Source organism: Chiloscyllium punctatum, chromosome 11 (assembly GCF_047496795.1).
Source record: "Chiloscyllium punctatum isolate Juve2018m chromosome 11, sChiPun1.3, whole genome shotgun sequence".
NCBI lineage: Eukaryota > Metazoa > Chordata > Chondrichthyes > Orectolobiformes > Hemiscylliidae > Chiloscyllium > Chiloscyllium punctatum.
Genome location: NC_092749.1, coordinates 27,894,309 through 29,047,741, shown reverse-complemented (window position 1 = coordinate 29,047,741; position 1,153,433 = coordinate 27,894,309). Strand labels below are relative to the sequence as shown.

Here is a 1,153,433-nt window from a genome sequence, read left to right as displayed (position 1 = left end):
ATCCAAAAATGTGAATCCTTCTCCCATACACCAGCTCTTCAGCCATGCATTCATCTGCTCTATCCTCCTATCCCTACCCTCACTAGCCCGCAGCACCGGGAGTAATCCAGATATTACTACCTCAAGGATCTCCGGGTTCCAGTGAGATTAAAGGATATCGAAGAAGGTCAATGGAGAAAGGAGAAAGAAGGTTGGTATCATGAAATTAAATGAGGGTCATGGGATTGACTAGCTAGGGACATGAAGGAATTGACTATTCAAACCTTTGGCAATTTGGGGTCCAGTACCAGCTTTGAACAATTGCATCGGTCAGTTATTGCATTGGTCAAGCGCAGTGTGAATGCCCTTCACACTCAGATATTTTGGGAAATAGTCCTTTTATGACATAAATCAACTTTGACACAACAAACAAATTGTCATGTGGCACTAGCTGTGTTTCCATGGCATTAGACATCAATATGTCATCTTCTCTCTGTCAGTCAGCTGGAACAATAAGCCAAATTATGAAGGCTGGTACTTCATGCAGAGCATTTGTGCGATCAGTACCTGCCATTATATATTAGATCTGTGCTTTACCAGAATACAAAACAATAAATGCAGCTGCCAACAAGCAGAACCAAATAAATCAAAATTCTCTTTTATTTGGTTTGTTGTTTTTCTTCTTTCACAGGATGGAGGTGTCACTGGTGAGGCCAAAACCTGGTGACAATAAACCATCTTCTTGAACCACAGCAGTCCTTATGGTGCATTTACAGCCACAGTGCTAGCAGGGAAGGGGTTCTGGGATTTGATCGGACAACATTGAATGAACAGTGACTGTATTTCTGAGTCAGGACAGTGTGTGGCTGGAAATTGAAGGTTGTCATGTTTCTGTGTATCTGCTCCCTTTAAAGTGGCACAGGACATAGGCTGGAAGGTGCTCTCTAAGGAGCCTTGGTGACTTGCCACAATGCATCTTGTAGATTACTAGTGCTACTGTGTGCTGGTAGTAGCGGGACTGAATGTTTACAGTGGTGGATGGAATGTCAATCAATCACACTGCTTTATCCTGGATTATGTTGAACTTCTTGAAAGTTGTTACAGCTGAAACCATCCAGGTAAATAAAGAATATTCCAACATGCTCCTCACTTGTGCTTTGTAAATGGTGGACAGACTTTGATAAGTCAGTAACACAGAAGTGGGTACTGCAGATGCTGGAGATCAGAATCCAGATTAGAGTGGTGCTGGAAAAGCACAGCAGGCCAGGTAGCATCCGAGGAGCAGGAAAATTGACGTTTTGGGCAAAAGCCCATCTTCAGGAATGAGGAATCATCATCAGGAATTCCTGATGAAGGGCTCTTGCCTGAAATATCGATTTTCCGGCTCCTCAGATGTTGCCTGGCCTACTGTGCTTTTCCAGCACTACTCTAATCATGTCTTTGATAAGTCAGCAGGTGTATTATTCACCTTGAATTCCCAGTGTCCAGCTAGTTCTTATAGCCTCCGTATTTGTGTGGTTGGTTCAGTTGAGCTCATGGTTAATTGTAATCCCCAGGATTTTGATGGCGATGAATTCAGTGATAGCGATGTTATTGAATATTAAATGGGAATGGTTGGATTGGCTTTGTTGGAGATGCTCATTATCATGAATAGAAAATTGACTAACAAATAGAGGACGCAGAGTTTGGACAAAGGGGATATTTTTAGGATGGCAAATGTAACTAATGAGAGGCCATGGGAATAAATGCTAAGGTCGCAGTATTGACAGTACATATTGAAGATCTGGATGAAGAAAGTGTTGGGATTACAACTGTTCACGTCAGACATTAACAATCTGGGTGAAGGAACTGAGAGCATTGTTGCTAATTTTGCAGCGGACACAAAGAAAGGTGGCGAGATAGCTGGTGTTGAGGAAGAGGGGAAGCTGTAGAAGGAATTGTACAAGCTCAGAGAGTGGGCAAAGAGGTGGCAGATGGAGTAAAATGCAGAAAAGTGTGAGGTCATTCTTTTTTGTATGAAGAATAGGGGTGTGGACTACTTTTTAAATGGTGAAAGACTTCAGAAATCTGAAGCACAATGTGACTTGGAAGTTCTAGTTCAGGATTCTCTTAGGATTAACATGCAGGTTCAGTTGGCAGTTAGAAAGATGAACGCATTGATTGCATTCATTTCAAAAGTACTAGAATGCAAGAGCAGAGATATACTGCTGAGGCTGTATAAGGCTCTGGTTAGACTATATTTGGAATAATAGATTGTGAGCGTTTTTGAGCCCCATTTCGAAAGAAGGATGTGTTGGTACAGTAGGAGTGAAGAGAGGTTTACAAGAGCAATCTGTACTTGATGAAGGTTAGAAGGACAAGGGGGGATCTGATTGAAATGATAGAATATTGAGAGGCCTGGATAGAGTGGATGTGGAGAAGGTTTTTCCACTATTAGGGGAGGGCACAGCCTCAGAATGAAACGACATCTCTTTCGAACTGAGATGAGGAGGAATTTCCTTAGCTAGATAATGGTAAATCTATGTAACTCATTGCCACAGAAGGCTGGGGAGGCCAGGTCATTGATTGCATTTAAGACAGAGATAAATAGGTTCTTGATGATTTGATTCCATTTGATTTATTATTGTCACATGTACCGTGAAAAGTTTTGTCTCACATGCAGTACAGGCAGATCATACCATACATAGTGCATTGGGGTCATAGAACAGAGGGAGGAATACAATGTTATGGCTGAGGAGGTGCAGGGTAAAGGTTCAAGGATTACAGGGGAGTAGGCTAGAGAATGGGTTTGAGGAACATAGCATCCATGATTGAATGGTGGAGCAGAGTTGATTGATTGAATGATCTAATTCTCCTCCTATATCTTGTGGTCTTAAGGTGTTCTGACAATAGGTCATGCTGCTTTTGTCCTGTTTTCTGTGGACAGGAAAAACATGGGTACTTTCTCATATTGCCCAGTGCCTGATGTGCAATTTGTAATGTTTACACGTGTACTACTTGCAACTAACATGTGCCAATGATCAAACATTGTTGTAATACAAAAAGATTTACCGCACTAACAAATTGTGGGTCAAATTTTCTCTCAGAAGTTTCCAGCAGTTTAAACGAATAAGTTACTAACCAGGACAGAATCCTTGTAACATTTCTCTTCAAAATGTTCTTATTACATAATCAAGACCTTGACTTTAATTCCCATTCAGCACAGACTTTAATTCCCCTCCAGATCAGATGAATATTTATCTGAGAAATCCTCCTGAAATCGCTCCACCCCACTATTTACTTGAAAGAACTGCAAGAAGAGTCTGGACTTCTGACAATCAGTCATTTTCAGTAAGTGTAAGGTCCTAAGGATGATTAGGATCATTTTTGAACAGATTCCAACATAATTGGATAAGGAAAGGAAGAGAAAACAAGGAGCTTCAAATGATCAAAGAAGAGCACTTCAGACAAAGCACAGTCTGTAGTTAGGAGAAAGAAAGAAAACACAGAGAGGTTGCTCGAGCATTGAGTCATTCAAAAGTAAACAATAAGTTTTTCCTGTTGTCTCAGACATGTTTGAAGGTTGCCTGTTTTCAAAACAATATGAACGTTTGACAAACATGAACATATTTAGAATTAATTGTCAAAAGGAGGTGTGCTGTTTGACAAACTGATGACCATAGATTAGACTAGAGTTTTCAATCCAATACTTGAGAATTCATAGCAGCTTCCAAAGAAAGTCCCAATGCCACAGAAGTTACAAGAGATCAGCGTTCATAACATGAATGCAAGTGCAAGAAAGAAAGCTAGACTAAGAAGGTAAGATCACAGACTCTGATAACGAGGTCATGTAAGGTTTCTTCATTGAAAAAAATTCAGGCCATTTACTGTAATGTAACATAATCATCTTTGACAATGTTTGATTTTGCTCTGTTTTCATTTCAATGTTTTGCCATTCTGAATGTACACTTTGACCAGCTTGATGTAGATATCTTGCTATTATGAAAGATACTCAATCAATTTGTGCTCAATTGTTAGAAAATAATTTTTTCCACAGACTCAGTTGTCGATGCTGCTGAGATCTGCCTGAAGATAAAACATGTCTTTAGTGATCATTTTTTTCCATTTATGAAGCTGATTGCTTGTGGGAAGCCAAGATGTATGGCTTGGTTACATAAGCCCGAGGTAAAATGGATAAACCATTAGCACAGTAATAGGTCATGTGGAAGATGGGTTCCCTGATGCAATAAATTATAGCAATTCATTGGAGGCACAGCAATTCCTTTCTGATATCCACGCCGTAACCTATGATTATAAGATGAATGATTGTCAGGGAAGCTAAATTCTTAGCTGCAGTGAAAAGTAATAATGGTCAAGAATCTTTGCAATATTCTCCACAGCATGATCTAACCAGTTAATTATATTATTAGTGTGATCTGCAGGTCTAATGAAAGTGAGATCAGTCAACCAACTCTACACAAATCTGTTTTCTATTAAAACAAAACTGCACAAAATCTGAATTCAAGCTTCTCATAACAGGGTTTTCAGAATAATCTTTAAATATCGCATTTTGGAGTAATTTTACGTTGATGACCTTGAAGTGAACTCATGCCATTATTTTGGCTATTGCTTATATAATTATTTCTAAGGCACTGGAATCTTTCAGAGAATATACATTTTCATATATTAATTCACTCCTTGCATAAATCAAGGCACACTGGGCCATACAAAATTGTAAAAAGACAATAATTAATCCTCCAATTATTTTCTAAAAGGGAGATAATCTTATTTTAATAAGCTTTCTGCATCATGGAGAACTTCATACAACACATTTACTGAGAAGGTTAAATAAATGGGTTAGAATATACAAAAGGACTTTTAGGACAATTGTATTAAACGATATTAATTATACAAATTCAGGCCCACTTAAGGACCTTCTCATATCACTGCTGGTATTCAGCAATTACTGCGCAAGAGCCTGAAAAATAAGTCTGAAAAGGATTACTTTAGACCTCTGAGCAAGTTCAGGGTGAGGAGAGGTGGAAGGGGATGGAGTCCCTTGTTCAAGGGCAGTGGTTGAGGGGCCTGGCTTTAATCAGGGGTAGATTTCACCACTGAGAGTCACTTCCCTGCTCTAGCTGCAAAGTTCATCCCCCAGGCATGCAAGCTGCTGAGACAAGTCCTCCCTCTCACCATTTCTCCCCTGTGCCCGATTTCATTGACACTCCCGAGTCATGGTTGGGTGCCACTCCTTTCAATGTGATGCAACTAAGCAGTGGGCATCTGCTGGCTCCCGACTGTTCAGCAGCTCTTTATTTTCATGCATTCAAGTGCTGTGCCAGCATTTATCACCCACCTTAATTGTCCAGGGGATAGTTGAGAGTCTCATATCAGCCAGAGCAGGTAAGGACAACAAATTTCCTTTCATAAAAGGAATTAGTGAACCAACTAATTGACAATAGATTCATATTCATCTTTGGGCTGGCACAGTGATTGGCACTGCTTCTTCACAGTCTTTGGTGGCTCTCTATATGGAGTTTGCACATGCTCCCTGTATCTGTTTGAGTTTATCCCAGGTGCTCTGGTTTCTTCCCACAGTCCAAAGATGTGCAGGTTTGGCCATAGTATCCAGGGTTGGATAGGCTGGGTGGATTAGTCATGAAAAATGCAGGGTTACAGGGACAGAGTATCGGGGTGGGATGCTGTCCCCTTCGGAGGGTCAGTGTGGACTCAATTGATTGAATGGCACTGTAGGGATTCGATGATGCAACTTTTTTTAAAATTCCAGATTTTTAATCAATTCAAATTTCACATTTGAACTCATGTCCTCAGAACATTAGCCTAGGCTTCTCGGTTACTAGTCCAGTGACATTACCACTGCACCACCTCTCCCTCTATCTTGGGGGGTAGGACCCCTGCAATCAGAATCTGTGGCCTTTGAAAATTGTCACAACTGCCTAGCTAAATGGTGGGCCTTCCTGAAAAGGTGTGGCATGTATCTTGGGTCAGTTCTCCAGCTGGTGAGTAGGACCCCTGTTGTCTTTATTAAATGTCCCTCCTGGAATCATAATGGTACAGAAAGTCAGTTGGCTTATTAATCTATGCTGCTTCTCTGGAGAATCGTCAGTACCATTCCTTTGTAAATTCATCGCCCACAAATAATCATGTTTTGAGCTGCGAAAATGTCCTATTCAAAGCACTAATGTAGCTGTTATACAGCCAGTATTTCTATGGATGGTCCCATGAGGATCACCTGCATCAGGATTTGATCCCTTCTTTTCGGAGATAATTAGAGGCTCACGATTGTGTGTGGCCCATTTTATCTTGATTTATGCAGGTGCTGAATTAATATATGAAAACACATATTCTACGAAATATTCCAGTGGACTTGGAAATAATTATATGAGCAAATGCCAAAATAATGGTATGATTTCATTTCAAAGTCATCAACATGAAACTGTAAGGTGTTGGAGCAGAATTAGGCCACTGTTCAAAGCTCAGACTCCAGTTCATCAACTCTCAGCTGGAGTTCCTCAAGCGACCAATACTTGCTACAGATGTGGTCACTCTGAGCCATACTGGAGTCCACCAGATCATCCAGGTATAACAGCATCTCTACTTTAATTACTCAGTTCTTAATTTGTTTTATTTAAAGAAAACATCACATTGGTCTTTTAGTTTGTAACCCATAAATATTTGCTCTATTTACCTTCAATCTGACTACAGCTACCTAGACTACACCTCCTCCCACCCTGGCTCCTGTAAAAACGCTATCCCTTGCTCCCAATTCCTCCGCCTCTGCTGCATCTGCTCCCAGGAGGACCAATTCTACCATAGAACATCCCAGAAGGTCTCCTTCCACATGGCCCACATCAACCTAGCCTCCATTACTGGTACCTCCCCTTGTCACTGCAAGAGGTGTAAAACTTGCACCTACACCTCCATCCACAGCCCCAAAGGATCATTCAACATCCAACAGAAATTTACTTGTACTTCCACAAATGTCATCTACTGTATCCATTGCATTCAATGTGGTTTCTTCTACACTGGGGAGTCGGGACGCCAACTTGCGAATTGTTTCAAAGAACATTTCCAGGACACTGGCACAAACCAACCCCAACACCCTGTGGCTGAACACTTCAACTTCCCCTCCCACTCCACCAAAGACATGCAGGTCCTGGGCCTCCTCCACCACCAAACTCTAGCCACCCAACACCTGGAGGAAGAACGCCTCATCTTCTGCCTTGGGACCCTCCAATCACAGGGGAACAATGTGGATTTCACCAGTTTCTTCACTTTCCCTCCCCCCAACCTTATTCCAGATCCAACCTTCCAACTCGGCACCACCCTCTTGAACTGTCCTTCCTTTCCATATTCATTCACACCTATCTGCTCCACCCTCCTTTCCAACCTATCACCATCACCCCCACCTCCATCTACCTATCACATTCCCAGATACCTTCTCCCCAGCCCCACCTCCCTCCTATTTATCTCTCAGCCCCCTTGGGCCACGTCCTCATTCCTGATGAAGAGCTTATGCTCAAAATGTTGCCGCTCCTGATCCTCGTATGCTACCTGACGGGCTATGCTTTTCCAGCCCCACACGTTTCAACTCTAATCTCCAGCATCTGCAGGCCTCACTTTCTCCTGAATGTAAATAGTCAAATGAATAGCTATCACCAACCAGTCATAGTTGGTGGGTGGCACAGTGGTTAGCACTGCTGCCTCACAGCGCCTGAGACCTGGGTTCAATTCCTGCCTCAGGTGACTGACTGTGTGGAGTTTGCACATTCTCCCCATGTCTGCGTGGGTTTCCTCCCACAGTCCAAAGATGTGCAGGTCAGGTGAATTGGCCATGCTAAATTGTCCGTAGTGTTAGGTAAGGGGTAAATGTAGGGTTATGGGTGGGTTGCGCTTCGGCTGGTCGGGTTGGGCTGAAGGGCCTGTTTCCACACTGTAATGTAATGTAATCTAATCTAGTAAAGGGTCTCTGATCCTAGGCTTCAATTTATTCTGATTTAAAAAAAACCTTACAAACTATGATTCAAAAAAAGCAAGGAAAAAACACTTCTTCTTCTCTGCACCAAATAAACATGTTGCCACCAAATTCCCTGGGGTATGAATTTATTCAGGCTGTGTCTCACTCTGAATGTGATCTCTCCTTCCTCACTGTGCAAACTTATTGATTGTGCCCTTTCTTTAAAGAATAGTGCCTGTTGCACAGCATAATGCAGTGAGATGTGTGACAGGCTGGTATGAATTTTGATGATGTTAACCATCAGCAGTTCCTTGCTTTTCTGCACCTAATGCCTATGGGACCTCTTCTATCCATGTGAATTCCAAAACCCAATCAATCTTTTCCTTAGTTTACCATATTGCTTCAGAAAGTTTCATTGCGCCAAGAGCTCAGGTTGAATTCCATCCCTGGGTGACTGTGCAAATTCCACACATTCCCCCACTATCTGCATGGTTTCCCTCCAGATGCTTCAGTTTCCTCCCACAGTTCTAAGATGTGCAGGTGAGGTGGATTGGCCAGACTGAAATTGTCCATAGTTTTCAGGGATGTGTCGGCTAGGTGGATTAGCCATGGGAAATGAGAGGTTACGGGATACCGTAAGAGACTATGTCTCAGTGGGATTATGTTCAGAGGGTTGGTGTAGATGCAATGGGCCAAATGGCTTCCTTTTACAGTATCAGGATTCTATGGTGGTGGTGATTCCATAATTAAAGGTGATATCCCAACAAGGTAGCAGCTTTTCTAAGCTGCAACAGAATGTCTGCATCATATGTGTGCTCAGAGCCTGGGATGAGCTTTGAGGCCACAACAGATGATTCAGAAACCAGAGTGCTCACAAGTGAGAGCCAAGGTAATGTTTCTGATGAGCAGGTTGGGGGAAATGCTTATCTCTAGACTGCTGATATAGCTTTCATCGCTCAAAGAGAACAGATTGTTGGAACAGATTAGACACAGGCTATCTACAGCGTTCAAATGATTGAACTGAAGTCCTCTCTGACTCTGCTGGTTTGCATGCCATGACAAAACAGTTCTGTTCAAGCACCATCATAGTAAACTTATGGTCAAAATAAGACCCATGTCATGGACAACTTCAGTTCAATAAAAATAAACGCTACAATTCTGGAAATTAGTCCATGGGGGTATTTACATTTCTTATAAACAAATATCATTAATAACATTTACCTATTCCCATATCCCTCTATCTCCAGCTATCCAATCTGGTATCAAATGTTCTTATTGAAAGCTGCAATAATGTGTATACAGCTTTTAAAATTATAATTTAAAAAGCTTTGTCCCTGGAGGGTTCTTTATTGGTTTAAGTGGATGTGGGCGCTTCTTCTGAAACCAACACTTATTGGCCATTTCTTAATTGCGTCTCCAATAATGATGGTGAGCCACCATCATGAACCATTTCAATCCTTGGAGTGTCAGTACACCCATGGGGCTGGTAAGGAAAGAGGTCCAGAATTTTGATCTGGTGACAGAGAAGGAACGACAGTATAATTCCAAGGCAGGACAGCATGTGACTTGGAGGGAAACTTGGCAAGGAATCTGGAGGTGATCTCATGCATTCTGCTGTTCTGATGCAGACTTGTTGACCTAAAGCATTACCTCTGTTTCTCTACACAGATGATATATGATCTGCAAAATATTTCCAGCAGTTTCTGTTTGATTTTGGGAAGTCTTGTTGTTTCCAAGTGGCTGAATCGCACATTTGGAAGGTGCTGTTAAAGGAGTATTGACAAGATGCTGCAGTGCCTTCTTGTAATTGGTATACATTATCACCATTGAGCAGGGATTGTGATTGTGGGGGGTTTGAATGTATAAAGTAGTGGAGGGAATGAAGTGATTGCTTTGTCTTGGATGGTGTCAAGTTCTTTGAGTTTTGTTGCAGTTGCACTCATCTAGGCAAATGGGGGGCATTCCATCACACTCCTGATTCGTGCTTTGTTGATGGTTGACTACCTTTGACAAGTCAGGAGGTGAGCTATTCTCCACAGAATTTTCAGGCTCTGACCTGTTACGGTAATTACAGCATTTGTTTTTGATGGACAGTTTAGTTTGTGGTCAATGGTAAGCCCACAATGTTGACAGTGGAGGATTCAGCAATGGTAATGCCATTGAATATCAAGGAGAGATGCTTAGGCTATCTAGATTCATAATTCTCACAGATAATCATTGAGTGATGCAAATGATAATTGTCACTCTTCAGCCCAGCCTGAATAGTGCCCAGGTCCTACTACATGTGGCCATTGACTGTTTCAGGAATGGTTTAGATTAGATTACTTACAGTGTGGAAACAGGCCCTTCGGCCCAACAAGTCCACACCGCCCCGCCGAAGCGTACTCACCCATAACCCTACATCTACATCAACCCCTTACCTAACACTACGGGCAATTTAGCATGGCCAATTCACCTGACCTGCATATCTTTGGACTGTGGGAGGAAACCGGAGCACCCGGAGGAAACCCACGCAGACACAGGGAGAACATGCAAACTCCACACAGTCAGTCGCCTGAGGCGGGAATTGAACCCGGGTCTCCGGCGCTGTGAGGCAGCAGTGCTAACCACTGTGCCACCGTGTTGTGCAATTCCCACTTTTGGCTTTACAATGTAAGAATCTCATTGATGAAGCTCTTGAGATGGTCGGGCCCAATATACTAGCCAAGAAACTGCAGCAACGTACTGGAGTTGAGATCGCTGGCCTTCGACAATTCCAACCACCTTTTTTTCTGCTAGGTCTGAGTACAGCCAGAGGAGAATTTTTATTTCCCTGATTCCCAGCAACTTCAATAATGCTACCTCAAAATTTCACACTTTGCCTCTGGAATTCAGCTCTTTTGTCCGTGCCAGACTAAGGATTGTAATAAGGACTTGAACTGAGTGGTCCTGGCAGAACCCAAACTAACCATTGGTGAGCAGAAGATTAATGTCAGTGAGGCTTAGAAATGACTAATGACTAATATGAACTGGAAGAGAGGTGCAGGTATACCTGCTTACATCATTCTGGATATATATTCCAAATGATGCTGTTTTCTGCATAACAACTAAAATAATTACCTCCCAATTAAAGCATCTATGGCAACTTCTCAGTATTTGGTTTTACTTATTATAAACCACTTTTGATTAAAAACTTGTTAATGCAATTTTTATAGAGCTAATTTGCAGAAATGAGTGGCTTTTGTTAAGTACTGTAGACTGAAACAAGAACTCAGACAAAAAATACAGTAATCAGCATGAAGTATACTGTGACGGAATTTTAATATTGTCAGATTCATTTAAGCAGTTGATTTGGAATAATATAAATACACAAGCAAGAACAAAATGTGATGTTTTGCTTCTTTTGCAGATCCATATGTCATTCCATCTGGTCAAAACATTCTAGTTCCTTTTATAGAATAGAATCCCTACAGTGTGGAAACAGACCCTTTGGTCCAACAAGTCCACACCGACCCTCCAAAGAATAACCCATCCCCTTACATTTACCACCGACTAATGCCCCTAACCTACACATCCCTGAATAGTATGAGACAATTTAGCATGCTAATTCACCTAACCTGCACATCTTTGGCCTGTGGGAGGAAACCCACACAGACACAGGGAGAATGTGCAAACTCCACACGGACAGTTGCCCAAGGCTGAAATTGAATCCCAGTCGCTGGCACTGTGAGGCAGCAATGCTAACCGCAGAGCCACCACACCACCCAGACTCTGCTGTACCAGACTTTATTCACTCCAAGCTGAACAGTATATTGTGGTTCTTCCCCATTACTCATCCCTTTCCTGCACTGGCTAATTTAGTACACTTCCAGTAGCTTTCTAGTGTTTCTCTTAATCCGTCAGTTCATACATATTTTACAGACACACACAGAAACACACACTCAGACACACGTACACATATAAATGTGAGGCCAGTGTTAGATGTGGTGGGGGCAACAGAAAACACATCAAAAGAACATTTGAAAAGAAACTCTATTGGCTTTTCCAATCCATTCACTGACAGAACAGCAGCAAGATTTACAACTGAAAAGATATCCTCCACCTCAGAAGAGTTGCTCACAGCACCACAGTGACAATGTAGCCTGGAAAAGTGGCTGTTCAAAGTGCACAGAATCAATCACAGAGCTGAACATCTGATTCTAATGCAACATTAGAAGCGTCCTAGATACAATCACTGTGCTGATTTAATTCTTTTCTTGACCAGGGGAAGGAGAACTATAAAGGGAAGGGAACATCAGCCAGGATTACTGCTTCTGATTGAACACTTGCTGGATGATCACACATGTGGACGTGAGAGGTCAGGAGTAAGTGGGTTGCTGTGCCACAAAAGGAGTGAAACACTCACTGCCCGTAGCTCAGAAATCTCCTCTGGGACAATTTTCACAAGACTTGCATGGAAATATTTCCCCACTGGTTTTGCCATCACACTCCTCTATGGAGATTGGTGGGTTAAATAACACATGTAGATGTGAGTGTGTACAGTATAATTATCTGGTGAGTGGACCTGATGGCTCACTCTCATCTTGTTTTATTTCCTCCTCTTTACCTGTTCTTGGTCTTGCTACTGGTAGATGGAGGATTTTACTGGTTACTTGTGGATTTTCATTTCCCTGACCAGGAATGGAATAACTCACTCCAGTGGTCCCCCTTTGTGTGTGAACAGTGGGTAAGACCACGATCATAGCCCGGACGTCAGTCTGCTGAAGACTGTCAAATGCAAAAATAATGTTTGACTTACAGCCCAGAATTTCCAAAGGCCCGATCATTGCTTCTGCAATGTAGTGCATGCAGGACCATGTGGAATTCCTGGTAGACTTTAGGAAATGGAATTTTCTTTCAAAAATCACTTGTTCAGGGATGTTGTTATACTCTTATGGAGCAGGTAGGATTTAAAGTTGAACCTCCTTGTTTATATGTAAGGGACGCTGTCACTGCACTACATGAGACCTCACCCAGAAAAATGAAAGGTAATGGACATTTCCCTCTCTGGAATCTTTCAAAACTACCAACTTAAATTGGAGAATTGGAGTGCTTGTGTGCAGTTAATATTTACCCAGGAAAAGACAACAAATTAAAAAAAGAACTGATCTAACTCCTGAGGACCTATTAAACTGAGCACCCATCTTACCTCACACACACCCACTCACACCTCTCCCAGATCCCTTACATCCACCCAGGATCCTACATCATCCTCTGCCTCCACTACTTCTGGGCTCAACTCCCCCTCTCATTCCCAGAGCCCAACAACCAACCCTCTCCACACATAGCACTGGACCCAAAGCCTGTCCCCCTGTCCATCCCCTGCCCACATTACCACTAACCAGATCCCAACAGCACAAAGTTTCCATCCACACCCAAAATCTCCCTCTCCCCCACAACTGAGACCAACAACTCCTTGTCTACCCTGACCTACCCTAAACAGTTCATCACTAACCTGTCGCCCAACCCACCTTGGAGAAAGTGAGGATTGCAGATGCTGGAGACCAAAGTTGAGAGTGTGGTGCTAGAATAGCACAGCAGGTCAGGCAGCATCCAAGGAGCAGGAGAATTGACGTTTTGGGCATAGGCCCTTCATCAGGAATGAGGCTTATGGGTCGGGGGCAGCCAACCCACCTTGTTCCTTGACATTTTGGCACCTGGACCACTTGGCAAACTAACATTTTACCTTGTCACCATATCAATCTGACTCACCTTCCACCCTACCCACCTGGCACTTTGCCCATCTCCACTTGGACCAACCAGTACCTACGTACCTGGAATTCTGAAGCAGTAACCCACACTTACTTTACACAGAAGATGCCAAAGTGGCTGTCACTGCTACAAAACATTTAAATCATAGAACAGAGCAAGTACTGCTGTAAAAAGGGGGTTTGAACTCCTCTGACCATACTGTACGATGAGGGACCTGTTAGCATTAAGGTGCACTCCTCATTCCTAAAGGAACTATGATCAAAATCTCCTGCGAATAATGCAGAGCCCTGTCCTAGTAGAAAATGTGGGGGTGGAAGAACATTCTGACTGTGATTAAACATTAAGTCAAGCATTAATTCACCAACATCATGTGAGGGAGGAATAAACAAGAAGAAAGAAATAGTTGAAAAGATTCTCTTTGCAGTTAGTCTTGACTCTTCTTGGAAGAGAATTTTAATGAGACACTTAAAACTGAAACAAATCCCACTGCAGAAGATTGTTGGCATATTGCACTCACTAGATTTGAGTTCTGTATAAGATGTGTTGTTCTGAAGTTCTGTGATATGAAAAACGCAGCATAGGAATGTTGGATCAGGAATAGGCCATCAGTTATTGAAACCTATTCTGCTGTTCAGTGACTGTTCTTATTGCCTGCTGCTCAGCTCTTGCAATAACAACATCCTAAATCCTGGAACAAATTCCTAGAATTAATGAGCAATTTTTCTGTTACCATAATTTAGGTGGGTCAAGGTGTGGCACTGCCAGAGGCATGGCTGTTTGCAAACATGATTGTTTATTCAGCGTGGTAATCTTACATCACACCCCCTGATGATTCAGACCTCCTTCATTATATACACTGTAACCCTTGACACCACACAGGAGGGAGGGTTCTAACCCATAGCAGTACTGGAAACCTTGAGCAGCAAGAGGCCACACCAGCCAAAGATTTGAAGGATTCTTCCTTTGCATGTTGTTCATGGCAATTTTTCTTTCGGATGTTAAATTCTTACTGATCTTTTAAGCTTGAGATCAAAGACAGGACACTCCACCAGCTCTCAGTCCATTCAGCCCACCAGACATTCTTGACAGGATTTCAAGGAAACATGGCTATCTCGGATTTGCTGCAAAGTTCTTGTTAATCACTTATCAATCGTTTGGGAACAGACATCAACATTTTTTAAACCTTCACATTGCTTGCTTCCCCCTTCCCATGTCTAATCTTCTGTCTCAATATGCTGCTATGGGTGGCTTAGTGGTTAGTTAGCACTGCTATCTCACTGCACCAGGGACCCAGGTTCAATTCCACCTTCGGGCGACTGTGTGGCGATTGCATGTTCTTCTCATGTCTGCATGGGTTTGCTTTGGGTGCTCGGGTTCCTCCCACAGACCAAAGATGTGCAGGCTAGGTGGATTAGCCATCATAGTAACTAGGGGATCAAGAGAATAGAGTGGGGAGGTGGGGCTTGGTGGAATTCTTTCCAGAGGATCGGTGCAGACTAAATGGGCCGAATGGCTTCTGTCTGCACTGATCAGATCCAATATCTGATCCATTTCCCTGCCATTAAACTATGGAATGGCTGCACAACAGAAGGAGGGCATTAAGCCTCTGAAAGAGTCTGAAAGGATTAATACTAGGTAGCGACATAAATTTGATCTACAATGTTGATGATACATTGACCTTTGTGCATGTCAACTTAGGATCTCAAAGGAGCAAGATGAAATGGTGAGGTCCATATCACATGATACAGATTGTTACAGAGACTATCACATTAACATAACCTGGAACTCATTTCAATAGTGGTTGACCTTGTTCAATACTATTGAACTTGCTGTTCAACACAGGAGTCTCTTCTAGTTAGACCAGGAAGTGGCTTTCCTCCACCATTTTAGACTAAACAGGCCCTGAAGATCGCTGTACTTAGAGAGGTTGGTAGCAGCAAATCTACCCCATTGTGGGATTAACAGCACGCAAAATGTCTGCACCAATTCCCCATGAAAGTAATTCACATCCTGCCAATTAACTGATTTATCCCCATCGCCCTTTGAATTTGTGTCCAATTCCCTTTTGAAAGTGACAACTGAACCTGCTTCTATGCCGCTCTCAGGCAGTTTACAGATTTTAACCACTCACAACATAAAGATGTTTTGTGACATAACTTCTTTCGCTTAAAATCAGCATCCTCTCATACTCCAGCCTTCGGCTACTGGAAAGATCTCTCCCATTTGACTCTGTCCAGATATGATTTTGATCTGATCTCCATGCCCATGGGTTTGGATTTATTTTGTCATGATTATAATGAATCTTTCATTTTTCTGCTTGTAATTTGTGCTGTCGGAGCCAGCAGTCAGTGGACATTGTAACATTCAGAGAGCAGGATACATTCCAAAGGAATGCTGCATTTGATTATTGGGTTGCTATATCAATTCTGCCTAGTAACTGGGCAGTTTCATCAAAAGTGAAGAATCATAGTTCCTTGTGAGTTTTCAGTGAGATTTGATGACTCAGGATATTACTGATGTCTAGTCGATAGCTGATCTTGATCACATTTGCTGTTTGATGTGTTCCATGGGGTAATCAACCATCGTTTATTTCCTGTATTTGCCTCACCTTAGATGTTTTACATGTTAGAATATAAGTCAAATCTATTTTCGTACAGTCCAAAGCATTTTTTGTCAAAAATCTTTCCATGTTTGTTTGAGTTAGCTGTATCTGTAATAAACTCATTAACCTTTGGCTAAAGAAGCCAGGCTGAATTTTGTTTTAACACAAAACGAGGTATAGTCTAAAAGCTATCTAATTGGTTGTGTCATCAACCTGGTAAAATTTAACATTTGTCACGACATCTGGAGGATTGGGACAAGAAAGAATTAGTGCACCCCTCTGACTTAAAATATTCTTGCCTTCACTCCAGCCAGACCAACAAAGCCTGTGAATCTAACTGTCAGGCAGATATTTAAAGCAGGTCCAGCTGTTAAACTCAACAAAGTCTGCAGGAAATCCTCACCTGTACAAATCCATCCCATCTCTCAGCCTTCTTCCTGGCTCCAAGATACCACTAGTACCTGTGGAGGATTGGCATAAGAATTCAAATCATGGTCACACTTTGTACTTTTGCAAAACGCTATCTCGGGGTAACAATATGTTCAAGCTCTATTGTATATCAATTAATCTTATGAATACCCATCTTACTGAAATAAGTTTATCTGACCAAGTAGAAATATGATATACTAATGATGATAGGTAGAAAAAGGTTTCCTGGTCTCAGGATACTTCCCATCCAAAATGAAAATCACAGTCCTGGAGGTGTAACAGGGTAGGAAGGGGCTGTTCAGCCCATCATATCTATGCTGGAAATCCAAATGTGCATTTCATCTCATGTCATCCCCCTGCCTTTTCCCTATAATCTGCACCTTACTGCTCCTTAGGTTACAGTCTAATTCCCTCTGGGTGTTTCAGCTGAACCTGCCTCCACCAAGCTCCCAAGCACTGTATTCCAGAACTTAAAGGCGTTAAAAAAATGCTTTCCTCATGTCACCAATCACTTTAAATCTGTGTCTTCTCATTCTCATCTTTTCATAGATGAGAATATCTTCTCCCTACCTGCTTTGTCCAGACCCTCAAGATTTTGAGTACCCCCACCACAGATTGTGATCTCTTCAGAAAGGTGAGAAACAAATAAAATCCTGTGAAACCCCTCTTTCAAACTGCTCCCCAACCTCCATAGGCAAGCAAACCTAGTCCAGGTTATCATCTAGTTCTGTCAAACCCTACCTTTCCTTCCTTTACAATCACACACAGCACAATATCACATTTGAAGGGATGGGTCCATTGTAAAATATGTTGGCAACCATTCTGGAAAGCATTCCTTTTGGATGGCCAGGAGTGGCTTAATTGCACTGGCACCACACCGTGATGCCTTGTCCAATCTTAAGGCATTTGCTTAGTGCATTGATGCAGATTCCCCACGATACTTATTTTGTCAGTTTCATAGCATGGGCTGAACAGTGCACTGTGAAAAGTGTCGATTTTCTGCTGCATGGTGAGAAAACAAATATATAGAAAGAAGAAGTTATTGATTAAAGTTAGGACATTCCAGAGACCATGAAGTAGCTTCATGCTTGATGCTTGAACTCCTCAATCAATTTCTAATCAATAACCTATTATCATAAAGATTAGATGTGAAAGACATTCAGCTGTCAATCTAATCAGATAGATGCACCATTGACAGACATGCAGTGTAATTCACAGCTGTGGGAACACATCACTGCTCGGTATCAATGCTTCAATTCAATTGGAATCCAAGTCACGCTGTCTCTCTGACAGAATAGCATGGAGTAAAACAAAATATTAAAGGACTTGAAAGAAAACCTCAACCTTTTGCAACGGAGAATATAAAAAAAGAAGAAAGTCCCAGGAAAAGGAAGACTCAACATGTTGGAAATTAAGTAAATCTAGCGAGTTCACTTATTGAAGTGCGGCAGCAGTACCTAATCCTTCATTATCTCAGTGCTGTTTCATGCTCTCACCCTGAACTGAAAAATTGCATCAATTTTGCTTTCAGTTTCTATCCTTTCCTCACCTTCCTCATGGTCCATCTCCAATTCTTCCTTTCCCTTACTCTGTCTTCATTTTTTTTGGAGAGAGAGATTATCAAAGGATATTCACTTTAAGCTAATTGACTCCCAAAGCTATCTTAACTATATATCCTCAAGTCCCGCCTCTTCAGGACTCCATTCCATTCCATTCTGACTTAGGCTCACTGGATTCAAAATGTTAACTGTTTTTCTCTTGACAAATGCTGCTGGACCTGCTGAGTTTCTCCAGCACTTTCTGAATTTGTTTCAGATTTCCATAGCTCTTTGCTTTTATGATCGCAATCCAGAGATTCAGGTGATGTTCCAGGGACCTAGGTTTGGACCCTGCCAGAACAGATTGTGGAATGTGAATTCAATAATATTGAATTAAGAATGTAATGATGATCATGAAACCATTGCTGCAAAAACCCATCTGGTTCATTGATGTCCTTTAGGGAAGGAAGCTGACATCCTGACCCAGTCTGGCTGACTCCAGACCCACAGCAATATATTGATTTTTCACTTCCCTCTGGGCAATTAGGAATGGGCAATAAATGCTAGCCCATGTCCTGTGAATGAATAAAAAAAATTCCAGTGGTGATGGCAGCCATATTTTATTTTACCCAAATCATCTATCATGGTGGTTCAGAGTAGACTTCAATGTTCAACAAGACCACAGGGGTAGGCTATCATTTTGCCTTCACATACAAGCCAAAGAATTAATTTTTGTTTTTAACAGGATATGCTTGATTGTGTTCAGAAACAAGAATCCAATTTAAATTTTAAACTGAACACCAACATGCTTTACACTGTCTTCTCTGTTGTCCAGTAGACTTGTTGACAAATACTTCATTGGACAGAGATGGTTAAAGCTTTTTCAGCTGCTGTAGCTCCTACCACAGAAAGCAAGTTTTTTTTTACTGTAATGCATAACGGCAGTGGAGAGAAGAAAACCAGTGGAAAGAACATAGGTGCTTAAATACTTCATGAATATAAGCAAAAACAACCAGTAGTGTTGTCAGATCAAACTGGAGTGATAGCACCATGACATTGACTTCTTAATTAAAGAATTGATTAACGCTGTGGTGCACTGTCTGTATTTAAACACACATCTGCTTGAACTATTAAATATCTCTTGTAGCAGTCATTTCAATTTCTAAACTAACAGGTAGCAGGCATTTCTGTTTTCTTTTGAGATATCACAGTGAAGGAGAACAATACTTTCAGTAATATGATATAGCCCCAGATAGTGTATCATTTACTCTGAACATCCCTGGGCTTTATCACCAAAGGCTTCTGTTGAACTGTTCGGTACTGATATTTCCTCCACTGACTAATGAACAAAGGAACAAAAATCACTTTTCAGCAACCCGTAAGCAGCTTTGTTTTGCTGTATATTCAGTGCTCCCTGACCTCTGTATCTCAGCTTAAACACGCCAACAGGTTCTCCTGGGTTTTCTCAAGGAATACCTTCATACTACTTCCAGAATGGTGCGGAAAGGGATGCATGGCCTAATGGTTTGCTGCCAAATATGGTGCTGTAGGTTCTACAAGTTTGGTGATCATTTCTGACCTCTTTGTTGCCACGAAAACTCCTAATATAAAATATTTTTATCACTTGAAAAAAGGTAATTGATTAACATAGACCATGGAACCTCAATTAACGCTGTTCCTATGGTAAAGGAATTCCTGTGAACAAAGTTTCAGTATTCACATTCTTAGTTTAGCTCATGCCCGAAACGTCGATTCTCCTGCTCCCTGGATGCTGCCTGACCTGCTGCGCTTTTCCAGCAACACATTTTCAGCTCTGATCTCCAGCATCTGCAGTCCTCACTTTCTCCCTTCTTAAATTCCCGCTCTGTTTATTTCATGTTCCTCCAAGGAAGATGCTTCTTAAAATCTACCTCTCTGCCCAAGCTTTTGATCATCTGTCCTATAATATTATAGAGTCATAGAGTCATAGAGATGTACAACATGGAAACACCCTTCGGTCCAACCCGTCCATGCCGACTAGACATCCCAACCCAATCTAGTCCCACCTGCCAGCACCCAGCCCATATCCCTCCAAACCTTTCCTATTCATATACCCATCTAAGTGCCTCTTAAATGTTGTAATTGTACCAGCCCCCACCACTTCCTCTGGCTCATTCCATACACGTACCACCCTCTGTGTGAAAAAGTTGCCCCTTAGGTCTCTTTCATATCTTTCCCCTCTCACCCTAAATCTATGCCCTCTAGTTCTAGACTCCCCGACTCCAGGGAAAAGACTTTGCCTATTTATCCTATTCATGCCCCTCATAATTTTGTAAACCTCTATAAGGTCACCCCTCAGCCTCCAATGCTCCAGGGAAAACAGCCCCAGCCTGTTCAGCCTCTCCCCGTAGCTCAGATCCTCCAACCCTGGCAACATCCTTGTAAATCTTTTCTGAACCCTTTCAAGTTTCACAACATCTTTCCGATAGGAAGAGACCAGAATTGCACGCAGTATTCCAACATTGTTTGTGCTTGTCTTTTTTGACTGGAAACATCAGTGATAACCCTAAGTAATGGGAGTTTGTTTTCAGCAAACGGCCATTTACATCTGAGTGAATACAATACATTCTGACTACACCAGAGGGCAAGGCAACTCTCTTGCTTATGAAGAAAAATGGTACCACAACAGAAAGTTGCAACTGAGTGGTAATTTTAACACAGAAACTTATAATAAGGTGCTTCATGTGAGTATCAACTAACACTTAACACTGAGCCAAGTAAGGAGACATGAAGCCAGGTGAAAAAGAGTTTGGTCAAAGATATATGTATTACAAAACAGCTGAAAAATAATATTCTGGATATTGGCTCTTTGCCCTTTGCTGTGAACTAATCAGCAAAACTCTAATTCAAATGCAAACAACTTTCTTTATCACTATTTAGTCACACTTTCCTCAAATTGAAACATATTGATCTTAAGCCTGGTAATTCAACTTCAGCAGATAATCCCAAGCTAATATTTTTTCACACATATCATGGCTAAAACTAAATATAACCTTCAATGTGTAAATTTATTAATGCATTAACTGTGATCAAATGTTAATTTTGCACTGTATAACATTTTTGACATATGGAAATGTAAGTTAACAATGCATATGGAGCCCCAAATCTGTTCAATAAATAACCTTGAAACTTCTGCTAGTGTGGAAAAAGCATAAATGAAGAAAACATTAACTTTAATGATCTAATCTCATCTCAAACTTAAAACAAGAAACTTGCAATTTAAAAAAATGTATAGACTGCCATTTAAGGCTGATAATTGCAACTAAAGTTTTGAGTTAAAGCATAAATTTTAATAAAATGTAATTTAATTTTTTAAAATTTCAATTTAAAGCATGAACCACGAATCTGTCACATTTTACACAGAACATAGTAAAATGTTAAAGATATGAAGTGAAGTCTCATCGTCTTGTATAGTGATGTTTTCCTACTTTTACTTTTCTATAAAAAGGACAGTGTGTAACACAATCTTTCTATAACTCTTGTTTTAGGAGCTTGCATTATGCTCCATGACATACTGTGTGCAGCTAATTTGTTTAATCAACTAGGCTATGCTAACTAAAAAGCAGGAAAACATTAACAAAAACGATCAAATTTCAGACAAACTGACTGGCTGTTACTGAAACATTAGAGAGAAAGGCAATAAACACTGCTGAAAGTGCAAAACTGGCCACCTGCTTCCCCTAAGTGAGAGAGACAGCTTACATGACGGACTGACTCTGAGCTGGCTGGCCACACCCAGTGTATAATGCACATGTCAATAAAGGGTAACTTGGTGATGGGATACTGGCCTCTGTGCAGTTGTTTCAGGCACCATCTTTAATGCCCAGCCGTGGACACAATCAAGCGTTGGTGGCTCACAGCTGCTCAGCTTGGGTTGTTTTATTTGCCCTGGATATGTCAGAAAGAGGGTAATTGGCATCTTGCTTTGCTGGTGGGGACATCGAGGGCCTACTGGATGGGGTTCCCTTGCAGTCGTTGCCCATGGTTCTCCCATTGAGATGCTGAATATCCACTGACTGATGGGTATCTGGAAGAGTGAGTGACAAAGTGAAGTTGTCAGGTAACTCACTCTGATTTTCATGCTGGGGACAGTTGCCGTCATGTTTCTATCCTGGGAGAATGGGAATCTCTAAATCAACGAGGCGAGGTGACATGACACAATATTGAGGATGCTGATGCATGTTAATACATGCAAACAGGCCTCTCACTGCTCTCTTGAGAGAACTATATGTTGTCATTCAGCACTTGGTAGTAAAATGAGACTTCACTCTCGATGGCAGTAAGCTCCTCACGGTGATGTCGGTAATTCTCCAAACCTTCTCAGCATTGGGTCTGGTTGGGTCGCTCTTCATAGTGTCAGTGTGGACTTGTTGGGTGAAGGGCCTGTTTCCACATTGTGGGGAATCTAATCTAATCTAATTACCAACCAAGTCCAGTGCTAGAGGAGAATATGCACAATGACAGGCTGGATGCTGGGAGAATATTTTACTTGGAAGGTGGTCAAGAATAGAGCCACTAATCTCAGGTTAAAGAACTGGTCATTTAGTACCAGATGGAAGCTAAACAATTGGAGGGGGGCTTCGTTAAAGTTACTATTAGCAAGACAATGAGAACTTTCTTAATTTTAGTGAATAAAGATGGATTGATAAAAGAAATGATAAAGACAAGAATTCACTTGTATCAGTTGTGTACAAGGAATGTTGTCTTTCAAGAGGATAAGGTTGAGGTGAGATTTTCAAAAGTATGAGAGGTCTGGACAGAGTTAATAAGGAGAAACTATTCCCTGTAGAGCACACTTTTTATATTTAGATTCCCTACAGTGTGGAAACAGGCCCTTCGGCCCAACAAGTCCACACCGACCCTCCAAAGAGTAACCCACCCAGACCCATTTTCCTCTGACTAATGCACCGAATACTATGGACAATTTAGCATGGCCAGTTCACCTGACCCTTGGGAGGAAAGCAGAGCACTCGGAGGAAACCCACACAGACACAGGGAGAATGTGCAAACTCCACACAGACAGTCACCCGAGGCTGGAATCGAACTTAGGACCTTGGTCCTGTGAGGCAGCAGTGTTAACCACTGAGCTACCGTGCCACCCACACTTTTAAAATGCTTTTAAAATGAAATAAATGAGAGGTGAGAAAAAAATTATTTCCCAAGTTGTTTAGGTCTGCAATGTGCTGCCCAAAAATATGGTGGAGGCACTCATCAGGATATTCAGGCTGAAGCATTCAAGCGGGCATTCAATGATTACTTTTCACTTTTCTCCTGTACTTCTGCACTTGAGTACTCGTGACAATAAAGGATATTCACTCTACTTCTACTTAAAGAGAAACAAAACAATGTGCTGGATTCTGGGGAAAGAAAGGCAAGTGTTTGGTACGAAGGCAAATTGCTCAAAGTGCTACGGGAGAAACAGTGAGCCAAATGGTTTTTTTCTGCACTGCAATAATTCTGGGCTTCTGTGATTTTGTGAAGTACACAAAATTTGAATTTCTGGATTGTATATTCTTTAATTTGATGACTTTCACTATGTCACTGTCAACACCCACTTCTGACACCTCATAGCATTTCTACCAATTAAAATCTTTCTCACCATCTTGCCTGTAGTGTGGTCCACTTCTGAGCACTGGCAGCTACAAAGCTAATAGACAGGACCCTGCTCTTTGCAAACAGAAGGAACAAGTAGACACATTAATTCTGTTTCAACTCAACAACATAAGTGACAACCATTCATTGACTTATTTCTCAGGGAAATACCCTGACCAATCAGCGTCAACAGACCTGGTTTAAGATTCCACACAGCCTGGCATTAACTGTCAATCAGCATTAATGTGTACGTTCTCCATGAAAATACCTCTATCAATCAGAGTCTACCTGCTAGCCAATCAGCATTCTCCTCTCATGCAATATAGATGCTGCTTTTTCCACATGAATTTGTATTCTTGCAAAATGTTCTGATGAGTGCAAGTCTGAAAGGTTCAACCAAATGTGTCTTCAATTGCAGGAATACTCATGTTCTGTGCGACCAAACAACAACTGGCATATCGCATCCAATGTTTTTCATCATTTTGAGCTTGCATTCCACTGTTGAAATGTAACATAATATAAATGTTGTGTCCTGCCCAGAATGCAGCTCTGTGGGTTGGCATTTTTGTGAGTTAGCCATGGTATTTAAGCAACTATAAATCAACAGATTCCCAGCTCATTACAAATTTATGTTAATTCAAGAAAGGGAAGGATGGCTTTCAAGTTAATATATAAGGCTGCACACTGTTCACCGAAAGATTAAAATAGGTTTGAAAGTCATGATGGATGCTAGTTCCCTGTATAATCATGGTGTTATTTAACAGCTCTTATTCCGACAATGATTTGCATGAGTGAAACCAATTTTCATGCAGAGAAGCAATTTGAGAAGATGAACAGCGCCGATACTGACAATTTATAAATCACTGCAGTCCCCTGACCAATCCGAAAATCGTCTTGAAGCTTCAACAATACACTTTTGACAAGCAGTGCATTGAATAAAATGATGCTGTGAGCGAGGAGGTGTTGCGTTCTCATGCCACTTTTCCAGAATGTTCTTTCAGCTGATTTATAATTTTCCAGTGGCTTGTTAGGGATCCGATTTCTCATTAACTATTGAGATGGAGGTTTGCGGTGTCGCTGTTCTCCTCATCAATCTTGCCCATGGCACTGAACAAAAGTGCCAGGCAGACTCCCAAAGAGAAGGGTTATAAAAGAATTACAAGGATGAATCACCCCCACTTATTAATACACACCTCTTTGCTAATGGTTTCAGGGTGACAGTGGCAGAGACAGGGAAGTGGTCACCTGCCTGGCCTCCCAGAAAAGAACTGTTCAGAGTATGGAAGAACCGAGGGAAATTAATTTTTAACAGCTACTTTTAATGATATATTGAAAATGCCTTTCTAAAAGCCTCCCCTGGATTTCCAGCAATAACAAAGGATTACAGCTTGTGACTGACAGCACAAAAACAAAATGCTCTGGATATGTTTAAACATGGTTTTAAAAACAGTTGGCTAAGGGGAATAAAACATAAAGCACCAAGCTGCCATCAGTTTACAGTACGAGAGAAGTACGAGAGAAATACCAGAGTCCAGAAACTGTCTCTCTCGCTAGGATTTTGATGGAAGGACCGTGTCTTTCATAAGAAGTCAGGTTCCACATCCGGATAAGGGCAACAGGCTGACTTTCAGAGATCAAGGGGCAGTTTGAGGTTTTCCAGCTCAAGAGGAACAACAGGCTGTAATGGGAGGTGAATGTCAGAGTGGAGGTTTCAACACAGAGGTGGCCTCTCCACCAATCTTTTGAAAACTTTAAGCCCTCACCTGAGACACAAGTGTTTTTCTCCTCATACCACTGCACATCATTTCTATTGAAATGTCCTGTCCAATTTACATGGTTCAACCAATTTCAATTGAAACTGCTTCACAAAGTTTCAAGCAGTGCTTTCCATGCCCAACTATTTGTGTGAAAAAGATTTTCTCACACCATTCTTGCTTCTTTGCACATCATTTTAAGTCTATGGCCTCTCATTCTTGTTCCTTGTATGTGTGAGAACAGCTCCTCCCTATACAGTATACTCTAACCTTTCCTGGTGAAGGGCTTTTGCCCGAAAAGTCGATTTTCCTGCTCCTCGGATGCTGCCTGACCTTCTGTGCTTTTCCAGCACCACTCTTACCTTGACTGTAATCTCCAGTATCTGCAATACTCACTTTCGCCCAGTATACTCTAACCAGCTGTCTGATGACTCTGAGAACCTCGATCAAGTTGCCACTCAGACTTCTTCTCTCCAAGGAGAACAGCCCCAACTTCTTCAATCTAATTTCAGTTACACCATTTCTATAACAGCACAGAAACAACCCACTGGGTCCAACTAGTCCCAGTCAGTGTCTCTGCATCACGCATTTAAATAGTTGTAAATCATATTTAGTTGAAGTGACAAGAAAGAAAGAAAAATGTCGACATAATGCAGTTAGAACTACAGAGGAGCCTCGATTATCTGAAGGACAGGCAGTATTTCATTCGGTTAACTGAATTCCAGATAATTGAATGTTGGATAATCAAGGTTCCTCTGTATTTGTTTAACCAATATATATTTTTAAAGGAGGAGGTAGTACTATTATAAAAATGTAAGTGGGACAAATAGGTAATATTAGGTTAGGTGAGGTTACAGTCACAGTCTCAGAGGATGCTCTCACATTTAGGATGGCTGGGGGGCGTGGGGTGAATTTAACCTGAGGGACCCAATGTTTCAGGCGAAGGACATGTTTGAGAAGACAGGTGTTGTGATAACTGGAACCGGTAAGGGAACTGAACCCTGTTATTAGCATCACGCTGCATCACAAACCAGTCATCCAGCCAACCCACTCCCAGAGTGAATGCGTATTGAGAAAATAGTAATTACTGTATATTAACACTGCTTTGATTAGGCATCGACAGTTTTAACTTTCTTATTGAAAGGATCAACAGCTACCAGTATTACACAGGAAAGATTTTATAGAGAAGTTCACCCTAACAGAAATAGTAATGGGAAGAAAATCTATTATAACATTTATTGGTAAAAATTCTATACTTAAAGAAAAGCATGTAAAGGGAGCAGAGGGACAGGGACTAAATAGATCTTTTCTTGAGACTTGTGGATTATTGAATTGGCATAATGGTCATTTTACATGCTGTGTGATTTTGATGACCAGAGGCATCACTGAGTCTCGTAATCATCATCTCCTTTTTCCAATAGTTCTGGCCGAAGAGGCTCATTACAGCAGTTATTGGTTGTGTAATTAAAATGGTGATGGCCAGTATTTCAGTTTTATACCAGAAAAGAGTCATGGGGCAGAGGTGAGTTGGGTGTCCATCACGGGAGTGGATGCTGGGAAAGTTGAAAGATCTGAAGGTGGATCAATCACCCAGACTGGATGGACTACACCCCAGGAATCTGGAGGAGATAGTTGTGAAGATTGTCGAGACATTGGTGGTGATCTTTCAGGAATTACTGGAATCAGAGAGAGTCCCAGAAGATTGGGAAATGGCTAATGTAACACCCTTGTTTAAGAAGGAAAGGAGGCAGAAGACAGAAAACCATGGGCTGATTAACCTGACCTTGGTCATTTGTAAGATTTTAGAGTCCATTATTAAAGGTGACATAGCTGAGTACTTGAAGAACATGGTAAAATAGGGTGGAGTCAGCACAGCTTCATCAAGGGGGAAGACATGACTGACAAATCTATTAGAATTGTTTGAGAAGGTAATGAACAATTTAGACAAAGGAGAGCCAGTCGACATAATCTATTGGTTTTCCAGAAAGCCTTTGACAACAGACCACACAGGACACAGCTAATTAAGTGTTTGAGGCAGGCGACTGGAATAAGGGTTTGTTGACTGGCAAAAGGCAGAGAGTGGGAATAAAGGGGTGTTTCTCAGGATAGTAATCAGTATCTAATGGAGTTCCGCAGGGGTCAACATTGGGACCACAATTATTCATATTGTACATCCATGTTCTGGACAGAGGAACTGAGTGGCACTGTTGCTAAGTTTGCAGATGATACAAAGAAAGGTAAAGGGACAGGTAGTGTTGAGGAAGTGTGGAGGCTGCAGAAAGACTTGGGCAGGCTAGGAGAGTGGGCAGATGTGGGAAAGAAAGTATGTGAGGTTATGCACGTTGGTAGGAAGAATAGAGATATAGACTATTTTCTAAATTGGAAAAGGCTTCGGTTAACATATAGGTTCAGTTGGCAGTTAGGAAGGCTGGAATATAAGAGCAGGGATGTATTGCTGAGGCTGTATTAGGCCCTGGTCAGACCACATTTGGAATATTGACCATATTTAGCCCATTGTTAAGGAAGGATGTGCTGACCTTGAAGGGGCTTCAGAGGAGGATTACAGGAATAATCCCAGGAATGAAGTGCTTGCCATTTGTGGAGTGGTTGTTGACTGTGGGTCTGCACTTGACGGAGTTTAGAAGGACAAAGGGGGATCCCATAGGAACTTACAGAATACTGAGAGGCCTGGATGGAATGGATGTAGAGAAGATGTTTCCATGAGTAGGAGAGAGACTATGACCCAGGGGACAGACTCAGATGAAGGCACAACTCTTTAGAACTGAGATGAGAAGGAATTTCTTTAGCCAGAGTGTGGTGAATCTGTGGAACTCATTGTCACAGAAGGCTATGGAGGGCAGGTCATTGAGTGAATTTCAGACAGATATGGAAGGTTCTTCATTAGGAAGGTGATCAAAGATTACAGGGAGAAAGCAGGAGAATGGGGTTGTGAAACATATCAACCTTGATAAAGTGGTGGAGCAGACTCGATGAGGTGAATGACATAATTCTGTTTCTCTATCTTACGGTCTTATGGTCTATCCATCAGTATTCAAGTCAGCCACTGATGAGAAACAGAGACAGCAAAACAAATTTAAGTGAAGTATAGATAACCACAGATAGTGGTGGAGAATATGGAGCAGATGCAGACTCAAAAATGTCAAGCTTCATCTGCGAAATCAGAAAGATCAAATGAAGGACTCAGATGTTGAATGAAGTACAATACTACAAAACCAAAAAGAAAATTGGATATCATTTCTATGTTTTACACACTCCTCACTAGACCACATCCACACTGATGGAAAATGAATGCTCCTATATCATCCAAAGATGGTATTCATACAATGACACGCATTTGATCTGCAACTAAAATCTCATTTAAAGCAGAAAATTCCAATATCATATAAATGGCTTTACCGTACCAATCAACTTGAAATAAGTTCATTTTCAGAGACCCTACAATCGATTATTCAGTCAAAGTTGTCAAGACTAATAAAACAAAAGGTTAAAGCAATGAGAAATAGTGGACAATATCCAGTGCAGTAAATTTTTCTGCACATGTTCACTCCTTTGTTACTTTTGAGGTATGTTTGCTTGCTAAATAAAAGCAAGCTACAGTTGCAACAAACATAAATCCCAGATAAAATTCATCCTCAGTATTTCTAAGTGCGCAGAAGCCACACAACGACATCTTCCCCCTACCCTTTCCTCATCCCCCACAGCATATATTCATTGACATTGCTCATCGCCAATCCAAGTATCTTTCTATCAGTTAATATATATAGAAACAACCTTGGTTCAGCAATTAAATGCAAATCTCCAAAGTGTGATGACTCATAAGAGTGAAAATCATGCAGTTAAAGTTTTAGAGTCAACCATTTTGAACTCTGTAACATTTAAATCAAAGCATCTTCATATATTTAACATCTAAAAGCCAATCCAAGTAGTCTGTAGATAGACAGATTCAATGATGGTTAATTGTTGTAATTTTCAGTAATATTGAACACTGGTCACGTAACTGTAACAGACTTGAAAACAAAATCCTGGAAAAATGGGTCTGATACTGTCAGGGACATTGCCAAACCCCCTCAAAATATTTCAAGAAGGTAACCTAGACCCTAACTTTTTCTTATTTTAAAGGCAAATGTGAAGTTGATATCCCAGGATTGACGCAGCTGGTCAAACCATTTGGTTTTAAGCAAAACTTATTTAAACACCACAGTTGAAACATAAACAAAACAAAACAGAATTTAGAACAACTTAACTATTTAAATTTCAACCAACTTGATAACGTAATTTAACTAAGGAGCTGTTCTAATTCCCATTAACAGCCCATGAACACACCCTTTGGCAAAATGTAAATTCAAACACAGATTCTTATAGGCAGGAGAGATTTGAGGAAGAGATGTCAATCAAGAATCATCTGCTAAAGCATGCAATCTTTTTGCACTGAAGTAGCTTCTCACCACCTGCTATTAGCAACTTCTCTGTTACAGCTAAACCAAATTAGAAAAAACCTGATTTGGGAGAACTGGCCATTCCTTTGCATTGTCAAACCAGGCTCTTTCCCAGACATTTCAGCACCTTTGCCCTTATAACTTTTCTTTAAAAAAACCCAAAGACAAAATAACCTCGTTAAAGGGGCAGCGTCATAACAGATACTTTCTGCCGATGTTTTAAAATGCACCAAATTTCCCTATCACCCCTCTGCTCACCAACTTACATTGCCTTCGGATCATGGTGCATCTTGATATTGAAATTCTTATCCTTGTTTCTAAACCTCTTTAATGTAATCTCCTGCAGTCTAATAGCCCTCAAAGATTTATTTGCTCCTCTCATTCTGAGCTCTTGAGACATAGCAATTTCAAATAATCCACCAATGGTGAACATTAAAGTGTCAGAGGCAGAGAGTCATACAGCATGAAAACAGCAGATCCTTTGATCCAACCAGTCCACGTTGACCATGTTCCCAAACTAAACGAGTCTCACCTGCCTGCATTTGGCCCATATCCCTCTAAGCCTTTCTTCTTCATGTACTTATCCAGATGTTTCTTGTATGTTGTTACTGTATCTGCATCCACCACTTTGTTTGGCAGTTCATTACACACATGAACCAATCTCTGTTTTAAAACATTGCCCCCATGTCCTTTTTAAAACTTTCGCCGTCCACCTTAAAAATATGGGCGCTTATTTTGAATTTCCCTGCCCTAGGAAAAAGGACGATTCACCTTATCTACACCCCTCATGATTTTATAAGCCTCTATAAAGTTTGCCTTGGTCCTGAGCTTTGAAATTCCCTAAGAGCACCTTCACTCCTAAAAATCTATTTCTTTTAACAAGCCTGTAGTCATCTGAGCTAAATATTGCCTCTGTGGCTCAGGATCATGTTTGTTTTATAATGCCCATGCGAAGCTTTACGTTAAAGGCACCATGCACATATTTGTTATTGTTGTTGGGCAAGAACTTTGTGTCATTGTCAGTTGATACAACTGATGATGAAAGTCAAATCCAGAGACGAAGATGGTGCATTTTACAGGCTGGATACCTTCACTGATTTAAACATTCTCTAGCAACCCAGTGACCTGCAGTCCATTCGAAATATTTCATGACTGTAATGTATATCTACCCCTTACACGTTGCATGGATCTTGAAGTCTGGTGACAACTTGACTTTAGAAACACGCAGTTTTCGAGCAGATATTAATAAATGCAAGTCACATTATTTGACGGAAGCTAATTCTACAACAGCAATGAGTGACATCAGTATTTTGAAATTTTAATTTTGATTTGTTTCAGTTCAATCCTCTTCTGAGGTGTCATTTATCAAACTTTGTTAGCTGTGTTTATAATACAGGATTTCTGTAGAGCAAATATTGCAATGCCTTGGAGATGTCAGAGCTGATCTGTATCAGATCTAGGTTCATGAGATGCCATGGATGCTATCCTCCTGGTAATTGTTGCTCGAACAATTCTTTTCTTTCGGATGTCACTAGCATTAAATATCATGACAAGGGAAGCTTGTTAAAAACAGTTGATGTCAATTTCATTCTTTACTTGAGAAGTAGTTGCTCATTAATCAGGAAGACTTGCATTAAACCTTCATTCTTATTTTTACACTGCCGCATTTGGCTGCTACCAAACAAAAAAAAAGAGTTAATTGTTTCAACCCTTTACTCATCTCTATCCTCAAAATTACTTCAGGCTTTTAACTGTACAATTCCTGTGACAACTGCACAGATTAAAGACATCTCATTCCTCATTCTGGGCTGAGTTAACTGATCCCAGTTTGTATAATTGATGAAATTTAATTTAAGTAAATGTGAGGTATTGCATTTTGGAAAGGCAAATCATGGCAGGACTATACACTTAATGATAAGGTCAGCAGGGGCGGGGGTGTGGGGGTGTAGGGGAGTGGGCTGGGAGGGGTTTGCTGAACAAAAAGACCTTGGGGTGCAGGTTCATAGTTCCTTGAAACTGGAGTTGCAGAGAGATAGGGTAGTGAAGAAGGCATTTGATATGCTTGTCTTTATTGGTCAACGCATTGAGTATAGGACTTGGTAAGTCATGTTGTAGTTGTACAGCACATTAGTTAGGCCACTTTTGGAATGCTGCATTTAATTCTAGTCTCCCTTCTATAGGAAAATGTTGTTAAACTTGAAAGGGTTCATAGAGTCATAGAGATGTACAGCATGGAAACAGACCCTTCGGTCCAACCCGTCCATGCCGACCAGATATCCCAACCCAATCTAGTCCCACCTGCCAGCACCTGTTCCATATCCCTCCAAACCCTTCCTATTTGTATACCCATCCAAATGTCTCTTAAATGTTGCAATTGTACCAGCCTCCACCACATCTTCTGGCAGCTCATTCCATACATGTACCACCCTCTGCAGGAAAAAGTTGCCCCTTAGGTCTCTTTTATATGTTTCCCCTCTCACTCTAAACCTATGCCCTCTAGTTCTGGACTCCCCAACCCCAGGGAAAAGACTTTGCCTATTTACCCTATCCATGCCCCTCATCATTTTGTAAACCTCCATAAGGTCACCCCTCAGCCTCCGACGCTCCAGGGAAAACAGCCCCAGCCTGTTCAGCCTCTCCCTGTAGCTCAGATCCTCCAACCCTAGCAACATCCTTGTAAATCTTTTCTGAACCTTTTCAAGTTTCACAACATCTTTCCGATAGGAAGGAGACCAGAATTGCATGCAATATTCCAACAGTGACCTAACCAATGTCCTGTACAGCTGCAACATGACCTCCCGACTCCTGTACTCAATACTCTGACCAATAAAGGAAAGCATACCAAATGCCTTCTTCACTATCCTATCTACCTATGGCTCCACTTTCAAGGAGCTATGAATCTGCACTCCAAGGTCTCTTTGTTCAGTAACACACCCTAGGACCTTACCATTAAGTGTATAAGTCCTGCTAAGATTTGCTTTCCCAAAATGCAGCACCTCGCATTTATCTGAATTAAACTCCATCTGCCACCTCTCAACCCATTAGCCCATCTGGGTCAAGATCCTGTTGTAATCTGAGGTCACCCTCTTCACTGTCCACTACACCTCCAATTTTGGTGTCAACTCCAAACTTACTAACTGTACCTCTTATGCTCGCATCCAAATCATTTATGTAAATGACAAAAAGTAGAAGGCCCAGCACCAATCCTTATGGCACTCCACTGATCACAGGCCTCCAGTCTGAAAACAAAAGATTTACAAGGATGTTGCTGGCTTTAAAAAGGTTGAACTATAGGAGAGGCTGAATAGGCTGGGGCTACTTTTTCTGGACTGTCAGAGGCTGTGGGGTGACCTTATAGAGTTTTACAAAAATATGAGGAGCATGGATAGATGAATAGTCAAGGTCTTTTCCCCAGATGGGAGAGTCCAAAAGTAGAGGGCAAAGATTTAAAATGAGAGGGGAATGATATAAAAAAGACCTAAGGTGCAACATTTTCACGCAGAAGGTGATGCATGTACACAATGAGCTACCAGAAGAAGTGTGGAGGCTGGTACAGTTACAATATTTAAAAGGCATCTGGATGGGTATATGAAAAATAGGAAGGGTTTAGAGGGATATGGGCCCAATGCTGGCAACTGGGACTAGAAATATTTAAGATATGTGATCAGTGTGGATGAGCTAGACCGAAGGGTCTGTTTCTGTGTTGTACATCTCTTTGAGTCTGTGACTTGAGAAGGGTTCACTTGTGGCTTGCTGTCCAGCCATGTTTTCTGAAAGCGCACAAATTCAGATGTTGGATAAATAGCAGATCAAGCTTGGCTTTACATCTTATGCAGTGGAATAGGTAGCTGTGACACTCATAGCAAAGACCCAGGCAAAAATAATGGACTCTTGTGTGCTGTATCGAAGCCACTGGAAGTGCAAAGCAAGTAACAGCAGGATAAAGGAAAAGAAGTTCAACTAAACATGCTGCTATAAACATGTCGTAAGGAAGAAAAACCATAGTTATTTACTGCCTTATAAAAACAGAAGTTTCTGAATCATTTCAGTTGAAGTTGTCTTGAGTTTTATAAGAAGATTTGAGATTTTTAAAGAAGTATCTTTCATAGGATCAGTACAGGCCAGACAGTCCATTTTACTAGGCTACAAAACCGAATGCACAGATTACTGTTGAGATTCCTTAATTGCTTGCCAAATGTTTGTCTAGCTTTCCTTTAATTGTCAGCGCTCTTCCTGCAAAGTCCATTATAAACATGCAATCAGCTCAATGTGATATTGCTTACAATTTAGATGCAGTTGTACTTGGTGTCCAAGTGCCTCGGTAAAATGGGTTTACTGAGCTGAAAGAACATGGCAAGTTCCAAAATATATTTGGGGCCAAATGCAAGATTCACTCAAGTAGTAGCAAATTGTGAACCAAAATGAACAGTTAGATTCATATCAACAAACCAGTCACACAGCCTCCTCCATGCCCCATTATTGTACTCATTATTGTTAAAATTGGACTTCTGATTTATCATTATCATTCAGTCATAACTGAGAACCACCTATAATATCCAATTACTTTGTGGCTGCCACTGACTGTTGATCAAGCAGTTTTTTTGATAATTGACATAATATAATGTTAAAACTCTTATCTCACTGGGATTATTTTGAAGCTTATAACCCATTTCATATAACCTTTCATATAAGTTTAAGGTGAAACTATGAGAATTATATTCTGACTTCCTGATCTAAATGAATAAAATACTTTTGTTAATAATACCAGGTTCAACTGAGGTGGAGTTGACCCTTATTATACAAATGTTCCAGTTGGAAATAGGGAGACAGAGGTATAAGAGATAGGACAGAAGTAGGAACAAACATCCCAAGAAAGAGCAGAAACTGGAAACAAGGTCAATTGGTTTGATCGCTGTGGATGCCACTTGGGCAGGTCAACCTCCAACTGGATTTTTGATCTCTTGAATAAGTGCTGATGAGTGGCCCAACATCTGCTATTGGCCCATTTCAGGAAAATGTATGGTGACTGAAGTTCAGCTCCTCACATTTCAGCGGCCTATGCAATGTTCCTTTAAGATAATTGATGGAGGTTCCACCAAAACGTCATTTGTTGGAGGGAGGCTGGGCAGATGCCTCACATGATACCATGCCTTTAGCTGAGATAAAAGAAATAGGACGCAGTGAGGGAAGCAGATGAATCATTTCCTGCACTCCCCCAAGGGTAAGTGCTGCCATGTTCTCACTGCAACCTTCCCCACATAGGCCATGACTCAGTCTAACTCTGACACTGAACAACCAAGTCCCAGAAGCACTGTCACTCTCACCATCACATGCATGAGCTGCACTGAAGGACTCACACCCATCTCATGGTAGTAATCTGCTCCTGCTTCGCATGCACCACACTTCCTTCTTAGTCACCTGACAAGGCCGTGTGTGCTCATCAGGTGCTCGATCGCACATTACACTTCGCTCTTCACTTTCTCTCATCGCAGCTCAAGCTGGTTCACAGTAATAGGAGAGCACCCAGACTAGTGGAGGGATTCCTGACCTCTCTGCATCTTCGCCCCCTCCCCCCCTCCCCCCCGAAGACAATGCAGTCCAGCTGATGGGGGAGGAACCACAGCAGCTCTGCACCAGAGGAGAACCTGTGGGGTTGTATTTTCTCACCCATCTAATTTGCTTTCTTCTCTTTCACCCATATGAACAATCAATAGACAGACTCTCCAGCAGCAGCACCTCTGGGAGTGAAACTGTATGATCTCAGAAGCACAGTGCATTTGGAAATGCAGGGTTACAGTGACAGGGTAGGTGAGAGGCGTCGGGTGGGATGGTCTTTGGAGGATCAGTGTCGACTTGACAGGCCAAACAGCCTGCATCCACACTATAAGGATGCTATGATTCTAAGGCATTAACCTGCGACCAGTACAGACAATGGCATCTTGAAGGATACGCTAGCTCTCTTCAGTTGAGAAACACAAATTACACATCACTTCCACATTGAAACTTCAAAGGCTCTGCCGTTCAGAGGATTACTGGACCTGCTCAGCAACCCCCCGTTGACTGAAGCACACTGTCCCCCACTCCCCCTCCCCCACTGACTGGAGCACACTCTTCCTGACTCCCCACTTACCCCCTCTCCATACCCAATGACTGGAGCACACTCTTCCACCACCCCACCCCAACACTGACTGGAGCACACTCTCCCCCCATTACCATCCCTCTCAACACACTGAACGGAGCACACTCTCCCCCCAGACCTCCCACATTGACTGGAGCACGCTTTCTCCCTACACCCCACCACACTAACTGGAGCACATTCTCCGCCTGCACTCTCTCCCCATTCCCCACAACTGACTGGAGCAGACTCTCCCCCCACACTGACTGGAGCACACTCTCCCCCCAAAACTGACTGGAGCATACTCTCCTACCACTCCCTCCCACTACACTGACTGGAGCACGCTGCCCCCATCCTCACCCCCACTACACTGACTGGAGCACACTATTCTCCCACACTGACTGGAGTACACTGTCCCCCCACTCTTTCCCCCACTCCCCCCACACCAACTGGAGCACACTGTTTCCCCCCCCCCCACTCTCCTCACACTCCCACCCCACACTGACTGGAGCACGTTGCCCCCCCCCCACACCCCTCCCCCAACCACACTGACTGGAGTACACTCTCCCCCCATTCCCCCGACACTGACAGAGCACACTCTCCCCCACTACCCACCCTCCTCCACCCCCACTGACTGGAGCACACTTCCCCACCCCACACTTACTGACTGGAGCTCACTCTCCCCTCACACCCCGCACAATGACTGGAGCATGATCTCCCCCCCTCCTCCCCACCATATTGACTGGAGCACATTCTCCCCAAACTGCCCCCTCCACCCCACCGACTAGAGCATTTTGTATTCTCACCCCTCACCCCAATCTTGACCAGAGCACATATTCCTCCCACTCCCCCACGCTGACAGGAGCAAACCCTTCCCCCAAACCTCCAACATGACTGAAGCACACTCTCCCCTCCCCCTCCACCCCCCCCCCCCCCCTCACTACACTGACTGTCCTGTCAGGGGAAGGTGGAGGTGACCCAGGGAGACAGAGTGCCTGGTCCCTTGGATACATCCCTCTGTACTTGGTGAAGTAACAGGACAAGTGACTCTGAGCATCATTTAAAACTGCACAAGTCAAACACGTCTTTGCTTTTTACAATGAAAAAGGAACTGTGAGAAATGTCTAAATTCCATGGTTTTGTTTTTTCTCTGCAAAGACTGTAATGATGTGATTAAAAACCTTTGTATGTACCTATAAATGATTGTTATAAACAAAATTTATTTTTGAATTTCAAACAAAAATCATTTAAAGCTGTATCACTATAGGTGAATGAACAATTGCAACTTTCTAGATATATGTCTACTCTTTTGCTGTCAAATTTCTGGATTGGGTGGAAGTTGATCGCAAATACAAAGCTAATTCCAGCCATTTGTGCTATTAGTGAGGTGATATATTCAGCTAACTACTTGAAGGGGAACATCTTAATTCACTGGCGTTTATCTTGATAGTGAGAATAAGACCATAAGACATAGGAGTGGAAGTAAGGCCATTCGGCCCATCGAGTCCACTCCGCTATTCAATCATGGCTGCTGGGCACTTCAACTCCACTTACCTGATGGTTTTACCTCTCTCTAATGGTTAATCCATCCACCCACCATCCATACATCTCACCATGATGGCGTCCTGGAAGGTCTTGCTCCACATGTGACTGTTTATGTGCAATTAGTCAAGCCTGAAAAACTGAACTGGTGTCATCTTAGCATATCTCTGAGGCATAGGACACTGGAGTTCCCAGTAACAATCACAATACTACATTCTCCAGGATCAAAATCTACATCAAATGTTTGAAGGCTTTTCAAAGGCAATTGTTTGATCTCCTACTGAAAAAAAAATGAGAAAACTGGCCTCCGAGTACAAGTGCTGTTCCAAGATCAGTCAGATCTGCCCATTTGGCATCAGTCTGAATTCACTAAAAGCTGAGCAAGCACTAGTTGTTTCCTGGACATCACTTGCGAATTCTCGGAAGAGCCAGCTGTTGTTCCGATCAATACAGACAGGAGTGGAGATGTTCACTCAAGGGAGGTTCACTGATATACAGGCAATTCAAAACAACACCGGGCCCTAATGCAATATTAAAAGAATGTGTTTTCAACTAATGGCCAGTTCTTTGAAAGTTTGTAGGTGTGGAAAATATACCTCTTCAAAGTCTGTTATTACAGAAATCATGACATCTTTGGCCATTGCTTGGAACAGATCAATCATGTTAAGATCTTTTGTTTTGAGCTTCTTTTTAAATATTAAACAGAACTGTAAAGACTTTCTTTTTAATCAGTGCATTTTTGTGAAGGTGTGGGTGTACTGTACTTTTTAAGAGAGTTAAAAGCTAATAGTAACAGCACCAAGTGTTCTCAATAAGACACAATGTAACATGTACTTCAGCTACTGAAGTAGCTGGTTGCCTGGAAACATTAGGCCAATCATTTTAAATTATACCCTGAAAAATACCAAATTCCAATCAAGTTTAAATTGAGTATATTGACAATCTTAAAAGCCAATGACACAATCTGATGTTGTGAGGTATAAGACCGGGAAAAATTGAACAGTTGGGAAGAGAACTGCCAAGCCACCAGCATGTTGATTTTGAAAGAATTAAGCATAGTCATTTTGATAGGACATTTGAAATTCTAAGAGAGATTATTCTGCTGGAGGAGTTTAAAAACTCACTTCCAGAGATGGTAAGAATTCATGTGGAGAAACAGAGGTTCAGGAATTGAGAAGAGCAGCAGAATTAGCAGATGTTGGTGCATAAGACAAGCTACATGCCAAAATTTCATCCCGTGAGGGATGGAAGTTGGGAGAAGGGGAGATTCCACACTACTAAACCAAGAGTAGAGAGCTTAGGTAAACTTTTAGCACAGTTTGAATAAATCAGAGAGAGAGTGGACAGGAGGTGAAAGGCCTCAGGTGTTTCCACTGTAATGGAGTGGGACACAAAAAATTACAGTGCCGGTGGTTTCAGAAGGGCACTGCGAAAAGGTGTTTTCACTGCCAGAAAGTGTGACATGTAAAGTCACAGTGCTGGTCGTTAAAGAAAGGTGCTGTGGGAAAAGATGTGGTAAAAGAAGCTAAGCCAGTGGCATTAGAGAAGGTAGTAAAGGAGACCCCAAGAAGAGCTGAGGAGCTATAGGAGAGTGCGCAGTCGAGGCAGGGGCTGGATATGGAGTTAGTACCTGATCTCTACAAAGAATTTGCCTCTGTATGTAATGTTTACTCAGAAAGAACAGGGGAGAAGGACAAGAAGTTATCATTTTGAGAGATGCAGGATCTAACCAGTCATTAATCGTAAAGGATGAATGAATATGCGCTCTTTCTGATTTGTTACCCAAGAGAGTGGTAATTTGTGGGATAGATGGACAGAAATTTAGCGTTCCCCGATGTGAGATCAGGTTGGAGTGCCAAATCAAGACTGGGGAGGTTACAGTGGGAGTGATTGACAGTGTTTCATTTCCAGGAATTCAGTCTGTTCTTGGGAATGATCCAAGGTGGGAGACACCCCTTGTTGTGGAGAAGCCCAAGGAAGACTAAGAAACTGAGGAGTTAAAACAGAAATATCCTGGTATTTTCCCAGACTGTGTGGTAACCAGATCCAACTATCATAAATCACAGCACAAAGCAAAAAGTAAAGAGAAAGATGAAGGAGTTGAGGATCTGTTAGCAGGTACGCTGTTTGATGTAATGGTGCAGGAAAACCTGAATAGGCAGAGGGTCAAATAGAGGTGTTTAGTCCTGAAAGGCTAAGAGATTTGCAATAGTAAGACAAGATGATAAAAGATATATATGTGGATGCGTGTTCTGAAAAGGAGGCAGAGAATATTCCAGAGAGTTATTTTCTGAAAGATAGAATCTTCAGATGGAAATAGAGACCACAGCAGGTTAGTGCAGAGGAGAAATGGGCTGATGTGCACCAGATTGTGTTGCTGGTAACATACAGACAGGAAGTATTACGCGTAGAACATGAACTACCTGTAGGAGGTCACCTAAGGATACGAAAGCTCAGGTACAAAAACATTTTTATTGGCCTGGAATGCACAATGATGTGGTTAACCTTTGCCATACATGTAATACATGTCAAATGTTCACCACAGGTGGTAATAAAACCAGCACAATTGTAGCCAATGCCCACATTTAAAGAACCTTTTACACGGGTTATAGTTGATTATGTAGGTCCCCTCCTGAGAACTAAAAGTGGGAACGAGTACTTGTTAACCAGAATGGATGTGCCTACCAGATTTCAGGAGGCAATTCCATTATGGAGTATCAAGGCAAAAAGGGTAGTAGAGGAGTTAGTAGCATTCTGTAAATGGTATTGGCTACTCAGAGAGATTCAGTCAGACCAAGGGTCAAATTTTACCACGAAGCTGTTGAAGGAGGTTATGGATAGCTTAGGAATACAGCACTTTAAATCCAATGTGTATCATCCTGAATCCCAGGGAGCTTTAGAAAGGTGGCATCAGGCCTTGAAGATCATGTTGAGAGCATACGGTCAGGATTACCCGATTGATTGGGATAAAGGTATCCCGTTCGTGGTGCTTGCCATTAGAGATGCCCCAAATGAATCTCCTCAGTTTACTCCCTTTGAGTTAATACTTGGTCATGAAGTGAGAGACCCATTGAAATTAATTGAAGAAAAATTAACGGGACCAAAGTCGGAGAGCTCACTTATGTCTCAGAGGTGAGGAAGAGGTTAAATAGAGTAGGTGAGTTAGCGAACCAGCATCTAAAGAGGGCATGATATTGAATGAAGCAGGTGGCAGATAAAATCTCTGAGAATCAGACACTTTCCCGAGGGGATGATGTGTTAGTACTGTTACCAGTGATAGGAGATCCCTTCAAAGCCAGGTTTAGTGGTCCCTATCAAATTGAGAAAAAGTTGAGTCAGGTGAACTATTTAGTAAAGATGCCAGATAGAAAAAAAAGGCATCAGGTCTGTCATGTGAACATGCTGAAACAATATTATACTAGAGAGAAAGAACTGGAGAAACAAGTGTTAGTTACTGCACCACAGAGTGAGAAATCAAATCCAGATGATGTGGATTTTGAGGTGCCTCAAAATAGATTTAAAAACGAAGAAGAATTGAATTGAATTAAATTGAATTGAATTGATTTTATTGTCACATGTACCGAGGCACAGTGAAAAGCTTTGTCTTACAAGCAATACAGGCAGATCATATTGTTAAGTAGCATAGATAAGTAAATAATAAGTAAACAGTGGCAAAAACCAAAACACAGGTACAGGCGAATGTTAAGAGTTTGAGAGTCCATTCAGTATTCCAATAATAGTAGGGTAGAAACTGTTACAAATCCAGCCTGTGCATGTGTTCAGGCTTCTGTACCTTCTCCCCGATGGTAGAGGTTGTAGAAAAACATTGCCAGGGTGGGATCGATCTTTGAGAATGCTGGTGGCCTTTCCTTGGCAGCGGGACTGGTAGATGGATCCTATAGATGGGAGGTTGGCCTTTGTGTATGTCCTGGTCAAGTTCACCACTCTCTGTAACCGTCTCTGATCTTGAATGGTACAGTTGCCATTCCAGGTAGTGATACATCCAGACAGAATGGTCTTGATGGAGCACCCATAAAAGTTGGCAAAGGTATTCACTGTCCTGTCAAATTTCCTCAGCTGCTTGAGGAAGAAGAGGTGTTACTGGGCATTTGTAACCAGTGCATCCATATGAAGAGTCCAAGAAAGCTTGTTGTGGATGACCACTCCCAGGAGCTTGACACTCTCCACTTGTTCGACCTCTGTGCTGTTAATGTGTAAGGGGGCCATGAGTAACATCCTGCTGAAAGTCAATAATGAGTTTCTTGGTTTTGCCTGCATTGAGAGCTAGGTTGTTCTCAGTGCACTGTTCTTCCAGGTTTTCCACCTCCCATCTGTAGTCGGTTTCATCATCATCTGAGATTCGACCAACTATGGTGGTGTCACCAGTGAACTTGTAAATGGCATTAGTCTGGTATTTGGTGACACAGTCATGGGCATACAGTGGGTACAGTAGGGGGCTGAGTACGCACCCCTGAGGGGCTTCAGTGTTGAGTGTTAGTGACAATGAAATATTGTCCCCAGTTTTCATTGATTGTGACCTGTTGGTCAGGAAACTGAGGATCCAGTTGCAGAGAGTGGATCTTAATCCGATATTGTACATTCTCCCCGTGTCTGCATGGGTTTCCTCCGGGTGCTCCGGTTTCCTCCCACACTCCAAAGATGTGCAGGTCAGGTGAATTGGCCATGCTAAATTGCCCGTAGTGTTAGGTAAGGGGTAGATGTAGGGGTATGGGTGGGTTGCGCTTCGGCGGGGCGGTGTGGACTTGTTGGGCCGAAGGGCCTGTTTCCACACTGTAAGTAATCTAATCTAATCTAATCTAATCTAATCACTAAGTTTAGTAATCAGTCTCAAGAGGATAATAGTGTTGAAGGCTGAACTGTAGGATTCTTACGTAGCTGTTCTTGGTGTCAAGATGTTCTCAGGAGAAGTGAAGGGAAAGTGATATGGCACCTGACGTGGATCTGTTGGTCCGATAGGCAAATTGGAGTGGGTCAAGAGTAGTGGGGAGGCTGGAGTTGATTAATGCCATTACCAACCTTTAAAAGCACTTCATGCCCACTAAAGTTAGGGCCACTGGATGGTAGTCATTGAGACATGCTGCATGAGCCTTCTTAGGCACGGAGATGATGTTGGCTCTCTTGAAACAGACAGGGACAGTGGCCTGCTGCAGGGAGAGATTGAAGATGTCCGAGAAGACCTCTGCCAGTTGACCTGCGCATGCCCTGAGTGCACGGCCTGGTACTCTGTCTGGTCCCATCGCTTTCCTTGGATCCACACAAAGGAAAACTGATCTGACCAATGACTGTTGGGATCGGTTCGTCAGGACTTGTCAGAATAGGTACTACTTCTCCACCGGAATTCTGCTCAAAGTGAACAAACATGGCATTGAGACGATCTGGGAGGGATGTGTCATTGTCTGCTATCTTGCACTGTCTCTTTTTAGAACCTGTGATATCATTCAGTCCTTGCCATAGTTGCCGGGTGTCTGTCTGGGTCTGTAATTTGGATCGGTATTGGTCCTTGGCTGTCATAGTGGCTCTGCGAAGGTCATACCTGGGTTCCTTATATTTGAGTGGGTCTGCTGATCTGAAGCCCTCACGCCTGATTTTTAGCAAGTTTTGTATGTCCTGATTCATCGAGGGTTTCCTGTTGGGGAACACCCAGATTGACTTCCTCAGTATGCGGTCCTCCAAACACTTGCTGATAAAGGCTGTGACAGTGGTGGCATACTCGTCCAAGGTACCTGTGGACTGTTTGAACATGGCCCAATCAGCTGATTCCAGACAGCACCGGAGTTGATCCTCTGCCTCCTCCGACCAGCACTGGGCCTGTATCCACAAGAGGTATTTGGTGACACAGTCATGGGCATACAGTGGGTACAGTAGGGGGCTGAGTACGCACCCCTGAGGGGCTTCAGTGTTGAGTGTTAGTGACAATGTTTGAGCTCTTGTTTGAGCTTTTGCCTGTAAGCCGGGAGAAGAAACACAGCATTGTGGTCAGAGTTTCCGAAATGAGGGTAGGGGAAGGAGCGTAGGCATCTTTCACAGTGGTGTAGCAGTGGTCTAAGATGTTCAGGTCCCTGGTGGGGCAGGTAATGCTCTGGTGGTACTTGGGCAACACCTTCCTTAGATTGGCTTGATTGAAATCACCAGTCACAGTAAACAGAACCTTGTGGTGTTCCATCTCCAGGGTGATAGTGGTGGAGTGCAGCACATCCAGAGCTTCCTCAACCTTTGCTTGTGGCGGTATGTACACAGCAGTTAGTATAGCAGTGGTAAATTCCCATGATAGATAGAAGGGGCATCATTTGATGGTGAAAAAGTCAAGATTTGGGGAGCAATGGCTGCCCAGGGTTGCAACGTCCGTGCACCATAGGTTGTTGATAAAAAAGCAAACTCCTCCACCTGAGGGCACTGTGCGGTCAATATGATGGCTAGGAAAACCATCAGCCCAAAGTGCACAGTCATGAATGGATGGGTTGAGCCAGGTTTCTGAGAAACAGAGTGCACAGCAGTCCCATAGTTCATGCTGGAAGCTGAGTCGTGATCCGAATTCGTCCATCTTGTTCTCCAGAGATTGTACATTTGTTCGGAGTAAGCTAGGAAGAGGGGTCTTGAAACCATGTAGTCTCAACAACAGCGAAGGCCTTGAGGAGTGGGATAGGTTAGTAAGCTAAAAGCCTCAGAAGCATAGAACGCAGTTCAAAGATTTGTTACAGCAATATAAGGATATATGTAAGAATCAGATGGGGAGGACTAATGCTGTTGTACATGAAGTAAACGTAGGGAATACTGTCCTGATAAAACAATACCCCTATTGGCTTAATCATATTAAAGCCAGACAGGTCCAGAGGACATCATCGAACCAAGCCATGCGAGTGGAATTCGCCCAAGTTCTTAGTTCGCAAACTGGACAGGACTCAATGATTCTGTGTGGATTATTAGAAGGCCAACGCCATTACAAAATCGGACTCATATCTAATCCCTAGATTGGAAGACTGTATCGAGAAAGTCGGACAAGCCAGTTACATCACCAAGTTTGACTTAATGCTTAGCTACTGGCAGGTACCTTTATCAGAGTTGGTGAAAGAGGTTTCTGCGTTTGTAACCCCAAATGGGCTAGATTAGTTTAAAGTGATGCCCTTTGTAATGAAGAACACACCCGCCTCATTCCAAAGACTCTCGAACAGTGTTGTGGCTGGGAAAGCAAACTGTGCAGTCTATTTGGACGGTGTACTGATCTTTAGTAAGTCCTGGAAAGATCACATGGTACAGTTGGCAGAACTCTTCGAATGACGACAAGAAACAAAACTGGTGATAAACTTAAATAAAACTGAATTCGTGAAGGTAGAGGTGATGCTCTTGGGACATAACATCGATCATGGAAGGTTGACCCCACGGAATACAATGATAAAGGCCATTGAGGAATTTCCATGACCAACCTCAAGGAAAGTGGTGCTTTGATTCTTAGAACTCAGCGGATTCTATCGAAGTTTGTTCCAAACCTCAGCAGTGTAGTAGCACCATTAACCAATTTGCTGAAGAAGAACACAAAGCTTTGGTGGACAGAACCATGCCAGGAGGCATTCGACCATTTGAAATCAATATTAACCACCAAACCAGTTTTAGCTACACCAAACTTCTCAAAACCTTTTAAAGTCACCATCAATGCTAGTGACATAGGAGTTGGAGGTGTGCTCCTCCAGGAAGATGAGGATGGGATTGAAATGCCAGTTGGTTACTTTTTGAAGAAGATCAACATCCACCAGTGGAAGTACTCTACAATTGAAAAGGAATTTTTGAGTTCGGTACTGGCCTGACAACATTTTAATGTGTATGTCCCGAATAATGTGTCAGAAACGGTTGTGTACACATCACAATCTGCTTACATTTTTAGAATGTTTTAATGATAAAAATATGAGACTATTTTGTTTGAATCTTATGTTACAGATTTTAATTTAAAAATCATACATGTTGCGGTTCGGAAGAATGTAATCGCAGATGCATTATTGCAGATTTAACTGGTAGAATTTAAATGAGATTTGCCTTTATTGAATGTTGTTTATGTGAAGACATGGGGGTGAAGTTATATTAAAGTTATCTGTACATTAGGATAATGTGTTTAAAAAATAGAGAATAAAAAGAAGCCATCTTTTCATCATGATGGTTCATTTTTTTCTTCAGGGGGAGGTGTTATGAAGATGTGAGTGTACTGTACCTTTAAGAAAATTAAAAGTGACAGCAACGAGTGTTTTCAATAAGACACAATGAAGCATGTGCTCCAGCTACTGGAGTACACATCGGATTGTGTCATTGGCTTTTAAGATTGTTAATATTCTCAATTCAAACTGGATTGAGTATACTGGAGTGGCTGGTTGCCTGGAAATGACAAAAAAAAATTTCGAATTAGGCCAATCGGTTTAAATTATACCCTGAAAAATACCAAACTCCAATCCAGTTTGAATTGAATATATTGACAAGCTTAAAAGCCAATGACACAATCTGATGCTCTGGGGTATGAGAGTGGGGGAACTGCCAAGGCCCAGCATGTAAACAAACTGCCTGAAAATGAGCTCTCTCAAAATTACCTTGACCGAACAGTAACCTGGGACACAGATTTTCCAAGAGGAAGAAGAAAAGAAGACACAAAGATCCAATTGGAGAACCAAAAGCTGCCTGATTTTGAGATAGGAAGATTTGTTTTGCAAATCATAATCGGGAGTTTTGTTGGACTAGTATTGTAGAAGGGAAGGTAAAAGGTAGGTTAGAGCAAGCACATGTAAATAGTTATAAGTTAATTATTCTCTTATACTGTAAGAAATAAAGTTGTTAATTTTTACTTTAACTTGTTCTTGCCCTATTGAATTTTTACAAATTACTGCATGGGATAAATCTTTTCTGTGTTGCCGGTTTTAAATTAAGCAGGAGGGTTTACCCCATGTCATAACAGCATGAGAATTTTTTTGTTTCAAATCTTTTGAAAATACTAACACAAGAGTATAGCAGTACAGTGGACTTGTCATTAAGTTAGTCACCTGAGAATCCTTGAGTAATAAACATTTGAGTCGAGAGTGTGGTGCTGGAAAAGCACAGCAGGTCAGGCAGCATCCGAGGAGCAGGAAAATCGACATTTCGGACAAAAGCCCTTCATCAGCATTCCTGAAACGTCGATTCTCCTGCTCCTCGGATGCTGCCTGACCTGCTGCGCTTTTCCAGCACCACACTCTCGACTCTGATCTCCAGCATCTGCTGTCTTCACTTTCGCCGAATAAACATTTGAGTTCATTTCATATCCCAGTACTTTGATCATTTGAATATAGTTGTTAACAAAAGCTGGTTCCGTTATAATGAAATATGAAAGTACTGCTGATGGCAATGCTGCTCTGACATGAGCAGATGACAGCACAGGAGGCCACAAAAGAGTCTCAAGAGAAACATTTAACAAAGCAGGATGAGACACAGCACCAGAGTAAATGCATATATCTAAATATAAATAAAGAGTTTTCAAGGCCTGAAGATTTCATGAGATCCTTACTCTCAGATAAGGATGAACAAGGGATGCCAGAGACTTATACAGCAGGGACTCAACAAAAACTGGGCAGCCTCAAAGAGTGCAACTTTACATACCCAACACATAGACTGAGAAAGGACAGAGTCCATGAACAGACCAACAGCCCAAGGTATGGAATCACAGTGTGCTCCTGCATGCCTTTAGGCAGCATGGTGGCTCAGTGGTTAATCCTGCTGCCTCACAGCAGTAGTGACCTGGGTTTGATTCCAACTTCGGGTAATGGACTGTGCGGACCACGTACCTTCCCCCTGTGTCTGTGTGGGGTTCCTCTGGTTTCCACCCACAGTTCAGAGAAGTGCCAGTAAGGTAGATTTTGAAAAAAATTGCTTCATGGTGTCCAGGGATGTGGGTTTTCCATGGCTAAAAGCCCCATGTGATTTTACAAGGGTGGGATTGGGTGGGATGCTCTTCAGAAGGTTGGTGCAGATTTGTTGGGCTGAATGGCTTGTTTCTGCACTGCAGGGATTCTGTACTGACAGCAAACTTCTCTGAAAGCATTTGTATCAGTAAAGTGATCTTGAAGTTGTCAGATTGTTGTAAAGACACATACTGGTTCACTCATCCTTTAGGGTATTATATTGGGCACTGGGTAAAAACTACTGGTGGCTTATGGATGGACTAGTTTGTTGCCACCAATCCTCTTTACTTTGCTGAATCTGATGGCCTGACAAATTATCAATTATCAATGATAGACAACAATACACAAGATTTTTTTATCAAGAAGTACTTGCCTTAATAAGGGGATGGGTATTGCTTGAAAGCAATAGTTACAATTAACACTGATTAGTAAGGGATAATTACAACTATCAGGAGCCAGAGATGATAGGTTTGTCTCCATCAGGAACTTGCACTAAACAGCCCAATTTTCCACACAAAAACTGTGTTGCATTATCAGTGGAGCGAATACAAGTTCAAGATTAAATATTTCAGAACCATTACCTGATACAATACTCAGTCAGTTTTGCCTCTATATGACTCTGGTCCTCCACCAATGTGGTGGACACATAGCTGCCCTCTGAAATGGCCTGACACACGACTTCATTTAAAGAGAGGAGAAACATCTGGCCTTGCTAATGATCACTGCAACATGGGAATGAATCAAAAGGAAGATGGCTTGTTTTCCAAATACTTAATTTACCTGAACACCTCAATGGTTCTCCAAATTTGGGGAATCCTGCCTCAAGTGGAAAAGAGATGGTCAGCTATATTTTTCCCATCCTGATTCCTATGTGTATCTCCAGGTGACCTTCCATGGCTCTGCTGACTCATGGGAAATTTAAGAGAAGTATGTCACTGTAGGGAGGAGGCCACAATGGTAGCCAGGGTTCTATCACTGTGGAATTTTAGATGGGCTACATTTATCAACTTTCAGCTTATTCAGAAAACTGACTGGTTCAATTTCAATCCCAGCTCAACTCTGCCACAGAATGAAATGAAGCCAAAGACAAGGCCATTTACAACTGGGGCTTCTGAAATATACAGCATTTTCACATTTAGCACTTTTACATAGGCTTCCAATTTCAGATAGACAACAGACATGTTAATGCAATTATTCATTAGACAGATTTCTTTTCCCCTTGCAATGAAATGAAGTGACGGAGAGATTGTATAATTGTTCTGAGGTCTAGTTATTGTAGAATTAATGGACAAAATCTATTGATAGTATGTTCACGTACTCTTCCACAGGCAATAAATTGCTTCTACATACAGAAAGGCTTTTTTTGCCACTGGGAAATAAATAATAAAACAGGAAAAGAAAATAGTTATTTCAAAAAGTGCTTTTCAATGATTTTCAACTAATGAAGCCCAGTCACTTTAATTATTGCAGAATTTACATGATGCCAGTCCTGAGTGACTGCAGTACCTCTTTCTTTGGAATATTGGGTACTCTGAAATATTTTTGAAGTCGGTGCTTGCAATTCATCAATGTTATATTTTTATTTGAAAACTAAGCCTCAAAATGACAAAAAAAAGCTCAGCGTCCATAGAAAATTATTTTGACATCATTTACATTGGTTTATGAATTGGTTGGTTCCAAAGGGGTCAGGCCAACATTAAAATAGCAGGTAGTGGAATCTCATGTGAACACAGAATGATATTTGTGTACTAGAATGGCTAACAGTAGAGTCTTGATGATATTTCCTATCCATCAATCATTCTGAAATTGGCTAGCATTTTTTTTGTCTGTGGTTGTGAGGACAAACATAGTACCTGTCTGAGCTATTCTAACAGAATCAGTTGCTTGTTTATTTTAACCCAGATTAATGGCATGGACAAGACAAAAATATTTACATGTGCACTATGCCCAAATTGCCTCAGCTTGTAGAATTGGGGTTGGACTTCCAATCACCTAAGGAGCTGAAGTCAGGTTTAAGTGTGCATTGAATATCATGTGTTATCAGATGGTGTGTTAGTCTTCCAAGATCTCCCTAATGTATCTTGCAATTTATAAATGGAAGTTGTGGGGGTTGGGAGAAGTAACAACCTGCATGCCTTGAATAAACTTGCTGAAGAACTTGTTAACAAGCTGGAGAGAGATAGAATCCAATTTTCAGTGTTATTTGTGAGAGTACTAATGGATGAGGGCATATTGTTAAGAGAACAGCGGGGATCTTTTATTCATAGTGACTGCTGATAAAAAAAATCATACTTAAACAAGGAGTAACTAAACTGAGATACTCGAGCAGTGGTACAAATTTGCTATCACTTGAGCAAACTACCAACTTGAGGAGTAGGTAGTTGTGATCTTGTATAAGCTGGGAGACCGCTGGCCTTCATTCCTGCCACCTCCATCCATCCAGGCAAGGCCAACAGTAATGGCTGCCATTTTACTTCTCAAACCTTCCCTCTGTCACATGGTCCAACTCCACCTCAAGGTTCCTGACATCCTTAATTGAGCATCAATACTGTATCTGAAAAACTAGGACCGTTACAAATCATATCCACAGCAGTGATTGAAATATTGGTTAGGATCAGGAAATTATACCAGGTTCTAGACCCCAGAATGAAAATGCAGTCCTAATCTTGTTTACAGAGTGTCAATATTCCCATTAATTGTATACCTACATAGAGAGTCATCGCATCATAAAGCATGAAAACAGACCCTTTGATACAACCAATCAACACTGACCATGTTCCCAAACTAAACTAGTCCCACCTGCCTGCGCTTGGCTTATAACCCTCCAAATCTTTCCAGTACATGTGCTTATCCAAATATTTCTTAAATATTGTAATTGTACCTGCATCCACCACTTCCTTTGACAGTTCATTCCACATATGAACCACTCTCTGTATAAAAAGGTTGCTTCTCACGTCCTTTTTAAATATTTCTCTACTCATCTTAAAAATATGCTCCCTAGTTTAGAAATCTCCCCTCCTTGGGAAAAGACCCTTGTCATTCACCTTATCTATGCCCCTCATGGTTTTATGAACTTCAATAAGTCATCCCTCAACTTCCTACACTCCAGTAAAAAAAACTGAATCTATTTTTATATCTCTTCATACTTCCTCTCTCCCAAGGACAGTGACTCACACAGCCATGACTCTAAGCAAGTCTCTTATCACAGAAGTATTATTTAGATTAGATTAGATTACTTAGCGTGTGGTAACAGGCCCTTCGGCCCAACAAGTCCACACCAACCCTCCGAAGCGCAACCCACCCAGACCCATTCCCCTATATTTACCCCTTCACCTAACACTACAGGCAATTTAGCATGGCCAATTCACCTAACCTGCATGTTTTTGGACTGTGGGAGGAAACCAGAGCACCTGGAGGAAACCCACTCAGACACGAGGAGAATGTGCAAACTCCACACAGACAGTCACCTGAGGCGGGAATTGAACCCGGGTCTCTGGTGCTGTGAGGTAGCAGTGCTAACCACTGTGCCATCATACTTATGTCACAGAAGCAGCTTATTTGGCCCATTGTGCCTGCACCAGTTCATTGAACATGTATCATTACCTCGTGCCAATCTCCTGATTTTTCTCCATATCCTTGCATATGGATTTCATTCAAATAATCATCAATACCCTCTTGAATACCTCAAATGAATCTGCCTCCACCATACTTTCAGGGAGTATATTCCATACCGTAGCAATTCACTAGTGATAAAAGATTTAATCACTTCAGCCTGGCTTCTTTTGCAAATCACTCTATATCTCACACCAATGCCCATTTACATGTCAAACAACAAGTAACAACAGACTGGGAGAGCATCGTGTATTATAACCTTGGCTAACGGTAACAGATGTCAGTATGAAACCTGGCTTGATAGATCATACATTTAATTTAGCAGCTGTTTACTATGGTAATAGTCATCAAAACATATTCACATAAGGATGAAAATGTTGTTTGATAATATGTTACACAAAGTAAACCTAGATATATATAATATACATAATATATATGAAAAGAATTAGATAGATCTTAACAAAAACAGTAAAATGAACCTTCAACTTGTTTTGCAATTCTATTCTTTTGCAAGTACTTAAATCCAGACAGACATATCACTCCTATCACTCAACTTGTTAATGCTCAATTGTCTGACACTTGCTGGCTTCCCGGTTCCAACTTCCTTAGATTGCTGAGACAGTTTTATGATTCCTTTCTAAGTTCGCTGGCAAGGTCTTCTCACAATTCTGATGGCCTAAACATCTTTTGTTCAGTTCTAAAAGCTTTAATACTTTGATACAAACTCTCCTGGCTTGGAAACTTCATGAAAAAAAATCTTTGGCTAGGGTGACTGCTTCCTCTGAACTAAACTGAAGAACCTGACTCTCCAGTTGAGATTGAACTTTTCTCATTTCTGAACTGAAGTCAAAAACTAACCTAATAGTCTCTGGTTTCTCTGTAACCCAACATTTCATACAAACATTGCATCAATTAACACCACAGCATTCCTATCTCGTACTTGACTGAAGTCACATGCCTTCTTGGAAATGATGTATTTAAGTCACTGTTCCAAATGACTTCCTGAACTTTAAAAAACAGAACTGATCAAAGTACATCAGATGTTACTTTAAAATCCAAATTGTTATCTATCTAATACAGCTATTATCACTCATGGCTGATGCCAAATTCATCCTAAGCCATTAGGTGGGTTTTTTTCCAGGTGCTCCAGTTTTCTCTCACAATCCAAAGATGTGCAGGTTAGGTGGGTTGGTCATCCTATTTTGCCCTTAGAGTCCAGGAATGTGCAGGTTGGGTGGATTGGCCAAGCTAAATTGCCCTTAGTGTCCAGGGATGTTCAGGGATGTGCTGGCTAGGTGGATTGGCCATGTTAATTTACCCTTAGTGTCCAGGGATGTGTAGGTTAGGTAGATTGACCATGCTAAATTACCCTTAGTGTCCAGGGATGTGCAGGTTAGGTGGATTGGCCATACTAAATTGCCCTTATTGTCCAGGGATGTGCAGGCTAGGTGTGTTAGCCTTGGGAAATGCAGGGTTACAGGGATAGGGTAGGGGGATGAGTCTGGCAGGGATGCTCTTTGAAGAGTCAGTCTGGATTCTATGATTCTATAAGATGCTAGGGCTAGTAACAATACATTGCAGAGATTTAGTTTCACAATTGTACAAATACACATATGTATGCATCTATGATTCTTTTTGAAACTAAAAATAACAAGTAAAATATTTGGAAGATTTTTTAAAATGTACCAAAAGCTCACGAATCATCAGCTTATTTATTCTTCATTAATTGTTCTAAACTATGTTTTATTTTGATACCTTAACACGGAGACAAAATGATTTGATAATCCATTTGTTTATGGTTGATTCCTACAAAAGATCTAAGAGTACAATCTCTGTGAAACCATCCAAGGCACATAGGCATCCAGAGTTTGATGTGAACATTCTATAGTTGCCTTTGAAATGGAAACCATTCTCTTTTCTGGTATTTTTAATGGAACAGCAGAAGGTCCAGCAGAGAATCGTACTATATTTCTTCCTTCAAATCCAGATTGATTTGTAAGCTTGTTCTACAGATTGTTAAACAGATTATTGCTGAGAAATAATTAGATCAAAATGAAAGTATTGCATGTTATATCATTTCCCAAAATTCAATGCCAAAAGAAAGGCCAGCATTACCAGGGAAAAGTGAGATTTAAAATCTGTAATCTCAATGAATAGCACACAGCATTAGCTCAGGGTATACTGTATTCATGTTATGATTTGGAGGTGCTGGTGTTGGACTGGGGTGTACAAAGTTAAAAATTACACAACACCAGTTAAACCTGTTGGACTATAACCTGGTGTTGTGTGATTTTTAACTGTATACATGTTAGTATTCAAACTGTTTTCTTCTCTAGCTCACCGTACAGTTTGAGTAAGCACAATATATCTTTCTTATTGTTGATGGGATCTGAGCATTACTGCTAAGGCCAACATTTATTGCCAAACCTTAAAAGTCCTTGAAATACTGACAGGGAGTCATTTTCTTGAACCCAACAATACTGCTTGTAAGGGAGTTCAGAGCTTTATTGTTCCAAGAGATGTGGATGTTGCTGGTTTGGCCAGCATTTGTTATTCAGTGGCATCACCATCACCGGGCCTTCCGCTGTCTACTCTGGGGATTACCACTGGCATTGAATTGAATTGATTGCCACGTGTACTGAGGCAGAGTGAAAAGCTTTGTCTTGCGGGCAATACAGGCAGGTCACAGAGTTAAGTAGACCAGCGGCAATAGCAAAAACACAGGTATGGGTGAATGTTAAGAAACTGAACTGGACACCCACAAAAATACTGGGGCTACAAGAGCAGTTAAGAGGCTAGGAATTCTGCAATGAGCAACTTACCTCCTGATTCTCTAAAACGTGTCCACCATCTGCAATCACATGACAGGAATTTAAAGGAATATTCTCCACCTGCCTGCAGGTCTGCAGTTCTGCAAATCTAGCAACACTGAAGAAGGTCAACGTTATTCAGGATAATTCAACGCCCCATCTACCACTTTCAATAAGACCATATAACCATAAAATCATAAGATATAGGAGCATAATTAGACCATTCATACCATTGAGTCTGCTCCACCAGTTATTTATAGTTGATATCTTTCTCAAACCCATTCACCTGCCTTTTCTCATAACCCTTGATCCCGTTACCAATTAAGAACCTATTTATCTCCTGAATAACCTTCATGACTTGGCCTCCACAGTCTGTGGCAATACATTTCACAGATTAACCTTCTTCTGGCTGAAGAAGTTCCTCGAGGAGAAAGTGAGGACTGCAGATGCTGGAGATCAGAGCTGAAAATGTGTTGCTGGAAAAGCGCAGCAGGTCAGGCAGCATCCAAGGAGCATTCCTGAAGAAGGGCTCATGCCCGAAACGTCGATTCTCCTGCTCCTTGGATGCTGCCTGACCTGCTGCGCTTTTCCAGCAACACATTTTCAGCTCTGAAGAAGTTCCTCCTCATCTCAGTTCTCAGGGTCATCCCTTCACTCTGAGGCTGTGCCTTCAGGTCCTCGTCTCTCTTACCAGTGGAAACATCCCTATGTCCATTTTATTCAGCCACCTCATATTCTGCAAATTCAATCAGATCCTCTTGTCTTTCTAAAATCCATCATGTACAGGCCCAGAGTTCTCAGCTGCTCCTCATATGACAAGCCCTTTATCCCCAGGATCTTTCTGTGAGCATCCTCTAGACCCTCTGCAACATCAGCACATACATTCTTCGATATGAGGCCGAAAACCGTTCATAATATTCCAAATGCAGTCTGACTTAAATAGCCTCAGCAGGGTATTTCTGCTTTTGGATTCTAGTCCTCTTGAAATTACATTTGAATTCCTAACTGTCAATTGAACCTGAATGTTAACCTTAAGAGAATACTGAACTAGGACACCAAGTCCCTTTGTGTTTCAGATTTTTGAAGCTTTTCCCCATTTATAAAATAGTCTGTGCCTCTACTCTTCCTACCAAACTGGATAATCTCACACTTCTCCACATTGTATTCCATCTGCCACTTCTTTGCCCAGACACCTAGCCTGTCTACGTTCTTCTGCAACCTGCCCACTTCCTCAACACTACCTGTCCTTCCAGCTATCTTCATATCATCTGCAAACTAAGAAACAATGCCCTCAATTCCTTTGCTCAGATCACTAATATTTAACATGAATAGTTGTTGTTCCAACACTGACCCCTGTGGAACTCCACTAGACACTGGTTGCCATTCTGAAAAGGACTCGTCTATCTCCACTCTCTGCCTTCTACCAGTTAGCCAATCCTCAATTCACACCAGTACCTTTCCCCATAGGGGTCTTATCTTATTTACTCACCTCCTTTGCAGCACCTTGTCAGGAGCCTTCTGGAAATCCAAATAGATCACATCCACTGGTTCTCCTCTGTCTAATTTGCTCATTATCTCCTCAAAGAATTCTAACAGATTTGTCAGGCATGACGAAGCTGTGCTGACTCAGCCCTATTTCACCATGCACTTCCAAATACTCTCATCCTTAATAATAGATTCTAAAATCTACCAATGACCAAGGTCAGCCTAACTGGCCTATAAATTCCTGTCTTCTGCCTCCCTCTCTTCTTAAACAGGGGTGCTAGGTTAGCCATTTTCCAATCCTTTGGGATTCTCAGTGACTCCAGTGATTCCTGAAAGATCACCATCAATGACTCTACAATCTAATCAGCTATCACCTTCAGATCTCTGAGATGTTGTCCATCCAGTCTGGGTGATTTATTCACCCTCAGACATTTCAGGTTCCCCAGAAACTGCTCCATGATGATGGCCAGTAAACTTACCTCTGCCCCCAACTCTCTTGAAATTCTAGTATACTACTGATGTCTTCCACTGTGAAAACTGATACAAAGTACATACTCAGTTTCTCCATAATTTCTTTGTTCCCCATTACTACTTCTCCAGACTCATTTTCAAATGGTCCAATGTCCACTTTTGCCTCTCTTTTATGTTTTAGCTATCTAAGAAAGCTCTTGCGATCTTCTTTGATATTATTTAAATTATTCTCATATTTAATCTTCTCAATTTTCAAACAACAAATCCTACTGTAACAATAAAATGTGTGAAATAAAGCCTGAAAAAGATCATTCATTCATAATTCGCCACTTTCTTAAGAAAAACTGTTTTAACTATGGCCTTAGAAATGTCTCAAACATTCAGAGCCTTTAAAACATTGGTCAGAGAAATGGTAAGTCCTTGACAACTCTTCATTTTATGTCATTAAACATTGGAAGGTCCATTCTGTCAATTATAAAACCAAATAATGTTTTCCATGTAGCTCAACTGTTTAACAAAACAGTAGCTATCTGGGCTCTCCACTGAACCAGCTTAAGAAGGAATGGCTGAGAAGTTAGACGTTCATTTGACTGTTGAAATAGTTGCAGAAAGTGACATTTTGCATGATTCATAGCTTTTTTTTAGATCTATTTTCAATTATTCAACATTTCCTTTCACAGGACAATAAAGGATAAAAATCTTCTGCTACTCATATTTTAAAAGTATGGTTGATTGGCAACTTAATAGAGTTGTAGTAAGATCAGGTAATTTAATAAATTTTATGAATGACTATCTTTAAGCTTTTCCACTGTTATCATTGGTTCTGCACAGAATATTTTAGTTAATCATGGAATCCCTACAGGTTGGAAGGCCATTTAGTCCAATAGGTCCACACCTACCCTCTGAAGCATAACCCACCCAGACTCGTTCCCTTACCCTACGTTTACCGCTGACCTAATGCACCTAACCTACACATGCCTGAACACTATAAACAATTTAGCATGGCCAGTTCACTTAACCTGCACAGGAAACCCACACAAACACAGGGAGAATATGCAAACTCCACACTGACAATCATCTGAGGCTGCAATCAAATCCAGGTCCCTGGTGCTGTGAGGCAGTAGTGCTAACCACTGAGCCATCATGCTGTCGTGCCTACTGGGCTAATGAGCACAGATGTTCTGTGAGTTAACAGCAAGGAAGCAAGGAGAGAAGGGATATTGGGGTGGGTGGAGGGGTACGGGAGGTTGCCATTGGAGAGTTTTGGTTATCATTGTGGATGAGTCAAGGACATCTTCAAAAGATTCGCACGTGCTGACTATGGTTTGTAACTCCCCCCACCCCGGGGTCCATGAAACATGAGTAAGCCAGAAAGGGCTCAAAAACCTTCATGAAGGTTGCACGGGGCCATAATAGAACTGCACACCTTGAGAGCGAAAATTCTGGTTGCACTGCACTCAGCCTTCTCTGTCAGCAACAAAAAATCAGGGACACTCAAAATTGGGGAAAGGATCCCTGTACCAGGGGCCATTCCCTATTGTTAAAGGTATATAGAACCTCCCAACTCTGAAAAAGTGCAATTCATTGGTACAGGGTAATCACAAGCTGTTAAGTTCATGCAAACCGTAGAAGAAAAATATATTGTGCAGTATGTTCCAAAGCAATAACAGACCCCAGGGTTGAGATGACATTGATAAGCCAGTTGAACTTTGACCTTATCATTGCTAATAGTATCACAATTCCTGCCTTGAAACACTCTGCAAATTTTCAATGGTCTGTATATCTTGGTAATGTTCAACAAATTATGTCAGGAGAAAGCAGAGGTTATGAGTTATTTTAATAGTTGCATAAAATAATAATTGCAGAAAACAGAGTGTGCATTGTTGTATGCTGATGAAAATCGCCAAAAATAAAACATTAAATTATCTGAGTCTTGCCAGGACTCTTTACTTCTGTAATTTCCTTTATTTGAAGAGCATTCGCTAAACCAAAGAATATTTAAAAGTACATTTGAGACCAGAAGAAATCCTACTATTTGGCCCCAACCTTCCATTACTTATCAAGTTAAACTGGAAGACTTTGACTCCAATCCTCACTAAATCAGCACTGTTTATTCCAGCAAAAGGATAACTTCAGCATTCAGACTTCCCACTGTTAGTCAATTCACTTTCCAATTTGCAGTCCCAGCATTTCAGGTCAACTTGGTTGACTTGATCAGAATGTCTTTGTCTGTCAAAAATTGTCTACTTTACAAATATATTCAAAGTAAAACAAATCTAAGAAAATTTGAGCTGGACCAAAGATTCCCTTGTAGTATTCCACTGGCAAAAATACATGGTGGCTCAATCTTTTGTTCGAATAATCTTGTCTCAGTTTTTACTGAATTAGATCGGGAAGCCAGTTTGTAGATATTTGTTTGATTCACTAGAGCTGTATCAGACATGACAGATGTTCATCAGTTGGGAGAGACAGCAACCCAAACCATCCTCTCTGGTCAATTGGCTACCTGATGTGAAACAATTGGCCTCATTCTATAGCAATATTCGTGGAGAGATTGAGTGTAAACTTTGACATATGTTTGTCAATCTACACAATGACACAACTACATGTGGAGGCTAAGAGACTTGCCATGGTATGGGCAAGTGCAACATAGAAACAAAGCTGCACATGAAATGTCACTGAAAGGACTTCAACAATATTTAGATATTGCCAACACATATGTCTCATTTTTTGCGATCTGCTATTTTTTTCCCATTGTGACAATGCTGTGGCTTTAAGAGGTGTATTTTGACTAGTTTTATCTTAAGAGAGAGATTGAACGAGAGGTGATGAGCAGTCTGGAGTAACATAAACTGCTTATCAGGCCTTGGGTTTTTTAAATAAAGTTGGAACAATTGAAGCAGCCTGAATGGGCGTGGCCAGCTCTCACAGAACAGAACTTTTTTCTTAGCTTTTAGATTCAGCAGAGGCTGCTGGAATCTTGGAAAAGTAGAAGCTATTCCCACCCACCCCTCTCAATTACAGCTAGGGACTGGGGCTTCCCTTCCTACTGCAAGCATTGCATGTGAGCAAGTTTGTTTTCTGAATTTGCCTTTTTGCCAATGGGATATAACTATATTGGAACAGTTAATTAGTGACAGTTACTGTTTCTGTTATTTTATTAAGCTTTCCAATAGTGTTGTTATTCTAAGTTCTTCTTTCTTTTGTTGTATTTTAACTACTGTGTTTGAATTAAATATGTTTTGCTTAATGACAAGTAGTTTGACTCATTGAATTGCATCTGGAACATAACACTTTTATATCTAAATTCCTGTAAACATTATTTGATTTGAAAAGTCTCATTCCAGGAAAGAAAAATGAAGGTAGAAGACACCTTTTGCAAAAATGTTACATAAGTACAGTAGGCAATTTGTGAAACTTTGCTGCAATCTGAGAGATGATGACATATCTTCAATAATAAAAAACACATCCAATCCTAGATTTTTTTTAAAAAATATGTCAAATCCCTCATATAAATACTTGACAGAGGTGAGTAAAAAATCTAAAATATCTTTCCAAAAGAATCGCGAGAGGTCAAGTGCTAGAAAATGGGATTAGAATAGATAGGCTTTTAAAGACTGACATGGACACCATGGGCTGAAGGGTCTCTTCTTGTGCTATAAAAACTCTATGACACTAACCTTTCATCATGGAGTGAGCAAAATCTTTATTTTCCAGAAAGGTGAATTGAATTCAGGATGTACGTTTGTATTAGTGCCTGAGTTCCTACTGGACACCCACAGTAATTCATTTGTACATTATGTGTTCTTTAGTTCAGCTGAATTAAATTGTTCAGAGTAGAAGGGACAGTGCATTGAGTTATTGGATGCTTTCATTATTTTCTGCATACTGAATGCATATGCAGTGAGGAGAATAAAGCATCCAATTACACCACAGCCACAGAAAGGCTCCGTCCAGTTACGGTGAAATCATTTGGAAATCTGTGCCTGGACCCAATGTTTTGAAATGCAAACGAAGAAATGTGAGTAGTGTCGGTAATCTCAGCTCCATTCCATTCCGTAGCTTAGCAGGTGATGCTGTATATTTCTCCCAAGATGCGTGAATTAACAGAACTGGAATAGTCAAACTTTCAGTCAGTGGGATGTAAATAAGGTCTTGCTGTAAAAATTGTCCAGATTCCATTCTGTCCCTGACCTACTTGTCAAATAAAGTCAATTTCTGAATGCCAGCAGCCTGTCCCAAACTTGACTAACCAGTTGTGGTCCACATTGTATGTCTGTTGTTTCCTTAACAGTTAAAAGATCAGGAACTAGAATCCTGGCCGTGTTGAACAATGTTTTGGAGAATGATGATGGATAAACAACAAATCGAATGTAAGCAATTTCTGCTAAATGAAACTAAAACCAATCAGATTTATTTGACTTACTCTGACACAGTATTGAATTTGCTTTCTTATTTCAATTCTCAGAAATCTATCTTGTTTGTGCTTCTGTTTACACACCAGCTCAGTAAAATATATTTATCATTTTCCAAGTATATTCAAGCTTATGCTGAGCAGTGACAAGCAGTTGGACTTCAAGGCAGTGATTCTTTTCTTACCTTGATTTGGTTGTGGTTTTTGGAACAGTTTTAACAGTCAGCCATTGACTGCACCACCTCTTATCTCACTTTGTACCAGGGAGATTAACTGAAAATTTCAAAGATGTGAAACAGAACAAAAGCTCAACCTTTGAGAAAGGAGCTCAGTTGTTCCAATGATGTCTCTGTCTGACAAAGTTTTAGTAATTAATGTTCATACATTTTTCTTGCTTTTCATCAACAGTAAACACAAGGATCAGTGGTTTTCGATTGGTTTTGCTGTCTTTTAATTGTGATTCTCATAAGCTTGGCCAAATTGGAACAATAGTGCAAAGGTTTGACACAAATTTAAGAAGTTTTAAAAGTACCGTGGAGAATCCTACCCCACTCTCAAAACTGGTTGTGTCACTTGGAGTTTCTATTTGTGCCTGTAAGCTTCTGAAAATACTCAAAACACTTTAACTTTTTTTGATGCAGAGAGGTCAGTGGACACTGGATGAACTGGGCACTTAGCAAAAAATGTTATTTTGTGTGTTAAACCCATTTTCAGCCATATTCCACCATGCAACCATTGCTAAGTAGATCATGGAATACTTTTTACAGATGAATAGACACTCAATACTGTATAAGTAAACATGGGTGATCACAAAGTGGGCCTTTTTTTCCTTGATAAGGTAGAATAACTGTCACTTTACACTAACATTCCAGCATTTGTTTGAAGTGGAGCTTTCGAAGACCTTTTTACATGGAAGAATTTAATTACTTAATTGTTCATTTTGATAATATTACAAGTTAATTTTTTAGCGCCCACCAGCAAGAGAAACAAGATGTTGCAGAGCTAAATGTCATGATACCTAATTGTATTCTGATTTTCCATCTTTTTGGCATTATGATTAATAAGGGAAAATGACAGTGTCTCCTGGCGTTGCACCAATGATTCATCTTCACACTTGCAGATCTGATTAGCAGTTACATATGCAGTGAAGATAGAACTGCAATTGTTCACTTAAATAACATTCACTTCAAACAAGAAATAGCATCCAGCTCATGCTCACCTGTGGCAGTAAATAAAATTGTTCAATAGGCATTCATAAGAAAAGTCAAACCGTTCGCAATCAAATTAGTAACATACAATTGATTGAAAAAGAGCCACTTTTTGAGCAACAGAGATAAACTAAGGCTGTAGTCAGTGAGTATAAAAATATACAATCAAAGATCCAGGAGTCTTGTGACAGTGTCCCTACCTCTGGGCCTGAAGATCTAAATTCAATTCTCACTTGTTCCAGAGATGTTGAATAAATTCTTTGAACAAGTTGATTGAAAATAATCTCCAAAGAACCAGATGGATTACAGCATTAACAATCCCACAGTCATGCCTGAACATTATCAATTACTGGTCATTCAATTGATTCATTACTTGGGAACACATGCTTTGAGTAAACTGACTGCTGGCTTTGACTGACTGCACCTCAAAAGCAATTAATCATCAATAGAACGTGATAGGGTATTTTGTGAATGCTGGTTCTTTCATAGAGGGCTCTGTGAGGAATGGAAAAGTGACTGAAATAAATATTCCAGCTCAATCAGAAGTCAGTACTTGGCTTTACACTACAGGGGATTGACGAGTCATACGTTAAAATTAAACACGTTTGTCCTCTTTGTGTCAATTTATTTCTGTTATGAATTCATACAGGCACATAAAATGGATATCTCAGATCTCACAAAACATCCTGGCGATAATACTATGGCAATAATACAACATAGTATGGATGCTGGAAAGCTGAAATAGAATCAGAAAATGCTGGAACTACTCAGCAGACCGGGCAGCATCTGTGGAGAGAAATCAAATACATGCTTCAAGTCAAAGTGATGTTTCGCCACCAGTTTCCCAAGGATAATGGGGGCACAATCAACAAATGACGGGCCTGACAAACACATTCAATGAATGAACAATTTTTTTTAAAAAAGCTCAACTTTTCTTACTTACAAAATTACTGCTTGTTCTGTACTATGCAACTTTAAATGAGGAATAAGGGTATCACAAAATAATAATAAAATGTATGATTTTGAAACGGGATGAGAATTAACTATATACATTTTGCTTCAATCATTCCCCTTTCCCTAAGTCTCTTTTATCAGAAACCCCTTCTTAGCATGGACACTAACATCACAGGAAATCTTTCAGTTTTCAAACACTGTAATTTTAACCACAAACATATTAAAGCAAACCAACAAGGTGTCTATATTTGTGCAAGCATTTTAAAAGATGGCTGTGTTCTTATGAGAAATAAAAAATGTTTTATTACTAGTTCAGCTAAGTAAAATATTCTACCAATTACTCAAATACTTTGTCAAATACTCAGCCACTGTCTTAAGGTAGCTTCACTAAATGGCAAAAATCTCAGAGTGCATTGCATATGATAATAAATATTAGCTACAGAAGGGGCTAATAAATAGTCATTGTTTCAATGTAATGAAGCATGAAGCCTCAAATAATTTCAATTTTATTGCTTAGCTATGATATATGTTCCCCACGTTGCCACTTTACATCACAATAATAATACTTGTGATTATAATGCTAGGCAGAATCCCACAGGCTGTGCATTATTTTACATTATTTTTAAATTTTAAATTGATACAATCCCAGTTTCATGACAGTTTACTATTTAATGGACTTCAGAGACAATTGGTATAACAGATCTCTATGGAACAAGATCATCACCTTAACAGCTAATGGGGTTTTCCAAACTTTGGAAAAATGGATTTTGTAAGATTTCCAAATCTGAATAGAAAATTGAAGACTGTCCATTGTAACAGAGACATTTAATTCAAGATATAAATATTGCTTAAAGTCAAATTTGCTGTCAGTGTGTTTATACCGCACTCTGACAATCGAAGCATTCTATCGAGTCCAGAGAGAGGCAATGTGATTAATAAAATCATTTTTATATTTTAAACTGATAAGCCCTTTTAAATTTCAACATATAACTTTCATGGTTTTGGGTGATTTATAGTAAAAAAAATTATAGACTTTATGCGGGATCTTACCTCCCTGTCAGGAATGTGTTTCCTCCACTTCTTCGTGTGTACCACTACTGCCTGCATTCACAACGAACAGTCCAAAACTGAACAAGAGTCTCAAGAAGATAAGCTGCTCCAACCACAGATCAAGATAAAGTAATGGAATGCTGCCAGAGAAAGGCAGGCAAAGGAATTTCTTTAGAAAGTGTATTCCTCATTTACCAAACATGATTTGGTCTCCTCAGGCTCATAGCGTAGGCTAGGAGAACACGCATTAAATGTGCTTGGACTGTTTACACTGCCATATTGGTAAAGGTCAAAACTAAAACCTGTATTCGGTGCTCATGTCCAAGAGACATCCCAGGCCATCTGCTTTCACAATTTAAGGGATTATTACCTGCCTGAGGCCTCTTTTTCAACATGTTACCTTGTCCTTTGAGAGCTGATACTAGCTCTGGTGGTGGCTAAGGAAAATCACATCTGTCTATGGCCTAGCTGACAGATCTTAAAGGACGGAGAAAATGAGTACGACAGATGCTGGAGATTAGAGTCGAGGGTGTGGTGCTGGAAAAGCACAACAGGTCAGGCAGCATCCAAGGAGCAGGAGACTCGCGTTTCGGGCAAAAGCCCTTCATCAGGAGGCCTTTTGCCCAAAACGTCGATTGTCCTGATCCTCAGTTGCTGCCTGAAATGCTTTGTTTTTCCAGCACCGCACTCTAGACCTTAAAGAACTTCAAGGACCCTAAAGTGTGGCATGGTGACATAATGGTTAGCACGGCTACCTCACAGTTCCCATGACCTGGATTCGAATCCAGCCTTGGGTGACAGTTTGCAAGTTCTCCCTGTGGCTGCGAGGGTTTCCGGTAGGGGTTCTGGTTTCCACCCAAAGATGTGTAAGGTAATTGTGGAGTAATGGGGATAGAGTGGGGTGTGGGTCTCGGTGGGGTGCTCTTCAGAGGATCACTGCAGACCCAATGGACTGAATGGCCTTTATCTGCACTGTAGGGATTCTATAACCAAATGATAGCTAAGACTTTAAAATATACTAAACAGGGACATTTAAGTGACTCTTGGATATGCACATGGATGATAGTAAAATGAAGGGTATGTAGGTTAGTTTGATCTTAGAGTAGGATAAAAGGTTGGCACAACATTGAGGCCAAAGGGCCTATACTGTGTTATACTGTTCCATGTGCTATGTTCATGTTAAACTGAATATGAGGAAAAGGAGTTCTCGACCTGTTGATTGTTGGCACCTATAGTTGAAGCTATTGATCAACTTCCTGCTGAGTATGTTAATTGTTTGGAAAAGATCAATACACTGAGAATGTGGTCTGATCTTTGGCTCTGGGTCAATTCTACAATGCTGCCTGTTGTTGAGCGGTGAATAACAGAATGTAGCTTCAAGATTTCCCTGTAAGTCTATACTCATCCTAAAATCCTGACTTGATGGTCAGTTTCAGAATGGTTTGATAGAAGAATTTTAAGAATTCACCATCGAAACACTCCTACTCACTGTAAAAAATCTGCACTATTAATTTTGAGATGAGATCATAAAATGATAGGTAGGTATGTGTTTAAAGGGATTGGATCCAATTTTTAGTTCCATAACATGATGCAGAAAAAACATTCTGAATCCCTTCTCATTCCTGCAATAATGGGACATATTCTACTTTTGCAAGTACAATGTAACTTGTTTTTCTTGTAAATGTGAAATGAGATGGTGCCTATTTCATGTTTCAACATGCGATTTACACTTTTGGGCACAGTCCAGGACCAGAGGACACAATTTCAGCTTTAGAGTTAAAACAGAGAAGAGGAGGAATTTATTCTCTTTGAGGGAAATGAATCTGGAAATCCTGACTGCAGAGGGCTATGGAGTATAATAAAGACTGAGATCGACAGATTTGATATCAGTAAAGAAATCAAGGACCATGTGGAAAAGCAGGACAATGGTGTTGAGGATTACCAAATCAGCTATAATCTCATTGAATGACAGAGCAGACTCAATGGGCTGAACGAGTTACTTCTGTTGCTATATCCCATAGTCTTATGGACAGGATTCCTTTATTTAGGCTAGTACATGATGGACCAAATGGCTTCCTACCTTGCTTTGAATGTTTTAATGTTTCTCCAACCTGTATGCATGATATAGCAAAATATAAATTATAGCCTAAACAAATAACTACTTCATTAAATATATGCTTTACTTCTTTTGAAAACTTTATTTTCTCAAAAATATTATGTAATTATTATTATATAATTTCCTTAGGTATAGCGCAAAACATTTCAAATTGCAAATTGCAGGAAATGCAATAAAATTCAATTTGTCCCTGTAGAGCATGTTCTGCTCTGAGATGCCCAAATATAATTGCAATGCTTTCAATGTTAGCAATATGTATTCCATGTCAGTATACAGAGCTGTTGCCTATGTGAATGAGAAATCAAAGGCTCACCATTAACAGCTTGTTAATACTTTCAATCAGGGAAAAAATGATTGTCCCACCTATGAATGCTGTTAGATGGTGGTGACACTTTATGCAAATATCTGGTCAGTCACTGGGTGATCAGTGAATATTTGTTTTGGGGGAATATCCTACCATGCATCTTGTCTCACAACAACACAATTTTTCTCACTAAGTGTAACATCGTTGACCATACACATTATAGATGCTTCACACACAAGTGGAGGGCTCAGTGTTTTCCCACTGCATTAGGATACATTTTTTTAGTTATGTAGATAATCATGCCCAAGTTACTGAACACTAAAATAGAGTGCAGTCCATATCACATTACCAGTGAACCTGCTAGCTGGTTGGAAAGTGGTTTGATCTGGCTGAGGTTGTTGTCAAAACAATTTGGTCTTTCAAATGGAGTTGTAATTACTTTAGCTTTATATTGGTCTAATTCTGTTCCTCATAAACACAGCAAAGCACCTACATGTGTATGAATTACCTCCATACATGGCCATTAAAGAACGAACAGTTGGAAAACATGTCTGCTCATAAAGCTATCACGAGAAATAAATGACACCAGCAAATGCTCAAGTCATTTTTTACTTTTTAAAAAACAAACTTCAATTTTTCATCTGTAGCTGTTATTAAGTTTATCTCCTGATGAGACAAGAATCACTCTGGCATTTCCCTGCTCTGGTCCAGAATGATTCATACTTTCAGTTCCTTCAGAAGCAATTTAACAAAACTAAAACATTGTGCTGAGACTAATAACCCTGTTCTCATAAATCACTTTGAAACACTTGCAGAAAATGCTTCTCTGAAAGGAAATCATTGATAACTTTTCAGAAGAGCAATTGCAAAAATCTGAAGGGAGTGTAGAGTATATTTTAGGAGTAATATCAGGGCAGAAAAGAATGATAGACTTTAGATTAAAATGAAGATTGTACAGAATCAGACAACGGAAATCAAATTATAAAGAGCAAGCAGAATTCTGTAATCATCGGTTGCAGTTGCTTTTCTTCAAACTTTGGACCATGCAGTGTTAACTCTCAGTGCATACTGCATTTCATTTAAGAGAAATTGAGCATTTAAATGTCTGATTGTATTCTCACAGAGAACTCTTGAGCATCTGCAATAAATACGAAGCTAGGTCTCAAAGCATTTGTCTAAATTACAATGATTTCACAGTTCAACTGCATTTCACAGCGTGCATCAAAGTGAAGTTAAAGCTGCTTTGCATCAATGCAGAAGTGGAGCATAACTTGCCTGTACTACAAACGACTGACATGTATCCTCAGCAAGACAAAGTGTTACCGATCTAGCATGCATAACCATTCTATGATGATTTCTCCCTCTCCAATAAGCCATAACTGATGCAGCTCATTATGATTTACATTTTGTTCTAAATGAAGTGTCTCTGTTTATTTTCCACTTCTTTTTACCACACGGCATTGATAATGAGCACTATCTGATCTTATGAAGTGCTTTCACTGTGAAATGAATGGAAAACTGCTGCCCTAATAGTTAGATGAATGGCCAAGGCTGTATTGTATGCAGAAGATAAATGAAAACTGCAACAAAAATGGTTATTACTGTGTGGAGTAATTCCATCAGACATCTACGATGCCAGGGCTGTGGCAGAACATTCCAATCCTAAGCTATGATCTTAAGCATAGATTAGATGGCATCTATTTTTTAATAATTTTTTATATATATTGTCAGAGTGGATATGTTGAGAATTCATCAGTTCTTGAAAAAAACCTATATGACTTGGATGAAAATGTAGATTAGTAAGTTAGTAAGTTTGCAGATGACATAAAAATCTGTGGAGTTATGGAGAGTTGAGAAATTTTCAAAGGACACAGCAGGAAATAGATCAGTTACAGATGTGAGTGAAGAAATGGCAGATGGAGTTTAATCCAGCTAAGCGTGAGATGCTACACTTTGGGAGATTAAATGTTAAGATCAACAGTTAATGGCAGGACCCTGAACAGCATTGATGTGCAGAGGGATCTTAGGGTTCAAATCCATAGTTCCCTGAATGTGGCCATGCAAGTAGATAGGATGGTAAAGAAGGTGCATGGCATGCTTGCCTTTATTGTATGGGAAATTGAGTACAAGAGTCAGGATGTCATGTTGCAGCTTTATAAGAGTTTGATGAGGCCACACTTAGATTATTGTGTTCAGTTCTGGTCGCCACATTACAGAAAGGATTTGGAAGCTTTGCAGAAGAGGGTTACCAGAATGCTGGCTGGATCAGAGAGTATGAACTATAAAGAGAGGCTAGAAAAACTTGTGTTATTTTCTCTGGAGTGGCAGAGGTTGAGGGGAGACTTGATAGAAGTCTATAAAATTATGAGATGAATAGATAGGTTTGACATTCAAAACTTTTTTCCCCAGAGTTGAATTATCTGAAACTAGGGGACATGCATTTAAGGTGAGAAGGGGAAAGTTCAAAGGAGATATCAGGGGCAATTTTTTTACAGAGAGCAGTGTGAGTCTGGAACATACTGCCAGGGGTGGTGGTGGAGACAGATACAATAGGGGTGTTTAAAAGGCTTTTAGACAAGTTCATGCATATACAAGGAATGGAGGGATATGGACCAAGGATAGGCAGAAGAGCTGAGGTTAATTGGAATCACGTTCAGCACAATATCACGGGCCGAACGGTCCATTCCTGTGCTATATTTTTCTATGTTATAGGTTCTATGATCTATGATGTTTCTGCTTGCCTGTCCTGTCTACATGTGTGCACAGTTCCTGCAGAAACAGCCCTGTTGTTGTGGCTCACAACTAAATAGTCCTTTACTTTCTGAGCCCTGCTGGTTTCCCCATTATGTCAAGCCTCTGTTTTAATGTCAACTCTGAGGACAACAGCAAAATAAAACCACTGCAGATGTTCCGTGAATCCAGGATAGAGTGCTCCTTGTGGAGAGAGGAAGAGAAAATAACACATGTTGGGGATGGAGGAGGGAGAACAGGAGGAGGATGAAGAAAGATCCACATGCATGGGGACAGAGAGCGAGAGAGAGAGAAAGAGAGAGAGAGATAGAGAGAGAGAGATAAAGTCCAAGTCAGATTATTGTTACAATCCCAGAAGACACAGATTACTTAAAAAGGAATATTTTTCCCAGTGACTCATGGACTTTACCAAAGGACTAGATTTCATTGTGACAAATTAGACCTTTACTGTAACAAACAAATTAAAATCAGCTTAAATCAAATACAGTTAAGAGGCAACTAGTACATTAAACCAAGGAAAAGTGTATTTTTCATTGATTAGTACTGCTAAGAGACATCTCATAACTCCCTCTTGTACTGCACACCTGAGAGACATGCAGCAATACAGCAACAAGTCCAAATTAACTCCTGACTCTCCGTAAGACAGACTACTCACTACCTTATGAGGTCAGTTTCCTGTACCCTTCAGAAATCATTCTAGCATGAGTTTTTTAGTTTTGACATTCATCAGCAAGATGCTTGTCAACAACTCTTTGTTCTTTAAATCTCCAAGGCTCCTGTACATTTTATCCCTTTCCTTTTGAACATAAAATCAATTCTCAAAAGCATTTTGTGCACTTTCCCCTTAGTGGCAGTGACCGTCATGTTTCTCTGTGCAGTAGTAATTGATTTCTCTCTCTGTCTCTCTCTTTCCTTCTTTCCCTCTCTGTGCCTCTCCCTTGGCCTGGATTTTGCATTCCCCTACTGAGGCTTTGAAGTTGGGGCAACATAAAATCCAAACTGTGACCTTCCTGCACCATCACAACTTCAACCCCTGAATCTAAGGGTCAGTCAGGATTCCTCAATATCAGGGATTACTTGTAGTCCCAGCAGTGATTCCTGGTATTGCTGCAGGGTCTACAGAGCTGCCAGATAATCAGATTTGGCGGGCGACTCTCCAAGATCGAACCTACTTCTGAGAAAGGGCCAGCAACCTTCCTCAAATCAATTGAGACTGCTCCCAGAATCCAGTCACTGTGGGACAGCTGGTAGGATTATGTCTGGGCACCCCCTCAACTCTTAGAGGGGATAGTGGACCACAGCATGCCCCTGTATATAAAGACAGCCACTTCACCTCTGCGAGTAACTGTGTATTGCAGTGAAAACTGTTTGAGTTCCTTTCCCCACAGCCAGCAGATGACTTCGGCCTGACTAATTTTTTTATTCATTCACAGGATGTGGGCATTGCTGGCTAGGCCAGCATTTATTGCCCATCCCTCGTCACTCAGAGGGCAGTTAACAATCAGCCACATTGCTGTGGGTCTGGAGTCACATGTGGGCCAGACATGTGACTCCTTCATGGATGTTAGTGAATCAGATGGGTTTCCCCAACAATTGACAATGGATTCATGACCATCATTAGACTCCAAATTCTTTTTTATTGAAATCAAATTCCACCATCTACCATGGCAGGATTCGAACCTGGGACCCCAGAACATTACCTGGGTCTCTGGATTAACAGTCCAGTGATGATATCATGAGACTATTGCCTCCCCTCCCGCAGAGCAGAGGCGTATTGGGGATTATGTGTCAAGGTCAATGATTAGACTTTATCAATCTCTTTGTAAAATGTCTTATTTCTCTAAGATAAAGAAGATGATTGAAAAGTGCAACATTTATGACACAACGTTGTAAACTGTGTTGTGTGTGTGTGTGTGTGTGTGTATTGTGTGTGTGTGTGTGTGTTGTGTGTGTGTTGTGTGTATGTGTGTGTTGTGTGTGTGTGTGTATGTGTGTGTAGTTTCGATGACATCTGAACTTTTATGATGCTGAGCCACTGCAGTTTGTTGGAGAGTTAATAAATCAAACTGAGCTTTCTATTTCTTACCTTTATAACATACTGCATAACGGGTCAGAGATTCCACAACATAACATTGGCTAGAAATTACTTATGTGAATGAGGTTTTTTTGTACTTATTTGCTGTTTCTCATTGTAATTAAAACAAATTTTATTTAAACCTTAAATCTTTCCATTCTTTTCTGTCTTCATGTTGATTTCTACATTATTTATCTCAACGTAGAATACAAAAGTCAAATATTTCATTTGAAGCATGACAAACAATAAAATAATTATCCATAGTTTGCAATTAGGCAACATCTTGCATAGAGTCATAGAGTCATAGAGATGTACAGCATGCAAACAGACCCTTCGGTCCAACCTGTCCATGCCGACCAGATATCCTAACCCAATCTAGTCCCACCTGCCAGCACCTGTTCCATATCCCTCCAAACCCTTCCTATTCACATATCCATCCAAATGCCTCTTAAATGTTGCAATTGTACCAGCCTCCACCACTTCCTCTGGCAGCTCATTCCATACACGTACCACCCTCTATGTGAAAAAGTTGCCCCTTAGGTCTCTTTTATATCTTTCCCCTCTCACCCTAAACCTATGCCCTCTCGTTCTGGACTCCCGACCCCAGGGAAAAGACTTTGCCTGTTTACCCTATCCATGCCCCTCATAATTTTGTAAACCTCTATAAGGCCACCTCTCAGCCTCTGACACTCCAGGGAAACCAGCCACAGCCGGTTCAGCCTCTCCCTGTAGCTCAAATCCTCCAACCCTGGCAACATCCTTATAAATCCTTTCTGAATCCTTTCAAGTTTCACAACATGTTTCTGATAGGAAGAAGACCAGAATTGCATGCAATATTGCAACAGTGGCCTAACCAATGTCTTGTACATCCGCAACATGACCTGGCCAATAAAGGAGAGCATACCAAACACCTTCTTCACTATCCTATTTACCTGCAACTCCACTTTCAAGGAGCTATGAACCTGTACTCGGAGGTCTCTTTGTTCAGCAACACTCCCTCGGACTTACCATTAAGGCAACACCTTGCATTAGAAAGAAAATTGCCAATATAAAGCAGGAGGGGCAAGGCTCTGTATGTACGGACACAGCAAGGAGACAGGCTTCATTGAACTAGTACATCCGGTAGGGGGATTAATCCTGCAACTTTGGTATTATTCTGCATCATACACTAACCATTGAAGATAACCAACTGCCTCAACTAAGGTGAATACAATATCATTCACAAAGAATAAGAACTATCTTCTGATCAAATGTCACATGATCAATTTCTGGGAATACTTCAGACCAGAACTGGAAAGCCCAACCTCACTTTCGTACCTGTGTCAATATCTCCATGGTAACTTCTCATGTTCACAGCTCTATTGAAAGTTCAACAGGATGATATCACAGTGTGGTAATTAAGTTCCACAATCTGGTGATTTGGGTTCCTGTGATTCTTTCACGGTGTTTTCCAAAAATTATTTCTCGTCAGGCATCTTGCCCCACCCAGTCACTTGCATTTTCAGTCTTCGAAATAGCTATCATCAACTTGATCCAAGCCTGGACAAAAGCGCTGATGTCCAGAACTGAGATGAGAGGGACTGCTTTAACATCAGGACACCACTTGACTGAGTGTGAAATCCAGCAGCCCGAGCGATGCTGAAGTCAGTTGAAACCTGAGGAATAATTTTCTCCTATTTGGAGTCATATCCAGCACAAACTTAGATATTTGAGCCTTTTGGAGATCAGATGTCTCATCAATAAGACATCAATGCAGGAGTTCCTCAGGGTAGTTTCCTAGGTCCAACCATCTTCAGCTGCTTCATTAATGATCTTCCCTTTATCATAAGATCGGAAGTGGTGATAAAACAAAGAAGAAGAAAATTTACGGCCCAGGAACAGGCCCTTCGGCCCTCCAAGCCTGAGCTGATCCAAATGTACTGTCTAAACCTGTCGGTCAATTTCTAAGCATCTGTATCCCTCTGCTCCCCACCTACTCATGCATTTTTACAGATGCATCTTAAATGAATCTACAATGCCTGCCTCTACCACCTCTGCTGGCAATGCGTTCCATACGCCCACCACCCTCTGAGTGAAGTACTTACTGCGTGTATTCCCCTTAAACTGATGTTCTCTGATGAATGCACAATTTTCTGCACTATTCATGATTCCTCAAATACTGAGTCAGTCTGTGGCCATATGCAGCAAGATCTGGAAAAAGCATCATGCTTAAGCTAATAAGTGGCAAGTAAATATCTACACTGCACGAATGTCAGGCAATGATCACCTCCAACAGAAGAGAATCTAATCATTGACCCTTGACATATAATGTCATAACAATCACTGAATCCCTCACTATCTCTTCACCAGCCATGATTATCTTGAATGATGGAGCAGAACAAGCTCAATGGGCCATTTTTTTCTAAACTCAAATGTTTTCTATCAACATCCTGAGGCTTACCATTGACCAGAAACTGAATTGGACCAGCAATGTAAATAATGTGGCTACAAGGACAGGTCAGAGCCTGGGCATTCTGTCATGACTAATTCACCTCCTGACTCTCAATAGCCTGTCCATCATCCACAAGGAACAAATGAGCAGAGTGATGGAATAGTCCCATTTGCCTGGATGAGTACAGCTCCAACAACATTCAAGAAGCTTAATACCATCCAAGTCAAAGCAGTCTGTTTGATTTCTTGCTTAAAGCCTTTAACCTCTCACAGTATCCTGGGCTTAGATATGATGCATGCAGTTTGTAAACTGAATTTGTGGTGGTAAATCAGAGCATGGGCATAGAGTTCTACATATCCCAGGATGCATCAGTACGGTTTAGTCCATTCAATTGAGCTATATTTTAAATCTAGCTTCCAAGGAGCTTTTGAAAAGAAAACTGAAGAACAAATTATAAAAGTGTCCTTTTTGGTAAACTGTGGAGAAAAAAAAGTGATAGAGAGACATTTATCTGAAACCACAAAGTTCCTGATTTCACCATATGTTCTAACAAATTCTGAAAGTAAAAGAGATGGAGATGAAGGAAAGAAAAATGTTCCTTTCTCGTGTGACATTATTTTGATAGTTAAACGTAAAGACCAGCTTCACTTTAGAGTTAACTAAGTAACTTTACAGTAATGTGTTGAGTCATTAGGGAAGGTCAGCAGCTGATAGTTAGAAACTGTGACCAGATATTCTAATTGCTAACACCTATCAGAGGAAGAAACTCAGAAGCAGAAAATAAAAGATAAACAAATAGAAATGTTGATTTTTTTTCAACACCATTACAAATTAAGGCCTTTTAAGACGAATGGAAGGGATAAGTGGGGGAGTAAATTGGTAAGAGGTGAAGGCCCAACCAATCACTTGACATAGAACATAGAACATAGAACATAGAACAATACAGCACAGAACAAGCCCTTCGGCCCACGATGTTGTGCCGAACTTCTAACCTAGATTAAGCACCCATCCATGTACCTATCCAAATGCCGCTTAAAGGTCGCCAATGATTCTGACTCTACCACTCCCACGGGCAGCGCATTCCATGCCCCCACCACTCTCTGGGTAAAGAACCCACCCCTGACATCTCCCCTATACCTTCCACCCTTCACCTTAAATTTATGTCCCCTTGTAACACTCTGTTGTACCCGGGGAAAAAGTTTCTGACTGTCTACTCTATCTATTCCTCTGATCATCTTATAAACCTCTATCAAGTCACCCCTCATCCTTCGCCGTTCCAATGAGAAAAGGCCGAGAACTCTCAACCTATCCTCGTACGACCTACTCTCCATTCCAGGCAACATCCTGGTAAATCTTCTCTACACCCTCTCCAAAGCTTCCACATCTTTCCTAAAGTGAGGCGACCAGAACTGCACACAGTACTCCAACTGTGGCCTAACCAAAGTCCTGTACAGCTGCAACATCACTTCACGACTCTTGAATTCAATCCCTCTGCTAATGAACGATAATACTCCATAGGCCTTCTTACAAACTCTATCCACCTGAGTGGCAACTTTCAAAGATCTATGTACATAGACCCCAAGATCCCTCTGTTCCTCCACCTGACTAAGAACCCTACCATTAACCCTGTATTCCGCATTCTTATTTGTTCTTCCAAAATGGACAACCTCACACTTGGCAGGGTTGAACTCCATCTGCCACTCCTCAGCCCAGCTCTGCATCATATCTAAGTCCCTCTGCAGCCGACAACAGCCCTCCTCACTGTCCACAACTCCACCTATCTTTGTATCATCTGCAAATTTACTGACCCACCCTTCGACTCCCTCATCTAAGTCATTAATAAAAATTACAAACAGCAGAGGACCCAGAACTGATCCCTGCGGAACTCCACTTGTAACTGGGCTCCAGGCTGAATATTTACCATCTACCACCACTCTCTGCCTTCGACCGGTTAGCCAGTTTTCTATCCAATTGGCCAAATTTCCCTCTATCCCATGCCTCCTGACTTTCCGCATAAGCCTACCATGGGGAACCTTATCAAATGCCTTACTAAAAGCTTACATCTACTAGCAGAGAGCAAGGGATATTGGGAATGAATAGAAGGTTTAAAATGAGATGAACAACAGTGGATGAAGAGGAAGTAGAGGAGGTAGGGATGGAGTGGATAGCACTAAAGATAACAAGTAGGGATAATAATGGAGTTGAAAGTGTAATAAAATGAGTAGTGGGAAGGTGAAGTAACAGGGGTTGTAAAAAACTAAATAGCTTATCTGTTGCAGTAAATTGATTTGTTAATATCAAACTGTTGTCATTATTTCAATAGTTTACTTGATGTCAGTATGCAGAAAATTAGAATAACTTCTTTGGATTTATGGCTCAGCTTCCCATCCTGGTCCCAATATTACTCAATATGGGAAATCTCTCTCTCTCTTCAGATGTTGCCTTTTTTCTCATTTAATTTGCTGTCATCACTCTCTTCTCAAAATACAAATAGTTGACCTGTTGCAAACTATTCTCCCACCTCGAACCTCCCTCTTGTGCTTGAACACATTTGATTTGATTTGATTGAATTAATTTGATTTATTGTCAAATTTATTGTACCTAAGTACAGTGAAAAGCTTTTGTTTGGAGCAGTGCAGACAGGTCAAAGTAAGCAAGGACATACAGGTTATAGGATGAAAAAAAAATTGGACACAGTAAGGCATACAAGTTACACCACACAGTATGGATGCTAGACAAGATCAGCATTATTTGAAGTTAGAGAGTCCATTCATCAGTCTAACAACATTCCTGATGAAGGGCTTTTGCCCGAAACGTTGATTTTCCTGCTCCTTGGATGCTGCCTGACCTCCTGTGCTTTTCCAGCACCACTCTAATCTAGACCCTGGTTTCCAGCATCTGCAGTCCTTGTTTTTACCTAGTCTAATAACGGTGTCATCTTTCAAATTCATTTCCTTTTTCTCCCTGAGACTCTTGTCTGACTCTCTCCAATCAGGATTCCAACCAAGCCATGACGTAGAAATAGTTCTCATCACAACTCGACCCAACATCCTCTTTGACTGTGATGAAGTTAAACTCTCCAACTTCATCCTTCACAATCTGTGTGCAGCTTTTGACATTGGTTGACTCCACTATCTTTCTCCGATGTCCTTCACTGTCACTCAGTTGTCTGGGACTGCTCTTACCTGTCAAAGAATCATTTCCAATGGCTTCTCTGCCTGTGCAATTACCTCTTGTACCCTTGCCTCCCATATATTTCTCTATGCTGAAAGTATGGGGTTAGATTTCACATGCACACTGACAACACCCTGTTACACATTTGGTGACAACCTTCAGTTGCCCAGGCCAAACACTCTGGAAGACCCTTCCCCCACCCCTTCATTTCACTTACTTTCTTTAAGGCACTCCTTTTAGCCTCCCTCACAGACCAAGTGTTTGGTAATCTGATTTAATATCCTTTCATTGGCTCAGTATTATTCTTTCTTCTGTGTTGCTCCTTTAAAACACCTCAGAATGTTTTATTATTTGAAAAGTGCTATCTAAATATGTTACTTTTGTCGTAAACAAACATGTCTAAGATGTAACTAAATGAATAGTCAACAATGGTATCCAAATTGTGTCGCACATTTTGATACCAAAGTTGTGTGGCAGTATATTATCGACAGGAAACAAGGTTTATTTTAAACAATAAAAATAGAAAGTCCACAGATGCTGCCAGAGTGCTGAGGTTCTCAGCACTTGCTGCTTTATTTTTGTTTGAGATCTCTAACATCCACAGTACTTTACCTCAATTTTTATTTTAATTTCCATTACCTTCTAATATATTGCATTTTACAGAATGTCATAGATACCTGTCCTGATTTTTTCCAAGCATTGATTCAGTAAAATAGCTGATGATCTGCCGAGTGGACTTGTTTTTACCACTGCCAGAATTCTTGCACTATGTATTTTGAAAGTATGTGCATTACAAAGTATATGTAATGGTATTTTTGAGAAGCAGTAATTGTCACATAATAGGTGTCTAGATGTGTTGTAAGTCTCTAAAACCTCAAGGAATTCATGGGAACCTGGCCATCCATTCAACAATTTGCTTCATCTTCTGGGCTTCTGTCAACTACCTATGACCCTACAGAGACTTAATCCCTTCCTGCATCATGTTTAAGACTGTTCGAAGGTATTATTATTTTACCTGTACAATTAGAAAATAAGGTATGGAAATATTCCCATGTACTTAATTATTGTAATAGCCTCAATGTTGTACTAATTTTTCTTTTGGCTGAGACTTGACCATAATTTGTTCACGGAATTCAACACAGTTTCTCTGTTTATCCATTCAGATATGAAGTCAGGCAATTAAAAAACAATAGCACAGGAATTACTGTAACATCGCTTCTGAGATTTGCCTGTTGGTTGGGTATTTTAATTGCATTTCTAACTATTTTACAGCACTAACAAGACAATATACTCCTCAATCACCAACATTTCCATTGTGTATATATTTTGATTTGACTTTAGATAGCATTTTAATGTTGAATCCAACCAGCATTCTTTCGGCTTGGCACTGTGGAAATAAATCATGGGGAGTGCTGTTTGCATTTCCAGGGGCTAATTGGTATGGATTGTTGCTGCTGCTTGGATTCATCTACCAGTTGCTGATGATAATCCTATCTGGTTATTAAAATAGAGCAACAGATATCCCCATGGTGAGTTAAGAGGAAACATAAATTTATAGCTGCAATGCTTTGCCTGTAGAATGTGAATGGGTCCCAGTCTGAGTTCCAGCTATTAAACCCGTGGTTTAATGAAGAACAATTCATTATTAAACATACGATTATTAGCAATCTGACATACTGTGCTCGGAGTCACTTCTCTATTACAACCTAAAATGGGAGGAAGATTGAATAGATCAGAATGTCTTTGTTTAGCCTGTTGGTGATGGCTCCTGCCCTTCTGTATGACTCTGAGATGTGGACTGTTCATAGCAGATACTTGAAGGCGATGGAGCACTCCCACCAACGCTGCCTATGCAAGGTCCTGTGAATCTGCTGGGAAGACAGACGTACCAACACTAGCATCCTCAACCAGACTAACATCCCCAACATCAAGGCACTGAGACCCCCCTTGATCGGCTGCAATGGGCTGGGCAAGTTGTCCCCATGAAAGACACGAGACTCCCCAAGCAGGTGCTCCAACACAGCAGGTGAGCACCAGGTGGACAGGGGAAACGCTTCAGGGATACCCTTGAGGTCTCACTGGTGAAGTGCAGAATTCCCACCGACACCTGGGAATCACTGGCCCAAGACTGTACAAAGTGGGAGGAGACACATCTGGGAAGGCGTTGAGCACCTCAAGATTCGCTGTTGTGAAAAAGTGGAAGCCCGGAGAAAACAGCACAAGAAGCACACTACCACACCCATACCCCACACAGCCCTTCCTATGACCACCTTCTGCCCCAAGTGTAACAGCTCACAGTAGCCCCATTGCTCTGTACAGCCACCTATGGACTCACCCTGAGAGTGGAAGAGAGTCATCCTCCTCTGTGAGGGATGGGATAACAAATGGACTAAACAAAGACATGCCGCTCTATTCAATCTTCCACCCACTCTCGGTTTTGGCAGATGGGAGACTCCCAGAACAATATGTCAGATTTCTAACTATCATTTCTAATAATCTATCATACTTTAAGAAACATTTTTGAGTTTGAAGATTAAAATCTGCTTCTGAGGTCCCCAGAATGTTCTTCTGACTTAGTGGTTTTGATTATGAACATGAGGCATTAGAGTTTAGAAGAGTGAGCGTTTGTATAAGGTCCTGAATGAATGGTCTTGACAAGGTGCAAGTGGAAAATTAATTTCTTCTTTCAGGACAGAGATGAGGAGAAGTTCTTTCTTTCAAAGGGTGTGCAACTTTGGGTCACTCTGCCTCAGAAAGGGGAGGAGATTGGGTCATTGGATATTATTAAGGCCAACTCAAATAGATTCCTGTTAGGCAAAGGAATCAACAGTTAAGAAAGGCAGATGGGAATGGAGTGCCAAACGCAAATAGGTCAACCATGGAACGGGCTTGAAAAGCCTAGTGGCCTATTTTTGCTCCAAATTTATGCATTAGTTTGTGTTGCCTGCCCATTGCCAGGTGAGCTAGTGAAAAGATTTGAGTAAAGTTATTGTTCAGAAAGACGGTTTCAGAAAGAATCAAAAAGAGCACTCCTCACTGAGGTATCGACATGGCTATGTTATGAGACTAATAACCCAACGACCAGGAGTTATTATCCAGGGACATGAATTCAAATCCCAAAACAGGACCCAGGACATTTAAATTCATTTTTTAAAATAAATCAGAAAAAAATGACATACAAGTAAGATAATAAAATACTAATAATAATGCTGGCCATGAAATGACTGAATTCTCATTAGAAAATCTGGTTCACTCATGTTCTTAGAAAAATAAATTGGACATATCTACAGAAGTTGCTAGAGAAACTCAACAGATCTGGCCGCATCTGTGGAAAGAAAGCAGAGTCAATGGTTCAGGTCCAGTGACCCCTTATCAGAACTCCTGATGCCCTGGTCTATATCCTCAGAAATTTGGTTGGCTCTGAACTTCCCTCTGGACTGGCCTAGCCATAAGACCATCAGATGTTGGAATGAGCTGCCAGAGGAAGTGATGGAGGCTGGTACAATTGCAGCATTTAAAAGGTACCTAGATGAATATAAAAATAAGAAGCATTTAGAGGGATATGGGCAGAGTGCTGGCAAATGGGACTGATTAGGTTAGGATACCTGGTCAGCATGGATGAGTTAGACCAATGAGTCAGTTTCCCTGCTATACATTTCTATGACTCTATGACTCTAAGTAGGCCATTCATCCTATCAAACCTACTCTGTCTTTCAATGACTTTGTGGCTAATCTGATAACCGTCAATTCCATTTTCCTGCCTTTTCCCATATTCCCTAATTCCCTGACTAATCAAAAATGTGTCCATCTCAGCCTTGAATACACTTAATATCCTAGCCTTTTGCAGTTCTCTGTGGTAATGAATTTCACAAACTCACCACCCTCTGAGAAAAGAAATTCTTCCTCACTCCCGTCTCAAACACCCGAGCCCTGTTTCTGAGATTATGCCCTTTGGGCCTAGACTCTCTCACAAGGGGAAACAACCCATTGTTCAGGTGACAGGCTTACTGTTACCTTCTCAAGGGCAAAGAGGATGCACAATAAAGGTTGCATCCATGAATGAGCAAAAGAAACATTTTTCTTCTGAATTTTCGACACAGATCAATATGGAATGTAACCCATTTTGGGTCAATCCTGATCCACACAGGGGGTGTTTGCTCCAATTGAACATTCATGAGTCAAGCTTTAAAATTCTGAAAGTGGCCTTTCTCCCACTTTCAGCATTCTACATGCTTTCAAAACTGGAAAATGCTCCCTTTATCTCACAGATATGTTGATATTTCTAGATCAGTAAGCTTCATACCATCAGGAAGGAGGGATCACATCTAAACTGAGCCACAATCTCAGTGAGTGTTAAACTGGGGGAGGATGACCACAGCACTGTGGTAGAGGGAGCCATTCTAGAGCACGGAGGAAAGAAAAATCTACTTGTAATCAGGGATTGTATAGTCAGGGGAATAAACTTTGTTTTCTATGGCCAGGATTGAGAGGCCTGAAGGCTGTGTTGTCTCGGTCCAGGATATCTCGTCTTGGGTGCAAGAAATTTGGAGTGCGAGGAGAAAGATCCAGTTGTTGTGGTCCAGGTAGGTTTCAACGATATAGTTAGGAGGAGGAAAGAGGTTCTGCAAAAGGAATATGAGCAGCTAGGGGCTAAATTAAAGAGCAGAAGGAAAAAGGTAATAATCTCTGGATTACTCCCTGAGGCAATTAGCACAGGATCAACAAGATTAAAGAGGTAAATGTGTGGTTCAAAGATTGGTTTGGGAGAAACAGGTTCAAATTCATGGGACATTGGCACTGGGGAAGGAGGGAGCTGTTCCAATGGGATGGGCTCCACATGAATCGCGCTGGGATCAGAGTCCTTGCAAATCATGACGAGGGCTGCGGATAGGGCTTTAAACTAAATAGTGTTTGTGGTGGGTGGGGTGGGTTCTGTCGCATGGAGAATTATGGAAAACGTTAAAGGTCAGGAGGGTTCAACAGAAGTTAATAAAGTTTCCAGAACAAGTAATAGGACAGGGAATGTGGAAAGGGTCAGGAATCTAATTTCAGACAGAGCAGAAATGGGGATGACAATGAGAAGGCGGCAGTTAATACATGACGGACCGTGTTGTCCTGAAATCCGTGCAGTATACAAAGCAAGGTCAATGAACTTGTAGCGCTGATTGAAATTGGCAGGAACAACGTGACTATCACAAAGATGTAGTTACAAGGGGAACAACATATCCAAGGGTACATGTCCATTCAAAGGCAGATGGACAAAGAATGTGGGGTGCCTTGTTAATAAGAAATTAAATTAAATCAATAGCAAGAAGGAATACAGAGTGAGAAGCCTGAGAATCTGTAAAGTTCAGGAATCACAAAGATAAAAAGACCCTGATGGGAGTGGTGTCCAAGTCTCCTAACAGTCATTGGGATGTGAGGAAGAAAAGATTGAAAAGACTTGTAAGAAAGGCACTATTACAATAACCATGGGGGCTTCAATATGCAGGTGGACTGGAAAAATCCAGATTGGTACCAGATTCAACAAAAGAATTTGTGGAATTTCTACAAGATGTGAAAGCAGCTTGTGGTAGAGCCCACTAAGGAACAGACAATTGTGGATTCAGTGATGTGTAATAAGGCAGAGTTGAATAGGGAGCTTCAAGGTGAAGGAACCCCTTGGGGGAGTAGTGTCCTTAATATGATAAAATTCACCCTTCAGTTTGAGAGGAGAAGCTGGAATCAGATAAAACGCTATTACAATTGAATGAAGGTAACGACAGAGACCCGAGGGAGAAGCTGGTCTGAGTTGATCGAAAGGGGAGTCAAGCAGGGAAAATGGTGAAGTAGGAATGACAGGAATTTCTGGGAATAATTTCAGGATGCACAGCAGAAAGAAAAAGAGACATACTAAGGGGAGGATACATTTCTGACAAGAGAAGTCGGGGATAGAGGGAAAGCTTAAGAAGAAGCATACAATGGGGTGAACATTAGAAGGATGCCAGAGGATTTGGAGTCTTTAAAAGCCAGTAGAGAATAACCAAAAAAACAATGGGGTGGAGAAAGTGGAATATGAGGTTAAGCTAGCTAGTATAACACAAGATTGCAAGAGACTTTTTGGATTTATAAAAGAGAGGCAAGAGTGAGTGTAGAGCCATTGAAAAACGAGGCTGGGGATGTAGTTACAGGTAACAAAGAAATGGCTGAGGATCTGAATAGATCCTTTGCATCAGTTTTCACAGTGGAAGACACCAGCAGCAAACCAGAACTTCAAGAGAGTCGGGGACAGAAGTGAGTGTAGTGGCCATCATTAAGGAGAAGATGCTGGGGAAGCTGAACAATCTGAAGGTGGATACATCACCCAGATCAGATGGACTACACCCCAGAGTTCTGAAAGAGATAGCTAAAGAGATTGTAGAAGCATTCGTGGTGATCTTTCAAGAATCACTGGAGTCAGAGAGGACCACAGAGGATTGGAAAATGGCTAATGTAACACTGCTGTTTAAGAAAGGAGGGAGGCAGAAGACAGCAAACTACAGGTTGGTGAGCCTGACCTCAGTGATTGGTAAGACCTTAGAGTACATTATTAACGATAAGATTTCAGAGCATTTTGAAGTATATGGTAAAATAGATGGATGCAGCATGGCTTTGTCAAGCCTGACAAATATGTTAGAATTCCTTGCGGAGGTAATGAGCAAGTTAGATGAAGGAGAGTCAGTGGACATGTTCTATTTAGTTTTCCAGAAAGCCTTTCAATAGATTGGTGTGCAGGACACTGCTAAAGGTAAGAACCCACAGTAGTAAGAGCATAGCTACTGGAATGGATAGAGGATTGGCTGACTGGCAGATATCAGAGAGTGGGGATAAAGGGGTCTTTTTCAAAATGGCAGTCGGTGACAACTGGAGTTCTGCAGGAGTCAGTGCTGGGATGACAATTATATATGTTATAAATTAACAATTTGGACAAAGGAATTGAGGGTGTTGTTAAAAATTTGAAAATAATTCAAAAACAAGTGGAGGGACAGGTAGTGTTGATGTAGCTGGGAGGCTGCAGAGGGTTTAGACAGGCTGGGAGAATGGACAAAGAAGTGGCAGATGGAATACAATGTGGGAAAGTATGAGGTAATGCACTTTGTTAAGAAGAAAAGTGGCATACATTATTTTCTGAAAGCTTTGGAAATCTGAAGCTCAAAAGGACTTAAGAGTCCTACTTCAGGATTCTCTTTCGGTTAACATACCGGTTCAGTTGTCAGTTAAGAAGGTAAATGCAACATTAGCATTCATTTCAAGAGGGCTTGAATACTAGAGAAGGAATGGACTGCTGAGGCTGTATAAGGCTCTGGTCAAACTACATTTGGAATATTGTAAGAAATTTTGGTCCCATATCTAAGGAAAGAAGTGCTGGTATTGGAGGGAATTCCAGAGGAGGTTCACAAGAAGGGCTTGTCATAAGAAGAACGGTTGAAGTCTCTGTTTCTGTACTCAATGGGTCTATGAGGATAAAGGGGGATCTCGTTGTAATTTACAGAATATTGATAGGCCTGGATAGAGTGAACATGTTAAAGATGTTTCCACTGGTACAAGTCATAAGGACCCGAGGACACAGCTTCAGAGTGAAGGGATGATCCTGCAAACTGAGATGAGGAGGAATTTCTTCAGTCAGTAGGACTCAAGCCGCAGAATCTGTGGAGGCAAAGTCTTTGAGTGCATTTAAGAAAAGATGGATCGGTTCTGATTATTCAGGGGATCAAGGGTTGCAGGGAGAAAGCAGGAGAGTAGGGTTTAGAAACATTTCAATGATGATCGAGTAGTGGAACAGACACAAATGTCTGATTGATTTAATTCTGCTCTCTATAGTCTTCAGGTTTTACTTTAGCTTTAAGGACATTCAGACCGGATGAATTTCTTGGAGATAATAGTGGTTAACTTGTACAGCTATGAAAAATCGACTCTGCAGGAATTCAATGTAATGCAGGGAGCACAGCAGAAGAATAAAAAAGGTTTCATTTGTGAGAATAGGTTTCTAATCAGGAGAATCTTTATTTGTCCGTGGATGCCAGCTCTACAGTCATTTATTGTGTATACTTAATCAGCCTGGCGAACGAGTTAGTGAGTTTCCTTCTAGAAGCACTGCAGTCGATGGGGTGGGTCCGTACACCGATACTGCTGTTAGAGTAGAGGCATTGTCAAGATGCTTGTAAATTCCTCTTCTTCCTTTTTCTTGTCTATCTGCTTCATCAAATATTGGTATAGAATCCTACTCATTCTCAACAGAGAAAAAGCTGGAATTTTGTCAAAGCTCTGAAAACCAGTAGCAACAATTCTGACAGAATGTCTGGTATGGAAATGTCAATTGTTCTGATGGTGCTGACTCACTTGACACTTGTAAAAAGTTCTTTCACAAGATGTGGGCTTTGTTAACTTAGACTAACATTTATTGCCCATCGCTAACTGCCCAGAGAGTATTTAAAAGGTAATCACATTGTAGTAGGTGTGAGGTCACATGTGGGCCATGCCAGCTAAGGATGGCGGATTCCCTATCCTAAAAGGACATTCATGAACCAGATGGATTTTTATGACAATTGACAGCAGTTAAATGATCACCATTAGGCTCGCTTTTTATTACAGATTTTTATTTAATTCGAATTTCACCATCTGCCATGGTGGGATTCAAAACCTCATCCCCCGAACATTGACCTGAGGTTCTGGATAGCTAGTCCAATACTTATCTGCAGATGGCAAGTATTTTTGCATTTACTGAATAAAGATTGTATTGCCAGTAATTGAGTAACATAGTTCCCAGGTACAAAGAAACCACCCAACCTCCTGATGAAGAAGCAGCGCTCCAAAAGCTAGTGTTTCCAAATGAAAATGTTGGTCTATAACCTGGTGTTGTTTGATTTTTAACTTTGTACACCCCAGTCCAACAGCGGCACCTCTACATCATGTCTTTACTTTGGCAGTGATAGGCTGTGTGGAGAAATATTCCAAAGACTCCAAGTAATGTTTTTTCACTCTTAACACAGATCAATGTGGCCATACATATGGAAAATGGAAATGTGGCATTGCTATCTCAGCCAATAAGCAAGGTTAGTGTATTGTGGTCAAGGTTAAAGTGCATCTCCAACTTCCCAGTCGAAAGAACTAAGCATTCAGTACAGTTTATGCAGTTTGAACAGTTTCTATTAAAATCATGATCACTGAGTTGATCAAATTGGCATTATTAGATCTGAGATGACATATTCTTTTGTTTGTTTACATATTTCATTGTTTGATATTCTTATATAAATTTTTCAAAATTTTATGCATATGATCGCTATGATAATTGTACAGAGACAGGATTAAAATGAATTAATCCATGACTCAATGAGAGTTGAGGGACTTGACTCAATTCATTAACAGAAAACAGTCAAAAAGTGTGGTGCTGGAAAAGCACAACAGATCAGGCAGTATCCATGGAGCTGGAGAATCAATGTTTTATGCGTCGGACACTGCCTAACCTGCTGTGCTTTTCCAGCGCCACACTTTCGATTCTGTCTCTCCAGTATCTGTGGTCCTCACTTTCTCCCATTAACAGAAACCAATTTACATCGTTAACAGTGAAAGATGTGATGAGTGCAGTGGTGTAACGAAGGAAAATCATGTGATTATTGTTGTACTAGACAGCTAAATGAAATCTGTACTGCTGCCATCATATCATATGCAGAGCTAAACTGAATGTGCACCTCACATGTAGTAGGTTTGTGATCATCATTCTCTTTAAATATGTGGACCATCAGGCCCTGCTTGGTCAAGTGCAGTCAAGGAAAACTATCACAAAGAGGCAGTTGTAATGAACAAAAAGTAGTTTACTGCATGTTAACAACTGACTACAAGTTACAGTTTACATTGATATGATAGGCATTGTTACAGGGATTATGCGGAGGTCCCAGATATGATTGTTTTTCTTCTCTTAGCTAGTCTGCTCACCAATCCATTATCATAAGGTATCGTAAGCTGCTTAAGGCATTCCTTCATGTGAGTGTTTTCAGACCCCATTACGACAATTAGCAGAAGTGACTTGCAGAATTGACAACCCTTACAATTTTTAAAATCGATTATGGAATGAACTTAGTAATGTAAACAGTCCAATTAACCTAATAATGTCTACTAAAGGAAAGCAACTGATCCATATTGTGGCCTGCAATGTGATCAGACAAGATTGGTTTGTGCGGTTTAATGTGAAGAGATGTCATTATGAGCTGGTGATGCATATCACCAACAGACTGTGAAGAAAGGATGGATTAGTGTTTACCAGTGAGAGCTTTACCTACAGAGAGCAGTATTATGTATATTCACTCAAAATAAAAGAGTTTGAATGAAGATACTAGAGTCATACAGCAGTTACTCATGGAGAAGGGGAAACCAGTATCTGTCACAAATAGCCAGCAGAATAGTTATCTCTCCAATGTGCAGAATACACATGTAGTTACGAGTCAGTTTGGACCATGTCTGAACTACCTTGTGTAGCAGATACTGCTGATACTACAACTTTATTTCTGTTTCAACTTTAGACACCTTGCTGAGCCTGAATTCATCTCTTCCTCAGGAGCTGCGATGGGATTGGGAATCCATTTCAGCTGAAGTATTTGACAGCACCAGGTCTTTAAGATGCAAGTGCAGAAACAAACACGGCTTATGCCTGTTTAGAAAGTGACAAGCTGCATTCGGCTGGTGTCTTTGGGTTCGGTTTGCCTGAAATATGCTGATATCTTCCAGCGTTAATGCAAACATCACATGTATTATAAGCATTATCACAAGAAGGGGTAGTTCCCAAGGGGGGAGCACTTAAAGAGAGACATGTGTTGGTTTCTCGTCTTCAGCTTTCTCTTTGACAGTGAGCAGACACCGAGGCCATTAGTGAGAAGTCTAACACCCACACTTGCTGAATGGGAGGCATAAACACCTAATACTCTAACACTCACATTAAGTTGCTTTTCTTTTATTTTAATATCACACACAAGCCTCCTCTGCCTCTCCCCACTCTTTGTGCGGCTGCTAGCAAAACACAAAATAAATTTCCTGAATGATGAAGGGCCTGTCACCGGGAAACTAATGAGTCGTGGTCAGCGAGGGACCACAGGAAGCTCTCTCAGTTAGGAAAAGACAAGTGGTTATATAGCTGAAGGTTATATAATGCTTTTCATTGAACATGGAGCAAAAGTTGGGGAGACAGGCCTCCATGAACAACCTGTAACTTGCACCCCATCATTCCGTACCACACTCGAGCTATCGATCCAAGTTAACCAATTCCTGCCTGTCCATGGGAAGTCTACTAAAAAAAAACACTTGTCGACTGGAATCTCTGCTGTCCCCAGTGGCACAATGAGGTGGCCCATTTCAGAGTCTGAGCCTGCCAAAGTAACCCAGCAATGGGTGAGGAGTCTGCAATGGACAGGGCACGACGGACAACCCCTGACATGTTTGCTTGTAAATGGCAGTCATAGAGTCACATAGTCACAGAGATGTACAGCATGAAAACAACCCTTCAGTCCAACTCGTCCATTCCGACCACATATCCCAACCCCATCTAATCCCACCTGCCAGCACCCGGCCTATATCCCTCCAAATCCTTCCCATTCATGTACCCATCCAGATGCCTTTTAATTGTTGCAATTGTACAAGCCTCTACCACTTCCTCTGGCAACTAGTTCCATATATGTAACACCCTCTGAGTGAAAACGTTGCCCCTTAGGTCTCTTTTATATCTTTCCCCTCTCACCCTAAACCTATGCCTTCTAGTTCTGGACTCCCCGACCCCAGGGAGGAGACTTTGTCTATTTATCCTATCCATGCGCCTCATGATTTTATAAACCTCTGTAAGGTCACCCCTCAGCCTCCAACGCTCAGGGGAAACAGCCCCAGCTTATTCAACCTCCCCCTATAGCTCAAGTCCTCCAACCCTGGCAACATCCTTGTAAATCTTTTCTGAATCCTTTCAAGTTTCACAACATCTTTCCAATAGGAAGGAGACCAGAATTGCATGCAATATTCCAACAGTTGCCTAACCAATGCCCTGTCCAGCTGCAACATGACCTCCCAACTCCTGTACTCAATACTCTGACCAATAAAGGAAAGCAGACCAAATGCCTTCTTCACTTAACTATCTCTCTGCGACTCCACTTCAAAGAGCTTTGAACCTGCACTCCAAGGTCTCTTTGTTCAGCAACACTCCCTCGGACCTTACCATTAAGTGTATAAGTCCTGCTAAGATTTGCTTTCCCAAAATGCAGCACTTTGCATTTATGTAAATTAAACTCCATCTGCCACTTCTCAGCCCATTGGCCCATCTGGTCAAGATGCCGTTGTAATCTGAGGTAACCTTTTGGCTGTCCACTACACCTACAATTTTGATGTCATGTGCAAACTTACTAACTATACCTCTTATACTCACATCACGATCATTTATATAAATGACAAAAAGTAATGGACCCAGCACCGATTCTTGTGGTACTCCACTGGTCACAGGCCTCCAGTCTGAAAAACAACCCTCCACCACCACCCTCTGTCTTCTACCTCTGAGCCAGTTCTGTATCCAAATGGCTAGTATTGCATGACATCCCACTTGCTAACTAATCTCCCATGGGAAACCTTGTCAAACACCTTACTGAAGTCCATATAGATCACAGCTACTGCTCTGCCCTAATCTATCCTCTTTATCACTTCTTCAAAAAACTCAATCAAGTTTGTGAGACATGAATTCCCATGCACAAAGCCATGTTGACTATTCCTAATCAGTCCTTGCTTTTCCAAATACATGTGCATCCTGTCCCTCAGGATTCTCTCCAACAACTTGCCCACCACCGAGGTCAGGCTCACTGATCTATAGTTCCCTGGCTTGTCCTTACCACCCTTCTTAAACAGTGGCACCACATTTGCCAACCTCCAGTGTTCCGGCACCTCACCTGTGACTATCGATGGTACAAATATCTCAGCAAGAGGCCCAGCAATCACTTCCCTAGCTTCCCACTAGTTCTAGGGTACACCTGATCAGGTCCTGGGGATTTATCAGCTTTTATGCATTTCAAGACATCCAGCACTTCTTCCTCTGTAATATGTCACCATCTATTTCCCGACATTCTGTATCTTCCATGTACTTTTCCACAGTTAATACTGATGCAAAATACTCGTTTAGTATCTCCCCATCTCCTGCAGCTCCACACAAAGGCCGCCTTGCTGATCTTTGACGGGCCCTATTCTTTCCCTCGTTACCCTTTTGTCCTTAATGTATTTGTAAAAACCCTTTGGATTCTGCTTAACTCTATTTGCCAAAGATATCTCGTGTCCCCTTTTTGCCCTCCTGATTACCCTCTTAAGTATACTTCAACTGCCTTTATACTCTTCTAAGGATTCACTCAATCTCTCTTGTCTATACTGCTCCCCCACTAACACCTCAGTCACCTGCCCTGCCTTATTTCCCAGAAGTAGGTCAAGTTTTGCACCTTCTCTGGTAGGTACATCCACAGACTGAATCAGAAAATTTTCCATGACACACTTAACAAATTCCTCTCCATCTAACTCCTTAACACTATGGCAGTCCCAGTCTATGTTTGGAAAGTTAACATTCCCTACCATGACCATCCTATTATTCTGACAGATAATTGAGATCTCCTTACAAATTTCTCAATTTCCCTCTGACTGTTAAGGGGTCGATAATACAATCCCAATAAGGTGATCATCCCTTTCTTATTTCTCAGTTCCACCCAAACAACCTCCCTGGATGTATTTCCGGGAATATCCTCCCTCATTACATAACTTCCCTGTAAGGCTATCCCTTATCAATAACATCATTCCCCCTCCTCTCTTGCTTCCTTTTCTGTTCTCCCTGTAGTATTTGTATCCTGGAACATTAAGCTGCTAGTCGTGCCCATCCCTTAGCCACATTTCTGTAATTGCTTTGATATCCCAGTCCCATGTCCCTAACCATGCCCTGAGTTCACCTGCCTTCCCTTTTGGGCCTCTTGCATTCTTGCAGTCCTTCAAAGGCATTCAGTTTCTGATGGACCTGGTAATGGGGAGCGGTGGTTGGGGGTGAAGGCGGGCTGGTGAGGAAACCACCTACCTGGGTCTTGCTGCTGTCACCTTCCCTGTGACCTTTGCCCCTCATCTGGCCCGGACCCATCAGCGGGTCCCAGACCTCAGCTGGGCATTGTAAGAGCAGCGCTTTCCACCCCCCTGGCAGGGATGCCAATGCACAGAGGTGTTGACCTCTGAATGGTCACACACACACACACACACACACACACACACACACACATAGACACACACATACACACACACACACACACACACACACACACACACACCTGCCTAGTCAGGTGCCTTTGTGGTAGAGCTTTGCAGATAGAGGCAATGTGGAGGGGGTGCTCTCTCACCAGTGCCCAGTTGACAGCCAAGACTTCATGCCACTCCCTTAAGATTCTGGCAGCTTAGCTCTGTCCTTCCTTTTGGGGTTCACTCTGACTTTGCAAATTATTTGCATCAAAAGCTGGTGACAGCACAGTAGTGATAGTTAAATGGTAAAGCTGCACGGAGTTGTTCTGACAAGGAGCTGGCTGAATGGATTCCTCATGGTGCAAACTGGCCTAGTTCGACATGCTTCTGCCCTGTATCCAACAGTGGTCGGATGATGGTGCTCCCCACGTCATGGCAAAGCATGCCTCCTTACAGCTGACAATCCGTCAAAACACATCAAATGACTGAATTGTTATTTTGCGACATCGAGAAAATGGAGTGAATAAAAGCCATCTGCTTGTTCATAATGTGCAACGTTTGCCTTTGAAATTATTTTGGAGATGTTCTGTTTGCATAAACTAACACTGCACTCATAATGGAGCGCTTCCTCCTCAAGTACTTTCACAGTAATCGTTGCCAGTTCATGCAGCCAGGCTGTTTACTGCCTGCCAGGGCTATATTTTTAAACAGAGACTGGATCCACATTAAAACAAACACACATGCATATCTGGCACAGGTTGTTCTTTTTAAATAGTTTCTGTTTCCAAACTTCATAACTCAGTCATATAGGTTGCAGCTTTTGTTCTCGTGTAAAGATAATCCTCTCAGAATAAGCACTGTTTGATCTGGGAAATGCTCAGGATAATGTTAAATGGAACGGGGTACTGGCCAATTGCAGAGTTCAGGGAAGGATTGAACAATGAAGCCCTGAGTCCTTGCTGCAATGGCTGGTTCATCTGTCACTCTGCCCAGCCCCGTCTCTCCTTGCTGTCTGAACCAATCTCTACAGCCATCCCTTTGGTCATCTGTCCCGGTGGGGCTGAATTTTGACAGTTTTAGACACTGACAATACAATCAAATGGGGACCCCGCCTCCCCAGGAGTTTTGCCTAAATTGGACTGAGGGCACGCTCTTCGTGAATTGGAGCAAGAGTGGGGCCTTTCAGCCCTTTGAGCTTGCTCCACCATTTGCTAATAATTGTGGCTGATCATACGTCAGTGATCACACTGGGTGTGGCTTAAAACAGCAAGGTTAAAGGTCTTCCAACATTGACAGATCATTGACTTCCAATTTCAGGTCTCAGCTCTCAGCAACTTGAAGATGGTACACCACCCCCCCCCCCACTCCCCCCCACCTGTCCACGTTTAGGGAAGTATGGACATGCCTGGAGCACTGGCCACCTCACCTCTCCCCCTACAATCTCACTTCTCCCCACCACCCCATCTCTCTTCCAGCCAGCCTCAACTCTTCCCCTACCACCTCCACCCCTCTCTCTACAACCCCACCTCTCCCCTACCTGCCCACTACACTCCCTGCAGCCCCCATCTCTCTCCCTGCCACCCCAACCAATGGTTGGCTGTTAACTCGCGGCATTAGATTCCTTTCATAAATGATCAGATTAATTGCTCTTCAAATGTGTACGGATCAATAAGAGACACTGGGGAGTTATAGCTTTTACTTTATGTTAGCACCTATACCTCCTTTCACAACTTCACTATTCCCCGTCATCTCTCCCACCATCTGATACAGTTATGCCACACTCAAAACGTTAACTCTGTTTCCTCTAATCACAGACTCTGCCACTCCCGCTGAGTTTCTCTGGCCTTCTCTGTATTTGTTGCAGTATTTTGTTTTTATTCATTTCCCATGTAGCACGACCACACTGCGGTCTTCATTTCACACACTTTCTTGCCTCTCATTCTGCTAAGCAAGTGCAAATATTTTTAAGAGGTCCCTTTAAATTTGGTTTAGCGGGAGATGGGAAATGGGGACTTCTTCTAAAGTGATATACATTGAAGATGGGGATGGGTCAATAATTGTGTCTGAGGAGTAAGAGTGGGACTGATGGAGTCCAATGAATGGGTGAGTCATAGAGATGTATAGCACGGAAACAGACCCATAGAAACGCATCCATGCCGACCAGATATCCTAACCTAATCAAGTCCCATTTTCCAGCATTTGGCCCATATCATTCTAAGCCCATCTTATTCAATATATCCATCCAGGTGCCTTTTAAATATTATAATTGTACCAGCCTCCACCACTTCCTCTGTCAGTTCATTCTGTAGCCGCACCACCCTCTGTGTGAAAACGTTGTCCCTTAGGTCTCTTTTAAATCACCTTAAATCTATGCTCTCTAGTTTTGGACTCCCCCCAGCCTCCCACACCCCCCCCCCCCCACCCCTTCAGGGAAAAGACCTTGTCTATATACCCTGTCCATGCCTCCCATGATTTTATAATCCTCTATAAGGTCATCCCTCAACCTCCGATGCTCTAAGGTCAACAGCCCTAGCCAATTCAGCCTCTCCCTGCAGCTCAAATCCTCAAAATACCTAATCAATGTCCTGCACAGCTGCAACATGACCTTCTAACACTTACACTCAATACTTTGATCAATAAAGGAAACCGTACCAAACACCTTCTTCATTATCCTATCTACCTGCGACTCCACTTTCAAGGAACTATGAACCTGCACTCCAAGGTCTCTTTGTTTACAACACACCTTAGGACTTTACCATTAAATGTATGAGTCCTGCCCTGATTTTTCTTTCCAAAATGCAGCACTTCGCATTTATCTAAATTAAACTCCATCTGCCACTCCTCAGCCCATTGACCCTCTGATCAAGATCCTGTTCTACTCTGAGGTAGCCATCTTCTTTGTCCACTACACCTTCAATTTTGGTGTCATCTGCAAAATTACTAACTATACCTCTCTCATACTCACATCCAAATCATTTATATAAATGATGAAAAGCAGTGGACCCAGCATCGATCCTTATGACACACCACTGGTCACAGGCCTCCAGTCTGAAACGCAATCCTCCACCACCCTCTGACTTCTACCTTCAAGCCAGTTCCTATCCAAATGGCTAGTTATCCCTGTATTCCATGAGATTGGACTCGCTAACCAGTTTACCATGACGGACCTTGTCGAACACCTTACTGAAGTCCATATAGTTCATGTCCACTGCTCTGCCCGCATCAATCCTCTTTGTTACTTCTTCAAAAAACTAAATCAAGTTTGTGAGACATGATTTCCCACATTCAAAGCCCTAATCAGTCCTTGTCTTTCCAAATACATGTGCAATCTGTCCCTCAGGATTCCCTCCAACAACTTGACCACCACCAGTCTAAAGTTCCCTGGCTTTTTCTTACCACCTTTTTGAAATAGTGGCACCACGTTAGCCAACCTACAGTCATCCGGCACCTCACCTGTGGCTATCAATGATACAAATATCTCAGCAAGAGGTCCAGCAATCACTTCCCTACTTTCCCACAGATTTCTAGGGTACACACAGTGCTGGCGACTGAGGAATGGGGGGTTAGGGTAGAAGGGGGAGTGACGGAGACTGAGGAATGGGGGGGAGTGATGAAGTCGGAGGAATGGGGGGAATGAGACTGTGGAATGGGAGGAATGGAGGGAGTGATGGAGACTGAGGAATGGAGAAGAGTGATGGAGACTGAAGAATGGGGGAAAGATGGAGCCTGAGGAATGGGGGGATTGATAGAGTCTGAGGAATGGGGAAGTGTGATGGAGACTGAGGAATGGGGGATGTGTGGGGTAAGCGATGGAGGAATGGGGAAGAGTGAAAGAGACTAAGGAATGGGTGGGGAGTAATGGGGACTGAGGAATGGGGGAATGATGGAGATTGTGGAATGGGGAAGTGCGATGGAGACTGAGGAATGGGGAAGAATGAAGGAGACTGAGGAATGGAGGCAATTATGGAGACCGTGGAATGGGGAGAGTGATGGAGACTGAGGAATGGGGAGAGTGATGGAGACTGAGGAATGGGGAAGAATGAAGGAGACTGAGGAATGGAGACAATTATGGAGACCGTGGAATGGGGGGTATGATGAAGACTCAGGAATGGGGGAATGATGGAGACTGAGGAATGGGGAGAGTGATGGAGACTGAGGAATGGGGAAGAATGAAGGAGACTGAGGAATGGTGGAATGATGGAAACTGTGGAATGGGGGAGTGATTGAGATTGAGGAATGGGGGAATGATGGAGAGTGAGAAATGGGGGAATGATGGAGACTGAGGTATGGGGGTAGTGGGGAGTAAGTGATGGAGACTGAGAAATGGGCAAGAGTGAAGGAGACTGAGGAATGGGCGGGGAAATGATGGAGACTGAGGATTGGGGAGTGATGGAGACTGTGGAATGAGAGAGTGATGGAGACTGAAGAATGGGTGAGAATGAAGGAGGCTGAGGAATGGGGAGAAATGGAGACTGAGGAATGGGAAACAGTGATGGAGACTTGGGAAAGGGGGAAGTGATGGAGACTGAGGAATGAGGGAATGATGGAGACTGTGGAATGGGGGAAATGATGGAGACTGAGGAATGTGGGAGTGATGGAGACAGAAGAATGGGAAAATGTTGGAGACTGAGGAATGGGGAAATGATGGAGACTGCAGAATGGGAGAAATGATGGAGACTGAAGAATGGGGAGAGTGATGGAGACTGAGGAATGGGGGAATGATGAAGACTGAGGGATGGGGGAGTGATGGAGTCAGAAGAATGGGCAAATAATGGAGACTGAGGAATAGGGAAATGATGGAGACTGAGGAATGGGGGTGAATTATGGAAACTGAGGGATAGGGGAATGATGGAGACTGAGGAATGGGGGAATGATTGAAATTGAGGAATGGGGGAGTCATTGAGTCTGAGAATGGGGGGAATGATGGAGACTGAGGTATAGGGGAATGATGGAGACTGAGGAATGGGGGAATGATGGAGGCTGAGGAATGGGGGAATGATGGAGACTGAGGAATGGGGGAATGATGGATACTGAGGGATGGGGGAATGATGGAGGCTGAGGGATTGGGGAATGATGGAGGCTGAGGAATGGGGGAATGATGGAGACTGAGGAATTGGGGAATGATGGAGGCTGAGGAATGGGGGAATGATGGAGGCTGAGGAATGGGGGAATGATGGATACTGAGGGATGGGGGAATGATGGCGGCTGAGGAATGAGGGAATGATGGAGACTGAGGAATGGGGGTGAATTATGGAGACTGAGGGATAGGGGAATGATGGAGACTGACGAATGGTGGAATGATTGAAATTGAGGAATGGGGGAGTGATTGAGTCTGAGAATGGGGGGAATGATGGAGTCTGAGGTATAGGGGAATGATGGAGACTGAGGAATGGGGGAATGATGGAGACTGAGGAATGGGGGAGTGATTGAGTCTGAGAATGGGGGGAATGATGATGACTGAGGAATGGGAGAATGATGGAGACTGAGGAATGGGGCAAATGATGGAAACTGAGGGATGGAGGGAATATTGGCAACTGTGGAATGGGGAAATTATGGAGACTGAGGAATGTAGGAGTGATGAAGACTGAGGGATGGGGGAGTAATGGAGACAGAAGAATGGGGGGAATGATGGAGACTGAGGAATGTGGGGAAGGATGGAGGGAGTATTGGCAACTGAGGAATGGGGGGAATGATGGTGACTGAGGGATGGGGGGAGTAATGGAGACTGAGGAACAGGGGAGTGATGGAGACTGAGGAATGGGGGAGTGATGGAGACTGAGGAATGGGGGCAGTGATGACCCCTAAGGATATGAGGGGAGACAGTTGATTATACACCGAGTAAACAGTACCCCCATTCCATGAAATCATTTTAAAAACTGAGGTTGCATTAAGGAAATAATTTCAGCAAATCATTCTGACACCAGTTCTTTCCCACATTTCACAATCAGTGAGATGTGTAGGTACTGGGGTAGACTCCTTTTTCCAAGCCCTGGATAGTACATATTTCATCAGTTACTTAACTCCTTCATAACCATGACGTAGAGGAGCCAGTGTTGGACTGGGTTTGACAAAATCAAAATCACTGCAAAACCTGTGCCCACACCTCCTCCCTTACCTCCATCCAAGGCCCTAAAGGAGCCTTCCACATCCATCAAAGCTTTACCTGCACATCCACCAATATCATTTATTGTATCCATTGCTCCCAATGCGGTCTCCTCTACATTGGGGAGACTGGACGCCTCCTAGCAGAGCACTTTAGGGAACATCTCTGGGACACCCGCACCAATCAACCACACCACCCTGTGGCCCAACACTTCAACTCCCCCTCCCACGCCTGGAGGAAGAACGCCTCATCTTCCGCCTCAGAACACTTCAACCCCAGGGCATCAATGTGGACTTCAACAGTTTCCTCATTTCCCCTTCCTCCACCTCACCCTAGTTCCAAACTTCCAGCTCAGCACTGTCCCCATGACTTGTCCTACCTGCCTATCCTCTTTTCCACCTATCCACTCCACCCTCCTCCCTGACCTATCACCTTCAAACCCTCCCCCACTCACCTACTGTACTCCATGCTCCTTTATCCCCAACCCCACCCTCCTCCAGCTTATCTCTCCACCCTTCAAGCTCTCTGCCTTTATTCCTGGTGAAGGGCTTTTGCCCGAAATGTCGATTTTACTGCTCCTCGGATGCTGCCTGAACTGCTGTGCTCTTCCAGCACCACTAATCCAGAATCACTAATATCACCCACAACTCATCATTTTTTGTTTTGAGATATGGGTTATGGTGTTCATCAATAGAAAAAGGAATTTCTAAAAGCTATGTGGGAGACCATTGAGAAGATTTTAATTGCCACAGGGAATATATCTGAAAAAATTAATATCTTTACAACACTAATTCATTCCCACAAGAGATAGTTGAACTCAAGTGGTAATATTACCAACAACATTAGTAAGCCTACGGATGAAACACTGGTGGCACGGCCCACTTTCTATTTATCTGTTGAGATTTCCTTGGGTTAGTGATGTCATTTCCTGTGGTGATGTCATTTCCTGTTCTTTTTCTCAGCGGGTGGTAAATGGGATCCAAGTCAATGTGTTTGTTGATAGAGGTCTGGTTGATTGCTATGTTGCTTGGAATTCTCGTGTGTGTCTCTGTTTGGTTTGTCCTAGGATGGATGTGTTGTCTCAGTCGAAGTGGTGTCCTTCCTCATCTCTATGTAAGGATACTGATGACAGTGGGTCATATTTTTTGTGGCTAGTTGATGTTCCTGTATCCCAGTTGCATTAGACCCCATCATCTTTAAAGTGGCACTATTTCGTTCATATTGCCTGTCTCAATCATAATCTAAGATGAAATTCAGATAGTGAAGAAGACATTTAGATGCTTTCCTTTATTGGTCAGAATATTGAGTACAGGAGTTGGGAGGTCATGTTGTGGCTGTACATGACATTGGTTAGGCCACTGTTGGAATATTGCGTGCAATTCTGGTCTCCTTCCTATCGGAAAGATGTTGTGAGACTTGAAAGGCTTCAAAAAAGATTTACAAGGATGTTGCCAGGGTTGGAGGATTTGAGCTATAGGGAGAGGTTGAATAAGAGGTGACCTTATGGAGGTTTATAAAATCATGAGGGGCATGGATAGGATAAATAGACAAAATCTTTTCCCTGGGGTTAGGGAGTCCAGAACTAGAGAGCATAGGTTTAGGGTGAGATGGGAAAGATATAAAAGAGACCTGAGGGGCAATGTTTTCACGCAGAGGGTGGTATGTGTATGGAATGAACGCCAGAGGATGTGGTGGAGGCTGGTACAATTGCAACATTTAAAAGGCATCTTGATGGGTATATGAATAGGAAGGGTTTGGAGGGATATAGGCCGCGTGCTGACAGGTGGGACAAGATTGGGTTGGGATATCTGGTTGGCATGGACAGGTTGGACTGAAGGGTCTGTTTCCATGCTGTACATCTCTATGACTCAATGACTCTAATTTTCTATGTTAATTTTCATTAACCAGCTGCCTGACCATTATACCAACCTGCACCTCTTTGAAGGTCCAAACATTGAAGACAGAACAGTACAGCACTGGAACAGCACCTTCGGCCCACCGTATCTGTGTCGATCATGATGTTATTCTTAAGTAATCCCATTTGCCTGCACATGGTCCGTACCCCTTTATTCCTTGCCTGTTCGTGTGTCTGTTTAAATGCCTCATCAATGTTGTTACTGTATCAGCCTCTCCCACTTCCAGTGGCAGCATATGCCAGGCACCTACCATCCTCTGTCTAAAACCCTTTCCTTGTACATCTCCTTTAAACTTTCTGCCTCTCACCTTAAACCTATATCCCTGAGTATTTGACATTTCCATCCTGGGAAAAAGATTCCAATAGTCCACCTTATCCATACATCTTATAATTTTATATAAGGCTATTAGGTCACCCCTCGATGTCAAATGCTCTTGCAGAAACTATCCATAAGACCATATCATACGGGAGCAGAGTTAGGCCATTTGCTTCACCATTTGATCATGGCTGATGCATTTTCAATCCCATTTTCCTGCCTTTTCCCTGTAACCTTGACTCTCTAACCAATCAAGAACCTCCACAGGCATCTGTGGCAATGAGTTCCACAGATTCACCACCTTCTGACTGAAGAAATTCTTCCATATCTCCATTGTAAAGGGTTGTCTCTTCTCTCTGACGCTGTGCTTTTGAATCCTAGTCTCTCCTAGTAATGGAAACATCTCTATGTCATCTGTATCTAGGCCTCTCAGTATTCTGTAAGTTTCAATCAGATCTAAACTCCATCGAGCACAGACCCAAAGTCCTCATATGACAAGCCCCTCATCTCCTATGAACCATCTTCAATGCCAACACATCTTTCCCTAGATAGAGGGCCCAAAACTGCTTGTCATATTCCAAGTGTGATCTGATCAGAGCCTTATACAGCCTCAGCAGTACATCCCTGCTCCTGTATTCTAGCCCTCTTGAAATGAATAATAATGTTGCATTTACCTTCCTAACTGTCAGCTGAACCTGCATGTTAACCTGAAAGAGAATCCTGAATTCAGTTTCCCAAGTCCCTTTGTGCATCAGATTCCCAAAGTTTTTCCCTGTTTACAAAATAGTCTATGCCTGTTTGCTTCCTATCAAAGTGCATAACCTCACAATTTCCAACATTGTTTTCCATCTTTTTTGTCCACCATCCTAGCTTGTCCAAGTCATTACGAAGCCTCCCCACTTTCTCAATATTACCTGCCCCTCCTCGATTATTTGAAAACTTAGCAACAATGCCCTCAGATCCTAAATTTAGATCATTAATTAATGTAAAACTAGAATAGTCATGGTCCCAACACTGACCCCAGTGGAACTCCACTAGTCACTGGCTGCCATCCAGAAAAAGATCCCATAATCCCAATTCTCTACCTTCTGCCAATCCTCTACCCATGCCCAGTACCTTGCCCCTTAGGCCATGGGCTCTATTCTTATTTAGCAGCCCTTCTGTGCAGCACCTTGTCAAGGGCCTTCTCTAAATCCAAGTCGATAATGTCCATTGTCTCTCCTTTGCCTAATTTGCTCATTACGTCCTTAAAGAATTCTCAGATTTTCAGGCATTACATCCCCTCAATAAAACTATGGTGACTTAACCCTACTTTATCATCCAATTCAAGTTTATCCATTCGCTCTTGAAAGTTAACACCTTCGTAGTAAACCTCTTTTGAACCATCTCCTAAACCTCCACATCCTTCATACTGGAATGTTTGGAACTGAACACAATACTCCAAACGTGGCGTAATTAAAGTTTTATACAGACACAACATGATTTGCCAACTTTTACATGCAATGCCCTGACTAATGATGCCAAGCCTTGTTTACCATCCAATATACTACTGTTGCCACTTTCAGGGAGCTCCGGCCTTGCACCCCAAGATCCCTCTGTATATCGATGCTCCTAAGGGTCCTGCCATTTAGTATATTCTTTCCTCGTGCATTTGACCCTCCAAAATGCATCACCTCACACTTGCCCAGATTACATTCCATCTACCATTTCTCCACCTAACTCTCCAACTGATCTGTATCCTTCGATAATCTTGCTCAGTATCCAAAACTCTACCAATTTTACCTGCAAACTTTTGAGTCAGACACATATATTTTTATCCACATTATTTATATATACTCCAAACCTGAGGTTCCAGTCCTGATATTTCTGGAATATAATTGGCCACAGACATCCAGCCCTCTACAATAATCTTCTGTTACCAAGCTAATTTTGTGTCCAATTTTCATGTATCTCATCTTAATCTTATGGGCAAGCCTACCATGAGGGATCTTGTCAAGTGTTTTAGTAATGTCTATGTAGACAACACCTACTGCCCTCCTCTCATCAGCCATCTTTGGGGGCGGCACAGTGGCTCAGTGGTTAGCACTGCTGCCTCGCAGCGCCAAGGACCCGGGTTCAATTCCAGCCACGGGCAACTGTCTGTGTGGAGTGTGCACATTCTCTGTGTCTGCGTGGGTTTCCTCAGAGTGCTCCAGTTTCCTCCCACAGTCCAAAGATGTGCAGATCAGGTGAAGTGGCCATGCTAAATTACCCATAGTGATAGGTGTATTAGTAGGGGAATGGGTCTGGGTAGGTTACTCTTTGGAGGGTCAGTGTGGACTTGTCGGGCCGAAGGGCCTGTTTCTGCACAGTAGGAAATCTAATCTAATCTTTGTCACTTCCTCAAAAGACACAACCAAAATTTTGAGACAAGTCCTCCCCCACACAAAACCATACTGACTATCCCTAATAAGCCAATTATTTTCCAAATGTGAGGAAACCTTGCCCCTCAGAATCTTCTCCAGTATTTTACCTACCTCAGGGATTATCCCTGTTACTCTTCTTAAACAAAGGAAAAACATTTTCTTAATCTTCTGGGGCCCTGGCTGTGGCTAAAGAGAATGCAAAGGTCTCTGTCAAAGCTTCAGCAATCTCCTCCCTTGCCTCCCTCAGTATCTTGGGATAGATTGTATCAGGTCCTGTAGACATATCTACCTCTATGCTTTACAAGACACCCAGCATCACCTCCTTCTTAATATTGACAAATTATATCAAACCATTCTCCTGTCTTCATTTCCCCTCATGTTTAAGAAATAAGTGTTTCTCATCACAGTTTGGAGCTAATTCATTTACATGAAGTTCCCATTTTAGAATGAATAGTGAACAGTTGATTTTTTTCCCACAATCAACATCATACTTAAAACCTCAAATAAAAGCTGTCAATTATGGGAAACTCATACTGGATTCAAAACATTAACTACTACTCTCTCTACAGATGCTGTCAGACCTGATAGTTTCTCCAGCAACTTCCACATTTTCAAACATTTTTCAGATTTTTGGCATCCATGATGGGTAATCCAAGATGGAGGACAGGAAAATTTCTGGCTGTAAGACTGCTCCTTTTTTTGAGGTATTTTAGGTGCTGGAGGTGATTTCCTCAAATTCCAGGAGCAGCAATTACTGTTTTATATGCTGTTGCATTGTTTTGGAACATTGGGGAAAAAAAAAGTCAAAACAACAGCAGTTTAAAAGGGAGAAGGGCAGACAAAGGAAGCACATGGTGAGGATAGTGCAGGAGAGAGAGAGAGAGAAACCCTGCCCAGTTACCGCCTTTGCTGTTTGAATTCGTGTATCGCTGGACATCGGAGTGCGTCTGGGAAAATTAACAAACAGTGAAATTCACAACTAATCTTGGAGGAACTGTTGGGCGAAGTTCACAGCACAGAATCAGATAAGTTAATTGTTGTTTTAAGTCTGTCCAAGAGAAAGGCTGCAGTAGTGGGTACAGTGGATTCTTTCTTGATTATATGGTTTTGGAGATAAGTCTCTTGATTAAACTTAAAATATAAGCCATAGCTATTAATTTAACCTGGGGCAGTGTTTGTAGAGGAATAAGACGGTGTTATTTTCTGGGTCTGTAGATTGTGAAGAAGCAAAAATAGCCTTTGCAGTGATATGTACTTCTTGTCAGATGTGGGAGTTTAAAGAGAGTTTAAGGGTTACTGCGGATTATATCTGCCATAAATGCAGTTGGATGCAAATCTGATCAGATCAAGTGGATCAGATGGAGAGACAAATAGAAGCGATGAGGAATTTGCAACAGCAACAGTATGTGACAGATGGCAGTTATAGAAAGGGGGGAAAGTCTCAGATACAGGCACATAGATGGGTTAACTCCAGGAAGGGTAAGAGAGGTCGGCAGCTAGAGCAGGAGTCTTTTGTGGATATACCATTTCAAACAGGTATGCTGTTTTGGAAAATGTAGGGGGTGATGGATTCTCAGGGGAAAGTAGCACAAACAGCCAAGTTTCTGGTATTGAGACTGGCTCTAATGCAAAAAGGGGTATGTCGGCTTCCAAGAGATCAATTGTGTTAGGGGATTCTGTAGTCCGAGGTACAGACAGACATTTCTGTGGCCAGCAGCGAAAAAGCAGAATGGTGTGTTGTTTCCCTGGTGCCAGGATCAAGGATGTCTCAGAGAGGGTGCAGAATGTTCTCACTGGGGAGAGGGGCCAGCAGGAAGTCATTGTCCACATTGGAACCAATGACATTGGAAGGGAAAAGGTTGAGACTCTGAAGGGAGATTACAGAGAGTTAGGTAGAATTTTAAAAAGGAGGTCCTCAAGGATAGTAATATCTGGATTACTCCCAGTGCTACGAGCTAGTGAGGGCAGGAATAGGAAGATAGAGCAGATGAATGCATGGCTGAGGAGCTGGTGTATGGGAGAAGGATTCACATTCTTGGATCATTGGAATCTCTTTTGGGGTAGACGTGACCTGTACAAGGAGGATGGATTGCACTTAAATTGGAAGGGGACTAATATACTGGCAGGGAATTTTGCTAGAACTGCTTGGGAGGATTTAAACCAGTAAGGTGGGGAGGTGGGACCCAGGGAAATACTAAGGAAAAAGATCGATCTGAGACGGGTACAGCTGAGAACAGAAGTGAGTCAAACAGTCAGGGCAGGCAGGGACAAGGTAGGATTAATAAATTAAAATGCATTTATTTCAATGCAAGGGGCCTAACAGGGAAGGCAGATGAACTCAGGGCATGGTTAGGAACATGGGACTGGGATATCATAGCAATTACGGAAACATGGCTCAGGGATGGGCAGGACTGGCAACTGAATGTTCCAGGATACAAATGCTACAGGAAGGATAGAAAGGGAGGCAAAAGAGGAGGGGGAGTGGTGTTATTGATAAGGGATAGCATTACAGCTGTGCTGAGGGAGGATATTCCTGGAAATACATCCAGGGAAGTTATTTGGTTGGAACTGAGAAATAAGAAAGGGATGATCACATTATTGGGATTGTATTATAGACACCCCAATAGTCAGAGGGAAATTGAGAAACAAACTTGTAAGGAGATCTCAGCTATCTGTAAGAATAATAGGGTAGTTATGGTAGGGGATTTTAACTTTCCAAACATCAACTGGGACTGCCATAGTGTAAAAGGTTTAGATGGAGAGGAATTTCTTAAGTGTGTACATGTCAATTTTCTGATTCAGTATGTGGATGTACCTACTAGACAAGGTGCAAAACTTGACCTACTCTTGGGAAAAAGGCAGGGCAGGTGACTGAGGTGTCAGTGGGGGAGCACTTTGGGGCCAGCAACCATCATTCTATTCATTTTAAAATATTGATGGAAAAGGATAGACCAGATCTAAAAGTTGAAATTCTAAATTGGAGAAAGCCAATTTTGACAGTATTAGGCAAGAACTTTTGAAAGCTGATTGGAGGCAGATGTTCACAGGTAAAGGGACGGCTGGAAAATGGGAAGCCTTCAGAAATGAGATAACAAGAATCCAGAGAAAGTATATTCCTGTCAGGGTGAAAGGGTAGGCTGGTAGGTATAGGGAATGCTGGATGACTAAAGAAATTGAGGGATTGGTTAAGAAAAAGAAGGAAGCATATGTCAGGTACAGACAGGATAGATCGAGTGAATCCTTAGAAGAGTATAAAGAAAGTAGGAGTATACTTAAGAAGGAAATCAGGAGGGCAAAAAGGGGACATGAGATAGCTTTGGCAAATAGAATTAAGGAGAATCCAAAGGGGTTTTACAAATATATTAAGGACAAAAGGGTAACTAGGGAGAGAATAGGGCCCCTCAAAGATCAGCAAGGCGGCCTTTGTGTGGAGTCACAGAAAATGGGTGAGATACTAAATGAATATTTTGCATCAGTATTTACTGTGGAAAAGGATATGGAAGATATAGACTGTAGGGAAATAGATGGTGACATCTTGCAAAATGTCCAGATTACAGAGGAGGAAGTGCTGGATGCCTTGAAACGGTTAAAGGTGGATAAATCCCCAGGACCTGATCAGGTGTACCCGAGAACTCTGTGGGAAGCTAGAGAAGTGATTGCTGGGCCTCTTGCTGAGATATTTGTATCATCGATAGTCACAGGTGAGGTGCCAGAAGACTGGAGATTGGCTAACGTGGTGCCACTGTTTAAGAAGGGTGGTAAGGACAAGCCAGGGAACTATAGACCAGTGAGCCTGACCTCGGTGGTGGGCAAGTTGTTGGAGGGAATCCTGAGGGACAGGATGTACATGTATTTGGTAAGACAAGGACTGATTTGGGATAATCAACATAGATTTGTGAGTGGCAAATCATGTCTCTCAAACTTGATTGAGTTTTTTGATGAAGTAACAAAGAAGATTGATGAGGGCAGAAGATGTAGATATGATCTATATGGACTTCAGTAAGGTATTCGACAAGGTTCCCCATGGGAGACTGGTTAGCAAGGTTAGATCACATGGAATGTAGGGTGAACTAGTCATTTAGATACAGAACTGGCTCAAAGGTAGAAGACAGAGGGTGGTGGTGGAGGGTTGTTTTTCAGACTGGAGGCCTGTGACTAGTGGAGTGCAACAAGGATCGGTGCTGGGCCCTCTACTTTTTGTCATTTACATAAATGATTTGGATGCGAGCATAAGGGGTACAGTTAGTAAGTTTGCAGATGACATCAAAATTGGAGGTGTAGTGGACAGCCAAAAAGATTACCTCAGATTACAACAGGATCTTGACCAGATAGGCCAATGGGCTGAGAAGTGGCGGATGGAGTTTAATTCAGATAAATGCGAGGTGCTGCATTTTGGGAAAGCAAATCTTAGCAGGACTGACACACGTAATGGTAAGGTCCTAGGGAGTGTTGCTGAACAAAGAGACCTTGGAGTGCAGGTTCATAGATCCTTGAAAGTGGAGTCCGCAGATAAATAGGATAGTGAAGAAGGCATTTGTTATCGTTTCCTTTATTGGTCAGGGTATTGAGTACAGGAGTTGGGAGGTCATGTTGCAGCTGTACAGGACATTTGTTAGGCCACTGTTGGAATATTGCGTGCAATTCTGGTCTTTTTCCTGTCAGAAAGATGTTGTGAAACTTGAAAGGGTTCAGAAAAGATTTACAAAGATGTTGCCAGGGTTGGAGGATCTGAGAGGTAGGGAGAGGCTGAACAGGCTGGGGCTGTTTTCCCTGGAGCATTGAAGGCTGAGGGGTGACCTTATAGAGGTTTCCAAAATTATGAGGGGCATGGATAGGATAAATAGGCAAAGTCTTTTCCCTGGGGTTGGGGAGTCCAAAACGAGAGGGCATAGGTTTAGGGTGAGAGGAGAAAGATATAAAAGAGACCTAAGGGGCAACCTTTTCACGCAGAGGGTGGTACGTGTATGGAATGAGCTGCCAGAGGATGTGGTGGAGGCAGGTACAATTTCAACATTTAAGAGGCATTTGGATGGGTATATGAATAGGAAGGGTTTGGAGGGATATGGGCCGGGTGCTGCCAGGTGGAACTAGATTGGGTTGGGATATCTCGTCGGCATGGACGGGTTGGACTAAAGGGTCTGTTTCCATGCTGTACGTCTCTATGACTCTATGACTCTGTGATACTTTTATTTAAGTTGGTAAAGTGTTTAAGTGTTTTTCTGGTTAAAAACACTTTTCATATCAGCCACTGGAAAATGGCTGATTTTGGCTGAACAACTTTTCTGAGAAAGAGTCACTCGATCCAAAACTTTAGCTCTGATTTCTCTCCACAGATGCTGTCTGACCTGCTGAGCTTTTCCAGCAATTCCTGTTTTTGTTTCTGATTTACAGCATTGGTAGTTCTTTTGGTTTTGACATACTATGTTTGTTCATTCATTGTTGAAGTACAATATATGACAAGTTATTGTTAGCACCAATTCAGATGAAAAAAAATGCTTTCCCTTTGCAATGTGCCTCAATAATCATCCTATAACAGCAAAGCAACAGAAATGAGTCCAGAGTACCTTCGGGATTTGTGCTTAGTTCTAAGCCATATTAATGACTGCCTCATTGATCCATTTCTTCCGCATGGATGTCAGTAGAATTAGCCTTTCTTTCTCAGATTACAGAAACTATTCACAGCTTATAAATCTGAGTTTTGATTTATTCTGTTTAGTCAATCAAACCAAATTGTTTCTAAGGATGAAAAGTATATTTTCAGCACAGTCCAGGTTTGGCTCAATCATTCTGCGCTTGAGCTGGGAGTAGGTCTAATGAATAACAAATTGGTGATCTCAGAATAATTAATATCTAATTGTGAACAAATATTCTGTTACATTAATGAGGGCTGACAATTGTTGGAAAAAGAACTAATTACTTATCCTCTGTGCACATACACTTTTGTCTTTTAACCTGTTGCAACTTCAAGGACATTCGGTATTTCCAGGAGGATGGCTGGAAAATCACTTCATACAGTGAGTATCCAACTCAGCCTCTCGCCCTCAGTGAACCGTTGAATGTATATGCTCCTTTCCTCTCCCTACCAGCTTCGACCTGCCCCTCAGTCCCACACTAAGCTTCATCTCTCCACTTTAGCCCCTATGACCTGAAGCATTATGGAGTCAAGTGCCAGAAGCCTGTATTTAAGCCAGGATGTCACTGACTGGTGATGACACCCCTTTCTGCATAACCCTTACAATGCTCTATTATCTTTCCCATACAACCCTACCTTACATATTGAATTGTCTCTCTTCATAATTATTAGCCCCTCCATATTGCTGTTTCCAATCCCCATACTGAAGTGTCCAATTTCCCTTCCCCAACAGTGACCCCTAATAACCTCTCAGTTGACTTTCAAGGGATGGATCCCCAGCTGTGCTGGTCATTGACCACCACTGTAACTGATCTTGGATGGACACCCCTGACTGATCACTGAATAGAATAGAGGAGCAACTCACTGTCACCTGTATTTATGAAAACACAGTGAGATGTGAATCATTAGACATAATTCAGCACCATTTTAATTAAGGAATTATAAAAAGAAATAATGAGACAAAGTTCATCTTTTGTTCCCTCCACAGCAATCAGAGTTTTTGGAGTAGGTACAGGACATCACCGCCAAAGCCCTGACAAGACACTGGACTGTTCTTAGTTCAGCTCCCCAAATGATTTCCCATGACTCCCCAGAATGGTTGCACTGGATGCACCAGGCCCACTCCTTGAACTGTGGAGGTATATACCACCTGACCCCAATGACCCAAATGTCTATCTGACCATCCCCAAGCCCCAAGACTAAATATCAGAGGCTGCTTTCAGTTACAGTGCCTGGACCCTTGACTGAGGAGTGTCTCCCTTTATTTGACTGAGGATTACACCCCTTAGACTTGATGAAATGGTCATCTGGTTGAAGCACATGCTGTGTGTGTGGCATGTTCACAGCTGGCACAAGCTGTAGGTGTGAGATTGAAATAGCATGGTGTTGGAAAGCAACATGTCCATTCTGTTGACAGATCACTGCTAACAGCCATAACAAGATGCCCAGCTGCGTGTCAGCAAGGCACGGCACAGGTACTATGAGTATTTAAGCTCAGACTGAGGGATACATGTGCAAAAAGGCAAAGCAAGACAATGCAGAGATACTGTGACATTCTGAGTAGACACAGAGTGAGTGAGCACCAAGAGATCAAGCAAGAACCTTGACATGCTCCTGGTTACATCAATGAAATGGGTGCCTGTCCCAGTGCATCAAGTGGGAATAGAGGTGCAATGAAAGCTGCCACCACATTCCAAAGTGTAGCATCAAAGTGTAGACTTGCACTGTGAGTGGACCAGAGTTTGCCCTGAGGGTGAGGTGAGGCTGCTGTGTATTAGAAGTGAACATTATTGATGGTGGGTGCATGCAGTTGCTGTACATGGAGTGTGCCCTGAGATGTTGGTGTCTGGCATCCAAAATGGAGATCAAAAGGTGCAAATGCCAAGTTGAAGTCACCGGCCCTGACTTTCAGTTCAGGAATTGGCATTTCATTTCAATTCAGAGTTTGAGAGAATCTAAATGAGGTGAGATTAGGTAATATTGAGATGTTGCTGTACACTCATGCGCACAAGTAAGACTCTCACTTCTCACGAGTGAGAATCTCACCTTGCTGTCCAAGACTTTTGACTGGTTGCCTCGTGCAATTTTCCCAGTTTTCTCCAAAATGCCCATGTCATTCAGTTTTTGGGAAGGTTCTGCACTTTTCTCCAGATTGTCACAATGGTAGAATGGATTTAGGCAATGCAACACAAAATTAACCCCTTCAGAACTGTCACCTTCTACATGAGCTACTTGTTAAAAATGGAATTGCACTAACACCAAAACTAGCTCCCGTTTTCTCCATGGGCTTATTAAGTTGCATTGATTAAAGTTAAAAGCAAAGATTGTCATGTATAACCCACTCTGTCTTTTTTATCTGTTCTTGAGTCTTGCTTCAGGTTGTCCTGAGATCCGATAATGTGATTTGTCTTTACACTGTATTGCAATGTTTTATTATGCTTGTAGCATTATTGACCATCAGGAGATTATGAGAAACATAACATCTCTCACTGGAATTGCGGCATATCCCTTGGAATGGCCTGTCCTGTGCTGATGCTCACTGTCACCCAACTTTCACTTATATGGGCAGCACGGTGGCACAGTGGTTAGCACTGCTGCCTCACAGCGCTAGAGACCCCGGTTCATTTCCCACCTCAGGCAACTGTCTGTGTGGAGTTTGCACATGTCTGCGTGGGTTTCCTCCGGGTACTCTGGTTTCCTCCCACAGTCCAAAGCTATGCAGATTAGGTGAATTGGTCATGCTAAATTGCCTGTAGTGTTAAGTGAGTGGGTAAATGTAGGGGAATGGGTCTGGATGGGTTGTGCTTCGGCGGGTCAGTGTGGACTTGTTGGGCCGAAGGACCTGTTTCCACACTGTAAGTAATCTAATCTCCGTGGAGCTGTTTGCATGCTTCAATGCAGAAACTGGTAAATCGTGCACCAAAGAATCTGGATTAGTGGTGCTGGATGAGCACAGCAGTTCAGGCAGCATCCGAGGAGCAGTAAAATCAACGTTTCGGGCAAAAGCCCTTCATCAGAGAGCCTGAAGGGTGGAGAGATAAGCTAGAGGAGGGTGGGGGTGGGGAGAAAGTAGCATGGAGTACAATAGGTGAGTGGGGGAGGGGATGAAGGTGATAGGTCAAGGAGGAGGGTGGAGTGGATAGGTGGGAAAGAAGATAGGCAGGTAGGACAAGTCATGGGGACAGTGCTGAGCTGGAAGTTTGGAACTAGAGTGAGGTGGGGGAAGGGAACTGAGGAAACTGTTGAGCGAGTTTGTTTCAGGACATGGTTGAAGATTTTCTCGGGGCAGAGGAAATGACCTGGAAGTTGCAGTGGGAGAGGGACTCCCTGAGATTCTTGTAGAGAGAGGAGGAAAACTTCTTGCAAGAGGATTCACAGTAGGGTTAAAATCAATGAGGTAAAAACAATGACTGCAGATGCTGGAAACCAGATTCTGGATTAGTGGTGCTGGAAGAGCACAGCAGTTCAGGCAGCATCCGAAGAGCAGTAACAGGAAGTCCCTCTCCCACTGCAACTCCCAGGTCATTTCCTCTGCCCTGAAAAAATCATTTCCCCTCCCTCCACCTCACCCTAGTTCCAAACTTCCAGCTCAGCACTGTCCCCATGACTTGTCCTATCTGCCTATCTTCTTTTCCACCTATCCACTCCACTCTCCTCGTTGACCTATCACCTTCATCCCCTCCCCCACTTACCTATTGTACTCCATGCTACTTTCTCCCCACCCCCACCCTCCTCTAGCTTATCTCTCCACCCTTCAAACTCTCTGCCTTTATTCCTGATGAAGGGCTTTTGCCCGAAACATCGATTTTACTGCTCTTCAGATGCTGCCTGAACTGCTGTGCTCTTCCAGCACCACTAATCCAGAATCTGGTTTCCAGCATCTGCAGTCATTGTTTTTACCAAAGAATCTGGGCCTAGGAATCTGGATCTAAGATGGTGCTGTAAATGGTGCCTCGTATACCTTTCACTGTACTCATGAGGGTATATGTGACAATAAATCTAATTCAACTCAATTCAGTTCAAACTGTATTGAGTCAGTCCCACTGCTGAGTTGGAACTGGACGTGTAGCCAGATTACCTGACACTTGCTTACCGAAGCAAATCTTCTCTGTTCAGCTTAGGTTATAAAAGCTCCCAAATATAAAGTTCTATAGGCTCCTTCAGAAGTAAGTGCATTTCAGAGGCAGAGAAAGACTGCAATCAGAGGAAATCCTGAACCAGCAGCTCACCCAAAAAAAGATTCAGTTCTCTGTGGTATCCTGTTCCACTGACAGCAGAATCTTCTGTGCTCAGATCAGCGTTAGCAGCCCCTACATAACAGCAGGAACCTCATCAAATACCCCAAATGATGAATGTCATCACTTCCTCCTTTAAGGATGAATGTCACTCACCTTCAGCTTTTGTTTATTAAGCAGTGAAGTCCAAATCAAGTCAAAGTAATGACAGCAACACTATTGAACCAAGACAATGTTCAATTTCAAGAGACAGCTTTCACTTGAATATTGAAGATTCAAGATCAGGGAGGTGCTGCTGCATATCATTCTTTAAATTTCCAGATTCTACAATCATTTGAATTATTTTTAGGGCAAGCTAATCCTGCAAAAAGTAGTAAGTATCATCCCTTTCAATTGTGCCTTCTGTAGAATCAAGATTACTTGGTTCTCCATTGTACGGAATCAGACACAGACCCACAATGAAAGATTCCACTTGGTGAAATAGCAATTATATGTGACAAGAGTGGAAGTAATGATAACAATGCTTATACTGATCTTATAAGCCTGAAGAGAAAGAGCTTGGCAAGTAAGGGAGCCAGCGATTAACCGAAGTAATTGATAAGGAAGAAATTCAATTAAATTCTCCTTATATGGAGATGTAATTTGTACAATCATGTAATTCAGAATTGTCGGGTGGAAGGATTGAGAGAAAAGTTTAGGAAAACACAATTTCCAACAACTATTTGAATATATGAAGGTCTAAGAAACTGAGCTCAGAACTGTAACATTTAAGTGCCTCAGCAAGTTATCATCAAGTATATTTGTAAGTGCAGTTGTTAAAATGCTCAATTAAGTGTTATTACATGTACAGCAGGTTTAATAAAGTGTCTTTGATCTCAGGACCTCAAGAAACTTATTTGAGCAGTAGGTAGAGAACTTAGTCGTATGCAAAAGGGTGGCACAGTGGCACAGTGGTTAGCACTACTGCCTCACAGTGCCAGCGACCTGGGTTCAATTCCCACCTGAGGCGACAGACTGTATGGAGTTTGCACGTTCTCCCCGTGTCTGCGTGGGTTTCCTCTGGGTGCTCCGGTTTCCTCTCACAGTCCAAAGATGTGCAGGCCAGGTGAACTGGCCATGCTAAATTGTCCGTAATGTTAGGTAAGGGGTAAATGTAGGAATCCCTGAAGAAGGGCTTATGCCCTAAATATTGATTCCCCTGCTCCTTTGATGCTGCCTGACCTGCTGCGATTTTCCAGCAACACATTTTTCAGTTCTGATCTCCAGCATCTGCAGTCCTCACTTTCTCCTGCCGTACATTGTTCAAATCAAATCACAAAGAATTCAACAGTAACTAAAAAAAAAGGGAGTCAGCCAATTCACTGACAGGGAAAGTAATGATGAGGATACTGCACCAATAAGCTGTTGCCTTGACAATCTCCAGATAAAGCTGGATCCCAGTTGACAGAAGGTTCTAGAATAGGATTGTATCACTAAATATATGGCGAGCAAGTTGGTGCATTCATGCTCGGTTACTTTTCAGTCATAATTTCCCGTTAGGCTTGAGTGACCCCAGCAAATAATGATGCATAAGTTTGTTGAGCTGACTGAGTAAGAGAGTCTGTCCCCCCCCCACCCCTACCAATGCCTCCACATCTCCTCAAAAGCATTCATCTCTTCAACAGAGACCATACAGCGCTCAGGAGGAAGGAACCCCTTTAACAATTTGCTGCTCCAAGCCTTTCACAAGGAAAAATTCAAGTTGAGGGTAGCTCCTGGATGTTGAAAGGATTTTTCAAAAGGTTTGGCTGTCAATATGTCATCTCCCAGTCAGCTGATACTGTAGATGAGTTTCCGGTCCAAATGCATCATTCGTGTTAGGATAGGGACTATAATGTCCACCAGTTTTTACGCAATAGTAGTATTTTGTCTATAAATTGTCCTGTAAATCACATTGCTCATCTTGTTGAAATATAATTTTAAGTTGCCAGTTGTATCCAGTGCCACCGCACCCCCTTCTCACCCACCCCCCACCTCCATATAGCCTGACCTTGTTAAAAGCAGCAAACCTTTTTAAGATACAGCAATATCATGGACTTGTATGATTTCCTTTTAAAAAGACATACTGGAAATTGTCGTGTATAAGTCACTGCAGTTTAAATGGTGTCCTCTTTTCACCAGCCCCAGAAACATCATGCTTTAGCATGTACTGCATATTTAGATTTTTTCAGGGCAGGACTTGTTGTATTTGCATTCATCATCAGTTTCAACTTTTCTCCCCAAAAATGGATTCTTTATTTACCATCACCTTACAACTGGGTGCACGTGATCAAGCAGGAACTGCAGGTTGTTTGGCAAAGGTTCATGGGAGTTTAAGAGGTGTCAACTCTAGAAGCAGATGACATTTTAAACTAGTGGCCATCCACACCCATGGCAGTATCTCACTTTTACACCTGGTGTAAAAGTTCACCCCTCCCAGTTTTCACACACTGATCGGTAAGCTAACATCTCTGGTATGTGAACGGATACAGGAAATTATTTTGAGTTTCTTCCTGTTCTGAAGAGAATGTGGGCTATCTCGAAGGAGGGAATGTTCTCAAGAAAAAAATTGAAGGTAGTAAATGATGATTGCCTTTCCCACTGGATTTTGCACAATAGCAGGAATTCACTCCTAGATAAACCTTCAAAGTACATTACATACCTTAGTGAAATATACTTTCACATTGGAACTCCAGTATCTTGCCTGAGTCACCTTAATGTGCAAGTGCAGACAGCAAATCTTGGTTTGCTTTAAACTATGGGAAGTTTAACCTGGTTCAAAACATATTATCACCGACAGAGCGATACTTCCCAATGTGAATCTGTGACAATGCTGTGGCTTTAAGAGGTGTATTTTGTCCTGGTTTATTTTAAGAGAGAGATTGAACGAGAGCTGGTGAGCAGTCTGTGGTAACATAAACGGCTTGTGAGGCCGTGCTATTTTTTAAAAGTTGGAACAATAGAAGTAGCCTGATGGCTGTGGCCAGCTCTCTCAGACAGGATTTCTAGTTTTAGTTTTTTTAGCTTTGAGATTCAGAATCAATTGCTATTGGAGTTTCAACAGGTTTGCATGCTGCAGTGAGTGTTTCTTAGCTGCTACTTTCTTTGAGTTTTCAAATGATTTTTTAAAGTTCTCTCTGCTGCTGAATTGCAGCAGGTACTTGGGAACACCACCATCTGCAAATTCCCCTCCAAGCCACTCAACACCCTGACTTGGAAATATAACACCATTCCTTCACAGTCCTTGGGTCAAAATCCTGGAATTCCCTCCCTACCGGCATTGTGGGTCAACCCACAGCAAGTGGACTGCAGCGATTCAAGAAGGCAGCTCACCACAACCTTCTCAAGGGCAAATAGGGATGGGCTATCATTACTGGGCAGCCAGCAACATCCAAATTCCACAACTGAATTTTTAAAACCTGTGAGAAAATCTGATTTCTGAATTTGCCTTTTGGCCAAGGGGTGTATTTATGGGATGTCACTACACTGGAACAGTTAATTAGTAATAATTACTGCATCTACTATTCTGTTTGGTTTGCAACTAGATTTCAGTTATTCTAAGTTCTTCTTTCTTTTAGACCATAAGACCATAAGACATAGGAGCAGACATTAGGCCATTCAGCCCATCCAGTCTGCTCTATCATTCAATCATGGCTGATAAGTCTCTCAACCCCATTGCCCCACTTTCTCCCTGTAACCCTTGATCCCTTTGACAATCAAGAACCTATTGTAATTTAACTATGATGTTGAATAAATTGTGTTTTGTTTAACATCGAGGAATTTCCAAATTGCATCTGGAACACATCACATTACACTTGCCTTTAAAATAAGTAAAGGCTACCTTCGTAAAATATTTTGATGAGGTCTGGTCTGGTCCATTACAGATCTAATGGGCAGATTACAGGAATTGGGAATAATGTCCGGTCAGCTTCCCTTCCCAAGCCTAAAGAAGTCCAAACTAACTTGGAAGATCACTCGAGCAGAAATTTGTAACCTTGTTACAGGTTGAGAATGTCAAGATTATCTCAATCAAATCTTGTTGAAGTTGTTGTGACAAATGTTACAGCATTTGTCGCTTGATCTCCCTGCATTACATCAAACTATGACAAATCCTATATATAAATTGCATCTTGCAACACAAAGGATTTTTAAACATATTCCTTTATTCTTGATACATCAATTTAAAAATGAAATTGACTGTGCTCTTGTCCAATGAACCAGTAATAGTTGAATGTGTATACTGCGGATGGGGTTAATCCTCCGAAACCAGATCAGATACTGCACTCAGGTTTTTCAAAAAGCTTCAATAAAGATCATAAGATCGTGAGATATAACTCCAGAATTAGACCATTCAGCCAATCGAGTTTGCTCCATTCAATCTAGGCTGAAATGTTTCACAACCCCACTTTTCTACCTCTTCTCGTAAACTTTGATCCTCTTGTTAATTGAGAACCTATCTGTCTCTGCCTTAAATATACACAATGACATTGCTTCCACTTCCCTCTCCAAAAATTAGTTCCACAGACTAACCACCCTCTAGCTGAAGAAATGTCTCAATTCTAAAGGTTCATCCTTTCATTCTGAGGCTGTGTCCTGGTGTCTTAGCCTGTCCAACTAGTGCAAACACCTTCTCCATGTCCTTTCTATACAGGACTCCCAGTATTTCTGTAAGCTTCAATCAGACACCTTCTCAACATTCCAAACTCCATTGGGTACAGATCCAGAATCCTCAACCACTCCTCTCATGACAAACTCTTCATCCCCAGGATCATTCTTGTAAACCTCCTCTGGACCTTCCCCAAAACCAGCACAGCCTTCCTTAGATACGGAGCCCAAAACTAATCCTAATATTTCAAATGTAGTCTAACCAGGTTCTTCTACAGCCTCAAGAGTACATCCCTAGTCTTATATTCTAGACCTCATGAAATAATTTGCCTTCTTAACTGCCAACTAGATCTGTGAACTAACCCAAACCCAAATGTATATTAACCTTAAGAAAGTCCTGAACTAGGATTCCGAAGTCTCTCTGTACTTCAGATTTCTGAAGACTTTTTCCATTGAGAAAATAGTCTCAAATCTTGCTATCAAAGTACACAACCTTACACTTGCCCACATTATATTCTATCTGCCAGTTCCTTGCCCACTCTCCAAGCCGGTCCAAGTCCTTCTGCAGCCCCCCGCTTAGTTAACACTACCCGTCCGTCCATCTATATTTGTATCATCTGCAAACTCAGCAACAATGCCTCAGTTCCCTTATCCAAATCATTGATGTATAACATGTATTATTGTGGTTTCAACGCTGAACCCTGTGAGCACCATTATTCACTGGTTGCCATCCCGACAAAGACCCCTTTGTCCCAACTCTCTGCCGTTTGCCAGTCAGCCAATCCTCTATGCATGCCATTACCTTGCCCCTGACACCATGGGCTCTGATCTTATTTAGCAGCCTCCTGTCAAAGGCCTTCTGGAAATCCAAATAATTAAGAACATAAAACTAGGAACGGGATTAGGTATCCGACCCTTGGAGCCTGCTCCACCATTCAATAAGATCATGGCTGATGTATCTATGATTCTCTGCAAAGTTTCACAGTCCTCTGCCCACTTTGCTCTGCCACTCATCTTAGTGTCATCTGCAAACTTTGACACACTACTCATGGTCCCCAACTCCAAATCATCCATATAAGTTGTAAATAATTGTGGTCCCAACACCGATTCCTGAGGCACACCACTAGTCACTGATTGCCAGCCAGACTAGCACTCATCAACCTCCAGTCTTTGCTTCCTGTTAGTCAACCAATCCTCTATCCATGCTAATATTTTACCCATAATGCCATGAATCTTTATCTGGTGCAGCAGCCTCTTGTGCAGCACCTTGCCAAGGCCTTTTGGAAATCTAGGTACATCACATCCACTGGGTCCTCGTTTTCCACCTTGCTGGTGATGTCTTCATAGAATTCTAAAAGATTTGTTAAGCATAACCTGCCCTTCATGAACCCATGCTTGTCTGTCCAATGGGACAATTTCTATTGAGATGCTTTGTTATTTCTTCCTTGATAACAGACTCAAGCATCTTCCCCGGCACAGAGGTTAAGCTAACCGGTCTATAATTTCTCGTCCTTTATCTACCTCCCTTTTTAAACAGTGGCATCACATTTGCTGTTTTCCAATCTGCTGGGACTGCCCCAGAATCCACTAAGTTTGGAAAATTACCACCAGTGCAGTTGCTATTTCTCCCAGCATCTCTTTTAGTACTCTGGGATGCATTCCATCAGGGCTAGGAGACTTGTCTATCCTTCACTCCATTAGCTAACCTAACACTACCTTGATAATGATCATTTCCAGGTCCTCATCTACCTTCGTCTCTCTGTCACTTACTGGCATGTTATTAGTGTCCTCTACTGTGAAGACCGATACAAATTACCTGCTCAATTCCTCGGCCATTTCATCATATCCCAGAACTAAATGCCCCTTCTCATCCTCAAAAGTACCAACATTTACTTTAGCCACTCTTCTTCATTTTATATATTTATATAAACTTTTTGCTATCTATCTTTATGTTCTGTGCTAGTTTTTTTTTCTCATGTTCTTTCTTACTTTACTTTATAGCTCTTTTTGTGGCTTTCTGTTGGCCTTTAAAGTTTTCCCAGTCTTCTAGATTCCTGCTGTTCTTGGTCACTTTGTATGCCTTCTCTATCAGTTTGATAGCCTCCCTATTTCCTTAGACACCCATGGCACATTACCCCTTTTCTTACAGTCCTTCGTTTTCACTGGAATATACTTTTGCTGAACATTTTCAAAATTGCTTTGAAAGTCCTCCACTGCTTTTCAACTGTCCCACCAGAAAATCTTTGATTCCCATCTACTTTTGCCAAGTCCTCCCTCATTCTATTGTAGTCTCCCTCGTTTAAGCACAGGACCCTGATATTGGATTTTATCTTCACACTCTCCATCTGTTTTCTAAATTCAACCATACTGTGATCACTCCTTCCAAGAGGATCCCTAACTATGAGGTCATTCCTGCCTCATTACAAAGGACCAAATCTAGGATAGCTTGCTCTCTCATTGGTTCCACTACATACTGTTCAAGAAAACTATCACAGATTCACTCAACGAACTCCTCCTCAAGGCTACCCTGACTGAGCTGGTTTGACCAATCGACATGTCGATTAAAATCCCCCATGAAAATTGCTGTACAATTTTTACAGGTATTAGTTATTTCCTTGTTTATTGCTCGCCCCAATGTGATGTTATTATTTGGTGGCCTATCGACTACGCCTATCAGTGACTTTTTCTTCTTAGAATTTCTCATTTTCACCCAAATGAATTCAACCTCATTCTCCATAGAACCTATATCATCTCTCAGCACCGCCCTGATGTCCTCCGTGAATATCAGAACTACACAATCTCCCTTACCTTCCTGTCTGTCCTTCCAAATAATCTGGTACACCTGGATATTTAACTCCCAGTCGTGACCATCCTGGAACCGTGTCTTCGTAATGGCTACCAAATCATATTCATTCATGGTGATTAGTGCCGTTAACTCATAGACCTTGTTACAATTGCCATGACCATTCAGGTAAAGTGCATTTATGCTAGCTTTCTTACACTCATGACTTCCAACATCTCTAGTATCTCCTGAGTTATCCTTTGTTTTTACTTCTTTCATCGTCTGCACTGAACTTAGACCCTCCTGCACACACGTTAACCTGCAGCTTACCTTTTCATTTATCATCATACTTCCTGTCATTTTCCCTTTCCCTTCCACAGCCCCCCCCACCCCTGACTCACTAGTTTAAAGTCCTAGTGATCACCCTATTTATCCTTTCTGCAAGAACACTGGTTCCAGATCGATTCAGGTGGAGACCATCTCATCGGTACAGATCCCTCCTGTTCCAAATCTGATGCCAATGACCCATGAAATGAAACCCTTCTTTCCTACACAACTCCCTTAACCACGTTTTTAATTCCTGAATTTTCTTATCCCAGCTCCCACTTCATACAGCTACAGCACATCACCTGCCCAGCCATCTCTACTTAGTTAATTAGTGTATTATTTTATATACGTTTATGAGTTAAATAATTTCTAATACTTCTTTGCTATGTTCTTTTTCAAATAACTAATTAATAGATAAATTACTAACATACAATGAATGGCTGAGGATCCTGGAATTGTATTCATTAAAATTTAAAAGGTTGAGGGAAGATCTAATAGAAACTTACAAGATAATGCATGGCTAAGAAAGGATATACGCTGGAAAATTGTTTCTGTCAGGCAGGGATACTAGGATTCATGGGCACAGCCTTAGAATTAGAGGGGGTCAATTTAGAATGGAAATGAGGAGACATTTCTTCAGCCAGAGAATGGTGGGCCTGTGGAATTCATTGCCACGGAGCGCAGTGGAGGTTGGGAGGTTGGGAGGTTAAATGTCTTCAAGGCAGAGATTGATAAATTCTTAATCTCGCAAGGAATTAAGGGATACGGGGAGTGTGGATAAGTGGGGTTGAAATGCCCATCAGCCATGATTGAATTGCGGAGTGGACTCGATGGGCCGAATGGTCTTACTTCCACTCCTATGTGTTATGGTCTTAAATGAAAAAGAAAGTAATTTTTTAACCAGTCACATGATACAGAAGAAATGGAAAAGCCTTACCTTATCAACACACCACAGAGTCTTTTTTTGGTTGTTGGAGGAGGGGAAACACGACACATGTAGTGTCTCGGCATCAGCCACTGCCCGAATAAATCAATTCACTCACCTTTCCAAACTACAGTTTGACCACAATGAAGGCTGCTCCTCCCACAAGATTAGTTTTTAAAAGGAGAATTTACCTTTCGGACAGCCCCCTGGTTTCCACTCTCACCACTCCCGCTGCACAAAGGAATGTCCACTGACTCTCTTTCATCTAACTGGGTTATTATTTCCTCAAAGAATTCTAACAGATTTGTCAGGCACGTCCTTCCCTTGACAAAGACATGCTGACTCAATATTATTTTATCATGCCCCTCCAAGTGCTCATCTCATCATTTATAATTGACTCTACAATCTTACCAAGGGCTGAGGTCAGGCTAACTGGTTTTTATCTTCCTGTCTTCTGCCTCCCTCCCTTAAACAGAGTTGTTATATTAGCCTTTCTTCAGCCCTCTAGAGTTCTCCCTGACTCCAGTGATTCCTGAAAGAGAACCCATGATGTGCCCACAATCTCCTCCGCTGTCTCCTTCAGAACACTAGGCTACAGTCCACACGGTCTGGATAAAATACACCTTTTTCAACAGCATCTTTCGTGCTTTGTAAATATACTATTATAGGGACACTGTTTAAATAGACTCTGTTGCTGTTTGGTGAGTAAGTTAACTTTCATTTCCATAAAATAGACTCTGTTTACCATCAATGCCACCATTTAAGTTTTGGCCCACCTCTAAATCATGGTCAGTCACAGCAGTGTCCCATTCATTTTGCTTAAATAGAACTCTGCTTGTTAACCTCCTGAAACTCACTGAGATTGAGTTAGACTGAAGTGATAATTGAATTTTGTATGAAAATAAGACTGTAGATATAAAATATGCTTTCATTCAAGTCACAGTTTCAGCATGATGTTAAATTAATTCAGGTTTCTTTGTGTGCGTTCCCTGCACAACTTCTAGCTGACAATAACAATTGCAAGTCCAGAGAGATGGCAGATTTGCCACATATTGGGACTCCAATTTGTTGTACATATGTGCACACATGGCGAGCTTCTAATCTCATCTGTGTTATTTGTCAGACCAGCAAAGCAAAGATAAATATGAAATTTGCTCTAATTCTGATGAAGATGTTGCAGTGGAGTTCTTAACAAGCTGCAGCTCCCTGAAGGCACTCACAAGCACAACAAACACAAACGCAATACCCTCAGCGTTTCACTAGTAAGTGAAATATTCAAGACTGCTGTTTATTTGGCTTAAACTGGTGACTTAAAGTTAAGTTTCTATCTACACTTCCACTTTGCAGTGCACAGCCCTTGGATTTCAGAAAGTCATTTCAGTCAATACCACCGAACGACTTGCCTACGGAGTAAGAAACCCTCTGCTAGCCAAGGATGCAAAATTTGAAACACACGCAGAAGATTTTCTCCCTTCAATATTTTCTTTGGCCACACCACCTTGTGATTATGCTACGATCACCAATCGTTACAAATGCCGTCCCCATCTATACATATCGAACAGAGGTTATCTCAGTTTCTCAAAATTCCTCAAATAAAAACCACAACCGTTTTAAAGCCAATATTAAAGTCATTATGAAATGCAATCTATGGACTTCGCAATCTGAAAGGAAACCTCTTAGTTGGTATCAAAAACAGAAATTGCTGGAAAAGCTCAGCAAGTCTGGCAGCATCTGAGAAATCAGAATTAACGGTTTGGGTTGAGCGACCCTTCCTCTAAGTTTGTAGTGCAAAATATTGTGGTTTGTTTTTGTTGCATGATTCTCTGACTGTTAGATTAAATGGTTAGTAATTTAAAGTGTGAGATCTCAGAATGTACTTCATCACAGGGAGTGAATCTGGATAATTAACTCCTACTATAGCATTCTAAAGTGTTCTAGTTAAGTTTCTGTAAGTAATTCATCATATACAGGCAAACTGTAAAGGAAGTATTTCTAGAAATGTCAGTTCTCTGGTCTATTGAGTGCAATACATTACTCCATAACAAAATGAGCAATTTTTGGTGCTTCATTTAAACCATCTATTGGCCAATTGTAGCGCCAGGGAAACATAACTGATTCCCCAAGACGGGCTTACAGATGCACTTCAAACATTGAAATTCTTACAAACATAGACTTCAAATCAGAAATCTCAGTGCTCATGGTCAGTACATCTAATCAATAGTTGTATGAGCCATAAAGGCTGGGAGGTATCCAGGTTCAATTGACTGTCTGTGTCAGTTAGTTGACTGGGGAATCTGTAATGAATCTCAATGCGATGGATTAAGGAAGAGAGAATCCAGCAGGATTTGTTTTGCTCCTGATCATTACCCAGCTATCTATACACATCCAAAACCAATAAATAAGGAAGGCCAACCCTTCAGAATTGTCCTAGCATCTCCAGGAATTGATGGGTTGTTTCTAAAACACTATGTTGAGGCAGCATGGTCAGTACGGAGTTACTCAACATTCCAAAACAACCTCATGTGGAGACCTGGCATCAAGATCCCCAAAACCACTGCTCCACTCAGAACTGTGTCAGGCAGGACAAAGGATACAGGCTCAGGGATGTGCTCTAAACATCTCTGAAGAAGTCATTCATGCAGCCCCTGGTGTGTTACTGATCAAAATGGAGAAGGTTCATTCAAGAAGGCATGGAACCCATTGATAGACTTCACTGGGAGCCCACCGTTGAGGCCCCAGAGAAAACACAAACATCCCAACAACTCATACAGTCAGCCGGCCGTCCAAGCACAACCAGCCCCAGGTTTGGCAGAACTCTGCAGATTGTATATTGAACTTTATCAGCCATCTCACAACACAGTGAACCAGAGTCATTTCAGTCCTGAGCGACTGCCTAAGAAAATTGTGAGCAACCCTGGAGAAAGTGACAAGCGGATTAAACAAATTGCTTTTTTTTCCCCAAGTTCTTTCAATGTATCTCTTTATTAGTCTCAGAGATGTGGAGCAAGTGTGATTGACAGTGAAGCATCATTCAATGAAGTTACTTACACAGAATCACTACGATGCCGAACTAGGCCATTCAGCCCATCATATTGTAACAAATCTCTGAAAAGCATCCCACCCAGACTCTTCCCCATAGCCCCACATGGGGTTTTTACAATGTCTAACCCACCCAATCTGTACATGCCTGAAACTGCAGGGCAATTTTTATCATGGTCAATCCGTCTCACTTGTGCAGCTGCTTTGAACTGTGGGAGGAAACCAGAGCACCTGATGGAAACCCATGCTGACACAAGGCAAACATGCAAACTGCATACAAACAGTCACCCAAGGTTCGAATCAAACCTGGGTCCCTGGTGCTGTGCGGCAGCAGTGTTAACCACTGAGCCACTCAATTGGTGTAGGAAGATGGTGCACCATGTGGATGGACATGGTAGATAACATGGTGAGAAGATGGGGGACCGCCATGCAATGTAATCTCCAGGAACATTTCCAAGTGAAGTTGACAGGTCTAGGTTGACCAGGTGCAGCAGTAACCCTCCCATGGTTGACCAGACCGCTAACACACACTAATTATGTTCAGCAATGAGTGGGTGAAGAAGCAAAAAACTGACAATTGCCAGGTTATAGACTTCTCAGAGAGGGGAAATCTGCCAAATAAACTTGAGAAAATCACATGCTTATTTAAAAAGAGACCCAGTTATTCCTTGAATGTGTGTTTGGTATGGGCTGTATCTTCTCTTGCCCAGCACTAACCTTAGCTTCAAGAAAGCTAGAGTTAAATCAGAGATGGGAGATTAGCTGAGATTGGGAAAATATGAACCAAGAAGGCATCTGGCCAATTAAATGTTTTTTGAGGAAAAGGACTGAGAAATTATCTGTCCCTAAGTACTTTCTGATCATAATAAAATGGAGATAAAGCTAGCATTACTTTTAATGAATTCTTGTTCAAAATGTAACATGGGAAAAAATAACATGATGGAACTTTATAGGGAAATACCATTTCCTTTTGAGGCTGGTCATTTATCTGGAGAGACAGATAGGATAATTAATTCTGGTAGTCTGAACGCAATCCTGGGGGTGTGGCACTTGTGCAGTGGTAATGTCCCTCTCTCTGACACAGAAACCTGGGTTCAAAATTTCTTTTTTCAATTTACTCATTTTGTGGGATATGGGAGTTGCTGGCTGTGCCAACACATATAACTCACCCCTAGCTGCCTCTAGAGAAGGTGGTGCTGAGCTGCCTTCGTGAACCACTGCAGTCCACCTGATTTTGACCCAGCGACAGTGAAGGAACACCAATATATTTCCTAGTCAGGATGGTGACTGGTGTGGAGGGGCACTTGAAGGTAGTGATGTTCCCATGTATCTGCTGCCCTTGTCCTTCTAGATGGAAATGGTTCTGGGTTTGGAAGGTTTTGTCTGAGGATCTTTGGCATACATCTGCAGTGCATCTTGCAGATAGTATAAACAGCTGCTACTGAGTGTTGATTGTGCAGAGAGTGGACACTTGTGGATGTGGTGCTAATCAAATGGGCTACTTTGTTCTGGATGGTGTCAAGCTTCTTGAGTGTTATCGAAGTTGCACTCATCCAGGCAAGTGGGGAGTATTCCATCACACTCCTGACTTGGACCTTGTAGATTGTGGACAGGCTTTGAATTACACGCCTCTAACCTGTTCCTAGCCTCTAACCTGTTCTTGTAGGCACTGTGCATATGTGGTAAGTCCAAGTGAGTTTCTGATCAATGATACCTCCCAAGATGTTGACAGTGAGAGATTCAGTGAGGGGAACACCATTGAATGTCAAGGAGTGGTGGTTAGGCTGTCTCTTATTGGTGATGGTCATAGCCTGGCATTTGTGTGGCACAAATGTTACTTGCCACTTGTCAGCCCAAGCCTGGATATTATCCAGATCTTGTTGTATTTGAATATGGATTGCTTCACTATCTGATGAGTCATGAATGGTGCAGAACATTTTGCAATAATCAGCAAACATCCCCACGTTGGACCTTGTGATAGTGGGAGGGGTCATTGATGAAGCAGCAGATGTTTGGGGCTAGGACACTACCCTGAGGAACTCTGGGAAATGTGTGTAATAACAGCTTGTAATAGGTTGCTTGGAAAAAATTGCAATTATTTCAATAATTACAATCCCCAGTAGACCAGAATCAAGCTATGAGTAATGTTTATCAGTCCCTTATTTACATTCATCAGTGTGTGTGTATGTGAGAGAGAGAGGGTTTGTGCCTCTGTGTGTGTGTTTGTGTGTGCGTGTGCGCATGTGTTTGTGTCTGTGTTTGTGTATGTGCATGTTTGTGTGGGTGTGCGTGCGTGTGTCTTTGTGTGTGTGTCTTTGTGTGTGTGTCTTTATGTGTGTCTGTATCTATGTGTCTGTATCTATGTGTATGTGTGTGTGTAAAACAAGAGTGTATGTGAAATCAAAATGAACAAAGAGAAGTGCATTTCATCATTCTCCATCGGCAGACTCAAAGTACATTGTGTACAATCTGAACATTCTTTAGCCATATATGGTATGAATACAGTCAACATAGTCATTGACTGCAATATGGAAAATTTATGCCCATATTTTCATGCACAGAAATAATGTCAATCGAGGCAAGGGGAAGGACAGGACTGCTTTTGTGATTATTTTGCATTCAGTCTCAAAGGGTAGACATTTGTGTCCAGAGAGATGAAAATGTTTGTTGTTGATGAACATGGTATGAAAAGGGTGATTATAAATAGTTAGTAATTAATTATCATAGTGTCAGTGAGTCAAACTGCATAGAAACAGGCCCTTCAGCCCACTATGTCTATGCCAACCAGTAAATACCAAACTACACTAATCCATTTACCTGTACTGGTCTATAGCCTACTATGCTTTTTATTATGCTCTTCTAGGTGCTTTTTAAGTATTGTGACAGCACCTTTTTCCACCACCCTCTCTGGTAGCATATTCCATATTTCTGCCACCCTCTGGGTGACAAAACTTCTCTCAGATCGCCTCTAAAATAGGAAACGGAAAGTTGGATAAACCTCTGGGTCTTGATCAAATGTATCTGAAGACATTGTGAGAAACTAGGGATGAAATTGCAGGGCCCCTAGCAGAAATATTTGTATCATTTCTCACCACAGGTAAGGTACTGGAGGCCTGGAGGGTGGCTATTGTAATGCTTTTAGTTAAGAAAGGCTGTAAGGAGAAGCCTGGGAACTATAGATCTGTGAGTCTTACATTAGTGGTGGGTAAGTTGTTGGAGGTGATTCTGAAAAGTAGGAGTTGCATGCATTTGGAGAAGCAAGGTCTGATGAAGGATAATCAGCATGGTTATACGAAAGGGAAATCGAATTTCACAAGCATGATTGAGATTTTGACGAAGTAACCAAAAAGATTGATGAGGGCAGAGCTGTAGACATTGTTTACATGGACTTTGGTAAAGCCTTTGACAAAACTTTGCATGGTAAACTAATTAATAAAGTTAGATCACATGGGATTTAGGTTGAGCTTGCCAATTGGATACAAAATTGGCTTGATGGCACGAGACAGAGGGTGGTGGTGAAGAGTGGTTTGTTATCTGGAGGCTTGTTACCAGTGGCGTTTCACAGGGATTAGTACTGGGTCCATTTATTTTGTCGTTCATATGAACAACTTGGATGAGAATATAGGAGGCATGGTCAGTAAGTTCGTGGATGGCACCAAAATAGTAGACAATAAAGAAGATTATCTAAGGTTATAAAGAGATGATGATCAATTGGGTCAATGAGCAGAGGAGTGGCAGATGGAGTTTAATTTGGATAAATGCAAGGTATTGCATTTTGGAAAAAAAACAAGGGTAGGACTTATACAATTAATGGTGGAGCCCTGGGAAGTGATGTACAACAGAGAGATCTAGGGGTTTAGGTATATAATTCTTTGAAATTTAAGTCACAGGTAGACAAATTGGTTAAGAAGGCATTTAGCAGGCTTGCTCACATTGCTCATACCTTTGAGTATAGGAGTTGGGACAACATGTGAGGCTGTACAGGACATTGGTGAGGCCTCTTCTGGAGTAATGTGTGCAGTTCTGGTCACCCTGCTATAGGAAGGATATTATTAAATTGGAGAAGGTTCAGAAAAGTTTACCAGGATGTTGCTAGGAATAGAGTGTTTGAGTTATAAAAGATGTCCCAGCTGGATAGGCTGGGACATTTTCACTGGAGTGTGAGAGGTTGTCGAGTGAGCTCAGAGAAGTTTACAAAATCATGAAGCGCACAGATAAGGTAAATAGCAAAGGTCTTTTCCCTCGGATAGGTAGAACTCAAATCTATTTTTCAGGTGAAAGGAGAAAGATTTAAAAAGGACATGAGGGGCAACTTTTTTATATAGAGAGTGCTTGGTGTGTGGAATGAACTGCCAGAGGAAGTGGTGGATGTGGGTACAGTTACAAAACTTAAAGCAAAATTTGGATAAATACATGTATAGGAAAGATTTGGAGGGATATGGGCCAAACGCAGGCAAGTGGGACTAGTTGAGTTTGACAATGTGGTCAGTGTGGACGAGTCGGTCTGAAAGTTCTGTTTCCATGCTTCTATGATTCTACTCGTCACCTTAAACCTATGATCTTTGGTCTTAGATAAAAATGCCATTGGGAAAAAGAAGTCTCATGATCTTCTCTGTCTATGCCCCTCATAACTTGGTACACCTCAGTCAGATCCCCTCTCAGTCACCACTGCTCCAGAAAAACAAACTCAGCCTATCCAGCCTCTCTTCATAACTGAGACCTTTCATCCCAGGCAACATCCTGGTGAATCTCTTCTGCAGCCTGGGATACATCTCATCAGGCCCTGGGAATTTATGCATCTCTATCTCTACTAAAACATCTAATACATTGAACATGTTCTATAAACTCACCATCCGAACTGAACTCCTCAGCTATGATGTCTTTCTCCTCTGTGAATGCAGGTGAGAAATATTCATTTAAGATCTCACCCATGTGTTCTGGTTCCACACAGGTTTTTTTTTGGTATCTAATAGGTCCCACACCTACCCTGGTAATCTTCTTACTCTTAAACTACTTATAAAAAGCCTTGAGGTTTTCTTTAGTCCTTTCCGCCAAAGATATTTTTTGGAGGGCAAGAGGGGCTACATTGTATTTTTTTTTAAAGTAAGAGAAGGTGAGGACTGCAGATGCTGGAGGTCAGAGCTGAAAATGTGTTGCTGGAAAAGCGCAGCAGGTCAGGCAGCATCCAAGGAGCAGGAGAATCGACGTTTCGGGCATAAGCCCTTCTTCACCGTCACCTCTAAACAGACCCCACTACCAAGGATATATTTCCCTCCCCTCCCCTATCAGTGTTCCAGAAAGACCATACTCCCTCCGCGATTCCCTCATCAGGTCCACACCCCCCACCAACCCAACCTCCACTCCCGGCACCTTCCCCTGCAACCGAAAGAAATGCAAAACTTGCACCCACGCCTCCCCCCTCACTTCCCTCCAAGGCCCCAAGGGATCTTTCCATATCCGTCACAAATTCACCTGCACCTCCACACACATCATTTACTGCATCCGCTGCACCTGATGTGGCCTCCTCTACATTGGCGAGACAGGCCGCCATACTTGCGGAATGTTTCAGAGAACACCTCTGGGACACCCGCACTAACCAACCCAACCACCCCGTGGCTGAACACTTTAACTCCCCCTCCCACTCTGCCAAGGACATGCGGATCCTTGGCCTCCTCCATCGCCAGACTATGGCAACACGATGCCTGGAGGAAGGGCGCCTCATCTTCCGCCTAGGAACCCTCCAACCTCAAGGGATGAATACAGATTTCTCCAGCTTCCTCATTTCCCCTCCCCCCACCTTATCTCAGTCCCAACCCTTGGACTCAGCACCGCTTTCTTGACCTGCAATCTTCTTCCCGACCTCTCCGCCCCCAACCCCTCTCTGGCCTATCACCCTCACCTTAACCTCCTTCCACCTACCGCATTCCCAACACCCCTCCCCCAAGTCCCTCCTCCCTTCCTTTTATCTTAGCCTGCTTGGCACACCCTCCTCATTCCTGAAGAAGGGCTTATGCCCGAAACGTCGATTCTCCTGCTCCTTTTTTTTAAAGTAACCCCTATGCACTCTATGCTTTTGAAAAGACTCCCCTGTTTTAAATGCCCTGTATCCAACATATACTTCCATCTTTTTCTTCATCAAACTTCCAATATTCCTTGACATCCTCAGTTCCTTGGATTTGCTGCCCTTGCTCCTCATTGTTAGATGAACAAGCTAGCCCTGAATTTTCACTATGCTACTTTAAAAAGACTCTTACTTTCCAAAGGTAGACTTACCTGCAAGTCTGTGTTTGCTAGATCCTACCTAATGATATTGAAATTGGCCTTCCCCACCTTTAGACACTACTGCACTATCCTTATCTTTTTCCGTGACAACATTGAAACTGACAGAATTATGGTCACTATCCCCAAAAATGCTCACCCACTAAAACTTCAAACACTTGCCTAGTTTCATTCCCTTGGATTAGATCTAGCACTGCCCCATCTCCCGCAGGAATATCTATGCACTGGCACAAAAAGGCACCTGGATACACTTAAAAAACTTTCACTCCAACCAATCCTTTCACACTAAGCTGATCCCAGTTAATGTTAGCAAAGTTGAAATCCTCTATACCTATAACTCTGTTTCCCTCACACCTTTCTGTAAGCACATACCTGTTCCTCTATCTTCCTCTGATTGTTGGGAGGCCTGTAGTATAATCTCAGTAAAGTAATTGCCCCTTTTTTATTTCCATGCTCTACCCAGATGCCTCATTTGAAAACCTCTCGAGGATATCCTGCTGTGTTACTGCACTGATGTTACCTTTATCAATAATGCAATGCCCCTGACCTCTCCTACATCACCCATTATTGCACCTGGAACTTCGATTCCATGAATGTTGAGCTGCCAATCCTCTCCTTCCTTCAACCTTGGCTCAGTGACTGCAACAAATTCATATTCCCATGTGCTGATCAATGTTATAAGTTCATCCATCTTACCTGTCAAGCTCCTTACATTAAAATTGATTCATCATCTGTTTGAAGTGATGTAAGATGGCTTGCAGTCATACAGCCTAACACTTCAAAAAATAACCGTCCAACTTGCACCAGAATATGCTTCCAAATTAAGTCACCGGTGTTCACGAAGATCCTTCACCTTCAATTGAATGAATCTAACGTCTCTGATTCAGCTTCTAGCCAAACCCTGCTGCCACTCCCCAGGAACCCCAGAACACCTGACAGTGCACGCCGCCCTATGGTTGTGCTGCAATTGACAGGTGGTGATACTTCATTTTGCAGATCAATCTGCTTTGGGGGATTCAGGGTTCTCTCAAGACCTTTGATGCTACTTTTAGTCAGTATCCTAAAATGTATGGTTTTGAACTGAAGCCATAAAATTCCCAATGCAAATCCTTTTGTTGCTTTGTCATGAAGGGGGCAATGATTAGAAAATGGAATACAGTAGGCTGGAGGTTCTGACCATGCATCATCCCTGAAGACATTGCTTCTGGCACATGAAAGGAAAACAAAACCCACATTTACATAGCTCCTTTCAGAACCTGAGGAATTCCAAAGTGGTTTGCAGCCAGTCGTGTACTTCTGAAAGGAAGTCACTGATTTAATGTAAGAAATACAGCACCCAGTTTGCTTTTGAGACGTTAAGGGATATGGGGGCAATAGAAACTGTAATAGTGACCATAATCTGTTTTGGTGATGTTGGTTCAGAGAAAAACGCAACAGAGAATTCCCCCCACTCAACTTGAAAATAGAGACAAGGTCTTTCATGTTCACCAGACAGGGCTGACGGAGCCTCGGGTGAACCCTCAGACATTTACATTCTCGCCAACCTCTAATCAGGAATAGATAGGGTACAAGAACGTACTGTACATCTGGACCTAGTTGAAGATCCACTCTCCCATCCTCTGTGGCTAGAAGTGCCATATGCTGTGTTCTTTTAAGCAGCTGTGTTGGGATTTCTAAACTACAAACCCAACAGCAAAATACTTTTTCGTAGGAAATTAAAATTCATTGCTTCTTTTGCTTTTAGTATTGAAGGTCTAGTTGAGCATATTTTCTACCCTTTAGATTTAAGAAGCATGGCATTTTAACTGAAATATAACAATTCAAGAACAAAAGCTGCCACAGAGCAGGCTTAAGTGAGCATAATAGTCAGTTCCAAGTACTTTACATAAAACTCTGCAATTTAAAGTAGGCGAGCTGATGTATTTGCTGCCCTGCATTTCTGAGTTAATGCTGAAAGGCCATTGATGCAAATTTTAATACATTCTTGATCTCGTGGTGCTGCTTAGAGGACCATATCTTTTAATGACAACAAAGATAAGCGGATTCCTAATTAATCCTTTAAACTATCCCTCTTATTGAGCAAAAGGTTAATTAACAATGTTGAGAGATGAAGTCCGAAATAAGATTTCACCGCTGGCTGTAAGATTCCCTTTTCTATACTCTACACTGTCCTTCGCACCAAGAGCAGAGAATTCCACTTTGGGTGGGGTGTAATATGGATCACCTGCCCTATTATACACCCTGCTCCTTTCTCCTTCCATTTCCAAGCCGAAACCCTTCGTCAGGAAGAGTTTCGGCCTGAAACGTTGACTTGCCTGCTCGTCGAAAGTTGTCTAACCTGCTGTGTTTTTCCGGTTTCACATCTATTGACTCTGGCTTCCACCATCTCCTTCCATTTAACTCAGTCATGACAGACAGCCCCTCAATGTCAATCATAAACAAATATTTCTGGTGCTAATATCTTTGAAGACCACAATCACTCTTTTGCTGCAGAAAAACAAACATGAGTTTGTAAAAACAAAGAACGTGAGCCATCAGCTAATATTCATCGATTGAACCTTTAGTTTGAATGCAGTACCAGTGTCCTAAAATAACATCTGTGAACTTGATTCAGTTCATTATCTAAGGGATTTGGGCTCAATTTTAACAAAGTTGCATTTGCTTCAAGCTGTCCTTGAATAACATTCAACATATTCAGACAAAATGCACAGATTGATCATTTCATGTCATTTGCAAGTAAGACATACCACAAATAGTCTTACAACTTTTGACTTTAAATGAAGTAAGATTCTCAGGACCATACAATAGAAAGCCTTTGGTGAATGATTACGTTTCATTTCTACAAAGTGCTATGATTAATCAGCAAGACTGAATCTTATTTCAATTTTTATTCTGTTTAAGAATTGATATGATTTGAGCAAAGATTCAAATCCACTTTTCTTTTGGCCCAGTGTTCCTCATTTGCATCATTTATTCAGCCATAGGGAACAGAGCTGCTCTCCATTTCTACAATCATTGCTTCAACTTGCTCAGGCAATGAACCAAACATAATTTTTTTAATAATTTGTTGCAGAGCTCATTTAAATTTCTTACTCTGAAATGCCTTGGCATAGCTCACACACTTGTATTATAACTGTCAGCTCTGCAACTTACATAACTATAATCTGGCCTTGTTATTGAACTAGAACTAAACACACTCATAATTATAAATCACACCTTGGATTTGTTAAAAAAAAAAGAGGTGGTTGTTACCTTTCACAGGACATGATAATGTGCCCATCCATAATGCTAAGCTCCTGGTTATTATATGTTTAAGGTGATGAAAGAACAGCACCTAATTTTCCACTTGGGAATTCTGTAGCCTTCAGGACTCATTATCAAGTTCAATTATTTTAGGGCCTGAGCACATTTCCCCATGTCTTTACCAGGCACACACCAGGCCTTGTCATCATATAGGCTGCTACTGCAAACAACCCATTATCAGTTACTAGCAATCCATTTTTGTAGCTAAGTTGGTTCTTCTATAGTGCGATTGAAGAATTTAGGCCATTATTTGTAGAACACAAATGTTCCTTACCTGCATTGGTTATAACACAATTCAGGTCCCATTGGATTAAAAGATGTTGCTATTACATGATTTTCTTATAACATGAGATTGCATGGAAATGGGACTATTGTGTTTTATCAGAACAGAGAATATTCATTAACCCAGCTGACCTTTAACCACTCCTTTGTCCATCCAATTGTTTTTCTCTCTCTTTGGGCTCTAGCACCATCTATCATTTACACCTGCCCTCCCCCACACTACCTTCTTCATAAATACCAATCTGTTCCTAGACACCAGTTCTGAGGAAGGGTCACTGGACTCAAAATGTTAAGTCTGATTTCTCTTCACAGATGCTGCCAGAACTGCAGAGTTTTTCCAGCAATTTCTGAATTTCTTTCTGATTTCCAGCGTCCACAGGTCTTTCAGTTTTTAAACTTTATCAACCCTGCGTTTTCCTGTTAATATCTTGAAGACTTCAATCAAATCACCGTTCATCTTTGTAAATTTATGAGTAAACAGACCAAATTTGTATAACCTGTCTTCATAACTTAATGCCTGAAGTCCAGATATAAAGCTATGTTGTACTCCCTTCTTAAGATGTCCTTCAGCTATATTATGTACAACAGCTATAGGATTGATATAACACACAGTGGCAAGGCTTTAATTATAAGATGGTTTCCCATATAGAAGCATAGTCTCCTCTTCCAGGCCAAAATACTTATGAGTGAAATAAATCCTTCCAATGAATAAAGAATTAATAATTAAACTGAAAATAGCTGGCAAGGTGGGAGAAGAGGGTTATGCCAAAGGTGACGAATTTTAGTTGACTGAAAGTGTTAGAGAAACTGGGTTTATTCTCCCTTGCGCAGAGAAGCATGTGGGGCAATTTCATAGAAATGTTCAACAACTTGAAAATCTATTACAGACAAAGAAGTTGAAATAAAGTTCACTGGCTGTAGTCAGTATCCAGAGCACAAAGATTCAACATGACTTGTGAAAGAATCAAAAGGGAGTCAAAGAGAATTCTTTGACATAGGGTTGTTATGGTCTGGAAGGAAGGCAGAAGAAAATTCAATACATTTACTTGAAAATTGAAAATACAAATTGTGGGTCAATGAGGAAAAAGCAACAGAGAGGGATTTAACTGGGTTCAAAGTACAAACACAAGCATGCTGGCCCATTGCTTCCATCTTAATGATTCTATAACTTTTTGAACAAATGCATGAAACAGCAATACTATCCTCTGAAAACATTTCATTCAGACAAGGTGAGAAATATATCTGTCCAGTTAGAAGAGATCACAAGTTACCTCTCATCAACAACTGCAAACATCAATTGAGTGTGTGTTTTAAAAACCCACAGGAGCATGATGTTTTTAAGACCGAGAGTCTGAGAGCAGTGGAGGGTGAAGTGGAACCTGTTTCAAACATCTTGTTCCAGAAGAACTTTAATCTAAAAGAGAACTTTAATGATGACTAAAGCAGAATAAATTGCAAGCTGAGAAACAGCAAGATGAACAAGTATTACTACAGACAATAAAGAATAAATCTTGGGTTGCTATGGAAACAATCTAACTAACTGGTACCGTTTGGAGATAAGACTCCATTGGTATGCCCGGTGAAGCAACACTTAGAGCCAACTATGAATAACAGAAGTAGTAGCCACACCTGAAGGAACTAATCAGTGAGATGAGCCTAGGAATCATGAAGGAAGTGTGAGCATTAAGAATGCAATAATTTAACAACACTGAACTCCTTTATAGTCAGCAGTGACTGGTGACTAAAGACACTAAACAGACATCAAATGAAAATAAAAACAAAGAACTGCGGGTCCTGGAAATGACAAACAAATTCTGAAGAAGTCATTGGACTCAAAATTTAATTCTGTTTTCTCTCCACAGATACTGCCAGACTCGTTGAGTTCTTGCAACAATTTCTGTCTGCTTCAGACTCCAAATGGTTATTGGTTACTTGAAAACCAAATTATGATTATTTTTAATCTGTGTGTGCACAGTTAAAATAAAAGACCTTTACAATTGAGGGTGGACTTATTTGCTTCTATCAAAGTAGACTCAAGTCTACCATCTGTACACTAATACCCAACAGGGGAGGTGTGAAATACATAAATAATTCTTAGAAAGAGTAATGGGATTTAGAAGTCCCATGTGCAAACACTTCTATAAACAGTTCTGCTCAGGTAGAAAAAGAAATCAGAGTTGCTATAGGAAGGATGTTGTTAAAATTGAAAGGGCTCAGAAAAGAATTGCAAGGATGTTGCCAGAGTTGGAAGGTTTGAGCTACAGGGAGAGGCTGAATAGAGTGGGGCATTTTTCCCTGGAGTGTCAGAGGCTGAGGGATGTGAATTGTGAATTTTATAAAATTATGAGGGGCATGCATATGGTGAATTGTCATGGTCTTTTCCCCAGGTAGCAGAGTACAAAACTAGAGGGCATAGGGTTTAAGGGTAGAGAGGAATGATTTAAAAGAGACCTAAGGGACAACTTTTTCCACCCGAGGGTGGTGCCTTATGGAATGAATTGCCAGAGGAAGTGGTGGAGGCTGGTACAATTACAGCATTTAAAAGGCATCTGGATGGGTATATGAATAAGAAGGGTTTCATGGGATATGAGACAAATGCTGCCAAATGGGACTAGATTAATTGAGGATATTTAGTCAGCAGGGACAAATTGGAACGAAGGGTCTGTTTCTGTGCTGTATACCTCTATCACTCTATGTACTGTAAATCTATTGTTGGCTTTTACCTCAATAGTCCTTGAATACAAACTGAGAAAGTGATGCCTATTGAACACTACTGGTGTCCTGTGATACGGTGTTCAGCCTTTTCCTCAAGAAAGAGGAGTCTTGTCAGGAATAGAGAGCAGATTAACTGGAATTGGAGCTCAAATGGTTAAAATAGGACAGAAACCTGCACCACCTGGTTTTCCCCAGATGATTAGGATAGATGTGAGAAGATTTCATAATGATCTTTAAAACGATCGAGAGATTCAGTAGGGGAGAAATTAGGACATTATTCTGTTTGTTGGGGACAATGGCAAACAGGAGATATTATCATAATGTTGCAACTAAAGTTTTCAGGAGTGAAATTATCAGGAGTTTCAGGTTAAAAGAAATCCAAAACTTTCTCCCTGTGGATGCTGGATCAATTAAAACTTTCAAGATGGGGTTTGATAGATTATTGTTGGATAAGAGATGGTAAAAAGCCAAATTAAATGGAGTTAAGGTAACCATGCCCTATCCCAGAACAGGCTGGAGGAGAGATGATTGGCTAACTCAGCTCCTGGGACATACCCCAGTGAGTGGTGCATACTGAAAAAAAGAAAATGACAGCTCTGTCTGAACAACTGATTTATCTGCGTATTAATTTTTAATAGATCTCACAGCACTCGGGTCCACAAGTTTTGCATGATTCTTTCATTATCAATCGCCAACCGCTATCAGCAAAAATAAATTCTGAAATGACTAACATCCCTCTGAAGAATTTAACAGTATGTGTATTTTATATGAAATATTAGAAAATGGAATTTTGAAATTCAGAAGATTTTGATCTAATTTTCACAATAAGATTACTGCTTTGTGGTAATTTTTAATTGTCCTTTTCTCTGTTTGAATGGATGGAGTGTTGTTTAAAGGCAGTGGCCAAGATTTATCATAAGATCATGGATTGACTACAGCACATTCGGTCTATCATATCTGTGTTAGGACACTCGAAGGCAAGTGTGTTCCAGGTCCTAACCTGTCACAGCTGAAAAGGTTTCTCCACGATAAAGAAACTGAAAGAACTGCAGATGCCATAAATCAGAAACAGGAACAGAAATTGCTGGAAAAGCTTAGCAGGACTGGCAGCATCTGCGGAGAGAAATCAGAGTTAACATTTCCAGTCCAGTGACCCTTCCTCGAAACTGAGGAACGAACCGAAATGTTAACTCTGTTTTCTCTCCAATGTTTCTCCACTATTTCTTGTGTCCATCACTTTAAATCTGTGTGCATTGTATCTCAATGTTAACCCACTTCACGTGACACCCCACCCCTGCCCCCCAACCCCAAAGTGTTGGAGATCAGGTTTAAATCAAAATGCTAACGGGGACCAACATGGTCAATTCTGCCACCACTTCTATGCAGTGAATTTCCTGTCATGTGAATTTGGACAGGCATCATACTTGAGGACTCTTGCAGTACAGTTGGGAGCCCAATTTACATGTGAAGAAGCTTACCAGTAAAAGAGAGGAGGGCGCTTCAGTCTCCTGGAGGTAACAAAAACACAGAAACATAGAAATTGAAGCAGGAGTAGGCCATTTGTCCCTTCGAGCCGGCTCCTGCATTCAAGAGGATCATGACTAATCCATATAGCGCTAAGGTCTATGTTCAACTCCTTCTTGAAAACATCCACTGTTTTGGCCTCAGCTATCCTCTATGGTAGAGAATCCCACAGGCTCACCACTCCCTGAATGAAGAAATGTCTCCTCATCTCAATCCTAAATGATATCCTGAGACAGTGACTTCTGGTTCTGGACTTCCGAGTCATTGCAAACATCCTTTCTGCATTTACCCTGGTTAGTTCTGTTAGAATTTTATGACTCCAGTGAATATAATCCAAAGTAATCGAGTCTCTTTTCATATATCAATTCTGTCATCCCCAGGATGGTTTGCTGGTATCAATGCCTAAGTTGCCTGCACTACAGCAACTTTTACCTTGATCTGTCCTGCAAATTCTCTGTTGATCCAGTCTCTTAGGCCAGGCTATAAAGAGGTTTGTGGCCCTAGGGAACAGCACAGAGTATCTGATCGCTTCAACTGAACTGTTTCCCCTCTTAAGTGCACTGCATTCAAAGTCTCTGTCTTATTTTGAGTGGCATTCAGGAATTCCAACAAACTCTGTTCTTCACACACTTTTATGCATTACGCTCTGAAGTACATGTTTTTCCTGCCCTGTCTTCTCAGTGTCTCTGTCGAGAGTGTGGTGCTGGAAAAGCACAGCAGCTCAGGCAGCACCTGAGGAGCAGAAGTGTCGATGTTTCAGGCACAAGCCCTTCATTCTCCTCCTTCGCAGTGTCTCTGTAGTATATACATGTGGGTGTCTGTGCTACACCATCTGATATATCATTATGTCACTAGCATATATACTCTATACATTGAACTATAAGTAAGTGTATTTTACTGCACTCTTTATAGCTCAGAAGGAGCATGAGCTCAGTTCCTATCCCCAGCCACTAAAGGAACAGTCTATCTCTTGTACCTGCTGCAATTTCTGATTTCTCCCACAGACTCTCAACCCCAACCTGTATCCACAATCTCGCTGCTGGATTTTCTGACCAACCAGTTTGATCTGCTTCTAAATAGGGAATACAAATTCCAGACACACCTTGTTTCCTGGTCCTTCCACTGCCCCTCTCCCATCCCAGCTCTCTATAAATATATTTTACAATGTAGCTGCATTTCTGAAATATATAGCGAAATCACCGATAGAGAAGTCATTGCTAGTTCGATTGCTGCTGGAATAAATTGATCTAGAGTGTATGGTAATGCAATGGTTATCTTAGTGACACTAGCACTCCAGAAAATATCAATTTGAATGCTAGCTGTGACTTGGACAGAGGACAAGAATTTGGTTTGAAAAAGTACTGATTGTCTTTGAAACCCAACTAATGGCTTTCAGGATAAAAGTGATACCTGGTCTGACCAAGATGTCGCTCCAGCCCCACGCTCATGTGGTTAACCTTTAAATGCCCTCTGCCTTGCAAGCCATTCAGTTTTAATGTCCATTTGAGAGGGCAGCAAGGGACAGACATTAAACGCCAGCCTTGCCAGAGATGCTCACAACCCATGGATTCATTTTAAAAAATCAGGGCAATTCAGTTAAACATTCCTGAACATCTGGCAAGTCAATGATCTTAGAGGATCCCTGCACTGTTTCTTCCAGGCAAGGCTGGTTGATTTTCATTGGAGTCATTCATTTCGCAATATTTTATATGGAAATTTATGTTAATTAGAGTCATGCATAAGTTGTTCAAAATAAATAGAAATGTTGCTTTACAGCTGAGTGCAGAAATGTGATTGGATACCACACAAAGGAGATTGCAGGAGAAACTCTGTGGGTTTATAGTTTCTAAACATCGTATTCATTCCTATAAGTCATTACAAAGCCAATACCTGACATTATATCCATATATGAGACTGCATTGGCTAATTCACTGACCTGGAGTGTGGTGCAGATTTCCGAGCTCTATGCAAACAGCAGCTTGCTTCCTTGTCAGCCGTTTCAGGCACCTGCACTGATCTCAAGCTGAAACAGCTTAAAGATAAACAGACAAGGAAACTGTGGTGGTGTCTCTCGCCTGTGCAGCGTCACAGGTATTGGCAGGTCCACAAGGCCGCCTCTCTAATCTGCTGTCTGTCAAAAACCTCTGCGTCCACAAACTGGCTGTAGGACTGACCAAGGCGGATCCACAAGAACTGCAGTCAGTTCAGACCCCTTCTAGTTGACATTGCCGCTGTACCTCTAACTCTCAACAGCATTTCAAAGTTCAGAGGTAACATTTTTGCCACTGAAACTGGCTGCTAAAATATTTGAGGTGAGGGGGTCTGTACAGCAACTCAAAAGGGTTGTGAAAGTGATCTTTTTTTCTTCAACATTCTTTTAAAAGTTTTGAAATCCTTGCAGTAAACAGATCACAAACCCATATGAAATTTGTGGGCCACCACCACACTCTTGACTCCAATCTCCAGCAGCTGCAGTCCTCACTCTCACTTTTCGCATTTAAATAATCATGTCAACAAAGAGCCAAAATCTAACTGGTCTCAAACAGACCGGTCTGACAGCACCAGTGGAGAGAGAAATTAGCTTTGGAACCCTTCTTTTGTTCCAGAAATGGTGTCTATGCACTTGAAATGCTGACTGTCTTCCTCTCTTTCCATAGATGCTGCCAGACTGACTGAGTTTCTCCATCACTATTTTGGTACTGCCAACCTGAGATGGAAAATGAAAGATAGGTCAATGTTTCAAACCATGATCAATAATTGTTGATTCCTGCTGAAGGGGATTACAATTAATGATATTAATGACTTTGGTTCCTCAACTGGAAAACCTGCTACTATTCCTGCACTAGATTCCCATTGAGATGGCTAAAGATCCACATCAGACAACAACATCCACCAGACAATGTGACACAAGACACCTGACTATCCATCCCAACCCCACAAACTGAAATAACGGAATATCGGGCAGAGATTATAATAGGCTCCCTGTGCAAAATCACTATCCCTCTCACCTTGGTCAGTGAATGATCACTTGATGCAAGAGACCAAAATGAATTCCTGGATGAGCGAAGCAGTAATCCAAAAGATTAAGCACCTTCCACCTAGACATGAGAGAAAGAGTCGGAACTAGTTTTATTGCCATTGATTTTCCACCAGAGTTTTTACAATCAACTAATTATAACAAACATAGAGTCTGTCACAAAAACACAACCCCTTCACTCAGCAATGTCACGGATAGGGGCCCCAGTACCTATTGATGTAGCCAACCTGGACTGAGGTAGCCAACACCAACACATTTATTTGTGTAGCATAAAAAAAAATGCTCCAAATCAATTCACTGAAATATTAGATAATAAAAATAAATACAAGGCAGAAGAAACTTATATGTTGGTTTCCAAAAAGAGAAAATGCTGGAAAATCTCAACAGGTCTGGCAGCATCTGTAAGGAGAGAAAAGAGCTGAGGTTTCGAGTCTAACTGACCCTTCATCAAAGCTTTGAGTCAGTTAGACTCGAAACGTCAGCTCTTTTCTCTCCTTACAGATGCTGCCAGACTTGCTGAGATTTTCCAGCATTTTCTCTTCCTGGGTTTCAGATTCCAGCATCCGCAGTAATTTGCTTTTATTATATGTTGGTTTCATATGTTAGTTTTGTATTTAATTTGAAGTGGGCCTTGAAGGAAAAGAAGCATGTAGAGTGACAGGAGGGGGGAGAATTTCAGAGTCAAAGTTGCTAACGGTAGGGTCACCACAGACAGAGCAAAGGTGATGGACTGGTTTGCTCCTAAAAAGAAATGTTGAGAATACAAGAGCATACTGCTGTCACAATTCAATTGACCACTGAACCATGTTGGCCTCCAGGGACTGCTTGCCCTGCAGGTTCTGCTATTTTATCGCACAGATCTCAGAAAGAATTTATACCCGTGCGACATGTGACACTCCAGTTTAAACCATCTCCATTGCCCTCCCTGCACAGACAAAGAACCAGCTCATCAATCAGTCAGTCAGCTATAAATATAACGCTTTGGTAATAAAGTAGACATATAAACCAGATTGTGTGTGTAAGTCTGAGATGTATGCCATATTCATGTACACAGTTAGCAGTTAATAAACTTCAAGATATCAGTGTCAATAAGATGACACTGTGTCAATAAGATACAGTGTCAGTCCCTGTATTATATGCTATGTTGCCCCACACAGAAAACCACATCACAAGGTGATGCATTTTGGAAGGTCGAATTTGAAAGCTGAGTACAGGATTAAGGATAGAATTCTTGGCAGTGTGGAGGAACAGAGGGATCTTGGTGTGCAGGTACATTGATCCCTTAAAATTCCCACCCAAGTGGACAGGGTTGTTAAGAAAGCATATGGTGTTTTGGCTTTCATTAACAGGGGGATTGAGTTTAAGAGTCGTGAGATCTTATTGCAGCTTGATAAAACTTTGGTTAGACCGCACTTGGAATACTGCGTCCAGTTCTGGTCACCCTATTATAGGAAAGATGTGGATGCTTTGGAGAGGGTTCAGAGGAGGTTTACCAGGATGCTGCCTGGACTGGAGGGCTTATCTTATGAGGAGAGGTTGACTGAGCTCAGACTTTTTTTCATTGGAGAAAAGGAGGAGGAGAGGGGACCTAATTGAGGTATACAAGATAATGAGAGGCATAGATAGAGTCAATAGCCAGAGACTATTTCCCAGGGCAGAAATGACTAACACGAGGGGTCATAGTTGAAAGCTGGTTGGAGGAAAGTATAGAGGGGATGTCAGAGGCGGGTTCTTTACACAGAGAGTTGTGAGAGCATGGAATGCGTTGCCAGCAGCAGTTGTGGAAGTAAGGTCATTGGGGACATTTAAGAGACTACTGGACATGCATATGGTCACAGAAACTTGAGGGTGCATACATGAGGATCAATGGTCGGCACAACATCGTGGGCTAAAGGGCCTGTTCTGTGCTGTACTGTTCTATGTTCTATGTTCTATGTACATCTGGGTGGCAGCATTTGCCAACTAGAAGATGATGACCACAAGTGTGTTCTCATGGCTAGTTGCAGGAAATTGATACTGATGGCTAAAATGTCATATCGTAAGTTGTGAAAGATTATTTTCAAAGCCGTCATCTGTGAGCTGTCCAAATTCAGAGCAGAAGTACACAGCTAAGAACCAAGACTGAAGACTATGAACTATATTGAAGAACAGCAACCCTAACAGAGGAACAGTCATCATAGAATCCCTTCACTGTGGAAACAGGCCATTTGGCCTAACAAGTCTACACCAACCGTCCGAAGAGTATCCCACTCAGACCCATTCCCCAACCATATTACTCCAGATTCCCCCTGACTAATGCACGTAACCTACACATTCCTGAATACACATTCCTGAAGCAATTTAGCTGGTCAATTCACTTAACCTGCACGTCTTTGGACTGTGGGAGGAAACTGGAGCACCCAAAAGAAACCCACGCAGACACAGGGAGAATGTGCAAACTCCACACAGACAGTCACCCGAGGCTGGAATCAAACCTGGGACCCCAGGCACTGTGAGGCAGCAGTGCTAACCACTGAAGCACTGTTATTAATAGACGGTAATAGATACTCTCTACCTCAGAAAGAATATAAGAGGCATGCTGTGCCAAATGTAACACATAACAACATTCAAAAAGTCCTGAACATTCTTGAGTCAGTGAAGCAATTCTGACCCAAGTACAGCCCAAAACAATGGAAAGAAAACATTCTGCATTTCGTTCAGACTCACCTGTACAGCATCATCGGCTTATTCTGCCATTTTGCATTCTTTGGAAAGGGTGCAAAAGCAGAGAAAAGGTGGTTGTGACATCAGTCTATTTCTTTTTTGGTGCAAATGCAACATACAGGCTCTACTTAGCTATTTCTTTCAAAAGCAGAAAATATGAAAAAAAGAGGAAGAGCATCAACCTCTAAAGCAGAATTAAAGCGAGAAACAAAAGAAGAGAAAATAAGAAATGCATTATAATGCAATACAGATCTTTATTTTTATATTCAGCACTAAGCAGCACAGTAAGGATGAAAAGCAAACATTTGAACATAAACTGGCAATCCAGAAGCATTCTGTCAGAATTCAGTTATTCAAGGAAAGAATGAAACTGAACTACATAGTTCAACAGTTAGTTGATGAGAGGAGATAGTCAAACTTCTTACCACTTTGGGAAATGGAAAGGAAGGATTAAAAAGATTAAAATCCTCCTGTACTTCAAGTGTCCACCAGAAAGATTCTAATAAACTTTTCCAAGTTTTGGGATATCTGCTTAAAATCTGTGTCAGTCTCAAGTACACAGGGTTGCATTTATATCATTTGACTAAAATGCCAGGTGAAAATACTGTCAAGATTAGAGTGGTGCTGGAAAAGCACAGCAGGTCAGGCAGCATCCGAGGAGAAGGAAAATCAACGTTCTGGGCAAAAGCCCTTCACCAGGAATGAGGCTGGGAGCCTCAGGGTGGACCAGCCCCAACACCCCCCACAGCCCCCCCCCAAACCCCATTCATCTCTCCACCACTGAGGCTCCCAGCCTTACTCCTGAAAAAGGGCTTTTGCCCAAAACGTCGATTTTCCTGCTCCTCGGATGCTGCCTGAACTGCTGTACTTTTCCAGCACTACTCTGATCTCCAACATCTGCATTACTCACTCTTGCCTCAATGAAAATACTGACCAATGTATAGCCAGATGTCAATGCAAGCACAGAATGCGATTTCACCAAAGCTAACTTAGCCGGAAGCTTAATTGAACTGGTTGTTGAATCTCCACCCAACAACTTTTTCTGATACGCTCTTCTGCATGAACCTAATGCTATTAGCGAACTGCTGGATGTAAGATGCAAGTTCAAAGCAATCCCTAACAGAATACCAGTAATTACAGGTTCTTGACTCTGCACAACAATCTCAGCCACCAAGTTTTGTTAAAAGATCCAAATCTTGTACAAGATAGTATCCAGCATTTTATGACATGTATATTCTAAAAGACAATATTGAGCTAAATTGTGCAAGAAGTCCAAGTGATTATTATTTTAATTATATATACATATGTGTGTGAGACAGCATGTGAGAGGGTGAGAGCAATCTGTAAGCATAATTAACCTTCATCTTAAACTCCTCAGCCAATATGGTTATTAACAGTTAAATTAGATTTTGTTTTTCCTATGTCTGAGCATTTGCAATGTTTTATTATTTGCTATTTGTCACATCAATCTTCTGAAGATATGAGTAACTACAACAAGGTGGAATAGGGAAGCACAAACAAGAGTGAAGGTGAAGAACCACAGACATAAAATGACCAAAAATAGTAAAGGTTAAGTTTAGAGTTAATGCATGGATATGTTTACTCATTAGCTGCTGCATCAACCAAAGAAAAGACCTGCAATCAGTTGATATTCCACAGTTAAAAAGTTCAAAGCACAAAAAAAATCTACCATTGTCTTCTGACCTTTTTATTGTGGAATTTTGAGACATTTTGAAGACACTTCAGTTTATCCCCTCCATCTCTCTATGGCGAATGTTTTAACTAGAAAAATAGTCTGATTCTTTAACATATAAATCTATCTCCCCATGAAAGAGAATGATCACAACAGAAACCTCATCAGTTTGATAACAAAATCCACACTAGCCTTCTCAAGGCAATAATGACCAGCAATAAATGTAGCCCTGCCAGTGGTGTGGGTATGCAGAGAAAACCATATAGCAAAGCAAGTTTTTCTAGATTAAAGAGTTACCTAAATGGAAATTGCTGCTGTTACCCTGCTTGTCAAAACAACAGGCGTTCCTGAATGTTTTGCAATGAATGGCATGAATGTTGTATGTTGTTCATGGATGTTGTACGTTATTTCACGGCATTAGATGTAGTTCATGGGCTTTGTCTGTAATTCAGGGGTATTGTATGCAAATTCGATCCTTTCCCCTTTAAATTTAGTGAAAGGAATTTCAATGTATTTCAAAGACAGGTATATCAAAGGAATATGAACAATCATATATTGTCCAGTACCAATATTAGACCATAAGACATAAGGGGACAGGTAGGACATTTGGCCCAATGAGTCTGTTCCATTATTCAATGAGATCATAGCTGATCTGTTCATCCTCAATTCCACTTTCCTGCCTTGACCCCATAATTCTTGACTCTTTATTATTAACACTGAACATTAGCATGAATAATATTCTGGGTGCATGGACTGCATCTGAAGTATTGTGTCCAATTCTTACCATTGTTTTTTTAGGGAAGATGTCAAGGTCTTGGAAAGGGTGCAGAAGAGATTTGCCAACTTGTGATCAGGAATGAGGAGCTTGCGTTATCTGGAGACTAGAAAAACTTGGATTGTTCTTCTCTAAGCAAAGGGGAGATCAAAAAGTGGTCTTCAGAATTCTAAAGTGCTCCCAGAGGCAGAAGCATTAATAACCATGAGGGGAAGATTAATGATGATTAGCAAAGAAATCCAGAAGGTGACTCCTTGTTTAGCCACACAACTTGTTACAAGTTGGAATGCACTATCTGTAAGGTTGCTAGAAACACATGAAATGGTAAACTTCAAAGAGAAATTGGATTTATAGTGAAAAGGAAATATCTGCAGGGCTATGTAAACTGCAAGGGAACTTTTTCTTTATACATCCACTGGCTGGGCGAGCATTTATTGACCATCCCTAATTGCCCTTCAGAAGGTGGTACTGAGCCGCCTTCTTGAGCCAAATGCAGTCCATTTGGGTGTAAGTGCACCCACAATGCTGTCAGGAAGGGAAACAGCAACAGTGAAGGAACATTGTGTGCCTTGGAGGGAAACTGGCAAGTGATGGTATTCCCACATAGCTGCTGTCTGGGTGGCAACCTTGGAGAGATGCTGCAGTGCATCTTGTAAATGTTACACATTGCTGCCACTGTACATCACAGGATTGTGAATATTGAAGCTTGGAAGATGTACTGAAACTCAAGCTAACTGTTTTGACCTGGATGGTTTCTGTTTTATAACAGTGTAAGTGTCTGAAAGGGTTAATACTAAGGAGTGCATTAAGCACTACCCACTGTGATGATGTCTTATGGATGTGGGGATCATGAAGGCTTACGAGTTTCCTTTTGGTTCTCCTCTCAGTCACTGTCTCAGTGTCTATCAGACCAAAGTAAATTGTATCTAGTTGCTATTATACAATAACCTACATCCTGTTTAAGATAAGAATCTCTTCTCATTAAGCCAGTAAATGTTTTTCTGCTATCACACCAGACCAAATAGGCCCTGTAGATCCTGACCTAAAAAGAGGATGTTGGCAATAAACCTATCCCATATTGAGCAATGCTGCCTGCAGTCTCATAAAACATGGTGGTCTCCAGTGAGGAATATCTGTCCAACAATGTGGAACTTCCTAAGTGTTATTGGAGCTGCATTAATCCAGGCAAGTGGAGAGCATACGACCAAATTTCTAACTTGAGCCTTGTAGATGCTTGATAGGCATCGAGGAGACAGGAGGTGAGTTACTCATTGGAAATTCCCAATCTGATATGCTTTTCTAACCATAGTATTTATTTTCTGGTCCTGTTCAAATTCTGACAATAACTCTGAGGATGTTGACAGTGACGCGTTCAGTGATGGGAGTGTCACTGAGCATCATGGATCATTCTTAGATTTTCTTTTATTGGAGATGGTTACTGCCTGGCACTTTGTGGCATGTATACTACTTGCCTTTTATCAGCCCAAACCTGGATATTGTCCAGGTCATTCTTGCTTATGAACACGACCTGAGAGTATCCAAAGAGTTGTGAATGGTGCTGAAGATTGCGCAAATGTTCCAAATCCTGACCTTATGTGAAGGGCTGATTATTGATGAAGCAGCTGAAGGTCCTTGGACCTAGGACACCAAGCTAAGCAATGCTTGCAGACATGTCCTGAAGCTGACCTCCAAAAACCACAGTCATCTTCTTTTGAACGAGATATGATTCGAACCAGTGGAGAGATTTCTCCCTGATTTCCATTGACTCTGTTTTATCTTTTGGACTTTCTTGTGTCATACTTGGTCAAATGCCGCCTTGATGTCACCTGCAGTCACTCGCACCTCACCTCTTAAGTTGAACTCAATGCTGGAATGTGGTCAGGAGCGGAGTAGCCTGGAAGAACACACACTTACCATCAATGAGTAGATTATTTCTAAGAAAGTGTTGCTTGATAACACTGCCAATCACCACTTCCATCAAGATGCTAATGATCAAGTTGAGTTTGATGGGGCTGTAATTGACCAAGTCGGATTTGTCCTGCTGTTTGAAGGTGGGATATACCTGAGCAATTTTACACATTGCCAGGTCAATGCAAGTGTTGTAGCTGGGACTAATTGCCAAGTCTGTCAAAGAGTTTGCAAAGGTACAGTAAGCAGAGAAATCTCCTTCTGTATTTTATCACTGTAAAAATTTGAATTCTTAAGTAAGGCTTCATCTATTCTTCTCAAACACTGCATACAAATTAGCCCCCAGTTTCCAGGCCAGCCAGCTTTGATGAAGTCTGAGTGAAATCGAATGTTAATTGGTACAAACTTCTGGTAAATTCTACATCTAAAAATAAACCAGGCTGATTTGTTTTCATGGACAGATATTTGACCAGTTTGCCATACTTAAAAGGCTGTATTAATGCACAATGCAATCTGAAATCCAGAAAAACATTATTACAAACTGGCATCTTTTATTTCATTTGTCATAGTTGTAAACACTGCTCTCAAGATTCATATCATTGAACATAGAACAGTATAGCACAAGAACAGGCCCTTCGCTCACTGCCTTTATTCCTGATGAAGGGCTTTTGCCCGAAACGTCGATTTCAAAGCTACTTGGATGCTGCCTGAACTGCTGTGCTCTTCCAGCACCACTAATCCAGAATCTGGTTTCCAGCATCTGCAGTCATTGTTTTTACCTTCGGCCCACCATGTCTGTGCCAACCATGATACCATTTTAAACTAACCCCATTTCCATACACATAGTCCGTACCCCCTCTATTCTCTGTCTGTTCATGTGCCTATCTAAATGCCTCTTAAGTGTTGCTAACTTATCTGCTTCCACCACCTCCCTTGGCAGTGTGTTCCAAGCACCTACGTTGTAAATGAACTCCTTGCACATCTCCATAAACTTTTCCTCTCTCACCCTAAACCTGTTCCCCACAAATATTTGACCCTAGAAAAAACAGTTCGACTATCCATCCTATGCACACCTGTTATAATTTTATATATGTCTATCCAGTTGCCCCTCAGCCTCCAAAGCTCTAGTGAAAACAATCCATGACTATCCAAACTCTATTTATGGCTAATACACTCCAATCCAGACAGCATCCTTATAAACATTTTTTGCACCCTCCTCAAAGCCTCCACATCCTTCCTACAATGTGGTGATCAGAACTGCACACAATACTCCAAATGTGGCCTAACTAATGTCTTACATAGCTGCAACATGGCTTACAAACTTTGATACTCTGACTACATGCCCTGGCCAATAAACGTATGCATGCTGGACATCTTCTTTCTCATCTTATCCACTTGTGTTGCCACTTTCATGGAGCTAAGGACTTACACCCAAGATCCCTCCATATATTAATTCTACCAAGGGTCCTGTCATCGACTGTATACTTTCCTCTTGCATTTGAACTCCTCATCTCACACCTGGACAGATTAAACTCCATTGTTATTTCTCTGCCTAGTTTTCCAACTGATCTATATCCTGCTATATCCTTTGACAACCTTCCTCACTATCCACAATTCCAGCAATTTTCAGGTCGTTTCTAAGTTTACCAATCAGACCATCTGCATGTACATCCAAATCAAACAACAGAGGCCCAGGCATTGACCTTTGTGGAACATTGCTAGTCACCGAACTCCAGACAGAAAAATACCCCTCCACAATTACCCTCTGTATTCTATGACCAAACCAAGTACCTATCCAACTTAACAACCCATTGTGAATCTTCTAGATCAGCCTACTATAAGTGACCTTATCAAGTGCTTTAGTAAAGTCCATGTGGACAACATCCACTGCCTCACCCTCATAAATCATCTTCATTCCTTCCTCAAAAAACTCAAACTGGTGAGATAACACCACCCCTACATAAAGCCATGCTGACTATCCCTAATGCAAGCAAATCCTGTTCCTTTGAAACTTCTCCAATGATTTCTCTCGTACTGATGTAAATTCACCAACCTATTATTTCCAGGATTATCTCTATTGCCTTTCTGAAACAAAGGAACAACCTTGGATATTCTCCAATCTTCTAGGGCCTCATCTGTGCCGATAGAGAATACAAAGATCTCTGTCAAGGTCCCAGCAATCTCCTCCCTTCCCTCCTTCAGTATCCCGGGATAGATTCCATCAGGCCCTAAGGACTTTTGGAGTCATAGAGATGTACAGCACAGAAGCAGGCCCTTCAGTCCAACTCATCCATGCTGACCAGATATCCTAACTTAATCTAGTCTCATTTGCCAGTATTTGGCTCATATCCCTTCCTAATCATATACGCATCCAGATGCTTTTTAAACTGTCATCATTGTACCAGTTTTCACCACTTCCTCTGGCAGCTCATTCCAGACACGCACCACCCTCTGTGTGAAAATATTGCCCCTTAGATCCCTTTTAAATTGCTTCCCTCTCACCTTAAACCTATGCTCTCTAGTTTTGGACTCCCCTACCTCAGGAAAAAGACCTTGTCTGTTTACCCCATCCATGTCCCTCATAGCTTTATAAACCTCGATAAAGTCACCCCTCAGCCTCCGACACTCCAGGGAAAACAATCCCAGCCAATATAGTCTATCCCTATAGCTCAAATCCTCCAACCCTGTAAATCTTTTCTGAATCCCTTTCAATTTAACAACATCTACCTAAATGTTTTTCAAGATACCCAACACCAACTCCTTCTTAATATCTATTTGGCGCTTCCAAATCTAGTTCATCCCCTCCCCATACGATCAAAGTAGGAGAAGGAAATCATTGAGTTTAGCCATTGCGAGGTAAACACAATCACTTGGGTATAGCTCATACAAGATACATCAAGTTCAGCAACTCATTGACACTTATCTGTTACTAGGCCCATTTAAAGATGTAGTGCCACAAAAAGGATTACGCCAGTCATTTGAAATATACGTTTTGACAAGCAAGTGAAGTGTCTTCGAAAGATTGGATCAAAAGGGCACGGCTAATATTCTGAAAGACCCCTGGAAAGGAGCCAGCTCAGGACTTGACAAGGGCTAAAACCATTTAATGGTCACATTTCAAATTCCATTAGTTGAAGCCAGAGACGGGTTGTGGGGAAATTAGAGTCCCTGTAGTGCTCAATAAATTGAATCAAGGGAGGTTTGATGACTGGCTAGAACAGGACAGCTCTGTAACACATCTGAGGGAGTGGTTACAAATAATATCAACAGTGTTGCAAATTAAAATTTGGATTAAAAAAATGACTTCCACCACCTGAATGGAATAAAAGTCAGACCAAGGAGCTTTAATAGTATCATCAATCCTCACTCAAAGAAGTATCAAAAGACTTGCATAGTCGACGGAAAGGATCTGTTAACTTTTCCTTAATGACATTTTTCATCTGGGAGCATTGCTGACACAGGACACATTCCTAACCATAGCCTTAAAGTGAGCACTACTGGCCCTCAGTTAAAATGACACCACACTCCAACACCTTGTATTTGTTATGAGATTGAAGTCTGAACGCTTTAATCATTTCATATTGGAGGGTGAAGTTACTCCACTTTTAGCTGAAAAGATTATTGTGCGTTGGACCACGGCATCAGCTCAAAGTGTGATATTAGCGAAAGAGTTTTCTTCAGAAAGTTCATGAAATAGAAATGTATTGATATGGGGTATTGATGGAAATTGTTTTCCTATCCCATTGAAATCATATAATTAAACAATTCCGTACTCAATGGGGCACTTTGTGCCTAAAATTGCCTATTCATCGTGTTGATTTCCTACAAGGGAATTAGCTTGCAGGGAATAAAGTGTGGCCATCTCCTGGGATGGGAGGCAAGTCCACTGAAATGATCAGGGTGCTCAAAGGATCAGAAAGTATGTGCAATTCTGCTGTGGGAAGTACGGAGAGTTGGGAACGTGTTCCACTTCTGGAGTTCACTCCCAAGTCACTTCCATTGAAAGTTGGAACACAATGCAGGACAACAGTAAAAAGCTGTTTGTAGTACGGGAAATGTTCATATGTCAGGTCTTTAAAATTACACCCCTGTATTGTGTTCATACATAAGAGTTTTTGTAAGTTGGATGTTTGAAATCGAGGACCTCCCACCCCGCCCCCCCCCCACCCCCCGCCCCTGCCATTAAGTTTTGACTAAAGATGAGTCAGGAAATTCAGAATTCCAGATTTCTGAGAGTAAAGAATATTTGAAACCCTCACCTGGGAGTAAAGAGTTAAAGTCAAATGCAAACAAACTGAATCTGTATACTTTGAGCTTGCCTGCAGACTCTAAACCATGGATGCCAAAACAGAATACAGAAGCAGCGCAAAAGACTGATGATCAATGAAAGAAAGACAGTTCTTTAAAGCAAAAGGATTTACTTGTAGCTAATGCTGATGCAGAGGAAATACATAGCTGCATTATAATCTTCCAGTAGGACATGAAACTCCAAAATGAAGAAGAAATGGACCTTGGTCAGAAAAAATTGAACAAAGCTCAGACTCAGTGAGAAGAAAAATGTAGGAAGAAAAATGAAAGAGGCCATTAAAAAAAGGATATCAAGATTTTCTTATCAGAGTATGAACACAACCTCAACAAGATTCTTAAAGGAATGAAAAAGAGCCATAATGTGTTTTTAAGTAGGAGGGAGACTACTCGGATGGTTGCCTAGCTGAAGAGTTTTATGTGGATTTCAAAGTTAAAGCCTGCAGGCAGGAAATAAATTACAGAACAAATGCTAAAGCTTGGGCCAAGTGATTCACAGAATAATTCTAAAGGCCAATTGTAAGGATAAGAAAAAAGCATGGAGAAGAATTTCCTTGATCTGCTAGTATTCAAAATCCAGAGGGACTAGCACAAATCAACAATACTTTTCTTGACAATGTTTCCCAAACTGAACTAAATGTGCCATCCTTTAATCAAGGACATAGAAATAAAATGAAGATTAATCATTAAAAGAGAGGAGATACTAACAACAAGTGACTTTTCCATCATTTGAGAGGAAGTACATTAAAAATCATCAGAATAAAGGTTTTAACTTTAAACTATCGCTCGCATTTGGTTGATATAGGTTGAACACTGTAATGGTAACAAAGATAGACTGCATAGTGAACAATGTGGCAGCATGGGGGTAGAGGGGATATTCATTTTACTGAATATAGTTATGTTAGTTGTTAAAGTGTACATAATGTTATAAGTTGTTGGAAAGCAAATGCAATGCTGGCATTCATTTCAAGAGCAGGGATATTGCTGAGACTGTATAAGGCCCTGGTCAGACCACATTTGAATATTGTGAGCGGTTTTGGTCCCGGAATCTAGGGAATGATGTGGTAGCAATGAATGAGGTTGACGAGCATGATCCTGGATATGAAGGGTTTGTCATATGAGTAGCAGTTGAGGACTTTGAGTCTGTACTCGATGGATGAAGGGGGGATCTGGTTGAAACTTATTGAATACTGAGAGGTCTGGATGAGGTAAGTGGAGAAGATGTTTTCATTAGTGGGAAAGACTAGGACCTGAGGGCACAGCCTCAGAGTGAAGGGATGACCCTTTAGAACTAAGGGGTGAGGAGGAATTTCTTCAGTCGGAGGATGGTAAATCTGTGGGTGGCATCACCTCAGAAGACTGTAGAGGCCAAGTCATTGAGATATTTAGATTCTTGTTTCGTAAGGGGATCCAAGGTTACAGGGAGAAGGCAGGAGAATGAGGCTGAGAAAAACATCAGCTTGAAAGGTGAGGCAGACTTGATGGGCTGAATGGTCCAATTCTGCTCCTGTATCTTATGGTTTTACAGCTTTGCTCTTGGATAACGTTAATGAAAATTCAGTGATGGTGGTGACTTTTCATTCTTTGGGGGGGAGGTATTACAATTATGATCCTTACAAAACTATTATATTTTGAGATGGTGGCTTTAAATTTAGGATAACTGAAGACGGTCCTGTGACCTGTTTTGAGGTCTGCCGAACAGTAAGCCTGGGTAGCTCAATTGTTCAAGATTAAGTGAATGCTTAGATTGTTTCTTTAAGAACAAAGTGTGAGGCACTCATTGGCAGCCGTCTCTGAGTTTGCAAGAAAAAGACTAATGTTCTCCCAGAAAGGTACTGTTGGAACTGGGTAAGAAACAGTATGCTGTAAATTGTCTGTGTATATCTAAGATGAAAGGAAATTGAATCACAAATCGTTAATTAATATATTTACCTGGAATCAAGATTAATGTGTTTCATTTTGTGATAGGGAAGAGGGCAGAGGAAGTCATTTTTAATCAGATTACAGCCTTCCTTATAAATCAGAGATAGACAGTGAGCAGAGGGATAAAGCTGTGTGGCTTTGTGAGTTACCACAGCTGGAGGCAGGAAACAGACAGGCTGTCGTTGAAGAAATGCATCCTGCAGGCATCTGCAGATTCAGAGAGATTTGTTCGGGTATGTTTTGGGGAAGGAGAATTATTAAAACAGGCTTTAGTGCTGCTGGTGAATTTAAGAAATTGGCTGAAAACTGGTGACAATCATAGGAACATCCTACTCAGTGGGGCAAGGATATGCGAAGAGAGAGAGAGAGAGAGAGAGAGATAGAGAGAGAGAGAGAGAGAGAGAGAGACATCCAAACTTGGAAATACATCACCGTCCCTTCAGTTTTGCTGGGCCAAAGTCCTGGAATTCCTCATGGCATTGTGGGTCTGCCACAGTTTAAGGAGGCAGCTCACCATCATCTTCTCAAGGGTAGCCTGGGATGTGCAATAAATGCTGGCCCAGCTAGCGACACCCATGTCTGAGGATTGAGTAAAATAAGATGCATGTGGCTGGCATTGCTATAATTGTAGTTGAAGATAGGGAGGTTTCCCAGCTGAGTGATTAGACAGAGCGGAGGGCTTGGAGGGTCAGTCATAGTTTGGGATGGATGACAGTGATGGAGAAAAGCTGGTGCATGCAGTAGTGAGTGTGATAGAGCATGAGTCTTCACGGGAGACTTGGACAGTAGTAGAGATAGAGTGAGTGTGAAGTATTGGAGAGAGGATGGTGTCACTTGTGCTGGCAGAGTGGAAAAGAATATTGATCCTTTTCCTACATTGCTGTGCATTCCTCCAGGTGACTGAGACTGCTTGCTCCAACACAGGATGCAACCTCCGGCCAGCCTGGTATGGTCAACTGTTGGTGGCAGGAGGAAGCCCTGCCTCTGCTCTACCACATCCAGCAGGTTCTCCAGGACCATGCCCGCAAAGTGGAGTGCCAATTTACTCCATCTGCCATGTCCAGGGCAAATGTCCTGAACCATGCAGGGTAGCTCCAGACTGGTAGCGCCTGTCCAGGTATACAATGGCCTTTTCAAGATAGTGCTGGTGCCAGGAACGCCAGTCAATTTTGGGATCTCCAGCGAATAGGGAGTTGCTCCAAGAAAGGCATACGCTGAGATGGGGTGGGAATCGAATGTGATTCTCACCATCAGGCCTCAAACAGCACTTAAAGCAGCAGGTTTGGTAGAGTACAGCGAGAAAACCCACTCAGCCTCATGACAAGAATCACTCCACCAAACTCAACCCAACTCGCACTTAGCCAAAAGATCCTCTTGGTTGCTATCCTGCCTCACTCTCTGAACGCTTTCTCTCCATTTGTCCAGGCATTTTCAATCAGACTATATTAGTGTTTGTAAGCCACACCCTCCAAGGCAAAACCACATTTGATCCAGGTTCTTTGTCCCCGTGGCAACCATTGCCTGCCCGGTTACCAGGCCAAGTCCAATTCAATGTCACCTCATTCCCCTTTTGCAGACATTCTGTTTTACCCTAGATCAGAAGTGACAGTCTGAAACTTAATCAGTTTGATGAAACTTCACATATGTAACAAAGTTAAAGTTAATATGGACACAATGTTAAAACCAAAAAGGCCTCCTCATTCACATCTTGGCTGGTTTCATTCTCACCTGTGTCCTCCCTGTTAGCAGTGACATTGACAGGGACAGAAGGAGGCCCTGAAAGTAAGACAATAATGTTCAATCCTGTAAGTGCATTTAATGAGCATCGTTGGTGGTACTTGTGTGCTGGAGTGATCAAAGGTGAGGGGGACATGAGAAACAGACTGCACATTGACACTATCTTACATACAAAGATATGAACACATCAACAAACAAATTAGGAGAAGTATGCCTTCTCTGCCTTTTAATAAGATTAAAGTATTCTGAATTCCACTTCCTGTGTAGCTGATACCCTTTAATTTCATTGCCTAAATATCTATCTCTCTTCACCTTTAATGTACTCAATGATCCTACCTTCACTGCCTTCTGAGGCAGAGAGTTTCAAAGTTGCACAATCCTCAGTGAGAAAAAAAGTCCTGTTTCATCTGTCCTCAAAGGGCAGTCCTTAATGTTAAAACAGTACCTCCTAATTCTGGACAAGGACATTGTAATATTGTGCTGTAGTTTTCAAACCAAGCATTCACACAAATCAATGTTGGACGGTGTTCTTTGTTCCCTTTGCTTTCCACACACAAGGTTAAAAATAAAACAGTAATTCCACTCTGTATAAATGTACAAATGAAATGATCAAAGACCACTTTTGAAGTGACAGATATTGAGATTAAAATTTCTCCCAAGTGAGTCTCTAATCAATCTTTTGTACAAAATCTGTCAACAGAACAAGTCCCACCACTGAGCCGAAAGCTATTTTGCAGATCACATTTTGCTTTAGAATCTATATTAACTCCTCCTGCCTGACTTATAATAAACAAAGGAATATTTTAAAGGCCAAATGAATAAAAAGGAAAACTGAAAGGCTATAACTGCAGATGCTGTAAATCAGAAACAAAAACAAAAATCGCTGGAAAAGTTCAACAAGTCTGGCAGTATCTGCAGAAAGAAATCAGATTTAACATTTCAGGTTGAGTGAGCTTTCCTCAGAGCCTTTTTTGTTCCTAAATGAAAGGAAAGACTTGCATTCATTTGGCATCTTTCACAACCATGGAATATTCCGAAGCACGTTATAGCCAATGTTAAACTCTGAATTAATGTCACTGTTGTAGTACGGGATAGAGCAGTCAACCAATAGACAGAAGTGTGTTAATGATTGGCTAATTCGTTCTTGTAATGTTAATCAGGGGATAAACCTTGAGTAGGACACTTACCTGCTAATCTTCTAAATCGTGCTCTCGGATCTTTTAAATTCAGTTAAGAAGAGAGGTAGCACCTTCAATAAATGTTTCAACCAACAACAGCACCTCTAACAGTGCAGCACTCCTTCCTTTCTGCACTGGAGCATCAGTCTGGACTTTTCTACTCAGATTCTGCACAGGGATTTAGAACATAGAACATGTTCTAACATAGAACATAGAACAATACATTGCAGAACAGGCCTTTCAACCCTCGTTATTGCACCAGCCTGTGAATTAATGTAAGCCCATCCCCCTTCACTATCCCATCATCATCCATGTGCTTATCCAAGGATTGTTTAAATCTCCCTAATGCATTGACAGACAGGGCATTCCATGCCTTACACTCTCTGAGTGAAGAACCTGCCTCTGACATCTGTCTTAAATCTATCACCCCTCAATTTGTAGCTATGCCCCTCACACAGGCTGACATCATCATCCAAGGAAAAAGACTTTCACTGTCTACCCTATCTAATCTTCTGATTATCTTGTATGTCTCTATCAAAGCTTGTCTTGGTCTTCTTCTTTCCAATGAGAACAGACCCAAGTCTCTCAGCCTTTCCTCATAAGAGCTTCCCTCCAGATCAGGCAACGTCCTGGTAAATCTCCTCTGCACCTTTTTCAATGCTTCCATACAATCTACTGTGTGTGTAAATATATTGACAACCTGTTGGCCAGCTGTGATATTACTTAAAACAAAATGTTGCTGAAGCATCTGCAAGTTTAAAAACAGCTTTGAAAACTTTTTTTATTCTGTTTAAATGGTTTCCTTTAGTGAACTTAATCACCAATGAAAATGCAATAGAACTCGCGTGATCCAATTAACACAAAATAAAGCTGGACTCCAGAGAGGTTTTGCAAGGTTGACCCTGGTCAGGGAGGGACTGTCTTGTGAGGAGAGGTTGACTTAGTTGGCCTGTAATCAATGGAATTTAGAAGAATGAGATGTGACCATCTTGAAATACACAGAATTCTTAGGGAACTTGACAGAGTAGATGTTGAGAGGTTGGTTTCCCCTTGTGGGAAAGTCTCAGATCAGAGCGCGTAATCTCAGAATACGGAGTGCACACTTAAGGCAGACATGAGGTGGAAATTCTTCTCTCATACAGAAGTGAATCTGTGGAATTCGAGGCCACACAGGGCTGCTGAGGATGGGTCATTAGATGTATTCAAGGTTGAGAAAGCCAGAAATTTACTTGATAAGGGGATATGGGGGAAAGTGGAGTTGAGGACTGTCAGATCAGTCACGATCACATTGAATGGTGGAGCAGGCTCGATGGGCTGAATGGTCAACTTTTGCTCCTACATCTTATGATCCTTTTTTGTCTAAAGTTGAGTGTGAAAAGTGCAATTTGCCAGCATCAGTTCAGAGATTAAATGAACAAATTACTTTTGGCAGGAACATAGTTACAAATAGTAATGCTTATATGAAGTTTCATAGTGACTAGCCATGGGCAGAATCTGACACCGTCCACAAAAGTGAGTTTGGGTTTGAGGGGCATTTTTTTTCATTATCCACTCGTGGGGATGTGGGCATCACTGGCTGGGCCAACATTTATTGCCCGTCCCTAGCTGCCCTTGAGAAGGTTGCAGTGAGCTGCCTTCTTAAACCGCTGCAATCCACCTGCTGGAGGTTGACCCACAATGCCTTTAGAGAGTAAATTCCAGGATTTTGACCCAGCAACAGTGAAGGAATGGTGACTCATTTCCAGGTCAGATGATAAGTGACTTGGAGGGGAACTTGTAGATGGTAGTGTTCACATGTGTCTGTTGCCCTTGTCCTTTAGAATAGGAAGGGAACAAATAGGAAAGGGTTGGAGCGATTTGGGCCAAATGCAGACAGGTGGGACCAGAATAATTTGGGAAACTTGGTCGGCATGGACAAGTTGGACCCACATGTCTGTTTCTGTGCTGAATAACTATGACTTGATGGCCATGATTCTATGACTGTGAAGTAGTTATGGGTTTGGAAGGTGTTGTATAAGGACCTTTGGTGAATTCCTGCAGTGGAACTTGTAGATAGTACACAATGCTGTTACTGTGCACCGGTGGTAGAGGGAGTAATTATTTGTAGATACAGTGCCAATCAAATAGGTTGCTTTGTCCTGAATGGTGTCAAGCTTCTTGAATGTTGTTGGAGTTGTACCCATCCATCCTGATTGGGACTGTGGGGAGAACATCCATGGATGGCTTTTTTTATATTGTCACCAAATGAGACCCTTATATGGACAGTTAATCCCCACTGATTGGTTGCATCTCGCAGCCACTGGCATCAACCCAGCAGCAGACAGGAATCATGATCAAGAAAACCATGGCAGGTCAATGCCCAATAGAGGGATCCATCATCGGGAGGAAAAGGTTGCTGAGAATCAAAACCCATCCTCCCTAACTGCAAAGTCTTCAAAGTGAGGGGATTCTGGAATATATGATCATAGACAAATACAAGCAGTCAGCCAATTGGCCCTGCTAGCCTGCTCAGCCAAACTTTAATTGTAATCTATTTGTTGGCTCAATTTCATATTCCCACCTCCAGCCAATAGCCCTTGCCAGACAAGACTAAAGGACATTTGTAAACCTGATGGTTTTTACTATTCAAAAATAGACCTAGCTTCTTGGTCACCATCACTGAAACAAGGCTGGGAGTTTCCATTCTTTGAGTAAAGTGTGGGGCGGGCATCTTTAAGTGTGAGAGATGCCCAGTCCCAACAAGAAGGCATTTTGGATCAAGTATCATTTAAGAACTTGCCTGGTAACTCGGCAACATTCCTGGCCAATCAGATCCTATGGTAGAGGCGTCCTGCTTGAAGTTTGTTAGCAAACCAGATGCCTGTAGCCAGCAGTGACCAGTGGAAGGCCAGATGAACACTGAATGAATTATGACAGTCATACCGGCCCTTCGGCCCACCGCATCTATGCCAACCAACAAACGGCAAACTACACTGATCCTATTTACCCACAATTGCTACTATGCTGGAGCATTTCATCCAGATACTTCATAAATGTTGCGAGATTATCTGCCTCCACCATCCTCTCAGGCAGCATGTTCCACGTTTTGCCCATCCTCTGGGTGCAAACATTTTCCTCTGACCTCCTCTAAACCACTTACTCTTCACCTTAAACGTATATCTTCTAGTCTTAGACATGTCTGCCAGAGGGGATCAACGTTTCTCACAATCTTCTCTGTCAATGCCTCTTATAATTTCTGATACGTCAATCAGATACTTCCCCAGTCTCTTTTGCTCCAAGGAAAACACCCCTAGCCTATCCCATCTCTCCTCATTACTGAGACCGTTCTCCTCAGGCAAGATCCTGGTGAATCTCCTCTGCAGCCTCTCCAGTTCAATCATACCCTTCCAATAGTGTGGCAATCAGAACTGCACACAGTATTCCATATGTGGCCTAATCTAAGTTTTATAAAGTTGCAACAAGTTTTCCTTGCTCCTACATTCTACGCCCCAGCTAATGAAGGCAAGCATCCCATATGCCTTCTTCACCAGCCTGACTAACCTTGCTTCCTTCTTTTTCTTTTTCAAACTCTCAATATACTTTGATATTCAGGATTTCTTGGACTTGCTGCCCTTAGCAGAACGCATAATCTTTGCACTATCCTTACCATAATGACTTTGGAATTTACAGTGTTATGGTCACTATCCCAAAATGCTCACCCAATTTCAATTTACCAAATTTTATTTCCTAGGATTGGGTCCAGCACTGTCCCATCTCCAGTTGGACTATCTATGCACTGGCACAAAAAGCTCTGCTGGATGCATTTTCAAAATTCCATCCTGTCTATTCCTTTCACACTATGCTGATCCCAGTCAATGTGAGCAAAGTTGAATTCTCCTACACCATAGCCCTGTTTTGTTCACATCTTTCTGTGATTTGCCCACATATCTAGTTGTCTTTCTCTCTTTGACTGTTGGGAGGCCTGTAGTATAATGCCAGCAAAATAACCACCACTTTTTTATTTCTTAGCTCTACCCAAATAGCCTCATTTGAAGATCCTTTGAGGACATCGTCCTTCATTGCTGCAGTGATGGATTCCTTTATCAATATGCAATACCCCCACTTCTCTTACATTCCTCCCAGCCTGCCTGAAACTTCTGTTCTATGAATGTTGAGCTGCCAGTCCTATCTTCCCTTCAGCCATGACTCAATGATTGCACCTATATATTCCCACCTGCTGATCAATGCTCTAAATTCATCAGTCAACCTCCTTACATTAAAGTGGATATAATTATGCTCTCTGAACCTCTCATGTGCCTTATCCTGCCCATGTCTTCCCTGCCCACTGGATTGCCGTAGTACTTCTTTTACAACTAATTGGATCTTGCTCCCAACTTTACATCTATGCTGTGCCCCCATACCACCCCCCCACCACCCCTGCCAAATGAGTTTAAAATCTCTCCAACAGCATGGGCGAGCTTCCCACAAGGAAGCGTTCCACCATTCCCATTGAGGTGTAAGCCATTTGGCTTGTACAGGCTCTGTCTATTCCAGAAGCTCTCCCAATGATCCAAACATCTAAAGCCTTCCCTCCTGCACCATCCCTTAAGCCACATGTTCATCTGACCTATCTTGCTGTTCCTATATTCTACGGTGCACCGCACTGGAAGTAATTTGGAGATTATAATCTTAGTAGTCTTCTTTTTTAAGATACTACCTAACTCTCTAAATTCCTGTTGTGGGATCTCATAACTCTTTTTACCCATGCTGTTGCTACTGACATGTACCATGACTGCTGGTTAAACACTTTCTCTCATCAGAGTGCCCTACAGTCACTCTGACCCTGGCACCAGGGAGGCAATCTATCATTTGATAGTCTTGTTTGGTGCAAAGGACTGTCTGTCAGTTCCCCTTACAATCGAGTGCCCTATTATTTAAACTCTCCCAGCACTTTTCCTCCATTGTTCTGCAGCAGAGCCAACTGTGGTGCCACAGACTTGGCTGTTGTTGCTTCCTCTGAAATGTTGTTTCTCCCAGTGGTATGTAAAAGAGTATATCAGTTTGAAGAGGAATGGCCGTCCTTGTCAGTGGTCAGCCAACACTTTTCTGTCCTTGTGGTGGTGTGACCAGCCTGCTAAAATGTTATCCATGACAGTTCCAGAACTTGGATGCTCCATAGTAAGACCACCTGCAGTTCCAGACACTCTATACAGCCAGGAGAAAGTCAGGACTGCAGATGCTGGAGATCAAAGTCAAGCGTGTGATGCTGGAAAAGCACAGTGGGTCAGGCAACATCCAAGGAGCAGGAGAATCGACATTTCGGGCATAATTCCTGATGAAGGGCTTACCAGTCTCCTAAGGTGAACCTTGTTAAACGCTTAACTGAAGTCCATATAGGTCACATCTACCACTCTGCCCTCATCAATCCTCTTTGTTACTTCCTCAAAATACTCAATCAGGTTCATGAGACATGATTTCCCATACACAAAGCCATGTTGACTATCCCTAATCAGTCCTTGCCTTTCAAAATACATGTACATACTGTCCCTCAGGATTCTCTCCAACAACTTGCCCACCACCGAGGTCAGGCTCACTGGTCTATAGTTCCCTGGCTTGTCCTTACCACCCTTCTTAAACAGTGGCACCACCTTAGCCAACCTCCAGTCTTCTGGCACCTCACCTGTGACTATTGATAATGCAAATATCTCAGCAAGAGGCCCAGCAACCACTTCCTTAGCTTCCCACAGAGGTCTAGGGTACACCTGATCAGGTCCTGGGGATTTATCCACGTTTACCCATTTCAAGACATCCAGCGCTTCCTCCTCTGTAACATGGACATTTTGCAAGATGTCACCATCTATTTCCCTACAGTCTATATCTTCCATATCCTTTTCCACAGTAAATACGGATGCAAAATACTCATTTAGCATCTCCCCCATTTTCTGCAGCTCCACAAAAAGGCCACCTTGCTGATCTTTGAGGGGCCCTATTCTCTCCCTAGTTACCCTTTTGTCCTTTATGTATTTGTAAAAACTCTTTGGATTCTCCTTAATTGTATTATCTCATATCCCCTTTTCGTCCTCCTGATTTCCCTCTTAAGTATACTCTTACTGTCTTTAAACTCTTCTAAGATTCACTTGATCTATCCTGTCTACACCTTACATATGCTTCCTTCTTTTTCTTAACCAAACCTTCAACTTTGTTAGTCATCCAGCATTCACTATAACTACCAGCTTACCCTTTCACCCTGAGAGGAATATACTTTCTCTGGATTCTCATTATCTCATTTCTGAAGGCTTCCTATTTTCCACCTGTCTCTTTACCTGCAAACATCTGCCCCCAATCAGCTTTCAAAAATCAATACCGTCAAAACTGGCCTTTCTCCCATTTCGGACTTCAACTCTTAGATCTGGTCTATCCTTTTCCATCATTATTTTAAATCTAATAGAATTATGGTCGCTGGCCTCAAAGTGCTCCCCCACTGACATGTCAGTCACATGCCCTGCCTTATTTCCCAAGAGTAGATCACGTTTTGCATCATATCTAGCCGGTACATCCACATACTGAATCAGAAAGTTGTCTTGTGCACACTTAAGAAATTCCTCTCCATCTAAACCCTTAACACTATGGCAGTCCCAGCCTATGTTTGGAAAGCTAAAATAAAATATCCCTGCCATAACCACCCTATTATTCTTACATATAGCTGAGATCTCCTTACAAGTTTGTTTCTCAATTTCCCTCTGACTATTAGGGGGTCTATAATACAATCCCAATCAGGTGATCATGCCTTTCTTATTTTTCATTTCCACCCAAATAATTTCTCTGGATGTATTTCCGGGAATATCCTCCCTCAGCACAGCTGTAATGCTATCCCTTATCAAAAACGCCACTCCCCCTCCTCTCGCCTCCCTTTCTATCCTTCCTGTAGCATTTGTATCCTGGAACATTCAGCTGCCAGTCCTGCCCATCTCGGAGCTATGTCTCTGTAATTGCTATGATATCCCTGTCCCATGTTCCTAACCATGCCCTGAGTTCACCTGCCTTCCCTGTTAGGCCCCTTGCATTGAAATAAATGCAGTTTAATTTATTAGTCCTACCTTGTCCCTGCCTGCCCTGACTGTTTGACTCGCTTCTGTTCTCAACTGTACCAGTCTCAGATTGATCGCTTTCCTCACTATCTCCCTGGGTTTCACCACACCCACCCCCATCTTACTCGTTTAAATCCTCCCAAGCAGCTCCAGCAAATCTCCCTACCAGTATATTCGTCCCCTTCCAATTTAGGTGCAATCCGTCCTTCTTGTATGGGTCACTTCTACCCCAAAAGAGATTCCAATGATCCAAAAATGTGAATCCTTCTCCCATACTCCAGCTCCTCAGCCATGCATTCATCTGCTCTATCCTCCTATTCCTGCCCTCACTAGCTTGTAGCACTGGGAGTAATCCAGATATTACTACTCTTGAGGACCTCCTTTTTAAATTTCTGCCTAACCCTCTGTAATCTCCCTTCAGAATCTCAACCTTTTCCCTTCCTATGTCGTTGGTTCTAATGTGGACAATGACCTCTTGCTGGCCCCTCTCCCCCGTGAGAACATTCTGCACCATCTCTGAGACATCCTTGATTCTGGCACCTGGAAAGCAACATACCATTCTGCTTTTTCACTGCTGGGCACAGAAACATCTGTCTGTACATCGTACTAGAGAATCCCCGACACAATTGATCTCTTGGACTCCAACATGCCCTCATTGCATTAGTGCTAGTCTCAATACCAGAAACTTGGCTGTTTGTGCTACGTTCCCCTGAGAATCCATCACCCCCTACATTTTCCAAAACAGCATACCTGTTTGAAATTGGTATATCCACAAAAGACTCCTGCACTAGCTGCCTACCTCTCTTACCCTTCCTGGAGTATTTATGACAGATACAACCCACAGGAACCCTTAAACCCTCTTTAAACTCCCACATCTGACAAGAAGTACATATCACTCTATTAAAGGCCATTTTTGTTTCTTCACAATCTACAGACCCAGAAAATAACATCATCTTATTCCTCTACAAACACTGCCCCAGGTTAAATTAATAGTTATGGCTTTTATTTTAAGTTTAATCAAGAGACTTATCTCCAAAAATATATAATCAAGAAAGAACCCACTCTACTCACTACTGCAGATTCTCTGTATGCCACACTTAAAACAACGATTAACATATCTGATTCTGTGCTGTGAACTTTACCCAACAGTTCCTCCATGATTAGTTGTGAATTTCACTATTTGTTAATTTTCCTGGGTGCTCTCCGATGTCTTAATGCAGCTCAGCAAATTGATTAGCAAGCTGTAAATCTTTTCCATATGTCTACAGGAGGCAGTAAGAGCAAAAGAGCATCTTAGTCAACGAGGACCACGTGGTAGCTATAGAAGATTGTGTGATAGACTCTATCACGAAACAAAGTTTTGTATGAGCTAGCTGGACTCATAGTCACTGTTAAGCAAATTTGCTGCCATTATGTTCATTTTAGACTGGGATCTACGGTGCCTCCTTTGTCAGTGTGGTTGAAGAAAGCTGCTAGGTTGTCCAATGAAAATAGGCTCTATTCTTAAATAAGATGTCGTTTTGCATGATAGCAATCAGGTACAAGCTACATTGATAGGTCACATGTTGTTGCTAAGACTATGATGCTTCAAGATCCAGATCGGCTCCTCCACCAATGTTCAGGATGGTGTTCTTCTTTATTGTGCTCTTTTTTATTGGGAAACGGATTGCTTTAAGCCAAGGACTGAGCAAGGAGTTGCTGCACTTTTATAAACAATTTGCTGAAAGGCATTGGGAGGTGTGCTTTCACTGCTGCTTCATTCAAGCAGTGGGGCAAGGTATCTAAGATGCTACAGCACCTAGGGTGTGTGTGCAGAGGAAGGTTCACCCAGAGACAGATTGCTGACTGAAGCTCATGCAAACCGGACCAGTTCACTGGAAATAGACAGAGTGTTTGCATAAACAGTTCCTGAAGCAGAAGCCTGCAGACAGGACTTTTCATCCCCTGTCTGCAGTGGAGTAATCAGAAACTGGAAAGTAGCAAACTTTTCTGTCCCACCACTTGCTATTCACTATTGATTTTAACCAGTGACTGTGTCAGGCCCCGTTCAGTTATGCTAACTATGGTTTACATCCTCGTTGTTCTAGCTTTCTGCTCCCCTGAAGCAATGCAGCTTGTGACTGAAGAGACCAATGCTGGAGTGACAGTCCCGGTCACAGAGGTTACATCTGTATGTGGTTGTTGATCTGCTCAAACTCCTTCCTTGGTGCCTGTTTGTCTGATGCAGCGCTCGTCACATTCTTTTCCCCTGTTTTGAGGTGCCGATTCAAGGTGTTTCTCCATCTCATGCTGTAAGCTGTTCCCAGGACTCCATAACAATATCAAGCGCCTTCATGTCCCTCATGCAGACATCCTTGTAGCGCAGCTGGGATGCCCAGTGGGTCTCTTCCCGGATGTGAGCTCTCCAGGAAGGATATCCCTTCAGATGCAGCCATCCTCCATGCGGTGGACATACCCCAGCCAGCACAGTGTCTGCTGCCTGAGCAGAGTGTACATTCTGGGAAGGCCAGCACAAGATAGGACTGCTGTGTCGGACACTATGTCTTGTCAGGATATGCCTAGGATGCAGCAGATACTCCTGAAGTGGAAGGTGTTCAGTTTTCTCTTCTGTCTGGCATATGTAGTCCATGGTTCACTGCCGTACAGCAGTGTGCTGATGAAGTAGGCATTGTAGACTGACATTTTTTGTCATCACTGTCAGCTTGGGATTTGTCCATACTCGAGTTGTGAGGTGAGCAAGACTTGAGGCTGCTTTCCTGATCTTCTTGGCGACCTCTGACGGAAAATTACACATCTGATGAAGAGTTATCGGGGACTTGAAATGTCAACTCAGCTTTCATCCACAAATGTTGCCAGAATTGCTGAGCTTCACCTACAGTTTCTGTTTTTCGTTTCAGGTCTCCAGCATCCACAGTTCTTTTCCTTATTTATGGGAGGTTTAAACTTACAGATTTATAGGTTTCTCCCACAAGACATCATTCTTGCCAAATAAGGAATTATGATGTCACAGGGGCTCGCCTCTAATTTTGTTTAGAATGGGAAAGACAGATTTGCCAACAAATCTTTGGACTCAGATAAGACTTGTTAAAGTAGAAAATGATTTTAATGCATTTTCTTTGAAGTAAGTTTTGTAGCTGTATGGTGAGAAATGCAATCTGTCTTTTTTTTTGAAAGAAGCAAGGATGAGGAGAGTTAGTTTTTGCCATTTCAGTACAGAACTGTAACCTTTTAGTTTTTATTTGTAACTTCAACATTTGAAATTTCTTTCAGCTTGAAAGAAGTCAGAGTCTAATCAGCATGAAATTAGTTCTTTTATCATACTCACTGAAACTAATAATACTGGCTGTATGAATTGTTTGATGCACAAGCTGTTGTCCAGTTGATCTTCAATTAGGTTTTCAACATATCTATAAAGACTCAGCAGTCTTCTTTATAAGTGGTCACCACTGTTCATCTTGGTCTGCATTTTGTTTCTAGTGATGTATTTGTGGTGCTTCTGTTATCGCTATTATACTTCTATTATCTCCTGTAACGTGATGAATAGTCATAGCTCTTAGGTTGGAGAGTCAGAGTCTTTTTCCCAGGATGGAAATGGCAAATACTAGGGGGCTTGGGTTAATGTGAGAGGGAAAAGTTTAAAGGAGATGTGTGAGGCAAGTTTTTTACACAAAGGATGCTAGGTGCCTGGAATATTCTAGCAGTGGAGGTGGTAGAAGTAGACATGATAGCAATGTTAAAGAGGCATTTAGGCAGAGACATGAACAGGCAGGAAATAGAGATACAGACCATGTGCAGACAGTTGGAATTAGTTTAGAATGACATCATGGTCAGCAAAGACATACTGGACTTAGGTAACATAAGAGCCTAGACATGGGTGATGTGGTATTGAAGAATCCAACGAAATGTTTATTAGCTCATTGTTATATCCAGCCATTAAATTCACAGACACTTCAGTGATACACTATTAGCTTACAAAAAACAATAGGCTTTTATCAGTTGTCACTCTTTAAATTGCCCAAGTTAAGATGGTATCTGACAGTGATGATATCATGAATATGTCTATTAAAAGTGTCCTGACATAACATTGTGAGATACAAAACAATAATTATCATATATTGGACGGAGCAAAATGCACTCTTTAGCTTTAACAGTTTCAGAACCAAATACTGTACTTCTACAATGCAACATAACAGTCTCCCAACATTAGAAGATTCCAAGAGCATAGTTTTGCTATGAACAAGCTGACATCCTCATCCAAGAGATTATCACAGTGCCTGCACATGCACGCAAATACACAAAAACAGACAAACAGACATATGTATATATACACATATGCACACACACATATGCACATATACATATGCACACGCAAAGACAAAAACTGACACAGGTACACACCCACAAACATACACACGTATGTGTACACCTACACATACATACATACACACAAATCAATCAGTTGTCAGGAATCATTTCAAAATCTGCATTTGTTACTTGAGCCTTCAGATACCATAGCAAACCTTGTGACATCTCTAAAACATTTCCAAAACTTGCTGCTTGTGGATTGGTGGAGGTGGCACTGGCTATTTCAGCTGGTTTTCCTCACACTATGTGCACCCCACCCACCCACCCACCCACCCACCCCCCTTCTCTACCTCCGCCTGTCCTTTTTGAACATGTTTGTGCCAACATTGCAGCCACTAAAGCTTCTAACAATCAACGAGCTTTGCTTACCAGAGAGATTCCAGCCACTGCTTCTCCTTCTAACATTTTAGTCCCCATTTTGTGATCTTAATCACCCCTTCTTTGATTGCTAGTGGGACTAGATAGACAGACAGAGAACATGACCTGCTACACTTCCCACAGGTATGGAAAATAGAGTTAAATATTTATGCAATGTGATATCCTTGATAAAATAATGCAAAACGTTCTCTTCAAAACTAGGGTTAACTAAAATGCCATGGCATGTCATTTGGAAAGGCAAGTGAGCAATTATCCATCTGAGTAGTGTCAGCAAAAATTTAGATTGCCTACTGACTTCAAGTACTTAAATCATGCCTGCTTTGAGCAAATAAATTACATGGAGTATGTTCTGCTCACCTTCCCTCTAATAGAAATGTCAGAACCAAATGGGTTTGTGCTAATATTTTAATGTGTGTGAAATTAGAATGACTAATACTGGCGAATGAAGTGATTATGAATTCTGCACTTGTGTTGTATTTACATCCTAACAGTATGGTACATTTACACTGTGAACAAAGGTTGTGATTTTTGCAGAGAAGTTAAGCCTTTTTTTAAAAAAAAATCACACTCAGAACTTCTTGGTGTCACTCCCAAGTGTTTGTTTCAGAGCCTTGGACTGAAAGGTAATTCTTTCACGTACAGCTGGACTACAATTTTATTGCACCGGACTTAGATTTAGCATTAGTTCTTTCAGTCTCATATGGGGGAATGGGCAACAAGGATCCACCACCAGTCCCAATCTATCACATTCTTTTCTGATTCAGCCCACCCTTGAATGTACTTCTTAAATGCACTTTGCCAGATCTTTCTTGGTCAGCCCTATTTTCTTTGCGTGCCTGGTGATATCCATTTGATGGCTACTCTGATGGAGCCTCCATATCACAGGCAAAATAATAAATGTCCTGCCAATCAACTCTGTCATGGGGAGACACCTCTGAGTGGTTCGCAACCCCTCTTCATGGCTGCTGTTGTCTTTCTAAATGATGCCCTTGCATAGACAACACTGGTGGAAGGCATTCAATTTACATTATACCTCTGTTGCTTTTTTCCATGTCTCACTGACATAGACTGTAGTTGGCACTACTCTTCTTCTTGTATGGCAGACCCTGGTAGTGATGACCTGCTTCTGCACTAAATAATGCATTCTCAGGAGACTGAAGAGCCTGATGTGAGACTTACAGGTTCTCTCAAGTGGGGCAGATTGTGTTTAGGAGAATGAGAGATAGCGATGCCTCGATTGTCAAACACTCCCAGGTGTTGGTAGAGTGCCCTTGAAGGGGTCCCCTTTGCCTTCCTGGTCTTGGCTTGCCATGTTAAAACGCCAAGTGAGGTGACCGAAGGTGGTGTTGCCACGATGAAAGTGGAAGGGTTGAACATCAATAAGGATGTCTGCCCTCACTGAAAACAGGCTCCCAAGGAACAGAGAGAGGTCGACATTGGTCAAAGTCTCAGCATGGATTTTGATAACTAGGGCTGGGGTTGGGGGCAAGGCAGTGCGTCATGAACAGTGGCAGGTTGGAGTTCAGCATCAGAGGTGTTCTGCGGTTCTTTGACAGAAGTTGAGATGACCTCAGATTGGGTCTGCAGGCACCTACTCTTTCTGCATCTACCCTGTCACACCCCCTCAAAATCCTACATATATATCAATAAGGTAATCCTTCATTTCTCTACATTCTCATGAATAAAGTCCTAACCTGTCTAAGAAAGAGTTGGATAGAGCTCTCAAAGATAGTGGAATCAAGGGTTATGGAGGTAAGGCAGGAAGAGGATACTGATTAGGAATGATCAGCCATGATCATAATGAATGGCGGTGTAGGCTCGAAGGGCTGAATGGCCTACTCCTGCACCTATTGTCTATTGTCTAACCATTCTTCATAAGTCAATCATTTACCCCAGGAATCACCCAGCTAAATTTCCTTTGAACTGCTTCCAATATCATTACATCCTTCCTTCAGTTCACGATCCATGACTATACTAAACTACTCTGGTTGAGCCACACCAAAATTCTACGTAATTTTAACAAGACTTCTCCATTTTTAAATCCCAACACCCTAGAAATAAAGGCCACAATTTAATTTCCTTCTTAATTAGTTGCTGGACCTGGATTTTAACTCTCTATGCTTCATACATAAGAACATCCAAATCCCTCAGCAGAACATTTTTGGAATCTATCTCCATTTAAGCAATAGTCTGCCATTTGATTCTTTCTCCCAAAGTGTATAACCTTACACTTTGCTACATTAAACTTCACCTGCCTTATCTTTTTCTCATTCACTGTAAGCCTTTGTGGATTCCTTAGGTCCTCACCATAGTATGGCCTCTCACAATTTCTGTATCGTCAGCAAATTTGGATGCATTGCATTCTGCACCCCCCCCCCCCCCCCCGCCCCCTTCCAAGTCATAAATATTGATAGTAAATGATTGAGGCCCTAGAACCACTAGCTTTTTTTCTGGACCCATTATTCCCATCTGAGAGATCTAGGACGGCCATTTGGTAGCATTGCAATGGGATGCCACAGTATTCACCCACTATGGCCTTCTCATGGTGAAATCAATCACAAAGTGGAACATTAATGGAGATTAAGCCTTGCATTGTCCTGTGGTAATGTTGATGGATCCATGGTGCCCACTGCACTAACAATTGCTTCATTTTTAAAATCAATTTATCTTGAAAATGTCTGATTCTTTTTATGGCTGCCTGTGGTTGCAGTGTGAAAGGTTGGTCCCCAGCAGTTTCTGCTCTTAAAGTTTATTGTTCGTGGGAGAAAGGCATTTCTGACGAAGAGCTTATGCTCAAAATGTTGACTCTCCTTGGATGCTGCCTGGCTGGCTGTGCTTTTCCAGCACCACATTTTTTGACTCTGATCTCCAGCATCTGCATGCCTCACTTTCTCCATGGGGGGAAAGGTATCTTATCACTGACACACTGACCAGGACCAGTGTTTTCAGGGATCCCTTCCCTTCTCTGTTTCCAACTTTACTCCAGGGCCGACATCAGCCCCAGAGTTCCTCCTAAATTGTGCCTAAGTTAAATCAACATTTCCAGTTTCACCATCCAGTGTCTGACTTTGATTTGCATTTATGCCCAGTTAAGATCAGAGCCTGTTGAAGAGTCCAGAGTCATCAGACAACATCTCGAGAGAGGGAACGGATGACCATTTTATTCAGCAATGAAGAGAAACTTCTTCACACCTGTAACCGTGAAACTTATAAATTTTCTATCCAAGGGATCTGTGGATCTTCAGTCATTGAATATATTCAAAGCTGAGATCAAGAGAATGTTGCACTCAAAATGAATCAAGGACTGAAAAAAGTGGAGAACAGGTCATGGTTAATCTCATATAATGGACTAACAATAATGTTAATAATGGTAGGGGGTACTGAAAGGGCTATCTGACTTATTCTTGCACCTACGTATTATATTTGAGATTCACAAATTTCAAGCTGTCCAATCCAGAAATGTCTGATGATTGCTTTGGTTATATATATTACTGGCATATTTGATTTGTAAACCTGAATCACAGTGTTCAGTATCACAAAGAATTAAGATATGTCACTGACTGCATTGGGTCAGGTTTTTATTCATATGTGATTGTTTAATTTATTGGCTTGATATTTATTTTCTGTTCTTCTATATTCTAACTATTCTGCATTGTTAGCTGTTATGCTAAGTCTAAATTTTGCGTTTGTATGGACATGGGTTGCATGTTACTTTCTTCTGCTGGTTCAAGCCTTTGAAGCTTCTGCCTCACTTCGATACTGACTAAGTGTCTTCAATTTCCTTGAATTTTATTCACTTTTAATTCACCTTCATTTGATTAGGCATTGTGCAGCACATTTCTATTATTGTCATTCTCCCTGACTCACTGCTTCATGTCTAACAGGTTGATTAGATTTCTCTGAGAGTCTGATTTAACATGCCAGAGAAATGAGGAATCTTTCAGAGTATCTTTTCTGCCTTAGTTCAAGGATGAGATAGCCCATTTGCATTGACAGCTCATTTTTTTTTGTTATGCCCCAGTGAAATGTGCAGCCAATGAAGTCCTTTTGAAGCTGGAATGCGAGAATTGTAGCAATCAATTTGCTCACAGCATGCTCCTACAATAAGATGAATGGTCAGATGAATCTACTTTTCGTGATGCTGGTTGCAAGACATCAGGGATAAATCAACGAGGAGAAAGTGAGGACTGCAGATGCTGGAGATCAGAGTTGAGAGTGTTTGGTGCTGGAAAAGCACAGCAGGTCAGGCAGATCCGAGGAGCAGGATAATCGACATTTCGGGCATTCCTGATGAAGGGTTCCTGCCTGAAAAATCGATTCTCCTGCTCCTTGAATGCTGCATGACCTGCTGTGCATATCCAGCACCACACAATCTCGACATCAGGGATAAATCTCCTACTCTTCTTCAAATTGAGTCATGGGATCTTTTATGCCCTCCAAGAAGCAAGACAGGAGTTCCATTTAATGTCTCGACTGAAATACAATATCCCTGACACTGCCATATCTCCTCAAGAATGCTTCACAGTGACAGCTAGATTTTTTGCTTAATTCCCGGAGTGGGATGTGAATCACCAATTTTCTGATCAAGGGTCTGCACTACCAGTGCAGTGTAAAGTAAGGCTTCCCAAAGTGGGGTCTGGATTTCAAGTAGGGTCAGAAGCTGTAATTCTGGAAATATGAGCTCCGAGAGATTAACGGTTTCCACCTAATTGCCCTCACCCCTTCCACCTCCTCCTTTCACAGGCTGTCTCCCCTCCACCATCTCTACCCCCACAATGCCCCTCCCTATTCCTCCATGTCAAGGTTAAAGATCCTCGCCTAGGGGTCAAGAAAATCTTCATGCCTTGAAAAGGGTCACAGTCAGAAAATGTTTGGGAAGGACTGGAGTAAAGGGTCATAGTACAACATGATTGGAATCTTTTTTTTATTTAATAGTGGTACCAGCTTTGCTGCAACATTACAGGACCCTGGGATGGAGTTGGCGGAGTCATCTAAATATTTAAAACTCCTTCTCAGCTCTCCAATTTCCTGAGGAAAACCCTCAAAGAGCGTGCTCATTGATATTCTGCCTCATACACCACTCCTGGGCTCACTCAGTTAAAGTGTCATCAGATGGTACAAGCTTACATGTGATGTTGACAGCCAGATTATTAAAGTACCTTAGAAATAACTGGAGTTCTCCCACTATCCCCTTAGGAACTCCACTCAACAACACACTAACACCTATATCTGACATTACATTTCTTCTGTTTTCTGCTATTGAGCCCTGTGGATTTTAGTGGAATTAGGAATCTTCATGTAGATTTTGTCAAAAGCCTTCAGAATATCCAAATAAGTTATAACATATGGAACACCATTATTTATACATTTTATCACTATTCTTTTCAAAGAGGTTTCTTCAGGTGCTTTCAAATTCATGTTTCTTATTAAGTCAATAACCTAAAACTCAAGGCTTCTAAGTTCCATCTTTGTACTATTGCCATTACTTATTTGTAACCATGGCAACATCTCAGCATTAAATAGTGTAACAAAACTCAAGCTGTCCTCGTTTTGGTTCAAAGTGATATGCAGTAACTCAGTCTTGAAAATGAAGGAAACTTTACTTATTTAAATAGATTGTAATCATTCAACTCTCACACAAATCATGTTTCTGACAGTTTCCCACATCATGGATAAGTGTGACGTATATCGAGCTTTCTGTACACAACAAGCAAGGTACTGTCGAGGTACAGTAGAACAAATGAGATGGTATATTTATGATAAGATACCCCCATTTAGTCATTTGGATTTACATATTACCAAGAAAAAGTAGTTTGTTGAAGTTTCTCATCTTTCACTCAGCAAGACAATTTGCAAGAATACCAATCTGAGAGGAAAAGCAACATTTATTCTGCTTGAGGGGTTAAGTGCTGCACTGGTTGGCAAGTAGACTCAAAATGGTAGCTGCAATGCCATGGAGAATGTACCCGTTAATGCTTATTGGTAGTTAACAGTTAGACTTTGTTTACATTTTAAAACAGAGCTGAAAATGTGTTGCTGGAAAAGCGCAGCAGATCAGGCAGCATCCAAGGAGCAGGAGAATCGATGTTTCGGGCATGAGCCCTTCTTCAGGAATGCAGAAGGGCACATGCCCGAAACGTCGATTCTCTTGTTCCTTTGATGCTGCCTGACCTGCTGCGCTTTTCCAGCAACACATTTTCAGCTCTGATCTCCAGCATCTGCAGTCCTCACCTTCTCCTAGTAAATTTTAAAACACGCAGGTTTGCTTTGATTGGTCAGGGAATTGCATGAGAAATGAACCAGAAAATTGCTGACACTGATTTTCTAGAATTGAAACAGACACAGTGTGTGTGAGCATATGCTCTCTCTGCCTTTAAAGAATAGAGCCTTGTGTATTAATACGAGTAATTTGTAATACCGTACCTTGGTACCACACTGCAAGCCTGACTGACAGTCAGAGCCAATGGCAGCAGCAGCAAGGCTATTCTCCCGATGTTCGGGGCTAATAGCAGCAAAACTCCTCTAATGATCGGGAACAGCGGCAGCGGACTGTCCAAGTTTGTGGCACGGGCAAGACAACATCTGTAGCCAAAGCGGGAATCATAGCCTGACAGTGGTCTGGCCTGGCTGTGGAGCCAGGGACTCTTAGTTGTGGGTCGAGAGTGTGTTGCTGGAAAAACACGCAGATCAGGCAGCATCCGAGGAGCAGGAAATTTAACATTTCAGGCAAAATCGGTTCATTAGGAATGAGGCTGGTCCAGCAGCATCAGTGAAGTGGGCCCAGCAGCAAAGAGATAGAACCTGAAGTGGGGCAACCCCTACCTTGGAGGGTCTGGTGCAGGTGGTGGTGAGGTGATAACCGTCTCCCTTAAGGCCGGGTGCTGATATGGACAGGGTCAGAAAAACCAATATTCTGAATGTTTTGCTTCTTTGTTAAGCTTCCTATAGTATGTCAGGAATAAAAGAATGACTAGAGTAAGTTTAGGGCCACTCAAGGACATCAGTGGGAAATACAGTCCGAGGAGATAGGAGAGGTATTAAATTAATATTTTTCAACAATATTCTCACTGGAAAAAGACAATGTTGCCGAGGAGAATACGGAGGTACAAGCTATTCAACTAGATGGGATTGAGGTTCATAAGGAGGGGGTGTTAGCAATTCTGGAAAGTGTGAAAAAAGGTAAGTCCTCTGGACCAGATGGGATTTATCCTAGGATTCTCTGGGAAGCCAGGGAGGAGATTGCAGAACCTTTGGCTTTGATCTTTATGTTTTCATTGTCGACAGGAATAGTGCCAGAAGACTGGAGGACAGCAAATATTGATCCCTTGTTCAAGAAGGGGAGTAGAGACAACCCTGGTAATTATAGACTAGTGAGCCCTACTTCAGTGGTGGGTAAAGTTTTGGAAAGGATTATAAGAGATAGGATTTATAATCATCTAGAAAGGAATAATTTGACTGGGGACAGTCAACACGGTTTTGTGAATGGTAGGTCATGCCTAATAAACCTTATTGAGTTATTTGAGAAGGTGACAAATAAGTGGATGAGGGTAAAGTGATGATATGGTGTATATGGATTTCAGTAAAGCATTTGATAAGTTTCCCCACAGCAGGCAATTGCAGAAAATATGGAGGTACTGGATTGAAGGTGACTTAGCGGTTTGGATCAGAAATTGGCTAGCTGAAAGAAGGCAGAGGATGGTGATTGACCAGAAATGTTCATCTTGTAATTCAGTTCCTAGTGGTGTACCACAAGGATCTGTGTTGGGGCCATTACTGTTTGTCACTTTTATAGATGACCTGGATGTGGGCTTAGAAGGATGGGTTAGTAAATTTGCAGATGACACTAAGGTTGGTGGAGTTGTGGTTATTACTGAAAGATGTTGCAGGTTACAGAGGGACATAGCTGGAGAGCTGGGCTGAGAGGTGGCAAATGGAGCTTAATGTGGAAAAATGTGAGGTCATTCACTTTGGAAGGAATAACAGGAATGCAGAGTGCTGGGCTAATGGTAAGATTCTTGGTAGTGTGGATGAGCAAAGAGATCTCGGTGTCCCTGTATGACGATCCCTGAAAGTTGCCATCCAGGTTGATAGGATTATTAAGAAGGCATACGGTATGTTAGCTTTTATTGGTAGAGGGATTGAGTTTCAGAACTATGAGGGCATTCTGCAGCTGTGCAAAATTCTGGTGCAGCTGCACTTGGAGTATTGCATACAGTTCTTGTCACCACATTCTCGGAAGGATGTGGATGCATTGGAAAGGGCGCAGATGACATTCACCAGGATGTTGCCTGGTATGGAGGGAAGGTCTTATGAGGAAAGGATGAGGGACTTGAGGCTGTTTTCGTTAGAGAGAAGAAGGTTGAGAGGTGACTTAATAGAGAAATATAAGATGATCAGTGGATTAAATAGGGTGGACAGTGAGAGCCTTTTTCCTTGAATGGTGATGGCTAGCATGAGGGGACATAGCTTTAAATTGAGGGATGATAGACATAGGGCAGATGTCAGAGGTAGGTTCTTCACTCAGAGAATAGTAAGGGCATGGAATGCCCTGCCTGCAACAATAGTAGACGTGCCAACTTTAAGGGCATTTAAATGGTCATTGGATAAACATATGGATCAGTGTAGGTTAGATCGGCTTCAGATTGTTGCACCGACCTGTGAAACCATCAAGGGCCAAAAGGCGTGTACTGAGCTGGAATGTTCTATGTTCTGTGTTCTTATTGTTCTGATTTATTCCTATGACCTAAAATACCGGACTATTTATTTCTTTGTATTTATTTTTTTGTATTTCCTAAGAATTTGATCTTGACTATTTATACCTAGGTGCCTTTGTACCTAAGATGGTATTGTAGTGTGGAGACTGTAATCATTTCACTCTCCTCATTTGAGTACATGTGACCATAAAGCTAATTCTATTCAATTCAATTCACTTCCAAATTGGATGGCATTATAATTCCTTGTGCACTCAGGATTATGCAGTAAGTATTGTCCAACTGCAGAATCATCTCGACTGTTAGACACTGTGTTACCAGTTTTGTCAGTGCAGGCTGGCTGGGTATAGCATATGAATTTTAGTGCCATGAATAGGCCGTATGCCCCAAAGATTGATGGATCATATCAAATAGTATGTTCCTTCAGCTGTTTGTAACAAGCAAGGAACTGACTGCATCCAGCCAGCTGAAAATCTCTTCAAAAGACTTTTCAAACAAAAGCTAACTAAACAAACTTTTGATGAAAGCCATTTCAGCTGTCAGTTGTAAAGTGTAAGAACTAATGAAGATCCACACTGCTACAGCTTTCAAGACTTGATTTTGTTAATTTACACAAAATTGACAATCCCACATTTCTTTGACTGTACTTTTGACTAAGGGCTGATTTCCAACTTTCAGAAAGAGACATTTCTCCTAGGTCAGGCTGAGTGAACTCAATTAATTGGGTCAATTGTGCCCTCTGATATCAGGAGGCTTTTCTGCCACCTTTTCCAAAATCATTCATTAAATACCACTGACATTTCGCTGTGCAAGGAGCCTTTTGTCAAAAACTGTGAAAATCTGCGCAGCCCAGAGCAATAGGACTGCTTCTCCTCCATTCCCACTATCTTTATCATGGGGGTAAGTACAGGATTACTAATTCAGCAGCCCAGCACAGCAATGTCTTGGCACACTGTAGTGATCTCTCAGCCTGGCGTGGCGGTCTCTCATTGTGAGGGTCTCTCAACCTGGCATGTTGAGTCTCTCATTGTGGGGATCTCTCGATGTGGGGTCTCTTGAAGTGGGAGTCTCTTAGTATGATGTTCTCTAAAATTTCGAAGCTACTTAGATGCTGCCTGAACTGCTGTGCTCTTCCAGCACCACTAATCCAGAATCTGCTTTCCAGCATCTGCAGTCATTGTTTTTACCTCAGTGTGGGGGTCTCTCGACCCGAGCTTGGTAGTTTCTCGACCCGAGCTTGGTAGTTTCTCAGTGTGGTAGTCTCTCAGTGCAGAGGTCTCTCGGCCCAAGCATGTTGGTCTCTCAGTGTGTTGGTCTCTTGGTATGGTGGTCTCTCGGCCCAGCATGGGGTCTTTCGGTGTAGGGTCTCTTGGTGGCCTGCATGGCCTCAGCATGATTCCAAAGCAGTGTCCTGGCTTCAAGAGCCCCAGGGTGAAGCCTGGGACAAGTCTAGAGTTGAGGCCGGAGTGGACTAGATGCTCCTTGCTAGCACGGACTGGGTTAGAAGGACTGTTATTCGGAACTTTTTATTTCTTAATTTTTCTAATTTATTCCTGAGCTCTGTTATGCTGGACAGACATTATTTTCTTAATTATTTTTTCCCCAAAGAATGGGTACTTGAGAATCTGTTCCTTTGTACCTAACGTGGTGCCAACTGTGGTGACTTTTAAACTTTACACTGTCCTCTTGCGAGTACATGTGACAATAAAGCTAATTCCAAATCTCGTCCCTGCAGCACCACAGCATTATGGACAGCCATGACTGGAATTACATTCCCTTGTGCTGCTCACTCTCCAGCTCACAGGCTCTTCAAAATTGTCTTGAAACAGAATTTGAATTGCGGCATCGTTATCTCAGCAACCCAAATCCTCCCATGACACCTTATCTCAAAACAAATGCTAAACAGATACTTAGCAGAGTCGAAAAGCATTGCCATTCTTTACAGAGACAAACAGCAGGAATGATTACCTTCTTGGCTGCACTGTTTACAGAATACTATTCCACTTTCTGCTATCATTTGTTGACAAAGTTACATCCTGAGAGGCTATTGGGTCAGGGAAGTTTGCCAAGGGTCCAGTATTCACCACAGCATTCAGTTTAAAATATTAACCAAATACCATGGTTTAAAATGCAAGTCCAATTTCCTCAGTTCTCACTCTTGATGATAATTATTAATTATTAAGGGTCTTCAATTAATTGTCGTCAACAGAGACATCAACTGACAATTGATTTTGCAAATCCAATGAAATGGAGCTGATATAGGTCAGCTGCTGCTCCAATGTTAATTGAAAGCGTTTGGAGCTGACAGCTCCCTATTTAGAATCAGCTTATTTGAATAATTAGAGGAGAAGCTCACAGCGCAGCTTTGCACTGAGAGCCAACTGAGCGCGCGCGCGTGCGCACACAGAAAATCTGATGAGTAACTCTAATTGAAAGATATAGGCTTGCTTAGTATTGATGGCTGCATACAGGGCAATAATGTTTGAACTTTCAGCTCTCTTTCTTTCATTTTCTATTTAGAACTAAGCAGATCTACAATGTGTAACTTTTTACCTTATTTCCGATGTTTTACACTTTACTATAATTACTGCAGTGTTTAACTTTTAACTTTGTTCTTTCTTTCTACCTTGTTGTTAAGATTCTGCACCGAGGTTTGAACCCAAGATGGCAACGTTACGCACTTTTCACTGCACTCCTGTACTTTTCTACTTGAGTACACCTGACAATAAAATCAATATTCATAAATCATAATGTCCTTACTGGAGCAGTGGCAGGCCATTCAGCCCCTCTTGTCCTGCCCTTCCTTTATGGTGCAACTAATCTGTACCTCAATTCAATTTACCTGTCTTAGCTCTGAATCTTTCATTACCCTCAGGAATCGGAAATCAATCTTCAAAGCTCATCTTGTCCAAAGTGGTTTGTATTTTCCCTGATTTTCTATGAGTAAATACTTTCTGAATGCGCTCTGAGTCAGAATGATACAGCATGGAAACAGATCCTTTGGTCCAAGCAGTCCATACCGCCCATCTTCCCAAACTAAACTAGACCCAGCTGCCTGCGCTTTGCCCATATCCCTCCGAACGTTTCTGATTCATGAACTCATCTAAACATCTATTAAATATACCTGCATCCGTCACTTCCTTTGGCAGTTCATTCCACAAAGGAACCACTCTGAGTAAAAAGTGTCGCGCCATGTCCTTTTCAAATCTCAACAGACCAGGATTTATACTATTAATGGTAAGGTCTTGAAGAGTGTTGCTGAACAAAGACCTTGGAGTGCAGGTTCATAGCTCCTTGAAAGTGTACTCTCAGGTAGTTAGGAAAGTGAAGAAGGCATTTGGTATGCTTGCCTTTAATGGTCAGGACATTGAGTATAGGAGTTGGGAGGTCATGTTGCAGCTGTGCAGGCTATCGGCTAGGCTACTTTTGGAATATTGTGTGCAAATCTGGTTTCCCTGCTATAGGAAAGATATTGTGAAACTTGAAAGGGTTCAGAAAAGATTTACAAGTATGTTGCCAGGGTTGCATGGTTTGAGCTATAGGCAGAGGCTGAAGAGGTTGGGGATATTTTCCCCGGAGCATCAGAGGTTGAGGAGTGACCTTAAAGACATTTATAAAGTCATGATTGGCGTGGATAGAGTGAATAGACAATGTCTTCTCCCTGAGATGGGTGAGTCCAAAACTAAAGGGCATAGGTTTAAGATGAGGGGAAAGGTATAAAAGGAATCTAAGGAGCAACCTTTTCACCCAGAGGATGGTATGTGTCTAGAATGAGCTGCCGGAGGAAGTGGTGGAGGCTAGTACAGTTACAATATTTAAAAGGCATCTGGATGGATGTATGAATAAGGAAGAGTTTAGAGAGATATAGGCCAAATGCTGGCAAATTGGACTAGATTTATCTAGGATATCTGATCGGCATGGATGAGTTGGACGGAAGGGTCTGTTTCCATGTTGTACATCTCTATGACCTAAACATGACCCAACTCTCAACATAAGGTTCAGTCTGTCTTTTCTGCCATCTTCATTTCCAAATTTAAGTTCACGAGCTTCCAATAGATAATGGTCAAAGTGTACTGTGGTTTGCCATTGCCTTCTGCTGGATGGCTGACCATTGGATTCTCCAACTCTTACCGCCTGCCATCAAGATCATTGGAAGGATGAGCTGACAATCAACCTGTCTGCAATATACCATATTATAATTTAACCTCCATGGTCAACAGTCCTGGCACTGAACTCAAACAGAGAATTTCTGACCCAAATGGAAGGATGGCCACTCCACAAAACTTCCAACTTGAAGATAAGGTTTCTTCCTGATGGCATAATGTTTCTTCATAAGGGTGGCAAGGTGGCTCAGTGGTTAGCACTGCTGCTTCACAGCTTCAACGACCCAGGTTTAATTCCATGCAGGGATGACTGTGTGGACTTTTCATTCTCCTTGTGTCTGTGCGGGTTTCCTCCGGGTGCTCTGGTTTCTTCCCACAGCCCAAAGATGTGCACGTTAGGTGGGTTAGCCATGGGAAATACAAGATTACACAGATAGGGTGGGGGAATGGGTCTGGATGGGATGCTGTTCAGAGGGCCGATATGGACTGGATGGTCCGAATGGCTTGCTTCTACACTGGAGAGATTCTATAATCCATTCTTCACTTGTCAATCAAAGGAACTGGTGTGTCTCCATTCATTTTATTGCATCTGTTAACATTTTTAATGCCTTAAGCAGTTGAACCCCTGCTCAATCTTCTCAATGTTAATGTCAGAGCAGCAATTAAAATACCTTGTCAGCTTTTGAACATGCCAGAGCTGAGGACTAGGGCTGTCAGACAAAAAACAACCAGAAAGGAAATGAAGATAAGAAAAGGCTTTTGGGGTGATGGGGAAACTCCCCAAACAAACCAAGATTGATAATGTCCACTGTTCCTTGCAGAGCACAGCAAAACATCAGAATGAAACAATTTAGCTCTTTGCATAAAGAAAATAAAGATTTTCAGTGACAATCTGTCATAAGGCACTCCTCCAGAATGTATACTTTTGTGGAAGTTAAGAGAAGCAAAGCCACTTTTGGCTAATGTTCCACTTCACTTACATCTTTAATTGAACCCCCACCCCCCCTCCACTTGTTTTTTGCAGGATGGGGGGTTTTGTTAATTGTACTGTTCAATTGTCTTCTACTTGATGATGTGAGGATACTTATTGATGCTCACTGGGCTTGATTGTGAAGAGTCATTGTGGGTTTGGAGAAAAGTAAATAAGGCTGTGAAAAGAACTCTGAAACCAAGAGCTGGAGGTTTGGAGTAGACAGTTTTAAAATGCTGTAAGGAAAACTTGTAATTGTGTGTACAAATGTTTGTCACCTTTGCATAGCTCTGACATACATAAAATTTGCAATATTTCCAAGACTCTGCAGCCATTTCTTGATTTTGGAGCTATTAATGATGTCATTTCCAGCCCAGATGGCCCTGATGTACTTTCTAACCCACAGCTGAACCTTGCAGGAGAAAATTACAAATTGCTGGAGTCTTTGCACATTTCTTTATAAGCACCTGTTTCCCATTAACTTGCGATGGCCAACTAATAAACAATTATTTGCAATTATTAATGACATAGATGAGAGATGTGAATGTACTATTTCCAACATCGTTGTTGACGCAAAATAGATGGGAGGGCAGGTGGTGAAAATGAGACAGTTAGTGGAAGCTTCCCAGCCCTTGAACAATGTGTCGAGAAATTTAGGAAAATCAATTGAGATGTCCCGTGAGGACCATCTTAAAGTCCAGACCAAAAGTCCCATTTTCCAACTAATTGTTCAATATCAAATCAAGAGAAGATTCTCATTAGAAAGAGGCATGAAGCTTATTAGCATTGATTATCACTCATTAATAGCCTTGTTATTACCTCATAGAACCTCTGTATCTGCAAATGCAAATTCACCCCATAGACTTATGTGTGTGTGCATGAGTGTATCTGTTTGCATGTGTGCATGCTTGATAGAGAGTTTGCATGAGTGTGATGAAGTATAAGCCTGAGAGGATGTGTGAGCGGGTGAGAGTCCGGGTGGTGTGTGTCTGAGAGAGAGCGCGTGTGTATGAGAGTCTGCATAAGTATGAGAGTGTGTAAGAGTGTGATTATATACTGTAGTGGGGTCACCTACAGCATGACGTGAACTTGAGGTCCCAGTGTATTTGCAGAAACATTCTATTTTTGCTCAAAAAGCACACAATCTGCAGGCAGTCAATGTCAGCAGTCAGTCCATATAACATTTTATAAATTCCTACTTTGGAAATAGAACCAGTCTGACTCAAGATTTGGATATAGATAGACCCTAATCTCATACATTTGATATACTTACTGAGCTGAGATGTCACCTTTTGTTTTATAAAACCTTAAGTGATCTCGAGAATGTGACTTAAAAGAAGTTCTGGGACGTACATATTCATGAACCAAAACCTGCAACCCATTCTAAAAGATGAAAGACTTTATAGAAATCTAGGCTTGTTCAATATATCATTTTAATTGCAGGACACTGATCTTTTTTTGCTATAAATTTCGTGCCTTATGATCCTGCCTGACTAGTTTACCTGATGAAAGAGGAAAGCTCTGAAAGCTAGTGCTTCCAAATATACCTGCTGGACTATATCCTGGTGTTGTGATTTTTGACTTTATCCACCTCACCGGCACCTCTACATCATAAGAATTCATTGTCATTCTTTCTGGACAGATGTGGCAATTTCTTTTCTCTCACAGTTGTACAATTTTGGAACTGTCTGCCTCAGAAGATGGTGCAGTTGTGGTTATTGAATATTCTTAAGATGGAGCTTGATGGTATGCTTTTTGGGTAGGGCTGTTAAAGGTTTTCAGAGGGAGAGAGAAATGTGGAATTTGGAACACAAACAGATCATCCATGGTCTTATTGAAGAGCAGAGCAGACCCAAGGGACCGAATGGACTACTTCTGCTCCTAAATTTGATTGCATAAATGTTTTAAATTACTCAGTGTCAACTATTCATGCCACACAAAGCTGAATAGGTGTATTGTTCCAAGGGAGTGTTGGGGGATGCATTTCAACAAGATTCTGTAACATTCCCGTGCCAAGTTGTAAGTTCTCAGACACAGGCTGTAATTTAATGTTGACGAGGGATGTCTCACCTGCCCCCATAGTTGGAGAACTGGCAGAAATCCCATAGCACATCCATTGGCCACTTGATCCCAATAGACATTGTTCTTCAGGCACTCAGTGGCCAGTGTCAGACCTTCCCAGGATTTAAGAATATGAGGGATGAAAGTCAGCCTCCCCATGAGAAGCGCTGGTCAGCAAGAGGCTAGCTGATCCCCATTTTTAATGAGCATTAACCCTGCTAGTGTGCCCACCAGAGGGCTAGAATAGATGTGAGGCCCAGGCTGTGAATGATTGAGTGAGGGAGGTTTGCTGATTGGTTGCAGGCAAGAATGAGTGTTCATTGGCTGAGGGAGGTGTCAGAGAAAAAGTGGAGGATGCGACGGAACTCACTGATAGTGGGTTGGAGGATATAATTCCTTGCTACTACACTCTTTCAGATTGTGAAAAGTCTCAACAAATATACAAGGACAATAGCCTTTTAGGATTGGATTGCTGAAGCTACAAATGAAAAAGAAAGATTAGTATTTTGGTAACAACATTAATCCTTTTAGTTGTGTTGATTTCAAGAGATATGATTTGTTGATGGTAATTATGGTAATATATGCACAGAATTATTTCAATAAAACTTATGTCAGCATTTTTCTGATGGAAAACCTAATGACAAATTCAAGATGCAATTTGTATAAATTCTGACTGAATATAATGTGTCTTACAAAAGCTTTTACATACCAGAGAGAACAAAAACATCTTTAAAAGTCCATCTTTTATTCTATCCCAGCACTAGCTTTGAGGTCTAAGTTATTGAAGATTGAGCACACTGATAACTGCTGTTTCTCCCACTACTATTAGCAAACATAATTAGTGACAGTGAAAGTCCAATATAACAAGTATCAATATGCCATTAATTTGCTTCCAGCTTGTTTTTCTAAAGGCTTCGAAATCATGGTGCTACAAAAGTAGATGTTCAAGATGGCGGCAGAGTAATATGCTCCAGCCAGAGCTCCGTTCTTTTTTTTTCTCTCTTTTTTTTCTCTTTTTCTGCATTTTTTTTCAAACTTTTAACTTAAACTTTCTCAGAGGGGAATGGAGGGGGCACCTCAAAACAAAGGCCATCACTGGTAAGTCCCAGACCAGGCCAGCAGAGGAGGGGGGGGGAGGTGAGGGAGAGGTGGTGGGCACTGTGAATCCTAGACCAGGCCGGTATGGGGTGGGGGGGGGTGCAAGAGGTCAGTGAGTTCCAGACCAGTCCAGTACAGGGTGGTGGGCTGTGTGTCAGTGAGTTCTGGACCGAGCTGGCACTCGGTGAGGGGCAGGGGAGTCAGTGAGTCCCAGACCAGGCCAGCACGGGGTGGGGGCTCAGTGAGTCCAAGACCAGGCTGGCACTAGATGGAGGGCAGGGGCCAGTGATTTCCAGGCCAGGCTGGCACAGGGTGTCGGGGCAGCAAGTCCCAGATTGGGCCGGTTTAGTGGGGGGGGGAAACAGTGAGTTCCAGACCAGGCTGGCATGGGCTGGGGGCGGGTGGCAAAGGTGAGTCCCAGAGCAGAGGCCAGCGAGGGGGACATACTCTGGAGCAGAGGCAAGGCTCTTGGGCATGGCCCTGGAAGTGAGGCATTGAGGTTTGAAACCCAGTGTGGTCTGGAGGCTTAGTGCTGGCATGGACTTGGTGAAAAGACTGAAGTTTGAGTACTTTTTTTAAAACAAAACTTCTTTACTCTTGCAGAACTGTGCCTGAGATGGAGCAAAAGCGGCAATGTTACAAACTTTTCATTGCACTCTTTCCAGTACACCTGACAATAAAGCTTATTCAATTTATAAGAAGCGTAAGTCATAAAATGTCAGTGTAGTAGTAGGGCAAGTCAGCCCATCAAGTCTGCACTTCCATTCAATGACATCATGGCAGATCTGATAATCCCTAATTTTGCTGTCCTTTCCCCATAACCCTTGATTCCCTTAAATCCCTTTCTCTCAGCCTTGAATATAAACTAATGACCCAACCACAACCAACAGCGTTGGAAAAGAATTCCAAAGATTCACTACTTTCTGAGAAAAGGAATTTCTGTTCACCTTACTGAATTGTCATGACTAGCTCCCACCTTTTCCCTGACCTGACCAGGTACTCTGCCCTTGGATTCATTCCCCCCATCAGCCTCAGCCTGACTCCTCGCCCCCAACTCCGACAGCCCCACCACAGCACAAACTCCAGCCCCATCTCTGACTTGAAAATTCTACATGTTTTTTGATCCTGCAAGAGATAATCTATTTCATGGTTGAGTTGAGTTGTAACATGGACTGCTTTTTTTGGATCACTACAATGGTACATAGGTGTGAAAGGGTTAATACTTAGGACTGCCTTTATTTCCTCATCTCCCACAAATCTATCCAACCTAGTCTTGAACATAATCATCGATTCAACCACAACTGTTCTCTGCTGAAGAGAATTCCAAGGAATAATGACAATCTGACAGAAAAAGATGATGCTCCTCACTTTTGAATGGGAGATCCTGAATTTTGAAGACTCAAATTAAACCTAAAAGAGGAGAGGATATTGAGAATAGTGAAGAGGAGGAAAGAGTAGAGGAGAGATGTATAGGAGAGAAGGAGCAAAGGAGAAAATTAGGAAAACAACATTATTTATTCTTACAGTGGATTGAACTGTTGTATGACAAGAGTCGTTACGATGAAGTTTTTATTAGAAGCTGATGATAATTAATGCCACTGACATGAATGCTGAAAATGCAATGATCTGTGGCATTTTCATGAAAGGTCTAAGGGCTCAATATTTGAGGTCAGTTATGCTTCTCCAGTATGAGATTATTGCCTCGGAAAATGTTAACGATGTCTACTGCAATTCCAGTTCATTAAACAATTGCAAGAAGATCGAAGCATGAATAACTCGAGCATTTTTAAATCTAAAATGTTGTCTATTATAGTTATAAACTTTGAGATTTATGCTCGTCACACACCCACTGAGATTGGAAAAAAAAAGCAAATATTTAAAATGTTAAATGATGGGAAGTGCTTACAAATGGCTTGAAATGTCAGAACAACTTTAAAGTAGATGTATCCGGAAAGTGTCATTTTCCCTGTGGATTTCTGAACCCTAACAGTAGCCTCAAATATGGGCCCAGAAAAATGCATTCTGTGAGAAACTGTTACTCAATGGGATTTTAATATTTCCCTGATAACCCTGTCCATGAGATGTCATTATATACCTCTGGAGCAGGTGGGACTTGAACCCTGGACCAAATGTAGGAATGCTACCACTGTGCCACAAGAGGATTTTACTCAATTAGGACATTGACTGGTCTCTTGAAGATGGGTGTCCAGTCCGAGCTCCCAGACTAAAAGGAGCAGCAGGCAATAATGGAAAGTTAATAAGTGAGAGGGCACTCCAAAAAGAGGTGCCTCATCTCCGGGCTGCTGAGGAAATTTGGCACGATGGCAATTACCCTTGCTGACTTTTATAGGTGTGGCATCAAGACCATTCTGTCTGGATGTATCACTGCCTGGTATGGCAACTGTACCATTCAAGATCGGAGATGGTTACAGAGTGGTGAACTCAGCCCAGACAATCACAAAGACCAACTTCCTATCTATAGAATCCATCTACCAGGCCCGCTGTAAAGGAAAGGCCACCAGCATTCTCTAAGATCCATCCCACCCTGGCAATGATTTTCTTCAACCTTCACCACTGGGAAGAAGGTACAGAAGTCTGAACACAAGCACCAGCCGGTTTCGAAACAGTTTCTACAGCACTGTTGTTAGAATACCGAATGGACTCACAAACACTTAACATTCACCTGTACCTGTGTTTTGGTTTTTTGCCACTGTTTACCTATTATTTACTTATCTATGCTACTTCACTCTGTGATCTGTCTGTATTGCTCACAAGACAAAGCTTTTCACTGCGCCTCGGTACACATGGCAATAAATTCAATTCAGTTCAAATTTCTTCAAGTTTATATAAAAATATGGCTTCTGTAAAAGGCCATCACTGAGGCAGTAGTAGGGGGGAATGGGTTTGTGTTGGTGGGGTGAGTTCTTCTACCTGTCCTCACTGTTTCCCTATCAAATGGTCCAAGTTGTGTTTGAAGTGGTATCCATGATTTCCTTCAAGCATTCTCAGGCCATTCACACCTTGCTACAAATCCAATTCTCTATGAAGTACCACATGGTTTATTCTTTTTTTTTGGCTAATGCTGCTAATAGCACAGCTTCGCTATTTTCTTTGGGCAATGGATGTCTAGATCTCCATTAGGTCAGGCTGCTTTCTCCTTACGAGGCAAAAGTAAGGACTGCAGATGCTGAAGATCAGAGTCGAGAGTGTGTTGCTGGAACTTCAGATGCTGGACCTGCTATGCTTTTCCAGCACCACACTCTCGACTCTGCTTTCTCCTTACCTTGAGTCAGGTCTTCCACACCTTCAGCACTCTAATACACTTAATTTTCACCTGTAGATTATATGTTGAGATATACAGCCCTCTGGAGTAATGTCTAAGATCTTTGCCACTTTGCAGATCACCTCCTAACCATGATCCCATCCTTCCTATAGCCGGTCATGTTAAGACAGCGTCCTGTTCACATGCCCGTTTGTCTGCCTTCGGCATGCTGCAGTGTTCTAGTGAATCGCTGCGTAAACTGGAGGAGTAACACCTCATCTTTAACTGGGCACTTTACAGCCTTTGGGAGTTAATATTGAGTTCAACCCCTTCAAATTGTGAACTACATCCCATTTCTTGCACTTCTTCTTTTAGCTTGAGTTGTTACATTCTCTGTCACCATGTCCTCTCTCCCTTCCACCTCAGTGGGACTGTCTGTTCTTTTCAGTCTGGCAGTTAGTCACACCATTGTTCTGCCATTCTCACATTCCGATCATTTAATCTGAACTATCAACATCTTTTCTCCAGCAGCACTCTACACCCCACCACCACCTCACAACTACAGCATAAATGTTGCCCCGTCCACACTTCACTTTAACTCAATAAACCTTGACTCGAAGTTTGGAGATGCTGGTGTTGGACTGGGATGAACAAAGTTAAAAATCACACAACACCAGGTTATAGCCCAACAGGTTTAATTGGAAGCACACCAGCTTTCAGAGCGTCGCTCCTTCATCAGGTGGCAATGGAAGGAGCGACACTCCAAAAGCTAATGTGCTTCCAATTAAACCTGTTGGGCGATAACCTGGTGTTGTGTGATTTTTAACTTTGACTCGAAATGTTAGCTTGCTGTCTTTTCATGGATGCTCTGTTCTCTTCAGTGCCTAAGACCTCTCTACATATTTCTTTCTAGTCTGATATCTGTTTTAAAATTGCTCTGCTGATGTCAGAACGACATCATTATATATGTCATCAATTATATATTCCACAAGTTTCTCTTTTGCTTGATTTACACAACTCCAGAAATTTATCTTTAAATTACTTACAGCACCACTATTAACATCAACATCATTATTTCAATCTCCTTCCACATCAAAGTCTGAATCTCACAGGTTTAGATGATCTGTGACTCTGATTCATTGGCTTTATTTTGACACAAGAATAACATTTCATAATCTGTTCAGAGTTCTAAGTCAGAGAGGTATCGCTTTTCAGATTCTGCAGTAATCACATTTTTTTTTCTCTTCTCAGCTCAAGTAAGATAAATCTCCGAATCATAGCTTCAAGTGTTCGAACTCTGTATGATCTCAGTTGTTACTTTGGATCCACAGAGAGGCCTTGTTCTTGGCCTATGTGTCCCAGAAACAAAATTGTCATATTTAAGATTGGCATTTTTCTTTGAATGTAAGGTCTGCATTCTTGCGTGTCCTTAACTCTTCCCTGACTCTATGGTCATGTTTCCTTTTTATCTGACCAGTCACTGGGATATAGTCCATGTAGTAAGTGGTTACTTGTTTTCTTTCCAGGACTCCTAACATCGCTTTCTGAAAACTTTCTGGTGCAGAGAAGATTCTAAACAGCAGACAGGAAAAATGGTACCACCCAAATGGTATAATGGATGTACTCTGTCATCATAACTGATACTTTGGAAGTATCTGCCAAAACTGCTAATTGTATTTTAATTACCAAAGAACTTGCTTCTTGCCAATTTGGCCAAGCTATCATTGACTGATGAAAGTGGATGGATAACTCATCTAACTTCTCTCTCCAACATACATAATCTGAGTTCTCCATCTGGTCTGGGAACTATTCCCAGCCCTGAATGCCTTGTGTCAGTTCTGTCACTGACAATGTGACCCTACTGTCTCCCTTGCTGTCTAACTGTGATCTCACTTTTTCCAATAGAAGGTGAAGAATTTTCCCTGGATAGTCTACGGAAATGGGGGTTATCATTTTCTAAATAAAAAACAGTGAGTAAAAATAATGAAGCAGCTGAGCAGTGGAGTACTAAAATGAAAGGAAACCAGTTAGTAACAGAACAAGTGAGAATGTTTGAAAACAAATATTCTTCCATTGGAGGTGTTAGGATACAAAAAGAAGGAATAAAAAGAACAAAGAAAATTTACAGTCCAGGAACAGGCCCTTTTGCCCTCCAAGCCTGAGCCGATCCAAATGTACCGTCTAAACCTGTTGGTCAATTCCTAAAAATTTGTATCCCTCTGCTCCCCACCTACTCATGCATCTATCCAGACGCATCTTAAATGAATCCACCGTGCCTGCCTCTACCACCTCTGCTGGCAACGCGTTCGAAACACCCACCACCCTTTGTGTGACGTACTTGCTGCGTGTATCTCCCTTAAACATTCCACCTCTCACCTTGAAAGCATGACCTCTCGTTATTGCATTCTTCATCCTGGGAAAAAGCTTGTCTCTATCCACCCTGTCTATACCCTTCATGATTTTGTAAACCTCAATCAGGTTCCCCCCTCAATCTCCTTTTTTCTAGTGAAAATAAATCTAACCTACTCAACCTCTCTTCATAGCTAGCACTTTCCATACCAGGCAACATCCTTGTAAACCTTCTCTGCACCCTTTCCAAAGCATTGACATCCTTTTGGTAATATGGCGACCAGAACTATACACAGTATTCTAAATGTGGCCAAACCAATGACTTCTACAATTTTAACATGACTTGCCAGCTCTTACACTCAATACCCCGTCCAATGAAGGCAAGCATACCATATGCCTTCTTGACCACTCTATCCACCTGTGCAGGGTATAATGGACCTGCATTCCCAGATTTCTCTGCCCATCAACTTTTCCCAAGGCACTTCCATTTATTGTATAATTCGCTCTAGAATTAGTCTTGCCTAAATGCATCACCTCACATTTGTCTGGATTGAAATCCATCTGTCACTTTTCTGCCCAACTCTCCAGTCTATGTATATCCTCCTGTATTCTCCGACAGTCCCTTATGCTTTCTGCTACTCCACCAAACTTTGCGTCATCTGCAAACGTGCTGATCATACCAACAGTGCCCTCTTCCAGATCATTTAGAGGATGCAAACAGCATCTTGCCAATAATTGATGACAAAGAGGAAATGGTAGGTGAGGACCTAGAAATGATCATTATCTATAAAGAGGTAGTGGTGGGCAAGCTAATGGGGCTAAAACCAAGTCTCCTGGCCCTTATAGAGTGTATCCAAGGATACCGAAAGAGATGGCAAGTGAGATAGCAGATGCACTCGTGGGAATTTCTCAAAATTCACTGGATTCTGGGGCAGTTCCAGCAGATTGGAAAACAGCAAATCTGACACCACTGGTTAAGAAAGGCGACAGATGAAAGGCAGATAACTATAGGCCGATTGCTTAACTTCTCTCTAGTGGATAAAATGCTTGAATCTACAATCAAGGGAGAAATAGTAAGACATTAAGGCGGTACAGTGGTTCAGTGGTTAGCACTGCTGCCTCACAGCGCTAGGGACCTGGGTTCAAATCCAGCCTCAGGCGCTTGTCTCTGTGGAGTTTGAACATTCTCCTCGTGTCTGCGTGGGTTTCCTCCCACAGTTCAAAGATGTGCAATTTAGGTGAACTGGCCAGGCTAAATTGCCCATTGTGTTCAGAGATGTGTAGATTAGCTGCATTGGTCAGGGGCAAATGTAGAGTAATAGGATAGGGGAATGGGTCTGGGTGGGTTACTCTTCGGAGGATCTCGTTGGGCCAAATGGCCTGTTTCCACACTGTAGGGGTTCTATCTATCCGTGAATTCCATAAACATCTGGATGGATATTGTATGACTGGGCAGATGCAGCATGGGTTCAAGAAAGGCAGGTCATGTTTAACCAATTTACTGGAATTCTTTGAGCACATTATTAGCCTGGTGGACAACAAGGGGAAAAAGGATAGAGCAGATCTAAATATTGAAGTTCTAAATTGGAGAAAGGCCAATTTTGATGGTATTAGGCAAGAACTTTTGAAAGCTGATTGGGGGCAGACGTATGGCTGGAAAATGGGAAGCCTTCAGAAATGAGATAATGAGAATCCAGAGAAAGTATATTCCTGTAAGAGTGAAAGGAAAGGCTGGTAGATATAGGGAATGCTGGATGTCTAAAAAAATTGAGGGTTTGGTTAAGAAAAAGAAGGAAGCATATGTCAGGTATAGACAGGATAGATCGAGTGAATTTTTTTTAAGCGTGTAAAGGCAGTAGGAGTCTACTTAAGAGGGAAATCAGGAGGGCAAAAAGGGGACATGACATAGCTTTGACAAATAGAATTAAGGAGAATCCAAAGGGTTTTTACAAATACATAAAGGACAAAAGGGTAACTAGGGAGAGAATAAGGTTGCTCAAAGATCAGCAAGACGGCCTTTTTGTGGAGCTGCAGAAAATGGGGGAGATATTAATGGGTATTTTACATCGTTATTTACTGTGGAAAAGGACATGGAAGGTATAGAATGTAGGGAAGTAGATGGTGACATCTTGAAAAATGTCCATATTACAGAGGAAGAAGTGCAGGATGTCTTGAAATTCATAAAGGTGGATAAGTCCCCACTACTTGATCAGATGTACCCTCGAACTCTGTGGGAAGCTAGGGAAATGATTGCTGAGCCCCTTACTGAGATATTTGTATCACCGATAGTCACAGGTGAGGTGCCAGAAGACTGGAGGTTGGCTAATGTGGTGCCACTGTTTAAGAAGGGTGGTAAGGACAAGCCAGGAAACTATAGACCAATGAGGCTGACGTTGGTGGTGGGCAAGTTGTTGGAGGGAATCCTGAGGGACAGGATGTACATGTATTTGGAAAGGCAAGGACTGATTCGGGATAGTCAACATGGCTTTGTGCAAGGGAAAACATGTCTCACAAACTTGATTGAGTTTTTTGAAGAAGTAACAAAGAGGATTGATGAGGGCAGAGTGGTAGATGTGATTTATATGGACTTCAGTAAGGCGTTTGACAAGGTTCCCAATGGGAGAGTAGTTAGCAAGGTTAGATCTCACGGAATACAGGGAGAACTAGCCATTTGGATACAGAACTGGCTCAAAGGTAGAAGACAGAGAATGGTGGTGGAGGGTTGTTTTTCAGGCTCGAGGCCTGTGACCAGTGGAGTGCCACAAAGACTGGTGCCTGAGTCCTCTACTTTTTGTCATTTACATAAATGATTTGGATGTGAGCATAAGAGGTATAGTTATTAAGTTTACAAATGACACCAAAATTGGAGGCGTAGTGGACAGAGAAGAAGGTTACGTCAGATTACAACAGGATCTGGACCAGATGGGCCAATGGGCTGAGAGGTGGCAGATGGAGCTTAATTCAGATAAATATGAGGTGCTGCATTTTGGGAAAGCAAATCTTAGCAGGACTTATACACTTAATGGTAAGGTCCTAGGGAGTGTTGCTAAACAAAGACTGTGGGGTGCAGTTTCATAACTTCTTGAAAGTGGAGTCACAGATAGGTAGGATAGTGAAGAAGATGTTTGGTATGCTTTCCTTTATTGGTCATAGTATTCAGTACAGGAGCTGGGAGGTAATTTTGCGGCTGTACAGGACATTGGTTAGGCCACTATTGCGTGCAATTGTGGATTCCTTCCTATCGCAAAGATGTTGTGAAACTTGGAAGGGTTCAGAAAAGATTTACAAGGATGTTGTCTGGGTTGGAGGATTTGAGCTATGGGAGAGGCTGAACAAGCTGGGGCTGTTTTCCTTGGAGCATTGGAGGCTGAGGGGTGACCTTATAGAGGTTTCCAAAATTATGAGGGGTATGGATAGGGTAAATAGGCAAAGTCTTTTCCCTAGGGGGGAGAGTCCAGAACTAGCGGCCATAGGCTTAGGGTGAGAGGGGAAAGACATTAAAAGAGACCTAAGGGGCAACAATTTAATGCAGAGGGTGGTACGTGTATGGAATGAGCTGCTAGAGGAAGTGGTGGAGGCTGGTATGGTTGAAACATTTAAAAGCCATCTGGATGGGTATATGAATAGGTAAGATTTGGAAGGATATGGGCCGGATGCTGGCAGGTGGGACTAGATTGGGTTGGGATATCTGGTCGGCGTGGACAGGTTAGACTGAAGGTTCCATGCTGTACATCTTTATGACTCTAGTGTGTATGGATTTCCAGAAGGCAATCGACAAGTTGCCACACAAAAAGCTGCTGTATGAGCTAAAAGTACACAGCATTATGAGTAATGTATTAGCACAGATAGGGGATTGATTTACTAACAGAAAGCAAAGAGCGGGGACAAATGGGTGATTTTCTGGGTTGGCAATCAGTGGCTAGTGGTGTGCCTCAGGCATCAGTGTTGGGACCACAATCGTTTACAATTTTCATCGATGATTTGGAGTTGGGGACCAAGTTTATTATGTCAAAGTTCGCGAATGACACTAAAGTGAGTGGTAGAGCAAAGTGTACAAAAGACATTGAAAGTCTGCAGAGGAATATCGATAAGTTAAGTGAGTGGGCAAGGATCTGGCATGTGGAGTACAATGTTGATAAATATAAGGCCATCCATTTTGGCAAGAATAATAGCAAAATGGACTACTATTTAAATGGTGAAGAATTGCAGCATGCTGATGTGCAGAAGGACCTGGGTGTCCCAGTGCATGAATCACAAATTGTTGGTTTGCAGGTGCAGCAGGTAATTAAGAAGGCCCGTGTAATATTGTCCTTCATTCTAGAAGGATGGGGTTTAAAATTAGGAAGATTATGCTGCAGCTGTACAGAACGTTGGTGAGGCCACATCTGGCGAACTGTGTACAGTTTTGGTCTCCTGCCTTGAGAAAGGACCTACTAGCAGTGAAGTATCCTCGAGTAAGGCTCTTCCACTCCTTAAGTACAGTAACATTCTTTATTTACATCAGTATATTAAAGGTTACTGAATATAGCTCTCTTGTGTAGTGTCAAAGGCCTCACTATTTGCATTCTGCTTTTGGTCATGTGTCTACTTCCAAATAAACTGCACTGCAACCTGTGGGGGACACTGAGTTATGTTTTTGAGCATCCCAACTATTTCAAGCAATAGATACCAAATATACAAAGTGACCATTGGTTCAAAAACCCCCAATCCTCACATTTTCAAAATGTAGCCCCAATATCCAGTTGTAAAGTTGAAGAAAATTGCATAATCAGATACTGTGATACTTACCAAATAGAGTTATTGCTGCTGTGTTTGGCATATTATTCATTCTCAGGATGTGTGAAAGCCAACATTTATTGTCTATTCCAGGCATCTTTACGTAATTTCAATGGGCCTTTCTGTTGCACAATTGAACAGTTTGATACAGTTGATTGGCTTTATCAGTCCCTTCAGAAGGCAGTTAAAAGGAATCACTTCACTGTGGGACTGGAATCAGATATGAACCTGACTTGCTAAAGACAATGTGTTTCTTTCTGTTAAGGCCCAAAGTGAACTAGTGGGAACATAGAACATAGAACAATACAGCACAGAACAGGCCCTTCGGCCCACGATGTTGTGCCGAACTTCTAACCTAGATTAAGCACCCATCCATGTACCTATCCAAATGCCGCTTAAAGTTTTACAAAATCCAACAGCTTCATGGTCACTTTAACTGATTTCAGTTCCAATCTTTTTTTAGAAGAGAGAGTTCAAATGCTCAAACTACTGTCCGGTGGGGTTGGAAATATAGCTTTCTAGTTTGTTAGGCTAGGCCTCTGGTTTGTAGCATAACAAACCACACACCTGTACTGAAAATAATAAATGCTGAGGATCACAGAAAGCTCTCTCTCCTGGATGCTGCCTGACCTGCTGTGATCCCTGGCATTTGTTGTTTTCAGTACAGATTCCAGCATCTGCAGTAATTTGATCCTAAACTTGTTGTTTTGAGCAAAACAGTATCTGGTCACTCTAAAAATATAAGTGGAGTAAAGACATGTGAGGGCATTCAAAAATCAAAACAAAACAGATTATAGGATGTCAACTCCAATTTCTAAAAAGTGTCATCAACATCGTGTAATAAGTCAAAAATGTAACCATTAAACTGTCAATCGACCCACCTTCTGGGAATTAATGTCGAAAAGAAGCACAGCAGATACCTCTCAACCAATCACCCAAGCAACGAAGAATCAAACAGGCAAAGGCTTCAGGAGACCATGAGCATCAGAAAACTATGAGTTCTGCCGTCACTGCAACTACTTTAAGCCATTAGTGTTGTAATTAATGCATATAGGGTAAACTACACAGAGTAAATGTTGGAACTGATCCAATCTCATGTCGAGTTGAAGGGTTACACTATACTTTACTATTTCTTGTTGATCAAATTATTATGCAATTTCAGTATTTCCTATTGTATTTCATATTGTACTATTATAATTATTCCAGCTACATCCATGGTTTAATCCATATAAACCTTGATTGGGGTGGACTGGGGTGGTGGCTCAGTGGTTAGCACTGCTGCCTCACAAGCACTAGGGATTTGGGTTTGATTCCACCCTTGGATGAGTGTCTGTGTGAAGTTAACATATTCTCCCTGTGTCTGTGTGGGTTTCTTCTAGGTGCTATGGTTTCCTCTGCTGTGCAAAGATGTGCCGGTTAGGTGGATTGGCCAATCTGAAATTGTCTGTACTATTCAGGGATGTGTAGGCTAGGGGTTAGCCATGCTAAATGCAGGGTTACAGGACATGATGGAGGGGCTGGGTTTGGGTGGGATGCTCTTCAGAGGATCGACGTGGACTTGATATGCCAAATGGCCGTTTTCTGCACTGGAGGGATTCTACGATTCCAGGTTACTTTTTTTTAAAATCCAAAATGGCAACTTATTTTCACAGTACCATATTAAACTATCCATTGGAGGTAGCAAACACAGAAATTGCTGGAAAAGCTCAGTAGGTCCATGGAGTGAAAGCAGACTTAATTTTTCAGGTCCATTGCCCCTTCTTCAGTTCAGACCCATCAATTTCTGTTTCAGATTTCCAACATCCACACTTCTGTGTTTTGTTATTTCGATTATAAGTCTTTCGTATCTTTGATTCATGGTGCGCTGCTTATTAAATAAAACTTTCATGGAAAGAAAATTAAAAATGACAACTGACTTGACACTGAAACTAGTTCAGACCATCACCAGAAAATAATGTAGGATGAATATCTAAGCTTCAATTAAATGTTTGTAATTTAAAGAGCCTTCCAAGTTTAATAAGACAATATATCGGAATATAACAATGGGACTTCACAAAACCAAAATTGCACCATTTGTAGGATTTCATCAATGCTTAATGTGGATTGAAACTTACACTGGACTTAGGCCGCGATCTACAATTCCCACTTCTAGCCATGGAGAGATCAGACTTCATGAAGAAAGCAAAGAAATGTTTGAGAGTGTTTGCAAATACTTTAAACACAGTTAAATAGTTCCTTATGGTTCAGGCTTGACTATGTCCAATGAAGGTTTGTTACTTGGGCACCAATAGCAGGTACACAATAGTCCCATCTACCCTGGTTTCTCACAGACTCAATGGAATCAAAATGGCTTTTTGTAAATTTTAGTTCCAAAAGTATACTTTATTCACTAAATTTGTAAAAGCGTATTACAAACATTTTGACTGCAACATGACATAATTTGCACTAAAATTTGACATGTTCCACCCCTGCAAGCTTTAATTTGATTGTAATGATCTTAATAATTACAACTTATATTCCATGTCAGGCATACAGTCTGAGGATAAAACATTACTAATTGAAAATTATAGAATCTGAAATAGCAAATAAAGTTTCTATGACCACCGTGAGCCACCCTGAAGTGCCTCGACATGATTTCAATATTCTTAATGTTCACCATTTAAATTCTTTGTAAAGAACACAGTCCAAGAAATTCTTTAGCTTCCAGCCACTTCGTGTACTCTGGTACTAAGATCTTAGACAAATTGTTAAATATTACTGTTTTGGTGTTTCCATCACTCACCTGACATGTGATGTAGCTTTGGTAAAAATTTATTTGTTTGTGTGACGTGGGTGTTGCTGGCTGGCCAGCATTTATTGCTTGTCCCTAGTTGATAAGTGTTGGTGAACAGCTACAGTCCACCTACCGTGGGTTGACTCACAATGTCATTAGGGAGGGAATTCAAGGATTTTGATCAGTGACAGTGAAGGAATGGAGATATATTTCCAAGTCAGGATAGTGAGTGCCTTGGAGGGGAAATTGAAAGGTGGTGATGTTCCCATATATATGCTGCCTTTGACCTTCTAGATGTAAGTAGTCATCGGTTTGGAAGGACCTTTGGTGAATTTCTGCAGTACATCTTGTAGATAGTACACACTGCTACAACTGAACATCGGTAGTGTAGGGTGTGGATGCTTGTAGATTTGGTGCCAGGGAAATGGACTGCTTTGTCCTGGATGGTGTCAAGCTTCTTGACTGCTATTGGACCTGTACCCATCTCAGCAAGCGGGGGATGTTCCATTACTCTCCTTACTTGTGCCTTGAAGATGGTGAATAGGCTTTGGGGAATGAGGAGATGAGTTACTTGCCACAGTATTCCTAACCTCTGACCTCTGCTCTTGTTTGCATTTGTTATGTTTTGGTTGATACCTATATGAATACAAATTCAAGTCACATTGAGATGAGAGTAATTGTAGAACTCGGGCAAATTCTAATACAGGAAAAAAGCAGGCTTTGCTGCTCAAAATCGCACGCTCCCCAAACCTGGAATATAGACAGAGGGCAACAGTACAGGTTACTTCTTGCTATTTGGCTGCTTAGTGGTACATGGGTCTGGAAAAAAAGAGAAGCAAAGGACTATCAATGAAAAATAACCAGTTCTTGAGGTCGGAAATGAGGAGATTATTTTAGATTATTGTCGAGTAAACTGTTGCAGATTCTTGGTGTGGTTAAGTAGCCTTTTTCCAAACAGGCTCAGTATTTGTTTTAAGTGTTTAAAGGGTCACTTTAAAGGGTATAAATCATAACTCTAAACAACTGCAGACAAGTTCACCAAATTTGGCATATTTTTCAAAAATATTTTTTTTTTGAATGTAAAAACATAGTTTATTTAAGGTGATTTCTATTAAATCTGATTGTGAACTTTCTTGAACATGTTCAATCAACAGTGCAACAACATAAAATGTGTTTTCTGTGTTTTCCTTAAATAAATCAGTATCTGTTTCTCAATTCTGTAAAAAATGTCATCACTATAACACAGAAAACAGTAAAGATAAAAAAGATTGTTCTTTTTATCTGTTGTTCAAATGAATTTCTTTTATGAATTCAAAGTGCATACAACTATCCTGTTTTGTAACTTTTACATATTTATGAATATATGGTTCCCTAGAAAGGGCTGTGAGCACATTATATCATGGCAAGACCTACATAACAAATTATTTTTGAATATTCAGTACATCAGATGCTAACCTAGCAACAAACATATCTTAGAAAAGCATGTACTAGTTCCAAAGCAATGTCTTTAATTTTATTTGAATATTTATTCCAATATTGTTGAACATCATGAACAGCTCTTTCTCAGTAACATCAGGCTTTTTACACCTGACATTTTGATCAAGAGATAAAGGTGTTGATGCAGTCACAGATAAATAGGACTATCCTGTGAAAGATCAGTGTCAATACAATACAATCATTTTTGTTCCACTGTAGTCTCTTTTGAAAGGGGATTTGATTCAAACCCTTGCGTCTACAATTTGTATTTGAATTCCTCAGAATATTACCAAAACAAAATAAGTCAACCTTTTTTTTCCACTGATTTGGGAACAAGTATGGATTTGTTGGCCCAAATGGTCTCTTTCTTTTCCCTAATGTCTCTGTGACTCCCCAATAGCCCTGATGCAAAAGGCCTGGCTTCCTCCCAATTCAAAGGTGGGTGATGATCCAGTGGTATTATTGCTGGAATATTAATCCAGAGACCTATATATTGTTCTGGGTAACTGGATTCAAATCCTGCCATGGCAGATGGCGGAATTTGAATTCAACATTAATCTGGAAATAAGAATCTAATGTTGACCATGAAACTATTGTGAATTGTCAGGAAAAACCCATCTCGTTCATTAATGTCCTTAAGGGAAAGAAACTGCCATCCTTACTTGGGCTGGCCCCAGACCCACAGCAATGTGGTCAAATCTTAACTGCCCTCTGGGCAATTAGGGATGAGCAATAAATACTGGCCTAGCCAGCAATGCCCTCATCCTGTGGATGAATTTTTAAAAACCGTTTGTCTTCTACATTGCTAGTTGTGGCAGAGTTGAAATACAGAGTTGGGTAAACACGTCATGACAAGACAAGATCCCCATAACAATAACTTTTCAATATTGTGAATTTTGAGTACATCAAACACTAACCTAGTTGCAATGAAGTTATTGAGTAAACATGGCAAACATTGTCTATCCAAAACAGAACAAATTAAAGTATTGCATGCAGGTCTGGCCTCATCTGCATCAAATAGGCACTGGAGAGGGTACTGGAAGGTCCCCAACAATAATACCAGAAATGTGAGGGTAAGCACCTTAGTAAAAGATGTTCAGACTGGATTTCTATTCTTTTAAAAGAACAGTGATGAAGGATGTCCAAATAGACGTCTTTAAAATTATGAAACATGTTGATACATTTAATACAGAGGGAATATTTCCATTTGTGGAGAAGATCGTAATCAGAGGCCACCCAACATAAAAAAGCCACCAAGAAATCCAACATGAAATTTTAAAAAGTCTACACCCAGAGGCGAGAATGTAGAATTGCTGCACAGAGTGTGAGGTAGAAATTAATAGATGTATTTGAAAGAGGTTAGGCAAGCATTTGGAAAGACCAAATATTGAGAGATTTCTGATTGCTAAAATTAGATGAAGTAAGATTCTTGCTCCCTGTTCGGATGAGGAAAAGGGCTCTGGACAGGATGAGCCAACTGACCAAGGCACCATGGTGCAGAAGGCCATTCAAGAGGGGGGAGTTAATAGACAAGTAGTGGTTATAGGGGATTCTATAATTAGGGGGACAGATAGTATCCTTTGCAAGCCGGATCGGGAGTCTCGCATGGTGTGTTGCCTGCCCGGTGCCAGGGTGCGAGACATCTCTGACCGGCTTGAAAGGATATTGGAGCGGGAGGGGGAGGATCCAGTTGTTGTGGTCCACGTTGGTACTAACAACATAAGTAAGACTAGGGTGGAGGATCTGTTTGGGGATTATGAAGCACTAGGCAGGAAATTGAAGCACGGGTCCTCAAGGGCCATAATCTCCGGATTACTGCCTGAGCCATGTGCCAATTGGCATAGGGACAAGAAAATTAGGCAAGTCAACACGTGGCTCAGGGATTGGTGTGGGAAAGAGGGATTCCACTTCATGGACCATTGGCATCAGTTTTGGAACAGGGGGTATCTGTACCATTGGGACGGTCTCCACCTGAACCGATCAGGTACCAATGTTCTAGCGAAGAGGATAAATAGGGTGGTCAGTAGGACTTTAAACTTCTGAGTTGGGGGGAAGGGAAACTGAAAGCGACAGGGAGTATGGCGTTAAATGGAAAGACAAGCAGCAGGATAGCATGTGTCCAGGCGGATTTAAAATTGAGGCAGACTGGGAATGCAGAAAAGGGCAAGGATAACTTAGGACACCATATGACTTCCAATATCTCTAATGGTAAGAAAGTTAGCATTAAGGCACTTTACCTGAATGCTCGTAGCATTCATAACAAAGCAGATGAACTAATGGCACAGATCATCGTGAATGATTATGATATGGTAGGCATCACAGAGACTTGGTTACAGGGGGGTCAGGACTGGCAGTTAAACCTCCAAGGATTTTCAACTTATCGAAAAGACAGGGAGGTCGGCAGAGGGGGTAGGGTTGCCTTGTTAGTTAAGAACAAAATTAAATCTATGGCACTGACTGACATAGCATCAGATGATGTGGAGTCTGTGTGGATGGAATTGAGGAACCACAAAGGCAAAAAAACCATAATTGGAGTTGTGTACAGACCTCCTAACAGTGGTCAGGACCAGGGACGCAACATGTACCGGGAAATAGAGAAGGCATGTCAGAAAGGCAAGGTCACAGTGATCATGAGAGACTTCAATATGCAGGTGGACTGGGTAAATAATGTTGCCAGTGGATCCAAAGAAAGGGCATTCATGGAATGGCTTTTTGGAACAGCTTGTCATGGAGTCCACAAGGGAGCAGGCTATTCTGGACTTAGTGCTTTGCAATGAACCAGACTTTATAAAAGATCTTAAAGTAAGGGAACACTTAGGAAGCAGCGATCATAATATGGTAGAGTTCAGTCTGGAGTTTGAAAGAGAGAAGGCAAAATTGGATGTAATGGTGTTACAGTTAAATAAAGGTAATTATGAGGGCATGAGAGAGGAACTGACAAAAATAGACTGGAAGCAGAGGCTAGCGGGGAAGACAGTAGAGCAAAAATGGCAGGAGTTTGTGGGTATAATTGAGGACACTGTACAGAGGTTCATCCCCAAGAAAAGAAAGATTATCCAGGGAGGGATTAGACAGCCATGGCTGACAAAGGAAGTCAGGAAATGTATGAAAGAAAAGAGAGATCCTATAAAGTGGCCAAGAGCAGTGGGAAATCAAAAGATTGGGAAGGCTACAAGAACAAACAGAGGATAACAAAGAGAGTAATAAGAAAGGAGAGGATCAAATATGAAGGTAGGCTAGCCAGTAATATTAGAAATGATAGTAAAAGTTTCTTTCAATATATAAGAAACAAACGACAGGCAAAAGTAGACATTGGGTTACTTCAAACTGATGCTGGAAGCCTAGTGATGGGAGATAAGGAAATAGCAGGAGAACTTAACAAGTACTTTGCGTCAGTTTTCACAGTGGAAGACATGAGTAATACCCCAACAATTAAAGGGAGTCAGGGGGCTGAGTTGAGTATGGTTGCCGTTACAAAAGAGATAGTGCTAGAAAAGCTAAAAAGTCTTAAAATTGATAAATTTCCTGGCCCCGATGGGATACATCCTAGAGTTCTGAGAGAGGTGGCTGAGGAACTAGCGGAGGCGTTAGTTGAGATCTTTCAAGAGTCACTGGAGTCAGGGAAAGTCCCGGATGATTGGAAGATCGCTGTTGTAACCCCCTTGTTCAAGAAAGGATCAAGACAAAAGATGGAAAATTATAGGCCAATTAGCCTAACCTTGGTTGTTGGTAAAATTCTAGAATCCATCATTAAGGATGAGGTTTCTAAATTCTTGGAAGAGCAGAGTCTGATTAGAACAAGTCAACATGGATTTAGTAAGGGGAGGTTGTGCCTGACAAACCTGTTGGTATTCTTTGAAGAGATGACAAGTAGGTTAGACCAGGGAAACCCAGTGGATGTGGTCTATCTAGACTTCCAAAAGGCCTTTGATAAGGTGCCACACGGGAGGCTGGTGAGCAAGGTGAGGGCCCATGGTGTTCGAGGTGAGCTACTGGGATGGATTGAGAATTGGCTGTCTGACAGAAGGCAGAGAGTTGGGACAAAAGGTTCTTTTTCAGAATGGCAGCCGGTGACGAGTGGTGTCCCGCAGGGTTCAGTGTTGGGTCCACAGCTGTTCACATTATATATTAATGATCTGGATGAAGGGACTGGGGGCATTCTAGTGAAGTTTGCAGATGATATGAAGTTAGGTGGACAGGCAGATAGTACTGAGGAAGTGGGGAGGCTACAGAAGGATCTAGACAGTTTGGGAGAGTGGTCCAGGAAATGGCTGATGGAATTCAACATGAACAAATGCGAGGTCTTGCACTTTGGCAAAAAGAATAAAAGCACAGACTACTTTCTAAACTGTGAGAAAATTCGTAAAGCCAAAGTACAAAGGGATCTGGGAGTGCTAGCCGAGGATTCTCTAAAGGTCAACATGCAGGTTGAGTCCGTGATTAAGAAAGCGAATGCAATGTTGTCACTTATCTCAAGAGGGTTGGAATATAAAAGCAGCGATGTGCTACTGAGACTTTATAAAGCTCTGGTTAGGCCCCATTTGGAGTACTGTGTCCAGTTTTGGTCCCCACACCTCAGGAAGGACATACTGGCACTGGAACGTGTCCAGCGGAGATTCACACGGATGATCCCTGGAATGGTTGGTCTAACATATGAGGAACGGTTGAGGATCCTGGGATTGTATTCATTGGAGTTTAGAAGATTAAGGGGAGACTTAATAGAGACGTACAAGATAATACTTGGCTTGGAAAGGGTGGATGCTAGGAAATTGTTTCCGTTAGGCGAGGAGACTAGGACCCGTGGACACAGCCTTAGAGTTAGAGGGGGTAAATTCAGAACAGAAATGCGGAGATATTTCTTCAGCCAGAGAGTGGTGAGCCTGTGGAATTCATTGCTGCTGAGTGCAGTGGAGGCCGGGATGCTAAATGTCTTCAAGGCAGAGATTGATAGATTCTTGTTATCTCGAGGAATTAAGGGCTACGGGGAGAATGCGGGTAAGCGGAGTTGAAATGCCCATCAGCCATAATTGAATGGCAGAGTGGACTCGATGGGCCGAATGGCCTTACTTCCACTCCTACGTCTTATGGTCTTATGGTCTTAAGATGGCCGGCAGTTTGAGTGGAGCATCAGTAAAGTATTATAGTGATAGGAACCAGCTGGACCGTGTTAACTTTGAAATCCTTGATGGGGATTGTTAACCTGGGCCAATCAGGATAACCCTGGATGACAAATACTACTAAGAGACCAACACCCTGGAGTTGTTCAGGGAGAGGTGGGTGCCGCAGGGAGTGGAGTGCAAAAGAAAAAAAAGGAAAATAAAAGAAAAAAAGAAAAAAAACAGGAGTGTCCCCTCTTCCGCGGTTACATTAGAGCCCGGGTGTCCTTGGAGAAGGAGCTCGCGGTGTCCAACACCCTGGGTTGTTCAGGGAGAGGTGGGCGCCGCAGGGAGTGGAATGCATTCTTTCCCAATCCAATTCTATTTTGATTTAATCCCTGCCCTCCCCTTCACTGTTTGATCACACAGCATTGCCCTTTGATGTGAAGGGCACTGCTTGTCACTGGCCGCTCGGGTGTTTCCTTTCTTCCTGGTGGTGGAAATTGAATAAAAATTCGTACACCTTGTGTCTTTCACTGTGTCTCACTAAAAAAAAAAGTACTACTAAGAGACCAACACCCTGGAGTTGTGACTGGCCACTTGAGTGTTTCCTTAAAAAAAGAAAGAAAAAAAACTACTAAGAGACTTTTAATCTCCTCAGGTCAGGTGCACTGACTCCAAGCTGGCTGGTCACAGTCAGTGTGTTGTGGGGAGAAGTTCGCTTGACTGGAGACATTGCCTTCCTTTGTTTGTTTGTTTTTAGAACAAAAAAGTAAAAGACAATATAACCAAGAGACTTAGAATCTCCTCTGTTCAGAGACTGACTACAAGCTGGCTGGCCACAGTCAATGTACTGTGCACAGTAAATAAAGGATGACTTGGTGAGAGAGTTCTGGCCTCTGTGTAGTTAATTCAAGTATAGACTGGTGAGATTGAATGGTCTGTTTCTTTTTCTGATATTCTGAACAACCCCAACTAGTAAGTCTACAAAAGAAGTTGACATGATGTGAGGAAAAAGCCCAGTGGTGGGTAATATTGTGAATCAAAGGTCCAAATTTACCAGTTTTCTCCTAAGTACACACAAGACTGATTAGACTTCCTCAAATATATTTGCCAGGAATATGGTTACCATCTTACACCATCATTATTTCATTAACTACATATGGCGCTGGAAGACTCTCTCTTCAGCACTTCTTTTTCCCAACCTGGTTGTTGTGTTTCAGGTATTTTGCTAGACACCAGTATTTGCAATCAGCCTAGAAAGATTATTTACTGTATTCAAAAATGTGACGAATTCTTGCTGTATAACTGAGTCGAGTGAGACCTAATGGCTTAATAACTACTGAAAATGATCCAGCCAGAGCTGTGGATTGATTTAATTGTTGGGGAAACATCAAGAAATGCATGATTACCAATTATATAGCAGTTCAGAAATTTCCTTTTTTAATTGCATGTTCTAATGTCGAGACAAATACCAGAAAAACAAAAAAAAAATGTGTGCAGGGCTTCAGAAAAAGATCAGGGGAGTGAGACTGACTAGATGTCACTTTCATTGCTCTGACACAATGGGCTGACTGACCTCCTCTTATACCATGTGATTTCTTATTTAAAGATCAACTTCATTCATAAGTTCGCCCCCACTGCACTGCTCTTCCCCCCCCTCCCCACTCCCCACTTAACCTCATGATACACTTGTGGCTCCCTTTCCCCTTTTGCTAGTCCTGCCTGCTATCTCAATGGAATGTAAAAGATCATCCAGATACTTTGTTGAAGGAAGTCAAGTGGGAAAGTCCCTGTTAAATCCAAAAGGATCAATCAGCTTATTGCAGAGTATATGGTGAAAATGAGGGAAATTCAGCCTCATTCTGCTTGTCGAACTTGCATCAGTCAGCCGTAAGTTGTCTAAAAGGTTCTCAGCACCCCCTGCTGGTAAACAGAAAATTGCCCTCAGTGTGTTGAAAGAGAATCTGCCTTCCAGAGGGGTAGACTCAAGGGCCTAAATACAATGAAATCAAGAGATCCTTTCTTCGAAAAGCTAGACATTGAGCTATACTCAGTTTAATTGGAAAACAAGTCAGTGGTGTTGGTTAACCATTGATTTTTACACTTTTCTGTTATAGAGATAGCAGTCACAGAATTTCTTATTGAATAACATTTGAAAGGAACACTAATTTTTCATTTCTTCTACATAAGGGTTTTGTCTCCATTTTTGTTGGGAATTCGTTAAGCATTAAAGATAGTAATACATTATGAAAACCTTGTTGAAAGGCATATTTTGGCACTCCCTTTTGGAATATTCTAGTAATTGTTTCTGTTGAAAATGATCTCCCTTATTGACAAAACCAGAAGCTGCACTGACTTGTGCCAGACATTACTGTTAAAATATTTTCGTGAACTGTAATCTCTTTGTTATATTCAAAAGAACTTCTTAACGAGGTAATTTAGAATCATGTGAATCATCTAAAAAGCATGCTTTTGAATTCTGAAGCTCCTCCACAATGGTATTGCAATCCTAGAACATAGAAAATAGAACAATACAGCGCGGAACAGGCCCGACCTGTGAACTATTCTCAGCTCGTCCCCTACACTATCCCCTCATCATCCGAGTGCTTATCTAAGGATTGTTTAAATCTCCCTAATGTGGCTGAGTTGACTACATTAGCAGGTAGGGCACTCCACACCCGTACCACTCTCTGTATAAAGAACCTGTCTCTGATATCTGTCTTAAATCTATCACCCCTCAATTTTTAGTTATGCCCCCTCGTACAAGCTGACGTCATCATCCTAGGAAAAATACTTCCACTGTCTACCCTATCTAATCCTCTGATCATCTTGTATGTCTCTATCAAATCTCCTCTTAGCCTTCTTCTTTCCGATGAGAACAGACCCAAGTCTCTCAGCCTTTCCTCATAAGACCTTCCCTCCAGACCAGGCAACATCCTGGTAAATCTCCTCTGCACCTTTTCCAATGCTTCCACAACCTTCCCGAAATATGGCAACCAGAACTGTGAACAATATTCCAAGTGTGGCCGCACCAGTGTTTTGTATAGTTGCAGCATGATATTGCAGCTCCGGAACTCAATCCCTCTCCCAATGAAACCTAACACACCGTATGCCTTCTTAACAGCACTATCAACCTGGGTGGCAACTTTCAGGGATCTATGTGCATGGACTCCAAGATCCCTCTGCACATCCACACTACCAAGAATCTTTCTATTGACCCAGTATTTTGCCTTCCTGTTATTCTTCCCAAAGTGCATCTCCTCACATTTAGCTGCATTGAACTCCATTTGCTACCTCTCAGCCAATTCTGCAGTTTATCCAAATCCCTCTGTAACCTGTAACCTTCTTCCAAACTATCCAGTGCTCCACCAACTTTAGTGTCATCTGCAAATTTAATAATTCATCCGCCTATGCATCTAAGTCATTTATAAAAATGACAAACAGCAATGGTCCCAAAACGAATCCTTGTGGCACACCACTAGTAACCGGACTCCAGGATGAATATTTTCCATCAACCACCACTTGCTGCCTTCTTTCAGAAAGAAAGTTTCTAATCCAAACCACTAAATCATCCTCAATTCCATGCCTCTGCATTTTCTCCAACAGCCTACCATGTGGAACCTTATCAAAGGCTTTACTGATGTCCATGTATACCATGTCAACTGCCCTACCCTCATCGACATGCTTGGTCACCTTCTCAAAAAACTCAATGAGGTTTGTGAAACATGACCTGCCCTTGACAAAACCATGTTGACTATCAGAAATCAAATTGTTGCTTGCTAGATGATTATAAGTCTTATCTCTTATGATCCTTTCCAAAACCTTTCCTACAACAGAAGTATGGCTCACTAGTCTATAATTACCTGGATCATCTCTACTGCCCTGCTTGAACAAAGGCACAGCATTTATAATCCTCCAGTCCTCTGGTACTAAGCCCATAGACAATGATGACTCAAGTATCAAAGCCAAAGGCTCTGCTATCTCCTCCCTAGCTTCCCAGAGAATCCTCGGATAAATCCCATCTGGCCCAGGGGACTTGTCTACTTTCACTCCTTCTAGAATTGATAACACCTATTCATAACTAACCTCGATCCTTTCTAGTCTAATATCTCATACCTCACTCTTCTCCTCTACAATATTCTCCTTTTCCTGAGTGAAAACCGATGACAAATGTTTGTTTAGTACCTCTCCAATCTCCACAGGGTCCACATCTGTCTTTGACTGGCCCTATTCTTACCCTAGTCATCCTTTTATTCCTCACATACTTATAGAGAGTTTTAGGGTTCTCCTTTATTATTTTTGCTAAAGACTGCTCGTGTCCTCTCTTTGCTCTTCTTAACTCTCTCTTTAAATCCTTCCTAGCTGATCTGTAACTCTCCATCATCTCATCTGAACCATCTTGCCTCATCAACACATAAGCCTCCTTCTTCTGCTTAACAAGAGATGCAATTTCTGTAGTAAACCATGGTTCCCTTACCTTATCACTTCCTCCCTGCCTGACAGGGACATACCTATCAAGGACACGCAATATCTGTTCCTTAAACCAGCTCCACATTTCCATTGTCTGCATCCCCTGCATTTTGCTACCCCATTCTATGCATCCTAATTCTTGCCTAATCGCATCATAATTGCCCTTGCCCCATCGATAACTCTTGACCTGTGGCATGTACCTATTCCATTCCATTGCTGGAGAAGAAATGAGAAGAAATTCCAGAAGTTAGGGCCATAAAGAGCAGGAGAAAGCCATTCAGTCCCTCAAACTTGTTCTGATATTCAATGAGGTAATGGTCAATCTGAATCTTAGCACAATTTACCCACTTTTGATCCATAATCCTTGACCCCTTCACCTCACAAAACTCTGTCAGTGTTCGTTCTGGAAATTTCAATTGGCTTGGCTTTAGTTTTCAGATAATGCATTTTTTATAGAGAGCACGGATACAGACCCTTCAGTCCAATCAGTCCATGCTGTCCATCATCCCAAACTCAGTTAGTCCCACCTGCCTACTCTTGGACCGTAATCCCTCCAAACATTTCTTATTCATGTACTTATCCACATATCTTTTAAATATTATAATTGCACCCGCATCCATCACTTCCCATGGAAGTATAATCCACACACAAACCATACTTGTGTCAAACAAATTGCCCCTCATATCTTTTTTAAATCTTTCTCCTTTCACTTTAAACATATGCCCCCTAGTCTTGAAATCTCCAACCCTAGGGAAAAGACACCGGCCATTCACCTTACCTATAACTCTCATAATTTTATAAACATCTCTCCCTTCATCCCCTACCCTTCCTCACTTCAGTGAAAAAAGTCTCAGCCTATCCTGCCTCTCCTTATAATCCAGTTTTTTTCCACTGAGGCTTCCAGCTCCAGGAGATCACTTCCATATCATCAAACCGAGCTACAAATCTTCTCAAAAATCACTAACTGCATCTGTGTTTATCCTTTTGAATCCTTTTATCATAATTAGATCACCCCTCAAACTTAGAACTTCGAGGGCCACTTGACTGGCTACTTAAGGGTCTTTGGAACATGGGTGGGTGTGTACATGGACAAGTGACCTGGACTTCACCCGTCTCACCATAGAATTGTGGAGAGGTTTGGCAAGGCAGGAGAGCAGTGGGAAAGCCATACAGAGACTGTTATGGACTAACCCTCACCCCTGCATCCTGAAAACCCAATTACAGGGGAACACACAATTCTGGCCCTAGAAATAAATGCTTTATCAGTTTAACCCATGTCACACTGGTGATTCCTTGTCTGTCCTCATTGAGGTGCAGTGCAGATAATTAGTTTGTTGGAGACTGGTCCACAGACTGTTTAATTAATGCATAAGTCCCTAATTAGTTCCCTTTGTATTCTGGTCACTTTTGAGATGAAGGCCAATGTTAAGCTTTTTGATTGCTTTTAGTAACTATGTTCTTAATTTGGACTAAAGCATTCTCACCAAGGAGAGAATTATATGTCACAAGGCATTTCTTTTATAAAGAAGTTGCATTAAAAACTAGTTTAAATGTTCCTTAATTCCAACAACTTATCGTTCAGAAAGTAATTTGAAACCAGTAATAGGCTTATTTAAATCAGCTTTGCCTTTTAATAATTGGTTTAATTGGTGATTCACTACTTGGGTGGTAATGCTTAATTACTGGTATTATTATTTTATGCAAGGTGTAACAAAGTAAAGATTTTGTAATAATCAAAAGAATTTAACAGGACAATACCTAACTTGAATCAATCCAACCCATCCAACAGTCAATGTCATTACTGAAAGAGGAATGTTATTAATAATCTAATCTTTGTCCTATTATTTTATGATCTCTTCAAAAACTGGACTGATTTTGGAATATGTCCAGGTACAGTGTGACTTTTGAAGAGGTGACTGGCTCACGAATGACTTTGGTTCAGTCACGCGTTTGCATTGGATTCTCACTCCTTAAACTATGGGCCAACAATTTATAATAAGGTGCTGATCTCTCGAAACGAATGTGTCGGAGGATAAAGCAAAGTAGGACATACTTTTTATTTTCTGAGGCCAGTGCCACAGGATCTGAATGGCACAAAGGGACTCTGAAATCTGATAATGTTCTGTACTGATCTGGGCAATTTGCACACTGAGCACTGTTCTCCAGCAGATTCTTGAGACCAATCCAGAGCAGTCTCAGAAAGAAGGATCCAGACTTCATTTGGTAATGTAATGGACTTGAAATGAAGCCAAGTGCAATACCCCTGCCAGTCAAGGTGCAAATGACCATTACATGCATTGGAAAAATGCTCAGCAATACATTGACTAGTAAAGCTCTTAAAACATAACTTTTGATTTCAATTTTTACAGCTTTGTTTGAATTTTGTCTTCTATTATTAATTGTTGTTGCTATTATTATGAATAACATTTTAAATTGTGTTTTCTTTGATTTCCTAACTGACAACAGTATGTGAGGTCGCTGCCTAGGCGATTATAATTCACCCATAATTGAAACGTTTCCAAGATTTTAAGCAAACAGTTGACACTGAAAAGGGAAACATAAAGATCTCTTGCAATGTCAACTTCTACAGGTGGGGCTTAAGAACGGACAAAGTATCTAAGTGAACAATCGCATGGGAGTTAGCAAATCGAATTAAGATTGAATTATTTTTAATTAACCTGTTTTCACATGTTTTGATGTACTCCTGGAGCGGGTGGGACTTGAACCCAGTCCTCCTGGCCCAGAGATAGGAACAGTACCACTGCAGCACAAGACCCTGTTTTTAGTTCAGATTTAAGTTAGACATCTGTCTTGAGGGACCACTATGATACCCAGGTGGAGTTTTTCCAGAGGCTCTCCTGATCCTGTGCTGTAACATCAGCAGAAAATTGACGGTGAACCTGGAGACATGGAAGAATTCCGATCTGACAGCAGCATTGCCATTTTGGAAATCAAACTCTTCTCTCAACCTAGGGTTCAGCTACAGGAAGAACTCTGCACCAGCCCTATTTAAAGACAGAATGAATTCTTTGTTGGTTAGGAGCTGGTTAATTTCTTCTTACGGCTGTGGATCATGAGAAGGAAGAGGAAGGGGAGACAGTCGGCAATGCACAAAGCCCCACTCTGTCCAAGCATAATAGCAGTGACTGGGAATCCTATTCCCTAGCTATCAATGGTCTCACTCCTTACCTTATCTACTCTTCATTACTGACTATCACACTGCCTATTTAGCCACAATGCAAACTGAAGGACACTACCAAATGAACATTCTAAACCAAGTTTATACAGAAATCCTGTCATATTGCATACAATGCCAATTAATCACTTTTGTACATCGTCCTAATGTTTGCTGTCCACATGTCTTCGCCTCTCCTGTAGTGTATTGCACCAGTTGGGCTGCAGCATGCTGTTGGAAGAGGTTTTCCAGTGGACAAGATGAATCATATGATCTTACAGGATGACGCGTAAGCAGTTCTGGGTCTAGAAGGCCAGGCTGCAGTTTGTGCCATACATAGCTGGAATAATCAGTGCCAGCCAGTCTCACAGGAAAACAACAATGGGGTGTTAAGGGCAAGAAGGCAAATGCTGACTGCATGGGAGATGACTGTAGGTTCTCCTCCATCGAGGATCCCCAGTACATTACAAAAAAAACCTTGAAGCATGCTGTCTTCCACTCTTCACTGTTTTCCAGGTCACAATCACTTCAGCTGGACTGCCAACCCCTCCTCTAGCCACTGGGTATCTCCTTTTAACAAAGTGCATCCTTGCTTTAAGCTGAGTGTGCTCATTTAACCAGCATTAGGAAGTTATGATATTGGACCCATTGCTGACACAATGAAGAATACAATTAGAACTGACTCAATCATTCAAATGGGAAGGCGGGATCAAGTTAGCACACTGACTGCATTACAATGAACGGTCACAGAAAAATTGCACTTCACAATTGCTTGCCTGTTTTTGAGGGCTATCTGTTTTGCCTTCACACCAACTAACGTTTTATAGAAATGTTATTTGGCACAGTCTGGAAGGCCTTAGGTGATTGAGAAAATCAGTACATGTTCCACCTAAATGATTTCTGGAGGATGCCTGACATCATCATCTCCTGTGCAGGCAAGTTGTTTCAATGCTGCAAAACCCCATGTTACAAATTTGTTACATTACCACAAGGAACACGTACGTAATTTGTTTCACAGGTAAACTATAGCTTTTGCGCCACTGGTCCTGTTTACAGTTGCCTGGACAAATTGAAAAATTGTCTCCCTGACCAATCAGGAAATGACATTTCTAAGACAATGGCACTGTAAATAACTCCTTAATGCTCCTTATTTTGTTTCTATGGTGCTGTTCAAGATGACTGTTTAAACATCATCACTAATAGCTTTATCTTCATCCAATACTATAAAAGGGAATTACTCATGCTGAGACCAATGCTTTTCAAATAAAATCAATTAATAATATTTGTCTTCTACCACAGATTAAGGATGAAAAACTATGCCTCACAATATAATAATCAAACATTATGATTAGTTGTTTAGCCAGATAAGTATTTTATTCTACAAGATTTGAGACATTTACTCATAATACTTTATCTTTTCTCAATTAATGCATGTTGTTACAATTAATACGCCTCTGTTAATGGATGAAGAGAAGAATTAAGCTTCTTTTTCAATTCAAACATTTATAAACATTAGTTACAATTTAGGGTTTTTATAGTAATTATTTATCTCTTAATGGTTTTACATCCATTCCTACAATTGGACCTTATCATGTAATAATGTATACACAGTAGGTTCTTGATCTCCTGCTTTTGTAAATCTGCATGCCAATTGATTGACAGTTATCTGACATACAAGGTAAGAGACCTTTGACTGCTGTGTGCTGGGAGAGGTATGATGTCTGTATTTGTTATCTAAGCTTCCTGGTTTCTCTGCAGCACTTCTACACTAAGGTTGAGGTATCAGACTGTGAAGCCCAAGGCAGGGCAGAGGCTGTTTAATTTGCATGAAACATTGGTTCAGGTGTTTGGATTGCTCCATTAGTAACCTCACATGCATTCTGAGACACTGGCCACAGTACTCTATGTTAGCAGGCAGATTAATGATAACAATCGAGCACTTGTACAAGCTGGAGGCAAGGGTTAAATTCAAGAGAAAACTCAGAGAGAGAGAGAGAGAGAGAGAGTATCAGGGAGAGAATGTATTGCACCTTCCAAACTCAGCTTCAAGACCACAGCAACAATTGCTACAGAAAAACTAAAACTAGAGATCCAGGCTCTGGGGGAGCTTGACCCCACCCATTCAGGTTGCTTCTCTTGTTCCAACTTTGGAAAAGAGAATGAGAAATCATCCTGCAAAAGCCTTCAGCCCAACTAGTCCACACCGACCCTCCGAAGAGCAGCCTACCCAGACCCACTCTCCAACATTTACCCCGACTAATCCACCTAACACTACAGGCAATTTAGCATGGCCGATTCACCTAACCTGCACATCTTTGGACTATGGGAGGAAACCCACTCAGACACAGGGAGAATATGCAAACTCCACACAGATAGTCACCCGAGGCTGGAATCGAACCTGGGACCCTGGTGCTGCGAGGCAGCAGTGCTAACCACTGAGCCACCGTGCCACCCAAATTCTACCCTTAATTGCAGGACCTCAGGCTTGGGCTGAAAGGTAGGTTGCCTGCCTGTACTTTGTGGCCATGGGACAATTCAATGATTTCATCTCAGAGTCGTAGCATCATATAGCACAGAAACAGACCCTTCAGTCCAACTCATCCTTGTTAACTAAGAGTCCCAAACGAAACTAGTCCCTGGACTTGGCCTATATCCATCTAAACCTTTTATATGTGCAATGCCTTATTTTGAGATTATGCTTTATAATCCTAAACTCTCCCACAGAGGGAAACAACAGCCCTGCATTTATCAAAGCCCCTAAAAATCTTATTTGTTCCAATATTGGAAAGATACATCCTTGTAGCAGGTGGAAGCGATGTTGGAGGATGGAGGTAGTGGTGAGATTCACAGCTTGATACTCAATAGCCTAAAAAGGAAGTGGTGGGCTGGGAATGGTCGCTCCCACAGCCTGAGTGATTCTCCCACAGCAGGGGTTTGCTTATCAATTCTTGGCCTTTTGAATTTCATTTTCATGTCTTGGGAATTGGAAGACTTGCAAATGATATTTTAAAGTGCAACATCTTTATTGAATCATAGAATCTGACAGTGTGGAAACAGGCCATTCGGCCCAACAAGTCACACTGACCCTCCAAAGAGCATCCCACCAGACATACCCTGCTACCCTCTCTCTGCATTTCCCATGGCTAATCCATCTAGCCTGCACATCCTTGGACACTATGGGCAATTCAACATGGACAATGGAATGTGGGAAGAAACTGGAGCATCAGGAGGAAGGCCAAGAATTGATAAGCAAACCCCTGCTGTGGGAGAATCACTCAGGCTGTGGGAGCGACCATTCCCAGCCCACCACTTCCTTTTTAGGCCATTGAGTATCAAACTGTGAATCTCACCACTACCTCCATCCTCCAACATCGCTTCCACCTGCTACAAGGATGTATCTTTCCAATATTGAAACAAATAAGATTTTTAGGGGCTTTGATAAATGCAGGGCTGTTGTTGCCCTCTGTGGGAGAGTCTAGGATTATGAGGCATAATCTCAAAATAAGGCATTGCACACTTAAGGCAGAGAAGCAGATGAATTTCTTCTGTTTGAGGGCAGTGAACTTGTGGAATTCTTTACCACAGAGGGCAGTAGGGACTGGATTATTTAATATATTCAAGATTGACATTGACAGATTTCTAATCAGTAAGGGAATCAAGGATTACTGGAAAAGGGCAGTAAAGTAGACATTATTAGATCAGCCAAGATCTCGTTGAAAGGCAGGACAGACTCGATGGGCTGAATAGACTACTTCTGCGCCTACATCTTATGGATTTCTAGTCTTAGGATGCCAGAAGTGGAGGTGGTCTGGCTCCATTGTTGACAAAATGTTGGTAGCCTGGTAAAGTGGCGCTTAACAAGACCTGCACAAATGCTACTCAGCTGCCCACTTTCTAACAATCCACCAATGGAAAGCATCACCAGGAATCCATTCCATCCTGGTTCACCTCTCTGCTACTCGCCGTCCACTGGCTCCACAACTATCTACCCATTCCACAGCTCCCTCAACCCCACAACTGCCTTCTTCTAACTCCTACCTGGAAACCAAAAGAAATCTTCCCAAGGATGTTTAACAACATCTTCCCATTACGAAATGTAAACCACTCCAGCACTAAAACAATAGCCACAATGGGATTTTGTGAAATTCTGTGATGGCGAAAGAACACTAACTTAACCAGGTAATGGCATAATCTTGTGATCTGGTCTAGGGGACTTTTACAGGCATTGGGCACAACCTTTTGCTCTCGCCAATGGTGAGTTTGTAGGCAGGAAGAGCATTCAGTTAGGCGTGCTATGCTTCACCCGATAACCCACTGTCTTCTGAGTGAAGTTGATTCTGGTCACCAGGGCTCATCGTCAATGTTCCTGCCTGAATGCCAATTCATTGCCTTGTGGGGCCATTTAATGACCATGAAAGGCCATCAGCCACTGCAACTTATAGTAACCTCCCATATGTCACGATGTGGCACACACAAGATTGTGTAGTCCATTTGACACTTCGGGGAGATCAAAGGGAACCAGTCCTTGATCGATAGGGGTGGGCCTTTGGGAATGTTGGAGGGCTGCAAGTAACAGACATTCCTGGTCCTTTCTTCTGACACTACTCCCTACGCTCCCCCTTTCCCATGATCCCTTGCCTCCTGTTACATTGTTTACCTGTGGCTTGGCCCTTTCGCGACCCTATGATTTCATGGGGTTGGGAGAAGGTAGGTCAGACGAAGGTCCCATTCTGGCAGCAGCTACATGTGGTTATAACCTGTCGGCTGGTTATCTCCCCCTCCTCCCTCTACACCTGGGGATTTTGTCCCAAGAGAAGGCTGTTACTGGCCTTGCTACTGCCTGATCGGCCTGGATCAGCAGGCCTTTTCAAAAATAAGTGCTACAGGTCTCCTGCCTCCTCCAGTAGTTTCTCTCATACTCTCTGCGTTTGTTTTAAATACATCCAGTTTAGGCAAGATGCCATTTTTGCTCCTATCCTGACCAGGCCTGGTCTAAATATGACTTATGGCCCACAGTAGTGTATTGACTCTTAAGTGCCCTCTGAAATGGCCCAGAAAGCCACTCAGTTGCATCAAACGCTATAAAGTCTCAAAAGAAAAGAATGAATCTGGACATCAACAAAGGCACCAGAAATGATACTGACAAACACAGCCCCGTCAACCTGATAAAATCTTCCTTAGCAACATCTGAGATCTAGTTGGATGTTAGCATTGCTGTGGTAGAAATCTGAACTGGAAGGGACTTTTCTTTCATGATCAGGTCACAGATCAGGAAGTGGACCTCACTATCAAAAAGAGCAGATACATGAGTAACTTTGAACTCTACGGTGTTTGCTTCATTTGCCCCCTGCCTCAGCAGTAGTTTTTTGAAGAGGTTGTGAACTCTGTATGAAACACTTTTTCTTTAGCTTCATACTCAGTCTTATGCTGTGGCCAGGAGGACAACATAGAGCAGAGTTGTGGGGCTCCTCAGTATCCTGGAGAAGAACAAGCTCCCATCAGTGCAGGAGCAAAAGGCTTCATTGACAAGTATATTGCATGCAACAGAAACCTGTTACAATCATCATTATGCAGCACTAATATAATCCTTACAAGGATTTGTGGCCATTAAAAGCGTACCAGAGTTCTAATACGATATTTCTTCACAAAATGGAAAACGTATCAAAAAGCTCTGAGATCAACAGGTTGAGTTTGCTGGCTTCTTAATTTCTGTGCCCAGTGAAGCCAAGTGCCATGATTGAGTGCATTGGAAAACAAACTTGAAATGTCTTTTTTGGCATTGAGTAAGCACAATCCACAAAGTTGTTTACTCAATATCAGAAAGTTAAATTTGGAAATGGTGATAATTTGTTCCAGTATGATTGTTTTGAACTAAAATATGTTGATCACTATGTAAGGGAGAGCAGCATCGAGTGGACAAAATTAGTCAACATTAGCTTTTGTTATTTAAATGTGTTAGGACAAAAACATTTCTCACGCCCATTATCCTAGAGTTGATGGTGGCAGCCTTCACTTGCCATGAAAACATTCTCCACAAAATTAATTCTGGCTTTATCCTTCCCTTTTAGGGAGTTTCTACTGTTTTTTAAAAAAATAACATATCGACCAAATTAAACAGAAATCAGAAATGGTTTAAGGATTTCCTACATCGATGTTCCTGTTACTGCTTATCAATAGGCCTCAAGTTAGCTTCATTAGACCAACCCTCAACAGTATTTCTGTATTTGAAGGTAAGTTTTCTTCTTTACTTTGCCAGCACACCAGAACCCATTTATGAATTCTTATTGTCTAATATCAGGTTTTGTTGAACTTTCAGGTGACTTTGTTTTAATGTAGCAATGCGCACCAGATAGATGGTGTGTGACAATATGTCAGATCCTTGTGGACTCTTGCTGCAGGGAGTAATGGCCTTGTTAAACAAGAATGAAAGCAATGTCTTTGAGAAGCTGGGAGGAGGGTGAATCAGAGGCTATTGGCAAGGGACAATGCAGGAGAAGAAGCCTGGAAACTTATGATTAGAGAACCAGGAAGAGGAATTGGAAGTGTGCATGCTTGTGCTGTCTCTCTAACCAGACAGACTGGCAGAGAAGCATTATGTAGAGACAGGGGGGCAGCAGGAGTTGGGGCAGAGTTCCAGAGTAACGGGTCAGCACTTAAGAGCAAGAACCATTATGAGTGTAGATCATCGCCACTGGCAGTGGCTAAGTGGCCAAGCAAACAACCATAAAATACTCAGGTTGTCCATCTGGGCACAATCACTGAGTCCAAGAGGTCAGGAAGATGGAAAGATCCCATTGTGTGGGCAGGAAAAGTAATCAGCATCACTTGGTAACAGGTAATTCCCTGTAGGAGTTCTTCCAACTGAACATGTTACCCAGCTGACAAGAGATCAGGAGTTCAGTTCCCAAACAATACCCTGGGGAATCTGTAACATCGAATATTCATCACAAAAGATCATTCCTCTAAGTTACATCTTCCATTATTGTTTATAAAGGTTTATTGAAGGTGGAATAAAGAATCTCTTTTGTGTAGATGTGTTTAAAATGCCAGCTGACCACGTTCATCCCAAATAATGTTTTATCAACTGGCCACACTGCAAAGTAATTTTAGAAACATAGAATCCCTACAGTGTGGAAACAGACCATTCGGCCCAACAAATCCACACCAACCTTCCGAAGAGTAACCCACCCAGACCCATTCCCTACATTTACCCCAACGAATGCACCTAACATACATATCCCTGAACACTATGGGCAATTTAGCTTGGCCAATTCACCTAATCTGCACATCTTTGGACTGTGTGGGGAAACCAGTGCACCCAGAGGAAACCCACACAGACACAGGGAAGACATGCAAACTCCTCACAGTCACCTGAGGCTGGAATTGAACCAGGATCCCTGGTGCTGTGAGGCAACAGTGCTAACCACTGAGCCATCATGCCGCCCAAGTTTTGATCGTGTTACAGTTCATTTCAGTTAAAAAAAAATTACAGAGACTATTTTGTTGCAGGTAAACAGATAAGCTCTTTAAGATCAATGTCAATAATAAAGCAGTGGTTATGATATATTTCTAACCTATTCCCACGTGTCTGCCGAATACTGAGAATTGCATTGACCAACTATAGATGTTATCATTCTCAATTCTCACCGATGTAGTTTTCACTGTCACATGTTGGGCACACACACACATGCTGTCAAGAAGTTTTCACATTTGTGCACAGAATTGGGTTCCATTTCACAGCACAAACTGTCCTTTCTAGTCCCAATGTAATGCAGCACAACCTCAGATAATTCGAGAACTTTGAAGATTATCTCCTTTTTGAGATCGTAAGTAATTACAGCAATATCACAGGACATACTAAATGTCATTATCGGGAACAGGAACAGTTTAAATCCTGCCAATCTGCTGCCATCGCACTCTTTTCAACAATCACCTTTCCACATTGATACAAAAATACATTTTACATAATCTTCCATGTGAATCGCATTCTTAAACTCATCAAAAAAAAGATCCAAAAGACCTGATGATTTCCTATTCCCTCTCCCTTTGCCCCATGTTCAGTGGATTGTCTCATTATGTGACAAATGTAGGGCTTCACTGCCACCACAAGTTGCCGAAAATGTCTCTTAAAAGGATAACATCAAATAATCTGATATGTGTTGGTACTGAAAATTCCTTATCTGCAACGGACGTAATTAATGTTTGCTCCATAAAGAAGCACAGCAGAACTCACTGTGAATATAGATCTCATTGACCATCACAATCAAAGAGTTTGATGTCTATCCAAATGAAAATCCTTAGTTATATCAATGATGAACAAATACCACTCCTTAACTATGCACTGATAAAACAAGGCAGTTTTTTCAGCTTTTCTTTCAGGATGTGAACAGCTATGATTAGGAGTTATTTATAGCCAATTCTGACAACATTAAGACCCTATTAAACATCATGGAACTGCGATACTGTGTAGGATTATTGGATTCCTTTCCAAAAAGGACATTCGTGAACAACAAGGTTTTTATAAAAATCTGGAAGCTACCAAGATTTATTGTGTTACCTTTCACAGGTTGCCATACCTTCAAACCTTACTAACACCGTGAACATGAAGCTATTTAACCTTATCTTGTATATGTACTAAAGCTCCTCTTCTTAACAAATTTGCTCTGTGTAGATGATGATCTAGCATTCAAAGAAAAGCTATAGTTTTCACAGTATCTTAAGCACCAACACACTACGCCACTGGAGCATTGGATGAACAGAATAAGCAGAAACACGGAGGACTTTTCTGGGGCTTTCAGATCTGGGGACATTTGATTGCAGGACATCGCCTAATGTGGTGGAAATCTGGCCTCTGAGAGCTGCTGACATACACAAGCTACTGGACTAAAACAGAGGAAGATGGGAAGGTGCCACCATCTCCAACTCATACCATCCTGCCTAATCACACAAAGCCAACACTCCCTGACCTCATTTCCAAGTACAAACTCAACCCAGGAGTAGTGGGGAAATCATTAAATTCCACCCACTGTTATGGACAGTGACACCTCACCTTCCATAGTAATAGGCCAATTTACCTAATGTATGTTCACAAATATCTTTGGAAATCAGCTCAGAAACAAGTGGTAAATCATCACATATAACAAATAAACTAAACCACATCTGAAGTAAGTGAAAGGTTATGACCCCGAAACCTGCTGCTGAGTTTAGAATTGAGTGACTGCATATAGGACGCAGCTCCTTTTTGGCTATTGCAAGACATTAGGCAGAGATGAAATATTAGCCTGTCTTTACAGGTTGATAGTTACCCACACCGGTCAGCATTAGCACTGTAGATGTACATATTAACAATACATTAAAGGGAAAGATCATATGAAATGGACAGAAGATAACTGCAGTTTGTCCTCAGGGAAGGGAGGTTCGTGAGAAGAAAATCTCTTCCAAAAAGTCAATTACATAAACACAGATGAGGTAATCACCCTTTTGCATTTCTACCTATTTTAATTGATCAGTTTTTCATTGATCTAGTGAATGCTAACAACATCATTAGTGGACCTGATTAGAGGGCTTAATGAACCTAATTTTATGTGAGACAGAATTAATGTACCAGTGAAGTGTGAAACCCTGATTCCAATCACAGGAGTCCAATGTGTCTGTCAGCAGATTTCTATATGATACTAACCAGGCTAATGGGATGTCACTCAGGAGCTGGTCCTGTCCTTGAAGTCATGGACTTACAGGAAGTCATGGCAGGAGACAGATTAATCAACTCTTCAGGGTCATCCAGCATGGTATTTTCTCAGCTGGCCACTCCTGGTAGTTGTGGTATTCACCATCTCTACCAGTATATAATACTGGTAGGTACAGTTGAGGTGGTTTGCTGCCACAGTCCTCCAAATCACTGCATAGTATCCACAGAGTGGGCACCTTTCTTAGATATCAAGACGGCTTATTGCATTTGGTCAAGCATAATTACTGGGACCTTGGGAAACTGGCATCTTCTGACTCCAAAAGCTAAAGTAGAACTCCTTGTCTCCTCCCACAGACAGTTCAATATCAATAGAATGAGTGAAGCCAATGTCTTGTGAACATTAACTACTTCAGAACCATTATCAGATACAATACGTGATTTTCTTTAAAATTATATCCTTCCATTGGTTTCAAGGAAGATTTAGGTGACTTGATATCAGGTTTGTTTCTCATTGCAGCCAGTGCTATGTTAGAGCTGAACAGAGACCTTGGAGTGCAGGTACATTCTTGAAAATGGAATCACAGGTAGATAGGTTAACGTAGAAGGCATTTGATATTCTTTCCTTTATTGGTCAGAGTATTGAGTATAGGAGTTGGGACGGTATTTTGCTGCCATACAGAACATTGGTTGGGCCACTTTTGGGATATTGCGTGTAATTCTGTTCTTTTTGCTATCGGAAAGATGTTGTGGAACTTGAAAGGGTTCAGAAAAGATTTACAAGGATACTGCTAGGGTTGGAGACTTTGAGCTATTGCGAGGGTCCGAATAGACCAGGGCTATTTTCCTAGAAGTATCAGAGACTGAGGAGTGACTTTATAGATGTTTATATAATTGTGAGGGGCATGGATAGAGTAAATAGACAAAGTCTTTTCCCTGGGGTGTGGGAGTCCAAAACTAGAGGGCATAGATTTAAGGTGAGAGGGGAAAGATTTAAAAGGGACCTAAGAGGCAAGTTTTTCACACAGAGGGTGGTGAGTGTATGGAATGGGCTGCCAGAAGAAGTTGTGGTGGCTTGTACAATTACAACATTTAAAAGGCATCTGGATGGGGGTATGAAAAGGAAGGGTTTAGAGAGTGATATGGGTCAAATGGGACTACATTTATTAAGTTTATCTGGTCAGCATGGATGAATTTGACTGAAGAGTCTGTTTCCATGCTGTATATCTCTATGACTAGCACCTGCTTATGAAAGGAGCAGGAAAGGCAGGCACTGTCATGGTCATTATCTTTTATTCACTCATGGGATGTGGGCATTGCTGGCTGGCCAGTCTTTATTGCCCATGCCTAACTGCCCTAGAGGCGATGGTGATGAGCTGCCATCTTGAACCACTGCTGTGGGTAGACCCATTAGAGAGGAACCTTCAGGGTCTTGACCCAGTGATAGTGAAGTAACGGCAATATATTTCCAAGTCAGGATGGCAAGTGGCTTGGAGGGAAACTTGAAGGTGGTGGTATTCCTATTTGTCAATTGCCCTTATCCTTCGAGATGGAAGTGGCTGTGGATTTGGAAGTTGCTGTCGAAGGATCCTTAGTGAATTTCTGCAATGTATCTAATAATTTCAGCTAGTGTGGGTATTAAACCCTTACCATTGACATCACAAATCAGCTATCCAGTCTACTGAGCTAGCTAAACCCCAACACATTACACCTTACACTGGTAGCATAGTAGTAATGTCACTGGACTTAATGACCTAAGACCTTGGGGTGTGGGTTCAAATGAGATCACTGCTGGTCATGGAAAATTGTATTCAATTGAGAAATCTGGACTTAAAAGCTGGTCTCAGTTTTTCAATGAAGCTACTGTTGATTCTCATAAAAATCTGGTTGACTAATGCCATTTATGGAAGGAAATTCGTCCTCTTTTTAGTGTGCATGTGACTGCAGACCCCCAACAACGAGGCTGAATCTTAACTACCCTCCAAAATGACCCTGGTGAGCTATTCAGTTCAAGGGTAATTAGAAATTGGCAAAAAATGCTTGCATCCACAAATGAAGAGATAAAATATCAACAACAAAAGGCAGTGTAGAAAGACCACACTACAGCAACAAAATCAAACAATTCATCCTTACTCACTCTATGGAACAACATTCCAGTCTACAATCATGCTTCACAGTCACATTAGAATGCACAATGTACATGTCAGAAGGAGCCATCTTGGAAACTAAAGGGAAATTGAATGAATGAAGTTGGCAATCAGGAGTGGCAGCAATCAGTGGGCAATTCAGGTATGGAGTTGAGGAGAGCAGTCTTGAATCATTCACGTAAATAAATGTGAAAAGACTAACTTCTTAACTGAGGTGATCCCAAGCCATGGTCTTCCCTGGTGCAACCAATGGCTTCAGGCCAAACTAATCTTGAAGTGGAAGCCTCAAACAGGTGTCCTTTGGAAAGAATAACATGAGCTTCAGATAAAATCAAAGCATGCCTTTTATCTTCTTCCCCATTTCCAACCAAAAATTTCCATCCACTGCTTTAGGGTTTAGCAAGCCAGTTAATGCCTGGGGAATGAGTGCTGCATGGCTGAATATACGGGCCTATCTCTCTCCTAAAAAGAAATGGAATGAAAATGTACAAGTTGCATTTCAAAAATCCAAATCTTCCCTTTCACTCATTTGAAGTAAGCTCTGCAGAGAGAAAAAAAAAACAGGCTGACTGTCAAAGCTAAGTAAAGAGCTGGGGACAATTTATTTCTGCACACATTCCAGAATCTTAATGACATGATGAGATGAAAGGGTAGATTTAATGAATTAATGCTCCAAATGCACTAGGAGCTTATAACTGGAATTTGAATATGGAGGTGAGCTGGTTCTGCAGGATTTTCTGTCCATTAATTTTATGCCTTAAGCTGTTTCTGGTGATTTTTGCTTTCCCTGTGTCTGTTCTGTATCTGCTATACCAGTGCAGATGAGCTGAAAATCTATCTTAATAGACTCTCATCTTAGTTCAAAGAAACAGCACTGAAGACGTTATTTTATAGCCAGTTGCAAATCATTTGTTTTCTGGCTTCATGTAAACAGTTCAGCTCAAATCTCCTGTTCATTCACAATTCAATGGTGGGCATAAAGATTTTGTGCATCTGCACTCCATCTGTGTCCCCAGTAAATGCATTCATTACTGGATACAAGTTGATCTTAAAGGGTGGCATGTTGGCACACAGCACCGGGAACCCGAGTTTGATTCCAGCCTCGGACGACTGTCTGTGTGGAGTTTGCACATTCTCCCCGTGTCTGCGTGGGTTTCCTCCGGGTGCTCCAGTTTCCTCCCACAGTCTGAAAATGTGCAGGTTAGGTGAATTGGTCATGCTAAATTGCTTATGGAGTTAGGTGCATTAGTCAGGGGTAAATAGAGGTATGGGAATGGTTCCGGGTGGGTTACTCTACAGAGGGTCAGTGTGGATTTGTTGGGCCAAATGGCCTGTTTCCATACTGTAGGGAATCTAATCTTGTTGTTGTGGTTCTGTTCGCCGAGCTGGGAATTTGTCTTGCAAACGTTTCGTCCCCTGTCTAGGTGACATCCTCAGTGTTTGGGAGCCTCCTGTGAAGCGCTTCTGTGCTGTTTCCTCCGGCATTTATAGCTGTCCACTGTAGTGGCCGGTATATTGGGTCCCATGCAAGGACTGCAGAAAACACTATATCGGACAAACAGAAAGACAGTTAACGATCCGTATACACGAACACCAACTAGCCACGAAACGACACGACCAGCTATCCTTAGTACCCACACACACAGACGACAAGCAACATGAATTCGACTGGGACAACACTACCATTGTAGGGCAAGCCAAACAGAGAACAGCCAGGGAATTCCTAGAGGCATGGCACTCATCCACAGGCTCTATCAACAAACACATTGACCTGGACCCAATATACTGGCCACTACAGTGGACAGGTCGAACTGACAACCGGAAGCAGCAGAGACAAACCACTATAAATGCCGGAGGAAACAGCACAGAAGCCTGCTTCTACACTGTAGGCATTCTATAGACTCACAGACATGTGCATAGTTTTCTGTACTTAATTAGAATCAGTATTTATTATGAGTAAGTAGACTCTCACAGCACATAAATAATAATGAACAGTCAGCATAAAACTTCACTGGTTAAAATTTTAACCCTTTATAAGCTCCCACTTAAACATAAAGATGTGTCAGACTCAGACAAGGTAAAAGAAATTGGTATTAGGGGCAGAAGAAAACACATTTCAGTGGTCCCTATTCACAGGATGTGCTGAGATAGCTAGTGTGCTGATCATAATGTCACGCCTTGGTCTTTTTTCTCGGGATGCTTTCACTGGTTTGCAAGAGGCACTGGGTGGTTCACAACTATAAAAGGACTCTGACTCATTCATTAAAAGCCACAGCTTACAGCTACTGCTGAAGGAAAATTAAATTGATTTTTTTTAGCCTTGAAGAAACATTTACTGCAGAGCACAAAGAGAGTTGCTGAGCTGCTGAATGTTAGTGCCTTTTTTCACAACCTAAAGTGAGTTAGCTACCTGAGAAATAATCACATCACTATTGGCAGGCAGAACGCCTTCACAATCAATAATTGGTCCAATGTCCAAATGGCAATCGGCTCCTGGTGGCCAGTTTAATCTTGTCTACACTGTTGTTTTTGACTGCCTGAACCAACAGTAAAAGAGTGCTTGCAGTGAGTGTCACAACAAGTCCATCAATCCCAGACCTATCCAGTTTCAACGTCTCTCTTCTGCTTGTTATTAACTGCTATTTTTCTTTGCAATGTCAGAAAACATTATAAATACAAACAGCTGGGACTGTTGACAAACAATGTGCCTCTGACTGTGGTATCTAGTTTGATGCCTGGAGTTTTGACAAGGATCGACTCTCAGTTTGTGAGCTCATGACCTCGGTAACTTGCAACCTGGCCAATACGGAAGAAGCTTGAGAACACAAGTGCAGCTAGTGAGATTGTCCGAATGGAAATAGATGGGTCTGCAACACAGAGTGATACCATTGGTCAACTCCGGCTCTGGCTTAGATTACCATGAAGATCTTGCCTTATCAATGTCACCATGTGTCTGAGTTGTGATAATCCTCAGGTTAAACCACCCCAATCATCTTTCTCTAATGAGAGAACAGCTACAATGATTCTCTTCCACGATGGCGACTTGAATAGGAAACAACTAAAAACTGATTCCAATGTCAGACTAGGCATGTACTAGTATCATCCTGACACCGTGTCAGTATAAAATTACATTGTCAATATAAAAACCCAAAATGTGTGAGCTTTTACACCAATAGATCACTTACATTCTGATTAATGCAAAATTGAGTGTGATACAAACTCATCACTTTACTGCCTCAAATCAGCACACATACTAACAAACATTAATATTTTTTAAACTGTGCACTTTTTTCGCAAATTATGTAATTCTAAAATAAGTCAGTAACAGTTCAGTGATTAAATGCATTTTAATTACTCTATTTATCTACCAAATGGAAATGTAGAGAAGAGATAAGTAAACCCCAGTCCTCATGTGGATTGAAAGACACAAGTCTTTGATTTTAGATTGAAAACAGAAAAAAAAAATTCACACAGTCATTAGATGCTCTAATGGGATTTAATTAGCATGGATTACAGTTCCTTCTTTAGTTTCTCTCAAACCGTTTTTCAGATCAGCTGCAAGTTATTATTGGCAATGGCTACCTAGGTTCAGTGAACTGAAATTGTCAGTGTGCCTGAAAGTGAAAATCAGCCAATTCTTATCTTCTATATACGTACACTTTTACAAGATATTATTGAGGTGGCTGAGCCACAGACTAACTTGATATCTCATGACACAGCCTCACTCTGTTGAGAATCCTAAGTTAATTTACTCTGAGGTGCTTCTTATCCATTAACTCTTTGAGGCTGACTGCAGCCTAATTGCAACAAAGAACTTGAAGAAACAACTTCTCGTTCCTGTTTCAGAATGGTAGAAAACATTCTGTGCTTGCACATAAATTTCCCATGGATATTGCTGTCTTGCCATCTCCATTTTACTTAGTAACTGCTCAGGCAATATGATTGTCTTTAGCTGTCCATTCAATACCTCAGGAGGCACTCAATGAAAATCTGATTAGTTGCTAAGAGTTCATTTAATATGCACTAGTTCCCATGTCCTGGAGGTCAGAACTTTCAGAAATATTCAGTCGCTTCTTTGTGCTTTAAGTGAGGCATAATGTTACTTAGAATCATAGAATGTTACAATACAGAGGAGACCATTTGACTCATCATGTCTGTACCAGCTCTTGAAAGAGCTGCCCAGCTAGACCCACTTCCCGGGCAATACTTTAGCATTGTAAAGATGCCCTTCACAGAAAGAAGTCATTCAACTGTTCCTCTCAGTGAAATAAATAGCCTTTAACCTTATTTAGGATTGTTGCATTAAAGAACATAGAACCATGAGATGTAGGAGCAAACATACTGCTCCACCATTCAATGAGTTTATGGCACATTTGTTAATCCTTAATTCCACTTTACTGCCTTTCCCCAATAACCCTTGAATACCTGAATGATAAATCTATCTATCACATTCTTGAATACATTTAATGACCCGTGCTCCACAGTGCTCTGTGGTAAACAATTCCACGGGTACACAACCTTCTGGAAGAAAAAAGTTCCACCCCATCTCTGTCTTAAATGGGTGACCCCTTACTCTCAGATTATGCCTTCAGGTCCTAGAATCTCCCACAAAAGGAAATAACATTTCCACAGCTACCCTGTCAAGTACCCAAGGAATGTTGTATGTGTGTGTTTCCTCCGGGTACCTTGGTTTCCTCCCACAATCAAAAGATGTGCAAGTTCATTGGTTTGGCCATGTTAAGTTGCCCATAGTGTCCAGAGATGTGTAGGTTAGGTGGATTGACCATGGGAGATGCAGGGTGAGGGTAGGGAGTGGGTCTAGGAGGGATGCTCTTTGGAGAGCTGGTGTGGATTCGATGTAACAAATGGCCAGCTTCCACACTGTAGGGATTCTATGATTCAATCTTTCAAGAAGGCCAGCTTTCAGACTTGTAAACTCTACTGAGTTCAGGTCCAATCTACTCAGCTGCCCTTAATAAGACAATCCCTCCTTACCTGCAATCAACCTAGTGAATCTTCTATGGCTTATCTCCTTTGTTTTTCACTGTGCCTTGGTACACATGACCATAAATTCAATTCAATTCCAATGTCAGTACATCTTTCCTTAGATCAGGGATACAAAGCTGTTCACTGTAAACCAGCTATGGACTGTCAAATGCCTTGCAAAGCTCTGGAAAACCTCCTTACTACATGCCCATTCCTTTTGAAATAAATAATACTTTATTTGCCTTCTCTAATTCCTAATGAACTTTGTTGCTTGCTCATTGTGATTCATGTTTGAGGACTCCAAAATCCCTGTGTTCTGTAGTTTTCTATAGTCTTTCTCATTTTAAATAATATTCAACTCCATCATCGTTTCTGCCAAAGTCCAGAATCTCACATTTCCCACATTATATTCTATCTGCCAATTTTTTTGCCCATGGGCTCACATCTTATTAAGTAGATGGGTATATACAATGTTAGAAAACACCTTCTGACAAATCAACTACAATATGTTGGGCTGCACAGTGGCACAGTGGTTAGCACTGCTGCCTCACAGCACCAGAGACCCAGGTTCAATTCCCGACTCAGGTGACTGACTGTGTGGAGTTTGCATGTTCTCCCCGTGTCTGTGTGGGTGTGCTCCAGTTTCCTCCCACAGTCCAAAGATGTGCAGGTCAGGTGAATTGGCCATGCTAAATTGCCCATAGTGTTAGGGTAGGGGTGTGGGTGGGTTGTGCTTTGGCGGGTCGGTGTGGACTTGTAGGGCTGAAGGGCCTGTTTCCACACTGTAATCTAATCTACATCCACTGGGTCCCTTTTATGTTTCTTGCTTGTTACCTTCTCAAGGAATTCTAGTAAATTTGTCAGGCTGATTTCTTTTTATCATAAATAACAAAAAGCAGAAAGTGCTGGAGGAAGCAGGTCTGGCAGCACTCTGGAGAGAGAAACACAGTTAACATTTTGAGTCCATCAGAATTAGACTTGTCAGATTGTGATTTTCGTCATGCTTTCTACCTCTTCACTATTAATAGACAATTTTGAGTGGAATTGGAAGCTTTGCGCAATGAGGATTTGCTTTTATATCACACCCTCCACAACTTCAAAACATCAAAAGTGCTTTGCAGATGATGGAGCACTTTTTGAAGTATAGTTAAAAAAGACGTTACTCTTATAATATCAAGAAATATGGCGGCCTATCTACACGCAGCTTGTTCCACTGAAAGCAATGCAGAAGTCAGCAAACAATCTATTTTACTGGAAAAAACTGAAACAAAAATTTTGGGAGAATATCAGCAAATCTGGCAGCAACCGTGAAGTGAAAAGAGAGGTAATGTTTCAAGTCCAGTGTCCATTCATCACTGGTACTGATATTATTTGAGGGATATATTGATTGGGGCACTGGAAAGAACCAGAAATGAGAATGTTGCCATGGTTGGAGGATTTGAGCTATAGGGCGAGCCTGAATAGGCCGGGACTATTTCCCCCTGGAATGTCAGAAGTTGAGGGTGACCTTATCGATGTTTATAAAATCATGATGGGCATGGACAGGGTGAATAGACAAGGTCATTTCCCCAAGGTGGAGAAGTCCAAAACTAGAGAGCATAGGTTTAGGGTGAGAGGGGAAAGATACAAAGAGACCTAAGGGGCAACAATTTCATGTAGAGGGTGGTGTGTGCATGGAATAAGCTACCAGAGGAAATGGTGGAGGCTGGTACATTAACAATTATTTAAAAGGCATCTGGATAGGCATATGAATAGGAAGGGTTTTGAGGGATATAGACCAAATACTGCCAAATATTGGCTAATGGGTTTAGATTTATTTAGGATATCTGGTCAACATGGACAAGTTGGACCAAAGGGTCTGTTTCCGTGCTGTACAACTCTATGATTCTATGACTCTACAAACCCCTGTTCTTCATGATCCACACCATTAGAGGCCTGAATGGGTCTGAATATACACATTATTTGCAAAAGTGTGAGGTCTCTCAATGAAGTGATCAAAAGGATGCAGAAGGTGATAGATCAAAATTGAAGAGAAGGAAAATAAGCATTAGTAGACAATATGATCAGCTCACACACACAAACACACACACACACTCTCATATATTACTAGAGGATATATACTAGAGGGTTCTTTCAATCCTTCTCAGTGACAGTCATAATACCATAAAGAAGAGTTAGGAGCATGGTTTCCTCCCCTTGGCTTTCATCTCCACAATTTGTTTCGATTATTATCAATAGGGTGTAGCTTCAAAGGCAGGGTATTTTCCAAGGTAGTGTGGCGTTGGGAAACCTCATCTTCCACTAATATATAGATCATAATGGTTTGGCACAGTGGCTTAGAGGTTGGCACCAGGGACTCAGGTTTGATCCTAGTTTTGGGTGACTGCATGGAGGTATGCACTCTCTCTCTGTATCTGGGTGGGTTTCCTCTAGGTGCTCTGATTTCCTTCCACAACCCAAAGAAGTGGATTGGCCATGCTAAAATGCCCTGTAATTTCCAGTGGTGTGCAGACTCGACTGGTTAGCTATGGTAATTGCAGGGTTATGGGAATGGAGTGGGTCTGGGTGGGATGCTCTTCAGAGGGTCAGTGCGGACTCAATGGGACAAATGGCCTTTTTCTACACTGTGGGGATTCTATGATCTATGACAGCAAATACTAAGACTACTATTCCTGAATTTCCAAAGCTGAGTATATTTAGCAGCAAGTCAATAAGTGGCTAACTACTTCGAATGCATTAGTAATTAGAACAAATTCGAACTCCAGTTGCTACAAAGTGTCATTGTTCACTCCACATCACCTGTAAATGATGCTTCACTTGTCAGTGTTGCATAAAAACAAAAGCATGGAGTAATCTTTATTCATGGCAAACAGAAGCCAATTATTATTTCTGGCATTTTGATATTTAGGACAAACTTTCACCTGCCCCAGTTTTAATCATGGTCATAAAGATGTCTCAATGTGACACGAAGCTCAACAGCATTCTGTCAGTAATAAAATCTATTTGGAACAGTTTTTACAGTTCATCACTGCCATTCAAACACATACAGGGCCAAAAAGGCTTTAAAATTAGGTGATAATCCAAGTTTGACTTCTTTCAAGTTCTTTCCCCAGGTTCAGAGCTCCCCTGGCAAGGGACATCTATCAGGGGTTTGGGTCACAGCTGATGTTCTTCTATTTTGTGAGTTTTTTCTGACCCATAGTATCAGGATCTCCATCTTGGGCAAAGGAACAGCGCCCAAATTCCGCCCAGCCCCCATCGGGATCAATCCATTTTCTATTTACACCCACCCGATCCCAAGTGATTATCCAGAAAACCAAGCCAATCAGTGCCCTGTGGAGGTGTGAATTGGTGAACCAACATACATTTTCATCTGCCTGAAAATATAAGTAGCGATAGTAAAGACTCCAATTTGTTTTCATCAGATGGCTATCCAGGAATCTCTCCAATTCTTACTGCCTGACATTAGTGTCAATTGGAAGTTGACACCCAACCTGTTTGGCCATCAATAAGTGTTCGAGTGAATCCTGAACCTGGTGCCTCTGGCTCAGAGGTAGAGACACTCCCATTCCACCACAAGCCATCTGTAGGGTTTTCTCTCCATCTGTAAAAATAACAATATAACTTTTGCCTTTTCTGGACAATTTTGACTTATCAATTCGAAGCATGCATCTGTTAGTAGATTTAAGTGATTGATGGCATGATGGTTCATTCAGTACCTGAATGTTAAAGTCCAGTTTTAACGTTTCATTATCAAATAGTCATCCTAGGGATGCAAACTGCAGAAAAACATCACCAACCATACAGTACTCCTCTAGGCAGGGAATGGAAGGATAATGGCCATGGCTTGGGGAAGTACAGCATTGAAGGGGAGGTGTGGGGGAAATGGATCGGAAGTACGAAACAGGGGAGAGGGATAGCATGAGTCCAAGGAATGGGACGGGGTCTTTAGGAGAGGATGATAGAAATCAATACTGATATGACATGACAGGGATGGCATGGAATGACATGAGATGGGAATTTTGAAAAAAAAACACATCCTCATGTCACTGCAAATGCATTGCTGTCCTTCATTAGTCAAATTGCATCAACCAAGTCTCCTGTGGGGTTTGCTGTTCCTAATCAAGATGTTGTTCGTCACCCCTCGCCCTTGGCACCACCTTCCTGATGCATGAAGCTCATTGTTCGGAACATGACTTTGCAAAAAATTCCTGTACACAGATTTGACAGAAAACTGATTCAAGAGAGAAACTAAGAATGGAACTTCCACGACCTTTGGTACTTTGGAAGCTGGATGACAGAGGAATTGAACATTGGCAGGGAATATTTGATGAGTCTTAACTCAGATGGGAGATGGTGGCAGTACTGTTTTAAACCACAAAGGTGAAACTCAAAACGCCCAAAAGCGTTTTAAAGTCAGTCACCCTCTCTCAATTTCGTGTTATGTTTTCAATAAAGACTAGAGTGTATTCTCTTCCTGATGGGGGTCCAAAATAATATTTAATGGCTGCCACAGCCAGCCTCCAGCAAAGGGTTTGTTGTACAATCTCACACAGTGAAACCAGGAAGATGAGGTTTGCAACACAGAATGCATAATTAATTTCCAGATTTGGGGTTTATGATCAGGCATGCTTTATGTTGCATTTGTCTTTTTGAAGCGAGTGAATCAGGATTCCAGTTAAATAAATCCAGGGGATAAATTGGACATAATTTTGACACTTGCATTTCAGCAGTGGAAAGTAACACTGCCTTTCCACATGAAACAAAGTTAGCCCATCGTAATAGTTACTGACAACATCCGGAAGTTAATTCTTTTGACAGGATGAGGCAGAAAATTTGATTAAAAGGATAAAGCACAAATCAATTTAAAAACAATTATTTTCTTTAACTCAATCAGCAAGTATTATGAGATTAATTGCATAGTATTTCCAAACCTGACAGCAACTCATTACTTCAGACTGAGGGGGAGAAAATGAGCTTCTAACTAAGAGAAATTAATAGGTTTATGGAGGGTGATGAATGGTACTTAACAACAAGAGGCATTGCTTCTCTCAGATAGCCAGATATAAATCTTGCCAACAACATGTGTTTTGTACATTGTAGTGAAACTATTCTGTCTCCATGTTCAATTAACTGGAGGTTTCTCAGTGGATGCCAGTATCATTGTGCTGAAACCACAATGCTGTTTGATGAACTGGTTTACTGGCAAACTTCAGGCATCTTCTAAGTTGCGCAGGTTAAAAACACAGGCTGCAACCTTTGCTCAGTGACGAAAGATGTTGAAGAAAGCCTTTACTGAAATGATTCAACCTCTGTCCCATCTCTTTGAAAGCTAGCTGTTATATGCATATAAAAGGAATCAGTTTTGAGTTCAAGACTGAAGGCAGTCAACATCATCAGCAATATTTAGACATTCCTCTCATACCCACAACTTCAGAAATGGGAAAACATCACAATCAACAATTTCTTCATGGCTTGGAGCACGAAGGGAAAATGCAGCAAAAGAAAATCACATGGCAAAGTCTCTCGGGAGTGAGCATCCCCTTTGCCGCACTCTCTTTATCAATTATTAACGCACATCAAAAGATTAAACACATAACAGCTTCTCACATGTGTATCACAGCCTTCACACACCAAAGTCCCAGCATTTCTATTAAACATTCACCAGCATGTTAGCTCAGGCAGGGCTGTCTACAGTAATTAACTAATCAACGAAACCTGCTGCAACAGTCAACCCACACTCACCACTCCGACAAGGAAGACTTCAAGAGTTGCTCACAGGATAAGGTATTAAAGAAAGAGGTTCCCTTAGATTTTAGTACCTTGATTTTTTTTCAAGGAATTTCAAATAAAACATGTTAAAAAATCTATTGTTACAAGTTCACCTGAGATTTAGTTTAGCTTATAATAGGCTGCCCAACTACAATTTAGTCGGAATCCTACGTTACCTATAAGAAAGGTACTAGTTTTGTAAGTAAATATAAGGAGTTAGTGTAACTTATTTACTATTGTATACTGTGCTTCTGTTCATAAATGCTTCGCCTGCTTGGCTTATTTGCCTGCATACATCTTCCTGCAACCTCATTATAGTTGGACTATTAACCAAGTTTTACCTCTCCCTAATTTTTCTTCCAAAATGCATCATGTTACAGTTCATTACTTCATGCTGCAAGGGGAATGTATTGTGCAGCTGTCAGACAAAAGCAAAGCAGTGAGTCTAATTGGAAAGCTCCTCAAAAGTCCTGGGACCAAATGGCCTCCTCTAGTGTTGTATGGTTCTACGAGTACAGATCATTACAAATCCCATTAAACTGATATCTTAGAACAATCATTAATGTTATTCCTCTACAATAAAATCCAGATTTACCGTGTGTGTTCCTACTGATAAGTAATCACAGATTTCAATCGAATATAGAATACTTTTGACTGCACCCTACGTAATGATGGGGGAAACATTCAAATAGGTTCAGATGTACGTCATGTATTATTTGTGATTTTTGTACAGAGATATTAGCATTTCACAAGAGTTGATAGGGAGATAAGTTTCCTTGAAGTGTAGCATTTTGGAAACTTCTGCAAAATTAATTTCAGATCCCTTCCTCCAGCTCCCACTGAAGCCTCCCCCTCTGCACCCTCCTCACTCTGCAGATCACCTGGGGAATTTGAATCCAAAATGGTGGCACCACAGAACACTTTATTCAGAATGAACGCAATTCTCAGAAAGTTACAGTGGAAGTCAGATTGTCTTTCCCATAATTAAAAAAAAACACATTCACACTGTGAAACATCTGCATTGTGAAACAGTGTGATAGACAAAGTAAGAAGGGAAAAAATTCTTGACACAATGTCCAACAGCAGAGGGCTGCTATTTCCTGCCATCAACTCATACATATGCAAATGCCACATGCATGCAGAAGCTGTGAGAAGGCTTTACTTCCTCCACTCATTTAACGTGAGAAATAAGATCTATGTCATCTTCTTACTAAGTATTCTCGCCACCATAAAGTACAATATATCCCCTGTTAGACATCAGTCCAGGTTACCCAATTGATTTCTCTTACTTTACAAGCGCAGACAGAAGGTCAAGAATAAATTCAATTGGAGACTTACTTACCACAAGGTAATTATCATTCCAAGCTTCCTCGAGTTCAGTTTGCCTCCCCCTTTTTCAGGCACCCTCTCTTCCTTCTGGTTTTCTTGTACTGCAATTGTTTCTCTGCACTATCACCAGCCATTCCACCACCACCCCTGCCAGAGAAACGTATCACCCCCTCGCTCACTCTCTGCACTTGGAAACCCAGCTGTCTTTCTGTGGTTTAAAATTTAATTTTATTGACAGGATGTGGCTTCAAGGTTTTATTGTAGTGAACTGCACAGCTCCCTTGTTCTGTGTAAATGCAGAGAGGACTGGTTAGCAAGTCTCAGCTTTGCTGATTAACACTCGACAGCTATGATAGATTGTGAAAACAACTTATAATTCACCTGATGGGTTGCTGGCAAGATTGTCACCCTAGTGGAAGCAATTAACTCAGAGAGCTGTTTACTTTAGCCAGTGTGTTGTTAAGTTCAGCAGCCTAGAACTTTGCTGGCTCCTTAGCCATAAGAGTCCAAATTGCTCTCCCCACAAGTTTGGTTTTAAACAGCCAAAAATTTGCCTTAGTTTAAGGGCTTTACAGATTCTTTCCTTTTAATTAAGTTTTCTTCCTATCACAGGGTAGTAATGAGATCTAACCATGGCCAACCAATGAAGAGGCGAACAACTGAACTCTGAGTTACGCTGGGCTATCTCTTTGTCGATCTGCACTGGATGGTTGTTAAGCTGCTTTAGTAAAGCTAAGAGAGAGTCTGTTGTGATCATTGTAGTGAATGGAATGCGGTCAGCCAGATGGACCTCACATACTATGAGTTTCCTGATTGGGGCTGTTAATCTGGTCCAAACAGGGAGCCCTGGCTGACAGATAGAAACAGGAATGTCGGGGATTCTGTTCACTCCAGGAGCCAGCTATGAGCTAGCTGGGTCAGTGTCATGTACTATGCATTGTGTAAATAAAGGGTGACTTGGTCACATGATATTGGCCTTCATGGAGTTATTTCATTGCAATCATGGCACATGTTATCCAACTGTGAGAAATTGCAGATCAGTCAATTAAAAGAGGTGATGTTAAGATCATCCTTCAAAGACCATAGGTTATTTAAGAGTAAGAAACACTGTTGATTCTGGACAGTGAGAACTTCATAAAGAGCACATTGTATTTTGTTGAAATGATCTTTCGAGCCTAAAGCAAAGTAAAATTCAGCATCACAAGGTGATTAGTGCAAACAAAATCTAGACTGACTCCTCAATGGAGAACAGAGCGCTGTCAAGATTGGGTAAGCCGTTGAACCAAAGCTCCATCTACCCTCTCAGGAAGATGTAAACAATCCCATTTGAAGGACAGCAGGGCACATATCCCCAGGACAATGGTGACTTTATCTTTTAACCCAATTTCAAGCCAACCTGAAATATCCACGCAAATTTCTACCACTTGATCTTGTTACAATTTCTGCTTGCCTCTGCAAACCTATAATTTACCCTTCGAATGAAAGGCCACTGATAGAACATGTTCAAACATGGTTAAATCAATATATAATAAACAGGCATTTTGAGGTAAAAGCCATTTTTATTTCCAACATAATGTTATGATGCTGTTTGGTTGTTTAGTTATTTTGCAGAAGATATGACTTCCAAATCTAATTTTATGCTTGCATACAATGAAGGAAATCATTAATGTATGTAGCATCAATATTTGATGGTTTGGACAATTGAATGTGTCCTTACATTAATTTAGTAATAAATCACCAGCCAGTTTTGATATTTATTTCAATTGACAAATATCCCTGCACAGGGATTAAATAGATTTACTTCTCTGAATGCAGCAGAAATATTCAGTCTCCTGTTGTGAATTTCAAAGTAAGAGCATTCAAAAATATTGAATAAGCACGAAAATTGGACAGTCGTATAATCCACCCAATTTATTTATTGACATGAGGATAATTTCTGAGGTGACCAAGCACCGAATAATCCCTTACCAACCATCAGGAATGAAATGGAAACACCAGGATATTATATTAATTGTAAGGATTTGCATTACTGAGCCACTTGTATCCATCGATAGACATGCCCATAGCATTGAGGCACAGTTCCATTGTGTAGACAGGTATCAATGTCGAGACAACATAGTAACTAATGACAAATCCAGGATTCTGATGAAGTTTTCTCACTCAAAGTGAGGTAAGCATACGGAAGTTACTGATGAAGGGCTTTTGCCTGAAATGTCAATTCTCCTACTCCTCAGATGCTGCCTGACCTGCTGTGCTTTTCCACCACCACTCTAATCTTGACTCTACTCTCCAGCATCTGCAGTACCTGCTTCTGCCTACATGGAAATTAGTACTGCGTAGAATAGTCACAATGAACAGCATCAATGCTCATTCACAATGTGATGGGATGTGTCATTGCATGTGCTGTCAAGTGGCACTTACTCAACAATAACCTGTTTACTGAAGATCAGTCTGCCTTCTGCCCGGGCCAGCCAGCTCCTGACCTTATTACTGCCTTGTTACAAACATGGACAAAAAAGGCTGAACTCAACAAAGTAGGTGAGGGCAACTGCACTTGGCAAAAAGACAACATTTGTCAGAGTATGGCAGTAATGATTACTAGCTAAACTTCAGTTACTGAGATTTGCAGGAAGAGAAGGGAATGCTGGAGATGGTCTGCTGGTTAAAATCATGGCTGTGGCGATTGGAGGTCAACCATCTCAGCCACAGGGTATCACCGAGAAGGACGGAAATAACTCAAAATGAAGGTCCTGGTCATACTGGAGCTCCTCTTTAAGGTCCGCAAGATGAGGTTGACATCTGCAAGTTTTACTGGGTTTTTTTTGGGAACTAAAGGAGCTAGGCCATAAGATCATAAAGCATAGGTGCAGAAGTAGATTTATTGGCCCATCAAGTCTGCTTCATGGTTTATTAGACCATGGCAAATCTGATATTCCTCAACTCCTTTCTTGCCTTCTCCCCAAACTCCTTGATTTCTTTATGAGTTATCTGTCTGTTTCAGCCTTGAATACATTCAACCACACAGTCTCAAAAGCCCTCTATGTAAAGGATTCCATTGATTCACAATGTTCTCTCCCTCAGGGTAGGCCCAAGCTCCACACAGCAATAACTCTCCAAGGTTCCTTTGCTAACACCTTCAAAACCCATACCTCAAACTTTGAAAAATTAGGACAGGAAATACTTGGGAACACCACCACCACCTGCAAGTTCCCCTCCAAGCCACTCAACATTCTGACTTGGAAATAGATCACTGTTCCTTCATTGTCGCTGAGTCAAAATCCTGGAGCATCTTCCTTAACAGCATTGTGAGGGTACCTGGCTGACCTGTGTGGACAGCAGCAGCTCAAGAAGGCAGTCACCACCACCACAGAGACAGGGAGGGAAGGAGACTGTCTGAGATAAGGAGGGAAATTATCTGATGCAGGGAGAGAGCCATGGAGGGACATTGTCTAATTCGGCAAGTTAGGACCAAGTGTCATGAATGTTGTGATCCTGTTACGGATGGTGTATGAGTTTTCCGGACAGGCTTAGTTTGATGGAAGTGGTCCTATAAAGATTGGGTTAGTGCAGTCAATGATGGAATTTGGAGACTGAACTGAAAGAGGATCAAACAGTCGCAGCCCAAGTGGGAAGAGGGATGCGCTTTGGTTCAACTTCCAGGTACTAGTGTCAGATGGTCTCATGGAAGGAGTAGGATTGTGGGATTGTATAGAATAGAATTTTAAAAGCCCTACATTGCAGAAAGGGGCTATTCAGCCCATTGATTCTGCACCGACCCTCCAAAGAGGATCTCACAAGACCCAATCCCCCCCTCACTCTGTCCCCATTACCCCACATTTACCATGGATACTCCACCTAATTGCACTCTATGGACAATTTGGCATGGCCAATCCACCGAACATATACATGATTGGACTGTGGGAGGAAACCAGAACACCCAGAGGAAATCCACACGGACATGTGGAAAATGAGCAAACTCCACACAGACAGGCACCCAAGGTTGGAATCAAGCTCAGGTCCCTGGAGCTGTGAGGCTGTTGTGCTAACCACTGAGCTGCCATGCCATTCAAGTGGGTTGTACAGTTCAGATATAATGGATAACTGGAATGGTTAAAATTGGGGTGTGCATAGTGACAGTAATGGGTCTAGTGACAAAAGAAGACATGTAGAGAATGATGGCTTTAGGATCAAGGGTAATGTGGGAAGATTCAATGGTAACAGAGGGGAGAGGTATGGTTATATTGGGTGGGGGAACGATAATGTAGGAGATTTGTGGATATGAGGAAAGGATTGAAAGTGCAAAAATGAACTTGGAATCTGATGCTATTTGCTGTTTAAACTGTTGCTCGCAAAAACAATGTCTCTGAAAGTGTGATCATTTGAAACAGGAGGAAGGTTGTTTAGGGGTGGGTGAAGTTGAAGGTGAGAACTGTTGGTGAATTAAAGGGACACCCTGATAATTGTGAGGTAAACAGATGATAACTATGATCAATGTGTCCTTGTCTCCATGGTCACACTCTTAATATTGAGTTCAACACCTTTAGATTGTGCACTCACTCCATTCCTTCCCTTTCTTTTAGTTTTAGTTGTTGCAGTTTCCAACACCATGTCCTCTGTCTGCTCCCCCACCCCACTCAAGTGGGACCGTTTTATCCAGTTTGACAGTTAGACACATCATTGCTCTGCCATTATCACATTCCAATCACTTATTCTGTACTATCAGTACCCTTTCTCCCCCAGCAACCCACCACCTTCCCCACCCCACTATTACTTACTCCACACTTCATGTCAGCTCTGATGAAGAGTCATCTCGACTCGAAACATTAGCTTGCTTTCTCTCTATGGATACTGCCTGACCTGCTGTGATCTCTCAATTATTTGTTTTCAGTACATTCTGAACACATTTCTGCTTCTGTCTGATCCATGGGTCTGACTTAAATGAGATTCCAGCAAGGCTGAGTGAAAGAGGATGAAAGAGGGGAGAATATATTGAAGGATAGTTCCTGCTGGCCATGGGAGAGAGGATGAGAGGGGAGTGAGAGCTTTATGGTCTTTCATGTAGGACAGAGGGGGGAATGTTAGACCAGGCAGGGAATTTCAATCTTGGAAGAATGGCTGTGATAAGAACAAGAGTTATATTAGGAAGGTGTTTCCCAAATCCACAACCGGTGACTGTGGATGATAGTGTAAGTGCCCAGGAGAGTGAATGGTGGGTTAACATTTATGAAGATCAGGGTTGGGAAGACTCCTCAATGTTCCCTGAAAGCTGGTCATAGCTGTCAATGGGGTGGGTGGAACTTATCTGAAAGCGGGGCAAGGGTGATGGACTGAGGCTTTAGATGGAGGGAAGCTCAATGGCAAATGGGCAAGAATGCATGGTTATGACTTCCATTGTCAGGTTCACTGCTCCAGTACACACATGTTCAACAAGATGTTATCTGAGCAGCTATTCTCCAGGATGGAATTGTTCACAACAGGATGATGGAGGCCAGAATGTACCTGATGCTAGATAATGCTCCTGCTGGTAGGGAATGAATATCTGGCTGGGTGGTGTTTAAATGGGGTGCCTGGACATTTCACCCCATGGGGTAATGGTGTCCCCATTACACGATTGACTGCCCTCCTCACACATACACACATGCACATGTGACTGCATATGGTTTGCCATCTCTCTCTCAAGCAAAGTGTTATACACTTCCTACCCCACCACTGAAAAACCCATTGTCCCCAAGGATTCTGCCCCAAGAAGGTTTTAAGGTGACAAGTTTATTCACTCAGAGAACGATTATTAGATCTCACATGGAAAGTGTATCCTGATTCGAGAATGTGTCAAGAGAATGCCAATTTATTTGAAAGAGCAGAGGAGGTTCAGCTCCAAGAAAGGGAGAAATTCATTACAACTGAAGCACTTTCACTCTTTTCTTCTGCTCTTGTGCAAAGTAAAAAAAAGTGTTTTCTCAAATGGAAGGCTGCTTTTTCTAAATTGAGCTGTGGAAAATCATTGCTGTCTGCCAGTAATCTCACAGCAGTAACATCATAAATTGAACCTTTTAGTGAACACGTTTGAACTGTATAGGACAACTGATCAGCTTATTTCAGTCACGGAAAATGAATCACTTCTGCACATCAGCATGTTTATAATTGTATTATTAAATTTGTTGTAAAAACATTGCGTACATGGTATGAATATAAATAATATCAGATCTCACTGTTGAAAGGCAATAAATTGCTCGAGCAGTTATTTCTCCAGCAAATTGTCAACAGGAAATATTCTTCCTTGTTAAAAATCGCAGTCAGCCCTTAGTCCAAGAAGAGGTCTTGCATTTATTTAGGACCTTTTATGAAGAGTCCCAAAGCACTTTACAGTCAATGCAAAGTGTTGATAATATAGATATTATTTTGACTTTTTTTTATTTTTGTGATTTATAGTTTTATTTGAAAACCTGAAGAATCTGACTAACTGGCTGTTTTGCACATATCGAAGGTTCCACACATTTCAGCTTTACTAACCAATGGTTGTGAACCCTGTAATAACTGAACAGCCATTTAAAAAGGAGACCAAGGCTCAATTTTAGTATAGAATTGTGCACAGAGTGAAATAGTCCAATTGTCCATCTCACCGTCTCAGTTTCAATCTTTATACTCTTCTAAAACAATCTAAAATCAAACTAATTAGTTGATTTAAAATCTCTTGGAGCAGTGTTATAATAAAAAATACAAAACTTCCAAAGCAGAGTGAACCGAATCAACTAAAATGTCATTTTGGGTGGAGAAGGCGCTGTCCAGTCTCCTCCTATAGCCACTGATCACAATAGGTCACAACTGTACGTACTCTGTTGATAAAGTAATTGATGAATTAAACTAATTAATGAATTGGTAGCTTCATGAAGGATCAATTTAACAAAAGTAAAATGTTAAAGACTATAGTGATTGTAGCGAGGTCAGGCAGGTGGAGTACATAGAATATGAGTTCCCTGATTGGGGCTGTTAACCTGGTTCAATCAGGGAGCCCTGGCTGACACATACAAATAGGAGGTGTTCGTGGGTCTGCTCCTGGGCCTGGCCAAACTGGCCACAAACAGGTCCAGGCAGTGGGCCTTAGAGGGGGTCGTTAGGGCCGACTGCCAGCCCCTCTTCTGCTGTTACGTTAGCACTTGGGTGTCTCTGGAGAAGGAGCACGTGGTATCCACCAACACCCTGGAGTTGTTCAGGGAGAGGTGGGCACCACAGGGAGTGGAGTGTATTATTTCCCCGTCCAATTTTATTTTGATTTAACCCCTGCCCTCCCCTTCTCTGTTTGATCACACAGCATTGACCTTTGATGTCAAGGGCACTGCTTCTCACTGGCCACTTGGTTGCTTCTTTTCTTCCCGGTGGTGGAAACTGAATAAAGATTCATGCACCTTGTGTCTTTCACAGTGTCTCACACCTGCACACACACACAACATGGGTGCTGGGGAAAAAATAAGCACTACCGCGGTTAGGCGGTAGTGTGGGGATAAAAAAAAAGGTCTGTCAAAAAAAACAGGAGGTGGATCTGAACAAGCTGGATCAGTGTCAAGGATTTTCCACGTATAAATAAAGGGTAACTTGGTGATGGGATACCAACCTTTGTGGAGTTATTTCAAAGACAATTTGCAAAATGAATTAAGCAATGCATGCCACCACCTGTTTACGTGTGCCTTAGCCTGAATAAAGTTGTGTTCCAACTCAGTTCTGTTTGCATATTGAACTTTAAATGAGAAGTCGCAATCAACTAAGTATTCTGTTATACCTTTCATTTAAAACGTGAAAGCAATCTGTCACATGATGTGAACTGTCACTTTCTAAGAAAATGTTTAGCAAGCCAATATCAACTTGCCCTGCCTTAAAGGAACTTGTGATTTTTCTTCACGTCAGATGGCACCTTCTTTATGGATTAGTGCCTAACTTGTGCAACTCTCTGCTAACTTGCAAATCCGGGAACATGTGCGTAACTCTCTAATTTAAAATAGTACACGCATCACGAAAACAAAACTTAATGTTCAGCTGCATAATGTTTTTTGAGAATTCATACACAAATTAATCAAATCTGAGCTGGAAATGCATACTACATTCTGTCACAAGGAATTGCACTTTGACTTTTGAGACAGGTAAATGTCAAAGTATATGCCAGGTTACCAAAAAGGAGAGTAGCCCTTAACTACTTTCTTGTCTTATGTGCATATTATCTTGACTACATGAAGAGTAATTTTTTTTAGATTATATTAGATTGCCTACAGTGTGGAAACAGGTCCTTCAGCCCAACAAGTCCACACTGACCCTCCAAAGAGTAACCCACCCAGACCCATTTCTCTCTGACTAATGCACCTAACACTCTGGGCAATTTCGCATGGCCAATTCACCTGACCTGCACATCTTTAGACTGTGGGAGGAGACCAGAACAAACCCACACAGACACAGGGAGAATATGCAAACTCCACACAGACAGTCACCCAAGGCTGGGATCAAACCTGGGACCTTGGTGCTGTGAGGCAGCAGTGCTAACCACTGAGCCACCGTGCCACCCCCAAATTTTAGTAATGTTAATGTTAGCAATGTCTTGGAGATAGGAAACATGCCTGCATTTCAAAAGGAAGCAGTTAATGAACGGGAAGTGGAGAGAAAGCTTTATTATTTGAAAAAGCCTTGTTTTGCAAGTATTCTGACTGCTGTGTCAGAGCTCAAACAAAAACAAAATACTACTGATGTGGGAACTCTGAAACAAACACAGAGAGTGCTGGAGGAATTTGGTTGTGACAAGAGTCATACCGGACTCAGTACATTAACTCTGCTTTGTCTCCATAGAGGCCTCAGACCTGCTGATGTTGTCCAGCATTCTCTAAGGTTGATGCAGTGTTGGAGTTTATCTTCACAGCCTTTGCAGTAGATGAAATCATAGCTATATTCTCCAGGTTCCAGTTGATAACATCTTGCTCAGCAAACACACTGTCAATACATCTGACACATACCCCAGGGCTTGTCCCTGTAGAACATCTTGCGCAATTATATTCAAAGTACATAGCTGATCATTTGATGGTAGTTGAACAGCTTGACTGAATATACAAATATTGAGCGATTTTGAACAAGTGCATAAAAGCATCTGCAAATAGGTTTCCAGTGAAATTTGGCAGGTACACTCTGCTTAGCCAAGAAGCTTAACTACTGAGCTTTATCAGGAAATGATTAAACTTTGAGTTTAGCATTTCCCCAAATGATCCTTTCTGTTCTACATGTAGACTTCTTTAACCCAATAACTTTTCTTTGCATTGATTCAGAAAGTAATTTTCTTCAATGCTCTATGAATTTTCCTTGTGTCTTTGTCTTTTTTCTTATCCATATTTAAATTTAACAACCTATCATTTTGTGGGGTTTTTTTTCGATTCACTTTAATGAAGTGAATAATTGGTTTACAATTATTTAGAAACTTGCAGTCAGACTTTTTTGGTCCTGTGGAATTCATTATACTCCCAGGCATGAAAGAATAAAGGATTCATGAGCACTTCTTCATCACAAAATATTCAAGGAAATAAGAATGAGACATAGAATGTGAATCAAAAATTTTAATTGCTTTATTCTATGTATCTTACAGAGCTTTTTAAAGCATGTAGCTGGGTCAGATTATCATTACTTTAAAAATAAGATCCACATGTGAAAGGATGCACCACATAGAACATATAGAACATAGAACAATACAGCACAGAACAGGCCCTTCGGCCCACGATGTTGTGCCGAACGTCTAACCTAGATTAAGCACCCATCCATGTACCTATCCAAATGCCGCTTAAAGGTCACCAATGATTCTGACTCTACCACTCCCACGGGCAGCGCATTCCATGCCCCCACCACTCTCTGGGTAAAGAACCCACCCCTGACATCTCCCCTATACCTTCCACCCTTCACCTTAAATTTATGTCCCCTTGTAACACTCTGTTGTACCCGGGGAAAAAGTTTCTGACTGTCTACTCTATCTATTCCTCTGATCATCTTATAAACCTCTATCAAGTCACCCCTCATCCTTCGCCGTTCCAATGAGAAAAGGCCGAGAACTCTCAACCTATCCTCATACGACCTACTCTCCATTCCAGGCAACATCCTGGTAAATCTTCTCTACACCCTCTCCAAAGCTTCCACATCTTTCCTAAAGTGAGGCGACCAGAACTGCACACAGTACTCCAACTGTGGCCTAACCAAAGTCCTGTACAGCTGCAACATCACTTCACGACTCTTGAATTCAATCCCTCTGCTAATGAACGATAATACTCCATAGGCCTTCTTACAAACTCTATCCACCTGAGTGGCAACCTTCAAAGATCTATGTACATAGACCCCAAGATCCCTCTGTTCCTCCACCTGACTAAGAACCCTACCATTAACCCTGTATTCCGCATTCTTATTTGTTCTTCCAAAATGGACAACCTCACACTTGGCAGGGTTGAACTCCATCTGCCACTCCTCAGCCCAGCTCTGCATCATATCTAAGTCCCTCTGCAGCCGACAACAGCCCTCCTCACTGTCCACAACTCCACCTATCTTCGTATCATCTGCAAATTTACTGACCCACCCTTCGACTCCCTCATCTAAGTCATTAATAAAAATTACAAACAGCAGAGGACCTAGAACTGATCCCTGCGGAACTCCACTTGTAACTGGGCTCCAGGCTGAATATTTACCATCTACCACCACTCTCTGCCTTCGACCGGTTAGCCAGTTTTCTATCCAATTGGCCAAATTTCCCTCTATCCCATGCCTCCTGACTTTCCGCATAAGCCTACCATGGGAAACCTTATCAAATGCCTTACTAAAATCCATGTACACTACATCCACTGCTCTACCCTCATCCACATGCTTGGTCACCTCCTCGAAGAATTCAATAAGAGTTGTAAGGCAAGACCTACCCTTCACAAATCCGTGCTGGCTGTCCCTAATCAAGCAGTGTCTTTCCAGATACTCGTAAATCCTATCCCTCAGTACCCTTTCCATTACTTTGCCTACCACAGAAGTAAGACTAACTGGCCTGTAATTCCCGGGGTTATCCCTATTCCCTTTTCTGAACAGGGGCACAACATTCGCTACTCTCCAGTCCCCTGGTACCACCCCCGTTGCCAGTGAAGACGAGATCATTGCCAACGGTACTGCAATTTCCTCTCTTGCTTCCCACATAATCCTAGGATATATCCCGTCAGGCCCGGGGGACTTGTCTATCCTCAAGTTGTTCAAAATGTCGAACACATCTTCCTTCCTAACAGGTATCTCTTCTAGCTTAACAGTCCGTTTCACACTCTCCTCTTCAACAATACGGTCCCTCTCGTTCGTAAATACTGAAGAGAAGTACTTGTTCAAGACCTCTCCTATCTCTTCCGACTCAATACACAGTCTCCCACTACTGTCCTTGATCGACCTACCCTCGTTCTCGTCATTCTCAGGTTTCTCACATACTCATAAAATGCCTTGGGGTTATCCTTGATCCTATCCGCCAAGGATTTTTCATGCCCTCTCTTAGCTCTCCTAATCCCTTTCTTCAGATCCCTTCTGGCTATCCTGTATCCCTCCACTGCTCTGTCTGAACCCTGTTTCCTCAACCTTATGTAAGCCTCCTTCTTCCTCTTTACTAGACATTCAACCTCCCTCATCAACCAAGGCTCCCTCACACGACCATTTCTTTCCTGCCTGATAGGTACATACATATCAAGGACACGTCGTATCTGCTCCTTGAAAAAGTTCCACATTTCCACCACATCCTTCCCTGACAGCCTATGCTCCCAATGTATGCTCCTCAAATCCTGTCTTACAGCATCGTAATTTCCCTTCCCCCAATTGTAAAATCTACCTTGTTGTGCGCACCTATCTCTCTCCATAACCAAGGTGAAAGTCACAGAATTGTGATCACCATCACCAAAATGTTCACTCACTAACAAGCCCACCACTTGTCCCGGTTCATTACCGAGTACCAAATCCAATATGGCCTCCCCTCTGGTTGGACACTCTACATACTGCGTTAGAAAAGCTTCCTGGACACACTGCACAAACACCGCCCCATCCAATCTACTTGATCTAAAGAGCTTCCAATCAATATTTGGGAAGTTGAAGTCGCCCATGACTATGATCCTGTGGCTTCTGCACCTTTCCAAGATCTGTTTCCCAATCTGTTTCTCCACATCTCTGCTGCTATTGGGGGGCCTATAATAAACACCCAACAAGGTGACTGCACCTTTCCTATTTCTGACTTCAGCCCATACTACCTCCAGAGGCAGATCCCCCTCAAACTTCCTTTCTGCAGCCGTTATACCATTTCTAATTAGCAATGCCACACCCCCCTCCTTTTTTACCACCCTCCCTAATCTTACTGAAACATCTGTAACTAGGAACCTCCAACAGCCCTTCCTGTCCCTCTTTTATCCACATTTCCGTGATGGCCACTCCATCGTAGTCCCAGGTACCGATCCACGCCTTAAGTTCACCCACCTTATTTCTGATACTCCTTGCGTTGAAGTATACGCACTTGAGCCCATTTCTGTGTCCGCAAGTAGTCCCTGTCAGTGCTACCTTCTCCACAGCCTCCCTACAGTCTTGGGCATCCTGACACACAGCTAGCTTACTTGCTGGACTACAAGTCCGGATCCCATCCCCCTGCCAAATTAGTTTAAACCCCCCCAAAGAGTGCTAGCAAACCTACCCCCCAGGATATTGGTGCCCTTCTGGTTCAGGTGCAACCCGTCCTGTTTATACAGGTCCCACCTTCCCCAGAATGCAGTCCAATTGTCCAAATATCTGAAGCCCTCCCTCCTACACCATCCTTGCAGCCACATGTTCAACTGCACTCTCTCCCTATTCTTTGCCTCACTGTCACGTGGCACCGGCAACAACCCAGAGATGACTATTGATCATAACTATTGTTTAGATTTTTGATCATTCTGTTCATTTAACCTTTTTATTGTTTCTGTTGTGAACAATGTAATTGGATTTATTACTGCTGGTAATAAAGCATCCTTCAGGAAGGATGTGAAATTATTGGAGAGAGTGCAGAAGAGGTTTAAGAAGATGGTTTCAGGGATGAGGAATTTTGCTTCTTTAGATAAATTGGCAAGGGAGATAAGGCTGAGAAGAGACCTGACAGAAAAATTCTAAATCACGAGAGGCCTGGACAGGGAAGTTGGGGAGAAATGGTTCCCTATCATGAAATGATTGAGAATGAGAAGGAACAGATTTAATGTAATTTGTAAAATTAACAAAACTGATATGTGGCAAATTGTTTGTAATGAGTGCCTTGGGTCTGGAATGCATTGGCTGAGAATGCGTCAGTTGAATGAGGACTTTCAAAATGGAGACAGGTGGTTATTTGAAAAGGAACTGCATGCAGGTTTACACGGAGAAGGTGGGATAATGTCCTGAGGTGCCCATTCAGAGAGTCAGCACAGATATAATGCACTGAATGGCCTCCTTCTGTACAGTAACAATTCTGTGATTCTGGGTTCAAAACCTGCTGAAACTACCCAAAATAGAGGGGTGAAATTCGTCAATTGTGATAACACAAAACATAAGGAAGTTCTGTGGCAAAATAATGGCTTCCTTGTCTCAAAGCCACAAGCTCAGGTTCAAGGGTGAATCCAGGATTCGATGACTACAAATAGAGTATTAGCAGAGCAAAGAGTGTAAAAGTAGCTTCAGTTCAACCCATGAATCTTTCCGATACACCAACGGCAGACAATAAGTGCAGGAGGGTCTCCTGCTCAGCCATGTTTAACATGGAATAGCTGATGGAGGGCACAAGCTATAGCCGCTGGAAGCAGATACATTGACCTGTTGCAGGTAAAACCTCACTCTGGGAATGGATATAAGCCTGGGTAGGTTCCTCATGCATCTGGACTTTTGCCCGAAATGTCAATTTTCCTGCTACTGGAATGCTGCCTGACCTGCTGTGCTTTTCCAGCATCACCCTAATCTTGACTCTAGTCTCCAGCATCTGCAGTACCCACCTCCGCCTAGAGGAAACAAAATAAACTGATAGTGAGTGGGCAGCCTGCTTCACATTCATCTGAAACCAATGGAGTATAAAAGCAGTTCCATTGTGAGGAGAGGTGGAAGAGATTAAAATAAAGGCAAGTTTCTGTTTTCTAACAGATTGAGCAAGCAATGCTGAGTACAGCAGATACTATAAACACTATGTTTGCACCTGGGTTGCAGGGCAAACAATTTGGTGCCTTTACTAGCTATTCCTTTTAAGCCTACACATTGAGAGTACATAGGGTATAATCATATCACAAGGAAGACTGAGAGTCAGAACAGGATGGCATTGAAGATCGGGTAATGTCAACGTGCATTCGGTCAACCCTGTGATTTAGCGTTCTTGTTCGGCAAATCCTGTGACATTGCCCTGAATGGTCATGACTGCAATATTTTGGATAGTGGGAAAAGCAGCCTCCACTTTGGTTGGAGACACAGTGGAACATGACATGGGAAGCCTTGAGCAATGGAACATCAACAATATCAGCAAAAATGTAGGCCCGATGATTAATAGTGGGAAAAAAAAGCAAGTTATGCAAAAGTAAACCATTTGACACATGATATTCGCATAATTGTGCCTGAGAAATTCCAGGAGGTAGTAACCAATTTACTTTGGTTCAACTGCAACATGGCTTGGGTCAGTTGAAAATAAGTGGAGCATTTGATAATCCGCCGAAGTCTGAGAACAGAAGGAACTCATGTTGCCAATGAGGGTCACCCAGTGTTCCAAAAAACAATAACATTGGACTCGAACCATTAATTCTGTTAGATGATACAAGATTTCCTGAGTTTCTCCAATACTTCCTGTCTTAATTTTAGGTGCATCCATAAGACCATAAGACCATAAGACATATGAGTGGAAGTAAGGCCATTCGGCCCATCGAGTCCACTCCGCCATTCAATCATGGCTGATGCGCATTTCAGCTCCACTTGCCAGCGTTCTCCCCGTAGCCCTTAATTCCTCTAGACAACAAGAACCTATCAATCTCAGCCTTGAAGACATTTAGCGTCCCGGCTTCCACTGCACTCCGTGGCAATGAATTCCACAGGCCCACCACTCTCTGGCTGAAGAAATGTCTCCGCATTTCCATTCTGAAATGACCCCCTCGAATTCTAAGGCTGTGTCCACGGGTCCTAGTCTCCTCGCCTAACAGAAACAATTTTCTAGCATCCACCTTTTCAAAGCCATGTATTATTTTGTACGTCTCTATTAGATCTCCCCTTAATCTTCTAAACTCCAACGAATACAATCCCAGTATCCTCAGCCGTTCCTCATATGCTAGACCTGTCATTCCAGGGATCATCCGTGTGAATCTCCGCTGGACACGTTCCAGTGCCAGTATGTCCTTCCTGAGGTGTGGGGACCAAAACTGGACACAGTACTCCAAATGGGGCCTAACCAGAGCTTTATAAAGTCTTAGTAGTACATCTCTGCTTTTATATTCCAACCCTCTTGAGATAAGAGACAACATTGCATTCGCTTTCTTAATCACAGACTCAACCTGCATGTTTACCTTTAGAGAATCCTCGACTAGCACTCCCAGATCCCTTTGTGCTTTGGCTTTATTAAGTTTCTCACCATTTAGAAAGTAGTCCATGCTTTTATTCTTTTTGCCAAAGTGCAAGACCTCGCACTTGCTCATGTTAAATTCCATCAGCCATTTCCTGGACCACTCTCCCAACCTGTCTAGATCCTTCTGTAGCCTCCCCACTTCCTCAGTACTACCTGCCTGTCCACCTAACTTCGTATCATCGGCAAACTTCGCTAGAATGCCCCCGGTTCCCTCATCCAAATCATTAATATATAATGCGAACAGCTGTGGCCCCAGCACCGAACCCTGCGGGACACCGCTCGTCACCGGCTGCCATTCTGAAAAAGAACCGTTTATCCCAACTCTCTGCCTTCTGTTAGATAGCCAATCCTCAATCCATCCCAGCAGCTCACCTCGAACACCATGGGCCCTCACCTTGCTCAGCAGCCTCCCGTGTGGCACCTTATCAAAGGCCTTTTGAAAGTCCAGATAGACCACATCCACTGGGTTCCCCTGGTCTAACCTACTTGTTACCTCTTCAAAAAATTCCAACAGGTTTGTCAGGCATGACCTCCCTTTACTAAATCCATGTTGACTTGTTCTAATCAGACTCTGCTCTTCCAAGAATTTAGAAACCTCATCCTTAATGATGGATTCTAGAATTTTACCAACAACCCAGGTTAAGCTGATTGGCCTATAATTTTCCATCTTTTGCCTTGATCCTTTCTTGAACAAGGGGGTTACTACAGCCATCTTCCAATCATCCGGGACCTTTCCTGACTCCAGTGACTCTTGAAAGATCTCAACCAATGCCTCTGCTATTTCCTCAGCAACCTCTCTCAGAACTCTAGGGTGTATCCCATCGGGGCCAGGAGATTTATCAATTTTAAGACTTTTTAACTTTTCTAGCACTATCTCTTTCGTAATGGCAACCATACTCAACTCAGCCCCGTGACACCCTTTAATTTTTGGGATATTACTCATGTCTTCCACTGTGAAAACTGACGCAAAGTACTTGTTAAGTTCTCCTGCTATTTCCTTTTCTCCCATCACTAGGCTCCCTGCATCAGTTTGAAGTGGCCCAATGTCTACTTTTGCCTGTCGTTTGTTTCTTATGTACTGAAAGAAACTTTTACTATTATTTCTAATATTACTGGCTAGCCTACCTTCATATTTGATCCTCTCATTTCTTATTACACTCTTTGTTATCCTCTGTTTGCTTTTGTATCCTTCCCAATCTTCTGATTTCCCACAGTTCTTAGCCACTTTATAGGATCTCTCTTTTTCTTTAATACATTTCCTGACTTCCTTTGTCAGCCAAGGTTGTCTAATCCCTCCCCGGTTAATCTTTCTTTTCTTGGGAATGAACCTCTGTACAGTGTCCTCAATTATACCTACAAACTCCTGCCATTTTTGCTCTAGTGTCTTCCCGGTTAGCCTCTGCTTCCAGTCTATTTTAGTCAGTTCCTCTCTCATGCCCTCATAATTACCTTTATTCAACTGTAACACCATTACATCAGATTTTGCATTCTCATGGTCGCTACTTCCTAAGGGTTCCCTTACTTTAAGATCTTTTATAGAGTCTGGTTCATTGCAAAGCACTAGGTCCAGAATAGCCTGCCCTCTTGTGGGCTCCATGACTAGCTGTTCCAAAAAGCCATCCTGTAAGCATTCCATGAATTCCCTTTCTTTAGATCCACTAGCAACATTATTTACCCAGTCCACCTGCATATTGAAGTCACCCATGATCAATGTAACCTTGCCTTTCTGACATGCCTTCTCTATTTCCCGGTACATGTTGCGTCCCTGGTCCTGACCACTGTTAGGAGGTCTGTACACAACTCCAATTATGGTTTTTTTGCCTTTGTGGTTCCTCAATTCCACCCACACAGACTCCATATCATCCGACGCTATGTCATTCAATACCATAGATTTAATTTTGTTCTTAACTAACAAGGCAACCCCACCCCCTCTGCCCACCTCTCTGTCTTTTTGATAAGTTGAAAAACCATGGAGGTTTAACTGCCAGTCCTGACCCCCCGTAACCAAGTCTCTGTGATGCCTACTACATCATAATCATTCACTATTATCTGTGCCATTAATTCATCGGCTTTGTTATGAATGCTACGAGCATTCAGGTAAAGTGCCTTAATGCTAACTTCCTTATTAGAGATGTTGTAAGTCATATGTCCTAAGTTATCCTTGCTTTTTTCTGCATTCTCAGTCTGCCTCAATTTTAAATCCGCCTGGAAACATGCTATCCTGCTGCTTATCTTTCCATTTACCTCCATACTCCCTGTCGCTTTCACTTTCCCTTCCCCCCAACTCAGAAGTTTAAAGTCCGACTGACCATCCATTGCTTCTCAACATACTACAATAGGTCACTGAGTCATATTGACTCCAAAATGGTGATAAGAGGATTAGATTTAAGCAAACCATGGAACTTCTAAAGAATATAAATAATTCAACGGAAACAGCAGACTAGGGATGTGGTTGAAGAAGGAAACTCTAACAACATGAACAAAGTACTTATTCAAACAGGACAGCCCAATTTCGTCACATTATGAGATTCTATAAACAAGTGTTTCCGAAAAAATGCTAATCATTGTCTGCAACCAAGAAGAGTAAATGAGAGACCAGAGGAGAGTCAGAAAAATTTAAGAGTTTGGTATTTCTAGGAAATGTAATTTCTGGGACACGGAGGCTTTTCATGTTAATTGAAGAGACACAGAGAGTTTAGCAGAAGCAAGCATCTGTTTGTAAAATAGACTGAGGGAAATAAGCTTAAGATACGTTGTTACAAAAATGTGAGAGCTCACAAATATCCAAAACATTTCTTAGAGTTCAACAGAGATATGGACTCTGAACTGTACTTGTGTTGTGTAAAATGGAGCCGTGGTCAGTTCTGAACAAGAGTCAATGGACCCGGAATGTTAACTCTGATTTCTCTCCACAGATGCTGCCAGACCTTCTGAGATTTTCCAGCAATTTCTGTTTTTGTTTGTGGCCATAGTCCATGTTCTGTCTCCTGTAAGGAGTCAACAGTTCTGTAGTGAACTGTGAGAAATTAAAGAGAACATTTTTCAGTTGATCAAACCTCTGCTACATGAAGCAAGAGAGAGAGAGGAACATTTAGTAGAAATCTTAGGAGATGAGTTGCAATGTGTACAGATTGATCGCCTGAATGGTGTATTTTGTAGATTTTTTTAATTTCAAAATATACTTTATTCATAGAAATAAATCTTTGGTACCTGTACAATTTTTGTAGATGGAAACTATAACACTATGGCTCCCTGATTTAACCTGCAGCTATCCTTTTCCATAGTCTCTGCGCTATTAAGGCAAGTGTGTCTTTTGAGATATATGATAGGTAGAGCATCTGTATAGGGCAGAGGCCACTACTGAGTAAGAGATCTACTCTAAAGAAAAGAGATCATTTGCTACAGTGAGCAGGATAATGAACTGGTGATGCTTTCTCCACTCTGCCCCTGCAGGACATAAATGAACTACTTTGGGCCTATTCCTGCCCTTTGTTTTCTATATCTTGATTGAATCTGAGAGATTGGACTCTGCTACAAGACTATGCAGAGAAACTATGTTTCAAATAGTTGTAAATTCTTGAAATGTGAAAAGCAAATAGAGGAAAAAACTGTGGAAATGCAAAAGGACCAGAACTTTTTAAAATGTCAATTTGTTTTTGTTTTCACTGTCTAAGGTTTAGATTTAATCCGAGAAACATGGAAGCATTCTGAAGGCTAGAATCTTGCTTTAATATCCCTGGCAATTCTACTTTGTATTGGGGTATTCGAAATGCATGAGAGTGAATTTACCCCTCAAATCACCATGCTGGGCAGCACAGTGGCTCAGTGGTTAGCACTGCTGCCTCACAGTGCCAGGGACCCAGGTTCAATTCCAGCCTTGGGTGACTGTCTGTGTGGAGTTTGTACATTCTCCCTGTGTCTGTGTGGGTTATCAGGTGAATTGGCTGTGCTAAATTGCTGATAGCGTTAGGTGCATTAGTCAGAGGGAAATGAGTCTGGGTGGGTTACTCTTCAGAGGGTCAGTGTGGACTTGTTGGACTGAAGGGCCTGTTTCCACACGAAAGGGAATCTAATCTTCTTACAGCCTGTTTGTGAGAAGTTCACTCTTAACCTTACCTGATGCAATAGAAACACAACACATCCAAAATTATCTACTCAAATGTCAATAACCATCTTTTATTTATTTATTGATCATTTGACTAATACTGACATCCTCTCCTCAGTTCGCTCTGTTCTCTATTAATTCATGATTGCATGAAATTGCCCAAGAGAGGCATGATTAATCAATCCATAGCAAGAGTTTAAGTCCTTCTCATTATTGTAAAATCTAATATCTTCAAACCAACTTGTTTCCCATCCCAACCATTTTTTTCCAAGCTCCAGGGGCTCATTAGTTTCAATACTCTTGAAACATATTATAGAACCAAGCTACGGCATCTGAGAGGAACATACTTTATAAGCTTCACTAAAATGAAAATCGATTGAATATTAACAGGACATGCTGAGACGGGGCATGTTCACAGGCTTTTTTTGAAAATATAACACTTCTTCAATGTTGTAAGAAGTGCAACTATATGGTGCCTTCAATAAAATGTTTGAAGAAATGGAATTTAGCTGTACTTGTCTGAAGACCAGCCATTCTCACTGGCTACACTTTGAAGCTACTTTTCTATTTATTCAAATAGAAATTTAATGAAACAGATTTGACAGATGTACACACTTGATCAGATTGTGTCCCATTGCTCTCCTCTGTTCATAAATAAGGAAAAATAGCTTACAACTTTTACCTCAAGAACATAGTTGATTTAAGCATATGGCAGAACAGATGGGACTTGATAATGGAGTAGATTTATTGCACCGTTCTCTCACAATTCGTGTGAATCCACCCAGATTGATGGGATAAAAACTCCTTGCTCTCTTGGCTGCAGTCATTCTGCACAGAATGAGTTGAATAGATAAGATAGAAGCAGGGAGGCTGTTTCCATTGAGGGGTAAATCTAGGACTAGAAGGCACAGCCTCAAAACAAGGGGGAGCAGATTTAGGACTTTAGCTGAGGAGGAACTTCTTCACCTGGATCTGTGGCTTTCCCTGCCCAGTGAAGCAGTTTTGAGGCTATCTCACAGAATATTTTTAAGGCAGAGATAGATAGTTGTTTGAACAGTAAGGAGTTAAGGGATAAGGTGAGCAGGCGTGTTAAGTCCATGAAAAGATCAGCCATGATCTTATTGAATGGTGGAACAGGCTCAAGGGGCCAGATGGCCTACTCCTGCTCCGAGTTTGTGTGTTCTAATAAGGCAGCCTCAGCTGAATTGACAGCGAGAACAAGTCCAGGTCACGAAACCAAGCCTTACTGTACTAAGTCATATTTAGAGGAAGATTCTCTCTGCTCCTTGTAGCAGAAAAAATGTTCTTCTGGCAGAATTCGTAACAACAATTTCACAGCATTTTATTTGAATTAAATTACGATTTTAGTGGATATCAGTGAGACAACAGCCATTTTGGGGCTGTCTTAAACATTCACAATTGAGCATGGACTCTTACATCTCTCCCCATATAATTCAAAAGCATCACCATTTGACTTGTGGATGAGCTGCTTCAGACTTCCTTTTGCAAGGTGCTTCCAATTACTGTGCAATGTATTTTTATTTCAAAACCATGTTTCATTCATAAAAATATCTTTATTTATATACAGTCACTAAAACACTATCGTCTCGTCATTATAGTCTGTGACAGGACTATCTTTACATTGAGGCAAGGGACGGTCCAATTACTGCACATTTATGCACACGGTGATACAGGAAGGCTTCATACTATTGCCTCCTGCAGCTCAGGGTGAACGGTGCTGGACCATTCCAAGGATAAGGCCCCGAGGCAGAAATGTTGCTCTCAATTATGGTGACTGAAGATTCTGCTCTTCTTGAAGCATAACAGAGAGATGGAGCGGAAACAACATGAAGGAGAAGCCTCTGGCAGAGTGAGGAGGAGGAGGAGGAAGGCTCTCCATAGACGTCTCAATTCTTAAGATATACAGAGAGCACTTCTCTTACTTTCATATCAACAATGAGGAGGGTCTACAGTAGCCACACGCCACAAAGCTGCTGGTCAGTTAACCACGCCACTTCCTTGGATCAGATCTACAGCTGCAGAGCTGGCAAAGTGTGGTAAATAGCTTTAGACTGCAGGATGGTCCCGACGGAGTGGTCAGTTGGTTCAACAGTGGAATTGAATCCTGAAATGTCTGAGATGATGCATTTTTGGATGACTAACAAGGCAAAGGGGAGCATTTTGATTGGCTGGACACTCGGAAGCACTGAGGATCAGAGGGACATAGCTGTACTTGTCCACAGATCCTTGAAAGCAGAGGACAGATACACAAGGTGGTTAAGAATGCATAGGGGAAGCTTGTCTTCCTTTGTCAGGGCAATGAATAAAAGAGCAAGGAGGTTATATTGGAGCTGCATATGTTATCAGTCAGGCCAAAGCAGGAGCACTGCTTGCAGTTTTGTGACTGCACTAGAGAAGGTGCAGAGGAGATTCACCAGGCAGTACAATTCAACTATGAAGAGACACTAGGTAAGCTGGGATTGTTTTCCTTAGAGCAGAGAAGGCTGAAGGGGGATATGCTTGAAGCATACAGAAATTCTAAGGACCATAGACAAGATAAATAGGGAGAAACTTCTCCCTTTAGTAGAGGGGACAAAAACCAGGGGTATAGATTTATGATAAGGAATAGGAAGTTGAGCGGGAATTTGAGGGAAATTGTCTCAGCCAGAGAGTTGTAGAATTCACTGTGTGAAAGAATAGTTGAAGCAGGAACCCTGAAGAGATTTAATAATTATTTAAATGAGCACTTGAAAAGCCATAGTATTGAAAGCTATGGCCAAGTAATGAGAAATAGGATTCCAGCAGGTGAAAGTTGATGATGGGCACTGATATAATGGACCAAACGTCCTCTTTCTGTGCTGTTAAAAACTCTAATGTCAACAGTGACAATCAGTCACAGGATCCTTAATTTCAATATCTCAGGATTCTTCCAAGCTGCAACCGGCAATGTTCCTGATCTTTCTGAGATTGTTATTCAATGCTTCATACAGGAAGTCACTGAGGGCACGCACCCACCAAGTTGGGACTTCATTGTCTTCTATCTTTGCTGAGAAAAGCAGAAAGATTGGGCACGTGGCTTTGCCAGGGTAACAGATTTCTGTCCTGCTGAAACGAGTCATCAAATACAGACACACGGTGCAGCGAGCACCCCTTCTCAATCAGGAGATGCAAGGGTTTCCATTCCCTGATCACACAGTCATGATGTGGCCAAGGCTGCCTCACCTTGGCAGCAGTCACAATGGACTGGATATTCCAAGAGTGGCAACCACACTCAATTTGCCACTCCACTCGTTCATTTCAACTTAAAGAAAAAATTCTGTGTTTCTGACACAAGATTCTGACCTGGACTCCTTCAGAAATATGGAGCATACCTGAAAGCTGATAGGTCCCTCACAGTGCAAAACAGTCAGGAGATGTCAAACTATACCCACTGTTTCACAGCAGTGGTTTCTGTGTTCTGTGATTTAAATATCCAGAAACACAGCTACTTTCATGCTCCTACAAAAGGTAAGAGAGCAAGTTATATGTAAGTTAGGGTACCACGATGGTAGGAGGCTAGATGGGTAGAATGTCAGGTATTAAGGAAAGACAACCCTCATTCTAAGATTATGCCCTCTGATCCTAGATTCTCCCACAGGGGAATTAACCTTTCCTCAATGCCTGATCCTCTAAGAATCTTGTGCGTTTTAATACTGTTGCCTCTAATTCTGCCTTAAATTCCAAAAAGTACAGGCCCATTCTACACAAAGTTGCCTCCTAAGACAATCCCTCCATACCTGTATCAGCCGAGAGAACCTTCTCTGGACTGGCTCCAATACCAGTACATACTACCTTAGATAAGTGGCCTATAACTATTCACATTATTCCAGCTGTCTTCTGACTAGTGCAACATATAATTTTAGTAAAACTACTTTTATATCCTGTTCCCTTTGAAATAAAGGCAGGCAATCCATTTGCCTTCCCTATTTCTCGCTGAACTTGAATATTAGCACTTTGTGATTCAACATTTATTAACAAGATCAGAAAGGTGGATTAGCACATTTGTTGTATTATAGAATAGATTCTAGAAAGGCCAAGGTTGGAAGCGTGTCAGCAGTAGATGAGAATGTGGATTTGACATTACAATCAGATCAGCCATGATCTTATTAAAGGACAGAGCAGGCTTGAAGAACTGAATGTCTTTCTCCTGCTTCTGATTTGTCAGTAAAATAATTATATGAGATCACAATATGAGACATTCCTGGATAAAGGTATCTGCCTAACCTTCAATTACTGTCTCTGTATCATGGAACCTTGCAGTCATTTATAGTACGTGGTGTACACTAACATTAGTAACCACTGAACCCAGATTAAATCTGTGATATTGGAACCATGTTAATAGTAGTATTGCTAACAAACGTCAAGACAGCTTTCTCAAAAAGAACCCAACTCTCTGTGGTATGTTAGCAGATAGGAAACCACAAAGTGCTTTAGCACACCACCACAACTATTAAACACCAGTGGTTAGTACCACAACTTCGAACAGAACATATCTGACAATCTTGCAGATTGTTGGATCAATGCCAGTACTGTGGCTGTACTGGAGCAGCTTGGTTAGGAGCATAATCTTTTAGGAGCATTGCAGGGACATTGTCTGGTGCATTCAGTCCTTTCTTGATGTCATGTGCACTGAATAAAATTGGTTGTAAACCAGCAGCTCTGTTGCTGGGGGCTCTCAGGGAGCGACTAAGAAAGATCATTCACTCTGCACTGAAAATGGTTGAATCAGATTGAACCTTGTCTTGTGCACTGATATACTTGACTCTCCCATTACTGAAATTGGGGAGATTTGTAGCACCTCCTTCTCCAGTGAGTTGTTTATTTATCCACATTCTCATTTGCCTTCTAGTCCTTCTGAGATCTCCCCTCCCTTCCATCTTGGAGCTCACTTCCTCAAAAAAAAATGATAGAAACAGTCCTTTGATGTATTTAAGGCAGTGATGGATAGACTGTTGGCAAACAACAGAGTACAGGGTTATGAGGGTAGGCAGGAATGTGCATTGAGTTTGGTTTTATTAAATGGCAAGCAGACCAAAGGGACTAAATGGCCTCCTGCTCCTAACTCGTACATTCTTAGTTTTAAAATTATCTCCATGCTGAATCTGCCCAGGAAGTACTTAATACTGTTGTTCAGTGAAAAATATCATAAATGTTTCCATCGTGGGGCATGACATCCGTGATGAAAATGCAAACCCATGCAGCATCTCAGGACATCCTAATACTTTGAAGGTGGTAGATCACTGCAAGTTATTGTTGTTGATGACGATGAAAAATATTTCCACAAAATCAAAGGAAATGGCTGGAGCGGATGGCAGCTGATGTTTACAAATGGATAGATTCTCTCGGTTGCAAGCAATTATGGATTGGACACCCCAGTACACTCCAAATCTTCTTTTCACCCAGGAATACTTTCTGGCAATGACGAGTTTTAAATTGATGAGCTGATCCCATCTCTCCCTGATGGAGTACCACAGCGGCTGCAGAGAATCCTGTAAGCCCTGCTGCACTCCCTCAATTTCACAGTTCATCAAAAGCCATTGACTCTGTGGTTCACAACATTTCAGTCTTAACTCCCAGGCCAGCTGCTTCTCACCTTCCTGATAACATCGATCTTTATTCCCAGTCTAGGCCCAAGGCTCTGGTGATTTTCTACACTCATGGTAACTCTCTGAACAGTTCCACTTTGATAGTTTATAATAAAAAAAATCATCTTTTAACATATAATAATTATACTTTTTAATAAACTTAATCATACAGAACCAAGATTTCTGTAATTTTACTTCTTTTCCCTTTAGTTTGCTTTTATTTCAGTTTCCCAGTTTTGGGCATGCAGCTGGAACTATAGGTCTAATTTAGAACAAATAATTACATGGAATGCCCAGCCCAAAATGAGACAATTCCCTCCCCCAATAGCACACATCAATGCCCATGTTCCATAAGCACAGCTTCTAGCATAGATTTATTAAACTCTATCCTTCTACTTTCCCCCTTTCATGCATTTATCTAGCTTCTCCTTAAATGTGTCTATGTTCATCATCTCCACTATCACCTTGTGATCATGAGTTCCACATTCCAACCCAGAATTTCCCAGATGGTGGGTTTGGAATGGCCTGTGGGATATCCGGATGGGAATTTAGTTCTGAAGAAGAGTCACTGGACCCAAAATGTTAATTCTGAGTTCTCTCCACAGACGCTGTCAGGCTTGCTGAGTTTCTCCAGCAATTTCAGATTTTGTCAACCATTTCCAGCATCTGCAGTTCTTGTGGATTGGTGTTGAGCATTTAGAGTCTTGGCCTGAGTTTATCTCCAATGCCCCCATCAGATCGGTGTCTGGCTTGGGTTTACTGAGAGGGAAGGGGAGCTGCTGCCAGGCAGGATCAGTGTCAGACATGATAGCATTCAAATCTTTTCTTCCTCCAGCCCAGGTTTGATGGGAGAGAAAGGGGAGGAGAGAGGCTTCAAGTGAGCCCAATGACCAAGACAATGCTGATAATACTGCTGCCAGTGCGGAAGAAGCTGAAACCAGCTGATCCTGGTGTTCTCCTTCTTCCCCTCTGCCTATGAACCCCAAACTGCAGCTACCTTAGTGAGCTGATGCCAGAGAATGAATCTCAGTGAACTTGGATACCACCCCCAACCCCCACCACCCAGCTCCCCTGCCCCAAGATCTTGTGAACTTCAATGGAATCAGTGCTTGAGGTCTCCAACACTTGCTTCTCAGCAATTTTGCCTAATTTCTTTGTCCTGAGATTGATGCAAAGTCAGTATTACAAAGTGGATCACTATTAAACTCATCATGTTATGTTGGTCTTAAACCAGTGAATAAAGCACGTTAACTCCACTAGTTTTCCAGTGGGCTTTTTCTCAAGATTTTGATTGCATTTTGAGCAGATTTTCCTTTCTGTGGGTTGGTTATACTGTGAAATTTCTCAAATGCTACTGTTCTGAGCTTTCAGTAACTGCATGCTCACTGCTCACATTCTTTCCCTTACAAGTAGCTGTCACGCTTAATTTAAAGGGCAATGAGTATGAGCCCTCATGTAAAATGCAGCAGGATAGTTTCGTGCCAGTTACACACTTACTTTTGTCCAACTTCTTACATTCAAAATCTTGTGACAAATCCGAACGAATCTGTGTGAACCTTGGAACACAAGTATTTTATTTATTGACCTTTATAAATTAGTAGAAAACATTTCATACACAAAACAAACTGATTTTGATAATGGGCCAGGCAAAACAGAAATCAATTATACCTTCACTGTCTACCTACTACATTCCAAATGCCAAATCTGTACTTTTGGAAACTCCGATAAAAATTGTTTAGCATTGACTCAATAAAATGTGTGTGACGCATACATTGCACCTCATTTACTTTGACAAGCGTAAACATTTAAGATGATGGATTATGTGAACTACAGGATAGCGTAGCGAAATTCAAAAATAATGCTGATCATTATAAATATTAGTCATTCCAGGGCAGTTTGACTGAAGAGATTTAGACAGTGAGAAAGAACTTGCAGCTATAGAGGGCCTATCATCATGCAGGACATCCCAAAGCACTTCCACAACTAACAAAGTGCTTTCTGAAGTGTAATCAGCACAGCAAGATCCTACAGACCATCATACGAGCACAAACAAGATAATCTCTTTTAGTAATATTGGTTGATGATTAAACATTGGTTGGGACTATTTCCTTCAAAAAAGTGCCAAGAGATCTTTCATGTACCTGAGAGGACAGATGTGTGCTCAGTTTAATATATCATTGAAAAGATGATCCTGCTGAAAGTGCAGCACTCCCTCAGTACTGTCGTGGAGCATCAGCCTAGATTTTGGTGCATAGGTCTCCTCAATGGAGCATGAACAATGAACAATGGCCAGAATGCTACAAGATGAAACAAGCCTGACACACATTGCCATGAGAAGACCAAAACTTAAATACAGCATCAGAATTACTCTCGTATCAACTACTTTTATAATTATGCCTCAGTTTAATGTTATCTCCATTTGTTAATATTCTTGCCAAGAGCAAGTGTCACTATAAATTGCAAGTTTGAACAAGATGAGCAAAACCATAATAGTCATTCTTCCTGCTGTTAGCTGCAATAAATCAACTTGTGCAGAAGGTGAATCAATGGAGCGATTGGCTGAGGACATGAGACTTCCTTCCACAGTTGAATAGTTTTTGGCACACTGCATAACATTATGCGCAATGATTAAAAGCAAGTGCACCAATGCAAATCATCATTCTCAAGAGAATAAAGCAAAGAACTGCAGATGTTGGAGATCTGAAACAAAAACAGAAATTGCTGGCAAGGTTCAACAGGTTTAGTAGCATCTGTGGAAAAGCAGAGTTAATGTTTCAAAATCTAATGACTCTTCAACAGAACTGATAGCAGATACAAAAAAAAGTGATATTTATGCTATTTATTGAGACAATGTTGGGGAAGGGCGGGGGGAAGGAGAAGTGAGTGGAAAGGTAGAGATGGAGTCCAGGCAGAGAGAGAGAAATGGAAGGGTTAGGAAAATGAGGGGACAACAACACATGTTCTATTTGGGGTCCCTGCAGACTCTAGGATTTGATGTCTAGTCATGTCATCCCTTATCCCCTCATTGACCTACCCTTTTCTCTCTCTGGGTTCCATCTCCACCTACCCTCTCACCTCTCCCTATCCCCCACCCCTCCCCCAGCTTTGTCTTCAGCATAAATACCACTATTTCCTGGCCGCTAGCAGTTCTGATGAAGGATAACTGGACTGGAAATGTTAACTCTGCTCTCTGCCAATGTGCAAGAAAGATGCGCCGATAAATAAACTGCCCCATCTTCATTGATGCAGAATGACATTAATACTAACTACTGGAACTTCTATTTTTTAACCAGGCTGCAAATATAATGAGAAATTATTGCCATTTGGTAATTATAATGTTATTTGACAATGATACACATATACATTTAGTCATAAAATCCCTACAGTGTGGTAGCAGGCCATTCAGCCCATCAAGCCCACACTGACCACTCCAAAGATTTTTCCGCTCAGCCTCACATTTCCCATGGCTAATCCACCGAGCCTGCACATCTTTGGACTGTGGAGAAAACGCAGAGGAAACCCACACCATTGCCCAAACCTGGAATCAAACCCAGGTTCCTGGTGATGGGAGGCAGCAGTGCTAACCATTGTGTTACCATGCCACCCCGTAGTCATGGAAACAATTACCAATCTTACCTTCACAGAGTTTTGAAATGGCTGAATACCTTCAATCACTTCCTCAGTATTTCAGTAGATTTACAAGACATTGCTTAATGGTTCTGAACTCATGCTGACTGCATCTTATGAATTCTCTACTCTTAAAAGGAACATTTATTATATTCACCCTAGTATCTTCTTCAGTTTTATTAGATCTCCTATAACTCCAAGATAAAAAATTCTCTGATATTATCCGAGAATTGGTATTATCTGAGGTGATCTGCAATTTTAATCTAAATGTTTATGATTACCAAACTTTTGAAGATTCAATTCTGATGGATTTTGGCTGTTGCCCAGTGCTCCAGATAAGGAATTGTTTTGGGAGGAGATAACAAGGGTAAATTAGTTATGCTCATTAAGGTAAATGTTGATGAATGGATAATTTACTTTTCCCATTGTTTGACATCCTGTGTTTCTGAGTTCAACACAACACATGTTCAATTCATAATATGTTTCCAAATGATACTGATTAACACCTTCTGAATTACATTGAGTGCACATCACAATCACATTCAACCTGGCTGGAGTTAAAATCTGTCAATGAAAATCTCTGCTCTGAAAGGTGAAGGTGTGCCAATCCAAACTGAATCTTTACAGCAGAGATCAGGACAGTAAGTATCAACTGATTCCTGATGAAGGGCTTATGCTCAAGGCATCAACTCTCCTGGTCCTCGAATGCTGCATGACCAGCTGTGCTTTTCCAGTACCACATTCTTCGACTCTGACCTCCAGCATCTGCAGTCCTCGCTTTCTCCTTGTAACTATCAACTGTCCCATCTGCAATCCATATAAACCAAAATGGGATGGTCAGCTTTATTTGCCAAACCTCAACGTGCAAGGTCGGGAATAGCATGAGCAACGCATTCTGCTCTATTGGTGGTGCAGTAGTAATATCCCTGGATCAGCAGGGGTTAATATTTTGTGGACTATATCCACAAAAGCTGATGGAATTTAAACTCAGTGAAGCAATTTCAGCTATAGAGTATGTCTCAGTAAAGGTATCATCAAAATAGCTCACCAATTTCTTCAGGGAAGAAAATCTGTCAGCTCCACCCCATCTGCCCAAATATAACTCCATACTCATCGTAATGTGGTCAACTCTTAGATTAGATTACTTACAGTGTGGAAACAGGCCCTTCGGCCCAACAAGTCCACACCGCCCCACCGAAGCGTAACCCACCCATACCCCTACATCTACGTTTACCCCTTACCTAACACTATGGGCAATTTAGCATGGCCAATTCACCTGGCCTGCACATCTTTGGACTGTGGGAGGAAACCGGAGCACCCGGAGGAAACCCACGCAGACACGGGGAGAATGTGCAAACTCCACACAGTCAGTCGCCTGAGGCGGGAATTGAACCCGGGTCTCAGGCGCTGTGAGGCAGCAGTGCTAACCACTGTGCCACCGTGCCGCCCACTTATCTGCCCTCTGAAATGGCTTACCAATCTATTCAGTTCAGGGACAATTATTGATGGGCAACAGATTCTAGTCTTGAAAGCAAAGCTCGTATCTTATGGAAGAATTAAAAACTCATCAAACAAACTGCACACTGACAGTCATTTCCATAATTTCAATATCGAGGACACGCTGGCTAGCTGCCTATTCAGCTACTTGTGTGCAAGCCGAGCATTGGTTATAGCCAGCCTGCTGCTGTTACAAGTAGTCTATTCTTCTTAAACAGAATCTACCCTGAATTGTAGGAGACTATTGTAGGATGCAATTATTGTCATTCATCACAATGGGAATAGAAGACCAGGGCAGGGAAGAGGCAGTTTTAATGATGCACACTGGAGACATTAGCCATTAAGATGAACAAGAAGATGTCATGTTTTCACAAGGGATAGGGGCCTGAGGACTTTCAGGTAAAACATTAAACTGGGGACGCTACAGCTTAGTAGACTGTTAATGCAGATACCCAAGTAATGTTCTGGGGATCCAGGTTTAAATCTTGCTATGGCAAATGGTGAAACTTGAATTCAGTATAAATTTTGAATGAAGAGTTAATGGTGACCCCAAATCCATTGCTGAATGTTGGAAAAACCCATCTGGTTCACTAATGTCCTTTAGAGAGGGAAACTACAATCCTTAGCTGGTCTGGCCTGCATGTGACTCCAGACCCTTAGCATATTCAAGAACAATGAGTACCGGATGAACACAGTCCACTGATTCTTAAACAACAAACCCAAACAAGAAGACACAACATGTCCAGAGGTTCTAGCCACACTACCATACATCAAAGACATCTCGGGGGTGACTTCCAGACTACTCTGACCTCTTGGCATCATGGTAGCCCACAGACCTACCAACACACTGAAACAGCTACTGATAAACCTAAAGGACCCTGTACCAACAACCAGCAAAATGAATGTCATTTACAAAATACCTTGCAAGGACTGCAACAAACACTATATCGGACAGACAGGCAGGAAACTAGCCACCAGGATACACGAACACCAACTAGCCACCAAAAGACATGGCCAGATCTCACTAGTATCCTTACACACAGAAGAAGAAGGAGACCACTTTGACTGGGATAACACATCCATCCTAGGACAGGCCAAATAGAGACACACACAGGAATTCCTTGAGACCTGGCATTCAAACCAGAATTCCATCAATAAACACATTGATTTGGACTCTATTTACCAACGTCTGAGAAAAAGAACCGGAAATGATGTCACCCACTTTACCAGACTAAGACACATGAATAGAAAGTGGGACAGAACACCAGCGCTTCACCAGAAGCTCACTGATGATGTTACTTAGCATGGTGATGAAACATCTGAGAACAAACCTACCAGGTCAGCGAGCAAACTTACAACCTGAACCTCAACCTGAGCTACAAATCTTCTCAAAATTCGCATTGATCTCCCTTGCTAACTTTGCTCAGTTACTTTTAATTTTAAAAAAGATAATTTCATAGGATAAAGGCATTGCTGGCTAAGCCAGCAATTTATTGCCCATCCCTAATTTCCCAGAGGGCAATTAAGAGTTGCTCACATTGCTGTGCAGAAGTAAACACCTATTGGAGCAATTGTACATGGCCTGTAGTGTGAGTCTGAATCTTTTTCTCACCATTTGAATCTGCTGAGCGCAAGCAAGATCAGATGAGAACTTGCTGTGTACGTGCCCTCAGGAAATTGGTTCTATTTTTCATGAGCACTTTGTGCACATGTGAAAATACAAACTAGGGATTGTTTGGTTCCTTTGGTCTTTTGTAATGAAGAGGATTCCCAAAAGTAGGGTGTGCGTGTGGATAAATATTTATATTAAAAGGCCTGCTTACAAAATTCAATGTCATTACGTGTCAGTAGAAGGAATGCTATCTTTCATCTTCACACTTATAAATGCCACAAATTATCTCATTGTTCTTTGCTCAATTACTTCCTGAAAAGGTGCGGTATCCATTGTTTAGGCATGTGAATTTATATTTTGTGTGGCCTGTGTAGTTTGGTTTTGAGGAATTCAACTCCCAGTTTCTTGCTGAAGTGCTATAAAGTTGAGTTGTTTATCATCTTTCTTGGGTTTGTAAACACAGAGACTGCAAATCTTCTATAATCTCTTCTTAATCTCCTCAAAGCTTGAGGTCAGAGTAAAAAGGTTCTCACTATTCCTAAACTTGAGCTTTTCTGTACTGTGTCAAAACAAAACTTCTCTTAAGAGACGTCATCTACTGAACTTGGGGTGATTGTTTCAACTTTGGCGATTTTTAAAAAATCATAATTATCCTTTAAAACACCATGGGGAAGGATTGCTCCAGTAATTGGGACCATGGACTGATGGTGTGCAACAATAGCTAACAAACCATCAAAGAAATCTTGCCACAATAGAGTTAGTAGCAAGTAATTAGGAACAGTAATTGGTTAGCGACCTGACTTCCATGAAAGTTAAAGAAATATGAAGTTATTCACTTTGGTCATGAAAACAGAAAAGCAGAATACTCTTTAAAAGGCATGAAACTTGCAAATACTGATGTTCAAAGGGATTTGGGTATATTCCTATAAGGAACGCAGAAGGTTAATGTGCAGTTACAGCAAGAAATTGCACAAGGCTATAATGAGACAACATGTAATGAACTTTGTACAGTTTTGGTCTCTATACATAAGGAAGCCTAACTGAGCATTAGAGGAGGCACAGCTTGTAATAATAATGTAAATGGTCTGGTGAAGGGCCTGATGAAGGGCTTTTGCCCGCAACATCGATTTTCCTGCTGTTCAGATGCTGCCTGACCTGCTGTGCTTTTCCAGCACCACTCTAATCTAGACTCTAAATGGTCTCATAGCCAATTGCTAGTCAGGGATGACTTAACTCCCTGGCTTTGTTTACTTAAATCTGTAAATACGTTACAAGTTATGAATCAGACATGAGCACATAGCAATTGATTTCGGTGTGCACAGCTTGCAAACCCAAAGCCTAACAACTAGGCAGAGTCATAACTGTGTACACAGACAGCACTTTAAATGTGAACTCTCCAAAGAAAGGGTATACACAAAACATTCCCCTTCCGGACAACAGAAAGATTAACTATTTACAATAGCAAGTGAGTCTAGAGTGTCTATAACATTTAGGTAATTTGCTGATATATCCACATCTCATAAGTATGGTTTTATCTAGGAGATGCTATCAATTTCCAGTCATCAGAGATACTGTCTGTTGTTCCTGTTTGTTGTCAATTTCCTTTGGCAGGAACTGCAGCTCGTATTCCAGATACTGATAATTCTGACACATGACAAGCAAGTTTCTTTTTTGACTAGCTACTGACCGATCTTACTCATCAAGCTGTATCGAGTAGTTCAAATCTCCTTGTCATTATTGTTTTGTTTCAAAGGAGCTTCCAGTTCAATTTAAACCTTTTGGTTTTACATCCTAACTCTTTCAGAAGTTTTATCCTTCAATTGGTCCAACATATTTTCTCCTTCATAATCTGATCTTCTATCCAGCCTCTTAACTTCTTTTTATTATTGTTTTTTCAGAAGCCTGGGCCTCTTCCACGTTTTACTTTGGTGGTTGTGTTGGCCTTTCTTTATGTCCTGCTAAGTTCCTCCAGTAGATCATCATTACTGGTGTTTATTGCTGAGAGGTCTGTCTCATGATTGCTTGGCGATCCCTCATTGTGTGCACTGTGCATCTCCACCTGTGTTTGCAGGTCTGTCATTTTCTCCAGTCTTTCTTTGAGCTCAAGCCAATGTCTCTATAACTGCTCCGACTGAACTTGATCTGTTTTGTCAGTGAGCTTCTCCAGATTTTCCTGCAACTAGCAATCTTTCAATAATATAGAACTTATGGTGCATTCTGTGCATATTCTTTCTCTTTCCTAGAGTCATAGAGTCAGGCAGCCAGTGACAGATGCTTCGATCAAACTCGTCAATGCTGACCAATTTTTCCAAACTAGACTAGTTCCATTTGCCTGTTTTATCCCTCCAAGCTTTTCCTATTCATGTACTGTCGAAATGTTTTTAAATGTTGTAATTTTACCTCAATCTACCACTTCCTCTGGTTGTGCATCCCGCATATGAGGTGGCGGGGTAGCTCAGTGGTTAGCACTGTTGCCTCACATCGCCAGGGACCTGGGTTCAATTCCGGACTTGGGCAACTGTCTGTGTGGTGTTTGCATGTTCTCCCCGTGTCTGTGTGGGTTTCCTCCAGGTACTCTGGTTTCCTTCCACAATCCAAAGATGTGCAGGTTAGGTGAATTGGCATGCAAAGTTGTTCAGGCATGTGTAGGTTAGGTGTATTAGTCTGGGGTAAATGTCGGGGAATGCGTCTGGGTGTGTTACTCTTTTTAGAGGATTGGTGTGGACTTGTTTGGCCGGAGGGCCTGTTTCCACACTGTAGGGATTCTATATCTACGTGAACCATCCTCTGTGTGAAAAAGTTGTCCCTCAGGCCCATTTTAGATCTTTCACCCTAAAGTTATGCCCTCTAGTTTTGAACTCCCCTACCCTAGGGGGAAAAAATCCTTTGCTATTCACCTTATTTATCCCCCTCATGATTTTATAAACCTCTATAAGGTTTATACCTCTCAACCACCAACACTCCAGTGAAAAAAGTCCTAGTCTTTTCAGTCTATTCTTATATGTCAAACCCTCCATTCCCAGCAACATCCTGGTAAATCTTTTCTGAACCCATTCCATTTTAATGATATCCCTCCTATAACAGAATGACCAGAACAGAAAACAGTACTCCAGAAGAGGCCTCACCAACATCCAGCACAACACGACATCCCAACTCTTGTACTCAATGGTTTGAGTAATGAAGATAAGCTCCATTTGCTACTCCTCGGTCCACTGGCATAATTGACTAAGATGTCTTTGTAATCTTAGATAACCTTCTTCACTATCTACTACACCACCAATTTTGGTGCCCACCCTTCCTTCAGGCATCTATTGATTTATCTTGTCAGCACTGAAATAACTGCACAGAGACCAGTATCCCATCACCAAGTCACCCTTTATTTACATGTGCATGGGCTCTGACCAGCCAGCTCCAAGCTAGTCCCTAGAGTAAGGAAACCTTCTGAATCTTTTGTTTATATCTGTCAGCCAGGGCTCCCTGATTGCCACAGACTAACAACCCCAATCAAGAATCTCATGGAACATAGAACATAGAACATAGAACAATACAGCACAGAACAGGCCCTTCGGCCCACGATGTTGTGCCGAACTTCTATCCTAGATTAAGCACCCATCCATGTACCGATCCAAATGCCGCTTAAAGGTCGCCAATGATTCTGACTCTACCACTCCCACGGGCAGCGCATTCCATGCCCCCACCACTCTCTGGGTAAAGAACCCACCCCTGACATCTCCCCTATACCTTCCACCCTTCAGCTTAAATTTATGCCCCCTTGTAACACTCTGTTGTACCCGGGGAAAAAGTTTCTGACTGTCTACTCTATCTATTCCTCTGATCATCTTATAAACCTCTATCAAGTCACCCCTCATCCTTCGCCGTTCCAACGAGAAAAGGCCGAGAACTCTCAACCTATCCTCGTACGACCTACTCTCCATTCCAGGCAACATCCTGGTAAATCTTCTCTGCACCCTCTCCAAAGCTTCCACATCTTTCCTAAAGCGAGGCGACCAGAACTGCACACAGTACTCCAACTGTGGCCTAACCAAAGTCCTGTACAGCTGCAACATCACTTCACGACTCTTGAATTCAATCCCTCTGCTAATGAACGATAATACTCCATAGGCCTTCTTACAAACTCTATCCACCTGAGTGGCAACCTTCAAAGATCTATGTACATAGACCCCAAGATCCCTCTGTTCCTCCACCTGACCAAGAACCCTACCATTAACCCTGTATTCCGCATTCTTATTTGTTCTTCCAAAATGGACAACCTCACACTTGGCAGGGTTGAACTCCATCTGCCACTCCTCAGCCCAGCTCTGCATCATATCTAAGTCCCTCTGCAGCCGACAACAGCCCTCCTCACTGTCCACAACTCCACCTATCTTTGTATCATCTGCAAATTTACTGACCCACCCTTCGACTCCCTCATCTAAGTCATTAATAAAAATTACAAACAGCAGAGGACCCAGAACTGATCCCTGCGGAACTCCACTTGTAACTGGGCTCCATGCTGAATATTTACCATCAACCACCACTCTCTGACTTCGACCGGTTAGCTAGTTTTCTATCCAATTGGCCAAATTTCCCACTATCCCATGCCTCCTGACTTTCCGCCAAAGCCTACCATGGGGAACCTTGTCAAATGCCTTACTAAAATCCATGTACACTACATCCACTGCTCTACCCTCATCCACATGCTTGGTCACCTCCTCGAAGAATTCAATAAGAGTTGTAAGGCAAGACCTACCCTTCACAAATCCGTGCTGGCTGTCCCTAATCAAGCAGTGTCTTTCCAGATACTCGTAAATCCTATCCCTCAGTACCCTTTCCATTACTTTGCCTACCACAGAAGTAAGACTAACTGGCCTGTAATTCCCGGGGTTATCCCTATTCCCTTTTCTGAACAGGGGCACAACATTCGCTACTCTCCAGTCCCCTGGTACCACCCCCGTTGCCAGTGAAGACGAGAAGATCATTGCCAACGGTACTGCAATTTCCTCTCTTGCTTCCCACATAATCCTAGGATATATCCCGTCAGGCCCGGGGGACTTGTCTATCCTCAAGTTGTTCAAAATGTCCAACACATCTTCCTTCCTAACAGGTATCTCTTCTAGCTTATCAGTCCGTTTCACACTCTCCTCTTCAACAATACGGTCCCTCTCATTCGTAAATACTGAAGAGAAGTACTTGTTCAAGACCTCTCCTATCTCTTCCGACTCAATACACAGTCTCCCACTACTGTCCTTGATCGGACCTACCCTCGTTCTCGTCATTCTCAGGTTTCTCACATACGCATAGAATGCCTTGGGGTTATCCTTGATCCTATCCGCCAAGGATTTTTCATGCCCTCTCTTAGCTCTCCTAATCCCCTTCTTCAGGTCCCTTCTGACTATCCTGTATCCCTCCACTGCTCTGTCTGAACCCTGTTTCCTCAACTTTATGTAAGCCTCCTTCTTCCTCTTTACTAGACATTCAACCTCCCTCGTCAACCAAGGCTCCCTCACACGACCATTTCTTTCCTGCCTGATCGGTACATACATATCAAGGACACGTCGTATCTGCTCCTTGAAAAAGTTCCACATTTCCACCACATCCTTCCCTGACAGCCTATGCTCCCAACGTATGCTCCTCAAATCCTGTCTTACAGCATCGTAATTTCCCTTCCCCCAATTGTAAAATCTACCTTGTTGTGCGCACCTATCTCTCTCCATAACCAAGGTGAAAGTCACAGAATTGTGGTCACCATCACCAAAATGTTCACCCACTAACAAGCCCACTACTTGTCCCGGTTCATTACCGAGTACCAAATCCAATATGGCCTCCCCTCTGGTTGGACACTCTACATACTGCGTTAGAAAAGCTTCCTGGACACACTGCACAAACACCGCCCCATCCAATCTACTTGATCTAAAGAGCTTCCAATCAATATTTGGGAAGTTGAAGTCACCCATGACTACGACCCTGTGGCTTCTGCACCTTTCCAAAATCTGTTTCCCAATCTGTTTCTCCACATCTCTGCTGCTATTGGGGGGCCTATAATAAACACCCAACAAGGTGACTGCACCTTTCCTATTTCTGACTTCAGCCCATACTACCTCCAGAGGCAGATCCCCCTCAAACTTCCTTTCTGCAGCCGTTATACCATTTCTAATTAGCAATGCCACCCCCCCCCCCCCTCCTTTTGTAAGACCCTCCCTAATCTTACTGAAACATCTGTAACCAGGAACCTCCAACAGCCATTCCTGTCCCTCATCTATCCATGTTTCCGTGATGGCCACAACATCGTAGTCCCAGGTACCGATCCACGCCTTAAGTTCGCCCACCTTATTTCTGATACTCCTTGCATTGAAGTATACGCACTTGAGCCCATCTCTGTGTCCGCAAGTAGTCCCTGTCAGTGCTACCTTCTCCACAGCCTCCCTACAGTCTTGGACATCCTGACACACAGCTAGCTTACTTGCTGGACTACAAGTCCGGATCCCATCCCCCTGCCAAATTAGTTTAAACCCCCCCCCGAAGTCAATGTCAATGGGATCCACCTGGCCACGTTTCCAATCACTGCAGTAGGCTTGTGTTTAAAAGACATGTGTTCTAGTTTATTAATATAGAAATTTAATCTCACTCTGGATTGACCTTTTAATATCTCTTGTCCATATATTTTGGAAAACCTTTAGCTCCTTCGCTGTCAATGCTGATGTGTCATGTTTGTGTAGACCCCAACTGCGAAGCAATCTTAATGGTTTGCTTCTCTGTATTGGATATACACAAACATGGATAACTCAGTTCTAAACACTGTCTAAACAGGTGAAGTTCAATGCCTGAAATTATGAAATGGAATTTTGGGGACATTCCAACAGTATGGTTTTGATTGTTCCCTGTTTGCTATTGAACTGACAGACACACTGAACACTTCTCATCGCTCAATTATTTAAACTGGGATTTCAATAAGGATTTATCTGCTTACCAGAAAAAACAATAGTTGCAAATTATGCTCTGCAGCACCATCACAGTAAAGATGGTACAAAAGAGTGCTCAGCAGTCACCATCATAGTGGAACAGTCTGAAAAGAGTGTCCTGTCGGCAGTATCGCAGTGAATCACTCTGGGAAGAGTGTCCTGTCGGCAATATCGCAGTGAAGCACTCTGGGAAGATTGTCCTGTAGGTAGTATCGCAGTGAAGCACTCTGGGAAGAGTGTCCTGCAGGCAGAATTGCAGTGAAGCACTCTGGGAAGAGTATCCTACAGGCAGTATCACAGTGAAGCACTCTGGGAAGATTGTCCTGTAGGTAGTATCGCAGTGAAGCACTCTGGGAAGAGTGTCCTGCAGGCAGAATTGCAGTGAAGCACTCTGGGAAGAGTATCCTACAGGCAGTATCACAGTGAAGCACTCTGGGAAGAATGTCCTGTAGGTAGTATCACAGTGAAGCACTCTGGGAAGAGTGTCCTGCAGGCAGAACCGCAGTGAAGCACTCTGGGAAGAGTATCCTGCAGGCAGTATCGCAGTGAAGCATTCTGGGAAGAATGTCCTGCAGGCAGTATCGCCGTGAAGCATTCAGGGAAGAGTGTCCTGCAGGCAGTATCGCAGTGAAGCACTCTGGGAAGAGTGTCCTGTAAGTAGTATCGCAGTGAAGCATTCTGGGAAGAGTGTCCTGCAGGCAGTATTGCAGTGAAGCACTCTGGGAAGATTGTCCTGTAGGTAGTATCGCAGTGAAGCACTCTGGGAAGAGTATCCTGCAGGCAGTATCACAGTGAAGCACTCTGGGAAGAATGTCCTGCAGGCAGTATCACAGTGAAGCACTCTGGGAAGAGTGTCCTGTAGGTAGTATCGCAGTGAAGCACTCTGGGAAGAGTGTCCTGTAGGCAGTATCGTAGTGAGGCACTCGGGGAAGAGTGTCCTGTCAGCAGTATTGCAGTGAAGCACTCTGGGAAGAGTGTCCTGTATGCAGTATCGCAGTGAAGCACTCTGGGAAGAGTGTCCTACAGGCAGTTTCACAGTGAAGTACTCTGGGAAATCTAAACAGTCATATTTCAGTGAAACAGTACCAGAAAAAAATCTTGCATTCGACTACTCAGTGAAGCAGTCTGAGGAATGTAACCTGCAATCAGCAGGTTGGGTTATTAAGTCTATTCAAGATGTGGAGGAGCCAGTGTTGGATTGGGGTGGACAAAGTTAAAAATCCTACAACACCAGGTGAAAGTCCAACAGGTTTATTTGGAAGCACTAGCTTTTGGAGCACTGCTCCTTCATCAAGTAGCTGTGGAGTATAAGATCATAAGACACACAATTTATAGTAGAAGATTACAGTGTCATACAATGATGTATTGAACAAATCTGGATTGTAAAGTCTTTCATCTTTTAGAATGAATTGCAAGCTTTGGTTCATTAATATGTAAACCCCAAAATTTCTTTTAAGTCTTGAGATAACTTAAGGTTATAGAACAAAAGGTGATATCTCAGCTCAAACAATGCATTAAAGGTGTGAGAAGGCCTCGCTCAGACCTTCCCTATGCCTCCCCTTCTCGCCTTTAAACAACCACCAAACCTTAAACAGGCTTCAGGACAACATCAACCACAACACCACACAACCCTGTCATGTCAACCACTGCAAGTCATGTCAGGGTGTCGACACGGATACCTGTGGGGACACACCCACTATTTACGCAGCAGATAATCGTGACTCAGACAGCATTGTCTATTTCATACACTGCAGGCAAGGATACCCTGAAGCATGGTACATTGGTGAGACTAAGCAGAGACTACGACAACGGATGAATGGACACCGCACAACAATCACCAGGCAGGGGTGTTCCCTCCCAGTCGGGGAACACTTCAGCAGTCCAGGACATTTAGCCTCGGATCTTCGGTTGACCGTCCTCCAAGGCGGACTTTGGGACAGGGAACAGTGCAAAGTGGCCGAGTGGAGCCTGCTAGTCAAGTTTGATACTCATGAGGATGGCCTCAACCGCGATTTTGGGTTCTTGTCACACTATAGGTGACCCCACTACACTACACTTGCTCTCACACACACACAATCACACATACACACACAGTCTTACACACACACACACTTACACAAACCCTCTCATAAACACACACAAATACATACAGGCCCCACACTCACACCCACGCGCACCCTCTCACAGACTTATACTGCATCACACCCACACACACACACACTTTACCAAGCTTTCACAGACATGAAACACACACTCTCCCATGTGCACTCACAGTCACATGCACACACTCACGTGTACACACACACTCTCTCTCTCTCTCTCTCTCTCTCTCTCTGTTTGCCATGCATGCTCATGGGGTGAGTCTATGGGGTGAATTTGTATTTACAGAATTATATTGGCAGATACATTATATTTTGCACAAAAAATACACACTCTGCCGGCAGTCAATGCAGGCAGTCAATCCATGTAATATTTTGTAAATTCCACTTTGAAAATAGAACCAGTCTGACTCAAGATTGGGATACAGACAGACTCTGAGCTGAGATGTCACCTAATGTTATAAAGTCTTAAGTTATCTCGAGAAGGTGAAGTTCTGGGATTTACATATTAATGAATCGAAACTTGCAACCCATTCTAAAAGATGAAAGACTTAACAATCCAGGTTTGTTCAATATATCTCTGTATGACACTGTAATCTTCTACTATAAATTCTGTGTCTTGTGATCTTATACTCCACAACCTCCTGATGAAGGGGCAGCACTCCAAAAGCTAGTGCTTCCAAATAAACCTGTTGGACTATAACCTGGTGTTATGTGATTTTTAAATATATTCAAGGCTGAAACAGACAAAATATTAATCAGTAAGTGAATCAAGGGTTATAGATAAAAGGTAAGAAAGTGGAGTTGTGTATTATCAGAGTAATCGTGATCTCACTGAATGGCAGAGTAGACTCAAGCAGGCTGAATGGCCTACTTTTTTCTATTATGCCTTATGGTCTGATTATGGAAGCCGAGAACATGGAATTTGAGGATAATGCGCTGATCACCTTGGACAGAAATTAGTTTAGATTTTGTAATTCAAAGAATTGTAAATCTTACTAATGCTCTAGGTCAGAGAGTTGTGGGTATCCCATCACTGAATATTTCTAAGCCTGAGATAGACAATACTTTGGTCTGTCAGGAAAGCAAGTAATACTGCTATGAGACCATTGCCTCCCTGTAGTTGCTGGATCAATTAAAATTTCCAAGACTGTGATGGCTGGATGTTTATTAGGCAACGGAATCAAGTGATATGGATCAAAGAATAAATGAAGTTGAGATCTAGATCAGCCTCAACCTGATCGCACAGTGGAACAGAATAGAAGAGTCCACTGGCCTGATCCTGATTATCTGTTTGTATAATTATCTGGATTTTTTTTTAGCACTCTCTTAGAGTCATAGGGATATACAGCATAGAACAGACCTTTTGCTCCAATGTCCATGTCGACCAGAGACCTTAATCTAATCAAGTCCCATTGGCCAGAATTTGGTCCACATCCCTCTAAACCCTTCCTATTCATGGACCCATCCAGATGCCTTTTGAGTGTTGTAATTGTACCAGCCTCCACCACATTCTGCCTCTTCGGTCCCTTGTAAATGTTCCCTTCTCACCTTAAACCTATGCCCTCTAGTTCTGGACTCATCCACCTTAGAGAAAACACCTTGTCCATTCACTCTATCCATGCCCCTCATGATTTTACAAACCTCTATAAGGTCACCCCTAAATATAAATGACGAAAAGTAGTGGACCCGGCACCAATCCTTGTAGCACTGGTCACGGGCCTCCAGTCTGAAAGGCAACCCTCCACCACCACCCTCTGTCTTCTACCTTTGAGCCAGTTCTATATTCAAATGGATAGTTTTCCTTCTATTCCACGTGCTCTAACCTTGCTATCCACTCTCCCATGACGAACCTTGTCAAGTGTCTTACTGAAGTCCATATAGATCACGTCCACTGCTCTGGCCTCATCAATCCTCTTTGTTACCTCTTCAAAAAACTCAAGTTGGTGAGAAGTGATTTCCAACGCACAAAGAGAAGTTGTGCTTTCCTAATTCCTCTAATTTAAGATGATGTCGTTGATGTAAAAAACAAGATACTTCAACAAAAGTGGAAAGGGTGAAATTTCAGACAAATGTACAAATTATTAACATCCCACAACAGAATATCATCAGTCCATTTGCCAAGCAATCAGTACTCTCCTCTCATCTATTAAAAATGCTGTTTTGTATTTACTTCCCTATTTTTGACCTGTTCTGATGAAAGCAAATGGAAAACTGACAAAGTGCATCACTTTTCTGAAATAATGCCAAGGAGCACTGTGACGTATCAATATCATTGAAAATGGGAAGGCTTCCTCAGCTAATTATTCTAACTAAATCGCAAATTTTCTGTAAAGGACTGAGATCCCTTTTGTTAGAAATAGCAAACAAAGGAAGTCTTCCTACTATGCTTACAATATCCTTGTCATGTCACAAGCAAAGGAAAGTTCCACTCTACCCATGAGCTTTCTTATCTCCTAATATAAAGTTGTAGTCCATGTTAGGATATATACATGGTACTAACAACTGACAAGACATTCATGTTCAATATAATGTTTTATCGTCTTTTTCCAAAGTTGCTGTTATCTCCATCAATTCTATCTTAAAAGCATAATTTATTGAACTGATTTTTAGACACTTTAATCAACAGTCTGGTTTATATATCCATTATTCAATGAATATTTATCTCTTTTCTTAGCAGTCTCAAATGTATCAAAAGATTTCATGAATTCTTTGCTCAAGCAGCATGTTCTGTTGCCACTTAATGTTTCCAAGATTAAATTTATGATCCCTTTAATCTGCTTTTCTTCATTGCAGATAAGTCTAATTCTATTAATAATTCAAAGCCTAATAATTAACTTGATTTTAGTCATTCAGCTTTGAAGCCTCTTTACTATATGTGGACAGGGTGAGCAAGATGTGGGCCATCATTGCCTGTAATCATAGGAATTGTGAAGGATGATTCTAAAACATGCATATACATATTGTTATATAACTTCTCAATAGGCAAGTGACAGCTGTAATCACCTTACAGTCAAGAAAACAGTTCACTTTCAAATCAATCCAACTTGAGAAATTAGTGCATACCTTCCCACTGATCCAGCCTGCTCTGCAATGCAATTTGATCAAGGCTGATATTTAACCTAAACTCCACTTTTCTACACTAACCCCATTTACCTCAATTCCTCCAGTTTCCAAAACAAATTATCAATCTCTACCTTCAATGAATCCGAACAATTGAGAACCGCAGCTCTCTATGAAAGTGAAATTTCTTTTCCCTGTCTCAGTCAGACCACCTCAAGTGTTGGTTACCACCCAAATCCCAGCTGCTGGAATTTCCAGAAAATGGTGATAAGCCCATCTGCCAGAAACAGGAGAAAGGCTGTCAATTGTAATCTGGAAAACCAGTAGTCACGGAATGTAGATCTGGTCTGCACTTAATAGAAAGCTGGTTTGGCCCAGTCCCCCTCATGTTGAACCAGTTAGTTGTCCTTAACTGCTGTGCTCTAAAATTAACCTGGATATAGGGATGGTAAAGTAACTCCAACCCTTTGTTTACACTGTATACCTTCAGTGTAATACCTTCTCTGTATACAGTCTAGTACAGGGTGTTACTTCTCTGTCCATCTCCACTGCAGCCTCATTTCTCTGACTGATCTGCTTACAGCTGGTTAAATCATCAGTTACTTCACTGATTTATAATAACTAATTACTGCACAATTTTTAAGCATTCGTACTAGAAACTAAACAACTGAACAAATGGAACGTAAAAAGGCCAATGGATGAGTCAGTGTGCATAGAAAGGGAAGGACATCTAGTGGCACAATTAGTAGCATCTCCACCATTGAGCCAGAGTCTCTCAGGTGAACTGCAGCTCTAGGCATGATGGTCACAGAAGAAGCAATCAGCAAGACTGGAGGGGCTGAAATGTCCCTCCTGCTCCTAGTTCTTATAAGATGGCCAAACAGCTTGATTATCAACCTCTAATTTCTTCTGAGATACCTATGGCTGGTGGTAAAAGTGGGACCATCTCCTGTCAACCACAAGACATAAGAGCAGAAGTAGACCATTCAGCCGGTCAAAATTACCCCAATATTCAATGAAATTGTGGCTGATCTGATAATCTTCAAATCTAGTCTATCTATCTATCTATCTCAGTCTTACATTTATTCAATGACCCAACCTCAACAGTCCTCTGCAGTAAAGAATTCAATAGATTCACTGCCCTCTGTAAGAGGAAGTTCTTCCTCATCTCTCTGGTAATGGCTGATCCATTGGAAGAGCATTGCTGGTTACCTGTTCCAGGGAAAACTTCACTATGGAAAGCATGTGTTTTTTTCTGTCTGATGTGTAACCTGGATAAAGGAAACGTTGTAGACAGGAAGAGTAGGGTATCATTTTCAATAATAGGTTTCTGCTACAATAGGATATAGCCCTGAAAGGATTTCATCCCTTTGAAGATATACAATCCCTGGGGGTGATGACAATACTATCAGCATAATATATTACAGAGGATAATTATCATTGTCAATATAGCGCCAATAACATTAGAGAGAATTGTGATCATATAATTATCATCGAACACTACTCTAGTCAATCCATCAATATTAAATAACATAGAAATTTTTAAAAATTAAGACATCAATAAAGGAATTTGCAGATGTACAGCTTGTCAGTTGAACTGCTTTCATTTTAGATTTGTAATATTCCTGCTGGTTTCCTATTTTTCCCTGAGCAATAAAGACAGCTGTCTTTCATCTCAACAGATTTGGTACTTATGTCCCAACAGCAACTTTATGCAGTTATTGTTGAGCCTCGCAGTGAAATAATTTCTTGAAGGCTTACTTCAGGCGACAAAGTAAATCCCTGCTTCTACAGGCTCATCACAAAGGAAGCACAGTAAGTCAATTACCCACAATCATTTTGATGTGCAGCATTATGGGCACTACGAGTGACCTTAGAGATTCAAAACTGCTTCTGCAGGACACATCCACACCTCCATTGTCAGTCAAACCCAGACCCCATGTCGAGCCGCAAGGATGGTAGATTTGAATGTAGGTCAGAAGATTGGGCAGATTGTGGCATCAATCATCATGACACCAGTACTGTCATCATGGAGCTTCACATCTAATGACCTCTCTCAATCTCACGCAGCTGGATGGCTATTCAGCATCTGGAAGGATCTCACCCATAACTCAGTCTAACTAAAGGAGTCATTAATAACTTGCACATTAGTTGCTGATTGATCCCTGCTCTCTGGCACTCGAGTTGATTAGACAATAACTACTCGAGTTTGGTAGTTTTCTGGTGTTCTTTAAACATTTGCAAGATTACAGCAAAATTGAAAACAGGGGTTGCAGGGTTTTTTTGATGACTTCAAGTCATCCTCACGAAGCAATTGCCCCAAATATGTGTCCAGTCATAGGTGAACCCTCTAAAATACAGCATGACAGGGAGAATGAACAGAGGTAACACAAAGCAGGACACACTACCGGAAGCAGGAAGTGACCATTTCTGAATACAGAGCCAAGAGAGCAATTTTCCTACCTGATGCTCAACAGGGGCTTGGGTCAAAACTTTCAATCTCCTGGTAGCTGGAGATAAGACATGTCTCCAAAGAAGCTCATCCGACATCCTCAGAAGCCTTGGTGCACTGACTCCATGGGATCTGTCTGGGAAGTTTAAACTTCCGCTGGGCAATTCTTTATCTCTCTGAGATCCTGTGTAATGTCTCGAGCTATGAGTTGGAGTTGGATATTTGAAAGAGATCTGACTTACTTACCTCAATACTTATCCAGGAAATGTTAGACAGATTAAAACCAAGCCTAATTCCTGGCTCACTGTACAATTGACAGTCTCTACTGATCTCCCCCATTGACTCACCTGACCCTCCAATTGCCTTCCCTAACCCTCTTACTCCCTTCTGACCCTCTGAATTACCACTGAACCCCTCATCACTCCATGCTCCTAATTGTGCAACTGCTCTATCTGATTCTCCATCCCCTCTAACCCATCAAGCATTCCCCCAATGTTCCACCACTCCCTGAACACCCGTGACACTTCCATGATGCTGGTCTTCCATGATGCTGGTCTTCCATGATGCTGGTCTTAATAAGCCCCATCCCACTTCAAGACAACCTCATTAACCTACAAGCCTGGTACAACATCCATCCTGTCACCCTGTCCAATTGGCATCAAGTGACTCTACCACTGCCCAGCTGCCCTCATTCATGCCCACTTTACGAGCTCACTGATAAGCTGTTCACATCTCTTGTGTCTTTTGTGGGTGCCTGTGAATGAAACTTTACCAAACTACAGCACCCAGTGCCATAAAAAGCAGGAATGTCTTAGCTTTCACCCATGATCCTCCACTATGAAGAAAGCAAGATTCCAATGTCAGGTACACATCACTTTTCTGAAGTAGTCAGTTTTGGAAGACCTGGTATATCCCAGTTACGGTTGAAAACTCTAGGAGGGGGAGTAACAATCTGACAGTGATTGCTGCTCCTAGAAGATTCAGGCTAATGTGTGCGATCACTGAGGAACTCCTCACTGAAATCTGTCATCAGCCAAGTGAAACATTGACAATGGCATTGGACAATTATTGCAACAAATATAATGTGCAAGGGTATGGGGGAAAATCAGAAGATTTCTACAGAGCAATGATGCTCATTTAACAAGTTGGGACAGGCACAGTGGACCGAATGGCCTTCTTCTGCAAAGTAACAGCTCTATGATAGTGTGATTAATGTGCCTCCCCTTTCAGTAGTGCAGGCTAGATTTAACCAATGCCAACTTCTCAGGATTTGCAGCCTCAGCCTATGCCTTGCAGCCAGATTAATAATGCCATTAGGACCAGCTACATGGAGCATACCTGTTAATTGGCAGTCATGATCCTTGCAGTGGATACAGTGTTTAATCCAAGGTTGTGATCCCTGGTCCTACTTTTGAGGCCAACAGTTTTATTCTCCCCCATTCAATTCAGATCACACTTTCTTAACAGATTCATGTTCAGGTTTAATTGCTTAGTAGAGGTTTTATTTTTGCTAGCTAGTATTGTGCTTTATTCTTCATCATTGAACACTGTCATCTAAGGCAAGACTGAATTCGTTTCCCCATCTCCAGCAGTGGTAATCCTTCCAAACCCCCATTGTTCAGCAGAAAATGCCACTTATAGCAGCGCCATTAATGGCTGCCTGCAGCTGATGGATAATGATGAGCTATTAAATCTTCAGAAACAGTTTATAGCAAAGCACCCCAGAGGAGTCAACTAATATTGTGTGGCACAGGAATGAAAGACAACAGCACTTGAAGCTTTTATCATTGAAAGAATACTTTCTATTATTGTCTTTTCTTCCTGGTATTCAGCACTGCTGGACCGTTTGGACAAACAAAGATCAATAGTTGCAAATATAATTCATCAGGATTAACCAAGTGCTCATTTTCTTCCTTAACCCTACATTGTGGGTCTGAGAGGGAGGTGACAGCCAAGACATGCGAAATGAAAAAAAAACAAAATGGAATGGCAGCCATTAAAACAAAAGTATTAAAAACACTTTTAAGTCTAAACAGGTTTGATAAAAAAAATGACATCTATAACATTCCCTTCAAACTCAGAACTTTGTCGAGAAGCCAAATATACCTCAAACTATGAAGCGAGATAAAAAAGGACTGTCGGCTATGCCTTTCATTTAGAGTCATAGAGATGTACAGCACAGAAACAGACCCTTCGGTCCAACTTATCCATGCTGACCAGATATCCTAAATAAACCTAGACCCATTTGCCAGCATCTGACCCATATCCCTCTAAAACCATCATATTCATATACCAATCCAGTCCCCTTTTAAATGTTGTAATTGTATCAGCCTCCACCACTTCCTCTGGCAGCTCATTCCATACACATACCACCCTCTACATGAAAATGTCACCCCTTGGGTCTCTTTTTATATCTATCCCCTTTCACTTTAAACCTATGACCTCCAATTTTAGACTTCCCCACTCCAGGAAAAAAAAACCTTGGCTATGCATGCCCCTCATGATTTTATAAACTTCTATAAGGTCACCCCTCAGCCTCCATTGCTCCCGGGAAAATAACCCCAGCCTATTCAGCCTCTCCCTATAGCTCAAGTCCTCCAACCCTATCTCCATCCTTGTAAGTCTTTTCTGAATCTTTTCAAGTTTCAAAATATCCTTCCTATAGCAGAGCAATCAGGACTGAACACAATCTTCCAGAAGTGGCTTAGCCAATGTCATAGAACATAGAACATAGAACAATACAACACAGAACAAGCCCTTCCGCCCTCGATGTTGTGCTGACCTGTGAACTATTCTCAGCTCATCTCCCTATATTATCCCAAAATCATCCATATGTTTATCTAAAGATTGTTTAAATCTCCCTAATGTGGCTGAGTTGACTACATTGGCAGGTAGGGCATTCCACGCCCTTACCACTCTCTACATAAAGAACCTGCCTCTGATATCTGTCTTAAGTCTATCACCCCTCAATTTGTAGCTATGCCCCCTCGTACACGCTGACATCATCATCCTAGGAAAAAGACTTTCGCTGTCTGCCCTATCTAATCCTCTGGTCATCTTGTATGTCTCTATCAAATCCCCTCTTAGCCTTCTTCTTGCCAATGAGAACAGACCCAAGTCTCTCAGTCTTTCCTCATAAGACCTTCCCTCCAGAACAGGCAACATCCTGGTAAATCTCCTCTGCACCTTTTCCAATGCTTCCACGTCATTCCCGAAATATGGAGACCAGAACTGTACACAATATTCCAAGTGTGGCTGCACCAGCATTTTGTATAGATACAGCATGATATTGCAGTTCCGGAACTCAATCCCTCTATGAATGAAACCTAACACACTGTATGCCTTCTTAATAGCACTATCAATCTGGGTGGCAACTTTCAGGATCTATGTACATGGACTCCAAGATCCCTCTGCACATTCACACTACCAAGAATCTTTCCATCGACCTAGTACTCTGCCTTCCTGTTATTCTTCCCAAAGTGCATCACCCCACATTTACAGTCACAACATGACCTCCCAACTCCAATACTTAGAGCTCTGACCAATAAAGGAAAGCATACCAAACCTCACTATCCTATCTACCTGTCAATCCACTTTCAAGCAACTATGAAGCTGCACACCAAGGTCTCTTTGTTCAGCAACACTCCCCAGGACATTACCATTAAGTGCATAAGTTAGGTTACAGGTTGATTTGCCTTTCCAAAATGTAGCACCTCACACTCATTTAAGTTAAACTCCATCTACCACTCCTTGGCAGATGAGGTAACCTTTTTCACTGTCCACTAAACCTTCAATTTTGGTGTCATCTGCAAACTCATTAACCTAATCTCCTATATTCACATCCAAATCATTTATGTAAATAACAAAAAGCAGTGGACCCAGCACTGACCCTTGTAGCACAGCGCTGGTCACAGGCCTCCAGTCTGAAAAGCAACCCTCCACCACCACCACCCTCTGTCTTCTCCCTTCAGAAATGGCCATACACAGATTCACTAAGGTGCTGCCTGGCATACAGAAATACAAATAATCTCTTGTTAAATGTGTATAATTTTTTGTTACAGGTTGATTTGATAAATGCTTTAAATTAAGAAAGGTTAGGAGAAAGGAAATTGAAGCACAATTAAGACCTGTATTCTTTTCACAGTTGTGAGGAAGGCAGTGGATGTTGTCTGGCTTCAAGATGCCAACGCTGTCTGGTGAACCAGTGATTTGCCAACACATTTATGCCCCCGGGATAGTTTGAAGCTCGCTGGGCAGGAGATCAGGGTGGAGACAGCTACCTGCTGATTGGCTCTTTAAGGCCGGTTAAGGTCACTCCCCAGTCAGCGTTATCACTGCCCCGTCTCCATCAGTAATTGAAGCAGGCTCCTGGCAATAGACTTGGGGGCAGTGGGTATGCTCCTTTCCTCCATTTATCATTTTAATTGCCTCCCACACTCCTCCATGGTGCCATCTGTGCTAGATATCCACAGCTGTGGTCACAGCCTGCCCTTGAGAGACATACGTTTGAAGGATGACTGCATGGAAGCTCTGGTCTCTTTATGTCGTAAGGTTGTTAAGTGCCTAGTCTCTTTCTCTCCTACCTCACTCACCACTCACAGAATGGGGCTGTCGATGTGTCACTGGTGGACAGCTTCTGTTAGCCCTCCAGCCTTTGGAGACCATAGTCCGCACTTATTTTCAAGGGGAATGCAGACTGCAGCCACTAAATGTCTGCCAGCATGACATGGGATCTGGATCTGGAAATGAGCAGCAGCTCCAGAACAAAGGTTCAGCTCTCCCTTTTCCCAGTGACTGAAGTATTTAGAAATGGGGAGGCAGGGAAATAAAACTGCATGTTAGAGACAGAAAAGAGAACACAGAAAATGTTTTAACACAAAGGGTCATGGGGCTGTGGGATTCACTCCTAAAATTTAAACGAATGAAACTGAGATTACACTCATATTTAAGAATAGATTAACACTGTGGTGGAAGAGAAAGGGAAATGAGGAGATGTGTGAAGAACATTGAAGCTCAGGATTAGGACAACTGTTCATGTAGAAGGGATACAGTAACTGCCACAACCACACTTGGCACGTCCTTCGACTAGCTTATTAAGTGAGAATCTGTGAAAGCTTTTATGTAGCCCTCTTTTCGTTCCCTAGTGTTTCAAATTAAAAATAACAACAGAACAGCTTTATGTTCTAAACAAGATGAAAAGCGAATTTATTACACCATTTTTGCTTGAAGTTATTTTAGTAAAAACTGATCAAGTTATTAGCTAAAGTACCATTATAAAGATTTTAAGTAAACAAGTTAAAAATTATGAATGTAGATGAAAATTAATCAGTCTCCATTATCACCGCTGGTCTGGCTTGTTTGAAGATCTTCTTAAGTGAAAGGGCTGAAAACTTGAAATTAGATTCAGCAACTGTGATGGTTTCGTAGAATAGAATCATCATAGAATCCCTCCAGGGTGGAAGCAGGTATTCAGCCCATGGAGTCCACATCAACCTTCTGAAGAGCATCCCACCCTCTCAACACTTCCCCCCTAACCTATCCCTGTAACCCTACATTTCCCATGGTCAACCCCTCTAGCCTGCACATCCCTGGACACTATGGGCAATTTTGCATGGTGTAATACAGAGTACTGGGTTAATGGTAAGATTCTTGGTAGTGTGGATGAGCAGAGAGATCTTGGTGTCTACATGCATAAATCGCTGAAAGCTGCTACCCAGATTGATAGGTTGTTAAGAAGGCATAGAGTGTGTTAGTTTTTATTGGTAGACAGATTGAGTTTCAGTGCCATGAGGTCATGTTGCAGCTGTACAAAACTCTGGTGTGGCCACATTTGGAGCATTGCGTACAGTTCTGGTTGCTGCATTATAGGAAGGATGTAGAAGCATTGGAAAGGGTGCATAGGAGCTTTACCAGGATGTTGCCCAGTATGGAGGGAAGATCTTATGAGGAAAGGCTGAGGGACTTGAGGCTGTTTTCATCGGAGAGAAGAAGTTTGAGAGGTGACTGAATAGGTACATACAAGATGATCAGAGGATTAGATAGGGTGGACAATGAAAGCCTTTTTCCTCAGATGGTGATGGTTAGCATGAGCGGACATCACTTTAAGTTGACAGGTGGTAGGCATAGGACAGATGTCAGAGGTAAGTTTTTTACTCAGAGAGTAGTAAGGGCATGGAACACCCTGCCTGCAACAGTAGTAGACTTACCAATTTTAAGGGCTTTTTAAACATATGGATGATAATGGAATAATGTAGGATAGATGAGCTTCAGATTGGTTCCACAGGTTGGTGCAACATCGAAGGCCAAAGGGCCTATACTGTGCTATGCAATCCACCTAACCTGCATGTCATTTGGACTGAGGGAGGAAACTGGAGCACATGGAGGAAACCCATGCAAACATGGGGAAAATGTGTAAACTCCACACAGACAGTTAACTGAGGCTGGAATCAAACTCGGGTCCCTAGTGCTATGAGGCAGCCGTGCTAACCACTGAGCCACCCATATAGATGGAGGTCACTGTCACAGGTGGATTCACAGATGTCCCTCATATCTCCTGGTCAGTGCTCCAGAACCCTTTTGAGGGTTCAATGGATGTTGCTGGGCGTCTTGAATTATGTACTGGCCAATTGTGGTTGTTCTTTTGATGTTGCCTCTTAAGATAATGCAAACTCATTGTCTGCCTTTGGCTGCAGGTCAATCCACAAAAGAGATCTTGTCGGTGTTGGGGTCATTTTGTAAGGCACCATGGTTCGTGAAGAAAGATAATCTGCCTTTAAAGGGTTTAACAATATAACTAGATTTTTGTGACAGTAACTAATTTGGTTCGACAGCTTGTTTCCATGTCATCATTTTCAGGATTTCAAAGTTTAAAAAAAAGTGTCTGCTGTGATTTAGCTGTCATTTATTCACACAACTTTTGCATAAAAATTTTCAGCAAAGTTCCCTCCAACCTTAACACCCACACATAATTAAAATGATCTTGCTACATCTCCCAGTTACTGAGTAGAAAATGTTGCAAGAAAAATATGCTTTTATCTCCAACACATGATGTAGACTGACAGATGAGTCTCTGTATAACAGCTAATTAAACAGCATCTTCCTGCCTTCAGTCAGAGAGGTAGCTGGATTGTTTAGCCGCATAGAGGAAGCATTCATAATTTCTCAAATTGGATTCCTTCCCAGAGAAGGTGTGGCAGATGGTAAGGCTGGAGGAAATATTCCATAGGGTGTTTGGCCATCCTCTCTTCAATCTTCCTAAGACTGAATTCCCTTGAAAACTCTGCCTGACAATCTGCTGCTGTTCAGAGTTGCTACCCACCTGCCAGCGTGTATGCATGCCATTAACTCCTAACTTCTATCCATTCCCTCTTCCTTTCAGGTCCTATAGTCAAGGTCTCAACTGCAAATAGAGAAGAAGAGAGAAGGGAGCATCAGAAGGATATATTATTAGTCTCGCCCACCAATGTAGACATCAGCTCAAAAATCAATAGCTCTCAAACTGTATAAAGTGAATTTCAGGGGTGGTCATTGCTGATTCAACACCCAGAGATGAACAGATGCAAGGACAGGGGTAAATTGTGGTTGGTGACCCTATTGAGGGTTCTGCTGTTTGGGAAGACCAACTTTAAATGTTCAATTGAAGAATGCAAAAGCTGTAATGAAATGTTAGCATGGCACAAACTCAATAATCAATCCCTCTGAAATCTACTGAAATTCTTTGTAGAAGTGCTTATACTGGTCCAGTGGACCTCGAGATTTGCTTGGCAGTAGAACAAAGGTAATAGTAAGGAATCAAGTGCATCCACAGGAACAAAGTTGCTGAAGTTCATTGATTCATTTCCTGTTCCTCTCCAGAGTGATCAAAGCAGGGACACAAATGCAATTGTTCAAACTCAAAATTATACTTCAGCTTCTAAAAAAAATCAGAATCCAAATACACAGGATTTCTATAGATGGCAATGAAAGACACTTACAATCAATCATCCCCCAACATGTACATGCCACAGCTTTCATTATGTTTAAATATATACAATATAGGATATAATATACACAGAATATAGTAATGCACTATTAGACACTGAATACAGACAGAACACAGCCGATTCTATCAAAAGAATCACTACATGATATGATATGTATGTTATTAATCCCATTTTATTTTGTACAGTCCTTTATGGAACTCCATGAAATAATTTTCTATCAGGGAATTGGAGAAGACAATATAATTATACAGCTTTCTCTGGCAACTTGATCCTGGTTGATAGTTGTCTAAGTGAGAAAGCATGTCCTCAAGCCAATGTCCTGCTCTGCGGCAGGATGTGGGAGTACGTTAGCAACACACAGAACACTTCACCAAATTTGGCTAATTCCTTGCCATGTGGCTGGACATCCTGAAGAGCAGCAATCTTGTGCAGCTTGAGAGAGCTCTGTATTTCTGGGAGGGGATTCCAGTCTACATTCATCAGAAATGTGAAGCTGTACTCCCATTCTGACAATTCTTTCCTGGTACAGAATTGACAGGGAAGGTAAAGCATGCCTCTTTTACCTTAGAACCGATGAGGTGTGAGGGCATGAGATGGGTTTGGTTGCGTACGGAAGCCATGGGAAGGTGGGTAGAGTAGGGTCCAGCACAAGGGAAGGGGTGTCTGGGGCAAAGAGGGTTGTGTTAAATCTGGCACCCGGTGTAGAGAGGTTGAGGGAGGACCAGAGTATTGGGAATCAGGTCCTAAGAGGTTGTCAGGTCAGGGTTTGGAGTGGTTTGAGGTAGATATGGTTAGATATATGTGAGCTAAGTATCAAATCAGATGAAGATTCAATTGAACAGGAGTTAGACTATGTATTTATTGATGTAACATTTCCTGAGAAACCATTTTCCTTAATTTCACCAGATTCTTCGAATTCTCTAATTTAAATGGAGACTTCCAAAGGGTTCCAAGTGTAAGGGAATTGCCCAGGGAAGGGAAGGTTTCAATATCCTGGACAATTCTTTCAGAACATACGTGAGGAGAATTCCACAGGCTTCCTATGTACAGCTCCCATTTATGCTGGAATCATGACTGTCTGGTCAGCAAAAACATCCAGGCCATTGTTCAAAGATTTGAAGTATACTAAACTAAGTTGAAAGTTGACCAGTTGGATACTCAGCAACTTTACCTGTCAACCTAAGGCTTTAGGTACTCCAGTAGTGTCTACAGCCTGTAGGCTTTGTTGTGTAAAAGGACATGAGCCTGAAATAGTTACTGCTGAGGCATGCATTAAACATTGCCTGATATGATTTCAATGGATTTAAGATCTAAAATTGTAATCTCTCTCATAGTCTCAATCACAATATCTATCACACCTATGCGACCTGTTCATAGTTGCTGTCATATAATAAACCAAATCTTATTGAGGACATGAGTCTCTTTTTGTAAGGGTACCAGGCAGTTGTCCTTTACCAGAGTAGATCCACCAAGCTATGTAGATCCCAACGAGGAAAGAGGATGGTAGCAGCATGATTGGACCATTCACAACTTGTTCAGCACCATTCACAACTTGTCATATATTGAAGCAGACCATGTCCAAATGCAACAAGATCTGGAGAATATCCAGTCTTGGGATGACAGATAGTAAGTAGCATTCATGCCATATAAATGCCAGCCTATGACTATCACCAATAAGAGACAATCTTACCATTGCGTCTTGACTTTTAATGGTGTTACCATCACTGAATCCCCCACTGTCAACATCCTGAAGGGTTATCATTGACCAGAAACTCAACTGGATTCACCACATAAAAAGTGGCCATAAGAGCAGGTCAGAGGCTAGGAATACTGCGGCAAGTAACTCACCTCCTGACTCCTCAAAACCCTTCCACCCTCCCCACGACACATCAGGAGTGTGATGGAGTATCTGGATGGGTACAGCTCCAACAACACTCAAGAAGCTTGACATCATCCAAGATAAAGCAACCCATTTGAATAGCTCCACAGCTATAGAATAGAATAGAGTCCCTACAGTGTGGAAACAGGCCCTTCAGCCCAACAAATCCACACCAATCTTCTGAAGAGTAACCCACCCAGATCCATTACCCTACCCTATATTTACCCCTGACTAATGCACCTAACCTACACAACCCAGAACACTAGGGGCAATTTAGCATGGCCAATTCACCTAACCTGCACATCTTTACATTGTGGCAGGAGACCGGAGCACCTGGAGGAAACCCACACAGACACGGGGAGCATGTGCAAACTCCACACAGACAGTCACCCGAGGCTGGAATTGAACCTTGGTCCTTGGCGGTGTGAGGCAGCAGTGCTAACCTCCCAGCCACCATGCCGCCCATATGCAACCACTCCCTCCACCACCAACACTCGGTAGCAGCAGTGTGTACTCCCTACAAGATGAACTGCTGAAATTCACCAAAAATCCTCAGACAGCTCTTCTAAATCTATGAGCACTTCCATCAAGAAGGACAAGGGCAGCAGATACATGAGAACACCACTAACTTCAAGTTCCCCATCAAGCTTCTCAGCAGCCTGACTTAGACATATATCACTGTTCCTTCCCTGGTGCTTGGTCAAAATCCTGCAACGACCCCCGAATGGCATTGTGGTCTACCCACAGCAGGTGGACTGCAGCGATTCAAGAAGGCAGCTCACCACCACCTTCTCAAGAACAACTAGGGCTGTGCAATAAATGCTGGCCAGCCAGATCCCACAAATGAATAAAAAACATCAGATTTAATCTTACACCATGATGAACTATGATAATAATTTCCAACTTTGTTTGCTCACTGGAGTGTGCGTAGCCTCAGGTGAGCTAACCTGGCAACCTTTTACACGTCCATGAAATTACATCTTATGGCTAAATTTTCCCAAATTGTCATGTTAGGAAATTCTCAACAGGTGCACCTAATTTCTGCCTCAGACCTTGATTCTCATATTGATAGCTTTGATAATTTAACTTTGTCTGGAAATGAGTGGGGTGTTCAGAAATTTTGTCTGGACTTCAGCTTGATCTTCATTCATTCCCCTGCAGACATTAAACCAATGTAACCTCATCCACAAAAGGAAATAGCTGACACTTCCTTCTTTGTTGCCTTTCAGAAAGCTCCTAAATATTGGGATACATTTTTGTTTTAACTTTTTAAATGTCTCTAGGACATCAGCAGCCCATTATATACTGTAGCTGTGCTTCATTGAGCATTTCCTTTTCATATGATACATTGAGTTTTTTTTTTCTCTGGGACTGATTTGTGTTGATTTTTCCTCCAATGTAATTCATCATTAAATTAAGATATTTGGGTTTTACTTACACATGCACACGATCACAATTTTATATCACCTGATTCTTGTAAATGAGAAATAACCACATTTTAGACTCAAAATACAGTAGCTTTATTATGTATATTTCACTCGGTTTCCCTGGTCACTGGTGGCTTGGTTGTTACTGATACAGAACATGGTTAGTCAACACAGGATTGAAATGTAAGCATGCCTAATGGATATATACTCGCATAACAATGAGCTCCTAGCTGTTTATAAATAATACAACAAAAAAAACAATAAAAACAGTCCCTAGCACCGCAGACCTTCCACCAAAATACCAATAGTGGATGGGAAGTGACATGAGTCAGTGCTTCCAGCAAAGAGATGGAGATGAAGAGTTTCAAAATGGTTTATGCCTCACGTAGTTGATTATAGTTGATTCTGATAAGAATGTTTCCAGAAATGCGTTATGCTCAATTCTGATGGAAGACCTGAAATATTAGCTGCATTTCACTCTCCACTGATCTCACAGACTTGCTGAGGGACTCACCCCCCTCCCCACTCCAGGCATTTTCTGCTTCCATGTCAGATTTCTGCCATCTGCTGCGTTTTGCTGGGTTCTTAGAATCGTACAATCTCAACAGTGTGGGAGCAGGCCATTCAGCCCATTGAGACCACACTGACCCTCTGAAGAGCATCCCACTGAGACCCCCCCCCCTCCATTTTATCCCTGTGACCCTGCATTTTGCATAACTGATCCAACTAGCCAACACATCCTTGAACACTGCACAGCCAATCCAGCTAACCTGCCCTTCTTTATACTGTGGAAAAAAAACCAGAGCACCCGGAGAAAACTCACACAGACATGGGGAGAATGTACAAACTCTACACAGACAGATACATGAGGCTAGAATCGAACCCTGCATCCCTGGTGCTATGAGTTAGCAGTGCTAACCATTGAGCCAACATGCTACCCTGCAGTTAGTCTGGTGGTTTTGTCACCCTGGTTAATAGCTGGGCCCCTTATTTAAAAAAGAACATTGTATCATTGGAGGCAGTTGAGAGAAGATTCACCAGGATGATCCCTAGTATTGAATGATTGTCTCATGAATGCAAGTTGAACAGTTTGCAACTGTACTAATTGGAATTCAGATGAAAGGTGATTGCTTTTTTAGATTAGATTCCCTACAGAGTGGAAACATGTCCTTCAGCCCAGCAAGTCTACACCGACCCTCTGAAGCGTAACTTACCCAGACCCATTCCCCTACATTTACACCTGACTAACATACCTAAACTATGGGCAATTTAGCATGACCAATTTACCTAACCTGCACATCTTTTGATTGTGGAAGGAAACCCACACAGACACAGGCAGAATGTGCAAGCAGACAGGCACCCGAGGTTGGAATCAAACCTGCATTCCTGGCATTGTGAGGCAGCAATGCTAACCACTGAGCCACCATGCTGTCTTTGAATCAGAGGATTCTTCAGGGGCTTGACAGGGTGAATGCTGAGAGGATGTTTCTCCTCATGGGAGAGTCTAAGACCAGAGGGTATCATCTTAAAATAAACAGGCCTCAATTTTAAAACTGAGATGAGGACGAATTTTGTCTCAGAAAATTGCGAGTCGTTGGAACTCTTTGCACAGAGAGCTGTAAGGGTATGTTCTGAGTGTATATTTAAGGCTAAGATAGAGAGATTTTAATCAGGAGGGGAATCAAAGGTTATGGGGAAGAAAGTGGACGTAAGGGGTGTCAGATCAGCAATGACTCTATTGAATGGTGGAGGAGAATCAAAGGCCCGAACAGCCAATTCCTGTTTCTATTTCTTATGGTCTTGAAGCTTGTTGAGTTGTACAGTTCAAGGTGAATTCCAATTCAATCCTTGGACCAGGCCTGAATCAGTTTAGTTTCGACAGGATGTGGTTCAGGACTGCAGTAGTGCCCTGAAATGAGGAAGAGATAATGAGTTCTCCAGTGACCCTTACTGAAGGCTTGAAGACATAACCAGTCCTGGCTCTGATAACCCAGCTGATTTTCAGCCTATAGATCTGATCAACTCTGGTCACTTGTCCGTGGCTCTGGAGTGCTCTCTGCACCCATGGATTGTGCCTTTGTCTCCACATGCATGATTATAGAAAAGAAAAAATAAATCAGGATTAGGCGCTCTAATTACGACTAATCAGATTAAAGAGTTCAGAAGAACCTGCTGCCAAACATTATTCTAAAAATGTGAGTTGTCACGGTAATAAAAAGCTCATTTCTTTTATCTCAATCAGGATAAAACATACTTTGTGGATCACTCCCCTGAGAAACTACACTGAGCACGAAGCCATCAGTCAAGCCTGTCACATGAAGATGGATTTCAAGAAATTAAGCTTTAAGTGCCCCACGAATTACTGCTGTTGTAAAAACGGCAACATGTGACTTCAAAACCAGGCAGCATCGTACCTACACTTCAGTCACTGTACAAACTGGGCCCCTAAAACAGCAGGCAGCACGAGTGCACAAATAAGCAGCCAGAAGTGCACCACTGCATCGTATTGATTACCGTGCTGATGCTTGGAGACATTTTCTGCAGGAGGCTGAGGGATGAACTTATACTAAGTTTACAAAGTCATCAGGGGCATGGATAGGATAAGTATCCAAGGTTTTTCCCCATGGTAGGGGAATCCAAAACTAGAGGGCGTAGAATTAAGGAGAGAGAGAAAAGATTGAAATGGGGCAACCTTTTCACGCAGAAGGTGGTGTGTGTATGGAATAAGATGCCAGAGAAAGTTGTGGATGCTGGTACAATTATCATTTGGAAGGTAACTGGATGGGTATATGAATAGGAAGGGGTTAGAGAGATATGGGCCAAATGCTGGTAAATGGGATTAGATTAATGTGGGATTTCTGGTCAGTGTGGATGAGTTGGACCAAAGGGTCTGTTTCCATGCTGTACAGCTTGATGACTCTCCATAATTGGGTGGCACGGTGGCACAGTAGTTAGCACTGCTGCCTCACAGCACCAGAGACCTGGGTTCAATTCCCGCCTCAGGCAACTGTTGGTGTGGAGTTTGTACATTCTCCCCATGTCTGCGTGGGTTTCCTCCAGGTGCTCCGGTTTCCTCCCACAAATATACAGGTTAGGTGAATTGGCCATGCTAAATTGCCTGCAGTGTTCAGCGCAAGGGTAAATGTCGGGGAATGGGTCTGGGTGGGTTGCTCTTCAGAGCGTCGGTGTGGACTTGTTGGGCCAAAGGGTCTGTTTCCACACTGGAAGTAATCTAATCTAATCTAATCAACCTGTTCAGAGATGTTGCTACACACCTCTGAAACTGGGATTTGAACCCAGGTCTCCTGGTTGGATCATAAGTGCATTCCAACAGTATTCAGTTAAAGGTTATGTACGTTGCTGAGAGTCCTAGGCTTCATGCATGACATGTTTTCCACTTTCACTCATTCCCTGCAAAGGAGGAAGAGTTCCATTAAAGCGACGTCATTCTGTGCCAGTCCTCTGGTGCCGCCAATTGGCACTACCAGACCTCCTTCCTGCTTTCAGTGAACAGTTTATCAAAAAGCTCATCAAAGTCAGTACTTCCATTCCACAGGCACCAGGAGACGTGCAAACCTTATTTTTCTGACGTGCAATTGTGGAGAAAGAAATCTGGGATTTACCTTTGCCTTCCAAGCTGAACCTTGATTGCTGGGAAGTATTGGCAGAGAGAATGAAACTTGTTAAATATTGAAGTGCTCCAGCCAGCTCTCACAATTAAAATTTTCATGACTCAGTCAGCACTGCTATTGCCTCCAAAATGGAGCCTCCAAGTTCCAGTCCCAATCCAACACTTGATGGTCAGAGAAGGAGTGTTCATGATCTCATTCAACAGGTTCATAAGCCAGTGATTCTTAACATTTCCCAACTATTCTTCAAGGGGGAAAATGGTCTGTGAAGATATTATGCTAACAAGGTCTCATCATGGATGGTCATCTCAGATTAAGACACTGCAGGCCGGCCAATCTGCTGACTGACACCATTTGACTCAGACCATTGAAAAAAAAGATGTTATGAAATGCATTGTCTAACTTTTAATAGCACTTTGAGCTTTGAGCTTACATAGGTCAGAAGTTCACATGATCTCAAAGTTTTAGGCCAAGAAATGAAAGAGGGCAAAATTCCCATGAGATTCTAGTTAAAGGGCAAAATATTAGATTCCTGATCACTTGTAGGGCTTAACCGGCATTAAGGAGTTCTGTCTAGCTATCCTGATTGAACTGTTTTGAGAAATGACCAAAGTGGAAGAATATTCCATTCTATTAGATGTTGCAGATCTTAATTTTCAGAAAGCCTTTTGGGAAGACACCATAGGGTCAGCTATGAGAAAGATTACACAAATGGTCAGAAATTATACTAAACAGGAAAATATCTCTGATCTTGTCGTAAGCCATGGGAGTGAAGATGTGAGGGATATTTCTTCAAACTATTATTTTTCAGCATTAAGATCAATCATTTGGAATGAGAGTAGATCACTAAATTTATGAACAAAAACAGAATTTGCTGGAAATGCTCAGCAGATCTGGCAGCATCAGTGAAGAGAAATCAGAGTTAATGTTTGGGTCCGATGACCCTTCCTCCAGACCCGAAGCGTTAATTCTGATTTCTCTTCATAGATGCTGCCAGACCTGCTGAGCTTTTCCATCAAATTCTGTTTTTGTTTCTGATATACAGCATCTGCAGTTCTTTTTGTTTTTAATTTGCAAAATTTATGCTTTGAAATGTGTACGTGACTCTGGAATTTAGCTCAAGTAAGTGGAGTTTATCTCATTTTTCAAAATTAGGGAATATGCAGTAAGATAATCTTCAACATTGATAAATGCAAGCTCTTAAATAGAAAACAAACAATACAAGGAGCTTCAGTAAAATGCAAACATTGTGGAAAAGATAAAAGGAAGTGCAAACAGTGAGGAGGGGGTGAAAAGACAAATGAAAAATTTCATGTGAAACAAAAGCATAATTGTTACTATCTTTTTTTAAAAACTGCACATACGGCAGAAAGTAATTGCAATTAGAAAATGTAAGTAAAACTGAGTCAATATATCAATTTCAAGAAGACAAGAAGAATTGCTTTAAACTAAAAATCCAAACACCGATCTTCATCCTGATAAAAGATTTCTGAACCAAACCTCACGCTAACCAGTGACAGGGCATTCTCACGTCATTAACAGCAAGTACTGAGAAGAGAATAGTGGATGTAGCTACGGTCAATAGTTATTAAAATCAATGTACACAGTTACGCCTAGAACAAAGATTTCATTTTAGCTGCATTTGAAGCCCTTTGACAATTCTTCTCTTTTAGTTATATTGCTTGTGCTTTTGGTGTGTACTGGTCTTTTCTGTATCTTTTCAATAACAGCACCCGTACGCCCATCTGCCCCAATACCATCTCTCGCAAAAATGTTTTACCAGATCCCATCCTTTTTATAATTGCAATCTCTGAATCATCAGCCCCGAATCACAAATGTAGTCAAACTTACAAGATTGATGAAACAATATCATTCTTGATAGTGAAAATTACATTGGAGGAATTATTGGAAAAATGCAGAAAAAGGATGTAAGATATTCCTCTGACCACTATTTTAATCAAAATTTATTCAAACTGTCAAGGAGTTTCTGGCTGAGAAATGTTGTTCCACTTAATACTTCTAATCCACTTAACGGAATTGTATTAACTTGTGTTCTTTCCCTCACTACAATCACATTTATTTCTACATTTTTAAAACCTTTCCCAAGCTCCTTATTAATCAGTTTTATTTATAATCAAATCCCAGGATAACCCATAGCCCAAATCTACTTGCTTTCTCAAATTAGTATTGGTGTCAATGCTGCTCATAGAATAGAATAGAGTAGAATAGAATAGAATGCCTCTATTGTCACATATACTCAATGAGTAAAGTGAAGAGTGTATATGTTGCTAATTACAATGCCAACCCTTAGATACAAAAGTACCTAGGCACAGCTTTTTTAATTACGCGATTTAGACAATACAGAAATAAAAGGTCCATCATTACAGAATTAAAAGTTCAGTACAGCAGACCACACTGGCACTGAGCTTCCAGCCCACACAGGCCCTGGCTCCTCACCATGCTGGGAATACAGTGAGAGGCCAGGCCAGGAGGTTATCATACAACAGGTGAAGGTGAGGCCAGAGTGAAAATTGAAAGTGCAATGGATAATGTTTTTCAATTCTGGACCAAGGAGGAAAAGAGCACCAATGATGTCATCGATGCATCAGAGAAAGAGGGCCCGAACGGAAAGATGCCACTGAGCCAGATTGGGAGGTCACCATGCCAACACGGGAGGCCACTATGGGTAACCAGAAGGTTGGATATGTCAGGCCAGGAGGCTGCAATGGGAGGCCACTGCACAAGGGGAGGCTAGGAATCATCGCCTGAGGCCAGGAATCATCCACAGAGGCTGGGAATTGTCACTCACTGGGGTCAGGAATTGTCACCAGAGGCTGGGAATCATTGCTGGAGGCCAGGAATCAAAGAGAACAAAAAGGAGGAGGAGAGGAACAAAGAAAATCACTAAGAGGAAGAAAAAAAGAAGAAAAGAAGAAGAAAGGGCAAACCAGGCGAACTCTGGCTGGAGGGTCCCACCCTACTGCCATCTTGCACCATTGGCACCATAGTGTACTTACTATAGATTATAAAAGAATATTGCAGCTGCTAGAAATCAATATCAAGATCCACCACTCTACACATTCAATCCATCAGAATGGTCTCACGGTTCTTCGCCCACTTGGAAAGCCGATCTGAACTGTTCCCATCCATTACCAATATCTCCTTTAATTCTTTTCGCTTACTTCAGATCAAAGATGTGGCCATGTGTACCTGCAATGGCCCCAGTTATACCTGTCTCTTTGTGGGGTACATGGAACATCCTTTGCTCCAATCCCACTCATTCTGTCCCCACAACTCTTTCTCTGGTGCATTGATGACATCATTGGTGCTGCTTCCCTCCTTGGTTCAGAACTGAAAAAAATTATCCATTGCACTTTCAATTTTCAACCTGCCCTCACCTTCACCTCGTCCCTTTCTGACTCTTATCTTCCCTTCTTTGACATCTCTGTTTCCATTTCTGGTGCTAGGCTGGCCACCGATATCCATTACAAGCCTACCAACTCCCACACTTATCTTGACTATGCATCCTCACACCCTGCCTCCTGTAAAGACTCCATTCCATTCTCCCAGTTTCTTTGACTCCATCGCATCTGTTCTGATGATGCCACCTCCTGCCAAAAAGCCTCAGAAATGTCCATCATTTCTTCTCAACTAAGGAATTCTCACAGGGCCCTTAGCCATGCCTGACCCATCTCCTGCACTTCTGCTTTCACCCCTTCTCTTCCCTCCACAACATTGCAATTGTTCCCTTGGTGCTCACTTACCACCCCACCAGCATTAACATCCAAAGAATCATAAGCCGGGATTTCTGCCACATCCAGGAGGATGACAGCATCAGACACATATTCTTCTCCCCTCTCTTGTCAGTGTTTCACAGGAACCATTCCCTCCAGGGCACCAACCCTCCTCCATTCTCAATATCTCCCATTCCCATACATCACCTTCCCATACAGTCATAGAAGGTATAACAATTGCCTATTTACTTCCTCCCCTCTCGGTATCCAAGGCTCCAGACACACCTTCCAGGTGAAATAGCGATTTACCTGCACTTCATTCAATCTAATCTACTGTATTCGCTGCTCACAATCTGGTGTCCACTACAATGGGGAGACAAAATGCAGACTTGGTGACTGCTTTGCAGAACACCTACATTTCTGTCTCACTGCAGTACTTGCTGCAGTACTCCAGCGAGTCTCAGTCCAACCTGGAACAACAGCATCTCAATTTCCACTTGGGGACCCTGCAGCCTTCAGGACTCAGTATCAAGGTCAATAATTTTAGAAGCAGAATGCCTTCCTCTAAGTCCTTTACCCACCCTTACACCCCGGGCTTATCATGGCATAGACCGTTTTCAGCACAACCAACCCATTTCCACCTGTTTAAACTCCCCATTAGCACCTTTCCATTCTCTTTGGCTTAGTGAGATGCATCCTTCTGTCTCCATCTCCACCTATTTGCTCACATATTTACCCCCTTCCCAATCTCCCTGTCTCCAGCATAAAGCTACCTTTTCCTAGCTACTAACAGTTCTGAAGGAGGGCTACTGGATGCGAAATTAAGTTTTAGATTAGATTACTTACAATGTGGAAACAGGCCCTTCGGCCCAACAAGTCCACACCGCCCCGCCGAAGCGCAACCCACCCATACCCCTACATCCACCCCTTACCTAACACTCCGAGCAATTTAGCATGGCCAATTCACCTGACCTGCACATCTTTGGACTGTTTGATTTTACTGCACAGGCACTTCCTGCTGCATTTCTCCAGCAATTTCTCTTTTCATTTCAGATTTCCAGCATCTCCTGTTATTCCTTTTACATTAATGTGTTATGAAAATTCATAAAACATTTATTCTGTTTTTCATTCTCCACAGATACTGCTGGACCTGCTGAACATTCCCAGCATTTTCCGATTCAGTTGTAGATTTATGATGTTCTGTGATAGTTTAACTGATTGGCTTCATTTGATCTTAGTTTCAATGCATCTCCCGGGTGACTTTTCATTGAGGCTCTTTAAGTGTCTCTTAATTTACCTTTATGACATCCTCAATGAACACTGTTAATCTTCAACCACTTGATATTTTTAATGGGTCACTTGCTGGTTAATTTCCAATTCAAATTGTGCCTGCAGAAGAGTATTTGGAAGTATTGCTAGAGATGCCATCCTTTAGCTAAGACATTAAGTCGATGTAGTATGCTTGCTCTGATCTTATAGAAGTTTGATAAAGTGCATGTGACTGAATTAAGTGTGTTCTCCCAGTGTTACATATGACACTTATACTGCACAAGTAGACAAACTAGTCATTGCTGTATCATGTGAAATAACTGCTACCTTTGCCTGAAAAATAACTGATTAAAAACAATTAATTGAACAGAATCAAGACTTTAAAAATATAGCAAAAGCATGCAACGTGTTTGGCAACATTCCTGGAAAAAATGATTCGGAAAATTGCTTTATCTTCAGAATTATTTCAGACTGTATTGTGATATTTGATTTTACTTCTGTTCTGTTTTTGGAATTACGAACATCTTATCTGATACTCTTTTATTTTACCTCTTTTTTGATAAAACTTCCATTTGATTCTGGTTTTCACCATCTCTTTTCCTTGTGTAGCCCTATCCAAATCCAACATCAACAGCCTGAATATCCTATCTTGCTCCTTCTCCCACACTCAGCTGCCAACATTTGCATTTTTCAACATTCTCAAAACTAGTGATACCAGATTTCTTTCTTTTTTTAATCTGCTACTGGCACTGTCAGTGAATTCTGGCATGTGGTGCACTTTTAATGCTTTGCCCCTTAGTTTAATATATTGGAATAACACCACTTTACCAACTGTGCACTTTAAGAGCTGTATGTACCAGAAGTTTTATTGCACCTCTGGCTGTTTCACAAAGACCTTCATTTTGCATCAAAATACTGTTATGATAAAATTTCTGCTCACTCACCATGAAGTTGGTCAAGTCAGCTCAGATTGTGGAATTATGCTTATTTCTCCTGAATTGGACATTTGATGTAAAGCAAGACAGTAATGCTGTGATCTGACCTGAAATCATTATCCCTCAGAGGACTGAGACAGTCAAGAACATGATTCATTGAGTATTTACCATTGACTGAAAGAAGTAAAATTCCACCATTCTTGCTTCATTTGTTATTCTCAACTTTCTGCCTGTGGTTGACATTTACCCAATACCTTGAATGTGGTAAGGTGTTCATAGGGGCTAAATAGGAGCTATTATATGTCAAATGTTACATCAGGCCACATCAAAGGAGCATGAAAACAAGTGACTGAAGTATTGGTTAAAGCTGTTGGCATTAAGGAACAGTACAGCAAGAGAGAGAAACATTTAGGGAGGGAATTCTACAGCTCAGGGCATTGGCCCTAAAGGCAGAGTAGCCAGTAATAGCATATTGAAATTAATGTGCAAGAAGTCAGAGTTACCGCGTTGGGGGGAGGTGGTGGTGGTGGAGGGTGTGTTGGGGGGGTGGGGGGGGGTAGCTGCTGCAGTAGGAATACATAACATTTCATTATAAGATGTCCCAACAGGAATAAGACAAGCTCATACAGGAAGGCGTATATTAGCAGGAATAAACCTTGAATACCCTATGGGTATACATTAGCAGAAGCGGCTGCAGAGGAACCTTGAACACCCAAAGACCTGGCTTAACATTCAGAACAAACTAGAGTACAAACAGATTCCTGTAAACAGGATAAGAGAAAGACCTAGGATGGAACATTTCTGTTTATTGTACAAAAGTGAAACGTAAATACTGGATGTGTATAAAGGTTGATGATTTTCAGTACATATCGGGCAAATATAGGAGAGATGTCCAATAGAGACTGGACAGAGGTAAAACATAACCAGACAGAGCTGGGACATAGTATAAAGGTGAATTCTATTCAGCCAATCTCAGCCTGAGTTTGTTTAAATAAACACAATGTTAGCCTGCATCGTTGAGTCTTTCTGTGGTCTGTGAAAAGAGAATAACTACAACACAGCAGAGACATAGATGAAGTGCCATACCTCTCAATATAGTTGTCAATAATAATTATTCTTGCTCATCCCACTGAGATCCCACTCAATGCTGGAACTTTACTGGTTTTCATTTCCCTGATGGCTTCCCTGACTTTGAGGTTACTGATCTTGTCCTTACCGCAACATGACTGTGGATTTGTCCCTGAACTGCTTCTCACAAGTTCTCTAGCACTGTTGAATTCTTAGCAAGCACCAGTGTCAAGTTCTCAATGAATTAGCCCTAGCTGTCTATGCTGTGATGTGGCATATAACATCTGAAGAATAAACACAAATGAGACAAAATCAAGAAAGGAGCAATCCTTCAGACTCTAACAACAAACCGATCTGGTCAGTGGCCGTCCCATACTGACCAACCTCTGGAGCTTTCAGACAATTACCAGACTCTTCCATTATATATCTGATGCTGTACTACACCAGGTAAAGACACTTCATGAATATGTACTTTGTAAACTACACAAAACAGCACAAATATTCCAGTATTTAACCAAACCAGCCTGTTGGATTATTACTTTGCTATTCTGCAGTCATTAACTAGTCTGCCATCATGTGGTTTCAAGTGGTGTTAAATTCCAAATCTTACAAAACTGCAATTACTTTTCATTTAGCTGTAAGGCCGACTTCATTAATTGCAACATTTACATAACTTATTTCTGTGTTTATACTGTTCTAAGCCAAAGAAAATTTTAAAACTACAAATGAGATCAGAGAAACATATTAGCTTAAGTTACAAATGCCATGGTTTTGTTAAGGTGGTCATCATATGTGCTGAGAGAAAGTGAGGACTGCAGATGCTGGAGATCAGAGCTGAAAATGTGTTGCTGGAAAAGCGCAGCAGGTCAGGCAGCATCCAAGGAGCAGGAGAATCGACTTTTCGGGCATGAGCCCTTCTTCAGGAATGATTCCTGAAGAAGGGCTCATGCCCGAAACGTCGATTCTCCTGCTCCTTGGATGCTGCCTGACCTGCTGCGCTTTTCCAGCAACACATTTTGAGATCATATGTGCTGAGACTTACAGAAGATTCAGGTTAAGCATAATCCAAATCAATGAAAATTTCCCAAACTGGTATGACTAGTGATCTGTAGCGAGATTGCATATTTCTGCTTCACATCTCTTTCGCTCTTTTTAAATGACCATATATAGTTTACTGAAATAAAAGTTGAAATTTTGAAATGAAATTTCGAGACCAAATGGTTATGGAGCAGGACTTTAGGTTGTACTGGGATTGCCAACATCTTATTGAAAAAGACTGTGGTGAAACCACCCTCACTCTGCCACATAGTCCCAGAGCCATTTAATCCTCTCAGGGGTATTAAATCACTGAAAGCAAGGTTTCAGCCCCATCTGGAAGAAGAACTTGGGATGAATTGTTCAGTAATTCAGGTAAAATAAAATTAGGGTAATTTTGAAAGCGTTTGACGGGATGTGTCGTAGTTAATTTGTTCAATATCATATTACATTGGATAAAAAAAACATGCTTTTATAAGATAAACTAACAGACAATATATAGACAAAATGGATGCAGTTTGTTCATATTATAAAATGAATAATTCATAAAAAGAAAAACAGAGTTTTACAGTACAGAACAAGTCCATTCGACCCATTATGTCTGTACCTGGTTTAGAAAGAGCTATCCAATGAGTCTCATCCTCCAGCCCTATTTCTGATGCCCTCCAAATTCAGCACTTACAAATATATATTTGGATCTCATTTGAAATCTCCTATGAAATCCACCTCTATTCTTCTGCCAGGCAGCACATTCTGAATCCTAACAATGCTCTGAGGAAAGAAGGTTCCTCTCATCTCACTCCTAGCGCTCTTGCTGACAGTCTTGAATTTGTGACCCCAACTGTCACTGACATAGTATCCTGCTTTACCCTGTCAAAATTGTTCATAATTTTGAACACCTCAGTAAGGTCACCTCTTCATCCTCTCTGCTCAAAGAGAATAAGCCCAAAATTTTGAATCTTTCCTTGTATTGAAAATCCTTCATTCCTGGTATCAGTCTAGAAAATCTCCTTTGCACTCTCTCCAGGACTTTAACATCTTTCCTTAAACAAGGTGCCCAGAACTGAACACAATACTCCAAATATGCTCTGGCCAATGATCTGTAGAGGTGTAGCATTACTTCTTTGCTTTTATACTCTTATGCCTTTGTTTATAAATCCAAGGATCCTATAAGCCTTCTTAACAACTGTTTGAATTTACCTGTCTATCTCAGAGGATTACGTACATGAACCCTGAGGTCTCTCTGCCCCTGTACTACCCTCAAACTTATACCATTGAGCCTGCATTGTCTTTCCACGATTCTTCAACCAAAACACATTACCTCATACTTTTCTGCATTGAAATTCATCTGCCAAGTCATTGCCCGATTGGCTAACTTATCGATGCCTCTCTGAATTCATTCTGCATCATCCTCACAATTCACTATTCTCCCTTGCTTAGCATCACCGACAAATTTAGAGCTTTTGTCCTCAACACCCATCTCCAAGTCACTCAGATAAACCAAAAAAAAGCAAGGGTCCCAATATTGATCTATGGGGACCCACCAGGTGCAGATGAGCTATTTTTTAGCCATTATCTAAACTGTGCTGCCAGGGGCTCATCAATCACAAACGTTTCTAATTTGACTACTTACCTGCTTTCTTAAACTCCAAATATACAACATCCTCAGGACTATCCTTTCCTATTGCCTATGTCACATCATCAAAGGACTCAATTAAATTTGTCAGACATGACCTGCCCATAACAAAATCATGTCGACTGTCTGGTATGAATTTATTTTTCTCCAAGTGTATATTTACCTTATCCTATAGCACTTACCTTATCTTTTAGTATAGTTTTCTTATTATTGATGACAAGTTAACAGGTCTGTATTTTCCTGGGTTATCTTTTGCCTCTTTCTTAAACAAATGCATTGCATTTACAATCCTCCAGTCCTCCAGGACTGTTCCTGTGTTCAGAGTGGCCTGGGAAATTTCTGTAAGTGGCTCTGCAATTTGCTCCTTTACCTCTCTCAGCAATCTAGGATGCATCAAATCTGGACCTGGTGACTTCCCTCCTTCAAGTGCTGCCAACCTTTTGAACACCTCTTCTTCGTCTATCACTATATTGCTCAGTTACTCAACACACACATTTTCAACTGGGCCATTGTCACCATTTTCTAATTTGATAAAGCCAGAAGCCACGTACTCATTTAATACCTCTGCCATACCCTTTGCTTCAATGAGCAGCTTACCCTTCTTATTGCTTATGGGCCACACTCTACTGTTCACTAATCTTTTAATATTAATATGCTTGAAGAACATTTACTTGTGCAGCTTGCCTTTCTTTCCTCATGCGTACTTTTATCTTCTCTCATTTGAGCCTTAGCCTCTCTCTTGCATTTGAGATGTAAGAGACAAGCAAATATCAGGTATCAGAATTTCGGATTTATATAAGGCAGACCTTGAGGGGATGAGGCAGAGACTGTCCAAACTAAACTGGAAAGCTCTGCTAATAGCTAAAATAACCAAGGGACTTTGGAGAATGTTCAAAAAAACATTTACTGCTATTCAGAACTCACCAGAAGGAAAAAGTCCACCTCACAAAGAAGCAGCCTGGGAGATCTAAGCATCCAAGGACAGCATAAAATTAAAAGAAAGAGCTCATAAAAGCACAAAGAACAGTACAGATCCCACAGAATGGGACAAATACAGAGACCAACAAAGAGCCATATCGTGGTTTATAAGAGCGGCTAAACAGGGTTTGAAAGGAAACTTGCAAGGGATATAAAAGACAATAAGAAGAGATTTTATAGTTATATAAAGGGAAAGCGACTGGTTAAGAGTACTACTGGACCATTGAAGACTGAGAATGGTGACATTGTCAATGACAATATGGGGAAACGGCAGGCATACGGAATGATTATTTTGCTTCAGAATTCCCTGCAGAAAAAGAGGATAGTTTTCTGAAAGTCCCAAAGAAACTAACAGAGGATCAGTGACAGGGTCGAAACAAAATTAGCTTAAATATATCATTAATAATAGGGAAATTAATGGATTTGAAGGGTGACAAATGTCCATGATCTGACGGTTTCCATCCACGAGTGTTAAAGGGGCTAGGACAGCACATTGCCAATGCCCTAACCATAATCTTTCAGAATTCCCTGGATTCAGAGACTGTATCTCTAGTTTGGAAAGTTGCTCATATCACTTCACTTTTTTAAGAAGGGTAGAAGAGGGAAACCAGTAAGTTACAGACCAGTTAGTCTGACATCTGTGGTGGGGAAATTGTTGGAGTCTATAATCAAGGATAGGGTAATGGGATCACCAAGAAAAAAAATCAGTTAATCAGGGGTGTCATCATGGGTAGATCATGCCTGACAAACCTCATAGAGTTTTATTGAAGACAGAACAGAAGTGATGGACAGAGGTAAGTTGATTCCTGATGAAGGGCTTTTGCCCAAAACGTCGACTTCGAAGCTACTTGGCTGCTGCCTGAACTGCTGTGCTCTTCCAGCACCACTAATCCAGAATCTGGTTTCCAGCATCTGCAGTCATTGTTTTTACCTAGAGGTAAGTTGATGCATGCTGTTTATGTGGACTTCCAGATGGCTTATGCCAGAGCCCCACACAAGAGATCGTTAGCTAAGAATTCTCGGATTCAATGGAGAGATTAGGTCCATAGAATTCTAGGAAAATTATTGACATGGATAAGAAATTGCATGAGTGGTAGGAAACAGAGAATTAGAATAATGGGTAAGTAGTCAAACTGGCATGATATGACTAATGGTTTCCCGTAGGTATCTGTGTTGGGGTCTCAATTACTCACAGATTCATAACAACTTGAATAATGGCATAAAAGACAAATATTAAAATTTTCTGCTGACATAAAATTGGGCAACATTGTAAACAGTGTTGACAGCATAACATTGCAACAGGACATTAATACATTAAGTGACTGGGCAAAGCAGTGTCAGACAGATTTTAATATCAACAGATGTGAAGTTATCCATTTTGGGCTGAAAAAGGATAGACCAGTGAATATTTTAGAAGGCACAAGGTTAACTACAGTGGGTGTCCAAGGAGATTTTAGGGTTCAGGTGCATGTCTCTTTAAATTGCCACAAATAGTTGCGGAAAATAGTCAAGAAGGCTAATGGAATGCTGGCCTTCATAGCTAAAGAGCTGGAGTAAAGGGAGACAGTAATACAAACCCCACTTGGAGTACTGTGAGCAGATCTGGGCACCACACCTTAGGATGGATGTTTTTGCCCTGGAGGGAGTTCAATGCAGGTTTCCAAAGTTAATATCTGGAGTTTAAGGGTTAAGTTATATGGAGAGATTAGATAATTTAGGCCGTTATTCTCTAGAATTTAGAAGGTTAAGGGGTAATCTAATCTTCAGGATATTAACAGGGCAAGACAGGGCAGATAAAGATAAATTATTTCCACTGGTTGAAGATTCTAGAAGTAGTGGCATTGTGTAGGAATTAGGGCCAAGCCATTCAGGAGAGATATTAGAGAGCACTTCTACACACAAAGATTAGTAGAGGTTCGGAACTCTCTTTGTCAAATGGTGGTTAATGCTAATTCAATTGTTATATTTCAATCTGTGAAGGATGAACTTTTACTAAGCAAGGGTATCAAGGGATATAGGCCCAAGGCACACATATGACCTTAAGTCACAGATCAGCCATGATCTTAATGAAACAGCAGAACAGGCTTCAAGGTCTGAATGGCCCAGTCCTGTTCCTATGTTCCCATGAGATAATCTTCCTGATTTCTATTGCTATTATTGTTCATGTTTATATTGTATGCCATCTTTTCCTTCCTTATTTTCTCATCAATACCCTCAGTTATTCAAAGTGTCCTTGATTTGGATGTCCTGTATTTATTTCTCATGGATATTTACCTAAGCTTGTACCCTAGTCATCTCTGCTTTAAAAGTTTCCCATTTCTTATTCATGGTTTTATCAACCAAAACACAATTCCAATCAGAAACAAAAAGAGAAAATTGCTGGAAAAGCCTCAGCAGGTCTGGCAGTATCTGTGCAGAGAAATCAGATTGAACAGCCGAGAGATTAGTTCCATTTCTCATCAGGTGAAAACGATCTCTTCTGAACAGCTTTCTCCTTTCCCAAAGGTGATCTCAATGTCCCAAAAATCTAAACCCCTCCTTTCTCCACCATTTCTCAAACCACACATTTATCTCCCCAATCTACCTTTGCCTAAATGGTGAAATTTGTGGTACAGGTAGTATTTCTGAGATTATTGCCCTGGAAGACCTGCATTTTAACCTAAACCCTAACTCCTGAAACTGATCCTGCAAGACCTCCAAGTTGTCCCTCCTTATGTCAGTAGTTCCTACATGAATCACAACCACTGGTCGTTCATCCTCCCTTTCCAGATGTTTATCCTGCCATTTCTTTATATATATAGATAATAACTATAATTTTTTTTAGCATTGTTTCAGATTAGATTAGATTACCTGCAGTATGGAAACAGGCTCTTCGGCTCAACAAGTCCACACTGACCCTTCAAAGAGTAACCTACCCAGACCCACTCCCCCCCACCACCACATTCACCCCTGACTGATGCACCTAACACTGGGCAATTTAGCACGGCCAATTCACCTAACCGCACATCTTTGGATTGTGGGAGGAAACCGGAGCACCTGGAGGAAATCCACGCAGTCATGGGGAGAATGTGCAAACTCCACACAGACAGTTGCCCGAGGCAAGAATCGAACTTGGGTCCCTGGCACTGTGAGGCAGCAGTGCTAACCACTGAGCCCCTGTACTGCCCCATTTGGTGCCTTTCATGACTACTGGATGTCCCACAGCATAGAGTCATAGAGATGTACAGCACAGAAACAGACCCTTCGGTCCAACTCGCCCAAGCTGACCAGATATCCTAATTTAGGTTCTGGATTAGAGTGGTGCTGGAAAAGCACAGCAGTTCAGGCAGCATCCAAGGAGCAGGATACCTAGATATCCTAACTTAATCTAGTCCCATTTACCAGCATTTAGCCCATATCCCTCTAAACCCTTCCAATTCATATACCCATCTAGATACCTTTTAAATGTTGCAATTGTACCAGTTTCCACCACTTTCTCTGGCAGCTCAATCCATACACGGACCACCCTCTGCATGAAAAAGTCACCCCTTAGGTCCCTTTTAAGTCCTTCCACTCTTACCCTAAACTTATGCCCTCAAGTTCTGGACTCCCCCACTCCAGGCAAAGACCTTGTCTATTTACCTTATCCATGCCCCTCATTATCATTATCCTAACCATCTCCCCCCAAATTAATGGTAAGTAATTAATAATCACAACATGATTCAAACCCAGAAACAAAAACACAATAAAAAAAATTAGTTTTTTCAGGCTTTAAGTCATGAATGTAAGTTACAAATGAGAATATATGTTTAGTTTGTGTTTGTCTAAAAACTGCTATAAAGTTAATGGTGGGTTCACTTTGCCTACCATTTAATTCATAAAAGGACATTCATTTATTAAGATACTTTATTCTATTATTGTGGTCTTTTTGACTTCCTGTTTGGGCCAAAACATGCTTGCATATAAACTTCCTGAAAACAATTCATCCCAAATCCTGGTTGTATAAAGCCATTGTATGGATCTTTATCACAAACACAGGCATCATCTTTCCACAGATAAAAATGTTCCCAATGGCATCAATCACATTTCATATCACACATTTTAGTCATTATTTTTGACAATACTAGGATTAAGGACATTGCATACATCCATAACCTACTGGCACTATGTCATTTATCAGTGTGCTCACTGGTGTCCATCATTAGTGATTTTCTTTGGCTGCCAGCATCAAATTGTTCTGCATCTTTCAGATACCCTCGAAGCCTGTTCATATGCATGTCCGAGGACTGAACAATATCCATTATAACTGCTACAGTGGTGCAGGTTGATCTTATATTGTTGACGACATTACTGATTAGGGAATTTGAACACACCTCCAGATGAGCAAACCCTTTGTGTAGTCCTCCTGGTCTCCACTGTCATTTCTTTGACCCAATGCCTGCAACCACCTTCGCCCATTCCAGCTTTGCTTGTGAACGTTGACAGTATTAGAAAGTCATAGAGTCATACAGCAGGGAAATAGATGCTTTCGTCCAACTCATCTGTGCTGACCAAGATTCCCAAACTAAACTAATCCCACTTGCCTGCATTTGCCCCACATCTCCCTAAACCTTTCCTATCCATGCACTTATCCAAATGTCTTTTGTATGCTGTAACTGTAACTGCATTTAGCACTTTCTCTGGCAGTGCTTATCACATATGAAACATCCTCTGTGTAAAAATGTTGCCCCTCAGGTCCCTTTAAATCTTTCTTCTCTAACCTTAAAAATATGCCCCCTAGTTTTGAACTCACCCAACCTAAGGAAAAGACCTTTGCTATTCACCTTATCTATACCCCTTATGATTTTATAAACCTCCATTAGGTCACTTCCTCAACCCCTCCCTCCACCCAACTCCAGTGAGAAAAGTCCCAGCCCATCCAACCTATCTTTATAACTCAAATCCTCCATTCCCGGCAACATCCTGGTCAATTTTGTTTTCTGAACCTACTCCGTTTTAATAATATCCTTGCTATAGCAGGGCAACCATAACTGCACACAGTACAGTTCTGGGGATGGGTCACGCAATCTGAAACATTAACTCTGATTTCTCTCCCCAGATGCTGCCAGACCTGCTGAGCTTTTCCAGCAATTTCTGTTTTTGTACGCAGCTAAGTGTTGGAGTCAAGACTCAGAAGTTATGCTGGAGAGCTGTGTTGGGGAAAATCATAGGGACTTGGAATAAGCAAGCTATCGATAATACTTAGATCATCTGACAGCGTGGATTTGAAAAGCTCACAAGATATACTTGCTTGGTGCAAGATAGGGACTTGGGGGGGTGAAAGCTGTCTACTTGTGAATGCATATTGGTGTGTCATTCTGAAGCCTGATAAAGGAAGGTGATTGACTGGAAAAGGAAGCAGTCATTGAGACAATCAGGATGCAATGACTCAAGATGTGGTTTCAGGGGCAGGCAGCAAAAATGAAGAATTTAAATCTCATGTGAAGATAAATGAGATGCGATGTGCCCCAGATGTTCATGAGTTATTGGGAACTTTGCAAGACATGTCTTGATCACATTTGCCATTTGATGTGCGGGATGTTTGATCATAGTCTATTATTCATATTTACCATTTATCAATTCTACATGTTAGAAATAAGTTATAGATGTATTGTCGATTGCATTACTATTCTAATATAGTGAAGTTTATTATTATTAGTGCAATCCCCTGGAATATTGTGGCTTTATTGTCTTGTTAAGTCCACACTTTGTTTACGTTAAAAATAAATTACTTCCCCTTGTCAACTTGTAAGAAATTTGACAGTGGTTCAAGATTGTGGCATAGATTGTAACCATTTTCTCATCCTTGTTAACCCATTATGTCACTTTTCTCTGCGTTTAAAATTGAGTTGGGTGTCTGCTATTCTTTTTCTGAGAAGCAACATGATGAGTCACGCAATGTGTATTAAACTGGATTAGCCGGAGATTGTCACTTGAATTGGTTCAAGATGCAGGTGTGAACCTTTTAACTAATGAATTGTAGCAACTTGGTTTAATTGTTATCATGAGATGTGGTCATCACTGCAAATGACACTATTCCTAATTAAACTGAGGAGCTTGGTGGGCCATTCCAGAGGGCAGTTTTGCCCCCTTTTGGCACAGTGGTAGTGCCCCTATCCCTGGTCCAGAAGGCCTAGATTCCAGCCCCACCTACTTCAGACATGTATAATACATCTCTAACCAGAAAAATAGGTCAAAAGTTAATCATATTGCTGTGGGTTTGGAGTCACATATAATGCAGACCAATGAATAATACTATAGTTATTTCACTAATAAAATTAGTAAACCAGATGGGTGTTTACAAACGATGATCACAATGATGAAGACGCAAGTCCATATTTTATGAATTGAAACAATGATGGGATTTTCTCTTGAGTTTCTGGATTACTAGTCCAATGACATTATCATTATCCTAACCATCGCCCCCCAAATTAATAGTAAGTAATTAATAATCACAACATAATTCCATTCCGGAAACAAAAACATGGTTAAAAAAACATTCGTTTTTTTCAGGATATAAGTCATGTGCATAAGTTACAAATGAGAATATATGTTTAATTTGTGTTTGTCTAAAACCAGCTATAAAGTTAATGGTGGGTTCAGTTTGCCTGCCATTTAATTCATAAAAGGACATTCATTTATTATGAAGAGGAAATATGCCATTAGTTACAAAATGCCTCAAACTTTAGATTGGTTTTCTCGGTACTCTCAGCACTATTATCAAACCACACTTCCAGTGATTTATGGCAAAAAGTAATTGGAGCTGAAAGATGCAGAAAAGGAATCTAATGCCCTGTGAAAAACTCGAATGGATCAAATTGTGAGTTCTTCTTTCTTTAAGAAAGTGCAGCCTAAACTGCTAAATCAGTGAAGACCACTAAGATTCATGCCAAATTACCTTTCTACTGATGTATATGCCAAAACATGGTTGGCAGTTAGTATTAAATTAAATGACTTTAAAATTCACGACTGGTATCAGCCTTGTTAGAGACATTTTCACAAAGTAGTCAAGCTTCCTTTGTTTGTCACTAATTTATATCAAAACAATTGAAATGACTGGCATTTATATTACAGAGGTAAATGTCCCAGTGTTTCTTATGGTCAAAAATGAATGCTGAACTAAAAACAGCAAATAATAGAATAAAGTTTTGGTCAGAGGTGTGTGTTTTAATGAGGCTTTGAAACAGGATGAGAAAAAGAGAAGTTGGAAGCGCTTAAAGGAGGGAATTCAACAGCTCAGGCTTTAAAAAGGTAAAGGGACAAGCACTAGGAGCAAGAAAGATGTCAAAGTAGGAAGTAGCAAGGTATACGTTCCAAAGGATGGGGGAGGCCATGATGATATTTATATAATGGAGCAGATTTCGCAAGAACAGAAAAAAATCTGAATGCCACAAACCTTTGTAAAGTCCATATCAGCTGGAAGCTTGAATGAGGTTGGGAGACCCATGAATTGCAATAGCCACAATGATTTTTATTTTTAAAGTAAAGTGTGGACTTACAAAGACAATAAAGCCATGATATTCCAGGGTTTTGCACAAATAATAATAAACTTTACTATATTAGAATCATAATGCAATCTACTATGCATCTACAACTTCTTTCTGACATATAGAATTGATATATGGTAAATATGAGTAATAGATTGTGATCAAACACCCAACACATCTCACCCTTAACCTCCTTTGATTTTTATGAATTTGCACATTACTTATTAGTAAACCCACCACCATATGTGCAATCAGGTAATTAACGTTGTAAGTACCAACATAATAGCACTTCTTGTATAGAATGCAAGCAACTTGGTTCAATGTATCGGATCTTTACTTTGTGTTACAGGTCTGTAAATGGCAAAAAGGTACTTCTACGGTGGTGTAGCAAAGGCAGTTCTCCTTTACAGAAACAGGAATCACTGGAAAAGCTCAGCAGGCTGGCAGCATCTGTGGAGAGAAATTGTTTCAGGTCGAGTGATCCTTCCTCAGAACTGGGATCTCCTTTAATGGATTGGAAGTATCTTACCAGACTCTGTAGCTTTCTCTTAGGATTTTAAGGTAAGTATTGCTTTTATATTTTAAATAAATTTTAAATAACATGAAGTAAACTAGGAATATCTATTAGAAACAAATTAATACCTCCACTCCTAGAGCTATCAATGTTGCAATTGATTTTCCCATCAAATGTGAATTGCACATTCAGTTCTTTCATGAACATTTATCTATTTAGTAAATAGATAATTTCACAGAACCGCCTATCTCTATACATTTCTATACATTGATCAGTGGAGAGGTCCATTATTGTAGAGAAATGAAAAGACCCTTATTATAGGGGAACTTATGAACAGGAAGAGGCCATTTAACCCCTTGAACCTGTTCTATCTTCCAATGAGATCATGGCTGAGCTGTATCCTAACTCCATATACCTGCCTTTGGCCCATATCCCTTTGCTTGATAAAAAAAGTCAGAGAGGGACAAATAGAATGTGAGAGACACAGAGGAGTAATATACCTGATCTGTAATTGTTGCAAAAAAGGATTGGGATTACAGAAGTTAAAATACAAGAACATGTTATTGGCCAGGACTACATAAAGTTGTTGTCAGATATTGCCAGACCCACCAGTTACTTGGGAAACAACAGCCTTCAATGAAACCTGATCCTTTAATTTAAATGCCAGTTTTTAGAGAATCATTTATTAAAGTCTTTATACATTTTGTAGGACCCCTACTAGGAGTGGAAATCAGCATCTATTATAACTAAGGATGTTTCATCAGTATTTCTTCAAGCATTCATTTGGGAAAGAATTATGACAAAAAGATGTTTTTTTAAGGTATGGATTAGCCAAAGTAACATTATTCGGATCAAGGTTCAAATTTAAATGTCATAAATATTCAAAGAAATAATGAATAGTTTGGAAAAAAAAAATCACCTCTTCAGGTTATCATCCACAATCTTAAGAAGCATGGGAAAATGGTAAATTTTAAATATTGTGATCACTGATTTTTGTCAGGGATGTCCCAATGATTGGTGGTTCAGCTCACCACTACCTTCTCAAGAGTACCATGGGATGGGTAATAGATGCTGACCATCCAGCGATGCCCACATCTGACAAGTGAACAAAAAAAGGAATTCCTTTGTTACAGTTTATCATCAGGAAACCCTTAATGAGGTCACCAGATTCAGTCTCTTTGAACTTACATGTGGACATGAGGTGAGAGAACCACTTAAATTGATTGAAGGGAAATTTATAATCAAAGCACAGGGACTATACTTCCAAACTTTGCTTCAAGTTTCCTGGAGAAACCATAAAATGTGGAAATTGGACAAAAAATATTTTAGTAGTGTCCTGGAACCGATGAAAACTAGAACAAATTAGAAGTCTAACACTCCAAGTTTTGTTGCTGGAGACAAGATGATTTATTACCAACTATGTGTGGGGGACCATATCACTGGACCTTATCAAATCAAAAATAAACTAAATGATTTGAATTTTGTAGTATGTCTCCAGTGCGAAGGAGAAACGCATTAAAAAATAATGATTGGAAAAATAGTCAAAACAGAAACATACTTACAATGGTGAAAGAGATAGGGATTGAAATATAAATCAGAACAATTCAAGAATTATTTTGAAATTGAAAAATTTACAACTTAATGAGATTAGATAATGAAGAAGTGTAGAAAACAGATGGATTGTTATGTTGTCTTCTACAAAGCTATCAAAGTTAATACAGATTCATAAATTAACTTATGTAAAGTTGTCAGGAAAAATATAATGCAATGTACAGAACTTGTTACCCATAAAAAAACATCTTTATGGTGTCAACCCAGAAAGGTGAACTCAAGTGAGCAAAAAAATTATATTCATGTCGAACAGTAGCATTATTGAAGCAAGTCATAATAGTTGGAGCTTACATATATGTGGTGCTGCTGTAATTAGCATAATGGACCAAACCAAACTCCCTCAAAATATATTAGAATGGTAGCGTAAACCCTAACCTTTTCTTATTTTAATGGTAAGTGTAAAGTGTTGCATTCCAGATGCAATTCAATTGGTTAAACTCTGGACATTAAGCAAAACCCATAAACAAAATAAAAAGAAAAGAAATCAAGACCCCAGCAGCAACTGCTACTGAAGGCGAAAACTGAAAAAAAAGTTCTGGTTCTGTGGGAGCTTGAGCTCACCTTTTCAGGTTGCTTCTGTTGTTCCAACATGAGAAAAGAACCCAAAGGCCTCACACTTTACTGGCTTCGGAGCAGACTGCTTGACACCCTTGTCTCAATCTTTACTCATTAAAAAAAGGACGAAATACACTCATAAATCCATGGTAGCGTCACACCAGATAGAACCAGAATGTTGATTGTGGCATGGGCAAGAGATGAGATTCCATGACCAAAACTACTTGTTGATGCACAATGTTACAAGCACACAACATAATAAATCAACCATGTGAAAAGACGGTTACTTTTGAGAAAATGCTTAGAAAAGTTGAATTCTCCATTTAAACTGGACTTGTATGGAATATGGTTGTGAAGGTAATTGTAAGTGTAATATAAATGTATTATTACCATCAATGTAAATATAAACAAGTGCTTTGATGGAAATTTGATAGCAAAATGAAGTTAGGTTTGGTGAAGGGAACTGGCTTGTTTTAAGAGGTTAGAAAGTCATTTGGAACAGAGAAATAAATGCAGAATTGCAAGAAGTTATGTGGCTTTAGTTAAGTGCCCAGCAAGATCCCTGTCGTATTAATTGATGAAAAACTTACAAAGTTTTTTTATGACACATAGACAAAACAGAACAGGTGTTATAAGTGGCTGGTATTCAGTTCAGAAGAATAGTTTCATCCCCAGAATAGGACAATTATCTTAGTTTGTAGACTATCCAGAGTTTGCTAAATATCCAGAGTACTTATGCAAAGTTTTTCAAGCTGTCCGAACTGAATAAAAGATTTTTAATAGAGCCAAAAAGACTAGTAAATTAAGATAAGTAAGAAATTAAAGAGTTAAAGATCAAAATTATACTGCAATGGGATTGAATATCTGAAACAGATGTTTCTGTGAAAAATATTGACTGGTTTTTGTTTGTGCTGATTTTTCTAAACTGATTGGGTTTGATTTCTCTGCCCTTTTGAATAATAAATATATGTTCTTTTGTTTAAAAACAATGACAGCTTCATGAGAATGTGAACAGTGCCAAAACACTACGGTAAGAAATTGCAAAAAGTCAAGTCAGGTTTCACTCGAGACAAGACTTGCTCAGAATTGCTATTGGGTGGCATCATAACACTGTGTTAGCACCTTACCTTCCATGGGGGCAGCACAATGGATAGCACTGCTGCCTCATAGCACTAGGGACCCAGGTTTGATTCTGTGTGGAGTTTGCACATTCTCCCCATGTCTGCGTGGGTTTCCTCTGGGTGCTCTGGTTTCCTCCCACAATCCAAAGATGTGCAGGTTGGGTGAATTGGCCATGCTAAATTGCCCATAGTGTTCAGGGATGTGGAGGTTAGGTACATAAGTCAAGGGTAAATATAGGGTAGGAGAATGGGTCTGAGTGGATTACTCTTTGGAGGATCGGTGTGGACTTGTTGGGCCAAAGGGCCTGTTTCCACACTTTAAGAATTCTATTAAAAATATAATGCCGTTAGATGTAGGAGCAGAATTAGGCTATTTGGCCCATAAACTCAGTTCTGCCATTTGATCATGGTTGATATGTTTCTCAACACCATTCTCCTGCCTTCTCCCCATAACCTTAGATTCCCTTATGAATCAAGAACCTCTCTATCTTGCCCTAAATACACTAAATGACTTGGCTTCCACAGCCTTCTGTGGCAATGAGCTCCATAGATTCAATGCCTTCTGGCTGAAGAAATTCCTCATCATCATTATTCATCCCTTCACTCTGAGGCTGTGCCTCCAATCCTAGTCTCTCACAAGTGGGAATACCTTCTCCATGTCCACTCTATCCAAGCCTCTCAGTATTTTATGTGTTTCAATGAGATTTCCCCATCATCAAGTACAGACCCAGAGTCCTCCATCTGCCCTGATATAACAAGCTCTTCATCTCTGGAATCAATCATACACACTACTCTGGAACACCTCCAACACAGACACATCCTTCTTTCAAGACAGGGCCCAAAACTACTTACAATATTCTGAGCAGAGCCTGCTTGTATTTCTCTTGTATTCCAGCCCTCTTGAAATGAATGTTAACATTGCATTTGCCTTACTAACTACCAAGTGAACTTGCACGCTAACCTTGAGAGAACCTTAACTAGGCCTCCTAAATCCTTTTGTGCTTCAGATTTCAAAAGCCTTTCGCCATTTGCAACATAGTCTACACCTCTGTTCTTCTTACCAAAGTGCATAACATCCCATTTTCCCAAATTGTATTTCATCTGCCATGCCTTTGTTCAGTCTCCCAGCCTTTCCAAGTCCTTCTGCATCCTTCCCCTTCCTCAACACTACATCTCTCTCCATTTGTGTCATTTAAAAACCTTGTCAGCAATACCTTCAGTTCCTTTGTCCAAATCATTAATATATAACATGGAAAGTTGTGCTCCCAACACCAACCCCTACGGAACTGCACTACTTTCCAGCTGCCATTCTGAAAAATAAAAACCCTTTATCTCCACTCTCTCCTTTCTGCCAGTAAGCCAATCCTCTATCCATGTCAGTATTTTGCACCTAACACCATGAGGTGTTATCTTATTTAGCAGCCTTCTATGAGGCACTTCATCAAAGACCTTCTGGAAATCCAAATGGATCACATCTATTGGCTCTCTTTTGTCTAACTTGCTCATTACCACCTCAAAGAATTCTAACAGATTCGTCAGGCATAACCACCATGACCTTTGACAGGACATCATGTGTTGGTGAAGATTCACAGCAAAATAATATTTCTTGAACGACTCAACACCATAAGTTGAAACTTGCAAAATGGTTCCTTTTTGGAGAGAAACAAGAAAAGTGACATGATTGAAGGTTTAAAATTATTAAGATGTATTCATGGTACAGGCTGATGTGGAAAAGCTAAGATTAATTACTTGATCCCAAGCTTCCAACTGGAAGGACCCAATCCAAGAAGACTCCATTTTGGAAATATATGGAACATTGTAGCTCCAAATCCCTACCCTTCCCTGACACCATGGCTTCTGGCTTAATACACTAAATCCTGAAATTTAACATTCATATAACTAAAACGTTTACCGTCACTGTAGAACTGGAAGAAATTATTATAAAAATGTTGAATCTCAACTGCACATCTCAATAGACTAGTGAATATTTTTAACAAATGCAAGTAAGAATATGAAAGACTGCAATCAAACGCACTTAAGCTCATGTTAGTTAAATTCTTGGGAAAGTGAAGTGGCTACACTTGCAGATAAAATTAAGGACAGAGGCCTTATTTGCAATTATAGATGTAGCTAGTCAACTTGCCAGTTTCCTTCATGGATCTTAAAACTGTTATCTTACCATTAACACTAAATATATTAATCAAAACACACCACAACACTTCAAAGCCCTTTCCAGTCTCTGCTGGATGGAAGATAAGTATATCTGAATGGCTTTACCTGCAAGTTTATTGTTTAAGGATTATTTTAATATCGCAATGTGGCAAATACCCATAGAACTTGTGGTATTAGAGACAATATTTTTTGATTACTATTAAAAGACTGACAATGGAAACTGTAATAACTATTAAAATATATAAATAAATCCCAGTCGAAAAATGTCCCTGTCAATTCTAAAAGCAAAGCCATGCTGTGAGAGTGAATGCATTATTAAAGTCTGCTGCCAGGCTGTCAGGGTAGAGTAATAAATCCCAGGGCTAGTTTCTATTTGATGTTCTGGCAAATTTCTCTGTGGGCTCATGTAAAAACATTTGGATGCTTTACATTTTAATTAATGATGGCAGATTGTCCGATACCCGCCACCAGATAAATAATGTGCATGAATCAGCCCTATTAAAGTAGTGCACAGTATGGCAGCTGTAAGCTTGGGGAGTTGAGTCAATAATTTCTGTGATTATCATGAGCACTCTTCTGCTGATGAAAATACAGCGGCCTGGCATTATTGGAGAATAGACACTATCCAACAGCCTTTGTGAGATGAAACATTTTCAATTTGGCTGCAGCATAGATGTGATATAACACACAGATGACAAACATTTGTTCTACTTGTAATTGGAGCGAAATCACCAACTTGCCCTTTATAAATAGATTTATTTCTCACCTATCAGACCCTACAGAGAGAATGTCTGTTCAAAACCCATCAGTTTGATCTGGACAATGTAATGTAGCCTGCAAGACACTTTGAAGAGCACTTCCCCCCACACTTCTGTCGTGTTGGGTGTTCAATGCAGAATATCAGATAAATTTGGACGTGGTTGAGGAACTAAAGCTTGCTCTCTCCAGAAAGGATGAGATTTCAGGTTGATAAGGAAAAGAATTCTAACAATATTTTACCAGGAAAATGAGACTTTTCAGCATATACGCTCTAGCATCGGTAATTCGCTGGATTTCGAGAGGGAAGTTGCCTTCATTGCTACCCTGCCACTGGTGAAATGTCAGAGATGCTGCAAGATTGCTCCTCATGGGGATCTCAAAATTGTTAGTAGGCTTCAAACCTTCATGTTTTGGGCAACAGATTTGTGTCCCTGCCCAGAACTCGATAAGGAGATGTCTTGATGTAGCAGCTTCGGTTTACCCCTTCCACTGTCTCCGAGCTCGCAACTATAATAGTGTGAAACTTCTGCCCGACATTTTGGGTCAATGGCCTGTGTTAGCTCTGGCCCTCTTTCCACAGATACCACTTAACCATCCCAGTATTTTATTTCCATTATGGGCAGTATTTCACTTATTGTATTAACATTAAAAGATAAGAAGTTTGTAGCAACAAAGGAAGCTGGATGGAACTTGATCATCTCAAACATATGAGGGTTTGGTGCAGTATATGGTAGAAGATAATAAAGTATAAATCAATTGTTTCTTGAACCCAAATCAAAGCAAAGTACTGCAGATGCTGGAAATCTCCAGCACTGCTTGTTTTTACGTCTCTTGAATCAATTTGTTTGCTTTGCTGGAGAAAGGGTAAAATTAAGAGATCATGACAAAGCTACTCTGGTTAATCTCAGACAAAGGCTCGGTATTATTTGGATTAATAACTGCTCCCATCCATAAAGATTCTCTTTTTCTCACAATCTTACAAGAATCTGACACTTCTTTTCCCCAAACACTCTCCGTGGATTTACTGAACTGTCACACTGTCAAATTCAATTCCTTTAAAGCCGCTTTCCATCTAATAAATCACCTCCCGAGAGCTGGACTAAGACAAAGGCTCTTACTTCACTAACTTAGTACGTCAGCAATTTAAGTAGCCACTTTAGAGAATCATTGTGAGCATGTTCCCTCCAACAGGACTAAGGATCTAGAGTTAAATGTCTTTCAGCAGCATCAATGCACTGCTCAGTCTGGCTGGAAGACTATAGAACTCTGAGAGGGGTCACTGACTGAACCAGTAACCCAGAGACCCAGACTTATGCTCCAGAGATGTGAATTCAAATGTCACCACAGGGGAATTCAAATTCAACTAATTCATACATTTAGAATGAGATGTAGTCTCATTAGTAACGATCATAAAATTTGCAGATTGCTGTAAAAATTGCTTTGCATTATTAATGCCCTTCAGTGTAGGAAATATGCCATCCTTATTCAGTGCACCCTGTTTGTGACTGGAGACTCACAGCCAGCCACTCAGTTGGATCAAACTGCTACCATAAGAAAAGCAGAGGGGACTACATGGACAGCAGCTGTTCAAGAATGTAGCTCACTATCACCTTCTCAAGGACAATGATAAGTGCTGGCCTTGCCCATGATGTTTACATCTTTAGAATGAATTAAAACATTAAGAAAATTGCCCCATGCATGTCGGAATTTTGTGTGCTTATTCAACAAGACCAGAGGACAGCTTGCATGTGAAGTGGAAATGTTCACTCCAGTGCAGTGATCATTTTCTTGTGGAGGTGGAAACAGTCTTATTCTGTACATAAATGTGATGAAAAGTATCTAATTTACACATATATGCGCTGTCACATTTAGAGATTGAAGTTCAAACTAATGGCATATGGCAGGTAGTTGCTTTTGTGAAAGGTGTTATGACACAAGGTAAACCCTCCTGCTTAATTTAAAGCAGCAACACAGAACAGATTTATCCTGTGCAGTAATCTGTGAAAATTCAAGAACCAAGAACTATTAAAGTTAAAATTAACAACTTTATTTCTTAAAGTATAACAGAGAATAATTAACTAACAACTATTCACAACTCCTTCCTTTAACCTACCTTTGATCTTCCCCTTCCACAATACTAGTCCAATAAAACTCCCAATCAAAATTTACAAAACAAAACTTCTTATCTCGAAGCCAAGCATTGCTTTCTGTATTCCTGTCTTCTTTTCTCCTTGTTGGGGATTCTGCTTCACTGGTTACTGATTGATAAAGGTACCTTTAAAAGAGCTATTTTTCAGGCAGTCTTTGCATGCTGGTAGCTTGGCAGTTCTCCTCCCAACTGTTCAATTTTCCATGGTCTTATGCCCCCCCAAGCATCAGATTGTGTGATTGGCTTTTAAGATTGTCAATATACTAAATTCAAACTGATTGGAGTTCAGCATTTTTTAGGAGTATAATTTAAACTGGTTAGCCTAATTCAAGGCTTTTTATTGTCTCTAGGCAACCAGCTACCCTAACTGCTGGACCAAAAGTTTACATTATATCTTTTTTCAGAACAGTTGGTGCTGTCAGGTAGTTCTGTTGCTTTTAACTCTCTTAAAGGAACATTACACCCACATCTTCATAACAAGGGGTTAAAAAACCTAGTTCAGACAGCCTTTTGCAATCTTGACTAAGACTTATCGAGTCATAGAGATATACAGCACAGAAACAGACCCTTCGTTCCAATGTGTCCATGCCGACCAGATATCCAAATTTAAATAGTCCTACCTGCCAGCACCCGACCCATATCCCTCCAAACCCTTCTTATTCATTTACCTATACAGATGCCTTTTAAATGTTGCAATTGTACTAGCCTCCACTACTTCCTCTGGCTGTTCATCCCATACACTCATCACACTCTGCATTAAAAAGTTGCCCTTGAGGGCTCTTTTAAATATTTCCCCTCTCACCCCAAACCTATGCCCTCTAGTTCTGGACTCTCTCACCCCAGGTAAAGACTTTGTCTATTTATCCTATCCATGATTTTATAAACCTCTATAAGGTCACCCCTCAGCCTCTGACACTCCAGGGAAAACAACCCCAGCCTATTCAACCTCTCCCGATAGCTCAAATCCTCCAATCCAGCATGGTTTGGAGATGCTGGTGTTGGACTGGGGTGTACAAAGTTAACAATCACACAACACCAGGTTATAGTCCAACAGGTTTAATTGAAAGCACACTAGCTTTCGGAGCGACGCTCCTTCATCAGGTGATTCATCAGACAATCACCTGATGAAGGAGCATCGCTCCGAAAGCTAGTGTGCTTCCAATTAAACCTGTTGGACTATAACCTGGTGTTATGTGATTTTTAACCCAATCCAGCAAGTATCCTAATTTAACTATTTATTTATTTATGGACTATAAAAGTTCCAAAGGTAATGTTGAATGAAGACTTTTCTGCTTTCTGCTCTAGAAGACAGAGGAAAATCACATGAAAAACCTCCAGCTCAGGAGCAATTCTGAGGTCACTATTTTCCTTCCACCATTTTTTTGTGTTAGAGAGCAAGGACACCTGGAGTGTTAATGGAATGTGGCTATGCTTGAATTTATGACTGGGAATGTAAACATTGAAGCTCATATGTTCATAAGATATAGGGGCAGAATTCGGCCATTGGGTCTGCTCCACCATTTGATCATGGCTGATATGCTCCTCACCCCCATTTTCCTGCATTCTCTCCATATCCCTTCAACACATTACCAATTAAAAATCTGTCTAACTTCTTGTTAAAATTTACCCACTGTCCGAGCATCCACCATGCTTTGGGGTAGTGAATTCCATAGACTCACAACCCTTTGGGAGTAACGGTTTCTCCTCAACTCTGTTTAAAATTTGCTACCCCTTATCCTAAGATTACACTGGCTCATTTCATTGTTTTTGGTTCTGGATAATCCAATGCTGATTTTAGCTCAGGAAGCCCAGGGATTCAAAGTTTTGAGCAGTTCAGAGCAGAACTGACAAGGATCAGAAGCACAGTACAGTTTCTGCCTTAGAAAGAGTATGGAGGCATTCTGGAAATGTTTTCTTCATAGAGAGTTAATTTGAGTAACTTCCAAGACCAGGAGTGTGTGAATCCTGCAGATTATTAAAGGACTGAGAAGGTCTGAGCTTTCAGATTTAGGGGCGGCACGGTGGCACAGTGGTTAGCACAGCTGCCTCACAGCGCCAGAGACCTGGGTTCAATTCCCGACTCAGGCGACTGACTGTGTGGAGTTTACACGTTCTCCCCGTGTCTGCGTGGGTTTCCTCCGGGTGCTCTGGTTTCCTCCCACAGTCACAAAGATGTGTAGGTCAGGTGAATTGGTCATGCTAAATTGCCCATAGTGTGAGGTAAAGGGGTAAATGTTGGGGAATGGGTGGGTTACGCTTCAGCGGGTCGGTGTGGACTTGTTGGGCTGAAGGGCCTGTTTCCACACTGTAAGTAATCTAATCTAATAAGTAAGTAATCTAATCTAACTGAAGAACACTTCACAGTTCTTCAATTAACGTCCACCACATTAAAAGTTTTAAAAAGTTATATATTCTATCAATCCAAGTTTCTTTTTGCGACTTGGTGTGTCCAGCAGTAGCATCAGCTGAGACCATAACAATAAGCACACTAATTGTGACATGTAAACTTCTGGTCCTGAATGATGTGAAAAGACATTCCATGAGGAAAAGGATGGGAAGAAATTAGTCATGTTTATAATTCCAGGCTTGCAGCTGGAATCCACAATCATTTCTGTTTACACATAGACAGAGGCCTGACAATGCTCATCACAAAGATGAGCAATCAGATAGTTTGGCAATGTATCACCATGCTTTGCCAACACATTACTGTGAACAACTTTTATCATATATTTGGCATTCATTTATTGGTTAGTGTTTATATTTAGTCAAAATAATACAATCAACATTTTTAATAAATAATTGTCAAGTCATTTTTAAAATGTTAGTCAAAGGAAGGAACTGAATCAAAGAATTTGTTCAACAGATCTATAAGTCTGGAGATAAAATTCATAGTTTATTGAAAATGTGAGCAAATTTGTTTTCACTACATTAGCTGAAATTTTACTGAATTACATACAGACTATCAGTAAATATCAACAAGCATTGTTCTCAAACACTTTGTAAGCAATTCATGAACAGTCAACTCACTTGTAATCTCCAAAACATTATGCCCTGCACTGGTACATGACAAATTTGGGTGTTTGGTTGCAAAGCTGAAAGTGTAGAAATCTCAAAAGACCAACAAGGCTCTACATGTACCCTGCCCTGTAACGGTTTCTTGCTTTGTATATGAATTATGTTGCTGATCTGTGTTGCTGCTGGCAGGCTCACTGCAGTCCCTTTTGATGAGGCTTTTAACCAGCGTGTTCTCTGATTTCATGACAAGGCTGCAACTATAGTAATGTGAAGAGAAGGCGAGAGGAGTTGATTAGCAAGATTAATTAGGCATGATGTCCTAATGGAATTCCCACTGGGCTTGTTAGTGGAGAATATTTCACCTGCACCAAGCACAGCCATTGCTACATAGGGCAGAAGTCGATGTCGTTTACTCCCTACATTAGGAGTGTCCACACCCCTGCTTGCTTGGGATTGATGGTAGTGTGAATTGCAAGATTAAAAATGTACTTCTTATAGCTACCCATGGCTGAATATGACAAAATGGCTGCCTGTGCTTTTTTTTTAACTGACACAAAGTGATGGAGAAAATTGTAGCTGATGCAGCACTTCATATAGCTCAAATCATGGCTTTCACAGATAGACAACAAAATGCCTCCAAGTCTAAGTAAGATGAAGCTAGTATGCAGACTGCAAAACTCCAATAAAGCAGCTCAGATAAAATCCGTCTGATTTGAAATTTCTGATTTTTATATGAAATAGAAAGAGAAAGCTTAACCCACCTTAGATGCGGCCTTTTAAATAATTCTAATTACATATTAGAATGGACACATATTTTCATACAATAATAGCCTTTTTAATGTATTAGATACTGGAAATGTTAATTCGATTTCCGTCGGCAGTCAGTCTTGGGGGCAGAAACTGGTTTTAGAGAAACACCATTGGAAAACCTTGATTAAAAAGTTACCAACTAGCAGCTGGAAAATGGCTAGGAACAATCGGTGTTGGAATGTGGTCCTTAAGTTGCATAGTAAGAGCCAAAGGATAGGTGATAGGGGGTCTGACACACATCACAAGATGATGAGAGGACTGAAGGTTGATCATAATTTTGTCCATCATTGATCGTTTATTCACAGGATTGAATGTGCAGGTCAGAGGGGATGTAGCAAGCACCAATGTCAATGTTGAATGTAACCACTGTAATACAGTATGTATAAATATCACATACTTTATTGGGAAAGGTAGAATGTCCAAGAGACCTCTCCCATGCTGCATGGTAAGGAGCTCAGAATAAAGATTAATTTGAGATACTGAACCTAATACTTAGAGTCCTCTCCAACAATACTAAATGATATTTGTGGTCTCCCTCTGAAGTTCAGGCGATGACTATGTATTGGATCTACCAAGGGGAAATGTATACATTTTTAAAAACTATTCGATGAAATTCTCTTTTTAGGAGAAGGTACACACTATCTTTTAGCGTCAGGCCTCTGCTAGCACACAAAAAAAACTGTACACTGATACTGGCTATATATAACTATTCTATGAGATGTTGAAATTTGTCCACTGTGATGAAGCTTGCATGTTTTATATACATGGTTAGTATTTTGAATCTTAAACTAGTGGAAATTAATAGATATTGATCTATTTTTGTGAATTGGTCATTCTTTCCAGAAGCATGACTTAAAAACTAATCTGTCAGAGACAGCAGATGACAATGCAATGGCCTTTGGAGTGTTAATGGAAGTTTGTTTATATTGTGGGGTTGATAACGGGTGAGAGGAAGCACTCAGCCATTAGCTGTAGCCAAATCTAAGATGGGCAAGTTCTGTAACTTATCTTAAATGTTTTTGGATTCACTTTGAAGGAGAACTGACTGGGATCAGAAGCAAATATAGTGTCTCCTAGAAAATGAAAATTGTTTAGAAAATTGTTAAGGGAATCATTTACCTCAGTGAAAGGAGCTGTTACGACACAACGGTGAACTCTTCTGTTAATTAAACCAAACACCCAGAAAAGCTCACCTCACCTCGTAATCTGTTAAAAGTATAAGTAACAGAGAACTCCCAAATTCCACTATCAATTTATTCTTTAACTCTAAAAGTGATCATTAAACAACAACTATTTACAAATCTAAGCCTCCTTTTTCTTAACTGCTTGTTATCTGCTTCCAACTTTATAACAATATACTCTTCCAGGAACCATCCATATTAAAATTACATCAATTTAATTTTCAAACCCACATGGCAGCTGTCATCATCAATGTTTGTCTCCCTCTGGCTGTGGATCTCCCTGGATTATCTTCGATCTTTTGCTACAAGGATGTTTCATATGAAAAAGGTACCTTTGATAGAGAGTGTGTTGCTGGCAGTTACTCTATCGATGGCAGTTGGTCTCACTGTAACTTTCCAACATGCCAGCTTCTTTATACCCCAAACATCAGATTGTCTCATGCGTTTGATGTTGGCAAAAACAAGAAATTCAAATGCAAATGGGTTTTAGTATCATGGGGCATATTTTAAACTGATTGATTTGATTCAAATTGTGGTCCAAACAACTCAGGTATCTAGTTTACAGCCAAATATTACATAGTTTCAATTTTCCAATACACTCTGAGACTGCTAGTCAATCATATGACAGCTGCCTACATGCTCTCAGTGTAAAACAGATTTCACGCTCTCTTAAAGGTACAATACATGCCTTCAACTCCATAATAGTTTGTGAAACAACCAGAGCAGAAGTGTTTGGTTAGAAACCTGCATTATTTATTCAAAGCTGAAAAACCTAAAACATAAATTGTGTAAATATTCAAAGAAAAGATTTCACACCAGCTCATAAGACAGCTGTGAAAAAGAAGCACTTAAATCAAGCTTATAGAGATGACAAATTTTGAGGAAGTAGCAAAGAGGATTGATGAGGGCAGAGCGGTAGATGTGATCTATATGGCTTCAGTAAGGTGTTCGACAAGGGTTGTTTTTCAGACTGGAGGCCAGTGACCAGTGGAGTGCCACAAGGATCGGTGCTGGGTCCTCTACATTTTGTCAATTATAAAAATGATTTGGATGTGAGCATAAGATGTACAGTTAGTAAGTTTGCAGATGACACCAAATTTGGAGGTGTAGTGGACAGTGAAGAAAGTTACCTCAGATTACAACAGGATCTTGACCAGATGGGCCAATGGGCTGAGAAGTGGCAGATGGAGTTTAATTCAGATAAATGCGAGGTGCTGCATTTTGGGAAAGCAAATCTTAGCAGGACTTATACATTTTATGGTAAGATTCTAGGGAGTGTTACTGAACAAAGAGACCTTGGAGTGCAGATTCATAGCTCCTTGAAAGTGGAGTCGCAGATAGATAAGATAGTGAAGAAGGCATTTGGTATGCTTTCGTTTATTGGTCAGAGTGTTGAGTACAGGAGTTGGGAGGTCATGTTGTGGCTGTACAGAACATTGGTTAGGCCACTGTTGGAATATTGTATGCAATTCTGGTCTCCTTCCTATTGGAAGGATGTTGTGAAACTTGAAAGGGTTCAGAAAAGATTTACAAAGATGTTGCCAGGGTTGGAGGATTTGAGCTATAGGGAGAGGCTGAACAGACTGGGGCTGTTTTCCCTGGAGCATCGGAGGCTGAGGGGTGACCTTTAGATTAGGCCCAACAAGGCCAAACCGACCCTCTGAAGAGCAACCCACCCTCTTACACCTAACACTGCGGGCAATTTAGCATGGCCAATTCACCTAACCTGCACATTTTTAAACAGTGGGAGGAAACCGGAGCACCCGGAGAAAACCCACATAGACAGGGGGAGAATGTGCAAACTCCACACAGACAGTTGCCTGAGGCAGGAATTGAACCCAGGTCTCTGGCACTGTGAGGCAGCAGTACTAGTCACTGTGCCATCGTGCCACCCTTATAGAGGTTTACAAAATTATGAGGGGCATGGATAGGGTAAATAGATAAAGTCTTTTCCCTGGAGTGGGAGAGATCAGAACTAGAGGGCATAGGTTTAGGGTGAGAGGGGAAAAATATTAAAGAGACCTGGGGGCAACGTTTTCACACAGAGGGTGTATGGAATGAGCCAGAGGAAGTATGGAGGCTGGTACAATTGCAACATTTAAGAGGCATTTGGATGGGTATATGAATAGGAAGGGTTTGGAGGAATATGGGCCGAATGCTGACAGGTGATACTAGATTGGGTTGGGATATCTGGTCGGCATGGACAAGTTGGATCGAAGGGTCTGTTTCCATGCTGTACATCACTATGACTCTATGTTAACAAAACCATCACAAAGACAGAAACATTCGCAATTCAATCTCCAATTTCTTTGGATAAAACAAAAATTCTCCTGTTGAATACAGGAGGCCAAGACAGCAAATTTTCTCTTTCGATTCTTGAATTACATACAGAGAAATTCTGCAAACTTCATATGGCCAAATGCCTAAGGAAAGAAGGCTCCCTTTGATCTGTTAGATGAGCTGTTAAAAAAATAGAAGTGGAGATATCAACTCTTGTGCTTTCAAGCATGTGGACAGAAAATGACCAGTTTCAGGGTTCAACTTGACTATATTGTGTCAAACTACAATTAGGCACTAATAGCGACAGCCTAAAAAAGTCATTAATTGCTTGAATATATTGGGGAGGGGGCCCTACACCTTGTTAATTATTTTTTTATTAAATTCTTCCCAGTTGGGTATAATTTGCCTCATTGGCCCCGTTTTCAGCTCGGAGTGAGGACATAAAAGAAACCATACAAGGTACAGTGTAAGCAAAATTTTATTGCCCTTCATGTGGAGTGGGGGCTGGAACAGGATAGGCCTTCCAGTTACAAAATAATTGAGGGTTCCCAATCTCCCTCCTCCACCTTTCTCCTTCTTTCCCTCCTACCTGAATCAGTGGTTAGCCCTGCTGCCTGATAGGCCAGGGACCCGGGTTCAATTCCAGCCTTGGGCAACTCTCAGTGTGGAGTTTGCATGTTCTCCCTGTGTCTGCATGAGTTTCCTCCAGGTGTTCTGGTTTCATCCCAAAGATGTGAAGGTTAGGTGGATTGGCCAAGCTAAATTGTTCGCAGTGTGCAGGCTGTGGGTTGGCCGTGGGAAGTGTGGGATTAAGGGGATAGATACAGCGCTGAAAAGCCCCTTTGGCCCATTGAGTCTACAGCAACAATAATGCTGATCCTAATTTCCCGTCCCATATCCTTGAATGTTATGATTTTTCAAGTGCTCATTCAAATATATTTAAAAGTTGTAAAGATTCCAGCCTCCATTACCTTCCTAGGAAGTGGATTCCAGAGGGTAGGGCGCTGGTTGGAATGCTCTTTGAAGGGTCAGTACAGACTCAATGGGCCAAATGGCCTCTTTCCAAACTATAGGGATTGGATGATTCTATGACTAGCTGCCTCTGGATATCTATTCGGTGCTGACAGCCTGCATGATATATATTGGTAAGACCTTTGAATTAATTTCAGTTCATTCTTGGACCTTTGATGCAAGCCCCTTTTCCTGGCATCTACATCAGACACAAAAATGGGTTTCAACCAATTTCTAGCTCTGGAGTCAAAAAGTATTTTGTATGATTTATTTGGTTCATCAATAAGCTGTGACTCACTGAGTCATTAAATATATTCAAGGCTGAAATAGACACATGTTTTAATCAGTAAGGGAATCAAAGCTTATGAGGAAAAGGCAGGAAAGTGGAGTTGGGGATAATCAGATCAGCCATGATCTCATTAAATGTTACAGCAGGCTTAATGGGCTGAATGGCCTACCTCAAAAGGCAGATTATTATCTGAAAGACTATTAGCTGAGAGAGGGGATTGTATAAAAATATCCGAGTGTCCTTGCGAGGAACTTTCTCCAAGTGAGGACTGCAGATGCTGGAGATCGGAGTCAAAAACTGTGGCGTTGGAAAAGCACATCCAGTCAGGCAGCATGTGAGGAGCAGAAGAGCTGATGTTTCAGGCATAAGGAATGTAGGGAGGTGTGCAAGGGGGCTGAGAGATTAATGGGAGGAGGGTGGGGCTGGAGGGAAGGTAGCTTGGAATGCGATAGGTATATGAAGTTGGGGGGGGGGGTGATGGCGATAGGTCGGAGCGGAGATTGGAGCAGATAGGTGGGAAGGAAGATGGACAGGTTGGACAGTTCAAGTGGGTGGTGTTGGTTTAGAGGGTTGGATCTGGGATAAGTTAGGGGGAGAGGAGATGAGGAAACTGGTGAAATCTACATTGATCCCGTGTGGTTGGAAGGTTCCAAGGTGGGAGATGAGGCATTTTTCCTTCAGACATTGAGTGGCTTGGATTTAACGGTGGAGGAGGCTCAGGACTTGGCAGAGTGGGATGGGCAGTTGAAAGTGGTCACCCACAGGGCAGTGGGTACGTATGTCCCGGAGATATTCTCTGAACCATTCTGCAAGTTGGCGTCCTGTTTCCTCAGTGTAGAAGAGGCCAAATCAAGAACAATGGACACAGTAGATAAGGTGTTTGGATGTGCAGGAAAATCTCTGTCAGGTGTGGAAGGATCCTGTGGGGCCTTGAATGGAGGTGAGGAGGAAGTTGTGGGTGCAGGTTTTACACCTCTTGTGATGGCAGGGGAAGATACCGGGAGTGGAGGGTGGGTTGGTGGGGGGCATGGACCTAAACAGGGAGTCTCTGCAGAATGCTGATAGGGTTGGGGTGGGAAATATATCTCTGGTGGTAGGATCTGATTATAGGTGGCAGAAATGGCAGAGGATGATGTGTTGTATCCGAAGATTGGTGAGGTGGAAGGTGAGGACCGGGTGGTTCTGCCCTTGTTGCGATTGGAGCGGTGGGGTTCAAGGGCAGAGGTGCGGGAAGTGGAGGAGATGCGCTGGAGGGCATTGTTGACCACATGGGAAAGGAAATTGTGCTCCTCGAAGTAGGAGGCCGTCTGAGATGTTCTGGAGTGGGATTGCTCCACCCGGGAGCAAATGCAGTGGAGCCAGAGGAATTGAGAATTGAGAATTTTTATTATAGAAGGCAAGGTGCTAAGAGGTGTAGTCCTTAGAGCTGTGATAATCAGTGGGTTTGAAGTTGATGTCTATGTTGAGTCAGTTGCCAGAAGTGTAGATGAAGAAATCCAGCAAGGAGATGGAGGTGTCTGAGATGGTCCAGGTGAACTTGAGGTCAGGGTGGAAGGTATTCATGAAGTTGATGAACTATTCAACCTACTTGTGGGAGCACAGGGTGGTGCCGATACAATCATCAAACAGCAGAAGAAAAGGTGGGGATTTGTGCCAATGTGGCTGCGGAAGGTGGACTGTTCCATGTACCTGACAAAGAGGCAGGCATAGCTGGGTCCCATGCAGGTGCCCATGGCTACCCCTTTGGTCTGAAAGAAGTGGGGGGATTGGAAGGAGAAATTGTTGAGGGTGAGGACCAGTTCAGCCAATGAAATGAGTGTGTCGGTGAATTGGGTTGGCGGGAGAGAAAGAAACTGATGGCTTGGAGGCCTTCCTAATGGTGAATAAATGTGTATAGGGAATGGATATCCATGGTGTAGATGATGAATTGGAGGCTGGGAAACCAAAAGTCATGAAGGAGGTGGAGGGTGTGGGTGGTGGCACAAATGTAAATGGAGAAATCCTGGACCAATAGGGACAGGATGGTATCAAGGTATGCAGAGATAAGTTCAGTGGGGCAGGGGCAGGTGGAGACAATGGGTCAACTGGGGCAGTCAGATTTGGGAATTTTGGGTAGGAGGTAGAATCAGGTGGTGCGGGGTTCCCACACAATGAGGTTGGAGGTTGTGGGTGAGAGATCCCCAGAGGTGATGAGGTTGTGGATGGTCTGGGAGATGATAATTTGGTAATGGGAGATGAACTTGTGGTCAAGGGCACAGTAGAAGGAGGTGTCTGTGAGTTGGCATCTGGCTTCAGTGGTGTAGGGGTTGGTGCGCCCCCACCCTGACCTGCCTACTGGCTTGATGGTGAGGTTGGGGTTGGAACGGAGGGAGTGGAGGGCTGCACATTTCAAGGGTGAGAGGTTGGAGTGGGTGAGAGTGGTGGACAGGTTGAGGTAATGCCAACAGTTGGAGATGAAGAGATCAAGGGCAGGTAACAGACCAGCATGGGGTGTCCAGGTAGATAGGGTGTGTCGGATGTGGGAGAAGGGGTCCTCAGAAGGTGGGTGAGAATTCTGATGGAAAAAGTAAGCCTGGAGGCGGAGACAGCTGAAGAAAAATTCGATGTCACGATGTCTGTGGAATTCATTGATCTGGGAGCATAGTGGGATGAGGATGAGACCTTTACTGAGGACCTTTACATTCATCCTCAGCGAAGGGGAGGTCTGGGAGAATGGTAAAAACTCAGCACCCCTCCTGGACGTCTCCATCTCCATTTCCAGCAATTGACTCAACACAAACATCTACTTCAAACTCACCGACTCCCACAGCTATCTGGGCTATACCTCCTCCTACTCCCCCCACTCCTATAACAACGCTATCCCTTATTCCCAATTCCTCTGCCTCTGCTGCATCTGCTCCCAGGAGAAGCACTTCCATCACAGAACATCCCAGATGGCCTCCAATTTCAAGAACTGCGAATTTCCCTCCCACGTGGTCAACAATGCCCTTCAGCACATCTCCTCCACTTCCTGCACCTCCTCCCTTGAACCCCACCCCTCCAACCACAACAAGGATAGAACCACACTGTCATCACCTTGTACCCCACCAATCTCTGGATAGAATGCATCATCCTCTGCTATGTCCTCTACCTGCAGTCAGACCACACCACCAGAGATATATTTCTCACCCCACACCTACCTGCATCTTTCCCTCCGTGACTCCCTTGTTAGGTCCACACCCCCGCCAAACCACCCTCCACTCCTGGCACCTTCCCCTGTCATCACAAGAGGTCTAAATCCTGAGTCCACACCTCCCCCCTCATCTCCATCCAAGGCCCCAGAGGATCCTTCCACATCCAGCAGAGATTTTCCTGCACCTCCAAACACCTCATCTACTGTGTCCATTGCTCTCAACGTGGTCTCCTCTACATTGGGGAGACAGGATGCCAACTTGCAGAATAGTCCCGAGAATATCTCTGGGGCACATGGACCAAACAACTCCACCGTTCTGTGGCCGAACACTTCAAACTTCCCCTCCCACTCTGCCAAGGACTTGGGCTTCCTCCACTGCCAAATCTAAACCACCCGATGCCTGGTGGAAGAATGCCTCATCTTCCACCTTGGGACCCTCCAACCACACTTGATCAATGTGGATTGCACCAGCTTTCTCATCTCCCCTCCCCCCACGTTATCCCAGATTCAACCCTCCAACTCGGCACCACCCTCTTGAACTGTCCTATCTGTCCATCTTCCTTCCCATCAGCTCCATCCTCTGCTCAGATGTATTGCCATCACCCCCTCACATTTATCTACCCATTTCCTTCCAAGCTATCTTCTTCCTGGCCCCATCTCCCTTCCCATTTATCTCTCAGCCCCTTTGGACCCCCTCCACATTCCTGATGAAGGGCTTATACCCAAAACATTGACCCTCCTGCTCCTTGGATGCCTCCTGACCTGCCGTGCTTTTCCATCTCCACACTTTTTGACACTGAAGGTAAGCATGCAGGTTCAGCAGATGTTAAAGAAGGCAAATAGTATGTTGGCCTTCACAACGAGAGGTGTCAGGGATAGCTTGGTCAATTATACAGGGCCTTGGTGAGACAACACCTGGAATAGTATGTGCACTTCTGGTCTCCTTGTCCGAAGAAGGATGTGCTAGCAATAGTGGGAGTGCACTGAAGGTTTACCAGACTGATTCCCAGGATGGCAGGACTGACATATGAGGAGACGTTGGACCGTTTCGGATTATTATTCACTGGAGTTTAGAAGAAGAGGGGGATCTCACAGAAACCTGTTGGATTCTAACAGACCAGACAGGATAGATGCAAGATGTTGAGGGAGTCCAGAAAACAAGGGCCACAGTTTAAAGATATGGGGGTTAGGCCATTTATGATTGAGAGGATGAGAAATTTCTTCACCCTGAGAGTGTTGAACCTGAGGAACGGATTACCACAGAGAATGGTTAAGGTCAAGAAATGTTATGATTTCAATGAGAGGTTGGACATCGCACTTGGGACAAAAGGCTTCAAAGGCTTTGGGGAGAAAGTGGGAACAGGTTCCGGTATTGTTTTTTTTAAAGGATAAAGCCACAAACTGTTAGTACTATTATTGTTGTCACTGTTACAGCTATTACTAGTTACAAAGGGACTTTAATGTAATAAAGCTTGATGTCTTCAAACAACATTTATTAGATAAGTAAGTGAACTAATGACATTCTAAAGAGGGCTTAGTGATGATGTTTCTCAAACGACAAAAGGATTAATTGAAGTCTTGCTCTGGCAACCGTATAATGCATTGTCCCACTTGGTTAATTGTTTTCAAACAGTATCAGCAAAGGACTAGCTGTGACAGTGCTAAATTGCTTTCATTCAAGCTTATGTTTTGGGAGGCAAAGTCTACACAATGGAAGACCATGTACTGACCTTTTAGAGTCCCCTTGGCCAGTTAATTGCCTCATCATGCAGTGTAAAGGTCATAATTTCATCAAATTACAAACCCTTCATGGTCAGTGTGCTGTCAAAGCTTTTAAAGATCGTTCATCTTTTGCAGCAAAACAGCATGCATTCCAGCTGTCATTTCTATTCTCAAACTTGTCATACTATGAAGGTCAATAACCTCCACTGAGCATTGATCCTGATCCCACCAGGCTATTATTCCATTTCAAGTTTATTATTTTTAAGAAGAAAACACTTCATTTCTTCACTTTTCATTGTCTTGAACTAAATATAGTGAGGTATCACTTCAAGTATCTTTGGTAACATTAATTAAGCAATTGTTCCATTTTTTTCAATGGTCCAGTTGCAATTCAAAGCAAGTTCTCTTATAGAAACCAACAATGAAAAATCCTCAATTCTAATTTAATGAAACAAAGGCTTCAACTGGATTCTGACTTGGAGACAGGGAGTGAGCTGGTACAAGAGGGGTGGGGAACAGGGGCAAGGTAGAGAAACCCGGAAGTAATTCATTTCCAGACTCTTCCATCATTGGTTACACAATTTATTTTCTCACCTTTCGTGACTGCGGCCAGCCAGATTGAGAGGAAGACTGGCGGTTAGACTGCACTGGGAGGGAGAGAGGGAGGGGTCACACATCACGGAGTGTTCGATCCAAATCGGAGGCCTAAAGGATTAATAGTTGAGGAGTGTCAAGTTGGAGGCTCACAAAATAAAAGGCTAAGTGGGGACATGATCAAGGTGTGGGGATAAGGTTTGAACTCTGAGGCGGCAGGGGCTGCTGGGTTGTAGGAGATAGAGATGCGGGAGTTTGCTGACTGGGACATTGAGGTTGTGGATAATCGCTGCGGGATGGAGATGAGGCAGATTGAATGGTGGAGGGGGTAGGGGGAGCATCTTTCATCATGGGTTTGGGGAGGCAGGTATGATGGATCCAGTGGAAAATTGGAAAAGGCACTTGCATCCATTTTCAACTATCCCTTATCTTCCTTTAGGTGCCTGAGAAGCTCAACCAATCGGAATTCAATTTGAAACCATATATCAATGCCTGACTGCCAGTCTGATACTTTCATTGTCAAATCTACCTCTTGGCATTGGGTTGGTTTCCTAACCCTGTTCAATGTCTATTAAAATTGGAAGTAGACCATTTGGAGGCAGGTTGGACCTGGGTTTCATGACTTAACATGAGTTGCTGCATTTTGGAAAGGCTAATCAAGGCAGGACTTATACATCTTGATGATCAGTTCCTGCTGAACTAAGAGACCTTGGAGTGCAGGTTCATAGTTCCTTGAATGTGAAGTCACTGGTAAATAAGATAGCGAAGAAAGCATTTGGTATCCTTACCTTTATTTAAGCTATAGGGAGAGACTGAATAGGCTGGGGCTATTTTCCTGGAGCATCGAAGGCAGAGTGGTGACCTTATAGAGGTTTATAAAATCATGAGGGGCATGGATAGGATAAATAAGACAAGGTCTCTTCCCTTGGATGGGGGAGTCCAGAACTAAAGGGTATAGGTTTAAGGTGAAAGGGAAAAGATTTAAAAGGGACCTAAGGGGCAACCTTTTCATACAGAGGGTGGTGCATGCATGGAATAAGCTGTCAGAGGAAGTGCTAGAGGCTGGTACAATTACAGCATTTAAAGGGCATCTGGATGGGTATATGAATAGGAAGGATTTAGAAAACATGAGCCAAATGCTGACAGACGGGACTAGATTTATCTAGCATATCGGATCAGCATGGATGAGTGGGACTGAATGGTCTGTTTCTGTGTTGTATCTCTCTACGACTCTATGACTTTAAAATACTTCATCCACCCCCGTTCCCTCAAACGTAGATAGCTTAAAAATGATCATGGAAGAAGAACATGGATGACAACTGGGTTCAGTGGAACTACAACAGTGAAGTAATATAAAGTTAGTGCATTGGAGTTAAAGATGTTGAATTTACCAGAATAATAGATAAATAATACTCCAGTTGGTATTCAATTCGGTACAGCATAACAAAGTAATGGAAAGCATACTGCAGTCACAGACAGTGTGATTATGAATTTTCTATTGGTGGGATTGCATTGATGGAAGTTTAAAAAATCTGAAATCCAAGAAATATTCATCATAGAATCTCTACAATGTGGAAGCAGGCCATTTGGCTCATCAAGTCCATGCTGACACTCCAAAGAGCCACCCAGGCCCATTCCCCTACACTGTTACTCTACATTTCTCCTGACTAATGCATCTATGGGCAATTTAGTATAGCCAATTCACCTAACCTGCGCATCTTTGGACTGTGGGAGGAAACCAGAGCACCCGGAGGAAATCCACGCAGACACGGGGAAAATGTGCAAACTCCACACAGACAGTCGCCTGAGGCTGGAATTGAACCTGGGTCCCTGATGCTTTGAGGCAGCAGTGTTAACCACTGAACCACCATGCCCCGCCCAAGGGCAATAGATACATCGAAACACCACCTGCAAGTCCCCTCTGATCCACTCACCATCCTGAATTGGAAATTTATCGCTGTTCCTTGACGGTTGCTGGTTCAAAATCCTGGAGTTCCTTCTCTAGGGTTGGTGACGATTCGCCACGGCACATTCGCTACTGGGGTTGTTTAACCTCTGGAGACTATTCGCCACCGGAAATATATATATGTACTGATTATTTTCCCTCCCGCCTGTTCTTTCATACTTCTCAGTACCCTTTATTTATACAACAACATGGTACATATTGATTAAAAAAAAGGTGAAATAAATATCATGTTATTAGTTTATACATAAAAATGAGTTACAAACACTTGCAGTGGCGAATTGTCTTCAGTGGCCAATAGGCACTGGTTAAGCATCCTCGGCGGTGAAAGGGCAGTGGCTAATCGGCGGCGGTGAATCAGCAGCGACGAATGGTCCCATCCCACATTCCCTAAGGGCTATGTTGGTCAACTGGACGGCAGCGGTTTAAGAAGGCAGGTGAGCTCAAGGGCAACGAGGGATGGGCAATAAATGCTGGCCAGCCAGCGATGTTCATGTACCTGAGTAAATTTAAAAAAACCTTCCATTGCTCCAGTTGCAAACTGGAAATGGTTACTCAGTGTTTTTATCTCCGTGGAGATGAGCACTTAACTGTGAGCCAGCTATTAATGCTACTGTGTCTGACCACCATATCCAGCAACAAATTAATGGACTCAGTTCATCGCTGGTCTGTGATTTATGAACCACTCTTGAAGGCGTTGATCCACCAACAAAAATTTTTGGAAAAAGCAAATCTGAAATCTAAATAAGCAAATTGCCTATGAGGTTGTTGTTATCCCAAATGTCAACGGAGTTCAGTTGAATTGCAGACATAAAGATAATCGAATTCTAATTGCAATTAGGATAGGTTTGAATAAAATATGGTATTTATTGGCTCACATGAATTGCGTTGATTAAATATGCCCAAAAGATGATTAATGACCGCAACAGAGATGACCTCATGAAGAAAATGTCTAAAAGGTTTATTGCCATAATAATAAACACTAATTATTCCTTGCTTCAGATGTATTTGCTTCTACCTTCTTGGCTTTACTGATTTCATTGAATTTATAGCAGTTTTGATTGAACTCATTTAGAAGCTAATTGTGTGCATGATCAAGCAGACAAAAAGATTGCATTTTGGTGTTTGGGTCGTCTCCTTGTGAACTGTATATCATCTTCAGTTTCAATGATCAAAACTGTGTTCTAATCTTCAAATCCTTTGAACATGATGAGTGGATTGTCTGTATGTGGTAATAGTGTAACTTTTGTTAAAATGAGGCAGATCCAAAATTCACTCTTTGCAAAGCCCAAAGCTAAGACCATAAAAACGTAGACTTGTAATGTGATAAGGGAGAGACAATGATAAGATAGACAGCCTCAGCTCATGCTTGAAGAGCATCCCATTTTCCGCTTGGTGATCCTGCAGCATCGAGGACTCAACATCGAGTTCGATAACTTTAGAGCCTGATTCTATCCTTTCAATCTTTTTTACCCAGCCCACACATGGTGCTGTCTTCCATTCCCCAGTACTCCTGGGCAAATCATCATGTTATTGAACATAGAACATAGCACAGTACAGCACAGTACAGGCCCTTCAGCCCTCAAAGTTGTGCTGGCCTTTTATCCTACTCTAAGATCAGACTAACCTATATACCCTTCATTTTACTATCATCCATGTGCCTATCCAAGAGTCGCTTAAATGTCCCTAATGTATCTGACTTTACTACCACTGCTGGCAGTGCCCTCCAAGCATCCACCACTATCTGAGTAATCTCCCTGAAAACTTCCTCCAATCACTTTAAAATGGTATCCCCTTGTGATAGGCATTTCTGCCAAGGGAAAAAGTCTCTGGCTATCCACTCTATCTATGCCCCTCATCTTCTTGTACACCTCTGTCAAGTCACCTCTCATCCTTTTCGCACTAGAAAAGCCCTAGCTCCATCAACATTTTTTATAATACATGCCCTCCAGTCCAGGCAGCATCCTGGTAAACCTTCTCTGCACCCTCTTTAAAACTTTCACATCCTTCCTATGATGAGGGGAGCAAAACTGAACACAATATTCCAAGTGTGGTCAAATTGGGACTCTATAGATCTGCCGCATAACCTTGCAGTTCTTAAACTCAAGTCCCCTGCTAATGAAAGCCAACACACCACACACCTTCTTAACAATCCTATCAACCTGGGTGCAACTTTAAGGACATGAACCCCAAGATTCTTCTGTTCGTCCACACTGCCACAAATTCTGCCTTTAACCCTGTATTCTGCATTCAAGTTCAACCTTCCAAAGTGAATGACTTCACACTTTCCCAGGTTGAACTCCATCTGCCACTTCTCAGCCCAATTCTGCATCCTGTCAATGTTCTATTGCAACCTACAACAGCCCTCTACACTATCAACCTTCATGCTATCAGCAAACTTACTAACCCACACTTCCACTTCATCACCCAAGTCACTTCTAAAAATCACAAAAAGCAGAGGTCCCCCAGAACTGATTCCTGCAGAACACCACTGTTCATTGAGCTCCAGGCTGACTACTTTACATCTACCACCACTTCCTGTCATCTATGGGCCAGCTAATTCTGTATCATACAGACAGGTTTCCATGTACTCTATGCCTCCTTACTTTCTGAATGAGCCTACCATGGGGAACATTATCAAATGCCTTGCTGAAATCCAAGTACACCACATCCACTGCTCTACCTTCATCAAATTGCTTTGTCACATCCTCAAAGAATTTAATAAGTTTTGTGAGATATGACCTTCCCCTCACAAAGACATGCTGACCACCTCTGATCAAACTATGGTTTTCTCAGTAATCATCTCTCAAATTCCTCTCCAATAATTTGCCCACCATTGAGTAAAAATGTCTGGTCAATCATTCCCAGGATATTCCTTTTCCCATTATTGAACAGGGGAGTAACAGTTGCCACCCTCCAATCATCTGACACTACTCCAGTGGACAGTGAGGATGCAAAGATCATCACCAAAGGCGCAGTAATCTCTTCTCTTGCTTCCTGTAGTAACCTAGGTATATCCCATCTGTCCTTATGTTTTTCAAAATTTTCTGCACATCCTCATTCCTAATGTCAACCTGTTCCAACATATCAGTTTGTTTCATGCTGTCCTCAGAAACATCAGGATCCCTCTCAGTAGTGAGTGTTATAAAGTTTGTATTCACCAGAGCTAAATCATTTTCTCACTCTTAACTCTTGTTATCTCTTATTCAGCTTTTCTTCTGTCCTTGCTTTCTATCCATTATCTCCTTGTTTATCAACCATTTTCTTATCTCGCCCTCTGGGTTCCATCACCACCATTCTGTCCCCTCGGCCCATTACCCCGACTCCCACTTTGGCTTCAGCGTAAGTACCACTTTTTCCGAACTACTGTCAGTTCTGACAAAGAGTCACCAGGTTGAAAACATTATCTTTGTTTTCTTCCCATAGATGCTGAGTTTCTCCAGTAATTTCTGTTTCTATGTAAGTGACTATGGGGCCTAGTTTTAATTCTCATTATTTTCTGTACCTAAACATGTAATTTCTATTTGAAAAAAGGCTAATGGAAGATTTACCTGTGTTTCTAAAGGACTGAAATATTACAATAGGCACAATTCAGGAACGATATATCAGACTTGGAGGGTGGGCAGCATAGACTCAACCTGAGTGAAAGCTAGACTTCCAGATTCAAATTACAACATGGACATATGAAATAGGATCAGATGCACACCATTTGACCCCTTGGCCTGCTGTGCCGTTCAATATGATTCCATCTACTCCCAATAGACTTTAATTTCCTTGCTTAACAAAAATCAATCTCTGCCTTAAACATGTTTAATGACCCCATTTCCACTAACTTCTGATGCGAATATTTCCCTAATTTGCAAATTATACTTACGCAAAATAGTGTTGTCTTTCCTGGAATTTGAAAGTCTAAGGGGTCATTTGAGCATCTTTTTCAAGATATCAAAATCAAAAGATCTAGCAACTGAAGGAGGCTATTCAGCCTATCAAGTCGGTTCCATCGTTCGGAGAGATCATGGCTGATCTGACAACCCTCCATGTTACTTTCCTGCCTCTTCCCCTTAATCCTGGATTTCCTTATTGATTAAAAATCTTTCTCTCCCAGCCTTTGAATATATGTAACCCAGCCTCAAAAGCGACCTTCGCTAAAGAATTTCACAAATTGACTACTCAGGAAAAAGTTCATCCTCATCTCTTTTAACTGGCAACTTCTTACTGAGAATACATCCTCTGGCTCTAGATTTTCCCACTACGGAAAATAATCTCGCAGCATCTACCCCATCAAGTCATCAAGACCCTTCCTCAGACAAGCTCCTTCATCTTTTATTTGTTTCAAAAAGATCGCCTTTCATTTTTCGAAATGCCAATGTGTACAAGTCCAACCTACTCAACATCTCCTCATAAGAAAGCTCTTCCATGACCGGATCACCCTTCCATGCACTATCTCCAATACCAGTGTATTTCTCTGTAGATAAGGGGACCAAACTATTTAGGGAGAGGAAGATGGTTAAAGGGAACATAAAGGGTAGATTGAAAGAATCGGTATTGCAGGTTGAATAGTCTAAACTGGCGTTTAATCTAAAGAGCCAGAGAGTGGAGTGAAACGAGGAAATATTTTTGCATGCACAGTGTGTTAAAATTTGAAACTTTCCTCTGTCAATGATAATTGATGGCAGATCAATTGTCAATTTTAACATTGAAATTGTTTTCAGTTTATTAGGCAAATGCACTCAGGGACAGGGGCAAAGTTAGGTATGTGGATCTAGGTCACTGGATCTTTCATTACGATCGAGGGAATGGTGATGGTATAGCATCGAGAGGCCAAATTGCCTGCTTCTCTTCCTATATCCAAAGGAAAATTGCCATAATAGCTCCAAAGAAATTCCTTCATCATAAAAATTAATAGACAATGGAATATTTACTATTTACTTAAAATAAATTAATTACTCTTGCATTTGGAACTATCCTTTCATCTTCTAAATGACCTTGACTTTAATTGGTTTTGAAAATTTTCTGATAGCTCGTTTTTCTCTTTAACCAAACTGATTAATTTACTCGCCCACAAGCCTATTCTTTTCTTGGCCTTAATCCAATTCCTGTGTATTTGTTTACTGCCTGACAAAGCTACAACTGCACTTGTACAGTTCATATATCAAACACACTGGGCATAGGACCAATGTGGAGACAGATATGGGCGAGAAGCCAGTCCGAGTTACTTACATCAATATGTGGGGAATTAGCTTACCTGGTCTAGTGCATCATTAATTTACTTACTTTTTAAGTAAGTGCTATTAGTGTGATGGACAGGAGCTGCCACCATGCTCAAAAACATGTGAACTGCTAGTAATGCTTTCTTTATCTACTCTCTCCAAACTGAATCACATACAACCAAGATCAGCAAAGGATCTATAAAATTAGGAGGATATGATGGTTTAGTGGTAATGTCACTGGGCTAGTCATCCAGAGGCTCTGGGGAACATGGGTTTAAATCCCATCACGACATCCGGTACTGAAATTCGATAATAAAAATCTGAAATATAGTCGTGATCAATGATCATTAATTTTAATTCACTAATGCTTTGGACCCAGTCTGGTCTACAGATGATTCCAAATCCATTGCATTGTGACTCACTCTTACCTCCAATCTGCAATGGATGAGCAAGCCACTTATTTCAAGGGCAATTGCGCATGGGCAGCAAATGCTGGCATTGTTATCATCCTCCACATTCCATGAATAAATAAAGAAAAAAAGTCTGCAGCTCTCTCCCTTTATAAGACAGCAAAAAGAATGTGGAAGTAGGTCATCTCTTTGCTTGCCTACTGCCAGTGTTAATACTCCAAACAGAAAGATGGGAGTTGGTGCTCCAATTCATCCAATTTCTCATTTCAGAACCCAATGTTCTGCACCTCAATAATACCTGATAAAATAACCTTCCTGAAAATATTCCAACTTTAATAACTTTTCACAAGGAGGTATTCTTAATCGTAAGCTATTGTGACGTGGAGAAAGGTGGCCTTTCATTCGCCTGATCAAACTAGTTACACTAGTTTCCAGTGTTAGCAACTGAGCCAGTTTCTCTGAGTGAATGGATCAACCATGACTTAGGACCGGACTTTCTGAGGAGCAGCGTCTTCTTTTTTCCCAAGAGGAGAGTTATACATTTCTAGGAGGAGGTTCCAATCAGGACTACCTCAAAATTACAGAGATGTACCGCCATTCTGTCCATTCTTCCACAAAGCAGAACTGTCAGAGAAAGGCAAACCCCTAGATTCCTTTATCATGCCAGCCAGCTACAGTATTATAACACTTAAGGGTCCTGACAGCTGCAATCAAATTGTAAAAACAGAGAGAAGGCTGATATTAGGACGTCAGATTGGTAGGGGGAAGGGTGCCAGGTAAGGAGAACATCTGGAAAGTTGGGTGCCAGCTGATTAGGTGGTGGGGTACTAGGTGAGGAGGGTACCAAGTGGGCAGGGGTTATGGTACCAGGTAGGAAGGATACCAGTGTGCAAGATGGAAAGTGGCCAGATAATTGACACAATGTTTAGGATAGTTCAGGGTGGGTAGGAAAAATAGAGTCTGGATCCAGTAATGGGGGAAATGGCATTGGCTATGCCGGTAGGGGAAGGAAGTGTTGGGTCAAGGTATGGGGGTGGATGAGGTATTAAGTAGTCAGTTCACTAGTTACTCAGGATTTAGACTATGTATTTAATAGTCTAACTTTTCCTGAGTAACTATTAACTTAATTTTTTTTCACAACTCTGAAATCTCAGATTTATGGAGTTTTTCCAAAGGGTTCCAGGTATAGGGGAATTGGTCTGTGAAATCTTCAGTCTGCTGAGCAATTCCTTCAGCGTTTCCTTCAATGGAAATTCTGCAGAGTCCTCAAAGCAATCCCCAACCCGTGGCCATCAGAACATCCAGGTCCATTTCTCACTCAGCCAATTTACTACATGAATTTGTTTTTCACTTGTGGGATGTGGCCATTGCTGGCTGCCCAGCATCAATTGTTGTCCTTCGTTGACTTATGGAAGTGGTGGTGAGCTCCCTTCTTGAACCGCTGAAGTTCCATGTGCTGTAGGTAGACCCTTAATGCCCTAAGGGAGTATTCCTGGATTTTATCCCAGCGACAGTGAAGAAATGGTATGATATTTCCAAGTCAGGATGGTGAGCAGCTTGGAGAAAAGCCTGCAGGTGGTGTTGTTCCCATATATTTGCTGCCCTTCTCCTCCTAAATGAAAGTGGTCATGGGTTTGTAAAGTATTGTTTCAGGATCTTTGAAGAATTTCTGGCAGTTCATCTTGTAGATAGTACACACTGCTGCTACTGAGCGTCGGGGGGGAGGGAGTGGATGCTTGTGGCTGTGGTGCAAATCAAGCAGGCTGCTTTGTCCTGGATGGTGTCAAGCTTGTTGAGCGTTGTTCGAGCCTCACCCATCCAGGCAAGTGCATCCATCCAATAGGACAGGTCTTTCATTATCAATGGTGAGTCTTACTCATTAGCTAACCATCTCAGGAAATTAAAAGCTTGCAGGTGTGTTTCCTTCAATATGGCAGATATTTGTAACAGCACGGCCTCAATTTTCTGATCTGCGCAGCCTGGGGATGAAGCACCATCTTAGAAAATCAGACATACAATCCCAATAGGAAGCCAATATTCCTTGTAGAGGTGCTCCATTCTCTCACTGGATTCACTACCTACTAAAAGTTGAATTCTGAATTCTTTCTTTCCAATGCCGTTGTAAGTGTTAGGGTGGTGGGGGGTTGGGGGATTCTCCAATTTTGTGCTCAATCCCCAGTCCATGACCGTCCAACTTTTGAAATGATTAATAAGGAATTAATGGATGTGAACGGTAGCCAATACAAGCAGAAAATGTTCAATGTCTGATGAGCATCCTGGACCACGTTTTTCCCTCAGTAAACAATGACCATGAAAAGACTATACTGAACACTCTTCTCAATTTCTTTTTAAAAACATTCATTTCAAAGGACACAGAGAACTTTGGTTTCTCTACAGCATGCAGTGGGATACTATTAAAATGCTAGCTCCACTTACGGTAAATGTTTGAGTTCTTTGCCAGTCTAACTTCAGGCAAAAGCTGCTTAATCAAATTTGAAATAGAAGTAAGTATTTACTTTTCAGTTGGACTCAGTTTGTGTCAGTAATCTTGACTGCTAAAAAATGAACATAGGCCAGACATTCAATAGCTGTGTTTCTGCTCTATAGAATGCAGTTTAATGTTTTAGAAATTATTTTAACAATTGCACATGAATTGTTTGGAACTTAAAACCTAGCCTTCCAGACAGTTTTACTTTGTGAGCAATTCATCAGATATATCGACAGGCTAAAACATGCAGCTGCACTTCTTTTTCTAAAATATGTCTTATTTTAAATAAGAAATGACAGAAAGCATTTTATTGTTTGCTCTCAACAGTTACAAGGTGAATATAGTCAAAGACAGATTGATAATGTTGACAATTAGCAATTTAAACTTATTGCATTGTTAAAGCAAAAGCAAAGGACCTCAGCATTCAATGTAGTAAGTGTAGTCACTCCCCGCAGTGCGAGAAAGAACAAATGACTCTACCTTGGATGCTATTCATGTGAGATTTACTGGGGTAATGTGGGATATAGGTAAATTAATGTTACTTCTGCAATTCTGCAATTCCATCTTACAAAGTAAAATGAACTCACACCAGTGTGTAATTGTTTTAGCCAAGAGCTGAGTCAACAAGAATGGAAACGATGTGGAGGAAATATATAATTGTTTTTGTATTAGCTAAAACTGTATGTCAGAAGGTAGACATTATGGGCAAGTAGATAAGATGTTGTGAGGGGATGAAGTTAAGCTAGATACGCCTGTACAAACAGTAGGTATAAACATGTGCTTCCCACTTTTACGAAAACACAGGAACAAACCCCAATTAAAAGGGTCATAGGGATCAGAACGGCCTCGGGAAAGGCACAGATGAAGGGGGTAGATAATGATGAAGAAGGGATATGCCTAACAATGACCTATAGCAGGGTAAGGTCAAACAGCCTTGTGAGGCCAGAAATAAGCATTTTATCACAGACAAGGCCGGATAAGGCAAGAGGCAAACAGGGGTAATGGGGGCCGGTCTTAGGGAAGTGGATGATGTAAGCAGGGGAGGGAGCAGTGTAAAACAATGGACATTAAATCATATAAATATTATGTATGAATTGAACCTGGGGTGTGTATGTCCTCTGCCTTTTAGACACGGGACATCACACCCACTTGCAAGCGTAAAATAAGTGACACAATTGATTCAGATCTTGTCTCGGACTGAAATTATTGAAGTGAGTGGGCTTTGTTTCTCACAATTGGGGGCTCGTCCGGGATTTTCTTCCATCACCGGGGGGAGTGGCTGGCCTTGGACACTGGGAAGACGCGTCCCGTTCCCCATTGAGGAGCGGTCTCGTGTCCTGGTTTGGTCTGCTCCCTTGGGCGACTGGTACGAATCCCACAAGAGAGACATCTGAATCAGACAGTGATAGGAGCTCGATAGACAATACGGCACAAAGGGGCCAGGCAACTCTGTGCACAGACCAAGGTAAGAAACCTGACTTTTAAGTATTGCCTTGGTGGCCGGGATTGAGTTTTAGTAGTTAATAAGGGACTAACGAAGGAACTCAATATGGGTTGTGCCGTGGGTAAGGAAAAAGCCTCCGGGAAAACTAAAGAAGGAAAAAGCAATGGAATTGGAGGCGGGGTCCCTTACAACATACCTCCAGAAAGTCCTTTGGGGAGGATGTTGTGGAATTGGCAAAATAATACTTGTACAGGGGAAAAAGATGATTAAATATTGTTGCTTCATATGGACTAAGGAATCCATTCTTCGTCCCGCCTCTTTTGGCCAAAATTCAGGTCGGACAAAGACTGGGTTTGTAAATATCTGAATTTATTTGTCAATGAGTGAGAGAGAGAGAGAAAGAGAGAGAGAATGAAGAGAGCTGTACAGCTGGTAGAAAGTTTAACCCTTTGTGATTTGGTTTGAATGCACATTTGTTTGTTGGTGATTGAATGTTTGCGTTTTATTCCCTGGAGTTTGAGTTCCGGGACTGTTTTGAATCTGATTTTTATTATGGAAACTTAACATGATTTCTTTTAAGGTGAAGGATTCTATAGAGATTATGAAAAAAAAGAATGATAACTCCTGTTCTTCTTACAGGTCATGACTGTCTCACTATCAGTTTCTAACTAATCTCTTTTATCTTTACATAAAAGCGATTTATGGAGGACAGTTGAAGTTTCAGTTCAACATTAGATTGTAGTAAAAACAAGATCCTATGGTTAATATCTGTGACCTTGGATTCGGCCATAGTTCATGCATTAGAAGTTTTTTTTTAAAACTTGAATAGACAAATAATTTTAAGGCAGCTCTGATTATTTCACGACCTATAGTATTGTAATTGAGCAATGATTGGTCAGGACTACTTAAGAAAACTAATTTTGGATTTAAATTAAGGGACTAAAACTGGGTGATTACAGTGGATTTCAAAATTGAGAACTGTATGCATTTTACATTTTGAATATTAAATACTGAATAAATGAATGTAAATATATAAATATATTTACAAGTTTGGAACAGGCTTTAAAGTTAGTCAAGCATGAATTGATGAATTGGTGTTTGAAGTTATGGGGAGCTAGAAATATTGCAATACTCCTTTAAAAAAAAAAGAAAAAGGGGAAGAACGTAATGACTTATCCCCTTCGGGAGGTACCAATAGGGGATAAAGAGATTGGGTTTGTAAGTGCCCCCCTCAGCAGTGGGGAGGTCAGAATATTTAAAAAAGAAATGAAGGTCCTGGTTGAGGATCCGGTAGGGTTGTCTGAACAAACTGATCAATTTTTGGGGCGCAGTCTGTATACCTGGGCTGAGTTAATGTCTATTTTGAATATACTATTTACTGGGGAAGAAAGGGGACTTATATGGGGAGCAGCCATTAAAATATGGGACAGGGAACATCCCATTGGAGATGGGGATGCTGGACAGGGAGAGGTGAAGTTTCCCCTCAGAGACCCCCAGTGGGAAAACCAAAATCCGGAGCATAGAGAAGAAATGAAGGAATTGAAAGACCTGATTCTAAAAGGTATAAGAGAGGCAGTTCCGAAGTCACAGAATTTGACTAAAGTCTTTGAAGTTAGACAGGAGAAAGATGAGACTCCTTCAGCTTTTATTTTGCAGAGATTAAGAGACTCAATGTGGAAATATTCTGGAATGAACCCTGAGAACCCAGTGGCACAGGGTCTTTTGAAAGTACATTTTTGTGACAAAGGAATGGCCAGACATACAGAGAAAGATACCGCAAATAGAAGGGTGGAGTGAAAAGCCATTAGATGAATTGTTAAGAGAGGCACAGAAAGTGTTTGCAAAGAGAGAGGATGAGAGACAGAAACAGAAGGTGAAAATGATGGTAGCTGCGGTTGATGAGGTAGTTAAAGAAAAGAGTAGAACCAATAGTGACCAACTGGAGGGGCGGGTGGCAGCATGTAGGACAGAGAGGGAGAGGGAGAGGACAAGGGGGAGCGTTTGATGGAGGGTTCGAGCGACAGGGGCAGAGCTGGAGGTCTCCACAGGCAGGATGCTATTATTGCGGAAAGATAGGGCACTTTAAGCGGGAGTGTCCTGCTCTGAAAAGGGAAGAGAGGGCAATTCCGCTTATGAATTTTGATGAAGTATAGGGGTGTCAGGGGTTCCTGCCCCCGGGAACCCACCAGGAACCCTTGATAAACCTGAAGGTGGGACCCTATAGGGAAGAGGTAGTCTTCCTAGTAGATACGGGGGCAGCACGGTCATCGCTGAATTTTAAACCAAAGAAAGTAGGAATGTCAACACGGTCAATTACTGTTTCGGGGTTAAAAAGGGGAAGGATTTACTGTTCCAGTATTTGAACCTATGATGATAGAAGGTCCTAAGGATAGGGTCACAGGGGAACTGTTGTATATCCCTGATATAGGAAGTAACTTATTAGGGAGAGATTTAATTATCCTCTTAGGACTGGGGATTGGAATTCAGGAAAAAGAATTAGTTGTACAAAAGGCAATGTTGACAGAGGATGTGGAGAGAGAGATAGACCCTATTGTATGGGCTAGGGAAGGGAATTGTGGAAAACTATAGATCCCTCCCCTTGAAGTAAATTTTTTAAAAAAAAGGAAAGGGGACGTTGTCTGTGAGTGACAATATCCCATTTCCATAGAAGGTAAACGAGGACTGCAGCCAGTAATTGAAGGATTGATTAGAGATGGACTGTTGGAGCCATGTATGTCTCCTTATAATACCCCAATACTACCAGTGCGGAAATCCGATGGAACTTATCGATTGGTGCAGGATTTGAGAACATTAAATCGAATAGTACAGATCAGGCACCCAGGGTGCCAAACCCCTCTACGTTATTAAGTGAGATCCCTCATGACCACAAATGGTTTAGTGTGATAGATTTAAAGGATGCCTTTTGGGCTTGTCCCTTGGCAGAGGACGGTAGGAATTTGTTTGCCTTTGAGTGGGAAGACCCTAAGACAGGACAGAAACAGCAATACCGGTGGGCTGTGCTTCCCCAGGGGTTTATGGAATCCCCGGATTTATTTGGACAGATGTTAGAACAAATATTGGAGAAATTTAGCAGCCCCAAGGGGACTACCCTGTTGCAGGATGTAGACGACCTCTTAGTAACAGGAAAAAGAAGAGAAAGAGTAGTAGAAGCCACTAACAAATTATTGAATTTCCTGGGAGAGCAGGGACTGTGGGTATCTAAAAACAAACCACAATATGTGGAGCAAGAAGTGAAATACTTGGGACATTTAGTTAGTGAGGGAAAGCGAAAGATAAGCCGGGAACGGATAGAGGGAATAGTGGGGATGCCACTGCCCAGCACTAAACGGGAGTTACGCAAATTTTTAGGTCTAACGGGTTATTGCAGATTGTGGATTGATTCCTATGCACTGAAGACTAAGAAATTATATCTCAAACTATTAGAGGGGGAACCAAAATGTCTAAGTTGGGATGATGAGGAAAAAGAACTAGTTGAGAAACTCAAAAGAGATCTGATCCATGCCCCCGTGTTAGCCTTACCTTCTCTAGATAAACCTTTCCACCTTTTTGTTACCGTGGATAAGGGAGCGGCTTTGGGAGTATTGACCCAGAGGTGGGGAGGAATGAGACAACCAGTAGCATATCTTTCGAAGCTACTGGATCCAGTATCCCGGGGGTGGCCTGAGTGTGTGCAGGCTGTGGCTGCCACTGCACTGTTGGTGGAGGAAAGCAGAAAGCTTACATTTGGGGGAGCCCTAATAGTAAGCACTCCACACCAAGTGAGAACAATCCTAAACCAAAAAGCTGGGCGATGGTTGACAGACTCGCGGATTCTGAAATATGAGGCAATATTAATAGAAAAGGATGATCTAGTGTTGGTCACTGACAATTGTTTAAATCCAGCTGCCTTTCTTTGGAAAGGGGAAGGAGACTCTCCTCAGAATCCAGGGCACGATTGCCTTGACATTATAGAATACCAAACTAAGGTCCGCATGGACCTCAGAGATGTTCCATTTCATGCAGGGGTTAGACTTTTTATAGACGGATCATCCCGGGTGATTGAAGGGAAAAGACATAATGGGTATGCAGTCGTAGAGACGGGACAAACAGTAGTGTGGTGGAGGCAGGACGGTTGCCAAATGGGTGGTCAGCTCAGACTTGTGAACTCTATGCATTGGAAAGAGCCCTTAGAGCATTAGAGAATAAAGAGGGAACAGTATACACTGACTCTAAATATGCATTTGGTGTTGTGCACACTTTCGGCAAGATATGGCAGGAACGAGGGCTGATCAACAGCCGAGGGAAAGAATTAGTACATGAAGAATTGATTAAACGGGTCTTGGAGTCCCTATTACTTCCCCGAGAAATAGCAGTAGTGCATGTAAATGGTCATCAGAAAGGAAATGAACCAGAGGTTAGGGGAAATAGATTAGCTGCTGAAGTGGCTAAGGAAGCAGCCCTGAACCCACAAGAAGTGGTGATTCATTCCCTAACACCTACTGTCCCAGGTCCTCGGGAAGCTCCAATATTTACTGAAAGCGGAGAAAAAGAATTGAGAGATTTAGGGACTGTAAAAACAGCAGACGGGCATTGGAGGTTACCTGATGGAAGGAGAATGTTGAACAAAATGATGATGCGAGACATTATGGCTGTCCTACACCAAGGCAGCCATTGGGGAGTACAAGCAATGTGTGATTTGGTTCTTAGGGAATATGGATGTAAAGGAATATATACAATTGCTAAACAAATATGTGAGGGATGTATCATATGCAGAAAGGTAAATAAGAAAGTCTTGAGAAAACAGACCCCGGGAGGAAGAGACCCAGGATTGAGACCTTTCCAGAGTATACAAGTAGATTATACTGAACTCCCCAGGGTAGGCAGACTAAAATATATGCTGGTCATAGTAGATCATTTATCTGGTTGGGTTGAGGCATACCCCCTAGCTACCGCCACTGCGAGTGGAGTGTCTAAAACAATATTGGAGCACATAATTCCCCTATATGGACTCGTGAACCATATTGATTCCGACCAAGGAACTGACTTTACCTCTAAAGTGTTACGGGGGGTAATGAAAGGGTTGGGAATTTCCTGGGAGTTCCATACTCCGTGGCACCCGCCATCATCAGGAAAGGTTGAGAGAATGAACCAAACACTCAAACGATAGCTCTCTAAATTGATAATAGAAACTAGACTCCCTTGGATCAAATGTTTACCTATAGCTCTCTTGCGAGTACGAACAGCCCTAAGGAAAGATTTGGGACTATCCCTCTATGAAATCTTATTTGGATTACCTTACTTGGGAACGAATGGAGAATTGCCAAGTCCCGAAACTAAAGATTTGTTTTTAAAGAAGTAGAAACTGGGTTTGTCCTCCTCTTTGTTTTTCCTCAGGAAACAGGGTTTATTGGCACAGACTCCACCCCTTGAATGCACCATTCATCCCATCCGGCCGGGAGATTGAATCTTAGTAAAATCATGGACAGAGACTAAATTGCAGCCGGACTGGGAAGGGCCGTACCAGGCTCTTTTGACCCCTGAAACAGCGATAAGGACAGCAGAGAAAGGCTGGACTCACTACACTCGGATCAAAGGGCGAGTGGACCCTCCAGTTGAGGAAGAAGTCTGGACAGCCGAATCAACGCAAGATTCGCTGAAACTCAGGCTAAAGAGACTTTGAGTAACTGATTATACAGTGGCGACGTGAGCGCGGGATTATTTCTGTAAGATTGTATATTCAGCATGATGTTTAGAATACTGGGAATGCTGCTAGAGATATGATGCTAGCCCTTTTAGTATTGGGATTTTGTCAAATATCATTTTCATATGTATTATTAACGGTCCCCAAGTCTGATAATCCACAAGTAATAGACGCTGATGTATGCAGCTTAGTAAATTGTGGGGATGTAGATAATCAGAGACAGTACCGCAGCTCTGAGATACATCTTAAGTCCTATGGGGATGGCCTTGGGGATGGTATTTAGTATAATGGTCTCATCACAGTACACCAGGCCCCCTTCCGACCAGCTCGTGATTGTCCTGATAAAAAGTGTAACCCAATATACCTAATGATAAGGAAAACCACATGGCACGAAACAATCCAGGTGGGGGGGGGGCACCTATGAGATACAATGAAATGAAATGTTTGGGATAGAAATGAAAGCAAATGGGAAGGATTTCTTGGGCTATTGTTTCCGAATTAGTGTAGGACGGGGAAAACGGGTAGAACTACTGGGTAATAAGATACAATCTTTCACCCCTCCCGATGATCCTAAAGTAGTAAAATTTATAGAGGTAAAGGACTTGAAACAGACCATTGAAATAGAAACTGGGTACGGGGATGCAAATGCCTGGGTTGAATGGGTAAAGTATACTGTGAAAAGTCTGAACAAGAGCAATTGCTCTGCATGTGCCTCTGGTAGGCTAGTGGCCCAGGTGGTTTCCTTTCCGCTCGGGTGGAAGCGAGACAGGAAGGGCATGAAATGTATGATAGCCCTGTATCAGGATGAGACTGCGTGGAATGATAGGAATTGTACCTCCCTATCACTGATGTTCCCTCCCTTGGAGAAGAAAGATGTAAAAGTTCCCCCCCCCGTTTTCTGCCGCAGTTGGAAATCACACGTCGTGTGTGCATAGACGAGGTACAAGTCAGTCGAAAGATTTGGGGGAGCTGAAATTATGTACAGAGATTAAGAATGTAACCGAAATGGAGAAGGGAGGGAACTACTCAGCACTAAAGGTTCCCCGAGCGGATCTGTGGTGGTACTGTGGAGGCAAAATATTGAGACCCACGCTACCTCCAGATTGGAGAGGGATATGTGCAATTGTACAATTGGCAATTCCATTTACCCTGGCATTGAGAAGGAAAAGATAGGAGGGAAAAAGGGAAAGGGTAAGAGATTACTGTTAGACACTTCTTTCGATGACAGGATTTATCTCGATTCGGTAGGAGTCCCTAGGGGGGTACCTGATGAATTCAAGGCTCGTAACCAGATTGCAGCAGGCTTTGTGCCAGCTCTCTTTTGGTGGGTAACAATTAATAAAAATGATCATACCCTGTATACGAGGGCTCACCCAAAGACTGATTGAAACAGCCTTGATGAAACAGGTGCCCCTAAAAGAAAAATGCAGAAGATAACAAATGGTAATTAAAGAAAAGGGGGAAATTGTGGGATATAGGTAAATTAATGTTACTTCTGCAATTCTGCAATTCCATCTTACAAAGTAAAATGAACTCACACCAGTGTGTAATTGTTTTAGCCAAGAGCTGAGTCAACAAGAATGGAAACGATGTGGAGGAAATATATAATTGTTTTTGTATTAGCTAAAACTGTATGTCAGAAGGTAGACATTATGGGCAAGTAGATAAGATGTTGTGAGGGGATGAAGTTAAGCTAGATACGCCTGTACAAACAGTAGGTATAAACATGTGCTTCCCACTTTTACGAAAACACAGGAACAAACCCCAATTAAAAGGGTCATAGGGATCAGAACGGCCTCGGGAAAGGCACAGATGAAGGGGGTAGATAATGATGAAGAAGGGATATGCCTAACAATGACCTATAGCAGGGTAAGGTCAAACAGCCTTGTGAGGCCAGAAATAAGCATTTTATCACAGACAAGGCCGGATAAGGCAAGAGGCAAACAGGGGTAATGGGGGCCGGTCTTAGGGAAGTGGATGATGTAAGCAGGGGAGGGAGCAGTGTAAAACAATGGACATTAAATCATATAAATATTATGTATGAATTGAACCTGGGGTGTGTATGTCCTCTGCCTTTTAGACACGGGACATCACACCCACTTGCAAGCGTAAAATAAGTGACACAATTGATTCAGATCTTGTCTCGGACTGAAATTATTGAAGTGAGTGGGCTTTGTTTCTCACAGGTAATGAGGTCGCGAAGAGTTATGGGTCAATCATTCAACATTTTTATTTTACTTAGGTTCTCTGTTTTGTGATGTTCTGCTACAAATTTTGGTTAAACCATTTGTGCTGAGGATTTCACTCTACAAATGGTTGCAATTTGAAGCCATTATCACCAATTCCAAGATAAATATGATGCAAGTTTACCAAAATACAGTCTATATATATTGCAAGATTTGCATGCATGTGTACCTTTTCAATATTATGGGAACTTAGCATAGGCATATTACGCAACATAGTGACACTGCATTGCAATGAAGTTCAAGTGGTGAAGTTGTTAACGTGTTGCAATCTGGCCTAATTCAGATAGTGTATAGTCTTGTTACAAGTCAATAGAGATAAGAATGGAACATGTTGGAAGTCTGAAACAAAAACCTGAAATGCTATAGAACATAACAGATCATTCCACATCTGAAAGAGAAAAGAAAGGCTAATAAAATTGAATTCTTCAGAAAATCATTGTTAAGTATCTGATAATGGTCCATTAATTCAATAGATAAGCTTCACCAATAACACAAATTGAAAGGGCAAATTATAATTAACATTGATGATGTGGAGATGACGGTGTTGATACTGGGGTGCACAAAGTTAAAAATCACACAACACCAGGTTATAGTCCAACAGGTTTTTTTGGAAGCACTAGCTTTCGTAGCACTGCTCCTTCATCAGCTAGATCCTTCCTCAGACAACTGCCTGATGATGGAGCAGTGCACTGAAAGCTAGGACTTCCAAATAAACCTGTTGGACTATATAACCTGGTGTTGGGTGATTTTTTAAAATTAATATTGAAACATACTACATTATGACACGACATTGCTCTGACTTCAGGAGGTTATTTTGTCTTGGTTTTTTTTTTGAAGAGTGATTGTAAGGCAGAGGCAGAGAGCAGTCTGGGGTGATGTAAACAGCTTGGCACAGCTTGGTATTTTTAAACAGCTTGAATGGGTGTGGTCAGCTCACACAGATCCAGATTTCTGGGTTTGCTTTTTTCTTTATAGCATCAGAAGCTATTGGAGTCTCAACAGAGTTGGAAGCTTCAGTAAATATCTCTTGGCTACTACTCTCTCTGAATTTTCTCTTGATATTTTATTAGTCCTGGATTAGAGAACTGCTTGCGCGAATCTTTGCCTGAATTTGCCTTGTTGCCAAAGGTGTGTTTATGGGATGTTATTATATTGGAACAGTTAATTAGTAATAGTTACTGTATCAATTATTCTGTTGTTATCCAATCGAGTTGTTATTCTAAGTCTTCTTTCTTTTATTGCGGTTCAACTATAGTGTTTAAATAAATTGTGTTCTGCTTAACATCAAGTAGTTTAACCAGTGCATTGCATCTGACGCATAGCACTTCACATCTGCCTTGAAAATAAGAAAAAGTCTGTTCTACCTTCTTAAAATATTTGGAGGGGGTCTGGTCTGGTCCATAACACATTCACCTGCACAAGTAAAATCCCATATGTCTCGGAATGCTAGAAAAATAATGTTGTGAGGGTAACATCTTGTACATTTTCTGTGTGTTTTAAAATCTAAAGGTCATTAAGCTTGCCACTGAGCCAAATCCAGCATAATGTATTCGACACCTTCGCATCAGAGCCATTGCGGTCACATATAATTAAGCTCCTAAATCTCTCGAGATTCACACAGATGATCTCTCCCATTGACATGACAGCTAGTGGACTTAGTTAATAATGGTGAAGAAGCTAAGGCAAATACAAAGTTCAAAGTAAATTCATTCCCTTAACAAATACAGTTTTCTGATGTCTATAAAATTGTTGTAATCCATTAAGACATACAATTGTGAAGTTAACACAGAACATAATGCAATAATTTACAGCTCTTGTTAGAATCTATTGCTAGTTATAACTCTCATTCTTTTAATGAGATGCCCTAGGGAACACAGCATTGATTTAAACTTTGTTGGAATTAATTGGTACAGACAATCTGTCTCCAAGCAGGAATGCAGCTCTGCTCTTGATCCCATTAAATGACATCATGCATTTACATAATTATTTTAGACATTGTTAATTCTATTGAGAATGATATTTTTGAGCTGGAAGTCTGCAATCAAAGACCTTTTAAGTGGGTGGAGCTTACCTAAATTATGGTGGTATACAAACAGGCAAGATGGCTGCTTCTATTGAACAATGCTTGCATGGGCGAAATCATGCTGTAGATATTTTTAATTACTCTGGTCAAATGATGTTATGACGTATCACTGGAGTAGGTAGGATGTGAACTTAGAACTTCTGGCCACAGGTGTAGGGCTATTACCACTGGGCCCCAAAGTCATGCTGTAATTTTGAACAGGGAAACATGACACGAACTTCCTCCAGAGTTCAGAGTTCAGTCATCAGAGCAGGGTAATTGTGTGGAAAAAAAATATTTAGTGGTAGTTGTACCATGTGATTTCAGAAAATGCTCTTCCACACAGCTCGATTGCAATATCACAGATAAAACACAAAGGAAAACACTCATTAAGCAGGGTTTTAAATACGAGTCCCAAAACTCAAAATATATCATGGGTGAATTCAGATGTACTGGGTTTGGCAATATTTATGCATGATCAGTTGCTTCAGTTTACAAAAGCTTCACCTTAAAAAAAGAAAGATACGTGCTTTTATTCTGAATGTTTTATTTCGAAAGATTTGCATTACAATTTAAAACAACTCAAATGAAGTATTCTACACAGTTACTTTACAATGGTGGTCGATGAAATCCCTGAATGAATATTGCTTCAGCTTCAATCAGAAATGAGTGGGCAGTTATTCCTCAATCACTATATTTAATACAAGTGGCAGAAAAAATGGGAGGCAACAACCAAGTTTAAACACTGCATTCTTGGCTGATGAAACTGGTTCTGAATCTACAATCAAGTACACAACACTTGGTAACTACAGATTTATCAATAACCTTAAACCTAAAAAATAGTTGTTACATTGATCAGCTTGCTTTTTTAATTGTTCTGTTTTGCTTGCATAATAAACATGCAATGAAATATCTTTATTTTCTTCTGAAAGAATCTTTTTAAGCAAAGATTCAGATCGTTACTGTATTGCATAAGAGCATTACCAAAATAAGGAAGAGCTAAATAACCAGAAACTAACATCTTAGGTTCATGTGAATGTCCTACACTTCTCCTGAGACGCACGGCAGTCAGACAGAAGCATGTACATCAAAAATTTGATTTACAGTGTGACACGGTCATGCACACAACTCCTTGCATAGCTCAACCCACATATAGTAAGGCACTATTTCCTCATCACAGCCCAGTGTCCATAAGCAGATTGCTCTGCACATCAAAAAGTATATACCATTCCAGATGAAGAAATACATAAATGTATAAGATGAGAGCAATTTATCATCTTTCATGTATGTGCTCACAAGATGAAGATAATGTCTTAAAACGTCTCTGCACACAGTTTGAAATCAATTTTTGTTTTCTCTACATCAATTTGAAAGCAGATGCGCTGACAGAGCGGACTCAGTGGGCTATAGCTTCGGTGGTCCAAGTGCACACTGATCAGGTTATATACAGAAAAAGAGTTTGAAAGCATTCAAAGAAGAAAGCTGTAGGTATTTCAACATCTGTGAATCAGCTAAGTCCTTGTTCAGTTGAGCTGGTCCTCATACTGCTTACGGAAGCAATCTCCGGCAGGAAAGAATTCCCAGCAACGTTCCTGATACATTTTCCATACATAGGACTCCTGTCAGATAAACAATATGGTGTTATGTGGGCCAGTGCATGGCAGATACTTTGCAAGGGTTCAGAAAAACTTTACAAGCAAGTTGCAGGGTTGGAGGGTTTGAGCTATAGGGAGAGGCTGAACAGGGTGGGGCTATTTTCCCTGGAGTGTTGGAGGCTGAGGGGTGACCTTATAAAAGTTTATAAAATCATGAGGGGCATGGATAGGATGAATAGCCAAGGTCTTTTTCCAGGGGTGGGGTAATCCAAAACTAGAGGGCATAGGTTTAAGGTGAGAGGGAAAAGATTTAAAAGGAACCCAAGGGGCATCTTTTTCATGCAGATGGTGGTGAGTGTATGGGATGAGCTTCCAGAAGAAGTGGTGGACGCTGGTACAATTGCAACATTTAAAAGGTGTCTGGATGGGTATATGAATAGGAAAGGCTTAGAGGGATACAGACCAAATGCTGGCAAATGGGGCTAGATTAATTCTGGTTGGCATGGATGAGTTAGACCAAAGGGTCTGTTTCCGTGCTGTACATCTCTCTGACTCTATGACACTCAACAAACAATGAGCAATACGATAAGCCTCAACTAACTAGGAAAGATGGAGGTACAATGATAATTACACTACATCTAGTAATCCAGAACACCAGGTCAGGGTCCTGAGGTCATGAGTTTGAATCCCACCATGGCAGATGGTGAAATTTGAATTCAATAAAAATGTGGAATAAAGAGCTAGCCTAACAGTGATTAATTAACATTAAAAATCCATTGGGTTCACTAATGTCCTTTAGGGAAGGGAACTGCTGTCCTGACCTCACCTATATGTGACTCCAGATTCACTTGATTCCTATCTGCCTGCTGAGTAATAAATGTTGGCCTAACCAACAACAGATGATTTTCTTTGTCAAAAGGGAAGTGCTTACAAAGAGAATGAGTAAGAAATTCCAATTCACATAGAGAACAACAGAATCATGGAGTAGACAAATGGAGAACTGCTCAAAGAATGAGGGTAGGTGCTTTAAAAGCTGCTTTCTCTGTGTATCAGTCTTTTAATGCACAAAAGGATGAGTAATTCATATGCAAATTGTTTTATATCTTTCTTCCCGACCCAGCCAAGCAATGAACAGTGTGGCCTAAATGGGACTGCAGATGTTGGGACCCTGATTAGATTACTTACAGTGTGGAAACAGGTCCTTCGGCCCAACAAGTCCACACCGACCCGCCGAAGCGCAAGCCACCCATACCCCTTTTAGCTAACACTACAGGCAATTTAGCATGGCCAATTCACCTGACCTGCACATCTTTGGACTGTGGGAGGAAACCAGAGCACCCGGAGGAAACCCACGCAGACACGGGGAGAATGTGCAAACTCCACACAGTCAGTCACCTGAGTCAGGAATTGAACCCGGGTCTCTGGTGCTGTGAGGCAGCAGTGCTAACCACTGTGCCACCGTGCCGCCCAAATGTGGTGATGCAAAAGCAGGACGCAAACCCTGACTGACAGCAGCAGGAAGAGCTTGGCAATTCTACCACAGTCAGCTTCCTAAAAAGTTCCCTGCAGACCCTGACAAGCACCTGACAGTTACTGGCCCAATCAGAGAACCCACAGCACTGAAGCCCGACCCGTCCTATCAAGAGCTGGACAAGAGAAGTGGGAAAATATTTTTGAAGATTACAGAGCTGAGGACTGGAAGGGAGATCCCACAGTGGGAGACCCACAGTTGCGCCATCAAGTCTGGCTATTATCTCAGGCAGCAGGAAAAAAGCTGCCCCTTTATTTAGCTACAAGCCTCACAATGCCACTGGTGAGGGTGGCTGGTCCTACCAATAGCACTGCCAAAAATGACTTCTAATTGGACCTTTCATTATGGCACTTTTCCAGCTCCTTGGAACAGGCAGCATCTCCCCATCCAGTCTCATTACTAAAGCCTCTGAATTATTAAGGGGATCAAGGTTTACAGGGAGAAGGTAGGGGAATGGGCTGAAGGACATTTCAGCCATGATTGAAAGGTGGAGAAGACTCGATGGGCTGAAAGGCCTAATTCTGCTCCGATATATTATGATCTTAAAATCATACTGGGGGGGCAATCTGATATGGCTGAAATGCAATTGCTTGTGCAATTGGTAAAATGCTGGCGTGGATCTTTGTAAAATATCTCTTCGGCCCACTCTAATCATGACCAAGAATCATGAAGTTTCATAACTGGCCATTTGCCGAAGGACTTGGCAAAACTTGGTGGTTGTAAATGAAAGGATGAATTGTAACAGGAAAGTTAGGGAGTATGTGAAAAAGAAATGATGGCCATCTATGTGCCCTGAGTAGACAACCTTTACTCCGAATTAATGCTGACAGGCAGGAGGCTGGAAGAACCCAGCAAGCCAGGCAGCATTAGGAAGTGGAGAGGTCGACGTTTCGGTTACACCCCAAACGTCAATGTCTCTACCTCCTGAAGCTGCCTGGCTTGCTGTGTTCTTCCAGCCTCCTGCCTGTCTACTTTGGACTCCAGCATCTGCAGTTTTACTTTGTCTCCTAATTAATGCTAGCAAACATGCTAACATCTTGAAGTGTTATAGCATTAGTCCAACCATTTCCACTCTATTAGAAAGTGAGGCAGCCTTACCTGCCCAGTGTGCTCTGTTTCATCTTTGTTAATTAGATACATCAAGAAAAACCTGTAGGAATAAAGACATATGTTTGTAACATCTAAACAGACATTGTATGCATTGATCTGAAACTGATTCATGTACAAATTCTATGTTATTAAATGGAGCCTCTCCTTATGAGATGGGCTTTGAAAACAGATGCACTGATCGTGATAACACACAGTATGCTGTTATTGAATTCTTCCTAGAATTTCTATCTTGTACATTTGGATAATGGTTTTCTCCGTTACTCATCCTTGTGTTGTGAGGGTCTGTTTGAATCAAGAATGTGGCAGTTTTCATCAAATTTGAAGGAAGAAAATGAGCATTAGATTTGGATTTTAGACTTGGAGTACTTACAGTGTGGAAACAGGCCCTTCGTCACAACAAGCCCACACCGACGCTTCGAAGAGCAACCCACCCATACCCACTCCCCTACATTTACCTCATTAATGGGGAGTCGAATCAGACAGTACACTGAATTAAATGAGACACTTCCTGCTGCATACTCAATAATACCAGCAACCCAAACTGCTTGAATTCCACCATATCACATTCAATAAACTGAGACTCTGCTTGATTTTCCATTTTATTTTGTGGCTAGCTGCAATAACACAGTGTGCAACAAAGATTCAGACTGACTCGTAATGTATTACCTGCCATGCAACCAATTCCATGAATTGTCAAGATAGTGGAGCTAAAAATTCCCTTCTCCCAAATTAACACATTGTATAAAAAATGCATAAATGAATGTACAATTTATTCCCCTCAAAATGTACTGAGGGGAATAAATTCTTTGCTGTAGATAGCTGTAAATGCTGAGGAAGACATACTTTTGATCAGTAAAGGAATCAAGGGTTATGGAGAAAAGGCAGGAAAGTGGAGTTTAGAATTATCAGGTCATCTTAGTGAAGGACGAAGCAGACTTGATGGGCTGAATGGCCTACTTCTACTCCTACATCTCATGGTCTTATTAAGTGATGGTTGTTAAAATAATTTAAGAAAGTGCATGCCTGTTTTCACCAGACACAGCAAAGATCGTAATACAAGGGAAGTGAGTAAACCAATCTAGTTACAGTTTGCTTGATAAGCTATTAATGGATGTAAATCCCAAGCTTCTACTTCATTAGCAGATTTAAATGATCTCAAATAATGTGGTAAAGTGCAGCTCATACTGTGTTCATTGTCTCCATGGTATCTTTACAGTACTAATTAAAAATGTTGCTTCACTAGTTATTGTTGCTGCCCAAGACTATTCCACTGCGTTACAATGGCACGAATGACAAGTAGTAATTTAGTATTCCATTATCCAGGCTTCATTCAGAACTAAAAACACAGGTCACGACTAGTACCTTGTATGTTTTATATGGTTTTGATAATGTTGTTATAAATCTGTGGTTCTCAAATCCCCTTATATAAAATAGTTTTCATGGTATATGGCATAACTGGCTAGGCCGTCCCAAATGTCTAGAGGACAGCTAAGTACATTTTGAAGCAGATTTTGGTTCACAAAAACACAGGGGCCATTTGGCCCAGTTCTGCCATTCGACAGAAACATGGTGTACCCCGTTACCACTTTCTCCCCAAACCCATTGACCTTAAGAACCACATCTAATTCCTTCTTCACAATGTGTTAACAGCTTTCTGTGGGTTCCATAGTCATCATTAGGTTAGCTTTATATTGCAAATTTTCTGTCATGGTGGGAGTTGAACCCATGTCTCAGCTTAGGGTTATAGATTACTAGTCCAGTGACATTACACCATGCCACCATCTCCCTCAAGAATGGTGCTTCCCAGGAACATTTTTGGAGGTTGGTGCTAGTTTTGGGCTGAAATGGCAAGAGAGTACCATTGTCTGCCCAGAGTGATGTGGATACACTAGGATGTGAAGCAATGGATGGGGTTCCACATGATGGCAGTGGTGCTGGACAGTGAAGTTGGGATCTGGCATGTCTTAGAAAGGGATGTTGGGGCAGTAGAAACCCTGGGACTGTTGGAGGCACTTGGTGTGAGAATTCTCAAGCAATGCAACATGGGAGGAAGTCATTGGGAGCAAAGGAAAGAAAGGTCTGGAAGTGGTGGGAGTAACAAAGGGGAGAAAGGGTAAAGGAACTCAGGATGGGTTCAGATGAAATGGTTGGAAGGAACAGTGTAATGGAAGAAATACTAGCAGGATTAAGGCCAGTTCAAAAAAAATCTTTATATTAAGCTGGAAGATCCTGCATTATCTAATTTGTATACATCCTGTTTTCTATTTAAATACCAATGAGCTTCTCAACTAGTGTCAAACCCATTTGAGTAATCTGAGAAAAAGCCTGTCTTGCTAAAGGAACTATATAACTGGCTTTAAATTGATCAAGCTCTTACAGCACTTTGCCAGGCATCTTTTGCCTTTCCATTCTTTTCTGAATAATTAGTTCACTTTATAGCTAAGGCCAAAAGAAGAAAAAATGGTGTCTCCCTTTTCCTGGAATATTCTCCCTGTTTGGCTCCTTTTCCCTGCCCTTTTCTTTATTCTTCTCTCCACCTTTCTATTTGCCTTCTACTTGTTTTTACCTCATGGTTTTCCCACATTTTCTCTCAATGCCATCTCCCTTTCTATCCAGTTGTACTTTTTGCATTTAAATTTCTAAACCTTGTCAAGAACTATAATCAGAACAGCTCTCTCTTCCCCTCTGTGTATTACTATATCCAGAACACTGCAACATTACTGTCAAATGCTGTTGTAAATTTGTAATAAAAGATGCCTTATAGGCAGAAGAATGGGAATTGAGGAATTTTCTAGTCAGAGAGAATCTGACTGATTTTAAATTCTGTTGGTTTAATTTGTTTCATTCTTTTCTTGGGGAAAACTTCTCTCATGAAAATTAATGAAATTACTTTGTCATTCTATTTATTTATGACACACAGAAACCAGGGAACTTGCAAAATTAATCGATCAATTCAATAATATGGATTCAGCTTTGGCAATTCCTTTATTATGGTTTCTTGCTATTTATCCGAATATTATGCTGCCAGGATGAAATAACAAGAGATTCTAGCAAGGCTCAGACAGTGGTCTTTCAGAAATACAAACGCACAACACTGAAAATACTAGACATCATTTGGAGATGCCAGTGTTGGACTGGGGTGTACAAAGTTAAAATCACACAATATCAGGTTATAGTCCAACAGGTTTAATTGGAAGCATTAACTTTCGGAGCGCTGCTCCTTCATCAGGTGGTTCATCAACAACCTGATGAAGGAGCGCTGCTCCAAAAGCTGGTGCTTCCAATTAAACCTGTTGGACTATAACCTGATATTGTGTGATTTTTAACAAGATACTGGAGATCTGAAATAAAAACAGAAGATATTGGAAATACTCAAGAAGTCAGGCAGCCACTATGGAGAGAAACAGAGTTAATATTTCAGTTCCATGGTGACCCTTCATCAGAATGAGAAACAAGATATTTCAGCTATTACAAGGGGGCATAGCTTTAAATTAAGGGGGGGTAGATATAGGACTGATGTTAGGGGTAGGTTCTTCACTCAGCGAGTCGTAAGTTCATGGAATGCCCTGCCAGTAGCAGTAGTGGACTCTCCCTCTTTATGGGTTTTTAAGCGGGCATTGGATAGGTATATGGAGGATAGTGGGTTAGTGTAGGTTAGGTGGGCTTTGATCGGCGCAACATCGAGGGCTGAAGGGCCTGTACTGCGCTGTATTCTTCTATGTTCTATGTTCTATGTTCTAAGATGGGGTGAAGCACTCAATTCCTCTTGGCCCCATTTGCAGGGCTTTAAAAACACTCCCCTTCTCCCTGAACCACGTCTTTGCAACTGCTGAGCTTCCCAAGACCTGAGAAACCACGCTGCACACTGTAAAACCCCACAAAGCAGGTTAATTCAGAGGCAGCCAACTTCAGTAATATCTTTAAATTGTAAACCCGTCTCCTGGGATTATGTATGTTTCCCAGTCTCTTGTTCTGCTGCTGTTCATGCCAGAGGTGGTTGGGTGGGAGGTGAGTTACTGTCAGGATTCAGAAATTTTAAATGATAACATCTGATGTGACCCTAAGCCTAATCACTTACGTCCACTCAATGTCTCAAGTGTGGATGTCAAATCATAGGGTAGTATTAGCACTATAAAAATGACCACTCCAACACTGCACACAATCTATCTTTGCATTATAAATCACCCAGAAGCTTCATGTACCAAGAAGCCTCATACTTGCACGCCAAAAATGGCAATTCAACTGAGCTGAACTAAATCACTTGTCTAATATTTATCACATATTTATGTGTTTATATAATTTTTCTAATCATATCTCAGCTCAAACTTTCATTTGCAAGTTTACAGCTGCACAAACGTCTTTTCAAAGTTTACTGCCTCCACCTGCAGGTTCAGCAGCAGTTCCTGAAGCTCAGCAATGCAAATGGCTTCTATCCATAAAAGGATGTGGTGTGAAGCTCAACATTAGACAGAGTTATTTTCCTTGGCGGATTTCATTCCTATTTCATATATTTAAAAAAAAAACAGCACTGACGAGGGCTGTTTGTTTTCTTTTCTCTTCTGGTGGCCATATAGCTGATTAAAAAAATCCACGCATGCTGCTTTTGTGTGATTGAGTAGCAGGAAATGCAAGTACTTACAGGTAATTTGCCAAGTTATGTTCCTGCAGCGTGTGAGTCTCAAAGCCGTGAGGGACCGTGTCGAAGTAATCATTGCCAATCCCACAGATGAAGCACTTGGTCTGAAAGAGATTTTAAAAAAGTAAAATAAAAGAAGATTGGCATGTGAAGTCTCTAGATCACTATTGTCTGACGACCATAATCAGTTGGTGGGGTGGGCTTGAGATCCAGGAGATGGGTCTATGTGATTGGTCTGTCCATCTTTTGGCTTAAACATCGCAAGTATCCAGATTTACCTCCAAACGGTCACATATTCCTTTCCAAGCTGTGGGAAATTATGATGGGAATTTGAGATATTTGCATATCTAAAATTAAATTGATCTTACATTATTTGTCCATGAAAGTAGGTTTGGTGAATGTAATTCCCATGCAGAGTTTTTTTTATCAGCACAGCATACCCCAAAAGGGGGACTGTTTACATTTTGCTTTAAATGAGCTTGACTAATCTTTTAATTATAATGGGAATAGCATAACCTAAAATAAAACATAACCTCAGCAGATAGATTTTCAGATCCTTGCCTGGCCTTATAAATTGTCCACTTGATTTAAGAATCAATGGAGATGAATGTTTAACAGTTTTGCCAATTTTGATTGACAACAATTTCACAGTCAGTGGAAAGATGCAAATCTACTCCTTTATCCTTTCTTTGTGGTGTCACTATCAGAAAATTATATGTCCAAAAATAGAAAATTATTTCTATTGTTCTCAATTCCAACAAAATCCCCACAGTTTTAGGCTGTATAGTCATACAATTTTCCAACAAAGAGAAAAAGGAGCTCATAGACTATTGCTGTCATGCCAATTCTCTGAAAAAGATATTGACATAGTCCCATTCTCTGGTCTTTCATCATGCCCTTTGTTAAAGCAGTTTGTATTCTGATTCTACCTTGCATGAAAAAATTCCTCTCACATCCCCTTCCTTGTGCTCCCTGTACAAATCCTAAAATCGTTTTGTCCCATATTATTGAGTTGCCACCAGGGAAATTAATCTTTCTCTGTTTACCTTCGGTTAGCTAGTAGGCAATTACAAATACTTGTTGTGAAAGGCACATTGCTTGAATTGGACTTGTAAGGCCTGATGATTTTAATGGATGCAAAATTTAAAGCACATTCCTGTGCAATGGAGGATGAGGCTTGTATTACCTTAGAAAATAAGTCTTATGTCAGCTCCACGTTCTGAGATTCAGAATGTGAAATTTCCCTGCAATGTTAGTGAAGAATGCAAGGACACAGTCCCAGTTGACTTTCTTTTAATTTTCACCAAGTGTGTCATTCCTGATATTGTTAAATCTCTTACCTCCATATCTTCTTTAACTTGCTCTTGCTGATCTCTTAGTTCACCAAAAGCGTCAATAATTAGACCTGAACAGAAAAGAGGAATTAGGTCATTTAATAAAGGTAAGCCTCAGTTGCAGCTCCTTCTGAAGTGAATTTTCACTTCAGCTGTCGCTGTTAGTTGCAAGGACGGCGAGAGTAGAAAAACTCAGTCCTGTGACCAGAAGTCATTGAGCAAAGGAACACATAGAGATATCCAGGTGAAATCAAGACTCCTTGGGACACTGGTGATGATTATCCATGGTGAAGGAAATAAAATAACATGCTTTAGCATGCCAGCTTGCTTAATGCATCTAACTGATTAATTCATTTTACTTATATCCACAAAAGAACTCTCAAATAACTCAACAGAGCCTGGTATCACGTCAACAAGTCACCCTTTATTTACACGTGCCGAGTACTTGACACTGATCCAGCTTCCTCAGAGCCAGCTCCCAGAGTGAACAGAACCCTGATCCTCCTTTTTTTTTTGTTTTTTGTTGTTTTTACCCCCACACTACCGCCCAACTGCGGTAGTGCTGATTTTTCCCCCAGCTCCCATGTTGTGTGTGTGTGCAGGTGTGAGACACAGTAAAAAACACAAGGTGCACAAATCTTTATTCAAATTTCCACCACCAGGAAGAAAGGAAACACCCGAGTGGCCTGTGACAAGCAGTGCCCTTGACATCAAAGGGACCCTCCTGTTTATATCTGTCAACCAGGGCTCCCTGATTTGACCAGGTTAACAGTGCCAATCGGGGAGCTCATATTTCATTAGGGCCACCTAGCTGACCTCATTCCAATCACAACATTCCTCCCCCTCGAAGTCCAGGGGCATAGGCCTGTCCTTTTTCTTGTAGCCTCTCCTGGGCCATTTTCACACCTGGTCCTGGTCCTGCAGCTCAGCCTCAGATACGGATGGCATGTACCCGGACTGTAACCCACCTCTTGTGCTCAGACCCCCTCAGAAGTAATTCATCTTCTTCTTCATGTGGTAAAGGCGTCGAGGCGATGACACCCCCTGTGTCCACCTCAGATTCTGAGGTTTCTTTTGCACTAGACGGAAGGGGAGAACCCAGCGGTTCTGACAGCCTTTCTGGCTGTACTGAGAGGCCAGGTATGTTTGTTCCTGCCCTGCTTGCAAGGTTGCAGCTTTTTTGCAATCCACGTGCTTGTTCAGGACTGCCTCACCTACCTGAGCTTAGTACTCATAGGATCTGACCTAACGTCAACCTCGTCTCTTACCCACGCAGGGCTACTTCGGTGGTTTCGGCACCAAATTTCATTTCCATGTCTCTCTTGCTTAGAGGAGTCTCGTGTTTCACCATCCCCCAGGTCTGTGAAGATTAGATTTAACCTAGTGCTGAGTCTTTTCCCCATTAGCAACTCTGCTGGAGCTATCCCTGTAGTTGCATGGGGTGGGTGGGAGGGGTGCTCCAATAGTCAAATAGGAACCGGGACAGTTTGGTATCAAGTGAAGCTGTGGTGTATTTTGCTGAGCGTGCCTTCAACGTTAGGTCTGCTCTGCCCACCAGATCATTGGGCATTGGATGATATACGGAGCTGTCTTTATCTGCTGAACGCAATTCAACTTTAGGAAATACTCAAATTCCCTGATGGCAAATAATGGCTCGTTATTTGTGACCAACAATTAGTGATACCTGATCCAGCTGCTTCTCATAAGAGACCAAAACCAAAGGTGTACCTTTAATCTATAAAGGTTCCCTGGTACAGTTTCTCAATCCTGCCGAGGCTTTATGCAAACTTAAGGTTGGGAGTCCAGATTGAATTTTGTTAAAGACTGGTTCTGCAATCACTGATTCAGTCATACTGGTATCAACCTCCATTAGAACCAGGTGACCATTGAACCAGATATTTATGTTGACTGGTTCTGATTTAGATGTTGTAAAGCAATTTAACTGTTCTAAGCTCATGTAGGTGGGCTTACATGAGAACATAAGAACTAAGAGCAGGAGTAGGCCGTCCGGTCCTTCAAGCCTGCTACGCCACTCAATAAGATCAAGGCTAATCTTTTCATGGCCTCAGCTCCATGACCTGCGTTTTCACCATATCCCTTAATTCCTTTATTTTTCAAAAAAGTATCTACGTTAGCTTTAAAAGCGATTACTGAAGTAGCATCAACTACTTCCCTGGACAAGCAATTCTATAGACTAACAACCCTCTGGGTGAAGAACTCAGTTCAGTCCTAAACCTGCTTCCTCTAATCTTGAGGCCATGCCCTCTTGTCCTAGTCTCACCTACCAGTGGAAACATTCTCTCTATTTCTATTTTATCGACTCTCTTCAAAACTTCATGTGTTTCTATAAGATCCCTCCTTATTCTTCTGAATTCCAATGAATATAATCCCAAATCATTCAGCCTCTCCTCATAAGCCAACCCCCTCAACTCCAGATTCAACCTAGTGAACCTCCTCTGCATCCCCTCCAGTGTCAGTACATCCTTTCTAAGTAAGGAGACCAAACCGCACACAGTACTCCAGGTATGGTCTCACCAACACCTTGTACAGCCGCAACATTACCTCTCTGCTTTTGAACTCAACCCCTTTAGTAATGAAGGACAAAATTCCATTTGCCTTCCTAATTACTTGTTGTACCTGCAGACCAACCTTCTGTGATTCATGCATAACGACAGCCAGGTCCCTCTGCAAATCAGCATGCTGCAACTTTTTAACCATTCAAGTAATAATCTATTTTGCTGTTACTCCTACCAAAATGTATGATTTCACATTTACTGACATTGTATTCCATCTGCCAGGCTTCTGCTCACTCACTCAATGTATCTATGTTCCTCTGCAAAGTTTCACAGTCCTCTGCACACTTTGCTCTGCCACTCATCTTATTGTCATCGGCAAATTTTGACACTGTACACGTGGTCTCCAACTCCAAATCATCTGCATAAATTGTGAATAATTGCTGTCCCAATAACGATCCCTGAGGCGCACCACTAGTCCCTGATTGCCAGCCAGAATAGCACTCATTTTTCCCCACACTTTGTCTTCCCAAAGAATGGAATGATGCTAGAAATGCTCAAAGAAGACTGTTGTGAGCGAATTTCTTCAGAAGAATAATTTTTGGCTCATCACTACTAACCTTGTTACAATCACTAGAGACTCAACAGCATTAAAGATACATGCAATCCCCAGATTCTGTTGATCTGTAAAGAACAAGTGATGACTTCCTTTGTAACGTTGGAATTGTCTACAGAAGTCTCTGCCTGAATATTATTCTGGTGTGGCTGCACAGATGGGTAACTGCTGTGTGTGTGTCTAGTGCTGTCAGATGACCCCAGGGTTTCTCTGTTTTACCTCTAGGTCTTCCAAAAAAAAACCAAAAGACACAAGGTTGTACCCATTGCAATATTTCCAACATTGGCAGAGAAGTAAATACCCTTAAGCAGTTCAAAGATAATTATCAAACTCGTTGCAGGAGCTGAAAAACCTTCCATTGAAATAAACTGTTGTTCCTGGTTCCAGGAATTGTGTTAAGAAATGAAGCCATGCAGTCTTCATTAATTTTAGCTTTCAAAGCTGTAACAGAAACAATTCAATGCTATGGCAGATCCAGATTCACCACTGTTCCTCCAATCAAGTTATTTAGTTGCCATATGTTGGCCATTACAGTGTTACAAAGGTTTGCGTGTACTGTACCTTTAAGAGAGTTAAAGGCAACATAACTACCTGACAGCACCAAATGTTCTGAACAAGATATAATGTAACCTTTTGGTCCAGTAGTTAGTGGAGCTGGTTGCCTGGAGACAATGACAAATTCAAATTAGACCAATCAGTTTAAATTATACCCCCAAAAAACAACAACCTCCAATCCAGTTTGAATTTAGTATATTGACAATCTTAAAAGCCAAATACACAATTCGATGCTTTGGGAGTATAAGACCAGGGAACGTTGAGAAGAGAACTGCCAAGCCGACAGCATGGAGAGACTGACCAAAAAATAGCTCTCTTAAATGTACCTTTATCAATCAGTAACCAGTGAAGCAGAATCCCCAAGAAAAAGAAGACAGGAATACAAAGAAGAACCAAAAGCTTTCTGGTTTTGAGATAATAAGTTTTGTTTTGTAAATCTTAATCGGGGATTTTATTGGAATAATATTCGAGAAGGCAAGGTAAAAGATAGGTTAGAAGAAGGAGGTGTAAATAGTTGCTGGTAAAGTATTCTCTTTTATACTTTAAGGAATAAAGTTGTTAATTTTTACTTTAAATAGGTCTTGGCTTCTCGAATTTTCACAGATTACTGCATGGGATAAATCTTTTCTGTGTTGTTGGTTTAAATTAAGCAGGAGGGTTTACCCTGTGTCATAACAGTTTGAGGGCTTGTTGTCAGGATTTGAACTGGTTTAGACAGTGTTGAATAGATTTGGGGATACGAAAAATCTCAGCACATTTAAATACTTGCAGGTTAGTGTCCTTGATCTTAAAATAAAACGTAGGTGGGACAATTGTTTAATTTTGGTGACTTGTGGTTGATTAAATTAAAAGTGAGAGAAACTGAGGAGTTAAAACAGAAAGATCCTGGTACTTTCCCAGACTGTGTGGTAACCAGATCCCACTATCTTAAGTCACAGCACAAAGCAAAAAGTAAAGAGAAAGATGAAGGAGTTGAGGTTCAGTTAGTGGATACCCTGTTTGACAGGAAAACCCTGAACAGGCAGAGGGTCAGACAGAGGTGTTTAGTCCTCAAAGGGAAAGAGACTTGCAACAGCAAGTCAAGATGATAAAAGATATATATGTGGATGCGTACTCCGAAAAGGAGGCAGAGAATATTTCGATTCTGTGTGGATTAATGGAAGGTCAACGCCATTACAAAGTCAGACTCATACCCAATTCTGAGATTGGAGGACTGTACTGAGAAAGTCGGACAAGCCAGTTGCATCACCAAGTTGGACTTAATGCGTGGTTACTGGCAGGTACCTTTATCAGAGACAGCAAAAGAATTTCTGTGTTTGTAACTCAAAATGGGCTAGATTAGTTTAAAGTGATGCCCTTTGGAATGAAGAATGCACCCGCCACATTCCAAAGACTCTCGAACAGAGTTGTGTCTGGGTTAACAAACTGTACATTATTTGGACTTTAGTAAGTCCTGGAAAGATCACATGGTATAGTTGGCAGAGCTTTTTGAATGACTACAAGAAGCAAAAATGGTGATAAACTTAAATAAAACTGAATTCACGAAAGCAGAGGTGATGTTTTTGGGACATAACATCAGTCATGGAAGGTTGACCCCACGGAACGCAAAGACGAAGGCCATTGAGGAACTTCCATGACCAAGCTTGAAGAAAGAGGTGCTTCAATTCTTAGGACTCAGCAGATTCTATCAGAAGTTTGTTCCAAATGTCAGTAGTGTATTTGCACCGTTAACCAATTTGCTGAAGAAGAACACAAAGCTTTGGTGGACAGAACCATGCCAGGAGGCATTCGACCATTTGAAATCAATATTAACCACCAAACCAGTTTCAGCTACACCAAACTTTTCAAAATCTTTTAAAGTTACCATCAATGCTAGTGACATAGGAGTTGGAGCTGTTCTCCAACAGGAAGATGAGAATGGGATTGAAATACCAGTTGGTTACTTTTCAAAGAAGATCAACATCCACCAGAGGAAATACTCCATGATTGAAAAAGAACTATTGAGTTTGGTACTGGCCTTACAATATTTTAATGTGTATGTTATGAACAATGCGTCAGAGACGGTGGTGTACATGGACCACAATCTATTTACATTCTTAGAATGCTTTAAAGACAAGAATATGAGACTATTTTGGTAGAGTCTTATGTTATAGTCTTTTAATTTAAAAATCATACATGTTGCAGGTCGCAAGAATGTAATCGCAGATGTGTTATCACGGATTTAACTGATAAAGTCGAGATGAGATTTGTATTTATTTAATGTTTATATATATATGTAAATGGGAAGATGTTAAGGTGAACTTATATTAAGGTTATCGGTATGTTAGGGCAATGTGTTTAAAAATAGAAAAAAATGAAGCCATCTTTTCATTATGATGGTTCATTTTTTCTTAAGGGAGAGGTGTTATGAAGGTATGAGTGTACTGTACCTTTAAGAGAGTTAAAAGCAAGAGAACTACCTGACAGCACCAAGTGTTCTGAACAACATATAATGTAACCTTTTGGTCCAGCAGTTAGGGTAGCTGGTTGCCTGGAGACAAAAACGGATTCGAATTAGACCAATCAGTTTAAATTATATCCCAAAAAAAACAAACTCCAATCAGTTTGAATTTAGTATATTGACAATCTTAAAAGTCAATGACACAATTTGATGCTTTTGAGGGTATAAGACCAGGGAGAATTGAACAGTTGGGAGGAGAACTGCCAAACTACCAGCATGTAGAGACTGCCCAAAAATAGCTCTCTTAAATGTACCTTTATCAATCAGTAACCAGTGAAGCAGAATCCCCAAGAAGAAAAGGAGACTGGAATACAAAGAAGAATCAAAAACTGCCTGGTTTTGAGATAAGGAGTTTTGTTTTGTAGATCTTAATCGGGGATTTTATTGGACTGATATTATAGAAGGGAAGGTAGAAGATAGGTTAGAGGAAGGAGTTGTAAATACTTGTTAACTAATTATTCTGTGTTATACATTAAGGAATAGAGTTGTTAATTTTCACTTTAAATAGTTCTTGGCCTCTCGAATTTTCACAGGTTACTGCACAGGATAAATCTTTTCTGTGTTGCTGGTTTAAATTAAGCAGGAAGGTTTACCCCATGTCATAACAACAGTGCAAGGGATTTTAGGGTAGATTTCCCTGAATCTATTCCAAGATGGAGGGGTATAGATACGATAAATAGACAAAGTCACTTCCCTGAAGTGGGGGAGTCCAGAACTAGATGGCATAGGTTTAGGGTGAGAAGGGAAAGATATAAAAGGGACCTAAGGGGCAACTTCTTCACGCAGAGGGTGGTGTGTATATGGAATGAGCTGCCAGAAGAAGTGGTGGAGGCTGGTACAATTGCATTATTTAAAAGGGATTTGGATGGGTATATGAATAGGAGAGGTTCAGAGGGATATGAGTCGGGTGCTGGCAAATGGGACTAGATTAGGTTGGGATATCTGGTTGGCATGGACGTATTGGACCTAAGGGTCTGTTTCCATGCTGTACATCTCTATGACTCAATGATCAGGGTGGCAGTTCCCAGCTGGGACACCAATTCATAGGATCTTTGGCCCCCTTTTTCCTAGGAGTGTATTGGCTACAGTTCATGAGGAACATGTGCTGAAGCAGGAAACCCACTGTACCGCCAGAAGCAACTGCCCGATATCTGCAACAATTTCCAAGACAATGTTAAACAATATTTTGTGGTGGGTATTTCAATGACATTTAAACATTATGGTGATGATGATGGACATTGGTGACTGGGCAACGTGCCATTCAGACCAAGCTCAATTTCATTGTCATCCATTGTGTACTAACTTGTTCCCCAGTGTAAACAGGAAGCTGGAATTCAGTAACAACACTTCTGGCTGTTGTTTTTTTGCCTTCCCCTTTGCCCAAAAGCATTTGAAACTGATTACAATACTTTAATTTCCATGCCAGCTAAAGTTAGCCAACATGCATAAACCACAGATTAGACCTGAGTCCTTCTGTTGTCTGTTGTCCAACGCGTTACTAAAAAAGTGCTTTTACTCCTTGATTCCTCACAATAGTAAATACAAAGTACTACTGATGCTCGGAATCTGAAACAAACACTGAAATTGATGGAGACACTCAGTGGGTCTGGCGTCATCAAAGGAGAGAGAAACAGAGTTAACATTTCGAGTCGAAACTCAAGAAGAGTCATACCAGACTCAAAACATTAACTCTGTTTCTCTCTCCATAGATGCTGCCAGACCTGCTGAGTTTCTCTAAGACTCCTCACAATCTTTCATAGTTATAATTAATTTTACACCATTGTGACTGTAAACTTGGGAGTACAGATGAAATGAGATATGCCACATATTCATAACTCTGTCAAATTTAAACTGTTAAAATCACTAGTTCTAACATTATTTAGTGCACAATAAGCATAGTTATCAGCATTAGCTATTGACTAGCCACTACTTTCCTGTTTCACTGCTCATGCATCATGGAGTCAGGATATTTATTGGTTAAGGTCTGAAGAAGCATTCCACTTGTGTCACTTAGGTTTCCTCCAGCACAGTTTTAAAAATTACCACCTGATGGATATTCTATCAGTGTATTGCTTATATAAATCCATCCGCCCTCACAAAACTATTAATGGAGACCAGAGGTGGGGATCCTTTTCATGTTGGAAGGCCACATTATGGAATTTAATAAGGCCGCATCCTGGAAACTTCAATTATATAGTCTTCAAAATTCACATTATTTTGTAAAAATCTCACTACTATGTACTAACTAAAAAAAAAGAAAAAAAAATGTTAATTCTAAAGTTAACTAACCTTTTAATTACTTTGTGGGACAAAAAAAGACACATTCATAAAAAATAAAAGATTTGTTCTGCAAAAATTTGGATTCATTCAAAAGGCCACACACAATGGGCTAGAAGGCCGCATGCAGCCTTAAGGCCGCAGGTTCCCCACCCCTGACGGAGACTGTGGTGAAACATAGTCACAATAATACAATCTCCCCGAGCAGCTGTAAAATGCGCTTGCAAAATATCTCCGCACCTTGAATGATGGCCAACAGGATGACGATTACAAAAAAGAAGAAGGTGATATCAAAGATAATTCGATAGATTTCGTATTCGTCTCCAGCTGGATCTTCAATCTCATCACCAATACCTCCACCAGCACGAACACCCACGTACATGTGAAACATGTAACACTGTAAACAAAAGAATAAGTGACAACTTCAGATGAGCGTGCATCTCACCTTCAGATTGAGCTCTCTAAATACTTTGTCCTTTGTTTATACTTCAAACCACCAAATCAACAAATCATTGTAATTGAAAACCTGACAAAAAAATTCACCTAATCCAAGAATCAATACTCCCATGTCCATTTTCAAAATATTGCAAGCATCTTATGTTCATATAATTGAATTGTGATTTGCTGCCTTAGCAGAAAACCCTGATGTCAATTCATCATTGCTCATTGATGGACCCTGAAATGTTCCTGTGGTTTAGATAAACCATCGAGTGTAACTCTGAAGGTGAATCTCCACAGGGCTTGGTACATTGTCTCACTGCAGCTTCAATAGAAGAACTTTGCAAAGCCCAAAGAAGCAGCTTAAACCAAAAACAGCCCACATATTATATTCACTGTGTAAACATTGTTAGTGTACAGGATATGCTGGGAAAACGCAGGAGAAAATCCAGTAACTGTTCACAGAAATAAATCAAAAATTAAAAGACAATTAGAAGCAGCATTTCATAAAGGAGAAGGAACATTAAAGATAAATATGAATACATTTACTAACACAAAGCTCCTTTATAAAAACTACACTGTTAGCGGAACAGTTGTATTAGCATTCATCTTTCATCCTTAAAGTATAATTTAGCATAACAAGGTAAACATTATGATCAACAGTGATGGTTAAAATGTGTGAGACAACTTGTAAGCCCATTTAAACAAGAATATTAAGGTCAACTTATGGCTTAAAGGCTTCTCCATTGCGAGTGTGTGCCAGGAAATCATAAGAACGCTACCTCAGTTTCCATCCAATGGAAACTCATGGGCTGTGACCACAAAGGAAATGCCTACAGGTCTAAATAGCCTTTCACGTCTGTGTTTCTTTTCCAGCTTCACATCTATTATATTCCTTAAAAGTGAAATCTGATTCAAACGAATCAGACTTGACATGTTTTCCCAAACAAGTACAGCACCTACCGTCAGCATATCATCACACTTCATGTCTGGTGTGTCTCCATCTTCACTTTTGTTGTAGAATTTGCGAAAGAAATTAAAAGCAACCACTGTGTACAGATACACCACAACGGCCAATAGGCCCACGGTTAATACCAGCTGCGCAAACATAAATTGGGAGAGAAGCGTCAGATCAATGTGAAATCATTAATAGCCATCTATTTAATAAAACTAAAGATTCTCCTGGACGATTACCCAATTGTTTTATCAGAACAACTTGAGGAATAACTTCCCAAAATCTTTCAATCATACAATGATTACCTCTTGACCAATTCATACAATATTTGGTTTTCCCATTTCCTCTGGCTGTATTAAGTTGCATCTCTTAATCAGCTGCATCTTAAGCATATGCTTAAATGAGAACAAATAAATCTCTGCACTTTGCATTTAAAGTTTCAAAGTATTGCTACAGGCAAGTTGATAGAAAACACATTCAAAAATCCTCATAAACATGTTATACAGGGACTATGTGCCTGCTATTCATTTGTGGATCCAACTTTATACTTAAAAAGCTTGCACCCAAGTACCTGTTTGCCATTGTGTGTCACAGATGACAGGATGGTCCGTAATGTTTTAAATCCCATTGCAATATCCAGCAAATGGGCAGCAAAGAAAAAGTTGTTATAATGTCCCAGAACTGACATCGTCATGTACCAGGCAAGGTACAAGAAGGACTGCAAGCAAACAGAAACAAGCATTACTTGCAAACAGCACACAGAAGTACATTTTCGAGAAGAGGAAGAATTTTATTGAGTGCACACACATTGCATTGAGTTCGAAAGTGAAAACAGAAAATGGTCTATTAAACAGCTGTGAACAGAATAAATACTAACGCTTCACCTAGAGACCATTCATCAGAAACTACTCTTTTCTCTTTAAAGCTGAATGACTTGCTATTCTGTTCAAATCTTATTTCAAATTTGGAATACATTCCTTTCATTTCTGTCTGAAGTAATATTTTGCTTGCGCATCTTGCAAGATTTTACATGTCAGTTTGCTAGGGTAATTTCCCTCTAGTGCAATCAATTTAAAGCACAAACAGGAGGCACTTGATGTGCAAATAAGATCATTAATTCACCACAGAGACCTCCTTTCAACCCAAGCTCCACTTCAAGTCTGTAGCATTTCTTTATAGAACTATGAAATAGATTTGATTCCCAAAATTCCCCAAAGGATTGTCAGCTTCCCTAAGGGTTCTGCTTGACTCCTTTTGGAATGGAGAGACAGTAAACCAACCATGGAGATTCACCGTTAAAAATCACACAACACCAGGCTATAGTCCAACAGGTTTAATTGGAAGCACTAGCTTTCAGACCGCTGCTCCTTCATCACATCCACAACCACCTGATGGTGTTGTGTGAATTTTAACTTTGTCCACCCCAGTCCAATACCGGCATCTCCAAATCATGGAGATTCATGGCTGTGGTGTTTCTGTCGCGGAATTCTCACCATACATCAATTAATGCAATGGGTAATTTTCAACTGTAGGCAATCTTTGCAAAATCAAAAAGTTTCAGTTACAATACTTAGTGAAGATAAATAAAACGGTTTATTAGTCAAGTCCTGAAATAGGTTCAATCAGAGATTTGTAAATGAGGAAAAATGAAGGGAAGCTTTCTTCAAAACCTTTTTTAAAAACTTCATTCACAGGATGTGTACGCCAGTGACCAGGCCAGCATTTATTACCCACACCTAATTGCTCAGAGTTAAGTTAGAGTCAAACACATTGCTCTGGGTCTGGGGTTACATGTAGGCCAGACCAACTAAAGATGGCAGATTTCCTTCCTTAAAGGACATGGGTGAACCGGGAGGTTTTTCTCTGATAATCAGCAATGGTTTTGTGGTTACCATTAGACTCTTAATCCCAGTTTTCTTTAAAATTGAATTCAAATTCCACCACCTGCCATGCCGGAGACCCCATTACATTAAAAACCTAAAGAGCTGAGGGTGCTGTAAATCAGGAAGAAAAACAGAAGTTGCTGGAAAAGCTCAGCAGTTCTGGCAGCATCTGTGAAGAGAAATCAGAGTTAACGTTTTGAGTCTGGTGACCCTTCCTCAGATCTGCTCAGCTTTTCCAGCATCTGCTGTTTTTGTTAACCCAGAACATTACCTGGTCTCTGGTTTAATGGTCTAGTGATAATAGCACTAGGCCCCTTTAGTTACTGCCTTTATTGCCACTGAGAAAGTTCACTATGTGATGGGTTTATGTCAGTGGAATTTTTAAAAACAGTACTACATAAGTAAAAGTAGTGAGTTTTGTTTCAAAAATGTATCAAACTATTCAGATGAGATTTATGACCCGGATTTTCCAACCTTTGATGCTTTGAGTGCAAATGGCCACTGATAAACTGCTTGGTAACCCCAATCTATTTTACACATTAAACTGAACCAATTGGCTTTGATAAATTCACTGAGCCATTAATTATGCATGATGTAAAAAACATGGCAATTACAGAATTCCACAAGAAGGAAATTGCTATCTGATAACTCCATACTGGAACAACAAACATTGGTTCCAAAGCAATTAAATTGAGGGACTGGGGAGTGAAATCCAAGAAAAAAAGCAAAGGAAAAATAATTTTTAAGACAGTTTTTAGGCTCTGATCATGACAATGTCAATTTGTGTGTTGGCTATGTTAGTGGATTATTACACTAAGTAGGTTAGAAAATTTGAAGTTGAATACTACCATGGAGGTTTAAGAACTTGCTTTCAATGAAAAATAAAAATATGGAATGGGATAGTAGTCGCCAGTAAAGTGGCTATGGGTTGTCTTAAAAATCTAGTGGTTCAGTAATGTTCTTTAAGATTACACTACACCAGGTTATAGTCCAAAAAGTTTATTTGGAAGTACTAGCTTTTGGAGCGCTGATCCTTGGTCAGGTGACTAACTACTTGATGCAGAAGCACCACTTTGAAAGCTAGTACTTCCAAACAAACCTATTGGAGTGTAACCTGGTATTGTGTGATATTTAACTTTGTCCGCCCCAGTCCAACACCAGTTCCTCCGTATCATGTTCTTTAAGATGGCATTAGGTAGCTCCTGGAGAGTAAACTAAAGAGTGCAATTGCCATATAGAATCATGGTCATGCCACCTTTCTGAGAGGATTATGTAAAAGTAGACAATGTGGTAAGGAAAAAAATAAGTGTGAAAAACTTGTGCAGGTGCAGACACGCATACAAATGGAAATAATTAGAATGAATGATAAAAACAGCCTTTCTTCTTAGAGTAGTTTTTTCAGAGCTGTAAGATGAACACATTTACACCATTGTTATATTTCAAAGAATCTGTACAGAGCAGAAAGACACCCATCGAGTCTGCACCAACCCCTGAAGAACATCCTATCCAAATCCAACCCCCATCATAGCATCGTAATCTCACATTTACCATGGCTCCTCCTCACCTGCATACTACAGGATAATTTAGCCTGGCCAATCCACCTAAGCTGCACATCTTTGGACAGTGGGAGGAAACTAGAACATCTGGAGGAAACCTATACAGACACTGGGAGAACGTGCAAACTCCACACAGACAGTGAACCAAGGCTAGAATTGAACCCAGACCCCTGGTGCTGTGAGGCAGTAGTACTAACTATTGAGTCATCCACATTTATAAAAGTGTTTTATTGAAAATTGAATTAGCTTCCGTCCCCTACTTGATACCTACATTATCTGTGAATACTACTCCCAACTTCCAGATCTGGTACTTGACGTCGATGGAGTTCAGCCTGTGTGAAACAAAACAAAAAAGTTAATTTGTACATTTGTTTCTCAGCCCATCACCTGAAGAGTTACTGGACAACACAACCCTGCCAATGTTAGCTGTTCCGCAGACAGCTTACATTCAGCAGAATATGTGTTGTCTCAGGGCAATATGTGTGTCGCCTACTGGGAGGACGCTCCTCCTTACAGAGGTGCTGGGCAATTAGACAGATCGTAGCTCTGCAGTCCCAAGCACTGATAGTCCCTGATAAAGGATGTTGATAACAAACACTTCATAGGAAGTCTTCTGCTAGGAATAAAGAGTAAGGAAGAATAGAACTTGTATTCATCTATGGAATTAAGAGACAGTAAATGACATTTGAGGTGATTTAGGACGGCCATTCAGTTATAAAACAATAATTACAAAAGAAGACTCACCACCACCTTTTTAGGATAAGAATCTTTAGAGTATTTAACTTAGGCATAGTTGGCACTGCCCACAACCTGAGCCCAAATTGTGGGGGGAGAAAAGAGCCAAGGGATGCTAGCTCTGACAATATTTGCAAAATATCAAAAAAAATCACAACTTACAGCAAAACTTAGTCAAGTATTCCTCAAAGTCAAAACACCTGATGATTTGTTTATTAGCACATCCAGACATATTGGAATTAATTTTAAGGATCATTAAGCAACAATGTTTTTAATTGTTTTGTTTTGAAAGGAAATCCTTGCAATGATCTTTTACAATTTGGTTCCAATGATATCTGCATGTTTCCCAACAATTTATTGAGCGAAATGAATCAATTTTCCAAATACCTTATATTAAATCTGACGAGCAGCCACTTTGTTAGATTTGTTTTTGTTGCATCTGAATGGTGTCATTCACAGGAATGAAGCAATCTCCTCATCATTACTGGAAAAGTCCTAGATACTTAATTTAATGGAAATTGTAACTCAAAAACCCCACGCATTCTTTCATTTCATGAGGTTGAATAAGGGAGTTGGAATATCTACTCTATTACTGGTGGATTTTCCAATGGTATAATTTGCATGACACAGATATCTAAAACATTATTAGAAAAACATCAAGGCCTGTACCCTGTGTCTTGTCAGAAATGAGATGATGGTGGGACCACTCGATGCTCACTATTGAGGAAGGGACCTTGATTTATACAGCCAACATATTGCTCAAATCTGACAAGAGGCTGATTAAACTGAGGTTCCTTTGATACCTCCAGATTTCAAAATGCACTGTTGATTAAATCATTGCTGAGTTGCTGCCTGTTAAAATGTTCCTCCCAAAATTGACCCTACTGGTAGCATTTTCAGACAATGAGTTTCCTCAGCCCATCACCCAAAGAGTTATTGGAAAGACAACTTACATTCAGTAGGGTATGTGTTGGCTGAGGGTACTACGTGCGCCCCCTGCTGGGAGGATGCTCCTTCTTACAGAGGTGCTGGGTAATTACATAGATTGCAGCTCTGCAGTCCCAGCAGTGGCAGGTTTGTGTGATGGCTTCTGTTGGGATCATGGATAATGATTGGAGAAAAGGAGCTAATGGAAGCGTGAACTAAGGTAGGTCTAGGGTATCAGCCAGGCCTGGCTGGCAGATCCCAGTCACAGGAGCAGTTTGGGGGTAGTGATGGAATTTGACAGACCAGGATGAATAGGATTAAAGGGAGTATGAGCTTCAAGTGGGGAGGGTTTGAGCTGTCCCATTCAGCTACCTGCTTTGTATCGGTATCATCCAGCCTTGGCTCAAATATTAGAGGTGGCAGCATGAGGACTTAGGGGCAATATATGCGCCACCTAACGTCCTCAAGAAATAATGGCCATGTCAAGTCCAAGGGCGTGTGAGCCACCAGTCACCTTGGTCAAGGGCAGGTGGCTGGGCAATGAACACGTCTGGCACTGTGTTTTGTGAGTGGCTAACAAATGGGACCATAAAATTCTACCCCATGGATTCATCTGAACAAAGGAACATGGGATTGGGAATCACGGCACAGATTTATGCAGATAGTGGGATTAGTGTATGCAGTGGGATTAGCATGGATGGGTCAACACAGATCTGATGGGCCAAAAGGCTATTCTGTGCATTAACAGAAACTGCTTGCATTTATGTAGCACCATCAACTTAGTAAAGCAGGGTATTTCAAAGGTGTGATAACAAACAAAATTCAACACCTAGCCATGAGAGGACATAAAGGCCCCAATACACACAGTAATTGGGAAGGGAGTCATTTTTACCCAGCGGAAAACTGGAAATCGCTGGAGGCAATTCTGTAACCAGAAACAATCTTTTTTTTAAATTCTCCATTCTCACTTGCCAGCTGGATAGGCAGAGAGGCTTGCCCTGAGCACCATTGAGAAGAGCCAGCTTTTTTTTTCCACTCATTTGTGAGATGTGGGCGTCGCTGGCTGGCCAGCATTTATTGCCTGTCCCAAGTTGCCCTTTGAGAAGGTGGTGGTGAGCTTCCCTCTTAAACTGCTGCAGTCCACCTGTTGTGGGTTGACCCACAATGCCATTTGGAAAGGAATGCCAGGATGTTGACCCAGCAACAGTAAAGGAACAGGAACATATTTCCAAGACAGGACGATGGATGGCTTAGAGGGGAGCTTGAAGGTGGTGGTGTCCCCATGTATCTGCTGTCCTTGTCTTTCTAAAGGGAAGTCATTGTGTGTTTGGAAGGTGCTGTCTCAGGATCTTTGTTGAATTTCTACAGTGCATCTTGCAGATAGTACACAGTGCTGCTACTAAGCATCAGTGGTGGAGGGTGTGGATGCTTGTGCCAATCATGAGGGCTGCTTTGTCCTGGATGGTGTCAAGCTTCTTGAGTGTTGTTGGAGCTGTACTCATCCAGGTTTGTGGGAAGTGTTCCAACACACACTTGACTTGTGCCTTGTAGATGGTGGACAGCCTTTGGGGAGTAAGGAGATGAGTTACCCGCCACAATATTCCTAGTCTCTGACCTGCTCTTGTAGCCATTGTGTTTTATGGTGAGTCCAGTTGAGTTTCTGGTCAATGGTAACCCCAAGGATGTTGATAGTGGGGCATTCAGTGATGGTTAACACCTTTGAATGTCAAGGGGCAGTGGATAGATTGTCTCTTATTGGAGATGGTCATAGCCTGGCATTTGTGTGGCTGAATGTTACTTGCCATTGTTAGCCCAAGCCTGAATATTGTCCAGATCTTGTTGCATTTGAACATAGATTGCTTCAGTACCTGAAGAATCACGAATGATGCTGAATATAGTGCAATCATTGGCGACCATCCCCAATTCAGACCTTTATAATGGAGGAAAAGTCATTGATGAAGCAGCTGAAGATGTTGGGCCAAAGACACTACCCTGATGAATTCCTGCAGAGATGTCCTGGAGCTGAGATGACTGACCTCCAACAACTATGAGCATCTTCCTATGTGCCAGGTATGACTCCAACCAGTGGAGAGTTTGCCGCCTAATACCCATTGATTCCAGTTTTGCTAGGGCTCCTTGATGCCACACTTGGTTGAATGCAGCCTTGATATTAAGAGGTTTCACTCTCACCTCACCTCTAGAATTCAGCATTTTTGTCCATGCTAGAATCAAGGCTATAATGAGGTCAGGAGCTGATTGGCCCTGGCAGAACGCAAACTTGGTGCCACTGAGCAGGCTATTGCTGAGCAGGTGCTGCTTGATAGCACTGTTAATGACACCCTTCATCACTTTACTCATGATTGACAATTGGTCAGGTTGGATTTGTCCTGCTTTTTATTTACAGGACATATCTGGGCAATTTTCCACATTGTCTGGTAGAATCTAGACTGTAACTGTACTGGAACAGCTTAGCTAGGGCACCAGCAAGTTCTGGAACACAAGTCTTCTGTACTATTGCTAGAATGTTGTCAAGGCCCATAGCCTTTGCAGTCTCCAACGTCTCTAACTGTCTCTTGATATCACATGGAGTGAACTGAAATGGCTGAAGACTGTTATCTGTAAGGTTGGGGAACATTGAAGGTGACTGAGATGGATCATCCACTTGGCACTTCTGGCTAAAGATTGCTGCAAATGCTTCAGCCTTACCTTTGGCAATGCTGTGTTGGGCTCTTCCATCACTGAGGATGGGGATATTTGCGGACCCTCCTCTTCCAGTGTGTTGTTTAATTGTCCACCACCTTTCCCGACTGGATGTGGCAGGACTGCAGAGCTTAGATCTGATCCGTCAGTTGTGAGATTGCTTAGCTCTGTCATTTGTTATTTATGCCATTTGGCATGGAAGTAGTCCTGGTAAATGGCTTCACCAGGTTGATATGTCATCTTCAGGTATGCCTGATGCTGCTCCTGGCATGACCTCCTGCACTCTCCATTGAACCAGGGTTGATTCCCTGGCTTGATGGGAATGGTTGAGTGGGGGATATGCTGGGCCATGAGGTTACAGATTGTCAGATTGTACTGGAATACAATTCTGTTGCTGTTGGTGGCCCATAGTGTCTCATGGGTGTCCAATCTTGAGTTGCTAGATCTGTTCGAAGTCTGTCCCTTAAGCATGATGACAATGCCACACAACAAAATGGAGATTATTCTCAATGTGAATGTGGGACTTGATCTCCACAAGGACTGTGCCGTGGTAACCCTTACACATACTGCCGTGCACTGATGCATCTGCAGCTGGGGGATTGGTAAAGATGAGGTTAAGTATATTTTTCCTCATGTTGGTTCCTTCACCACCTGCCACACAGAGAGTGTTACGTGTATGGAATGAGCTACCAGAGGAAGTAGTGGAGGCTGGTACAATTGCAACATTTAAGAGGCATTTGGATGGGTATATGAATAGGAAGGGTTTGGAGGGATATGGACCAGGTTGGGACTAGATTGGGTTGGGATATATGGTCGGCATGGACGGGTTGGACCGAAAGGTCTGTTTCCATGCTGTACATCTCTATGACTCTATGCTATGTAGCCAGTCTAGCAGCGATGTCCTTTGGGACCTGACCAGCTCAATCAGTAGCCCTGCTGCTGAGTCACTCTTGGCTGTGGGCATGGAAATCCTCCAGCTGGACTACATTTTACGCCCTTGCCAGCCTCAGCGCTTGTTCAACGTGGAGGAGTACTGATCCAAACACTGAGGGAAGACATGGTAATGAGCATGTAGTGTAGTGCTGGAAAAGCAAAGCAGGTTAGGGAGCATCCAAAGAGCAGGAGAATCAACATTTTGGGCATTAGCTCTTTATCAGGCATCAGCAAGAGGTTTCCTTGTCCATGTTTAACCTGAAGCCACAATACTTCATGGGATCTGGAGTCATTAAAGGACACCCAGGGAAACTGCCCAACTGTAAGCCACTGTGCCGCCACCTCTGCCAGGTCTGTCCTGCCACTGGAACAGTCCATATCCAGGGATGGTGAAGGTGATGGCTCAGACAGTTTCTATGAGGTATGATTCCGTGAGTATGACTATGTCAGGCTGTTGCTTGACTAGTCTGTGAGAGACAGCACTCCCCATTTTGGCACTAGTTCCCAGATGTTAGTGAGGAGGACTTTGCAGGGTTGACAGGGCTGTTTCTGCCATTATCTTTTCCGGTGTCTAGCTCATTGCCAGGTGATCTGCCTGGTTCAATTCTTGGAGACTTTGTCACGATTGGTACATCTGAATGGCTGCTAGGCCATTTCAGAGGGCGAGTGAGAATTAACCACATTGCTGTGGGTCTCGAGTCACAGACCAGGTAAGGGTGGCAGATTTCCTTCCCTGAAGGGTATCAGTGGACCAGATGGTTTTTCTGACAATCAACAATGATGTCATGGTCATCAGTAAATTCTTAATTCCAGATTGATTTCATTGATTTCAAATTCCACCATCTGCCGTGGTGGGATTCGAACCTGGGTCTGCAAAACATTGGCTGAGTTTCTGGGTTAATAATCCAGTGATAATACCACTAGCTGTAGAGAGCTAAAGCCATAATATGTTGGGGAAGGATCCAGAAATCAGGGAGAACTGGAGATTTGTGGCAGGCTGAGACAGATTTGGTGCAGAATCTTTTACTGCGGCAGAATTCAAATAACTGAAATTTTCTTTGAACATTCACATCAAAGTATATGTCAGATATTCGACGTAATGCTGTGTGAACAACTATAACAATCTACGTCTCATTAGATTCACTTTGGCAGTTGGTTAGCACATAAATTTCTTGCGAGCTGTTGGTTAATTGTAAACTATTTCATCATTTGCCTTGACTGGAAAATAAATCTTTTCCTTTTGTTTTATTCTTTCCTGTCAGGCAAAAGACAGACCCGTGCTGACTTCTGTTCCTGCACAGAGCACACAAGTGATCCTGTCAACATCGTCAGCCTGTTTTTGCTAATGTTCATGCCCCAACCCACCCTACTGTGATTACAGAGCACTCCTCTTCTGCTGCTCTGTACATATCATCACCTTCAACTGACAAAGAATCTCAAAAGTAACCAAGGGCATGTCACAATCATTCCTTAGAGTTTGAACATAAGTGCTGACAGCAGAGATGGTACCAACACTAAGCTACTCTATTTAGAATGACAAATAACATTCAAGGCTATGGGCCAAGTGCTGGAAAGTGGAAGCAGTGTTCAAAGGTTGGTCCAGACTTGGAGGGCCTTCCTGTGCTGTATGACTCAATGATAATTAAAGTAGGAAGGAATGTAGCTTTTGAATCATATCCAAAGATGATAGAGAATGAGGAATTGTTCTTTACCAATCATTGATGAAATTAATGTCCTTTGGAGGACATAAACTATGGTACAGAAATAAAGGAGTTGTGAGAGAAAAATGCCATATCCAGCTACTTCAACTTTTACGATTGTGGTAGTTGCATCACGCATTGACAATGGAAACATTGCCTCTGAGGGCATTTTGCAGCAAGTGACTCGAGCTCTCCTTGACAAGATATAAATCCTCACTCACCTGAATGAGTGCAGATCCAGGAACACTCAAAATAGTTAATGCAATATAGCAGCCCCTTTGAAAGGTAATCCGTCCAGCACCCGTAATTATTCACTCCCATCAACATTGCCATGCAGTGGCTACAGAAGCACTGCAGCAACATGCCAAGACTCTTTCTATAGCGCCTTTCAAATCCATGACTTCTGCCACTTTGAAGGACAAAGTCAGCAGATGCATGGAAGAGCCACCAGCTGCTAGGTTCCCTCCAAATCACGGACCCTCGAGGAGTCTCCATTCCTTCAAATCCTGAAAAGCCCTCCCCAACAGTATTGTGGGTGTGAACCTAAATTAGACAGACTGAAGACTGTTCAAAACGTCAGCTCAGCACCAGCTCCTCAAAGGGAAATTAGGGGAAGAACAATAAATGCTGGTTTTGCAAACGATACTCACATCCCAAGAGTCAGTAACTTTGTTAAAATCACATTAATCAATCTCTCCATGACACAAGGCTAACTCCAACTGTGTAATTTTGGGAAACATAGTTGCCAAGTCACCACTAAATTGAAATTTTATTGGGTTTCTTTATTGAGCAACTCATGGAATATGAAAGTATGAGTTTCCTTCTATTGGTCCCAACTAGAATTGTTCAAATGATCACTAGCTAGATATTTAGCAATTCATTCATGTAGATCATCAAAATGCAATGGAAAGAACTAGGAGCAGGAGTAGGCCATTTGGCCCTTCGAGCCTGCTCTGCCATTTGATAACATCATGGCTGATCTTTTCATGGACTTACCTGCCTGCTCACCATAACCCTTAATTCCTTACTGTTCAAAAAAATTTATCTTAGCTTTGTAAACATTCAAAAAGGAAGCTTCAACTACTTCAGTAGGCAGGGAATTCCATAGATTCACAACCCTCTGGGTGAAGAAATTCCTTCTCAATTCAGTCCTAAATCTGCACCCTCTAATCTTGAGGCTACGCCCTCTTGTCCTAGTTTCATCTGCCAGTGGAAACACCTTGTCAACTACTGTCTTATCTTTTCCCTTTGTAATTTTATATGTTTCTATAAGGTCCTGTTCATTCTTCTAAATTCCAATGAATATAATCTTGGTCTACTCAATCTCTCCTCATAAGCCAACCCCCTCATCCTAGTGAAACCCCTTTGCACCCCCTCCAGTGCCAGTACATCCTGATTCATGTAAGGAGACCAAAACTGCACATGGTACTTCAGGTACAGCCTCGCCAGCACCCTGTACAGCTGCAACATAACCTCCCTGTTTTTAAACTCAATGAAGGACAAAATTCCATTTGCCTTCTTAATTACCTGTTACACCTGCAGACTAACCTTCTGTGATTCATGCACAAGGACACCCAGGTCACTCTGCACAGCAGCATTCATCAATTTTTACCATTCAAGTAATAATCCTTTTTACTGTTATTCCTACCAAAATAGATGACTTCACATTTATTAACATTGTACTCCATCGGCCAGACCATTGCCCAGTCACTTAACTATCTATGTTCCTTTGCAAGGTTTCACAGTTCAATGCACACTTTGCTCTACCTTAGTGTCATCCACAAACTTTGACACACTACACGTGATCCCCAACTCCAATCATCTATGTAAATTGTGAATATTGTGGTCCCAACATTGATTCCTGAGGCACACCATTAGTCACTGATTGCCAACCGCAAAAAAACTCATTTATCCCCACTATTTGCCATCTTGCATGTTAGAAATGAAATCGAAAAGACTGACAAAGAGTTTTATACCTACAGAATTAGAATATATGGGTTAGAAGTCATCTTTAAACCATATAGAGCCTTAGTTAGAACATTCTTGAATATTTTGGACAGTTCTTGGCACTACCGCTGAGGAAGGAAATACTGACAAAGGGGTAAATTTATCAGAAGATTACCTGGACCCCAAGTGTTAGATTACGAGGAGAAATTGAAAATGAGAGTTCTCATCCCTGGAATTTTGTATGAGTTAATGGGAAATTTGAACAAGGTTTTCAGGCCACTAAGGGGAACAGACTGATTGCAGAATGTAGAACCACGAGGCATAGGTTCATTGAATCCCTATAGTATGGAAAGAGGCCCTTCTGCCCAAGAAGTCCACACCAGCCCTCTGAAGAGAAACACATGTGTAGTGTGTCAAAGTTTGCGGATGACACTAAGGTAGAGCAAAGTGTGCATTGAACTGTGAAACCTTGCAAAGGAACATAGATAGTTTAAGTGAGTGGGCAATGGTCTGGCCAATGGAGTACAATGTTGATAAATGTGAAGTCATCTATTTTGGCAGGAATAACAGTAAAAAGGATTATTACTTGAATGGTAAAAATTGATGAATGCTGCTACATTGCCCTACATTTAACTACTGACTAATGCACCCAACACATCTGAACACTGTGGACAATTTAGAATGGCCAATTCAACTGACCTGTACAGCTTTGGATTATGGGAGGAAACCGGAGCACCCAGAGGAAGCCCACACAGACACAGGGAGAATGTGCAAACCACACGCCCAAGGCTGGAATCGAATCCGGGTCCTTGATGCTGTGACACAGCAATGTTAACCATTGAACCACAGTGCCTCCGTAATTAAAAATTAGTATTAGACATTTCATTGAGGACATTAGGAAACACTTCTATACACAAAGATGTGTAGCAGTTTGCATCTATCTGCTGTAAACAGCAATTGATATAGACCCACAAATGCAAATTTAAAAGTGATATTGATACAACCAATGACATTAACGGTTTTTGTACAAAGTTAAGTATGTGGAGTTAGGTCACAGTTTAGCCAGGATCTCTCTAAATGATGGAATGGGATCAATACACTGAACAGCTACTCCTATTTGTAAGATCCGTGCAAGTTAGTTGGTTTGCTGTGCACAAGTGTATCAAGAAACAATGGACTGGGTTTTTATACCTCCATCTGTGTGAGAACAGAAGAAGATGAATGTTAAAGATGGAGGGCAGGGTCCAATTCTGTGACTCCTACATCATGGCATTGGAAGGTTAGACCACTATTAGATCTCTGGAATGGGCTTGATTTGTGGGCAACATGGTTGAAAACATCTGAGGGTGAACTCTAATCGGACAGGAATGTCATAATGGGATTTGTGGGTGGGGAATGTAAAGACAGTTTATTTACTGTGCCCAACAAAGTCTCTTTTTGTGTAAATGCACTTCCCTCAACTCCAATTGCATCATAAGCTCCACTTTGCTACCTCAAATCAACTTCAGCCATAAAACATCACAAAGTTGATGTGACTACTGAGACTTTTCCTGTTTAACAGAGCAGTGGAAAAACATTCGATTTTATTTTGTTCTAGTGCAAAACATGTCAGGTAGCCTTTAAATGATGTACTGATTCAAATTATGGCTCTTTGTGTCTTTGACTTTTAGAATCATAAAGTCAGAGAGGTATACAGCACGGGAACAGATGCTTACATCCAACTCATCCATGATGACCAAATAACCCAAACTAACCTCGTCCCATTTGCCAGCATTTGGTCCACATCCCTCTAAACCCTTCCTATTCATACACCCATCCAGATGCCTCTTAAATCTTGAAATTGTACCAGCCTCCACCACATCCTCTGGCAGCTCATTCCATCTGGAGAGCAGCCACTGCGTGAAAAAGTTGCCCCTTATATCCCTTTTAAATCTAAGGAACAACTTTTTCACGTAAAGGGTGGTGCATTGTATGGAATGAGCTTAAAAAGACTCCTGCACAATTGGATCTTGGTGCATGCATTACAATTAGAATCACCCCATCCTAATACGTCTCACTTTAAGAATTCAGGCTACATGCCATGAATCAATGAGTGCTTACACTTACTCAACTCCGTCGTGATACATAGATTGGGCGTAAGTACTACTCACACTGCAGAGAAGGAGTTATCCCTCTTGGATTTCTTCTTCTCCTGAGCATCACTGAAATCCAAAGCAGCTTTATCCATTCCCAGCAGTTCGCTGATCCTGTCCCTCCCATAGAATTCGCCATACTTATCCATAACCTGCAGGAAGGCAAGATAAACTATTAATTAAAGGACTTTTGTGTTAGATAAAAAGGCAATGAGAGGCAAGATTTAACAAAGTCTGGCTGCTCAGTGGTGAAATATTTATGAAGACAGGTATTTAACAGAATATGATGGTGTACTCTAAAGCCATTGGCCTCATGTAGATGACTATTCAGCTAAATGTTTCTCAGATTGTTTTACAAATGCTGCATTTGTTCAAATGAAATTTTCCCTCCCTCATTAATTTGTTTAAAATAATTCAGTGAAACACTTCAGCTAGGCAGCACAGTAAAGAAATGAACAAATGCCTGCTGAAAAAAAAGTGATGTTCTGTTGCAGATTTTCATCTTGTCCTTTGTCAGGCCAGATGCAAGAATGCAAAATTGCAAAGAAGCAGCAATAAATGCAGGAGCAAAAGGAGCAGTATAAACTGTTGCTCCCTTTGAAATTTGGCATTCTTGCATCTGTCCTGATGAGTGTAATATGAAAAGTTTCAAGAATGTTTCATTTTTTTGCAATACTCAAGTTCTGTAATGCTAGGTAACTACTTAAATAAATACTCGTCAAACATCCCAAGCGGCAATGCTAACAGTGATTTTTTTTTCTTCAAATTTACCATCAGCTGAACTGACTTGTTTTCAAACTTTTTCACCAATTACCACAACTAATGCCTTGAAAGTTACAACATTGCAATGAATGTTTTATGAAAACTACCATCCTTTGAATGAACTGGCTTATTGGATACATCAACAAGGTAAAAACAATGACTGCAGATGCTAGAAACCAGATTCTGGATTAGTGGTGCTGGAAGAGCACAGCAGTTCAGTATTCCTGATGAAGGGCTTTTGCCCGAAACGTCGATTTCGAAGCTCCTTGGATGCTGCCTGAACTGCTGTGCTCTTCCAGCACCACTAATCCAGTTATTGGATACATGTCAATTTCAAATTAATGCTGAGTTAACGACCATGTGAGCATCAGTGTGGTGGATTTACACTGCTTCCATATTGCATTAATGGGTAGACTACAGGTTGAAATTAAGGTCATAACCTGATCACCTCATTAGCACCAGCTCAATTTTAGACAGGGTCCACTACCAAGTGTGCAAGGTGTCAGGAGATAGACCACATGAAGTATGAAAGTCTGGATCCGTTGATAAAAGTAATGCTCCAATTGCCATTTTAAGCGGGACTTGGTTACAATATGAGCCATGTAAACTTCAATCAGATAGTGGAAGAGAAGAGGCCAATGAAGGACGAGGTTTGTGGGCCTCAGAAGATCAGATACAATCTGCCCCCAGTCCTATCCAAATTGACATGGCTGATGGAATTGCTGGCCTAATTTTCAGGTGAGTTGAATCAAGGCATCAAGACACCCATTTGGCACTTTCACCTCATCTCATGAAACTAAATGAGGCCAAACACTCAAAATTATGGGAGGCCACTCCACAGCCAGAATGATCAGCTGACCAGCAAGCTCCCAACACACTTATTCGACTGCCGTGTGTGCAGGATGCGAGAAAAATCACAGAAAATTTGCATTTGAATCTGCTCTTTACCTTTCTTTTCACAAACTTGTCCCAGTAGTTGTAAGGGAATGATCTGAAAGAGGAGGACAGAATTATTAGTCATCACATCTCTTGGTTCTGGCATATCATGCAAATAAGAGAAAGACAAATTTTGCTGGTCAGCTGCTGTTCCAGCTGAGTACAGAGGCAGGTGAGGGTGAAATAGAATACAGTCTTGCTTTGGACCACACTATTAATGAAAAGGCAAAATTTCAGTAGCAGTTGGAGATGTGAAAATGTGCCAGGCTGCTGGAGAATGGCCAATGCAGTACAAATGTTTAAAAAGGGAGACAGAACTAATCCAGCTAACTACCGAGGTAAGGGAAAATTTTACTGAGCAATAATGAAAACAAAATGAAAAGTAACTAGTTTGAAGTAGCCAGCATAGACTTAAAACAGAGACAATCATCTTCCCAACCTCATGGAATTCCCTAAGACGGCAACAGAGAAGGTTAATGCATAAGCATTGTCAATAAAATAATATATTGAATTAAGATGTGAAGACAAAACTCACACAACACCAGGTTATAGTCCAACAGGTTTATCTGGCATGGCAAGCTTTCAGAGCCCCCACCCGTTCCTAACTACCTGAGGAAGGAAAGGGGCTTCTGAAAGCTTGTGGCTTCAAATAAATCTGTTGGACTATAACCCGATGTTGTGTGATTTTTGACTTTATCTAACCCAGTCCAACACTGGCACCTCCACATCAAAGATATAAAGAGGCAGTACTTAAGGATAGTTCAATGTCATATTTGATTTACACACTGAATAAAACTCAGCTGAATTAAATTTTGAATCATAATGTCAGGACCCTAGTCTGATAATTCATCCTTTGAATGAACTGGCTTATTCAGCCTATGACTGCAACAGATGTTAATTTTAAATAAATAGAGCTATGGTAATAAGACATGAACTATAGGAAAGCCTCTGACAAAGTGACACATGGAAGATAAATGGAAAACATTAATAGTAATGAAATCACAGGAGGTCTGAAAATGAAATTCTGAAATGATGAGAAGGGAGAAAACAAGGAACTGGATTTGTGGATGTGGTATGGAGATAGGTGCATGGGTTCCAAATTGCTTAACTCTGGAGTCAGTTTCATTCATTGTGAAATCAATGAGTTATCATAGTCTTAGAGGGAGTGATGACAACATTTGCAGGTAATATTGGAACTAGAGCTACAGTTATCACCCCAGAAAAGCAAATAAAGCTGAAACAGAACATTGATAAGGCAAGGCCACTGGCAGCACAATGCTAAAGGTTGAGATGGGCATGGCGACATGTGGGAGAACTTCTAAAGCACAATCTCAGAGCAGTGCATAATTTGAAGTTACTTCATTAGGCAACTTTTATCTACAAGGAGAAAGTGAGGACTGCAGATGCTGGAGATCAGAGCTGAAAAATGTGTTGCTGGAAAAGCGCAGCAGGTCCTGAAGGGCTTATGCCTGAAATGTTGATTCTCCTGCTCCTTGGATGCTGCCTGACCTGCTGCGCTTTTCCAGCAACACATTTTTCATCTTTTATCTACAACATGTTGTCATCCATGAGTTCTCTACCGTGTCCAACCATAGACCTTTTGGAAGGCTCCTCTTATAATGGTCCTCAGCCAGAGGTGACCTCTGTTCCCTTGGTCAGTTTGCCACATTATTCCCCTCCAATCCAGGCACCCACATTCCAAGTTAGCAGGTGAAGTGAAGGCAGAGCAATTAGTTAACCAAACCATAACAATCTTCTTTTGTGATTAATCTTAATCATAATAATGCTGAAGGTATAAAGCCTGAATCTTTTTTGATGCAATTACATTCTGTGGAATGTAAGCAGCTCTCACCACCATAGACCTTTTGGAAGGCTCCTCTTATAATGGTGTGACGCTGATTGTAATGAGATGGCCACTTGTTACCCTTGGGTCTGGGCAGACTGTTTTGAGGGGAAGGTAAAGATTTCTGTCCACAATATCGTGGATACTGGAGAATACTCGCTGCCGGCCACTTATTACTGCACATAATTGGGCAGACCTTCCCCAAAGGAGACAGTGTGGAATTCCGCTGGCTCTCACACTGATGGCAAGGTCCACACTGACAGGATTGCATTTCACGCCGATTCCAAATAGAATAGATATAGAATCGTAGAATCCCGACAGTGTGGAAACAGACCGTCTGGCCCAACAAGTCCACACCGACCCTCTGAAGAGTAACCCACACAGACCCATTCCCCTACCCTATTACTCCATATTTACCCCTAACGAATGCACCTAATCTACACATCCCTGAACACTTTGGGCTATTTAAGTTGACCAATCCACCTAACCTGCACAACTTTGGATGTAGGCCTTGAACCTTATACTTCTTCATAATGTTTCCTCCATCATTTCTTTTCTTTATTCTTTCGTGGCATGCAAGCATTCCTGGCAAGGACAGTGTGTCACCAATACCTTGTTGAGCATGAACAAAATGGTCTTGCTAGAGCATTTCAGAAGATATTTACTGGTTAACCACATTGTTGTGGGTTTGGATGTAAATCAGATCAGGTACGTATGGCAAATGGGAATGAGATGGGTTTTTACCAACAACTGATGATACTTTTGTGATCACCATTACTGAAACTAGCTTTATTTTCTAGATTTATTCTTTGAATTTGAATTCCAACACCAGATGTAGTGTGATCTCAATGTTTGCCACGACAGACTCTGCACTGCTAGTCAAATGACACCACCACCATGTTACCATCGCTACCAACCCCCACCCCCGCCCCCCTGCCCTCCCGACTCAAATATAAGAACGAACCAACAGAATTACATACAAAACCCAATGTCTAATACTCACTGTGTGTTTATGACCAGCCTGTCCCATTGTCCCTTGATGTCATCCTCTGAAGGTTGTTCAGTGATATATAACCCATCAAACTCCAACTTCCTGGCAACCTCTTTCTCTCGCTTAAAAATAACCAGAGGGACCTACAAAAAGATAAGCAGATAAGTGTTGCTGAATGACATGACAACTCTAATTTTCTGGCCACCAAAATCCCATTTTGCACTCCCTTGCTGTCATTTAACTGCAGACTGGTTTATGACCTGACGCAAGAAGGTTACGCTTGTTTAGTGATGAGCCAAAGAGATTGGCATCTCTTAAATGTTCGACTGTTTAATGCAAAGATGAGAGAGACTTGAGCAAATGAGGTGACAGTGTCTCATGAAAGGCAATATCTGCTGGTAACATTTGCACTGTACCAAACTGCTGACGAGAGATGGATTTCTCCTGCGGCTGGATGCCTGCTTCCACTCTGCAGCCCCACAATCCTCAGCAGCTTTCACACGTCCATCCAAATCACATTCATTTGTCTGTGTCAGCTGACCTCCAGGTCCTTCTCCTCCTCAGTGGAGGAGGTACATGATGAGGAATATACAATGCTCAAAGGGAACACTAATCCTCACCATTAATAGTGCGCTGAGAGATGACGACATCGCAAGTTCTTGGACCTATGCTTAAGGGATAGTCCTGATTATAATTATAGGTTTACAGACGGCAAAGATTTTCTAAACAACTGCCAGCAGACTCTGCTGTTAAAACCGGCACATGCCCACTGCCTTTACGCCCTGTCCATGACACACTGCAAAAGAAACCCCAGATTCACACCAGGCGTGTTTCAGATATTTTATAACCAAGCAGTTTACAGGTGTTATTGTGAACCTCTGGAGCAGGTGGGACTTGAACCCAGATAATTTGGCTCACACATAGGGAGCTGAAAAATGTGTTGCTAGAAAAGCTCAGCAGGTCAGGCAGCATCCTAGGAGCAGGAGAATCGACGTTTCGGGCATAAGCATCGCCAGAGCCCAATTAGATATAGATCATGTGCACCCACCTTATTAAAGCATTGTGACTGTATCAATCAGATGACTGACTTGCTAAAATGGTTTTATGAATTTCAAAATGACAAACAGACTGCTGATTTTGGGGCTCACTCACCCATATTACAGTGTTCTGTCTTAATTATGTAATTGTGCCAGATATCACTATTCCACGTGACTATGGTAGTCTCATTTTTGCAATGTAAAATTCAGCTCCATGTTGCGGACTAGTTTAGTAGATTTTCTCCTACCATCTTCAAGCCAAATTTCTCATGCCCTGATCATGGGTAAAATATTGTGAATGAATGATACCAAACGTGGAGGTGTAGTGGACAGCGAAGAAAGTTACCTCAGATTACAACAGGATCTTGATCAGATGGGCCAATGGGCTGAGGAGTGGCAGATGGAGTTTAATTTAGATTTGGGAAAGCAAATCTTAGCAGGGTTTATACACTTAATGGCAATGTCCTCGGGAGTACTGCTGAACAAAGAGACTTTGGAGTGCAGGTTCATAGCTCTTTGAAAGTGGAGTCACAGGTAGATAGGATAGTGAAGAAGGTGTTTGGTATGCTTTCCTTTATTGGTCAAAGCATTGAATACAGGAGTTGGGAGGTCATGTTACAGCTGTACAGGACATTGGTTAGGCCACTTTTGGAATATTGCGTGCAATTCTGGTCTCCTTCCTATTGGAAGGATGTTGTGAAACTTGAAAGGGTTCAGAAAAGATTTACAAGGATGTTGCCAGAGTTGAAGGATTTGAACTATAGGGAGAGGTTGAACAGGCTGGGGCATATTTCCCTGGAGCATCGGAGGCTGAGGCTTATAGAGCTTTACAAAATTATGAGGGGAATGGATAGGATAAATAGACAAAGTCTTTTCCCTGGGGTGGGGGAGTCCAGAACTAGAGGGCATAGGTTTAGGGTGAGAGAGTGGTGCATGTGTGGAATGGGCTGCCAAAGGAAGTGGTGAGTCTAGTACAATTGCAACATTGAAAAGGCATCTGGGTGGGTATATGAATAGGAAGGGTTTGGAGGGATATGGGCCGGGTAATGGCAAGCGGGACTAGATTGGGTTGGGATATCTGGCTGGCATGGACCAAAGAGTTTGTTTCCATGCTGTACATCTCTATGATTCTATAACTAAAATATTGTGAATAAAATATTCAGATTGTTGTGCCATTCATTTCAATACCTTGTGCCCCCATTAAACCAGTTTGCTCAGACGATACTCTGTGTAGGCTTCAACTATCCAGTAGATTACTTAACAGTAGAAAAGTAATTGATAGTGGTACAATTTTACAGTAAAATGTAATATTTAATGCTCTGGATGGTGATCCTGAGATGCAGTGGGTAGCATCTCTGAGCCAGAACTCTGGGTTCAAGTAAAGCTTAAAGAATTGATGTCCAATGACAGTGCATTCACAATGTGGCCAATCAGGTTGAGTATCAACCGGTGAATACTTCCAAGACACACCAATGGCAGGGGTTTAAAGTGGAACAGACTCATGGTCAGCCATGTGATGGAATGAAATTGGAGTCCTTGCCATCATTATCCACAGATCCAGGCAACAGCATACATGTGGGCAGCACAGTGGCTCAGTGGTTAACACTGCTACCTCACAGCACCAGGGACCCCGGTTCAATTCCTACCTCAGGTGACTGTCTGTATGGAGTTTGTACATTCTTCCCATGTCCAAGTGGGTTTTCTCCCAAAATCCAAGGATTTGCACACCATGTTGAATTGTCTAATAGCATTAGTCAGGATAGGGGGATGGGTTACTCTTTGGAGGGTTGGTGTGGATGTGTTGGGCTGAAGGGCCTGTTTCCGTACTGTAGGGAATCTAAAGTGAATGTTACCCCAACCCTCGTGAGTGATACACTCACCACGCTTCAGGCTCACTGCCTTTATTCCTGATGAAGGGCTTTTGCCCGAAACGTCGATTTCGAAGCTACTTGGATGCTGCCTGAACTGCTGTGCTCTTCCACCACTAATCCAGAATCTGGTTTCTAGCATCTGCAGTCATTGTTTTTACCTAGTTGGCTGTGGACTTCAACTCCTTATTCTGGGGTGTATACGGAAAAAGAGTCACGATGGACTCAAAATATTAACCAGACATTGCCAGACCTGCTGAGTTTCTCCAACATTTTCGGTGTTTATTTCAGATGTCCAGCATCTGCAACATTTTGATTTTATCTGGATTTAGGAACTGCCACCTTGCCGGACACATTGTAGGGGTTGTGGCAACATTGGTCTGACCTGCCTTCCAACAGAGAACTCAAGAAGAAAAATTAAGCATGGTAGAAAGTAATACATTGCTCACGACTCTTTTCATTCCCCAACTCATGGTGTACCTGAATGAAAAAATTGCCAAACTCCAGCTAACATCTATAAATACATGGACTTTATCGTAAGAGTTACCCTCCATCACTGACAGTCAGAGATCTTAAACCCCATAATTCTAAGCAAGTTAAGGTCAATAATAAATCTTCCTTATAAATTTACTTTTAAAACTTCTGATCCTGACAGTAGTCTGAAATGATTTTTGAATCCCACTGTTGTGATCTGTTAACCATTACTCACTGTAAACTTCAAAAAAATACTAAAGATTAAAAATACAATAGAATCCAAAATGTGAAAGCTCATAGCATGAAGCCCAATTTTACTTTATAAAATTGTAATATCTACCGAAATCTAAATATTTGGAATGGATCTTCTGCAGACAGTTGTGTGTGGTCTTCATACAAGAGTAGGTTTTTCTGAAAGATATGCTACATATTAACCATAGTCTTTTTCTGAGAAACAGGCTAAGCAAAAAAAAACACATCTTAATACAAATGCAGTGATTCTATCAGACTGGTTAATACCACAAGGTAAATCTCTTGTTTCACCAATGATATGTGAGTCGTGGAGACTTGTCAACAGCACAAAGAAAATGTCCACAGTGGAATAAAATCCTCATGACAGTTCTTTGTGTACACTAATAATTGTGATTATAGGCCTATAATCGAATCCTGGGTTTCAGATGATGGAGTTTATCTATTTGATCCTTGCTTTAACTATATTTTGTTAGTGTTGACAGAATCCATTGATTAGATTGCTGCCTGCTAATCATGCCAAGGCAATATCCAGTAACCTGCTGTAGGCTACAGAATCAGAGTCAGTCTTATGAAAACCCAGCTGATGACTGTACAACTTGGGCTGTACAATGACAAACTCTATAACTTAAGCAAAATAAATTATTGACCAATGAATATGGTTAAATAGTTTGGGTAATATAATCGAACAAAATTGGGCTAGACATTGAGAGTTCGAACTGTCTTCTGGGAATGAATTAGGCTTTCAGCTTGTTTCTTGGAATGGAATTTGTAATTTACATAATTAGTACCTACAGTTTGCAAAACAAAACGACAGATTTTTTGTTACTTGATTGCAATGACCAAAATGTTCTGTTGCCTTACTTTTAGACAGTAGTAGCCAATGATGCAGAAAAATGAGATGACGGTGTGCAGGATGGCTAGAATTCGCAAGGTGGGTTCCATATAGCCACTGCTTTCCTGGAGAACATAATGCACTGTGACCCTGTGCTCACTTCCCATACTGCTCCATCGAGAACCTCCACCTTCCTGATAGTATCCTGGGTGTTTACATTCCTTCTCTTCTAGGGATGGAGAAGTGGAGACCTGTTGAACATTGCACATTAGTAACAGAACCTTCCATCATTCATCAAAATATCCAATACAATTTACAATCTTTGCATTCAGAAATTACAATAGAAACAAATCAACTGTTGGAGTATTTTTAAACTGTTGTTTTTGGATGCACAAGGTATACTGAGCTTCATTTTAATGATGCCCTGATACACTAATATAATGATAGAAAATCGGAGCAGGAATAGGCCATTCAGACCTTTGAGCCTGGTCTGCCATTCAATAGGATCATGGCTGATCATCCAATACAATACCTGTTCCTGCTTTCTCTCCATACCCTTTAGTCCTAAGAACTCCTTGAAAACATCCAATGCTTGGCCTCAACTGCTTTCTGTGGCTGAGAATTCCACAGGTGTCCCACTTTCTGGGTGAAGAAATTTCTCCACATCTCAGTCCTAAATGTAAACCTCTTTACCTTAAAATATAACCTCTGACTCTAGACCCCCAGTTATCATCAGGAACATCCTTTCTGAATCTGCCCTGTCTAGTCCTGGAGAATTTTATAGATTTCCATGAGCTTGTCCCCAGTTCTTTTAAAGTTCAATGAATGCAGTTCTAACCAATTGGGTCTTTCCTTATATGCCTGGTAAATGTTTGTTGCACTCCGTCCATTGTCAGAACATCCTTCCTCAGATAAGGTTACCAAAACCTAAGATGTGGTCTCACCAAGGGTCTGTATAATTGCAGAAAGACATCCCTGCTCCTGCCATTTAATTTTTTTTCAGGGGCTACAAAACATTTAGACCATAAGACATAGGAGTGGAAGTAAGGCCATTCAGCCCATCGAGTCCACTCCACCATTCAATCATGGCTGATGGGCGTTTCAACGCCACTTACCCACACTCTCCCCGTAGCCCTTAATTCCTTGTGAGATCAAGAATTTATCAATCTCTGCCCTGAAGACATTTAACGTCCCGGCCTCCACTGCCCTCTGTGGCAATGAATTCCACAGGTCCACCACTCTCTGGCTGAAGAAATGTCTCCTCATTTCTGTCCTAAATTGACCGCCTCTAATTCTAAGGCTTTGCCCATGGATTCTAGTATCCCCGCCTAACAGAAACAAATTCCCAGTGTCCACCCTTTCTAAGCCATGCATTATCTTGTAAGTTTCTATTAGATCTCCCCTCAACCTTCTAAACTCTAATGAATACAATCCCAGGATACTCAGCCATTCATCGCATGTTAGGCCTACCATTCCAGGGATCATCCGTGTGAATTTCCACTGGACACGCTTCTGTGCCATTATGTCCTTCCTGAGGTGGGCCCCAGAATTGGACACAGTATTCCAAATGGGTCCTAATTAGAGCTTTATAAATTCTTAGAAGCACATCGCTGCTTTTACATTCCAACCCTCTTGAGATAAATGACAATGTTACATTTGCTTTCTTAATCGTGACCTCAACCTGCAACCCAAGCTTTAAAGAATTCTGGGCTAGCATGCCCAGATCCCTTTGTAATTTGGCTTTATGAATTTTCTCACCATTTAGAGAATAGTCCATGCCTGTATTAATTTTTTCCAAAGTGCAAGACCTTGCATTTGCTCACATTGCATTTCATCAGCCATTTCTTGAACCACTCCCCTAAACTGTCTACATCTTTCTGCTGCCTCTCCACCTCCTCAGAACTACCTGCCTGCCTGCCTAATTTTCTATCATCGGTGAATTTTGCTAGAATACACCCAGTCCCCTCATCCAAATCATTAACATGTATGAAGTGAACAGCTGTGGCTCCAACACCAATTGTCACCTGCTGCCATTCCGAAAAAGAACTTTTTATCCCAACTCTTTCCCTTCTGTCAGACAGTCAATCCTCAATCCATGCCAGTAGCTCACCTCGAATACCATGGGCCCTGACCTTACTCAGCAGCCTCCCGTGAAGTACCTTATCAAAGGCCTTTTGGAAATCTAGGTAAATAACATCCACTGGGTTTCCCTGGTCTAATCTCCTTGTTACCTCTTCAAAGAATTCCAACAGGTTTGTCAGGCATGACCTCCCCTTACTAAATCCATGCTGACCTATTCTAATCTGACCCTGCACTTCTAAGAATTTAGGAATCGCATCCTTTATGATGGATTCTAGAGTTTTACTTACAACCCAGGTTAGGCTAATCAGCCTATAACTTTCCATCTTTTGTCTTGATCCTTTCTTGAACAAGGGGGTTACAACAGTGATTTTCCAATCATCTGAGACTTTCCCTGACTCCAGTGATTTTTGAAAGATTACAACTAACGCCTCCACAATTTCTTCAGCCACCTCCCTCAGAACTCTAGGATGGAGTCCATCCAGGCCAGGAGATTTATCAATTTTTAGACCTTTTAGCTTTTCTAGCACTTTTTCTTTTGTAAAGGCTACCGTACTCAACTCTGTCCCTTGACTCTCTCAATGGTTGGGATATTACTCATGACTTCCACTCTGAAGACTGACACAAAGTAATTATTAAGTTCTTCAGCTATTTCTTTATCTCCCATCACAAGGCTTCCTGCATCAATTTGGAATAGCCCAATTTCTTTTATTGCCTCTCATTTGTTTTTTATGTTTTAAAAGAAAGTTTTACCATAATTTCCAATATTACCAGCTAGCTTACCTTCATATTTGATCCTCTCCTTCCTTATTTCTCTCTTTGTTATCCTCTGTTTGTTTTTGTAGTCTTCCCAATCTTCTGATTTCCCAGTGCTCTTGGCCACTTTGTAGGCTCTCTCTTTTCCTGACTTCCTTTGGCAGCCCTGACTGTGTAATTCCTCTCCTCCACATATCGCTTCCACCCCCCCCCCCACCCCTCCCCCCCACCCCCCAACCCCCAACCCCCAACCCCCGGATAATCTTTCTTTTCTTTGGGATGAACCTCTGTACTGTGTCCTCAATTACATCCAGAAACTCCTGTCATTGTTGCTCTATGGTCTTCCCCATTAGGCTATGTTTCCAGTCGATTTTCGTCAGTCCTCTTTCGTGCCCTTGCAATTACCTTTATTGAACTGTAACACCATTACATCCGAATTTGCTTCTCTCTTTCAAACTGCAGACTGGTATCTACCATATTATGATCACTGCCTCCGAAGTGTTCCCTTACTTTAAGATCTTTTATAAAGTCTGGCTCATTACATAGCTCTAAGTCCAGAATAGCCTGCTCCCTTGTGGGCTCCATCACAAGCTGTTCCAAAAAGCCATCCTGTAAGCATTCCATGAATTCCCTTTCTTTGGATCCAACGGCAACATTATTCACCCAGTCTATTTGCATATTGAAGTCCCCCATGATTACCGTGACCGTACCTTTCTGACACGCCCTATCTACTTCCTGGTACATCTTGTGCCCCTGGTCCTAACCACTGCTGGGAGGTTTGTACATTATGGTTTTTTTGACTTTGTGGTTCCTCAACTCCACCCCATCTGACCCTATTTACTTGCTTTACTGTCAGCTTACTGATGTATAAGGGCATGTAAATTTGGTTGCAGTTCCCCCCTTTCCAATCAATTGCTATTCAGCTGATAACAGGCTTACTCTGTTTATGATACTAAAGTGGATAACCTCACATTTATCCCTGTTATACTTCATCTCTCCAGTCACTCAACCTGTTTAAATCACATTGAAGCATCTCTGCATCCTCCTCATCTTCTCACCCAGCTTTGTATCATCTGCAAGCTTGAAAATATTATATTTAGCTCGCTCATCTAAATCGTTAATTTAGTTTGTAAACAGCTGTGGTCCAAGTACTGATCCTCACTGTATCGTACAATTACCGTCTGTCACTTGTCAAAAAGACCCATTTATTCCTACTGTTGTTTCCTATCTGTCAGTCAGTTCTCTACCCATGTCAGTACACGAACCCTTAGTTGCATGTGTTTTAATTTTACATACTAATTTCTTACATAGGACCTTATAGAAAGCCTTTGCAAAGTTTGAGTAAACTATCCATGGCTCTCCCTTACTTCGATCTCAAAAAATTCCAATAGATGTCTCAAGCATGATTTCCCTTTCGTAAATCTATGTTGACTCTGTCCAATCCTGTTATCCTTTTCATGTGTTTGGCTATTACATCTTCTCTAATGGACTCCAGCATTTTCCTGACTGCAGGTGTCAGGCCAACCAGTTTAGACTTCCCTGTTTTCTCTCTACATTCTTTTTAATGGGCAGGGTTACATTCAGAGTTTATGAAATCCTGAAAGACGACTACCAACATACTCATTATATCGAGACACACTTCTGGGATGTCAATTATCAGGCCCTGGGAATTTATCGATCTTGAATCCTATCAATTTCCCCATCACCATTTCCTTACTAAAACTGATTTCCTTCAGCTCCTCCATCTCACTCCACACTGTGTTCCCCAACATTTTTGAATGTTGCTTATGTCCACCTGTGTGAAGTCAGCACCAAAGTATGTATTTAATCAGTCTGCCATCTCTTTGTTCCCTATTTTAACGTCCCCTGTTACTGACTGTAATGAACCTACCTTTGTCTTGATTAATCTACTTTCTGTTCACTGGATATTCTTACAAACAGTTTGCATGTACGCCGCTAGTCTACTCTTGTACTCTACTTTTCCCCTCTTAATCAATGCAATTGTCCTCCTTTGCTAAAATTTAAACTGCTCTCAATCCTCAGGTCTGATGCTTGTTTTGGTCAATTTAGCCATTCCTGATGAAGGGCTTAACATCGACTCTCCTGCTCCTCGGATGCTGCCTGACCTGCTGTACATTTTTCAGCGCCACACTTTTTGACTCTGACTCTCCGGCATCTGCAGTCTTCACTTGTTCCTCCTTGGCCAATTTGAATGCCCATTAGTAATACTATTCCGCATTTCTCTTTGGCATTTTTCCTGTTTAGTTTTTGCACAAGACAGGAACAATTGATGCAGCTCTTCCATGCGTTCTTCAAATATTTGCCATTATTATCCACTGTTATCCCTTTAAGTAATGTTCCCCAACTTAACCATAACCAACTGGAGACCCATACCATTGTGGTTTCCTTTATCTAAACTTAGGACCCTAATCCTAGAATCGACAATGACTCTCCATCTTAATGAAGAATTGAATCATATTATGGTCACTCATCCCCAAGGGGCCTCGCACAATTAGATTGCCAATTATTCCCTTCTCATTACACAATACCTAGTCTCGAATGGTCTATTCTCTAAAGAAATGCTTTACAAATTTGACATTCCATACTATATTATGTGCTTGCCAATACAAAGAAAAATATTGCCAAACATTTCCTCATGAAAAATATCTTGTGCCAATTTCAAGCATCTGGGAAAACGAATTGCAACCATTTTCAATATTGATGCTTGAAATGTTTCAACTGAATTCTAAAGAAGTGAACACTATCAGACACACCCTTTTTTATTGAGACATGTATGATGTAACATGTCAGGGTAATTGTTGTCTATACACAATTCCACTCATGATCATGCTTGACATTCCTTGCTACACCAAGTTGCCATTGCTCTTCTGGTCAAATAGTTTAATTAACCCCAGAACCTATCATCTGGCATCAGATCAACTGAAAACATATCGTGAATTAATTTTATGCTAGCTAAACACGTTGTACATGCAACATGGATCAATATAAAAGTTCTGAATTCAAGCTTAAAAGTAGTCACAGTTTTGCAACTAAATTTCCACTCAACAGACTTGAGAAATATATGCTAGAACTTCACTTCTAGAGATCACAAATGTATGAGACTCATCGTGGCATTTGATTTAGTGTTTTATGTTTATCTCTTCGATTAAGTACTGATGGTTGGGTAGTCCACTACGAACACTACCTACTCACTCATTACTGTTGGGGACATTACTCAAAAGACATAATTACATTAATTTGATTGTTTGATTGGCTAATTGAATCCAGTTGGGAAAACACAATTCATAATTGGGACCTGACGATCAGAACCTAATCTGAATATTTAAAGAAAAACACTGGGACTTGCACCCTCTTCTGTTGGAAGGACAGTTTGGAGTCCAGTTTTTATTTAGCTCTGAGCAATACAATCACTGACAAATTTTGATTAGTAAAATTCAAAATAAACAAATGACAACTGTCTCTTGAACATTGATAAGAATGGTGGATAAATCATCATATATTGCGACACCACTTGTGTTAATTAAACTATTATACTAGGGTGTAAGGATCTGAAAGGGTCAACACTGAGGAGTGCCCGAAGCACCATCCAAAATGATGATACCTTACAGCTCAGTATGAGAACATCTTAGGATTTCACAGGAGTAAGACCTACAATCTGGAATTTGCTCATAGTCTCTACTAACAAGGTTGATATTCAATCAGTGTAATCAGGGCACAGTTGCTGTCATGCAGCAGATTCCATCTTGCTTAAGACAAGAACCTCTTCTGGTTAGATTACCAAGTGGCTTTACTCTATCACACTAGGCCAAGTAGACTCTATAGATCCTTCTCTGAAAGAAGATCGTGGCAGCCATTATACCTGATAGTATACAATAATAGAGAGCTTATACAACATTATGAGCCAGGATTAGGGTCACTCATGAAAACAGACTCAACAGGAAAAGTAGGAAATATGAATGAAGTCAATCAACAAATTCTGGATAACAAAGAAGTTGTCATTTGTCATTTGTGTAAATGATTTGGATGAGAATATAGGAAGCATGGTTAATAGCTTTGCAGATGACACCAAAATTGGTGGTATAGCGGACAGTGAAGAAGTTCTCTAAGATTACAAAGGGATCTTGATCAATTAGGCCAATGAAATGAGGAGTGGTAGATGGAGTTTAATTTAGATACATGTGAGACGCTGCATTTTGGTAACATGAACAAAGGCAGGACTTACACAGTTATTGGTAGACCCCTGAGGAGTGTTGTCAAACAGAGAGACTTAAGGGTTCAAGTACATAGTTCATTGATAGTTGCAACACAGGTAGTAAGGGTGGTTAAGAAGGCATTTGGCACAATTGCCTTCATTGCTCAGACTATTGAGTACAGGAGTTGGGATGTTATGTTGTGGTTGTACAAAACATTGGTAAGGCCACCCTTCAAGTACAGTGTACAGTTCTGATCACCCTGTTATAGGAAGGATATCATTAAATTGGAGAGAGTACAGACAAGATTTACAATGATGTTACCAGGACTGGAGGGTTTGAATTATAAAGAAAGGCTGGATAAACTGGGATTTTGTTTTCACTGCAGTGTAGAAGGTTGAGGGGTGACAGGTTTGTAAAATCATGAGGGGCATTGATAAGGAAAATAGCAAAGATCTTTTGCCTGTGATTGGGGAGTTCAAAACTAGAGGGCATAATTTTAAGGTGAAAGAAGAAAGATTTAAAAGGGACCTGAGAGACAACTTTTTCACATATAGTGGTCTGTAATGAAATGAACTACCAGAGGAAGAGGTAGATTCACATACAATTGCAACATTTAAAAGACAGTTGAAAAGCTACATGAATAGGAAAGGTTTAGAGGGATATGGGCCAAACACAGGAAAATGGGACTAGTTCAGTTTGGGAAACAAGTTGGGTCGAAGAATCTGTTTCAATACTGTATGACTCTATGACACTATTGTCATTTGGCACACAAATTGTGGCTAACCATTACCATCTGCACACCCCTCAAGCAGTTAGACAAGAATACAAACCTCCTACCTTATAAAATAGGAGAATGAAGTTAATTGCGAACGCGACAAACAATGCCAGCATCCTCATGTTGTAGAAATTGCGCGCAAAGTAATTCTGAAAAGGGAGGAACAAATGGATTGTGGAAAACTTTACTATAAACAAAATTATTTATAAAAACATTCAATTTAAAACCTAGCGTAATTAACATTGAAAAGCAACACTAAATCACTTCTTCAAATGCTATGAACCAAGGAAGATTTTAATGAAAATAAAGACAAAGGAAGGATGGGTGCCCCACAACTCAAGAAGGACCTGAAAGGTCCCACATTTGGTCCATGGTATGTACTCGATTCTATGGTCAGAGCCCAGCCATCCTTGCTGAAAGCATACATCCACAAATGCTGTGTGAAGAGAGAATCAGGCTTGACTATCACGGTCCCTGCACATAGGTACTGAGAGAGCCATTCAGGCTTCAAACCTGTTCTGTTATTCAATGAGTGCATGGCTTATTTTCATTCCACACTCTTTGATACTCTGTTAATAAAAACCTAGCAATCGCAGTCTTGAAAGTTGCAATTGACTGAAGATTGACTAGGTGAGTTCAGGAGTAAGCAACACTACTTAGCAAAAGTGTGCCTGTTGTTTTCCAAAAACGAGTCATCTCCCACAAGAAAGCTGAAAGTTTTAAAAAAGGAAAATAGGGAGGTTTTCAGAATGAAAAGTGGAAAGCCAAGGCAGTGATTTTCAGATGGGGTACAGGAGATGAACTACTGCTCATTGTAAATTCTGCCTAATTTCCTTCACTATTGACCTTTGTCAGAAAGAAAAATAATGGCCGATGGGTATTTCTCAACAGGATTTCTCCTTTCTCTCAAAGTAAAAACTGATGCCCACTTCTCCAAGTTCAACTCATGTTGGCTGAAATTTTTGGAGGCTCCCGATGCTTGGTTGGAGGTAATAAGTGGAAGAAATCTGGTGGAAGTTCAGGTGGGCTAACATACCCATCACATTCATGCCATCACTCTGTATATAACCAACAGTAGGGAATAGTGGTGGAGATCTGACCTTCTCTGAAATCAATTGAGGGCCTTCAGGTGTTGGATGAGACCTTTGCTACATTAGGTGAGTGTCAGGCATACTTTGGCAGATTTTGTTTGGGCACAAGATTGAGTTGGCTTCTAACTGGACATGCTTAGCAAGGGATTGTCTTTAGGAAACATCCCTCATTGCATTCATCAGCCAAACTAGCCAATCCCATGTTTCTGGGTTTCTCAGTGTCCTCTTTGTTTGCCAACTTTTCCTGAATGTACTTCCAGCTGTCCCCACTGGTCCCAGTGGCACTGCTTAGTGTTACTGTTGGTCCTCTGATTGGCCAGCAGCTCATGAGGGTCATGACCTTTCTTCTCAAAGCGAACTGCTGGGTGCAGACGTGTTTGTATAGGGACTCCCACAACTGGCCACTCTCAGGACTCCCTCAACTTTCTGGGTAGAAAATGATGTCCGAAGAATTATGTCTAACTCCTTCTTGCAAACATTTAATGTTTTGGCCTCAACTACTTTCTGTGGCACAGAATTCCAATGGCTGAAAATTTCTCCTCATCTCAGTCTTAAATGTCCTACCCTGTATCCTTAAACAGTTACCGGTGGTTCTGCGCTCCCCAGTGATCAGGAACATCCTTCCTGTGTTTTCCCTGTCTGATTCTGTTAAAATTTAATAGGTTTCTATAAGATTCCTCCCCACACTCCCCATTCTTCTGAAGTTCCTTTTCAAATATGTTTTCACTAAAATATTGCACCCACGAGCAGTTTCTGTTGATATGCCGTAATTTTCTTCCAGAAGGCAGATTCTTGCACTTCCGGTTCTTCAACTTTCTGTGCATGTTGCTGTCGTCTTCTTCGCCGCCGGGACTTATTTTCTGTATTTCTTTCCTCTTTTTCCCCATCCTCCCCTCTGTAATCCAGAAATCAAGTTGTTATTAAAACTGTCAAAGTATTCAATAATTCAACCTTCCATTGTGACGTATCATACATAAGACATTCAAAACTGCACACTTGTTGAACAGGGGGACGTTTTAATTCACTCTTGGGACATGGATGTTGCTGGGCAGGCCAGTATTTATTGCCCAGATGGCAATTGAGAGTCGCTGTGGATCTAGAGTCACATGTAGGACAGACGAGGTGAGGATGATGGATTTCCTTCCCCAAACAGAATCAGTGAACCAGATGGGTTTTCCCTCCAACAATCGGCAATGGTTTCACTATTCTTAATTCCAGATTTTTAGTGAATTCAGATTTCACCACCTGCCACAGCAGGACTTGAACTTGAGACCCCAGGATATTATCGGGTTCCCTAGATTAATAGTCTATTGCACAAATTACGGAGGCATGGGATTGAGGGTAATTTAGCAGTTTGAATCAGAAATTGGCTAGCTGAAAGAAGACAGAGGGTAGTGCTTGATGGAAAGTGTTCATCCTGGAGTTCAGTTACTAGTGGTATACCGAAAGGATCTGTTTTGGGTTCACTACTGTTTGTCTTTTTTATAAATGACCTGGGTGAGGGCATAGAAGGATAGGTTAGTAAATTTGCGGATGATACTGAGGTCGGTAGAGTTGTGGATAGTAACTAAGGATGTTGTAGGTTACAGAGGGACATAGATAGGTTGCAGAGCTGGGCTGAGAGGTGGCAAGTGGAGTTTAATGTGGAAAAGTGTGAGGTGATTCACTTTGGAAGGAATAACAGAAATGCAGAGTACTGGCTCATGGTAAGATTCTTGACAGTGTAGATGAGCAGAGAGATCTTCGTGTTCAGGTACACAGAATCTTGAAAGTTGCCACCTAGTTTGATAGGGTTATTAAGAAAGCATACGGTGTGTTAGCTTTTATTGGTGGAGGGATTGAGTTTTCGAACCATGAGGTCACGCCGCAGCTGTACAAAACTCTGGTGCGGCCGCACATGGAATATTGCGCACAGTTCTGGTCACCGCATTATAGGAAGGATTTAGATTATAGAAAGGGTTCAGAGGAGATTTACTAGGACGTTCCTTTGTATACAGGGAAGGTCTTATGAGGAAAGGCTGAGGGACTTGAGGTTGTTTAGAGAGACGTAGGTTGAGAGGTGACTTAACTGAGACATATCAGAGGGTTAGATAGGTTGGACAGTGGGAGCCTTTTTTCCTGGATGGCAATGGCTAGCATGAGGGGGCATAGATTTAAATTGAGGATGATAGAGAAAGATCAGATGTCAGAGACAGTTTCTTTACTCAGAGAGTAGTGGGGGATGGAACGCATTACCTGCAACAGTAGTAGACTCTCCAACTTTAAGGGCATTTAAATGGTCATTGGATAAGCATATGGACGAGAATGGAATAGTGTAGAATAGATGGGCTTCAGATTGGTTCCACAGTTCACTGCAACATCGAGGGCCGAAGGGCCTGTACTGCGCTGTAATGTTCTATGATAATACCACTCTGAGTTAAGGCCAAGTTTTGTCTCCATGTGAAGTAAGAATAGTGAATAAGGGATAACTTGCCTATGGGGTGAGGATGTAATTAAGTCACTGTTTTGAAATTATATATTCTATTTTACAATATTTTATAAGTAATACTGTATATCAAAACACTGAACAATTTGAGCAGAAATGTCAAGCTCATTTGAATAAAGTAGTTTATCTGCAGTGCAACTTGAGATGATGAAAAACCATTTTACTGATTCACAGGAAGCATCAGTTTAACAGTTCAACTAAAAGACAGCATCTTTGACAATGTAGCACATTCTCACAGCGCTGGAGTGTCAGCCTTTCTTTTTGTGCTGAAGTCCTAGTTTGGTAACCTTGTAACTCAAAGTCAACAGTACGATCAACAGAACCACAACTGGCAATGTAGCTGCATCCAACGCCTTTTTGGAGAAAATGCTCCAATTTCAGGTTCTTAAACTTACCAATTGTTCAAACAAACCAAGGTAAATCTTCTCTCCCACTGTGGACAGTAAGTTTGTGGTGCCACACCAAAACTGGACAAGTTCCAACTGCGGGAGACTGATCAACCAGGTTACCAAACAGATGGAGTTGAAGATTTGCCCCAATGTCCCATTATGGTGCAAATATTATACATTTCATTTGATAAAAATCCTCTGTGTGAGCCCTCACTTCATCAAAAGGAAATCAATAATAAAAGAATTCTGATTCATCAAGTTACTCACTCAGCTTTCTCTGACTCAACTTTATGGTCTTCTTTCTCATTTGTCTCATCCTCCTTTGTTTTCTCCTCCTAGTCGTACATTGAGAGTAAAAAGATTCAGGAAAAAGCAGGGATTACTTTTCCTTACTAAATCGTATTTATATGAATTTTTAACCCCATGAAATTTATTGCATCGCAACGACTGACCAAAGGAGCGAAACATTACTGGATGTAGAGAACAGAACTGGATCGGATTATGAGGCAGATCCCGATTGAGGAAAGGAGATGCAAAGAGGGATAAAGGTGAGGATCAAATTGTACGTGCTGGTTGATTAACTGAAACATAAGCAAGAATTTATCACGGACACAGGCAAACCTGTGCAACTCTGTACAATACTAAACAGCTCCAATGTCCATATAGTATTACCAGTCATGGAAAGGCATATTAATTGCATGCATTAAGCAGAAAAATGTCACAATATTATTAATGATTTGAAATTTGTGAGGTAAAACCAGTGAGATGTTTTAAGCCTGGTTTCAATGTAGACTCAAACAAATGGAATGAAATGAGGAAATTAGTAATTATACTGGATTTATTCAGAAAGGTATTAATTTTATGAATACGAACAGTTAGAGTCAAGAGCTCTCTGATTTAATGAGTCTGGTAATCTATAAAAAAATTCAAATAGAACAAGGAACCATGTGGATACATATGGGCTAATTTAGCAATCTCATCATTCCAGCTGAATGCCACATTCAAACCGAGTACACAGTGGAGAAATGGAAGGCTAGGACAGAATCTTTCAGATGGTAGGGAACACACTGTCACTCCTGATGGCTTCCCTACTGCTTTGAAAGCTTTAATTGGTCAGAGACAAGCCTTCTTCCACCAAACGGGTAGGATGTTCCATCTCAGAGACCTGTCAGCCATCAGATTGACCAAGAGCTCTCCAGTACCAGCAGCTATACCGAGAGTGGTGGCTAATGCTGGGACTAAATCAAGCCCTGCAGAACACAGACCTAAATGCCCAGGATGCAGTGAAGTCCTGAGTCCTTTAAGTGAGGCCCTTATGACGGTCATAAATTACCACTTAGGAGCTGCTTCCTCAATTTTCAGAATCAAAAGGCGTGTCACTGGAAAACACAGCAGTCAGGCAGTGTCCGAGCAGCAGGAGAGTCGATGTTTCAGGCATAAGACCTTCATCAGGAATGATGGAGGAGGAAAACTTCTTCAAGGTGGGCATCCTTGGAAGTGGCTTCGCAGTAAGATTACAGCAACTAGGAGAAAGTGAGGACTGCAGATGTTGGAGATCAGTGTCGAAAAGCACAGTGCTGGAAAAGCACAGCAGGTCAGACAGCACCTGAGGGGCAGAAGAGTTGACGTTTCGGGCATAAGCCCTTCATCAGGAATGTGGTCAAAAGCCCTTCATCAGGAATGTCCACATTCCTGATGAAGGGCTTATGCCCAAAACAGCGCTTCTCCTGCTCCTTGGATGCTGCTTGATTGCTGTGCTTTTCCAACGCCACCCTTTTCGACACTGATCTCCAGCATCTGTAGTCCTCACTTTCTCCTTCCTCAATTTTCACACTGGCAGGTGAGAGGTTCAGGAGCTAAGGGTAAAAATTGGGAAGTGATCCTGTTCAGGCTTTGTTTTTAATTCATTCATGGGATGTGGTCATCACTGGTTGTCCAGCATCTACTGATCAACTCAGGTTTCTCTTGAGAAGGTAGCAGTGAAATGCTTTTTTCAACAACTGTAGGCACACTCATAATGCAGTTAGGGATTTCCAGGAATTTGAACCAGTGACAGTGAAGGAACAGTGGTATATTTCCAAATCAGGATCATGTGTGGTTTGGAAGGGAACTTGCCAGGTACATGCTAGTGTGTGTGCTGCCATTCTTATTGTAAGTGGTAGAGATTGTGGATTTGGAAAGTGTTATCTAAGGAGACGTGGTAAGCTACTACAGTGCATCTTATAGATGGAACATATCACTGCTATCTGTGTTCATGGTGGAGCGAATCAATGTCAAAAGTGATAGATGGGTGCCAATCAAACACGCTGCTTGGTATAGGATTTTAATTGAGCTTTTTGAGTGCTGTTGGAGCTACAGTTTTCCAGCAAGTAGTGAGTACTCCATCACATTCCTGACTTGTGCCGTGTAGATGGTGGACAGGTATGCAGAGTTAGGAGTTAAATTACTCATTGCAGGGTTGCTAGCCATCAACCTGCTCTGAGAGCTACAGAATTATATGGTAAGTCCAGCTCTGGTTAATGGTTATCTGTTGGCAATCAGTGATGGTAATGCCATTGAATATCCAGGGACAATAATTGGATTTCCCCTTGTTGGAAATAGTTTTTCCTTGGCACTGGTGTGGCACAAATGTTACTTGCTACATATCAGCACAAGCCTGGATATTGTCCAGGTCTTCCTGCGGTTGGACATGGATTGTTTTAACATCGAGGAGTCACGAATAGTGTTGAATATTATGCACTCATCACATAATTCAAACTTCATAATGGAGTAATAGTTATTGGAGTAATAGTTATTGACGATGCAGGTCTGGGTGGTTAGGCCAATGACATTACCCTGAGGAACACTTATAATTATGTCCTTGGACTGAGATGACTGACCTCCAACAGCCACAAATAGTTTCCTTTGCAACAAGTACGTCTCAACCCAGTGGAGAGTTTTGCCCAATTCCCATTCTCCAGTTTTGCTACTGGTCACATGCTACCTTGATGTCAAGGTGAATCATTCTCATGTGCCCTCTTTTTCTTCTATTTATTCACAGAATGTGGGCATCACTGGCTAGGCCAGCATTTATTGCCCATCCCTAATTTCTCAGAAGGTAGTTAAGAGTCAGCTATATTGCTATGGATCTGGAGCCACATGTAGGCCAGACCACAACAAGACATCAGTGAACCAGATGGGTTCTTGTGACAATCAACAATAGTTTCAGGGTCATCATTAGAATTTTAATCCCAGATTTTTATTGAAATTCCACTATCCACCATGCTGGGTTTTGAAGTCACGTCCCCAGAATATTACATGGATCTCTGGATTAATCATCACCTCTCTTGAGTTCAGCACTATTTTCTAGGTTTGGATCAAGGCAGTAAAGATGTCAGCAGCTGAGTGGGTCTGATGGACCCAAACTAAGCATCCAGGACAAAAGGTTATTGTTGAGCAAATGCTGCTTGCTTGCACTATTGAAGACAGCTTCCATCACAATGCTGATGATCAAGAGTAGAGCGATGGGACGGTAATTGGTTGGGTTGGATTTGTCTTATCTTTTATGTACAAGACATAACTGGGCAAATTTTCATCTTGCCGGTTAGACACCAGTGTTGGAACAGCTTGGTTAAAAGTGTTTCTCATCCTGGAGCACAAGGCTTCAGTACTATTGCTGGAATATTATCAGGGTCAATAGCAGTATCCAGTGCCTTCAGCTGTTTCCTGGTATAATGTGGAGTGAATTAAATTAGTTGAATATCTATATCTGTAGATTGCATTCTGGGATTGTCTGAGTCCAGGTTTTCCCAGTTTTCACTGTGTGACATGAGTGTTCACAAAACTGCAGCTACAGCAGTTACCAGCTTCCAAATTTCGAGCATATGAGAAAAGGTTACAATGCACCATTAAACTAGAATCAATGATTTATCTGGCTTCACATATTATCGTTGTATTGTTTGGGAAAAGGAGCAGTTTTCTTAAAAGAATGGTAAACCAACCCTCAGGTGAAGGTGGGCAAGGGGAGACAGGTCATCCTCGCATCATAAGCAGCTGCCTGTGGTCTTTGTCCTCAAAGGGTTCAGATGGGTGACTGGCACAGCTTAGATTGCCAGCCCCCAAAATAAGAGATATGAGCATTGGTAGGTGGCAAGTGAAAGGCGGGAGAGAGAGGATCCAGAGAATGCTTCATCACCCTCTTGGGAGAAGACCAGAGGTTGAAGGGGAGAATAAGGACTCTCACCAGCACAGTCTGCAAAACATCATTGATAAACACAACACCACTTCAAAAACACTGGGGTCCATCGCCTCCGCTTTTCCAGTCTACAGAACAGCATCAGGATCGGGAAAGCATTCTCATCTGTGATGGTTAGTGTATTTCCCTTTTTAAACTATTTTAATGATACATTGTTCGTAAACGACTGCTTCTTAACAAACTCAATGAAATATCTGAAAATCGCTTACAACAAGTCAACTTCTCTTTATTCAGTAATTGTAACCATGCAACCCACCCCCGCCCCCACCACCAAAATCTAACACATTGCAAGAGAATGGCTAACGTTTTGTGTTACCTGTTGGATGCTTTGAAGTTCTGGAAGTGGAACAGTGAGGTAAGGTGGACTAATTAGATCCCTCACTCCAGCATTTGGATTGTGTGGTATTAGTTTGTACTGGCCTCCCTCACGCCGTAGGTCTAATCCAAAAATATCAGAAAGGAAGTCACTCTCCTCAGTGATAGCTGTTAGGTCAGTCAAGTCTTCAGAAGGCAGGGTTGATTGTGTAACTTTTCCCTCTCCTTCACCAACTTCACCTCGTACCTCATCATGTGTCGGATCTGGCATGTTAGCTAGAAGTTCTGTAACTTTAATCTTCTTGGCTCCCTCAACAAGGCTGCCCCCCAAGAAAGTGCTGTACATGATGCGGAAGAATCCACGGAAAACACTAAATACAAAATGGGAGAACCCGATCAATAAACTCCAATAGAAGGCAAACAAGGTCATAACCATGTCCTTCATTGTCATTTTCTTTATTTTCTTCATCTGCTTTTTGAGGCTTTTCATTGTGAGTAACTTCATGAGAATCATCACATTATACCTGAGAGCCATTAAGGCAGATCTAATTGTTGTCATGGAAAAAAAGTTCATTTTGGGATCTTCTTCCTCCATTTTATCCTTTTGAGACTCCTCTTTACTCACCGATCTCTCAGTAGAATCTGACTCTGAGATCTGTGCAGCTAACTGCATTTCAAAGATTGTGTCTTCACAGAAATTCACAAACAGTTCCATCTTTTCCTTCTCTCCTCCTTCATTCACAACATCGAAGATGAATTGTCTCTTGGACTCCTTTACTTGTGGCTTCTCCCATTGAGTCCTGCTGGATTCACTGATCTCAAAGTAGACTCTCTCAATTCGCTTGGCACTTCCCATAATCTCGATGCGGCCAAGAAAAGGCTGAAAATAATTGAGAACACTCTCTGCCAACTCCAGGAAGGTCTGCAGGCGAGTATCATGGGGCATGTGCTCCGATAAGTTGGTCAGTAGCACTGCAACATTGAAACCAATGTCTTTTGCAGGTTCATGAAATCTTTCAACAAACTCTTCATAATCCAGCATCTCATTCTCATCAGTCTCTGCACAGGAGAGTAGGAATTCAGTTTCTGACTGTGTGTAGTGTTTATGACTCTCCATAGCCTTCTGGAAGTCCCTCTTGGAGATTAGACCTTTGCTATCAGGATCATATTCTTTGAACGCATCAGATGATGTTAGGTTCTTTAACTTAAGGAACATGTCAAAGAATTTGAGAATCATTTCCACATTGTTTGAGGATTCCACCAACATGTCTACCATCTGCTTGCCAATAGTTCCATTGACGACATTACCTGAAGTAAATAGTTCATGTAATGTTACATTTGGTCCATTATCAATCCTTTATTATCAATGTCTCTTCACTTGTACTTTAAATGTCTGTTTTGCATAATAGTGCATGATCTCATGCAATAAATTCGTAGAATCCCCACAGTGCAGAAAGAGGCTATTTGGCCCATAGAGTCTGCACTAACCCTCTGAAGGGTATCGCACCCAGACTCAGCCCCCTCATGTTATCCCTGAACCTGCATTTACAGTGGCTAATCCACCCAGCCTGTATGTCCCTGCACAATACAGGGTAATGTAGCATGGCCAACCTACCTAACCTGCACATCTTTGCATTGTGGGAGGAAACCAGGGCACCTGGAGGAAATCCACACAGACACGAGGAGAATGTGCAAACTCCACACAGACAGTCCCTCAAGACTTGAAACGAACCAGGATCCCTGGCACCGTGAGGTGGCAGTGCTAACCACTGAGCCACATTGCCACCCTTAAACAGTACAGCACCGCCTCCATTTTGCACAGGAGTGTTCGTGACTCTGTATTCAAATTCTTGATGGGGACTTGAATCTAGAAACCTTTGACTCTGAGGCAAGACAGCTGCAAACTGAGCCATGAGTGATAATTTGATTGCTTTGATTGAATCAGACTTGTTCTGATATTGCATCTCAGTGCCTCACATTTTGCAAACCAAGGTCTTCATTTTATACCCCCAGTAAAACGTAAGAACAGGTATTTGAGAGGTTAAAACAGAGGCAACTTCATCCCTCCTGAACAGGATTGTCCTTGTGTTTTGACACTGGGGAATTGCATTTCAATTTTTCCTCTTACTTGTGTTACCAATGAGCAAATTTCAGAAAGATAATATTTGCCACAACAGTTACTGTGAATTTTGAGAAAGCAATTCCAAAGCAACAAATTGATCATTTAAATAAAATGAATAATTAATGAAAAATGACCATTAAAATGTCACAGAACTAACTCATTAAACCATTTTTTGGCATCTCAGTTAAGAGCCGGCACAGGGCCAGCCAGCCTTATCCCCTCACCCGCCCAACAGGGACCCTGTCCCTTGCATTTGCTTGTTGGGTTTCCCTCCACAAAGTGAGTACCTGGAATGGTGGAATGAGAGCATTAGATTTAATGGAATATTATAGGTGTAACATAGATGGGCTTTTTTTTTCAGAAAGTGATTAATAGGAAAACTCAAGAATATGGTGTAAAAGAACTGTGGATGCTGGAAATCAGAAATAAACATAGAAACTGCTGGAAAAGCTCAGCAGCTCTGGCAGCATCTGTGGAGAGAAATCAAAGTTAATGGTTTGAGTCCCGCAACCCTTCCTCAGAACTGAGAGGGTCACTGGATCCAAAACGTTATCTCTGATTTCTCTCTTCGAATGCTGCAAGAATATGCTGTAATTGGCCATGTAGCAGAAAGGGAAATTTAGTTATAAAGCAAGAGCAATGTATCAGAATAAGTGAATTTATTTCGGAAAAGGTTTGATAGCTATCTGCCCTTAAAGATCAGAGCATGCAGGAAAGTGGAACTGAGCTACAGTTTGATAAGCAGTGATCTTATTGAATGGCACTGTAGGCCTGGGCCTACTCCTGCCCTTGGTTCCTGGACCCCCAGCTGACCTCACTCCACATTAATGATCTGGCCCTGGAATTGGACTGCAAAATTTGCTGGCTCATTTAGAAGAAAGGATTTAATAAAGTGAAGACTGTAAACATTTTGGATAAACACAGACAGGTTAGCAGAATGGACAGCCAAATGGCAACTGAATTTAATATGGATAAGTAATAGATACTTGGAGGAAAAGCAAGGAGTGAAAGTTCATACTTTATGTAAAGAATTAGAAGGGCAAGAAAGCCTGAGAGACCAGGAGATTTAAATGTATAATTCCCGAATGTGAAGGTAAATGTGAAGGGGCAGCATGGTGGCTCAGTGGTTTGCACTGCTGCCTCACAGCACTGGGGACCTGGGTTCAATTCCAGCCTCTGGTGACTGTCTGTGTGGAGTTTGCACATTTTACACCACCCCCCACCCCCACCCCTCCATGTCTGTGCGGATTTCCTCCGGGTGCTTCGGCTTCCTCTCACAGTCCAAAGATGTGCAAGTCAGATGAATTGGCCATGCTAAATTTCACATAGTGTTCAGCACTGCATAGATTAGGTGCATTAGTCAGGGGTCAATGTAGAGTAATAGGGTAGGGAAATGGGTTTGGGCGGGATACTCTTCAGAGGATCAGTATGGACATGTTGAGCTGAAGGGCCTATTTCTACACTGTAGGGACTCTAAATAAAACCTTAAAAATATCAATAGAATTTTGGGTATTAAATAGGTAACAGGATAGAGGAGTAGAAAAGGTAAAGCTAACTTTATACCAAACATTGGTTGATCCAGAGTTAAACTATATGCAGTTTTGAGGGCCCCAGTTTAGAAAATATATTAAATACATATAGCATAAAATCACCTGTATGATCCAGGGAAATGAAACAATGGTTATAAAGAGGAATGTACAATATTAGGACTACTTCTGCTGGAACAGACATGGTCTGTTTATGGACGTTATGAAGATCTCAAAAAGGTTTTGGCTGATTCAACAGATGGTGGTTCAGTGATTATAGGGGTCATTAACTTAAAATTATTACTTCAAGTGAGCCCAGTGTTCAAGACAAATGTTCTTATATACAGGGTTGTTGGGACATTGAATTCTTTGCCACAGAGTGTTTGAGACAATGACCATTCTATCTTCTGAAGGGAAACTCTATAGATAATAAGAACAGCAAAAATACAGGATTACTCTGACACTGAGCTGGGAAAACCGTTATGGGCCAAATTGTCACTTTCTATGCTGTGAACATCAATGATTATTTTCAAGAAAAATGCGATTGGAAGAATAAGACAAGGTGATTTCAGAATGAAAAAAATATCAAAGTTAAAAACGGTACAGTTTGGACTGAGATCAATGTACAGAGACAGAGGGTAGTGGTGGGTTTTTTTTCAGACTGGAGGTCTGTGACCAGCAGTGTTCTGCAGGGATCAGTACTGGGTCCACTGCAGTTTGTCATTTATATAAAGGATTTGGATGAGAATATAGGAAGCATGGTTAGTAAATTTGCAAATGGCACCAAAATTGGTGGTGTTGTGGACAGTGAAGACGGTTCTCTAAGATTACAAAGGGATCTTGATCAATTGGGTCAACAGATTGAGGGGTGGCAGATCAAGTTTAATTTAGATAAATGTGAGGTGTGACATTTTGGTAACATGAACAAGGGCATGACACACACAATTAATGGTAGGGCCCTGGGGAAAGTTGTCGAACAGAGAGATCTAGGCGTCCATGTACATTGTTCATTGAAAGTTGTGTCACAGGCAGACAGGGTGGTTAAGAAGGCATTTGGCATCCTTGCCTTCATTGCTCAGAACACTGAGTATAGGAGTTGAGATGTCATGTTGCAGTTGTTCAGGACATTGATGAGGCCACTTTTCAAGTACTGTGTACAGCTCTGGTCACCCTGCTATGGGAAGGGTATTATTAAATTGGAGAGGGTGCAGAAAAGATTTACAAGGATGTTACTGGGACTGGAGAGTTTCAGTTATGAGGAGAAGCTGTTTTTTCTTCACTGGACTTGGGAGATTGAGAGGTGACCTTATAGGGGTTTATAAAATCATGAAGAACATAGATAAGGTGAATAGTAAAGGCCTTTTTCCTAAGGTTGGGGTAGTTCAAAACTAGAGGGCATAATTTTAAGGTGACAGGAGAAAGATCTGAAAGGGACCTGAAGGGCAACTTTTTCGCACAGATGGTTTAGCTGCCAGAGGAAGTGGTAAATGCAGGTTCAAAGTTTAAAAGACATTTGGACAGGTACATGAATAGGAAAGGTTTTGAAGGCAGACAAACTGGATTAATTTAGTTTGGGAAACTTGGTTGGCATGGAAGAGTTGGTCCTAAGGGTGTGTTTCCATCCTGTATGACTCAATGAGTCAATGACTCTATAACAGACAGAAATAAGAGCACCAAATTAATTAAGGTTTTATTTATTCGTTAAATTATTTGTGTCTAATTTTATTTCACAGACTCACCTTCCAACATTGAAAGCAGCATTACGACCATATCCTTCTGAAGGTCCATCAACTCCTTCAGCAACTCAATTTGGCTAGAATCCTAGAAAATGTAACATGTAGATACTGTAATAAATAACTTTAAGGTTTTAATTTTGCTTTACATTGTTAAATTTCTATAATTGAATTCTAACGATCAATGCCGTGAAGAAATCATCATAAAAATTACTTTTTTCATTTTTTGTCTACTCTGAATAAGCTAACTGTTGTTCAGTAAACTTAGAATATTTCTTTCTCTTATACTATTTTGTTTTCCTAAACGTTTGCATTTTCCCTGCTAAATTGTCTCTTAATTCTCTACATGTTTTTGTCCTTTAGCAATCTATTGCCTGGAGATAGGCACAGAAATGGAGGCTGGAGTAAATACCAAAGCCTTTCTTTATTTGCATACCCACTCACTAACCTGGGACAGTTTCATTTGCATGTGGGCAAACACATGAAGAAAGCCAACCACTGCATCCCATAGTCTGCTATGTGCCAGACTTTGCTGATTTCCAGTGCAGGGGCCCTATAGAAATAAACAGAGTTTAGCACAAAACTAAAGTATTTACATTGCACTAGCTGACCAATAAATCTTTTCAACCAGAATCCATTTTTTGTGCAAGAATCTTGAATCATAAATGGCAACATTTTTTTTCAGCTGATTTGCACTCTCACTCTGAGTCAGATGGAGGTGATTTCAACTTCCACTTCACGATATCTGCTCATAATCGAGACTGATTCTCCAATGGTAACCGAAGCAAGATAACTCACTTCCTGCTTGTACTCGGGTATCTGACACTTCAAGCTACATTAGAAATTGTCCTAGAGTTTCCAATGTAAAGGTGATATTGATTTTTACAATTATAGTCTTTTGTTGCATAAGGAAAGAAGCTTTGGAGACAAAGGCGATGACTTTAACTTGAGACGTACAATGAACAAAGTGTAGGATGCTGGCAGAAACCATTAGTTGCCTGATGGTTGTTTCTGGAAAGAGGCATAAGCTATTTTGAGGCTTAGGTCTTATTTACTTACAGCTGGGAAGCTTGCCCCTTCAAAGAGCCAGGACAGATCTAATGTATCAAACGGTCTTCTTCTGCGCTATACGAACAAATTGAAATGAAACCCTCTCCCTAAAAAGCCCCTCATGCTAGGTTGATTGAACCATAAAGCATTGGGATTGATAGATTATTCAAGTGTTTTAATGTAAATGGAGCTAATTCAGATAACTAGGCTAGCCAAGACCTATTACATTGGGAGTACATGTTTGAGAGGCTGAATGGCCTTCTCCTGTTCCTTTCAGATATTGCTCCCACTAAATTTTGAACTTTATACAACTTTTCTGCCATACTTAACAACAAACAAACTTGAAAGGATTCAGAAAAGATTTACAAGGATGTTGCCAGGATTGAAAGGTTTGAGCTTTAGGGTAGGGGCTGGGGAATTTTCCCTAGAGCATTGGAGGGTGAGGGATGACCTTAACAGGTTTATAAAATCATGAGAGGCATGAATAGGGTGAACAGACAAGGTCTTTTCCCCAGGGTCGGGGAGTCCAAAACTAGAGGGCATAGGTTTAAGGTGAGAGGGAAAAGATTTGAAAGGGACCTAAGGGCCAATGTTTTCATGCAGAGGGTGGTGTGTGTAGGGAATGAATGGCCAGAGGATGAAGTGGAGGTTGGTACAATTACAACATTCAAAAGACATCAGGATGGATATATGAATAGGAAGGGCTTAGAAGGATATGGGCCAAATGCTGGCAAATGGGACTGGATTCATTTAGGACATCTTATTGGCATGGACGAGTTGGACCAAAGGGTCTGTTTCCAAGCTGTACATCTCTATAACTCTATGACTATATAATTTATATAAATTATTGTACTAATATGTTCCTAGAAAATGGTTTGGCAAATCATTCTGCTATATGGGTCAATAAAGGGAGCTACACTGAAATGAACACTCGTGCATTATAGTACCCCAGGTTCTGCTGCCTGCAGCAAATTAACGCACCACCATTCGCTGGACTGGGTAAAATATTTGGACTGGGACTGGATTGGGTAAAATATTTTATGAGTTTTTAAGTTATAAGTTAAAGCTAATCAGGAGTCTGATTAGGACCTGTGTAATAAAGGAAGCAACTTTATCTCACCTCAGTTAATCAGATTGAAAGATCCTTACTGCAGTACAGACAGTTCTGAATTAGGATAGAATATTTAATTCAGCCTAAGATTGTGAACAGAAAGGTGTAAAGAGAAAAGAGATATGGAAATAAAGGCAGCCGAATGAAATAGACAAAATAGACAAATATTTCTGACCAAATTTTCAAATTTTTAATTTTCAAATAATCTCCAAAGATAATTAATGTCCTCATAAATGAGAGTCCATGATCATAGAATTCAAATCCCAGTACCTGCAAGATTGTGAGGCAGTAATTAAGACTGAAGACTGATCATATCATTGTACACTTGAATCTCCTGATTTTTATTTGTGGTGAGTATATTTTAGTGTAAATACCACACTTTCAAGTGCTGTATATGTATGACCAGATAAATTGGACAACTTAACTGTACCCATCAAGAAACTGACAAATCGTTTCTGAGCTAATTCTTAGTAACAACCTCACCATTATTTTCTAATTCAATAACTAGGCTATTACGGTGAATATGACATAAAGCTAATACATCTGATCTTTTCACCAACAAGCTTAACTGAAGAGCACTGATGGTTCTCAGTGATGATTCTACCTGAATGTACTCAGTAAGTGTGTTGAACACTTGCTTTGCCACATTGATTGCCTTTGAGAAATTGCGCTGTCCCTGTTCATCAATGATGTCCTTCCCAGAATAAAACCAATAGAAGTCACTGATTGATTCCTGGAGGCAAAACAAAAGATAGTGGTCATAATTATGGACATCCAGTGTACAGTATTTTAGGAGATGCAAATAGTTTTCCAACATATAAGAAGTTTAATGTGCACAGAAAGCCCAGGGTTGTGCATTAAATCAGAGTTCACTGTTCTCCCCAGTATTTTAGCATTCTCTTAGGAATGTGCAATTTCATTCAATATACAATCTTCTATGAACACTGTGTGATAGTTATTGCACAACTGAGATGTTATCAGAAAATAATATTGCTCAATTACTTCATAAATTGATAACAATCAACTTAACATGTTTGCTCCTACAAGGATTGGGTAATTCCCTTATATATTTTGTGCTAATGAGCTGAGGTAACAGATATATCTAGTCTACCCAGACAGCACAGTATTAATTAGCTGCAATAGCACTCTGCTTTTTACTGAATTGTTTCAGAACGACATGCATACGAAATGCTGTGAAATGTTAAAAAAAGGGTAATAAAACTGCAGGCAATTTACAAAGATTCAATAATATCTGAAGGAAGACCATATATGACAATAGTTTGCATAAAGATCTTCAATTCAAGCCTGTTCACAATTAACAACCTTTTACTTGTCTGTATGCTTCCAGCATTCTCCACATTTATCCTCATTGCATAATTCCACTCTACCAGGAATACCTTATGGACTCAACTATATGGGGATCAATCTTCTCTGGAGCACCAAACTGCACACTTTTGTTTCTTGCAACTTGAATGTATGACTTCACATGACAACTTTTTTTCTTTTTGCACTGGAGTCAGGTTTGCAGTGCAGTTGCAAGGCATGCTGGGTACAAGAGGAGTATGGCTGCAGAAGCGGGTAGGTTAGAATGCTCACTTTTGTTCTTCAACACAGTATCCCAGCTTCCAACAGGATTTAAGTGGTCCTTAAACCCATGCCAGCCGATTACCTTGTGAAAACAAACCAAAAACCACATCAAAGGAACAAAATGTTAATTGCAACTTCTTGAAATTGTCATTTTTTTAATGCTAAAACCCAATAGTACTTCAAACTCAGCCAAATATTTATATTGGTCACTGCTGCCCAAATCGTAGGCTACTCTCTTCGAAGGAAAGAAAAGCAGGGGTTCACTTTAATTTCCAAACAAAGTGCTTAGCATTCAATGTAAGGGATCATGTGGCTTTGTCAAAGCCATGTTTTTTAATCCATTGGACCCAACTAAATTGCATTAGAAAAGATGACAATACAGGCTGCCAAGACACTTTGTAACACTTTTCACTACATTTTCCAATGACTACACATTCTAACACATGTGAACAAGTGCAAAAGACTGGTCAAGGTAAGTGACAACTTATCTTTGAAGGTCATATCCCTCTGATGAATCACTTCATAAAAATACATCTACATAATAATACAGCACCTCATAATGACATGTGAACAAACTTTACATTTACCTTTCAGAATGTTTCAGATTGCTCAGCAGTCTTTCCATTTGCTTCATGAACTCTCAAACTTATATTGCCTCTAGTGGGCTTTCAAACCCCACACTACCAAAGTAAAATGTTGGCTGAGGGGAAATCTGGTTTTGACCTCCTACTTAGAATGAGGATCCCGATCTCAACAAGAGACATTGATGACCCCCATAAAGTCCAGAGGAAAAAGGCACATGGTCAAAATACTGAGGAAAATCATATTTCCTCTTTAAAAAACTGTAAAATTGACTAGTTGTACGTTGAAACATTTCTTTATTGTTGTAACTTATTACTTAACACTGTGGAGTAGTTATAAAGTTACAAAGTAGGCAAGTATTCTCAGTTGGCAGCAACAATGATTAAGTACATTGTTCAGTTCACAATGTGTCCTTTTGGATACATCTTTGCTCGGCTGGGTAAAATGTTAATCCTCAATACTTAGGCATTCATTCTGCAAAGTTTAGATTGTTCCTAGATTGTCAATAAAGGGAGCTACATCAAAATGCACTATAACATCACTTGTGTTATACTTTTACAGTTCTACCTTTTCAAGATTACATATAGTATCTGACACAGTATTAGATAGTTGGTCACCTTGACCCTAACAGTAACACATGCCCTAGGTGCCCAAATGAAGTGCTTTTCCATCAGTCTGCAGTTCTCTGCAGTCTTCTTGTTGTGTTTGCATTCATCTGACCTTCCCCACTGATCAATCTGCTCTAAAGGGGCAGCAATCATGTCTTTCCCATTATAAGCCAAGCCTAAAGCATTCTGGAGAAACTCATTGAATAATCCTTAAGAAAAAAAATGTAAATCTAGCATATGCACAGCAACATGATTCATACTTCATTAATGGGGCTTATTTAGTAGCATGGGCAAAAGATACCACCCACTCTGATCACAGTAAAGCACCCATGCTCAATTGACACATGTAGTAGCTCTCATGAACACAAGAAAGCTATGAGGTCTCATGCTTAGTACTGCAGTATTTCAGTAACAATTCAAAGTGGTGGGGTTAACTGTTGCTATGCTTAGAAACAGTATAAATATCTTCTTTTTAATGCATACACATGGCGCGTGCCATTGTCAATCTGTCCACATTACTTGTTCAATTCATATTTCAACATTTTATTCCCTGTTATTTCATTAAGTTATTTCTTGATTGAATATGCAGCGAGTTAAATATTCACAGATTCATAAGACCATAAGATATTGGAGCAGTATTTCCCTTAGGCATCTGTTGATGAAATTGCGAGGGTATCCGTTTTTGGCGAATACATTGTAGAGATGTTCTTCTTCCTCTTTTTGCAGTTCTGGTGTACTGCAGTGTATTGTGGCACTTTTGAACAGTGTCTTGATGCAACTTCTTTTGTGTGTGTTGGGGTGATTGCTTTCGTAATTTAGGACTTGGTCTGTGTGCGTGGCTTTCCTGTAAACCTTTGTGGTGAATTCTGCGTTCGGTGTTCTCCGTACCATCACGTCTAGGAATGGGAGTTGGTTGTCCTTTTCTTCCTCTCTAGTGAATCGGATACCTGTGAGTGTGGCATTGATGATCCAGTGTATTCTCTATTTCTGTGTTTTTAATGATTACAAAGGTATCGTCTACATATCTGACCCAGAGTTTACGTTGAATTTGTGGTACGACTGTTTGTTCTAACCTTTACATTACCGCTTCTGCTAAGAGTCCAGAGATGGGTGAGTCCATGGGTGTGCGGTGATTTGTTCATATATTTGGTTGTTGAATGTGAAGTGTGTTGTGAGGCATAGGTCCAGTAGTTTGAGTATGCAGTCTTTGTTAATAGGTTCCCTGTCTTGTTGACAACGGAATGAGGACATGCCACAACCCAAAGGACTAGCCACACTACTATACATCAAAAACATTTCTGAACTGACAGCCAGACTACTGCAACCACTAGGACTCATAATAGCACACAAACCAACAGCCACTCTCAGACAACAACTCACCAGGACAAAGGACCCGATACCCAGCATGAGCAAAACCAATGTAGTGTACAAAATCCCATGCAAGGACTGCACAAAACACTACATAGGAAAAACAGGAAGACAGCTAACAATCCGCATCCATGAACACCAACTAGCCATGAAACGACATGACCAGCTATCCTTAGTAGCCACACACTCAGATGACAAGCAACATGAATTCAACTGGGACAATACTACTATTATAGGACAAGCCAAACAGAGAGCAGCCAGGGAATTCCTAGAGGCATGGCACTCATCCACAGATTCAATCAATAAGCACATCGACCTGGACCCAATATACCGGCCACTGGAGCGGACAGCTGGAACTGACAACCGGAAGCGACAGATTCAAACCACTACAAATGCCGGAGGAAACATCACAGAAGCACTTCACAGGAGGCTCCCAAGCACTGAGGATGTCACCTAGACAGGGGACGAAATGTCTGCAACACAAATTCCCAGCTCGGCGAACAGAACCACAAAAATCAATTGCAATAATAAAGGCTGAGAAATATAAAGAGAAACTAGCAGCTAATATTATTTACAAATTGTAGCTAAAAGTAACTGTTATAGTTCTGCACTGTAACCAACATAAAACATGTTGAGAAAGGCTCTTCTAGAGTCATAGAGATGTACAGCATGGAAACAGACCCTTCGGTCCAACCTGTCCATGCTAACCAGGTATCCCAACCCAATCTAGTCCCATCTGCCAGCACCCGGCCCATATCCCTCCAAACCCTTCCTACTCATATACCCATCCAAATGCCTCTTAAATGTTGCAATTGTACCAGCCTCCACCACATCCTCTGGCAGCTCATTCCATACACGTACCACCGCCTGCGAGAAAAAATTGCCGCTTACGTCTCATTTATATCTTTCCCCTCTCACCCTAAACCTATGCCCTCTAGTTCTGGACTCCCCGACCCCAGGGAAAAGACTTTGTCTATTTTTCCTATCCCATTCAAAGTAAAAGGTAGACAAGAAAGGGTGGGATTTTTAAGAAAATAAATAATCAGGAAAATATAAGATTGGCAAAGATGCTTAACATATACAAAAGCAAAATACTGTAATTTCTGTAAGTAAAAACAGGAAATGCTGGAAACACTGCCAACAACAGTGGAAAGAAAAACAGACTTAACATTTCATGTGACTGTCCATGAGAACTTTCTGATGAGAGGATCACAGAAGTTTTCATGATGGGTCACAGATCTGAAACATTGCTCTGCTTAATAACTCTGTTGCTTCTATATTCAGGAAGCAGCATGAAGGACCTGCCAGAGAGAACAACCAACTAATAAAAGTATTGAACAAGTTGCAGTTTAAAAACTGACCAAGGTATGGATGGTTGGACAGCCTACAAGGAATACATTGTGAAATATTGACTTGCCTCAGCCGCAATGTACAAGTGTCCCATTTCATTTTACCAGATACATTTCTCGTAATGTGTGTTCCTCTTTCCAGGCAGGCTAGTTTTATGGATGTTGAAAGTCCATCAAAGCCTGGAAATCATGAGTGCTGTACTAGGAATGCAGGAGATCCATTCCCCATTCTTCATCTTCCCTTTGGGAGACTGTCCCAGTGGATCCCCAGCTGCAGCATAAGACCATAACATATGACCATAAGATAGAGGAGCAGAATTAGGCCATTTTGCCCGTTAAATCCACTCCACCATTCAATCATAGCTGAAATGTTTTTCAACTGTATTCTCCTGCCTTCTCTCCGTAGCCTTTGATCCCCTTACTGATTAAGAATCTATCTCTTAAAGATATTTATTTAGCTGTTGTGCACAGACAGCCTGAGGTCAGTGATGCCAGCTCTGAGTGGGAGACAAGCTTAGTCTTATCCTTTCATTTCTTCATGGGATGTAAGCTTTGCTGGTGATGCCAGTATTTGATGTCTATTTAAACACTAAATAAGCTTTATGCTCCTCATTCACCCAAGGTAAAAATCAATGCCTTTATTTATTTAAGGCACCAGCTTCAGCAGGATTCAGATCATTTGAAGATTAGTTCTCTCATGAGATTCCAATTAATCCAGGGGCTAAAGTAAGGCCACTTATACCTGACTTGGCCAACAGAAAGCATACAGGTGGTCAGTTAAAATCAGCCAGGCAACTCACCTACAAATTTCCCACCTAGAGAGAGAGCAACCAATTAATATCACTTTAACTCATACATGAAGTGTATCATCAGGCTGTGACCACATTATAAACTGTGCCTTGTGAAATGGAGTCATTTTGACTTCGACTTCCATTTTAGTTGTTTTGGCATCACAGGTAAACATTCATATTCCACCAACATATTGTTTAGATTTATTATGAATCTGGTATTATGGCAAAGATCAGATGTTCTTTTTTCCTGTAATGTTGACTGAGCAATAACTATGGGCCAGAACACACTTGCCCATTCTTTGAAATGATACTCAAGGATCTTATATACCTACCTGACCATGCAGGTTAGGCATTAGTTTAGCATTATGTCTAATAGGATGACACATCCATCACTTTTGTGTTTCTTCAGTATCAAACAGGATGGTCAGCATTGGTCTTCTTATATTCACTCAAGCTTTCAGAGTGGAACTCAAACCCAGAAACTTGTGGTTCAGAGGCAGAAATGCTACCAACTGCACTACATCTGCCAATAAAGCCGTAAGTGAAGCATCTGAGGCTGGAAGAGCACATTCAACGCAAGTTTCTTTTTCCCTTATTTGTCCACAGGTGTGCTGTTTTGGAATCTCACAGGAAACATTCAGGCCCTTCCTATCCTGAGCTATCTATTTCCCGCAAAAGCCTCCCAAAACTCCTGGCTGCAGTTTTTCTATACCATCAGTGGGCCTCCTGTCACTCCAACGATAGCCCGGTCTCACTCAGATGTCACATTTCACACATATGGAGCAAACAGCTGGCTGGCAAGACACAGATGTATCTCAGGAGCTTCAATTTCCCAAACCTCACATCACTGAAGTCCAGCACATTTGCCACCTGTCTCCTGGCCACCAGAATCTGACTGTTGGTTAAAACAGGGAATAGGTTGCATAATACTTACATACTACTGAACATGCACACTTTCTTTGCTCAAGATCTGCTCTAACCAGGATGAATGATCTCTGACACACAGTACCTGAACTCTCAAGAGGTAGTCCACAGTTGAAATGATGATATTGACTGTTGTGTTGTTGCCCGTCTGGGTTCGTAGATAATTCTGGAAATCTTTAGACAAATAAATCAACATTTTAAATGTGAGCTGGGATCCAAAACAATGATGTATCTTATAATAACTACAGCACATGGGCAGGTTAAGAATAACAGACTGATACTATTAAAATAGCAACCCAAAGGTAACAAGAGCAATCAATAATGATAGTCCAATCTGGAGTATCGAAGAATTGACCTGTTTTCTCTACATTTTTCTTGCAAATGTTTTGTGAGGCAATCTTGCTAATTTTATTTATGGAGGCCCTTGTCTTTAGTAAAAGAGAAGGTCTCATTTTATGACGTCTGGAGAGTTTTGCCACTTCTCGTTTACTGAAGTCTTATTATTTTATGTAGAGACAAGTTTTGTTATTTTTTCTGTAAGGGACGTCTTTGCTCTGTTTCTGTACAAAAAGGCTATTTTTATTAATCACTTTTGGTTTGTCTGGGTCATGTCACTCTTTAGTGCAAATTGGGATTTTACAACTTGTGAACATAGATAGGATTATTATTTTCTATAAAGAATCTCATATTTTTCTGTGTTTGTCTTTTCATAAATTTGTGTATGTGGGCCTTATATTTTACCATTGGGAGTCTGGCATTTTTATGTTTATTGTACTATGGATTGGTTTGGAATTTCGGTGCATGTGAAATTCCCAAATTTACATCTCGCATAATCTTACATGGTCCTTGAAATACATATCTGGTTTCCACCCCAAAGATTGTACATTCCTGGCCTCAATGATGCAAAAATCCTTTCAACCTCAAAGTCGGTTTTCATCACAATTACTACATCAATAGTTTACCAGTTAAAAGGCAAAACTAAATGTGAATACAAAAGCCATCAGTTTTTCAACTGTAGTATAATGCATTGTCCCTTGACCAATGAGCACACACGCAGCCTTTGTTACACACCTGAGTTGTGACCTTCACAGAGCAGCTGGAGAAATCGAAAGAGATCACACGTAAACTCATCATCCTGCATCACCTTCTCACCTACAAGATGTCAGTGATAGTGAGAGTGCAGTGCGTCAGTATCAGGAGCCTGGCAATGTGCATCCTAAATCTAAATCGTTTGCACACTTTTAATTAAATTACAAATATATTTATTTATATATATATATATATATATATATATACATATATATATAGATATATATATATATACCACCTAGTTTCCCAATATTGGCTAATCATAGCTACTGTTCTATCAGAAGCCCACACAGTGCACTTCACAGATAGAGAACAAATGAAAACAGCACGCATATGACTATTAAAAATGAAACCTGAAAACACTCAAAATAAAACACATGAAAACAATTTTAGAAGTTGACATGGCTATTGCCAATTTTTATTGACTCCCCTGAAATTATATATTTTATAATTATTTATAAATATATTCAAATACATAAACAAGACAGCCGTGTATATGCATATAGGCGAAACTGAGGACTGCAAATGCTGGAGATCAGAGTTGAGATTGTGGTGCTGGAGAAGCACAACTGGTCAGGAAGCATCCCAGGAGCAGGAGCATCGAAGACCTGATGAAGGGTTTACACCCAAAATGTTGATTAGCCTCCTCAGATGCTTCCTGGCCAGCTGTGCTTTTCCAGCACCACACTCTCGACCCTTGTTTATGCATGTGTAAGGATTTAAAATGCAAAACATTTGATGATTCATAATAATTTCAATTTTTCTAAAATGCACTAACTTGGTCAAAAGCAGAGACTGGCCTTTCATGATGCTTCATTAATGACATATTGGGAACATTGGGGCTACGGTGTTAATTAGGTTGCTTGCTTAGTTAAATATGTAATTACATGAGCTCTAAGGATGATGATTCTGCAAAGCTAGGTTCAGAGATATAGCTGCTTCTTGGTAATTTAGTTGTGAATCCAAGTGGGCAAGGAGTGTCTTACAGGACATAAGTTGAGATGATTGTAAAATGGTGAGTGCTGAATCTTTAATTTAAATTATGGTTCTTGATCTTTTCTTCAATAGTCTCATATTGAATCCAGTGTGTCATGCAGCTCTTTGAGATTGAACATGTACAGAAAAGGAAATTTACAGGAGCTTGCGTAAACTTGCAAATGTGCTTGAGATGTCCAAAACAATACTCCAGAATCTAACAGCCAAACCACGTTCATCTTAATGCTTTTCTTAACATTGATATTTGAATTGGCTGAGTTCAGGATGGATCTTAATGGAAGACAGGAGAAAATTGAACACCTGTATGACACTTGTGAAGATAATGGAATACATAGCTATAAAGAAAGGAAAGAAGCCTCAATATATTTTGATAAACTGAAATTTGCGGAGATTCCCCAAGCCGTATCTAATGTGATTCACTTGAAGTCTACTGTCAAAGAAGCAGTCCATTCCTCACAAACTCAGCATAGTTGGGTAATTGAACACTGTTCAAAGTTAAGTATTAAAAGCTGGTTCCACCACTCCACTGAGTACCCAGTCTTTGCTGTGCTGCCTCAGGAAGATTTTGAGCAAATGCCTGTGAGTATACTGTGGGAAGAAGGACATATTAAACAAAGGCTCATTGTTAGGCCACTGTTGTACTGAAAACATTGCTCAACTATACCGTATTTTAAACATTGCAAGAAAAGGAGGGTAGCATAAAGTATTTTTATAATAAGAAAATAATATTTGGTTGAGTATTCCAAGTTACAAACTTCAGCAAATGTCACTTTTGTTATGAAGGTGTAGGGGTTCTGCACCTTTAAGCACAGAGAGTCATAAATCTTCATAAACCCTTGTGTGTGGAATCTTTCAAATTGAACAATCACATTTAACCAAACTCAATGAAGGAGCAAACATCTGAGCTCAGTTTTAATCAATGAAACTAATCATCCGAACCAAACCTGTTGGACGTTGGCCATGAACCATGTCAACAATTCTAAAATATGAAGACAACTGACAACAAGTCATGGATGATGAAAAAGGCTAATGCTTAATGGCTTTATGACTTCACATGGGACTTTTCAGATGTATAACTACAGATGGAGTACAGTAAGTGAAACAACGATGTAGTGAAAAGAAAAACCAGAAATGTTGGTAGTTAGTGGAATGCGAATGCAATTACTGACTAATCTTAAACAACTTTGGCTGAAAAAACATACTGGATCCAGAAACATTGGAAATTATCTTTGTTCTGTGGCCATGGGCCTAGTGAAAGATGGGATTGATGTAATAGGATATTGGAATTACAATTAGGTTTCTCCAGGTTTCTCATGTAATTTTAATGCAAGATTGGGGTTGCTCTTCTGAAATGGTGTAAACAGCAATGCTATTTACATGGAGTAGAAACCACATCCAGGAGAGAAAACAAGTGCATAAATTGCTTCAGATGTTGAGCGGTCACCTCCGTTCAGAATCTTACACGTGTGATATTAAAAACATTTATTACGATTATCAGTACTCATAATTGACTGTTATTACAACTGTGAATCTATTCCAAAGATTTCAAATAGGTTGCAGAGATAGTTTGATCCTCACTAAACCTGTTTTCTCATTTTCAGGCACCGAGGACCTCAATGGAGGTGATCTATTTTTTTTGTTTCCATAAAAATAGTTTTTTTCAATTTTTTGAAAGTGGGACTTTTCTTGTTGACTACAATTCTCAACATGGTCAATGAAATTAGACCCTTGCAAAACAGCGTCCGCACTATGGAAACTTTGACTGAGAACTAAATGACCATTCTTTTCTTAAGACTAGTATATCCAGTCTGTGTTATGAAACATTTTTCCATTTCTGCAACCAGTATGCAATTCTGATTTCTGGAGTCTTATGTTTAACAGGCTGAACCTAAATAGCCAAAACAATACAAAGGCTTTCTGCCTGAACTTCACATTGCAAGATATGCAAAGGAACCCAGTTGCAAAATAGGGTAGATAGTAAAACACACAGTAAACTCACACAAAAAATGTCATCTGCATCACAACAAATAACCAGCGCCATTGCATTTTAGTTTTTAAAGCAACTGAAAAATTAAATTAGGTACAAAATTTAACACTAAAAGTCTTTTAGTTGTTACTTGCACATCGACAGGTGCAGCCATAAAGCCACATTGAATACACAACAAATACTACAGTAACTGTACACCACAGTTTGGCACATCCAACCACCGCATCACTGCCACTTAACGGCTCACAGTTCTTACATCTAGTGTGCCAGTTACTGTGCAAATCCTGAGAGAGAGGCAAAACAGATGTGAAGTTGGCTAAAAGGCTTAAACTTTTCTAAAGCAGAAACAAAGAAAAATATATGTTTTTTTTTGTATTAACAACTATGTCTAAAGAGTGCAAATTGGCAGAGTTCAGGACCTGTACAGTGCTGACACAAGGTAACAAAGGAAATGGCAGAGTTATAATTACCGCGCTCATGAGTGATGACTGAGGAGGGGAAGACAGAACAATTGAAATCAAAAGAAAAAAAAAGATGAGGTTAGGTATTAGAAATTATACTCAACTTCGTTCTAAATTTTATAAGAATCGGGTAGGTTGAAAGAGGGGAAAACAGAATTGTAAAAGTCACACGAAAATAAAACCATATATTAAAGAAACAGAATTATACACATCTTCTTAGTTCATATTTAATAAGTAACAAAGGGTTTATGTTATTTTAAAAAATATTTTTCAATAACTAACAAACCCTGTGTTGAACATTTATTTATGCAATGAATTCAAAATGAACAATTCAACACATAATTACCTTTTTTCAACAAACAAACACACACACACACACGCATCCTTATGCACAGGTACATAGGTTTAATATATAGTGCTGTTGAAAAGGTACTTGAAAAAATTGTGCAGTTCAAAAGTACTTTTTTTGTTCTTTAATATCTAATCCTACCACCTGCTGAAAATCGAATTTGATTGATTGGTTTTAGAATTTGGTAAGCAGTAACGTCTTTCTCAAACAGTGGTAGTTAGTGAGTGATTTAGCATTCATGAAACATAACATTATTTTTGGTACATTTTAACACAGTCACGTAACAAGTGAACAAGCGATAGATACATCATGACTAAATGGCAATGTCTATTGAATGGTATTTAAGAAAATTACACTGAAGGATGGTTCAAAGTCAAGATGAATAAGGACAAAATAAAAACAAATGTGTCCGACTTTGAAAATGGAAAATGCAGCAGTATGATTGGCTTGTGTATGAGCAAAATAGAGGCTTCCAGATCAAGTATGTATTGATAAACATTTTTGGAATCGTTCAGCTTTTGATCTCTAGGCTACAAAGTATACCACGAAAGATTACATTAAGCAGATACTTTTGTTCTGAGAAAGTAAAATGTGTAATCTTTTTATAAGTAAGGCTGCATTGCTGCTAGTGCATTGTGCATCTATTACACGTTCTTCTTTACTCAGTTTGGAGGTAGAGATTCATAGCAAATTTCTGACACTCATGGACCACGAATCACCATTTGCGGTCATGTATGATATGGCAGTCATCCATATGTATTTTAGTCGAAGAATTTCTTACTTTGTTTGATGGCAAAATGGATTAATTCTACCATTTCTTTATGGTAGAATTGCCATACAAATCTGTTCACGTGCTGCCATCACAAACAATATATAGGAATAGGAGTAGACCATTCAGCCCTTTGAACCTGTTCTGCCAGTTAGTGAGATGGCTGATTGGGATTCTAACTCCTCCACTTTGCCACCCTAATATCCTTGGCTAGCAAAAATCTATTTACTTCAAATATGACATGAATAACTGAGCTGCCAACCAATATCTACTGCAGGATAGAAAATGGAATAGTTCTATCAGCATTTGTGTGAAATCGTGTTTCTTAACTTTTGTCTCCAAAATGGTCTAGCTCTGATTTCGAATTACATTTCCAAGTCATTAACTTTCCAACAGCAGAAAATTATACCACACTATCAACTCTTTCAAAAATTCTAAAAAGCTCAGTCAAATTACCTCTCACTTTCCCTCATAATTTCATTCAAGCAGCCCCATTACATTTTGATGTGATGTACCCTCTCCAAGGCCTTTCCAAGGTGCAGTGCCCAGGTGTGCACACTACACTCTCAATATGATCTTACCGGACTTTCAGATGGAAGGAGAAAATCTTTCTTCTATTTACATTCTAGTCCCTCTGAAATAAAGGCTGAATTTCTAGTGACCTTCTCGATTTTGTTTTTTTTAACTTGACTGCTATATTTTTGTGAGCTGTGTATGGCAATTCCCAAAATTTTTCTCAACCCCCAGTGCTCCTGTAGTACGCTGAATCATTTTTTTGACTACTTCCCACTTTCAACTGCGACTTTACCAGGGAAGATTTCTGATTGGTTTCGTGTCACCATTTGATCAAAGTTAGCTTCACTATCACCCAGAATCTTAATAATATTACTTGTTCTTCTAGTAATTTGTAGGCCAATAGGTTTGAATTAGTCTTTGCAACAGGAGAAGAAATGTGATTGCAATTATTCACAGAGTATTTTTCAGACAATTGTCTTTTTACTCCAGGCTTCACTTCCATTCAAAGGTTGATATTTGAGGCTCAGAAATCACCGCTATATTGATGGCTTCCACTTGAAGTTAACCATATATGGACATATTATGATATACAAAACATATTGATGACTTTTAGCACGACTGTTTCTATTTCTTTCTATGGTTTGTTTATCCAAATAAAACCTTCAAATTGCAGGTATTTACTAGAATCCCAATGACAAACATTAGTGAAAATGCAAGTTCTCCTGACTTTGGAAATGGATGATAATGATAACACTTTTCTTGAAGACAGAGGGGAGAATACCTAAAAATTGCCCTTTTTGGCAAGGGTGGCAGATCTGAACATTCAGTAACAGAGCCATTGCTGTAAAATAGGCTGCAAAAGGTACCACAACTGCTGCACTGTAAATTTATTAACTATGTTTTCATATCATTTCCAAAAATAAATTCATCTCTCTTACCAAATAACTTAAGAAAGCATCAAGAGTAGTAGATCATCATCATTGTCAAGAATCAGTAGTAGATGTTGCCATTTACCACTCTTTCTAGATTTTGAAATATTGCAATGCAAATGCTTTACATAAACATACACTGCAGCGACTGCAACTTCCTTTTAGTTAATTAATTTCAATGATTAGTCATTTCTGAGCATTTTAATAGAATTTAACAATGTTTGAAACAGTGCTGGGATTATTGTCAGCTTGTGAAATACAGTTGCAAAGAGAAACCTAAGAATGGAATCCCATGTTCAGCTTTATAAATTAGTATTCCTAAAAAGAATACACATTTAGCTGTCATTAAATATTACCCTTTGGGTTTAAAATTATGCCATACCATCATGTAAATATTTACCACATATGTATAAAATTCTTCCATCTCTAAAGGAGGAATTATCCAATATAAAGCAAACAAGTTTACAGCTTTGTTAAATGAGCAACGGAAGACATTTCATACAAATGCATTAAATGTTTGCATACTAGCTAGTAATTCATGGCATTATTACAAATGAATCGTGTAATTTTCTTCACTTTATTAGAAAGCTTAGAAGAGATGACTAGAATACCAAATGGTGTTTCAGCATATACCTGATCCCTCTTCTGTCACCATGCCAAGCCCTTCTGCTTTGTTTTGGCGTTCGAATGCATTTAGATCAAGTACACTGCAAATAACAGAAATAAATAAAGAAATATATGTTTTTCAATCTTTTTGTGATTAAAAACACGAAAATGCAGGATTTTAAAAAATGCTGATCATGCTCAATTGATCTACAGATGATAAAATATTGATAGCTGTCAAACAGTAAGAAGTGTTTTTTTATCTTTTCATAATACATTACTGTGACAAACTCAAAATGCATATTTTGAGCTGTGTCACCTTTGAACTTAAAAGGGACTCCAGATTCCAAAAGGTGGATATCAAAAGCCTGAATATCTCAATCCAACCATTTGCCTCTTTTAAAAATTATTTTAAGAATTAAGCCTGTAATTAAAGATTTTCCACTTTTTTTTGAAGCTGTCAGTTACTTAAGGAAATGGGTAGGGAGAAACGGTGGCACTGTGGTTAGCATTGCTGCCTCACAGCACCAAGGTCCCAGATTCAATTCCAGCCTCGGGCAAATGTCTTTGTGGAGTTTGCACATTCTCCTGGTGTCTGCGTCGGTTTCCTCCCATAGTCTAAAGATGTGCTGGTCAGGCGAATTGGCCACGCTAAATTGCCCATAGCGTTAGGTGCATTAGTCAGAGGGATGTGGGTCTGGGTGGGTTACTCTTTGGAGGGTTGGTGTGGACTGGTTGGGCCGAAGGGCCTGTTTCCACACTGTAGGGAATCTAATCTAATATATCCAATAAATTATTGATAACCTAAGGCATCACTCATCAGCTATATATTTGAAATTCAGTTGCAGAACTGTGCAAGGGTCCATGCAGAAACACCTGTATTGTGTAAGTCATTTTAAATCTGTGGGATTTCAGGGTCGATACCATATACCAGTCATTCAGCATTTACCGCTTGGTCAAGGTATAGAGTGCAGTGGCTGTAATGAGGTCAGCCAGCTGGACCTCGTAGAATATGAGTTCTCTGATTAGGGCTGTTAATCCAGTCCAATCAGGGAGTCCTGGCTGACAGATATTCCTGATGAAGGGCTTTTGCCCGAAATGTCGATTTTCCTGCTCCTCGGATGCTGCCTGACCTGCTGTGCTTTTCCAGCACCACTCTAATCTAGAATCTGACAGATAAAAAAGCGAGTGTCAGAGGTATTGCCACTCTGATAGCTAACTCTGAAGAGGCAGTTGCAAAGTTAAGGACTGTTCATACATAAATAAAAGGTGACTTGGTGACGGGATTTCATACAGCATATTCTCTAAGTAAGCCATTCCCACCAGTAAATCAAAAAGTTCAAGAACCATCAGCTACACTGTATGAGGTGATCACAGTACTCCTTATAATCAATAAACTTGCTGAACTTTTCAGAATTCCCCAGCTCAAATGCGATACATCAGAACACTGACTTCCAAGAACTATCTAACAACTAGAATATCATCACCTGGAAGGACATTGCAGTTTGTCAAGGAAGTGTGTGCAGAGAAAGGGCTGCACAGCATTCCAAGTCATTGCGAATTCTTATATTTTGTGAAAATTGCACATCCACACAGTAGGGTCTTGTTGAAAGGCAAATCAATAAAATTGATCCAAATATTCATGGCACTCACAGATCAGCTGTGAATTCATCAGGTCACTGAATCCAAAAACTGTGTTTTGAAAGAGAACTTACTTTCCACTAATACCTTGGATTTCTTTAGTACTTAAATAATGATAAAACATAGTTGCTTCACAATCTAATATTTGGCTGATGCTGTGAAATCAGACTTTAAGAATGTAAAAAAATGGTTCTATTGTCAAACTTCTAAACGTAAGTGTAGCATCTGATGACTGAAAAGAAACTCACATAATAAATTAACAGCTGTGAATTTGTTCTGATTCCTAAGTAGAGTTGTTTTTGCACAACATCGCAGTTTCTTTACTGGTGCTTGGTCAAAACCCTGGAACTGTCTTCCTAACCACAGTGCGAGTATATCTATCCACTGACATCTCACCTTCTCTCGCTTTCTCAAAGGCAATTAGCATTGGGGAACAAATGCCTAGCCAGAGATACCCATATACCATGAATAGATAAAAGAAATCCCTTCATCACAAATGTTTTTTCATCCACCTAGTATCAGATACGCTAGCTGGTAGCAGTGACAAGAATATCTGGGATTTTGGTGACTGACAAGTCAAATAATGGATCTCCTGAACTAATAAGCGTTAATTATTGAGTGATAAACTGAGGAAGTATGGAGAAATTGTAGGATTAGCTAGTGAATTAACCATAATGCCGTATCAAATCTCTGTCCTACCTATCTGACTTTAATATTGTCATGACTGCACACAGTATACAAGAAACAACTGTCATCAACAATACTCAGACCATCAAATCAGGTATTAAAAAAATAAAAAGGAAATAAAGATTGGATTGAGAGCTAAAAGGAGGCAGAAAGGAAAGTAAGAGAGCATTTCAAAAACGTTTTGAAAATTGTTATTTTAAGGTATTAAGATTCCACATTTTAAAATTTTCACTTGCTGAGCGAGAACAGTTGATTAACTATTCTTAAAGAAATGGCACATAGTTAAACAAATATTCAAGCTGTAATTATGAATGAGATTTAAATTCTGATGTTGAATTTAGCAAATGCATAAATTCAACAATTTCATAAAATTCTGTGGGATATTAAGCACAGAATATGGTTTCCATAGAGTTAATAACCGAGTGGTCCAAACTGGCTCAGTAACTCATGGTTAATTTCCATTCCTGGGCTAATTCTTCCATGCCTCGGTAAACAGCCTATTTGCACATTAATAACAGCATGAATTGTTCACTTGCTGTTATTTTATCTGTGATTTTCTAGGTCTATACATGATTGATTCAAACGCAAGTTTTGTGACATGGATGACCTGGAGAAAAAAGACTTCCTTAAGAATGAAACATTGCATTCTCAATCCTGGAGTTACAAATACAAACATGATCTAGAGGTGAGATCTTTAGTGAACTGCTGAATCGAATTTAACTCAAGCTGGCCATATGCTGACCACAATAATTAAAAACTTGTCAAAGTAGAAAATGAACTAAAGGAAATGCCAAAATCCCGCTCATATGGAAGAAAGTATGAACTGGAGGAGGGCGTGTGGTAACCTTACCTGCAAGACTGCATGAGGCCAGCAAGACTCTGAAAGAAACCTACGTCCTTCTTCTCTTTTAGACAGTCAAGCATTTTCTGCAGAAAGTTAAAAACAGACCTCAAATGATGGACTTATGACTAGAAGTTGCACCTTTGTCCTGTATTAAATGCTTATTACAATTCCTATTAAAATCTATCACATGCAAAGGAGATAAAACATTTTCTGATGGAGGATGAGTCAAAGGAAATATATTTGAGATGATTAGACAAAGAACCAAGTATGGAGGTCCTATGCCACACTTGGTAACAATATTGCCTCTGAACCAGAGCTCAAATCCCTCTCACTGACTCAATAGCTACAAAAGGGCGCTTTAAAATGTGGTTCAATACTTGTTATGTAGGTTGCAAATCACATCATTTGCCAAAGGGACAAGAGAAATTGAAGATGAAATAAAATAAACAAGAGAGAGACGCAATGTGGATTCCATAACAAGTCAACCATGGGTAATCTGAATTGTTTGTGAAAATAAACTGACGTAATAGACAGAATATCTATGGATACAATTCATATGGACTTCCAGAGGCATTTGGTTAGTTCCACTTTCAGGAGATGACAATCTAACAGGAAAGCTCATGGAATTAAAGGTAAAACTCTGAGATTGGTCTCTGTTGCCTATCACTTTGTAAATCACAATCTCAGGTACTTCAAATTGGAGGAAGCAATACACAACACCTGATAAGGATCTGTGCTGCAGCCTCCATGACTCAGTATTATTATTGATACCCTGGAATGCATAATAGAGAGACACATCTTGAAGCTTACTGATAACAAAGATTGGTAGCATAGTAAGTAGTGTAAACAGGAGCAAATGTTTACAAAGACGCATCTTGCCCACAGTGAACAAACTATGGTTGATGGATGTTGTTGTATCATAAGGTTACCCATTTAAACTGTTTTCTAGACTCCAATTGTGGTATAATCAATGTTTGGTAGATTCATCATCAGTCCTTTGTTTTGGTATTCAGTCTAACTTACTTGTTGAACTGTTGAGTTTCCGCCATTTAGAATAGCAATCCCAAGCTTTAGAGTGGATGCAACCATCGGTCCCATTTCCCCTAAGGAAAATGACAGCAATTACTGAATACTTTTATTTACAAACCCATGTTAAACAACGGTACAATATCGCAGGTCTACAATTGAGCAATGACACGAGGTTGCTAGCAATAGCCTTAAATCTCTATTCTCATAGTTTTCGCAGCAAATTTCACAGCATTATGAGGCAAATATGTCAATGTTAAACATTTCACTTCTAGGCTTTCAGAAATTACAATGCAGGTGGATTCAACAATCCAGATTCAGCAAGAAAGTAACAATTATATGTTCAGAACAAATCCACAAGGAATTTAGTGATTAACTGATGTAGAAGATGGGAAGATCAAGGTCTCATTGTAGAATTTTCTTACCACAGGGACCTCTCTCAAAAAACTCTTGAAATGTCTCATACTGCTGGGTAGCAACTTAAAGGAGAATTAAATAAAATCCAAATCACCAAATGACAAAAGGGAACTAGCAGGGATCTGGGTGGCAGAACATTTGTGAAAACAAGTAATAATGAAAAAGGTATTGATCAGAAGATTTACCAGGATGTTGCCCATATGTAGAGTTTCAGATATGAATCGAGATTGGACAGACTGAGGTTCTTTTCTTTAGAGTAGAGGAGAGTGTGTGTGTGTGTGCGTGTGTGCGTGCGCGGGGGGAACATGATTGAGATGTATAAAGTTATGAGCTGCATAGGTAGTGGAGAGAGGAAAAAACTTTTCCCTTGATGGACGGATGGATCAATGATCGAGGGCATAGATTTAAGATAAAGAGCAGAAGATTTTGGGTAGATGTGAGGAAAAGGTTTTTCACAAAAGTCTGGAACTCATTGCATGTAGGGGTGATAGAAGCAAAAACGCTCAAAGCATTTAAGAAGTATTTTGATGTGCATGTGTGATGCCAACTTTTACAAGGCTATGGGCCAAGTGCTGGAAAATGGGATTAGAATGGTTAGGTGGTTCTTTTTGAACAGTGAGGAACAGAAAAATAACTGAAGAAGGAAACAGCCTGAAAAGTAAAGATTATCTCTGAACCTTTAAAGATTTTTCTTCCATTCAACATGTTTACCTGACCAGTTTTAATGGACAAAATGCATTTCAGGAGGAACTTTGATCAGAGTTTAGGGAAACTCTTTTAGCTGCCCTTGACCTACACTTGCTTACAATGAGCATGTTTAACAATATCCTACCAAATCCTTATCATTAATGAGTGTATCTCAGTGAGTTTTAACACTAGCAGAGATCAGAAACATTTGTGAGGGATTCATTTTTGATTTCACATCACACTTCATGAGTTCTCTGCCTGAAAGCAAATCCACCACCCAGCCTCATTGCCTCCACTATAGGTATTGCACAGAAGCAGACCAAGTATCTACCCCAGCTGGAGTAGGATCACCCCAGAGATCCATCTGGTTGCATTGCCTACCAACTAAGCAACCTGGTCTTCCCAAGGAGTTTGAGTCACTGTGGTAAGATATAGTTTCATGAACAAATTGTAGCTTGGAGCTATGGATAGTGATGGAGAGACTCCAACTGCTTTCCATTGTAATGCTGACCTAAAATCTCTCTCAGTCATCATCTTCTATTGGTATGTGTTGGAATGAGTTACAACTGATACTCAACCTCTTTGGCTGCATTGTGAGTAAACCATCCACGTATTGGTGTAGGTCCTGAATTCAAAGTTTCTGGGTCAGAGACAGGGTTGCTACCACTGCCACACAAGATTCCTTCCCCTGTTGTACGGATAGGAATGATTTATTGCTTATGGTAGAAATGGCATAGAGCACTTTGTGAAGGACACACAGCATTGTATCTTGAATAATAATGACTGCCAGAAGACCAGGGACATTATTGCCCCAATCTTCATGGGGTAGAATTTCCAAACTGCAGGAAGGATTGTTGATTGGCAGCTTCCCACAAATGTGACTTCTTTCCCACTAACATTTCTTCAAAAATATTCAGGTTAATTTAGGATATGACTTCAGTGCAGGAAACACCATATGACTTATGACTCAGTTAAAGTAACTGGTGTCAAATCTGAAATTGCTTTATTTTTGTCATAGTTTACAACTGAATTATTCATTTCTGTCAGTAGTGGCATGATATACATTTTTATCTCAAAAGTTTAGTCCTCTTCAATAAAAGGAAGTTCCATTATCTCCAATAAAGGTTTATACTGGATTTAAAAAGTTCACTCTGTTTTGCTCTCTGCACAGATCCAGTCAGACTGCTAAGTTTTTTTCCACACTTTCAGTTTTTATTTCAGAATTACAGCATCCTCTATTGATGGAATTTTAATTCATAACTAAAGGCCATTACCCTTGACACTGGTATGTTAATGGCCTTTTCATAGGGTGCTGGGAATTACTTTGGATGAAGATAGGTTTTTTTTTAACAGTGAAGCTCCATATAACCCTTAGTTCATTTACCTTTGCTGGCACTGATCATCTGCAGAACCATCTCAGCAGCTCCTCGGTCATGGAGTCTCGCTTGCTGATACAGAAGCTTTTGCTTCTCCATTTCCTTCTCCTGAAGAGATAGAAGGCAGGTAATCAAATGAAGGTAAATCAAGCATTTTCTTTTGTCCAACAAGAAGACTTTGCTTGTTTTCAAACCTAGGGCTCTATGCTAACTTCTCAGGCCATACATATTTGAGGCCTAACACTGGAATTTCGACTTTGCTGTTACCTGTATGCAGTCCATCTTTGCAGGAGGCCGACACATGAGGTCAAGACGTCTGCCTCATTGTTTTTCAATAGTCATGCTAGTTCCTTCAACCATCTTAGAGCTGGAGTATCCTTTTTTGAGGAGATTGCACAAACAAATGAACTGACTCAAAATAAAGCCCTTTCTAGCAGGAATCTGGCATTCTCTTTAGGTCGTGTACGGGGATGTCAACAAACACAGTTTTTCGCAGGGCAGACTAGAGAAACTTTTATCTTCTTGCTGTAGGATGACGTGAGAAAATACTTGCTGCACTTTAAGCCTGTTTACACCAACACACTGTGGTTCACAACTTCCAGAATAGCCACGCTCAGTATGTGCTTGGAATCTTAGGTTATCAATCAAGCGTGATTTGGAATGTTGATGAAAGAAGGCGCAAACATTTTTGACTTGTATTGACTAAGCATTTTCCAAATCCCAAAATGTTTGAATTTGGCTAGCGTGGGACAGAATACATGTCCAAAGAGCGTGTCATCTTTGTTTCAGCCAAATCACAACAAGCAACTAATGCAAGGGTATTGTTAGCTCCCAAATGCACCATTATATAATTGCTGTGAGGGAGACCACAGCAGATCTTTTTCAGTGGTGGAGGATGGAAACAGGCTTGACAAGACCCCTGACGCAAATGTGGATGAACAAATCCGAATTCCTGGTAGATTTGAAGCCTGCAAGTCAGCTATAAAGAGGATACCGCAGCTTGGATGGGACAAAGTTGGATACCAACAGAAGACAGTCTAGAGCCCTGCAGAGTACAGCAGCGTTGGGCGTTCAATGGCACGGCTGAAAGCTGAACACATGGGGGTGTGAAACAATTAAATCTGCATCATGTGCAGACAAAAGAAACTTTGGGAGACATGTGTGGCTTATGAGGAGCAGCAGCAGTAGCAGCAGCAAAAAGCAAGTCGTCATGAAGCTGGTTTTGCTGCCTTTGTGTTCTATTGGAATTATTCAGAAACACGCTGAAAGAACAAAAAATTCAGATGGAAGAGGTTTAAAAAAAAGAAGGCTTTTACAGGAATCTATCTATATATAAAATAGAGGGGATAAAAGGAAGAAAGGACACAAATGAAAAAGGTAATGGATTAGAAACAAAAACTACTGAAATACTGTAGATGACACTAACACAGAACAATTAGTGGGTTTTTGTTTGTTTTCTTTTCTTTATTTTTTTTGTTTTACCAGAGTCGTTTCCCAGAAGCTGCCAAATTTGTTTCGTAAATCTTTGATTATATCAAGCTGCAAAAACAAAATTAATCAGTTTTTTGTCATTTCCATGTAGCAAAAAAAAACTCCTTGTCTGGAAGAAAATGGTGATCAATCTAAAATGGGAGTGCAAAGTAAAAGTGCAGCCTTGCTTCACTTAGCCATGCCAAAATCTGACAGTTTTGCCTTCATTTTCAACCCCTTCCTCAGTAGCTACACAGTGAAAGAAAACAAAATTCTGTCAGTTCATAAGTCTTTTATTTTTCAGTAAAGCTGCAGCATTCCTTTTGTCACCTTAAAGGGATGGATTTGCTACTTTTTGCAACTTCCCTTCTTTCAATTATTTTTACTCCTCCTTTAAGAACACAGGAACAGCACTGGGCCATTCAGCCCATTAAATCTGCCCTGCCGTTTGACAAAATCATGGCTGATTGAACACTTCAGTGCCTTTTACCCACCTCATCCCAGTAACCTGGAATAGCAGTGGCAATCAGGAATCTAATAATCTCCACCTTAATCGTACTCAAAGACTGAAATTCCACAACCTTCTCTAACAAAAATCACATCAAAGTGACATCCCCATTATTTTAAATTGTACCACGCCACCCCCATTCGAGACTCCCCAAAAGGGGAAACACCCTACCTGCATCAACCCTGTCCATTTATATTTAGGTGCAGTCTGTATTAAGTAATTGGAGGTGATGAGCACAGCTGGCTAGATGACTAGCATGTAGTTCATTCAGAATAATGCGAACAGTGAGGGTACAAGTCCCATTCTGGCTGAGATAGACTTGGTATCTGTTTCCTTGCTTTCACCCCTGAAAGTGGTAGGCAATAGCAAACTATCGTTGAAGATAAAACCACCAAGGCAACAGCTCAGGATGAAGTAGACAGTGTGCCAAGGACTTGCCTTCATGCAGAGCACAACAGCACATTCGAAAGAAAATTAGGTACAACTTCTCAACTGTAAAGATCGTTGACAATAAGAGTGAGGAAACATATGAAAGTGAATGGGCATCTAAATTCCCCTCTCTTTGGGTGGTGAGGGAAAGGTGAAGAGCATCATTTCGCGTCTTACCATGTCAATTGGCTGGGACTTGTAATTTATTATTTTGAAAGCTCAATGCAGTAAAACTGGCATTATTTTCACCGATTGTAAATATAAAGGGCTACCACAATTAATGGCATGCATTTTCCTGTCACTGATCAATGAATGGGACCCACTCTGAAAAGGTTAGATTTTGTCCAAACAGCTTGATTCCCAGCAGTTGCTGCAAGTGGGAGGTAAAAACAACATGATGCATTCTTCAGGGTATCTGGTATCTAACAGAACAGGCAACCAAGGGTATATCTCATTCCCAATTAGAGAAATGTTGTGAAATGAATGAAGCAGAGTCTGAACCAGAAAGTGCAAGTTAGGACACTGAATGAAACATCAAATCAAGTGCAGTAAATGCAATAAAGAGAAGGAAAAAGAAGATTGGATTAAGAGAAGCAAAAGCAAAACAGACTAGAAGATAAAAATAAAAAGCTATTACATCCTTTTTAAGGACAACAATTTGCGTTTATATAATATCTTTAATGTAGTAAATTGCCCCAGTTGCTTCACAAGGATGTTAGCAAACAATATTTGAGATTGACCCATCTAATGCGATATAAGGGCAGATGGCCAAAAGCAATTGCTTAAAGACATGGCTTCAAAGAGCTTCTTAAAGGATGAAAATGGGTTAAAGAGGCAGAGCTGTTTACAGAGAGAATTCCAGAGATAAGAGTCTTGACAGCTCAAGGTGCCAAAAGGTAGAGCTATTTACAAAATGAAAGATGCTGAAGAAGCCAGAATCAGATCAGCGTAGATACCTTGGAGGGTTACAGGGACATAGCAAGAGCGAGTCTGTGGAAAACTTCAGACATGAGAATAATACAACTGAAGCTGGCTTAACTGGAATCCAATGCAGGTCAGAGAACCTAGAGGCAAGAGGTGAGTGGGGCGTGGTTCAGGACAAAACAAATCAATAGCTTCAATTTCATAAGAAATAAAGCTAAAAAGATTACTTCCATTTTGTAACAGTTTAATTCATTTTCAGTACCAGGGTACTTGACTGTTAGTAACTAACATTTACCAGGCCACTGTAATGGGTATTTAGACTTTAAATAATTCAAGCTTTACTTGTTGTAGTGAACTTAGTTTGTGCTTAATATGCAAGGACTGAAATTTCTGCCCATTCATTTCAAGACAGAATGCAAGATACTGTTCTCACAAAATGAATGGCAAAGGGTATCAACTTGGACAACAATTTTCAGTTTTTATTATTATGAAGGTTCATGATATATGAATATTGTTTGTTGACAATTTGAGATCTAAAGTGGAGGCAAAGTTGATCTTAGACTTTCAGTTCTGTGAAGATCGCACCTCCAATTTTCCATGGGTCAGAAATTAATTTTGAATAGTAAATTGAAAACAGCATTTACAAGAAGTCACATATTTCAACAGAGTGACCAGCAAGTAGCCAATGGAAGATCATTTCAAGCTTTTTTCAGGATTTGAATATTGTGACCACCAGAGGGGGGGGGAAGTAGTTTTATGCAGAAGGAAGAGGCCCACTAACAGCAGATGTGCTGCTATTAACAGTCCCCAAGCAGTCGGAGCTAGGGAGGTGTTTAAAGTCATTGAGGAGATAGCCCCAGTGGCAGAAGGCTGTGGAATGTCTAAGAGAACACACTGGGCAAGACTTTTGAAAATGAGTCCAGGGAAGCCATGCAAAGGATAATAAGCTGTCCGATGATCATGGGTTAGATCCTGAATATTTTTAATTTTTCAAATTCCAATTGTATTTTTTAAAAGAGGGCTGATGCAGCCAAAAATGCCCGTGAATATAATTTGAGTGGCTGTCTGCAGAGAGCGAACTGCCGAATGTCATACCTGCAATATGATGGCAATTTCAAATTATAGCCCTTCAAGGAGTGGATGAGGCAAGTCAAAAGAGCCTGGACTGCGATCTCTTGTTCCTATGTAGATAACAAGGGCTGACAATCACTTGCTCAACAGCAAGTAGTCAGGCGGACACATTTTATGTTTTCCCTTTAAACAATAAACGGGTTTAGAGTTAAGAAACCAAATGCAACTCCACTGAAGTGGGCTGGTGGGATTGAATATCCTTGTGTGTATCAGCCTGGGTTCAAGCATTCAAGTGCCATGAAGATTACAGTCAAAAAAACTATCCCCTAGTTACCCCTGTGCTGCAGGTAAAGGGAGATCTTCATACTTCGAGTGCTGCCAGCCATTAAAAAGGAAACAAGACAACAAAAGGAATGCCAGAGTTCATCCACAGTAGAAAGGACAAAGGGCCTTGTTCCATGCTGTAAAACCCTATGACTCTAAAAAGAATACTAACCAATCTATTAAACTAAGGATCAAAAAACCAACCAATCAACTAGGAATGTCAAGGCTATAGGCAACCTCTACTGCAATGGACACAAATTTGACTATCCACTCTTTGCTAACAATTCAGAGATTGATCCACATTTGTTTCTTTATAACCTCTTTTATAGATTCATCTCCCATTTCTAATTACAGAGCTAATTCCTCTTGCATAAAGTTATTAATAAATTCACTCTTTGTCGACTCACAAAAGCCTGTAAAAATGGTTAGGGAAAGGAATGTTTTTAAATTAATCTTTTTGTGACCAGCAGAGGAGGTGGGTGAATAAAGAAGAGGAGCCAGTTCATAGGTGTCTGTTAACTATAGGGATCTCATAATCTTAGAGAAATCTATAAAATTCTAACATGACTCGACAGGGTAAATGCAGGAAGTATGTTCACAATGACCCTGGAGTCCAGAACCAGGAAAACCTGTTTAAAGATTTGGGGTAGACCATTTAGGATCAAGAGGAGGAGAATTTCTTTACCCAGACAGTGTTGAGTCTGTGGAATTATCTATCACTGAAAGGAATTGAGGCTTTTGAATGCTTTCAAGATAGAGTCAGATATAGTGCTTATGGTTGAAAGGATCAAAGGTAATGGGGCAAAGTGGAAAGAGCCATGATCATATTGAATGTTGGAGGAGACTCACAGGACCCAATTGTCTGAACCTGCTCTGAGTTTCTATGTTTCATCCCTGCTCACATGGGAGCTTAACGGTTTTGGGTATTCCATCTGGAACCATAGCAAATTGAGGAATCTCACTGGGGCTGGGTGCAACAGCAGAATTAATAATTTTTTTAAGGTGTCTTGAGAGACAAAAATTGAAGAAAATTTCATCTAGTGAAAGCACAGCAGTTTGCTGAAAAGAAACTGATTATAGCTGTATCAGCTGAGCAAGAAGCTTTAGTGTGGAGAACAGGATGACTCTTTACTGTGGTTTGAGTGGTTGTCAGGCTATTGCTGGGATCACAGGGATGAATCTTTCTTCTGGATGTTTGTAATGAGGTTTCTCAAATAGTTTTTATCAGTTGTAACATAATTCAGATTTTTCTCTTTGTATTAAACATTGGTGTTCTTTTATTAAAAGTAGATATGCAGTCTATGATTACATTGAGCTCTGTGGTAAACAAAAAAAATATAAATCTTAAGGACCATCAATCTGGGTCTCAGTGTTAGATCTGACTTGTCCAGTAATATCAGCAGCTGGGATGTAAACAATGTTTAACTACATTTCTGCTTGGATCTACAACTGTGTGATTTGTCCATCAATATGGTGGTTAGCATTATACTTATTTTACTGAGGTAAAACTTTGGAGCAATATGTTGAGGAATTGGCATAACATTTTCATCCAGCATTTCAAACTTGGAGGTAACACGGTTTGACGTTCGAGACACCACCCACGCCCTCCACCACCTCCAAGACTTCCGTTTCCCCGGCCCCCAACACCTCATCTTCACCATGGATACCCAATCCCTCTACATCTCCACCCGCCATGACCAGGGCCTCCAAACCCTTCGTTTTTTCCTCTCCAGACATCCCCAACAGTACCCTTCCACTGACACTCTCATTCGTTTGGCCGAACTGGTCCTCACCCTTAACAATTTCTCCTTTGAATCCTCCCACTTCCTCCAGACCACACGTATGGGCCCCAGCTATGCCTGTCTCTTTGTTGGCTACGTAGAACAGTTGATCTTCCGTAATTACACCGGCACCACTCCCCACCTCTTCCTCCGCTACATTGATGACTGCATTGGCACCACCTCGTGCTCCCACAAGGAGGTTGAGCAATTCATCAACTTCACCAACACATTCCACCCTGACCTTAAATTTACCTGGACCATCACTGATACCTTCCCTTGACCTCTCCATCTCCATTAATGACAACCGACTTGACACTGACATTTTTTACAAACCCACCGACTCCCACAGCTACCTGGATTACACCTCTTCCCACCCTATCTCTTGCAAAAATGCCATCCCGTATTCCCAATTCCTCCGCCTCTGCCATATCTGCTCCCAGGAGGACCAGTTCCACCACAGAACACACCAGATGGCCTCCTTCTTTAAAGACTGCAATTTCCCTTCCCACGTGGTTAAAGATGCCCTCCAACGCATCTCGTCCACATCCCGCACTCCGCCCTCAGACCCCACCCCTCCAACCGTAACAAGGACAGAACGCCCCTGGTGCTCACCTTCCACCCTACCAACCTTCGCATAAACCAAGTCATCCACCGACATTTCCGCCACCTCCAAAAAGACCCCACCACCAGGGATATATTTCCCTCCCCACCCCTTTCCACCTTGCGCAAAGACCGTTCCCTCCGTGACTACCTGGTCAGGTCCACGCCCCCCACTACAATCCACCTTCCCATCCTGGCAACTTCCCCTGCCACCGCAGGAACTGTAAAACCTGCGCCGACACCTCCACCCTCACCTCTATCCAAGGCCCTAAAGGAGCTTTCCACATCCATCAAAGTTTTACCTGCACATCCACTAATATCATTTATTGTATCCGTTGCTCCCGATGTGGTCTCCTCTACATTGGGGAGACTGGGCGCCTCCTAACAGAGCGCTTTACGGAACATCTCCGGGACACCCACACCAATCAATCACACCGCCCCGTGGCCCAACATTTCAACTCCCCCTCCCACTCTGCCAATGACATGGAGGTCCTGGCCCTCCTTCACCGCCGCTCCCTCACCACCAGATGCCTGGAGGAAGAACGCCTCATCTTCCGCCTCAGAACACTTCAACCCCAGGGCATCAATATGGACTTCAACAGTTTCCTCATTTCCCCTTCCCCCACCTCACCCTAGTTCCAAACTTCCAGCTCAGCACTGTCCCCATGACTTGTCTGGACTTGTCCTACCTGCCTATCTCCTTTTCCACCTATCCACTTCACCCTCTCCTCCCTTACCTATCACATTCATCCCCTCCCCCACTCACCTATTGTACTCTATGCTACTTTCTCCCCACCCCCACCGTCCTCTAGCTTATCTCTCCACGCTTCAGGCTCTCTGCCTTTATTCCTGATGAAGGGCTTTTGCCTGAAACGTCAATTTCGCTGCTCCTTGGATGCTGCCTGAACTTCTGTGCTCTTCCAGCACCACTAATCCAGAATCTGGTTTCCAGCATCTGCAGTCATTGTTTCTACCTGGATGTGTTCTATTAGCCTAACTGTCAATGTTGTACACAATTTGCCAATCTATATGTCAATAGATTTTTTTTGTGGCAACCAATATGTAAAAATGTCAAATTCCTTGCTACATTTTAGAAAGCATAACAGGATGCATCAAAGCAATCCAAACTGATCATCTCAACAATCTTCAGCCTGATTTTACAAACGTGATAGGATTTAGAAGTTATTCTTCCAGTACCAAGTCAAATTTATCTTTTGGAAGTTAAATCATCCTGAAAGCAATTCCTAAATTATTATCGATAACCCATGCTGTGTGGTTGTAAAAGGACTACTGCAACCTTAAGAACAGCAAATTAAGGGACTGTGGAGTTGGGGGTTATAATTACCTTTGGATATTAACATAAAGCATGCAAATTGTTACTAAACATTGGCATTAGATTACACCTTGACAGAGACTCAACGAGTAAAGGATCTGTTTTGCAACTCTTTGATCATTCTTACTTTTTACCATCCATGTGATGACTTTCTGGTCCTCACTGGTATCCAGTGATGGTTCAATTATACATATGAGGAAAAAGTGGTGTAAAAGATTGCAGATTTGGCAATGATGTAATCTAATTTCAAGAAGGAGATGTGTGGCCTCAGGAGCTAAGGTTCTACATGGAGACATCAAACTAACAAACAAATGTCACCATACGCATTCCAGCTTCTCATAATTTATCAACTGTGCATTGCTGAAGTTGAACATCAGATTCAATATAAAATAAGCAGCAATTCACAGGGGGAGAGCTCAAAGCATTTGGCGTTAAGCAAGAAGGTCTACAAAATGAAATTAGTTTAGACATAAAATCTATGCAAAACATTCTGATATGTATCATCTGAAAGACTAATCGTGAAAGCTCTTACTTCAAAGCTTTTGACTTCTTCCTCGCCGTCCTCATCTTCTTCTACATGACAGCTCTGCCATAAAAGAAAAGTAAATGTCTGGTTAAAATGAACTTCAATTTAAACACGAGACATTGTAAATGGCTACTTTCCTTCCATATGAACTTTGACCTCTGATTCAAAACTGGTCCATTATGTCCACTGCATCTCTTTCTTGCTGCAAAACCTTTGACTCGGACACTACAAGTTCAGGAACCGAATGCACCAATGCAAAAGGGGCAGCAACAGAGAGCCATGAAAACACAACAAATAGAGAGAACATCTCAAAGTGTTATCACTGACAATACAAAATGAGAAGCAGCGAGAGCCAGAGATTCACAGTCAAGAGTTTAATTTCTTTAAGCATTAACGGCATTGCATTATTTAAGCAGATAAACAAGTCTAAGAAAAAGGTGATGTCAATGGCTCACTCGAGCGCTAGAAAGGGTGAAACCAAGATAGAATGGTAGGAAAGGGTAAAGGTGAGCTCAGGCTGATAGAAGAGGATGAGGATCAGTGCAGCATGATAAAGGTCAGGGGCAAAGCAGCAGAAAAGAACAGCCTGTAAGTTGCACAGAAGAAAATCAGGAAGTAACATCACAACTTGAGGTGAGGCAGGGGGACTATGTTACAGACAAATATTTAATTTAATTTAATCTACTTTTTATGTAAATCTGTCAAGCAAGTAGTTAAGAAATTGATTAAACACATCAACTTTAATGAATTAAATAATTACTACTAGAAATGATAATGTAAATGGGGTGCATAAATTGCAATAAAGTGGAGTTTGTGCACAGCATCGTATGCAAATTATTACAATTGCAGCAAGTGCCATTATCTTGAAGAACCTCCATTCAGTGTTGTTGAGTTGTTGTACAAGCTGAAGACATTATGAACTATTGAAGTAAAGAGAGTTATCCAGGTACTTTAATCCAGGCTGCAGTTGCACTCCTTAGATAAGGTACTGATGGCGGCCTCGTCAGTGGTTGTGGACAGGACACTGTGACTGTGAGTTAGGCAGGTAAGGGAATCTCACTTGCACTGGTAGAAAAGTCTCAGCCTTTAACCTCATTCAATAGCTGCCTGTGTGAATCAAGGTTACATGTACAGGGTATATTAGCAAATTGGTTCCCTTGGCATTAGGGACAAAAAATACTGCAGATGCTGAATCCAAGGTAGGCAAGCAGGAGGCTGGAAGAACACAGCAAGCCAGGCAGCATCAGGAGGTGGAGAAATTGACGTTTCGGATGTAACCCTTCTTCAGGACTGGGGGTGGGTGTAAGGGGAGTCGCAGATCAAGGGGGTTGCGGGGGTCGGGTGGTGAAGTGGGGCACAGCTGAAGACAGGCAGAGGGTATGATCTGGTTGGTCAATGGGAGGAAAACTCCCATTGACCAACCAGATTGTACCTCTGCCTGTCTTCACCTATCCCCACTTCACCAACCTGCTCCACACACCGCCCCAACACTTCCTTTATCTGCAGCTCCCTTTACACCCACCCCGAGTCCTGAAGAAGGGTTACACCCGAAACGTCAATTTCTCCACCTCCTGATGCTGCCTCCCTTAGCATTAGAGGCAGCTCAGAGAAAGTTCACTGGGTTGATCCAGATATAGAGGGATTATGAGGACAGGATGAGTGGTTTTGGCATGTATACATTAATGTTTAGGGGAATGAGAGAAGATCTTACTGAAACATATAAGACTCTGAGGGGACTTTACAGGATAAATGTGACAAAGTTGTTTCCCCTTGCAGAAGATTCTAGGACCATAAAGCACAATCTCATAATAAGGGTCATACATTTAATACAGAGATAAGGAGGCTAGTGAATCTGTGGACTTCCTTAGCATAAAGGGCTGTAAAAGTTGGGTTGTTAGTTATTTTAAGACTGAGATAGACAGATTTGTAATGAGTAAGGGAATCAAGGGTTATGAAGAAGAGGCAAGAAAATGGAGCTGGGGATTATTAGATCAGTTCTTGATGAAGGGCTTATGCTCGAAATATCAATTCTCCTGCTCCTTGGATACTGCCTGACCGGCTGTGCTTTTCCAGCACCACACTCTCGATATTATTAAATCAGTGATGATCTGATTGAATAGTGGAGCAGACTTGAAGGGCTGAATGGCCTACTTATGCATCTACATCTGACCTAGTGATAGAACTGACCAGGGCATTAAAGAAAAGGAGGGCATTCAATTGAGTGAAGTGTTAAGGATATATCATATTTGTATGGACCAGTACAGAGAGAGAGATAAATTGCATTCTCTGGAAGGAGGACCAAGAAATCACGCTTATTTTGCCTGTGTGGCGCACACCCACCTCCAGAGGATGGGACTGAGCAGTCAACCTCTGAAATGAAACAGGAGTGATCAAAAGAGGTGAACTGCAAAAACATGGTTTCCCATTCATGGATGCAGTGTCACAAGAGGTTTCACAATGTAATCAGGGCAAGAAAGATGAGTGGCAAGCCACATTCAAATGCCAACTATGCAGCCCTCCCCCATCCCGACTAACTTCCTTCATCAACCTCCTCCTGCATAGCAGTCTCAATCCAATGTACCCGTCTCCCTCCCTCACAAGGCATTCCCTCAAGTCCTCAGCCGAACTGCGGCCATTGACATCACCTTCATCTTATTACCATCTCATTCACCTCCCTCATATTTACCTTCCATAATCATTGTCCTTTTAGCCTTTACCACAATCCATTTTTTACACATATTATTCCCTGCTTCCTTTCCTTGCAGAACAGAGGACAGAAAACAGGAAGTGAAAAACACCAGGGGCAGCTCTCTAATATTCACCACCTTGACTGCTGTTAAGGCGCTGAAAATTCTAAAGATTCCCATCCAGATTGATAACGTTTAAAAGTAATTCTAAGTTTCCAATTAACAATGGAATGGATAACATGAAAATAATCCCACGTTCAGGTGCTTCCTTCAGTTTTTGGAGTTCCCCAAATCAACTGCCGGCATTAAAGAACACTTCGATCATCTTTCTTCCCCTTGGCCGTGCCAAGTAAATCTCCTAGGTTCCTTAGATGGCTACAGTATGTGTGTCTTTTTGACTAGAGACTGTCTCCCAGTTCATAAGGAATCTGCAGTCTCCTCTTTCTGCTGACTACAGCTTCTGTTCTTTGGAACTCTCTTTTCGGCCCAGTGGCTCAGCGGTTAGCATTGCTGCCTCACAGTGCCATGGACCCAGGCTCAATGCCAGCCTTGGGTGACTGACTGCATGGATTTTGCACCTTCTCTCTGAGCCTGTGTGTGTTTTCTCCAGGTGTGCTAATTTCCTCCCACAGTCCAAAGATGTGCAGGTTACGTGGATTGGCCATGGTAAATTGTCCTTGGTATCCAGGAATGTGTACATCAGGTGGATTAGCCATGGGAAATGCAAGGTTACAGGGAGGGGGTAGGCCTGGGTGGGATGCTTTTTGGAGGGTCAGTATGGATTCAATAGGCCAAATGGCCTGCATCCACACTGAAGGGATTCCGTGATTCTAAGCTGCCTAAAAGTTTTGGAATTATCAAGTCTTTTTTTAAACTAGTGCTCGGCTGCCCTTGCCTCTCATTCCCAGGTATGAGACCTTTGCACTTGCTCAGCCAGGCCTGATGAAGGGCTTATGCCCCAAACGTCGATTCTCCTGCTCCTCGGATGCTGCCTGACCTGCTGTGTCTTTCCAGCACCCACGCTTTTCAACTCAATGAAGCTTGTTTGTCAGGTCAGATTCAGAATAGTCACATGACTCCCTTCATTTTAGCCAACTTTTGGGCACAGTCATAGAGTCATTCAGATGTATAGCATGGAAACAGACCTTTCAGTCTAACTTGTCCATGCCAACCACATATCCCAACCCAATCTAGTCCTATCTGTCAGCACCTGGCCCGTATCCCTCCAAATCCCCTCTATTTATATATCCATCCAGATGCCTTTTAAATGTTGCAATTGTAAAGCCTCCACCACTTCCTCTGGCAGCTCATTCCATATACGTACCACCCTCTGTGTGAAAAGGTTACCCCTTAGGTCTTTTTTATATCTTTCCCCTCTCATCCTAAACCTATGCCCTCTAGTTCTGGACACCCCCGCCCCAGGGAAAATACTTTTGGCTATTTATCCTATCCATGCCCTTCATGGTTTTATAAACTTCGATAAGGTCACCCCTCAGCAAGTCCTAAACAAAATACATAATCTTCATAATTGTAACAAAATAGGAGTCCCCCAGCTAACTGGCGTTAGAAGTAAATATCATGCAACAATCATTATGTTGAAGAAATGTCTGCCCAGTGAAAGGTTTGAAATCCTTCCCCATGTCATTTCCAATTCATATCTTTCATTGGGCACAAACCTTTCAAGTGGGATGTCGGGCACACTACAAGAAGAGCTTGAGTGTCATGGACTCTGAGGAAACACAGTCACAAGGCTCATGTATACCATCCACCAGCTCAGAAACACACATCTCAGTGAAGGTAGCTGGGTCACCAGATGGTGGGTGCTTGAGCAGATGCTGAAGGTGAAGACAGCAGCAGGGAGCCATAATGGAGGAAGCAGGATCATCCAAATTCTGTGTGGCTAGGCATAGGTGCTGACAGCCATTGCTGAAAAAGACTATTCCAGAATAACACCAAAGGTTCTATCAACCTTTCCAGAGACACTGCACATCACTAAAGACATTGGGGGGCATATGCCTCGAGGATGCTATCACCAGTAATTAAAGCAAACGAATGAGCAGCCTCTCGCTAGCTCTGCTGAAGGGATAGAAGTAACAGGAAAAGAAAAAGAAAGAGTTTTTAGTTTCACAATGGGAAGTATTTGGGTGTTCATTAGGATGTCAATTTGTCAAATGTATTGTACATGCTTCCATAGAATAAACTGTATTTTAAGTTTCATTGTCATCTCTCACCACTAAGTGTACACCAGCCTAATATGACAAGAGTTGAAAAGGAGCAATGGACACGAGTGAAATGGCAGGATTACTGACTGGTGGGATAGGTTAGGATTGGTGGAGGCTGGTTGGGCGGGGCAGTAGTTTCAGGATCCGCAGGCACATACCTTGCAGAGCCTCAGGTTACTTTACTGTGGCTGTATAAGACTGTCCTGGACATTTATGATACAAACCAGCGCTGCTTTCCTCCTACTACACAGTCTAATTCCTAATTCTAGATATTTCGAATCAACCTGTTTGCTGATGTTATTACACACCTCTGGAGCAGGTGAGAGTTGAACCTGGATCTCCGGGCTCAGAGTAGGGACACTACCTTTGCATCACAAGAGCCCCCACTGCTAACTGCATTTTTTAAAGCTATTTTTCTAATCAATCTGTTCAGAGATGTTACTACACATCTCTGCAGCAGGTGGGACTAGAACCCAGGTGTCTTGACCCAGAGGTAGGGACACTACCACTGAGCCATAAGAGGACCCTTCTCTGCTAATTGTACACAAACTGCATTTAAATAATGCAAGTAGTGGATGTTAACTAAGGATTCACTGGAGCCCTTGTAAAAAGAAAGAGAGGATTTAGTGGCTCAGTGGCAATGTTCATACCGCTGAACCAGGAGGTCTGAGTTCCCATTCCATCACAGGGTGTGATGACCACAGAGCTGTGAACACATTCAAATAGAGTTTTATTTTAATTTAAAAGGATCAGACTGAAACAATGGCTGTTGGACAGGAAGGTGCATGTTTGAAATGCATTTTCCTGCAAGGAATGCTTACATTCGTGCGTAAAGATTGGTTCCACTCCTATCCTTCTGAGATATAGCAATGGAAATTACAGTAGTTCATGACTGCTCCTGCCTGCTGAAGACCTCCAAGTCTGGCAGGCACTCGAATTACAAATTCAATTATCACTCTTGTCCTCATGTGGCTCTTGTACCTTCCCTCTGGCACTGTCAGAATAACATGGCTCAACTTTTTTTAACCCAAAGGAATGATTCTCAAACTGAGAAAACCTTGGACATTACAGTTTTGCAGGCTACTTCCTTTAACACCTTCAGATTGAAATTTGGTCATGTTAATTGGATTTGTCACCCTTTGTTATCATGACATTCTGGCTACTGTTATTTTTGCTGACATTAATTTTGGTCAGTCACTGTCCCTGCTCAATATTAGCTCCACTGGGATATCTAGCATGTTGTCCTTTTCTTCAACTGTAAATACTGATGCTGGCTAATTATTCAAATTTTACAGTCTCCTTTTCCTTTTGTTTTTATTAACAAGGGGTTCAAATTGCTCTCGGCCCATCGTATTGAAGAATCCAACTCTAGAACCTTTAGTAATGATTTGCATTTATCCCTTTCGAATATTATATTATACTTGAAAACACTGAGTTGGCTTTAGTCCTATTACTGTGGCATCAGAGGTGAACCCAAAGGTTTTTGGGATGTCCGAACCGGATTTCATGGCAGTTGAGTCATGAATGCAAATGGCATGGACTTGCTGCTGGATTGTGTCAAAGAGAGAAGGCAACTGTGAAGCCTCTATGACCTAATTGTTACGCAGGAGCTGACATCATGTTTAAGGGGTAGCCCTGCCCATGTTAGTATTGGAAATCATTTTGCAAGCTTTATTAGGAAAACTCTACTTTAAATCTCCAGGCTCTGAATTTCTGTTGCCTCCAGCATGAAAAGACATTCCAAAGTCCAGCAAGAACATTCCTTCACCATCACAGAGGTTCAAATGAGATCTGAGATGGAGGTAGTGCATCCAATACTTGAGGATAAACATGGACAGGGTGGATGATGCCCATACTGTTACCACCTCATTTCCCTTTGCCAGCAGCATTCTGGTAGTTTTCTCCTTAGGGGCTCAATCTATGAAACAAATTAGAGGGATAGCATCTCAGTTGAATGTTGTCCCTTTAGATTTTTGGGTCCAGTATTTCTGCCCTGGCTTCAGAGTGTCAGTTCAGTAGACTTTTACAAAGAGAAATTATCGCCAAGGTCACTTGAGTGCACATTGAGTCGGTCTCCTGAAAATACAATTGACTCTCGCCGTAAATCACAAAAGCCACTGATGAGTGACCAGTCTGCACTGGGCAGGTTACTGAAAGCTGGGATTTTTGCTAAATTGGGGAGATAAGATTAAATCATGTCAAATTGCATTTAAATTACATGCAAAGGGAAGTTAAGCATGAACTTCCCATCCTACTGCTGGTGGCTTGTCTGTTTTGTTAATTTCCTACTGTCAGATTAATCACAAAGAGTTTTCCTGCCACCAGCAGTGTTCTGTGAATAATTCCAGCATCTCCATGCCTGCCCACCTTGCCCCTGCCAGTACTGCATTTGAAATGCTCATCATTAGGCTGTTAACAAAACCTAGTTCATTACTGGGTCCAATGGCTGCAGCTCACCGAGTATTTATCCACTGGGTCATCACCCGATCTGCTGGCCTATTGAAATCTGCACCCATTCAGCAACCTTCCCCCACCAGGTACATTCTGTCGCCTTGCTGAGAACAAGATCACAGATTGTGAATGACTGTAAAGTTTCATTCGGTATGAGAAAATAAAGCAACAATAAAGCCACTGTTCACCCTTCATAGCTTTGAAAGAACTATCCAACACAAACTATTTTACTTTAAAGAGAGGAAATGAATGCAATCAATTATATGAATTGGGACCATTCAGCCCAGTCAGTTTGAATGTTAGTGCGTGGTTCAGCCTAACATCAACAGCCCAGTTTTGACTCTACTTGTGGCGAAGATAGAATTGGGAGTTACTTTTGTCACCTGAGTGTGTTCCGAGGAGAGGAAGGCAATGGCAAACCATTGCTAATCAAAACTGCTAAGAAAAACAGCACAGGATGCAGCATCGGCAGACAATAAGCCAAAGATCTGCCTTCAGGCAGAGCACACAGTTATATAAATAATTTACACTAAATTAATTTAATAAATGTAATTCAATCATTACCTTTGCCATAATGTCAGCATAAGCCATGTAGAGGAAATCTTCTTCGAGATTACTGAGGAAATCATAAGAGAATGCTCTAAGTAATAAGATATAATAATTTTTGAATTACCACTTTTTTTTAGTGGTTGTAGTTTGGTTTAAATGACATGGACCACAATTCCCAAGGAGTTCTCCTGATCTTCCTCCATAACTTTGGCACACCATCGACAGAATCAACAATCAACAGAAATGGCTTTTTTTATATGCCATTTCGCAGGTTTCCTACTGAAGTCAGTGTGAGTTATCAGGAGAAGCTCCATAGAAATTCCATGCCGGCAATCAGACTACCAACCATTGTACAGATATTAATAAAAAAGCAAACTAAAGATGTTGAATTAAAGTTTCACCTTGTCAAGCTGTGGGGAAGAACTCAACAATCAGATCACTTGTGAATGTGCAGGACAAAAATGACCATAAAAGTCATGTTAATGTAAAAATTCAAATCATTCAGTGAAGGGAAGTTGTCCTCCTCTCCCAGCCTGCCATCATATGACAACAGAGTGTTGACCTTAAGTTAGCTTTCTCCCAAAACTGACCTTCACTCTACTGTTAACACACACACTGTCTCCTCTCTGCAACCATTACCACTCCCTTAGCCTTTTGTCCTGCCATACCTTTAATCTCTAAATTCCTTCACCGTCAAATCTGTCCCTGATTTAATCCTCCATTCCACTTGTTCCTGTCCACATTTTTCAGCAATGCAGAACACACCATTTATCCACATCTCTTCACTTCCAAAGAGTCATATTGGATTCAAAACATTAACTCTGTTTCTCTCTCCACAAATGCTGCCAGACTTGTTGAGTTTCTCCAGCATTTTCATTTTACACAGGAAGACTCATTGTAATGATTCTTATTGTTCTCAGTAACTACTGCTTTGCCAGTATAATCTCTCTCCAGAACAAAAGATCACATAAACCCATAGTGTCCTATAAACTATTCTTTACCCATGTTGTAACTTTGACAGAAGTATGGTGAAATTGTTACTTATACACAAAGATACCCATGTGGGAATGGTGTCAAGGAATTTCCAATGTGCTATAGCTAAAAGGACAGTTAAAGTGGAGTTGATTACCAAAGATGAAGTTTTGGCTAATTCTTAAAAAAAAATCTCAACCCCATTACAAATTGTGAGTTCAACTTGCAATGAGGTTTCTAATTTTTGCAACCAGATGTGAACTAAATATACCATTTTCTGAAGTTAACCTTAATTTACATTTATGTTTGTAAAGACATTGTATCAGTGGAATAAAGAATCACATTTGTAAAGTTTAGATGTCGATGAAATGAAGAACCACAACTTCATGATCTTCAGGCCATCTGTGTACTTTATTCTCTCATAATATTTAGCTTTTTGGTCTTCTCTTGTGAAAAGCAAAGACAAAGAAAAGCAAGTTATATTAATTGAATCCTACCATTTTTCAGTTAAAGCTGTCCGACTGAAAAGAAGAATGAGTTGGTGAAGAGGGTCAAGGCGCTTGATTCCCTCCTCTTCTTCCACTGGTTTTTCCTCCCCTGGTTTCTAAAGGAATACAGATAAAGTTATATCTAAACTGAAATTTTATTAGAAAAATTATGACACTGAATACCATCATAGATGGTACAGGTTGTCTAACAAACATTTTAATATTTACAATACAATTTTCAGTGAAATAAGTTGCATAATACAATCAGTTATTTGTTCTGAATGTACCACCTCATATAACTGCAAAGGAACAAATTAGCCTTGCTGGACTATAGTCGGTTTTCTTTTGATTTATACAGTTTGTTTTCCAGGTCTCAAACAGGCACTAACAACAAGACTAAGAACAAATAGTAGATTAATCAACATATATGAAGTGAACAGACTGCTGCAATTCAAACGTGAAAACAAAGTCAAACCCTTGACAATGTGTTCCCTCTGTAATGTGCTCATGGTTTTATATATTTTGAACTTTTTAATTCAAATTTCCAACATTTGCTCTTCATGTGGCTTTAATCAATACATCACCACTACTTCAGCTTCCCTTTCCTGTAACAGTTTCTATTATTTATTAATCCTTCTTGGGACTGAATTGACCTGATAGCATTTAATGGCCATCCTGAGTTATCCTTAAGGAATTAAGAAATTAAATTACAGGACGGAATGCTTCTGTATATTTAAGGCTGAGTCAGAGAGATTCTTGACCAGTGGGGAATCAAGGGTTCAGGGGAAAGGGCAGGAAACTATGCTTGAGGAATGTCAGATCAGCCATGATCCTGAATAGTGGAACAGGTCTACTCCTGTTCCTATTTCTCATGGTCTTAGGTGAAGGAGAGCTATCACATTGAACCACTTCTGTTGGATAGACACCAGCATTTTGGGTGCATGGGAACAACCGGCTAGGGACCGGGCTGGTTTGGAGCATAGCCTTCAGTACCACACTCAGAATGTCCTATCTAATTAGCCATTTGTCGATATCATGTGAAGTCATTTTATTATTCCAAATGATGAGGTAGCTGACATACTTCTTTACATTGTATGACACTACAAAAGTGAAACTTGTTGCTATGTTTATATGTCAGATTTCAGAATGGGAAATGTGAAAGGCACGTGGTTTTTCAATGAATGCTGGTGCACCCATGTAATATACCGAATGTGGAATACTGAAAGTTACAAATTACATGTCACCAGGTTATAGTCCAACAGGTGTATTTGAAAGTACAAGGTTTTGGAGTGCTTCTCTTTTGTCAGGTAGCTACCTGAAAGCTTGTACTTTCAAATAAATCTGTTGGACTATAACCTGGTGTTGTGTGATTTGTAATTTTGTCCACCCCAGTCCAACACCGGCACTTCAACATCATGGAAATGCAATTTAACGAGAACTACATTTTCTCCTTTGCTTAGAAATAACGAACACTGATATTCCTCATTCCACTATCTTAACAAAGGCACTCTTTTCTTTTAAATGGATTACCTTCTTTGCTGAAAGAAAGTACAAAGAAATCAATCACGAATAAATCATTGCATTCGTTGTCCACTTCAAACAGAGCAATGAAAGATGGCGTATGTAACAGACTGTTAAGTGATGATGGATTAGCTATCCTGGTGGAACGGTAAAAGCAAAGGTATGAAATTAAGAACACTGTTTTACATTTCCACTACCCTATTAGTATCCTCAGAAATTAAACTGCACAAAGGTCAATAACAAAATATAACTCACAGCTATATCCTCTATTAGCTTATCTTCAAAATAATGTTCCTCAGTTTCAATCCAGGATTTTTCATAGCCTTGAAGGAAGAGATTGACAGCTCGGTGCCTGAAGGGACATACAACAATGACAATTATGGCACATTATTTGTTTTGCTTGTTACATTAGGGCTATATCAGTCTCTGCATAATGTTAAACTGATTATGTTGCAAGCTGAAGCCCAGGTTATAACACTGTCCTATCAGTCATTGCCATTTGTTATGGCAATATCAGATCATTTCCAATCTCAACTTAGATTTTTTTCATCTACCTCAATCTGATTAGGGCATTTTAATAACAAAAAGTATAAGGATGTCTATACCAACATGAATTGGCTTCTAATCCCTCATCTGAATCTCTGTTAATAAACATAGGTTCCTATCTTTATAACGATTTTCAAAATAACAGTTTTTTTCTTCTTGTAAAATATGTCACAATAACAAAAACCCTTGAGAAATAATATTCAGCAGCACTTAAAATTAATGCGATTTTTGAGAAGATTTGTAGCTCAGGATGAGATTCAAGTTGTAAGCTTGCATGCTGGTGGGTTTGTCCTCAGATGTTTCGCCAACACGCTAGGTAACACCAGCAGTGAGCCTCTAGTGAAGCGTTGGTGTTCTGTCCTGCTTTCGATTCATGTGTCTTGGTCTGTTAAGGTGGGTGATATCATTTTCGGTTCTTTTTCTCAGAGTTTGGTAAATGGGATCCAAATCGATATGTTTATTGGAGGAGTTCCAGTTTGAATGCCAGGCCTCTATTCCTGTGCATGTCTCTGATTAGCCTGTCCTAGGATGGTTGTATTGTCCCAGACAAAGTGGTGTCCTTCTTCGTCTGTGTGTAAGAATACTAGTGATAGCTGGTCATGTCTTTTGATGGCTAATTGGTGCTCGTGTATCCTAATGGCTAGTTTTCTGTCTGTCTGTCCGATGTAATGTTTGTTGCAGTCCTTGCAGGATATTTTGTAAATGACATTCATTTTGCTGGTTGTTGGTACAGGATTCTTTAGGTTCATCAGTAGCTGTTTCAGCGTGTTGGTAGGTTTGTGGGCTACCATGATGCCAAGAGGTCAGAGTAGTCTGGTAGTCATCTCTGAGATGTCTTTGATGTATGATAGTGTGGCTAGAGTCTCTTTGTGTGTTGTGTCTGCTTATTTGGGTTTATTGTTTAAAAATCGGTGGACTGTGTTTATCGGGTGCCTGTTGTTATTGAATATGCTGTTTCAGAATTTTTCTTCTGCTGCTTGTAAGTCCTGGGTGCTGCAGTGTGTTGTGGCCCGTTTAAATAATGTCCTGATGCAGCTCTGTTTGTAGACGTTGGGATGATTGCTCCTGTAGTTGAGTATCTGGTCTGTGTTTTGCTTTCCTGTAGACACTAGTCTGCAGTTCTCCATTGATGGTTCGTTCCAATGTGACATCTAGGAGGGGGAGTCTGTTGTTGTTCTCTTTAGTTTAAAGTTAATATCACGAACCGCATTCATTTCTTGGTGTTATACCTGAGAAAGGACATATTGGCTGAAGAAAGTTTGTAATAGAATGATAGAAGTTTTAAATGATGTTGTTTAAATGACTAGGCTTTTATACTCCCTTAGTATAGGAGATTAGTGGTTGATCTCATAGAAATGTTTAATATCATTTGTTATGGACTAGGCCAGACCACTCAAAACATTCTTAAGCAGGCAGCCCAGACTGTAACTTTGCTATTCACTTTGGTAAGTGTACTGTGAAAATTACCCAGAGTAAGTTAGCTAGGTTGACTACCAGTTTTAAAACAGACAAAAATGTATTCACAAAATTACAGAATGAAACACAAAGAACAGAATATAGAATACCCACAGAACTCAGTCTATTCAAACTATGCTGTTCTGAAAAAGTGCAACAGTCCCGATAAACAAACCTCTTAAACACAGTAAAAATGAAACAGAGGCTTACAGGTTAATGTTAGAAGGACAGAAGGAGAGAGAGTCTAGCAGTCTGTTTCCACACAACTGAACTGAACTAACAACAAGAATTCAGCTTCCAGGACTGACCACTCCCCTTTCATTTTACAGTTTACTTCTAAAACATGAAAGCTGTGGCCTAAAGTCTCATCTGTTTACGTATAAATAAAAAAAGCCTCTCAGTAAACCCTTTTATCTCTGAACTAAACCAGTTGAATCAGAACCTGGACTGTTTTAGACCCCTCTGAGAAAAACCAAGGGCACAGTATCCTTGAGAAAAGGAACAACTTTTAGAAAAAAAGGACCAGCTTTGTGACATTTTAAAGTAATTGATAAGGTGGATGAGAGAAACTATTTCCTCTGTTAGGCAAGTCATGAACCATAGGACCAGAACCTTAAAATAGAGTTAGAGGCAAGAGATAAGGAAAGGACAGCGGAAATGAAACACTTTGAGTTACAGTTGAAAGCAGAAGAGAAAGAAGAAGAATGAATGGCTTTAGCAGAAGGGAAAGGAAAAGAACGAAGGGCTTTAGCAGAAGAGAAAGAAAAAGAGAGAGAGTTTGAACTTCAAAAATTGGCACTTGAATAAGTAAGTCAGCTAAAAAGGCTGGAGATAAAGGCTGACGGTCAGCTTAATGTGGAAGGGCTCAGTTGTTAATGGGTGATATCATAGAAAAGGGAAGTGAAAATCTAGCACTATCTTCTCAAAATGTTGTTGAGGTCAACAGAAAATCTCAGAACTGACAGTTTGTTGGGTAAGGGTACTAAGGGTTACTGAACCAATTAAGGTAGGTAGACAGAGTTAAGCTAGAGGTCAATCATGATCTCACTGAATGGTGAAATATGCTTAAGCAGCTAAATGACCTAATCCTGTTGCTACATGAAGATAATGCCAATACCCCATTTGCCTAATGGTGCTGCTGGTGACAGCAATATCAAGTTTATCTGCAGTGAAATATAATGGTTTGTCATGCAGCCTCTGAAGATTCCAGATCTGCCAGGTGTTTCATAAAAGTTCAGACGATGGCCTGCCATCAATTTCATTTAGAAAAAATAAACAACACGTTCCACTGTCGATTTTTGCTTTCATCTGGCTTTATCAGCTGCACTTGTGACCAGGGTACAATGCCAGCCAACTAAATATGAGTAAAGTGTACCTGACAGTCGGGAGAGCAACATTCCCCCAGAACTTGCACAGCGATGTCAAAGCAACTTGGGTGATGTGCTCGAGCAGCATGTAGAAAGGCAGAGACACTCCATGTGCACTATAAGTGTTACCACCTGATACCGAGTGTGTACTCTTTGTTGAGTGGCTCAACCTGTCTATATGATGCATTTTGCCAGATGTAAGCAGTCCTATTAGAAGAATGAATACCTTCACTTTTAAAACCACATTCCTCCTTTAATTATGTCTTTGTCACCTTCAGAGTAGGCCTCTCCAGTACCATGGAAAAAACAATGACTGCAGATGCTGAAAACCAAATTCTGTACTACATCCTCAGGAGAATTCATACTCTCAACAAACAGTATTTCAATTCCATCTCAAACATCAAAAACTGTAAGTACAACAAACTTTTATCCACCCACCTCCATAACCAGCGCTCCTCAAACATTCCAGAAGATTCCCTTGGCCTCGGAAACGCCATTAGCCATGCGGCTGACGCAGCTACCACCCCCACGCTGAGTGATAATGTCACTTCCGCCCACATCATGGCCACTCCCACAGCCACTTCCGGCCCTCACATCATCGCTGATGCCACACGCTCAGTGACTCCCGCCACCCCTACTGCCATGATCACTACCACTTCCGCCTCCACCAGCGCCACTCACCTGCATTCTGCTGACACGCCCCCCACAGACCCCACCGTCACTATCCCCACACCCCAGAACCCCGAGGGCAACATCACCCCAGCTCATGCCTCCACCCCAATTCCCCCCACCATCACACCCACTCCAGGTACTGGCTCCGACCCCACTCCCAGCTCCACACCCACACCAGATCCCAGCTCCCAGCCCTGCCGAGTTTTCACCATCCCTCCAGACCTCCCACTCACTGAGGACGAACGATCAGTCCTCAGCAAAGGACTCACCTTCATCCCCCTCCGTCCACGCATCAATGAATTTAACACACGACGTGACATCGAACAATTCTTCCGTCGCCTCCGCCTCCGAGCTTACTTTCACAATCAGGACTCCCGCCCACCTTCCGAGGACCCCTTCGCCCACCTCCAACACACTGCATCCACCTGGACACCCCGCGCTGGCCTATTACCTGCCCTCGACCTCTTCATTTCCAACTGCGGCCAGGACATTAACCGCCTCAACCTGTCGTCCCCCCTCCCCCACTCCAACCTCTCACGCTCACAACGCGCAGCCCTCCAATCCCTCTGCTCCAATCCCAACCTCACCATCAAGCCAGCGGATAAAGGGGGCGCAGTGGTAGTCTGGCGCACTGACCTCTACACCGCTGAAGCCAAACGCCAACTCGAGGACACCTCTTCCTACTGCTCCCTCGACCATGACCCCACCCCCCATCACCAAACCATCATCTCCCAGACCATACAGAACCTCATCACCTCAGGAGATCTCCCACCCACAGCTTCCAACCTCATAGTCCGGGAACCCCGCACTGCCCGGTTCTACCTCCTTCCCAAGATCCACAAGCCTGACCACCCTGGCCGACCCATTGTCTCAGCATGCTCCTGCCCCACTGAACTCATCTCTACCTACCTTGACACTGTCCTATCCCCCCTAGTCCAGGAACTCCCCACATACGTTCGAGACACCACCCACGCCCTCCACCTCCTCCAAGACTTCCGTTTTCCCGGCCCCCAACGCCTTATCTTCACCATGGATATCCAATCCCTCTACACCTCCATTCGCCATGACCAGGGCCTCCAAGCCCTCCGTTTTTTCCTCTCCAGACGTCCCCAACAGTACCCTTCCACTGACACTCTCATTCGTTTGGCTGAACTGGTCCTCACCCTTAACAATTTCTCCTTTGAATCCTCCCACTTCCTCCAGACCAAAGGCGTAGCCATGGGCACACGTATGGGCCCCAGCTATGCCTGTCTCTTTGTTGGCTATGTAGAACAGTTGATCTTCCGTAATTACACCGGCACCACTCCCCACCTCTTCCTCCGCTACATTGATGACTGCATTGGCGCCACCTCGTGTTCCCACGAGGAGGTTGAGCAATTCATCAACTTCACCAACACATTCCACCCTGACCTTAAATTTACCTGGACTATCTCTGACACCTCGCTCCCCTTCCTGGACCTCTCCATCTCCATTAGTGACGACCGACTTGACACTGACATTTTTTACAAACCCACTGACTCCCATAGCTACCTGGATTACACCTCTTCCCACCCTATCTCTTGCAAAAATGCCATCCCGTATTCCCAATTTCTCCGCCTCCGCCGTATCTGCTCCCAGGAGGACCAGTTCCACCACAGAACACACCAGATGGCCTCCTTCTTTAGAGACCGCAATTTCCCTTCCCACGTGGTTAAAGATGCCCTCCAACGCATCTCGTCCACATCCCGCACCTCCGCCCTCAGACCCCACCCCTCCAACCGTAACAAGGACAGAACGCCCCTGGTGCTCACCTTCCACCCTACAAACCTTTGCATCAACCAAATCATCCACCGACATTTCCGCCACCTCCAAAAAGACCCCACCACCAGGGATATATTTCCCTCCCCACCCCTTTCCGCCTTCCGCAAAGACCGTTCCCTCCGTGACTACCTGGTCAGGTCCACACCCCCCTACGACCCACCCTCCCATTCTGGCACTTTCCCCTGCCACCGCAGGAACTGTAAAACCTGTGCCCACACCTCTTCCCTCACCTCTATCCAAGGCCCTAAAGGAGCCTTCCACATCCATCAAAGTTTCACCTGCACATCCACCAATATCATTTATTGTATCCGTTGCTCCCGATGTGGTCTCCTCTACATTGGGGAGACTGGGCACCTCCTAGCGGAGTGCTTTAGGGAACATCTCTGAGACACCCACACCAATCAACCAAACCGCCCCGTGGCCCAACATTTCAACTCCCCCTCCCACTCTGCCGAGGACATGGAGGTCCTGGGCCTCCTTCACCGCCGCTCCCTCACCACCAGACGCCTGGAGGAAGAACGCCTCATCTTCCGCCTCGGAACATTTCAACCCCAGGGCATCAATGTGGACTTCAATAGCTTCCTCATTTCCCCTTCCCCCACCTCATCCTAGTTTCAAACTTCCAGCTCAGTTACTATCTCCTTGACTTGTCCGACCTGCCTATCTTCTTTTCCACCTATCCACTCCACCCTCTCCTCCTTGACCTATCACCTTCATCTCCTCCCCCACTCTCCCATTGTACTCTATGCTACTCTCTCCCCACCTCCACCCTCCTCTAGCTTATCTCTCCATGCTTCAGGCTCACTGCCTTTATTCCTGATGAAGGGCTTTTGCCCGAAACGTTGATTTCGCTGCTCGTTGGATGCTGCCTGAACTGCTGTGCTCTTCCAGCACCACCTGTCCAGTACCATGCTCAGCACTTTTCCCAGTTACATCATATAAAAGATCCCACTTGGCAAATGCACCATTCTGCAAATCCTGTCTCCTGAAATAAATTAGTATTAGTTTGGGGTCATTTTCAAAAATGAATTATATTTAGCATTGATAAATTCCCTAGACCAGATGAGCTACGTCCAAGAGTATTGGAGGTGGTGGCTACAGGGATAATGGATTATATTTCAAAATTTTAAAGATTCTGAAAAAGTTCCTGCAGAGTAGCAAATTATTTAACATGACAGGTAGAGAGAAAGCAAGAAATACAGACCTATTAATTTGATGTCAGTCATTAGGAAAATGATGCAATCAATTATAAAGGATGTGATAACTGGATACTTAGAAAATAACAATATGATTGAACAGAGTCAACATGGCTTTATGAAGGGAAATCATGTTTGACAAACGTGTTGGAACCTTTGAGGATGCTGCTTGTTGCAGAGATAAACGAGAGTCAACAGATGTGGTGTGTTTAGAGTTAAAGATAGCAAATAAAAAGTAGTAAATAATAAAAAGTAAAGAATAAAGTTAATAGAGTTTTGGGTATCCTTGTATCCCAGTCATTGAAAGTAAGCAAGGAAGTGCAGTAGGCAGTAAAGAAGGCAAATGTATGGTATCTAATGTTATGGACCAGGCCGAACCCGCTCAAAATTTATTAAGAAGAGAGCTGAGACCCTAACCATTCTTATTTAAAGTTAAGTGCAAGGTATTACATTCCAGATCCAACTTGATTGGTCAAACTACTTGATGTTAAACAAAACACACTTTATTTTTACACTACAGTTAAAATACAGACTAAATACAAATAAAATAATTGGTTTAACTGTAACTCTATTGAAATGCTTAACAAAATAATAGATATATTAACTATTACTAATTAACTATTCCAATACAGTAGCATCCCATAAACACACGTTTGGCAAAGGCAAATTCAACAAAATTGATTATCTCATATACAATGCTAGCAACAGGAAGAGAACCCTAGCTTTTAGCTGGAACAGAGAGAGGAATAAGAGTTTCCACATCCAGCGTCAGGACCCCAGCAACTGCTGAAAGCTAAAACTAAAAAATCTGGTTCTGTGGGAGCTTGGCCCCATCCATTCATGCTGCTATATTGTTCCAACTTTTTTTTTAAAGAGCCCCAAGGCCTCACAAGTCGTTTACTCTATTAGCAATGAGCTAGACTGCTCGACACCTCTGCCTCAAACTTTCTTCAGAAAAGAAACCAGGACAAAATGCACCTCTTAGAGCCATAGTATCATCACACTAAGTACAGGAGTAAACATGTCTCGCTGCAGTTGCATAAAACTTTGGTGAGCCCACACCTAGCTATTTAATACAGTTTTGGTCACCTTATCAAAGGCGTACATATTGCCATAGTGGGAGTGCAATGGAGGTTCATCAGATTAATGAGGAGACATTGAAGAAGTTGGGCCTGTTTCCTCTCGAGTTTCAGCAACTGAGAGGTAATCTTTCTGGAAATTTCCATGTACTTTGATGGGGTGTGACAGGAAAGACGCGAACAGGACTTTTCCTCTGATGCTGTGACAAGGACAAGCTGATCCATGCGTGGGAAGATATAAATGCTTGTTACAGGTTTATTAACTACAGTGAGAAAACATTAGTTCCTACCGTGGTAAATTATAGAGCGGTGCCATCCGGAAGCAGGCCACAACTGCCCGTTTACGTTGTTTTGACAGCAGTTTGTGCCAGACAGCCTTTTTAGATCTCTGGGGATGCTCCACCTAATGCATAAGGTAGAAATGCAAAGCTCAGGCTTACCATTACAATTGTGAGACAAAAATGGTTCAGTCATCGTTAGTTTAACCAATTCTGGAATTTATTCTCATCACGTCCACGACAATGAGATTGTACAGGGTTGACTGGTACTTTAAGGTTTGAAGCCAAAGCCCAGTTGAAATCATACGATTAGACATTAACATACATTGTGCACTGATACAATTTTTTCCCCATTTGCTATTACATTACTCAAATGTTAAGACAGCAGCTTTGCAATGGGTTCAATAATGTGTAACTTAGATGATTTCAGGTTTACAGCTAGACCTACAGGAATGTACACCATAGCAAATAATGTGGGTAGGTTTATTCTTGGCTCTGCTAATGCAAGTTAAACCGTGGAAACAGAACATAGACCGAAGGTTCTGTTTCCATGCTGTACATCTCTATGACTCTGTGTTCAAACTCGTAAAAGGAAATTTTAATTCTGCAATAAGGAAATTATTCTTAATGAGGAAGTGATCAAGTTTAGAGCCCCAGCCTGGAGCATGTATGCAACCTGGGCAGTGATGCATCTGCAGAGCTATAACAATCGAGATCTAATCAATGAACTTCACTGCAATCTGATTTCACCAACTCAGGTTGAATGATGTGAGGATCAAAAAAGAATGATTCCTCAACAGAACTAGGGCTCTTGAGGCATAAGCATTGCCAGGGATGGGGCTGGGGTTTGAATGTGGTGAGCTAAACAGCAACTTAGTAGCAGATCATTAGAGAAGCAGAGAAATATAGAGTAGTGGAGACCTGACGTTTCCTTATAGCATGAAGGAGCACCCTTACTACTCCTAAGCCCCAATAATACACTAAAATACTACATTTATTTACCTTTTTGGTAGTTTCCAAGGTCTGTTCCTGAATGGTGCCAGGTTTCCCCAGCAGAGCCAGCACTTGCTCCAAAGTGCATGGTCACACGTGAAAATGTTATTGAGGTCTAAGTGACATTATCATTGATAAGCCTTACATTTCTATAAGTCCCACAACATCCTGGAGAAGAGTGGTATGTAATGGGAAGTGGATGAGAATCATATTGGGTCAGACACTGCTCCAATTTTACCCCTAACCCTCTGACTTGGGTACAACTGTTTGCATTGGGAATCAGAGATTGAAGGTGAATCTTGGGAAGCGAAGACCAGGCAGAGTGATGTGACCCTTGCAATAATGCAAGGAACAATTAGACATAGCAATGGAGGGAATGGAGAATCATTTCAAGTTTACGAACTGATTGGCCTGCCTAATTTATATGGTAATCTCAGCCGACTAGTAATCCAGAACACCAGGTTATTTTTTTAGGGACATGGGTTTAAATCCCTCTATCATAGACAGCTAAATTTGAATTCAATAAGAAAAATCTGGTATTAAGCAAAAGCTGGACTAAAAAACAATGTAACCAGTGTTGATTGTTGTAAAAACCCATATAGTATACTAATGTCCTTTGGAGGAGGAAATTTGCAGTCCTCTACTGTTCTACCACACACACACACACACACACACACACGAGTCAAAACCTACTGCAATGAGATAGACCTTTGATTAGGAGCAGGTAATAAATGCTGGACTAGTCCGCATCACTCATATCCTGTGAGCAAAAACAAAAAAGTTGTATCAAAACTGCAGCACACAGAATTCTACACCATTGGACTTATTGGGTACCTTGAGTGGCACGGGGAAATAACGAGAAAGTTGGAGCAATACGTTGAGAATGGAAAAATAAGATTCTTAACATCAAAAAGAATAATTACCAATTTTTCCCTTAAAGGATGAAACACTCATTCCTAAATGTCTAAATCTCACGAATGAACAGGGACTATCTTACTTCATTTCAGTAATCTACCCTCATTTCTATTCAGTTGTCAATTCTCCCCTCCTTCCTCAATAAACTAGGTGGCATCAGTTTCTGACATAACAGTCAGAGCAGTTACCTAGCGGCAGATGATTAGATTACTTACAGTGTGGAAACAGGCCCTTCGGCCCAACAAGTCCACACCGCCCCACTGAAGCGCAACCCACCCATACCCCTACATTTACCCCTTACCTAACACTATGGGCAATTTAGCATGGCCAATTCACCCGACCTGCACATCTTTAGACTGTGGGAGGAAACCCACGCAGACACGGGGAGAACGTGCAAACTCCACACAGTCAGTCGCCTGAGGCGGGAATTGAACCCGGGTCTCTGATTTCACCAACTCAGGTTGAATGATGTGAGGATCAAAAAAGAATGATTCCTCAACAGAACTAGGGCTCTTGAGGCATAAGCATTGCCAGGGATGGGGGTGGGGTTTGAATGTGGTGAGCTAAACAGCAACTTAGTAGCAGATCATTAGAGAAGCAGAGAAATATAGAGTAGTGGAGACCTGACGTTTCCTTATAGCATGAAGGAGCACCCTTACTACTCCTAAGCCCCAATAATACACTAACCACTGTGCCACCGTGCCGCCGTGCCGCCCACAGAGATAATGACCAGATCATTTGTTTTGTTGAGGTTGGTCAGGAGACAAGTTTAGGGAGATGCCACCAGATAGATTTTTTTGAACCACAAGCATCAGCCTGCTTGGCAGATTGATAGAAAGGGTAGGCAACTTAGAAAGGGAGCAGTTGTCTTTTTTCTGATAAGATTCGAACATGGCACCAAGATTCACTGCTGCTCCATGCTCAGAGGCTGCTCTCCGCCCCACTCCAGCTTTCAGCTCACTGATTAATGCTTCTTCAGGATTTATGACAACTCGATGTTCACCACCATTTCCCTGGACACCATCTTCTTTCACTCTTTGTCCATGCCAATGGGCATCACCAAACCAGCAGTCTCACCACATCGTCATAGCTGTATTCCGACCAACTTTCATACCAGTTCAGCCCCCCAGGACTTTGCAGCTCAGGGAACAATGACTTGCACTTACTTCTGCCAAATTATAGGGACACACATGCACCTCATAAATCCATACAAGATGCATCTTTTGACTTTTCATTTATTTTCTTCATTCTCGCTCATTTTGCACTGACTCAGAGATTATCAGGTTCTCTGGCTTTCATTGATTTTTAGTGTGTTGGTTCTGGTGTTCCAACTTACAAGCTGTCAGTCTCTTTGGACTGCATTGGTATTCCTTGCAGAGAGAAAGGCAGGCACTATGTCACTGCTCAGAGCATGCAACTATCAAGGAGGTAGATTTATTACTGCACAGGCCAATACTACCTCAATGTCATACCTACAGCATATGCCAGCAGCTTATGCACAAACATACTGCACATTCTCCAACTTTGAGCGGCATGGTGGCTCAGTGGTTAGCACTGCTGCCTCACAGCACCAGCGTCCCAGGTTCAATTCCAGCCTCGGGCGACTGTCTGTGTGGAGTTTGCACATTCTCCCCATGTCTGCGTGGGTTTCCTCCCACAATCAAAGATGTGCAAGTCAGGTGAATTGGCCATAGTGCTAGGTGCATTAGTCAGAGGGGAAATGGGTCTGGGTGGGTTACTCTTCGGAGGGTTGGTGTGGACTGGTTGGACCAAAGGGCCTGTTTCCATCATTGTAGGGAATCTAATCTAATCTAATCTAATCTAATAAATGGCTATGTCTGAAAGTCAGAGGAGATTAGTCCTTAGTGCAGTCAAATGACTCTTTCATTGTCACTGAGCCATGTCATCTGCAGAACTTGAGCTCACATGGGGTCTCCAACACTGGTCTTCCAAATCCTTGGCTTGGAGGGGGGCCTGGGATGTCACTGATGCCATTTCTCCATGTTACAGCAGTTTATATCTTCCCTCTGTGACGAGCAGTCAGTTATCCTGGGCAATGAGATTATCAAACATCACTGGCTTCCCCCGTATGCAGGGCTCTATAGATTTTGCTTTGAAAGCACCCTATCGCCAACCTGCCAAGTTCATCAAAAATAAAGGCTTCTGCTCCATCAATGTGCAGTTGTGACTGTGTGACCAGTACTGCCAGGTCTTGGAGATCTGGGCAATGTCATTCTGCATGCACACTAGCAAACTCAAGGTTTGTGCCTCATTCCAAGGTCCTCAGGCTAAATAACGATGGCTGCTGGGAGAGAAACAACATCCCCACCAAACAAGGTGATGAGACTTTTACAAAACTCACACTGACACAGTACAGAGTTACAATGCTTCTCAGTTGGCCACAGTGCGAGAGACAACAGGCCTCCTGACTTTGAGGTTTTGCTGCCTGGACTGCTGACTTGACATATCACTGGGGCAAGCTGTGCCTGCCAGAACTGGCACCAACAATCTCTTGGATGAAGAGGAAGTGGAGGATCCACAGCAACCCACTGATGATGCAGATGAGGATCAGGATATTGATGTGAGAAACATCCAAGATACCATGATAGAGCTAAACATCACCAAACGCAAGAGGCTAGACACTACCTCTGACATCTCCCCTAAACCTTCCTCCAATAACCTTAAAATTATGCCACCTCGTGATAACCATTTCCACCCTGGGAAAAAGTCTCTAGCTATTCACTCTATCTATGCCTCCCATCATCTTCTACACCTCTATCAAGTCACCTCTCATCCTTCTTCGCTCCAATGAGAAAAGCCCTAGCTCCCTAAACCTTTCATCATAGCCCTCCAGTCCAGGCAGGATCCTGATAAATCTCCTCTGCATCCTCTCTAAAGCTTCCACATCCTTCCTATTTTGAGGCGACCAGAACTAAACACAATATTCCAATTGTGGTCTAAGCAGGGCTCTATAGAGCTGCAACATAATCTCACAGCTCTTAAACTCAAGCCCCCTGCTAATGAAAGCCAACATGCCATTCGTCTTCTTAACAATCCTATCAATTTGGGTGGCAACTTTGAGGGATCTATGGACATGGACCCCAAGATCCCTCTGTTCCTCCACACTGCCAAGAATCCTGTCTTTAACCCTGTATTCTGCATTCAAATTTGACCTTCTAAAATTAATGACTTCACATTTTTCCAGATTGAACTCAATTTTCCACTTATCAGCCCAGTTCTACTTTCTGTCAATGTTCGGCTGCAACCTCCAACAGCCTCCACACTATCCAAAACTCTACAAAACCTCATGTCATCGGCAAACTTACTAACCCACCCTTCCACTTCCTCAACCAAGTCATTTATAAAAACCACAGAGCAGAGGTGCCAGAACAGATCCTTGCAGAACACGACTGGTCACCGAGCTCCAGGCTGAATACTTTCCATCTACCACCACCCTCTGTCTTCCACAGTTCTTGCCTAATGGCATTGTAATTCCCCCTCCCCCAATTACTTTCCCATATCATCTGCTCCTATCCCTCTCCATGAGTAAAGTAAAGGTCAGGGAGTTGTGATTACTATCACTGAAAAGCTCTCCCACCGAGAGATCTAACACTTAGCATAGTTTGTTACCAAGCACCAAATCCAGTATGCCCTCCTCTCTCATCGGTCTGTCGATACATTGAGTCAGGAACCCTTCCTGGACACATCTGACAAAAACTGCTCCATGCAAACTATTTGAACTAAGGAGATTCCAATCAATACTAGGGATGTTAAAGTCACCCACGACAACAACCCTGGTTACTTCTGCACCTTTCCAAACTCTGCCTCCCAATCTGTTTCTCCGTGTCTCTGTTGCTATTGGATGCTCTGTCGAAAACTCCCAGTAATGTGACTGCTCCTTTCCTGTTTCTGACTTCCATCCATACTGACTCTGTGGACAAACCCTCCTCGTTGACCTCCCTTTCTGCAGCTGTGATACTATCCCTGATTAGCAATACCATTCCCCCATCTCTTTTACCTCCCCCCAAATCCTTTTGAAATGTCTAATCCCTGGGACATCCAACAACACCCATTCCTGCCCCTGTGATATCCCAGTGTCTGTAATGGCCACAATCTCACAGGCTCAAGTACTGATCCATGATGTAAGCTCGTCATCCTTATGGTCTTATATCTGATGATGTGGAGGAGCCAGGGTTGGACTGGGGTGGACAACGTTAAAGATCACACAACACCAGCTTATAGACCAACAGGTTTATTTGGAAGCACTACCTTTCAGAGCGCTGCTGATGACAACTACCTGATGAAGGAGCAGCGCTCCAAAAGCTAGTGCTTCCAAATAAACCTGTTGGACTATAACCTAGTGTTGTGTGATATTTAACTTTGCCATATATGTGAACCTAGTTATTTCCGCACTCCTTGAAATATTTTGTTGCTGAATAAATACATTCTCATCCTTATGACTGTCCATGTGGTAACTTTTGGCTGATCCCACCTTTCTGTACCCACAATTTACAGGTCCTCCTTACCATTTGGGAGACAACAGCAGTTATGGAGACAGTAACATCGCATGGCCAGAGAAAGGCAGCAATTGCTTCAGTTCCTCTCAACAAGCAACTGAAGGGACAGTAGGGAGATGAACTTTTCATTGTTCACTTGCCTTGCCTTGAAAAGCAGAAAGACAGGATGACACACTGGCAATGGAGATATGTGAAATCATCACTGATCTCTCACTTATGACATGCATGTAGGTGTGGCTGATTTGTGCAGGGCAGGCGCCCATCTAATCCCTGCACATTGCTTTTCACCTCAGTATTGTGAACATTTAAGTGCAGTGACTTGGCCCCAATCATTAACACCATAGCTAAAGGATCAGTGAATCCTAATGCTATATGTTCATAAGTAATGAGCAATACTTGTCAATGACCAACTGTCATCCTTGTGATTAGATTAGATTCTCTACAGTGTGGAAACAGGCCCTTTGGTCCAACAAGTCCACACTGACCCTCTGAAGAGTAACCCACCCAGACCCATTCCCTCATTTAACCCCAACTAATGCACCTAACACTATGGGCAATTTCGCATGGTCAATTCACCTGACCTGCACATCTTTGGATTGTGGGAGGAAACCGGAGCAAGCTCACACAGACACGGGGAGAATGTGCAAACTCCACACAGTCAGTCGCCTGAGGCGGGAATCGAACCCGGGTCCCTGGTGCTGTGAGGCAGCAGTGCTAACCACTGTGCCACCGTGTTTGACAAGGCCACTCATCTCATTTCTCTCACATGTGTAACTTAACCAGGCCCAACAGCTACAAAGAACCTATAGCAGAGATTTTAAAAGTGTGAGTGTATATATACTGTATTAACAAAAGCTAATATTTGTTGTTGACAATGAAGTATCACCTTGACCATCCCTGTGCCCTCAATAGGTTTTGTTTGTCCTCTCCCTTCCACTATGTCAAACTGCAGGCCCAACCTTGGCATCTGGAGTGGAGGGAACCGACTTTGTAGTTGGCGCTGTTGACTAGGTTGCTCATGCCCTGGCATATATGGACCTAACATGCCCAGGGATACTAGATGCTCTGCCCAGCTGCAGGTCCAACATTCTATGCTTGGACTTTTGTAGGCTTCAGTATCACAGGCATGGGCAAAGGTAAAGGGGACAGGTACCTCTGCTAAATTCTTAGGGGTAACTTAGTGGAGTTCTGTCTGTTGCTTCTTCTTCTCCCTATGGGTATCTGCTGACACCATCCTATCTTCCAAGAGGTTGAGGTTCCTCATACCCTTCTCACCTTGCCATTGATACTGAGCACCCATGGCTACAGCAATGGAGTACAGGTACCTGTATGTAAGACACTAGCTGTGCAAGACCTGGCTGTCCATTGTAGTTGCCACATGATGTAGGAAGGTAATCACAAGCACATATACTGAAGCCAGAATGGCACTGATAAAATTGATGGAATCCTCTGTCTTTCGATCCAGCTAATAGACTGTCTCTGATAAACCTGTCTGCTGTTCTTGTGCCTTGCTATGCATTTTGATGAAGTCACTAATTGCTGAGGCCGTAAGATTATCTTCTGCCTGGGGCTGAGCAAGTGCCTCAGCAAGGTTTCTGACAGTTCTCCAAGTGTCTGAAGCTCTGCTGAGATGTGACAGTGATATGTTTACCAAATTGTGATCCTGAGTCTAATCCGTAAAAAGCTCCCACCAAGGTGAAAGTCTCTGAGCTGGTGGAAGGTGCAGGTGGAAGTCTTGCTGTTAGATCCTCTGAGAGATGAGTGGCTTCCCCCTCAGAGATGGAAGTGAAGCTCAGGGTCAGTGGTGCTGGCCTCTGACTTGCAGTCTTTTGCTGGGTCCCACTAGTGCCTGCTTAAGAGGAGAGATGGCAATAGTTGTGGATAAAAAGGCTAAAGGCTTGTGCAGGTTAAGAAATAAGTGAGCACTAGCATTAATAGTAGAGCAGTGCAGTACTATGAAACTCATTTAGTCTCCACATCCCCTCTTGAGCGGTCACCTTTTTCTCAACCCAGCTCCAGCACTCTTCCTGATATGGGATGAGAAGCCTAATGTCTATTCTTCACTCACTGTACCTGGTTATGAGGCATATTTTCATCAATGAGACAAACTTAGGGTGGCATAGTGGCTCAGTGGTTAGCATTACTGCTTCACAGTGCCAGGGACTGCTCTACATTGCATTAAACCCAGAACACAGAACTGACCTGGGTCACCATCTCCATCCAGGCTGGCTGGGTCTGGTGAATGGTCTCTTTTGCCAAGGCTGGAGGATATAGCACTGTCCTTCCATCCGTCAGCACTTCATATTCCTATGTGAGCCATTTTCATGATTACAATGGTACAGAACAAATATATATGGGCAGTTCCTGGCTGGCAGCATCTGAAATACTATGAAGCCAGGGCTTACTATGGAGCCAGCGGTATGAACATTGCAACATCCCAGCAGTATTGAGCACTTCTGCTTCTGTCACACTATCCATGAGATCTATTTTTTTATTTTATTTGTTCGTGGGACGTGGATGTCACTGGCCAGATTTTACTTTATTACCCAATCATCATTGCCCAGAGGACAGTTAAGAGTCAATCACTTTGGTGTGGGTCTGAAATCACGTGGAAACAGACCAGGTAAGGACTGCAGACTTCCTTCCCTAAACCACAGCAGTGAACCAGATGGATTTTTATGACAATTGACAGCAGTTTTCACTAGATTAGCTTTTTTCTCCTTTTTCTTCCAGAATTTCTTTTTAGATTGAATTCAGATTTTACTATCTGGAATGGTAGGATTTGAATCCATGCTCCAGGAAGATTAGCCTGGATTACCAGTCCAGGAATTCTGGATTACCAGTCCAGTAACATTACTACTATGTCACAACGTGATTGGCTGGATGCATAATTAATGAGCCAAGGAGTAGAAGCTTGCATGGGAATGTTGACATGGACCACGGTAGATGGTCCACATTGGATCTCACTCAAAAAGCACTTGGGCAAAAAAATTGGGATAATGCAGCTGTCAGCTCCAAAAGACTGTTGAATTTCCTATTCCTGATAAACCTGCTGACATTCCCAAGTATTACTACAAATACAAACCTTGTCTCTTTCAGACAGGCATCTTGTTAAGGCACACAAATTAGTGTTAGATCATCCCCACAGGATCTGGGAGTAATACAACCATATGCTTTATACATTTCAGGCACTGCGATCGGACAGGCCTCACAAAAGTCTTTCCACCTGCTGCCCACCTCTTCTATTCCCTTCGTCTGGAGTCCCCTCAATCTCTTCCCACTATAACTCCCCTTTACACCCCGCCTTTCACCCCATTTAACCCCTATTTTAAAATCAGTTCCTCAGAAAGTGTGTGTTTACAAATTATAATCACTTGAATTAAAACCTCAGACCTGCTCCAAGTGGAAGATCACATTGGCAATATCCAGCACACGCATCACCGTTTTCTCTGGATCAGATGAAGCTTCATTCCTGTTCGGTAGATCTTTGTAAAGGGCCATCTGCCACCTAATGGCAGGATCTTCCAACTGTGGTAAAGAACAAGTGTTAGTGATAAACACAGGAGCATGCATGAGCAAAGCCAATTCTTCTATCTCTGTGCAAATGTTTTATTAAAGCTCACATTTAATTCTGTTTAGTTCAGAATGCAGAACCTTGAACCAAGAAAATCAATAAATGTTTTCGATTGCACTACTCACCCCACTGCTGTTAAAATTTAGCCACTTGTGGAGTTTGAACAACTCAAATTTAAATAGTGATCAGGAAAGTAAGATGAAAGATACAGAAAATGACTGTATACATATGTAGAAGTATGGACTGTCCTGAATGCAGTAAAGCTGTATCAAATAGCAACAGTTCAGATGTTCAGAAGTTATAAGGGCAAAGAGTCAAATGATTTCTGAACATTATCTAAACTTTGAGATTAAACTAGAGCCTTACATTTTCTCCATAAGATTTTTAACATTTTATTGTGTAAATAATTCACCAAAATTAAAACAGTATTAAAATCAAAGCAAAGCTGAAGAGAAAGTAAACAATTGAAGAGGGGTAAATAGGCACAGTCTTTTCCTTGGGGTCAGGAAGTCCAGAATTAGAGGGCATAGGTTTAGGGTGAGAGGGGAAAGATATAAAAGAGACCTAAAGGGCAACCTTTTCACACAGAGGGTGGTTACGGGTATGGAATGAGCTGCCAGAGGAAGTGGTGGAGGCTGGTACAATTGCAACATTTAAGAGGCATTTGGATGGGTATATGAATAGGAAGGGTTTGGAGGGATATGGGCCGGATGCTAGCAGGTGGGACTAGATTGGATTGGGATATCTGGTCGGCATGTACGGGTTGGACCGAAGGGTCTGTTTCCATGCTGTACATCTCTATGACTCTATAACTATAGATAAAGACTGCAGAACACCACAATCATGTGATTGTAGAAACCAGCATATGAAAAAGTAATCAAATCTTGGGAATGATTACAAAGCAACTAAGCTCAAGATGTGAGACATTTAGGTAATGTCAAAAATGCAAAAGTAAAATCCAAATAAAATAAAATTATTACTGAATGCTGGGATAGGATTAAGGTTGCAGCATTGCGATCATTTCCATTTTGTTATACTTATTGCAATATTTGCATTATTTAAATTTAACCAGGCTTTATTCCAGACTACAGACTACACTTTCCCGGACTTTACAATGGTTCTAATGGTCCAAACTTGAGTGTTGGCCATCAATACACAAAAATCGCTAATCAATATACTCTCCAAGCTTTGAAACTAGCAGAGCTTTGGGAGTCTGCAAATGTACAGAATACTATGAAAATGGAGAAGCTGCTGTCAGTCAATCTAAGCTCCTCTAGCAAGTGTGTTATTCAAATTCTCAAGAGTGAAATGCCTAAGCAATCAGTGAATTGATGAAACATTCTACTTCTTCGTTATCAGTTTAATTGTAAAAAAAATTGAAAAAGTTACACCTAGTTGCATGAGTTGCTACAGGGTTTATAGTCATATACCAAATTTATAACAGCTGCTGAAAGCCAAAGATCATAATTGGAATGGCATTCCCCACACACAGAAGTTTTAAAATAACATTTTTAGAAACTTATTCATAATAGTTTAGCTTCAATCTTAATACAATCTCAATCAGAAATCTTTATTGTGCTATCTGAAATAAGGAAATTCTGTGCTTTTAACCTCTTGGATAGTTAGCTGTGGGAATATTTTAATGTCATTGGTTGTTTCCTCATATCCTGACATTACTGTTACTAGTCACCTTGAAATCCCCTTGATTTGGTACTAGATTTTAATGGCCATCAGCAAAGGAGAAGTCTGCATTAGAGAGACTCCTGGATCTTTATGCATGGGCAGCTTTCTTTGAAATCAGTTGCAAGCATCACTATTGACTGCAGTGTTTTTTCATTAACCTATTCAAGTATGTTGTGACACATCACTCTTTGGCCCAGAGGTAGCCACACCAGATGATTTTTAAATCAACTTATTCGGACATGTTATAACACATCTCCAAGCCAGGTGCAATGTGAACATGGAACCCTGACCTAGAGTTATGGACACTAACGGTACAACATGACTCTCCCTCTAAAAAATATTTTGGTCAACCCATTTCAAAACGTTCTGAAATAAAACAAAGATGCTGGAAGTCAGAAATGAAAATAGAAATTGCTGGAGAAACCCAGTCGGCCTGGCAACATCTGTGGAGAGAAAGTGGGGTTAATGTTTCAGGTGCAGGTACCCTTCTTCAGACATGCTGCATTCTGAACGGTTCTGAAGAAAGGTCGCTGGTTTCAAAATGTTAACTTTGTTTTCTCTCCACAAAAGTTGCCAAACCTGCTGGGTTTCTCCAGCAATTTCTGTTTCTGGAAAAATTCTGACACTGTTCCAGAACAGGTGAGACTGGAATCAAAATCTTCTGGCCCAGGGATTTGCACATTACCATTATTCTACAAGATCCCATGACTATATAATTCTTAATTAATCTATTTTGAGATATTATGACACACCTCTGAGGCAGGTGGGACATTGTGACACAAGACCACTTGGTCACTGACACTCACTATGTATGTGCAATTAATAGATAATGAGGGATACACTGAAGTGTCAATAGCGGTAATGTATTCAGTGCATTTTAATGAAAGGGCATCAGGTGGTTGATCATTTAGACTGAAAAGTGGCTTATTCAGCAATTCTCTCTTGAAGATTCATTTGAGATATCAGTATTAACTAAAAGTCAAATGATCTAATGTATTTATTTAATTTACAAACAGTACCCCTAAGCTCATTTTGATATAATGTACAGGTTGCATTAGAAAACATGGTAAAACTCTTTGAGTCAGAGAAGGCAATAAAAATGGAACTGGTACACTTCAAATTCCCATTAATTTGATGTACATTTAAGATGAAAAGAAGAAGATATCTTGTAAAAAAAAATTCTGGTTGGATAAGATCATTTTATGTGCAACATTAATGTAAGAGAATCAAGATGTGTCCCATGGCATAAGTGAAATATTATCCAAATTTAAGGTATTGCCAATTGTAGACCAATGGCATTGAAACCAACATCAATCAATCATTCATTCACATCTGTACATTAAATAGGTCATTCCATAACATTAAAATATAAATTGTGATAGCACATTCTACAAAGGCAAGTAGTTTTATAAATATACAAAAAGACAGCACTATTCTATTGAAAAATAAATTAAAAATAGAACATCAACACACCACAGAAGATTAAGCATCTCTTTTTTATTAGTAATCAATTCAATTATTCAGATTTGGATGACTATCCTGTATGAGTAGACACAGCTTGTAGCATCCAAGCAAAGCATGCGCTTCACCTAAGTTTAGCAACCAGCATCCCAAAATACTTTTGGGGGTCTTCGAGTGTCTCTTCAGAAACACATAGTCAAGAAAAAAATCATTTTTTTTTTAGAAGCTGACAAAGGAGCTGGTTCATCTCTGAGAATAAAGCCAAATGGACAGCATAGTTTTGCATGGTCAAACGTTTATAAATGTAAGTGCTGGCATATCTGGACCTGAGTTAGTGAGCCTTGAAATGGATTTGGAAGATTTGCTCTGCATCCATTTCACAATTATGGTTAGTGTCTTCAGCAGTCTCTCGAAATAAAAGGCTCAAGAATGAAAGGCAGCATGCAGGCATGCAGGAAGAGAGAGATGGACATGTGAAATGAGTAGTTAATAGATTTTACAGAACAAAACAGCCATTGCAATGCAACTTGGATGTAATTCATGCTTGAGCACAGCAATGCAATCAATAGAAAGCAATTTCACAAACACACACAAACTGCAATTGCTTAGCAAGTAGATAGTAACTCCAGATACCTACTTTCCCCTGAAGGTGAAGATTATTGCGAATTATTTCTCTAACTTCATCTTCCGTATCTTTCTGTTTTAAGAAGGAAAAATAATTACATTTCAGCAAACTACCTTCAAAAGACCCACAAGATCATGTAACTCTAATAATATATGAAATAAATTGTAACAGAGACTCTGTGGAGAGTAGCACGTTGTACTTTCCAGCAAATTCTTAAAATTCATTTTCCAAAATACTTGTACAAGATGTTTTGGATTATTGAGATTTACACAGGTCCAATAATTTCTGAGATACAAGGTAATAAAACATCAATTGTCAGTGTAGCAGTATCCTTCTGGTGTTTCTACATTTTTACTAACAACAGGAGTGAGGAGTACAATCTTTCACACAATAAAACCACTAAAGCGTTAGACATCCAAGCTTAGAAATTACTCTGAATACATTCTTGCTTAAGATTTATCCAGATTGATGTGACCATTTTATATTGGAGGAATACAAAGGAATGAGTTGCTGGATCTACTGCTTTTCATCATTTTTATAAATGATTTAGATGTGAACATAGGAAGTATAGTAAATAAGTGAGTTTGCAGATGACACCAATGTAGTGGACAGCAAAAAATGTTACTTCAGATTACAACGGGATCTTGAGCAGATGGGCCAATGGACTGAGGAGTGGCAGATGGAGTTTAATTTAGATGAATTTTGCCTTTTGGAAAAGCAAATCAGAGGAAGACATACACTTAATGGTAAGGTCCTGGGGAGTGTTGCTGAACAAAGAGACCTTGGAGTGCAGCTTCATAGTTCCTTGGAAGTAGAGTTGAGGGTAGATAGGATAGTGAAGAAGGCATTTGGCATGTTTTCCTTTATTGGTCAGAGCATTGAGTATAGGAGTTGGGGGGTCAATTTGCGAAGGACATTGGTTGGGCCACTTTTGGAATATTGCGTGCAATTCTGGTCTCCTTCCTATTGAAAGCATGTCCTGAAACTTGAAACGGTTCAAAAAGATTTACAAGGATGATGCCAGGATTGGAGGATTTAAGCTGTAGGAAGAGGCTGAATTGACTGGGGATGTTTTCCCTGGAGCGTCGGAAGCTGAGATAGAGATTTATAAAATCATGAGGGGCATGAATAAGATAAATAGACAAGGTCTTTTCCCTGGGGTGGGGGAGTCCAAAACTAGAGGGCACATGTCTAGGGTGAGAGGGGAAAGATATAAAAGAGACCTAAGGGGCAACTGTTTCACACAGAGGGTGGGGTGTGTATGGAATGAGCTGTCAGAGGATGGGGTGGGGGCTGATATAATTACACCATTTAAACAGCATCTGAATGAGTATATGAATAGGAAGAATTGAGAGGGATATGGGCCAAGTGCTAGCAAATGGGGCTAGGTTAGGTTGGGATATCTGGTCAGCATGGACAAATTGGACTGAAGGGTCTGTTTGCGTACTGAACATCTCTATGACTCTATGACTCTATAATAGCAAAACTGGAATCATATTAAGATTCATCAGAAATAATGCTGTTAAGTATCTATTCAGAGAGAGAGCCAGGAACTTAAGCCTTTTTAAGAACATTGTGCATCCAATGTCAGCTGCTTGCAAAATTATTTCCATTCAAGAAAAGCAATTTAAGACAAAAAGGAAAATATAATTTAAATACCAGTCTTGGAAAGCTGTGACAGAATTACCAAGGAAGAAGTAAAACATAATTGTCAATCAAATGGTTATCACTCCCCATAAACTGACATAAAGTGAGATCAATGATGCTGCACTGGGGGATAACAGCAAACTGGAGGATGTTCAGACAAAGTTACATGAATTGAAAAAAAATGGAGAAAGTGACCACCGCAGATGCTGCAGATCAGAGTCAAAAAGTGTGGTGCTGGAAAAGCACAGCTGATCAGGCAGCATCTGAGGAACAGGAGAGTCGACGTTTCGAGCATAAGCACTTCTTCCACATTCCTGATGAAGAGTTTATGCCCAAAACATTGACTCTCCTGCCCCTCGGAGGCTGCCTGATCAGCTGTGCTTTTCCATACCTTTGACTTTTAAATATAATGAGCAAGCTGAGAAATCAAAGTTTCAATCAATAGAAGAAGATTGTCTAGATTTGGAGGACAATATTGAAGATTGAAAGAAACCTACTACATTTGATGAGAAAAAGAGGCTTCACTGATTGTTATTGCGCTTCCACACTGTGAAAGCCTGTGATATCTAGCCACCGAAGATGATGCGTGGCCAATTACTGTCTGGCAAATGCAGAAGAAGAAATGTCCTCGGCTATTATATTAAAGCCTTTGTCCCATGATTTCAGACTAATTGCCTGAATGCATCTCTAATAGGAAACCACAAATCAAATGCTGACTTGACTTTACAGTTAGTTATCAGTTAAGGATATATGAATTGCGAGTAGAACAAAAGACAGTTCGCGATGCCAGTCCATTGTCTCATCCTACACATTAATGATAATCACAGTAGAAAGCAAGTTGACAAAGCAAAACAGAATACAACAGAACATTGCTAGCTGAGAGTGCAGGTAGATTGAGATACAGTGCAATTAAAAACCCAAGAAACTCACATGTAACCAGCCCATATAGCTAATCAACTGCAGAGTCACTGAAGAGCTGAAATAGGCAATTAGTACAGACTTGTATTCATAGACTGGACACAAGCATAGCACCTAACATAACAGAAACTGGTGATACTAAAGATCCTCCTACACAACATAACCATACATCAGCTTTTTTTAGTTGGAAGCATTTCTATCCCTGACTCAGAATGTGTTGCATAGCGCTGGACTAAGGGTGTGCTGCACTGCTACAGGGGATTAGATATCCCCGTTGTGGTTCTGTTCGCCAAGCTGGGAATTTGTGTTGCAGACATTTCATCCCCTGTCTAGGTGACATCCTCAGTGCTTGGCAGCCTCCTGTGAAGCGCTTCTGTGATCTTTCCTCCTGCATTTATAGTGGTTTGTCTCTGCCGCTTCCGGGTGTCAGTTCCAGCTGTCCGTTGCAGTGGTCGGTATATTGGGTCCAGGTCGATGTGCTTATTGATTGAATCTGTGGAGGAGTGCCATGCCTCTAGGAATTCCCTGGCTGTTCTCTGTTTGGCTTGTCCTATAACAGTATTAGATATCCCCATATTTATAAAAGGACAAGAAATTCTCTTGACATTCTGCACTACATTCTTCACAAAACCAAATCCACAAAACCAGATGAATTGGTTATTTTGATCATTGCTCATGAGATCTCACAATACAAAGCATAATTGCTGAATTTATTGCCCCAAGTCACTTATCTTTAATGCCATTCACTTATGTGGCGGATCTGAAGACAATGATAAGGCATGATAACAATGCAAGCCTTTCAAAAGGAATCTCTTGAGGCACTTTTTCTCTGTGAGATTCGCAACGATCTACTTCCATTTGTACATGGAGCATCTGTGGGGATTTATGTGTGAAATCAGTGGATCCCCATTACCCTGACCATCCAATGCTGTTCCTCTTTCATTACATGGTGCACTCACTCACCATGTAACTGCACTGCTCCTTCTCCTGTTTATTCAAACAAATGTAAGATATTAGGCAATCTCTCAATTAGTGTAAATGCTTTAACTGGCACACAAACATATCCGTGTGATGCTACAGTGCTTTTCTGAAATGTTACAGCCCAAATGTCTGCAAGCTGACAGGTATAAGAATAAGAGTTGGGCAAAAATTCCCTTAAATGGAACTGATCAGCCTTACAGCAGCTGAAACACCATAATGCACAGACTGAGCGATAGTGTTGTGTGTAACACGTTGAGAAGAATTTTCAGCACAGCAATAAATAAAAATGAGAATTATTGCTCAGAAACAAAAAGACTGGGCTTTTACCATACGATTAGTATCCATGTTAACATAAGGTGCAGAGTAATTTCCAGGCTTTTGACCTTCCTATTGATATTCTTATCAATATACTGAAATCTTTTGACATTAAGATGATTAAAAATTACTGAGAAAAAGTGAAATCTGATTTGCAGTCCGCATACCATGCTAAATCTACTTTTAGCTAATGAGATTAGTTCCTGGTCACCAGGTGCACATATATTTAACCCAATAGGCAGCAGTCTCTTCAACGCTGCAACAATGAGTGAAGTTTGAAGAGAATAGCGATCTCCCTTCCTCTTTGATTTCTTCCTCTCTTGATCAGACACACCTCCCTGGGGACAACAAAAGAAGAAAAAAGAAGTCATTATTATTAACATAACTTATCGAGAAAATGGTTGTTGTCATGATATTTTTCCAAAAGGTCAGGTCTGAAAACAGTTGAAGGTTTATTTAGTGCCACAAAAGGACCAGGGAGAGAGGACCGGAATTATCAGCATGGAGAACCAAGGTGAAATTTGAAGAGAAACCTTCTCTGATTCCCAATATATTGTTGGTTAATACCATATTATGGGTATCTTCTAACAGTTTTTCTAAAGACTGATGTTTGAATACCCTAACTTGATCTTACATGGAATGCTTAGAGATAGTAGATTTCCAATCTATTTTATTGCATTGGATTGAGCCCAGAACAACATACTCAATGGTTATAACAAGGAAATGACTCACCGAGATGAAAATGACGCACTGTATTACAAGATATAATGAACAATAGGCACTGGTCAAAGGAAAATCTTAATATCTATTGATCATCTCAAAGCTTTTTTATTAACCACTGTGAAGTCATTAAAACTGTTCAGCTGAATTAATGTCTAATCAATACATGAACAATTAATATTTTAACAACTATAAATTACTGCAACTTAAAATTCAAGGCAACTCCAACTGCAAATAGCAGAAGTTCTATATAAAACTGTAACAGAAACAGAAACAAAATGATACATTTGGAACCTTTGACATCTTGGACTTTGTATCAGTAATGAGGAAAGACATGTTGTTGATTTCATTCTGAATCACAAAGTTCTGTTCTTCTCTTTTAAAATTCTGAAAAATAAATATTGACTGTAAGTGAGATTGAAAAAGTATTATAAACACATAAATTATTGTTTTATGAAAGATCCTAAAAGGTTGGTTTCATTATTGCATATTAAGCTTACATGAGATTTTGCCCAGTAGATAAATACTTCAGCTACCATGCGGAAAAGCTCCTCTGCTTCAGGATTTGGCTCTTTAAGCCATTTTGCACTGGAAAGAAACAAAAAGACATTTTGTAGGCATGTTTTAAAGCAACAGTGGATTTTAACTCTTCTGTATTTTCAGAAGTTATGGCTGAATCTTCAGGTGGAAAGAAGCAATATTTACATAGAAACATAGAAAAAAGGTGCAACAGTAGGCCATTCGACCCTTCCTTGCACCACCATTCAATATGACCACTGCCGATCACGCATTCTCAGTATCTCATTCCCACTTTCTCTCCATACCCCTTAAGCCCTTTAGCTGCAAGGACCATGTCCAGCTCCCTCTTGAATGTATCTAACAAACTGGCCCCAACTGCTTTCTGTGGGATAGAATTCCACAGGTTCACAACACACTGAGAGTGAAGAAATTCTTCGTCATATTAGTCCTGAATGGCTTACCCCTTATTCTTAGATTGTGATCCCTCGTTCTGGACTTCCCCAACATGAGGAACATACTTCCCGCATCTATCCTGTCCAGTCCCAACAGAATTTTATCAGTTTCTATCAAAGCTACCCTCATTCTTCTAAATTCCAGTTAGTACAAGCTCAGGCAACCAGTCTTTCTTCATACATCAGTTCTGCCATCCCGGGAATCAGACTTGTGAACCTTTGCTGGAATCCTTCAATAGCGAGAACGTCCTCCCTCAGACTAGGAGACCAAAACTGCACACAGTACTCAAGGTGTGGCCTCACCAATACCCTGCACCAAGTGTAGCAATACATCCTTACTCCTATACTCAAATCCTTTCACAATGAAAGGCAGTATGCCATTAGCTTTCCTACGTTTGTTGGGCCAGTTCCTTTGAAAAGCTCCATATTATCCATTCATTAATGTTCATTTGTGGAAAATTCACAACTCTGCACTTGCTAGATTGCTGCTGCCTGCTGAGTGATCAGTCAAAACAGTAGTGGTTTTGATATCTTGCTGCAGTAAAAGGGATTTAACTTAATATTAATGAGCCCACAATCAATAATCCCTGTGAGCACTGCTGTTCATCAGGAACAACCAGTCAATAAATTGGCACTATGTGTTCAAATTTAAGACTAGTCATTTCATTAATTGTTATTGGCTAAAGACCAAAGTAAAAATACTGTTATAGAGGTCTCCAGCACAGAGAAAGACCCATTTGCCAGTATTTGGCCCATAGCCTTCTAAGCCTTGGCATTGCAAGTGCACATCTAAATACCTCTTAAATGTTAGGAGGATTTCTCTCTGCACCACCCTTACAAGCAGTGAGTTCCACATTCTCACCACTTCCGGGGTGATTTTTTTAAAAAACCTCACATCTCCACTAAACTTCCTATATCTTTCCTTAAGCTATTTTCAACAAATGCCAAAAAGTCCTCTAGGCTACTCCTGCCCCTCTACTATAATGTCGCCAGAGCTATAGCAAGATACATAAAAGGCACTTTCACAATGTTACTGTTGGACAAGAGAGTAAGCGTTTCAAAGGATTCATGCTGTGGAGTTCACTTCGCACCACACAATATGATGATGTCAGATGGAGTTGGAAAAGGGAACAGCAATTTTTTCAGAGGAAAAAGACCAATCAATGAGATCTCCCTCATAATCTCAGTTACAATGTCTATCAGTCCAATGTAACGTGTACGCATTTACCACCAGCAAATCAACTACATTTTTTAAGACCAGGGTCTTTTCTTGTTCGGCTGTTTTTCCTTGATCAAAAGGCTAAGCAAGTCCTGCAGATCCCATCCAGAAAAGCATATGATGGCAGGAAATTTACTTTGATCTTATGCCATTATGAACTGTGGTGAGGATCCAGGCACTTCAGAGCAGTGAAAAACTAAGTGACTTTCCTATACTACACTAGACCAAAGAAGCCTTGTACACCCCTACCAGAAAGGCAGAACATCTACCAGATTGACTTTACATCAAGCACAGCTATAATGGTGAGGTGAGCTTGGAGGGTAGTCAGGGATAAGCAATATATCTTGGCCTTGCCAGCCATGTCCACAGCCCATGAACAAAGAAAAAAATTAGAATATTGCCAGGGGACAGTGTACTCATAGTATGCAGTACCAAGACAGCAGACATATGTTTTGTAAGTAACACAGAATTAAAATATGTTTAATAGTTAATGCTTTGACTACACACAATAATATGTAAGTTGTCATATTCTACAGTTGACAGGCTGCTCCCTCAATAGGGAGAGAGAGAGAGATAATTGGCGGTGACTCTAACTTGAGCATCACCTGACCTGAGGTGAGGGGTTGTTTGAAAAGACAGGTGCTTCATGAAGATGATACAGGAATTGAACCTGTACTCTTGATATCGCAACAATATATTGAATATATTATTCTTAAGAGTTCATTTCTTCCTAACATCTGGCCTGAGATAGGTACAGTAGTAAAGGGTACAATGACAGTGAAATGCACTCGATCCCTCAACACTGTAGAATCAGATTCAATGCAGGAGATTGCCATATGTCAGTTGCTATGACTTTTTTTTGAATGGTATGGGGTGATGACCAGGAGTACGATCTTCTGACCTAATTGCATGACATCACACTTTCCTACATTAATCTCCATCTGTCAAGTTTTTGCTTACTCACTCAAAATTACAGTAAAGTAAAACATTAGAAGTACATTACCGGTTATAATCCACAAATCTGATCAGTAGTGGGTAGAAAGCATAAAGATCTCGGGCGAGCACAGTAAATTCATCCAGAATTAACAGTTCAGCCTCAGACATGTCTCCTCTGCCCTCTGATTTCAGATGTTCCTCTTCTATCACCACGGTAGCCACTTTTTTTTTCAGCTTCTCCATCAGGGGAAGGAAGTGTGTTTTAAGGAGCTGTGGTTTCACTTTGCTGATAATTGGCTGTGAGAATACTGGTTGGAGTAAAACATCAGGTTGCAGCATTTCATAGAATCAGAGAATCTCTACAGTGTGGAAACAGGCCATCTGGCCCATCAAGTCCACAACAACCTTTTGAAAAGTGTCCCACCCACCATGCCCCCTACTCCCATAACCCTGCATTTCCTATGGCTAACCCACCTAGCCTGCACATCCCTGGACCCTATGGGCAACTTAGTACGGCCAATCCACATAAACTGCACATCTTTGGACAGTGAGAGGAAACCAGAGCACCCACAGGAAATCCACAACATGGACAGAATGTGTAAACCTCCCATAGAGGGTGGAATCAAACTGGGGTCCCTATCACCATGAGGTAGCAGTGCTAACCACTGAGCCACCATGCCTCTGTGATTTGATAGGGTTGATGGAAGAAAGTGCAGTAGTGATTTTCAAAAGGGAACTGGATAAACACTTGAAGGGAAATGTGCAGGGGAATGGGAGGAACCAAACAGCTGACACAGGCAAAATGTGCTGAATGGCCTCTGTCTCTGTTGTGTTATTCTATAACTGTACAGAAAACAAATGTATGTAAACTGTAACTGAAATCAAACTTTTGTTTTAATATCTTGCATACTAGTAGCAAAACTGTTGATTATAACTCAACACTTAAGTATTGCACTTTACAATACAACTTTACATATAGCAAAATGTACAGACTGATTACAAATAACAACCTCAAGTGAAATGGGAGATGAGGGAAAACCTTCCTTCCTCTATAGAATAGAGGTATGTGAAACAAATACAGCTAAGTTAACACATCCAAAGGGAATAATGAAGGCTCTTCTGAAGTCACACTTTTTGCATTCTTGGCTTACTTCACTGACTCTTAATAGTTTCATCAATCAAGAGGAATATTTCCCTTACAGAAAATCTGGCAGCTCTTGTAACTAATGTCTTCAAGTAAACAGTAGGAATGGTAAATTCTGAACAGCAGATAATCACAATTAATTAGACATCACAGTCCAAATATCAATTTTACTTCTGACTACTGGAGTAGAAAAACATCGTGTTATTATAAGTGAAGGTTCTTTGATCAAATGCAATTTTTTACCCTGTGAGGTGCAGAAAAAAATCCACTCTAAGAAACTAAAGAACAAATGCTCCTTAATTGAGACATCTTTTTGTTCAAATGGCTGAATCTCTAAATGCATAGCCCAAATGTCCCATATTCCATTGGGATGTGCTGAATTAAAAATTATGGGCCAGCTCCCCAGGAATTTCCATCCATTTATTAAAAAAAGTCTTGAGGATGCTCTGGCACACCCCCAACTTACAATCAGTCTGATGATGCTTAAGTTTTGTGAAACATACTGGTCATAAACAGCAGTACCTGCTAATCTTTTCATCCAGGCTCCTTCATCAATGCCCAAGTTGTTCGAAATTATCTTCAGAATGTTGCCCAGAAGGGTGTTCATGTGTTCGGAGGTGAGAGCAGTGCAACACTGCTCTGCCTTCTCAGGGTTATTCTCTGGCCCATGTTCCCACCAATGGGACATATAGCTGCACAGCATGGGCAGAATAACTTCCATCACATGGGGCATCTGAGTGTAGCGTATCCCAGATTCTGCCAGCTCCATAATCTCATCCAGTAAACTTTCCAGGGAAGGAATATTGGGGCACATATCTTCCACTTTGGCTGGCAGCTTCAGAGCTAAGGCATAAGAAAAACTTTAACAGCATGAAGATCATTAGCAGTCCCCAGAGAACAACACCCTGCACTTTTAATCTATTCACTCTGAAACCAAATGTTTTAATAAGAAACCCTGATGCATAATTTGAAGATTGTGTTTTTGGTTTTTAGTGCACTTTTTCATTTTCTTAATAAGATACAATATAAACAGTCCAAACATCATCAGCAACGTCTTGACCACCTCTACATGATTTCATATCTAACAATCTAATCATTACCCCTTGATATTCAATAGCACTAACATCTCTGAATCCCACACGATCAAGATCCCATTGACCAAAGTGGAGGAAGTGTTCAGTTGCATTGAAAATTATGGAAGAAGTTAAATGGGAGGAGAGCTCAGGAGAGGTTATTAAACTTTCTAGAACAAGTAGTAGGAAAGAGAGTAAGGAAAGGGTCAGGAACCTAACTTCAGGTACAGCAGGTAAGAGGTCAATTCTGAGAAGGGGTGAGTCAACGTAAGACTGAGAATGTTGTACTTAAATATGCACAGTATAAGAAACAAAGTAAATGAGCTTGTAGCTCAGTTTGAAATTGGTGGATAGATGTCGTGGCAATCACAGAGATGTGGCTGCATGGAGATCAGGGCTGGGAAATTAAATATCCAAGGATATACATCCTATCAAAACGATATGCAGATGAGCAGGGTCGCCTTGTTAATAAGAAATGAAATTAAATCGATATTGAGGAGTAATACAGACTCAAAGGCATAGAATCTGTGCAGGTAGAATTGAGGAACCACATAAAGAAAGACCATGGTAGGATTTGTATACAAGCCTTCTCGCAATAGGATGTGGAGCAGAAAAAAAATCAGGAGATAAAAATGGAACTTAAGAAAGGCTCTATTACAATAAACATGGGGAATTTCAATATGCGCTGGACTGGGAAAATCAGTTTGGTAGCGGATCTCAAAAGAAGGAATTTGTGGAATGTCAATGAGATGATTTTTTTGGAGCAGCTTGTGGTACAGCCCACAAGGGAATAGACAATTCTGGATTTGGTGATGTGTAATAAGTAAGATTTGATTAGGAAACTTAAGGTGAAGAAACTCCAAGGGGCAGTGAGCATAATATGATATAATTCACCTTGCAGTTTAAGTGGGAGAAGCTGGAATCAGACGTAACAGTATTACAACTGAATAAAGATAATTACAAAGACATGAGGGAGCAGCTGGTCAGAGTTGATTGGAAGGGGAGGAAAGCAGGGAAGATGGTGGAGTAGCAATGGCAGGAGCTTTAGATTAGATTACTTACAGTGCAGAAACAGGCCCTTCGGCCCAACAAGTCCACACTGACCCGCCAAAGTGCAACCCACCCATTCCCCTACATTTACCCCTTTACCTAACACTACGGGCAATTTAGCATGGCCAATTCACCTGACCTGCACATTTTTTGGATTGTGGGAGGAAACCGGAGCACCCGGAGGAAACCCACGCAGACACGGGGAGAACGTGCAAACTCCACACAGTCAGTCGCCTGAGTCGGGAATTGAACCCGGGTCTCTGGTGCTGTGAGGCAGCAGTGCTAACCACTGTGCCACCGTAATTCTTCTGGGGGTAATTCAGGAAACACAGCAGAAATTCATCCCAAGGAAGAAGAAACATACTAAAGGGAGGAGCAGGCATACATTCCTGACCAGGGAAGTCAGGGAAAGTAGGAAAGTTAAAGAAGAAGCATCCAAAATGAAGGTTAGTGGGAAGTCAGAGGATTGTAAAGCCTTTAAAATCCAGCAAAGGATAACTAAAAAAGCAATAATGGGATGGGGGAGGGGGGGTGGGGAAGAACATGAAATATGAGTGTACACTAGCTAGTTATATAAAAGAAGATTGCAATTTTAAAAAAAATTATAAATTTAAAGTGGACATTGGACTGCTGGAAAATGAAGCTGGAGAAATGGTAACGGGGATCAAGGAAATGGCGGAGGAACTGAATAGGTACTTTACATCAGTCTTCCAGGTGGAGAAAGTCAGTAGCATACTAAAACTTCAAGAGAATCGAAAAGTGTGGCGTACATTAGACCTGCTTGATGAAGGGCATATGCCCGAAACATTGACTCTCCTGTTCCTCGGATGCTGCCTGACCTGATATGCTTTTCAAGTGCCACATGTTTCAACTCTGATCTCCAGGATCTCTAGTCCTCACTTTCTCTTAGAACTTCAAGAGAATCAGAGAGCAGAGGTGAGTGTAGTGACCATCACTGAGGAAGCTGAAAGGTCTGAAGGTAGATAAAACACCCAGACTGATGGACTACACTCCAGGGTCTGAAGGAGATAGTGAAGGAGATTGTAGTGGCATTGCTAATGATCGTTCAAGAATCACAGGGGTCAGGGAGGGTCCCAGAGGACTGGAAAAAGGCTAATATTACACCCCTGTTTAAGACATGAAGGAAGGAGATCTTGGTTATTTGCAGGCTTTTAGAATCCATCATGAAGGAAAAGATTGTGCAATACTTGGAAGTGCATGATAAAATAAGGCTGAGTTAGCAGAGTTTCAACAAGGGAAGGTCATGCCTGGCAAATCTGTTAGGTTTCTCTTAGGAGGTAACACGCAAGTTAGACAAAGGAGAGTCAGTGGACTTGATCTATTTGGATTCCCAGAAGGATTTTGACAAGGTGCCACATAGGAGACTGCTGAACAAGACATGAGCTCATGGTGTCAGGGGCTAGGTACTGCCATGGACAGAGGATTAGCTGATTAGCAAGAGGCAGACAGTGGGGACAAAGCAGTCTTTTTCAGGATGGTGGCTGGTGACGAGTGGAAATCTGCAGGAGTCAGCATTGGGAGCACAACTATTCACATGATTCTTTGATGATCTGGACAAAGGAACTGAAGGCATTGTTGCTCAGTTTGGAGTAAACACAAAGATAAGTAGAGGCACAGATAGTGCTGAGGAAGTGGGGCAGATGCAGAAGGGCTAGAAGATGACTAGGATGGGTGAGGAGATTGAGCGACAAATGGCAGATGGAATACAAAGTGGGAAAGTGTGCATTTTGGTAGGAAGAACAGAGGCGTAGACTGTTTTCTACATAAGGAAAGGCTTTTGAATTCTGAAGCACAAAGGAACTTAAGAGATGTAGTTCAGAATTCTCTTAAAGTTAACATGCAGGTTCAGTTGGCAGTTAGAAAGGCAATGCAAAGTTAGTATTCATTTTGACTGTGCTAGACTTCAAAAGAAGGGTTTTACTGCTGATGCTGTAAAAGGCTGTGGTCAGACTTGATTTGGAATATTGTGAGCAGTCTTGGGTCATGTATCTAAGAAAAAATGTGCTGGCATTGGAGGTAATCCAGATTAAGTTTACAAGAATGAAGGGTTTGTCATATGAGGAACAGATCAGGACTTTGATCTGTACTTGATGGAATTTAGATGTATGAGATGGAATCTCATTAAAACTTACACGGATCGAGCCTCAGAGTGAAGGCATGACCATTTAGAACTGAGGTGAGAAGGAATTTCTTCAGCCAGAGAATAGTGAATTGGTGGACCTCATTGTCACAGAAGGCTGTGGAGGCCAAGTCACTGAGTGTATTTAGGAACAGATTCTTGATCAGTAAGGGTATCAAAGGTTAGAGGGAGAAAGCAGAAAAATGGGTTTGAGAAACATATCAGCTATGATTGATGGTGGATCGGGCTTGATAAGCTCCTATCTCTTATGGTCTTACTAGACTGAACTGGACTAACCACACAAATACAATGTCTACAAAAACAAATCAGAGGATTGGAGTCCTGTAGCTCATGGCCTGACTCCCCAAAGCCTGTTCACCATCTACAAGATGCAAGTTAGAAGTATAATGGAATACTTTCCACTTGTCTGAATGAGTGCAGATCAAACAACATGCAAGAGGAGGTCAACAATATCCAGAATAAAGCATTTCGCTTGAAGACACTATGTCCACAAACATTCATTTCCTCTATCACTGAGGCTCAGTAGCAGCAGTGTGTACTATCTACAAGATGCGTACAGAAGTCCAGAATGGCTCCTGACCAAACTTGTGAACACTGACATCTAGAAGGTCAAGGGCAGCAGACACAGTGGAACACCACCACCTGCAGGTTCCTTACCAGATCACGCACAATCCTAACTTGGAGATTTATCCCAATCTCTTTATCATCATTGGGTCAAAATACTGAAATCCATCCCTAAAGCATTTTGGCTTTACCGACATCAACTGGACTGCAACAGTTCATGCAGGCTGCTCACCATCAATTTCTCAAGCATAATTAGAGGTGGATAATAAACTTACCCAGCCAATAAAGACAAAATTCTCTGAATGAATTTTAAAAATGCTATCCTAAAGCTCCAATTTTAACCAATGGTGAGAACCAAACAGGTGAAGGCTAACGATGTTAGCTCAGTTGGCTGGGCAACTGGTTTGTAGTATACAGTAATGCTGACAGTGTGGGTTCAACTCCTGCAACCAGCAGAGGTTACCATTAAAAGCTCTCCTTCTCAACTTTTTCCTTTGCCTGAAGATGGTGATTCTCAGGTTAAACTGCCATCTGTTCTCTCTTAAAGAGAAAGAGCAGCCCTATGGTCAGTTAAGACTATGGCAACTTTTACCTTTACTATACACACCAACATGCTACCATCATATGGCAGAATATGGTGGAACTTCAAAGCATAGCATCAGTAATTTGTTGGTCATTAAAGTGGGCATTAGATCAAATGAATTAAACAGTCAAAACAATCATTGCACAAAAGGTTAAAGTACCTGCTCGATCGTTCGGTGTCTTAGTGTTGTAGCTCGAGAATGGATTGTGTTTATTCGAGTCAGTTTCTAGGAATGCAACTGGAAAGGCCCCAGCTAATGCTGCCAGACATTCCCCCAGTGCTGGTCGCTGCCTGTAGATGGAAAATTACACAAATAGCAACAAAATTAACAACAGATCCTAAAAAAAAGCACCTTGGCCTGCAGCTTTGGTATTGAATAGATTAGGCCCCAAACTCTGTAATTCTCAAGTCTTTTCACCTTTCTGTCTCTCACTGCTCCTTCAAGATGCTCTGCGAATTCTCTCTTAGCTACCAGATATTTGGTCACCTATCCTAATTTCTGTGACTCAGTGAATTTGTTCTGTCAATGCTCCTGTGAAGAGTCTTGATGTGTTCTTATAGATTAAATGGAATTAGTAGTTGTTGAAAGCATCACCTTCTCACAGTCATATGAACTAAATCAAATGAAGAAGGTAATTACATAAAGGAAAACAGTTACATAAAGGAAAACAGTTACATTCAGACTGCATCTTATCACATTTTGAGAAACAAGTGATTAGATTTTTTTTTAAAAGATTTTAATACTGCCATGAGAACTAAGTGGATTTTAATAAGGACTGATAGCTCAGTTGATATATTGAGATAGCCAGAGAAATAGAAACATCTCTTTAAAAAACTTGCAATTTGTTTTACAGCAGAATCTCTGGACTATTCACTTGGAGGTTCACATTAACTTTCAGAACTTTTATATTTTAGAAGTGATGCTTCTCTGGGTACCTCGAAAGGCATTTATTGTGAATGAACAGACTGCTGTTTTGCCTGCAATAGTGGGTCAATTAGTAGGACAGCTGGTCTGTGCTGTATAAAGACACCAAAGGTGTGGATTTAATTCCTGCGCAGCTGAGGTTGCCATGAAGGACTCTCCTTCTCAACCTCTCCCTTCACCTGAGATTAAGTGGTTATTTAATGAAAGTGAAGGCTATAGTGATATTACTTCTACACTACAGCATAAATTAATCTTCTCTGAACTACTATGGGACTTCCTGAGATCATGGAAGCTGCCATATGCCTCGCCTCCAAGTCACAAAGTTCTGAATTCAATTTCCATCCCATGGCTTCAGTATGAAAACCAAGGCTGAGATACAAATACAGAACCGAGGGAGTGGCTACACTGATCAACATGATCTTCCAGGCACCATTTGCTCGCTCAAGTGGATGCAAACGATTGAATGACACTAATTTAAAGAAGAACGGGACAGTTGTTCCTGATGTTCAGGCCAATTTTCATTCCTTAATCAATATCACAAAGAAGTGATTATCAGATTACTATGATATTGTTGTTTATGAGAGCACTTGCTATGTATAACTTGATTCTGCAGTTCCTACATTGCAATTTGATTTGATTTATTGACACATGTATTTGTTACAAATACAGTAAAAAGTGTTGTTTAAAACATTATAACATTGACTATACTGTGAACTGTTTGACATGTTTGGTGGTCCTGAAAAGCATTATGTAAATGGAAAAGGTAAGCTTGTGTTTTATAGAATATAACTTTGTTTTATTGGTGTCACTTACATAGGTTGCGTCAGCTGACACCAATGCATGCGCACTATGTGTCACTTAGATATGGGCATGTGTATTTAAATGGGTTTAGAGTGATGCAACTGATGAGAGGGCCAAGGACAAAGGAGAGGGTGTCGGGGAGAGAGGGAAAGAGGAGGACGGGGCACAGAGGGAGGATGGGGTAGGGATTGGGACAGAGGAAGAGATGAAGAGAGGAAGTGAGGGAAGAGATGAAGGGAAAGAGGTTGCCTTCTAATTCCCAAGTCCTTACTCCCCCTTTCACCAAGCATTCTGTGTCCCTACCCTTCCCCCATCCTCATGCCCTCTGCATTCTCACTCCACACTGTTGAACCCTGTTTCGAATCACCCTTATTTGTTGTGCATTGCAGACTTTACATCTGACATTAGATGTCAATTTTATAAGGTGACATACTGCATCTGGAATAATGCGCAGGCATGTTTTCAGATTAGCGCGCATGCACAGTTCTGGACAGCACTGCCTTTTCATGTTAAATAAGACTATAACATGTAGGTGCAGAAGTAGGCTATTCCACTAGTTGAGTGTTTCACAATTCAAAGAGACCATGACTCATCTAATAACCGTCAACTCCACTTCCCTGCCTTTTCTCCATAATCCTTGATTCCCTACTGATAACTTGCTTCCTATGTTTGAGTTATCACAAACTTGGTTATAATACATTTACTTCCACCATCCAAATAATTAATATATATTATAAATAAATGTGGGTGCTGCACTGATCTCTGTGACACTGCACTAGTTATTACTACCTTCCTGAAAACTCCTGCTGCCCATCCCAGCTTCTATTAGTTAGTTATTCTTTTGTAATATTCTACCCCCAACACCCTGGGGGTAGAGTATTACAAACCTTATGTATGGTACCTTACTGAATGCCTTTTGGAAATGCAAATGTTTTACATCTACTGGTTCTCCATAATCCACCTGACTTGTTAACCCTTCAAAAAATACTAATAAATGTGTCAGGCATGATTTCCCCTTCATGAAGCCATGCTGACTCTGCCTAACAATATTACGTTTCCTAAACGCTGTGCGATTATATCCTTCATAATGGCTTCTAACAGTTTCCCAATGGCAGATGTTGATATATACTACAATTTTTTGGTTTCCCTCCATTTTTGAATGAGAGTATAACATTGGCAGTTTTGCAGTCTCTGGGAATTTTCCAGTATCTAAGGATTTGTGGAAGATTACTGCAACTGCATTCAATATCTCTCTCGCTACGTTATTTAATATCCTATGATGCATCCAATTGGGTCCAGGGGCCTACTGGCCTTTAGCCCCATCAGATTCCCCGATTTGCTTTTCTCGCTCATGACAGTTAATACATTTATTTGCACCCTTGCTTTAACCCTTTAATAATTTAGTATTATTTGAATGCTACTTAGAAAAACTATGAAGAATAATTACAAGTATTTATTCAACTCCTCTGTCATTCCCTGGTTTCCCATTATTATTTCCCCAGCCTCATTTTTAAAGTGGCCATTGATCACTTTGTCCTCCCCTTTTTATATATTAAAAAAGCTCTTGCTTTGCATGTTTACATTACTTGTTAGTTTGCCCAGAAGGTCATTTTCTCTCTTATTTATTAAAACTTCACCAGTCCTGTAGCATACCACTAATATTTGTCACACTGTGTTTTATTTTTAAAAATTGATACTATTTAAGGGTGTGAAATATTATTTTGTGATATTCCTTACTAGTGTGCCATTTAAGTTGCCAAAAGTGTACAGTAGAAGTATGGGACAACATAAGCCAGAGAGTTGGCAGTTGGCTGAGTTTTATGAGCCAACCAGATGATAGCGACATCACCAAAGATCCACTCTGATGAGCTTGTTATCAGCATAACATCAACATGTTGCCAATATCTATGTCAACAAGTGAGAAGACACCAAGCTGCTGAGATTGGAGTCAATGCATGGGATGTCCCTGCTGCTGACCAGAATGCTAGAGACAAGCAGTCAGGTAGGGCACAGAGAAAGCAGACATCAAGAGAAATTACCCTGCAGCAGAAAAGAGCATCCACCCAAAGGGAAAAAAAATTCAGGTAACCCATTCATCTGTACAAAATGGACTGCCACTCACAAATCGATCTGTACAGCCACAACAAATGATGTTCCACACAAAAATAATGTCCATCCTAGATACAGTTCATTGCCTCCCAAGATGGATGGATGTCAACCAAACCAGCATAATTTCAATAAATGACATTGATGAACAGTATAAACTCAATAATTAAACGACATAATGTTGTACTTTGCAGTATTCCAGGTAATATATTTGGGGAAGAAACATTGATAGCGTTACTATCATGCACAAATTATTATGACGTACGATACCACAATGCAAGTCATTCTTACAAGCTTTGAAGCAAGCTTTCTACTTTAAAATATTTTCACTGGTTATTTCCTTACCTTTCTACATAAATGCTTTTCCCCGTGCCCAATGCATATAAGCTGCTTAATATTCTGTAGCCAGAAACTTGTACGTCATCCACTGAAAAAGAAGAGTGCCACCAGCACATTAATTCTCAGTTTCATACTAAGAGAAATTAGAAAATATCTTCCTTCCATGCACTCTCATGAAATCACAATTTATTATTGATGACCCTGAGGTTGGGAGTGCTTTGTGATAACACAAGGATGCTCTTTAACCATGTTCAGACCTTGGTTATAGCTTATCCTGAAAGTACTTCCATTGTATTACAGGTCATTAGTAAATGAGTTAAAATAGTAGCACTCCACACTAGAAAACAGAATCTAAACATATGTATCCAACAAAATCTGCTTTTCTGGCATCACCAATTTTACACTGTAGAAATCAGTTATGACAAAGCATGATTTTTATATTAGCGCCTCATTTCTTTGAGCCTTCAGCTTTGTCTCCAAAGTAGCATATTCAAAAAAATTATCTTTATATTAAACACTTGATTTAAAGTGATCTGTTACAACTGAGCACACTGAAACAATATTAAAGAACTGCTTAATGTTGTGCTTATTTTTACATACTGTTGAAAATTTGTTCATGTTCTCTCTAATATCAATAATCAGAAGCTCTGCATTCGCACAATCCCTTCATAAACAGTCACTTGGTACAAAACATTTTGAATGTTATTGAGAATGTTACTAATTTTTTTTTCAGTGAACAGGACAAAAGCATGAATGCCAAATTGCAAACGATCATAACAATTTATACTACACCAGAGATGGCTGATTGAGTCAACAAGAAAGGAAATACTGTATCGGCTTCCTGGGTAATTCAGAAAAGGTGTAAGGTATGAACATATTCCTTTGTCTGCAGGGGAAAAACTCCTTAGCTGAAGCTATGTCACTTCTAGAAAGCATACCTAAACCGTGTTATGAGCTCGACTGATTATCCTAAGTTGGTTGTTAATGTTAATATTAGGGCACTTAGGAGGTTCAGCAAATTCTACCCATTCTTGAAATCAAATCCAACAGTAGACATTTTGTTTGAAGTTTTGCAAGCAAAGAATGGTTGAGTGTGACATGTGGGAACATTTTGTTTGATTTGATTAACAAGTTATTGGGCTTACATAGCTTGCATTGCACTGAAATACACATAAGTTTGTCCAATTATCTGGTAGGCAAAACATTCTTTAGGGACTGACAACAGCATATTTTTATTAGAAAATACCATTGGCATTACCACTGCACATTAGTAGCATGAACTGGCTTGTTCAGTTGCTCAAATCTTTTTAGCTACTTTGCCTTTCCAGGCTAACTTCCGTCAGACTGAGTAAAAAAAAAATCACATAACACCATGTTATAGTCCAACAGGTTTATTTGGAAGCACTAGCTTTCGAAGCATTGCTCCTTCATCAGGCAGCTGTAGCATAAAGGGTTAGGTGTTATGAGATTTTTAACTTTGTCCACCCCAGAACAACATCAGCTCCTCCACATTAAGTTAGATTGGGCACTTCCCAGTTTTGAAAGTGACACTCTTTGGCCCATTTGCAATTTTGCACAATAAACAGCAAACAATGATCTTATCAGGATAGACAGTGCCCTGCAGGGCTTTGGGAAGTTGCCTCTCTTATAATAATCCTGGTACATTGGAATGCAAGCAGCTGTTAGATTTATACTCCATTGCATACTTCCTTTTTTTTGCATGGGGGGTGGGGGGAGGGGGGGGGGTGGGGTGGGGCGTAGGTAAGTGGTGGTAGTAGAGGGAGAGCCCAAACACAGTTGTTTTTGCCACATGAGCATTTGGTTACTCACTGTCATTTATATAATTGGATACTCGCTGTCGTTACTTACTTGGATTAATTACCTCATACCATTCAAAGAAAAATAGGTGACTGTGCTTATTGAACCAGACAGCAGAGCAAGGACACATTAATCTGGGAGACAGAAGAGTTCGTCCAAAGGGCAAAATTGCTTGTCCACTATTATTCTGTTGAATGGGGTGATAGGCAGATCGATCTGAATGATGAGATGGGAACTTACGTATCGAATTGAGCTGTTGCAGCCAGTTGGATCAATCTACAAGACAATCTGCAATTGGAGTCCGTGGTAGCAAATGATCCATCATTAACATTTGTGTGTTTTTCAGCTTTTATGCATCTCTGCCTATACAGTGATATGCAACATTTATTGGTGATATGCTGAAGGAATCAAGAATTGCTGATATCCTCTCGTTAAACATTTTCAGTTAAGCTCATGTTCTCATGTAGTCTGAATATAAAGCCCTCAGCTAATTACATTTTAAAGTACAACGATTAAAGTGGGAATTAAAGGAGTATTTTCTTCATGATTATAGATTAGATTAGATTAGATTCCCTACAGTGTGAAGCCAGACTAAAATCATAGAATGATTACAGCATAGAAGGAGGCCATTCAGTCTGTCATACCTGTGCTAGTTTTCTGAAAGAGCAATTCATCCACCCAGGAGTGGTGGCCACTGCTGTTGCGACAGACAGTTCCACAAGGCTAAAAAATTGAGCTAAGTCCAGGTTGGGTCTCAGCAAAGGAGATGAAAGGATTTTAGTGGGCCAAGTTCAAGAGGCTGGAGGTGGGTTGAAAGATGCGATCATCTGGAAAGGGAGGGGATAGGGCCTTTGATGGGCACAGGGGACTTGCAAAGGAAGATAGCACCCCACTCTCTTTTTCTGACACTAATTAATCATTAATGGACAACTTAAAGGCCTCAATAGGCTAAAGGGTTTTCCAATGTCTCTCCTGCCTTCTGGAAGGTTTTAGGCAGTCGACAATGGGGTGTGTAGGAAGTGGGGAAGGTCCCCTGTTGGATCCAATGTGCTGCCTGCATTTACACGCATCAATGAGGGAGCACAGAACCAAACCCATGCTACAGTGTAACCCACTCTGAAAGCATCTACACTGAAGAAAAGAGGAATTATTGTAAGCTTTTCGTTTGATGAGGCAGAGTTAAATTGCCAAAACAAAAAGGCTGTGGTGAAATGTTAGATTTGATCTCTCATGGGATTACTGAAATACAACAAGACAAAAGAATGGAAGCGTACAGATCAGATCTTCTCCAAACTGGTGCTGTCCAATGTGTTCAAACAACGATGATAAGACAGGCAGCAGTGCCACTGTGGTGTAATTGATGATCTGGGTAACTCCCTTTGGCTGTGTCCGTGTGTGAGTGAATTGACCCAGTTTAAGGTTCTCTATGGTCTTTTCCAAATCCTCTGCCGCATTCTCAAAAAAGGCTCGTAAAGCCAACTTAACAGACTCCAGGCCAGTCTTCATCACCGTTCTGTGTAAAACAAGATCATCACTTAGAGGTGGCCAAAAATCATGCTGAGCTTTAATGAGTGACCACAAATCATCATCTGTCTCTACATTAACAAAAGCACTCCATGTAACATCTGTAAGATCGTACATTCATATCTGAGAAGCTTGAGCTGGAATTTGGAGGTTCCTTCGGTGCTGAAAGACCCAGCACTGGAAAGGGGCAGCTGCTGAAAGACACCTGATCTGTACTTGTCTCTGACACCCTACCCCATCCTGCCATCATTCTGCTTTAATCTGAGGCAGCACTATGGTCCATTACCTTGGTTAACGAAATGCCAGCAGCACAAACTGCTCCCATTTGCACTGGTGGCATGAGGAACTGACTGGCCTGCAGTGATCGACAGGTGGGCATTCCATCACTGTGGTCCTCAATCATGAAGAGGGTTTGATGTTGGTAACATATATACCTGAGGGGCATTTGATTCCATCAGCCCAACCCACAGCACTGACAGAGAGTGGGAGGGACAATTCCCCATCAGTTCTCCAGGAAAGACCTCTCAGCTGACAAATCCTAGCCCATGCATTTCCTGTCTTGAAGTACAACTTTGCTGCATCCTAAGCCAACAAGACAGCTGTTGTACAGCAAGTATCCAGGAGGTGTCCAGGAGGAACAGTTGTAGAATAATAATTTGTCTCACCTGGTCCAAAAACTTCACTAAAATTGAAACTTAAATTCTTTAAGTTTCTTCCAAAGTTATTCTTTGGTGGCCCGTCATCTTAGTTTAAAGGTCAGCAAATCCATATGCATTGTTGAATTCAAAATAACATTTAACGTACAAATAGAAAACATAATTTTATGGAAAAATTTTGCTCTTCAAACTGGTGTGAACATGCTGAGTGCTTTACTGAAGGTACTCATTCAATGTGAAGTCTCGGGCTGCCTGAAATTATCAGGCCCTTTCATTTGTGGATTTCTAGGAACAAAGGAAACTAGCTAAAACCAGAAAAGACACAGAAGATAAACCTCCCTCTCTCTTACCAGAAAACATGCCCTGCCTCCTCTTCCACCCAGATGGACTCAAGTAATCAGCACAACTTGTGGCACAGTCAAGTGTAGTTTACAATCTCGAAGCACACACAGGTTTATAATTCAGATCCTCCATTCTATATACAATACAATATTGAAGTGTAACGTAAACTCTGCTGTGAAGGTCCAGCTCAAGTTGTTCCCCTTGTGTGAGAAGAGGCTGGAAGCTGATTTTAACTTGAGGCCCACAAGAGGCGATCAGCCAATGTTCATTCTGGCAGCATCTCTTAGGAGACGGTAGCTAAGCAAGTCGACACTCATTTATCTAAACAAAACTAGTCAAGTGGTTTACCTGGCATCCAAAGTCTGGCCCAATATGTGAAGACAGTTTACAATTGATGTGGCATCATTTCCTGCATTAAAAACAAAACTGACTTACAATTGCTGCAAAAATGGATTATGATATGCTGATCTGTCCAAAACCAGAACTACAATGGTGGTGTCACAAGTTACATGACAACAAATAATGTTTGCTGTGGTGCAGAGTGAAGTACCTGGCAAATACAACAAATTTTAAGCCTGTACCTTCAGATTTTTACTTAACACTGCCAGCATGAAGAAGCTTTACCATATGTGGAGGGAGACATGCAAGGTAGAGGTTCATAGGTCAATTGCCCTTCTATTTTCAAATCTGATTCCTATTTCTATATTTCCAAGAGTTTTATTTTTGGAAATAAATGCTCCCCAGTCCAATGCCTTCTAGTGATTGTCACTTTCTTTCTAAGAGGTTTCAAAAGTTACAAAATACATAATTATCTGATGTTAGCGTTATATCAAGCACTGGACATTTATGCACTTTACTATATACCACTGTGGCTAGATTTTAAATAATTGTTTTTAAATTAAGTCCAGAGTCTTTGCCTAAACTTGCATGTGTACGTCAGAAAAATGGTAAACATGGCACCTTAAGGGAAATGATATGAACAAAGTGCCTGTTGCCCAATTCATCCTCATAATGACATGGAAGATCGGGGATAATGCCAAGTATATGACAATTTATAATGTTTTCCCAGAGGCCAACTGTGGGAAAGTGAGGGTAACTCATGTAGAAATTCCAGGTGGCACTGTCCTCAGTTGTGGCATAATACTTACCTTTACAGGAGCCGATACCTACACAATGATTGGAGGACCACCCTCGCCATTCATTGCCATGTTGTTTAGATGGCACCTTGGAGCAACTATTTAGTAGAGACTTTCCTACAGCTACAACAAAGGGCTGAAGGGTCCACTTCTAAGCTGCATAACTCTATGACTCCATGGAGTCAGTGTTTAAAAATCACACAACACCAGGTTATAGTCCAGGTTGTGGTTTAACTTTGTCCACCCCATTCCAACACCGGCTCCTCCACATTATGGCTTCCATGGAGTTACTAAGCTCAGTTGGCTGGACGCTGGTTTGTGACGCAGGGTGATGCCAACTGCGTGGGTTCAATTCCTGTGCTGGCTGAGGCTACTGTGAAGGTCTTGCCTTTTCAACCTTGTCTCTTGCCTGAAGTATGGTGACGCTCAGGTTCAACTCACCACCAGTCATCTCTCTCTCTTTCTCTCTAATGAGAGGGCAGGACAGTGGTGACTTTACTTTTATTGTCACCTAGCAAGATCACTTACAGGGTCTCCCACCATCACTTCATATGAGTGAACCACATTGAATCAATAATCACAATTAACTACTCCACTTGGAAACCAAAGGAATGGACTGTCATGCATAGCTCATGGGTATTTGTTATATTATTGGTTAACGAAACAGAAGACATTTTCATTGGCACAAATATTTGAAAGACTGTAAAACACAACAGTTGTCACTGGTGTACAAACAAACACTTCTATCAATGGACAGATAAAATATCATGCTTTTTCGATAAATAGTTAAATAATGAATCTTAATCCAGATTTTCAGGAACAACAGCAGGCAAGCAGACTAAAGATAATTAACCAAAACTGACAGTGACGGAACTGGGCACCATTCTTGTGGAATTGTTGGATTTACTCGCGGGACAGGAAGGGTGGAAAGGAGAGTGGCATCCCTAGGAGTCAAACACACGACATGCTAAACTGGCCGTGCAAATGGGCAAAGCATAAAATCAAAACATACACATGGTGAGAAAACAATATGGTGCCATGCTTCAGTCGTCAATGCTTTAGCTTACCAAACAGTGATATCCTATGTCTGACAAGCACTCCAAGTTTGCAGAAGAGGCTGAAGTGGAGAGAAGGAAGGACAGTGGGGAAACAAAACAGAAAAAGGAAACGGCTGAAATAAAAGCCTATCGAGTAATGTGACATCATGAAGAAAGAAGTCTTGTAAAAAAAATAGTCAGAACTACACAGCAAGGGACCATCATAGAGCTCCAGGGACACATTGCTGCCTAGATTATGAGTCTGTAACATAAAAGTGCATAGTATATGCAAAGGCAAGAGCAAAGCTTTTATTAAAATGATTCAAGCAGCATCTATGTGTTAATAAAAATAAAAGTTCATTAAAGCAAAAGAGCACTTCTTGTTTTGGTATAAGGTCAGTCAAAGTTTACACAAAGTGCACAGTAAAATTCGATCAGATACATTGGAACAGGCTTAAGTTCTTTATTTAAAATCTTTCCCCAACCCGCGCATTACCTTAGTTCTTTCAGGGTCACTGACCTCTCATCTCACATCATTCTCTGACTGAGAACCGGCGAACATGACCGGCTCCAAGCCATTGACCATCATCCTACAGAGTCAGCTGCAAAAGGGAATGCCAGCTGAGGGAGAACAACTTATCTCTAATTGTCCCAGGAGAAGCACTCAGTCTTCTCTCTGAACTCCTTCTTGTTGACCCGCCCAAGAGCAAAATTTCAATTGTAATGTGGAACCAATAGGGATGTATCTCTCATGAATACAGCATGTCAATACAATCATATGTATCAAGAGAAATGAATTTTCCTCCCATGCTGCAAGATTTTACTTGGATTGATTTGTAGCTGAATTGGTTTTCAAAATATATATTTAAAACAGTGAAGAAATACCACTTAATTTGCAAAAATGCACAGCTTTTTAAACATAAAATAAAAATATTCTCCACATTAATTACTAAATGTACCTATTTTACTCACATCATTTCTTCTGAAGAAACTGTTCAACATTTACCAAGTTTTCTCAATAGGTGGCAATCTAATCACATGGTAATAACTGTACAACTGTGTATCAGCATTCCCTCTTGGAAATGCAATTTATCATAAAAAACACTTACATGTTTATTTAAAATTCCTTCATCTGATTTTTAATAATAAATTATTATCCCATTTAGCAGATACATATCTTTGTTTTATTAATGGGCAAAGGGATTTAATGCAAATATATGAATACTTTCTTTTTTAATAAGTTATATTGCAGTATCAACCAATAATGTGCATTTGTATTTTCATTAATGCAGTAATGATAATTAATGCATTATTGATATTTTGCCAAAATAAATATTAATAGGTTTCTTACCAAGATTTTTTAAAAAATCATAGACTTAAGTATGGACATTCTAATAATTGATTAAATGAAGGAATGGATTATTTCTCGTGGCCAGTTAAAGAATATCTGGTAATTTAGTTGATTCCCCCACAAGCTGTAGAAGCTGGGTCATTGAATTTATTCATGGCTGGCCTCGATCAATTCTTCAAAGACAAGGGAGTCAAGATCACCGAAGGAGGCAGAAAGGAAAATGGAGTTGAGTCTGTAATTGGATCACTACGGCCTTAACAAATAACACAACAGACTTGAGGGCCAAAAGTGGAACTCCTGCTCCCAAGTTCTACATTATTATGTTCTTCAAAATCCTTGATTAAGATTATGGTTTCAAAACAAATTGTTGCCTGATCTGTCATCATTAATTCTCATCAATTATATATGTTGCTTGTATAAAAACATCAAAAAATTGCCATATGCTTCCATTTTCTCAGATAAACTTGCAGTTAACTTTTGGTGAGTCATCATCAGCCAACAGAGCTAGCAGATATAGGTGACCTAGTTACTTGGCTCTGCAAATAACAGTTTACAAAAATGTTAACTATTACTGAAGAAGGGTCACTGGACTCGAAATATTAACTCATTTTTTTTCCACAGATGCTGCCAGACCTGCTGACTTTCTCCAGCACTTCCTGTTTTTGTTTCAGATCTTCCATAGCTGTTTTATTTTCTGTTAACTTTTGCTGTTTAAAGTACCATAGAATAGTTTTGCTATGGTGATTGCATTACTTAAATGTGCACTGTGGGCAGTTTTTAAGAAAAGCCTTATGCTTGTGACAGTAGTCTAAAAACCTTGCAGTTGTAAAACTCACATTTCCATCACAGCAAGTCTTGAAATTGAACTCAATGAATATGGCAGTTGTGAGTGTAGTGATTTCAATGAGTATGGCATTGGTGAACTTTCCCAGAAAGCTGCCAGATCCATTTGGTTCAGCAACATCCTTTGGGGAGAAGAATCTGCCATGCCCTCTCAGTGTGGCCCACATCTGTTCAATACTATGTGGATGTTGTTTAATGCTCTCAGGGCTGCAATTGCAATACATTCCAATACATTCCAATAGCCTATTCTTCATTGTTAGCCTTTACAGTATATGACATGAGACTGTTTGACCTTAATGGACATTGCTGACTGCACCTAGTCTCTTTTTACAGTTAGCATCCATTGTGTGTACCTTGCCAGCTGCAGTCACTGGAAAGTGTTCAGGAGTAGAAACCTAAATTGATAGCTCTCCCTCACTTGCCTAGAGGTGGAGGTCAATGGGTAATCTCAGCATTCTCACCTTTTACTGACAGGAACATGGATTGGAGTATAAGACAGTTACCTAATTATAATCCATAAACCCTTTAGAACACAGAACAATACAGCACATTAACAGGCCCTTCAGCCACGATGTTGTGCCGAACGTGACGCCAAATTTAACTAATCCCTTCTGCCTGCCCTTGGTCCATATCCCTCCACACTTTTCATATTCATGTGCTTCTCTAAAAATCCCTTAACCGCCCCTATCAAATCTGCCTCTACCACCAGCGTGAGAGCATCCTCCAAACTCCTGTCATTTGCTGTTTAAAAAGCTTGCCCTCATGTCTCCTTTGAACTTTCCCCCTACACCTTAAATGCACACCCCCAACTTTCAGACATTTTCAACTCTGAGAAAAAGATTCTGACCATCAACCCCCTCCATGCATCTCATAATTTTAAAGACTTCTATCGAGTCTCCCCTCAGCCTCCATGACTCAAGAGAAAACAACACAAGTTTTTCTAGCCTTCCTTATAGTTCATACCCTCTAATCCAGGCAGATTCCTGCTAAATCTCTTTTGCACCTTCTCCAAAGCTTCCACATTTTCCTGTAATGTGGCGACCAGAATTGAACACAATACTCTGTGGCCTAACCAAAGTCTTATAAAGCTGCAACATGACACACTGACTCTTGTACTCAATTCCCTGACCAATTAAGGCAAGCATGCCATATACCTTCGTTGTCACCTAATCTACTAGCATAGCCACTTTCAGGGATCTATGGACCTGAACCTCAAGATCCCTCTGTACATCAATGCTGTTGGGAGTGCTGCCATTAACTGTATACTTTTCTTTAACATTTGATCTCCCAAAGTACAGCACCTCACACATATCCAGATTAAACTCCATCTGCCATTTTTCTGCCATGTCTGCAACTGATCTATATCTCGCTGTAACCTTTGACAAACTTCTGCACTCTCCACAGCTCCACCAATCTTTGTATCGTCTGCAAACTTACTAACCTACTCATCTGCATTTCCATCCAAGTCATTTAAATATGTCACAAACAGAAGAGATGCCAGTGCGGGTGTAGTGTAAGTGAGGGCCTTCCTTGGAAGCACATACCTTCAAATGCAGCGATCCTAAACAATTTTGAATAAGATTAACAAATTGAGCCCAGCCCAAAGATCAACCAGATTGACTTACCCAGGAAATGCATTGAGTAATATTTTGGTTACCTTATACTATCATAGCAAAAGCACAAAAGGAGGCCATTCAGACCATCAGGTCCAGGACAGCTCTCGACAAGAGCAAATCAACAAATCCTACTCCACCCTTTCCCTGGAATATTTTTCTCTTCAGGTACTTATCCAATTCTTCTTTGAGAGCCAAGATTCAATCTGCCTCCACCACACTCTCAGGTAAGTGCATTCCAGAGCCTAACCAGTTGTAGCAGAAGAAATGGTTTCCCTCATGTTTTATCACCAATCGCTACAAACTAATGTCCTCTGGTTCTTCATCCCTCTATCAATGGGAACTGTTTCTCTCTACCTCATCCATCTAGACCTTCTTAATTTTGAACACTTCTGTTAAATTTGCCCTCAATCTTCTTTTTTTTAAAGGCGTTTAGTGGATTGGATGATTTCATGTGTGTCAGTTGCTATTTTGTTGAATTGAGAACTTAACTAAGACTCTAGAGTCAAGAAGATCTGTCTCTGAAGTAGAACCCCTCAGGAAGACAGCTGTAAAGATGATGTGAAAACTGGGGACTGCCTTGGTTCAAAAACAGCTCACATTTCAACTGACCAAGCAGACAGCTTGGTAAGATACAATGCTGCACACCTTTCAGGTCAACAAAAACACAATTTAACTGTTCCAAATATGAATAAAAGGCAATTTGAATGTGTACCATTACAGGTTGTGTTGACTTATTTGTCACAATTATTAAACATTTTCAAAAGTTTTCAAAATCTGCAAGAGTCTGGACAGAGTACCATTCCTGCTTGTAAAAGAATTAAGAATAAGAGGATACAGACTTAAAGTCATTTGCAAAAGAAGCAAATTGAAGTGAGAAAAAACTTCTTCACAGAACAATAATAATGGTATGGAATGTGTTATACATAAGTGTGATGGATGCTGGTTTAACTGAAGCATTCAAGAGGACACTGGATAGTTAGTTAAATAGAAACAATATGCAAGGGTATGAGGAAGTGGCTAGGAGAAAGTGAGGACTGCAGATGCTGGTGATCAGAGCTGAAAATGTGTTGCTGGAAAAGCGCAGCAGGTCAGGCAGCCTCCAAGGAGCAGGAGAATTGACGTTTTGGGCATGAGCCCTTCTTCAGGAAGTGGCACAAAAATGGAACTAGAGTTGCAATGTTCATTTGGAGAGTGAGTACCGATGTGATGGGCCAAATGGCTTCCATCAATTCTGCAATTGCAATGTAGACCTGTAAATTTGGAACTGAGTCTTATCCGTCTTTCTCTAAAATACCTTTCTTTCATGCCATGGTAATAAGCAAATCATACTGCGGAGCATGACACATACCACCACTCAACAACTCATTGAAAAAGAATAAGCCAGCATTACCTTGTTACCATCTCCTTTTCCTTGTTAGATGCATGGCCTCCACTACTGAGAGGGTTACTTGCAGTAGACAGGAAATAGAGGCGATGGTTCTTAAAATATTGATCAATTAGAGGTAGAACAACCTGCAAAAATGAGCAACATTCAATGCGCATGTTAAACATCCATCAGTTAATTAACTACAGGATAAGGAAATCAGGATATACTCAGTTCACCTTCCATAATGCTGGTTACCAGATGCTGCAATAATAACTTAGCTCTTGACTAATCAATCTCTACTACTTAATCTTCAACAGACATTGTGCAGATGTTTGGGAACTAAAGTCACTTAACACTCACCTACCATAAGTTATGTCTCAAATTACCTAGACAATGCATGCTAAAAACATCACCTTCTGAAAGAAATTGGCCTAATTTTACTCGTGAATCATCTAGTCTCAACTGCTCCTCTCATCTTCCTGGGGATCCTGTCACATTAATTGGTCACACTTTCACTGAACTATTCTTTCATTCATAGTTCATGCATTTGAGATTCAGCTCTAATAATTATCCTGGATACTAATACAAAGTATATTGTGGGTGCACTGGAGCAGGTTTGACCTTACATTGGCGACTCAGAAATTGGGACTGGATTTTACAGATCTCCACTCACAATCAGTACGGAGATTGAGGGTTGGTATGGAGGCTTGTTCTGCTCTTCTCCATTCCTGACAGACTGCTCTGCCGTAAATTACTGCTAGAATCAATATTAATTGCTCCAAGGTGAGACTCTACTCCTATCGCAGGAAGAAACCCCATCTTAGAGTTCACTGCCCAACAGATCTGTCGCATCAGAAGAAGCATTGGACATCTCTGGGACAAGAGACACCCCAAGGAGACACAGTTGTCCAGGATGAGACTGGGTGAATTCAGTTGTTTGAGGGGGAGTGGGGGGATTAGGGATGGGAGCTGCAGACAAGTTTCAGGGGATCAGGGAGAGGGAGGGCAGATGTGTCAGATAACCTTCAGTGGGGGTTGGGGAGGAGGGAATGATTCTGTATGGGTGTCTCCAATGGGTTCAGGATCTGGAAAAGGAGATTATGATCTCCAACCCTCAGTCAACAAGACTATGCAGCTAAAGTGGCTGGGTGAACCACGTGTCTTGGGTCTCTCCCTGCAGCAGTGGGATGAGGCCTTCCATCCTACCCCACACCAAACCCACATCCACCCCACATTAAGGTTCGGGCAGGTCAGGGTCGTGAGCAGATAGACAAGAAGAGTGTCACTGCTGGACTTTATCTGTCCCCAGCTTTGAAAGATGCCAGTGAGTGAGTTCAGTAACATATTGCCCTCATCCTTGCAAACGTTCACTCAACAGCATTTCATACGTTTATTTCTCAAACAGCTTCCCCCTTTTAAAATGTTGTACCTTAGCAAAGAACTTGACTTCCTGCTCATGCAGAAATCTTTCTCCTTTACTTGTGGAACAAAGATCTAGAAGCAAGGACAAGACAACACATGATAAAAGAATTAATGTGCACACCATTAAAAACTGAACAAAGTAACAATGTTGGAAATGTTGGGTAATATGTGCTGTGTTGGAAATAAAAAACAGAAATTACTGAAGGAACTTTTCTGAAGAATTATGTTAGACTTAAAATGTTAATTCTGTTTCTCTCTCCACGAACGCTGCCAGACCTGCTGAGTTTATTCAGCGCTTTGTTTTTTTCAAATATCAAACATCCGCAATACTTCACTTTTATCTGTGTGTTGAGTCAGGACGTGGCATAAACAGAAATAATTCTAATTGCACAAGAACAGACTGGGTAACAACAACAGCAGCATGTTACATTATACCAGAGAAAATAAAGTGGAGATTCACATTTCCCATAAAACATATCTTTGTTGCAAGTGTCAATGGCCAGGCTTGTAGTAAATTTCATCTTTCGGTCAGAGACTGGGGTTGAAATCTTGTCCTAGGAATTCAGCAAAAAATCTAGACTAGCAATACTGAGGGAGCACAGCACTCTTGGAGGTGCATTATATTTGGATGAAATATTAAACAGAGGCTCCATCGGGTAGACATAAAAGATCCCATTGGTACTATTTTGAACAGGAGCAGGAGAGTTATCCCTGGTGTCCTGGACAACATTTATTGCTCAATCAACCTCTCTGAAACAGATTATTTGGTCATCATCAAACTGGTATTTATGGGATTTTGATGTGCCCATACTGGCTGCCACACTTCCTCCTTCACAAAGTTGATTACATTTCAAAGAAGCACTTCATTAGCTGGAAGACACTTCCATTGGACATGAAAAACACTGTGCGTACACAAGTTTCTTTTCTTCTATTTCGAAGGAGGGCCGGCAAGTTATCCCCAGTGCTCTGAACAATATTGATCTTTCAATCTTTTCAATTAAAGTCCACTAGCAGGTCATTTTCACATTGCTACATGTGAGAGCTTGCCCCGTGTAAACTGTTCTCTGCATTTCTCACATTACAACAGTGACCACAATTCCACCATACTTCACTGGCTAAAAAACAATGCTAAAAGCAAAGTAAATGTAAATGCAAGTTTCGCTTTACTACTTTTGTAACACCACGGTACTATAAGTAGCAGTAGGAAAACTTCACAAGGTTGAGTCTGTTACATTATTAAAAATCATTTAATCATTCCTGTGTTGGAATTTACAGCCCAATTGGTCCACACCAGTGGCTAGGTTCCGCATGAACCTCCCCCTATTTTTCACTCATTCTGCACTGGTTCAACAAGAAATCTCTACCTCGCAAAATGCAAACATGGATGCCACATTAAGCTTCTGTGGCATCCAAAATATCAGAATCTGACATATTAATAACAGTAAATATGCATTTTACCAAACTGCAATATGTAATCATGTGCCTGATCAACATATTTGATGAGTTGTTGCAGGAAGCTGTAAGCAAATCTTTTTTCAATGGAAGGGGTGTCCAACTCCATCTCTTTTAAACCCCTGGAAATATAAAAAAAATAGTCTTAGGATTTTGCTTTCCTATGCTGCTACTTCTTGTTTAAAATATACAAGGTGTTGCGAAAGACATACTCATGTCAAAAAGTTGACCGAAATCAGTTAAAGAACTCTCAATCGGGATTGTTCATCAGAGCCATCATACCAACTGCCACAAGCATGCACTTACAAAATTATTTGAAGAGGATGAAAAGGGAAAGGGCAACACAAATAACAGGCTTATTCTTGCGTTGCTAATAACCCGTACAGGGCTGCCAATTCAATGAGAAGAATAACAAAGCTAAATTTGGTGATATTCCCGCTCAAGCCACATTGTTGCCTGCCAAGCGACAGGTGAATCAGAGTGAGTGATGGAGTTGAGTGAGGTGATGATTCGCTAGTCTGGAGTTACCAGCGTTTGTATGACCCCTAACGTTCTTCTGGATGATGATGCAGAGGAACAGAATGTGTATGAGAAAGAGAAGGAAGCCACTGAAAGATCCTTGGGGAGCTCACTAGCACTTAAAAAGATGCAGATTGTTAAGGTTAGACTTATTCCCTTTTTGCCTGTAGTGTGTATGTATATAAAGCTGGCTGATTACAGCAAACTCCCATTTGAAATTGTGACAAAGCTGCTGCTTTAACAAGATAATGTTGTCCTTGTTTCTTTTCAGAGAGGTTGTAAAAGACACAGACTCCAAAAAGTCAAAGTTGAAGAGTTTTAGGGCCAATTTGATTATAGCTAACAGATAATTCCTCGGGCAACAAGCTTTCAAGTTTTTGAAAAAAAAACACTTGTATAATGAAAGGGGAGTGATGAAGGGCCTTTGCCTGAAGCGTCGATCTTCCTGTCCTCATTTGCTGCCTGACCTGCTGTGCTTTTCCAGCACCACTCTAATCTTGATTCTAATGAAAGGGGAGTGGCCAGTTCTCCCAGCTCAGCTTTTCCCTAGTTTGGTTTGGTTTGGTTTGGTTTTACCATGGTAGTGTTTTGAAGCTGCTGGAGCCAAAGAAGCATATCCATGCTGGTATTCTCGCTCTCTCTCTGACTTTTCTCCTGTAAGACCCTGTTTTTGATTTTACCTTTTGTGCCAAGGGGTATTTATAGGTATTTGTTGCAAGCATTTGGAACAGCATCAATAAGCTGCGATCATCTGATGGATTTTCGGATAAGTGTTGTTATTCTGTATTCTGTTATCTTTTGTTTGTGTTTCATTTGGTAATCTTGTAAATAAAGTCTGTTTAGTTTAAAACTAAGTGATTTCACCACCTGCATCACTACTGGGATGTCTGCATTACACCTGCCTAAAACAACTTGCAAAGTTAGGATCTGGGCTACGTTCTTGAAATGGTTAGAGGGGATCTAGCTTGGTGCATAACAAAATGCAGAGGGAACTCAAAATATAAAGCATCAGAGGTAGTATAATTACACTATCCTTTCTCACAATTTCTCAACCATCAGCTGCAAACCACACTCATATATAGCAGCTGTCTAGGATTGGTGGCACTAAGGTGCATATGACACTGTTATTTTTAAAATAGTCTTTGTGTTGTTTTGCTTCATTCACTTGTGCTTTTGCTTTATTTTTATATCATTTTGTTTCTCATGTGCCCTGTTGCAATTGGGTATTGCGGTTGTCTACCCAAATATCATTATAAAATCAATGAGTCTTTTTTTTTAAATGGGAATCACAATCTGACATATTGAAGGTGAAGGAGCACCAAGTGAGCCAACAAATAGTGGGGTAAATGCTTTTTTTCTATTCATTCGTGGTATGTGGACTCCACTGGCTGGGCCAGTACCTTTGAGAAGGTGGTGGTGAGTTGCCATATTGAATTGCTGCAGTCCTTTTTTTTCCACATAGACCTATAATGCTATTAGGATGGAGTGCCAGGATTTTAGCACAGTAACACTAAAGGAATTGTGACAAATTTCCAAGTCAAAACGATACGTTCCACAAGTAGAGATTCCTATTCACCAAAGAGATCTAATGGTGCTAATATGATCTATGAATGTCCAAATAATCAGTGCATAGTACAGTTCCCCATCACAGAACCCCATACTCTCTAAAATGGCATTGACTCTCTGATAGCAAATTCTGTTTCTGACGTTGCACTAAGTAGTTCAGAAGGATTCTGGTGAACAGGGGTGATTTGTCACAAGATTGTGGAGAGCTCTGTTCTACCCATGGAGGCATCTTTTGTGGGCTAGTTGGATGGTTCTACAACAATGACCGAACCAACCATGGTTGTTACAATTGTTGATCTTATTTACATTTCCAAGGACGCCCTTTCCATCGCTAGTGATCTGTGTCAGCTCTGGCACAGTAGTCACCAAGATTAACTAACTTGTCTGATATTGGTACCATTGGTAATCTAGGAATGGAGAACATCATAGAAGTTACATGTAAGTCTAATTAACTAACCATAAGATTGGATGGGTCTTGAAAAGCATCTATGTCTCAGTATGCCATGCTGTCAGTGATACTTCCATTGGAAGCCATTCTAGTCTCATTGCCCAGAATGCTATCAACCATGCTGTAGTCATTGTCCCATTAACTACCCACCACCTACAGTAGCCCACAAATGGATCTGTGCCACCAGCTGCTTTAATATCTGCACCTACCACGCAGCAGATGATGTGTATATCTAATGATCATCACCAGCGGATGTGGGCTTAACTCTGCCTTCATCTACTTTTGAGCATCATACTTATAAGGATGATGTAATTGAGAGAAAGTAAGAGAGAAAGCAACCCTTGTTGTAATCACAGCATATGAACCCAATTCATTTCAGCAGCTAGAAAGTCAGCTCTATCACTTCAGATTCATACTTGTGAACTTTTGTTCCTTTTCGTTTGTTCTTGTCCACTTACTTTAGACCATTAACCTAGTTCAGTTTTCCTTTTGAATGAAGTTGGTTAATTAATAGACTTAACCCCCTGTCTTCAACAGTAACAGGAAAAATGCATCTTCACAGGAAAACAATTAGAATATCCAGAGTACATATCAAAACAAAGACCACCTGAAATGGCTGAATGTGGGTGAATGTCCTTGGCTACCCCTGATAATGCATATAAAAGAAGGTCCAGATTTTTCGATGGTCAGATAGCTATTTCTGCAAAGTAAGTGAGAGATGCATTTCGGGACACTGCAAAATCCCCACAGTTTGAAGATTCCACTGTGCAATTATCTAGTGCCTGGAACCCTCTAATAACAGCCATCCAAACTGAAGAACTTGGAGGGTTCTGTTGTAGTTAACTCAACAGTTGCCCTGCATTTTTCCTGTTACGTCCACAGGGGGTTATGTCAATTAGTTAACCAACTTCATTCAAGTAGAGAACAGTCCCCTCAACTTACTGTATACCCCCAAACCTATACCATCCCCCAAACCTTTTACATTCTTGAACCCTGACCTAATACTCACCTCACCTCCCAGAACTCAACACTCATCCCTCTGCTACTGGACCTGACAACTCAACCCATCATCAGACCATCAACCCCTTCACCTCCCAGGACCTAATAATTCCCTCACTACCCCAGATCCAACACCACCTTTCCCTCCATTGGACATTCAGCACATTCCATTCCCCAACCCCACCCTGACACTCCCCTCGGAGGGTCTAATAATATCTACCTGCTGGGCCTGACACCCGTCCCCTGTGACCTAACAATTCTGACATTTCCTTCCAAAAATAAAAATCTATTTATCATTAAAATCAATATCTGCCTCACAATTCAGTGCAGATTTTGAAATTTTCTTTTGTTATTTTAAACCTCTTCCCTTAATTATACCAGTTTTTCTCTGGTGAATCTGTCCTTTCTCTGAAATGTGATCCACGAACTTGATACACATCAGCATCACAGACAAGAAAATATACAAGAGGACGCCGGGATGTTCCTCACTACAATGCTTCTGCTCAATTCCACATCTCCACCAAAGAGTGTATGGCTGGAATGGGGAAATTAGAAAATCCTACTGCCTACTTTTGCAACAGAGTGAAGAAGTTATTTCACAAGTATCAAGTCTTTGCATCATTATGTTTGTAAAACTCCAATATATATTGCTATACGTTCCCCATTAATAAAGCTTTTAAAGTTGCCACATAATAGGGAGTCTGACTTTGATTTTTAAATTGCTTTTTGTAAAATTTGACTCCATAAAATTTGCCATGGGGTGGCATGGCTCAGTGGTTAGCACTGTTGCCTCACAACACCAGGGATCCAGGTTCAATTCCAGCCTTGGGCGACTGTTTGTGTGGAGTTTGCATATTCTCCCTGTGCCTGTCTAGATTTCCTCCCACAGTCCAAAGACATGCAGGTTAGGTGAATTGACCATGTTAAATTGCTCACAGGATTCAGGGAGGTGTAGCATTAGGGGTAAATGTAGGGGAATGGATCTGGGTGGGTACTCTTTGGAGGGTCAGTGTGGACTTATTGGGGCGAAGGACCTGTTTCCACACTGTAGGGATTGTCTGATTATTATAATGTTTTCGTGGCAATGCATCACATTAGTAAATCAGTGGATGGTGTCGAAACAATAACTTTAGTATCCTCCTAATACTGGAAGTTGCACGAGAACAAAACTTGAAAAGAATTCTGAGGAGTGCATTTAACACCATCCGATATGAAGACGTCAAATGGACTTGGATACAGGAATAGCTCTGGAGATTGAAGGAGGTGGACCAACCATCTACACCACCCTCATCATTTTGGTAACAACCTCTTTCATACCAAAGTAACTTGTACCTAGCTGCTATCATGCAATAAGTGTATCTTGTTTAGACTACAAAGTGATTTTCCTCCACAATAGACCAGCCAGGACTTTGAGATCTCGACCCAAAAAGACAGATGATGACAACAAATCTCCTGATTTATCTTTTACCAAGGTAACTGTGGTGAGAATCGATGTTGTGAAACTTGAAAGGGTTCAAAAAAGATTTACAAGGATGTTGCTAGGGTTGGAGGATTTGAGCTATAGGGAGAGGCTGAACAGGCTGGGGCTGTTTTCCTTGGAGCATCTGAGGCTGAGGGGTGACATTATAGAGGTTTACAAAATTATGAGGAGCATGGATAGGATAAATAGGCAAAGTCTTTTCCCAGGAGCCGGGGTATCCAGAACTAGAGGGCATAGGTTTAGGGTGAGAAGGGAAAGATAGAAAAGAGACCTATGGGGCAACCTTTTCATGAAGAGGGTGGTACATGTACGGAATGAGCTGCCAGTGGATGTGGTGGAGGCTGGTACAATTGCGACATTTAAGAGGCACTTGGATGGGTTTATGAATGGGAAGAGTTTGGAGTGATATGGGCTGAGTGCTGGCAGGTGGGACTAGATTGGGTTGGGATATCTGGTCAGCATGGACAGGTTGGACCGAAGGGTCTGTTTCCATGCTGTACATCTCTATGACTCTATACAATACTGGACAGTAATACCTTGACACTGCATAACCATTAATCTGAAGAAACTTGAGGATTTCCTGGGCTTTCTCTCGGTCTCTGGCTTTCTCCTTCGCTGTCAGTGTATCATAAGGCACCAACAAAGGGTGGTTTCCTCCTCCTGAAAGAACAAGAGCAACCACCAACATTAGAAGGACTAAGCAACACTTCGGAATATGGTTACAGATTGTGAAATGTCACCTCCAGCTGAGGTTGAGGCTAAAACTATGACAATATACAAGAGTAGATTCGATAACTGAATGAAGGGAAATGGGAACAGCACTGCTGCATGCCTTATGAACAGTAAATGTTGATGTGGACGGGGAGAGCTGACGTTTGCTACCTGAATGTACATAAAATGACAACAACCTTTTCCTGCTTATGAACCTTAGAAAATGGAAGTGCTCAACTAGCAAAGCAATTTATATCTCTGTTTAATAAACTATTTAAATAACATTACCTATTTTAAGAAAGATTGCTGATTGTAAAGTGGCAGTCATCAGTACAATGGGTGTGAGCCTATGTTAATTCATGCAGAAGATCTCTGATTTTAACCACATTGAAAGAACACCAACCAAAAAGAAAAAAATCCTCACAGGAAAGAAACACAAGTGGAGAAGACATTCACTCAAATGCGCCCCCCCCCCTCCCTCCCAGTTCACTTTGCTGTGTGACAGACAAAGGCCTGGGAGTTGATGTTGTGCCCATTATCAAAACAGGGAAAGGTACATAGGGCAGTGGGATCAGAAAATGGGAGGAAAATTCCAACCAACAAAAATATAATGCCATCAGTGATATAAAATAGCAGATGTAATCTAAAGTAGTCAGAAGCCTGTATGGGGATTCTTTGAGAGATTTTACATTACTGGTGGTCACCCATTTTACACTCTGCCCAATTTGACTTTTGATGGTCTCCATGGACTGTAAATCTAAGAGTTACCTGACAAGAGTTATGTTAAACCAGTCCCCCATCGTGTTATTCTTGGGATCAAACAGCAAATGTGGGAGGATGAACCAATGACCATCGGAAGGTCCACTGACACAATGGCAAAAGGTCATTACCTTGCACTCCTCCCAAGTGTTGCATCACGTGCTGAGTGTTTTATGGTTACATGTCAAATTTACTTTGAAAACTCAGGAGCAGGTCGATGACTTTCATCAGTAACTTTACCAGCGCAGGGCAGATATTAAAACAGGTGGCAACAAAATAACATGCAAAACAGATTTACTGCACTGGGAGAGAGAAAAAAAAGCTAAAGAGAAAGTTCTGATTGCCCTCTGACATTACAGAACAGGTAGCTTGCATTAGCACTGGTGAAGACCTGATTAACTGCCCTCCTGAACTTCAGGGAAAATAGCTCAAAAATAGAGGGCTGTAAAATTTACAGGCTATATTTCTGATACTGAAACATTGGGGACTGGGGGATTTGTTTTCTAGTTTTGAATCAAGAAATGCAGGTTAAATTGTACAATGACATTATGAAATGGACTATTCCACAACTTTCAAACAGATACAGGAGCACCAAACCTCTCAAATGGATCAAGGTAGGAATACCCATCAAATCTTGACCAAAATCCTGAATAATAATTCAACACTCTGCCAGCAGATTCACCAACCTACCAATTCCTTTGAAACATGCATTTAAAACAAACAAGATGAAACTGCAGAAGTTAAACCCAATGCGTTCCACGAATCTAACAATATTTTAATGATAATGTAGCATGTCCTGTTACCTTTAACTTCCAATTCATTTTTCTTCTTTTTAGCCCAGATGTTATGATAGTTCTCTGCTAGTAGCTCTGCCATTGCCTGTGATAAATTGCAAAGGAACACACAGTCATTGCCATGTTAAAATTAATTTATACTGTGAAACATAAGTTCTTGAGAAGTGCAGGCTGCAACTCTAAGCATGTACTGATCAAACTCAGTTCCTATAAAATGCTTCTCTAAATAAGGAGTAACATGCCTGCATGCTAGCATGAGATGTCTTTATCTTTGAAGACAGATTGAGTAAAGTGGCTTATATTCTCTGGAATTTAGAAGCATAATTTGATTTGATTTGATTTATTATTGTCACATGGTACAGGGAAAAGTTTTGTTTTGCATGCAGTACAGGCAGATTGTATCATACAAAGTGCATTGGGGTCATAGAACAGAGCGAGGAATACAGTGTTACGGCTGCAGTGAAGATGCACTTAGAGAGAGATCAACATTAAATTTAAAGTTTGAGAGGTCCACTCAGATGTCTAGTAAGAGCAGGGAAGAAGCTGTTCTTGAATCTCTCTGTACGTGTACAAACTTTAATATCTTCTGTCCGATGAAAGAGAGTGGAAGAGAGTATAATTGGGTGGGAGGGTCTTTGATTATGTCGGTTGCTTTCCTGAGGCAGCAGGAAATATAGATGGAGTCAATAGATGGAAGGCTGGTTTGTGCTATGGACTCTCTGTAGTTTCTTACAGTCTTGGGAACAGCAGTTGGCAAACCGTGCTGTGATGCATCCAGATAGGATACTTTTTATGGTGCAGCCATAAAAATTGGTATGAAATGTTATCTTATTGACAAATCTTAGACGCTTAGAGCTTTGAGTGGATAGATGCTGAGAGGCTATTTCCCCAGCCTAGTAGAATGAGATTTCATGTTAAGAGATTCTCTATTTAGGACTGAGACAAAGAGAAATTTCTTGTGAATCTATGAAATTTTCCTCCTGAGAGTTGTGGATGTTCAGACGATGAGCATATCAAAGTTTTCAACAAGAAAATCTAGTATAATAATTTCAACATCATTCTTCAATTTACAACATGGCACATGCAAGATAAATGTCAGAACAAATTAAGTGGAGTAGGAATAACTTACATGCAGGTCCCTGGAAAGTGTAACATTGCTCATGTCGATAGGCCTTGGGCTGTACCCATGTGCAGAATCTACAGATACCTGAGTAACAAGTGGAAACACCATTGTAAAAGCAAGTGTAAAAAACAGATGGAAATAGTAATCTGCTGCATTTAATTCAATAAAATGAGTAACACAGCAAGAAGGGACAGAAATCAAAGAAGATTGGGGGTGTCTAAATTTGTTTTACACAGTCAGGATACTTATTATTTTCACCTTTATCCTTAGTCTGCCCCAAGCCATACACTGCCTGCTTAAGACTGTCCCTGCAAGGGTTGAATTTCACCCATCCCAATAATGAAGAGCTCAGGTCACAGGAGGTTGGGGACAGAACTCTGCATCCTCAAAAATCCCCAAAATGCTCAGGAAATGCTCACTCAGAGGGTGACCAACGGGAGGAAAGTACCGTACTAAAAATGCAAAATTGACAGAAACAGTGAAGGGGGTTGCTACTCCAGTCACAGGCTGGGTCTCCCTCATGCTTGCTGCTGGTAGCTCCCTTGCAAACCTATCAGCTACCTGATGAAGGAGCAGTCCTCCGAAAGCTAGTGCTTCCAAATAAACCTGTTGGACTATTACTTGGTGTAGTGTGATTTTTGCTGAAAAATGTGTTGCTGGAAAAGCGCAGCAGGTCAGGCAGCATCAAAGGAGCAGGAGAATCGACGTTTCAGGCATAAGCCCTTCTTCAGGATTATTTTTCTGAAGAAGGGCTTATACCCGAAACGTCAGTTCTCCTGCTCCTTTGATGCTGCCTGACCTGCTGTGCTTTTCCAGCAACACATTTTTCAGCTCTGATCTCCGGCATCTGCAGCCCTCACTTTCTCCTAGTTGTGTGATTTTTAGCAACAAACGTGATAGAGAAGGACCTGAGATTGGAGGAGCAGCAAGCAGTTCAGAAGTGAGTGGCAGCAATGAGGGAGTCACTGGTGAAGCTGGGATTGAGGGCTTGCCTTTAGACAATGTCAGGATCAGGTGACCCATTGCCAAGGCTGGACTTTTGGTCCATCTGGGAAGGGCAGGGAGGTAGCAGATACAAAAGAGTTTGGAAAGGAAGAATGAGACTGCAAAGGGAGGGGTTTGGAACAAAAGAATGCTACCAATGCAGAGATGGTAATGGAGGCAAGAAGGAGTTTGCAAGAAGTGAACTGGCTGGAGGAGGGGCGTGGGGGAGAGGGAGGCTGGAGGAGGGGTGTGGGGGAGAGGGAGGCTGGAGGAGGGGTGTAGGGGAGAGGGAGGCTGGAGGAGGGGTGTGGGGAAGAGGGAGGCTGGAGGAGGGGTGTGGGTGAGAGGGAAGCTGGAGGAGGGGTGTGGGTGAGAAGGAAGCTGGAGGAGGGGTGTGGGGGAGAGGGAGGGGTGTGGGGGAGAGGGAGTCTGAAGGAGGGGTTTGAGGGTGAGGGAGGCTGGAGGAGGGGTGTGAGGGTGAGGGAGGCTGAAGGAGGGGTGTGGGGCGAGGGAGGGGTGTGGGAGAGAGGGAGGCTGGAGGAGGGGTGTGGGGAAGAAAGAGGCTGAAGGAGGGGTGTGGGGAAGAGGGAGGCTGAAGGAGGGGTGTGGGGGAGAGGGAGGGGTGTGGGAGAGAGGGAGGGTGAAGGAAGGGTGTGGGGGAGAGGGAGGGATGGGGGGAGAGGGAGGCTGAAGGAGGGGTGTGAGGGTGAGGGAGGCTGGAGGAAGAGTGTGAGGGAGAGGGCGGCTGGAGGAGGCGTGTGAGGGTGTGGGAGGCTGAAGGAGGGGTGTGAGGGAGAGAGAGGCTGGAGGAGGGGTGTGGGGGAAGAGGGAGGCTGAAGGAGGGGTGTGGGGGATAGGGAGGCTGGAGGAGGGGTGTGGGGGAGAAGGAGGCTAAAGGAGGGGTGTGGGGAAGAGGGAGGCTGGAGGAGGAGTGTGGGGGAGGTGGAGGCTGGAGGAGTGGCCTGGGGGAGTGGGAGGCTGGAGGACGGGTCTGGGGGAGGGAGCCTGGAGGAGGGGTGTGGGGGAGAAGGAGGCTGAAGAACGGATGTGGGGCAAGGGGGAGGCTGAAGGAGCGGTGCGAGGTAGGGGGAGGCTGAAGGAGGGGTGTGATGGAGAGGGAGGCTGGAGGTGGGGTGTGGGGGAGAGGGAGGCTGGAGGAGAGGTGTGAGGGAGAGGGAGGGGTGTGAGGGAGAGGGAGGCTGGAGGAGGGGTGTGGGGGAAGAGGGAGGCTGAAGGAGGGGTGTGGGGGATAGGGAGGCTGAAGGAGGGGTGTGGGGGAGAGGGAGGGGTGTGGGGGAGAGGGAGGCTGAAGGAGAGGTGTGGGGGAGAGGGAGGCTGGAGGAGGGGTGTGGGGGAGAAGGAGGCTAAAGGAGGGGTGTGGGGAAGAGGGAGGCTGGAGGAGGGGTGTGGGGGAGAGGGAGGCTGGAGGAGGGGTGTGGGGGAGAAGGAGGCGAAAGGAGGGGTGTGGGGAAGAGGGAAGCTGGAGGAGGGGTGTGGGGGAGATGGAGGCTGGAGGAGGGGCCTGGGGGAGTGGGAGGTTGGAGGAGGGGTGTGATGGAGAGGGAGGCTGGAGATGGGGTGTGGGGGAAAGGGAGGCTGGAGGAGGGGTGTGAGGGAGAGGGAGGCTGGAGGAGGTGTGTGAGGGAAAGGGAGGCTGGAGGAGGGGTGTGAGGGGAGAGGGAGGCTGAAGGAGGGGTGTGGGGGAGAGGGAGGCTGGAGGAGGGAGGTGGGGGAGGGGGAGGCTGGAAGAGGGGTGTGATGGAGTGGGATGGGTGTGGGGGCGAGGGAGGCTGGAGGAGGAGTGTGAGGGAGAGGGCGGCTGGAGGAGGCGTGTGAGGGTGTGGGTGGCTGAAGGAGGGGTGTGAGGGAGAGAGAGGCTGGAGGAGGGGTGTGGGGGATAGTGAGGCTGGAGGAGGGGTGTGGGGGAGAAGGAGGCTAAAGGAGGGGTGTGGGGAAGAGGGAGGCTGGAGGAAGGGTGTGGGGGAGGTGGAGGCTGGAGGAGTGGCCTGGGGGAGTGGGAGGCTGGAGCACGGGTCTGGGGGAGGGAGCCTGGAGGAGGGGAGTGGGGGAGAAGGAGGCTGAAGAACGGATGTGGGGCAAGGGGGAGGCTGAAGGAGCGGTGCGAGGTAGGGGGAGGCTGAAGGAGGGGTGTGATGGAGAGGGAGGCTGGAGGTGGGGTGTGGGGGAGAGGGAGGCTGGAGGAGAGGTGTGAGGGAGGCTGGAGGAGGTGTGTGAGGGAGAGGGAGGGGTGTGAGGGAGAGGGAGGCTGGAGGAGGGGAGTGGGGGAAGAGGGAGGCTGAAGGAGGGGTGTGGGGGATAGGGAGGCTGAAGGAGGGGTGTGGGGGAGAGGGAGGGGTGTGGGGGAGAGGGAGGCTGAAGGAGAGGTGTGGGGGAGAGGGAGGCTGGAGGAGGGGTGTGGGGGAGAAGGAGGCTAAAGGAGGGGTGTGGGGAAGAGGGAGGCTGGAGGAGGGGTGTGGGGGAGAGGGAGGCTGGAGGAGGGGTGTGGGGGAGAAGGAGGCGAAAGGAGGGGTGTGGGGAAGAGGGAAGCTGGAGGAGGGGTGTGGGGGAGATGGAGGCTGGAGGAGGGGCCTGGGGGAGTGGGAGGTTGGAGGAGGGGTGTGATGGAGAGGGAGGCTGGAGATGGGGTGTGGGGCAAGGGAGGCTGGAGGAGGGGTGTGAGGGGAGAGGGAGGCTGAAGGAGGGGTGTGGGGGAGAGGGAGGCTGGAGGAGGTGTGTGAGGGAGAGGGAGGCTGGAGGAGGGGTGTGGGGGAGATGGAGGCTGGAGGAGGGGTATGAGGGAGAGGGATGGGTGTGGGGAAGAGGGAGACTGAAGAAGGGATATGAGGGAGAGGGAGGTGTGTGCGAGAGAGTGAGGCTGAAGGAGGGGTGTGGGGGTGAGGGAGGCTGGAGGAGGGGTGTGAGGGAGATGGTGGGGTGTGGGGAGAGGGAGGCTGAAGGAGGGAGGTGGGGGAGTGGGAGGTTGGAGGAGGGGTGTGGGGGAGAAGGAGGCGAAAGGAGGGGTGTGGGGAAGAGGGAAGCTGGAGGAGGGGTGTGGGGGAGATGGAGGCTGGAGGAGGGGTCTGGGGGAGTGGGAGGTTGGAGGAGGGGTGTGATGGAGAGGGAGGCTGGAGATGGGGTGTGGGGGAAAGGGAGGCTGGAGGAGGGGTGTGAGGGGAGAGGGAGGCTGAAGGAGGGGTGTGGGGGAGAGGGAGGCTGGAGGAGGTGTGTGAGGGAGAGGGAGGCTGGAGGAGGGGTGTGGGGGAGATGGAGGCTGGAGGAGGGGTATGAGGGAGAGGGATGGGTGTGGGGAAGAGGGAGACTGAAGGAGGGATATGAGGGAGAGGGAGGGGTGTGCGAGAGAGTGAGGCTGAAGGAGGGGTGTGGGGGTGAGGGAGGCTGGAGGAGGGGTGTGAGGGAGATGGTGGGGTGTGGGGAGAGGGAGGCTGAAGGAGGGAGGTGGGGGAGTGGGAGGTTGGAGGAGGGGTGTGATGGAGAGGGAGGCTGGAGATGGGGTGTGGGGGAGAGGGAGGCTGGAGGAGAGGTGTGAGGGAGGCTTGAGGATGTGTGTGAGGGAGAGGGAGGGGTGTGAGGGAGAGGGAGGCTGGAAGAGGGGTGTGGGGGAAAGGGAGGCTGGAGGAGGGATGTGAGGGGAGAGGGAGGCTGAAGGAGGGGTGTGGGGGAGAGGGAGGCTGGAGGAGGGAGGTGGGGGAGGGGGAGGCTGGAAGAGGGGTGTGATGGAGTGGGATGGGTGTGGGGGCGAGGGAGGCTGAAGGAGGGGTATGAGGGAGAGGGATGGGTGTGGGGGAGAGGGAGACTGAAGGAGGGATATGAGGGAGAGGGAGGGGTGTGCGAGAGAGTGAGGCTGAAGGAGGGGTGTGGGGGTGAGGGAGGCTGGAGGAGGGGTGTGAGGGAGATGGTGGGGTGTGGGGAGAGGGAGGCTGAAGGAGGGAGGTGGGGGAGGGGGAGGCTGGAAGAGGGGTGTGATGGAGTGGGATGGGTGTGGGGACGAGGGAGGCTGAAGGAGGGGTATGAGGGAGAGAGATGGGTGTGCGAGAGAGTGAGGCTGAAGGAGGGGTGTGGGGGTGAGGGAGGCTGGAGGAGGGATGTGAGGGAGAGGGAAGCTGGAGGAGGGGTGTGGGGGAGTGGGAGACTGGAAGAGGGGTGTGGGAGAGAGGGAGGCTGGAGGAGGGGTCTGGGGTGAGGGAGGCTGGAGGAGGGGTGTGGGGGAGAGGGAGGCTGGAGGAGGGGTGTGAGGAAGAGGGAGGCTGGAGGAGGGGTGTGAGGGAGAGGGAGGCTGAAGGTGGGGCTTGGGGGAGAGGGAGGCTGGAGGAGGGAGAATTCTGGATCGACCTCTAGAAGCTGTAGGTGTCAAAGAGTTTGGGAAGAGAGCATGAGTGTGCCATTGAGTTGAAGGATTAGCTGTGATCATATTATTGGCAAAGCATGCTCAATTAGCTAACTGGCCTATTTTTGCTACCTTTCTAGTTTAAGGTTGAATAAATTGAGGAGCTACTATTATTCTTGGAAAGATTGTAGTAGGTCCTCCTGTACCTATCAACACCATGTCCAATATCCCCAATGCACTGATCAGTAAAGGCAAGTGTACCAAAACCTTCGTCACCACCCTGTCTACCTGCAACTCCACTTTCAAGGAAGTACGAACCTGCATCCATAGTCTCTGTTCTAGAACACTTTCCAGGACACTTCCATTAACTGTGTAAGTCCTGCCCTGATTTACCCTACCAAAATGCAAAACCTCACATTTATCTAAACTCCATCAGCCACTCCTCGGCCCATCGTCATTGCTCTGAGTATTGGAATTGAGATATCATGTTGTGGACAGGAAATTAGTTAGGCCACTTTTGGAGTATTGCTTTCAATTCTGGTCTCCCTGCTATAGGAAAGTTGTTGTGAAACTTGAGAAGGTTCAGAACAGATTTTCAAGGATGTTGCCATGGTTGGAGAGTTTGAGCAATAGAGAAAGGCTGAATAGGCTGGGGCTGTTTTCCTGGATTATGGACACTGAGGGACATGGATAGTGTGAATAACCAATGTCTTTTCCCCAGGATAGGAGAGTCCAAAACTAAAGGGCACAGGTTTAAGTTGAGAGGGGAAATGATTTAAAAGGGACCTAAGTGGCAACATGTTCATGCAGAGAGTGGTACGTGTATGGAATGAGCTGCCAGAGAAAGTGGTTGAGGCTAGGACAATTGCAACAATTAAAAGGCATCTGGGTGGGTATCTGAATAGGAAGGATTTAGGGGGATATAAGTCAAATGCTGGAAAATGGGTCTAGATTTATGTTGGATATTTAGTCTGCATGGACAAGTTGGACCGAAAGGTCAGTTTTCATGCTGTACAACCCCATGCTTTATTTCAATTGTTAAATTTAAACCTGATACTGAGATCCATGATGCGATAAGCAGGGTTGTAACTGCCTGGTTAAAATGTTCTGGTTTTATTCATTTGCAATGGAAATGCATTCACTGTGACATTACTGGCATGTAATGATTTTGTGAACAGTGATGGGTCTTTTTGTGTCAAAGTGTATGTCAGTTATAGAGTCATAGAGATATACAGATGGGAACAGACCCTTTGTCCAACTTGTACATGCCGACCAAAATCATACATAAACCTAGTCCCATTTGCTAGCATTTGGCCCATATCCCTCTAAACCATCCCTAACCATTTACCCATCCAGATGCCTTTTAAATGTTGCAATCATTCCAGCCTCCACCACTTCCTCTGGCAGCTCATTCCATACACACACCATCCTCTGCGTGAAAAAAGTTGCCTATTTTGATTTTTAACAAACTTGTGTTGCTAAGTTATGCAAGTTGGCTTGTACAAATTTAAGTTGTGTTTTGTATGGGAAATGAATACTTTCCTTGTGTGCTGCAGCGTTATATTTAAGAGTGATTTGATTGATGAGCTCTTCTCATTCTGCTTCTGGGAGAGTCTAAATACAACATATGTCAACACACATAAGTGCAGAAGTATTATTATTACATCCTGAATCAGATAATAAATGAGCTGGTAAGCTTAAAAAGGTAGCCTCGAAAATCAAAACGTGGCCCTTGAAAAAAATCTCTTCAGGATGGCTCTCAAAAGTACTTTGAACTCTCGTGTTAAGCCCCTAAGTGGTGCACTCATCCACTAGGTGGCCAATTAGTCTGGTAAAGTGACCAATTAACAGCCACTTCCCACCCCCATCATTATTGGAAGATGCTACTATGTGGACAAACAACCAGGAAAGCCCTGGTAGCCTGTGTGAGCTTCCAGAGGTTCACACTTTACATCACTTCATGGCTCCTGATGAGATCCCTGGTAACAATGACAGTGCCCATAGCAGACACCATTAATGCAGTGTGCACCCCTTGATTTCTGTGGTCTCTCTTCCTGGTCCATACAGGGAAACAAAGGATTTTCAATATCTCAAGTTGCAGATGTCTCCTCCATTCTGCAGCATCAGAAATGGCCGCCACCACAATGGCGTTGCCAACATCGTGAATGAACTGGTAGCATTGAGATTCAGCTGTCATCCTCAATGCAGCGGTGGCCTCATAATTGGCAGCCAGTGGGAAAACACTGCCACTTACTCCAATCCTCACATCAGCACAGGATCAACTTCCTACTGCGGGACTTTTTAATTGTTGATAGAATTCAGCCAGATATGTTTTAACCAGCACCACTGAAACACAGAATTCCAGTATCCAGTTTTTCCTGCCATATTATTTCACTGTTTAGAAGCCTATTTTGTCCATGCCTATTTTACTTAGGAAAATCAGAAAAGGGATGCAGAACATATCCCTTAAGGGTTAAGGGTAATATTTAGTATGTAAGCTGTATTAATAGCACTGATTAATAAACAAAAGATTTGCTGGGTTTGTAGGGGACAGTTAAGCTGGTATCTGATAAGAGGTGGTGACACTTCAATGGTGATTGAGAGGAGGAACAGGCCAACTGGGTGGGGAACAGGATGAGAAAGAGGGCTATTTTTTGCTTTTATTCTGATGCTTTTAAAAACTTGGCCAAACACTGGGGGCTGTGAGGAAAGTCATTTTCCCAATGCTAACAATGATCATTGAGTCATAGAGATGTACAGCATTGAAACTGACCTATCAGTCCAACTCATCCACACTGACCAGAAATCTTAATCTAGTCCCATTTGCCAGCACATGGTCCATATCCCTCTAAACCCTTCTTATTCATATACCCATCCAGATACTTTTAAATGCTGTAATTGTACCAGCCTCCACCACTTCCTCTGGCAGCTCATTCATACACACACCACCCTCTAACCTTAAACCTGTGCCCTCTAGTTTTGGACTCCGATGTTCAGAAATTCTCCAAACTAAACAGCACAGGCAGTCAGCTGTGAAAGTTCACTGCCTGGTCAGACAGATGTTCACCGCTCCTTTTTTTTCTCCTTTCACATAGTACCCATTTCTCTCTCTCTCTCTCTCTCTCTCTCTCTTCCTTGTTAAAGTGCCACTGTTTTGATCTTTTTGTTTCCAAAAAGTTCCAAAACAATGCAACAGCTTATAAAACAGTAATTACCGCTCCAAGGGTTCGAGGAAATCAGCTTCAGCACTGAAAATACCTCAAAAAAGGAGCAGCACTTATAGCCACAAACCTTTTCCCATTCTCCAGTGAGTGTATCAAGTCCCAATTGGTTTTAAGTTGATAAAAAAAAAACAACAGCTAAATGCGTTCTAAAACAATTCAGTAGCAATACTGGTCAATGAAGAATTGGTCAATGAAGTTTTTTTTTGTTGGGCTTACCTGACTTGACTGCGATATTCGACGTGTTCTGTTATATAGAACCATGGATTCACCTTCTCTCGTTCGTGCAATTGTCCAGCTCCAGGCAACCATTGTTTTTAGAGATTCCTTTATTGGCCAACGATACACTTCTTTGTCCTGAAATTTTATTGGAATATTCTCATTTAGAATTACATTTTTAAAAAAAATATAATGGACGATTTTAAAAGAAATCAAAAATATCCAGCTGATTTGCCTTCAATTTTCGGAAGTAAGTGATGATATGGTTTTAAATCCTAACTGGGCGACAGTGAGTACAAGTCAAGATTACAGAGATTTTCATATCAGGGCAAATTACTGCAGATGCTGGAATCTGTGCTGATAATAAAATATTGTGGAAATCACAGCGGGTCAGGCAGAATCCGTGGAGAGAGAGCAAGCTAATGTTTTGAGTCTAGATGACTCTTCATCAGAGCTGATGTGAAATGTGGAGGGGATAGCATTTATGCAATAGTAGAGGATAGAGCGCTGGGGGAGAAAGGGTGTTGATAGTGCAGATTAAGTGATCGGAATGTGAGTCAAAAAGTGTGGAGCAGGTACAGTAGGTCAGGCAGCATTGAGAAGCAGGAGAGTCTATGTTTTGAGCATAAGCCTTTCATCATTCCTGATGATGGGCTTATGCCTGAAACGTTGACGCTCCTGCTCTGCGGATGCTGCCTGACCTGCTGTGCTTTTCTAGTGCCACACATTTTGACTCTGATCTCCAGAATCTGCCATCCTCACTTTCTCCTAATTGGAACGTGAGAATGGCAGAACAATGGTGCATTTAACTGCCAAGCTGGAAAGAACAGATGGTCCCACTGGAATGGGGGGAGAAAGAGAGGATATGGTGATAGAGAATGCAACAAGTAAAGCTAAAAGGGAAGAAATGAGAGTGGGTTCACAACCTGAAATTGTTGAACTCAATATTAGCTTATGAAACTTTTAGAAAATTGAAAGGGTATACTGTATCTTTAAGAGAGAGTGAATGTTGTTCTGCATTAAGAGCTTACAAGCACCTGTATCATATGACTAGACAGCAATCCCAGAGTATACTGGAAAATTGAAAATATGTTACATTTGGCTGTGAAATGGATACCTGAGTTGGTTGCTGTTTTGACAACAATTCAAATTTAACCAGTATAAATTATGCCCCCAGATATTAAAACCCAATTGAGTTTGAATTTATTGTTTTGCCAACATTGAATCAATGAGATGATCCAATGTTCGGGATATAAAAAAGCCTGGCAGTTTGAAAATCAGTCAGAGCAATTGCCATCAACACAGATCCAAGAAATTAGGAAATAATCTATATCAAAGGTACCTTTTCATATGAAACATACTTGCAGTAAAAAGAAAGATGACCCAGGAAGATCTTCAGCCAGAAGAAGACAGATGCCTGTTGTATGGTTTTGAAATTAAGTTGATGTAATTTTAATAAATATTTTATTGGAACAGTATATTGTTATAGAGTTGGAAGCAGATAATATGCAATAAGAGAAAGAGGGCTTAGAACTGTGAATAATTTTTGTTTAATGTTTAACAGACAACAACAATCGCATGATTATGGTACGTTTCTTATATTGGGGTCTCACTTAGCCAATAACTTATTGACAGTCCTTTCTAATGAATTGGTGAAAGATTAAGGAAATTTACTGATCTCTTTATAAAGGGAATTGAATAAATATTCAAGAAAGGAGAGAATTGTAGGACTACGGAGAATGGAACTAATCCAGTAGTTCTTTCAAAGAGCTGGTAATATGCACAACAGAGGGAATGGCATTCTTCTGTACTGTATGAATACGTGATAAATGTTTGACTTATAAATATCAACAGATGTAAGACCTAATCTAAACAGATGTTTAGATTACAAACTATCCACAATGACCCCAGTACAATACTTGCCAGCTTCCAACCCTCGAAGTTCAAGGACTGCCTCTGGGCTCCACTTGTTCCCTTTGGTTAGCACAGTTAGGAGATGTGTCTGAAGGTTTGGCCATCAACAGCCTTTACAACTGGAACAAGTGATTTGGGATTTACTTTTATTTGTGAGGCATCGGATACAACTGTGGGAAAGATTGGTGGTTGCCTTGACTTTAGACAAATTCAAATTGTAGCAGCCTTGGAGACCCAAATCCCTCTGGAGAATAGCACATCAATGACAATTTTTCTGGTAAATACTAGTGCTTTGAAAGTGTGTTCTGCTTTTATTACTTTCTGGTTACTGATTGTTTGTATCTTGGTGCCTCAGAATGAGGATGACACTTGCTCATGACAATGATCTGTGCGGACTCTTAACATGGGGAGGCTGTTGCATTGCAGCTATCACACGATGCTGGCTGACAAGAACATTCTCCCACTCTCTCTGCTGCCATAGGTGTATGTGAAGGATTTACAGATTGATAATCAACATGTTTGATTACATTACTGTACACCTTCCATAGTCATCAAGTGTTGAGGTGGGATTTGAACTTGGAGCGTCTGGCCATGATATAACGATGTTATGCAGTACGCCATAGACTCCTCTTATTGCTGGATAAAATGTTTGCTAAAACTCACTTAGTAGACAAGACTCATTCTCTCCTTTTCACAGCTTCATTTACATTCATTTAAATCTATTTTATCTTTCTCTGCAATGAAAAATCCATCTGTCTTTGGCATGGGCTTCTGCCTCTATCAAAAGTATAAAATAAATTTTCCAACTCCATTCAGTTCAGAAGAGTCATACTGGCATGCTGAGCTTCTCTAATGTTCAGTGTGTTGGTTTCAGATTTCCAGCATAAATAGTATTTTGCCTCAACAATGATAAACTGTTCAGTTTTCACTCTGCAGGTTTACACCATTATCCTTTTTGCATTGTTACAATTTAATCATTCTTGTGTATTCATTATGCTGTATACAATCACATCTATTGGATGAGATAAGTACGTCTCTCCTACCTACCTTTTCAGATAGAAGTTTGAATGGTTTTAACAAAGGATGAATCTTGGCAGCTTCACTGCATGTTTCACCGTACACCCATCCATTTGCAAACTGAAAAAATAACACCGGGTTATTTTGTTCTTATCATCGTTTGGGTTTCAATAAATCATTGACAAGTTTCAACCACTGTTGTGACGATACTGTCGCTTTAAAAAGGTTACTTTGTCCTTGATTTTGTTTTGAAGAGAGGTTGGAAAGGCAGAGGTGCCGAAGAGTTGAGTTAAACAATGGAAGGGGAGTGGTCAATTCTCCCAGTTCAAGTTTTTCTCTACCTTGTTTTTAGCTGTAGTAGTCACAGGATGTGTAAGTGCAGGAGAATTGCAAGCTTCAGTAATGAATTCTTCTGACTTCCTTTAGAAATCTCTCTGTGAAAGTTGTTCCTTCTGCCTGTAAGAATCTGTGTTTGAACTTGCCTTTTTTGCCAAGGGATGTGTTTATGGGATGTTACTGTATTGGAACAGTTAATTAGTAATAGTTACTGTATTGGGTCGGTTAAGTTTTCCAGTAAAGTTACACTAAATTCTGCTTTCTTTCATTTGTGTTTCAACTGTAGTGTTTAAAAAAATTCCGTTTTGCTAAAAGCCGAGTGGTTTGACCAACTACATCACTCCTGGAATATCCATTTCACATCTGCCTTTAAAATAAGAAAGGGTTAGGGTCTAGGCTACCTTCTTAAAATACTGTGAAGAGATCTGGCCTGTTCCATAGCACTGTAGCAAACTCAACTGGCCTAACAGTTAGTGATGCAGTATGCTGGTATTCAAATATCTCATGAAGCTGTAAAGTGCTGTTTCAATGAGCACTAGTCAATACGGCAAGTTCCTGGTGTTGCATGCAATGCTAAGGAGAGGTCGTACATATAGTGCAGAACACTCCCCTACAAAGAACAAAACAGAACAGTCACAGTTACAGTATTTACACACTCAACACAGCCTAAGAGCGAACTGTATTATCATATGTTCAGCAGAAAATAGGTCAGGATCTTGTAAAGATCAAAACAGATCTAAATTGGGAGAAAATGTATCCAACAATTCCTTGGGAGGTATGGGGGGAAATTAGATTAGATTAGATTACTTACAGTGTGGAAACAGGCCCTTCGGCCCAACAAGTCCACACCGCCCCGCCGAAGCGCAACCCACCCATACCCCTACATCTACCCCTTACCTAACACTACGGGCAATTTAGCATGGCCAATTCACCTAACCTGCACATCTTTGGACTGTGGGAGGAAACCGGAGCACCCGGAGGAAACCCACGCAGACACGGGGAGAATGTGCAAACTCCACACAGTCAGTCGCCTGAGGCAGGAATTGAACCCAGGTCTCTGGCGCTGTGAGGCAGCAGTGCTAACCACTGTGCCACTGTGCCTGCCCTAAATGAAATCTTCAAGCATCCTATTTTCCCTCAGAAAAGTTCTGCTCACAAATGGTACACTATTGTGACATGATGAGCAAGCAGCTCAATTGGAGCAAAACAAAACTAAATGCCACTGCAAAAAATAAGAGACAAATGCTCTTATAGGTGTCTTACGCTGTCTATAAAAGGTACAGTAACACAGCATATTATTACATAATAACAGCAGGTTTTAAATTCAGTCCTCTAACCATTGAGTTCCTATGTTCGTCATGCTTCTATCAGAAGACGATGATCAGCAACAACGAGAGGTCACTTTTGCCTGCTTTTCAAAGGTCAATGCACAGCAGCATCAATGAAAGCTCAAGAGGAGGGTGCACCCTCCATTGCCTACACTGTGTATCTTAAAAAAACTCAAGCAAGACTAAAACAACATTAACAGGCTTACCTTGTCCATTGCCCATTTGTCATGACTGTGCTCTGCATATTTGTTTACAAAATAATCCAACTTTTCTGGAAGGGTTGTACTAACAATGGAAGTGAACAAAGAAGAGCAGTTACGTCCTGAACTACATCTTTATATGAATAGAACTTACAAATCATTTATGGTAACATTGGTCATCACAGATGAAGATAATGTGATGCTTTCCCCCCTTTGCGCTATCCTTTACTACTGACTAACTTACTGTGTTTTATACCGGTTTCCTATTCTTTAGCAGAATGGTGTAATTGAGTACTACATCATTGGTTCAACTGTAAAATGCTTGCATATGTGATTTTAATTGCTATTAATTTTAATTTTCAAGATAGGAAACAAGAAAAGTTTAATAATGTATGGGGAAAGGGTAGGGCAATGGAACTAAATGAGTAACTCGAGAGTTGTCACATTCTGGGATTCCATTAGGAGAAGGTCTTCCTTTCCTCTCTGTTTGGAAAAGAAGTAGGTCAGCTGTACCAGAATTGTGTCAGTCTCTTCGGGCAACACCAAATTGCTGTGTTTCTCCTCTATTGGGATACATAAGCTGGCTCTATATGGTTGGGAAAGCCTTCTTGGTTTGCAATCTGTCGATCTTCTTGTAACACTTTAACATTACTCGGCTGCAGAACGTGTTTCTGCTACTTTGCTTCCTTTCTACCTCTGTTTTTCAAGTAAACAGCCAAGACCTGCACCAGGACAAAATCAAACAAAATACACTGACTGATAAAGCAGGTTTCATCCTGATCCACCAAAGTTAACACAAAAGTATAATGCATCCCCAGTCTTTTGTAATCATATCCAAAACGTTTCGCGATTGTTTCCTTACATCTTGGAATTTTTGGTAATGCTTCCTACCTCTCTAGGTAGGAAAGTAAGTTTGGAAGGGAAATTACTAGGCTAAAAGGGGATAAAGATAGATTTGGGGAGGAAGGAAGGAAAGTAGCGTATCATATAGGGTAAGGAAGGCCTAAAGGCCGCATGTGGCCTTCTAGGCCATTGTGTGTGGCCTTTTGAATGAATCTAAATTTTGCAGAACAAATCTTTTAATTTTTTTTCATCCTTTACTATTTTTATTTTAATCTTAAAATAAATGTAATTAAAATACCAGAGAATAAAAGAAATTTAGTAGTTAGATTTTTACAAAATAGTGTGAATTTTGAAGAATATATAATTGAAGTTTCTTAGATGCAGCCTTATTGGATTACAACTAACATAAGGTGGCCTTACAATATGAAAAGGCTCCCCACCTCTGATCTAGATGATGAGAGATTGCAGAGGACTGAGATGCAGAGTGTTCCAGTACCATGAATCAATATTACTATGTTGGTAATGCCCTGAAAAGGCTTTTGTTTAACATGATGTCAAAGGTTTGAGCACATAAAGGGTTTAACTTCTATTTAGAATGTGGTTAGATAGGATACAGGTGAAAGGTCAGCCATCACAGATATCAACTAAACATAAAACCAAAGGACTGCGGATGATGAAAATGAGAAAAAAAACAGAAATTTCTGGAAAATTCAATCGGTCTGGCAGCATCTGTGGGAGAAAGCAGAGTTAATCTTTTGAGTCCAGTGCCCCTTCTTCAGAATGGACCTGAGTTGTTCCAGAAATTTCTGGGTTTTTTTCAGAAATCAGCTGCTTGCTTTTCCATGTTCTTTTAACTGTGAAATTTAGGCCAATGCAGTAGACTTTTTTTTATTCTTTATGGTTGACAATGGATCTCAGCATTTCATACATACCAGGTTCACAACCTGTCACACCAGGGGGTGGCCTTTCATTAACTTTAACAGCAAATTCAGTGGGCAAAGTGTTAACCTACTTGAGAGATAGATCAAGGGATAACCATTGCTTTTCTTTTTTTTGGAAAGAAAAGTGTAAGGTAACCACAACAAACATACATAAAAGGCTTGGGAACAGTGCTTTAAATCCATCTTGTCTGTTGTATAAGGACAGTTCTGGCTTAATCTGGGAGAGCTATAGTTGCATAACTAGTATTTTTCATGGCATGAAGCTGATATACCACATTAATCCATTCATATCCATATTTCTTGTAACATAAACTAGTTAGATGAATTCCAATTAGTCCCAAATAACTAGAGATGCTTTAAATTTGTATCTCAGAAAGACAATGATGCTACAAACAAGAACACAGTATTCAGTGCCTGTAATAAGGGGTCTGTATGATTGTCGTATAAGGTAACGATTTGGAAGGAATTAACATTCATGTTACATTGGCTCCACCCATTCTACAGATGTGACACAACCTGTGGGTGGAGACGAGGTGTTGTACTATAACTTTTGGAGGGGACAGATGTATCTGTACCAGCTCCTAATTTCCTAACAATTAAGTCTGGCCAAATGTAGTTGGACTTAGTACGATCATGCAATAACTATAATATAATCTAAGGACAGTGCCTCTTCCATTAAAACTCTATATATCCCCTCCCACTAATCACCAGCTAGGCTCAAGACAACGCAAAGACAAAGGAAGACTGGTGGCAGCAAACCACCGCAAACTAGAATATTGGTAACTCCACTTTTAGAATGATGCATACAATTCTGTTTGCTTTTCTACAGGAAGCATGTTGTTGAAAGGATGCAGAAATGATTTACAAGGATGTTGCTGGGACTGACGGATTTGAGTTATAGGGAGAGGCTGAATATGCTGGGGCCATTTTCTCTGAAGCATTGGACACTGAGGGGTGACTTTATGGAGGTTTATAAATTCATGAGTGGCAAAAATAGGATTAATAACCAATGCCTTTTTTTCCTTAGGTTTAAGGTGAGAGGGGAAAGAGTTAAAAAGGACCTGAGGGACAACGTTTCCACTCAGAGGGTAGTGCGTGTATGGAATGAGCTGCCAGAGGCAGTGGTGGAGGTGGGTACAATCACAACATTTAAAAGGCACCTGAATGGGTATATGATTAGAAAGACCTTAGACGGATATGGGCCAAATGCTGACGAATGGGACTAGATTAATTTAGGATATCTGGTCAAGTTGGACTGAAAGGTCTGTTTCCATGCTGTACACCTCTATGATTCTATGAATACAGAAGAATAAGAGATGACCTTATTGAAATATATAGAATTCTTCAGTGACTTGACAGAGTAGATGCAGACAGGTTGTTTAACCTTATGGGGAGAATCCTGGACCAGAAGGCATAATCTCAGAATAAAGCGTCATGCATTCTAAAACACAGAGGAAGCTCTTTTCTCAGAGGGTTGAGAATCTGTGGAATTCTTTGCTGCAGAGAGTTGTCGAGGTTGGTCAGTAAGTATATTCAAGACTGAGATAGACTTTTAATCAATAATGGAATCAAGGGTTATAGGGAAAAGGTAGAAAAATGGAGTTTAAGATAATCAGAGCAGTCATGATCTTGTTGAATGGCAGAGCAGACTCAATGGGATAAATGGGAGAAAGTGAGGACTGCAGATGCTGGAGACCAGAGTTTAAAAATGTGGTGCTGGAAAAACACAGCAGGCCAGGCAGCATCCGAGGAGCAGGAGAATCGTCGTTTCAGGCATAAGCCCTCCTTCAGGAATGAGGCTGGTGTGCCAAGCGGGTTGAGATAAAAGGTAGGGGGGAGGGAATTTGGGGGAGGGGCGCTGGGAATATGATAGGTGGAAGGAGGTGAGGGTGATAGGCCGGAGAGGGGGTGGGGGCGGAGAGGTCGGGAAGAAGATTGCAGGTCAAAAGGACAGTGCTGAATCCGGGAGTTGGTACTGAGATAAGGTGGGGGGAGGGGAAATGAGAAAGCTGGAGAAATCTACATTCCTCCCGTTTGGTTGGAGGGTTCCTAGGTGGAAGATGAGGCGGTCTTCCTCCAGGCGTCGTGTGGTCAGGGTCTGGCGATGGAGGAGGCCAAGGACCTGCATGTCCTTGGAGGAGTATGAGGGGGAGTTAAAGTGTTCAGCCACGGGGCGGTTGGGTTGGTTGGTGCGGGTGTCCCAGAGGTGTTCCCTGAAACGTTCCGCAAGTAGGCGGCCTGTCTCCCCAATGTAGAGGAGACCACATCGGATGCAGCGGATGCAGTAAATGATTTGTGTGGAGGTGCAGGTGAATTTGCGACGGATATGGAAGGATCCATTGGGGCATTGGAGGGAGGTGAGGGGGGAGGTGTGGACGCAAGTTTTGCACTTCTTGCGGTTGCAGGGGAAGGTGCCGGGAGTGGAGGTTGGGTTGGTGGGGGGTTGTGGACCTGACGAGGGAGTCGCAGAGGGAGTGGTCTCTCCAGAACGCTGATCGGGGTGGGGAGGGAAATATATCGCTGGTGGTGGGGTCTGTTTGGAGGTGGCAGAAATGACGGAGGATGGGATAAATGGACAACTTCAGCTCCTATCTATTACAGCCTTAAGTTTCAATAAAGAGAAGTGATCAAAATCTGCCCAATCAAACCTTAACGTATCTACAGGTTGCGGGTTGAAATTTCCTTCGGTATCCACTGACGATTGTTTCTCCATCATTGCCACATAATTGGATTCCATGTAATCTGGAGGTAGGGCCCCAGCAACAGCACTCAAACAAGGCAAAGCTAACTTAAATAACTCTGGTTCATACTTCTGCAGAAAGACAGGGAGAAATCAAAAGCAGCCATTAGATCATTGCCTGAAAATACAACACCTGCATCCTTTCTATTTTGCTCCTTTATTTCCCTACATCCTTTATATTTTGCTCCTTTATTTCCCTACATCCTTTCTATTTTGCTCTGACACCATTACTGACGAGGCTCAAAAAAGTGAATCTCTAAAGGAATACAACCTACAATTTCATTTGCAACATGATTTATTTTCATTCATGTGCGGCATCACTGACTAGGCCAGGATTTACTACCCACCCCTAGTTCCCTTCAGAAGGTGGTGTTGAGCTGTCTTCACAAACTGTACTGCAGTCCATTTGGAGTAGGTACATCCACAATATCATTACAGAGAGATTTCCAGGATTTTGACCCATTGACACTGCTTACACAGGTAGACGATCCTTTATTCAAAGTTCCAAAATCTGAAAAGCTCCGAAATCCAAAGGTTTTTTTGTGAAGTTGTTTTTATCTCATTAACAAGGTTGTTTGGCGTGCAACCAGTTAACCCAAGTCAACACCCACTCGATGCGTGTCACTCAGATGCAATATGTGGGGGCATGGCCCAGCATAGATAGTAGAAAGTGAGGACTGCAGATGATGGAGACCAGAGTTGAAAAGTGTGGTGCTGGAAAAACACAGCAGGCCAGGCAGCATCCGAGGAGCAGGAGAATAGATGTTTCGGGCATAAGCCCTTCTTCAGGAATGAGGCTAGTGTGCCAAGCGGACTGAGATAAAAGGTAGGGGGGAGGGAATTTGGGGGAGGGGTGCTGGGAATACGATAGGTGGAAGGAGGTGAGGGTGAGGGTGATAGGCCGGAGAGGGGGCAGGGGCGGAGAGGTCGGGAAGAAGATTGCAGGTCAAGAGGGCGGTGCTGAATCTGGGGGTTGGGACTGAGATAAGGTGGGGGGGAGAGGAAAGCCTGGATTCTCTCTCAAGGCCTGTTTTAGTTAGTATGTCTGCTCCTCCAGTAAGATTTTTTAAACTTTCACCATCAAACTGTTACTTATTTTGAAAACTCCAAATTCCGAAAAACAGCTGATTCCCAATGATTTCGGATAAAGGATCGTCTACCTGTATTTCCAAGTCAGGATGGTTGAGTGGCTTAGAAGGTTCTTGTAGGTGTGCTGTTCACATGTATCTGCTGTCCTTGTCCTTCTATATGTAAGTGGTCATGGGTGCTGTCTAAGGTGAATTTCTGCAGTGCATCTTGTAGATCATATACACTGAAGCTACTGTGCATCAGGGGTGGACTGACAGAATAGTTTCAGATGCAGAGCAGTCAATTGGACTGTTTTGTCCTTGATGGTGTCAAGCTTAAAATGATTTTGGTGCTGTCCTCATCCAGTAAAGTGAAAAGTATTCTATCAGGCTCCTGATTAGTGCCTTATGGGTCATTGACATGCTCTGGTCAGTCAGAAGATGAGTTAGTCCTAGCAGGATTCCTAGCTTCTGATTCACTATGACTAGAACAGTTCAATTTCTAGTCAATGTTAGCCCCAATGATGCTGGTTGTGGGGATTCAGTAATGATAATACCATTGAATGACGAGAGATAATGGTTAGATTCTCTCTTGTTTGACGCCTATATTGCTTGGCATTTATGTGGTGTGAATGTTAGCTGCGATTTATAAAAATACCCCATTATTCTGTTATTTCTCTTCATTTTAGGTGGAACTGAGTTGAGTTTAGGGTGAGTGAATTTTAAAATGCTTCATGGTTTAAAGAGAAGAGAGCAAATGCAGATGTTTGGTAGATGACCTTTAAGATAACGTAACTTAATTACTAATCTGAAGAACGCTGTTGACAATTAGACACCATGTGTTACAATGCCCAGGGCTGGTTGGATATTGAGTTTGGATTAGTGGTGCTGGAAGAGCACAGCAGTTCAGGCAGCATCCAACGAGCAGCGAAATCAACATTTCGGGCAAAAGCCCTTCATCAGGAATAAAGGCAGTGAGCCTGAAGCATGGAGAGATAAGCTAGAGGAGGGTGGGGGTGGGGAGAGAGTAGCACAGAGTACAATGGGTGAGTGGGGGAGGAGATGAAGGTGATAGGTCAAGGAGGAGAGGGTGGAGTGAATAGGTGGAAAAGAAGATAGGCAGGTCGGACAAGTCAAGGAGTTAGTAACTGAGCTGGAAGTTTGAAACTAGGATGAGGTGGGGGAAGGGGAAATGAGGAAGCTGTTGAAGTCCACATTGATGCCCTGGGGTTGAAGTGTTCCGAGGCGGAAGATGAGGCGTTCTTCCTCCAGTCGTCTGGTGGTGAGGGAGCGGCGGTGAAGGAGGCCCAGGACCTCCATGTCCTCGGCAGAGTGGGAGGGGGAGTTGAAATGTTGGGCCACGCGGCGGTTTGGTTGATTGGTGCGGGTGTCTCGGAGATGTTCCCTAAAGCGCTCTGCTAGGAGGCGCCCAGTCTCCTCAATGTAGAGGAGACCACATCGGGAGCAACGGATACAATAAATGATATTGGTGGATGTGCAGGTGAAACTTTGATGGATGTGGAAGGCTCCTTTAGGGCCTTGGATAGAGGTGAGGGAGGAGGTGTGGGCACAGGTTTTACAGTTCCTGCGGTGGCAGGGGAAAGTGCCAGAATGGGAGGGTGGGTCGTAGGGGGGTGTGGACCTGACCAGGTAGTCACGGAGGGAACGGTCTTTGCGGAAGGCGGAAAGGGGTGGGGAGGGAAATATATCCCTGGTGGTGGGGTCTTTTTGGAGGTGGCGGAAATGCCGACGGATGATTTGGTTGATGCGAAGGTTGGTAGGGTGGAAGGTGAGCACCAGGGGCGTTCTGTCCTTGTTACGGTTGGAGGGGTGGGGTCTGAGGGCGGAGGTGCGGGATGTGGACGAGATGCGTTGGAGGGCATCTTTAACCACGTGGGAAGGGAAATTGCGGTCTCTAAAGAAGGAGGCCATCTGGTGTGTCCTATGGTGGAACTGGTCCTCCTGGGAACAGATACGGCGGAGGCGGAGAAATTGGGAATACGGGATGGCATTTTTGCAAGAGATAGGGTGGGAAGAGGTGTAATCCAGATAGCTATGGGAGTCAGTGGGTTTGCATCGTTGGATGCTGCCTGAACTGCTGTGCTCTTCCAGCACCACTAATCCAGTGTTTGATTTTCAGCATCTGTAGTCATTGTTTTTGCCTTGGATATTGAGTTTGTCAATCAAGGGAGGACCAATGCTAATCAGCCAACTACAAAGAACAATGATAAAAAAAGTGAAATAACAGAAAAGTAGTTTTGACTGGTTTTGGTAGGTGTGGAGTGACTTTCGTAGCTTTGGGATTGGCTGCTGTTTTTTAATCTCTCTATTTTTCGATCCAATTAAAGAACTGTTGAACGTTCTGAGAAAAGAGTCCCAGTCTGTAAGAAATAAGTAAATATTTCTTAAAGTCTACTGAAATTGTTCACAGTCACCAGTGACTTCAAAACTGGATCTGCAATTACATCCCTAGGAACAATCCATTATCTAAGGATTGCATGAAGACTTGGCATTCATCATTTGAAACTATTTAAGCTCACTAACAAATTACAATTCTTTTATTTTCATTCAATTTACCCCTTAAACATATCTCTTCCTATCTATCTATGTGACAGTGGGGGTCATGTTCAAAGAATATTGAGTTTAAATCATAAATATTAATTAATGACCTTGTTTTGCTTTATCGTGCTAAAGTAACAGTATTAATTATAATTTTTTTTTGTTTAAGGTATAAGCTTGGAATCCAAAATCTGTTGTTTGTAAAGTCAGGTTAGAAACAACTAGTCAACTTTATTAAATATTTTAATTTCACTATGCTGCAAATTCTTTGATAGAAATGCTGACTTGGTGTGGCTTGCTCTTCCTGGTTTATTATAAAACCAAAACTGAATATTGGCCAGGCTTTCTTGCATTTAGAAATAGACTGCTTCAGAGTAAGGGGTCACAAATGGTGATGAACATTGTGCATGACATCAATGAACATCCAGACTTCAGATCTAATAGTTGAAGGAAGGTCATTGATGATGTAGCTGAAGACAGTTGGAGCGAGGACACCACCCTGAGGATTTCAGCAGAGATGTCATGGAGCAGAGATTATAGACCTCTAACCATATAACCACCTTCCATTTGTGCTAGGCATGACTCTAATCTGCAGATTTCCTGATTTCCAATTATTCTAGCCTTGCAACAAAGGGAAGGATGTGACTTTAAGTGAGATGCCCTCCACATTCTGATGCTAAGTTCCTCAATCAGGCACAGTGTGCCTTTCAATGAGGAAGACCTGACCACCTACTGACATAAGATGACTATTTGGACACAGTTTTACCTGTTGTTCACATGATATGCTCACAAATGGGCTTCGGTTCGATTTTTTCAGCAATAAAAGAATCAGACCCTTAACGCTTACTAATTGTCCACTTTAAGGCTTCAGTTAGCAGCAGGGCAAGGGAGTTGACTGTGATCCCATTCAGATAGAATATAGTTCTGTTGGAGACTGGATGGCTGCAAGCATTCAGATATGCCACCATTGTGCCCAATTAAATACCCTACCCACTCAAAAGCTTGCCAACAGAGAGAGCAGGAGATTCAACCACCTATATAATTTATTATAATTATTATGCAAAAGGGAATGGGCCTGCTATTTTTAAATTGTTTTCAGAACTATAAGACTAGTTAGACTTTAATAAAGAAAATAAAGCATTGTTGGTAGATAATGAAATAGAAAGAAAAGGTACCTTCTGGGACAAGGCATCAAAAATCCCCCAGAACAACTTCCTGGAGAGATGAAGTTCCTCTTCTGAAGTTGTTCCAAAGCTACCCCAACCTCCAGGGAGACAGTAATACTTCCAACACCTTTCATAGTGATTAGTCAATAACTGGAAGAGGAAGATGATAAGCCAGTTACTGGACCAAAATTACTTTTCAAGAAATGACATTGATCATATTTCATTAGACAATGTGTACCATTCCCAGAAAAGGCACACAATGTAACCTGCAGAACTTTAATAACTTCATGGATTGAAAGAACCAGCAAAGAAAAACTATTACACACAGAACGAATCAGCAACAATTGTTTCTGGAATAAACTATTTCCCAAGATGAAAGGGTCAAGGAGAAAATGTTATAAATTGAAATCAAGATGCTAACTAAACATCCCTAGGAAGGAGGAGAAAGTAAGGACTGCAGATGCAGGAGATCAGAGTCGAGAGTGTGGTGCTGGAAAAGCACAGCAGGTCAGGCAGCATCCAAGGAGCAGGAGAATCGATGTTTCTGGCATAAGCCCTTCATCGGGAATGAGGCTTGTGGGTCGGTGCTGAGAGATAAATGGGAGGGGAGTAGGGTTGGGGGGAGTAGCTGGGAAAGCAATAGGTGGACGAAGGTGAGGGAGAAAGTGATAGGTCAGAGGGGGCAGTGATGGATGGGTCCAGAGATGGTGCCGAGTTGGAGGCTTGGGAATGGGATAATGTGGGGTGGGGGGGGGGGGGGGGGAGGTGGTGGGAATGAGGAAGCTGTTGAAATACACATTTATGCTATGTGGTTGCAGGGTCCCAAGGTGAAATATGAGGCGTTCTTCCTCCAGGCATCGGGTGGTAACAGTTGGGCAGTGGAGGACACCTGCATGTCCTTGACGGAGTGGGAGGGAGAGGTGAAGTGTTCAGCCACGGGGCGGTGAGGTTAGTGGGTGTGGGTGTCCCAGAGATGTTCTCTGAAATGATCCATATGAAGGTGTTCTGTCTCCCTGATGTTGAGGAGACCACACTGGATGCAATGGATGCAGTAGGTATCATTGGGAGAGGTGCAGGAAAATTTCTGACAGACATGAAGCCTTGGATGGAGGTGAGGGGAGTGGTGTGGGCACAGGTTTTGCACTTCCTGTGCTGGCAGGGAAAAATGCCAGGAGTGCAGTGTGGACTGGTGGGGGGGAGGGGGGGGGGGTGGACCTGAAAAGGGAATCGTGGAGGGAATGGTCTTTTTGGAACGCTGATAGGGGTGGGGAGGGAAGTATATCTCTGGTGGTGGGGTCCATTTGGAGGTGGCGGAAGTGGCAGTGGATGATGTGCTGCATGCAGAGGTTGGTGAGGTGGAAGGTGAGGACCAGGGGATTCTCTCCTTGCTGCATTGGGAGCGGTGGGGTTCAAAGGTGGTGGTGCGTGAAGTGGAGGAGATGCGCTGGCAGGCATCGTCAACCATGTGGGAAGGGAAGTTGCGATCATGGAAGAAGGAGGCCATCTGGGACTTTCTGAGGTGGAATTGGTCATCCTGGGAACAGATGCAGCGGAGGCAGAGGAATTGGGAATAAGGGATGGCATTTTTACAGGAGGTAGGGTGAGAGGAGGTGTTGTCTAGGTAGCTGTGGGAATTGGTGGGCTTGTAGTATATGAACTAATCTCTGCATCCTCTGCCACTTCCACTACCTCCAAACGGACCCCACCACCAGAGATTTATTTCCCTCCCCACCCCTATCAGCGTTTCAAAAAGACCATTCCCTCTGCGACTACCTCGTCAGGTTCACACCCCCCACCAGTCCACATCCCACTTCTGGCACCTTTCCCCATCACCACAGGAAGTGTAAAACCTGCACCCACACCACTCCCCTCACCTCCATCCAAGGCCCCGAGGCACATCCATCAGAAATTCACCTGCACCTCACCCAATGTCATCTACAGCATCCATTGCACCCAGTGTGGTCTCCTCTACATTGGGGAGACAGGACACCTTCTTGTGGATCATTTCAGAACACGTCTAGGACACCCGCACCCACCAACCCCACTGCCTCATGGCTGAACACTTCACCTCCCCTTCCCACTCCATCAAGGACATGCAGGTCCTGGGCCTCCTCCACCACCAAACCATTACCACCTGTTGCCTGGAGGAGGAACAACTCATATGTTGCCTTGGGACCCTGCAACCACACAGGATAAGTGTGGATTTAAACAGCTTCCTCATTTCCCCTCCCCCCTCATTATTACAGTCCCAAGACTCCAACTCGGCACCACATCCGGACCTGTCCATCACTGCCCCCTCTGACCCATCACCTTCTCCCTCACCTTCATCCACCTATCGCTTTCCCAGCTACCTCCCCCCAACCCCAACCCCCTCCCATTTATCTCTCAGCATGGACCCACAAGCCTCATTCCTGATGAAGGGCTTATGCCCAAAAACGTTGATTCTCCTGCTCCTTGGATGCTGCCTGTCCAGCTGTGCTTTTCCAGCACCACCATCACAATCCCTGGGAAGGAGTAAAAGCAACATAAACAAGCTGTTTCCTGTGAAAGAGTAGGTAACACTGCTGAATAACCTGCTGCTTCATGACCAATGGGCAGTTAAGACTGCCTGCAGAAGGATTGTTTTGAAGTAAAGGGTTAAATTCAGGGTAAGCTGTTTGAAGCAGACAGCTAAAGCTGAATGTAACAAGGTGCAGGGGAGCTACATCTGATTTGACGGAAGCTGCAGACTTGAGATCTCTTAAATGTCATCAATGTGGGGGATGAAAGAATCTAAAGGATCATCAATAATATCACATCACAAACTTGAAAGAGAGAAAATTATATAAGAAAGCAACTTTACAATTCTCTCTTAGCAAAAACTTCGAAGAACAGCACTGCACAAAAATTGAACCTTGCACACTTCCAGAGACAGACATTACTGGTGGAATCTGTCGAATTTCCATCATTAATTGGGTAATAGCGAAGTTGGGTTGTGGGGCTTAACTTACTTACTTGAGGGGTGTTATTTTAGTTGCTTCATGGAATAAAGTTTAAATCATTGTTTCAGTATTTGATTGTCTGAGAGACTTCTTAATAAGTAGCTGAATTAAAGATACCTTGTGGCAACTTACCCACAACGCCATCCATCATGAATGCACCATTAGAAGCTGTGTAACAGTGGCAAAGGAAACAGGGGTGAGGTCAGAAGAAGATATTTACACAGCCAATTGTTGAAATTGGAAATGTTCCACTTAAAATTGAAGTGGAAATAGATTTAATAATAACTTCCATAAGGGAATCAGGTAAGTTCTCAAGAAAGTAGTCATCTTTTCCTTAGGATGGGGTTTGCAAGATTAGGGAGCACATTTTTAAGATGAGAGGAAAAAGATTTAAAAAAGACATAAGGGGCAATTTTGTTTTTACACAGAGGGTGGTTCGCATGTGAAATTAGCTTTCAACAAAGTGATGGATGAAAACATTTAAAAGACGTTTGGATAAGGACGTGAATAGGAATGGTTTGGAGGGATGTGGGCCAGGAGCAGGCAGGTGGGACCACTTTAGTTTGGGATTATGTTCGGCATGGACTGGTTGGACCAGAGGTTCTGTTTCTGCGCTGCATACCTGTTTGAATCCAAGATTCTATGTGCAGATTTGTAGGTCAAGATCTGGTAAATGAGACCATTGGAGAGGTATTTAAAACAGTCAGCACAGACATGATGGGCCAAACAGCCTCTTTCTGTGCTGTATCATTGAATAGTATGAAGAGAGACCCAGATTATGCCTCTTACCTTTGAAAAAGCACCTAAACTCTGCTTAACACCTGTACATCTCATACAACAGATTAAAACATCTATACACTGTATCATCTTTCCACCATGAAAGAAATTATATCTCAACATTTTCATCAGCATTAATAAAGATTGAGTTTTCAAACAAATGTATTCCAAATGATAAATATCCAGATTCCTTATTGTTCCTCAATCTTGACAACACATCTCATATTTTTCATGTATCAGTTTTTGTAAACAGAATAGATTAACACAATAGAAATGTTACCAAAATTCAGAAATATTTATTGGCTCGTTTAAATTTGTTCGTGAGATATGTGCATCGCTGGCAATGGCAGCGTTGATTTCCCATTTCTAACTGCTGTAGAGAAGGTAGTGATGAGCTGCCCCTCTTCAATTGCTGCAATCCGTGGGCTGTAAGGATAACCACAGTGCTGTTGTGGAGCAGTTCCAGGAGTTTGACCCAGTGACAGGGAAGGAACAGCAATCTAGATCCTGATGAGAGTTTCTGCCTCCAATAAGGTACTTTATTTGATATGGCACTACTTACATTATCCCTTGTAATGGAAGAAATTGGGCTTATAGATTGTGGTATTGAAGAATCAAATGAACATTCATTAAAATTAGCTATTATGATACAATGATTACATTCACAGCTTCCTCAATGTCGAGGCAAACATTAAGCTGTTAGATTGTAATAGAGCATTGTGCTTCCAGCATGCCATGCTTCACAGGTACTTTATACTTCAAGGTCTTACGCTATGATTGATAAAATCATGAGTTTGTCTCTTCAAAGCATATCACGAGACATAACACAACAGTTCCCAAACAAAATGTTTTGTGATTTGGAGGGGCACCTTCAGTGGTGGTCTTCCCACATATTTGCTGCTTTTGGCTTTCTGGGTAGTCGTGGTCATGGATCTGGAAGATACTATAGCACAAGCCTTGGTGAATTACTGCAATGCCAATATGCATCAGTGGTGAAGGGACTGAATGTTCAGGGTGGTGGATAGGATGCAAATTAAGTGGTTTACACAGTTTGGGTGGAGTCAAGGCATCTTGAGTGTTGCTCGGACTGCAAAAATCCAGGAAATTGGAGAGTATTCCACCACATTCCTAACTTGTGCCTTGTAGATGGTGGACAGTGGAGACAGGAGGTGAGTTACTACAGAATTTCTAGCCTTTGACCTGCTCCAGTAGAGACAATATTTATATGGTTGATCCAGTTCAGCTTTTGGTCAAGGATGTTGATAGACAGCTATCTAGCATTGGTAATGTTATTGAACATCGGGGCTAAGTGTTAGGTTCTCTCTTTTTGGAGGTGATCATTGCCTATCATGAATTTTGCTTGCTACTGACTAACACATGCCTGGATGTTGTCCAGGTCTTGCTGCATTTAGACACTGACTACTTCAGTGTCTGAGAAGTCATAAACAGTGCTGGACATTGTGCAAACATCAACAGTTATCCTCATTTCTGATCTTATGATGGAAGGAAGATCATTGATGAAGTAGCTGAAGATGGTTGAACGTGGAACATTACCATGAGGAACTCATGCAGAGATGTCCTTGAGCTAAGCGCCCCCATCATTGAGAATGGAGATATTTGTGGAGCCTCATCCTCCTGTTGGCAGCTTTATTGCCTATCAGCATTCACAACTGGACGTGGCAAAACTTTACATCTAAGATCTATTCATAGGTTGTGGAATGCTTAGCCTATTGCAAGTTGCTTCTGGTGTTTGTCATTCAAGGAGGGAAGTAGCCCTGTGTTATGCTTCAACCAATGGACACACAATGCCTGGTGTTGCATTAGGGATGTGCATTGAAGATGTTCAGCTCCTTAACATTAATGGAAATGTACATTTCCTGCAATTGTTGCCATTCTTTGTTCCCTTGAAGAGGTTTAAAATTAATCAAAGCTTACACATTCTGCTGTCAATGTAACCAATGATGAAATAATATTCTCCTATTTGCTCTTATGACAGAGGCATTAAATAATTTAAAATTAATGGGGTAACTTCTACATTAAATCAACAGAAAAATAAGTGCCGCATGTACATTAATATTGCCAAATCTTGTTCCTCCACTCAAAATTCCTTTCTAGCTTTAGATCGATGCTGTTTGCAGTTTGCTAATCAAACAAGGCAACATGCCTTCCAACATGTTCAACTTTATATCTTTCAAGTGAGGGCACTTGTGTGCAATGATAGTGTCTGTACCTCTAAGCCAGGAGGCCTGAGTTCAAGTCTCAGTGGTCCAGAAGCTTGTACTAACATCTCTGAACAGGTTGATTAGAAAAATATCTATACCTTTCTGGCACTTTGTACTTGTTGGCCAGGCATATTACCATGTACGCTTCTGGTAAAGTGATTTGAGGTAAGTGTAACAGCACACCGAGTTATCCTGCCCACAAAGAATTCCTGATCACCTATGTGTCACATACAGGAAAGTACAGGTATACAATCCTTTATCCGAAATCCTTGGGGCCAGTTGATTTTTTTTGGATTTCAGAATAAATGACATTTTCACAGTGAAATAAAAAAGTTCCACCGAGCAACAGACCCACGTGTGACTAATAGGAGCGCTGAGACACAATTGATGCCTATCAGTGCTGGGCCACGCCGCCATGTCACATCTGGGTGGGTCAAGTGGGTATGGAGTTGGGTCACCTGTTCGCATGTCAAATATCTTTGTTATGCAGAAAAATACCTCATAAAAGAAACTTCAGATTTTGCAGCTTTTCGGATTTTGGAATTTCGGATAAAGGATTGTGTACCTGTAGAAACTGTGCACCGGAGCTCCCAATTTCTATGAAATTCAGTTTTGTTCAATGACTTCTTCTGTTTGTAAATTGAAAATAGCAGATGAAGGTGTTGCACATCAGGTAATGATCATGAAATAATTGATGATGGAAAGTGCATTAAGCTCCACATCATCCAAAGATGTAATATAGGGTTAGGTTGGGCGAAGGCAGAACATGTTAGAATCTCATGGACTGAAGACTTATATCTATAGGTCTCTTCATGGTCTTAGTAACATTTTCATCTTACTGAGGTAATTTGTAACTGACTGCTATTGTGCAATAAATTACATCTTGTTCAAGACAAGAACCTCTTCCCATTAAGACTCAGTTGGTGGCAGCAAACTACCATAGCCATTACCGTGGGTTGGAATCACAAAATCAAACAGGACAGATGGAATATTGTATAGATACATTAAGAATTCCCATGAACACCAAGAACAAGAGCAATAATGAGCTTGAAGAACTTACCACCATGATTAGTCAATACACATACTTACTTTCAGAGGCATTTTTGCATGTTCATTCAGCAGGGGGACATCAAACACCAATCTCCTCAACAAATGCTGCATCATGGATGGTCGTAATTGGCTGTGTAGAAAGGGAATTCTCTCTGATGAAGTAAGAATGTGATTCCTTCTCATACTTACCATGACAGCAATGCAATAATTACATTGTCCTTTTAGACATTACTATATAAACATTCTTATTCTATTTTTTTGAATTGAGAAATCAAATAACGGGCAAACACCCATTTGTTGAGGACACCATCAAGAGAAAATTAAATAAATAATGCACAAAGTGAACCTGGAAGTTTGGATCAGATTATGCCCCATTTGGATCTGAAAAGATTGGGGCGAAGTTGAAGAAGATCAGGATTCCCTTATGTTTAAGGATTTGAAATGAAATGCAGCAAAGAAAACTATGCTGTGATGATACAGAACAGAAAGAGAATGTGACGCATACTTGAAACGTAGGCTGGAATTTCACAGCCCCTGGTGTTAAGATACCAGGTGGGGAAAGTTGTAAAACTAGGTGCTGCTCACAATGTGGTCTCCTCTACATTGGGAAACAAAGCGTAGATTGGGTGGCCACCTCACAGGACACCTACATTCTGTCTGCAAAAAAGCCCCTGAACTTACAGGTGCCAGCCACTTCAACACACCACCATGTTCCCTGGCCACCCTGTTCCCTATCTCATGCAGTGCTCCAGCGAAGCTCAGTGCAAGCTGGAAGGGCAGCACTTTATTTTCTGCCTGGGGACCCTGCAGCTTTATGGACTCAATATTGTGTTCAATAACTTTTGGGCTTAAGCTCTCCCATGTTCTTACCCCAACCCCGACACACCAGGCCTCTGCTAACAACAAACCCATTGTTAGCCACTAACAGTCCCCATTAATAGCTATTCTCTTTCCAAAGCTAGGTCTTTATCCACTTCTTCTTCTGTCCAATTGCCCTTCTCTCTCTTTGGGCTCTATCCCTACCTATCATTTACTCTTTATCTCCTCCCCTTTCCTTACCTTCTTCATTTAAGCCAACATTCTCCCAGTTACTATCAGTTCTGAAGGAGGGTCATTCAACCTAAAATGTTAACTCTATTTTCTCTCCACAGATACTGCCAGATCTGTTGAGCTTTTCCAGCAATTTCTGTTTTCGTTTCTGATTTACATTATCTGCAAAGTCATTTGGTTTTTAGCCAATTAATGACTTTGGGGAAAACCCGTCTGCAGAGGCAGGGCCCACCTTTGACATTGCTGCAAGGGGGCTGAATCATCACCTCAGCCAAAAGATCAGCCCTTGGATCAGCACTCACAATAGGAAAAATGTTTGGGCAATAATAACCATCTGAAAGTGAAATAGAAAGGACTTCACAGCCAGTCCCAGCGTGGTGTCTTTGGGGATTTATTTAATGTAATGTTGAGTCACTATCTCTGATTGATTTTCCAGCACAACTGAACAGAAAGCAACATTAACTAATGCCAAATATAGAAAGTGATGCAATGCTGTGGTAGTTTGAACCTGAAACATTCAATTTGTTGTCTTCTTTTCATTTAACTTACCCACAGATTGCTAGTAAGCATTCCTCAATGGCATCCCTCTGAGCCTTAGTGAGGGAGCACCCTTTAGACAGCCTGTAGACAGTGTGCAACAAGGAATCAATAAGAGACGCATGATGTTCAGTACCAGCAAAGAGTGGGGCACACTTGGTTAACAATGGCAGAACAGCAGTGCACAGGTATCGATTCAGTGCCAATGCCATATCTGTAGCACTCAAGGCAGCCTAGAGATTAAGGAAAAAAACAAACATGTATTTATATTTTATCTCTCAGCAAAAAGGCCCTTAAGTCTAGGCAGACTGCTCAAACACACCCCAAATATCATGCTGTAATGCACATCTTTTTCTGGTTACCAGCCTGTTTGTTTCATGGTGGCTCTGTAGTTGGCACTGTTGCCTCACTGTGCCAGGGACGGGGGTTCAATTCAACCTTTGGACAGTTGTCCGTGTGGAGTTTCCACATTCTCCCCGTGTCTGTGTGAGTTTCCTTTGGGTGCTCCGGTTTCCTCCCATAGTCTATAGATGTGCAAGTTAGGTAAATTGGCCATGGTAAATTGCCCATATTGTTCAGGGATATGTAGGCTAGGTGCTTAGTCAGGAGAAATGTAGAGTAATAGGGTAGAGGAATAGGTCTGGGAGGGTTGTTCTTTGGAGAGTCAGTGTGGACTTATTGGGCTAAAAGGCCTGTTTCCACACTGTAGGGATTCTATGATTTCTGTGAGTAAGACTCTACCCATTCTTCCTTAGGTAACCCCAAACATCAGGCCATTTAATAACACATCTAATTTGTCTACTATCAATTTCTCTGATTCTAGCAAGTTCTGACCACATATGGAACCTGTTTCCAGAATCCCTACCCATTTTCTTTCCAAATCCTTTGTTAATTGGAACAGAAAGAGGGTTTGGATAACGAATGCAGGTGATAGAGAAGCTGCCATCTATTCATTGATTAACATTTGATTAGACATAAATCATGTGCCATGTCAGTACAGAAAATATACAGCTGTTACACCAATATCTTAGAGTTCCTGCAGGAATCATGATGTGCACAGCATATGGCTGACAGTCAGTTGCAAAGGCAACTCTCCAATGTAGTTACAAATATGTTAAGCATTCTAATTTTGCATAAGATTTTTGCTCATGCACTGCAATAATGTGCTGCAGCTCTTCAGCTTACGCAGTCCCAACATTTATGTTCTGTACTATACTGACTAGGATAATCACCCTCAAATTATAACAGCAATGCAAACTTCCCTCAAGCTGTCACTGGATTGCATAATCCAAAATGATTCACATACATTACGGAGAATCTAACAAGGCACAGACAATTTATAGCAAATACATTTTTGGGAGTGGACAGCCACAAGAACAAATTCTTAATATGTGCACATGGTAGTTGAGGCTCTATTACCAAAGTAAATTAACTGGGGCAGACTCCTTGTGTAAATTTAGAACTGATCTTATTGAATGATTGAGCAGGCGCAAGGGGCTGAATCGCCTATCAAAAAGCTCAAACAAGCTCGTGAGACATGATTTCCCATGCAAAAAGCCATGTTGACTATCCCTAATTAGGCCTTGCTTTTCCAATTGAATGTAAATCCTGTCCCTCAGGATTCCCTTCAACAACTTGCCCACAACCAATGTCAGGCTTATCTTTACCACCTTTCTTAAATAGTGGCACCACATTAGCCAACCTCCAGTCATCTGACACCTCATCTGTGACTATCGATGAGACAAATATCTCAGCAAGGGGCCCAGCAATCACTTCCCTAGCTTCCCAGAGAGTTCTAGGGTACATCTGATGATGTCCTGGGGATTTATCCACCTTTATGCATTTTAAGACATCCAGCACCTCCTCCTCTGTAATATGGACATTTTTTAAGATGTCGCCTTTTATTTCCCCAGATTCTATATCCTCTATGTTACTCTCCACAGTAAACACTGACACAAAATGCTCATTTAGTATCTCCCCCATCTACTTAAATAATTTCTTGCTTATCTTTAATTTGTCTTTTGGTTTGTGAAGACCTGGCGCCAGTAAAATAAAGAATCCCTGCTTCATTACCTTCAATCTGTCTATGTGTTCAAATCTCATGTTACCCTTCAGCATGTCAATAAGTTTATTTAACACACACAGGCAGCAGTATAGAGTCATAGAGATGTACAGCATAGAATCAGACCCTTCAGCCCAACTCTTCCATGCCAACCAGATATCCCAACCCAATCTAGTCCCAACTGCCAGAACCTGGCCCATATCCCTCCAAATCCTTCCTATTCATATACCCACCCAGATGCCTTTTAAATGTTGCGATTGTACTAGCTTCCATCACTTCCTCTGGCAGCTCATTCCATACACCTCCCACCCTCTGAGTGAAAAAGTTGCCCCTTAGGTCTCTTTTATATCTTTCCCCTCTCACCCTAAACCTATGCCCTCTAGTTCTGGACTCCCTCACCCCAAGGAAAAGACTTTGTCTATTTATCCTATCCATGCCCCTCATGATTTTATAAACCTCTACAAGGTCACCCCTCAGCCTCTAACGCTCCAGGGAAAACAGCTCTAGCCTATTCAACCTCTCCCTATAGCTCAAATCCTCCAACCCTGGCAACATTCTTGTAAATCGTTTCTGAACCCTTTCAAGTTTCACAACATCTTTCCGATAGGAAGGAGACCAGAATTGCACGCAATATTCCAACAGTGGCCTAACCAATGACCTGGACAGCCGCAACATGACTTCACAACTCCTGTACTCAATAGTCGGACGAATAAAGGAAAGCATACCAAATGCCTTCTTCACTATCCTGTCTGCCTGCAACTCCACTTTCAAGGAGCTATGAACCTGCACTCCAAAGTTTCTCTGTTCAGCATCACTCCCTATGACCTTACCATTAAGTGTGTAAGTCCTGCTAAGATTTGCTTTCCCAAAATGCAGCACCTCACATTTATCTAAATTAAACTCCATCTGCCACTTCTCAGCCCATTGGTCCATCTGATCAAGATCCCATTGTAATCTGAGGTAACCTTCTTCGCTTTGTTATGGGGTTGTATGATTTTTCCCAAAGGGTGTTAATGCTGTGCCAATGAATGCCTTAAGCAAATCTATCAGCTAAAATTGGACTCTGCACTTAGTACCAATCATGTAACAATTAATACTTAATTCTTGCTTTCTCAAATAATTTGTTCTGGATAGGAAGACAAATTGTGTAATTGTACTGTAGGTACAGTTCATGTAGATAGAATATTAAAGTTTCATACTTTCATTATATCTACCAAGAAAAAAATCCCTACAGCACAGCTGCATAAAAATTATACAGATTCACCATTACATGTTGCCCTATTCCTGGTGACAAGTGATAACTGAATAATGGATAGACAATGAATTGAATATATTTAGTTTAATCCACTTACCTGGAGGTATCCGTAGATGCCGTTGTTTGATTTTTAAAAAAATCTACAAGTCAGTCAGGCTGGTTTATTTTCTGTGTGAATTGCTAAATCACTACCATACTTATATCACATTGACAGATACATGCAGAGACATGACACCAATTAAACCTCTGAGGCTTCTTATCTACCCACCGTGTCCAGTGAGGCAGCAGCACGGAGGTCTGGCAAAAAGCCAACTTCCAGCAGATGTAAAAGAAAATCTTGCTCTTCAATCCCGTATACCCTTTCCAAGAACAAAACCATGGCGGCTTTGTGATCTGGACAGAATCCCGCTGACATGTCTGGCTCCACAACCGTCCCGTCTAAAAGGAAACATATGCATTTACTAATTGCTGAAGGTGTTAATCACCTCTTTCTTAGATAATTCAAATGACAAACATCACGATTTTTGTTTTTGTTTTCCCTGTATCAGATGCACATGCATTACAAAGCTCAGTGAACAAACTCCATTCTGAGGATGGTGTTTCTGAGTTAGCCTTTGGGCACAGCAAAATATTCTCCCTCCTCCAGGAAAGCAGCCACCATTTTCACCACTTGCCCTCAGTAACTCAGCTGAAAGTCTAGCAGAGCAGAAAACCTTCAATCCACATTCCATTCTTCAAATTCAAAGTGCCATCTCATCTTCATCTGATATTTACACTGTAGGATGGAAGGAGGAATTTCACTTTTCCCTTCTCCCAACACAGATCAGTAAGAATTAGATTGTACCCAATATATGGAAATCAGCATAAAGGCATTTAGAGAAAAAACAATGTATATACTTCTAATCCATGCCACATCAGTTTAAATAATGGAAAACTTGCAAATTATCAAGAAACCCTCAATATTAAAACACGCTTTACATCTTACACTGAATACAATTTCCATAACACATGTAACCAGCTGGCAGTAAATTGAAGTGGATACAAAACCTCACGTTTTGAGCAATTTGTCACTAGCTTGTTGGAAAGATAGCATGCCACATCTTTTTGTCACTTGAAGAGATAAAAGCTAATGAATAGCAAACCCTTTGTACCAGGATTCACTGCATACTTGGAACATTCAGCCAAAGTACAATTAAGAGTTATTTTAATCCCAAAAATGGGTTGGCACACTTTCCCAATCCGAAACTTGGGTTGTGAATCTACCTGAGCCAATGGCTTCCTCTTGACTAATCCTTGCCCAATTGGAATCTAAGCCTGTCAATCAGGCAGGAGACTTGTTGGTGTTATCAGATACAACTTAAAACAACGACAATATTAGGGGTAACCACAACTTCCAGGTTTTCTGCACTCTGCACAGCTACTGCCCTCAGCTCGGGCCCTCTCAGCAGATCAAAAAGATTACAATTCTTAAAAATGAGTTTGAACAATTCAGTAGCTGAAAGGCAAAGTTCAGAGCTCAATAAGCCTTTTTTAATTTCCCTAAGTAAGCTCCATCGGAACTGTGAAACAAAGAAACCATTCAAGACCCTGAAAATAATTAAAATAAAACAAGAAAAAATGTCTTTCTTCACCATGTGGAGTGGTTTGTCTGCACGTTATAGAATCCATCAATTTTCATTCCAAATGCTCACTTGCTTTATGAGCATCACAGCTTTATAATCAGCTGTACGAATGGAACAAAAATTCAGGCAAACCCTTTAATGCAGCATATTCCTTTTACTACTTTAATTCTATTTAATCTGATTCTAATTTTAATTTTTTTCATGTCAGTACATGAGACAAGAGTGAGCAATCTCTTCATCTGGCTGAGTAATCTCACAATTCCACTATGTTTCCCATACATGTCACTTCTGTGTTTGGAAGTCAAAGTATAACGGGCAGTGGTTTATTTAGTGGGATGGTATCAAAAAGTGCATTTAAAGAATGTAAGTATTGTTCCAATGCAGCAGTTTATGCAAATAAATCCTCAAAACTGTCTCACTCACAATCAAACAATATATCACCACATTAAGTCAAACAATTCTCTTCAATTAAGCTTTTTTTTACATTGTTTGTGTAGACTAGCAGAATCCATATGAAGTCAGTTATTTCAACACCAAGCAATTTCATTTGAAAGATTATTTTTTCAACAACTATGTTAATAATCTCTTAAATACTTCTTTTGCTTGTCAAAAAAGATATACAGCTGTCAATCAGAAATAATTTGAATACGTCATTACTAAAAATATAATAGGACATTATTCCAACCAACATAGGCTGTCTATGAGAATAATAACATATGATTTGTTCCAACGCATCAATGTTGAAAGATGCTTGAACATTGTGCTGCAGTAATTCCTTCAGGCAATCAATAATACTGTTGACAAAGGAAAGCTTACAGCAAGGTATAAGTGCTTAATAAATTATCAGAGACTATTTTCATAACCATACTTCAAACCATAGACAACTCAATACCCTTTTCTTTCTATACTCAACAGAATAGCATAAATGTTTGCAAACTGAGTTGTTCTTTTCATTCATGGATAGTAATCTGCTGATTTGATGCCACAATTAAATTTGTCATAACCTGCAGTTAAAATTACTTATCATACAGTCTCCAAAGTCCCCTCATAAAATATAGCAAACTCACCCTTAGCCACTGTTGGCATCTGGAAGGGAATGCTGACAACTCCTTCCAGGTCTTCCAGTGGAATCAATGAACGGAGAATGGATTTAATTCGGATTGCCTCGCCTTTGCCAGCATTAATGAGCTATTGCAATGAAGAAAAGAGCAAATGAACATTGAGATACGTAAAAGAGGGGAACCACACAAATGATACAATTTGACATAAGTCAAGATTACGACTTCTTTTCGTTTATGGTGGACTCTCTGGTTCAGTGGTATTATTTGCTCTTTAACCCTTTCCTCTCTGCCCAAGACAACAGGGAGACAATTAGATCCCAGGTTTTTGTCAAAATTAATCTGAAAGCTCGTGTTCTAGAAGTGGCAGAAAATTTTTAGTATTTAATTTTCATTACTGTCGGTCCCTATCCCTCCATACTCAACCACTCCATCTTTTGGAAATCATATTTTGTTTCAATTATTTGGACATAGAACATAGAACAAAGAAAAGTACAGCACAGAACAGGCCCTTTGGCACATGTTGTTGTGCCGAGGTTTAATCCTAATGTAAAACACAATAACTTAACCTACGCACCCCTTAACTCACTGCTATCCATGTGCACGTCCAGCAATCGGTTAAATGTCCCTAATGACTCTGCTCCCACCACCACAGCTGGCAACGCATTCCATGCATTCACAACTCTCTCCGTAAAGAACCTACCTCTGACGTCCCCTCTATACCTTTCTCCTAATATCTTAAAACTATGACCTCTCGTACCAGTCAATCCTGCCCTGAGGAAAAGTCTCTGGCTACTGACGCGATCTATTCCTCTCATTATCTTGTATACCTTGATCAGGTCTCCTCTCTTCCTCCTTCTCTCCAGAGAGAAAAGTCCGAGTTTATTCAATCTTTTTTCATAAGGCAAGCTCTCCAGTCCAGGCCGCATCCTGGTAAACCTTCTATGCACCCTCTCCAAAGCCTCTGTATCTTTCCTATAGTAGGGTGTTTCAGAACTGGACACAATATTCCAAACGTGGTCTCACCAGGGACTTGAAGAGCTGTAACAAAACCTCACGGCTCTTAAACTCAATCCCCCTGTTAATGAAAGCCAAAACACCATATGCTTTCTTAACAACCCTATCCACTTTGAGGGATTTATGTACTTGCATACCCAGATCCCTCTGTTCCTCCACACTGCCAAGAATTCTGTCTTTAATCCTATATTCAGCATTCGAGTTCAACCATCTAAAATGCATCACTTCACATTTATCCACGTTGAACTCCATCTACCATTTCTCAGCCCAGCTCTGCATCCTGTCTATGTCGCACTGCAGCCTGCAATAGCCCTCAATACTAACGACGGCACCTCCAACATTTGTGTCATCTACAAATTACTAACCCACCCCTCAACCTCCTCATCCACGTCACTTATAAAAACTACAAAGAACAGAGGCCCAAGAACAGAGCCCTACGGGACCCCACTCACCACTGACCTCCAGGCAGAATACTTTCCATCTACAACCACGCTCTGCCTTCTGTCAGCCAACCAATTTTGAATCCAGATAGCCAAATCTCCCTGTATCTCATACTTTCTGACTTTATGAGTGAGTCTACCATGGGAACCTTATCAAATGCCTTGCTGAGGTCCATATACACCACATCCACTGCTCGACCTTCATTGACCTGTCTTGTCACCTCCTCAAAGAACTCAATAAGATTTGTCAGGCATGACCTGCCCCTTAAAAAGCCATGCTGACTGCCTTTAATCACACTATGCTTTGCCAAATAGTCATAAATCCTACCCCTCAGAATTCTTTCCAAAATGTTGCTGACCACAGACGTGAGACTGCCTGGTCTGTAATTGCCAGGGATTTTCCTATTACCCTTCTTGAAAAGAGGAACAACATTCGCCTCCTTCCAATCCTCCAGTACAACTACCATGGAGAGTGAGGAAGCAAAGATCTTAGCCAGCGGCTTAGCAACCTCCTTTCTCACTTCCCAGAACAGCCTAGGACAGACCTGGATAGTCTCCTTTTAATTATAAAACCACGGACCTCTGATCTTCTGTGCAGTTTGACTTGGAGCAATGGCAGAAAAAAAGGATAAGCAAAAGAGTAATACACAGATGTATTCAGGAATACCTCTTTGAACGATGTGTTCATAAAATTGACTAAAACTCTCAACAATAACAATCACATTTGCTTTACTGACCACGTTGTGAATATTGTTCATGTGTTTGCTCCAAATGAAAGCAAAGTATATTCTTTTAATTACATGAGTTTGTCAAGTTTGAGAACTGTGGTGTCATGCTGTATTGTGTCTGAATATGAACATCTGAAAGAAGGAGTACTCGTGTTCAGTTGAAAAAATTGTGGAAATTCCTTCTCCCCTATCCAAAGTCACTTTTTGCAGAGCTACCGAAAAGACTAAAACAGCTGGACTGAGTAGATTTACGAAAGTGATCTCTGAGACTAATGAAATTGATTTTTGAGTTTATTTGCTACTTACATGGATCTCTGGTGCACAACGTCCCAATAAATCAATTAAAGCAGAATAGAAGGTCATAATAGCATTCCCCATATGAATGGTGTCATCTTCCTCTTCTTCAAGGTCTCTGTTAACCAAATGTATTAACAACATAACTGCGTTTTGTGAAATTTAACAGGTATTAACAGAGATTTGTATTGGTCACAAACTTCAGTACACACATACATATGCACAAATACAAATTCCAATATTATACAATGTTAGCAGCATACACTATGACTAAAAAAAAAATGATTTATGTTACAAAAAAGGCATTTTGCATAACTGTGCTTAAATGTTTCCTATACACGTTTCCTGTTGTCCTCTGATACATTTTACATGTGTCCACCAAGTAAAAGTCCAGGTGCAGCCAGGTTTCTATCAGTAATGACAGTCTCTTTTGGTGTCATGAAGGTATGAGCTGCTTGTGCCTATCAGGTAATTTCCAACAACACAATCACTACACATTGTGAAAAACATTTTGCCATGGATAAGGAGAATACATTTTTCTTTATAGTTTATGTCTTCATTATAAAATGACAGCTATCTACTGTCAAAATGTACAAAATCTGTGAATCCAATGTTATTAGCAAGTTAGTAATTGCAAAGAAAAGCAGGGGTTTTCCTGATTTTCATTGAAAAAGGATTTTAGCTCCACAGTTTTTCATCAATCCGTGTAGTATTTGCAGCAACACAAGATTTTCAGCCCTGCCATTAACTATTTAAATAAAAATCATTTACGAAGAACATCTTCCTACATTTTGCTGAAATTTTAGAATATTTTATTGTGAACTGCAAGTATAGATGTCAATATTGAGGAAATTGGCTCAGAGAAGTTGCTGAGTTTACAATGTGAATGAGCTTAATTAAGAGATACAGTTGTGCCATCTTGAACTTATAACTGTGTCTATTATTTTAATTCAGTTATCATACTTCTCAGTGTAATGCAACTCAAGCAATAATCCTCCCTATTCAAAATCTGTTTGATCAGAAAGATAGAACAGACATTTTTTTTAGATTAGATTAGATTAGATTACTTACAGTGTGGAAACAGGCCCTTCAGCCCAACAAGTCCACACTGACCCTCCGAAGAGCAACCCACCCATACCCATTCCCCTACATTTTCACCTTCACCTAACACTACGGGCAATTCTGCATGACCAATTCCCCTAACCTGCACATTTTTGGACTGTGGGAGGAAACCGGAGCATTCGGAGAATGTGCAAACTCCACACAGTTGCCTGAGGCGGGAATTGAACCCGGGTCTCTGGCACTGTGAGGCAGCAGTGCTAACCACTGTGCCACCGTGCCGGCCTTTAGAGGCACTTAGTTTATAACCGCAAATTAGAGCCAGGCCACTCAGGAAGCACTTTATCACACACTGGAAATCTGAAAGAGTCTCCTCCAAAAGCTGCTGAAGCTTGGGGGATCAACTAGAAATTCTAAAAAATGGGTCTGGTTGCATTGCCAGATAAGACAATTAAATGTTATGGAATCGAGGTGGATAAATTAAACTAAAATTCAGGTCAGCCATGATTTAATTGAAAGCTGAACAGGTCAAGGGACAAAATCACTCATTCCTGTTTCTATAACCTTCTGGTTAGATCTAGGTAAAGCGATGGTTATGCTGAGATGGAATTTGACATTTCACCTTTTGAGCGGGTTTGGTAAAGGGTTTGGTAATTTTGACTTTTTTCTTAAGTCAGCTAAATACCTCCACAAAATATATTTCAAAGAAAAGCCCTGGTCACTCCACAACCACCAAATTGTGACAGTAATCGACTGTCAAGTCACAAGTCAGACTCACAGCCTCCGACTTGACTCATCAGTTGATGACAGGCCATCTCTTGTTGGATCTTCAGAGATCTTTATAGCTTCCTCCATAGCGGCGAGAAGCCCATCCCCACCTTCTCCTCTCAGAGCTGGGCCAAAGCACTCGGGGCGACGTATCAACAACCTTACAACTTCATTGGCATTCTCTTCCACGCTCTCGCCTACAAATTGATGGAGCAACTTGAATGTGAGACACTAGTACATCACACAAAAGAATCATCCTTAAATCAACAATGCATGTGAAAAACAATGTTATTCAGAGATTTAGTAAGCTTTGATGAAATGTAGAAACCCTGTTTCTTTCTTGTGGAAAAATTGAAGTTTATTTTCTTGTCATTGCAGCTAGCTCTGCTATTGGACATCAGTTCTCTGCCACAAGGAGATATAGCTCACTGATTTACTCCATTCATTCACAAGAATTGGCACCAAGAGGCATACATGTTACTAACAGCATGATGTGAATGAAATGCCAGTATTTGTTTGATATGTACTGAAGATAACTCACACACTGGAATCCATTCATTCTGATGCCCAATTCCCAAGTTTACAAAATTACAAGTTGATCAAGAACTCACTGCAGATGTACAGCAGTACTCTAAAATTGTGATTAGCCCTTTACGTAGGCCATATGTTTAAGCTTTATTTTATTAGATTAGATTAGATTACTTACAGTGTGGAAACAGGCCCATCGGCCCAAAAAGTCCACACCACCCCGCCGAAGCGCAACCCACCTTTTGTTTATTAAAATGAAACAAGTACTGTCTGCAGTGCCACTTCCACTTCTTGTTAACAAGAGTGAAAAATGACCAGCTCATACAACTTGTAAATCATATTTTCGTACTTTTGAGATTTATTATGAAACATTATTTAATTTGTTATTTAAGTTCCTCTGAGAAGTTGTCTGGTAAAACCATGGATTAAATTAATTATTGGAAGGTTGAATTTCCAGTCTTCGTTGAGGTGCCAAGTTCAGCTGGACTAGCACTGTGATCATTTTCAACACTCTGGCTAAGAAGAAGCAAGGGTCAGCTAAGACTGGTTATTAACAGACCAGAGCTTCAAGAGAAATTAATCAATAGAAAATACTGTGAGCATGCTGAACTTGCTGCTCAAGCCCCACCCATATGTTGGTAGCCTCTAAACTGGCTGGTGAGGTAGAATCTCAGACTTGCAGCTTTTCTTTGTGGAATGAGTTTACTGACTCACTCCATCTCAAAGCTCTTATCAAACATCCCAGTGTCCCAAATTTCCCTATTTTTATGTGGATATTTTCTAATCAACCTCTTAATGGATATTATTACACATCTCTGGAGCAGGTGGGACTCAAACCCTGGGATTCTATCACTGTGTCACAAGGACCCACTCCTATTTATATGTGCTCAAACAGCAATCATACACATTATCTGTTTCCCTTAACTTTGACAATGATATTAGCAAACCTTCACAATGTGATTGACAAGACATTAGCAACTTGTTCCTCACGTGCAAAGTTCTATTTGGAAGCATGCAAATTTGTAAAATTTGCAACGCTGGAGAGGTGGAAGTTGGTAGTGTCCCTGTCTTTTGCTATAGAATGGAATAGTCTTTATAATTTTTTTTCTGCCATTCAGGAATAACCACCCTTCTGGTTGGCATGATAATGCTAAACAGATAGGGAAGGAACATTCGTTGTTCTGTCCTGTCAGACCGTTAATCAATCTAAGAATCCTACAGCAACTTTGCACTATTCTCCAAAGGAAGAATATGAACACACGTAAACAACAACTAACAATAACTATCTTCATTCACAATCCACATTCTCATTTATATTGGATTCCGACTACTAATAGATGAACATGAAAGCAATCTCTCTTGCTTGTGGTCTTTTAGTGGAAATTGAGATCACATTGTTCACTTACACTGGAAAAAAAAGATATGTGCAATTCTGAAAAGCTCAGAAAGACTAAAACATAAACAAGTAAAGGCTTGTGCATTTTACACAGAATTTGCTTTTGTTGCAATCCATAAATGGCAGGTCCCCCACCCATCACTTAATACAGCAGTGAAGCAGGAAAACTATCCATGCTCCCTACTATAGACTTCATTGGGGTGAAGATGGGAAGGAGGTGATAATCCCATGTGTCACCCTCCAACTGAGTAAATACCCCATTGACAAAAAAAGCAGACGGGAACACAAGATTTTGCCAGAGAGCAGGCTTTCTGACCACACCCTCACTATTTCTATCAACCACATTAATGTCCAAAAAACAAAGCGGATCACAACTCCATGCAAATAGGTTACTTCTTGCACTGTAACCCCATTGACGCTTCATTCTTCCCTTTTCATAACACTGTCTGCTACACAGTCCTCACTTCTAAAGGGCATACTGTTAGATAGCACCTTACCATTGCAAAATACTGCAAAACGGAGAAAATCCAGATATCGCTCCCCTTCCACAGGATTCCAGCCAATATCAGGGTAACCCTTGGCAACTAGCATAGCACAGCTCTGCAGGCCACAGCCAGCTAAATATTGAACAACCTGGAGAATGGAACACAGGCATAAATCAGCAAACATCTCAATTGTGCATTCCCAAACTTATTTGGATAAACTATTTTGCTTGAATGAAATATCAATCAATTTCCTGGAAGAGACGCAGAAGTGAAGATACAGCTAACCATTATAATCTCTTCCATCTGAGTCCAATCCAACTACTTTTGAACATCTTAAAGGGACAACAGTTTAATGAAAAATGCTTTGTTGGTTTCATAGTCTTCCATGGGGGAAATAACAGAGAAGGGTTGGATAGATAAGATGGCTGATTAGCAAGCAGTTGAAACTGCGCCTTCAGCACTGCTTCAACAATCAACAATTTGAACTTAGAAATTCTGGCCCAAAGGAACAAGATTGCCATGAAAATTGGTTGGCTAATCCTTTCATTTAGTAACAAGCACTTTACATTGTTTCCATTCAAACTGAATGTTACTCCACTTCCAAGAAATCATGGCTCCAGGTATTTTCTCCTTTGTGGAGCAAAGGTTATGCAACATGATTTTAATGGACACTATTCAAAGGAAATTCTATCCAGTTAGCAACACCACTGATTCAGTAACTGAATCAGCCCTGGTTCTGACTGTGACGCAATTTTCCATTTGCAAAGAATCAGCATTGGAGGCAGCCTTTCTCTCCAAGCAGTCAATCTCTCACCCTTCATGCAGCGGCCAAGAGTGGATAGTTGGAGGATTGCAGCACTATGACTGCCTCACGGCAACCATCAAGAAAGTGGGCACAGACCCTTCATGATAATCACTTAACAGCTGTGGATTAATTGACTGAAAAACACACCTTCATAAATCATGAAGTAGTTAGACAATCTGAAGGAGCGTGGAAGCTGACATGACTGCAGAGGAAATCAAAGGAAATCTTGGATGTGTTGGGGAGCTTACAGGCTGGGAAATTGCTGGAGTCTACTCTTCTCCTTCCAAATGTGCAAAGGCATCGTATGGAAAGATTTGTTTTCCATGAAAGATGGCATTACTCACCTGCTTTATGGGCTGCAGACCAAGTGAATAATGAGAAACTGTTTTCAGTGGCAGACGGGTCAGTAACAACAAAAAACAGATTGAAGGTGATTGGCAAAAGAACCAGGAGTGACATGAAAGAAAATTTGTGAAGCAAGGTGATCTGATCTGGAATGCACTGCCTGAAAGAATAATGGAAGCAGATTGAATAATAACTTTCTAAAGAGAACAGGATAAATACTTGAAGAAAAAACATTTGCAGGGTTATCATGAAAATGTTGGAGAGTGGGGGAGCATGTGGAAAACCTTGACAGCCATTTTCAAACAGCTTGCATTGGTACAATGGGGAAAATGGTTTCTTTCTTTGCTGTATCAACCTGTGAATCTAACACACAAGCAAACAGGACTGAAGTGAATATAGGTCCACAGAACAACTTTATTTAAACTGAGGCAGATCAACATACAACAATATATTCTGGAGCGATGTGCTTACATTTGCTGCCAGGATCTGAGTCACGACATTAAGTGCTCTCTATGATCCAGCTTTATGGGGTGGCACGGTGGCTCAGTGTTTAGCACTGCTGCCTCACAGCATCAGGATCCCGGGTTTGATTCCAGCCTCGGGCGACTGTCTGTATGGAATTTGCACATTCTCCCTGTGTCTGTGTGGGTTTGCTCCGGGTGCTCTGGTTTCCTCCCACAGTCCAAAGATGTGCAGGTCAGGTGAATTGGCCATGATAAATGGCCCATAGTGTTAGGTGTGTTAGTCAGAGGAAAATGGGTCTGGGTGGGTTACTCTTTGGAGGGTCGGTGTGGACTGGTTGGGCCGAAGGGCGTGTTTCCACACTGTAGGGAATCTAATCTAGTTTATGTTATGTACTGTGCACTCACTTGTCTCATGTCTCTGTCTCTCTTGGTTTAAAAAATAGCATTAACTTTGGTAAAAATAAAATCAAGCCAATCAATTGTATAAATGAAATCCTCTATTGATGAAACAATGCAAGATGTAATAATTTTAAACTTCAATAAATGACAAAAAGAATCAGGGATGATTCCTTCAACCACCATATTCAAAACCAATATATAAAATTTGAAATATGAATAAATGGAAAAATAATAACAGGAATTGTCATTCCCCCCACCCCCTATGGCAAAATACATTAATATCATGGAGGTCTTGTAATTATTTATACTAAAATATTTATTTCAGAAACCGAAATTACTTTCTATCCAACACATATTGATCTCCAAACCAGTATAATACCTCATTAAAATAAAGCTGCAAGCATGTTCTTTGACATAAAAACAGAAAATGCTGAGACACAACATATTCAGCAGCACATGGGTTATTCACAGTTCATCAGAAGTAGTAGATGGTTGGATCCCTTTGGATGACAAAATAAAATGAATCAGAGAGAAGAGAACAAATGGTATAAGCAGGAAGTGAAACTTGCAATCATAAAGTAGTCACTTCAAGTCAATGTTTAAAAGGAGTAGCGAAGCAAGGTTTGTGCTAATGTATATATAAATAAGACCTAAATTGCAATAAAAAACAGCAAGTGCTGCAAGATTAACAGCGTCTTTAAAGAAAGAAACAGAGTGAACGTTTAGATTCCAATGAGTCTTCTTTGGGACTGAAAGGGGCTGGAAAATGATGGTTTTTTTAATGCTCTGGACAGAGGGGGAGGGACAGCAATTGGAACAGGTGTTGAGGATGCCAAGAGCAAAAGACAAGAAGAGTGCGAATTGTAATAATAGAAGTCTAAATGCGAAATGTGAATAGACAAAAACAGGTCAGCTTTACTGAGAGCAAACCCAGGCAAACAAGATGTGGAGGTATTGGTGTTGGACTGGGGTGGACAAATTAGGAAATCACACAACACCAGGTTATAGTCTAACAGGTTGATTTGAAATCACAAGCTTTCAGAGCATTAGGTCTTCACCTGACAAAGGGGCAACGCTCCAAAAGTTTGTGATTTCAAATCAACCTGATGGACTATGACCTGGTGTTGCATGATATCTGACCATGCAAACAAAACACTGGTATGAATGGGAGGGATTGGGGTGTCATAAAAATAGAGGATAGTCTTCATCCTCCAAAGTTGTTGAACTCAATGTTATATCCTGAAGGCTGTAAAGGACTTAGGTGGAAAATGAACTGCTGTTCCTTCAGTTTGCACTGAGCTCTCATAGAATCCCTACAGTATGGGAGAAGGCCAATCAACCCATTGAGTCCACACCAACCCACTGAAGAGCATCCACCCAGATCCACCCCTTCTCTGTAACCCTGCATTTCCCAAGGCTAATCCACCTTGCCTGCACATCCCTAGACACTGTGGGCAATTTAGCATGGCCAATCCGGCTAACCCGCACATCTTTGGACAATGGGATGAAACCGGAACGCCCAGAGGAAACCCACACAGACATGACAAGAATGTATAAACTCCACATGGACAGCTGCCCGAGGGTGGAATCAAACCCAGGTCCCTGGTGCCATGAGGCAGCAGTGTTAACCACTGAGCCACCATACTGTCTGCACTGCAGCAGGCCTAGGTTTGAAATTCTAGCACTTACTGAAAGATTGTGTATCGACATGGCAAGCAACTTGTAGCTCAAGGTAATTCTTACGAACAAAGTAGAGGTGTTCTGCAAAGTGGTCAGTCAGTATGTATGGCCTCACCAATATAGAGGAGGCTACACTGTGAGCCATGAACGCAGCATGCTGTATTTAAACAAGTACAAATAATTCACTGAGCAGGTCTGGCAGTATCTGTGCAGAGAAAGCAGAGTTAACGTTTGCGGTGCACTGAACCTTTTCCTGACATTTTTTACTTTTATCTTTACTCAGCGGGTTGTGAGTTCATGGAATGCCCTGCCAGTAGCAGTGGTGGACTCTCCCTCTTTATGGTCATTTAAGCGGGCATTGGACAAGCATATGGAGGTTCTTGGGCTAGTGTAGGTTAGGTAGGCTTCGGTCGGCGCAACATCAAGGGCCAAAGGGCCTGTACTGCGCTGTATTTTTCTATGTTCTATGTTCTACTCAACTGAGGAATCGTCCCTCATGACAGTTCACAGGGCCTTCAGTCAAGTCAATCTTTCTCCAGCAATTATGCCTTCACCCCTTCCCCTTCCCCCCAGAACAATGATAGGGTTCCTCTTGTCCTCACTTTCCACTCCACTATTCTCTACATTCAAAGGATCATGCTTTGCCATTTCTGCCATCTGCTGCAGGATACCAACATCAAACACATATATAAACTAAACCAAATACATACTTTCTCTAAGTCGGGCTCTCGCAATGCTAAGGCAAGTTCATTGTTGTCCATTACAGATGCTGCTGCAACATCTAAAGGAGTGGAACCTCGCATTGAAGGAGAAGCTGTTAAGAAAATATAAAACATTTAAGGAATAGTTTTTAAATGGTTTAGGTGTGGCAGTGCTGTTTAATACAGTCAGTTCTGCCTTAACATGGTAGTTCCACTCTCGGGCAATCCTGTGTTATAAGATAATCGCATAATATCAGCACCGTTTAAACTAATGGGGCCGGAATTGTGGTATAACCAATAAACACTTTAAAACTTTGCACTTTGAAATAGCGTCCCCAATTCGTCAATCGTGTTATAGCAAATTTGTGTTAACAAAACACGCGTTATAGCAGAATGACCTTATTGTTTCAGACAAAAGAATTTTCCTCCCTTATGCACAGTAAGATACAGCAAGGCTGAGATTTGTAATAATCAAAACGTTTACACAGAAAGGTTTGGACTGATTGACAAATGCGTAAGTTTAGTTTCAGAATGCATTGAGCTTTCCTGGCAGGAATCTGAGGTTTGAGTATCAAATCCAATTCCAAATCATCATCAACAAATACATGAACACAAGGCTATGTGCCAAGAGCTAGAGAATGGGGTTAGAATTGATCGGTGCTTGATGACTTGCACAGACATGATGGGCTGAAGGGCCTTTTTCCATGCCATGAAAACTCCATGATTCTATGAGATCAATAAATTACTTTTGAGTGCATTTAACTCACTTTTGAAATTGACTTGCAGGTAACTTTTTCCACAGAGCAAGGCTACTCTTTAAAGCACAGGTAAACTGTGAAAGACTTATTCTAATTATGTTCACCATTATGAAGTAGTACTAAGGGGCACAAGACATTATATGATTAACCAGAATACTTGTAACCAATAATACTCACATACACAAATCCAACATGTTGATGAATGAAAAAGTCCAATGGAAGAAGCTTTTTAAGTGAGATCAATTGTAACTTTTTTTTATTCATTATGGGGATGTGAGTGTTGCAAGAAAGGCCTGTCTTTATTGCCACATCTTTTACTCTAGTTAGTCACCTTTTTTAATCAGCGTTCACACACAGTACTTTCTTCTGTAGCAACTGGACTGGCTTATAAGGCAGTTAAGAGTCAACTAGACTGTTGTGCATCTGCAGTTGCATGTAAATTACAGCAAGTTAGTAGATTTCATCCCCATTAATGAAGCAGATAAATTTTTACAACAATCCAGTAGTTTTGTCATCAACATTAGTGAGATGAGCAATTTATGACAAATCTATAAATTAACATAAATTCTCCAAGTCGCTAAGTAAGTTTTGAATTCACTTTGCTGAGACATTAGTCAGCCTCTGGTTGACGTGACCAGAAATATTCAGATTCTGAACAGTACTATTCTATTGCATGAATATCAGCAAGATCAGAAGTGAATGTTACATTAATTCATAATTTAAAAGGACATCCAGCGTATCATTTATTTTTTTCCTCACCTAATCCAACACTGCTGTTCTCCAACAAATAACTTAAGTGGTCAAACATGGCTTTTTGATTTTGCCTGCTGATTCGGCAGAAATAGCACAGGAAACGGCAACAGTTCGCCACCATCTTTGGGAAGATAATTTCCTAAACACCGATAGAACAAAACAGACTCAGTTTAATTTGAATATTGTTTTAAAGCTCAATAATTGGGGGCAAAAAAAACAGAAAGGTCACAAAGCACTTTATCTTTTCATTATCCAGTAAGAGTGAAAATAGGAAAGTACAAAATTAAACAATCCTCTCGGCCCACGATGTTGTGCCAAGGATTAATCCTAATCTAAAATAAAATAACCCAATTTATGTTCCCTTCAATTCACTGCTATCCATATGCATGTCCAGCAGTCGCTTAAATGTCCCCAGTGATTCTGCTTCCACCACCACCACTGGCAACGCATTCCATGCATTCACAACTCTCTGTGTAAAGAACCTACCTCTGACATCTCCTCTACGCCTCTCTCTTAACACCCTAAAAATTTGACCCCTCGAGGCAGTCAATCCTGCCCTAGGGAAAAGTCTCTGGCTATTTACTCTATGCATGCCTCTCATTACTTTGCACACCTTGATCAGGTCACCTCCCTTCCTCCTTCTCTCCAGAGAGAAAAGTCTGAGCTTAGTCAACCTCTCTTCATAAGACAAGCCCTCCAATCCAGGCAGCATCCTGGTAAACCTTCTTTGCACCCTCTCCAAAGCCTCCGCATTTTTCCTTTGGTAGGCAACCAGAACTGCACAATATTCCAAGTGTGGTATCACTAGGGTTTTGTAAGGCTGCATCTGCAGTTGCATGTATGTTGCAGCAAGTTAGTAGATTTCAACCTCATTAGCGAAGCAAATACATTTTTACAACAATCCAGTCGTTTTGTCATCATTATTAGTGAGATGAGCAATTTATGACAAATCTATAAATTGAACATAAATTCAATTAAACTCAATTAAGCTCTTAAACTCAATCCCCCGATAATGAAAGCCAAAACACCATATGCTTTCTTAACAACCCTGTCCACTTGGGTGGCAACTTTGAGGGATCAATGCACTTGAACACCAAGATCCTGCTGTTCCTCCACACTGCCAAGAATCCTGCCTTTAATCCTAAGTTTAGCAGTCAAGATTGACCATCCAAAATGCATCACTTCACATTTATCCACGTTGAATTCCATCTGCCATTTCTCAGCCCAGCTCTGCATCCTGTCTATGTCATGCTGCAGCCTGCAACAGCCCTTGATACTATCAACGGCACCTCCAACGTTTGTATCATCAGCAGATTTACTAACCCAACCCTCAACCTCCTCATCCAAGTCATTTATAAAAACTACAAACAGCAGACACCCAAGAACAAAGTCCGGTGGGACCCCACTCACCACTGCCCTCCAGGCAGAATACTTTCCATCTACAACCACTCTCTGCCTTCTGCCAGCCAACCAATTCTGAATTTAGAGAGCCAAATATCCCTGTATCCCATACCTTCTGACTTTATTAATGAGCCTACCATGGGAAACCTTAACAAGTGTCTCGCTGAAGTCCATATACACCATACCCACTGCCCAACCTTCATCAACCTTTTCGTCACCTCCTCAATTAACTCAATAGGATTTGTGAGGCATGACCTGCCCCTCACAAAGCCATGCTGACTGTCTTTAATCACGCTATGCTCTTTCAAATAATCATAAGTCCTACCTCACAGAATTCTTTCCAAAACCTTGCTGGCCACAGACGTAAGACTGACTGGTCTGTATTTGCCAGGCATTTCCCTATTACTCTTCTTGAAAAGAGGAACAACATTCGCCTCCCTCCAATGCTCTGGTACAACTCCCGTGGAAAGTGAGGAAGCGAAGATCTTCACTAGCAGCTTAGCAACCTCCTTTCTTGCTTCCCGGAGCAGCCTAAGATAAATCTGGTCTGGCCCTGGGGACTTATCAATCTTAATGTTTGCCAAAATTTGTAGCACATCAACTTCCTCAACCTCAATCTGTTCAAGCCTGTTCAAAGTTCTCATTCATAACAAGCTCCCTTACCTTAGTGAAACCTGCAGCAAAAAACTCATTTAGGGCTTCCCCTATCTACTCAGAGTCCATACACAAGTTCCCTACGCTATCATTGACTGGCCTTACCATCTCCCTGATCATTCTCTTATTCCTCACGTATGAGTAAAATGCCTTTGGGTTCTCCTTAATCCTTCCTGCTAAGCCTTTTTCATGCCCCCTCCTGGCATTTCGGTCGATTTTTGAGCTCCTTTCTAGTAAGCTTGTAATCCTCTAAAGCTGTGCTAGACTCTTGCTTCCTCCACCTTACGTAAGCTGCCTTCTTTCTTTTGATGAGAAGTTCCTCTGTTCTCGTTATTCAAGGCTCCTTAATCTTACCCTTCTTGCCTGTCTCAGAGGAACACATTTGTGCATCACTCAGAAAAACTGCTCCTTAAAAAGCTTCCACAAGTCTGCCGTGCCCTTTTTGTGGAACAATTGCTCCAAATCTGTACATGCCAACTCCTGTCTGAAAACGTCATACTTTCCTTTTCCCCAATTAAATATCTTCCCTCAGTAACTGCTCCTTTCCCTCTCCATGGCTACGGCAAATGGGAGGCAGTTGTGGTCACTGTCAACAAAGTGCTCTCCCACCATGAGATCCAACACCTGTCCTGGCTCTTTGCCATGCACCAAATCCAAAATGGCCTTTCCCCTCGTCGGCCTGTCTACATACTGAGTAAGGAAACCCTCCTGAATACACCTGACAAAAACAACTCCACCAAACCATCTGCACGAAGGAGGTTCCAGTCAATATTGGGAAAGTTGAAGTCACCCATAACAACAATCCTGCTACATCTGCATTCTTCCAAAATCTGTCGGGCTATGAGTTCTCCAATCTCCCTACTGCCATTAGGGGGTCTGTAGAAAACCCCCAATGAGGTGGCTGTTCCCATGCTGTTCCTAACTTGTACCCATGCTAACTCAGTAGACAAACCTTCCTCGACAACCTTCGTTTCTGTAGCTGTGACACACTCTCTGATTAGCAATGCTACACCCCCTCCTCTTTCTCCCCCTCCCTGTTCTTTGTAAATGTTCTAAACCCTGGAATATCGAGCAACCATTCCTGTCCCTGTGAAACCCACGTCTCCATTATGGCCCCAGCATCATAGAGCATGGATCAGTACTTGGGACTAAGTTCATCACTCTTATTTTTGGCACTCTTTGTGTTAAAGCAGACACATTTTAACTGATCCCTTTGTTTCATTACATGAAAAAACCTCCTTGGTAGATTCACTACCTCCTGTCACTGCCCCATCTACAACTAACCTCCTCTCAGATATGTAGCTCTACCCCCCCACCAAACCAGTTTAAACCCTAAATGTTATGACATGTGAAATATTTGAAAAGTTGACAACATAATTTACTCAACAAAGCTGTATCCAGAAACCTTATTTGTGTGTATTTCAAATATGCAAACAATGGTCTACACATCAAATACTTGTGAGGGAAAATAGGTAATATTGTACCTTTTTAATTGATATAAATATGTATATTTAATTCAAATTTTGTAGAGTGTGTTGCATTCTTGTTGAAAATGTGTACATATGAAAGAGGTTTCATGGCTTCAGCTCTGAAGAGGGGTAAAATAGTGTTTCCACTGCCTCAAAAGATGACAAGTTAATGGTAATTTACAACTCATTCTTCAACATACTTAGACTTAGGCTAAAACTCAAGACGGTGATACCAACAAGAAATATGTACTATCAATAAGAAAGAGATACTGTTGAATCATATTTTAATGAATAAATTCTCTGATAAATTACTTATTGGGATGATGCATCCAGGAGCAGAATGCAAAGAATTGAGATATTGTGACAATAAACGTTAATGAAGTTCAAATCCAAATGAATCTACCTACCTTGGATTCTCCACCTCCGAGCACATTCACCATCACCTCCATCACTGTCTCATGCATCCCCAGAGCCCTCATTAGATTTGGATGTTGGTAAAACACTTTGTTGTTCATTATGTCCCTATGTGAATAAAGAAAGAAACTTATTTACAAATAGTCACTTATGGATGTTGGTTAATTGTTGTGACAATACCACTTTTAGGCAACATTATTTAAGTTGTTGGCTTTCAGAATATTTCAACCAAACTTTGACTTTTTAAAATTTGTTTTCTTTTAGAATGGCATACTCTGAATTTCTGAGCACAAGCAAATTTTTTTTTTGATACTGGCAAACATATTGAAACCAAAGCTGTAATGTGAAAATCCAATTCAAAGTAACTTTTAAAGGCTAGAACAAAGCCTGTCAGCTCCAGGTCACGCAAAGTGGGTTGTCACTATGGTATTCGGCACTTCATGCCATTTTTGCATTTTCTACCATTTTAACTAAGGGCATCCTGAGGCATGCAATTACATTTTCCATCCCTCTGGCATGACTGAAAATTCTCAGAATCAACGATTAACAAGGTCATCTATCCCACCACCTCATCTTCAATGTTCCCAGATGCAGCCTCCAGAAGCCTGGGATATCTGTGATCAAAACTTCCCATGGCCATTGTTATGATACCAAATAATACAAGTATAGGACAAATTAAATCCCAGAATGAAACCTGGTTTTATTGACTAATGTTGTAGTTTTGTAGCTGTTTAGTCACTGAACATATTCATAGGAGGCTACCAGGATTCTTTAATACAGGAACACATATTTATGTAAAGAAAGACATAAAGCAGCAACACAAATTATACTTTACAGATACTTAATTCTGAGAGATTTCACTATTATTGCAAATCTTTAATTCCTTATTTAACTGACTATTGCCAGTTGTCCTCCTTGGAATGCTGATACGGTTTTCTGACTTCTTTCAAATTCTGGTGGCCTCAACCTCATTTCAATTCTGACAATTTGAAAACTTTGAAATAAACTCTCATAGATTCGGGCCTTTATGAGCTCACACCTTTCTGCTCGGGTGACTGTTTCCCTGAACCAAATTCCTGATAATTCTGAACTAGACTCAAATTAAATTAGTTGCTCCTCCTCTGTTTTCTCTGTATTTCATAAAATGCAGCAGTACAGGAATCTTGCTCAGCACTTGATTGAATCACATGTCTTCTTGGAAATGATGTGTTTAGGTCACAATTCCAAATTACTTCCCGACCTCTTTCAGAAAAACAAATTATCTTCACAGAACAGAATTCATCTGCTCCTATTTTAAAAATCCAACTTCCTCAAAGATAATTATTGATCATATATGTTTACCACCCAACATACAGACAACTCTCCTACCCACACTCTGGAACCATGACGCTGGCAGTTTCAGTTAGTGAAAAATTAGTTCAGGGATCATTCTCTTAGGAACTTGCTCATATCTAACTCCCACCTCTTGTTTTCAAAGCATTTGCTTTGAATAGTAGATCAGAACAATTCAAATATGGCCCTGGCCTCAAGTTAAGGAGCCTGTTGGTGTTACCCTCCCAAAACAAATCCAAAGCTCTCTTACAATAGGTTTTTAGAGGAAAGATCATTCTCACTTGCAAGGGCTGCAAGCTGAAGCAGGTTTCTCAATACCTTCATACCTAGAGAATCATGAAATGTACTGGGAGTATTTTTAACTTTATCTACTGGGTGAGAAGTGCATGTGTCAAGTGGATCATTGGTCTTAAATTCCACTTAATATCACAGATGAAAGATAGATTGGAATAGTTATTAAAACAGAATTACATACATTCTGATTATCTCCCCTATCATTTTCCACTATAGTGTGGGCTTTGCCTTCAGGAGGACATTGAATTTGATGAGACAACAGTTATGTTAGGTCTTGTAATGTAAGAACTAAATGTGAATAACACAGCACTTAAAGATTCAATGGAGATTTATTACAACTCCTTGTCGATACACATGCATTGCAGACTCTGGCACTTCAGCATCTGGAATAATATTTAGCTATTTGGTTCCAAAAAGTATCATGCTTCTATTAATGTGCCATGTTTCAAGTGGCCTCAGTTAAGATGGCACCTGAGACCCTTGGTTACGCGCTATGATACAATAATATTATAACAGGCATATCTTTTAAAGGTATAAAGCAAATTACTGCGGATGCTGGAATGTGATACCAAAAGAATAAATGCTGGAAAATCTCAGCAGGTCTGGCAGCATCTGTAAGGAGAGAAAAGAGCTAATATTTCGAGTCTAACTGACCCTTTAACATCAGCTCTCCTTACAAATGCTGCCAGACCTGCTGAGATTCTCCAGCATTTTGTCTTTTAAAGGTATATTGCATATTAACCATGAGATGTATCACGACAACAACATTAGGTTATAATTGGCTACAATATTCTGTGGCAGATATTGTCATGTTAAAGTTTTTCAAATAAAAGATTCTTTCAAAATCCTCCAAAAGATGGGCCTTGAAATGATACTGTGGGATGATAGATTTGCAAATCAAACACATTTGTCTCAAACTCATCTTCTCTAGATATGAACCCACCACCATAAATGAGTTAACACCTCCACCCAAATCTAGTAGAGGGAGGAATTTCAAGCAGGCGAATTAGTCATTCCTACAACATCCAAAATGTGTAATAATGTTAAAAACTGTTTTCAACCTTTAAAGTAAATAGAAGTCACTATCATTTGAAAAATGATGCAGTTCAGTAAGATGATAATTCTTTCCACCACAGGTTATAAATCAACTTCGTTTGAGCTGCCCAACACCAGATTCTGTTTACTCACCCGAGCCCACGGATCATCAGCTTCTCCTCTTCTTTACCCATTCTGACACTCAGAAGAGATCTGATTTGGCCCAGTGAAGCAAGCAAGTTGATCGTGTCCTCCACAGACACTCCATTTATTGTGTATGTCTTGGGTAAAGCACGAACCAGCTCACCAATGCCATCATACTGCCGATGCAAAAGCACAAACATGGCCCGAACCAACTCTGGGTCTTCAATCACTGATTCCTGGGCCCAACGTACCATGGTCTCGGAGATCAACTGCTGCAGGGTAGCTAAAGAACAAAACCAAAACCAGACCTTCATTTCAACACACAGGCTTACAAATTCCTGACAGCACTGTCCTGAAACATGTTGTCAAATATGTACACTTTCATCATGTTCTCATGTTCAATCCCCTGTACAATGATAACGTTTTGTTATTAAATGCAAATCTTGCAGAAAAAAAACAGATTATTTTTGTTTGTTTTGACCTTTTTCTTATAGAATCTACTGACATCATCCAAATTCTGGGGCCACTGTTTTCTCAACTTTGTAAGCTATCGAACAGATCTTAAGACATGCCATATCCGCAACTGATCTTTGTTATCTCATAACTTTATAAAGCATATCCTTTGAAATTTTCAAAACCAATTGGCTTTTCAATTTCTTAAATAGTTCAACCCATTTTTCTGCCCTCTCTGACAATTTCTTCCCCCCTTCCCTGCTCTATCCATCAAGATAACATCTTTAGGCTATGATACTGCACAGCAATCATGAATAATGCCAATCTGTAACCAATAATATTTAATAACAAAGAAAATGCTGGAGATACTCAACAGGTTGGGGAGCATATGTGGAAAAAAAAGACAAGAGTTAATGTTTCAGGTCTCTGAGATTTCATCAGGGGTGCTCTTTGTCTGCAGTTGCAGTCTGACCTGAGAAACATCCCCAACTTTTTCTGCTTTTTTAATGTTGGTTTTCCAGCACCTGCAGTTTTACCATCAATGCCTGATTGATAAGACCTTTGCAAAATAAGCGTTCATTTCCAAAGGTACAATTTAAAAATTTAGAATGCCTAGGGTGTAGAAATAGAGAGGGTAAAACAGTATATTTCAAAAGGCTGACTCATGATTTGAAATCATCAAATCTAAAGGAAATCACTTCTAACACACTTCAGAAACAAACACTAACTGGGCTTTTTTGTCTCCTGTTCCACTGGATTCTCTTCCTGCTTTTTCTTTAAGTAGGTCACTTTTTCCACCAAATTCATAAGTCGCCCTCTGATTGTGGAATCACTGTCATCATTATTTGCTTCTTCTTCTTCCAGTTCAATGCCTGAAAAAAGAATTGTGACTTGTTTTTAGCAATTGCAATCCCATTTAAATTAATAGCATTTGGAAAACAAATCACAGTACAGGGCTCCCTTTGTGAAACTGCTTTATATTGACTCATTTTAAATCTGCTATTTAATCCGATGAAGGAAGTGATGTAACAGTGGAGGATGGTTTAATGACACAGGGTAATCATTAAGATTAAAAACACTTTGTCAATAACTGTCCTCATCTTGTCAATAACTTGCTAGAATTTTCCATCAGAAACACATTGCTTCAGTTTATACAATGTCAACTAATCCCAGATATTGTCTAATAAGTTTTTTTTGTTTCTGAAGTACAATTGATCCAAGGTGTGATGATACTGTGGCTTTGGGGGGTTATTTTATCCTTTTTTTTTGAAGAATGATTGGAAGGCAGAGGTAGTGAACAGTCTGGGTGATTAAACAGCTTGGGAGGCCTTTTTTATGTTGTCTGAATATGTGTGGCCTGCTCTCACAGTTCCAGATTTCTGGGTTTTGGTTTTTTCAGTAGCATCAGAAACTATAGGGATCTCAGCAGAGTTGGAAGATTCAGTGAATGTCTCCGGGCTGCTTCTCTCTCTAAATTTTCTCTTGATGTCTTGTTCCTTCCCAAATGGGAGAACTGCATGTGAGAATCTGTGTCTGAATTTGCCTTTATGTCAAGGAGTGTGTTTATAGGATGCTACTATATTGGAACTGGTAATTCGTAATAGTTACTGTATCTATTATTCAGTTAAGTTTTCTAATAGCTAAGTTATTCTAAACTCTTTCTTTTGTTTGGATTTTGACTATAGTATTTAAATAAACTGTGTTTTGCTTAACGTCAAGTAGTTTGACTAGTCACATTGCATCTGGAACACAGCACTTCACATCTGCCTTTAAAGTAAGACAAAGGTAGGGTCTACACTACCTTCGCAAAATACTTAAAGGGGTCTGGTTTGGTCTGGTCCATAACAAACGGAATTCAAAATCGATCAATAAATCAATAGTTAACATTGATTAATTAACAAAACTTTAACTGTGTGTAAAAAAATTATATCATGAAGGTAATTTTTTACATCCTTTCACTTGATGTTAATGAGGCAGTGACAACATATTAAATGAAATTAATAGCTTTACTGCTCCATTAACACCAGCAATGTGGCTGGCACCAATTTGGGTGTCCAAAGAGCTCACCTGTTTCAGACAACTGTTTACCCAGAAATCTAGAATATGATGTCTATTGTCATTTTAGCAAGGAAGGGTTAATGCCTACAAATTGCAGGTTTTATTTCACTTCACAGTCCAGAATTATTTAGCTAAGTGTCAGAGATGGTCCAGCAAGTATTAACAGGGCACTGTAGTCCCTGTGCCCATAGCTAAAAGGTTTGGGAACACAGTGGTGGTCTGTAGAGCCTGTATGGTTCAGCAATTGCCTTGCAACTGATTAACATTGAATGCAATGTCAACTGGTTGGAGGAGCAACTTCATTCCCCTCTCTCAGGAGGAGGAGGACCAGCCTTAGAGATGTCCAGCCAATTGAATGTGGTGTGATGGATACCTCTGGGATTACAGGCACAGGATCCCTGGTACTCCTACAATCCAAGGTCTCAAATGGGCCAAGCCAGCAGGTTCTGTCAATTTAGAGTTTTTGGGGTGGGGATAGTGGGGGGAGACTCAAGAGGCCAGGGGTGAGAACTATAGGAGGGAATGAATGTGTGACAGGTCGTAGCTGTGATAAGGCCAGACAGCTTGCACAGGAGGTTATCCCCCACTTTCCCCCTTTGTCTGACACCAGCCTGCATAGCTAAAACTGTGGGCCTCCCCACTGGAACATGCTTTTCTATTCTATGGCTGGCAATTGATCCCTTAAGAGCCTCAATAACTCAAAAGGCTGATGGGTCACCTTAACAGCGTCCCCTACCCCCAACCCCATCCAACTTTAAACTGTGGGTATGGGCTTGGGCAGGCAAGTGAGATAAAGGAGCAGCACCAACATCACCCTGCCATTAAACCTGTCAGCAGGGGAGCATATAATCCAGTCATAAATTATATTCTGTGAGAAATAGAATACACTCAAACACAAATACTTGTTCCAACCTGTCTGTCTAAAAACTGGAGTTGCCTGAAAGCCAGATATTTTTAGAATGTGCCGCACATCAATGTTTTTTCCTTTAATAAAATTAACTTCCCTGAACAATCAAGCTAGACGATGCATGCCAAATGTGCCATCAGTTTTACCACTTATGAGCCAATCTATTCCTGCACTCCAAATGACGCTTGACCCCCACCTGATAATGCATCAGAATATTATTTCAATGAGCCAACATACACTGCAGCACAGATGAACTACGCAGAGCAGAGGAAAACCACCTATACCGTATATTCAAAAAGAATGGGTGCCCACTGAACACAGTCTGCCAATTTCTCAGGAACAAGCCGAAATAAGCAGTCAAAACACATCCAGAAACCTAAGCCACTGTTCCCTACATCAAAGACATCTCGGAAATGACTGCCAGACTACTCAGACCCCTTGGCGTCATGATAGCCCACAAACCCACCAGCATACTAAAACAGCAGCTAATGAACTTGAAAGACCCTATACAGACAACAAGCAAAATTACTGTCATTTACAAAATACCATGCAAGAACTGTAACAAACACTATATTGGACAAACAGGCAGAAAATAGCCACCAGGATACATGAACATTCAACTAGCCACAAAACGACATGACTCTCTCTCACTAGTATCCTTACATATACATAAGGAAGGACACCACTTCGACTGGACAACACATCCTTCCTAGGACAAGCCAAACAGAGACATGCACGAGAATTCCTCAAAGCATGGCATTCCAACCGGAACTCTATCAACAAACACATCGAGTTACACCCCACCTACCACCCCCGAGAAAAAGAGCATGAAATGACATAACTACAGGAAATGACATCACCACAGGCAATGACATCACCAACCCAAAGAAACCCAAACATATAAATAGAAAGCAGGAATTATCAGCAGTGCTTCGCTTGAAGGCTCACTGAAGATGTTACCTAATAAGGTAACGAAACATCGGGAAATGGACCTTCCAGCTCAGCGAGCAAACCCACATACAGAACCTCAATCTGAGCTACAAATCTTCGCAAAACTTGCTATGACCCCACCTTGACCAGAAACGACGACTGACCAAGGCATCTGATCTGAAATCTGGAAAAAATCCAAAGCAGCCTCAATGCAGAGGCAGCTGATGTTGAGAGACTATATCTCTAAGTGATGGTGTGATGGTAGCATCACTGGGCTAGTAATCCAGAACCCTAGGCTAATGTTCTGGTAATATAGGTTCAAATTCCAACATGGCAAATGGTGACATTTGAATTTAAAACAAGAAAATACAAAACAACTGCAATTTTCACACTTGAACTATGTATTTTTTAACAAATAATTGCAATGACTCAGTGACTAAAGTTACAAATGTTGGAAGCAATTAAAAGATGTTGTAAAAAATCATCCTAATAAGTGTTCATTGGTGATTCACTATGTTTTGATTATATTTTGCCTATGATATTTTACTGCTGAGGTTTGTAGATAGTAGTAAAGTTTAATGCAGAAACCATTAGTTTTCACATATTATACAAATTAGCCTTTGTTCCTCTAGATTTTTAGTTCACATGCACAGGTCAGTAAAGCTGTTTTTTTTTGTGTTTGACCTGATATCGCTGTTAGGTGGAAATGTGGACTAGGAATTTCAAACAAGCCAGTGTTCATACCCAGAAGGTGTTTTTTGAGGAGGTGGCCAATTTCACAGCTGCCCAGAGTAAATTTAAGAACAGAACATGGGAGGGTGAGAGAAGGAGGCCCTTGAGCACTGACACATCAGCAGATACACCAGTGGAAGTGAGTACAAGTGAGTGAGTGTGAGAATTGAGAGGCGTTTACAGAGTAGATGTTTAAAGGACAGCAGGAGCACCACCAGCAACAAACCACTTCACCCACTATCCCGATGCCTACAAGGTCTGCTCCCAGTTGGCTAATGACCTTAATTGTCCTTTAATTACAATAATGGTCCATCCACTCCCCAACCAACCAAAAACAGGCAGGAGACAGGAACACACCACCAACCCAACCTGCCGCTTCTGATGCTGATTTTCCTGCCTTCCTGCCTCTGACATGAGTCACGAATTCTACCCATCATGTCAAACTCACCACAATGTGCCATGAGGTCTTCATGGAAATCCAACAGTTCTTCACGGACTTCTACAGGGCAAGGGCATTCACGCCTGTCATTCTTGAAACTCAGCAACATGTTAATCTGAAAATGAAACAACATTCATTGAACGTTTAGCCAAGCTGTCATCTCGTTGACGTATAAACAATGCCACAACACTGTATAAACTAATGTGAACTAATGTGTATTCAAACATATGGGAATTTGAACCAGAAATCCTTTCCTCTATTTGAAACAAACTCGGGGTTTATCTGCACTGTGGATATATATAAATCTTCAAGACTTCCTGCTGTTTATGAAGGGTGTTTGAATTATTTCACAGTCATCTGCATATTTTGTGATTCTTCCTCCAAATGCTATCCTTGGAACATACTCAATTTAGAAAGGACTTCACCATTTTGATTTTGAGTCTGCAGATTTGCATTTCCTATATTATTAGCAAGAAAGCTGTATGCCATCTACAAAAACATCTGGGATTTTTTTTTCAACCAAATTTCACAAAGGAATAACCAGATTTGTGTGAACTAGTAAAAGACAATCTGATTGATTGATTGTTGTCACATTTACCAAGATATGGTGAAAAGTGTTGTTTTGCAATGCTATACAGGCAAGTTGCACAGTACAAAGTGCATCAGGATAACAAAGGATTCTCATTGTTCCCAGCCGACCCTGAGTTGAGCGGACATGTGCTAGTGAAATTGTCATTCGGGGCACTAACGTGACACACAGATATCCCAGGACCTGAGCTTCAACAAAAAGCTTGGGAAGGCAAGCAACATTAGATAAGTCATCTTGACTCTGACAACCCCAAACAACCTTGGGAACACTTAAAATTTAAGAAAAGTCAAATAAAAAATGAAAGAATTGTGGATGCCGCAAATCAGTAATGAAAACAGAAGCTTCTAGAAAAGCTCAGCAGGTCTGGCAGCATCTGTGATGAGAAATCAGAGTTAAGGTTTGGGTCTGGTGGCCCTTCCTCATCCCAGCTTTTACATTCTAGTCCTCTCAAAATAAAAGTCAACATTGTATTTGTCTTCCTAACTACGGACACAACCTGCAAGTTTACCCTAACAAAATCCTGGACTAGGACTCCAAAATCCCTTTACACTTCAGATTTCTGAAGTTTCTGCCCATCTAGAAAATAGTTTATGCTTCTATTCTTCCTACCAAATTGCATGACCTCATACTTTCCCACGTTGTATTCCATCTGTCACTTTCTTGCCCACTCTCCTAATCTGCCTAAGTCCATCTGCAGCGTCCCTGTCTTGTCAATACTACCTGTCCCTCTACTTATCTTTGTATTGTCTGCAAACTTAGCCAGAATGCCCTCAGTTCCTTAATCCAGATCATTATCGTATAAAGTGAAAAGCTGAGGTCCTAACACTGACCCTTGAGGAACACCACTAGTCACTGGCTTCCATCCTGAAAAGGACCCTTTTATCCCCACTCTCTGCTTTCTGCCAGTTGTCTTAATAATTATTACTTGGCCAGTGAGACTGAAGTTATTCCCTGTTGTTTATAGAGAGAAGATAAAAGAGAGAGATATTACATATCAAAAAAACCCAAAAACCTGTGGATGTTGGAAATCAGAAACAGAATCAGAAATTACATGGAAAAATTCAGCAGGTCTGGCAGCATCTTGGAGAGAAAGCAGAGTTAACATTTCGGGTCTTGTGACCCACCTTCAAAACCTTTTCAGACAATATATATCAGGTCATTTTCTCACGGCTTCAGAATATCTCAAAGCGTTTTACCACCAATAAAGTATGCTCAATAGAAAAAATGGCAGCCATTTTTTGTGTACAGGAAAGACACATGAAAACTAAGAATGTGGCCAAATAATCTGTTTTAGGGGGATGTAGTGTTAAGGATAAACATAGGCCAAAGAGAACTCCTCTGCTTTCCTTCAGAGAGTGAAATGGGATCTTTTACATTCGCCTGATGAGTTGAACACAAAGGTGTGACCAGTTAGTAGATTAGATTAGATTCCCTATAGTATGGAAACAGGCCCTTCGGCCCAACAGGTCCATTCCGACCCTCCAAAGAGCAACTCACCCAGACCCATTCCCCTACCTATATTTACCCATGACTAACGCACCTAACACTACAGGCAATTTAGCATGGCCAATTCACCTAACCTGCACATCTTTGGATTGTGGGAGGAAACCGGAGCACCAGGAGGAAACCCACGCAGACATGGGGAGAATGTGCAAATTCCACACAGACAGTTGCCTGAAGTTGGAATCGAACCCAGATCATTGGTGCTGTGAGGCAGCAATGCTAACTGAGCCACCATGCCGCACAATGGTTATGAGGTTAGGTTCTGAGTAATTGGTCAACCTCATACGACTGTAAGCTGGTAAGATATAAAGATAAGTGTATGAAGTAACCAGAATGAGTGGATTTTTTTATTCCATTTAGCTCAATTGAGAAGTAATTGACAGCAATGTTTCAAACTTTCTGAAGTACAAACACATACTGAGTGGAATTTGGTGGATCATATTGACTATGACATCCTCAACTGGGGTTGTTGACCTGGACTAATCAGGGAGCCTTGGCTGATAGATATAAACATGGGATTCATAATCTCCTCTCCTCAGGGACTGACTCCAAGCTGGCTGGCACATGTAAATAAAAGGTAACTTGTTTACGGGATACCGGCCTCTGTACAGTTATATCAAAACATTAAGATAATGCAAATGTTAACAGAGTTTAAAAATCAACAAGATATTAGGTATCAAGAATAAGATCCCTTAAAGGCTTCAAAAATGAAAGGGTCATGAAAAATCTGCAACATATAAAGGCAGTAAGCATCTATCCATTCACCCCATTGTTGGTGTTCTTACTTGCTCCTGTGGAGGTGATCGGAATTCTTTTGTTTTCTTGGCAGTCAATGCAGCAGACATGTTCAATGCCTGCATCACTTCATTATATCGGAATCTTTGGTTGTCTTGAAGCTTTAGCACAAAATCATCTGAAAAGGCGACAATGGCTTCAATCCTGTGTCGTAGTTGACAGTCACACAAATACTGCAAAAGGTGGCACATCTGGGGAAAAAGAAGCCATTACATTAGCCTGTGCCATGTTTTTATTTTAATCATTCTTGGGATGTGAATGTAACTGGCATTTATTGCACATCCCAAGTTTCCCTTGAGAAAGCGGTGGTGTTAACATCGACTGCATCTCTTCTCTTGGTGCTGGCTATGAAAATAATAGTGAAATACTATGTACTGCACATTACCAATTTCACATAGTTAATATCCACAATAGTTTTAAATCCACCTTAAAGAGAAATTTTGGATTATTGATAGTACAGACTTAGAGTTACACAGTCATACAGCATAGAAACAGACCCTTTGGTCCAGCCAGTCCATGACAACCATGTTCCCAAACCAAACTAGTCCCACCTGCCTGCACTTGGCCCATATCCTTCAAACCTTTCCTATTCATGTACTTACCCATATGTCTTTTAAATATAACATCCACAGCTTCCTTTTCATCCCAGTTCATTCCACACACTAACCATTCTCTGTGTAAAAAAATTGCCCCGAATGTCCTTTTCAAATCTTTCTCCTCTTACCTTAAATATATGTCCCATTGTTTTGAACTCCACCACCCGAGGGAAAGAATCCTTGTCATTCGCCTTCTCTATGCCACTCGTGATTTATAATTTTATAACTCCCTGTCGGTGATACAATTAATTGTTTTCATTTTAAATCATTAGTAAATTTTAAAAGGTAAATGAGATGGGTTACAAGATTCCTGAAGTACAGTGATGTCCACTCTGTGTCGCTAGTTTTTAATGACCACCCAGAAAACCACAAATACTGGGGGAGAGACTCTAACACTGAGAGAGAAAAGAAAAGCAGTGAAGGTGGACAGGGGGAGAGATTGCATAGTATTTCACTATTTTTTTCATAGCCAGCACCAAGAGAAGAGATGCAGTCAATGTTTACACCACCACTTTCCAGCATTTTCTCTTTTGGAAACCACAAATACTGTTGGCGTCTCAAGATCTCTATCACCAATATAGTGATTTATAGTCAGTTAGCCTTTGTGCTTTCTCATTTGCTTATTTTCTAGTTCTCAATGTACAGTACTGTCAATGAAAATAATAATTTGCAATGTCTTGGAGAATATCACTGTTCGCCTGGAATCCATCTCTGCCATTTTCCTAACACTAATATTGAATATGAGATAGGGAACTCAGTATAGAGAATGCTTTGCTCTCTATTCTCTTTGTAGAAAGCTTATTAGCATACGCACAAAGAAGGTGAATGTACCAGTTAGGTATGGTCCTCACTTGAAAGGACATCAGTGAGCTTAATGTGTACCGTAACAATCAATCAAAGATGGCTTCCTAATCACCTTTCCTGAGATTAACCTTTTACTCCAGATTTAATATTAGAATCCTAATTCTGCCAGAGTAAAAGACAAGTTGATTGAAACATAAAACTTGAAGGATCTTGGCAGGTTAGATGTGAGAGAATCTAGAACTAGGGGTTATTGTTCAAAAATCAGGGGTTGCCCATTTAAACCAGATATTAAGAAATTTCTTTCCTCATAAAGTCTCAAGTCCTCATGAGTCTTTGGAACTATCCCCCTGAAAAAGGTTGTGGAAACTGAGTCATTGAATATTTTGAAGGTGGGAGGTAATAGATTCTAGTTAAGCAAGAGATGACAGAATATTATTGGGGTAGGTGAGAAAGTGGGTGGGATGTGAACTTGTATCTTCAGCCTGATTTTACCGGTATGTCACTATTTCTCCCAAATAACGCAAAGGTCCCAAATATTGGACCTTTAAGTGTCAATTCTTGCTGAGCAGATAGTACCTTTGCATCGCCAGTCAGCTTGTACCCGAGAAACTGAACATAAAATATCGAGACAGACAAGCCAATGTGTTCCTGAGGGAATGCTGTTTTCTCAGAGGTGTCATCATTCAGATGAGTGAGATTAAAATGAAGCACCATCTGTCTTCTCAAGTGGTCTTGAAAGATCCAAGACACTATTTAGCAGAAAAGCAGGGGAAATTTCCTCGGGTTCCAGGCCAATATGTACCCCCAGCATTCCCTCTGGAATACTAGGTTGCAGAGCTGACCAGCAACTCAGATTTTACCATGTAAAAATATTATTTAAGATACAGCATAAGTCTGGTTGCACAATAAAAACTGAAGGTATTGTAAAGTTAAATCACTAGGTCATGCACAATGACTAAAGATTAGAGAGATCAATGTATATCCTTTAATTTGTTTCGTTAAAGGATAGACCGCCTACAAGTTATCATTTTGCTTGTGGGGATTTGCTATGTGCAAATGGCTGCTGCATTTCCTACATTACAACACTTCAAAAAGCAATTCAATGGTTACAAAATGTTTCACAACATCCTGAGGCTGGAAAACATCAGAATACCACAGAAATGCAAGACTTACTTTCCATATTTTCCTCAATCCTAAACCCTTGGGCATCTAATTTGCCTCCTGTCATGTACATGTGAATCAGGAACAAGGGTAAGCCATTCGGCCCTTTAAGCCTGATCCACCACTCACGGCTGATTTGATTGTAACCTCAAACCCACTTTCTCACCTACCTTAATAATATTTTGTCACCCCTTGCTTAACTAGAATCTATCAATCCCTACCTTCAAAATATTCAATGACTCAATTTCCACAACTTTTTGAAAGACTCCAAAGACTCATGAGGACTCAAGACTCTATGAGGAAAGAAATTTCTTAATATCTGGTTTAAATGGGCAACCCCTGAATTTTGAACACTAACCCCTAGTTCTAGATTCTCTCACATCTAACCTGCCAAGATCCTTCAGGCTTTATGTTTCAATCAACTTGTCTCTTACTCTTGGATACAGTGGATACAAGGCGGAAGTGATGAATGCCTTTTGCCCAAAACGTCAATTCTCCTGCTCCTCGGATGCTGCCTGACCTGCTGTGCTTTTCCAGAACCACACTCTTGACTCACCATGGATACAAGTTTAGCCTGGTCCAACCCTTCCTCATAAGACTACCTGCTCATTTCACCTATTAATCTAGTAAAGTGTCTCTGGACTGCTTCCAGTGCATTTACATCCTTCCTTAAATAAGCTAAGCAATAAACTTATTGGATGTGGGTGGATGAGTGGGTTGTATCTACTTAACATAACAGCTACAGGTGAGGGTTGTGTGGGCAAAGATCTAAGTCAAGGCAGATACTTTTACTATACTGGTGTCTTATTAGTGAAGTAAAAATATCTTCAATAAGTAGTGTATAGTTGTTGATAACGATGCAAGAACTCACTGAAGGCTGTTTGCAAGTTTAATTTTTGAATTTGTTTTGTTCTTGGAATGTGGCTATCATGGGCATGAAGGTTTATTCTCCACGTCTAATTGCCCTTCAGGTGGTGGTGGTGAGCATCTTTCTTGACCGCACTGCAGTTCATTGGTGCTGTGGCACACAAAGGGAGGGAGTTCCAGGATTTTAACCCAGCAACAGTAAAGAAACATTGATAAACTTCCAAATCAGGATGGTGAGCGGTTTAAAACAGAACCTGCAGGTAATGATGTTCTGAGGCACTTTTCTTCCTTGTCCCTGCAGGTGATAAAAGGTATGGGTTTGGAAGATGCTAGTGATTGAGCTTTGGTTGCTTTCAGAGACTTATTTTTATTAATTTCCAAACTTTTCACAGAAAAATGATGTATTTAATAAATTGTATGTTCTCAGTTTCATATACACAATATTTTGAGACTCAACTGAAAATGAAAATGAATTGAAAGTCTTCTACCTCATGAGCTGTAGTGCATCATTTACAATTTTGAGTCTCGGGGGACCTCCAGATCTCTTCGATCAACAATCCAACTTTGTTTCTTTACAAAACAAAACTTAATGATTTATTGCAAAATCAGCATGCAAAACTGGTCAACACCCTGTCTCTCTCTCTCACACACACACATACATTTTCATTACATTTTTCACCAATACTTCTTATTTCTTGAAGGCAAAAACGATCAGGTTTGATAAGATGCATGGGAACACCACCACCTGAAGTTCTGCTTCAGATCACTCACCATCCTGATTTGGTTCAGATGGCTATCAGTCTGATGTATTGACACATAAAGATAGACACATACAGTCATTCAGGAACTATCAATAGTGTCTTTTCAGATGTTTTTTAATGGAAAAGTAGCTGTTCCAGTGCTCCAAGGTGCCAGTCTGGACCCAGACCTCCTCCTTACTGAGAATGAAAGTTCAGTCCTCAGCAAAGGCCTCATCTTCATCCTTCTATGCTCCCAGGTTAATGAGTTTAACACGTCGCGACTTAAAATATTTCTTCCACCACCTCTGCCTCCGTGCTCACTTTTTCAATCAAGACACCCACCAAGGACCCCTTCTCCCACCTCGAACACACTCCATCCACCTGGACACCCCGTGCTGGCCTGTTAACTGCCTTTGACCTCTTCATTTCTAACTGCCACAGTGATACAAACCGCCTCAACACTCCCATCACCCACTCCAACCTCCCGCCCTTGCAACACACAGCCCTCCACTCCATCCCCAACTTCACCATCAAATCAGCAGACAAGGGGGCGCTGTGGTAGTTTGGCGCACCAACCTCTACACCATTGAAGCCAGGCACCAACTCGCAGACACCTCCTCCTACTGCCCCCTCGACCACGACCTCACTTCCTATCATCAGACCATTATCTCCCAAATCATACACAACCTCATTACCTCTGGGAATCTCCCATCCATAGCTTCCAACCTCATAGTCTGAGAACCCAGCACCACCTGATTCGACCTCCTACCAAAGATTCACAAACCTGAATTCCCAGTTCACCCATTGTCTCAGTGTGCTGCTGTCCCACTGAACTCATCTCTGCATACCTGGACACCGTCCTTTCCCCCATAGTCCAGGAACTCCCCATCTGCATGCGGGGAATCACCCATGTCCTTCACCTCCTCCAAGACTTTTGTTTCCCTGACCCTCTACACCTTATCTTCACCATGGATATCCAGCCCCTGTACAAACGTTTCTGCCACGACGAAGGATTCCAACCCCTCAGTTTCTTCCTCTCCCATCGTCCCAACCAGTACCTTTCCACTGATACCCTCATCCACCTGGCTGAACTGGTCCTCACCTTTAACAACTTCTCCTTCCAATCCTCCCACTTCTTCCAAACCAAAGGGGTAGCCATGGGCATCCACATGGGCCCCAGCTATGCCTGCCTCTTTGTCAGGTAGGTGGAATAGTCCATCTCCTGCAGCTACACTGGCATAATCCCCCACCTTTTCCTCCACTACATCAATGACTGTATCGGCGCTACCTTGTACTCCCACAAGGAAGTTGAACAGTTTATCAACTTCACTAACACCTTTCACCTCAACCTCAAATTCACCTGGATCACCTCAGACACCTCCCCCTCCCCTTCCTGGACCTCTCTATCTCCGTCTCTGGTGACCGACTAACAAAACCACGACTCCCACAGCTATCTGGACTACAACTCCTCCTACCCTGCCTCCTGTAAAAACGCCATCCCTTATTCCCAACTCCTCCGCCGCATCTGTTCATAGGATGACCAATTCCACCATAGACAGTCCCAGATGACCTACTTTTTCAAAAGCAGCAATTTCCTCTCCCATGCGGTCGATGATGCCCTCCAATGGAGCTCCTCCATTTCCCGCACCTCTGCCCTTGAAGAGACCATTCCCTCCATGGCATCCTTGTCAGATCGACACACTCCCCCACCCCCATCATCCACCCACTCCCACCACCCTCCACTGCCACCACAGGAAGTGCAAAACCTGCATCCATACCTCCCCCCTCAAGGCCCCAAAAGATTCTTCCACATCTGACAGAAATTTACCCATGCTTCTACCAATGTCATCTACTTTATCCATTGCACCTGGTGTGGTCTTCTCTACATTGGGAAGACAGGACAGCAACTCGCACATCTCCAGGACACCTGCACCAACCATCCTCATCCCCCCATGGCTAAATGCTTCAACTCCCCTCCCACTCCACCATGGACATGCAGGTCCTGGGCCTCCTCCATCGCCAAATCCTTACCACCCGACGCCTAGAGGAAGAACACTTCATCTTCTGCCTTGGGAACCTGCAACCACACAGAATTAATGTGTATTTCACCAGTTTTGTCATTTCCCCTTTCCCCACCTTATGCCAGATCCAACCCTCTAACTCGGCACCACCCTCTTGAACTGTCCTACATGTCCATCTTCCTTTCTATCTCTGGTCTACCCTCCTCTCCAACCTATCATCTTCTCCCCCACATTCATCTACCTATTGCATTCCCAGTCACCTTCCCCCGAGCCCCATACCCTCTCATTTATCTCTCAGTCCCCTGGCCCACAAGTCTCATTCATGATGAAAGGCTTTTGCCCGAAACGTCAATTCTCCTGCTCCTCAGATGCTCCCTGACCTGCACTGCTTTTCCAGCACCACACTCTCGACTCTGATCTCCAGCATCTGCAGTCCTCCCTTTCTCCAAGCAGTCATCATGAGCTGTGCAAATACCAAGAAATGCCTTGTCCAAAAAACCTTTCATTGATCAACATGAATCCTTCATAACAATGAGAGGGCCATTGACGAAGCAGCTGATGATGATTAGGTGATTACTCTGAATAACTCATGCCATCATGTCACAGGACTGAGATGATTGACCTTCAATAACTAGATAAAAACAAGGTAAAAACAATGACTGCAGATGCTGAAAACCAAATACTGGATTAGTGGTGCTGGAAGAGCACAGCAGTTCAGGCAGCATCCAACGAGCAGCGAAATCGACGTTTCGGGCAAAAGCCCTTCATCAGCAATAACTAGAGCCTAGGCTCCAAAAACAGAGAATTTTCCCTGGCTTTTCATTGACAGCAGTTCTGCTCCTTAAGGCCACACTCTGTCAAATGCTGCCTTAATGTCACGTGCAGTCTCTCTTACGAGACATCTGGAGTTCAGCACTGAATGCATATTTGGACAAAGATATTAATGAGATCAGGAACTGAGTGGCCCTAAAAGAATCCAAACTGATCATCAGTAAAGAAGTTGTTGCAGAATAAGAGCCACTTGAGAGCACTGTTAATGAGGCTTCTCATCACTGATAAGTGATGAGTAGACTGATGTAGCAATAATCGATATATCCTGCATTTTGTGGGCACACCATACCAGGGCAATTTTCCATGTTATCAGGTAGATGGTAGTGTTGTTGCTACTGGAATTCAATACTGGTAATGAGTACTATCAATCCAGTACTAGTACTGCACTCGTAATCCAAAGGCCTAGATTAATGATCTGTAGACATGAATTCAAAACCCTTCACAACTCAGACTTCACACTCAGTACACTGTCTGGACAGAAAGCTAGGGCTGGATATTACATGCCCCATTGCTGGGTGTGCTTTCAGTGGGACAGTATGTCAAATGTCAAATGCCCAGTCTACTCTCCTGCCATCCACCCTCATAATGGCGTGGGTGGACATCGCAATTAGCAGCCCACCCTTTATATGGAAGTGAATAATTAAGAGTCAATCGAACTTGGCAAAATCTCAGTTGCCCCCAATAACATGTTGATTTTGGCTGGCATGGACTATCAAACAGATGTGGATAGCCAATTTTCAAAAACCTACATGAAGAAAGATGAGGGGTAACTCATCAGAGGGATGCATAATGGGGATGGTGTCCCACGATTACTCCCACAGCCTCTTTCCTCCCCTGTAAAACCCCAAGACCTTCTGCAGGAACCACATTCCTCCACAGGTCTCAACCCGCACTCCTATGAGGGAGGGGTGTACATCCCACAATTTGCTCATTTAGCCCATCCGCAGCATCCTTTGGCCAGGGGTCAGGCTTCCAATTAACAAGTCAGCTTCAATCACATTTCTTCCAATGGTGTTGGGAGATCTTAGAACAGGCCATCTGTCCATCTGCTCACCTCATATCCGCGGTAAATTTCTGCCCTCAGTACCATTAATGATCACAAAACAATTAAATTCTTGTGTAAAGCCATCTGGTTGAATAACGCCCTTTAGTATAGGGAATGTGTCCTGATCTGATCCAACCAGCGGCCAACAGTGTGGTTGTCCTTTAAACCTTGTGAAACGATCCTGGCAAGCCATTCAACTGACTGGAGGACAACTGAACTAATAAAGGCTGCCCTGGCCAGTAACACCCCAAACTGTAAATATTCGAAACGCCAGTGTCCAGATGGCATTCAACAAATCTGAAGCATAGAAACATCAAAAACAAGCAGGGGTAAGCCATTCAACACTTTGAGTTTGCTCCACTATTCAATATAATTATGACTGATCATCTAACTCAGTATCCTGTTCCCGATGTCTCCCCATGCCCTTTGATTCCTTAATCTATATTAGAACTATACCTAACTCTTTGAAAACAGCAACTTAGTCCTAATTACAACTGAAGAGGCCATTCAGCCTAACCTATCCCTGCTAACATTTATCTCCCAAAGAAGCTGCATTGATGTGCACCCATATCCTCTTTCCTTTAACCCATTCAGCTTACTCTTAGATGTTGACAAAGATGTTGCCTCAGTCTTTAGCATGGGGTGTGCATCCCAGAGCATCAGAATATTCAGTGGAAAACTACTTTTCCGTTTTAAACACAAAGAAAATTAACTTGCACTGTACAGTAACAGCCACAAATACATTAACACAAGTTTACATAAAATTTTTCTGGTATTTTAATAAAATAAATAGCTTTGAAACATTAATAAAATAGCAGATACAGATATACCAATGCATTCATTGTCAATCCTGCACAGAATAATTTTAAATAGTTGAAATTATGCATAAAATGCAATTGGCATTGAATCTTCTGACATTCTTGTTTGTAGAATATAAACATCTACTAATTCAGATGTTACCTCTAACAAGCATGAGTACATGAACATTTAGATTTTCTTTAAGTGTTACCTGAAGTTTAACTGGCTCAGGGAGTTTCATCTGCAGTAGCCCTTCTTTGGGGACTTGGTCACTTTTGAATTCTTCATCGCCTCCTTCCATTTTTTGTTCATTTTTACTTACGTCCTTTTCATTCGTTACATTTTCTTCTATTGGCTGAGTATTTTCGGCAAATACACTGGCCTCAATGAGCTGTAAAACATGCTTCAAATCTTCGCTGCCGAAAATGCCCATAATAAGCAGTGTGTAAAAAAGCTTGATCAGGGGAACGAAAAGGAACTCGGTGGTGCCACCAACTGGGTCTCGGACGTGGAGACTGCCTTCCTGCACAGCTTCTGTCAGCATCTCAATTGTTTTGGCCTTCAGGATGTCCAGAGGAAATTCTGGGCTGTACTGGAAAGACTCCCCAGTCACACTGACGAAACTGGCTGAAGAAAACTGCATTCTAGGTCTGAGTGAGGTGCTGAGGCCTACTCCAGGGACCGCATGATTTTGGTTATCATCTGGGAACAAAGTAATGCTCTTGGTCTCATCTGTCATCGGAACGATGAACTCGTTGTTCATCATCAGCCTGGCAGTGGCATACGTACTAAGGTACGTGTCAATGAGTAGATCGTAATAACCTGTCCGCAGCAAACCAGGTACATATTTATTTTCTATCGCATACAGCAATTGAGACTCATCTACATGGCTGCAAAGGGCATGGGCCACTCGGTTATTGCCCAGAGCACAAACTGCAGAATACAAACGCAAGGTATGGTAGTGAAATTTCAACAGGTCCTCATGCTCTGTGAGTTCCAAGATATCCAAAGCCCTACATATGATAAAGAATCAAAGGAAAGGTTAAAATTTTCATTAATATTAGTACATATGTAAAACTTCTTTTTTCTTTTAAATTACTGCACTTAAAGAAGGTCAGATTTACGTTGCATAACAAATCTTATATTTAGACTATCCAGACCAGGGAGAACTAAATGTGCAGACTGACAGATACAGTGCTGCGGAGGACATTGCTAATCAATAATAATTAGAATGACATTAACATAGATTTAAGCCAATCAGCCCATGTTGGTATTAATACGCCTATCCCTTGTGTAAACCCTGATCCCTTATTTCTTGACATCCATGTCTTTCAATATCCAATCTAATCCATTCTTAAAATGTCAAAAAAGCCCTGACAGTCAGCACTTAAAAGTAGACATCATCACGTAAAACGTGTGCTGCTTTATGGTGCTCACTCTGTTTGGACCTCCTCTTTCACTTAGATGCTCAGCATGGTTTTCTGACCGTGCATGTCAAAAAAAACCAAATGGATCAATAAATGAATTGTGTATTAGAACTCATTAAGTTAGGATAAAAATACTGATGTGAGGTGTGTGCTGTTGTTTTGGCCACAATTAGAGTTCACAGGTATGAATTGTTCACAGAATGTTGCCATGGTAATGCTTCTGGACACGAACCTGTTCTCTTCAGGAATATGTAAAGACATGAATCTTAGCGGTTCTGTACATTGCACCTGCCATCCATGGCGGTCGCTAACACGACTGATGTCCACTTTTAAGAATTCGTTTGGCACCCTGCTCCATAGCACAGGGGTAAGGTATTGGACATGAAGCCGAGGAGGACACTGTGGTGTTGGATTCCTGCGCTCGCTTTTAAACAATCCGGCTGACAGGGGCATTACATTCTGAAAATAAACAAAAGAAATGCAGATTGCTCCTAGTCATGATGAAAACAATTACAATATCAATCCTTTCATAACAGGACGGTCCTGACTTCCCAACACAATTACACTGACTTTCAACTGTCGACTGATTGAATGAAATCCATATTGATTCTAGTTTAATTTATCAAAGTGCGGCTATAAGAGCTGACCTTAAGCAAATATTGAAATACCGAGGGTAATCTTGTTTGTGAAGTGAAAGAAGAACTTAAAAATAATTGAATAAAATAACACAAACAGCTGCAGACATTCTGGAAATCTGAGACAAAATGCTGGAGAAACTCAGCAGATTTGGCAGCATCCGTGGAGAGAGAAGCAAGAGTTAATGTTTCAAATCCAAAGACCCTTTTATCAGAACTGAAAGCAAGTGAGGAAGGTTGGTAAAAGAGACAGAAAGACAGACAAGTAGAGGCAAACAAAAGGTTGCTGATGATTAGCTGAGAAGGACACGAATGCTAGATAGGGTGTCAGCAAAAAGTATAAATGGTTGAAAAAAGTTTTGCCTGTGCTGGGAGCAAACTGCACAGAACAGGACCCAGGGTGTGGGGGTGGGTAACGAACATGAAGGAGGGTGTTGAACTTCTGAAATTGTTAAACTCAGTGTTGATACCTAAAGGCTCAACTGATCCTGGTCATCGTAGTCCCTTCCTCCATATTTTTCTGCACATATGGACTAACTTGATCTCCCTTTGTTTCTCTTTTTATTCAAGCTGAAAAGCTAGGAGTTGATCATTTATAAATGTAAAGCAGTGATCAGAGGATGAGCAGAGATAGTTATACAGACCATAGAATGACTGAAATCAGCAGAACCATGAACTACAAGGCAATCAAAATCATATCCCTTAGACCCTGATTTTTAGTTGTAATATTTACAAGTATATGATTTAGAAGCAGGATTAGGATCTTTGAACCTGATCTACCCTTCAGTAAGATCTGATTCGTCCACATTCCACTAACTTAATAGCTTTCACCCTCGCCTTATTTCGCAAGAATCTTGTTGGATATGAGTGTCTGCCCAACCAACACACAGAACCAACTGTTAACAACAGGTTGATGCAAGTTAACATCAGAACAACACTAGGTGGTGCTAAAATTAACAAAAGTATTACTGCTTCCAAAAACATAGTAATAGCTGAAATGATGATCAATATGTTTGCCTTCATTGATCATGACAAAGAGGTTTAACTTGACTGCAGTTCAAAATACAACAGCTGTTTTACACAAATGAAACACTTCACAGCCATTGAATGAGTCATGCAAAACTTTTGAAATGCATTATAAATATTCTGATTATAAATGCTCACCCTGAAATAAGTTAATAGACCGAGTGGTGAACATACAAGAGATATGATGAAAATTTATTGCTTTAGTACAAACAAAATAAATTGTTAGAAGAAAAAACAAAGAAGTGTGAATGTTGGAAATCAGAGACAAATTGCTGGAAAAACTCAGCATGTAACTACAAATTCAGATTATGACTACAAATTTTACTTTATATTAGAATTTCTCCAAACAATTATTTTAATGAAATATCTGGTGAGAACAATATAAGATTTCTTGTTTGGCACTCACTCCAGTCTCTATAATGGAATGTTCACATTCCCTTGCAGGGTTAATGTTGTTGGATAGAAGGAATCTGCTGATTTACTCCAGCCAAACTACAGCATTGTGGAGAGAAAGCAGAGTTAACATTTTGGGTCCAGTGACCCTTCTACTGAACACTGTTAGGATCTCCAGACTGCTGTAGTTTGGCTGGACTGAATCAGCAGATTCCTTCTATCTAACAACATTAACCCTGCAAGGGAATGTGAACATTCCATTATAGAGACTGAAGTGAGTGCCAAACAAGAAATCTTATATTGTTCTCACCAGATATTTCATTAAAATAATTGTTTAGAGAAATTCTAATATAAAGTAAAATTTGTAGTCATAATCTGAATTTGTAGTTACATGCACTCTCATTTGTACTGTTTAGAGTCATAGACTCATAGAGTTGTACAGCACGGAAATAGACCCTTCGGTTCAACTCGTCCAAGCCGACCAGGTATCCTAAGTTAATCTTGTCCCATTTGCCAGCATTTAGACCACATCTCACTAAACCCTTCCTATTCATGTACCCATTCAGATGCCTTTTAAATGTTTTAATGTACCAGCCTCTACCACTTCCTCTAGCAGCTCATTCTATACCACCCTCTATGTCCTTTCATTTTGGACTTCCCTACACTGTTAAAAAGACCTTGGCTAGTCACCCTATCCATGCCCTTCATGATTTTACAAACTTCAGCCTCCAGTGCTCCCAGGTAAATAGCCTCAGTCTATTCAGCCTCTCCCTATAGCTTGAACTCTCTAACCCTAGCAATATCCTTGTAAATATTTTCTAAACCTTTTCCAAGTTTAACAAATCTTTCATTTCACAACATGACCTCCCAACTCCTGTATTCAATGCTTCCCAAACACCTTCTTCACTATCAAGGTTATTCTTCATTTGTTCCTCTCAAACCATGTATTACAAGTAAATGCCTACCACATGATAATTACAATTCTAAATGAGATAAGTTCTTTGTTAAAGAGTAGAATCTTCAAAGTTTTAATTTCTTCACTGTGTCCTGGATTTTGTGGTCAGCAGTGCAATGGTTAGTACTTGCTTCTGACTTCATAAAAAGTTGCCCCCAAAGATTTTAGCCACCTCCTCCATGGTAGAGAGTACCTTCTTCCCCACCTGCAGTTTCCATGTAATGCCAGTTCAAGGGGATCCTGAGCAGTCCAGCAGCAGTGTCACAGCAAGAAGAATGAGTAGCCAATCACAATGAAGCGTTCCCACAAACAGAAAACCAGGAAGTTAAAACATTGCATTTCTTCGCTTTTAATTTAAAATTTCAAATCACAAAATTGTGATTGAAATTTTTAAAAGTTAAGGGTCATTCGATTAAACCCTTCATGATATTAAGGGGAACTGATGGGTAGAGAGGGAGAAACGATTTACACCAGTGAAGGAATCAAAGGCCTAGATTTTTGCAGTGACAGACAGTCTCTTTGGGCACAGTACTGAAGCCCATTTGACAGGACTTCAGTCCTCCCCCATACCAACATCCTCTACATTCACTTCCAGGGATTCCTGAACAGACCCCAAGGAACCTAGTTATTCCGAATGAAATATCCATTGCCCACCTCGATTGCCCTTGCAGTGCCAATGAGGAGTGTAAATTCAGCCCTAACAATTTGAGGCAGTGCTTTCAGGACTGAACGTAGGAAATGCCTTTTCACATAAAAGTATTGTCAGGGTTTGGAACTCTCTTCTGGAAATGGCAGTGATGCTAGTTGAATCTTTATTTTAAAAATTAAAATTGATCATTCTACATTAACCAAATATTAAGGGGCATGGGGCAAAGAGGGCACGTGGAATTAACTCACAGGTTAGTTATCATCTCGTTTAATAGCAGAACAGGCTGGGCAAATGAAAAAATCTTCACCAGCTCCTGCTCGTATGAACTTGAAATTTTATTAACAAAGCAAATGCCCTCCCTTTTTTCTCAATTAATTATCACAATAATAATATCAGAGGTTAAATGTCAGCCTCATCCCTTTTTATCTACTCAGTTAATATTATGAACCAGTGAAATAGATTATACCGAGAGAAGGGATATGTTGTAAATTGACTAAAGCAACTTAAGCTCCACTTTTACGAGCTAGAATCCCTACAGTGCGGAAACAGGCCATTCAGCCCAACAAGTCCACACCGACCCTCCAAAGAGTAACCTACCCAGACCTATTCCCCTACATTTACCCCTGATTAATGCACCTAACCTACATATCCCTGAACACTATGGGCAATTTTAGCATGGCCAATTCACCTAACCTGCACATCTTTGGATTGTGGGAGGAAACCAGAGCACCCAGAGGAAACCCACGCAGACACAGGGAAAATGTGCAAACTCCGCTCAGACAGTCGCCTGAGGCTGTAATTGAACCCAAGGCTCTGGCGCTGTGAGGCAGCAGTGCTAACCACTGAGCCACCATGCCGCCCTACCAGACATTTGGTATACGGTCTTATATCAGAGATTTGCTTACAAAAATATTACATTTTACATGATGCCTTTTTCACGTAGTGGTAAAATATTTACCATTGATTTTTGAATTTCATCATTTGATTTCAATACCTGGAACTTCCATGGACTGAAATGGTTTCACAAAGGAAAAACACAGAGTTAAAATGACTACAGTAATCACCTGACCATATGTTGACCAACTGCGTAAAACCAACCAACAGAAATGGACAATCCGAACCAAAATCAACATGTCATGAAAAGACACTGAAGCCAATCAACCATGCATGGTATGAACAAATCATTGTCTCCTATCTGGATTTACACTGTTATGTGATTTTTCACATATTGTAGATGGATTTGTGACTGCAGAATTAGACAGTGTTTTCTCTCTATTCAGATGGACAAAGCACATAAAGATGATACATTATGGCAGCACAAAGATATCTGTAGTATTTGCAGTTATTGTTGATCCAGAACACTCCTAACTATTCCTGGTCTCAGGTTAAAACCTCTGGACTTGACCCTGCATATCCTTTTGTCTCCCACTGGACTGGAAACTGTCCCCTTCAACTTGTGTGTTTGATATCACATCTTCATTATTTTTCTTGGCATTAGCAAAGAACAAGATTGCTCTTTATTTCACTCATGAGAACTTTGTAATTGGCTCCCATGTGACCTAGTTAATTTCACTTTGACTTTTCAGGAATAACCTTGTAGTGGAAAGGACCTTCAACATTTGTTTTGGCCAATCACAAAGGTTAAAAATTGTTATGACTGGGTGAAGTTTGGTCAACCTGTAGTCAGGTGGTTATTGAGGCTTATTATTTTTAATAGAGATATTTCTGTTGAAAACCCATTTCAGTCCATGGAAAATTCCAGGTATTATAACCAAAGAATGAAATTCAAAATTCAATACTTCACATTATCACTAGTGTGTTAGGTTGCTACATAATGATGGGAAGAGTATGATCGGCAATGTATTATTTTTCTGCTAAAGTGAACCTCTCGTTCATAAGGCCTGTCCCTTTAAGTCCACAGTAAATAGGAGATGGTAAAGTCAAAATCTTATCAATTGTATATTACTAGGAACCTGTAAATTTGAACCTCCAAGTGAAAGATCGCAGTATAAAATAATTGTTTTTCTTTCTATTGTCCTAAACATTCAACATTATCTGAACTGTGAGAAATATCTTTTAATAATGGATAGATAGTTGTCTTAACAGCCAGTGCCTGATAAAAATCACCAATTCTACACTCGCAGACAATTTTTGTAGCTCTATTGCAATGCTTCACTGACTTCAAGAAAGCCTTCTCACTGGAAGCATGCAATTTGGAACTTAACTCAAGTGTTACTTACTTTAACTCTTCCGAGTTCAAATTGGAACACATTGGGACTTGTGGCTTGTGCAAATACTGCTGCAAACAGTTTTGTGCTTGGTTCCACCTAAACACAGAATGAAGATTATATTATTGCTGAGGAAACTGAGTGGTTATGGTCATTTTTTAGAAAGGCAGCCTACTTTTCTATCTTGTCAGTCTGAGTTCATTAAGATAATTGAATCCTTGCATTTCAAATGGTTAATAACATGCACATCAGTATTTCACTGGACATACCCACAAGTGCTCAGGTAAATTAATATAGCACTTTTCAACAATTATCTTGGTGATGTTTTTGTTAAAGTGGAACCTACTTAGAAATATAAATTAGCAACAAGCCCACAATAATCCAGAAGATGAATAAGTTATAATGCAGTCCATGCCACCCACTCATCCATCACTTGACTGTATACTTCATTTTAATTATTTTTATAAATTGCAATGCATGAAGCAATTTTAATGCAGCGTACTCTGCAAAAATCCATTGCAGCGAGAAGCTCATTGCAGCCAGTATACAGAAGGATTCAGGGTTCCTGAATGAAGGGCTTTTGCCTGAAACATTGATTGTCCTGCTCCTTGGATGCTGAGCTTTTCCTTCACCACACTCTTGACTCTAATCTCCAGCATCTGCAGTGCTCACCTTTGCCTGGTATACAGAAGGATGCTCACTGGTGACTTGATTTCCCACTGTTTTTACAACAAGTTCCAAAAGATATTTTTGAAAATTGGTCAATCACAGACATCACTATCCATCATCAGTTCTTACATAACAAAAATGCTGTGTAGTGAGAACATTTTCATTATCTTAATGCACTTTCCAGCGATATTCGGATAACCAGGATATGAGGATAGGCCTTCTATAAAAGTGTCAGATACTCTCACGACACAAAACTTGAGCTCTTTAAGAAAGAAATTATATGAACTAAAAATCAGATTTTTTGGAGTCAGATGTTATGACTGTATTGATTTGTTATATGCCATTTACCCCCACACAGGCCTACAATGATGCAACTCAAAATATGTCATTGCCAAAATATGGGATAAGAATATGATTTTCCTGGGTCTTAAAATTCATTCTTTATAGGAGTGTGGATGTTGCTGGCTAGGCCAGCATTTATTGCCAACCCCAATTTCCCTTGAAAAGGTGGTTGGGAGCTACTTCCTTGTATTCTGTGTTCCACTGCAGCAGATTTGGTAGAACTGAGCTGTCCATTTAGAGGCAATCAATAACATTACTGTGGGTCTGGAGTTACCTAGTAAGAAGAGCAGGTTTCCATCTGTTCATGAGTGAAGTTGGCAGGTTTCTATTATAATCCAGTATTTTCATAGGAACATAGGACATAAGAGCAGGAAGTGTCTTTGCAGTCCTTCAATCTTGCTTCGCCATTAGATAAGGTCATGGCTGATCTTTTGAGGCTTCCTACTTTCTTATCTGACCCTGCCATTACTCTAGACTCTCTTCAATCAAAAAACCATTTAACTCATACAGCCTCTATGGCTTTCTGTTCAGAAGAAACCATAGAATAACCACGAAGAAAGGATTTCTCCTCATCTCTGTGTTAAAAGGAGTCCCTGAAAGAAAGGAATTGAGTCTCCAATTTCTACTCTCCCCCACTAGAGGAAAATTCCTTCTAATAATTGTCCTGTCAATTTTTTTTCAGGATTTTAGATAAGAAGGTGACGTATCACTCTTCTAAAATCCAATGGATATAAGCCCAACTTGTTCATGGTCATTTTCCTGGTCTCCACTGCTGACATTTGTTTTCTATATCAGATTTGTAAAAGGAGAAGCATGATCTTGGTGACTGTCCCCAGTGAGCTCAGGGGATCTGAGCAGGAGGTTATTTCTCCTCCCACTTGCCCAAAACTTACCCACACAGTTAAAGCTGCTGGTATCTCACAAGGCGCGGACCTTGCTCTTGTCAGATGCCAAATACATGGCCACTTACTGGGCTGAAGGGCAGGCAGACGGTCTGATGTTTCCCCCTCTATCAAACCGGTCAGAGCAGTTGGCACAAAAGCTACCAGCTAGATCTTCTCAGTTCCTCTATTTCCAAACTCACTGCTGGAATGCATAGGTTCCACCCAAATGCCAACCATCATGGACTGTTGTAAAAATCCATCTGGCATAGTAAGTCCATTTGGTAAGGACAGCAGTGTCAGTTCAACAGTAATGGGGTTGACTTTTAACTGCCCTCAGGAATGGCCTTGCTAGACCCCCAATTCAAGGGTAACTAAGGATGGACAACAAATGCTGGTTGAATGAAAAAAGGTCTTTTGTATATCACCTGGTATCTTCGCAGAAAAGCCAAATGATGATCTGCTTCACCACAGAATGTCATGTAAAGCAGTACAGCAAAATAACCAAAACAAGAAACACAATATTACACAAAGAATATTTGAAAACTGGAGAATTTCCTAAAAATCTGTGAATCCTGGAACAAAAGATACTTTTATAACTCAAGTTCATTGATATTTGGTAGTTGAAGGATATAGATCAAAGTGAATATCTGTGATGAATTATGGCCAAGTGTAATGAAAGGTGTGTGGTATTTATGTAGATATATAAATGATTTTGGATTTCAAACGAATGATTAGTAGCTGTTGGTCAGTATTTTTGTAAAGAGATTAATAACTAACTTTGTGTTTTATTTCAGAGCCATGATTTTAAATCAATATGTGTAAGAGAGTCAAGGTTTGAAGATCGCTTGGAGCTTAGTTGAAGATTGCTTATATTGTGGGGTATACCAAAGGAAGGGACAAAAAAATAAGACTTTATTTTAGCAGAAGAAAGGATAGGCAGGTTTTATTTTAAAGCTAATTAAAACTCTTGAGTTCATTTCAAAGGAGACCTGACGCAAGTCAGATGCAAGAATAGCTTCTCCTCGACAAGGGAGTTTCTTCAGAGCAGTTAAGGGAATCCATTACCTCAGTGTAACGGCTTCAGTTTGTGAAAACTTCCAGATCAGTTATGTTTGGTTAAGAGCTCAGTTGTGTGAATCAAACAGAAAGGCTTTACAGTTCACTGGACTGGAACTGAAAATTTTCAGTTAATTTACTGATTTGATAGGGAAAGAATATTTCCTAGGATTTTGATTAATTATTAAGTGATGGAGTTGGGGATGAGATTATGTTTAGCTAGATTTTAAAAATCTTTTAAACTCTGTTATATGTAGATAGTTTATTTTACTTTGCCTTCTCTTTCAATAATAAACTTTTGTTTCATTGTTAAAACTGTATCTGCAGCCTTGTGCACTTACGTAATACGACACTGAATTAGACAGAAATAAAATATGATCTATCAAGTCAGGTTTCTTTCCGGGATCTGACTTGACTAATAGTAACATCAAGATTAGAGTGGTGCTGGAAAAGTACAGCAATTCAGGCAGCAGTTAAAGGAGCAGGAAAATCAATGTTTCGGGCAGGAGTCCTTCATCAGGAATGAGGCTGGGAGCCTCCGGGGTGAGGAGATAGATGGGAGGAGGTAGGGCTGGGAGTAAGTAGCTGGGATTGCAATAGGTGGATGGAGGAAGGGGTAAAGGTGATAGGTCAGAGTGGAGGGTGGAGCGAATAGGTGGGAAGGAAGATTGCTAGGTGGGGCAGGTCATGAGGATGGTGCTGAGCTAGAAGTTTAGAACTGGGGTAAGGTGGGGGGAGGAGAAATGAGGAAACTGGTGAAGTCCACATTGATGCCCCGGGGTGAAGGATTCTGAGGCGGAAGATGAGGCGTTCTTCCTCCAGGCGTCGAGTAGTGAGGGAGTGGCGTTGGAGGAGGCCCAGGACCTGTATGTCCTCAGCACAGTGGAGGCGGGAGTTGAAATGTTTGGCCACGGGGAGGTGGGCTTGATTGGTGCGGATGTCCTGGAGATGTTCCTGAAGAACTCTATGAGAAGGCGTCTGGTCTCCCCAATGTAAAGGCGACTGCATCGGGAGCAACGGATACAATAAATGACATTTGTGGAAGTGCAGGTGAAACTTTGGTGAATGTGGAAGGCTCCTTTGGGGCCTTGATGGAGGTGAGGGGAGAGATGTGGGTACATGTTTTGCAATTCCTGCGGTGCCAGGGGAAGGTGTTAGGAGGGGATGTTGGGTTGTTGGGGAGCATGGACCTGACCAGGTAGTCATGAAGGGAATGGTCTTTTGTAGAAAGCAGATGGGGTGAGGAGGGAAATATATCCCTGGTGGTGGGGTTCATTTGTAGATGGCGGAAATGTCGGCAGATGATGCAGTTTTTGTGGAGGTTGGTGGGGTGGAAGGTGAGGACCAAGGAGGATCTGTCCTTGTTGCAGTTGGAAGGGTGGGGTTTGAGGGCAGAGGTGCGGGACATGGACAAGATGCATTGGAGAGCATCTTCAACCATGTGGGAGGGGAAATTATGGTCTTTAAAGAAGGAGGCTGTCTGGTGTGTTGTGATGGAACTGGTCCTCATGAGAGCAGGTACGGCGTAGGAGGAGGATTTGGGAATATGGGATAGCATTTTTGCAAAGGGTATGGTGGGAGGAGGTGTAACCCAGCTGGGAGTTGGTGGGTTTGTAAAAGATGTCGGTGTTGAGTCAGTCGTCATTAATGGAGATGGAGAGGTCTAGGAAGGGGAGGAAGGTGTCAGAGATGGTCCAGTGAATTTAAAGTTGGGGTGGAATGTGTTGGTGAAATGGATGAACTGCTCAACCTCCTCGCGGGAGCACAAGGTGGCGCCAATGCAGTCATCAATGTAGCAGAGGAAAAGGTGGGGAGTGGTGCCAGTGAAACTGCGGAAGATGGACTGTTCTGTGTAGCCGACAAAGAAACAGGCATGGCTAGGGCCCATGCAGGTACCCATGGCTACCCCTTCCGTCTGGAGGAAGTGGGAGAAAGAGAAATTGTTGAGGGTGAGGACCAGTTCAGCCAAACGAATGAGAGTGTCAGTGGAAGGGTACTGGTGGGGATGTCGGGAGAGGAAGAAATGGAAGGATTTGAGGCCCTGGGCTTGGCAGATGGAGATGTAGAGGGGCTGGATGTTCATGATGAAGATGAGGGGTTGGGGGCCAAGGAAACACAAGTCTTAGAGGAGGTGGAGGGTGTGGGTGGTGTCCCAAATGTATGTGGAGAGTTCCTGGACTGGGGGGATAGGACAGTATCGAAGTAGGTGGAAATGAGTTTGGTGGGACAGGTACAGGCTGAGATGATGGGTTGGCCAGGGTGGTCAGGGTTGGGAAGGAGGTAGAATCAGGCAGTGTCAGGTTCCTGAACTATGAGGTTGGAAGCTGTAAGTGGGAGAGATCTCCTGAGGTGATGAGGTTGAGTATGATCTGAGATATGATGGGCTGAGGTCGAAGGGGAGGTAGGACGAGGTGTCTTCGAGTTGGCGCCTGGCTTCAGCACTATAGAGGTTGGTGCACCAAATTACCACTGCACCCCCTTTATCTGCTGGTTTGACGGTGAGGTTGGGATTGGAGCAGAGGGAGTGGAGAGCTGCGCATTGTGAGAGTGAGAGGTTGGAGTGGGGAAGGGGGGTAGACAGGTTGGGGCGGTTAATGTCCCGGCAACATTTGGAAATGAAGAGATCAAAGGTGGGTAATAGGTCAGCACAGGGTGTCCAGGTGGATGGAGTGTATTGGAGGCGGGAGAAGGTGTAATAGTATCATCAGCTGGGAATCATAACACAAGAATAACAAAGTGGGTAAATGGGAAGTTGTGGTTCAGATTAGACTTTATCTGACTGAATGGTGCAACAAAATGGAGAGGCAGAATGGTTTAATCCTGTTGCTATATAGGAGAAAAAGACAGGTCATTCCTTCCATTCCATTTAACATACCTGATAATACGTATTTAATTCCTTGCCATTGGCTGTGAATGTCAGTAAGCCACTGGCTGTATCCACTAGACAGCCTATTTCCAGCCCATTGTTATTACGGCTCTGTCCAGGGCTCGTGCTTTCTCCTGCCCACACCATGTAGCAATTGCTTCGCTTGACGCTGCATTGGAAAAACATTTATCGAAAAGTTCACCAAGGCAGACAGAGGATGGCTAGAGTCAAAGAGCTTGAGCCTTGCAGCTATCATCACATTTCTTTGTCTCTGATGTGAAAGCATCTCTTAGTTCAACAACTGTAACTTTGCATTTTTTGGCATAATTTCTATGCCCACCTGTCACCTTTCTCCTCTGGGTATCACTGGGATACGGTTCCACTACATCGCACAGCTGTAGAATATGCCACACAGGTGACCATTCTCAATTTATGAGTCTAGGCAATGGGTCTTTGAGGTCATTTAATAGTGTAAACAATGTAGCCCAGCTGATGATATCTATCCCTGCATTTAAAAACTGTTTTTCTTTCCTGTTAACACTGGGACAGCAAGATCAAAGATAGAATCTTGCAGCTATCCTACTTGTGAAACCAAGCAACCACATTCAGAATAGAAACATTTTCAGCATGTTGCTCATGACTAATTGGTCAGATATGTATCATTATGATATTGGGCTGCTTGCTTAATGCTATTTATACTACATGACACAAGCTAAATCAAGTATTAATTGGAACATTTTCACAGCAATTTGTTTGATGCTTTAATAGGAAGCAATAGGAAGATTGGTGGCACATTGGCTCAGTGGTTAGCACTGCTGCTTCACAGTACCAAGAACCAGTTCGATTCCAGCCTCGGGTGACTGTCTGTGTGGAGTTTGCACGTTCTCCCTGTGTCTGCTTGGGTTTTCTTTGGATGCTCTGGTTTTTCTCCCACAGTCCAAAGATGTGCAAATTAGGTGAATTGGCCATGCTAAATTGCCATAATATCCGGGGATGTGCTGGCGAGGTTAATTAGCTATGGTAAATGCAGGATTAAAGGGATAGGGTAGGGGCGGAAGGGGGTCTGGGATGCTCTTCAGAGGGTTAGCGTGGACTCAGTGGGCTGAATGGCCTGGTTCCACATGTAAGGATTTTATGATTGAAGGATGTTTCCAATTGATTCCAAAACAGACATTCAACAGTTAAAAATCGAGAAGTGACTTCCAGAGCTACATAAGTGGGTGAACATCCCACCCATTTGATTTCAGCAAGGCTCTAGCTCCTTAAATAAGCAGGTTGGGATGCTATATCAGTTACAATTCTCCCCTAATTGTAATAACTTACTGACCTAACCAATGCTCTTTGAAAGGACTGCTGCAGGCTGCTTACAAAACAGCTGAAGCCTCATTTACATTTTATATTCATAAGGCTATTAAAAGCTTCAGTTCACTCCTCATACGATCACCTCACATCTCTTAAGCTCCAGAAGTCACCAGCTAAAAGGTTTCTTGTCTCTTTAAGATGCTCCTTAAAATCTACCTCACTAGCCAAACTTTTGGTCATGAGTCCTAATACAGCCTCATGAGATCCAGTGTCACATTATGTTTGATAATGCTTCTGTCAACTGTCTTGAGGTGTTTTACGATTTTCAGGGTGCTATCTTAATGTACATGCAACATCATTCGTCAGTCAACAAACTGTCAACCCTCCTCACCCAAACCCTTTGGACTTACTGCTGGAACGTTTCTTGGTTGTGCAATGTCTATATCTTGCACTGCATACTGTGCAGGCTATTGCATAGCCATCCATGCGTGCATGTTAAAAGTAATGTTGGTTGTGCACATGGTCTGTTTGTTGCACTGCACAGGACATCTGGATTGCTGCAAAGCCATGCAGGTTAGAGGGAACACTACTTGTGATGTAACAAAATTTTCTTATTTTGATTCTTCGAACATCACATTATCACTCCAAGGTCAACAAAGGGCTGACACCATTACTTCTGATGGTCCTCCTTGTTGATTCTCATACAGCAATGAAAAATATTGACCTCATCAAAATAATTCCTAATACTATCCCATCTTGTGGTGTAGTTGTAGTATCCCTACCCTTAGACTAAGAGACCTGGGTTCATGTCCGACCTGTTCCAGAGGTGTGTAATAACATCCCTGAATGGGTGATTAGTAAAATAGGTCAATTTAAAGAAAAGCCTGGATTTTATAGCCCCCTTAGTGGGTTGGACAAAATTCTACAGGGTGCTCCATCATTGCCTACCCAACCAAATCTCCGCTGCCCTATCTCCCAAACTGTGTGAAATTTTATGGAGGGTGGAGAGACAATTGAGGGGGGGTGTTATAAGTCTCCTATTTAGGGCCTCTTAGTCCAATGGAAACATGCACCAACCAATGACTCCCCCACCCCTCCACTATTCCAGATCGAAGGAGTCATCCTCCCTTTCAAATCTGCCTCCTCACATCTCACCCAGCCTCGTCAACCCCGTCCTGAACCCCGCAGTAAGACCCCAATCCAGGATCTGCCTAAGCCTCTCAGCATGGCAGGACACCAAGGAGTCCCGGCAGCAGCACCACTTCTAAATCCTGCCTCAAAATTGAGAGTTCTTCCTGAGGAGAGGGCGGAAGTCTTGCCTGAAGATAATTAATGTTGCTCCCAGAATAGAAGCGCTGCACTGCAGCGATCGTAATCATTAGGAGGTGGGGGTAGGGACCCTGTAGGCCCATGTAGTCAAGCCCCTCAATTCTCCTTCATGCTAAAATCTTCTTCTCCCTTCAATAACTCAGCTCAAATTAAAACCTCATTCAGCCCAGTCTCCAAAGCTATTCCTGATATTTTGGGACATGACTGTCTTCAATACCTGCATTTTATAGAAGAAAAAGGCTTCTTCCTCCAAACAGTTACTTTATCCAGAAATTTGCCTTATTTTCTCCTATAATCAACAGTTTAGTCATGAAATTATTGCTCGGTCCAGTTACTGTGCAATTCTTCACCTTTCATGGACTTTTCCTTTCTCATCTCCGAGTGTTACTGTCACAGTGCGAACCTTCTCCAGATCATAAGCAGTGTCATACTGATGAAAATCTGAGGTAATCCAACCGACCCACACATTAGCCGGCTCCTGACCAGGAAATATTCTCACAGAATAATAATACTGTAAAAAAGCAAACGGTGATTAGCAGAGAGGCTAACATCACACACTCTCCATTTCTTTTTCTCAATCTCCAATCATTCACTGTTACTCTCTAAATATAACAACAATGCACAGGAAGTGATGTTGCATGGCCTTTTCACTCACTTATTGTAAAGTAGAACAGGTTTATGTTGCTGACTAGTGTGGACTTTCCCCAGATACTGGGGAAAATAATCCTCAGCAATAAATCCCCAATCACAACTGGCAATTTTTTAAAAAGCTCTATGCCACTACAGACATGTTTGTCACTGTCGTTCAGTGTATTAGACAGATGCCATTTCCCTCTGAATTACACCCCACTGTCTAATTGAGGTTAATCCATATCCAGCGAAGCCAAGACATTTCCAGAGCTGCTTCCAATGAAACTTATTCTGCTGCATAAATGAGGTAACAAGTGAGACAGAACAGAATTGATGTCTGCAAACACTTAATCATACAATCAAATACAAATGCAGCATGTACCTGCCAATGCTTAATAGTAAACACTAAAATCGATACCTGAAATCTTAAGACTAAATCATTCATTTTTTATTGATTCAGGCAACATGTTGATCGCCGACTGGGCCAATATTTATTGCCCATCACTTGATGCCTTTGCGAAGATGGTGGTGAGCTGCCTTCTTGAACCGCTGCAGTCCACACGCTATAGGTTGACCCACAATGCCTTTCGACAGGGAATTCCAGGATTTTGACCCAGTGGTAGTGAAGGTATGGTAATACATTTCTAAGCCAGGTTGGTGAGTGGCTTGGAGGGGAACTTTATGGACTTGGTTCAAACATGGACGAAAGCATTGAATGTTCTGATGTTCCTATATATCTGCTGCCCTTGTCCTTCTTGATGGAGGTGGTCATGGGTTGGAAAATGCTGTCTAAGTACCTTTCGTAAATTCCTGCAGTGCATCATATAGATAATACACACTGCTGCTATTGAGCATCGGTGGTGGAGGATATGTGGTGCCAACCAAGCAGGCTGCTTTGTCCTTGATGGTGTCAAGCTCCTTGATTATTGTTGGAGCTGCAACCATCTAGCCAAGTGAGAATATCCTATCACACTGCAGACTTGTACCATGTAGATGGTGAACAGACTTTGGGGAGTCAGGAAGTGAGTTACTCGCCACAGTATTCATAGCCTCAAACATACTCTTGTAATTATGCTTATGTGGCAAGTCCAGTTGAATTTCTGCCTAGAATTGAGTGGTGCTGGAAAAGCACAGCAGCTCAGGCAGCATCTGAGGAGCAGGAGGAGGAGGAGGGGGAGGAGGAAAAGGGGGATTAAATTACAGTAATATCATTGAATGTCAAGGAGCGGTGATTAGATTGTCTCTTATTGGAGATGATCATTGCCTGACATTTGTGTAGCATGAATTTTACTTGCGATTTGTCAACATAAGCCTGGATATTGTCCAGATCTTGTTGGATATGAATATGGTCAGCTTCAGCATGTGAGGAGTCGCAAATGGTGCTGAACATTTTGCAATCATTGGTGAACATTTCCACTCTGACCCTATGATGGAGGAAAGGTCTTTGATGAAGCAGCTGAATATGGGTAGGGCCTAGGACACTGCCCTGAGGAACTCCTGCAGAAATGTCTTGGAGCTGAGATACCGACATCCAACAACCACCATCTTCTGATGTGTCAGGTGTGACACCAACCAGCAGAGAATTTGTCCCTGATCTCTAGTGATTCCAGTTTTGTTGGGGCTCCCTGAGGCCACACTCATTCAAATGCAGCCATGATGTCAAGGGCTATCAATCTCACCTCACCTCTGGAATTCAATGCTTTCGTCCATGTTTGAACCAAGTCCATAATGCAATAAGGAGCTGAGTGGCCCTGGCAGAACCCAAACTGGGCATCACTGAGCAGTGCTGTTTGATAGCACCGCTGATGTCACCTTCCATCATTTTATTGATGATCAATAGTAGACAGATGGGGCAGTAATTGGGCAGGTTTTTAATATACAGAACATACATGGGTAAGTTTTCACATTGTTGGGTAGATGCCAATGTTGTAACAGTACTGGAAAAATTTGGCTAGGGTATAGGCAAGTTCTGGAGTACAAGTCTTTAGTTCTATTGCCGGAATATTGTCAGACCACACAGCCTTTGCAGTATCTACTGTCTCAAACTGTTTCTCGATATCACATGCAGGGAATCAAAATGGGTGAAGACCAATATCGGTGATGCTGGGGAACCACTTAAGAAAGCCAAGATGGATCATCCACTTGGCACTTCTGGCTGACGATTGCTGCAAATGCTATAATCTTATGTTTTGCACTGATGTATTGGGCTCTTCCATCATTGAGGGTGGAGATATTTCTATAGCCTCTACCTCCAGTGAGTTACATATATAACTCAACACGCATTTTAATTTGGCCCAGTATGAGACCTGGCAGCATCAGCAATGGCTGCATTGGAAAGATGGTCCCAAAGCGGACTCATGGCAGCAGCAGAGTCAAGTTTAGGTCAGTGTAGTATTTGGCAGCATCAGCAGCATCTACATTGGCGAGGTTCATTGAGGACTCATAGTGGCACGGGCATCAGTGGAGGCGAGATGGAGCCAAAGTGTGGTGACTTTTGTTCCAATGATGGCAGCATGACGAAGGGGGCTTGTACCTAGCCATCAGGCTCATGGCCCATGGTGGAGCAATTAACAAGAGGGACTGTAAAGATGGATACCTTTTCTTCACTTCTCCATTTTTCTTTACATAGTCTTTACATTCTTTTTTTTTAACTTTTCTGTGTTATCATATGGCGCCAGAGTGCGACAACACTATCCAGCACTTTTTTACTGTATTTTGTGACAACACACACATGACAACATATAAATAAGATCATTTACCTTCACTAGTTTTGTTTCAAATACAAGAAACAGATTTAACTCCAAATTTTAGATTTGGTACCAAGAAAACAGAAACAGCAGATGATAGAGTTGGAGAAGTAAATAAATGCTGCATGTTAATTATTCAACTTCTGTTATGATGCTGTATTAGTTTGGCCCTTTTTGAAAATACTGGACAACAACTGGTGAGTCAATGGGATCCACAAGCTATACTCTATTTTGACCAAGCAAATGAAAACTGCTTCAGGAACAGGTCAACAAATAAGTGTTGAAAGTATTTCATTAAAGCAGAAGTAAATTTGATGTAAGGTGACCATTATAAAGCACTTACAGTTGTTGTCTGCATCAGGAAGTCATAATCATCCCTGTCCTCTGCCAGTACTTCCTCCGTAAGTCGAGGTGAAGAGTGAGCCACATTATAATCAGGTTTCGTCCTTTTTAACATAAACCTGAAAAGGAGGGTATTTCATTTGTGAGCAGCAAAATATATCTGAAGCACTGATTTATACACTGGTTCTTATGTCATCTTAACAAAAGTGCTTTATCCACCTTGCGGTAACCTTCGTTACAGACAAAGTTATGTAGAATGGAGCAAATTACATTAATAAATAGTTTGTTTTCCTTATTCTAGTCAATGGTAGCACCCAGGATACTGAAGTTGGGGGAATCCAGTGGTGATGTTACCCCCAAATGCCAACGGAAAGTGGTCAGGTGCTCTTTGTTGGAGATAAACATTCCCCGGCATGGATGCTGCTTGGGATTTTCCGTGCAAACCTGAATGTGGTGTTGCTGCAGATGAGCATGGGTGGCTGAGGAGTTGTAAACATTCATGACCATGGTGCAATCATCAGCGACCATTTCTATTTCTGATGACAATGGAGGGAAGATCACTGGAAAAGAAGTTCATGATGGCTGCACCTAGGACTATGAGGAAATATGACTGGTCATGTCCTGAGGTTCAAATAATGTAGGGCCCAGTCAATGGCATAATTTAACACCCGTCACCATTAGTTTTCATTGGGCATTTAATTTGGAAGGAGGGAGTTAAATGAAGACACTCCAAGCTTCCTGTCTCCACCCAATAAAGTCTGTGGTAGGAAGGTCCATGGGCAGCATCCTCTGTCAATGTACATACTTAAGTGGCCAATTAATGTCCTCTCAAGGGCCTCATCCCATAAAGGTCATTTGAACTCAGAACCAGGTGGGGGACTCACCATGCAGAGGATATGAAGAGTAATCTATCTTTTCTATTCTTGCAAGCTCCAAAAGGAGTTGGCATCAGGAAAGGGGAACCCAGCCAAAAGCATTGCTCCTCCGTTACCCCTACATCATCGGCACCTTGCTGCCATTACTTCCCTATTCTTGCATTCCTCCTGTATCCAAGGTTTTGGTGATGCTGCTGAATACAGAAGAGTTGGTCTCCAAGTGGTTGGCAGCTCTCAGTGTGTCAGACATCCATTCCCCAATCCCCATCCCATCCACTCCTGGCTCCTTGATCCTGGGGTAGTGGCTCAGTGCAACAGGGTTTCCCAAAAGAAGGCGATGCAGGACCCCCACAGCTTCTCCAGCCAGCAAGTGACGAGCCGATTGATGCCATCATATCCAGTGTGATGCACTTCTGATTATTGCACAGCAGTTCCACATTGAAGTCCTAGATTCTCTAACAGTTCCTGAAGGTGATGAGTTGACATGAAGGACCCTCATGGCAAATTATGTGTCAACACTGCTGCTATGAACTTGGAAACAGTCTGTGGTTTCTTCAAATCTTAGACTTTGAACCTGCCATTTTGGTTGACACGGGGGGAGATGATAAAGTTGCAAGTCTCAGTGACCAGTTTCAGGAACCATGATACTGCTGTTAAACTAATATAGGGAAAAAACTGGAGATGACAAAATTGAGGACCACGATAAAGTTTGGCATGAATTACAGCCATGGTTGCAAGTGGCAATATTAGTCTGCGACAGCCTTCCTTCCAGGAGATACATAGCCATGCTTGCTCTCCCGAGAACTGCAGATATCGTTAGTTATGGAGAGAATGAAGATGTCTGCAAAGTCTCTTACTCAAAATATTAATGCTGATGCTATAGTGTAATGTTGACAGAGTGCTGCTCTGTCAGAGGTGCTGTCTTTTGGATGAAACATTAAACCAAACTCTATATGCCTGCTCTGGTTGCTGCTAATGATCACACGGTATTACTTTGAAGGAAAGCAGGATAGCTATCCACAGTGTCTGAACGATATTTATCTTTCAACTGATGTCAATAAAAACTATCTGGTCTTTATTATATTGCCATTAGTAGGAGCTAACTGACAGTTACATTTCCTAAAGTTCAACAGTAACTAATCTTCAAATGGTTTTCTTTAACTGCACAGTGCTTTGAGGCATCTAGCAGTTGTGAAAAGTGCTGTATAAATGTATCGATCTCTCTTTCTGTGCTCTCCTTTCTGCTGCATGTAGATTTGGCTTTCCTATATGTTGTTACTCCTGTCTTTTTCCGATCAGAATGGATCCTAATTTTAGAAACAGCCAGGCTCCTCCAGTTGCTCCAGTTTGCTCCGACAGTCGAAAGATGCGCAGGTTCGGTAGACTGGAAATTTCCAATAGCGTCCGGGGATGTGCAAGGTAGATGGATTAGCCATGAGAAGTGCAGGGTTACAGAGATGAGGTGGGTCTGGGTTGGATGTTCTTCGGAGGGTGGGTGTGGACCCGATAGGCTGAATGGCCTGCTTTCACACTATAGGGATTTCATGATTCTATACTTTTTTAAGCTTATTGAAAATGAGAATGAGAAACAAAAACCAAAGTGATTTTGCATCCATATCAGACGAAAAGTAAGAGAAAGATATTTGCTAAACTGTTGAAGCAAGTTAAACGAAAGAAGGTGAGTGTCCTTTTAAGTAGCTCAGCAACTGGGTAACTCGCACCCGAAATCACCCATAATTTGGGGGCAGGTTCAAGAATTTGTGGTGGCAGTGCTGAGTCAGAACTAAATAGCATTTGATTCCACACTAAGATGTGAATTCTCACTGTAATTCATATTAAACAGGCCTCCAGGAGGTGTGCTGTCTGCCAAAATTATAGCTTATCCATAAGCTGCAGCTGGTAGGCTTCAGATGGAAAGGTCTGACTCCACAAACCATATGAATTACTCACAACTACAAAAGGATACTGATGAACATTGCAGCACAGTTACGTACCCTCTTGAATTAATAAATTGTTGGAGCCATTGACATCTTTAAATAAATAATTTTCAATAGCTGAGGGAACCAGTAACCAAATAATTAGTATGCCAGTGAGTGACTGCAAATTAGACAGAGAAGTGGGCACCAAAGAATTCATCAATTCATAAGCCAGCAGGTATAGCATCCAACAGTTAAATTAATGGGTTATCAGGGAGCAAGGAATTCATAGAGAACAACAAATCAAAGTATAAACACTGCAGTAGACAAATCAGTAAATGGATAAAGTGCTGGAGTTTCAAATGTAAATTAATTAATTAAATTATAGAGGGCAATTGTATGAAAATATTAACAAGTTATTGAAAGCAGGGTGTAGTGAATGAATAAACCCAGAGAGGAGTAGGGTGCACTAACTGTACACTAATTAGAGTAACCCATACTATTGATTAATAAAAAAGATTGAGCAAACCATTTAATCAATAAAATATTGGAGCAGGAACAAAAACAACCAACAAATTAATCAATGGTGCAGCAGTTACCGACAAATTACTTTTGTGGGATGACCATGCCGTACAAATACTGCGAGTTGTCTGGTGAATGAATTAATTATTGCAATAGGAGGCACACCTACTGAAATAATAAATTCATCGAGCAACGGGCACATCAGCAGGTAAATCATTGGAAGAATACTTACTGGTGAATTAATGAAGTAATGGAGAATTGGGCATGATCAATAAAGTCAGTAAATGGATGGAGCAGCAAACACCAGTGGATTAATACATTAATCTTACAGACAGCACACCACCAAATCAATAAAAGAATAGGGTGATGGCAAGTTATTGGGCAAACCCTCACTGGATTGTCGTCTTGGTTTCCTAATTATTGAAAGAATCTTACTGCTTGTGAGGTTACTGAAATAATCTTTAATATCAATTTCATTTGTTACGGATCTAATTTATAAAACCTTGCAAAGTCAACTAGGCTTGCTTTCTTTGTTTCTGCAAAAGTGATTTCACGGTAGCTTAACTTTCTAAAAACACCACCATGAATTTCCCAGGGGTCTCCTGACTGACTGCTGTAATTTTCCCATGATGAGCAGTGGAGTCACTGGATAAGCAAGTGAACCTAGTTCCCAATGAAGTAGCAATGTTTTTTGAGCCTATGCAATTGTGTGAAGTATTGAAAAGCAAAAATATCAGTGGACAAGGTAAAAATTAGAAAGATATATGACAGTATGGGAAGATAATGGACAACTAATTGAAGCTCCTTCCTAAATATATCAGTGTATACAGACCAACTCAATTTTCTCTGGTCTGATTCAGAGTCATAGAGACATGCAGCACAGAAACAGACCCTTCAGCCCAACTAATCCATGCCAACTACATTTCCTCACTGAACTAGTCCCATTTATCTGCACTTGGCCCATATCCCCCCCTAAATATTTCCTATCCATGTACCTGTCCAAATATCTTTTAAATGTTGTAATTGTACACATCTTTACCACTTCCTCCAGCAGCTCATTCATATACGCACTACCTGTTTTAAAAAGTGTCCCTCAGGCCATTAGAACCATGGTTATCTTGGCTGGGAAAATGAACAACCTTTGGCAGTTACAGCATAGATGGGAGAACAGAATAATCCTCTTGAACCCAGTGGAAGTTTTAGAAGGGATATTAGGAGATATCACTGCTCAAGCGAAATATGGGATGAATTTCCTTGGAATGTCTCCCACTGAGGCACTGCAACATTGAGGGAAACCCAATTGGGCAGAAATAGGATGTCTTCCCACCAAAATTACAGCTGAAGGAAAGCCCAATAGAAGCTTCATCCACACAAATTTGTTATTCTAATAAAACTGACAATACAATTGGCTTAAGTTTGATAGGTTTCCAAATAGAGATATGGCAAAAAAAGCAATTTGACAGGGTTCTTTATTAAAACAGGGAAAGGCTTGTTTGGGTCCAATCATCTGTTCTAACCACTTTTAAATGAAGAATCATTTTTTTAAAGAAAACTCATTTGTCCCAGTAATCCTTCAAAACATCTTAAGAACTGCAACTTGGGCTCTGCCAGACCAAGGAGAAGTTCTGGAGGTCACTGAGAGCACAAGGACGGTTGAAAACTTTAAGCTCAATTTGAAAATACATTCCCAACATGTCCAAGCCTGAAGCTATTTCCAGTTCTTCCCATCTCCAAGAGGCAGAGCTCATTAACAGATAAAACTTGCAATCTAATGATGCTATTCAGATGGCAACACGGTATTTGAATCCAGGCTTGCAAGCGTCTCCTGGACTTGCCGATGTCTGGTCATAGTACACAAAAATACAGCTAAAAGAAGCCCAGGTATGTTTCTCTATTGTGCTTTATTGTGTTAGGGTTATCTCATGGTTCAGAAAAACAATGGTGCTTCTCCTGACCTCCCATGACTAATTTGTGTCTCTGCTACTACATCCAGATTTCCTCCCCTGAGTACAATTATATCTGGACCTCCCCTTTCACTGTTTACTTCACTGTGGGGACTATTCCTTTACATCTCCTGGTGGCTATTTGTCCCCAAAACACTTACCAACAACCCAGGCTGCACTAACCACCACATCTTTGTGTTTTTGATACATAGAACCTTGCACAGGAATAGGCCCTTTGGCCCACCCATGTCTGGGCTGATCATGATGCCATTCTAAACTAACCTATCTGCCTGCACATGGTCCATATCCCTCTATTGCCTGACCATTCATGTGTCTGTCTAAAATGTCTTTTAAACTGTGCTAACATATCTGCCTCTCACAACTCTCCTTCAGGTACCCATCACCCTCTGTGGAAAAAACTTTGCCTCAAATATCTCCTTCCCCTCTTACCTTAAACCTATTTGACCTTTCCACTCTTGGGGAAAAAAAGACTCTGACTATCCACCCTATTCATGCCTGTAATAATTTTATCTATCAGGTCACCCCTCAGCTACCAATGCTCTCCTTACAATTAACTGGAAAATAGCTTGACTGAGTAGTATTCATTTACCTGTCTCACATTCAATTACTTTGTCTAAGTGATTATATGCTGAGCCACAATCCCATAAACATGTTATTTTTCCATCCACCTAAGAATAGGTCACATACTAACCAGTGAACTGGAATATAATAACAAGAAATCTCCGATAAAAATTATGCACCAGATTATTAGTCCAACAGGTTTATTTGGAAGCACTAGCTTTCAGAGAGCTGTTCCTTCATCAGGCGGTTGTGAAGTATAAGATCATAAGACACAGAATTTATAGCAAAAGATTACAGTAAACTTTTGCTGTAAATTCTGTGTCTTACAATCTTATACTCCACAACCACCTAATGAAGGAGCAGTGCTCCTAAAGCTAGTGTTTCCAAATAAACCTGTTGGACTATAAACTGGCGTTGTGTGATTTTTAACTCTGTACACCCCAGTCCAACACCAGCACCTCCAAATCAAGAGATCTCCGGTCAGCCACTGGATCCATGGGCAGGTAGGGGTGGCCCAAAAATGCCACCAATGCCTTTCCAGTGCCTACCTGCCAATTGTTTGAGCTGCAGGGAGGCATCAAGTAGCCCAATCATCCTTTTCCCAGTTGTAGCCAATCAATCTCACCTATGATGGAATCAACAGCCACCAAAGAGTCACTTCCTGTTGCTGTTTCCCAGGAGTCTGACGGAGGCCAGAGACAGTCGCAAAAATGACAGCAACGCTGTTCTTGATTTGGAATGCTGGTTTTGGACTGAGGATGTGCAAAGTAAAAAATCACTAGCTTTCGAAGCACTGCTCCTTCATCAGGTGGTTGTGGTGTATAAGATCATAAGACACAGAATTTATAGCAAACCACCTGATGAAGGAGCAGTGTTCCAAAAGCTAGTGCTTCCAAATAAACCTGTTGGACTATAGCCTGGTGTTGTATGACTTTTAACTTTGAACACTGTTCTTGGACAGGAAAGATGGAAGCAACCTCCACTACCAACACAATAAAACAAAGAAGATCTGAATCAAAAATTTTGAAACAGAAATTGTTGGCGAAACTAAGCAGAGTCTGTCAGCATCTGTGGGGAGAAAGAAGAGTTAATGTTTTGAGTCCGGTGACTCTTCCTCGGAACTCACAACATTAACACTGCTTTCTCCCCACAGACCTGCAAGTTTCACCTGCAACATTTTGCTGCTACACTGGAGCTTATTTCAATCACAGGACCTTCACAAGCTCCTGAGAACCCCAGTTTTCACTTTACCCCTCCACCTGCCATGTTCACCTCAGACCCTGGACCCACTCGCTCCCCCTTGCCACGCCCTAATGAGCTAACACCGCTGCTTCTCCCACTTACCTTGCACCCAGTTTCAGTGACAAGTATTACAGGGGACTAGTGCACTCCTCCCAGACATACAAACCAATGCTTTGTGCCATATTATTTCCACCATAATCAGCTCTACAATTCTACTCTTTTCAGTTGAACATTCTGCAATCTTTGCACAGGGTAGAAGCAGCAAAATTGGTGTAGCATGTTTGACTAATGCATCTGGTCTATCACCAGAGGTGTAATGAGTAAAACACTCAAAGACTGACCAATTAAAATTTGACTTGGTACGTCTCAGCAGCTCCACTGTCAGTAACAGTTACTGTCAGCAGTGAATGTAATCCACTGCAGTAAATTGTGACCCTGTAAGGAGCAATGTGCACTACGCCGTTACAAGCTGATCTTGCAATGAATATTCATCGCTCTGATATTCCAATGTCACGCTGACTGGTACTTCCTAGGAAGCTGTGTGATTTCGGAGTCTAAAAGTAAAGCGCCCGGTTCCAAAAAGTCCTATCCCTTTGCTGTAGTTCAGAGTCAATTTGTGGTCAGCTGCAAAAATTATGTATATATTATATATCGAGATGTTTAGTTTATTATTAGGAGACTGTCTAATATCCTTTCTGTAAAGTTGTGTAACAATCAGAAGCAACAAGCATTTGAGAAGCATTTTCAAAGTTGACAATATGTGACCATCGCACTCTGCATTTTTATACAGATCTGCACTATATGGAAATTACCACACCACTGTCACACTTATAACATGTTAAGGTGAATTACTTGGAATTTGTTATTGAGCAGTCAAATTTCAACAAAATAAATACCATTGTAATTGTTAGCAAACAATTTGCTCTGTTACGTATACATGAGTAAGTGTGTTACTTAATTTAACACAAAAGTGAGAATGTTTAAAATACCATTCACCATGGGTTACATAGGTAGACAATAGTGCTTTGAGGATCACATACATTAATAATACTAGGTTATACTGCGTGGTGATCCCTCCCCATACTATCACAGATGGAGGCATGTGTGCTCATACATTGTACAAGTTCTACCTTATAAAAAATAATCATCACTTACAATTAATAACCTTAAAATGCAGCTAAAATGAGCAAGGAAGCTATTATTAACAAACACAAAAATACTGGATGAACTTAGCAGGACTGGCAGTATCTGTGGAGAGAGAAACAGAGTTAATGTTTTGAGTCTGTTTTGACTTCTTCAGAACAGTAATAATAACAATAATAAAGTTATTATTAACGTGTGTCAAAAAATGAAGAGAATGTTGAACTAAAGAGCTTCATCATCGCAGCTGATGCAAAACGATAATCACCAAGTATTCATGACATATTTGTATATTTTTCACTTTGAAAACTGTTTTGTCTATTCCAGTTGCAAAAGAGTTATCTCACATAAAGATACAAATTGATCTGTTAAAGTTTTTTTGCAATGGCAATAATTGAGACGAAAACTGAATTCAGTATATATATCTAGGATAAATAGAGAAAGTTTTTTTTTCTCCTGGGGTGGGAGAGTCCAGAACTAGAGGGCATAGGTTTAGGGTGAGAGGGGAAAGATATAAAAGGTACCTAAGGGGCAACTTATTCACACAGAGGGTTATGCACGTATGGAATGAGCTGCCAGAGGAATAGTTGGAGGCTGGTACAATTGCAGCATTTAAAGGCCATATGGATGGATATATGTATAGGAAAGGTTTAGAGGGATATGGGCCAAGTGCTGGAAAATGGAACTAGATTAGGATAGGATATCTGGTCACCATGGACGAGTTGGACCGAAATGTCTGTTTCCGTGCTGTGCTCAATGACATTATGGCTCTATATCCGGTCAAACAAAAACAGACATTGCCGAAGAAACTCAGTAGGTTTGGCAGCAACTGTGAAGACAAAATGTAGTTCATGCTTTGAGTCCAGTGACCGTTCTTCAGAATATATATCTTGATGTTTGCTAATAATCTAAAATCCATCCCATGCTGCATTTCAAATAACTTCACACTATTCCTCAAGCATGAAGTATGAAATTCTCCAGTGAAATGTTGTCTGCTCAACCTCTGGTAACTATCAGAAAGAGGAATGCTTCCAGTTTACCACTTCAGAAAGATTTAAGCTCAGCTTTCAATGTGAAAAATACAGTGTTTTTTACGTGCAATGAAACTCACCTCTGTTTCAAACGAGAAGGCTTTTCCTGATTGTAATCCTTATGGTTGTTGAACTCTGTTTTGGCACTTTCTTTCTCTTTTTCTGCTGTGGTTGAGGCCAGATGTCCATGTGCTGTTTTCATCAAAACTTCAAAATCAGAGTCTGCATCAAAATCTTCAATTTCATTTTTCTGAGGTAGGATATTGGTATTTGCCAAACCACCAATGGACATCTTGCAGAACACTTCTGCACATTCAATGGGCATGCTCAGACGATAGAAAGCAATGTCTGTGTTACTGTTTTGAGATCCAAATGACTTCTGTATGACCTTCAAGCAGGGTGAGCTGTCAACAGTGCCATCTATTCGTGTCACCTGGTAGATAAATGCCACAGAATTGTTAGCAAATGATGTTCTAGTTTTTGCATATTAATTAAAATACAAAATAATGTATTACATGTAACATATGTTGACATTTGTAGCAAACCAAAACATCACTTGCTTAAAATGAAGGCACACCACAGACATGTTGCTTAGAGCTTTCTCTACAATTTCTTAAATTTCTTAAAAATTGGGACACCCAGGTTGTGGATTGTGAAGGATACAACAATGGCAATGCCACTGAATTTTAAGAGGGAATAATGAGATGTTCAATTGTTGGGTATGGTCATTGCCTTGTGTGGTCTTAATATGAGATATCACTTATCTGTCTAAATGTGGATGCTGGCCAAGTCTTGCTCCATGTGGGCAAAGACTACTTCATTATTTGAGGAACTGAACACTGATCAGTAATCAACAGCTCCACTTCTCACTTCAAGATAAACAGCTGAAGATGCTCTGACCTAGTCAATGCCCTGAGAAACTGTCATGGCAAAGTGCTGAGGATGAGATAATTGGTCTTCTTAAAACACATTTATTTTTGTTTGTTCAAGACATGACTGAAACTGCGATAGGGTTAGGATTTGGGCTAGGCTTATGGTTAGAGAGCTCCCCCCCACGCTGCAGCCCAAGTTTCCAATAACTTAATTTTTTTCTGGAGCTCCTTGATCCAACTTTAGGTCATATGCTGCAATGATATCAAGTGCAGTTAATTTCACTTCACCTTGAACATTAAGAGCTTTTGCCCATGTTTGGGGTAAGTGATATTCAAGAAGAACAGTAAGCTAAGTAAAATGGATGAGGTATCACTGTTAATCAAAGATGACATGGGTGCAAACGGTGAGGGTTCTGGGAGATTTGAAAATGACCATTGGTGAGCAAATTAACTGGAAAGTAATTAGCATAGTCATTGACACCTTCCATCATTTTATCAGAGTTCATGCTGATGGAACATAATTGATTGGATTAGATTTGACTTGCTTTTTGAAGTAGGATTTTGTGAAAAAATACCAATTTATAAGTGTCAGAACATTAACTCTAGTTTATTGTAATCGGATTGCAAATTCAACTATGTGGCTGTATAATACATAATGTGTCTCCAATTCAGCAATCCCAATGCGAAAGTTGGACCAGAAGGAAATGTAAGTTGGAGACAGAATCATGATTTGTAACCTGGGACCCGGCTCCTATTGGAAGTATAGGATTTAAGTTACACAGCGGGGACAAGGAATACAATGTGGAAAGGTGTGCTATATTAAAAAGTAGAGACAAGAAAGGAAAATAGTAAAATGGGAAATGAGGATCAGAGATTTGCAGGAAGGGATAAAGAGTGTAAAACCAAGGAATACTCCAACCATCATGGCCAGAGGTTACACTGGTGTTATAAAGAAACAGCAAAACAAAAGGATCTGTATCACAGTGTGCAGAGGATTCATAACAAAGTAAATATGATCCAATAGCCAATACACATATAGCTGCAAGGTTACAAGGATTGGATCCTGAATTCTTTAGGAGTAAGTGATATTCAAGAAGAACAGTAAGCTAAGTAAAATGGGTGGGGTAGCACTGTTAATCAAAAATGGCATGGGCGCAATAGTTAGAGCTGACCGTGTGTTCAGGAGGTCAGGACATAAAATTGGTTTGGGTCGAGACATCAGGGAAAATAAGAAAGTATATTAGCAGAAAAATTGGGTGCTTGCAAAAGTGGGACAGCAATAATCATGGATGATTTCAATCTATATTAAATGGAAACATCAAATGGAGATAAATGAATGCTTTTGAGATAATTTCTCAGAGCAGCATGTTCTAGAACCAAAAGGAGAACAGATTACAATGTGACAAGATTGATCAATGACCAACAATTAACAGTAGTAGCAACCAGATATGATTAAATTTCACATCCAGTTCGAAGGAGTGGTGATTAGATCAATCCTAGCATTTTACATCTAAATAAGGGCAACTATTTTTTAGGCACAAAAGCTGAGCTAAGTGAAGTGAATGGGACACAAGGCTAAGGAAATAGATCAATAGAGATACAGTGGCAGATATTTAAGGAGAATAAGTATGCTCCTACTATAAAGAAAACTTCTAAATAGAGAATTCGTCATTCATGGTTTACTGAAGTTAGGCAAAGTAACAAACTCAACGTAAAACACATAACTAAAGAAAGATGAGTGGCAGGTCAGGTGATTGATCACAATGTAAAGAATGGCAGAGAATAATAAGAAGGTTAATCACGTTAATCAAGTATGAAAGTAAGGAATGTAAAACCAGATAGCAGACGTGTATAGCAGCAGATATTTTAAAGGGAATTTAGTGAGTGCTGGTCCTCCATAGAGTGAAAATGGACAGTTAATAGTAGATCATAAGGAAATAGCAGATCAAATGAACAAATATTTTGCTTCTGGAGTAGAGTGGTGCTGGATAAGTACATCAGATATTTTGCTTCTGTCCTAATTAGACAGAATATATAAAACTTCCAGTAATAGCTGTAACTCAGGAGGTAGAAGAGAGAGAGGAATTTAGTGAAACTACAATCATGAGGGAAGCAGCACTCAGCAAATTGCTGTGAGCTGACAACACTATCCTGGGATCTTAAACAAGAACCAATGAGGAAATGGATGCATTGGTGTTGATTTTTCAAAATTCCCTCAATTCATGAAAAGTCCCATCAGACTGCAGGATAGCAAATATAACCCCTCTGTTTAAGAATGGAGGTAGGCAAAAAACAGGGAAGTATAGACCAGTTAGCTTGACATCTGTTGTGGGTAAGGTGATAAAATTAATGATTAAAGCTGTGTACTCAGAAAACCTCAATGTCACCAGGAAGATAAAAAAAACACACACCAGGTGAAAGTCCAACAGGTTTATTTGGACGCATTAGCTTTCAAAGCACTGCTCCTTCAGGTGGTTGTGGAGTATAAGATCATAAGACACAGAATTTATAGCAGATGTTTACAGTGTGATGCAACTGAAATTATATATTGAAAAAGACTTGGATTCTTTGTTAAGTCTCTCATCTTTTAGAATGACTATGTTGGTTTCAGTTCTTTCATATGTAAATGCCAGAAATTTTTTAAAAGTTACATTCTCAAGTGAACTTTAACAACAGATGCCATGTCAGCTCAGATAACGCATTGAAGGTGTGAGGTGCCCTGTGTGAGGCTGTCTGTGCCCCAAATGTTTAGACTGATTCTATTTCTAAAAAAATAGATCTACAGAATTTTACATGGACTCATGCAGTTTTTGAGCAGGTGGTTGACTCATGCAGTTTTTACTGAGTGGCATGGATGCGTTGGATCGAAGGGTCTGTTTCCATGCTATACATCTCTATGACTCTATGACATAAGGAAGTTGCAGATGGATATAAAGAATTTGAGTGAGTGGGCAAAAATATGGCAAATGGAGAATAATGTGGGCTACGGGGAGAGTGCGGGTGAGTGGAGTTGAAATGCCCATCAGCCATGATTAAATGGTGGAGTGGACTTGATGGGCCAAATGGCCTTACTTCCACTCCTCTCTCTTATGGTCTCATGATCTTATTGAATGGTGGCATGGTCTTCTGTTCCTAATTCATATGTTTGTATGTTAGGATCACTGAACTGCCCATGTATGACAAACAACAGCCACAAAATACAAAGACATCAGATGCATGACTCAAAAGCTCAGCAGGGTGTTATCTTTCAAAAGCACATCGTTAATATTCAAACCCAGTCTGGAAGAGAAGCAATCTGTTTGAAATCTGTCATTGGGTTACTGGTGCTTGGCTCGAAATAATGACCAGCAAGTTTTCTGACAACGATATTCCCCCTTAAACTTGAGACTAAACACAGATGCTGTCTACCCTACCTCGACATGTTCGTGGTTTGCTGGTACAGGTACAAACTGAGGCAGCCTTTTGCTAAACCACATTGTGATGTCTCTGTTCATGTTCACAGCAAAGGGCTCATATCCTTCTTGCAGCCCACAAATGGTGAAGTACTTCAGGGTGCTAACATCATTGCCAAAGTTCATTCTGCCAACTTGAGACAGCCCCAGACTACACACTGGAATGAAACCTATGGTGTGAGAGGAAGGGCAAGGGGAGGAAAAACAATGAAAGCAAAACATTATTACAGCACTTACAGCACTAATGTAAGGCACGCGTTTAATAAGTGTTGTAAGAAAAAGACAACATTGGAGATAATTTTGAATTTGGGCAATTTGAGATTTCAAAGTATCTGCATAATGTATGTCTCTGAATAAATATTTTCTTTCATGCCAGTGGGAAAGAAAACAACTGTACAATGTCAGGCTAAGCCAACATTTCCTGTTTTAGATTATTGCCCAGAGTCAAAATCTTCCCCCTTGTGTTTGAAACAGCTCAAAACGATGTAAATATTTTTCATTACGCCATCTCCTACAATCATTTATTGAGAGTTCACATGCTGTGAACTTCCTTTGTCATATAACTAGTTAATTACAGAAATCGTAAAACATGGGAGAACTATTGAATAGATACACAGCTGCACAGTTGTTAGCACTGTTGCCTCACAGCGTCAGGGATCCAGATTTGATTCCAGCCTCGAGTGACTGTCTGTGTGGAGTTTGCACATTCTCGCCATGTCTGCATGGGTTTCCTCCAGGTGCTTCAGTTTCCTCCCACAGTTCAAAGATGGGCAGGTTAGGTAGATTGGCCATGCTAAATTGTCGACAGTGTCCAGGGATGTTCAGGCCAGGTGGATTCTCCATGGGAAATGCAGGGAGATGCGCGAGGTAGGTAAGTCTAAGTGGGATACTTTTCAAAGGGTCAGTGCAGACTCGAGAGGCTGAATGGTTTCTCTCTGCACTGTTGAGATTCTATGATTCTATACTGCATAGCTGCTGCAATGACTATCTGGATAGAACTCAATACAAACTGTGAACAATTTTTATGTTTTAATTTCTTCAGACGCTTAACTGTGGGCGGCACGGTGGCACAATGGTTAGCACTGCTGCCTCACAGCGCCAGAGACCTGGGTTTAATTCCCGACTCAGGCAACTGTCTGTGTGGAGTTTGCACATTCTCCCCATGTCTGCGTGGGTTTTCTCCGGGCGCTCCGGTTTCCTCCCACAGTCCAAAGATGTGCAGGTTAGGTGAATTGGCCATGCTAAATTGCCTATAGTGTTAGGTGAAGGGGTAAATGTAGGGGAATGGGTCTGGGTGGGTTGCTCTTCGGAGGGTCGATGTGGACTTGTTGGGCCGAAGGGCCTGTTTCCACACGGTAAGTAATCTAATCTAATCTAGTATAATTCTGTCGGTTCGAGAAAGCAGTCCCAATGCAGCATCCCCAGAACTGTTACATACTGACACCATCTAGGCCAATGGGGCTGCGAGTTAATCGTACTCCAAGGTCAGCTAATTAGGAAAATGTCCCCAGTCCAAATTGCATCATGTACTGGTACAACTGCAAGGACTGGGTGTCCTTGACAAAGCTTCAGATTTCATTTATAAATAGTTTACAGCAAAAAGGCTCAATTTGCTGACTGATGATTGGAGGCCAAAATCTTGTACTGAAAGGTTTTTACCAGTCTGTCTCATAACATCCATCACTAATGGTCATAAAGCACTTTGAGCAGAATTGTACAGACTTACCAAGTTATTTTCTTGTAGTCCACCTTATTAACAATGGAATGAGAGCCCAAGTGAACCTTAATTATCCAGGTTCTATCAACCAACAGCACTTGTAATCTACACTGTGCGGCAATGCTTCCCAAACTTTTTCCACTGTGGTCCCACTTTGAGGCTTGAAAACTATCACAATCTTTCTTGGGACAGGGAAGAGGAAAAGACCAATTAGAGCAAGGGGGAGAGGGTCAATCGTTGCTGCCTTGGAGATCGCAGCTCCAAATTCTTCCAAGTTTTCATCTCATTTAGAGTCATAACAACTGTTTGGAAAGCCCCACCATAGGGTATTGAGCCTGTTGCACAATTAACTGGTCTCATATCCACTTGTCCAGATTTTCATGTGGCTTATTGGGCAGTATGAGGTCCTATTTGCATGCCTGCAATACTTTTTGCCAAACATTTTAATTAGCCCCTGTGACTCATTGAGTCAGTGCATATGAGAATTTGTTGAGTAGGTAATTAAAATATGGAAGAAAATAAAGCACTTATGTGAATGGATTGAAAAAGCATTTCATTAGTTTAACCATGAGCAACTCAAGCTCTAAAATGACACAATAGCTCCACTTCAAACAAATCATACCTTTGCACAGGAATGCATTTTGTTAGATCAGTGAGACAAGTGTTTCAGTTTGCACATAGGAGATTGTAGCTTTATATATCAAAGGTTTCTGAAACAAAAGGTGGCTCCTAGTAACTGATCAATGTTAAGAAAAAACAACTACAATTGCACCTCATGAAGCCATCAAGACCATCATACAGTACACATATCTACCAGAGGATACCGAAAGGACATCAAGTACATCCCTCCTACACAACAGGATGTTCAGCATTAAGAGATTTCTTTCTTAAATCTGAATTTGACATTTGTGACTCCAACTCCAATTCTAAACCAGCTCCTTAACAACGGCTACATCACAAGCAAGCTAATTATACAATACAACAAATAGTACATTTAGGTTTTACAGTCATTAAGTTCATGACTGATCATCCAAGATGGCAAGGTGGATGCACACACACATATCTCAGGCCATTTGTGTGCCACCCACCATGTGATAAATTCAGAAAAAGAGACTGGGATCCACAGCGGACACAGGAGTTAGACCATTGTTTGATTCAAATAAGGAACCGCTCTCCAACTTTCCACAATTACACCAGGTCGAGTGAGTTCAGGAAAATGTAGCCCATGTGTGGCCAAATTTGCAATCTCTGAAAGGGAAGCCAAAGATCACCAAATATAAGTTCATTTAAAAGATACATAGATCAAACTGAAACCAAGACAAGTGCTCCATTTCCAGCTTCCCGATACACTCTGCTGCAGCAGCATCCATACAGTCTCTGCCCTGATAATTGCGGTCCCTCCAGTCCACACTATGTCTAAAGAAGAAGATACATTTGCCTCAGAGGAAACATCAGCAAGGTTGTCTCCTGCACCTTCCTTCAGCCCAGATACTGACTCAATGGGTACTACAGCCAGGTAAGGGTCAGGGTGAGCACATCACAGGCACACTGCCTCCTCAAACAATCGGAGGAAGAAATGTCCCAGGACTCTGGCATTGAAAGGACTGCTAATGACCAGGTGGCGGTTCACTCCAGGCAGAATTTCAAACACTAATAACTTTATAAAGATACACAAACAGGCACAGAAGCAACAGGCAATTTGGCATTCTTGTATTTCTCTAGATGAGTGCAAGATGACATGTCTCTCTTTTCAGCAATGTTCAAGTGTGATCAGATCAATCATTTTCAAAAGTGCCTTATGAACAGGGAGCAGAAAGGGGTTGGTGAACAGGTGATGAGATTAGGAGCCACACAGCAAACTGTATTCAAGGTTGGAGGAATCCACTACAACATCATATTGGCTCTGGAATGCACTTGTCTGGCTGCCTCCATGGACGGGTTGTTCAGTGAACTTTAGGTCCAGATAAGGAAGAATGCTACAGCTGATCACAGATTGGGCAAGTGGGGAGAGGGGCAGTCAGGCAGATTTCCTGTTGTGCTCAGTCTCGTCAAAACAAGCTACTTGAAGCATTGTGTCACACAATGAAACAAAAATAATAAAAGTGAAGAGAATCAACAACAGAAGAGAAGGGAGGAAGTGAAGGCAAAGCCAAAAGAAACAATTTTCAATTTCTACTTCTGCATTCTGGATGTGTTGGAAAATATTGGAAAAATCAGCTTTGCCTGCAATCTAAGTAGATTTGTTGCAACAATACTAATGTAAATGTTCACACATGGCATGCAATGTACAAATAAATTATTGGTCCTGAATCAAGAAGCAGTGAATGTTTCAACAGACTGAAGAACTAGAGAGTTTTACAACACAAAAATCTAATCATGGGCTTACAAACCTCCTCTCAGCTTACTTCATCTTACCTAACCAACATATCATTTTTTACAATGCTATTATCACAAACAGAACTGAAGCCACTAGGGATTGTGAGCAATGAATTTTCTCACAGTGCCCTACTCACCCTAGCCATTATTGATATGCTTCACGACTCCAAGTGCTGAAAATCAATCAGAGTATTTCTTGTCTTAATTGATATTTTGCAGGTGTAGGTCAACAATTCATCCATGTTCACATCCTGTTCGTTCAAAGCTTTGGCAGGACATAAAATTATACTTTGCACTTGAATTATTCAAAGCTTTCTACACTCGACAATGTCAACTTGTCATTTACTACTAAAAATTCACTCTGGCCCTTACTGAACACACACAATAAACTGTCGGTAGCAATACATTCATTAAGATGAACTGATCTCCTTAGATTTTGCTCGCACATCTTTCCCTTACAGCGCACCACTGATAACTTGAATTTCCACATGAACCTAATGCAATCTGCACAATGAGGATTCTAGCAGCCTTGAGGAAGGATTCCCTCCTGGCATGGCTTGCTTCAGCACAGGCAAAAACATAAGGGGGTTGTGGGCATTACTCACAGTCACTGGACCACAAACACTGGATAGAGTCAAGCTGCTGCAGTAAAAAGGCATTGGAAAATCACATCTGCACAAGGCAAAATTAATTCTGCAAGGTTAAAAACTTAAACATATTTTTATAATGATTTTAATTTGCATCATATAAACATTGCTTGAGAACACAGAACAGGAATGTTGTTGAAAAGAGAGATAAGTTGTCAAAACGTTTTGTTTTGCACTCGCCAAGGCAAACACAATAATTCCAAATTCCATAAGATGATTTGAAGTTTAGCATTCTTGCATTTCTTTTATTGAGTGCAAGGTGACATATCTCTCTTTTCAACAACACTCATGTTTGATCAGATCAATCATTTTCAAAAGTGCCTCATGAACAGAGAGCAGAAAGGGGTTGATGAACAAGTGATGAGATTAGGAGGAAACCAGGTAATCAATGAAAACCTGAGAAGATGCAGTGAACAAAAAAACACAGGCAGGGGAGAAAATAGGGAACAATATGCACCAGGACACAATCAGCAGGGGCTAAAGGGAAAGAGGTGGGGAGATGGATGGGAGAAATAAAGGAGTTAGTGGAGTATACAGAAAGGACAGGAAGGTAAAGGGGGTCAGGGATCAGACAGCACCAGTAGACAGGGTGCAAGCAGGGAGCATAACTGGGCCAAGGCAAGTGCAGTGAACATTTGGATATGGGGGGTGGTAAAAAAGAAGGATTAACAGAATACAGTATAATGCAAATGAGCCAGGAGGCATTGGGTGGCCGGGGGTAAGGCAGCAGATGATTCAGAAAACATATGCAAACTGGGAGAAATGGAGCATAGTACAAGGTGAATTACAGATAACAAGATGCATTATAAGTGGTTGAGAATCAAACTTTGTGAGTGAAGGTGCAATGGTTCAAGGAGGCAGTTCAACACCACCTTCTGAAAGGCTATCAATGACAGGCAATAAACGCTGGCTCAGCCAGCAATACCAATGTTAAAAAAGGTAAGTGTGAAGCAGTGGTTCATTAATTATCAATGGTAAAGTATCCAGAAAATGGATTAAACATCCAAAGGTATAGGGAATTGTTTGTCATTGTTACAGGGTTGTGAGAAGAGAGCTCCATGAGAGATCCTCAAACTAACCCCAATACCTGGCTCTCTCCACATTGCCAGCGTCTCAATTCAAACTATCTCCATTCCATAATTCTCTGCATAACCCTTGAAAAATTCTAATGAGGTTGTCAGGTATGATTTCCCCTTCATAGAGCCATGCTGATTCTGCTTGACGATATTATGTATTTCTGAAGGGTCTGCAATTGTAACCTTTATGAGAGACTCTAACTGCTTCCCAATGACAGATGTTAGGCTAACTGGCCTATAGCTCTGCCAGTTATAGCCAACAGCTGCCTATGTCCCACTGCTTCAAATGTTCTTCAGTCTGTTGAGCTCCCTGGTGATGCTGAGCTCGACTCCACAATCTGATGTGAATGAGGCCCAAGGACCAATATCAACTCTGGGATCAATTGACACAACAAAGTTTCTAGGTCTTTGCACAAGGAGTTTTGGTGACTGATAGAAGTGACATATAAATAATTTAAAAGAAGAAGAACAGAACTCGACTTCAAGAAAAGACACTTAGCTAGTAATTCAAATGAAGATAACAAACCAAAGCCACAATGATGATATAAATTATGGCCATGATGTGTTCAGCACACACGACAAACCCAAGAAAGTGTCCTAACAATGTAATTATCATCACATAGTCAGGTCAGCAAAGTCTAGAAGGTCACACAAAATTAGATGACAAGCCACAACAGAACTTGGAATTTGGACAAGTCTTGTTTCTACAACAATGCCACTGTGGGAACTCTGCTGGTTTGGCAGGAATTTGACACCAGAAATACACAAGAAATAATCAAAGTTTGTGACCATTAGAAAGTATCTCAAAAGGACAATATTTGCTTTGGTGCTGCAAATGTATGTGCTTCAGCTTTCAAATCGGCTGAATGGTCTATTGCTGCAATTTATCACTTACCCTATTCTGTTCAGTACATTTATTTATGCAGAATTACTCAGCAGGAGATAAATTATTAATGTGGCATTTCATAGGAAACCAGCCTTCGATTATAGTGCTCCAATGTAATCATCTATGCTTCACAACAAAGTATTTTTCTTTCTGTTTTCTTAATGGCACTGATTGGACAATAAGATGTGAGTGTGTATTGGCTATATATTTTGTAGAGGATCCTGGCAACCATTGCTGGTGAAGCATCAGCAAGAGGAGAGGCACTGCCTTTCAACATTCCCCCTTCTGAATCACCACCTTCTATCCCTATCACTCCAGTGCCTCACTGCCTCTCCTGCACACACACACGTACTCACACACACACCCTATGCTCACTTTGAGAGCACTCCAGCTATCAATGCAGTCCTGATACTATGTAAAATGCTGAAAATCTAAAACTGACTCTATTGGAAACACAGAGCAGATCAATAAGTCCCTGAAACAAGAGAAGAGACAGCTTAACATTTCTGACACTGGAACTGGAAACTGGAAAATTTAGCAAGTAAGGCCGGGGTTAATTATTTCTGTCGCAAAGTTGAATTACTTTGAGAGTCTATAAATAACCTTAATTAAAAGATCAAAGAAAGTAAAAATCAGTGTATAACATTAAAGCTAATGTATGAGTCAGCTCAATGGGTTTACAAATAGATATTAAAGGATTTTAAAGGAAAGCTTTTAAAGGTTCAAGAACATCTCTGCAGGAGTTCCTCAGGGTAGTGTTCCAGACCCAACCATTTTCAGCTGCTTCATCAATGACCTTCCCTCCATCATAAGGTCAGAAGTGGGGATGTTTGCCGATGATTGCACAATATTCAGCACCATTTGCAACGCATCACAAACTGAAGCAGTGCATGATCAAATGCAACAAATCTGGACTATATCCAAGCTTGGGCTGACAAATAGCAAGTAACATTCGCACCACAGAAATGCCAGGCAATGACTTCTCCAATAAGACACAATCTAACCACCACTGCTTGACTATCACTGAATTTCCCCACTAACTTGAGATTATCATTACCTAAAAACCCAACTGGACTCACTGCATGAACAAAGTGGGAACGTGCTAGGTGTGGGGAGGATATGAAATCATGTTGGATACTGAGGATTAGCATTTCACCAGAGACAGGGAAGGTGGTTGATAGCCCTCCCATCCTTAGGTCAACTCCCAATTGCTCCGTTTTTTTAACCAGTGATCATTCAACACTTTTTCACCTGGAGTGACCCACCAGTTGTCTCCTAACTCACTGCCAGAAAGTGGGAGCTCTAGGCCAAGCCACAAACACCATACCCTACAAGTGAATAAGAAAAAGGTATGAAGAGCCATGGGCCATGAAAGGGTTGTTCCTGATGCTCTCACAACTGACCCACCCACGTGGCCTGCCTGACTGACACTGGTAAGCCCGACCTGAAATACCTTAATTCTCAGCCTCATTCTTGACACTTGGTCCTGGCCTGCTGCAGTCCCATCAGTGGCCACCACCCCTGGGGGCACTGTTGAGGGTGATGAGTTGCCAGCCCTCTGATGGGCAACTCTTGAGGCCAGATCTCATCCCTTCAAAGGGTGGAAACCCCAACTTATAGCAGTTAATCTTCTGAGAAGCATCATAAGGAGGTGAGGACAGGTCGAGGTAGAGTTGCTCTGACTTTCTGAACAGGTGCACTGCTGCCTCGTGACTGCTTTATCCAAACTGGAAAGAGGTAGCCTGTGAAAAACTGCCTGTGTAGTCTTTTCTTTGTGATAGCAATTTCATTTTATTTCCTTCCAAATAAGCAGACAAGATTTCAAATGGCTCTAAGGAGTGGTGTTGATTTTGTTTTCTCAATCCCTGTTATGATGTCAAGTCAAGGTTTCAAATCTTTGGACTACAGAACTGAACAGCCAAAATACATTTATTTAATAAAAACCTAAACCACAAAATGTACCAGAGAATGCCAAGAAGACAGATTTCAGATTAAATAAAAACAAAGTCATTCAACAGTTTGGCAAACTGAATAATTAAGAAGACACAGTGCAATTGCACTCTGCTCTCAGGTGTTGAAAACCTAACTGGATTTAAATAGGATTGAATTCCTCCTGTTGAGTCTGTGAGAAAACTGACATTCATTACGAAGTTTCTTTTGAAAACAGCAGCTCTGTGCTTGGCCAGAAAGGAAAATTCATCCATCAAAATGTTCAGCAATCTCTGTCTGAACTGAACATGATGTAATGTGTGAATTCATTCTGCACTGTGTGATTACAACATTGGCTAATGCATTATTAATCTTGTTAGACTTTGAGAACTGTCGGGTGCATTTAAAAACCAAAGCTCATACAAGTTAATTTCTTGGAGCCTGTTATTACATCTCATTTTGTCGGATACAGCAGATTTCATGCCTACACTGTCTCTCATCCTGTACAGGCCATCCGCTGTGTTAGCAAATGAAGGGCACATTGTGAATATAAAACAACGGATGCTACGAGTAGCATTCTCAACACTACACTCAGACTGCAAAATGTTCTCAACTCAAATATTTTTCACTGGATACATTTTCTGATTGATGAAGAAATAACTATGCTTTAGAAAAACTCCATTGAGACCTCACTGAGTAATAAAATGGTTGATTTTAAACCTGCTGGTACAGGAGCAACAGCAGGAGCATGAAGAGTGCCAAGTTGTATGCCATTGTATCCCCCATCATGAAGGACTCAAAGCCTTCCACTTCTTCCTTTCCCGCCGTACCAATCAGTACCCTTCCACTGACACCCTCCTTCGACTGACTGAACTGGTCCTCACCCTGAACAACTTCTCTTTCCAATCCTCCCACTTCCTCCAAACCAAAGGAGTAGCCACGGGCACCCGCATGGGCCCCAGCTATGCCTGCCTCTTCGTAGGATATGTGGAACAGTCCATCTTCCGCAGCTACACTGGCACCACTCCCCACCTTTTCCTCCGCTACATCGATGACTGTATCGGCGCTGCCTCGTGCTCCCACGAGGAGGTTGAACAGTCATCCACTTTACCAACACCTTCCACCCCGGCCTCAAATTTACCTGGACCGTCTCAGACTCCTCCCTCCCCTTCCTAGACCTTTCCATTTCTATCTCAGGCGACCGAATCAACACGGACATTTACTATAAACCGACCGACTCCCACAGCTACCTAGACTACACCTCCTCCCACCGTGCCCCCTGTAAAAATGCCATCCCAGATTCCCAATTCCTTCATCTCCGCCGCATCTGCTCCCTGGAGAACCAGTTCCAATACCGTACAACCCAGATGGCCTCATTCTTCAAAGACCGCAATTTCTCTCCAGATGTGATTGACGATGCTCTCCATCACATCTCCTCCACTTCCTGCTCCTCCGCCCTTGTGCCACGCCCCTCCAATCGCCACCAGGACAGAACCCCACTGGTCCTCACCTACCACCCCACCAACCTCCATATACATCGTATCACCCGTCGTCATTTCGGCCACCTCCAAACGGACCCCACCACCAGGGATATATTTCCCTCCCCTATCAACATTCTGAAAAGACCAGGCCCTCCGTGACTCCCTCGTCAGGTCCACGCCCCCCACCGACCCAACCTCCACTCCCGGCACCTTCCTCTGCAACTGCAAGAAATGCAAAACTTGCGCCCACACCTCCCACCCTTACTTCCCTCCAAGGCCCCAAGGGATACTTCCATATCCGCCACAAATTCACCTGCACCTCCACCCACATCATTTACTGCATCCGCTGCACCCGATGTGGCCTCCTCTATATTGGGGAGACAGGCCGCCTACTTGCAGAACGTTTCAGAGAACACCTCTGGGACACCCGGACCAACCAACCCAACCACCCCGTAGCTCAACACTTCAACTCCCCCTCCCACTCCACCAAGGACATGCAGGTCCTTGGACTCCTCCATCGCCAGACCATAGCAACATGACGGTTGGAGGAAGAGCGTCTCATCTTCCGCCTAGGAACCCTCCAACCACAAGGGATGAACTCAGATTTCTCCAGTTTCCTCATTTCCCCTCCCCCCACCTTGTCTCAGTCCCAGCCCTCGAACTCAGCACCACCTTCCTAACCTGCAATCTTCTTCCTGACTTCTTCGCCCCCCATCCCCACTCCAGCCTATCACCCTCACCTTAACCTCCTTCCACCTATCGCATTTCCAACGCCTCTCCCCCAAGTCCCTCCTCCCTACCTTTTATCTTGGCCTGCTAGGCACACTTTCCTCATTCCTGAAGGGCTTATGCCCGAAACATCGATTCTCCTGTTCCTTGGATGCTGCCTGACCTGCTGCGCTTTTCCAGCAACACATTTTCAGCTCTGATCTCCAGCATCTGCAGTTCCCACTTTCTCCTGCCATTAGAAAACCCAAATTCTTATAGTCTATCCCTGGCACCACTTCGCCCACTGCCAATGGGCCAGCCTGGCTTTTCAAAGCATGGATGAGGCTTCAGCAATGTTGAAATGCCAGCATTCAGTGATGTCTCTGGGTCCTCACTGTCTCTAATGACCAGCCACACATTTCTCATTCTTAACCAGTGCCTAGAGGGATGTGAGACTAGAGGAAAATCAGACTGAGCTCCCCCACACTGCCCCAAACCAGAGAGGTGTGAGCCTGTGAAATTCTACACCATAGCAGTTGAGGCCAAATCATAAAGTGTTTTGGAGTTAGATTTTGTTCCTCGGGCTAAAAGGGATCATGGGCTATGGAGTGAAATTGGAAACAGGGTACTGAGTTGGATAATCAGCCATGATCACATTGAATGGCAGAGCAAGCCCGAGGGGCTGAATGGCCTACTCCTTCTCCTACTTTTATGTTTTTATCAGATTGTGACTCCGGCACAGAACCTCCCCTTCCTGAACCTGGTTTTGTCCTTGCCACCTCTGGCTCCAGACCCTGGCAGACTAGACCATGGCTGTAATCCCCTTTTGCTTGTATCCTATGTCTGGCAGAGAGGCAGCCTCTGATTGGTTAAACAGCCCCTTGCAGATTCTGACACTCCTGATCCCTGGGGTGACCCCCTCCAGAATTTGACGCTCCCTGTCAGGGACTTTTCCAGGGCAAATCCCACCACCCCAACACTCACCCCTCCTGGGGATTATTTGTGCCTCTGGTCACAGGCAGAGAAGGTCCCGACAAAGGGTTACCTTGATTTGCCTTTCTGAGAGAGGGATGGTTCAACAGCCAATCTCCAACCCCATCCACACTGAATTCAAGAAGCAGTCAGTAATAGGAAACTTAAATTGGAATACATGACTTAAGAAAAAAATTATTTCCAGAAGTTTTCATGACTCCCGCTCTGAGTTAATATCTGAGCTTTAGTTTCAGCATGTTTTCTAGTTACAGCTAAAGGCTGGTAAAGCATCAATCAGAGATTTGCACGGACATCAATGTTCTAACAGTAAAATATCTGTCAACCATGCCCAGTTACAAATAATATGTAGCAGTCAATAGATAGTTTGCAAACTCATTGATACAACCTGTTGGTGTTAAAGTGAGCTGGACACGCCCAAAATGTACATTTCTTGTAGCCAAGTTTAAAAGGGCCAATCATTAAATTTCAAATGTATCACTGATCTAAGAACTTTTCCTTTATTCTTACACTCGCGTTCTCAATTTCTCTACTTCTCTATGCAATGGCCCCTTTCTTTTGAGTTCAAATACCATTTGTCATTGCTAGAGTTCGAACAAATGCAACTCAAAAATCTAAGAAAACCACACTGTTTTGGTTCTTTTACTAATCTATTGTTTGGACCTCAGGGGAAAAACCAGCAGGTCACAAGAGTTGAGGAGTGTTCTATCCATAAGATCCATGCCTTGAACAGCACTTCTTGGGGAGTCAGAATGACCAGGAATGTTTCCTCAAGCTCAGTGATTTGTTATGTGTATTGAGGTAGAGTGAAAAGTGTTGTCTTACGTTCATCACAGGCAGATAATACTATATAAGTGCAGCTGGACCGAAGGGTCTGTTTCCATGCTGTACACCTCTATCACTAATAGACTGCAGGATACAATGTTGCGGCTTCAATGCTCAAGAAGCTTGACACCATCCACAAAGCAGTCTGCCTAATATTCACTCCCTACCCCACCGATGCTCAGTAGCAGCTGGGAATACCATCTATAAGATGGACAGCAGAAATTCACCAAGAATCCTGACACAGCACCCTCCAAACCTAAGACCACTACCACCTTGAAAGACAAGGGCAGATGGGAACACCATCACCTACAAGTTTCTCTCCAAGTCACTGACTAACCTCACTTGGAAAGATATTGCCACTTCATCAGTGTTGCAAGGTTAAAATCCTAGAACTCCCTCCTGAAAAGCATTGAGGGGCTACCCACATCAAATAGACTCCAGCGGTTCAAGAAAGCAGCTCACCAACACCTTCTCAAGGGCATCTAGGAATGAGCAATAAATGTTGGCCCAGCCAGCGATGTCTACATCCCAGGAATAGGCAACAGTAAAAGAAAGCTTGTGAACTTCCCCACTATTTGTCTGTACACCCTTCAATCTCATATTTGCCTCTCATGCATGCACTCTCCTCCACTGACCCCAATCACCATATCACACTCTTAACCACCCTAACTACAAACTACATAAGCTAAAGGCTTAAGTCCTAAATGTCGATTCTCCTGCTCCTTAGATGTTGCCTGACCTGTTGTGCTTTTCCAGCACCACACTGTCGACTCTGACCTCCAGCATCAGTCGTCCTCACTTTCTCCTAACAATAAACGCTCTCGCTCTTCCCCTCCAGCTCCTCTATGCCCTTATGCTATCGGTTTTCCCACCCACTGGGCCATTAATCTTTCAATTGGGCTGGGTGTTGGGCAGGACACCTGGAGATAAAGTTCACACGATTATAATCTGAATGCAGGGAAATTGAGTTTCACATTAAAGCACCTTAGTAAATATCAGAGTCATTGTGGGTATATCCTCTTGTAAGGCCTTCATTTAAACGGTAAATCAGTCAAAGAAATCAAATAAACTGGTTGGATAAAACCTTCTCAAATTCATATTGAATACTCCTGGATTATGATAAACCAAGAGTATACCTGATAATAGTAATTAATTCCATTATTTGACCCAGTATTGATATAAGGCTAAAGGTTCTCAAAGTTGTGCAACTTTGATGAACCTTTATTTTGTATTTTTTTTAAAGAAGCATGTACCATTTGTAAAACTCTTTTCCAGACGCACATTAGTCCGTGCTTACCATCTGCGACTTCAAAGTCTTTGAACGCAAGTTCGGATCCTGAATCATCCAGCAGGACCTCCCCATTCAGAGTGAACGTCATGGTGTACTCGTTCATATCGACCAGGCAGCCGACAACATCCCCAGCCTGCCATGAACGGCCAAAGTGCTCGTTGCCCTGGTGCCACCGTTGTGCCTTCAGGAAAAATCATGGACAATGTGAACAATGGAGTGGAATTGCCCCATGCTGAGTGTTAAGCAGAACAGAGTAATATCTTTGCCCATCCTGTCATTGTTCAGTCACACAGTGGGTAAATATGGTAAATGCTTTAGAGAAATTCTAGACAGGGCATGGAGGGTTGTCCTTTCACACTAAATTCCATTATTTCCAGCAAATGTTCAGGATGGGCGAAATAGTACACTTGCTCATTGAATGAAATGAAGTGGGATGTCAGTGGTCCATATATCTCCTCTCCATAACAGATGTTGTACTTGACAATGATGCCACAGTGGGTTAGGACTGTCCTTCCAGTTGTCAGAGAAAATGGTTGGGATGGTTAACGTCTCATCAAAGTGTTCCTCGAGAGGAAGTGATCAACAGCACCTCAACTCTCACAGAAGTGAAATTATTTGGCCTGGCAAAGGGCTGGCCATCCAATGAAGGATGATGGCCAGGGTCTCAAAGTTAGACAGCTGGTCAGAAGCTCTCTATGAAGGAAGCAGCAGACTATGAACAAGGTCAGAAAGATGGAGAGTGGTGGTGGTGGTGGGGACTTCAGAACAGAGTTGTCGTCTCCCTGCCTTTTTTCAATTTGCATTTAGCTGGCCTTTTCATCCACTTTGAAGGAGGAACTGCTCTAGAGGGCAGCACACAGGAATGGCTTTAGATCGGTCAGGAGTCCCAGTGTCTGCTGCCAAGATGCCACCTCCAAGCTGGCCCCTGCCACCTGCGGGAAACTGGAGGGCAAATCAAAGATTCCAGCCCACCTCCTTCAACTGGCCTTCTGTCCATAATGAGCTATGGAACCCCTATGGAAATGGACCAGAAATGGGATGAGGTTAGGGTTTACTCAAGGTCACAGGTTTAAGGTAAGGGGCAAAAGACTTAAAAGAGACCTGAGGGGCAACTATTTTCATGCAGAGGGTGGTGCACATATGAAGCAGGCTGCCAGAGCAAGTGGTGAAGGCAGGTACAAATATAACATTTCAAAGACATTTGGAGAGGTCCACTGATAGGAAAGATTTAGAGGGATATGGGCCAAACACAGACAAATGGGACTAGTTCAGTTTAGGAAACCTGGTCTGCATGGATGAGTTGGGTGCAAGGGACTGTTTTCATGCTGTATGACTCCATGACTCTATGATTATATGAACTGGTATGTCACCTATATTTTGGACTCAAGGTCCGGACTCCTGAACCTGCATGCCAACACAATAAAAAAACAGAACTAAGGACACTGGAGATCTGTAAAGAAACCAAAATTGCTATATAAACCCAACAGGTCCAGCAGCATCTGTGAGGGGAAAGGAGAGATAATGTTTCAAGTCCAGGAAATCATTGTTAGAACTGAACAGAAATGTTGGGGTGGGAACACAGATGTGCCGGTTAGGTGAATTGGCTGGGCTAAACTGCCCAAAGCATTCAGGGTTAGGTGGATTAGTCAGGGATAAATGTAAAGTAATGGGGAATACTCTTCAGAGGGTCAGTATGGACTTATTGGGCTGAAGGGCCTGTTTCCACATTGTAGGGATTCTAATTCTAATTCTAACACAGTGGCATTCTGTGCAGCATGTTACCACTTTTAAATATAATCTAACACAAAGTTTGAAGATGTGGGATGACTACTATTGCAGAGCGAGGTTTGAAGCAAAAACAATGAACCTTTATTTTGTTTTTTTTAAAGAAGCATGTACCAGTTGTAAAACTCTTTTCCAGACGCACATTAGTCCCTGCTTACCATCTGCGACTTCAAAGTCTTTGAACGCAAGTTCAGATCCTGAGTCATTCAGCAGGACCTCCCCATTCAGAGTGAACGTCATGGTGTACACAATCAAGGAACTCATATTCTATGAGGTCCACCTGGCAGACGTCATTACAATCACTACATCCTTCCCACTCTGAAACCAAGGACATAGGCCCACTCTTTTTCTTGTATCTCCTGCTGAGGCATTTTAACACTAGGTCAGGATTTCTCAGACTCTCTGCATTAGGTATGAGCAGCATGTAACGTACAGTAGGTCGCCTCTTGCATCCAGAGCATCTCAGAAGAAATTCATTCTCTTCTTCAGGTGATAAAGGCCTGGAGGCGGTGACATCTGCTGTGTCTATCTCGGAGGTTTATAAAGTCATGAGGGACATGAATAGGATGAATAGACAAGGTCTTTTCCCTCGCACGGGGAAGTCTAAAACTAGAGGGCACATGTTTAAGGTGAGAGGGGAAGGATTTCAAAAGGACCTGAGGAGTAACTTCACCCAGAGGGTGGTGCATGTTTGGAATGAGCTGCCAGAGGACATAGTCGAGGTTGGTGCAATTACAACATTTAAAAGACATCTGGATGGATACATGGATAAGAAGGTTTTAGAGGGGTATGGGCAAAATGTTGGCAAATGGGACTACGTCAGAATGGGATATCTAGTTAGCATGGATGAGTTGGATCGAAGGATCTGTTTCCAAGCGATGTGACTCTGCGACTCTATGATTCTACGGCACAATTTTCTAACAGGACCTGCATTTACCACTTCCTTGGGCAATTCCTACCATAAATGCACTACTCTCTGTTTGAAAAAACTGTCCCTCTTTTAAATCTTTCCCTTCTCACCTTAAAATGATGCCCTCTAGTTTTGAACTCCCCTCCCCTGAGGTAAAGTCAAACAAAGAACAAAGGCCCTCCAGCCCTCCAAACCTGCGCCGATCCAGATCTTCAGTCTAAATCTGTTGCCTATTTACTAAGGATCTGTATCCCTGTACTCCCTGCCCAATCATGTATCTGTCTAGATACATCTTAAATGATGCTATCTGCTGGCAATGCATTCCATGCACCCTCTGCTTTAAGAACTTTCCACGTATATCTCCCCTAAACTTTTCCCCTCTCACTTTGAAGTTGCAACCCCTAGTAATTGAGTCCCACACTCTTTGGAAAAAGCTTCTTGCCATCCAGCCTGTCTGTACCTCTCATGATTTCGTAGACCTCAATCAGGTCCCCCCTCAACGTCCATCTTTCACATGAAAGTAATCATAATCTACTCAACCTCTCTTCATAGCTCAAGCCCTCCACTTCAGGCAACATCCTGGTGAACCTCATCTGCACCTTCTCCAAGGTATCCACATCCTTTTGTTAATGTGGCGACCAGAACGGTATGCAGTATTCCAAATGTGGCCGAACCAAAGTCTTATACAACTGTAACAAGCTCTTGGCTATTCAGCCTTATCTGTGCCCCTGTTTCTGGAGGAAAAATAGGCAAAATGTACAGGGCTCTTCGATGGACTATTTCTATTCTCTTCATTGACATGAACTCAAGGGCACGGTCTTTTTTAATCTTCCAACATACAAACCTTGAAACCGTCAAAAACAAAGGACTGGTCATCTGTTCCAAGCTCCTGATCCGGACGGCAGCCTGGCCTGGTCCAGCCAATGCGCATGTCTTCAGCAGTAACTGCTTCAAATTCAAAGTACCACTTCCCAGTTTTGACTGCATAAGTTTTCTCAGCTCGGAAAATGCGGAACCTCTCCGCTGCATTGCTCAGCAGATCAGATCTTGCGGCTAGAATACAAGCACACACAAACCAACAAGTCATATGTCGTTCCAGTAACAGAATTGTGACTTCAATACTGAAAGCCACCTCAGGTGAGGTGAAAGGTGAATTCTCATCCCTACATTGCAAGTATTGTTAGGGGGCCAAAATTGGTGGTGTACAGAACAGCGAAGAAGTTTACCAAAGAGTGCAATGGGAACTTGATCAGATGGGCCAAAGGTCTGAGGAGTGGCAGATGGAGTTTTTCCAGGTAAGTGTGAGGTCCAGCATTTTGGAAAGGCAACATAAGGGACATGAGGGGCAATTGTTTCACACAGAGGATGGTACGTATATGGAAAGAACTGCCAGAGGAAGAGGTGGAGGCTGGTACAATTACAACATTTAAAAAGCACCTGGATCGGAATATGAATAGGAAGGATTTGGAGGGAAATGTGCCAAATGATGGCAAATGGGACTAATTTAGGGTATCTAGTTCGCATGGACGAGTTAGACCTCTATGACTCTATGTGTGAATTATCTGGAATGAAACAGTGTATTCATATAGCCATTATGCAAATATTGTTACAAGGAGATCAAAGCTAGAAAATAATACTCAGGATTATGTGACCTTTTGAAAGGATAGACAGGAAAGAAATGGTAGTGGGGGAGCTCTGTTAGTATGAGATGGAATAACTACCATAAAAGTAGAAGACCTTGGATTGCAAAATGCAGAACCTATATGATGGAAATAAGAAATAACACGGTCAAAGAAAACTCTGGTTGGAGTACTCTACATGCCCCCTAACAGTCGTCATATTGTAGGGATGAGACTATATCAGGAGGTGATGATGGCATGTAAAAAAGGCAATATGTTCATCATGGGTGACTTTAATCTTCATGTAGATTGGGAAAATCAAATTGGCAGAGGTGACCACAAGGAAGAATTCAGAATATCTTCAGGAATTACTTGCTGGAGCAATTTGTTGTGGATCTAACAAGGAGTCAAGCTATTTTGATGTGATAATGTGTAATCAGGCACGTTTAATAAATTATTTCTGGATGACTAAAGAAATTGAGGGTTTGGTTAAGAAAAAGAAGGAAGCATATGTCAGGTACAGACTAGATAGATCAAGTGAATCCTTAGAAGAGTATAAAGGAATTGAAGTATACTTAAGAGGGAAATCAGGAGGGCAAAAAGGGGACATGGGATAGCGTTCGCAAATTGAATTAAGGAGAATCCAAAGAGTTTTTACAAATACATTAAGGACAAAAGGGTAACTAGGGAGAGAATAGGGCCCCTCAAAGATCAGCATGGTGGCCTTTGTGTGGAGCCGCAGAAAATGGGGGAGGTACTAAGTGAGTATTTTGCGCCAGTATTTACTGCGGAAAAGGATATGGATGATATGGACTGGAGGGAAATAGATGGTGACATCTTGCAAAATGTCCATATTATAGAGGAGGAAGTACTGGATGTCTTGAAATGGATAAAGTGAATAAATCCCAGGACCTGATCAGGTGTACCCTAAAACTTTGTGGTAAGCTAGAGAAGTGATTGCTGGGCCACTTGCTGAGATATTTGTATCATCAATAGTCACAGGTGAGGTGCCGGAACACTGGAGGTTGGCTAATGTGGTGCCATTGTTTAAGAAGGGAGGTAAGGACAAGCCAGGGAACTATAGACCAGTGAGCCTGATGTCGGTGGTGGGCAAGTTGTTGGAGAGAATCCTGAGGGACAGGATATACATGTATTTGGAAAGGCAAGGACTGATTAGGGATAGTCAACATGGTTTTGTGCATGGGAAATCATGTCTCACAAACTTGATGCAGTGTTTGAAGAAGTAACAACGAGGATTGATGAGGGCAGAGCAGTAGATGTGATCTATATGGACTTCAGTAAGGTGTTTGACAAGGTTCCCCATGGGAGACTGATTAGCAAGGTTAGATCTCACGGAATACAGGGAGAAGTAGCCATTTGGAAACAGAACTGGCTCAAAGGTAGAGGGTGGTGGTGAAGGGTAGACAGAGGGTGGTGGTGAAGGGTTGTTTTTCAGACTGGAGGCCTGTGACCAGTGGAGAGCCACAAGGATTGGTGCTGGGCCCTCTACTTTTTGTCATTTACATAAATGATTTGGATGCGAGCATCCAAACTTACAGTTAGTAAGCTTGCAGTTGAAACCAAAATTGGAGGTATAGTGGACAGCGAAGAGGGTTACCTCAGATTACAACAGGATCTTGACCAGATGGGCCAATGGGCTGAGAAGTGGCAGATGGAGTTCAATTCAGATAAATGCAAGGTGCTGCATTTTGGGAAAGTAAATCTTGGCAGGACTTATACACTTAATGGTAAGGTCCTTAGGAGTGTTGCTGAACAAAGAGACCTTGGAGTGCAGGTTCATAGCTCCTTGAAAGTGGAATCGCAGGTAGATAGGATAGTGAAGAAGGCGTTTGGTATGCTTTCCTTTATCAGTCAGAGTATTGAGTACAGGAGTTGGGAAGTCATGTTGCGGCTGTACAGGACATTGGTTAGGCCACTGTTGGAATATTGCATGCAATTCTGGTCTCCTTCCTATTGGAAGGATGTTGTGAAACTTGAAAGGGTTCAGAAAAGATTTACAAGGATTTTGCCAGGATTGGAGGATTTGAGCTATAGGGAGAGGCTGAACAGGCTGGAACTGTTTTCTCTGGAGCGTCGGAGGCTGAGGTTAGAAGTTTACAAAATTATGAGGGGCATGTATAGAGTAAATAGGCAAAGTCTTTTCCCTGGGGTCATGGAGTCCAGAACTAGAGGACATAGGTTTAGGGTGAGAGGGGAAAGATATAAAAGAGACCTAAGGGACAACTTTTTCATGCAGAGGGAGCTGCCAGAGGAAGTGGTGGAGACTGGTACAATTGCAACATTTAAGAGGCATTTGGATGGGTATATGAATAGGAAGGGTTTGGAGAGATATGGGCCGGGTGCTGGCAGGTGGGACTAGATTGGGTTGGGATATCTGGTTGGCATGGACGGGTTGGACCGAAGGGTCTTTTTCCATGCTGTACATCTCTATGACTCTAAAGGAAACAGTGATGATACCATGGTCAAATTTATTAGAATTATTTGAGTAAGTAATAAGCAGGCTGAATAAAGGGGAACTAATAGATATATATTTGGATTTCGAAAAGGTGGCTAATAACGTAGCACAAATAGGGAATCTTAGCAAGATAAGAGCCCATGGTATTAGGGGTAGAGTATTAGGATGGAGAGAGGATTGGCTAACTAATTGTAGACATGCTCTGGAGGTGCTAGTGCAAAATTAAAAATTACACCACACCAGGTTACAGTCCAACAGGTTTACTTGGAAGCACTAGCTTTCAAGGCTCTGCCTCTTCATCAAGTGGTTGTGGAACATGACCATACGACACAGAATTTATAGCAAAAGGGTTACAGTGTCACGGAGTTGTAATAATATATTAATCAAGCTTAGATTAAGTCTTGCATCTTAATCTAAGGTTGTTTAACATATCATTACATCTCCGTGGCACTGTAACCCTTTTGCTATAAATTCTGTGTCTTCTGGTCCTGCTCCAGAACCACCTGATGATGTAGACAAGCAGTTGGGACAAGGGAGGGGCATTTTCAGAGTGGCAGAGAGTGGAGTGCTGCGGTAATAATTGTTTACAATGTATTAACAAATTAGATGAGGAAAATGAAAGTGCAATAGCCAAGTTTGTGGATGACACAAAAATAGCTGGGAAGGCAATTTGTGAGGGTGACACAAAGTCTCCAGAAGGATACAGGCGTAGAACACCGAACTTTACAGCGTGGTACAGGCCCTTTAGCCCTCGATGTTGCGCCAAAACTGTGAAGCAATCTGAAGCCCATTTAACCTACACCATTCCATTTTTGTCTATATACCAAGCCAATGACCATTTAAATGCCCTTAAAGTTGGCGAGACTACTACTTTTGCAGGCAGTGCATTCCACACCCCTACTATTCTCTGAGTAAAGAAACTACCTCTGACATCTGCCCTATATCCATCACCACTCATGTTAAAGATATGTCCCCTCATGCTAGCCATCACCATCCGAGAAAAAAGGCTCTCCCTGTCCAGCCTATCTAACCCTCTAATTATCTTATATATCACAATTAGGTCGCCCTTCAACCTTTTTCTCCCGAACGAAAACAGCCTCAAGTCCCTCAGCCTTTCCTCGTAAGACCTTCGCTCCATACCAGGCAACATCCTAGTAAATCTCCTCTGAATGCCTTGGGGTGAGAGAGTGGCGGCACAGTGGCTAAGTGGTTAGCACTGCTGCCTCACAGCACCAGGCATCTGGCTTCCATTCTCTCGGGCGACTGTCTGGAGTTTGCACATTCTCCCCGTCTCTGGGGTTTCCTCTGGGTGCTCTGGTTTCCTCCCACAGTCCAAAGATGCGCAGTTCAGGTGAATTGGCTGTGCTACATTGCCCATTGTGTTAGGTGCGTTAGTGAAAGGTAAATATAGGGTATGGGAATAGGTCTGGGTGGGTTACTTTTCAGAGGGTCAGTGTGATCTTGTTGGGCCGAAAGGCCTGTTTCCATACTGTAGGGAATCTAAACTAAACCATTTCCAAAGCTTCCACATTCTTCCCATATTGCGGTGACCAGAACTGTAAGCAGTACTCGAAATGTGGCCGCACCAGAGTTGCAGAATGATCTAATGATTCCAAAACACAATCCCTCTACCAATAAAAGCTAACACACCGTATGCCTTCTTAACAACCCTATCAACCTGGGTGACAACTTTCAAGGATCTATGCACCTGGACACCGAGATCTCTCTGCTCATCTACACTACCAAGAATCTTACCCTTACCCCAGTACTCTGCATTCCTGTTACTCCTTCCAAAGTGAATCACCTCACACGTTTTCACATTAAACTCCATTTGCCACCTCTCAGCACAGCTCTGAAGCTTATCTATGTCTCTCTGTAACCTACAACATCCTTCGTCACTATCCACAACTCTACCGACCTTAGTGTCGTCTGCAAATTTACTAACCCGCCCTTCTATGCCCTCATCCAGGTCGTTTATAAAAATGATAAACAACAGTGGACCCAAAACAGATCCATGTGGTACCCCACTAATAACTGAACTCCAGGATGAATATTTCCCATCAACCGCCACCCTTCTTGCCGCTAGCCAATTTCTGATCCAAACCACTAAATCACCCTCAATCCCATGCCTCTGTATTTTGTGCAATAGCCTATCGTGGGGAACCTCATCAAACACCTTACTGAAATCCATATACACCACATCAACTGCTTTACCCTCAACACTTGATTGGTCACCTTCTCAAAGAACTCAATAAGGTTTGTGAGGCATGATCTACCCTTCACAAAACCGTGTTGACTATCCCTAATCAATTTACTCATCTCTAGATGATTACAAATCCTACCTCTTATAACCCTTTCCAATACTACCCACAACTGAAGTAAAGCTCCCTGGTCTATAATTTCCAGGGTTGTCTCTACTTCCCTTCTTGAACAAGGGAACAACATTTGCTAATCTCCAGTCTTCTGGCACTACACCTGTCGACAATGATGACATAAGATCAAAGCCAAAAGCTCGGCAATTTCCTCCCTGGCTCCCAGAGAATCCTAGGATAAATCCCATCCGGCCCAAGGGACTTATCTGTTTTTACACTTTCTAGAATTGCTAACACCTCTTCCTTGAGACCCTCAATCCCATCTTGTCTAAAAGCCTGTATCACTAAAGTTAACATAACCAAATTTTGGTCACTATCACCTAAGTGCTCATCTACCTCCAAATCCAAAACCTGGCTGGGTTTATAACCCAGTACCAAATCTAAAGTGGCCTCACCCCTTGTTGGCCTGTCTACATATTGTGTCAGGAGACCGTCCGGCACACACTGGACAAAAACTGAGCCATCTAAAGTACTCGAACTATAGTATTCCCAGTCAATATTTGTAAAGTTAAAGAACCCATAACAACTACTCTGTCACTTTCGTTCCTATCAAGGATCATCTTTGCTATCCTTTCCTCGACATCTCTGAAATGATTTGGAGTCCTATAGAAACTTCCAACAGGGTGACCTCTCCTTTCCTGTTTCTAATCTCAGCCCATACTACCTCAATAGAGGAGTCCTCAAATGTCCTTTCTGCAAATGAAATACTGTCCTTGATTAACAGTGCCACACCACCTCCTCTTTTACCATTTTCTCTGTTCTTACTGAAACATCTAAATCCTGGAACCTGCAATAACCATTCCTGTCCCTGCTCTACCCATGTCTCTGAAATGGCAACAACATCGAAATCCCAGGTACCAACCCATGCTGCAATTTCACCCATCTGATTCTGGATGCTCCTGGTGTTGAAGAAGACACACTTCAAACCAACTTCTTGCCTGCTGGTGCCTTCTGGCGATCTTGAAATCTTAGTTATGACTTCACTACTCTCATCCTCCCATTTACTCTAACTACAATTTTGGTTCCCATCTCCCTGCTGAACTAGTTTAAACCCATCCGAAGGGCAAAAGCAAATTCCCCTCCCAGGATATTGGTACCCCTCTGGTTCAAGTGAAGACCATCCTGTTTGTAGAGGTCCCACCTACGCCAAAAAGAGCCCCAATTATTCAGGAATCCAAAATCCTCCTCCTATACCATCCCTGTAGCCACATGTTCAACTCCTCTCTCTCCCTATTCCTTGCTTCACTAGCATGTGGCACGGGCAACAAGCCAGAGATAACAACTCTATTTGTTCGAGCTCTAAGCTTCCATCCTAGCTCCCTAAATTTCTGCTTTAAATCCCCATCTCTCTTCCTACCTATGTCGTTGGTGCCTATGTGGACCACGACTTGATGCTGCTCCCCCTCCCCGGCGAGGATCCCAAAAACACAATCAGAGACATCACAAACCCAGGCGCCTCAGAGGTAACACACCAAACATGAGTCTCTCTTGTTCCCACAGAACCTCCAATCTGTCCCCCTAACAATGGAGGTTATCCTTGTACGATAGTTTCGGGCCAAAGGGCGTAATCTCAGAAGAAGGATTCATCTATTTAAATCAGAGGTCAGGTTTAATTACTTCTCTCAGAATGCAGTGAATCTGTGGAATTGTTTACTACAAAGGGCTATCAAGGCTAGGTTATTAAGAATATTCAAAGCTGAGACTGACAGAATTTTAGTCATGGGTTATGGGGAAAAGGCAGGAAAGTGGAGTTGAGGATTATCAGATTTGCCATGAACTCAGCACGGACAATCACAAAGACCAACCTCCCATCTGTAAAATCCATCTACCAGGCCCGCCGTCAAGGAAAGGCCGCCAGCATTCTCAAAGATCCATCCCACCCTGGCAACATTTTTCTACAACCTCTACCATCAGGGAGAATGGACAGAAGCCTGAACACATGCACCAGCTGGTTTTGAAATAGATTCTACCCTACTGTTGTAAGAATGTTGAAGGGACTCACGAACTCCTAGCATTTATCTGTACCTGTGTATTTGTTTTTGCCGCTGTTTACCTATTATTTACTTATCTATGCTACTTAATGATGTGATCTGCCTGTATTGCTCACAAGACAAAGCTTTCCACTGTGCCTCGGTACATGTGACAATAAATTCAATTCAATTCATTTCAATTCAATTTGACATTAGGAGCAACTCCTCAGCTCTTCTTCAAAATAACATCATGGGATCTTTTACCTTTAACCAAAAGGTAGATGAACCCTCAGTTAAGCAAGGAGTCTCAAAAATAGCACCCTGACTGCAAGCACCTTTCGTCCTGCATTGGAATGGCAGCCTTGGTTTTAAAGCTGTGGCTCTGGATTGGTTCTGTGAATGCACAACCTTCTCACCCAGGGGCAAGAGAACTCCCATTGAGGTATGGCTCTGTCAAACCACAGAGCTAATACAACTGGTCAGTCTGGCAGGGGCTCATGTCCCCAGAAGAATGAAAGTCATAGAATCATGGAATGGTACAGAACTGAAGGAGGCTTGAAATGATGTCCTTGCCAGTCCTCTGCAAGTACCTCTCAGTTGGTCTTAGACTTCTCTTTTCTCCAAAGCCCTTCTAATTGTTCTACTTCAAGAGTTTATCCATAGAAATGTTTGTTGCATCACAGTATTTGACTGATTCTTCAACCAGCTTGTTTTTGTTGCAACACAGATTTGCTGTTTCCACACAAATTCTCTGACAGGATGCTTAAGTTCATCAGTACTTTAATAAAGCACGCTGAGAAATAATTTTCCAACATAAGCTAAACCAGAGGAAGTCTCCAATGAAATACTTTGGCAGATGATGTGCCACGTTGACTATCATGTCACTTCTATTGATGAAATGGAGTGTGTGCAAGTTCAGTTGCTATGCTAACAATGTAATTCTTTCCTGTTATTAGCATCTTGGAAAGTTATTCTGCTATAAGAAACTGAAGGAAGTGATCCTGTGAAATAAATTAAAATCAATTTAGTCAGATCTCGCAATCAACCATCCCTGAACTCAGTAAATGTTGATAGTTGTGTGGACTGCATTCCTAACCCAGTGAGAATAAGTTTTGAAAGACTGAAATAAAAGAATTGCAATAAGTCACATTTTATATGTTTCAAACATATGTTTTGAATTCCTGTGAAGTTTCAGATCTTACTGTACATTAATGGTTAATATATGTTAAGTGAGTAAAATCTGTCAGCTACACCAAGGGTCATCCTGTGCATTAGACATTTTCTCCCTTCTTTAATTCCTGAGACTGGTGGAGCAAAAGAGAAAAGGGTCCGTTGAATTTCAGGAAAATAAACTGTAGAAAATTCTTCCTTGATTCCCGAAGGCATTTGAGTAAACTCCTGGTGCTAAAGATTAACTTTGATACATCATTAAGCAGCTAAACAAAGTCCCTTGCTCTCTGTCCTAATTTCTAATGACATGAATCAAAATGACACTTTCATTTAGGAAAGTAATTCCAGAAAAGCAATCTAAGACATAAAACAGTTCACCCTTTTATGGATCCAAGGTAATTTCCTAGGACGGCCATGACTGATTCCCTTTTGTGTACCTGCTTCCCTTCAAGCCCTGGCTGTGGACCAAATTTACTATTCATGGCAGGAGCCTTTGCCAGACAGTAGCAGGATTGCCAGGAGGACTACATCCTCTTTTTGGGAAGAGCCAACAGAATTAAGTGCCCTTCACACACTGAACTAGCCAGTGTTCGGTCTTTCCTGTGACCAAGGACTCCAGGGAGAAGGATTCTGCATAATAAGGACTGACAGATAATTAAAAGTTGGCAGCTCTTCATTGCCAACAGCTCTCCATTGCCAACAGTGCCACTGACTGAAAGCAGTCAGAGCTGCCAGAAAAGCACCAGGGAGAGGCCAACCATCGTTGAGGAGCCTACGCTAGAGGGCACCACTAGCTGGTGGGAGGGCAAGACACTCCAATGAGAGAAAGGGAGTTGGCTCTGAGTAGCCTCTGTCTTCCATTAGAGTTTGCTTAATGGTCCCCTTCAGATGCTCAATGACCAATGGGGTAAAATCCACAATGGGCATTAATTACTGTTCATGATCCTTCCTGTCCCACATCCTCACAACCAATCATTCATGCTGAGGGTCTTAAATTCCACCCTGTGTGTGTAGTCCACATCCTCCCTTGAAAATCTCAATACTACCCCTCTTTAGTTCTTAGTGTGATCTTCAGTCGCCTTTATTCTGCAATTCATTAGGCCCATTCCACCTTATTCTCACCCCGTATGGGATCCAAATATGAGCACAAAGGTGATCGACCTAAGTTGTCAAGCTTGACTTTTAACTCCAAGTGTTTTGAGTAACTTAAAACCTCATCTGTTAACTCTGTTTTTCTCTCTCTCCACAGACCTGCTGTGTATTTCCAGCATTCTCTGTTTTTATATGCTGGAATCAAATTTGACAAATTGTGTAATTATTGTGTTACAGCAGGCTCCACTCTGCAAATAGATCAGCACAGCAGTTCCAATTACAGGCATTCTTCTGTTTTGCGCACAATAACGTCTTAAGTTAACGATAGAGAAACAAGTTGCTATAGAAACGGTGCATGCTTCTACTGTCCATAACAGCTAATATGTATTTTTAAACACCTTACTCCCTGCTGTTTTTCAGTGGCAATGTGCTTTTTAGGGACTATATATAGCAGTTCCGATCTAAAAGATATTCCTTTCTATCACAGCTTACTTTTGAAGTTTTCAGTGCCACTATGTATTAAATCTTAGTTATTACAATTTTAATCATTTGGGTTTTTTGCCTCCAGACCCATAAAAGACATAGGAGTAACTAAATCTACTTTAGTCATCATTCCTGTAATTTTTGACTGATACAGCTCTCCTTACTACTAAAAAAAATGACACTTTTTAAACTGTCTTCTCTCATTTCAATCTTATTGCATACACAAGTCACTAATACATAGTGTACACATATAATGGTGATCATAGTGTAGACCTTTACTTCAAAAGGAAATGAAGTGTAAAGGGGTAGAAGTTAAGACTCAGTTACAATTGGCCTTGGTGTAATCTGGAGAATGCTGGAATATTATATTGGGTGCTGGGACTCAGGAAGGATATGCTGACCTTCGAATGAGTGCCACCCATTTCACTGTAATGATATTGGTTTTATGAGGTTCAATGATGAGGATCGGTTGCATAAGCTAGGGCTTTATTTCCTTGAATTTAGAAGGTTGCAGGGTGATCAAATCAGATTTTAAAATAACAAACTGATTCAATTGGGCAGATATTGTTTCCTTTGGTGGAAAACTTTGGATCGCGCGAGCGCAATAAAATCATAAAGCATTTAGTCACTCTATGGACACTGGAAATATAGAATTAACTCCCCCAAAAGGTTTGGGTATTGGTTCTATGAAATATTCACGACAAAGACCGGTCAATCTTTGTCGCTTTTTGTGATCAATTGGTATGAAATAAAGGTAAGTAAATTGAGTTCAAAGCAGAGATCAGCCAAAATCAAACTGAATGGTGGAATAGGCTTGGGATAAAAGGAGTGAATTGGGTTATTAATATTTGGAGTTGAGAAGAATGAAAATGATGATGTTCCAACATATAAAATCCTGAGGGGGCTGTACAGTATTGGTATTGAGAGAATGTTTCCCTTCCTTGAGAATCTACAAACAGGGCAGTTTCAAAATAAAGAATCTCTCATTTACAATGGGGATGAGGAGGAATTTCTTGACGTGAACCATTTGCAATTCTCTTCCCTGTGCAGGCTGAGCCATTGAATATATGCAAGGCCTGAGTTAGACAGATTTTTGATCTGCGAGGGACTCAAGGGTTATGGGTGGAAGGCAGGAAAATGGAGTTAAGGCCACGATCAGATCAGACATGATCTTATTGAATGGCAGAGAAGGCTGGAAGGGTTGGTTGGCTTAATCCTGCCCCTAATTTTTATGGTCATGTATTGAAAGATCTAGTTCTGTCCCTATATTCCTTTGTATAAGACTACTGAATAATTATTCTCATTAATAGCATGGGAAATGCAAGGTTACAGGGATAGGGTGGGGGGGTGGGACTGGATGTGATGCCCTTTGGAGACTCAGTGTGTACTCCATGGGCTGAATGGCCTGCTTCCACACTGCAGGGATTTTATAATTTTATGAATATTTAAACTCATCAGCAGAATCATCAGGGGCTGCACAATGGTTCAGTGGTTAATACTGCTGCCTCACAGCACCAGGTACCTGGGCTCGATTCCAGCCTTGCGCAACTGTCTATGTGGAGTTTGCACATTCTCCCTGTGTCTGGGTGGGTTTCCTCTGAGAGCTCCGGTTTCCTCCCACAATCTAATGATGTGCAGGTTAGGTGAATTGGCCGAGCTAAATTGCCCATAGTGTTCAGGAATGTGTAGATTAGGTGCATTAGTCAGGGGATATGTAGGGCAATGGGTCTTGGTGGGATACTCTTTGGAGGCGTGGTGTGGATTTGTTGGGCTGAAGGGCCTTTTTTCCACACTGTAGGAATTCCAAGTATTAAGAAAATAAAACATACGAATGGATTGTTTTCCTTGAAATTAATTCTCCCCATAAAAGGGCAATCCACATTGAAACTCACTATCAACCATGATATAATTACAATTTGACTCCCTAATTTTACCAGTTAGGAAGCTTTTACTTTATCTCACATTCAGAAAGTAAATAAATCTGCTACAACAGTGGTACACACTGGAGACTTAGGAAGTATTTTATTATATGCAAAGTAATCTAAACAAAAATCACTGAGTTGGATTTTGGACTTGGGACTAGAACCAGAGCCAGTACAATCAAAAGGAGCTACCAATACTGGGCAATTGACTTCACCACAGGTTCCTAAGTGAAGATCTGACATTTGGTCAATTTGATCCAATTTACAGTTATTGCATAGTTGGCAAAAAAATTGATGTAATCAGTCAGTGGCTAGCTCTCGCTTTCAGTTCCACTCATTATAATTTGCCAGTTTGACCCTACTGAGGGTGGTACATGTTGACCCTCAGGTGGTGAGGAAAAAAATCATTTCTATGGGCATCCCCTAAAATTGAGCCCATGAGGGAACATTGCAGAAGGATGATTGCTGATCTCATCATTTCTTTAGTTCAGGAAGAGTGAAGAAATAAGCAACAGCAGTTAAATTAAAAATAAAATTAATCAAACATACCAATACTCAACAACTAATTTCTACTGCTAATACACAACTAATAGTCTTTAACCATAACCTACTTGGCAAAATCTTAGAAAAGGTCTAAGAGAATAGGAAGAGTTGGGATGTACCATGGTCCTGGTCTGGTGCCTCCAAATTATATCCATAGCCAAGGAGTGTGCGAACTGCCTCTCGCAGACTGTCTTTGTTGGATTTTTTGGTGCGCTCATCCAAAAGGGTATAAGGAACCAGACGAGGGTTTCTTCTGTTTTTGACATCCTATGGCAAAAGAAACACAGTTAGAAAGAACAATCAAAACAGAAATTTTAACCTTGACCATTAGGCCATACGTGTGTTCATCCAGTTACTTAGCTTTTACGTTGGAAAGGGAAGAGAAATCATCAAATTGTGATTTGGGAATATAGTTAGCCACGATTGCACTGAGTGGTGGAAGAGCTCAAATGCTCTTCTCCTACTCCTATTTGTGATGTCTGTTCTTTGTATGGAGAGTTTTTTTTGAATTGTGAAGCTTCATGAACACTCAAAATGAGTTCTTCTCGTATTCAACTTATTCCTGTGTCTGCACGAAGCTGTAAAATGAACAGCTATATTGTATCAAGCCCTGGGGCGTCAGATGCGCAGAAGCATTGACTATGTCTTTGTGCTAATAATTTCTCACAAGCAAATCTTCTGACTTCAGTCACACCAGCACGAAGAGGAGCTGGACAGAAAACAGACATTTGTGGCCCAGCACTGACCCCTGATGCATTCCACAGTTACAGATTACCATTCTGAAAATGGCCACTTATCCCAACTCTTTGCCTTTTATTAGTTAGCTAACCCTCTAGCCATGTTAATATAGTATCTCCAACCTCATCAGCTCTTATATTATTGGGTAGCCTTATGTGCAGTACCTTAGCAAACACCTTTTGGAAATCCAAATATATTGCATCCATGGCTTCCCCTTTATCTATCTTGTTTGTTACCTCAGAAAATTTGTCAGTCATGATTTCTTCTTCATAAGCCATGCTGACCCTGCTAATTATGTTATCTAATTCTAAATGACCTCTAGAATATGCAAGGTTTTGCTTTGCTCCCAGTTTTTATTCCCCAATTTGTTCTAATGTTTTGGCTGATGACTGACTTTGCATTAGGGCGGAAGAATGTGATGATGGAAAAGCACATTCAGTCAGGCAACATCCAAGGAGCAGGAGAATTGACGATTCAGGCATAAGCCGTTCATCAGGAATGAGGCTTATGGGCCAAGGGGGATGAGAAGGAAATGGAACGGGAGTGGGCTGGGGAGAAGATGGCTGTGAATGGGATATGTAGATAAAGTTGGGGGAGAGGGTGATAGGTCAGAGAGGAGGGTGGCGTGGATAGGTGGGAAGGAAGATGGACAGGTAGGAAGGTTCAAGAGAGCTGTGTCAAGTTGGAAGATTGGATCTGGAATAAGGTGGGGGAAGGGGAAATGGGGAAACTGGTGAAATCCACATTGATCCCGTGTGGTTGGAGGGTCACAAGGCAGAAGATGACGCATTCTTCCTCCAGGTGTCAGGTGGTTAGAGTTTGGTGATGGAGGAGGCCCAGGACCTGCACTTCCTTGGTGGACTGGGAGGAGGAGTTAAAGTGTTCAGCCACAGGGCAGTGGGGTTGGTTAGTGCAGGTGTCCCAGAGATGTTCACTGAAATGATCCACAAGTTGGCGTCCTGTCTTCCCAGTGTAGAGGAGATCACATCGGGTGCAACAAATGCAGTCGATGACGTGGGGAAGTTCAGGTGAATTTCTGTCGGATGTGGAAGGACCCTTTGGGGCCTTGGGCAGAGATGAGAGGGAGGTGTGGGTGCAGGCTTTGCACTTCCTGAGGTGGCAGGGGAAGCTGCCAGGAGGCAAGGGTGGGTTGGTGGCCCCTCTATGCATTAGGGTCCCTCTAATTGATTTTTCCAATGCAGTGTTGGGAAATGGATTAACAACCAGAATTTCCATTGTGAATGGATCTGTCCAGAAACCCCTGCTGGAACTTGTGTGAGCAATGAAAAGCTTTACCATCTCAGCTCATTCACCAAGAACAATGACTTGGAAAGGATATTTAAAGTAATAATGTTTTTAGGAGTGAATGAAAATAAAAGAAGAAAATTGGTTCAAAAACCCCTACCCAAACAGGTAGGCCAGACATCCACTGATGCCGATCAGCTGAAAAGGATGCAGACCTAGTGATGCCTTTGGAACAGAAAACTCGAACTGAGGGCAGCTCCCTGTTGCAGGGCAGTAGTGCATCCAATCTTAGCAAACCACAGCCCCACTTCCCCAATTCGAGAGAGTTTTGATGGCTGAAGAACTTTCCCTTTGCTGAAAGTAAGGAAAACTGTTTATATAGTACTTTTTGCAACATCACAAAAGAGTTCTTTATTCATGCTTTAATTTATTGTGCATTTTCGATTGCCACTTGAGAAGCTGAAGGAGAGCCACTGTCTTGAATCGTTAGAGTCCAGATGGTGAAGGCTCTCCCAGGGTGCCAAGACTTTGATGTAGTGACAATGAGGGAAGAACAATATGTTTCAAGGCAAGATAGCATGCAACTTGAAGGGGGACATGGATGTGATAGTGCTCCAATGCACATGCACTTCCAGGTGGTAGAATTCACGGGTTTGGAAGATGTCATCAACAAATCAAGTGTTTTTGCAATACAGTTCTTGTGTTTTAATAATGATAATGGTTGAAGGAAGAATGAGAGAAGTCTCTTGCTCTTTTTCCAATATTACTTAACAGTGCAGATTGATTCCTGGAGTCATAGAGACATAGAGATGTACAGCACAGAAACAGACCCTTCGGTCCAACTTGTCCATGCCAACCAGACATCCCAACCCAACCTAGTCACACTTGCCAGCACCCAGCCCACATCCTTCCAAACACTTCCTATTCATGTACCAATCCAGATGCCTTTTAGATGTTGCAATTGTATTAGCCTCCAACACTTCCTCTGGCAGCTCATTCCATACACGTACCACCCTCTGCATGAAAAAGTTGCCCCTTAGATCTCTTTTATATCTTTCCCCACTCACCCTAAAACTATGCCCTCTAGTTCTGGACTCCCCCACCCCAGGGAAAAGACTTTATCTATTTATCCTATCCATGCAACTTATGATTTTATAAACCTCTAGAAGGTCACCCCTCAGCCTCCGATGCTCCAGGGAAAACAGCACGAGTCTATTCAACCTCTCCCTATAGCTCAAATCCTCCAACCCTGGCAACATCCTTGTAAATCTTTTCTGACCCTTTCAACTTTCACAACGTCTTTCCGATAGGAAGGAGACCAGAATTGCATGCAATATTCCAACAGTGACCTAACCAATGTCCTGTACAGCTGCAACATGACCTCCCAACTCCTGTACTCAATACTCTGACCAATAAAGGAAAGCATACCAAACACCTTCTTCACTATTCTATCTACCTACGACTCCACTTTCAAGGAGCTATGAACCTGCACTCCAAGATCTCTTTGTTCAGCAACACTCCCTAGGACCTTACCATTAAGTGTGTAAGTCCTGCTAAGATTTACTTTCCCAAAATGCAGCACTTTGCATTTATCTAAATTAAACTCCATCTGCCACCTCTCGACCCATTGGCCCATCTGATCAAGATCCCGTTGTAATCTGCGGTAACCTTCTTCGCTGTCCACTACACCTTCAAACTTACTAACTATACGTCTTATACTCACATCCAAATCATTTATATAAATAATGAAAACTAGTGGACCCAGCACTGATCCTTGTAGCACTCCACTGGTCACAGGCCTCCAGTCTGAAAAACAACCCTCCACCACCCTCTGTCTTCTACCTTTGCTAGTTCTGTATCCAAATGGCTAGTTCTCCCTGTATTCCATGAGATCTAACCTTGCCCACCAGTCTCCCATGGGAAACCATGTCAAATGCCTTACTGAAGTCCATATAGATCACATCTACCGCTCTGCCCTCATCAATCCTCTTTGTTACTTCTTCAAAAAACTCAATCAAGTTTGTGAGACACACTTTCCCACGCACAAAGCCATGTTGACTATCCCGAATCAGTCCTTGCCTTTCCAACTACATGTACATCTTGTCCTTCAGGATTCCCTCCAACAACCTGCCCACCACCGACGTCAGGCTCACTGGTCTATAGCTTCCTGGCTTGTCCTTACCACCCTTCTTAAACAGTGGCACCATGTTAGCCAACCTCCAGTCTTCCGGCACCTCAGTAAGAAGCCCAGCAATCACTTCCTTAGCTTCCCACTGACTTCTAGTACACCTGATCAGGTCCTGTGCATTTATCCACTTTTATGCATTTCAAGACATCCAGCACTTCCTCCTCAGTGATACGGATGTTTTTCAAAATGTCACATCTATTTCCCTACATTCAATATCTTCCATGTCCTTTTCCACAGTAAACATTGATGCAAAATACTCGTTTAGTATCTCCCCCATCTCCTGCGGCTCCACACATAGGCCACCATGCTGATCTTTGAGGGACCCTATTTTCTCCCTAGTTACCCTTTTGTCCTTAATGTATTTGTAAAAACCCTTTGGATTTTCTTTAATCCTATTTGCCAAAGCTATCTCATATCCCCTTTTTACCCTCCTGATTTCCCTTTTAAGTATACTCCTACTGTCTATAAATTTATACTCTTCTAAGGATTCACTCGATCTATCCTGTCTATACCTTATATATGCTTCCTTCTTTTTCTTAACCAAACCCTCAATTTCTTTAGTCATCCAGCATTCCCTATACCTACCAGCCTTTCCTTTCACCCTAAAAGGAATATACTGTCTCTGGATTCTTGTTATCTCATTTCTGAAGGCTTCCCATTTTCCAGCCATCCTTTTACCTACAAACGTCTGCCCCAAGCAGCTTTCGAAAGTTCTTGCCTCATGCAGTCAAAATTGGCCTTTGTCCAATTTAGAACTTCAACTTTTAGATCTGGTCTACCCTTTTCTATCACTATTTTAAAACTAATAGAATTATGGTCGCTGGCCCCAAAGTGCTCCCCCAGTGATAACTCAGTCACCTGCCCTGCCTTATTTCCCAAGAGTAGGTCAAGTTTTGCACATTCTCTAGTAGGTACATCTACATACTGAATCAAAAAATGTTCTTGTACACACTTAACAGGTTCCTCTCCATCTAAACCCTTAACACTACGGAAATTATGCACTATGCTGAAATCTCCAGAGTGGAGTTTGACCTCACAGTTGTGAGTGCCCTATCATTGAACCAAGGCAATGTCCAAATTATTCATTCCTCCGCTAAGACTTCAAATACAAATTAAGAATGCAAAAATTTGAAGAATAAATTTTACCTTCCTAAATAGTGGAAAAATACATTAGCTCCAGTTGTTTACAGTACTGTATCTAAATAATCCACAAAGTCATTTTCGCAGTGACGACATACTTTGTCAATTCAGTTTGAAGTTGCGGTCAGTTGCATCCTCAGAGAGAAGTCCTGCTTTTAATAAAATTTATGACATCACAACATGAGATTTAGCAGAACCTGTTAATGCATTGTAAATGGAAAACCATGAAGCTTCTCTCATAATAACAATATGCTGAAGGCTACATTTGTTTAAATTCCATCAAAGATCTGGAAAAAGATCATTTTTCATGTTGGGGTGATAAGGTGGAATCTATGGTGATTGTGGGAGTATAGGAGATATTAATTATGGAAGGAGTTAGAAGTCTGTTTCTTGATTCGGTAAAATTCTCGGTCTCTAATTATTCGTTTGTGATCTATGCAAGTAATGTTCAGTACCAGAAGTGAAGACTATGCAGTTGCCAAGGCAACGTTTATTTGGTAAAACAGCTTTCTGCACCTCATAAACATTTTTCAATTTACAATATTTGGTCTTATCGGGCTTGGATCAGTAAACAAAAAATTCACGTAATAAATGTTAGTTCATGCTTTCGGCACTTCAGTCCTCAATTTGAAATGTCCTTCATTTTAATGGGGGTGAAAGGGTAAAGTTAAGCAAAGTTAAGAAATGCCATCTGTTCAGTTCTCAGTGGATATAATCCAGTGATACAGATCAACTCTCAACATTAACCCTGCTGAGAAACAGCACGAGTTCCAGCAAAATTGTTTATGAGGTACTGGGGAGACAGCATGGGAAGGATGATACTATGATTATGTAAAAACAAGGACTGCAGATGCTGGAAACCAGAGTCTAGATTAGAGTGGTGCTGGAAAAGCACAGCAGGTCAGACATCACCCGAGGGTAAAAGCCCTTCATCAGGAATTAGAGGCAGGGTGCCTGCAGAATGGAGAGACAAATGACAGGGGGGGTGGGGGTGGGAGTGGGGAGAAAGTATCATAGAGTACAATAGGTGAATGGGGATGGGGATGGAGGTGATAGGTCAGAGAGGAGGGTGGAGTGGATAGGTGGAAAGGAAGATAGGCAGGTAGGACAGGTCATGGGTACGGTGCTGAGCTGGAAGGTTGGAGCTGGGGTGAGGTGGGGGAAGGGGAAATGAGGAAACCTATCCACTCCACCCTCCTGTCTGACCTATTACCTTCATCCCCACCCCCATTCACCCATTGTAGTCTTTGCTACCTTCCCCCACCCTCCTCTCTGACCTATCACCTCCATCCCCACCCCCATTCACCTACTGTGCTCTATGCTACTTTCTCCCCACTCCCACCTCTCTCTCATTTATCTCTCCACTCTGCAGGCACCCTGCCTCTATTCCTGATGAAGGGCTTTAGCCCGAAACATCGATTTTCCTACTCCTCGGATGCTGCCTGACCTGCTGTGCTTTTCCAGCACCACTCTAATCTAGACTCTGATACTATGACTATGTCATACCAGCATTATGTTAGATCACTTTGCACAATGCTAGGCTAGATTTACATTGTTAGACATCAGAACATTCATTGTAGCATCATACTTCTTAGTCCGTTCAGGGTCCAATGTGAAACAGAACAGAATACACAATGGGAGACAATTTTGTGGTTTTCTCACACAATCTTTCATTGTCAATTCAGTTGAATATTGGCAGAATCCCTACAGAAACAGTGTAGTCACCTGCTTTTATTCATTTACACCACTTCTCCAGGGCTTCTGTTGACCTGCTGGTTAGTGAAAAGAGATTGAAAGAAACCAAATGTTCATCCCAAGTACTCAGTTTTACTTTGTCATGTATGGCATACAAATTCATTGTGAGGCTAACACGGGTGAAATAAATTAACAATAACAATATTACCTTTCCAGTTTACAAAAAAACTGATGACAAAAACTTAGCTCTGAAGCTAAAATATGAATTTTGATACTGTGTATCAAAAATGTTTTTAAAATGCATTTAAGGGAACAACATTTTCCCTTGCAAAAATATGAACAGCACTAAGAAACCTGAGAGAATCTCAGACTAGAATGTGCAATGCTTCCACTCTGTCTGTAATTCCGAAATTGTTATTTTTCATTTTTCTTCACGTTTTGAGAAGAAGGCTTCCACAGTTACTTACTTATTCATTCTGATATGGCTTTCTGTGATACTTCCAAAAGGGATTTTGTAAGGTGTCCGACAACAGATTAATACACAAGATGAGATCTTATGGATTGGAAGTGATATATTAGCATGGATAGGTAAAGCCTCCACAGTCCCATAACATAGGTTACCAATCAGGAAGCACACTGCGGAAATCAATGGGGCCTTTTTAAGTGGAATGCCACAAGGATCAGAGCTAGGTCTCAGCTATGCAAAACCTACAGGGGGATCTTGTGATATAGTTGTTTTGTACTTACCTCTGAGCCAGGAGGCCCATGTTTAAGACTCACTTGCTCCAGAGGTGTGTAATAATATCTCTGAACACACTGATTGGAAAGTATCTACAAAATCTACATTGACGACTAACAAAAAGACAGTTATGTAGCTAGTATTGCTGACTACGTAAACTGTGAGGAAGACACAAGGAAGCTGCAAAAATACATAATGGGGGTGAATGAATGGTCAACCAGATGACAGATCAAGAAAAAGATTGGTAAATGTGAAACTGTTAACTCTGGTTGTGAGTTTTGAAAAAACAAATATTTTAGAAAAAGCTTGAAACTAGTAGATGTCATTCAGCGAGACATTTCTGTGATTTTCCAAAGGTCACAAACAGTTAACATGCAAGGACAGAGAAACTTCACAGAAGCAAATGCTGTGTTGATCTTTATTGTGAGGGCTCTTGAGTGCATAAATAAATAAGTTTTGCTACAATTGTACATAGTGATGGTGAAACTATACCTGGAATCCTGCACGCAATTTAGGTTTCCATACTTAAGAAAGCTTATTCTTGCGCAGCAGTGAAGGTTCACCACATTAGTCCCTGGGGTGAGGGTTGTCCAACGATGAAAGGCTGAGTGGGTCTGTGTTGGGCAACACTCTAGACTAGTGTTTCTCAACCTTTCCATACTCAATGCCCCCTTCTTATCCTTGAAATCATGCAACGCCCCCAAATCACCAAAGTCTGTTTTTCCATATAACTGCAATACACTGCAGTGCTGAAAACGGAAAACTTTTGTGAAATATGTTTTATATACAACAAAAAATAAATGTTATTTATTACTGTTCTTACTGTCCACCTAGTTTTGGCTCACTCTGTATAAAATTTAGTCTGTGATAGCAAAATAGTCAATGCAATCCTTGTGGTTCACATTGTCTTGCTAAATCATATACATCTGGTTCAATTTTTGTCAAAAGCAATCTCAGGTCATCACGTTGAACAACATCCATGTGATTGCGGGTCTTATCTTGTATTCTGGCGACGGCATTGAATCCTTTCTCAAACAAATAAGAGGTTGGAAATGGTCGTGCAAACCGCTTTGCCTCTTCGCTTAATAGTGGGAAATGATATCGGGTGGCATCTTGAATCCAAAAAAGAGGCTCACCCATTTGCGAAAACCAAATTGTCATTGCAGTGTCATTTTGGAGCTCTATCAATTCTTTCTGAAGGCAAATGAGATAAAGGGGTCAGTCAGCCATGTCGGGATCTCCATCTCAATAAGATCAGCAAATCGTATTTTCATATCATCCTGCAGGGCACGAATGTGAGCTGAGTAGATAAGTAATTGATCATCAGTAACATTCTCCGCGATATTATTTAAACTCAGGAAGCGGTAAAACTCACAACGACTGATATTCCGATGAAAGAGATCAAATTTCGCAATAAAAGATGTAACAGCATTCCTTACTTTTATGAAACTCACATTATCTCCCTGTATCTGCATGATCAGTGAATTGCACTTTTCGAATATATCCGCAAAATATGCACAGTCGTGTTTTACGGTTTCGGCTTTCATATAAAGGTTTTCATTATTTCTGTGTAGGAATTCGATGATAGAATCGAACAGTTCATGGAAATGATTGAGGCATTTTCCTTTCGAGAGCCATCTCACTTTTGTGTGTCGCAGCAATTGCAGAAATTCATCTTCATTATCTTTACAAAGTTGGCAGAGAAGTCATTCATTCACAGCATGTCTCTTTATCTAATTTACCACATCTATCACCACTTGTAGAGAATGGTTGAGGGCTTCACTAAGTTTCTTTGCAGCCAGATGCTGCCGATGGATAATGCAGTGTGCTGTGAAAACATGTGGCACTTCTCTCTTTAATAATGCGACAAATCCCCAATGTTGGCCAGTCATAGCACGCGGTCCATCCGTAGCACAAGCAACAATGTTTTTGAGGGGAACAGACTTTTTAGCAAAATAATCCTTGACGCAGTCGAAGATAGTCTTATCTTTGGTATCTGTCGGTAGATGCAGAGCAAAAAGTAATTCTTCTTATATTTCATTTTTGTCGATGAAATGTACATACCCCAAGAGTAAAGCTTGATTTCCACATATAGTACTTTCATCAATTTGTAAGGTGATTTCTTTCGATATCAAAAGAGTACATAATTTATTCTCAACATTTGAGGCCATTTCATCGAGCCATTCCTGAAGAAGGGCTCATGCCTGAAACGTCGATTCTCCTGCTCCTTGGATGCTGCTGCGCTTTTCCAGCAACACATTTTCATCATTTCATCGATGCGCCTTCTCACGGAATCGTTGCTAAGAGGAATACGCTCGATAGTCATTGATGGTTCCTTAAGTAGCACGGTTGATAATACTTCGGCAATAGCTGGAAGCACCAATGATTCACCCACGGAATGAGGTTTTACCACATTTTGCAATTAGCTTCGCTATGTTGTATGATGCCACAAGGCCATCCACATTTGTGGCTCCCATCTTTGAAAAAGCAGTGGAAATCGTTGGTCGCTGATTGAATTTATTCCTTAATGTTTGAAAATATGCCAAATCTTTGTCCTTTTTGTCACCGTTTCTTTTCCAAATGTTTAATAAGGTGGGAAGGCTTCATGGCCTCATTGGAAAAACTTTGTTCACAGAGCAAGCACAGTGGTAACTGCTTATTAGATGGAGATTGAATAAAGCCATATCGCAAATAGTCCATGCTATACTGCCTGCACTTTTTCTTACTTGATGAGGCCATTTTTACACTGTTGCTCGAATACCCTGATGGAATCATGGGTATTACCTTATCACAATAATGTTAAGATACTAAGACAAGTGGCAAAATTTGATTGGCTAATTAGCTGTAGTGTGCATCCATTCTGAAAAGCTGCGTTTCGTCTTCCTAAAAGCAACATGAGTTAGGTGATATTGATCTCGGCAGCAGAATCAGTGCCAACTGCAAACGAGTTCAAATGGTTTGACGTTCACAGAGAAGACTATCAATAATAGTGCAACAACCAATCAGAGCACACACCTCCATGGGTGCAGGGAAAATAACAGACTCGTGTTATGCGACTATCCATCTGCACACAGCAATGTCCTTCAATGTTTCTACAAAGTCGTTCAGTGCCCCCTTACCATCCCCTTTGACTTCAACGCCCACTGAAGAAAGGCAAATGCCCCTCAAGGGGCGCTTCCGCCCCCATTGAGAAACACTGCTCTCGACTAATTATAGCTCATGGCAATAGGGGAGACAAGGCTAAAGTTAAAGATTTCTCAGGTTTGAATTCCCCTGGTACTGATCTCCATTCTAACCAGCAATCTTGACACTTGGAAAAGCCCAGCATCATGTTTAAGCATCAAAGTCAATTTAAATACAGGAACCTCCAAGAGCTCCGGACCTGGATCCTGGAGATGCTGTCGATATAATTTGTAATTCTGCATGCTTAGAAAGAAGGTCAATTATTAGCAGGTTTTGCTCCTTGGAGGAGTACCAGCAATCACCAGGCAGATATCAAGTATACTATTTATACACCTATCAAGCTCATGAACCACTCAAGATTATTCCTCACATCCAATCAAGACATTTGAATTTGATGATGGTGTTGGCTGCGAAAGGAATACCGACTAGGACTGAGGGAGAATTCACTGTTCCTCATGCAGGGCTATGGGACCGTTCTAGCAATGAATCAGCACAGACCACATGACTCTGTCCTCCCATAGTGCTGTCAATCTCTATCATTCTCTGAATCATTTACATTACAAAGTTATTTCTAATGTCACTGTTACCAATGGAAGCCACCAACCTGGAGGATAGTTTAGGTAAATGAAAGAGAAACATCATAGCTTGCAGTTTACAACTGAGAGAGGAATCCTTTAGTAGCAACAAAACACAGAAATCCCTCTATGCTTTAATCTTGAAATTGAAGCTATGTTTGAAAAGAGTTTTTTGAGTCATCTTCAAAAGTGGAGAAAGATTTTTTAAGTGAAACAAGGCAGGTTCAGGAAAAAGATTCAGGGCAATAGCTGAGGAGTTGAATTTGTGTAGTTACCACGGCAAGCAGAGAGAGAGTTAATAGCTTCCAGTTGAAGAAATATGGACTGCCATGACCTGACATTTAGATTAGATTCCAGAAAGCGAGTTTTGAAAAGATTTGTAGCTCAGGTTGAGGTTCTGGATGTAGGCTTGCTCGCTGAGCTGGAAGGTTCATTTTCAAATGTTTTGTCACCATACTTGGTTAGATCATCAGTGAGCTTCATCCGGCAATGAAACGTCTGAAAATGATCCTTCCAGCTCAGCGAGCAAACCTACATCTAAATTCCTACAGTGTGGAAACAAGCCCTTTGGCCCCACATCGACCCTCTGAAGAGTAACCCATCCAGACCCATTTCCCTCTGAATAATGCACTAACAAGATGGCCAATTTAGCATGGCTAATTTACCTGGTCTGCACATCTTTGGACTGTGGGAGGAAATCGGAACACCCGGAGGAAACCCACACAGACACTGGGAAAATGTGTAAACTCTTCACAGATAGTCACCCAGGGATAGAACTGAACCTGGGCACCTGGTATTGTGAGGCAGCAATGCTAACCACTGAACTACCATGCATGTTTTTTCACCTTATATATCAAGAGAAATTGAAGCTGGATGAACCAATGGATAAGGTATTTTCCTTTTCCTGACAAAATATGGATTAAAAATTAAAGTAGAATACACATTAAATGTAACAGAGGAGTTTAGGGTGCATCACACAGCTATCCTTGTGGAGCAGATCACTCAAACGGGTTCAGCAAGGCAAGTTCAGGAAAGGGTTCAGAAAACAAAATGAAGATGTCTGGATGTCAATTTTCTTGGCAGGATGTTTAAGTAAAACTGGGCAAGGATAATGTTGTGGTAATGCGGGCAGGGCAAGGAGTGGATGGGGTGGTTACTGGATATGTCATACCTTGTGTCTAAGATGCTTCAGCACTCAGGTTTCTGCATCTTTGGAAGTTTAATTCATTTAAAGGAGCGCAGCACAAAAAGGGAACCCAAAATAAAATGGTCCTCAAGGTACTGAGGACAGGCAGAGCCATGAATGAATAATGTCTCAGAGCTGGACGATTGCAAACTAGCAATCAGCACATAGCCAAGAGTTTCCACTCAAAGTCAGACAGTTCTCTGAGGTTGTCCATCACTATTTGAGGGGTATAGATAAGGTGAATGGCAGGTGTCTTTTCTCTAGGGTTGGAGGTTTCAAGATTAAGGGGCATACTTCTAAGATGAGAGGAGAAAGATTTTTTAAAAAGACATGAGGGGCAACTCTTTTATAGAGTGGCCATAGGTGGATCAAGCTTCCAGAGGAAATAGTAGATGTGGGTACTGTTAGAACATTTAAAAGACACTTGGATAAGTAAATGAATAACAAATGTTCAGAAGGATATGGGCCAAACACAGTCAAGGGTCTATTTTCGTGCTGTATGACTCTATGACTACAGTCAACTTGAACAAGCTGTCTCACAAATTGATAGAATTGGTGCCAGCCTCAGATAGGCAGTGGTGAGAGTAAAATGGGACAGTTTCCAGTTTGCCCACATTAGTCCAGTCACAAAGGCAGCTACTACTAATACTTCATTTTGCTCAACATAATAGAAAATGTCATAACATGCAAACGTAATCCCTCACAGTACAAGATAAATTTTTACTGCCCTTCACTATTGTTGACGTAGTGCAATGGGGATGACTTATAATATGGTTTTTAATCAAATAGAGTGTATTTTTAATGGAGATTAGTCATACGAAGTTGTAAGATACATTATTCTAATATTTCAAGTCCTTTAAACTATGATCTTGAAGGTATATTCCGAGCCCTAATGATTTCTTTGTGACAGATAAATTACTTACGTTGTTGAAATACTACACATTTTTCATTAACTTGAAAAATCTTACTTTAACACAACAGTTTGCATTAATATGTATAATTAATCAAAGCATTTCTTGCATATTAATTTTCATATCGACAAATAAATCTTGAGATTCAGCTCCAATTTCATTCTCAAGGACTGCATTTATCACTCACCCTGTTTAAAAAAAGTGTACCATAAAAAGCAGATGTGATAGAATTCACGAAGTACATTTATGATTCATGTGAACATAATTTTTTCCAGGAAAAGGTCATTATGTCCAACTGACAGTTCATTCTTTTTGAATGTCAAAGTTATTTCCTCATTTTTTTACCATTTTCCTTAATCACTTCTCTCTTTAGGAATGCATGTGCGTGACCTATTTATACCGTCACTTCCCCGGTAGCCTACCTCTTTGCTGCCTTTGAGCGTATTACGTTGCAGAACAGAAAGATTGTTCTTATAATTACATAATTCATGGTTAAAGCTGAGGAGACTGGTTCACATCAGGAATAGCCAATTGATAGGAAGATTTAATTGGATTTAGTGGATTTATCAGTGACGTGATAGCAATAATGGAAGCAAATGAGATAAAAGCAGAAAATACTGAAGAATCAGCATGTCAAGCAGAGAGAAACAAGAGTACCGGTGGAGATTTTCCTTTTTGGAGTCAAAATATGGCAGTGGACATTTCAGATGGCATCACCTTCACAATAGTCTGTGATGATCTTTTCTCACACGATCACTTGTTTTCCAATACAAATTGTATGCAAGTCTTGGGATGAAATAAAGAGTAAATCACATGCAAATGGTGGACAGCGGTTCTCTCTCACAAGCATCTTCCAGCCTGAAAGGTTTTGGTACAACAACTAAAGGTTACCTTGGCACCCTCCTTTACTCACTACAGGGCAACAATCTGTTATTGTTTGTCCCACTGTTGACATGTCATCAGAAGGTGACTCTCCACTCTGCCGAAGCCTCTCTGGGTATTCTGCTTGAGGCTGTCCAGGCTAGTAAGGTGGTCTTCTTCCCCCATTGAGGGTTACAGCAACCTTTCCATTAGATCTGGTCAGCCTGGGATAGGGTCACACAGGAGGAGTTCACGCTGGTGTGCAAATGTAAGAATGCTAGGGGAGTGGAATGCCAGGACAGAATGATAAGGTACTAAAATATGTCCAACTGGTGAGACAGTCATGATGGAATGGATTTTGGGGGAGTTTTGAAGCTAGGTCTTAAAAATAGAACTAATTGGTATGCTTTATAAAGTTTAATGGGATTTGATAACCCACCATGTCACTAACATCTGGGCCCTGGCTGAAAATTCCATGGGATCTATTTAACCTATTTTGAACAAAAAGTAGAAAATAGGATGTAAGTTTCACATCAGGTGAATTCTATAAGTGAGCAACAGGCCAAATCAAATACATTGAGTTGGACAGTAAAGAGGAAAACATAACTAGCATGGGAAAAATACCAAAACTGTTCACTTTATATATTAATGATCTGGATGAAGGGACTGGGGCATTCTGGGAAATTTCGCCGATGATACAAAGTTAGGTGGACAGGCAGGTAGTACTGAGGGGGTTGGGAGGCTGTAGAAGGATTTAGACAACTTAGGAGAGTGGTCCAGGAAATGGCTGATGAAATTCAACGTGGGCAAATACAAGGTCTTGCACTTTGGAAGAAAGAACATAGGCATGGACTATTTTTTAAACGGTGAGGAAATTCATAAAGCCAAAGTACAAAGAGATCTGGGACTGCTAGTAGAGGAATCTCTAAAGGTTGATTTGCAGGTTGAGTCCATTATTAAGAAAGCAAATGTAATGTTGTCAGTTATTTCAAGAGGGTTGGAAAATAAAAGCAGTGACGTGCTTCTGAGACTTTATAAAGCTCTAGTTAGGCCCCATCTAGAATACTGTGCACAATTTTGGGCCCCGTGACTCAGGAAGGACATAGTGGCACTGGAACATGTCCAGTGGAGATTCACACAGATGATCCCTGGAATGGTAGGCCTAACATATGATGAACGACTGAGGGTCCTGAGATTGTATTATTTGGCATTTAAAATGTTGAGGGGAGATCTAATAGAAACATACAAGATAATGCATGGCTTAGAAAGGGTGGACGCTAGGAAGTTGTTTCTGTTAGGCAGGGAGACTAGGACCCATGGACACAGCCTTAAGATTAGCAGGGGTAAATTTAGAACAGAAATGAGGAGACATTTCTTCATCCAGATAGTGGTGGGCCTGTGGAATTTATTGCCATGGAGCGCAGTTGAGGCTGGAACGTTGGGTGTCTTCAAGGCAGAGATTGATAAATTCTTGCTCTCGCAAGGAGTTAAGGGATACAGGGAGAGTGTGGGTAAGTGGAATTGGAACATCCATCAGCCATGATTAAAGGGTAGAGTGGACTCAATGAGGCGAATGGCCTTGCTTCCATTCCTATGTCTTATGGTCTTAAAACAGAAGGGCAGTAAATGTTAAAATAGAGCCAAACTAAAGCTCCAACCCCATGCATATACTAAGTTGGGCAATTAGTGGAGGGTTTGAGGTGGGGGCCGACTAGACAAATAAAAGGTGATATATGCTTAAAGGCAAAGGAAAAGGGTTAAAAACATGAGTACTTTGTATCAGTACTCACTCATAAGGAAAATGCTGAGAGAAGTGACGCTGAAGGTAGTGCAACAGTTTTTCAGAATATTCCATCTGTAGTCAAACTGGTGAGAGGTATGAGGCTGGAGATGTGGTAAATGTGGCACCCTTATTCATGAAAAAGTGTGAGATTACTCCTAGTTATTCCATGCCAGTCTGTTTAATATCAGTGGATGGTGAGGTTTTAGAAATAATGGGCTGGATTGTAGGAATTGCATCGTGGCTGGTACCATGGCAACCAAGGACAAACACAGGATTTGCATCGACTGACCCCTCTGTCCTTGTCCATGACATGCCCCTGATCTCTCTCCTGCAATCCTCACCCCATCAATCCTATGTACAGCAGGTCAAGCAGCATTCAAGAAGCAGGAAAATCGATGTTTCAGGCAAAAGCCCTTCATCAGGAATCGATTTTCCCAGCTCCTCAGATGCTGCCTGACTCACTGTGCTTTTCCAGTACCACTCTAATCTAGACTCTGATCTCCAGCATCTGCAGTCCTCACTTTCGCCCTGCACAGTGAAGTCATACCAGCTGTCCCTCTACAAGCAGCTACAAGGCAATAAGGAATCCCAATAGTATGAGAAAACAGTCCTCTAGCCTTCATCTCTCACCCGCAACTCACCTCTACATATCCTTCACACTATTATTATCATCAAGTCAGGGGACCAAATGTGGTTCAATGAAGAATACTGGAGGGCATGCCAGGGACAGCACCAGTTATACCTAAAAAGGAGGTGTCAAACTGGAAAAGCTGCAAGAGAAGGCTACTGCCAAACTGCATGAGTGGCTAATGATAGATCAAGCTAAGTAATTAGCAAACAGCTGAACATAGTCTGAGGAATAGAGCTGGACAGTTCAGGAGAGATGTTAGGAAGCCCTTCTACACAAAGAGTGGTGAAGTTTTGGAACTCTCTTCCACAATTGGCAGTTGATGCTTGATCAAATCTGAGATAGATAACTATTTGTTAGGCAAAGGTATAAAGGGATATAAGGCAGATATATGGAGTTCAGCCAAAGATCAGCCATGATCCCATTTTATGGCAGAACAGGCTTGAGGGACTGAATGGCCCACTCCTGTTCCTATGACCCTATTTCACAGCCAAGGGATCAGATCTAGGCTCTGCAGTCCTCACACACCCAGTTGTGAATGGTGATGGATAACTAAACAACACACTGGAGGAGGAGGCTCCACAAATATCCCAATCTTCAATGATGAAGGAGAATGCAGCATAGCAGTGCAAAAGATAAAGCTGAAGTAATTACAACAATCTTCAACCAAACTTGACAAGTGTATAATCCACCTCAGCCTCCTATGGAGGTCCCAAGCTGTTCTGAACATCGGTGTGGAGGGAGTGGATATTTATGGATGTGTTGCCAGCCAAGTAAGCAGCTTTGTCATGGGTGATGTCAAGCTTTTTGAGTATTGTTGGAGCGACACTCATTCAGGCAAGTGGGGAGTATTTCACCACTCTCCTGACTGTGCCTTGCTTTGGGACATGCTTCGGGAAGTCAAGAGGTGAGTTACTTGCTGCAGATTCCGAGCCTGGTCTGACCTGTTCTCACAGCCACTGTATTTATACAGCTTGTCCCACTCAGTTTCTGTTCAATGGTCACCTCAAAAGATGTTGGTAGTGGGGGATCCAGTAATGGTAATACCATTTTCATGTCAAAGGGAGATAGTCAGATTCACCCTTGTTAGAGATGGTCATTGTCCGGCACATGTGTGGTGTGCATGTTATTTACCAATTGTCAGTGCAAACCTGACAATTATCTGATCATGCTTCAGTATCCGAAGAGCTGCAAATGGTTCTGAACATTGTGCAATCATCTGCAATCATCCCCAGTTCTGACCTTATATTGAGAGGAACATTATTATTGAAGAGCTGAAGATTGTGCAGGATGACATTTATTGTTCCTATTTTCCCAAGCTATAGTTTTCTTATTTTTTTATGTGATACTCAGAGAAATAGTTTGCTTCTTGATTGACAGCTCTCAAACTGTCGCTGGGTCAAAATTATGAAAAGCTCCCCCTAAGGGCATTGTAGGTCAACTTACAGCAAGTGCACAGCAGCAGTTCAAGAAGGCACCTCACCATCACCTTCTCAAGGGCAACTACGGATGGGCAATAAATACTGGCCAGCCAGTGACTGCCGTTCCTCTGAATGAATTAAAAAAAACACTTGGGGCTGTGACCTGAGGGAAAAGGTCACAACTACACATGAGGAGAATGTCAACATTCATTCTCTGATGGTCATTGCTGCTGGTGCCAATGCCTGCTTCATCCTGTATGGCGTACACCGTGTTCATCCATTAAACCAATGGCAACAGTGAAACCCCAGCATCAAAGAAAGGAAACTCATTGTACTTATAATGAAAAGCAGTTCACTTAAATAATTGCTGTGAATTCTATCAGTTAGAAGTTATTGCACTGAATCTACTACTCACATCACACAATACTAAGGATGTGAAAATTTAATGCTTTTTCATACCAATTATGAAAGACTAACTGCCACATAATTCTCTGCAAAAAGCTCCTCTTGGCAAGATAAAAGGTTTTTTTTAGGACTCCTTTGGCAGTTGTGACATAATACAGAAAGCCAACACCTCAAAAACATCTTCCAGAAGGAGAAATTATGACTGAAAACAACATAAATTCTCCGTATTCAAACCAAAATATGTAAAATATCCGATGCTACATTTCCAAAGGAATAGTCAATACAAAGGCCATTCAGCCCATCAAGCCAGTTCCACCATTCAATAAGGTCATGGTTGACCTCTGCCTTAGCTCAAATTCCCTGCCTCTGATTCGCCTTTCTTGAATGACTGGCATCTTTCGGGTAAAAAAAAATCACGCAACACCAAGTTACAGTCCAACAGGTTTATTTGGAAGCACTAGCTTTCGGAGCACTGTTCCTTCATCAGGAAGTTGTGGAGTGTCCTTCACCTGATGAAGGAGCAGCGCTCTGAAAGCTAGTGCTTCCAAATAAACCTGTTGGACTATAACCTGGTGTTGTGTGTTTTTTTTAACTTTGCACACCCCAGTCCAATGCTGGCACATCCAAATAATGGTATATTAAGGGGAAAAAAAAGACTATTGGAACAGCTCAGCAGATCTGGCAGCTCGGCGGGAAGAAATCAGAGTTAACATTTCGGGCCCAGTTTCAGGACCCTTCCTTAGACATATTCAGGAAGTTGGGGGTTGGGAGTTTAGTGGAAGGTGAGTGCAGACTGGTGGGAAATTTCCAACGGAATCCAAATGCTACAGGTTTCTGTTCAGTAACAAATCTAGCAGATCCAATCAAAATTCCAGCCAAGGGCATGAGCAAGGCTTTTGTCACTTGCCTCCAGAAATGCATCCATGTAAGTTCCTGAAAACTATACCCACCTTGCTCTAGTTTTGTCTGTATAGAGGACTGTTGATGTCAGGCTTTAGTTATCTAGTGCGATCAGACATGGCCCAAATTGAACCAGGAGGACAGATTTCCAGGCTCACAGTCAAAATGGGTACTTCTGATGCACATTTTTTGCTCTTTGACTCAGGACATAGAGCACACTGACTGGCAGAACAAGAATTTGGGGACTTATATAATGTGGCACTCACCAACTCAATTCTGAAGCACACCTCTGGCTCCAACAGCAGCATGATTCCAACAAAGCTTTCCATCAACAACAAGAGGCATGTGTGTGTGTTTTTGAGGATGAAAGCACAGTGAGGTTTGTATATAGCCAGGATGTTGGGGACATGGCTGTTTTTTTTGAGTCCAGCTCGCAACAATCAGTTGCCGTTGTGGCTCCTATCTTTTTAAAGGTTGGAAGCCTGGCTCTGAGAAATGCCATTCAGCAGCTGTTCAATCTTAGCAGCATCACTGGGAGTGGATGGCCACTGCTAGGACTGCACCCAGCTGAAAGGGCACGGTGATGGACACCATCCTCAAAATAGGTGAGTCGGGTAGGGGCTGGCAGGCTAAAGGGAAGGGCAATGCTAGTACAGATTAGATTCCCTACAGTAGGTGATAGTGCCAAGAGAATGGTCACAGTGTGAGACATTCAAGTAGACCAGACCCACCCATATCCTGAACACCCACCAGCTGAGACAGTGCTGCAGCAGAAAATGCAGTGTTCAAGATAAATATGTTGCAACTGCTCCAGCTCTATAGCCTGAGAGAAGGATAAACATGCAGCAGCCTCTTGCTCAGCTAGTGATGGGCACATTAAAAATGCAAAAGCCTTCTGAAACTTTCATAGCTTCCATTCAGTCTAATCAGCAGCAAGTCCTGCAGGGCAATAACTTAGGATGTGACATCCATTGGAAATGCAGACAGGAACACAACTTGCCTGCTGAATGCCGTACGTCCAGCCTTGCCTGATGCGATCTCGAGCCCACACATTATGAGCATTCTCTGCCAGTTTGTCCACCATTGCTTCCTGGGTTGAGGTTAACTTGATGTGGCTCAGGTCCATCGGAGCTGGCTTATATCCACTTGGTAGTTGGTAGCTGCAACAGAAAACACAGCGATTCTCATTATTCATTTGTAGTTTATTTAGGTCTTAAAATGTGTGAAACTCAGAGCATTAACAATTGTGGTTTTGCAATGTGTGTATGAAATCTTGACAGTCACTGCGGTTTTCAAACTATTTTACCGATGACGTCTGGTCTACAACATTAAGCATACACCTTCAAAAATACCTTCCCTGCCCCATCTTGTAATATTGCCTTTGCTAAGACAAGACAGCATGAAGTAAAATGATGCCTTTTGCATCATTCATCCATCCTCATCACAGGTATAACTCAGGCAGTTTGTGGCTCCCTAATTAACAAAGAGGCCAAAAGTCTATAAAAACCAAAAGAACTACAGATTCTGTAAATCAGAAGCAAAACCAGAAATTGCTGGAATAGCTTAGCAGGTCCAGTAGTATTGGTGTAAAGAAATCAGAGTGAACATTTTGGGCCAAGTGACCCTCCCTCAGAAGGTGGGAGGCGGAAAAAGGACTTGAACAGGCTAGGAACGGTCACTTGACCCCAAAATTATACATTCTGGGAAAAAGAAACAACAAAGGAATAAATAACAGCTGTAGAACTGCGATCAGCAATGTACAGCCCTGTCATACTACATAACTGATTTGTTTTCCAACAAGTTATGATATCCCAATTATAAGGATATAACAAAAAATTGTGGATGCTAGAGATCTGAAACAAACGCAGAAATTGCTGGAGAAACTCAGCTGGTTGGCAGCATTTTAGGACATTAAATAGTAAGGGATGGGATCAGTTGTATGAAATATTATTAAGGGGGGAAGGCTCAACAGAGGCTATTGAACTTTCCAGAACAAGTAATAGGATAGAGAGGATGGAAAGATTCAGGAATCTAACCTCAGGCACAGCAAATAAGAGAACAACTATGAACAGGGGTTAGTCAACACAGAATTAAGAGTGCTGGACCTAAATGCATACAGAGTCCAGATTAAAGTGGTGCTGGAAAAGCACAGCAGGTCAGGCAGCATCCGAGGAGCAGGATCCTGCCTGACCGGCTGTGCTTTTCCAGCACCACTCTAATCTAGACTCTGATCTCCAGCAACTGCAGTCCTCACTTTTACCTAAATGCATGCAGTATAAGAAGCAAGGTAAATGAACTTGGAGCACAAATTGAAATTGGTGAGCATGACACAGTGGGTATCACAGAAACATGGCTCCAAGGGAATCAGGGCTGGGAACTAAATCTCTGAGAATATACATCCTATCAAAAGGATAGGCAGATGGACAGAGGGCCTTGTTATTTAGAAACGATATTAAATCGATAGCAAGAAGTAATATAGATTCGCGAAGCATAGAATCTGTGTGGGTAGAGTTGAGGAACTGTACAGGAAAAAAGACCCAGATGGGGTGTTGTGTACAGGCCTCTTGGATATGGGGAAGAAAATAAATCAGCAGATAGAAAAGGCATATAATAATCATGGGAGGACTTGAATATACAGGTGGACTGGCAAAATCAGGTTGGTAATGGATCTGAAGAAAAGGATTTTGAGGAATGTCTATGAGATTTTTTGTTCTGAAGCAGTTTGTGTTAGTACACAACTCGTGACCATAATTCTATTAGATCTAAAATAATGATGGAAAAGGATAGACCAGATCTAAAAGTTGAAGTTCTAAATTGGAGAAAGGCCGATTTTGACAGTATTAGGCAAGAACTTTCGAAAGCTGATTGGGGGCAGATGTTCACAGGTAAAGGGACGGCTGGAAAATGGGAAGCCTTCAGAAATGAGATAACGAGAATCCAGAGAAAGTATATTCCTGTCAGGGTGAAAGGAAGGCTGGTAGGTATAGGGAATGCTGGATGACTAAAGAGATTGAGGGTTTGGTTAAGAAAAAGAAGGAAGCATATGTCAGGTATAAACAGGATAGATCGAGTGAATCCTTAGATGAGTATAAAGGAATTAGGAGTATACTTAAGAGGGAAATCAGGAGGGCAAAAAGGGGACATGAGATAGCTTTGGCAAATTGAATTAAGGAGAATCCAAAGAGTTTTTACAAATACATTAAGGACAAAAGGGTAACTAGGAAGAGAATAGGGCCCCTCAAAGATCAGCAAGGCGGCCTTTGTGTGGAGCCGCAGAAAATAAGGGAGATACTAAATGAATATTTTGCATCAGTATTTACTGTGGAAAAGGATATGGATGATATAGACTGTAGGGAAATAGATGGTGACATCTTGTAAACTGTCCATATTACAGAGGAGGAAGTACTGGATGTCTTGAAACGGGTAAAGGTGGTTAAATCCACAGGACCTGATCAGGTGTACTCGAGAACTCTGTGGGAAGCTAGAGAAGTGATTGCTGGGCCTCTTGCTGAGATATTTGAATCATTGATCGTCACAGGTGAGGTGCCGGAACACTGGCGGTTGGCTAACGTGGTGCCACTGTTTAAGAAGGGTGGTAAAGACAAGCCAGAGAACTATAGACCAGTGAGCCTGATGTCGGTGGTGGGCAAGTTGTTGGAGGGAATCCTGAGGGACAGGATGTACATGTATTTGGAAAGGCAAGGACTGATTAGGGATAGTCAACATGGCTTTGTGCGTGGGAAATCATGTCTCACAAACTTGATGGAGTTTTTTGAAGAAGTAACAAAGAGGATTGATGAGGGCAGCGTGGTAGATGTGATCTATATGGACTTCAGTAAGGCGTTCAACAAGGTTCCCCATGGGAGACTGATTAGCAGGTTAGATCTCACAGAATATTGGGAGAACTAGCCATTTGGATACAGAACTGGCTCAAAGGTAGAAGACAGAGGATGGTGGTAGACGGTTGTTTTTCAGACTGGAGGCCTGTGACCAATGGAGTGCCACAAGGATCGGTGCTGGGTCCTCTACTTTTTGTCATTTACATAAATGATTTGGATGCGAGCATTAGAGGTACAGTTAGTAAGTTTACAGATGACACCAAAATTGGAGGTATAGTGGACAAGGAAGAGGGTTACCTCAGATTACAATAGGATCTTGACCAGATGGGCCAATGGGCTGAGAAGTGGCAAATGGAGTTCAATTCAGATAAATGCGAGGTGCTGCATTTTGGGAATGCAAATCTTAGCAGGACATATACACTTAATGGTAAGGTCCTCGGGAGTGTTGCTGAACAAAGAGGCCTTGGAGTGCAGGTTCATAGCTCCTTGAAAGTGGAGTCGCAGGTAGATAGGATAGTGAAGAAGGCGTTTAGTACGCTTTCATTTATTGGACAGAGTATTGAGTATAGGAGTTGGGAGGTCATGTTGCGGCTGTACAGGACATTGGTTAGGCCATTGTTGGAATATTGTGTGCAATTCCGGTCTCCTTCCTATTGGAAAGATATTGCGAAACTTGAAACAGTTCAGAAAAGATTTACAAGGATCTTGCCAGGGTTGAGGATTTGAGCAATATGGAGAGGCTGAACAGGCTGGGGCTGGTTTCCCTGGAGCACTGGAGGCTGAGGGGTGACCTTATAGAGGTTTACAAAATTATGCGGGGCATGGATAGGGTAAATAGACAAAGTCTTTTCCCTGGGTTCGGGGAGCCCAGAACTAGAGGGCATAGGTTTAGGGTGAGGAGGGAAAGATATAAAAGAGACCTAAAGGGCAACATTTTCACACAGAGGGTGGTACATGTATGGAATGAGCTGTCTGAGGAAGTGGTGGACACTAGTACAATTGCAACATTTAAGAAGCATTTGGATGGGCATATGAATAGGAAGGGTTTGGAGGGATGTGGGCCGGGTGCTGGCAGGTGGGACTAGATTGGGTTGGGATATCTGGTCGGCATGGATGGGTTGGACCGAAGGGTCTGTTTCCACGCTGTACATCTCTATGACTCTATAATGAGACAGGCTTAATTAGAGAGCTTAAGCTAAGAGTCAGTGCCCCTAATATGATAAAATTCAACCTGCAGTTTGAGAGGGAGAAGCTGGAATCAGGGATAACAGTATTACTATTGAACAGGGCTGAGTCACCATGGCTTCATCAAGGAGAGGTCATGCCTGACAAATCTATTAGAATTCTTTGAGGAGGTAATGAGCAAGTTCGACAGAAGAGTGGATGTGATTTATTTGGATTTACAGGAGGCCTATGACAAGGTACCACACAGCATGCTGCTAAATAGGATAAGAACCCATGATGTTAGGGGCAAGGTACTGGCATGGTTATAGGATTGACTGACTTGCAGAAGGCCGAAAGTAGGGATAATGGGGTCTTTGTCAAGAGAGCAGCCGGTGACTAGTGGAGTTCCGCACAGGTCCATGTTGGGACCACAACTATTCACGTTAAACATTAATGATCTTGTGAAGACGTTGTTGCTAAGTTTGCAGATTTCACAAAGAAAGGAGAAGGAAGAAGCAATGTTGAAAAAGCCAAGAGGCTGCAAAAGGACTTGAACAGGCTAGGAGAATGGGCAAGGAATTGGCAGATGGACTATCATGTGGGCAAGTGTGAGGTTATGTTCTTTAGTAGGAAGAATAGAGGCAGAGACTATTTTCTAAATGGGGAAGACTTCGGAAATCTGAAGCACAAAGGAACTTGGTAGTCCTTAGTAGTCCTGATTCTCTTAAGATTAACATGCAGGTTCAGTTGGCAGTTAGAAAGGCAAATGTATCCTGAAAAGCATTCATTTCAAGAGGTGAAAAGTCTGGCTCTGGAAAAGCACAGCAGGTCAGGCAACAATTGAGGAGCAGGAGGATCAATATTTCAGGTATAAGCCCTTCATCAGCAATGTGGGGTGTGGGGTAGTTGGGGAAGTAGGTTGAGAGATAAATAGGAGGGTGGGGTGGGGGTGGGGAATGCGATAGGTAGATGCAGGTAGGGGGTGATGGTGATACGACGGAGGTGAGAGTGGAGCGGATAGATTAAAAGGAAGATGGACAGTTCAGAGAGTTCAAGAGGGTGGTGCTTAGTTGGAGGATTGGACCTGGGATGTGGTGGGGGGATGGGAGATGAGGAAGCTGATGAAACCGACATTGATCCCATGTGGTTGGAAGATCCCAAGGTGGAAGATAAGGTGTCCTTCCTCCAGGCATTGGGTGGCTTGGATTTGGTGGTGGACGAGGTCCAGGACTTGCATGTCCTTGGAGGAGAGGGAGGGGGAGTTAAAGTGATCGGCCACAGGGCAGTGGAATTGTTTGGTGTGCGTGTCCCCAGATGTTCCCTGCAACGTTCTGTGAGTTGGCGTGTTGTCTCCCCAATGCAGAAGAGGGCAAGTACATGAGGTGTTTGGATACGCAGGATAACCTCTGCCAGATGTGGAAAGATCCTTTGGGACCTTGGACGGAAGTGAGGAGAGCAGGTGGGGGTGCAGGCTTTGCGTCTCTTGCAGCAGCAAGGGAAGATACAGGGAGTGGACATAACATGGGAGTCACAGAGGGAATGGGCTCTGCAGAATGCTGATAGGGGTGGGGAGGGAAATATATCCCTGGTGGGGGGGTCTGAGTGCAGGTAATGGAACCAGCGGAGGACATGCACTGTATTCGAACATTAGTGGAGTGGAAGGTGAGGACCCAGGGGGTTCTACCCTTGTTGCAGTTGGAGGGGTGGGGTTCAAGAGCAGATGTGCGAGAAGTGGAGGAGATGTGCTGGAGCTAGAATACAAGAGCAGAGATGCACCGCTGAGGCTGTACTAGGCTTTGGTCGGTCCGCATTCAGAATATTCAGTTTTGACTCCTGTATCCAAGGATGGCTGTGCTGTTGTGGCATTCCTGATTAAGGGCTTTTGCCCGAAATATCGATTTTCCTGCTCCTCGGATGGTGCCTGACCTGCTGTGCTTTTCCAGCACCACTCTAATCTTAACAGACATCACTGCACTATTACAATACAAACATAAGAAAGTCTTTGACAAAAGATTGTCAGTTTGAACCCGATGTACTCCTCCTAATTCTTCTGTTTTTTTTATCTGTGGGTTCATATCGCAGCCATGTATCCCCCAATTTGTTATGACCCAACCTGAATGAGGTTATCCAAGTTATTATGGTCCCAGGTAGGATGCATCAAGTTATCAACCTCCAGGTGAGGGAGAATGAACTGGCTCCATTTCTTTACTCACTGGCCCCTTGGTTCATTGAAACAACGTTAATTTATAAATGATCTGTTCCCCTTCTCCTAAACCAAAAGCATTTACGCTTTCTAAGGAACCAATTTAAACCCTCTTTCTTGAATAAACAAAAGAGTGAATTTTTCCAGTAACTATATGCAAGAAAAATTAATGCAACGATATACATGCTGATTAAGAATTTGAAGTTATGAATTAGAAGCATTATGAGTTAAGAAAAAGATGAAAGTGACAAGACATTTGGACAATTTCTGAGAGTTATTTGTGAAATATAGATGATGAAATATGAAAAGTTCAGCAGTTGTTTTCAAGATTCATAGTTTTGCAGGTTGCTTGAAATTCTTTTGTGCTGTTCCTTTTGAAAGATGTAGAAGCAAATCGGCCATTTGGCCCATCAGGTCTGCCCCGCTATTCGATCTTAGCTTAAACGTTTCTCATGCCCATTCTCTGCCTCTCCCCATAACCCTTGAATCCTTACCAATCAAAAATCTAAGAGTCTCTATTGTAAATAACTCAATGACTTGGCCTCCAAAGGTCTCTGTGACAATGTATTCCACAGATTCACCACTCTCTGATTGAAGAAATTCCTCCTCATCTCAGTTCTAAAGGGTTGTCCACTCATTCTGAAGTTGTGCTCTCGGGTCCTAGTCTCTTCTACTATTGGAAATATCTTCTCCAATGTCCATTGTATTCAGACCCCTTAATATTCTGTAAACTTCAATCAGATCCCTCCTCATCCTTTTAAACTCCCACCAACAGACCCAGAGTCTTTAACTGCTCCTTATATGACAAGCCCTTCATACCTGGGATAATTCTTGAAAAACTTCCGCTGCACCCACTCCACATCAGCACAGCCGTCCTTAGATACAGGGCCCAAAACTGAATATTCCAAATGCGGACTGACCAAAGCCTAGTGCAACCTCAGCGGTGTATCTCTGCTCTTGTATTCTAGCTCCAGCGCATCTCCTCTACTTCTCGCACTTCTGCCCTTGAAACTCACCCCGCCAACTCCAACAAGGATAGAACCCCCGGGTCCTCACCTGCCACCCCACTAATCTTCGAATACAGCGCATATCCTCCACCAGTGATGCCTGTCGTCAATGTAAGCACATTCTTAGCAGAGTTAGGGGAAAGTTACTTTAGAGGATATAAAAGTTCTGTCCTTCAAACAGTTAAAATGTTCAGCAAGGCACCCTAGATTGGATTATTGCCCAAAAGTCAAAAACACTCAAAATTTTAAAAGCGGTCACCAATAGTTTACACATGGAAATTGAGAATGATGAAATAGAGAGAGTAGCAGGAGAAATGTTAAAATTGGAGCAATAGAAATTTAAAATTTGATAAAACAAGAAAGAAACATGTGGGAGAAAGAGAAAAAAAGAGAAAGAGAAAGAAGAGACAGAAAGAGAGTGCAAAGTTGGAAAGAAAGCTTAGAGCATGAAGAGAAGAGAAAGAATTTCAGAAGTTTGAGCTGAGAAAGCTCAAGTTGAGGAACTGGAATCCAACAGTACCTCTTGGAGATATACTGGCTCATATTTCAGGGTAGAGACAGAGAATAGCTGGATCCAAGCAGGCCACTACACTGGCTGAAGATAATGAACGGATCCACAAAGCCCTGTTCCCAATGAAACACTCCCTAGTCACCCCCGACCACCTAAAAAGAGACAGGTGGCAACAGTACTGAGTACCTGTGGAAGAAAGGTAAATGCTGGAAGCCCTCCTCGAGACAGTAATAGTGGCACTGAGATGAAAAGTGAGACCAATAAAAGCATGTGGTTTAATTGCTGGAAGGTCAACCACTACAGGCTACAATATTTATCTGAGCACATAAGTTCCATGAAGAGAATGGGAGTCAGTCAGTGAACACAGCAGAACATACTATGGTTCTGACTGTGATTGCAACTCAATGTGAAGGCATGCCTGAGAGAGTGGATGAGGTTAAAAAAAATCCCTGAGAGTTACCAGAATTTTGTATCCAAAGAAAGAATTGCCCCATTTTCCCAGGGCAAGGCAAGCAAACTCCATTACAGTGATACTGAAGGATACCGGGGCCAGCCAAATATTATTGCTGAGAGACAAATGACCTTCACGTCTGAGAGTGCAGTACATACCAATGTGCAGGTTAATGCAACTGAAAGAGTATACATGCCCATTCCCCGTTATTGGGTGCATCTGGAGTGCACCTTGTCTCAGGACCAGTGACTTAGGAGCCTCTGCATATAGACATGGTCAACTCACCAATTCTGCTCCCAATATTCTTCTTACTTTATTCACCAAGCCAATTTAACCTTAAATGTTACTGTAATGTCTTCCTTGGCCATTAATACTGGAAGTGAATTCCAAAATGATTGCAACTGGGTGTGTAAAGATATTTCTCCTGCTAAAGCTAAACCTCATTCACTCAATTTTACACCTATCGTTCTTTATTCTTGACTACTGAACTGGAAAAAAACATCTTGTTTGCATCTACTTTGTTTCATCCTTTCATACATACAAACACCGATGATGATGCTTCACATTCTGCATTGTTCTAATGAAGAAAGATCCAATTCTCAAAGTCTTCTTTAAGTATATTTCCTCATAACAGGCAGCATTGCAGTGAATCTGTACTATAGTGACTTTCCGAATGGCACATCATATACAGACATGGCAGATAAAATGGAAAGCAGAATGTTTGCCTTTGTTGCAATGGCATGGAGCACAGAAGTAAGTCAGTCTCGCTGGAATTGTATGAGGCATTAGTGGCCCCATGCCTCAAGTAAACGATGTACAGTTTTGCCCTCCTAACTTAAGAGGAGATCTGGGTATGGGCTCTTGTGGTATCGTGGTAGCATTCCTACCTCTGGACCAGAAGGCCAAGGTTCAAGTTCTACCTGTTCCAGAGGTGTGTAATAGCACTTTTAAACAGTTGATTAAAAAATAAAAAAGGGCTTATTTGCACTGGAAGCAGTTCAGAGAAGGTTAAGTAGTCTTATCTCTAGGATGATGGGGTTAGTTTATGAGGAACAATTGAGTCTGTATTTTTCTAAACCCCAATGAATGAGAGATTGTCTCATGGAAACATAAGGGTCTGAGGGGGGTTGGACAGGGTAGATATTGAGAGGAGTTTGCACTCATGGGGGAGTCTAATACTAGGGAACTGATTTTAAAAGATGGAGAATTCAGGATGGAGATGAGGAATTTATTTCCTGAGCGGGTCATTTGTCTTTGGAATTCTCTTCTACAGACAGCAGTGGAGACTGGCTCATGAAATATATCCAAGTTACGTAGATTTTTGAACAAAGGAGTTAAGGGTTGTGGGACACAGGCTGGAAAATGGAATTAAGACCACAATCAGATTAATTACATTCATATGGAACAGTGGGGCAGGCTTGTGGGGTTGAATGCTCTAATTCTGCTCTGATTTCCTATGATCTTATGACAGTCAAACCCTAGCCTCCTCCCTACTCCCCAATCTCCTTCATCTTCAAAACATTAAAAAATGTTTTGACCCAAAGCTAGACTCAAGCGTCTGATGATGCAAGTCTGCATTTGGATTGGATAGCACATGCTGAACAAACCTTATCAGAAAGATGTTGTGAAACTTGAAAGGGTTCATAAAAGATTTACAAGGATGTTGCCAGGGTTGGAGGATTTGAGCTATAGGGAGAGGCTGAACAGGCTGGGGCTGTTTTCCCTAGAGCTTTGGAGAATGAGGGGTGACCTTATAGAGGTTTCCAAAATTATGAGGGGCATGGATAGGATAAATACACAAAGTCTTTTCCCTGGGGCCAGAGAGTCCAGAACTAGATGGCATAGGTTTAGAGTGAGAGGGGAAAGATATAAAAGGGACCTCAGGGGCAACTTTTTCACACAGAGGGTGGTACATGTATGGAATGAGCTGCCAGAGGAAGTGGTGGAGGCTGGTACAATTGCAACATTTAAAAGGCATTTGGATGGGTGTATGAATAGGAAGGGTTTGGAGGGATATGGGCCAGGTACTGGCAGGTGGGACTAGATTGGGTTGGGATATCTGGTCGGCATGGACAGGTTGGACCGAAGGGTCTGTTTCCATGCTGTACATCTCTATGACTGTATGACTCTATACTAATATCCAGCTTTCCTCTTGCTATAAACAACATACATTTGTACATAGGGACCAGCCCTCTGGAAATTAAAGGAATCTGTTCATGACTTGTACCTTTTGTGAATTACATGGGAGCTTGGGGAATAGCTTTTTCCATTGCAACACTTTGACCAACTTTACCAAACCAGCCATCTTAATTTATTTGCAATCATTTGAAACCTCACACTCATTATTTGTCTTGTTAAGTGAAAGACAAAACGCTTTTGCTAATTTGTTCCTCTCATTCCAAATTCCGCAAATCTTCCAGCCTCCTTTTCCCTCACAAATTTTATGTTAAAACTGAGCACACACACTCACCCATATTCCTCATAGTTAACAATAAAGTTAGCATTTCCTCTGATTACGGTGCAGACCTATCTAACATTTACTCTTTTGCTCCCTCAATCGGTGGCTTTAATTATGTAAGAACAAAGCAGCAACTGCCCCTGTCTGCTTTGGCGAGCAGAAGAACATCAGATAAGTAGTAGGGATGTGGAATGCTCTGCCTGCAACAGTAGAAGACTCGCCAACTTTACGGGCACTTAAATGGTCATTGCAGAAACATATGGTTGAAAATGGAATAGTGTAGATTAGATGTGCTTCCGATTGGTTTCACATGTCAGAGCAACACTGAGGGCCTGTAACATTCTATGTTCTACAAGTTGATAAAATGAAGCCTCCATAGTCCCTCGCCTCAGTCCATGGGAATGAATATATTTGGGTAATTTCAATCAGAAAGTAAAACCGTCTTTAACCTTCAAAACAACCCCTTTCATGCCATGAACCAATGACTACTTTATATCTCTATTTATATCTCTAAGAGAGTTAACTACCCTCTCCTCCAGGCTTGCTGGGTCCACAAAGAAACTCTTTCATTTGTGATGGTATTTTTAATTTATTTGATGTGGGAACTGAATGAGTAATCTAAATTCCTGACTGGCTTAATTGTAGATACCCTGCTCCTACCAAAAGCTCAAAGATCAATCTTTTTTTTTAAGTTTTCTCCCTCCTAATTCTAAACTTATTAAATAGACACTTTGAACTATAATTATCCCAGCTTTTTAATCCATATTTCTATTTATCTTACAATTAAAACCTTGATTCCTAAACCAGAATTACTTTCCTTAAACATATGAACCACAGAATCGTATATTTGCAACACTATCGTTAAAAAATGGCATATGCTCATAATATTTTGTGCTATATACTGTAGTTCTATCTGTAAATGGCTAGGTGCTCATTGTTATATGTAAGCATTCCAAGTGGCCACATTCGCTGATGCATTAGTGAGTCATGTGATATCTATCTACAATTTTTTTGTACAAAGTAACTATTTCATGATAAACTGCTATCATCTCTATATGCTTAAAGCATGAACATTTGGAAAGAAAAGGGCAACGAGAATTCATACTTCTGTGGAAGATCTGCAAATATGCGCATGTTTCAAGATCAACCCATTTCAAAAGACATGAATATGAAAAGAAGACTGCTGAAAAATAAATTAGAAGGAATGCTTTTTCTTATGAATTTTAATTTTTGTTGGTGAGTTTTATATAATGGAAGCCTCAAAATTGCAAAAATTAATAAAGGATATCATCGATAAGCAAATACTCCCTGTTGGGTTTGTGATCAGCTACAATATACAAAGAAACAATAGTCCTTCAATAGTGCAGGATATGCACAGAAAAAACAGAGAAAACACAGAAACCCCATTTAATGCAATCAATCTTATGGTCTTCAAAAGACATGAGGTGCACTGAAACATAAAAATTAGGAACAGGAGCAGACTGATTCAATTGTGGTCAAGAGTGTGGTGCTGGAAAAGCACAGCAGCTCAGCCAGCATCCGAGGAGCAGGAGAATTGACATGTTGGGCAAGACTCCTTATTCTCCTGCTCCTCAGATACTGCCTGACCTGCTGTACTGTTCCAGCACCACACTCTGGACTCCGATATCCAGCATCTGCAGTCCTCACTTCCTCCTAGTTGATTCAATTGCAGTCTCATATACACATTCCTGTCCATCCTCAAAAACCTTTGAATCACTTGTTAGTCAAGAATCTTTTAACCTCTTGCTTAAAACTTTCTTGTTCTCTGGGTAAAAGTGTTGAACTGAAACAATTTCTCTTCATCTCCACTTTAAATGGAAGAATCCTTATTATTAAACCATGTTTCTTGGTTCTTGTCTTTCACACAAAAAGTAATACCCTTTCAGCATTCAGACTGTCAAGTCCTTTCAGGACCTTACATGTCTCAATAAATTCATCTTTTACTCTTTTAAATTACAACAAATACAGGCCAAGCACGTCCAACCTTAACTCACAAAAATAACACCCGCATCCCAGGTATCCATTGGGTGAATAGTCACTGAAGTGTTTCTTAAACATTTATAACACACCTTAAATAAGGAAGGCAAAATTGCACACAGCACTCAGGATGTGGTCTCAAAAACACCCTGAACAACTAAAATGTAACATCCCTACTCTTACATTCAATTCCTTTTGCAACAACCCATTTGCCTATCAAACTACCTGTCTACTAATGTTATGTGATTCATACCTGATCAAGTGTACCCTAGAACTCTGCGGGCAGCCAGAGAAGTGATTGCTGGGCCCTTTGCTGAGACATTTGTATTATCAATAGTCACAGGTGAGGTACCAAAAGACTGGAGGTTGGCTAATGTAGTGCCACTGTTTAAGAAAGGTGGTAAGGACAAGCCAGGCAACTATATACCAGTGAGCCTGACATCGATGGTGGGCAAGTTGTTGGAGGGAATCCTGAGAGACAGGATTTACATGTATTTGGAAAGGCAAGGACTTATTGGGGATAGTCATCATGGCTTTGTGGATGGGAAATCATGTCTAACAAACTTGACTGAGTTTCTTGAAGAAGTAACGAAGAGGATTGATGACGGCACAGTGGTGGATGTGATCAATATGGACTTCAGTAAGGCATTTGACAGGGTTCCTCTTGGTCAGCTGATTAGCAAGGTTAGATCACATGGAATACAGGGAGAACTAGACATGTGGATACAGAACAGGTTCAAAGGTACAAGACCGAGGATGGTGCTGCTTTACAGACTGCAGGCATGTGACCACTGGTGTACCACAAGGATTGGTAGTGGGTCCACTGCTTTTTGTCATTTATATAAATGATTTAGATGCAAACATAGCTCGTATAGTTAATAAGTTTGCAGATGACATCAAAATTGCAGGTGTAGTGGACAGTGAAGAAGGCCTCAGATGGACCAATGAGCTGAGGACTGGCAAATGGAGTTTAATTTAGATAAATGTGGGACTTTGCATTTTGGAAAGGCAAATCATGGCAGGGCTTATACATTTAATGGTAATGTCCTGGGAAGTGTTGCTGAACAAAGAGATCTTGGAGTGCAAGTTCATATCTCCTTGAAAGTACAGTCACAGGTAGATAGGATAGTGAAGAAGGCGTTTGGTATGCTTTCGTTTATTGGTCAGAGCAATGAGTATAGGAGTTGGCAGGCCATGTTGCGGCTGTACTGGAAATTGGTCAGGACACTGTTGGAATATTGTGTGCAATTCTGGTCTCCCTCCTATCAGAAGAATGTTGTGAAACTTGAAAAGGTTCAGAAAAGATTTACAAGGATGTTGACAGGGTTGCAGGTTTGAGCGATAGGTAGAGGCCGAATAGGCTGGGGGTGTTTTTCCTGGAGCATCAGAGGCTGAGGGGTGACCTTATAGAGGTTTATGAAACCATGAGGGGCATGGCTAGGGTAAGGTCTTTTCCCCAGGATGGGGGAGTCCAGAACTAGACAGCATAGGTTTCGGGTGAGAAGGGAAAAAATTTAAAAGAGACCTAAGGGGCAACTTTTTCATGCCGAAGCTAGTGCGTGTATGGAATGAGCCGCCAGAGGAAGTGGTGGAGGCTGGTACATTTACAGCATTTAAGAGGCATTTGGATGGCTATATGAAAAGGAGGTCTTGGGAGGGATATGGGCTAAGTGCTGGCAAATGGGACTGGATTAGGTTAGGATATCTCGTTAGCATGGACGAGTTGGACTGAAGGGTCTGTTTCCGTGCTGGACATCTCTATATTTCAATATACTAAGACACCCAGATTCCTCTGTACCTCAGTGTTCTATAATCTCTCTTCATTTAAACAATATCTTTTTTGTCTATTCTGTAACAAGTCTGGTCCTTGTGTTTTCTAAAAGCTGTTCCTTTTCTCAAGGATATTATGTCCTTGGCTTTTTTCAGAGGGGTCATAAACATCTCCCGGTGCTGATTAGACTGGTTTGGTACAGAGATTAAAGGGTTTTGAGAGGCCTTTCTGTTTATATGTAAACAAATGAGACTTCAGGCCAAAGTGGTCATGTTTTCAAAGTGACTTGTTTAATGAAAGGGGAGTGGTCATCTCTCGAGCTGAGCAGTTCAGTCCCAAACTAGCTAGGCGTTCAACATTAAGCTGTATGGCAACTCTCTCTCTTCCTGCCCTTCTAACTTCAACCTGTAAGCATCTATTCCATTTTTTATCTGTATTTTAAGGGGGTTTGCTTTTTGGGACTGTTGTGCATATTTGGAACAGCATAATTTAGTCTTGTTTGGATAGACTGAGTTCTGTAGGGGTTCTTTATTCTGTTTCATTGTGTAATTTTGTGAATACATTTCTGTCTGTTTTAAAATCTAGTAGTCAATCTAGCTAACTTACTCCAGGTAATTTTCACTGGACACTCACCGAAACAGATTGCAAAGTTATGGTCTGGGCTGCCTGCTGAAGAATAGTTTGAGTGGCCTGGCACTTCCTACCAAAGTGGACAAGTCATTGTTTTCCTATGTACTACTGTCTTCTAAATGTTGTCTCCTCACTTATCATTTCTCTAGCCCTCTGCAGGCTCTTTCATTTTGATTTTTATGTATCCATACCAGGCATGTCTTTGGCAGGGTGTCATATAGAATAAGTGCCCAATGCCCACCCACTCCCAAACTAACCCTTATAACATGTGGAAGGAGTGTACTGAATAGACAGCCCAGCTGACAATTAAATGAATATTTACTGGTCTATTGAAATGTTTAAATACTCAGTTGAACCTAACATTACTGTGTCCCCTGCCATATAATGGTAGATGGAGTGGTAAGCCTGTTATTCTTAAAATGGGATACTTGGGGATGGGGGTAGTCTTCAGGAGGTGAGTTTTGCACACTGGACCAAACTACCATCATATAGTAGCTTGCTTAATTCGCTACCACTTGGACTTTAAAACCCAATCCTAAAACCCTCTCAGAGCTCAATTTTTTAAAGCATTTAAACACTCCCTGTCCAATGCCCCCAAACTACCTAGGTCCAGGTAGGACCCATATCTATCTGGCAGATACCATCACCATGGAAGTGCTTGCAGTACCGGCACCAACCACTGTCGAGCTCTTGGCAGTGCTGGGACTGATGCAGCTCCCAGCCAATCAGATTGACCAGGAGCTGCACGGAATGGGAGTCCCTCTCATTGAGAGTTGGAAATCTCATTCTGCACCAATTTAGATTACTCATAGTATTTTCTGTCTGATTCTTCTCAGTATATTGGTTGGCTACTGACTGTCCTTACAGGGGTATAAGCACTCCCCCATCCCCTCCTCCTCTCGTTAAATTCTGCATTTATGTCCCTTTCACAACTTACTTTCTTCCCAACCTCTGTATCATCTGCAATTCCTTCATTCATGTTATGACTATAAAGTAAATATCAAAGGCCCCAGCACTGACATTTGTGGCACACTATTTGCCACATCTAGCCAATTCATAAATGACCCATTTATGCCTATTGTCTGTTTCCTGTGAGGTCACCAATCCACTATCAATATTAACATGGTACCTGTTATGGTCCCAGTTATTATTGGACAAGTCAGATCCCAGAGTAAAACTTGATAGATTGTATTTTGTTTGTTTTTTGGCTTTAACAAGGTAGTTTTTCACTGAAACACATATATGCAGTGCCACAGATTTGGATTTAACAATAAAGCAGACATTTATTCATAGAATCTCGACAGTGTGGGAACAGGACATTAGGCCCAACAAGACCACACCAACCCTCTGAAGAGTAACCCACGTAGATCCATTCCCCTACATTTACTCCTGACTAATGCACCTAACCTATATATCCCTGCTGAAAAATGTGTTGCTGGAAAAGCACAGCAGGTCAGACAGCATCCAAGGAGCAGGAGAATCGATATTTCGGGCATAAGCCCTTCTTCAGGGCTTCTATATATCCCTGAACAATATGGACAAAATAGTACAATTCACCTGGGCTGCACATATTTAAACTATGGGAGGAAACCACCCACAGACACAGGAGAATGTGCAAACTCTACACAGCAGTCACCCAAGATAGGAATCAAACCCGGGTCCCTGGCACTGTGAGGCAGCAGTGCTAACCAGTGAGTCACCGTGCCACCCACCGTGCAAGAAATGAAGAAAACAACAGAATAATCTGAAATATTTATTTATGATACAAGTTTAAAGATTTTTAAATGCACAATAAAGTATAAGCTCATTTAACTCAGCAGCACTCTTTGGCAATATTCTCATCAGAGCACTTCTTTATCATGGCCATAGGGCTTAAACTAAATCAGGCTTCAAGTCCTAATCTTAAGAATGTGATAGCCTCTTCCTGTGTCTTCACACAATTAAGCCTAGATTTTCTATGTCTCAAATAACTCCTTCAGGGTGTTATTACCCAAACACCTCTAGTCTGGAACTTTCAAACTAAACTCTTTATATCTATGTTTTTACAGTTCTTCAGGAACAACTGTCCTACACATCCAACTCCATCCAGGACTCCTGCAAGATGAAAATAAAAATTCCAGAGCCTTCTAACTGAAACCTGATGCACAACTGTTTATAAAACTCATCCAAGGGGGAAAAAAAAGCAATACCCTCCAGGAAGACAGACTCTCATACTGTGTTTCAGAAGAGATCACCATAATTTCAGAAATACTCAAATTAATTATTAAAGCCCTTCAAAGACTCAAACCTTTCAACATCTCTATCCCCTCCAATTCTGATCTCTTGTGTATCCCTGAATTTAATTGTTCCACTTTGCTTTTACCTCTTTAGACTCCAAGCTCCAAAATTCCCTCTCCAACTCTGTCCTTATATCCTGCTTTATAATTCTCCTTAAAAGCTACTACCTTGTATAATGTTCCATTCACTTGTCTTGATATATGTGCCAAATTCTACTTGTTAAAACATCTATGAAGTACCTTTGGATGTCTTACTCTGTTAAATATGCTATATTGAGCAACTCATTCATATTGTTATCTGGATGTAGCAAATAATTGACTGAGATTTTCTAAAGTCTTTGATCAGCTGTTCATACAGTTAACAGCTATGGGCATCCGGAACTGGATGCTTCTACTGGAAGCCAGGGGAGATAAAGGACAGTGCTCAGCAGACAGTTAACAGCAATCAATCACACTTTAATTATGGGTCTATATATAATGAGCCTTATTGAACTGTCTTAAATAGCCAAAGCCTTTGATGCATTATAAGTGACATGTTTGTAATTGACTATTTAAAATGTTCAGTGCACTTACATGATATGGTGGCCGCCCAGAACAAACTTTAATGTTATCAGTGAACGGGACAGTGGGAGGAATACTAACACAATATGTGAATTCAGTGCAACCTTAGAAAGGATTTAAGCACCCAACTGCCCTTGGAGAGGGAGCATCCGGTGTTTGCTGGTACGCTTCCAGCATTTTCTGACTGGTGGGCACCACAGGAGCTGAAATACATTATCACACCCAAAGTTCTATTTTAAGTTCAAGTGAATAAGTTTGATTTTATTTGATTTTTGTTTTAGTGCTCCCTATGGGTTATTTGAACCAATTTTGGATGTTATGTTCATTTAAAATGGTGGAAACTGTTTGATAGGGCTTGAATAGAAAATGAACAAAACAATAATAAACTTACTAATCCCATTCAACCAACTTCTGACTAAACATGAGCTTTAGGAACTGCTGCCTTGATTTACTTACAGACAGAAAAACAGAGGAGCCAGATTTGAGGGAGACAGTGTCAAAGTGATAATATTTACTGCACTCGTAATCCGGCGGGCCAGGCTAACCCTCTGGGGAAATGGGTTCAAATCACATTAATGGCATTTGGCAGAATTTAAATTCAATTATTAATCTGGAATTTAAAGCTTGTTTCAGTAATGGTGATAAAACAATTATCTATTGCCATAAAAATCCATCTGGTTTACAAATGACCTTCAGGTAAGACATTCTGCCATTCTTCGCAGGTCCGACCAAAATGTTGGTTCTGAACAGACCTTTGAAATGGCCTAGCAAGCCATTCAGTTTAAGGGCAATTAGTGATGGGCAATAAACACTGGCCTTATCAGTGACGCCATAATCCACAGTAGAGCAAACAAAAGAAAAAAAAAGTAAAAGAGCAGCAACATAAAAAGAGGTGAATTATCATCAGCTCCACTCTAAAATACCCCAAAGAGATGGTCATTCAATTGATCTGGTTTTGTGTAGTTCAACTATCCCCTGCCACTACCCATTAGTGACTTGGCTACCTCAAACAGGTCATCAGAATGATTTTCAGTAGGAAAAATCACAGGCAAAAGGTTGCTTTCATTAATCATTATGTGTTGCAACTTGTTGAAAAATAATTCCAATGGCAAAAGTCTATCTTAAAACCCAGCACGTCCACATGTCTTAGAAAATGAAATTTACTTTTTGACAACTCTTGTAGATAAATACAATTAGTATCGAATGATTGTAATAATGATGGATCTGGAGCAAGTGCAAGTGATTTCCTGTGAAGACCAGTCGTGAATTATTAAATTGTAACCTTTAAAAGAATGAGAGAAGGTACAGTATCTCCTCCAGACCTAAGAAAGATCAGATTCTGAAGCAGTGCACAATTCTTGGAATTCTATATTTGATGGCTTTTTCCTTTGCAGAGTTCTTTTCCCCTCCATCTTTTAAAAAGAAATCCAGTCCTAGTGTGATTGCTTTCATTTGCTGTTCAGTCGTAAATCACATTCAAAAGCAAAAAAACTCAATGGATTTGACAACACGAATGGAGAGAGAAACAAATCTCATGGGGACCATCTTTTAGGTTCACTGACATTGGCACTGACATTGGCAACGAAAGGTGACTGAGCCCGAGAATACCAGTGCTAGCCAGTATGCCAGTTTCCCAGCACCTCTCCAATTTCAGCCCTTGTTAGAGGAGGCAGGCATGGGACTTGGTAAAGCCTCTCCAATAGTTCCTCCTAGCTCAGACCCTCCAACCCAGCAGCATCTTACTGAGATTGCTGTCCCAACTCAAGGTGAACCTCTGCCAGACTGAAAACTGATTGAACCTAATTTCTTGCCCATTACTGATTGTGCTATTTTCATTATGGCTGAGGAGATTATGGGGATGATTTGATAGTGGTGTCCCCATGAGGTGAACTGTTAATTAACTGACAATCTCATAAATATTTACAGCAGAAGGAGGCCATTCACCTCATTGTGCTCACACTAATCAAAAAAGATCTGACTACACGAATCCCATTTGGAGCTTCTCATGGAGGTTTATAAAATCATGAGGGACATTGATAGGATAAACAGACAAAGTCTTTTCCCTGGGGTGGGTGAGTCCAGAACTAGACGGCATAGGTTTAGGGTGAGAGGGGAAAGATGTAAAAGGGACCTTTAGGGCAACTGCAGAGGGTGGTACATGTATGGGATGAGCTGCCAGAGGAAGTGGTGGAGGCTGGTACACTTGCAACATTCAAAAGGCACCTGGATGGTTTTATGAGTAGGAAGGGTTTGGAGGGATATGGGCCAAGTGCTGGCAAAGGGGACTAGATTGGGTTGGTTGTCCAGTTGGCATGGACGAGTTGGACCGAAGGGCCTTGTTTCCGTGCTGCACATCTCGATGATTTTATGTGAATATCTAAATACTGCAGAAATCTGACTCCACCATCCTTTCAGGCAGTGAATTCCAGGCTCCTACCAACCTCGATGTGAAAAAACATCTCCTCAACTCTCCTCTTAGCCTTCTGCTGCTTACCTTAAATCTATGCCCCTAATCCCTCTACTAATGGAAAAAGTGCCTCCCTAACCAGCAGATCCATGCCACTCATAATTTTATTCACCCCTCTCCAACTTCAATGCTCCAAGGAAAACAATGCTAGCCACCCAATATTTCCTCCGAGCTCAAAATCTCCAACGCACGCAGCATCTTACTAAGATTGCTGTCCCAATTCAAGGTGAACCTCGACTAGACTGAAAACTGGTTTAAACTCATTTCTTGCCCATTACTGATTGTGCTATTTTCATTACAGTTAGAGAGATTATGGGGGTGATTTGATAACAGTATACGACAGTGAGACCAAGTAAATAGAAACAAATTATATTTTTCACTGAATGACTGGGCTGGGTGTCAACGAGACAATAAATGAGATTTTTGGTCCCAGAGGTGGTGAGAAATATGACAGGCAGGTGAACTTAATCAAACAAGAGGCAATAAAACCAGGTTCTTGCTGTTGAGATAAACTTCAGCGATTAAGTTCCTACCCCTCTCCATCCTCAGCTGCTGGGTTGAGAATGTCAACAGCAGATGGCGAGCATATGTTTGCAACATACCAAAACCACAACTTGCTGAAATTAAGTCTGCCTTCCTATTTAACATCTCATTCAAGAAACTCAATGCTTCAGACTCTCAACTGAAAGTAAATGTAGGCGCGTACCTAGCATCTGTCACTTACTCCTGTGCATTGGGGTAAGTAATAATGAAGTGCTTCAAGACGCTGCTCATGGCCCATATCAACTCCAGCCTCCCAGCCAGCCTCAGCGTAACAGGTCCACAGCGAATGCCACATCCTTAGCCCTGTTTTCATCCCTGGAGCATCTGATCAACAAGGATACCTGCATCAGACTCCTGCTCATAAACTACAACTCCGCCTTCAACACCATTACTTCATCCAGACTGATCTGAAAACTCCGTGAGTTGGTCTCAGTTCTGCCCTCTGCAACTGGATCCTCAACTTTCTGACCCACAGACTGCAATCAGTGAAGATAAACAATTGCACCTCCACCACATTAACACTCAACACTGGAGCCTCCCCCACCAAGGATGCATCCTCAGCACCTACTGTACTCCCTCTACACCCACGACTGATGACAAATTCCGAACGAACGCCATCTACTAGTTTGCTGACGACATCACCATTGTAAGACGGATATGAACAACGACAAGTCAATATACAGAACGGGGGTAAAGGACTTGGCGATGTGGTACAATGAGAACAATCTCACTCTCAATATTGGCAAAACTAAAGAACTGACCACTGACTTTAGGAAAAATGGAGAGCATGCTCCCATCTACATCAACGGAGCTGAGGTCTAAAGGTGTCAAGTTCCTCAGAGTGATGATGACTGACAATCTGTCCTCATCTTCCCATGTAGTTGCAGTCAAGAAGTCACAGCAATGCTTCTTCTTCTTCAGGCAGCTCAGGAAATTTAGCATGTCCATAAGGACCCTCATCAACTTCGACAGATACACAATTGAAAGCATACTGTCCGGGTGCATAACAGCCTGATATGGCAATAGCTCTGCCCAGGATCATAGGAAACTAAAGAGGGTGGTGTGCACAGCCCAGGCCATCAAGGGAGCCAGCATTCCATCCATGGACTCTATTTACACAGCTCACTGTCACAGAAAGGCTGCCAACATCATCAAAGACCTGGTAATGATCTCCTACCACCGCTTCCAACAAGCAGAAGATACAGAAGCCTGAACACATGCACCAGTAGGTTCCAAGACAGCTTCTTTCCGGTCATTATTAGACTATTGAATGGACAGTCTGGCTTCAAATAATGCTGATCTTGCTAATGTTGATCTCTCTTGTACACCCTGTGCAATGTTACCAGTATGCCTCCGTCAATATCTTTTTTTCTGCACATCCTTGCTTTCTATGATCTGCCTGTACTGCTCATAAACAAAGCTTTTCACTATATCTGTACGTTGGTACACATGACAATTAATCAATCAATCAAGTACTTTTACAAATTCCAAACAGGTCCCATAGTATAATGGAACCAAAATACATCATGGCCTGATCACCATGTCCTGATGTCTCAGGAATACAGTCAGCAATACAGTGAGGGAGGGACATCCAGTCTAGAAGCTGCTTCATCAGTCATCACAATGACTGCAAGTTCAATGCCACAGCCACACAAAGGGAAGGGTGGCATAGATGCTAGTAGTTCCACAGTGTCAAGGCTATACTCAAAGAGTTCTGCTTCAAGCTTCTTAAAGGCAAGCTGAAAAGGAACAGAAAGGAAAGGTGCGCTTTCCAGACTAAGAGACCACTGTCACCATCATGACATCAGTAGTAGCGAATTATCACAATCGTGCAGAAGCCACTTTGTTACCATATTCCCAACTGTTTCTTGAACAGGCAGAACAATGTGAACATTGGAAAATACAGCCGGGTCTTGGCCAACGGCCTAGACAACCAACTGGGTGAGGATATTAAAGAAGATTGAAGAAGATTTGTGCACATAGTGGCCTGAGACACTTCTGGGGTCTCCATCGGCGTGGCCAGCACACAAAGACCATGAAGCAGGTTCAACCCACTTATATGCGACAGGCAGAAGGGAGATGCTTCAAAATGTCCGGGGAAGCTGTCTCTTATATCTGCCAGGAGAGGATACACAGTTCATGTGTCAAAGAAGTAAATATTTTATCTGCCAAAAAGTTTCAATGGATGTTCAAACATTAACAAAACAGGTACACTCAGATGCATGCAGTACCCTAGGCATGGTACTCACATGGAGCTGTCCTCTGAAACCACATAGGACACCACTTTCCAGAATACTCATGATGGTTGGAGAATAGACCAGGTGGATAACCATGCTGGTGACATATTCCCCAAGGCATGATGGGGCAGGCTGGCAGGGCATGGTGTAAGGGAAAGATTACTTTCTCCTCAAACCAAAAACATAATAGCTGACATCAACCTTGAATCACAGAAACAACTACAAGCGATACCAGCTGAGGTGGCCTATAGCAACACAGAACAGCAGCAGGAGGGAGCTTTGCCGGCAGAGGGATATGGGCCAAGCTCTCTAGCTAAGCAGTTCAGTCCAGAACTAGTTAGGAGTTTGTCAGTGAGCTGTGTGGCAACTTGCTCTCTTTCTGCCCCTTCTAACTTCAACCTGTAAGCATCGGTTCCGTTTTCTGTGTCATATTGCGGATGTACAGGAAATTGGTTAGGCTGCTTTTGGAATATTGTGTGCAATTCTGGTCTCCCTCCTATCAGAAGGATGTTGTGAAACTTGAAAGGATTCAGAAAAGACTTACAAGGATGTTGCCAGGGTTGCAGGGTTGAGCAATAGAGGCCAAACAGGCTGGGGCTGTTTTCCCTAGAGCTTTGGAGGCTGAGGAGTGACCTTATAGGGGTTTATAAAATCATGAGGGCCATGAATAGGGTAAATAGACAAGGTCTTTTCCCCAGGCTTGGGGAGTCCAGAACTAGACGGCATAGGTTTAGGGTGAGAGGGGAAAAATTTAAAAGGAACCTAAAGGGCAACTTTTTCACGCTGAGGGTGGTGTGTGTATGGAATGAGCCGTTCAAGGAAGTGGTGGAGTTTGGTACAATTACAACATTTTAAAGGCATCTAGATGACTATATGAGATGGCTAGAGAGCTGACCACTCCCCTTTCATTACACAGGTCACTTTGAAAACATGACCGCTTTGGTCTGAAGTCTCATTTGTTTACATAAAAACAGAAAGGCCTCTCAAAACCCTTTAGTCTCTGCACCAAACCAGTCTAATCGGCACCGGGAGATGTTCATGACCCCTCTGAAAAAAGCCAAGGACACAGTATCCTTGAGAAAAGTAACACCTTTTAGAAAAAGTGGACCAGCTTTGTGACAGAATAGACAAAAAAGATATTGTTTAAATGAAGAGAGATTGTAGAACACTGAGGTACAAAGGGATCTGGGTGTCTTAGTATATTAAGGTATAGAGATGTACAGCACAGAAACAGACCCTTCGGTCCATGCTAATGAGATATCTACCCTAATCCAGTCCCCATTTGCCAGCACTTGGCCCATATCCCTCCAAGCCTGCAGGGGCCACCATAGACAGTGAGCATTGGTCCCGAAGCAGGTTCAACACACCTGTATACAACAGGCAGAAGGGAGATACTTCAAAATATCCGGGGAAGCTGTCTCTTATATCTGCCAGCTATTGGAACCGCCCCTGCACCCTCATGGTCTAGGAGGGAATCCCAATCCACTGAAGGAGACAGTGGCTGTCAAGTGCAGTGCGAGTGGGTCATTCTAGGGAGCCACTGGGGATCTCTGTGCAATCTCATAGGCATCTGTTCATGAACGTATCCAGGATGTCACTGGTGCTCTCTTCATTAAAATGCACCAATTCATTAGCTACCCCTCGGATGCTGGGAGGCAGGGCAGGGTGCAACCAACTGCACCCACACAGTAGGAAGCCTCATCGACAACCAGGCATGTTCATACATTAGGGACAGATTCTACTGCCTGAGGAGTAGTTCACCTGTGACCACAAGAGCTGAACAATGTCCTCAGCATATACAGTGATGACTGGCTGGTGGCAAGAGCTGACTGACAATACCCATCAGAAATTCTCAGATGATGCCTCAAGAGTCATTGTGGCCTGGTGACGTTGAGATTCAGATACTGCCTGGACTAGTCAGACAGTGCAACACATGACATCTGAGAAAGAGAGTCTGATACAGGCATGGTAGAGTTTGCTGCACCTTCCACAGCCTGATTCAATAAACAAGGAGTCATCTTGAGAGAGAAAGAGATGGATATCGGGGTTAAATGTCACTTTCTGAGGGGGTAGCTGGCACTATAAGTTACAACCTCTTGCTCCTGTTGGACCATTCTGGGGGTTGAAGGTTTGGACAGTGTACTTTTAAGCTTCCTGATCACCCCCATTGCACTCATTGTAAACCAGATGTATCACAGGAGTTACCTGCCTACTCCCCTATGGAAATGTCATAAAACTAAGAAAAAGATTGCAACCACGCTTTATAGAGTACTTTCTAGCAGTTCTGCTTTATGCTGTCTGGGAAAGAAGGGGCATACCTTTATTTCGAACTTGCAGCATCTGTACAATTTTCTTTTTACTTGAGGACACTGGGAACTTTGCTATTAAAATAAAAAAGGCTTGCTTTTATCAAGAATAGGCAGAAAATTTCCTGGATGAGCAGATTATTATAGAAGGAGAGTGTGGACAGGCTGGATTTGGAGTTTAGAAGAGTGAGGAGTGAGTTGATTGAAGTCTATAAGACCCTCAATGGTCTTGACAAGGTGGAAGTAGAAATGATGCTTCCTCTTGTGGGTGAGACCAGGACTGGGAGGCACCGTTTTAAAATTAGGGGTCATCCTTTCAGGACAGAGACATCTCTCAGAGGGTTCAACCACTTTTAAACTCTTGACCTTAGAAGGTGATGGAGGCTGGGTCACTGAATATATTTAAGACATAACTGGATGGAGTCTTGGAGGAGGAGAAAGTGAGGACTGTAGATGCTGAAGATCAGAGTCAAAAAGTGTGGTGCTGGAAAAGCACAGCTGGTCAGGCAGCATCCAAGGAGCAGGAGAGTCGGTGTTTCGAGCTTAAGCTCTTCATCAGGAATGGATGGATTCTTATCAGGCAGGAGAATATAAGGTTATCTGATATAGACTGGAGTATGGAATTCAAAACACAAAACAGGTCAACCATGATTCTACTGAATGATGGAACACTTGAAGGCTGAATGGTCCACTTTTGCTCCTTTTTTGTATGTTCCTAACTGAAACCTGTTGGAAATTACAATCCAGAACTAACCTACAGTTCAGTATACAATTTCTGACTGAAGCATATCCTAAAAACCTCTGCTCTTTTCATAATCACAGCACATCCTGACAGCACACCTGTAAGATCCTTCATATGTTTTATGTTCATTCCTTGTACACTATTTATTCTTCACTTTTTAAAATTTTTATTCTTAACAAAGCAAAACGTTGATGGAGTGCTACAGATTCAAAATAGAGACCCTTACATAATTATATAGAGTGCTAGCCAGTTTGAGGTGAAAGACCTCTTTACCTTTTACCTTACAGTGGGAACACTCTCAATCGTGAGCTTGAGACCCACCCCAAAGACTTGTATACATAATCTAGAGACTTAATGTACATGATCTACACTTCAATGAAGCTCAAAAGGAGTGCCACATTGCAGCTTTCTGATGAGACTTTAAACAAGTCTCATCAGGCCTCCCAGAAGATCCTGTGGCATTAGTTTGATGAATAGTAGGAAAGTTCACCCAATATCTTGGTCAGTTTTTATCCCTAAACCAGCATCATTGAAACAGTTTTTCCAATCACGGTCATATTGAATGTAGGTTTGCTCGCTGAGCTGAAAGGTTCATTTCCAGACGTTTTGTTACCTTACTAGGGAACATCTTCAGTGGACCTCATGTGAAACAATGCTGAAAGTCCCTGCTTTCTATTTGTGTGTTTTTTTGGGGTTGGTGATGTCATTTCCTGTGGTGAAGTCACTTCCGGTTCCTTTTCTCAGGGGGTGGTAGATGGGGTCGAACTTGATGTGTTGTTGATAGAGTTCCAGTTGTAATGCCATTCTTCTAGGAATTCTCATGCGTGTCTTTGTTTGGCTCGTCCTAGGATGCATGTATTGTCCCAGTCAAAGTGGTGTCCTATCTCATCAGTATGTGAGGATACTAGTGAGAAAGAGTCATGTCTTTTTGTGGCTAGTTGGTGTTCATGTATCCTGATGGCTAGTTTTCTGCCTGTTTGTCCAGTATAGTGTTTGTTACAGTTCTTGCACGGTATTTTGTAAATGACATTAGTTTTGCTCATTGTCTCTATAGGGTCTTTCAAGTTCATTAGCTACTGTTTTAGTGTGTTGGTGGGTTTGTGGGCTACCATGATGTCTGAGTAGTCTGGCAGTCATTTCTGATATGCCTTTGATGTAGGGAAGAGTGGCTAGGGTTTCTGGATGTGTTTTGTCTGCTTGTTTGGGTTTGTTGCTGAGAAATCGGCAGTCTGTGTTCATTGGGCACCCATTCATTTTGAATACACGCTATAGGTGATTTTCCTCTGCTCTGCGAAGTTCCACTGTGCTGCAGTGTATGTTGGCTCATTGAAATAATGTTCTGATGCAGCTTCGTTTGTGGGTGTTGGGATAATTGCTTCTCTAGTTCAGTATTTGGTCTGTATTTGTTGTCTTTTTGTAGACGCTGGTTTGAAGTTCCCCATTGGCTAATCGCTCTATTATTTCAAACTAATGTCAGTCATTCCTGCAAACATTCCTGTTTGACCAAGACAGGTCACATGATCTCACCTTCCATGATTTGGCCTCAAATTTGATTTGATAATGCCCTTGGGGAATACCTTTGAATGTATTTACTTCATTAGAATCTGACCATGCTCACTGCTTTTTAAAATTATTATGAATCAACCTTTTCATATTTATTATTACATACCTCTGGTGCAGGTGGGACTTGAACCAGGCCTCCTAGTCCAGAGATAGGGACAATCCCACTGTTATACAAGAACCCATTACTACAGTAGCCAGTAGAACTTAAATTCAATTAATAAGGTTTAGAATTAAAAGTTAGACACAGTAATAGTGACCAATAGACTATAATCAATTGTTGTGGAAATTCATCTGCTTCATTCATGTCTTTTAGAGAAGGTAATCTATCATCTTTTCCTGGTCTAGTCTGCATGTGATTTGAGATCCACAGCAATGGCTGATCCTTAGCTGCCCTCTGAAATGGTCTAGCAAGCAACTTGATTCAAGGGCAATTAGGAATATGATACAAATGCTGGCCTTGCTGGAACAAATTCATAAAGGCACCATATCAATGCCAAGTATTGTTGCTAACTATAGTATGTGCAATTTGGCTGCCATGTTTCCTACTTTAGAATAATGATTACTCTCAAAAGAATTGTGTCCACTGTACTTTGATTGTTGTACAAATATAAATCTTGCTTTCATCCTGATGGGCAGGATTCAAACTGTAAGTTTTCCATTTCTCAGAACTACATTCCTTTGACCCTGACATGCTAAAACAAACAAAACAAAATAAAAATTATGAGAGGCAAAAACAAATAATGAGATCATAATAAAATTATTGCAGAAATGCTCTCTAGATTTCTATGCTGGTAGAGCCTCCAGCTTGTCTGAACATTAAATATTCAACATTTTGTCACTTATACTGGCAATACTTCCTTTATTTCTGCTGCATAATATGCATGTCCATTTGTTATTTGAAGATGAACATTGACAGTCCTTCGTAATATAAAATCTCATGCCCACAGAGCAAAAAGACAGAGCTGCAACAACTTTCATGGGAATATCAAATTGCATTACATGAGCCAATCCAAGGAGGTAGGCATAGGTACTTCAACATGAAAGATAAAAGATACACAAGAATATGTTCAAAGGCTGCAAACTAATAGAAGGACTAATCACAAGACCATGAATTTGAAACCCAGGAATTATACTGCCATTTCTGATAAAAGCCTCATGTTTTTTTAAAAATAATATGCAAATCTTTGTTTTGGGTTTGCTATTCAGTTCTTGGTTTATTCATATCAAGAGGTTTTTATTTGTGGGAAGGGCAATGAACATAAGAGGACTTGCATTTACTTTAGTCACGAATGAATCCAATGAGGAATTGAAAAGAAATGTGCTTACCCAGAGAATGGTTAGAATGTGGAATGATCGCTATTATTGAGGTGAAGAGCATTGGTGCATTTAAAGGGCAACTAGATAAGCTTATAGGCAAGGAATTTATGGAAGAGTGTACTAATAGGATGAAATGTAAATTGGTGAGGGCAGGGTTGGGGGCAAAGAGAGAATGTGTAAAATATTGACCAGCTATGGACTAAATGGCATGATCCTCTGGTGTAAATTCTGTGCAATTCTACATTGTGTTAGGAAAGAGGGAAAGTGGAGAGAATTATTCAAGAGTGTGGGGTGAACGTAAATCTGACAGTGATGTAACTTGATGATGTGATGATGAAATAGAGTGTTCACTCAGGCAGAGGGTGTGAGATGGAGACTGTGAGAGAAGCAGCACTCTATTAGACCACAGTCACATATATTGTATGAATGAAGTGTTGGAATTACTTTACTATGACTATGTCAAGATCACTGGTTTGGCACAACAGTTAAGGGCAATCAACACTGAAAAGGACAGCACAGACTTCCATTCCATGGCTCAGCCCCATCACATATCAAATACTAGCTCATGAAAGAGACTTAATCCCAACAACATACATTGATCCAAATACTCATCTGTAGTGACCTTATCACAAATGTGACTGTGTTGCCTTTCCATCCACTTAATTTCAGCACAGATTTCTAAGACTCAGCCTCCATCTCATTTTCCAACCAGGCTTTGGGGAGGGGTGAGGAACTTATACACATATAACATTGTATTGCAAGTGGCTTTGAGATATCATCAATGTTGACTGTTCCATTTGCACCAATTCATGCATTAAATGCACACAATTCATCACACACTGATATTGTTGTTCCCATGTTCTCTCAATAATAGCACTGTGTTACTGTTGTTAAGTTCTGAATGATGTTACAATTCTTCAATACATGGTTGACTGGAACTAGTGTTAATCTAGGTGTGGGACCAGTTGTGCTTTTTTCAGAAGTCATTATGCCATTTCACCACTGCCATTAGAAGGATAGAAAGAAAAAAGGATTTCTAACAACTGCATCTAAAGAGATTCTGGACAAACATAGTAGATAAAGGAATAGGAAATTGCACTGACAGGTTTAGCTGAAGAGAGGGGAAAGGATGCTTTTATGGAGGATAAACACCAGCATGGAGACCAGTTAGGCCAAATGCTGGTAGACACTTCAGTCAGATTTTTACTCCCTGGGGAAACTCAAGTTGGGAAATGTAAGAGGATGGTCAGAGGTGCTATACTCTCTCCTTTTCCCCAACCCCTCACCATAACGGGGCTGACCAGGAAGAGAATGTAGGATGTGACTCTCTTAGCTGCACTCAAAACATGCACTGACAGAATGAGGCAGCACAGTGGCTCAGTGGTTAGCACTGCTACCTCACAACACCAGGTTCCCAGGTTCAATTCTAGCCTTGGGCGACTGTCTGTGTGGAGTTTGCACATTCTCCCCTATTCTGCATGGGTTTTCTCCGGGTCTCCAGTTTCCTCCCATAGTCCAAAGATGTGCAGGTTAGGTGAGTTGGCCATGCTAAATTGCCCACATTGTTAGATGCATTAGCCAGAAAGAAATGGGTTTGGGTGGGTTGCTCTTCGGAGGATCAGGAGTGGACTTGTTGGGCGAAGGGCCTGTTTCCACACTGTAGGGAATCTAACCTAAAAATGCCAGCACAGCAGGAAAGTGGGCAGGACTTTCCCAAATCAGGTCCTCTTTCTTTTGTGAAAATTCACACCTAGGTAATTTGTGTACTATTTATATTACAAAACCAAAACCACTAGTAGCCAAACTCTCTCTAGCACTGTAAGCTTTCACATTGGTTTTAAACTACCATCAGACCAATATACTATAAAAGATCTTTTTTTTTAAGGTATCAACCAGCAGGAAACCTTTTTCTCAGAGCAAACATCATAAAATTAAAAATCAATCACAGTTAGTGGAGATTTGAGAAGGGTGATGTCAGTTTTCTAGTTTTCAAGGTCAAATATGCACTAGATTTAGGGACACACTAAAGGACAACATCAATGAATTGTTACAGAGCAGGAGGAGGCCATTTGGCCCATCATGCCTACACTGGTTCTCTGAGCATTTAGCTTACATATCTCCTGCGTTTTCGCCATAACTCTGTAAACTGCTTTGATTTAAATAATCATCCAATCTCCTCATGAATGCATCAATTAAATATTCCTCCACCACATTTCCATGCAGCACATTCCATATCCTAACTACTTGCTATGTGGAATGGTTTCCTCTCACTTCACATTTGATTCTTTTGTAAAACATTTTAAATCTATTACTTAACAATAACGTGCTCAATAACATTCAGTTTGGGTTCTGCCAGGGCCATTCATTACAGTCTCAAGGACAAAAGAGCTGAATTCCGAAGGTGAGGTGAGACTGCTTGCCCTTGTCATCAAGTCAACCATTGACCGTGTATGACATCAAGGAGCCCGAGAGAAACTCTAATGGTAACCAAGGGGAAAACTCCCCACTGGATGGAGTCATACCAAACACAAAAGAAGATCGCTGTGATTGTAGAAGGTCAGTCATTCAAGCTCCAGGACATCTCTGCAAACATTTCTCAGAATAGCATCCTCAACCCAACCATCATCAGCTGCTTCATTAATGATCTTGCCTCCATAAGGTCAGAAGTGGGGATGGTCACTGATGATTGCACAATATCCACCACTATTCAAAACTCATGACTTGGAATATATTGTTGATCCTTCGCTGTTGCTGCATCGAAAACCTGGAATTTCTTCCCTAAGGGCATTGTGAGTTCCAAATGTGTGCCCATACTACGTGGACTACAACAGTTTATCAACCATCTACTTCAAAGTCTCATCACAAACACATTCTATCTAGATTATGCACAAATTTTTCAATGCTTGAGACTTTGCAGAAACAAAGATACTCAACAAAAAAGTAAAAGTTAAACAATGTACAAAGAAAACTGCCAGGTAGCAATGTTTGGTCTTGGGAATATAAAGTCAAAAAATAAGAAGGGAGCATTAGTCAAGCTGCAAGGATAACTGAGTTTTGAGAGTGAAATTTTATAATCATAGTTTTTTGTGAAATTCAACCAGTTTTGTGAAACCCATTTGAGATTTTTATTGCATACAAGCTAAACACAATGTCCCAGAAAATATTCAGCTATGTTCCATTGGTATCAATGTACTGCTAATGCCAGAAGAACACCAACAGTAAGTTTTCTGGGCATCCAGACTAATATGGGTACTTACTACATGTCAGAGGGGATGCAACTTGCCATATAATATTGGCAAACCCCCCTTTAAAGATACTCTCAACCAAGCATATCAATGAAGGTTTTCTGGAATCTTCTAGGTAAAAGCCCCAGTGTATGCAAATGGATTTCTTCCTCTGTCATACTGTCTGAAGGGAATACAACCATCTACATTCAGATTAAATGTAGCATTAATTGGTTATAATAGAATTGCTTACCAAGGGGAATTTACTCGCCATGTACAATCCAATTAATTTGATCATTTGTGACCCATTGACAAAAACTAAAGAGAACTGCCGGCATGGAATTGCCTTAAGAAGGTTGATGACATTCAAGGATATTTAGACATGAAAAATAAATCCTTAGAGAATCAGCCAATTTTTTTTTCAAACCTGATGCACTCCAAGTGGCCTGAGTGGAGTAATTACATATTTCTTTAACATATCTAAATCAGGTTTTCATCCAGGCTGGGTTTGAGGATTTTAAGGATTAAGCGCAGGGTATATTTGCAGAATTAAACAAGAACGTAGGCAGATTGAGACAGCATGCCTCCACTGAGCTGCATCTTGCTTTCTGATCCAAGCCAACTGTTCTGTTATTTCTGCCCTTACGCCCACTGTGGCTTACCACATCTCACCCAGAGGACTTTCAGGAAATTATAAAACGTGTAAAATTACCCACCCACAGCAGGGAAGCTCCACATTTATCTACCACCTCAAATTGATGGAGAATGAGTGCCATCAGTTCATGGCCTTCAACTGTATACCAACTCTGCCATGCCATAATCAAATGCTATTTATGAGCTTGTGACTGGATCATGATCTTTATCACAAAGAAATAAAACTCACTGTATTCTGTTTGAGTTTATCCAAGAGGTCACTGAGAGATTGCACTGGAGACGTCAGATGGGAGAATAGGCAGATGCTTAGGAAATGTCATGGAAAGAAATGCTTTCTAACAAAAATACATTAGTTGTAGGCAATTAAATGAAGTGATTATTCATTGACAATATTATAAGAAGTAATTTGGATGAATTCCACATATAACAAAACACCTGTGATGATTACTGAATGTCTTTTATAGGTTTTTTTTAAAAAAGACTTCATCCTTGAACTCCTATTGTTAATCTGGAAAATTATTAAATAATTAATGATGTGCAGACTGAGTCAGCATGCCTCCACTGCTCTGCATCTTGCGTCTAATCCAGGCCAACTACTCTCACTAGATGCCTTTCTGGAAACTATGGAAAGGGTAGGATTATTCATTCTGTGAAGATGTTCCAGTGATGTCTACCTGTACAATCTATCAGACAATAAATATTGGTTTAAGGTCTCCAACTCCTGACTAGGTCTGTCATGCCGTCATCACTTGTTAATAACAAACTTAAAACAGAGGAAACATCATCACCTTCAAACATTGACTCTGTTTCTCTCTTCACAACTGGAGCCTAATCTGCTGAGTATTTCCAGCAAATGTCCTGTTCAATAGGGCATACAGCAGCAGGTGGCAACAGTAAAGGAGTGCACTGAGCAGGGGACCCTCTCTGGAAGAAAGAGTGTTTTTGGAAGAGAGAGACCTCATGGAGAAACAAAGAAAGAAACAAAAGATGTCCTCAATCAGTCATGAACTACTGGCTTATGTTGATGTAAATGCTCTGCTTTCTGAGTTTTACCATAATTTCACCATCTTTGTAAAGACCTGATGCCAGAGGAGTAAAGAAACCCTGTTTTCCAATCTTTGGGCTGTCCACATGCTTAGATATTGTGTGAAATCCTGATGCCATTAACCACTTTAATGATTCCCACCTTCTCAACCTAACTGTTTATTATTCACCATGGATGTCTGTGCTCGCTGCATCTCCATCCCGGCCTGAGTATTCTTTGCTTCTTCATTGAATGAAAATCCTATATTGTTCTATCCTCCAACACCGCCCACCTTCACATCACTGAGCTTGTTCTTAAAATTCATAACTTCCTCTTTAACTCCAGTCATTTCCTCCAAATGAAATAGTTGGGATGGAAACCAGTGCAGATTGTTGCCATGTCCATTTTTCTGTGAGATAAATAGAATATTCTTTGTTCCAATCCTACAGAAAACCCCTCCCTGGTCTCTTCTTCTGGTACTTTAATTATGTATCAGTGTCTTTTTCTGCCTTAATCTCAATCTGGAAAATTGAATTAACTTTGCAGCTAAACTTCCACCTTTCCTTGTCTTCACGTCCCTGATTTCTCTCTTCTCTTTTGTAGCTTCCACCTCCATTTTGCAGATCTCCATTTGCAGGGATGGGCTATTGACCAATATAAGCCAAGCAATGCCTACAGCTCCTAAAACTACACTCCTCCAAATTGTTTGAATGTTCTGAAAGGATTCTATTCCACTTCTCATTTTTGCTGCTTCCTGAGTAACCGTTGGAATGAAGCCACCTTTCTCACCATTGCTTTCAATAAATCCTCCTTATCCCTCAACCATGGATTTTCCTCCACCATAGCTGACAGGATCCTTAGTTCACAGTCCACTCTTTCTCTTCTCTCCCAGTGCCTCAACTGGGTTGGAAAAGCTCAGCAGGTCAGGCAGCATCCGAGGAGTAGGAAAATCGATGTTTCAGGCAAAAACCCTTCATCAGGAAACTGATGAAGGGCTTTTGCCTGAAACATCAATTCTCCTGCTCCTCGGATGCTGCCTGACCTGCTGTGCTTTTCCAGCACCACACTCTCGCCTCTAATCTCCAGCATCTACAGTCCTCACTTTTGCCCACAAGTGGGTTGTCCCAGTCTGAGCTGCCCTCCTACTGGGCTGTTCAATGGATTATTCAGTGCCTTTTCAGCAACATTCATCACAGTGCCACCACCAAACACATTTTCCCCTTTCATCATTCCAATACCTTGATCCATTTCTCAAATTGTGGCCAAAATTCCCACAGAGCCTCCACATTGATCCTTCCTATGCAATCCTCAACCTTTACACCATCTGGGTCTACAGACTCCAAATGTTCTGAATGGTTTTCTGTTATTTTAAATTGCTGCTGACTCCCACTCTTACTTCACTGTCCTTTGACTCTTACAATTTCACAATGTAGCCCAATGGAATAAGAAAGCTACAATATCTCCTCCCATGACTGAACACTTTATAGGCTTCTGGATTCAACATTAAGTTTGGGGTTTGCTTGTAAATATTTAATATAAAATACATATTTACTAAATATTAAATATATTTAATATTACATATTAAAATACATAATTAATTATATTTAATACATATTTAATTGGCTGCATGGGTGTTTTATTTGTGGTGATTAGTAGTTTTAAAAACAATGCAGACAGAAACATGTTTCTTTCCAGCTGGACTTGCCGAGCTATTAAAGAGGGACTAAGACTTATCATACAGTATTGGTCAAAGAGGCAATCTTTACGCAATAATTTGGAAGTGATAAGGAGAGATTGGGAAGTGAAGAATTTTAAGGAAAGTATTCCCATACAGCGATCAAGGGGTAGAGTGATGAAAACTGGGGAAGTGCAAGAGACCCAAACTTAGAGATTGGAATGTGGGAGAAGGCTTCAGCGTTAAGGGCTATGGGGAGAACGCTGGTAAGTGGAGCTGAAATGCGCATCAGCCATGATTGAATGGCGGAGTGGACTCGATGGGCTGAATGGCCTTACTTCCACTCCTATGTCTTATGGTCTTATGGTCTTATGAAGAATTGGAGCCAGGGAAGGATTTGACAACATGGATGAAAGTTTAAAAATCAAAGTGGTGCGAGATTGTCAACTTGCTGGCATGCAATCATCATAGACCTCGTACAGCACAAAAGGAGTCCCCTCAGTCCTTTGAGAACATCTTTGCAAAAGCAAGTTAATTAATCTCATTCCACTTGCCCTACCTTGTAACCCTGGAAAGGTCTTCCCTTCAAGTGTTTATCTAAGTCCCTTTTGAAAGTCACAATTGAGTTTGCCTCCACCACCCTTTCAGTCAGTGCATTCTATATCAAAATAATTCAATGCTTGAATAAGAGTTTTTTACTGTCACCTTTGGTCCTTTTTCCTAATTACCATAAATTTTCTCTCCTAATTTTGACCTTTCCTCCAAAGAGAATAAATTCTCTTTATCTACTTTGTTTCGGCCCCTCATGTGTTTCCAATGTAATTACCTCAGCAAAATTTTGCATTGTAATTTGGAAGAATTGATTAATGAACCAGCTAGAAAACTCGACAGATTGAGCAGAACATGACCTGGCAGTGGAGTTCTCCCTAACTGTGAGGTGCCTCTACTCCTTAATTTAGATGAATACATGAAAAATTTACATGAATTACTATTCCTTGAGAAAAAGAACTGGTGTTTGGTTACCACATACCTCTTATTTATTTAGTCAACAAATGAAGGCTTCTTTCAGACTCTTATATTTAAAACTTGGACATTGTTACTTGCAGTCATTACCAATGGATATGGTTCTGTTGTATGTGTAGAACTGTGGAAGCAGGTAAAACTACCTACAAAGATTACGTCATGGGAAAAATATGACCTACTGTGACAAAATGAGCCAGGGCACAGGTTGTCATCACAGGAAATCAGTGGATGGGCAAGTAGCCACATCTTAGGGCAAAAATAGCAAACAAGGAAAGTACACTACACTCCAAATATTACTACTCTGTATGCACTGCAGAGATTAAAGTCAACATCAGCCAAGATTAAGGTCAAGCCTACATTGTGAATTCAACATTATGAATATGCCATTGTCAACTAATGCTGCATCATTTAATCATGATTGTGAAGTAAATTGTGCTGATTTTTAATTATCTTCTTTTTCAGACCAAACACAGGTTCAACAATATTGTTAAGTACCTGTTACATTGGGCAAGGGAGAAAGAGGACAGGGGAGAACAATGATTACCCATTGGAAGGTAAGTTTTAAGCTTTGCAGAAAGCAAAAACACAGCAAAAAATATTCGGATGGTATGCTGGATCAAAGTACTCACTTCCTGGGAAGCTTTAGTTTTTTCACTTTTTCTTCTGCCTGGTCATCAGCAATGCCTACATGGCAACCCAAAGCCATAAGGGTCCTGAAAAATAAATGGACAGAAGTAAGTAAACCTTCAACTCATATCCTTTTACATAAATGGGAGAACTGATAGCTCCACTTTGGTGCTCATTACAGAATCCCTACAGTGTGGAAGCAGGCCATTTGGTCCATCAAGTCCACTCTGACCCTCCAAAGAACATCCGACCCAGACCCATTCCATCCCTGCTGCCCCACATTTCCCATGCCTAATCCACTGAGCCTACTCACAATGGGCATCTTATCATGGCCAATCCATCTAACCTGCATATCTTTGGACTGTGAGGGGAAACTCAAAAACCTAGAAGAAACCCACGCAGACATGGGGAGAATGTGCAAACTCCTGCAGACAATTGCCCAAGGATGGCATCGAACCTGGGTCCCTGATGCTATGGTCCCTCCTCCTGGCTTTGTCGCTGACATCCAGAGAACGTTGGTCGACTTCTTCTGGGACAAAAAGATGCACTGGGTCGCCGCGCAGGTTCTGAGTCTCCCTATTGAGGAGGGCGGTAAGTCGCTGGTGTGCGTCCGCACCCAGGTCGCGACGTTCCACCTTCAGACCTTGCGGCGATACCTTTACGTCGAGCCTCCTCCTAGGTGGTGCGCCCTGGCGACGTATTTTTTCCGCCAGGTGCGTAACCTCAACTACGACACGCAGCTCTTGTTCGTCGACCGCGACGGTTTGGAGGTCGCCCTCAAGGTGCTGCCTGTCTTTTACCAGGACCTGATCACTGTCTGGAACATGGTCGAATCGCGTCGCGCCTACCCTCCGGCTGGAGTAGCGGCTGTCGTCAGGGAGCCGTTGCTCAGGAATCCGCACCTCCGTACTCGCGGGTTCGAGTGGCTGTCGGAGGGGAGGGCCGTGGCGGCGAGGGCGACCAGGGTCGGGGACGTGCTGGGTGCCGGGGGCCTGGGCTGGACGCTGCCGCAGGACATAGCTAGCAGGGCAGCGGTAGACGTCCGGTACGTGGCCACCGCCATCCGACGCCTTAAAACGGCGGTGCTCGGACCCGACGTAGTGCACCAGTTGGAGGACGCTCAGGTGTGCGGTGGGATCCCGTCCGCGCTCACCCCGGCCCGGACGGAATTTCACATTGGCCCCAAGGTCCCGTACTTCCCGCGGGAGCCTGTGCCCCACAACCTGAGCCGCCTCCGGAATTTTAATTTTGTCCCCTTAAGGGATATAAAAAGGAAGGACCTGTATCGACTGCTGCTGCACACCGTCCACCTCTTCTCCCTCATCCACCGTCCGGACACGCCTTGGCGTGCCCATTTGCCACTGGGCGGTGGAGATCCCCAGTGGAGGGCTCTCTACGGGGGAGTCCTCCCTCTTTCTCTCGGGGATCTGGGGTGGAGGGTGCTGCATGCAGCAGTCCCCTGCAACCGCAGGTTGCGGTGGTTCACGGACTCCCAGCCCAATTGCTTGTTCTGTGGCGCTGTGGAGTCCGTGGACCATGTATATATTGGGTGTGGGCGTTTGCACTCCCTTTTTGATTTTCTCAAAAACCTTCTCCTCTGTTTCTGGCTGCACTTCAGTCCCACGCTCCTGATCTTCGGGCACCCGGTACGGAGGAGGGAGGGCAGGTCCGAAGACCTCCTCGTGGGTCTGCTCCTGGGCCTGGCCAAACTGGCCATCAACAGGTCCAGGCAGCGGGCCGTGGAGGGGGTCGTTAGGACCGACTGCCTGCCCCTCTTCCGGGGTTACGTTAGAGCCCGGGTGTCCTTGGAGAAGGAGTACGCGGTGTCCACCAACACCCTGGAGTCGTTCAGGGAGAGGTGGGCGCCGCAGGGAGTGGAGTGCATCATTCCTCCCTCCAACTTTATTTTGATTTAGTCCCTACCCTCCTCTTCACTGTTTTGATCACACAGCATTGCCCTGTGGTTTGAAGGGCAGTGCTTGTCACTGGCCACTCGGGTATTTTTCATATCTTCCTGGTGGTGGCAATTGAATAAAGATTCGTGCACTTTGTGTCTTTTCACTGTGTCTCATACCTGCACACACACACCATGGGTGCTGGGGAAAAAATAAGCACTACCGCACTTAGGCGGTAGTGTGGGGGTTTAAAAAAGATAAGAGAAAAAAAAAAGAAAAAAAAGAAAAAAATTAAAAAAAATAAGCAGGAGATTCACTTTGTGTCTTTCACTGTGTCTTACATCTACGCACACACACCATGGGTGCTGGGGAAAAATAAGCACTACCGCAGTTCGGCGGTAGTGTGGGGGTAAAAAGAAAAAGAAAAAAAAAACAGGAAAAAAAAATAAGCAGGAGATTCCCTCCCCTTCACTGTTTTGATCACAGAGCATTGCCCTTTGGTTTGAAGGGCAGTGCTTGTCACTGGCCACTCGGGTGTTTTTCCTATCTTCCTGGTGGTGGAAATTGAATAAAGATTCGTGCACTTTGTGTCTCTCACTGTGTCTCACACCTACACACACACACCATGGGTGCTGGGACAAATATGTGGGGGGTTAAAGAAAAAAAAAGAAAAAGTAAAAAAAAATAACCAGGAGATTGCCCTTTGATAAGAAAAAAAGAAAAAGAAAAAAAGAAAAAAAAAGCAGGAGATTCAGAAGGTCTCCTCAATCTACACAGCGCATGTAAATAAAGGGTGACTTGGTCAGGGGATACTAGCCTCTGTGCAGTTATTTCAGAGTTCAATAAATTTTAGATTATAATATCTGCCTCAATTTTGTTCCACATGTTGTGTTAATGAAGTTTACGTTTTCATTTTCTGGCTCGTTTCTGTCTTTATCCTTTCATTTACATTCAGCCTCTGTGTAGTTACTCATGCCAAAGCTGTATTCCTTTACAACACCCATTACTATTCTCTTTGTCTTATGCATCATAAAATATTTTGTTCCTTAATCTCTCGCATCTTCCAACCTATCCTCTCCTAACTTCTACCCTTCTAAGTTGTTCTTTCTATTCCCTCCCCTCCTTGACTAGATCAAAACAAATAGTTTTATCCTTATTTTTCAGTTCCAATCAAAGATAAATAACCTAAAGTGTTAACTTTATTTGTCTCCACAGTTATGATCAGTGTAAGTATTTATGTAACTTTGTTTATTTAATCTCTCCAACCTGACAAATAATTTTCAGTCACTTTATTCAGGAATTTTAGTGATGCTGTACAAAATGCTGTTTTCCAATAGGTTTGAATTACTTTCAGTGTATTTGTAATTCGTACTCGAAACGTTGGACACTGGCCATAGATTATTACTGGGCTGTCATCAGCTCTTGATTTTTATCCCCAGTAAAATGGGCACAGTGAGAAGCACAGGATGGTAAGCATTTACAAGTTGCAAACTGTGGTCACAATGACCAAAGTCCAGCAGAGTCTAACTACAAGAATGTTCCCATCATCTAACACCCTTAGTGGGGAGTGTTCCTGATAAAGAATATTTAAGAGAAAACTGGAGGACAATTCCTACCCTTGCTATTCAGTGAAAATTCAGTGATAGCACAAGGAAAATTCACACTGATATCTGAGCTTCTACTACTGGAGTTAACCACATAACCTGGGTTTAAAACAAGCAAGTGTTTCATTGGCACCTGAGAATGGCTGTCACATGATATTAATAGAAGTTCAATGCAACTTGCAGAATTTTTTTCAATTTTGAATGGATGAACCATTAGTTCTCAACATTAAAATTACAATTTAAAACTTGCTCTGTTTGTCAAGAGGATTTGTCCTCCTTTTGGCCTCATGGAACTTAACCCCCTATAATGCTAAATTCACTGCAGCCCTCCTCAAGAGGTAATTTCCAACCTACTCCCCACTTAGGGGAACTGGGTGGACTCCAGCAAGCAGACAATAGGTGGTCAGGTCTCTGCAAGTTGCTTGAAAAGTAAAGATAAAGTCGTTATAGACCAACCGGAGCATCGGGCTGCTCTCTCATTAGAGAGAGACGATTGGTGGTGGTTTCAAATGTATACGTGGTTTGTCAACCTCACTGATGACATTGGACAGTCAGGGGCATGCTCCATCTACTGCCTGCCAAATTTCCACTAAAATCAACAATTAATGCAGGGGCAGTGAAAAGAACACTTGCCAGCATTATTTTACTGGGCAGTATTGCTCATATTATGTCTCAGAAAATCATAACACTTAGCCATGATCTCCCTTACACTTGCTCAACACCGGGGTAATCAGAGTTAAAAATCACACAACATCAAGTTATAGTCCAACAGGTTTAACTGGAAGCACTAGCTTTTGGAGCACTGCTCCTTCAAATCACCCAATGAAGGAGCAAGGGTCCAAATGTTAGCGTTTTCAATTAAGCCTGTTGGACTATAACCTGGTGTTGTTTAATCATTAACTTTGTACACCACCCCAGCCCAACACCAGCATCTCCAAATCATGATGGGGAATCAGACTCCACCGAGGTGAAGGTAACTAGAAAAGGAGTCCCAATTTATAATGCTTTAAAGCAAAGAGAGTTGTAAATAAAATGCACAGGTTTACATTCAAAGTATTTTGGACTTATATTTGCATTTAGATGTAAGAGTCAGTTACATTCTGAGGTGCAGACAAAATAAGGTGGAAGTGTGGCTTTGCATTGAGTTGTCTCAAGTTCAGTCATGTCCTTTATACTTGTTCTGGGTTCTGACCTGAATCAGTTCAATCAGTCTCCAAAACCACATACTTAATGGTCCTTCTCCCAGCACTCAGTCATGAATCAGTTTCAAAACTCCTTCCAGTTATCTTACTGTCAAAACATTTTCACTTAACAAATGACTTATGGGGAGCTGTGATTTCTTGTGTGGGAAAATGAGGTTGAAAACTTTATATTTATAAATGTCATCATATTGCCAATTCAAATGAAGACAGTTCAGGGCTGTTACTGTAAATACTTTCTCCAGAATTTGGAATCATGTGGTCTCCAAGTTAGAAAGCAAGCTGATTTACTAATAACATTCCTTAACATCCTCAATGATACTGAAGCAATAGGTTTTCTCAGAGGACTCACAGTCCTATGATTTCCAACTGTCAGTATTATTGGTACATACTCCTTGCAGTAACAATTTCATTGTGATACAGCCATATGAAATATGAACAGGAGTAGGCCATCTAGCCCCTTCAGCCTGCACTGCCATTCGAAAGGATCATGGCTGATCTGACATTCTTCACATCCACTTTCCTACCCTGACCCCATACCCTTGATTCCCGTACTGACCAAGAATTTATCTATCTCAGCTTTAAATACACACAAGGTCTCTGCACCACCCCACCCCCACCCCCTTCCGCCCCATAGCTCTCTATGGAAAGGAGTTCCAAACACTCACAACCCACTTCCACATTTCAGTCTTAAATTGATGATCCTCAATTCTGTTTCTAACAGGGCATTGTTTCAGTCATCCAAAAATTCCTATGGCAATGAGCTAGGCAGTTACACCAGCAGAGCACCTACTAATGCCCATCAACACCAACCCCATTAGTGTGTACAGAGTTGGCTGCAGGGCACCTCATCTGCAAAGGACTACTGGAGGCCTGGAACACTAGGATTGCATTGTTGGTACCAACCAGCTTCCCATGACCAGTTAACATGGTTCCTAATGCAATCTTAGAAACAGACTGATTCACTAACCCAAGCCACTACCATCCTGAGAGAAGCAATAACTTTAAACACTTTGGTGTAACCCACTTTGGTTGGATCTCTCCCCTAACCTTGAATGCATCGTTCCCTCTATGACATGGTCTCATACCCTGCTTGAAACCAATATGTCTTATCTCACGAGATGCACCATCCACATAAAGCATCCCTAGACATTTCATGGGAGCATTATAAATTAAGATCTGATGACAAGCCACATAAGGTGATATGAAAGAAGATTGTCAATAGCTTGATCAAAGAGGTAGTATTTAAAGAGAAACTTCAAGGTGGAAAGAAAGTTAAAAGAGCCTTAGAGGTTTCAGGAGAGAATTCCAGAGCTTAGAGCATAGGCAGTTGAAGGCACAGCTACCAATGCAGCACAATTAAAATCTGGGGTGCTCATGGTGCCAGCTTTAGCTACAAGTAAACATTTCAGAGGGTTTCAGGAAAGAAAGAGGTAGCAAGGTATAAAGTAATTGTGGATTTTGAAAACAAGGATGAACATTTTAGAACTGAGGCCTTGCTTTACCAAGGTACAATGTAGATTCTGGATTAGTGGTGCTGGAAGAGCACAGCAGTTCAGGCAGCATCCAAGTAGCTTCAAAATCGACGTTTCGGGCAAAAGCCCTTCATCAGTTTATTCCTGATGAAGAGCTTTTGCCTGAAATGTCGATTTTGAAGCTACTTGGATGCTGCCTGAACTGCTGTGCTCTTCCAGCACCACTAATCCAGAATCTGGTTTCCAGCATCTGCAGTCATTGTTTTTACCAAGGTACAATGTAGGTCAGCATCACAGGGGGGATGGGTGAACAGATTTCTGGGCAAGGTAGAGAGTCAAGTTTGCAGAGGATATAACTTAGAAGGTCACCCAGGAGTGTATTCAATTAAACAAGAGATAACAAAGGCACGAATGAGCAGCAAATCAGCTGAGGCAAAGCAACTTCAAGAGACTTGATGGAGATGGAAATCGGTTATCTTGGCTAAGGTGCTGATTCGTGGTCAAAAGCTTCTTTGGTTCAAATATGAAACCAAAACTGAGCAGTTTGGTTCAGCCTCAGGAAATTTCCATGGAGAGCAGTGGCGTTGGTGGGGAGGGAGTGAAGTCTGAAATGGCAGCTGAATACAATGGCTTTGGTCTTCCCAAGTGTAGTAACAACCTCCAAATGCGGCCATAGTTTGGGAAGAAAGTTCCCACCATCAGCTTCATGGTCTTTAGACCAGTATCAGTTATAGCCAAATAAGAATTTGGAAATCCTACTACTCTATCAGGCCCCTCTGCTGCTCTCCCTTTGGAGTCATAGACAGATTGCAGCCATGTCTGCTCTAACATTTACTCTGCTTGGTGATGGTTCTGGTTTCAAAAAGGAATACATATGCTACCAGTATTGCTAAAATCTAGCTCAAATTAATGCATTACCTCTGATTCTATACCCAAAAAACTCGCTCACTAAAGTCATTATTAAATAAATCTTTCACAATCGATTAATTTGTGATTCTCATTAGGAAAGATTTAGACAGAATATTGTATCATACCAAGTCTGCCTGGCTATCATTTAGATTTGCGATGGAAGAACACAGTCTGAGTGTATTTCATCTCAGCAACACAGGAATTAATTAAAACTGGGGAGATTGCCCCGAGTGGATTAAATACAGTGCAATAATTTTGCACATATGCTCCAATGCAAATATTTAGGATTTTCCTTTTACACTTTAATATCAAGTAAGTGTCTCCAGCTTAAAGTGAGATATTATTTTTCTTTCTTAATTGTAGTGAATAGCTCTTGGCTAATTTCTAGATATTGAATCAGAACACTCTACACTGAATTGAGATACCTGTGGTAAAATGACACACGTTTGAATATTATGTGCAGGTGACAAGTTGCAATGAATAATGTCCACCTTACAAGGCACCAGTTCCATAACTTAAATGAGAACAATGTCACAGCAACAAGCCACACAGGATACTGTAGGTCACTGATCAAATGTCTTCCATATTTCATAGAGAAATGATGGGCAAGAGCACTGAGCAACCTAGATATATTAGCAGGGAATTTAGAAAAGATAACAGGTTTAAAAAAAATTCGGTATAGGTGCCTTTTAAGTTGATGGGACTTCATCTCAGGGCAAACTATCCAACACTCCACTTTAGGATAATTTTCAATGACACAAAATTAAGAATGCCGCAATTCAGCCATGTCAATTTTGTCAGTGGTGCACACCTAGTCCTATACCTTTTCCTCTACTTGTCCATCTTGCAAAATGGCAGGTATAAGCATAAATCCATTTTTTACACCAAGAGGGAGAATAGAAAACACTGAATAAATTTGTAGTTGTTTCATTGGCCTTCACCATAATATTTTACACCGATAAAGACATAACATAATTAATGGCACAGCAGTAGGCCACTGAGCCTTTCTATCTAATAATTCTGTCCCTCCTTCCATGATGACTCAAAAGCGAGTACCCATTCACTGATATATATTAATTATTATAGGAACGTCACTTTTAGACACTTAATTGAAATTGGGCATTTACAGTTACTTGTTTTTGGATTCAAATTTAAGTATGGGTTATATTATCAAAAAGACTAATATAAGCTCGTTGGGAAGTTCACAAGTAAATGTGGACATCACACATCTCTGCAGCAGGAAATTTCACTTCCTCATGAACTACAATTACAACATTTAAAAGACATTTGGATAGGTACATGAATAGGTAAAGTTTAGAGGAATATGGGCCAGGGGTAGGCAGGTGGGACCAGTTTAGTTTGGGATTATGTTCAGCATGGATTGGTCCAAAGAGTATGTTAACCATGCTGTATGATGCCATAACTTTAATAACTCTTCACCTACCAGTGTAGCTAATTTTGATCAATTGGTATATTCATAAAAATTAGAGGCACAGCTGGGAGTCATTGTGGGTAAGGGATCGGTAAATCATTGTTCCTGAAGAGTCCAAAATGACTACTACTGCATTACTGTGATGGAGAGGGCTGAATATATTTGCCATGGATGCTGTCTGCAGATTTTTCATTCACAGAATATGGGCTTTGCTGGCTGGGCTGGCATTACTCTCTATCCCTAATTGTTAAACAGTCATAGAGACATACAGCACACAAACAAACCCTTTGATCCAACTCGTCCACACCAACCAGAGACCCTAAAGTAATCCAGTCCTATTCCTCTAAACCCTTCCTATTCATATACTTATCCAGATGCCTTTTAAATGTTGAAATTGTACCAGCCTGCACACTTCCTCTGGCAGCTTATTCCACACATGCACCACCTTCTGTGTGAAAAGGTTGCCCCTTGGGACACTTTTATATCTTTCCCCTCTCACCCTAAACCTATGCCCTCTCGTTCTGGACAGCCTCATCCCTAGGGAAAAGATCTTGTCTATTCACCTTATCTATGCCCCTCACGATTTTATGAACCTCTGTAAGATCACCCCTCAGCCTCCGATGCTCCAGGGCAAACAGCACCAGCCTATTCAACCTCTCCCTACAGCTCAAATCCTCTAACCCTGGCAACATCCTTGTAAATCTTTTTTGAACCTTTTCAAGTTTCACAACATCTTTCCGATAGGAAGGAGACCAGAATTGCACACAATATTCCAAAAGTGGCCAAACCAATATCCTGTACAGTCACAACATGATCTCCCAACTCCTATACTCAATGCTCTGGTCATTAAAGGAAAGCATGCCAAATGCCTTCTTCACTATCCTATCTACCTGGGATTCCACTTTCAAAGAACTTTGCATCTTATTCCAAGGTCCCTTTGTTCAGTAACACTCCCTAGGACCTTACCATTAAGTGCATAAGTCCTGCCCTTTTTAGCTTTTCCAAAATGCAGCACCTCACATTTATCTGAATTAAACTCCACCTGCCACTCCTTGGCCCATTGGCCCATCTGGTCAAGACAAAGCTGTACTCTGCGGTAACCTTCTTCACTGGCCATTATACCTCCAATTTTACTAACAATACCTCCTATGTTCACAACCAAATCATTTATATAAATGTCAAAAAGCAGTAGACCCAGGACCGATCCTTCAGGCACACCACTGGTCACAGGCCTCCAGTCTGTGAAGTAACCGTCCACTACCACCCTCAGTCTTCTACCTTTGAGCCAGTTCTGTATCCAAATGGCTAGTTCTCCCTGTATTCCATGAGATCTAATCTTACTAACCAGTCTCCCATGGGTAACCTTGTTGAACACCTTACTTAAGTCCATATTGATCACATCTACCACTCTGCCCTCATCAATCCTTTGTTATTTCTTGAAAAAACTCCATCAAGTTTGTGAGACATGATTTCCCACGCACAAAGCCATGTTGACTATCCCTAATCAGTCCTAGCCTTTCCAAATACATGTAAATACTGTCCCTCAGGATTTCCTCCAATAACTTGCCCCCCACTGACAGCAGGCTCACCGATTTATAGTTCCCTGGCTTGTCCTTACCACCTTTCTTAAACAGTGGCACCACATTAGCCAACCTCTAGTATTCCGGCACCTCACATGTGACTATCAATGATACAAAATCTCAGCAAGGGGCCCAGCAATTACCTCCCTAGCTTCCCGCAGAGTTCTAGACTACACCTGATCAGGTCCTGGGGTTTATCCTCCTTTTTGCATTTTAAAACATCCACCACCATCTCCTCTGTAATTTGGACATTTTTCAAGATGTCACCATCTAGTTCCCCACATTCTGTATCTTCCATGTCCTTCTCCACAGGAAACGCTGATGCAAACACTCATTTAGTATCTGTCCCATCTCCTAAGGTTCCATACATAGGTGGCCTTGCTGATCTTTGAGGGGTCCTATTCTCTCCCTAGTTACTCTTGTATCCTTAATGTATTTGTAGAATCCCTTTGGATTCTCCTTAACTCTATTTGCTAAAGCTATCTCATGTCTCTTTGGCATCCTGATTTCCTATCTTAAGTATACTCTTACTACCATTATCTTCTAAGGATTCACTCGAACTCTGCTGTCTATTCCTGTCACGTGCTTCCTTTCTTTGCTAAACCAAATCCTCAATTTCTCTAATCATCCAGCATTCCCTACATCTACCAGCCTTACTTTCACCCTCACAGGAATATACTGTCTCTGGACTCTCGTTACCTCACTTCTGAAGGCCTCCTATTTTCCAGCCATCCCTTCACCTGCGAACATCCACCCCAAATCAACTTTTGAAAGTTCTTGCCTAATGCTATCAAAATTAGCCTTCCTGCTGTTCAGAATTTATATTCTGGTCTATCCTTTGCCACCACTATTTTAAAACCAATGGAATTATGGTCGCTGGCCCCAAAGTGCTTCCCCACTGACACCTCAGTCACCTGCCCTGTCTTATTTCCCAAGAGTAGGTCAAGCTTTGCACCTTCTCCAGTAGGCACATCCACATACTGAATCAGAAAATTTTCTTGTACACACTTAATAGATTCCTCTCCATCTAAATCCTTTACACTATGGCAATACCAGCCTATGTTTGGAAAGTTAAAATTCTCTACCACGACCACCGTATTATTCTTACAGATAACTGAGATCTCCTTGCAAATTTGTTTCTCAATTTCCCACTGACTGTTAGGTGGTCTATAATACAATCCCAATAAGATGATCATCATTTTCTTATTTCTCAGTTGTTCTGAAATAATTTCCCTGGATGTATTCTCAGGAATATCCTCCCTCAGTACAGCAGTAATGCTATCCCTTATCAAAAACACCACTCCCCCTCCTCTCTTGCCTTCGTTTCTATCCTTCCTGTAGCATTTGTATCCTGGAACATTAAGCTGCCAGTCCTGCCCATCCCTGAACCACATCTCTGTAACTGCTATGATATCCAAGTCCCATGTTCCTAATCATGCTCTGAGTTCATCTGCTTACCCTGTTAGGCCTATTGCATTGAAATAAATGCAGTTTAATCTAGCAGTCCTACCTCGTTCTTGAGGCAAGAGGACATTCAGCTCTCATTGTGTGTGCTGGTGGGGTTGATGGCATCTTAACAGTGCCAAGCTGCTGACTAAGCACCCGACACTGTCACACTTTCCTCCTTGTGAAGGTTGGCAGAAATTAACTGCCATCATCTTCTGTGTCTCCTTAATCCCAAGTGGATACTGTTTAAATATATTCAAGCATTGCCTAAATTTGATGAGAAGGATGTTGAAAGGTATTTCATCTCATTTGAAAAGGTGGCTAAACAAATGCACTGGCCAATGACCATGTGGGTTTTGTGAACTGATCAGGGCACGGTGGCTCAGCGGTTAGCACTGTTGCCTCATAGCGCCAGGGACCAGAGTTCAATTCCAGCCTCGAGCAACTGTCTGTGTGGAGTTTGTACATTCTACCCGTGTCTGTGTGGGTTTCCTCCGGGTGCTCCGGTTTTCTCCCACAGCCCAGAGATGCGCAGGCCAAGTAAATTGGCCATCCTAAATTGCCCGTAGTGTTAAGGGATTTGTAGGTTAGGTGCATTAGTCAGGGGAAAAGTAGAGTATTAGTTTTGGGGAATGGGTCTGGGTGGGATACCCTTTGGAGGGTCGGTGTGGACTTGTTAGGCCAAATGGCCTGTTTATACACTCTAGGGATTCTGTGATTCTAGTGGGATGACACCTATGAGTCAGTAGTAAATGTCTATTTAGGGGTGTTGATTAGTGATAGGCAGAAAGGCCATCTAAGGTTATTCCCACCATGGGATTAAATTGGAGGGAAGGCAGCACGGTGGTCCTGGCTGATTAAAAGCCTCCATCGTCAAATTCAGCAGGAGGTAGGGCATTAATTTCTGCCTGACATTTCTGTTGCTTGTTTCTTTATCATTAACTTACAAATGAATTTCCGCAGATTTCAGACAGGCCATAAATCCCTGCAGAAAATCAAGAACAGACGTTTGAATTAATTCAGCAAGTTAACTCATTATATTCTCACTGAGCGAGATGCTCAAGACGTCATATCCCTGCTGGGGCTTTGCATACAGTGAGTGGCTTATCAAAAGATGAGAGAGGTAATAATATTCTGTTCTTTGCTCCTGTGATCTTCAGAAAGCTATGACTGGAGGAAAATCATATAAACTTCATAAGGTATACGCTGTAGGGATCCAAAAATTGTCAGCATTAACAAAAGCTTTAAACTTAGGGAAAATATAATATTTGTTACTGTAAGAAGAAAGAGAATAAATAAATAACACTCACTTGAGGGTTTCAAGTGACATCTGCAAATTGTAATTTCGTTCCTGTTCTGGTAATTTGGAGAATTCTACCAGACAAGGATGTTGCCGTTTGTTGTCATCCCGGATCTATAAGGAAAATGCCAAGTTATGTTAATAGCTTCACAGTTGTGGTGGCATATTATAATCAAAAACCTGTCTAACATCTCCAAATTTTCTTGTAGCAAAGTTTTATTTTTAGATTCCCTACAGTGTGGAAACAAGCCCTTCGGCCCAACCAGTCCACACCGACCCTCCGAAGAGTAACCCACCCAGACGCATTTCCCCTCTGACTAATTTAACATGGTTAATTCACCTGACTTGCACACTTTTGGACTGTGGGAGGAAACCGGAGCACCCGGAGGAAACCCACGCAGACAATGTGCAAACTCCACACAGACAGTTGCCCAAGGCTGAAATCGAACCTGAGACTCTGGTGCTGTGAGGCAGCAGTGCTAACCACTGAGCCACCGTGCCACCCTGGACAACATAAACAAACTAAGTTAACATATAACAGGGGGACTTTGGCTACAGCATTGTTGTTTCAATGCTTAGCAAAAATAACAGTAAAAAAACTCTCATTTCTGCTTGATTCAAATATCTTCAACTGAAGGAAATGTTTTTTCTTCAAATAAATCTGAATCCTGTCATGAAGTTAAAAAAGTTAAAATACAATCTTGATAAATTCTCAGAAGGTTAAATATTTGGGTCTTCTTGCCTCGGGGTTGCCAGCTTGATAATGTTGATTAGAGGAAGAACAAGGGTGTTTGTTTTAACTAGCAGCTACCTATCCCTGGCTTGACAAATGCTAGGTATTAGTTTCAAATTAGAGGACCATTTCAGCCTTTCCACTGATGTCCAAGGCTGACCTGAAGCATGGGTGAACGTATAAACAGGTGAGAAATTAACAACTACTTAAATACGCAAAAGCATTTTGCGTGCAATCTTAACTTTCAGGACTGAAGACATTGCCTATTTTTTATCACACAACAAGAGGTTGAAACAGTAGTTACTGAGGGGGTCTTTCATGCTTTAGGAAGTGTTGTGGGTTTATTGCTGTTTTGCAGACAGAGCACTCAGCCTGGGTCACAAATCTAGCCCATTGGTGGCTCAATAATGCCCCCGCCATGACTGCACTCCACTCCTCAACAAATCTGCCTCCGGGCCATCAGTTCCCCTCACACCCCCTTCCCTCACCTTTTCCAGTCAGAAGTGCTGGTTGGCTCCATATTCATTCCTCCCATTGACCAACCAGTCATACCGTCTGCCTATCTTCACCTATCCCCACTTCACCACCCTGCTCCCGGCAGCCCCTTTATCTGCAGCTCCCCCTACACCCAGCCCCAGTCCTGAAGAAGGATTAGACCTGCAACATTGACTTCTCCACCTCCTGATGATGCCTGACTTGCTGTGTTCTTCCAGCCTCCTGCCTGTCTACTTTCGCTTCGTGTAGGAGGCAAATGGTTTTCTGTCCTTCATAGCCAGAAGATTATGGTTGGCTGCCTCTTGGTGCTTTCACATCATCGGTGGCATTTACGTCTAACTCCACTTGAGCACGTGAACCTCCCAGCAGTGGTTTTTCATTATGCAAGTTGAATTTCCTCCTCGAATGCCAAGTAACAGGTTTAATGGTACTTCAAACGAACTTGGATGGCGATGCAGTCAGCCCAAGGAAAATACACTTTACTGTGCACTTTGCAATCTTTACTATATTCCAAGATACTGATTTCTGAAGCTGTTTTCCTTTCAACGTAAAAACCTATATTCTTTCATTAGATTAAAATTGAAATAATCTTCATCCTGATTCAAAATCAAATTGACTCACTTTTCCTAAGCTAACACACAATAGAAAATAGCCCTCCTGGACCATATATGAATTATGTCACAATCTGCCATATATGAATTACTGACATGCCACCAACATACCGGCCCATATGTCCAGCCAAGCTCAATTTTGTTCATCACCCAGAGCTCGTGGATGTTTTCTGCTAACTTTTCTCGAACTCGGTCCAGGTGAGGTGGGAGTACAATCTGAAATAGTTTCAAGAGAGAAATGTAATTCTTATAAGTAAGCTTACAAAGTCTATGTTTCCCCTAAACATTGAACATTTAGGAGCTTTAGCAAAAGTCAAGAACATCATACATAAATAGCTCGAAGGATCAGTAATGGGTGTTTTCAGCTTTCTTCCTTTGGTGAAATCTTATCTATGTGGATCTCACTGCTAAACCTCTTCTTCTTTCTCCAAAATAACAAAGACTGAGGGCTTCCAACACAAACACCACTTGTCTCACTTCACAGTGGAAAAAAAAATGGCTATCCTAAAATACAAGGCATGGTCCCATTCAGGCACTAAAGTAGTCGAAAGAAAAAGCATGAGAAGTACAATAATGCCTATTTATATTACCAGCAGCTCCTGCATTATTTTCCATTCAAAGACACATTGCATATACTTTGAGGGCATTGTGGTAATTTTTAAGGATAAGAATTGGATGAGTTAACTATGATTACATTGCCAACAACATAGTATTTGGTCAGTGAACAGGCTATTCACATCAGTAAACACAACATAAATAAATTCTGTTATAACGAGGTTAAGCATCATATTCAAAACTATTTTCTCCATAGCACTCAGCACTTGTAAGCTGGCAAAAAAAAAACAAACAAATATGTTTTATGCTCAGCAAAAGCATAAAACATTATTAAAAAGTCAATACTTAACATACACATTGGAGTAAGGTGCCAGCAGCGACACCGAATCACAACTGGTGTTGTGCTTCAGTCATTGGACAAATGAAAGTGAGCATAAAGTGTGAGAAAGGATTCATGAGCTCAGATGTGAAAGCAATATAAATATTCTGAAAAATTAGCTTTGTTACGTTGCAATGAGAATTCTTGAAATACTAATACATGATTTTGCCAGTTTAGAGTCATGATTCATAAGACCATAAGACCATAAGGCATAGGAGTGGAAGTAAGGCCATTCGGCCCATCGAGTCCACTCCGCCATTCAATCATGGCTGATGCGCATTTCAGCTCCACTTGCCAACACTCTCCCCGTAGCCCTTAATTCCTCTAGACAACAAAATTCATGATTAAGTCAGTTTGATGTGTATGGATAGGGTTTAATGAGTATGTAGATAAGCCTGTGAGGGAACTGTGGGGTCACTGTGACCTCAGCTGTCATGCTTTTATGTTTCACAAATAAGTTGGATCCTGTACAATATGGAGCATGTTGCTCTCTAGTCTTATCATGTGGAGCACAATAATAAACAAATTTTAACAAAGTTGAACTCAAATTAAGACGTGAAGAACTCATAATAGAAGATGATTAACAGGTATTCAAAATTCAAGAAAACAAAGCTATACATTCCTTCCTTGTCTTCTGATTAAATGTAGTACTCAAGGATTTTTAAACCTTGAAACTTTTGCTTATGAATCAAAAATTCCATTTCTATTCCTTATTTTAAATACCAACATCAAAAACAAATTACCTGGTAATTGTCATATTGATAATCACATTCATAAAATATTTTGGCGTACAGATGTTAGTTTGTAATGCTGACACAAAGCCAAAACAGAATTAATCTATAGTTTACACTGTGATGTTCCCTTAAAGTATACAAACTATCCCTGCTGTTTCATCTATATGGTACTATAACCCGACAAACTTAAACATTGTAGTTAATCACAGAAGTGATCGATTTGTCGCACCCAGTCTTGAATGCTCCCAACCACAAAAACACAAATAGAAATCAGTGGACAATGCTAAGCAATGCTGCATTTGTAAGTAAACATATCTGAGATGTGTTGTAAGATAGTAATATATCATATTTGATGAGATATATTGATAAACTATGTAATTAGTATTTATTATATATTATTGTTATTATTGGGATCTTGGTAGAGGTGTATGGGTTTTTGATTTTCATGTCTCTTAAGATGATTTGGGTTTTTTTAATGGTCAGAAGGTTTTTTTTCTAGCAGTGGGTCATAACTGCACCCACAAGAAAGAATGTTACTTTAGCTAAATGACTAGAGAAGCAATCCAGTAAAATAATTGCTGAAGTTGAGATTTTATAACCTTAAGAAAAGAGAGGCCAGAGGCCAGAAGGGGGCTCAGCTCTGAAGATTCCTATTAGCAGGTGTGCTGCTTAGCAGCCTCAAGGTAGTCAAAGTAACTGGCAAAAGTCCAGATATTTCTTCTCCATAGATTTTGGTGGAAACAATCAGTGAGTTGGCCTATATTGGTTGGTTTCTAGGTGAGATAGACCTGGTGAATTTGCAAAAAAATTGCCAAAATTAAATGTTTGCAAACTCATCAGTTGGGTAAGAAATTTTAAGGTGAAAATAGGACTGATACTTCTCTGGGGTGGATTGTCTGAAAAGAATATTGTGGGGAGAAAAGATGTTTTTTTCCTACTTGTTGCTAATGATGAGAGAATTTCAAACTATCTTAAATGTCACAAAAATAGAAATTACTGGAACATCTCAGTGAGTCTGGCAGCATCTGTGGAGAGAAATCAGAGTTAACATTTGAGGTCCAGTGACCTTCCTCAGAACTGGTGATAACTAGGAACAGAATGGTTTATATACAGAAGATGGGGGGAGGAAAGAGGAGAGAGTAAACGATAGATTGACAGAGAGCCTAAATAGAGGGAAACACAGTTGAACAGACAAAGGAGTGGTTAAAGATCAGTCTGGGAGAATGAATACCTGCTAACGTGGCTGACACTGGGTAGGGTGTGGTCACAGCCCAGGTGATGACAAGGCCTGGTATGTGGAGATGGGGGAAAGCATAGGGAAAGGTACTCAAGCCCTAAAATGTTTCAACTCGATATTAAGCTCCCCACCCACACACACCAAACCTTGTCATCACATGGGCTGCTACCACACACTACCCATTGTCAGCCACTAATAATTCCATCCCCCAGACTGACCTTTAACCTCATCTATCCAATTGTGTTTCTCTCTCAACTGATATAAATGATTTGGATGTAAACATAGGAGGTATGGTTAGTAAGTTTGCAGATGACACCAAAGTTGGAGATGTAGTGGACAGCGAAAAAGGTTATCTCAGAGTACTACGTGATCTAGATCAGATGGGCCAATGGGCTAAGGAGTGGCAGATGGAGTTTAATTTAGATCAATTTTGCATTTTGGAAAAGCAAATCAGAGCAGGACTTACACACTTAATGTTAAGTGTGTTGCTGAACAAAAAGACCTTAAAGTGCAGGTTCATAGCTCCTTGAAAGTATATAATGAAAAAGGCATTTAGTATGCTTTCCTTTATTGGTCAAAGCATTGAGTATCAGAGTTGGGAGGCTGTGTTGCGGCTGTACAGGATATTGGTTCGGCCACTTTTGGAATATTGCATGCAAATTCTGGTCTAATTCCTATTGGAAGGATGTTGTGAAATTGAAAGGGTTCAGAAAAGATTTACAAGGATGTTGCCAGAGTTGGAGGTTTTGAGCTGAATAGGCTGGGGCTGTTTTCCCTGGAGCTTTGGAGGCTGAGGGGTGACCTTACAGAGGTCATGAGGGGCATGGATAGGATAAATAGACATGGTCTTGTCTCTGGAGTAGCGGGAGTCCAGAACTAGAAGGCATAGGTTCAGGGTAAGATGGGAAAGATATGAAATGGACCTAAGGGACAATTTTTTCACACAGAGGGTGGTGCGTGTATGGAATGAGCAACAGGAGGAAGTGGAGGCTGCTATAATTACATCATTTGAAAGGCATTTTGATGGGTATATGAATAGGAAGGGTTTAGAGGGATATGGGCCAAGTGCTGACAAATGGAACTAGATTAGGTTAGGATATCTGGGCGGCATGGATGAGTTGAAGTGAAGCATCTCTTTCCATGCTGTATATCTCTATGACTCTAAGCCAGACTTCACCATGGCATCTGAGTTGTCCCATATTACCATCATGAGGATCATAATAACTACAAGGATCTTGTGACATCAGACCCTAAATGCTTTAATAGTCTTGAAAGAAGCTGCCCACTTGTCTTTCTATGTACACAAATGTGAATATTATGCTAATAGACTGCACAATGATACTGTGTATTAACGTTCATAACACCAGTCTCAAAAGAATTGTATTTTCAAACGAAAGCTCCAAATTTGCATCAATTTAATGCAACTAAATCTTCTATTTTAACATGCAGTTCCTACACCCATTATCATTTGTATCTGCGGTAACACAGAGCGACATGTAAATGTCCATCAAACAAGTGCCTTACCTGAGATGTACCCACAGGCGTTGGGGTAAAGGCAGCTTGCGTGAGTGAGATGTTAGGGCCCAGGAGATCCCTGACACCATTGTGATCTTGTTTGTATTCATTAGTATGTTCCACCCTCATCTTCTCCTTCGGCAGCAAGGCTTCAAAACAAGGAGCGTAACCTGGAGGTGGCAGGAACTTAAACTCCCCATGACGGCCACCAAGCAAAAAACGGACTCTGAGGAAACATAAATGCTGCACACTTAAACAAAGCAGCTGCATTAAAAACTAGACAGCAAAAAATATCATGCAGATCTAAGATCAGCAGAACAATGAAACTCTCGGCCAACAATTAAGCAGAGATTTTCAGCTCATGCTGGTTCAGGGAACACCATCCAGGCATGACAGGATTCCCCCTACAGGTAGTCATGAGCACTGTCGCTGAAAAGTTTAGTCCACCAGAAATCTCAAGTGTCTCCTTCTGCTGAACTATAATAAGCCTCCTGACATCCACAATGAGAACATCCTCCTCAAACAACCCCACCAGTTGATGGTGCACAAAGTAGTCTCATTCACACAGGACATAGAACAGTACAGCACAGGAACAAGCCTTTTTACCGTGTCTGTGCCAACCATAATGCCATTCTAAACTTGACTTCAGAAGAAAACCCCACAAAAATGAATCTGAAATCTCATTGCCCCAATTGGAATACACTCCACACCATCCTATGCACTGATGACAGTCACATCCAGCTTGACTAAACTTGCCATCGACACCCAACTGGTGAAATCCTAAGTTTCAAACATCCACAGACAATCTAAACAACCCTCAACCACTTGAGTGTGAACTACAAGTAAGGCATGAAGAACAGTAAGGGACAGCAGAGGAGGCAGTGAAACAATGGCAACATCACTACAAGTAATTCAGAATCCCAATCTAATGTTCTGGGTTCAAATCTCACCATTGCAGATGGAGAAATTTGAATCCAGTAAAACAAAATCTGACATTAAAAGCTAGTCTTATGGCAACCATGTAACAATTGCTATAAAAACGCATCTGGTTCACTAATATCCTTTAGGGAAGGAAATTTGCCATCCTTACCTGGTCTCGCCTACATATGATTCTGGACCTTCAGCGATGTGATTGGCTTTTAACTGCCTTCTGAAATGGTCCTAACAGAGCTCTCAGTTCAAGGGCAATTAACAAATGTCAGCCCAAACAGTGATGCTCACACCCCATTCATCAAAACACAAATTGTGACATGTAGTCGCCCATGTCAGCCATCACCCATGGACCACGCTCAATCATGGAGAAATCCAACGCTGGTGGCATCACAACCATTTACTATAGCTTGAACCTTTATGAATTCAGAAACGTTCCGTACGTTGGCCAATGTAGCACTGGAGCTCCAAATCCAAAGTCCAGACCCCACTGTTTAGGTTGGGGAGGACACAGAGAAATGGAGAGGACAGCACATATTTCACACACACCTCATTTATGGAGGCAGTGGTGCATTTAACACTTTCACAGCCTCCACACATCATTAATTTTGATCATCTAATCCTCTTAAACCAACTCCTGGTAGTTATACATTTCTTTGTTCAATCAGAAGTGTAGGCTTTTCTTTCATTCTAACTAAATATAAGCCAGCTTGTCCATAATTGCCTTTTGAGAAGGTGGTGGTGCACTCCCTTGTTGAACTGTTATAGTTTATTTGGTGTTAAGTACATCCACAATGTTGTTTGGCAGGGTATTTCAGGATTTTGACCCAGGGACAGTGAAGGAACAGTGATATATTTCCAAGTCAAGATGGGGAGTGTCTTGGAGAGGAACATGCAGGTGGTGGTGTTCCCATGTATCTACTCCCCTTGTCTTTCAAGGTGCTAGTACTTATGAATTTGAAAGGTACAGCCTAAGGATCTTTGGTGAATGTCTACATTAAATCTTGAGATATATACACTGCTGCTCCTGTATGATCAGGATGGAGGTAGTGAATATTTGTGAATGGGGTGCCAGTCAAGAGAGCTGCATGCTCCTGGATAATCTCAAGTTGTTGAGTGCCATTGAAACTGCATTCATCCAGACATTTGGATAGTGGACAGGTTTTGGGAGTCATGAGATATGTTACTCATGGCAGAATCCTAATCTCTGACCTGCTCCAGTAGCTACTGTATTTATATTATATTTAAATGAAATATTGTGAGGCATTCAGTGATAATAATGCATTGAAGGTGAAGGGCAATGGTTTGATCATTGCCTGGCACTTATGTGATGCACTTGGTACTTGCCAGTTGTCAGCCCAAGCCTGGATACTGTCCAAGTCCTGCTGTGTTTGGACACGGACTGCCTCAATATCTGAGGAGTCGTAAATGGTGCTGAACATCGGACAATCATCAGCGATCATCCCCACTTCTGACCTTATGATGGAGGGAAAGTCATTGACGAAGCATGTGAAGATGCTTCACACTGAGGACACTACTCTGAGGAGTTCCTGGAGATATTGCCTGGTGTTGAGGTGACTGACCTCCAACAAACACAACCATTTTCCTACGTGCCAGCTATGACTCCAACCAATGGATAGTTTTATCCTGATTCCTACTGATTCTAGTTTTACTAGGCCTCTTTATTGCCATTCACGGTCAAATGAAGACTTGACGTCTACAGCAGGCACCCTCTGGAATTCAGCTCTTTTTTCCATGTTCAGTCCAAGGCTACAATGAGGTCAGGAGTTGAGTGGCATCACTGAGCAGGTTATTGCTCAGCACGTACTGCTTGGTAACACTGTTGATGACACCTTTCTTCACTTTACTGACGATCAAGAGTAGCCTGATGGTGCAGTAATTGACTGGGCTGAATTTGTCCTGTTTGTTTGGATACAGGACATACCTGGGCAATTTTCCACATTGCCCGGTTAGTGCCAATGTTGTAACTGTACTCAAAGAGCTTGACTGGGGGACTGACAAGTTCCAGATCACAAGTCTTCAGTAGTATTGTTGGAATGTTGTCAGGGCCCATAGTCTTTGCAGAGTCCAGGACCTTCAGCCATTCAATGAGAAATGACTGCAGCTGGCTGAAATGAGAAACTGCACAAATTCAGCACCAGGATGTTGCACTGAAAGCTCTTGCAGCAGTGCAACAGATGACCAAGAATGCTGTGAGAGAGGCACTGACCTCATGCTGCAGCAATTTGCTACCTTCTTGCAGATTCACACCCATGCCCTCACTATTGCCTGCATGTTGCCCATGCCCAAAGACTGAAGTCCAAAACACTACACACACACACATACACTCAACTCTCACTCTCTCTCTCTCTCTCTCACTGTCACACTCACAGGGCAGGGAAGAGAACCAACAAAACCAGCATATTAATGTACATTGGATTTGTTGTTTGATAAAGATTTTATGGTGAGGTTCTCAGCAGTGGTTTTTATTGCAAAAATCCGTCCAAGAGAAGGCTGTGCCGGGATGATGAATGGGAAGGTGGAGTACAATGGAGCAAAGTGGTGAGGGGATATTTCCCTGAGGGAACTGGAGTCTGTATAGATGCTTGTGGACTAGATGAAGATATCCTGACAATGCCCTTCACGTCATTCCTCTGTTTATAGTTTTCCATCTCCACACTCTCTGTATTAACAGCCAAAACAGCTAAACTGATTTAACCTGCTACTGTTGTAATGATATGACTTTTCCAATATAATGTACGAGAATGCGTCTACTGCCAGAACATTGCAACCAATTGGTATCAGATTCACGAGGTGGTTCCACACATATTCAACCGTCTTCCGTGCAATATCAACACACCGTGAGATCAACACCAAACTGAAATGAACACAGGGTGGAAGAATAACTTACTTCACTCCTGTAGAGAAGCTGACCACAGGAAAGAAGAGCCCATCGGTGTTGAAGTTTTCAAACATCCCCTGTACTGGCTGTCCATTAATTCGGAAGGAAATGCTTGGAGCACTTAAATCCAGACAACAGCTGATAACATCATCTGCTTTTAGGAGATGCTGATTTGGTGAACTTACTGTTCGGGCGATACAACCTAAAGACAAACAGAACGACAAATTTAGATAATATTACATCTTTTTCTGAATATCACACTGGATAGACTTCCCACTGTTGGGAAGGAAGGGAAATGTTCATTTTATAATTATTAAACAATCTATTTAAGTTTGTTGCCTCAGATGAATTGCTATATTGAGATCATGGCAGGCAGACAATTTTTGACATGGCACAATAGTAGCACATTATGGTAACACATTAATTGGGCTTTGACAACATGGCATAAGTGCCTTTAATTCAGAGTGAGTGGCCAGCCATGAAGCTAACCTATCGAATATGGCACAGTGGCTCAGTGGTTAGCACTGCTAGGCAAAAGTGAGGACTGCAGATGCTGGTGATCAGAGTCTAGATTAGGGTGGTGCTGGAAAAGTACAGCAGGTCAGGCAGCATTCGAGGAGCAGGAAAATCGATGTTTCGGGCAAAAGCCCTTCATCAGGAATGAGGCAGGGAGCCTCCGCATTGGAGAGATAAATGGAGGGCGTTGGGGCTGAGGAGAAGGTAGCCAAGAGTACAATAGGCGGATGGAGGTGAGGCTGAAGGTGATAGGTCAGAGAGGAGGGTGGAGCGGATAGGTGGGAAGGGAGATTGGCAGGTAGGACAGGTCATGAGGATGTGCTGAGCTGGCAGGTAAGGTGGGGTAATGAGGAAACTGGTGAAGTCCACATTGATGCCCTGGGGTTGAAGTGTTCCAAGGCAGAAGATGAGGCGGTCTTCCTCCAGGCATTGGGTGGTGAGGGAGAAAAAGCCCAGGACCTGCATGTCCTCAGAAGAGTGGGAGGGGGAGTTGAAAAGTTGGGCCACAAGCAGTGGAGTTGATTGGTGCGAGTGACCCGGAGATGTTCCCTATAGCATTCTGCGAGAAGGCATCCAGTCTCCCCAATGTAGAGGAAACCACATCGGGAGAAATGGATACAATAAATGATATTGGTGGATGTGCAGGTGAAACTTTGATAGATGCAGAAGCCTCCTTTTGGGCCTTGGATGAAGGTGAGGAGGGAGGTGTGGGCACAGGTTTTGCAATTTCTGCGGTGGCAGGGGAAGGTGCCAGGAGGTTGGCACTGCTGCCTCACAGCACCAGGGATCTGGGTTCAATTCCAGCCTTGGGCGATTATCTATGTGAAGTTTGTATGTTCTCCCTGTGTCCATGTGATTTTCCACAGGGTGTTCTGGTTTCCTCCCACAATTCAAAGATGTGCAGATTAGATAAATTGGCCATGCTAAATTGTCCATAGAGTTCAGGGATGTGTAGGTTAGGTGCATTAGCCAGGGGTAAATATAGAGTAATAAGGTAGGGGAATGGGTCTGGGGGTGATACTCTTCAGAGGGTCGGTGTGGACTTGTTGGGCCAAAGGGCCTGTTTTCACACTGGAGGGATTCTATAGGGAGAGAGTGTAGTTGAACACGTGGCTGCAAGGATGGTGTAGGAGGGAGGGCTTCAGATATTTGGACAATTGGACTGCATTCTGGGGAAGGTGGGACCTGTATAAACAGGACGGGTTGCACCTGAACCAGAAGGGCACCAATATCCTGGGGGGTAGGTTTGCTAGCACTCTTCGGGGGGGTTTAAACTAATTTGGCAGGGGGATGGGATCCGGACTTGCAGTCCAGCAAGTAAGCTAGCTGTGTGTCAGGATGTCCAAGACTGTAGGGAGGCTGTGGAGAAGGTAGCACTGACAGGGACTACTTGCGGACACAGAGATGGGCTCAAGTGCGTATACTTCAATGCAAGGAGTATCAGAAATAAGGTGGGTGAACTTAAGGCGTGGATCGGTACCTGGGACTACGATGTTGTGGCCATCACGGAAACATGGATAGATGACGGACAGGAATGGCTGTTGGAGGTTCCTGGTTACAGATGTTTCAGTAAGATTAGGGAGGGTGGTAAAAAAGGAGGGGGGGTGGCATTGCTAATTAGAAATGGTATAACGGCTGCAGAAAGGAAGTTTGAGGGGGATCTGCCTCTGGAGGTAGTATGGGCTGAAGTCAGAAATAGGAAAGGTGCAGTCACCTTGTTGGGTGTTTATTATAGGCCCCCCAATAGCAGCAGAGATGTGGAGAAACAGATTGGGAAACAGATTTTGGAAAGGTGCAGAAGCCATAGGGTCGTAGTCATGGGCGACTTCAACTTCCCAAATATTGATTGGAAGCTCTTTAGATCAAGTAGATTGGATGGGGCGGTGTTTGTGCAGTGTGTCCAGGAAGCTTTTCTAACGCAGTATGTAGATTGTCCAACCAGAGGGGAGGCCATATTGGATTTGGTACTCGGTAATGAACCGGGACAAGTGGTGGCCTTGTTAGTGGGTGAACATTTTGGTGATGGTGACCACAATTCTGTGACTTTCACCTTGGTTATGGAGAGAGATAGGTGCGCACAACAAGGAAGTTTTTTACAATTGGGGGAAGGGAAATTACGATGCTGTAAGAGAGGATTTGAGGAGCATACGTTGGGAGCATAGGCTGTCAGGGAAGGATGTGGTGGAAATGTGGAACTTTTTCAAGGAGCAGATACGACGTGTCCTTGATATGTATGTACCGATCAGGCAGGAAAGAAATGGTCATGTGAGGGAGCCTTGGTTGACGAGGGAGGTTGAATGTCTAGTAAAGAGGAAGAAGGAGGCTTACATAAGGTTGAGGAAACAGGGTTCAGACAGAGCAGTGGAGGGATACAGGATAGCCAGAAGGGACCTGAAGAAAGGGAATAGGAGAGCTAAGAGAGGGCATGAAAAATCCTTGGCGGATAGGATCAAGGATAACCCCAAGGCATTCTATGCGTATGTGAGAAACCTGAGAATGACGAGAACGAGGGTAGGTCCGATCAAGGACAGTGGTGGGAGACTGTGTATTGAGTCGGAAGAGATAGGAGAGGTCTTGAATAAGTACTTCTCTTCAGTATTTACAAACGAGAGGGACCGTATTGTTGAAGAGGAGAGTGTGAAACGGACTGATAAGCTAGAAGAGATACCTGTTAGGAAGGAAGATGTGTTGGACATTTTGAACAACTTGAGGATAGACAAGTCCCCCGGGCCTAACGGGATATATCCTAGGATTATGTGGGAAGCAAGAGAGGAAATTGCAGTACCGTTGGCAATGATCTTCTCGTCTTCACTGGCAACGGGGGTGGTACCAGGGGACTGGAGAGTAGCGAATGTTGTGCCCCTGTTCAACAAAGGGAATAGGGATAACCCCGGGAATTACAGGCCAGTTAGTCTTACTTCTGTGGTAGGCAAAGTAATGGAAAGGGTACTGAGGGATAGGATTTATGAGTATCTGGAAAGACACTGCTTGATTAGGGACAGCCAGCACGGATTTGTGAAGGGTAGGTCTTGCCTTACAAGTCTTATTGAATTCTTCGAGGAGGTGACCAAGCATGTGGATGAGGGTAGAGCAGTGGATGTAGTGTACATGGATTTTAGTAAGGCATTTGATAAGGTTCCCCATGGTAGGCTTATGCGGAAAGTCAGGAGGCATGGGATAGAGGGAAATTTGGCCAATTGGATAGAAAACTGGCTAACCGGTCGAAGTCAGAGAGTGGTGGTAGATGGTAAATATTCAGCATGGAGCCCAGTTACAAGTGGAGTTCCGCAGGGATCAGTTCTGGGTCCTCTGCTGTTTGTAATTTTTATTAATGACTTAGATGAGGGAGTCGAAGGGTGGGTCAGTAAATTTGCAGATGATACAAAGATAGGTGGAGTTGTGGACAGTGAGGAGGGCTGTTGTCGGCTGCAGAGGGACTTAGATATGATGCAGAGCTGGGCTGAGGAGTGGCAGATGGAGTTCAACCCTGCCAAGTGTGAGGTTGTCCATTTTGGAAGAACAAATAAGAATGCGGAATACAGGGTTAATGGTAGGGTTCTTGGTCAGGTGGAGGAACAGAGGGATCTTGGGGTCTATGTACATAGATCTTTGAAGGTTGCCACTCAGGTGGATAGAGTTTGTAAGAAGGCCTATGGAGTATTATCGTTCATTAGCAGAGGGATTGAATTCAAGAGTCGTGAAGTGATGTTGCAGCTGTACAGGACTTTGGTTAGGCCACAGTTGGAGTACTGTGTGCAGTTCTGGTCGCCTCACTTTAGGAAAGATGTGGAAGCTTTGGAGAGGGTGCAGAGAAGATTTACCAGGATGTTGCCTGGAATGGAGAGTAGGTCGTACGAGGATAGGTTGAGAGTTCTCGGCCTTTTCTCGTTGGAACGGCGAAGGATGAGGGGTGACTTGATAGAGGTTTATAAGATGATCAGAGGAATAGATAGAGTAGACAGTCAGAAACTTTTTCCCCGGGTACAACAGAGTGTTACAAGGGGACATAAATTTAAGGTGAAGGGTGGAAGGTATAGGGGAGATGTCAGGGGTGGGTTCTTTACCCAGAGAGTGGTGGGGGCATGGAATGCGCTGCCCGTGGGAGTGGTAGAGTCAGAATCATTGGCGACCTTTAAGCGGCATTTGGATAGGTACATGGATGGGTGCTTAATCTAGGATAGAAGTTCGGCACAACATCGTGGGCCGAAGGGCCTGTTCTGTGCTGTATTGTTCTATGTTCTATGTTCTCTATATTCATTCTATGAATCCAGAAAATGACCTGATTTCCAATGTCAGTCTTTTTGATCTGACAAGATACACAATTCAAGCTAGCATCTGAAATCAAATGATGTAAAAAATTGACTATTGTGTGATTCTTTATCAAGACTTTAACAGATGCAATTGTAAATAGTAGCACTTCTATTGATCAATGAAATCCATTTATTATTCCATTGAATGAGGGTCTGCCTAACCCCCAGTTGGTATCAACACTGGCCTCATGTGCAGAGGCTGGCATTAAGATTTGGGTGGGTATCAGTGATGCAGGACCAGCCTTAGATCCACCTATTGCTACATTTTCAACAAAATTCTCCGCTATGCACTATTAACCTCCCTGCGTGTGATTAACATTTCAGACCAATATCAGACTCCAGTCACCAGGCTGAAGATTTATTTCCAGCACAACAAATAAAGTTGCTTTAGTAATTGGCATCCAGGCAGACAACAACTAGCCTGGTGCATCATTAAGTACTTGCCTCTTGCTGCCAGGTGAAAGTAACCATCATCCTGAGGTCCATTGGGCTATTTTCTTATTCGAGAGAGATATGGCTCACTGAGTTTAACTGGAGGAACATCACAGTTGAGAAGGTAGGGACTTTCAGCTGCATGGCAATTGAACCCGCACAGTTGGTTTGACTCCACATTACAAACCAGCTGTCTAGCCAACTGAGCTAACTGACCCCTCAGCTTCAAAATTATAATACTGGCATAGGCACACAGAGAAGCTAAAGCACATCAAGTGGACTAGAATTAACAGGGTTAGGGTTAGTCTGAAACAAATCCTTCTACATTTGAATGAAAGAACAATGCACATCACCACTTTATGACACTATGATACTTTTCAGCCAACAGAAGACTTTTCAAGTATAATTAATTTGATATCTAAGAAACACTGCAACCAATAATAAACTCTCTGTAAAGCCCAACACACAGCAGTGAAATACATGGCTAGATCTATTTTTTTTGTGATCTAGTTTGAGAACTATTTATTAGCCACAATACTCAGCTGAAATATGGCTCTTCCAACACTGCAGCATTTTCTCAGTACTAGGTTATGCTTAGACTATGTGCATAAGCTCCTTGTTCTTGTATGAATACTACAGGGGCTTTCCAAACTGTGGGTCAAGTGGGGTCACAAGATGACATTCTGGGACATGAACTCTGAAGTAACAATGATTTGGAGATGCCGGTTAAGGACTGGGGTGTACAAAGTTAAAATTCACTCAACACCAGGTTATAGTCTAACAGGTTTAATTGGAAACACTAGCTTTTGGAGTGTCACTCCTTCATCAGGTGGTGATGGAGGACACAATTGTAAGACACAGAATTTATAGCAAAAGTTTACAGTGTGATGTAACTGAAATTATACATTGAAAAATACCTTGATTGTTTGTTGAGTCTTTCATCTGTTCGAATACCATGATAGTTTCACTTTTCATATGTAAATCACAAAACTTTATTTTTGTAATTAATTGTGTCCTCCACAACCACCTGATGAAGGATTGGTGCTCCGAAAACTAATGCTTCCAATTAAACCTGTTGAAGTAACAATGGCTGCAATGGAATCTGGACTGAGCTTTTACCATAATTTTGTTTTGGCAGGTGTGGCCTAATGGACATAAAAAAAAGTCTGTGAATAGGTAGATGTTTGTGTTTAACAGAAGAAAACCATGCCTTTCCATTAATGCTTCCCATTCCCTCAATGAATCATATCTGCAACTCCCCCATGCTCACACCTCAAACTTTCAACACCAGGTCATATAAAGTCTGAAGTAGGAAAGTAGGTTTACACCAGCACAAGAAAGCGTAGGAATGGTGTTTTGGGAGACACGGGGGTGTGAGAGCTAGGACGACTGGAATGCTATTTCTGCAGAATGCATTGCACATGGACAACTTGGCTAATAATAACTACTTTAGAAAAGGGACAAGATGAAGCTGAGCCAGATAATTGCAGTGTCTGCTAATTGCAGTTATTACCTTTACAGCCACCAAAGGGGGTAGACAAACTAACACTTCATCCAAATCACAGCTCTTCCAACAGTGCAGCATTCCTTCAGCACTAGGATATTCCCAGGCTACGTGAACATGTCCCTCCAGTAGGGCTTGAACCTCACTGTGCTCCCCTCCCCCACCCCCCCACCTCCCCCCCCCCACCCCCACCTCAGTTGAGAGCACGACCATGTGTAAGATTCACAAAGACGATTAGCAGTATTTCTATCGTCTAAAAGAACCGGAAGGTGCTTTTGAAAATGACCACAGATTCTAAAAATACAGGTTATGTGAATTGAGAAACGCAATTAAGAAATGACTGCACTAGAAGACCATAAGCTACACCATAACAGAAAATACAACTGATTTACAATATTGACATGTACACTGCCACTGGAAATGAAACATGACAGAAAGATTACAGTTTATTCACAGTAGTTTCTAACTATAATTATGAGGCCACAAGCCTGAATAGCAATCAACATTCAATACTTAACTGCACTTGGCTGGATTTTCTGAGCACTGGGGAACCCTCAAAGAGGGTAAGGGGTTTCGCATCGAACCTCTGGATCAAAGTAACAGCCTGAGGAACCACACCATTTGGCACCCAATGTCAAACTTCCATGAGGCCTTTGACCTCCACCCAGTCAACCAGGCAGCAATTGCAATCCCCCACTCCACCACTGGAAGCTTCATACACCCCCTTAACACAAGGCCAATGAACTCCAAACCCGAATCCCTATGTTCAGTGGCTACCCACTGTTGTTCACTCATTTGTTGCCTGTTGTTCACCACGCCTGGATCCTCATCACAGTTTGTTGCTTCATATGATCCATTTAGTAGATCTGCTACCATCATCCTCATTCCTGTTCGGGATCTGCAGAACCTTGTAGGTCTAGTCTGGTAGAGGATAACCACTTGGTGGTCTTAAACAGGATGGAGCTTATTGCAAGACAACAACTAGGTACAAGTATCATTAATCTCATAGACATTGTTATTGAGACTATAAGGGAGACTTTGATAATAAGAACCAAAGCTGTTCTTCCACCTGAGGCCATTTGACAACATTATATTGGGTGAAACTTTGTGCACTCCTCAGGATTAACCCTTATCCCTTAAAAAGCACCAATCCTATTGGACCTCTTCCTCCAATGTTCCCTTGCACAGATTTGTCTCTTGTGAATGACTCTCCACCTGACTAAAGGTCAATCAGTGCAAGCCAAATTGGACCTCAGTGTAGGTTCAAGATCTGAGATGTCAGATAAATAGTATGAAGTCAAATCACCACAGCATGTGCAGGAAATCATGAATGATGGGCTCTCCATGACTTTCTGTCAAGATTAGATGGTGCTGGAAAATCACAGCAGGTCAAGCAGCATCTGAGGAGCAGGAAAATTGACGTTTCAGGCAGGAGCCCTTCATCAGGAATCCTGATTTCTGATGAAGGGCGCCTGTCCGAAACATCAATTTTCCTGCTCCTCAGATGTTGCCTGACCTGCTGTGCTTTTCCAGCACCACTCTAATCTTGACTCTAATCTCCAGCATCTGCAGTCCTCACTCTCTCCATGACTTTCTAACTGACCCATGATTCAGATCAGTAAAATAGATTTCTCACTGTAACTGGGGCATTGTTACCTGGTTGGAGATACAGTGCTTTGATGGAGCAGCTGAAAGGAAGCCCTGAGTGGCTCTTCAGCTTGATGTAACAGACCTCATTGCTCCTTGTTTAAGGAAGAGCAGAGGCTTTGCCTGGTCAGCATCCCTCCATGAATCAATTAAACTCATTGACTGGTCTCTCTTCTTATCTACGGACCTTGTGGTAAACATATGCTCTGCTACATTTGTCTACGAAAACTGTGGATGGAGTCCAGAAATAAACAGCAGATTCTGAGGTGCTTACAGACATACTGAATGAGTGATATAAATGCATGTTCCTTTCCTCATACTAAAAGGGTCTTTCTCCCTAATCTCTCTCTCGCTCTCTCTCTCCTTCCAATCTCTCCCTCTCTCACTCACCCCCTCCCCGATATCTCTCTCCCTCCCTCCCTTTCTTTTCCTCATACTATAAGGGTCACTGGTTTAAACTGGATATCAATTAATGTTACGTTACATTTTGAAAGCTAATATCAATACAGATTCTTCATAAAGGTTGTATTTGATTTTTAAAAAAATAGATATTCTGATAATACATGTTCTCAAACGCAAAGAGACATCCCTATGCCCAATATGGGAGATAATATTAAGTCTAAAATTAGTCTAGTAATATCTTAAAACTTTGAAAACTTCACCCAAAAAGATTTAACATTAACCATGAAAGTAGCATACGTTTGCATATAATAGCCATGCAAAAAAAATCATCGAGCTGCTTCCGACAAACCATGAACAGGCCAAATATCACAGCAACCATTATGACATGTGGCAGATGGTTTTGGTTTAAACATTTCTCAATATTAACATGAACTTTTTAAGTAGATATTTAAGTTGAGAAGATGAATATTCTGGATGAAGACTCAAGCTTTGCATTTTCAATAAGCTGCATAAATTGTTATAGTTCCTAACTTACCTGACCATAAGTGCAGTCCGTCAAATCCATAGGAGTAAAGATCATCTCCAACGCCATTCCCTCCCCATCCCTCACCCCCTCCAGGGCATGGTGAGTAACCATCTGTTGAAGCCCAACCGACTCGAAGATGTGTGGCTTCTGTTGTCACAAAGGGGTCAACATGGTCCACGATTAGTTCATAATACCACTTCTTGTATTGGGCAGCACCCTCACTTATTCCCAGAAAGACATTGGGCCTCATACTGAAAACAGAAAACAAATGCATCGTACTTCTTCATCAGAGAAAACTTCATCTCAATTTTTGTAAAATGCTTACCCACATTTGAACACAACAATTCCACTATCATCTGCCTGTTGGAGAAGTGGTATATGTGAGATTTGAGATGTAACCTGATTACAATAAGTTTGCAACCCCAGTAATTCACTAAAACTTTGAGGCTGCAAGATGACACTATTGGAAAATCCTTCCCACCCACCAGGAGAGGGTGGTACATCAATCAGGAAAATGTCAGTGGCATCACTGCATTGTATGTTAGTACTCTTCACGCGGGATACCAAAATGGCTCGTGGTGGGGGATATGCAAGATCCATAGTAAGTCTCCATCGTTTAAATGATGGATTTATTTTAAAATTTCCTTCTCCAACAAAGCAACCAATATTTTTGGTTCCTGGTCCCAATCATTCTCTGTTCACTTCTGCAATTTTTCAAACCTCATCAAACCCATTTCCCGGATGTCACCTTTTGGAATTCTTTGCTCTTGCAATTTTAAAAAGTAGCTTTGTACAATGTTGATTCGGCCATGGCTGGAGTACTGTGTGCAGCCTTGGTCACCACACTATAGGAAGGATATGACTGCACTAGAGAGTCATGAAGTCATACGCCACGGAAACAGACCTTTTATCAAATCAGTCCACGCCAACCATAATCCCAAACTAAACTAATCCCACTTGCCTGCATTTTGCCCATATCCCTCCAAACATCCCTCTTTAAATGTATGCTCCCTAGTCTTGAAATCCCCAATCCTAAGGAAAAGACACTTGCATTCATCCTATGCATATGCCTCATGAACTTATAAATCTCTATAAGGTCACTTCTCAACCTCCCATGCTCCAGTGAAAAAGGTCCAGCCTATCCAACCTCTCCTTATAACTCAAGCCCCCCATTTCTGGGAACATCCTAGTAACTCTCTTCAAAACCTTCTCCAGGATTATAGGATCCTTCCCATTACAGGGAGACCAGAACTGGATGCAGCACTCCACAAGAGGCCTCATCAACGTCCTGTACAAGCTCATCATAATGAGAGGGTGCAGAAAAGATTCATCTTCCTCTTCTCCAATATCTTCCAAACCCATCCTTGAGTGAACCGGGCAGCTTTAGAATGTCAATGCTCATCCAGGTGTACAGATACCTTTTCAAGATAGTGCAGACACCATGGATACTGGGTCTTTCAGTGATATCCAGAGAGGAGCAAGCTCTACTTGAGGGACACCATAGAGGCAAGGTAGATAGTTAATGAGGTCTGTTTGGTAAGATACAGTAAGTACATTCGCTGGACCTCATGGTGAAAAGTCTCTCAAAAACCACAATGCAATTCACACTTAGCAGAAAAATACATAAGATTCAATCCTCCACATACTTCTAAAACCTGAAAACATTTATGTCTACTGCTACATCTAGTAATATGAAAAGTTAGATAAGCAGTGACAACTTGAGGACATTAAGGAAAATCTTATTTATCTCTGAGCATGGAGGCACTGTGACACATACTGATGCTTGCTTGAACATGGAGTGCTCCAATATGGCTGTATATTCATTTACAAGTGTTACTGTATTGTTAACACTGGTTCTTCCCTCTGGAGGTTTGCCATGAGTGCTGCCTGCACATGCACAAGCACCCATCCCACCTGCCCCTCCAACAACCTCCACCACCTCCTTCCCCCTCAGCAGCTGCATTAGTCCCTGCTAATCCTAGTAAGCTGCTGACAACAGGCATGAAGTTCCTCAACTCATGAACACATACTTGCGGGTGATAGCCCTACCAATTAGCCCCTCACATCAATACAATCTCCAAGCAAGTGAGCTGGCTGAGGAAATGAGCTGAGGAAATGGAATGCCAGTCAATCATATGAAAGTCCACGTAGGCCCCTTTTCTTATAATTCAGACCTGTATTTTAAATGGCATCTGTCCCACAGGAGAATCACAACTGTATTTGTAATTAATTTAAAAATATCAATATATTGGCTTGCTATGTTTGTGGCATTTAAAAGAACAGTAATTGTGAATGTAGATCACTGAGGTGATTTTAATGTTACCTGCTGACATGGTTGATGAGTCGTGTTTGGAGCAGTAGGTCTCTCCCTGGTAGCAGGTTGTCACATATTAGATGCTGGTTAGATCGCACAGCAACTCCGTGACACACACACAGAGAGCATAACACATCTAAAACCTTAGAGGACAAGAAAATTAATTATGTGGAGTCTGCCTTTCTCCATTTGTCATTTACTACAAGGTGTAGATATTCACAAAACTCATGGTCTGAATAACCGTCTCAAGGTGCATAATTCTTCCACATCTGGACATTTTGAAAACTTACGGGAATAAAAGACCTTCAGAAGTGCAAAGATACCAGCTGCTGTTCAAAGGCACTTGCTGAAACCTGTAGAAGCTCAAATTACTTTTGCACATCTGTATTCAGAAAAATCAGTTCATTTGATCACTAACTTAGGAGCCTATTACAAAAACTTCAACAAGCAATATCAATTTGGCCCATCATAATTGTAACTATAATAGGATATTTGTGAAAAAGAATACACAGTAAAAGTGTATTAAAAACTGGCTGCATATAGACTTAAAAATGAGGTAAGACACCAACTTTCAATGTAGGGTTGTAAATCCACCACCTGGGTGAATTCTGCACCCCCGCATCCACAATGAGGCACTGTGGTGATGAGATTTTTAAATTCATGTTGTTCTAACCAGCCAGGAGGCAAACTCAGAACTTATTTAGAGGCTTCAAGAATCTCTAGAAAGCAGGAGTTGTCTGACTGGCATTAACAGCAAAGGCAGGCAGCAGCCATGTTGGACACTGCCGCTGCTGTGGTGATTAGAGCGGGCAGCTCCTGGCAAGACCCTGGAGGCAAAATGAGTCAAGACAGCAGAGATAGAAAAGAAGGTTAGGAACCATGATTATGTCAGTGCTAGGTAGCCGCACATATTAGATTTCAAGGCAACTCTGACGGAATGTCAAAACTGACAGGCTGTGCACTAAATGCACAGGACAAGCCCCTCAGGGAGGTTAAAAAGCCATTAAGTGGTGACAAACAAGTGATCATTGCATTCACCTCCAATGGCTCTTTGAAAATTCAAAACTGTCCTGAAGTTGTTGGGATCACAAGAGAATTGCAGAGCCTCCAATTATCAAGCATGCTTGTACTTGGTCCTGACCCTGTGGCCTTTCAAACATCCAGTCCACATCAGGGGATGCTCATCAAATTTCCTCTTATTGAAATTCTACAAATTCTGGAATGTACACATCAGACTTTTACAGAATTTGACCACTTGACCCAGTATGTTTGTGCCAGGTTTCTGATATAGCTTTTCAACTAGATCCACAATCCTCCCTTTTCCTTACATCATTCCAACTTCTGTGATCAGTTCCTTTTAATTGCACTGTTGTTACAATATTAATATTCAGCTCTTCCTGGCACATAATAAACATTCTGGCCATATTGGTAGCCATTGTTTCTGCATTGCCATTAGTCAATATCCCGGAACTCCCTTCCCAATAGTATTGTGAGCGCAACTATACCATGTGGACTCAACGGTTCAAGACATCTCACCACCACATTCTCAAGGGCAAGTAAGGATTGTAAACAAATGCTGGCTGTGCTACCAACATCCCTTGAATATTTTTTAAACTCCATTAAATGGAATTTAGAGCATTAGGTCTAAGTACTGCGTTAATTTCCTGCAGATATATTTAGATCTGATGGGGGTGGATATCCCTTGCGGATTGTCATCGGCAAATGCAACGCTTAAAGCTTCCTTACAGCCTTCGAGGCAAAGGTACTCTGAAAGTTAAAGTAATCAGGAAGCCAATGGCAACCCAGCCCAATCAAATAAGTACCTCAGCAACCTCATATGTAGGGCCTGAATTAGGATCAACTCCATTAGACTATAAGATGGTACAGTATGGGAGCATAAGTAGGCCATTCAATTCATTGGGTCGACTGCAGCACAGAACGAGAGCATGACTGATCTGATAATCCTCAATTCCGCTTTCTTGCCTTTTCCCCATAACCTTTTATTCCCTTACTGATTAAAAATCTGTCCATTTCAACCTTGTATATACTAAATGACCCAGCCTTGATAGCTCTTTGTGGTAAACAATGCCTCAGGCTCACTATCCTCTGACAGAAGAAATTCACCCTTATCTCTTTCCTATTTGGTGACCCCTTACTCTGAGATTATTACCTCTTGGGGAAAAAAATCACAGATTTAATACAAAGTACAGTAACGAAACAATTGAATTGATTATTGATGGTTTTATTATATTTATGTCAAAGCATAAAATGTAGAAATAAAAATTGCATGCTATCAACATTGTGCAAGATATAATTGATTAGCCCACCTTATTTTTCTGTGCCATTTCATAAGAGTTGGGAATTTTATCAAAAATTATAATACAATAACAATATGATACCTGACCTGTGTTATGTAATGAGTAAGGAGGTTGACTCGCCCTTCAATTCATTTTAATCATGTCCCTTTTGGAAGACCTGAAGCAGTTGTCAGGCATTCAGGGTGTGGAAGGGAGAAGAGTTGACATGGTAATGACATAGGTCAGAAGTGTGATGGAATACTCTCCAATTCTCAAAAACACTCAAGAAGCTGACACCATCCAGTTAAAGTAACACTCTTATCCATCATCTTCAATAGTTAGTCTCTTCATCACTCACAAAAGGGGCAGCAGTGTGTACTACCTACAAGATGCATTGTAGGAAATCACCAAGGCCCACTGACACCACCTTTCAAACTTGCAACCTCTACTGCCTAGTAGAAAAGGACAGAAGATACAAGGGAACACCACCATTGTCCTGATTTGGAACAATACTGCTGCTCTTTCACAGTAGCTGCGTCAAAATCCCGGAACTTCCTTCCCAATGGGCACTGTGGATATCCTTAAATCCAAAGGACCACAGCAGTTCAAGAAGGGAGCACATCACCACTTTCTCCAGGGAATTAGGTAATGAAAGCTGTTGTAGCCAGCAATGCCATCATCCAGAAATGAATGAAAGCATGTTCTCAGCAGCTTCCTGGTAGCTAGTACAGGATCGCATATCAGAGAGACTAAAACAGACATTAGGTGCAGAAAGTTCATGGTTTTGAAGGGCTTTTGGGGGAAATAATATTCCAATCTTCTTTAATAAGTTAAAGTCAAAAGAAATGTAACAATCTTCGAATAATAAACAAGCTAACATGCCAGTAAATATCCTAACGCTATGTTATAAATCATTCCATCACTTAAAATACGTGAAAATATTCCACTATTAGACTTTACTTGGAATTCCACATTTTAAAAAAGCAAAATTCATGTACGATGATTTTCCCTGCCAATATTCATAACAAAATACTAAGTAACTATGTTTCATAAATATAATTACAATTTCACAATAAGTCTTCACCGCATATGGTCTTAAAAATTTATCAATGTGCCTTTTCACAGAGTAAAATAATTAGCAATACAAAAATAAATGAAAACATACCTTATGATTTCTTCCATGTTTATCTAGCAAGGAAATTATAGACTTAATGTGCCCTTCCTTGATAATGTTCAAAGCTTCAGGACTTTCCACAAGTACACAGTGTAAAACTTCAAGGATTCCTGTTGATAAAAATTAAAATCAGCTAGTTCAATGAATGCTTCATTTTACTATATTTTGTTAAGATTGTTATTATTTTTTCTCTCTATTACATGCCATCATCTGCCAAAAGAACAGAAAGAACCAGCCAACCTCCTATCAGTGCAACTGTACTAGAGTGATTTTCTCTCTATATCTTTTGTCTGCATTGGGAAGCAGCCACCTAACTTTGGAGCCTGCCTACATGATTTATCTGAGATGAGTACTTTATTGGCAGGGAACTGAACCAATCCTGTAAACACAGAATGAAACTATTTGGCCCAGTATCACTCTTTAGCAGAGCCATCAACTTGTCTTTCACCCTGCCACCATTCCCCACTTTTCCCAACAACACTCCCCCCACTCTTTAATCACGACTCTGCAGCTTTTTGTTTCACTCTTTCTAGCATTTATCTAATCCCCTTTCAAATATCATTACTGAATCTGCTTTCACCACCTTTCAGGCAGTGTATTCCAGATCACAATTTGCTATGCAAAAAAAGAGTATTCCTCACCCTGCTTCTGGTTCTTTTGCCAATCACCTTAAATCTGTAGTCTCTAGTTAACAATGTTTTTTGCTGACACAAACAGTTTTACTTCACTTGCTCTATAAAAACCGCACAATATTGGACAAATCAAATTCCCTTTTAGCCTTTGCCCTAGGCTGAGTAGCCCCAGCTTATTCAGGTTCTCAGTATTACTGATGTTTTTCATTTCTGGTCCCGTGCCAGTAAAGCTAACAGCTTGTTGGTTCAGCCACATAATTTGAACACAAAAGAAAACCCAAAAAATGACTAATGTTTGCTTTCCTTTGAGACATTTTGTGCTAAGGTTAGCACAATGTCTGTTTTATTGCAGGGAACAGATGAACTTGATGGTATTGCCATTAAAATATAAAATAATGTATGTCCATGAGAATTATTGAATTCAATTCCTGACATACGCTTTAATGTAATTTAAGCATGTAAGTCAACCACAAGAAAAACAAACCATAGCGAAAGGAGGAATATGTCTATAACAAAGATTAGGACCTTAAGGATCAAATATTTATATTATGTTTTTGTTCTTAGATTATTGTTCATTCTGTAGTTTCTTTTCCCAAGGAAAATGACAGCATTTTCAATAAGACCTCTCTTCATCAAAAGGTACATAGACATACTCAAGAAAAAAAAATGTCCTACACTACAGGGAATCAAATTGCTTTAGTGTGACGTGCTTGGAAAGCATTAAGCATTAGCCAACCACAGAGAATAATAATGTGTAAAAAAGAGGAGAAAAAAATGTTTCATGCACACATGGAATCCTCATTAAAAACCTCAAATCCTGATGACAGCTTTATTATTGCATGTGTAAATCCCATTAGTTATAAAAAGCTAAATCAGTTTATATCTAATTGCTTAAATGATTTTCAAGATTAATAACGCTAATCAATCGAGCATTATTTGCTGGAAACCTCTTCCATTTGCCCTAAACTGCAATTTGATAAACAACAATTTCATTCCCATTTAAAGCATGTTACTCCTGACCTAAATGGTACACACTTACACAGACTCATTACAACTGACCATTGTCAGCCTACAGCAAGAACAATACTGAAGTCAAGCCTGAAATCTGCTGCATGCTTTTCCACTATTCACTTGACTATCTTAATCAATTTGACAACTTCAGAAATACCAATTTTGCTTCATGTTAACTGACTTGTTTAGCATCATATCTGATGAAAGAAATGGGCTTGTGCCATAAAATTGAAATAACTTTGCCATGACTCACTAGGGCAGTGCCTGGAAATCAAGTGCCACTCTTCCTAGAGACATTGCAAATGTGAAAATCTGATTAAAGTGACTAATCTCACCTAACTTTTGAATTCAGGTTGTAAGAATAAGTGCATCAGGATTTTATCATTAAGAAAAAATAATTATTTATTGCAATCAGACAGGTTTAATCAATAACAAGAAAGAAACATGAATTGCTAACATATGCTCTGTAAGTTAGATTCTATCCCTTTTAAACATTTCCATACAAAGAGACACACAAATAAATCAGACACAAATATTATGGGTGGGGAAGGAACAAAAATGTCAGTGAAGTGTAGATCTGACAGCAGTCCAGGTTACCGGTCTGGGGAGGGGGTTGTGGTACAATGATTCAGTGGTTAGCACTCCTGCCTCAAGCGCCAGAGACCTGGGTTTGATCCCACCCTTGGGTGACTGTCTGTGTAGAGTTAGCATGTTCTCCCTGTGTCTATGTGGCTTTCCCTCAGGTGTTCCACTTTCCTCCCACAGTTGAAAGATGTGGTTAGGTGGATTGGCCATGCTAAATTGCCGAAAGTGTACAGGGATGAGTAGACTAGATGGATTAGCCATGGGAATTGCAAGGTTACAAGGATTGGTTGGGATGTGCTTCGGAGGATTGGTATGGAGTCAATGGGTCAAATGGCCTGTTTCCATAATGTAGGGATTCTATTCGTTTGTTTTCTTCCAATTTGTTTTACCTCTTTGATAAGGACACTAGGTTGTGGATACCACAACTCATAATCTTTCATTCACTGGTTGTAGATCCACCTTTGCAGTATCTTTCAAAATGGTTTTCCTCCCTTTCCTTTTGAGAGAGCAATTTTTAGAGAGAAAAAGAAAAAGCTGCTTGGAATTTTGTTTTACTTCTCTACGCACATAGGGAAAGATGGAAAGAGAAATAAATGCTTTCTCTTTCACAACCTGGATGTTTCTGCTGTATTGACCAGACAGAGAGCTGTAACAACTCACACATAAAACAGTCATGAAGTTTCTATGCTGAGTACCCTGAATTCACACAATTAATCCTGGTTGAAACACCAAAGGTCTGTCACTGGGCAAAACTCCTCTGAACACACAGCCATGGAGCTGAGGTGTCCAGCAGCCTTCCCACTGCACTTTTTAAAGTCAGCAACATATCCTTCCACAGTCTTTGGTTTAACATGGTATATTTCCCCATTTTTTTAGTCCAAATGTAAAACTAGTCTTTATAACTTGGAAAGAAAAATAATCATCAAGCAGTTTGAAATGGAAAGGTACTTTTTAATTATGTTACTCTTTAACTACTTTGTCCTTTACCACCACTGCTCCCACAGATCATGTACATAACATGTTATGTACACGTCCTAATTATTCCCACACTTTGGGAAATAGAGAAGGTGCAAGTACTAAACAGTCAAGAACAAGACATCAGCAAGAATAACATGTCACTCGGTATAATCTCTAGTATTTACAGTCATAGAGATGTACAGCACAGAAAAAAATCCTTTGGTCGAACTTGTCCATGCAGACCAGATATCCTAAATTAATCTAATTCCATTTGCTAGCATGTGGTCTGTAACCCTCTAAACCTTTCCTATTCACATACACATACGGATGTCTTTGAAATGTTGTAATTGTATTGGCCTCCACCACCTCCTCGGTCAGCTCATGCACCACTCTCAGCGTGAAAAAGTTTTCTTCTAAATCTTTCCCCTCTCACCTTAAACTTAGGTCTTCTAGTTTTGGACTCCCCCAAGACATTGGCTATTCACCCTATCCATGCCCCTTGTGGTTTTATAAACATCTATAAGATCACTCCCCAGTCTATTCAGCCTCTCCTTATAGCTCAAACCCTCCAACCTGGTAGCATCCTTGTAGATCTTTTCTGAACACTTTCAAGTTTCACAACATCCTTCCTATAGCAGGCAGACCAGAATTGAACGCAGTATTCCAAAAGTGGCCTAACCAATGACCCGTACAGCCACAACATGACCTCCCAACCCCTATACGCAATGCACTGACCAATAAAGGCAAGCATACCAAACACTTTCCTCACTACCCTGTCTGCCTGCAACTCTGTTTTCAAGGAAATATGAACCTGCATCCCAAGGTCTCTTTGTTTGGCAAAACTTCCCAGGACCTTACCATCAAGTGTATAAGTCCTGCTTTGATTTGCCTTACCAAAGTGCAACACCTCACATTTATCTAAAATAAATACCATCTGCCACTTCTCAGCCCATTTGGCCATCTGATCAAGGTTCCATTGTACTCTAAGGTAACTTTCTTCACTGTCCACTTAACCACCAATTTTTTGATTTTATTTATTTGATTTATTATTGTCACATGTATGTAGGTATAGTGAAAAGTATTGTTTTGCATGCAGTACTGGTAGATCATGTCATACAAAGTGCATCAGGGTAACAGAACAGAGCAAAGAATGAAATATTATGGCTACAGTGATGGTACAGAAAGAGCTAGATCAAGATTGAATTTGAAATTTGAGAGGTTCATTCAGAAGTCTAATAACAGTGGAGAAGGAGCTGTTCTTGAATCTGTTGTTCCTTGTGTTTAAACTTTTGTATTTTTTTCCCTGACAGAAGAGGTTAGAAGAGATTATAACCAGGGTGGGAGGCATCTTTGATTATGTTAGCTGCCTTTCCGAGGCTGTGAGAAGTGTAGATGGAGTCAATAGATATTGGTGTCATCTGCAATCTTATTAAACAAACCTTCTATATTCACTTCAAAATCATTTATATAAATGACAAAAAGCAGAACTGATAATTATGACACACCATTGGGCATGGGCCTTCAGTCGAAAAAGCAACCCTCCACCACCATCCTCCACTATGTCTTCTACCTTCAAGCCAATTTTGTATCCAAATGGCGAGTTCTCCCCGTATTTATATTTACCGGAATTCAAACTCCCAAAGTGTTTCACAGAAGCAAGTTCAAACAAAAATTTGCTGTGGAGCCATATAAGGAAATTTTGGACTGATGCCCAAGCTTGAACAAGGGACTAAAGTGCCCTAAATGAGGATAGAGAAATAGAAGGGTTCAGGGAAGAAATTCCAGAGCTTAGGACATCTGAACCTGCAGGCAAGCCCAACATAGGCAGAGCAGCTAAAACAAGGACACCAGAATTTGAGACATGCGGGTTGATTGACTGGGGGTGTGGTAAGGGGGTTGCAGGAAATGGCATATGATGATGTATTATGGCAGGGTGAGGCCATGGAGTCACCTGAGAAATAAGATGGGATTTTTAAAATCAAGGTGCTGTTCAACCAGAAGCCAGTATGGATCAGTGAACATTAAGTCATAATGTCAATCGGAAAGAATGACATATATTTAATATTGTAGATTTCTCAGCTACTCCAGCTTTCAGAAGATCCTCGGGGAAGCAGGGGGGCTGGAAATGAAGCAAGGCAACAACTTCCGCTTTGGGAGACCCTGAGCCAGTTGTATAAAACCTACCTGGCAACATATAAATCACATGACAATGGAAACCTGGCAACCACTATGTTTCCTCAATTTGCCCAGTCAAAACTTTAGTTATAGGAGTGACCAGAAAGAAGTTGGTATGTGGAAGGTTTAATTTAAGAGTGGCCTGTGCAACTACTCTTGTAGCAACTGCCTGTCAATCTACTGCCTTCTATCATTCAAAAGGGTGTTCTTCGGATAAACATAAAACTTAGCAATTTTGAGAAGATTTGTAGCTCAGGTTGATGATAAGTATGTAAGTTCGCTCACTGAGCTGGAAGGTTTGTTTTCAGACGTTTCGTCACCATACTAGGTAACAGCATCAGTGACTGTCAATGATGATGTTACCTAGTGTGGTGCCAAAATGTCTGAAAACAAACCTTCAAGCTCAGCGAGCTAACTTACATACTTAATAAACATAAAACTCTTTATAATGAAGTATAGAGTCACAGAATCATACAGCACGGAAACAGACCCTTCAGTCCAAGCAGTCCACGCCAAACATAATCCCAAACTAAACTAGTCCTACATGCCTGCACTTGGCCTATATCCCTCCAAATATTTCTTATTCATTTTCTTATATGGAACAGACTTTATTCACATACAACAAAAGTGATCAATATGCACAATACAAAGGAGAAAGTCTGAATTTCTGTACCTGAGCTCTCAAACTAATTCTGAAAAACCCTCCTTATTTATATATTCAATGTTTATAGGTATTTTTCAAGAACATTCTTGGATCTTTTGAAGAGTAGCTCATTGGTGCAATCTCAGTTGTTTCCTTTGAGGATACATTCCATAAAGAATTACCTGTGCTTGGATGTTTTGAAGAACAGTTTATTGTCATCCATCCAAATCTCGATTGTTTAGTCTTTCTGCTTACATTTATTAAAGTGGCCACTAAAGTCATACAGTAATTGCTCATGGTTGACCTCACTCCATTTAATTCTGTGCACAAGTATTTGTTGATAATAATCAGACATTTTGGGTGCAATGAGATCAATCCTTTCCCAAGCTGTGTTATCATAGAAACCCGAATACGATTTGATACAAGGTAGTTTGGTTATCAGCCCTTAACTCCTCATCATGTATTCAACCTGCCCAACATATATTTTCAGAACAATGACATACAGGTCTGACAGAAGTTTGGAGGCTGTTTCTAGTTTTGTCTGCTGCAAATTCCACCAGAGCATGTTTCCAGGTTCAGTTGGACATAACTCTCCATTAGGCTTGTACAACAGCCAAGCAAATTGCAAAACGACAGGGTCCTAGAGAAACCCGTATCACAGACATTTTCATGCTGAACTGAAGCTCCACAGTATCAGAGGTTCCCCACCTTTTCTCCAAATGAATGACCAAGGTCAAGCCCTTAGATTTGTTCTGTTCAAATCTTATAGGCAATGAATTTCAAAGTAATGCATTCTAGCCCCTAAAGAAATAGTTGTCAGCAAAGAAATGATGATGTAAAGAAATTGCCTTTAACAAAGGGGCAGAATAGTGCAATGGGTTAGAACAGTATCATTTCACTTGAATTTGAATATCAGCTTCCCAAGGATAATATGTGAAAGGAGTTCAATTGCTAACAAACATAAATCACTGTAAAAAGTCATGAGGAATCTTCTCAATGGGTTATTCGTGTTATATGCACTGGGACTGGGCAATTTACGAAACAGTGCTCATCTCAACAGCACAGTGGTAAAACAGTTAAATGGCCAAATCCATTGTACAATATTCTTATATTACATGTTACCTCCTTTAAATATGCACACAAAATCAAAGGAAAGTCAGAAAGTCATTGCAAGCAAATCCTAAAAGACGTGTTCCATTTCTCCTCAATATATTGAAGAAAAGCACACTCGCCCCATCAGCTAATGTCAGTGAAAATGCCGTAGAATTCTAAAGGACTGTTTCCAGAGCAGAGTGTGCCAGAAAGCTCCCTAATAGAGTGACATCACTCAGCTTGCTCCAATAAAATGGTGCATAAGCAACCACTGGACTCTTCCCTCATTCCAAGCACAAAACCGACTTTTTTTTATCTGTCATGTCAGTAAAACTTTGTTTGCTGAAACCAGTTACAGTTACCAGCACATCTAATGCGGTCACCTGACAGCACCATCCACAGAGGCAGAAGCAATGGGGATAACTCCAATAGGAAGTAATTACCTTGGCAAGCCTTGAAGTCAAACAATCTTGTGTCGCTCCCAAGGTTTGTTTAATATAAATCTTGTTCTCCCTTCTGAAAATCCATATTCTCCTGAACTATAAACCCTTAAGCAAAACTCCTACATTAATTACATGAGCAGAAATGTTGAACAACAACTTGCATTTATAGAGCTGTTCCAAACCAGAAAAATAGCCAAAAACATTTCACATAGGATTAAAGATATCCACCAAATGCTGTGAAAAGGAGATCTGGGAAAGAGTGATCAAAAGCTTGGTTAAAGAAGTGGTGTGTACAGAGGTACTTAAAGGAAAGAGAGCAGCACAAGTGTTTTCAGAAGGGAATCCAGTGCATTAGGGCTGAAAATACAAGAGAAAGATGAAATGTAAGGCAGGAAAGGGAGAAGGAGGTGAAGCATGTGAGGCTTGAGTCAAAAAAAAAACCAATTTGATAGCTTATAACTGATGAGGGAGATAGAGGTGTACAAACCCAGGGAGAGATTTAAATATGAGGACGAGAATTTTAAATCAGAGGCATAGTGCCATTAGCTAAGAGTGTGATGATTCATAGTTCCATGTAGCAGTAGATAATATTCATGTAGCACTATCTTACAGGAGCTGCTGTTTTCAAAAGAGTGAAAGCTGTAAAGGAACTGGAATAGTCAAGTCTAGAAAATTCACCAGAGCTAAGACACTGCCTGAGAGTGTCAAGATCAATCATTAGGTTTCATGCATTTCATTAATTATAGATTACCTTTAGCAAAAACAAAAAAAATGAAGCAAACAGCTGCATTTAAGAAAGTGAAACCCTATTTGCTCTAGTAAGCAAATTCACCCACAAACCACCAACAGTAACAGGCACAATTCTGCACTGAGGCAGCATTTCTAAAGGTCGAAGGAGTTTTATATATATATATATATATGCTAGTAATGTGGCCTAATCTGTTCCCTCAAACAATGTGATGGCATGTATACTAAATAAATTATTTTCTGTACTCACTAAAGAACACCACAAAATAGTCATGACAATATTCATAAAGGGAGGGTTCAATGGTGGGGATAGTGCACCATGATGGCTGGCAGAACTAAAATGTAGACCTGGGATTCAGGAGGTAATGTGGAGTAGTGAAAACTTTAAAAAAAAAGTTGGGTGGGTACATTTGGGAGTTCAAAACCGATGGGATAGAAAGAGGATGCAAGGCTGTTTGGGGGTGGTCACATAAATTGATAGAGTGAGATTGTTACTCAGCAGGAGGTGATGGTGGAGGGTTGTTTTTCAGACTGGAGGCCTGTGACCAGTGCAGTGTCTCAAGGATCAGTGATGGGTCCTCTACTCTTTGTCATTTACATAAATGATTTGGATGTGAGCATAGGAGGTACAGTTTGTAAGTTTGCAGATGACACCAAAATTAGAGGTGTAGTGGACAGCAAAGAGAGTTACCTCAGGTTACAACAGGAGCTGGACCAGATGGGCCAATGGGCTGAGAAGTGGCAGATGGAGTTTAATTCAGATAAATGCAAGGTGCTGCATTTTGGGAAAGCAAATCTTAGCAGGACTTATACACTTAATGGTAAGGTCATAGGGAGTGTTGCTGAACAAAAAGACCTGGGAGTACAGGTTCATAGGTCCTTGAAAGTGGAGCTACATGTAGATAGGATAGTGAAGAAGGCGTTTAGTATGCTTTCTTTCATTGGTCAGAGTATTGAGTACAGGAGTTGGGAGGTCATGATGCGGCTGTACAGGACATTGGCTAGGCCACTGTTGGAATATTGCATGCAATTCTGGTCTCCTTCCTATCGGAAAGATGTTGTGAAACTTGAAAGTGTTCAGAAATGATTTACAAGGATGTTGCCAGGGTTGGAGGATTTGAGCTATAGGGAGGCTGAACAGGCTGGGGCTGTTTTTCCTGGAGCGTCGGAGGCTGAGGGGTGACCTTATAGAGGTTTACAAAATTATGAGGGGCATGGATAGGGTAAATAGGCAAAGTTTTTTTCCCTGGGGTCGGGGAGTCCAGAGGCTATAGGTTTAGGGTGAGAGGGGAAAGATATAAAAGAGACCTAAGAGGCAGCTTTTTCACACAGAGGGTGGTATGTGTATGGAATGAGCTGCCAGAGGAAGTGGTGGACACTAGTACAATTGCAACATTTAAGAGGCATTTGGATGGGTATATGAATAGCAAAGGTTTGGAGGGATATGGGCCGGGTGCTGGCGGGTAGGACTAGATTGGGTTGGGATATCTGGTCGGCGTGGACAGGTTGGACTGAAGGGTCTGTTTCCATGCTGTACATCTCTATGACTCTATGACTCTAAATAGTGAAATATGCTCCTTCCATCCCCCTCCCAATTGCAAATGCACAATGAAAGGCACAAGGAATTCCCCTTAAATGCCACTTCAGACTGAATGACTAAAGTTTTCCTGACAGGTGGAGAATGATGTACAGCCTCCTCCTATGATTAAAGGACCATGATTCCCATGGCAATGTGTTGGTCTACATTCTTTCCTTAGCTTTCAGTATAATCATATTCAGAATAACGCAGACAATTTATCTATTGAAAAGCCAACTCAGCCAATTCTTGACTTTGGCCCAAATGTTCCTGTAAATCAGCACAACAGCCTCGCCATTCATCTGAAATTGGCATTGAGTGGCCTGAACAAGTTTCTGGTTTGGCCACATTTGAACATCATCGGGGGGTTGTGTCTGCCATTGGAGTATTCCATTGCTGACTGCATGAAGGTTTTGGGGCATTTCTTGGAAGGGACACCAAAAGTTCCTTTAAGATCAGTGATTGGGTCATTGACTATTTATTATGAATGGGTGAAAGTGCACTGTGCATGCTCTGCATAGTTGTGCATTGAAAGTGACAAATTAATGCCATAAACAACATATATTCTCTATATTTAAGCAGATGCCTACCAAAAACACACAAGTATGTTCCACTCCCTTTTAAGGGCCCACTTGAAAATTGCACCAACCAGGCCTTGTGTATCAATGGAGAAACCAGGGATCCTCTCCTCTTCCAATAATCCTCTCCTGATGGCCTGGCTCTCAGGTCAGAAACAGTCAGCTCACCAGTCAAAATCACTCTCTGTACCTTTTAGCAATGGACCAATGTTAATTTATCAAAGATAAATCAAAACATAATTGCTGAACAAAATCCAGCAATGAAATTATGCAAATTCCACAGGTATGCTGGCACATCTTTGAATGATACTTTCCATTAAAAGCATATGCTACATTTTTGTAATTTGTCCAGCAAAGCCTGGACAACATGAATGCTTGGGCTGATAAGTAGCAAGAAATATATATGTGACACAATTGGCAATAACCATATCCAACAAAGGAGAATACACTGATCTCCCCTTGACGTGCTATCAACATCCTGGGGTTTATCAGTGACTAGAAACTAATCTGATCCACCTATATAAACACCATAGCATCAGCAACAGATCAAAAGCAAGGAATTCTGTGGTGAATAACTCAACACCTGATTCACCAAAACATTGCCATTAACTACAAAGCACAAGTCAGGTGTATGATAGAATAATATACTATATATTTAATAATAATACAAGATATCCTCGAAACACATTACAATATATACAGGGTTAAACTCCTCGACACAGACACTGTGTAACATACATAGGGTTAAATTCCCCTACACACCTGCTGTGTGCAAAGGAACCTCGATTAACCGCCATTTGTTACCCAAACATCGGATTATCCAGCAAAATCATAAGGTCCTGATGCTTGGCGAAACTATGTTATCCGGCATCCGATTATTCAGAATTCAATTAATCAAACAAAATAGCCCCCGCTCGTGTCCTTTGGATAATCGATGTTCCTCTGTAATATCAGCACGGCTAAACTCTCCTTGAAGAGAGTAGCTCCAACAACACTCAATAAGTACAGCAGCATCCTGGTCAAAACAATCTTCTTGAATGGCATCTCATCCACCACCTTTAACATTCAATCCCTACTTGACAATTGCACAGGAACAGCTGTGCACACTATCTACAAGAGACACTGCATCACCTCATCCATGTTCCTTCAATTGTAAGTTCCAAATCGACAATGTCTACCATCTGCATAAACAAAGGCAGCCGATGTATGGGAACATCTCCACTCACAGATTTCTCTCCAAGCCATACACTAGTCTAACTTGGACTATATTGTCACTCCTTCACTGTTGTAGATTCAAAATCCTAAAACTTGCTTCCTCACAGCACTCTAGGTGTTCCAACCCTACCATGGGCTGCAATTCACCTCTACCTCCTCAAGGGGAATTAGTGATGGACAATAAATGCTGACCTAGCCAGTGAGATTCAAATTTCATGAACAAATAAAATAAAAATTGCAAGGGTTCATACATACCAGAAGAAGCTTCTAATCTTTCTAGTCTGCTGATTAACCAGTCCAAGGAACCAGAAAATTGGGCACAGTTTTTGCGATTGCCTCTGATCAGGGCAGCTAAAGACAGATGAGACAAGATTAGGTCATAACTTTATATATGTTTATGTCCTCAAAAAGCATTTTTCTCAATGGGAACATTAACAATTTTCATTCATATACAATGGCACTTCAGACCAGATTATCAGAGACCAGTCCACAAAAGGAAAAAAGGTAATAGAGTGTGTCAGATAAAGATCTGCATTGTCAAATAACCATTTGGCTTGCCCACAAACAATAATCATTGTGACTTACAAAAATAATAATCTTGTTAGACAACACGATGTTAAACAAACTCTGAAGCACAGGATATGTAATGTGTCTGAAACAGTTTGCACTCCTGGTGCAACATGTGGTCCAATAAAAATAAAATTCAGTTTTGCTTAATCAGAAAGTGGTCAAACTTCATAATTTACGAAAAAGTCCTCAATGCATGATGCCAACATTCATTTGCTTGCAAGTCTATTTCAATGAGATAAAGATGCTTTGTAATCATGACAAACAATTTGTGTTGCTAACATTTGTTTTCTACATGTAGCAAACATGTTAGGAATATACTCAGAATCCATAGGCTATTTGCAATGGTTTACCTACATGCCTCTAAATAATGACTATTTACTGAATCTCTTTGCCTTTTAATTCTTCAACACACCAGCAATCCATGTGATAGTATTTATTTTAATGCGACCTTTTTTGTCAAGCATTGCTAATAAATTAGCTAATAAATTGGTTGCTTGTGCACTTTTAGCAATGACAGTTAAACGTCACAAGGCAAAAATTGTGTTTTGGCTCTTCCACATCAGAAACATTGTAAAGACCAGCTTTGTGTACTGTATTGATTGAAGGCAGATGGATTTGGAATTTGAGGAGTGCTTTGTTCTCAAATGCAGACTGAAGACAATTACAGCAGTACCTAATGCAATCATTGTTTACATATATGTATGTATAAGCATTATGTGTATGTGTATACTCAAAATAAACCAGATAATTACTGGCAAAGAAGACAAGCTCCATCACATTTCCAAGAAACTCATTAGCACACAACACGTTACTTCATATTCTCCTTCCAAGGTTGCACCCATCTTCATTCCAGTCAATACGATGGTGAATCTAGTACTGTAGAAGGGTTTTATGGGACCTCAAAGCCCATGATGCATGCAGGAAGAGGGCCATCAATATCCACTATATGGAAATATTTCACGAAATTAAGGTCCTACTTATTGTCCAGCTCAATCTAATTTACAACCTCCCTTAACAAAGAAAGAACAAAGAACAAATAAACTTACAACACAGGAACAGACCCTTCGACCCTCCTAACCTGTACCATTCCAGATCCTCTATCAAAACCTGTCACCTATTTTCGAAGGACCTGTATACCTCTGCTCCCTGCCCATTCATATATCTGTCTAGACACATCTTAAATGACTCTATCGTTCCTGCCCCTACCACCTCCACTGGCAATGCATTCCAGACACCCACCACCCTCTGCATGAAGAACTTTCCATATGTATCTCCCCAAAACTTTGCCCCTCTCACTTTGAACTCGTGACCCCTAGTACTTGAGTCCTGCATTCTGGGAAAAAGTTTCTTGCTATCCACCCTGTCTACACCTCTCATGAATTTGTAAGCCTCAATCAGATCACCCCTCAACCTCTTTCTTTCCAATGAAAATAATCCTAATCTACTCAACCTCATGAGCTCAAAGTGAGAGGGGAAAGGTTTAGGGGAGATATGCGTGGAAAGTTCTTTATACAGGGAGTGGTGGAAGCCTGGAACACATTGCCAGCAAAGGTGGTTAGAGGTGGAAACAATAGCATCATTTAAGACGTATCTAGACAGATACATGAATGGACAGGGAACAAAGGGATACAGACCTTTAAAAAATAGGCGACAGGTTTAGATAGAGGATCTGGAGTGGTGCAGGCTTGGAGGACCGAAGGGCCTGCTCCTATGCTATAATTTTCTTTGTTTTTTGTTCTGTCCTCATATATAGCACCCTCCATACCAGGCAACATGCTGGTGAAATAAAGGAGCATTGACAAAGGGTCAGTTAGACTCGAAAAGTCAGCTTTTTTTCTCCTTACAGATGCTGCCAAGCCTGCTGAGATTTTCCAGCATTTTCTCTCTTTCGGTTCAACATCCTGTTGAGCCTCCTCTGCGCCATCTCCAAAGCATCCACATCCTTTTGGTAATGTGGTGACCAGAACTGCATGCAGTATTCCAAATGTGGTTGAACCAAAGTCCTATACAACTGTAACCTGACCTGCCAACTCTTGTACTCAATACCCCATTTGATGGACGAAAGCATGTCGTATGCCTTCTTGAACACTCTACTGACCTGTGTTGCCACCTTCAGGGAACAATGGACCTGAACACACAAATTCTGCTGTACATCAATGTTCCCCAGGACTTTTCCATTTACTGTATAGTTCGCTCTTGATTGGATCTTCCAAAATGCATTACCTCGCATTTGTCCAGATTCAACTCCATCTGCCATTTCTTTGCCAAATTCTCCAATCTACCTATATCCTGCTGTATTCTCTATCAGTCTCTTTCACTATCTGCTACTCCACCAATCTTAGTGTCATCTGAAAACTTACAAATGAGGTAACCTACACCTTCCTCCAAATCATTTATGTAGATCACAAGCAACAGTAGACCCAGCATGAATTCCTGTGGCACACCACTGGTCACAGGTCTCCATTTTGAGAAGCTTCCTTCCACTACTACTCTGTCTCCTGTGGCACAACCAGTTCTCTATCTATCCAGCTAGAACACCCTGGAACCCATGCAACTTCACCTTCTCCATCAGCCTACCATGGGGGACTTTATCAAGGGCCTTACTGAAGTCCATTAAGACGACATCTACATACTTTCCCTCATCAATCGATTTTGTCACCTCTTTGAAGAATTCTAATAGGTTTGTAAGACATGACCTTCCCTGCACAAAGCCATGCTGCCTATCACTGATAACCCCATTCTCTTCCAAATGGGTGTACAAGGGAACCTCGATTATCCGAACGAGATGGGCAGATTTCGTTCGGATACTAAGGGATACTATTTCGTTCAGATAATCGATTATTTGGTTAAATGGTTAAATGCCTTTCCTCTGGGGCTCAGAGTTTTTAAAGTCTGCTCCTCATTCAGGAGACTGCAGAAGCACACAGCGCGCAAGACCCCGCCCCCCCCGCCACTGCCCCTGCCCCCATCAAACACCCACCCCCACCCAACTGTCCAACACCACCACCCCCCCCACCTGCCCCCATCCCTGTCCAGCACTGCCCCGCCCCCTCATTCCTGTCCAGAAATACCCCTCCCCTGCCCACCCGCTCCCCCCCCCATCCCCGTCTAGTACTGTCCCCACCTCCTCTCTGGGGCAGCCGGACTGGGCACCAACAATAAGACTGCTGTTTCTGCTGTCTTTGTGGGGTAAGTCTCCAAAGCACGCATCCACACGCGCAGACACACAGCTTTTTACTGCAACTTTTTGACAGGTTCCACCTCTGCCCTGTACAGGACAATGTTGGTCAGATTATTTGGGGGGTGGGGGGGGCGTTGTTTATGGTACACCCCTCTGTAGAGCTCCAGGGAAAGTGTGGGGAGAGAGAGAGAGAGAGAGGGTAGGAGTTCAGTCATTTGGAGACGGTGCCTGCTTAATCACTGCAAACAAAAGATGTGATCAGAATTGGAAATATGTCTTTGATGTAGTCTATTGGGACCTCGAGATCTCCTTCAGATAATCCAATTTTTGGATAATTAGTATTCAGTAATCGAGCTTCCTCTATATAGCCTATCCCTTAGTATCTTCTCCAGTAGTTTCCCTACCACTGACGTCAGGCTCACCGGTCTATAATTATCTGGACTATTCCTGCTACCCTCCTTAAACAAGGGGACATTAGCAATTCTCCAATCCTCTGGGCCCTTCCCCGTATTCAAGTATGCCGCCAAGATATCTGTTAAAGTCCTAGCTATTTCCACAACGTTCCCTAAGATTCAGTGTAATTTTGAAAATGATTAAAGTGGTCACCTTGAATTGGATTGCTGTTATAACTAATGATTTAAATTATCAAGTGAAAAATGTTGCGCGTAAATCTACTGAAATGAAAGATCAAAAACATCCACCTTACCAAGTAATTCATACAGAGAATTTAGAATTGCTCTCCATGACTCTCCTGCTTCCTTCCCAGCTACATCTGTAAAGTGGGCTGCACTGCTATACACGTTGAGATGATCAATGCACTCAAGAACTAGATTAATCATTCCCTGCAAGTGAATGTATGAAGATAAATTTGCAGATCACTATATATTGAATTTTCAGCATTTTTTTTTTATATGGGTTGTTCTATGCCAATAAAACTTTGGTATTATTATCACAAAAGCGACTTGACAGGTTTTCAAATCAAATAGAAATGAGCTGTATATTGTACATTCGATTCTTTTGCAGTTAACTTATTAACATAACCTCAGATTAAATCATCCGAAGATTAATAATGAGAGTCAAATGCCTCTAAAGGAGAGCTGCTTACCTCTTCCTGGAAGAGATTTTGTCTGTTCTTCAATGCTCTCAATCTGTTCTGTCTCTCTTCATGTTCCAGATGTTCATCAGGTGGCTGAAAGTAACCAATCAGATCCCTCAAGCTCAGGCTGACTGACTCAATGGGCAAATCGATAGCTGTGGACTTCCCTTTTTTATTGAGAGCATCAAGGCCCCTGAAAATACAGCCAAATATTAGCCACAAAAATAAATCCAAATGTCAATGATCATGATGATCGTTTTAAACTTTCATCACGTGAACTTGCTGCCAGAACAATTTGTCAAGTTGATAAAAATTGATAGAAATTCACTTCTTTCATGAAGCAGAATTTTGGTCAATCAGAAGTTTTCAAAGTACTCAATGAAGCTGTAGCAAATTCTAATTAGAAAATAAAAGCCTGAAAATTCTTTTGACAATCCCCAAATTTTGTGACAGTAGTTTGAGGACATGTGTGGAGCACTTGCTGGGTTAAGGTTAGGGTTAGGGTTAGGGGCAGGGTTGGGGTTAGGGTAGGGTTCCTGCCTGACATGTCTCTAATTAACCTGCATGCGCTTGTTTCATTTGAAAACAAAGGTGATTCTTATGATACTCTCACCAGTACAATGTGGACCCTATCAGGGCTCCTTTTTCCTTCAGTGTATTTGACCTTGGACAGAAAGAAAAAGGGTTTAATAAGGCAGATGTGATTCTAAGCTTTATAAATTGAGACAGTACAAAAGCTAGGAAATCACAGTGAAACTTTGGAAAACACTTGTGCAGTTTCAATTGGAATGCTACAACGAATTCTGGGCTCCACACTTTAGGAAGGATGCGAAGGCCCTGGAGAGACTGCAGAAGGTTTCACAAGAATCATTCCAGAAATAAGAGACTTCAGTTATGCTGATGGTTTGGCAAAGTTAGAACTGTTCTCCCTCAAGAAGAAAGGTTAAGAGGATACTTGGCAGACATGTCTGTCCGAACAGAGACAGAAAGGAAAAACCTTCTACTGGTGCAAAGCTCAATAACCAAAGGGCAACAATTTAAAGAGATAGCATATCAAGAAGCTAACTTTATGCAGGAATGGGTTGGGTTCTGGAATGCACTGCCTCAATGTGATGGACAGAGATTGAATTGTGATCTTCAATTGGGAATTGGATTATTATCTGAAGAAAAATAATTTGTTGGGCTGTGGGGAAAAAACAGGGATGGGTACTAGCAGAGTTGCTCTCACAGAGAGACAGTATGGATACAATGGGCCAAATGGTCTGCTTCTGTGTTATGATTTTCTGGCTCTAAGTCACACTAAAGGAGGTCTTACTAAAGGAGGTTTGACCAGAAATTCTGCGGGTGAGAGCATCATGAGAACCAGCTTCCTATCGAATGGGAGGGGAAAGCTGAGTAATAATTGGCACCAGAAACTGCAGAAAGAAAAGAGACAACAATACTAACAGCATTAGAAAAGTGCCCAGTAGATTTTGCATTTAGAGGCATCCAAATAACTGAGGTGAAGGATTTAAAAGTCTATCCCCAACACAAAAGTAAAGCCCTGCTTTTATTTTCTTCCCTTCCTCTAGTCAGTCACTCATTCAATTAATAAAACGCAAGTGCATTGCAACACTAGCATTCTCAACAGATGTCATGATGGAGCCTCTGGAGATCTGTCTTCACTGCATTCCCACTGGGGAAGTAATTAGAAATATCAGATTATACCTTCAGTCAGGGGAAGTGTGAAGACAAAGTGCATGGAGAATATTTGAATTACACATTGTAAGAGTTAATCAAAATCAGATATGATTGATACTATAATGAGTTCTGGCAGCTTGTTGGTATGAGGTAGATTAAAGAAGTTGGAGAGATAAGAATTTACAGGTTGATGGAGCTAATGATTCATTTCGCAAAGCAAATGTGTTGTGTTTGGATATTTGAAACATTTAATTATATGTGACATCCTGTACAAATCCCTGATGGAGGGTTTATGCCCAAAACAACGACTCTCCTGCTCCTCGGATGCTGCCTAACCTGCTGTGCTTTTCCAGCGCCACACTTTTCGATCCTGTACAAATTGCCTTACAAGTCTAAGCGGTCAGTCCTCTGACAGACAAGTCTTCTGTCTCTTACTACAACTGGGACAAATGCTGGCTACCCCCTGTCTGCTTCCTGGCAAGCCCCCATTGTATACAAAGCTGCGAAAGAACACACAGAAGTAACTTTGGACACTACAGTCAACTTGTACTGGCAACCTCTTCCATTCTGCTTCAAGATTTCCATCTCCAAGTTCATAGGGACAGGAATGCCGAATAGAATATTGATTGCACCTATGTGGGGACAGCTCAACTACCCTAGCTCCCATGATAACTCACAAATTAGTATCTGAGGTGAAGCTTAAAAGAATGTGATAGCTTTAAAAAAACTCAAGGACATCCTGAAATGAATTGTAAAAAAATCACAGCTACTACATATATTTAGAATATGTAAATCATCCATTTTCTATTTTTGTTGTGTATTGAGCCTCTGCAGTGTTGATCAGATGTTGAGAAGACATTACGCAAAAATTATCCCATGAACATTTTAATGAAACTTTAGTAAATGTAGTGCTTGCCCAGCCAATAAACTGTGGCATCACAGGCAGTTTCGCCTACAAATACAACCAAAAGCCACAAGCCATAGTGTCTTATTCTGTAGTCCAAGTGTCATGGCACATCAGTCCAAGAGGTATCAAGCAACATATTAATGAAGCCTAGAATTTACTGTTGGCGACATTAGTACACAAATGGTTAATGCACTAATATGAATTTGCTGCCTGCAGTTTTGACAGAGGGATTAAACCATGATGAATAAATTGATATCTTTCAAACACTGGACAGAGATCTGTTATAGAAAAGCAATAAACTGTTAAGAATACATATATACTTATGGATTATGAAAAACCGAAATATGGATTGATTTGGACATTTCTGGGTTAAAGAAGGTTTAACTTTTCTCTCTCTCACTCTTTCTCTCTGTGAGACTCCCAGTTAGCAAGAGACAAGCCTTAAGGCAAAACCAACTAAAAGCTCTCTCTCTGAGTGAAATACTTTGAAAACCTGATGAAGTTTCAAATCTCAGGTCTCCTAACAATTGCCCACTGAATATGAAATCTGGTCTGAAGACCGTCCATCATTCTGTAGCTGTCAGCAATTTGATCTCATTAAAGGAATCAAAGGAACTAGGAGAAATCAATGCATTTTAGTTTATGAATTTTTACATTTGACTAACTGTGGAATTGTACCTTTCTCACTTATTTTTTCTGACCCTGAATAATTCTGTAAAGTTATGTTATCTTGTCTTGTCTGTGAATTACTCTGTGGGTTTGGGGTTAAGGGGATATGGTTTAATTCTGAATAATAGCTTCACAGAATTAATAGAGTCAAAAACAGCACAGTAAAAGCCCTTCAAGCCATCAGGTGATCCAAGAGATGACTTGGAGTTGTGGGATTCTAGAAAACTGCTTTAAATCTGCACTGGTGCTACTGTACATGTTTATAAGAACTAACTCATACTCAAAAGAAAGCATACCTAATAAACCTGTTGAACAGAAACACTGTGCTGCGGATAACCCGGGCTGTCCTTGATTCTTCATGCTGGGAACGTGAAAGAGTTAAGCCATCATCCATGTGGCCTTCATGATGCATTATGGCCTAAATGAAAAACATTTTTATTCCAGTCAGATCTCAACAATTTATGTTTGCACCTGTTGCCTTATTTTTTTTTTCTCTCTGATTACAGAGGAATCTGCAAATAAACATTATCACATCGTCAGAAGGCAGCGATGGTCTTTCTAGGTTAAAAACAAGGACTGCAGATGCTGGAAACCAGAGTCTAGATTAGAGTGGTGCTGGAAAAGCACAGCAGGTCAGGCAGCATCCGAGGGACAGGAAAATTGATGTTTCGGGCAAAAGCCCTTCACCAGGAATAGAGCCTCTATTTCTGATGAAGGGCTTTTACCCAAAACATTGATTTTCCTGCTCCTCAGATGCTGCCAGACCTGCTGTGCTTTTCCAGCACCACTCTAATTTAGTGATGGTCTTCCTGCCACACCATCAATTGACATCCTTTTACATGGTGATTCATTCCTGCTTAGAAGCTTCATCCTTCCAATAAGACTATCAAATGTAGAAACAGAAGTAGACCACTCAGCACATTTAGAATGTTCCACCATTCAATGAGGTCATGGCTGATCTGATAATCCTCAACTTCACTTTCCTCACAAGCTACAATTCCCTTATTGATTAAAAGATTATTTGTCTCAGAATATTCTTGGGGCCTCAGTGGCCCTCTGCAGTAAAGAACTCCACAGATTCACTACCTGCTCAGAAAAAAATTCCTTTTCATCGCCATCTTAAATGTGTAATCGCTCATTCGGAGGTTATGCTGTCTGGTCGAGACTCCCTCACAAGGTGAAACAGTCTTTCTGCATCTAATCTGTCATGTATTAATTGTATGTTTTAATAAGATTGCCTGCCATTCTTCTATATTCCAACAAGTACAAGCCCAATCTACTCAACCCCTTCTCATAAAGACAGTCCTTCTAAAGCTGGTATCAGCCCAGTGAATCTTTTCTGGACTGCTCATAATATCAGGAAATCTTTCGTTCAATAACTGGTCACAGTATTCCAATTGTGGTCTGACTAGTGATTTGTAGAGATTTAGCAAAACCTTCCTACTTTTACAGTCCATTCCTTTTGAAATTAAGGCTAACATTGCATTTGCCTTCCCTATTACCCACTGAACTTGGATGCTAGCCTTTTTGTGATTCATGGATGAGAACTCCCAAATCCCGCTGTCCCTTTGATTGCTGTAGTCTTTCTCCATTTAAATAATATTCAGCTCTTCTATTCTTCCTGCCCAACCTACATTTCCCCATTGTATTCTATCTGTCAAGTTTCTGTCTGCTCACTTAACCTGTTTCTATCTATCTGTAGACTCTTTGGGTCATCCTCACCACTTGCTTTCCCACCTATTTTGAGTCATCCACAAACTTGGCTATAATGCATTTACTTTCATCATTCAAGTCATAAACATATATTGCAAATAATTAAAGCCCCAGCACTGATAACAGTGGCACAGCACTCGTTACAGGTTGCCATTCTGAAAATGTGCACATTCTCCTGTTTTCTGGTAGGTAGTCCCTCATTTATCCATGTCAATACATTACCTCGAACACCGTCAGTTTTTATCTTATTGAGTAGTCTAATATGTGATACTTATCATTGTACAGTGAGTGGCAGAATCGTTAAGAGTATTGATATGTAGAGAGATCTGGATGTGTAGATCCACAGATCAATGAAAGTGACAGTGCAGGTAGATAAGATAGTAAAAAAGGCCTATGACATGGAAGGGGCATTGAGTATAATGATAGACAAGTTATGCTGCAGCTTAATGAACCTTAGTTAGGCTACACTTGGAATATTGCATACAGTTCTGGCCACCACACCACCAGAAGGATGTGAATGCTTTGGAGAGGATAAAGAAAAGGTTTATCAGGATGTTGCTGGTATGGGGGGCTTTACCACCACCAAACACCTCCCCAGTGACTGCCATTGCATGGCTTTCCTTTCTGTTATCAATAAACTGTGGCCTGAGCCTCTGAATGATCTTGTTAACAGCAGCAGCTGCCACCAGCTCTACAGTGACCCTGATACACAATGAAAAGTGGACAGCCTCTAATTAGTCACAATGATCTACAGGCAGAACATCCTCAGTCTGAGGACTTTGATTCTAATGAACATCTGCCCACCACCCAGTCACACTCCAGATTGGAACCTAATTCATTGGGCCTTCCAGAAAAAAAGAGATTATGAAAGATCCACACTGGCCCGATATACCATCACCTACATTAAACTACACCCTACATTTAAGTTGGAACGAGGCAATTAGAAATGCAGTCATGTCACCAACATCCAAAAGAAAAGACTTACTTTACGTTGAACAGTTCCCATCCGAGCTGATTTTGCATCTACAGACTGATAGGTGAGCCAAAGTCCAGTGTCTAGGTGCTGAATAAAGCACACCGAATCTCCATATTTAACCTCTGGAGATCCCATTCCATCTACCTCTTTTCTTATTCCTGTATCCAGTTTTTCCTGAAAGTAGAATTATATAATTTTAATTTGTTTTTATTGCACAAATATACAAGTCAAATTAGTGACTTTTCATCAGCAGTCATCAGTTTTACCCAACCATTAACAAAAAGCAGTTAAACCTGCAAAAGACACATACTGGTCTGACTCAGCTTGTACACTTCAAAATGGAGTTCCAGTACGACAAATATATTCATTTCAAGGTATTACTATTTTTCACTGCTTTTATCCCTCTGGGCAAAGTCCATGATGAATCTCCACCACTGAATGCATCAAACCCTATCTAACTCAAGTTAATACTAAGTGCACTTATGTGACCTGTTCTCTGTTCTCATCACAAAAGTCTTTATGCCATGTTATCACACAGTAGAAGTCATAGCTAGTAAATATTTCCTGAATTTCCACTTTCAAAACTGAACACAGTTCTCTAGATAAGGATCTACCTGAACACAGAACTCCATATGAGAAGCTGGCCAAGGTTATGTTTAGCTGTTACATACCTTTCTTTCCTTTGAAATTGAGGCCCCTGGGATGAAGATCAATATTCTATTAGAGATTTGTTTATATTTTTGAGCCTGCCCAATGATTTTAAATGGTTTGTGTGCTTTATTCCCACATTCTTTTGTCCCTTTACACTTTCTAGTAAATTGCACCACAGAATGTTGGAAGCCAACTTGAATCTCAATCTTGATAGATAAATGCAAGAATTAATATAGCACTGCATTATACAGAACAGGAGAGGGCCATGCTTTAATTCATGCATTGAGTTAGCTCACAGCTAGGATGAAAGTGAGTGTTATTACTATTGGCTTCAGCACTCCAGCCATGTGTGAGGATACATTTGTTCAGATCTTTAACTTATTAATATTAGTCAATCTGTGCACGCATAAAGCTCAGGCAAATGAAGGATTGTGATGATCCCTGGGAAGAAATGACATATGGCCTCACACATGAAAAATGACTGAGAAATGTTATCAGATTGCTCCCAGAAAGCAGGGAGCAAGACTCAAGTGCCAGTCATGGTCTTTTCACTCTGGTTGCTATACCAACTGGCAGATCCAGAAACCTGCAACAGAGAACTTGTAAGACTCAATTAATTACTTTATTTATTGGTGGTGCCAAATTTACCAATCAGGCAAAATTGAGTACAAGCAATGGTGTGACTTCCCTCCCTCTGATGGTCATAGCATGGCGGGAAATGCCTCACAGCATTCAGTTAGTCATCTCAATGTAACCAGGCTGTCGGCACAGGAATGTTTTAACCGGAGAGCTAGCTAGACCTGTTGCATATTTAGATGCAGATTGTAAAATTCCATCAGGCAAAAACCCATAGAGGACTGTGGTCTGTCATGAAAGGGAGTCTGCAATACTGGCAAGATTTATGGTGACAGACAGGAGATGTGGGGAATTGGGAAAAAATAATAAAAGTTGGCAAGGATTGATTAATAAGAGGATTTAAGCCCTTAAAATGATGCGACAAATACATCTGCATGGTTTTGATTCTTGCCCACAGGCCACTGCAACAATTATTCAGCAGCAGTGTCAGAGCTTAAACCACAGCCCCAATCACACCATCTGCAACACTTTGGAAAATCAGACATTTTAAATTTAAACTACATTTATCCTCAGAATAGGAGATCCCAGCACATTTACAAAATAATAACCATAGAGAGGTTCAGATAACATTAGAACTGCCCTTTCTGCCAGGATATCCAAAACACCTCAAAATGAATTGTGTGCAAATTGTCTGGTGCATTTGCTACATAACAATGATCATTATAATTCAAAAGTATTTCATTAGCAGTAAAGTGTTTTGAGATGTATAGTGGTTGTGAACAGCATAATAAATACAATCCTTTTGTAAAACTCAGTTTCAGGACCTCTTTGCGAGCAACAAGTGAAATGACAGCTCCCAATATCCAAGATATTCTCACTCCTAAAAATGTTCCGACAGAATAACAATAAGATAGCTTTGGATTGACAGTTGTTTTTCAGGAACTAAGAGCCACTGTACAGAACACAGCAAAATGATAGTGACTTTGGCATAACATCAACATTCTTAACCAAACTCAGCATCACAGCCAAAATTTATTTGAAAAATTGCAGTGGACAAACAACAGTATCTCTGAAGTGATAACTGAACTACCATATAAAAACACATGAAAGAGTTGTGCTTTTGAGAATAAATTTTCAGGCAAAACAGGGTCAACTTTTACATGAGTAATATTTTTGAAGAGGTTAAAATTCACGCTGGGCTTTTGGAACTGCCATAATGCTGAGCATAATACACTGATAGTAGTTGCTGGCCATGGTGCTGAATTCAGCACCAAACAGCTGTCCCAGGATAGTAAAAACAATGACTGCAGATGCTGCAAACCAAATACTGGATTAGTGGTGCTGGAAGAGCACAGCAGTTCAGGCAGCATCCAACGAGCAGCGAAATCGACGTTTCGGGCAAAAGCCCTTCATCAGGAATAAAGGCAGTGAGCCTGAAGCATGGAGAGATAAGCTAGAGGAGGGTGGGGGTGGGGAGAGAGTAGCATAGAGTACAATGGGTGAGTGGGGGAGGAGATGAAGGTGATAGGTCAAGGAGGAGAGGGTGGAGTGGATAGGTGGAAAAGAAGATAGGCAGGTCGGACAAGTCAAGGAGAGCTCTTCCAGCACCACTAATCCAGCTGTCCCAGGATATCCACTGACATTTCTGACACTGAATGAGAAAACAGCAATTGTGAAAATGTACTCCACAGGCTTCCCAACACTGCTCCACAAACTAATTGAAAATGTAAGTATTTTTGGGTGAAACATCGAAGCCAGTGAGGATAGTTGAATTTTACACAAGATCAATTATGACTTGAATTTATGTGATCTTAAAAAATGATTTGACCCCTAGGTCCTAATATGTGAATTAATCCCAGTCACCGCAATGCTTGTAGTCTCAATACTCCTATAATATAGAGGATTAAACCAGATGAGGTTCCTGCAGTTACTCATTAATCCCACACGCACTGCAAGTCTGCTTGTGCAGAGATTAAGTGAAAAATAGATCGGACTTTGGACAACACTGAATGATGCTGCCTCTCAGGTGATGAATGGCTACCTGTGTGAGGTATATGGGATCAACAGGAATACATTAGGCTATATGCAACAAGAATGCTCCTTCACGTTAAGGGCAGCAGAAAATGTTTGCATCAAAAAGAAACACAAAAAGCAAAGGGGAAAAATACCAATTATTGTACAGGCAACACTCTGTGTATAAATTATTCAACAAGTAAAAGAAAAATACTTTGCAGGGTTTAATTACTTTAATAAGTTTGGGCAAAAATTAAGTACATTAATGATATGAATGATAGAGTCTCAAGGCAGTTTGACATTTTCAATACTTAAGATAATTAATTGTTAAGTCTTAAATTTAAATTCAGGAATAAATTGGAAAAAAGATAAATGCCAGGAATTTCATTGGGTGTTGTCTCAGTTGACCATCATAACTTAGGCAAAAACTTAATGGACAGGTCACCAGGCCTTCTCTCAATCTGCCTTTGAAGTTGCAATTGACCTTTGAGGAAGGTTTCAGTGGTACATCTTAGAACTGCATGCTTGGTTAATTTTTGCAATAATTAAGATAATTCATTGAGTTTTTGACATGTATTTTTGGGGGAAAAACCTGGCCAAACTTTAATTGATGGCAAGTCATTAACTACAGATGAAGCCTGCATAAACAATGCCATCCTGATGTGCGTGGGAGAACTACTGTAATCAACATGTTACTGTGACATATGGCACATTCATATTAATGTGCTTCAATCACAACAGATTGGAGAACAAGCAGTAACTCATCTTCTATTCAATGCACTCACATTGCCATGCTGATAACAAAATTGACAGAAGGGAGACATCTAACCATTGGAAAATAACTCATTTTCTGTCCATTTTTGGGGGGGCATTATTTCAAAATTAGGGGCCGGCTTTAAAATTGAGATATTGTTTCTCTCAAAGGTTTATGCAATTTTGGAACTGTCTGTCTCAAAACACAGTGTAGGTGAGTGTCATGGAATATTGAGAGATTGTCTCCCCGTATGGGAGAGTCTACGACCAGAGGGCATGATTTCAGTATGTGGAGGAATTTCTTCTCTCAAAGGGTAGTGAATCAGTGGATTTTTTTTTTAATTGCAAAAGGCTGTTGAGGCTGGGGCCGTAAGTATATTCAAGGCTGCGATAGATTTTTAATCAGTAAGGGAAAGGGCAGGAAAGTTGTATTGAGGATTATTAGACCAGCCTTGATCTCACTGAATGATAGAACAAACTCAATGGGCTGAATGGCCTACTTCTGCTCCTCTGTCTTATGTCTGTTTATTCAGTCCTTCCTTTTTTTTGCTCACACCTGGTGTTTTGTGGAATCCAATCCATGCAATTCCTACTTTCTTTGCAAGGTTGCTAAGCCTAAATTGTCTCTTGAACTTTTCTCTTTTAAGTTGAAGTCTAAGTTGTTTAATTTCATAATTTGTACAAATATACAAAATAGCTTCAGTTTCACAGGCTGAGCAAGAGCATTAATTAAGTCAGATCACATGACAAGTATTTTGGAATACCTTGGACAATCTGAAGCAGAAAGCGGTGCTTTTTACATCAGCTTTTTCTTTGCCCATTAACAGAAGGCCTTTCTCATCAATGAGGCTCAAGTACTTCCCTGTTGTAACATGTCTCAGTCGAAACGGCTGACCCCACCTGATATGGCTTCCACTCCACCTGGAAGGAGAAGTTATTTCACATGATGTAATATCAATTGAATATCAAGTCAGTGAAATGACAAACAACACCCAGTCAATGGGAATGAAACAAACAAGTCACAAGCAACAGTAAGTAACCTGATTTACTTATCATCTTGTTTCCAATGCTGCTCAGAGATCGTTGCTCCATTGCAACATAATGTTGGCTTTTTATATAACTTACTTTCACATCTGTTACTGTTTGCACTTTAACAAAGAAACAGTGCCCTCTCTACATGAAATATCCATGTTTCAATCCACCTAGTTCCATTACGATCAAGTTGCTATTTCCAAAACTATAACATTTGTAAAGCATAATAGTTTATATTGGATGACATATATATATAGAGAGAGAGTGCAATTCAGACCAGTTTCTGTCCATACAGTACATGATATATATATATAGTGCAATTCAGACCAGTTTCTATCCATACACTACATGAGATGTCTCACTGCATTACCATCACAGGTTCTGAGCACAACATATATTTACATATCACGTCAAACATTCTCTAGTGGATATGCCCCGAATGCTTTTACATAGGTTCCATTCCTTTGGGGCAGGGTGGCAGGAGGGCCTCAAACAGTACGCTTTCCTCATTGAACCTATGAGATTGCTGCCCTGAATTTCATTGCATCCCATAGTATATTATCCTGGACCTTGGAATGTGCCAGACTGCAATGATCTGTTGTCTGAAACGTTCTATTTTGGCAACACCAGCAAATTTTGTGCAGCCCAAAGACCTTCTTTAACCAAATTAGTGGTTCTCCAGCATTAGTTGGTATTTCTGCATGTTACATGGGTCAGCATGTAGTGGGCCAAACAGTGGTTTGTTGTGGAATTCCCATCTCACTAAAATGCCATTGCCAATGTATCATTGATACACAATAAATGGTATCGGTTACACCTGATACCGCTCAGCACAGATTGCAATAATAATCATATTGAATAAATAAATGACACCTCATGACCTCACACACTTAATCCTGTTTTACAGGTGTATGCATGTACTTACAGGTAGTGGATCACTGGAATCTTGTATAGTAATAATAGTGACTACCCTTTAAACAAGCCAAGGCTTACAGCAAGCAAATCATGTTGGGCTTTTTCATCAACAGCATGGCATGGAGACAGACATGGAATCTTGCACCACCAGCCCATGGCTGATTCCCAGCTCCATTCCACTCCCTGACTACATCATGGACATGGATGGGGAGGGGTGAATTTGGTCAAAAGGGCTATGTAGGCATATGACCAATTTAGGTATCGAAGAGTCTATCAGGGCTATTGTCAGAAGCCAACTGCAGGTGGTAACAAAGATGCCCAGTTCTGGAAGTCTTTTATATTAGAGACTGGTACAAGACACAGGAATGAGAATGTTTTATAATGAGGTGATTCATATTTGTGCAGTGATGCATTGTTTTCAGCGATTCAGTGATGTTCAAGTGATAACCTAGATATGAACTGGGAATGATATAGTACTGTTTCCTGCATTCCTGTTGCATTTAGGCTACCATAAATGATGAAAAGAAACATCCAAGGCCTTTACCCAGATTTTATTGAGATAAGTGTACCAAGGATCAAAATATAAAGCCAACCACCACTGGTCAGTGAACAGAGAGACTGAAAGGTGGACTGTCCATTTTGGTTAGATCCATGTCATTTAATGTACTCTACAAGGGTCAGGGCTCACAACAGTTTAACTCCAGACATTTTAACACCACTGGGAGAAAGTGAGGACTGCAGATGCTGGAGATCAGAGTCGAGAGTGTGGTGTTGGAAAAGCACAGCAGATCAGGCAGCTTGTTTTGGGCATAAGCCCTTCATCAGATCTGAGGAGTAAATATCATCACCAATCTGTCCTGGTCTATCTATGCCAATGCTACAGCCAAGAAAGCACACCAAAGCTTCTACTTCCTCAGAAGGCATGTCCACAATTACTCTTAGCTATTTTTATAGATCCACTATAGAAGGCATTCTATATGGATGCATCACAGCTTGCTCTGCCCAACACGGCAAGAAACTACAGTGAGTTGTCAACACAGCCTAGTCCATCACTAAAACCAGCCTTCCTTCCACTGACGTTGTCTACACTTCTCGCTGCCTAAGGAAATCAGCCAACATAATCAAAGACTCAACCCACCCTAGTTATACTCTCTTCCACCCTCTTTCATTGGGCAGAGGACATACAAGTTTGAAAACACGTACCAGCAGATTCAAGAACAGCTTCTTCCCCACTGTTATCAGACTTACAGAAACAAACCTCTTATATATTAGAATTGATCTTTCTCCACACCTTCTCTGTAGCTGTAACACGATATTCTGCATTCTATTCTATTACTCTGAAATACTTATGTAATTATGATTTGGCTGGGTAGCATGCACAACAATACCTTTCAATGTATCTTGATACATATGACAATAATAAGTCAAATCAAATCAAACATAATCATCATAGGCCCCTTGTCAGGCTCTTTGCAACAGCAAAAATTCCCATTATTAACTCAGAGGGTAGATGGGAATGATTTAGGATTTCTGGCCTCCACTATCAGGATAATCAATTAGACTTAGCAATTATCTATGCAGCCACAATATAGTGGTGGGTCAGAGATTAAATGGGTGCCATAGAGGTCTGAGGTAGCAGCCCAATAAATCCTATCAGAGTTTATCAACAGCCTTAAAGCAGATGGGCTGTCTAACCATCATTATCCCAATGGCACTGGCAGTGAAAGTAGCTGCTGGCTTCTAACTATCCAACAGTACTTCAGTCACCAGGGACCCAAACTAAGGGGGAGAGCATTGATTCCATCAGGTATCCTCCACAGAACTGATGGAGGTTCTCCAATCATTAGGTGGGACTCCCGTCTGCCCCACAAAATCCAGCCCACTGTTTATGAAAGTGCAGTGATTCTAACGAGGGCCAGGTGGATCTCATTGATTATGGAGATTCTTGATTGGGGCTATGACCCGGGCCAATCAGGGAGCCCTGGTTGATAGACAGAAACAGGGGTTTCCACGCTCCTGATCTTCGGGCACCCGGTACGGAGGAGGGAGGGCAGGTCTGAAGACTTCCTCGTGGGTCTGCTCCTGGGCCTGGCCAAACTGGCCATCAACAGATCCAGGCAGCGGGCCGTGGAGGGGGTCGTTAGGGCCGACTGCCTGCCCCTCTTCCGCGGTTATGTTAGAGCCCGGGTGTCCTTGGAGAAGGAGCACGCGGTGTCCACCAACACCCTGGAGTTGTTCAGGGAGATGTGGGCACCGCAGGGAGTGGAGTGCATTATCTCCCCCTCCAACTCTATTTTGATTTAGTCCCTACCCTCCCCTTCACTGTTTTTGATCACACAGCATTGCCCTTTGGTTTGAAGGGCAGTGCTTGCCACTGGCCACACGGGTGTTTTCATATCTTCCTGGTGGTGGAAATTGAATAAAGATTCGTGCACTTTGTGTCTTTCACTGTGTCTCACACCTGCACACACACACACACCATGGGTGTTGGGGAAAAAAATAAGCACTACCGCTGTTAGATGGTAGTGTGGGGAAAAGAAAAAAAAAGAGGAGTTTTTAAAAAAAAAGAAACAGGGGTTTCAGACAGTCACCTCACTCAAGGAAGTGTGTGTGTGTACGTACAGTTTATTTCAGATGACAGTTGAATGCATCAAACACCTTCACAATTCTTTCCCTGACCTCCTTGTAATCATTCCCACTGATTCCACAGGTCAAGCTTGCCTGCAGCATGAATATGCAAGAACAGAAAGAAGATTTAGCTGTCAAACTTTAACTCCAGATCAACCTGTTACTAGTCCAGTCCTGTCAAAATAAGGGTAATCATAGAATCCCTACACTGTGGAAAGAGGCTATTAGGCCCTTGAGTCTACACAGACCCTCCAAAGTGCATTCTACCCAGACCCACTCCAGCCCCATAACCTCACATTTACCCATGGCCAATCCCCTTAACCTGCACATCTTTGAACTGGGAGAGAAAACTGGAAGCCAACACAGACATGTAGACAACATCCAAACTCTACACAGACAATCACCCAAGGCTGGTCTCTTGTGCTGTGAGGCAACAGTGCCAACCACTGAGCTACAGGGCCCTTCTTTTTTAAGATGCAAATTAAAAGACAAAACCCTTCACACCGTGTCAGTAACTTAACAAGCAATGTAGAAAGACTGCCCCTAATTGTTTCAATCAGCAAAGTCTAAAATATGTTATTGAAGACCATACTAATAATGACAGGAAACAGTACTGCCATATACTTGCAATGTTTGGTGCAGTTCACCACTGGAGGAAATCTTTCCCCCTCATTAGTAACATATTCTATTTGATCCAGATATACATGGTGAAGTGAGCACAAATATTTAACTTTGTCAATAAACCAAACAGAGAATTCTCCATTGGCATATTTATAGAATTTCTTCATTGTGTCTATGTATGAGAACGAATCATCCGTCATTTACAATATTTCAGCTGCATAATTTCCATTACAGAAACCATTCATCAATAACAAATTTCTCTAAGGTTTCAACCCATAACTCAATACAACTGTTGTCATAGCATTTTTATTAATTGCATTTTTGAACTTTGTTTATAGCATAATTTTCCCACTGAACCAATCTATTTCAACTGACCTCAAATTGAGTTTCAAGCTCAAAGGATTTGAAGGAAATTATTTGTGGTACGTCCCTAGGTTTAGTGCCAGCTATATATCCCATTTTCATCATTCAGTTTATTGAAATTCACATAATTCTGGTGGTTGCCTGTGGAGTTTTAACAAGTAACGTTGTAACAGTCCAGTGCTGTGGTTCATAGCCCATTGATTTATTGGTCTATTCCACTGTAAAATGACAGAAGTGCAAGTTGCCAGTAATTTACCTATCAGTGGCGATATGTAGTAAGTGGCATTAAGACCTCAACTGAAAATGAATGTAGCCTTGCATTGTGCCCGCAGTTTCTGAAGCAAATTCCTGATCTCACTGAGAAGTGCTTCCTCACAGGAAAAGCAAATAAAAGCTGAAAAACACTTATTTAATTTTAATAAGACTGATGGAAACACTGAACAGCAGCCCCAAATTCCCTCTCAAATAGGGCAGGCCTTCATAACTCAGGAGACTGCTTGTGAGAGCAGGATTAAAACAAACAGGTGTCTCCTTTCTTAGGAACGGCTATAGTTTTCATGTCTTTGTAGCATTGACAGCACATCTTGTGGGAAAACAGAGCATGGGTAGTATTGAAAATAAAGGCTCTGTTGGCACACTTTGACAGGTTACAATCCAGATTGTCCTCCATTTGATGTAGAAAATGTCGGACCAATGGTGGACTGCAGGAAAGAACCAGCCAGTCCAGAGATAAAGGTGTGATATTGAAGACATCAGGACTAATACCAATTCATGGTTTGAATGAATCAACAAAGAATAAACTGTGACACACAAAAAGCAGCAGCAATAACTCTCTGGCATAAACTATTAGAGGACAAGGACAAAATTATACAGCAATTGAAAGCAATTAGCCATGTATTTGAAAGGAGGGGGTTGAAATTACATAGACAAATCTGCTTTGACATCTACTTGATAAACGAGATGCTTTATGCCACAAGGATAACTGGTTGCCCTACAGACAAATTTAACTGACACTCCTGTCTGTATCTGTCAGCCATTGCTCCTTGATTGAACCAGGTTAACAACCACAACCAGGGAACTCAAATTCTATTAGATCCACCTGGCTGACATTGTTTCAATCACTACAGAGATGAGAAGGAATTTTTCTCCTAGGGATATTAATCTTTGGAAATCACAGATACCAGTATAGCCTTGGCTATTTAATATACTCAAGGTCATGATACAGATTGTTTGATCTACATGAGCTTAAGATAACAGGGGGTACTTAGTAAAGTAGATTTAAAGCCACAATTAGATCAATCATGATTTTACTGAATGATGAAGCGGATTTGATGGGTCAAATGGTTCTTTTTTTCTAAAGTTCTTATATTCTTACATTAACAAACTCTATGCAGTAAATTTTATACTCCCTCACAGCACTAATGCTGGAACTTTGTGAAGAGACACTTATTGTTGCAAGTGTAAAGTCTTTTCAATGGCTAAAATGCTCCTTGCCCATCACGAGGCAACTCAGACATGATACGCAGCATGCAGCAAATTAGCCATTTTAAAGCTCACTAAAATCTCAGACTCTGTGACCTGTGAAGGAATATGGAGAATCTTTCTCAAATTTGGCTGCCCTCAGAGGTTTTGTCATCATTCTTCGCCCATCCACAACGACATGTAAACCAACAGAACCATCACAGACCTAGCGCAACCCTCTTCTTCATCATCCTCAATGCAATACTGGACCTCACCTCAATTAAATTACCCAAAGAAATGGAGATAATTCACATAACAGACAGAAAACTATTCAATCCAAATTGCTTTCAAAAGCAAAGCCACTCCAGTTTCAGTCACTGAACTCAAATACGCTGATGATGCTGGTGTACGAATTCATGTAAAAACTTAGCTTCAGGTGACTCTTTTTCTCTGAAGCTTTCTCAAAACATCTGGAAAGTCAACACTCTCTTTCAACCAGCTATCACTGCACAACATTTCCTCCAACAATCCCCTCCCCAAACAATTAATTTAAATGGCAAGATGCTGGAAAGTTTGGATCACTTTCCATCACCCCAGAGCCCATCAAACTGGAGTGCTGGGATGTCATCCTCAAACTCAAAGTAGTGCCTGAGAAAGAGGAAGAACTCTTATACAATTTTGAGGCATTAAGAGCAGAGAGCGTGCCATGTACACTCCATCCATTGATGAAAGGTGTAATGATTGAAAGTGGACACTCCTCTCAACAATGGAAAACCTAGTCAACGAAATCCATCATCATCTCCAATGAGAACAAGGGTATTTGAGCACCAGGATCACAAATCTGAGACTAAGGTCATACAGGATCAGAGAACAATGACCCTATGCTCCTACATGTTTTGGAGGCTAGATCAACCTACCACAGGCACCTCAAGCATTAGAAAAGTACCATCAGCAAATACCCTTGCATGATCCTCCAAATCTGGAGGCCATCAGTCAGCAGCGTCCTCTCCCAGGTCAACAATGCCCACCATCAAGGTGCCAATCATTCAAAGTCAGCACCACTGGGCAGGATATATTTCTCAGAGGCCTGTCACCAGCCTCCTGAATAGCTGCTCTGCTTGGGAATCAGTCATTGCAGGAGACTCCCAGAGGACAGCAGAACTGCCTTAGCAATATTCTCAAAGCATCTCTGAAGAAATCAAACATTCCAACCAAACTCTGACTTGTGATCAACCAAAATGGAGAAGTTTCATGTGGGAAGGCACCTAATACATCAAGAGATTTCTTCAGCAACATGCAGAAGTGATTTGACAGACTATGTGCAACTTTCCAACCAGCTTATCTATCCAACCCTCCAAGTGCCAATTGTCTCTTATATGTGGCAAAGACTAAAGATTTACTAACCACCTCAGAACCCATCAAACTGGAGTGCTAGGATGTCATTCTCAAACTCAAGGTAGTGCCTGAGAAAGAGAAAGGACTGCTACACAATTTTGAGGCATTAAGAGCAGAAAGTGTGCCACGTACGCTCCATCTATTGATGAAAGGTGTAATACTTGAAAGGAATTCTTTCTGCCTCTCCAAATTCCAGTGTGAGGATTATGAATGCAACACGTGGCTCTGAAAAATCTTTGCATTTGCCAACAGCTTATCCACCAAGTCTTCTACATCCACCCCTTCTTCCCATATATTCTAGATTTCCCATAGGCTCAATTGATAATCTCGTGAATGGTAGTTTACTAATAAGATGTAAATAAATCCAGCCCACATTATGGTTACAATCTCACCTCTGTCCACTGAGTATTTACCACAGATTACAACTAATTTGTAATACTTAAATCACCTTGATACACTTTCAACACGACTTCAATTTTGAATAATCACATTTTTAACTTTACAGCTGAAAAGTATATTCATACACATCATTTTTATTCAACGAAAGCAGATCATGACTTTTGTCACTTACGCAACCCTCAGCATCTCTAGCCTCCACAGTGACCGAGCATGAATGGACACTGCTCCACCTTCATAATGAACCGTCCTAGAAGGAAATTGCAAAGAGACACAATTGAACACATTCTTGTTATTAATGTTGAGGCATTCCATAATTTTAATACATGTATGTTCTTATTTACAATAAATCATTAAAATATGCAAACTGTGACAACTTAAACTTACTTTGATAATAATTATTTTAAAAATTAAGGAACTAAGTAATCAATACTTGTTATGGTATCTCTACATCTGAGCCATATTGCCCACATTCAAGACACACCTGCACCAGATATGTATCAGAACAAGTTGATTAAAAATTTCTAGATACATTTAAGAAGGAAGCTGAAGAATAGGTTTTCCATTAAATCAAACCTTTGGTTCCTTTCAAGATTAAAAATGAACATTTTCTGTCATGTGTTTTTAACACACTGTTCTCAAGTTTAAAGTAAACAGATTGATGGTTTTGTCACAATAGCAGAGATGTCTATTAAACCTGCCAGAAGGAATATGTGAGCTAAGGAGTCCTGACTCCTTTGTGAAAATTACCTGTATTGACATTTCTAACATATTCAGTGCAGTACTGACAATGCTGCACATAGAAACCAGAGGAACTCTTACACGTTGTAAACATAATACAATGAAGAATTGCTCCAGTTGACATGTTTCTTGGTAAAGTCCCTCTGCTTAGCTTTTTAACAGATCAGTAGACATTTGACTGAAATTCCTTTACTCATTATTTCACCAGTTTTTAGCTCATTTATATTAAATAGATTACTCACATTTGTTACTGACTGCTCAAGATTATATGTTAAGTAGAATATTTACATTTACATTTCCCAACTTCATGTAACATTGTCTAAAGCAAAACAAATTGTTGCATTGTTTGAAGTATTTATAAACACCATTGCACCGTGCAGGGATTATATTGCACAGAGGTGTCCCTACAGCGTTCTAGCTGACCCATTTCTATCAACCAGCTTCGCACATTGACTCTAAGTAGGTCTATGTAACACATTTTCAACCTGTATCAAATATACATTTGACTTTAAAGCAAAGTCACGGTACCTTCGATGTTAGCAAGCTGAACTGGATTTTCCTTCAATTTTGCTAAATCATGTCATCCAACTTCCCAAACCTGGCCTCACCAAAACCTCTACTTGTTACCTCCATACTCACTGGCCCATGTTTGCAACTGGTCCAAATGCACATTCCTTCATGAATGTGAGAAATTAAAAATCTGGTACCCAGCTACATGAGGAGATACTAGGGTGAAATGTTAACAGTTTGGTCAAAGAGGTAATTGTCAGGAATATTTTAAACAAGGAAAGAGAGTTGGAGAGGTAAGGATTAAGGAGACAGTTCAAGAGCTTAGAGCCTTATAAACTGAAGGAGTAGCTTAGAGTGGAGAAGCAATTAAAATTGGGGATGATCTAAAGGTAGAATTAGACGACTGCAGACACCTTGAAGAGTTTGACACTGAAGGATAGTGCAAAGATTGAGAGGGAGAAAGCTATAGCATGACTTGAAAGCAATGATGAGCCTTTTAAAATTGACATGCTGCTGAACCAGAGCCTATCTAGGTCAGTGCACATGGAGTGGTGGATTAATAGGACTTAGTACAAGTAGGGACAGGCCAGAAGAGTTTCGTATAAACTCAAGTTTATGGTGAGTACAACCTGGAAAACCATCCAAGAATGGAATAGTCACACATGATGAGAGTTTCAGCAGATGAACTGATGCAGAGGAAGAGGTAGGCAATCTCAAAGAGAGGTAGATCGGTGATGTTAGTGGTGGTGTGGATATGCGATTGGAAACACATCCCAGAGTCAAATATGACATCAAGGCAGTGAATAGTCAGGTTCAGTTCACTGGGAGGGGCACAGAGTTTGTGGTTAATGGCTCCTTCATTTATTTGGTATCAACTTTTGTCTGACTAGGCTGTTCGGATACGCTTGAGATATATTCCTATAACACAAAGATATTATTGTAATAAAATCTATTTTTCATAGATGTTAGTACACATGGATACAGAAAATATTAATGCACTCTATGTCTCTAAGGTTATTGCTCCTACTTTACATTGCAAACTTTGAACGTTACCATTTGAGTTTTCTGCACAGACATAAGTCTAACTTTACACTAATTGTTCAAGTATTTCCCATAGTTGTTTACATTGGTACACACGCATGTTTAAGGAGCAGAGCATGCTGGAAACAACCACTTAGCCTAATGGACATGTTAGCAGATGAGGAAAACACTATCTAATTAGTGTCACTAACTCTGTGGTTGCAGTTTAAGAAAATTAGATTCGCTCTGACATATGGAGAAGTTGGTTCATGTTGATTGTAGTAGAAATCCTAACTTGCTGTTTAATTGAGAAATCTAACTTTATTTTTCTTAGTTATGTTGCAAAATGGCCCTGATATTGCTGAACAGAATTAGAGATCTTATTTATAGTCTCAAAAGACATTTTCTGTGCCACATTGATTAGTCAGCTCAGAAAAGGAGCAATACAATTCAGATCTAATTGACAGTGATGTATGGCTGCTACAAATCTGATTAGACTATTACACCCATCAATGACCAAAAAGGAAGCAACTGGGAAAGGTTAACGTTGTAGCTGTGGCGTCACAATGTCTTCAATGTCTTCAATGTCTGCATGACATTCTATTTTCAATACCTTTACAGATATCTTAACAGAACACTTTACAATGTGCACCCTTACTTTCACCTCAGTTTCTGCTTCTTGACTTAATAAAGGTCTTTAAAATTCTAAAAGCTTTTCATATCCAGAGAGAACATGCCCACTTGTGAGGAAGTGCATAACAAGAGGTCATCAGTATCAGATAGTCAAAAGAAATGCAATGAAGAATGAATGGTGAGAATGTTGAATTCGCTACCATAAGGAATGGATCAAGCAAAATTGAAAGATGCAATTAAAAAGAAGCTCGAATAACATATGTTGTATTGAAGTGGTCTTCTGTGCGGTCTTACAGCTGCTTGGCATGCTTGTCAGTAGAGATCTGTCTAGGGTTGGGAAAGGTTATGTAGATATATGGCACTCAGATGTAACTCTAATACCTAAAGCATGTGTCAGGTTCCTGCACAGCAAGCACACTACATGTTAATGTAATTATAAGGCTTTGCCAGAAACTGGGTGGGAACTCGTCTTCAATCCTGTCAAGGGTGGTGTGGGGACATGCACTTTCTGTCAGGAGATCCCAATACTGTCAGCCACAGGCAATGTCTCCTCACACTCCACTGTTGTGGCCCTGGTCAATCATTTGCTTGGGTTGCTCAAAGCCAGGGGACCAGGGAGTGCACATCGGTCAGTCATGCAAGATTATAACAGGCAGTCAGGAAAATTATGTATCATCAGACAAGAAGCTAATAGCACAGTGGGCAGGTGCTGGTCAGTCATGTCTAAGGGTTACATGCAAAATTAGTCAGAGATCTGAGGTCTGGGAGTCCATTTATTAATCTGTGAGAGAGAGGCAATGAAGGCCTACAGGAGCGGGAAGGGAAGATCATCACTGTTAAAAGGCGTCGGGCCGTCACAGTGGGGGAAGCAAAACAATGGCATTCGTAGAGGTGGGATCAAGGATGGTGACAAGGGAGAAAGACAAAATGTCTGGGGATATGCAAAACACATTGGTGGGAATGTTAGACTACAGGTGGTGATGCGTATCGGCAATGACTATCACTAGGGGAGCGTAAAGTCAGGGCTCTGGGGGGGCAGGAAGGAGAGTGGAATACAATGCTCAGTGGACACACACACACACAAACACACAAACACACACGAAGCATCTCACTTCAACATTATGGTTTAACCTCACATTGTGACAGTCAAGTGTAATGAACTGTCAGTACAAACCCAAATACAGCGCCATTTATTGTTTACTTAAGAGAAGGAAAGAAAAACCTGCATTTACACAGTGAGGGGGTCCCAAAATGCATTAAAAGAACCAAAATTACCTTTGTAAATTACGAGTAAACAAGGAGGTTCTGTTTGGAAAGATCCCACAAAATGCAATTGAGATAAATATTCATTTGTTTCCCTACATCAAAACTTATTGCTGCAAAAGGCAATTAGAGATTGCATCAAACACTGATGGCCTGCAGGAACTGTCCTGAGATAAGGTTCAGCTATAGAATGAATGGACAACTGAAGCTCCATTAGCAAATTTGAAATTTCAGGTGGGAAAGTGGAATACAGCTGTCTATAGGCTGGAAAATCGAGAAATTTTCAAAGTACTTACAGCTCAGATCAAGTGTGATTGCCAGGAGGCAACTAAAATAATCTAAAATAAGGTCACAAGCAAAGTACAGTGCAAAGCTGGAATTAAAGAGATGAAGGGTAAGTTTAGAAGCCTGCACAGACACAGTCTAATAGAAGAAGAAAATTTGCAGACTATGGAGGCTACAAAAATTGCGGGAAATCAATTATTTAAGTAGTGGTAAAGGAGGGCAGTATTTCTTAAGAATGCATCTAGAAAAAAAACATGCAAGTAATGGGGATTATTATTTACAGTGCTAAATAGTGGAAATCATCTAGGGAAGACCCTTAAAGAATAAGATTCATTCAGCAAAGCCAGAAGGGAATAGGACTCATTCAAGTAAAGCTATTAAAGAAAGAGAAATTGTTTATTATTAAGGTTGCAATTAACAGAATTCATCAATAGAAGTCACAAAAATGAGGGAATCATTTATTTTACTCACAGAAGGTGGGATCATCCATTTTGACCATAAAAGGTGGTAAAAACATTCAGTATATATTAGGAGAATCAAAAGCCTTTAAGTCAGTGAAAATAAATAATCATATTAGGAAGACATTGCAGTAGAAATAATATTGACAACAAGGTTTAATGATAGAAATTGGTCTAACAACATAGAATTGGACATCGTCAAGAAAATAATTCTTCAGATACTGAATTGTTGCCAAATTAGATACTGAAATAGAAGTTAAATCAGTTGATACATTTTATATACAGTTGGAAATATAGCTAATGGCATTAGAGCTCACGATGGCATAAAAGAAGCAACAGATGCTTTTGATAAAAGAGCAAGATTTAATATTATTTTGGCATCCAGGGTAATACATAGATAATTTTGTCAATGATATCTACAGATTAGTGGAAAATGTGACTATGTAAACGTAAATGTATAAGGAACAGAATTGTTGTTGGGATTGTTGATAACCTTTGTCATATTTATTAAAGTCAAAAGAAGAATGACTTTAGAGAAAGACATTGAGATGGTAAATGAAGGTAAAGTATGAAAGCACAGCAGATTAGTGCTAAGAGGAGATCAACCATCTCACAAAAATTCAGGAGAATCCATTCAGTTCTTATGATATAAACTCCCAAAGGATACACCTAAGAACCAGCAAGACAGATATTGTCAATACTGTCGTGCAAGGAGTCCACATAGGTACAGTCGGTACCCACCTCCTAAAACAGAGTGCTTTATACGTAACACATTGGTTTACTTTCAGAAAATGTGCTGATGTATGTCACAGTCATAGAAACACAAGAAGAAAACAGTTACCTCGCAAAGAGGTCAATGAGGTAAAAGAGGCTATAACAGAAGAAAACTCAAAGTACGGAACTTCAGTGAGCAGACTTAGCATTTTGGCAAGAGGATGTCAAGTCATGCTATAACATCTCTGCAACATGAGGGGTGTCAGATAGTAGAGAACTTATATATGCCTCACAATCAAGAATTGTGCTCTTGAGGATGAGTGCATATTATGTCTCAAATATTCTTCAAATGGGAGAAGAAGTAAAATTAGTTAAAGTCAAGAAATCACAGGTCAAGAAACAGCCAGTCACAGAAAATGGTCAAGGAACATTGGTTAAGGGAAAGCTACTATGGAACTCCCAGTCAATGGGCAAACAATAAAAAATATTATAGGGTTTCCCATAACCTAGATGGAACCTAGTAGAAGTCAGAATCCAATGATGCTAATCATGTTGGCATAAGAAAAATGATTCATACTGTCAGCAGATGCTGGACTGCAGAAATGATTTGCATTGCCATCAACACTGATGAGAGTTCAGACTGCAAGAACTTGTGAGGTTTGCAAGAAAACACAAGCAATTAGATAGCCAACGAGAAGTGCACCCTACTTGAGGTAACCAACAAAGCTTCAACTGAAATAACTGAGTGCAACACAACTTAGTGAAAACATAGTGCTGACAAATTCAAAGTATGATATTAGATGCTGCCGACACACACGTACAAGCAGAACATTTCTTTATCCACTGTGGAAGAATCCTCAGCACCAGTGACTGAGATCACACCGAACAAGAAGTAATCCTCAAACAATTCAACTCACATGGTGAGCATTTTGATCGATAGATAGTGAAATCTGCTACCACATGGATGAACTGAATAGCACAGATCGATTTAAGGGAATCTATTAACACAGAAGGATGAAAGGAAAAGTTGACAAGTTGATAGGGTTACATGAGGTAGGGTGGGAAAAGGCTTTAATGGAGCATAAAAATGGGCACAGAACAGCTGAGTTAAGTGGCCTGCTTCTGTGCCATAAATTCAATGCAATTCTGGATAAAACTTTGAGTAAGCAACGCTGCCAACTGTGGAAGATGAGTTCATTCATTTCATGGCCAGAGGTGACAGGATCAAAGCAAAAACACTGGGCTGTTCACTATTGCCTTTCAGGATTTTCCATGTTTGGGAGCAAAGGCAGGTCCTGATATTACTGGTCGTGCCTTGCTATCTGCCTGAAGGCAAGCAATAAGGATCCGCCTCTGGAAGCAATGTCCTGTCAGCAGCCCCTGCAGTAGTGATGGGCTGTGCAACAGGTGGCATCAGAAGGTTCCAATTATTTGTGACCAGGGATGCCAGGACAACTTTCAGAGGGAGCGGGGGAATGGCTGTTGCAGGCTTTGGGCAATAGAGTGCCGAGGGAAAGAGGATACACAAAGGAAACTTGTGTTCTCCTTGGTCTGCCACTGGCAGGCTGCATCCCCTCCCTAATAGGGGTGACCTATTAGGTTTCACATGCAGAGCTGGCCTGTCCCAAGTGACCTATCAATTGCAAATAACAGATTCCCAACCACTGCTGGACAGATAGCCACATCCATTACTTAGAGTCAAGATTAGAGTGGTGCTGGAAAAGCACGGCAGGTCAGGCAGCATCCGTAGAGCAGGAAAATTGACATTTCAGGCAAAAGCCCTTCATCGGGAAACATCCATTACTTACCTACTTCCAGGAAGATTCCCTGTAGGCAGGAGCCTTTGCCACCAATCCAAAGGCAATCTTTCTGGATTTCCCTCCCAGTCTTATATCCATCCCTGCCAATACAGGTCTCTTAAGAATCTGTCCAATAATGCTGCCTGTACTGTTGTCATGTTGCATTGCGACTATACAGGACATTGGTTAGGTCAATGTTGGAATATTGCGTGCAATTCTGGTCTCTTTACTATCGGAAAGATGTTGTGAAACTTGAAAGGGTTCAGAAAAGACTTACAAGGATCTGGCCAGGGTTGGAGGATTTGAGCTACAGGGAGAGGTTAAATAGGCTAAGGCTGATTTCCCTGGAGTGTCGGAGGCTGAGGGGTGACCTTATAGAGGTTTATAAAATCATGAGGGGCATGGGTAGGATAAGTAGACAAGGTCTTTTTCCCCGGGGTGGGGAAATCCAGAACTAGAGGGCATAGGTTCAGGGTGAGAGGGGAAAAGATATAAAAGGGACCTAAGGGGCAACGTTTTCATGTAGAGGGTGGTGTGTGTATGGAATGAGCTGCCAGAGGAAATGTTGGAGGCTGGTACAATTACAACATTTAAAAGACATCTGGATGGGTATATGAATAGGAAGGGTTTGGAGGGATATGGGCCAGGCGCTGGCAGGTAGGACTAGATTGGGTTGGGATATCGGGTTGGCATGAACAAGTTGGACTGAAGTGTCTGTTTCCGTGCTGTACATTTTTGACTCTATGACGCTACTAAACACCACCTATTTGGGCATGAGAAGGCTGACTGATTAGAACCCACAGTTTTGTAATGATGTGATTCTCTGCTGGCCTGCCTGGAGGTACAATGAGATATGATAAAGCTCCATGTGACTAAATTCAAGATTCTTAACACAGAGGATTCTCAATTCACTGAACACTTGATCAGTATGCTAAATAACCACACCTGGATTTGTAACATATTGAGCAAACCACACATTTTCACAGTGTGAATCTATTTAAATCAAACTCATTAAAATAGATACTTTTTTATCTTTATATTTTACTTTATAATTCACCAAGATATTCTTAGTACGTTTTTATTGTTAGCAATAACTTGCTGACTAGGTTGTGTTGTCACACACAAAGATGAAATGTTTAAACAAGAACAATATTAACCTAAAGCATGTTACTTAGTTCCCTGAAAAATTCCTCATGGTAAATCTTATTTAATTCAAATGGAATCTAAAAGGCAAAACACACACTAATCATTCTTGTCTTGATGCTTCATCAAGAGTTCATGATGTCCTTTGATAACAGAAGGTGATATGCATTGTATAATTATATGTTAATGAGGAAGAGTAGCAAGCCAGGAAAACAGATGAAATTGAATCGTAACATTTAAGTAAAAGTGTGAATTAGCAATGTAATTGGTCTGCTGCAGTGAACTCCTCAGAATGCTTACAATCTGGATTATCCAGGAACTATTTGAATAATTAATTGAGTAAGGAAATCCACAGGGTGATATTTATGGATCCACTTGATTCTGATTTACTTCACTTCAAATGATTCTTACTTTGACATAATGTTGGTATTCCCAATCCCCTGTTCTCTTCTCACAGTTTTACATCTATTTTCACATCACATGCAAAATCTGAAAACAGTTGTGACCTATTATATACACTGTGACAACGTGACTTTGTGACAGTAGTAATGCCTCTACCTCTGGGCAAAGAGACTTGGATACAAGATGCAGCTGCTTCCGAGGTGTGTAATAAAGCCTGTGAACAGGTTGATTAGAAAATATCTACTTTGTGACCAGGGGTGCAATGGTAATGTAGCTTTGAGGCAAGAGATTCAAGTCCTACCGGATGTATGTTATGTGTTGAAAGAAATTGATTAAATTTGTGAAAACTTGCCCAAATATTTGCTCAGCTTTACATCTATTTTCACATCACATGCAAAATATCAAAACAATTGTGACCTATTATATACATTGTGACAATGTGACTTTGTGACAGACGCCATTGGTTTCGCTCCAGATAATGAAGTTACATACTCGATCCAGAGACTGGAAAACAGTCTAACCCAGGTAATTTCAGTGAGTAACAGGAAGAAGTTTTCAGTTAACTTAATCTTGTCTGTTTTGATTCTCTTCTCTAGTTTTTGATTACAGGCTAATAGACACAGAAGGAGACAGGGATAAAGGATAATAGCCCTCCATTACATCTATCCCTGTCTCATTTCTTAAGTTTTAAATTGCCAGTTAACCTCATCAACTTGTATCTGGCTGCTCAAACTTGACATTAAAAGGTGGCAAGCATGTATTTAAAATATAATGTAAGGCCCTTAGCTTGTTCATGGAGACCGCAACCTGGAACATATGATTGAAAACATTAAAATAGCATAAAATGTGAGTTTAACATGCAAAATTTGAAACCATAAATTTAGCTGCCTTTGATAAGGTTCTGCTTCCCTTCACTTAAAAAGCCAAACTTGCCCAAAGGTGCCTCCTGGCATCATCAACTTTGCAATACACCAATTTCCCTGAGTCTTTCCGCAGGCTCTGACCAATCGCCCTTCTTGCTCTCTCCAAGATCACTTTGCTGGTGAGACCCATTACCTGTTCTGTTGAACTTTTCCACCAAAACAATTGGCCACTCAATTTCCCTTTCTACTATCCATGCCATCGATATCACAGATGGTAAACTATTCAGAGGGCTTCTGTGGCACAGTATAATCACAACTCCAAACAGGTTAAATAGAAAATACCTAAATTCTATTCAGACTTTCCTTTTCTAAGACACATTCTCTTCAAATTATCCATTGCTGACCCCTCTGTCTTTGCAAACTACCACCCACATTTCCAATCACTTTATCTTCTTGCCCAAGCAACGTTCACCTCCCAAACTTGTGTTCATATTTTACTTAACTCCATGTCTTAATCTCTAGAGCGTGTCTCTACAAGATTCTAATCAAGTTGACAAATTACATTTTTTAATGACTGATCATAGTGCACTATCTCTCCTCATCCTTCCCACTCTGCAGCCTTTAGTATAGTTAACTCCACCATATTCCTATGAGGCCTCGCTTTCATCATCCAACTGTATGTGATTTCCAGAGCATCATCCATGATGGATATTCTTCGAGCTCCTGTACCATTACCTCTAGAGTTCTGCAGCGACCTCTTCCTAACCTTGCTTCTCTTCTTCATCTATATGCCATCCCTTGCTAGTATCAGCTGAAGACTCGGGGTCAAGTTGGAGGTTACATATCGAAGCTAGATCTTTCTTGATCCAACTTTGTGTTGTCAGACTGCCTTCCCAAATTCCTGTTCCATACATTATTTCCTCCAATTACACAATGGGATGCCTAAATCCACCATCATTATTTCCAGATGCATAATCTGTTGACTCACAATCCATTGATTGAATCCCTGATTCAATTTCCCTCTTCAGATGTCATCTCAGATTGTTACAGACCCCCTGTTTGAAAATTCAGCATCCCTTCTTATATTAAGGCAAGTGTTTGATTCTTTATCCCTTCCACCTTGAAAACATTGTCCACTTCCACCCATGTAATTGTCCATCCATCACTGAATGTCTTTGTTATCTTCAGACTTGATTATTCTAAACCTTTTCCTTAACCTCCATAAGCTTAAACTCGTTCAGAGTTCAGCTATATGTACCGAATCTGGCACCGATCCCCCTTCAGGCATCATCCCGATGCTCATTGACCTGCATTCATTCTCAGTTACTTGAAAACCCAAGGTAAAATTTTCACCCTCACATATTCAAATCTACTATTGTCTCACTCTCACTATCTTCAACATATGGCAAATTGACACGTTACTTCTAACATACAAGTCAGCTAGGAAATTCAATTGGTGAAAAGTGACAGGGTGGAATTAAGTCACAGCAACATGGATCTTTCCCACTGGTTACACTCAGACCGACTGCTCTCCAATACCAGGAGCATCACTAAGAGTTGCCAGTAATACTCTGAAGCCTACCCAGAGGAATGATGCTGAATCTTGGGAGGCCTGGTGATTGTGATGGGCAGAATGGAGATCACCAAAAGAAGTCACCATTAAAGGGTGGCAAAGGGTTCACAGGCCAGGGCAAGGGAAGGGGCAGGGATGGGTTTCAAAAACCAACCAACCACTTCCCTCGGGCCCCTCAATAGGCAAAGAATAACTGACAATGAGGGATTCCCCCTACTCCAAATGTACACTTGACTGCAGGGAACCCAAGAGTTTGTAGGATGGTCTTTGAGAGCTGCTAGAGACCATAAAGTCATACAGATATACAGCACGGAAACAGACCCTTCAGTCCAACCCTTCCATGCCACCCAGATATCCTAACCTAATCTAGTCCCATTTGTCAGCACTTGCCCATATCCCTCCAAATTCTTCCTATTCATATGCCGATTCAAATATCTTTTAAATTCTGTAATTGTACCAGCCCTCACCACTTCCTCTGGCAGCTAATTCCACACACGCACCACCCTCTGCATGAAAAAGTTGCCTCGTATATAGAGTCACAGAGAAGTACAGCATGGAAACAGACCCTTCGGTCCAACTCAATCCATGCTGACAAGACATCCCAATCTAATCTAGTCCCACTTGTCAGTACTTGGCCCATATCCCTCCAAGCCCTTCCCATTCACATACCCATCCAGATGCCTTTTAAATGTTGCAATTGTACCAGCCTCCACCATCTTTCCCCTCTCACTCTGAACCTATGCCCTATAGCTCTGGATTCCCCCACCCCAGGAAAAAGATCTTGTCTGTTTATCCAATCCATCCCCCTCATGATTTTACAAACCTCTATAAGATCACCCCTCAGCTTCCGACGCTCTAGGGAAAACAGCCCCAGCCTATTCAGACTTGCCCTATAGCTCAAATCCTCCAAAACTGGCAACATCCTTGTAAGTCTTTTCTGAATCCTTTCGCATTTCACAACATCCTTCCTATAGGAAGAAGACCAGACGCAATATTCCAGAAGTGGCCTAACCAATGTCCTGTACAGCCACAACATGACCTCCCAATTCTTATACTCAATGCTCTGACCAATAAAGAAAAGTACACCAAACACCTTCTTCACTCTCCTATCTACCTATGACTCTATTTTCAACGAACTATGAACCTGTATTCCAAGGTCTCTTTGTTCAGCAACTCTCCCGAGAAACTTACCATTAAGTGTATAAATTTTGTTCTGATTTGCTTTTCCAAAATGCCCATCTAAATTTCCAAAAGGCCAGTTGAGGTCCTATTAAATTTCTGAATTTAACCTCGAGTATTTTTTGGAATTCAAATATGGTCCCCATGGCATTATTTTGGTTTCTGTGTTACTAATCTAGTGACACTGTAACATCATCCTCCCTTCAACACTAACGTTCACTGGGCTCAGGCATAATTACAAATAAGTAACTCAGTAAAAAGCTAGTTTGGCAATCCCTTCACCCACCCTTGCACGGTATTCACACTGCAGGCCCTACCAGGACTCGATTGAGGATAGTTTACCCAATTGGAGGAATTGGATTCAGGTACTCATACCCGAATCTCACAGCACCCCGCCCGCCATCACGTCCGCTCCAGCAGGCTCTGTAAAATCCATCCTGCAGTGTGAATTGTGAATCTCCAAAAGCTACTGGCCAATTTAAGGTAAAATAGAAACAGAAGATGCTGGAGAAACTCAATGAGCCTGATAGCATCAGGGGAGAGAGAAATAGAGTTAATGTTTTGGGTTCAATATGGCTCTTCTTCAGAACAACAAAAGAATTTTATTTTGAGATTAAAAGCCACTCTATCTCAGAAACACAATAACAGCCTACCCTCACACAGCACATTCATTGTAGTCAAAATCATGGCACATCAATCTCTTGAACAAATAAATGTGTAACACAGCTACTTAAGTTATTTGATGAGTTGATATCTCCTTGCAAACAACATGTGGCATTACATAATTCTATCTCTGTCAGGATCTTTCAGTTCTCCACATAGATCTCCCACTGCGCACCCCATGTGCCACGGTTAGTTTTGCCATCTTAGTTACCTCCGCTGTTCTTCTCCATGTTCTCCTGAAGGTACAGTCAAACATTCATCCATGTGTCCATGCAGTAACCTCAGCACATCCCCTCCCTTTAGGTATCCTAACAGAAGGTAAGAAATTATTAACCCAAGATGAGATATAATAAATAGCTTACCGTTTCTCAAGCAAAAAGCAAACACAAGCAAGCAGTAAAAGTATGGTACGCTTGGACTAATGGATAGGGAGATAAAGACAAGTCCGAAAGAATTAAGCATGGGGAGAAAGTGAAATCACAAATACTAAGTTCTTCCCATTAATATGGTAGTATGACACACACACACACACACAAATCCATCATCTGAAGGGCCATAATAAAGCTGTAGGATGCAGACTGAAATGGCAATAAAAGTAATCATGATTATGTGCTGAACATTGTTAATGAAGTAGTATGTTTGAAAGGAGGCCATAGGTATATTCACTCACAAATGAAGCTTTTAAGTGGATGTTTTTTCTTTCAATGATTGATGTGACTGTCTTTCTGGCTGCATATTAGCTTAATCTGATTCATTTTCCTCTCTATGCTTCTTTTCTTGCTTTGCTAAAGTTCTCAATGTTGCAAAACATTGCAGGACACAGCTAATATTGGAGGGTTCTTGTTGTACTGTGACAGCGTGCCTGCCTCTGGGCTAAGACGTGTAATAACACGTTCAAGCAGTTTGATTCACTGTAATACAGCTGATATTGATCATTTGTAAACCTTTGTAGAATTGGGCCCACCTAACCCCTATGGGCAATTGGACCACTATTTCAGCATTCCGGTTATTTTGGTAGTTTTTAATCATATGAGATTGCCTGTTACCCTTGATTTAGTGGTTTGTCAATGGTATTCATACTCATTGATCTTTGAACTGCTCCTGGCACAATGCACAGGACAAGGTAAAGGCACTGAGACTGCTGGGAGAGTGTGCTCTAATATCAATGGAATATTGATAACCTATTTGCATGTTGTTATTATTCACACTGTTTTCTAACTAAAACATTGTGACCCTGCACATTAAGAGAAGGTAAAAACTGATCTTCCTCTTTGCCGTGGGGAATTGGACATAAGTTTCCCGTTGGCAAACAAGGTTTCTCAAGCTGCTTGGAAATTTGGAAAACTGATTTCTGCGTAATGTGGCAAATGTCACCAGAGTGACTTGAAAGGAACTTGTCATAGTGGCTTTCACAACAGCAAGAAGCATGTTGGCCTTTGGTAGACCTCAGGCTTCAGAGATGGCATTACACCACTATGCCCTCAACTCACAAAGTGGAACTAGAAAGGTAGGTTTCCTCAGGCATGTCCAGTAGATACATGTGGATATGGAAAGCCACATTGGGGCTAATTTGAAATGTGGGTTTGGTACTTGTGGCAACAGCACGTCTGCTCCTCTGCCTGAATTTTCCTTCCTCCTCCAAAACCACAAGAGCTATTACCATACAGCACTGAATGCCAAAGTTGAGCAATATAGTTAGGAAGTAGACTTGCAACAGTGGCTTAAAGACATTGCAAAAGGGACTCCGATATTAAAAAAATAATTCTTTTTAATTCACTTAAGGGATGAGGGCATCGCAGGCTAGGTCAGCATTTATTGCCCATCCCTTATTGTTGTGGGTCTGGAGCCAGAGGTAGACCAGACCAGGTAAAGATGGCAGTTTCCTTCTTTAACGAACAATATCAAATAGAAGAAACTGTAGAAGCCACTGCTTTGAAAATCAAATAAAGCAGCAATATCCTCCTTCAAAAACCTTACTGGCCACAGTTTGAAGAATCAAAGTTCATCCGCAGCAACAGAGCACAGAGTGAATAGCTCAGAAAATGTTGGGTATTCCATGCAAAAATCAATTAAACTTAATTTGCATTGTATATATGGGATAAATAATAGGATCTGCATTAAGTCTTCGCACACCTTGGAAAGCAACTCTAAAATTGTGGAACTTAAGAACAATAACGCTAGTGTTCAGGTTTCTCTATCCAATACTGGGATAAATGGTCATAGCAAACATATGTGGAAATACTCTACAGATATCTCAAGGAATCTGCCTGCAATATTTCACAAATAAACTTGCCTCTTTGGTGTTTGAATATAAAAGGTATATAAACAAAGCCAAGAATGTCAAGGTAGAAACTTTGCTCTACTAAAATGGAGATTCAATTTCTGGCAGCACCTCATGGAAAAATCAAGAAGGTGGTATGAAATGAACCCTGGTATATCAACAGTTAAGGCTCAATCTCCACAAACATATTGGATTACACTTCCTTAGTTTATCAATATATATTGGCTACTGCTTACAATATTTAGAGGAGGCTGCATTTGTGATTGTATTCATGATGCTCAGTCTCATTGAATTTACTCAATAACACTGAGCTGAATTTTCTCTTTTAAAGCAATGTCAAAGTTGCATCAAGTTTTTTGGAGGGATTCTCACAGCAAGGCCAAACAGGATTTCTCACCATATCTTACAAACACGTCTCATTAGCCACCTACCCTGTCCCTATAGTGCCTTCATCGATCACCATCTTACCATGCACTGTTTCCAGAACAACTGGCCACTCAATGGATATCTGCTGAAAAATAGGCATTCCTTGTACCCATGCCACCTTTAAAAGCTGAGTGTACACCATCAGTAGGGATCAAGCCACCAATCTATTCCAGCCTGGTTTGAGGTTTCAATGGGCAACAGTGCAATCTCAGTCACCTGGAGAAATACACAGCAATCTAAGTAGAAGGCCATTGACCTTCCCACTCTGCCTGCATAAGTGACACCACATTCCCTCTGCTACTTCACACTCACTCCACCTCCCACCAAAGCTCACATTCTACCACTCTCACTATTGCCTGTATCTTCCTACCCCAACTCCTGACACTGCCAACCCAGGATACACTCTGTGCTGCCTATTCACTCGCTCACTCACCTGCATCAAAAGTAAAAGCTGTATCATCCACTCACATCTTCCTTAATACCTGATTCTCGCCCTCTTTCTCATTCCAGAGGGAAAACAGCCCCCAATAGGGCAGAAAGACTGAAGATGGATGGGGTGGGCTGCCCAACATTTAAATCCTCACCTTTTATGCAGACAGCATCCTGACTCTGACTGACCTAAATGGCTGACTGACAGTGTCCAAACCGCCAATCAGGTATCAGGAACTTCCCTTGACTTACTGTGCCCTGGCCACGAGCAATTGTTATCCCGCTTGACTTGGCTGAGGCCTGCTGACAACCATGACAAACTTCCTTGGCTTTGTGTCTACTCTAAACTGCAAGACAAGGGAGGAGTAATATGAACCAGGAATCCCTTGGTTAGACGGCAAAGCACCAAAAGAAAAGACCTGGAAAGATAATGCAAGACAGGGATGCTGTAAGCATCCAGGAAGGCTCAGGTGAGTGAATGTCCTGACTGCAAGCAAACAACCTGAAGATATGGTCGGATCCAATCCATGGTCTGAGTGCATGTCCCTGAGTGCATAGTGTCCTCACTGCAGCATTACAGTAATATATGTCAGTGCAGACTTTGGTACAGCATTGAAATGCAGAAGGTTCCTGTAGGTGGACTGGAGATTTGCCATGACGGCTAATAGAGGCTGGCACATGTCAAATTGCCAGTATGGATGTGGCTGGTACCCGTGGAGTTTTCCCTGAGAGTCTGGTGCCTGGAATCCAACAAGGAGAGCCTTTAGAGCAAGCATTGAGCTGAAATCATCAGGTACCCCCAGTCTAACTTTCATATTGGGAATTCTCAAAGTCTCGACGGTTTGGTATGTTTCATACGTTAGGAGGCTGAGTGTAAACGAGATGAATTATGGCATTAATAAGGCATTTTAGAAGCCATAATACTCTTTAATTGTGACCCTCTGCTTCCTAGCAAGAAACTCAACTCACTGCTCAGCAAAAACGTGAAAGCAGCAGCCAGATGCTGCCAAGGTTAAGATAAGCCTCACCAGACCTCTCACTGGATTCTGTCTCATTTATAGCTCAAGGCATTCAGACATCTGCAGGATTCTAGGAGAAAGTGAGGACTGCAGATGCTGGAGATCAGAGTCAAAGGGTGTGGCACTGGAAAAGCACAGCCGATCAGCCATCATCGAAGGAGCAGGAGAGTCGATGATTCCAGCATAAGCCTTTCATCAGGAATGAGGCTTGTGGGCCTAGGGGGCTGAGAGATAATGGGAGGGGGTGGGGCTGGGGGGAAGGCAGCTGGGAATGCGATAGGTAGATGAAGTTGGGGGTGAAGGTGATAGGTCAGAGGGGAGGGTGGAGTAGATGGGTGGGAAGGAAGATGGACAGGTAGGACCATTCTAGAGGGTGGTGCCGAGTTGGAAGGTTGGGACTGGGATAAGGTGGGAGGAGGGGAAATGGGGAAACTGGTGAAATCCACATTGATCCCTCGTGATTGGAGGGTCCCAAGGCGGAAGATGAGGCATTCTTCCTCCAGGTGTCGGGTGGTTAAAGTTTGGCGATGGAGGAGGCCCAGGACCTACATGTCCTTGGCAGAGTGGGAGGGGGAGTTAAAATATTCAGCCACAGGACGGTGGGGTTGGTTAGTGCAGGTGTCCCAGTGATGTTCTCTGAAACAATCTGCAAGTTGGCGTCCTGTCTCCCCAGTGTACAGTAGACCACATCAGGTGCAACGGATACAGTAGAAGACATGTATGGAAGTACAGATAAATCTCTGTCGAATACAGATCCTTTGGGGCCTTGGACGGAGGTAAGGGGGGAGGTGTGGGTGCAGGTTTTGCACTTCTTGCAGTGGCAGGGGAAGATGCCGGGAGAGGAGGGTGGGTTTGGAGGAGGGGTGTGTGGACCTGACAAAGGAGTCGCAGAGGGAATGGCCTCTGCGAAATACAGATAGCTGTGGCGAGGGAGGTATATCTCTGGTGGTGGGGTCTGTTGATGGCAGAAGTGGCGGAGGCTGTTGCAACGTATCCAGAGGTTGGTGGGATGGAAGGTGAGGACCAGAGCGGTTCTGTCCTTGTTGCGATTGGACAGGTGGGGTTCAAGGGAAGTGGAGGAGATGCCCTAGTGGGCATCGTTGACCATGTGGGAGAGGAAATTGTGGTCAGTGATGAAGGAAGCCATCTGGGATGTTCTGTGGTGGAACTGGTCCTCCTGTGAGCAGATGCAATGGAGGTGGAGGAATTGGGAATAACGGATAGCATTCTTGCAGGAGGCAAGGTGGGAGGAGATGTCATTTAGGAAGCTGTGGGAGTCAAGGGTTTGTAGTGAATGTCCATGTTTAGTCAGCCACTGGAAATGGAGATGGACAATTCCAGCACGGGGAAGGAGATGTCTGAGATGGTCCAGGTGAACTTGAGGTCAGGGTGGAAGGTGTTTGTGAAGTTCACCTTCCTCGTGGGAGTACGAGGTAGCATCACTATAGTCATCAATGTTGAGGAGGGAAAAGTGAGTGATGGTGCTAGCATATCTGCGGAGGTTGGACTGTTCCATGCGGGTGCCATGGCTATGCCTTTGGTTTGGAGGAAGCGGGAGGATTGGAAGGAGAAGGTGTTGAGGGTGAGGACCAGTTCAGCCAGGTGGATGAGGGAGTTGGTGGAAGGGTACTGTTGGCTCAATGTGAGAGGAAGAAATGGAGGGCTTGGAGACCTTCGTCATGGTGAATAGATGTATACAGGGACTCGATGTCCATGGTGAAGATAAGGTATTGGGAGCCAGGGAAATGAAAATCTTGGAGGAGGTGAAGGGTGTGGGTGGTGTCTCGAATGTAGATGAAGGGCTCGTGGACTAAGGGGGACGGGAAGGTGTCAAGATATTCATAAATGAATTCATTGGGACAGGAGCAGGCTGAGACAATGGGTTAACCGGGGCAGTTAGGTTGTGAATTTTGGGTAGGAGGAAGAATCAGGCAGTGCAGGGTTCCCAGACTATGACATTGGAGGCTGTAGATGGGAGATCCCCAGAGATGAGGTTATGGATGGTCTGGGAGATGGTGGTTTGATGCTGAGAGGTGAGGTCATGGTCGAGGGGGCAGTAGGAGGAGGTATCTACAAGTTGGCACCTGGCTTCAGTCATATACAGATCAGTGTGGCAACCTACCGTGGTGCCCCCCCCTTGTCTGCTGGTTTGATGGTGATACTGGGGTTGGGGCAGAAGGAGTGGAGGGTTGCATGTTGCGAGGGTGAGAGGTTAGAGTGAGTGATGGGGTGAACAGTTTGAGGTGGTCAATGTCACAGCAGCAGTTGGAAATGAAGAGATCGAGGGCAGGTTACAGGCCAGCACCAGGTGTCCAGGTGGATGGGGTGTGTTGGAGGCGTGGGAAGGAGTCCTCAGAGGGTAGCCGGGGGTCTTGATGGAAAAAGTAAGCCTGGAGACTGAGGCGGCGGAAGAAATGTTCAATGTCGCAATGCTTGTCAAACTCATGGATCTGGGAGCGTAGAGGGATGAAGGTGAGGCCTTTACTGAGGACTGACTGTTCATCCTTAGTGAGGGGGAGATCTTGGGGGGGTTGGTAAAAACACAGCAGGGCTGGGAGCTAGGACTGCACACTATAATTTCAGATCTGACAGAAAACTGGGGCATTTTCAGCTGAGGGTTCACCAACAGTTCACTATCAGACCACATTTTAATTAAGCCCTTGACTCACAATATAACTGCATGAATGTGCTGTCGGACATGGGACTATCTCGTCTTCTGTTTAAGTTCCTCCCCATAGTTTCCTGAAGCAAATGAGTGCCTGAATATTGTTACATTTCCTTGTGGTGAAGAACAATTTGGGGATCACAGCTTAGAGCTGACACCACGCACCTTTGAATACTCAGTTGAGTTATAAAGATGTACACAGTGAGTGGAATTGGTCTCTTGCTAGAATGGTTACATTGTGTGAGGAAAAGTTTGAAAAGGAGAATTAAAGTAGCAGAAGATTTAAAAGGATCACAAGATGGGTAACAAAAAAGGATTAATATAGAAATTAGCTCTTTGAAATTTTTTGAAATGAGTGAAGTTATTTACTCCTACGATGTGCATGCAAAGTGCTTTGACAAAGTATAAAGCTAATAGCAAAACTGCAGCAGTATTACTGCAGGGGTGCTCAAACAATCTTACCTTGTGCTACTTCACTTCCAGAGCAAATTGGAGCAACACTCCAGAGAGTTTGTTGGAATGCGGCATCAACATGTAAACTGCTACAGCCATATGACAAATGCTGCAAAAGAACAAAATCAGTTCAGCACCAGCTGATGACTGCCTGGTCACACTTAAATACATTTTAACAGAATACTGAGGTTTTATAACAGCTTTTACAATATTCAACAGTGTAAATATTACAGGATTCAAATCTGCTTCCAGATCTTATTGTTACCATGCAATGAATAAGCATTTGAATAAGATAAATACAATCATTTGTGCAGCAAGATCATCATAGCAGTTAAAGCGCAGCAGGTCAGGCAGCATCCAAGGAACAGGAGAGTCGACGTTTCGGGCATAAGCCCTTCCTAGGATGCTGCCTGACCTGCTGCGCTTTTCCAGCAACACATTTTCAACTCTGATCTCCAGCATCTGCAGTCCTCACTTTCTCATCATAGCAGTTACCATAGATTCCCTACAGTGTGGAAACAGGCCATTTGGCCCAACAAGTCCACACCAACCCCCCAAAGAGTAAGGTAGTTTAACTTGTTTATTTAGTCAATACCTTCTTCATTTTGTCTGAACAGAAGTGGGATTCAGGTTCCATACAGCCTCACATGCATTCGAGCTCCATAAGAAAGTAAATATGACTGCATTGTTAGAAGTAATAAAGAACAGATTACACTGTGACAGAGCCTGATAATGCATTAAAAATGGGATCAATGCTGATCAAAAATCCCAGGGTTACTCAGTAGGAAGGAATAACATGTTGCATTGTTTTCGCATTTAGCTAGCAGACTGAAATCTAGCTTCTACTAAAATAAAATGAAAATGGAACCTATCACTCTCCACTGTGTACAGTATTCTGGCCATGATTACAAATTAACTGCCCAAAACATTTCAGCAGCTTTGGTCCTACATTTGTTAATCCCCTCCTGCCTCTGCAAATCCCTATTCACTCCTTCTCCAGTCAACTAGTGTTTTTAAATGTATCAGTCACTCTTGGAATCCTCAATCAATGGCCATTCTTCAAGTGCAGAAGTGGGTACTGTACACACTGGAGATTACAGTCAAGATTAGAGTGGTGCTGGAAAAGCACAGCAGGTCAGGCAGCTTCCGAGGAGCAGGAAAATCGACGTTTCGGGAAAAAGCCCTTCATCAGGAATCCTTCAAGTGCAGGCTGCCCTATATAGGTCATTTCAAAGGCAAGCCTCAAAGTCTTTACCTAATACCACATATATTGACAGCTGGCAAGACCCACTGGATATTAACAGGAGTAGAAATACTAAATAACCTGGAGTTTCTGAGGCCTAATGTATCACTGCCCCACAATGATCAAGGAACAGTGCAGAACGATAATATAGCTCAGTTAATCATGAGCTTAACTACCAGTGCCATTGGAAGCACAGTTTTTTTTCAAAGTTTCGAAGTACTGTACGGTTTGTAAATACATCAGAATTCCTACATGTCCAGGTAGAGACTTAAAATAAAGTGAACAATGCAAATGGTTTGCTTTCAAAAATTAAGGGAAATGTGTGAGCTTTATGGTGTTGATGAAGTAACACACATATTATATTAGCAGAAAATAAATCAGAGAATGCTTGGTAACAATAATTCGGGCAGGAAATTTGCAACGTACTACTCACCAGGTATCGTTCTGAGGAAATGCTGACTAAGATAAGGTCATCTCCTACCCGTACTTTTTCCCCTTCCGAACGTTGTTTAGAGGCTGGGTGTATAGTCCACCAGCAAGCCTCCCCTGTACAAAGAACAAATCTGAAGTAGTCTGAAATAGTTTCTGTATCTTTAAAAAGTACTGTGTCTATTTATCACATAAATATTGCCAGTATATCTGTAAATTTATAGAAATACATATAAAATGAATTTTAGACTAAAATGATGTTAACTTGCCATTTTTGCTAACTAACTAGACTCTTGAAGCAAATACAACTGCCTCTTAATGCAATATGCTAATTCCTATTCCTGTTTCAGATCCAATTTTTATTCCTTGCAAATATACAGTGTATGCCGCTTTATTTTTAAAAAGACTCCAAAAGTTTAAACTACTCTACAACCTTTATTTTTGGGGTTTTTTTCAATGAACAGTCTATTATAAAATGGGTGATTATCACCTTATGACTACATCTACTCCAGTAGCTGAATGGTGTGTGAAGCTATTGAATTTCCAGAGCTAATTTAGGATAAAGTCTGTATGGTACCCAATTTTTTTATTGATCCCTGCTCATTTTGCTTCCATTTCTCTTAGTACCTTTCTTATTTAATTAATGGTTTACAATTACCACATCTATCTATCATGGATATATAAATATTTGCTGTGTTACCCAAGTAAGCCATTCTGAAATAAAAACGGTGAATTCTTGAACCTGACACATGAAAGAGATGAAAACAACGAAAAAGATAACACATCCCTCACAACATACCTGTTGTATCTTCTTGTAATCCAACATCAAAGGCTAGTTTGTCTGTTGAGGATCGTGAGGTGGACAAACAACAGAGATACTTGGAAAGAAAATGCAGGACAACAGCAGGTTAAAATCTCAGACTGGTGATAATCTAACTGAGAAAACAGTAGTAAACAGATGATCGCTTCAAAGGAATTTAAAGTCCATTTAAGTCAGTGTTGGGGCCGCAGCTGTTCACATTATATATTAATGATCTGGATGAAGGGACTGGGGGCATTCTAGCGAAGTTTGCCGATGATACGAAGTTAGGTGGACAGGCAGGTAGTACTGAGGAAGTGGGGAGGCTGCAGAAGGATCTAGACAGTTTGGAAGAGTGGTCCAGGAAATGGCTGATGGAATTCAATGTGAGCAAATGCGAGGTCTTGCACTTTGGAAAAAAGAATACAAGCATGGACTACTTTCTAAACGGTGAGAAAATTCATAAAGCCAAAGAACAGAGGGATCTGGGAATGCTAGTTGAGTATTCTCTAAAGGTAAACATGCAGGTTGAGTCCGTGATTAAGAAAGTGAATGCAATGTTGTCAATTATCTCAAGAGGGTTGGAATATAAAAGCACCGTTGTGCTCCTGAGACTTTATAAAGCTCTGGTTAGGCCCCATTTGGAGTACTGTGTCCAGTTTTGGTCCCCACACCTCAGGAAGGACATACTGGCACTGGAGCGTGTCCAGCGGAGATTCACACGGATGATCCCTGGAATGGTAGGTCTAACATATGAGGAACGGCTGAGGATCCTGGGATTGTATTCATTGGAGTTTAGAAGATTAAGGGGAGATCTAATAGAAACTTACAAGATAATACATGGCTTGGAAAGGGTGGACACTAGGAAATTGTTTCCGTTAGGCGAGGAGACTCGGACCCGTGGACACAGCCTTAGAATTAGAGGCAGTAAATTCAGAACAGAAATGCGGAGACATTTCTTCAGCCAGAGTGGTGGGCCTGTGGAACTCATTGCCACAGAGTGCAGTGGAGGCTGGGACGCTAAATGTCTTCAAGGCAGAAATTGATAAATTCTTGATGTCACAAGGAATTAAGGGCTACGGGGAAAATGCGGGTAAGTGGAGTTGAAATGCCCATCAGCCATGATTGAATGGCGGAGTGGACTCGATGGGCCGAATGGCCTTACTTCCACTCCTATGTCTTAGGTCTTATGGTCTTAAGTTGGTTATTGCAAATTAAGTTTTTGCAAACAAGCTTTAGTTTTGCGCAATCAGTAAACCAAAACATTTAATGAGGTTTGAAATGAATTATTATTACATTGCTGGTCAACATATGAATATTGACTGCTACAATGAATGCCAATGGATATATCAAGTAGTCAAGGTTTCATCACATTAGTGCATTAGAGCATCCTGACCAGGCAATGCCCTGCAAATGGGCTCAACAAAGTTACTTAGCTACATTTTGTAAGAATGGAAAAATTAGATCACCATAATAGGATCTTTGATGTGAATGAGGTAAATAAAAACAGTAAATGAGTCATTCTTACCATTCCACTATAGGAGTGCCTGAGCAACACTGCATGTCCATACAAGAGGGTCCGATGGCCTCCACCTTGAGCTGTCTGTTAGTAAATGATGATAATGTTCAGGATAGTGAATCAAATAAAGCACAATACTTCTCTGTTGCAGCAATTGACAATTCAACTGACTGTCTTTTCTGCAGTTAACAAAACAAACGTATTTCTGAAACATGGTGCTAAATCTGCCAGTGTACAAATCAATGGATATCAAACAGCAACTGTGCGATGCTGCGGTCAGAATTTAACATGAATACTATGTTCACTTTGGTCATCTAAACGTGGGAGAGAATTGGGCACTGGCACCAGTACAGAGGAGCAATAAGGTTGACCTTAATGTTAAATCCTAAAGTGCTGTCATCTGTTGAGCCTCAATGTACATTAATGAAGTACAGTATCTAACTTATTAATTCTTTGGATAAGGGCATCATTGACAAGGCCAGCATTTATCACCATCCCTTGTTGCCACACCTAAGAGGCTTCTCAGGCAATTTCAGAGCACAAACAAAAGTCAACTACACTAGTGTGCCATTGGAGTTACACTGAGGCAGAAGCAGGTGAATAGATTTCCTTCCCTGAAAACTGCAGATCCACTTGGATATTTATGCTGATAATGCCAGGTTTTATTTCTCAGTCAATTAAAACTTTCAGTCATTGTGGGATTTGAACTCCCATTTCTCTCCTATAAGAAAAATATCTTACCCTTAATAACACTACACATCTCATAATAAGCTATTAAACACACAATAAGATAAATTGGTTATGTATTTGTTGGTAATGGTTCTGTAAAAGATTGGTTAATGTAGAAGATTGGCATTAAGTTGCATCCAATCTGATGATGTCATAAGGCCTTGGAAAGGATAAGGCAGAACATCTTAGCATCTTGCAAGGTGAAGATCTATATCCTCAGGTCTCCCAACAGTCTTCATAACAATGTCTATCTTGTGAATGATAGCTATAATGCAATAAGTTACATCCAGACAAAATTGAATGTTCTTTTCACAGTTAGTCTACATGACCAGGCTAGAGAATAGAATTGTTGGGAATGATGAATTGTTGGAATTGATGAATTAAAATTAGAAATGCCTTTTTTTCCTTAAGTTTTTCGTAATCTTTTGCTGACAAAACATCTGAGTTCTGAGATGAAGGAAAAGGGAAAGCATTACCACAAAACAAATGTAACCAAAGTCCCATAATATTTTTTTCACATGGCCAGTGCAAATGGAAGTTTGCTTTCCTAATTAGGCAGGATTACATAGGTATGTAGCAGGTTAGTGCAATAAAACTTAAATATTTAGAATAAAATTGAATTTAATTCAAAATGATAACAGAGAGGCAAAATAAAAGGCTCTATTTTGTATGGTACTTAATCAAATACAAAGAAATCTAACTTTTCTGCAATTCTGCTCATGGTTCTTAGAAGCTTCCATTATTTCTAATCAATGTGATTTCTAATGTGATTCTTAAATAACAAACCCTCACAATTCTGTACATGGTCCTGCATTCACACAGCAGAGGTTCCAATATTTTGTCAGTGCTGTCGGACTTCTCATGACTCTTTCTCTTCTATCATACTGTTATGTTAAAATAGGTATTTGAGAGTATGGAACAGTCCATCCAGTTGGGTTTCTCCAAAGAATAACAAATACAATCAGGTATTAAACAATCATCAGAAAAACAAATCAATTCCTGCGCACACAGGACTTCATTGCAGCTTGAAAACTGCAAGCAAAAGACCAATTACCAGGTCTGGAGAAATTGATTAAAAGATACACCAAGTTTTCTGGGTCAGATGAAGCATAAAACAATCAAAAACAAAGCATGCAAGCAGACTGGCATTAGGAAGACCTTTCAGGATAAGTCGATTCCCACATGCAGAAATAAAACAAAATAGATTTTGTATCTTCTGACACCATAGCAATCCCTATATCAATAAAAATCCCTATCACAAGTACAATACTTGTGAATTCACCATGAAACGTATCAAAAGATTTTTCAAAAACGGGAGGTGGCTTCTTAGGCAATGTCTTGTCCTTGACAGGCAGTGTTACAACAGGGAAGTCAAACTTGATTCAGTATTTTGCAGTGAACATGAAATAGTGAGAAATAAAAGTCACAGATCATGGCAACACTTAAACCCTCCATCAGAAATAGAATTGGATGTACCAGAATGGAGAACCTCATGAGATAATTAAGTGAATCCATGGGATTTCCAAGTAACTGATATTTGAAAATGCACAACTGACGGTTTTCTCAAGTGCTATTGGCAACATACATGCTTCCCTATTCTTCATGGGTCAGGACTAGAACATTGACAGTGGCATCATCAAAACTTCAGGGCATCAATTACACTCTGCCATCAATTTTTTTCCTCGTTTCCAAAATCACAAAAATACAACATACGACATACTTTGAGCAAAAGTGTTGTCACACAATGTAATGCAGCCTAAATATTATATAGGCACCAAAGACGGCTTTTGAGGTTTACCCAATTCTGATCCATGTCTGTCAGCATGTTTTACTTCACTGCTTTTCTGTTGCATTGATCATCCTATGAGAAGGAGTCACAAGAGTCACCTTACCACCCAACAGTCATTTTGTCTCTTATCTCTAATTTTGCAATCAAGTTGGGATGATGGACTGTGTGACATAAGGAAACACCATGGTAGCTCCTGGAACATTGAGAATTCATGTGTAAGTAAACTGTGCCTATCATAATGACTCATCTTCCGCCTAGGAATCCTCCAGCCACAGGGGATGAAAGCAGATTTCTCCAGCTTCCTCATTTCCCCTCCCCACCTTTTCTCAGTCCCAGCCCTCAGACTCAGCCTTCTTGACCTGCAATCTTCTTCCCGACCTCTCTGCCCCCACCCCCTATCCGGCCTATCACCCTCACCTTAACCTCCTTCCACCTATCGCATTCCCAATGTCCCTCCCCCAAGTCCCTCCTCCCTACCTTTTATCTTAGCCTGCTCGGCACACCCTCCTCATTCCTGAAGAAGGGCTTATGCCCGAAACGTCGATTCTCCTTCTCCTTTGATGCCGCCTGACCTGCTGCGCTTTTCCAGCAACACATTTTTAACCTCTGTGCCTATCATTGGAAAATAACTGCATACGTAGTGAATTGCAGACTCCGTGGTACATATAAACATGAAGATTAACATTTAGAGGTCGACAATCAGTAAGTCCAGGGAAACTCACCTCCCTCAGCCCTGGAAGTCACAACCAAATTTTGTACTATCCAGGCAATTAGTTGCCTGAAATCATGGCTTCATATGGGATATCCCATCTCCAAATTAGAATGTGCCAATCAGGCCCAGTAGTCTGCATGGAGGCCTGGAATAAAAGCATTTAGAGCCTGGCATCAGTGAACCTAAGGCAGAACTAATATGTTAGTGGAGATGGGGTCTTCCAGCAGCAGTAGCCCTTGCAAAAGTGGGAGTCTATTGTATGACAAAGAATGCCTGATCATGAGAAACCCCATCCCTGAGCTTGCAGGGAGCCCAGAAAGTTTTATTGCGTGCACTCCACAGATGGCAACAGGTCCAATCTTGGAAGAGATGCTGAAGAGTCCATTAATTGGCATCCCAGGAATTCCACCAATTTTATCACCCATCCTCCCATGCCCAAGCTTGTGTTCAGGGCATACAATTCTCACTCATGAGTGTAATGCTGCAGTGGGTGCAATCAGTAGCCCTGGAAAATCTAGTAAATCAAAAGGTTTGAAGACCTTGGAGGCAGATGTTCACAGGTAAAGGGACGGCTGGAAAATGAGAAGCCTTCAGAAATGAGATAACAAGAATCCAGAGAAAGTATATTCCTGTCAGGGTGAAAGGGAAGGCTGGTAGGTATAGGGAATGTTGGATGACTAAAGAAATTGAGGGTTTGGTGAAAAAAAAGAAAGAAACATATGTCAGGTATAGACAGGATAGATCGAGTGAATCCTTAGGAAGAGTATAAAAAAAGTAGGAGTGTACTTAAGAGGGAAATCAGGAGGGCAAAAGGGGACATGAGATAGCTTTGGCAAATTGAATTAAGGAGAATCCAAAGGGTTTTTGCAAATATATTAAGGACAAAAGGGTAACTAGGGAGAGAATAGGCCCCTCAAAGATCAGCAAGGTGGCCTTTGTGTGGAGCCACAGAAAATGGGGGAGATACTAAATGAATATTTTGCATCAGTATTTACTGTGGAAAAGGATGTGGAAGATCTAGACTGTAGGGAAATAGATGGTGACATCTTGCAACATGTCATATTACAGAGCAGGAAGTGTTGGATGCCTTGAAACGGTTAAAGGTGGATAAATCCCCAGGATCTGATCAGGTGTACTGGATTAGTGGTGCTGGAAGAGCACAGCAGTTCAGGCAGCATCCAACGAGCAGCGAAATCGATGTTTCGGGCAAAAGCCCTTCATCAGGAATGATTCCTGATGAAGGGCTTTTGCCCAAAATGTCGATTTTGCTGCTCGTTGGATGCTGCCTGAACTGCTGTGCTCTTCCATCACCACTAATCCAGTATTTGCTTTCCAGCATCTGCAGTTATTGTTTTTACCTCTCTGATCAGGTGTAACTCTGTGGGAAGCTAGAGAAGTGATTGCTGGGCCTCTTGCTGAGATATTTGTGTCATCAATAGTCACAGGTGAGGTGCCGGAAAACTGGAGGTTGGCAAACATGGTGCCACTGTTTAAGAAGGGCGGTAAAGACAAACCAGGGAACTACAGACCAATGAGCCTGACATCGGTGGTGGGCAAGTTGTTGGAGGGAATCCTGAGGGATGGGATGTACATGTATTTTGAAAGGCAAGGACTGATTAGGAGTAGGCTTTGTGCGTGGGAAATCATGTCTCACAAACTTGATTGAGTTTTTTGAAGAAGTAACAAAGAAGATTGATGAGGGCAGAGCAGTAGATGTGATCTATATGGACTTCAGTAAGGGGTTCGACAAGGTTCCCCATGGGAGACTGGTTAGCAAGGTTAGATCTCATGGAATACAGAGAGAACTAGCCATTTGGATACAGAACTGGTTCAAAGGTAGAAGACAGAGGGCGCTGGTGGAGGGTTGTTTTTCAGACTGGAGGCCTGTGACCAGTGGAGTGCCACAAGGAAAGGTGCTGGGCCCTCTACTTTTTGTCATTTACATAAATGATTTGGATGCGAGCATAAGAGGTATAGTTAGTAAGTTTGCAGATTACACCAAAATTGGAGGTGTAGTGGACAGTGAAGAGGGTTACCTCAGATTACAACAGGATCTGGACTAGATGGACCAACGGGCTGAGAAGTGGCAGATGGAGTTTAATTCAGATAAATGCAAGGTGCTGTATTTTGGGAAAGCAAATCTTAACAGGACTTATACACTTAATGGTAAGGTCCTAGGGTGTGTTACTGAATAAAGAGATCTTGGAGTGCAGGTTCATAGCTCCTTGAAAGTGGAGTCACAGGTAGATAGGATAGTGAAGAAGGCGTTTGGTATGCTTTCTTTTATTGGTTAGAGTATTGAGTACAGGAGTTGGGAGGTCATGTTGTGGCTGTACAGGACATTGGTTAGGCCACTGTTGGAATATTGCATGCAATTCTGGTCTCCTTCCTATCGGAAAGATGTTGTGAAACTTGAAAGGGTTCAGAAATGATTGACAAGGATGTTGCCAGGGTTGGAAGATCTGAGCTATAGGGAGAGGCTGAACAGGCTGGGGCTGTTTTCCCTGGAGCGTCAGAGGCTGAGGGGTGACCTTATAGAGGTCATGATGGGCATGGATAGGATAAATAGACAAGGTCTTTTCTGTGGGGTGGGGGAGTCAAGAACTAGAGGGCATAAGTTTAGGGTGAGAGGAGAAAAATATAAAATGGACCTAACAGGCAACATTTTCTCGAGAGGGTGGTGCGTGTAAGGAATGAGCTGCCAGAGGAAGTGGTCGCTGGTGGAGGCTGGTACAATTGCAGCATTTAAAAGGCATATGGATGGGTATATGAGTAGGAAGCGTTTAGAGGGAAATCGGCAAATAGGACTAGATTAGGTTGGGATATCTGGTCGGCATGGACAAGTTGGACTGAAGAGTCTTTTCCCATGCTGTACATTTCTCTACCTTATGATTCTAATCTCTATAAGTTGAGCTGCCGTGCTTAACAGGACAATGGTGACTTGCCAATTGGCTGATGTAACAAAAGCCCCTACATGCTTCACTGGAATGAGCATGGAGTTTGAGTGCCATTGGCATTATTTGTACATAATAAAACTGACAGTGCTGCAGACCTGCAGATCGGAAACCCACAGTAAACAGAGCTCCTCTAAAAGATGGACTCACGGGTATGGTACACAAAGATAACAAAGTAATAAAAAGATATGCTGATAGGCTTGGATAAAGAATGCCCAAGTGGTGCATAAACACCAGTATGGACTGGGTGGGCACTTAAGACAATTTCTCTGTGATACATTCGATGTCATTCATCATTGAAGTGCAGCCTCGTCTGACAGAGCTCCAGGGAAAGATCTTGCAAGTTTTTCTTCCAACAACAGATCCTGCAGAATGAGTCGTTCCATGGTGATTAGGTTTTCCTCAGTACTGCAAGTTTTTTTTTCAGGGTTGAAAGAGCTGTCAGCTATTCCTTTCCCTCCAGCATATAAATCACAGAAAAAGCGAAGTTCCACAGTGAGAAATTCATGGGTGTGGTCTTCAGGTTATAGCTCAGCAATTCTCCTGAAACAGCATAGTCTCCATTGTAATCACAGTTCAATAATGGAGGGAAGGCTTCATGAGTATGAAAGGAGGAAAGAAATTACAACCTGCATAGGGACATAATTCATCACTGCTCTTTTTGTTGTGCTGTGCCTTTTAATGAAGCACTTCTGTGCTAATGCCTGAGTGTTCGAAAACTGCACCTTTTACTGCTGCTCATAGTTGCTGTTTGTTGGGATATGGACAATCCACCGCTTTGAAACTACTGGAGACCACAATAATTGGGCAGAGTAAAACATACTGTGTATGTGGGTGGCATGGTGGCACAGTGAATAGCACTGGTGCCTCACAGTGCCAGAGACCTGGGTTCAGTTCCTGCCTCAGGCGACTCTCTGTGTGGATTTTGGACATTCTCCCTGTGTCTGCGTGGGCTTCCTCCGGGAGCTCCGGTTTTCTCCCACAGTCCAAAAATGTACAGGTTAGGTGAATTGGCCATGATAAATTGCCCATAGTGTTAGGTGTAGGGGAATGGGTGAGGGTGGGTTGCTCTTCGGCGTGTCAGCGGGACTTGTTGGGCCGAAGGGCCTGTTTCCACACTGTAACTAATCTAATCTAAAGTTTACTGCATTACTGCAAACTACATACTGGTTGCATAGCACTTCTATCTGCTGCTCATGCTAGACGTCTCCCAGGTCTCTCAGACTGATATCATGCTTTCACATGGTGTAATCATGATAGGTGGTGTCAGTTTCCTGTATAAACTCACATTTTTAAGGACAGAGAGAAAAGTGAAAGTCCTGTAATTAAGGGCAGGTGACATAATCAGGTAAGTGTGCTTTGGTGTAATTCCTGGCCCTGCAGAAGCACAAATGTTGCCTTCTATTCTTCCACAAGAATTGAATAATAAATTAAAATAGTTTGAGAACAAACTAGAGTGACTCCCACTCTTCTCCAATAACTGGGGCAGGAGGTCAACAAAACACCTGAGCAGCAACGTGAATGGTCACTTGCTGCTGTTTGTGCCATTTCTCTTGAGACTGTATCACACTCCCATCAATGTTTACAGGAAGTGAGAAATCTAATTGGTGAAAAGGTGACCTACCTCGGGGAAAGTACAATGTTCATATTTCAATCTAAGAATAAAATATACAAAATTATTATTTGGAAGCATGTCTAATCTAAAAATATCCAATATGTGGTGATGCATGCCAAACTTCAACCTAGTATACATCAAATTTATACATATAATGCCACATCTGAAACAGCGAAAATCTTCATTAAATGGACTCCTGCACATGAATTGTGAAAGAGCAAAGTTTGGTGTTCATGATATGACTCTGCAAAAATTAGTTCATTTCTTCTCAAACCCGATTAACTGATTTTAATACAACAAATTCTGACTTTTTGTGACATGCTGCTTTCATGATATTTCTGATAGAAGACAACATTAGGGAGATACTTGCAGTTTATAAAAAATCACTGCTGCACAACTTCTTTTGTACAGATACACACTTAGCACTGAACTTTTATAATAGTTCCACCTTGCCATGCATTCAGTTAGGAAATTGCCTGCTACAGCACTCATGTTCAATTAGAGTTCATATTAAATGAACTGGTATGGTAATCAAACTCATAGTTAGGTTGGATACTTGCACTGAATTTATTATGTGCGCTCATCTACAAGAATTATATGTTGCTAGATTTCTAAACTAGGCAGAATAGAACAAAGTTAAATATATACTTGACTAAATAACATTTTATTGATCACAACACTACTTTATGGGATTTTTAATGCTGAATAGTATACACATTAGTTACAATCAGCACAGCATTAGCATGTTGATATTTTCTGGATGGCAAAAAATTAATAGGTTGGTTGGATTCTGTAACAAAACGTCTTGTCCAAGAGAACTCTTGATTTTAGTCAGATTTTTGATTTCACCACTATGACTATGTATATTCAGGCACAAAATGCAATTGACTGCATATGTACTTCAATCTTTGAACGCTGCATGTCAGCAAATTGACCAGCATGTATCATCTGTGCCAACATGGACTTGAACACAGTCTTGGCACAACCCCTTGGCTGAAGCAAGAAGAAATTACTTGACTCAAAGGGTTGTGAATCTTTGAAATTCTCTACACCAAATAGTTATGAGTGCCTCATATCATGTTTCAAGAAGGGCCAGGAGGCCAAAGTGTTTAACAGAGGGAGCTTGATGAAGTAAATGTTCACTCTGCAGACAACAATGGTAGACTAAGCTATTTCCTGTACAAAATGGCCAATGATATCATAATAACAATATGTGATTGGACTCTAAAAGTGACAGTTCATCATACCTACCAGGTACACAATACTTCATCAATGGAATGCAATTATGGCTGCCACAGACAGATTTTAAATTTCTTAGGCAATTAAAAGATCTGGGTGGAAGGTGGAGTTGAAGCCCAATATCAACCATTATTGTTATGAACAGTGAAGCAGATTCAACAGGAAGTATGATCCACCCCTGCCCTTCTCGTTTGCATTTCTAAATGTTTCCTGCTTGCAAATGATTGTCCACCCCTTTTCTGTCTCTTTGGAATCACACCCCAATGAAATAGAAATGTTGGGTGAGGGTTAGACTTACTTTTCTCACCATAGGGAATGAGAGAAAAGCAACTAACAAGAAAAATACAGATTCTGAAGAAGTTTTTAGCCAAGGGCCTGACATATGAGATAAAAGGGCTACCTCACCACATCCACAGAAGCTTAAAATTTGAGGGTGAAATTTATTGTATATTTAATATGGAAATGTTCCATTTGAAGTGAACAGCTAAAAAGGTACTCATCAGCAGTACTTTAGCTCAGTCATTTCCCATAGTTTGATTTCCTTCAAATATATTGCATCGTCAAATGGCAAGATTTCAATTGCTAAACTAGCGTTTATGCTCATAAAGTAGCAAGACAATAAAATGCTGTTACTAAAGATTGTTGAAAAAACCAGCCTTTTGGCTTGAATGTTAAAACAAACTTCCTTTTCCTGTATTTGAACAGAACTAAGTCCGTAATGTTATTCAAAAAGACCAGGAACGTTCCCAGCGTCAATTATTCATGAAAGCCATGAAAAGCATCCTAAATACGCATCACAAGCAATAACTTGTTTTGGCAAGAGGGCAAATGGGAGATTGATGACTAAGTTCAAATAATTGGAGGGAAAGGAGTATAAATATAAAAATGTCTCGCTGAAACTACACATATTTAGTTAAATCATCCCTGGAAATAGCTTTGGTTCTCCAACATGGGGAAAGATGTACTGGCATCCAGAGAAGATTCACTAGGTTGATCCCAGGTATGGAAAGATTGTAATATGAGGAGAAGATGAGAAGGTCAAGCCTGTATTCATTGGAGTTTGGAAGAATGAGCAGAGAGTTTTTGGAGCGTAAAAAAATTCTCAGGGTTCTTCATAGGGTAGATAGGGAAAGGTTTCTTCCCCTTGTGGGAAGCGTAATCTTTGAGTAAGGGACCAACTACTTAAAAGGAGAGATAAGGAGGAATTTCTTCTCTCAGAGGGTCATGAATTGGTGAAATTGTTTCCCATGGAGGGCTGTCATGATTGGGTCATTAAGTATTTTCAAAGCTGAGATGGAGAGATTTTTAATCAGTAAGGGAATCAAATGTGAAAAGGCAGGAATTTGAAGTTGAGGATGGCACGGTGGCTCAGTGGTTAGCACTGCTGCCTCACAGCACCATGGTCCAAGGTTTGATTCCAGCCTCGGGCGACTGTCCATGTGGAGTTTGCACATTCTCCCTGTGTCTGCGTGGGTTTCCTCCCACAATCCAATGATATGCAGGTCAGGTGAATTGGCCATGCTAAATTGCCCATAGTGTTAGGTGTATTAGTCAGAGGGAGCTGGGTGTGGGTGGGTTGCTCTTCAAAGGGTCAGTGTTGACTGGTTGGGGTGAAGGGCCTATTTCCACACTGTAGGGAATCTAATCTAATCTAGATCAGCCATGATAAAATGGTGGAGCAGACTCATTGATCCAAATGGCCTTGTTCAGCTCCTATGTTTTATGGTCTTTTAAAGAGATCCACTCTGTAATAGGCTTCAAGGAGTCATGAAAGAGTAAGGAGGTTCTGACATTGTTATTTTTTTGGCCTGTCTGCCAAGGTCAGGGTTGGGATCTGGAAATCAACAAGTAGGGATTTTATAGCACAGTGGGCCACTGGAAATGAATGGGTTTTGAGTAAGTTACTATCCTTATCGCTCAGAGTTAGAACTCCAACAGGCTACACGACTGCACTATTCCCTTTTGCCATGAACTTGTTTTACACATTATTTCCATTATTTTTATACTGAGTGTACATCCAAGCAATAAAAAATAACTCATTTGAAATGTGATTGCTGATTGAGAATCATAAGTAGAAGTATGGGGCGACCTGGGTGCCTTCTCCAACATTAACCATAGATGAGGCGTGCTAAAATACAAGCTGCAAATGCTACGTAATGAATTCTACAGTTGTTTGTACAAGCAGTTCAGGGATCACTGAAATTAGATTAGATTACTTACAGTGTGGAAACAGGCCCTTCGGCCCAACAAGTCCACACCGCCCCGCCAAAGCACAACCCACCCATACCCCTACATCTACCCCTTACCTAACACTACGGGCAATTTAGCATGGCCAATTCACCTGACCTGCACATCTTTGGACTGTGGGAGGAAACCGGAGCACCCGGAGGAAACCCACGCAGACACGGGGAGAATGTGCAAACTCCACACACACAGGGAATTGAACCCGGGTCTCTGGCGCTGTGAGGCAGCAGTGCTGACCACTGTGCCACCGTGCCGCCCACAAATATTTGTTTTGTTTATCTTCATCATGAATTTCTGCATAAGTATACAAAATATTTTGGGAAGTTAATTGTATTTTGTTTTTTAGAAATCATCAGAACATAGCACTAACATTATTTAGTTTATGATAGAAAAGTTATGAATATAACTAACATCAATCGCCCCAGTATATCAATGTTTGGAGAGCAGAAAAGGATTAGCTTGGGATTTTTTTTTGCTTTCTACTTCTGGTATATTAAAAACAGAATCACGATTAGAAAAGGTTAATTGAAATGCCAGTTTAATAAGTGACAAGTTGGTGTTTTTACATGCAGAAAATTGAAGTGAAATGTAATTGCGTTGACAGATTTCCATGACCTTCCTTTGAAGGATATTTTAATTGAAGCATTGCCACATTTAAATTAATTTCACAAATTACAATTTCAAATCCTAATTCCGTAACTCAATTCTCCAAATTCTTTATTGCCAAGAATAAAGATCCCATACTTTATACTGAGCTGCATGAAAAAAAAAGTGCAGGCCTGGGGCAGACCAGTCATGATCTTTTTTTTTTAGATTAGATTACTTACAGTGTGGAAACAGGCCCTTCGGCCCAACAAGTCCACACCGCCCCGCCGAAGCGCAACCCACCCATACCCCTACATCTACCCCTTACCTAACACTACGGGCAATTTAGCATGGCCAATTCACCTGACCTGCACATCTTTGTACTGTGGGAGGAAACCGGAGCACCCAGAGGAAACCCACACAGACATGGGGAGAACGTGCAAACTCCACACAGTCAGTCGCCTGAGGGGGGGAATTGAACCCAGGTCTCTGGCGCTGTGAGGCAGCAGTGCTAACCACTGTGCCACCGTGCCGCCCAAAGCTTTCCCTGTTGAAAAGCAGGGAAAGCTTGAGAAGGCTGAATGCCCTATTTCTGCTCCAGTTCTTATATTCTTAATACTTCCCAGCTTATATATCCAATACAACTTAAAATAATAAATGATAATGCTGTGATTAAAAAAAGTCTGTGTAAACTTATTATCTGATGTGCATTGCTGTTTGTATCTCATTATTGAAAACAACATTTAGGAGATTAAGAAACGGATCACAGAGATCTGTCATTTTGTACATGATGAAAACAACTTATTTTGTAGTCTACACATAGAAAAGGGTCAATTCAAACTCATTGTTCCAAGAAGTGCTTTGCAACACTTTGCAATTTAGATGTCACTCTATTCGCTTGCTCGTATAACATTTTGGTTACAGACAATCTCATTTCACTGGCTGTGAAAGCTGTATTTGGCTGAACAAGCATTCCAAGTAATTAACAGCAGCTATTAGCACCTTCTGAGCCTGCGTAATTATAAGAGATGTAGCTGTTCTTGTTTCAGTAGATTCAAAAGATGATGATATCCTTGCCAACAGTGATAGTGCTTACATTACTGGGCTAGAAATCCAAAAACTAAAAATGTTCATAGAATGACAGTTCAAATCCTATCATGGTAGTTTGAGAATTTAAGTCCAGTGTCAAGTAAAAGATATGGAACAAAAATTGGGCATCATGAAGCTGTTTGACTGTAGTACAAATACAGCTGCTAACATATATCCTCCAGAAGAAAACCTTTCATTATTGTCACACGAATACAATAATTCTTAACTGCCCTCTGAATTGCCCACCAAGTCATTCTAAGGGGACTGAGGATAGTAATTGCTAGCTTTTCCAGTGATACCAAGATCCTAAGAATGAAATCTATGAAAAGCACTGAAAATTTCAAATGCATTTAATTTGGTTCAAGTGTTGATAAAGATACCCCAATATGGCCTGCAGACTCAAATAAAAGCAAAAATACTGTGGTTGCTGGAAATCTGAAGTAAATGTGGGCAAATGTTAAGAATCTCTGCAAGTCTGGCAGTATTTGTGAACCACTTATTCATTCTGAAGAAGGCTTAAATCCGTTTCTCTCTCCACAGTTACTGCCAGACCAGCTGTGTTTCTCCAGCACTTTCTGTTTTAAATTTCACATTTTCCCTCATTTTTGAAAACTGCGAAGGTGAAAGGCTCATGGAATGAACTCTGTACTTTACATCAAATTAAATACAAACAAAAGCTTTTGTTTCATCCAACTTTATATCATCTGTTATAATTTTACCTCCTATCAAAAGTTACAATTTAGAATGTGGCACACAAAATTTGCAATGGTCAGAGTGTTGCATATTGATGTCCTACTGAAACAAACAGTATGATCAGACTGGCAGCTTTGATGAGGCTAAAGAATGCTGGCTATATGACAAGAAAATTTAGAATGCGTGCATTTCTATAACGCATGTTTCATTAATGTGAATTTGCTGTAATGTGATTGACAAATTGGGGACACTGTTTCTAAAGTGCAAATTTTTAAAACATGTGTTGGCTGTAATGCAATTAGACCAACAACATTTTAAGTGCTGTTTCTAAAGCGAAATGTTTCTATTATGCAGGGTTTCACAAGAAGGCAACCATTGTGTGAAAGAAGAACTATAACAAATGAAAGCTAAAACATAATCCAGCAATCAAATTCTGAATTAAACCGATCACTATGAAGAAGTGCAAATGAAGGAGACAAGGTCTACAGAACAAGTCAGAGAAAATGAAATTGCAAATTCACCAGGAATAGTCTTTTGAATACCTTTGTAGCAACTGCTGAAAAAGCAGAATTTATGGAAGCTCTGGTCTGCTCTTCCAGCTAATGAATAGTTTCCTCAAAATGGCACAGAGGAAAACGCAGTTTGAGCCCGGAAACAGGATTCAGGTGGACATTGGGAATGACCCCCAAGTTTGAAGGAATAAGTTCATAACAAATCTAACGTGGGGGCTTGAGCCTCATTATCATTGAAATAACAGAGTGATGGCATCTCACTAGAGAAGTAGCCCTTGAAGACTGGGCCACTGCACCATAGGCAGTAGCGCTCGGTTAAGTGTTCAAAGGGGATTGGTGAGTCAGAGGGACATAACCAGGAAGAAAGCGTCAACCAGGAGAGGAGGCAGATTATTAAAGGAGGGAGGGGACCTCGGAGCTAGCAGGTACACAGCCAGAGTGCTCTGGATAATGGGTTAGAATTTGGTATCAAAACAAAAGCAAGCCAAAGCCAATGAACTAAAGGGTGAAGGTCAGATCTAGCTGCCTCATCACTGCAAACTCTGGCCCAATGAATCCAATAATTGAGACAGTGATTAACTAAGAATGGCAATCAAGATATAACGGTGAGTGTAGCTGCCTTCCAAACAATCCAGCCAGGTTTAGTTCTTGGTCTTCAGAAGTTTTGAGTTTTAAAATGTTCATCAGAAATGCTAAATGAAAAGCGAATTTGATCAATTGTCATAAAATACCTTGTAGTAGTATCCCTGCCACTGCAGTATGTTATGCAGAGGTGTGGCAGAACATGTCTGAAGAGGTTAATTAAAAACAATCAGCTCCTGGCTGGTATGAGCATCCTGAGTGTGTTTGAACCTACATCAATCCAGGTAAGGATTTGATAAAGAGGCTTTGAAGAGTCAGAATCTGAGCCATTCGTCAAAAAATACCAGTACAGTTTATCCATATATTTAAAGTACAAAATAAAACTGATGGCAAAAAAATCCATGACATGCAAACTTATGATAATATGATACATGACTTGACAATTTATTTATTGTTTGAGTCATAGCGTCATAAAACACAGAAACAGACCCTTCGGTCCAACTCAACAGCACCAAGCTGACATCCCAATCTGACATAGTTCCATTTGCCGGCATTTGGCCCATAACCCGCTAAACCCTTCCTATTCATATACTGATCTCGATGCCTTTAAATATTGTAAAAGTATCATCCTCCAACGCTTCCACTGGCAGCTCGCTCCATACAAATACCATCCTCTGCATGAAAAGGTTACCCCTAGGTCTCTTTTGAAATTTCCTCTTTCGCCTTAAATGTATGTCCTCTGGTTTTTAGATTAGATTCCCTACAGTGTGGAAACAGGCCCTTCGGCCCAACAAGTCCACACCAACACCCAGACCCATTCCCCTGACTAATGCACCTAACACAACAGGCAATTTAGCGTGGCCGATTCACCTAACCTGCACATCTTTGGACTGTGGCAGGAAACCAGAGCACCCAAAGGAAACCCACACAGGCATGGGGAGAACGTGCAAACTCCACACAGATAGTTGCCCAAGGCTGGAATCAAACCTGGGACTCTGGTGCTGTGAGGCACATTGCTAACCACTGAGCCACCGTGCCCCCATCCTTGGGAAAAAGACCTTGGCTTCACTCCCTATCCATGACCTTCAAGATTTTATAAAGCACACAAATGGCAGGCAATGAACATATCCAGAAAATGACAATCTAATCACCGCCCCTTGACTTGGAATGGTGTTACAATCATTGAATCCTCTACTATCAACATTCTTGGGTTACCATTGACCAGAAACTCAACTGGACTCATCAATAAACACAGTTGCTACAAGAGCAGCTCAGAGACAGTGACTAACTCACTTCAGAATAACATGACATTTACAAACATGATGACATCTATCTGCCTCAGGAAATGATGACTGCTATCAAGACCAATGTCACTTTCACGAACATATCACCATTATAAACATATAGAAGGGAGAATGTAGACAATGTAAGCATCTCCTCTTGTTTACTAACTTTATATTCCGCCTTAAAGGTAGATAGCAAGAAACTTCATTATCTTGATTAGAAGTATTTTAAAATTACCTATAAACATTAAAGCACCTCATTAAACAGAGTTCAAATGTACGCTAATGACAAAGGCTCACTGAGAAAAAAGCTCCAATGTTTAAACAGAACAAAGTCACAAGTACCTATTTTCCCATATCAAATACCTACTGCAATTCAAGACAGATGAAAAGCAGAAAATAACATGACAGTCGTCTGAACACATTTTGGAATTTGAAATAAATTTTCTATTTTAACAATGGCCTTAAATTGTCATAATAACAACAAAACCATCAGCCTTTATAGTTATTACAATTGGAAAGCTGTTACAACATCGAACTATGCAAATTTTTCCATTATGAGAAAATTAACTACCGACTCTGAAAAAAATAAAAAAGCTAGTTCACACTATTTCAGCAAATCCCACGTACACTGACCAAGCTTTACTTTGTTGCCTGTAAACAAAAGAAATTGCAAGAAATATTTGTATCTTTTATTTCCTAGTTTTCTGTCAACCAGAATTATTTATTCTAATTAGTTGTTTAAACTATTGTGTCTTGGACTCCAACAATCACTACTATAGAGTCATAGAGACGTACAGCACGGAAACAGACACTTCTCATCCAACTCGTCCATGACGACCAGATATCTTAACCTAACCTAGTCCCAATTGCCAGCCCATATCCCTCTACACCTTTCCTATTCATATGCCCATCCAGAGGCCTTTCAAATGCTGCAATTGTACCAGTCTCCACCACTTCATCTGGAAACTCATGCATGCACAACCCTCTGCATGAACAAGTTGTCCCTTAGATCCCTTTTATATCTTTCCCCTCTCACCTTAAACCTATGCCCTCTAGTTCTGGACTCCCCGACCCCAGGGAAAAGACTTTGTCTATTTATCCTATCCATGCCCATCATGATTTTATAAGTCTCTCTAAGGTCACCCCTCAGCCTCCAACGCTCCAGGGAAAACAGCCCTAGCCTATTCAGACTCACACTATAGCTCAAATCTTCCAACACTGGCAACATCCTTGTAAATCTTTTCTGAACCCTTACAAGTTTCACAACATCCGTCCAATGGGAAGGAGACCAGAATTGCACGCAATATTCCAACAGTGGCCTAACCAATGTCATGTACAGCCGCAACATGACCGCCCAAATCCTATACTCAATACTCTGACCAATAAAGGAAAGCATACCAAACACTTTCTTCACCATCCTATCTACCTGCGACTCCACTTTCAAGGAGCTATGAACCTGCACTCCCAGGTCTCTTTGTTCAGTAACACTTCCTAGGACCTTACCATTAAGTGTATAAGTCCTGCTAAGATCTGCTTTCCCAAAATACAGCACCTCGCATTTATCTGAATTAAACTCCATCTGCCACTTCTCAGCCCACTGGCCCAACTGGTCATGATCCTGTTGTAATCTGCTCTTTGCTGTCCACTACACCTCCAATTTTTGGTGTTATCTCCAAATTTACTAACTCTACCTCTTATGCTCACATCCAAATCATTTACGTAAATGACAAAAAGTAAAGGACCCAGCACTGATCCCTGTGGCACTCCACTGGTCACAGGCCTCCAGTCTGAAAAACAACCCTCCACCACTACCCTCTGTCTTCTACCTTCGAGCCAGTTCTGTATCCAAATGGCTAGTTCTCCCTGTATTCCGTGAGATCTAACCTAACCCTGCTAACCAGTCTCCCATGGGGAACCTTGTCAAATGCCTTACTGAAGTCCATATAGATCACATCTACATCTTCTGCCCTCATCAATCTTCTTTGTTACTTCTTCAAAAAACTCAATCAATTTCATAAGACATGATTTCCCATGCACAAAGCCATGTTGACATTGTACAGGGATATTCTTCTGAGGCTCTATAAGGCTCTGGCCAAACCACGTATGGGGTATTGTGTGCAGTTTTGAGCCCCATCTCTCAGGAAGGATATACTAGCCGTGGAGCACGTTCATAGGACATTCACGAGAATTCTGAAGAATGAAAAGCTTAACATGTGAAAAATGTTTGAGGACTCTGGGTCTATACTCAATAGAGTTTAGAATGATGAGGGGTGATCTAATTGAAACTTACAGAATACTGAATGGCATGGACAGAGTGGATGTTGGGACGATGTTTCCATTGGTAAGAAAGACTAAGAATCGAGGGCACAACCTTAGTGTAAAGGGAAGAACTTTTAGAACAGAGATAAGGAGAAACCTCTTCAGCCAGAGAGTCATGAATCTATAGAATTCACTGACACTGAAGCCTGTAGAGGCCTGGTCATTGAGCATGTTTAAGGCAGAGTTAGATAGGTTCTTCATTGTATATGGGGCTCAAAGGTTACATTGAGAAAGTTGGAGAGTCGGGTTGAGAATCTTATCAGCCATGATTGAATGGCAGAGCAGGGTCTATGGGCTGGATGGCCTAATTTCTGCTCCTATGTCTTATGGTCTTATCATTATTGGTAGATTTCATAAAGGTCAATGGTAAGCATTCTCCCTTGATCATTGATTGCAAAATCCAAGACAAGGCCAACTAAAATGAAGAGAACATGTTGCTATAGATAACATAAGTCTGGAATTGAAGTTAGACAAAGAGGATCTGAATTTTTCCTTAATTACTGTGGTATAAACTGGGTAGAGTAGGAATATTGGTCAAAGTGCCATTCTGACACTTTTCTGCCACATTGCCTCACTCCAGGGATTTCCCACCAGACCTAATGTCAAAACAACATCTGCTTAAAAGGACGGACCTATTAAGGAAATACACCAATGACATAAACTGGCCTAGAATTTTCTGGAGTGGGGTATCCTGTGGTATGCTGAATTAGATATTTTCTCTTGCTCGAGTGTTTTTTTTTAACTTGCAAGGTTCTGCAAAAGGGCAACATTGCAACAGTGATTTTGGCGAATGACAGTGACCCACAGTATATTTCTTTAAGCAGTGAGATTTGCAGATGGTGGATGGAAATGGGGAACATTGAGAGGAAAAGAGGTTGAACTGAAGTAAAATCAAATACAGAAAGGGAAACAAAACTCAGGTCCAGAAATATTCAATTGACTGAGGGAGTCAAAAAAGTAGAGAAAGAAGAAATAAGCCAAAGATTTTAAATGTACAACATTAAAGATCTCTTAACTATTTACTACCTCTAGGCTGGTGGACATGGTTTAAATTGTTTTCTCTTTAGACAGGAGAGAGTGAGTGCAACATTTGTTCAGGAACATAAATCATCTCAGTAAAAATGTACTTACACTATTGAATATTCTATATGCCAAGTTTAACAAACTGATGCTGCATCTTCATGACATATATGGGGATGTTGAGGGTGAGTTGCTTTTTCCACAGACAAATGGTTCAGTGATACATATCATCTGGCAACTTGTGGTCATTCACAATTTACACAGTATCTCTTTCTTAGACAGGCTGCAACATAGAGTTGTATGGCATGGAAACACCCTTCACCCAACACATCCGCGCTGACCAGACATCCCAATCTGACCTAGTCCCATTTGCCAGCATTTGGTCCACATCGCTCTAAACCCATCCTGTTTATATTCCCAATCAGATGCCTTTTAAATGTTGTAATTGTACCAGCCTCCACCACTTCTTCTTACAGCTCATTCCATGCACACAGCACCCTCTGCATGAAAAGCTTCCACTGAGGCCCTTTTTAAATTTTTCCCTCCTCACCCTAAACCTATGCCCTCTCATTTTGGACTCCCTTATCCTGGGAAAAAGACCTTGGCTATTCACCCTATCCATGCCCCTCATGATTTTACAAACCTCTAGGAGGTCATCCCTCAGTATCTGTTTCTCCAGGGATAAAACCCCAGCTTATTCAGTCTCTCCCTGGAGCTCAAACCCTCCAGTCCTGCAACATCTTTCTAAATCCTTTCTGCATCCACTCAAGTTTAACAACATCCTTCTGATAGAAAGGCAACCAGAATTGTACACAGTTTTCTAGAAGTGGCCTCACTCATGTCCTGCATAGCCACAACATGACACCCCAACTCATATACTCAATATTCGGACTAATGAAGGCTGACCAGAACTCTACATAATACTCCTGAAGAGACCTCATCAATATCTTGTACAACCTTAACATTACATTCCCAACTCTTATACTCAAAGTTTAGATCAGACTGGTGCTGGAAACACACAACAGGTCAGGCAGCATCCGAGGAGCAGGAAAGTCGATGTTTCGGGCAAAAGCCCTTCATCAGGAACCTGATGAAGGGCTTTTGCCTGAAACGTCGATTTTCCTGCTCCTCGGATGCTACCTAACCTGCTGTGCTTTTCTGGCACCACTCTGATCTAAACTCTGGTTTCCAGCATCTGCAGTTCTCGCTTTTTTCTCCTATACTCAAAGATCTGAGCAATGACTCAAGCATGCTCAACACCTTGTTAACCACCCTGTCAACCAGTGATGCAAATTTCAAGGAATATGTATCTGAACCCCAGATCTTCCTCTTCCACAACACTACCAGGGCCCTGCCATTAATTGTATAAATCCTGCCCTTGTTTGTTTTACAAAATGCAATACTTCGCATTTATCCAAATGAAATTCCATCTGCCATTCCTTGGGATTTTTCTATCTTTATACATTTTAAGAGGTCCAGCATCTCCTTTTCTGTAACAGAAACTCTTTTCAAGACGTCAATATTTATTTCCCCAAGTTCCCTAGCTTCCATATCCTTCCCCATATTCATTTTGTATCTATGGTTTCACACATAGACAGCCATATTGACTTTCAAAGGTCCCATTCTCTCCCTAGTTAATCTTTTGCCCTTTATGATTTCATGGAATCTCTTTGGATTCCTAAACTCTACATGCCAAAGCTATCTCATGTTCCCTTTTTGTCCTCCTGATTTCCCTCGTAAGTACAGTCTTCGTACTCTTCTCAGAATTCACTCGATCCCAGCTGTTTATGCCTGATGTATACCTTCTAAGAGACAAGATGGCAGTGGAATAGAATGCTTCTGCCAGAGCTCATCTGCTCCATACATTCGTATTTTCTTTTCTCTTTTCTTTTCTCCTTTTGTCTTTTTTTCTCTTCTCTTCTCACCCTCTGACCACCAGACCTGGAACTCCTGGCTTGGTGCCTCAGATCTCTCAGACTTGGAACTCCTGGCCTCAGCACAGACCCAGCCAGGCCTCCTCTCAGCCAAGTGTGACATCCTCCTGGCCCAGTGTGGTGATCTCCCATGCGGCCCAGCAAGGTGGTCTTTGGGCAGTACGTGGTGTCCTCTCAGCCTGGCATGCTCTCAGTGTGGACGTCCAGTTGCGGGAGGTGGGGGGACTAGATGTCAACATGGACTAGGTTTGAAAACCGTTTCTATGTACTTTTTTCTCCATTTTATAATTTAGTTCTAAAATTTGCAATGCTGGACAATTGTTTTACTTCTATATTTTTCCATGCATTTCACTGGAAAAGCTGTACCAACAGGCTTTTGTAGCTAAGATGGCACCATACACGGCGACTTGTACTTATCATTGTACTCATTTGAGTACCTGTAACAATAAAATTAATTCTAATTCTAATTCTTCTTTTCCTTGACCAGCACCTCAATTTCTGGAATCATCCCGCATTCCTTACACCCACCAGGCATGTATTCACATCAACAGGAACATACTGTCTCTGAACTCTCATTACCTCATTTTTAAAGTCCTCTCACTTCCCAACCATCCTGTGAATGGCCTCTCCTTATCAACTTTTGAAAGATCCTGTCTAATACTGTCAAAATTGGCCTTACTCCAATTCAGAACTTTAACTTTTTCATCAGTACTATCCTTTTCCATAACTATTTAAAAACTAATAGAATTATGATCGCTGGCTGCAAAGTGCTCCCCCACTGACACCTCAGCCATTTGCCCTGCTTTATTTTCCAACAGAAGGTTCCACTGCTCCTTCTCTTGTCGGTACATCTAAATATTAAATAAGAAAGTTTTCTTGTATGTGCTTAACAAATTCTGCCCCATCCAAGCTCTTAATATTATGGCAGTCCAACTGTATGTTTGGAAAGTTAAAATGCCCTTTTCTTATGGATATCTGAGGTCTCCTTACATATTTGCTTCTGAATTTCCTGCTTTGGGGGGGCCAATATTACAATCCTAACAAGTTGATCAACTCTTTCTTAGTTTTAAGTTCTATCCATATAACTTGACGTGACAATCACCCAGGAATATCCTCCCAAAGTACAGTTGTAATATTCTCCGTAACCAAAAATATCACTCCCCCTCCTCTCATGCCTCCATTTCTATCCTTCCTGCAGCATCTAGGCCCTGAAACATTAAGTTGCCAGTCTGGTCCATCCCTGAGACATATTTCTCTCATAGCTACAATATCTTAGTCCCATACTCCCAACCATGTCCTAAGTTCATTTGCCTTAACTGTGAAGCCTCTAGCATTTAAGTAGATGCATTCAAATTTATCAGTCTTACCTCATTCTCTGCCATGGTTTTGTCTTCCTTTATTGTTCAACTTGCTCCCCTTATCTACTGTACCAACCTCAGCTTCTTCTCTTTTGTCACTATTGCTTTGGTTCCCACCCTCCCTTATTAGTTTAAAGCCTCCAAAGTAGTACTAGTAAATTTCCCCACAAGCAAAAAGGTCCCTTTCTAACTCAGGTGGAACACGATCCTCTTAAACAGGTCATTAATAGCCCTGAAAAGTTCACAATGTTCCAAAAGTGTGAATGTTTTCCCCCTGCACAGCTCCTCATCCACGTATTCATCTGCTCTATCCTCAATCAATCATAGCAAGCATCATTATTATTTGATGCGTACACAGAGTGTGTAGAATTCCTGTTGTGTCCTGCTGGAAAATATGACAATGAGGAAGCTCTTAGGCAGCATCTTTGAGCCATATTTCTAGGAGGTCAGGACAACTCCAGAATCAATTGTAAATGGCAAACAAGACCCAATTCTGGCATTTCCACTGCCACTCCAGACACTGACAATTTTGGCTAGCATCCATAAGGGTACAAGTAATGAGTCCATATCTGGCATTTCCAACTAGGCCAGTTCCATTATGGGGGTAGGAACATTTCAAGGAGTTATCCCAGCTTCACCAGGGTTTGTGATTCACAAATCTTCAGAAGAGTTGTGACCATAATCCAGATTCAAGAATCCTTTGAATGATTCATTCATAAGGACTTAATAAAACCCCTTGAGCCACATTCATAGTATCTCATACTCTTGGCGCTAACTCAGTGCCAATTCATGTTCCTTCCATGCCCATTTACCCATATACAGATTGGTACATAAGTAACCAGTCACAAAGTACAATGGTAAATGTGAACTGATGAGAAAAAAAGCGTTCAGAAACATTCTTTGAAAAAACTGTTCCGACAAACTTACAGAAGTGTCAGTCAGAAAGCCTTTAAACTATCAAAAACTGACATTTCAAACACTTCATACCTCTTCTGTTTGTATAAATAAACATTCAAGTACTAACAAGAGATCACAGAAAAGAATATCTTACTACAACTATTTAAAGATACCAATCAAGCAACATCAACAACTCACTTCGTTTGTCAAAATAGGATCCCTGCTGAACTCATGGCTTTATTTCTCTGGGTTCTTAGCCAAGCATGTGTAATGTAGACAGGACCATTTGGGTTTCTACCCAGCCTTAAGTGGGAGGTAAGAGGGGGTGGGAGGGAGTGTGAGTGATGAGGGCTGAAGGGGCCAAAATACTTTTATCACAATTGGGACAAATCCCAGAAAACAGAAGCGACTCCTCTAATCAGTCCACTTCAGTATTCCTACCCTGGTGGTTGCTAAGGATCTGTTTCCAGAGTTGGCCCAACTCCATCCCATACCTACCTACACAGAGTGAGAATCAAATGATCCAAGGCATTCTAATCTGAGAAGAGTCTACATATTGCAGCCTCAATTCAAAAAAGGACAAAAGAGCTGAATTCTAGAGGTGAGGTGAGAGTGACAGCTCTTGACATCGATGAAGTGTGGCATCAAGGTGCCCCAGCAAAATTGGAATCAATGGGTATCTGGGGAAAACTCTCCACTGGTTGCTGTCCTACCTGGCACACAGGAAAATGGTTGTGATTATGGGAAGTCAATCATCCAAGGCCTAGGACATCTCTGCAGGAGTTCACAGCATACTGGCCTAAGCCCAACAATCTTCAGCTACTTCACCTTCCCTCCATCATGAGGTCAGAAGTGAGAAGGTTCCCTGATTATTGTACAATTTTCAGTACCATTCACGACTCCTCAGATTTGGAAGCAGTCTATGTTCAAATGCAACATGATCTGGACAATACTCAAAGTTGTGCTGATGAGTGGCAAGAAACATTCATGCCCTACAAATGCCAGGCAATGACTATCACCAACAAGGAATGACCCAACCACTGCTCCTTGTTATTCAATGCTGTTACCATCACAGAAACTGCCACTATCAACATCATGAGGGTTACCATTGAGTAGAAACTCAACTGGACTCACCACATAAACACAGTGGCTACACAGCAGGTCAGAGACTAGGAATACGGTGGATAATAACTCATTTCCTAACTCCCCAAAGACTTTCAAACATTCACAAGGCACATGTCAGGAGTTTGATGACTTATGCCTCATTTGCCTGGATGGGTTCAACTCCACCACAACTCAAGAAGCTTGGCACCATCCAGCACAAAGCAGCCCACTCAACTGGTACCACATCCACAAGCATCTCCTCCCTCCACCACCAACACTCAGTAGCAGCAGTGTGTGCTATCTACAAGAAGCACTGCAGAAATTCACCAAAGATCCTCAGATAGCACCTTCCAAACCCTCGATCACTTCCATCAAGAAGGACAGGGGCAGCAGATACATGTGAACACCACCACCTGTAATTTCCCCTCCAAGCCACTTGCACCCCAACTTGGAAACATATCACAGTTCCTTCATTGTCACTGAGTCACTGGAATTCCCTCCCTACGGTCATTGTGGGTCAACCCACAGCACATGGACCACAGAGATTGAAGAAGGCAGCTCACCACCACCTTCTCAAGGGCAACTACAGTGGAGCAATAAATACTGGCCAGCCAACTACATCTACATCCATTATTTCAGTTCAGTAAGGATAAAGACCTCTACATTTTTCAAAATTTTGTCTTAACAAAGCAGCTAGGAGCTAATTACTGCAGGTACTGGAATCTGTACTGAAAACAAAACTTGTTGGAAATCACAACGGCTCAGGCAGTATCCGTGGAGAGAGAGCAAGCTAACATTTTGAATGTGGATGACTGATCTACAGCTCTGTTGAAGAGTCATCTAAACTCAAAACATTATCTTGCTCTCGCTCCATGGATGCTGCCTGACCCACTGTGATTTCCAGCAATTTTTGTTTTCAGTTTTTAACAAGGCAGCTGTTGGTTTAGAAATCTGTATCCAGCCAGTGCTCTTCATGGTAATAAGAGATTTGAAAAGAAGGGTGGGTAAAGAGAAGCAGAAGAAAGGGTTTACATGCAGCTGCTCTGCACATTGAGTGACAGGCCTGATGCAAGTTTCTTCAAATTATCAATTTGAGCATTGTCCACCTTTTACAAAGCTAACTGAAACATCGTAAATAATGCAAACAATTTCAGTTCCTTCTTATCTCTGTAAATGCTACTGCTATTGTGAAAAGATGATAATTCTCTTCAGCAGAAACATCACATACCCCAAAGAAACACATTCCATTGCATTTCTGAACAGTTTAATATCATCAGTATATCCCTGACTGTGAACTAAGAGTGTATGGTAACCATGACAGCATGATGTTAATAATGAATTTTGATGAATATTTCGCCCAGCTCATGACTTCAAGCCAACCAACTTTACCTTATGCAGTTTTTAATTGTTATGTTCAAAAATGCAGATAGTAGCATTGAAACCAAAATATGCAGCAATTACCCACTCTACAACGTGTCACTTAACACGAAGTATGGGTGGCATCTAACTTCAGCCTGCACTTGAAAAAACAACTTGCAAAATTCCCCACGTGGAGCCGTACTGTACTGTACAGTTTCGAGAGCTCAGCTATTAATACCACTGATAAGAAAAGGATTGCAAGCTTTTGAAATACAGCTCTAATCTATAGGAGCAGCTGGACAGAATAAAGAACCAATTTGTTTGTCCTCAGGAAAATTTGGATCCTGGTACTTTCTTGATTTTTAGCTGAAGTGAAGCGGCAGAAATTTATAAAGTATAGCCACTGGACAAGGTTGTCAGCATCAGAAAGAGGGATGGGGGGGAATGACAAGGCAAGTCATTCAAATCTGTCTAGAACTTTTTTACAGGCTAAACAGCTGTACATCCTGCATCACACTGTGGCACTATGCATTCTTAGTCAATTAACAGCTTGAATGAGCTATGTAACTAACTGAGTGAGGAAAGTGGTTGCTACTTCAAGACTTTCAAGCCTTTCTCAAGGCATGTCTACCACGCTTTACAGTAGCACTCATGTATCTGTGTCAAAAGGTTAAAGGTTATTTTACATTTCCTCTGTCATGTAGTCAGTTTCAAGTCGATGATTTTCTTATGTTAGAACCATAGAACCACAGAAATGATACAGCATGGAAGGGGAGCATCAACCCAACTTTTCCAGGCCCATCCAAAGACAGTCCTACACAGATGACCTTTCCAATCCCATCTTCCTGCATCCCAGATGAATGCAGTTATTTCAGCCAAAGCTGTCTAAATCAGAAAAAATGGAAACTGTTTGCCCTTCTTGTTTGTCCAATTCCCACAAACTCCACACAACTACAAGATGAAACCTCCTTCTCAGACAGGCAGAAGCGAAAGAAATCGTGAAAAAATGCAGTACGGTCTGGTTATCAATTTACCAGGACAGTGCAAACATTAATGCACTTACAAATATAGCAGGGTTTTGTGGTAATGTCCCCACCTCTGAGCCATCTCTGAACAGTTGATAAGAAGAGGTCAAAATTTCTTGATGAGCTGATAAAGGCAACATAACAACACTTCTACCTTAGGGACAGGAGCCAAAATTTACGGAGAAGAATGAAGTCGAAAATGTTTTTCGAACCCTAAAAGTTCAAGCAACCTGCATCCCTGTACGACACCTAATTTGTGCTTTAATTTACCATTACAAAGCCTGAGATCCCATCAATAATTGACAATTGAGGAATATTCATCTGAATGCATGTTATGCACCCTAATGAGCAGGCGTGCACAAGAATCCAGGTTGAATTGGTTAAACTAAAATGTCTCCAAACTGACACATACATCATGTTCTTGAGGAATAATGGAATCCACTATTCAATCATAAACATTATTTTAGTTGAACAGCTTGAAAAAGTGAATAAAATTTACTCAGGTAAATTGCAAAAGTGTCTTAGAGACTGCTACAAGCACAAAGATCTTAGATCAAAGTAACAATGTATTTGTGCCCTAATATGTCAGAAATGCAATATAGTACATGTGCTTACTGAGACTTTCTCAACATTAACATACTATCCACACAAGTTGTTAAGAACAAATTGAGATGCCATTTATGATGCATACACTTCACGCATTAATTGAATTAAATTCTCAGTTTATGAACTTGAAAAGAGAAAGAGCTTTTATTGCTGTGGAATATATTGCTGTTACAATACACTCACACCACCCAATTGGAATAGCTGGAGAGATATCACTGAGTATGTTGGAGAATCTACATGGAGGTCAATTGTGCTCAGTATTGTTTCCATCTTATAGATTTTTGTGCAATTTGAAATCTGCATTCAATTCTCTACCAAGTATTGATCTGAAGGGAAGGATCTGTCAGAAAGTAAGGCATAAATCTGTGGCCGTAAGATCGGGGGGCTGGACATTCCCATCCTGACATGGTGTCAAAGTGCATCGGGTGATTTTTAAAATTGTTGGCAGGTCCAGAATCCAGAAATCCTGCCATCATTCAGACCTCTTTAACGTTCACCAGTATCCATGGTAAACAGAATTCATGAATTCTACAATATTTGAAAGTGTTTGAACTAGGTGAGCAGCTACTCAAAAAAAGTCACCTTGGAAATTCACAAATCTGTCGAAATAAACCAGCTTTACTTGACAATACAGTGAAACGATGTTGTTTGAACGGCTCATAAACCTGTCAAAATAAACTAAAACTATTTTGAAAGGAAAGAGATTCATACCCTCTTAAAAGTTCAAAAAGCTATGAAATTTTGCGCTTTCCCATTTCACATGTGTGGGATAAAGGGGCAAGTTAGTAGTATGCACAGAGCTGTGACATTTTAACAGACAATTGTAAATGGAGACATTTCCAAATTTCTGTAATATTGATTGAGGAGTATACAGACTTTGGTATGCAATTTGAATCAAACCAGCACAGAGGTGCAGGTAACCATGAATGAACCATGATTTAAAAGACAGGAATAATTTGAAAATTAAATACCAAAGGTGTTGCCTACTTCAAATTATAATGAGGTTCTTCAACAGCAGTCTAGTTCACTTTTATTACAATGATTGGTAATAGTGCTTTTTAAAAAGATACATATTTGGCAAACTGTTTATTCTGACAAAGTGAAAACAGTCAAGAGCAAACAGTATGAAAGTGGAAAGCCTTCAGAAGAATTACAGTACATCATTTATTGGATAATGTGTTATTTCAAAGTTTATACCAATGAAATCAGTTCTGACTGGGTAAAAGTACTCCATGGCTTTCATGTTTTCCTTGATGTTCAGCTTAGCTCCTAAACTGTCTGTTTCAAAGTTTTTAATAGATGGCTGAGCTTTTGGCTATGTTGAAAGGTTCTAATGGATACTGCCTAGCTGTCCACAGATTGTCTGTAGGTAATCAGTAGGATGTATTTATGGATGCTTAGTTCATTTTGACATTTTAATGGATTTAGCTTAGCATAGTTTGTTAACTTAGCTGCCAAGATGAATATTCATTTGATTATTTTGGCAGATTTATGAGCTTTTAAGAGGACGTTTATGTGGCTATTCAAGATTTTTTTGTTTATTTTTACATGTTTATAAGCTATTTGAAGAGCTGTTTAATGATGGCCATGGTGAGCAAGTTGGGAAAAATCTGGTGAGATGTCCAGAAAGAAGTTTCTCGAAGTTGAGATCAAGTCCTTTTTTCCGATTCATAAAGAATGGTGAGAGGCCCATTTGCATGAATGAGTATGCATCATTATTACTTAAACTAACCTTATTCAGGTGACCTTTCCCCACCTTCCCATTCCTTGGATAGAAACTGGACATTGAGAATTCCTGACATGAAAGTCAGGATGGTTACCTAGCAACTCCAGCTCACCACTTGTTCCTCTAGAACTTTGTCTTGAATAGCAACACCAATATAACAACACACACTCTGTCGGCAGTGACCACACGCATCCCATTTACATAAGACTTTGGTATCCAACACAAACCAGTCTCACTTCATCATCATGGCATACTTCTGATCCATGTTCTGCACTTCACTGCTGCTTTTAGGTGCATAAGCACCTTTCATTGCAATGCTGATGTGAGAACAGCCTGCACACAGAAATGGTCTTCTGTCCCATGCCTCTAACATAGTACATCTCAGAGATCCTTGTTCACCCCCTTAGCACTCAGTGATTGTGCCTACTTGAATGCTCACAGCCTCTCTACTTTGTCTTGTCTTTTTGCACTTTGCCCTCTCAGTCAGAACTAATAGGTTCACAGTACCTACAGTACCTATGTCCTGCTTTGCTGTTTACTACAGTCAGAAAGTCAGAAAGCTCCTCCTGGTTCTCAGCAGTCATCAGTCAAGGAGGCGGATACTTTGCAGTATGCCATCATGTGACAGCAATCTCATACCTACAGCATGTGCCAGCTGTGCACCAAGCAACTAGGCATGTCTCAAGGAATAATCTTCAGTCAAGCCAAGAGAGATACCCTTCACTCAGGGGGCCCAGCACAGCAAGTCAAAGGCAGTCTCCAGTATTAGTTCAAAGACAGAACATGGTCAGTCAACCACTCAGGGATGTCATGATAAGGATTTTGCATCTCCTCTGTCAAGGAAGTGGGCCACTGTTAGCCTTGTAGGCCTACTGCATATGTCCAAGGAGTAGCAGGAAGCTGTAGAGATATTAGTCACAAGCCTGCTCACTCATTGTTCATGGATATCCTTCTAAGTTGGTCAAGGGGTCAGCCACAGTCAGTCCAGAGCCACCACTGAAAGTCAAGGGGATCTATCAAGGGCCACTGTTGCAGGAGGGAAGCCGGAGAACTTCATTATGGGGATTGGAGGCACCATGCTGGAGTACAGAGGGGATTACAATTGTGAAGGGAGGGACACTGGATAAAGAAGTGAGTGAGATAATAGAGCATTGAAGGGAAAAGAACAGTGTGGAAGGAGGGTCTTTGAGAGTCAATAGCATCTTGGCAGGAATGAGTGAAACAATGCACTGGAATGTTTACTCAATATGCCTGGGGCTGTTGGTGGGAGATAAACTAGTGAAACCAATATTTGGATCGACAGGTTGGGTGGGAACTTGGGTAAGTTCAATGAACGCAAGAACTAGGAGTAGGAGTAGGTAGTCCGGCCCTTCGAGCCTGCTCTGCCCCTCAATAAGATCATGGCTAATCTTTCTGTGCACTCAGCTCCACTTACATTTTCACCATAACCCCTTAATTCCTTTATTTTTTCCTGAGCTTTAAAAGCGATTACTGAAGTAGTGTCAACTATTTCCCTGTGGTAAGGAATTCCATAGCTTAACAACGCTCTGGGTGAAAAAGTTCCTTCTCAGTTCAGTTTTAAACCTGCTCCCTCTAATCTTGAGGCCATGCCCTCTTGTCCTAGTCTCACCTACCAGTGGAAACATCCTCTCTATTTCTATTTTATCAATTCCCTTCATAATTTCATATGTTTCTATAAGATCCCCCTCATTCTTCTGAATTCCAATGAATATAATCCCAATTTATTCAGCCTCTCCTCATAGGCCAACCCCCTCAACTCTGGAATCAAACTAGTGAACCTCCTCTGCATCCCCTCCAGTGTTAGTACATCCTTTCTAAGTAAGGAGATCAAATCTGCACACAGTTCTCATGGTGTGGCCTCACCAGCTTTAATATTACCTCTTTGCTTTTAAACTCAACCCCTTTAGCAATGAAGCACAAAATTCCATTGGCCTTCCTAATTACTTGTTATACCTGCAGACCAACCTGCTGCGACTCATGCACTAGGACACTCAGGTCCCTCTGCATAGCAGCATGCTGCAACTTTTTACCATTCAAGTAATGATCTATTTTGCTATTACTCTTAACAAAATGTATGACTTCACATTTACTAACATTGTATTCCATCTGCCAGACCTTTGCCCACATAAAGTGTCTATGTTCCTTTGCAAAGTTTCACAGTCCTCTGCACACTTTGTTCTGCCACTCATCTTAGTGTCATCAGCAAATTTTTACACTGTATACCGGAGTCCCCAACTCCAAATCATCTGTATCAATTGTAATTAATTGTGATCCCATCACCGATACCTGAGGCACATCACCATTCACTGATTGCCAGTCAGAATAGCACTCATCTACCCCACTCTTTGCTTCCTGTTAGTCAACCTATCCTCTATCCATGCCAATACTCTACCCCTAACACAATGCATCCTTATCTTATGCAGCAGCCTCATGTGCAGCACCTTATCAAGGCCATTTGGAAATCTAGGTGCATTACATCCACTGGGTCCCCATTTCCCCTGGCTTGAAATGTCTTCATAGAATTCCAAAAGATTTGGAACATAGAACATAGAAATGTACAGCACAGAACAGGCCCTTTGGCCCATGATGTTGTGCCGAGGTTTAGTCCTAATGTAAAATATAGTAACCTAACCTACGTACCCTTCAACTCACTGCGATCCATGTGCATGTTCAGCAGTCACTTAAATGTCCCCAATGACTCTACTTCCACCATCACAGCTGGCAACGCATTCCATGCATTCACAACTCTCTGCATAAAGAACCTATCTCTGGCGTCTCCTTTATACCTTCCTCCTAATATCTTCAAACTATGACTCCTCGTACTAGTCAATCCTGCCCTGGGGAAAAGTCTCTGGCTAATGACTCAATCTATTCCTCTCATTATCTTATATACCTCGATCAGGTCTCCTCTCTTCCTCCTTCTCTCCAGAGAGAAAATTCCGAGCTTATTCAACCTTTCTTCATAAGGCAAGCCCTCCAGTCCAGGCATTGTGGTATACCTCCTTTGCACTCTCTCCAAAGCCTCTGTATCTTTCCTATAGTAGGGCAACCAGAACTGGACACAATATTCCAAGTGTGGTCACACCAGGGACTGGTAGAGCTGCAGCAAAACCTCGCAGCTCTTAAACTTGACCGCCCTGTTAATGAAAGTCAAAACACCATATGCTTTCTTAACAATCCTATCCACTTGGGTGGCAACTTTGAGGGATCTATATACTTGCATACCCAGATCCTTCTGTTCCTCCACACTGCCAAGAATCCTGTCTTTAATTTTTATATTCAGCATTCGAGTTCAACCTTCCAAAATGCATCACTTCACATTTATCCAGGTTGAACTCCATCTGCCATTTCTCAGCCCAGCTCTGCATCCTGTCTATGTCGTGCTGCAGTCTGCAGTAGCCCTCTATACTATCGACAATACCTCCAACCTTTGTGTCATCTGCAAATTTACTAACTCACCCCTCAACCTCCTCATCCACGTCACTTATAAAAACTACAAAGAGCAGTAGCCCAAGAACAGAGCCCAGCGGGACTCCACTCAACACTGACCTCCAGGCAGAATACTTTCCATCTACAACCACTCTCTGCCTTCTGTCAGCCAGCCAATTCTGAATCCAGTTAGCCAAATCTCCCTGTATCCCTTTATGAATGAGCCTACCATGGGGAACCTTATCAAATGCCTTGCTGAAGTCCAGATACACCTCATCCACTGCTCAACCTTCATTGAACTGTCTCGTCACCTCCTTAAAGAACTCAATAAGATTTGTGAGGCCTGCCCTTCACAAAGCCATGCTGACTGCCTTTAATCACATTATGCTTTGCCAAATAGTCATAAATCTTATCCCTCAGAATGCTTTCCAAAACTTTGCTGACCACAGAGGTAAGACTGACTGGTCTGTAATTGCCAGGGATTTCCCCATTACCCTTCTTGAAAAGAGGAACAACATTCGCCTCCTTCCAATCCTCTGGTACAACTCACGTGGAAAGTGAGAAGGCAAATATCCTCACCAGCAGCTTAGCAACCTCCTTTCTCACTTCCCGGAGCAGCCTAGGATAAATCTGGTCTGGCCCTGGGGACTTATCAACCTTAATGTTTTCCAAAATTTCCAGCACATCAACTTCACCAATTTGTGAAGCATGCCCTTCATGAATCCATGCTGTGTCTATACAATGGGACAATTTCATTCGAGATGCCCTGCTTTTTCTTCCTTGATAATAGACTCAAGTATCTTCCCCACTACAGAGATAAAGCTCATTAGTCTATAATTCCCCATCTTTTGTCTACTTCCCTTTTTAAATAGTGGTGTCACATTTGCTGTTTTCCAATCTGCTGGGACTGCCCCAGAGTCCATTGAATTTTGGAAACTTACCTCCAGTCCACCTGCCATTTCTCCAGCTATCTCTTTTAGTACCTGGGATGCATTCCATCAGAGCCAGGAGACTTATCTATCCTTAGCTCCATTTGCTTACCCAACACTACGTCTTCAGTAATAATAATTCTTTCCAGGTCCTCACCAACCTTTGTCTCTCCGTCACTTACTGGCACATTATTAGTATCCTCTACTGTGAAGACTGATGCAAAGTACTTGTCCAATGCCTCAGCCTTTTCATCATATCCATAACTAACTGCCCCTTCTCATCCTCTAAAGTACCAACATTTACTTTAGCCACTCTTCTTCATTTTATATATTTATAGAAACTTTTGCTATCTTTCTTTATATTCTGTGCTAGGTTTTTTTTTCTCATACTTTTCATCATAGCTCTTTTTGTGGCTTTCTGTTGACTTTTAAAGTTTTCTCAATCTTCTAGATTCCTGCTGTTTTTGGCACACTTTGTATACCTTATCTTTCACTTTGATAGCCTCCCTTATTTCCTTGTTCCCATGGCACATTACCTCTCCTCTTACAGTCTTTTCTTCTCACTGGAACATTCTTTTGCTGAATACTGTCCAATATTTCTTTGAAGGTCCTCCACTGCTTGTCAACTGTTGCACCCGAAAGTCTCTGTTTCTAGTCTAATTTTGCCAGGTCCTTCCTCATTCTATCACAGTCCCCTTTATTCAAGCACAGGACCCTGGTATTGGATTTTATCTTCACATTCTCCACCTGTATTCTAAATTCAACCATACTGTGATCACTCCTGCCGGGAGGATCCCTGACTATGAGGTGATTAATTATTCCTGTCTCATTACACAAGACCAGATCTAGGATAGCTTGCTCTATCATCGGTTCTATTAAATGCTGTTCAAGAAAACTATCATGAATACACTCAACAAACTCCTCCTCAAGGCTACCCTGAACAAGCTGGTTCAACCAATTGACATGTAGATTAAACCACGCCCCACCCCCCCATGATAATAGCCATACCATTCTTGCAGGCAACAGTTATTTCCTTGCTTATTGCCCACCCCAATGTGATGTTATTATTTGGTGGCCTACAGACTACGCCTATCAGTGACTTTTTCTTCTTGGAATTCCTAATTTCCACCCAAATGGATTCAACCTCATGCTCCATAGAACCTATATCATCTCTCAGCACTGCCCTGATGTTGTCCTTGAATATTAGAGCTACATCAGCTCCCTTATATTCCTGCCTATCCTTCCAAATAGTCTGATACCCCTGGATATTTAACTCGCAGTATTGACCATTCTGTAAACATGCCTCCATGATGGCTATCAAATAATATTCATTCACGATGATTTGTGCCACTAACTCATCAACCTGATTATGAATGCTGTGAGCTATCTTACTAGTAAGAATGCTAGCTTTCTTAACATCGTGATTCACAACATCTCTAATACCTCCAGAGTTATCCTTCCTTTTTGCTTAGATTACTTACAGTGTGGAAACAGGCCCTTCAGCCCAACAAGTCCACACCAACCCGCTGAAGCGCAACCCACCCGGACCCATTCCCCTACATTTAACCCCTTCACCTAACACTAGGGGCAATTTAGCATGGCCAATTCACCTAACCTGCACATTTTTGGACTGTGGGAGGAAACCGGAGCACCCGGAGGAAACCCATGCAGACACAGGGAGAATGTGCAAACTCCACACAGTCAGTCGCCTGAGGCTGGAATTGAACCCGGGTCTCTGGCGCTGTGAGGCAGCAGTGCTAACCACTGTGCCACCATGCCACCCATCATAGTCGGCCTTCTTTCATAGTCTGCCTTGAACTTAAACCCTCCTGCACACATGTTAACCTGCTGCTTGCCTTTTTATTTATCACCATACTTCCTGTTGTTTTCCCTTTTCCTTCCCCCCGACTCACAAGTTTAAAGTCTAGTGACCACCCTATTTACCCTTTTCGCTAGAACACTGGTTCCAGATCGGTTCAGGTGGAGACCATCTCATCGGTACAGATGCTCCCGGTTCCAAAACTGATGCCAATGCCCCATGAAATGGAACCCCTCTTTCCCACACCATTCCCTTAGCCATGTGTTTTACTTCCCTAATTTTCTTGTCCCTAAACCAATTTGCACGTGGCTCGGGCAGTAATCAGGAGATTATGACCCTTGAGGATCTGTTCCTTAATTTCATTCCTCGTGCTCGATAATCCCCAAACAGGTCCTCCATCCTACCCTTGTCTATGTGTGTTACACCAAGCGAATCCTCCCCCTCTCACTCCAATATCCTTTCAAGACGGTCAGAGGTGTCCTGCACCCTGGCACCAGGCAGGCAATGCTCCATGCGGGACTCCAGATCTGGCTTGCAAAGGGTACTATCTATCCTCCTAATTATAGAATCCCCTATAACTACCACTTGTCTTTTTGCTCTCCCCTTTTGAATGGCCTTCTGCATCATGGTGCCATGGTCAGTTGGCTCATCCTTCCCACAGCCCTTTTCCTCATCCACACAAGGAACAAGAATCTCATACCTGTTGGATAAAGTCAAAAGCTGAGGATCCTCTACTCCTGAAGTCAGGATCTCCCTACCTGCCTCACTTGCAATCACACCCTGTTGTCCCTGATCACTAAATGAATTTGAATTACTTCATCTACCAGGTGTGACTTCCTCCTGAAACAAAGCATCGAAGTAACTCTCCCCCTTCTGGATGTGCTGCAGTGTTTGAAGCTCAGATTTCAGATCATCAATTCCAGCAACCAACACTTGCTGCTGATGTGGTTACAACCGTTCACAATGGGATCAGCCAGCTCCCACATCATACAGTTACAGCACATCACCTGACCAGCCATCTCTATGGAGTTAATTAATATATACAAGTTTCAGTTAAATAATTTCTAGTATTTCTCTGCTATGGTCTTATTCAATTAAGCTCATGAGTTTGATGGGGAAAGCTACCATACACAGACTGTGAATATTTGAGGCGCACTAACAATAAGGGTCTGAGCCTGCTCACTGCATGAGGAGCTACCGCTAGTCTTCCAAAAGGCCTTTGATAAAGTGCCTCAGGGGAGGCTGCTGAGTAAGGTGAGGGCCCATGGTGTTCGAGGTGAGCTACTGGCATGGATTGAGGATTGACTGTCTGACAGAAAACAGAGATTTGGGATAAAAGCTTCTTTTTCAGAATGGCAGCTAGTGACCAGTGGTGCCCCGCAGGGTTCAGTGTTGGGGCCGCAGCTGTTCACTTTATATTATTAATGACTTGGATGAAGGGACTGGGGACATTCTGGCAAAGTTCACTGAAGATACGACGTTAGGCGGACAGGCAGGTAGTACTGAGGAGGTGGGGAGGCTGCAGAAAGATTTAGACTGTTTAGGAGAGTGGACCAGTAAATGGCTGATGAAATTCAACGTGAGAAAATGTGAGGTCTTGCACTTTGGAAAAAAGTATACAGGCATGGACTATTTTCTAAACTGTGAGAAAATTCATAAAGCCAAAGTACAAAGGGATCTGGGAGTGCTAGTCCAGGATTCTCTAAAGGTTGACTTGCAGGTTGAATCTGTGGTTGAGAAAGCAAATGTAATGTTATCATTTATCTCAAGAGGATTGGAATATAGAAGTAGCGATGTGCTGCTGAGACTTTATGAAGCTTTGGTTAGGCCCAGTTAGAATATTGTGTCCAGTTTTGGGCCCACACCTCAGGAAGGACAAACTGGCACTGGAGCATGTCCAGCAGAGATTCACATGGATGATCCATGGAATGGTAGGCCTAACATATGATGAACGGCTGAGGATCCTGGGATCGTATTCATTAGAGGTTAGAAGGTTGAGGGGAGATCTAATACAAACTTACAAGATAATGCATGGCTTAGAAAGGGTGAATGCTGGGAATTTGTTTCTGTTAGTCACAAACACTAGGACCCATGGGCACAGCCATAGGGGGTCAATTTAGAATGGAAATGAGGAGACACTTCATCAGCCAAAGAGTGGTGGGCCTGTGGAATTCATTGCCATGGAGTGCAGTGGAGGCCAGGACATTAAATATCTTCAAGGCAGCGATTAATAAAGTTTTGATCTTGCAAGGAATTAAGGGCTACGGGGAGAGTGCAGGTAAGTGGAGTTGAAATGCCCATCAGTCAAAATTGAATGATGGACTGGAGTCAAAGGGCCAAATGGGCTTACTTCTACTCCTATATCTTATGGGATAGGTGTTGAAAATGGCTGCCACCACATCCTGTCCCTCAGATGTTTCTGTGAGGGAGGGGGCATAGTTACGCTACAACTGTACTGTCCCACCAGTCATCTGACCAGTCAGAGGTCTCCTTATTATGCGATCCTGATAGAGCACCTCCACAATGGGGACACGGATTTCCCATTATATTAATGCATTGGAGCAGTTATAAAATTTATAAACAATTGAAATATAAGCAAAAATATATTTTGGTGTCCTTGCTACCCCCTTTCTTTCCCATTTTTCTCTGTGAAGATTAAAAACATGTTTAGATTTCCAATGAGCTGCCACTGTAGACTGTTCTTCAATAACACACTTGATTTGTCATTCATACGGCAGACGGTGGACCCCCTGGGGGCATTGTTCTGCTCTGAGTTGCCTACCAATTATTTTAAAGAAGGAAGAAAACATTTGTATCTTCGGATAAAGTGTGGCAAGCAATCTGTTCACAGGCAGGGGGAATGATTATTTAAAAATTTCAGTGAGACTGTGACTTAACTATTACTTTTAATAGTAATTCTATTTTCAACCACAGGTGACCAGGCTGTTTGTGCACCCATGCTAAAATGAATATCTGCAGGATATTCAATAAGTCCATTTTTTTCAGTATCTAACCTCAAATCAATCCCATAAAGCCCACTCCCACTCCAACTCCCTCCCCACCTCAAAGCTAATGTTTGGCCTAGTATTCCTGCTGATTCAAGGCTATGCAGTAAATTCTGCCACAGTGCAGTTTCATACATTGATATCTGTAGCATATATATTTTTAGAATCATAATTTGCACACTCCCTATATGTCAATTTTACCAAACTGACAGTTTTGATTAATTTAGTATGTGACTTGTTATGTTCATACTCCTTGGTCGGTCTGACCTTTTTAAAATGTATTCAGTCATGGAGCATGAGCTTCACTGATTGGACCGGCATTTATTGCCCATCTTTAATTTCCCTTGAGAAGGGGGTGGTGAGCTGACTTCTTGAAGTCATTTTTGTGTAGGATATACCTATAATAAAGTTAGGAAGGGAATTCAAGGATTTTGATCTAATAACAATGACATATATCCAAGACAGGATGGTACATGACTTGGAGTGGAACCTGTAGTTCATAGTGTTCCTACATATCTGCTACCCTTATCTTATAGATGGTAGCTATCATGAGCTTGGAAAATGGTACCTAAGGAACCTTGCTGAATTTCTTCAGTGCATCATGTAGATGGTACACACTGTTGCTATTGGCCTCAATGGTAGAGGGAGCGAGTTAATGAATAGTCAAGAGATGGCTGACTTGCCACAAAATTCATAGTCTCGAAACTGCTCTTGTAGGCGGATTATTTACACGAGGTTTACTTGGCAATATTTATTGTAGAACATCCGACACGTTGTGCATAGTGCAACTAAAGTACATTGGTGCTGGAGGGAGTTGATGTTTTTAGCAGTGGATGGAATAGTAATAAAGCAGACCTTGTTGATTGTTATTGCAGGTGCATTCATTGAGACAAGTTAAGACTATTCCTCAATACCATTAACTTTGCAGCTGGTGGAGATACTTCAGGGGGAGTAACTCATTGTAGAATACCCAGATTTGGACCTCTCCTAGTAGTATGGCTGGCTAAGCTGAATTTCTGGTCAATGGTATCCCACAGGACGTTGATGATAGGGGAGTCAGCATTAATAATACAGTTGAATGTAAAGGGAGTTTCTCTACAAATGGTTCAATCATACCTTTACATTCAGTTGCGATGTGGATGACAACACTTTTGTAAATACTTCTTCCTGTTAGTTACTTGTTTGTCTATTAATTAACATTAACCAATAACAACTAAAAATGTCAGGACTACAGAGTTTGGACCTGCTCTGTTCAGCATCACCAGGTTAGCTTATCACTTTACAATATGCCTCACAGCGCTCCTAGTATGGTATTTTGGTCACTTGTCTAGTTGGGGATGAGGAAGTGAGAGGTATATTGGGCCAAGAGGTTAGAGATTATATGTAGTCAATGTTTTACCCTCCTAGGGTGACTCCCACCTAATTGTTAATACTGTACCTCTACGTTTGGAAAGACTGACTAACTAGGGGGGCATCACATCCCCAGGGAAGTTGATTGATATGATACAGTGAATACGTGAGCAAGCAAGTTAACAAGCAATACCTACATTTGGAACAGTCCCCAAATACTCATGGGAAGTGGTGAATGCACTCGATAGGCTTTCTTCAAGGCCAATTTGTATTTATTTGTTGACGAAAAATTTTACCCCCACTCCCATACTCTCCCCTTTCTTCCTCCCACCCCCCAACAACTCCAAGGATGTATGAAAAATGAGTCAGGTGGAGTTTAATTGCCAAAAAATGTGAAACCTGATCCAAGCCTGCTGCAAATGTGACTATTTCTGGCTTAGTTGGGGCAGGCTGCAGAGTGGAAATGTAAACTGTTTCCAAAAGTCAGGTCAGAAATTATAACATTACCCTGAGAATGTGTGCCTCAGATTTTAGACAACTCGTAAATTTCACAGCTATGATCTCAGACAGCTCAGGAATCCTGCTGAATCCAGTGGAGAAGTGAATTGCTTGTGGACCTGAAGGAATGGGTGCTCCCTCCAAAGCTTATCTCTTGCTATCTTGCCCCCACAACCATCACCACCACCAATCTGAAACTGCTTTGTGATCTCCCACACCACCCCTCCTTTCTGGTTCCTAGCATGCAGCCTTCTACCACAGGCCTTCCACTTGACAAGCTCTAAATCCGGTCAACTGCTAAGCTAAAAAACTGAAAGAAAAGAAAAATCAATAGAAGTCCTCTTAATTTCAGGAGCACCTTCACAATTCTATATTTATAATTGTCCTGGCTACTAAATGTCACTCACACCTCCTTGCTGTCTTCCTATGAATATCAGAGCTATAGCAATAGTTTGATGCAAATGACTGTTTTGCTAGCCTGCCTCAGGGGGGAGATGAGAGTCTTAAAATTTGGTTTAAGACTAGAGTCTCATAAAGACAAGTCCAGGTGAGAATAACAGGTTTACTTGTTTAAAGACATTAGTAAAACAGTTATGGACAATCCCACATGTTTGAGGTTGCTTCATTGCTGCCATCCTTTTATTTCCGGTTATATTTGTTTAACCAAAAATAAAAGGATTTTCATTTATTTTGTAACTTCCATGACCTTAGGACATCTTAAAGCACTTCAGGTCAATTGATCATGGTTTCAAAACTTGAACAGGTGACTATGTTTTAAACTGTGGCTTTTATCTAAACAATGTGCAACAATTGGGTGTTCTGCTCAGTTAGAGTAAATGAAATCAGAAATTCCACCTCTGAATTAGATTGATGGTTCCAGTCAAATCTGGGCAACAAATTACCACTGAGATCGAAACTGTATCCAGACAGGGTCATTTCAAATTAATTCATAAAGCTCAAATGGAAAGGGATGTGCTTCCCCACCTCTTGCTACGTACATCTTCACAGTTTTTCTCCTTTGGAAAATGATGTAGTGTTGCAAGGATTTTGCAGGCTGATTAGATTAGATTAGATTACTTACAGTGTGGAAACAGGCCCTTCGGCCCAACAAGTCCACACCGCCCCGCCGAAGCGTAACCCACCCATACCCCTACATCTACATTTACCCCTTACCTAACACTATGGGCAATTTAGCATGGCCAATTCACCTGGCCTGCACATCTTTGGACTGTGGGAGGAAACCGGAGCACCCGGAGGAAACCCACGCAGACACGGGGAGAACGTGCAAACTCCACACAGTCAGTCGCCTGAGGCGGGAATTGAACTCGGGTCTCAGGCGCTGTGAGGCAGCAGTGCTAACCACTGTGCCACCGTGCCGCCCTCTAATTAAAAATCTACTTTGAGCTACATCAATGCCCCAAAGGATCAAAATTATTAAAATATCATGCATTACCTTGAACAAACAGAAGTAAGGAACAGTGCGGATTAACAGTCTTTCCCACTGTCATGATACTCTGAAGTGCTTGACAGCAAATGAAGTACATTAGAAAAACACTATAACTGATATAATGTAGGAGAAACAAGCAGCTAATTTGTGCACAGTAAGATTCCACTGTTTAGCAATGTGAAACATGACCAGTAAATCCCTTTTTGTAATTTTGCTTAAGAAATCAAAGAATTAAATACTTACGAAATAAATGAATTAAGAGGATAGAAGAATGCCTCTTCTCTGAATAGTAGCATATGATTTGATAAGTCCACTCAAAGGTCCACTCAAATTCAACATTTCATACAAAAGTTGGCACTTCCAACATTACAGCTCGGCATTAATATTGCAAACAGGAGCAAACTGGACCTGTCGTGCTCAAGTCTCTGACCTTGAAACCTTCTAGATAAAAGACAAAAGTGCTATCTACTGACCCACAGTTGAAGCAAAGTACAGCAGCATGAATGGACCTCAGTTGAAAATTTGAAAATTGTCAGCTGAACGCATTAAATACTCATCTGCTTGGCACCTAAATGATAAGTTCTGAACTAATAGTTTTAAAAGATACAGCCTGGAAATTACAGGTTGTGACATTATCGTAGAGAGAATTAATGTCACCTTTCATTTGGCACTTAAGTACCACTGAGTTAATGCCTCCAAGTATCAAACAGCATAATAGTATCTATACCATAAGTGCTTGTACAATAATATAAATCTACTGAAGTCAATATATCATTTTGAGTCATAGAGTCATAGAGTTATAGAGATGTACAGCACAAAAAACAGACCCTTTGGTCGAACCCATCCATGCCGACCAGATATCTCAACCCAATCTAGTCCCACTTGCCAGCACCCAGCCCATATCCCTCCAAACCCTTCCTATTCATATACCCATCCAAATATCTTTTAAATGTTGCAATTGTACCAAAAGGAAACTAAACCAGAAAACGTAGCTAATCAAATCATTCAGGTGATCTGAGAAAACCTGACAACATGTAACAATGAACATAAATATCAGGTGATGATCCATTATGATTGGTTACAGAATACATTTAGCATTGCAGTGTATGAAAGCAAAGTCTATCAAATGAACAAAACACGATGCAGAAAAAGAAAATGAAACAGCAGCATTTAGGATGAGAAGTTTAGATTGTAAACACATCATTATCAACATTAGTAATAATAGTAAGAATTGGAATGTCCCACAGGTGCACAAAGTAACTGAACTTGCGAAGTAGGTGTGATTCCTTTACTCCTGAAAGTAGCTTGGAACTTGCAACCCTTACTTATACTCAGATAGGATGTTTATTTCTATTAGGTAAAAACAATGACTGCAGATGCTGAAAACCAAATACTGGATTAGTTCAGGCAGTTCAGGCAGCATCCAACGAGCAGCGAAATCGACGTTTCAGGCAAAAGCCCTTCATCAGGAATAAAGGCAGTGAGCCTGAAGCATGGAGAGATAAGCTAGAGGAGGGTGGGGGTGGGGAGAGAGTAGCATAGAGTAGTCCCCAACAGTACCCTTCCACTGACACTCTCATTCGTTTGGCCGAACTGGTCCTCACTCTTAACAATTTCTCCTTTGAATCCTCCCACTTCCTCCAGACCAAATGCGTAGCCATGGGCACACGTATGGGCCCCAGCTATGACTGTCTCTTTGTTGGCTAAGTAGAACAGTTGATCTTCCGTAATTACACCGGCACCACTCCCCACCTCTTCCTCCGCTACATTGATGACTGCATTGACGCCACCTCGTGCTCCCGTGAGGAGGTTGAGCAATTCATCAACTTCACCAACACATTCCACCCTGACCTTAAATTTACCTGGACTATCTCTGACACCTCGCTCCTCTTCCTGGACCTCTCCATCTCCATTAGTGACGACCGACTTGACACTGACATTTTTTACAAACCCACCGACTCCCATAGCTACCTGGATTACACCTCTTCCCACCCTATCTCTTGCAAAAATGCCATCCCGTATTCCCAATTTCTCCGCCTCCGCCGTATCTGCTCCCAGGAGGACCAGTTCCACCATAGAACACACCAGATGGCCTCCTTCTTTAGAGACCGCAATTTCCCTTCCCACGTGGTTAAAGATGCCCTCCAACGCATCTTGTCCACATCCCGCACCTCCGCCCTCAGACCCCACCCCTCCAACCGTAACAAGGACAGAACGCCCTTGGTGCTCACCTTCCACCCTACAAACCTTCGCATCAACCAAATCATCCACCGACATTTCCGCCACCTCCAAAAAGACCCCACCACCAGGGATATATTTCCCTCCCCACCCCTTTCCGCCTTCCGCAAAGACCGTTCCCTCCGTGACTACCTGGTCAGTTCCACAACCCCCTACGACCCACCCTCCCATTCTGGCACTTTCCCCGGCCACCGCAGGAACTGTAAAACCTGTGCCCACACCTCCTCCCTCACCTTTATCCAAGGCCCTAAAGGAGCCTTCCACATCCATCAAAGTTTCATCTGCACATCCACCAATATCATTTATTGTATCCGTTGCTCCGGATGTGGTCTCCTCCACATTGGGTAGACTGGGCGTCTCCTAGCAGAGCGCTTTAGGGAACATCTCCGAGACACCCGCACCAATCAACCAAACCGCCCCGTGGCCCAACATTTCAACTCCCCCTCCCACTCTGCCGAGGACATGGAGGTCCTGGGCCTCCTTCACCGCCGCTCCCTCACCACCAGACGCCTGGAGGAAGAACGCCTCATCTTCCGCCTCGGAACACTTCAACCCCAGGGCATCAATGTGGACTTCAACAGCTTCCTCATTTCCCCTTCCCCCAACTCATCCTAGTTTCAAACTTCCAGCTCAGTTACTATCTTCTTTTCCACCTATCCACTCCACCCTCTCCTCCTTGACCTATCACCTTCATCTCCTCCCCCACTCACCCATTGTACTCTATGCTACGCTCTCCCCACCCCCACCCTCCTCTAGCTTATCTCTCCATGCTTCAGGCTCACTGCCTTTATTCCTGATGAAGGGCTTTTGCCCGAAACGTCAATTTCGCTGCTCATTGGATGCTGCCTGAACTGCTGTGCTCTTCCAGCACCACTAATCCAGTGTTTATTTCTATTGACAATAAAACAATGTTATTTACAGGAGCAGACAACGTGGAAGAAAATACTCATGGCAGTAGAGTCACAGAGATGTACAGCACAGAAACAGACCCTTTGGTCCAACCTGTCCATGCCAACCAGAAATCCCGACCCAAACTAGTCCCACCTGTCAGGACCCGGCACCTATCCCTTCAAACCCTTCCTATTCATATACATCCATGCCTTTAAAATGTTGCAATTGTACCAGCCTCCACCACTTCCTCTGGCAGCTCATTTCATAAGATAACTCCCTCTGCGTGAAAAAGCTGCCCTTGGGTCTCTTTTATATCATTCCCCTCTCCACCTAAACCTATGCCCTCTACTTCTGGACTCTGCCATTCCAGGGAGAAGGCTTTGTCTATTTGTCCTATTCATGCCCCTCATGATTTTATAAACCTCACCCTCCGACGCTACAGGGAAAACAGCTTCAGCCTGTTCAACCTCTCCCTATAGCTCAAATCCTCCAACCCTGGCAACATCCTTGTAAATATTTTCTGAACCCTTTCAAGTTTCACAACATCTTACCTATAGAAAGGAGACCAGAATTGATCGCAATATTCCAACAGTGTCCTAGCCAATGTCCTGTACAGCCGTAAAATGGCCTCCCAACTCCCGTACTCAATACTCTGACTATTATAGGAAAGCACACCAAACGCCTTCTTCACTATCGTATCTACCTTCGACTCCACTTTCAAGGAGCTATGAACCTGCACTCCCAGGTCTCTTTGTTCAGCAACACTCCCCAGGCCCTTACCATTAAGTGCATAAGTCCTGCTAAGATTTGCTTTCCCAAAATGCAGCACCTCATATTTATCTAAATTTAACTCCATCTGCCACTTCTCAGCCCATTGGTCCATCTGATCAAGATCCCATTGTAATCTGAGGCAATCCTTTTCGCTGACCGATACACCTCCAATCCTTAGAAGATTGGTAAAGAAAGTAAGAATATACTTAAGAGGGAAATCAGGAGGGTAAAGCGAGGACATTAGCTTTGGCAAATAGAATTAAGGAGAATCCAAAGGGTTTTTACAAATATATTAAGGACAAAAGGGTAACTATGGAGAGAATAGGGCCCCTCAAAGCTCAGCAAGGCGGCCTTTGTGTGGAGCCACAGAAAATGGGGGAGATACTAAATGAATATTTTGCATCAGTATTTACTGTGGAAAAGGATATGGAAGATCTAGACTGTAGGGAAATAGATGGTGATATCTTGCAAAATGTCCTGATTACAAAGGAGGAAGTGCTGGATGCCTTGAAATGGTTAAAGGTGGATAACTCCCCAGGATATGATTAGGTGCGAGAACTCTGTGGGGAGCTAGAGAAGTGATTGCTGGGCCTCTTGCTGAGATATTTGTATCATCGATAGTCACAGGTGAGGCGCCGGAAGACTGGAGGTTGGCAAACGTGGTGCCACTGTTTAAAAAGGGCGGTAAAGACAAGCCAGGGAACTATAGACCGGTCTAGAACTAGAGGGCATAGGTTTAGGGTAAGTCTCTTTTATCTTTCCCAGAGACTTAAGGGGCAACTTTTTCACGCAGAGGGTGGTACGTGTATGGAATGAACTGCCAGAGGATGTGGCGGAGGCTGGTATAATTGCAACATTTAAGAGGCATTTGGATGGGTATATGAATTGGAAGGGTTTGGAGGGATATGGGCCGGGTGCTGGCAAGTGGGACTAGATTGGGTTGGGATATTTGGTCGACATGGATGGGTTGGACTGAAGGGTCTGTTTCCATGCTGTACATCTCTATGACTCTATGACTCTAAGTTTTGCACTTTCTCTAGTAGGTACATCCACATACTGAATCAGAAAAGTGTCTTATACACACTTAATAAATTCCTTTCCATCTAACCTCTTAACACTATGGCAGAACCAGTTTATGTTTGGAAAGTTAACATAACCAACCTATTATTCTTACAAATAACTGAGATCGCCTGACAAATTTGTTTCTCAATTTCCCTCTGACTATTAGGAGGTCTATAATACAATCCCTATAAGGTTAAGACCCCTTTCTTATTTCTCAGTTCCACCCAAGTAACTTTCCTGGATGTATTTCCAGGACTATCCTCCCTCAGTACAGCTGTAATGCCATCCCTTAACAAAAACGCCACTACCCCTCCTCTCTTGCCTCCCTTTCTGTCCTTCCTGTAGCATTTGTATCCTGGAACAGAAAACTGCCAGTCCTGTCCATCCCTGAGCCATGTTTCTGTAATTCCTATGATATCCCAGTCCTAACCATGCCCTGAGTTCACCTGTCTTCCCTGTTAGGCCCCTTGCATTGAAATAAATGCAGTTTAATTTATCAGTCCTACCTTGTTCTCTGCTTTGTCCCTGCCTGCCATGACTGTTTGACTCGCCTTTGTTCTCAACTGTACCAGTCTCAGATTGAAATCTTTCCTCACTATCTCCCTGGGTCCCACACCCCGCCCCCCACCCCACCCCACCCCCACCTTACTAGTTTAACCCTCCCGAACAGCTCTAGCAAATTTCCCTACCAGTATTCAAAGTATTCTTTTCCAAGAGAAAGGTAACAATAATTAATATTTTGGTATTTCTCAAATGCACACTGCCATGTTAATGCCAGAAGTCACACAATACCGGATTACAGTCCAACTGGTTTATTTAAAAGTCACTTCACCTGACAAAGGAGCAGCACTTCAAAAGCTTGTGATTTCAAATAAATCTCAATGACCTGGTGTCATATGACATCTGACCTTGTCCACTCCAGTCCAATGCTGGCACCTCTACGTCGTATTAGTGTTAACTCAACTGACTTATAATAACAATAGGTATGGTTTCTGTACCAAATATAATAAATTTTTCACTGAAGACTGTTGCATCAGACTTGAATTAAACTTATCAGACTGGATATTCTGATCAGACATCTCTATTAGAATGTAGAACATGACCACTCTTGACGCCTGGGTCAGATGCCTGTAGATGGTGAACTACAGAGTGTTGTTGCATTTGCTAATGTTTATAATTTTGCACCAGTTGTGGAACATTACTGTATATCTACGTTTCTCTTTCCACAAATGCTGCTGGAGTTTCCAGCATTTTTTATTTTTATTTCAGATTTCCTGAATCTGCAGCCAGAACTTGGGAAAGCAAGATGAACAAACAACCAGTTTAACTTAGTTCGTCGTTGCTTATAATTGTTAAATTGACAGTAAGGCATTTATGAACAGTGAAACCAGAAATGATCAGATTAATATATGATTTCCTGAAAGCTCCAGCAATAACATCCACACCATGTCATGAAAGTGACAGAAAATCTAGAGCTTCACTTGGGGACAAACAATAAGGATTAGAAAGCTCCAGGAACTTAAAGTCGACAACATGCCAGATTTTCGGAAATTATCTCATCTTGAAGTGAACAGAATTGTTTTCTCTTTTTCTGCAGCTCTTCCCACCGTCTCAACAAAGAAAGTAGTGTGCAGCTGACCCAGATTAACATTTGCAAATATCAAGAAACCTTGTGGAGGTCTTGTGGTATGGTGGTAGTGTCCCAACCCCCAGACTGAGAGACCCAGGTCCAAGTCCAGCCTGCTCCAGAGGGGTGCAACATTATCTCTGAAAGGCTGGTTAAGAAAAGTAGGTTCTCAAAAAACCTTGTGAGGGAAAATCTTCTGTTCATCAAATGTGCCATAATTATTTTGACTACTTGCCCCTTCTGCCTTTTCCTCGTTGTTTGCCAGCATCTCTTGAAGAGCCCGAACAGAGAGGGATTGCTCCAGTACAAATGTACAGATGGAGAGATCTGGAGGGACATTCTGCAATGAAAGAAAAAAAAGTAAGGTTTAAGAACCTGTTTCTCATTAGAAAGAAAACACATTCCACCTTTATTTGTAAGGTCAACGCAATGTGTTTTTGCATTGTACCTTCAGATTGTCTAACTGTTAATATCTCCATGTCATTTGCCAATTCTTAACTTTTTCACTTGATTATGAAAGGCTTTGAGCAGTGATACACAGCCTTCCATCATAAGTATCATATAAAGCATTAATTTGAAGTATGAAGGGAGCAAAGCGATATTTATCGACAAAGACACAGGATTTGAAAACTTCACTATGCTATGATCTACCTGTTCTAATTTCCAACAATAAATGGAGGCCTGTTTTTCACAATTAAAAGTTCACTGTCTGACTCAACTTTATTGATATGTAGCATAATGAATGATGCAAAGGACAGAATGTGCTACATTAATAAACTGATTCACATTGATAGCATATTACATAATTACAGAACTGCTTTTGGTAACCTACAAGGCATTTATTATTTCCCAGGTGGATGGTACGCTCCTGCACGCTCAGGATCCAGGTTTAATAGACTTATAGCTAGGTCAACTGAGTCGAGATTCTAGTGTTTCACACTCAAATACGCAGATTGGACACAACAGCTTTAGTGATGCATGTGCTGATTTCTGCATGTGGCAGATTGGGTGGTGATTGTAGAGCTTAGGTATGTAAAGAGCTCAACAGCCTCCAGAGTCAGAAACTGCCATTGAAACTCAGCAGGTCTGGCAGCATCTATGGAAAGAAAGCAGAGTTTTCAGACACGAAATACTAACTCTGTTTTGTATTTCACAAGGGAGAGTTTTTACAGCAAGTTCTGTTTTTTTGTTTCAGATCTCCAGTATCCACAGTTCTTTGTATTATTTTAGCCTCCAGAGTCACATCGCCAATATCAATAAATGACAATATGAAAACATTCCATATGTATTTTCCTGATGCTAGTGGTCACACATAAGTCATTACAGGTATGAGAAAGTGTGTCCATTTGCTGATGAGGTGCTTGGCATGGAATTCTGGTGTAACATCATCTGTGTCAAGCAACTCTCTGCAGAGGGTTTGGCATATCTTCATCTTCAATCTCAAATAAACATGGCTGAACAGTTGTCTATCAGTTCTGGTAGCGAAGTAGATAACCTTTGTACATAATCTAAAGATGCATGACAGCAACCAAGAGAAGAATATGTCAAGGAATGTGGGCACTAGGACTCAACTACGGGTCTCTAATGTTTTTAATGTTGCCCAGTCATGGTTGACCTTACCCATTCTGTTATTAAAGAAATAGAAGATCACATTTGAGTAGATTCAGTGGGGAACCAATTTTCTCCAGCAGTTTAAATAGCTGATCACTGCTTACATGGTCAAAGGCTTTGGTGAGATTGATGAAAGCAATATATTGCAGCCTCCTTTGTTCACAGTATTTCTCCTGCAGCAGTTTCCAGTCTGCAAACATCCTATCAGCTCTAGCTCTTCCAGATCTGAAACCATATTGAGATTTGGTGAAGATATTCAGCAATGATTTTTAGTCTGACAAAAGGAACACAGGCAACTGCTCGAACAAAAACAAGCCTAGATGGTTGTTACAATCACTGCGGTTGCTGTTGTTCTTTCCCAGGCCCAAGACCTCCGTATCACACATAGCGTGGGGTGCTACCTCTTACCTCCACAAAGACGGAGACGTAAATGCAAATACTGCAGGACTGTTGGTTTCCCATGTTTGACGGCTTCAGGTTCTATAGCAACAACGCCTGGAGCTTTGTCCATGACAAGCAAGTCAGTAGCTTTGCTAAACTCCCCCATTGTCTGTTCAACATACACTTCTTTTCATGACAGCAAGGCTTTCTGTGATATCTGGAGCATCCTTGGTGGCTGTGTTCTCGCTGAAATTGAACTCCAGTTCATGATCCACTCATCTCACCAAGAACTCATTGCACTGGGTGATGATCTCCCCTACGTTGTTTTCAACTGAACCATTTTCTCTGCTGATGGTCCTGCTGCATTTTTGATCCCATCATGCATGCTTCTGACATTCCCTACATTGAAACAGATCTGGATATTCTGGGAAACTGGCAATCAGTGATGACCAGATTGAAGTGGTCTGTTCTAAACAAAGATGCTAGTGATACAAAGCTCACGGTAGAAGCAAAAGTCATCTATGTTCTCATTTATCTTTCTCAGACTATGATGTCTGAGACAGCAGGGGAATGTTCACGAACATAGTTCTGGGAAGGGGTGTTAAGTGGTATGAAGTGTACCCAGTTATAACCATGTGGATGACTGTTAATGCCCTCCAGGCATTTACAGATGAGCAATTGACAATAGCTTGCCATCATCACTTGCTTCGTAAGAGCATTTTTTGAAACATGGGGAACGCTCTCAGCTCTGAGTCCACAGGTGGTTGCTTTAAATTCCACCCCACAACCTCATTGCAAAAACTTGTCAACATTTTAGTAGAGAAAGAACTGGCATTTATGTAGGAACTTTCACATAAATTCAGTAGCCCAAAGCACTTCACAATCATGTATGTATTTTGGAGGGTTACATTTGGAAACACAGCAGTTAATTTGTGCACAGCAGCGATTCCACTAACAGCAAGTGAAATAAATTATCATCCAATCTATTTGACTGATGGATAGATGTTGGCCAAGGACAACTGTTTTGTTCTGTGTCAAATAGAGCTGTGGAGTCCTTTACATTTTCCTTAAACAGAAATCCAGGATTAAGCTGGCCTTATTGCACAATACAATTTTCCTTCTTGAATGTATAAGATTATCAACCCAACTCAGTTACACAAATCTCAAAATGAATAACTTCTGACTCAGAGAGGGGAATGCAATTACAAAAGCAGCTTAACATCTGAAAGGGAAATGCAATTTAAAAGTGCTGTTTCCATTTCAAAAGACATCAGATTCTCTCCTGCCAATTCAAGTGAATATTATAGATGTCTTACAGCACTGTTCAATATAGGACAGATTTTTCCCAATGTTCTCACCAAGATTCAAAAATAGCAACTTTGTTCACTTTCTGATGCTCTATCTTCAAAATGTTTCATGCCATTTAATTACTCGAGTTAGCTGTCATTCTCTGTAGTTTCTCATTCTTGCTTGAAAGAATGGTTTCTTTTGGTTTTGGGGATCAGAACCATTTCAGTGGCAAATCAATGTGGTAAAAAGGAAGTGTCCTTCGCAGGATAAAGAGCCAGACCAGTGCTCCCACTTTCTTGTCCTCAAAAGGGCAGCACGCTATCAGTTTCATAAATAACCCTTAACTCATTTACTGGAGCATTGAATGAAACCTGCCAGCAGCTTTTCCACTTCAGTCACCAGCCTTATTTGTACATTACGGCTGCTTTAGGATGCTTTAGGCTGCTCTCTTTCAGATATCCGGTTATCTAAGGAATGCTTTACTCAAAAAGCAAAACATAGTTAATCTATCATCTGCCAACGTTCTGCCTCTGGCAAGTTATTTCTCCTTTTAAAGAGAATTCCCATTATCAAAATTGAGGACACATTTTCAGTCACAATACATGTTCATATGGCTAATGGCTTATACCAGAGGAAATATTCATGATATTAATATTGGAAATTATGCATTGTGCTTTGTAACACTAAGGTAGACAAGCAGGAGGCTGGAAGAACACAGCAATCCAGGCAGCATCAGGAGGTTGAGTTTCGGCTGTAACCCTTCTTCAGGATTGGGGATGAGTGAAAGGGGAGCTGCAGATAAAAGGGGGAGGGGCGTTGTGGTGAGGTGAACACAGGTTCAGGGTACAACCTGGTTGGTCGAATGGGAGGAATGAATCCAGTTGGTAGCTAGAAGGAAGGGAAGGAAGGGGGAATGGTAGCTAGAGAAATGGAAGGGAGAGCGAGGGACTAGAAAGGGAATCAGGGAATGGGAGGGGAGGTTATTTGAAACTGAAGAACTCAAAGCCTGATTTTAACACGGAGCTGCTTTAAGGAAGGGATGACATGCAAGTGCTGTACAGACCGATAACATTTTTAAAATTATGGATTTCTCAAGTCAAAAGATCACATGACAAGATTTCCTGTTTCAAGATCTTTGTTGTAACAGACAAATCAAAATCAACTTCAACTGAACATTACTCAGAGGGCAGTACACACTAAAGAGTATTCCTAATTAAAGTCTTGACAAAACTGAAAGCCCTGCACCATATTTATACATTATTCAAGTTCTCAAAACATCCACAGTCTTTTATGTCAAGTCTCAGATGCGTTCTAGAGATTTTATAGGCTATCTTTTCTCTACCTCACTGAGGGAATTCTCTTCTGGGAGAATTCTTCAACAAGCCAGGTGGAGAATTGCAAACATTACACATTACACCATTGTTCGAAACAAATTACATAGGAAACCCCATCAAATACAGACCAATCAGTAGTGAGAAAACCTCCAGAAAACACAATATGAAATAGAATTAATAACATTAGGGGCAAATATAGATTCATTAGGGAGAGAGAACAAGGGCTTCTTCAAGGATCAAAGGAATGGTTAATTGATTTGCTGGAGTTGTTTGGATAACAGCAGTGATTTGATGAAGATAACGTTTCCAATCTTTTGTAGATGAGTTACCAAATGACATTGAATGCAGTGCCATACAATAGACTTGTGAGAAAAGTTATAGCGCATGGAATAAAGGATGGTAATGTGGCTACAACAGTGTTGACAAGGAGAAATTGTTTCCACTAGAAAATGGATCAAGAATGAACAGGCAATGATTTACAGTGATTCATGAATAAATAAATGTATTCTGACCAAAAATCATTTTCGTGCATTGGGTGGTTCGGGTCAAGAATGCACTGCCTGGAAGTGTGGTAGAAGCAGGTTCAATCAAGTCACTCAAGAGGACATTAGCGGTTTATTTAAACAGAAATATTGTGGAGGGGTATGAGGAAAGGTCAGGGGAATGGCACTAAGTCATGCTGCTCATCTCAAGAATCAGTGCAGACACAATGGACGAAATAGCATTTTGCAATAATCCTGTGATTCTGTGCTAAAACCTACACTTGTACCCTCAATAGATTTTGGGAGGCATAGTGTGAAACAGCACAGCAGGTCAGGCAGCATCTGAGGAACAGGAGAATTGACGTTTCAGGCATAAGCTAATGACTGAAACATCAATTCTACTGTTCCTCGGATGCTGCCTGACCTGCTGTGCTTTTCCAGCACTACACTCTCGACTCTGATCTCCAGCACCTGCGGTCCTCACTTTCTCCCATATTTTGAAAGGCCCCTCTCCTGTTAGCAACCAGTTCACATGAACTGGTCTCTAGGCAGAATCAGCAGGAGTTTGCCTTCCCTTCCCCCTCAAATGAATCAATTTTAACTTGCATTAAAGGAGAGAGTTTAAAACGCAACCATCTTATAATGGCCAACACTAAATTTGCAAAGTTATCTTAAATTTGAATCCAAGTCTATTTTAACTTCCGGGCCTCATCCAAATTAAACAGGAAATTTCACAACCAATGGTGTCAGAAATAGAATGTCTACCATCTTCCTGCTGGCTTCGAGAGGTGTATTCAAAGTGAAAATGCTCCTCTTAATGGAAGGTTGCATTACTTCTGGCTAGTTTCACTGTTGAGTTGTTGCAATTTGTAACTTTGTCAATAATAAGTCATGGCCTCAGCTTCCACAGTTTCAGAGGTCAAAAAGTTAGGATGTGGTGGGAAATTATCAAAAAGAGTCCATAACTAGGCCTTCATCAAGATTGAAAATATGTAATTGTGTCAGGTTCAGGGATATCATTCCCAGGAGGCACAGGGAAAACAGCCCCTGCCTATTCAACCTCTCCGAGGAGGATGCTGCCTGAACTGCTGAGCTTTTCCAGCAACACTAATCCAGAATCTGGTTTCCAGCATCTGCAGTCATTGTTTTTACCTATTCAGCCTCTCCCTATAGCTCAAATCCTCCAACCCTGGCAACATCCTTGTAAATCTTTTCTGAAACCTTTCAATTTCATAACATCTTACCTATAGGAAGGAGGCCAGAATTGCACGCAATATTCCAACAGTGGCCTAACTAATGTACAGCCGCAACATGACCTCCCAACTCCTATACTCAATATTCTGACCAATAAAGGAAAGCATACCAAACACCTTCTTCACTATCCTATCTATGTGCAACTCCAGTTTCAAGGACCTATGAGCCTGCACTCCAAGGTCTCTTTGTTCAGCAACACTCCCTAGGACCTTACCATTAAGTGTATAAGTCTTGCTAAAATTTTCTTTCTCAAAATGCAGTACCTCACATTTATCTAAATTAAACTCCATCTGCCATTTCTCAGCCCATTGGCCCAACTGATCAAGTTCCCATTGCAATCTGTGGTAACCTTCTTCACTGTCCACTACACTTCCAATTTTGATGTCATCTGCAAACTTACTAACTATACTTCTTATGCTCACATCCAAACTATTTATATAAATGATGAAAAGTAGTGGACCCACAACTGAAAAAAACAACCCTCCACCACCACCCTCTGCCTCCTACCTTTCAGCCCATTCTGTATCCAAATTCTCCCTGTATTTCATGAGATCTAACCTTGCTCACCAGTCTCTCATGAGAAACTTTGTTGAACATCTCACTGAAGTCCATATAGATCATACCCACCACTCTGCCCTCATCAATCTTCTATGTTACTTCTTCAAAAAACTCAATCAAGTTTGTGAGATATGAATTCCCATGCATAAAGCCATGTTGACTATACCTAATCAGTCCTTGCCTTTCCAAATACATGTATATCCTGTCCCTCAGGATTCTCTCCAACAACTTGCCCACCACCAACGACAGGCTGACTGGTCTATAGTTCCCTGGCTTGTCCTTATCACCGTTAGCCAACCTCCTGTCTTCCAGCACCTTACCTATGACTCTCGATGATACAAATATCTCAGCAAGAGGCCCAGCAATCACTTCCCTAGCTTCCCATAGAGCTCTAGGGTACACCTGATCACGTCCTGGGGATTTATCCACTTTAATGCGTTTGATCTCTATTGGGCATGGAGATCAAAATCAATACATCTTGATCATCCCAAATTAATCAATGAGCATGAAGCAAGCACTTCCTCCTCTGTAATATGGATATTTTTCAAGACGTCACCATCTATTTCCCTACATTCTATATCTTCCATGTCCTTTTCCACATCAAATACTGATGCAAAATACTCATTTAGTATCTCCCCCATCTCCTGCAGCTCCACACAAAGGCCGCTTTGCTGATCTTTGAGGGGCCCTATTCTCTCCCTGGTTACCCTTTTGTCCTTAATGTATTTGTAAAAACCCTTTGGATTCTCCTTAATTCTATTTGCCAAAGCTATCTCATGTTCCCTTTTTACCCTACTTAAGTATATTCCGACTACCTTTATACTCTTCTAAGGATTCACTCGATCTATCCTGTCTATATCTGACATATGCTTCCTTCTTTTTCTTAATCAAACCCTCAATTCCTTTAGTCATCCTGCATTCCCTATACCTACCAGCCTTTCCTTTCACCCTGAAAGGAATATACTTTATCTGGACTCTCGTTATCTCACTTCTGAAACCTTCCCATTTTCCAGCCATCCCTTTACCTGCGAACATCTGTCCCCAATCAGCTTTCGAAAGTTTAGATTAGATTAGATTACTTACAGTGTGGAAACAGGCCCTTTGGCCCAACAAGTCCACACCGACCCGCCGAAGCGTAACCCACCCATTCCCGTACATTTACCCCTTTACCTAACACTACGGACAATTTAGCATGGCCAATTCACCTGACGTGCGCATCTTTGGACTGTGGGAGGAAACCGGAGCACCTGGAGGAAACCCACGCAGACACGGGGAGAATGTGCAAACTCCACACAGTCAGTCACCTGAGTCGGGAATTGAACCCCGGTCTCTGGCGCTGTGAGGCAGCAGTGCTAACCACTGTGCCACCGTGCTGCCCTGAACCCATCAAAATTGGCCTTCCTCCAATTTAGAACTTCAACTTTTAGATCTGGTCTATCCTTTTCTATCACTATTTTAAAACTAATAGAATTATGGTCGCTGGCCCCAAAGTGCTCCCCCACTGCCACAGCCACCTGCCCTGCCTTATTTCCCAAGTGTAGGTCAAGTTTTGCACCTTCTCTAGTAAGTACATCTACATACTGAATCAGATAATTTTCTTGTACATACTTAACAAATTCTTCTGCATCTAAACCCTGAATACTACAGCTGTCCAAATCTATGTTTGGAAAGTTAAAATCCACTACCATAACCAATCTATTATTCTCACGGATAACTGAGATTGCCTTACAAATTTGTTTCTCAATTTCCCTCTGAGGGAATTTCCCTATTAGGGGGTCTATAATAAAATCCCAATAAGGTGATCATCACTTTCTTATTTCTCAGTTCCACACAAATAACTTCCCTGGATGTATTTCCGGGAATATCCTCCCTCAGTACAGCTGTAATGCTATCCCTTATTAAAAACACCACTCCACCTCTCTCTTGCCTCCCTTTCTGTCCTTTCTGTAGCATTTCTATCCTGGAACATTAAGCTGCCAGTCCTGTCCATCCCTGAGCCATGTTTCTGTAACTGATATGATATCCTAGTCCCATGTTCCTAACCATGCCTTGAGTTCATCTGTCTTCCCTGTTAGGCCCCTTGCATTGAAATAAATGCAGTTTAATTTATCAGTCCTACCTTGTTCTCTGCTTTGTCTCTGCCTGCCCTGATTGTTTGACTCGCCTTTGTTCTCACCTGTACCAGTCTCAGATTGAAATCTTTCCTCACTATCTCCCTGGGTCCCACACCCCACCTTACTAGTTTAAATCCTCCCGAGCAGCTCTAGCAAATCTCCCTGCCAGTACTGTAGCCTCCTTTCAATTTAGGTGCAATACGTCTTTTTGTACAGGTCATTTCTACCCCAAAATAGCTTCCAAAGATCCAAAAATGTGAATCCTTCTCCCGTACACCAGCTCCTCAGCCATGCTCTATCCCCCTATTCCTGCCCTCACTATCCCGTAGCACCAGGAGTAATCCAGATATTACTACTCTCAAGAACCTCCTTTTTAAATTCCTGCCTAACTCTCTGTAATCTCCCTTCAGAATCTCAGCCTTTTCCCTTCCTATGTCATTGGTTCCAATGTGTACAATGACCTCCTACTGGCCCCTCTCCCCCTTGAGAACATTCTGCACCCTGTCTGAGACATCCTTGATCCTGGCACCAGGGAAGCAACACACCATTCTGATTTTTCGCTGCTGGCCCCAGAAATGTCTGTCTGTACCTCGGACTAGAGAATCCCCTAAGACAATTGATCGCTTGGAAGCCAATGTACCTCTCATTACATTAAAGCCAGAAACTGGGCTGTTCGTACTACATTATTGAAAGTTATTGGAAAACTTGCCAAGACATTTCAGCACCTTGGATTGAAGTGAAGCAAAGCCTGATTCCAGTCAGTACTGTATCATTTGACTGACACCAGCATCCTGCAATCATCCTTGGTACAAAGGTACCAGGTTCAAAGCAGTTGAAGGTCCACTGCAGCTTAATAGTTTTGCTTGTCATTTCCTCATTTTACTTTGTCTTTTGTTATTTAACTGGTCTGACATTGAAAAGTGATGCAAAATCTAGAGGCAGAAGCAATCAATTACCTCAGTGTAACAGCTGGCACCTCAGACATCAGACGCTAGTTCGCCATAATATTGGGCATGGAGATCAAAACCACGGGCATCTTGATCATCCCAAATTAATCAATGAGCATGAAGCAAGCACCAAACTCACCAATGTGTTGGATTGGATGTGTTGCCAATGTGTTTCCAGTTGTATTGGATTTCAACCAGTAGATTTTACTTCAGTCCCAGTCTTCTCTCTCAATCCCAACAACTCTCAAACCCCCCCAAGGTAGGACTTTCAAGGTATGAGCACCATTCAACCTGTTATTTGAATAGTCCCTGGGATGTGACTTTGCCACATTGGGTTAATGTTCCCACATGTTTGTGGCTGTTCTTTGCACATTCAACTGACCTGGAATTGTCTAAATTGGATCCTGATTGAGCATATGGGCACTACAAATTGATTTATTAATATTTCTCTTATTGATCAGTAACGTGGCAGTGGTTTTACAACTGTGCAACTTGTTAGCCCACCTGAGAACTGAACACATTTTATGCAACCAGCAACAAAGCAAGGCAAGATGAAACAACTCACAAATGTTATAGAATCCTTACTGTGCAGATAGATGACATTCAATCCATTACATGCCTATCGACCCCTACCCTAGCACCGTGATCATACAACTATTCCCAACCTAGTTTGCAACTCCCTGGACAATATGGACAACTTAACATGGTGCTTCCACCTAACCTGAACATCTTTGGACTGTGGAAGGAAACAGGAAACCTGGGGGAAACCCACACGGTTATGAGGGAACCATGCAAACTCCATAGAAATAGTCACGCAAGGCTGGATTTGAACCTGGATCCCTGGCACTGTGATGCAGCAGTGCTAACCACTGAGCTATTATGCTCCCTGCAAATTTCATTCAATTCAGTTTCAGAAATAACTAGAATAGAATAGCCTTTATTGTCACAAATACTCAATGAGTACAGTGAAATATATATTCGCCGCCAATTACAGCGTCAATTTGGATAGAAAAGTATCTGGGCATAGCTTCATTAGTTACAAGATTTAGACAATATAGAAATAAACGTCCAGCAACTATTCCATTACTGTTACATTTGGAGAGTATTTGGACTCACAAAGAGGTAGTTCACTCAAAATGTGGGAGTCCCGAGATGCAAACCTCCCCCCACCACCCCCCCTCCCCCCCACGCCCCCCCCCCCCCACCCCCCACCCCACCCCGCCTTTAGATATGCTTGTAGGCCTCTCCAGGGCAAATCATTTGTTCAACACCCTACCACCTGCCCCTCCCACCAAGGTTCTGTGACTTCCACACTCCACACCAGCCCATGCATTCAACAAATACCATCCGAAACCTCTGAAATGCTAGTCCTGTGCCACTTATTTAATGTACATTTTATATTTTTCTTGTTTCAAAACAATCTATTTACTGGTTACACAAGGCTAGCATTGTATCATATCCAAATGTTTCATACTGTTTCTTTGGATTATTCTGCCTGTGAGCAAACTAGCCTGAGCTTTAACCTGAAAGCAATGGCCTGATAGGACCCAACAACTTTCACTTCAAAGCAGATCAGAAAACTCACTGCTATGATATACCACAGAAAGAGAGCTTGTTGGCTCCATGGCACAATATCGCACATATAATTGCAGGCTCCAGTTAACAGATGTGTCTATCGACTCATAGAAACTGCTTTTCTATTATCAACATGAGGGAAGATTGTCTGAAAGTCTAACAATTACTTTGTGTGGAAGTTCAAGTGAAGCAGATTGAGCAACTGCTATGGAATGAAGCATTGCTGTCAATAAACTGGGTAACACTACAGTTCAGGTTTTCACACCTCAACATTTTCTCAGATAGGAATGATCTCCTTTTTAAGTACAACACAGTGTTTGGCTTGCAAGAATTCTGACATTATTTTCCAGAGTAGGAGCTCCCAAGATCTCCTGTTGTCAGAAGAATGAGCTGCTGCGATATTATTGCATTTATTGAGAAACACTCTTTTCACTGCAATATATTTGTTCTTCTAATGTAAATGTTTAAGTGAAAAGCACAAGCTACAATAAAAAGCTCAACCTGCAGCATCATCAGGCAGTGTTACAGAGACATTCTGCTGCAAAATTAATACTGGTTGACAGCCCAAATCCATTTGCAGAGAACGGCTTCTATAATGTGCAAAAGCTGACACTTATTGCCATTCAGTGTAAAACAAAGCACCAGTCTGAGTAAAGTGTGCTCTGGTGAGGCATCAATGTCAAAAGCATTTAAAACTGTTTTTTTAAACCTAATTTCAAGGCCTGGTAATTATAAATGTTTGTCCAACTATTGCCCTTGTCTCTCTTTTCTTTTAAGTCTATAGATTGAAATAGTCATTTCACTAGGGTGTCACTTTGTAAGCCTCTCTGACAAGCGAAAGGCTGGCATACTTGCAAGAATTCTCCAGGATCTACACCAATGTGGTAGAAAGTACTTAATACTGCAATGATATTACAGCATTGCAGGTAGAAACAGATCCAGCAGTAAACAGACAGTAATAGTGCCATTAGCAGCAGGAAGACTTGAAGATTTTTCCAATGTAGCCTTAAAAAAAAGTGATAGTACCATATGTTAGTCCATTTTGCTACTTGGTCATGATTGAGAGTGGGCTTTATGTGCAGCAATGCAATTTGTGTTTCTGTTACTTTCAGGAAGCTCCACAGCCAGAAAGTAAAGCTACTCTCAGCCAAAGGAAGTGGGAGGAATAACCATGGATCGACGAGGTGTGGAGGAGAGCAGGCCAGGAGCAGACATATTTAAAAGTGATGTGCCAAGCTAATCAAGCTAAAACACAGGACTATGTAGTTGCTAAACTGCGGAAGTACCATGTGACAAACAGAGCAGAGCGATCCCACAACCAACAAATTAGATTATAAATCTGAAGAACTGTCAGTTCCAGTTTTGAATGGTGTCAAATAATTAAATAATTAGTTGGAGGAGGAAGTCCACAAATATCCTCAGGGAGTGGGAAGCCCAGCATAAAAGTGCAAAAGCGAAGGCTAAAATATTTGCAGTCATTCTTAGCTTGTAATGTTGAATGGATGGCACATCTCAGCATATTCCTGAGGTCTCCAGATTCACAAATGATAAGTATCAATCAATTTCACTCGGACCACAAGATCTCAAAGGTAAGATGAAGGCACTGATTACAGCAGAGACCGTGAGACCTGACAGTATCTCAGGTGTACTACTGAAGACTTGTGCTTCAGAATTAGCAATGTCCCACCAACTCCAGTAGAGCTGCAATACTGAAAATATTTATTTAAATTATCCAGATAGCTACTGTCCACAAAAAGTAGGACAAATTTAGCCTGGCTTTTCAGTCTACTCTCAATCATCAGCAAAGAGATGCAAGTTATCACTGGGGGTGCTTTATAAAGTGATCCAATGTTCAGTTTGAATTTCACGAGGAACATTTGATTATAGCTTTGGTTTAACCATGGGAAAAAGCACCCAGATGGAAGAAATGAAGTCAAATCAAGTGAGCATTTGACTGAGCATGACATCAAAGATACATCTCAAAATTGAAGATAACTGGAATTGATAAAAGGCTCTACACACTGGTTAGAGTCATAACTAGTACAAAGGAAAAAGATTATGCTTGTTGGTGGCCAATCATCTCAGTCCCAGGTAGGAGTTCCTCAAGATAGTGTCCTAGGCCCCACTATCTTCAGCTGCTTCATCAATAACCTTCTCTGCATCATAAGGTCAGAAGTGGCGATGTTCACCAATGATCACACTATCCCCAGAAATGGAAGGTGTCCCTGTCCAAATGCAATAATAACTGGACAATATCCAGGCTTGGCTGAAAAATGGCAAGTAACATATATGCTACATAAATACCAGGCAATGACCATCTCTGATGAGACAGAATTTAACCACCACCCCTTAAAATTGAATGGCATTACCATCACCAAATCCCCAGCTACCAACATCCTGGGGAGAGGTTACCATTGACCAGAAACTGAACTGGACTCACCATATAAACACAATAGCTAAAACAGCAAATCAGAGCCCAGAAATCCTGCAGTGCTTAACTCACCTCCTGACTCCCCAAAGCCTGTTCACTATCCACAATAAAAAAAATCAGGAGTTTGGTGGAATATTTGCTACTTGTCTGGATTAGTGCAGTTCCAACAATACTGAAGAAGCTTGACACCAACCAGGACAAAGCAGTCTGTTTTAGTGGCACGACATCCACAACATCCCATCACTCCAACACCAATGCTCAGTAGCAGCAATGTGTACTATCTACAGTATGCACTGCAGAAATTTGTCAAAGACTGCACATTCCACACCCACAGCCACTACCATCTAGAACATCCAGGGTATAACGCCAATTCCAAGTTCCCATCAAAGTGTCTCAACAGTCCTGACTCTGAAATATATCACTGTTCCTTCACAATTGCAGGGTCAAAGTCCTGGAATTCTCACCCTAATGGCATTGTGGATCTACCAACAGCACATGGATTACTGTGAGTCAAGAAGGAAGCTCACCACCACCTTTTCGAGGACAACTAAGGATAGGCAACAAATGCTGGCCCAGCTAGCAATGCCCATGCCCCACAAGTAGATTTCTAAAAAGTCAGGGGCAAGGAATTCTGTAGTATGCAAGTCACTTCTTGACACAAAAGTCTGTCCACCAGCTATAAAGCACAACTTAGTAATGGTAAAGGAATATTCCCCACTTGTCTGGATGTATGCAGCTCCAATTATACTCACAAAGTTTGACACCATCTGGAATAAAGCAGCTCATCAATCATTCTAAACATTCACTCCCTCCATCACCAGATGGAGTATGCAATATTTACAAGACATACATGTAAATGCCTAAAAACACAAAACAACTTGCCAGGATCCTGCAGCTTCCAAATGCACTATCTCTACCACATAGAATGATGTGGAAACATCATCACCTGGAAGTTCCATTGCAAGACACAATCATTCTGATTTGGAACTGCATCACTGTCCTTCACTGTCAGAGTCAAAATCCTTCAACTTGCTTCCTAATAGCACTTTGTGTGTAACCTATACTGGATGCGTTGCAGCAGTTCATGAACACAGCGAAGCAAAACTTTAAAAGGCATTTGGAGATGGCAATAAAATTGGAGCCTCACCCACAAACAAAATTTTAAAGCATGACACTTGAAGGGCTCTTCCTGTGTTTCTGCCCACATTTTCAATGTTTCCAAGGCTGTTATTCCACAAACACCTTCCACATTGTAAATGGGGAACAATTTTAATGCAGCAGCCCAAAAACATCATTGAACATGGTATAGGACTGGTGACATCCTATAAACCCACATAAAAGTTATCACAAAGCACACATGGCCAAATGAAAGCTAAAAAGATTCAATTAAGACCTTTTGATGAGCCTCCATGAAGGACGTGCAACAAAGGATCACCAGATTTGTTCCTGGGATGTTGGGACTGTTTTGCAAAGAGAATTTGAAAAAAACTGGACCTGTATTCTCAAGAGCTTCAAGAATGCGAGGTGATCTCATTGAAATTTAGAAAAAACTTAAAGCGATTAAGTACATACAGGTAAAATATTTCCCGTGGGAGTCTAAACCCAAAAGCACAAGTTAAAAACAAAGAAGATGCCATTTAGGTTTGAGATGAGGATAAATTACTTTACTCAGAGACTTGCGAACGTTTGGAGCTGTCTGGCACAGAGGTTGTGGAACCTCAGTCTTTGAGTATATTTAAGGTAGAAATTGATAAATTTATGATTACCAATGGTGTATAGGGTTATGGGAATGAAGTGAGTAGAAGGCATTGAATTGAATGGTGGGGAAAGCACAATGGACTGAATGGCCTATTCATGTTTAATATTGAATTTACCTTGGGATCAGCAGTGCAAGATTCAGCTGTTTTGTGTTCAGAGTTGCATATTATTTGAAAAAATGAAATTGTACCAGTGTTTTCTGCTTAAAGTTTAGGCATTGCTTAAAATAAGAGCCAAGTTATATGCTGTTAATCCTTAATATGACAGCCAGTGTTATTGTGCTATTTTTATCACACTTGTGTGTGTTTGTGTGTCTGTCTGTCTACGTGTGTGTGTGTGTGTGTGTGTGTGTGTGTGTGTGTGTGTGTATGTTTTTTATTTCCCATTCTAATAATACGAGCTCCATGTTGCATTGACATCACAAGAATCATCTGCAACAGAATGGATATTTTAGGTTGGACTTGAAAACAGATTTTTGCTTTTTAAAAACTGTCTTTGACCATAAAAGCCGAAAGAACTGTGGACACTAAATGAGAAACAAAAACTACTTGTGAGGAAGGATCATCAGACCTGAAACATTAACTCTGATTTCTCTTCACAGATGCTGCCAGAACTGCTGAACTTTTCCACCAATTTCTGCTTTTGTTTTGACTATAAAAAGTTCATCTTGAAGGATGCAAGATCAAATGAACAATGCTCTAAAACATGGCCATCAATCAAAAGCTTATTTTTTTCACCAACCATGAGTCACAATTATGTCAGCAATTTGGAATGGAGTTGGTCATTACTGGAATAACCTACCAAAAGCTCTGTTCCTCAGATACAGGATTTCACCTGCCCTTCTGACACCACTGGAACGACACACACACACACACACACACACACACACACACACACAACATTGACTGTCAAGACACATATGTGAATGTGGCACTGAGGGACAATAACTTTCAGCTGTGGACCACAATCCAGCAAGGAGTCAGTGCCTTTTGGGGAGCAAAAGAGAGTAATATTTCTGCAAAAATCAGGAGATTCATGTCTTGCAAAGGAATATGCATTCTAGATGCAGCATGACTCGATTTTAAATTGCATGGTTTTTGCCTCCTCTAAGTATATAACAGTCATTAGCATGATCAGGCTCTGCTATGATTGACTGTCATAAAGAAATATATAACTCTCATTATAGCATGTCAATAATGTATTATAATGTGGCTTTAACTTACAACGTGAGCCTGGTAGAAATGATCTGACTTCCCACACATCAATATAGAATGTAGGAGGAGAAGTAGCCCATTTGGCCCTTTGAGCCCACTCCACCACTCAATAAGATCATGCCTGATCTGGTTGTGGTCTCAGCTCCACTTTCCTATCTACAGTCCATAACCCTTGACACCCTTGTCTATCAAAAACCGATCTCAGCCTGGAAAAAAATTAAGGATCCAGCTTACATTAGCTTCTGAGGAATACAATTCTATAGCTTAATCACCCTCTGAGAGAAAACAGTTTTCTGTCTTAAAAGGGAAACCACTTATTCTTAAACTATGTGACATAGTTTTAATCTCCCTTACAAGAGAAAGCATCCTCCTATTATCCAATGATCCAGGAGTTCTTCCTCAAGATCTCATATATTCCAATAAGGTCACTTCTCAATGTATGTCCAAAAGATATATGCCTAACTTGTTCAATTGTTATTAGAAGATAAGCTGTTCATCCCAAGAATGAGTCAAGTGAACCTTCTCTGAACTGATTCTAAAGTAATTATATATTTTTTTCAAATGAAGACAGCATACTATAAACAGTGCTCCAGATGTGATCTCATCGATGCCCTGTGTAGCTGCAGTAAAATCTACTTATTCTTATATTCCATCACCCTTGCAGTTTAATGACAACATCCCATTTAACTTTCTAATCATTGACTGTAACTGCATACCTGCATTCTCTGACTCATGTACCAGAACTTTCAAATCCCTCTGCACCACAAGTCCTGAAATCTGTCTCCATTTAAACAATTTTCTATTCTTCTTGCCAAGACAAACAAGTTCACACTCACCTCTGTATACTCCATCGGCCAATACTTACCCACACATATAACCTACCTCTGCAGACTCTTTACCTTGTCTTGAAAATTTACATTCTTATGAATCTTGATGTCATTGCCATATTCAGCTACAATACATTGAGCCCCCTCATCTAACCAATAGGTTAGATGATAAATAATTAAGGGCAAAAGTGAGGACTGCAGATGCTGGAGATTAGATCGAGATTGTTGTCTAGAAAAGCACAGCAGGTCAGGCAGCATCCGTGGATCAGGAGAATCAACGTTTCAGGCAAAAACCCTTCATCAGGAATGAAAATGTCGATTCTCCTGCTCCTTGGATGCTACCTGACCTGTTGTGCTTTTCCAGCACCATACTCTCCAGTATAAATAATTGAGGACCCAGCATTAATTCCTGCGATACTTTACTAGTTGCACCTTGCAAACTTGAAAACTAAATTACCCATTTATCTCTAAGCTCTGTTTCCTGTTAGCTAGCCAATCTTTTTTCCATGCTAATATCTTAGTCAACTCTGTGGCTGAATCTTACAGAGGTCTGAATCTTACAGGGACCTGGGCACAACCATTATATAATCTAGGGGCTTTTGCCATGGTCAGTCATCCTTCACTAAGTTGCTGCACATGCTCAGCCTGAATGCAGATGGATGACGGAAACATGGCCATTTGTTCTCTGTATGCAGCTTTTGTCACAGTGTAGTGAAGCGTTCTCAGCCCTCAGCTGCACAATATTTCAATGACATTGTTTTCCAAAACTACTCTCTTTCCTTTTGCCCCCATTTTAGATCACTTCCACTGAGGGTCTGGTGCTCTGCCGTGGGTGGCATGTTGGTCACTGCTGTTGCTTTCCTAAGACGGTGAAGATGGATGCAGGAGGTACAGGACTGACAAACAAGTTCAGAGGCAGTAGCAGGTCACTGAGGAAGATGAGGAACACCCCACTCAGGAAGAGGTTGGAGACACAGATGCATGGAGTGCATAGAAGAACCAGGTTTTACTATCCTGACTGCATTTCCTGTGGATGAGTGAGATGCAGTGCTGGCACTGGCTCTGTATGTCCAGGGGGGCACTGCGACAGAAATTTGCTAGATCCTGGAGTGGGGTCTGAGGGCTTTTGGTGGGTTATTCCAGTAATGACCAACTACATTCCAAATCGCTGACATAATTGTGTCTCAAGGTTGGTGAAAAAAATAAGCAGGATTTCACCTGCCCGTCTGACACACACACACACACACACACACACACACACACACACACACACACACACACACACACACACACACACACACACACACACACACACACACACACCACATATGTGAATGTGGCACTGAGGGACAATAACTTTCAATGGTGGACCACGATCCAGCAAGGAGTCAGTGCCTTTTGGGGAGCAAAAGAGAGTAATATTTCTGCAAAAATCAGGAGATTCATGTCTTGCAAAGGAATATGCATTCTAGATGCAGCATGACTCGATTTTAAATTGCATGGTTTTTGCCTCCTCTAAGTACATAACAGTCATTAACATGATCAGGCTCTGCTATGATTGACTGTCATAAAGAAATATATAACTCTCATTATAGCATGTCAATAATGTATTATAACGTGGCTTTAACTTACAACGTGAGCCTGGTTAAGGGTTAAGGGCTACCCACTGCATCCATGCCTCTTATCACCATTGCATAACCCCCGAGTGACATAGAGAACAAATGTAATGCTGTCATATCTTAATCAAGCCCATAATAGAGCAGAGTACAAGGCATTTGATTATATGATTCTGCTGTTTGGACCAGTCTGGGGCTAATAGAGTGCAGCTTCATCTAGTGAACTGTGATTTATACAGTTGGAGTCGGCAATGAGGTGATGTGCAGAAAGCTGAGGAATTGGGGGAACAGGAGCAGTCTTCTAAGGGGGAGGATAGTGACACTAGAGAGGAGGAAGCTATCCTTGTGTGTGTGAGTCACAGCTCAGCTGTGTTCAGCACTACAGGCCAGACAGGATCAGATTGACACTCAGTTCCAGTATATGAAAGTTGAGTGTAGCAGAGTGTAATATAAAACACTCATAGGTCATGATGCTGAAATCTGGTTTGCGTTGTCAGGGCAATTTTCAGTCACTATTGGGTTTTTTGTGTTAACTTTTGATGTCTGAAATTGAACGCTCATACTTGGACTTATCCAATTGCTTGCTTGTTGCCCTACTAGACAATGACCAACTGCCTGTAGACAGTGGACACCGGGGACAGGGGGTCATCAGACAGGATTTAGCTACAGAGAGATAAAGTGTACAGTGTGGTGGTTAAGCAGTGAGGGTGAGAGATTGAGGTTATATGTGTCAGAGAGTATCAGCTATGTGCTGTGGATCCTGTTCAAAGTGAACACAAAATTGTATCGCGTTGTGATCACTGTCGCCTAGAGGCTCCATTAGCAAGAGAATATTGATTAATCCTGTCTCAAGAAAAAAAATCCAAAGCACTGCTCTAGCATTAATTATTAAATAACAACAGGTTCTTAATATGTATCTATTACATTTTTAATTCAAGAAATCTTAACAAGTACAGTTGTCTGCATCAGTCATCTTATGCAAGAATGAATTGATTACTTTTAACTTCTCTTCAAAAATATACCAGCCCTTCATTATATTCATCCATCTATTCAATTTCTAACTGGTCTTGGATTATTATCCCTTCCACAGTAGAACATAATATCCTTGAGCCAACCAAAAACTGATGTGGCAACAATCAATTGACTCAAAAAGCTCAGCAGTGTCTGATCAGGGTGCAATAACTATCTGAAAGGCTCACCTTAGAGTTCGAGGTAGACTCCAAAAAACAGAGTCGGTTGCCAAATCCTTCTGCAGCAAGACAGAGTTTGAGCTGCTCTTTGTGGAAAGTGGCACTGCACTGCAGCACAACTTCATCATTCTGCAAGAAGAGAAATGAAACATAAGCATCATTCGGAGTTCTCTGTCTAATGAACAGCTTACTCTGCAGAGGGCATTGAAAAACATGGAATAATAGTAAATATTGATTTGATGTCAAACACATCCATACATTATTCTCCAGAAATAAGCTGCAAACTATGAAACGCAAAGTTAAATGCAAAGCTAGCATATACATTGCATCTTAAACAGAGAAATATTCCTGAAGCAGTTCACAGAAGAGAGAATAAAAATTGAGCAGCCCTAGAAGAGTTAGGAAAGGTGCCTGAAAATGTAGTCAAGTGGGTGGTATTTAATAAATAATTAATACCAAAATGGCTAGTGTTCAATACTTTGGAAGGAAGGAAAGGAGGTATTGAAACAGAGGTACTTACAGTCAGACAGAGTTCCAAAAATGAAGTTGAAAGGGCTGTAAGAATTCCTATCAACAACAAACAACTTACATTTATGTGGTACCTTTACACAAAAAACCTCAAAACCAGGAGAGGATGGTAGAAGAGAAATGATCGCTGCTGATGCTGAACATTAGCCAGGAAAGATAAATAAAAATTTGGTTCAGAAGATGACCAACAGTAAAAGGGGGAGGTGGAGGGGTTTAGACAGGTGCTTTCTCTAGACAATAGAGGCAGGTAGCTTAAGATTATGTCATCAGTGGTAGTGCAAACAGCAAAGGGATGTAATGAAGGACAAAGCCTGAAAGTCCAAAGGATGGTCAGGAGTGTGAGTAAGGCTGGTGAAGAGATGTTAATGGGGAGGTTGGAGAGAGTGAGATGGATAGACTGAAACTAAGGAAGATTTTAAAAATGGAGATGAAGTTTTAAGATTTAATGCATTGGAATGAGTGCATTAATACACAACTGTTCAACAGATGCATGACATCAGTCAGAAGGTACAGGAGTATTGAAAAAGTAGTCTTTAACAGGGCAGGATACAGACATCTAAATCTTGAATAAACTTAAGTTTATACAGGGTGAAGAATGAATATAAACAAGGGGAAGATGTAACAAATTAAGCTTCCAAAAACCTGGCTAAGTGTTTTGATAACAGTGGGTAAGGGGTCAGGCACAGAAAAAGTGGACTATAATATGCAGACTGAAGCACTTGGTCTTGATAATGAATAGTGTCAGATTGAAATTAAATAGGATGCCTAGGTTTTACGCAGATTGTTTTTTAAATGAGCACAGATGGAAACATGAACAATAACAAAGGAACAAGCTTTTTGATGGACACCAAAAATGATGGCTTCAGTCCTACCAATGCAGCTGACGAGTAAATCTTGGCTCATGCATAATGAGAAAAATAAGCAGGCAGTCTGACAAAGCAGATTGAGATTGAAGGAAATAGTCACGAGTAAGATTTGGATATAACACTCATTTTGAGGTGGATTCCAGGACAGTAACTTGTTGGGATGGAAATTCATGGGATTAAGTGGAAAACCATCAGTACAGCCTACACAATAGTACTCTGCACTGACTTCAATAGGAAGTAAAACCAGACTGGATTCCAAATATAATGTTAAACACAACTCTATCAGGCTCCCAATAAGTGGCTTATGTAAAAACTGACCCACATCTGTGCCTGTGAGTGATGTCATTGAGTCATAACATGTGAAAGTGCAAGAAATGGGAATGACAAATAGATTATTGGGGACCCTGAATGCACAGGTAGCTGTAATGTCAGAGGACTGAAGGATAGAACAGGATGGAGTGTGAGAAAAGTGCAAGATTCTTTAGCTGAGGCCAAACATTTTTCACAGGCTATGCTTGAATCTGTAAATTCAGTGGAGTGTATTGAACTCCATCAAGTTCTACTTAATTAATTTTTTAAAGCTATGAAGTTTTGTAGAAAATATCAAGAGTAAAAATGTATGGATTTTAAATAAAAATGAAGCTGTGCGTCATTATCAACTTTTGACCCAATTTTTGTCCTGATTGTACATTTGAAATTCAGACTATTTTCATCAGGGCAGTATTTCTACTAACATACACATAGTGACAAGTACATAGAAATAAGTAACACTTGCACATGCAGACACAGAAATGCAGTACAAAGAAATGTTTATGACTTAGATGCACTCAAAATTGATTTGGTAGGTTCAGGGTTTTGAGATATTTTCAGTGTTGTGTGGGTATAGAATTTTTGTATGAGAGTCTGAGATACACCTATCAAACTTCAGCCTTCAGGCTTATGTATAAAACATGAGTAAATCACAGTCAGATTACCTTACTGCATAAACAGGAGTTGTACCACATTTTCAGATCTTGATGATAACTAGCTTTTCTTCCAGCAGATGAGCCAAGCAATTGAAAATTCAAATAAATATCCAATGACCATATTAATTAGGTTCTAAATGGCATTGGCATATGGCCAAGTAGTGCACTAACCCATAGGGAGTACCAGAACACTGACTTTAAAGGAACAGAATCATTCAGTAATCATAATAATGTGACAGTCACAGATAAGTGTACAGTAAACCTGGGATTTCCATGAAAGTGGTGACACAGAGCTACCGACTAGAAAGTCAGGGACAACCCTGTCTCTCGCCAGCTATGGAAGCCATGATACTGAGCAGCTAATCAACTGCTTGAAGTCACAGTTTCCACCCCTGTGAGGCAGTTGCCCCACCTTCAATCAAAGTCCTAGAAACTCTTCAGTTCCAACAGCAACACCAGGGGCAGTGGCCATTGTACAAATGCAATGTAATTTTCTTTCTTTCAAATTGTTAATGAGCAATTTCAAAGGAGATCACCATCAATTTGTCAAGTTTCACAGTTTTGATTTTAATGCCACGCATGAGGAAATTCTCATCTTCAACTCTAATGTTTCAATCCAATTCCAACAAATGGTACAATTATCCTCTCTCTGTGACTGATAGTTCCAGTGTTACTCTAAAATACAAACTGCAATGGGGCACCAAACAACTCCACCGCCCTGTGACCACTTCAACTCCCCCTCCCACTCTGCCAAGGACATGCAAGTCCTGAGCACCCACCACTGCTAAATCCAACACACCCGACGCCTGGAGGAAGGATGCCTCATTTTCCGCCTTGGGACCCTCCAACCACAGGGATCAATGTCAATTTCACCAGTTTTCTCATCTCCCCTCCTCCCACCTCATCCCAGATCCAACCCTTCATCTCGACACTGCCCTCTTGAACTGTCTTAGCTGTCCATCTTCCTTCCCACCTATCTGCTCCGCCCTCCCCACCAACCAATCACAATTACCCTCCACCTGCATCCACCTATCGCCTTCCCAGCTACCTTCTCCCAAACCCCACCGCCACCCTACTATTTATCTCTCAGCCCCCTTACCTCCCCACATTCCTGATGAAGGGCTTATGCCCGAAATGTCGATTCTCCTGCTCCTGAGATGCTCCCTGACCTGCTGTGCTATTCCAGCGCCACACTTTTCAACTGCAAAGAGGCATACAAGTACAGTCCTAAATAACACGAATTAAAAACATCAGTCTTAGCAGTTGTAATAGTACTGCTTATGGCACTCTGCTTCTGTGGATGGCTCAATTGGCTCCCCAATTCAATTTCAATTTTTTTTCACTTTCAGAAGTCCAGAGGGTGGTGCGTACATGAAATTAACGGCCAGAGAAAGTGGTGGAGGTTGGTACAATTGCCGCATTTGAAAGGCAACTGGATGGGTGTATGAATAGGAAGGGTTTAGAGTGATATGGGCCAAGTGCTGGCAATTGGAACTAGGTTAGGTTAGTTGGACCGAAGGGTCTGTTTCCATGCTGTACTTCTCTATGATCTATGACTACTGTATCAGATCCATTTCTTTGCCAGTCAATTATCTGTTGTCTCTTTCTAACATTTATTTAACCAGCATTATCCTAAACCAACAGGCATTGCTGCTCTCCCATTCTTCCAAAATAGAATTAATTCATTTAAACTGTTGTTGTTCTGTGCTTCATTATAGACTTGCACTAGTTCAGGAATACGATTTTCACAAATTATTGAATGACAAGAGTACACAGCACCACAATCATGGAGATTACCATTGACCAGAAATGGAACTGCACTTGTCATATAAATACTCTGGCTACAAGAGCAGTTAAGAGGCTAGGAATCCTGCAATGAGTAAGCCACCTTTTGACCTCCTTCCTCCCTCCACCCAAAGCCTGTCCACTATCTATAAGAGACAAATCTGTAGAATGATGGATTACTCCCCTCTTGCCTGGATGAGTGCACTTCAACACGTCTCAAGAAGCTTTGACACCATCCAAGACAAAGCAGGTCACTTGTTTGGCACCTCATCCACAAATGTCTATGCCCTCCACCACCAACACTTAGTAGCAGTGCTATGTGTCATCTACAAGATGTATTATGCGAATTCACCAAGACTGCTTAGACAAAATCTACCAAACCCATGATTACTTTTCGCAGATTCAAGGGATCACCCCGACCTACAAGTTCCCCTCCAAGCCACTCACCATCCTGACATGGAAATGTATTGCCGTTACTTCACTGTTACTGGGTCAAAATTCTGGATCTTCCTTCATCACGTTGTGGTTGCACCAACAACTTATGGACTGCAGCAGTTGAAGAAGGCAGCTCACTACCACCTTCGCAAGACAACTAGGGATAGGTAATAAGTGCTGGCCAACCTAGCAATGTGTACATCCAATGAATGGGTAGAAAAAAATCTGATAAGTGGTTAAAGTGTATTCTATTCCGAAGATTTTAACTAGTACAGGAAATGATGGTAAGTTGAATAAACAAAGGGAAAATAATAATTGATTAAAATAATTAAGTAGACAATTAAAACACATTAAATGAGCTGATGTGTTGTGATTACAGAACGTGGGTAATGCTGGAGGCCAGTGTGATCCAGGACAAACAGGTCTGCAAAAAGTATTTGCACCTTGAGCAGCTTGTGCTCCGAATCATTGAGTTGGAGGCTGAATGACAGACATCACAACACATCAGCAAGAGGGACTCTTGGTTCCAGGAGGCAATCACACTCCTTAGGACAGGTTCTTCTGATTTGGTCACCGGTCGAGAAATTCAGACACGATAGTGAGTGCAGTAGTTGAAGGGACCCAGAGGGCTGGAGTGGAAGGGCCACAGTCTTTGCAACTGTCTAACAGATTTGAAGTTCTTTTAGCTTGTCTGGATGAAAGTAAGGGCTGCATGCTGGATGAGCTAACTGAGCGTGGCATTGTGGTACAGGGAGCCTTTCAAGTGGTGGAAGCAAAAAGGAATGTAGTGGTAGTAGAGACAATATAGTGAGGCAGGTTGACACTATTCTCTTCAGCAATGAGTGAGAGTTTAGATTGTTGTGTTGTCTAACCAGTGCCAGTGTTTGGGGCATTTAGCCATAGCTAAAGATAGACTGACAATGAGAGACATAGGATCCAAGCAATATGGCCCACGTAGAAACCAACACAGATAGAATTCTCGTGAAAACTCTGCAGAAATTGCCCTTCTCTATTTGGTCTACATCAAATCAAAATGTTTGAAAAGACAGAATTTCCATTGGTGTGATAAATATCTTGGAAGGCTATCAGATATAAAGTTGTCAAATCACTCCTGAGGCAGCCCCAGCAGGTTGTTAAATACTTGACTGGTGTCTGCTGATCATCACCTTCATAATGTGTTGAGTAATATGGGGAGGTCATGCTTCCCTTTCTGGCCCGACAGTAATTTTTGAAAGCTCCAAAGGATCAGCAACAGAAGTGACAACCAGTCAGAGAAATTGATTCAACAATAATAATGATCAACCACCTATGGTTTACTGAATCTCATAAAACCCGAATGTGCCTGCTCACATTTTTGGAAGAGTTAAATCATTTGATGCAGAATATGGAGGAGTTTAAAGGGAAGTCTTACAGCACTGGACATTACATTGACCTATCTCAAACAAAGAAAGGCCAGTGAAGAGAGCTGCTAAATAAGGGCCAAGTAATTTCCCACAAGAAGTAGAAATCAGGCAGTGAGCGAGCACAGTTTCTCTTTCTGTATCAGAGTGGCAAAATCAAAATGCTATTATTTTCAGGGATGGTGCTGTTATTGTCAGAAAAGAGACACGACAAAGATGCAAACTTTAAAAAAACATCAATTGCTTGGAGATAGCAGGATTCTGACAAAAAAGTCTCCCTCAGAAATCTGAACTAAAAGAAAAGAAAATGGTCATTTATCTCAATATATTTGTGCTATTGTGCTGTACACAGGCTGGTTGCCACCTTGACTTATAATGATATTGAACTTCAAAGTCATGCACTGTGCCAAAGTTTTTCAGATATTTCTGACAAATGAGACGTTATATAAGCACAACAACCACTGACATTTATGTGCTGTTTCTCACATTGATAATAATTTCAAAGCACTTCACAGAGGAATAAACCATTAAGCCAATGATGAGCCAAATGAGGAATATTTGGATAGGTCACAAAAACTATTCAACGCACAAGAGGCATGAGTCAGAGGAAAGGAGACACTTGGGTGTAGGGATGGAGGAGGTTATTGAGATGGTTATCATACAATAGATAAAGTATGATGTGAAACCATAAATCAGTGGAACATCAATGATTAGAATTTTATGTAGAGAACTGGGATCCAACTGGAGCTTTGCACAAGTTGAATGAGAGGGCAGTGAGGAGATCTCGAAAAATTGGGGTCAATTTACCATTATGAATGTTAGTATAAAATAGGTGATAGCAAATCCACAACCTAACATCTACATTCTACTGAGTGACTTCAGGGAAGCCAGTGTCACAGTGATAATGCCACCAGACGAGAAGTAATCCACAGATTCAGACTAATGCCCCAGGTCATGGGTTCAATCCCAACATGGCAGCTGGTAAAACTTAAGGTCAATTTATAAATCTGAGATATAAACCTAGTCTTAGTAATTATGACTAAAAGCCCCATTTGTAAGGGAACCTATCATCTGACTCCAATTGCACAGCATTGCATTGATTCTTACCTGACCTCTGAAATGGACCAACCCACCATTCAGTCATGCACAGTGAGTAAACATCAAAAAAACTACATTTGAGAGTTTAAACACACATTTGGACTAATGATGGAGAGTTTCTTCTGCCTCTATGGTAGACATAGGAGCTGGGATTAAAAGGAGAAAGCAGAATATGGCTGGTTTGGAGTACTAGGAAGTGCTTCAAGATCAAATTTGTCAATAAACACAATTATAAATCTTTCTCTTCAGGAGAAAAAAAGTACTACTTGAATATTTATAATCGTGATGAAAAACAATTTATTTTCTCAAATCCTAATTGTATTTGCAGTTTCTCGGCAATACTGTGGTTCAGAACTTTCGCTTCTGTACTAGGCACAATCAGTGCTCGTATGAAACATTGCTGAACACCTACTTTAGAACAGATCTATTGTGAAATACATAATTCACAACTATTATCGTAAAGAAATTTGGAAGCACTTTAATAAATTATGGCTCTTAAGGAATTCGAGAGTGCTTCCTAAAAATAAGATAAGATCTGCCTTTGATGAAGCAGCAGCCTATACAGAAGATCCCCCCAATATTACACAATGAAACAGACTTAAGAATGGGGCCAATTGACAATTCTTGACTGGCCCCATTTGCAGCCACAGTAACATTAGGAATTGGAGCTGGATTTCAAGCTGCCCACCCACGACAGGTTTTAGAGACAATCAAGTGTCTTTGCCAGGGAATGAGCTGTGGGGATGTTGAGGCATGCAGAATTCCTGTCTGAATTACTGTTCAGAATTCCTGTAAAGGACAGGAGTTACCTTTGCACATTCAGAAAGTTCACAGAACAGGGTGGTGCATTTTACAGCCTGCTGAACTGGTTAGATGGTGACTCCTGAGCCTGCCTTTAGAAACCTGGTTCAACTTTGGGCAGGTTGAGGAGCTGCTCGCAACCGTGGAAATATTCTTTCCTCATGAGTCATGGATAATGAGGGAAAAGACATTTCCCCAGTCAGAGTCCAATCATAAAGGCTAGGTCTCACATAATTGATTATCATATTTCCTATCATACAGAAGTATTGTATGCACAGGTCACACTATAATATATGGCAGGTTTTACTGACGCTTGGTCTTTTTTCATCTTCATATGATTGAACACTCACTCCTAAATATGGTTTGTGTGATTGGCAAGTCAGATAAAAGCAATGTTTCTTATTAAAATCTATACATTATTAGCAGCACCTGGTTAATGGGAGGTGTGTCAGGAAATTTATGTTCCGAGTTAACTCATAGTAACACAAGAATAGATTGAGATTTTGCTACGTTATCACTGCGGCCATCACTTTCAAACACAAACAGCAGGATTGTCCGAATCCAAGAGTAATGGTATTTGCTAACTACTGCACATGTTGCGTTTCTTTTTTAATCACTGCAATTTCAAAGATTATATTATCATCATTGAATGTTGCCACCTTAGACATGATTTACTGTGGCAAATGAAAAAAATTGAGACATTGTGCAGTAAATGAAAAACAAGTGCCTCAGTGCCTTGATTGAAATGGAGACATTGGAGAGATACTCTGGGCAAGAGTAATGGACTTAAATTAAACAGTGGCAATATAGTCTCATAACACAGGTTAAAAATAATGTAATACCAATAAAAAAAGATACAGGATGGATCTTATAAGGGCCTGAATGATATGGAGTATGGTAAAAAATGTAACAGAATCATATGAGAAGTCTCGCTTGGCATACCTCAATGTTGGGAGCAACTTGCTACACCTTTTTAGCAAGTTCCAGCAGTGAGGCAAGATTCTCACTACAACTTAGTGAGTCGTCTATTAGGGAGATTGTTGTTTGTTAATTACCTTAGCAATTACACGTATCACCTCAATATGTGCAGCTTTCCATCCTGCCACAGGCTGTGTGCAAGCTAATGCTGAAAACTTTCATCATGGAAATTAGAGCAGGTACATGGAGTCAGCTCACCACTAGCTGCAAAGGTCCCTCCATGTTCCACACCACTCAACAGTATCTCAGGGCACAATCAATGGGCAGCAGTCGCACATGCCCCTCCTCCATGCACATTAGTGTTTGATAATTACAACTCTTCAGGATCCCCACGGCATCCCTCCAATCCAGTTGCAAGACATTTAGGTAACACAGACCAGCATTGCTCAGTGCACTAGCTACTAGCTTTGAAAGGCCGCTGCAAGGCCACAGCACCAACTCATGGTTTAGAACTGGCTGTATTTCAGGGATGCTAACTTGCTCATTTAGTGTTCAGTCACATAGCACCTACCTGCATGCTCACAGTAGCCATTTCACAAAGTTTTAGGGGAGCAGTCCTGAATTCCAGGGAGGCACCCGTCAATCACAGAGTCAAAGTCATAATGATGTACAACATGGAAACAGACCTTTCAGTCCAACTCATCCATGCCAACCAGATATCCAAATGTAATCTAGTCCCATTTGCCAGCATTTGCCCATGTCCCTCTAAATCCTTCCTATTCATACACCCATCCAAATGTCTTTTAAATGTTTTAATTGTACCAAACTCCACCACTTCCTCTGGCAGGTCATTCCATTCATATACCACCCTTTGCATGAAAACGTTGCCCCATAGGTCCCTTTATATGTTTCGCTTCTCACCTTAAACCTATGACCTCTAGTTTTGGCCTTCCCACCCTAGGGGAAAAAACCTTGTTTACTTATCTCATCCATGCCCCTCATAATTTTACAAACCTCTATAAGGTCACCCCTCAGCCTCTGACGCTCCAGAGAAAAAAAACCCTCTCTTTAGTCTCTCCTTATATCTCAAACCCTCCAACCCTGGCAAAATCCTTGTAAATCTTTTCTGAACCCTTTCAAGTTTCACAACATTCTTCCTATAGCAGGAAAACCAGAATTGCACGCAGAATTGCAGATAAAGGCCGAAACCAGTGTCCTGTACAGCCACAACATGACATTCCAACTCCTATACTCAATGCATTGACCAATAAAGACAAGCAAACCAAATGCCTTCTTCACTATCCCATCTACCTGCGATTCCACTTTCAAGTAACTATGAACCTGCACTTAAAAGTCTCTGTTTGGCAACACTACCCAGGACCTTACACGAGGTGTAAGTCCTGCCCTGATTTACCCAAAATGTAGCACCTCACATTCATCTACATTAAACCCCATCTGCCACTCCTCAGCCCACTGGCCGATCTGATCAGGATCCTGTTGTACTCTGATGTAACCTTCACTGTCCAAAACAGCAGAATTTTAATGTTGATCAGTATCAGGTAATCCAGCATTGATCAAAATTCTCATTCTCTTTTCAACCTTTGTTTATTTTAGCTGCTGGTTGGAGAAGACAAATCCATGTTCTTTTTTCCTTGAACACACATCAAGTGTTTGGATTACCTCATATCCTGAATGAAACTACATTACAGCAAAGATTTTGTGGTTGGGCACCCTACTGTCTGAAGTAAGAACATACATTGAAAAACAACTACAACAAACTGGAATTATACAACCCTTTAATGCAGTAAATAAATGACAAGGTGCTTTATTGGAGCTGTTAAAACAGGTGGCCAAAAGCTTGGTCAAAGAGGTAGCGTTAAAGGAATATCTTAAAGGAGGAAAGAGAGGTATAAGACGACTCAACATTGGTGGGGAGGAGTGAATGTTTGAGGATGTGATGTGACTCAAACAGACTGCTTTGTTATGGTGCCAAGTGCTGTTGGAGTTGCACTCATCAGGCAAGTGGACAATATTCCATCACACTCCTAACTTGTGCCTTGTAGATTTTGGAGAGGCTTTGGGGAATCGAGTGGTGAGTTATTTGCAACAAAGTTTCCTGCCTCTGACTGCTCTTGTAACCACTATATGTATATGACTAGTCTTGTCCAGTTTCTGATCAATGGTAACTCCAAGTTGTTGATATTATGGGATTTAGCAATGGTAATTCCATTGGGGTCAAGGAGTGATGGTTAGAATCTCTATTGTTGGAGATGATTTTTGCTTGGCACTTGTGTAGCATGCGAATGTTACTTGCCACTTATCAGCCCACACCTGACTGTTGTCCAGGTCTTATTACAAATTGTTTCAGTAACTTATGAACTGCAGGTGGTAGCAAATATTATGCAATCATAAATCAAATCCTCACCTTTGACCTTATGATAGACAGAAGCTCATCGGTAAAGCAGCTGAAGATGGATTGCACCTAAGATACTATCTATTTTAATTCACTAATACTCAAGATGCAAAAATGAATAAAGCTTACTGCATTATCCAGTAATGCAGACAATTCAAATCAATGACTCAGTCCTTTCTATAATCAACACACTGCCTCCACCCCCACCAACTGCTCTACGTCTGCTCCACAAAAGATCGCCCACATTGTGACTTCAAATAATAACTATACTTTTTCCCTACCACTCAGAGGACAAACAGTAACCTTCACATCCATAAGAATTGATATTTTACATTGAAAGTACTCTTGCACAGTATTCCACTGAGTGATAGCAGACTGCCGCAACATTGTAATAGCTTCTTTTTGATCTGTATGTGTCCTTGACTCATAATGCAGTATTGTTTCAACGATGCTGGCAGTCGCCCAAGGGGTAGGTGAGTAAGTGAGCTTACAAATGCACTGACAATCCAGAGATGAAAGTCAACAGGCACCAGAAAAGTACCAGCATGTTGTATTGCCCACATTCAAAAGTGGGTGGTGGAACAGACATGGGTGAAATTGAGTCACTCCAATTCCCTAATGCAGCTGATTATCAGGAGTAAACATAGAGATTACCTGGACAACAACCCAGTGAATGACAGTCAGTTTGGCTTTAGAAAGGGAAAACACTGCTTGATATTCATTTTAAACTTATCAGAGTAAGTGACAGGCCAAATTAGATTGTATGGTACTATGCAGCTAAGGTTTCCAAAGCCATTTCAGAAATTTAAACACAGAAGTTGGAAACAATGGGATTTCAGGACAATACTTAGTGTTGATAAACAGATGGGAGATGAAGAGTTTTAAAAGATGTCAGGAACTTGAGAAAGAGCTGAGTGGAATGCAATGTAGAGACTTCTGCTATTTCTAACTTATATCAATTACAGGAACCCAATGCAATTTGCTCAGATTTGCAGATTCCAAATTTGGTGAGGTACTGGAACCAAAGGAGACAGCTGAGAACATTCAAAATGACGTAGATAAAATTAGACGAAATGGCTAGACCAAGGCAGATCTGTTTTCATGCTGACAAATATAAACTGCAGATTGTGGGAAGGAATAATGGATGGCATTCCGTGGATGGGATTTAAAGCACAGACCCATGGAAGGTTGGTAGGTGAGGTGGGCTCTTAGTTGGGCAGGACAGCATCAAGTTGGGATACCGTCTCCTCCCTGACCGTCCCCTGATTAGCCCAAGGCAGAACGGTTGTGGGCAGCCTCTCTGCCCCAAAGCTAGTTCTGACTTTCACCCTGATGCCACTAGCATATTCCCAGCAGCGTGTGTGTGTGTGTGTGTGTGTGTCTGTGTGTGTCTGTGTGTGTGTGTTGGGGGGGGTGGACACTGTTCTTTTTTCTAAATCCCCAAACCCCAGCAGCCAATGGCTCCACCCTCACAGCCCTTATCCCACCCTCACTAACCTGTAGCTAGGAAACATCACTGATCCTGGGGCCCTGGACTCCAGTAGTGCTGACAGCAATGGGGGCATGCTGGCTTCTTACTGGCCAGCAACTCAGAAGTTCAAGATATCTGACTCAGAGTCCTTGATCACAGGAAAGGCCACTTAGGCTAGCTACTTAGGCATTTCATCCAACAAGCCGTGCCTGATGGAGATGACATGAAGCTTTCAGCTGGTTTCCAACCAGCAGGCAAGCCTCCCATTTCTGAGCTTAAATTACAGTTGGTGAATGGCGCGGAAATGGCTAAGAGCAAAACTGAGAGAAACCACGAGGCCTGTGAAGACTGGACAATCAATGCAGTCAAAAAGTACAGAATAGAATACAATAAAATCAATAGACTGTCAAACATATATACCTAGAATAGTAGAATAGAAACTAAAAGGAACTGGCATCAAACTACACATGGCCTTTAATATTGTGTCCAGTTCAGGTTGCTGAGAAGCAAGAGAGATAGTCAAGCCTTGCAGGAAGTCCCAAGATAAGCCAAAATAAAGTTGATACCTAATATCAGGAATCTGAGTAATGATAAAAACCAGGACCTCACTGGACCTCTCATCCTGTGAAGTACCCATATGTGTGTAGGTCTTCAAATGGATACAAAAGATAATAAAAGGTATGGTAAAGGCTAATCAAGAATAAAGGGACACTGTCAAATTAATCAAATTCCGACCAATACGGAAAGCATCAGCCTGGATTCAATGGAAGTCTGTCACATCTGAATCAGAAGGTTGTAACTTCGAGCTCCACTCCAGAGATTAGAGTACCAGGCTGACAATTCAGTACAATATGTGTCTATGATGGCTTTAGAGCTAAGGGGCATAACATGGGAAGTGCTGCTAGGGAGGACATAAAGGCAGTGCTGGTAAAGGGGCTTGTTCTGTCCATGATGTTCTGACTGCTCTGTCAATATCACATATGTTAAAGTTATGTTGAATCTATCACAGCAAGTGGATTTATAACACCCCAGGGTCACTAGATGAAGCATGATAGTTCTTCTGACAACCTGTAAAACAACTAGACTTCAAGCAACATCACAAAGTAGATTATGTTGCCATTTATCACATTGTTGTTTGTGTCACCTGATATAACTAGCCATCATTTTTTCTCTGCAATACAACTGACTACATTTAAAACTGTTTTATTCGCTATGAAGTGGTGAGACATTCTGAGAATGTGTAAGTTATTATACAGATGCAAGCTAACTTGTGAATGTGTTTGTTCAAACATTTATATTTACATTTGGAATGAGTCATGAAAGTGAACATCTTGGGATTATTAATGTGGCATCTAATTGTTAGAGTGTATGAAGGAAGTTAAATGTACTGCCTGGGTTTTTTTAATGAATGAGAGTTTTTTTTAATTATTGAATTCATCAATAGACATTTAAGAACTTTACTTAATCTCAGTATGTGTCCTCGGGTCTGCAGACGGTGGATACTGGTTGAGTTGTCATTGAGGGTGGAAGAGTAAAGGGTGGTGGCTAGACAGCACTGGCTAGCATGAGTTGGTACGATGCTGGAATGGAGCTCTGAAAAGGGTATGAGCTAAGCAGGGGCAAAGAGATTAGCACGGAGGATATGAGAGTCCATGGGGATGGGGGAGGGGAGGCATAGGTTGAGAAAAGTGGGGTATGAGGAGCATGTGATGGATGAGAATTGGAAAATGACTTATTGTATTATTTTTTTCTTCACAGTTGCAGCCTGCTGCTAGAGAACCATGATGGACATTTCAAACAACAAGGGCAAGCAGACCCAGGGGGGAGGGTGAGAGAGGGAGCAGGCAGTCACAGGGGGAGGGTGAGAGAGGGAGCAGGCAGTCACAGGGGGAGGGTGAGAGAGGGAGCAGGCAGTCACAGGGGGAGGGTGAGAGAGGGAGCAGGCAGTCCCAGGGGAGGGTGAGAGAGGGAGCAGGCAGTCCCGGAGAAGGGTGAGAGAGGGAGCAGGCAGTCACAGGGGGAGGGTGAGAGAGGGAGCAGGCAGTCCCGGAGAAGGGTGAGAGAGGGAGCAGGCAGTCACAGGGGGAGGGTGAGAGAGGGAGCAGGCAGTCCCAGGGGGAGGGTTAGAGAGGGAACAGGCAGTCTCAGGAGAGGGTGAGAAAGGGAGCAGGCCATCCTGGGGAGGGTGAGAGGGAGCAGGCAGTTTCATGAGGGAGGGTGAGAGAGGGAGCAGGCAGTCCCAGGGGAGGGTGAGAGAGGGAGCTGGCAGTCTCAGGGGAGGGTGAGAGAGAGAGCAGGCAGTCTCAGGGGGAGGGTGAGAGAGAGAGCAGGCAGTCTCAGGGGGAGGGTGAGAGAGAGAGCAGGCAGTCTCAGGGGGAGGGTGAGAGAGGGAGCTGGCAGTCCCGGGGGGGAGGGTGAGAGAGGGAGCAGCAGTCTCAGGGGGGAGAGTCGGAGAGGGAGTAGGCAGTCCGGGGGGGGGGGGGGGGGTGAGAGAGAGGGAGCAGGCAGTCTCAGGGGGGAGGATGAGAGAGGGAGCAGGCAGTCTCAGGGGGGAGGGTGAGAGAGGGAGCAGGCAGTCTCAGGGGGAGGGTGAGAGAGAGAGCAGGCAGTCTCAGGGGGAGGGTGAGAGAGAGAGCAGGCAATCTTAGGGGGAGGGTGAGAGGGAGCAGGCAGTTTCAGGGGAGGGTAACAAAGGGAGCAGGCAGTCTCAGGGGAGGGTGAGAGAGGGAGCTGGCAGTCCCGGGAGGGAGGGTGAGAGAGGGAGCAGCAGTCTCAGGGGGGAGAGTCGGACAAGGAGTAGGCAGTCCCGGGGGGGAGGGTGAGAGAGGGAGCAGGCAGTCTCAGGGGGGAGGGTGAGAGAGGGAGTAGGCAGTCCTGGGGGGGAGGGTGAGAGAGGGAGCAGGCAGTCTCAGGGGGAGGGTGAGAGGGAGCAGGCAGTCTCAGGGGAGGGTGAGAGAGGGAGCAGGCAGTCCCGGGGGAGGGTGAGAGAGGGAGTAGGCAGTCCCGGGGGAGGGTGAGAGAGGGAGTAGGCAGTCCTGGGGGGGAGGGTGAGAGAGGGAGCAGGCAGTCTCAGGGGGAGGGTGAGAGGGAGCAGGCAGTCTCAGGGGAGGGTGAGAGAGGGAGCAGGCAGTCCCGGGGGAGGGTGAGAGAGGGAGTAGGCAGTCCTGGGGGGGAGGGTGAGAGAGGGAGTAGGCAGTCTCAGGGGGGAGGGTGAGAGAGGGAGCAGGCAGTCTCAGGGGAGGGTGAGAGAGGGAGCAGGTCGCCAGAGGCAGCAGTGGGGACATTGTGGAACCGATGTGAGGCATGCGAGCCCAGCATGGACAGGCATTTATGGGCTGTGATGTTGAACTATTAACTGTGTTTCTCTGTCCTTCTACGTATTAGTACGAAGGACTATAATGTTTAACTCTTAACTTGCTCCCTTTATTTTTCTGCTTTATACCAAGATTCTGTGCCTAGGTTCATTTGTACCTAAGATAGCACCATAAGTTGCAGCTCGTTAACTTTTCACTATACTCATGTGAGTGAGTACATGTAACAATAAAAGCTAATTCTCATTCTAATTCTAATTTCAGCAACTCCTGCAGCTGCCTCTGAAATCCTTCTGGAGGGGCGACAAGCATGACTGCTATAAATCTAGCCACCCGATTGAAAACCCACACATTTCTGGTTGTGTTCAAGAAGCTTGGAATTGTCCAGACTCTGCAATCTCGCTGAGGAATCAAAAATTCAAGCCGTAACATGTAAGTTTGGTTCTAATTGTTGATTTTTATTTTATTTGCATTCTACCTCATTGCAGCCAGAGACTGACTTGCAATGCTTCTCTACCTGATCCTACAACTTTACATCTGGTATACCCAAGGACCTATCCCTGAACCCCTCTTATTTTCCAACCATATGGTCTTTTCACATTTATGTTGACAACATTCAACTTTCCGTTACCACCATTTCATTCATTTCTTCTGCCGTTAAATTATCAGACTGCTTATGTGGTATTCACTACTGGATGACCACAAATTTCTATCAATTCTATATTGTGAAAACTGAAGCCATTGTTTGTATTCACTCCAAACATGGTTCCCTAGCTACCAACTCCATCCTTCTCCTTGGCAACACTCTGAGACTAAGCCAGTCTGTTTGCAACCTTGGTGTCATATTTGATCCTGAGATAAGCTTCCAACCTCAAATATACCACCACTAAGATTGTCTAGTTCCATCCCCAATGCAATCATCTGACCTCATGCAATCTCTGCTAATCTGCTGCTGAAATCCTCTATATTTGCCTCTATACTCTTAACATAGAAACTGAAGATATAGCTGCAGGATTAGGACATTTGCCCATCATTTGTGTTCCACCGTTCAGTAAAATCATGCCTGATCTTATTGTGGCCTTGACTCCACTTTCCTGCCTACCATGTCCACCTTCTCCACTCCCTGCCCAACTCCTTGTTTATCAAAATTTGTCACACTCAGCCTTGAATATGTTCAATGACATAGCTTCCACTGCTCTCTGGTGAAGAGAATTCTAACCACTAAGATCATCTGAGCGAAGAAATCCCTAATCTCGGTCGTAAATGGGAGACCCCTTATATTTAACCTGCGACGTTATTTCCAGACTTCCATTCATTGGAATCTCAACTAGCAACAACTGCAACACACTCCTGACTCCCACGATCCACCTTCTTAAACTTGACATCATCAAAAACTCTGCCGCCCATTGTCTTAGCTCACAGCATTCACTTGCTATGTTTGCTGACCAACATTGGGAGTCTTTTCTTGAGTTTAACAATCACATGGTGGTTTTAGACCACTCCCTCTCTCTGAAATCTTCATCTATGTTCCTCTAAATCTGGTCTCCTCTGCACCCACAATTATAATTTTTTCATCAGTGGCATTCATACCTTCAGTTGACTAGGTCCTAAACTCTGAAATTGCCTCCCCACACTTCCATACCTTTCTAATTTACCTTTTTAACACATTCCCTAAGCCTAATCTCTTTGATCAAGCTTTTAGTCACCAGACTTAAAATTGTCTATGTGGCCTGATGTCATATTTGTTTTATAATGCTCATGTGCAGTACCTTAAAACATTTTGTTACTTTTAAGATGCTATATAAATACAAGGAGTTGTTAATATTTTGTATTGGAAAGTGAGTGATAGCCCTTTAGCACAATGTTTGGACACAGTACCACATGCTCCACAACAGACTCACATTTTAGTGCTATCTTTTAAATAACACTGAGCCAGTTTGAGCCAGTTTGACTTATAGTCAAAGTCAAATGCAAAATTCGAACCCAAACTTCAATTTTAAAATGATTATTATTTTCTGTCATAATAATAAATAGTTACACTTTAACTGATCCAAAACAATGATGCAATTTTGTATTCATTGCAGAAATTTCTCCAGAAGATATAGGATTTTTTACAAGAAGTCCATAACAACTGCAGTGCAAAATATATCAGTGTAAATTCTCCTGAATGCTTCTCTAAAACACTTGATAAATAATTCAATTAAAAAACACTTCTGGCCTGTTGGAAATCCCTCAGCTCCATCAGCTTTGTAAAATAAAATGCTTTGTTCCAGCTAAAGCCTAAATGATAAGCGATATTTTCTTCCTAATCACTGTCTTTACATTCTGAGGAATTCTGAAGTTAGATTGTCAGTTATTTTATATAAGAGTTAAGAAAAAAACACACAATTGACTTTAAATCTGTGGACATAATCCTTCTCAAGAAAGATCCTTCTGATGTTTCTTGAGAAATATTGCATTAGACCTATGATGTGTAAAAACAAAATTAAGGTGTGGTCTCAGCTCAGTTGTTGTTGCAAACTCCTTCACCTTGGGAGGTGAATGCGATGCTTTCATCCACAAGTAGCACATGGGTTAAATCTGAATAGATGGACTTTCAAGTCCCACCTGCTCCAAAGATATGTAGTTACATCTCTGAATAGATTGTTAAGAAAATATCTTAAGAGCAACTTTGTTAAACACAAGGAATAGAAGTCTATAGCTGGGTTAGATGAGGAAGGGTGAGAGGAGGTTTGTGTGCAGTGTAAATACCATACAATCAGTCAGACTGAAAGGTCCATTTCTGTGCTTTCAAATCAATGAAAATCAGTGTATTGAGCACCAGGGTCAGGTTAGTTGATTAATTCTTGTATAAAGAGAAACACTGGTGCAAAGTACATGACTGAATAATTCTAGAGATTCTTTGTCCTTCATCACCCAACTTCACTTCTTCCACCATATAAGTTGAGCCCTTTATTGTCTCTTTATCTTATCTAATATCCAGTCAATGAAGTACAATTACTGCAGTTAAAGATGGGGTTGCCCATAGCAATCCTCATTGATTCCTGCTACAAAATCCATAGATTATATTAGAGTAGATTACCTACAGTATGATACATGATTGATTTCACCCGACTTTGCCATCATTGTTTAAGATGAACCAGAATGACTGTTATGATTAGATTCCTTACAGTATGGAAACAGGCCATTTGGCCCAAAACGTCCACACCCATCCTTCGAAAAGTAACCCACCAAGACCCATTACCCTACCCTCGATTTAGCCCTACGCACCTAACACTGTGGGCAATTTAGCATGGCTAATTCAACTGATCTGCACATATTTGGATTGTGGGAGGAAACCGGAGCACCCGGAGGAAACCCACACAGACACGGGGAGAATATGCAACCTCCACACAGACAGTTGGACGAGGCAGGAATCAAACCCAGGTCCCTGGCGCTGTGAGGCAGCAGTGCTAACCACTGAACCACCATGCCACATTATCTAGAGCAAGCACTGAGCTTAATGCTATGTTGTCTCTATCCACTTAAATCTTCCTCCAAAACTTGCCCACTAGTTGGTGAACCCCTCATTTGTGCTTTTATTCTGGAGTCTTAGCTCCAAATAGCTACAAATTGCTTGAAGCTAGTTAGAGAAAGTGCAATTTAATAAACAACACTTTTCATTGTTTAATAGGCTGGATAATAAAAGCTAAGTTTTCCCATCTCTCATGATTTAGAAACTGAACAGTGTACTTAATAGTCATTACGTGTATTCATTTATAAAAATGTAGCATGATCTGTTGCATGTATTTTCTGCTTGACCAAATTTTCATGATTTGCTTTATACATTTTTTTAAAATCCCACTCAAGGTAATTGCATCATCATCAAGTGCATCCTCCAATTAATCACAACAAACATAAAAAGCTGACCTCTGTCTACCACAGTACATTGTACTAAAGTTGTTAAAAAGTCACTAACATTTTCTCAATTTTTCCATAAATACCTGCACTATACTTGTGATACAATGAATTATACCAAATAAGACACTCAGAATTATAACTTTTCAAAACAAACTACTCCCTCAGAGAAAGAAGGTTATGTACTTTCTTAACATCCAGATATTCTGCTACAAAGTTCCAATCTAATTCAGGATGTAAGCCATGTTAGAACTCATGGTACTTCTCCACATATTAAAGTCCAATAAACAACCAAGGCATTTGTCATTGATTATATAGTATTAATCTTACTATATCAAAGGAAAGAGTTCAATAAACTCAATAATACATTTGCTTCATATTATACTTTTCAATATTTTTATTGAATATTATGATGTAAAGTATGTGATTATATATTGTTGTTTATTTTAGAATTGGATTTTGAACTAGTGGCACGTGGGCTTTGGTCTATGTATTGAGGGTTATGATAAGTATTTTTTAAACTTTTTTAAAAAATCAGTATGAAAGAGAGAGCCATAGAGTCATCAAGTAATAGAGATAAACAGCACGGAAACAGACCCTTCGGTCTAACTCATCCATGCTGAACAGATATCCCAATCCAATCTAGTCCCATCTGCCAGCACCCGGCCCATATCCCTCCAAACCCTTCCTTTTCATTTACCCATCCAGGTGCCTTTTAAATGTTGCAATTATACTAGGCTCCACCACATCCTCTGACAGCCCATTCCATACACGTACCACCGTCTATGTGAAAAAACTGCCCCTTAGGTCTCTTTTATATCAATTCCCTCTCACCCTAGACCTATGCCCCCTAGTTCTGGGCTCCCCCCATCCCAGCAAAAAGACTTTGTCTATTTATCCTATCCATGCACCTCATGATTTTATAAACCTCTATAAGGTCACCCCTCAGCCTCTGACACTCCAGGGAAAACAGCCCAGCCTGCTCAGCCTCTCCCAATAGCTCAAACCCTCCAAACCTGGTAACACCCTTATAAATATTTTCAGAACCCTTTCAAGTTTCACAATATCCTTCCAAAAGGAAGGGGACCAGAATTACACAGAATATTCTAACAGTGGCCTGACCAATGTCCTGTACAGCCGCAACATGACCTCCCAACTCCTGTACTCAATACTCTGACCAATAAAGGAAAGCATACCAAACACCACCTTCACTATCCTATCTACCTGCAATTCTACTTTCAAGGAGCTATGAACCTGTCTCTTTGTTCAGCAATACTCCCTAGGACCTTACCATTAAGTGTATAAGTCTGGCTAAGATAAGGTTTCCCAAAATGCAGCACCTCGCATTTATTGGGAGAATTTTACAAGTGGACAGAGTAAACAGCAAAGAGCATTAGCTTGTTTCAGTTGGAAGAATCAGAAACTTTTTTTTATGCTGAGGGGAAAAACCCATAACTTGGGAAAATTTTGTTTTTAATGCACAAAAGTCCCAGTTGGAGTTCTATGTAAAAGTAGAGTCCTCCTGAAGAAAGGTCATAATTCAGAACAGTTAGTAAATAGGTTACCTCAGTCTTGAACTTTCAAGACCAGTGTGTTTGGTTAGAACCATAAAGATTTGATTCAAAGATCAGAAGGTCTATGCTCAGCTGTATGAATATTCACAGAATATTCAAGACTGGGAACTGAAAGAAACAGCTAAGCCAAACCTAAAGGTATACAGGGAAAGTTTTTCTGGTCTCTGAGTACTGTAAAAGTATGCAGTTGACATTGATGGAATTGTATTTTTACTATTTTTCAAAATCATTCAAAATTATTATTTGTTATTTGTAAAATAAACTTGGTTTATTCTATTTTATCTTCTGTTTATTCACAAATTAAACTGCTGTTTTATTGTAAAAACAGACCTGCAGCATTGCATGCTCATGTTTCAGTGAAAGACCCCCCCCCCTCATTAAATTAAAAAAAGTTCTATCAAGCAAGACTTAAGTCTTGGATCTGCCTTGTTCAGTAATAACCTAAGATAGGGTCATAATAATATTCAAAAGATTATAAACCATTTCAGAATGTTGCAGCAGGCAACATATTATTCGGTGCTATACATTTGCCTCCCACAAATAAAATATGCAGAATTATTATGATGTAAGGTTGCAAACATGAAATATTAGGCAGAATCTTTCAAGTCTATGGGATGAAAAGAAAGAGGTAAATGAAGTGTGTTTTATTAAGACTAGAACTTGATATCTTCGTCTGTCCACACAAACATACATGAGAGGCAGTATGGCCCATGGATAACTTTCTGATCCTGCTTGCACATAAGATGCTTAAGGGGCCAATTAATGACTACTTAACAATCATGAAAGGACCTCTTCCCATCTCAGCTGTCATTTTCTTGTTTCAGTAGGCCTGGCAACATGCAGCCTACATGACCAGTTGCCAAAGTTAGGTAGACAACTGGCACAGCATCCTGGACCTGCCTGCCAGCTTAATCACTGGGGAAGGTACGATAAATTCAAGTCATGCATTGACAACCTAAGAGGCTATTTGGCTCATGTGCCTTTGAAAGATCAATGTAGAACTGAGTTCTGAAGAAGGGTCGCTGGACCTGAAATGTTACCTCTGACTTCTCTCCACAGATGCTGTCTGACTTGCTGAGATTTTCCAGCAATTTCCGTTTTTGTTTCAGCTTTCCATTGGGTCATTGGATCCGAAATGTTAACTCTGATTTCTCTCCACAGGTTAAGTTACCAACTTCCTGGTTACACATGCTGGTTACTGACCCTCCTATCAGCAAAAACAGCTTCTCCCTATTTCACTTTGTCAAAACCCCTCAAGAGTTTGAACACCCCATTCCATTAAATCTGCCCTTAATCTTCTCAGCTTCAAGGATAACTATATTTTATGAAGCATACCATATATAATGAAAACATCTTCATGACACTTGATTTCATAGCTTGCAAAAAAGCATTGAATAAGCACTTGAAGGGAAACTATTTACAGCTATATGAGGAACAGGCCGGGTGTTAGAGCTACAGTAGCTTCTGTGCTGTAATCATTCTTTGATTCATGATTCTATGAACTATAATGAAATATTATTTTCCTGTCTTTTACAGTCATTTCTTTACTCATCTTGGCTCCAGTTTAGCAGGAAACAAGCTTGATCAATAAAACAAAAGGAAAAAGATAAACAGTGTGTTGTTAATACTAATCTCACCCTCTAATTGACTCCCAGCAGCAATACTCCACAGTCACAGCATATAAACTGGAAGTAATCAATACTTGATAATTTAACTAATAGTTGATAATGCATGAAAGCAAAGCATTAACTGTAGTAATGCGCAGATGCTATAACCTCTTATGAACAAGGGTATCGTAAGAAGAGGAAGCCTTTGTTTGAGGTCCAGTTGTTTTGGCAACTTGGAAAGATTTGAGACAAAATCACTATTTGATTTTCAATTTCTCCATTTGCAAAACTAGATCTCCTGAGTGTCACTTAATCTGTCTCTTTTAATCCATATCTTTAAACACTCTGAGCCATAATAACAACTTTAAATGACAACCATGACTTCAGAAAAGAATAGTAGCAGCCAGTTGACTGTACAAAGCTAACATATTAATCTTTAAGGATATGAATCCAGTCAAACTAATCTTCTTAAACCTTTGGATATAAATACTGACATTCTGGATAGTAAACTCAGAAACAAGAGTAAGTAATCTGAAGAAAAATATGAGAATTGAGAGTTCAAAGTGATTTCGGAACAGAATCCAGAAGCAGGGATTTTAATGGTTGAATAGTGGACGGGAATCTGGAAAATAAGCTCCAATTAGATGGCAATGAAATAATAATTAAATGCAGAGGTTTAAAAAAGGGCAAAGAGTCACCCCACCGCGCCAAATGACCCCAGCACAGATGGGTGATTCGTATGTTCTTTGTATAGGACAAGAACCAAGAGAATTGAATTTTGGGCTAACTGAGGGGGTGGAGGGCAGGAGGTTAGCAAGAAGAAAATATTTGACCTCAATCTTCAACATGTTGGTGCCATGCCTAGTCAGTCAGAGTCTGACATTAGAAGTTGTAAGGAGATAATGCAAATGAAGACGATAATAACAGCACACGATGTGAAGTGTTAAGACTCCATATAGAGTTGACAGCAGGCTGCAATCGTGTTCAGCATAAATAAGGAGGTTAGTGGAATTGGATCCAGAGTTTGATGAAAAGATGGCTTTGGATTACTAGTGTTGAGCTGTAAGAGATTATGGTTTCACTTAGCTTTGATGGTTGAACAGCAGTTAAGTAGAAATAATTTGCTTTTAGACAACATTTCTGTGAAATGCATGTTTAACAGTCTATGAACCAGTTTACAGAACAATCATAAAACAGCACAGAGGAGGCCTCTACGTTCTATGCCAAGTCTCTGTCAGGGCAACTCACCTGGTCCCACACCTCCACTTCTCCCTATAGCTCTGCAATATTTGTTTCCCATCAAATAATCTTTCATTCCATTTTACAGTTAAATCCTCTTCCACCATACCCTATACCCTTGGAGAAAAGTATCCACTTCATGTCTCTGCTACTTCTTTTGTCAGCCACATTAAATTAATATTCTCCAGTTCGCCAACCTTCTGTCAAATAGGATTGGTATTTTTCTCCCTATTCTGTCCAGGTGCCTCATGACTTTGAATACCTCTATTACCGTTCCTCTCAATCTGCTCTTTCACAAGAGGAATATTGAAAGCCTCACTGCGGCTTTGGCCACTGTTGGAAATTGCATGTAATTCTGGTCTCCTTCCTATCGGAAAGATGTTGTAAAACTTGAAAGGGTTCAGAAAAGATTTACAAGGATTTTGCCAGGGTTGGAGGATTTGAGCTACAGGGAGAGGTTGAATAGGGTGGGGCTGTTTTCCCTGGAGCGTCAGAAGCTGAGGGGTGACCTTATACAGGTTTATAAAATCTTGAGGGGCATGGACATGATAAATAGACAAAGTCTTTTCGATGGAGTGGGGGAGCCCAGAACTAGAGGCCATAGGTTTAGGGTGAGAAGGGATAGGTATAAAGAGACCCAAGGGGCAGCTTTTTCATGCAGAGGGTGGTAGTTGTATGGAATGAGCTACTAGAGGAAGTGGTGGAGGCTAGTACAATTGCAACATTTAAAAGGCATCTGGATGGGTATATGAATAGGAAGGGTTTGGAGAGATATGGGCCAGGTGCTGGCAGGTGGGACTAGATTGGGTTGGGATATCTGGTCAGCATGGACGAGTTGGACCGAAGGGTCTGTTTCCGTGCTGTATATCTCTATGACTCTAGGACTCAATCAATCCATCAAAATGAAGTTCTTCACCCCTGAAGCCATTCTCTTGATTTGTTTCTGCTTCCTGTATCCTGTATATTGCTTTGATAGCTTCCTAATGTGTGGTGCCAAGTACTGCATCTTATATTCCAGTAAAGGCCAATCCAGTGTTTGACACATGCTTATCGTAACCTCCTAGCTTTTGTAAGTCTATCTTCAGCATTGGCAGCATAGCCACATGTGCAGAAAGCATGTGTAGTTAATGAGGTTGCTGAGGTACAGAATGTTGACAGGGAATGGGAAGGGCCTGAAATGAAGATACACAGAAGAAATCATTGGGGAATGTAGAATGAAAGCACAGAGAGAGATCAGAATGGAATAAATGAGACACTGAGTGACACTGTGCAAAGGAATATGCTGGGTTGGACCATATAGAAGGCAGAGACTCACAGAAATATTGGGCATTTGTTACCCAGCCAGTCCCAGAAGAGGTAGTACAATCCAAAGGAAGGATTGGGATCGTGGTCACAAGTGAATCACCAGAGGTGAGAGGGGTGGGAAGCAGACAGGGTTGGGGTTAGGATGGTGGGGTATCACCAGTGATGCGGCGGGGGGGGGGGGGGGGGGGGGGATACTTTGGATATAGGGTGGTGGTCGAGGGTTGACAAATGAAGTTAAGGTGGTATATAGATTAACAAAGAGTAGAGGCAGAGAGGTTGGGGTTAAGGCTTTCAGGAGGCTCACGCTGCATACTCACCTGTCACCATTTTAATCAGCCTGAACTCATACAGGAGCAAGCAAACCTCCACAGAAGGTCAGGGGTCTAATTTAACTCAGATTAGCCAATAAAATATTGATTGTGGCTGGCAATAAGGCTCACACAATCCTGATCCCCATTGGAAAGAGGTGACACCTGACCACAAGAGGCCCATATAAGGGCATTTTAAATCTAACCCATTTCTGGACTTCTGCCCTCACCCCTCCCACAATATTGATAAGTCCCTTGATCCTAACTGTTCAATCCACCAACATCCACATCTAAAGGATCATAAGCCACCATTTCTGCCATTTCCACTGGGATGCTACCACCAGATACATATTCTCCTCCCCTCCCTTGCCAGCATTTCACAAGGGCCATTCCCTCTGGGACACCTTGGCTCACTCCTCCTCCACTCCTAACATCTCCCCACACTCCCATTGAACCTTGCCATGCACTCACTGAAGTTGCAACACCAGCCCAATTACCTCCTCACCATCTAAGGTTCCAGACATACCTTCCAAATGAAGCCACAATTTACCTGCACTTCACTCAATGTAGTCCACTGTATTTGCTGTTCACAATGTGGTGTCCTCTATAGTGGGGAGATGAAATGCAAAGTGAGCAATTGCTTTGTGGAACACCTACGTACTGTCCACAAAATTGACCCTGGCTTTCAGTTGCCTGTTGCTTCAACACCTCACCATGTTCTCTGACCAAGCTGGAAGAACAATATCTCATCTGTTGCTTGGGAACCCTGCAGCTTTCAGGTCTTAATATTGACTTCAGTAACTTTAGAGCCTGAACACCTTCTTTTCTTGTCTTTTACCAACTTCCAACCTTAAGCCTTGTCATGACATTGACTGCTTTCAGCATAGCCAAGCCATTTTCACCTATTTATGGTCCACATTAGCAGCTCTTCTCCTTTTCCATCAGTTCTGACGAAAGGTACCTGGTGACAAAACAGTAACTCTGCTTTGTCTCCACAGACGTTATCAGATCTGTTGAGTTGCTCCAGTAATTTCAGTTTCTGTTTCACTTTTCCAGCATCCACAGTTCTTTGTTTTATTCTGAACCCAACATTTCTTGCTGTTCATATAAACTGAAAGGCATCATCCTGGCTCATGGGTCTGGGATGAGACAAATGACCCTCAATGAACCATTTGTGACACTCTGACCTATCTGGCATCAACACAAATCCCACTACCTATACATCGATATTTTAAAAACAAACAAGTGAATTCAATTTGCTTGAAAACCAATGTCTAAACCATCACTGCATCTTTTGTCAGTGAAAGATTTCAAATAAAACGTGACAGCGTCTGCAATTAAGTGGATGATGGAGCTGGGGTACTTCAGCATCAATGAAGGTTGGGAATGCCCTGTGTTGAAACTCAATGCCCTGTAAATCCAAGTCAGGCATAACTGTGATTGAGAACAACATAGAACAATTGCTAATCTTCCATATCAGTGAACCATGAAAACAGTGTGTGATAAAAAGAAAAAGGAAAAGACAGAATTGATGAGAAAAGGCGAGGATCTATTTATATCACTTACCAACAGCAGCCACTCTGACAGATGCAATGTGCTCATGCCTGTGGTGTGCTTTCTTGTATATATTCATGCTTGGGATCCAAGGGTTACTAGCAAAGTCAACAATAATTGCACAACCTAAATCACTTTTGGAAGTTGGTGATGCTAGAAAACCCCAGGCCATGTGGAATAAGTGCACCCCTCATGTCACAAAGGGAGAGAGTACCAGGACTCCAACACAGCAAGAGTGAAGGAGTGGCACTGTATTTCCAAACCCAGACAGTAAATGATGGGGAGGAAGAATGCAGGTGGCATTTCAATCCATCTCCCACCCTTGTCCTGTGAGGTGGTACAAAGCATGAGTTTGGAATGTGCTATTGAAGGAACCTTGATGGATTACTGCAGTGCACCTCGTACATGATACACAGTGTTGCCATTATGTGGCGGCAATGGTGAGAGTGCATGTTTAAGGTGAGGGATCAGGTGACAACCAAGTGATCTGTGTCAATAGGTAAGGGATATGGATATAAAGGGAAAAACTAACACCCTAGGTTTATTGAACATTTATGACTCATCCTTACATGCTCTGCAGAAGGTGATACTGAGTTGTCTTCTTGAACTGCTGCAGTTCATCGGGAGTAGATACACACAAAGTGATATCAACAAGGGGGTTTCAGGATTTTGACCCAGCAACAGTGAAGAAACAGAGACATGGTTCCAAGTCAGCAGTATGCTTGGCTTAAAGAGGAGCTTGCAGGTTGTTGTGTTCCTGTGCATCTGCTATAGTTTGTTCCTTCTGAGTGGTAAAAATCATACATTTGGATGATGTTGTAGCAATCCTGTGAGTACTGCAGTGCACCTTACAGATGGTACACACTGAAGCCACTGCTGAACAGAATGAATGTTTAAGCTGGTGGACGAGGTGCCAATCAAGTGAGCTGCTTTGCCCTGGATAGGGTCAAGCTTATGAAGTGTTGTTGGAGTTGCACAAAATCTCAAACAAGTGCAGATTACTGCATCAGTATTTGGATTAATGCTTGAAGCGTCATAACTTTCAAGGCTATAGGCCTTATGCAGGAAAGTGGGACTAGTATTGGCACTAGTGTATTTTTGGCATTTCAAACTCAATAGGCCAAAGTGACTCTTCTGTTTGATATAATACTATATCCATATATTCTGCTCACTTGCCTTTATTTATGTCTCCTTGCTGCCATTTCTGGATCAAAAGTACACTTGTATAAAACATCTTTGATCTTCCAGTGAGCAAATGCTATTCTAGGTTTGTGCCAGATTATACAAATGTCCACCATAAAACAGCACCAGCTGAACCCTCACTGAAATTTCCATGGCTTCTTAATGTCATGTGAAAAGCGCTGTGACTTAAATCATGTGGAAAATACCACACAACACTCTTCAAGCTCTTGCTAAATCACTTCAACATGCAAGGCCCTTAAACTGCTAAGTCATACAGAGGTGAGTTGCAACTCATTGCTCAGCAGTTTCTTTTTCAGCTGGAGAGGAGGTTACAAAGGAGAGGGGCTGTCAAGGCAAACCTGTCAAAGCAATACTCAGCTCAATGAGAGTCAGGAAAACTTGAAGTCAGAGATAATGAATTCTTGACAAATTACAATGCTTTACATGAAGCATTGGCGAAAACGTTGACTGCTAACTTACGACTGTTATTTTGTGCTAGTCCTGCAGTGGCTCGAAATTTTAAGCTCTCCCTGACTGTTGTGGCTTTAAGTTTAATAGATAATCATTGAGGAATTCTTCTAATTCTGTTTTTTTTAAGTCCAAATACCCCGCAGATCAACACAAACACAGAAAGTAATGTTATTACTTCATTTCAGCTCACTTAACGAAGGGAGAAATGAGAATGAAAAGGTAGCCCCCAAAAATCAAAACGGAGCCCTTAAGAGATCTCAAGAAGGGCTATAAAAAAATAAATATTTTGACCTTTGCTTGTAAGAGTAACTTAGAAGAACTTTGCTTTAAATTGGCTGATTCATTGGCAATGTCTTGAAGGTTCTGCTGCAAAAGAGTTCTGCTGCTATTTGGAGCAGGAATAAACATTTCTGAACCCAAAGCATCATGGTGGAAGGGAACTAAATACAATGAGGCATACAAGGTAAAGGTAGACTGCTCTCTCATTAGAGAGAGACAACTGGTTGTAGTCTAACCTGATGTTCACCACACCTCAGATGAAGGGAGAGCTTAAGAAGGCTACTCTTTCAAATGGTAACCTCAGCCGGTGCAGGACTTGAACCCAGACTATTGGCAATACTCTGTACTCAGACTTAGTGCAATCTGCTCTTACTAGGGTACCTTATAGTCACAGTCATGGAGTCATAGAGATGTACAGCATGGAAACAGACCCTTTGGTCCAACCCATCCATGCCGACCAGATATCCCAACCCCATCTAGTCCCACCTGCCAGCACCCGGCCCATAACCTTCCAAACCCTTCCTACTTGTATACTCATCCAAGTGCCTCTTAAATGTTGCAATTGTACCAGCCTCCACCACTTCCTCTGACAGCTCATTTCATACAACTACCACCCTCTGTGTGAAAACGTTGCCCCGTAGGTTTCTTTTACATCTTTCCCCTCTCACCCTAAACCTATGCCCTCTAGTTCTGGACTCCCCAACCCCAGGGAAAAGACTTTGTCTATTTATCCTATCCATGCCCCTCATAATTTTGTAAACCTCAATAAGGTCACCCCTCAGCCTCCGACATTCCAGGGAAAACAGCCCCAGCCTGTTCAGTCTCTCCATATTGCTCAAATCCTCCAACCCTGGCAACATCCTTGTAAGTCTTTTCTGAGTCCTTTCAAGTTTCACAACATCTTTCCGATAGGAAGGAGACCAGAATTGCATGCAATATTCCAACAGTGGCCTAACCAATGTCCTGTACAGCCACAACATGACCTCCCAATTCCTGTACTCAATATTCTGACCAATAAAGGAAAGCAGACCAAACGCCTTCTTCACTATCCTATCTATTTGCGACTCCACTTTCAAGGAACTATGAACCTGCACTCCAAGGTCTTTTTGTTCAATAACACTCCCTAGGACTTATCATTAAGTGTACAAGTCCTGCTAAGATTTGCTTTCCCAAAATGCAAGACCTCGCATTTATCTGACTTAAACTCCATCTGCCACTTTTCATCCCATTGGCCCATCTGGCCCTGATCCTGTTGAAATCTGAAACAACCCTCTTCGCTGTCCACTACACCTCCAATTTTGATGTCATCTGCAAACTTACTAACTGTACCTCTTATGCTCACATCCAAATCATTTATGTAAATGACAAAAAGTAGAGGACCCAGCACTGATCCTTGTGGCACTCCAATGGTCACAGGCCTCCAGTCTAAAAAACAACCCTCCACCACCACCCTCTGTCTTCTACCTTTGAGCTAGTTCTGTATCCAAATGGCTAGTTCTCCTTGCATTCCATGAGATCTAACCTTGCTAACCAGTCTCCCATGGGGAACCTTGTCGAACACCTTACTGAACCATAATGTCACAAAGTGAGTCCATTCAGACCATTGAATCTGTGGAGTAATTCCAACAGTCCCACTGTCATCCTACATGCCTGTTTCCAGTGAAATGTATTTCTCTCAAGTATTCATCCAATCTCCTTTCAAAATCATTGATCACCCCCACTTCCACCAACTTATAGGTAGAGCGTTCCAGGTCATACTACTTGCTGCATTAAAATGTTTCACTTCTAAACCCCATTGTTGCCTAAAATATTTAATTTGTATCTAATTGTTCTTCGACAATCAACTAAACGGAACAATCTTCTCTGCCTACCGTATCTAAAACCATCATAGTCCTGTCTGCCTCCATCAAATTTCTCCTCAACATCCTTTGCACCAAGGAGAACAATCCCAGCTTTTCTGACCTAACCTTATTGCTAAAACTTCTCATCCCCTGAGCCACCCTCTGAAAGACCATTAGATACGACCTGAAATATGATGATTAGGACTAGATGCAATATTCTAATTGTGGTTTAAACAAAGATTTATAAGGTTTAGAAATTCCCTGCTTTTGCACACAAACCCATATTTATTGAGCCAGTGTACAATGCAGAAACAGATACTTTGGTCCAACCTGATATCCTAAATTAATTTGGCCCATATCTATCTAAATTGTTCCTATTCATGGACCCTCCCAGATGCCTTTTACATGTTGTAATTGTACCAGCCTCCACCTCCTCTGGCAGCTCATTCCACACACACACCACCCTTTGTATGAAAAAGTTGCCCCTCAGATCCCTTTTAAATATTTTCCCTCTCACCTTAATCCTATACCCTCTAGTTTTAGACTCCCCTACCATAGGAAAAATACCTTGGCTATTCAACCTATCCATGCTCTCATGATTTTATAAACATCTATAAGGGCACCCCTCAGCCTTTAACACTCCAGGGAAAATAGCCCCAGACTATTCAGCTTCTCCCCAAACCCTCCAACACCGGCAAAATCGTTGCAAATCTTTTCTGTTTTTTGTAACATATTTCCAATAGCAGGGAAACCAGAATTGAAAGTGGTATTCCTAAACAATTTCCCGTATAACTGCAATATGACCTCCTCACCCCTACACTCAGTGCACTGACCAATAATAGCAAGCATACCAAATGTCTTCTTCACTATCCTGTCTATCTGTTACTCTACTATGAAGGAAAAATGAACTGGCGTCCCAGGGTCTCTTTGTTCAGCAACAATCCCATAAACCCAAGATCCCAAATATTTTGTCAATTATTCCCTCAATATTGAAAGGGTGGGGGAGGGGAAGAGATTAAGAGACAGGATTGCAACTCTTCTGCTTCCCAAATGCCCTTCCAACTTACAACTCAAACCCTATTACATTCCTTCTCAAAAGGTAATACATTTGGTGACCTTTAATACCCTATGTTGGGTGGGAACAGGGAACACAAGAGATGCCTTATTTGCGTTTAGTGTGTTGGTTTCTTAAAGCTATTGTGGGTTCTGTATTGGAAAAAAGTACGAACTGTGGACAATCAAATCTAAAAATACATGCACGCAAAGCAGGTGAAAACAGGGCCAGTACCATGACACTAGTTTCCAAATCACAGTTATGATTTTACAAGACTAAACATAATTTCCTTTTTTTGAATAATTTTTGTCACTCAGGTAAAATTATTTCTATTGGCCTTTGCGCTTGCCTAATTGCCAATCTAAATACATGTGTGAAAACCTTCTAAAGGTCAAGCATTAGTTTGATAACTATAACCCAACCTCATTATCTGTAAAACCAAAATCATTTTCAGAGTAAGTTTTAATTGCACTTGTAACAGACATTTCTAAATATATTACATATTAAAGTTGTCACTTACAAAATTTTGAGTCAAATGTAATACTATTTCATTATTGTACTTTAGCCCCGTTCAATACTTTGGTCTACATCCTCAGTATAATGATAAGGGATTATAATTCTACATTGTTTCTAAGCTTGTGATCTAAGATGAGACATACTGCATTTCTATCCTCTGTTTTAGAAAAGTATTGTATATGAATATCGTCACACTGCAGTTTGAATCTCATCACATAAGATTGTCATCACACAAAAATGACAGGAAACAATCAGGAGGCATGACCTTTTAGAAGTTGAGAATTCTTTTCATCAAAATATGATTATGATGGTAAAGATTCTATTTTTCTGCTGGATACTTTAAAGATTATATCAACGTAGGATTGGAATGTGAAACATTCCCAGAAGGATAGTCACCTGTAGCTGAAACCAGAAGGCAAACTGCATCATTAAAAAAAAGTGGGTATTTTTGAGGGAATCAGCATTTCAAATGCTCTTTAAAGATTCCTTCTGGGGTCTATAGATAAAGATAATTGCTGTAGTGGCTAAGTGGGAATAAGCTGCCTTCGGTCATAGAGCACAGGTTGTTGAAAGTCTGTGCCTGAACACGTCACACTACACTATAAATAACCAACAGACTGGTGGAAAAAAAGGCAACATGAGGAAAAGAAATAGACAACTTCTCCTCACTTTGCTTAAAATTTATTCTCCAATTTGTCCATCACTAAGCCAATGCCTTTTGAGTATTTCCTCATTTGAGCATTTAGTTACATTTTCCTCATAATTCTGAAGATCCTCTGGGGATCTGACTGGTAAATTGAAAAGAAAAATTGATCAAACTGTGACCAATTTGAACAGATGGCTAAAATTTTCCATTTTGCAGCCCAAGTGTGGAGACTAGGTCATTGCCTCCTACAATAAGAAAGTTCGCTGAATTGATGAGCTTCTCACTATGATCCCTACGCTGAAGACCTGTCATGTCAGAAACTGCTGACTATATCTTTCAATTTGAGTTGGTATTCTGTAAGGTACTGCACCCATTAGGTTTTACAAGTATACTTTCTTATAATTAGCTGGACAATCAGAGATTCTGGATCGTAGAGATCATCAGCTGCAGGCCTAGTCTTCAGGAGAGAAGGCAAGTCTTTTTTTAAACGTTTCATGGAGTAAGGGTCAAGGAGAGAGGTCAGAGGCAAAAACAGGTGGGTGGCCTTTAGACTCCACCTCTGCCCCCTAATTGGCCTCAGGTTGGGGAAAATTGAGCCCTCCACCCATCCCAATACTCAGGTCACCATAGTTTCCCAGTCAGTGAACCAACCACTTTTCCCGCCTGTTGGGAAGATAGCTAATTGGGTCAGTGGTGAGGTAAGGCCTTAAGAGGTCATTGATTGACCACATTAGGACCTTAATTGCTGATGAGCTGAGAAGGTCACCCATGGGCCTTCTCTCCCAGCATTACTGAGGTGACGAGAAGGGGGCATGCATTAAACTCACCGAACTATTTGCACAGGGAAGGGAACATGCACCTAAGATTCCAATACTGAATTAATTTCTTGGAGTTTGCTCCAAGTTAGTTAACATTAGTCAGTAGGTTTACTTCTGTTCATTTATTTACATCAATTCCATTTCCTATCAATGGCCAATTTCAAATATTGGTTTTACAAGTTTTACAAATTCTCTCAGGTACAATGTTACTGCTCATTCCCATTGGCAGTCTGGTGCTCTTACATTCAATGCTGGGAGTGTACTTATGTTGTGCACAGTAGTGCATTGAGCATAAGAATACCCTTGGTGTCGGCCCAAAAATGGCCTCAAATTGATGAGAGGTAAGATTCAAAAGTTATCTGTGCCCACTTTTCCAATCTTTGAAAAACCAGGTTGAATGTGCTGGCACCACTTTTGAATCAAAGAATCCACCCTTATGTTTAAAGCAATAAGCTTGGACATAAGTGCTAACATTCTGATTGGTACCAAAGCAGAAGTATGATGTTTGGCCAAAGAATTCTAAAACGGGAAGGAACCCAGTTCTTTCTAGTTTCCATCCCAGTGCTGCAAAGAGAAATTCGGGTTGTACAAATAATCTCTGCTGTCAAATGCCAAAACAGATTATCTGCTTAAACCTTACCATGGTTTACTGATCCACATAATTAATAACTGTTCAAAATTACAATGCAATATTGCTGTAAGCAATGAACCTAAATAACTGAAATTATCACCTGCTTATCACTCCATTATCTCAGAATTAAAAGCTAACCAAAATGACCTCACGTACATCTCAAATTGTCTTTGATTCTTGATGGCAAATCTCATTTATTTTAATTACAGAAAACTTTACTGAGTAATAAATCCGTGAGTAATCCAGGACCATCTTATTCTGTTTAATGAGGGTTGACTCAGATTAAAATTAAATTAAAAATTGCCTTCATAAGACAATTATTTTCTTATTGTTCAATCTATCAACTGAAGTAACAGAGAAGGACTGTAAAGCTAGGACAAAATGCTGACCAATTTTCCCATCCTCTCCTCTCTTCTTACAATGTCTCACCTCACTCCCTCTGCTTTCTTCTACCTTCCCTCCTCGAAAGGAGTATAGTGCTGCAAGCACAAGGGACTTATCAGTATCAGTACCTGTGGTGTACACCGGCATCTCCAAATCAGTACCTGTGGTGGCTTGGTTGTCAAAGTTTGTTGATCACCACACCTCTGAAATGTCTTGCGTGTTTTATCATAAAATAGGTGCTGCATAAATACATATCACTGTGTTTCTATGGCATGCATAACACATAGGATCTTAAAATTATTGCAAGTGCAACCAATTATCCCTATTTGGTAAAACTCACAAACGCAGCAGCAGAAACCTGAAACTGTGAACATCGAGATTGTTTTTCTGTGGTCAGGAGGTGCAGGAGTGTTCTTCCCAGTTCCTCAAGAATGATGTGCGCAGCTCCTGCAACTAAATCATCCCCTTGGACTACCTGGACCTCAAATCCCAACCATTGCAGAGAAAGAATTGTATCCAACTTAAGTAAGTCTCTAGGCCAAAGTTGCATCAAGATTCTCAATTGCCAATCATAGCTGAACACATATCTATTTCTAAGGCCCGAACAATTTACAAACCACATTACCTGATGATAGATATTATTCGTTGATTGACTTGTCATCCTGCATCTATGTGTACTTCCTTTCTTCGACATGCAAATTTATAATGAAAACTATTTAAATGAATTTGTTACATCGTGAACACACACTTCCATCAGAAGAAACATTGCAGGTCTGACAATCACTGCAGGATTTTTAAAATAATTTTTAAAACAAACTTCCACAGCCAATTTTAATTATTGATATGGAATGCATTTTGGCTTATAAAATAAGAACAGAATGGATTATTTTAAAATTAAAACTGAATTACATCTGCATCCACTGATCAGATTACTGCCCATTGATCCCAAAATCCACTAAAGTTCCCTTTTAATAGTGATTGCTGATATGCATACCTTGTATGGTTGACTAGATAAATATTAGCATCTCACTTTTCCAGGCACCTCCTCTCAGCCAGTTTCTATTATAGATTCCTGTGTCCCCACATACAATGCATACTGTCAATGCAAAGTTGTCACATAGTAACTGCCCCATCTTTACCAAGGCATGGACAAGAGTAGTGAGTTTACATTGATAATTTTCAATATTGGCATTGAGAACCAAAATCAGATCAGATAACTTTTGAATGAGGATGTTTCCACTGATGGGTGAGTCCCGAACCAGAGGACATAGTTTAAAAATAAGGGGTAGGCCACTTAGAACAGAGTTGAGGAGAAACCTCTTCACCCAGAGAGTGGTGAATATATGGAATGCTCTGCCCCAGAAGGCTGTGGGGGCCAAGTCTCTGGATACTTTCAAGAAAGAGTTGGCTAGAGCTCTTAAGGATAGTGGAATCAAGGGTTATGGGGATAAGGCAGGAACAGGATACTGATTGAGGATGATCAGCCATGATCATAATGAATGGTGGTGCTGGCTCGAAGGGCAGAATGGCCTACTCCTTCACCTATTGTCTATTGTCTATTGTTATTATGTCAAAACATGCCAATCTAATTATCCAGGCCTTCCTCTTTCACTGCAACGCTACACTTGATTTTGTTTCCCAATGTTATAGGGTCACAAAGACCTCCAGCACAGAAAATGGGTCTTTGACGATACTGAGGCCCACTGAGTCTGTGCCAGTCAAAAACAAGACCAACTATTCTAATGTTATTTTCCAGTGCTTGGTCCATGTCTTCGCATCCCAAGTGTACATCTAAATACTTCGTAAATGTTATGAGAGCTTCTGCCTCTACTACTCTTACAAATAATGAATTCCAGATTCCCACCGCCCTTGAGGTGAAAAAGAAGATGGTACACCGTTATGGATTAGACCCCAAAAATATATTATGGAGATAGCCCAGTCTCTAACTTTTATATTTTTTAAAGCCAAGTGAAAGGCATTGTGTTCCAGATATGATACGATTGGTCTACCAGTAAGCTTTTATCAAACCATACTTTATTCTTCCAACAGTTAAAATACAACAAACAGAAGAACTGGCATAAAGTTACTCTATTGAAATATTTAACAAGATAATGAATTATTTAACCACTAATGGTCAATTGTTCCAATACAGACAGCAGCCCATAAATACACTCTTGGCAAAGGTAATTCAACACTTTGACAACGCAGAACATATCTCTTTAAGGCATAGTATTGTCACACTTGCAACCCTCTAAGCTGCCTGCCCTGTACTTTAAATCTACGCTCTGGTCATTGCCCCCTTCAGCAAGGGGAAGTTCTTTTCTATCTACCCTATCTATGTCATTCATGATTTTATATATCTCAAACTCATGCCCCTTCAGCCTCCTTTGCTCCAAGGAAAACAACTCCAGTTTTTCTAATCTCTATTCAGAACCAAAACTCTCCATGCCAGGCAATATCCTGGTAAATCTCCTCTGCATTCCCCCATGCAATCACATTACACCTATAATGTAGATTCCAGTACCACAACTGTGATCTAACCAATGTTTTGGACAGGTCCAACACAATGTCCCTGCTCTTAAACTCTATACCTTGGCTAATAATGGAACTATCCCACAAGACTTCTTAATCATTTCTTAATCATGTGGAATCCCGCTGAACACAGACTTCCATGATTAATAGTGGTTAAATTGGGAAAATTCATTTCCTAAAAAGTCTATGTACCTTACAAAATGCAGAAGACAAATGTAAGAGAAATAGTTAAAGAAATTACTGAAAGCTTTAAAAAAGCTACTGTGCTTGACTTGGCCTGTAAGCTTTGTTACTTCTCTATGAAAATCCAAGCTAAGAACTAATGTTCAACAATATAATTTGCTGCTAACTGATGAGTCCCACAGCTGACATCAGTTGAATGGTTTCCGACAGTCTGAATGCACTAGTTGTACATGAGTATGTGTTACCCTAGTGTAAAAGGAAAAGAGCAATTCAAGCATAAATTTAAGGCTTTATCTAGACATCGAGGTTGAGGTGTCAATTGAAAACCACTCAATCTCACTCCTTCAGAGTTGCAGTGTATTACATGACCTGGTTTGCATGCACAGGAATCCATAAATTCCCAAGGAAGCTCCAGTTCTGTTGCAGGGTTAGCTAATTACATACGAGTGAGTGTGGAATGGTATGATTGCCTCCACACCTATTTACTTTACAACAGACATCGCAGGATTCTTATTAAAAATGGAAAGCATGACATATTTATCTCTCTTTCCTCACTAGATTGCATACAATTGTAACAAATTCCTTAGCACTTTGGTTAAAAAAGTAATCAATTTGGCATATGCCTGATTGTTTTGCTCAGTTCCACTAAGTGTATGGAATAAATAAATAATCTGCAACATTATTTTATCAGCCAGATCATAAAAATGTTACTAAATATTAGCCAAGCAGTATCCAATCCTACATCTGTATTTTCACATGATCTGACAGTTCACGACCTCTGAACCAGGAGGCTTAGGTTCAAGTCCTATGTGTCATAGAACACAGCGCAGTCCAGGCCCTTCAGCCCTAGATGTTGCACAATGTCCTGGAACATTTCCAAATCTACTACCATTTAAATAATACTCTTAAGGCCTAATAGAGACAGACTAAAAGGGGGTTTTATGATACAGTGGTCGTGCGCCCCCCCCCCCCCGCAACCTCTAGGCCAGAAGGTCCAGGTTAAAGTCTTAACTCAGGGTGTGATGGCCGTGGAAATATGTCCAAACAGGTTGATGAAAAAAGAAGTCTTTATTCTGTTTAGACAGAAATGAAAACGATGGTAATTGGGTTAAGGGATGTTTGTAACATGTAACTCAATGAATAACTATGTGGAAAGATGGCCTCTTGTTCTATTCTTCAGCAACCAGCTTTTTGCATTAGGATAATCTTGTATCTATGACAAATTAAAATGAAAAATAATTGAAACTCTTAAAGAGTGCAATTCTTTGCAATATGTTTCTTGAAAATTGAAAGATGGTCCAGGGTAATTTCTGCCTTCTTATATGCTATTGCTAATCCCTCAGAGAAACATGATTCCTATCCTTAAAATCTCTCTTCAATACTAACTGTAGCTCTTATGGATTTTTTTATATCTTTGTCAAAACCTGCAGTAGTCAAATAGAATCCATTGAAAACTGTGCAATAACCGGCATTGGCTCCTGAACTAATCGCAGTTCCCAAGTAGCTACAACCACCTGCACTGTCAAATGGTCTTTTGGTAGTCTGCCATTCAAACTGCTCATTGGAGAAAAATATTTAACTAACACCTCAAAACTGCAATATATTTTATGGCACATTGAAACACAGTGGGCTGAATCTTGTGGTTGTTCTTTGGCGCAAGTTGGGTTGGGTTCCTGTAAGACTTAGCAGGTCATAGAGTCATAGTCATAGAGATGTACAGCACGGAAACAGACCCTTTGGTCCAACTCGTCCATGCTGACCAGATATCCCAACTTAATCTAGTCCCACCTGCCAGCACCCAGCCAATATCCCTCCAAACCCTTCCTATTCATGTACCCATCCAGATGCCTTTTAAATATTGCAATTGTACTAGCCTCCACCACTTCCTCTGGCAGCTCATTCCACCCTCTGCATGAAAACGTTGCCCCTTAAGTCTCTTTTATATCTTTCCCTTCTCACATATGCCCGCCAGTTCTGGATTCCCCCACCCCAGGGAAAATATTTTGTCTATTTTTCCTATCCATGTGCCTCATGATTTTATAAACCTCTATAAGGTCACCCCTCAGCCTCCGACGCTCCAGGGAAAACAGCCCCAGCCTGTTCAACCTCTCCCTATAGCTCAAATCCTCCAAACCTGGCAAGACCCTTGTAAATCGTTTCTGAACCATTTCAAGTTTCACATCTTTCTGATAGGAAGGAGACCAGAATTGCACACAATATTCCAACAGTGGCCTAACCAATGTCCTGTACAGCCACAACATGACCTCCCAACTCCTGTACTCAATACTCTGACCAATATAGGAAAGCATACCAAACTTATTCTTTACTATCCTATCTACCTGCGACTCCACTTTCAAGGAGCTATGAACCTGCACTCCAAGGTCTCTGTGTTCAGCAACACTCCCTAGGACCTTACCATTAAATGTATAAGTCCTGCTAAGATTTGCTTTCCCAAAATGCAGCACCTCACATTTATCTAAATTAAACTCCATCTGCCACTTCTCAGACCATTGGCCCATCTCATCAAGATCCCGTTATAATCTGTGGTAACCTTCTTCGCTGTCCACTACACCTCCAATTTTAGTGGCATCTGCAAACTTACTAACTATACCTCTTATGCTTACATCCAAATCATTTATGTAAGGATGAAAAGTAGTGGACCAACACCGATCTTTGTGCCACTCCACTGGTCACAGGCCTCCAGTCTGAAAAACAATCTTCCAACGCCACCCTCTACCTTTGAGCCAGTTCTGTATCTAAATTCTCCCTGTATTCCGTGAGATCTAACCTTGCTAACCAGTCTCCCATGGGGAATCTTGTCGAACATCTTACTGAAGTCCATGTAGATCACGTCTACCATTCTGCCTTATTCAATCCTCTGGGTTACTTCTTCAAAAAGCTCAATCAAGTTTGTGAGATATGGTTTCCCACTCACAAAGCCATGTTGACTATCCCTAATCAGTTATTGCCTTTCCAAATACATGTACATCCTGTCCCTCAGGATTCTCTCCAACAACTTGCCCATCACTGATGTCAGGCTCACTATAGTTCCCTGGCTTGTCCATACCACTTTTCTTAAATAGTGCCATGGTAGCCAATCTCCAGCCATCCGGCACCTCACCTGTGACTATCAATGATACAAATATCTTAGCAAGAGGCCCAGCAATCATTCCCATAGAGTTATAGGGTACACCTGATCAGGTCCTGGGGATTTATCCACTCGATGCGCTTCAAGACATCCAGCATTTCCTCCTCAGTAGTATGGACATTTATCAAGATGTCACCATCTATTTCCCTACAGTCTATATCTTCCATGTCCTTTTCCACAGTAAAAACTGATGCAAAGTACTCATTTAGTATCTCCCCCATCTCCTGCGGTTCCACACAAAGGCCGCCATACTGATCTTTGAGGGGGCCTATTCTCTCCCTAGTTACCCTTTTGTCTTTAATGTATTTATAAAAACCATTTGGATTCTCCATGACTATATTTGCCAAAGCTATCTCATGTCCCTTTTTTGCCCTCCTGATTTCCCTCTTAAGTATATTCCCATTGCCTTTATACTCCTCTAAGGATTCACTCGATCTATCCTGTCTATACCTGAAATATGCTTCCTTCTTTTTCTTAACCAAACCCTCAACTTCTTTTGTCATCCTGCACTCCCTATACCTCCCAGCCTTTCCTTTCACCCTGATAGGAATATACTTTCTCTGGACTCTGGTTATCTCATTTCTGAAGGCTTCCCATAATCAGCTGTCCCTTTACCTGCAAACATCTGCCCCAAATCAGCTTGTGAAATTCTTGCTTGATGCCACCAAAATTCACCTTTCTCCAATTTAGAACTTCAACTTTTAGACCTTCTTTATCCTTTTCCATCACGATTTTAAAACGAATAGAATTATGGTTGCTGGCCCCAAAGTGCTCCCCCACTAACACCTCAGTCACCTGTCCTGGCTTATTTCCCAAGAGTAGGTCAAGATTTGCACCTTCTCTAGTAAGTACATCCACATACTGAATCCGAAAATTTCCATGTACACACTTAACTAATTCCTCTCCGTCTAAACCCTTAACACTATGGTAGTCCCAGTCTATGTTTGGAAAGTTAAAATCCCCAACTATAACCACCCTATTATTCTTATAGATAAATTGAGATCTCCTTACAAATTTGTTTCTCAATTGAATTGGACAGCACGGAAACTGACCCTTCGTTCCAATTTGTCCATGCTGACCAGATAGCCTAAATTAATTTAGTCCCATTTGTCAGCATTTGTTACATATCCCTCTTAAACCTTCCTATTCATCTACTCATCCCAATGCCTTTCAAATGTTGTAGTTGTACCAGCCTCCACTATTTGCTCTAGCAGCTCATTCCATACATACAACATCTTTTGCATGAAAAAGTTACCCCTTAGAACCTTTTTAAATCTGTCTCTTTTCACCTTAAACCTATGCCCTCTAGTTTTGGACTCCCCCACTCCAGGGAAAAGACCTTGGCTATTTACCCTATCTATGGCACTCATGATTTTATAAACCTTTATAAGGTCACCCCTCAGCCTCCAACATTCCAGTGAAAAAAACCCCAGCCTATTCAGCCTCTCCTGTTAGCTCAAACACTCTTACCCCGGCAACATACTTGTCAATCTTTTCTGCACACTTTCATGTTTAACAACATCTAGCAGGGAGGCCAGAATTGAATGCAGTATTTGAAAAGTGGCCTGACCAATGTGCTGTGCAGTGGCAACATGACCTCCCAACCCCTCTACTCAATGTTCTGACCAGTAAAGACAAGCGTACAGAACACCTTCTTCACCACCCTGTCTACCTGTGAATCCACTTTCAAAGAACTATATACCTGCATCATTAGGTTTCTTTGTTCGACAACACTCCCCATGACCCTACCATTTACTATCTAAGTCCTGCCCTCCAGCAGCATCAATTGAACAAAATGCAGAGTTAACATTTTAAATACAGTAAGACTTTTCCTCAGTTAAGGAAGTTAATCCAGCTAACAAGCACTGTTCTCAGAATCGATTATTGGTATAAGAAAACGAAAGATGTTCTGAAAATTACTATTTCCCCTTTATTCTCTCTGGCACTGTGCTTTTGCTTCGAGCTCTCAGTTTCACATTCTGATCCCCTGAACAGTAAAGACAGGGACAAGATTGAACCTTTGCCCAGTTACAATCCAACTCACCTGGTATCTGCACCTCCCTGCTGGCCCCCCTTTTACCCCAGCTCCGAGAATGAAGGGCAGACAGACATCAGCAAGTACTGAAACCTCCCTGCCAATATCACAGCCATCAGGATGAAATCACAGGTATCTTACCAAACTTACCTCATTCACTATCTACCCTGCCCCTCTGGGCATTTATGACAAGCCATTCCTGCAACAATTCCTGCAACATTCAGCAGATAGCTCTGAAAGACCTGCATCTCTGGTGCCCAAGCTGCTGGCAATTCCAAAGCTGCCCTCCTCTGTTAAAGATGTGTCCAGAAGATGTCGGAGAAGGGGAAGATGGCACTGCGATTCTCCAACAGGATCTGGAGGTTCCAGTTGAAAGAGTGCCGCAAAGGAATGGAAGCTGATTCCCAGAGGAACAGCCACCTGCTGAGTACTTCACTGCGATGGCTCCACAGTTGGTGGTGGAAGGAACACCCCAGGCCACTGCAACTTGGAGGACTGTCAAAGACCAGGCACCTGCTGAATACCAGGCAGGATAATGATATCAGCAATCAGACCTTTGTCCACATGTACTGGGAGAAACAGGGGCAGCAGTCAGTTATGTGGCAGGCAGAGGCCCAAAAGCTGCAGCAATGCACTGAAACCTCCCATCATCTGGCTGCTACTATGGGTAGGTGGGCGGCTGCCATGACAGCCAGGTCCAGCACCCTCAAGGTCTGCTGGAGAGATGCTCACATCTGCACTCCAAAGCGTCAGCTTTCCTCAGAACTGGAAGCATATCATCAGGAAGAACAGGGAACCCTGGTGTGATCTCCAGGTGCCCAACCTCATACACAGCCCCTCAGAAATCTGCACTCACGAAACTCCAGGACCCCACCTTCAGCCTGTCTGCCCACCTCCAACCCTTGGCAGGTGAAGCTAAGGAGAGTCAACTTGCGACTAGCCTGGACACCCTCATCATGTCTGGACCATTCAGGACCAAGGAGTACGTTAGAACATTGGGGGAGGGAGAAAACCCACTGACCATACCTTGTACTTTGGTGACAATTCACAGTGCATTACTTTACAGTAGTCACATAAGTGCCACTGCTTTGACCTTTCATCTGGTTGTTTACCTCTCTGTGTAGCTCCAAATGTCACTATTCCAGCATGAGGCATAACTTCATGTTCACACAGCTGCCACTATATGTGTTAAAGCGGGTCCTTTAACAAGGTTATGCTGTCCTTGGCTTTTTTTTTCAGAGACGTTACAAAACTACAAAGTCTAATTTTGAAGGATTTTAGGGCCAGTTTGACTAGAGCTAACTGATACTGCCTCAGGCAAAAGGCTTTCAGGTTTAAAAAAAATACATGCACAATGAAAGGGGAGTGGCCAGTTCTCTCAGTTCAGCTTTACTCTGCTTTGGTTTGGTTTGGTTTTAGGTTTTAGCAGTCTGGCTGTTCACTGAAAGCAGTCAGTCAGTTGTGAAGCTGGTGGACCCAAAGGAGCAGGTCTATGCTGATCCTCCATGTCTCTGATATCTCTCCTGTAAGACCATGTTTGATTTTACGTTTTTGCCAAGGAGTGTTTATGGGGTTTGTTGCAAGTATTTTGAGCAGCATCATTAAGTTAGGATGATCTGTTGGGTTTTTGGATGGGTTAAGTTATTCTATATTCTACACTCTTTTGTTTGTGCTTCATTTGGTAATCTTGTAAATAAATTGTTATGTTTAAAACTAAGTGGCTTGATCAGCTGCATCACTCCTGGAATATTCACTGTATACCTGCAATCAGACGTGGGCGGCACGGTGGCACAGTGGTTAGCACTGCTGCCTCACAGCGCCAGAGACCCGGGTTCAATTCCCGCCTCAGGCGACTGACTGTGTGGAGTTTGCACGTTCTCCCCGTGTCTGTGTGGGTTTCCTCCGGTGCTCCGGTTTCCTCCCACACTCCAAAGATGTGCAGGTTAGGTGAATTGGCCATGTTAAATTGCCCGTAGTGTTAGGTAAGGGGTAGATGTAGATGTAGATGTAGATGTAGATGTAGGGGTATGGGTGGGTTACGCTTCGGCGGGGCGGTGTGGACTTGTTGGGCCGAAGGGCCTGTAAGTAATCTAAAAAAATACTAGCAAAGTTAGGGTCTGGGCTACTTTCTTGAAATGTTTTGAGGGGGTCTGGCCTGGTCCATAAACACATGGATTGATAACCATGTACGACCCTGCTGCAGCATCTGGAAATAAGATGAACGAGGTACATAGAGGGCAATGAGTCCTGTTCGCACCTTTGGCTGGGTTCTGGTCTCTGTGTCCTAAATTATTGATGTGAATGAGGTGAGCAGCAATGTCTGCCTGGGCAGCCTGCAAGTGAATCAAAAAGGTGTCATGATGGTTATAAGCAGTTGGCAAATGACGGATACCAATGTCTGTGGATAATAGATATCTGACACTGCATCGTGCCTGGGATGCTGTTTCGTCCTCCACCACGTGGTAGTCCTTTGGAGCAAGCAGCCAGCAGTATTTGCCAGGTACCCGCTCTGGTTTGCTTATCGAGTTTTCTCAACATCCAGCTTGCTTGGCACATTTGGTAACATAGAAAGCTGAATATGAATGAGGTGAGCTGGGCCATTTACAAGGCATTTAACAAACAGTAATCCCCTTTAATTGATGACTCACTGTTACCTAGTGAGAAATTTGCCTCACTACTTCTCAAAAGCATATAACATGGAGTGAGGTATTCTCAACGGTGACATCAGCCTCGCCAAGCTTCTCGTCCTATTCTGTCGAGATGCTTCTTAAACATTGCTGTTGCATCTGCATTGAGACTGTGGTGCTGGAAGAGGACAGCAGGTCAGGCAGCATCAGAGGAGCAGGAGAATCGACGTTTCAGGCATAAGCCCTTCATCTGCCTCCAACACCTCCTCTGGCAGCCCATTTGAGGAACTAACCAATCTCTGTGTAAAAAATCTTGCCTCTTGCATCTTCTTCAAATTTAGCCCCTTTTACCTTAAACCTATATCTCTCATAATTGATACTTGCTGGAAAAAAAGACTTCAACTACCATTCTATCCATGCCTGTCATGATTTCAGGTCACCCCTCACCCTTTAATGTTGGGAAATTGAACTCATCCCTCCATTACATTATCCTCTCATTCCCAAAGGAAAGAACCCTTAAATGATCTGTCATTAAATGCATTCTAGCAAGCAGCTGGAAGAACTCAGCAAGCCAGGCAACATCAGGGGGTAGAGAAGTTTCAGGTATAACCCTTCCTCAGGAATGGAGGTGGGGCTAGGGGGAGCTGCATATAAAGAGAGGGAAAAGGGTTTCGGGTGGGGAGAGGGTGGAATAGTAAGGTAATGATACATGAACACAGCTAGTTGGTATGACCTGATTGGTTAATGGGAGGAACAAATCTGGTTGGCAACTGGAAGAAAGGGTCGGTAGGTGGAATGGAAAGTAGGAGGAGGGGCTGGAAACAGACTTGGGGAATGGGTGGGAAGGTTATTTGAAATTGAAGAACTCAATGTTGAGTCCTTTGGAGCCCAGGTGAAAGATAAGGTGTTGTTCTTCTAATTTACAGTCTGCTTTACTGTGGCAATGGAGGAGACCAAGGATGGACATGTCGAAGAGGGAGTGTGAAGGGGAATTAAAGTGGACAGTGACCGGGAGAGCAGGCTGGCCCTTAAGGGCCCGGCTGAGATGCTTGGTAAAATGTTCCCTAAGTTTACGTTTGGTCTCACCAATGTAGTGAAGACCACATCGGGACCACCTGATGCAGTAAACTAGGTTGGAGGAGAGGCAGGTAAATCTCTGTCTCACCTGGAAGGACTGTTTGGAACCCTGGATGGAGGTGAGGGAGGTGGTTTACCAGCAGGTTTTCCAACTTTTACGCAGAAAGTACTGGGGGGATTGAAGGGGGTTGGTGGAGAGAGTGGCACAGACCAAGGATTGGCGAAGAGAATGGTTCTTGCATAAGGCAGAGAATTGTGGGGCATATTCTGGATGGTGGGGTCAAATTGGAGTTGGCAGAAGTGTTTAAGGGTGATATGTTGGATACAGAGACTAGTGGGGTGGAAAGTAAGAACAAGCTGGAATCCTGTCTTTATTATGTTTAGAAGGTGGGCTGGTTAGAGCAGTGGAGCAGGAAATGGAGGAAGTGTGGTGGAGGACTATCTGGATAACAAATAGGGGAAAAGCACGCTGTTTGTGTGTGAACAGGTCTGCTTCCCCCCCCCCCCCGCCACCCCCACCTTCCCCCCTCCCCCCCCCCCAAACATAACAAAGACAGGGTCTCCCTTGTCCCTCACTTTCCACACCACATCCACTTCTGCCAACTCCAATTAGACCCCACCACCCAGAAATCTTCCCCTCCCCACCCCTCTCTGCCTTCCACGAGGGCTGTTCCCTTCATCACTCCTTGGTTCACACTATTCTCCCCACCAATCCCCCCAGTCTCCACACCATCTCCATCCAGGGCCCCAAACAACCCTTCCAGGTGAAACACAAGTTCATCTGCCTCTCCTCCAACCCAGTTTACAGCATCCGGTGCTGCTGATATGGTCATCTCTACATTGGTGAGACCAAAAGTAAACTTAGGGAACATTTCACCGAGCATCTCAGCCGGGCCCTTAAGGGCCAGCCTGATCTCCCAGTCACTGCCCATTTTAATTCCCCTTCCCACTCCCTCTCCAACATGTCCATCCTCAGCCTCCTCCATTGCCACAGTGAATCAGACCCCAAATTAGAGGAACAACAGCTTATCTTTTGCCTGGAGAGCCTATAGCCTGGAGGACTCAACAACCTTAATAACCTTTCCTTCCCTTCCCCTGACTCCCTTTCCAGATTCACCTCCTCCCTTTCATTCCTTCCAGTTAACAACAGGATTCATCCCTCCCATCGACCAACCAGGTTGTACCCACCATCTGTGTTCACCTATCACTACCTCACTATTCTACCCTTGTCCCCACCCAAAACCCTTCCTGCCTCATTTATCTGCAGCTCCCCCTACCCCCACCTCAATTTCTGAAGAAAGGTTATACTCGAAACATTGATTTCTCCACCTCCTAATGCATTATAGGTCATAGGAATAAAATTAGGAAAATCAAGAAGTAAAATATTCAGTGTATCACTTGAGTTGTATGGATTTTGTGGAAATATAATAAAATTATCTTTTTGCAAAGGTCTCTGACTAGCATTTGAGCACCTCAAATGCAATATGTAATCTATATTCAGGTAGTGTTCTTGTCTGGGTTCGTATCACCCATAAATTCCATGCAATTCAAGCTACATTATTTAGCGTTCTTCTGAGAGACAGATCTGAGCCAAAGCAATTACTAGTTTATGGTACAAGACATAGCAGAGTCCTGATCAAAATCATCTTGTAAAATAGGATGAGAAGCAATGGGGCTCTACTTGTTTGTTTAAAACACAGGTGAGAACTCTTTCACACAATGGTACTGATTGTTTCAGTCCTTGCATTGATGCACCACCGTTGAAGTCGATAAACTTAACACATGTTTATTTAAATGATTATTTTACACTGTTAATGTCATCCAATTCCAGCAGTGTGCTTCACGCTGACTAAATTTGAGTTCATCAAGAATTGCTAATGATTCTAAATCACAAGAAGTCCAATTTGTCTATTGACCCTATGCTTGCTGACTTGATTTCTGTCGAGGAAGTTTAAAATTCCCATCCTTCTTTTACTTTCTTCCATTGCTTTGGTCCTCCTTTTTTTCTGGAACCATCTAACGTTATAACTCTGACAAGAGGAATGTACTGGAGGAAAAGCCCCACTAATCTAGGAGCTATACCAAAATGCAAATATTGTGTTTGATGACCAAAAATGGCTAATTTGTTTTTCACAGAATCCATACAGTGTGGAAGCAGGCCATTCTGCCCACACTGATCCTCTAAAAAGCTACCCACCTACACCCACCCTCCCCCATTTACCATGGCTAATCCACCAAGCCTGTACCTTTTTGGATTGTGGGAAGAAACCAGAGCACCCAGACAGGGGGAGAGCATGCAAGCTCCACATAGACAGTTGCCCAAGGTTGAAGGGCTGATGAAGGGCTTATGCCCGAAACTTCGATTCTCCTGTTCCTCGGATGCTGCCTGACCTGCTGTGCCTTTCCAGCACCAAACTCTCAACTCTGATCTTCAGCATTTGCAGTCCTCACTTTCTCCTGGAATAAAACCTGGGACCCTTGTGATGTGAGGCAGCAGTGCTAACCACTCTGCCACCATGAGGCAGCAATGCTAACCACTGAGCCACTGTGCCACCCCACTAGAACAAAAGAGACTTTCACTAAGCTTTTCAATAACCTCAGGAATAATAAGTCCATCACAGAGAAATGTATTCTACAAGTAAGTGTCAAACCTGTTATCAACAATAAACTGTATCCTTCCATGAGGCCATGTTTCACATCCGTTTGTGTCTGACAGACTGGTTTTATTTCCAAAGTAGGAATTTATAAAATGCCACGTTGTCTACAGGTTGTTTGCTTTTTTAAACAAAATATTTGCAGATACATTCTATTTTGTTCAAAAAGCACACAATCTGTAGATTGTTAATGTGGTATTTTATAAATTCCTACTTTGGAAATAAAACTAGTCTGACAGACACAAGCAGACTTTAAACATGGCCTCACACCTAAATTACATTGTTTGACCTGAGGTGTCATCTTTATTCTGAAACAACCTACAGTTATCTTGACAGGGACATGAAAGAAATTCTGGAATTTACATACTAATCAATCAAAACCTGCACCTCCATTCTAACTGATTAAAGACTTAATAGTTATTTCTGTTTTTCAATATATTCGCATAAATTGTATGACCCCTTGTTCTTTTACTTATAAATTCTGTGCCCAATGTATTCTCTCTCACTCACTGCCTGACAAAGGAGTGGATGCTCTGAAACCTTGGGGTTTCAAATAAACCTGTTGGACTATAACTTGGTGCCATACGATTTCTGACTTTGTCCATCCCAGTCCAACACCGATACCTCCACATCTTCACTGAGATGAACAGAGAGAGTGCTGAATAAACTCTGTCTCTTACTGAGAAATGGTCACCAGACTAAAAATGGTAATTCCAATTTCTCTTCACAGACACTAACAGACCTGTTGAGCTTTTCCAGCAATTTCTGTTTTTGTTTCTGACTCTTAATGACTGGACGAGGCAGTGTTGCATTCTTGAATCGTCTCCAGCAACTGCCCACAGCTTCCAGGTGTGTACTGAATAAATTCATATCACTTCAGTCAAGAGACTGCTACTGCCAACCACAGCATAAATCTATTAGGGTCTTCTAAGTCCATTTGCTCAACAATAAAACTCCACCCTTATCTCAGAATCCCTACAGTATGGAAACAGGCCCTTTGGCCCAACAAGCACACACTAACCCTCCAAAGAGTAACCCACCCAGACCCATTCCCCTATCCTATATTTACCCCTGACTAATGCACTTAACCTACACATCCCTAAACCCTATGGTCAACTTAGCATGGCCAATTCACCTAACCTGCACATCTTTGGACTGAGAGAGGAAACCAGAGCATTCAGAGGAAGCCCATGTAGGCACAGGGAGAATGTGCAAACTCCACACAGACAGTTGCCCGAGGCTGGAATCATACTCAGGTCCCTGATGCTGTGAGGCAGCAGTGCTAACCATTGAGCCACCGTGCTACCTTTCAAACGGTTTTATCTCTCTCAAAAGTCTTCGATGGTTATTGCTTTTCAAACTCCCTCTGGTCTTTTGGTAAACAGCAGATAAACCACAGTCTCCTTCAACATTTTGACTTTCTACCACTAAGCATTCATATGATAAATCATTTTCAATAAATTATGTCCAAACTGGGAGGAGACCGCCTAGTAGTATAGTATGATCATTGGACTGTTAATCCAGAGACCCAGATAATATTCTGGTGATATGGATTCAAATCCCACAATGGCAGATGATACAATTTGAATTTAACAAGGAAAGAATATCTGCAACTAACAGTCTAATGATGACCACGAATCCTTTGTCAATTGTCAGAAAAATCCATCTTGTTCAGTATTGCCCTTTAGGGAAACAAGTTCTCATCCTTATTTCGTCTGGTCCATATCTGTCTCCAGACCCACAGTGGTTGACTCTGAACCACCCTCTGGACAATTAGGGATGAGCAATAAATGTTCACTGTCAAGATTAGAGTAGTGCTGGAAAAACACAGCAGGTCAGGCAGCATCCGAGGAGTAGGAAAATCAATGTTTCAGGCAAAAGCCCTTCATCAGGAATGCAGGATTAAGTACCTGTTAAATACCTTTTAATTGGGCCATTATCCCTTTTAGAAACTAACTGACAAAATAGCACTTGCATGAACTTGCATAAATGAATGAAACTCATACAGGTAAATATAGTCTCACCACGCAGCTGCAGTAATCAGTATAATATACCTTCTTTTTTTATTACGATTTCTAACATTTTTAGAGCATATAGGCCTAGCATTTTTACTAACATTCACTAATTTAAAAGACCAAAATAACTGACACCTCTTGATTATGCAAGCAAACCGGAGCGACACCCTTAATCCCATCAGAAGTAACAGCCAGCATTTAGCACACGTTTTAACTCATCTCTTGTATCCCAGGACAGAAGCCCTTCAAACCTTTGCATACTATAGAACGGAATTTTAACATATGTACGAACTGTGTAAAGGGACTCTTGTAAGATATGTATTTCAGGATTGTATTGCCGGCTCGCCCTTGTGCTGTGATTGCTAATACAGAGGCTATTTTCGCCATTCACTGATTTTGGTTGTTATTTGAACACAATCCCACAGAACCTTAGCTTGAAGCATGACATTTTCTCAGTAACAAAACAACAAACATAACTACACATGGTTAACTGATATTCCATGCTACTCAGACATCAGGAACTGCATTGAAATTAAACTGAGGCCTTCCAGTATTCTTAAAGAAGGGAGTCATTATTTTAACACAATTATCAATACTTCTGTTTTTTTTCTCAGCATAAGCTGATGAATGGAGCTGAAAAATATGCCAAATGTACATTTCCTTTCTCCTTGAGCTGCAATGATACAGCCCATGTCTCAGTCTGACCAATACAATGATGTACTTGATACTCATGCTTAAGAGTATATCAGCAACATGTTTTGCACCGCAATGACTTGGAGGGGCCGGCGTTGCATTGGGGTGGACAAAGGACAGAAACCAGCATATCCCATTATAAAAGATAAAAATTTTAATCTAAGATTGTTTACTGTATCACATCTCCATGACATTGGACTTCTTTGGCTATAACTTCTGTGAGCATGATCGTAAGCTCCACAACCACATAATGAAGAAGCAGCACTCCAAAAGCCAGTGCTTCCACGTAAACCTGTTGGACTATAGCCTGGTGTTGTGTGATTTTTAACTTTGCACTGCAAAGTAATGGTAATGCTGAAAAGCCAAAAGGGGAGACACAAGAGTCCTGTTTTGTAATGGACTGCCACATGAACTCTGACAATACTTTGCTAATCCCTCAGTAAACTCAGCTTCTGTCAGATGCTGCAAACCCTCCAACACAATTACTTTGACAGGGTTACTACCAATCACCGAGTGGTTGACAAAGTCAATGTATTTTGAATCAGAATCATAAGGTTTTCAAACATTCTTTGTGATGTGTGACTAAACTCTAGACACAGAGAATACCTCTTCCTGAGGTTTTACCATTGTAATGGTTTCATCAAATAGAATCATGAAACTCCTGTGAAATAGGCCATTCAGCCCATCAAGTCCACACCAACCCTCTGACCAGCATCCCTCCCCCTGTATTTCCCATGGCTAACCTGTCTAGCCTGCACATCCCTGGACTCTATGGGCAATTTTAGCATGGGCAATCCATCCAATGCATCATTGAACTGTGGAAGGAAACAGACATGGGGAGAGTGTGCAAGCTCCACACAAACAGTTGTCCATGGCTAGAATCCGAGACTGAGTCCCTGGCATTGTGAGGCAGCAGTGCTAACTACTGAGCCACTATCCCACCATCAGTTTAGAGAAAGGGAAGCAGAAAGCACACTTACATCATAAAAAGGAAGCTTCAGAAATTCTACTGAACACATTTATGGCATTCTTTGTTTCTGGGCCAAGACAGCAACTTATAAAACAGCAGGAGAATCCATAGTAATACCATTTTAATTAAATGTTTCACAAATTGTAATTTTGTGTTTCATTCCGCGTTGCAGATTTAATTCTTAAAGGCATATTTCAGAAAATGAGTTGATTAGTTTTCAGATTTTAGTCAATTCTCAGCTTAATTAACAGTTGCACTCCAGAGAAACTGACTACCATTGTGGACACTGAGATTCCAAGATTCAGCTAAGAATCTTCAGAAAAAATGGAAATGTTCCATGTTGTATTAAGTGGATTGGATAAGTATTATTGTAACTATAATTCCAGCACGTCAACTGCTTGCCAGTGCATCCAATAGGAATAATTAACTGTTTTCTTCAGCACAGAATTAGCCGTCATATATTTTCTATTCAAGTTCCGTAGGTTTTTGACAAGAGAGTAACTTAGCGTTTTTTTTAGTATGGATTAACTTTTACCTGACTAGGGTGCATAAACAGATATTCTGTTTTGGTGCATACTACCATAAAAAAAACGCAGATTAAAGTTGACATAATTTGGTGAAAATGGAAGGGCTGATTTTAGTCTGCTTTGCAGTCAGAAAACACAGTTCCTGAGGAAAAACAGAGAAGAAATGACAGAAACCTGGGATACTGAACTCAGCCCTACTACATTGCTATAGAATTCTGGAACTTCTTCTACGGAAAGAGACAGAGAGTTTATCTATGTTACAAATATAACTATTCAGGTTGCAATAATGAGGTGACAAGTATGCAATAGCATCTCTTAACTAGCAAGATCGCAAGAAATTGGAGCAGGATTAGATCATCAAGGTGATCAAGTCTACTTTGTCATTCAGTAAGATCATGGCTGATCTGATTGTGATCTCAACTTCATTTTCCTAGCCATCCTTCATAACGCCTGAGTCTCCCACAGATCAAACATCTGTCTAAAACAGCCTGAACCCATTCAATTACCTCCATAGCTTTCTGTGGAAGATGTTTGTGGTGGACAGTAGGGGATAACTCAACAGCAGATTTCCCAACTCACATTGAGGAAAGAAAGTTCATTTGACTGTAGTATTTCAAAGGTGAATTTGAGCATGAGATATATCATAAAGAAATTCTTAAATGCATCTGCAGATACAAATATAGCAAATATATATTAGAAATTTGCAAGGCCCAGTGGGTAATTACACTGAAATCATGTTTCTCATGGAAAACAACGAATATGCTAATTTCAGCTGGCCTTGGAGATTCAATGGCAACATCATCTGTTTATCACGGTGTCCTTAAAGCTGAACTCAACTGTGCGAGTTGCTTTGTTCCTATGTTAAAAAAAATCAGGTAGAGGAAATGGATCACTTAGCAATAAGGCACAAATGTTTATGGCTTCCTCAAGCAGCAGATCAGTGAGTGGGCTAGCAGGATCAAATGAGCACATGGACATAGCTTTGTTATCGGTATGCTGTGATCCTATGTATTGAAATCCTGTGTAGTTTTTGCAAAAGTAAAGGAATGCTTCACTATGGAAAAGATTATTGACTCAGAACTGGTTGCATCAACTCACTCCACTGTTTGGTCAATTCATGGTGTGCAGTAATAGACAATACAAAAGATCCAGCATGAAGCAATTTCGCTTTTATGTTGCCCATATCTCGGTGGAAACAGTGAATCATGTGGATGCATCCTATCATACATACCACCTGGCAGCTCAGTACTGTTACACAAGTCTAACAAATACTGTTATAATTAAAAAAATCAAAAGAAGGATTACTGGACTCAAAACATTAACTCACTTTATCTCCACAAACATTATTGTTACTTCTTCCTAGGAGGGCTGTGAGGTCATGATTAGTGGCAAATCCATTAGATACAAGTAGTTCTTCTACAACATGATGGTTGCATTCTAATGCAACCCCATGATATAGAAAAATTGCATTTTAGAAACAATGTTTAAAATGTTATGATGTATTCGCATCACAGTCAATACACGTTTTAGAGTCCGTGCTTCAGTAACAATGTCCCAAATTCATCAATCGCGTTATAGCAACTGTGCAGTAACAAAATGCATATTATAACAGAAAGACCTGTATGAATTTGAATTAGGAACAGCATTAATGTTGTCAATATAGTCCGATTTGTTGAGGATAGCTACCCTACTTCCTTTGACAGGCATGCAGGTATGAGTTTCAGAAAATGTTTCAGAAAATTCATATAACGTTTTGAAAGATTCAAGACAATGATGTACTTAACATCTTTCAGATTACTAGGTCATGGCACTTCTAAAGCACTAAATATGACTGTACTATATTACTCTGTTTATTACACACAATGTTTGCAGATGCAATCTCTCCTTCTCAGCATATCCCTTCAATAACTCGTAGATTTTCATTATTGTATATTTTAATCAATTATGGATTCTACTGCAAAAATAAAGTAGGTTTATTTATTAACAGTTTATCATATGTTTCCCAAACTGCTACAAATCAATTAAATTTACAAAATGGTAAGATAATTGACATTAAATTAGCTCTTTCTGGCTCCAGATCCTTCCTTTTTTTCCCACATATGTTGGCTTCTACTGAGATATAGCCCTCTGGTTATTCTTGATGGCCAAAATGAAATGAAGTACAATGTTGCTTGTAAAGAAGAAGCCCCATAATAAACTCAATGCCTTCCCTTGCTCAATACCTGGGAGCAACTAGCTCAGTCATAAATCCGAGATGGAACACTGAATCCTTTGTCCTGCATCAGCCACCTGTTGAGCTGCTGGCAGTATAAACTCAGAGTCAGCAATGGGAACAAATTCCAATTTCTAGTCTTTTATCCTCTAAACCTAACAAAGCACGTCCTCATGTCTCAACCATTTCAGGTGTTCATACCCAGACAAAGCCTTCAATCGAGGTTAATGACAGCACACAGAATATGTAAACAACTGGACAGGAGATGATGAAGATCACTGCCCAATTTCAGCAGGGATGCCCCATGAGATAATTAAATCTAGAAGGATTCAGAGCAAGTCACATACTGCAGTACACTTATCACTTTGGATGTATTCATCCCAGCAATAATGTTTTTTTACAATCCTCCAAAAGTTCTACATTCCTCCAACTCTGATCTTCAATTTCCATTATCCATCCATGGCAATCGTACCTTCAGCTGTCTAGGCCCTAATCTCTAGAATTCTCCTCTAAAATTTCTCGAGCTTTAAGATAGCTCATAAAACACACTTGTTTGGTTAGGTCTTTGGTCTCTGACCCAATGCCTTCACATGAGGATTTTAGAAAGTGCTTGTATAATTTTAACATGTTAAAGTATAATACACATACAAATAGTAATTAGAGTCTATCCACATATATTAAGTACTTAAAATTTTTAAAAATAAATTGTATACAAGATGAATAATCTCAATTGAATGCATATGCTGATTTAAATTTAAAACAAAATAATCCTTTCTTCATGCACTAAATTAAAGGCACATTGTTTCCATTAACCTCCAAACCTTGTAGTTTCCAACAGTTGTTTCATAACTGTGAGATGGTGTTTTGAAACTTAAGTAAGTCACTCTCTAGTCAACTATCTTGAGATTCAACAAGAAACAAGCTGTAAAATAAAGAATTATTCCTAATTTACAGAGCTGGTACATGTATGGAGGCAATCTTTTGACTAGCAATCCCTGCCTCTAAACTTGAAACTCCAATTCAGGACTTGAAGACCATAACAATCTTAACATGGCCAAAAATTTGATCAGCAAACTTCAAAATTCTTCCAACAGACCTATGGCAGACTCTAAGAGGAGGGTTTTCTGATAGCCCATGCTTCCAGGAAACACAAGCTACAAAAATCAAACTTAAGCATGTAATTTGCTTTGCTTCTCTTGCCTAGGGAAGCCTTCCAATTCAGTGCATCTAAGATTAGATTCCCTACAGTGTAGAAACAGCCAACAAGTCCACACCGACCCTTCAAAAAGTAACCCACCCAGACCCATGCCTCTCTGACTAATGCACCTAACACTATGGGCAATTTAGTATGGCCAATTCACTCGACCCTGCACATCTTTGGAGTGTAGGAGGAAACCCACGCAGACTCCACACAGACAGGGTGGAATCGAACCTGGGTCACTGGTACTGTGAGGCAGCAGTGCTAACCACTGAGCTACCATAAGATATTGATCTGAATTTTAGAATTACCATTTTTATGAAGAATGTACTTACGAAGATAGAGCAAGTAAAATTTATTTTCTTGGCCATCAGCAAAGTTTTCACATCTTATCTTGGAATTTATTATAGGAAATAGTCATGATGGAACATTGCAATCTGTAATCCTTATATTTATCGATGCTCCAAGCGCAGCTCAAATGCATTTCCATGTAGTTCGAATGCATGGTAAAGCAAGAGACCAGCAGAAAGATACTCTCCCACTTTCATCAATTTACTCAACAAAAATCTATAAGGGGAAATAATATTAACATTGATTTTCAGAAGATTCTGGCACTTACTACCTCTTAAAACCTGTATAACCTTTTAAGTCACAGATCTGTGTAAACACTTGGTTTCCTTATTGTTATGGTTCAAGGATAATTGTTTGAAATAACATTCTCCTCTTCCTCCTGTAGCGACCAATTAATTGCTGAAGTGCAGTTCGATAAAAGGTTATTTGTGCAAAAAGAACTTGCATTGACATAGCAAATTTACATAAGCCCATAAGACATAGGAGCAGAAATTAGACCATTCAGTCCATCAAGTCTGATCCACCACCCCATCATGACTGATCTGTTTCTCAAACCCATTCTCTCACTTTTTCCCTGTAACTGTTGATCCCCTTGATACTCAAGAACCTATCCATCTCAGTCTTCAATATACTCAATAATGTGGCTCCACAGTCTTCTGTGGGAATGAATTCCATAGATTCTTTCATGACATCCTAAAATGCTTTACAGTCAATTAAGTAATTTAGAAGTCCAGTCATTGTTACAGGTCATAAGTTCCACATGCACGTGTTCAATAAGAGCTGAGAATAGGGCATATTCTTACATTGTACACAGCTACAGTTATTAACCCCATCCACTGCTATGCATGTTGTCACAAAATGGTAGAACTTCTATCCAATTCCATTATTGATAAAATCGGTTTTAGAATCGTGACCATGCTTAGAAGGTCATGAGCCAAATTAATCAGCAAAGAAGTTCACCTGGTTAAAAATACAAAAGGCACTTCTGTAAAATAGATTTTTTTTAACTTAAAGCAACTTTATTCTGTGAATATTTCTCTTGGAGGATTATGTAGACAATAGGTAACTGCACATCCTAATTATGTCAAAATTTGCAAGTCTCACACTTAACTGGCTAATAAATATTAGCAGAACTGAAATACAATCATAGTCAGAGAGTGATATAGCACAGAAATAGACCCTTCGGTCCAACTCGTCCAGGCCAACAAGATATTTCAGCCTAATCTAGTCCCATTTGCCAGCACTTGGCCCATATCCCTCTAAACCCTTCCTATTCATATAGTCATCCAGATGCCTTTTAAATGTTGTAATTGTGCCAACCTCCACCACTTCCTCTGGCAGCTCATTCCATACATGCAACAATCTCTGCACGAAAAAGTTGCTCCTTAGATCCTTTTTATACCTTTCCTCTCTCACCCTGAACCCTCTAGCTCTGGATCTTGAATTTGATATAATAAAAAAGAACACTTTCACCTCTTGCACATAGACTAGAACCCACTAAAAAATCCCAGCATAGAATAGCAAATTTGTGTGCATGTGAGAAGTTAAAACTCCTGAAATTGACCTGATCCCACTCTCTTGCGGGTTTCTATGGGTTATGATTGTACGTGAGTGCTGTAGATTAGCCTTGTGATCTAGGTAAGTTATTAAGGCAATTATAAAACCAATTAAGACCAACTTGAACTTTCATCGTGCACGCCAACCTTCCATCCATTGACTCAATCTATAGTCATCAGGAAGACAGCCAACATTATCAAAGACCTTTCCCACCTCGTTTCTAATCTCTTCCAACTTCTTCCGTCAGGCGGAAGATACAAAAGCTTAAACACACATGCCAACAAATTAAAGTACAACTTCTTCCCTGATGTTATTTGATTTCTGAATGGACCTCTCAAATTTAAAATTTAATGTTGACTTCACTCTATGTGCATCTTCTCTGCAGCCATAACATTGTATTCCTCGCTTTGTTCTATTACACTAATGCACTTTGTACAGTATGATCTGCCTGTACTGTGCACAAAACAGAACTTTTCACTGTACCTAGGCACATGTGACAATAATAAACCAACTCAAATCAAACCATTTCTGAATTTCACATTGAGGGGACCTGATTTCTGATCTGTCACCAGGGTCACCAAGGTGACTGCGCAGCATGAAGGTTTGCTTGATCAGACAGCTCCAGCATTTGACAAATTGATTAAAAAGACTTCTTCCCTCTGACACTGCTGCCATTGCTTGACAAGTGACTGTCAGCTTGTTGGAAGGCATTCACTTATTAACTACTTCACTCTTACTTCAGCTGCACGTTCCTAGTCCCAACCTTCACTATGGCATAGGAGCAGTTTAAGTAGCTCTGCCTCATACCTTTGAATGCAGAAGCCATGCCACCACCAGCAAGACCAACAGCCATACAATATGATTATGATATATAAAAATATATGTGATATATCATATGATAGACACCAGAATCCAACTGGAAAGAGAACAAGGAACAAAGAACAAAGAAAATTACAGCACAGGAACAGGCCCTTCGGCTCTCCAATCCTGTGCTGATCCATATCCTCTTCCTAAACCTGTCGCCTATTTTCTAAGGATCTGCATCCCTTTGCTCCCTGCCCATTCATGTATCTGTCTAAACACATCTTAAATGATGTTATCGTTCCCGCCCCTACCACTTCCGTGGCAAGGCACTCCAGGCACCCACCAACCTCTGCGTAAAGAACTTTCCATGTATATCTCCCCTAAGCTTTCCCCTCTCACTATGAACTCGTGACCCCCAATAATTAAGTCCTCCACTCTGGGAAAACGTTTCTTGCTATCCACCCTGTCTCATGATTTTGTAAGCCTCAACCACCTTCTTTCCAATGAGAATAATCCTAATCCACTCAACCTCACCTCATAGCTAGCACCCTCCATACCAGGCAATATCCTGGTGAACCTCCTCTGTACCCTCTCCAAAACATCTACATCCTTTTGGTAATGTGGCCGAACCAACATCTTATACAATTGTAACACTAATTCTTGTACTCAATACCCCGTCCGATGAACAAAAGCATGCTGTATGCCTTCTTGACCACTCTACTGACATGCATTGCCACCATCAGGGAACAATGGACCTGAACACCCAGATCTCTCTGTACATCAATTTTCCCCAAGACTTTTCCATTTACTGAATAGTTTGCTCTTGAATTGGATCTTCCAAAATGCATTACCTTGCATTTGTCTGGATTGAACTCCATCTGCCAATTCTCTGCCCAACTCTCCAATCTATCTATATTCTGCTGTATTCTCCAACAGTCCCCTTCACTACCTGCTATTCCACCAACCTTAGTGTCATCTACAAATTTGCTAATGAGGCAACCTACATCTTCCTCCAAATCATTTATGTAGATCACAAACAACAGTGGTGCCAACACCAATCACTGTGGGACACCACTGGTCACAGGTCTCCATTTTGAGAAGCTCCCTTCCACTACTAATCTATGTCTCTTGTGCCACAACAAGTTCTCTATCCACCCAGCTAGAACACCCTGGACCCCATGTGACTTCACCTTCATCTGCCTACCATGGGGAACCTGATTAAACAGCTTACTAAAGTCCATTAATATGACATCTACATCCCTTCCCTCATCAATCAACTTTGTCATCTCTTCAAAGAATTCTATTAGGTTTTTAAGACATGACCTTCCTTGCACAAAGCCAAGCTGCCTATCACTGAAAAGCCAATTTTCTTCTAAATGGGTATATAGCCTATCCCTTAGTATCTTCTCTCGCAGTTTGCCTACCACTGACATCAGGCTCATAGGTCCATAATTACCAGATTATCCCCTTCTTAAACAAGAGGACAACATTAGCAATTCTCCAGTCCTCTCGGACCTCCCCCGTTTTCAAGGATGCTGCAAAGATATCTGTTAAAGCTCCAACTATTTCCTCTCCCGCTTCCGTTAGTAACCTGGGATAGATCCCACCCAGTTCTGGGGACTTGTCCACCTTAATGCCTTTCAGAATACCCAATGCTTCCTCCCTCCTTATGCCAACTTGACCTAGAGTAATCAAAGATCTATCCCTAAGGTCAACATCTGCCATGTCCCTCTCCTCAGTGAATACCAATGCAAGGTACTCATTAAGAATTTCACCCATTTTCTCTGACTCCACACATGTCTTTTCTCCTTCATCCTTGAGTGGGCTAACTCTTGCCCTCATTATTCTCTTGCTCCTTATATAGGATTAAAAGGCTTTGGGGCTCTCTTTAACCCTGCTCGCTAAGGATATCTCATGACCTCTTTTAGCCCTCTTAATTCCTCATTTCAGACTGGTCCTACATTCCCAGAAGGAGAGCACCTAATACAGGGTATCTAGGAGGAGGTTCAGAGCACTTTATAGCAATGACTGCAGCCACTGATGCTAGTTTAGACATCAATTAGAAATGGAATGACGATGAAAGCAAGTGTGTTCAAATAAGTTCTTAATGAAATCCAGATTCAATTAATTAACATCTGACACTTCCCCACTTAAAGAAGCAGCCAGGAATCTCTCAAACAGCCCAAAGCCTTGAGAGTCCAATGCACCTCTTGAGGCTATCATGCATTGCCAATGGTTCAATTTTGTGCCTACTTATCACAGGTACATCCCAAGAGAGGCAATGAAATGGTGCAGTAGGGAGAGCCAATCTGGCAGGCAGCAGCACACAGAAGAGCTGTGGAGCAGACAGAAGTAATCTGGCCACTCTTGACTCTACAATCAATTAGTAAAAGAATGATTTCCCTATTTTCTGAGGCCACAGATTCACCAGCAAGACCTAAACAGAGTAATCCTAATCTTGGGCAACCCAATTTCCCAGAAAGAATAAAAATAAATGTTGCTAATACCCCAAAGCTGTACAAAAGACTACCTGCCTGATACATGAAGTTGCCCCAAAGCCTGAAAGAAGGCCGAACCCATTCTTGGACAAGATGTCTTTTGTACATCTGAACATCACAGGAACTTGTTTCTGGAATGTAAACTATATTATGTCCATTTAACATGGATAAAACAGGCACACTGAGGACCAACTTATGCCTTCAAACAAGACATGAGCTGTCAAATTTCACTAACATGATTAAAAAAAAGTTGTACTCCTGCTTTGGGTATCAATATAAATTGATTTCAGATGTGCGCTGATAAAATAAAGGTCATATATCTCAGGAGTCACATCAGCAATTTGACCTCATGCTGCACTGATGGCAAACAATATGACACCATTTCTATTGTGACTAGCTTATGCTACTTTTACTTCATCCCATGTCAACTGCATCTGCCTGGTAACTTTCTAAGTTTAATTCTGGCACTGGGAAGTCCAATATCTGCAATCAAGCAAACCCTTTTCTATAAAGATTAAGTTCCATCATTTTTCATTTCCATTGTTCAACCTTCACAATTGAAAATGGGTTGCATTTCCTCACTCATCCTTGGACAGGTTCACAGTTCCCTTGGGCATGTTTCTGGATACAAGTTGGAAACTTGCTTCCCCTGGTAAGTTTTCTGGAGAAAGACACCAGGGCATACTTGATGAACTGAATGCCTATTTATGTGCTGGAACTTTCTACAATTCAAAATTGCATTGCTGTGTTAATCACATCAGTATGGATTTTGCTCCAAACATTCAACATCTATGGAAACTGTCAGCCCTTCGAGCATTGAAGTGCTATTTCACAAGTGAAAGCCCATGAAGGACCAATTTGAACAGTGGACGTGAGTGAAAATCATGGTCCTTGACTGAACGTGCAAAAGAACGAATGAATATAGTAGTGCGGGAAAGGATTGCAAAAAGAAAATTGGATTCCTTGTATTTTTAACACCATCTGATTTACTACACTATTTTGCTCGGTGTTGCAACCAAAACAAAATCATACCATTATTAACAATGACGCAGATATATAATGTGCATACATAGATTTAAATGCATTCACTAGAGGTAGATTACTGGGATGAATGGGTCATATTCAGAGGACAGATTGATCAAGTTGGGCCTATGCTCGTTGGTGTTAAAAAGACTGGAGGATGATCTTATCGAAACAGTTAAGATTTTGAGGTGGCTTGACCAGGTAGATGGTGCTAAAATGTTTCCTCCAGACAGGAAATCTGGCACTAGAGGGGAATGGTTTCAAAATATGACATTTCCCATTCAATTTGGAGAGAGAAGGAATTTCTTTTCTCAGAGAGCTGTCAGTGTCTGGAATTATCTATCCCAAACAACATTGGAGTCTGGGTGATGAAACATAATCAAGCAAAACAAAACAGATTTTTGACCTGCAATTCGGGGGTCAGGCAGGGAGGGAGAGCTTAGCTCACTGTCAAGTCACTTTTAATCTTATTAAATGGCACAGCAAGTGAAGGGGCCAAATGGTCTACTGCTAGTCCGATATCTTATGTTGAACGTTGCTACTTTTCTGGTAGTAGATGTCTTTGAAACAAGAAACAATCAGAGAAGCAAAGACTGCTAATCTATAATGTAAGTGTGCGGGCTGAGCAGATTGCAGCTGTAGGTGTACTCCTAGCCACTTGCATCCTGACCCTGTTTCCCAGGCAGCATGCTAATAATGGTAACACTAACAATATGCCCACTATCTCATCTGTCACCTGCAAGGAAGATATCCAGTTGGGTTTGGGATGTATTGGAGAAGTTTAAAACAAATAAGAATCAATGATATTTTGAAAATGGCACTACAGGGACAGAAAGAGATTACTCCCTTTGTTAAATAATTGTGACATTCAAAATGTTAAAACTGAAATATTTATCATTTCCAGCCAATGCAATGACTAGTTTCTTGGACTGTAGAAGACCTCAATTAAGTCACTGCTTGCTACTACCAGATATGCTGATTCCACTGACACTCTTCAATTCATGATTGTTTGTCCAAATAACGATAGAAGTTGAATGCAAGCCTCAACAAGACACATTTCCATAAATGAAAAAGCCTTCCTACATTTTTATTTGAATATTGGGCAATGTGGTTTGAAACTGGTTAGAGAGAGTGGTTTTCAGCTATCTGAACAACTGGGAGCAATGTTGACTTTGGTCGATACTGTAGTTATTGAAACAGATGCCCATGATGCAGTTGCAAACAGTAGAAGTAATATTTAACAAAGGCAGAAATTTTTTAACCTAATTTATGTTCCAATTTCTAACAATAAAAGTAAAACCTACAAATGCCAATTTTTAAAACTGAACTTAAAAACAAAACATAGGTCATCATGAATAGAATTGTGATGTTGGAATCTCAACAACCAGCAAAGGATTGTGGAATTAGCAGTAAGACAGTTGAATTCATGGCAGGGGTCCATTAAAGAGGGGTGTATGGATATGAGAAGGTTCGTAATGAGGTGTGTTTTAAACACTACACCAGATCACAACATCATATGATCTAGTGGAAGAACAGCACAGGATCATAAAGCAGTAAGATCTAACATCCGAACCCTTCTCATAGGTATTGTTATAGACGCTATTATGTCAATGTAACCTGTAACTAGTTACTAACATGCAGTAAACTACTTTTTGTTCTAAACAACTGTCTTTGAGTTAGACCAGTAAATGGTTTCCATTTATCATGCTAGGCAAAGCAGGATCTATAGATCCTTACCCTGAAAGAGCATGGTGCAGGAAACCTACCACGAAATGCGATGCAGGATCAGCTTACTGGCACACACAATGTGGTGGCAGTGTTTTGATTTGACAAAAGCAATGGTTTTCACGTTACCATTGTGATTTATAAATCATTTATTATCAAATGGGTAATCAGAGGTAGTGGTAAAATTAAGTCAGGAGGAAAAACTAGATTTTGTTATACTTGGGTCTGAAATGGTAATAGACAATAGACAATAGACAATAGATGCAGGAGTAGGCCATTCTGCCCTTCGAGCCTGCACCGCCATTCAATATGATGATGGCTGATCATTCCTAATCAGTATCCTGTTCCAGCCTTATCTCCATACCCCTTGACTCCACTATCTTTAAGAGCTCTATCCAATAGAGATGAATGCCCTAATTTCCATCCACCTTGAAACTGCATGTTTTTCTGAGGCCCTACTTGGGTAACTGTATATGGCCACTATGTTTTAAATAAGCTCACTGATGCAAAATAATGCTTGTGCTACTCTGTCTAATTTCTAATAATATGTCCTTAGGAGCCATCGATGCCTGATTTCCAATTTTGAATTCTGTTTCAAGCCCAGTTACAACAATGTTTTAAAATTCACTGCCTTGATCCCACAAAAATCATATATATATACACATAACGATGTCTGATAACTACTCACCATGGTGCCAGTAAAACATGGCAGGAATTATTTTCACCTGGAGATAGCTCAATTTTAATAAGACAGATTTCACTAAGAAGTTCCAGACTCTGAAAGCATAATTTAGGCCATACACATTTATTTAACTTGCAAAGTGTGCACATAGCATGCGGTGCCCTCTTTGGAAGGGCAAAGGAACAATTCCTTTTGAGCTGATCTCCCTACAGTAATGCAGTTTAATTTACATTCCCAAGTACAGTAATCTTTCCATTATCTGGTGCACACCAGGAAAAATGCTGCTCATAAATATTGTCGGCAAGGTTTTGATCAAAAGAAAATAGAGCAAAGTGACCAAACATTCAGTCTCCAGAGTAAGGAAACCTACTTCCATCCCAATAAGGCAGTCAGTTGGTCTTGTTAAGGTATTCAGAAGGTTACAACTCTGGCTTTCCCTTCTGAATTTTAGAGCATTGTACTGTGGGAAAACCAGTGCACATAGTCAGGAGATGCCTTTCTGACTCCCAGTTGCATGAGAATCCTGGCCACTAATGTACTGGATAATGGGGACTTTACTATACTTGTTCCTAACAATGCCACGAAAATCTTCAAAGTTGCTTTTTTTGCTTTCAGTGAATCTACTCTTTAGAGTAGATGGCCTACAGTGTGCAAACAGGCCCTTCAGCCCAACAAGTCCACACCAACCCTCTGAAGAGAAACCCACCTCCCTATATTTACCCCTGACTAACCACCTAACACGTCAGGCAATTTAGCATGGCCAAGTCACCTAACCTGCACATTTTTGAACTGTGGAAGGAAACTGGAGCACCCGGAGGAAACCCACGCAGACACGGGGAGAACGTGCAAACTCCACACAGACAGTTGCCCAAGGCGGGAATTGAACCCGGGTCTCTGTCACTGTGAGGCAACAATGTTAACCACTGAGCCACCATGCCGCCCCAACCTTGGTCCCTAAGTTTTTCTTCAAAACCTTGGGCTTTAGCCTTATGAATCCATCAGGAGACAGCTTTTCCATCTATATCTAATTAAATGACAGTGTTGGCTGTCTGTGATCTGGTACCTTTGTGCACGCTCCAAATTCTCCCCAGTTTTGTAACTTTTCTTGTTTGTCAACTTTTATTATCTTGTCATCCAACTTGTTTGTAGCCACTAAGACTTCCTGATCACAGAGGATTCTGCTCCTGGTGGCTTTCCTGTTCTGCCCTATATTCTTTTGTCTTGATAAACCGCGTCCTGTATCTTAGCTTCTAGCTCTTTCTGGACTGTTCCTGTTTGATCTCCCTGTTCCACTGATAACATTTCTCTCAACAGTCTGTGATCTCTTTCTTGAGGCATGATAGCTCCCAGAGCTACTATCCAAGCTTGTCCTAACTTGTCTTCTATTTTGTTTTACCTTTATGTTCCCAGTCCATGAGCCTTCCTGCTGTTCATCCTGTACATTTAACTTATTATATTTTCCAGTGGCCTTCCCTGAATACTGATAATATTCACATTTTGCTATTGACTAGCCCCTGATTAAATGTTTCAATTTAGTACCCACTATTGATCATCATTGTTTGGAGCAGATGGCCTCTTATCAAACAGCAGAACTGACCTGTCCTTCTTCAGATAAACTGTCAATTACAATAATTTGATTCCTGTAGCTGTGTAACCTATGGTCATAAGAAATACCTGCTTCCTTATCACTTTCTATACATTCTTTCAAATCAACAAATTTCTCATCTATACCAAACAATATTGAAATGTGTGCCCAAACAATCTGGTTCCCATGCTGCACAATTATCATTGTTTTATCTTTACCAGCAATCTTTACCAGACCCCTTTAATCATGCCCCTCTCTTATTTAACAAAGTTGTAACACTTGCCAAATTCTTTGTAATTTTAGTTTTATGAAGATGTTTTGCACTTGCGCACTGCACTCAAATACTCAACCAATGTACAGCTTAATTAGAGTGGGTGGCACTGTGGCTCAGTAGTTAGCACCGCTGCCTTACAGCGCCAGGGGCCCATGTTTGATTCCAGCCTCGGGCGACTGTTTGTGTGGAGTTTGCACATTCTCCCTATGTCTGCATGGGTTTCCTCCGGGTGCTCCGGTTTCCTCCCACAATCCAGTTGTGCTGGTCAGGTGAACTGGCCATGCTAAATTGCCCATAGTGTTAGGTGCATTAGTCAGGGGTAAATATAGGGTAAGGGAATAAGTCTGGATGGGTTACTCTTCGGAGAGTGAGTGTGGACTTATTGGGGCAAATGGCCTGTTTCCATACTGTAGGGTATCTAATCTAATTGTTGTCCCTTCCCTAGCTGGGTGGATCACTTATTACTTATGAAACTTTAGACTTCTACCAAAAACTAACTAATATGGACTATATCCCCGATCATCTGCTGAAAATTCTGAACATGGACAGCCAAAGCTCATGTTACTGATAATTTATAGTTTAGCCGACCTATCAAAATTTTATGAACCAATTTGTCTATTAGTGCATAGTCCTTTCACAAACCACATTCCTAAAAGGGCTTTCTGCTGCCATATCCACAACTATGGCATTCATATCAGCACACATAAGATAAAGGAATGCAACAAACAACTCTCCAATAAAGGGGATACCAAACAATAGAAGACCTATACTTACTTTACCATCAAGAATTCTCACTCTTGAGGAGGAAGACATGTCTTAATCTCAACCTTATTCAAAAGTGGTTAAGCAGCAGAAGGTTAAGTAAGTGGGAAAAAACTTGGCAAATGGTGTATAATGTGGGAAAAAGGGAAGTTGTTCATTTTGAAAGGCAGAACAAAAGAACAAAGTATTATTTAAATGGAGAAAAACTGTATAAAAACTGCAGCACAAAGGCACTTGGGAGTACTTTTGCATGAAACACAAAAAGTTAGCACATGGGTGCAGCTGGTTAATCAGGAAGACTAATGGAATGTTGGCCCATTTCCAAAGGGGTTGGGATATAAGAGTAAGGAAGTTTCAGTGTGATTATACCAGTGCTGGTGAGACCATATCTGGAGTACTGTGAGCAGCTTTGATCCTCATATTTAAAAAAAAAATTCTTTCATTGGAGGCAGTTCACTCGGATGAACCCTGGTATGGACGGATTGTCTTATGAGCAAAGATTAAACTCCACTCATTGGAGTTCTAAAGAATGAGAGTGATTTCATTGAAAATATATAATTCTTAATGGGCTTGACAGAGTTAATGCTGAGAAGGTATTTCCCCTCATGGGAGAGTCTAAGTCCAGAGGGCAAAGTCCCAGAATTAAAGGGTACCAATTTAAGAGTGAAATGAGGAGGAAATTCTTCTCTCAGTGAGTGATGAGTCTTTGAAACTCCTTGCCTCAGAGAGCTGTGGGGGCAGAGCCCTTATGTTTGTTAGTCTTAAGTAGGTACATAGATTCTTGATCAGCAGAGGAAGTGAGGGTTAAAGGGTAGGAAAGCGGATGTGAGAAGTGTTAGGTCAGCCATGATTCAACTGAATGGTGAAACAGGCTCTAGGGACCAAACAGATTGTTCCTGTTCTCATGTCTTACGTTCTTATAGAAGCTTAGGAGCTCCTTTCAACAGGAACAATCTAAATTATTTACAGAGTTACGCAAGGTGAATACTGAAGACTGCAGTATCACACTGAAGAGAGATGTTAAACATTTATATCTATATACAGCCAGGAAAATTTCACATCCTTTAAAGAATTCTTTTAATAAAATTGAGAAGCAACTTGCAGAAATGACAAGAATGGACATCAATTTCCAGTCACAAATCAACCAAGCAGTGCTCAGGCATAGTTATCGTACACAAACCCATTGGTACTGTTCTCTGCGGCAAGGAGTTCCAAAGATTCCGACTTCCTTACTGTTATCGACCAGACCAGATCCAGTCAAAATATTTTAAGAAGATTGCCTAGACCCTAACTTTCCCTATTTTAAAGAGAGATGTGAAATGTGTGTCCCAGATGTAATGTGACTGGTCAAACTACTTGACGTTAAACAAAACATAATTTATTTGAACACTATCATTAAAATACAAACAAAAGAAAAACCATTCAGAATAACTTAACAATTGGAAAACTTAACTCAATCATAAATACAGTACCTATTACCAATTAGCTGTTCCAACATAGCAACAGCCCATAACACACCCCTTGGCAAAAAGATACATTCAGACACAGATTCACACATGCAGTTTTCCAATCCAGGATGAAACAACATCAAAAAAATTTTCAGAGAAAGGTGCAGCCATGAATCAGTTACTGAAGCTTCAAACTCTTCTAGGACCCAAACAGCTTCTGACTGCAACTGCTAAAATAAATAGAAAGCCTGATTTGTGCAAACTGGCCACTCCCCTTCCATTGTTACAATTGTTTAAATAAAAATCTAAAGGCCTCATAAACTATTGACTTAGGCCATATGCAATAGACACTTCAGCAACTCTGCCTTTACAATCTCTCTTTAGAAAAAAACAGGAGAAAATAACCTTTTTAAAGTGGCAGCATCATCACATGTACGCATTTCAGCTTACTGGGGGGTGAAGGAAATCTCCTAATGTCTACTCTGGACAAGAGTTTAGGTAAACTATCCAAAAGTATAGTGCTTGTGAAACCTGATGCAAAGTGTGAATACTAGCAGGTGCGATTAGATGAGCAATCAATTTCAGAGATTTTGTTTCAAAAGATTACCATTTGGAATAATTTCTGCCCGACAGAAATTTTTCAACGTGCTATGCCCAATACAGGTATTTCTGGTATAATGCGATGGTTGTGTTCCTGTGCAACCTCGCACTACAGAAAATAGAACTGTAGAAGATCGCTATAGAAAATTGCTAAACTGTGCTGTAGAAAGTTTGCACTATACAAACAGTGTCCACTATTCGTCAATCATGTTATAGCCAATTCAGGTTACTGAAACACGTGTTATATCAGAAATACCTGTATTTTACAAGGTCTTCATGAAGTCTTACGCCACCTGGATGCTACATTGAAACTTGGGGAGAAAGATCAGACAATGCATGCCATTATAAAGCACTTACAAGCAGAAGCACTTAATGACAAATGTGAACAATCCAAGGAATGTGTTTAGTTCATGGGAATACAGTATACTGTCAACAGTGAAGTTATAATTGTAGATCCTCAGATTAGTATTGGATCTCCAAAGATAAACCTTTCCTTCACTTGGCAATTACTGAGGAACCCTTGAGACAACTCGTCAAGAAGATGTAAGGATGAAAGCCCACTAAGAGAATACATTTCAGGGTTTCAAGGTCATCTTGACATTCAACAGATCTTATCGCCATATTACCTGTGCATCCCTACTGTGAAATCAGCTGATGCTTTAGTTGTAGATGTAGGAGCAACCAAATGGGTGTTTTAAACTTGTCAGTTATGTATCATGAGCATTGTCAGGCATAATCAATTGTGATTGAGAAAGAGACTCCCTTAATTACATGAGTTCAAGAGATTTTTAGAACACATCCTTGGTCTGATGATGTAACAGAACAGATAATAATCTTCTTGCTTCACTACTGGATGAATTGAACTTCAAAAGGATACCTCCAGTGATACAGTGATTTTGACTTTTTCTGAGTTTTGTCTATGAAAATAGAGTACATGCAGGGAAAATTGCAGATGACAGCAAATGCATGTCCAGTGTAACAGTCGACAACCTTACCAGGAATGATATTAAATTGGTTTATGAAATCAGGTAATACACTTAGTCCATGAAATTGTCCACATAATGACCAGAAAGCTACAACCGGCTTTGTCAAATCTGATAGGAGCAGTCCAGGGGCCAGGGGCTTCTCAATATCTGCTGGTATTGTTCTGAGGGTTGGCCAGACCAAAGGCCCAATGGATTGGCCATGAAAACATATTTTGAGCACAGACAGTATTTTATAATTGTTGCCAACCTACATGTGTATAATGAATGAGTGCTCATTCCAGTTTCACTTTAGGAGATGTCCTAGGGAAGCTGCATCAGGGACACTTGGGGATCACCGAGCCAGAGCTGTGGTGTGATGGGTGGTAATCTCTGATATTGAGGAACTCATTGCAGACCAGAGCAACAAGATCCAATGATACCATCACATTTCCCACCAGACCATGAGATCAGGTAGCCACAGATCTATGTGTTGTTGATGGAAAATCATACCTCATTGTGATCATTATTTTTCCTAAGGAATAAAGCTGGAGAAGTTGTGCACCACAATTCCAGATGCTCTTGTGCAAGTCCTTCATGAGACACTGACAATTTATGGTATCCTTGACATGGTTGTTTCAGACAATGGGCTCCAGTTTGCTGAAGACAGTTAAATCCAATCTGCAATCAGCTCTGGATCTGAACCTATCACAAGCTTGTCGAGTCATTCAAAATGAAATGGAAAAGCCAAGAATGGGATCAGGGCAGTTAACATATTCTTGGAGAAGAATGCCAACTTCTAGACGGCACTGCTAATATCTGCTATCATCTTCCCTACCCTGCTGTGGTCTAACATCATCAGAGTTCAGATAGGCAGGAAGCTGGAGACTCAGCTCCCTAACCTACCAATGAATTTGATTCAGCATTAACATTCACAGGACTGCCAAGATGTGAATAAAAGCAATCCAATTATGCACCACAGATCACACACTACATGCTCCCATGTGAGATTATTGTCACAGTTAGGAGAACAGCAATAGGTGTGAACAGGAAAGGTACAGTCATAAGGAGGCCCACAGCACAGAAAAAGGCCCCTTGGCCAAACGACTCTGCACCAGTCAAAAACAAGCACCTAACCATTATATTCCCATTTTCCAGCACTTGGCCTATTGCTTTGCTTGCCTTGGCATCACAAATATACATCTAAGTGTTTCTTAAATATTATGAGGGTTTCTTTCTCTGCCACCCTTACAATGAATTCCAGATTCCCACCACCCTCTGGATGAAAACATTTCTCCGAACATTCCTTCTCAACCTCCAGCCCCTTACCTTAAAACTATGATGCAAGGACACTAACTCCTCCACTGGGTGAAATGCCCCTTCTTGTCTACCCTATCTATACCCCTCATAATTTTATGTATCTCATACAATGGAACCACAGGAACCTTATCATCCATTACTGATCAACTGGAATGAACCCAGTGGGGAATTTGAGGGCACAATGACCCTCCATATTCATCACAGAATCCCTACAGTATGGAAGCAGATCATTCAGCCCATCAAGTCAACACTGACCCTCCAAAGAGCATCCCAACCAGAGCCACCCCCTTCCCTGTAACCCTGCATTTCCCATGGCTAATCCACTTAGCACATCTTTGGACTGTGGGGGGAAACCCACACATACACAGGGAGAATCTGCAAACCCCTCACAGTCACCCAAAGGTGGAATCAAACCAGGTCCTCAGTGCTGTTAGGCAGCAGTGCTAACCACTAAGCCACCATTCCACACATTTGGCAGACTTTCAGTCAGAAAATCCAACACAACAACCTTCCAACCAGCAAACTACCAATCTTCCAAAACAGAACATGTTGAGTAAAGAGAATGTATACTGGAAGAACAATAAAACCTCTGGATTGCCTAAACTTGTGAAATCAGAGACTTGGATAGGAAATGGAGTAGCAGTAACTGTAATAATATACACAAATGAATGATGTTATCAATGGGGGAAACAATCTTCAGAGGAGATGTTGCATATCATTCTGAAAGGGTTAATATTGAGGAGTGCAATAAGCACTACCTGTTGTAATGACATTGTATGGACTTGTTGGCAGAACAGCTTGGGGTCTGAAAGAAATTAGTTCTCGCATCTGGTCCACCCCAAGCACTCCATAACAGTGGGGTGGCATGATGGCTCAGTGGTTAGCCCTATTGCATCACAGGCCAAGGACTCAAGTTTGATCCCACTTTTAGGTGACTGTCTGGGTGGAGTTTGCACATTCTTCCCATGTCTACACGGGTTTCCTCCAGGTGCTCCAGTTTCATCCCACATTCTAAAGACATACATGTTAGGTGGGTTAGCCATGGGAATTGCAGGATCACAGGGTAAGGGGCTGGGTTTGAATGGGATGCTGTTCAGAGGGTCACTGTGGATTCAGTGGGGTGAATGGCCTGCTTCCACACTATAAGGATTCTATGTCTGTTATATCAATATTTGCCATCATTGAGTAAACTTGATTTTGTTAACTATAAAGACTGTTTTAGTTAAACTAGGAAGTGATTTTCCTCTGCCTCACAAGACAAAGCAAGCCGTGTAGTACTTAAAGAGGATGTTGGCACAAAGAGCAGCTCTTTTCGCAGATGGGCTGGCATGTCCATGCAACAGATTTTGTTACCATACACATGAAAGCATGAAACGTAACCTTTGTTGTAGAAGGGAGTGTCTGAATGAGGAAGATGAAGGAGCCAAGGATGGAACATTAGAGATTCTGAAGGTGATAATTCCAAGGAAATGAAGCTGTGGAGGTTGTATTTTGGTTGATATATTAAAATCAAGCAATGGACTGAAATTTTAAATAATATCACAGTACATATGTAGATTTTCACTTTAAGAATGAAAATGAATTCTATACATGGACTGTTCAAATCTCTCTCATTATTCCAACACAAAACAGCATTCAGCAAAATTGAAAACTAACTGCTTAAGACTGATACTTTCTTCACAAGCATTTTACTTTGCTTGCAAAAAAGGAGTTTGCTGTGCACTGCATGATATGAAGAAAAACCTAGGAGAAAGTGAGGACTGCAGATGCTGGAGATCAGAGCTGAAAAATGTGTTGCTGGAAAAGCGCAGCAGGTCAGGCAGCATCCAAGGAGCAGGAGAATCGACGTTTCGGGCATAAGCCCTTCTTCAGGAATCAGCAAGAGAATCGACGTTTCGGGCATAAGCCCTTCTTCAGGAATGCATTCCTGAAGAAGGGCTTATGCCTGAAACGTCAATTCTCCTGCTCCTTGGATGCTGCCTGGCCTGATGCGCTTTTCCATGAAGAAAATCCTTCCAAGATTCTCATATGCTGTGCATTCATTAATAGTGTATGTGGAAAAATGGGAGAGTTTGCTACAAAACCTGATCCTCTAAGATTCAGTCAAAGAGAAAAGATTTTTGAAATCTGTAAGTATAAATATCGCAGATAAATGATAGCATGGCTTGATCCCTGCTGCGTTTCCAATTACATCAAGTGGAGTGGTGCCAAGTGGCATCTGCGCAAGAGTGGAAAACTGGAACACTAATCCACGTCCAAGTGGCCCTTTCCACCTACTCACTGTCAGTCACAGTGGCTTTGGCGACAGCCATGAGAGAGGATTTTGCATGAGCCCTTTTCACTATGAACAGTAAAATCGGATGGATAAACCAAAATGATAATAGGTGGAAAAGGAACTCAAGCGAGTGCTCAGCCTTCTCCACTGCTTAGGCTAATCACCTTTGTCATCATCCAAAGTGAAATTAAATAGGTATCATCTTCAAACAAGACATGGTGACAGGTCAAGGGATACATAAGTTAGAACATGCAGGCAGTCTTTATTTCAAAGTTACATATTCTGTCTTGATTTTTACATTTAAATAATTTTAATATAATATTTTTCTTTTAAGAATGTACTGCAGATTAGGAAGCATGAAACAGTCAATTAGATTAATGGAGTTTCTCCATAGTTCAGGCAGGAGACCTGAGAGATACAACACTGAAGTGCTAGAGTGCCACCTCTGCTGGATGTATATAGTTAGATTAACTAATTTGCGAAGATAAATTCCATTATAAATGCAGACATAGGAACTTGCAGAGAGAGAAAAACTAATGGTAAACATATGAACGCTGAAGTAGATTCATATACGATTTTCTCAATCTCGTAAGTTTCACATCACTATTCTGTGCAAAATGCATATTAGAATCTTTTATCAATGTAGTCCATTGTTTCTGAGTAAAACCCTGTTTCTGTCAAGTGACCACATCATGGTCACATGGACAAAACACTAACTAATTTGGCAGTGGCTAAGCAGTAGTAATTAAAGGTAAATAATCTGGTGATAAAATGTCAATAAAAATCTGAAAAGGAAGAACACAAGAGAGAATATACTAAATAGACATTGCTAAAAATGTATTGTTTGTATTAGTGAATTCAAGACTGTAAATTTTCAGTTCGGAGGAAGGGTCACTCAACCTGAAATATTGGCTGATTTCTCTCCACAGATGCTGCCAGACCTGCTGAGATTTAACAGCAATTTCTATTTTTGTTTCAGTCATTTACTTTTCTCTTGCTGATGATACTCTCTAAGCTATTCAATTGTGTTATCTTGCTGCAAAATGAAGCCAGGTTTTGGGCTGAATTTAGCTTTGGAAATAATGATTAACAGCATTCATAGACATTGAAGAGTAAACCAGACAGAAATTTTCAACAATTTCAATGTGTGCAGTTAAATGGCACATGCAGGTTTAAATGCAGAAGTTAAAATGCTATTATCTGAGTTAACAAATTTCACAATAGCGGTTCCAAGTTCAAAAAGTCAGCAATCAAATGTGGGCAACATGTGAAGTTGCTGTACAAATGCAACATGCATCTGCTAAACCCACCAGAAACATTAGTGTTGGTCCACTCCACTGTAAGTATATTTTCAAATATACAATAAGTCTTAATTACAGTCAGAATACAGCTCTGGCACTGAAAACCAACTTTATAAGTGTATTCCTTCAAATCAGAATTATTATTGGAAATTTTGACATTTTTTTCACCTTTTTTTCTCCCGTGATTGGGGGCAGATGTTCGCAGGTAAAGGGATGGCTGGAAAATGGGAAGCCTTCAGAAATGAGATAACAAGAGTCCAGAGAAAGTATATTCCTGTTAGGGTGAAAGGAAGGGCTGGTAGGTATAGGGAATGCTGGATGACTAAAGAAATTAAGGGTTTGGTTAAGAAAAAGAAGGAAGTATATATCAAGTATAGACAAAATAGATCAAGTGAATCCTTGGAAGACTATAAAGGCAGTAGGCGTATACTTAAGAAGGAAATCAGGAGGGGAAAAAGGGGACACCAGATAACTTTGGCAAATAGAGTTAAGGAGAATCGAAAGCGTTTTTACAAATACATTAAGGACAAAAGGGCAACTAGGGAGAGAATAGGACCCCCCCAAAGATCAGCAAGGTGGCTTTTGTGTGGAGCTGCAGGAGATGGGAGAGATACTAAACAAGTATTTCACATTAGTATCTACTGTGGAGAAGGACATGGAAGATACAGAATGGAGGGAAATAGATGGTGACATCTTGCAAAAATGTCCATATTACAGAGGAGGAAATGCTGGACGTCTTGAAATGCATAAAAGTGGATAAACTCCAGGACCTAATAAGGTGTACCTGAGAACTCTGTGGGAAGCTAGGGGACTGATTGCTGGGCCCCTTGCTGAGATACTTGTATCATCGATAGTCACAGATGAGGTGCTGGAAGACTGGAGGTTGGCTAATGTGGTGCCACTGTTTAAGAAAGATGGCAACGACAAGCCTGGGAACTGTAGACAAGTGAGCCTGATGTCGGTGGTGGGCAAATTGTTGGAGGGAATCCTGAGGGATAGGATGGACGTGTATTTGGAAAGGCAAGGACTGCTTAGGGATAGTCAACATGGCTTTGTGCATGGGAAATCATGTCTCACAAACTTGATTGAGTTTCCTGAAGAAGTAATAAAAAGGATTGATGAGGGCAGAGCGGTGGATGTGATCTATATGGACTTCAGTAAGGCGTTCGACAAGGTTTCCCATGGGAGACTGGTTAGCAAGGTTAGATCTCATGGAATACAGGGAAAAGTAGCCATTTGGATACAGAACTGGCTCAAAGGTAGGAGGCAGACGGTGGTGGTGGAGGGTTGTTTTTCAGAATGGAGGCCAGTGACCAGTGAAGTGCCACAAGGATCGGTGCTGGGTCCACTACTTTTCATCATTTATATAAATGATTTGGATGTGAGCATAAGAGGTACAGTTAGTAAATTTGCAGATGACACCAAAATTGGACGTGTAGTGGACAGCGAAGAAGGTTACCTCAGATTACAACAGGATATTGATCAGATGGGCCAATGGGCTGAGAAGTGGCCCATTGATAAATGTGAGCTGCTGCATTTTGGGAAAGCTCATCTTAGCAGGACTTATACACTTAATGGTAAGGTCCTAGGGAGTGTTGCTGAACAAAGAGACCTTGGATTGCAGGTTCATAGCTCCTTGAAAGTGGAGGCGCAGGTAGATAGGATAGTGAAGAAGGCGTTTGGTATGCTTTCCTTTATTGGTCAGAGTATTGAGTACAGGAGTTAGGAGTTCACGTTGCGGCTGTACAGGACATTGGTGAGGCCACTGTTGGCATATTGCATGCAATTCTGGTGTCCTTTCTATCAGAAGGATGTTGTGAAACTTGAAAGGGTTCAGAAAAGAATTACAAGGATGTTGCCAGGGTTGGAGGATTTGTGCTTCAGGGAGAAGTTGAATAGGTTAGGGCTGTTTTCCCTGAACTGTCTGGGGCTGAGGGGTGACATTATACAGGTGTATAAAATCATAAGAGGCATTGATAGGGTAAATAAACAAGATTTTTTCCTTGGGGTGCAGAGTCCAGAATTAGAGGGCATAAGTTTAGGGTGAGAGGAGAAAAATATAAAAGAGATCGAAGGGGCAACGTTTTTACACACAGGGTGGTACATGTATGGAATGAGCTGCCAAAGGAAGTGGTGGAGGCTAGTACAATTGCAACATTCTAAAGGCATTTGGATTGAAATATGAATAGGAAGAGTTTGGAGTGATATGAGCCAGATGCTGGCAGGTGGGACTAGACTGGGTTGGGATATCTGTTTGACATGGGCGAGTTGAACCAAAGGGTCTGTTTCCGTGCTGTACATCTCTATGACTCTATGAGTTCCTTATCCCCACACACCCCTCTCCTCACTCCCCACCCCCCAACTCCTTCTTGATGCAATATTTCTTTTCCTCTCTTTATTCCACTTTCTAAGGTTGATTAGGCATTGAATTAAATATTTTGACGGCACTTCCAGATTCAGACTCTCCGTTGCTCATCTCTGATTCTTCAGTTTGATTGGTTAAGGAGATACACCATTATTTGCTCTGCTCACTCTGGTCTCAGCTCCCTTGTAAAGGACAGCACACTGAAGTGATTCGCGAATTACAATTAGCACACAATGCTGAATAAAGTTTGTGGATGATTGCAAGTGTAATTGATCAAAATTGCTGCTGGAAGCAAAATATAGCCCTTTACCTTATCATTTTCCCTGAATGTTTTTACTTGTTACTTTCCTGAATGTGTAGGTAAGAGAGAAGATACTATTACTGCAGGGTGCCTGTGTGTGTCTCAGATAAGCAGCTGTAATTAATATGAACAGTTGAATGCTGGCAGGCTGTCCAATCACACAGAGTATTACTTCTCATCCCAATTCTGTCCTTATCTAATATCCATACATGTAGATTTTGAGCAAGGTCATTGAATCCAAATCAAAAATAGATATACTAGTTAGTTTTCTCTTCCACAGTCAGGGATACTTTAGCCTCACCATCATAATTGGCAGTCCCTCACAGATGACGATAACTCTCTTCCACTCTCAGGGAGTCCACAGATGGCTGTATTATCCAATGCAGCATATGCAGACTCTGCCACTCTTGGTGGAGTGTTAGTGTGCTCCATATGCTTTTTTTGCCTAACTTACTCCCGATAGCAAGTTCCGAGGTGTTCGATGCCTTCCCAGGTGCTCCTCCTCCACTATAGATGGCCTTGAGTCAGTGATTTCCAAATGTTGGGAGATTTCGATTTTGAAGATTTTGAAGCTGGGAGTATAGCATTTCCTTGGGAGTCTTGTGTCAGTCCTGTGGGTGATGTGCCCAGCCCATCACAGTTGATCAATGGTGGTCAGTGCCTCAATGCTGGGGATGTTGGCCTGGTCAAGGATGCTGGTGTTGGTGTATCTGTCTTCCCAGCAGACTCACAGGATCTTGCATAGGTGGTACCACTCCATGATGTTGAAGTGTCTACTGCAGACAGTTCACATTGTAGAGCCATACAGGAGGGTGGGAACCACCACAAGCTTGGAGTTGGATCTGATGCTGTTGTCCTTAAACACCCTTTTCTTCAGCGGCTATAGCCATCTGTAGCATAAAAAAAGAGTCCCATTGTGTACACTTAAGGGCTTCCGGCTCAAGTTATAGATCCTCATTATCAGACATTAGCATAAATAACCATTTATTTTCCATCTATAACATACTGTGGCCATTATGGCATTGGCTAAAAGCACACTTTTCTCAACTGTGGGGAATGAATTATTCACATTGCCTACATTAAAATACACTAACCTTTACCTAAGGCTAATTACACTGCATAAGATAGTGGTTTCTGCCATGAATATTAATGTAATATGTACCTGTGAAGAATCCTCTTGATGTTAATACAGCATTCCACTAGCCACAGTTACTCAGAGCTATAGCATAACTTTTCCTTCAATGCAGAATAAAAGCATATATTATTTTTCTACTGCAGACATTTCTAATGTGCTCCATCCACTCCTAAAGGATGCTTATGTATCTTTACAGCAGAAATAAATGTCACTTGATTCAAAAGTTTGTAAGTAACGATAAGCATTCACTAAAGGAATACATACTTTTGGTTACACTTTTAAATGTAAGCAAAGAAGACTCAATCACCTATCTGAAGCATTGGTGCATTGAAACATATAAATAGTACGATGTTCATATTTGCACTTTTGCAACTAGAAGTTCAAGATTGACATGTTAACAACATACTGGATTAGTGATGCTGGAAGAGCACAGCAGTTCAGGCAGCATCGAACGAGCAGCAAAATCAACATTTTGGGCAAAAGCCCTTCATCAGGAATAAAGATAGTGAGCCTGAAGCGTGGAGAGATAAGCTAGAGGAGGGTGGGGGTGGGGAGAAAGTAGCATAGAGTACAATGGGTGAGTGGGGGAGGAGATGAAGGTGATAGGTCAAGGAGGAGAGGGTGGAGTGGATAGGTGGAAAAGAAGATAGGCAGGTCGGACAAGTCCGGACAAGTCAAGGAGACAGTTACTGAGCTGGAAGTTTGAAACTAGGATGAGGTGAGAGAAGGGGAAATGAGGAAGCTGTTGAAGTCCACATTGATGCCCTGGGGTTGAAGTGTTCCGAGGCGGAAGGCGAGGCGTTCTTCCTCCAGGCGTCTGGTGGTGAGGGAGCGGCGGTGAAGGAGGCCCAGGACCTCCATGTCCTCGGCAGAGTGGGAGGGGGAGTTGAAGTGTTGGGCCACGGGGAGGTTTGGTTGATTGGTGCGGGTGTCTCGGAGATGTTCCCTAAAGCGCTCTGCTAGGAGGTGCCCAGTCTCCCCAATGTAGAGGAGACCACATCGGGAGCAACGGATACAATAAATGATATTAGTGGATGTGCAGGTGAAACTTTGATGGATGTGGAAGGCTCCTTTAGGGCCTTGGATAGAGGTGAGGGAGGAGGTGTGGGCACAGGTTTTACAGTTCCTGCGGTGGCAGGGGAAAGTGCCAGAATGGGAGGGTGGGTCGTAGGGGGGTGTGGACCTGACCAGGTAGTCACGGAGGGAACGGTCTTTGCGGTAGGCGGAAAGGGGTGGGGAGGGAAATATATCCTAGGTGGTGGGGTCTTTTTGGAGGTGGCGGAAATCTCGGCGGATGATTTGGTTGATGCGAAGGTTTGTAGGGTGGAAGGTGAGCACCAGGGGCGTTCTGTCCTTGTTACGGTTGGAGGGGTGGGGTCTGAGGGCGGAGGTGCGGGATGTGGACAAGATGCGTTGGAAGGCATCTTTAACCACGTGGGAAGGGAAATTGCGGTCTCTAAAGAAGGAGGCCATCTGGTGTGTCCTATGGTGGAACTGGTCCTCCTGGGAGCAGATACGGCGGAGGCGGAGAAATTGGGAATACGGGATGGCATTTTTGCAAGAGATAGGGTGGGAAGAGGTGTAATCCAGGTAGCTATGGGAGTCGGTGGGTTTGTAAAAAATGTCAGTGTCAAGTCGGTCGTCACTAATGGAGATGGAGAGGTCCAGGAAGGGGAGCGAGGTGTCAGAGATAGTCCAGGTAAATTTAAGGTCAGGGTGGAATGTGTTGGTGAAGTTGATGAATTGCTCAACCTCCTCGCGGGAGCACGATGTGGCGCCAATGCAGTCATCAATGTAGCAGAGGAAGAGGTGGGGAGTGGTGCTTTAACAACATAAGTGATCCAACTCTCACGGCTGCATCAATATGAATTTCATAATTTTTAATGTCTATTAGAAATGATAAAAATTACTTATAATTATGATAAAAACTATTTTATTAGTGGGAATCAGCTCACGCTGCAATCTTCAAAGTCAGGTTTCAACCATAAAATGTTTCTTTTTATTTTCAGCTCTGAAAGGTGTGCTGTAGTCAGCTTGAATGATTTATCTAGGTTCCTAGACAGCAGCTATGACATTGGTGGTAACAGAGTAAGTGGGTTATGTCTACAGACTATACTGTCATTTTCTCACTTATCTAAATCATGTCCCCAAGACAATGTGTCAGAGGAAACCCTGCAATCCCATCACTGTTTTCCATAATACAGAAGAAGACTGGAGACAGAACAGAGAGGACAGTGATGAGCCTCAGGCATAGATGTAGAACAACAGAATCAACATCTACCCAAAGAATAGTTAGTTTCATTTCCATGCAGGTGGAAAGCTGTGGGCATCAAGAAGGCAACTCACTGCAGTTTATTAGTTATGGGAGGGCAGGAAATAAGCTGACGTCCTAACAACCAGCATTGGAGAGAAAGGAGACCATGGAATTTTACACCAGCCTGCAGCAGGATATGAAAATATAGTCCTAAAGGCAATGATGTAAGATAGTCAACATTACCTTAGGGCACTAGTTGTGTACTTCAAATAATTTTTTCAGAATGTTCAATTCTCCAGCTATATTATATAAAAGAAACACTTTGAATAGGAATTGATGCAAAAATTAATTGTTCACTCTCAAAAGCAAGTCAAAATAGTTGCATTCACTTCACAGAATGGTCAAGAGCAGGATTAATTTAAATTCACAGCAAGTGTCTGTGTGGCCTGTAACTGATCTTTAAACGAATACATTGGCAGCATATCACTAAAAATTACATGTTCTTGCAGGCTGCAGTTAAGGTCCATTCAGAAAATGCATATACAATAAAAGCAACTAATGACACAAATGTTGCCAACCCTGTGATTTTCTTCTTCATGTGCATGTGGTATATAAATTTGAAGTAATGAACTCTAAGCACAAAATAACATAGGTCACTTATATTTCCATCCATAAGTTTGCATGAAAGATTCCAATTCTCAACTAAAATCAACTAAGACAAATATTCAATATCCTCACATATATGTGAAAATAACTGAATCTTAGCAATTTCCTCATAACTCAGGTAATGTCGAGAAATTTATATATATTATATAGGAACAAATACATGGAGTCATAGAGCTATACAGATCCTTTGATCCAATCCATCCATGCTGACCAGATATCCCAACTTAATCCCATTTGCCACATTTGGCCTATATCCCTCCAAACTCTTCCTATACATATATAGTCAGTTCTTCAATAAAGCAATGATTGCATTCCTGTGCAACCCTGTGTTATAGAAAAGTCAGAGTCATAGAGATGTACAGCATGGAAACAGACCTTTCGGTCCAACCCGTCCATGCCGACCAGGTATCCCAACCCGATCTAGTCCCACCTGCCAGCACCCGGCCCATGAACGTCCAAACCCTTCCTATTCATATACCCATCCAGGTGCCTTTTAAGTGTTGCAGTAGTTCTAGCCTCCACCACTTCCTCTGGCAGCTCATTCTATACACGTACCACCCTCTGCGTAAAAACGTTGCCCCTTAGGTCTCTTTTATATCATTCCCCTCTCACCCTAAACCTATGCCCTCTAGTTCTGGAAACCCCACCCCAAGGAAAAGACTTTCTCTATTTATCATATCCATTCTCATCATGATTTTATGAACCTCTATAAGGTCACCCCTCAGCATCCGACGCTCCAGGGAAAACAGCTCAAGCCTGTTCAATCTCTCCTTATAGCTCAAATCCTCCAACCCTGGCAACATCCTTGTAAATCTTTTCTGAACCCTTTCAAGTTTCACAACATCTTTCCGATAGAAACTAGACCAGAATTGCACGCAATATTCCAACAGTGGCCTAACCAAGGTCCTGTACAGCCGCAACATGACCTCCCAACTCCTGTACTCAATACTCTGACCAATAAAGGAAAGCAGACCAAACGCCTTCTTCACTATCCTATCTACCTGCGCCTCCACTTTCAAGGAGCTATGAACCGGCACGCCAAGGTCTCTTTGTTTAGCAACACTCCCTAGGACCTTACCATTAAGTGTATAAATCCAGGAAAGGCAAGAGAGGTGGGCAGTTAGTGCAAGAGTCTTCTGTGGCTATCCCCATTTCAAACAAATATGCTGCTTGGAAAATGTAGGGGGTAATGGATTCTCAGGGGTACGTAGCACAAACAAGTTTCTGCCATTGAGACTGGCTCTAATACAACGAGGGGTACGTCGGATTTCAAGCGATCAACTGTGTTAGGGGACTCTCTATTTCGAGGTACAGACAGACGTTTCTGTGGCCAGCAGCGAAAAATCAGAATGGTGTGTTGCTTCCCTGCTGCCAGGATCAAGGATGTCTCAGACAGGGTGCAGAATGTTCTCAAGGGGGAGAGGGGCCAGCAGGAGGTCATTGTATACATTGGAACCAATGACATATGAAGGGAAAAGGTTGAGAGATTCTGAAGGGAGATTACAGAGAGTTAGGCAGGAATTTAAAAAGGAGATCCTCAAGAGTAGTAATATCTGGATTACTCCTGCTGCTGCAAGCTAGAGAGGGCAGGAATAGGAGGATAGAGCAGATGAATGCATGGTTGAGGAGCTGGTGTATGGGAGATGGATTCACATTTTTGAATCATTGGAATCTCTTTGGGGTAGAAGTGACCTGTGCAAGAAGGATGTATTGCACCTAAATTGGAAGGGGACTAATATACTGACAGGGAGATTTGCTGGTGCTGCTTGGGAGGATTTGAACTAGTAATTTGGGGGGGGAGGGGGGTGAGACCCAGTGAGATAGTGAGGAAAGAGATCAATCTGAGACTGGTACTTGAGAACAGAAGTGAGTCAAACAGGCAGGGGCAAAGCAGAGAACAAGGTAGGACTAATAAATTACACTGCATTTATTTCAATGCAAGGGACCTAACAGGGAAGGCAGTGAACTCAGGGCATGGTTAGGAACATGGGACTGGGATATCATAGCAATTACAGAAACATGGCTCGTGCTTTAGAAACTTCATTTAACGTGCTGGTGATGTAATCACATTATAGCCAACACACATTTTAAAAGTTCATGCTTTAGAAACGACATCCCCAATTCATCAATTGCATTACAGCAAATTCATGTTGACGAAATGCAAGTAATGACAGGACGACCTGTATCCATCCAGATGCTTTCTAAATGTTGTAATTGTACCAGCCTCTACCACTTCCTCTGGCAGCTTGTTCCATATACGCACCACCCTCTGCGTGAAAAGTTGCCCCTTAGGTTCCTTTTAAAACTCTCCTCTCTCAAGTTAAGCCTATGCCTTTTAGTTTATGACTCCCTTACCCTGGGAAAAAGACCTTGACTATTCACCCTATCCATGCCCCTCAAGATTTTATAAACTTCTGAAAGGTCACCCCGAAGCCTCTGACACTCCGGAGAAAACAGACCCAGCCTATGTAGCCTCTACCTATAGCTCAAACCCTTCAATCCTGACAACATCTTTGTAAATCTTTTCTCAATCCTTTCAAGTTGTAACAACATCTTTCCTATAGCAGAGAGACCAAAATTGAACGCAGTATTCCATGAGATGAAATAAAATTACAAAAAAAACTCTCACTTGAAATTTCTGTTAATATAAATGTATACTAGCAGACATCTATAGTGGGGATTAAATGGATTGGTGATAATGTCACAGGACTCCTCATCCAGAACCCTCGGCTTTTGTTCTGGGGACATGGGCTTGAATCTCTACCATGGCAGATGGTGATACTTGAATTCAATAAAAATCTGGAATTAAAAGCCTCACTAATGGTAAGTATGTAATTTGTCAACTATAATAAGAGCCCATCAATTCATTCATATCCTCTCGAGGAAGAAATCAGCCATCCTTAACTAGTCTGACTTACATATGGCTTCAGAACCAGTGCAATGTGGCTGACTCTTAACTGACCACTGGCCAATTAGGGATTAGCAATAAATGCTGGCTTAGCAGTGATATCCATAATCATTGAATGAATAGTAAGATAAACAAGAAAACTTAAATTGTTTTCATTGGAACAAAATAGTCTGTGTTCTATACTAAGTCTTGCTGAATCCTATTTGCATGCCCTCCTACAATTTAAACCTGACTTTGCAGCTGCACTGCTTCTTGTTCTCTGAACAATATTCTTGCATTGCCTATCTGGAACCCATCCACAGCTCTAAGATTTTTGCCTTTACCGTGAGACTGCTGATCTGAGGGGGTGGCACTTGGCCATAGCAGAAACTACCTTGTTTCATTCAATTGAAATCAAGGATTTGAAAATGATTCAGTATCCACAAAGACTGGATGTTACACTCCACTCTGTAACCACATGGAAGAGAAAGGCAAAAATCAACCACAATGTGTCTCATGGAGAGCTAAATCATTGCTGATTTTAGCTGTCTTTGTATTTGCTAATAATATATAATACGTACCTCTATTCTCACCCTCTATTCTTTGGAATTGCTATGTTTTAATCAATTTTACTCCACAGCAGACAGTTAGTTATTGACATTTTGTCGCAACATTAAAGAACTGGGACATACTGCTTCTTTATTATCAGACAGTATTGGTAGCAACAAAATCTTAGTTAGTGTTCAATGGACCTGAACATTTACACAGCACAGTGAAAGAATGGGTCCTTGACACTGCCATCAAGCAGCACGTGCAAATCTCACTGATGCTCAGTTTAGGTTCTATCTGTGCTTCTGAATTCATTACCGCCTTGGTCCAAAAAAGGACAAAAGATCTGAACTCCAGGGATGAGGTGAAAGTGACTACTGCTAAACACCAAGGCAGCATTTGGCTGAGTGTGGCATCAAATAGCTTTAACAAAACTGGAGACATGGGAAGCAAAGGAAAATTGCTTCTAATAGCAGTATTACCTAGCACGCAGGAAGATGTTTATGATTGATGAAGATAATCTTCTCAACTCCAAAACATCACTGTAAGAGTTACTCATAGTTCCAACAACCATCATCTGCTTCATCAGTAGTTTTCCGTCCATACTGAGGTCAGCAGTAGGAATGCATATTGATGACTGCACATTATTGAGCATCATTTGTGATCCTTCAGATACAAAAGCAGTCTGAGTCCTTATGCACCAAGATCTGAAAGATTTTCAACCTTAGGCTGATGTGGCAAGTGTTACAACAGGGAGGCAGACAGCTGAACCAAACAGAGTTTTTATCTCTGCATTTGCAACATAGTAAGTCTAAAACTTTTGAAGACCTTCAAAATTCACCCAACTTGGTTCCAAGCCAAACTTTTGAAAAACCAATACCAGATTCTGCAAATAATCAATTCTCGACACCAGTTTTGTAGCTTAAACAAAGAACTTTGCAATTTATTGACAATATAATAACTTTAGCAGAACAAACTTAAACAACAAAGTAACCTAATTAATGTCTATGATTTAATTCCAATAGTCCAAAGAAAATAACAAAACAGGCTTGGTTACTTAAGTAGTTTTCATAACGCGTTGTTCCACAGTCATAGATGATTGTATCTTGGTTGATACTCTGAAGATGTCAATCAGGATGACCTTTTCAGCTCACTCAAAGGGAGTCAGTACTACATATTATTTTCCTCTAAACTTCTGAAGGCTAATAACAGGAGGTAAGGAAGGGAGTTCTCAAATCTTCATGCTGTAGCATCAACAGCCAAACTCCTTCTCCCAGCAACTGCAGTCCAAATCCCAGTTCAAAGTCTGGCTTCTCCCTATCTTCTTCCCACAGGTCCCAACTATTATTTAACATCTGCCATTTGTTGGAGCATAAGGTCTCTCCCAGGCTTGCTGAAATCAATTCCCAGTTGCTGACCTCATTAATGACCAATATCTGCTATCTGCTTAACCATACTACTCTGAGCCAGAATCGAAATATCTGTAGAACCTTTTGTTCAAGAAACAACTTCCAGGCCTGGCCTCACAAACAAACCACAACTTATTAGTTCTTTTCTCGTTTTTAACACAAGCTGCTGCTCACAGTCCAAAGGTCATCTTCAGTTCACAGTTCGCAGTTCACAATTCTAAACCAAAATTGATTTTAAAAAAATGAAAATTCAGCAAAGGTTCTAACACATACATTGCACAACCACCAGGCAATTACCATTTTTCTTGGCATTCAATAGCATTTTCATCACTGAAGTCTTCCACTACTAACATCTTGGGAGTTACCACTGAACTAGACTAGCCATATAAATACTGCTGCTGCATGAGCAGGTCAAAGGTTATGAATACTGCAGCAAGTGCACACCCCGTGACTCCCAAAAACCTTGTCCACCATCTACAAGCAGGAGGGCGATGGAAAACTCTCCACTGGCCTGGATGACTATAGCTCCAACAACACTCAAGAAGCTTGGCATCGCCCAAGACAAAGCAATCTGCTTGATTGGCACATCAGCCACCTTAAGCATTCACTCCACCACAATCAACACATAGAGTCAGCAGTGTGAATTATCTACAAGATTCAATGCAGCAACTTTCCAGACTCCTCTGAAAGTGCTTTCCAAGCCCCTGAATCCTGCCACTTAGAAGGAGAATGGCAGCAGTGGCATGGGAATGTCACCAGCTACAAGTTCCCCTCCAAATTATACACCATCCTGACAAGGAACTATATCACCATTCCTTTACTATCACTGGGTCAGAATCTACAAACTCCCTTTCTATCAACACTATGGGTGTACCTACCCCACAAGGACTGCAGCAATTCAAGAAGAAACTTCACCACCATCTTCTCAAGGGCAACTAGAAATAGGCAATATGGACTGGCCTAGCCAGTGAGATCACATCCCATGAACAGATAAATTTTCAAGATGAGCTTGAAATAAAATTTTAAAAGTTTGAACCTAAGGAAGGACACCTAACAAAACAGACTGGTAATATCTTCACAGAAAGACACCTAAAATCAGCAAAGTCACAGTCAGGAACTGAGATGCAGAGGAGGTTTGTCTATCTCCACAGTGTGTATCCTTTTCATGGATTGAGAAACCATATCATTGTCTGACTCTCCATGCAAGAAATATTGGCTGTTTGCGGGTATGGTGTGAAATGTTATATGGCAATACTTTTTTACTGCTAGGAAAAGAAAATGGATTAGCCAAGTGATCTGTTGCTCAGAGTATGCTCAAGTACCACTGATTTTTAAAAGAAATAGAATTCCATTTCATAGACAATTTTTCTTGAAAATATAAGGTGTTAGACAAAAAAAAATTTCTTTGTTTCAATTCATGTTGTATGCAGCAATTTCCTGGAGAGTGGTCTCAATTCTGTTGAATCCATCATGATGGAAAACCTTATTGCCTGTAAATTTCCGCTAATATCAAATACTTGTGATTGGCCTTGGGGTTTCTTTGATGGAACCATCCCAAGACTTTTATTTGGCACCTTTAGCTGAGCCAAAATTCCACACCAGGCAAGGCAAGGACAATGGCACAGTAGAGTTTGATTTTAATTTTCACATTAATGTCATGTACAGACAGCATTACATAAGCTGTTTCTTAACCTAAATAAAGTTTTTGACATCACAAGTCAAGCTAATCTATGCCACTTCTCTCTAAGCTAGGAGCTCCGAACTAATTCTGTGTGATGGTACGGTTGGACATGTTTGCACCCATGACAAGATGTCAAATGCGTTTATATCATGAACTATGTGTTGTGCCTCCCCAGCTATTCAACCTCTGTTGCAGTGTTTAAGAGGCTAATGAACATTGGGTTATGTTCAGCGAAACACTTCAATTTGTTCAGGCTACCTGTCTACATCAAACCACAGAGGCAGTGATCCATTTGGGACTACATAGCACATGAAGGAAGACATCCAGACTATAACAAACAAGTTCACAAGAGCTGTCAAAAACCTGGATCTCTAAATGAATCTCACAAAGATCAAGTTTATGCTTCAGCCAGCAGTAGGCTCACACTATGAAGCAGCAGACAATAAATATTGATGGCACTGGTCCCAGGTTGTAGAAAACCTCTCACACTTTGATAGCATGTTTTCTAGCAATTCCACTTTATTTATATAATTATACCATGTAATTTAAAGCACAGTGCAACACAGTACTGACCCTCCGACAGTGCAACAATCCCCCAGTACTGGCCCTGGAGGGGTGAATACAGATTTGGTCTTAAATAAGAGACAATATTTTCAGTACACTGTGCAAAGATCACACACTGTAGAAAATGACATTGTATTAGCTGTGTAATGAACTGAAGGCAAGCAATATCCAAAGATTAATAACAGTTCATTAAATTGCAAGACTTCATGCATTCAGGTGAAAGATATTGCTTCTGTGACCTCCTGTAAGTCCTCAGTTTATTGTTTCATATCATTATTTATCAGATAAAGACCATAATAGAAAATACAGGAATTAATATTATTCATCCCTGCGAGCTTGTTCTTCCATTCAATTTGATCAGGCATATTTTTGCTTCGGTCATGCTTAAAATACCGGGCGTAGCAAAAATCTATAATTTTCAGTATTTAAGTTTTCAACTATCCTCGTCTCAACAGCTTTTTGGACACAGTTCCAGATTTTACTACCCACATCATTAGTAGCAGTAGACAGTAGAAGAGGAAAATTGCAGAACTGCGAGATGAAGTAGAGACATGTTTATGTCCTACTGTAGGGTACCTTTAATGTTCCTTCAATGTGTTGAGATCTAAGGCAGGAATTAAGTGCTCGAATATATCCATGTCAAACAGCTTTGGTGATAATGGGTTGCTGATGATGCAGACTTGTACCGTAGATCTCTGGAGGAGCATTATCTGAGAAAACAATCTCCTCTCTGCTGTATTCGGCAAAAACCAGGTGATATACAGTCCTGATTTCGTTAGTAAGGAATTTCATCGTCTAAATCAGTCCATGTTTCAGTTCTGAGATTCCGTGAATGTTGCACAAATGGTGCTAAGAAAAATATGAAGGAGTGTTCACTTCAACTGGTGAAAACATCTTTAGAAACAATGTCAGTCTCTGTGTAAGCAATGAAGGAATACATAATTAAAACAGAAAATGCTGGAAACTCTCAGCAAGCCAGGCAGCATCTGTCAAGACAGCAAATCTGCAACATTGTTTCTTTCTTCACAGGTACTATCAGACCTGCAGAGTATTTCCAGCATTTTGTCTTTTATTTCAAAATTTCAATACTTTCCTTTGGTAATGGTTTGCATGTCTGTTTTAATTATTTCACATGTGTGAACGTCAAGGTAAGTTTGAGGGAAATGGTGAATAATGGGCCTTTGACACTCCCAGAAAATTCTGGATTAGTGGTGCTGGAAGAGCACAGCAGTTCAGGCAGCATCCAAGGAGCTTCGAAATCGACGTTTTGGGCAAAAGCCCTTCATCAGGAATAAAGGCAGTGAGCCTGAAGCGTGGAGAGATAAGCTAGAGGAGGGTGGGAGTGGGCCTCTAGCTTATCTCTCCACGCTTCAGGCTCACTGCCTTTATTCCTGATGAAGGGCTTTTGCCCAAAACGTCGATTTCGAAGCTCCTTGGATGCTGCCTGAACTGCTGTGCTCTTCCAGCACCACTAATCCAGAATCTGGTTTCCAGCATCTGCAGTCATTGTTTTTACTCCCGGAAAATTATCCATCCATCAATAAGACTGCACAATTCTTTTTGCAAATATTAATAGATGGTTAAAGGGCTTAATCAGGCTCCATCTCAAGCTCCACACATGCCCAGGGCAGAACTTAATGCCTGGCAGGGTTACCTGTCCCACCAATGCAAACCTAGGTGGGAAACACCCCCCAAGCTGGAGAACTGCTTTCAATCATTTAACATTTTGAAGCAAAGGGGTGGGAGATGGGAATGCAAAACCCTGCTCCACTCCCCTTACCTTTCTGCCTTTTTGACTGAGCTAGTGCATATGGACATGAACAGAATGTTGCAAGTCAGGAGTGGGAACTAAAGTAGGAATGCGGTAGATTGACAAAAATGGTGGGGTCATGATTGCAAATGAGAGCAATTCCATCATCCTTTTATTTTGACGCTCACAGAATCTGCCTGAGCCTCAGTTTGCCATGTCCTGCCTATCACTGAAAGTATTTTCAATATTAACTCTCACATGTGTGATTTTCCTCAAAAGCAGTAATTTCTTATTCGTAAATCTTCTGTAGCCTGGATTGATTTGGAGGCAGGCAAGGAAGGTTTTCATAACCCCATTCTTGAAATACATTCTTGAAATAATATGAAAGCCCCCGTTCTGAAGCGTGATGCCATACTCTTCTCAGCAATTGAAACTGGCAAGACAGTTTCCTGGAAAGATTCAGAAATGACGTAATTTGTTGGCAGCAATATATGTCTCCAGTTACATATCCATAGTCATTCTTACATGTTAGCCACTTATTCTACAAACTCTATTTTTACACGGCACAACACACATACTCCTTGGTACATAATACAGTCATTTTCTACTAATAATAAACAACAGGACTCAAAATGCAAATTGGTAATAAGTTGTAAAAATATCGGACTGCAGAGTTAGATGGTCAGGGACAAATCAAAAGTGGTCCAAGTCATCTAATGTTAAATTTGTTCAATACCTACGCATCTTTTAATTGAAACAAACTGATAGATTTAAGGTGAGAGGGGAAAGGGACCTAAGGGGCAACTTTTACATGCAGACGGTGGAACGTGTTGCCAAAGGAAGTAGTAGAGGCCGAAAGGAATTTTGGTTGGTAAATAAATAGGAAGGGTTTATAGGGATATGAGCCAAATGCTGGCAAATGGGGCTGGATTAATTTAAAATATCTGGTCGCCATGGACATCTAAGAACAGTGTCGTGGCTGATGCTGTCCTGAAAGCTGTCCCAGTGTGGCATGAACCCAAGGTTTAGCTGAGGCCCTCCCCATGGGTAGATTAAGTCTTTCATCTTGTCCCAGCCTTCAGGACAACATCGACCACAATACGTACAGCCCTGTCACAGCAGCCGCTGCAAGACATGTCCGAGTGTTGACACGAATGCCACCATTACACATGGGGACATTTCCCACCATATGTACGGCAGGTACTTATGTGACCTGGCCAACGTTGTCTACCTCATACGCTGCAGGCAGGGATGCCCTGAGGCTTGGTACATTGGTGAGACTGAACAGACACTACAAAAATGGATGAATGGAGACCACGCAATGATCACCAGTCAGGGGTGTTCCCTCCCAGTCGGGGAGCACTTCAGCAGTCCGGGACATTCGGCCTCAGACCCCGGGGTCACCATCCTCCAAGGCAGATTTCAGGACAAGCAACAACACAAAATCTCTCTCTCTCTCTCTTCCTCACACACACAAACACACACACACACACACACACATGCGCACACACATACACTCTCATACACACACACATGCACTTCCTGCACTCACCCCCATGCACACACCCTCTCATAGGCTTATATCCCATCACACTCATACACATACTTAATCAAGCTTATACACACACTCTTTCACATGCACTCACACCCACATTCACACACTCACATAGACACACCCACTCTCTCGCTCCTGCACGTGCACACATATAAATGAATTTGTATTTGCAGAATTACATTTCATTTTGCTCAAAAACTGCATAAATCCATATAAGGTTTTATGAGCCCACTTTAGAAATAGAATTGACTCAACATTCGTACAGACTTTGCCTTCACATATTTAATGTATTGTCTGAGCTGAGATGATACCTACTATTAGGTAAGCTGATGCCACCTTGAGAATGTAATTCTGGAATTTACAAATTAAAGAACCTAAACTACCATATCCCATTCTAAAAGATGAAAGACTTAACCTAAATGTATTTAAGAACTATAACCTGGTGTTGTGTGATTTTTAGCTAAAGTTGTTTAATACATCATTACAGCTCCATGACACTGTAACCCTTTTGCTATAAATTCTGTGTCATATGGTCCTGTTCCACAACCACGTGATGAAGAGGCAGCACCTCGAAAGCTAGTGCTTCCAAATAAACCTGTTGGACTATAATCTGGTGTTGTGTGATTTTTAACCTTACCTCAGTCCTGGAAGACATTAGGACATGTTTCAAACCAAAAGTGATGTTAGTTTAATGAAAGGTAAGATTTGCAAATGTCATCACTGACAGAAGTGATTAGTACAGAAGAACCTTGCAGAGTATGCCAGTTAGGAATGCATGGGAGACACATGATCACAATGGGTGTAACTTCATCAGGGAGTCACAGATATCCTAAAGATGCTTGAACTCTGCTGGGAACTGCAAACTCTTCATGAACAATAATGTGCACAGCCAGTGAAAACTTCTCACCATTCTGAGCCTGGGTACAGTAATGTCATTCTAAGAATCCTCAACAGGATCACAGGAATCAACTTCTTTGCTGTGCTCCACTTCATTATAAGGTTAAGTTCTCTACTGGCACAAACCCACCAATGTGCACTTCAGCTGCAATATCAGACATTGTTGAGCTTCTTCCAAAATTGTCACTTTTACAAGTTACAGAGCAACATTAATTCTGTGCATTATAGTCATCTATGCATTTAGCATCAGTCCAATGGGAAACCCAAATAAGAAAGTTATTATTCTATCAATGCAGCAGTAATATGTGTAAGCACTGCCAGAAGATATTTCATTTCACCACATGGGCTGCTTTCACAACAAAGCAGCTAGACATGAAACATCTTTGAAGGAGAAGGAAGGATGGGCTTCTCAGAGAGTTGAGTTATGCTTGCAGCAATTCTACAAACCTCTTTAACTACCTCTAGTTAGTTACAATAGTCAGCCTCAAGTTAATACAATCTATGCAGTAGCACAATACTTCTTTCTTCACAGATTCACTAATGAGCAACTTAATCAGACAGTAAAACCTCATTCTGCCTCCTCATTCCTCAGTCCACAAAGATGCCACTTGTAATATAATGTGAATGCGCATGTGACTGATATAATGGTCTATATGATGAAGTGACTCTAACACCAGCATGCTATCAACAGTCTGGGAGAAACAGAACAACTGTAGTAGAGAGCTGCAACACATTAGCCTGTAAATAAAAAGGTTTGTTGAAACGACTGAGGCTTGGACAACAGTCACTCTTAGATAAAACAGAGACAGAGATGCAGCAGTGTCTAGTCTAAGAAAGCAACGTTTCTATGCTGGGAAGAAGTCAAAGGCAACCAGGCAGAATCCATGAAGATTAAAAATCAAAAGGTCATGTCCGTGGTGTCAATGCAATCCATGGAGGCAGCTCAAACCATCTCCTCCAGTAAAACAAGCTTTACTAAACTGCTGCAAAATGCTGAAAATTTTCATTTTTCGAAGTTCCATACATTTTACGACTAAATGGACCTTATTATCATTTGGGCCATTTCAGTGATTTGTTAGCAGCTTCCTATTAAGTATTCAAAGACTAGTCATTCAGCTGTATCCCAATTGGTTTATTTTCTTTCCACATGTAAGATGGTTTTGCTTAAATAGGCCAAGACATTGTGACTCAACATTATTAAAATGTATTCTAAAAAAGATGTCTAATCACCTTTTGAAAAAGAGAGGAAAGCGTGGCCCTTTGTGAATAAAAGCAACCTAAGGAAAATCAAAAGGATGAAATCACATTGTATGTTATGCAAATAATCATTTCTTCCAGTTATTCTGTGCAGATTTAATCATCCAAGCCTTCTCTATCATTAGCTTGAAAGCAATTCTCTTTGCCCCAGCAATCTGTGCTTACTGTTGCAAAAAACAAAAATTAATTTTCAATTAAAGTTCAGAAAGATTGCTGTGCTAAGAGAAGCAGCTATTCTATTTAAATATCTTTCCAGCACTGTGTACGAGGAGTGGCTCAGTATGGTCTGAGCCGACAGGATGAAGTTTGCAGAGGTGATAAAGGTTTTTGCTTGTCTGCGAAAGAACTGCTGATTCGTTTTCGATTTGCTCTGGTATTTGACAGGCCAGTGTTTGACCTTCCACTGGGATCAAAGAGCTGGTGGCAGATGACCTACCCAAACACAGGCCAGCAGCTCTGTTGAACAGCAGTGCCACTGGGAAGACAGGGAGTGGGGGCCATTGCTGGCATGACACTCTGTGAAGTCTAGTATCACCGCTGGACACTAGTCAAAGATGAATGATGGTGGTGGGGTGGGGGTCACAGGGAAGAGGCTTTGACAGCAAGGGTGAGGGATGGTTCTCAATGGGTTCTCACTTCACAATGCTGGCTCCCTGAAGCAGGCACCAAGCCCCTTTGTATGAGAGATCCCCATAGGTGCCGGCAACAACTCTGCACAGTGTTTGCTTTTGCATGGTGAGATCATTGCTGGGTCAGCGGGTGGCAGAAAGTGGTCCTCAGGTGGCAATCATTGTAAATGGGGTGGGAAGGCTGTCCATGAGCACTTCCCACATCAGACTTAGGCAAGGTAGAGACAACACCTGATTAAACTTCAGCATTTGTTGGGGTGGGGATCTGCTGGAGCTGATGACAATGGAAACTGGGCAGATTCAATGAGTGGGCAATTCACTCTGCTGATTTACTGTGCTAAAAAGTGTTCATGATGAGTGGAAAGAAGACACTTTTGCAAAAGGAAATAAAGAAAAGTAAACTCTGAGAATTTCCCTGAAATGCTCTTCTACATTTTATTGTAGCTTCATAGAGGAAAATTAATGGAAATTTTAAGCATGTTACAAGGTGGTCTGCGCAACCAAAAATGGAGCAATATCATATAGCTTCCAGAAAGAAAATAATTTCAAAATAAAATGTCTTACCTTTAACATATTTGAATTAACATATTTTCACAGATTTTTGACATGGTCATCATGTATTGTAGTTATATATTCAATTAATAAATTTAAACCTTTTTTTACAATACATAAAGTTATGTGACCCTGCAGGCCAACTAGATGATAATATAATGATACTGTACTCACTATAGACTGATATTTTATGAAAGATCTGGAGGGGATTTAAGGAAGACAAATTACCTCAAAAGTAAACATATGTCAAATGGGAAATGCCAATAGTTCATGACTGTGGCTTAAATATCTCAATATTCGGCTAACATATATGTTAAAAATGAGATGATTGCAACTATTATATGTGTTTGCAATTCGAAATGATTTGTGAACTGTTGCAAAAATACAATATTGAAATAGGTTGAAAAAATAATGCCCAAAAAGCCAGTTTTGTTTAAAAGGAGAAATCCATAGCTGTCATTCTTTAAGGTGACAATGACAACCATCACAGAGACTTTCGAATACACCATCCTCCAAGTTGGAGAGAGAACTGAAACAGTGAAGGCAGCTGAGAAGAATGTCATTATGTTCTGAGTTGATTTATTACAAGTGCACATTATTAAAATAATAGCATGCAGAACACAGTTTGGAACATATATTCATGACAAAAGGATCCCAGACTTGTTTCAAACTTCCTTAAACATTATTGTAAAGTGGCTGTACTTCATTGGAACTCTAAGCATTCATTTTCCTAAGCTAATTATTTACAGAATTAAGACTTGTACATCTATTAGTGATGAGTCAGTATAATAATTAAAGCAGAAAATTACATCACAGGTGAAATTTTACTGATCAGAAAGCTTTCGGAAACCATTATCAGAAACATAACAAATATTCCTTTGGAAAGGAACAGGCCAATCAAGGAAAACCAGCATGTATTTGCTTGAAAAAAAGAAAATTATGTCTTACTAACTTGATTGATGAGGTAACAGAAAGGTTGATCAGATTAGTATTGCAGATATTGTACATATGACCTTTCATAAAGTAATAACAAAATCTCATACAGGAGGCTTCTTAAGCACATGGAAGCTCAGGGGCTTAAGGAGAAAATAGCAGTCAGTACCCATTTGGAATTTAGTCAAAGATAGAAAGTGATGGTGAATGGATGGTTTAAATGCTCAGAGGTGGGTTTGCAGAAGTGTTCCAGTAGGGTCAGTTTTGGTTCCAGTATTCATTTCAATCTTTTATAAATGACTTGAAATCGTTTTCAGGCAGCTGATATTTAGTATCAAATATTTAGTGGAGTATTAAATAGTGTTTAAATAGTTTAAAAATGGGACAATCTTGAAAGGTGTGCGTGAACAGAGATGCCTTGATCTGAGTTCCTATACAAGGTGATATAGCAAGCTAACAAGGTAGTTAGGAAAAAAAACATGGTTTTCTAAGGTTTATACGTAGAAATAGAGAATACACAAGTGAAGTCATGATACGGGGTGTTCTCAATCACTGGCTAGACCTCAGGTGTGGAACTATATTCTGGGAACCACACTTCTGGAAGGATGCAAAGCACTTAGAAAAGCTATAGAGGGGTTTTATCAGAATAAAATCCAGCAGTGGGAGTTTTCATTTGTGAATTTCAAGGCGATATATATCTCTACTGAAACAGGATATATAATAGAGAAGTGTAGGACCGATTATTCTTTCTCCAAATTTCTATTCCTTCCTGTGAGAAGCAAGTTGGGTGAATGCTCCACCAGGAACTTGCTCAGCGATTCCCTCGATAGATTGGAATTAATCCCTGATAAACAGCTTAGACAGTTTCAGGAGTTCAATGTGTGCAGTTGCCTTCACAATCCGTGAATATGAAGATTACAAACCTCCCCCATTCACAGTATAAAGGGTAGGAATTCTGGAACTGGATCTCAAGCATCATTTTGGCTCAGTTGGGGATCCCCTCAATATAACTAAACATCAGGCCTCTGACATGGTATCAACTGGACATATCTGAAATTAAAGGATAATCTCTCTTTGAAGAAGGGGAATGAATTATCAACATTTTCAATTAATTGCAGCCCACATAAGCAATTGTAAGAATAGAAAAGACAAAAGATGACTTGCTGGAGATCCTCAAGGTGGTGTTTCGCAAAACCTTTCCCACTGTGACCCAGTTTGAGGCTTGAAAATTGTCTCGGTCTCTCATGAAGAAATGTGAAGGCAGTGCAGGATGTACAACAATGGAGTAGGGCCAATGAGAGCAGTGGCTTATATAGAACTGGACCAACGCTGGAATCATGGTCAAAGTTAAAAATCACACAACACTAGGTTATAGTCCAACAGGTTTATTTAGAAGCTAGTGCTTCCAAATAAACCTGTTGGACAATAACCTGGTGTTGTGGAATCATGGTTGACACAGATGTGTTGGGGCCAAAAGGCCTGTTCTCATGCTGTACTGTTCTACGTTATATAACTCACCCATAGTTCCTCACAGGTCATTGCTGCCTCACAGTTCACAACCCCAAAGTCACAGGTCACAAGCCTACTGAGGTTTTGACACCCCCCCCACTATCCCAGTTTGGGAAGCTCTGTCTTACTGTAATGAAGGGGTTTGATAGGGTAAAAGTTAAGAAGATATTTCTTCATATGGGGAGGCCAAGACTGGGGTCCTAGGGATGTCAGATTGCTAAAATTAAATAGGTAGAGAATTTAGGTGAAGCTTCTTTACTTAGGGTGAGGGCAGCATACCACAAACATTTTTTCAGGTAACCAATAAAGATTAAATAAAGGGGAAATTAGAAGTATGGGGTGATGGTCTCATATAAAGAAGGACGATAGGAGGTCTATGCAGACCATAAACCTGCGTTGACCTTTGTTATGAAGATGTTGGTGTACTTTACCTTTAAGAAAGTTAAAAGCTAGCAGTGACAGCACCAAGTGTTCTCAATAAGACACAATGTAACATGTGGAGACAAAAACAGATTTAAATTAGGCCAATCAGTTTAAATTATACCCCAAAAAATACCAAACTCCAATCAAGTTTGTATTTAGGCAAGATTAGATTAGATTACTTACAGTGTGGAAACAGGCCCTTCGGCCCAACAAGTCCACACCGCCCCGCCGAAGCATAACCCACCCATACCCCTACATCTACATCTACATCTACATCTACCCCTTACCTAACACTACAGGCAATTTAGCATGGCCAATTCACCTGGCCTGCACATCTTTGGACTGTGGGAGGAAACCGGAGCACCCGGAGGAAACCCATGCAGACACGGGGAGAACGTGCAAACTCCACACAGTCAGTCACCTGAGGCGGGAATTGAACCCGGGTCTCTGGCACTGTGAGGCAGCAGTGCTTTGGGCGGCACGGTGGCACAGTGGTTAGCACTGCTGCCTCACAGCACCAGAGACCCGGGTTCAATTCCCAATTCAGGCGACTGACTGTGTGGAGTTTGCACATTCTCCCCGTGTCTGCGTGGGTTTCCTCCGGGTGCTCCGGTTTCCTCCCACACTCCAAAGATGTGCAGGTCAGGTGAATTGGCCATGCTAAATTGCCCGTAGTGTTAGGTAAGGTGTAGATGTAGGGGTATGGGTGGGTTGCGCTTCAGCGAGGCGGTGTGGCCTTGTTGGGCCGAAGGGCCTGTTTCCACACTGTAAGTAATCTAACCACTGTGCCACCGTGCCGCCCACATTTAGTGTATTGACAATCTTAAAAGCCAATAATAGTCCAATGTTTTTGGGGTATAAGACTGTGGAGGAGAATTGCCAAGTCAACAGCATCTGCTAACTGCCTAGAACTCTCTTAAACGTACCTTTATCGATCAGTAACCAGTGAAGCAGAATCCCCAAGAAGAAGACAGGAATACAGAGAAGAACCAAAAGCTGCCTGGTTTTGAGATACAAAATTTTATTTGCTAAATATTATGCAGGAGTTTTATCAGACTAGTATTGTAGAAGGGCAGAAAAAGATAGATTAGAGGAGGGAGTTGTAAATAGTTGTTAGTTAATTATTCCTTGTCATACTTTAACAATATAGTTGTTAATTTTTACTCTAATTAGTTCTTGACCTCTCGAACTTTCAGAATACTGCATGGGATAAATCTTTTCTGTGTTGCTGGTTTTAAATTAGCAAAGAGGTTTACTCCGTGCTGTAACATCCTTTTTGGCCCAAATGGCCTGTTTCCATGCTGTAAATACCATTCTATATCATGTAATAATATCATGTAATCATGTGATCAGCATCCCTATTTCATAACTTAGAAGGTACAGTTATCATCAGTGATAGGCAACATGGTTTTATACGGGGAGGTTGTGCCTTAACAACTTAATAGAGTTCTTTGAGGAAGTGACCAAGTTGATAGATGAAGAAAGGGCTATAGATTTCATATACATGGACTTTAGTAAGGCATTTGATAAGGTTCCACATGGTAAACTAATGGAGAAGGTGAAGTCACATGGTGTGCAGGGTGTTCTAGCTAGGCGAATATAGAACTGGTTGAGCAACAGGAGACAGAGAGTAGTAGCTGAAGGGAGTTTCTCAAAATAGAGAAACGTGACCAGTGGTGTCCCACAGGGATCAGTGCTGGAGCCACTGTTGTTTGTGATATACATAAATGATCTGGAAGAGGGCATTGTTGGTCTGATCAGTAAGTTTGCAGATAACACAAAGAGTGGTGGAATAGCAGAAAGCATAGGAGACTGTCAAAGAATACAGGAGAACATAGATAGATTGGGGAGTTGGGCGGAGAAGTGGCAGATGGAGTTCAATCTGGGCAAATGTGAGGTGATGCATTTTGGAAAGTCTACTCTAGAGCGAAGTACACTGTAAACAGAAGAGCCTTGGGAAAAGTTGATGAGCAGAGAGTTCTGGGAGTTCAGGTCCATTGTACCCTGAAGGTGGCTGCACAGGTGGACAGAGTGGTCAAGAAGGCATATGGTATGCTTGCCTTCATCGGACAGGGTATTGAGTATAAGAGCTGGCAAGTCATGTTAAAATTGTACAAGACTGGTTTGGCCACGTTTAGAAAACTGTGTACAGTTCTGGTCGCCACATTACCAAAAGGATGTGGATGCTTTAGAGGGGGTGTAGAGAAGGTTTACAAAGATGTTGCCTGGGATTGAAGGTGCTAGCTATGAAGACAGATTGAGTAGGTTAGGATTGTTCTCATTAGAGAAAAGGAAATTGAGGGGGGAACCTGATTGAGGTCTACAAAATCATGAAGGGTATAGACAGGGTTGATAGAGATAAGCTTTTTCCCAAAGTGAGGGATTCAATAATGAGACTTCACGCATTCAAGGTGAGTGGAGACAAGTTTAAGGGGGTTACATGCAGGAAGCACATTTCACAATGGGTGGTAGGTGCCTGGAACGCATTGCCAACAGAGGTAGTAGAAGCGGGCACAGTAGATTCATTTAACGGGCGTCTGGACAGAGGAATATAGATCCTTAGGAATTGGGCGATAGATTTAAACTGTGGGCTTAGATCGGCAAAGGCTTGGAGGGCCGAAGGGCCTGTTCCTGGGCTGTAAATTTCCTTTCTTTCTTTCTCTTTCTTATAAAGTTTTAAATATTGAATGATGAAATAAAAGCTGAAAATATAGCAGATTTATCAGCAATGTGGAGGGAACAGATAGATCTCATCTGGGAATCAAGCAAGTGCATTTAAACCTCACCAGCGCAATAGACAAACATGAACATATTCTTATGGATCTAAGAATTACGTGAAAAACAGCAGAGCAGTATGACAGCAAGTTAAATGTATTTAACATTGGAAAGATGGAGAAGAGTGCCAGGATCCAAAGTGGCATATTTTACTATTTTGATAGGTCAAGGGTAAGAGTTCTCCCAACATTTTTGCAAGAGTTGTCCAGCTCATTTGTTGTATTCCAAAAAGGTCGGCATGTGGAGGTGGTCCTAGCTGCTTTCAAGGCAGTTCAAAATTGTGGAAGCACCATTAGAAGGTACATCAGAAAATAACCTGCCAATAATGTGTTCCCATCTGTTTAATGTCGCACTTTCCTTCATAGCTTCCATAACTCCCATGCCAAGTTTAATCAATGGCAGCTACTTCAACCCAGTAAGAGAAAGTGGAAGATGAGGAATCAGCAGTGGTAGTTAAATGGATGGCTTCAACTGTAATGACAAAGATGTCAATGAATTCCCCACACTTGTTGCAAGTGCATGCAGAGGGGTAATTATGAAGAGTTCAATGGAACAGTTGACATTTGGAAACAAAAGCCAGAGGGTACTCTTTGCTTACCAGGACTGTCGTAGAGTAGTTGCAGCTTTAGCAGTAGAGAACGAGATCTGAGTATTTGATGTGGAACAACTGGATCTGGTGATGAATGCGAGGATTAGAACAGAACAATGATTGGGGAGGAATAGAATTTTAGTTTTACTATGGATATGAGTGGTAGAAAGAAGTGAGTCACTGGGTAGACCACTGTTATTGAAATACCACAGCAAATAGGGTGTGCTGACGAAGTTATCAATAAATGGACATAAGTAGATAGAAATTGAACAAGGATACAAAAAGATTATAAAAACAAGAAGAAAATAGGTGGTGATAAGTGGTCAGATTCACAGCAGAACCATACATAATACCGATCATTAGGTGAATTGGAAAAAGGCAAAACAATTTCATTGACAAGTTCTTAGTTCAACACACCCAGAGCTCATACAAAACTTATTGCCATCTATCCAGTGGAGGGTGAACACTGCATAGTTTGCCCTGTTTTAGATGTGTCTGTTGAGGTGTAGTTGCAGTTTTGGTTTTAAACACTCATCTAAGAATATGCAATTCTTTGAAATGCTGAATACCATATATACTCATGTAAAAGTCAATCTCATGTAAAAGTTAATCCCCTACTTGTGGCCCAAAACATTTTACATATACCTCATGTAAAAGTTGACCTTAGTTTTTCAGGGTTCTCTTCCTAACCATATTTGCAGCCTTAAAGGTCATAGTACTTGGATACTACCAACACGTACTGTATAGTTACCTCAAAATTTCATTACCGGTATAAGAAAACTTGAAGTGCTGGTATTTACCGATAACCTACAGAACTAAGCTGTACATACAGTAAAAGTGTTTATATGATGAAGCAAGCTATGGTAAAATGTGCCCCCTCTATGATAGGCCTTTGATCATGATGCTTCCGAACACCGGTAAGCTACCGGTAAAGTATAGTACTAATTTATATGGCATCGTGACCAGCTACTGGTATGCCTATTAACTTCTGTACATATGTGTAGATCTACATGCACTTTACGGAACTGGTAAGTGGAATATGGTATGACAGGACCGTTATATCATAGCAGGCAGAATGGAGACAATTATTTGGAAGATATATATTCAATAATGGCCACAATTCCTTTTCCTTTTGTTGTTTATTATTTTAAATAGAGACCTGGCTCTTGTTGGTCCATTTTTCTCGTTAACCAAACATGAATTTCACCCCATCAAAAACAATACCTATGCAACAGTCAACTCCCTTATTTCAGCTTTAAAAAACCTCAACTTTTAAATTAGATTCCCTACACTTTGGAAACAGACCCTTCAGCCCAACAAGTTCACACCGACCCTCCGAAGAGTAACCCACCCAGACCCATTGCCCTCTGACTAGTGCACCTAACACTATGAACAATTTAGCATGGCCAATTCACCTGATCTGCACATCTGGATTGTGGGAGGAAACCGGAGCACCCAGAGGAAACCCACGCAGACATGGGGAGAATGCACAAACTCGACACAGCCAGCTACCCAAGGCTGGAATTGAACCCAGGTCCTTGGTGCTGTGAGGCAGCAGTGCTAACCACTGAGCCACCATGCCACCCCTTTTACAGGACTATACAGGTATTCAATTTTTAACAGGTTATTTTTAAAAGTTGCCATGTTATGACATGAATGTAAAGATAAAAGTATTCTCAAAGGAATAATTTCAACTCTGCAGTTTATCTCATAAGATTGGCACAACAAAAGGGCAACAAACTAATGGTTTGATACATCTATCTATACCTCACATAAAAACTAGACCTGCCTCTTCCTCATTTGAAAACTGGATAAAGAATGCTCAATAAAATCTGCAAACTGCACTTCAATAACCTGCTAATGCATTGTCACAGAACACAACAGCATATGCTGGAAGTAATCCAAGAACGTATATAGCATCATAGAGTTGTACAACACAGAAACAGACCCATCAGTCCAACTCATTCTTGCTGACCAGATATCCTAAATGAATCTAGTCTCATTTGTCAGCACTTAGCCCATATCCTCTAAACCTTCCAATTGTTAACCCATCCAGATACCTTTTAAATGCTGTAACTGCACCAGCCTCCATCACTTTCTCTGTCAGCTCATTCCATACATGCACCACATTCTGCATGAAAAGTTTGCCCCTGAGGTCCGTTTTAACCTTATGCCCTCTGGTTTTGGATTCCCTTACCTTGGCAAAAAGACTTTGGCTATTCAGTCTATCCATGCCCCTCATGATTTTATAAACCTCTGTAAGGTCAGCCTTTGACCCTCCAGGGAAAATAGCTCCAGCCTATTCAGTTTCTCCCTACAGCTGAACACCCCCAACCCCAGCAACATCCTTGTAAATCCTTTTTGCACCCACTCAAGTTTCACAATATCTTTCCTATAGCAAGGAGACTATAATTGAATGCAGTATTCCAACAGTGGCCTAACCAATGTCCTGTACAGCTGCAATATGACATCCCAACTCCCATACTCAATGCACTGACCAATAAAGGCAAGTGTATGAAGCACCTTCCTCACTACCCTGTCTACCTATGACTCTATCTTCAAGGAACTATGAACCTGCACTCCAAGGTTTATTTATTTGGCAACACTTCCCCGGACCCTACCAGTAAGTGTAGACGGCCTGTCCTGATTTGCCTGAGCAAATGTAACACCTCATATTAATCTAAATTAAAACTCCATCTACCACTCCTCAGCCCATCGGTCCTTCTGATCAAGTTGCACGTTGAGATAACCTTCTTCACTTTCCCCTACACCACCAATTTTCATGTCAGCTGCAAAGTTACTAATCACTCCTCCTAAAAGCAGTGGACTCAGCACCAACCCTTGCGGCACACCACAATATTAAGATGGAAATCTTTTCTCAATTGAAAAAGAATCCTAATCATAAATCAGTACCACATCTGATCTGCTTTGTGTTTAGATATGATGAACACTGCACTTACAGCATCCTTAGCTGACATGCTGGAAGCTATTGCATAATTTTCCATTATCCTATGGATGCTCAATAAAAAGTAATTGCTCGATTGTGGTAAAGATAATGTCACCATAGTCCTAGTGGATCATAGGGCTGCTCTCTCAAACCTGAGAGGCAACGGGTGGTGGTTTAATCTCAGGATCACTGCAGCTCAACCAAGGAGAAATGTTAAGGCGAGTCCTTCATAGCAAACTCAGCTGTACGAGAAATGAACCCACGCTGTTGGTGTCACTCTATATTGTAAACCAGCCATCCGAGCAAATGAGCTAACCAGTTAATTTGTGGTATTGTGTTCAGGTGTTTCTTCGGTATACCCCATATATCACCATTACAAAATGTAAGAGCTACCCAAAATATAAGAAATATATCTGAATTGGAATTGTCCATACATTATGTTGAATGGACACTAGACTTCGATGTTCTTGTCCCAACCTTATTTTCTGTTTGTGAGTCATACAAACATTTTACTCCAATGCTATAAACTCCTATTTCATGTATGACTTTGGTGGCACCTTAACAAATGCCTTTGGAAACGCTAGTTCACAACATCCACTGAACCTTCTTTACCAATGCTGCTCATTGTATCCTCAAAGAATTCTGAATAAACCTGATAAATGTGATTTCCTTTTCACAGAAATATGTTATCTCTAAATGCTTTTCTCAATGGCTTAATATACCTCTTTAATAATTGATTCTAGATTTTTTTCAATGACATAAGTTAGACTAGCCTACGCTTTTTTACTTTCTGTCTATTTTCTTTCTTAAATAGCAGTATTGCACACGTGATATTTCCAAGCCATTGAGACCTTTCCAGGATCTAAGGAGGCTTTAAAGGTAATAACTAATGTATCCATTACCTCTGCAGTCACTTCCCTCAGGACCGTACTTTTGGCCTGAATTTCAAGAATCTGGCAGTGTGATTGAAGGTAAACAGGTCCAAGGACATGTCAGCCTTTAGATCTTATAGCTTTCACAAGAGATTTTGGCATACATCAAAATTGCACCTTGGATTTCTGTATTTTAGAACATTACACATGTCAAACTATATGTTATTCACAATATGGCTGAGTACTCTAACTGTTGCTCACTTAAGGAAAATGTCAAGTGGGACTATGAGCCTAAACTATTAACTCCTACTTTGCAATTGGTAAAAGACTCTACTGAACAACTACTTATTTAAGATTTTAAAGGAGCTAATATTAAAGTGCCATTCTTTTAGGCACTTCTTGGATGATAATATGGGCTCAGTGATGAGAAGCGAATCAGGATCAGTTCCTGAATTGTTGTACACAGCTGTGCAAGTCTCTGTTGCAGAATTGTCAAGCCGACTGGCATTGCAGTTCCCAGTTCTCATCATTCTGCTAAGCTTTCAAAAGATTTCTTTTAAATTGAAATCGTTGCGATTTTATAAAATTTCCAAGTCAGATTCGGACATATGTTATAATTAAAAGAAGAGAGTATTACAGAGAATTTTACAGTATGGAAACAGGCAATTAAGTCCAAATGATCTGCTCTGATGTTTATGCTGTACACAAACCTCCACCTCACCTTACTTTACCTCAAAACATGTTAAAAACACAAAAGCTAGAGCATTTCACTCCCCATGCAACACTCCCTACATAGAATGCACACACTCACAGTTCTGACACCTATTTTGGTATCTTGCATTTTGCTTCCTTTCACAGAGCTCAAACAACCAAGTTGCCATATTTACCTCTGCGGATTCTGGATTAGTGGTGCTGGAAGAGCACAGCAGTTCAGGCAGCATCCAGGTAGCTTCTTGGATGCTGCCTGAACTGCTGTGCTCTTCCAGCACCACTAATCCAGAATCTGGTTTCCAGCATCTGCAGTCATTGTTTTTACCTCGTTGATATTTACCTCTGCCTCAACTGAAAAATATTAGTCAAGAGGTCACCCAACAAAAAGATGGTTATCCTGCAGCTATTTTAGGTTCAGCAGTGTTTTAATTGGCTCAGCTTCCACCCACACTTGGGGAAGAAGTTCAACCCTAGCAGGATGCTAGACAATTCTTAATGGGGAGGGAGGGTTGAAAATGTGAGACTTCGAAAAGCCAGTGAAGAAAGATTAAAAGGAAGAGGGGTGGAGGAATGAGGGCCTGCACTGGAATCAAGGCACTGTCAAAATAGATCCCTTCCCACAACCTCTCTCCTCCCTCCTCCCACCTCCCACCCCAACATGCTCAACTCCAGCTCGCCTGCTAAAAGCTGCTTAGGTGTGGACCTCTCCCTATCTCAGGTAAAACAGTGACGGGATGGTATAAGGCACTTAAGTGCTCATTAAATGGCCATTTAAGGACCTCTGTAGGCCCAGGGCAGGCAGCTTAGCTAACTATCTATAAGATACCTCCTCCAATCTGCATAGAATAAAAGACAGCAGGAACAGCAGCTCATGTACTCCATTTATGAAAGCCACCTCCACCCTGCCAACTGCATCTTATGAGCCCCTTGCCTTCAATCACACTGCCAGATTCTTGAAATTCAGGCCAAAAGTACTTTGATGAAAACAGACTGCAGCCCTGCTCTCAGTATCTCTTTATTGCTACTACACAGCCACAAGGAGCTACTAGAGATGACCAATAATCTGAATTTTCTTCTGCTTCAGTGTATGGAAGTGGCATTCCTCTGCAAGAAATATATTTCCAGAGCATCATGACTGTGATTAGATTAGATTACTTACAGTGTGGAAACAGGCCCTTCGGCCCAACAAGTCTATACCGACCTGCTGAAGTGCAACCCACCCAGACCCATTCCCCTACACCTAACACTATGAGCAATTTAGCATAGCCAATTCACCTAACCTGCACATTTTTGGACTGTGGGAGGAAACCGGAGCAAACCCACGCAGACACGGGGAGGATGTGCAAACTTCACACAGTCAGTCGCCTGAGGCGGGAATTGAACCTGGGTCTCTGGCGCTGTGAGGCAGCAGTGCTAACCACTGTGACACCATAATTCCCCACATAAAAAATCAGGTCACAAACTCCTGTTCTACAGTACTATAAAGTATCTATATGCATTGTATAACTTGTATCTTTAGCAGGGCATATATATTGTTTGAAAGCGTAACTGTGAAATTGAGGGAAATCACACATCATATTTTGTGGTATCCTCGCACAGCACTAAAACAAGCTGAAATCCAAGACCACAACATTTTTATGGCTCCTTTTTATCAGCCAACTTGGACCAAGAATGAAAGCAATGCCAATCAGATATTGCCATCCAAACCAATTTTATTTTGCCTCTACTCTTCACATTTTCTCTGAAATAAATTGATAATCCAAACTGCCATTTGGTCTTTAAACTTAAAAAAAACATATTAAAGCTGACATTTTATGCAGAAAGCCCTTGGTTGCTGTAGAATGTTATGTGTTTGTGGTCATCCTGCTTGTGCAGAACCTGAACATTACTCCTTAATACGAACAGAACAAGGCAACTTGTCTTTAGTAGGTTATCAATTACCTAGCCTAAGACCACAATTCACCACAACTAAGGACTGCATCTTGCAGAAATTCTTCATGACTAAGGGCATGTAAAATTTTATGAATTGCAACTATTAAATTATTAGTCCTATTAGATTTAACCTGTAGCAATAACACAGAAAACAATAAGACCATTCAACTGTACAGCAAATCCTTAAAAACTTACATTTTCAGCATCTTCAGTGGCACAGTGTGGTAGAAATTGGACCCTGTTTAGTGAATGAAACACAGTTCTAACAAGGTTAATTTCAGGTGCCAATGCCATGCAGGCCAAGGACATCTGAAAAACAACTAAATTGGGTCAGACCACTTTTGTACGCACACCGAAGGGAACGCCGACATCACGGACTGGGGCCTTCCATTTGTTCATTGAAGGACCTCACACCTGTCTTCAATACACTGCTCAGGACTGTAGGCATCAGGACTGGTTCACTTATGTTTTCTAGATGGACTTGCGGCCTTCCAGTGACAGCCCACCAAAATGACTTGGCTCACCATTTTCGCAGCAGGGCTTCTCCAGCTCGAACACATGCATGACTTTCACCCATAACACAAGTCCCCTGCAGTTGTCATCCCCCTCTCCTCAGAGGCTATCAAATGGCTGCTAAGATAGCCACCTCAGAATCTTTTTGTTCAGTCCACTATTCTGCTATAGCCACCCAAGGCATGAGTGAACCAGATGGGTTTTCCCTGACAATCGACAATTGGACTCTTAATTCCAGAGTTTTATCGAATTCAAATTCCACCATGTGCCACTGCAGGACTCAACCCTACATCCCTAGAATTCTGATAAATCACTTGCTTCTCTAATTCTTTTTCATTATTCCATTGTTTTGTCTTCATTGCTATTTAATCATCTCTGGTCTTCTACTTAACAAACCTCTCTTCTTTTTCTCCTCATCCCTCTTTCCCTGATTTGTTTGTCTGTACATAATCTTTTTTTTCAAAATTAATTCAGAGGATGTCAGCATTACTGACTAGGCCAGCATTTAATGCCCTCGCCTATTTGCCTGGAGGTCAGTTAAGAGTCAACCACATTGCTGTGGATCGGATTCACACATAGGCCAGATTGGATAAGCACAAGAGTTTCCTTTTCTAAAGGGTATTAGTGAACCAGATGGGTTTTCTCTGACAACCAGCAATTAAAATTTTCATTCCAGATTTTTATTGAATTCAAATTCCACCATCTGCCATGACAGGACTCTTCTCAGCAGGTCACGTATACGGGATGGGAAAACAGGCTGGGAAAGTTAATGATGATATTCTATAGCTGCATGATCTTCAATGAGTCCTTAAACATCCCTTTACATGCCAAAGACAGCATCAGCAGCTTGTTTTTCAGTAGCTGTTTTTTTTTCTGTACTAGCTGCTTGTTACATTGCTTGTTAGGGAAAGAGTTTCACTCTGAGAATTGGATTTTACCTTGGACCAAGGTCACGAACAGTGCCTGGACCAATCCTAAGTTTCCAGACCAGCCGTTGATCAACGGGTCCCCGATGCACAGAAGGGTGTGAGACTTGTTGCTTTTTCACTTTTTCCATTTATTACTCTTATTATTATCATTATTATTATTTAATGAACAACCACATTTATGCAAATTGCTGTTGTTGAGTCTTCTCTTAAGTATATTGAACAGAATTCAAAAGAACCACTTGGATACACCCTGTGATCCAAAACAACATGCATAGATGCTGAAAAATGAAACCTCAGCTATTTTGGAATCCGGCAGAAATAATGGGCAGAGATAATGGGAGCCCAACTCCAAATCATCAACATGCAACATGATCTGAATATTACTAATATCCAAAACCGAACTACAAAAGGTAGTTACTCACAGAAGCAAAGGACTGCAGAAGGGCTCTGACGAAGCATCACTGGATTTGAAATATCCACTCTGCTTTTCTCTCCAGAGATGCTACTGGAATTTCTCCAGCAATTGCTATATATGTTTCAGATTTTCAGCATCCCAAGTTCTTTGTTTTATATTATTGTGGAATGATTAGATTCCCCACAATATGGAAACAGGTCATTTGGCCCAAAAGGTAGAAAGGCCTACTTTCACCATTCTTCTGATAAAGCTTTTCATTACATAATAAAAATAATGCCTAGTCACAATATTCTAATGCCATTCTGCAATCTTTGTAATGTAAAAGGCACATCATTTAGCATTTCTGTACCATCGATCAGCTAATCTCAAGCCGCTTCCATGACATGTCATAGTTTGTCCACTGGGTGGCACTTCAGTCACTTTCCGTAATGTAACAATTCTACGATTTGAACAAGCCAAGAGGCCAGTTGACCTTTCAAGTCCATGATAGCTATGGGTTAAGGACAGTGAACTAAGTTCCCTCAGTTGTTATCACACAAAGAGCACCACCATCAAAAAATAACAAGGCACAACATCATGGTGACCACAACAGAAGCAAGCTTGGTCCACATACAAATCTCTATCACCCCCTCACCCTACTCCAATCCTACTATTTGAAGATATATTGGATTCTACCCCAGAATCCCCAATGAATAGAAATATCACATACAAACCTACAAATTAGGAGCAGAGTAGGCCATTCAATGTTTCAAGCCTGCTGCACCATTCTGTAAGATATTGGCTGATCTGTGTGTGTTTGTATTTCTACTGAACTCCAATAGTCTTTCATTCCCATACCTAACAAGAATTTTTCATCTTAAAATTAATCAGCGTCCCTGCCTCCACCACTTTCTGAGGCAGTAAGTTTCAAAGTTGCACAATGCTCTGAGAGAAAACATTTCCCCTCATCTCTGCACTCAAAGGGAAACCCCTAATTGTTAAAGAGTCCCTGGTTCCAGACTCACTCACAAAAGGAAACATCCTTTCCATGTTCACCTTCTTAAGGCCATGCAAAAAATAACAAACTTCAATCAAATAATGCCTTGTTCTTCCAAACTCCAATGTTACCCAGCTCACCGCATACTTGTACTTCTCTCCCAAAAATCAGCACTTTGCATCTCCCTACATCGACCAGAAATGTAGTCATGACCACAACTATGCTTCCTCCTCAATGCCCAAGCAGTATGTAAAACATTGTTAATTAGCATGGCAAACAATGCTTCCACAGCAATTTCCCAAAGACAGCAACATGATCATGACCGATTAGACCATTTTTGCAATGTGGCTTGACAGATAAATATTGGTCAGGACACCAAAACTTCATTGATAATATAGTACAATGAGAATAGTATATTCTGTCATTATATAACTGGAATCATAAATAGTTTTAATCTACTAGCCTGGTAAATTTTATGTAAGTCTTCATCAATTCCATATCAAGTACAAAACATTTAAAAGAAAAATTATTGTATTTATATAGCATCTTTCTTACAATAAAATGTCTAAAGATGCTTCCCAGGAACATTTAAAAACAAAATACAGAGAGATTAGCCGTTTGGATACAGTACTGGCTCGAAGATAGTATACAAAGGATGGTGGTGGAGGTTTGCTTTTCAAACTGAAGGCCTATGACCAGCGCTGTGTCACAAGGATTGGTGCCGAGTCCACTGCTTTTTGTCATTTATATAAATGCTTTGGATTTGAATATAGGGGGTATGGTTAGTAAGTTCGCAGGTGACACCAAAATTGGAGGTGCAGTCGACAGCCAAGAAGGTTAGCTCAGAGTACAACAGGACCTTGATCAGATGGGTCGATGGGCTGAGGAATAGCACTTGGAATTTAATTTAGATAAATGCAAGGTGCTGCACAAGGCAAATCAGGGCAGGACTTAAACACTCAATGGTAAGGTCCAGGGACTGTTGCTGAATGAAGATAACTTGGGTGCAGGTTAAGCCACTTTTGGAATACTGACGTGCAATTCCGGTTTCCTCCATAGGAAGGATGTGAAATTTGAGTGAGTGCAGAGAAGATTTACAAGGATGTTGCTGAGGTTGGAGCATTTGAGCTCATAGGGAGAGGCAGAAGAGGCTGGGGTTATTTTCCCTGGAGAGTCAGAGGCCGAGGGCTGCCCTTAGAGAGATTTATATCATGAGGGGCATGGATAGAGTGAACAGCAAAGGTCTTTTCTCCATGGTTGGAGAATCCAAAACTAGCGGACATGGGTTTAAGGTGAAAGGAGAAATATTTACAGGGATCTAGGGGGAATGTTTTCACGCAGAGGGTGGTGCGTGTATGGAATGTGCTGCCAGAGGAAGCTGTGAAAGCAGATGCAATTACAATACTTAAAAGGTATCTGGATGCATAGATGAATAGGGGAGGTGTACAGGGATATGGGCCAAATGCTGGCAAATGAGACTAGGTTTGGATATTTGGTCGGTGTGGACGAGTTGGACCGAAGGGTCTGTTTCCGTGCAGTACAGCTCTATGACTGTACAACTCTAAAATATGACACTGAGCAACATAAGAAGCTATTAGGTCAGAAGACCAAAAGCTTGGTGAAAGAAGTCGGCTTTAAGAAATACTAAAGGATGAAAGAGAGGAAGAAATGCAGGGACAGTATTCCAGACATTGAGGTGGTGGAAAAGTCTACAGTGATAGGGAGGAACAAGGTCAGTCTAAGGCAAGGATCAGCATTTGAAAATTGTGGTTTTGCTTGACTAGATACAGATGAAGAACAGCAACCAAGTGTGACAGGCGAACCGGAGTTAGAATCATAGAAAACCTACAGTGTGGAATCAAGCCATTTACCCTATTGAGTTCACACAGACCCCCTGAGGAGGATCTCACCCAGACCCACCTATACTGGCCCAGTAGAGGCACCAGTACAATGTCAAGAGAGAGCTGCCCTTGAATTCATGAAATAGCATCAGGTTAAATGGTGAAAAGGCCTGAATCCCCATTCTCTCAGAGTGAATCAGTGCTTCTCCATGTTGAACAACACTTGCAGAAAGCACTGGAGGTACCAAGCATGCAGAATGTACTTTGACTGGGGACTTCAACATCCATCACCAGTAACAGTTCAATAACCTTAATACTAGTTAATTCCTAACGGACCTAGCTGCGAGACCAGGACTGCAGCAGTTGGTGAATGAACCAACAAGATACAGAAAGATAAAACAAAGAACTGCGGATGCTGGAGCTCTGAAACAAACAAAAACAGACATTGTTGAGAAAGCTCAGTCATTTTAGCAACATCTGCAATAGAGTTCACATTTCCAGTCCAGTCACCCTTCCTTAGCTGTCACCCTCCCATGTGATTAAATGCCCGACATCGAACAAACTTGTGACTGAGGAGTTTACAAATTTCTAGCCACAGTTAGACCTTCCATCATCCAACTCTCTGCTGTGTGGTGAATGTAGATTGTTTCCTGAACTCACCAAGACTGTGCTTTGAAACAGACAGGAATACCACATTGCATCCTTGATTGTCTGTTCCAATTGAGAAATGATGTGAAGGATTAGATCACACTGAAAGTGACCCCGCTACACGATACAAGCACACACATACACAGTCACTCTTAGGCACGATCGCGCACACGCACACACATACACAGTCACTCTTAGGCACGATCGCACTCACACGCTCTCACAAACCTTCTCTCAGACACACACACACACTTTGGAAATAGAACTAGTCTGGCTCAAGGTTGGGATACAGACAGACTCTAACCTCACACCTTTTAGGTTAGATTCCCTCCAGTGTGGAAACAGGCCCTTCGGCTCAAAGGATTATCTGTGCTGAGATGTCACTGTTTTTGAATAAAATCTTAAGTTTTCTCAGGAATGTGACTTGAAAGTAGTTCTGGGAGTTACATATTAATAAATCAAAAGCTGCAACCCCATTCTAAGTGATTAAAGACTTAATAGCAATCTAGGTTTGTTCAATACATCGCATCAGTTGTAAGACATTTTGATCTTTTACTATAAATTCTGTGTCCAATAAGCCTACCTCACTAGCTGCCGATGAAGGAGCAGCGCTCCAAAGCGTCCACTTTCAAATAAACCTGTTGGACTATAACCTGATGTTGTGTGATTTTTAACTTTGTCCAACTGAGAAAGCAATTCACAGAATTTTACCACAAGAGTGCCCACAATAAGCTTGTGAAACATTCTCAGATACTTTTTTTTTCTGAATGTCACCATCTGTTGCAAACTTACACAGCAGGAGCCACCTCAGAAGCTTGAAAACAGTCAGAATGGTGTTAGATAAACTTTTCAAAAGGTTAGCATTCCCAAACATTTTAAATTCACTTGATGAGATCACTGCTAAATTTTTTCTCAATCTTTGTGTGATTCAAAGTATTCCTCCACAGCTGGAAGACAAAGTAATGTTTAAAGGTATTACCCTTTATGTCAACATTATTGTCTATGTCTTATTTTCTCAGTCTCTTTAATTCACACAATACAAGGAAAAGATTTCTTCTTCATGAACTGTAGTGCCTATTGACACTAATTAATTCTGTCATGGGTACTGCAAAAGCATCAGAAAAGACATCAATCAGTCCAATTTAAATGTGATTGATTAAATAAAACCTGAAATAGAGAGCTGGTGTCAATGGGAGATACCATTAAACTTGCAATGTTACAAAAACTGACACATGTGCCTTGGTGAGACTACACCTGGAGGACTGCATGCAGATTTAGTCTCTTTACTGAAGAAGGTGTAAACATGCCACAGAAGGAGTGTAGCAGAGACTCACTGGGCTGATACTGGGGATGACAGGTCAGTCCTGTAAGGACAGATTGTTTTGACTGGGTCTGTATTTACTAGAGTGTAGAAGGATGAGGGGGATCTGACTGAAACCTGTAAAGTTCTAACAGTGCTGGGCAGACTATGTACAGGGAGGATGTTTTCCATGGTTGAGGAGTCCAGAACCAATAGTCACAGTCTCAGGATATAAGGTAGACCATTTACGATCAAGATGAGAGAAACTTGCTTCACTCAAAGGTTAGTGAACCAGTGAAATCCTCTGCCACAAAACAAGTTGGAGGCCCAGACACAAAATGCTGTCAAGAAAGAGATGGATTAGTGGTGCTGGAAAAGCACAGCAGTTCAGGCAGCATCTGAAGAGCAGTAAAATCGACGTTTCGGGCAAAAGCCCTTCATCAGGAATACAGGCAGAGAGCCTGAAGGGTGGAGAGATAAATGAGAGGAGGGTGGGGGTGGGGAGAAAGTAGCATAGAGTACAATAGGTGAGTGGGGGAGGGGATGACGGTGATAGGCCAGGGAGGAGAGCAGAGCAGATAGGTGGAAAAGAAGATAGGCAGGTAGGAGAAGTCATGGGGCCAGTGCTGAACTGGAAATTTGGAACTGGGGTGAGGTGGGGAAAGGGGAAATGAGGAAACTGTTGAAGTCCACATTGATGCCCTGGAGATGGAGAGGTCCAGGAAGGGGAGAGAGGTGTCAGAGATAGTTCAGGTAAATTTAAGGTCAGGGTGGAATGTGTTAGTGAAGTTGATTATTTGCTCAACCTCCTCGCGGGAGCACGAGGTGGCACCAATGCAGTCATCAATGTAGTGGAGGAAGAGGTGGGGAATGGTGCCAGTGTAATTACGGAAAATGGACTATTCTATGTAGCCAATAAAGAGACAGGCATAGCTGGGGGCCCATACGTGTGCCCCTTTGGTCTGAAGGAAGTGGGAGGATTCAAAGGAGAAATTGTTAAGGATGAGGACCAGTTCGGCCAAACAAATGAGAGTGTCGGTGGAAGGGTTACACTGGCACCACTCCCCACCTCTTCCTCCGCTACATTGATGACTGCATTGGCGCCACCTTGTGCTCCCGCGAGGAGGTTGAGCAATTCATCAACTTCACCAACACACTCCACCCTGATCTTAAATTTACCTGGACCATCTCTGACACCTCCCTCCCCTTCCTGGACCTCTCCATCTCCATTAATGACGACCGACGTGACACCGATATTTTTTTACAAACCCACCGACTCCCACAACTACCTGGATTACACCTCTTCCCACCCTACCTCCTGCAAAAATGCCATCCCGTATTCCCAATTCCTCCGCTTCCGCAGTATCTGCTCCCAGGAGGACCAGTTCCACCACAGAACATACCAGATGGTCTCCTTCTTTAGAGACCGCAATTTCCCTTCCCACATGGTTAAAGATGCCCTTCAATACATCTCGTCCACAACCCTTACCTCCGTCCTCAGACCCCACCCCTCCAACCGTAACAAGGACAGAACGCCCCTGGTGCTTACCTTCCACCCTACCAATCTTCACATAAACCAAATCATCTGCCGACATTTCCGCCACCTCCAAATGGACCCCACCACCAGGGATATATTTCCCTCCTCACCCCTTTCTGCCTTCCGCAAAGACCGTTCCCTCTGTGACTACCTGGTCAGGTCCACGCCCCCCGACAACCACCCTCCCGTCCTGGCACCTTCCTCTGCCACCGTAGGAATTGCAAACTTGCGCCCGCACCTCCTCCCTCAACTCCATCCAAGGCCCTAAAGGAGGCTTCCACATCCATCAAAGTCTTACCTGCACATCCACCAATATCACTTATTGTATCCATTACTCCCGATGCGGTCTCCTCTACATTGGGGAGACTGGACGCCTCCTTGCGGAGCACTTTAGGGAACATCTGTGGGACACCCACACCAATCAACCACACCACCCTGTGGCCCAACATTTCAACTCCCCCTCCCACTCTGCCGAGGACATGGAGGTCCTGGGCCTCCTTCACGCCGCTCCCTCACCACCCAACGCCTGGAGGAAGAACGCCTCATCTTCCACCTCGGAACACTTCAACCCCAGGGCATCAATGTGGACTTCAACAGTTTCCTCATTTCCCCTTCCCCCACCTCACCCCAGTTCCAAACTTACAGCTCAGCACTGTCCCCATGACTTCTCCTACCTGCCTATCTTCTTTTCCACCCATCCACTCCACCCTCCTCCATGACCTATCACCTTCATCCCCTCCCCCACTCACCTATTGTACTCTATGCTACTTTCTCCCCACCCCCACCCTCCTCTCATTTATCTCTCCACCCTTCAGGCACTCTGCCTGTATTCCTGATGAAGGGCTTTTGCCTGAAACGTCGATTTTACTGCTCCTCGGATGCTGCCTGAACTGCTGTGCTTTTCCAGCACCTCTAATCCAGAATCTGGTTTCCAGCATCTGCAGTCATTGTTTTTACCTTTTCGAGGAAGAAACACCATGCTTTCATACCGAGAGGCAAAAGAAATATAATACTTAACAAGGTTATTCACCAAATGCAAAAGAATCTGTTACAATAAACCAGATATATATGGTATAGGCACAGAAATATATTCTTACCCATACATCGTGCAGATATAGAAGAATCCTTTTCTATTAAACAGAGCCCTTATCATTTAGATTCAGAGAAACAGCCCAAGGTGAAAGCAGAAATCCAATACACTTTAGAAAACTGCCTAATCAAACCCAGAAAAGCAACTTGGGTTCTCCAGTAATGCTAATGCCTAGGCCTTGATGGTCCAATTGGGCCCTGCATCAACTATGGAAAGGTTAATGCAGTAACAAAGGCAGGTTTCTACCCAAATCCACACTTAGAAGACAGCAATGGGCTAGCAATGTCAGATTTCTTAACAAAATGGATTTATTAAAGGGATACTGGCACGTTATTTTAATACTCAGAGCTAAAGGGATAGCAGTCTTTGCTATACTAAGTTAAAAATCACACAACATCAGGTTATAGTCCCAACAGATTTATTTGGAAGCACTAGCTTTTGAGCGATGCTCCTTCATCAGGTAGCTGTGAAGGCGCTACTCTATGACAGAGCAGTGCTCCAAAAGCTAGTGCTTCAAAATAAACCTGTTGGACAATAACCTAGTGTTGTATGATTTTTAACTTTGTCTACCCCAGTCCAACACTGGCTCCTCCACAACATGTTTGTCATACTAGACAGTCTTTTCCAATGCTTAGTAATGCCATTCAAGTTAAATGAGATTCCAGCAACTTTCCGGAGACTGATAAATAAAGTACAGGTTAGATATCCATTATCTGCATGTTTGAAAACCCATAATATTTAAAAACTGAAGATGTTTTGAAAGCAGACAGATGGAGTTTGGGCCCTTTTGGAAAATACTTGAGTCCGTGTGAGCCCAAAAGTGAATCCAAAAACCAAAATTATCCTTTATCCAAAAAGCAGTTGGTCTTGAGGTTTTTGGATAAAGGATTCCTGACATGTAGTTATTGTGTCCCTAATTATGTAGTTTATCTCAATGATGTATTGGTACATGCTCGGGAGAACCATTTGGAAAAAACCGGAAGCTATGCTTAAGAATTTACAATTGGTTGATTTGGTGATAAAACTTCTAAAAGAGAATTTGAAGAAATAAGTAAACTACTTAGGGAATATAGTATAGCAAGGATCAGTGCTGCCAACAAGAGCAAAGGAAGCACTGGTATGAGAAGTAAACTAGAAATAATTCAATGTTGTGGATGATTGGGTTTTAAGTTTGTACCAGATTTCAGCACTTCGGTCGTTCCATTGATGTATTTTCTCCAAACGAAAGCCTAGATAGTAGGGCTAGGGGAGTGCTTAACATCATTTGAGAAACTATGAACTTGATTAGGTTTTCTGAAGAAGTGACAAAGAGGATTCATAAAGGCAGAGCGGTAGATGTTGTCTATATGGACTTCAACAAAACATTCGACAAGCCTTCACATGGCAGACCAGTTAGCAAGGTTAGATCTCACGGAATACAGGGAGAACTAGTCATTTGGATACAGAACTGGCTTGAAGGTAGAAAACAGAGGGTGATGGTGATGGGTTGCTTTTCAGACTGGAGGCCTGTGACTAGCATTGTGCCACAAGAATTGGTACTGGGTCCACTGTTTTTTGCCATATATATAAATGACTTGGATGCGAACATAGGAGGTATAGTTAGTAAATTTGCAGATAACATCAAAATTGGTGGTGTAGTGGACAGCATAAAACATTACTTCAGAGTACAATGGGACCTTGATCACACAGGCCAATGAGCCTAGGATTGGCAAGTCAAGTTTAATTGAGATAAATGTGAAGTGTTGCATTTTGGAAAGGAAAATCAGGGCAGTATATTTACACTTCATGGTAAGGTCTTGGGGAGTGTTGTCAAACAAAGAGATCTTGGGGTGCAGGTTCGTAGTTCCTTGAAAGTGAAGTCACAGGTTGACAGGATTGTGAAGAAGGCATTTGGTAGACTGGCCTTTATTAGTCAGCGCATTAAATATAGGAGTTGGGAGGTCATGTTGCAGCTTTACAGGATATTGGTTAGGCCATTTTGGAACACTGTCTGCAATTTTGGTCTCCCTGTTGTAGAAAAGACATTGTTAAACTTGAAAGGTTGCAGAAAAGATTTACAAGAATGTTGCCAGGTTTGGAGGGTTTGAGCAATAGGGAGACGTTGAATAGACTGGGACTATTTTCGTTGAGGGGTAGCCTTATAGAGATTTATAAAATCATGAGGGTGAATTGCCAAAGTCTTTTTCCCAGGGAAGGGGAATCCAAAACTAGAGGGCATCGGTTTAAGGTGACAGGAGAAAGATTTAAAACAGACCTAAGGGGCAACGTTTTCACATAGAGGATGGTGTATCCAATGAACATGCATCCAATGAACTGCCAGAGGAGGTGTGATGTGCAGGTGCTGGTGTTGGATTGGGGTGGGCCTAGTCAGAAGTTATGTAACACCAGGTTATAGTTCAACAGGTTTATTTGAAATCACAAGCATTCGGAGTTCTGCTCATTCATCAGGTGAGGAGGAAGTAGTGGAAGCTAGTACTATTACAACATTTAAAAACCATCGGAATGGGCCCATGAATAAGAAGGGTTCAGAGGGATTTCAGCTAGATGCTGGCAAATGGGATTAGATTCATTCAGAATATCTGGTCAACACAGATGAGTTGGAGCAAAGGGTCCGTTGCCATGCTGTACAACTCTGTGATTCTATGACTCTAAACTGATCAATGAATTAGTGCTGGCTACACCAATTCACTAAGTCCTTCAAAGTAACAATTGATGATTGTGATTCAGGAATAGGCAGTTCTGTTGCAAGAAGATGGGTCAGGCATAGAGAACAGAGTAGAATATTTTTCTGGAAAACTAAATCAGCATCAAACATCAAATGAGATATTCTATGGTAGAAAAATAAACCCTGCACTTACTACTGGTTCTTAAACATTTTGAAGTGTATGTTCATCATGGTTACAGAGAGAGACTGTTGCAAGCTGGTCATCACCCCAGCCTTGGGAAAACCAAAATGTCAAACTGTTTGCTGTTACAACCTTATCTTTTAAAGAGTTGTCATACTGAAGGGAAAAACAAGGCAGTGTGACAACACCAATGCCATGTCAAGAATGTGATTTTGTTTGCATTGTCCAAATATTAGGAAGGTTATCAGAGTTAATTATATAAGCTACATGAAAAGTACAAATGAAAAGGAGTATGTTAATGTGTGATAATTGTTTTTATATCTGTTGTCCACACTTTACAATGAAACATATTTTAAAATGGCATTTAAATTTTCTGTGGGAGTGGAGTGTTACAAAAATGCTTCATATTTAATATTGCTTACAAGACTTGAGCTTTGAAGGATTGCAGAAAAAAATGAAATTATTTTAGATTTTGTGAACACGCCTGTTTTACTTGTTTAATTGAGGTCATTGAAAGATAATTATGGACATTGGAGAGTTTTTTTTTAGAAAGGCTTCCAAGAGATCACATGGTAATTGCTTGCTTTGCTCTAGACTCTGCTGTTTTTGAACAGTGGCAAAGTGAGAGTTGAGTTAGAAGGAAGCCTGCTATCAATAATGCTGATCTCTCCCATAATGCTGATATTTTTTACAACAGTGATTGAAACATCTTAAGGTTGCATTTCCAGAGCAATCTATGTCGACAAGACTACAGAGACAATATTGCAGGATTAGTGACAACCACATGTACCAGAACATCAGAGTACCAGACTCTAAAACATTCTATGCACTCTGCTTTTGCCTTCAAGAATAACCCATTAGTCAAAGTGTTTTTATTTTCAGAAAGCGAATACTTAACAGGGAAATCTGTTCGCTTTTCTCTCTCTTTTCCTGAAGAGAATAGAATGTGTGTGTATGTGTGCTCGTGTGTGTGTGTGTTTTGGGGCTACTTAGGGGATAAGTATTTATATTCTGTATTAGTGATTGTGTATGTTAACTAATTATTGTACTTCATTGAAAAAAATTTGTTTTGATAATAAATCCAAGATTGTGCTTAGTAAGAAGCCTGTAAGATAGATCTTTTTGCATAAAACCTGATATAAATGCTGGAGATCAGAGTCAAGAGTGTGGTGCTGGAAAAGTACAGCAGGTCAGGCAGCATCCGAGAAGCAGGAGAATTGACATTTTGGGCAAAAGCCCTTCATCAGGAATGAGGTTGTTAGCCGAGGGAGTGGAGAGATAAATGGGAGGGGGGTGTGGCTAAGGGGAAGGTGGCTGAGAGTGTGATAGGTGGATGGAGGCCAGGATAATGGTGATAGGTCAGAGAGGAGGGTGGAGGGGATAGGTGGAAAGGAAGATTGTCGAGGACAGGTCATGAGGGCAGTGCCGAGTTAGAAGGTTGGAAGTGGGATAAGGTTGGGGGGAATGGGAAACTGGCAAAATCCACTGATGCTGTGTGGTTGGACGGTCCTGAGGCGGAAGATGAGATGTTCTTCTTCCAGGCGTCGGGTGGTTGGGGAGTGGCGATGGAGGAGGCCCAGGACCTGTATGTCCTTGGCGGAGTGGGAGGGGGAGTTGAAATGTTTGACCACAGGGCGGTGGGGTTGGTTGGTGCAGATGTCCCAGAGATGTTCTCTGAAGCCTCTACGAGTAGACATCCTGTTTCCTCAATGTAGAGGAGATTGCATCGGGAGCAACGGATGGAGTAAGTGACATGAGTGAAAGTACAGGTAAAACTCTGATGGATGTGGAAGGCTCCTTTAAGGTCTTGGACGGAGGTGAGGGGGAAGGTGTGGGCACAGGTTTTGCAATTCCTGCAGTGGCAGGGTAAGGTGCTAGGAGGGGAGGGTGGGTTGATTGGGGGGGAGACCTGACAAGGGATTTGCGGAGGCAGTAGTCTTTACGGAAAGCGGATAGGGGTGGGATCCATTTGTAGTTGGCAGAAATCACAGAGGATGATGCAATGTATACGAAGGTTGGTGGGGTGGGAGGTGAGGACGGGGGGAGGGGGGGGGGTGGTGGTTGGGGGGTTGGCATGTGGTTCTGTCCTTGCTGCAGTTGGAGGGGTGAGGTTCAAGGGTGGAGGTACAGGAAGTGGATGAGAAACGCTGAAGGGCATCATCAACCACATGGGAGGGGAAATTGCAGTCTTTAAAGAAGGAGGCCACCTGGTGTGTTCTGTGGTGGAACTGGTCCAGAATTGGGAAAAAAGGATAGCGTTTTTTACAGGAGGCAGGGTGGGAGGAGGTGTAGTCCAGGTAGCTGTGGGAGTCGGTGGATTTGTAGAAGATGTCAGTGTTGAGTCGGTCACCGTTGATGGAGATGGAGAGGTCCAGGAAGGGGAGGGAGATGTCTCAGATGGTCCAGGTTAACTTATGGGAGTGATGGAATGTGTTGGTGAAGTGTTGATGAACTGTTCAACTTCCTCGTGGAAGTATGAGGTGGCACCGATGCAGTCATCAATGTAGCGGAGGAAAAGGTGGTGCCGGTGTAACTGCGGAAGATAGACTGTTCCACGTAACCGACAAAGAGACAGCCTGCTGGGGCTCGTGCAGGTGCCCATGGCTACCCCTTTCATCTGGAGGAAGTGGGAGGATTCAAAGGAGAAATTATGAAGGGTGAGGACCAGTTCAGCCAAATGAATGACAGTGTCAGTGAAAGGGTACTGGTGGGCACACTGGGAGAGGAAGAGACAGAGGGTTTGGAGGCCCTGGTCATGGCGGATAGAATGTGTAAACTTTAATCTGCAATTTGAAAGGGAGAGGGTACAATCGGAAGTGACAATATTTTAGTTGAATAAAGGGAACTATGGAGCTATGAGGGAGGAGCTGGCCAAAGTTCAATGGTGCAATACCCTAGCAGGGATGACAGTGGAGCAACAATGACAGGTATTTCTGTGTATAATGCAGAAGATGCAGGATCAGTTCATTCCAAAAAGGAAGAAAAATCCTAAGAGGAGGCAGGGGTGGCCGTGGCTGATGAGGGAAGTTAAGAAACATATAAAGTCAAAAGAGAAAAAGTATAACATAGCAAAAATGAGTGGGAAAACTGAGGACTGGGAAGCTTTTAAAGAACAACAGAGGATAACTAAGAAAGAAATACGCAGAGAAAAAATGAGGAACAAAGGTAAACTGGCCAAAAATATAAAGGAGGATAGTAAAAGCTTTTTTAGGTATGTGAAAGGAAAAAAATGGTTAAGACTAAAATTTGGCCCTTGAAGACAGAAACGGGTGGATATATTACGGGGAACAAAGAAATGACAGAAGAGTTGAATTGGTACTTCAGATCTGTGTTCACTGGGGAAGATACAAGCAATCTCCCAGAGGTAATAATGGCTGAAGGACCTGAACTGAAGGGAATTTATATTTGCCAGGAACTGGTGTTAGAGAGACTGTTAGGTCTGAAGGCTGATAAATCCCCAGGCCTGATGGTCTACATCCCAGGATACTGAAGGAGGTGGCTCTAGAAATCGTGGATGCATTGGTAATCATTTTCCAATGTTCTATAAATTCAGGATCAGCTCCTGCAGATTGGAGGGTGGCTAATGTTGTCCCACTTTTTAAGAAAGGAGGGAGAGAGAAAGCAGGGAATTATAGACCAGTTAGTCTGACCTCAGTGGTGGGAAAAATGCTGGAGTGAATTATAAAGGATGAAATTACGACACATCTGGATAGCAGTAACAGGATAGGTCAGAGTCAGCATGGATTTATGAAGGGGAAATCATGCTTGACTAATGTTCTGGAATTTTTTGAGGATGTAACTCTGAAGATGGACAAGGGAGATCCAGTGGATGTAGTGTACCTGGACTTTCAGAAAGCCTTTGATAAAGTCCCACATAGGAGGTTAGTGAGTAAAATTAGGGCACATGGTATTAGGGGCAAAGTACTGAGTTGGATAGAAAATTGGTTGGCTGACAGGAAACAAAGAATAGTGATAAATGGCTCCCTTTCAGAATGGCAGGCGGTGACCATTGCAGGGATCAATGCTGGGACCGCAGCTTTTTACAATATACATTAATGATGTAGATGATGGTATTAAAAGTAATATTAGCAAATTTGCTGATGATACAAAGCTGGGTGGCAGGGTGAAATGTGAGGAGGATGTTAGGAGAACACAGGGTGACCTGGACAGGCTAGGTGAGTGGACAGTTGCATGGCAGATGCAGTTTAATGTGGATAAATGTGTGGTTATCCACTTTGGTGGCAAGAACATGAAGGCAGATTACTACCTAAATGGAGTCAAGTTAGGTAAAGGGGCAGTACAACGAGATCTAGGTGTTCTTGTACATCAGTCAATGAAAGCAAGCATACAGGTACAGCAGGCAGTGAAGAAATAGCATGCTGGTCTTCATAACAAGAGGAATTGAGTATAGAAGCAAAGAGATTCTTCTGCAGCTGTACAGGGCCCTGGTGAGACCACACCTGGAGTACTGTGTGCACTTCTGGTCTCCAAATTTGAGGAAAGACATTCTGGCTATTGAGGGAGTGCAGCGTAGGTTCACGAGGTCAATTCCCAGAATGGCGGGACTATCTTACGTTGAAAGATTGGAGCGCCTGGGCTTGTATACGCTTGAGTTTAGAAGGCTGGGGGGGGGATCTGATTGAGACGTATAAGATTATTAAAGGATTGGACACTCTGGAGGCAGGAAGCATGTTTCCGCTGATGGGTGAGTCCCAAACCAGAGGACACAATTTAAAAATAAGGGGTAGGCCATTTAGAACAGAGTTGAGGAGAAACTTCTTCACCCAGAGAGTGGTGGGTGTGTGGATTGCTCTACCCAAAAGGCTGTGGAGGCCAAGTCTCTGGGTACTTTCAAGAAAGATTTGGCTAGAGCTCTTAAGGATAGTGGAATCAAGGGTTATGGGGATAAGGCAGGAAGAGGATACTGATTAAGGATGATCAGCCCTGATCATAATGAATGGTGGTGCTGGCTCGAAGGGCAGAATGGTCTACTCTTGCATCTATTGCCTACTGTCTATCGTACAGGGACTGGTTGTCCATGATGAAGATGAGACATTGGGAACCAGGGAAACAAAAGTCTTGGAGGAGATAGAGGGTGTGGGAGGTGTCCTGAATGTATGTGGGGAGTTCCTGGACCGGGGAGATAGGGTAGTATCAATGAATTTCGGGGGCAGGGACAGGCCGGGTCGATGGGTTGGCCGGGGTAGTCAGGCTTGTGGACCTTGGGTAGAAAGTAGAACTGATTGGTGCAAGGTTTCCGAACTATGAGGTTGGAAGCTGTGGATGGGGAATCTCCTGAGGTGATGAGGTTGTGTACGGTTTGGGAGACGATGATGGGAGGTGAGGTCGTGGTTGAGGGGGCAGTCGGAGGAGGTGTCTTCGAGTTGGCGCCTGGCTTCAGCAGTGTAGAGGTCAGTGCACCAAACTACTACTGCACCCCCTCCCCTTGTCTACTGGCTTCATGGTGAGGTTGGGGTTGGAGCAGAGGGAATGGAGGGCTGTGCATTGCGAAGGTAAGAGGTTAGATTGGGTGAGGTTGAGGCAGTCGATGTCCTGGTGGCAGTTGGAAGTAAAGAGATCGAGGGCGGGTAACTGACTGGCACAGGGTGTTCAGGTGGATGAGGCAGGAGAAGGGGTCCTCAGAAGGTGGGCGGGAGTCTTGGTGGAAAAAGTAAGCACAGAGACGGAGGCAGCGGAAGAAGTGTTCGGTTTCACAACATGTGTTGAATTCATTGATCCAGGAGTGGAAGGGAATGAAGGTAAGGCCTTTCCTGAAGACTGATAGTTCGTCCTCAGTGAGGGGGAGGTCTGGGGGGAAATGGTGAAATCTTGGCAGGGCTGGGAGCTAGGAGTGGGGGGTAGTAGTAGAGGGAGCAGGGGTAATATCATTTACAGAAATGACATACATCCAGGCCATCTGGGGGGGCGCAGAGGTGGTGACTGTGGGATCTGTGGGGTGCATATCATCGGCAATTTTGTCAGCGGTGTTCAGGTGAGTATTGTCAGTGGGGGCAGAAGTGGTTGCTATGACAGCAACTAAAGGGCGGAAGTGGCGGAACGCGTGGCATAGGTGATGTCGGTGGGGGCAGAAGTGGCTGCGGCAGCTGCAACAAAGGAGGCAGAAGTGATGTTCCCTTTAAACTTCACATTGGTTTCGGCAGCAGTGGATCTCATAGCAGTTGCGGCAGTGGTTGTTTGGCCAGGGATCGCGGAGGCAGCATGGTCAGCCATGGCTGCGGGCTGTCAAGCGGTGGGGAAAGAAATGACATCATCGTTCACCGTGGTGGTGGTGGCTGGAGCAGCCGCATGGCTGATGGCAGCCAAGCAATTCTGGAGGCCGCGGGAAGCTTTTGGAATGGTCGAGGAATCCTGACTGTTGAGATGGGTACATGAAAGTTTGTTGTACTTACAAATTTTGATGTCCAATATGGTGTAGAACAAGCATTTGTTAAGTGCATTAAGAATTCTTCTGGTGATGTAAAACAGCAGAGGTCCTTTGCAGTTCTGAGAGAGTGTGACCCTTGGCTGAGGCAGGGCTAACTGTAGAGAGATAAGGTGGCAGCCCTTGGCTGTGAGTGTGGATAAGGTTGGCAGTGCATGGCTGCGAGTGTGGACTTTTCCATGTGCATTGTTAAGACTTACTGACTAATAGATTCCAGCATTTTCCTGATGCCTGAATTTAGGATAATTGGTTTGCTGTTCCCTCTTTTCTCTTTCCCTTCCATATTGGACCATTCCAGAATCTAGGAAAGTTTGAAACTTATAACGGTACCTCTGTTATCTCTTGGATATAGGCCATCAAGTCCTGGTGATTTATCACATCTTAAACCCTTGAGTTTGTACAATATTTTTCTTAGGTGATTTTAATTATCCTTTCTAACTCTTATTAATATATCAGATACTCCCTGTTAGTGTTATTTAACTTCAGTCTTTTTCTGTGAAGGAAGACACAAAATGTTTGATCAATATTTCTGCCATCGCCTCATTTGTCATGATAATTTATTCTGCCTCTGCTTTTACTTCAGCTGCTCTCTTCCTTTTTATATATTATTAAAAGTTCTTACAATATCTTTTTATATTTCTGACTAGTTTAATGTCATTCTGTTTTATATATAAAATCATTCACTCAAGTGGCTGGTCAGCTGGTTTACGATACAAAGTGATGCCAAAAGCATTGGTTGAACTTCCATGGCAGCTGAGGTCCCTATGATGGTCTTGCCTTCTTGATCTCACCCCTTACCTACAGCATAGTAATCCTATGGTTAAACCCACCACCAGTCATGTCTCTCCACCAAGAGAACACTCCAATAGTCCTCTGGGATAATGGTGACAACTACTGCTACTATACTTGTCCCAAAAAAAAGGGAAATTAATCTGAGCAGTGCCAAGTCTAAATGGAAGCAGCCCTTCCAATCACAAGACCTTTCACTGATCTTCACTTTTTGCCTCTAAGTCAATTTTGAATCCAACTTGCTGCTTTACCTTGGATCTGATCAGTTTTTACTTTTCAGATCTGTCTGTCATGTGGGGTCTTATCAAAATCATTGCCAAAATCTAGATAGAATACATCAAATAAACCCTCATCAACTCTCCTCATTGAGTCTTTTAAGGGGGTAATCATGTTAGTGAGGCTTAGCCTTCCCTGAATAAATTCATATTTACTATCTTTGACATACCAATGCCTTTGAAAATGAAGTTTTAGTTTGTCCCTCAGAATTTTTTCCAACAATTTTTCCAACCCAGCAGCTAGGTTTCAGTTGATCCCTTTCTCTCTCTCTCTCCTGAATATGTAAGGAACTATGCTTTACTTACTACAATAATTTTTTTAATATTCATTCATGGGGTGTTGGTTTTGCTGGTTGCATCAACATTTATTGCTCATGTCTACTTGTCCTTGAGAAGATGGTCGTGTGCCACCGTTCAGAAATTTCTGGTTCTTCTCTCAACCTTTAAATACCATTCACACATTGCTCTCACGTAAAGTATTGTCTAATTTTGTGTTAGTAATTTCACTTTGATATCAGGGACTCATACAAATCTGGAATGTATACATTCCAGAGCTGAAATCACACAGAATTAATTAGCAGTTGAATATTTAAATGTTTGCAACTTACCAGCAATCAAACCTTTTGCAACTTACCTTTAAATTATATTTTCTTCCATGCAGAGTAATTTGCCAAGATCTCTTGGCAAGTTGGTGGACAGGACATTCACTGCAGAGTTCGCTGTCCAATATCAATGTAATTTGGTAGCAACAGTTTAAGCTATTTATTTAAGTCAGTGACCAAAATAAGAGGGTTCAATACTGGTTAAATCCATCCAAGTTTGTTACCATCTTGCCAATATTTCATCCTTAAGTTGCTTTGTATGAAGAAACATCTGTATATTTGTATATAAAATCATATTATATATATATAAATAAACAATTATAAAAAGCAGAAAAATGTAAAAGCCCAAGTACAGACTGTTAGGGTATGGGTTGAATCTTTAGATGAGGAGAGCGCCCAAGCAATATGGAGGCATCAACTGAATGTGTAAGTAACATTCCAACAAGAAATAGGAGCTGGAGTGGGCCATTCTGCCTCTCAAGGTTAATCCTTCATTCTTAATCATGGCTGGTCATCAATATCAATGTAATTTTCCTAAGCTATCTCTATATCTCTTCATATCATTAGCATCTACAAATTAATACTTCAATCAATGTGGAGACAATAAAGTCAGTTTTACACAATCTGGAACACATAACAAGATGTATATATTCTGCACATATGGGAGCAGATTTTCAACAGGGATAAACAATCTTCCTCCTTATTTAATCTAAAGCACACATTATCGAAGCAGAGGCTGAAGTGTTGCAAGGTTACAAGGTGATCCATGTTGGGACCAAAATATTGAGGGTAATTTAATATTTTAAAATGACAGGAAGCTTGGAAAAGGTGGTGAAGTATCTCTGTTAATGAAGGCTGTCATTAGTGCTTCAGTGAGCAATTACTTTATTTTGAAAGAGCAAGATGTAGAATCAATTTCAGTAGACATAAGAAATAGGAAAACTAAGAGGTCGTTTGTGATGATAGCTTATAGGGCCCTGAACAATAGTTACAATGTCAGGCAAAGTATACAGGAAGAAAATTACTGCAATAATCATAATTGATTTTAATCCACATGTAGGGACCTTGGTCAGATGAGCCAATGGGCTAAGCAGTGGCAGAGGGAGTTTAATTTAGATAAATGTGAGATGCTGCATTTTGGAAAGGCAAATCAGGGCAGGATTTATATACTTAATGGTAAGGTCCTGGGGAATGCTGCTGAACAAAGAGATCTTGGAGTGCAGGTTCATAGTTCCTTGCAAGTGGAGTCACAGATAGACAGGAAAGTGAAGAAGACATTTGGTAAGCTTGCATTTATTAGTCAGTGCATTGAGTATAGGAGTTGGGAGGTCATGTTGCTGCTGTACAGGACATTGGTTAGGTCATTTTTGGAATACTGCATGCAATTCTAGGAATTCATGCTGTAGGGAAGATGTCACAAAACTTGAAAGGGTTCAGAAAAGATTTACAAAGATGTTGCCAGAACTGGAGGGGTTGAATTGACCAGGGTTACTTTCCCTGGAGCATCAGATGTTGATGACTGACCTTATAGAAGTTTATAAAATCATGAGGGTCATGGATAAGGTGAATAGCCAAGGTCGTTTCCCCAGGCTGGGGGAGTCCAAAACTAGAAGACATGGGTTTAAGGTGAGCAGAGAATAATTTAAAAGGCACCTAAGGGGCAACTTTTTCATGCAGAGGATAATGTATGTATGGAATAAGCTGCCAGAAGAAGTGGTAGAGGCTGGTACAATTACAACCTTTAAAAGGCATTTGGATTGGTATATGAATAAGAAGCGTTTCGAGGGATATTGTCCAAATGCTGGCAAATGGGATTAGATTTGTTTCGGGTCTCTGGTCGGCATTGACAAGTTGGACCAAAGGGTCTATTTCCATGCTGTATGTCTCTATGACTTCATGAGTCTAAATTTGGCAAACCACGTTGGTCAAGGTAGACTTGAAATTGTTTCGCAGAGTGTATCTAGAACAATTTCTTAGAGCATTAAGGTCTACATGTTACCAGGGTAGACCTAGTAATGAACAATGAGTGAGAATCAATCAATAACCACGTCTGGAGGATACAGCATTCATAACATGGTGGAATATCACATTCAGTATGACAGGAAGAAGTCTGCTTGTAGGACTACTGATTTAAGATACACCCGGCATGGTGGCTCAGTGGTTAGCAATGCTGCCTCACAGCGCCAGGGACCTGGGTTTGATATCAGCCTCGGGCGACTGTCTGTATGGAGTTTGCGCATTTTCCCCATGTCTGCCTGGGTTTCCTCCGGGTGCTCCAGTTTCCTCCCACACTCCAAAAATGTATAGGTTAGGTGAATTGGCCATGCTAAATTGCCCATTGTGTTCAGGGTTGTGTAGGTTAGTTGCATTAGTTAGGGTAAATGTAGAGTAATAGGGTAGGGGAATAGGTCTGAGTGGGTTACTCTTCGGAGAGTCGGTGTGGACTTGTTGGGCCAAAGGGTCTGTTTCCACACTGTAGGGATTCTATGAAACTATGCTAAAACTTAGAACAGGGAAGCAATGGCAGAGTTTTAAGGAGATGTTTAACTCCTATCAAAGATTTATTACAGCTAGAAAAAAAAGGCTCTGTGATACTCATGGCAAAGTGAAGAAGTTAAAGATTGTATCAAATTGAAAGGAACACTCTACAATTCTGCAAAGGTTAGTTGTGGGTCAGAAAATTGGGCACATTTTAAGGACCAGAAAAGAATGACTCAACAAAAGAATCTTGATGAAAGAAAGCTGGCTAGAGATATAAAAATTGACAGTGAGAGTTTCTACAAGCATTTAAATACGAAAATAGCAACTGTAACAAGCATTGGTCTTCTAGAAAATGAGTCTGGAGCATTGGCAATGGAAAACCAAGAAATGGCAAAGACACTGAACAGGTACCTTGTGACTGCCTTTCCTGTGGAAAACTTAGAAAACTTCCCAAAGCCACTTGAAAATCAAGAATTGAAAGGGAAGGTTAAAGTTAAGACAATTACCATCACCAATAAAAAGATGCTCAGAAACCAACTAGTCTTCAAGTTTACAAGCCTCCGGGATGAGGTAGATCAGCTGGCATGCATCCTAAACTCTTAAAAGAGGTGATTACACAGAAAGTAGAATCAGTGATTATAATTTTCCAAAGCATCTGAGCAAGAAAGGAGGGAGACAAAATGGAGGAAAGTAAAGGCCAATCAACTTAACATCTGTTGTATCAAAATCCTTATTAAGGAAGTTATAGTAGGATATTTTGAAAACCACAATGTGATCAGCAAAGTTAATACTGTTTTGTGAAAGAAAAATCATGTTTCACTAATTTATTAGTGTTTTTGAGGAATTAACAAGAAAGGTGAATAAAAGGGAACCTGTGTATGTAGTGCACTTGGACTTTTCAAAACGCTTTTGATGAGTTACCACACCAAAGATTACAATACAGCATAAGAGCTCATGATCTAAGCAGTATCATACTAACTTGGATGAATGGTTAGTTAGCTAACAAGAAGCAGAGAACACAGAACAAATGCACCTTTTGCAGCTTGCCAAGCCAAAACTAATTGGCTACACAGGGTCTAGGGCCTGAAATTTATTAATCTTCTTCTGTGTCTTGAATGTAGGGTTAAAATGTATGATAGTCGGAACAACAAAAAGTTAGTGTGCATGTCCAGCAAGTGGTTAGGACAGAAAAGGTTGAAACATAAAAACAGAGGAGTTTACTGCGGACGTACAGGATGTGATGCTTGAAGCAGTTCAGAGAAGGTTCACTTGACCCAAGATGGACTTATCTTACGAACAGATGTTCTACTGGCTGGGCCTTTACCTATTGGAGATTAGATAAATGAGAAGTGATCTTATTGAAACATATAAAATGCTGAAGGGATGATAAGAGGATGTTGCTTCTTGCAGGATTAGAACAAGGGGTCATAGTTTAAGAATAAGAGGTCTCCCTTTTGAGATAGAAGCAAGGAGAATTTTTTTTTAATTCCATTAGCCTATGGAATTCTTTTTCCCCAAAAAATAGTATAGTCAGAGTCATTGAAGTTATTCAAAGCTGAGTTAGATAGATTTTTGATAGATGAGGGAATTAAAGATTATGGTAGGATGGTGGTGGTGGGGGGGGGGGGGGGGGGGAGGTGTTGGTGGGGAGGTGGAAGGGGATGCAGTTGAGAAAGCAAACTGATCAGCCATAATCTTATACAATGGTAGAACAGGCTCAGTTGACAGAATCATCTAGTTCTTCTCCTAAGGTCTATGTTCCTAAGTCCTATGTTCCTGTCAGGAATTGTGAAGTGGAGGTGTTAGTGTTGGACTGGGTTGGACAAGGTCAAAAATCACATGACACCAAATTATCGTCCAACAGGTTTATTTGAAAACAACATTTGACACTTTGATACTTTCTTTATAAGTTCTATATCTAAAGTCTTTCTCACTAACACCTGATGAAGGAGCTGCACTCTGAAAGCTAGTGTTTCAAATAAACTCATTGGACGATAACATGGTATTGTGTGATTTTTGACCTTATCAGGAATTAGGCAGTCCATGAGATTTCACCCAATGGCTATTGGACTTCCTAATAAAACACTGCCACATTGCTCCTGGAAGAAATTATTTAGCTAAGAGGTGACTCATCACACTTACTGAACAACAATGATTGGTCAAAGAAATCTGCAAACAAGATGTGTCCAATCCTCTAACTTGGAAGAAAAAAAACTTCAAGAAAATAAATAGCTAACCAAAAAAGCTAAATGTCTGACTTGTAAAGCAGGCTGGAAACATTTGAACTTTCAGCTGATAATTAATTCTGTGTTGTACCATCTCTGGGACACTGACAAGTCTCAGATATATTGAAATTACAAAAGACAAATTACAGCCATGAAATTCAGTTGCACATATGCTGTGTGTCTTTTTTTTTAAACTTTCAAATCTGGCGATACACCAACTTGTGAAAAATGAGATACAGATTATTAAATTTCTGCTTGTTTAACTTTTACAAAAACAGTACCATTAAGTTAATGACAATGTTGTGTATATTTTTTGTCACAGTGATATGAGTCCAATTATAGTTCAGAATTTTGCCTATTTTTGGAGGTAATTGGTGTCTGTTAGGTGTCTGTAAAAGAAGAAAGACTGGCATTTACATTGTGTCTTTCACAATCTCAAAATATCCTAAACTATGTCACGGCCAATGTAATCACTGATGCAATACAGAAAATGCTTCAATTTGCACATAATAACGTCACACAAACAGAAATGAAATAAAAACTAGATAATCTTTTATTTCAGTGGTGTTCATACAGGGATAAATATTGGCCAGAGCATTAGAGAAAACTGCCATGTTCTTCTTCCTCCAAGAGGGAACCTTAGTGCAACATCTCATCCAAAAAATGTCAGTGCAGTACTCAGCACAGTGTCCTCATAGATTTTGTGATCTTGCAACCACCTCTTCTGGCTTAGAGGCAAGTAGTCCTACTGAGCCAAGAACACTGCAAAGTATGGACAATACTTCATCTTGAGATACAAATGTAAGAAGCTAAGCTTTTGAAGAACTTTTTCAGAATACCTAGCATACTCTCAATACCTCTAGAATAGATACTATTGAAAAAGCAGTTGATTTCATCATCATCTATTTTCTGTTTGGAACAACTACCCGAACAGGTTCTGAAATACCTTTGTTCTTAGCTAATTTATCATGAGGTACTTCTTCGATAAGTTTGTTGATGACTGACAGTGATAGGATAATTAATCAGATCAAAATGTTCCTGCCTTTCTTTCCAGGAAACACCTCGTCAACTTTTCACATTGTTGAATAGATGCCAGAGTTGCAGCTGTAGTGAACAGATTAGCCATGTGCACAGCCAGTTCTGGACCTCTAGTCTTTAGCATTATACCTGCAACATTGCCAGGGCCACTGTATTTGTACGGTGAGTCCAGTTCAATTTCTGGTCAATGGTAGCTCCCAGGATCTTGATAGTGGGGGATTCAGGGATGGTAACACCATTGAATGTCAAGGGATGGTGATTAGATCATGTCATACTGGAAATGGTCATTGCGTGGCATTTGCGTGGTGCGAATCTTACTTGCCACTTGTCAGCCCAAGTGTGGATATTGTCCAGGTCTTGTTACATTTAAACATGGACTGCTTCAGTATTTTGGAGTCACGAATGGTACTGAATATAGTGTAATCGTCACTTCTGACCATATGATGGAGGGAAGGTCATTGGTGAAGTAGACAAAGATGGGTGGACCTAAGGCAACACCTTCAGGAACTCCTGCAGAGATGTCGTGGAGCTGAGACGACAGACCTCCAACAACCACAATCATCTTCCTATGACTCCAACCAGTGGAGAGTTTACCCCCGTAACCCATTGCTTCCAGTTTTGATAGGGCTCCTTCATGCCATACTCAGTTGAATACCACCTTGACGTCAAGGGCTATCACTCTCACCTCACCTCTGAAATTCAGCTCTTTTACTCATGTTTGAACCAAGGCTGCAATGAGATCAGAAGCTGAGTGGCTCTGGCAGAACACAAACTAGACATCAGTGAGCAGCATTTTGCTGAGCAGGTGTTGTTTGATGATATTTTCCATCACTTTGCTGATGCTCAAGTGCAAAGTGATCACAATTTTAATTGAAAACACATTGTACCAGGTTTTGAAATCATGTTTCTAAAGCATTTGTCCAGATTTCTTGATTACAAATTAATACCAGTAATATTATCAAGATGCTTTCATTCTCATGATCGTCATTACCAGTTGTATTTAAAAATTTAAGTGTCTGCTAACTAAATATTTAGTTAAAATGTTAACAGCACTGAAAAACCCCACTCCCTCAGATTCCCACTCCCTGTGTAAGGTCTGCAACCACAATTCAAAATTTACAGAGTTCCTTTAAACTAGTGATAAAATAACTGATGAAAAAAAAAGTCATGAATGGCTAAACCATAGCAACAGCCAAGACAACTTGACAGCAAAATAAATCCCAGAAGGAGTGATACTTAGTATACAATTACTTCATTAATTTCAAAAGATTTATTTACACTCAAAAATAATTATTATTCAATAATTTGCATTATACAATACAAATAACAGATCAAAGTAGGCATTTGTGCTTAACAAATTAAGTTTTCAGATAACATAAACGAAACAACCAAATTAATAGCTTCAGCCATGTTCACAAGAATATAAACAGTGATCGTTGCAATGTTGCAAAAACAACTCACTGAAGAACCCACAGATTCACTCCCTGTGTAAAATCCACAGCTACAGTTCAAAATTTGCAGAGTTCCACGAAATGGTTGTCTTGAAAAGTGGTAAAGTAACAAAGAAAAAGATACATTCTATGAATGACTACACCGAAGCAACAATAATGGGAGTGGATCTATGGCGAAATAGCTGTTGGTACACGAGAGTTCAGGGTTCTTATTTAACCAAGTTCGGTTAAAGAAAAGACTTGGGAGCAAATTTATGTTTCACCAATGGTATAGCGTTAATGATATCTGATTGGTTATCCTTTATATAGTCAATCTGATTTTACCTTTCTAGCAAGTCCAAAGGAAAGGAAAGTTGTGCAGGTTGTTTGCTGACAAAAAGTTGCTGGTTGGCTTGTTTGCTGCAAAAGAAGTAATTTGCAAGTATTTTAAAAATAGTTGACTCACCCTGAAGGATTAATTATCTTTCTCTAGGGAACATGTGCCATCATTCCTCAAATGGTTTTGAAGTGTAAGTCACAGGGAATCCCAGTAACTTCCCCAGATACAAACCATTGATGCCAGACGATTGGGATGGAAGGCTACCTCTCCATATCTTGGCTATATGTAGGAACCTCAGTGAAACACCTCCCCACTCCAAATCTTGTTCCACTCTGAGCCAATACCTTAGTTTCTGCCCTCTATGGTCTTTAGGAATTTCAGATCAATTAGAGGCTCAGACGTCTGGGGCCGGAAATGACATCACATCACCATCTCCTGATCAATGTGAGTGAGTACTCAATCTCATCAGGGAGAAAGTGAGGACTGCAGATGCTGGAGATTAGAGCTGAAAATGTGTTGCTGAAAAAGCGCAGCAGGTCAGGCAGCATCCAAGGAGCAGGAGAATCGACGTTTCGGGCATGAGTCCTTCTTCGGGTCCTTGGATGCTGCCTGACCTGCTGCGCTTTTCCAGCAACACATTTTCATTTCAATCTCATCACTCATGCTTCATATATTTACAATAAAAGGAAAATCAGACACATGGGGAGAATGTATGCTCCACTTGGAGGCAAGAATGAAACAAAAAAGGTCACTTTGGTGACTCAGCACTACTCAATGATTCGGTAAGATCATGATTTACCTGATTGTTCTACATTTCCGCCCATTCTTGCTAACATTTTACCCCCTTGCTTATCAAGGAAAATGGCCTTTGGATGCGACAGCTTTCTTATAAGTGTCCTGATCATTCCCATTCTATTTATCAGGACTTTCATTATTAAAACAAAAACACATAAGCACCTGAAATACAAATGCATAATGTATTGTACCCACTGCTCAGTGACCAAGATGTTGAAATGAATCCTGTTTAATGGTGAAAAACAAACCTCAACAATCTAATTGATACATTTCAGAAATGATGTCTTATTCCTAGCACCTAGGAGAAAGTGAGGACTACAGATGCTGGAGATCAGAGTCGAGAGTGTGTTGTTGGAAAAGCACAGCAGATCAGGCAGCATCCGAGGAGCAGGAGAATTCACGTTTCGGGCATCAGCCCTTCATCAGGAATGAGACTTGTGGGCTGGGGTCATTGAGAAATAAATGGGAGGGGGTGGGGCTCGGGGGAAGGTAATTAAGATTGCGATAGGTAGATAAAGGTGGGGGGAGAAAGTAATAGGTCAGAGAGGAGGATGGAGTGGATAGATGGGAAAGACGGTGCACAAGTCAAGAGGATGGTGCTGAGTTGGAAAGATAAGGTAGGGGGAAGGGAAATGAGGAAACTGGTGAGATCCACAGTAATCATGTGTGGTTGCAGGGTCCCAAAGCAGAAGATGAGGCATTCTTTGCCTAGACATCGGGTGGTTAGGGTTTGGCAATGGAGGAGGCCCAGGACCTGTATGCCCTTAGTGGGATTGGAATGGGAGTTGAAGTGTTCAGCCACAGGGCGGTTGGGTTGGTTGGTAAAGGTGTCTCAGAGATGTTCTCTGGAATGATCCACAAGTTGGCATTCTGGCTCCCCAATGTAAATGCATCCCGATGTTGGGTGCAATGAATACAATAGGTGACATTAGTGGAGATACAGGTAAACTTCTGTCAGACGTGGAAGGATCCTTTGGGATCTTGGACGCACGTGAGGGAGAAGGTGTGGGCACAGTTTTGCACTTCCTGTGGTGGCAAGGGAAGGTGCCGGGAGTGGGGTGAGGGCTGGTGGGGGGGGGCGGTGTGGATCTGATAAGGGAGTCATGGAGGGAATGGTGTCTCCAAAACGCTGATAGGTTGGGGAGGGAAATATATCTCTGGTGGTGGGGTCTGTTTGTAGGTAGTGGAAGTGGCGGATGATGATGCAATGAATATGGAGGTTGGTGGGGTGGGAGGTGAGGACCAGAAGGTTCTGTTCTTGTTGCATTGGGAGGGGTGGGATTCAAGGGCGGAGGTGCGTGTGGTGGAGGAGATGTGCTAGAGGGCATCGTTGACCACGTGGGAGGGTGGTATTCTTATCACCATCTGTTACCTTAGCAGGCTTGATTCCCAATGATTCTTACTTCTTCAATACTCCAAATTACCTGTATTAAATTCTATCTCAGATAGTTTTAAATGCTCTGAAATCTAACATCCATGAATGTCACAGACACTTAATAGATTATCTTTCTTGTCAGTTTAATTGAAGACCTCTAAAAGAAAGCGTGAACCTTAAAAACTGAACAACCAATGGGCATCTAACTTCCACAATTCTTGACTTCTGATTGTATCATTGGTATGAAGTGACAAGACCAAAGCCATACTTTCTCTTTCATAGGGACTTTATCCATGTCCACGTATCCATGTCCAGTCAACATATCTTCAAAGTCCAAGAACATAAAGGGTGATCATATCTCAGCAATTCTCACTTGCTTTCTGCCATTTTCCACAATAACTGCTCGGATAGTAGTTTTGTCATCATGTTTTGTTCCATAAGAACACAACAACTAGGAACGGAAGTAGGCTATCTGGCCTCCCTTTGTAAACAGTGGGATCACATTTGCTGGTTTCCTTTAGTACCCTGGGATGCATTCCATCAGGGCCCAGATACTTGTCTGTCCTGAGCTCCATCAGCTTGTCCAACATTATCTCTTCAATACGATCATGGCTGATCTTTTTGTGGACTCAGCTCCATTTATCTGCATTTTCATCATATCCCTTAATTCCTTTATTATTCAAAAAACTTCTATCTTAGCTTTAAACACTTCCAATGAAATAGAGTCAACTACTTCTCTGGGCAAAGAATTCCATAGATTTACAACCCTCTGGGTGAAGAGGCTCCTTCTCAATTCAGTCCTAAATCTGCTCCCTCTAATCTTGAGGCCTCTTGCCCTTGTTTTACCTGCCAGTGGAAATATCCTTTCTACTTCTATATTACTTAGTCCCTTCATAATTTTCTATGTTTCTGTAAGAAAGTTCTTCTGAATTCCAATGAATATAATCCCAGTCTATTCAGTCTCTCCTCATAAGTCAACCTCCTCAACTCCGGAATCAACCTAGTGAACCTCCTCTGCATCCTCTCCAATGCCAGTCCACCCTTACTCAAGTAAGGAGACTAAAACTGCACACAGTACTCCAGGTGTGCCCTCATCAGCACCCTGTACAGCTACAACATAATCTCCCTGCCTTTAAACTCAATCCCTTTAGCAATGAAGGACAAAATTCCATTTGCCTTCCTAATTACTTGCTGTACTTGATTCAAGCACAACGACACCAAGGTCCTTCTGCATTGCTGCAACTTTTTTGCCATTAAATTAATAATCCTTTTTACTGTTATTCCTCCCAAAATGTATGACTTCACATTTATTAACATTGTCTTCCATCTGCCAGACCTTTGTGCCCACTCACTCAAAGTATCTATGTTCCTCGGCAAAGTTTCACAGTCCTCTGCACACCTTGCTCTGCCACTCATCTTAGTGTCATCTGAAAACTTACACGTGGTCCCCAACTCCAAATCATCGATATAAATTATGAATAATTGTGGTCCCAACACCAATCTCTGAGGCACACCAGTACATCTGTAGTTCTCACTTTCTACTAGTCACTGATTGTCAGCCAGAATAGCACTCATTGATCCCAACTCTTACTTCCTGTTAGTCAACCAATCCTCTATCCATGCTAATACTTTATCTGTAATGCCATGCATTTTTATCTTATGCAATAGCCTCTTGTGTGGCACCTTGTCAAAGGTCTTTTGGAAATCTAGGTACATCCACTGGCATGAATCCATTCTGCATCTGCCCAATAGGACAATTTCTATTGTGATGATGTATTATTTCTTCTTTGATAATAGCATCTTCCCCAGTATACAAGTTAAGCTAACTGGTCCATAGTTCTCTATCCTTTGGCTACCTCCCTTTTTAAACAGTGGCGTCACATTTGCTGTTTTCTTTTAGTACCCTGGGATGCATTCCATCAGGGCCCAGACACTTGTCTGTCCAGAGCTCCATTAGCTTGCCCAACATTATCTCTTCTGTAATAAGGATTGTTTCCAGGTCCTCACCTGCCTTCATCTCTTTGTCAGTTTCTGGCATGTTATTAGTGCCCTCCACTGTCAAGACCAATCAAAATACCTGCTCAAAGCCTCGGCCACTTCATCATATCCCATAACTAAATGCCCCTTCTCATCCGCTAAAGGACCAACATTTACTTTAGCCACTCTTTCTCGTTTGATATATTTATAGAAACCTTTGCTATCTGTCTTTATACTCCGTGCTAGTGTTTTTCTCATGTTCTTTCTTACTTTTCTTTATAGCTCTTTTTGTGGCTTTCTGTTGGCCCTTAAAGTTTTCTCCATCTTCTAGATTCCTGCTTTTTTTTAATAGATATTTTTATTGAAAATTTGACATTTTTACAAGTTAACAAAAATAAAAAAAACAATTCCAACTGTAAACATTGATATACAATTAAATCTTAAATAAATAATAACCAAAATTTAACAAAAGAAAAATACCGAGAAAAAAAACAAAGCTCAACTAACAACTAATCTAACCTACAACTAACCAGAGTGTATAATTAAGTCTCTTACATTATTCAAATAAGAGAAAAAAAACTGACGGATAACACAGAAATTGGGTAGTGAGATACATGCTCGGAATGTATTAACATCAAATGTAACAAAACCCGTATTCATGCTGGATTCCTCTCCCAAGAAGCCCCGGACCAGCCAGGTTCGCCATCTCAATTAAATAAAAGCCCTTGTTAGGATGGCTGAGATATCTGTATTCATATAATTCAAGAAGGGCTGCCATATTTTATGGAATAATTCGGTCTTTTGGTGCACCATATTTGTAAGGAAGTCAAGAGGAATACATTCCATGATTAATCTGTGCCAATTTGAAAGTCCAGGGGGGGCCTCAGCCACCCAGTTTACCAAAATATTTTTCCTTGCACAGAAAGAGAGAATAGAAAATAATCCCTTCCCATGCATATCCAAGGAGGGTAAGTTCGAAAAGCCCAAAAGGAGAGATACGGGGTCCACTTTAATTTCCGTTCCTAAAATTTCTGTCAGGGTACTTGCTACTTTAGTCCTGTATCTACAGATCTTATGATAGGTCCATAGACAATGTACAAGAGTGCCCACCTCTATTTTACATTGAGGACACATTGGAAATGCTGCTGCCTTAAATTTTGCCAAACGATCCGGTGCTATATGGACCCTATGAAGTATCTTCAGCTGGATAGCCTGAGTTCTGTTGCAGATGGTGATTCTTCTGGCGTTTTCCCAAATGTCATTCCACGTTTCTATAGAGATTTCTCGTCCCAAATCCTGATCCCATGTCTAAAGTAGATTGTCCATATCTCCCGATACTTCATCATGTAGTAAATGATAAGTAGTACTGACGGAAGATACCTCCATTGGCCACAGCACTCTACATTATCTATCTGATTTATAAAGACTATCTAGTAACGTAGTCTTCTTCTGTATATAGTCTCGAATTTGGAAGTATCGAAAGAAGTCTCCATTGGGTAATCCGAATTTCTGACGCAGCTCTTCAAAAGACATCAGGACCCCTTCTTTAAATATATCCCCTAAACAAGAGATACCCCTGGATCTCCAGAGTTTAAAAGTGGCATCTGTAAACCCCGGCTGAAATCCCCATGCTCCCACTGTCGGAGCATAGGGGGATGTTTTATGTGAGTTGCCCTCATTTTGCCGCATTATATTCCAAGCTTTAATTGTGTTTAGTATTATAGGGTTTTTACAGTGATCCGTAATGATTTTCCTCCTGTCTGAAAATAAAAGGTTAATAAGTGGGCATTTTACTTGAGAAGCCTCGATGTCCAGCCAGATTGATTGTGGATCAGACAAGACCCAATCAGCTATGTAACTTAATAGGGAACTTAACTGATATTTCCTAAAATCTGGGAAGTCCAATCCTCCCCTTGCCTGTGGAAGCTGTAGCTTCTTCAGCTTAATGAGGGGCCGTCTATGATTCCAGATAAAGGAACCCAACCAGCCATATAATTTATGTAGTGCCAGCCTCGGCAGCATCACCGGAAGCATTCTCATAGGGTATAGGAGATGGGGCAGGACATTCATTTTAATTAGTGTTATTCTAGGAAATTGGAAGGTCTCCCCATCGCTGGAGGTCCTGCCTTATCCTTTCCAGTAAATGCACAAAGTTAGCCTTGTATAACTGACCAAATACTGGGGTAATAAAAATGCCTAAATATAAGAAACCCTCCAGGGACCACCGAAAGGGAAAGTGGGATCCATCCAATAAGTGGGATATACTAGCAAGGCCACCCATTGGCATAGCCTCCGATTTTGAGAAGTTAATTTTATAGCCTGAGAATGCACTAAATGTATTAATAACTTAGATTAAGCGAGGCACAGACATCAGAGGTTTACTGAGGAATAGGAGAACATCATCTGCATAAAGGGTAATTTTATGTTTACCTGTACCAATCCTCGGGGCCGTTATATTAGGGTCAGCCCGTATAGCTTCTGCTAGTGGTTCAATTATTAGCGTAAATAGCAATGGTGAGAGAGGACATCCCTGACGGCAGCCTCTATCCACACTGAAGCTATCCGAGCCTAATCCATTGGTAATCACCACTGCTTTGGGATCACTATACAGTGTTGAGACCCATTGGTTAACACCTTTCCAACGCCAAACCTTTCCAATGGGTAAAACAAATATGACCATTCAACCCTGTGGAATGCCTTTTCCGCGTCTAATGAGACTACTACTCCTGGTATCTTTCCCTGCTGGCAGGCTTGAATCACATTCAAAACCCTTCTAACATTACTGGATGATCTACGGCCCTTAATAAACCCCGTCTGATCCTCCTTTATGATATGTGGCAATACCTTTTCTAGCCTCAATGCTAATGTTTTAGAGAGGATTTTAAAATCTACATTTAGCAAGGATATTGGTCTGTATGACGTACAATCTTCTGGGTCCTTTCCTTTATTAAGGATAAGAGAGATATTTGTCTCTTTCAGCGAAGGCGGGAGATAGCCCTGATTGTATGAGTAGTTATACATGTCTATAAGTGGACCAGCCAATATTCCTGTAAACTCTTTATAGAATTCAGCTTGAAAGCCATCTGGGCCAGGTGCCTTACCGCTCTGAAGTTACCTGATTGCGTCAAGTATTTCTTGGATTGTTAGGGGAACATTCAACCTGTTCCAGAGTTAGGTCCGGAAAGGTAAAATGTTTAAAAAATTATTGCATCCTCCTAGTCCTGTCTTCATAATCCTGCGATTTATATAAATCAGAATAAAATTTTCTAAAGATTGCGTTAATCCTTTTATGATCATGAGTCAAAATACCCGTACTTTTCTTGATAGACGTGATAGTTTGAGGGGCCTTCTTTTTCTTTGCAAGAAATGCTAAGTATCTACCAGGTTTATCGCCAAATTCATGTAATCTTTGTTTTGCAAATAATATTCCCTCTTAGCCGTTTGGGTAAGCGTGGTGTTTAAAGGTGTCCTAAGGGCCGTAATCCTTTGCAATTTGATAATAGAAGGTCTGTCAGCATATGCTGTTTCAGCCGCTTTTAAGCGAGCTTCGAGCAGACGCTGTTGTTCTCCCTTTAATTTTTTTCTGGGTCACTGAGTAGGAGATGATCAAATCTCGCGCGTAAGCTTTGATGGTCTCCCACATCATTGATGGGTTGCTAGCCATACCTAAATTAATTTCTAAAAAAAGTTTTTAATTTCTGAGAGAAATACTTTACAAATTTACTTTCATCAGAAAGGGGTCCATACGCCAATGCCGGGGGCATGTCTCATTGTTCCTCGCCTTGATTTCCATATATACAGCGGCGTGATTGAAAATTGCTATACTGCCTATTTTGCAGGATGATATGGAATTTTTAAAAATCGAGAGGGCAAAAAACATATCGATTCTGGTATGACACTTATGTGGGTTGGAGTAAAATGAAAAATCTCTGCCCTGTGGATGAAGGCATCTCCACACATCTACTAGTCCTAATTCTTTGTTCAAATCCACCAATTGTCTAGATCTGGGAGATACCCCTGCAGTACTCTTGGGAATCCTATCTATTTCCGGATCCATAATACAATTAAAGTCTCGCCCTATAATTGTATGACGAGCACCAAGAGCCATCAATTTTGAGAAGGCTTCCGTTATAAATTTAAAAGGATGTGCCGGGGGCAATACAAATGTAAAATTCCATATTCCTCTCCATTTATAAGGGCTTTAATCAGAATGTATCGTCCAGATTCATCTTTTATCTGATTTAGGATTTTGAAAGGGAAATTCTTCCGAATAAGAATAACAACTCCCCTACTTTTTGAGCTAAAAAATGAAAAAAAGGTCTGATCAAATCCACCCTGTCGTAATTTCAAGTGTTCTTTATCCAATAAGTGTGTCTCCTGTAGGAGAGCTATATCAACCCTTTCTTTCTTGAGGTTTGATAATATTTTCTTCCTTTTGACTGGTGAATTACTCCCCTTGACATTCCAGGTGCACCACTTAACCGACTGATCAACCATAATCGTCCGGGCAAGTCCGAGACCCCTCGGGAGGGGAAATCCTATCCAGAACATCCCTAGCATACAGCATATAAAATTCACAAAAATAAAGGCTCTCTAATGCACTCATAACAGTATAATAAAAAACTATTTCTAAATAAAAAAAAGTATTTAAATGGAGATTTTCCCCCTTGTTCCCAGGGGGTATCACTTCCTTTCCAAAGGTCCATTGTATCCTCTCCAAACCAGTGCCCCACCCTTGACCCAGGTGCTCCTCAATAGGATGAAGAAAATTCAAATATACTACAGAGCTAGAGTTAACAGTGAGCACCCTACCCCCACTCCCCCACTCACACCAACACCTGGATATATTTGGTAATATTAATACCATGTATAAACATATATAACTACAAAATTACAACCTCAACAAGTAATAATTAAATATGATAATACAAAATAACAACGGAAAACAACCCCGCTCCTAGAGACAAAGGTAAAATAGGATAAGGTAACCACCTCCCCCCACCAACATTGACTAGACCATCCGGCCTATATATATATATATATAGAATAATTTAAAAAAACAAGGGGGGGGGAGAAAATCGTTAAGTAGAGAACAAATAAATAAATCCCTCTCCCCACCCCCCAAGATAATATGAAACATTAAGGTAAAAAAAGGGGATTAATATATATAAAAAAAAGGGAGGGGGGATGTAAACCGGAGTAAACCAACATCAATTATCTCTTACAATTTATCTAAGAGAGTCCAAAAATTCCTTGGCCTTTTCCGGCAATCCGAAGTTTTACACGGATCCTTCATGGTTAAAGCGTAGCATCGCTGGGTAGCGCAAGGAGTACTGAATATTTAAGTCCCTTAAACACTTCTTCGCCTCATCGAATGCCTTCCTCTTTCGGACCAGAGCTGGGGAAAAGTCCTGGAATAACATGATCTTGGATCCTTTATAGATCATGGCTTGGAGATCTTTTCCAAGATTTCTGGAGGCTTCTAAGAGTATCTGCCTCTCCTTGTAGCTTTGCAGTCGGAACAGGACCGGGCGGGGGCACTGGTTCGAGCTGGGCCTGCGTATTGCAACCCAATAGGCCTATTCCACCCTTACCTGGCCTGATCCAGCCTCCAGATTTAAAAGCTGTGGAAGCCACTGTTCAAGGAATGCTGTAAGCTGGTCTTCCTCTTCCCATTTGGGAAGGCCCAGCAAGTGAATATTTTTTCGACGACCTCGATTCTCGAGGTAGTCAATGTGGTTCTCTAAGGTCCGGACTCGCTGTTCGAGAGTCCGGACCTGATCCACAGCCGATTGTGCTGTAGTTTCGGAGGTTGTGGCCTTTAGCTCCGACTCGCCGCTCAATTTCCTTGATGTCTCAGTCGTGCTTTTTGCAGCGCGGCCGAGAGTGAGTCCCATCGGCTTCGGGAATGCTTCAATAAAAGTGTCGACCTTCGCATCCAGTTTGGAGATGATTTCCACGAGGCTCACCACCGGAGGTAAGTCTCCCGGGGCAGCTGCGGAAGCCTCTGCTGCAGCTGGGGAGGGTAGGGGAGGGGGTTCCTGTTTGCTGAGAGCTGCGGGCTCCCTTCCCTTTAGTCGTTTTTAATGGAGATTAGATTGTTTAAATTCAATACTAAACAACTAATTACATTAGGTAAAAACTATTTTAAATGATTTGGTGAGTGTGGTGGGGGTGGGTGACCCACTTTGCCCAAGTCTTGGGGGGAGTACTGTAGACTCAGACTTGCTGGGTCGCCACCATCTTGGATCCCCCTCCTGCTGTTTTTGGTCACTTTGTATGCCTTCTCTTTCAGTTTGATAGCCTCCCTTATTTCCTAAGACACCCATGGCAGATTACCCCTCCTCTTACAGTCCTTCCTTTTTACTGGAATATACTTTTGCTGAATACTTTGAAAAATTGCTTTGAAAGTCCTCCACTGCTTGTCAACTGTCCCACCATAAAATCTTTGTTTCCAGTCTACTTTAGCCAAGTCTTCCCTCATTCTATTGTAGTCTCCCTCGTTTAAGCACAGGACCCTTGTAATGGATTTTATCTTCACACTCTCCATCTGTATTCTAAATTCAACCATACTGTGATCGCTCCTTCCAAGAGGATCCTGAACTATGAGGTCATTAATTATTCCTGTCTCGTTACACAGGACCAGATCTAGGATAGCTTGCTCTCTCATCAGTTCCATTACATACTGTTCAAGAAAACTATCACAAATACACTCAACAAACTCCTCCTTAAGGCTACCCTGACCAAGCTGGTTTGACCAATCAATACATAGATTAAAATCCCCCATGAAAATTGCCGTACCATTTTTACAGGCATTAGTTATTTCTTTGTTTATTGACCACCCCAATGTGATGTTATAATTTGGTGACCTATAGACTATGCCTCAGTGACTTTTTCTTCTTAGAATTCCTCATTTCCACCCAAATCAATGCAATCTCATGCTCCATAGAACTGATATCATCTCTCAGCACTGCCCTGATATTGCCCTTGAATATTAGAGCTACACCAGCTCCCTTACATTCCAGTCTGTCCTTCCTAATAGTCTGATATCCCTGGATATTTAACTCCCAGTCATGACCATCCTGTAACTATGTCTCCCGTAATGGCTACCAAATCATATTCATTCGTGATGATTTGTGCCGTTAACTCATCAACCTTGTTACGAATGCTACGAACATTCAGGTAAAGTGCCTTTATGCTAGCTTTCTTACACTCATGATTTACAACATCTCTGATAATATCTCCTGAGTTACCCTTCCTTTTTACTTCTTTTATAGTCTGCCTTGAACTTAAACCCTCCCGCACACATGCTAACCTGCTCCTTACCTTTTTATATATCATCATACTTCCAGGCATTTTCCTTTTCTCTTCCCCCCGACTCTTGAGTTTAAAGTCCGAGTGACCAACCTATTCACCCTATTCTTAGTTTCCAAACTTAAAACTTTAAGCAATAAACCTCTGCTACCTTTTACAATCCAGAAAGCTAGTTGGAGAAGGATGAATTTGGAGCTAAGCTTAACACACTCTTCTAAATATTTATTTGTACAGTTAAAGTGAATATACAAGCACTTCCTGAGCCAACAACCATTGTTTAAATCAACGTCTGTAGGGTCAAGTGAATCCCAATTAATCCCAATCCCAATTTACAATTAAAGCCACTTAATATTCAATTAACAAAAGATGAAAAAGAATTCTTAACTTGAGTGAAAATGGAAGTGACAAAAGTCTTCAACAGTTACCAATTAGCTGCATAAAGCACAATTATACAAGCACAGTAAGTCACGAAAATAAATGATCAGAACTTGGAGAAAGTCTCAAATATTTTCACTGCAGAGGTAAAGAATATCTGTCACAAACATACTAGTGACACAAAAAAATTGTCATTATTCTAAATGCTGCAAGGGAACACTGTGATTTATAAACACATCATGACATTTTAATAAAACAGCCAACAGAAAAAGATTTGACAGCAAAGAATGAATATTTGTAATTGAAATGAAATGTCAAACTCAAGATTTTTTGAGAGTGTAAATTCTGTTATTTCTATCCAGTTTACAGGGACCCACTCCAGCTATGTCTAAAAGGATAGCTCGGCTCAGTCTCAAACTTCTCAAAAATACACAAAACAATTATCACAAGATTATTAACATCAGAGCCCACGTCAATGCCTGAGGATTTATTTTTGGTACAATGTCCATCTTTGAAATGTAAAATAGGCATCTAAATTCCAAAGAATGACGGCTGGTATGTGTTTGCAGATTCTGCATCAGAAGCATACCATCCCACCATCCTGGTAATGGCAGGTGAGGAAACGGTCCTTAATTGAGAAGGGATGGAGTATAACTCCAATTCTTCACTCCAGTTGTGCCCTCACTCCATGTTTCCCACTTCCCTCCCAATCAATTCTCCTCTTGCCCTGATCATAACCTTCTTCCTCACTATCAGAGTCGTCCAGAATCTGCCACTCACAGGTCAATGACAAGACACTGTCGAAATGCCTGAAGATGCTCGGCTTTCTGTCTATAGTATATTTCAATGAGGTCCAATTCCAAACTATGGGCTAAGTGCAAATCATGTCTGATTTTTTTTGAAGGGATTGCCACTCCACTGTGAGGCCTAATGAGATTTCTGGCCACACCTAACCAAACTTGCCTCCTTAGCTACCGACACTGCCTCATGGCATTCCTCTTGCCCAATTCCAGTCCCATTTAACCATGTGTCATTCCCAGTATAACTCACCACTGTCAGGATATCCTGAAATTCAGCGGCATCACTTACGCCCACACCATCTTCAAAAGCCCCTGCACTTCAGTTCACAGCTGCCCTACACGGTTTCTGAGAATCGCCCTGGCACGACAGATAGGGGAAAACTGGCAAACTGCTTTGTGGCAGGGATCTAGAGATCCTGTTGGATGAGGTGATGCAAACACAGGATTTACTTCTCCCCAAAGGCAACAGTGGAGGTCATAACAACAGGCCAAGTCAGTATGGTGCTCAGTTGCCACACTGATTAAAGCAATCTCAGCCATTTGGCACTATAGGAAGAAGATCAATGTCCTTCTCTGCCCTGCCAGTATAAGTGCCGCTATCTCCTTCTGGTACCTCACACCCATTTTATTTCGGCTATTGTGACGACCCCCTATCATGGTTCATGCATAACCACCCTCACTATTACTGTAACATCTTCCCAACTCGTTGTTACATCCACCACCACCACCCCTGTGCCCCCAATTAACACCTGACACCACTCACCCTACATGGCCTCCGCATGTCTATTCGCTTGTTCAGAACACCTCCCCATCTGCACCAAAATTAACAGCTGTGCCACCCACTTTCATCTCCCTTAATACCTGCCTCTGTCTCATTCCAGAAGGTAAACAGCCCCCAATAGAGGGCTATAGAAATAGTCAAGACGAATGGTAGATTGTCCGACATTTGGCTCCTCACCCATTCTGCGGACAGCATCCAAATCCTAAGCATCTGGATTAGTTGATTTACTATATTCAAGCTTTTGGACTCCTGTTGGAGGGAGCCCTTGAGTTACCATGTCAGGACCCTCTGAAAAGGTTGTTCCCCCTGACTTGACCAAGATCTGCGAACAACATGACAAAGGTCCTCTTCACTCTGCTCAAGTGAGGCAAAACAGAAGTAATAAAAGCCAGGTATATCAGGCTAAAAGGGCAAAGGTCAGGGTAATGCAGGGATGCTGTCAGCATCAAGGTGGGCTGAGACTAGCAAGAACTATGACAGTGAGCTAAGAGCCCAGAGATGAAGCTTGGTCTGATCCATGAGCTGGGTATGTATCCCTGAGTGCACAGTGTCCTTGCTGCAGTATTACAATGTTAGTTGCCAATGCAACCCAAGATGCATCACTGAAATGCAAAGTTGTCCTGGATAGGAGATGTTCAAAGAGGATCGTCAGAGACTGATGTTGGATGCTAATGCCCATGGAGGGGTACACGTAAATAGTGTCCACAGAGTGAGCCCTGAGATGTTGATGTCTCATGTCCAACATGAAGATTCATCAGAGGAAGCGACGAGCTCAGTTCGCCAGGTACTCGTTCTGACTTTCATGTTGAGTTTTTTCAGCATCTGACTTGTTCAACCAGCTTAGTAAAATGGAAAGGTGAATATTGAGGTGAGTTAGACTGTCAGCAACACCTTTTACAAGCATTAATCCCCCTTAAATGCCATAATTGCCACTGCCTATTAAGCAACTCATTATGCCACTTGTCAAAAACATAAAGGATGGAACAAGATGCTCCTGACGTTGAGATCAGCCTTGCTGGATTTCTTTTCTGATTCTGTCAAAAATCTCACAGTAGCCCACATTACTCAGACCTCTATAAGACTCCATCTATAACTTGTGTCTCTGACTTGCCCGTTCTGGAAGAGGGACAGAATATGATGCTGTGTTTATGCTGGCCTGGCAATGCAAAGCAATTGCCTGGAAGTGTAAACAGTTTCGTTAAAATATTGCTGTCAGGATGTTTCAAACTTTAGATCGCTGTTAGTTAACCTGCGGCGGTCAGAATCCTTTAAAGCTACTGTGCAGAAAGGAGGATTAGAAATGTAAAAATTGACGTAAGAAGCTAGAGAAGTAATTTTGTAATAATGAGATGATCAGCCATACCAACAAAATAGGATTTTTCAGTGATTTAATTATAGATACATTAATTTATGTTCACTTGGGGTGGAAGCATGCAGAAGCAGATGACCCATGATTATTTTTCATTATGATCTCATGATGTACTTCAATGTGACAGAAGTACATGTCCTCACATTTGTAAGTTAAAATAAAGAGATTTAGTCAACACAACTGTCTTAGGATACTGTACTTCCTGTTATGGACTAGGTCAGACACTCAGAACATTCTTAAGCAGGCAGCATAGACCATAACTTTGCAATTTGTTTTAGAAAGTATACAGTGAAAATTACTCAGAGTGAGGTAACTAGGTTGACTCAAGATTAGAATGGTGCTGGAAAAGCACAGCAGGTCAGGCAGCATCCAAGGAGCAGGAAAATTGACGTTTTGGACAAAAGCCCTTCATCAGGAAAAGCCACTCTAACGTTGACTCAAATCTGCAGTACCCATTTCTGCTTAGCTAGGTTGACTACTTGATTTTAAAACAGACAAAACTTTATTTACAAAATTACACAATGAAACAAAGAACAAAATAAAGAACCCCTACAGAACTCAGTCTATCCAAAGTAGACTTAATTATACTGTTCCAAATATACACAACAGTCCCAATAAGCAAACCCAGTATAACTGGAATGGATGCTTACAGGTTGATGTTAGAAGAGCAGAAAGAGAGAGAGTTTGTTTCCACACAGCTCACTACTGAACTCCCAACTAGTTCTGGACTGAACTAAACTGCTCAGCTCGAGAAAAAAAGGGTCTAGATTAGAGTGGTGCTGGAAAAGCACAGCAGGTCAGGCAGCATCTGAAGAGCAGGAACATCAACTGTTTTGGGCAAAAGCCCTTAATCAGGAATGGAGGCAAGGAGCCTCCAGGGTGGAGAGATAAATGGGAGGTGTGGTGGGGCTGGGGAGAGAGACTCACTGAGATTCTTGTGGAGAGAGGAGGAGAGCTTCTTCAAGGTAGGCATCCTCGCAAGAGGAATCGCAGTAAGGTCAGCGAGACAGCTGACCACTGCCCTTTCATTACACAAGTCATTTCTAAAACATGACCACTTTGGCCTGAAGTCTCATCTGTTTACATATAAACAAAAGCCCTTTCAAAATCCTTTTCATTCCTTAACCAAACCAGTCCGATCGGAGCCCGGCCTGGTTTATGAACCCTCTGAAATATAAATCAAAGACAAAGTATTCTTAAGAAAGGAATGGCTTTTAGAAAAAAATGGACCAGCTTTGTGACATTCCATAATGGAAAGAAATAATTTTTAAAATGTCAATAAAGGGAAAAAACTCAATTAAAATTGGAATTTTGTGTGCAATTCTGATCTCCCTCCCATAGGAAGGATGTTGTGAAATGTTAATGGGTTCAGAAAAGGTTTACAAGGATGTTGCCAGGATTGGACTGTTTGAACTACAGGGAGAGGCTAAATAGACTGGGCTGCTTTTCCTGGAGCTTCGGAGGCTGAGAGGTGACCTTACAGTGGTTTATAAAATAATGAGGGACATGGATAGGGTAAATAGACAAGGTCTTTTCCATGGGTTGGGGGAGTCCAGAACTAGAGGACATAAGATTAAGGTGAGAGGGGAAAGATTTAAAAGGGATCTACGCAGCAACTTTATCATGCAGAGAGTGGTGTGTGTATGGAATGAGCTGCCAGAGGAAGTGGTGGAAGGCTGGTACAATTCCAACATTTAAAATGCATCTGGATGAGTATATGAATTGGAAGGGTTTCGAGGGATATGGGTCAAGTGCTAGCAAATGGGTCTAGATTAATTTCAGATATCTGGTCATCATAGGCATGTTGGACCAAAGGGTCTGTTTCCGTCCTGTACATCTTTATGACTCTATGACTCTAATACTTCTATGATTGTTCTCAGTTTCTACATATCATGTGAAGAACAATCAATGTTGTTGTTATGTACAAATATGGATTGTATTAGATTATGCACTCTCAGATAAAGAAGAGTGTGCTTCTCTCTCCTTATTTGGCAAACTGCACCAGCAGGAAGGAATTCCAATTTTTATGTTTGTCACAACACATTCTTGAAAGTGCTTGGAGTGTGTCAAGAAAAGATCACCTAATTTTAACCTTGTTTCACAGCTGTCACAACAAAACCAGAAAAGACAGGTGTGATAATGTATGTGTAGTAACATGTCACAATCCACCTGACTTAACAGTTGTCAGCGCCAATATGGTTTAACAATCGCCATTAGAAACCTGGTTTCACAGCAGTCCAAATCACTATGCCTCAAAATATACTGATAGCAGAACACTCCTGCTCTTCAGCAGTGTGCTGCAATGCTATTCTCCAACGAATCATGTAAACTGCTACTTCACACTTTGAACATATTTGTTAAAGTTTCATCAATAACCTCCAAATGCCTCTCCCCAACATTCCCGCATTTGTTGTCCAATGTACCTATCCTCCCAGGAAACACCGAGTCAGAAAGTGATTACAGGCTTCATTCACTCGTGGGATGTGGGCATTGCTGACTGGCCAGCATGTATTGCCCGTCCCTACTTATCATTGAGAAGGTTGTGGTGAGTTGCCTTCTTGGACCACTGCAGTCTTGACCCACAATGCCGTTGAGAAGGGAATTCCAGGATTTTGAAGGATCAGTGATATATTTCCAAGTCAGGATGGCGAGTGGCTTGGAGGGGAACGTGCAGATGGTGTATTGGCTACCTTTGTCCTTCTAGGTAGAAGTGATTGTGGGTTTGAAAGGTCTATTGCACAATTCTTTAATCATCAGTTCAACCTTCTTCCTCATGTCAAATATTTTGATAGTGAATAAACAAAAGAAATGGATGAAAAGAAAATTTAAAAGTAACACTTGCTCAATGCCCCTAAGATTTTTATCTTGGGTGCTTTGCAGAAATTTTCCGAAGATTAGATTTTAATTTACAGATGAACTTGAAGAACTGACAACCACTCACAATAGACTAAATAAACAGATCCTTCAAACTAAAGGCTGAATTTATAACAAGCCTCATACACAAATGTTTACCACAGACCAAACTAATTTACATTGAAAATAAAACTGTACAGCACAGTACAGGCCCTTTTGCCTGCTCTAAGATCAAACTAACCTACATACCCTACACAGAGGAACCTCAAATCTCCGAACAAGATAGGCAGGCAATATTTCATTTGGATAATTGACTATTCGGATAACTGATTCAATGCCTCTCCTATGGGACTTGGAGTTTTCTGAAGTATCCTTTTCCCTCGCTCTGCCTGCCTTGCTCCCTCTCTCTGTCTCAGGGTTTGTTTCTGAGCAGACACACACTTATGTGTAAGGGGCATGCAGCATTGCTGAAGCCTCTCCCCACCGCTGCTTCACTTCAATGGGATTGATAGAGTGAGCACTTGCTATGTCCGCTCCCCGTTCGGGAGACAAGGCAGCACTGCATTGCACACCCACACCATTCCCACTATCCCTAACCTGCTGTGTGCTTTCAACTCTCCATGTTCCCAGCGAGCGGATGGAGTGAAGTGGCCAGATGCCTCTTATCTCTTCTCCCCAAAGGGACTCCAGAACCAAACAAAGTCACAGAATGGAGACAGAAGCCAGACTGGACACCAACAGTAAGACTACTGCTGCCTTTGGGAGGTGAGTCTCAAATTAGCGCGCACACACACAACTTTTTGACAAGTTCCCACTCTGCCCTGTTCAGGATTATCTAGGAAAGAGGGGTTTAGGGTACATCCCTGTGTAGAACTCCAGGGGAAGTGTTGGCAGGGGTTGGGGGGGGGGGGGGGGGGGGGGGGTTGTAAAGAGAGAGAGAGAGAGGCAGAGAGGTGGGCAGTCAGTCATTTGGAGACAGTGCCTGGGCTCCCATTGATGTCCAGGACTGTTCTCGTAGCATTTTAGTAAGCCAAATTCACAGACACGATCTATGTTGATAACACAGATATAATGTTTGATATAATGTTTTTATCAGGACTTTGAGATCTTCTTCAGATAATCTGAACATCGGATAATTGATTTTCAGGGGGTAATTAAGGTTGCTCTGTATTTCACTATCATCCATGTGTCTCTTCAAGAGTCACTTAAACGTCCCTACTGTATCTGACTCTACTGCCACCACTGGCAGTGCATTCCACGCACCCACCATTCTCTGTGTAAAGAACCTATCTCTGACATCTCTCCTAAACCTTCCCCCAATCACCTAAAATTATTCCCCCTCATGATAGCCATTTCTACCCTGGGAAAATGTCTCTGGCTATCCACTCTATCTAAGCCTCCCATCATCTTGAACACCTCTATCACGTCACTGCTCATCCTTCTTTGCTCCAATGATAAAAGCCCTTGCTCCCTCAACCTTTCTTCATAAGACATGCCCTCCAGTCCAGGCAGCATCCTGGTAAATCTCCTCTGTGCCCTCTCTGAAGCTTCCAAATCTTTCCTACAATGAAGCAACCAAAACTAAACACAATATTCAAAGTGTGGTCTCACCAGAGCTTCATAGAGCTGCAGCATAACCTCACAGCTTTCAAACTCAATCCCCCTGGTAATGAAAGCCAACACAGCATATGCCTTCTTAACAACCCTATTAACTTGGTTGGCAACTTTGAGGGATCTATGGACATGGACCCCAAGATCCCTATTCATCCACACTGCCAAGAATCCTGCCTTTAACCCTGTAATCTGCATTCAAATTTGACCTTCCAAAATGAGTCACTTCACACTTTTCCAGGTTGAACACCATCTGGCACTTAAAGCCCAACTCTGCATCCTGTCAATGTCTCATTGCAACTAACAACAGCCTTCCACACTAACCACAACTCCACCAACCTTCGTGTCATTGGCAAACTTACTAACCCACCCATCCACTTCCTCATCCAAGTCATTTATAAAAATCACAAAAAGCAGAGATCCCAGAACAGATTCCTATGTAACATTGCTGGTCACCAAGCTTCAGGCTGAATACTTTCCATCTACTACCACTCTCTGTCTTCTATGGGCCAGCCCATTATGTATCCAGACAGCCAAATGTCACTGAATGCCATGCGTCCTTGTTTTTTGAAAGAGCCTACCATGGGGAACCTTATCAAACGCCTTCCTAAAATCCAAATATACCACATTCATTGCTCTACCTTCATCAATGTGTTTTGTACATTCTCAAAGAATTCAATAAGCCTTTTGAGGTATGACCTGCCCCTCATAAAGCCATGCTGACTATCTCTAATCAAGATATGCTTTTCCAAATTATCATAAATCCTGTATCTCAGAATCCTCTCCAATAAATTGCACACCAGCAATGTAAGACTGATTGGTCTATAATTCCCAGGGTTATCTCTATTCCCTTTCTTGAACAAGGGAATAATTTTTGCCACCCTCCAATCATCTGGCAGTACTCCAGTAGACAGTGAGGATGCAAAGATCATTGCCAAAGGCACAACAATCGCTTCCCTCGCTTCCTGTAGAAATCTTGGGTATGTCCTGTATGGCCCAGGGGACTTATCTATTAGGGTGTTTTTCAGAATTTTCAGCACATCCTCCTTCTTAACATGAACCTGTTTGAGCATATCAGTCTGTTTCACGCTATTCTCACAAACGACAAGGTCCCTCTCGGAAGTGAATACTGAAGCAAAGTATTCATTAAGGACTTCCTCCACCTCCTGTAACTCCAGGCACAAGTTCCCTCCACTATCCCAGATCGACTCTACTCTCGTGCTGCCATCCTCTTGTTCCTCACATAAGTGTAGAATGTCTTGAAGTTTCCCTAATCCTTCCCACCAAGGCTGTTTCATGCCCCCTTCTAGCTCTCCTAAGTCCATTCTTCAGTTCCTTCCTGGCTACCTTGTAACCCTCTAGAGCCCTGTCTGATCCTTGCTTCCTCAATCTTAAGTAAGCTTCCATCTTCCTCTTGACTAGACGTTTCACATCTTTTGACATACAAGGTTCCTCCACCCTCCCATCCCTTCCTTGCCTCAGTGGGTCAAACCTAGCCAGCACTTGCAGCAAGTGCTTCCTAAACAACCTCCACATTACTGTCATGCATTTCCCTGAGAATATCTGCTCCCAATTTATGCTCCACAGTTCCTGCGTAATAGCATTGTAATTCTCCCTTGCCCAATTAAATACTTTGCAAGTGAAAAGTGCACTTCAATCCGGTTTGGAGTATTTTCACAGTGGTAAGCAGTCACCTCAAGAGTGCAAGAATGATCTAGTAAAGTGGTTTCCAATTGCCGTCCCAACTTTTTAAAAATCCTTATTAATATTAAAAATGAGAAAAACAAAAATAACACTATTAACATTAATTTAAAATTCTAGCAATTGGACATACAATTCCCACACAAATGTTTTGGGGAGAAGTTAATTGAAACGGTAAAGATAATTCCAGTGAGTTGTGGTATTAATGAGATGCAAATACATGCAGTTAAGCCTCTCGCCATCTGTTGGTAACATACACAACCCGCAACTTGAATGGGTAAAACTTAATCACTACAGTTTTTCTCGACAGTTGGAGTCTGATTTTTGGCCTCTTTCTTGATTCATTTCACTAACCTGGGATCCTTCTCACTGGGGGATGGGGAATGGTAAAATTATTCACCTACATCATACTAGTATCAAAGCTTAATTTTTTTTCTGCCAATTTTCTGTAATCTCCCAAAACTGTTCACTGTCCCACAATATATTGTATTATGCTTTCAGTCATCTGAACGATTCCACTTCACAACTTATCATACTTCTAATATCCCTCATGGACAATATACCTTCTAACTTATGATTCTCAACATTTATCATTCCCATTTAGAAACACTATGGGCATGTGTGCATGTGTGTTGGGCTGGAGTGGGGGGGTAGAGGGAATGGAAGTGGTCAATGCAAGTAGTTCAAAGCAGGCTGAGCAGTCAATTTTAAATCATCTCTGATTTTCTTCCCACTAAAGTTCACAGACTTATGGCTTAAACTCTTTCTGGAGGCTGTTATGTAAGTCTCACTTTCGTTTTTCCTTGGCTTGAAATTCAATAAAAACTTGGCGATATTTTCTAAGTCAATGAATAAAAATTGGCATAGTGAAAAGTTGTCTGCTGATACAATATGACAAGTTTCACACTCCAGCATAAATTAACATCATCCCCTATATCCTCTGATGTGCTATTAGTAACACAATATGAGATTCATTAGTAAGATAATTACAATCGTGCAACTGGCACGCAATATTTCTATGTGTAACACTTCCTGTCACACTATTCCCTCACACTTTTCTGGTCCAATAATGTGTATCTATGACTGAACTTTTCTCAGCTATACTTGATCTATAGTCTGGATGCTGCTGTTGTACACATATCTTTTCCAGCACCACATCCTCGACTCACATCTCTTAGACTACCCAACAACACTCTGAACCTTGATGTTACTGAGGCAAAAGGCCTATAAAATTTAAACATCGCTTTTTAGATTTTTCTGAATTTCTTGTGTGCCTTTTTTAATGGAGTATTGTTCCTTTCTGCTGCATCTGGTTCATAACACGGCCCCATGATTATCACCAATCTACCCCATATCTACTCCTCTCAGATTTCATCACCTCATTCATGCATTCCCCTGTCAACTCTTTCCACCTGGTTGTCAGCAAGAATGTCATTCACTTCTTCCATTTTTCTTTTCATCTTTCAAAGCATCGCAGCTCTACTATTTTCCTAGCTTAGGTAAATTGACTCACTGGTCAACTAGTCTTCCTGGCTTCTATCACATAATTTATTTGGTGGCTCAGTGGTTAGCACTGCTGTCTCACAGCGCCAGGGACCCAAGTTTAATTCCACCGTGGACGACTGCCTTTATGAAGTTTGCACATTCTCCCTGTGTCTGTGGGAGTTTCCACTGACAGTCCAAAGATGTGCAGGGCAGGTAGATTGGTCATGCTAAATTGCCCATAGTGCCCAGGGATGTGCAGGCTAGGTGGATTAGCCATGGGAAATGCAGGGTTACAGGGATAGGGTAGCAGGGGTGGGTCTAGGTTGGATGCTCTTCAGAGGACTTGATGGGATGAATGGCCTACTCCCACACTGTAACTGTTAATTTGTGTTTATTTATAAATGTCTGGCTTAGTTCTCTTGCTGTAATAACATTGCAATTCTCTCACTACATTGGCTAAAGAGGCCATTGAACCAAAGAGTGGTATATTTTGAAGAGAGGTATACTTATGTCCAATAAATCCATAGCAAGATCTCACAATACTCATACACTGAAAAATACAACTTCATATGTTACCTAATTTTCCATTTTTCAATTAATTGCCACTGAACCATGACAAAACAATTTTAGTGCTTTCTTTATTAAAAGAAACAATCAATACATGGTATATTCGTGAAGGTAATGAATAACCAGGAACAGCACATTGATTCTTATGTCAGATTTGTACAAACGCTATCGGTTTTGCTTCCTATGTATTATGTAAATGTTGAATAGCCCCGCACATTAGTGAAAGTAACTGACAATTTCTAAATAGAACACCGTCACGATTTATCTCAGATTATCAAACTTTTACAGATTGTTCATTACAATGCTTTCAAACAATACTAAATCAAGACATTTTGTGTATCAGGGAGGGGTGCTGCCAGAGGTCATAAACAGGCTTACATTATTGCGCAATGAAGTTAATATGGGTAAGTACAAGATCATAGAGTCATACAGCATGGAAATAGATCCTTCAGTCTAACTCACCCATGCTGACCTGACAGCCTAAATAAATCTAGTCCTATTGCCAGCATTAGGCCCATATCCCTCTAAACCCTTCTTCATGTACCCATCCAGATGCCTTTTAAATGTTGTAACTGTATCAACCTCCACCACTTCCTCTGGCAGCTCATTCCATACACACATCACCCTCTCTGTGAAAAAGTTGCCCCTTAGTTCCCTTTTAAATCTTTTCCTGCTCACCTTAATCCTATGCCCTCTAGATTTGGACTCCTCCAGCCTGGGGAAAAGACCTTGTCTATTTATCTTCTCCATGTCCCTCATGATTTTATAAACCACTATAAGGTCATCCCTCAGTCTCCAATGCTCCCAGTCTATTCAGCCTCTCCCTATAGCTCAAACCCTCCAAACCTGGCAACATCATTATAAATCTTTTCTGAACCCTTTCAAGTTTCACAACATCCTTCCTATAGGGAGACCAGAATTGAACATAGTATTCTAATAGTGGTCTAACCAATGAACTCTACAGATCCAACTCCTATACTCAATGCACTAATAAGCATCACAAAAACCTTCTTCACTATCCTATCTACCTGTGAGTCCACTTTCAAGGAACTACGAACCTGCACTCCAAGGTCTCTTTGTTCAGCAACACTCACTAAAACCTTACCATTAAGTGTATAGTCCTGCCCTGATTCACCTTTCCAAAATGCAGCACCTCACATTTATCTAACTTAACTCCATCTGCCACTTCTCAGCCCATTGGCCCATCTGATCAAGATCCCCTTGTACCCACTTATTTTAGATCCACGGAAAATAAAACTTCCATTCATGGGGCATCAGCATTGCTAGTCAGGCCAGCATTTAATGCCCCACCCTAATTCCCATTGATAAGATGCCAGTGAACCGCCTTCTTAAATGACTGCAGTCCTTAGGGTGTAAAGATACCGACAGAGCTGTTAGGAAGGAAGCTTTGGATTTTAACCCAGCCAGTGAAGGAATGACTATAAGGTTCCAAGTTAGAGTTGTGGTTGGCGTGGAGGGGAGCTTGTATTCCCAGGCATTTGTCCTTCTAGGTGGTAGAGGTCATGAGTTTGGAAAAAATTGCTAAAGGAGCCTGCTTGAGTTCCTGAAACGCATCTTATCAATAGTACTCATTGCTGCCATTGTGTAGCAGTAATGAAGGGAGTGAACTTCCATAGTGTTGTATGGAGCGCAAATCAAGTGGGCATCTTTGTCCTAGATGCTGCTGAGCCTCTAGAGTGTTGTTGGAGCTTCACTAAATCTAGGCAAGTGGGAACATTCCATCATGCTCCTGATTTGTGTTCTGTAGATGGTATCCCACATCAGGAATACAGCAGATGCGCACTTAGTACCCACTGCTGAATACCTAGCCTCCAATCTGCTCTTGTAGCCATTGTACTTATATGACAGGTGCAGTTTCTGGTTAATGGCAATCCCCAGGATGTTGATGGTGAGACATTCAGTGATAGCAGTGCCATTGAACATCAAGGGATGATGGCTAGATTCTCCCTTGTTGGATATGGTAATTGCCTGGCATTTGTGTGGTGTAAATGTTAATTGCGACTTGTCAGCACAAACCTTAATATTGTCCAGGTCTTGCTGCATTTGAACATGGACCACTTCAGTATCTGAGGTGTCACAAATGGTGCTGCACATTACACAATCATCAAAGAGCACTCCCACTTCTGACATTATGATGGAGGGCAGGGCTTTGATGAAGTTGGTACAGGTGTTTGGGCCTAGGACACAGTCCTGAGGAAACCTTGCTGTGAAATAAAAAAAAATCCAGAAAGGCTTTTCACACAAAGCGTGGTAGAATTTTATTGCTCTAAAAGTGTCTGGATGCTGAGCAATTGGAGAGAGAAATTTTGTTCAGCAAAGGTATCAAGGGACTTAGAACAGAGAAGAACAACTGGTGCTCAGGTGCAGATTGGCTGTGGACTACTTAAACTGCGAAGCAGGCTTGAGGGGCTGGATAGCCTACTTCTGTACCTATAACTCCCTGGTTAAACGAGTTCGTACTTTACACAATAAGGTCACAGCAAAAAGTGTTAGATAATGATGAACTGAAAAAGTGATTGTAATGTGTATCAAAGTCTAAAGTAAAGTGTAGACTTTGGGAATAGCCATCATATGAAGCAAATTGTGTTTTTTACATCTTACTGAGATCTGTTCTGTACAGTAAGTCTGCACAGCTTATGATTAGATAATAAATTTAATAATTTCCCTTTGCTTTAGAGTACACTTCCTAAACAAAATGCCCCCTAAATACCTTAAGAACTTCCACATTTTCACACCTGTTAAGAAAACTAAAAGCCTATATGCTGACAAAGTGTTCATAACTATGAATTGAATTTATTGTCACATGTACAGAGGCACGTGAAAACCTTTGTCTTGCGAGCAATACAGGCAGATCACAGGTTTAAGTACCATAGATAAGTAAATAATAGGTAAACAGCGGCAAAAACAAAAACACAGGTACAGGCAGATGTTAAGAGTTTGTGAGACCATTCAGTGTTCTACCAACAGTAGGGTAGAAATTGTTTCAAAACCGGCTGGTGTGTGTGTTCAGGCTTCTGTGAACACTATCATGCTGTGAACACGAGCATGAAAGCTATCTTTCCTGTTTCCTCTTTTTGGAGATGTCTGCACCCAAAAAATCTGCAGCCATCATGTAGCTTTGTAACACTTTGCTCAGTAGGTTAGAGCATTGGTGTTTGATAATGCTGAGCACGTAGGTCCAAACACCTTAAGCAGGTGAGTTTCCATTGTGATATAATGGCATCATTATGTCATTATTAGCAACCCTCAGACAACAAAAGAGAAACAGAATAATCAGGAAGATTTCTGGCAGGATTTGAACACAAGGAAAGAAAGAACAGACTTTGCATAGGGCATCCATTTACACACAATTTGTCTGTCTATATCTTCATTAGAGCTCTGAAATGGAGACACTCATATCTGCTTGAGTATTATATTTTGTTTCGTGGAATTCTTTCCAGATCACAACTTAGAGAGATCTAAATTGACAGTATAGTCAACTATAACATAGTTTAACTCAACTAGGTAAAAGAAAAGTCAGGAAATTAATTAAGTAAAAATAGAATGATTTTATTGCAAAACTTGCATTGCAAATATATATTTCAAAGGGGTCACTAAAATATAATAGTATACACAGCACCATCCCTTCTGAAGAAATGGATGTAAATTTGTGACATTTCATTGGAATTCAAATAGAATCAATTCTGAAATAATACAGTTCTTTACAGAATCATAGAATTTTACAGTACAGAAGAGGCCCTTCAGCTCAATGTGTCTGAACCGAAAGAACTTTTCAAATGTTTTTCCAGCATCTATTGACCAACTTATTTATTGTTAATGATACCCAATGTCACAAGCTAAATCTGACCTTACTGGACAAGATTTCAATAATCCAAGCATGTGAACTAAACAGTCAGTTCAGTCACATTTCCCTCGGGTGTGTGTGTCAAACAGGTACTCTTCCACGCCATTCTCGGCGGCTCCCAATCTCGTCAGGTTGGTGATGTGATCTCCCAGTTTCTTGATCCTCTTCACTTGCTCATTCAAGTAATGTCTCCAGGAAGTCACAAAGATGAGGGTCTGTGTTGCCAGAGGAGAGTTTGTGTAGGTCCAACAGACACTGCTTCACATCCTTCTCCATCTGTTTCTCAGCATGTTCCTGTTCCTCATGGGAATGCTCCCTGAGGAACTCAGCAAAGAAACACAGGGAAACATCATCCTGGTCATAGACATGAACATGGAGAGGAATAGAGTTCCAGGTTGATCTGTTTGTCTACAGCAACCTCACAGTTCTTATGGTAGCTCTGATGCACTTGTATCTCCACTATTACTGTTCACCATCACCTAGATTCTGCAGCAACAAAAAATTACTCAAAATCCACACGAGTCACACTGTCTAGCATTTGGCCCATAGCCTTGAATGTCGTGACACTTAAGTGCTCTTCCAAGTTCTTCTTAAAGATTGTGAGCTTTCTTTCTTCAACTATCCTCCTACTGACTTTAATGTTCCCGAAGATTTTCCCAATTCAGCTCACCTGCCAGGGGATAGTAAATGAAATGGGGACCTTACACTGCCAAGTTAAATAAAAGTTTGCACTGGGTATTTAGACCAGTAGTGTCAGCCATTTGCTTAGCAGTCCCAAACAAAAGCAAGGAACAGGGTGAGAGTTTATCCTCTGAAACCTATTTCTGCACAGTCACTGAAGTTTCTTCCAAAGTATGTGGCAAATTGGGCCTTTCATGTTCAAATCTGATTCCAAGGAATCACTCACCTTCGTGATTTGGCTTCTAGTAAGTTTATTTCATGTATATAGAAACTGTATTGTCAGAAATTGTTCCAAATTACCATTAAAGAAAAAAAGCCATCAAATGGCTTCTAAACTGGTAAACTCCCGCCACTCAGATACTTATTTCATCTCGCCTGCTTTGATAGCTTAAAGCCAACCAGTTAGTGCTGCAAAAGTAAAAGATAATGCCGCACAAAAGATAATTAATTCCTGAATATCTCCAGTGATAGGATATTTTTCACAGAAACGACTGCAGTTAGCTTGCTGCACCCGCATGCTCTCTATCAGGCTTTTACATCCAGCACACTGCTTCTTCTGATCAATCAGATTACATAAGAATACTGCAGATCTCTGCAGAGAACTAATCCCAGTCCTGTCTAGCAACAAAAAATCCTTTCTACCATAAAAATGCAACCTAAACTGAGTGTAATGTGTATTGAATGGGATTTATAAAAAATCTTCTCTCTTTTAACAGAAGTATTAGACAACAAGTGTAAATTTGCTGAAAATGTACAACTCAATACTTCACCCCAAAATTCTGAGCTGCTAAAATTCAAAGAAATTTTAGCAAGAATGGTTAATGGCATAACATGCACTAGTCATAATGTGTTTGCTCAGTCACCAAAAATGCTCAAGAGCTAATTACCGTAACTCCACTTGTCATCACAATCCATAGCAGGACTGAGTTTAATTAATTAACACCACTGTGATCACCACAGCTTGGTACCAGTGAGCTCTCAATCAGTAAAATATTTCATTACTTTCATGTTTAAAACAGATTCCAAGGAATTACTAGCATTTGTAAATTGGTCCAGTAAGTAAGGGGATTGCTGTAAAAGGCAGCATTTTTACTGACTTATTCTAGGAATTTCACTGAAATCCTAATCCTAAAGTTATATAGTAAGAATTTTTATAGCCAGGTTCCTATTGGACCTGACTGATTTAGTTTACGTTAATGTCTATTGACCTACTGCAGTAGATATTGATTGCAACCAGTAATAAAATACAGCTAGACATCACAAGCAATTTAGGTGATATCTTGTTCATATGGGTTCCTTCTTGAACCTAGCATACATAATTTTATTGTTTCAGTACAAATTCATCATTCAAATTAATCCAAAGCAGGTATTCAGTTTGTACACAGTATATTCCCATGTTAGCATATTGGAGAAATTGGTTCAAGGGAGCAGTGAATGAATACTTTACACTTGTGCATATAATCACTGTGGGTTTTGTCATAAAATCTAAGAGGATTGGAAATCTATTTTGGTGCCTCATTCTCTACAAAGGGTCTGGTGACCATGTGAACATAGCAAGCAACTACGTATCACCTTAACCACTCAGTCTGAAGAATTCTTAAAGAGTATTACTGAGCTTAAACCTGGAAATTTCCCTTGGAATAATTAGTTCAATGTCAAATCATGTACAGGAATCAAATTAGATTAGATTACTTACAGTGTGGAAACAGGCCTTTTGGCCCAACAAGTCCACACCGACCTGCCAAAGAGCAACCCACCCAAGCCCATTCACCTACATTTACCCCTTCACCTAACACTACGGGCAATTTAGCATGGCCAATTCACCAAACCTGCACATTTTTGGATTGTGGAAGGAAACTGGAGCACCCGGAGGAAACCCATGCAGACAAGGGGAGAATGTGCAAACTCCACACAGAGAGTTGCCTGAGGTGGGAATTGAACCCTGGTCTCTGGTGCTGTGAGGCAGCAGTGCTAACCACTGTGCCACCACAGAACGATAGGATAAAGCAAGAGAGATAAATGAGAGGCAGATATGAAATAAAAATGATTATTTACTATTTTTTATTAATTTCAATTTTCAATTATAATGGAAATCTGAAAAAATGAGAGACCACACTGGAAAGGTTCATTTTCAATGCCAGAGTAGTTGCTGATACTATTTACAATTCATCGTGTAGTTAAAATCCACTCATGTTTTTTTCAACATGTGTCCAGTGGCAAAGTACACATTCATACATTCCATGTGTTCCAACTGCAAGTCTCTCAGAGAGATGTTAGCCCAGTGAAACTTTTGGCACAGCAAGACAATTCAATCAGCTATGTCCTGATTTCTGCTTTTAATTATATATGTGCAGTCACTGGAAGTTCAGCCTAGATTAATGTGACATCAGTTTCCTATCTGTACTTGTTGTAAGGCCTCTCAGTGAAATGGATGTGGAATCTCAGTCCAATCACAAGTGGGTGAGTTCAAAGTAGCAAATTACAAACTTGGCAGCAGCTGGACAATTAAAGTCATAAAAATGACTAACCTAGGTAACAAAGCTGTCACATTTGTGCTGTACGAAATGATTTTCTTAAGTTGTTGTTGAGATATACAGTTGCTTCAGTGTATCAGGGTTCTATAAGGATCCTGGAGTCCTTGATCCACAATAGCATTAAAAAAGTGAGAAAAATGTTTTGACCTCCTACAGTTTGATCAGCACGAATTGAATTACCTGACCGATAAAAAGAAAGACATAAACTAATCATAAGCAATGTGAAGATAATTAGATCAGTTATTTTCTTTCATAATAAATGCAACTCTAGATCAGAAAGAATGATTAACTCTACAGAGATCATTGGCCTTGGAGATTATTAGGCCAATTCCTATGGCCTACTTTTCAGTTGCACCAACTGTCATAGGAAGTACAACTACAGTCAATGATATATTAAGTGGTATCTTTACCGAATGAACAAATGGGAAACCCGGATGACTCAGAAACATTTACTGCATGTTTTACCCTGAAAAATAAAATGCCTTCCCCAGTAAGAAGTGCTGTTATTGTGCCACAGCCAGACTCAGACACAACTACTTCATTATACTTTTATTTAAAAAGTACACAATACATTATTAAAAAGAAAATCACTGTTCCACAGACTGGTGTGTCAATATTAATAAAGGTCAATATTTTCCCTTGATGTCTGATCTATTACATCTCAGTAAAAAGGTCAGTTTTAAACTTCAAAGTACCTTGACCTACAATAAAGAGCTACAGTACAGACCATTCTCCAAATAACCGTTGCCCAACTTCAGAGAAACGTTACACTTTATCCATGTCCATGAAGACGGACCTTTTTTTTCTAAATTTAAACAAAGAGTACTGTTCCTGAAGAGTTATTGCTTTTTAATTTTAAATTTAACAGTGTGATGTGGGATAAGAACTTTCAGTACAAAGTAGCTTTATTAACATTATGGAATTATGATGCTGCTCTGAGTTTCCCTCTTTCCCTTTTTAAAATAGATAAGTTAAAGCTCTATTAAGAGACAAAACATTCTGGGCATTGGTGGTCTCTGCTGTTACATGATGAAGTTTTAGTGAAATGCAACATGGATAAATTTAAGAGCTGCTCCTGTTCCAGTTATTTAATTTGCTATTTGAACACATACTTGTTTTTTTAGATTCCCTTCAGTGTGGAAACAAAAAAAAGTATATGTTCAAATGACAAATTAAATAACTGGAACAGGAGCAGCTCTTAAGTTTATCCATTCATCATGTAACAGCAGAGACCAACAATGCCGAGAATGCTTTGTCTCTTAATAGAGCTTTAATTTATCTATTTTAAAAAGGGAAAGAGGGAAACTGGATGGCTTTGTACTTTTGGACAGCAGGTAGATGCTTTAGAAGTTAGAAGGCAGCTAAGCGTTGGAGTTTGGGTTCCATAAATATCCTGGGTGCTATGGGGGTTCCAAAAAGCCATGAAAGGTGCCATTGTCCGATGCTCTCAGATGACTGACAGTGAGGTTAACCTAAACATTCAGGCAAGGGGAAAGGTCAAGAAAGCAGGACTTTCATGGTAACCTCAGACAGTACAGGAATTGAATGCATGTTGTTGACATCACTCTGCATTACAGACTAGCCATCCAACAAACTGAGCTACAATCAGTTCACGACCATAATAACTTTAAATGGTGCAACAGGCTCATGAGGCCAAGAAGCATATTCCTGCTCCTAAATCACATGTACATATGTTTATCATCATTCAGTACATAGTCACAGTTTGTCAACACACAACAGTGATGGTGAGAAGAGACTACTTCAAGGTGGACTGACTAACTATTTCAAAAATGTAGTTACAAATTGTTCTGTTATAACATGCGTTTTGTCAACACAAATGTGCTGTAACACAAGTGACAAATTGGGGATGCTGTTTCTACAGCATGAACATTTAAAGCAATTACAGCATCAACACTTTAAGCGCCAATTCTAAAGCACAATTCTTCTATTAAGCGGGGTTGCACAAGAACGCGACCACCAGGTTATAGAAAAACTGACTGTATATCAATGGGCACAACATGGAAACATATAAACTAGAAGAAGTAACAGGCCATTTAGCCCTTCAAGTCTGATCCATCATTTAGATGACCATGGCTGATCATCCAACTCAGTACCCTGTTCCCACTTTCTCCACATACCCTTTGATCCCTTTAGCCCTAAAAATGATATCTAGTATTTCTCTAAAACAAAGTTTAGGCCTCAAATGCTTTCTATGGCAGAAAAGTTCACAAGTTCACCACTCTCTAGCTGAAGAAATTTCTCCTTATCTCAGTCCTAAATGGCCTATCCCATATCCTCACACTGTGACCTCTGGCTCTGCATTGGCCATTCATCAGGAACGTCCCACCTATACTCACCCTGACTGGCTCTGTCAGAACTCAAGAGGTTTCTATGAGATCCCACCATCCCTACCCATTCTTCTAAACCCCAGTGAATATAGTCCCCATTGATCCAGTTTCCCTCCATATGTCAGTCCTGCCAACCCAGACATCAGTCTGGTAAACCTTTGTTGCAATCCCTCCATGACCAGAACATCTTTCCTCTGATTATGCTCCAGGTGCAGTCAAGGCTCTGCACAATTGCAGCAAGACATCTCTGCCCTATAATGTGATACTAAAATGTAATATAAAGTTGTACCACATGATTGGAATTTAATTTGCATCAAACATATACAATGAAAAAGGATTGTGGACCTGATGGAGTTTCCTCACATTATTTTAATAAAACTGTAAGCTATTGCTAGTATAAATTATACTGTAATTTCAAAGCTACCCTCAGCACAGCACGATAAGATTTACCTTTCAATCTTTCTGCTGTGCTGACAAAATATGCAGTGTCTGTTGATTTGAGCAAAGTGTCAGCAGAAATAAATAGTAGCCAGGAATGTCCTCAGAGCTGTTCACAAGCTCAATTGCTGTCCAGAAACACCAATGAATAGACTTAAATTGGTTTTCTGCTGTATCTGTCCAAGAGCAAATTTGCTTACTTAACATGAGATGGGCCTGAAAAATAATGCAGAGGCAGAACTCAAAGATGCCCAATGAAGGAATAATTAGTACCAGTTAGTGGATGGATCAGTTTCAGGAAAAATGTGGCAGAACTCCATTCCGACTACAGAATGGACCCAGGTATGAATGGAAACCCGAAAAAGTGGGCCATGAGAAGAAAAACACATTTCTTAAGATCCACATTTAAGTATCTTCTTTCCTAACGTTAGGATATCCCAAAGCATGCACAGCCAAATACATCTGAAGCATGGTAACTGTTATAACACAGGAAATACTGCAGCCAATTTGTACATGGCGAGGTCCACAGCAGCAGTGTACTAATTGTTCATCTGTTCAATGGCATTGATCATGGGATGTATGTTTGCATGGTCATCAGGGAGAACTCCCACCCTTTTCATTAAATGGGATCTTTAAATTCGCATGACAAAAAAGCAAGAGCCCAATTTAATGTCTCATTTGAGACATGGCAGATCTGGCCGTCAGTAATACACTATTGGCCAAGATTATTTACCTAATTTAGAAGCAACTGGGTCCTCAACCCACAAACTACTATCTAAAAGCCAAGGGTATCATTACCTGCTGAGACAGAGCTCGTGCCTGTACTATTCTGGGGGCATTCCTTTTAAGTATGAGATTTGCAAATCTTTCTGTTTCTTTTAATTGTATGGCTGTGGGATGTACTTTATTTTAAAGTACTCTCTCCAGGTTTCACTGCTCTTTTGCATTTTGCAGAATGGTTACAAAATTGACAAGGTTGTATGTAACAAGTTGCTCAGCAATAGATGTATGACAATACAGGAATATGACAGCAATAGGCATATGGCAATTCAAAGTCAGAAAACGAGGAACTGATCAAAAACAGTAATTGCCGGAGAAACTGCCTGAAACATCAACTCTCCTGCTCCTCGAATGCTCCCTGACCTGCTGCGCTTTTCCAGCACGACATGTTTTGACTCTGATCTCCAGCATCGACAGTCCTCACTTTCTCATCAGTGCAAAGAAAGTCAAGTTAATGTTTCGGGTTCAGTAACCCTTCTTTAGAGCTATTAATCACTTGGGGCAAGGTGATATGTCGCTGAAGACAGAGGGTGGGGAATGGGAAGTGATTAGGCGGAGACAGCACCCAGAAAGGGAGAAAGTTAGGCAAATAAAAGAATGGACAATGGTGAGCCAGGGAGAAAGAAAAGCTGATAATTGGGACCATAAGCAGCTGAAAAAGATTTGGCTGTGCTAAAAGCAACCCATGTTATAATGGCATCTGGGGTGTGGGGGTATGCAAAGGACATAGAAGAAGGAGTTCAGGTTCTAAAATTATTGAACTCAATAGTCAGTCCTGAAAGCTTCAGGGCCCAGAAGAAGAAAATGAGATCTTGGTTCTTCCAGCTTGCACTGGACCACTGCAGCAAGTCCAAAATAGAGATGTTGGGCAGACAACAGCGTGTTTAAGTGGCAGGCAAGAAGAAGCTCAGTGTCATTTTTACAGATAGAACATAGGTGTTCTGTAAAGTGATCGTCCAGTCTGCACTTCATCTCCACAATGTACAGGAGGTTACATTATAAGCAGCAAATACAGTTGACTAGATTGTGTGAAGTGCAGGTAAATCACTGCTTAACCTGAAAGGTGCATCTTGGAACTTGGATAATAAGATCAGGGAAGTAAACAGGCAGATGTTACATCTTCTGTGATTGCATGGGAAGGTGCTGCGGGAATACGGGCAGATGTTGGGCATGGAGAAGGATTGGACTAAGCTGTCCCAGAGGGAACACTCCCAGCAGAAGGCTGACAATGTATCTGGTGATGGCCTCCCACTAGAGGTGGCAGAAATGGCAGCTTATGATTCTTTAGATGCAGATGCTGATGGGGTAGTAAATGAGTATCAGGAAGATCCTACTGGTGTTGTGGGAGAGAAGTGAAAGAGCGAGGACCAAAGTGGGGGAGATAGGTTGGACACAGCTAAGGGTCTTGTCAACCACAGTGGTGGGGAATCCCCAGAGGGAAGCAGCACCAACGATGTCATCAATATATTGAAAAAAAGGATTGTGAGAAGAGACCCAATTGGAACAAGGAATGTCCCACTTGGTGCACAAAGAAACAGGCACAGTTGGGGCACAGTTGATCTGAATTAAAATTTAATGTTTTAATATTTTATGTTTACTTCTATCTTATTACATAATACAGAAAGCAGAATTCATAAAAGCATTAACTGGAGCAATCCAAGATGGCAGCATCCTGTTAGGATCATGTTTGCTGAGGTCTGAGCTGCGACACTGACCCTACATAGTTAGAACCCATGAGTAAAAACACAGTAAAGGAGCTAAGAAACCCAAAAAAAGCGACTTACTTTTGATCTTGCAGCTGGAGATTGCTGAGAAAAGGAGGAAACTCACCCGGGGCCAGGGCCACAGCCCAGCCCTCTGAAGCAACGGGCTGGCTTACTCACCAGACCCTGGTTGAGGAGCTGGCCAAATCTTGCAAGGTCCTGGGGAAGCAGATCCAGGAAAAAAATCAAAGAGAAGCTGGCTCCTCTATCTGCTATGCTGCAAGACTTGGGAAAAAGAACTGATGAACTCGAGCGCCAGGCTGCAGGGTTAAAGGCAGAAACTGACTCCTCCAAGAGCCGGATTGAAGCCCTGGAAACACAGGCCTGGGGACTGTTGGATCTGGTGAATGATCTCCAAAACAGGGACAGAAGAAAGAGCCTGCGTGTTGGTGGCACACCGGAGGAGGCGGAAGGTGAGCAGCTGGTGGAGTTCTTGGAGAAGTGGTTCCCAGAGTTCCTTTGTTTGGAGGTTGAGAAGGGAAGGATAAAAATTAAAAGAGCCCACCAGATCATGGCACGAAAGCCAGGTGCTGATCAGTGCCCACAACCAATCCTGATAAGGTTCCATCATTATAAAGACAAGCAGAGGGTTGTGGAAGCCTCTGGGGTCCAGGGGAGGGGCCCAAGGGCATTGGTATGTGGCGGCTCCAGGGTCATGTTTATCAAGACTTCTCGGTGACAATGGTCCAGAAAAGGAAGTGCTACGATGGTGTCAAAAGGAGATTGAGATAGCTTGGGATCCAGTATTCTCTAAGAGATCCAGTGGTACTTCGGATCAATCATAATGGATCCATACATTTGTTTGACTCTCCAGAGAAAGCTTTGTGGACATGTTGACTTATATGGAATTGGTTGAATTGGCATAGAGGACAGAGTTGTTGGGATTTGTTCTCCTATAAAAAGGACTTGGTAGATTTTCCTTTCTAGTAATAAGTTGTGTGAAATGATGTTTGGGATAGATAGACAATTTATCTTCAATCTCTAAGTTATGTTAAGGGATGGGTGACATATTTATTTTTAGTTTACTTGTTTATGGTACTAATCTTGCTTTTGGTTTTCTTTTTCTCTACGAGGTGGTCGGTGTAGGTGGCACAACCCTAGCTGGAAGGAGTTGAGAGGGCAGTTGAGATGGTTAGTAAGTCGTAGGACGTTTGGGTACCTCCTTTGAATGGATGGTAAATTCCTTCAATCAGTGCCTTTGGCAATTTTTTGTTTTCCTGTTTTATCTATATATAGCTTTTGTAAGTTTTGTAGATTTGTTGGCTGTACTTATTTTAGTCTGTGGGTTTTGTGAATTCTTTTGCATTAAAGCTCAGTGATTGGTAGTTCGGGTTCTTCCTCTCTGGAGTCTAAATGGTGCTGTAGAAGATTGTGGCTAAGGATGTGCTTAAATGGTGCACCTGGAATATTAAGGGGAGTTATTCACCTGTCAAGAGGAACAAGGTACTTTCCAGCCTTAAAAGGGAGAGGGTGGATGTTGCCTTATTCCAAGATACACATTTGGATGATGCAGAGCATTTGAAGCTGCAACAAAATGGGTATGACCAGGTTTATTTTTCATCTTTCAATACAAGAAGTAGAGGAGTGGCCATTTTAGTTAGAAAGAATCTCCCATTTAAGTTGTTAGAGCGCACTAAAGTCACACACAGGAGATTTGTAATCCTTAAAGCTTTGATACATGGGAAAGGATACGGGATCATAAATGTTTAATGTCCCCCAGCCCACCCCCTTAAATTCTCGACTGGTTAACCTTACATTTCAACATATTATCATAGGAGGAGATTTTAATTGTCTCATAGACCCTACACTAGACAGATTTCCCAAAGGCCTGCTGATATCTTGTTTGCAATTGAAACAATTAAGGGATCTGTGTGCTGAATTGGTGTTGGCAGATGTTTGGAGGCACCTTCACCCTACTGGCAGAGACTTCACGTTCTTTTCAAACCCACATAAACGCCATACCAGGATTGATCTTTTTCTGACACCCGCAGCATATCTGGGCTCGGTGGCATCATGTACAATTGGCAATATCACTATTCCCAATCACACTCCAGTGTATTTAATGGTCAAGAGTAAGGATACTGCGGTAGGCTCGAAGCACTGGCGACTGGACCCCTTCATCCTCGAGGGTAGCAAGTTTATTGAATTCTTTTCGACTAGGTTCCGGGCTTTTTTTAGATATTAATTCAGTCTTGACGAATAGCCCAACCATCCTTTGGCAAACAGCTAAAGCCTATACTCGGGACTTGGTTATTTCCTATTCAGCCAGTAAGAAGCAGCAGACAGGTGAGCAGCAATGCTTACTTGGGGCGCGTCAGAAAGTAGCTGAAAAGGCATACTTTGACAGTCCCTCACTGGTTAAACTATAGAGGTTCACAGCGCTTCAGTCTACACTGAACGCCATGCTCACACGGACAGCCAAGAGGGAGCTTACAGTTGCAAATCAAAGGCTGTTTGAGCATAGGGATGAGCCGGGCAAGTACGTAGCGTACCTTGTTAGCAAAAGGACTGCCCCCCAAGCCATTGCCTTGATCAGAGAGGACACTGGAAATTTATCCTACAGTTCTGAAATGATTAATGCAACACTTCGGAAATTTTACTCTGAATTATACCAATCTGAAAGCTGTGAGAGTAGTCAGGTTAGGATGGAATCATTTTTTATGAATTTGGACCTTCCGGGTATGAGCCCTGAACAAGAGCCTCTCCTCAATGCTCCGTTGTCAGAGCAAGAGGTGCAGGAGGCTGTGAGGCAGCTCCAGAATGGAAAGGCACCGGGTCCTGATGGGCTCCCCAGTGAGTTCTACAAGAAATTTATAGGTATATTGACAGGGCCAATGCTTAGTATGCTTAATGACTCAAATAGTTGTGGCCTCCTCCCACCATCTCTAAGAGAGGCGAACATCTCTCACAGTCTTAAAAAAGGGAAGCTCCGGAGAACTGTGCTCCCTAAAGGCCCATTTCACTCCTGAATGTCGATTTCAAAATCCTGTCTAAGACTCTGGCAATAAGGCTAGAAACTGTACTGCCCTCCATCATTAAGGAGAGCCAGACAAAGTTCATAAAAGGTCACAAATCAATGGATAATGAAAGCAGATTACTTACCATGGTCCAAGTATGTCAACAGCGATCAGTACAGGGATTGGTGATCACCCTGGATGCGGAAAAGGCATTTGACAGGGTCGAGTGGCCATATCTTTTTTACACTTTGAAGTGGTTTGGCCTGGGAGAGACCTTCATCAGGTGGGTGGAGGTTTTGTAGAGTGATCCTCTTGCTGTGGTCCTCAACAACAGTGTACGATCAAGCAATTTTAATATTTGTAGCGGCAGTCGACAAGACTGTCCCTTGTCACCAACGCTTTTCACATTGGTGATTAAACTGCTGGCAAAGGCAATACCCACTCTTGAAGTGGGGACGAAGTCACATAAGATCGCACTGTATACGGACGATGTTCTTGTCTTCTTATCAAACCCAAAAGTCTCAGTGCTACACCTGATACAATGCATCAATTTATTTGGTGACTTCTCAGGTTATAAGATCAATGTTGTGAAATCAGAGGCCATGCCCATGTGTGGTCTCCCAAGAGTACCTGATCCTGAGGGTGGATCTCAATTCCCCTTTAGATGGTCACAGGAGGGCTTTCTTTACTTAGGTATATTCATTACTCCCGTTTTTGATTGGTGAATTAAAGCCAATTTTATCCATTTATTCCACAGAACCAAGCAGGACCTTTGCAGATGGGAGGTGCTTCTGATCCCTTGGTTAGGTTGGATAGCCCTCATTCAAATGAACATTCTGCCCCACCTGTTGTATCCTATTGTCACAAAGCTAGTCCCTGTTTTGTTCGAAAAGCTGTTCTCTGGCTCAAGGATACCCTGTCCTTGATCTTTTTCAGAGAGTAATCAACCAGACCGGGCTCTGATCAGTCTGGTTTGGTACAGAGATGGAAAGGATTTTGAGAAGCCTTTTGTTTATATGTAAACAGATAAGACTGCAGGCCAAAGTAGTCATGTTTTAGAAGTGACCTGTATAATGAAAGGAAAGTGGTCAGCTCTCTAGCTGAGCAGTTTAGTTCAGTCTTGAACTGGTGAGGAGTTCAACGGGGAGCTGTGTGGAAACTCTTTCTCTCTTTCTGCCCTTCAACTTTAACCTGTAAGCATGTGTTCCATTTATTACTGGGTTTTAAAGGGAGTTTGCTTATTGGGACTGTTGTGTATATTCAAAACAGCATAATTAAGTCTAGTTTGGATAGACTGAGTTCTGCATGGGTTCTTTATTCTGTTCTTTGTGTTTCATTGTGTAATTTTGTGAATAAATTTTTTTGTCGTTTTAAACCTGGTAGTCAACCTCGCTAACATAATCCAGGTAATTTTCATTGTAAACTTACCTAAACAAATTGCAAAGTTATGATCTAGGCTGCCTGCTTAAGAACATTTTGCGTGGTCTGGCCTCATGCATAACACTATGCAAATGCTTCCTCTGATTTTTACTAAGCAAATACTTAGAAGACTGATTGGCTGGTTCAGTTCTTTCATCTGGTATCGCAAATGGCCCCTAATTAAATTGACTAAACTGTAGTTACCTTCCAGACTGAGAGGAGTGGGCCTCCCAGATATCAAAACTTATCAATTAAGCTCATTACGTGATTGGGCCCAGGGGGACCCTCACTCACTTTGATTGGACATTGAAGCATCTCAGACAAGATGCCTCCTTATTAGCCTGCTATTCTTAGACAAAATGAGGACAGTTAAGGAATATTGCCATAGCTCAATAGTCATCAATGCTGTCAAGGCACGGTGGGCAATGCGTCAGGGTGAGAGCAATATTGCGAAAACATCATTTTTGACACCCATTGTTAGTCTGCCGGGCTTTCAGACAGGAATGGTGGACTCTGAGTTTAAACTATGTGCAGCTCAGGGCATGTCTTGCTTCCGTAATTTATTCGCAGGAGACATATTGATGTCCTTTGATCAGCTGGCTCAGAAATATGAATTGCCAAGTAGGGAAGTTAAAAATCACACAGCACCAGGTTACAGTCCAACAGGTATAATTGGAAGCACACGAGCTTCCAATTAAACCTGTTGGACTATAACCTGGTGTTGTGTGATTTTTAACTTTGTACACCCCAGTCCAACACCAGCATCTCCAAATCACAAGTAGGGAACTTTTTTCTTTCAAATTAGAAATTTCATATAAAAAGAGACCACACTTCTAACTGATCCTTAGAGGTCCGACTTGGAGAGGAGGATATTGAGTGCTGAGGGTACTTAATCTGTTAGCAACGCTTAGCATCTATTGGGAAAGGGCCCCTTGGACAGACATTATCTTTACTTTTATCTGCTGTACACAAATTGGCTGATGCGTTACAGTAATAACTAAATTGCTAAAGTACTTATTATTTGTAAAGTTAGAACGTCTTGAGATCACAAAGGACACCTGTAAAAATGCAAGTTCTTTTCCTTTTTCTTTTTACACTAACTGTATCAAAAAGACTCGTGTCTCTGAGCCAGATTCTCTGGGTTTAGGTTCTGCTCCAGGTCTTCTGGGCATTGAAGAAGCTTTCACGATGCAGCTAAACATGCTGATAATCAACCTGCTAATCCTTTCAACAAGCCCATTGCAGGCAGGATGAGCAGAAAAGACTCGTGGTCTGCTATACATAATGTGATGTGGAGATGCCAGTGTTGGACTGGGGTGGACAAAGTTAAAAATCATTCATAAATTCTGTGTCTTACAATCCTGCTCCACAGCTATCTGATGAAGGAGCAGCGCTCCAAAAATGGACAGGTTTTCCTTGAGCTTTAACCATTTTGTCCCTCTCCAAAACAGACAGAGAGGCCTACAATCCCTTGTGAACCAAGGCTAATGAAGGATGGAAGATTATCAGATATATTGCTTTCCTTTAAAGCTGTTATGATATCCTTCTCTCCAATACTCGTGAGACAAGAATTTCAATGGTCCATCACCTTGAACAATATTAATTACATTGTAGAACTCCCCATTGATATGCGATAACTATTCATTCCAGTTGCTGTCAAATCATAGGGAAATGCCTGTTTATGTACCTTTGCTCTTGTACTATAATTGCCCAAGCACCAATAATTGCAAAGCATGACAAATAGAAGGGTCTGTAAGCAGCAACAGGTATCTGAAGTCTTTCTTGAGTACATTGATACCCAAACAGGTATTTTAATTCTAACTGTTTAATCATAATTTACCTTTATTTTTCCATTCTTAAAACTGTAGTCAGATATTAAGATATAATAGCATGGACACATTTCAACAGATGCATATCATTTGTTCACATTTTAAGTTATAATTACAGAGTCTGGTGAGACCCAAAGACAGCTGTGATTCTTTTCAATATACATTTGCTGCTCATTACAGTGAAAATTGATTTTCACTTCATATTTAGCAATAGTGTGACTGAAGTAATGATTAGATATACTGCAAGGATGCTGCAACCATAGAAAATATCATACAGGAAATTATGTGCTTGTTTTCCCAAGTGGCCACATGTGGCTTGTGGCTAGTGTATTAAAAAACTATGCTCCAAGTTAACTTTTACCTAACAACCTTGGAAATCCATTCCATATGGGTCCAAACATGCAACCTGAAAGGTACCACACAGGCCTTGTTCCATGGTAAATTGTGTGTCATTGTGCTGCACATTGAGAAAACTTTCCACACACAGCAAGACTTAAGTCATCAATGAATACTGATCATTGCAACATTTATTACTTCATTATTTGAAGATTTTAATTAAGTTTCCAAACCATCAAGAATGCATATCAAGAATAAATAGCTCAGAAACCAAGGGCTGCAGTCACCCTAAGTGGCCGAAAACAAAGCTGGTTCTGTCTCATGATCCAATCCTACTCCTGAGAGTAAAATTAGGGCCAATCAAGGATAGTAGTGGGAAGTTGTGTGTGGAGTCAGAGGATATAGGTGAAGCACTTAATGAATATTTTTTACAGTATTCACTCTAGAAAACCACAATGTTGTCGAGGAGAATACTGAGATACAGGCTACTAGACGAGGTGTGATTGAGGTTCACAAGGAAGAGGCATTAGAAATCCTACAGAGTGTGAAAATACATAAGTCCCCTGGGCCGGGTGGGATTTATCCTAGGATCCTCTGGGAAGCCAGGGAGGAGATTGCCGAGCCTTTGGTATTGACCTTTAAATCGTCATTGTCTACAGGAATAGTGCCAGGAGATGGCATAGTGGTTAGCACCACTGCCTCACAGCACCAGAGACCAGGGTTCAATTCCTGCCTCGGGCAACTATCTGTGTGGAGTTTGCACGTTCTCCCCGTGTCTGCGTGGTGCTCCGGTTTCCTCCCACAGTCCAAAAAAAAAGTGCAGGTTAGGTGAATTGGCCATGCTAAATTGCCCATAGTGTTAGGTGAAGGGGTAAATGTAGGGGAATGGGTCTGGGTGTGTTGGTCTTCGGAGGGTCGGTGTGGACTTGTTGAGCCAAAGGGCCTGTTTCCACACTGTAAGTAATCAGATCAAAAAAGACTGGAGGATAGCAAATGTGGTTCCCCTGTTCAAGAAGGGAAGCAGAGACAACCCAGGTAATTATAGACCAGTGAGCCTTACTTCAGTTGTTGGTAAAGTGTTGAAAAAGGTTATAAGAGATAGGATTTATAATAATCTAGAAAAGAATAATATGACTAGGGATAGCCAGCATGGTTTTATGAAGGGTAGGTTGTGCCTCATAAACCTTATTGAGTTCTTTGAGAAGATGACTAAACAGGTAGATGAGAGTAAACTGGTTGATGTGGTGTATATGGAATTCAGCAAGGCATTCGATAAGGTTCCCCGCAGTAGGCTATTGTACAAAATGCGGAAGAATTGGATTGTGGTAGATATAGCAGTTTGGATCAGTAATTGGCTTGCTGAAAGAAGACAGAGGGTGGTGGTTGATGGGAAATGTTCATCCTGGAGTCCAATTACCAGTGGTGTACCGCAAGGGTCGGTGTTGGGTCCACTGCTATTCGTCATTTTTATAAACAACCTGGATGAGGGCGGGTTAGTAAATTTGCAGACGACACTAAGGTCGGTGGAGTTGTGGATAGTGATGAAGGATGTTGTAGGTTACAGAGAGACATAGATAAGCTTCAGAGCTGGGCTGAGAGGTGGCAAATGGAGTTTAATGCAGACAAGTGTGAAGTGATTCACTTTGGTCGGAGTAACCGGAATGCAAATTACTGGGCAAATGCTAAGATTTTTGGTAGTGTGGATGAGCAGAGAGATCTTGGTGTCCAGATACACAGATCCTTGAAAGTTACCACCCAGGTTGACAGGGTTGTTAAGAAGGCAAACAGTGTTTTAGCTTTTATTAATAGAGGGATGAGTTCCGGAACCATGAGGTTATGCTGCAGCTGTACAAAATTCTGGTGCAGCCGCACTTGGAGTATTGTGTACAGTTCTGGTCACTGCATTATAAGAAGGATGTGGAAGCTTGGAAAAGGTGCAGAGGAGATTTACTAGAATGTTGCCTGGTATGGAGGGAAGGTCTTACGAGGAAAGGCTGAGGGACTTGAGGCTGTTTTTGTTAGAGAAAAGAAGGTTGAGAGGTGACTTAATAGAGATATAGAAGATAATCAGAGGGTTAGATAGGGTGGACAGGGAGAGCCTTTTTCCAAGTATGGTGATGGCGAGCATGAGGGGATATAGCTTTAAATTGAGGGGTGATAGATATAGGACAGATGTCAGAGGTAGTTTCTTTACTCAGAGAGTAGTAAGGGTATGGAATGCTTTGCCTGCAATGGTAGTAGATTCGCCAACTTTAAGTACATTTAAGTCATCATTGGACAAGCATGTGAACGTACATGGAATAGTGTAGGTTAGCTGGGCTTCAGATTGGTATGACAGGTCGGCACAACATCGAGGGTCGCAGGGCCTGTACTGCACTGTAATGTTCTATGTTCTATGTTTTGTACCATAGCATCCCCACGGTCTAGAAGCACACTATTCAGCCAATCATGTCCTCCAAACAGCTTCCCACGCAGACCCAGCCCCGTAAACCGGTGTCTACCATGACAATTCCTCCTAATCTACACACCCTGGGCACGATGAACAATTTAGTCTTGCCAATGCACCTAAACTGCACATTTTTGGCCTGTGGGAGAAAACCAGAGCAAGTCCACACAGACAGAGGCAGAATGTGCAAACTTCACACAGACTGTTGCCCAAGACTGGAATTGAACCCAGGTCCCTAGTGCTGCCAGGCAATAGTGCTAGCCACATGGATCAGGTTTTCTGCCCAAGTAAAGGTGTGGAGGTGCTGCTGTTGGACTGCGATGAACAAAGTTAAAAATCACACAAGTCCAACAAGCTTACTTGGAAATAATAGCTTTCAAACTGCTGCTCCTTCATCAGATAGCTGTGGAGCAGGATCATGAGACACAGAATTTATAGCAAACACTCTCAGTGTCATGCAACTGAAACAATACATTGAACAAATGTAGATTGCTGTCAAGTCTTTCATATCGTTTCGTTTCATTAATATGTGAATTCCAGAACCTCTCTCCAGTCACATTCTCGAGATGACCTCAGTTGTATGACACTGTGATCTTTTGCTATAAATTCTGTGTCTTATAATCCTGCTCCACAGCTACCTGATGAAGAAACAGTTCTCGGAAAGCCTGTGCTTCCAAATATACCTGTTAGACTACAACCTGGTGTTGTGTGATTTTTAACTCTGTCCAAGTAATGGACAGTGCCTCCTCCTTTCCTGCCATGTTACATTCAATAAATATGCACAATAAGGCATACTGGATACGAATCTCACCCATTTCTGAGACTCTGGCATATTTGCAAACATGGAATTTCTGCTCAGGGGAAGTTTGCCAATGTGTTGAGCACTGCACTGATTTTGCCAAGAAAAGTTACACACAAATTTCCAAGCAAAGTTCACTGCTGTAAGTCCAAATCAAAAATCTCCAGGACTTGTACACTTAATGGTAAATTCCTAGGGAGTGTTGCTGAACAAAGAGAGCTTGGAATGAGGTTCATAGCTCCTTGAAAGTGGAGTCGTAGGTAGATAGGATAGTGAAGAAGGCGTTTTGTATGCTTTCCTTTATTGGTCAGAGTATTGAGTACAGGAGTTGGGAGGTCATGTTGCAGCTATCCAGGACTTTGGTTTGGCCACTTTTGCAATATTGTGTGCAATTCTGGTCTCCTTCCTTTTGGAAAGACGTTGTGAAACTTGAAAGGGTTCAAAAAAGAGTTACAAGGATGTTGCCAAGGTTGGAGGATTTGTGCTATAGGGAGACGTTGAATAGACTGGGGCTGTTTTCCTTGGAGCATCAGAGACTGAGGGGTGACCTTATACAGGTTTATAAAATCATGAGGGGCATGGACAGGATAAATAGACAAGGTCTTTTCCTTGGGGTGGAGGAGTCCAGAACTAGAGGGCATAGGTTTAGGATGAGAGGGAAAAAGATATAAAAGAGACCTAAGGTGTAACTTTTTCACGCAGAGTATGGTACATTTATGGAATGGGCTGCCAGAGGAAGTGGTGCAGGCTAGTACAATTGCAACATTTAAAAGGCATCTGGATGGGTATATGAATAGGAAGGGTTTGGAGGGATATGGGCCGGGTGCTGGCAGGTGGGACTAGATTGGGTTGGGATATCTGGTCAGCATGGACAAGTTGGATTAAAGGGTCTGTTTCCATGCTGTACATCTCTATGACTATTACTCTAAACAGTTAGACCAACCAAAATTGATTTGGGACTTGAACAAGGCATCCTCCAGCATCACAGAAAGCAGTGCATTTGCTAGGAAATGAGTTGTTCTTTGAGAGAGTTAATGCTCTAGATCTTTTGTTTTAAATTGGCTTCAACTGATTGTTTTGATCTTCCTTTGATTCATCCAACTCCGAACTAGCCATCAATTGGAACCAAAAGAAATCAAAGAACTGTGGATGCCGGAAATCAGAAACAAGAACAGAAATTGTTATAAAAACTCAGCAGGTCTGGCAGCATCTGTGGAGAGAAAGCAGAGTTCATCTTTCAGGTCCAGTGACATTTCCTCAGAACTCTGATCAATTGGAACCACATGGTTGTGTCCTGCTCCACTGCAACTGACTGAATTCAGATTAATTCAAAGTAAATCTGAAGCAGGTGCAGCAATGGCAGAACAAACACAAAAGGATAAAATTTCAATTTAATGCTGGTCCTTGTAGATAGGGATTATTCGAGCTGGATCAATGTGATGACAGGTGCCTGTGCACCCAGGTTTAAATGAAAGCTGTGATGAATATCCTAAATAGGTCAAATAGGTGGAATCTTGCCATTTTGACCCAGGAGGGGTGTGGTCGGTTTTATGGGCAGGGACAACATAAGGAGAACGTATTTCTTAACCAGTTTGGAAGACCTGGATTAATATTTCACCTGTTCCAGGGGTATGTAAAAACACAGCTGAACAGGTTGATGATAAAATACCTAAAAAATAATGGATACTGAGCCATAACGTATTCGTGCTGTTGCTTTTCTGTGCTGCTGTACTGAGGTTTTTGCATATTTTGAAATAAAAATTAGGATTTCTGCTTTCTCACAACCAAGATACAGGATTTCTGCCTTTTCCACACCTTCATGGAATCAATGCTGCTACTTGTGGGCCTTAATAAATTATTCCCATTTCCTTTTCATGGCTTCCCTGAATCAATCCCACTGCCAGCAGCTTTCATAAGTGATGCCAGCTTAGATTTTGTTTTTATTGAACCACTCACGCTATTTGCAGCTTTAAGAAATGAATCCCACCTCTTGATTTTTTTTCCCCCTGGATGGTTCCTGCCCCCAATAGTTTAAATAAATGCTTCCTCCTTTTAATGTGGTTTGAAGGAAGGGTCTCTCGTGTTTTCAGTGACTTTAATAAAGTCTCCAAACTTTCTTCTTCTGTCTTCTAACTTTCTGGCTCTTCCCCTTCATCATTTTAATTCTGGACTTTCACCTTACTCAGATCTGTGACTCGGTCTGAATGCTTTAATGTTCCTGGATTTCCCTTGTGATGGCTGCCCATTATGGCAGTGAAATTCGATCTGAACTTTTAAGTACCTTCCTTACCCTTTTCTTTCTCAATCTGTAATAATGCTCACTTTTAAAGAAGGTTTTTTCTTGCCCGCCAACAGTTTTAACTTTTCTCACTGAGCCTCCAATGCCTATTCACTCACTGGCTGAACCCTAACTTAGGACTATTGCTCTGCCATGCGATTCAATCTCTAGCTGCTTTAGAGAGTAACTAATTCTCCTTCTTCAGGAAGTGCCTAAATCTCCCATTTCAGCACATCTCTCATAGGTCTGAAATGATTTTACAATGATAGATTCTTCCATAATAAAGCTTGCCATGAGGGTTTCCTAAGTAAGATTCTTGAATGTTCTGCTGCTGATTATCTGCAGAACCAAGAGAATGAATGTTGAGTCCGAAGGTGCTGAATGCTCTTCAGATCTCCATCGCTCCCAGCACGTTATATGAGGCAGCTGAGTGAAATCCATACCCATTGGTCATCATGTTATATGTGGACCAAGCCAAGTTTACACTTCATCAGGTGACAGATTTCAACTGTAAAGACCCACAGGGTCTGTTTGGCCTACAGTAGTAGAGAAAAACCATTTTGTGGTCCAACAGGAAGAGATTCTGGTATTGAACAATAAGTAGCTTATTGCCTGTTAGCATCTAGTTAGAAGTTATACTGATATGACAGACATTGTTACAGAGACTAATAGGAGAATTGGATGTTTGGTTTTACTCCCCCAAAATCATGAACCGATCTGCTCATTAGTCGATATATATCTTCATGATATGGGTCATGATGATGGGCCTCTATGTTGACCCTTTTAAACCCATATATAACACAAAGTATGAGCATATGTCTTTTGTTTACAGAGAAAGAGACCCTATGTCTGAAGATTACCAGCTTGTCTGCTCAATCACAGAATCATGTCTAAAGGTAGACATTTTGATTTGGGTTTCCCACGTCCAGTCTTGATGAGAATGGTCTGTTTTCTCCTCATTTCAAACTATGGACAAATCAACCAATCATTGGGGCATGCAGCTTATATAACTGGCCTTACACCAGCACCAAAATTCATACACAAGATTGTTGTTCAAAACTGAATGACTGAGAGATGTTTTATTTTTTATCATGGTTCCTGTGTACAGAATGGGTTGCAGGGGTCGATGAATGTAAAATGCATCAGGGAAATCAACAAGTTATTGAAGGAGCAAGAAAGAGCAGAAACATCCTGAGGCTGAGAGATAATATTTTTTAAAAAGTTACGGTGTGAGTTATGGTGGTGAGGTTACTTTGTCATGATGTTCAAATAGATAGCATAATTTACACCTTGTGTTGTTTGCTGACTAATCAACAATAACTTATATTTAAACAGTACCACTAATATAACTCATTCACAAAGACATCATAAACAAAGTATGACACTGAGCTACAGATGACCAAAAGTGTGATCAACGAGGTAGGTTTTAGGAACTGTCTTAAAGGAGGATAGTGAGGTATAGTCGGAGATGGGTATGGACTGGATTTCAAGGCGTGGAGACGAGGCAACCAAATTATCTGAAATTCTGATTGTTGTTACTGTTTTGTATTACATGCTGGCTCGTGTAATGAAGTCAAAGTTGTTCATCCAACCACTTTCCCTTCCCCCTCACTCCCACATACTTCAAATCACTGCAAAACTATATAATGATTTCTGTAAATCATAACTGTCAACAAATACCTAGACAGAGGATTTATATAGGTCAGGACATATGAAAGTATATTGGGATATACATATTTATATATCCCAATATATATCCACAAAGTATATATCCACAAAGTGGATGGGTAAACAAATTGGAAGTCAGCTCTATTTACCTTTAGCTGTTTCACACTGCAGACAAGCGCAGGTATACAGACATTATTATTGAGTATTTAAATGTTTAATTATCTCAGTTATGGGAAGGTGGTGGTGTAGTGGCAATGTCACTGCACAAGTAATCCAGAACCCAGGTTAACGATCAGGGAACATGGGTTTAGATCCATGACCCCATCCCCCATCACCAAACCATCATCTCCCAGACCATACAGAACCTCATCACCTCAGGAGATCTCCCACCCACAGCTTCCAACCTCATAGTCCGGGAACCCCGCACTGCCCGGTTCTACCTCCTTCCCAAGATCCACAAGCCTGACCACCCTGGCCGACCCATTGTCTCAGCACGCTCCTGCCCCACTGAACTCATCTCTACCTACCTCAACAATGTCCTATCCCCCCGGTCCAGGAACTCCCCACATACGTTCGAGACACCACCCACGCCCTCCACCTCCTCCAAGACTTCCGTTTCCCTGGCCCCCAACGCCTTATCTTCACCATGGATATCCAATCCCTCTACACCTCCATCCGCCATGACCAGGGCCTCCAAGCCCTCCGTTTTTGCCTCTCCAGACGTCCCCAACAGTACCCTTCCACCGACACTCTCATTCGTTTGGCCGAACTGGTCCTCACCCTTAACAATTTCTCCTTTGAATCCTCCCACTTCCTCCAGACCAAAGGCGTAGCCATGGGCACACGTATGGGCCCCAGCTATGACTGTCTCTTTGTTGGCTACGTAGAGCAGTTGATCTTCCGTAATTACACCGGCACCACTCTCCACCTCTTCCTCCGCTACATTGATAACTGCATTGGCGCCACCTCGTGCTCCCGCGAGGAGGTTGAGCAATTCATCAACTTCACCAACACATTCCACCCTGACCTTAAATTTACCTGGACCATCTCTGACACCTCCCTCCCCTTCCTGGACCTCTCCATCTCCATTAATGACGACCGACTTGACACTGACATTTTTTACAAACCCACCGACTCCCACAGCTACCTAGATTACACCTCTTCCCACTTTACCACTTGCAAAAATGCCATCCCGTATTCCCAATTCCTCCGCCTCCGCCGGATCTGCTCCCAGGAGGACCAGTTCCACCACAGAACACAACAGATGGCCTCCTTCTTTAAAGACCGCAATTTCCCTTCCCACGTGGTTAAAGATGCCCTCCAACGCATCTCGTCCACATCCCGCACCTCCGCCCTCAGGCCCCACCCGTCCAACCGTAACAAGGACAGATCGCCCCTGGTGCTCACCTTCCACCCTACCAACCTTCGCATAAACCAAATCATCCGCTGACATTTCTGCCACCTCCAAACAGACCCCACTACCAGGGATATATTTCCCTCCCACCCCTTTCCGCCTTCCGCAAAGACCGTTCCCTCCGCGACTACCTGGTCAGGTCCACGCCCCCAAACAACCCACCCTCCAATCCTGGCACTTTCCCCTGCCACCGCAGGAACTGTAAAACCTGCGCCCACACCTCCTCCCTCACCTCTATCCAAGGCCCTAAAGGAGCCTTCCACATCCATCAAAGTTTTACTTGCCCATCCACTAATATCATTTATTGTATCCATTGCTCCCGATGCAGTCTCCTCTACATTGGGGAGACTGGGCGCCTCCTAGCAGAGCGCTTTAGGGAACATCTCCGGGACACCCGCACCAATCAACCACACCGCCCCGTGGCCCAACATTTCAACTCCCCCTCCCACTCTACCAAGGACATTGAGGTCCTGGGCCTCCTTCACCACCGCTCCCTCACCACCAGACGCCTGGAGGAAGAACGCCTCATCTTCCGCCTCAGAACACATCAACCCCAAGGCATCAATGTGGACTTCAACAGTTTCCTCATCTCCCCTTCCCCCACCTCACCCTAGTTCTAAACTTCCAGCTCAGTAACTGTCTCCATGACTTGTCCGGACTTGTCCTACCTGCCTATCTTCTTTTCCACCTATCCACTCCACCCTCTCCTCCTTGACCTATCACCTTCATCCCCTCCCCCACTCACCCATTGTACTCTATGCTACTTTCTCCCCACCCCCACCCTCCTCTAGCTTATCTCTCCACGCTTCAGGCTCACAGCCTTTATTCCTGATGAAGGGCTTTTGCCCAAAACGTCGATTTCAAAGCTACTTGGATGCTGCCTGAACTGCTGTGCTCTTCCAGCACCACTAATCCAGAATCTGGTTTCCAGCATCTGCAGTCATTGTTTTTACTGGGTTTAGATCCTGCCAGAGCAGAGGGTACAATATGAATTCATTAAAAATCTGGGAATTTAAAAGAGCTAGCCTAATGTTGACCAGATATCTATTGCTGATTGTCATAAGATCCCATCTGTTTCACTCATGCACTTTAGGGATGAAAATCTGCCTTCCTCACTTGGCCTACATGTGATCCCAGCCCCACATCTATGTAGTTAACTCTTAAATGTCCTCTAGGGTCTCAGATGGGCAAAAAATACTGGCTCATTAATTGACATCTGCATGACATGAGTGAATAAAAAACTGGTTTCAGAATGAATATAAGAAAAATTTGCAGATTGTTACAGTCTATACCATCAAATATACCACAACTAATAATAAAATGAAGAGGAGTCCATGAGAATTGGTTGTGCTTCCATAAATTTGGGGAAGAATGATTTACTGAAAAAGAGAAAGATAAACATGAAATTCACAGTAAACTAATGGCAACTTTCAAAACATGATTATCTGAAAGGAACATACTGATCCAAAAATTACTTCAATTTCAATCCAACCGCAATTCCCTTGGCTTTTATTGTTTCAATCTTCCAAAGATCCTTTCAAAATTGGAACATTTAAAACAGGATTTCAACTAAAAGATGCAAGAGGTAGGGCTCTAATTGCTGGTAAGTAGGTAACAAAAGATAGTTTAAACAGTCATGTGATTAACAGACCCTTATCTCAGGTAAGATTTATTGGTCATTTGATTCATACAGACCTGTCTGATGTCTAAAACCAAACACTGAACAGTACACAAGAATAATACTTGGCAATGTAAAATAGTCAATGCATCTCTGTAGCTGTTTCTCAGCACCATATTTTGTCAACTACATATTGCTGATCAGTGATATGCCAAAGTTGCCAAAAAAGCAAGGCAGCTTTAGTAGACACAATAAAGCCTGCAATTCTAACACAAATAGCTTTCTCAGACCTGTAAATAAAATAGGGGCGTTCTGATGTAATTACAGCAGCAAAGGTCTGGGAAGTGCTAATTAGCAGCAACTGATGGTAAACAGGATGGGTGATTTCAGAACTTTATCACTGCAAAACTCTAAAAATGTTTACCAATCTTGGTCATTCCAGGGAGTACTGTTTAAAGGATCACATAAATCCACCCCAAACAGTCCCAAGAAAAAGATTTATTTTACCAAATCTCACATTCCAGCTTAAAGTAATGAAATTTGTCCATTAGTTAAAGTTGGTCATTGATCCATGTTTATCCCAGGTTCGAAAATAAACCAAATAGGGCCAGCCTGAAAATACTTTATTTTTAATTTTATCTCATCATTATTGGTGTGAAGCTCCCACTGGCTCAATAAAAGTCATATACTGGATTAGTGGTGCTGGAAGAGCACAGCAGTTCAGGCAGCATCCAACGAGCAGCGAAATCGACGTTTCGGGAAAAAGCCCTTCATCAGGAATAAAGATAGTGAGCCTGAAGCATGGAGAGATAAGCTAGAGGAGGGTGGGGGTGGGGAGAGAGTAGCATAGAGTACAATGGGTGAGTGGGGGAGGAGATGAAGGTGATAGGTCAAGGAGGAGAGGGTGGAGTGGATAGGTGGAAAAGAAGATAGGCAGGTCGGACAAGTCAAGGAGACAGTAACTGAGCTGGAAGTTTGAAACTAGGATGAGGTGGGGGAAGGGGAAATGAGGAAGCTGTTGAAGTCCACATTGATGCCCTGGGGTTGAAGTGTTCTGAGGCGGAAGATGAGGCGTTCTTCCTCCAGGCATCTGGTGGTGAGGGAGCGGCGGTGAAGGAGGCCCAGGACCTCCATGTCCTCGGCAGAGTGGGAGGGGGAGTTGAAATGTTGGGCCACGGGGCGGTTTGGTTGATTGGTGCGGGTGTCTCGGAGATGTTCCCTAAAGCGCTCTGCTAGGAGGCGCCCAGTCTCCCCAATGTAGAGGAGACCACATCGGGAGCAACGGATACAATAAATGATATTGGTGGATGTGCAGGTGAAACTTTGATGGATGTGGAAGGCTCCTTTAGGGCCTTGGATAGAGGTGAGGGAGGAGGTGTGGGCACAGGTTTTACAGTTCCTGCGGTGGCAGGGGAAAGTGCCAGAATGGGAGGGTGGGTCGTAGGGGGGTGTGGACCTGACCAGGTAGTCACGGAGGGAACGGTCTTTGCGGAAGGCGGAACGGGGTGGGGAGGGAAATATATCCCTGGTGGTGGGGTCTTTTTGGAGGTGGCGGAAATGTCGGTGGATGATTTGGTTGATGCGAAGGTTTGTAGGGTGGAAGGTGAGCACCAGGGGCGTTCTGTCCTTGTTACGGTTGGAGGGGTGGGGTCTGAGGGCGGAGGTGCGGGATGTGGACGAGATGCGTTGGAGGGCATCTTTAACCACGTGGGAAGGGAAATTGCGGTCTCTAAAGAAGGAGGCCATCTGGTGTGTCCTATGGTGGAACTGGTCCTCCTGGGAGCAGATACGGCGGAGGTGGAGAAATTGGGAATACGGGATGGCATTTTTGCAAGAGATAGGGTGGGAAGAGGTGTAATCCAGGTAGCTATGGGAGTCAGTGGGTTTGTAAAAAATGTCAGTGTCAAGTCGGTCGTCATTAATGGAGATGGAGAGGTCCAGGAAGGGGAGCGAGGTGTCAGAGATAGTCCAGGTAAATTTAAGGTCAGGGTGGAATGTGTTGGTGAGGTTGCTGAATTGCTCAACCTCCTCGCGGGAGCACGAGGTGGCGCCAATGCAGTCATCAATGTAGCGGAGGAAGAGGTGGGGAGTGGTGCCGGTGTAATTACGGAAGATCAACTGTTCTACATAGCCAACAAAGAGACAGGCATAGCTGGGGCCCATACGTGTGCCCATGGCTACGCCTTTGGTCTGGAGGAAGTGGGAGGATTCAAAGGAGAAATTGTTAAGGGTGAGGACCAGTTCGGCCAAACGAATGAGAGTGTCAGTGGAAGGGTACTGTTGGGGATGTCTGGAGAGGAAAAAACGGAGGGCTTGGAGGCCCTGGTCATGGCGAATGGAGGTGTAGAGGGATTGGATATCCATGGTGAAGATAAGGCGTTGGGGGCCGGGGAAACGGAAGTCTTGGAGGAGGTGGAGAGCGTGGGTGGTGTCTCGAACGTACATGGGGAGTTCCTGGACTAGGGGGGATAGGACAGTGTCAAGGTAGGTAGAGATGAGTTCAGTGGGGCAGGAGCATGCTGAGACAATGGGTCGGCCAGGGTGGTGGATCTTGGGAAGGAGGTAGAACCGGGCAGTGCGGGGTTCCCGGACTGTGAGGTTGGAAGCTGTGGGTGGGAGATCTCCTGAGGTGATGAGGTTCTGTATGGTCTGGGAGATGATGGTTTGGTGATGGGGGGTGGGGTCATGGTCGAGGGAGCAGTAGGAAGAGGTGTCCTCGAGTTGGCATTTGGCTTCAGCAGTGTAGAGGTCAGTGCGCCAGACCACCACTGCGCCCCCTTTATCCGCTGGCTTGATGGTGAGGTTGGGATTGGAGCAGAGGGATTGGAGGGCTGCGCGTTGTGAGGGTGAGAGGTTGGAGTGGGGGAGGGGGGACGACAGGTTGAGGCGGTTAATGTCCCGGCGGCAGTTGAAAATGAAGAGGTCGAGGGCAGGTAATAGGCCAACGCGGGGTGTCCAGGTGGATGCAGTGTGTTGGAGGTGGGCGAAGGGGTCCTCGGAAGGTGGGCGGGAGTCCTGATTGTGAAAGTAAGCTCGGAGGCGGAGGCGATGGAAGAATTGTTCGATGTCACGTCGTGTATTAAACTCATTGATGCGTGGATGGAGGGGGATGAAGGTGAGTCCTTTGCTGAGGACTGATCGTTCGTCCTCAGTGAGTGGGAGGTCTGGAGGGATGGTGAAAACTCGGCAGGGCCGGGAGCTGGGATCTGGTGCGGATGTGGAGCTGGGAGTGGGGTCGGAGCCAGTACCTGGAGTGGGTGTGATGGTGGGGGGAATGGGGGTGGAGGCATGAGCTGGGGTAATGTTGCCCTCGGGGTTCTGGGGTGTGGGGATAGTGACAGTGTGGTCTGTAAAAGTCATAGTCCATTGCAATTTTCTACCATGAAGTAGTGAAAGCTCCTAGGTCTCACTTGACACACAGTTAAACTGATTCCAGTTGGGAAATTATTAGAAGTGCCACAAATAAGTTCCAACAGAAAAATATACTTTTATGGTCATTGTTACAGAAAGGGCGAATCAATTAATGTTACTAGATAATTGAATGTTCAATCAACATTCAATATTTCAAATGGTTAATGATTACAAAATATGGCATTGTTGCCACTTCAAAATTGACCTACAAGGGTGGGAGTCATAACAAGGAGGAAAAACTTAAAAGGTGGAACAAGTTGTGAGGCAAAAAAGATTTAACCTTTTCAGGTAAGATATAATAAGGCCACTGTGTGCAATATGGTCAAATGGTTAGAAAGGACTAGGGTAATAAACATACTTGAGTTTCTCTTCATCCAAGAAAAGTCCCATATAGTCAGCGTATCAAACTCCAATTGCTCAGCTTCATGTGCCGATCCCTGCTGAGAACTGGGGGCAGAGGTGTGAGGTCTGGTGTTTGGTACTTCAGAACCAAACAGCTCAGGGTTGGTAAGACTCAATAATTGGAAGTCTACATTGAAGAAGGTAACTCTGATTGCAAAACCTCTCAATTATTTACCAGCAAGGTATACATCGGCTGGCAATGTGGAAGATCACAGTTATGTCAACAGAATGGACAGGGGACGTCAAAGGTACAAGAGGGTATTCAGCCTGATCATCATGAAGGACAACTTTCAATTCAAACTTACATCCTTTCAGCTGCTAAACCTGCATTGCACCAGTGTGTGTTCAGCTGTCTTAGAGGAGGGAGTAGGAGAGACTCTGCACAAATACCACCCACTTAAATGTACTCCACATTCAGGTTGTTTAACAAATGTTATGATCCCAACTGATATTACTACTGGACGAATCAGATCCCAGATTGAAATTTGGCTTAATAGATCATAGGTTGCTTTTTTTTGGTTTTAATGAGGTGCTCTTTCACTGAAACACAAACACAGAACATTGCAGAGTCAGGATTAAAAATTTTAAAAATTGTTATACAAAAGAAATTAAGATAGAATCCCTATTTTGTAGAATCAGGCCATTTAGGCCATCAAGTCCACACCAACCCTTTGAAGAGCATCCCATCCACACCCACACACCCCCTCCTACCTCATTAACTCTGCATTTCCCATGGCTAACCCATTTAGCCTGCACATCCCTCGACACAATGGGCAATTTAGCATGGCCAATCCACCTAAGCTGCACATCTCTGGACAGTGGCAGGAAACCCACAAAGATGCAAAAATGTACAAACTCCACACAGACAGTCACCCAAGAGTGGAATCAAAACTGAGTCCCTGGTGCTGTGAGGCAGTAGCGCTAACCACTGAGCCACCATGCCACCCATAAATAAAACAGAATAGGCTGTTTAAATATAGCACAAATTTAAAGTTTGAAACACATTGTAAAATATAATTTCATTAATTCCAAAAACTCTGATTTATAGTGCTCACATCAGACAGAATATCCTTCTCCTTTACATCTATAGGACTTAATTTAACTGTGGTTTCAATTCTCCATCTACAGAATCTGATAGACTTGATACAACCGAGCTTCATCTCTTCAGGGTTTAAACCAAATACTTATGGTCTGGAACTTTGAAATTAAACTCCTTACACTTTCTTAACAGTCCTAAAACTACTTCCCTTTCTTCACAGCAGCTGTTATTCTAATCCACCTCCAACCAAGACTTCTACAAATTACCCAACTGAAACCCATTTTTTTTTGCAAGCTATTTGTACATTTCCTTAAGCATCCAAAAAATTCCAGATTTCTCTATTAAAAAAAACTTAATGCACTACACTGTTAACTTTGTTTGTTGGTAACTCTCCCAATGTAAATAAAACTCTATCGAGGAAGAAAGTTTGCAATACTGTGTTTTAAAAAGCAAAGTTAAAAAGTCACACAACACAACCTTCAAGAAGGATTATTTGAAAGCACAAACTTTCAGAGCACTGCTCCTTCGTCAGCAAATCACTGCTGCTACAGAAATACTTACAAGTTAATCATGAAACTCCTTCAGATACACAGACAACAAAACACATTCTACTGGCTTCAAATCCAAGAATTAAAAAATAAGTGATAATAATATATACATATAAACCACACATGTTACATCAAGTTGTCATCAAGCAAAACACCAGACTTCCAAAGCCAAGTGGTGTGGGGAAGTGATAACTGAGGACTACCAATAGCTCTGTCTGCCATGTGCTGCTCTGTCATGTTCCTGTGCATGTTCCAAGATCTTAACACAGGAGGAAAATTCAACTTAGAGCAGCTAGTGACCTCTTTAATTTGCAAAGACTCAAGACTTGCTGAAAGGTTATTGAACAGGCCATGGACAATGCATTCCCATTGCACATACGAGGGAGAACATTCAGCTGCTTATTGCTTATTTTGCCTTAGCCTCAGAATACATCTGCCCGACAATCAATCTGAAGAAGAGTGTTTGTATCAATTTGCACCCAGCCACATATTTCAAGATCCCACATCACTATCATCCATGCTCCCTTCCATTCAGCAACAGATGTCTTGCTATCTGGGGACTATCCTCTCCCAAAACATTACACTGGATGACAAAATCAACCAATTTCCAGCAAGCGTTCTTTGCTCAGTCACAAATTACTCTGCAGCCAGCTGAACACAGGAATGCCTATTATGAGATTACCCAAGCTTCAATTTAAAGACAATCTCAAAGACAACCTCATAGCTTGCTTGTTGAATCCCAACACAAAGGAATAAAACAACCTTTTGGATAGATGCAAATGGAAAAGTCTGTGTCATCAAGTGATTTCAATACTTGAGGAGAAGGCAGACACTGAACATTCATCTATCAATGCTACAGGCAAATTATTTTTGTACGGACATATTATTCGACATACAGATGGTAAACAGAAAAATAACTAAATAAACTTCAGAAGCTCTAATTTTACTTATATATGTAATATTGGCTTTATCTATTCTCTGCAAAGATCTGTGTCTGACAGCGGCCATTTCTATTGAATATTCTAGCACTCAACATCTTTCTGCTTTTGGAGAACATCAGTCATAATTTTAAAAAGTTAGTAAATCATAAAATACGGACAATAATGATCCATCAAGTCATTAAACTCACATAAATATCATAAAATGCGTTTATCTAGCAGTTAAGTTTCTGGTTGCACAATAAGTGATCACTATGTTTGGACACTATAAAAACTTTGGTCTTTGTGCTTAGTGTTTCTAAAATCTGGGGACTGACATGAGTAGAGCTGCTTAAAAAGCCACTACTTGAATGAGTAGCTACAGTCTGAAAGCAAGTAACTGGACACACATGGCAGGTATTTGAAACAACTATTTGAACACGCAGTAATTGGGAAAAAAAAACAGAAATTGCTGGAGAAACTCAGCAGGTTCGGCAGCATCTGCAAAAATGGAGTAAACATTTCAAATCACAAGTTCAGTTTCTCCAGCATTTTCTTTTTGTTTCAGATCTCCAGCATTCTCAGTTGTTTGTCTGTTGGTAGTAGTATTTGCAGACGATCTGCAGACAAGGGCATATACTGATACAGCACTCATTGCCAACAAAATGTTGATTGATCTGTAAACCGATAACAGAGACACAGAAAGAGAAAAAGAGTGCAGATCTTCTCCCAGCCAAGAAGCAGCCTGTTCACTGCAGTCAAAAACTCAGTTTAAACCTGAAGTAAACCAGGTACCTTTCCTGCAACTACTGTAAGCTGTGTCTTTTGAAATGATAAATCAGAAACATTTTCCACGTGAAGCAGTCACTCTGTACTTTTTGCAAACCAGGAGAAACATCCAGAGAAACACATCTGGATAATAAGAGATTTGGCCAGCCGAAGAAGGATCCTCTCAACATCAGAATTGGGAAGCAAAAACCACTGAACTGATTTTCCATTTTTTCTACTTCTGCCAACACTCCATTTTCCCTGTGCGCACACATGTGTGCGCATAAGAGTGTGTGTGTGCGTGTGCATGTGAGAGAGGGGGGGAGAGAGAGAAAGGGGGAATTCAATTAATTTATATCAGTTTACTAGTAGTAATAGTCTAATCACCCATAATAAATAATCCTACTTGGTTAGTACAGAAACTTTCTATCAACTTTGGTATGAAAATTATATAAACTGGGGTTCTGTGCATACTTTAAAAAAGACTTTAAAATTCAATATGACTCTGGACATTGCGGAGCTTGATTTACAGTGCACTACCCCAATTGGTTGTAACAATACCTAATTTGGAGAATATTGCAGAACCCTTATCATTCTGTCCAAATAGTGAAATCAAGGATTTGAACATCTTGATGGGCTTTTGAATCACAAGCTCGGTAAGACACTTCTCTACTGCTGCTGTTTAGAGGGTTCTCTGAATTAGATATCAGCAATGGTAGCATCTATGTGCTTTGTCTCTCACATTCTCTTCTCACAAATGGTCATGGGAGACCAAATGCCAAAGAATAATAATGATAAATTCCTGCATATTGATGTGGAGGCTGACGAAGAACAATATCGAGTTCAAAACATTAACTCTATCTCCCTCTCCACAAATGTTGCCAGACCTGCTGAATTTCTCCAGCATTTCCTGTTTTCATTTTGAAGTGATTCTTTCCTTTGTTATCTGGACATTAAGGGACGAATATCCCTTCATATAGGTGAGTGGATGTTCTTGGGGTAACTGGACCTTGGATAAGGCAGTTACCCAATAGAACAGCATGGCCCATAGTTTCTTCAGTTTTGCTGTGATTAGAAATGTTATTGATGAGGCTGTTCCAGTGGAAAGGGCTTCCATGATCATGTCAGGAACAAACTCAAGGACTTGTATTTATATAACACCATTCATGTCAGGATGAACTACTTTTGAACTCCAGCCAATCTTGGCATGAAGAAAATTAGAAGCCAGGAGCACAGAGCAAGCTCTAATAAAGAACAATTCAATAGTGACCGGATGATCGGTTTTAATGACATTAGTTGGGGAAATTTATTGATCTAAGCACCTATCATTGAATAGCAGCATGGGAACTTTTACACCTGCTTAAAAAGATAGGTGAGATCTTGGCATTTAGCATCTAATAGGTGCCATCTCCTGTATTGTAGCATACCCTTAGCATTCACAGCACTACCCTGTAATTTACCAAGCGTAGAATAGTAGTGAGGATCTCAGAAACACACAGTTCCTACAAACACATAGTTCTTACATCACAAGCTCTCACTTGATATCCAAAAATATGTCCAGAGGATTTTGTTGGCTGGACTACAGGCAAATCAATAAGCATAAAGAAATTTGAGGGAAATGGTAGAAATGTTTTGCCTTGCTAGAGTAATTTTCTGTGCCATTTCTGCAAGCCAACTGCAGCAAAACATGGTAAACAAAATCAACCCAATTTGTTTACAATAGTTTCACACGGTTCTGAATCAACAACTGCTTTTAATAAAAATGTATATTTGAGTCAGTATAAAACTGTCATGTATTCCTTTAGTGGATTAAACCATATTGTCCATTACTATCATTACTACATGAAAAATGGATCATAGATGTTGGAAATCAGAAATAAAAGAGCAAAACATAGCGGACGTGGGAAATTTACAATAAAAAGCAAAAAATGGTTTCCAACATCCAATTTCGGCTTTTTCTTTTAAGGGCTTTTCAAATATAATACTTTTTTACAAAGTGGATACAACACATAATGCAATAAAAAATACAGATGAATTAAATCTCATTGCTTAAATCTTACAGATTTCCTTTATGTTAATTAAATTTTGATACATCTCTCCAATTTTGGTTTACAAAAGCGTTATCTATTATCTAATTGCATAATCATTGTTAATATCCTGATAATACGCCAGCATTAAAAAATCATAAGACATCATTAAGAAACTTACTTAAGAAAGTGAATGTAATTTTTTCTGTGTGAATAAAAATGTATTTCTGCTTGTAAATGTGGCAGTTTTGTCTACAGATGTATCTATATAAAACAAAGTCATTTATCAATTTAAGTGCAAAAAGGTCCTGGAATCATAAATTGAACAAGTTGCACCGTGGAAGCCTTAATTTAGAGGTTTGAAACTGGATGTACTAAAAATGCATCAAAAACAAATATAATTAGAATGAGGAATGGGGAAGAAATAATTCAAAAGCTACTGAGCTGAATTAACATGTCACACTGGTCAATACCAGTATGTTTTATTGTGAAAAAATGCCTATTAAGAAATATTTTAAAACTTAATATTTTCAATAAATCTATATTTAAGTCCATCAAGATGAGAAATATTGCTGCTGAAGAGTAGAACTCTTCACCTGTTAGTGTCAACCTCATTCAAAAAATGTTTCAACTTCGAAGGTAAGGGTTGGTGACTCTCAGAGGGTCCGCCACTTTCCTATGTGCTTACAGGGATTCTCCCTCTACCCTCAAGAAGTACAAGTTGGTTCACTGTTTTAGCTGCCAATCAAGCTGCATGGCAACAGGCTAGCCTGGGGTTGAGTTAATACCAGTGGAAGTGGGATGAGGCCTTCAGGCAGTTATTAATTAGCCACTTAAGGGACTCAATTGACAGTGCAGTGGGTAGGTCAGCCATGGGTCTTCCTGTCTAGAACTTAATTCTGACAGAGGAGATATCCACCATCATTCTCCACCTTTCCATCTCTCAGCTCACAACCAGCGAAAGCAAAAGATTCCTCTTGTTTTCTCTAATGTCATAGTTATTACGTTGTGCAAGACATATTGTATTCTTGATATTTTCAGTTATTAACACAATTACATTCTCAAGCATTTCAGTTTCTACAAAATTGATTTGGAAATGAATTGACATTATAACTCAGTAGCAACATTGCCAAGACTCATGATTCTTGAAGGAAGCCCTGCTATAGGATCCAAGTGGGAGTCTTGGAAAAACACTGAAACAGAGCTGGAGGAATCTCTGGCACTACATGAGGGTTTCTTTTGAGAATCATTGCTACAATTTCACAGAAATAATGCACTTTTTAAGGTGACAACTGCTATGTTTACAACAGTGGAAAACCAGATGGCTCATTCTCTTTGCTGCAGATTCACCATTGAATGAAATATTATAACACAGTAGCCCAGATGATTGAAATGGGAAATTGATAGTTTGCCTCCAATGAAATTGCACACAGGAAGATGATTCTTTGCTCTGGGATCACTGACTCCATCATTCTCCTGGGCAGCTCCTTTTATGACTTTAGATTAGCTTCCAACCACATATCAAATCCATCACTAATATCACCTAATTCCACCTTCATAACAGCGCCTGCTCTCATCCATCTGCTACAGACACCCCATCCTGACCTTTGTCATACCCAGACCTGACTACCACAATGCCACCTGATAGACTCCAATCATCTACCCTCCATAGACTTGAAGCCATCCAAAACTTTACGCTGTCACCTGTGGTAACTGACTTATATTACTTCCTGTCCAGCAGATCCTCATTTTCATAATTCCCAATTTTTTTTTTAATTCTCCATGACATAAGCTCCTCTCCATCTGTCTCTTCTAAACTACCTCCATACCTCAACACTCAGATCTCTGCACTTCTCCATTTTGGCTTCTTCTATATCGCATTTTAAATTACTCAATCATTTGTCATGTCTTCAGCTGCTTTGAGTAAGGAAGGGAAATTGGATTTTTGCATTTATTGCTAAAAGAATAGAGTATAAAACTTGGGAAATTTTGCTGCAACTGCAATTTTGGTCCCCTTACTTGAGGAAGGGTCTAGTTGCATTGGAGGCAGTTCAGAGGAGGCTCAATAGATTGATTCCAAAGATATGGGGCTGGTCTTCTGAAGAGAGATTGAGCAGTTTAAGCCTATACTTTCTGGAGTTTAGAAGAATGACAAGAAATCTAACTGAGGTATATAAGATCTAAAGGGGATTGACAAAGTAGTCCAAGAAAGGATATTTCCTTATGTGGGGTAACCTAGAATGACAGGTCATAGATTGACGAGGAGAAATTACTTGTCTCAAAGGGTCATGAATCAATGGAATTCACTACCCCAGATTGTGAAAGATGCCAGGAAATTGAGTAAACTTATGGAGGAGACAGACAGTTTTTAAATACACAATGGATTACAGGATTCTGATGAGTGGGCAGGAAAGTGGAGTTGAAGCCAAGATGAGATCAGCCATGATGCATCAAATGGCAGAGCATGCTCAAGGGGCTGAAGTGGCTATTCTTGCTCCTAGTTCCCAGTTCTTATGTTCTTCAGACATTAACACTTCCCCTTCTCTCACCATTTAAGAAACACTCTGCATTTCTATTTATATTATCGAAGTAGACAACTGCACACCTCTCTATGTCATATTCCATCTGCCATGTTCTTTTCCATTCACTTCATCTGTCTAAATAACTGGGAAGCCTTTTCCCAATCCGCTCACAACTCACATTCTCCCCTAATTTTGTGTCGGCAGCAAACTTGAAAGTTTTACCCATGGTGCCCTCAAGCAAATCTTTGAGACAGCTTGTGAACAGCTGAGACTGAAGCACTGACCCATCAATTGCAGTCAGCCAATTCAGAACAACTCATTTATTCCTACTCTGTTTTCTGTTCATTAACCAATTCCCAATCCACACCAGTACATTACACACTATTCTATGTGCTCTAATTTTGCTTAATCATTTCCTGTGTGAGGCCATCTGAAAATCCAAATACAACATATCCATTGATTCTCCTGTATCGATGATAAAATAACCTCCTCTAAAATGTCAAAAAGTGTGTCAAACATGACTTACCTTTCAGGAAACTTTTTCAATCTGCCCAACCCTACCTTTATTTTCGAAGTGTCCATCCTTAAAAGTAGTTTCTTGCATTTTCCTACCATTGATGTCAGGGCAACAGATCTGTAGTATCCTATTTTTTCTTCCCTGCTTTCTTAAATAGTGGAGTTACATTTGTTACCTTCCAACTTGAAAGAACTGTTGTGCGTGCCACCATTATACTTTCTAAGCATGTGGATTCTTTAGGAACTTATGTGGACCAGTGTACCTGATGGTAGTCATTCCTGTCATCACTGATTAAATTTTAATTCATGTTTCTTGTCCTGCCTGTGATTATTTTCTTACTATTTCAACAAATATTTTACTTATCCCACTTGAGATTCTCTAAAAGATGAATCATCATAGAACCTAAAGTGGAGATGTTAGCTGTTATCTATCTTCAGTTCATCCTCTTTCCCACTCTATTAGTTGCTGCTGCCTCGCTTCAGGTCCTCCTCTTTCTCACTCTTTTGGGTACCACTTACTATCTGTAGGAGTCCTATCTCCCAGCCTTTTTGGTCCTGGTGCCTCTCTCCGGGTCCAACTCTCTTCCACACTTTTAGACCCCACTGTTTCTTTTCCGGATTCTCCTTTCTTCTGATCCATTAAATGTTGCTGCCCTTCTCCAGATCTTTTTCTTCTCTCCTGCTCTTTTATTATTTTCCCAAATTGCCTTACCATTTCCTTTAAAAATCATTTTGCTACATATTCAAAATATATTCTGAATATATTGTTGAAACATAAAGCTTAATATTGTACTTCAACAGCAACTTTTGCCAGAACTATAATTCATACATACTCTGAGAAAAAACTCTCAGCAGACAATAATATTTATAGCACAAGATAAAAAGTACTTTGCCAAAATTAGTTGAGAAGCTAATTACCTTCAGAAGTAGAATGACTTAAAGCAATTTAATTTGCAATGTGGTTTAAGTGCATCAGGTAAATTAATCTTTTTTTACTATACGATGCTTGATTAGAAAAGTTACTTCCTATTTGCTTCTTTGAAAGAAAGTTTTCACTGCAAATTAGTTATTATCAAATAATTCAAGTCAAATGATATGGTTGAGAGTATATGATTCTCAGGTATCTGTGATACACAAAGCACTGCTCATAATTGCAGCAGGGTAAAAACAATGACTGCAGATGCTGGAAAGCAAATACTGGATTAGTGGTGCTGGAAGAGCACAGCAGTTCAGGCAGCATCCAACGAGCAGCGAAATCGACGTTTCGGGCAAAAGCCCTTCATCAGGAATAAAAACTGATCAAGGGCTTTTGCCCGAAACGTCGATTTCGCTGCTCGTTGGATGCTGCCTGAACTGCTGTGCTCTTCCAGCACCACTAATCCATAATTAGCATAGCTTTGCTAATGGTTTACTTCCAGTATACAATGGCTTTTCAGATTTGGTCCATTGCTTTTCAAAAATGTGCATTATAATTTTCTTAATATACATGGTACTGCTAGAAAATTCTATGGATACGCAAAGGACTTTTGAAAATTAAGTGACTTAACTTGTAACTTTATCAGTATTTCTTGGTGCATAAAAAATAAATTTGATGATGTCAGCTGCATGATTATTTGATATCAATCTGGACTTTGCTATGTCAATGAAAAGGCTGTGAGCACTCACTACCTTTACTGGGTGAAACTGATACCAGCTTCATGAGTCCACGCATGTGCAATTAAACAAAGAAATCTGGAAGTTGCTGGCCATAACCCCTCCTCCACAGGACATACCACTGCAGTTTTTGCTGATGTAATCTTTACAAATTACCACTCAGGTATGAATTTAAACCAATTTATTATCACATCAAAGTCCAATTAGTCTTGACTGAACCTTAATTCTGTTAAATTAAATCATTAAGTAATTTCATAACTATATTAGTATTAAAACTTAATTAAAATAATTAAATTTAATTACTTTTGAACAACCTTGCTGGCCTTGAAAATGTAATTTTGCAAGTGTGTCTTATTCACTCAAAGGAAGTGTTGCAATTTTTTTAAAGTTTCTCTGTTTTTCTATTCAATATTCTCCCTAATATCCCATATGGCTCAATATTTATTTGGCCTTCTGTACAATGATTTAAATGAAAATTGATTCTGGTTTTTACTTCCTATTTTGCCGGGTATCCTACAATCTGATTAGCTGATCAACCTGACTGTTATTTGCCCTGTTCATAGTGTGATGATGCTGCTCCTTTAACAAGGTTATGTTTTCCTTGGGTTTTTTTTCAAAAGAGTTCGTAATGGCAGAGATTCCAATATGTCTGGAAATATCTACTTGAGAAGGCCTTTAAGTAGTTCTTTTAAAACACTTGTACAATGAAAGGGCAATGGCGAGTTCCCCAGTTCAGAGGTTTTGTTTGGTTTTAACAAGCAGTCTGTTTGAGGCTGCTGATCAAAGAAACAGCTCCATGCGGATCCTCTCTCTCTCTGACATCGCTCCTGTAAGAACCTTTGTTTAAATTTACCTTTTTGCCAAGGGGGGGTTATGGGATGTTGCAGGTATTTGGAACAGCATCGTTAAGTTACGATAGGGTCGATTGGGTTTTCAGACAGGTTAAGCTACTCTAAATTCTGTTCTCTTTTGTTCATGTTTCATTCAGTTGTCTTTAAATAAATTCAGTTTTGTTAAAAGTGAGCGGTTGGGCCAGCTGCATCACACCTGGAATATTGATTTTAAAACAATTAGAAAAGTTAGAGTCTGAGCTACCTTCTTGAAATGTTTTGAGAGGGTCTGGCCTAGTGCATAACAATAGATAGCATGAATCCTCTATTAGAGACACCAAAGTAAACTAATTTTAGAGAAGATGAAGTCATTTCTGAGACCCTGCTAAATCTTTGAAAACAGATGTTTTTTCCTGCTAACAGAAAATGGTGCTAGTTGTTTTAATGAGAGATATCAAGTTATTGAACAAAACACAGAATCAACTTATTTTTAGCAAAGTACGACCTTATGAACACTTAAAAATATTTTGAGTTTTCAAAACAAAGGCCTATATATACAATATACCTGACCATTTGATATATTTTCTTATTGAAATGGATAAAACAACTTAAGAATAACCAGAAAAAAGTAAGCCTGCATCACTTATCAAGTGCACAATGTCCTAAGTCCATGTATATTTAATCTACGATCAACATCCCTTCTGGACCACTTATTGATCCTTTATGAAGTATTAGCCCTTCTCCACTTCCTGAATTAAAAATAAAATAGAGGGTGGTGTCAAATGTCTCAATGAAATGTCAATTAATCTTAAAATCATTTATCAAAATTCACTCATTATAGTGATTTCAGGGCAGTCGTATAACCATTCTTACTCTCATCCAAGAAAGAATGTTTTGAAAGAACAATGCAAAGGCAAATGTCCACAGATAACAAACATCTATCCAAACCCACCTGTGGACCTTTGGGAAAGGGATATAAGGTTATTACTTAAAGCTTTGTTTAAATTTGTTTCAGGCAGAAACTTTTGTGTTAAAATTCTGTAAATCAAAATTTGTTCAGAAACTCTCCAAACAAGTTTCTGTAAATCAGCAAAAGCTTTGTGACTAATTCATTTAATCCCAATAATAGCTAATGCTAGTACATAAATAAATCCTTATCTATATATCAATCTAGTGCAATTTATAAAATAATATAAACATTGTCTTTGATTTATAAACACCTCATTACAGCATTGTATTTGAAGCTATCTAGATCGTCTACCACCTCTTTAACAGTTTAAAGCACATTACTTGATATATAAAGTGAGTTCTGAGAATGGTCTTCCTATTTTTTACTCCCTCTTAGGGCATGGGCATTGCTGGCTAGGCGAGCATTTAATGCCCGTTCCTAGTTGCCCTTGAGAAGGTGGTAGTGAGTTGCCTCTTGAACCATTGCAGTCTGTGTGCTTTAAGTAGACACCCACAATGCTATTCAGAGGGAGTTCCAGGTTTCTGATCCAGAGACAGTAAAGGAGCAATATTATATTTCCATGTCAAGATGGTGAGTGGCTATGAGGGGAACTTGCAGGTAGTGGCTTCCGCATGGATCTGCAGCCCTTGTCCTTTGAGATAATAGTGGCCATGGGTTTGGAATGTGCTGTTGGTGAATTTCTGCAATGTATCATATAGATGGTATAGAATGCTACTGCTGAGCATCAGTGGTGAAGGGAGTGAAAGTTTGTGGGTGTGGTGCCAAGTGACCTCTTTTGTCGTGGTTGGTATTAAGGTTCTTGAGTGTTGCTGGAGGATTCCACTCACTTCAGCCTTGTTGATAGTGTACAGGCTTTGGGAACTCTGGAGAACAGTTACTCACTGCATTGTTCCTAGCATCTGACATCCTTATATTTATATGGCTACTCCCGTTCAGTTGTTGATGAATGGCCACTCCTAGGCTGGTAATAGAGGGGAATTTGGTAATAATAACATCAGTGAATGTCAAGGGGCACTAGTTCAAGAGATGGTCATTGCCTGGCATTTTCATGGCACAAATGTTCCCTGCCACTTTTCAGCTCGGGCTTGGATATTGTCCAGGTCTTGCTCCAGTGGACACAGACTGCATCAGTATCTGAGGAGTCCCGAATGGCGCTGAACCTTGTGCAATCATTAATGATCATCCCCATTTCTGACTTTAATTTGGAGGAAAAGTCACTGATGAAGCATTTGAAGGTGGTTAGGCCTAGGACACTACCCTGAGGAACTCGTGCAAACATATCCTAGACCTAGAATGAAAGCTATAACCACAACCATCCCCTTATGTGCCAGGTATGACTCCAATTTTGCCTGGACTCATTGATGTCACATCTGGTCAAATGTAGACTTAAGGTCAAGGGCAGTCACTCTGTCCTAACCTCGAGAATTCAGCTCTTTTGTCTATGTTTGAACGAAGGCTTTAATGAGGTCAGGAGCTGAGCGGCACTGGCAGAACACAAACTGGGCGTCAGTGAACAGATTACTGCTGAACAGATGCTGCTTGAAAGCACGACTGAAGATGACTTCCATCACTTTATTGCTGCACACACAAATACAGGCCAAACTTTTAAGAATCTCAGTAATCAAAGCTATTATGTAGAGAATGTAAAACATGGAAACCATTATTGCTACTTTGTCAACTTGGTGAAGGTAAAATTAAAATAAGCCAACCACATTGTTCACAAAATGCCTTGGTGTTGCAATTTGAATTTCTCTAGGTTCCTTCAGATGATTACCATTTCGGAGCAGTTTACACAATATGGCATCCACATCATCCTTGAGCAGAACTTTCACATTACACTAATCATCAACACATTCCTTCCAAACAAAATCACAAGTATGTACTTTCTTCAACAGAAGATGGCAACCAGATATTCTTGTACTTCAGCACATCAAGGCTAGAGAATAATTTTGTTGAGTTGCTGTCAAAAGCTAATGTAATTGAGAGAATGTCCTTAAATAATGTGAGGATTGTAATTATAGCTTTTCTATCAGCATTCATCAATTAACAGCTGCAACCTAACATTTTGACTATAATATCTCAAATCTATACTAAATTCAGTTTGAGAATTATGCGTGTTCCATATTCAGGACAAAAGTACTAATGTGGCATCAGTATCTTTGGCAGCTAAAACAGATTCAGACCATCACTTGCTTTGGCACTGAAATAATTTGTAGTGCACCCACCCCACCCGGCCCCAGTTAGAAATATATTGATGATAGTGCTAGCAGTGTAATCAGTTTAATTTCTTCCACCTCATTTCTCAAAGCAAATTATTAGAATTGAACAGCAGCCATATCACAAGCAGTACTTTTGCTGGTGTCAAATAAGTTGCAGCAATGAAGTATATTCCGATGACCTGCACTCATATCATAATTAAGTTTATGAAACAGTCAACTTGGTATGTTGATCTTAACTATAATCACAGAATTATTCAGGTGCAGAAGGAGGACATTTGGTCCATTGTACCTGCACTAGTATCAGTTTGCTAATCTAGCGTGCACCTACTGTTAGCATTTCTCAATGTTTTTGACCATTTCTTTTGTGCAAATCACTGCCTAATATTGTCACATTGTATAATGTCACTGGTTTCATGTGTTCTGGTAACAAGTTAGGTCACATTCCAAAAGTGATAACCTGATCATTCCAACAGTGAGTTTCTTGACAATGTGTAGAATTTTTACCTAAATGTGAAATTTCTAAATATCAACAATGAAGAAAAGAAACAGACCAGTCAACGCAAATTTGAGGAAGAAATATCATGCTAGCAAACCCTTGAGGAAATGACCGAAATATTGGCTGATGAGAATACACAGTGCACAGAGTTTCAGAGAGCCAGTAACAAGGTAGCATGCAAGAGACAGGAGTGGAAAAGATGAAAAGGTGTGGAATTCAGCAAAGGATAGAAACGTTACTCAAAACATTTTAGAAAAAAAGAGTAGAAACTTCTCAGAGATTTGGGAACAGTTAACGGTGTCCACCATATCCTGCCACTGGCTCTGCTCATTGTGTACATCAACATTATGAAAATATGGTGAGGTAGTGGATTTGTTTCCAAATTTGTAGTTGATTCAAAACTAACACACCAAGTAAGTAAGTCTGATGACCAAACAAAGCAAATTGGGACGATTCAGATAAGGTGGAGGAATAGGAAATATCTGGCAAATAAAATTCAATGTCAATAAATAGGAAGTAGATTCAGTTAAAAATTGGAATAATGATCAAGTTGGAACAGTTGGGTGATGTGAAATGGCAGGCGGATCTGGGAATTCAGAGTCAGAAAATATTAAAACAACACTTCAAATGATTGCAGCCATTAAAAAAGAGCTAAAGGAATATTTGGGCTTTTGACAAGAGGTACAGATTAAATAAGTCAAATCACAACGGTGCATTAAGCTGGGAAATTAAGCTGGTACCAGATTCCTGGCAAATCGCTTAACCAGGCTGTGGGTAGGGCGTTAAACTAACTAGTGGGGCATTGGGTTCATTTGCATGGAAAATTAGGGAAACCTTAAAGATCAGCACTTAAGATTAAATTCCCTACAGTGTGGAAACAGGCCCTTTGGTCCAACAAGCCCACACCAACCCTCCGAAGAGTAACGCACCCAGATTAATTTCCCTCTGACTACTGTACCTAACACTATGGACAATTTAGCATGGCCAATTTACCTAAACTGCACATCTTTGGACTGTGGGAGGAAACCGGAGCACCCAGAGGAAACCCACACAGACACGGGGAGAATGTGCAAACTCCACACAGTCACCCAAGGCCAGAATCAAAACCGGGCCCCTGGCAGTGTGAGGCAGCAGTGTTAACCACTGAGCCACCGTGCCATCCATTAGGTTTTAAGGGGCTTAAAACTTAAAGGGGTCAGTAGAGGTTAAAAATTTCTAGTTCAAGTAATAGGGCAGAGAATACGGAAAGCATCCGGCATCTAACTTCAGGCACAGTAGATAAAGATAAGGGGTCAGTCAACATAGGACTGAGGATGCTGTACTTAAATACACTCCGTATATGAAACAAGGTAAATGAGCTTGTAGTCAGATTAAAACTGGCAGGTACAATGTTGTGGGTAACACACAGACATGGCTACAAGGGGATCAGGGTAAATACATTTCCAAAGATATACGTCCTAACGAAATGACAGGCAGATGGGCAGAGTTGTTAGTAAGACATGAAATTAAATCAATAGTGAGAAGTAATATAGGGTTGTAAGGCACAGAATCTATATGGGTAGAGTTGAGGAACCGCAAAGGGAAAAAGAACTTGTTGGAAGTTGTGTACAGGCCTCCTATTGGAAGCTGGGATGTGGAAAGAATATAAATCAGGAGATAGAAAAGGCAGGATCACAATAACCATGGGCGACTTCAATATGCAGGTGGGCTGGGAAAATCAAGTTGATATCGGATCTCAAGAAAAGGAGTTTTTTAATAAGGTAAACTTCTTTGAAGCTTGCACCACATATAAACAAGGTGGCTAAAAAGGCATTTAGCACAGTTGCTTTCACTGCTCAGTCCTTTGAGTATAGGAGTTGATAAGTAATGTTGAGATTATACAGGACATTGGTGAGGCCTCTTTTGCAGCACTGTGTCCAGTTTTAGTCACCCTGTTAGAGGAAAGACATTATGAAGTTTGAGAGGGTTCGGTAGAGATTTACCAGGATGTTGCCAGGCATAGAAAGTTTGAGTGATAAAGAAAGGCAGGATAGGCCGGGACTTTTTTCTCTGGAGCCTAGGAGGTTGAGAGGTGACCTTTATAGAGGTTTATAAAACCATGAGGGGTATAAATAGGGTAAATATAAGGTGTCTTTTCCCTATGATGGGGGATGTCAAGACTGTGGGGGATGTTTTTAAGGTAAGAGATGAGAGAGATTTTAAAAAAGACATGAGGGGCATTTTTTTTAACACAGAGGCTGGCTCACATGTGGAATGAACGTCCAAAGGGGTTTTTTGATAAGGTGTTTTATTGAGATCTGTCTACTGATTAAACTTTAAAAATTAAAGACATAGATATTAAGTTAGTCTACAGCAGGGTTTTAAGAGCAGCAAGGCTGTGAAATTTTCTGGGTCTCTAGGTTGTAAAGGTGCAAAGATGGCCTTCAGTAGAGTGACGTAGTTTTCCTGTCGAATGTGGGAGATTAGGGAGAGTTTCCGTTTTACTGATGATTATGTCTGCAGGAAGTATTTTTGGTTGTGAATCCTATTGGATCACATGGACTGTTTGGAGTTAGAGGCAATAAGGAATTTACAGGAGCTGAGGGCTGTGAAGGATGGCAGTCCCAGGAAGGGGGATAAACCAAAGATTCAGGTAGATGGGATACCTCCAGGAAAAGTAGGAGAGGGAGGCAGGGAGCGCAGGAGTCTCAAGTGACTATCCCCCTCTCAAATAAGTATCCTGCTATGGAAAATGTAGGGGGCAATTGACTCAGGGGAATGTAGCACTGACAGCTGGGTTTCTGGTACCGAGACTGGCTCAAATGTAATGAGGAGTACGTCAGGTTCCAAGCAATCGATTGTGATAGGGGACTCTCTAGTCAAAGGCACAGACTGACACTTCTGCGGCTGGCAGCAAGACATCAGAATAGTGTGTTGCCTCCCTGGTGCCAGGATCAAAGATATATCAGAGAGGGTGCAGAATATTCTCCAAGGGGAGAGGTTGCTGTACACATTGGAATTAATGACATCGGAAGAGAAAAGGATGAGACTCTAAGGAGAGAATATAGGAAATTAGGCAGGAATTTAAAAAGGAGTTTTTCAAGGGTAATAATATCTGCATTACTCCTGATGCCGTGAGCTAGTGAGGGTAGGAATAGGAGGATAGAGCAGATGAATGCATGGCTGAGGAGCTGGTGTATGGGAGAAGGATTCACATTTTTGAATCATTGGAATTTCTTTAGGGGTCGATGTAACCTGTATAAGGACAAATTAGAAACGGACTAATTTATACTGGTGGGGAGATTTGCTCGAGCTACTCGGGAAGATTTAAACTTGTAAATTGGCAGGGATTATCCAGGGAGGTAGTGAGGGAAGAGATCAGTCTGAGACTGGTAAGTTGCGAAAAGGAGCAAGTCAAATAGTCAGGGTAGGTAGGAACAAAGCAGGAAACGAGGGGGCACTGATAAATTAAACTGCATTTATTTCAATGCAAGAGGCCTAACAGGTAAAGCACATGAACTCAGGGCATAGTTGGGAACACGGGACTGCATAGCAATTCCAGAGATGTGGCTCAGGGATGGATAGGACTGGCAGGTTAATGTTGCAGGGTATAGATGCTGTAGGAAGGATAGAAAGTGGGGCAAGAGAGGAGGGGAGTGGCATTTTTGATTAGGTATAACATTAGAGCTGTACTTAGGGAGGTATTCTTGGGAATACACCCAGGGAAGTTATCCGGGGTGGAATTGAGAAATAAGAAAGGGATGATCACCTTACTGGGATTGCACTATACACACACACACAAATAGTAAACGAGAAGTTAAGAAACAAATTTGTAAGGAGATTTCAGTTATCTGTAAGAATATAGGGTGGTTATGGTAGGGGATTTTAACTTTCCAAACATGGACTGGGATTGCCATTGTGTTAAGAGCTTGGATGGAGAGGAGTTTGTTAAGTGTGTACAAGAAAATTTTCCGATTCAGTATGCCTGCAGGTGATTGAGGTGTGTCAGTGGGGGAGTGTCAATAATTCTATTAATTTTAAAATAGCTATGGAAAAAGATAGGCTGGATCTAAAAATTAAACCTCTAAATTGGAGGAAGGCCAATTTGATGGCATTAGGCAAGAACTTTCAAAAGTTATTTGGGGGCAGATGTTTACAGGTAAAAGGACAGCTGGAAAATGGAAAGCCTTCAAAATCAGATAACAATAGTCTAGAGACAGTATATTCCTGTTAGGATGAAGGGCAGGGCTAGTCAGTGTAGGGAACACTGGATGACTGGAGAAATTGAGATTTTGGTCAAGCAAAAGAAGGAAGCGTATGCCAGGTATAGACAACAAAAATCGAGTGAATCATTAGAAGGGTAGAAAAGTAGTAGGATTATACTTAAAGAGGGTGATCAGGACGCAAAAAGGGGACATGAAATAGCTTTGGCAAATAAGGTTAAAGAGAATCCAAAAGGATTCTACAGATACATTAAAGACAAAAGGGTAACTAGAGAGAGAATAGGTTCCCTTAAAGATCAGCAACGCCGCCTATGTGTGGAACTGCAGGAGAAAGGAGAGATACTAAACAAACTTTGCATCAGTGTTTACTGTGGAAAAGGATATGGAAGATAAAGAACGTGGGGACATAAAATAAATCTTGAAAAATTTCCATATTACAGAGAAGGAGGTGCTGCACAGCTTAAAACTCATAAAGATGGATAAATCCCTGCATGTATCAGGTGTACCCTAGAACTTTATGGGAAGAAGGAAAAGTGATTGCTGGGCCCTTTGCTGAGATATTCGTATCATCGATAGCTACAGATGAGGTGTTCGGTTGGCTAATGTGGTGCCACTATTTAAGAAAGGTGGTAAGGAAAAGACCAGTGAACCTAACATCAGTGGTGGGGAAGTTGTTGGAATGAATCCTGAGGGACAGGATTTACACATACTTGGAAAGGCAAGGGCTGATTAGGGACAGTCAACATGGTTTTGTGTATGGGAAATCCTATCTTACTAATTTGAGTTTTTTGAAGAAGTAACGAAGACGATTGATGAAAGCAGAGCAGTGGATGTGATCTATATGGACTTCAGTAAAGTGCTCAACAAGGTTCCTCATGGTAGGTTGGTTAGCATGGTTAGATCAGATGGAATACAGGGAGAAGTAGCTATTTGGATTCTGAGCTGGTTTGGAGGTAGCGGACAGAGGGTGGTGGTGGAGGGTGGCTTTCACACTGGAATCTTGTGGCCAGCGGTGTGTCACAAGGATTGGTGCTGGATCCACTGTTTTTTGTCATTAATATAAATGATTTGGATTTGAGTATAGGAGGTATAGTTAGCAGTTGACACCAAAATTGAAGGTGCAATGGACAGCGAAGAAGGTTACCTCAGTGTACAATGGGGTCTTGATCAGATGGGGCAATGGGCCAAGGAGTGGCAGATGGAGTTTAAGTTAGATAAGTGTGAGGTGCTGCATTTTAGAAAGGCAAATCAGGTCAGGACTTATACACTTAATCGTAAGGACTTGGGGAATGTGGCTAAACAAAGTGTCCTTGGAATGTAAGTTCATAGTTCCTTGAAAGTGAAATTGCAGGTGGATAGGATACTGATTAAGGCATTTTGTATGCTTGCTTTATTGGTCAGTGCATTGAGTATAGGAGTTGGAAGGTCATGTTGCAACTGTACAGGACATTGGTTAGGTCACTTTTGGAATACTGCATGCAATACTAGTCTCCTTTCTATAGGATGTTGTGAAACTTGAAAGGGTCCCGAAAAGATTTACAATAATGTTGCCAGGGTTGGAGAGGCTGAATAGTCTGTGGCTGTTTTCCTTGGAGCATCAGAGGCCGAGTGGTAACCTTATACAGTACAGGGTTATAAAATCATGAGGGGCATGGATAGGGTAAATAGACAAGCTCTTTTCCCTGGAGTGAGGAATTCCAAAACTAGAGGGCATAGGATTGAGGTGAGAGGGAGAATATTTAAAAGGGACCAAAGGGGCAATGTTTTCATACAGAGGGCGTGACATGTACGAATAAGCTGCCAGATGAAGTGGTGGAGACTGGTACAATTGCAACATTTAAAAGGTATCTGGACAGGTATATGAATAGAAATGGTTTGGAGGGATAACAGCCAAATAGGATCCTGGCAAATGGGACTAGATTTATTTATGATATCTGGTTGTTATGAACAAGTTGGACCAAAGGGTCTGTTCTCGTGCTTTACATCTCTGTGACTCTATGATTGTAAGTGGTGGATGTGAACACAATTTTTTAAAGACATTTGGATAAGTGCATGAATATGAAAGGTTTGGAGGGATTTCGGTCAGGAGCGGGCAGGTGGGACTAGTTTATTTGGGACTTTGTTTGGCATGGATTGGTTGGACCAAAGGGTAAGTTTCCGTGCTGTCTGACCCTATGCTCTATGACAGAGATGAGTGTAGTGCCCATCACCGAAGAGAAGGTGCTGAGGAAGTTGAAATATTTGAAGGTGGATAAATCATCCAGATCAGATAGACTAGACACCAAAGTTTTGAAGGAGATAGCTCAGGAGATTGTGGAGGTTTTGCTGATGGTCGTTCAGGAATCACTGGAATCAGGGAGGGTCTCAGAGGAAAATGGCTAATGTAACATCACTGTTTAAGAAGTGAGGGAGGCAGAAGACAGGAAACTATAGGCTGGTTTGCCTGACCATGGCCATTGATAAAAAGTTAGAGGCCACTATTAATGATGAAATTGCAGAGAACTTGAAAGTGTATGGTAAAACAGGGGTAAGTCAGCATGGCTTCTGCAATGGGAGATCAAGCCTGCAAAATCAAGCCTCAAAAGTTCTTTGAGGAAGTAACAAGCAAATCAGGCAAAGGAGAACTAGTGGATGTGTTCTATTTGGATTTCCAGAAGGCCTTTGACAAAGTGCCACACAGGAGGCTGCTAAATAAGATAAGCGCCCGTGATGTTTGGGGCAAACTACTGGCATGGATAGAGGATTCGCTGACTGGAAGAAGGCAGACAGAGGGCATAAATGAACCTTTATCAGGATAGCAAGCTGGTGACTAGTGGAGTTCCGCAGTGATCCATATTGGGAACCACAAGTATTCACGTTATAGATTAACAATCTGGATGAAGGAACTAAGGGCAATGTTACTAAGTTTGCAGATGACACAAAGATAGGTGAAGGGACAGGCAATGTTGAGAAAGTGGAGAGGCTACAAAAGGACTTAAACAAGCTAGGACAGTGACCAGAGAAGTGGCAGGTGCAATATAACGTGGCAAATTGTGAGATTATGCACCTTGGTAGGAAGAATAGAGGTGTACACAATTTTCTAAATGGGGAAAGACTTCAGAAATCTGAAGCACAAAGGGATTTGTGAGTCCCAGTTCAGGATTTTCTTCTGGGTAACATGGAGGTTCAGTTGGCAGTTAGGATGCAAATGCAATGTCAGCATTCATTTAAGAGAGCTAGAATACAAGAGCAGAAATGTACTGCTGTGGGTGTATAAGGTTCTGATCAGACTGCATTCAGAATATTGTGAGCAGTTTTGGGCCCCATATCTAAGGACGGATGTGCTGGCATTGGAGCGAAGAAAGATGAGAGGGGATTTCACATAAACTCCTAAAATACTGAAAGGTCGGGACAGAGTGCACGTAGAGAAGATATTTCCACTAGGAGAGACTAGGACCCTGGGGTCACAACCTCAGAGTGAAGGGGCAGACCTTTACAACTGAGATGTGGAGGAATTCCTTCAGCCAGAGGGTGATTAATCTGAGGAACTCATTTCTGTGGAGACCATATCTTTGAGGGCAGTTAATACAGAGATTAAGTCAGGCTCTTGATTGAGATGGGGATCAAGGGTTATGGGGAGAAGGATGAATAATGGAGTTGAGAAAGATACTGTCTATGATCTAATGGTAGAGCAGATTCAATGGGCCAAATGGCTTAATTCTACTCCCATATCTTATGGTCTAACTATACATAAAACGTTAGTGAGACTACAGTCAGAGTTCTGTTTCTGGGTTTCATATTATAGGAAGGATATTGAGGAAGTTAACACATTAAGATAGAATTCAGCAGTTTGCATTGTTCACACTGTTACAGCAATTTAATTACCAGGAAATAGGATTCAACATCAGTTGTAAAATGTAGGCTAACATTAGAGTGTATCTTTGAAGAAATTTCAGTTTTTTGGCTGTGCCTCCACTGATTGCATTCATGTCTCTAGGTAGAAGTGTAACACCAGAAACTCATCTATGTAGCATAGGCTGACATTTCAGTGCAATACTGACACAGTGTTGCATTGCTGAGGATGCCATTCTTTAGACAAGATATGAAAATAAGACCTATCAGGAGAATGTAAAAATCACAGATACCTTTGAAGAAATATAACAAAGTCCTTCTGCTATTGTGGCCATTACTACATAAACAGATAACCTGCTTGTAATCACGTATGCTGTGTGTAAACTGGCTGCCGCATTTCCCACATTCGAACAGCGACTACACTACAAAAATATTTAATTGAATGTAAAGCACTTTGGGCTGTCAAAAATGACACTACGGAAATGCAAGTTCCTTTAAGACTGAAAATCTTTTGTACAAAACATTTAAAAGTTTAATCTCACCTCTTCCAACATTCCCATTCTTAGAAGAGCAGGAAACATGTTATTAAGTGCAGCCACTATCAATGTCACTACTTGTTTGCCTCAAAGTGCAATCTGGAAAAACAATTCTGATAGAAAATTGGGTGGCAAGTCTATTTTCAGGATATTTACGTCCTTTATCAGCACAAGCTGTCCTTTAAGTACATTTTAGGAATGCAATGCTATGTAACCAGATTACTGTTAAATCACTCTTATCACTGCGTTTGCAACACACAGACAGTTCTTATCACAAGAATATTTTATGCAGAAGAGAGGTGTTAAAAAAGCAATCATCAGATGCTTGCAATGGATGGTATAGAAAGAAAATAGGTCACGAACAATATTATGCAACTTGCATGTTAAGCACTAAAATTGAACATTGATGGTTTTAAAGCAACAATTTAATGTAAAAAGTAAATTACGATATGATGCAGGCTGTTTTCTTTGAATATTTATGTTTTCAGTGGTACACTGGGACATATGGCAGTATGCAACAAGACTACACCACTAGTCTTCTATTACAGTTGAAACATTGAAAACTAAAAAAAGTACATATAACTGCTAATAACTGCAATATAATTTATCACACAAGTATGCTACAAAATGTGTCCAATTTGCCACATAGTATTCTGTTCATTATTTATGTTTTCATCATTTTTTTTAATGAACAGATTCTTCATTTATTTTAACATCATGCAACCAGGACTTAATGCAACACTGCCATTTAAACATTTAACGTAGAGTCATAGAGTCATGCAGCACAGAAACAAACCCTTTGGTCCAAACAGACCATCCCAAACAAATTCCCAAGCTAATCTAGTCCTATCTTCATCATATATAGAACTCTGTATCATTATTAGCAATATGCCAAATGTCTCTCGCTCACTGGTAATGTGACAGTGGTAATCTAATATTCACTTAATGTTCAAGTACTTTTTTGTTGTTGTTCTCATGATACCTTTGTCTGTCCTTCTTTAGATCTTCCTCTCATTCACTCCTCTAGTTACCTTTCTTTCCTCCCACTGCTCTACAGTTTTCTTCAACCTTAAAAAATGACCTCCATTGGCACTGACTTCTAAACAACAACATAATATCTTGTAAATTTTTCCATCTTCTTCTAAGTTATAGAGAAGCTATTATAACAATTTTGTTTAAGGCATAACACCACCTGCATCAATCTGTACTTCTACATTACAGACTCAATATTCTCAGCTAACTGGCAAGTCAGTGACTGAATACTATATGGTTGAAGTGCATAAGGAATATATCTATCAGTGAGGGGTTTTTTGATGGACAAAATGATATCCAGAAACAAAAATAAGATGAGATTGGACGAACACAATAATTAAACTTAAAATGTTTATAAATTGGGTCAACCAATTAAAACAAAAATAATGTTGAGTTATTTTTTCTTCTTTTAGCAGATTCTTGAAAACAGACAATTAGATAATACATATGCATATACTTATCTGATGTTTCTACTACAAACATACATGAAGGAAAGCTGATTGAATATAAGGCGAGAGAGTAATTAACAAGGATGGTGTTTTTGGAATTCAAGCATATTTCTTGAAGCTAACACATCCAGCTGTTTTTCCTTGAATACAACTATAACATTTTACCTTATGCCAATGATAATAATACTAAGTTACAGGTTACAATGGAGCAGCAATTACAATGATAAAACATGCCATTAATCCAAAATTGCTGAACCACCACCAAGAAATTATTTCTTCACCTGTCAAACTATATGTACCATTTACCAGAGCCATCAAACTATGGTTACTTTGCTAATTTTGGAATAAAAAGGTGTTGTCCCTTTCAGCAGTCTTTGTCTTGGGTCTTCTTCTAAGGTTAGGGTTTTTCTACATAAAGTATTGGAGAATGTTATGAGCCTATTAGGGTCAGACTAGCATACACAGTTATGGTAGACTCACAGTGCTGTCATTGTTTCCTCATGGGAAATCTAGGTGATGACCTAGAGTAGATTTATAACAATCTCTGCAGCTCTTGTTACTTCACAGGACAACTTCAAGTACCAACCAGTGACACAAAAACGTCCAGAGTTTATTTTAAGCAAGTCTCAACATTCAGTGCAATCAATCATACAGTGATTGATTGTGTTAGGCAAGATTGCCCACTTATTTTGATCTCTTCCCCTCTGCCCAACCCACTTCTTTAGCCACATTAATATTGCTAATGATAGAATGTTGATGTGTTGGAAGCAGAAAATCCCAAGGCATCTTTAAACATGAGACAATTGACACAACTGATCTACAATACAATTCCCACCCTGAACACTCAAAACCACCTGAAAATTGGCAGAAATTGAGAGACAAATCTGGTTAGATCTCCAGCTTTCCACTTTTAAATTTAAGGAAGGGAGAACAGATTTCATTCTAAGAGTAAAATAAATCATTTCAGCACATCATGACATATCCATGGATCCCTGAAGGTTGTAAGGTAGGTAGATAGGGTGATTAACGAGGCATATGGAGTACTTATTAGCCGAACCATGGAACGTAAGAGCAGGCAGGTTATGTTGGGACTGCATAAATTGCTGGTTAAACCACAACTGGTGTACCATGTGTGGTTCTGCTTACATTTTGGGAAGAACGCGACTTTACTAGAGAAGGTTCAGAACAGATGCTATCTGGGCTGAGGGATCTGAGCAAAGAAGAAAGATCGAATAGGTTGGGTTGTTTCTCTTGGAGCAGGAAAAATTTAGAGGGAACCTCAGAAAGGCAGATAAAATTGAAGAAGATAGATGGGTGATTAGAAAGGCACTTCTTCCATTAATAAAAGGACCAATAAGCAGCATTTAACATAAGATGTAGACTGCTAAGAGGAAGGTTGAGGAGAATTTCTTTTCACTCAGAATCATAGAATCAATACATTGCAGATAGAAGCCATTTGGCTCAGTGAGTCTGCACCAAACTTCCAAATAGCCTCCAACCAAATCATCATAACCTTGCATGAACCATAACTAATTCACCTGGCCTGCATATTCCTGGACACTATGGACATTTAACATGACCAATGCACCTAACCTATGTGTCTTTGGACTGTGGATGGAAATCAGAATGCCCAGAGGAAACCCAGTATGATAAAGGAAAACTCTGACAGACAGTAACCCAAGGCTGGAATCAAACCCAGGTCTCTGGCGCTGTCAGGGAGCAGTGGTAACCACCGAGCCATCATGCTGCCCAAGTCACCCCACAGTCTTGCCATAGGGTTTCTCCATAAGATGATGGGAATCTGGAACTCACTGCCTGAAAGAGTGGTTGATTCCAAAATTCACAAACACCTTAAGCAATAATTAAATATTCACTTGTATTGCAATAGCCTCCAAGGCAAAGAGCAAGAGCTGGAAAATAGGAATAATATAAACAGATCTTGACTGGCACAGAAATGATGGATGAAATGGCCTCCCTCACTGCTGTAAAAGACTATACCTATGAATCTAACAAAAGAAGCATTGCAACAGTGAATAATTAGAGTATGGTGAGTAGAATCACAGCGTCATAGAGACATACCCTTCGATTCAACTCATACTCATATCCTAACCTAATGTAGTTCCATTTCCCAGCAATAGATAATAGACAATAGGTGCAGGAGTAGGCCATTCTGCCCTTCGAGCCTGCACCACCATTCAATATCCATAACCCTTGATTCCAGAATCCTTGAGAGCTCTATCCAACTCTTTCTTAAATGAATCCAGAGACTGGGCCTCCACTGCCCTCTGGGGCAGAGCATTCCACACAGCCACCACTCTCTGGGTGAAGAAGTTTCTCCTCATCTCTGTCCTAAATGGTCTACCGTGTATTTTTAAGCTGTGTCCTCTGGTTCGGCACTCACCCATCAGCAGAAACATGTTTCCTGCCACCAACGTGTCCAATCCTTTAGTAATCTTATATTTTATTTGGGCACTTGCCCCAAATTCCTCTAAACACTTCCTATTCATATATCCATCCAGATGCCTTAATTATACCAGCCTCCACCACTTCCTCTGGCAGCTCATTCTGTACAAGCACTTATATTTGTGTTGCTCATAATCACCCAACGCTGCACAATAGTTTAATTTCTATAATCGTACAATGTCTTTGATTCTTGGTTCCTTCTCCAGTTTACCAAAAGGAAATGCCTCAAATTGTGCAGGGAATTTTCTTTCATGATCTATGGACAGCATCCTGCCCTACAATCCAAAACACAGTGCTACATACATTAAGCAGAATATGCCGTGGTGGTGGAGCTCCCAAAACAAGACAGCATTGGACTCAGTGCACATTCTTTGATGAACATTGTGGGAAATGCTGCTCAACAAATAGGATCTACATGCTCCAGGCTGTCATCTGCAAAAGCAGATAAATCATCTGCGTGGTTCCAAGGTCATTGTAAGAATTGAAAATTTAGAGAATGACTATTGTTCATCTTGCAGGCTGATATTCCTTTGGGTAAAAATGAATAACAATTCATCACATCCATTATAAGCCATCTACAGAAATTAAGCATTTTTTTGGTAGCTTGGAATATGTCTTAATTTGTTAATGTGCATTGCGTGCATTTCATTATTGAAACATGAGAGCAATAACTGAGACTTCAAGCTTTGGCATACTGAGATCAAGGTATCCAGATTTAGCTATATAGTACACAGCTTTTACAGATACATGTTTCTGAAAACTTAATATACTTGATTAATATAGAGAATTAGCATACTGAAACCAAACCTAAACCTTGTTTCTGATATATTATAGATATTGATACCTGACTTTGAGTTGGTTCTGTATTTTAAGTGTCCAGTATATGGTGAATGTATTTGCATGTTTTATAGGTCTGTAGAAACTAATAGTAATTTTAAATACAACATGATGGCTGATGTGCACTGATTAATATCAGATTCTAGCCTCCCTGTTAAAATAGGGTAAACAGCAATGATCTTATAAATAAAACAATATATTTCTATTGCAGTCAGCTTTCCTTTAACCTGCGCAACTCTCACTAAATATTACAAACATAGAATTGTAGGGATGTACAGCATGGAAACAGACCCTTTGGTCCAACTAGTCCATGCTGACCAGTTACCCTAACCTAATTTAGTCCCATTTGCCAGCATCTGTCCCATATCCCCCTCAACCCTTCCTATTCATATACCCATCCAGATGCCTTTTAAATGCTGCAATTTTACGAGCCTCCACCACTTCCTCTGGCAGCTCATTTCATACATGCACCACCCTTTGTGTGAAAACATTGCCCCTTACATCCCTTTTCAAGTTTTCCCACCCCTCACCCTAAACCTGCGCCATTCTAGTTCTGGACTCTTCCCCCCCCCCCCAAAACCTGGGGAAAAGACCTTGCCTATGTACCCTATCCATGCCCCTTATGATTTTATAAACCTCTATAAAAAGATCACCTCAGCCTCTCTCAATAGCTCAAGTCCTCCAACCCTGGAAATATTCTTGAAAGGGTTCAGAAAGATTTGCAAATTTTGCAACATCCTCCTGATAGAAAAGAGACCAGATTTGCAAACAATACTCTAAAAATGGCCGAACCAACATCCTGTACAGCCGCAACATGACCTCCAAAGCTCCTGTAACTCAATGCTCTGACCAATAAAGAAAAGCATACTAAATGCCTTCTCCACTATCCTAGCTACCTGCGATTCTACTTTCAAGGAACTATGAACCTGCACTCCAAGGTCTCTGTTCAACAACACTCCCTCAGACTTTAACATTAAGATGGACAAGTGCTGTCCTGATTTGCTTTTCCAAAATGTAGCACCTCACATTTAGCCAAATTAAACTCCATCTTCCACTCCTCAGCCCACTGGCCCATCTAATCAAGATCCCGTTGTAATCCAAGGTTCCTTCTTCGCTATCCACTACACCTCCATTTTGGTGTCATCTACAAACTTACTAACTGTACCTCTTATGCTCGCATCCAAATTATTTTTATATGGAAGAGTAGCAACAGAGTCACTACCAACCCTAGAAGCACACCACTGGTCACTGGCCTCCAGTCTGAATGCCAATATTCCACCATCACAGTCTGTCTTCTACCTTCAAGCCAGTTCTGTGCCCAAATAGCTAGTCCTGTCCTCATGAGAATGAGGAAATAATGAGAAATTATGAGATACATAATGAGAAAACAAGGTTTGATTCACATTACACTTTCATTCAAGGTAATTTCATCCAATTTCAACATTTTGTTGCACAGGAAACCCAAGGATGAGGACGACCAAAATCTTCATTAGCTCACACAACACGGGGCTTGCCTGATGTTTGTGTAACCCCACTGCCGTCAAGCATTGCAGCGTTGGCACTGCTGTATAGGTACAGGACATGACTAAACTTCTCGTCCAATGCAACACCACTCGGCATTCGGATTGTGCACGATTAAATACTTCTATACATTCAGTATTCCAACAAAGCTTCATAAACTTCGTAAGCGCTCTTTATAAATGACTTAAGGTGACATGGAGACACGAATGACCCGATAAAGATGAGCACGCACGACATGTCTCATCCCTGATCGGAAATACAAACACTTCACAACTCGATGTTTGGTTCTCAGTTTCATGTCAGGCTTCACACCTCGATTAATTGCGCACACTCTGGCGATAAATCAATTAGATCACTGGTTCTTGAGCGAAATTTCCGCATTTTTTAAATTGCACGGACACGTGCATTGAAAATACAACGACATGTTTCTGTGGAAAATTAACTGCATTGACCCCGTGTGTAGAACAAGGTGATCAAAGGAACCCGAGCACTGGATAAGATGGCTCATTCCCACTGGTTTGCAAAGACAAATCCTTACAGCAAAACGGGGCAACTGCATTGCTTATGAACTGAGCAATGAGCAGCAGCAGCCGCACGGTGACTGTATGCGTGTCTTACGCACGAAACATGCTCATTAGGGCAACACAGGGCACCAAATCTAAACCTTGCCTCTGTCCATCTGAGACAGTGCAGCCTTGATAACAGGGGCGCATTCCCCGACAGCTAGGAAAACAGTATCCCACCAACTCTTCTGCTCACCCCATACTACTAAGGAAGCGGGGAGGGAGGAAAACATTAATACTGTGCTAACTCCTGTCACTGGCTGCAATCAAATTGTAAGCGCCATCAATGATTGTCACATAATCCGCCCTGGGAATGCAAAGGTTCTTTAACACTTTATTTCCGCCTCTCTCCAATCACACACACAAACAAAATCAGTGAAAGCTTCCCGTTTTACTGCGAGTATAATTTCATCCGAATGAAAGCATCGCGAACAACAGCATGCAGTTGGTGTCAGCGCATCCAGTAAGTGCAGTGCAGGACTAATACCCATTGATTCAAATGCGGCTGAAATAAATCCACGCGTCCTTTTCACATGGGGGAGGGAGGTGGAGAGTGAAAGAACGAAGAACAAATTATCTAATGACACGCGAGGTGAGGGAGATAAATGAAAATAATAACGAGGTGGGGGGGTTGGAGGTTTTGGGAAAGAGGTACTTACAGTTCTTAAGAACTGAATTTCGTCTTCTCCTTCTCCCACCTCAGCCATGACTGCAGGGAGGGTGTTTTGAGGTGGAGGGGAGAGAGAAGGCAGGCGCTGCTGGTTGCCTACCCCCCTGGATGATGGGCTCTTTTTACAGAAGAACTGCAAATCCTCCTGGCTCTCCCCTCTCTCTCTCTCTCTGTCTGTCTGTCTCCCGCGCGCGTCTCCGCTCGGGGATTCCGCGAGCGCGAGCCTGTGGGGGTGTCGGGGAGGAGGAGGAGGAGGGTGCGGTGGCGCGCGCCGTCAAGATGCTCGCGCCCGCGCCGTAGCGGACCCAGATTCAATGATGTTTTTTTATTGCCCGAGAAGAAACTGTGCGGATGCTGGAAATCAGAAATTGCTGGAAAAGCTCAGGCTGCGATCTGTGTCTGTGTGGGGTGGAGGGAGAGAGAGAGATAAAACAGAGTGACCCTTCCTCAGAATCCCAGTCCTGAAAACAAAAATCATTGACAAAAAAAAAGAGAAATTGCTGGAAAAGCTCAGTCTGCAATCTGTGTGTGGGCGGGGGGGGGGGGGAAGAGAGAGAGAAAGGAAAGTGACCCTTCCTCAGAACTCAAGTCCTGCCGAGTTTTTCCAGCAATTTTTCTTTTTTTGTCAATGATTATTTTTGTCTCTCTCTCTCTCTCACACTCGCTTTCCTCTTGAAAAACTTCACAAACCCTAGCGACGGCGGAGAGAGAGCGTCGATTATTTAATGGGGGGCGGGGGGAGTGTGTGTGTCAAAACAAAAACTTAGGAAGAGGTGCAGACGAGCTACGTGCATCCGCTTAAATTGTGAGCAATATTGTATGTGTCGTTAATTTTCCATGAGTCCCGTTGTAAAATATCCTAATCCCTCCCCCCAAGCCTTAAATAAACCGTGATAAATATAAGCATTTTGTTGGAATTATGTTTTCTTTTGATCATGCTGGAGAATAAGAAAGAAGGGCTTGTATTTATACAGCACCTTTTTTGGATCACAGCTCGCTCGCCCCAAAATGACGTAAGTGCCAATGAAGTACTCTTCTCTAGCATTGCGACTGCTGTACAAAATACAAGCATTTGTGTACCGCCCGCAATGTGTTAATAACTAGATAACTTGCGATGAAAGATGTTAATTGGAAGATAAATATTAGCCTTCTTGAACATAGTGCCCCTCTGTCTTATAAGGGCACACAAAATCTTAGTTTAACAACTCTCCTGAAAGCTGGTAGATCTGGCAGTGCAGCACTTCATCAGTGTCACCCTTGTTCCTTGCGTTCAACTCTTGGAATAGGATCCTCTTCTGACTTTAAGTCAACAGTGATACCAAATAGGTGAAGGTGAAGACTGCAGATGCCGGAGAGTCAGAGTCAAAAAATGTGGCGCTGAAAAAGCACAGCAGGTCTGGCAGCATCTGAGGAGCAGGAGAGTCGACATTTCGGGCCTAAACAAATAGGTGTCAAAATTAGAGTGGTGCTAGACAAGCACAGAAGGTCAGGCAGCATCCGAGGAGCAGGAAAATCCTTCATCAGGGCTTTTGTCTGAAACGTCGATTTTCCTGCTCCTCAGATGCTGCCTGACCTTCTGTGCTTTTCTAGCACCACTCTAATTTTGACACCTATTTGTTTAGGCTCGAAATGTCAACTCTCCTGCTCCTCAGATGCTGCCAGACCTTCTGTGCTTTTTCAGCACCATTCCAATCTTGATTCTAATCTCCAGCATCTGCAGTACCGATTTCCGCCCCATAACCAAATAGGTGACAATCATAAATCATTTCAAGAATAAGGGGACGGCACAGTGGTTCAGTGACTAGCACTGCTGCCTTACAGCATCAAGGTGTCAGATTTAATTCCAGCCTCAGGTGACTGTCTGTGTGGAGGTTACACATTCTCCTGTGTCTGTGTGGGTTTCCTGCCGCAATCCAAAGATGTGTCGGTCAGGTGAATTAGCCACATTAAATTGCCCATAGTGTTAGGTGCAATAGTCAGAGGGAAATGAGACTGGGCGGGTTACTCTTTGGAGGGTTGATGTGGACTTGTTGGGCCAAAGGACCTTTTTCCACACTTAGGGAATCTAATCATTTGTTTAAAATAAAAGATTGGCAGAGTAGATGAAAGTTGGTAATGTATAAATTTAATCCAGACTTTCTTTCCCACATTTTATTTCTCTTCCTACCCTGACTTGATGCTGAAATCACCAACTGTAATTCACCCCTGCTATGATTGAGCCCTTCTGCTGTTTTGTTTTACTATCCTTAAAGATCGCTAACAAAGGAGAAACTGTTGGTTAGTCTGTTTATTTCAATATCAGAGCCCTGCCTCCCTCACTGCACAATAATCAAATCATACTTTCAGCAACTCAGTAAGCAAAGAAATTTATGCGGAAGATCACATAGACTAGTCTAATTGACAGCAGATGTAAATAAATGCCCTGCTGAAATACAGTCTGACATACAAACAGCTGATGATGGTGGTGGCAAATGCTTTCTTGTAAGGAGGAGGTGGAGTAAGAAAACAAATGCTTTTTTTAACATTGGAAGCTGAGATAACATGTAAATTAATTGTTCAGAAATGCTAATTAGTATTTTCTATTGTTTCAGCTTTTCATGTTCTTTTCCCTTTAAAAATTGATAAAAATTAAGGTGCTGTAGGAATGAATAATGATAATACATATCACAGCAAGGAGAATATCGTATCATCAGACTGCTAAGCAAAACCCTTTATGACATTATGCTGAAAATAAGGCCATACCTTACTGACATTTGGAATTTAAAATAAATCAATCTGGTTATGAAAATCAAGAATCATATCTAGGGGATTTCATGCTTTTTAAACAGGTAAGGAGCTACTGCCCATTGCAGACATATGTCAGTGTGTTGCATTGAACATAAAATGTTTCTGGGTTTTATAGTCACGAATCGATATTGAGTTTTCATTAGACATGGGGAGATATAATCTTTCAGCTTATATATAATTTACCCTCAATATTTTTTATAATGGATGTCTTTCCCATGGGAACTTGAAGTAACTTGAATAAAATATAGTAAAAGGGATGCTTACTTCCTTATTGTTATTTTTAAGAATCATAAAATTCCTAAGAATTTGTGTCAGTAATCTGCAGCCACTTTACCATATTTCCGAATGCTTATGTTCGAACATTGCCAAAGCAAGACTGAGTAAGCGGAATCAGAAGCCACAGGTATTTAGTGGCACAATGCAGTAAGTGCAGCTTGCTGGAGAATCAGACTAGTCTTGCATACCTCCTAGTGGCTGGCTGAAAACTAGCATTAGCAAATGGAACCAGCACAGTTGCTAGCTGCCTTACGTAGGAAATAGTGCATGAGACTAGATGATCTTGTTAAGGTAAGGGGCACAACAGAATGAAGCAAAAAAAGATAACGTTGTTGTGGATGCACAGGCTCAAAGTTCAAACCCCACTGCTCCTGAGTTCCTGGTCCAAAGAGCAGGTTAGTGATGTAAAAAACAGAAAGAACTGCAGGTGCTGTAATTTAGAAACAAAACAGAAGTTGCTGGAAAAGCTTAGCAGGTCTCGCAGCATCTGGGAAGAGAAATCAAACTTAACATTTCAAGTCCAGTTCTAAGGAAGGGCCGTTGGACGTGAAACGTTAACTCTGATTTCTGTTCACAGATCCTGCCAGACCTGCTGAGCTTTTCCAGCACTTCTGTTTTTGTTAATGAATATGTTACTTTGTTACCAAATATTTTTGTGTTACAAAAATATACTTTATTCTTAAAAATCTTTATGTACATACAGAGTTACTGAAGCAGTTCTGTACAGTCATTGCACACGAAGAACAAACAAACAGCGGAATTTGGAATTCCCTATAGTTCCAAAAACTCAAGGCATTTCCTACTTTTTTAAAATATTTACATACGTGTGAGGTAACGAGAGGGTCAGATAACTGAATGGACCTCCATTGTACTTTGGCTGAACGTGGTCTTGCCCCACTGTGCCTTGGTGGCAGCTGTCCTAAGCTTTAGTATGTCCCTGGACTTTGGAATATGTCAGTCTGCAATACTTGGTCAAGGTCAACCTTTTGCAATGGAAGACCAACAAATTTTCGATAGACCAAAGAGTGTCGTTCATCAATTTGATGGTCTTCCAGACACAGTCAATATTTGTTTTGGTGTATGTCCCTGGGGAACAGTTCATTGAACAGAGCCCTACAAATTTACAAAATAATATAAAATGCAAAAAAAAACATACTTACACAACATGTTTATTACATCAACACATACAATCTTTGCATGCAGCAAGGTTCCACAAATAATGGTGAGATGAATGAGAATCGGTCTATTGAGTGGTGTTTCTTGAAGATCAACTCCCTACTATTATTTTAAAACTTTTTTTTAGCTTTGTTTTAAAACGTTACTAGAACACGCAGATGAGATCTTGGTGTCTCAGCCAAAGAATCATAGAATCCCTACAGTGAATAACAGGCCACACTGACCCTCCAAAGAGCATTCCACACAGACCCAACCTTATCCCTATAACCCTGCATTTCCCAAGGCTAATCCACCTAACCTGTACATTATCAGACTGTGGGAGGAAACCAGAGCACCGAGAGGATACCTCGACAGACACAGGGAGAATGTGCACACTCCACACAGACAGTCACATGAGGGTGAAATTGAACCTGGTGCTGTGAGGCAGCAGTGCTAACCACTGAAACACTGCGCCACCCCAAAATCATTTCAAACAATTCAGTGCTGTCCCTGTGCTACAGAGAGTTGACAGTATAGATTACAATCTTAATTTTCTCCCCATCAAGTTGACTCAGGAGTCCTTTTAAAATGGCAGGTTGGTTCCAATTCCAGGATTCCCAAGCTCATCCACATAAATTCTAAGAATCAGCAATGATTTTTAAGGGTGTAGATGGATTCAAGTTTCAAGCTGGCACCTCAAGCTGGCCAGCTCCATTTTAGAGATGGACATGTCATAGTTCTCTGCAATTTTCAGTGGATTAGGCCAGATCTTTGAAAAGAGTGGTGGTTCATGGCAGCTCAGAGGTGTTGCGGAACAGAGACTGCATTATGAAATCTTTTGAAAGAAAGGTTAAAGAGGTTCTCCTCATGTTCCCCACTCTATTGTCAGACCAAGCCCCTCCATTCACCCCCCCCCCCTCCACATGGCCCTAATTCATTCTATGCTAGGCTGTACCCCTCCCACACCATTCTTAGCCCCTCATGCCGTATTGTGCTACTTCCATGCCTATATAGTGTGAAGGGTTTAGATGGAGAGGAATTTGTTAAGTGAGTGCAAGAAAATTTTCTGATTTAGTATGTGGATGTACCTATGAGAGAAGGTGCAAAACTTAACTGACTCTTGAGAAATAAGGCAGGGCAGGTGACTGAGGTGTCAGTGGGGGAGCACTTTGGTGCCAGCGACCATAATTCTATTAGTTCTAAAATAGTGATGGAAAAGGATAGACCAGATCTAAAAGTTGAAGCTCTAAATTAGAGAAAGGCCAATTTTTCGGTTTTAGGCAAAAACTTTCGAAAGCTGATTGGGGGCAGATGCTTGCAGGAAAAGGGACAGCTGAAAAATGGGAAGTCTTCAGAAATGAGATAATGAGATTCCAGAGACAGTATTTTCTTGTTAGGGTGAAAGGAAAGGCTGGTAGGTACAGGGGATACTGGATGACTAAAGAAATTGAGGGTTTGGTTAAGAAAAAGAAGGAAGCATATGTCAGATATAGACAGGATAAATCCTCAGAAGAGTATAAAAGCAGTAGGAGTATACTTAAGAGGGAAATCAGGAGGGCAAAAAGGGGACATGACATAGCTAGGGAGAGAATAGGACCTCTCAAAGATCAGCAAGACGGCCTTTGTGTGGAGCCACAGGAGATGGGGGAGATACTAAACAAGCATTTTCTATCATGGAAGATTTTGAATGTAGGGAAATACATGGTGACATCTTGAAAAATGTCCATACTATAGAGGAGGGAGTGCTGGATGTCTTGAAACATATAAAAGTGGATAAATCTCCAGGACCTGATCAGGTGTACCCTAGAGCTCTATGGGAAGCTAGGAAAGTGATTGCTGGGCCTCTTACTGAGATATTTGTATCATCGAGAGTCATAGGTGAGGTGCTGGAATACTGGAAGTTGGCTAACATGGTGCCACTGTTTAAGAAAGGTGGTAAGGACAAGCCAGGGAACTATAGACCAGTGACCTTGATGTCGGTGGTGAGCAGGTTGTTGGAGGGAATCCTGAGGGACAGGATGTACATGCATTTGGAAAGGCAAGGACTGATTAGGGATAGTCAACATGGCTTTGTGCGTGGGAAATCATGTCTCACAAACTTGATTGAGTTTTTTGAAGAAGTAACAAAGAGGATTGATGAACGCAGAGTGGTAGATGTGATCTATATGGACTTCAGTAAGGCGTTCGACAAGGTTCCCCATGGGAGACTGGTTAGCAAGGTTAGATCTCATGGAATACAGGGAGAACTAGCCATTTGGACACAGAACTGGCTCAAAGGTGGTTGTGGAGGGTGTTTTTCAGACTGGAGTCCTGTGACCAGTGGAGTGCCCCAAGGATCGGTGCTGGGTCCACTACTTTTCATCATTCTTATAAATGATTTGGTTGTGATCCTAAGAGGTATAGTTAGTAAGTTTGCAGATGACACCAACATTGGAGGTGTAGTGGACAGCAAAGAAGGTCACCTCAGATTACAACGGGATCTTGATCAAATGGGCCAATGGACTGAGAAGTGGCAGGTGGAGTTTAATTCAGATAAATGCAAGGTGCTGCCTTTTGGGAAAGCAAATCTTAGCTTGACTTATACACTTAATGGTAAGATCCTGGGGAGTGTTGCTGAACAAAGAGACATTGGAAAGAAGTTCATAACTCCTTGAAAGTGGAGTCGCAAGTAGATAGGATAGTGAGGAAGGCGTTTGGTATGCTTTCCTTTATTGGTCAGAGTATAGAGTACAGGAGTTGGGTGGTCATATTGCGGCTGTACAGGACATTGGTTAGGCCACTTTTGAAATATTGAGTGCAATTCTGGTCTCCTTCCTATGGGAAGGATGTCGTGAAACTTGAAAGGGTTCAGAAAAGATTTACAAGGATGTCGCCAAGTTGGAGGAATTGTGTTATTAGGAAGGGTTGAATAGGCTAGGGCTGTTTTCCCTGGAGTGTCAGAAGCTGAAGGGTGACTTTATAGAGGTTTATAAAATCATGAGGCGCATGATAGGATAGGATAAATAGACAAAGTCTTTCCCTGGGGTGGGGGAGTCCAAAACTAGAGGGCATAGGTTTAGAGTGAGAGGAGAAAGATATAAAAGAGGCCTAAGGGACAACTTTGTCACGCAGAGGGTGGTACTTGTGTGGAATGAGCTGCCAGAGGAAGTGGTGGAGGCTAGTACAATGCAACATTTAAAAGGCATCTGAATGGGTATATGAATAGGAAGGGTTTGGAGGGATATGTGCTGGGTGCTGGCAAGTGGGACTAGATTTGGTTGGGATATCTGGTTGGCATGGACAAGTTGGACTGAAGGGTCTGTTTCCTTGTTGTACATCTTTATGACTCTATGACTGTATATGGGAATAACGATCGCTTAACTGACAGTTGGAACCTATTGAATATAATTATTCATTGACAACAAAGTTGGCTGACAGCCCAGTCATCTATTATTCTGTCCCTACTTGATCACATTTCTGACTCTGATCTCTGCTGTCAATTTAATTATTTATTTACACAATGAAGAGATTTCATGTACTTGCAGCTGCAGCTATTGATACTTTAAAGGATCTAGACGATTGTAACTTTTATTAGTTGCAGTGAAAAGGATTTGTTTTCATCAGAGTCGAAAGTTATCAATGAATAATCATTGAAAGTTTTTTTTATACATCTTATTGTCGGTATAATTTTCATTGCTTTTATGCAATGCATAATAAGTGAATACTCATTGAAATAACCTCAGCAGACATGAGGAGTAATAGGCAATGGGTGAGGGGATTGAGGGACCATAAGAGCTGTTTTGGGTGGTAGGTATGAAGTAACATAAATGGGATATGAGTAATGCTTCGGGTTGAGGATTGGAGGGCCTTCTTATTTTTACTGTAACTGGGACAAAGGCCTCCCACCACATAAGCAGACCTTTTAAACTGACTGATTCCACATTTGCAGCACCTGTGACTGCCTCCAAACATTTTCAGGCATTGGTTGGCCTCACTAAGGCTACCACCCATCCTCCCACTGGGAAAATTCTATATTTGCAGATGCTGTCCTCCCAAGGCTGCTAAGACTAATTGGAAAATTTCTGGCTCCCACTGTCTGCCTTAAGGATGAAAATCCAGGAGCCTCTAGACTCATGTCATGGGAAAGAGACTACATAGATACCAATGAGTCATGCGGAGAAAATAATGTTGTGTATTCTTCTTTTTTCTCTGTAGTTGAATCTGTTCTGACTTCTACCATCATGTTTGTTAAGTTAATCCTTTGTACATTTTCCTTCCAATTGACATTTTTAACCTGAAGCTTTTCAGTTCCTCATTTCTTTTTTGTTCTTACCAAAAACATATTCCCCACATTTAGTTCTGCAGTTTAGATACTCACCATGCAAACTGAATTTGAAGCACAGATATTTTGTGCCACTTCTTCAAAGCCTTCAGAGTTTTATTGAATATTGATTTAACCTATTCAATGGAAAAATAAGTTGTCTCAGCAGGCTGCTTGTTACAAAAGAAATCTCATTGTCCTTTTTCAATTTAAGCCAGTTTCTAAAGTGTGAGCAAATTCTTTTCCTGTTGCAATGCAATCCTCTGAGTAATTTTGTTATGTTTTTCAAACAAAAAATGCAGCTGAGGCTTACCCATAGTGCTTAGCCAGGCTGAACCTACAAGATTCAGAAATGAACACAACAGCAAATTTTCATGGAAGAAGTGCAAAGAATTATAGAGACATGTTACAGTTAGATCAGAAGGGAGGATATTTATTCATGGAGGTTTCCTGGTTGGCTGTTGTGGTTGTCAGTTGGTCAGCTCAGAACTGTGTAAGTAGGAGATTTTCTAATGCTGTTTTTGAGGAAGTTATGCATGGTTGAGGAGTATGTATGGGAGGCAGGTGTTCTCAGTTTTACTGCTCACAAATTGCTCCAAATCAGCATCGAACAATGACTTGGTTATGGGTCAAATGATTAGCTAGTAACATGATGAATTTTACCCATCAAACAGAAGATGTACTTATTTGAAAATAAACTTGAGCATTCAAATCCAAGAAGGGAGTAGAATTGTTTTGGTTTGATGACTACCAGAACGTCTCATTTTGTGGCATCAGGCATTTCAAAAAACGTGCCTTAACTTGATGTTTGGCAGGTAAATGCTCAGACCCTGACTGGCAGAAAGACAAATCCTGGTGCCTTTTTCCAGTTATTTGCTGTGCTGCCACTCGGTTGAGGGGTTCTATGAGATTGTTTCATGGAGAACCACTTCACCAAGAGTTCAAGATGAATCATGTATTGCTGAGAACTGCTAAATTATTCAAAGTTTTCCTGTTTTGAAAACGATACTGGGAAGCTGCTTGAGGTATTTTATCACATTAAAAAATCTATCATGTTTGCTCTATATTATAGTTTCATTTTTAATAAGTCTGATTTCTTGTTTATATGCTGAGTTATAAAGTCTGTTTGCATATTGTTTGTCTGTAATCAGTTGAGATGGGGGGAATCAGCTCCCCTCTTTTTAACCCAGTCTCAGGCAATTGCAATAATGTTTGTTTAATGTGTACTGGCCAACCAGGAAACCTCTATGCTGCAAGAAATCTCTAACTGAAATACAAATAGGATTTCTATATCATCAAAATCGGGAGAGTTTTGCAACTTGAAGCAATGAAGTGGTGCACATTTTTGGCTGGGCAAGGCAATGCTGCTTTTCAAAGCAGTGAGATTATTACTTTGAGTCTGAGTGGTACGAACTGTTTTTGTGTTAAGCAAAGATTGCCTGACAACAGCCCCTGAAGTGTTTGATCCATGTTCTGCTGCATACTAACAGAAGCATTCAGCACCTGCAATCTGCAATCACATCTCTCTCTCCCCTTCTTTCTCTATGTGGATGAAAAGATGGAAAAATCAAGATAGCTTAAAGAAGGAATTCTGACAAGAAATAACATAGGTCCATCTGATCAATGATCAAAGTGAAGAATAGCCACTGCCATACGGACATTATCTGCGTCATTGGTGCTGAAATCAAAATAAACAGTGGTAGACAATTTAACCCACAATTCTGATCTTGACTTTTGATTTTCAGAATTTTGTCCCATGTCTATATCATTTTCCACATATAATATTGGTGTCAAACCAGTTGTCTTTTGTCTGTTGTAATCAAGAATATGTTTCCGTCTATTTTGAGGTTTTTAAGGGGTGTAGTAAAATAGGAATCTTTACCTTTCTCTGCTATTTATTAAAGTTAACTAAATTATTTTCTGTTATTGACAAAACCTGGTGTGAATTGATTTCAACCTGAAAAGCAGTATGCCAGACAAATTAATTATCTTGATGACCTCATCAGGATTTTATACATTTTGCGAGGGCTTGAGGAACAGACAGCTATGACTCTTCTTCAGCACTGAAGAGAGCAGAAAAGTGATGGTTTTCATATTATTGACAAAGAGGGAGGAGGAATGAGGGAATGTACTATATGGTGAGGCTATCCCAAATAAAAGGTAAAGAGTGCTCATGCTAGTAGAGAGATATAGATATAAAATGGGTGTTAATGGTATATGTCAATAGTATAAAATAGGTTTGCTTTGCTAATGACAAACCCACAGAAACAAGCAACTGAAGGCATGAATGGGCTATAATCAAAATAGAGAATAGCATTTATGCTCTGAAATTGTTGAGCTCAATATTGAGCCCTGAGGAATATAAAGTGCTTAAATGTGTACTCCATGAGCATTTCCACTGGTGAACAGGTCGTCTCTGGTCTTATTGTAGTGAAAATTGGCTGTGAGATTTAGAAAGCGTTTCTTTGTTTTGGTGTATCTCAACTGTATTAATCAGTTTGGGGTCAGTCTATGTCTGGGAGCAGCTCCCTCACTAAACCTCAGTCGCTGAAAGCATCAATTCTCTTTCTCTCTCTTCTGTGTGTGAAGTAAAGTAAAAGCCCCAGCAGCTAAACACTCTCTGAAATCCTGTTGTTAACATGAAAAGGGACAAGAAGACCTTCAGTGGCACTGAAAGACATTCTCAACCAGTAAATGAAGAAGTGAGAATTGGTATACCCATAACCTTGTGTCTTCAACAGAGTGTCACAAGGATTGGAAGAAATCAAAACATACTGAAAGAAGACAACTCATCATGTGATCTGGACTGGTGCCAAAATTTGAAAGGTGGCATTGATCAGGGATAGTCAGCAAGGATTTGTTAGAGGGAGGTACTGTCTGACTAATTTAAGATTTTTTTAAATGTTGGCTAAATATATTGATAAGAGTAGTGCACCTAATGTGGTTTCTATGAGCTTCAGTAAGGCCTTTGACAAGGTCCCACATGGAAGACTGGTCCAAAAGGTAAGAGTCCATGGAATTCAAGGCATGTTGGCAAGCTGGATCCAAAATTGGCTTACAAATAGGAGGCAAAGGGTGGTGGTGGTGGAGACTTGTTTTTGTGATTGGAACCCTGTAGTCAAAGGGTGTACCAAAAGGATTGGTGCTGGGACCCTTGCTGTCTGTTGACGACTTTGATGTGAATGTAGCAGGTATAATTAATAAGTTTGCACATGACACAAACATTGCTGATAGTGTAGAGGAAGGGCTGAGGCTACAGTCTGATATTGATCATCTGGTAATCTGGGCAGAGCAATGGCAGATGAAATTTAATCCCAATAAGTGCAACGTGATGCATTTTGAGCTGTCTAATCAGGAAAGGATATACACAATATATGATAATCCCTAGGAAGTACTGAGGAACAAGGGGATCTTGATATATAGGTCCATGGATCCCTAAAGAACACAGGTAGACAGAGTGGTGAAGAAGACAAATGGGATATTCGTCTTCATTAGCTGGGGCATAGAGTACAGAAGCAAGGAAGTCTTGTTGCAACATTATAAATGTTATAGACCAGACCAAACCTCCTCAATAAGTATCAAGGAGATAGCCTAGACCCTAACTTTTATCTTATTTAAACGCAAGTGTAAAGCATTGTGTTCCAGATATAATTTGATTAGTCAAACAACTAGGCATTAAGCAAATACTTGATTCCTATACCACAGGTAAAATATAAACAAAATATAAACAAAAAAGCATTGGAATAATCAAAGTAGTTAACAAAATAATGTAGATTTTAATTACTACTCATCAATTGTTCCAATATAGCAGCAGCCCATTAACACATTCTTGGCAAAGGTAGCTTCAGCACAACAGATTTCCCTCACTTGCTATCTTTTCCAGTCCAGGAGAAAGGAACACCCACAAAATGAGTCTAGCAATAGAGAGAGACATCAGGCTTTTTGCAGCAGTAGAAAGAGAACTGTATCTAGCAGCTTCAACTCCAAAAACTTCAACTTCAACAACTGAAAGCAAAACCTAAAACTCTGGATGTATGTAAGCCTGACTCTATCCACTCATGGTTCTTTTGTCTAATTAAAAAAAAAGCTACTTAATGTGCTTTCCCTGGAATAGGCAGCTTGGTACCAAGTTCATAACATCCCCCTTCAAGAGAAACAGAACAGAACAAATTCCTCTTAAAGTCACATATCATCACATAAAAATTGGCTGGGCCAGATGGAATACAGTGTGCATTTCTGGTTGCCACCCTATTGGAGCAATGTGACTGCACTGCAGAGGGTGCAGAGGAGATTCACTAGAATCTACAACCCCTACCATCGGGGAAAAGGTACAGAAGCCTGAACACATGCACCAGCTGGTTTCAAAACAGTTTCTATCCTACTGTTGTTAAAATAGTGAATGGACTCACAAACTCTTAACATTTGCCTGTACCCGTGTTTTTGTTTTTGCTGCTGCTTACCTATTATTTACTTATCTATGCTACTTAACTCTGTGATCTGCCTGTATTGCTTGCAAGACAAAACTTTTCACTGTGCCTCAGCACACGTGACAATAAATTCAATTCAATTCAATGTTGCTTGGGATGAAAAGTTTCAGTTATGAGGAGCGACTAGATATACTGGGTTTGTTTTCCTTGCAACAAAGGAGGCTGAAGGGATGTCTGATTGAGATATACAAAATTCTGAGAGGCGTCAATAAGGTAGATCATGAGAATCTTCTCCCCATGACAAGTGTGTCTACGGCCAGAGGACATAAGTTTAAGATGAGGAATAAATGGTTTCGAGGAGATCTAAGTAAAATCTTTTTCACCCAGAGGGTGGTAAAAATATGGAATCTGCTGCCTGAGAGAATGGGAGAGGCATGTACTTGGACAACATTTAAGCACCGATGAGCACTTAAAATGACAGGGCACATAGGCTATGGATCAATGCAGCTAAATGGGGTAATATAGTTTGGCGTTTGTTGGTTACCACAGACACGAGGACCAAACGGTCTGTTTATATGCTGCGTGATTCTGACTTTGTGATTTTTCTTTCCTACTCTCATGATATTTGTCTTGTCTTGACCCTTTGGGTTTCTGTCTGTACATGTATAGGAATTTTAAGGAATGGGTTTAATTTTTAGAGTGAGAGATTGACAATCCAATTTGTCCATTTTTTGCAGTTGTTTAAAAAACTTGATTACAATAGCTTTTTTTATAATGCAAAACAATCTGGTGTGCATTTTCTTTTCACTTTAATAACACAGTGAGGTTATAATTCAGACCCAGGAAATAGTCGGGCTTGATTTCCAACGCACTACCCCAGAGTGGGAGAGACCAAAAGAAATCTCTTACCTCAGAAAATAACCGAGAAACTAAAGAGAATGCAGTAAATCCCTATGAGCATGGCATAGCTTGGTTTAGTCCAAGAAAATTTTAAAATTCTCAAGAACCTCTAACCAAGAAAGGGATTCACAATTGAAATTAAAATTTTGATTATGAGATGTCGTGTTAACTAATAGTACTTAATCTTTCTCTTTTGTCAGTTTTCTTTTCTTCCCTTTTTTTTTAGATTACTTACAGTGTGGAAACAGGTCCTTCGGCCCAACAAGTCCACACCGCCCCGCCGAAGCGCAACCCACCCATACCCCTACATCTACCCCTTACCTAACACTATGGGAAATTTAGCATGGCCAATTCACCTGACCTGCACATCTTTGGACTGTGGGAGGAAACCGGAGCACCCGGAGGAAACCCATGCAGACACGGGGAGAACGTGCAAACTCCACACAGTCTGAGGCGGGAACTGAACCCAGGTCTCTGGCGCTGTGAGGCAGCAGTGCTAACCACTGTGCCACCGTGCCGCCCTAAAATTGTATGCAGTATTCCAGGTGCAGTCTCACTAATGCCTTGTACGGTTTAGATTAGATTACCTACAGTGTGGAAACAGGCCCTTCGGCCCAACAAGTCCACACCGACCTGCCGAAGCGCAACCCACCCATACCCCTACATCTACATTTGCCCCTTACCTAACACTATGGGCAATTTAGGATGGCCAATTCACCTGACCTGCACATCTTTGGAGTGTGGGAGGAAACCGGAGCACCCGGAGGAAACCCACGCAGACACGGGGAGAATGTGCAAACTCCACACAGTCAGTTGCCTGAGGCGGGAAATGAACCCGGGTCTCTGGTGCTGTGAGGCAGCAGTGCTAACCACTGTGCCACCGTGCCGCCCACATTTTAAAATGTGAAGTTCTGTTGAGTTGATGTTTTAACTAATAACTGAGGATTTCATTATTGTTAAAGCTCTGCAGCATTTATAACTACAAGAGGAAAGTTTGATTTTCATTACATGTGGTTAGGATTCAGAACATACTGATGAGAAGGTGTGGGTACAGATTCAAAAGTAACTTTTAGAAGGTATTTAGATAAACACTTGAAGAAAAACATACAGGAATAGAGGGACATAGCAGGAGAGTGAAATTGACTGAACAGCTATTTGAAATGTCTTGCACAGATCTGATGTACAAGGCTTCCTTTGATATTGCTCTATTCTCCAATTCATAGCACAGTAAGTTAATCAGAGCATAAGTGATTTTTCAAACCAAAAATGCTACTTTCCAGATCATTTAAAAAGGGTCAATTACTCACTCACTTTGTTCCCACACAAATTCAATGACTTACTGACTCCATCAATTGTAGTAGGATTGTTGAAGCTTACTTTGAGGAAGGAGGTCAATTAACCTTTTTGTTCATTAAGGAGGGAATTCAGTCAAACATGGTGTGCTTTTAACAAATATGTACTGACTGTCCCTCATTAAACCATCATTCTCCATTTTGTGTTTGGAAATCATCTAATTTTCATAATTATACATGACACTTTTGCCACAGACAGGAGCGTAGTCAACAAAAAAAACTCTGCTCAAGAAGAGAGAAGGATAAACTGAGCATCTACAGGCAAGTTAATCATGTCATGTGTGGCCAATGGATTAGAATCCATAATTATAAGTAAAATTAGTGAAGATTTAGAAATGTGTAGTTGATCAACACGATTTTGTTAAAGACAAGCTACTTCTGATGATAGTTGACAATATGAAGATAGTTTAGTAAGGTTAAAAAATGATGTATATGTAGATTTTTAGATAGAACTCAAGAAGTTGTCTCACAAGAGGCATGTTCAGAAACAAATTTATGTCATGTAGCAATATTAATAGAAAATTTGCATTAAGCAACTTGGAAAGATCCAGATGAAAAGGAGTTTAGGGTGTAGTTACTTTCACTGCCATGAGCAAAGTTTGACCATGTGGTCAAGTAGACTACAGATCTTGAGGGCTGCAGAGGGCTGCAGACATCTATCGTAGCCAGTCTGAAGCAGCACAAGTTCCTCTTTCAATACTCCTCAGACAAATTACCTTAAATAATCATTTCATCCATCAAATGCTCACCATGAAGTGGGATATTGATAGCTTTGTATTGTAAAATCTTAACTGTGAAGATCAGTCCTGGTAAGATCAAGTCTGAACTCAGTGGATTAGTTTGGATAGGCAGTGTGCCACTTGGGGAAGTTCAGGTGATCTTTGGGAGGGATAAGGTGCCTTGTGGAATGGTTGAATATATGCAAAATTGTGTGTACAAATGCATAAACACATAACTGTCAAGCTTTTCGGAATTGTTAACAAATCTGTCAAAATCAACTGTCAAACCTTTCGATAGCACTTGTCAAAGAGAACTGTCAAGAGGACTTGTCAAAGGGAGTTATAAAAAGAGAATAAGTGGAAAGTTCCTGTCAAACTTTTAAATCATCTAAATTCCAGCCTTTTAAACTTTTGTAGAAACTGGAATGCTAACAAAACATGATCACTTGCTATTTCACTTTTATCTGTTGACATAAATATAAACTTCTTTTCCTGGGTTAATGCAGTATGACTGATTTCTTAACCATCCATTATCACAGCAGGATGCCTGCTACTTAACAGTTTCATTGGGCTAAAAGTGGTTACAGATGCTGTGAAATGGGACTGTAATGAAATGTTTGTTAAGTTAGTTGTAGGAATTCAAATGTAGTAGTTGTTGTATGCGTGTTTATATCAGTTTCATGAAGTCTAAAGTCAACACTTAATACATTATGTTATATAATTTAATTTATCTAATCTCTGCACGGGCCCTGAGGTCTATCCATGATGCAAACTATGTGAGTTGGCATTGGAAGTGAAAGGGTAAAGGTTGTTGGTGGGGACTATAAATTGGCATTAAGATTGCAGAGGGGCTCTCAAGCTATAGGCTGGCTCATATAGGATATGAGATGTCTCAAGGGTGTCAGATGCACATTGGTATCTGTGAAGGGTAATGAGGGCCATGAGGAGAGTGGGAGGTCTGAAACTTTGGCATCAGGTGACATGGATGGAGCTAGGAGAGTGCACAAGGGTTTGAGAGAATGAGGGCTAGATGGGCTTTTCATGTTTTAAACTTTGGACACAGCGCTGGTTCCCTCAGTCAGGCCTTCTAGCCAATCCACATTTGTATCTAGCAATGGCCTTAGCTCTTCCAGGGTTCTGACCCCATCTTCTAATCCAGCATAAGGCAATCTTAATAATAATTGTTCACCAAAGCCATCCTAATTAAACCCATTACTGATTGGAATAATTGGAATTAAGAGTATTCTGGGTTTTGTAATTTGTAATCTGAGTTTTATAATTGTAAATAGTTGATTTATGTATGAGGCGAGAACTATTTAAAGCTCATTTTTATTGATATTATTGGATTTTAAAGCAATAATGTATACAAAAAGTATTTTATCGCTTTGTTAAAATTAATATTATTGCATTGTGGGTTTATTTTCATTATATTATTCATGATCATATTCTCTTTTGGAGAAAATAAGGGAGAAGCTAAAAACATAAAATGAATAGTGTAAGAAAATTTGCTATGCAGAACAATGGCTTAGGGCTGTTACAATGCATGTTTAAGTATGTGATTTTTCTTTAACAGTTTACAGTGTCAACACTGGCTGATTGGTAGCCCTCTGGTCTCTGAATTGAAGATTGTGGTAGGAGCTAACCCTGAGCCCTGTGTTCTCAGCACCTTGCTATTTCACTCTCTCAAGAAATAATGCTCAACAATTTCCATCTTTGCTGCCTATAATGTGTTCTAGAAGGACGAGATCAGTCCTTTGGAGCAGAGCTTCCAAGAGTGTTGGCACCAAAGAAACAGAAATAGCTTTCTTGGCTTGGGTACATAACAAAACAGAAGGCGGTTGCATGCCTGATGATAGTGAGGTAGTGTGATGATACTGCTCCTTGAAAAAGGTTATGTTGTCCTCGGTTTTTTTTCCAGAGACACAGACTCTGAAAAGTCTGGGGTTGAGGTGTTTCAGGATCAATTTGATTATAGCTAACAAATATTGCCTCAGGAAGGCATCCATGTTAAAAAAAACACTTGTACAATCAAAGGGGAGTGGCCAGTTCTTCCAGCTCAGCTTCCCTTTGGTTTGGTTTGGTTTGGTTTTTAGCAGTAGTATTGAAAAAGCTGCTGGATCCAAAGAAGCATTCTGGGTCATCCAAGATGAAGGACAGGAAAAATTTCTGGTTGTAGCAGCTGCTCCTTTTTTTGAGGTATTTTAGGTGCTGGAGGTGATTTCCTCGAATTCCAGGAGCAGCAATTACTGTTTTATGCTGTTGCATTGTTTTGGAACTTTGGGAAAAAAAAGTCAAAACAACAGCAGTTTTAAAAGGGAGAAGAACAGACAAAGGAAGCACAAGATGAGGATAGTGCAGGAGAGGAGACCGTACCTGCACAGTTACTGCCTTTACTGGTTTTGATTTCATGTATCGCTGGACATCGGAATGCGTCTGGGAAAATTAACAAACAGTGAATTTCACAACTAATCTTGGAGGAACCTGTTTGGGAGAATTTTACAACACAGAATCAGATATGTTAATCATTGTTTTAAGTCTGTCCAATAGAAAGGCTGCAGTAGTGAGTACAGTGGGTTCTTTCTTGATTATATGTTTTTGGAGATGAGTCTCTTGATTAAACTTAAAATATAAGCAATAACTATTGATTTAACCTGGTGCAGTGTTTTGTAGAGGAATAAGACGGTGTTATTTTCTGGGTCTGTAGATTGTGAAGGAGCAAAAGTGGCCTTTGCAGTGATATGTACTTCTTGTCAGATGTGGGAGTTTAAAGAGAGTTTAAGGGTTACTGCAGATTATATCTGCCATAAATGCAGTTAGATGCAAATCATATCAGATCGATTGGACCGGTTGGAGAGACAGTTAGAAGTCATGAGGAATTTGCAACAGCAACAGTATGTGATGGATGGCAGATATAGGAAGGGGGAAAGTCTCAGATACAGTCACATAGATGGGTTAACTCCAGGAAAGGTAAGAGAGGTAGGCACCTAGGGCATGAGTCTTTTGTGGATATACCCATTTCAAACAGGTATGCTGTTTTGGAAGATGTAGGGGGTGATAGATTCTCAGGGGAACATAGCATGAACAGCCATGTTTCTGGTAATGCAACGAGGAGTACGGTGGCTTCAAAGAGATCAATTGCATTAGGGGATTCTGTAGTCCGAGGAACAGACAGACGTTTCTGTGGCCGGCAGAGAAAAAGCAGAATGGTGTGTTGTTTCCCTGGTGCCAGGATCAAGGATGTCTCAGACAGGGTGCAGAATGTTCTCACGGGGGAGAGGGGCCAGCAAGAGGTCATTGTCCACATTGGAACCAACAATATAGGAAGGGAAAAGGTTGTGATTCTGAAGGGAGATTACAGAGAGTTAGGCAGAAATTTAAAAAGGAGCTTCTCAAGGGTAGTAATATCTGGATTACTCCCAGTGCTATGAGCTAGTGAGGGCAGGGATAGGAGGGTAGAGCAGATGAATGCATGGCTGAGGAGTTGGTATATGGGAGAAGGATTCACATTTTTGGATGATTGGAATCTCTTTTGGGGTAGAAATGACCTGTACAAGAAGGACGGATTGCACCTAAATTGGAAGGGGACTAATATACTGGCAGGGAAATTTGCTGGAACTGCTCGGGAGGATTAAAACTAGTAAAATGGGGGGGCGGGGGGGGGGGGGGGGGTGGGGGGGAGGGTAGCCCAGGGAGATAGTGAGGAGACTGGTACAGTTGAGAACAGAAGTGAGTCAAACAGTCAGGGCAGACAGGGACAAGGTAGGACTAATAAATTAAACTGCATTTATTTCAATGCAAGGGGCCTAAAAGGGATGGCAGATGAACTCAGGGCATGGTTAGGAACATGGGACTGGGATATCACAGCAATTACAGAGACATGGCTCAGGGATGGGCAGGACTGGCAGCTTAATGTTCCAGGATACAAATGCTACAGGAAGGACAGAAAGGGAGGCAAGAGAGGAGGGGGCGTGGCATTTTTGATAAGGGATAGCATTACAGCTGTGCTGAGGAAGGATATTCCAGGAAATACATCCTGAGTAGTTATTTGGGTGGAACTGAGAAATAAGAAAGGGATGATCACATTATTGGGATTGTAGTATAGACCCCCTAATAGTCAGAGGGAAATTAAGAAACAAATTTGTAAGGAGATCTCAGCTATCTGTAAGAATAATAGGGTAGTTATGGTAGGGGATTTTAACTTTCCAAGCATTGACTGGGACTGCTATAGTGTTAAAGTTTTAGATGGAGAGGAATTTCTTAAGTGTGTACAAGACAATTTTCTGATTCAGTATGTGGATATACCTTCTAGAGAAGGTGCAGACGTTGACCAACTCTTGGGAAATAAGGGGGGAGTGGGGGAGCACTTTGGCGCCAGCGACCGTAATTCTATTCGCTTCAAAATAGTGATGAAAAAGAATAGACCAGATCTAAAAGTTGAAGTTCTAAATAGGAGAAAGGACAATTTTGACGGTATTAGGCAAGAACTTTCGAAAGCTGATTGAAGGCAGATGTTTGCAGGTAAAGAGACGGCTGGAAAATGGGAAGCCTTCAGAAATGAGATAACAAGAATCCAGAGAAAGTATATTCCTGTCAGAGTGAAAGGAAAGGCTGGTGGGTATAGGGGATGCTGGATGACTAAAGAAATTGAGGGTTTGGTTAAGAAAAAGAAGGAAGCATATGTCAGGTATAGACAGGATAGATCGAGTGAATCCTTAGAAGAGTATAAAGAAAGTAGGAGTACGCTTAAGAGGGAAATCAGGAGGACAAAAAGGGGACATGAGATAACTTTGGCAAATACAATTAAGGAGAATCCAAAGAGTTTTTAAAAATACATTAAGGACAAAAGGGTAACTAGGGAGAGAATAGGGCCCCTCAAAGATAAGCAAGGCAGCCTTGGTGTGAAACCACAGAAAATGGAGGAGATACTAAATGAATATTTTGCATCAGTATTTACTGTGGAAAAGGATATGGAAGATCTAGACTGTAGGGAAATAGATGGTGACATCTTGCAAAATGTCCAGATTACAGAGGAGGAAGTGCTGGATGTCTTGAAACGGGTAAAGGTGGATAAATCCCCAGGACCTGATCCGGTGTACCCGAGAACTCTGTGGGAAGCCAGAGAAGTGATTGCTAGGCCTCTTGCTGAGATAGTTGTATCATCGATAGTCACAGGTGAGGTCCCGGAAGACTGGAGGTTGGCTAACGTGGTGCCACTGTTTAAGAAAGGTGGTAAAGACAAGCCAGGGAACTATAGACCGGTGAGCCTGATCTCGGTGGTGGGCAAGTTGTTGGAGGGAATCCTGAGGGACAGGATGTACATGTATTTGGAAAGGCAAGGACTGATTAGGGATAGTCAACATGGCGTTGTGCATAGGAAATCACGTCTCACAAACTTGATTGAGTTTTTGAAGAAGTAACAAAGAGGATTGATGAGGGCAGAGCAGTCGATGTGATCTATATGGACTTCAGTAAGGCGTTCGACAAGGTTCCCCATGGGAGACTGGTGAGCAAGGTTAGATCTCATGGAATACAGGGAGAACTAGCCATTTGGATACAGAACTGGCTCAAAGGTAGAAGACAGAGAGTGGTGGTGGAGGGTTGTTTTTCAGACTGGAGGCCTGTGACCAGTGGAGTGCCATAAGGATCGGTACTTTTTGTCATTTACATAAATGATTTGAATGCGAACATAAGAGGTACAGTTAGTAAGTTTTCAGATGACACTGAAATTGGTAGTTTAGTGGACAGCGAAGAGGGTTACCTCAGATTACAACAGGATTGTGATTAAATGGGCCGATGGACTAAGAAGTGGCAGATGGAGTTTAATTCAGATAAATGCGAGGTGCTGCAGTTTGGGAAAGCAAACCTGAGCAGGACTTATGCACTTAATGGTAAGGTCCTAGGAAGTGTTGCTGAACAAAGAGACCTTGGAGTGCAGGTTCATAGCTCCTTGAAAGTGGAGTCGCAGGTAGATAGGATAGTGAAGAAGGCGTTTGGTATGCTTTCCTTTATTGGTTAGAGTATTTAGTACAGGCATTGGGAGGTCATGTTGCAGCTGTACAAGACATTGGTTAGGCCACTGTTGGAATATTGCATGCAATTCTGGTGTCTTCCTATTGGAAAGCTGTTGTGAACTTGAAAGGGTTCAGAAAAGATTTTCAAGGATGTTGCCAGGCTTGGAGAATTTGAGATAGAGAGAGGCTGAACAGGCTGGGGCTGAGGGGTGACCTTATAGAGATTTGCAAAATTATGAGGAACATGGATAGGATAAATAGGCAAAGTCTTTTCCCTGGGGTCGGGGAGTCCAGAACTAGAGGGCATAGGTTTAGAGTGAGGGGTAAAGATATAAAAGAGACCTAAGGGGCAACATTTTCATGCAGAGGGTGGTATGTGTATGGAATGAGCTGCCAGAGGAAGTGGTGGAGGCTGGTACAATTGCAACATTTAAGAGGCATTTGGATGGGTATATGAATAGGAAGGGTTTGGAGGGTTACGAGCCGGATGCTGGCAGGTGGGACTAGATTGGGTTGGGATATCTGGTCGGCATGGACGGGTTGGACTGAAGGGTCTGTTTCCATGCTGGACAGCTCTATGACTCTATGACTCTAAGCATGTCCAGGCTGGTCCTCTCACTCTGACTTCTCTCCTGTAGGACCCTGTGTTTGGTTTTACCTTTTGTGTCAAGGGGTGTTTATGGTAATTGTTGCAAGTATTTGGAACAGCACCATTAAGTTGTGATGATCTGTTGGGTTTTCGGATCGGTTAAGTTATTCTTTTGTTTGTGTTTCATTTGGTAATCTTGTAAATAAATTCCGTTTTGTTTAAAAATAACTGGTTTTTATGTAAATATATTTATTAGCAATTTTTTTAACTTTACAAACATATAAAATTATTGAAAAATACAATCAATAACAAATATCAGTATAATAAAAAGAAAAAAACCCACAAATTATAATACGACTACTGTCTACTATCTACTAACCTACCCTATAATACAAAACAAACCCTAAAACTGTGCAAAGCAACACCAGTAAATAAGTAAATAACTAATGGATAAAAAAAAAAGAAAGAAAGGCAAAAAAACCCCTAAAATAACACAGACTACAGAATAGCTATGCTCAGCGCAAGGCTCCCAAACAAAGAAACGGGAGCATTGTATATATACCGTATTAACTTAGGAGACCCCCTCCAGTGCCCAGGGCTTGACAAATCTAACCATCCTAGTTAAACAAATGCCCTTTTTAAGATAACTGACAAATCGATATCCAAATAACTCAAGTAGGGCTGCTGTATCTTATAAAAATGGTCTGTTGTGTGGTGCACCATGTTTGTAATTAGTCCAAGGGAATGTGCTCCATAATTTGTTCTCAGCAAGCCTGGCAGGTTCTCAGACACTCAGTTCATCAGAATATTTTTCCGTGCACAGTATGCAAGAATATTAAATAGTTTCTTCCCATGCCCGTCTAAAGATGGTAAATTCGGTAGACCGAAGAGAGATATCGGGTCTACTTTGACTTCAATCCTCAAAACCCTCCCTATCTCTCCCGTCATGATGCTCCAGTAAACACAGAGCCTGTGGCAAGTCCAGAAGCAATGTGTAAGAGTACCTACACTTATTTTACATTTGGGGCACACTGAAGATGTCCCTTTTTTAAACTTCGCCAGACAGTCTAGTGCCAGATGAACCCGGTGCAGAACTTTTAACTGCGTAGCGCATGTCCTATTACAGATTGAGATCTTTTGAACATTCTCCCATATGTTCTCCCATGTTTCAGAAGAGATCTCCACTCCTAGCTCTTTCTCCCAGAGCTCACATAACCAGTTAATATCCTGCCACCCAGCAGGCGATAGAGGGCACTGACCGAAAGGGTGCTTGTGGAGTGTAGCAACAACCTCTCTGGATTGGGCTTATAGGGCTTAGTGAGAAGCGTAGTCTTCTTCTGGATGAAATCCCTAACCTGAAAAAAATGTAAAAGATCTCTGCTGGGTAACTCGTATTTGCTCAGTTGCTCAACAGACATCATAACCTCCCCCTCAAACAAGTCTCCCAACTAGAAACTACTCTCACTGCCCATAGTTTGAACACTGAGTCCATCATCCCTGGTCGGAACCCTGGCATGCCAACTATAGGTGTAAGTGGCGAAGTCTTGGATAAACAAACCTCACTCTGACGCATCGCCCTCCATGCCTTAACTGTACTAATGACAATGGGGTTACGGCAGTGGTCCATAACGGTCCTCGTCTTATCCATGAACAGCAGGTTAATAGGAGGGCACTTTGCCTGGGAGGCTTCAATATCCAGCCATATTGAGTGCAGACCATTACCTACCCAATCACAGACAAAGGACACAGGGAACTCAATTGATACCTCCTGATGTCTGGGAAATCAACTCCTCCCCCTCCTTGAGGCAACTGCAATTCATTAAGTTTGATGAGGGGCCACCCACAATGCCAGACAAAGGAACCAAACCATCCCATAAGCTTTCATAGCGTTAACCTGGGAAACATTATAGGGAGCAAATGAGGAAGAACATTCATCTTAATGAGAGATATTCGGCCCAGCCATGAAATTGGAAGAGCCTCCCATCTCTGGAGATCTCGCCTAATATTGTAGAACAAATAAGCAAAGTTAGTCCGAAATAACAGATCAAACTTAGAGGTAATAAAAATGCCTAGGTATCGGAACCCTGCCCGTGACCCCTTAAAAGGGAACTTAGGGCCACCTTCAACTTCTGGCACATCCTTAAGGTTCCCCAAAGGCATAGCCTCCAACTTTGCATAGTTAATCCTAAATCCTGAAGTAGCCCCAAATGTATTGATATATTGTATCAAATGGGGTACGGAGGTCATCGGGTTCAACAAAAACAGAAGGACATCATCAGCATACAGTGTAATCTTGTGTGCCCTCGATCCCACATCCAGAGTGGTTATAAGGACATTCTGACGAATGGCCTCTGCCAGTGGCTCTATCACCAACGTAAACAGCGGTGAGAGGGTGCAGCCTCGTTGACTACCCTTACCGATCCTAAAATTCCCAGACTTCACCCTGTTGGTGATGACCATGGCCAGAGGGTGGAGATATAAAACCTCCACCCACCTAGCAAAGACTCCACCCAACCCAAACTGTTCTAAGACATAAAAAAGATACGGCCATTCCACCTGGTCGAATGCTTTCTCTGCATCTAAGGAAATCACCAACCCCTGAATCGATCATTGCTGACAAACTTGGACCATATTCAGCAACCTTCTAATATTATTATAGGACCTACAGCCCCTTATAAAGCCTGTCTGGTCCTCTTTAACGATATGGAGCAACACCTTTTCCAATTTCAGCTCCAGGATCTTGGACAGAATCTTGAAATCTGAATTTAATAGAGAGATGGGCCTGTATGAGGCACAATCCTCAGGAACCTTCCCCTTCTTAGGAAGTAAGGAAATATTAGATTCTCTCAAAGATGGTGGTCGGCATTCATGCATACAGGAGTGATTGTACATCTCCAACATCGGTCCTGACAGAATCCCTCTAAACTCCTTATAAAACTCACCTGGGAGACCATCAGGGCAAGACGCTTTCCCACTCTGAAGTTGCCTAGCTGTCTCCTGTATTTCCTGAACTGTCAAGGAGGCATTGAGGAGAGAGGCCTGTTCCAAAGTTACCCCTGGGAGGTCCAGGTTCTTAAAAAAGGCCTCCATTTTAGCCCTCCTGTCCTTGCAACCTTCAGATCGATATAATTCAGTATAAAAGCTCCAAAAGGTTTCATTAATCTTTTTAGCATAGTATGAAAGGAACCTGGTGATTGCAGTAATGGATTGGGGACCACGCTTTTTTCCTAGTTGGGTATGCTAAATACTTCTGTGGCCTATCCCCATTTTTGAACAGCTTTTGTCTTGCAAAAGCAAGTTCTTTCTTTGCGTTTTATGTCAGTATTGAATTCAAGGCAGCCCAGAGGGCTGAGATCCGCTGTAGCTTCATCACCGAAGGCCGTGCAAAATGTGCTGCCTCAGCGGCTTTCAACCACGTCTCAAGTAGACGTTGCTGTTCCTCCTTCTGTCATTTCCAGCTAGCCGAATAGGAAATAGCTAATCCCCTAGCAAAGGCCTTCACGGTGTCTCATAGCATGGACGGACTACTAGCCGTGCCTGAGTTAATAGTCAGGAATTCCTGAAACTCCTTCAAAAAGTATTCCACAAATTTGGAATCCCTAAGGAGAAAAGGGTCCAAATGCCAGTGCCGCAAACCTAGCCCCTCACTCTTGGCCTTAACCTCCAAATATACTGCCACGTGATCAGAGATAGCTATATTCCCAATTTTACAACCCATAATCAAATCTAGAAGGGCCGAGGCAGCCAGAGAAAGATCAATCCTCGTGTGACATTTATATGGGTTTGAAAAAAGGGTGAAGTCCCTGCCGGTAGGTTGAAGACATCTCCAAATATCCACCAGCCCCAACTCCTTGCATAAGCCAACCACCTGCTTGGCCTGCAAAGAAATAGTTGGGGCCCCACAAGGCATCCTGTTCACTGTCAAATCCAAAAGACAATTAAAATCCCCCCCTATAATAATGTGCCGTGTTCCAAAAGCACTCAGCTTAGAGAAAGCACTCATCAAAAATTTGAGGGGATGCGCTGGTGGACAGTAGGCACTTAAACTACCATATTCCTCTCCATGAATCAGGGCTTTAAGTATCACAAACCGTCCCTGCTAATCTTTCAGCTCTTCTAATAATGTGAACAGAAGATTTTTCTGGATAAGTACTGCCATTCCCCTCCTTTTAGTAGTAAAGGATAAAAAGAATACCCGGTCATAACACCTGAACAATTTCAGGTGTTCCCCATCATCAAGATGGATTTCCTGCAACAAACTGATTTTAACCCTTTCCCTCTTAAGGTTAGAAAGCACTTTTTTTCCTTTTAACAGGTGAATGATTTCCCTTGATGTTCCAGGTGCATCATTTAATAATATCTAATAATAATTAGCCATATCCCCTTTCAGAGACCCTTGAACCCCTGGAAGGGAGAACCCTGCTTCAAAGCGCTGAGCACAAGTAAATAAAGACTCATAGAGTTGAAGAATTATGTATACAAAAACTACTATATCAGAACTATAAACAATTATTACTACCAAAAAACTACAAAGAAAATCAACTATAAAACCTTGAATGGAAGACTCTTTCCCCCTGTCCAAAGGGGGCACTCCCCTACCCCTCCCCTCCTTCACAGCTCCTTCAAACCTGGATTGTTCCTTCGGCTTAGGCCAGAAAAAAAAACAAGGAGATGATCCTTAAATCAACAGAAAAAAGACAAAGTCAGGATGAGCACTCCACCCATCCCTGGCTTCATGTCACCTCTACTTGTGACTAAAAGAGAAACAGAACAAACAAAAAAAGGGTGACAACAAAGAACATCCACAAAATTTCCCATCAGAAAATCCAGCTATTAAAAAAAAGGAATCATTTATTCCAAGTCTTTTCTCCCCCATTCCAAAACTGAAATTACTAGAGGGCAGCATGGTGGCATAGTGGTTAGCATTGCTGCCTCACAGCACCAGAGACCCAGGTTCAATTCCCGCCTTGGTCAACCATCTGTGTGGAGTTTGCACATTCTCCCCGTGTCTGCGTGGGTTTCCTCCGGGTGCTCCAGTTTCCACCCACTGTCACAAAGCTGTGCAGGTTAGGTGAATTGGCCATGCTAAATTGTCCATAGTGTTAGGTGAAGGGGTAAATGTAGGGGAATGGGTCTGGGTGGGTTGCTCTTTGGAGGGTCGGTGTGGACTTGTTGGGCCAAAGGGCCTGCTTCCGTACTGTAAGTAATCAAATCGGAAAGAAGGAAATGACAGCAAACTTTAACCGTGTTCTTCAGGCCATTTCATCTATTTTAAAGTGTCTGCAAAGTTTTTAGCTTTATCCACCGAGTCAAATGTATAAACTGAGTCCTCGTGGCTGAAATGGAACACTGCAGGGTATATCATGGACTACTGGATGCCCAGGTTCCTCAGTCTCTTTTGAACTTCATCGAAGGATTTCATCTTTCAAATTAAAGCTGCTGAGAAATCCTGGGAAAACCTGATTTTTGACCCCTTGTACAGCAGTGCCTGCGAATCATTTCCCAGTAACCTATAAGCTTCTACCACTTTTTGCTTGTTCTTATAGAGTGGAAGTGCATTAGGACCGGGCAGGAATGCTGCACTAGCTCTGACCTGTGCACTGTAACCCGATAAGCCCTTTCAATCTGCAGCCTGCTGGACCCAAAAACTTTGGCAGCCAGCTTTCAAATAAGCTGACTGGCTGCTCACGTTGCTCACGTTCAGGAAGCCCGACAAGTAAGAGATTTATCCTCCAACCTCAATTTCCTCGCAAGGCCCTCTCACTCCAGCACCTGGATCTGACTGGATGAGGACTCCATCGCAGCTTCTGAGGCCTTAGTTTGACCCTCCACCTCCTCCAGCAGCTCCCTGAGGCCCTGGATCTCCTGCTCGTGCTTCTGCAGTATGGATGTGATAAGTTGGACCTGGGCACGAATCTCCCCACGGATCTTCTCAATCGTAGCTCCAACTTTCAAGGTAAGTCTCTCCATCACCGCAGCCAATTCCTGTGAGTCTGTCAGGTCCCCGGGGGGGTTCAGGAGAGGCTGCTGCTGCTGCAGTCTCTGGTGTGGTAAGTGCTGCCGGGGAGTGTCCTCCCTGCTGCTGTTTGCTTAATCCTTTTCCCTTTGGCATCCTTTCCACTCCCAAATATTAACAAATATGTGTTCTGTAAAGTTTTAAACTAACAATTCCACCACATAAGTTGGCCAGGGATGGCAAAAAACACCAGTATGCCTTGGCTGTTAGGCAGAGCTGTCCACGGCAGTTCTACACAATCAGCACCATCTTGCTGAGTCCCAAAAATAACTGGTTTGACCACAGCACCTCCCCTGGAATATCCACTTTAAACCTCCTAAAAACAGCTAGCAAAGTTAGGTCTGGGCTACCTTCTTGAAATGTTTTGAGGGGTCTGGCCTGGTCTATAACAGGTAGCCAGAGCCAGAAAACTCAGTAGGACCCCCAAAGCTATGCCTCAAGGGTGCTTGCAAGTACAACAATGAAAGCCCGAAACATTGATAAGTGCATCAGAACATTATGTGTTGATGTCAGAGGAAAATGCTAACAGCTCCCCTTGGACTGATGTTCACCATCATGCTGACAAGCGGCTACAGTAGCTTAGCAACATATGCCAAAGACAAAAGTAACAATTCAAAATGACACATGATAAATAGCTTCCTGTGCAGCATTTGTGACAGAAAGTGTTACTCAAGGGTTGGTCAGCCAAAGTTAAAGATCAGCCACATGAAGACATTTGTCTGAGATAAACTTGTTTGCTGGATGCCCACCATGTTCCATACATGGAAGGATGCCAGAACTGTTTGGATTCAAGACCCACATCATAAATACAAGCATGTAATCCAGACTGATATTCCAGTTTGGTACTGAAATATTTCAGGGATCAAGTATTTATTTTTAAGGCTTTTAAGATTTTATCCAGAGCAACTTTTATTTACAGGGACTTTTTCATTCTCACTATCTCATTTGCTAGCTGATACAGTCACACAATCCTAATAATTCAGTATTTGTGTTGGCATATGAGGTATTTGGACTCATAGAAGCAGAATTAGAAGAATTCATTAATATCTTCCATAATTATCAACCTTACATTAAACCTGAAGCTATAATACACAAGAAAAGTATTAATTCAGTAGGCACTACAGTATTTAAAAGGAACAAGACAACAGGCATGAGCTGTTGAAGATGTTTGTGTTTAAAAATACCAGCACACACACTTCTACATATAAAAAACATTACCCTAGACACAAATTCCATAGTACAGTGACATTACATTAATGTGTTTTCATTACATATGCACAAAGCTGGAACATTTAACCAAGCAGTTTGCATCTTTTTGCATCTCAGAATTCAATTTAACACAATCTTTATTACAATGTAATTCACTATATTTCTTCCACATATAGTGGAAATAAAGCAAACTCAAGCTCGAGATTTCACATTTATTTGGAAGGAATTTCAAACCTCAGTGATTTGAAGTTTTCCTGTTAACTAGTTAATTTTGAATTTCTCAATTGAAAGATTTAAAACTGATCTCTCTACTTGCAGCTTCCCTGTCCCCCAAGGCAGACTCCACTTCCCCTCCTGAAGCCTTCCTTTTCCCCACCTTGCAGCTTCCTTGTACTGTCCCAGTACAAAGACTCTGAACTCTCTCTCCCTCCATCCCACTTGAAACCTACCATTACCCATTTCCAACCTCCTGCTTCCCTCTTTGCAGCATCCTTCCCCCAATCCAGCCTCCTACTCTGCTCATCTTATCTTCCAACTTCCTCTTTTCCTCTCCCACCCATCTTGCAGCATCCTCTCCCCTCCTCTTACAACCACTTCATCCCCAAATGCATTGGGTCCGCCTTCTCCACTCTGTCTATCAGCCCCTTGTAGCCTCCTCCTCTGAGAGCCTCCTCGTCCCCTGCCCAACCCTCCCACCTTTCAGACTCCTTCTAAACTTTCCCTTGCTGTCACCCCTCCTGCCCCATCAGCAGAGGATCCGTCCCCTGCCAGTAATTCTCTCACTGCCATCACTTATTTTCCTAACTGCTAATTGCTCATACAACTATAGGCTGATTCTCTCCCATGTTTGTTGCTTATAGGCTCACAGTGAGGGAAGAAGGAAAGATTGAATGCCAAGATAACTAACATGAAAGGTTTTGTCTCTCTATGAAGCACGCATTCAGAGGGCCAGTTCCCTCGCAAGCACTTAAGAGTCACAATGATCTTCTTCTTTAGGACAATAAGCAACCTCAACAGTTCTACAATTTCAGCATTCAATATGTGATTTTCTCTGTGAAAATCGTTTTCAGTCCTGTTCATGTGGTGAGATTTCGAATTATTTTCTTCATGTCTTACAGTGACAAAATTCGACTTGTTCTGAAGAGCAACGTTTCAGTGCATGATTCACATTCACCATCAAAAATTATGTGACCCAACCACACTGTTCTGTATCTGTAAAGTCTTCCTTACTGTCCTGGTTTGACACTCTCACTTTGATATATTGTGATGATCCCTCTACCTTAATTAGTTTGTACAGTTTTGGATTATTTATTACTTTTGTTAGATCTTCAATATGTGACTTCTATACCTATTATGTTATTCTAGTCATTTGGTTTGTCCTTATTTTAATTTTTTGTGATTATCTTTCTACTTCATTTAATCGGATTATAGATCATATTGTTATTCAGCTGTTGACATTTTACTCACACTCTCTTAACACTCGAGCACCTGCAGAGACCTAATTTTGGCCTGTTGATTCTCCAATCACACCATTTGTATGATTTTTAGATCTCTCTGCCTATACATTCTGTGCCTGTGCGCTTCCCTCTCACTTCATCTGAGAAAGGGGCAACGCTCTGAAAGCTTGTGATTTCAAATAAACCTCTTGGCCTATAATCTGGTGTCATCTGACTTCTGATCAAAGTTATGGATCATGTTAATTAATTTATTTGTCGTCTTATTTTGTTCTCTGCATTATTCAAGTCAAATTGAAGTGAAGATACTTGTTTTTAAAAAATGCTTAGAAATATTTGGCAACATGATCTTCGTTTTTATAATGTTCATTCTATAATGTTAATTTCTCATTGGTCTATCCCTTCCCACTGCCCCAATCTGATTATCTATGACACTCAACCAAAAAGATAAACAGTTTATTTTTATTCATTCAAGAGATGTGGATATCACTTGCTTGGCCAACATTTACAAACATCCCTAATTGCCCAGGAGGAGGTGGTGGTGAACTGCCTTCCTGAACTGTTGCAGTATTTTGGGGGAAGGGACACCCACAGTGCTGTTAGGATGATTTTGACCTGGCAACAAATGAAGCAGTAGTGTTTATAGTTTCAAGTCAGGGTGGTGTATGATTTGGTCAGGAATATTCAGGTGGTGGTGTTCTCATGCATCTGCTGCCCACATCATCTTCTGGGACGTAATAAACAGAGGTTTGAGGCTGGAAGGTGTGTCAGAGTGGACCGAGAGCCACAGGGGCACAGGGTGGACTGAGAGCCAGAAGGGGCGTGGGGGCAGGCTGCCTTTGAGTGGCTGGGGGTAGGAGGGACAGGTAGCTTGCTGGGGGATCTGTATTCTATGCACTGTTTCTCATTTGATTGGACTGTCTTGTATGTATTTGTTACTGTTACCTTTGTGATGACTGAAAGTGGGATTTGAGGTTTGTCCTCATTTCTCTAAAAACGGTGGGGTTTGGGGTCCCGCCTTGCCATCCCTTTCCCTTGTAAATTGCTGTTACTTGTGTACGGCTGTTCATGTTAACTGTTTGTATTTTGGTACTGTTTAATTTTTTAAAAATAAAAACAAAATAAACAGGTTTGACTGTTGCTGTTGAAGGACCTGGGACCACTGTGATGGTAAAGGGAATGTTGAAGGTAGTGGATGGGGGAGACCAATCATGAGGACTGGTTTGACCTGGATGGTGTAGTATTCTTGAGGGTTGCTGGAGCTGTGCGTGACCAAAGCTCAATCTTTTATTTTGAATGGTCTCTAACCGTTCACCATAAACAAGTCTATTTTGCCTCCTTCTCTGTCAGAGAAATGTTAGATTTTTAAAAACTTTTTTTATTGTGCTGTGTATTCAAGTACAGGAATACAGTGAAAAGTGTATAATGTTGCCACCTATGGCACCATCTTAGGTATCAAGGTACCTTGGGACAAAAACGCTTATGTACAAAGTAGTAAGTGAAATGAGTGTTAGCATTACTTCATAGTAGAAAAATAAAGGAATAAGTGATAGTTTACATTAAGTCTTTTGTAGTTTAAACGAGGAAAATAAAGGAATGTTAAAAGTTCAACAGTCTTTGATGAGTCCTCTGCTTATCTCACTCACTCTGTTCTCAACATCGCTGCCACAGATACCATCACTGCTGCTGTAACTACCACCTCTCTGATCTCCCCAGTGCCTCGGGAACATGCCTGGGCAGGATCTACTGACTTGCTGAGCTGAGACATTGCCATGAACTGTCGAGAGGTCAGCCGACATGTTGTCAAGAGACCAGGCTGAGGGATGCCAAGAGACCACACTGAGAGACACTGAGAGACCAGGCTGAGGGACACTGAGGGACCAGGCTGTGGGACGCCGAGAGACCACACTGCGAGCCGCCGAGAGACCGGGCTGAGAGCCGTTGATAGACCAGACTGAGAGCCACTGATAGACCTGGCTGAGGGATGGTGAGAGACCAGGCTGAGAGATGCTGAGAGACCAGGCTGAGGGACACCAAGAGACCAGGCTGAGGGACGTCGAGAGACCAGGCTGAGGGACGATGAGAGACCATCTGAGTGCGGCCACGCTACTGAGAAACCAAACGTTGAAGAAAGGAAAGAGAAGGAAATAGAAGGAGTGGAAGAGCTCCTGTTGGAGCATCCTACCTCGCTGCGATCCTGACGGGAAAAATAAAGTGTTATACCATTTAAGAAGCCAGCTAGTCCTGTAAACAACCTTGTGAGGAATCCGAGATGCCAGGTAGTACTTTATCTAAGCAAAGTACAATGCATTTATACTCCAACTAACTGCACTACAATGTTACACAATTATCTTTCTGAATGCACTATAACAATTAGCTCACATCCCATCTGTGATGCTGAAGGGACACCACATAACATCTTCACTGGAATCATCAAAGGAGTGAAATTATTTGCATTGTTCAAATTAAGGGAGAACTGACTTTGCCTGAGCATCTGAGGACGTCTTTGTTTCACTTCACAGGTAGCAACTTTACAAGGAGGTAGTAACGCTAATTTTTCTCCAGCATAAAGTTGTATTAATTCATCATTTCAGACAGTGCAAAAACAAATCTGCTTTGAAGTCAGAATTGTTACAGACACATTCCATTTGGTAATTGATAATGCCCTCAGACATCCAGCAGTTAGTGATGAACAGAGAATTAATCTTCTTGATAGTTACAGTATAATGTAAATAACTGTTTTACATGTCAGTTGCATATGTAGCATTTCAATACCTTTGGTTATCAATGTCAGGTTATAATGTGACTGGGAATATATTTCAAGTTTAGTCTTTTTGTCAACTGGATGATTTGAACAGAGCTGTCCCTTTGAGAATGTGTATCGGGTCCGAGCAAATAGGGAAAGAGTTAAGTTTTGAGTTGTGTGTTACAGATGCTGCCAGACCGACTGAGTTTCTTCAGCAATTTCTGTTTTTGTTAAAGTAAACATCTTCATTCTCAGAAACACCCATTTTATAACAAAATCACAACATAAACATTGCTCACAAAAGGTCAAAAGAAATGTTTTCAGCGCAACATTAACATGGGAACAAGTGAGGCCACATACGGCAACATTGTTGCTCTTGTCCGCTGGGGACCAACCCGGCG

General features: G+C 41.5%; 1 protein-coding gene across 2 annotated transcripts; it reads right to left on the bottom strand.

Moving 5' to 3' along the window:
• Positions 1 to 361,225: 361,225 nt before the first annotated feature.
• Positions 361,226 to 1,119,270, bottom strand: ryr2a (ryanodine receptor 2a (cardiac)). 2 transcript variants are annotated; one of them, XM_072580564.1, is made up of 103 exons: positions 1,119,081 to 1,119,270; positions 895,309 to 895,428; positions 874,949 to 875,057; positions 826,263 to 826,333; positions 824,735 to 824,813; positions 823,940 to 824,052; positions 822,273 to 822,372; positions 815,202 to 815,298; positions 801,920 to 801,994; positions 793,698 to 793,854; positions 788,950 to 789,114; positions 786,548 to 786,669; positions 783,005 to 783,188; positions 782,606 to 782,741; positions 778,404 to 778,499; positions 766,486 to 766,604; positions 763,033 to 763,166; positions 760,719 to 760,960; positions 751,382 to 751,574; positions 747,550 to 747,766; positions 743,232 to 743,336; positions 741,292 to 741,395; positions 728,444 to 728,527; positions 691,171 to 691,330; positions 670,692 to 670,839; positions 657,770 to 657,978; positions 654,237 to 654,411; positions 640,266 to 640,474; positions 636,061 to 636,413; positions 626,731 to 626,848; positions 623,361 to 623,521; positions 620,389 to 620,548; positions 614,575 to 614,661; positions 608,909 to 609,135; positions 607,461 to 608,262; positions 598,377 to 598,577; positions 595,509 to 595,614; positions 591,162 to 591,305; positions 589,990 to 590,263; positions 587,169 to 587,283; positions 583,244 to 583,376; positions 581,736 to 581,839; positions 577,345 to 577,480; positions 574,934 to 575,120; positions 573,109 to 573,214; positions 570,627 to 570,747; positions 568,206 to 568,375; positions 564,633 to 564,853; positions 563,073 to 563,163; positions 556,013 to 556,153; positions 551,120 to 551,283; positions 546,694 to 546,772; positions 544,854 to 544,943; positions 541,893 to 542,030; positions 533,130 to 533,207; positions 532,010 to 532,085; positions 530,273 to 530,396; positions 524,731 to 524,846; positions 523,280 to 523,344; positions 521,875 to 521,996; positions 516,705 to 516,754; positions 514,850 to 514,910; positions 513,254 to 513,492; positions 510,168 to 510,249; positions 506,151 to 506,281; positions 501,082 to 501,402; positions 499,483 to 499,723; positions 496,790 to 496,877; positions 496,584 to 496,676; positions 495,737 to 495,907; positions 491,721 to 491,780; positions 487,759 to 487,893; positions 477,953 to 478,065; positions 469,803 to 469,899; positions 468,036 to 468,142; positions 466,582 to 466,633; positions 458,664 to 458,717; positions 449,700 to 449,799; positions 447,209 to 447,288; positions 446,192 to 446,268; positions 443,044 to 443,117; positions 439,857 to 439,874; positions 436,386 to 436,466; positions 435,400 to 435,488; positions 428,710 to 428,838; positions 426,393 to 426,497; positions 425,951 to 426,032; positions 420,565 to 421,871; positions 416,282 to 416,349; positions 413,885 to 414,035; positions 412,112 to 412,198; positions 404,255 to 404,476; positions 399,775 to 399,905; positions 396,941 to 396,983; positions 395,249 to 395,382; positions 384,428 to 384,488; positions 381,289 to 381,435; positions 380,726 to 380,860; positions 379,565 to 379,721; positions 370,870 to 370,934; positions 369,533 to 369,633; positions 364,882 to 364,933; positions 361,226 to 362,276 (listed from the first exon to the last, which is right to left on the bottom strand). In XM_072580564.1, exons 1-103 carry the CDS (start codon positions 1,119,126 to 1,119,128, stop codon positions 362,181 to 362,183), a joined length of 14,868 nt encoding a protein of 4,955 aa, XP_072436665.1. In that variant the 5' UTR covers positions 1,119,129 to 1,119,270; the 3' UTR covers positions 361,226 to 362,180. The 2 variants fall into 2 exon arrangements, with proteins under 2 accessions (XP_072436665.1, XP_072436666.1); XM_072580565.1 differs by lacking the exon at positions 439,857 to 439,874.
• Positions 1,119,271 to 1,153,433: the final 34,163 nt, after the last annotated feature.

Excerpts from the sequence above, each read along its gene's own strand:
- ryr2a (XM_072580564.1), bottom strand. The coding sequence starts at position 1,119,128 with ATGGCTGAGGTGGGAGAAGGAGAAGACGAAATTCAGTTCTTAAGAACT. Across the intron at positions 654,412-657,769 it reads TTGTTTTTGACGGTTTCAAG|GCACAACGGTGGCACCAGGG; the intron begins GTTTGTATGTTG and ends TTTTTCCTGAAG. Across the intron at positions 468,143-469,802 it reads AGCTAATAGAGGATATAGCT|AAACCAGGGGAGGAAAAACC; the intron begins GTGAGTTATATT and ends GTATTCCTTTAG.